Consider the following 937,203-nt stretch of genomic DNA (forward strand, 5'->3'; position numbering starts at 1 on the left):
ATGGCCTAGATGCACAGGGTTTAGAGAATCTCTGCACGAGATACTGGGGGGCCTGATCGTGGAGACATTTGTGCGTGAGGGCAAGAGTTTTGAAGATAATTTTTTCCTTGACCGGTAGCCAGTGGACCTGACGCCTAAGGTCTGAGATGTGGTCCCTACGTGATAGTCCTGTGGCTTCCCTGATGGCATTGTTTTGGACTGAAGTTTAGCAAGGTTTTTCCCTGACGTACCTATTAGAAGGGCATTGCAGTCGTCCAACCTTGAGCCAATTATTGCCCTGGCGATGGTGAGGCAATTCTGTTGGGAGAGGTACGGTCTGGCTGCGGTGAGAAGTTTGGAGTAATAGACTGAGGAGGATGCACTGGCATTGACCTGCCTATTCATGTTAAAGTTCGGGTCCATGTATACGCCCAAGGTCTTGACCATTTGGGAGACGGGGATAGGAATGTTATCTATGGTGAAGGAGTTGTATTGCTCGTCCAGTTTTCTCAAGGTGGACGGGGATCCAATAAGCAGAAGCTCAGTTTTTTCGCTGTTGAGGCATAACCAGTTTTCTGCCATCCAAGATTGGATCGTGGAGAAGATGGAATTGAGCATGTTCAGGTCGGACATGTAATCCCCCGAGAGGGGGATAAGCACCTGGGTGTCACCAGCATAGTTCTTGTATGAGATGCCCAGGGCGTCAAGGATCTTGAACAGCGGCCTCGTGAAGAGGTTGTAAAGGGTTGGGGCGATGCAAGATCCCTATGGGACGCCACATTGGATGATGCTCGGGTCAGCACAGGAAGAGTCGGAGAAGACCTTCATTGCTCTTTCCTGCAGGAAAGAAGCTATCCAATTGCAGGCAGCAGGGGAGAAATTGGCTGCGGTTGCAAGAGGGTGGCAGAGGGTCTTATGATCCACCAAATCGAAGACAGCTGATAAGTCCAAAAGGAGGAGTAGAGCAGGTTTGCCTGCAATTCAGAGGTCGTCCATCTGATTCTTGAGGTCCAGAAGAGCCGTTTCAGTGCCATGTCTTGGCCTGAAGCCTGACTGCCGAAGACCAAGAAGATGGTTCTCTTCGAGAAATTTTTGTACTTGCAGGTAAGCTGCTTTGTCCAAGATTTTTAGTAAAAAAGGGACAGTGGTGATGGGCCTATAATTCTCTGGGACCGATGGCTCTAGGGAGGGTTTTTTGAGGAGCGGACAAACCCACGCTTCCTTGAGCTCAGCTGGAACATGGCCAGACTTGAACGAGGCATTAATGAAGGCGGTGATGAAGGGGACAAGGGAAGGGGCACAGTCCTTGATCACCTGAGCTGGGCAGACGTCCCCCTTACAGTTGGAAGGCTTAATGGATCTAAGGAGGGCAGCGACTTCGGTTTCAGTCATGTCCTTAAACTCAAACAGCGGGGATTGGCAAGTGTCAGCTGATGGAGCGGGGGAGCCATGGTTTTTCGCTATAAGGTTGTTAAGTGCCATTTGGTGTGCAAGGATCTTGGCGTGAAGTGTGTCCAATTTATCCAACATAGCGGACTGAATTTTGTTACACCAGACTTCATCTTTTAGGAGAGTGGGAGGAGGGGAGGCAGGGGTCTCCAGCTCTCTAAAGATGGTGAAGATTTCTTTGGTACCTAACTTGGCATCTGAAATCCTAGTGTTAAAGGAGGATGTCTTAACCTTAATGATGGTGGTTTTGTATTCAGTGGATAGGGCCTTGAGAGCTGCTCTGGTGGTGTCTTTGGGGTTTTTCTTCCATGCAGCGAGTGCCGCTCTTTTTTTGGAACGTAGCTGTAGGAGCTCCTGGGAGAACCAGGCGTTCACATGCTTTACTTTCTTAGCTTTCTTGAGGGTGAGTGGGGCTACCGTGTACACGGCCATGATGATGACTCTCTTGAAGTCATTGGCGAGCACATTTGGGTCATTGGAGAAGGGAGGCAATAATGCAGGTACCAGGAGATGTTTATTGAGGTTCTCCTTGGTGAGCTGCCGAGAGCTTCTGGAGAGTGCGGTAGGGAGCGGGATCGCTGGCCTGGAAGGCCCTTTAGATGTGGTGATCGCAAAATTGATGCAATGGTGGTCGGACCAGGGGATCGGGGAAATGTCTTTAACCTCTAGGGTGCAGCTGTGGTGAGCAACGCAGTCTAGCGTTCGCCCTTTAGAGTGGGTGGGCCTGGAGATGGATTGGGAGAACCCAAGATTAGAGAGCACTTTATTGAGGGCAGTGGCGTGAGAATCCTTAGAATCGTTGAGGCCGAGGTTGAAGTCACCTAAGAGGATAACTGTAGATGAACTTTTTAAATTGTCTGAAAGTGAGTGGATTAAGGCTTCCTGGAAGTCAGTGCTCAGTCCAGGAGGGCGGTAAACAACGTGGAAGGCAATGGTACAGCTAGTTGAGACCTTGAGTTTGAGCAGGAGGTAGTCAGAGCTCTGACCCAAGTCCGCTTGAATTCTCCGAAATTGGAGATTCTCCTTGGCAATGACAGCTACCCCGCCACCTCTGTGAGTGGAGCAATCTTGTCTGTGGATGAAGTACCCTTCTGGGATGGCAAGTGAAAGGGCAGGGCCAGATGCCTCATTTAGCCAGGTTTCACTGATGAAGAGTATGTTGAGTTTATTGGAGGTGATAAGGTTGTGAATATCGAGTGAGTGCACGGGCAGCGACCGTGCATTCACTAAGGCACAATGCAGTGTGGTGTGAATGGTGTGCAAGGTATGGTCAATAGTGGCAGTCGTGGGCAGAGTAGCCGCAGTGTGAGCCAGCAGTACAGGGCAGGGCAACATAGATGCTGGCAACATAGTACTAGACACTTCAGTGGTAGCAGAGGCAACAATCATGGATGCTGGCAACTTAGTACAAGGCACTTCAGTGGTAGCAGAGGCAACAATCATGGATGCTGGCAACTTAGTACAAGGCACTTCAGTGGTAGCAGGGGCAAAAATCATGGATGCTGGCAACTTAGTACAAGGCACTTCAGTGGTAGCAGAGGCAACAATCATGGATGCTGGCAGCATATTACACGGCAGTTCATTATTGGCAGGGTCACAGGGTTGCTTAAAGTGGTCAGAGGTAATACCCATGCTATAGGTGACAGGGGAAGGGTGCAACAAAGTCTGTTTGGCTGTCGAGGATGGGTGGTCCCGGGTGAAGAGGTGAGTCAGTGAGTGCAAAACAGGTGACTGACGTGGGTATATAAGGGCGGCAGTCCGCCAGCATGGGTATTTTAACTGTGGGCCTAAGGGTCTGTGGCACAGGAGCAATGTTCCGCAAGGAGCTTGCACTCAAGTTCAGCGGCGGCCTGGATGGAGGAAGGTGAGTAGTATGGATGGCATTCCAGAAGGTGGTGGAGCCGGGTCGAGCCCCTGCAACAGTAGCTGGTAGGGAGAGAGGAACTGTGCAGGGTGCAGGAGCCTGGCAGGGAGAGGTGACGCTACTGTGGCACCGGGAGGAATGGGAAATCCTGGACCCAAGGCGGGCAGACCTGCACGAGAGCCTAGGACAGGAGGTGGGCGGGACGTAGTGAGATGTGTGTGACCCGAGCCGCATGTTTCTGTATGCGAGCGGGCACAGTAACATTGCAGGAGGGTAGTAAAAGGAACCATGACCCTTACCTTGCAAAGAATGTCTGGAGGCCGCGGTCTGCGCGGTCGAGCAGCGGAGAGCCGCTGAGAGTGAGCTAGGCCTTTGCTCCTGGCCTTCGCTCTGCTGCGGCTTTGCCTGTCGGTGTGCCTCAACCCCATATGAAGCGGGGGTGGAGGGGCGGGCCTGGTAGGCGGACCAATGGGCTGTGGCTGCCTCATGTTGCCGGAAGAGCGTCCTGGCAACGGCCGTGGTGGCCATCTTCTTCATTTGCCGGAATCTCGGCGCTTCGTGGCTGGCGGTGGGGGCAGTGAGGGCCGGAGGCATCTTTGGGAGCCCCAATGCTCCGGAGGCGCTCCGAGTAGATTGGGTAGGATGGGAGGAGTGGGAGGCTCTAACAGCTGTTCTCGAGCGCTCCTACGCTCGGAGGTGCAAGGCAGGGGATGCACGGAGGGGCAGCTGGTGTAGGTCCCCTCGCAGCGGAGCCGCTGAGAGCGAGCAAGGCCTTTGCTCCTGGCCTTCGCTCTGCTGCGGCTTTGTATCTTTGTCAGGGTTGAACTTTGTATCTTTGTCAGGGTTGATACAAATGTACCATGTACTGTACTTAACGTTTTTTTCTTTATCGTCACCCAGAACGTTTTTTTCTTTATCGTCACCCAGAACGTTTTTTTCTTTATCGTCACCTAGCTAAGTGACCTGTTTCTGGAAACAGGTCACTTAACTAGGTGCTTACGAGGAAATACTAGAGTCCACGGTTGGTTAGCAGTGAACTCTAGTATTTCCCTAGGGTGCTGCTAGGGGATTTGGGATGGGAAGTAGATATGTGTGTGTTTAGTCTAGGGTCGGAGTATAAATAGTGCAGAGTTTGGAAAAGAAGCAGCATGAAAGAAATTGCACCATATTAAAACTATTATTTTGAAAATGTCCTTTGATCGGAGGTCAACTGGCAGCTCCAACCCCCTCTGAACTCTGCCTCCTCAGAATTCTGCCCCCTCCTCCAAACTCCGCTCCAGCCCTTGTGGGATCCCTCGCCAAAATGTTCCCATTTCCACCACTGTATGTAATTTGATTTTTTAATAGTAAAAGGATGCTGGTAAATCGGTCTCTGAAAGTGGGGTCTGCTAGTCAGACCTCCCTTTTATAACGCTCCAAGCTACAAAGCATAGTGCAAACATGTAACTCTCCGGAACCTGTCTACTGACACAGCTCAACAGCTGCTTTGTGGTTTGGCCACATGGCCGTCACCAAGTGACATGAGCATTCCTGCCAAAATCTGTTTGTACCCAAATTCCATCAGACAGGCTCTGCCTTTAACCGGGGATTCTGAGCCTAAACTAAAACATGGAGTGGTGTGCTTCCAGATCCTGGTGGCAGACAAACATCTTTTTAAAAAAATGTTTTAAATGTGTTTATCGGCTAAACCAGAGTTCAACCCTGACAAAGATACAAAGAAAAAGAAACATGTACAAAGAAAACAGACGTACTACACTTATAAAAAAACCTATTAAGATTACAATGTTCAATAAAACCGTAAAATCCCTTCATCATTTACTAAAATTCAGTTCTAATATATTTAAAAAACAACAATGGCAAAACATAATGATTTCTTAACGCCACTTAGACATCATTTCCAAAAATCACACAAATCCAATGATTTCACTTTACCCAAGAATTTCGAGAAAAATATCTGTCTAAAGGAATTCAATACCAAACAAAAAAGTTGCAGTTATCCGTAGATAAACTGCACATCCTCCTATTATTGATTCATATAAATTCAAACGTAAAAAACATTGGCTAATCCTCTCCAAGACAACAACCCTATTTAAAGAGTGTGGGCCTCATTACGACCCTGGCGGAGTGGGTTTACCGTCCGCCCTACTACGAGTTCCCGTAGCGCCATGGAGCGTTTTCCGCCTGGTTTTTCCGGGCGGAGAAATCCATGGCGCTACGGAACCTTGTTGTTAATTACGCCACCGTATTTTACGGTGGTGTAATTAACGCCTTCCCCACTCCCATTATACCCTATGGGGCAAAAATGGGAATGGGGAAGGGTAAAATGGGGAATGGGGATTTACCGCCCCGCCAAGGTCGGAATGGGGCGGAAAATCCGCCAACCCCCATGGCGCTATCGGCAGCTTTCCGCCGTGCTCCATGGTGCATTTTGCGCCACGATTTCCGCCAGGGTCGTAATGAGGGCCTGTATGTTTTAGACACAAGACATCATGTCAGAACTCATTTGTTTCAGGTTTATTTAATCATATATTAATTGTAAACACTTTTTCAAAAGCGCATATCAAATATATTAATAACACATCTATAAAAAAGCCAATTGTCAAGAACACACATTTTGTCACGTCAACCAAAGGAAGCTCACATATCATTCCTTGCATACTCATTCATCCCCATGCATACAAACAACCACTCATACTTGTGCAAAAAACGCAATCCTGATAATTTTGTTCTGTGACTCAGAACATCCCATCGATATGGGTTTGATATTTTAGTAATTCAAAACATGCCTATTTGATAATATTTTGTTTATAAAAATATATAAAACACTGGGTGGATATTCCAAAGTGATTATTCATGGACACATATTGATCCCCATATTTTGTCTATATGATCCCAAGTTAAAGCCAGCTCTGGGAGGAGTAGGCTCTATGGTGTTGTCGACTCGAGTTTTGGGCCGCCAGAACGGTCTATACAGCTTCAGTCTGGTGTACCTCATCAGGGCGTATACATTACAAACAAACACAATTTGTAAAAACAAAGTTCAGATTGATGTGAATTGACACATTTCATTCAATTTCTAAGAGCTAGTTTCTTTTGCTTCACAAAGTGTTACAAATGGTGATCCAAGTATGTTTTTTTCTCAGAAAGCCGCTTCTACCAGTGACCAAAGGCAAAAGGAAGAGGAAAAACAGAGAGAGAGAGAGAAAACAAGTTTACAATCCTTCTCTGTAATTTCCTTCATGCTTTCTCTTACATTTGTCTTAACTATTATGAATCTTGACATGCTACTTTGTCTTAGACACTGACCAGGTGTATTCTGGGCATGTCACAATTTCAGGTAAGTCTACCCATATTTCTAACAGGTGAGGCCAATTGGTTCTCCCTGAAAAATTCTGGAAGGGAAAGGATATTGACTCTCCTGAGGCATCTTCCCACCTCCACCCCTCTCCCAAGAAGGAAATGGTGCAGAAATACAACCCTTACATTAAAATCAAAACAAATCAAAATTGAAAAGGAGAAAAACAGAAACAAAAAAACAAACAAACAAATGGTAGGTGAAGAATTAGAAAAAACAAAGAGACGAAAATCAGAAAACAAAAAAGTTTTTACTGAAACAATAACTGTTCCCCAATTTGGCAATCATAAAATGCAGAGAAGACACAGCATCTTACTGGCTAACAAGCTGTTTTTTTCTCTCTCACCCAAATTATAAACCACCTCGGGTGAGGTCTCCTCGTGTGTTGTTCACAGGCTCCGGCCAAGGCTACATTTTCTTCTTAGTTACAATGTTGTTGTATCTACAATGATAAATGTATATATATGTCCCATCAGGGTCTTATTTTCTAAATTATGGCAAACAATATAGTGATGGTCCAAATGATTATGCCAATAGCAAATCCATGTGTCGCACAGCCCATATTGTGGGTGCAATTGCGTCATGATTTACCTTAATCTGCAGAGATATGATTTACTCCCCGCTAGATATATTGCAGGCCAGTTGGGTCGAATATGTAAAGCCAATGGCACGTGATCCCTGTGTTCTTTCCAAAAAAAAAGACACTGGATGTAGACAGTGTCACACACACAAGGTATCAGCAAACACTAGAAAGAAAGGAGACCAAAAATGAGGTCGACCAATAAGCGCTGGACTTCAGCAATACCACTAATGCATGCAATTTGTTGTTCCCTAATACTGCAACCATGTGGAATAGTGGGGGTGGAAACACAACACAGCTACCAAAGCAGGCTGTTTGGCTTGTTGTAATTATGTCAATGCCAGTCCTTGCTTGGAATGCTGAGCTAAAAGCAAAGCATTGTAAAGTGCTACGCCAGCCCTGGACCCCTGCCAGCCGACAAAAAGGCCCCCGGGGACACACAAAGGCTTGAAACTGCTGGGTCCCCCACCCACACACAATGGGGTGAGAACAAGAGATGAAAGGTGGAGATGACGCTCACCACCAAGATGACCAAGGGCTCACAATCCCCATTTACAAAAGATAACCCATGATTTTGAAAGCAATGAAAAAAAAGGAGATGAAAGAAAAAAATAAAAATAAAAATATATATTTTTTTTAAAAACAGGCAGAAAGGGAAAGAGAACACCCGCCCTTTCTGTTTCATCACAGAGTCCTCACGTAGATGGGCCCGCCCCGCCGGCCACAGAAGCCGTTGCGAGGTGCGAGGACCCCAGGGGCGCAGCAAACCGGTTGCTGCCCCCCGAGGGGCCCCACGCATCGCAAACGGCCGCGGCACACAGTTGGGGCAGTGAGGATCAAAAAATCCCTCACATAACGCTGTACGGCACACCAAAGCAATTGAGCCGCCTGTGCGAGCCCCATTTCCATGACGCCTATAGCGCGGCCAGGACACCTCGCTGCACTGCTCACCTCGTGTGTTTTCTTCAGTGTCGGCCAGCCGTCTGGAAGGAACAAATCCCAATTATGCAGCACTGCTGTGCGTTGCTGCATCAAACGTCTAGTGCCCATGATGCGCGTCTAAAATAAAGACACGCCTCCAAGCGTAAAGGTACGTTCACACGTCCCCAACAGGGTGCGGAGGCCTATCGTGAGTGCGAAAACCAAAGCAAAGATAAAGACAAGCATTACCTTTGCCGCATGGGTATGGTATGTGAAAATACACACCAGCTGAGTTAGAAACGGCAATGTTGAAGTGTTTATCTGGAACAGCACTCTTAACACCAGAAAAATGGAAGATAGATGGGTACAACCATTTCTTCTATGGCTCGCCGAATTTGTCAATTCAAAGAGACAAATGTGTCTCTAGTTACACTGCTGTGCAAGTATACGCGCCCGCCCCCAGGAGAAAAGAATGTAATACTTAACAGATGGTGCAAGTATTTGCATAAGCACCTTATGTTCAAGAGATCACCGGATGAAAACCAGTCACTGAGACAGATTTCCCCTGTATTTAACATAGAACAATATCCCCCTCGAGGCCCTAGGAAAAAAAAGGAAATCAGGTGTCAATTAATACCTAGCCTTCTGCATGAGTCCACTAATGACATATGTCGATCAAAATTGGGTCAATGGTACAATCCAAGAAAATCTCAAAAAATAGAGACCCAGACCATGCAATATTTAACGATCCTAGAATGGGTACTAAGGTGCACTGGTGTTAATGTTGTAGCAAAAAGGACATTTGGATTTCATTGTTGAGGCCGATTTCATGAGTCCGCAATCTATATATCTAATTTTTCTCAATTTTGGTCAGCCTGTATTGCATAGAGTGTTGGCTATTACCTGATGCCACCTGATCTATTATTGTCCAGTGTATGTCATCCTCCGTATGATTTTTTGCAATGTAATGTTGGACCAAAGGTGCTGTACTACATCTGGTACGAATACGCGATCTGTGTTCACATATTCAAATCGATGCCTTCCTTGTCGTCATGCCTATATATAGTAATTTACAGGGACACCATATGCCATAAATAACATTGCTCGACAAACAATTGGTAAATTGTCGGAGTTGCCAATCAAAGTGGCCATGTTTAAACCTCGTAGTATTTGTGGTCAGGTGGCATACACTGCATTTCCCACAAGGGTAACGACCCACAATATGTTCTTTACTGTGGGACCAAGCAGCTCTAAGACTGTTCTGTGTAAAATTAGTCTCAATTGTTGGTAGTCTGGATTGTACCAAATGGCCTTGAAGGTTCTTGGATCGTTTTAGTGCAAACAAAGGTAACCCACTCGTGCATCCCGTGCTTGTAACCAAGTTCCAATGTTTCTTAATGAGCTTTTTTATCTGCACTGTTTGCGGGGAAAAAGTGGTTACACAGACTAACCGACCTGTATCCTCTTTCTTCCCCTTGGGCCTCAGAAGGTGTTCCCTCAGGGTCCAGGGGGCTCATTTTGCTGATCGTTTAATTAATCTACGTGGGTAGCCCCTTTCCAGGAGTCTTGTTCCCAAGAGATTGGCATGATGTTCATAATCCACCAAGTTGGTACAATTCCGTTGAAGGCGGAGAAACTGTCCGTACGGTAAGTTGTCCTTCTGGAAAGTAAAGTATTCCGATCGGTGTCCTTTCTGTATAGTGATGTAAAAATACAGACTTGTTTTTAAGCAATAATAAGGTCAAGGAACGGTAATTCTATGGGATCCCAATGGCCTGTACATGTAAGATTAGGTTTACACTCATTTAGCCACAGAAAGAAGAAAAGCCTTTAGATGTTCTTCAGCACCTGTCCAAATGAAGAATATATCATCGATATATCGCTTCCAATGGGAGACATATTGCCCAAACGGATTGTTGTTATACACGAACAGATCTTCGAACAGTGCCATATATATGTTCGCCAAGCTTGGGGCAAACGCTGCCCCCATGGCAGTGCCATGCTTCTGGATGTAAATAGCATCCAGAAACTGAAAGAAGTTGTTACATAATGCAACCTCAAGTAGGAATTCAATAAACACCAATGTATTACCGAGTGTTCCAGAGTTTCCGTAATATCCGGGGCCTCACAGAAACGTCAATTTAAGTTAACCAAAGGTTCATCTTTAAACCGTTTCTGAATCTAATGAACTCTTTCTAACCCTTGGGCAAGGAAATAAACTCAAACATGCAGCTAAATCTCCATAGGATTGGTGTTTGTGTCCTAAGTGGGCCACACTTTCACGACTGTGAAAATCATCAGTTAAAATGCACCAGTCATGTTTCATCAAACATCTTTTTACCCTATTTGGGGTAATCTTTAGATCTTGCACATTGGATCCAATTTCACACCGTATTTGCTCGCACATCAGAACTAAGTTGCAAACCCCATTTCCCATTTTCAGTTGCAACATTTGTTCAATTCATCATAGATCGAGTCGGGGCAGGGACCCAATATGTTTTGGAAGAAAGCCAGCCACTTCCATCTAACCATCGGCATAATACCACTAATTCCCAACTTCTGTCATATTGCCAAGGTCGGAACAGAATTAGGTATGCCAAAAACACATCTCCAGATCCTGCTTTCCATTTCTTGTAAAATGTGCAGGATTCAGATTGGGTATGCCTCCACCCCATAAGTCAGTTTGGGTATAACTGTTATGTTATAAAATGTTTACAGAGGAACCAAAGAAAATGTACAGTATTGATTGTTTTTGTGCTTCATCTGGCTGATCAACTTGTCAGCCCGAGAGGAACAGTATTTTAGCATGCTGTCTCTGTTTGGCATCCCGGAGATGTAAAACCCTAAGTAAATAAAGCTCTTAACCTTCTAAAGTTTTATTCTGGACAGAGACCAATTCCTTTGACAGGTATTTCTTTGAGAGGTTGTGGTCAGGATCTTGGTTTTCTGAGGATTCACTTTCAGGTAGTTTTTGTCAGCATACCCACGAAAGCTGTGATTAACCTCTGTAAACCCACCACAGAATTATCAAACGGAAGAAAATCATCAGCATATTCTGTCGAAACTACTCTCAACTGCCCCATTTTTGGAGGGGCTAGGGCAGTACAATCAATCTCCTCTACCACATCCGAAACATAAAGGTTACAAAGAGAGGGAACCAGAATGCATCCCTGTCTTAACCCGTTTACCACCGAGATAGCCTTTGTCATCTCCCCTTCCTTGTTTAACCTAACCTGGATAGATGTAGACTCATGCATTGTGATCATCAATACAGATTTTCAACACATTTCTTGTAGAAAGTTATGACTCTATTAAAGACTCGGAGGCAAAGGATTATGCTCAACTCAATTCTTTACTTCTTGAGCAGCCAACCAATTATACTCACATAAACCAAACTGTCAAAGGAACTACAATATCCATGATCATAAGGGAAATTTGAAGTTTGCGTTCTATTGGTTAAACAGTACCACGTGATCTCAACCATCCAATCAGGTCTTAACAGTCCAATATAAACATCCCCTTCTTCCTTATATCTTCCTCTTTCTGAAGCTGGTCGACAACTGAACTTGCGTCCCAACCGGTAAACGCCTGAACTCTCTTGTCCTCGTCGTTCATTCTTCATGTACCCACTGGCTTAGACTCCGTACCTGTCAAAACAATATATAACAACAATGACATGACCATTCCAGGACGCGTGGGCAATCGCTAAAATAAAACATATGCATTGATGAAAAACATTACATGATTAACAACATATTTTCAGTCATGTCTCAACTTAGCGATTGAAAGGGTGGAGTAATCCTTCGCCTGAGTCTTTAATAGAATCATGACTTTCTATAACAAATGTGTTGAAAATCTGTACTCTATGTCAAGACTCAGAGACTCGGATTATGCTTGTTCAAAGCTTACTTACCACTAACGTAGCCACCTGATCCATTGTCCTAAAATAAGCATTTTTAAAAGTCTTCTCATTCGACCAATAGGCTGCCTTTAAGCTTTCCTCTAAGCGTACTCCCATTTTTAAAAAAAGTGGATGCCATCACCCCCCTGGTTGAGTACGTGCCAAACTGTTCCACGTCAATGCCCGCTTGATCCATGCACCATTTTACCCATCTAGCTAACGTAGCAGACGCTACACCTCTAAAAGGCTTCCTCAGCGCTAAAGCTGAGATTCTCCGGGGGACTAAACTGCTCTGCCATGGCATCGTAAGCTTTCAAGCACCTGACTGGACATAACCTGGGTCTCTCTGGAAAGGCCGCAAAATCTACAGTCCTGATCCCTGTTATTGTCCTTTTTTCTATGTAGAATGTTACTCCCATAGGTGAGAATGATGTTCTGTCTAACTCCAAAGCTTTGACTTCTGAAACCCTCTTGCATGAAATAAGGCACAGTAGAGTGGTCAGTTTCACCCACATTGCTTTCCTGGATAAATGTATGTTATCCAGCCATGCTTCAAGCATTCTAAGCACAATAATATTTCGGTGTTGGGGGTCTCATGCACCTAACTCCTTTTTAGTAATCTACAAATCAAGGGGCTTTCCCCCATGGGTTTACCCTCAACATATTCGTGGCCAGTTGGGATCGCCGACCGATAGGTGTTAATCATTCTATATGCTTTGGTCTGCGCCGCTAGATTAGCTAAGAAGTTCACCACATGAAATACATCTGTTTGAATGGGATGTATCTCCCTCTCCATGCACCCACTACTCCACTTATGCCATGCAACTCTGTAAGCCGGTCCCGGGGCCCAGGACTCTCTGATGAACTCCTGAGCATCTCCCAAAAGGCCTGGCTTGGCCCAGGATCGCCTGAAATCGCCTAGGCTATCCGGCTCAATTTCCCTGTCTGAACAAGTGGGTGACGCTCCCCTGCCGGGCCCAGTACTATGTCCTGTCTGAGCGGAAGAAGAATTGGAGCGTCGTATGACATTTTTAGTAGTACCGGGAACCAAGCCTGACCTCTACAATCGGATGTCACCAGTACTACTCTCGCTCTCTGTCTCCTGAGCTGAGCCAGCGTTCGCTATCATAGCGAACGGTGGGAACGCTCATTTATTGCCAGTCCCCAAACCTAGAGAAAGGCATCTGTTGCCCACGCTTCTGGATCTGGTCTCCAACTGTAAAACCTGGTCATCTTCCTGTTCAATCTCGAAGCAAACGGGTCTGTCTGACATGGGACCCTCCGTCTCTTGATCTTTTGGAAACAGACTCCTCTAGTTGCCAATCGCTCGAGTCCTTCTGCTAGCATTTTGGATCTTGTCCCCCGCAGTCAGTTGATGTACCTGACCGCAGAGACATTGTCCATTTTCAGGAGGATGGCGCATCTCGCACCTTCTTGCGTGCAGCAGCGAACTGCAAATGAACCCACTAGCAGTTCGAGACAATTGATGGGGAGCGCTAGCTCCTCTTCTGACCACCTTCCCCTGGTACGCATCTCGCCGCAGCGGGCTGCCCAGCCCCATCAACTGGTGTCCGACTCAATCATGAGGTACGGGGAGGAGCCAAATATCGCCCTGCCATTCCAGGCCTCCACGTGGTGGTACCACCACTCTAATTTCGTCCTCGCTTCCTGTGAGATCGGGACTTCCTGATCGTACAACAGCCCCTGCCTGATATGTTCTATCTTCAGTCGTTGTAATGCTCTGTAGTGGAGTGGTCCTGGGAAAATGGCCTGAATCGAGGATAAATATAACAAAGATGAGAAAACAGATTATCCCACTCGCCGCCTATAAATATAAGGTTGGATGATATTCTCTATTGCACAGACAAGGACATCATTTACTCCTTCAAAAGCAGACTAAATTAATCACATATCGTACTTAACAATGCTGATAGACCACTCTTCGCTATTTACTTTATCAAAAACAATTTTTATTCAATATCACAAAATATAAATATCTACATCAAAACAAACAATTATTCACGATTTTCAAAACACAATTAAAACACAGGTTTATCTGTGATGGGGTATTTCTCGTCAATACAACAAGTTACATTAAATTGTAGCTGTTAGATGTTAGACTTCAGTTGTTCTCTAGTCTTATACAATAGTCGACATGTTTCGGCCCTTGGGTAAGATTGGGCACTATCTCTAGTGCTTATTGAACCCTTGATTTTTGTGGCCTTCTTCAGGACAGATACATTTCTTCAGTATAGTGTTAATACTTTTGTATACCCCGTATACAAGTATGCGTATATATTCAATATAGGCGTGAGTGCACACTGGCTCAATTGTAGCCTGTGCTGCTTATAATTCCAAGAGATTGTTGTTCACCAAGTAACCAGGCAATTTTTTGTTTTAGTAAGATGTGTCATTCCACCCATGATTAAATTTCTTTTGACTTCTATGTCTAGTAGACCTTTTTTCCTCTAAAGGGGGGTTTTCATTTGTAGATGCTCCACTTCCCATCTCATCGCCCGGCAAGCAAAAATGCACCTTGGCTAGCGAGTGTAGAAAACTCCTTGCCTTTCCATAGTCCACTGAGAAATATAAAACCTTAACGGCGGGCACATATCAGTATTTTTTTCGGTAATCACCGAAAACTGGACCCCCTAGGTATACACTAAGAGTTCTCACCCCATTTTAATTTCTCGCCACTATCCATTAAAGAGTTCAAAATCATCATCCTTAAACTCAAACCCTCAAACTGTCAAGGTGATGCATGTCCTGCCCCCATCATCAAGGAAACTGCTAAGGACTTAGCCCCCTTCATTACAACAGTTATCAATGCCTCATTCAAATCCAGCACAGTTCCCAATTACCTGAAAGACTCTTGGGTTCTCCCGCTGTTAAAAAACCCTCACTCGACCCTAATAACCCAGCTAACTATAGACCCATCACGACGGTCCCATTTCTTCTAAAAATACTTGACAGCGCTGCTTATTTGCAGATACAACAACACTTGGAAACTAACAACCTTCTAGGCTTGAGACAATCTGGCTTTAGACCTAGACACGGAACCGAAACTGCCCTTATCGACCTCAAGACTCAAATCCAAACCCTGAATGATAAAGGTAAATTTGCTTTGCTCCTCTTACTAGACCTTTCAGCAGCTTTTGATTTGGTAGACCATACAATCCTATGCAAACACATATCCTCTGCTGCAAACTTCTCTGACCAAGCTAATGCATGGATTGAGTCCTTTCTCAATATCAGATCAATGAGGGTCTTTGCACCGTCTGCATCCGCTTCACCAACGCCCGGCACTTGTGGGGTAACCCAAGGCTCCTGCGTGTCCCCCACTCTCTACAATGTATTCACCAAGCCCCTTTTTGACGAGCTTGACCCTCTGGGTGTCATCTACACTAATTATGCTGATGACACTCAGATACTCATCCCAATTACCAGCGACTACATTGTAGACAGTGAGAATCTCAACAAAATGTACACTATCATACAAGCCTGGATGCCAAAGTATGGACTCTGTCTTAATGATGATAAGGCAGAGTTGCTCCTTTTGGGCTCGCCAGGCAAACTGAACAAACTGAATGCTTCTTTCTCCTCCTTCAACATCGATGGCAAACTAATTAAAGTCGCCAAAGTGGTGAAAACACTATGGATTTATATAGACTCAGCATTAACATTAACCAGACAAACCAATGCCTTAGCTTCCTCGTCTGCCCACACTTGCAAGCGTATTACAGCCTGCAGACCATATCTCTCTCCAGCCAATTGCATTACACTATCTAGAGCCCTAGTACTTTCTAAGCTAGATTAATGTAATGCACTCTACCTCCGCACATCACAACATAACCTAAACAAAATGCAAGTCTTGCAAAACAATGCTATTCGTGCAGCTATAAATATTCCCAAGAACCACCACATCTCGGAAACTAGACGCTCGCTAAAATGGCTCAACTTCAACCAGAGAATAGCCCACAAAACCTTGCCTCTCACTCATAAGTGCCGATCCAAGCAAGCCCCCGTCTACCTGTCCAACACTATTTCTCGCCACACATCCTCAAGACCCGTTAGATCTTCCATGAGGCACAGTGTCATTATACCCAGATACAGGCAACAACGTGCAGGCGGAGCAAGCTACCCGGTCCTAGCGGCTAGAAAATGGAACGCTCTCCCCCTCTCCATCAGGGAAGAACCATCTATCATGCATTCAGACATAAAACTAAAGCTTGGCTTTATGAGCATGATAGCCACCCAATAGCCTGAAGCCTCCCATGATCCAGATATACACATCACAATGTGTCCACTCACTGAACTACCTCTGTATGTTATATGTATATTGTATATTTCCTGCTCCTTTATTGTATATTCCTTAATTTGAGTGTACCCTTTAACTGTCTGTCTGTATTTGTAACATGTAAGCATAGCGCCCAGTTGCCCAAGGGCTCGGTGCACTCTATAACTAAACTAAACCAGTGCCATGCCGGAAAGGGGTGCAAAACATGGTTTGCAGGAGTGGGTGGGTGAAAGAGGGGATGAAAAGTTTGGGGGAGTGAAAATCGGACAATATAATATATTTGTTTGGGTTGAATTGTTTGGGTTGAAGAAGACGGTGGTGCGCGAGGGTTGTTCGCAAGTAATGTTGCAATTTGTGGGTACCTCCTCAGGCGACAACCTTCTGTGGCGTCTGCATGGATGCTGCATTGGGAATGCGGAGTGCATTGCAGAGGATGTGAAGAAATTGGCAATGTGTTGTGCTGTAGCCTTGGGGTGCCGGTGGTTATGGTGACTTTGTGGGTTTCCATTGTGGTATGCCGGTGGGTTGGCATGTCGGTGGCTGTGGTACTTTTGTGAAGTATGGTACGTGGCAAAATGTTCCCATGTATGCCTGCATTGCCTTGTAGTGGTTGTGGGCAAGGGCGTTTGGGTGCATGGGTGGATGCCCTAGGGCTCCTATTGTACCCAAGAGCCTAGTGCTTGGGCACCACCCCCGCAGTGCAATGCTTCCATGCATGGGAGAGTAGTGAGGCAATTTGCGTGTAGCTCATCAGGCGACTACCTTCTGTGGCGACTGCGTGGAAGCTTCCTTGGGAATGGGGACTGCATTGCAGATGATGCAAAAAAATTGAGAATGGGTGACATTGGCACACGGAAGGATGTTTACCATCACAATTTTGCGATTAGGACCATTCACGCAGGTAGTCGTATATACTTCATTGGCGGGTAGCTGCGCAGGCGACTATCATTTTCTGGTGATTGCAGGCAGACTGCATTGGGGATGGGGAGTGCATTGGAGACAATATGAGGATATTTCCAATCGGTGTACTATGTTGTATTGTGCCTGAAAAGCCTCTACCGCCTTGTGTGCATGGCTAGGGCCCTTGGGCCTAACAGTTTGGCCACTGGTTGGAAGTAGGTTTGCAAATGTTGCCTTGTTTGGGTCCGTTAGTATACGTACCTGTAGTCAGGCAAGCTACGTGGTCACATGTTCCCATGCATGGCTCTATTGCCTTGTAGTGGGTGTGTTCAAGGACTAGGCTCTTGGGTACATGGGCGAGGGTGTAGGCATCCCCTTGTACCCAAGAGCCTAGGCCTTGGCCACAACCCCTGCAACACAATGCAGCCATGTATGGGACCACTGTGATAATGTTATGTGGATTGCACACATATGTATAAAGAATGCACTGCCTTTGACTTAGCTCATTTGGATATGTTATTATAACCATACCTTATGACATCCCGCTTTTGGCTAGGGGTGCCAGTGGTTATGTTGACGTTGTGGGTTTCAATTCTGTTGTGGTGGTGGGTAGGGGTGTCGGTGGCTGTGGTACATTTGTGAATATGGTATGTGGCGCGATGTTCCCATGCATGCCTCCATTGCCTTGTAATGGTTGTGGGCAAGGCCTAGGCTTTTGGGTGTTTGGGCAGAGGCCATAGGCCTCTGCATGCACCCAAGCGGTTAGGGCTTAGCCACAGCCTTGCTTCAGGGAAGGCAGTAAGACATTGCCACATGGAAGGATTTCTTTTTACCATCACAGTTTTGCGATATGGACCTTTTACGCAGCTACTCACATATACTTCATTGGCGGGTAGCTGCAGAGGCGACTATTATTTTTTTGGTGAGTGCAGGCAGACTCCATTGGGGATGGGGAGTGCATTGGAGACAATATGAGGATATTTTCAGTCGGTGTGCTGTGCTATGTTGTGTAGTGCGAGCAAAGCCCCTACTGCCTTCTGTGCGTGGCTAGGGCTGTTGGACCTAACAGTCTGGGCACTGGTTGGAAGTAGGTTTCAGAATGTTGCCTTGGTTGGGTTTGTTACTGTACCCATACGTACCTGTAGTCAGGATAGCTACATGGCCACATGTTCCCAAGCATGGCTCTATTGCCTTCCAGCGGGTGTGTCCAAGGACTAGGCTCTTGGCCACAACCCCCGCAATGCAATGCAGCCATTTACGGTGGCAGATTCATTGTGGAGGACATGTTAGACTTCTTACAGCAGCAGTGCTGAAACATGCCACCATTTGCCTTTGGAATCGTGTGGCCGTGAACAGAGGCTTGCTTCAAGGAGTGCATTAAGATATTGGAAGATGCATGGGAGTACTGTGATAATGGTATCTCGATGGCACACATATGTTTACAGAGTACATTTCATTTGCGTTCGCTAACTTCGGTAACTTATTATAACCATACTTTGTTCCATCCCACATACTTTTCAATATGTGAATGTCCTAAGGTACTCACCTTTGTAGAATCAGTGTCGAGAACATGTTACACTTGATACTGCAGCATTGGTGAGATATGCCACCATTTGCATTTGGAATGGTGTGGCCGTGAACAGAGCCTTGCTTCAGGGAGTGTAGTCAGACATTGGGACATGAAAGGATTATTTTACCTTCTAACTTTTGCGACATGGCCCTTGTGTGCAGCTACTGACATATAATTAATTGGCGGGTAGTGTTGAAGCAAAGAACCACTCCAAATAGATTGTATATATGGTTTATTGCTTGCTAGGTAAAGCTGGATACAAAAGACACCCAGCCATCTCAAAGAGCAGCATCAACTGAACTAACTTAAACAGTAACATTCTAATAACAAAGCATAGAACTACAAGGTGTCATCACTGCAGCAAGGTTCTATACATCATACATAAACTGCCCCAGTTAAACACCATAACACACCCCCCTCCCTTATCCAATGACAAAACCTATTTACACTTTATTGGATTTAGATACACATACTATTAACATATATGGATAATGCGGGTTAGCACACCCTACATTGCACAGCGAGAGATTAAACGATGCAACCCTCAGCAGGTTTTATCCCTTACCCTTGCAACTCTCGCCAAACTCCACACCTGTCACTCTCCAACATCACAGCTCCATCAAAAACCTGTGCGACTTTAACAGGCTCTGAATACAACAGATCACCCTTTCTCTTTATGACCGCTTTCCTTATTCTGACTAGATCACCAACCTCAACCGTCGTTCTCTTTCTTGGAAACCTCTCATTGATCTCCTTGACCCTCTTCTTTTTTCGTTCATCCATACTCCTTTTTACCTCCTCCACCACATTATCAGTCTCTCTCGCCCGACCTAACCAGGCCGGGGACAACATCGTACTACTACTCCGTCCTCTCATCAACTCGAATGGACTGACTCCTGTCTCAGCATTTGGGGCCATCCTCAAAGCATACATTCTATCTTTTACCGCAACCTTCCTGTCAAGACCACTCGCAACCGCATTCTTAATGCCTTCCATTATACAGCGGTTGACCCTTTCAATCATACCATTGGCTTGAGGATAATACAATGCCGTCTTTTTATGTTTGACACCACATTTGTACATGTACTCCTGAAACAATGCTCCCATGAACTGTGGACCATTGTCCGTCAACACACTCCTTGGCAACCCTTCCCTCTCGAATATTTCTTCCAAAATGCCACAACAGACTGACCTGTGACTTCTCTCAATATTTTGAACTCCGTCCACCGCGAGAACCTATCCACTAAGGCCAACACAAACCTACCTCGACCTCTGCCCATATCCACTGGGCCAAAAGCATCCATGGCCAGATCTTGCCAGACACCATTGGGACTTTCAACTCCTCTCACGGGTTGCACCACAGCAGATATCCCTTTTCCCGAACTTATGCAATCTATGCATCCTCCTACAGTCTTCTCAATCTCGCGGTCCATACCTGGCCACCAATAATCAGCCTTAATTACCCCTTTGGTCTTATAAATGCCTATATGACCCTGATGAGCAATAGCTATCAGTCTCTTCCTTAGGCATATTGGAACAACAAGTTTGTCCCAACGATATATTAGCCCATCTTTCACCGAATGTTCAGCCCTCACCTCCCACAGAGCTCGTTCTTCACCAGGTAACAATATTTTCCCCGGCCAGCCATCTCTAATAAAACTTGTTATGCACCTCCACATCTCATCAGACAAAGATGCTTCAATCCATTCTTCTTTGTGCAGCACACCTTCAACCCTGGCAAAAACCATATTTTCTTGTACCTCTAACCCTTCCTCATCGTCCTCATCTTTTACTCTTACTCTGGATGCATGATCAGCCTGCACATTATCCTTGCCAGCAACCACTTCAATGTTAAATTTGTGACATTGCAGTCTCGTCACCCAACAGGCAACCCTTCTCGACACTTTGTCCAAACCTTTGCTTTCAAAAATAGCCGTCAACGGTTTGTGTCCGTTCTCAATACAAATAACTGTCCCCACACGAAGTTTCTCAGCTTTTCTATCCCCCAATGACATGCCAAAGCCTCTTTTTCCAACACCGAATAGTTTAGTTCGGGGCCTCTCAACATGCGTGATGCGTGCACCACAACTGACTCTCCCCCACCAATTCCTGCTTGAGACATAACTACTCCGATGCCAGTTTCACTCGCATCAACAGATAGAATCGTCCTCTTCTTAGTGTCATACATTGCCAAAGGTTTGGCCATATCGATTCTGGATTTGATCTCAATAAATTCTCTTTCACATTCTTCATCCCAAACAAACTCCACCCCTTTCCTCAACAATGCTCTGAGTGAGTGCACACTATCCGCATAGTTTTCTATGAAACGGTGGTAAAACTCTATTGTTCCCAAAAATTATCGTAGTTCTGCCTTATTCTTTAGAGACTGCAATCTTTTTATACCATCCACCAAAGCTTTTTTAGGTTTTAACCCTTCTTCCGATATTTCGTGTCCTAAATATTCTACAACTTGAGTAGAAAAAACACATTTCTCACTATGCAACATAATACCTCGTGCCCTGAATATATCTAAAACCTTACACAGTTTCCTTCTTAGCTCATCTTCAGTATTCCCACAAACTAATACATCATCCTGGAAACACCATACGTTTGTAATACCTTTGAATAACCTATCCATGACTTTCTGGAAAACCGATGAAGCTGATATTAAACCAAATGGCATACGCCGAAACTGGAAGATGCCTTAGTATGTAATGAAAGCCGTCAGCTTCCGTGATTCCACATCAAGATTGATTTGATGGTAGGCACTCGCCAGGTCTAATTTGGCAAAATATTTGGCGTTCCCTATTCTGGTCAAAAGTTCCCCCATATTCGGGAGAGGATGTCGGTCTGCTTCTACACACCGATTTAATTCTCTTAAATCTATACATACCCTCAAATCACCACCTGACTTTTTCACAACCACCACAGGAGAAATCCATTCGACCGCCTTCGCTGGATCAATGATGCCAGCTTTCTCTAATTTCTCCAACTCCACTCTCACAGCATCACGCATTGACACTGGCAACGGCCTAAGTTTTGCTGCCACAGGCCTGCATCCATCCCTCAAAACAATCTTATGAACCATTCCTTTTAAGCACCCAACACTTTTATTGAACACTTCGGGATATTTGCCAATCAAACTCTTGGGAACATCATCCATACCGCAGTCCACAGATATTTTCTCTACATTCAACACCTGTTCTTTGCTGTTAGGATCTAATTTAATGCATAGACCCCTTTCCTCTTTCCATCCCAACAAAGTCTCACCTTTCTTGGTGATGTACAATTTACCACATGTAATTCTGTCTTTAAATTTGAAAGTAGCCGGGCAACATCCCAAAACATCAATCCTGGTGCCACTCTATCCCCCCGGTGTTTTGTCCGACGGGCTTAAATCATCCATCCTACCTCCAACAACATTTTCATACACGGCCCTCGACATTAAGGTAATTTTCGCACATGAATCTGCCAACATTTTAACTTGGCAACCGTTCACCTCCACCCAAGCTGAAGGATGTTCGCTTTCATCAATTTCCGAACATTGGACCATATTTACGGTAACAATTTCATTTTCTGAACCTTCATATTCATCTGAGGAGGGTCCATCAACCTCCTCGACTATCATGACACTCCTCCCAGCCCCGACACTATAGTTGGAACAACAATTTTCAAAATGTCCCCATCGTTTACACTTATTACACAAAGCTCTTCTCCCCGGACATATCGGAGAGCTAGATAGGTGACGGGCACTCCCACACCTAAAGCATAATCGTTCCTCTCTCCTTTTCCCCCTTGTGCACTTTCCCTCTGCATGGTCTTATTGGCTATTGGGACATTATTGCCACCCTTCCCTTGATACATGTCACCCCGTTTGGACGTTTTCCCTTTCCTTTTCTTTTGGTCCTTAGTCACATCTCTTTTCCTATCACCAATTTTCAAGACTTCAGTCTGTTGAACAGTTTTGGATTCTTTCACAGTAAGCTTCGCCAGACACTTCAAAGTGTGCTCAATTCTTTTTGCAATCCCCACTACTTCATCTAAATGGGGGTCATCCTTCAGCCATACTTCCTCCCTAATTTTGACATTAGAGCAGTGTAACATGAACTGGTCTCTAATATGTTCATCGAGTTTTTCCCCAAACTTGCAGTTCAGTGATAAATGTCTCAGGGCAGTATTGTATTCTTCAACCGACTCACCCTCATGCTGAAATCTCATTCCAAAATGATAGCGTTCCAACACCGTGCTTATCTTTAATTCGAAATGTTTGTCCAGTTTTGCCAATGATGCATCAAAATCATTCATACCTTCTTCCACATCCAGTTCGCTCAATTCAGGTAATGTTTCAAAAATTCGCTGCATGAGCATCGACACCTTCCTTTCTACTGACATGCCTGCTCCACACGTGGCTTTTACGTAGTGCAAAAAACCCTTTTTCCAGGGCCCCCATTTGATTCTTGGAGGACCAGGAGCCTGCAAAAACATTTGCGGACCTGGAATTCCAGACAGTGCCATGTTTGCTTATGGGTTGATTGGTGCCCTTTTGTGCACCAGAAAGCTACACACTAGTCAGTCGACCCTCAGACACGTAAAAGTTGTGCACACACTTGGCTGGATGCACTTATTCCCTGACACGTTAAATTTGAGCACACCTCTATCACGTCTCCTTTAACCAATTCAAACTTGCCTGGATACACTTATTCCTGGCTGCACTTACATCCTGATGCTCCTTTCGACGCACGCTGCCGCCCTCCACATTGTGGCCCTAGGCAGGTATCAGTATCCCAAGGCTTTCCGGGCTTTCCGGTGCTTCTCCCTCTCCCGCGATTCAATTCAAATGCGCGACGTCCCTTCACTGTATCCGCCGATGCGAACGATACAGATGACGGCTTCACGTCCGCACACGTGACGTGCCTCGCGTCTCGGGCTCGAATGCTTTCCTCGATCCTCCACCACGCTCAGACTCGCATGGCTCCTTGTCACGTGTTGCAGAGCCAGGTGCTTTCCTTGAGCTTCTCCACGCTCGGGCTCACGCTTCCTCAGCACTATAGCTCGCACCGCTCCCAGCTACCTCCTCCCCAATAGTGGAGCCGGCGAAGGGACTTGGCACTCACCCCCTCCACGCGGCAAGCACGGGTCGTCGCAACCCGCCGCAGGACAGCACCACAGGCAATTTCTGGGGACCGAGCACCGCCAAGCAGCCCAGGGAGATCTCCACACCCAATGCAGCAGCAACTTGCCGCGATCGTCTCCAGGTAGGCAAAGCGTGTGCTGGTTTGCTCCTCTTACCCATATAGTGCGGGTCAGGCGTAGGGCAGCTCCTCGCCGCCAAGGCTCACGGCTGGGGTCTCGTATTTCTTACTGCCCGGCGGAATCCAGTTACTGCTCGTTCACAGCTTCCATCCCATCCTCGTCGCCAAATGTTGAAGCAAAGAACCACTCCAAATAGATTGTATATATGGTTTATTGCTTGCTAGGTAAAGCTGGATACAAAAGACCCCCAGCCATCTCAAAGAGCAGCATCAACTGAACTAACTCAAACAGTAACATTCTAATAACAAAGCATAGAACTACAAGGTGTCATCACTGCAGCAAGGTTCTATACATCATACATAAGCTGCCCCAGTTAAACACCATAACAGGTAGTTGCACAGGCGACTACCTTCAGAGACCATTGGGGATGGGGAGAGTATTGCAGGTGATATCAGGATATTTCTATTCGGTGTACTACGTTGTGTTGGGAGTGGCAAGCCCCTACTGCCTTGCGTCCATGGATAGGGCCCTTTGCACTAACAGTCTGGTCACTGGTTGGAAGTAGGTTTCAGAATGTTGCCTTCTTTGGGTCCGTTCATATACTGATATGTAACTCCAGCATACACTCTTGGAAATATGCATGTCCCCTCTGGGTGCTCACCATTACAGAATGGTTGTGGAGGACATATTGCAGTTGGTACACCACCAGCGGTGGCGTGAAGTGCCTGCACTTGTATATGGTGTACGTCATTGGACTTGTTGCCACCATTTGTGTTTGGTATGGTGTGCCCCTGATAATAAATACCCTGTGCATTGACAGTGAAGGACGATATTGCGACATGACACAAGTTACTAAGCATTACACATTTAAAGTATGGATAATGTACAGACCGACCCACATACATTTGCACCAGACAAAATCTTTGATGCTGTCAAATCCCGCCGTTCAGTCCCGCCATATACAGGACGGCAGGCCATCTGACTGTTAGCTTTCCTTTGAGTACTTGTTCAGATGGCTAACGAACGTGGTTGGCGTTCCTATTGTGTGCAATTATAATGTGTGCATCGCTTCCATTAACTATACGTATGGGCAGCATACACCATCGCAACAGTCACTGGCATCGCTGACTTTACTTGTGGAGAGTCGTTCCTCACGGCGTGCACTCCAGGTATTTTTGTTACGTGTGTGCCAGGCATAGCGCACTCTGTCATGTGAGCACCTGGCTCTGTAAAGGAAAAACATAAACAAAAGCAGACATGCGCAAACAGAGCGTACGGTTCCAGAACATTCCCATAGTTTACCAACAACATTGTGAATTGTTGCAAGTGCTTTATTTTGCTACAGAATGTTAATGAGAACATGTAAGGTGGCTGCAATCACTGCTCTTTTATTTTGCAAACAAAATCCAGTGAGCAATGCCGTCTGTGGACATCTGTAGTTCTGTTGCAGTCTAGCAAAGTGGGAAAAGAAGTACTTTGTGGTCCTTGGTGACCTATGTGGAAGAACACATTTTCTTTGTAAGGTAGACAAGGTAGCAGCTGTTGCCTCTGGGATGCCTTACAGCAGAAACGTTTGCAGGTTGGTTCGTATTGCCGGAACCACAAATGGACATACAGGCCCAGTTAATAACGATGGAAAACACAACGCTTATGGCAATCTTGCAATGCTTGGACCACCACCCGTCTGTTGGAATGTGGAAGGGGTGTCACGCGCAGTAAGTTGCTAGGTATCTGAAAAGAGAGAGGAATAAGAATAGATGTAAGTAGCCACTATTAGTGGCAGCGTACAGGACAAGAGTTTGTGGGAAGAATGTCGTAATACGTGGCTGCCTCATGGACCATGCACTGTGTGTTATTGAGTAGCGTCATATGTTAACCCAATGCCTTGCTCTCTGTTTTGTATGTGATACTGTCATTGTACGGCTCAACACAAGCAAAATGTCTTTGAAACGTTGCCACCAGACGCTCTTTTCGTGTTTCCTTTTTATAAAAAATTACATTGCTAGCGAGTGTTGTTGGAACCCACGACACAATGTCTCTGTTTGTGTCCAAATAAAAAAAGAAAAACACTCACGGAGGTCCCCTCGGATTGCAGGAGAATGCAGGAGCTGGTTTGGTAAAAAATGCATCACTGAAATGTGAGCTGTCGAAGTTTTTGTGCCAGTTAACTGCTGCGTGCACCTGTGGCCGTTATTACTTTCAGTACAATGAGGGTGCGTAGAACTGGTAATTGTGTGAAAGGGCATATTAAGGGCAAAACAGGGGATGTAGCACTGCACAAGTGAGCAGAAGATGTGCTGTTTCTGTGCCCAAATTGCGTTCCCTTTTCATCTTGTCCTTTATGTCTGGATTTGCAGGAGCTGGGGAAGAATGGCAAAAAAAGAAGTACAATCACAGTTGCAATTTATGGGGAATGGTGTAGACATGCCACTGTAATGGCATGTGATTACTGCCATCACAAACCACTGTACAATGCACACAGAAAGTGTGCGGTAAAGTAAATTTATAATTATACATACAGAACTGCAGCTTATTTTTTCATCGTCATACACATGTGTTGTAAAGTTGTACCTACATAACTTCAGCAAATTCCATGGTTGTATTGGGTAGGCGACAATTTGCAGTGTACAGCGTATGGAATTGTTGCAGACTACGTTTGGGGCACATGGGCAGAGCAACTGCACTGTAAGTTATGTATCCTTTTTTTCTACAATTCCATACAATGGCTGACTTTGCAGCTAAACATGCTTCCCATTCAAGGCTGTTATAATGAGCATTTGTCCTGTTGAAGGAGAGGTATGTTAGGTTTTGCTTTCCGGAGATGATGCTGGAAAACAGTAAAAGGGTTCGGCCGGCAACGTGTTTCGATTGTAGCATGCATTTCCGAATGTTGGTCATTACGGTGAAGGTAGCATAACGTATAAGTAGAGATGATGGTGCCGTACACATGCTGCCCTGAATGCACAAATGGCAACATACATAAAATTTGCTTTTACAGTCCCTAAGGAACATTTATATGTGCAATGTGTTACGAGGCAACGGTGGACGATGGCAGACTGTGTGTTCGCTGCCTCAGCATACGTGGGTGGCTGGCCCAACGTACGCAGTTTGGTGTCTTGCAGCATGAACATGTTTGGGGCTGTCGTTCATCAAAGAAAAGTAATTTCTGCATACGTCCATCAAACATTGTAAGGGGGTTATGGTGTTCAAATGGTGTTTCCATTATACAATAAGAAAGGGAAACAGAAGTTTAAAAATGTAAGGAGTAACGCAGTGTTTGAAATATGTCTGCCGAGCTATGTACTATGTGCTGCAGTGAAATATGTGTTAGATTCCTTCTTTTGAAATGGTGTACATAACAAAGAAGATGACCTAATGGCCTAAACGGTGCAAGTTGACTGCGCAGAGCCAAATGTTACAGCAGTTAGGACAGTTACATAACATATATGGATGCATTGATCAATTTGCATTGTTGTGCTTGTGCAGATTATTGGGTAGGTTACTGTAGTGTAGTGCATTAAGTTTGGCCACTTATTATAGGCTTAGGTGAACAGTGTACGTAGGAAACAGGTTATCTATTGTGTGCAAGAAATGGCAGGCAATGTCAACTGCAGTGGCTAAGGGGTAGGTGGCTGTGTTATGTGTGGGGTGTCTGGTACATGGGTAGATGTTTGTGTGCATATTTGTACAGTGCAGCAGCAGTTGTGGGCAGGGTTTACAATATTGAGTGCATGGAGGGAGCCCCTACACTGTACTGGGTGTAGTGAAGCATGGAGGGCGTAGGCAAAAGCTGCGTAGTGTCATATAGGTGTGCATTGCATATTGTGGCATTGCTATGTGTATTGCAGAAATAAGTGCACACATTGCACTGTGGACATTGTAGAGAAGTATGATACCAATAGTTGCATACTTGCTGTTTGGATTGGGGAGGGCCTGTGCTGTTTTTTGGCTATCGAATGTGAAATGTTGTAGTACTCGTTGCTGCATTATCTGTGGGAAAAGAGAACAGAACATGTTAGAGCAGGTATTTCGTTACTTTGCAGTCCACTACATTGCACATATTTATTTACTTGGACTCTCATATCTAGTACTTCATAAGTACTATGCTTTGAACCAGTGCACTGTGCAATGAGTGCAGTTCCTGTGTTTCTTTGCATAAACATTGGGTCTGTGGGGAAAACAAATCCATGGTGGATTAAAAAAAAACATTCCACATTTCTTTGCTTCTATGGTATACAATGAATTAGAGTAACGTTTGGAGTGGTTACAGCACTTTTTAAGGTGTACTCTTGAAGTAGGAGGACATGTAATGGTTTACGATTTCTGGCCTATAAATGTTGGTAAGATGGGTGGCTTTGCATAGCAGTTGGTGTTTTATAAATGTTTACTTGCTTCCTTTTTGTAGCACTGTTTCTTTATGCCTTTATGGTTGCTGCAGGTGGTTTGCAAGTAGTGTGGTATTGTACTGTACTACTGCACAATTGTGACAGCAGTTACGTACCTGTTGGTGTACTATAACTGCCCATACTTTGGAAGGGTTTGAGGATATGTTGAGTTGGGTTGTTTTAATGCTTCAAATAACATTGTACTATTCTGGTTGCAGTTAGATACCAGGTGGCGTATTCTAACTGTTTACAGTGTCCCGTTCCTACAGGGTACGTTCACAAGCTTGTGCATTCCTGTTGCTACTTTCACATCTGTGTACATTCTGAAGTGGTAGTCTAACATTTGTCTCATTCTATTTGTTTCATACTCGATTTACTGAGCGATATATTTGTCCAAGCCAATTGGCGTTTTTTATTGATTGAAGTAGTTCAAACACGTCCTCAACGGGTACTTACCTAGCAATCTCCAGTGTGGTTATTTATTGGCCAGTTCTAAATCCTTATGCCTTGAAGACGACCCGAGTGTCAAAACACGTGTCGGCTGTTCTTCATTTCAATCCATTAAAAAACTGTACTTTGATTGTTGTCTCTTAGCTTAATGGTGTCCAGCGCAATTCCATCCCCCACACCATAAACAATTGTCAATATAATATCAACCTGTGTGGCCAGGTTGACTGGGATTGGACTGCTGCTCACACAGTCCTTTGGATTGCATTCTTCTTTAGACCCTAACAGTGATAAATAGCGCACAGGTACCGTGTTGCGAGTCCACAATCCGTGTACCCTGTCTAACATTATGGGTTTATGTAGTGATAGTTCCATATGTCTTGCAGTTGTATGAGTATTCTTAGAGAGCTGGTGACTCATTTGCGTACTTGAAAGTCTGGTCTATGAAAGCCTCTTCCGAACAGGTAGAGCCCTGCCCCTCTAAAACCATCAAGGACAATATTGACACTCTCGCTCCAGCCCTGGATGACCTCTGCAACCTCTCTTTTGCCACTGGAGTTTTCCCCTCCCCTCTCAAGCACTCTCTTGTACAACTTCTGCTAAAAAAACCTCAGCCGACTCTTCTAATCCGGCAAACTATCACCCGATCTCCATCACCCCTTCCCTGGGAAAACCCCTGGAGACGCTGGCTACTATCCAACTTACCCTCCACACTGAATCTGTTGGTTGTCTTCATGACCATCAGTCTGGCTTTAGAGCATCCAGGGGCACGGAAACTGCTCTTCTGAACACCTGTAAAGACCTGCTCTAAAATCTTGACTCTTACTCTCCCTCTGTCCTCATTCTTCTTTGCCTCTCTTCTGCTTTTGATACGGCAAACCACAACATCCTGATCACCCGTCTCTGTGATACCCTGGGCATCACAGACCAGGCCCTGTCGTGGCTCGCCTCCTTTCTCTCTGATCGGCCCGCCCAGGTGGAACTTGGATCCTTTCTCTCCTCTATCACTCTCTCTACTTTGGTGTCCCCCAGGGATCTAACTTGTCCCCCTGGTTCTTCAATATAAACATGGCCCCCTTAGCCCACATGATCTCTACCTTTATCTCCAACTTTCAGTGTTATGTGGATGACACACGGCTCTCTTCCAGGCTACCCTCAGCCTCCTCTTGGTGTGCTGCTAACGATCTCTGCCTGAATTCCAGTAAGACAGAGATTGTCCTCATTGGGACCCCTGCTCCCACTTTCCCACTTTCACACTGGCCGCCCTCCCTTGGCCCTGCGCCCCCTCACCTACCAATGAGGCAAAAAATCGTGGAGTCATCTTCGACTCCACTCTCTCTCCACTCTCTCTTTCTCTATTCGCACATCCCAGATATCTCCAAAAAGTCCCCCTACCAGCTGCACCTCCTCGGAGGTATTCTACCTTTTCACACTTTCCCCCAGAGGCTCACCACCTCAAGAGCCCTGGTTCTCTTTTGGCTGGACTATTGCAACAGCCTCTTTCTCAATCTTCCTACTACTACTCTCGGTCCTCTATAACTCATCCAGAACAGAACCGCAAGACTTATCCTTGGCCTCAAGCCCAGGGGCTGCATCTCTCCAGCGCTAAAATCCATCAACTGGCTCCACGTGACTGCAAGGATCAAGTTCAAGACACCCTGCATAATCCATAAGGCTTTCTCGGGCCGGGGCCTACACTATCTACAATGCTCTCTTCCTAAATACTCTCCGTCTAGAGTCCTCCGCTTGTCCTCCTCCAACTCTCTGCGGGTGAGCCGCTTTCACAAACAGAGATTTGGGGGTAGATCTTTATCCACTTCAGGTGCCTCCCTCTGGAACAGCCTCCCTTGGATCTCTCTGTCTTGAGCCGGAGCACCTTAAATTCCGGAAACTCCTCAAGACCTTCCTTTTCTCTTCCTCCTTCTCTCTCCCTCTACCCTGCTAACCTCTTTTCTTGTTCTCCTCTCTCCTTCCTCATTCTCCTCCCTAACTCTGCTAAGTTTATGCTGACTGGTTCACCCCAGAGCCTTACAGGTCCCAGGCCTCCCGCCAGTCTTTGCACTTACCTCCGGGCTACTGCACTATGTTCACCATTACTGCACGTTCTGCTTACACTCTGTGAGCGAGGCAACCTCTCTGCACTTAACCCAGTGCCCTGTTGTACTGGACGTGTTTGTCCCCCCCCTCTTCCTTGCTCCTCCGTCTGTACGCATGCGTTACCTAAATGTACTAGGACTAGTAAGTCAGTCTGTCCTGTCTCCCCTATCCCCCCATCTTTTTCTGTCCCCCCTCCCTAAATGGGTCGAAACTGTAACACTTCATGCACTTGCATTAGGAGAAATGCTGTCAGGCCTAGTATCCTAGTTTTTTTGTTTAGATCATTCGGAAACTTCAAAGCCTAAGAATGATTACTGTATTCCCTTGTTCCCTTCCCAACTTGAAGTGCTTTGAATCACTCCACCTGTGCATAAGCGCTGTATACATAAACAATTACAATCAAACACATTAGTGGTGTTGCTACTTTCTTTCCACCACAACCTTTCACCACAATAGAGTACTTTAATGTCTTCTTCCTGGTTCACTAACCTGCCAGGTCTACCACTAACAATTCCTTTTCCTTCTGTACTCTCCTGCCAGAATCTACTAACACTATTACAAGCACTATGCGTTGTGGGTCACTTCAAAACATCAGTAAAGTCTTTTGACTTTCAACAACAATAAGATTCACAACTTCTTCCATAAGGATGCAACATCCATTGATGCTGTGTGTTCCACTGTTTAATTGGCCACACATACTGCAGGTTATATTCCTCTCCCCCTTTGCACTCTTCACAAGGAGGGACACTTACCTGCCATCTTTGAGCTTTTACTATCACTCTGGTTACTGTTGATAATGTCTTAGATTCAAGTTTCTCTCTCCAAAATAGCAGTCTTCCCTCCTTCTTCCAATTACCCTTCTTTGGCTTAGGCAATGCTGGTTGTTATCTGTCTTATAGATTGCCCCCTCTTTACTTTGGCAATGCTTGTTACAGTTCTAGTTTGATATTGCCCCTGCTTTGTTTTTCCAGTTTCAATTATACTGAGGTTTTAAAACGGTCCCCTCTGTTCATGGGTAATAGTAATCGCAGCCTTTCTCAGATATTGCAAAACAGCGGGGGGTCTGGGAAACTCTCTACCAGCACGAACACAGCCCATTGACTTGTTCTTGGGTGGATGGCCCCTTGGAGAGTCTCAACCAAGTCTTTACCTCAGTGTTCTTTTCACAGAGAAAAAAAAGAAGAAATGTCCCTGCATATCAGTCTTTGTCCTGCCCAGGGGCAGTCCAGCACCGAAATGCTAGGCAATTCTCCTCTGAACAAGAGTACCACAGCAACCCCACTGATGATGCCCAACAAGGCTGAAACACGTGTATGGGGTTGCTATTGGTACTCTTGTTCAGAGGAGAATTACCTAGCATTTCGGTGCTGGACTGCCCCTGGGCAGGACAAAGACTGATATGCAGGGAAATTTCTTCTCTGTGAAAGGGACAGTGAGCTAAAGACTTGGTAGAGTCTCTCCCAGGGGTTATTCACTCAGGAACAGTCATTGGGCTGTGTTCGTGCTGGTAGAGAGATTCCCAGACCCCCCCTTTGTTTCTCAGATATTGTTCTTCTTTCGTTTCGGTGATGATGTTATCTTATGTTATGTTAACAATTCTTATATAGCGCACGGTCGCCCGAAGGCATCATGGCGCTTAAGGAGAGAGAGAACAGACACCTAGGAGAGCTAAAATAAGTGGGTTTTGACCCTCTTTCTGAACTCAATATAGTTAGCGTTTTTTTTAATGGCCAGTGGAAGTTTATTCCACAAGGATGCTGCGGCAATCAAGAAGGCTCAACCGCCTACACGTTCACGATTGTAACTTGGTACCAGAAGCATTTCGGCAGTGGCAGAACGGAGATTAAGAGTAGGATAATAGCGAGAAAATGTAGCTTGGAGATATTCCGCTCCCTGGTTATGAAGGGCACGATGGACAATGCACGAGGCCTTAACCTCCACCCGTTGGGACACTGGGAGCCAGTCCGAAGCACCGGAGAGATGTGAGCACCATAAGGAGTATCAGTGGCCACCCGAGCAGCCAGGTTCTGGAGTCGCTGCAGTCGCTTTATCAGCTTCTTCGGTTGGGCCAAATATAGAGAGTTGCGGATAGATTACTGTGATAGTACCAGGGCTTCAACCACCGGGGGATGCAGTTGGGCCGGGATCAGAGCCAAAACCTTCCTAAGAGTTTTTAATTGGAAGTGGCCGGCCTGACAAACTGCCGTAACCTGTTGGTCCATAGACAGAGAAGCTGATAACATCACACCCACATTTTTAACTTTCTTGACAGGGTTGGAAAGGAACCCAAAGAGGGGGCCAGAAGGAAGACACTCAAATTGTGGGATTAGGAGGGTAACCCACCACCATCACCTCAGTCTTATCACTGTTCAACTTGAGAAGGTTGTGGCCTATCCAGTCACCCACCGTCGCCAGACACCCCCGCAGGCACGTCGACACTTCAGATTGATCAAGATCTAATCGAATTGATATCTGGGTGTCGTTGGTGTATGAGTAGCATCTGATGCCGAAGGAACGGATGAGACACACCAAGGCCCAGAAATAAATGTTGAACAGGATAGGCGACAGGGAGGAGCCCTGAGGTACCCCACAGGTAAAGTGACAAGGGGAGGAAAGAAAGGGGGGCATTGCGAAGTTCTGTGTACGATCCGCAAGGATCGACCTAAACCAGGCTAGTACCTGCCCTGAGATACCAAACTGGGCAAGGCTGGACAGCAGGATGGAGTGGTCGACCGTGTCGAAGGCCACTGATAGGTCCAACAGGATCAGGGCCCCCACTCAACGAGTGTCCACCAGCCTGGTCATGTCGTCCAGAACGGCGACAAGAACACTCTCTGTGCCTCAGCCAGGAAGGAACACGGATTGAACCGGGTCCAAAAGATTAGTAGATTCAAAGTGGGAAGAGAGCAGAGGGGACACCAATGACTCTAAGAACTTAGCCAGGAAAGGGAGAAGAGAGATGGGGCAAACATTAGATGGGTTAGCGGGATGCAGGGTAGGCTTCTTCAACAGAGGAACTCCGCTTGCTGATTTCAATTCCCATGGGAAAAGCCCTACCAGGAAGGAATTATTAATAGCATTTGTGATCTCTGATAATAAATGTGGAGCTATCTCCTTCATGACCCTCCGAGGGATAGCATCTGAGGGGGAATATGATTTGATCTTCTCAATAGCTGTCAAAACTGCTTCCTCCGAAAAAACTGGGAACGTAGACAGGTATTGATTATGTTGGGAGCAGCCATGATGGGAGAAGAAATAGGAGATGTCGGGCTGCCCCAATCATAGTAGAAGAGATATTTTGCCTAATAGTCTCGATTTACGTGATAAAGAAGCGAGATAGTGTATTGCAGAGTTCTTGGGTTGGCGTGACCGTAGGGGTAAATCTCTCCATCGAGGCAAGAGCCTTGACCGCAGAGAACAGAGCCCTCGGCTGAGATAGGGAAGATTCAATGTTGGTGGTAAAATATTGCCTCTTGGCAGCTTTAATTTTAACTGCATAGGCAGTTGAACACATTTTATATTGATAACTAAACACTTTCTCCTTTTGTTTCCTTAGTACATAATATTTAGGCAAAAAACACTTATTCTTGTTAGTTTGATATTCAAAATAGTGGCAGCCGGCTAGCAGTTTAAATCGGAGTGCCCTGCGATCACCTATCAGAGGATAGCTCACCAGGTTTTCCCTGTGCATCCATGTTTCTCGCTTCTGCTGCTGCTTCTGCTCTGCTCTTCTGTTTGGTAGCTTCCGAGAGCTCGGGTTGCGGTCCCGTGACTGGCGTCTTTCCGAGCAGGAGTCCTTGTTACTCCTCTCAGATCCCGGTGCTTGCCAGCCATCGAAGGCAGACACAAAGCATGGAGAGCGCCTACCTCCCCCAGGGTAACCTGCAACAACAGCAACTGGAATCTTCACTGTGTATCAGAAGCAGCTGTGAGATACGATATGGTGCGGCTTGACACTTTTCCTACAAGACTCTGCACGTCTGCATATATCTAAGTCCTTTCCTCTAGCAGTGTTCGGTCCGTATTGGCTGTATTACTGGCTGTATTACTGGCAGCGTCGACTTGGGGGCCAGAGGGGGACTGGCTAGGGGCTGGCAACGGACTGAGGCATGCTGTCCAGTGCTGTGCTCAGCTGCGGTGCTCAACGATCCTGTTACCACAAGTAAGATTCACCACATTTATGTAACTTTCTTTCTCCCTCAATTGGGGATACCGGCACCTTTCACAGCGTTCGGACTGCGCGCCGCAAAGATAGAGTCTCTCTCTCATGATCAGTCGGGGTGACTGTGGGAGCTTGTCAGCAGAGATGTCTGCCTTTTGCTGAACATTCAAAGCCTACCATTCCTCTTTCTGTCCATGGATTGTTTCTCCTCAGTTTGTATGCCTGATCGCCCTCCCATCTGCTGACTCTTCTATCCCTACTCTGTATGCTCTGTGTGATACAGAGTTGATGTGGGTCTATGTTTATTCTTGTGACTGCACAATTGAAATGATCAACCAATAGTGGCAGTTATCTTTTGTTGTTATTGCATTGGGATCCATCCTGTTTTACTGGATCATACCTATATGTATTGTTTTTTCTAAACATCTCTGGGTGCTCTATCCCCACCAACTTTATCCAGATGTCATTAAATACATTTTGTGAAAAATGATGCAGTAAGAAGTGACTGTCATATTTACTATAATGTTGGAACTCTGTGACCTCTCACCCTAAAGTTTCTGTTAATTTAAGTATACCCACCTGGGTTTTTCAGGGCTCTTCCAGGTGCCCTTATCTTCAACCCATAATACAGGTATGCAATCCAGGATAAGATGATGTTGCAAAGTCGGGATACAGATAAAATACTATATACAATTATGGTAACACGTTGTTATGTACAAGGGTAAAGCAGGAGGTGGAATGGAGTCATATGCCAGATTGCTGGTCCGAGTCTTTGAGCCAGTTTATGAGGTTCTGCTGGAATTGTGGGTAAGATTGATCTTCTCGCAGGAGAGGGGGTAAGGAGTTCCACAGTTGGGCTGCCTTAACGGGGAAGCTACGTCCCCCAACTCTTGAGAGTTTAAATCTTGGGACCAAGACGCAATTGGTGTTCGATACTCTGGAAGGTCTTATAGAGGTTTTTCTAATGATTCTCTCAGTAAGGTAGCAGGGCACCGCATTGTTTAGACATTTGTATGTGAGAGAAGCTAGCGACCGTGATGGGGTTGCTATCAATAGTGAATGTAGAGTATCTGGGTCCCAGTTTTTTTAGGGTTGAGGAAGTGCCCAAGATATTGATCTCAGTCTTCTCATCATTCAGGCATAGTCCATGGATGGCCATCCATGCCTGGATGATGAGATATACCCTGTTCACCAAGGCCAAATCCTTGTCGTAATCACCAGTAAGCAGTAGGAGAATCTGAGTATCATCTGCATAGTTGGTGTAGGTGATACAAAGAAGGTCCAGATCATCGAACAGGGGCTTCGTTAAGATGTTGTACAAGGTGGGAGGGACGCAAGAATTCTGAGGCACTCCACAAGAGATGGGGATGGGGTCTGCAGCTGCAGTGTGGGAGAAGACTCTCTTAGTCCTATTGTTAAGAAAGGATTCAATCCATACTATGGCTTCTTTAGAAAAGTGAGCGGCCGATGCCTACAAAGAACCCCACGATCCACCAGGTCGAAAGCAGCCGATAAGTCCAAAAGCTGGCAGAGGGCTGACTTCCCTTTATCTCTGAGCTCGTCAATTTGGTGTTTTTTGGTCTATTAAGGCTGTTTCGGTCCCATGCTGGGGTCAAAAGCCTGACTAGCGAGCTGTGGGATATTTTTACCCATGCCACTGCACCCCTTTGCCAATGGGGAAATAAAACAGCCAAAAATGGATGCGGTAACCCCTGTGCACGCCAAATCTGCAAAACTGCACATTGTTCATAAATCACAAGAGCCTGCACACCCCTGCCACACACAGGCAGAGTTGATGTCAAAACAGAACTCCCGGCAGGAGAATGCCAGTGGGTGCTGTTACCTGTCAGTTTGACATCCCTTTGCTACAGGAAGGCTAATGGATGCTGGTGGTTCTCGCATATGGAGCACAATAGACTTCATTAGACATTCGTCTTGGGGGAGCCAAGAACAAAGGACAGGCTGAGCATTGACCTCTACAGGGGAACTTCCCTCTCCAGGAAGAGGACACACCTCCCTGATCAAGGGACTGTGACAGCTGTTGCCTGTGAAGGAGAGTTACAAAGGATTAAAAAAAAAAACTGCTGGAACTTTTTTATGTTATTTGTGATTAAATTTGAAACTCTTTAAGTGTGCAACCTGAAGGAGGAGAAATCTAGAAATGTGTAGATGTTAACCTAATTATTGTCCCGTGCTTTGAAGACATTAATGAACATTGTATCACTTAAGGAACCAAATTTACAGAAAAACCCTAATTGTAGAAGAACTATTAATGTTGCAAGCCCAAGATTGTATATTCATGCTCCAGTGATAATCGCCCAGATATGTGCTGAATTAGAAATTATTAGTCCAAACTGTTATGATTAAAATTGAAATAAATCCATAGAATGACAAAGACAGCTCTCACAGAGAGAAGGATTGAATGTGAAATTAACTATCAATTATGCAATGTATGTGTCCAATTTGAGTAGGGGACATCATTTTAGAAATGTACATTTGTGCAATGGTCAAAAGCAATGTGGGAGTTCCTAAATCCCATCATAAAGATGACAGCTCTGTTCTAACTGCCAACCAGAACAAGGCAAGTGTCTTTGGCCACTCACAGCCATGGGGGTGTGTTTTGAAACTCTGCCCACGCCATAAACTTTGTGATGTCACTTGGTAAGATAAATATAGGAGCTTCACCACACATAGACACACTGCTTCCTGAACACATCCAGATTTCTGCGCCGCGCTTTGTTCCTGACTTCTTCATCTTGTCCAGAACTCTTCACCTTGCAGCTGACTCGAGATTTCTTTGCAGAAACAAGGCCTAAGCATTGCTCAACTCTTTTTAGCTAGGCCCAAATTCAATCATCCCAAAAACTTAAGGGATTTAATTCTGATTCAGTCTGGCTTGCTACCATTAAGGCTTGCCGCTGAAACTTGCATCCTGCTATCTACCGTGTCCAGTGACCAGAAGGGCCCATCCAAATCCAGGCTGAGGTGCAGTCCAAAATTGACCAGAACCGCACTGCTGATCCGATCCAATGACCAGAACCCTGACGGTCCAATTTTATTCACAAGGGACTGTAAGTATTAATAGGAAGAACAGTGACCCATAGTATATTTGCATTGTCTTATCCCAATCTCAACACATCCCATCTTTAACTTCCGAACCCTAGTATTGTCAGAACCATTCTTGTGCTGATTTTTCTAATTTGTTTTACAAAACCATAAGCCATTAGTGATTTTGAGTAACTAAAGTAAATCCCAGAAAGAAAATAGGGTATCAGGTAATATTATCCCCACATATATGGTCGCCGTAAATAATATTGCCGGGAAAAGGTTGCAGCGATATTATATGGGTGACCATATATATGGGGACAGGGGGAAAAAATTGAAAAAAAAAGTTTGGGGGATGCGGGGGTGTCCCCCCGCATGTTCCATGCAATAATGTTGCCACAAAAAACGGCCATTTTTCGGCGATATTTTTGCATGGCGAGATTATTGTGGCAACATTATTACATGGAACCGAAAATAGAGTATCTACCATGTGAAGGGTTATGCTGGCCACGTAACTGTGGAGATTACCGGGTGGCATTCTCTTTTTCATAGTCATTAATATAGTGTAATAAAAGTAATCTGTCATTTTTAAAACCAAATTTCTGTTTTCATTTTTGCGCCTATTTTTTAAAACCGCCTCTCTCTAAAACCGCCATAACTTCTTCAATTTTATAGATAGAAATGAAATTTCAACTCTCACTGATACCTAAGACGCTTAGCTACATCCACAACCAAAATCGCGGAACAGTGTATTTAACCCGTTTTTATCAAAAATCGCATAGTGAAATTTTGCTGCGAATTTGCAGTTTTCAAAAGTTTACACGTCTTTTTCCCATTCAAAGTGCTTATTCCATCCCATCCTGATCTAAAGTGTGTACTGTTGTTTAGCTGGTAGCTCATGTTTGTTAGGACCTGTTTAGTATTGCTTTCCTAATTTTTCTCCATTTAAGCATTTTTGCACCCTTTTGCATTGTTTCACAAAGCCATTTTCATCTGTCATTTTAAAAGTGTTAATTTCCAAAAAGGGTTTTCTCTCTTGTTTGGGGAGAGAAGATTGCATTTAAACTCTAGACATTGTATTTCATTCCTGAATACCTGTTGATTACTGACATCTGTGTAGGATTGCTCATTTGTAACTTTGCAGGGGAAAATATTAACCTAGACGCTATCTGTTCACAAACCAAAACTGTTTTCCTGTGCTGTCTATTCTACATTACTATTATTAAATTCAATTGCTTTACTTATTTTTGAATAGTATTGTCATTGCTAGGTGATTGCTGCCCCATTTATATATATTAAAACTTATGCGTGATTTGAATATTAAATAAATAAATAAATATGTACCTTTACAAATTAGCCTGATTCCTGGTCCACTGTGACCTGGGGGGGGGGGGGTATTTTGAGATGGGTGTGATATGAGTGGTATATCATTCAGAATATTGAACTTATAGACAAATAAATACATATTTCATTGCACACTACATGCTAGGCGAGACCTAGGTGTGTGCCTGATTGAAATTCTTAACAGAGCCCCCAGCAAGTGGTTGGATTCCAGGTATTTCTGTATTTCTAAATAAGCCATTTTGTCTATAATTTTTAGAAGAAAGGGCACTGTTGTGATTGGACGGTAGTTTGTGGGGATGGCAGGGTCTAATGTCTGTTTTTTAAGTAATGGGAGCACCCAAGATTCTTTAGGGTTGCTGGGTATGGTGCCAGAAGAGAATGAGGCATTGATAGGTTTCGTGATAAAGGTGGCCAGATCTCTGGCAGCATCCTTTATCAGTTTGGCGGGGCATTGATCTGCCTGGCAATTAGAAGGTTTGAGCGATAGAATAATTTTTTCGGTCTCTATGATGGAGACTTTGGATGATTTAATTTGGGGGGCAAGCTGTATCTATGGGGGGTGTGGTAGAATTTATGGGGGAGGTGTTCGTTGTTAGTGACGCTTTTTTTTTGGCAGTGTTAGCTTGTAAGGTCGAAACTTTGCCAGACAGTGCTTGTTGTATGTTAGAGCACCAAAGTTTGTCTTTAACACAATTATCAGGAACTAGGATGGGGGCTTCTAATTCCTTCACGATAACAAAGAGTTCCTTTATACTTGAATTAGCTTGTGCAATTCTGGAATTGTAGGTTTCGCGTTTAGCTGCGATTATTTCACTTTTGTATAAGGCAGATGTCGTATGGAGGTTGGCTTTATTTTCCTCAGAAGGAAGTAGTCTCCATGCTACCTTGCATTGTATTCTTTTGGCTCATAATGTTTTCAGGTGTGGTGTGTACCAAGCGTTAAGGTGGGCTTTAGGTTTACTTGGTCGCATTTTAAGAGGTGCGATTATGTCTAGTGAGGTAGACATGATTTTATTTTATTCGTTCACCAGGGCCTCGGGACCCACATTTTCCAGTAAAGAGTTGAGAGTGGGGAGAATCAGAGGGATTAGGTTATCGGGGGTAATGTTCTTTTTGTTCCTATTTGGTATAGGTGGGCCAAACTGGGTGGTGGTATGGGTTTGTCGTTTAGTTGTTAACGAAAATGTCCCAAGGGGGTGATCTGTCCAAATTTGAGTGGAGGTGGATGAGATGGAAGCATTACAACTGTAGTCTGCCACCCAATCAAGAATTCTCCCTTTGATGTGGGTGGGCTGGAGCACTCTCTGAGTAAAGCCAAGGTCAGTTAGGATATTGGCAACACTTGAAGTGTTTGGGTCTTTAGGGTAATTGAAGCCTAGGTTAATATCCCCTAGTAAGAGGACTTGGGAAGAATGTTTTAGGTGTTAGATAGGATAGTAGAAACATCCTCCTCGAATGTTCCAATAGGACCAGAGGGTCTGTAAATTAAGTGGATGGTGAGGGTCTGGGTTTTGTTGATAGCTAGTTTAGCTGTGAGATTTTCACATGATTTAATATCAAGGGAGGGTGCTAACCTTATCAACAAATTATATTTGGCAACAAGGACTATATCTCCTCCTCGTGCTTTTGTTTTTTTACTATGCTGTTCATTTCTTAATTAAACTTTGTTTTATCTGTATGTTTCTATGTTGCCAGTGTGATCATCTACAGCTAGTCCTATTAATTACTAGTTTATAGTAGGTTCTTCTAAGCACCCCCTGTGCGTTTAAGGGAGGGGTAGACTGCACTCTGCTTTTTCTGTTGTACCTCTGAATGCGCCAGGAAGTTTGGGCATGACGACACTCCCTTATCTACATCCACCATGGAAGAATTTATTAGATTGGCCCAAATGGTGGAGTCAGATGTTGTTGCCCAAGGATCGCATGAGGCCCTTGACGTGAATTCCGATTCGGTACCTAACGTCCTGGAAGACCAACACAAACTAAATCTAAGGAAGAAGACTAATGGGAAGTCGAAAAAGAAGCAGAGACTACAACAGCTCTCTCTGTCTCTAAATGATGCTGAGTCTGTAGATGTACCTAAAGAAAATACTAATGGTGGCTCCTGCCCCAAGAAGTCAGGCAGTACCAATCGCTTCTTTCGTAATCTCTTTGGATCTCAGAATCAAAACTGTGTTAAGAGTAAGAAGAAGGGGCAAACGGGTGGTGGAAGGAAGTATTCCTTTATAAATAAAATGTGCACTGCTCCAAGCTCTTTCGATAGTAAAATTCAAGAGCCGGATATAGTGAAAATTAATGTGGAAAGCCAAACGCAGCTAATCAAACCAGCCCTAAAGTTTGCCCTCATTTTCTTAAAAGGAAGTAAAGCAGCAGTAAATAAACCTGCATTAAAGATCGCCCCGATCTTCTTAAAATCTAAAAGCAAAGAGGTTCGGAGCAACACAAGCGGTCTAAGTGTGCCGGGGGGCGTAAAACTTCCTCTTTCGGGTCGAGATTTACAGCTTAGCTGCTCTGATGGCCCTTCGCCCTCCCACCCCCACTCCTAATCAACCAGGGAGTGAATCGGGCATGTCTTTTGGAAGCCACCAATGTAATGCACCAAGAAGAGATACCTCTAGTAATAAAATCAACAGCAAGAACGTAAAACTGCTTTTGAGTCCCGTCAAATTAAAGGCGCCATTGCTAGGTCTAACCCTCTTTCTATCACGTACTCCTCTCAATGATAGAACTAAAACCCCTCTGAATCGCTCTGTAATTTTGGCTGAGATGAAAACCATCCCTGCCCTAAAATAAATCACATCGGCAGACATCCAGCAGGTTAGCTTCCCACATTTACCAAACACTGACATTGCTGAATTGGTGCTGACATCTAAATTGGGTTATGAATCCATATTAGGGGCCAATCAAGAATGGTGCAAGAGGGGTTTGATGATAACTAAAGAGTCTTGTGTCACAAAAGATTTAATTCATAGCCCTATGCTTGCGCCCACTTCCTCAGCTCTATCGCAGGTAAAAGTTAAGGCTCTGTCAACATCTCTTACAGCACTGGATCTGATACCATATCTAGTTGCTCAGATCTTTCTTAAACTTGGGCTTGCTGAGAAGAACCTCTAACCAATTTGTTTGTAAAAACACTAACCTGGTAATCAAGAGGTTCTAACTCCTTCTGTAATGAACCCATGAGATGTCATGTGTTTGGATCCTTTGATTTCATTTTTCTTCCGGAAACCTGGGTGAAATCGGCTTTTGATATTGATGGGTTCTCATCTTATCATCAGTTAGCTACTGGTGGATTTGTGGGGCGGTCTGTCGGTGGATTGTGCATCTTATGTAGAAATGTGATATTTGATTACTCAGTTTTGTATTCCGAGGAGTTTCCGGGCATTATGATAGTTAGAGGTGGGCTGAAGTGCAAATCCCGCAGTCGGGGATGGCTGCTTGTTAATATCTACTGGAACCCTGCTGTGGTGCCTCTTATTGTGTTTGTTCAAAATATAGGGGATTTGCTTATTATGGCAACAGCACAGTACCCTATGGATGATATTATCATCATGGGTGATCTTAACTCGTACTGCCTTGAAACTCCTCTTTTGATGAGGGGGCAGAGACAATCGAAAGTCCCAGGATGGTTGTGTCTGGGGTCAGTTTATGCAGGATCGGGACCTCTGGGCACTTAATGGAAATGTGAGTGGGGATATCCCTGCTGCCCCAACTTGGAGGAAGGTATCCCTCCAATCGACGATTGACTATGTTTTTGTTTCCAGCGGCCTGTTTGAGATTTGTAATTACTTTAAAATTTCAGAGGGTCGTTTAAGTGACCATGACATTTTGGAGACCTCTTTCGAGGTGGGTTTGAAGCAGGGTTCTCGTTGCTCATCCCAGAAATTAGTTCTCTATTCAGCAGGAAACACACTAGGAAGATTCAGTCACGGGGGACGAACTCTGAATGATAACTTGGAGAATTATGTTAGAAATTTCTCAGATCGAGAATTGTTCTTGCAGTGTGCTCCTGATACCTTTGTGGAACTGCTCTGGAATCTAAATCCTCTGAGCACTAGTTCCCTGAAGTTCAGGCCCCCTCATATACATTACCTAGACCTACAAATCCTGGAGAAAAAGAGAGCGAGAGGAGAAAACTGTTGAGATTTATGAAAAGAAAATGTGAATGCAATGAAATTAACAGAGAAATTAATAATTCATATAGGAATTGGATGAGATCACATAGGGCCATGAGATTTCAGAAAGATGGGGAGGAAATGTTAAAGGCAGTTTGCCTTAAAAACTCTAGGAATTTCTGGGCATTGCTAAATCCAAAGGTTAATCAACTGCAGGATGCAATCATTCAAGAACAGGCTTGGGTCAATCATTTTGAAAAAGTATACACCTACCCTGATTACACAGAATCAAGAATAGATTCAGCAATACTATGGGTCTTAAGCTCTTCCACGGAGGAAATTGAGAATCTAATCTCGAAATCATCAGGGTCACGAGCCGCTGGACCCAATGGTTTTACCAATGCCATATTAAAGTTTAACCCAACAGTCTGGTGGAGATTACTGAAGGGCCTTTTCGATCAGATAATTGAAACCAAAACTATCCCAGAATCCTGGAAAAGCTTGATCATTGTACCGATTTATAAACAAGGTGATCACCTTGCCGCCTCTAATTACCGCCCAATCTCCTTATTGGATGCGGATGGCAACATTTTTACAGGCGTTGTATTAAGAGATCTAGAAGGCTGGGCAAATGAAAATGGGAACATCTCAAAATTCCAAACGGGATTTAGGAAGGGTCTCTCCACCTCCCTTAGTGGTTTAGTTTTGAGCTGCGTTACCGCGGGCTGTTTTGTGAAAGATGGGAAACCTCTGTTTGGAGCCTGGGTTGATTTAACCCAGGCTTTTAATACCATCAACAGAGATCGCCTTTGGGGTAAGTTGAAGAGCTGGGGTCTGCCCGACAATCTGCTGCCAATACTGATCGAATTACACCATAATTTGACACTTTGTGTGAGACTATCTAAATATGGGGAATTATCAAAATAAATCGATATAAACTGAGGTGTGCGCCAGGGCTGTCTAGTCGCCCCCTTTTTAATTTATTTGTTCCTGGTGGAAATTTTTTAGATTGGCTTCAAAACATACTCTTGGCCAGCCCCAAATTGGGAATGACAAAGATTTTGTGGCGAGTTTACACAGACGATCTTGCCATTCTGGATTATACACAAGTCGGCCTGCAGCGCCTTCTAAACGCTCTGGCAGACTATGCAAAAGCTAACCTACTGACGATAAATCCCCTTAATTCTAACATTGTAATTTTTCAAAAGACCTCAGAAGAGGATAAAATCTTATACATGGCAGTGGACAACCAAGTTGTCCCAATATCAAATGAGATTATGTATCTGGGTACGAGGATTAGTGCATATCCAACTAAAGGATGTTTTCTTCATAACCTGGATGTTAAGATTCTGAATTTGAGGTCTCAAATGATTAAAATCCATAGCAATTTTTTTCCATCTCTCCCCTTATAAAATACTATGTAGAAAAAGTAGTTCCCTCCTTACTTGCGTTTTGGTATCGATTTGGAATCCAAAATGTGGAAGAGAATGCTTAATCTTCCGAATTTAGTCCCTATAGTCTCAATTTGTTACGAATTGGGTTTGACATCCCTTTTGGCATGGATGGAATGGAGGTGGATTGCCGCCTACAGACTTATCCTTGCTCCTTCCCCTTTATCCCTCTACAAAGATATGGCAGCTCAGCTCCAAAAAAAAGATAATGGTTTCTTAAATCTATTGTGGGTGAGATCTACTGAGATTTTAGCAGACATGGATACAGACATTGACACTCTGGTGCACAATCCATTGAAATCCAAATAAAAATCAAAAAAGGAGACTGAATTAGAACTATCGAGTGAATGTTAGTTTTAAAGCTGTCCTCCTCCTGGTCGATCTTTGATAAACCCAGATCCTCACTGCCTACTTATTTGAGGTGGTCTCCAGATCCTAGTGTGAGGGTCGACTTCCTCAGATTAAGGCTGAATATACTTCCAACCTTGGAAATCCAGCATGTGAGAGATAGGGTAACTTATCCAATGGATATCTGTAAGGGTTGTGAGTTGGACTCTAAGCACTCAATCCACCATATGATGATTGATTGCCCAGGAACTTGGGCCCTAAGAGTCCTCCGATTGAGAAGATTTGTCCATAATATTGGCACTTTAGAATCCCTCATGTTCTGGGAAAGACTTGTTTCAGGTAAAAAAGTGTTCCTTACAACAGAAGTGGTATATATCTTGAGGCCCTTAAAACTAACTAGGAAATGCAAATGCCTCTAATGAATTTTGGGATTGATCAGCTGATCTGATCTGAATACTGTATATGTTTTATTATGAAATATATGAATCAATGTATTTTTCTTTCTATATATTTGATAATTTTAATGTCATATTATGTTGTATGATGATGTTTATATGTTGATTGATGTGTAAAAAGTCAAATGGGTTTGGCTAATGCACAATAAATAAAAAAAAACAAAAAAACAACAGCGCTTCTTCAACTTGAGCTTCTCGGCTTCATGACTCTCTGCACCATTAACCGCTGAAGGCACGGCAGTGGTCCCGGTGTCTTCATTCTGCCCCTGCTGCATACACGGCCATGAGCAACTTCTACTACTAATACTGCCACTCCCCTGCATCTGCACCAGAGGGGGATTTAAATTCCTGCTCGGGTGTGGATGGTTCAGAACACTAGGCTGCATATTGCAGCTCTGTGCCTCTGAGACCCTCTTCCTTGTCCCAGTACCTAGGGTATTCTGAGACCTGAAGTCCCCAATATTCTGATTCTTCATTTCATCACATATTTCGGTTTTGCAATATGCCATTAAGGGAAGTTGTTTAGAGGATTCTCCCAATTCTCTTGACCTGTGTCCTCTCCCATGTGATCCTCCCGCAGAACACCAACCCCAGGACCAGGATCAGGAAGCGTCTGCCTTTCCATGGCCAAATGAGAAGGCTAACAGGCTGGGGTTGGTGGTGTGATCACTTGTGATTCATCACAGCGGGTATCACTAATCTCACACCCCATTTTTATACAGTCCAACCTCACAATTCTGGGCAACAAACCGGCTGTGTGGTCAACATTCCCATTTACTTAAAGAAAGATTAAAGTCAAATCCAGAAAAAGAAGATCTCTGCTTTATGCAGGGAAAGTAACCACATCGTTGCACAACCATAGAAATCTGGCTTATAAAAGGTAATTTGACCTCCTTGCATTAATCTCACTATCACACACAAGCACTCATTTCAATGATCAATTCTAAGTATATTAAGTTCAGTGTAACACTAGACATTCTAATTCCACTTCTGCCACTTGTTGGTTAACATCTCTCAAAATCCTTGACTTCACAAGAACAATTCCACACTACATACAAAGTCACATTTTACTTTCTCCAATGAAACCCACTATTTACAGAATCAGAAACTGTTGCTTGTTTCACAGCTTGTCTCATAATTGTGGTGAAGTCGATTTCTTACATGTGTGTGATTTTCAATATGCTTATAGTAACTTTTGTTAAGAATCTGCATGTTTTGTGTTCGGGGAAGTAATGTTTTAATTATAAAATGTGCACAATCATAGTCCCTCGCACCCAGCCTGGAAGAATGTTCAGATTGCCGTTAAAGGGTAAAAGCACCCCTCCACCTTCACTTCACAAATGGAACCCTCTGTGCAGTTTCTGCTTGCTTGTAGAGTATAGCCTACACTTGGCCCATGCTACCTAAGATAGACGTAGGAGGGCTACCTGTTGGGATATGCCTGTTTCACACTTATGAATGGGAACACTGTTGGTTTAGTAACAGTGTGGGGCTGAGCAAGTGTTATAATCATTATTCATCCCTTTGCTCCTCTGAGCAGTAGACATTTTGTCACAAGTATATTTCCACATGTATTCATTTATAGACATTAGTGCTTGGATGGCTGTAATGGGACAAACACAAGGCGGGCTCCTGTAGCTCAAGGCAGGAACCAGTGGTCTCGAGAGCTGCCGCAAGGGCAGGCTGTGAGAAGGCATTACGGAGCCTGAAAGTGTGCGATATTGCTTTTCTAGGGATGATTAATGGGTGGCAGAGTATTATTCTTATTTTACGGTCTCAAAGGGGCTTTGGAGGTTACAAGGCTGGTCCTGGACCTACAGCAAGTGAATATGTGCTTGACCCTGATCAATTTCTGATAGAAAGCACTTAGTTGTTGCTGTTACCTCCATGTTTCAGATGTTCCTGCACTTGGCTGTGGATGGTCCCTCTGTTCGCTCCGGGCTTTTGGTCTTTTTTGGTCATACTTCTCCATTTTACATGGTTCGGTCTCCAAGTGGTTGGTATGCTACAGGGAGAGATAATTTTAATATTCCCATGCATCAACGATTCATTGGTAATGGTGCTTTCTGCCCGCAAGCTCCAGGGACACATTCTCCAGTCCTGAACATGCAGGGCATGTTCATGAACAGCAGCAAGTTTCATGTCTGACAGTTAATAGGGGCTCACTCTGCACAGTCTGGGGTAAGACCTTCCAAAGGACAGAGGTCACAGTCTTATGAAATAGCCATAATTTCTCCTGCGGCAAGTAGAATACACAGTGCTGCAGTATTACAGGTCCCCAAGACCACAAGCCCCCCGCTGTGTATTCCATCTGGTCTGTCTTCTTCTCAGACTTATGTGTGATTATAGTAAAGTCACATTTGGGCTGTAGCTAGTTGTGCAGCGCACGGAGCGTGAGAAAGTCCAATATTGACTGCTGCTTGGGTGGGTGTATTGACTATACCTGTATGGATGCGCATTGAACATAGCATAGACCTGCGCTTGGTGGAAGGTGTATTGCAAACCTTTATGCGTGGTTATATGTGGACTTTTGAACCGCGATTGGGTTAGAGTTGGGGAATTCCAACACCTTGTTCTAAAAACTCCAGAATGTTCCAATCTCTCCAATGGTAGACGGACTAGAACTACCAAACCAAGGGAGAGCACTTCTGCTTTGTATCCCTCCCTCCCCCATGTCATACAAATGGATACAATCTCTACGGTTTTTTGGGGTCTTCTTGTTGAATTTGAGGGGTCTGGGTCAATGAGCGGGGGCAGGAACACCTATGTCTTTGAATTGGAAGGGCCGAATGACTATTGTCAGGGGCATGCTGCACTCTTCTCCCTTCACAGTGAATTTCCCGACCAATCAGGAAAGCTTACCAGGTGCTATTGGCAGGCAGGTGGAGTTTTCGGCAGACCATCACGTTTTGTTCCGCTTTCACATCAGGGGCCCAGACAGCATGAAGGCAGTCTAGCGGAGTGGGGTCCTCTTCTCCTTTAAACATCTGTTTCTTTCAGTAGGTACTTTCACAAAGCATGACTGAAGGTTACTTATTCCCTTCAGAGAGGATTACTAAGTAGTCCATTGTGGCACCGATGACTCTGGCTCAAGCCATGCCGGGCGAATGCCCTATCAATACAATAACCCTCCGAAGTATGCAGACTCATCATTTTCCCCAATACCGAGAACTGTGGCCAGGATGAAGGAGAAGCATCTTCTCATGTCAGTTGCTCCACATTTGCTTTGGGGGTCATGGTTTTCACTACAAGGCCAAAGGGGGTTGGAATCAATCTGTTGCCTCCTGGGATCTGGGATTAGCTGTTACAGCCTGCGGTGTGGGACTTGCATGCCTGGGCTTGAGAGGATCAAGGCATCTCTGAGAAGATGGCTTTTCCATTCAGAAGACGCGGAGACCCTCCGCTTGGCAGACATAACAGCAAACATTGGAAAGCGTTCTCCAACTGGAGCACTCGTGATAACCTACAACCCTTGCAAGGCCCTGTGTGACGGAGTTCCTCCAGTTCTTTTCTGATGGGTGTACTGCAGGTTTCTCGCTGGAACGTTGGGGTGACCATTCTAACCTTAGGGACCCTAGGGTATAAATGTCAATGGCTTTGGTGCTGGTCTTGGAAGGTTCGCCCATATTCCTGTTGCATGCAAGGGATCCTCTACTTGTCCTCTCTGCTCTACAGGTGGGCCCTTTATGTGCTCCTCGAGTCCATTGAGCTTACATTGGGGCTCATTACGAGTATGGCGGTGCAGAATATATGTATGCATTTTTATTATCGTGTCTCTTATCTTTAGTCGAAACTCTCACATGTGTAAATGATGATATCGCCATTATGTTTTTTATGAACGTCTGTGAATAACTGTAGAATATGTGCATTTTTTATTTCTGGAACCGCACATTTATAAATGTACATATTATCCTCATAATTTACTCTTATGTTAAGGTATTTTTACGAACTGTGTATCTTGAGTCATTGAAAATAATTAGGATTCCATATAATTTTGTATAATCTCTACCACATAATAATCAAATGATTTCTGTCAGTTCTATTCTCCTTTTCTAATTTGCTTTTGTTCTTAATGTGTATTTGAAAAGTTGTAAACCAACCATATCAAATAATTAAAACATTTTAAAAAATAGTACTTTAGTATTTTTTTATCGAAATTCAAACACCTTATTAACAAGATGGGCAGTGCAGATTATTTTTAATGTAAAAAAAAAACAGGATCTTGAGAATGAATTTTAACTCAACTTTAAAAATCCTGATTTTTCTGTTTAAAAGGTAATTTGCACTTGATAGTTCAACTTCTAAAAAAGAAAATAGACTTGTACACAGTAAAATAGTTTTCTACAACTGAAAAACAAATTATCTGTGGTCTGTAACAAGCAAAGCAGGCTCTTCAGCGGGGTGATGAAGGGGGAAAAGGGGTACGGGGCCTTAACACTCTCAGATTGAAATGTCGCGGTTTAACCCCAAATAATTTAAATATCATGCCGAATGTGCTTTTATTGCGCATTTGGCATGATACAAAAGGTTGAATGCCGAACTAGGGAAGCGGGGGTGTTCCCTGCTCCCCTAGTTTGGTATTATGGGCTTCGGGGGTTGCACCCCCGTATACATTAAAGGGAAAGCGGGGGACAAAAATACGAAAAGCTCCAGCAAGTGGGCTTTGCAATTTTGTAACTCGAGATTTTCGTATTCGGTATTGTAACATAGATCCGAAATGTCCGCCCCTGCTGTCGGTCACAGGCTGTTAGCTGGAGCAGACTGCATTCGTGTCCTTCAGGAAACAGAATTTGATAGCAGGCGGGATTACACTCTGGCTATTAGGTTTGAAATGGTAGGGAGCGCTGCATGCAGAAATGTAACATCTGCTAGATTGCAAGCTCGACTGACAGAGTTACCTATCAATGAATTGATCATTCCAGGCTATTATGCTGGATATGATTTTTGAATTCAGCAATTGTTGTACTTCGAATGTTGGTTGGTTATACTTATTGATAACCTATTGATTGTCTTATGTTCACATTTGACTCGACAATTTGATTGTGTATGCATTCATATGCTTGGGGGTGGGGGGGTTGTTGGTATTTAGTTAGGAACTTACCTTATAGGTAGTCCCTTCCTTCTTCTTTCCTCCCCTTCTTTTTTGAACAGCATTACATAATAATTGCTATGCTGATTTTTACCCCTAACTGCAGTAGGGGCTACTGTGAGGCATGCACTTTAATTTCTTGCATCTAACATGAACTGTGTATTTACATGTATTTTTATTATGCAGTATGCAATTTTTCTAATGTTTTTTTATATGTGAACAATAAAATATGCTATTTTAATACTTTCCTTGACCTGGCCTATCCCCTCCTTGGTGTTTATGATTTAGTGGAGTGTATCCTTTTCTTGAGTTAGGTTTTTGCCCCGTGTGACTCATCCCTTTCTGGTCTGTTTACTTGGTTCGTGGCAATGGCCCCCGTCAGATGGGGAGGCCCCTTGCTTTGTTCTACAGGTTGCACATAATCACCACGGGTTGTGCTAAAGAAAACTAAGAACAGGTGCTCAGCCCTTCTAATAAATGGGCAAAACAGTAAAACTCGGGCCGCTGGCTGATTTGCAGTCCTTGTTTTGCACTCAGCATGTAGACCGGCTCACATGTATTCTTCGCAATATAAGTGAAGTGGGACCAATCCGAAATATTCCCGTTTTAGCCACATGGTGGCGACAGAGGACTGCTACAACCAGGGCCGGTCTTACAACAGATTGCACCTCAGGCGGGAAGCATCGTTGGCGCCCCCTCCCCGACCTGTGATCTCATGCATGTGTCATGGGCTGAGCAGCGGGAGTGGGGACTATGAGTTGACAAACCCAAAAAGACCTGGTTATGTTAGTCTGCTTTTGCTCTTCATTTTTAGTAATAATGACCAGTTTGCTGCTGTGACTCAGGTCAGAGAATCAACAATTTCAGATCTACACTAATGTCATTCGTATGACCTCAAACATTTAGCCACCCTTAAACGGCGATGAACTGGTCTTGAACAGTGTTACTCGAACCTCCAAGAACAAGCACCAGCAACATACCCACTGATAGCTGTACAAGCCCGTCTATCTCAGCATTAAAATACATGCATTTATGCAATATGTATTGCATCAAATATTTCACTGGAAGTTAAATATATTTAGGAGGGACTCACGTAAACAATATCACTACTCCATGTGAGTGGTAAAGTCTACTTTAAACATATGCAGAGAGTTAACATGCATGTACAATTCAACATAGCTCCCAATGTTAATGTTGGAGAGGTGGCGTTCTAAAATTATGACATTACATTGTGGACTTTACATTGAAACACACTGCAGTGCATTACCGTGGCAGAGAAATGGCAGTTCGAGTATTGGGATTTGTTTCGCTCATACTCGTGAACTCTCAAAATTCTTAAATGTTTCCTTCGTGATCGCTCATTTTAGCTCCCGACAACACCATGAAACTGTAAGATCGCAAAGAAAAACGATGTCTACCATCCCAACATAAAAACAAAAACAATCAAATTCTTAAAGGGTGGAAGGTAACCTTTTCTTGGGACTCGTTAAGTTTACTTTTTGCAAATTACTAGTCGCGTGCTGCTTGAATAACAGCGGCCCTTGCACATTGTGCAGTGTATAGACGAATTTCATTTCAAGGGACTTGGAGTACTGCGGGTATCAGGGGAAGCATCTCCAGTGTACACCTAGCATAGTGCGCTTTCCCTCCACCTTCACCCCCCAGCCTTGCAGCCCTGCGCTTTTTCACATTCTCCATTATGGTAAAGAACATTGTCCCGAGCTTGGGAGAGAAATAGACTATGCAGAAGGAGCTGCCTCCCCAGGGTGTGTTTAGCTGCTGGTGTATCAAATGCAGAAATGGCTGGCATCAAGAGGCCACGCTCTGAAACATCTTCTGCGCACTGTTTGGTCACACGACAGAAAGTGTGAGCAGGTGATTCCCCAACACTTGAACCATTATTTAGAGACCTGGCTTTGATTAATGTGGCGTTAGCTAGTCATGGCCATTTCCCAGCGTTTGTGTTAAAGGAGATCGGAAGCTGCAAAGTGCAGGGTATTTTAAAGTCCATGAATTGATGCTACAGCATGTCGCCCCCAATGGAACAAAAAGTGAAGCATGCATCGTACAAGTCTGGGTATTTGCATTATATGGAAGACGGGCCAACCGTCCACGGAGACGATTTCTACTGTAGTTGCTGAGTCGCTTTCCCAAGCCAGCTGCTGTGCAGACTTCGCTCAGCTTTTGGTCCAGCGCCGGCATCCATCGTTCACACCATCATTCACAAGGCGCGTTGGTGTAGGTGTTTGTTTATCTCATTAGACTAGCGTGATTGCTATTCCAAACAAAAGAAGCACAACGACAAAGAAGAGCATAAGACAAGTCTGAGCGAACAGTGAAATGTATGAAACTCTTGCACTAAAATAAAGTCAGCAGTGCATGCCCAGGAAAGAGGGAACGATGAACAATATGCTCGGGAGCGGGAACTAGGGGGGCGTAGCAACCTTCAATCCGGCCCAAGCGTAGTACTGGCCCCCCTTGCCCTCAAAGTGATTTTGGCCCGGCCAACAGACCGACCAATCCAACCCTGCTGGAACGTGCAACTGTCTAAGATCTGCTGACGGTGGCACTCTGCCCAGGTCATCCGAGAACCGGCCTTTTGATCTCCTGAGGAGAGTCCACCACCAGTGCTCGCTTCCTTTTTCATGACTACTTGAGCTTTGACAAAAGTGTCTAGCTTTGTGGCCTCCAGAGGCTGTTCTTGGATGGCCCATTCATCTCCACAATACCATTTTAAAATAAATAAAATGACTATGCAGCAATAGGCCTCACCTACGAGGATGGGAGCAGGAGGAAAGAAGTGTACTGTAGTTACTGCCAGGTTTCCTGAAACAAGGCCAATCAGCGAGGGCAGGATGCAGCAACTGTTTGCATTTGCTGATTGTGCTGCTGCTTGGCAGTGTGTGCTTGTGATGGGAACAACTTCAGGATTTAGTGACCCACTCCCTCCTCTTTTCTGTAATGGCCGGGGCCGAAAACACCAGCCAGCCCCAATCGATCCACACTTCAGTGTCAGTGCGCGCCCGTAGCCTGGAGGAGGGCACACCGCACGTGTGCCCATGGGCCTGGCTGGCGCCAGCAGCGCCGGCGCCACCTGGGGCTGGGGGAAGGTAATAAAGCAACAAATGTTGCTAATTTATTTGCCAATTGCCCTGCCGGAGGGCCGAGGCCAGGCCTGTTTCTTGGCCCGGACGAGGCGGGCAACTGCCCGGGGGCGCAATAGCCCCGGGGGACACAATGGCCCCGGTCCCTGGAACCTCTGGAGGGGATGGAATTCCCTAGTTTGTGGGGCGGCGCATTGACGTGGGGAAAGTTCTCCAGGTCAGGTGCTGGAGCTGCCCCTTCCGACTGTAATGTCACGTAGTACAAAAGTACTATGTGACATTACAGAAGTCAGAGGCTCCCTCTGACCACTTTTGCGCCACTTGGGGTGGGGGAATAAGCACACCAATAAAAACACTTTAGGTCCCCCTGCAGCTAAGACCAGCCCCTTCCATCACAATGCCGGCAGGAAACTGCTAATGGTGGCTCATTAGTCACTAAATGGTTTGTGCTGGCATTGAGATGGGAGGGGAGGTGCAGTGGGCTGTGGTCAGTGGGCGTGCCTTGCAGGGACGCACCGTGAGCACCAACACGGTACAAACGGAGACCCGTTTGGGCTGATGGTGCGTCCCTGCAAGCCCAGAAATTGGCCAAAATAATAGTTTAAAGCAGCGCTATTTCTTTCATGCCGCTTCTTTTCCAAACTATATATCAATTACACTTTAAACCATTTCCATGGCACTGGTGATGAGTTACTTCACTATGCGGATAATAGTTTTGACCAGTGTTGCTGAGTAAATATTCTTTAAGCTACGAACCGGGTTATTTATTTATTTATGCAATGTGTGTCGGATACCTGTATTGCATGAATAAATAAATAATCCTGGTCCATGTATCCTTACAACAGTCAAGACTTTACTGTATCAAAGCATAACCCTTGATTCCCATTCAAAGAATGTTAAAGTGATTGTTTATTGGGTTCATGGGTCTCCTTGCCATTGCCGTTGTGGCTTAGGTGGCCTCCAAACCCTCTTTAGCATCTTGTGTTCTTTGTTGGTTGTATATACTGCATCCTGTGCCATATTCATGGTCTCTTGGTTGGTGTGCCCAGTCCTCATTATCTGCAGTCTAAGTGGGACTGGGGCATAAAATTGTCTTGGGCACCAGTGAAAAAGTGGCAATTCATTCCTTGTGTGACGGACTGTTTGACTTTGGGTAGGAGTTCCTTAACGGTGTAGTTTGGGAATGGCACGCAGGGTGCAGTGGGAGTGGTGCAGGGGGTGCGGCGGGAGTTGAGCGCGGGGTGCGGTGGGAGTGGCGCATGGGTTGCGGGGGGGGCGCATGCCTAATGTTTCGCCCTGGGCACCAAATAGACTAGAAACTGCTGAGGTCACAGCCTGCAGCAGTGCCAGCGGCAGAATACAAGTGCAACACGTTTGTTTCCTAACATTATAAAAATGAACAGGCACATTCACTTTTATAATGTTAGGAAATGAACGTGTTACACATGTATTCTAGCACTGCCCTGCCTGAGGGCCGAGGCTGCAGCCTGCAGCAGTGCCAGTGGTACAATACATGTGTAACATGTTCGTTTCCTAACATTATAAAAAAGAACAGGCACATTAATTTTTATAATGTTAGGAAACAAACGTGTTACACGTGTATTCTAGCACTGTCGACTGCTGGTGCAGCTCCCTCTAGAGGCTGACTGACGTCAATGAGGCCCTATGTATGTTGCTATGCAGGGCTTTAAGTGAGCTGGGGCAAGCCGGGACAGAGACCTGGCATGTTCAGAAATATGGTTCTGAGGCGGGGCTCTGCTGGGGTCCCCTAATGTCCCCTGACAGCCCCGGCCGCTAGTGGACAAGGCTTTTTTTTTCTAAAGCCTGAAGTCTCTCGCTCATGCAGAGAGAGCTTCAGACTTCAGGAAAAAAGCTTTTTAGTTATAATAGTGGCACCCCCACCATAGAAGAAAAGGTGAGGCCGCAAGAAGCTGAGGCCTTTCTTTCTAAAGATTGAAGCTCTCGCTTGTTTGCGGGAGCTTCAGGCTTTGGGAAAAAAGGCCTCAGCTTCCAGTGGCCTCACCTTTTCAGCCTTAATCGTGCTGCTGCCCCGAGGAGCAGCGCCACTGTTAAGGCTGAAAACATGTGCTGCTGCCCCTGGTTAGGCACCACTTTATGTAATGTGGTACCCCTGGCAGGGGTGCCTGCAGCCCATGTTTACATAAAGTTAGATAGGAGAAGCAAACGCTAGCAATCCGATTGTCCCGTCGAAATCTGTATGTCTGTGTCTCAATGCACGTGTCCCAATGCCTGCGGGCTATTCGGCGCCATATAAATACATACAGGGCCGGCCTTAGGGGCAGCAGCACCCTGGATGAATTGGCATCCCCCCCTTGGCCCCCGTGTGCCCCTGGTCAACAGGGGGCGGGGCCAGGAATTGCCACTTTTTTATTTCTTTTTTTTTAAACCTCCTTGCTCTGGCGAGGCGGTAATGATGTAAATAGGGGCATCAGCACCCTGTTGGTATTAGATGCGCGCCACTGCTGGCTCATTTAATAACAATGAGGCGCCTGACACTCCTTCTGCCACTATGACAGCTTGGGGGAGCCCTTAAAGGACTCCCCTGAGCTGGCGTGGTGGGGGGCTAATTGCGCCTTTTGTTGTTGAAGGCACCCGTGGCGGAGGGGCGCATTTGGGAACAATGTGGTCTGAGCACCCTATTGTCATTGAATACGCCCACCACCGCGCGTGTATTTAATTGCAACAGCCCTCCTACAGCGCCTTCTCCTGCTACACCAGCTTGGGGGATCCCTTGAAAGATTCCCCCGAGCTGACGTGGTGGGGGCTAATGGCACCCTCGGGGGTGTGGTGGCCCGGCCAGTGCCCCGCTGACCCAACCCCCCCAAGGCCGGGCCTGAATACATACGTTAACAAGAAAATTCAAAAAATCAGCCGGGGCTCCTCAGGGGGGAGTGGCCTAATGAGCCAGCATGCAACCCCCTTAGGCCACGCCCCCTTGATGAGCCCAGGCTCGTTTTCCGTGATGCTTAAGGCACTGTTGCTATGCCTATGTTAACAATTTTTATGAAGTGCACATGACCTAAAGCTATTAGGGGAGGAGCAATAACAGAAAGAGAAAATAAAGCATTAGGAGGAGTAGATTACCAGAAGACCCGAGTTGACTGTCCTTAGGTGTTGACTAAATGGCCGTTTTTTTGTAAACTAGTGTTAACCCTGAGAATGATGCTTAAAATTACACTGCCCTCTGTGCCCCAGGAAAGGTTTCACGAATGCCATGAGAGCGATACCTACTCGCGATAAGACACTACCCCACAATCACCAGCAGATGGCGCCTGCGGCTTGCAATAATTTAACAAGAGTTAGGCGAATAATTTAACAAGAGTTAGGCGGTTCCGGAGCAGTATGTTTAGGCGCGACCATTTGGGCGCCGGATGTTCTGGTGCGTCTATTTTGCCACAGTCCCCCTTTCGGCGCTCCGTTGTTGGACGTGGCCGATAGGGCGCAGGGACCTTTAGGCGTGAGGATGTTTCGGTGCACATGCCATTAATAAGACACTTACCCACTCCAGTGGTCTTCTCCAGTCTCCCATGCAGCCGCACTTTTATGTTTGTAGGTACTGTAACATTATTGGTAGAGTGCTGCCACCGCCACGTCTATGTGGTCTGGTGGCATGGAGGTCGGTCCACTAATGCAATGCTTAAAGAACGTGAGAGTGGATAGGACGGGTGTCACTCTCAGGGAGTCATTTTTGTGACTGAGCACAGAGGCCCCTCACCAGGGGGCCTGCATAGGGCCAGCTCACAGATGCACTGTGTTTACTGAGCCCCCTGCACCTATCCCCTCGTAGCTGTGGAGGGGGGAAGGTGTAGTCCTAGGGGGTCATTGCGAGTTGGGCCCGATGTTTGTTTAATACCATTAGAGGTGAATGCTGCCTTCCCTGACCATATTCATATTATGCGCCCAATTCAGAGTTTTCCTCAGGCCCTGTGCTAATGCAGTGGTACACTTTCCAGAAGAAAAAAAACAATGAATGTGTTTTACGCACTCATTTGGTGTGAGGACTTTTTAGGTACACCTTGTAGCATGTTTATCTCCTCAAATCATCAGGTGTGAGGGTCATTTAGAAATGGCCAGCAAAGTCAGCTGGTAAATGCTGGCACATAGTGCCCGTCCTAAATGACCGTGGCGCCATATGGCTGGCGCCGAATTGACTTGCGCGCCACTCTGGCCGTGCCAAACGGGGATCTGCTGCCAAAGTGGGGTGCCAAAACGGCCAGCGCCCAAATGCTTGCGCTAAAACGTGGCGTGACGGCTTTTGGTTCCCAGTCCAGTCCACCCCTGACAACCGCCTTTCTGGGTTCAATTAATCCCCATTCGAATTTGTAGTAACATAAAAGTTCGCCACAGTACTCTACCATCTGTGTCTGTCCACCATTTCCTTTCCAAATGTAGCAGCTCTCCGCTAGTTTAGGTTAATTGCCCAAAAAAATGGTTCGAAATAGTGTACTGTCAAGCACATTTGTCCACAAATGGGGATTATAAGGTAGTTAAACATAAAAAAAAACTGACATAATAAATGTGTTAAGAATTAGGAAAAATATGCTGGAAATGTATTCATGAATTATTTCTTTAAAGCGATCTGGAGATGAGGAGTAGAATAAAGGGGTGGTGTGACTAGTAAGGAGGGCAAGAGGAGCAAAAAACAGCTTATCCAGAGAAAAGTGCACCAGGGTGAAGGGGCCCACACGAATCTTGTTTCCTGTTTCCAGTTCCGTGTTCGTCCAGTCCACCACTGGTGGTTGGGGAAGTAGCAGTTCAGCTGCGTCACTACACTGGCACTAATTTAAAAAACATTGTTTCTGGGAAAGCGCTTGCGAGCCATTATCTTACTAATGTTGCAATAGACATGTATGTATTTGTGTAGTTTTCTATTGTGGGACCCATGCCCCACGAAGCGCTGTACTGGCACTTGAGTCAATCCTCGTAAGATACGTTTCTATTTCCAGCACTCTTTTAGAAATGTGCACAGCAACGAGATTGCAATTTCTCACCAAACCACTGTTAAGTGACTAAGGCCAGACTCAGGATAAAAGACACGAAAACACCCCGAAGAGACTGAAGGCGCTGGGGATATTGGAGGAAGAAGAGGGCTGAGCCACAACTAATGGGACTTAAAGGCATGGTCTAGTAAAACATTTTATTTAAAAAATAGATAGGCAACATAAAAAAAAAATACTAGCATTCTCTTTTTTAAAACTTCCTATGTAAAATTTTGACCTATTCAAGCTCAAAATTCGCAAAAGCAAGCACATGGGCGCATCCATTTTGTGAAATGGATGCCCTCCTGTGCTGGCTTTTGCTTTTGAGGCACTAATGAAGGAAAAGCCAGCCAGCTGTAGTAAACAAAAGCTACCGCTGGGTGGCTTTCCCTTCATTAGTGCTGTACGCGGAGGACGGGGACCGGAGACCAGAGCAGGAAAGCTGCAGCAAACTAACTAAGCCACCCACACATGGTAATTGAATAGCAATCCCAACAGACATCATACATCACAACACCTCAACTCGACAACAAACTTACATACCAAAGCACTGGACAATGCACCCTATCACTGTGGGCATAAAACACTTTACTTCATACACAAATGCCTCAATGCTCTCAACACGGGACGCCTAGAAACTGACCTGCATGAGAGGTCTAGTGCTTCTATTCTGTATGCATCAACGCCAGAGACGTCATTTAGGGGTCACCATGGGTCGCAGCCGACCCCTGTGTTCTCCCTTGCTACCCCTGCAAACTTCATTGCTAGCCCAGTAAAAAAAAGAAAAGAAAAATGTTTTTCTTTTTCTGGTAAACTGAAGCGCCTGGAGTAGCAGGGCCCGTCACACCAGGTCTGGCCGTACCCCAGCGCAGTCTGCACCCATCAGGGTGAAGGCTGGGTCGGGCCTTGAAGTGCAAGAAGGAAGCGCTCAGTAGGGGATGGAGCTGACCATGACATGTGGCACGTGTCACATGCCACGTTCAGCTCCAACCCATTCTCCTCAGGTAACCTCGCGGCTCATATAAAGGAACCAGCAAGCTCTCCCAGCTTCCAGGTTCCTGTATGTGAGCAGCACGGAGGAGCCGAGGGTGGCCTGGAGTGATGGACCGAAGCTGGAAAAACAGGCAAGAAGGTGCTTTAAAAAAAAAAGTGAGGTGTATTTTGCATGTGTAAAGTGCATGTCAGCTGTATGTATCTGCCGTGGGTCAGTGAGTGGTGGGTGAATAAGATGAAATGTCATAGTGTGTGTGTGTTTGTATGTTCTGAGTGGGTGGGTGCGCACTTGTGTAGATAATACAGTGAGAGTTGATGTAAGAGAAGTTGTATGAGTGAGTGACTGGTGGGTCAATGAGTATGAGTGTGGTAGTGTGTGTTTGAATGTTTTGGGTGGATGGGTGCGTGTCTGTGTGGAGAATGCAGTGTGAGTGGATGTGAGAGAAGGTGTATGGGTCAGTGAGTGGTGGATGAATGAGTAGGAATGTGATAGTGTGTCTTTGAATGTTCTGGGTGGGTGGGTGCGTTCCTGTGTGGAGAATGCAGTGAAAGTGGATGTGAGAGGTTTATGGATGAGTGTGTGTGTGTTGTGAGAAACCAGAGGGTATCTCACCGGCGAGTCCCCGGGGATCTCTCTCTCAGGTGGGCAGGGCACAGCCATTGCCTTTGGATCCAGACCCTGGAGGTGGACCAGTGCAGGAGCATCACCTGGGTGAGGGGTCTAAAGGGAGTGGGGGTGAAATAGCTGAGGGTGAGACGGGTTATTCCCCCCTTTTTTGTTCATCTACCTCATCCTATTTTTTGGGATTTTCCAAAGTTCCACCCCCCCCCCTTTTAACACAAACACTGGGCCGAGGAAGAGGATGACTGAGAGGAACCAAAATAACTCTCTCACATCGTAAATGACATGTCCCGTTAATCTGGCCAGGCAAAGTCAGGCACTTTACCCTAAGTGCATAAACCTGATAATAATTAGCTCTCCTTACATAAATAAAAGGCACCACCTAAAGACACACTCTGAGCAAGATGGAACACGGGAACGAGCAGAACTTCCGGGATGAAGGCACACCTACTGGAGCAGAGCAACAGACCAATTGACGAGAGTAGCGGGCCGAAAACCCCAAGGCTTTCCTATTGGAGGTTGTTGCCTCTGAGAGGCCGCGAAAGACACGTGGAGAAGGCCATATCCCACAAGTGAAGATTGCATTGTGTTTCAAGGACGCCAGCGACCCTCCCGGGTGAATGGCAGAGTTGGGGAGGCGAGGTAAAACATGTGGTACTAACCTTGACTGTAAAACCAGAAAACGCCAAACAAGAAAGAAGCGCATACAGCCAGTGAGTTGGCAAGCGATCTGAGAGACCGGTGTGTGTTAAAGTGAATGAAGTAGCAACATCATATCACAAGTGAAGGCTGCACGTGTGTGGATGAAACACGAAGAAAGACAGACCCGTCAATTAACTTTAAAGTGAAATACAGCTGCAAGATAAGCAATACTAACTAATAGAGTGGTCCGGTGAAAGGAAGTAGCCCATTCGAAAGTCTCAGTGAAAGGTGCATTGTTTGAAGCTAAAGGGTGAACAAACAGCAAGAGTAAAAGTAAATAGTGACTTTTGAATCAAAGTGGTCCTGCGATGGTCTATAAAGAAAACGGTTGTAGGTCAAAGGATCGACAACCAAAGGATCGAATGGTCAAAGGGTCAACACCAAAGGACCGAAAACAAAAGGATCGAAATGTATATTTTTATTTTTTTGTACATTTTTATTTTTTTGGGGGGGGTCCCCCCACCCCCTGTTTTTTCCATAAACGAAAACCCCCAAAAAATGTTATTTAAAAAAAAAAATCGATCCTTTTGCTTTCTGTCCTTTGGTGTCGATCCTTTGACCATTCGACCCTTTGCAGTCGACCCTTTGACCGGACACCAAAGAAAACCACGCATATTCGAAAGACTTCAACATCCAAAAGTGGCCCGAGCCCGATTGAGGGAGACCCGATATATATTAAGCTTGTGGAAGGGAGCCCCCTTGCAACTTTGTGTGAAATGTATCGTGAAAGGTCTGAGCTCGGCAGAGGGGGACCTTTGTGAACGTTTTGGTTCAAACATTATTTTGAAAGCCAAAGAAAGGAACTTTAAATGTGGAAGGTCAGGCAGGCCTCGATCCACTGTTGTGAACTGTGTACTTTGTTGAAAGCTGCACCAGAGTGTGTCATGCTGCCTACTACAAGGATCTCCTTACCTCGTGAGGCCTAACGTGGGGAGGAGTGCTGGTTCAGTCACATTATCATTTCAACACTGACTTTTCCTATTGCATACATTTTCTCCTTTTTACACCTTTTGTACAAGAGATAGGGCAGGCATTAGGTTTTTGTTAGTATAGGCCATTTTTTATTTGACAGAGTCCACTAGGACTGTTTTGTTTATCGTTTGATGGTCGAGACTACTCCTATCTTAGTTATAGGGCAGAATAGGAGTTTCTCCAACCCCAACATTATCAATAAAGGTTTTATAAATTGTATCCATTGTGTCAGTATCAATACTTGTGATACCATGCCTTTCCTTAAGTGCCTACATGCTCTTGGAGGGGGGGTGCCAGTGTAAGTGTATGTGAGAGAAGGTATATGGGTAAGTGACTGTTGGGTGAATGGGTATGAATGTGGTTGTGTGTGTGAATGTTCTGGGTGGGTGAGTGCATGCCTGTGTGGTGAATGCAGTGTGAATGAATATGAGAGGAGATGTGCGGGTGGGTGAAAGGGGATGCCTGTTTGGGGTGTGTGTGTGTGTGTGTGTGTGTAAGGCCCTTGGAGACTGGGGGTCCATAGAGCATTTTTGACAAATCCGTTGTTGACTTTGCATGTTTTACTGGTATTTTCGGGGCAAAGCCAAGTTCATGTGTGTCATTACCTGGCTTGACTGCCATTTTGGTACAGTCAGTCTAGCCATTGCTTACTGTGGCATGGCTTATATTTCTCAGCATCTTTGATAAAGCAATCATGATAAGTAGTATTACCTCGCTGGACTGCTGTTTTCGTGTAGCGGCCTGTACAGTTCTTACTGTACCATGACTTTTTTTTAACAGCGCTTCTAAGCACGGATGATAAGTGTTCTTATTGTGTCTAGACTAGCTTACATTGGAAACAGTTTGGACATGTTTTCTTATTGTGACATGTCACTTTTAATGGCCAAACCAACGGGAGCATTTTCTTACATAGGCGTACTGACATAAATTAGCAGAGCCAGCTTTGTGAATAGTGTCAGCAATGATACTAAAGAAAACATCCCAAAGCAAACATGAGTATGTTCTTGTATGAGAATACCAGCATATGTTGGTGGAGCCAGCATGGAAAAGTATGGGCACAGCCAGCATGTACATGTTTTTTATACTGGCATATAATGAAGGGATCGGCATGACAATTCATTGGGAAATGTGCTTGTGCACTTTTGCTGAATTGCATCTATTGTACTTTTTTGCATGATTTACCCTACACCCTACGAAACCGATTGCAAACTGTCTGACCTTCTACCTAAACTTTCACAGAAAGTGTGGTGTGTAATGCACCATTTTAACCCATTATTCAAAACACATTTTCATGGGTGGGGTAAGAATCCCCCTCGCCCCCAAACCCATTTTCGTTAGTTCGGGCCACTCGCTATGATCGGTTGCAATCCCATGTTTGTGGAAAATATTTACACCCTCCAATAAAACAACTAACCAGCCACCACTAGTGGCTGGTATATTTTGGAACCAGGCACCGCCCCCTTCTTTCTACGCTAGGTGAAACATTTAAGCTTTGATAAAAAAAACAAATGTACTTCTTTCACTTGTAGTAATTCATGCCTCTGTAGCAGTAGAATCATCATGGACATTGTGCACACGTGGTGGTTCGGCCGGCCCGGGGTGTGGCGTGCCCTGTGCTTTAAGGAGCTTGGGAGGCCCTCAGCATGGCTCAGAGGGGGCCCGCAAATTTGATGCTACACCACTGATTGGTCTCTGCTCACCTTGAATGCATTTAAATGTGATGTGAATGGTTGAGAGGGGCCACACACTCCACCGAGACCCTGCTCTGGTGCAACACTGTTTAAGAAAATAAGCGTTTGACATGGAGTCTAAGAGGTGAGAGAGCCATGAAGTGATCCACCCCTCCCCACTCAAACTCCTTCTTTAAAAGGGCTTTGTGGAAATTTGTGGTCCTGGGGGGGGGGGCGGGGAGGGGTCATTGAATAACGCATCTCACACATAGAGCTCTGAAATTCATAGATGCATTAAGCCCCACACTTGAGGGAAGTGCAGCCCCCAACCCCCTTCCCAAACCTCACCCCATTAAAAAAGATTGAAGAAGAGTCATGTATCAAAGCCTAGGACATTAAGGTGTTACGTTCGGCTCTAGGTTGTGGGGGACAGCATGTGGTTGCTTGTCACATAACTTAAAGATAAATGCACACAGTGACAGATGGCCTCAGCTTACACCTGCACAATAGATGTCTTCTATCGTAGTGGTAGTTGACTCACATATATATTTATAACCAGGGAATTTTGTTTATAGTAAATCCTGGTCAATGATTTAATTTTCAGGCCTGGAGGTGGAACACTGAGACGCTGGCCACGGTTTACCGCAAGGGACCTAAGGAGTTCTTCAGAAAGCTGGTGAGTCCTATAGAGAAAGAGAGGGACCCTGCACTTCCCTACATGCAATTTATTTCCACTAAGCCGGCTTCCTACACATCATCAGCCTACATAGCTTTGCCGCCTGTACAGTGCACTAGATCTTTGTGTTCTAGCGGGTTTCCTGGGCATATTCTCATCACGAGTCTGGCGGTAACCCTTAAATACGGTGGTAGCACTATTACCACCACATTTAAGGGTCCGACAGATCATGGCTTTGGCGGATTTCCCCCCAGCTCTGAGATGAGGGGAAATCCGCGGCAAAATTGCCAATTTTCGGCGCGATTACTGCCGGCGGGAAATCCGCCGGCGGTAATAGCGCAAATTTTCCCCATTGGGCCCAATGGGGGATGAGGAATTCCCAAATGGGCCCAATGGGGAATGGGCAATAACCCTTCCACCAAACCCGTGATCCAGCGCTAATAGCGCCTGGGGGTTTGGCGATAGGGCTATTAGCGCCGGCGCTAATAGCGCCGGCATTACCGCCCAACTCCTGATGAGGCCCATAAATGTGTGCACTTCCACTGCCGAAATGACACAATCACGCTTGTACTTACAGTACCTATCACTGTCACGTGTTTATTCTTCTGCGCTTCAGTGCACAGCTAGTGAGAGAAGGCGATCTAGCTTGTGAGACAGGTGCTAGTGAGAGTAACAGCAGGAATGAGAAATCTAAGTGCAAATGTGAGAATGAGGGTGGCAGAGATTTTTTAAGGAGGGAGATTACTGTCCAGAGTGATATATAGGAGGTGAGGAGGGAGAAAGGGGGAGCAAAAGGAACACATAGAAGGTGAGGGACATGCAAATGGAGACAGCAAACGGGAGAGTGGGAGAAATGGAGAGGAAGAAAGAGAGGGAGGAAAGACATTTGCACCCGTAGATAGGCGCTCAGTCAATCAGCCCCATTTCAGACACCATTTGAGTCATCTGTTATTACTGTATGCAGCAATACTGCATGTGTAATGGTGCATGCGGTAAATCTGGAGTAACAGGAAGGGAACCATGATTCTGAGCCATGTGGACCCTTCGGTTATTCCCCATTTCAGACTCTATTCGGGTCATGTGTTATTACCATATGGAGTAACACTGCATAAGCAATACCGTGTGCGGTGATGCTACGGTGTGGACAGAATAGCAGGCAGGAAAAGAGTTTTGGTAATTGAACTTGATATGTGGTTTCTAAAGTACCAGATGTTTTTCCACTGCTGCCAAAATCAGACACATGCCCCAAGACAAAGGGCCACATTATGACTCTGGCGGTAGCCGTGCTGGTGCTGAAGTCATGAATTTTCCGGCGCCAGGGAATGGGCAATTACCGGTTCATTACTGTCCCGGCAGACCCGGTAATTGCCCATTCCCGGGCACCAGAACATATTAGTCCCCATTCCCATTTGAGTCCCATTGGACTCAATGGGAATGGGGAGGCCGGATACACCGGCCTCCCCATTTCCATTCATTCCATTCATGAATGGTGCCGGTGCATCCGTCGAGGTCTGTGCGCGGGTGCCGTTCTGCCCGCCAGGTCAGACCTGGCGGGCTGGAAGGCACCCTCTCACAGAACTCATAGTTTGCCGGTCCGGAAACAACAGTACCGGCAAGCTTACCGGTACCATTGTATCCGGACTGGCAAACTTATAATGTGGCCCACAGTGCGTTAAAGTAAGTTTCCTTGGGCCACATAATGTGGGCAAGCGGGGAAGGCTGGCATCAAGTCCTGGTTTCCCGGTCCCAAGGTTTACAGTGTGGTCAGTGGACCACATAATTTCCATCCCTTTAAACGAGGACACGAGCATAGAGGCAATGCATATTTGCAAGATGATTCAAAGGTATTCCAACGGGTTAAATGTGGATCAGGACTGCTGCTCCCCACAGTACAATTTAAATGCAAGGAAATTAAAAAAAAACGATGTTTGTTATAGAAAACCTCTTTGAGAAGCTGTAAAACCAGTTCAACTGGATCATACTTACACATATCAAGAGGTGATGATGTGTTAAACCAGCATAACAATGGGACGTCTCATGTACAGAGCCTGCCCTCTGGTGGCATGCTAAATAAATGCCACAGCGGACTCATTTAAACATTGCTTTAATTGGTATTTCTGGCCTAGGATCAGGAAAGTGAGCTCGGGGGCATGGGATGGAAGAGGTCAGAGAGTCCAAGCCTGTGGGCTCAGCATGAGGCCCTCTCCTATTTGACTTTATTACTCTTTAGGTCGGACTGTGACTGAAGCTGGTGACTGCCACCCTCTGCCCAGCGCCGGCTCAAGGTGCGCTCAGGGGATGCGGCTGCACAAGGGCGCCCCTCAGCACAGCAAATACAGGACGCCTTGCCTCCAGCTCAGTGTCATGTACACTTAAATATCGTCTGACCCAGCGCCCATTATAGCATTGCGCCGCCCGACGTGATTCTTTGATAGGGGCTTGGCCAGACCGATATTTAAGTTGACATGACACTGGGCCTCATTCTGAGGTTGGAGGTAGTCCTGGTGCTATTAGCGCCAGGACTACCTCCAATACCGGTACCGAGTCCGCCCTCGTTCAATGGGGACTTACCGGTCTATTCCAACCTTTGCGAGACCGGTAAGTCCCCATTGAAAAAGCCATACCCCATTCCCATTTCAGCCCCCATAGGGCTCAATGGGAAGGCGCTAGTAACGGTACCGCAAATTGCGGTACCGTTATTAGCTCTGAAGTCCCTTAACGGGCCCCGTCCATAACGCCTGGTAAAACCAGGCGTTAAGGAAGGGACCCGCTAAGGGACCTCAGAATAGGGCGCAAAGGGATTACCGGCATTGATGTCCTTAACGGTGCCCGGTATCCCTTTGCACCCACCTCGTAATGAGGCCCACTGAGCTGTTCCTTAACCACACCTACAAGAACAGGGGTGGGGGAGGCTCAGTTCTACATTTGTGGGGGGTTGGCTATAACTCTGTCAGAGTGTTGGGGGGGGCAATGGTGAGGGGCACAGAAAAATCTCGCACAGGGCGCTGGCAGACCGGGGGCGGCATTGCCTTTGCTGTCCCTAGGGATGTGGTGGTCTTTGCAACCACAGAGACACGCAACTTTCAAATGAACAATCTTCGGAGTTTCAGGCGCCTGTTCAATGTGGCAGAGGTGCTGCTCAATATGCCTAGGATTCTGCCAGCAATATCATACTACTGTTTAATGTTCTTTAATGCAGAGATGAAAACCAGCATGCTGTTCTGTGAGCCCTTCCCCCTACCCTAAGGGAAGACCTACCATACCTACAATTCAGATCTAACCTTATCCACTGGATCAAGGAACACAATATCTGACATTGTACCACACGCTGGTTACTAGACCATCCCTATACACATACTACTTGTATTGCACCATAGCCCTATATCTTGTATATATGTTGGCTCACAGTGTTTATGCCATAGTGTATAACTTTCCCCTCTCCTACTTGTGCCCTGTATATAATGCATACCCATTTTATTCTATACAACCTATGCCGTATTGTTCAATGATGTTTTGCACAGCAATGTTACCAATGCTGTATGACGGTTTTGCGCAGCAATGTAACCTAAGCTTAACAACCCTCTTGATGCCTTTGCGCCCTGGTACCTTTGGGTCTGGCGCACATTAGAAATAATAAAAACAAACAGACAGACAAAGTGCTGTGCCCCATAATAGGGGGCCTCTAACTGGCAGGACACTGAGCGGTGCAGCATGGGTTGTCATCAGTATGGCCGGATGTTGCATGTAAATCTAGCGGTACTGCTCAGCCTGCTGCTGACATCACATACTTCCACTCCATATGCCAAGGTGCCTCTCAATATGCCACTTTGCTGCTAAATATGACATGGTGCCCATCAATGAGCCAGCACGGCTCAATGTGCTGGGATGAGGTTTAATGTATTGGGGCGCTGCTCAGTTTACCAGAATGAAGCTCATTCTGCCACCTTTGCGCTAACTCGACCAGTGGTGCCGGTTCATTGCCCAGGCTCCTGCCAGCGAAACAGCAGTGCTGCTCTTCGCCACCCACCTGCCCTATGCTTACTGATTCCCCCCAGTGAGGAGTGTGACCTGGGGCAAGAGAGAAGCCCTGCCCCCTCGCCTGCCAGAGGCATAGACAGGGTAGGGCCCGAGCAGGCAAGGCACGCTCAAAATATGTAAATCCTGATTCAGCAGAACAGTGTGGGCATTTACAGGTGTCAATATCACTGCGGTGGGCACAACTACATTAGTTTCAGGCCCCACTTGGCAGACAATCCTGGCTGCGCCTTTGTCGCCTGCACTCCAGCTCTGCTCCCAGCGACTGCCTTTACTTTCTGTGTTGGCATTGGTTGGTGGTAACAGCAGTTTATACCACCCTTGAGCGCCTCTGCATTTGGCAACAATGAATGAATTTGGAATGTGTAAAGTGCAGGGTATTTTGGCGCTTATGGCATGGAGCTTCGTATGTGATTAAATGGGCCAGCGTTTCTTCAGACGTGTAATTCTTGGCATCTATATAATTGCAAAACTCAGCCACGGTTAGTCAGGTCACTGCACTACAACCAGCGTGAATCTTCTGAGTGCTTCCGCACGAATGCCAAAGTAGGCCCTTGTCCCACTGACTGAACACATGGGGGGGTCATTACGAGTTTGGAGGTAGCCATGATCTGCTATGTGTGCTTGATGACTGGGCATATGGTAAACTGGCAATCATGGCACAAACAGGACAGAAACAATGGCTTCCCATGAGAATTCCTAGTGGCTATGATTATTTTAAAACAGTTCATCTAGCCATCACTTTTGAAGGGTTGTAGCAAAGCTCTAGCCAAACACGAAAACAACATAGCTCTCTATGGGGCAGGAGTTGCCACTGACCTAGTCACCTGAAAGCCACACTTGTTGTGGTGACAGATGGCCACACTAACATGTTGTAAATAGCACAGGCCTCACAGTGAGTCTAACTAGCTAGCTCTTTCGGGATGAGGTAGTTGGGAGGGCCCCAGCACCTGAACACCCTATATGACACTTGACTGTTGATGCTGGTTCCATTATCAATCCCCCATTGCCTTGATCCCTTGATAATGGCCTAGTTGTCTTTGCTTTATTTCAGGACTTCAAGGACCACCATGCAATGCAATACAGAGACAGATGAGCGAACCACTGGAGAAAGCTGACAGCACCGATAAGGATCCTGAAAACTCTGGTGCCTGGCACATGAGATGAGCATTTCCATACCCAGCTCAGAGCTAGCGGGATGCGGAACCAACATCAAGCGCACAAAATAGCAAAGAATATTCAAAATTCCGCGCACCGAAAGGGGTCAGTGCTTAGAGGGGCTTATGTAGCCCTGTGCTATGATGACCTAAGCCCAGGGGAAAAGACAGGCACACATTGGGCCCTAGAGTGAGGTGGAATCCAGACCCAATAGAGGGAGGAGAGAAGGGCGGAAATCAGGAATCACAGGTATCAAAGACATGTAAAAGCAAAACAGTGTGAAAGATGTTTGGGTGAGGTCAGGAGGGCTGGAGGTGGACCGAGAGACCAGGCGAAGGGCAGGAGATGGAGTGCTGAAGAATCTCTGGAGGAGTTGGATAACGGTGTAGGTTGGATGTAGTGCTCACCAAAAAAGACACATAGGGTACTGTGAAGTCGATCGCCTATGCCAGTCAAGCCCAAAAGCCAACGGAATACACATTTTCCAGCATAACAAAAGGAGGCCATAGATATCCTGTGGGGATGTCACCACTTTCACTTAGACCTACCTATATGCAGAGGCATTTGTCGTGGTCACAGATCATATGCCGCTCTTGTTACTGTTCCCTGGTACTCCCCCTCATCCTCTACTCTAAATTGGAAAGTGTGCTCTCCAACTCCAGGAGTACTGATATGCTCTAGAATATAGGCCTGGAGCAACTAAACCAGCTTATTATTTGTCTCAATATCCTCCATGTGAAAATCCTGAGGTGGTGGAGCAAGCACGTTAGCCCAGTGGTCTTTAAAATGCAGTGCTGGACCCCCTAGGGGGCCCGAAAGTTGTCATGGGGGGCAAACTCATTAAGAATTGATTAAGGTGACTGTTTTTAATATAATATATAAGCAGATTTTCTACTGCTCACATTTTCTATTAATATCAGTCTCCTTAATCCTTTTTGAAAGAGCCTGGGGCCCCAATGCACATCCTTTGGGCCCCCTAAGGGGGCCAACCCGTAGGTGATGGGGACCCAGAAACAACTGTCATAAAAGAAATGCAGTGCTGCAGTGGGCTATCCAACCACACAAAATGGACCACTGAAGCAAGGTATTGGCTGTAATAGTCCTCACACATAGTCAGTCAAGACATATGTGCAGACCCTTCTGAATATGCACCAAGAATTGTCGGTAAACCAGGAAGGTCTTCTTCTAGGTGATCACGCATAGTGGTACCTCCGTCTCTTTGAGTGGTAGGAGAAGAGCTAGTAGATGAGGGGCACCAAGGACTTGTAACAGCAAAAGCCTGCATAAGAAAGAAGACAGGAATTCCAGGAATGGAAACACTGGCAGAAATGTAAGCCCCGGAGTGCCAAATCACAGAGGGTAGCCTCCGACCCATTAGATTCCGAACTTCTGAGCAGCAAGCCATGGGACACCATCTACACTGATGTTTGTGCATTCCCGATGGGAGCCCATGTGCTGGTGCTGATAGATGAATGGTCTCAATACAGCAGTTGAGGTATTCCTTGCACTCACAGCCTCCACCATTTCCCAAATCAGAGAAAATCCTGGGCATCCATGGACTGTCAAAGGTGATCAAAATGGACCATAGTCTGCCATTTTAAAGGGTGCACATGGCAAATCTAAATGGAAAGCCTAGGAATCACCCACTAGAAGATAACTCCATGGTGGCCACAAGTTAATGGTGAGGCAGGACGGTTGACCCTTAAGAACACTCAACACTGTGCCACCCATCAGGTGTGTGACTGCGAGCATGGTCCACAACTATATCTAAGAGAATATAGACAAACCCCAAACTCCTCCCCAGGATCGTCACCTGTCAACATGCCGTTTGACTGAACTATTGCTGGCACAATTCCTTGCCAGGCGAGCTGGCAACACATTAAACCCCTAGAGCAGGGCATTGAAAGACAGCAAAAGAAGCACAATGATCATAAGAGCCCTGCCCGGAAAACAAATGAGGAGCCCTCCCACTCCTCTCGCGCGTGTTTCCCGGCGATATCCAATGAAAATTATCCGTCGGTCTGCACCCTGGTGCAGGACTATGAGAGTTATGGAGACCGCTATGAAATACCACATGGCAAAAGTGGGAAGGCCTATTGTGGAAACATGCATTGGGTTTCCAATGAGCCTGGCGATGGACAATCTTAGATTTGAGCTGCGCCTCAGATCCCTAAAATGGCAGCTCAGATGGAAACTGATATCACTGTAACAGCGAATTATTACAGCTCAGGATAACTCATTTTATACAGATCAGAGGAAGCACCTAGAGGGGGTAGATCAAAATCCCTTGTAAAGCTAAATCTATTGGTGAAAGAGTTACTCTAAGGTGCGGACATAGAGAGGAAATTGCTGCAAGAAAATCCAACAAAGGCAAAAAAGAAATGGGAGGAAATGGATTGGATCCATGCTATTGAAAAAGTAAGATCGGGGTCCAATCCAAACCCCCAGCAAACAATAGATTGAAAACTGGGTTTCCTGAGCAGATATTTGATCAAGTTTCCTGACTGGAGGATCAGATATACATTTCTAAGACTGAGGTTCAATATCTTCCACACGGGGGGAGGGGGGGAGTGCTGGCAAGAAGAGGAATGGGGGAAATGGCCATAAACCTATGCCAGATCTGTAAAAACCCAGAAAACAAATCCATTAAACACTTGATGATGATGGAGTGTGAAGGAACTAGATGAGCCAGACAACAATTTTTAAGCACATTTGTCTATGATACACCATTTGGGGTGCAAGAGCAACCCTGGGAAATTTTGATTGATGGGCAGTCTCAGCAGAAGTCAATAGCAGTGATACACATGCTTGAGAGCTGCACAATAAGACTTAAAGCACATGTAAAGAAGGGGCCGTTTGCTTTATGTTAACGTTTTATTATCATTTGGTCTTTTTCTTAAGTACTTCTACTCACTCCCAATTAACCATTTGCACTAATTTTGTATGATTTTTAATCATTCTGTAATTATTTAATTGTTATTTAGTTCAATGTGACAAAAAATTGTTGTGTCTATATATGTACTGTGTTAATATGAATTTGTTGATTGTGAAAGGTTAATTTGTAACCATATACAATAAAAAAAGAAACTTAATGTGTCAGTGACAATACAGCTTACAGCGTTCACTTTTGATTGTTGGGATAGATGTAGTGTGAGGAGATGACAGGTTGCTTTAAGAAAGTCCCACCTTTCTTGTTTTGACACAGTGACAACGTGCGTCCAGAAAGCAATAAAGGGAGATCACTGAGCAAGGGAGGACACAACAGACAATGGGTGCTACGCCATTGATATAAACGTGCTTCAGCCCCAACCCCCCCCCCCCCGAATCCCTGAAATGTGAGTTTAGGGGCGGGGCTTCCTTCGATTTCACGTCTCCCATGGGCCTTTCCTGAAACTGGTGGGGTTAGAGTTTTACTTTGTTTGCGCTGAAAAATGTACTTGAAAATAACAACTTGAAAGTTTTACTGCGTTTGTGCAAGTACATGTAGTATTTGATAGTTGGAGGTAGAACGGTGGCGGCCGAGCTTCCAAGTTTGCCCCATTCAGTTTCTGAAGTCGCCTCTCCCATCCCCAGTTAGCCCCTCCTCCCCTTTCAAAATGTACATCTCATTGCCCCTGCTACAAACCAGAACCTGAGCTTGGTCCTAATCCTTGTTGCCAGGTCCGCTTATTATAAGTGACTTTGGGCTTCTTTTTTCCCGAAGTCGCTTATAATAATTGCAGTTTTCTTGTCACGGTTTCTGTCTGCATATTAACCCTATTAAGCGCTTATTGTTGCGCTTGTCACTGTTCACTACTATCCACAATGAATCACTTCATCGCCACTGCCCTGATTCATAATATGAATGAACTAGCTAAGAAAACTCTTAATTTCAATCACAGCTGCAGCGGCGGCTCATCCTCGGGAGGATAGCTCAGTGGCAACGTGCTCGCCTTGGAAGTAAGACGACACTGAGCCACACAGGTTCGATCCCCGGGTCCACGATTAGAAACGTCTGGGTATTAAGCGCGTTATAAATAACCTATCCTATCATATCATATCATATCCCTGCTGCTAAGTTTCATTAGTGGCAAGTGTCACTGTCAGGCCAGCGCCCCTGAGTTCAGTAAACATCCCAGAGTTTTCAGCCTTCTTCATTTCAGTCACCCCTGTTGCGCTGGCCGACGCCTGCTGCTAAGTTTCATTAGCAGCACGCGTCACTGCCTGGCCAGCACCGCAGCTGTGAAGTGAAGAAACACAGCAATAGGCAACAGGGAAGTTAATTCCTATTTCAATCATGTTCTAATTTAGTTAACTTGCCCATCCTTATTGTTGGCTTTCTTCACTCCGCCGGCGCTGTGGCGACGATCCCTGCTGCTAAGTTTAATTCAAAATTAAATTTAGCAGCAGGGGTTGGCGCCACAGCGCCGGTTAAGTTAAGAAGCCAACAATAAGCCATGGGAGTTAACTTGTTGGCTTCTTCAGTTCACACCGGGGCTGCAGCGCCAAGCCACCGACCCCAGCTAAAACAGCAGCAGTTAATGGGCAGCCAAGACCACCAGCCCCTCCCATCAGAATGTAGGTACACACTTTTGCCTACATTCTGATTGGAGGGGGCTGCTGCAGTCGGGTCAGGTGGGGTGGGCCAATTAATGTGCACTGTGCACATATGTATAAATAACACTAAAGTCAGTCAGTCACTAAAATGGCCCTGACTTGACTTGACCCCAGCAGCAGTGGCAAACTGCACCTCTTGCCAGCCAGCCTGCCTGCATCTTGCTTGCTTCCATCGGTTGCCTTCAGCAAGGTAAGCCAGAAGACAGAAGGCAGGACCAGGGGTCAAGTCCTAAAAGAAAAGTGGGGGACTCATTGACATACGCAATGGGATGTGATGTCACCAGAAGTTAGCATATGAAGGTGAAAAATGCGTATTTTATTCAGTTGGCTTTGCATAGCCATACAAATTGCACAGGGCGAATGGCATTTGCCTTTCAAAAATCAACACACACAAAAAACAAGGGATGGTATGTTCTTCTAATAGTGTTTCAAAAACGTTAAAAGGTGTGCATGTTTTAAACTCCAAGAACCAATACTAATGTTTTCCTAGGAACATGCAGTCCTGAAATGTGACATTTCACCTCTAGCCGTGTTCATCAGGTTATAGGGTGCAGTGGTAAAGTGCCCGGCCTTCCAATCTAATGACTATGGTACCCTCGAATTGGGCAATGCCGGCAACCCTCTAAACAAATAACTCTCCATGTATACAGATGTTCGCAGTCCCCGTCTCCAACACATGCCCAGTTCAATCTTACTTCACTTCAAAAGCCAAATCCCACACAGAGCGGAGGACACAGCCACTTTTATATGCACAAGATATCATGGAAGACAAAAAAGGTCAGATCGACCCCAGCACGTTCCTGCCTCTCCAGTCATTTTCCTAACATTATTTGTACTCTGGATGTCACTGCCATTTAATTCATTGGGCCTCATTACGAGTTTGCCGGTCCGGATACAATGGTACCGGTAAGCTTATCCGGACCGTCAAACTCAGAGTTGTGCTCGCGGGTGCCTTTCATTCCGCAAGGTCCGACCTGGCAGAATGAAAGGCACCCGCGAGCACAGCATTTCGGATGCACCGGCACCGTTCATAACGGTACCTGTGCATCCGGCTTCCCCATTCCCATTGAGCCCTATGAGGCTCAAATGGGAATGGGGAAGAATTGTTTCTGACGGCCAGGAATGGGCAAACACCGGGTCTGGCAAGGCCGTAATGACCCGACAATTGCCAATTTCTGGGTACTGGAAAAAATGCAACTCCGGCGGTAGCCGTGCCTGTTTTACAGGCACGGCTACTGCCAGGGTTGTAATGTGGCCCATTAGGACTGCAATGCACACAAGCAAACGCATAATGCACACAATCAAACCCATATCTCTTAAAAGCTCACCCATCCTGCCATGTAATTATAAATCCTGAACACCGGTTTAAGAAACCGAGGATTATTCCATTCTCGAATGAAACTCAATCCTCAACACTGTACACTTAACTCAAGCATAACTCAGAAGTGACACAGGAAATGCAAATACTTCAGGTAGATACTGACATCAGAGCAACTCCAGTGATCTAATCTCAAAACCGACAGAGCGGGTTTACATGTGTGTAAGAAATGCTATGCAATTGCTACAGTGAAAGAGGTGGCAGAACAGCTCCCTTAAAGTTGTGCATGTTTCAAACTCCAAGCAGCAAAACAAATGTTTTCCCTGCAACATGCAGTCCCTAAATGTGACATTTCATCTTATTTCATTGGTTCATATGGTGCAGCTGAGATGTGATAGGTCTGCAAATATGGCAACTGCGGATCGATTCCTGAGGTCGGTGTAAAAATGACAAAATGATGGTCAATGTCTCGTTTTACACACAAGTATCTAAAATACCTGGGGGGGTGGTATACTCCCTCTGAAAAAGGTGGGTGGATGCCGCCCACCCGCGTGTACCCTCGACTTGAGCCCTTGGTTGGACCAGGAGCCCTTTCCGCCTGGTGGTGCCCCTGTTAAAGGGAAAAACGAGGGCCATGAGTCCTCTGTTCTGGCAATTTGAACAGACCCCACACGGCCCTCGTTTCTGTTAGAGGAATGGTTCTGGAAAGGAAGATATTCCGTACACGCTATAATTCACGTGTACAGTAAAAAGACTTGGAAATTCATTTTTTAGAAACATATAGATTTTATTTATTGTATCGACAATTTTATTGATAATTGGATAAATGATTTAGTACTGTGTTTTATTGTTATAATGTTGATGTCTTTTTGATGGAATATGTGCAATAGTTCTTCAGAACTAGGAAAGTATAACGAACCACTTCCCACACATCCTTTATCTACCATTATTTCTATTTGACATTTTAATGCAATAAGTGAATGCATCTGAACCCTGCGGCCTGCTGGGCAGGGCTGCAATATCTGGAACAGTCGAGCAGAAGGCAAGACGCGTGTAACAAAGCCCAATTAAGTTAACACAATGAAACTACAGCATTTAAAAAATATATATTTTTGCATAAGGCAGAGCGGGCGAACATCCGAGCTCCAACAAAAATAGGCAGCACCTGTGTAAGAAATGTCACCTGAATACTAATGCATCTCTTGGAAGAAAGCTCTCTCCCGGCGTTCTATCACAATGGGAGCCAATCACTGCTGAGCATTTTTAGAAAACACATTGACACCTGGTGCGGATGCTGTAGATGGTGCGGATGCTGCGGATGGTGCGGACGATGCGGATTCTGCGGTTGATGCGGATGCTGCTGCATATGGTACATATCTGTATCTCCTATATATGCTTTGTACCTGTATCCCCATATTTATCTGTATCCCATGTTTACCCCTATCCATCCTGTTGCTTTATATACGTATGCCTTTCTGTACACCCCCACTGTCCTGCTCACGTGCCTGGTCTCAGGTGCTTTACTGATAACCACCATATCACACTTCTACGTTTACTCTCTCCTATACACCATCATTCAACTAGAACACAGCTATACCATCATAATTCAGCCTAGCTGTTCACATACGAACATGACCCCACAAACACCTCATCACCCTAATAAAACACAGCTAGCTGAGCACATTCCGGCTAGCTTAGGCGTTCCTCAGGACTAACGCAGACAGAACTCAGTCTGGGTGTCCACCCTCCAGACTGAACACATCCAACTGATTTCCTCAGCACCACACCTACCGCTAAGCAGCAGCTATCATGCAACAACCATACCAGCTGCACACATATCCGGTGCACCCACGCACCATACGACACTCTCTCTCTCTACTGACTTGAACTGCGGGTCCCAAGGGCGTTCAACCTACCAGCGCTTTGAGGTCATACCAATGATATATAGGCGCTATATAAATGCCAAGTAACATAACATAACATAACACCTACACAAGCCACTCCAAACAGTGTGCGGTCAACTGGCACTAATACAGTTTACAAATTGCTTTTTGGTCCATGTTGTTTTACAAGGATGGTACACGTTCTCAGTTTTCTGTGCACTAGTGAATAAGATGACGCAAGTGCACATTTACATACTCATGCATAACTTACCATTTTTGTTGTGTTCTAATGTTTTCCTTTTGTTTTGCACGGTAGTGAGGACATGCATGTTATTTTTTCTCTGCACCATATCGCTGCATATTTAACATGATGTTCATTATGCTGACTGCCGTCTTCCAGGCATTCCAGCGTTCCTCCTTCCAAACCCGGCCCTTTGTCTCCCACATAACAGCCTATGCTCTTCGAGCAAGAGCAAGCGTCCCAGATTTTATTTGAATTCTTTTTTGCTTTGTTTGCAAGGAATGGAGTGGACGGTTGTGCTGACGTGCATATTTTCTTGTGTACAATATATCCCTGTGCCATGCTTTTTTAGAGGTTGGGTGCTGTGAGGAAAACCTTGGAGTATGTTTTGCCTGCATCATTTCTTGACCGTTCTCCTTTTAAACACATGGGGCCTCATTACGACCCAGGCGGTAAGTTACCGCCTGGGCCGTGACTTTACCACCATGGCGTAAACTACGTTTACGCCATGGTGGTTGGCGAACTTACCGCCCCATTCCGAGGTTGGCGGGGGCGGTAAGTCCCCAATCCCCATTTACCCTTCCCCATTTTTGCCCCATAGGGCATAATGGGAGTGGGGAAGGCGTTAATTACGCCACCGTAAATTACGGTGGCGTAATTAACTCCATGGTCCCTTAGCGCCATGGATTTTAACACCTGCTAAAAGCAGGTGTTAAAAGCGCCATGGCGCTAAGGGACCTCGTAATTGGCGGTAAGGGGTCGGCGCAGCTAACGCTGGCGTAAACCCCTTACCGCCAGGGTCGTAATGAGGCCCATGCTCTTTCATTAGAATGGCTGGAGCGTCTCAGAGTCAGTGGGACAAATATGGAAAGCGGTACTGCAAGAACTGGGAGGAGAGTGCAGAGTTAAAGGACTGGATCCAGGCTGTCCAGGGTGCACATTCTGCAAATCCCAAATCTGTGCACTGTATGCTGACCTGGAACAGCACCAACACACAGAGAAGCACAGGAATAATTGCATGTGTTTTTCTTCAGCCCAACTCATGAATATAGGCAATTTCTGCTACCCCCAAACTAAGTGACACGTCGCTGCTGAAGGCTGAGCTTCAAATGGCCTTTTTTGTTCCATGCCACAGCGCAATCAGCTTGGTAGATCATTTGGGGGAGCTGGTTGCAAGCTCATGCAAAAAAGACATCAAGCTACGCCGCACAAAGTGTACAGCCTCAATAAACAAAGTAATTTCACCATGCATGTTTGAGGAACTCATAAAGGACATGGGTAAGTAACTCTTCATACTGTGTGGTTATTGATGAGAGCACCAACATAACTACGTTGAAGCAGCTGTGTGTTGTACGGTACTTCAGTCAGTCTCGCAACAAGATCATTTCAACCTTTCTGGGGGTGGTCACCTTGGAAGGGGAAATAAAATAACTGAAGCCATTGCCAACTCACTTCTGCACTTTCTGGAAACATTGGCCTGAAGTTCAGCAACTGCTTGGGGATTGTAAAAGATGGTTGCAGTGTCATGGTCGATATTGATTTTGGAGGCAACTGTAATCCCTTGCCGACATCTGCAATTTCATTTGGGGAACTGTTCATCATTGCACTTGCAGAAAGTGCCATTTCCAAGGGGCGGGAGCTGAGTCTGAGAATTTATTTTTCAGGCTGTGAAACAGGTGCAGCAAAGACTCCCTGAAAATGTTGCTGTGTGACAGTCAATGAGAGAGTTCTCACCGTCTGTAATACTGTCACAGCCAAAGACCGCCCTCTCTGACATACCCATGCTGAAGCTGCTCGAGGGGATGTGGGGTTGCTGGACAACCAGTATCCAGCAGTTTCTTTTCCGGACTGGAAAATAAAAGAAGACTGGCAGGCAACAGAGTTCTGGGTGGACGTTTACAATTTCACAGATGCCAGTGGAGAGCGGTGCTTCATTACTAGCAATGCCACTAAGTAGTGCGGATGTTGAGCGAGTGTTCTTGCAGATGAACATTGCCAAGACCAAAACGCGGAACCGAATGAGGCAGCAAACACTGAGCAGCATTCTGTACATTCCTTTTGGGTTATGAAGACTAGGAATTTGTTGCTTGAACTTTGAACCAAGCACAGAAATGCTGAAGCAATTTAATCAGCAAATTTGCACAACTGGAAAGGAGGAATCCGATGATGGATTGTTTCACTTCCCCTGACATATCCGCCAGCAACAAGAGAGACAGCTGACCAGCCGACCAGATGAGTGGGTGAGGGGGCGTGGCATGGCAGACCAGATGGGCAAAAGAAACGACTGCCAAAGGAAAAGCGGACCACAGAACTGAACTCGAGATACTCATTTCCAATGTAATGGCCAAGGAGGTGCGGATCACAAGAACCGAACTCGGACACTGATTGACAATAAAATGCCCAAGTAGAGGCAGATTGCAAGAACGGAAGAAACAATACGGTGCCAACGTCCTCAAGATTCTGTAAAGTAACAGAGACCTTTGATTTGGTAATATTCACAGTACCTACTTGGAATTCGTTGTGCTAATCAGATTCCTAGGACTAGTTAGGCTGAACCCCATATCGTCACTTTCCTGCAATGCTATAAAAATGGTCTGCTCCAGAGATGCAAAGTGTTAGTGAATTGCATCCTTTATGCAGCGCTCTTAAAAAAACAAGGGGGTGGCCCCCTCTTCTCTTTCTCCCCCCTTTTCTATGGCAAATACTCTGGAGTAACCTTACACACCTGGGTAACACTGCACATGCAGTGATTGACGGATGACAGGATTATCATGTAATGCCATTCTATGGCAGGCTGCATCACAGAATGACAATTACACCGGGATTGTTCCTATGACTCAACAGTGCAAGACACCGACCTCATTCAAATGACATCATTGCGCATAATTATCAGTGGATATTTATCAGCAAGTCTTTTCATCAGAGCTTTGCCTTGAGAAAGATCTGTGGAGGTCGAAACACGTGTTGGCATATGACTCTGCCATCTGGGCATATAAATCAGCCTACGATTTTACCATCTGGGCATACAAATCTGATGTTGGATCATGGACTATGAATATAATTTAAAAATACCCGAATCTATTAATGTTTCAATCAAAATATAATTTGTATATGGACTGTCCATGAGGATGTTTAATACTATAGATGTATAACGAATGTGAGCTGGCAGCGCATCCGATTGTGGAACATTCATTGTTTTCCTTGTATTGTTAAGTGGGATAGAGGTGCCCACTTGTTCTCCCGGATGCTGCAGCTAGTTCTGAATCTTTGCGTAAGAATCTTGTTTAAACATACAAGCTTAAGCGCTTCCAAATACCTGGTACACCTCGGTTGTACTGTTTTTCGTATCCAAACAAGGTTTCGTGAACTAACGTCATTCTGCAGGTAGGACGGTAATATGAAGAGCGCAAACAAAATCTTCATGTGAATGTCCAATTCTGCGTGTTCATCCATACGTAATCCTACCCACATGCACAGGAACGCGCCACCTCGACTCCAGTCCTCCAACTGGAACAAGAAAAGGAAATGCTACATGTTCCCATCACATGGCTGAAATACAAGAAACATTCACGGTTTCTTGAGGAATGTTCCAGCACATGCTGAATGAAATCTGGTCCTATCAACAAAGAGGTAAAACAATGCCACGGATCAATGTTATAAAAGAATGACCCATGAGGAGTCCTCCTTAAACGTATGAGGGTTTAGGCTGCTTGAGAAAAACACCCACAGCTCTCTCACTGCCACCTGAGAAGTGCCCATGTGCGCCAGGCAAACTCTAGAAGAGAACAACTTTTCTGATTAACTTTACACCATCTTCAGCCCCAACCATCCCCCCCCCGAATCCCTGAAATGTGAGTTTAGAGGCGGGGCTTCCTTCGATTTCACGTCTCCCATTGGCCTTTCCTGAAACTGGTGGGGTTAGAGTTTTACTGTGTTTGCGCTGAAAAATGTACTTGAAAATAACAACTTGAAAGTTTTACTGCGTTTGTGCAAATACATGTACTATTTGATAGTTGGAGGTAGAACGGTGGCGGCCGAGCTTCCAAGTTTGCCCCATTCAGTTTCTGAAGTCGCCTCTCCCATCCCCAGTTAGCCCCTCCTCCCCTTTCAAAATGTACATCTCATTGCGCCCCTGCTACAAACCAGAACCTGAGCTTGGTCCTAATCCTTGTTGCCAGGTCCGCTTATTATAAGTGACTTTGGGCTTCTTTTTTCCTGAAGTCGCTTATAATAATTGCAGTTTTCTTGTCACGGTTTCTGTCTGCATATTAACCCTATTAAGCGCTTATTGTTGCGCTTGTCAATGTTCACTACTATCCACAATGAATCACTTCATCGCCACTGCCCTGATTCATAATATGAATGAACTAGCTAAGAAAACTCTTAATTTCAATCACAGCTGCAGCGGCGGCTCATCCTCGGGAGGATAGCTCAGTGGCAACGTGCTCGCCTTGGAAGCAAGACGACACTGAGCCACACAGGTTCGATCCCCGGGTCCACGCTTAGAAACATCTGGGTATTAAGCGCGTTATAAATAACCTATCCTATCATATCATATCCCTGCTGCTAAGTTTCATTAGTGGCAAGTGTCACTGTCAGGCCAGCGCCCCTGAGTTCAGTAAACATCCCAGAGTTTTCAGCCTTCTTCATTTCAGTCACCCCTGTTGCGCTGGCCGACGCCTGCTGCTAAGTTTCATTAGCAGCACGCGTCACTGCCTGGCCAGCACCGCAGCTGTGAAGTGAAGAAACACAGCAATAGGCAACAGGGAAGTTAATTCCTATTTCAATCATGTTCTAATTTAGTTAACTTGCCCATCCTTATTGTTGGCTTTCTTCACTTCGCCGGCGCTGTGGCGACGATCCCTGCTGCTAAGTTTAATTCAAAATTAAATTTAGCAGCAGGGGTTGGCGCCACCTCGCCGGTTAAGTTAAGAAGCCAACAATAAGCCATGGGAGTTAACTTGTTGGTTTCTTCAGTTCACACCGGGGCTGCAGCGCCAAGCCACCGACCCCAGCTAAAACAGCAGCAGTTAATGGGCAGCCAAGACCACCAGCCCCTCCCATCAGAATGTAGGTACACACTTTGCCTACATTCTGATTGGAGGGGGCTGCTGCAGTCGGGTCAGGTGGGGTGGGCCAATTAATGTGCACTGTGCACATATATATAAATAACACTAAAGTCAGTCAGTCACTAAAATGGCCCTGACTTGACTTGACCCCAGCAGCAGTGGCAAACTGCACCTCTTGCCAGCCAGCCTGCCTGCATCTTGCTTGCTTCCATCGGTTGCCTTCAGCAAGGTAAGCCAGAAGACAGAAGGCAGGACCAGGGGTCAAGTCCTAAAAGAAAAGTGGGGGACTCATTGACATACGCAATGGGATGTGATGTCACCAGAAGTTAGCATATGAAGGTGAAAAATGCGTATTTTATTCAGTTGGCTTTGCATAGCCATACAAATTGCACAGGGCGAATGGCATTTGCCTTTCAAAAAATCAACACACACAAAAAACAAGGGATGGTATGTTCTTCTAATAGTGTTTCAAAAACGTTAAAAGGTGTGCATGTTTTAAACTCCAAGAACCAATACTAATGTTTTTCTAGGAACATGCAGTCCTGAAATGTGACATTTCACCTCTAGTCGTGTTCATCAGGTTATAGGGTGCAGTGGTAAAGTGCCCGGCCTTCCAATCTAATGACTATGGTACCCTCGAATTGGGCAATGCCGGCAACCCTCTAAACAAATAACTCTCCATGTATACAGATGTTCGCAGTCCCCGTCTCCAACACATGCCCAGTTCAATCTTACTTAACTTCAAAAGCCAAATCCCACACAGAGCGGAGGACACAGCCACTTTTATATGCACAAGATATCATGGAAGACAAAAAAGGTCAAATAGACCCCAGCACGTTCCTGCCTCTCCAGTCATTTTCCTAACATTATTTGTACTCTGGATGTCACTGCCATTTAATTCATTGGGCCTCATTACGAGTTTGCCGGTCTGGATACAATGGTACCGGTAAGCTTATCCGGACCGTCAAACTCAGAGTTGTGCTCGCGGGTGCCTTTCATTCCGCAAGGTCCGACCTGGCAGAATGAAAGGCACCCGCGAGCACAGCATTTCGGATGCACCGGCACCGTTCATAACGGTACCTGTGCATCCGGCTTCCCCATTCCTATTGAGCCCTATGAGGCTCAAATGGGAATGGGGAAGAATTGTTTCTGACGGCCAGGAATGGGCAAACACCGGGTCTGGCAAGGCCGTAATGACCCGACAATTGCCAATTTCTGGGTACTGGAAAAAATGCAACAGGCACGGCTACTGCCAGGGTTGTAATGTGGCCCATTAGGACTGCAATGCACACAAGCAAACCCATAATGCACACAATCAAACCCATATCTCTTAAAAGCTCACCCATCCTGCCATGTAATTATAAATCCTGAACACCGGTTTAAGAAACCGAGGATTATTCCATTCTCGAATGAAACTCAATCCTCAACACTGTACACTTAACTCAAGCATAACTCAGAAGTGACACAGGAAATGCAAATACTTCAGGTAGATACTGACATCAGAGCAACTCCAGTGATTTAATCTCAAAACCGACAGAGCGGGTTTACATGTGTGTAAGAAATGCTATACAATTGTTACAGTGAAAGAGGTGGCAGAATAGCTTCCTTAAAGTTGTGCATGTTTCAAACTCCAAGCAGCAAAACAAATGTTTTCCCTGCAACATGCAGTCCCTAAATGTGACATTTCATCTTCAGCTGTGTGTCATATTTCATTGGTTCATATGGTGCAGCTGAGATGTGATAGGTCTGCAAATATGGCAACTGCGGATCGAGTCCTGAGGTCGGTGTAAAAATGACAAAATGATGGTCAATGTCTCGTTTTACACACAAGTATCTAAAATACCTGGGGGGGATGGTATACTCCCTCTGAAAAAGGTGGGTGGATGCCGTCCAACCGCGTGTACCCTCGACTTGAGCCCTTGGTTGGACCAGGAGCCTTTTCCGCCTGGTGGTGCCCCTGTTAAAGGGAAAAACGAGGGCCATGAGTCCTCTGTTCTGGCAATTTGAACAGACCCCACACGGCCCTCGTTTCTGTTAGAGGAATGGTTCTGGAAAGGAAGATATTCCGTACACGGTATAATTAACGTGTACAGTAAAAAGACTTGGAAATTCATTTTTTAGAAACATATAGATTTTATTTATTGTATCGACAATTTTATTGATAATTGGATAAATGATTTAGTACTGTGTTTTATTGTTATAATGTTGATGTCTTTTTTATGGAATATGTGCAATAGTTCTTCAGAACTAGGAAAGTATAACGACCCACTTCCCACACATCCTTTATCTACCATTATTTCTATTTGACATTTTAATGCAATAAGTGAATACATCTGAACCCTGCGGCCTGCTGTGCAGGGCTGCAATATCTGGAACAGTCGAGCAGAAGGCAAGACGCGTGTAACAAAGCCCAATTAAGTTAACACAATGAAACTACAGCATTTAAAAAATATATATTTTTGCATAAGGCAGAGCGGGCGAACATCCGAGCTCCAACAAAAATAGGCAGCACCTGTGTAAGAAATGTCACCTGAATACTAATGCATCTCTTAGAAGAAAGCTCTCTCCCGGCGTTCTATCACAATGGGAGCCAATCACTGCTGAGCATTTTTAGAAAACACATTGACACCTGGTGCGGATGCTGTAGATGGTGCGGATGCTGCGGACGATGCGGATTCTGCGGTTGATGCGGATGCTGCTGCATATGGTACATATCTGTATCTCCTATATATGCTTTGTACCTGTATCCCCATATTTATCTGTATCCCATGTTTACCCCTATCCATCCTGTTGCTTTATATACGTATGCCGCTATGTACACCCCCACTGTCCTGCTCACGTGCCTGGTCTCAGGTGCTTTACTGATAACCACCATATCACACTACTACGTTTACTCTCTCCTATACACCATCATTCAACTAGAACACAGCTATACCATCATAATTCAGCCTAGCTGTTCACATACGAACATGACCCCACAAACACCTCATCACCCTAATAAAACACAGCTAGCTGAGCACATTCCGGCTAGCTTAGGCGTTCCTCAGGACTAACGCAGACAGAACTCAGTCTGGGTGTCCACCCTCCAGACTGAACACATCCAACTGATTTCCTCAGCACCACACCTACCGCTAAGCAGCAGCTATCATGCAACAACCATACCAGCTGCACACATATCCGGTGCACCCACGCACCATACGACACTCTCTCTCTCTACTGACTTGAACTGCGGTTCCCAAGGGCGTTCAACCTACCAGCGCTTTGAGGTCATACCAATGATATATAAGGCGCTATATAAATGCCAAGTAACATAACATAACATAACACCTACACAAGCCACTCCAAACAGTGTGCGGTCAACTGGCACTATGCTCTCTCAGACAAGGCTGGAAAATACAGTTTACAAATTGCTTTTTGGTCCATGTTGTTTTACAAGGATGGTACACGTTCTCAGTTTTCTGTTCACTAGTGAATAAGATGACGCAAGTTCACATTTACATACTCATGCATAACTTACCATTTTTGTTGTGTTCTAATGTTTTCCTTTTGTTTTGCACGGTAGTGAGGACATGCATGTTATTTTTTCTCTGCACCATATCGCTGCATATTTAACATGATGTTCATTATGCTGACTGCCGTCTTCCAGGCATTCCAGCGTTCCTCCTTCCACACCCGGCCTTTTGTCTCCCACATAACAGCCTATGCTCTTCGAGCAAGAGCAAGCGTCCCAGATTTTATTTGAATTCTTTTTTGCTTTGTTTGCAAGGAATGGAGTGGACGGTTGTGCTGACGTGCATATTTTCTTGTGTACAATATATCCCTGTGCCATGCTTTTTTAGAGGTTGGGTGCTGTGAGGAAAACCTTGGAGTATGTTTTGCCTGCATCATTTCTTGACCGTTCTCCTTTTAAACACATGCTCTTTCATTAGAATGGCTGGAGCGTCTCAGAGTCAGTGGGACAAATATGGAAAGCGGTACTGCAAGAACTGGGAGGAGAGTGCAGAGTTAAAGGACTGGATCCAGGCTGTCCAGGGTGACCTAACAAAAGCAGCATGCACATTCTGCAAATCCCAAATCTGTGCACTGTATGCTGACCTGGAACAGCACAAACATACAGAGAAGCACAGGAATAATTGCATGTCTTTTTCTTCAGCCCAACTCATGAATATAGGCAATTTCTGCTACCCCCCAACTAAGTGACACGTCGCTGCTGAAGGCTGAGCTTCAAATGGCCTTTTTTGTTCCATGCCACAGCGCAATCAGCTTGGTAGATCATTTGGGGGAGCTGGTTGCAAGCTCATGCAAAAAAGACATCAAGCTACGCCGCACAAAGTGTACAGCCTCAATAAACAAAGTAATTTCACCATGCATGTTTGAGGAACTTATAAAGGACATGGGTAAGTAACTCTTCATACTGTTCATACTGTGTGGTTATTGATAAGAGCACCAACATAACTACGTTGAAGCAGCTGTGTGTTGTACGGTACTTCAGTCAGTCTCTCAACAAGATCATTTCAACCTTTCTGGGGGTGGTCACCTTGGAAGGGGAAATAAAATAACTGAAGCCATTGCCAACTCACTTCTGCACTTTCTGGAAACATTGGCCTGAAGTTCAGCAACTGCCTGGGGATTGGAAAGGATGGTTGCAGTGTAATGGTCGATATTGATTTTGGAGGCAACTGTAATCCCTTGCCGACATCTGCAATTTCATTTGGGGAACTGTTCAACATTGCACTTGCAGAAAGTGCCATTTCCAAGGGGCGGGAGCTGAGTCTGAAAGGAAAATGCAGAGAATTTATTTTTCAGGCTGTGAAACAGGTGCAGCAAAGACTCCCTGAAAATGTTGCTGTGTGAAAGTCAATGAGAGAGTTCTCACCATCTGTAATACTGTCACAGCCAAAGACCGCCCTCTCTGACATACCCATGCTGAAGCTGCTCGAGGGGATGTGGGGTTGCTGGACAACCAGTATCCAGCAGTTTCTTTTCCGGACTGGAAAATAAAAGAAGACTGGCAGGCAACAGAGTTCTGGGTGGACGTTTACAATTTCACAGATGCCAGTGGAGAGTAGTGCTTCTTACTAGCAATGCCACTAAGTAGTGTGGATGTTGAGCGAGTGTTCTTGCAGATGAACATTGCCAAGACCAAAACGCGGAACCGAATGAGGCAGCAAACACTGAGCAGCATTCGGTACATTCCTTTTGGGTTATGAAGACTAGGAATTTGTTGCTTGAACTTTGAACCAAGCACAGAAATGCTGAAGCAATTTAATCAGCAAATTTGCACAACTGGAAAGGAAACAAATGTGGAGGAGGAATCAGATGATGGATTGTTTCACTTCCCCTGACATATCCGCCAGCAACAAGAGAGACAGCTGACCAGCCGACCAGATGAGAGGGTGAGGGGGGCGTGGCATGGCAGACCAGATGGGCAAAAGAAACGACTGCCAAAGGAAAAGCGGACCACAGAACTGAACTCGAGATACTCATTTCCAATATAATGGCCAAGGAGGTGCGGATCACAAGAACCGAACTCGGACACTAATTGACAATAAAATGCCCAAGTAGAGGCAGATTGCAAGAACGGAAGAAACAATACGGTGCCAACGTCCTCAAGATTCTGTAAAGTAACAGAGACCTTTGATTTGGTAATATTCACAGTACCTACTTGGAATTCGTTGTGCTAATCAGATTCCTAGGACTAGTTAGGCTGAACCCCATATCCTCACTTTCCTGCAATGCTATAAAAATGGTCTGCTCCAGAGATGCAAAGTGTTAGTGAATTGCATCCTTTACGCAGCGCTCTTAAAAAAACAAGGGGGTGGCCCCCTCCTCTTTCTCCCCCCTTTTCTAGGGCAAATACTCTGGAGTAACCTTACACACCTGGGTACCACTGCACATGCAGTGATTGATGGATGACAGGATTATCATGTAATGCCATTCTATGGCAGGCTGCATCACAGAATGACAATTACACCGGGATTGTTCCTATGACTCAACAGTGCAAGACACCGACCTCATTCAAATGACATCATTGCGCATAATTATCAGTGGATATTTATCAGCAAGTCTTTTCATCAGAGCTTTGCCTTGAGAAAGATCTGTGGAGGTCGAAACACGTGTTGGCATATGACTCTGCCATCTGGGCATATAAATCAGCCTGCGATTTTACCATCTGGGCATACAAATCTGATGTTGGATCATGGACTATGAATATAATTTAAAAATACCTGAATCTATTAATGTTTCAATCAAAATATAATTTGTATATGGACTGTCCATGAGGATGTTTAATACTATAGATGTATAACGAATGTGAGCTGGCAGCGCATCTGATTGTGGAACATTCATTGTTTTCCTTGTATTGTTAAGTGGGATAGAGGTGCCCACTTGTTCTCCCGGATGCTGCAGCTAGTTCTGAATCTTTGCGTAAGAATCTTGTTTAAACATACAAGCTTAAGCGCTTCCAAATACCTGGTACACCTCGGTTGTACTGTTTTTCGTATCCAAACAAGGTTTCGTGAACTAACGTCATTCTGCAGGTAGGACGGTAATATGAAGAGCGCAAACAAAATCTTCATGTGAATGTCCAATTCTGCGTGTTCATCCATATGTAATCCTACCCACATGCACAGGAACGCGCCACCTCGACTCCAGTCCTCCAACTGGAACAAGAAAAGGATATGCTACATGTTCCCATCACATGGCTGAAATACAAGAAACATTCACGGTTTCTTGAGGAATGTTCCAGCACATGCTGAATGAAATCTGGTCCTATCAACAAAGAGGTAAAACAATGCCACGGATCAATGTTATAAGAGAATGACCCATGAGGAGTCCTCCTTAAACGCATGAGGGTTTAGGCTGCTTGAGAAAAACACCCACACCTCTCTCACTGCCACTTGAGAAGTGCCCATGTGCGCCAGGCAAACTCTAGAAGAGAACAACTTTTCTGATTAACTTTACACCATCTACTAACCACGTTGGGCTGGTCATTAAGCAACATGTCTGACAAGTCGAAAGGAGTAAGAGCAGGAGGGCAGATGAATGCCCCGGGCCAGCTTAATACACTCAGGGTACCCTGGTGGTGGTGGGGAGGGCGGGATGATCACACGCGGGTGTCATTGTTGCTGCTCCCAGGTCTGGGTTTGGTGTCAGTTTGCATCAGTTTGCAATTTGCTGTGTCAGACTGGAGCTGAAGGCCAAGATATTGAGAGTGTGATATTTGGGGCTCAGTAGTGGTAGGATCTAATGTCTTCAATAGTGGCTAGGATCTGATCCCAGAGGTACGCTGAAGGTTTGGTTCACATTCTAAGATGTCTGCCATATTATATACAGTTGCTTCCCTTGCATGCCTGATGATTGGGAGCCTCCAAAACCAACACAGTCGACTCACGCCCCCCTCCTCAGGGACAGTACATTAGGAACTGCCACATCTGCTGCAAAGAAGGTTTCTTCTATCTTTTCTCAGTTGTCACCTACGTACGTACCAGCGCTCTAACTATTACCTAGTCTTCACTGCAGAGGTTTATCAACACTGGTTGGTCAGGAGAGGTTTACTCCACCAAGGTTTCTCTAAATGTACTTGAGAGGCGTATGGTGGCATCCAGGACAGGCTGTCCTTTTACAGCTGGGGTTGGAAGAAGGGGCGCAGGAGGTGATGCAGCACCCCCGTAAATCTTCAAGGAAGCTTACTGCTGACAGCAGGGATGAAATGTTCCAGGGCATCAGTTTCTTTTACAGAAAAGGATGCAGGCAAATCGAGGTGCCCTGACCGAAAGAATTGTCAGGCCTGCCGGTAGATCAGAGCCCCCATTGGCAAACTCAGGTTTCCCCAGTTTGGTAAAAAGGCCAGTGTCGGCAGTTTATCCAACATTGTTACCGGACCCGGGACCTCAGAATGAGGCCCATTTTCTCTGAAAAGTAGCACATACAAAAGTGTCACACAGGCCCTTCGATTGTCTGTGTTGGGAGCCTAAGCAGAGAGGTTAAGGATGGACCTGGAACTACTTTTCCGCTCTCTGGTAGTTCTATTGCACTTTGGTAGGCAATGTGAGAAGTTGCCAACACTAAAAAGGGAACCAGCTATACAAGCAAGGCAGATCACCCAGCTTTTACAGCAGGTACAGTATAATTCTAATAGTACAGAACTGTTACTTCTCAGCAGAGTTAATGTACTTTATGCATTAAACAAATAATTCCAAAAGGAAATATGCACTTATAATGGAGTATTCAAGCAAGTGCTTCATCGAGTGTTGTCTTGCTGTCTCATACTCTGCTGATTTTTGTGGTGTTAACCCATTGGAAATCGCACGACCTACTTCAAAAGCAGTCTGCCGGCGATTTACAAGCTCAAAGCAAGCTTGGATACAACATTGGTGGCACTTCATTCATTGGATTGGTCTAAAAACAAAGTCCCACCCCCAGAAGGAAAAAGATACAAATACCGGGTCGCGCACGCAATCGGCGGGCGTGCATTCAAGCGAGTGCTTCGAGTGCTGTCTCGCTGTCCTGCTGCAACCTGTGAGCTACAAATAAGTGTATTTTGAGCACTTTTGAACCCTGAAAATGCCTGTTGAAACACGCACGAACAATGGCAGTACATTACGGGGTGAAGGAAATTAAACGCAAGGGAGCACCCGGGCTACACACTGCTCTACTTTGACATTTTATATTGATCCCAACCAGGAACCAACTGAAGCAAATTATGGGTTGATAACATCTTTTTGTCCAGTCTCTCAACTAGAACCTCAAGCGCAAGTTCACACACAGACCAAGACGCAGTGGGATAGTAAAACTGCTGAGCCTGATGTAAGTTCCAATTTAGGTGATATTGATAATAACTCACTTTTAGAACTATGTTATTCGCCTCAAGGAAGTAAGGTGGCCATTGAAAAGACGCAGGGCATTGCCGCAGACATTTCTTTCCCACACAAAAATGTATCCCAAATTGAGACAAGTAACTTGGCAAGATTATCAGCTTCACCTAATCTACGTCTGCAATTGGATTCTACCCTATCTCACTCCATTCACTCCACACCAGTGGACCAGCTCACTGAAATGCAGTCAAGTCTGTCCACATTACAATTCGCCATGAAGATACTACTCAAACTGTGTGGACGGATTAATGAGAGCTTAAACGGGGTGAATGTGAACACTGCCTTCCATGAGCGGCCCTCTCTCCACACTGAGACACTTGTGACTAATATAGAGGTGTGAAAATTGGGCCTAAAATGGCTGAAACACAACTTGTAAATGTAAATAAGAACACAATAGATAGGGTGTTGATCCTCTCAGGAGACCAAAATGAAGATCAAGTAATGGTTTCCCCGATGACCTATACTTCACGTAAAGAAATACGTCAATTGCGGAAAGCCAATTTAAAGCACAGTTGCCTTCAAAACTTGAATGGTGATGCTTCAGCTGAATTAAACAATGAGGGGAAGAAATCAGAAATAGCACAAAAGAACTGCGCACGGCGGAAAAAAAGAGGAATGACAAAAGTGCAGGTGCTTTGGATAGTGGCAATCCCTCAGATAATAATGATTCTGATGTGGAACTATTAGCGGAAGAGGAACATCTGGAAAGGCAAGCAGTAAACGAGTGTAGACAAAACCACTGCTCCACACCTGACGGAGGTGGGAAAAGGGTTGCCTTCGTAATGGACATGATCATAATGTAGCTCAGCTATCTAAAAATCCTGATATGGGTGCACCCAATTTTACAGTCAAAAGGATTCACCAAAAGCAGAGGGATAGACGTTTTAATCGCTCACTATTTCCAAGCACGATACACAAAATTCCTCTTTTGGGATTAGTGCACAAAACACCCAGACTCGCTTGTAGTGGAAAAGGTCGCTTTAATGTGACAGGCCAAAGCTCACAAATAAACGCTAACCTGGCCCCCTGCCCTTACAGATTAATAAATCTGTTTTTAACAACTTGCCGAAAAAATTAATAATTAAACATTTCAATTCCCCCAACAATTAAATAAATAAGTATGTTTAAATTCCTCCCTACCTATCCCTTGCTCCCTACCGTCTCCTTACCATCTTCTCCAGCCTTCCTTCCCGCTTTCTCCATCTTCTCCCCGTGGCCATGCCCCTCCATCTTCAATACCTGTTCCCCCTCGTTGCACCCCCGGGGTAGTCCGTTCGTGCAAACACCACCACCCCCATCCTTTCCCGCGCTATTCCTCCATTATGCTTCCCTCCTCCCTCATCCAACGGGGCCATGGCCCTGGCACTAGGAAAACCCTCCCTGAGGTGTTCTTTCTGTCCCACCCATCCTAACTTACCTCTACTTCAAATTTGTATTATGTCTTGGACCTCCCACTCCACCCCCTAATTTACTAACTATTCCCATAAACCGATAGATGCCCTCCCTCCTCTTAAAATGCAATCCTCACACAGCTGTGTCTCTGAGCACCAGCGCTCGTGCCCCCCACTGCCACAACAATATCCTCAACTACCCGTAAAACTTCCTCCTAGAACTACCCGCTGTCCCTTCAAATACCGCCCCCCTGCAACTCTCCTCGGTGACAACTTTGCCCAACCACCTTACCTTGAGCTCCACTCCCGAAAACCAGATAGGTCCTCTGTTATTTCTATAGCAAAGCTACTCCTCATTAATTTACTAAGCCTAACATCCTGAGCGTACTATAGAATCCTCTGAAACCCCATGACACTCTCTTCCCACCGTCAACATGGGCAGCAAATAGACCCCTCTAAGCCCCTTATCTCAATACAACACAACTATGACTGCGTCCTCAGTTGCGTTCAAACAATACGATCTCTCTCCCCACATACCCCGCCCCAATAACCATTCGCTGGCCGCAATTCCACATCTTACAGCACCTTGCCTCTCTTTCAAGCCCCCATCTGCAAAAGAAAATAGTTCTGAGTCTCTTTTCTGCTTTGCCAAACCACCCCCTTGTTCCTGCCCTCATCCCAATCAGCCCCCAATTCTAGGAAATCTCTACTTGTATCCCCTGAACTTCCCTTATCCCAGCACCCCCCCTGTTCTCCCTTTCTCTGCTAGTCCCCCTCCAACTACCTTCCCATTCCTTACGCCAACCTCCTTCAGGCAACATTCCCCACCTCTGCTCACTCACCCACTCCCTCAAAACCCTCCTCCTGACCCCCTAATACATTTGCTGCCAGCACTGCAGACCCAAACTTAACTCCTAAAAAACCACCCTTCATTTACCCCCATCTGCTCCCCCAAGACAACCCATCCTCACTTGACCAACTCCTTACTCCCACTACGGAAACCCCCCAGGCCCTTTCCTTCCTGGCCCGCCTATAATTTGAGCCTTAACACCCTTCTTCTAACCAATGCACCTACCCCCACTTAGACCTCCTTCCTTCTCTATCCTATTACCCTCCTGTTCACACTTGCCCCCACCACCTTACTACTATTGCACTGTGTTACCCACCCTGCACCAGGGGCCCACGTGCACCCCCGTCCATGCAGGCCCATCTCCTCATTACTCCTCTCTGCCACTTTACTAGGGGTCAAACCTGCACCCCCGTTTATGCAGTCCAATCCACATAACTGGCTCTTCCAGCACCTTAAGTCCATTACACCATGTTTCCCACCTGCACCAGGGGTCCTCGTGCACCCTCGTCCATGCAGTCACCACTCATCACTCCCCCCCCACTGCACCAGGGGCGCTCCTGCACCCCGTCCATGCAGTCACCTCTCCTCATTTCCCCCACTGCACCAAGGGCCAAACGAGCCAAGTTCCTCTAGTGCTGTGCGTACTGAATTCCCACCCTAGCGCGTGCCCTGTCTCCTGAACCTCATGCGAACCGGGGCTACTACCGTACGCTCGAACTTGCGATATCCGCTTAACCTCTGTGAGTCTCTTCTTATTGACTCACCTTGTTGTGCGGCAAGCGTGAGGGCTTTGCCACCGTCTTCCATGCCCTCCCAATGATGGACATCACCCTCTAACAGTTTTCCAGTTACACTCCCCCCGGGTCCCTCCCCCGCCCTACCTAAACGTCTTCCTCCTCACCTACCTCCTACTCCCTTCGGATCGCCCCCAAAACCTCTTCCCAACCTTTGCACCCCCCCACCCTTTCCGATAAACTGAGGCCCCACCTACAGAAACCCCAACCGTAACTGGCATACCGTCCCCCCCACCTCCTTGCCCCGCTCCTCGCCCTTTCCCTCTGTCCCCTGCCTGAAAACAATGTGTAATCAGATGCCGACCCGCGCATTTGCTGGACTCGTGTTTAAATTTGCACATCATCCTCATGCAGCCTTCTTTATTGAAAGCCCAACATGATGCTGAGGGCTGACCTCTGCCCCAACCCCCCACCCCCTCTGGGACGGGCAACCAAGAAAGGGCTGGTAAGGCACGGGTAAGCCACTTGCCGTGTGTACCGTTGGAGCTGGCCTCATTGGCGCCATCCATTGCAACCAGAGATCCATGTCTATCTCCCCCCAGACCACCTGGCTGTCCTCCGCCAACCTTGCTCTAAACTCCTCATCATAACGTACCCACGTGAAACCTCCAAAACTTGTGAAAGCCTTCCTAATCACGTCCATATACTTCAACAGAGCCACACATCTCTCCGGGAATTTCTCGCAATAAACACTTGCATAGATGATAAAAGCCGACGTCCAATTCTCGATCAACAACAGCACCTGTGGACTCGAGCCCAACTCCGTCTCCTCCTCCTTAGAACCCTCCTTGGCTCTGACCTCCCTATGTAATAGCTTGAACATGTCCAAAAATTCCCCTGCCCATATCTTATCCTTTGTTGAAATCATCAAGTGCGCTCCCAATGGTTTCGTAATGCCCATGTATGGCAACTTCTTCTCCTTTCCCTTTCCCTCTGTGTTCTTCTCCTTTGGCACCTGTACCTCGTGTGCCCTGGGCTCAATCGCTCTGTCTGTCTGCACCTCCACTGAAGAAACCTTCCTTTCCGTCTCCAAGGCCACCATAGCCTGCAAGCCAATTTCCCTCCTCGCCCGTTGCGCCCCTATCCCTTCCTTTCTTGCCTCCAACCTCATGTCTCCCCTATTCCATGCCGCTGGCCATTCCCCTTCCTGCTTACCTCTTTCTGCCTTGCCGTCGCCCGACTGCAGCCTGGCGTCCACTCCAACGCTCCTCATCTCCTTCCTCACTGGGCTCCTGCTGCGGGGACAAAACATGTCAACAGTCTCACCCCACCATTCTGCCCCCTGACCTCTTGCACCCTAGCCCCTTTGTGCCTGTCTATCACCTTCCCACCTTAAACCCCTTCTCACCCTAGCCCTCCTCCTTGCCACTCTGCACCCCTCATCCTCCCACTGCCCCACATACTCCTCCGCCCCTTCATTATCCCCAATGCAATACCATGGCTGTTGCAAGCACATGCCTGGGCCGGGCAGCTCCTCCTCCGGTGAACCCTGGGTGTCCACCCCGCTGCTCCGTCTCATTCTTCTCGGCGGTGCCATGGAAACCCCTGCCTGCTCCTCTCTTCTCGGGCGAGGGGTCCTCACCTCCACCCTTTGGTCCTCCGTGCAAGGGGCCATGCTGCACCCTCTAGACTGCTCCTGAAAATCCCAAAGAGGGGCTGTTCTTAAGCCCTCTCCTGTCTGCTCCTCCGGAACCGCGGGGGCCGTACCCTGCCCTCCACCCGACTTTCTCCTAGCCAGGTAGGCCGTTCAACACCTCTCTCTCTCCTCACTACTCTCTGGCGACCGCTCCCTTCTTCTACCCCTCGCCCTCTTCTGCAGGTATCTCCCTCCCTTACCTCTCCGCACTGCTGTCCCCTTCTGCACTCCGGCACACCTATCCTCCTCCCCTGCCTGACCAACAACCCTTTGCAAACTCCTATCACCTGCTTCCTCTATCGTACCATCATCTCCCAAAACCCTCCTTGACCTTTCTCCCACTTCCCCTGACCCCTTAGATGCTCTCCTGGGAGTCTCCCTCCCGCTCCTCCTGTCCCCTGTCTCCCAGGCTTCCCCTCTACCAGCCGCAGGGCTACATGCGGCCACCACGGCAAGTGCCCCGTCCGCCGCAGCTCTCTGCTGCGGCCTCCCCCCAGCATCAACCTTTTCGCCCGTAACCTCCACCACAGCCCCCTCCAGCTGTGCCTTGGATGCCCTGCTGATGATTGCCAGGGCCTCCCTCAATGCCTTGGCATCAATTAGCCCTTCTTGTTTGCCCCCTGACCCACCATCCTGACGCAGCTACCCTGCTACACTGCGTGTAATAAAAACCCTTGCCTACTCAAAAATTGGCCCCCGAGCCCAGAAAATGCTCCCTGCGTGGAATGCCCTAAAAACATGCAGGACGGGGACAAAAGCAGACTTCTGCACTGAAACCCCTAAACACAAACCCAGGAATGAGCTGGCAGAGAAACTCAAAAGAGGCTGCCTCGGCCTCCTATTATTATTGCACCCCTTGTTATTTATTTCTGTTATTATTATTATTATTATTATTTTTTTTTTTAATTATAGCCCTGGCAAGGCTTGCAGCTAACCCCCGGGGGGGATAAAGCAGGCCACTAACCCTATACCACAAAATTAAAACTAAGGCTTTAATTGTCTAAACACTATCTCTCGTTTTTCTTTTTTTTATATTTTACAGCCCCGGCCCCCGGCTTGCCCCTAAAACCACTGGAAAGAGAAACACAGATCTTCCCACTCGTCAAAGAAAATGGTGTTAGCCTTTTATAAACAGTATGCGGCCCTTTAAGGGCTCCACACTGCCCCCTGGCGGCTGCCACATGTCACCGCTTGCAATTCCGTCGAGCAGGAAGCCAGCCGGCAGCCGAAAGCTTTTACAAAGCGCCTGCCCACTGCGCACTTCCCACAGCAAACCCGACCTCGCGCTGGCCCCACCAGGCCCTGCGCCCCCACCGCCCCAATAGCCAGACAGGTCCCCAACCACCCAGAGGCTGAATGCTCCCCGGGAAGGGGAACCCGCTGCCTCATGCAGCCCGCCCGAACGGATGTTGCCAATAGGACGCACAGGAGCAGCCCTCGCCCCCACCGGAGCCCACCACCCGCTACCCACAGAAATTGGATAACCGAGGAGCCGCTGGACACAATGCAGTAAGAGGGGGTAACCCCGACTATGCAACAAAATTAAAAATAAATAAAACAACGTTAACCAAAGCTATTCCTACCTGCCCGCCAACAACTGAGCTCTAAGAACTACAATCCTCACCTTTGCTAAAACCCAAAACTAGTAGGCCCACAAGGCAGGGAAGGCTTGGGAGCAGGCGACCCGGACAAACGCTCGTCCTAAACCTTAAATAACCCCGGCAGTGCTCTGTGCGCAGGCCAGCTCGCTGGCCTGTGCCACGCCCAAAACAACCCCGGGGGGAAACGCTTTGCGTTCCCCCTGGGGCCCCTTTTTCGTCTGTTAGTTTCTGAGGATTTTGACTTTGTTGAACCACTCAAGTGCTCCAATGCAAATGTTACACGTGTGCACTGCAAGCTTATTGACTCTGTTACCCTAATTCGGAACCATAAACACCAACTATATACATTTGGACTTGAGTTGGATGTGGATCCAACAATTTCTGACACTGAGGGCAAACCAAATCTTGTTAAGCCTTTTTCTACGGGGAAGTTGGCAAAGGGCACCAAAGAGGGGGCCAGTATTGATGAAATCCAGAGGGTACTTCCATGGCTTGATGCAGCACTTCCTACTGTAACAATAAAAGAACAATTAAATAGTCATATTTCTACTTGGAAAACAAGGTGTTTTAACCATCTTTTGGGATGTAGTGACTCTGTTAAGTGCTTAACTGCTAACCATATTTTTTTATTGCAGGAAACTTGGCTGTTAAGCCATTTTTATATTGATGGATTCGATATTAGACAGGTGTTACCTAAAAAAGGGAGTCTTGGGCACCCATATGATGGCCTTATGATTGGTGTAAGACACCCTTTGTAATTTCTTTGAATTATTGCAACCGAATGTACCGATTATATACTGGTAGCTGAGATTGAAAGTATGATGGATGATAAGGCGATACGATTACTAGTGGTCTGAGATTATGATCCACCTGGGGGAATGTACACAGATGAAATCATGAATGCCGTGCATACGGTATTGGCTGACTGGTGGGGAGATGGAAATGAAGGGTGTATACTTATTGGAGGGTATATAAATGCCCACTGCAACTGCTCTAATAGCAGCTACAAAACCATTATATTAAAAAAAGACAGTCACAAGGGGGCACGGATGGGGTGGTGTTCAAACAGTTACGATGCATGCTGATTTCCGGTGTGCTAAGTAACTCAGAAATGACATATTTGCACTCCAATGACCAAGGTCAGAAGTGGTCAAGTTTTCTTTACGACTGGAACATATATATGCTTAACGGCCATACGAAGGCTGATACTCCTGGACAGACCACTTGGAGACTGGGTGACGAACAGGCAACTTTAGATGATCTATTGCAAATTATAATTTAATGCAATATATTATTGATATGCCAGTCTATCCTAATGACCGTAGGGATCATGCCATAGTAACTATGAAAGTTACTATGACGACTGATCGCAAGATCCACACGAGCACAGGTGCTCCATATGTTAACCATGCACGTAATCGCATTAGCTGGTCCGAGAGAAACATACAGCTTGGAAAAAATAATTTACAAGAGGCGGACACAGAACTTTACGTTAATCTAAGCAATATGACGGTGGACGAGATTGAGAGATGGTTCTCTCTATTTGCGCGTCTAAGGTCACACAATATAAAAATTCTTGTGTGACAACAGACCCTGACAAGCGCCATAGTTATGACAAAAGAATAAGAGATCAAAAAAGACTCATAGGACGTGAGATACGTAACATTAGGGGTAAGTTGCTCGCCCTTAATATTTCTCTGCGGATTAGAGGTATGAAAAATAAATAGTGAACATGGGTTAGATGGTGGCGTCGATCCCAGAGATTGCAGGCATGGCAGAAAATGGTTAAGGTGTTATGCTCCGGGGACGCTAGAAAGATATGGCAAACATTAGGCATTGCCAAGGGCAATTTAAACAAAAAGACCATTAATCCAGTGAACGAAGCCTCGTAGATTCACCACATTGAAAAGACCCCAGCTGAGACAAGTAATTCTGAAGGGAAAAACTGGCAGGAGGCCCGTTTTACAATTAGAAAAATTGATATTGTTAGCAAAATAAAGAAACTTAAAGCATCAAGATCGCCTGGTCCCAACGGACTAGCAGTCATAACACTAAAGAGTGACCAGAACGCTGGGCAAATATACTAGCGATACTTACCGGAAAGTAATGACTGAGTGCATTATATCGATTTTATGGCAAACTGCAATCTTGGTCCCGGTTTTTAAAAAAGGCAACTGGCCCTCCCGAGAACTATAGACTGCTGGCTATGCTGGACACCCCGGGCAAACTCCTTGCTTCATGTATCCTCGATCATCTTCAGAAATGGGTGGGGGCTAGCAACATTCTGTATAGATTCTAAACAGGATTCTGACTGTGATGCTCTACAATCCATAACTTAAAAGCTATGGATTCATTGATAGATAATACGAGAAATAAGGAAAGTCATGAGGCCTCATTACGACTATGGAGGTAGCCATGCCGCTAGAAGCGGCATGGCCACCCCCATACTGTGTACCGGGTCCGGGTTCCTTGAATGGGTAAATACCGGGCCATTCCGACCTTGGAGGGCCCGGAATTTCTCCATTCAAGGAACCCGGACCCGCTATATCCCCATTCCCATTTGAGCCCCCATAGGGCTCAATGGGAATGGGGAGGATGCTAATAACGGGCCCGCCAATGGGAATGGGGAGGATGCTAACAACGGGCCCGTCAATGGGAATGGAGAGGATGCTAACAACGGGCCTGTTAATGACGGACCTGTTATTAGCATCCTGGTCTGTTCGCGGGACCCGCTAAGGACTCCTGGTTTTACCAGGCGTCCTTAGCGGGACCCGCAAGCAGACCTCGTAACGAGGCAGTAAGGGGTTAACGGCGCCGGCAGCTCTACCGGCGCCGTTAACCCCCTACTGCCAGGGTCGTAATGAGCCCCATGGTCTAAATACATTTTTTGTGGATTTTAAATCTGCATTTGATCTAGTCCCTACGGAGTGCTTATGGTCGAAGTTGGAAGCTTTGGGTTTCCCTGCTGTACTGTTATCCTTTCTGAAACTCTTTCATACCAACAACAGAGTTCAGGTTAGACTGGATAGTCAGGGTACTTTGACGCTCCCAATAGTTAATTCTAAGGGTGTTAAATAGGGGTGTGTTTTTGCAACCCTACTTTTCAATCTATATCTGGTGGATTTAGCCGAACATTTTGGGCAAATGGAAACATGACCGCCTAAAATCTCTACTGTTCACGTAAAGTACCTAGCCTATGCGGACAAACTTGTGCTCTTCGATTTTGCACTCGGGGCATTAGAAACCTTGCTGATGGCTTGTGGAAATACGCTGCAGAGAACCATCTTGTTATTAACCGCCCAAAAATTAAATTACTATTATTTAAACAAAGGAAAATTGCCCGACTTGAGCTGTTGGTTGAAGAGCCCAGAATATAATATACAGACAGTTACTGATATCTGGGAGTGGAACTGGAGTTCACAAATATTTTTCCAGAGTGTGTGGCTGTAAGGCAAAGGAAAGCAGCCCAGTTAATGGCCTTGACTGATAATTTTAGTAAGAGCACCGCAGGCTATAGCCTAAATGGAAAACTGAGGCTTTATAGACAGTGTTTCTGCCCGGCTGCGACTTACAGCCTGTTTGTTTGTTTGTTTGTTTATTTATTTATAGCGCGCGCCAGACCCGAGGGTATCCGGGCGCGTGTTCAAGGATACTTTAAGCTTACATGTTACAGTTACACATTTCAGGAAGGTTACAGGGTGCATTAACAGTAAATGATGACAGTATACCTGTTACAGTTACACATTTCAGGAAGGTTACAGGGTGTATCAACAGTGAGTGATGTTAGTATGCATGGTTACATGCGCAGGTGAGTGTGCACAGGGGTGTGTGCACAGTATGCATTGAGTGTCGGGAGCAAGGTGGGTTAAGCGGGTGATGAGCGAGGTATGCGTTCGGCTGCAGATTAACAGGTGGGTCAGACGTGAGTAGTCCTAGTCTAGTCGGTTATAGGTCATTTTCTTTGAGCCATTTAATGTAATTGAGTCTGAAGCGTGGATAAGATTGGTCAGACCTTAAGGATGATGGGAGGGAGTTCCATAGCTGGGCCGCTTTGACGGGGAAGCTGGTGCCTCCGGCTGTGCTCAGCTTAAATGGGGGCACGGCTAGTTGGTTGGTGTATGCTTCTCTGGTAGGTCTGTTAGAAGTTCTCCTTTTGAATCTTTCTGTTAGGTATTTGGGGGCTAGGTCATTAATACTTTTGAAAGTCAGTGATGCTGTTTTGAGTTTAATTTTGTCAGCTGTGGATAGCCAGTTAGATTGTCTTCTGACGTCTGAGATGTGCTCTCTTTTTGGGATTCCTAGGGCGGCTCGAAGGGCGTTGTTCTGCAGGGTTTGGATTTTTTGCAGTGTGTGTTTATTGGACCCTATGTATAGTGCATTGCAGTAGTCCAATTTGGATAATACTAGGGCTCTTGATAGGGTGAGACAGCTGGCGGTGGATTGATATGGTTTAGCTGCTCTAATCAGCTTACAGGTGTAAGCGGTGCTAGAGGCCATAGCATTCACCTGCTTTGTTAGGAAGAGGCAAGAGTCGAGGTAAAAACCTAGTGTTTTTACTTCTTTCGCTACTTTAATGGTGTTGCCATCTATGACAAATGATGAGTAGTCATCGTTCAGTCTTTTGATATTTTGTGTGTTCCCCAGTATGATGAGTTCCGTTTTTGTCATCATTCAGGCATAGACCATGACGGGCCATCCATGCCTGGATGATGAGGTATATTCTGTTCACCAAGGCCAAATCCTGTTCATAATCCCCCGAAAGTGGGATGAGGATCTGAGTGTCATCTCCATAGTTTGTGTAGGTGACACCCAGAAGGTCCAGATCATCGAACAGTGGCTTTGTGAAGATGTTATACATAGTTGAAGAGACACAGGATCCCTGGGGGACGCCACATGTGATAGGTACTGGGTCAGCCGCTGCAGAGGTGGAGAAAACCCTCATGGTTCTGCCGCTTAGGAACGATCTGATCCATGCAATGGCATGTGTGGAGAAGTGGGCTGCGGTTTCCAAGTGGGTACAGAGCACATCATGATCCACCAGGTCAAATGCTGCTGAGAGGTCCAGCAGGAGGAGAAGGGCAGTTTTTCCAAGATCTCTCAGCTCATCGACCTGGGTTTTGAGATTGATAAGTGCAGTTTCCGTGCCATGTTGAGTCCTGAAGCCTGACTGTCTGGTACCTAATAGTTGGTGCATTTCCAGATATTTTTGGATCTGTAGGTAGGCCACTCTGTCTAGGATTTTTAGCAGAAATGGTACCGTGGTGATTGACCTGTAGTTAGTCGGGATGGCGAGGTCCAGGGTTTGCTTTTTAAGGAGCGGGAGGACCCATGATTGTTTAAGATTGTCTGGTATAGTGCCTGATGCAAAGGAAGCATTAATAAGTTTGGAGATAAATGGGGAAAGGTCTCTGGCCGCATCTTTTATCAGTTTGGCTAGGCATATGTCGCCTCGACAATTAGTTGGTTTGAGCGAGAGTATTATTTTTTTAATCTCCAGGATTGTTACTTTGGTGAAGTTGAATTTATGTTCTGGCTTGGTAGAGGTAGGTGGTTTACCACTTGGGTTGGTTGAGGTGGGTATATTTTGTTTCTTTTTCTAAATTTTGGTTTGGAGTGTGGCAATTTTGTTGTTTAGAGCTTTTTGGATGTTAGAGCACCATGTTTTATTTTTATCGTAGTTGTCTGGAGTAGGGATGGGGTTTTCTAGTTCCTTTAGTATAAGAAATAGTTCTTTGGTTCCGGATTTAGCCTGTAGTATTCTGTTGTTAAAGTTTTCTTTTTTGGCCTTCCTTATTTCATTTTTGTAGATCTTGGAGGCACTGATGAGAGCTATTTTATTAGTCTCTGATGGAGTTAGTCGCCAGGCAGATTCACATTTGCGTTTTTCAATTCTTAGGGATTTGAGGTGAGGGGTGAACCAAGTGTTTAAGTGTGCTCTGGGCTTGCTTTTTCTCATTTTCAACGGGGCGATAGTGTCCAAGGATGTGGCCATGGTTGAGTTGAATTTGTTCACTAGGGCTGTTGGGTTTAGCGATTCAGATAAGGAATTTAGAGTTGGGAGGATAAGTGGTAGCAGTTTGTCTGCAGTTATGTTTTTTTTGTTTCTGGTCGGTGGGGGGGGCTAATACAATTTCCTTGGGTTGGGTGGTGTTTTCATTTATGAGGAAGGTTATTAGTGCATGGTCTGTCCAGATTTGTGGGCAGACATCAGTGATTGTTACATTACAGTTGTGGTTGGCTACCCAGTCGAGTGTTCGACCTTTTTTCGTGGGTAGGTTGTGAGATTCTTTGGGTAAATCCCAGTTCTGTGATGACATTGGCGATGTTAGTCGCTTGCAAGTCTTTGTGGTCATTGAAACCTAGGTTCATGTCTCCCAGGAGGATGGCTTGTGAGGAGTTTTTTAGATTGTTTGAGAGGATCATAGAGATGTCCTCCTCAAAGGTTCCAATGGGACCTAGAGGCCTATAGATGAGGTGTCTGTTGATAGATTGAGAGGGTGATGTTAAGAGTTTGGCGGTTAAGGATTCACAAGATTTGGTGATTGAGGGCATTTCTATTGTTATGGCGAGGTTGTTTTTAGCGATGATGGCTAGGCCGCCTCCCTGAGAGTTGGTTCTGTCCTCTCTAAGAATGTTGTAGTTAGGGGGCAGGGCGAGCATCAAAGCGGGTCTTGCTGCTTGGTGAAGCCAGGTTTCCGTTATGGCTAGAAGGTCATAATCACCTATTTGAATGAGATCGGCAATTTCGGTGGCATGTGCTATCAATGATCTAGCATTAATGAGGGCACCCTTCAGCGGTATGTTTGGTTTGGGTGTCGCAGGGGTGACGTGGCTTTTCTTTTTGGTGGGTCTGATGCTTGATTTGCGGTGGTTGTTAATGGGGCTGTCAGCGTGGGAATCTCTTTTGGTGGGGGAGGTATCTAGTTTGGGGGCATTGCATTGGTGGTCTCTTGTATTGCTAGGTTTGGTGGCTAGTCTGGCTAGGGTTTCATAGATTTTGGGTAGTCTTGATCGTAGTTTTGCATTTCTACTTAAGGTATCGCATGGGATATTTGTTATGGGGTGGTGGGTGGTAGGTATCTTTATTTTTATAGTTTCTGAGTTAGTGTCTGGGATGCTGGTCGGTCGGGGCTCGTCACCAGAGTTTGATGTTGCAGTAGGCATAGACTGCGGTGTGTGGTTTGCTGCTGTCATTGTATAGCAAAGGGTGATCAGGAGGAAGAGGATGGGGATCATTCTATAGAGCATACAATGGCTGTCAACACGGTGGCTAAGTATGGGCAGTGGTAACACAATGGCTAGGTATGGGCGGCACACTGGCTAGGTGTGGGCAACACGGTGGCTAGATGTGGGCTGCACAATGGCTGGGTAAGGCAACACGGTGGCTGCGCGATTGAATCTAGATACGCAGTGTTCACCCATATTCAGAAATCAGGGTAAGGCTAAAGTGCGTGTGCAGACAGGGTTCATCTAAATTCAGGAGTTCAAAAGTGGGGCTAAGATGCATGTGCAAGCAGGGTTTACTTAAATTCGGGAATCGGAGGTAGGGCCTGGGTGACAGATACCTATGCGGCACCTAGATTAGCAGTACAGTGGGCTAAAACACAAGGCAGCAGTACAGTAGGCTAAAGCACAGGCAGCAGTATAGTAGGCTAAAGCACAGGGCAGGGCATCACCTAGATTTGAGACAGCGCAGTGGGCTAAAATGCAGCACTTAGATTAGCAGTACAGTGGGCTAAAACACAAGGCAGCAGTACAGTAGGCTAGAGCACAGGCAGCAGTATAGTAGGCTAAAGCACAGGGCAGGGCATCACCTAGATTTGAGACAGCACAGTGGGCTAAAATGCAGCAGCTGGATTAGCAGTACAGTGGGATAAAACGGTAGGCTAAAGCACAAGGCAGCAGTAAAGTGGGCTAAAGCACAAGGCAGCAGTACAGTAGGCTAAAGCACAAGGCAGTAGTACAGAAGTCTAAAGCGCAAGGCAGGGCATCACCTAGATTTGAGACAGCGCAGTGGGTTGAGATGCAGCACCTAGATTAGCAGTGCACGAGGGTATAAAGACCAGGTCACTAGGTGTGGCAGGACTCGGGTCAGAATAGTTCCAAGGGTCTGATGTTCCGCCTGACCGCGGGAGGTATTGGCAATATCTTTCATGTGGAGAAGTATGCAGTGGCAGGCAGTAGTGAATTAGCATTAGCCTGGAATCCCTCACGATGACTGATATGCAATGGATCTGTAAAATCCATTTTGGAGGGCCATTTCTGGCGTAAGATCTTAGGCTTGCCAACTTGTGTTCCTGTAGAGGTGATACATTTGGAATTGGGCCTTAGCTCTATGGAAGCCATGGTAGCTAAGAATCCTGGCTTGCTATATATAAAGGCTTTGAGCACTCCACACTGCCCATTATTGAGACTATGTTCTCTGGATATGATGAGTAGAGTAAAGACACCATACGTAGAGCCCATTGTGAATCTGTTTATGCTGACCAATTGGTGTCCAAAGTGGGAGTTCGGATATGTGGAGCTGTGCAAGGAATTTAAAATCAATCTAACCGACTGGGATCGAATAAATAATGGCATGCACTTGCAGGGGCTTAAAGCATAGCAACATGTCCCATATATGCTATATACTCTGAGAGTTCCGCAAAGTTACCTAATGCTCTGTCCTTCGAGAAATCTCTGCAGATTTATATTAGTGCTCCGTTTGAATCGGCTGCCTGGGCTAGCCATTTTTGGACCGGCTTTAAAAATGAGGTGGAGTGAAAGGAATTGCTGTGTTTCCAAAAGTGTTATTTGTTTGGAGACTGTGAGGCATGTTCTCACTGAATGTCCAGGTATGGCAACAATTATTCTGTCAAATTCGGCTGACTATGTTCATAACCCAGTTTCAATCAGCGAGAGGGCTTTCTGGATCCACTGCTTGAATACAAGTAGTAACACTTTACATCTAACTTGATATCGTACATGGATCCATTTTGAACATCTGATGGCGGGGCTTAGGACGGGACAGAGTTAGCAAAGCAGTGGATCAGTTTTATGCTCATTCATGTTAGTCTGACATCAAAATGGCACACTGCTGGATGTAATACTGTAACAACCAGTGGTCGAAGTGAGCGGGAACGGTCAGCAGCCGCGTGCCACTACTTTTATTTTTTTACTGTTAACAGTTCCACTACTTTTTGTAACCATTTTAACCATTCCGGAATTTTTCTTTGTGACTTTAAATCACACTTCTCTACTTTACCCTCCAATAGCAGTTACAGCTAAACTGAAATCTGTTTCAGCTTGATTGGCTGACAACCCGCATGATTGCAACCAATGAAAAATGTGTTGCATGTTGCTCCCTTCCTGTGTACTCTGTCCCCCGCCCGAGTCACAGTTCCACTACGTTATTTGGTACACTTCTACCACTGGTAACAACGATGGATTGTGCTGCTCGTCCCACACTGACCTGTTTGTTACTGATTTGCTTTCGCCCTACTTTGCTGATCTTGGCTGTGTCTTGGTCTATTTCTATGTCTATAACTTAACTATCCTCTGCTTACCTTACACTTTATACTAATCCAGTAAGACGGTTGCATGATGAAATACGAATTTGTTCAGTCTATTTTATGTACTTGTGTATGTTATATTGTGTTTCTATTTTGATGCCTTTAATCTTTATATGTGTAAAGTTTTGAACTAAAACTCATTTCTTAAAGTGAAAAAAAAGAATGGAACCGTGCCAGCATTTCCCAGCAGGACTTGCACACCTTATCATTGAGACGGTACACACACTTCTCAGATGTGCTGCTGCACTTGTAACTGCGCCCTAGCGACATTCCTTGATTGTCTTTGCAGAGGCAAAGGACTGAATGCTGGCACGCCTCTCTCCCTCCTCATGAGCAGTTATGCCTCTGGGCCGAGACAGAAGCTTGAATTGCTCTAGCAAACATCCTGCTGACTGCTTCAAATCCGGCACCTTTCATGGCCGCGCCATCCCACATGACTGACACGTGTCCCAGGCCTATTTATTTATTTATAAATCACTTTAGTTGCATAGAGCACAGATCTTTCGTTTCCCAATAGGGCTGGCACAATGCCAATCACACGTTAAGCAAGCATTACATGCTACTAACATTGCCCAAGTAGTGTAGGCCCGCCACGGACACCGGCCTGGTGTGAAGCGCACCTTATTCAGGTAGTGCTCCTGCTGCAGGCAGCCAGATCTAACCAGTGAATCCCAGGTTCCAATCCTGGTGAGCTCGCTTTGCGGGTTAATATGTCTGCTGCAGAAAGATGTGTTCAAACGCAGGCCGCAGGTTTGAAATTCATTCATCAACAGAGCTGCTGTATCTCTAATGCGGCAGAGCCACTCTTCTCAGGAGGGCTGCTATAGTTTTGATAGAGCAGTATGGTACTTTTTAGCAGGACTATTCCTCAAAAAGGGATTACAAGGTATGTCTAATCAGGCAGGAATGACACTTATTAGCATGGCTGCAATATGGCTGCCATATTCTTCATAGGATATATGGGTTGTACACAAGGACATCATTTATGGGTCACCAGGGGTCGCAACTGCGACCCTTGAGGTCTCCCTTGCTACTCCTGTGGTCTTCCTTGCTACACCTAAAAAAAACGTTTTTTAAAAATGTATTTGTTTTAATTGAAAGCTCCTGCGCTGTTGCCCGCACCATGTGGCTCTTTGTTTCTGGAGTGGCTGCCTTTCTTGTTCAGGCCTCTTAAAATTAACAAGGGGCTTCACAAGTGTACCACTTTGAGCCGTGACCCTAAAAAAGAAGGAATAGGAATAACAAATAATGTGTCTTTATGGAATTCTATACAATAATTGCTCGGCTCATTAAAGGTTGATTTCAGGCACACTTCAGGGGGTGAGTTACTGATTTAGTCTGTTCTTAAACACTTCAAATTCACAATGCAGACAAAAGCATCCAAAAAGCATTTACAGTAGAATAAACATCCATTTCGGATTATGTATTTTGCTTTTTGCAAGTTGTAGTTATAACATGTTTTTTTCTGCTGTTGTCTTTGTTATGATCATCACAAGACATTCCATCCTGGTGTCCTCGGTCACTTGACTAAATCCTTGTGCCTAAAAGCGTGTGTACAGTGTAGAAATGTTTGACCATAGCACATAAGGTGGCCCTTGTTTTCATTGTGCCACAATGAATGCCTTGTTGTAATGTGTTTATCTTTCCTGTCTGCATGGCATGCTGTTTAGGATGTTTGTTTGCATGTGTGAGGTAACGAGTACCCAGAGTACGGGATGCAGTCTGAGGTCAACCTCTGAAGCCTGAAAAGTAGATCCACGCAGGCTTGACATGTGGCCAACTTTGCACCAGACCTAACAAATGAACTAGCCTGCTATTAAATCTGTTACCAGTTTAATGGTATCCACTACAGAGTGTAATTTGTTTTCCGACTTTGAGAACACTGAGAACATTCAGACATGTAATTGCTCATTTTACTATATACTATTACTATACTCATTTTATAGGTAAAATAGCTATAACCGGTAAGATAGCTCAGTGGGTTGAACTCTTGCTGCAGCGATGTGTGTGTGTGTGTGATCGGCAAGTTGCAGGTTCAAATTTCCGGCAAGGCCAACTCAGCCCTTCATCCTTCTGAGGTTGATAAATGAGTATCAACACAGGTTTGGTGATATTGTATGTATATTTGTTCTATATAAAGCGCATAAGTGCTATACAATAACACATCATTATCATTAGGCCTCGGACGTTTGCTTGCAGTCACAGTAATTTTGTAATATGGGCCTATACACACTGATATTAACGATACATATATCACATTACAGTGATATCATAACCATATTTTTCGTAGTGTACTTAGGAACAACGCTATGTGATGCCACTTCGTGTTTTGTCAAGGGGTAAAAGGTTATGTTCCATTGCTTCCTGTGATGTCACTTCAGGGTGGGGTCAAATGACACCACTTCCTGTGATGTCATCAGAGGTCAAGGTTCATGTGACGTCACTTTGGCTACCCCTGGCACTTCAGTGAAATGACGTCCCTGATTGTACAGCCACGCTGTCAGATATACCACTCTGCATCCACTTTTTCTCTCATTCTAGAAAAGAATGCATCACTCTCTGTAATTGCTTCCACCTGGGAACAGCTGCTGGAGCCAGTATGATTGATCAATGTCGCCGTTTGGGGAATATTTTATCCTATCAAATTGCTTAGAATACTTGGGAGATAATGTGCAGTTTTAGGGGCGTCCCACCTAGAGTGGAATCTCCAAGAGTGCTAGTATGCACTATTCCACCGTTCCTCTATACAAAAAGATGTCCCACCCTTTCCCACAGGACAGAACTGCGTTTTTCAGCTGGACTGCTGGACTTTTTCATAGGATTGTGCCCAACCTTTCAAATGACTGTTACTCTGTAAAAAGGACTTAAGGACGTATCGGCATTGCTGCAAAACGTTTCATTAACAATGAAGATTCCCCCTGCTAATAGCGCAGGGAGCTCTTGATTCTATTAAAGACAAGGAGGCGAGCATTAAGCTTCATCTTCTTTATTCTCTACTCTCCAGCAGTTTCAACAAATATAACTTTGTAAACTTTCAATTTAAAATTATAATTCTTTTTTTTTTTTTTTAAAGAAACATCAAATCCCATCAATCCTGTAGTCCCTTAGTCTCTGGCCATGTGACCTAGTCCTTCCTGTTCCTCTGTCCTTCCTCTTCTTTGACTGCTTGAACTTGTCCTTTCTCTTTAACTGCGCACTCAACTGTTGAACTTGTGCTGAACTTCCTGCTTTGTACCAGTTCGATCTCTCACATACGAGCTTTCGAGGTGTTCTAAGCGACCTGCTCTGATTCGTGCTTTCAGCTGTTCTTTTGCTCATCTCCTAAGTCAATGAGAAACAAAATGGTATACATTAGGGCGGGAATATACACCCTATTCTGGAAGAAATAGCCATGTTAATGATCAACAGTACTTCACAACCAGTATTTCATTATTGCATTCATTGTGTATTCGGGATGGAAATTTAATGCTCGCCTCCTTGTCTTTAATAGAATCAAGAGCTCCCTGCGCTATTAGCAGGGGGAATCTTCATTCTATGTCAAGACGGAGGCGAGCATTAAGCTTGTTCAAAGCTTCTTACTACTACTCCTGCCATTGCATTAATAGGTCGGTAGTAAAACGTTCTGAATGTCGTATCACTAGCCCAGTCTGCGGCTTTCATGATGTCTTGTAATGATGCGCCTAGTCCTAGTGCTTTCGAGGCATCGCTCCTCTGACTGAGTTTGCCCTGAATCTTGTCATGTCTACGCCTGCTAAACTCATAATGTTTCTGACCCACCGTGCTATGGTGGCTGTTGCTACTCCTCTGTGTGGCTTTCTGCGCGCAATTAATAATTGAGTCGTCCCTGCCAGTCTTAGTTCGGCTGTTTTATTTTCGTATTCCTTTATACATGCCGCTACGCACCATTTCGGGTGCTCCTGCATGTACGGATATGTGATGGTACTAGAATCCGTTTTAGTTCTTCTGGCTAAACTGAACGTCACGCCTTCCGGCCCGTACATTCTCCTATTCACTTCTAAGACTCTCACGTCTGCTACTCTCCTGCATGACACCAAGCATAGTAGCATGGCTAGCTTTTCGGACAGCTGTCCTAGAGAGAGATACTTGTTGTCGGGCCAGTCCGCAAATAGTTTCAATACTATTGCTACGTCCCATAGAGAGTCATATTTCGGCTGCAGTGGTTTCCTGAATCTTTTTCCTCTTAGTAGCCGAATTACTGCTATGTTCTCTCCCACCGGTACTCCTTCCACGGGTAGGTGGCCTGCTGATATCGCAGATCTGTATACCCCTATTGTTCTGTATGCTTTGCCGTCCTGGAGGAGTTCGGCTAGGAAATTCAAGATCTCGACTAGAGGGGCAGAAACGGGAGGAATATTTCTCCTTCTGCAACATGTCGACCACTTGTTCCAAGCTGCGTCGTAGCTCCTTCGAGTCGATGGAGCCCATGACTCTGCGATGAGACTTGCAGCTTGTGCCGAAATGCCCGGGTGATTCCAGCGTCTCCTGCTATCCTGCACGCCATCAATGGCAGTGTCCCCTTCACTCTCAGAGGGTGATATGACCCAGCTGGGTCCGTGAGGAGGTGTTCTCCTTGGGGCAGTATTCTCGGGTAATCTACCAATAGTTCCATGAGTGCTGGGAACCATATTTGGGATTTCCAGATCGGAGCTACCACTATCAGGCCCGCTGTCTCTCTGCGTACCTTTGCTAGTACTCGGTTCATCATTATGAATGGGGGAAAAGCGTAAAGGGTGTGCTCCCTCCAATCTTGTAGGAAAGCGTCCACTCCGGCTGCCGCTGGGTCCAATCTCCAACTGAAGAACCTCTCTTTCTGAGCGTTCAGCCTGGATGGACGCAAACAGATCTGTGTATATTGGGCCCCAGATCTTTTCCAGTTTCTGAAAAATCATCCGGTCCAGCATCCAGTTGCTGGAGTCTGAGAGATGTCTGGAGTTCCAGTCCGCTACTACATTCAACGAACCTGGTAAGTATTTGGCTACCACCGAGATCCCTGATTCTAGGCAGGAATGCCAGAAATCCTTGGCTATTTCCGCCAGCAATTTGGACCTTGTCCCTCCTAAATGGTTGATGTATTTGACTGCCGAAATGTTGTACATTTTTAGCAGGATACAGAAGTTCTCTTTCCCTTTCGTAAATGCCCTGATCGCAAAGGATCTGGCTAGTAACTCTAGACAGTTTATGTGTAATTGGAGTTCCGATGCGCTCCATCTCCCTCCTGTCTGGAGATCCCCGCACCGGGCTCCCCAGCCTGCTCTGCTGGCATCAGATTCTATTATCAGGTCTGGGCGGTCGCCGAAGATGGCTCTGCTGTTCCAGGCCTCCATGTTCGCTAACCACCATTCCAACTCTGTCCTGGACTCTTGATCTAAGAGTACCAGTCGGTGGTAGTGTAGGCCTTGCTGAAGATGCCGTATCTTCAGCCTCTGAAGGGCTCGGTAGTGTAATGGCCCTGGGAAGATTGCTTGTATTGATGCCGCTAATAAGCCTATTACTCTCCCTAAGGTGCGGAGTGATATGCTCGTTTTGCTGAGACATGCTCTTATTTCTCTCTTTATGTCTCTGATCTTTTTGTTTGGGAGTTCCAGTGTTGCCGACCCCGTGTTTATAATAAACCCTAGGAATTCTATCCTCCTTGCCGGAGCCATCTCCGACTTCTCCCAGTTCACTAGGAAACCTAACGAAGTTAAGAGGTGTACTACCCAGTGCTCCAGATAAGATAGTGAGTTGGGAGTATTTTACTCCCTATTTTTAAACTTTGAGAGTAAATGTGATTTTAAGAGAGAGAAAATGACTTTTCTCTTTTGCAAGAGAGTAAAATGTATGTAACATCCAGCCGACCTGCGAAAAAACTGTATGGAAATCATCACTATGCAGTAGCTTTCTGCATTGTGACAATACACTTTTTTATTATTTTTCTAAGGTCTGGCCATTTAATCTCTACTGTATATATTTAAATGTTGACATTTCCCTGCATATCAGTCTTTGTCCTGCCCAGGGGCAGTCCAGCACCGAAATACTAGGCAGGGAAATTTCTTCTCTGTGAAAGGGGCAGTGAGCTAAAGACTTGGCAGAGTCTCTCCCAGGGGTTATTCACCCAAGAACAGGTCATTGGGCTGTGTTCAAGCTGGTAGAGAGATTCCCAGACCCCCCCCCCCACTTGTTTTGCATAAATTCTTTATCTTATCTCATGGTCAAATGGTTATTTATGTAGCGCTTTTGGCAAAGCGCTGTACATAGAACATATTTATCACAATTATCACCAAACCGAAGCCGGTACTCCTTTATTGACCTCGAAAGGATGAAAGGCTGAGTTGACCTTGTCAGGATTTGAACCTGTACCCTACAGATAAGGTACAGATCGCAGCAACGAGTGCTCAACCGACTGAGCTATCTTGGCTAACATCCTTCAGAGGTCAGTTAACTGAGTATCGACTAAGGTATTAGAATCACAGTGCCTAGATGTTGGACGAACCATGTATGAAATGCTACATAAAGTTAAATACCTATCTGCATTATCACAGGGACAGGTTTTGCTGAGTTTCTATTTCAATTACAAATGTAACTTTCATTTGTTAGTTTTTGAACAGCGCTTGCACTTCCTGGAGAGTCAGGTTTTGGATGTGTTAATTGTAGTCTTGAAGATTTGAGAGGCTAGAACACCTGTGATTGGTGTCATGACAGTCACTCAAAGACTCTGCTGCCACTGACCATTTACAGTAATGTACCCCATTGACTGCAAGATTCAATGGATATAAACTAGACTGTGCACAGTCATCATTTTACACACTTTCTATAATTAGAGTGTACATTAAAAGTGTAAAAATGACCTGCCTCTCCATGATTATGCACACAGCACAGGAACTCTGAAAAATACAATGGTGAAATACTGGTTTGCTTTCACTGGAAAAGAAGCATCATTTGTTACAAAATGTTAATCCTCAATTGCAACTTTCTATCTTGTTAATTATACAATCCTAAAATGCTAGGAAAGTAAATGCACAGTGCTGTTTGCTCCATGAGAAGTAGCACAGCAGAGGCTGAATGCAAATGAACCATTCCTTTAATCACAGTGTGCAGTTTCTTTTTTTGAAAGGCTTCAGAGAAATACATTCTGTTTCAGAGGTTTTTATCCATGGCATGGCTTGCAATTGCATCCATGTATATAAAAATCAAAAGAAGCGTTCTGGTTTGAGTCAAGTAACCTGACCTTTGCACTGCCCTCTGTTCTAAACTTGTGTGTAAATCTACACAAGAAAATAATAAAGCTGTCATATTTCCAAGATTTTCATGCGTAAAAAGGCCTTGTACGCACCTTATCTGGAGGCCTGGTACTACCCATTCTAGTTTGGTAGACTAGAGTCTCTCTGCTGTCGGCCATCAGTAGGATGTCGTCTAGATATATAATCATGCAAATTCCTTTTCCTCTGATCGCTGCGGCTACCGGCTTCATCACCTTTGTGAAAGCCCACGGTGCCGAGGAGAGCCCAAAAGGCATCATTGCGAACTTCCATAACTGCCCGTCCCAGTCGAATGCTAGGAATGGACGGAAATCCCTCTGTACAGGAATCGTCAGATAGGCGTCTTTCAAGTCTATCCTCGCCAGCCAGTCGTTCTGTCTGAGCGTATCTCTGAGCTGGTTGATTCCTTCCATTTTGAAGTGGTTGTAGGCCACCCAGCTGTTCATGTGCCTTAGGTTTATCACTGGTCTCACTTTGTCTTTTCGGTGAACCAGGAACATGTTGCTCACAAATCTTGGAGGCGCTATGCATGGTTCGATCGCCTGTTTCTCTGCTAGGTTTCCCAATTCTGAGTCTAGCAGCTCTTTTTCGGTCAGCGTAGTGACTATGGGGCGTGGCGCTTGGTCCTGAACGGGGGTTTCTGTGAATTCTATACACATGCCTATTGCTGTTTGAAGGACCCAAGCGTCGCTGGAAAGCGGGCGCCAGTTTTCCCAGAATATCGCTGTCCTCCCCCCTACTGGTGGATATTTTAAGTTTCTCACCTGTGGGGAAGTTTTGTCCTCTTCCCTGTCCTCGCCTTCGTCTTCCTCTAGGGAAGCGGCCTCTTGGGGGGAAAGAAGGTATCAGGCTGCCTGGATTCCTAGTATTGGTTTCTGTTGTACTGAGTCCTTCTGGATGCTTGGTATCGATCGGTCGAGCGACCTCTGTAGCGACCGGCCCCGCCAAAAACTCTCCCTGGGAAAATTTTCTTCATCGAAGGCTGAGCATTCTCCAGAGAGGTGTAGGTCCCTACGAACCTCCCCATCTCCTTACCAAACGTCTCTCCAAACAATAGGCCCTATGCTGCCTCGCCGGCTTTGTATGACGAGAGGTCTCCTAGTTTCCGGTCTATTTTCAAGAGGAGGCCTCTCCTGCACTCCGATGAAATCGCGCAGTTCGCGTTTCCTAGTATACATACGTCCCATTGGGCCCAGTTCGCTAGCACTCCTGGGTCTACCTCCTCGCCTGTATCTCTGGCTCGTTCGGCGAGGTCCATTATTTTGGCTAGAGGACCTACCAGGTCGAGGAGTTTTTCTTGGCAGCTTCTCCAGGAGTGGTCTATGCCGTTTCTCGGGTCTCTGTTCGATTTGGAGACGAACGACAACATTTTAGGGTCCAATTCCGGGGCTTCCACCACTTTGCCCGGCAGGTCTGGTCTCGGACATTCAGCCCTCAGTCTTTGTCTGACCTCTTTTTCGAGAGCTTTCCTCAATCTCTGCGTCATGTATTTCGCCACTCTCGGCGATGGCACCCACTCCGAGGATCTTGGATTTCTGATTTCTTCCGGTTGGAACATGTCCGCCGTTTCGTCCTCTTCTAGGTGGTGGAGTTTTCGTTGCCTTTTCTTAGGCGTGGTTGTATCCCCTAATCCCCTTCGTTATCTGCATCCGCTTGAGTGGATGTGGGGGATATTGGCGGTTTGTCGTCTGGGAAGCCCTCTGGGGGTTCCTCCTCTGTACAACCCATATTTTCTTCCCCTGGGGAGGGGGTCCTGAGGCTCAGCACCTGGGAATCTTTCATGAACGCTTCCTTTAGTCTGAGGAACGCGTCCGTAGCCTATGGGGCTCCTGCACTCGCCCCTGTCGGTTGTCCCGGGGGGTCTGAAGAGTCTTTGCTCTTCCGGGCCCTGTTACACCCCTTAGGGTCGTTAAACGTTGCCCTTGTGGACGCGCTATCTTCCTGCTTGGTGCATTCTTCCTTCTGGCTCAGGAATAGTTCTATGGTATCTAGCCTTTCTTGTAAAGGCCACACTCCTTGTGCCACTGCCTCTGTCAGTGAATCTCCCAGCACTTCTTTGAAGCTATAGGCTAGGTCTTCTTGGTAGACTGCCTCCTGCTCCTCTTCGCTCCACTCGAAGTTCGACATTGTGCTGGCCGGTGCCTGAATCAAATACCTGTCTAGATGTAGTGGCACGTCCACAGATTCACTTTGCTCGAGGCTGCACCTTCCTTATACAATATGTATGTTTGCAGGATATATCCTTCCGATTTGCCTGGTAGTACTCTATAATAGTGCGGCTCCACTGTCTAAAGCCACGCCCCCGCGTAGGAGGCGTTCGCTATTGGCGCATTCGCTGCGCGTGGCCATTTCTGCTCGGCTCGCGGGGAGTTTCCCGTCTGCGTAGAGCTCCGCCATTCCAAGGGTTGGGGCTGCAAACTCGCGCTCTGCTAGGGGGTACGGCCGGCTCCTGGGGTGTCGGACATTATGACACGGGGCCTCCGAATCCCTTTTAAACACTAAAGCACTAACGCTCACGCGCTCTACTATACATGTTTATTCTATTATTGTCCATGGTGTACAATTCCAATTACGTTAATGGCATAAAACACGTTTTGTCAAGCGAATATTACGGAGCTAAGATAAAGAGGTACTGATCTTGTGGAGAGCAGAAAAAGAAGAGGAAGGACAGAGGAACAGGAAGGACTAGGTCACATGGCCAGAGACTAAGGGACTACAGGATTGATGGGATTTGATGTTTGTTTAAAAAAAAAAAAATTTAAAAAATTTAAATTGAAAGTTTACAAAGTTATATTTGTTGAAACTGCTGGAGAGTAGAGAATAAAGAAGATGAAGCTTAATGCTCGCCTCCGTCTTGACATAGAATTGGATGCACCAGTCCTTGATAGAGCTGCTTTATTTTATTTTGTATTAAAGTGTGCATCAGTTGATTATACAACTTTACACACTATTCACAATAGTGCTTTACTTTTAATAGTGCACCCGTTTTAATTTGCAGCATAAAGTCCAATTATTTAATTTACACGGCAAATGAACTCTTTCTGGCCCTCCTGAGCCGACAGGGGGAACACTGATAAGGTGCACAAACAACACGTTTCCCAACCTATACCATGCCTGCCATTTGGCTGGCATTAGCTCAGCTGTACAGACCTTACGTATACCTCCAGTTGCAGAGGTCTGCAGTTATCAGCAGGAACCCTCTAAGTTGTACTTGTGTTGTGGGAGGACTGTGTGGCAAGCAACACCGGCTGCTGGAATCATTCAAAAACCCTGCACGCAAGTGGACAGCTGCAGAGGTCTGCAGTTATCGGCAGGAACCCTCTTTGTTGTACTTGTATTGTGGGAGAACTGTGTGGCAAGCGACACTGGCAGCTGCTAAAATCATTCAAAAATCCCATGCGTAAGCGGAGCGCTGCAGAGGTCTGCAGTTATCAGCAGCAATCCTGTTGGACTTCTGTTGTGGGAGGACTGTGTGGCAAGCGACACCGGCTGCTGGAATCATTCAAAAACCCAGCGCGCAAGCAGAGCGCTGTGGATGTCTGCGGTTATCAGCAGTTTGCAGCCATTCGTGGTCATCAGATTGATCTGCACCAGGAAGCTGGCAGAAAATGGCACGTAAGGGTTTGTATATATTTGTAGCAAACCTGAACCTTCATCTAGGGTACAATCTGGTACCCAGTTTGACTATGCTTTACTCAAGTCATAGTTGAATAAGCTGTCGATTAGGGAGTATGGCATGGTCAATAAGGGAACTAACTGCTATATATTGTATATGTAGACAATCCTTCTAATCAATCCTTTACCCTAATATGTTTTTGTAATGAAGTTCATCACACCATGATAATGATGATGCATTCAGTGTTTATAAACTGGTTACCTGCATTGACGAAGTTGAGAGATCTGAGGATTTGTTTCTTAAGGCTGTCCTTGTTTTATTGATAATTGATAACAAAACAGGCCTTTGTCATTTCATTTACTTTGACTCTTCCATTTATTGGGTCTGGGATTTCCCAGCCTACCTGGTCTGTTTAAAGGCGGCTTGGTTTTCCCACCCTGCCATTACATACGGTAGCAGAGTCAGATGGATAGCCAGGAGCCCCAGAATCGCCATATCTTCCCGTTGCAAGGCCGAAGACTCCAGAGGTGACCGGTGGAGACCAGAAAAATCATGTGTGAATAGAAGACGGTCGTCAGGAGCCCCCTCGGACAAAATCCTGCCTGAGCCCCGCAGGGCGGAAGGCGAGTAGCCGATTGGGGGAAGAACAATACCAGGAACCTCGGCCGATACCCGGAATGCAAGTATAGAGCATTGACCTGACAAATGAGAACAGGGTTTTTTGCTGATATACATGGGGGAGGTTGAAGATGTGAATAGTCTATGGCAGGCTTGTCCAACCTTTTTGAATGTGGGGCCGAAGCATTCACTTTTTGTCACCCGGAGGGCCGGCGAGCCAAAAGTGAACACCCTGACCCAAAGCAGTATATTCAAAAGCGATGGTGTGTGACCTTTGACACAATAGCATCACAGGCATTGCCATGCAGTCCCAAAGATAGCTTTTGGTGTCGGGGGCAGTGATCAAAGGTTAGTTTCTTGTGATTTCTTCCAGTGTGTATGTGTTGATATTTCTCGGAAATAGTGGGGGCGACCGAGCGTAGCGAGGGAGCTATAACAATCTAGGGAGGGTTTGGGGGGGTCTCCCCCCCCCAAGATTTTTTTCTCCAAATTTGGGGCTGAAATTGTGCCTTTTACAGCAGGAAAAGTGACCAAAAAGCCATAAGTTTACAATCAGTTCTAAAGAGGAACATGTACATTCCATGTCACTAACAGCAGACAAGAACATTGTAGAACACAACACATTTTAACGATCAATGTGTTGATAGTGTAAGACAGCACTGTCACTGATGTAACACATTGACATGCTGGTTGTGCCCAAAATATGCCTCTGTAGCAACATGTTTATGCTGGCCGTTCCCAATTTAGGCCAGCATTGTCCTCTACAAAGCATGATTGATGCTGCCTGAGCATGTGCAGTGTGCCCAATACATATGCCAGCTTATCTCTGTAATACACATTCATTACTTCTGTGGTAATGAAAGAAGCATAATCCTATTCCAGGGGGCACCTGAGGTAGTAAAAGTCCTCTGCCACGGCCCGGTTTATTGGTCGGACCCAACATTGCAGAAATAAATTAATTAATTGTGTCCACGGACCCGACAAACATTGAACAAATAAATAAATAAGCAGGGGAGCCGACTTATGAATTTCCCGGGGGGTGCCCAAATATAGGAAGTGACATAACCAGCACTTATATGACCGCATTTGCACGTAGTCGTCAACTTGGTGCGAGGGGGACGGGGGGTGCAGAACAGTGGAAACATTGGCTAGCATGTATTGCATATACTAAAGGCATGTAAGAAGGAGGTTTAAGCCTTCCATTTGCATTCCAGTAGGCCATCACTGCCCCTACTCCACCCCTCTATTATCATCCAGGTTGTAGTAGCCCTCAAAAGGCAGAGCAACACAACTAGGATAGGAGAACGAAATGCCATCCCATCCTGTGAGTGTGACAAACCTTAGAGCAAAGACTGTGCGTGTGTCTCCTACCTTGGAGCACAATCTCACTAATTTGGTGCAAATCTCGCAAGTGGGTGCATGGGAATCCCATGTGTGTGTGTGGGCTGCATACCCCGAATCACTTGCTCACTTCTTCACTGTGAAACTATGTCCAAGGCAGTACTGTCCCAATGATGAGAAGTGTCGTATTTTCACATTAACTATGCTTAAGCACTTTGGGTTATTGAATAGTGCTGCTACATTCGGAGTAATTCCATCCCTTTAAATCTATTAGCTCTTCTAAAACCACAACAGTGTTGATTTATTCTGATGATGATGAAGATGATGTTAGACTTGCTCAATAGTTCTGATTCTGTATCATTAAATGTACTTCAGATCTTCAGAGTCTCTGGAGGATAGCTCAGGGGCAACGTGCTCGCCTTGGAAGCAAGACGACAAGGAGCAACACAGGTTCGATCCCTCTGGGTATATAATACCTCTACATATGTGCACCCCTCTTACACAGAGGGGTGCACAGATGTACAAATACACCCAATCCAAAACGATTTTTTAGAAATTCAGGGACAGACTTGCTTTGCATCTGTGCCTCCATTTCTAAAAATCGTTTTGGGCTGGGTGTACCTCCACATCCGTGCACACAGATGTAGAAGTATACCCGAACCAAAACGATTTTTAGCAATTGAGGGACAGATGCAAAACAAGAGCATCTTGCTTTGCATCCGTCCCACCATTTTAAACATTGTTTTTTACCTGGCTTTTACCCAGGCCGCCAGAGAGAGACACAGTATGGATGGAACAAAGGGCCATCCATACTGCGTCTTTTCTCTCCGGCCCGGGGGGCTAGGGAGGGCCGGAGCACCCACTCTGCGTCCCTGAAACCGGACCGTGGCCTGTAACTGCCTCTGGTGCTGGGGGCTCCAAAGGCAGTTACAGACCATGGCCTGGTTTATTTATTTATTTGTTTAACGTTTGTCGGGTCTGTGGACCCGATCAATTAATTTATGCAGAAATAAATTAATTAATCGGGTCCATGGACCCGACAAACATCGAACAAATAAATAAATAAACCAGGCCGTGGCAGAGGCAGTAACAGTCCTCTGCCACGGCCTGGTTTATTTATTTATTTGTTCAATGTTTGCCGGGTCCGTGGACCCGATTAATTTATTTATTTCTGCAATGTTGGGTCCGCCCAACATTGAAGAAAGAAATAAACCTGGCCGTGGCCTGTTACTGCCTCTGGTGCCCCCGCCCCTTTTAGGGGGCACCAGAGGCAGTAACAGTCCTCCACCACGGCACGGTTTATTTCTTTATTTGTTCAATGTTGTCTGTAAAGCCTCGCGGGCCACATGAAATGGCTTGGAGGGCCGCATTGTGGCCAGTGGGCCGTATGTTGGACAACCTTGGTCTATGGCAAGGCTACTGGAAGATCTTGTAGTAAACGTCATTACGGGGTATTGATTATTGGTTATTCTCTGGTAAGGGCTAGGGGAGACTACTTGATAAACCCCATGGGTGGGGTTAAAAAATACAGGAGGTAACCTTGCTAGGAGAGCAGGAAGATGGCTGTGAATTTGGGGGGATTGTATATTGTTGCGTTGTCTTGTTGGGTGCACCCATATGTGTAGAGATTGCTGGCGCCAGCGGAGAAGGTGAAAAAATGGATTCAGTTGGAATAACGAGACTTTGTGGATAGGTGGTTTATATTGTAGCATGTGGAGTTGTGGTTTGGGCCCAAGGAGAGGAGTCCTGACCAGGGGCAGTGGTTGGAGGACGCACCTAAATTGGTGCTGTTGAAGCAGAAAGGTGTGAGGAAAAGGTGCAGAAAGAGGTTACAATTAAGGATATTATTTGTGATAACAGAGTGTGAAGAAAACGTGAGGAGGGGGTGAGAAGTTGAGAGGGCTTTTGAGATAGGGTAAGTATCGGCAGTCAAGAGTGTGACGTGCTATTTTAGGAGGAGACTCTTCTTATGCATTTGTGCAAATCCCAGCCAAGGTACAAGAACGAAATTCAACAGTACCATGCCCAGTGGGTCAGGACAACAGCAGATATGATGTTTTTGCTCTGGCCCCAAGAGGGCACTCTTTCAAAAACAGTGCTGCATGAGAAAGGTAGCTCGACCAAGTGTCTAGAGGGCAGAAAGGGTAAAGACATCCATTTCCAAATATATTGCAAATCCCAGTAAAAGGCAGGGAGAATGATTGAAAACAAGGTCTTGATACACGTGACCTAGAATTGAAAACGTCCCTATTAATTTATGCGAGATACAGGAATGCACCTGCCAGCAACTCCTTAAAAGTTCTCAGAGCTACGTTATGGGACAAGGTTAAGTTCAAAGCTAGAGGCCTTGGCTCATGGCTCAGAAAGTTAGAGATGGCAAGTTTGAATTGGCAAATGCAACCTCCTTATGTCTCTCCCCCTACCAGTACAGTTACTCATGTGTTGATGACCCGCAAAATAGTCAAGGTTGGTGAAGTCCACACCAACCAATCCCTAGCCTCAATTCACAATATCTCATAATTAATGCACCAGACAATCCAGAGGTAGAGAAATGACATGTAGTCAATATTATTCATTTAGAGGTGTTTCTGGGTGGAGCTATCAGATATGGCAGGGCCAATAAGGGAACTAACCCCTATATATCGTATATGTAGACACTCCTTCTAACCAATCCCTTACCCTCATAGGTTTTTGTAACAAAGTTCATCACACCATGATAATGATAACGCGTTTGGTGTTTGTAAACTTGTTACCTGCATTGAAGAAGTTGAAAGCTCTGAGGACTTGTTATTTATGGCTGTCCCTGTTTCATATAATTGATAATAAAACAGGCCTTTGTCTTTACTTTGACTCTTCCATTTATTGGGTCTTCGATTTCCTAGCCTACCTGGTTTGCTTAACGACTGGTTTTCCTGCCCTGCACTATTCTAATATATGTAAAGATTTTGTAGTAGATAGCAGGAAGACCAGAGTTACTTGGAATACAAAGTTGGTAGGATCTTTTAATGCGTAAATTGATCTGTTTATGAATGTGTCTACACTTTTGAAAAAATTAGATGTGTTTGAGCCTGTAACATTCTCTACCTTCCTTATTAATGAAATCACTGTATTAACTAAGGGTTTGGCAAAACGCTGCACTCCAGTACGTCAACATACTCATGACGAAACACTGCAAAATAGGAAAAGAGAATTAAGATGAGTGATTAGATTTTTAAATCGAATGCATATTGCCTTAAATAATAAAAAGGAGAACATTAGAAAGCTTATTTAAAAGTACAAAAACTGAGTTAAAGTACATCGATATTTACTAAATCAGAAGGATGGAGAATATATGTTGGAGACAGTTACTAAACATAACGTTAGGAATTTTTGGTCTTTAGTTCATAATAAAGGGAATTCGCAAATGGAATTACAAACCAATACTGTAAGTGAAGAGAAATGGGCTGGGTAATTTTTGGATCTGTACAAAGGTAACTTGGGTAGTTCAAATGTGGGTCATGGAATATGATGACCACCTTTGATGACATATTTGTTATAATTGAAAAATTGTCCAATTCATGAGCCATGGGTCCCAATGGATTAAATAATAGGGTATTTAAGGAAGCACCAGAAACATGGGCCCTCATTACAAGTCAGGCGGTGGACCATGGTGCTATTAGCACCATGGTCTATGCCGGATTCCGCCATGGTGGATGGCGGAATTACCGCCCCATTCCAAGGTGAGTGGGGCGGTAATTCCCCATTCACCATTTGTCCTTCCCCATTCCCATTTTTGCCCCATAGGGCATAATGGGGATGGGGAAGGCGCTAATTACGGCACCGTAAATTACGGTGCCGTAATTAGCACCAAGGTCGCTTAGCGCCTTGGACTTTAACGCCTGCAAAAAGCAGGCGTTAAAGTGTGAATCAGGCGTTAAGGGTTTAACAACGCCGACGCTCTTTACGGCGCTGTTAAACCCTTAACGCCTGACTTGTAATGAGGGCCATGGTCTCTGGTGCTTTCCATGGTATTCAATAGTATCTTAACAACTGAGATGTTTCCAATAACTTCTTTCCAGTATATATTATACATATATGTAAGAAAGGAGATCACAATAGTCTGGCTAGTTAATGGCTCATCGCGCTCCTGGACACAGACAGTAAAATGTTTGCTGCATTCATTCTGAAAGAAATAGAAGATTGGATTTTATTTATTTATTCAGTATTTATAATGCAACTATACATAAGTGTTTCAAGGTGTAAAAACAGGATGTCTATCCACATTTCAGACTGGCTTCAGGGGTTGGGGGGTATGGGCGTGGGACTGAATGGCATAGTTATCTCTGCGCTAACTGAGAAGCCCTGTTGAAAAGGAGCTTATCCACTGTATGTAGCGTTTGTGGATCTGTCACAGGCCTTCGATTATGGTTGAGAGAGCTTGATTGTGGTCCTAATTACAAAAATGTGGTTTACCAGACACTTTACTGAACATACTGTTTAACAGTATGACATCTAACGTGATCACCCACTCTTACCAGAACTACTCGTCCTGAGTGTCACCCCCCAACTATGCCCTTTGTTAAACCTGGCCCCCCATAGGGACCTCCGTCTACCACTGCTAGTATCTAGGAATTTCACTGGATCCTTCCAGGACTACAAAATTGTGGCTGATTGTTACTTAGCACTTTATGCTTCCGACACCTGGCATTAATTGTATAAGCATATTCAGACTGTAACGTTGCTGAACTGTCCCACTGCCTATTCTGTTTGCCATTGTAGCTAAGTTCTCAAGTATCCTTGTAATGTTTGCGCCCGGCTACCTTCGGGTTTGGTTTTGCGCTATATCAAATAAACAAACAAACAAAACAAACAAATATACATGCAATACCTCTATTCAGGTGAGACTTGATATGACTGTTATTATATGAAGGGAAATACCAACTAGCAGGGGACTCAGGCAAGGTTGCATGATAGCTCCCTGCTTGTTTACCCTATATGTTTCTGACTTAGGGGGGACATTTGAATTCTATAGCCTTTGTTCCACCCCAACTAGCCAGAGGAAACGCCATATGGCTTATTTATGTGGATGATATCATCCTATTGGATCACACATGGGTGGGTTTGCAAAGCCTTATTGGAAGCTTCCAATCTTACACAATTAAAAATAAGCTGACAATTAGCCCATCTAAAACAAACATTATATGATTTAAGAATATCTGGAAAAAGCAAGTAGGGTTTTGCTGGAAGTTGGGGGATATAAATCTGGAAGTATTTACGAATATAAAGTACTTAGGCTGTGTTCTTACAGGTAAATCCCATTGTGTGGCACTACATATTAGACTTTCCAAGAAGGGTAACCAATATGGAAAAAAAAATAAATTACTCTAGTCCCTCTCATAGAATTGTGTAATGTTAAGGTCATCCCAGCAATTTTGAATGGGATGGAAATCAGTTATTTATCCGAAGAATTAATTTTTGAGAACTTAAAGGGAAAGATCTGGCGAAAAGCCCTCTCCCTCCCTAATTGCGTCCCTGCTGTGATGGAAATTATGAATCGGGCCTCCATACTATCAGGCCGATTCATGTAATTCCTCACAAAAGTGTCGCACGCGGCTGGCGCACAGCGTGCCCGTGTAAATATCTGCGCCAGCCGCGTGCGATAAAATCAATTTCCGCGCACAGCGTATTCATGGATTCTCGCCTCCAAAAGCAGACGTGGCGCAGAGTGGCGCAGCGACCCTGCAGCCGCGCCAGTTACGCCCCCAAGAACGCCCTCGCGCAAGGAAAAGCCATCAAGATCGCAAAACCATCGCAAAGGGCTGTGCCAACCCTGTACCAGTTTACCGGACTGGCAAACAGCAAACGCAAAGCGGGGAACGCGTATTACGGGTGTCGGGAACACGCGTGCGCGAGATGTTTCACACGCGATCTGGCCTGGGGGAGCGTGTGCGTGTCTTTCAGGGGTGCGCGAGAAGTATTACACGCGAATGGCCTGGGTGCGTGTATTTCAGGGGTGCGCGAGAAGTTCCACACGCGAATGGCCTGGACGCGTGTATTTCGGGGGTGCGCGAGAAGTTCCACACGCGAATGGCCTGGGCGCGTGTATTTCAGGGGTGCGCGAGAAGTTCCACACGCGATTGGCCTGGGTGCGTGTATTTCAGGGGTGCGCGAGAAGTTCTACACGCGAATGGCCTGGGTGCGTGTATTGCAGAGGTGCGCGAGAAGTTCCACACGTGATTGGCCTGGGTGCGTGTATTTCAGGGGTGCATGAGAAGTTCCACACGCGATTGGCCTGGGCGCGTGTATTCCAGAGGTGCACGAGAAGTTCCACACGCGATTGGCCTGGGTGCGTGTATTTCAGGGGTGCGCGAGAAGTTCCACACGCGATTGGCCTGGGCGCGTGTATTTCAGGGGTGCGCAAGAAGTTCCACACGCGATTGGCCTGGGCGTGTGTATTCCAGAGGTGCGCGAGAAGTTCCACACGCGATTGGCCTGGGCGCGTGTATTTCAGGGATGCGCGAGAAGTTCCACACGCGATTGCCCTGGGTGCGTGTATTCCAGAGGTGCGCGAGAAGTTCCGCACGCGATTGGCCTGGGGGAGCGTGTGCGTGTATTTCAGAGGGGCGTGAGAAGTTCCACACGTGATTGCCCTGTGCGCGTGTATTTCAGGGGTGCGCGAGAAGTTCCACACGCGATTGCCCTGGGCGCGTGTATTCCAGAGGCGCGCGAGAAGTTCCACACGCGATTGGCCTGGGCGCGTGTATCTCAGGGGTGCGTGAGAAGTTCCACACGCGATCGGGCCTGGGCGCGTGTATCTCAGGGGTGCGTGAGAAGTTCCACACGCGATCGGGCCTGGTCGAGCGTGTGCGTGTATTTCAGAGGTGCGCGAGAAGTTCCACACACGATTGGCCTGGGCGCGTGTATTCCAGAGGTGCGCGAGAAGTTCCACACGCGATTGGCCTGGGCGTGTGTATTTCAGAGGTGCGCGAGAAGTTCCACACGCGATTTCAGCAGGGTACGTGTATTTCAGGGGTGCGCAAGAATTTTCACACGCGATTTCAGCAGGGTACGTGTATTTCAGGGATGCGCGAGAATTTTCACACGCGATTTCAGCAGGGTACGTGTATTTCAGGGGTGCCGGGGAGTCCTACATGTGATTTGGCAGTGTGGGTCTTCCCAGGTGTCCCCTGTACACCCTCCATGGCCCCTGCAGGCAGCCCACACCACAGGGGACTACCCTGCATCCCTGGTCATGTCCCGCAGGCAGCCCACCCAACATGGGCATGCCCCCCAGCAAAGGCACATGTCTCCTTGCACTACTGATCACCAACTCATGTCCCCTTGCACCCCCACCCCCAGCATTGCGGGGCACCTGCCAGCAGGCCCCCACTCATGTCCCCCTGCATCCCCACCCCCCAGCAATGCGGGGCACCTGCCAGCAGGCCCCCACTCATGTCCCACTCATGTCCCCCTGCACCCCCACCCCCCAGCATTGCGGGGCACCTGCCAGCAGGCCCCCACTCATGTCCCCCTGCACCCCCACCCCCCAGCATTGTGGGGCACCTGCCAGCAGGCCCCCACACATGTCCCCCAGCCAACATGTCATAACAATCTAGATCCCTGGCCCTTATGGTCAGCCTCCAAATGCAAAACACCCACTCGAGTATTGCATCCACCCACTTAGAAATGGCAATGACATGATAGAACCCCAATAGCAAGTTTTGAAATGAACACATGGCCCTCACATACACCCAATGGGTGTCAGTGAATCTCAAAACCCATATCATGATATGCATGATACCAATGAGATGATACTACACATTGAAGTTTGATGAAAAAAAGTATTAAAAACAGCATAAATGGAATTAAAAATAAACAAATGACAATGGGAATCAAAAACCAAAAGCAGCATGTCCGTAAAATAATGAAAAACGACAAATCATAATCCAAAGGAAAGGTGTCCAAAGTCACAGTTCAAGAAAGTAAATCCAAGGTAAAAACAAAACCGAAAACCATTGCTCCATGGGTAAATCCAAAAAAAAAATAAAAAAACCCAACAGTCAACTATATACAGATAAACAAACCAGGGTCCATGATCCCAACTGAAGAAATGAAACCTACATAAAAATACTACCTAATAAAATAATACTATATACAAAAATGTGGCCCATTGTCCAAAAGGTCTAACATAAACAAAAAAGCAAAGGAAACCTAACACTAACTACATAACTATTTACAAGGGCAACGGGCTAGTCCGACGGCTCACTGGTTGTTGTCATGGGCCAGGGCATCATCGAACTCCTGTTCAATGGCTTGGAGGTGGGCATGTTCCCTGCCCCCGAGGTCCCGCAGGGATAATGCAGTGTCCAGCTCCAACTCCCTGCAAAGACCCTCGAGGCACTCAGTCCGCCTCAGCGCCCTCCGCATGGAGTTCTCCGCCCTGACCATTGTGAGCCGTTCCTCCTCTGCCCGCTGCCGCTCCGCACCTATCTGCTGGCCCAACCGCTCCCACACGGAAGCCACTCCCATTCCAGGGTTCTCCTGCCCTCCGGCCGATGCCTGCACCCCTGATGTTGATGGCCCCGAGCCATGATGCCTCCCACGTCGAGCCTGCCGCTGCCTCCGACGCAACTGCTTGTGCCAGCACGACGGAAACCACCGACGCCGTCGTGCACGTGCCCTGCCTGATGATGCCGTCACATCCTCCATCTGCTGGGGTCCAGTTGCTGGTGTGTCCACCCCTGCTGGACCTCCGACTCCCGACTGTGGCAGGGATGGGATCCCCACCGAGGTGGCTGCATTGGTCGGGGCAGGTCCACAGGGGGCCCTGGTGGCATCTGGGTCGGAAGACGGCATGGAGTACGACTGGCGCATAGCCTCCACAGAGGAGGAGAGGGTCGCCAGAGTGCCCGACACATGTACGAGACCCCCAACCATGACCGCTCCCAACTGGGCCACATTGGCACGGTGCTCTTCGTGATGACGTGCATGCTCCCCCCGGGAAGCACGCACCTCATCACGAATGACAGCCGTGCGCAACGCAACACCAATCAGGACCTTCTCCATACGGCCAGGGGTCCCCTCGTCCGCAGGTGGAGGGGAGTCAGATGACATGGACATCCCCCCTACCTGCGGACGGGCCTGGGATGGGGCATCCCTGCTGGTGCATGGTGGTGCAGTCACAGTGTCAGGGACAGTAACATGCACAGGCACCTCCACAGCGACCTGTGCTGCCTCCTGCCCCTGCCCCTGGACTGCACCACTTGCACCAGCAGGGATGCCCCCACCAGGCCCCATTTGCGGCTCAGTAGCGGCCTCCTCCTCCTCTGTGGAAACCACCAACCTGGATGGCTCCACACCGTCTTCCGCCGTTGCAAGCTCCACAGCGCCGTCTCCGCCCTCTTCTTCACTTTGCGCTGTGTAGAGGGAGACATAGAACACAAGCATCAGGGTACTGTACAATGGTCCCCTAGACAGGAAGCAATAGCAGATGAGTGGCACTGTCAAAGATCACTTCCATCATGTCCCTCCACAACACATGGGTCAGTGCAGGCAAAACACATCAGTAACAGGCATGGCGCATGCTATGGACATAAGGAAACATGTCCAAGGGACTCTTGAAGCATACAATGTTGTTTTTGGACTCACATGCATCATGGGTCATGCCTATCACATGCACACACTTCAACGTACTTTCATCCATCTGGACTCGTACACCCCAGACACAGTGGATGCAAGGATAACTAGGCTGCATCAGTGAATCTGAACATTGTCACAGACATGTGTCATGCATCCATGGCATCCACAAGTCACAGACACGCAGGTCAGAAACACAGACATGGACACCATACATGTACATGGCATCAGCACCCATCCCTCACCCACACCCATGTCCAGGAACAGAGACTGGCATGCTCTCATGTGTCCATTCCGCATAGGGCTCCCCATGTTACATTTAAACACATACACCAACCGTGTGCTTCACACATTACTGGTCTCACATGCATGACCATGATGTCCCTGCACACACACACGCCTACATGGCCTAAGTTACACATACAGGCAAGTATCAGACAACCACCACGCTGCAACATGCCCTGTCTCACACAGCAATGCTTGGCCACTTACCGCTCGACTCCAGACGGGTCTGCCTCTCAAGGATCTGGGCATGGAGCGCTGGGCGTACACGTTCCAGGACCCTCAGCTGGATGGTACTCATGCTGCCCCGGCCCCCCTCCACGAGGCGCCGGGCCTTTATGAGGGTCCTGGACCTGAAGTCCTCCCAGCGCTTCTTGACTTGCTTGATGTTGCGGGTTGCCACCCCCTCCGCGTTGAGGGCAACCACAAAGTCGTCCCAGATCCTGTCCCGTCCTTCCTTGTCGGCGCGTGGTGATCCGAAGAGGGCATCATAATGCTCCAGGACAAGCTCCACCAGGACACCAACTTCCTTCTGACTGAAGCTGGTGGCCCTCTGTGTAACGCTCACCTGGTTCCCACGGAGGCGCGGGCCTGGTCTGGACGGCAGTGGCCTCTTCGAAGGAGATGTTCAGCACCCTGAAGATGGAGTGGACTGGGTTCCCAAATCTGGCTTGTCTGGCTCGGAAGAATACCCTTCTGTGAGTGAAAAGGAAGGGTTAATACTCTGCGGGTTTTGTGTTGATCTCCCGTTCCCCTTCTCACCCTCCTTGCAACCCTTCTGTAATTCCCTGTGGAGACTCACCTTAGGGATTGAAAAGGCGAGCTCTCCATCCTGCTTCTGATGCAGGGGCGCGTTGGGATCCAGTTACGTCACTGGATAGTAAGTTCGAGTTCGCTTGTCTGTTCTGGTAAGTACCATAAATGTTTATGGCAAGCTTGAGTCTAAACTGTTCCTCTTCTCTTTTGCAGGTAATGGAAGACTCCGGGCTGAGGGCGGTTTCCGTCGAAAACCAGATTTCAGGTGAGTTTTGGTGTAGGCCCACTACTGTCTTTTCCTGTCTTTTTTTCCTTAGGGGCCGGAGTTCGAGAATGCCGAAGAAATGGAGCCGGCACGAAGCAGAAGCTGAGTTCGACCTGTAAGCAGGTAAGTTTTAAATAGTTTGTTTGCTACGGTTCTTGCATTCACTAATGTGATGTTTGCTTTTTCCCCATAGGGGCCGGGGTGCTGAAATGCCCAAGGAATGGCATCGACCCGAAGGTAAGAAGAATTAGCTTGGCAGGTAAGTGCTTCTTGGTTATTTTCCCCTTCTCGCCTTGCTTTCTTCTCTTCGTCTGCCCGTAGGTGCTGGAATGCTGCAGGAGATCCGGATGGGCGTCGCAGAGCCGAAGGCGCCACGTTCAGGTAAGAGAAGTGCGCCGAGATGTATGCAACGCGGTGAGTATTTAAAATGATGTCTTTTTGCAGGAACGTTGGCGCGCTGAATACGGAATGCAGCTTTAACAGGTAAGGTTTGTTTTCACCTGTTTCTTCTTCCCTTTTCTATCCTTAGGTGTTTCCAGGATGCTGGCAGGCGTGGTCGAGGACTGGAGCAGGAGCAGGCACCGTGAGCGTCCAGCTGCTATGAGCAGAACAACGCGAAGCGTGGTTTGCTGTCTGGGCGTGGCTTAAATAGCCTTTCAAGTAGTCCCAGGTATGTATCCTTCCACTGAAGGTATGTATCCTGCCACACCCGTGTGGTTAAGTAGTTCCTTTTTCATCTGGAAGTTGCAGAATGATCTGCCAGGTAAGTTTGCACCAAACACTATTCCTTCCATATCTTGTATGAGCCTGGCGCCGATGGTGCCAGGACTGTTATCCCTTATGAGCCTGACGCCAACGGCGCCAGGACTGAGTCCAAAGAGCCCCTATCTGGGGTGGCTGGGACTTCCCTAGTATACATGTTGCCTGCCTCTGAGGGTGCCGGCCCTGTCTGGCTCCTTGGAGGTAGGCATCATGATACTCTGCCCCTCTGGCTGGGGGTCGCCAGTGGTCTCGAATGGTGTTTGCCCCGACATGGCGACCCCCGAGGCAGGCGTGGGTGGGCAACTGGGTCCTGGGGCTGGGCTGTGGAGCGATGGTATCCCAGTCGGGAGTATTCTGTTCCAGCAGGGGTGGACACAGCAACTGGACCCCTGCAGATGGCTGATGTGCAGGCACCAAATGGCAGGGCACGGTGGCAGCAGGCAGGCAGGCAGCAGCAGATGGCTCGTGGGAGGCTGCTCGCGGCTCTGGGGGGCAGTAATTCGGCCTTTTGGGTAGGAGCGTGGTCTTCCGTGTGCTTACGCGTGGCCAGCTTGATACGGAGTGATTTGGCACGTGAAAATTCTGCACGTCAGCGTGTGAATCGAGGAAAGGCCCTTAGCGCGTAAGCGCGTCAGCACGCATACGCGATTACATTGGACTAAAGGCCCTTAGCGCGTATGCGTGTCTGTGACATATCGCGCACGGGCGTTGCTTTTCGTGGGGTGCGGTGCGTGTGTCTTGCAGGCGTTGGGGTTCACACGCTATTACTTCACAGCGGCTGGGTGTTGGCTACGCATTCTTCTACACGCAAGGCAGACGGTGAGTGGTACCCTGCTCCCCCAGGCCCGATCGCGTGTAAAACCACCCGCGAGCCCCTGAAATACACGTACTCCGCTCCCCCAGGCCCGATCGCGTGTGAAAACACCCGCGAGCCCCTGAAATACACGTATCCCGCTCCACCAGGCCCGATCGCGTGTAAAACCACCCGCGAGCCCCTGAAATACACGCACACGCTCCCCCAGGCCCGATCGCGTGTAAAACTTTGCGCGCACCCCTAGAATACCCGCACGCAGCCCAATCGCGTGTGAAACTTCCTGCGCACCCCGGAAATACCCGCACGCAGCCCAATCGCGTGTGAAACTTCCCGCGCACCTCTGATATACACGCACGCGCTCCCACAGGCCAGATCACGTGTGGAACTTCTCGCGCACCTCTGAAATAAACGCGCCCAGGCCAATCACGTGTGGAACTTCTCGCGCACCTCTGAAATACACGCGCCCAGGCCAATCGCGTGTGAAACCTCTCGCGCACCTCTGAAATACACGCACACGCTCCCCGGGCCCGATCACGTGTGGGCCTTCTCGCGCGTGTAGGACTTTGGCGCACATTTGTTTCCTGCGCAGGGACGCTACCGCCTGCTTTCGTGTGGCAGACATGTATGGGCCTGTGCGCGTCTTTGGCCATGCGTTGTTTTTCCCTATTCGATTCCATGAATACGTGTTGTAGGCGAGCGTGTGGGCATTCTGTGCACTTGCCTCCTGTACTTCCCCCGTGACGCCCACATTTTCACGAGTTGTTCCCCATTCTGCGTGTGACGCCCCGTGTTACGCCTACTTTTGTTATGTGCGCCGCGCTATGTGCGAATTCGCTGTGGCCTTATCGCACGGCATTCGGTGACCTGTGCGCCAGCGTGCGTCAGCGTGCGCCGCGCACTTTTTCAGCGCACATCCCACATTTTGCGCGTGCACGGACTTCCATGAATAGATGTGTGATGTTTTCTGTGCGATAATCGCACTTGCACTGCGATAATCGCACTTGCACTGCGATTTTTGCTATTTCACTGCGAATCGCACGTTTTCGAACACGTGCGCCGTTTTTTCGGCGCACGTTGATTCCATGAATCGGCCTGTATGTATATAATGACCATTTGGAAAGCAATCATCCTCTACCAAAATATTACTATGGCAGAGGCAAATACACTATACTACACTCTTCAACAACAATTGGAGAAATAAGATCCTTATTGCGTGAAAAGTTTTAAAGAGAAATGTGAGAACATTTTGCTTATTTTAAATATAAACAATGAAAAATTGATTAAGGTTTAACTTGATACACACTGGGGAAGTACAATTTCTAAGGAAACCTTCGCCTGTCAGTCATTGTAGATTTTGTAATTTTGATTGCGAGTCACTGAAGCACATTATTATCAATTGCCCGGCCTTACATATTCAGAGGTAAAATGTTTTTTAAAATGTTGTACATAGACGTGATTGGCTTACTATCTATGACATTTGGAAAATAATGTATAGTGGAAGGAATGCGACTCATATAATTGCTACTGTAAAATCTTTACATGTTATAAACTTGTAGGCTGAATTTTAGACATGGAAAGGTGGTATGAGGCGATCATCGGGAACCCTTTGCTGTTTATGAAATTTTGGAATGCTTGAAACTGTGATCATTTTGTAATATTTTGATACTTTTTAACTACATGTATTTTGATTTCGATTTATGAGTTGATGATTTAAACAATACAATAAAAAAAAATATATATATATATATACATAACACACGTGTTAATGCTTTGTATCATGTCCCTTTAGCGGGAGAGATGGATGCCCCACTATGCTAGATAAACATTCCAGGTTGCTTTTTCTTTCATTATCACAAGTAACGTCTCTGCACTTAGCAGATATTCCTATCGCATAACACAGAGACCACTCCATTAACCACGCTCTGTCGCGCTCTGAAACACTTGTGTATGAGCGCGATAGAAATAAAATATCAATCAATATCAATCAAACCACCACCACGTCATGAATTCATGCACTAGTCATTGGACCTATGTCACTGACATGAATGGCAGCACCGACTGTCCAAGGTGCGCAAAGATGAGCCCATAAACCTCTTCTCTATTGCATTAGCTTTTAGCTCATAGAATTAAACTCTTTTCAGAAAATTCAGTCCTTAAACATTCATAGCTTTCTTTTAATAAACAACAAAGACAAACGTCACCGTTTTCCATGTTGTAAATCCGACCCATACGGATTTATTTCAGCATGGCAGCAGCCTGCAAAGTCTGGCGCGTTTCGCTCCTGACTCAGAGCTTGCTCACAGGATGTTACAAACTAGCCTTACTGCGCGACTTTTAAAACGAGTGATTGCACCATTTTAGAAACAAACTATAGTCCATCATTTTTTTCAAAACCTTTTTTTTTAAACAGGCTAATTTAATGATATGTGCACAGTGTTTATCATTATATGGGACCAATAGTCACCATACTTTTACACGTAAGTGTGTCATTTCATTTTGTGCTATGCATGCTTTTAAACTTCTAACACATTGATGCAGTTATTGTCTATTCACTATTGGTGTTCATGTTTATTTAAGGGACTATAGTAAAGAAACTAGAGCTAAGTGACCTTATTTCTTCATGCATGTTAAAAGCCAGCATATATGCAAGTGATACATCCAACGGAGAGTAGAATGTTAATATACATATCTTTTAATATGAATATCAAACCTAGTGGCTTTGGGTACTATCAGGTACAATGTCAAAAATGAGCATTTGATGCACGCTGTTTCTGCAAATGCCTGCGTCCGTTTGGTGCAAGCACAAACCAGGTGAAATATTTCTACTTACTGTGAAGGCATCATGGAGTAGACACAGACTACTGAACTCAAGGTTGCTCTTTATACTTTTATTAAATCAAAAGGAGGGTTGGAAAAGGCCTAACTTGGCCTATGCTAAGGTGGGATTTCCCTTCCTAAATGAAACTAAGGATAGTCTATGCCAGGATATCCAAAGTAAATTTCTGTCTGTGTCCAAAACCTATACTTGCCCTCAGATCTATTTGCATACAATGTGTAGTGATGTCAGCTTCAAGATCAAGTGTTCAAATAACAGTTCCAAGCTTCTTCCAGCTCTTGGTTGGAAAGGATCTCCCTTCCCATGATTCAAGATAGCTCACAAAGCCCCAAGGTGGGTGGGGGGTTTCCCTTCTGCAGGGTTTTCTAAATAATTCACAGACCACCCAGGGGTTTCCCTTCCCCAATGCTTCAGGATAGTTCACAAAGCACAAAGGTGTTTCCCTTTGCCAAGGCATCAAGTCTTTCAACAATTTCATAAAGTTCAATTCTTCAATTCCAGTTCACACTGGGTTTCCGTTGAATTCACCCACAAGCTCTGTTACAGGTATTTCAAGTGGCTTTTCCATAGGCGGGTGTCCTGAGTCTAGGCGTAGTGTTTGGACCACACAATCCACCCATTACAGGTCACGCAACCGACACACCTAACTGGTTTCCCCATCACCTGCACGTTGCCATTGGTCCAGTTTTACAGTGGGATTCAGTTCAGGCTCTTTTCACATTCTCTTGATGCTTTACCTTTACTTGTTTGTCACTAGTCACATGTTGCACTTTCACATACTCTTGTGGCTTTTGCCAATACTTGTTTCTCTCAAAACACACAGTTCCTCAATATAGTTCATATGGCTCTAGTCAATGCTTATTCTTTCAAAGTACACAGTTCCTTAATGTTCATATGGCTCTGGTCAATGATTGTTCTCTCAAAGTACACAGTTCCTTAATGTTCATATGGCTCTGGTCAATGCTTGTTCTCTCAAAGTATACAGTTCCTTTATATTCTTAAGTTTTCACCAAACTTATTTCATTCAGATAAGTATTCAAAATGCTTACTTTAATTCGGATCAGTATTCAAAAAGTGCTTGTCTCTACTTTAAATTTCCTTTGAATTTTACTTTGCTTTAGCTTATCGTGATATGGCTCTACCACATTAACCTGGTTTCTTTTCCCTGCCAGGTTAAAGCTTTCTCACTTTCTGCTATTTCTTTATACATGCTGCCTTCAATATGCCCCAGCGTCCCTTTCCCACTTCACGGAACTCACCGGTCTCTTCTGGCGCCTTTCGCTTCTCTCACGGTGGAGCAACAGCTATTGCGAAAACTGCTGTGCTTTTGCTTCCTTCGGCTTCCTCTGGCTTTCGCAGTCTCCACTTCTCTCAATGCTTCGGGTAAGAGCTCTGGTAAGCCTCGTCCATCTTGACCGCACCTGAAAATGCCCCAGGGCTTCTCCTCTGCTCTCGGTGTCCCCGCAGCCTGCTGCTTTCTTGCTGCTGCTCTCGTTGGTGAGCCTCCTCTGTCCGCCACACCAGCACTCGCTCTTCCCTCTGCACGGCTTTCCTGGGAAATTTGGTCCCTTCGCGTCCACAGCCAAAGTCGATACTGTCGTCCCCCTTCCTCCATCATGGGTATTTAAACATCCCGCCAAGCTGATTGGGTCTCTGACTACAAGTCCACACATTGTTGGTTCTAGAGTCCGTTCTCTCTTTTTGCTGCTTCTTATCGTCCCAGCAACAAAGTGGTGTGTGTAAGAGTGAATATCAATGGAAATAGGGATCTCACCTACAGTAGCCCACAATGGTCTGGGGGATTGAGGGGACATTTTGAGATGTAAAGCGAGATACCATGTCTCATCTAAGGGAAGCTCATCTACTCGCCCCAAGTCTTCTCCACCCCGTTAGTCTGCCCTCGCATATACACCTTGAGGGTCAGCATCCGAAAGTGATGGCCTTTTCCTGGCCACCTGCAGGGAGGTTATCTTAGGGAAAGAAATGAGAATGCCCTCAGATTACTCATTACATGAAAAGATTGTGGCAGAGGGTTGCGATGTCTGCCGTGTGCAAGTGCACATGCTTAAGATCACACTGAATTCACTGCATCCATGCAGTGACTCACTGTTCTGTCTCTGTCATGCTCAGAGCTGGACAGAATGGACAGAAAAAGCCTGCCCACTGAGTCACTGTATTGGTTTTGTTCTTTACCACAGCCATTTCCTCAAAACCCATAGAAGCCCTTGAGCTCCCATTTCAGTGATGAAACTGCTCTGAAAAGAGTGGCAACCACTGGCCTACCACATAATGATCATATATTTGGACAACAGGTATTCAAAAATACATTGAAGGTATCTCCCCACCCCAAATACAAGGAGTGTATGTATTTGCAACACTTGCTGGCTCAGTAGCAACACGAATGTATTTGCCCCTCTGATTTTGGTGACATGACATTACTGATCAGCACTTCCATTTGAAACTTGTTCCTCCGCCACTGCTTACCATCATTCCACGAAAGGAGAAGGAGCTGGCTGACGCCATTCTTTCTCTCCGACTATGCTGCCTTCTCTTCCTTCCTCCTCTGCCCATCCTCGGGCCCCTCCAACACTTCTGCAGGGTGCACCTCCACAGAAGTCCTTCAATGTCACTCTGCCGTCAAACACTCCTCTGACATCTGCCGTCTCCTAGAAGAGCTTGATTTGGATGTACTCGGTCTCACCGAGACTTGGTTCATGGCCAGCTCTGTCACGAATTTTGACACTCTCCTTCCTGATGGCTTCAAGATCCTCTCAGAACCCAAAACCAACCATCCTAGTGGGGGTGTAGCCTGATTGTCCAGGAGTGGATCCCTGCTTCTGTCATTCCTACGCAGGACTACTCCTCCTTTGAATGCCTGGTCTGCAGGCTCTCAATCTCTCTTGGCCTCTCTCTCACTGTGGCCACTATTTACAGGCTGCCAGGCCAGGTCGCCCTCTTCCTCTCTGAGTGAGCTGACCTTTTTTCCTCCCTCCTTGCCTCTACCTCTCAACTTCTCCTACTCGGAGATCTGAACATCCACCTGGATGCCTCCAACACCTCTTCGGGGCTCTTTTGCAACCTCTGCGACTCTCTCTCTCTATTCTTCCCTTTGGCCTGACTCACGCTGCAGGGCACACCCTGGATATTCGGATCTCCTCAGACCTCCACCTCTCTAACCCTCTCACCACATCTCTCTCTTGGAGTGACCACTTCCTCCTCTTCTCCCACCTCTCTCTCTCTACCCCTCAGGTCAAGCCATCCCCAGCACTGCCACCTACCTTCTCGGTCATCCAACCCATGAAGTGTGTGTCAGGAGAGGCTTTCACTGCTACTTTCTCTCCTCCTCCTACACCTTTGGCTGACTCACGCTCTGACACAGCCCTCTCTAACCTTCATCTCCCTATCTCTAACACTCTTGACGTCCTTGCCCCTGTCATGAGGATCCACTTGAAGCCCACTTCCAAGTGCAACTCTTGGTATGATTCCAAACTCGCCACCCTTAAACGCAAATTTAGGGGTAGAATCTCAGGAGGATAGCTCAGGGGCAACGCGCTTGTCTTGGAATCAAGGTGACGTGGAGCAACTCAGGTTCGATCCCTGTGTCCGCACTGTCATGCCTGCGCCATGGGCTCATACAATGGTGATCAATATGGACTAATTGTGATTCATTTATCTACAGAAAACTCTTGGATCAACCGCTATTCACTTTTTGGACCTTATTTCCCATTTGCGAGACTTTGGTGCCTTTTTATTTTTCTCAACAAACTACACTTACCACAATGCACTTGGCTATAACCATCTATTCCTGGCTATTCCTATTTTTCTTCATCGGAACTACAATCCCCAGAAGCCCTAGGGATTTGCTCTGCTTCCACCAGCTCAGGAACAGAGAGGGATGTGGCCGATTGTCTGCAGGTGTGCTGAGCCAGGTGCAACCAATTAGCCTGCCTCTGTGCTGGGCGGTATAAAAGCTGCTGCCCACAGGAGCTCAGTCTCTTGCATTAAGAGTCCTTCCAGCACCTTTTTGCTTCGAGCTACATATTGTTGTATGCTGTTCCTGCTTACTCCTGCCTTTGATCCAGTGCCCTGGCGGGCTTTCTGCATTGCAGCCGATCACGCTCTGCTGCCTTCTACCTTCTGCCCTGGCCCTTTTGGGCTCCCTGCCTCAGCCCTGCTCTACTGGGCATCCTGACTTGCAGCCTGCTACACCCTGCTGCCTACAGCCCTAGTCATTTGGGCTCCCTGCCTCAGCCCTGCCCCTCTGGGCGTCCTGCCTTGCAGCCTGCTAAAACCTGCTGCCTACAGCCCTAGCCATTTGGGCTCCCTGCCTCAGCCCTGCTCCTCTGGGCGTCCTGCCTTGCAGCCTGCTACACCCTGCTGCCTACAGCCCTAGCCTTTTTGGGCTCTCTGTCTCACAGCCCTACTCCTCTGGGCATCCTGCCTTGCAGCCTGCTACACCCTGCTGCCTACAGCCCTAGTCTTTTGGGCTCCCTGCCTTGCAGTCTGCATCTCTCCGCTGATTGTCCTCTGGAACCCCTGTCTTGCAGCTTGCTACACCCCTCTGCCTTCAGCCCTTGTCTTTTGGGCTCATTGCCTTGCAGCCTGCTTCACTCCGCTGCCTACAGCCCTTTTCCTCTGGGCTTCCTTTCTTTCAGCCCTGTTCCTTTGGGCTTGCTCCTTGCTGTCCTGCTCCTCTGAGCTCTCTACCTTGCACCCTACAGTCCTCTGCAATCCACAACAGTTTACCTGCATTTATTACTTTCAGTTATTGCAGCCCCCTGTTTCCTGACTGCTGCTTCTTTGCTTTCTTCCTCGTTTTCAACCCTCAGTTCTTTATCCCTGTCCAATTCAGTTATACTGCTTTCCTTTCATTTCCTTCTGCTAGTGGACTCATCGACTTCCCTTTTCCTGGATTTGTCTGTTATAGTCTTCTCTTGTATCGTTTGTAGACCGCTTTGTACAGGGCTTGTCTGTTGGTTTCCGGCAGGCAACCTCTGCCCCTTCCCTTGTCTAGTTTGTGTGTTACAGAAACCCACAGCTGTTGTTCCCAGCCATGAGCAAACAGTGTGGGCCTCTGTTATAGCAAACTGTGCAGAAGGCTAGAGTTTTTTCCTAAGGTCCGTGGAACACTCTTCCCCATATCTGCATACACCCCAAGAGGGAATCCATTCTGTTGTACCTTATTTCCTTGCTACACTTGCCTACTCTTTGTTCTCTTTTACTTTCAGCTGTGTGTGTACTTATCTGTCCACCTTACTTCGGCACAACCACCCAAACCCTACCTGGGTGCCCTGTGCCACTCTTAACAGAGTGCCATCCTTGACAGAATGCAAGAGCAACAAATGTCTTGTTTTATAGGCAGGAAAGGCACACACAGACCAAGGATGCTTTCCTTTCGGGTTAAGAAACCTTTGCAAAAATATATAGGTTCCCTAAAGACAGTAAACAAGAACCTTAGTCTAAAGAACAGTCACGCCTTAGTAAACAAAGATTTACAAGCACGGTACTACACTCACTGGCTTGCTGACCCTTCTTCCATGTTTAATCTTATGACATTTGCAACTATGATCCGCAGTCCTTATCTGTTGAAGAGCTACAGCAAGACAATGAATTCTTACAGATCTTGTTAGCCCAAACAGTGAAAAACACTCCTGTGTCTTCCATCAATTCATCTAACACTGCTACAGCCAAGGATATTGCACTCATTGTGGGAGACTCTAAACCAGAGTACGCTGTTGCTAGAGTGATATTCTCAAGATCAGCTTGGCAAGCTCCCCAGACTGCTGGAAACCCTCATTTGACAGGGCAAGGCATTCGGTATCCTGAGGTTAGTCCACCTGGTCCTGGGTACAAAAGACCAATACTGACCATCGGTTGTCTTAATGTTTCCCCAGTATCTACTAACCATAATAACCTTAAGGTCAGTCTTCCTATTGCTACAACCAAATTTTCTGCTACACCAGATTCTGAAGCTTTAGATCAGGCTAATGGAACATACCTGCTTCAAGAACAACTCCTGCGCCTTAAAAGACAAAACGAAGATCTCTATGATGACTTTGTTTATTTACATAGTAAAAATGTAATGAAGGGACACAATTCTCCAGACCTTCTGACACTATGTCCTACACCCGACATTCTGTCTTTAGAGATCGACATGATAAGGCCTGGAATTGCCACGCAGAAAAGGTACAGACCTATACCAAGCAGATGGAAGACCTACATTTAGCATATGCATCCCTTCTAAGGTCTGACACCGCTCTTTAACTTTCCAGCCACAGTAACTCAGGTTGTTGTACAGACAGTAAAGAATTAACTCCTTCGGTGGGCCAAATCACTCACACTGCCATTACACCACAAGTCCACTGTAATCTTCTTATTAGAGATCCTTCTGAGTCAAAGGATTGTTCCGCTCGTACCCTTGACTACTGTCCTTTACTCACACTTACAGCCTCTTCTGAAGTGATTAAATCAGATATGTACTCTGCTTCTAAGGGTTTTTGTACACCAGACCACGAGTCAGATTCTGAACAATACCCAGTACCTGTCTGGAATCCAGCCTTTCCATCACTCAATACCCCAGACCCACCTAGCAATCTGAGTACACCAGACTTTGAAGACCAGCCTTCAGTTCGCCTACCCTATCCTGACCCCACATCTGTCATACTACCTGTTACTGTATCTGCCAGCCCAATCTCTGCTGCTCCTCCTGCTAATAATTCTAAATCTGCTACTGTTGCAGCATCTCACATCACTCTTTCTGCAGTAGAAGCACCCCCTTCCTCTCTGCCTACAAGGATAATACCTGTTGCTAAGTCAGTTAACAACTCTTCCTTTAAGACTACAGCTCCGGTTGTTCCTGCTGGTGCCTCTGCAGCACTTAAACTACCGGACTCTACTCTACCAGTCTCAGGTGCGTCCCTACCCGCTGGTTCTCCTATGGCACCTACACTCCCAGTTGCTACAGCACCGGAACTATCAACAGCCATTCATGATCTCCCTGCTGCTGTGGCTTCTGAACTACCTACAAATCATGGAGAACCCGCAGCTGTGACTCCCGAATTCTCTGCGGTTACTCTTGACTTTGCCATTGCTGCTTCTGGCGCCTTGGAAAACCTTCCCAGAGCAACCAATTCAACTGTATCTCTGGTTACACCTTTCAGCACTATACCGTTGCCAGCCCGAAGGAAGACCACTACTTTCAAAGCTATATTTGCCATGGATGCAGCAGATCTTCACAGTTCCTCTGTTCATGAACGCACTGTTGGGTTTTGTGCTCCAAAGACTTTGTCTTTTCTGAATTCTACCTCAAAGGTTCAGAACCTTGGTACAGTCTCCTTCCTTCAAGATTCTCACCTTGCAACCTTAAACAGTTTTTGGCACTTCATGATGTGCCTTTTTGGTATGAGACTCTTTCACGGTGTGACAGACATTCTTCTTCTTGGTCAGTCTTCAGGGAGCCTGGAGAGGGGCATACTGTCATGCCTGCGCCATGGGTGCATACATTGGCAATCAATATGGACTAATTGTTATTCATTTATCTACAGAAAACTCTTGGATCAACCGCTATTCACTTTTTGGACCTTATTTCCCATTTGCGAGACTTTGGTGCCTTTTTATTTTTCCCAACAAACTACACTTACCACAATGCACTTGGCTATGACCATCTATTCCTGGCTATTCCTATTTTTCTTCATCGGAACTACAATCCCCAGAAGCCCTAGGGATTTGCTCTGCTTCTACCAGCTCAGGAACAGAGAGGGAGGTGGCCGATTGTCTGCAGGTGTGCTGAGCCAGGTGTGACCAATTAGCCTGCCTCTGTGCTGGGCTGGGCGGTATAAAAGCTGCTGCCTGCAGGAGCTCAGTCTCTTGCATTAAGAGTCCTTCCAGCACCTTTTTGCTTCGAGCTACATATTGTTGTATGCTGTTCCTGCTTACTCCTGCCTTTGATCCAGTGCCCTGCCGGGCTTTCTGCATTGCAGCCGATCACGCTCTGCTGCCTTCTTCCTTCCGCCCTGGCCCTTTTGGGCTCCCTGCCTCAGCCCTGCTCCACTGGGCATCCTGACTTGCAGCCTGCTACACCCTGCTGCCTACAGCCCTAGCCATTTGGGCTCCCTGCCTCAGCCCTGCTCCTCTGGCCGTCCTGCCTTGCAGCCTGCTACACCCTGCAGCCTACAGCCCTAGCCATTTGGACTCCCTGCCTCAGCCCTGCTCCTCTGAGCGTCCTGCCTTGCAGCCTGCTACACCCTGCTGCCTACAGCCCTAGCCTTTATGGGCTCCCTGTCTCACAGCCCTACTCCTCTGGGCATCCTGCCTTGCAGCCTGCTACACCCTGCTGCCTACAGCCCTAGTCTTTTGGGCTCCCTGCCTTGCAGTCTGCATCTCTCTGCTGATTACAGCCCTTGTCCTCTGGAACCCCTGTCTTGCAGCTTGCTACACCCCTCTGCCTTCAGCCCTTGTCTTTTGGGCTCCTTGCCTTGCAGCCTGCTTCACTCCGCTGCCTACAGCCCTTTTCCTCTGGGCTCCCTTTCTTACAGCCCTGCTCCTTTGGGCTTGCTCCTTGCTGTCCTGCTCCTCTGAGCTCTCTACCTTGCACCCTACAGTCCTCTGCAATCCACAACAGTTTACCTGCATTTATTACTTTCAGTTATTGCAGCCCCGTGTTTCCTGACTGCTGCTTCTTTGCTTTCTTCCTCGTTTTCAACCCTCAGTTCTTTATCCCTGTCCAATTCAGTTATACTGCTTTCCTTTCATTTCCTTCTGCTAGTTTGCTCATCGACTTCCCTTTTCCTGGATTTGTCTGTTATAGTCTTCTCTTGTATCGTTTGTAGACCCCTTTGTACAGGGCTTGTCTGTTGGTTTCCGGCAGGCAACCTCTGCCCCTTCCCTTGTCTAGTTTCTGTGTTACAGACACCCACGGCTGTTGTTCCCAGCCATGAGCAAACAGTGTGGGCCTCTGTTATAGCAAACTGTGCAGAAGGCTAGAATTTTTTCCTAAGGTCCGTGGAACACTCTTCCCCATATCTGCATACACCCCAAGAGGGAATCCATTCTGTTGTACCTTATTTCCTTGCTACACTTGCCTACTCTTTGTTCTCTTTTACTTTCAGCTGTGTGTGTACTTATCTGTCCACCTAACTTCGGCACAACCATCCAAACCCTACCTGGGTGCCCTGTGCCACACTTAACAGAGTGCCATCCTTGACACGTACTTAGAAACCTCTGGGTATTAAGTGTGTTATAAATAACCAATTATAATTATCCAATAGTCCTTCTTGGAAGACATTCAAAGTAGCTTGAATAATTAAAGTGTAGGGCGGCTGAGAGATAGTGGAGGGCATCAGGCGCACCCTCAGACAAACTGGCCTGCCAACTGCTCCAAAGGTGGTACAGACGCTCTGTCCTCTCTAGGGAGAGTGCCTACATCCAAGCTCATGTCTTTGTGGCATCTAACAACTTGGCCGAACTTTTCAAAATCTGCAAGTAGCTGGCCAATCCTGCTGCAGTCTCTACCTCTCCTGTTTCCTCCCAGGTCCTCTGCACGGCCCTGGATTCTCATTTAACCACCAAAACTTAGGACATCCTGTCCACTCTCTCTCCCTCTACCTCTGCTTTCTCCTCCTCTGCCACCCCTGCCCCGTCTTTGGTTGCTTCCCCTCCTCCTTTCTGCTCCTTTCCCCGGTTCATCCCGACAATGTTTCTATACAAGTCTGATCTATGAAAGTCTCATCAAAGCAGGTTCTCCCCTGCTCATCCAGAACCATCAAGAACCACATCATAACCCTGGCTCCAGCGTTGGCGATTCTTGCAATCACTCCTTTGCCACTGGAACCTTCCCCTGCCCCTTTAAGCACTCCCTTGTGCACCCCCTTCTTAAGAAGCCCTCTGCCAATGCTTCCTCTCTGGCTAACTATCGCCCGATCTCCATCACTCCTTTCATGGGCAAGCTCCTGGACAAGCTGGCCATCTCCCAGTTTAATCTGCATTCTGAATTGTTGGTTGTCTCGACGGCCACCAGTCTGGCTTCAGAGCTGTCAGAAGCACGGAAACTGCTCTCCTGAACACCTGTGAAGACTTGCTCTCTAATCCTGACTCTAATCTTCCTTCTGTCCTCATTCTCCTTGATCTATCCTCTGCTTTTGACACGGTCAACCATGCCATCCTGCTCAATCACCTCTGTGACAACCTGGGTATCACTGGTCAGGCCCTGTCATGGTTGACCTCCTTTCTCACTGACCGACCCTCCCAGGTCCAACTGGGGTCTTTCCTCTCTTCTATCTCTCTCTACTTCTGGTGTTTCCCAGGGGTCTAACCTTTCTCCCTGGCTTTTCTACCTCTACCTGGCAATTCTGGCCCACTGCATTGCTACATTCTGTTTTAACTTTGAGCGGTATGCGGAGGACACCCAGCTCTCCTTCGGGCTCCCCTCAGCCCCCTCTGCTCCTTCTGTCATACCAGACTGTCTGGCCACAATTCAGGAATACAGGAAGGGTGTGCTGCCAATGATCTCTGCCTTAATGCCAATAGGACCGAGATCCTCCTCATTGGGACACCTGCTCCCTCATTTCCTCTCTCTCTCTCTGGCCGCCCACCCTGGGCCCTGTTCCTGCTCCTTCCTGTGAGACTAAGATCCATGGTGTCATCTTCAACTCCACCCTCTCCTTCTCTCCTCACATCTTTGACATTTCTAAGAAGTCACACTTTCAGCTGCACCTCCTCAGAGGTATTCTTCCTTTTCTCACTTTCCCCCAGAAGCTCACTCTCTCTAGAGCCCTGGTCCTCTTCAGGCCGGACTATTGCAATAGCCTCTTTCTAAATCTGCCTGTCTCTACTCTTCGACCTTTATAACTCGTCCAGAAAAGGACTGCCAGACTTGTGATTGGCCTCAAGTCCAGGGATCGTATCTCTCCAGCTCTAAAATCTCTACACCGGCTCCCTGTGGCTGCAAGGATCAAATTCAAGACCCTTTGCATCATCCACAAGGCTTTCTGTGTCCTGTGACCGCATTACCCCCAACTTTCTCTTCCTAAACATCTTCCTTCTTGAGCTCTCTACTCATCCACCTGCAATTCTCTCAGACACAAGGGTCAGACACTTTTCAAGCAGAGAATAGGGGCGGGGAAGATCTCTTTCCTCTGCTGGGGCCTCCCTCTGGAACAGCCTCCCTGCCTCTCTTAAACTTGAGCAGAACCACCTCCGGTTCCGGAAGCAACCAAAGACCTTCCTTTTCGCTTCCGCTTTCACTCTTCCTCTCCCCTGCTAATGTCCCTGATAGCTCTGCACACTGGTCACCTGGCTAACCCTGAACTCGGGCCCAGGCTCCTGCATGTACAGTTGCCCTGGCACTGCCTCCGGGCTCCCTCAGCACCTAAGGGCCTGTATCTGTAACCCTACAGTCCCTTCTCTTTGCACTTGGGAGCCACCCTCTGCCAGCACGTATTGAGTCACCTGCCCTTCTCCTCACCCCCCTTGGCACTTCTCCTCACCCATCTTCCCCGCACTTGCGCAATGTGAATGACACAAGGCCTAGTAAGATCTTCTGTTTCCCCCTCCTTGTCTTGTCGTGCCTAGAAACACTTGTGTACAGGCGCGTTTAAAATGACTTACCATATCATATCATTATCCTTTAGAGAGTGCTGTGCCAAGTGTGACTGTGCATGTGTGTGGGAGTGTCAGCCCACGCTGAGTCATGCCTAAAGATGTAAGGGGGCCATTGAATAAACTGTTGTGAGAAACCTGAAGGTGTCTCCCTGACTAGTCCCCGTGGATCTGTCATCCAGGTAGCCAGGACACGGCCATCGCTATTGGATCCAGTTCCTGGGGGTGGACCAATGAGGGAGGATCACCTGGATGGGGGATCCTCGGGGAGATGAAGTGGGACACTGATGGTTGAGACATGGGGGGTCATTACGAGGTTGGAGGTAACCATGGCGCTATTAGAGCCATGGCTGCCTCCAAAACCTCACCGACTCCGCCCTGGTGAATGGAGCTATTACCGCCCCATTCCAAGGTTGGCGGAGGCGGTAATTCCCCATTCACCAGGGCCCTTCCCCATTCCCATTTGAGCCCCCATAGGGCTCAATGGGAATGGGGAAGGCGCTAATAACGGTACCGCAAATTGCGGTACCGTTATTAACACCAAAGTCCCTTTGCGGGTCCCGTCCTTAACACCTGGTAAAACCAGGTCCTCCCTTAACGCCTGGTAAAACCAGGCGTTAAGGGAGGACCTGCAAAGGGAACGCGTAATAGGGCGGTAAGGGATTACCGCTACCGGTGCCCTTACTGGTACCGGTAATCCCTTACCGCCCGGGTCATAATGAGGCCCATGGTATCCCCCTTCTTTTAACACCTTTTCCCCATCCTACCATGTAGGACACTCAGAAACTCTACCCACCCCCCCTCTTTACGACACAAACACTTTGACACAGTATGAAAGACAACAGACTAAAACTAGAGCCGTTTACCTGACATGTCACAACGCAAGGGTCAGGCAAAGTCAGGCAATAGACCAGAATCACACACACCTGACGGCCCTTTCCCTTCCCCACAGGGATAAAAGGTGGAGCACAAGTGCACACTACCAGCAAGGAAAACCACATGACGAAAAAGCTATCCTAGGGCAGCAGTTCAAGAGGAGGAGAAAGGCGGTGAGAACCAAAGGGGTAACAAGGAGAGAAGTGACTTTGCCCTTTCCGATCCAGACCTGCAAAGCCTCAGTGGAAGGAATCATAAGACCGCGAATAATAGCCATTGTGTGTTGCAGCAGAGATCAACCGTACACGGAGCACGCCTATCCTGATAACCAGTACAGAAGGAGATGCTTGCTACCGTGGTACCGTCCATGACTCCAGATACAAGAAAAGCCAAGCAGTTCATCACAGCCACTGAGCCGAGGGGAGAACCAATAAGAAACGGGACTGTGTTGAATGAAAGTGGCAAAAGACAAGTTAAGAGAAGTTCAAATAACTATTAACGTCTAAAGGGAAAACCAGCTGCAGAAAGATCCAGCACCACGTGGGTGCTCATTTGAGAAACTCTGGTTGACTCCCCATTTTGTTGAAACTACCGATACCAGAAGGCCTTGGGAGAGCTGCAAGGAAAAGGTCAAAGTGGTCATACAGGGGTCTAGCAAAATCCCCTCTACAGTCAAAAGTCTTTGACTTGCACGTAATTGGAAAGCTAGGGGAATGGAACCCTGCTTTCTGATGAGATTGTGGACATTGTGAAAATCAGCAAGTGTGGACCCGACAAAAGGATGCCACGAGAAAGCTAGGAGAAGGGTACCTTGCTTTCTGATGGGACTGAGCAAACCATGAACTGCATAAAGAAAGGTTACGTGAACCCGACAGCGACATAGGGATGCCAAGGGGAAAGCTAAGGAGAGTGAATACTGCATATTGATAACGTGAAGTGAATGATTGTTTAAAAAGACATTAAGAAACCATGGAATGTTACATTGTGAAGGAAAAGCCATAGTGAATCCAACGGAGGGAGGCTGAAATTCGAGAGGGATCTGAGCCCGGAAGAGGGGGATCCAAGGGTGATCACCCAACATACATAAAGAAAGGAACTTTTTGTTTTTTATTTTGAACACCTCAAGTTCTCAAAGGCAAGAGACTTTTTGTAGAAAAGAGGCTTAACCACCAGAGGTCCTGATACCTGAGAACAGAACTGTAGTCTTGTGTCTGGGAAGGCTTAAGCGTGTGCTGTGCTCCGGAGTCCTGCGTTGTCCCATGCCTCAAAACGTGGGGAAGGGAGACCCCCCGCACCTCTGGCTACCACATCCTGACTTATCATTTGTGAACACTTTTTTCCTTCTTGTGAACCCTATCCCACACTCTTTTTGTATTTAGTTGTAAGGATTGGGAACAGTTGTTTTTTAGTATAGGCCCTTTTATTTGACAAGACACCACTAGGACTTCCATATTATTATTTGATGGTCATAGCTTGCTCCCATCTTAGATTTAGGTTTATATTAGGCGTTTTTCCAACTTAGCTATACAGTTTAATAAACACCATTGAACTGTGAACAATTGTGTCTGTTTTACCTTGATACCATGCCTTCCTTACGCTCTCCATCCTGAAGGAAATCCATCCTATACCAGAATCTAATTCCTCTGTAAAAAGCAGTAGACAATAAAAATAACTCAAACAATGAAGAATATTCAAAATAAAGTGTAAAACAACTTGTACTTAAAATAACTAAGCTAAAAATGAATAAAGAAAAAAGAACCTGACTTTAAAGTGTAATTAACAAAGAAAACATAAAATAGATCAAAACAAAAAAGAAATCTTTCTGGTTGTGGGAAAGTATGGTTTGGAGCAGGCAACAAGGGCTGGTGAGGATTGGAAGAGCGCTCTGGGAAACTGCGGTTATCCCCCCGTTTTGAAAGAATAACTTCACAGTTGCAAATAGGTAAGTGCAACGGAAGGGTGCTAAATTGAGCTAATATATAAATATTTGGTTGGGATTTCCTTTTTTAGTGAAAACAAGCAAAATACTGATTTATTTTTACCTCCTCCTTATAACCACTTCATTTGGGGATATTATTCCCATCAAATTATAACATAGAACTTGAAAGCAAATCACCATTCTGAAGAAAGAAAGGCACAGGACAGGAAAAGCTGTCAAGTTAAAGAGTAGAGAGCATTGAGCTCTCTTGCCCTAGAGATGCATGGCCTCTCTGGAGTAGTGGGTATTCTACAGACCCTACTAGCAGCAGGCATGTGGTGCAGAAGTGTTGCTTTCTGAAAAGGGAGTACGTATTTGGTGCTGTATATACCCACTGCTTTGCATAGAGATGTCAGAAACAGAACAGAATACAAACCTCATGCCATTACTGCTGGGCGCATTTGCATCTTTTTAACTAAACCTGGAAGAGAACAGTGAATGAAACTGCAGTGTAGTCAATAGAGGACTTAAAACTTAGAAAATGATAATTGCTTCAGTCTTCATACTGTGTGAAAGAGCAGAATTTATATTGGTGTGTTTTATGTATTTGGAGAGGGAGTAGAGCATTGACAATAATCTATGTATACAAGAACTTGTGGCTGCAGGGCAAACCCAAGATTGGGTGCCATATGTTAGTGCAGGGGTGTCCAACTCCAGGCCTCGAGAGCCGGAAACCTGACCCAGAAATGTGCTTTCATTTAGAATCATTGTTTGCAAATTTATCTCATGAATATTAATGATGGGTATCCTGAAAATCCAACATGGATCCGGCCCTCGAGGCCTGGATTTGGACAACCCTGTGTTAGTGGATGAGATGAAGGATGGATCTGTTACTACAGAGACATTGGGACACCAAGTGGAGATGTGACTGGCACACGATTATCAGAGAACATCTTACAGGGTCAATATTTAGGGTATTGATATATGCTGCATGATGATATGATATGATATAATATGGCATTTATAACGCGCCTATCCACAAGTGTTTCGAGGCGCAATCAATTGGAGTATTTGCACCTAAGTACAGGAAGGTGGGAGCTGTGTGCTGAAGCGGCCTTTAGGCAGCATAAGAGCTGTACAAATCACCTCTAGCGGATAGAAAACGAACTATCTTGCCACATACCTCCAATCCCTAGGAATCCCAAGGGTCTGAAAACCCCAGTCACAGGGTTTGCATGGCACTGCTTTCTTCTAACCTTTGTACCCCCATGGCCTTACCCCCAGCCCCAGGATTTGCACTGCTAGCTCCACATTTGGGAAATGTCTTTCTTTGTCTGATACCCTCTGCCGTCTCCACTCACGAGTGTGTGAGAGAGTGGGTGAGTGACTAACACTTAACATGTACTGATACATCACGTGTGCACTGCAGGGGGCAAGAGATAGTTGTCTGGATTCATCGCAGGCACGTGGTTAGAGGTCTGGAGAAAAGCAAAGGTCAGCAAGTTCATGATTACAGCTTCTTAGAAGGAAAACATAGCTGCTTCATTTTGTGGCCAGGCAGACATTTGGAATTTCTAAAAGTGAGAGTTTGGAGGAGCTAGTTATTCGGTTGGGGAGTATGAAGCGACCTGGGATTGAGATTGGTGTGATGGATTTCTGGATTTTGCGGGTTAGACAAGCCTCCGTAAAGTAGACGCGCGTATCAGTAGTCAACCAGCGCACCAAATGTTTGCAATAGGGCCACCCTTTAGGAATCAGAGTGGCATTTTGCCTGGCACATGGTTGGCTGCCAAAGGGGCATGAAAAGCAATATAATTCTCCATTTGGAGGTTGATGAGGACACCAAAATCCAGTGGGGATGCTGGTCTTGGAAACAAATATCTTGTGTTTGTGACATTAGATGTAGCTCAGGATGACCAAGAACCTTTCACAGCCGAGATCATGCATATGAGGGTCAAGTCTGAATTTCTTAATTTGGAGATCTAGCAAAACCAAATCCGTACTTGGAAAGGAATTGTTGTTGCATAAGGTTTAGTGCGAATGGTTCATCAGTCTCAGGAAGCCATTCCTCCTATTTGCGCAGAACTCGTATTCACTTGCCCTTCACTTTCTTCTTCATGGTTTTCAGACAATGTTTCTGGTTGACATCAGCACATTCATAACAATATGTTATGTTATGTTACTTGGCATTTATATAGCGCTCTATATATCATTGGTATAATCTCAAAGCGCTGGTAGGTTGAACGTCCCAATATTTTTCAAATGATCCTCTATTTTCTTTTTCACAAACTGAGTTTGCCTCCATCTTCACAGGACTTTGTGTGACTACAATCTTAAATGACTGTACACAACAAATTTCAATTCTGACCAACATTGCGGTTCACTTCTACTGTATTGTGCTTAACATACATTTGTCTGCCACACAACAGGCTTCAGGTCTGGGACATTTCGTCAGGCAGGCTATGGCGTAACTCACCGCAAATAAAACAATTAAAAACAATAAATACACATTAATTATCACACTGAAACATTTAACTTGTCCATAACGTTCTCAAAGATTGTCAGTTGAACTCAATGCATTAAACACGGTCTCGGCCTGTCAACAAAGGTTCCTCCATTTTATTTAAAACTTTCTTTATTGGCATTTTGGTTAACATGTCAATACATAAACTTGAACAGAAACAAAAGGAAAGGCACAAAAAACACAACAAAAAGGAAACAAAAATCATTTAACGATACAAGCCAGTCACTGGAGTCATCCGGCAGTTCCTCCCCCTCTTCTTCCCGCTCCACCTCCTCGTTTCTTCCTCCCCTCGGGCTGGTAGATGCCGCTTGGCCAAAACCTCTGATGTGTAGATTCACTATTACGTTAGGTTTTTACTCCTCTGTGGGTCCTTGACTATTTGCCTGGGACAGTGTTTGTGAGTCTGTTTCATCTCTGGATGATAAAAAGTATGCTATATATGGCCATCAGATGTCCGGAGGACGGGCATGGAGGGGCAATGTTTTTAAATAGCTAGTTTCTGTGTCACGGCAGTACGTAATGTCTTTTAGCCAGCGTTGATAGCTCGGTGGCGGGCCCCTTCCCCAGCTGCATGCAATCCTCCTTCTGGCAAGGACCAGCAGGAGGTCTGTTAATTTCCGGGTAACTTTAGGAAGGTCCTTCGTCAGCCCCAACATTGTCAGTTTTGGATCAGGGGTCAACACCACTTCTATTATTGCAGAGGTTTTTTCCAAGACCGCATTCCAAAATGTGGTAACTGTGGGACAGTTCCACGCCAGGTGTAAAAAGTCAGCTTCTGGGTGACTACATCGGGTGCATTCAGCCGGGACCGATTCATGCATGGAATGGAGTTTTGCTGGCGTGTGATATAGTTGATGCAGATAGTTAAAATGAGTTTGTTTAAATTTGGTATTAATCGCTACTTTTTGGGTAAGGTTCAATATATAGTTCCATTCATCTTCGGTAAGCTCAGTGTTCAGTGTCTTTTCCCATCTTTTTCTTGCTTTTGTGTTATGAAGGTCTAAGTTTGATATTAAAGATTTGTAGATACTGGCTCTTAGGCGTCCTTCCCCTTGGGCTTGTATCATGTTGTCCAGGAGCGGCCATACTGGGGGTTCCTGCGGGAATGTGGGAAAGAAGGCTTGTAGTGCGTGCCGTGTTCTAAAGTACATGAATGTGTCCAGCGCATTGTCACCACTCATAGCTTGCGCCTGTTGTAGTGTGAGGATTTGCCCCTCTGGGAACAGGTCGTGCATCGATTGGATGTGTAGTTTTCCTGTCCATTGTTGATAGACTGTTTCCCCAGTAAAGGGGATTCCTGCGATGAACTTCGCAGGTAAGAGCGGGGAGTATCTAGTCTGTATTGCTCCTTCTTTCGACATTTTCTTCCAGACAGAGAGTGTTGCGTACACTACATTTAGAGGTGTTCGGGGCGTTGGGAACGTGCCAAGGATGACAGAGCGTAGTAGGTGCGGGGTTGCTAAGGCCCTCTCAATTTATATGTGCGGTCTGACAAAGCCTTTGGTGTACCAGTGACTGAGAAATTGGGCTTGGGCAGCCAAGTAATAGCGTTCGATGTCTGGTAGTGCCAGGCCTCCCCGCTTCACCGGGAGGGTTAGGATGTTGTATGCTACCCTTAAAACCTTTCTCACCAGATTAGGTCTAAGATTAAGCTCCTGATACGTCGCAGGAATCTTTGGGTTAGGATCAATGGAATGTTTATGAAGAGATGCAGTAACTTGGGCAGAATGACCATCTTCACTAGTGATACTCTCCCCCAGAGTGTAAGTGGTAGCGATTTCCATCTGTTGATTTTGCTTTGTACTGTGTCGATGATTTTTTCGTAGTTGTCTCGCAGGATGTTTTCGCTGGATCTTGACATATAGATGCCCAGGTACCTGACCTTCGAGTGCTACCACCGGAAACCGAAGTCATCGTCCAGCTCTTTGGTCGAGGTGGTCAGGGGGAATATTATAGATTTGGAGTTGTTGATCTTGAGCCCTGAGTAGTGTCCGAATTTTAGTACTGCGCTCATTACTGGGTTCAGATTTTCACTTGGATCACAGAGAAAAAGTGCAACATCATCAGCATAGAGCGATATAATCAGTTTGTGAGGGCCGGAGGTGAGACCTCGGTGAATATGGTGCAGTCTGAGGTCTGACGCAAGAGGTTCCATCACGAGGGCAAACAGCAGGGCGGATAGTGGGCAACCTTGCCGCGTTCCTCTGCGCAGGTGTATGCTCGTAGATTGGTTGGCTCCTAGAATGATGTTGGACGTGGGTGATTTGTATAGGATGGAAATTAGTTATATGAATCTTTTGCCGAGGCCCACGCGCTGTAGGATTGCATATAGGAAGGGCCATTCCACGGAGTCGAACGCCTTTTCTTCGTCGAGTAATATCGCAGCAGCTTGTTGTTCCGGGTCAAGGGCTTCACTTACTCCAAACATCCTTCTTATTCCGAAGGTGGTGTTTCTTCCAGGGATGAACCCTGCCTGGTCTGCCAATACCAGAGCAGGCATTAGCGGGATTAGTCGTTTGGTTAATATTTTGACCAGAATCTTGTTGTCTAGGTTTATTAGCGATATTGGTCTATATGACGTGCATTCGTCTTTGGGTTTATCTGGCTTGTGGAGGAGAATTATGTTGGCCATATACAGTATGGGTGGCAACTGTTCTTTTTCGAGGGCTTCTTCATATACTAATAGTAGTATTGGTGCGAGGAGATTTGCAAAATATTTATAGAATTCTCCTGTTAGCCTATCTGGGCCTGGCGCTTTTGTCTTTGGGAGTTCTTTGATTACTTCAAGGATTTCTTCGAGGGCAATGGGTGCGTTAAGGGGTTTCTTGAGTCCTGCCTCCACCCAGTACAGTTCGATTGAATCTAGGTAATGTTTCAATTCCAGAGGATCAGCTGCGAATTGTGAGTCGTACAGTTTTTGGTAGTATTGCCGGAATGTTTCGACAATGTCTTTGGTCTCATAGACAGATCTGTCGGCATGGTCTTTGACTGATATGAGCCTGGCCAGGAGTGTTCCAGGATTTTGTCCCTCTCCGTATTGTCGGATTCTGTGGTTCTGGGATAGGAATTTGATTTCTCTCTTGGCGGCAGCCCTGAATGGTCCCAGTTCTTCTTTTACTTTTACGTGTGTTTGTGGTTCATCTTTAAGTGTGAGTGAATGTTCAAGGTCTTTAAGACGGGATTCGCTTGAGTCCAGTTCCCTCCGTATTAGCTTGAGAATCACATTTTCTTTAGACAAACAAACTCCTCTAATGAAGCACTTTAGGGTTTCCCAAAGTGTCCCTGCTGAGGATACCGAACCTTGGTTGATCTCTATGAAGGATGTTAGATCTTTCAGGAGTTCGTCTGTGAAAACTTGATCTTGCAACGCTCTAGGCTTGAATTCCCATTGTGGTCTAGTATTAGTTATTCACGTAGGAATGTATTCCATGTTCACTGCCGAGTGGTCAGAGAGGGATCTGGGAAGAATTTGGCAGTCTCCCCATTGTGAGCGAGCTTCATTTGATACCAGGAGATAGTCTAGTCTCAAGCTGGATTTATGGACCCAGGAATAGAAGGTATAATCTCGGATATCTTAGTGTTTTTCTCTCCATAGTCCGTGAGGTGGTATGCTCTGCATATTTCTTTAATTTGCTGGCTAGCTTTGGAGCAGGGGAGCCTGTTGTTGTGCGTCTTGTCTTTGATAGGGTCTAGAGGGGTGTTGAGATCACCTACCCATATGATTGTGGGTCATCGTCCTGTTTCCAGATGGGTTGTTACCCAATCGAAATTGTTGGTTCCATCGACTTTGGGTCCATATGAGGTCACCAGGAGTACTTCTGTTCAATTGACCATTCCGTGCACTAGTATGGATCTACCTTCTGTATCTTTCTGGGTTGCGATAAGCTTGAAGTGTGTTGCTTTACTGATTAGGATCACCACTCCTCTGGCGTAAGAGGAGAAGGATGCAAAGTATCTATGACACCCCCAGTCTTTGGCCCAGCGGTTCTCAGAGGTGGGTTGCAGGTGCGTTTCTTGAATAAGGGCTATGTCTATTTTGTGGTGGCGTAGGTATTGTGTCATCTGCCGTACTTTAGCTGGTTGATTGCCGCCTTTGATATTCCATGTGGCTACTTTGAACTTGCTTTCGTGTTGATGTTATGTTTGCTGAGTCTGAGGCAAACCCTTCGGATCTCAGCCTCGGGTTGTGGGCCAGGTCTCTGAGCTGGGGTTTTCAATGAAGAGGTGTGAGGTGGGGTCCTGTGTGGGCTGGTTTGTTCACAGCCGGTACGCGTATAAGGTGGTGGTCTTCTCTTGGCTTGACGTCTAACAATAAAAACAACTAATTCCCTCCCAACACACAAGCAACCCCCAACTAGCTCATTTCTTATTTCCCCTCCCATTAACCTTAACTGGTCGGTGTTAACTTTGCTGTGCGAGGGGCCCTGGGAGCTTCCCAGGTTGCGCGGCCCTGCAATCTTAAGTTCTGTACGAGTGTTCCGTTGGGACTGCCATCTGATCTTGAGGTTGTGCCCTTTCAACGGGATATCTATGGTGGATTTTTCTGGTTTCTATCTCTTTGGGGGCATGCTTGGTTGACAGATTTGTTGCATCCAGCTTGGTCGAGGTATGAATCGGCTTCTTCGGGTGTTTGGAAGAATTGGCGTCTCCCATTGTGTTGTATCCTTAGCCATGCTGGGAAGAGCATTGAATATGTTATTTGATTATCTCTAAGCCTCTGTTTGATGCTTGGAAAGGATCTTCTTTGAGCCTGTACCTTGGGTGAGAAGTCAGGGTAGAAGTGGATCTGATCTCCATCGTGTTGTATGTTTCCCTTTTCTCTTGCAAGCCGAAGTATTGTGTCGTGATCCCGGTAATTAAGCAACTTTGCAATAATCGGCCGGGCCAGGGCTCCCGGAATGGTTTATTTTGCCAGAATCCTGTGGGCTCTTTCTATTACAAACAAGTGTGAAAAGGCTTCGGATCCGAAAATCTTAGTACACATTTCCTCTACGTACTCTTCCATTTTAGCCTGCGGTTGGTGTTCTCTTACTCCAACAATCCTGATATTGTTCCTCCTGGATCGACCTTCTAAATCCTCATTCTGATCATTAGCCGATTTCATTTGTGCCTCTAGCGTTGTCACTCTCGCCAGCATGTTCCTTGCTCCGTCATCTAGAGACTAGATACGCGTTGTTCTACTTCTTGTAGGCGCTCAGTATGGTTATCCAGCCTGTGTTGGAGCTGATCGACTTTGGAGGCCAGGCCGTCCATTTTATTATTGAGGCTGCCTATCCCGGTTTTTAGGTCCAGAAGGAGCTCTCTAATGTCTGTGGGTTGGGTGTTGTCTTACTCTTGGTTTATGTCACTTGTTCGCCGGTCAATCTGGGGGTTTTGGGGACTGAACCCGCCTCGAAGTTCAGTTTCTTCTGGGATTTATCCACTTTCCCCATATTTTTCATAAGGATGACTGATCCCGTGAGATAGCTGGTCTTTTTTTTTTTTTTTTTTTTGGTATAAGCTGGGGTCGGTGTTTATTCCTACAGGAATGTTCGATCTATCACCCTTCGCCAAAAGTTCAAGTAACTATCCTGGTGTGTACTGTTTGGCTTGTTGGCGGCTAGTCTTTCCTTGTTTTGTAGTGCTTTCCGGCGTAGTTTCTATGAGCATTAGCGGTCCTTCAGCATGTTGTGTGCTCTTGTGCCAGTGGGTTAGAGGCCTTTCTTTGTGTTAGACCCTTGTTTCCCTTTCTGAGAGGTATTCTTACAGCGTGGGCGGTTTTTTCTGGCTGCAAAGATGCTAGTTAGAGTCTACTTGCTGCGTCTTAGAGTGTTGTTGGTAATGGTGCCATTGGTAGTAGTGATTGGGGAGCCGCTGATCTTATGTTCACTGGGCAGGAGAGTGTATGCTATGGACTTTGCGTATACTGGGCGTTGTGCGCTTGTCTGGCTTTTGGCTTATTAGCTTGCGCGGTACCTGTATCTTGTCGGCGGGGATCGCTTCCGTGGCGGAGGGAGCCGCTGCCCTGCACCTCTCCCGGGGTTCTTTCTGGTGGCGTTCGGAGCGGGCTCCAGGTGCGTGGGGACCGCTTCTGCCGCTCCAGGGCCCATGGGGGGGGCGTCCTCTCCGCCGCCAGGCCCACTTGGGATTTGCGTTGTTTCAGAGCCACGGGCTTTGGAGGCGTCAGTCTCGAGCCGGTCCATCTGTGCGGCCCCCGAGCTCCGCTCGATGTAGTGCACCTCCGTTGCTTCTCTCACCCTGCTGGACCCGCCCGAGTCCAATGATGCTGCAGGGCCGCGGGTCCTGGGTGCACTGGTCTGGAACTGGTCCGTCAGTGGGATCATCAAGCCCCGCCCAGTGCCGGGTGCCCTCGCATGGTCGCAGCCCCTACCCTCCGATGGCACAGGGATGCACAGTTCTGATCATGCCAGGTGGGGGGGGCTCAGCCTCGCGTCGTGGCTCCGCTGTTTTGTTCACTTTGGTGTCGGAGCTTTTCCGGGGACTGCATACGCCACGCTCGGCTGCACCCGGGGACTGCCAGATTCCTCGCCAGACGACTGGGCCTCGCTCACTGCGATGGTCGTTCTCGGAGCTCAGGGCCTCTCGGTGGGTTTTTCTTTCGCAATTGTTGTTTTTTCACCTTGAATGAGTGAAATATTGCCGGATGGCTGTGGCAGTCCAACGGAATTAAGCTGATTTTGCAGGATTCATTCTGGCCCGCGCAGGGCTCACAGAGATGCGGCTATCTTGGTCGGCTCTCTAGCGCCCTCTAACACCAAAGGTTCCTCCATGACGCAACAGGAAATCTGCTTGACTTCAAAATTAGCGCAGACTAGCTCACGCTGAACCTCAAAAACGTACCCCACATCATTTATATTTTTCACTGTTATCATGGTAACCATTCATTTAGGGGACAGTGGACAGATTGGTCAAAGAGCTGGGGAGCCGAGAACGATGCAGCAACAGGTTGTCTTTCTAGAAAAAAATGTTTTTCTTTGATCAGTGTTTCTGTGCTTGGTGTTTTTGTGCCATGTCACCTTGCAGCCATGTTTTTGTGCACTGTCATGTCACCTTGCAGCCACCTCTCAGCACTGGGGTTGCACGAATCTGGTGAATATTTAGCATCAGCTGTGAGTGAAGAGATTGCCATAAAACACGAGGTAAGGTTGGTCATCCACGTGGCGCCTCATCTAGTAAGAGCAGATGGATTTGTCCCAGCTTTGACTCTGGGGACATCCAGTGGTTTGACAAAAGGAGCTGGTTACCACTCCGCCGCCCGCCCACCCCAGCTAGAGGATTATGGAATAGGAAAGGGCATACAGTGGATCCCCTTGGCATCCAAGACTCCAGTCCTTTAGATGTCCTGGGAATGCACCCTCTCAAGAAGGGGTACCAACCTTCCACATTACATCATTCCTGGAGACAATAGTCCCTTATTTTCAGTCACTGACATGAATTGTTCTAGTAGCTATACCAATGAGTGATTTTAATGAAGTCTCACATTTGTGAATCATCATTTGTGTCTGTTACAGCTTTAACCTTAATCCCAAAGCCCTCTGTTGACATCTAGATCTTGACCTCTGTAGTTCCAGACAATCACCCATAGCGAGTATGGTGTGCAAGCATGATGTATGCTTTCTGGGCATGCGTAGGGCGCACAGTTCAGAGCAGGCGAGGCTACCTCCTGGGAGGGGTGAGGTGACAAGTACACACCTTATGACACAGCAGACCTAACCTGCCACTCTTCCCCTGGGAAGCCAGATCCGCTCTCCCTTTATTCTTGTCTTGGAAGGTCGCCAATCAGGAACCACAGAAAGCACCCGAGCGAAAGGTGAACTGAGGTGAAGATATCGAAGAAGCGCCATCTGCAGGAACCCTTTGAGGGGAGGCGGAGAAGGTAACAGGATGATTGGGAGATGGGGGTTGGTTGCATGGGGATCATTCTGGGCTGCCGACTTCACTCTGCTGACAGAAAGGAGTGGTGATTAATTCTGCACTCTTTTCTGCATGCTCAAATGGGTGTTGCCTGCGTTTGATGACATAATGCCCCAGAGGCAAGTTAGCAGCGCACAAGCAGTGCACGGATAAGGTCACCGGCAATGGGGAGGCAAGTGTGGCAGAGAATTCTGCTGTTGCTTTCATGCAATTCAGGGTCTTGGGGCCGACATAAATACAAGGAGGGGGGACAGGCCTTGTGTCTGTTTGTCAAGTGTCAAATGAGAGGTACTTTTCGGGGTCACCTTGGTTTCTTTCAATTCCTTGTCAAAGGATCAGATCAGGACTGAGTTGCAGAGAAAACGGAGGTGTGTGCTGTTACCAGTACTGGCCTTGATGGGTAGGGGAGGGTTGGGGGGGGGGGGTGGTGTGTGTGTGTGTGTGTGTGTGTGTGTTCTTTCCCACAAGAAAGACGTATTATGCTTTATGTAACAATAATTAGACTTAGTTGTGAGTCTCGTGGTTGCCAAGAGGAAGGCCAAGGCATGAACCATGGCGCCAATAGCGCCATGGTTTACCGCCTACCGTGTAATGAGGCCCAATGTATTTTAAAAAGATTTCTTGGTAACCATGATTTGCCTGACTCTGGGCCCCACACATGTTCCTCTACATCCCCTGCAGCTTACTTCAGGCTTTGGAGCCCTGGGTTGGAGTGAAGGGAAGACTGAAGAGGACAGGATCACTGGGTGGAAAGGTACTATTTCTATGTGTATTTTCAATTGTGTGCTGGCATATATTGTGGACGAAGGCATTGTGAACATGTGCTTTACAGCGGTGTGTACTGTAAATATTGTGGGGATCGTGCTGAAAGTGTTTTACCGTGGCAGTACTGGAATATATTTGGGCACAAGAACAATGCTGGCATATGTTGTTGAAGAAGTCAATATGAACATGTACTTTACAGTGACATGCTGGAATATATTGTGAGCACCATCATGAAAGTATTTTACTATTGCAAAACTTCTATATATGTAGACGAAAGCAGCATAAATATGTGTTCTCAAAGGCATGCTTATTTGATACTCAAATTGTGTTTGGGTGGTCTTATGTCGTTTTACGTTCAAACGGTATTGGTTAGCTCACACCAAAATAACTATTCTAATTGAATATTATTCTTTAACTGGATTCAATGACACCAAAGGCACTCTTTTCTATATACTTTGTCAATAGAAAAATACTTTAATAGGTTGCTAGAAATATTTCAAACATGGATATCCAATGATTATTTACCACACACACATGTTTAAATGGACTGTGTACTTCAATAGTGTATATACATAGATAATCACTTTATTATCTAAAACATATGTTTCTTATTTCATAAAATTAGATACTTCATCTCTACTTTCTATTTTATTCCATCTTTCATTCATACATTTGATCCATATTTAACATTAATTCCTCTTCTTCCAACATGTTTCTTTCCTTCTCATACTATTGCACTTCATAATTGTTAGGACATTCTTCAGGGGTATGCACTACACCGTTTCTTACAGTCCCTCAATTGTTCTTTTGGGTTCTGTTCCTTTATTTGGCTCTCTGTTGGAAAAATGTGGCTCATCAAATCTTGTAGACTTCCACTTTGTTGAGTCTTCCTTTCGTAAGCTATCTAGCCAAAATAGTGTTTACCTGCAACGACATTAACAATGGTTTTGGAATTTCCGTTATCTCTGATACGGGTTCTTCTAGTATTCATCACTAATCATTAGCGCCAGGAGATGAATTCCCTATTCAATTGTGGCTTATTGTAAGCTACATCTCTACTTACATCCATCGACTATACACTGTTGTGGATCATCGCAAGATTTTCGCTGTTTCAGCTTTTTGGCTCTGCTACAGTTATGTCTTCATATTTTAAACACACAGGAAATAACTCTCTGATAGGTTTTACTTTCTCTGTCATGCGCTCTATAAAAATAGCCGACAAGAAAACACGTTGGTCTTGAATGAAGAACAGTTAACTTATCAGGTAGGGGGTTCCTATTGTCATATTTGTACATTATTTGGAAAAACAGCTGCAGATATGTTATTTTACTCTAACTTACTCTTTTGTGTTTTTTGTAATGAACGTATTTTTTATTATTCTGACTCAACATTGTTGCAAGCCTTGGTTCCCGCGAGGGCATTTTATTTGTTATTTTTAGTTCAACGCTCGTATTTTTTTGGCTCCTTCATTTTAATTACACATCCTACGCGTGGGTCATAGATAATAAAAGAGAATGCAGAAGTTTTTAGTTGGGCATGCTGGCAATTATTGAGACTGGGAAATATTGAACATGTGTTTTACTTTGCCAAAGCTTGCATATATTGCAGGAACCACCATGAAAATGATTTACAGTACAATACTACCTTATATTTGAGCACAGGCAGCACAGAAATATTTTGCAGGACCATATTGTCATAGGTTGTGGACCAGGGCATCATGACTATGTGCTTTGCTTTACAGTAGTGTGCGATCATATGATGTTAGCATCATCATGAAAGTGTTTTGCCGTAGCAGTATTGGCATATATTTGGCCACAGACAAAAGGTATAAGTCTAATTTATTTGTATATTTTTTTTTACTATTGTGCATTTGGTTAATATAAAAATATAACATTAAGCACTATTACAAAACGATAAAATCAAATTACACAGTACACAATGGCCCTCATTACAACACCGGTGGTAACCAATGGCGCTATTAGCACCATGGTTGCTGCCGTTATTGTAACTAGTCTGCCAATGGTAAATGGGAAAATACCGCCCTATTCCAAGTTTGGCGGGGCTGTAATTCCCCATTTACCATTGGCCCTTCCCCATTCCCATTTTTGCCCCATAGGGCTCAATGGGACTGAGGAAAGCGGTAATTACGGTACCACAAATTGCGGTACCTTAATTACCCCAGAAGTCCCTTTGCGGGTCCCTACTTTAACAGCTGGTCCAGACCAGCCGTTAAGGTCGGGAGCCGCAAAGGGTCCTCGTAATCAGGCGTTAAGGGTTTAACGGCGCCGACACCTTTTACGGCGCCATTAAACCCTTAACGCCAGGGTCGTAATGACCCCCAATGACTACTGTTCTATTGCATTGTCCTTATAAAAAAAGGATAAGTGTTGCAGTACACATTTGATCAACAGTTCAATTACTCTTCATAAAATAGTCACATCATATCATGGGTATGTTAAAAATCAATCATTATGTACACGCACAGCATTCATTTAATCGATATTGCTTAACACGCAAGACCAGTACAGCATCTCAAACAAAGTTGATGGTTAAGTGTGAGCCTTATTGCATCCAAAAGTCCAGAACAGTAACACAAATTCCATGAGTAGATGGCACACCTTTGGACTACACATTAGGAGTCCCTTCAATCATTCTCAATTCCTCTGTCCAAATATAGTTTACTGCACTAGTGATCACTAGTGAAGTAGCCCCAGTCAATGTATTCCAAAACGGATCATCCTGCACGTCCAATATATGAAAGACAAAAGCTTGGTATCCTTTTTGATATTGCATACTTAAGTTGGGGCACTGTGTTAGTACCTGTTGCGATGTCTCAACCGCAGTGTGACACATTCTACAAATCCTATCATCATAGGGTACCTTTGACCATCCACCGACGCATTCATACGTGGGTAGGATTTTAAGCCCTAAATAACGAATACATCTCCTTAGATCTCTTTTGCAGATTGTAGTCAGATAAATTCAGGGTTTATTGGTACTCAATCCTTGTCTACTGTAATCTGTATATCTCTTTTTCCCGTTGAGGTTAGAGATGGTATGTGCCCTGTCCCAAACGTATGTCTTCTACTTCACCTTGTTCCATACGTCAGGAGCAGTTCTATTAGTAGCTGTGACTAAATTAGTGTCCAGCACCAAATCGAAATTGTATGGGCAGTCGCTTTTAATGCAGACAGAAACAAGTTGAGGCAGGGAACTTGATACCTGGAGGAAAAGAGTCTAGCAAAGGTCTTGCTGTTAATCAAAGCAGTAATATAGAGATACAATTTACAGCTTTTGGTGTACCAGATAGATCTTTTTGATTGTAGACCCAATTCACAACGGAGGGCCTCCTCTGGAACTGCACAGGGGACCCCAAGGATGGATCTGAGAATGTTTTCCTCCAGATTTTCCAGCCATCCTACGTGGGATTCAGAGAGTAATTTGAGGCCATATGTTAGCTCTGGAACAATACTGCTGATGTATACAGTCAATAGACTTTCAACAGTCCCGGGAGGATAGCTCAGCAGCAACGTACTCGCCTTGGAAACAAGACGACACAAAGCAACACACAGGGACATCATTTCACCAAAATGCCAGGGGTAGCGGAAGAAGTGACATCACAGTGCCACACCCCCAAGAGTGACATCACCGGAAGTGGTCATTTGACCACCCACCCCACCGGAAGTGATGTCATTTGACCACACCCCACCGGAAGTGATGTCATTTGCCCACACCCCCACCATGACATCACAGGAAGTAGCCTCATAAAGCATTATCCCTCAGTGCACTAAGAAAAAAATGGTTACGATATCAGTGTATTGTGACATTTCATACAAGAATGGATCATCATATGTAGCAGTGTCAAGGTCCATGTTGCCACGTGAAGTATATGAACCCCAATCCCCTCTTTATGTGGCTCTGCCCTGTTATTTCAACAGGACTACAGAGCGAAATCACATTCTGGGGGACAGGGACGGATAGGTGGGCACGGGGATAGGGGAAAGCCAGGATAAAAGGGGAGAGGGAGAATATTTCACCAGAAAACATGTATGGCATCCTCAGTTTTTAATGATTCGTCTTGTGTTATTTTGGCTGCCAAAAGATTAGTTTAAAATGTGTTCAAGGCATACAGTGCATTACTGAGCGATACAAACTTCAGTACCAAAAGCCTCATCAGTCCTGTCCCCATATTTTATGGGCAAAAAAATCCTTGCTGCATTTTGCATTACTCCCACACTCACCAACACTCTTTATATGCCTAGGTTTCTGTTCTACATGTTCATTGTCCTCCACACCCCGCACCTCTCCACAATGGTACACATTCCAACAATTAGTACTATTATATAGATTTTGGGACAATGCCCAACAGTTGCTCTTCCTTCACTCTGATCATAAGACTTAAAATGTAGTTTCTTACCAGATTGAGCAGAACAGTGGCTTGACAGACGTGCCGGTGCTGCTGTTTCAATGGCATGTGAGGTGAAGGTTCTGACTCGAAGGCAGGTTGTTTCTTAGGTGACCGGAAACCAGAGGAGAGGTCTGTGAGTGTTCAATGGCAACAGATCAAGGAGACACAGAACTCTGGTAGTGGAGCTGCAGGTGTTTGGCAGAGAAGAGGCTGCAAGTATGGCAGGTGCTGTTTTGAGGTCACAGAATACTGGCTGTAATGCCGATGGTGCCGGGCTGGTTATAACAGAGGACACTGACTGGGTGTGTCTCATCATTGCTTGGTTGACTACAAATCAAGGATACAGTGCTGGCATTGTGAAGACAGAACTGTAGCTGTGGGGCAGCTGGTGACTGGCTTAAAGGAAGTTGCTGCTTAGATGGCTCATCATAGCTTCATTGACTGGAAATGAAGAAGAGCCAGGCGGGAATCGGATAGCAAATGTTTTCATGACACAAAACTCCAGCTGTGCTGCAGCTTCTGGCTGACCTGTCAAGAAGATGCTGATGGAGGCTACTCAGATTCTAAGAGACTGGTGGTTGACAGCTGCCTGTGGCTGTGCTACTAGTAGTGCCTGTCTGGCTTCAAAGGAAAATGCTAATTGAATGCCTTGTTGTTGCTTAGACTGAAAATCTGTAGGATGCCGGCAGTGTGGCAGATGCTGCCATTTTAAAGACACACATGATGTTTCTGACGTAATGGTCCATTGTTGCTTAGCTCACTGGTAAAAAATAGGATGTTGACAAAACTCAACAGCATACCATGCAGTGTTTTGAAGATGAGACAAACTGGTTGTAGTGCATGAGCGATATATCATAGCTGACTTCATGAGGAGAAGAGGCTGGTAGTGTAGGAGAGTAGCAGATGGTGTTGGTGCTGATTAGGTCTGCGTGACTTGAAAAGAAAGACCTAACTGGACATTTTAGCTATAATCTAACAGTGTCAAAGAATATAATGGTTCATCTTTTCAGAGGATACCTCCTGTGTCGCATGTCAGCAAATCGGTCAATGGCATCACTCAAATTTACCTCATCAACCTCCATAGGTTCACATGCCATTACCAACAAATCACTAAGTCTGTTGTCTCCACATCTATTTCGCAAATTGTTTTTAACTCTTTTCAAACAGGAGAAGAACCTCTCATTTGTTGCAGTTGTAATCGGCAATGCAAGAACCAGATCCAACAGGTTTAGGACATCAGAAAAGCCTGTTGAATATTCATTGAGATAGTACCTGACAGAGTGAATACCTGCTATTGCCTTGTCAGATAAATAGCCCCTTGCAATGTCAAGGCCTGAATGCAATGCAGCATAATCTACTTGGGGCCCTAGGTAGTGCCGAGCAAGAAAATCTGCAGATGAGTCCTCCAAGAAATTTTTAGCCCTTGGATTGAACATGCCGGCAGCCTTGATAAGCCCCATGTTATCTATAAAACGAGCATCCAACTCTCTTACAAACCTATCCAAGGTGGAGAAAAACATCTCTTGTTTTATCCGTTCCGTCTGTGGCATTCGATCCTCAGAGTGCTCATAATGTCCAGGCCTCTTCCCTACAGTAGTACCAAGGTATTCTTTGAGTTTGCTGCTCAGTTGGTGCTGCCTTACTGGTAAAGCTCTGCGGTCGTAGTCTTCAACTGTTTCAATACCACATTTTTCTGCCAATTCCGTTGCATCATTGACGATTTTCACCCAATGGCATTCTTGTCGAAGGTTGACGAGGGCTGTTCTTGTTACTTGAATTAGGTGACTCGCATCTGGCAAATCAAGATTCTTTAGTAGACATGCACATGATCTTTTAATGTGTATGAGTAACTAGGTACATCATAATTATTACAAAAACCTTTCCGGTTTTCAGTTAAAGCATTTTTACTTGCTTACAAAATACTGCCGTGGGGAACTAGATTTACATTTCTACTCCCTACAAATCATTTTACTTCCAAGATTACAAAATAGGGAATACAATAGTCCCACTTAAAAATCTTATCTGCAGCACTGAGTAAATACGTAAGCAGTGATTTCAAGTATTTATTTACGTAGCTTACTTTTAGGTCAGTCCTATCTGTCAGGGTAATACTTTACATTTGAGAGATTAACAGTTGCAACCTGTTCAAACTCTGCCCCTAAGAAAAAAGGAAACCCGTGGGTCCCAAAAAACTGAAGTGAAGCATGCGTTCAGTGTCATACAGTTTGGAGTTAATTTTGTGGTGTTGTCTGATTAAATGGAAGAGAAACAGCCATCTTAAGTGTTGAAACAACTAGGACAAGGCTGCAATATCATAAACAGATATGGACTAACAGATCATATTGTTAACATATGCTTTACATTTTCAATATGTTCCTTCACGTTCATTTACCTCTCACAGCGGTCACAGATAAGGCTGGATGTCAGCTGCTCAATGGTGGTAATGTTTGCTGGCGTTGAGAACACAGAAAGGAAGGAACTCCCACACGAAGATACAGGTCTGAAAATAATAAAATATCAGAAAGATTCATTTGCGCAACACTAGACCATATTAATTTTTAATAGAGTTTTAGAGTTCTGGGGTGCAAGACAAACTGGACCACAGAGGCTTTGCACATGACAGACCTAGAGACTGACTTCAGGCCCGGCAACGATTCATCTTTCTGTGACTCAGAGGAACGCATGCTATGCACCATTGCCCTAGGATCTCTTGGAACTAGCTCTGTAGGCCGCAGCTGGCCCAGGCTGAGTGTGTGGCTCAGGCAAGGAGCAGTTTACATAATGTCGTGTCACAATGTAAAATCCTAGTTAAATGCATTGCAAAATGCATAGGCTGCAGGCCACAAATGACTTGGATTTCATCTGCCTGTGGTTAATTTAAGCAGTTTAATTTGCATAGGCTGTTGCTGTAAACTGGGCTCAGGAGGGCACATGAACACAGTGGCGAGGGGCAATGGGCACATGGACAAAGTGAGAAGGGGCACATGGACACACTGGTTGGGGTCGGGGGCACATGGAACCGGCGATGACTTATCTTACAGCAGGAAGTAAAAAGGCCTTCAATCCCTCCCCCACATGATCTATAAAAGACAAAATGTAACGTTAGTAAAACGAATTTGGTGCTGTCGGCATCAGCGGCTTGCTTACTTTCCCTAATGTAAAGCCGCTGCCGTGCCAGCACTGAATTCATTATACTAACATACTTGCCAACCCTACAGATTTAGGCCGTAGTCTACTGCTTTTTAAGCAGCCCTACCGCCTACAGATTTCAGTGGCAGATCCTACTGCTTTTTACAGTGGCAGGTAATTTATGTGACTCGAAGGCCGGCTGCAGGACATAGCATGCAACACATTAGTCTGTCTGTACAGTGGGCTGGTAGGTGATTTACTTTTTAGTCCAAGTTTAAACGTGTCATTTTTCTGCACTGGCCATGGGAGCAAGCGGGCTAATGTGTTGGCAGGCAGGGTAAGGAATGGAGAAAAGGTGAAGGAGCGAGGAAAAATATGCTTTGGCAAATTCAACAGTTTTGTGTAGGCATAGAGTAGAGATTTGTCAGGCACTGCCAAACTGTAGTACCTGGCGGTAAAATGGCAACAGCTGGAAAATAGTTTGATTACCTTTGTGTATGAAAGCAGTTCTTGGCAAATGCCTATCTAATACCTTTGCACAAGTGAAAACGGTTGCTTTGTGAATGCTTGTTTTTTGCTGGACTTCTGTGCAAGGAACAGATTTAAATCAAGTGGCTGAATTCACACTTGGTTAAGATATTTGTATTATACCATTAGCATTTACACCTGCAATTTAGCCATTGACTCACCATATTACTTAGAAATGACACTGGTAGGCCACAGTCTGATGTTACTTCTTGATAGAGCTAGCTCAAAGAGATCCTTGAAGGATATGTTTTGGGCAGAAAGGGACAGGTAGCAGGGGTGTTGCTATGTCTGGAAAAGATCCAGGGCTCTGCTAATTTTGGGACTATCGGGACTGGGGGCTAGCTAGCCTTTTTTGGTTGTTACCCCTGAGCTTCTATCTGGGGCTACAACCAAAAGACACGGGGCTAGAGCACCACTCAGCCCCCCCCTAGCAATGCCTCTGGCAGGTAGTAGGAGGGAATAGACATGGGGATTAGCATGGCATGGGGCATATAATGGATGGGTAAATAACCAAACAAAACTCGCAAGCGGTGTGGCCCTCCTCATAATTCATCTCCCTCCTAGTCGTACTCCAATGTAATCCTTTTGGCTATTAGGTGAGGCTTAAGTACCACTTCAAAGGTCCAACTAAAAATGCATAAGGAGACCACCGAAGTGCCCCCTCTCCTCCCTGGTAATTAAAAAAATAGAGGGGTATCCCAGTAACAGGGTATCCGTGGGGGCATGCAATGGCAACCTGTGAGGGCTCCACTGCAGGGGGAGAATGGCAGCGTCCCTGACCTGCGCAGAACATCGATGTGTAAAGAAAAACAAGTAAAGTACAGGTAAATGGGCCAGATGTAGAAGGATGGGGGGCAGGGAATGGGCAAGAGCTTGTGGATGCGTTCACAGTGGCATAAATTCAAATATGCCACACTCCATTTAGGATTTGCTAGACACGGTTTGGTTTTAACAATGCATTCTGGGCCCGGATTGTGGGACTTGTAGTATTGGATTTCCCCATTATAAATACAGGACTAGATGTCCCAGAATGCATAGTTAAAACCAGGACTGGGTTATCATCTCACCAAAGGAATGGGGCTTGTTGGCATGCATTGGTGCGGCCAACTTGAAAAAAAGACCCACGAAATAATGACTCGAGGAAAAATGACCATGGTCCGCATATACAACACCAAGCCGCTCACATTCAACATGCAAGGCAGACTGGAACACGCGTGCTCTTTTTGTTAGAACACCTGAGTTGGACCAAAACCTATTGAAAACTCATAATCACATAATAATTAAGGGCATCCAAAGGAATACATGTGTGCATACTACTAATTTACTTGCTTTTGAGAGGGCACCAGCAAAACGGAAACACAAGGTTTTTTTTGCAATCGTTATGTTAAAAGATCTGACTTTGCATAATGTTTCGTGCCCAGTTTATTAGGCGAAGGTATTGTTTCTACCAACCTAGAAGACCTCTTGCAAGGTCAATCTATAGTTAAAACGTTGGCATAATGTTCTGGTATGCGCAGCTATCTCTTTAGCACCTATGCCAGTGCAGACAACGCCACTATGAAAAAATACATTTTGCGATCAACAGACTTTAGTGATTTATAACAACATGATCAAGGTTGGCCTTAAGGGATATACGGGTTTTCTGCGTGAGAAACTAACATAGTGAGCACTGTGGGATAAAGGCAAATCTCCTCATGTCCCTTTATATGTTATATGGCATTTTTTATATAACTTCCTACAATCACATCATCGCCAATAAAATAGGGTATACATGCAACAAAAATAAATCGAGTGCATACACTGAAATGCAATGGAGCTCAACATCATTAAAAAAAAACAAGCCTCTCTCTCTGCAGTAGTGTTCAAACACCCTGGCACCGAAAGCGTTAAGGCATACTGAAGACACTGTCCTCTAAGCTGATGTTCCTGAAAATGCAGGAGGGACTCTGTTTGCCCACGAGATCTACTGCACACACTTGCATCTTGTGACTGCTGATCTGAAGTGCACAGGGCACGCGGGGGAGGGGGGGTGCGTGTGTGTTATTATTCCTCACATCTTCAAATGGACAGAAGGTATGCATGCAAGCTGCTGCCAGCACAGTGACTCAGACTGAGTAACGAGGGCCGGGGGAGGATGCGAGGGGGCCCATTTCAAAAAGATCTCTGGTGCCCCTTGCCTTCGGCTGGGAAATCCCACCTGCATATATCAATCACAAACATGTATTGATGTGCTGTAGTTGAAGGTGTTCAGATGCAAAATGACAATAGAAACTGTATATTCGCTTTTTTGCTGCACAGGAGGCATTCATTGGTGGATTTGTGTATCCCAGGAACACATTTTTGACATTATAAGGCATGGGAAGAATTTTTTGGAAATTCTCTGTTTGGTTTCTCAGGCTTAGCAACATGTGTGAGGTCCTGCCTCGACCAATTTGTCCACTGGACCTTAGGGCACTGGTTGTGTAAGAGGTGCTTTTAAAGGAAGCACGAAAGGCTGTAGAAGCAAATCCTAAATCAGCCCTTTAAAGTATGAAGTAATTGCTGGTGACTTGAGGTTTTGAAACCACTCAAAGAAGTGATCCTCACATGCCAGGGATCAGATGGGCAGTTGGGGTGGGTACCAGTAAGGTTGCCTGGGCTGAGCTGAACATGGGTCTGAATACCTCAATAACCAAAAAGCCAGGGAATGCTGAATGGACCAAGTCATGGTGGACATTGCTGATCAATCCAGCCTAGGGGGTAAAGGCCCCTCTTGGGACCAGAGGCAGCCTCAATGGTCTTGACTGATCGCTGCAAGAAGTATGGTGACAATCCTGTGGCGATTACCTCACCAAAGTTTAATCAGGCATAGTCAAAATGCTTCACCACACACCACCTTTTTGGATTACATGACGCAGGAGATGGCTTCAGAGTTTTCTTCAGTCTGGCTGCTACCTTGCCATCAGAGAATTCAATCAGAGCCCTGCTGGAAAAGGTGTAGTGACTTAGAAGAGTTTTTAAAGCTACTCACCTATGTAACCCAGCCCCTGGGGAAAAGACAGGTACAGATTGGTCCCTAGAGACAGGTGAGCATTGTAGCCAAATGGAGGGAAAGAGAGAACCAGAACCAGCAGGACCACAGTATAAAAGGAGACTGAAAGAAATGCAGAATGAGGGTTGCAGGGTTGAGGTCAGGAGGTGTGGCGGTGGATGAAGAAACCAGGAGGAGGACAGACAGAGGAACGGACTGGTGGAGTGTTGTTGGCAGAATTGGAGCAGCGTGCAGGTGAGGTATCTCAGAGTGATACTAGCTGTGTATGTGTTGTGTAGTCTAGTGCGAGGAGGGGGGGCTGTGTAAAAGGTGAGTGAGAAAGATAGAGAGGGAGAGGTGTAAGGGGGATTAGAGAGCGAGTCAAAGCGAGAGCGTGTGTATGGTGATAATGGGTGGAGAGAGTGCAAGACAGTATTGGTGAGGGTGGGGAGAAGCAGAATGGGGTGAAGACAGTGGTAGGAGATAGCCAGAGAGAGTGTCGTAAGGCATGGCTAGAGAAGAGTGGTGAATTGAGGAGATGGTTGTAGTGAGAGTTGAGGAGATGGGTGTAGTGTGAGGAGAGGGTTTAGGGATGTCTAGGCTAGGGAGGGAGAGACATTGGGGGGGAGTACATGGGAGACATCAGAGGGACACCCAATAAAGTAACCCCCCTTCCACCTCAGTGCATTCCATCAAGCAAATCTACCTGCTTCAAATATTGATCTATCCATATCCACCCCTCTCAAAACTGAACAATCTACACATAGATAACCATAACAGTCGATATACTGTTTTTTTTTTTTAATGAAAAATACAAACCCTTGATTCTTCTTGGGGACTTCACGCCAATAGCTTGACCTAACTTCAGAGGGATTTGATCAACTCCTTATTAACCCCCAGTAGCCCAAGCGTGTAGATATTGACGCTGGAGCAGGGCTACCAGCCCCCAACCCAACAATTATGTCTGGGGACAAAAGACCATTCGGCATCATGGGAGTACTAGCCTTGGAGCTACGTTATTTTCCTCTAGTAAGCACCAAACAGGTGTGTGTACTCCGAGGGTTTAGCTCATCGGAAATGGCCAGATGAATGCTGCAAAACAAGATGCCAGTCTGTTTTAGAAATAGCCAGCCTGCAAAAGGTCGACAGATAGCTGGTATCAGATATTTTGTTGACATTGACTATAGGCCATTGCTTTTAGGCCCAGTGTATTCTGATACAGAAAACCTGTTTGCTAATGGGGGTAATAAGATCCCAAAGCAGGATGCCAAACCTAGGTGCATAGTAGTGGAGTAGAAATGTATGCTGCAAACAGAGCACACTTTGAAAACATGCTTTATGGCATACGGCAAAGCGAAACAACGACAATGTATTTAAATAAAGGCAAGCCGTATATAACAGAAAAACATGTTCTTACCAAGAAAAGATGTCCTATTTGTTGTACAATTTATTTCCATTTTATGAATCAATTCTACACTGTTTTTGGGCTGCAAGTCTCCTAGACCAGCATGACGCTGTGAACATGGGGCTCTGGGTGCTTGTAGAGGTGCTGGGGTGACAGTTTTCTGAGGCACTTTAGGAGGGTCTCTTTAGTAAAAATGAATTTTGTGCTGCTGCTGCCGTCGGCACCAAATTCATTTTACTACATTGCAAATATATGCCGGCGGCGGGCAGCTTAAAAACATTGCAAGCCGCTGCCGGCCGGCACATATTTGCATGTTAGTAAAATGAATTTGGTGCCGACGGCAGCAGGCAGCAGCAGCACCAAATTCATTTTACTAACGTGCAAATATGTGCCGGCGACGGCTTGCAATGTTGTTAAGCTGCCGTCGGCACATATTTGCAATGTAGTAAAATTAATTTGGTGCTGCTGCTGCCGTCGGCACCAAATTCATTTTTACTAACGTGCAAGTATGCGCCGGCACGGCGGCAGCTTAACAACATTGCAAGCCGCCGCCGGCACATATTTGCACGTTGGTAAAATGAATTTGGTGCCGACGGCAGCAGGCAGCAGCAGCACCAAATTCATTTCACTAACGTGCAAATATGTACCGGCGGCGCCGGCTTGCAATGTTGTTAAGCCGTGGCGGCTTAACAACATTGCAAGCTGCCGCCAGCACATATTTACACGTGAGTAAAATTAATTTGGTGCTGCGGCCGTCGGCGGCGACCGCCGACCGGTGGCATGGCGGTCGACTGGACTGACTTCCTCGAAGTCACTGGCCTGGCCTCCAGTGGGGTGGATGATCGTGGATGGATCAATGCCTGCCTGGACACAGCAGCCTCAGAGAAGAGAACCACCGAGCACACAAGTTTTCCGCTGCTCGCCGCACGTGCAATAATCAAAATGGAGGCCAATACAAGCGTTGCAGCCCGCTGTGGCCACGCCCCCCTCCTCCTCTGATTGGTCAATGGCCAGAGGTCACAAGAGATTGACAGGGGTCGCTGGCCAATCGCCAGCGGTCGCTCTTGCGACCTCTGGCGACCCCCAAATGACATCCCTGGCAACACAGGTTCGATCCAGGGTCCGCACTTAGAAACCTCTGGGTATTAAGTGCGTTAAAAATACGCAACTAAGACATATTCCTGTAAAAGGGCCTCGTTGCCCCCGGGCTGTGTGAGTGCTTTAAAAATGCAAATGAAAACAAAAATAACAATAATTTGTTCCCAGCCTATTTAGCTACAAAGCGTTTAATCACCGACCATTTCTGTATAATTATGGTCTTGCCATATTCTTCTTAGTCTTCTTACTCGAATAGAGAAAGCCAAGTATATATTTTTAGCTACAACTTCCAGAATGTAGTTGTTAAATTTCCAGGTAAAGGAACTTTTATGGCTAGGTCTACTACCAATAACCATTACCTTGGTCTTGTCAACAATAATGCCAAGCTGATTAGAAGACGCATAGTTTTGTAAGGCATTGATAGAGCGCTGAAGCCCAATCTGTGTGCAGTCCATGAGGACGGTATCATTTGCATACATTAACCACAGAGTAGGCTCAACTCCGATCTGGGGTGGAATTTGCATACATTAACCACAGAGTAGGCTCAACTCCGATCTGGGGTGGAAAATTGCGAATCCCTCTCAAAGTTTCATCCAGGTGAGAAACATATAAGTTGTTGAGCAGGGGTGCCAATACGCACCCCTGCTTAAGTCCAACATTGGTTCCGATCTGGGATGAAATATCGCTCTCTTTGTTCATACGGGTGGTCACTGTAGTGTCTCGATATAAGGCCATAATGAAGTAAAGAGGGACGGGTCCAAGCCCTATTGCCGCAGTTTATTTCAAAGCTAAGGCCAGGAGATGGAATCGAAAGCCTTCGAGAAATCCACAAAACACACATATAGTTTCTGCTTGCTATCATCTCAGCGGTAAGGTATTGTAGCACACAAGTACCAAGTACCGTACTGTGTGCCTTTCTAAAGCCTGTTTGAAACTTTTTTAGACGGCCACTAGCTTCAGCCCAGATGTTCAATTTTTTCAAGATCAATGAGGCAAAGACCATAGAACTTGTGTCTTGCATAGCCAATAGCCTGTAGTTGGAGGGGTCTGGCATATCACCCTTCTTCTGTACAGGGATCAATATGGACTCTCTCCAACTACTAGGTATTGTTCCAGTTAGTATGATATGTCTAAACCAGCGTTCCAATATCCCTGCCCAATAATTGGGATTGGATTTGTAAACAATGTCTGGGACACCATCTGGACCAGGGGCTCTGGAAGATCGCAATCTCTCAATGACTCCCCGGATATCCTCAGAGTCAAAGTCCAATATCAATGGTCCATTATCTGGGATGTTCATCACCTCACACTTTGCGATTATGACAATCATATTATCATGATATAATGATGAGATATAAATGAGCCAGACTGTCTTGGGGATAGGATTACGTTCTTGGTTTGTGCGACCAGCCAGATAACATCAGTAGTAGGACCAACATTTCTTGTTTTCATTGGTGTGCAAATGTTTGAACATGAATTTCCAGTTAGCACTATGTTGAGAGCACTTATGGTGGCAAAGCCAGTTTTTTATTTAGTAGAAAGCAGGGTTATTGCAGTTCTTAGTTCAGTGCTAGACAAATCCGTTGCCCTCATAACCGCCACCCTGTTTCTGCGGTATTGCTTTTTCCTATCATGTATTGATGCGTCAAAAGGCCCCCTCATTTCATACTTCCGAGAGTTAACCACACACCGTAATTTTTGAGTGGGAAGAAGCGATTGCATGGTCTTACACATATCCCAATTATGGTGCATTAACAAAGTTATCATCCACCCCTGACCCAAGCAGGTGTATACATTAAATCTCTCAATGTTTACATTAGACTTTATAAGTCTATTGCCTTGATTATTTGGAGAAACACTGGGGCATCTGGGTTTTTGATTAAGTTTACATTCAACTCCCGAATGGAACGTCCAACTCAGAAACGTGTGATCACTGAAAGTGTTTGTTGTTTAGGGGATAGGGCTACAAAGGGACTAGAGTTCATAGTTTATGGAAACATAATCCAAACAGGAGTGTGATTTACCGTTAGTTCAGGTGGCTTTAAAAGGTACACCCCTGCCCTCTTTAGCATTGAGACACACTAGATCATGTGCATTTGAACAGTGACCCCAACCAGGCACCTTTCTTCTTGCCACGGATTGGCTATATTTTGGCCAGATGTATTATTGCCAGGATTAACCCATTCATCATTGTGCAGTTTGGTCACTATTCGCTAATTGAAATCGCCAGCCACTACTACCTGCCCAGAAGGATATTGATTATGCCAGTATTGCAAAATTTAATTCACCTTACCTCTAACTAAGGTAGAACATTCAGCCCCAGGGGGATCCAAAATATTTATGATCAGAGTATTACGAATCTTATGATCAGGATTGGTAATAATGGGCGGTAAAATACACGGAGAAACAACACCTGTAATGAAAGAGGTGAGCAACAAATTAGTTCTAGCCCCTATGGCCAAACCTCCCTTTGGACATTCACTTGATCTGTGTGTAGCAGGATTGCATAGAATATTAAAGCCGCTGATGAGATAGTTATCTGTTAGCCAGGTCTCCTGCAAAAGAAACACAACACTGGTTACAAGTAATGACAGACCATCTGGGTATGACAAAAATGAGTTGTATCCATGTGTATTCCAGGAAGACCATTTGCAAACATTTAGTTTGGTAGGTCAAGAGGTAACACTATCGTGGATCCATTGTTTAATGACCCTTTGAGTGCCTAAGGTGGTATTTGTGCATGGCATGGTAAACAGCAGACTCATTCTTTCATTAATACGATGATCCTCTGGCTTAGTATGTGAAACTTTAGTTGCCAATTCTGGGACTGCTTCTTCTTTGTCAATATTGAATGAATGTTTGCAGCAGGCAGTCAACTGGTAGCCCAGTTTCCTCAGATCCACATGATAGGCACTTAATAGGGTTGTCACTGCTGATGAGATGAATTTCATTGCAGCCCAGTTAGTTGGACTGTCGGCTTCTGGTAGCTCTATGTGGATGACGTTCTCACTATTGATATTCCGTAGGGCAGGGAGGTTCTTAAATAAATTACTTAAGAAACATTGATTCATAAATGGACTAGATGCTCATGGATATATTTCCTCCAACTTCGCCCACTTTCCCAAAGGTAGGTTGCTATTGGCTAGTTGGCTCTTCAGAGCCCCCTCTAGTAATACACCTGTAGAGGTTATGTAATGAAGCTCTATATGAGTTGGCTCCCTGTTGTTGAATCATTTATGCTGTTTGGTCTATATCTCTAAATTTGTCTGCATTGACCTAGCTTGGTGGTTACCATGGGTTGGTTACAGAAAATATTATCTGTATCCACATTTACATTATTTGGCATATGGGGATGATGTTGTTTTGTTCGACCAAAGTCCCATAGGTTTGCAGAGAGCTTTGGCAGCTTATTTTCTATCAAAGGACCTTACATTGACTGTTAATAAATGTAAAATTTGAATGATAAATTATATGAAGTCTGGGAAGACGAAATGTAATTTCTTTTTAGAACACAAGAAGTGGTCCTTAAGTTTAAATATTTGTGTGTTGTTGTTTCTACCAGGAGCTCAAGGTGCTCAAGGTGCTCCACATTTGCTAATATGCGAAGCAAAATTAAGACTAACCATACTACCATCAAAAAACTGCCCCTCGTCTCTATGGAGCAGAAACCGGCTTGTTGTCTAACTCCTGGGATAAGGTTGAAGGGCTACTATGGAAGCAGGTTTTGAGGTAACCGTGTGGAATCCTGATTCCCCCTTTGAGGCATGATGTCGGCCTTGTTTCTTTACGTGCTCGAGCAAATTGGAAAAGTGTCCAAATGTGGAGAACACTTGTTTCACCTCCTAAGTATTCTGTTTTATCGGTTCTAAAGATAGAATTGAATCGAAATGTCTTTAAAGTTTTGCTTGAATGGAAACAGCAATTCATGCCAGTGCTAGATGCTTATAAAATCACTGAAGATGAATTAATAGCCTGTCCTCAAAGGGTGAAAAAGAAAATGTTTGAAACCGACTGGAACAAATATAGGGCTTCACCAATGAATTATCTACCTCTTTTATCATTTTAAACATGAAATTAAAGCTTTTAATGTGTTGCCTTTGTATCTACTAAAGCACAGACATCTGATGTTATATGTTAAATTAAATATATTTTTAACAAAAGAAGTTCAAGGTGCAATGGAAAAAATACCAAGGGACTTACGGCTTTGTAGGTTTTGTGTGAAAGAAGTTGAAACGCTGCAACATTTAATCATTATCTGTCCTATCCTTCACCCTCAGAGATTGGACCTATTTGCTAGATTTGTTTTTAATGACTATTTTTTAAATACTGAATTGTTCTGGTTTAGCATTTTAAATAGTAATGACATTTCTTTGACATAGCAGTTTTAAAATGTTTGGATGTACTTTTAATGAAGTGAAGTTTCAAACATTATACATTCCTTTATTGTGATCTAAAGTGTATCGATACATGATTGTTTTGTGGTATTATAAAGGTTTCTGTCTGTAAACCATAAGAAATTAAAATAAATAAGAAAATAGTATCCGTATACTGAACCATAGTTTTTCTCAGTACCACATCCAGTGCTCGGGGGCTGCTAGGTTCTGCTTGCTGGCCACATGTTGCTATGTCATTATAATCAGCTGATGAATTTTTAGCTCTGCCTGTCATAGTAAATTGATACAAGTGAGGGACAGCGTATTGAACAATGTCATTTGGCATCGGTTCCTGAGATGTCCATGTTACACTTTTGGAGGGGCTGCCCACCTGCAAAAATCTGTCAATGGGGCCACGTAATTGAGTTTGCCGAAGAGTGCCGCCACATTGAATGGAGGTAAACATCATTTGACCCGTTATAGGTCATGTGTCTCTGTTGATATCACTTCGTGGTTGTTATATAGGGGCTGTCGTGACTTCGTGTGAGATGTGATTACCACGCCAGGAAGACGCAGACGCTGTCTTGGGTTTCCGGGAGGGTAAGACAGATTTTCCAGAGGCGTAGGGAAGCTGGCATGCGCGACCTATGGGTCTTCTCCAAGGTTTTTTCCCAATCAATCTCTCTTGATTGTGCTCACGTGTTTCCACTGGGATTTCCTCATCATGCTCTGTGAGCAGTGATATATTAAGGGAGGTGTCAATGTCAGCACAGAGAAGGTCACATTGATCTTCTAGGATGGGGACCATTTCCGGCACTTGAGTTGTTAAATCAATGACGGGTTGACAAAAAGTTGTTCCGATGATATTTGAGATATTGTCTGGTAGAGCTCTTAGTGATAAGTCCTAATCACTTGCAGTTTGTTTTATGGCTTCACTGTGCGAATGTAAAATAGCGCCAACAACCCTCGCCAGAATATACTTTAGTTCTTGCTGTCCTTAGCTATATTTGTTTTTTTAGGCTGTAAAATGCAACATTTCAACCTATTATTTTAAAAATGCTCTACAGTATTTTGCTTAGAATAATTCACCTTAATGAGGAAATCTGCAGCCCCCACTGACCTTTTAATCATTTCTAATGGAGGTGCCCCATTTCCCCAGGATACTCTGCCCCACAGGCACCAAGGATGCCTCCACCACTGTCTTGACCTGCTACAGCAGTGTCTCAGCTCTCTTCATAAGGCATTGCCAGAGGCGCAGCCAGGATTGTGTAACAAGTGGGGCCTGGAGCTAATGTAGTTGGGCCCACCGCAGTGACATTAACATCTGTAAATGCCCACACTGCACTGCTGAGGGGGCATTTACAGATTTTGGGTGGGCTTTGTCTGCTCAGGCCCTAATCTGTCTACTTCTCTCTTGATTAGGCAGAGGGTTACGCTATGTCCTATGGTAACCATGCTCGCTAAGCCACAAACAGGCTAGCATTGGTGCCCCTTTGCCAATTCCAACCACAAAATAAGCAGATGTGGTATCGGTTAGCAAGAATGCGCCACAGTCTCCCTCATTGCTTCGCTCTGAGGCGTTAATAAAGATTCTTGGTGCAGAACAACACTAAAATATACATGTGTGTCAATCAGTAAATGATGAACATAGGCAGTATAATGTAAGTCTACACGATTATAAACACAGGAGATTTCTTGATTGCAATAGTGGCAGGGATAATTGTAAGCTCGAGGGGGTTCTCCTTGGAGCAAACCTGGGCAAAGCCAATTGACAGTTAAACTGTCAAGAAAAGTCATAGTTTAGTCCTTTTGCACTGGTGAGTTACAGAACCGTTTTCAGCGCGTTGTGCGGTTACAGGTTCATGCTCGAACTCAGACTTCCCTTTCCCTCAGTGACCACCCTCACAGTCACTTTTTAGGTGGCTGTTGCCTAGAAACTTATCATTGGAGGCAGCAGTAAAGAGTCTCCCACAAAGTATTAGCCTACTCTGTCATTCACTCAATGCATAACTTCACTTTCCTTCACCCATCTCTGGGATAACGAAACCAAATGCACTCCATATATTCAGGATAAACCCCCCAAATCATTCTGAATACATCGAATCTAAATGGGAATTATTAACACAATCAGTGGTTATCCTAACACCCTGGTGCGTTTGTTGCTTTTGGGGATCGCATTCTGTACAGGCCTAGTCAAGTGGAGCACCGCTATTCTCCAAAAGTGGTGTTCAGCCAGGGCTCTCACATATCCCACCAGCAACCAAAATGGAAGAGTCACGCTATGCAGCGGGAGTTGTCCGCCAGTGCCGCCGGACCCGCACGGTCCCTCGCGAAGCTGTGCTAGCGAGAGCAGCTGCTCTCAGGGTCACTTGCGGGGCTTGCTGCCTACACACGCGTGCCACGATGAACGTGTGTGTGATGCGGTTTCACTGCGTGTGCCATTTCTAACCAGCTCCTGGAGTCACTGGCCCCCACTTTGCGCCTTCTCCACCACCATCCCCAATGGATGGGGACCCATCCAAATGTGTCCATTAGCTTCCGGGGCGGCTGCGCCCGTGGCCTAAAGCTGCGAGAGGGGTAGAGGAGGGGGCGGGGCCGCGGGGTTATTTAGGAAACTGCAATGCCACTGACCTGGGGTGGTGCTTTCAGTGGGTTGTCTGCACATGGGGAGATGGTGGAGAGGCCAACATTGCTTCTTTCTCTCCCTGCAACCCTGAAGCCTGGAACCAGCGAAGAAGGGCACGCGCTAATCCGACCAGGAAGCGTCCACACCTTGGATGTTTCCTGATCAGATCAGCCAGGCCCCTCTTTTACAGTGTATTATGACTTTTTGGGGATTTTGGATGGGCGTTCGGGGGGTAACAGCTGCCTTCCCCTTTTTTAATCCCGAATAACAAGTCTCAGGAAGTGTTATAGCACACCAGAGAAGCATGTAACCTGCCGCCTCGCTGTTGTACAAGTACATGCCACTCAATAATCAAGAAATGCTCCCTGTGTCCATTGCATTGCATACAGTTTGTGCGTTTACTAAAGTACAACTCCCGCACCGTTTTCACGTGTTTGTGGACAACATATATTATTAATCACTTGCAAAACCAAAGCTTAAATGCGTATTTGTAACTTTGAGAGCCACTATGTTCCAGAAGATAGCTCAGTATGTTAAGAACCTGTTACAGAGATCATCTTTATTGCCCACGTTTTGGCACAGCTGACTTACCATTCCTATGAGTGAGCTTTATAAACGTGCATGTACATATATTTTGGCAATGGTAACAACTACTGTGTTACAAACCACATAGCTGCACTAGCTACATACATGACCATAGCATCAGTATGGTTCAGTTCTAGAGCTCTGCTCCCTCCTGAAGAGGTTTGCAAAATTGTGCCGCAGCCCCCAAGGAACAGCATAACGTGTTACTCTGGAGAGGTGTTTACATGCCCTTGAGGATTATTATATGGGATTCTGGGAAATTGTCAAATCATTGTTTGACATTGTCCATTAGCTGCTGAGAGTTTTGCAACTATTTTAACATTAAACCCCACTTGCTGCATGGCTGTGTGCAATGGCTTGCCTTGCCTGACATATGCAGGCGTGAACTGGCCTATAGGGAACTCTGGAGATTTCTAGGTAGGCCTCTGCACCTTGGGCCTCTTTTGTGTGCTAACCTATTTTATTTCCAATTGTTCTCGTAGGAAAAGAGCTCAGCTTCCAGAAAATGTGTAACATGACACCACTTTAACCATTATTTCCAGGGCCTCTTTTGGTTCCCAGTCCACCCCTGGACATATGTACTGAGATGTCAGTGAACCTCACCTTTTGCCAGTGACCCTAGTTAAGGGGCCAATAAATTAGGACTTGGAACTTTCATTTGTTGTACTTTAAGGATGGGTCTATCTAAGTAGGAATTAACCAAGTAGACAGTGTTGAGATGTGCACCTAGTTACAGAGACAGACCACTTCTGAGCATTCTCTTAACATAACATAACAGGTGTATTTGTAAATTCGCATGTTCATCCCCAAAGGGGTATCTTGGCGCTTATAACAGATGTTTTATTGTTACCCAACTCAATGGTACTCATTTTATCGACCTCAGAAGGATGAAAGGCTTAGTGGACCCGCCAGGATTCGAACCTGTGACCATGAGGTCAAACACAGACTTCTGTAGTGGATGCATTAATCCACTGAGCCACAGATCTGGATCTTCCCAAGTGTACTTTTTAGGGCCACGCCCATCAATTCTTAGACCACACACATCACTTAAGCCACAGCCCAAATGTGAGCCCCCATTCGCACTGCTCTGAAAGCACTGCTAAGAATGCACAATGCAATGAGATTAGCCTGCCATGATCGCTTGCCCAATTAGATCATTAGCATTTGCACGATGGCTCTTGTGCTCATTCATCAGGCTGGAACATCAACACAATGGAGGCATAAGGATTTGCAGGGACGAGGAGAGCAATGGAATGCAAAATGGAGTACTGGGAGGCAGGGCAAAATGAAAGGTAAACTCAATACTGTTAATACCTGCTTAAAGAGCCTGGCATCCTAGTACTTGAGCTATTAGCACCTTCTCTTGAAATAATGTTTAATTACCTTCACTGAATAGGAGGAGTCATGGAAATAAATGTTGGGCCCTAGGGAAAAGTTAAAACAGTGTGGCCTGCAGCGTCCGGACAGAGTCCACGATATGTGAAATGATCTTGAGATCCCATAAGGCGAGTCCCATTACTTGCTGATAGACTAAAACATGGATATTTGCCGTAATTATAGTAATGAGGCATTGCACTTGAATAAATATGCACTAAGACTATTTAAAACTGTGCTCAGCACTGTGATTTCAGGCTTTTTCTTATTGTATTGTATTCATCATTTATATAGCACCCTTTCCCCATTTGCATGGCCTCAATGCGCTTTGTGGTTGGATGGCCCTCGGGGATCGAAGTACATGTGTGGGAGATACTAAGAGTTCATTTTTAAGATGCGTGTGTGCATTTTGCCAGGTTAGGACTTAGGAGGGCTGGCTAGGCTCCAGTAAGCAGCCTGGAGGTCGGGCACATGGGCGGGTGCTGTGATGGTTAAGGATAGAGCGCTGGTGCCGGAGACTCGATGTGTGCCCTGCTAGACCGATTTTTTGTAATCCAAATACCGTTATAGGATTGACTAATAGCTTAACGCCTTTCAGACACTCTTTCCTAGACTTGTAAAACGTGCCATCACCATGGCACACCCATGCAATACATTGCTTGCATGCCAACTTCTCTCATACTGGTGAGCAGGCTTCCCTCCTCTGTGCAGCATTATAAAAACAAGACCTCCTTTCAATAATGCAGTCTTGCAAGCCAATAAGAAGGAAGGAATGATTCGAGTCACCAGTGCATTATTTAAGATGTTCGAAACAGGATATGTATGGTTTTGCCATCTTCCCACATTATGTTGTTTGTTTTATCATATGAAGTGTGCAGGTGCGTAAAGGACACCCCAGCAGCCCTTGTGGCACAAGGGAGCACACAGTTTAAGGATACCAAGATTAACCCCCAAACCAGGTAGTTTCCAGTCTGGTGGAAATATCAGGGCTCCCCAAGGCCCATTTTGAAAGAGAACCCCAACATGTTGTGTTAAGTATTTTGCAAGAAGTTGCAGATTCCTAATCTAGCAGATAGTGCAGCTCTACTATGAACCTATATAGCAGGGGTATGCAATCTTCTATGAACCTATGTAGCAGGGGTATGCAATCTTCTATGAACCTATATAGCAGGGGTATGCAACCTTCGGCTGTCCAGCCTTTTTGGCTACAGCTCCCATCAGCCCAAAGCCAGCATTGCAAATGTTTATGGATCATTGCTGTCGTAGTCTAAAACACCTGGAAAGCCACAAGATGCAGACCCCTGATATACATCTCTGTGGTCTTATAAACGTTATCCAGTCTTTCCATCGAAAAAGTTTCCAACAAAACTTTTTCCATCGAAAGTTTTGCAACACATTTTGTTCCATCGAATGGATGTGTGTGTGGGATAAAGGGTGAATTTTGTTTGGGGTGTGTTTATAAAGGTAAACAACAGGATGTTTGGGAGCGGTGAACCCCTTCCCCCAAAACAAAATTTAAAAAAAATGCATTTGATGGAAAAAAATGAATTACAAAACTTTCGATGCATTTTTATTTTGTTGTAAAGTTTTCGATGGAAAGACCATAAACCTTATAATCATGTGTGAGGGAAAATGGTACAAAAATATTAAGTTATTTTACATTATTTTGATTTATACCGCACACCATTGCCATTTGTATAGTCTCCAGGAGCACTTGTGGCTTTGTAAGGTAACGTGTGAGTGGGTTGATTGGGGTGGAACAGGTGTTTGTCCTCAGCTGTTGGCCTGTGTAGAACCAGGAGTAACTGGTGCCTGTGCTGGTGTGCTTTCTTGGTGTTTTGTTTTGAGCACTGGGGCGTGTTGGTTCCAGATTGGAGACCTCCAGTGTCTGAGTTGTCGTGTGTTTGTGGCAGGGTAGGGGTTTATGAGTTGGTTTGAGAACGATGTGCGGGTTAGGGGTGTTTAGCGGGCGGGTTTCTAGTAATCTGCAGTGTGTGTGGTAAGTGTAAGGAGGTGAGGGTGATTGAGAAAGGAGATGGTGGGTACAGAGTTGTTATGCGATTTGCTCATCTTTCTCATTCTTCTTCTCTTATTTTGTTCTGGGGTGCTCACCTTTTTGTGGGTGTAGGGATGTGTTGTTTCAGAAATCCGTGCCACAGAGTTGGGTTTATTCACGGGGTGGAGGATGTAAACTAGAGGGACACTGGCATTGGTTAGGTTTTTGTTTTGTTGGGCTCTAACTTGAGTCAGATGAGAGTGTTTCTTCAGGTTCGACCAGGGTATGAGGTATGTCTTGCTGGGTTGTCTGAGTCCTCGTGATCCACTAAACTTGTGCACTTGGGTTTACAAAGGTCATTGTAGAATGGCTTGGGTGTTGCTGACGGGGGCTTCCTAGGAGTTCATTAGTGTGTGCAGATATATAAGGCCAATGCTGCAGATTGTGTTATTGGCCGTGGAAAACTGCCAAACTCTGCTATTAGAATGTCCAGGGTGTCACAGATGGTAAAGATAACACTCTTGAGTCGTTGACACAGTTCAAGGGTTTTTATTTTATTTGTGGGCCCTCGGGCTCTCCTTCCCTGTCTCATCGGCCCCTGAACCTCCTTCCTAACCCAGGCGTCTGTAACCCTACATTAGTTCTATATAAGCAGGCTAAACAACCTCAGGGACTTCCTAACTTTCCCATCTCCAACAAAGGCTAGGATTCTAATGGAAGTTTGGATAGTACCTTGCACTTGCTCTGTAATATTGAGGAAAGAGCAGTCACTCCCATTCAGTTCTTCTCCTCTACTCTAACTACCACTACCCCTTGCCTTACTCCACCCACCAGTTTTTTGTCCATCCGATGTTCTTCCTTCCTACTCCTTGCCTCCAACCTTTGATGTGGTCAATCCTCCCACCCAACTTTACTGCTCCTCCTCTCTACTACTACTACTCTCCTTCTCACAATACTGCGCTCCTTCTCCCGCTATTACAATCTTTCCTTCACTCAGTATCAGCCACTTCACAGTTACTCCTTAAACCAATAGCTCACCCGCTCCAAAAATCTGCTTCACAAGCCACTGCCCCTTCCTCCCTCCTGCTGGTCTCTTGGTCGTCCATCACCTCCACCCCTGACCTCCCCCGAAAAACACTGTTCCTTCCTAAAATATTTCTCCCTCCTTTGGGATTGGTTATTTTCCCCTATCCAATCAGGTCTGTTCTTTTCTCCCCAGGATGTGCATGTGCATGGTAAAGCCCGACCACTGCCTATGCGGGCTTGCCACGTCATTTCCATGACGGCGTACCAGGGTTAATGCTCTGTTTTTCTGCAATAAGGCACAGGGTTCACAGCTGTAAAGTCATTGCTCCTTTGTTAATCTCTGGTGGTTACTGGATGATCAGACTTTCGATTACAGCGTCTTGCTGTTGCTTTCTGGCAGCGCTGCGCCGACTCTCAGACTACCGTGCAGGCTTGCAGCTTTCTCCAGTGGCTCTTTCTTTTTCCTCCTCATCGGGATGCTTAGCATGGCTCTCCCTGGAGTTGCACTGATTCGAAAGCCCCAGAGGTTTTCATTTTCTTGGGCGGGCTGTTTCTGCCCCTTTTGTCCTTCTGATGTTTTTGCATTTTGGTACAGAGGCATGGCTGGAGATCAGGGTCTGCAGAGACACATATGGGCACAAGTGGGGGTTTGGGCAGAAATTTGGCCCTCTCTGCAGCCACCATACACCTCGGGGGTGGGGCTGGGCCTGGTAGGGATCCCACTGCCAGCTGAGAAGGGTTTCTGTGCTCTCAGGACAAGGCCTGGTTACTTTAGTAGCTCATTAATCCAGCCATGTTCTCTAGGATCTTTTGCTATGAAGTTCAGAATGAGATAAAAACAAAGCTATGAACCCACCTTCCATATCAGGGCTCCAGATTATATTTTTAACTGGGACTTTATGAATTGCTATTTTATGAAGTTGATTGTAAATGGATTTTTAAGGAGTAAAAAGTCATCCAACTTCCAATGGGCGCATTTTCAGATGAGCAAATATTTATTTTAACTCTAAAATACCTTTTTGCAATCCATGCTTCTCTGCAACTAGTAGTTCATGAAAATTAAAAGACGTCTTTTTATTTTAAAGTCATTCTTCAGATCAGGCAGGAATAACAATAGAGTTCCACTGCTCTGCTGATGCCAATGCTAGTACCACCTATGCGACCATGCCCTGGGTGCTGTGTGGGTGGAAGCTTGGGGCAGGCTCATTTACCTCCGATACTCGTTGGATTCCCTGTTTAAATATTGTATTGAAGATATAGCACATATCTTGCCTGGGTAGCTACCAGAGCACTGAACAAGACTTTAAAATACAAGGCCACACCTTTGCCAGGACCTCACGTACTGTCAATGTGCTCCCAGAAAGGAGACCAGGCAGGTGGTTTTTACTGAAGTAAGCAAGACAAATGTTGTCCGGATGGTACCAGCGACTATGCTCAATAGTGGGTAACCCAGTAGCCCATGTGATATGTAGGAATACACATCAGTGAAAACTAGAAATTGACCACATGGGATCAAACATCACCTATAACACAATGAAATGAATCCATTGCATTGTATCCAGTCTGAGATACCATGAGGATCTGCTTTTAGCAATAACTAGTGCACACCAATACAAATAGGAACACTATATTTAATGTCTAAGCATCTGTACCAATATAAAAACGTTGCATTAACAAGCATACAAAACTATTATCACTAATTTCATTTATTTTATCAAGACATTGTGTAGACAACCACATAAATATGTTATAATCCCAACTTTCATAATGTTGTGTCATAAACATTAAACAAATAACCACACATACAAAATACGTTAAACAAATATGCTGAGTTGGCTGCTTCTGGCAACTGCAATCATTTCTAATACTGTTTGCAATTTCTTCCTATTGCCATTTATTGCACTGAAACATTGTGTAGACAACCACATGCATACATTATAATTTTGGATTGTATGCTACTTGCAAATGTAATTCTTTCTAATGTTGCTAGCAATGACTTCCTATTGCCTCTTTCTATTGCCTACTAGCTATGACTACGGCCTTATGATTGATTGGCCACGTGTGATGCTCGGAAAACTAGTTTCGATGTTGTCCTCTTAATGTACTTGGATATGTCTTCTTCAGGGCATAGCAACTATGAAAAAACAGAGCATCATGTGATATCTCAGACTCTCTAGTGCAGTGTATGAATAAATGACACCATTACTATATCAATATTAATAAAACACCTTCTTTAGGGAAAACCCTAGAGATCCTTTAAATAGCAAAAATAAATATGGATAAAAATCAACAGAGTTTAAGGCTAACCGATCTTCCAAAACTTGTTCACAAGTACGACACCACCACTAACCCAGTGCGGCCATCACCTCATATTCCACACACCTTATCTAATTATATAGCATACCTCCATAGCACCTTTACTCAAAACGTTGTGTGGGCTGATAAGGATTAACTCGACCTGCAAAGTTGATATCATTTGATTAGAAATTGGGATTCACTCATTTACTTCTCAGATTCACATTAGACACATGGCACCTTACTTGAGGATGGTCGCAGTGATCATAAATCAACATGCAAGGATAACAGCTCTAAGTGTCCAGGTCTATTGTAAGATGTGGGCCAGTGGGGGCCTCAACTAAAAGGTTCAACAGAAGAGGGACTGTCCCCTCTTGCTGCAAAGGGGTTCCTTCAACGAGGCCCTCAGTGTTCCAAATTCTAGTGAATCACAAATCCAGGTGGTAGGCTCAAAGTAAAAGTCCCACAAGTCTCTCCGAGTCTCGATCAAAATATACCCAACAGAAAGAAAACAAAACTCTTCCATGTTTAAGGTAGGCGTCTTTCCCTGTTCAGGGGTTGGTAGGAGAGGGAGTGTTTTGTTGTTCTCCAAACTTCTGTTTGGGTTTTGGTCTCTGTGGAATGCAGGCTCACAGCTCTCAGGCCAATAGGTGTTTTGAGGGTGCTCCTGACTGCAGTCTCTTAGGTTGACTCCTCTGAGTTCTCTATTGGTATAGCAGCAGGGGCCAAATAGGGTTCTTTTTCATAGGCTTCTCCATCCTGCCTAGCACTATGCTGTCCTTCCTGCTGTCCAGCATAGTGGTATTTTCTTGTTCCTCCGCCTGCCCCTACAATGTCCCTTGACCAACGTGGTCCTCCAGAACCTTTCTATCCTGGCTAACTAAGTGCATGGCCTCGCATATCCTCTCCTGCCTATGATGGTCCGACTCTATCCCATTCTCTAGCAGCTCATTATCTTCCTCAATGTGCTGATGATAGCCCTTTCTTCCTCCTGCTACAACGATTGCTCCTCTGATGAAAATACTCTCATCTCAGAATAGTTTTCTCCTCACTCCAAGTCTTCTCCTTCCTCTTCACATCAACAATACTCTCCTCCTAGATCTTGACTCTCCTCATCCTCCAATTCACAGTGTAATTCATAGAAATTTGCACAAAAGTGGCGCACGTGGCTGGCACGTGCCCGTGCGAATGTCTGCGCCAGCCGCGTGCGCTAAAATCGATTTCCGCGCACAGCGTATTCATGGATTTTCGCATCCAGCCGTGGCGCAGCGTGGCGCAGCGACCCTGCAGCAGCGCCAGTTACGCCCCCAAGAACGCCCCCGCGCAAGGAAAAGCCTTCAAAATCCCAAAATAATCGCAAAGGGCTGCGCTAACCCTGAAACAGTTCACAGGGCTGGCAAACGCCAAGCGGGGAACGTGTATTTCAGTGGTACGCGGGAAGTTCCACACGCGATTGTCCTGTGTACGTATGCATCAGAGGTGCGTGGGAAGTAACACACGCAAAAGCAGCAGGGTACGTGTATTTCAGGGGTGCGCGGGAAGTATCACACGTAAAAGCAGCAGGGTACGTGTATCTCAGGGGTGCGCGGGAAGTATCACACGGGATTGCATCAGGGTATGTGTATTCCAGGGGTGCGCGGGAAGTATCACACGCAAAAACAGCAGGGTATGTGTATTCCAGGGGTGCACGGGAAGTATCACACGCAAAAACAGCAGGGTATGTGTATTCCAGGGGTGCACGGGAAGTATCACACGCAAAAGCAGCAGGGTACGTGTATTTCAGGGGTGCGCGGGAAGTATCACACGCAATTCCATCAGGGTAGGTGTATTCCAGGGGTGCTCGGGAAGTATCACACGCAAAAGCAGCACGGTACGTGTATTTCAGGGGTGCGCAGGAAGTATCACACGCGATTCCATCAGGGTACATGTATTACAGGGGTGAGCGGGGAGCACCACACGTGAATTGCACATGTGGGTCCTCCCAGGTGTTCCCTCTACACCCTCCACAGCCCCTGCAGGTGGCCCACACCACAGGGGCCTACCCTGCACATGTCCTGCAGGCACCCCATCCACCATGGCCATGCCCCCCAGCCAACCCACATGTCACCGTGCACTACTGCCCACCAATGCATGTCCCCCTGCACCCCCAGCCCCCAGGGGCAGCCTCCACCAGGCCCCCACTCATGTCTACCATCACCCCCCACCCCCCAGCAGTGCAGGGGCAGCCTCCACCAGGCCCCCACTCATGTCCCCTATCATCCCCACCCACCAGCCACCAGGGGCAGCCTCCACCGGACCCCCACTCATGTCTCCCTGCACCCCCACCCCCAAGCCACCAGGGGCAGCCTCCACCAGGCCCCCACTCATGTCTCCCATCACCCCCACCCCCCAGCCACCAGGGGCAGCCTCCACCAGGCCCCCACTCATGTCTCCCTGCACCCGCACCCCCCAGCCACCAGGGGCAGCCCCCACGAGGCCCCCACTCTTGTCTCCCTGCACCCCCACCCCCAAGCCACCAGGGGCAGTCTCCACCAGGCCCCCACTCATGTCTCCCCTCACCCCCACCCCCCAGCCACCAGGGGCATCCTCCACCAGGCCCCCACTCATGTCTCCTACCACCCCCATCCCCCATCAGTGCAGGGGCAACCTCCACCAGGCCCCCACTCATGTCCCCCTGCACCCCCACCCCCCAGCCACCAGGGGCAGCCTCCACCAGGCCACCACTCATGTCTCCCTGCACCCCCACCCTCAAGCCACCAGGGGCAGCCTCCACCAGGCCCCCACTCATGTCTCCCATCACCCCCACCCCCCAGCCACCAGGGGCAGCCTCCACCAGGCCCCCACTCATGTCTCCCTGCACCCCCACCCTCAAGCCACCAGGGGCAGCCTCCACCAGGCCCCCACTCATGTCTCCCACCACCCCACCCCCCAGCAGTGCAAGGGCAGCCTCCAGCAGGCCCCCACCCATTTCTCCCACCACCCCCACCCCCCAGCAGTGCAGGGGCAGCCTCCACCAGGCCCCCACTCATGTCTCCCTGCACCCACCACCCCCAGCCACCAGGGGCAGCCTCCACCAGGCCCCCACTCATGTCTCCCTGCACCCCCACCCCCCAGCAGTGCAGGGGCAGCCTCCACCAGGCCCCCACTCATGTCTCCCATCACCCCTACCCCCCAGCAGTGCAGGGGCAGCCTCCACCAGGCCCCCACCCATGTCTGCCACCACCCCCACCCCCCAGCAGTGCAGGGGCAGCCTCCACCAGGCCCCCACTCATGTCTCCCTGCACCCCCACCCCCCAGCCACCAGGGGCAGCCTCCACCAGGCCCCCACTCATGTCTCCCACCACCCCCACCCCCCAGCAGTGCAGGGGCACCCTCCACCAGGCCCCCACTCATGTCCCCCTACACCCCCACCCCCCAGCCACCAGGGGCAGCCTCCACCAGGCCCCCACTCATGTCTCCCATCACCCCCAGCCACCAGAGGCAGCCTTCACCAGGCCCCCACTCATGTCTCCCTGCACCCCCACCCCCAGCCACCAGGGGCAGCCTCCACCAGGCCCCCACTCATGTCTCCCCGCACCCCCACCCCCAAGCCACCAGGGGCAGCCTCCACCAGGCCCCCACTCATGTCTCCCATCACCCCCACCCCCCAGCCACCAGGGGCAGCCTCCACCAGGCCCCCACTCATGTCTCCCACCACCCCCACCCCCCAGCAGTGCAGGGGCACCCTCCACCAGGCCCCCACTCATGTCCCCCTGCACCCCCACCCCCCAGCCACCAGGGGCAGCCTCCACCAGGCCCCCATTCATGTCTCCCTGCACCCCCACCCCCCAGCCACCAGGGGCAGCCTCCACCAGGCCCCCACTCATGTCTCCCACCACCCCCCCACCCCCCAGCAGTGCAGGGGCAGCCTCCACCAGGCCCCCACCCATGTCTCCCTGCACCCCACCCCCCAGCCACAAGGGGCAGCCTCCACCAGGCCCCCACTCATGTCTCCCTGCACCCCCACCCTCCAGCAGTGCAGGGGCACCCTCCACCAGGCCCCCACTCATGTTTCCCTGCACCCCCACCCCCCAGCAGTGCAGGGGCAGCCTCCACCAGGCCCCCACTCATGTCTCCCATCACCCCCAACCCCCAACCACCAGGGGCAGCCTCCACCAGGCCCCCACTCATGTCTCCCACCACCCCACCCCCCAGCAGTGCAAGGGCAGCATCCACCAGGCCCCCACCCATGTCTCCCACCACCCCCACCCCCCAGCAGTGCAGGGGCAGCCTCCACCAGGCCCCCACTCATGTCTCCCTGCACCCCCCACCCCCAGCCACCAGGGGCAGCCTCCACCAGGCCCCCACTCATGTCTCCCTGCACCCCCACCCCCCAGCAGTGCAGGGGCACCCTCCACCAGGCCCCCACTCATGTCTCCCATCACCCCTACCCCCCAGCAGTGCAGGGGCAGCCTCCACCAGGCCCCCACCCATGTCTCCCACCACCCCCACCCCCAGAAGTGCAGGGGCAGCCTCCACCAGGCCCCCACTCATGTCTCCCTGCACCCCCACCCCCCAGCCACCAGGGGCAGCCTCCACCAGGCCCCCACTCATGTCTCCCACCACCCCCACCCCCCAGCAGTGCAGGGCCACCCTCCACCAGGCCCCCACTCATGTCCCCCTACACCCCCACCCCCCAGCCACCAGGGGCAGCCTCCACCAGGCCCCCACTCATGTCTCCCATCACCCCCAGCCCCCAGCCACCAGAGGCAGCCTTCACCAGGCCCCCACTCATGTCTCCCTGCTCCCCCACCTCCCAGCCACCAGGGGCAGCCTCCACCAGGCCCCCACTCATGTCTCCCTGCACCCCCACCCCCAAGCCACCAGGGGCAGCCTCCACCAGGCCCCCACTCATGTCTCCCATCACCCCCACCCCCCAGCCACCAGGGGCAGCCTCCACCAGGCCCCCACTCATGTCTCCCACCACCCCCACCCCCCAGCAGTGCAGGGGCACCCTCCACCAAGCCCCCACTCATGTCCCCCTGCACCCCCACCCCCCAGCCGCCAGGGGCAGCCTCCACCAGGCCCCCACTCATGTCTCCCTGCACCCCCACCCCCCAGCAGTGCAGGGGCAGCCTCCACCAGGCCCCCACCCATGTCTCCCTGCACCCCACCCCCCAGCCACAAGGGGCAGCCTCCACCAGGCCCCCACTCATGTCTCCCTGCACCCCCACCCTCCAGCAGTGCAGGGGCACCCTCCACCAGGCCCCCACTCATGTCTCCCATCACCGCCGTCCCCCATTAGTGCAGGGGCAGCCTCCACCAGGCCCCCACCCATGTCTCCCACCACCCCCACCCCCCAGCAGTGCAGGGGCAGCCTCCACCAGGCCCCCACTCATGTCTCCCTGCACCCCCACCTCCCAGCCACCAGGGGCAGCCTCCACCAAGCCCCCACTCACGTCTCCCTCCATCCCCACCCCCCAGCCACCAGGAGCAGCCTCCACCAGGCCCCCACTCATGTCTCCCTGCACCCCCACCTCCCAGCCACCAGGGGCAGCCTCCACCAAGCCCCCACTCACGTCTCCCTCCATCCCCACCCCCCAGCCACCAGGGGCAGCCTCCACCAGGCCCCCACCCATATCTCCCATCACCCCCACCCCCCAGCCACCAGGGGCAGCCTCCACCAGGCCCCCACTCATGTCTCCCTGCACCCCCACCCCCAAGCCACCAGAGGCAGCCTCCACCAGGCCCCCACTCATGTCTCCCATCACCCCCACCCCCCCAGCCACCAGGGGCAGCCTCCACCAGGCCCCCACTCATGTCTCTCTGCAGCCCCACCCCAAGCCACCAGGGGCAGCCTCCACCAGGCCCCCACTCATGTCTCCCATCACCCCCACCCCCCAGCCACCAGGGGCAGCCTCCACCAGGCCCCCACTCATGTCTCCCTGCACCCCCACCCCCCAGCCACCAGGGGCAGCCTCCACCAGGCTCCCACTCATGTCTCCCTGCACCCCAACCCCCAAGCAGTGCAGGGGCAGCCTCCACCAGGCCCACACTCATGTCTCCCATCACCCCCACCCCCAGCCACCAGGGGCAGCCTCCACCAAGCCCCCACCCATGTCTCCCACCACCCCCACCCCCCAGCAGTGCAGGGGCAGCCTCCACCAGGCCCCCACCCATGTCTCCCACCACCCCCACCCCCCAGCAGGGCAGGGACAGCCTCCACCAGGCCCCCACTCATGTATCCCATCACCCCCACCCCTCAGCCACCAGGGGCAGCCTCCACCAGGCCCCCACTCATGTCTCCCTGCATCCCCACCCCCCAGCCACCAGGGGCAGCCTCCACCAGGCCCCCACTCATGTCTCCCTGCACCCCCACCCACAAGCCACCAGGGGCAGCCTCCACCAAGCCCCCACTCATGTCTCCCTCCATCCCCACCCCCCAGCCACCAGGGGCAGCCTCCACCAGGCCCCCACTCATGTCTCCCATCACCCCCACCCCCCAGCCACCAGGGGCAGCCTCCACCAGGCCCCCACTCATGTCTCCCTGCACCCCCACCCCTAAGCCACCAGGGGCAGCCTCCACCAGGCCCCCACTCATGTCTCCCATCACCCCCACCCCCCAGCCACCAGGGGCAGCCTCCACCAGGCCCCCACTCATGTCTCCCTGCAGCCCCACCCCCAAGCCACCAGGGGCAGCCTCCACCAGGCCCCCACTCATGTCTCCCATCACCCCCACCCCCCAGCCACCAGGGGCAGCCTCCACCAGGCCCCCACTCATGTCTCCCTGCACCCCCACCCCCAGCAGTGCAGGGGCAGCCTCCACCAGGCCCCCACACATGTCTCCCATCACCCCCACCCCCCAGCCACCAGGGGCAGCCTCCACCAAGCCCCCACTCATGTCTCCCACCACCCCACCCCCCAGCAGTGCAGGGGCAGCCTCCACCAGGCCCCCACCCATGTCTCCCACCACCCCCACCCCCCAGCAGTGCAGGGGCAGCCTCCACCAGGCCCCCACTCATGTCTCCCTGCAGCCCCACCCCAAGCCACCAGGGGCAGCCTCCACCAGGCCCCCACTCATGTCTCCCATCACCCCCACCCCCCAGCCACCAGGGGCAGCCTCCACCAGGCCCCCACTCATGTCTCCCACCACCCCCACCCCCCAGCAGTGCAGGGGCAGCCTCCACCAGGCCCCCACCCATGTCTCCCACCACCCCCACCCCCCAGCAGTGCAGGGGCAGCCTCCACCAGGCCCCCACTCATGTCTCCCTGCAGCCCCACCCCCAAGCCACCAGGGGCAGCCTCCACCAGGCCCCCACTCATGTCTCCCATCACCCCCACCCCCCAGCCACCAGGGGCAGCCTCCACCAGGCCCCCACTCATGTCTCCCATCACCCCCAACCCCCAGCCACCAGGGGCAGCCTCCACCAGGCCCCCACTCATGTCTCCCTGCACCCCCACCCCCCAGCCACCAGGGGCAGCCTCCACCAGGCCCCCACTCATGTCTCCCATCACCCCCACCCCCCAGCCACCAGGGGCAGCCTCCACCAGGCCCCCACTCATGTCTCCCACCACCCCACCCCCCAGCAGTGCAGGGGCAGCCTCCACCAGGCCCCCACCCATGTCTCCCACCACCCCCACCCCCCAGCAGTGCAGGGGCAGCCTCCACCAGGCCCCCACTCATGTCTCCCTGCAGCCCCACCCCAAGCCACCAGGGGCAGCCTCCACCAGGCCCCCACTCATGTCTCCCATCACCCCCACCCCCCAGCCACCAGGGGCAGCCTCCACCAGGCCCCCACTCATGTCTCCCACCACCCCCACCCCCCAGCAGTGCAGGGGCAGCCTCCACCAGGCCCCCACCCATGTCTCCCACCACCCCCACCCCCCAGCAGTGCAGGGGCAGCCTCCACCAGGCCCCCACTCATGTCTCCCTGCAGCCCCACCCCCAAGCCACCAGGGGCAGCCTCCACCAGGCCCCCACTCATGTCTCCCATCACCCCCACCCCCCAGCCACCAGGGGCAGCCTCCACCAGGCCCCCACTCATGTCTCCCATCACCCCCAACCCCCAGCCACCAGGGGCAGCCTCCACCAGGCCCCCACTCATGTCTCCCTGCACCCCCACCCCCCAGCCACCAGGGGCAGCCTCCACCAGGCCCCCACTCATGTCTCCCATCACCCCCACCCCCCAGCCACCAGGGGCAGCCTCCACCAGGCCCCCACTCATGTCTCCCACCACCCCCACCCCCCAGCAGTGCAGGGGCAGCCTCCACCAGGCCCCCACTCATGTCTCCCACCCTCTCCCACCCTCCAGCAGTGCAGGGGCAGCCTCCACCAGCCCCCCACCCATCTCTCCCACCACCGCCACCCCCCTGCAGTGCAGGGGCAGCCTCCACCAGGCCCCCACTCATGTCTCCCTGCACCCCCACCCCCCGGCAGTGCAGGGGCAGCCTCCACCAGGCCCCCACCCATGTCTCCCACCACCCCCACCCCCCAGCAGTGCAGGGGCAGCCTCCACCAGGCCCCCACCCATGTCTCCCACCACACCCACCCCCAGCAGTGCAGGGGCAGCCTCCACCAGGCCCCCACCCATGTCTCCCACCACCCCCACCCCCCAGCAGTGCAGGAGCAGCCTCCACCTGGCCCCCACCCATGTCTCCCACCACCACCACCCCCCAGCAGTGCAGGGGCAGCCTTCACCAGGCCCCCACCCATGTCTCCCACCACCCCCACCCCCCAGCAGTGCAGGGGCAGCCTCCACCAGGCCCCCACAATCTAGATCCCTGGCCCTTATGGTCAGCCTCCAAATGCCAAACACCCACCCGAGTATTGCATCCACCCACTTAGAAATGGCAAAAACATGATAGAACCACAATTGCAAGTTTGCAAATGAACACATGTCCCTCACATCCACCCAATGGGTGTCAGTGAATGTCAAAACCCATATCATGATATGCATGAAACCAATGAGATGATACTACACATTGAAGTTTGAAGAAAAAATATGTATTAAACGCAACATAAATTGAATCAAAAATAAAGAAACAATAATGGAAATTAAAAAAAAAAAACCAGCAGGTACGTGAAAAAATGCAAAACCACAAATCATAATGCAAACGAAAGGTGTCCAAAGTCACAGTCCACAAAAGTTAATCCAATGGAAAATTAAAATCGAAAACCATTGCTCCATGGGGAAATCATAAAAAAAATGAAAATCCAAAAGTCAACTATGTACAGATAAACAATCCAGGGTCCATGATCCAAACCGAATAAATGAAACCTATCTAATAACACTACCTAAATAAATAAACTATATACAAAAATGTGGGCCATTGTCCAAAAGGTCCAAAAAAAATGCTAAACCAAAGGAAACCTAACACTAACTACAGAACTATTTACAAGGGCAGCGGGCTAGTCCGACGGCTCACTTCGGGATGTTCCGGGCCAGGGCATCATCGAACTCCTGCTCAATGTCCCAGAGGCGCTCCTCCTCCATGGCCCTGAGGGTACGGAGGGCCGTCCACATGTTCCCCCCCAAACTCCCTGCGGATTGCCTCGAGGCACTCGGCACGCCTCAGGGCCCTCCGCATGGAGTTCTCCACCCTGACCATCATGAGCCGTGCCTCTTCCGCCCGCTGCCGCTCCGCATCTACGGCGTGGCCCAACCGCTGCCACACGGAAGACACTTCCCGTCCTGGGTCCTCCTGCCCTCCGGCCGATGCCTGCCCCTCCGATGTCGAAGGAACCGAGCCATCATGGCTCCCACCACGTTGCTGCTGCAACTGCGCCTCTGCCCGTGCACTGCCTCCTGCTGCCTGCACATCCTCCACTGGCTGGGGTGCAGTCGTTGATGTGGCCACCCCTGCTGGACGTCCGACTCCCGACTGTGGCAGGGATACCTCCTCCACCAGCCTGGCCGCACCGTCAGAGGCAGCTCCACAGGGCACCCAGGTGACTGATGGGTGGGAAGATGGCACGGAGGACGACTGGCGCATAGGGGGTTCAGTTGAGGAGGGGGTCGTAGCAAGCCCCATCAAACGGAGGAATCCGGCCTGGGTGACCTGTCCCAGTAGGCCGACGCGGTCAACGAGCCATTGGAGATGACGTGCAGTCTCCTCATGAAAAGACTGCAGGTCACCTCGCATGGCCCGTTGACGCAACGCCACACCAGTCAGGACAGGCTCAACCCGGACCCGGCTAGCCACGTCCGCAGGCAGAGGAAGGCCAGTTGTCGTGAGCTCATCCCCTGCCTGAAAACGGGTCTGGACGTAGGCATCCCTGCTGGTGCAAGATGATGCAGTGACAGGATCAGGGACAGGATTGCACACAGGCACCTCCGCGGCGACCTGTGCGGCCTCCTGTCCCTGGTCCTGCACTGCACCACTAGCACCAGTGGAATCCCCACCTCCAGACCCCGTCTCTGTTGCTTGCACGGCCTCCTCCTCCACCAAACCCCCCACCAACCTGGATGACTCCGTGCCATCTTCCCCCGTTCGGCCCTGCGGGGTCCCAGCTGCCCCTTCTGCTGCCGAGGAGTCCAACTCCGACCTCCGCCTCTTGGACCTCCCCCCGGCAGCTGCAGCCTGGGACGCCGAGCCGGACTCCTCACTCCCCGACGAGATCACAACCTAGGAGGGTAGCCGGGCCTTGCGTCTCCGGCTGGCGGTGCGATCCCCGCCGCTGTGCTCCACAGCACCTTCTCCGCCCTCTTCATCAGTTGACGCTGCAGACAGGGAGAAATGAAACACAGGCATCAGGGCACTGTACAATGGACACATACACACATTCAGTTGCACATGAGTGGCATTGGCAAACCTCAGACATGGCATCACAATCGGCAACAGACATGTCATTTCTACATGCACACATGAGCCATACCACAGCCACATCGCAACTGCCAGCACCATCCATACACATACAACAGCATGAGCAGGCAAAGGTGAGCCAGACATCACATGCAACACAGGGAGTGCACTACACATGCACGCACACCACCACACTTGCATGCATGTGTACACCTCAGCCAACTGTCGCAGTGTTCCGATGGGCATCCATGTCACATCTGCCAATCAGGTTTCCACATCCCGCTGTCACATGCATCCATGTTGCATCACTGTTGCACCCTTGTCAAATACACACACATGCACATGTACACAGTGCTGATACATGCAGCTGAAAACAACATACATGTGTGACATCACGACCATGCCTACTTACATACACATTCATCCAAACATGTGTGCCCACGCAACTGCATTTGGCATGCAAGCCTTCACACACAAGCACCATCCATGTCTCACACATGACAGCCCTCGCATGTGTTAGCCGCACGGCCCTGTACACCCCCACCCATACTCGGCCCCATACAATCATATGTGCAACCGGCACACTACTGGCACATCACCAGACGCACAGCTTACAATCATGATGCATGTACACTTACCGCTCGACTCCAGACGGGTCTGCCTCTCAAGGACCTGGACATGGAGCGCTGGGGATATGCGTTCCAGGACCCTCATCTGATCTTCCGACAAGTGGCCCCGGCACCCCTTAGCATCCGCTGCCTTCAAGAGGCGCCGGGCCTTGTTCAGGGTCCTGGACCTGAAGTCCTCCCAGCGCTTCTTGACATGTTGGAAGTCGCGGACTGCCACCCCCTCCGCGTTGATGGCAGTCACGATGTCGGTCCAGATCCGAGTTGTCCTTCCTTGTTGGTGCGCAACCTTCCCTAGAGGGCATCATACTGCCCCAGGACTTGCTCCACCAGGACACCAACTTCCCTGGCACTGAAGCTGGTGCCCCTCTGCCTCTCTGGCTGGGGGTTGTCAGGGTTGCCAGATGTTGCAGTGCCCGACATGACAACCCCAGAGGCAGCTGTGGGTGGGCAACTGGGTCCTGGGGCTGGGCTGTGGAGCGATGGAATCCCAGTCGGGAGTCTTCGTTTCCAGCAGGGGTGGTCACAGCAACAGCACCCCTGGCTGATGTGCAGGCAGCAAATGGCAGGGCACGTGGGCAGCAGGCAGTCAGGCAGCAGCAGATGGCAGGTGGGAGCGTTCTCGGGGCTCTGGGGGGCAGTAATTCGGCCTTGTGGGCAGGAGCGGGGTCTTCTTTGTGCTTACGCGTGGCCAGCTTGATACGGAGTGATTTTGCACGTGAAAATCCTGCATGTCTGCGTGTAAATCGAGGAAAGGTCAGCACGCATATGCGATTTCATTGGACCAAAGGCCCTTAGCGCGTGAGCGCGTCTGTGACATGACGCGCGCGGGTGTTTCCCTCATTACACGTGATGACAGAGAACACGTTGTAAAACTGCACGTCCGAGTGTCATCGCGTGTAATCGGAGGGAAGTGAGCGTACACGCGATTGGCCTGGGTACGTGTACTTCGGGGTGCGCGGGAAGTTCCACACGCGATTAGCCTGGGTACGTGTGTTTCGGGGTGCACGGGAAGTTTCACACGCGATTGGTGGAAATCCACGTGTGCTCTGTCATCACATGTTATGAGGGAAACACCCGCGCGCGCCACGTCACAGACGCACTCACGCGCTAAGGGCCTTTGGTCCAATGAAATCGCATATGCGTGCTGACGTGCATACGCGCTAAGGGCCTTTCCTCGATTTACACGCAGACGTGCAGGATTTTCACGTGCAAAATCACTCCGTATCAAGCTGGCCACGCGTGAGCACACGGAAGACCACGCTCCTGCCCACAAGGCCAAATTACTGCCCCCCAGAGCCCCGATCACGCTCCCACCTGCCATCTGCTGCTGCCTGACTGCCTGCTGCCCATGTGTGCCCTGCCATTTGCTGCCTGCACATCAGCCAGGGGTGCTGTTGCTGTGACCACCCCTGCTGGAACCAAAGACTCCCGACTGGGATTCCATCGCTCCACAGCCCAGCCCCAGGACCCAGTTGCCCACCCACTCCTGCCTCTAGGGTTGTCATGTCGGGCACTGCAACATCTGGCACCACTGACAACCCCCGGCCAGAGAGGCAGAGGGGCACCAGCTTCAGGCTAGGGAAGTTGGTGTCCTGGTGGAGCACGTCCTGGGGCAGTATGATGCCCTCTACGGAAGGGTGCGCGCTCGGATCTGGACCGACATCGTGACTGCCATCAACGCGGAGGGGGTAGCAGTCCGCGAATTCCAACATGTCAAGAAGCGCTGGGAGGACTTCAGGTCCAGGACCCTGAACAAGGCCCGGCGCCTCTTGAAGGCAGCGGATGCTAAGGGGCGCCGAGGCCACTTGTCGGAAGATCAGATGAGGGTCCTGGAACGCATATCCCCAGCGCTCCACGTCCAGGTCCTTGAGAGGCAGACCCGTCTGGAGTCGAGCGGCAAGTGTACATGCATCATGATTGTAAGCTGTGCGTGTGATGATGTGCCAGTAGTGTGCCGGTTGCACATATGTTTGTATGGGGCCGAGTATGGGTGGGGGTGTACAGGGCCGTGCGGCTAACTAATGCGAGGGCTGTCATGTGTGAGACATGGATGGTGCTGGTGTGTGTAGGCTTGCATGCCAAATGCAGTTGCGTGGGCACACATGTTTGGATGAATGTGTATGTAAGTAGGCATGGTCGTGATGTCACGCATGTATGTTGTTTTCAGCTGCATGTATCAGCACTGTGTACATGTGCATGTGTGTGTATTTGACAAGGGTGCAACAGTGATGCAACATGGATGCATGTGACAGCGGGATGTGGAAGCCTGATTGGCAGATGTGACATGGATGCCCATCGGAACACTGCGACAGTTGGCTGAGGTGTACAAATGCATGCAAGTGTGGTGGTGTGCGTGCATGTGTAGTGCACTCCCTGTGTTGCATGTGATGTCTGGCTCACCTTTGCCTGCTCATGCTGTTGTATGTGTATGGATGGTGCTGGCAGTTGCGATGTGGCTGTGGTATGGCTCATGTGTTCCTGTAGAAATGACGTGTGTTGCCGATTGTGATGCCATGTCTGAGGTTTGCCAATGCCACTCATGTGCAACTATCATGTGTGTATGTGTCCATTGTACAGTGCCCTGATGCCTGTGTTTCATTTCTCTCTGTCTGCAGCGTCAACTGATGAAGAGGGCGGAGAAGGTGCTGTGGAGCACTGCGGCGGGGATCGCACCGCCAGCCGGAGACGCAAGGCCCGGCTCCCCTCCCAGGTTGTAATCTCGTCGGGGAGTGAGGAGTCCGGTGCCGTGTCCCAGGCCACAGCTGCCGGGGGATGGTCCAAGAGGCGGAGGACGGAGTTAGACTCCTCGGCAGCAGAAGGGGCAGCTGGGACCCCACAGGGCCAAACGGGGGAAGATGGCACGGAGTCATCCAGGTTGGTGGGGGGGTTTGGTGGAGGAGGAGGCCGTGCAAGCAAAAGAGACGGGGTCTGGAGGTGGGGATTCCACTGGTGCTAGTGGTGCAGTGCAGGACCAGGGACAGGAGGCAGCACAGGTCGCCGCGGAGGTGCCTGTGTGCAATCCTGTCCCGGATCCAGTCACTGCATCATCTTGCACCAGCAGGGATGCCTACGTCCAGACCCGTTTTCAGGCAGGGGATGCGTTCACGACAACTAGCCTTCCTCTGCCTGCGGACGTGGCTATCCGGTCCGGGTTGAGCCTGTCCTGACTGGTGTGGCGTTGCGTCAACGGGCCATGCGAGGTGACCTGCAGTCTTTTCATGAGGAGACTGCACGTCATCTCGAATGGCTCATTGACCCCGTCGGCCTACTGGGAGAGGTCACCCAGGCCAGATTCCTCCGTTTGATGGGGCTTGCTACGACCCCCTTCTCAACTGAAACCCCTATGCGCCAGTCGTCCTCCGTGCCATCTTCCCACCCATCAGTCACCTGGGTGCCCTGTGGAGCTGCCTCTAACATGCGGCCAGGCTGGTGGAGGAGGCATCCCTGCCACAGTCGGAAGTCGGACGTCCAGCAGGGGTGGCCGCATCAACGACTGCACCCCAGCCAGCGGAGGATGTGCAGGCAGCAGGAGGCAGTGCACGGGCAGAGGCGCAGCAGCAGCTGCAACGTGGTGGGTGCCATGATGGCTCGGGCCATTCGACATCGGAGGGGCAGGCATCGGCAGGAGGGCAGGAGGACCCAGGACGGGAAGTGTCTTCCGTGTGGCAGCGGTTGGGCCACGCCATAGATGCGGAGCGGCAGCGGGCGGAAGAGGCACGGCTCACGATGGTCAGGGCGGAGAACTCCATGCGGAGGGCCCTGAGGCGTGCCGAGTGCTTCGAGGCAATTCGCAGGGAGTTCGGGGGGAACATGTGGACGGCCCTGCGGACCCTCGTGGCCATGGAGGAGGAGCGCCTCCGGGACATTGAGCAGGAGTTCGATGATGCCCTGGCCCGGAACATCCCGAAGTGAGCCGTCGGACTAGCCCGCTGCCCTTGTAAATAGTTCTGTAGTTAGTGTTAGGTTTCCTTTGGTTCAGCATTTTTTTTGGACCTTTTGGACAATGGCCCACATTTTTGTATATAGTTTATTTTTTTAGGTAGTGTTATTAGATAGGTTTCATTTATTCGGTTGAGATCATGGACCCTGGATTGTTTATCTGTACATAGTTGACTTTTGGATTTTCATTTTTTTAATGATTTCCCCATGGAGCAATGGTTTTCGATTTTAATTTTCCATTGGATTAACTTTTGTGGACTGTGACTTTGGACACCTTTCGTTTGCATTATGATTTGTGGTTTTGCACTTTTTCACGTACCTGCTGGTTTTTTTTAAAAAAACTTCCATTATTGTTTCTTTAATTTTGATTCAATTTATGTTGCGTTTAATACATATTTTTTCTTCAAACTTCAATGTGTAGTATCATCTCATTGGTTTCATGCATATCATGATATGGGTTTTGACATTCACTGACACCCATTGGGTGGATGTGAGGGACATGTGTTCATTTCCAAACTTGCAATTGGGGTTCTATCATGTTTTTGCCATTTCTAAGTGAGTGGATGCAATACTCGGGTGGGTGTTTGGCATTTGGAGGCTGACCATAAGGGCCAGGGATCTAGATTGTGGGGGCCTGGTGGAGGCTGCCCCCGGTGGCTGGGGGGTGGGGGTGGTGGGAGACATGAGTGGGGGCTTGGTGGAGGCTGCCCCTGCTCTGCTGGGGGGTGGGGGTGGTGGGAGACATGAGTGGGGGCCTGGTGGAGGCTGCCCCTGCACTTCTGGAGGGTGGGGTGGTGGGAGACATGAGTGGGGGCCTGGTGGAGGGTGCCCCTGGTGGCTGGGGGTGGGGGTGGTGGTAGACATGAGTGGGGGCCTGGTGGAGGCTGCCCCTGCACTGCTGGGGTCTCGGGGTGGTGGTAGACATGAGTGGGGGCCTGGTGGAGGGTGCCCGTGGTGGCTGGGGGGTGGGGGTGGTGGTAGACATGAGTGGGGGCCTGGTGGAGGCTGCCCCTGCACTGCTGAGGGGTGGGGGTGGTGGTAGACATGTGTGGGGGCCTGGTGGAGGGTGCCCCTGCACTGCTGGGGGGTGGGGTGGTGGTAGACAAGGGTGGGGGCCTGGTGGAGGCTGCCCCTGGTGGCTGGGGGGTGGGGGTGATGGGAGACATGAGTGGGGGCCTGGTGGAGGCTGCCCCTGCACTGCTGGGGGGTGGGGGTGGTGGGAGACATGGGTGGGGGCCTAGTGGAGGCTGCCCCTGCACTGCTGGGGGTGGGGGTTGTGGTAGACATGCGTGGGGGCCTGGTGGAGGCTTCCCCTGCACTGCTGGGGGGTGGGGGTGGTGGTAGACATGAGTGGGGGTCTGGTGGAGGCTGCCCCTGGTGGCTGGGGGTGGGGGTGCAGGGAGACATGAGTGGGGGCCTGTTGGAGGCTGCCCCTGCACTGCTGGGGGGTGGGGGTGGTGGTAGACATGAGCGGGGGCCTGGTGGAGGCTGCCCCTGCACTGCTGGGGGGTGGGGGTGGTGGTAGACATGGGTGGGGGCCTGGTGGAGGATGCCCCTGGTGGCTGGGGGGTGGGGGTGGTGGGAGACATGAGTAGGGGGCCCTTGTGGAGGCTGCCCCTGCACTGCTGGTGGGTGGGGTGGTGGTAGACATGAGTGGGGGCCTGGTGGAGGGTGCCCCTGCACTGCTGGGGGTGCGGGTGGTGGTAGACATGGGTGGGGGCCTGGTGGAGGCTGCCCTGCACTGCTGGGGGGTGGGTGTGGTGGTAGACATGGGTGGGGGCCTGGTGGAGGCTGCCCCTGGTGGCTGGGGGGTGGGGGTGCAGGGAGACATGAGTGGGGGCCTGGTGGAGGCTGCCCCTGCACTGCTGGAGGGTGGGGGTGGTGGTAGACATGAGTGGGGGCCTAGTGGAGGGTGCCCCTGGTGGCTGGGGGGTGGGGGTGCAGGGAGACATGATTGGGGGCCTGGTGGAGGCTGCCCCTGCACTGCTGGGGGGTGGGGTGGTGGTAGACATGGGTGGGGGCCTGGTGGAGGCTGCCCCTGGTGGCTGGGGGTGGGGTGGTGGTAGACATGAGTGGGGGCCTGGTGGAGGGTGCCCGTGGTGGCTGGGGGGTGGGGGTGGTGGTAGACATGAGTGGGGGCCTGGTGGAGGCTGCCCCTGCACTGCTGAGGGGTGGGGGTGGTGGTAGACATGTGTGGGGGCCTGGTGGAGGGTGCCCCTGCACTGCTGGGGGGTGGGGTGGTGGTAGACAAGGGTGGGGGCCTGGTGGAGGCTGCCCCTGGTGGCTGGGGGGTGGGGGTGATGGGAGACATGAGTGGGGGCCTGGTGGAGGCTGCCCCTGCACTGCTGGGGGGTGGGGGTGGTGGGAGACATGGGTGGGGGCCTAGTGGAGGCTGCCCCTGCACTGCTGGGGGTGGGGGTTGTGGTAGACATGCGTGGGGGCCTGGTGGAGGCTTCCCCTGCACTGCTGGGGGGTGGGGGTGGTGGTAGACATGAGTGGGGGCCTGGTGGAGGCTGCCCCTGGTGGCTGGGGGTGGGGGTGCAGGGAGACATGAGTGGGGGCCTGTTGGAGGCTGCCCCTGCACTGCTGGGGGGTGGGGGTGGTGGTAGACGTGAGCGGGGGCCTGGTGGAGGCTGCCCCTGCACTGCTGGGGGGTGGGGGTGGTGGTAGACATGGGTGGGGGCCTGGTAGAGGCTGCCCCTGGTGGCTGGGGGGTGGGGGTGGTGGGAGACATGAGTGGGGGCCTGGTGGAGGATGCCCCTGGTGGCTGGGGGGTGGGGGTGGTGGGAGACATGAGTAGGGGGCCCTTGTGGAGGCTGCCCCTGCACTGCTGGTGGGTGGGGTGGTGGTAGACATGAGTGGGGGCCTGGTGGAGGGTGCCCCTGCACTGCTGGGGGTGCGGGTGGTGGTAGACATGGGTGGGGGCCTGGTGGAGGCTGCCCTGCACTGCTGGGGGGTGGGTGTGGTGGTAGACATGGGTGGGGGCCTGGTGGAGGCTGCCCCTGGTGGCTGGGGGGTGGGGGTGCAGGGAGACATGAGTGGGGGCCTGGTGGAGGCTGCCCCTGCACTGCTGGAGGGTGGGGGGTGGTGGTAGACATGAGTGGGGGCCTAGTGGAGGGTGCCCCTGGTGGCTGGGGGGTGGGGGTGCAGGGAGACATGATTGGGGGCCTGGTGGAGGCTGCCCCTGCACTGCTGGGGGGTGGGGTGGTGGTAGACATGGGTGGGGGCCTGGTGGAGGCTGCCCCTGGTGGCTGGGGGTGGGGTGGTGGGAGACATGAGTGGGGGCCTGATGGAGGCTGCCCCTGCACTGCTGGGGGGTGGGGGTGGTGGGAGACATGAGTGGGGGCCTGGTGGAGGCTGCCCCTGCACTGCTGGGGGGTGGGGGTGGTGGGAGACATGAGTGGGGGCCTGGTGTAGGCTGCCCCTGCACTGCTGGGGGGTGGGGGTGGTAGGAGACATGGGTGGGGGCTTGGTGGAGCCTGCCCCTGGTGGCTGGGGGGTGGGGGTGATGGGAGACATGAGTGGGGGCCTGGTGGAGGCTGCCCCTGCACTGCTGGGGGGTGGGGGTGGTGGGAGACATGGGTGGGGGCCTGGTGGAGCCTGCCCCTGGTGGCTGAGGGGTGGGGTGATGGGAGACATGAGTGGGGGCCTGTTGGAGGCTGCCCCTGCACTGCTGGGGGGTGGGGGTGGTGGTAGACATGGGTTGGGGCCTGGTGGAGGCTCCCCTGGTGGCTGGGGGGTGGGGTGATGGGAGACATGAGTGGGGGCCTGGTGGAGGCTACCCCTGCACTGCTGGGGGATGGGGGTGGTGGGAGACATGGGTGGGGGCCTGGTGGAGGCTGCCCCTGCACTGCTGGGGGGTGGGGGTGGTGGTAGACATGGGTGGGGGCCTGGTGGAGGCTGCCCCTGGTGGCTGGGGGGTGGGGGTGCAGGGAGACATGAGTGGGGGCCTGGTGGAGGCTGCCCCTGCACTGCTGGGGGGTGGGGGTGGTGGTAGACATGAGTGGGGGCCTGGTGGAGGCTGCCCCTGGTGGCTGGGGGGTGGGGGTGGTGGGAGACATGAGTGGGGGCCTGGTGGAGGCTGCCCCTGCACTGCTGGGGGATGGGGGTGCAGGGAGACATGAGTGGGGGCCTGGTGGAGGCTGCCCCTGCACTACTGGGGGGTGGGGTGCAGGGGGACATGAGTGGTGGCCTGGTGGAGGCTGCCCCTGGGTGCTGGGGGGTGGGGGTGCTGGGAGACATGTGTTGGTGATCAGTAGTGCAAGGTGACATGTGGGTTGGCTGGGGGGCATGGCCATGGTGGATGGGTTGCCTGTGGGACATGAGCAGGGGTGCAGAGTAGTCCCCTGTGGTGTGGGCTGCCTTCAGGGGCCGTGGAGGGTGTAGAGGGAACACCTGGGTGGACCCACACGGCCAAATCACGTGTAGCATTCCCCGGCACCACCTAAATACACGTACCCTGCTGAAATTGCGTGTGGAACTTCCCGCGCATCCCGAAGTACACGTACCCAGGCCAATCGCGTGTGGAGCTTCCCGCGCACCCCGAAGTACACGTACCCGGGCCAATCGCGTGTGGAACTTCCCGCGCACCCCGTAGTACATGTACTCAGGCTAATCGCATATGGGACTTCCCGCGCACCCCGAAGTACACGTACCCAGGCCAATCGCGTGTGGAACTTCCCACGCATCCCGAAACACACGTACCCAGGCCAATCGCATGTGGAACTTTCCGCGCACCCCGAAGGACACGTACCCAGGCCAATCACGTGTGGAACTTCCCGCGCACCCCGAAACACACGTACCCAGGCCAATCGCGTGTGGAACTTCCCGCGCACTCTGAAACACGTACCCAGGCTAATCACGTGTGGGACTTCCTGCGCACCCCGTAGTACACGTACCCAGGCTAATCGTGTGTGGGACTTCCTGCGCACCCCGAAGTACACGTACCCAGGCCAATCGCGTGTGGAACTTCCCGCGCATCCCGAAACACACGTACCCAGGCCAATCGCGTGTGGAACTTCCCGCGCACCCCGAAGTACACGTACCCAGGCCAATCGTGTGTGGAACTTCCCGCGCACCCCGAAACACACGTACCCAGGCTAATTGCATGTGGAACTTCCTGCACACCCCGAAGTACACGTACCCAGGCCAATCACGTGTGGAACTTCCCGCGCATCCCGAAGTACACGTACCCAGGCCAATCGTGTGTGGGACTTCCCGCGCACCCCGAAGTACACGTACCCAGGCCAATCGCGTGTGGGACTTCCCGCGCACCCAGGTACACACGCTATTTTTCACACAGCGGGTGTCCGTGTTTGTCGGTACCCCTTTGCACCTCATTTGTTCTAGAGGGCCACTGTATGGACCATTCATCATGGCTGTATATGGGTGCTTTTTGTTATCGCACATTTTGGCGCACATTTTTTTCAGGCGCAGGGACGCCACCGCCTGCTTTATTGTGGCGTACTTGTTTGGCCCTGTGCGCGTCGTTCCCATTCCGAGTGTTACGCCCCGTGTTCCGCCTACTTTTGTGATGTGCGCCACGCTATGTGCGATTTCGCAGTGGCCGTGGCGCACACTGTTGGATGACCTGTGCGCCGGCGTGCGTTGGGCACATTTTTAGCACACATCCAATGTTTTTCTCGCGCACGGACTTCCATGAATCGCTGTGCGCTGGTTTCCCTGCGATTTTCGCACTTGCACTGCGATTTTCGCACTTTTCCTGCGATTCGCACGTTTTGGCACCTCTGCGCGGGAATTTTCCGCGCACATTATTTCCATGAATCGACCCCTCAGTCTCTTTCTCCTCTCTCCCAATAATTAACTATCCTCCTCTCTCAAATGTTATCTCGCTCCTTTCTCTCTCTTATAGTATCTCACTCCTTCCTCTCTGTTTATATCACCTTCGCTTTCGATTTCTACTTCAATCTCAATATTTATCTTCATAACTCATCCCACTTCACTGATAAGATTGCCCTCCTTCACCACAACATTATCCTCCACTGTTACCTTCCAGGAAACAGCGCCCTTCTGTCCAATATCTGTCTCTTTCCCTTTCCCGTGATACCCCTCGCTATCGTCCGCAAGTTGCTACTCATCTTGCTCTGCTCCCATGCAACCTCTACCTTTGTGTCTACTAAATCAGGCTCTACTTTTTGCACTAAAATACAATTGACCCCCCTGTTAACACCAAACCCCCTCTCTCAAAGATGTCTCCCTCCTCTATATCCCACGATTACCCCCTTACCACACTGCAGAGTCTCCACCTTCCTGGTCTCTGCCATCATGCTCTCCTCTCTTGGGGTCTTTACACAAGAAGTCTTCCTGAGTCTGCTGTCCTCCTGCCAGCTCTCCCAAGCAATCACCCCAACTGACTGGGCCAGTTGGCTTTTAAAGCCTGATCTCTCCTTCCCTTGGGTGGAGCTCAGAGACATTGGTCACACCTGGGCTGTGTGGGCTGGGTTGTTCTGTGATTGGGCAATGCGCTTAGGGTTATGTGGGCTGAACAAGGGTTGGCCTGAACCTATTGTAAGCCCTGCCACAATTTTGGATTTTAGAACTAGCCTGGGTATGTGTGGGGACTCTCCCTACCCCCCTGATCCACACACACACTCTATTTCCATTGCCTGCTTTACCCAGTGCACCTCTGTTTGACTTGCATGTACATTTAACGTCGAAACGTCATCTGGGAAGATCTAGTTGTAACTTCTTTGTTCACAGGTGTGTGAGAGTGGTGGTTGTTTATTTTCCCTCTCTCACATTCCATTTCCCTTTGTTCACGCATGACTTTGCATCTGTGGCACTTCCCCAAACTTTCCAAGTATAAGTATAAAGCACAACAGGAAATGTTTCTCTTCCTGACACAGAATGAAATATATTTACTCACATGCAAGTAACTTGGACAGGTTGCAAATGTGTTTCCTTTAAATGTGCATTTGCTGTCTAAGGAAGACAGACCTTTCCAAACGTTGTTCGGTAATCACTGACATGTTTTACCCTGCTTTCAGCTCTTTGATGGGGACAGTGAATATCCTCGGAGATTAATAAAGTTCAAAGGGTTATAGGTCAGAGGATCGAATCAAGAGGATCGAAATACAATAGGGTCAAATCAAAAGGACTGAAAACAAAAGGGTCGATTTTTTATTTTATTTAAAAAAAAATATTTGTGGGGTTACCCCCTAAGCCCCCTTTTTTGTGGTAAAAACCACTTTTTTTATCCTATACGGAAACCCCCAAAGAATATATATTTTAAAAAAAAATTCGACCCTTTTATTTTAGGTCCTATTGACTCGACCCTATGGCATTCGATCCTTTTTGATTCGAACCTTTGACTGGACACCAGTTCAAAGTATATCGGATACTATGCAACCTCAATGATGAAAGCAGCTACATTACCCATTGCAATTTGTGTTAGGAAACACATGGATTATATATATTTAAATGTTTAAGAGAATATTTTAGTGGCGAAATGAATGTTACTGAAAGTTGTAAAAGGTCAATTTGAACTAAGTACAACTATAAATAAATAAAAACATATTTTTTAATACAATGTATGCAGAGCATAGCTGCCTCCTCCGGCTGAAGTAATTTACCTATGCCGCAATTAACTGATGTGTTGATTGTGTAATCACATATATGCTTGAGGGGTGCAAAACTGCATCAACTGAAACTGCTTGTGCCCCCAAATATGGAATAGAACTGTTTCCACTGCCCTTTTCCGTTTGAAAACCTTCCTCTATCTCAGGTCCATAGGCGCCAAGTACACATGAGAAGCGGGGGCATCTGCCCCCGCACGGCTTGAACAACGAGGGCAGGAGTGCCTTTTTGCCCCCGTTGTGATCTGTTTGTTTTCATAAGCATTTAAATAGTGTTTGCAGTACCATGAAACTATTCCAACGCTTACAAAAACAAGCAAAATATCGGATGGAGCACTGGGCGGCAGGGTTTGTGTTTCTCTCCTGCTGGGTGCAGGCAGGCTGAAGTGTTAGCAGCAGGGCTTTGAGTGGGGTAAGAAATCGAGGGGGGCCCTCATTTGGGGGCGTGGCTTGTGGGTGGGGCGTGGCCTAAAAAGTACGCAAATCGTAGGGTATACACACAAATATATATAATTTGCATAATTGGGCAAGTGCATGACGGGTGATTGAAAATCAGAGAGGCAAACATCTGTGAATTTCACTTTAAAAAATCACCCTTCTACGAACGCACCAGTATGTCTGAAAACATGTAGAATGTACTAGGTGTGACTCCAGGTAGCTTAAGGTTGCCTGTCCTGGTGCATAGAGCCCCAGAGAATTCATTACTTTCCCGGATCGAGCCGTATACTGAATTATGTATTGATATTTTATCATAGTACAGTTTACTTCTGGAATAAAAAGTTTGACATGTATTTATGTTTTGCTATTTTCATTTTTGCAACACAGTTGTTCAAACATTTTTGACTGCAGCCTTGTGGGTTTATTCTGACAAAATGCACTAATGGAGCTTTCTAAAATACACAACTGACCGCACACGATGGAAAGATGTTAAAATCTGTTAAATATTCTTAATGCAAGTGAATATTGAATTCACATTCTAAATTCACTGGGGAAAAACCGCAGAGCCGAAAGGCAACGTTTGCCAGTGCCCTGCATCAGCAGCCTGATCAGTGCAGCACTGCACGAAATGGAGGCTGAGTATGACAGGCTGAGGGATGGGGTCACGCTTTGCTGTTGCATACACTGGTGACCCCACAGCTGTCAAGTCAAGAGTTACGTCCGCATTAGGTCAGTTGTTAGTGAGAAAACTAGCTACTTTTCTTTCATTGGTTTGGAAACCAATAGAAAAAAGTGTAATTACCAAACCAATGGAAGAAAGTAGCTAGATTTCTCGCTAGGCGCTTTTTTAGCAGAAAGTCGCTAGGGGGGCGCACTTTCTCGCTAAATATAGCAACAAAGTCGCCAAGTTGGCAACACTGGTTCGCCGAGGGTTAAAGACGCCTCGCCGACCTGGGGAAACAAAGGGACAGTAACTGCCTCTGGTGACCTCTCGCGCGAGGGGTCACCAGATGCAGTTACTATGACTGACAGAAGTGGCAGCCAGTCACAGCGTCGCTGTGGTTGGCTGCCACTTTTGTCAGATCGCCTGACTTCATGGCAGGCACATGCATCATCCCGTCGCGGCTGCGGCCGCGAAGGAATAATGCATCCTGCCAATGTTGCGGGCGGTGGGATGGCCCGACAGGGCCCCGACTCAGCCCCACTTTTTGGAGACTGCCGGGGCCCGGCCCCGGCCCACTTTAAGCACTGGTTAGCAGGCATCTTGCAAAATTATTAAGTGCTGCTCACTTCAAAGTGGGAAGGCCGCCTATTCATCACCTCCTCCTTGATTGTGGGGACAGGGGACAAGCCATGCTCAACCTAATTGCTATTTCTTACTTTTTTCTCTTTATTTTTCTAGCTTTCACATTTTGCATCTCACTTTATTTCTATTCTTACTTTCCTGACTTTATCTTTCTTTCTGAATCTTTTTCCAGCCATCTGACCTGTCAACCATCTCTTTTTCTTTGCCTCTTTCATCTGCCTCCCACCTCCACACCACCCCCATGATTTTGCTGCTGTCTCTCTCTCAACCTCCCCCTCTCTCTGAAGCAGTAAATTAGCCCCACTCTCTTCCAGGTTACATGTCCATGGCTGTTTTAAACCAGAGGCCACTGATTCAAACTCCAATAAGTTAGCTCTGCCTGTTAATGCACCTGCCGAGGAATAATGTGTGCAACCAGAATGTCCAACTGCCTAACGTTCGGGCACAGAGAAATGGAAGAGAAGGAAATATGGAGAGGAGGAGTAGGAAGGAAAGGCGGGGAAGAAGGTAGGTGAAGAAATGGAGAGAATGAGGAAAGAAGAGAAAGGCAGGGAGTGCGCTAGAGATCGAAATGTGGAGAGTGTAGGGGGTGGCATGGTAGGGGAGAGTGAGTGAGTGCAAGGGTAACTGGACTTGGGAAGGGGTGAGCAAAGAAGAAATAATGATGGATACACCAGGGATTAATGTGTGGAGAGAGAGGGGGGATGGAGACTGAGCGAGTGTGAATTGGGGAGATGGAAGGAGCAAGTTAAGCATTTGAGGGATGGAGAGAGGGAGAGAGGGAGTGACACATGGGAAAAGATAGAGGAAGAGTTGATACAGGGTAGGGAGGGGAGGGATATTGGAAAGAGTAGTGAGAAAGGAAGGGGTAAGTATTTTGTAGATACACAAAGTGGCCTTCCTGGGGAAGGTACTATGCCCCCAAATATGTACACGCAGACACAAACCCTAACAAACAAAAGGTATCAAACTGACAAATAATCCATACCGCTGCATAAAGCACAAGGATCCAGGAAGAAATTTGCCACCGTCCAACCTGTGCAGCAGAAACACGGCCCTTTGAAATTCAAGGCCTTTTTGAGGTCCTCCTTGTGACCAGGCTGAGAAAATGCCAACCAGTGATTGTATTGTTCACCCCAACTCCCGAGTGACGGCCAGAGATTCTTGCCAGTCTCCCAGGGACAGTGTCAGTGCTTTTCCATCTTTTCAGTCGAAATGGGCCCTGAGCCTCGGGAGGCCACCTGAGAAGCTGCCCCATGTTGACAGTCTTATGATGCAGCAACACTCTCCTTTAATTCTGGAAATGAAATGTGCCCTTTGCAGTGCAAACGTTACAGGCTGCCTTTGCTGGTGCCTTCAGGCCATCACCTCCCTCTGGCCTCTTGCAGTATCCAGCAATCCTCTTATCGCCTTGTTGCATTTTTACTGCAGTTTCCTCTTCACTAGCACCCTGCTGTCAAAGAGTGATGAATATCTTTTCAATGGAAATGTTTTCAGCTCCCCGCTGGCTGTCTGTCCGTCCAAGATAATCTGCAGCTATTAACACCCTCGCTGCATTCTTTTGACTCCATTATAATTTAAGCGCCCCGCAGGTGCTTTGGACTGCTACTCCCTGCTATAGGCAAGGGGCCGCAAAACATCATTTTAAAATGGACACTCACCAGACCTGACAGATTTTCAGACAGCCTTGCAGTTTCCTACTGCTTTATATTCACTTCTCCTAACCCTCCAGCCCTTACACCCCGTAGTTAATGACGTTACTCTGATTCATGCAGGTAAATCTCAGGAACAGTTCCATGTGGGACACAAGTTTCCATTCTGAGCAGGTGGTCCTGTGCTTTATATCAAATCACAGAAAAGAGGTACAAACCACAACCTCGCTGTTTGCTTTCTCCGCTGTGAGACTGTGACTTGAATGGGCATGCATTATGGCCTACCTCACTTTTGGGCAGATTTTGTGCCATTAGCATTTGTTGATTTGAAATTGTCATTCCGATATGCTGCACCATGGACACCATTATGAATGAGTTTATCAGATAGAAAGTGCACATGAAAACATATGTGCATAGAAACATTGCCTGCAATAGTGGTCATTTCAATAAACTGTGTTTTACATTCAGAATGCTTTGTTTGTGCTAGTCTCCGGAAAGGCAGGCAAAGAATTTTGCTCTGCACCTTTAGGCACCTTGCAACAGATTCCCGTGTTTTAACCTACAATTTTAAGGTATTTTACAACTTATCGGTTAAGGATTTGGTAAGTGCAAAATTAAATAAATCTCGCCCCGTACTGAAAAGTAAAAGTCAGCGCCCATGCTGAGGTCAATGCATATTTGTTGCCATATACAGGCAGGTTTTCCCAGCTGTAGGCAAGTGCCCCCCAAACATCATTTTGAAATGGGCCCCTGCATATCTTCTGTTGGCCCTGGTCTGCAAATGGTGCTGAAATTAAGTGATAAGTGTGGCAAATCACTCGAAAGGAAGTTAAGCAGGTTGAGTTACTGTTGCTGAGATCTGTACCTAAAATGCACAACAGTGACCCTGTTTATGAGGCTGAATTTGTCCCTTTCTTTTTTATAAACAAGTACGTTTTCCCAATCTTTTCATTTCACAAACTACTCTTGTAGCCCTTGAAACACAATTACTGCACAGAACACGTATGTTGGGATGAAAACTGAAGATGGAATCAGAGAAGATGGAATTTGCTGTCTAAATTGCAAACTGTGGCACCAAGAAACCTAGGGCCAGTGCCTGATGTCCACACTTAACACGTGGTCTGTTCTGATGCCCTGAGCAAATCATATTACCTCATTCTGCATTATATGGCGTTAAGCCCCCATTCCAACGCCTGGAACGGAGGTTAATGGCCTGGCAGCCCAAGTTAACGGCCCGGGCGAAGTGCTGGAACGGGAGTTTAAGGCCTTGAGCACCCCGGCTACCCAAGCGGTAACACGCTGTGCTAAAAAAAAGGATCTTCCTCCATTCAATGGGAGACTGTGCACGCCCCGTTGAACGAAGGAAAATTCTTTACAAAGATGGCCGCCATAGAAAGAGAAGGCAGGGAGCCCCTCTTCCCTTGTCATGGCGGCCTGCGGGAGGAAAACAGAAGGAGCAGATGCGGCAGCGGCACCAGCCTCCAAAATAAGGTAAGAAAAGGGGGAATTAAAAACTACTTTTGAAAAGGGAACGGAGGATGGGGGAAGTTGACAGCATGGGGAGTGTCATGTTGATGTCGCCTTGGGAACGGGAGGCGGGAGTTGGAAGGGGAACTGACATAGGGAGGGGAAGTGATGCGGGAGGAGGTGGTGGAAGGGGCAGTCGTTTTAGAAGTTGAAATAAAGAAGACGTGTTCATGCAGATCTCTGTGTCCGCGTTTATGTGCTGTGCCACTGTTGTGTATAGTTTCAGCAATTAGTACACAACTCTGCGTTATATATGTAACAAACTTCTACGTTTAATGGTAGGAGCCCCGGAAAGGCCAACCTCTTTCAGCAACATCTTCGTGTATGATTCTATCAACATTCTCGAATCATACACGAAGATGCCGTCATGGCAACAGAATGTTATATGCATGCCTTCACTGTAAACTATCATTACATCTTCCCTCCTAATAAATTAACAAATTCAAAACTCAGAAAACTACTATCATAACATTGCTGCTATGTTGTATATATATATCTATAAATCATAACTTTAACTTTGTCTGCTTATAAAGGATACAGTATCTTCATGTCATCAGAGGTGTAACATGTTAGCTGGATCCGAATACTCAGTTTACAAATTCTCAATAATACACATAGTCTTGTTTACGGTTCCAAAATCTTCTCCTGTGCCTTGGTATTGTCTGAGAGTTGTCACTCCTTCCTTCCTGTGGTTTTCCTTGGGTTTTCTCTTCTTGTGTATTACCTTTACACATTATACTTGTCTCTCCAACATCATCTCTGAATATCTTGTCTTGAAATGTTTCTCCATACCAGCCTTGTTCTCCTTCATTTCTCATAATCTCCCTTTCCTTTGCCAAAACTACATCATCGGATGACCATTTCCTGCCATCCTCTAAGATCACAGATTTCTTTGAACATTCTTTCACTCTTTGAGGAGGACGAAATCTTGATTCCCCTTTCATCACGCGATTTGGCTTTCTCACTCTTACCCAATCGCCTGTTTTGATTTTACTTTCTTGAACATGTTTTTGCTTGTCATAATATCTTTTATACTCTTCTTGTTTTCTTTTTACTCTGTTGACAATGTCTTCCAAATTTATCTCTTTGTTTCCTTTTTTTGTCATCCAAGCAGGCCTAAGTCTATTTGTAGGTGTCCTTCCTCTCATCAATGTGAATGGAATTTCTTCAGTAACTGAGTGTGGCGTGACTTTGTATGTGTTGAGAGCCTCTTTGAGTGTCTCTTTCCAGGGTAGGTCCTTTATCATGGCTAGTTGAATAATACCTTTTATGAAACGGTTCATCCTCTCCCCCAACCCATTTCCCATTGGATGGTATAAGGCCGTGGTGCTATGTTTAATGACCCTGTCCTTCAGAAACTTTTGAAACTCCACAGACATGAATTGGGCTCCATTATCCGACACCAGTTCTTGTGGTTCTCCTTCTCTGTTAAAGATTTCTTCCAAGAATTTCACCACTTTGATAGCCGATACAGAGTCCTCAACAATACCACACTCCACCAACTTGGACATATAATCTACCAACACTATGAGGAACACTTTTTGTGATCCCAATGTCTCATAGGGCCCAGCTATATCAATAGCTAATTTTGTCCATACCGTGCTAGGAATATTCACCGGCTGCAATGGGGTTGTGTTTTTTAACTTACTCTTGTCACTCACTGCACATGCAGTACAATCTCTGACTAGAGATTCCATTTCACCCCACATGTTAGGCCACCAATAAGCAGTTCTTACTCTTCTCTTCGTCAACATTCTTCCCACATGACCTTCCTGGGCAATGTCCATAATCCTCTTTCTCAAATTTGTTGGAGTATGATACGTTCTCCTCGATACACACAAACCTTATCACTAGACAACTCATCTTTAAATTTCTCCCAGTATCTTACATTGTCATCAATGTCTTTCCAACCACTCTCAATGGCTCTTCTCAACATTTCTTGTTCAGGATCACATTCACCAGCTCTTATCCATTCCTCCTTTGAAAAACTGGGATGCACTTGAGCAATGATACAATCCATGTTTTGTTCTTCCATCAATGTCTCGTTGTCCTCGCCATTCTCCGCTACATCCTCACACGGTAGGCGAGAGAAACAATCCGCTACCACGTTGTTTTTTCCTGGAGTATATTTTATAATCACATTGAATTGCATGATGATCAGCGTCCACCTTCTTATGCGAGGAGATGTCATGTGAGGATTTTTTGAGTTTAAAACATGTACGAGTGGTTTGTGATCTGTTATAATGTCCACTGGAATGCCCCAAATGAGACTTTTGAAATGTTCCAAAATCCACTTAACACCCAAAGCTTCTTTTTCTATTGTTGAATAATGTCTCTCAGCACCTCTTAATGTCCTTGAAGCAAAAGCAATGGGAACAATTTCACCAGCTTGAACTTGTTCTAGGACTCCTCCCAGTCCTATGTTACTTGCATCCATGGATATCCTTGTTTTGGCACTGGAATCAAACAACTTTAACACCGGTGCTCTATTGACCAATGTTTTTATTTGCTCAAATTACTTTTTACAATCTTCAGTCCACTCGAATTTGACACCTTTGCACATTAAACTTCTCATTTTCTCAGTTCTGTCCAAATAGTGGTCAATGAATTTCGAGTAGTATTCTGTTAAACCCATAAAATTCCTCAGTTGGTCCTTATTCTTGGGATCAGAAATTTTTAAAATGGTATCCACTAATGATTCTTTTGGCATTATTCCATCAGAATTTATCCGATGACCCAAGTATGTTACCTCATTTTTCTTGACTTTGCATTTTTCAATTTTTAATGTCATTCCTTTCTGCTGTAGTACCTGTAATACTCCCAATAACTTTGCATCATGTTCTTCCTGAGACATTCCTGAAACCAATATGTCATCCTGAAAATAATGTACTCCATGTAACCCTTCAAATAGATGATGCATCAATCTCTGGAACACCGCAGCTGCTGAAGCCAACCCAAAAGGCATTCTCTTGTACCTAAAAGCTCCTAATGGTGTTACAAAAAACGTTAAATGTCTACTCTCTTCCTCCAGTACTACTTGGTGATATGCTGACGATAGATCTAACGTCGTAAAATACTTTGCCGGCTTCATGGTAGTCCACATTTCCCCAATGTTCGGCAAAGGATGGCGATCTACCCAAATGTTAGCATTCAAATCTCTTAGGTCCACGCACATTCTGATGGATCCATCCTGTTTTTTAACAATTATAATTGGGGATAACCACTCCGAGCTTTCAATAGGTTCGATGACATCCTGCATATATAACCTTTCTAATTCGGTCTTCAATGCTTCTCTGGTACCAATGGGTATATTCCTCACTCTATGTACCACTGGCTTTGCACCACTTTTGAGTATGATCCAATGTTCAAATCCTTTGAGTAAACCTATTTCCTCATTAAAAACTTTGGGAAAAGCCTTGGCCAAATTCTCTGCGGTATCACAACTGTTCTCCGTAATGCATAAAATGGGCACCTTTTCACCAGGATGAATTCTTATTTTCAAAGCTGCTGGCTCCCACCATCCTACTATCGAAAACCCATTCTCAGCCACAAATAATCTGCAGTATGTTTTTCTCTCTTCAAATTTGAGATGTACCCAAACATACCCTATAATGTTGATGGGTGTTTTTCCATATCCAGTTGCCTTGATTTTTGTCATTTGTAGTTCTCCCATTTTCCTATTTAATACATTAACGTATGTCTCCACATCAACCATCGTATAAGGAGAGCCAGTGTCCACCATCACTTGTAGCGTTATATCATTTATCTCCATGGCAACCCATGGTCCCACACCTTTTTCACTTGGCTCAACAGCTAGTATTTGAACCTTGTCTTCAAGCCTATCCTTGATTGCTAAGAGATTGCTTGGACCACTCATGTCTTCCAATGCCTTTATACTTGTCATCGCTGCACCTCTGCCTCTATTGTAGCGTCCAGTATTTCTTCCAAAACGGCTGTTAAATCTTCCTCTTGCTCTACTGTTGTGACACATTTTTCCAAAATGTCCTAGTTGACCACATCTGTAACACTCTGCTGACACAGCTGGGCACTCTCTTTCAGCATTGACATGTCTATACCATCCACAACTCAAACATCTGTTATTTTGTCTGAACATGCCTGCACTTCCTTGTTTGATTCCACCATTCACGTCTGACTTGACTAATCTTTTAACAATAGCAATCAAATCATCTTCTTGACTGTTATGTTGCCCATCTTCCATATCTTGAACTGATTTGACTTCCATATTCTCCATTTTATTTTGAACTTCCTTCATACATTTTTCGCCCAGTTCGATTGACCTGGCTATCTCAATTGTTTTTTCCAATGTGGGGTTCTTCGCCTGCCACAAACATTGTTGAATCCGGGGATCCGCCACATGCAACACCATCTGATCCCTTAAATATTCATCTGCTACCCCCGTGAAAGCACAAGTGGCCATCAATCCCCTTAATGTGGCCAAATATCAGTCTATATTTTCCTCTTTACCTTGTTTTCTTGTGAAAAATCTATATCTTTCCAATACTATGTTAGTTTTATTTCCAAAATGTTTATTAAGTTTGGCCATCGCTGTGTCATATTTTCTAGCTCCACTCGAAGATTCTTCCCAACTCACTTCATCATGTTCTAATTCAGGTAATGTCCTAAAAATCCTTAGTGCCTCGGCACCTACACAACTTAGAAGAGTGGCCTCTTTCTGATCATCACTGTACCTTGAACCTCCTATTGCCCTCAGATATACTTGGAAATTATCTTGCCATTGTGCCCAAGGGCATGTTGGATTCCCAGGCAATGGTAAAAACTTCACTGGGGCAGATATGGTCTGCATGATGCTCTAAATTCCAACGCAATGTTGTTTTAGGTCTTCTGTATCACACTCCACTCCGTGTGCTTCACTCTTTATTATTGAATACTGTTCATAAATTGTGCACATGCAATCACAAACAAAAAAAAAAAAATTTTTTTTTATTTTATATATTAGCGTCTCCACAACGCTCTCTCCTTTCGTTTGAACTTCCTTGTCGATCTATACTTCACTGTTATTAACAGTGAACCAATGTTTGGCTTTTCGTAGCATTCACCGTTTTTTTTCTTTCCAAAATGGCGGCACGTACAGCACGCACTGAGGTCCTTTCCTCTAGTGCATCAGACGGTTGGCCGCTCGCGCGCGTCCCCCGTATGCTGCTGCTCCCTGTGAGTTTTACTCAAAATATTATCTTCTTTCTTGATCGCGCCGATCACCTGTTTTATGTGAGTGCATTTCTCTTTTCCTTTGTTGTCACGATTACCGTTCTTCGTAACCAGCAACAGCATTAAGCTAAGCGTGTATTTCACTGCTCACGCTGCACCCGGGACTCCCTCCATGCAGTAACACCTCGTCGCCAATTGTTGTGTATAGTTTCAGCAATTAGTACACAACTCTGCGTTATATATGTAACGAACTTCTACGTTTAATGGTAGGAGCCCCGGAAAGGCCAACCTCTTTCAGCAACATCTTCGTGTATGATTCTATCAACATTCTCGAATCATACACGAAGATGCCGTCATGGCAACAGAATGTTATATGCATGCCTTCACTGTAAACTATCATTACAGCCACGCGCGTCCCAGAGCCAACCTTAACCATAACAGGGAGCCAGAATGCAGGCTTTCAACGGCGGTTTAAGTCCCTGTTCCTAGACGCCTGATGGGCAGGCACCCCCCACCAGGATGCTAATTTTCAGTAACTACCAAAGCTAGAGTTATCCAGCAGCTATTTATTTCAGTTTGCATTATACAGTCTCACACATATACTTTAGTTATCTATAGTCATCTATAGTGCCCCTATGCATTATACTGATCTACTATTCAAATCAAAGAAATGGCTCAGGATGCAGTTTAATATTATAACTACAAATGAAACCTATTTGTCTTTGATAAACTAGATGTCTTGTTTATGTATCTCGATACACAACTGCGCCTTTCTGTTCTGCCTAAGAATGTTGGAGGGGTGCAGGTGGAGGAGTTTCTTGTTCAGTGATGGAGTCTGAAGCAGTGCCTGGCCATACACAAGGGCAGAAGAGTAGCAGCCACTGCCCACAGCTCATTATGCCAGCGAGTCAGGAACTGGAATTACTGGAGGTATGTGGCTGCTACTTACACCTTAGAAGAGCCAGGCTAGTGTCCTCTCCATCCACCGAGTCCAAACTACTGTATAGCCTCCTCTGGGTCTCCCACGTGCATGCACCCTCAGTATGGGTGCAGCAGCTATATCATAGCCATCATTAACCTATAGGCCAGTACCATAGCCAACAGTTGAGTCTCTATATCAAGGTCGATGAGAAACACAGTCCTTCAGCAGCACCATTTGGACCTGGCATCTATCTGTAGTGAATTCTCCCTCTGCTGCTATTGTACTGCAATAGAAATAATTGGCAGTTGAGAGCTGCTTGGCTCCCGCTTGCAGCTTAGAAGTGTATGGTGTGCTCAAAAAGGACGACTATCTGGAGCCACTTTTCACTTCAATCCAACTGGTGCCAAATCTACTTTCTAGGCCTAGGGCCAGACCACCAAGCGAAGATTTCATTTCATCTTGAATGGTACATGGCCCTCCATATTTGAAATCCTGGATTCACCACTGAAAGGCCATGAGGTTCTTCCAGACTGGGCAAGATGTACGTTGCAGTTCCTTATGCTCTGGAGTGCAGTACTGGCCAATTTAGGGACCCTGGTGAACAGAATGCTGCAAAGACAACTCAGCAGGTTAGGTGACTGTTGCTGAGATATATGTTTAGGCCTCCCTGTAAATCAAATGGGGTTTTTCCTGTTCCTGATGCAAAATGTGTTGTTTTGACCTGGGGATGGGTAAGGCTCCCTCGCTTCTATCGGTATGGGAACTTCTGCCATCGTGAAATTCGAAAACTGGCACACATGAATATACGCTCAGTAAGTGAACACATCCGTAAGTGAAATATACAGTTTTAGTTCAATTGACCTTTCCCCTTAGAAGAATATGCACAAGACAAAAGCGCATTGGCCTTTTAATTAAATGAATCAACTCCAGAAAAGTAGCCTGAGCATTTCCAATATCTATGCTGGCAAAGTATAAAAAGTGCCCATCTTTTTAAGCCCAACAATTTATAATGAAATATTCCATGGAAAACAAATATGAGACGTGTGCTTTGATGACACTTAAACATGACGACCTGGGGTGAAATCCTAGTAGCCAAACACTTGAGCAAGCAAATCCTAGTAGTCAAACACTTCAGCAAGCAAACATTTTTTTAATGCTGGTCTCAAAAACCCACACCAGGGGTTGAGTCGGATCTATGTAAATACTGCGAAAAATTCATTTTGAATCCCAAAATACCCATTTATTTTTCTTTTTACCCCTTTTTGCCCCATATATATGCTGGGGGGATACCCCATCTGAACCATCTGAATGCCCCTCTGCCTTTTTTATGTACTCAACCCCCCCCATATATATTCAGTAGAAGGAGAGTCTCGAATTTCTGTATTTTGTGATTAAACAATTTGGACATTCTCTATTTTGGTTTGATCCTGTTGCATCCGCCCTCTAAAAACGGGTGGATGCTGTCCATCCTTGGAATATTCCGTGGAAAACAAATATGAGACGTGTGCTTTGATGACACTTAAACATGACAACCTGGGGTGAAATCCTAGTAGCCAAACACTTGAGCAAGCAAACATTTTTTAATGCTGGTCAATAAGGTAACTATACCTGAAATACAAAAAATGATAGCCTCTCTGAAACCATCCAACTGTAAAGGGGACAGCTGCCCGGCTCAGATTATAAAAGACACAGCCAGAGATCTATCCCCCTTCATCACTAAACTAATGAACTCATCATTCACCACCAACTGTGTCCCAAGTAATCTGAAACAATCATGGGTTCTCCCACTTAAAAAAAAAAAAATGAGACCTGTCTATACTCACCAACTACAGGCCAATCACCACTGTCCCATTACTTCTGAAAATCCTAGATAGAGTTGCCTATCTGCAAATTCAAAAGATTATCTAGAGACAAACCAACTACTAGGAATCTGTCAATCTGGCTTTAGACCTCAACATGTAACAGAAACGGACCTTGTCGACCTCAAAAGTCAGATTGATGAACTTAAAAATAAAGGCAATGTCGCCATCCTACTGCTTTTAGACCTTTCAGTAGCCTTCGACTTGGTCGACCATGAAATCCTCTGCAACCACCTGTCATCAGCAGCACACTTCTCCTCTGCTATCATGTGGATACAATCCTTCCTTGCAAATAGAATCATGCAGGTCTCACCTGTAGCGGCAGCTGACCGTATCCCCATCACATGTGGTGTCCACAAGGCTCTTGTGTTTCGCCTACTTTGTATAACATATTTACAAAGCCACTCTTCGACAAACTGGACCACCTGGGTGTCACCTACACCAACTATGCAGATGACACCCAGATACTCCTTAGTATATCAGGCAACTACAACCCTGATGTTGACCGGATTAACGAAGTCTTCACCATCATTTAGGCATGGATGGCCACACATGGCCTCTGCCTCAATGAGGATAAGACTGAACTCCTCCTTGTTGGCTCACCCAACAACCTGTTGAAGCTTAGCCCCAACTACAAAAGCATCGTCATCGACGGAAATACCATTCCCATTGTTAAAAGTGTAAAAACCCTTGGTTTCTATTTCGATGCCAACACCAACCTCCCTAAACAAATCTACATGACTGCCTCAGCCACTGCCAACACAGGTAAACTGATTAGGGCCTGTAAACCTTTGTTGTCCTCTAACAGCTGCCTCATACTGGCCAGGGCTCTTATAAAGTCCAAACTAGACTACTGTAAGAGTCTATGCATAGGCTCAAATAAATCCATAATCAACAAATTGCAAGTCCTCCAAAATAACGCTCTACGAGCGGCATTAAACATTCCCAGGCGAGAGCACATTTCTACTATTAGAAAATCGTGCAAATGGCTCTCCATACAACAAAAATCGACCTAAAAACCATCTGCCTCACATACAAAGCCCCGAACCACCAAGCCCCTCCTTATATCACTAATAAATTCACCCTAAAAAGAGCTGGAGGAACCAGTTTCCCGGCTCTAGCCTCCCAACTTTGGAATACTCTACCACTGGACATCAAATCCACCTCCACCTTTCAATCATTCAGAAATCATGCCATTACATGGTTACTAAATAAAAATCCAACACTACCCAACTAACACCAACTAACATTCACTAACACCAACAAATCATTCACTATCTCTCACCCATGTGTTTCGACTGTATTGCTTTGTGTGTATATACTAGATAAATTGTATAAATTGTATAATTTGTAAAATGTATAAAATGTATTCTGTAGCCATTTACCTAAGTGCCCTCTTACCTCTGGGTCTGGCACGCTATATAAATAAAACAAACAAACAAACTTGTTCCCTGAAAATCAGCTCGGAGCCAGAACTAGGGAATATTTCTTCTCTGTGGGACTGCAACCTCTCCTGGCATATCCTGGGCAAATATTCATGACTCGCTTGCGCTCACATCCTTTCCCCTCTCACCCCACCACCCCGCTTTCAACAATACTCTATTTTATAAAGCCCTGAAAAATACACGAACCATTGTAAAGCACTCACGTAAACATATAAATCCTTATAGCAATATGGCACAATTGTTGAGAATATCCATTCCCAAAAGATATCCGCACTCGATGACACACAAATCAGAATTCTTGTAAATCAATCCAGACACCGCATTGGTTTCATTTAGCAATTAGCCTCTTTATTCCTCACGGCAGAACTAACACGTTTCGCCCCTTCGGCCTTCCTCAGTGTATTACAGCGTTCATGTTTCCTCCCACTTTTTATTTAGAAGTATGCTACGCACAAAAAGTGTACAATCGTGGCATTCTGCTTCTCATCTTGAATGGAAGTCTACAAATGCTAGAATGCAATTCCGCAGCAGGCAAAAAATGGCCTGTGGATTTTGAAAATGTACTTTCAAGACTTAAAGACTCATAACGAAAGGTAATGTGTGAGAAGGACACCTGTCTGTGTTTCAAGGTTTGACAAACGCAGGCATCAAATATAATGTGAGAAAAATGTGACATATGCATGAAGTAAATACTTTTTGGTGCGTTCAGTCTGAACATGTGCAAATAAGACAAATAGTTCAAAACTGTTTTGTGTGATATATTTAATTGTTCTGGAGGAGGGCATTGCTGTAGGCAGCTAACTTGTGCTTTGTGTGTGCTTTCAAAATAAAAATGCGACTTTGCAGTTCTTAACATGGACATGTTAAGAACGTCTTGTCCAAAACAGGCATGTAAATCGCTCCCATTTTAAAAGCTCTGCTCGAAGAAAGAAAGTGATAAGCAGTACTTATGGGACCAGCAGTGTCTGAACAAACATATTGGCCTGAATCACATCAAAAGTTTAGGATTCAACATTTATATAAATACGTATGCCAACAATACTTGTTGAATCTCTGTAGCACTAGCTCAGTCTTTCATCCAGCCAGACAAAATAGGGCACCTTTTTGTTTCTCAGAGCATTCAGAATTGGGTGCAATGGCGTGGAATCTGCCAGGAAGCGCTATATAAAACATGACTTTCTTATTATAGCAGTTTCAGTTATCCAGATATGCATTTCTTTTCGAACAACTCAACAGATCAAAATTGTGGTTTAGCCTCATTAGTTTTGGCGCATGGAGGAAGTGCTGGACACTGGTTTGAGAAAGAAAGACAGTATAGAAAGCATATATGGGCTAGGCACTTTTTTCCTGGCATTTGCAGCTGAATGCCTATATACTAGTAACATAATCGCAGGAATGTCCGTGTTATGTAAATCTTCTCACACTAAGGTGAGTTAACATAGTCATTACTGACTGCAAAAACAATTAAAGGAAATGGCGAATTAGAGGTGTCAAACAGCTCCAGGCATAATACTAAAATTCTTAACCTAGTATGATATGATATGATGGGTTATTTATAACGTGCTTAATACCCAGAGGTTTCTAAGTGCGGACCCAGGGATCGAACCTGTGTTGCTCTGTGTCATCTTGCTTCCATGACGAGCACGTTGCCGCTGAGCTATCCTCCCGAGACTCCCGAGTATACCGTAATCCACTTGATTTCTAAGCAATACAGCATCCTAGCACACAGGCCTGAGTTAAAGTACTTAGCTTGCCTCATGTTCATTGTTTTGGGCAGAAAGGGTAAAGATTAGTAGTAACATATTAATTTTATTGGAATGATTTGTAGAAAGTTGTAATATCAAAAAGTGGTTATGTTTTAAATATATGAATGAAATGAACTTGTCTGCCTACCCAAAAGCCCAGACTGTTGGCTTTGCCAATGCTTGTTTTTTCTCAGTTGTGAGAATCCACCCTTTTCAGCTAAAAGGAGTCAAAATGGCAAGCTTAATTTGCTCAGTGGGAGAAACCAGCAAGCAGTCCTTTGGTTTCCCTCCTAGAGAGCATTGGCTAATCTAGATGCCCCCTGGCACCCTAGCGCAGGAAGTGTCAGTCATCCCTCTCCCTCCATTAGGGAGTAAAGTGCTTCAGCGCACTGCAAGTCTATGGGTGCTCAATCTGCTATATTTGAAAGGGTCGTTTGTGTAGAGGTTAACCTTACTTTACAATTGTTTCAATTGCACATTATATATAAATCAAATTTTAGATCGCTATTCTATACGCTAAACTAATCGTGCGTGGGCGTGATTTCTGGGCAATCCAACATCTTTTTGTAAATGCTAAATTGGGCAAGGAAACATGGAACTGAGGACATGGAATATTTTCCTCCTAGGAGCTTTAGCTTTGCAAATATTGCAAAGGACAAGGAATAACCCAGTGGCACCGGGAGAGGTCAGGCGCTGGTAAGTTATTCCGAGTCCGGCGGCAACCCGCCGGTAGCACCGGCAGGGTTACCGCCGGACTCGGAATGAGGCCTCTTGACTCTTTTTTTAATTCGATGCAAATAGTTTATGTCCACATGTAAACTCGTTTTTCTTCTATATCAAAAACAGAGACGTTCGAGCAGCCAATTAAATACAAATTCAAAAGAGCTACTACAGCTGTACAAGATCTTTTGGATCATTATGTAAGTGCCATCTTTAAATTGCTGTGTATGACATGGAACACTCGCTGCACTGATAAATAAGATAACACCAACTCTGTTTATGTTTTATTACACATTGTGGAGCTCATGTTGGTTTTTAACGCTTTCCATTAACGTCACGCCCCATTGTCATTCCTTTGTGTGGCGGAGAGGCGGGGCGGAACCCAAGTTGCTTTTCCGGCTGCCTTCCTTAATTTCCGCCATACCAATGCTCCAGCATTTGCACCAGCATGGATTTTCATGCCGGCACAAATGCTGGAGATCCCTATTGGCTCCGGCGGACCCCATAGGGATCCATAGTACACGCTGGCTGCCATGCTTACATAGCAGGCAACATGTACAATTACAATTAAACGCTGCCTGACATGCATTACAGGCAGCGTGTACAATTAAAAGCAAACGCTGCCTGGCATGTAAGCACGCCAGGTAGGGTAAATTCATTTGCATGGCAGAGTTCAAATGTGCACGCTGCCTTTTGCTGTGCACATTTGCAGTCTGCCGTGCAAATGTTGAAAAATGTGGCGGCGGGTCCTGGCTAAGCCTGATTGGAAACATTCCAAGTCCTTGCCCTCAAATTACGTTTGGGAGCAACCTGAGCTCTAATATGTTATGTTTGTACTAGCTCTTTTGAATTGTCACTTAAGTAATTGTCTGCTTCTTTAAATTGCCATGTTGCGATTAACGGGTCACTTCAGCCTACCAGGACTGTGATTTAATGATGCACTTTCCTCTCGGGGTGGGGGGGGGTCCTATCCAAATTTGTAGGATTGTAACTTAATGTTTCAATGTATCCTTACAGAAGCAAAACCTGTCCTATTTCTTGTTTTCTGTGTTCTTTACAATATACTGTATGAAAGTATCTGATTGTTATTATCGAAAAAATCAGAAGCATAAGATAGAATTTTTCATAAAACAAATGTAGAACTGCTGTTCTCCCTTTTACCAGGGCAATGAGTGCCTCATCTTTCTGTTTCAATTTCATTAACACGTTCAGGTGAGGTGCTTTTTTGTTAGACACTGTACGCAACTGTATCTAATAGTTATATGCAATCATGCATGTAGTACTGTTCTATGAGTAGCACAGTCATTCCAAATTTGTCACCTGACAATAAATTCCAATTTTAATTTCTACCTGCCAGGCACAAACTGCCCATGTATGGCATTTTAGCAAAACAGAGAGGTGATAGCTGGAAGGTTTAGAATTAATCTTAAACCTCTGTCAATTGCTCTGGGCCACCCTCCAGATCATTGTATTTTTCCTGCCAAGCCATTAGAGAAAGGGGAAAGGCCATATGCAAATCAGGCTTCGTCCTACCCCCAAAGGGACAGTCCATTCCGAACTACTTGGTCACATCCCTATTGCACACGACCACAAGCATCCAAAGACATGTTTTGGCCTCATTGGGTGTCATGAGTGGGGAGTAGCTTGGGTCTCTAGGCCTAGCAGGCACAGGACCCATGTCTTGGCATACTGGAAAATCAGAACCATAATATAGAATTTTTCATTAAACATATATGGATTTGCTGTTCTCCCTTTTACCAGTGCAGCGAGTGTCTCTTATCTTTCTGTTTCAATGTCATTAACACTTTCAGGTGAGATGCTTTTTTGGTTGACACTGTATGCAACTATATCTATTTATTTATTTTAATTTTAATTCTTATATAGCGCAGCGCCGACCGCCCAGAGGCCTTATGAGGCACACAGAACAAAGACAGAACAGACAACAGTGCAGAGGGTGTAGTGTATCTTAACCCAGTTTAAGATTAAACATATGGGTCTTGATTAGGTTCTTGACCGTTTTGAGGGAATGTACAGATCTAAGGGTCTGTGGCAGCTTATTCCTGGCAGAGGGTGCTTGGACATCAAATATGGTTCTACCAAATCTGGTAAGCTTGAATCTAGGTTGTACCAGCTGAGCCTGATCTTGAGACCGCAAAGTGCGGCAGGGACGGACGATTTTGAGGCAATCAATGAGATATTATGGGGCATTGTGATTCAGATATTCGAAGGTTAAGGTGAGTAGTTTGCGTGTCATGCGATATTTAATTCAGAGCCAGTGGAGCTCCCTCCTTGCCTCTGTGATATGGTCTCTCCGAAATAGGCCATGTACCGCCCAGATGGCTCTTTTGATGTGATCTGAGGAGCCTTGATGTTTGTTTGCGGTGTGCCCACCAGTAGACTATTACAGTAGTCAATGCATGAGTTTATGAGCACAGTGCCCAACAAAGATCTGTTACTGAGGGATATGTAACAACGGATCTAATTTAGCAACTTTGTAATGTAAGCACAGGTTGCGCGAATGGGCAACGAGAGGCTTTATAATGAGCTCAGCATCAAGAGTAACCCCCTGTGTTTTAACCTTGAGAGCTACTGCAATTTTGCTACCAGCGATGACAAAGTACTTGTAGTCAGTAGGCAGTTTTGTCAGTCGTTGGGCTGAGGCCAGGATTAATAGTTCTGTTTTGTCTGTATTGAGGGAGGGCGAGCGAATTGGTTGTCATCCATGCCAGAATGGCCTCATAGATAGAAATGATGACAAGAAGATTGTGGGCATAAGTGCCCGATTACTCGAGGATGACCTGGGTGTCATCAGCATAGTTAGCATACAGGACACCCAGGTTATCCAAAAGAGAGAGGAGAGGCATGCCATACATATTAAATAATGTGGGGGAGATGCAAGACCCCTGCGGGACTCCACAGGTGATAGCCAACGGTAGAGAACTAATGCCATCCAACACCACTCTGGCAGTCTAAGGTCCCAAAAAGGATGAGATCCATTGTGTGCCTGATTCCGTACAGTTAGCTTGTTCTTTTAACCTGGTCACCAATAAAGATTGGTTGACCAGGTCTACCAGGTCAAAGGCTGCTGAAAGCAGTGCAGGCTGACCTTTGTCCATGATACTGCAGAGATTTGCTTTACGGTCTACCATGGCAGTTTCCATGCTGTATTTAGCTCTAAAACCGGACTGGCCCGGATTAAGACTGTTGTTACCTTCCAGGAACTCTTGTAATTGAAGATATGCAACACAATCCATGATTTTTAACAGGAATGGGACATTGGTTATTGGCCGATTGAGTTTGGGAATAGCGGGGTGCAAGTTGTTTTTCTTCAAAAATGCAGTGATCCAAGCTTGCTTGAGAGAGGCATGGCAATTACCTTCAATAAATGAGAGTTTATCAGTCTGGTAACCCATGACGTTTATGCAGTCCTTGAAGATATTGGAGGGGCAACTATCACCCTGGCATGTGGTTGGTTTCATGCCGGCCACATTTGTGCAAATGTGAGTCTCAGAATATGGTGAAAATTCGAATTGTACAGAGGTGGTCCTATTGCGGATCACTGAGGAGTTGGGATGGATCAAAGAAAAGCGAGTGCTGCCCGGCCGAGCTAGCCTGTTGACGGTTGATCATTTTAGAGGAAAATTCCTCGTGGAGCATTTGATACCACACAGAGTCTTTAGCGAATGCTGGTTTACTCCCGGATTGTCCCTCAATTGAGAATTGAGAGAGTTCCTTTGAGCTCGATTTAGCCATGGCAATCCTGTTGTTAAAGCTAATAGATTTAGCCTCCATGAGTGCAGTTAAGAATTTCTTGACAGTCTGTGTGTAGTGTGAAAGGGTATGAGAGGTGCATCCGCCAATCCCTCTCTGCCAACCTTTTCACATGCCTGAGATGCAAAATATCTTCATTGAACCAGGGATTTCTATTCGCTTTGGGTTTAACAAGCTTCGTTTTTTCTGGAGAAAGGGCTGTGATAGCCTTGTCGACGATGGTTGTAGTCAAATGGCAAGCAAGCTTGTTAGAATTGCTGAAAAAATCAGGATGGGAGAGTCTAGCGACAAGGTGCGCTGATAGTTTCTGTGAAGTGATGTTCTTTTTGTATTGTATTGTTGTATTGTTTATTTAGTTGTAGAGCGCACCGGACCCTGAGGCAACTGGGCGCTTTAAGGATACTAGGTTACAAGTTACAGATAATAATCACACTTAGATGCATACATGAGAGGTTTGTAGTCGCAGCAAATAATATATACATATATGCAATATATACAATAATATACAGAAACATACAGGCAAGTCATATGTTGTGCAGTCATACGTGTAGTAAGAAGGGCATCGGTAGTAGTCACTTGTCCGCAGAATGCAGCCATCTTTTGACGTTGGTTTTGAATAGATGGATGGAGGGTAAAGCTCTTAATGTATCAGGGATGGAATTCCACAGTTGGGCTACCCTGACTGGAAAGCTGGCACCTCCTGTTTTGGTGAGTTTGAAGTTGGGAATTCTGATAATGTTAGATTGGGCCTTTCTGATAGGGCGTTCGGATGTGTGTTTGATGAATCTGTCAGTTAGATAAGCAGGGGCCTTGTTGGTAAGGCATTTATGTGTGATGTTTAGTGATTTAAGCTTAATTCTGTCATTAATGGAGAGCCAGTTGATGGCGCGCCTCTCATGCGAGATATGTTGTGATTTGGGAATGCCTAGTGCCGATCTTAAAGCATTGTTTTGAAGTGTCTGGAGTTTGTTGACATCGTGTTTACTGGTGCCCAAATAAAGTGCGTTGCAGTAATCTAGCTTGGATAATACTAGTGCACATACTATTGCAGTGCAGCGTTCATTAGTCAGGAAGGGTTTGCAAGCATGGATCAGTTGCATTTGTAACTAATGGCAGAGGCTGTGGCGTTTACTTGCCTATTAAGGTTAAGATCCAAATCCAGGTAAAAACCTTAATCTTGATTCCATAGATGTGATGGATTTGTATCGAGGGGTGAGTTTATTCAGTTTGTTAGTGGAGCCTACACTTAAGAGCTCAGTTTGTTCGTCGTTAAGACATAATCCATGTGTGACCACCCAAAACTGTATGATTGGGTAGATTTTGTTGATCAACTCTACATCTTTGTCATAGTCTCCTTGGATGGGAATGAGAATCTGTGTGTCATCAGTTTAATTAGTGTATGAGACACCCAGATTGTCAAGTATGTCGAATAGGGGCTTTGTAAATATATTGTACAAAGTGGGGGAGACACAGGATCCTTGTGGAACTCCGTAGGTGATAGGTACTGGGTCTGCTGCAGATGAGGGTGAACATTCTCTGATGGATCTGTTGTCTAAAAAGGATGTTATCCATGTGGTAGCATCCTTAGAGAAATGGGTGGCTGATTTCAGGTGGTTGCAGAGGACTTTGTGGTCAACCAAGTCGAATGCAGCGGATAAGTCCAAGAGGAGGAGAATGGATGCTTCTCCTTTGTCTTTGCGGTTGTCCAGTTGGTTCTTAAGATCAAGTAAGGCAGTCTCAGTCCCATGTCTTGGCCTTAAGCCTGATTGGCGGGTGCCTCGTAGGTTATTTAATTCCAGATATGATTGGATCTGGAGGTAGGCGGCTCTGTCACGAATTTTGAGGAGAAATGGTACTGTCGTAATCGGTCTGTAGTTAGTGGGGATACTGGGATCCAAGTTTGGTTTTTTTAATAGTGGTAGTATCCAGGCGTCCTTAAGGTTGGTAGGGACTGAGCCTGATTTGAAGGATGAGTTGATGAGGGTGGTGATGAAGGGAGCCAGGTCCTTTGCTGCTTCTTTGATAATTGCCGCTGGGCATGTATCCCCCAGACACCAGGATGGTTTAAGGGATGAAATGATGTTTACGACATTGCTAGCGGAGACCGATTTGAAGTTAAATTGGCAGCAGCGTTTAGTTTGGTTGTTAGTTACTTCTTGCAAGATGGCTTCTTGAGTTTTTAGTGCAATACGATGTAAGCTAGATTTTTTGGCTGTAATCTTGTCTTGGAGCATAGTTAGTTTGTTACAAAGGGCATTTTGGATGTCCGTGCACCAGGTTTTGTTTTTTATGCACAAGTCAATAGGAGGGACTGGGGATTCTAATTCTCTTAGTATAGAGAAGATTTCCCTGATATTTAAGCTACCTTTTTTAATTCTTTCATTGAAGGTTTCTTTTTTGGTGTTGATAATATCTTTTTTGTATTCCTCGGTTAAGGAGGTGAGAAGGTTGTTATTTTGCTCCGAAGGTTTTTTTTCCCAGTTGGATTCGGCTTGTCTTTTCTTATTACGAAGGGCTTTCAGGTCAGGGGTGAACCATGAGTTTAGGTGAGCAATGGGTTTTTCTTTACTAAGTTTTAGGGGTGCGATGGTATCAATGGCTGAGTTGATTGTGTTGTTGAACAGATCAACAAGATCTGTTGGGTGGAGGCAGGTGTCTGGTGTTAGTTATAGGGTGGAGTAGAAGAAGGAGGTTGGCTACTCTGATGTTCTTTTTACATCTCGTTAGGGCAGGAGGGGCCATGGGTTTAGTTATGTTGGTTTGTGGACAGTCCTGAATGTTGAACGAGATCAGATAGTGATCAGTCCAAGGGCAATGCACGGTAGTGGATATGCAGGAGGTGCAGTTGATGTCTGCGAACCAATCCAAGGTTCGACCCTTTATGTGGGTGGGTCCCAAGCTCCTGAGAGTGAGACCTGCCTCTGTGATAGTATTTGCTACTAAGGTGGCGTTTGGGTCATTAGGATCATTCAGACCTAAGTTAAAGTCACCAAGTATAATAGTTTGCGTGCTGGCTTTAGAGTTAGTATTCAATAGGGTAGTTATATCCTCTTCAAAAGACCCCAGGGGGTCTGTAGATCAAGTGGACCGTGATGGTGCGTGTGGCCGATAGGCTTAGCTTGGCTGAGAGTAGTTCTGCCGATGGGAATGTCATGAGTTCCGTTTCTCTTAAGGCCAGATTGGATTTAAAGATGAAAGCTACCCCTCCCCCTTTGAAGGTTACTCTGCCTCGTTTTATGATGGAGAAGTTAGGCGGGACCGCTAAGGAGAGGGCGGGATCGGCTGCTTTGTGTAGCCATGTTTCCGTAACTGCTAGGATATCTAATTGGTTGGCTGTAATGATGTCAGCTATCTCAGTAGCATGGGCTACTAGGGATCTGGCGTTGGTAAGGGCTCCCTTGATAGTCAAAGTGTCCTGGATTATGTACGTTTGTGAGGTTGGGGCAGGTGAGATTATGTTGCTGGGTCATTTTAGATTTGCGGTAGATTGGATTGACGGTATGTAGGTTGTTGTTAGCGAGCCTAGAGCCAACTCTATAGTTTCTCCAGCTAGTGGCACAAGGTTGGTTGGGCTTAGGCCTGCTGGCAAAACGTTGGATCCATTCGATGGGTGTCATGTGTTCAGAGGTCAGATGCATATTGTGGTTGGGACTGTAGGTTTGCTTCTGAGTCGGGAGGAGTGAAGGCAGGAAGTAGGTAGGTTTGATGAGGGTAGAATGTGGTAGTGGTTTAATTATCACTGTGGAATTAGGGATGAGCTTGGCGCTGTTCATATTGCCGTCTAGTGCTAAGAAGAGGTTGTGGCAGGTGAGTGCCTTAGTGATTCTGGATGCCATTTTGTGGTAGCCAATTAGTTGTGGAGGGGCAAGGGAAATGGAGAGAAGTGCTATGGCAGTTGCAATTATGATCAGGGTGTAGGTCATGACTAGGGTCATTTTTATTCCGGGTCATTTTATGAAGCCTTGGTCCGGCATCTAATCTCAGTGGAGCCGTCGGTAAGAGAATGGACGTATTCACTAAGAAGTGGTCGGCCCATGAACAAGGAGATACAATGGTATTGTTAGCTGACAATTGGTGTGTTAAACCCCAATCAAGGGTATGTCCCTTTCCTTGAGTGGGGTCACAGACCTTTTGGGGGAATCCAATAGAGTCAAGAGCCGCAAGAAGGGATGCTGCTTGTTTATCCTGCAGGTTGTTGGCCCAGAGGTTAAAATCACCTAGAACAATCACAGAGGAGTTTGAAAAGTCCGGCGGAATGTCTAGGGTGGCGCTAATGGGTATTGACTCATTCAGCCATGATTCCGTTGTAGCCAGAATATCTGGTCCGCTCTCTACAAGAAGATCATTTATTTCTAACCCATGGTGCATTAAGGAGCGTGTGTTTAACAGGGAGAAATTCATGGAGGCCTTCTGCCTATCTAAGGCAGTGGTTTCATTGAGAGAAGCAGACGACAGAGCTCTGAAACCCTTGAATAGGGTGTTAGGTGAAGGTGCCTTAGTTGTTTCAGTATCTCGGCAGGAAACGGGAGTAGTCGTCATGCTGAGGTCTGCAGTCGGTCCAAAGGGCTCACTAAATCAGATGCGTGTAGACTTCAACCAAACTGATTCAGGGATCATGGTTCCTGGTGCCAAGGGATCTGCATGGGCTAGGTCAGGTGACCGATCGATTAACACACAGTCGGCCTTGAAGGAGACTCCAAAGGTATTGATACCTCGGCTGGTTTATCGTTAGCTGAAAAGGGTGACCTTGTGCTAGAGGGAATGGCGGTCGGGCTGTGTTTTGCCAGAATATCGGCTTGTTTTTTTAAGTATAAGGCTGGGTCATATGGAGGGGATACCGCAGGTAATGCCCGCAACTTGTTGATAATATGGTGTAAACTTGACATAGCACGAGGAGGACAGGTCGGATATGGTACCTCATGCTTAGGGCACTGAATCCTCTGGCCGTGACCCACGGCACACCCAGACGCAAACCGGCGACAACCGGCTTCTTGAAGCTCACCAGCGCTATCCGCCGCCGACGTGTTTAAGACGACCAGGATTGCAGGGAAATGTGGTTCTTCAGAACTACAATAGTCGTCTGCAGCTCAGAGCAGGGAAATGAGCTGTAGGCAGTGCGGCGAGCACAAGATGCCACGCACAGACTGTAGGAAAGATTGTGCGAGAAGGTAGATGGTCGCAGAAAGCCAATCAAAGCAGTGCAGACAATTTAAAATCTAGGTAATACTGCAATAAAGTTCGAAGTTCGGGCCAGTCCTTACTGCATGGAAGTAGAACGAGTGATTCATATAGCTACAAGACCAAGTTCGTGTTAAAAAAGAATCATATGCAATCATGCATCTAGTACTGTTACATGAGTAGCGCAGCAATCCCAAATTTGTCACCTGACAATAGTTTCCCATTTTCATTTCTACCTATAATCTGGCCATGTATGACATTTTATTCCCTTTCAGGTGTACTGCATTTTCGTAATACATTCTTTTATTTTGAAGCTACTGTTTTAGTCATTCATTCTTTTATTCTTAACTGATTTGAAAAGCATACAGTTTCAGGAGAAGCCTTACACTCAGCCCATGCTACTGGCTCAAATAAAGGAGAGTTGATTTGGTGGGATGTCCATAATTAAATTGAACACGAAAATAACTTTTGGTTTTGTCTCCCCAGACATTTCTTGCAACCCGCTCCCACCAACCCCTTTACTTACCTTCCGGGGGTAGACAGGGAAGTGTGCCACACCCTCTGCCATCCCTCTCCGCCATCCCTCTGCGACGCCGGTTCTCTTCATGCACTTGGATGGGAACCGGCGCTGCAGGGTACTTTCCTTTTTTTCATTTACATTTTTAACGTCACCTGTCCCCCGCTTTCCTTTTTAAGGAAGCAGGGAGCACCCCCGTAACTCCCGCTCCCCTTGATCGACATTTTTGGGATTCGGTTTTTTCATCAAAGCCGGATTGAGCATTTTCTCCCATTCGTTTTTTTTTCGAAATGATATAGCGTTTCCGATTTGGTTACCTAACAGAGCCTCTGCCATCCACCTAAAGCAGCCTAATATTTTCCTGGGGCAGCTGAAGGGGTGCATTGGACTATTAATTATTGAGCAGAGTTGGCAAGCCTCTTAGCACCATAGGGGAGACTACTACTGTATAGAAGCCTGGGCTGATGCCCAGGCAGGGTCATGCTTCTGGGTGTTTCTTCTGACTCCTTCCTTCCTGTAAACCGCTCAATTTGCATTGGACTCCTCAGTTTAGACTCCTCCCCCGTTTGAGATGAAGAGAGTGAAATCATCTCTTTTCACATGCTTGATCCGACCACTGCGGCAACCTTTGTCTGGCTGAGATGTTCAGCCATACCTATAGAGGTGAAGAGGCAAAAAAGTGGTCCTTCTTCAGACGATGCATGTAACTGAGCCTACTCAGTCACACGTTCCAACAAGTGAAGCATCAGGCTCCCTAACTGCAGGCCACAGCAACGAGGTATTAATCATCAGCTCCCCTAATTGCAGGCTATACTACTGATGCATTCATCATCAGGCTCCCCCATCAATTCATCCTCAGTCTCTCTACTTGCAGGCCCTACTGCTGGTGCATTAAACATCAGGCTCCCTAACTTCAGGCCACAACACTGAGGTATTAATCATCCGCCTCCCTAATTAATCCATCATCAGCCTCCCTAATTGCAGGCCATACTACTGATGCATTCATCATCAGGCTCCCTCATCAATTCATCCTCAGTCTCTCTACTTGCAGGCCCTACTGCTGGTGCATTAAACATCAGGCTCCCTAACTTCAGGCCACAACACTGAGGTATTAATCATCAGCTCCCTAATTAATCCATCATCAGCCTCCCTAATTGCAGGCCATACTGCTGGTGCATTCATCCTCAGTCTCTGTACTTGCAGGCCCTACTGCTGGTGCATTAAACATCAGGCTCCCTAACTTCAGGCCACAGCACTGAGGTATTAATCATCCGCCTCCCTAATTAATCCATCATCAGCCTCCCTAATTGCAGGCCATACTGCTGGTGCATTCATCCTCAGTCTCTCTACTTGCAGGCCCTACTGCTGGTGCATTAAGCATCAGGCTCCCTAACTTCAGGCCACAGCTCTGATACATTAATCATTGATCTCCAAAACTACAGGCCACAGTGCTGATGTGCTTTAAGCATCAGGCTCCCTAACTGCAGGCCACACCTGATGCTTCAGGAGTCAGCAGCAGAGGGTACCATTCTGCAGACATGCCATTGGTAGAAACGCTTCTCCCTCTACTCTGCTTGACTCTACCCCAGTCAAAGCTTGTTGGATGATGAATGCTTTCCAGGATTTTTAGGTGATTTTCTTCTCGTGTAATGGATGGAAGCCATCTATTTCAGAGTTCTGGGCCCATCCAGGCAATCAGCTTACCTTTATATATTTCTTTAGGGTTGGAATGGGTAAGGAGAGGGACCTTTAATGATCAAAGTTCTCTTGGAGGGGTATAGTTGCTAGGCATGCTGCCAGGTAGTGTAGACTCTTAGGCTCCCACTGCTCTGTGGATAATACAGGGTACTTTAAAGGCAATGCACTTTTGGATCAAAAGCCAGTGTACTTTAATTCTAAAGGTATGCGATCTTGATTTTTCAAATTAAAGACCAGTCTAACCGCTCTGTTGGGGGTTTGGATTTTCTGGTAGCCCAGTGTAGAAACTTCGCCGTCAAAGCGCTCTGACTACCTTAGTCTTGTGCTGTACATCGAGTATATGGTCTAGTGCCTGAAATCATCGCTTGTGGGGAAGAATGATCAGGTGAAACCTCCTGATAAGAGGAAATTCAAACAAATACAGGAGAAAATTGGGGGCGGGCGGCAGAGAGCCGGTGGGGGAGCAGTTCCAGTGGGGGGATTCGGAAGGGTAAAACCCCTCGAAAATGGCATTGCTGCTCATTGAAGGCTGCTCCAAATCAGCCTAGAAAAGCAGCCTTTTTTTGATGCGGCCTTCAACCTGCCAGATTTTCCTATAGAACCATATATCCAGGAAAGGCAAGACTTTTCTGAACATATGGAGTAAAAACCTTCTAGAATCAGAAGTCATACCTAAATTCCTAACACTTTCCACTGGGTTTGGTGGCTACCTAATCCGGCCGGCCAGCTGAATGAAAGATGGGATATGCTTGGATAACACAAGGTAGGATTTGTGTTTTATTTCCTTTCAGATATGTTACTATCCTGCATCAATGTTTAAATACTTTTGCAGCAGCTAGTGAAGTTATCATAGTTTCTACCCTCCTGGTGTTGTCAGATCATCAGCTGTGAATCATTTGCATGCAGTTGGAACAGCCCATTGCATGGGTCTTATAAGAGAAACTAGAGACCTCATATAGGTGTGGAGCTTTGAAGAACCCCGCATTGCAGTGTCATTGAGCCGAAGGTAGAGAGGCAAATTTGAATGTGGGTTGATCATTCTCGTAGGACTGACTGCAGGATCACGTGATCTGTGGCATGATAAATTGCAGGAAAGCCAATCAGAATGAGAATCTCCAGTTTGGTCATTAAGATGTCCACTCTAATTTCCTGTAATGTCAACTACAAGTTGAAGGGTAGCAATTCTTTCTTCAACCCCAGCTCCAATCAGGAATTTGGTCACTGGTTGATAATCAGCCATCAAAGGGTCTGCATTGGCTTTCTTGAAAAGGGGGACATCGGTGGCAACTTTTAGCCTCAGCATGAGGCTCATATCTAGGGAGGCATTGTGCAGTCTAGTAAGGGCTGGAGCTAATGTAATCTGTTTTTTGGCCAAGATGGCTGACCAGGGAAGTCTAGAAGCTGTGCAGATTGTAGTCGTTCTTATCTGTTTGTCGTAGCAAGCTCAGTTGTGGCTTTGAACACAGTAAAATATTTCTCCCTATGGTGCCAGCTAATGCAGGGTTTGCTCATTGTTTTTTTTATTATTTATTATTGTTGGCCTGACAGAATAAACGTTAGCCTTGAAAGTGAAGGCAAGCTATATTACTAATTTTTACGAGACATATAGGTGTGCTTAGCCTGGTCTGATTTTGTCGTCCCTCCCTAAACTAAAATAAAATATGTTTTATTTGGACACGGTGTCATGAATCGCAGGGTGCGCCCCTTTTGGGCTTCATGGTCCCTGTCACAACGGGCTTGTACACATTAATACTTCCAATATGGCCGTCCAGCGTATTCCTTCTCGCTCCATGCTTTGGACGTAGCCTTTCTCTATTTCTAGACCACGCCTTCCGCAGCTCCGCGCGTCTCAATGCTATTGCAAAGTAGCGACCAGACGTGTGCTCCGTAGCTCGCGATTCTTCTCTTTTTCCACACCCGCTTTCCCTTCCTTGACCTCCCCCTTCTTCTTACCTCCTGGATTCGAGTTCTAGCGAACTTGCTTTGCCTCCTGGATTCCTGGATTCGGCCTCCTGGAAAACAGAATGTATTCTGGATTCGGCAGAGAGACGGGCCGCCTTATTCAAAACCCGCTCCATCCGTAAGAAGGCATCAACCAAGGACGCTGGTAAAGAACGGACTCAGGTGAGAAGGAGGGAACTCCTTGACACACGGGGGGAGGGGATGGGGTGGATGCTAATGTTTATGAATTATTTTTTCTTCTGCCATTTGACATTTGTATAGTTCTTTGTATTTATTTTACATATGCGTTTGTCTGTGGCTGAGCCAGTCAAATGTTCTCACTTGTTTTTTACGGTGTGCAAGATTTTTGGTGCATCACTTAAATTCTGTAACTCTCTGACTTTGCTTTCTTCATCGAGTCGATGGAATTTGTCACAGGAAGGTGTGCAATCCTTGCGGATGTTAGCGCGGTTCTATAGGCCAGTAGAGTCAATTGAAGAGTTGGTAAAGGAGTCGAGAGCAATCTTTTTCAATGCTCTCAACTCATGGGTCACCTCTTTCTGTTTGTTTATGGACCATTACCAATAAGCATGGATTAATACAGCCCCCGTTGTCAGATGATGGTCAGTCCAGAATAGGTTGCTGATAGAGATGTCGACTCCTGCGAGGTGTATCGTGAAGTGAACATCCAGAGGTTTGCCTTGTAAGTGGTTTGGGTCCTGCCCTAATTGTGGGAATCCCTGGTGTTTCATTTTTCTCAGGATTGTCTGACCAGTTTCTGAAGAGGTCACCTCGCCACAGAGTGGAATCACCCCGTTCTGAACGCTCTGTTGGTTTATTGTAGAATGAAATCAAGAAGTTCAGCTACTCCTCAAGAAACAACGGACAAAGGGCCTCATCACGAGTTGGGCGGTAACGCCAGCGCTAATAGGGCTGGCGCTATCTGCCCTACCGCCAAACCGACCGGCGTTATTAGCGCCGGAGCACAGGTTTGGCGGATTTGAAAATCCCATTGAGCCCATTCGGGAATGCCCCATTCCCCATTGGGCTCAATGCGGAAATTTCACGCTCATAACGCCGGCGGATTTACCGCCGGCGGTATGAGCACACATTTTCGGCGGATCTCCCCTCAGCTTAGAGCTGGGGAGAAATCCACCGAAGCCCTGATTTGGCAGACCCCTAAATCCGGCGGTAAGAGTGCTACAGCCGGATTTAAGGGTTACCGCCAAACTCGTGATGAGGCCCAAAGTTTTGAGATCTGTAGTCACCATCAGAATGCCTATGGCCAAATTTGCGATTTAGAGTCTACTTTACCATTAAGCATTATTACATATCAGGTAGGAGTCCCCTGGTTTACTATTACATTCTACCTTATCCAGGTAGATTATGCCCCCTCATGTTTTATCTTACCTATTTGTATAGTGTGCTTTTTATCTTGCCGTGGCCGGAGTATCCACGTTGACAATATAGTTATTAGAGAGCCTTGCTTCAGTAATTCTTAGATATTGAAGTATATTTGTCTATACAGTGTTAATTATGAAGTGGGCGTTTTCAGTTGCCAACCTAGCATGGACAAGTATCAGGTGTAGTCAGGGATGTCATTTAGGGGTCGCCAGAGTTCGCACCTGTGACCCCCGAGGTCTCCCTTGCTACCCCTGTGGTCTTCCTTGCTACCCCAATTTATTTATTTTTATTGAGGCTCCAGGGCTTTGGCCAGCAGCATGTGGTTCTGTGTTTCTTGAGTGGCTCGTTTTCTGATTGCTATCGCCAGTAAGATAGCTCAGTGGGTTGAGCGCTCGCTGCTGCAATGTGTGTGGGCTCTGCAGATTGCAGGTTTGTCTCCTGGCAAGGTCAATTCAGCCTTTCATCCTGCTGAGGTTGATAAATGAGTACTAACACAGGTTGGGTGATATTTTATGTATATTGTTCTATATGAAGCGCTTACATGTAAGTGCTATATAATAACATTATCATTTGGCCTTGGACGTCTGCTTGCATTCACATTGGATACGTGCTGATATTAACGATACATATGGTGATCTATTCTTGTATGGAATGTATATCACTTTACAGTGACATTGTAACCATATTTTTTCGTAGTGAACTCAGAAACAATGCTATGTGATGCCACTTCCTGTTTTGTCAAGGGGTGAAAGGTCGTGTCCATCGCTTCCCGTGATGTGACTTCAGCGTGGGATCAAATGACATCCCTTCATATGATGTCTTCAGAGGTCGTGGAGAGTGTGATGTCACTTCCGCTACCCGTGGCATTTTGGTGAAATTATGCCCCTGGGTGGAGTGTAGCCTTTTCTTTAGGTTTGGAAGAATGTTTGAAATGTGTATGTTCCACTGGGCCATCTTGCTTCCTTTGGTTTCAGTATTTCCAAGCACTGTTTGCAGTAGGGTCCCAGAGGGGAGCACCGGTGTGATGTTTTTAGATGCTGGTTAAAGGTCACCTTGCTGGGTCTGAGACTCGGGTCATTGTTACGGGGACTAAGGAAGGCTCTAGCAAGATGGGTGGGTACTGTTTGAGATCATTGGGTAGAGCAGATTGAGACATCTCGTAATACTGATGGGTTTATTGATTTGATTTGATTTGAACATTTGTATAGCGCATATCCTGTAGGAACCCAGCAAAACTGCATCTAGGTGCAGATGAAAGGAGATTCTTTTGATATAGCAGTTTATAAAGAGTAACTACCGAAAAGAGAATCAAGGCGCTCCTATTTTAATAAATAGGTTTTCAGCAGTTTTCGAAAACTGGATAAGGATCTGGTATCACACAAGGATTGTGGGAGAGAATTCCAAACACTAGAACCAAAGACAGAAAACCATCTGTCTCACCACATAGAGGTTCGGGAAACAGGGATTGTCAGTAGTGCCTGTCTGTTTGATCATAGCGTACGAGTCGGACAGTAGGATGAGATCTTAGAGATCAAATACAGAGGTGCCAGTCGATGAACACATTTAAACACCATCTTAATTCTATCCACTGTTGTACCGGCAGCCAGTGTAAGTTTCTGCGAAACTCTGAGAAAGAGGCCTTCCAGGATAGGGAAAAGATCATGCGATCAGGCTGAATTCTGAGCCACCTGCAGACGTTGAACTTGATATTTTGGAATGCCAGCTAGAAGAGCATTGCAATAATCTAGCTTTGAGTTTGTTAAGGGACCTACCACAGTGTGGCGATCTTTCCCAAAGATGAGGGGTAATAGAGGTTTTAGGAGCCTAAGCTGAAAATACATGGACTGCATAATTTGATTCACATGTAGATGACAGCTCAGGCCCGCCTCCCATACACAGCCCAGAGTATTTATAGACTGGGGCTATTTGGTAGGCATCCCAAACAGGGCGGGAAAGGGTGTTCCCGATATAACTTTAGACAACTTGTTTTTTGGACCAAGAATAATAAACTCTGTTTTAGAAGGATTCAGCTGGAGTTTATTTTCCAACATCCAGCATTGAATCATTTGAGCACACTTCACTAACGGTTCCACCGTCTCTGCTGGGTCACTTAGGCAGACTTAAATCTGAGTATCATCTGCATATGAGAGATACTGTAATTTGAACTGGACAAATATATTGAGCAGAGAGCGAACATAAACATTAAACAGCAAAGGCGACAGGTATGAGCCCTGCGGCACTGCCCAAGTAACTGGTAATTTGTCGGACACAAACAGGCCGACCTTAACCTGTTGTCGAAAAAGACCCAAACCATTTGATTGCTTTCTTCGAGACGTGAGCCAGTGACGCAAGTCTGGATTTAAGTATGTTAAAGTCAACTGTCTCGAATGCTGCGGACAAGTCAAGCATGCTAAATACTCCCTTGTCCGCAGCTTCAAGAAGGTCATCCCAGACTGTCACTAGGGCCGTCTCGGTACCATGACCTGGTCTGAAGCCAGATTGATATATGTCCAAGATATTATCTTCCAAGAAGGTCTGAAGCTGGGAAGTAACAACTTTCTCCAGTATTTTTGAGAGGGTTGGGAGCTTCGCTGAGTCATAGAGGTGGGACTCATCGCAACTAGCTAACATGAGATTGTGTGGTAAAGCACCTCAGAAGTGGTTTGTGGATAGTACTCTAAAGAGGGGTTCTGTATGAGCGAGTTCTGTAACCAGGTCATAGCTGTGACCTTCTTACACCAATAGGAGAACCTGAAGATTTTTTGAGCTATCAGAATATTTTATTAACAACTTGGAATTACTTCTCATGCAACCGTGTCACTGAATCTCTGCCAATATCTCTGCCCACTCCAGATTCAAAGGGGCCACAAAAACCGCTTAGGGCTCACCTTCCACCCAATTTCTCAAGTCCATTCCCTGCGATTTCCACGGCTTCCACTCTCTTCCAGTGCCCACACGAAACAAGGTTTTCTTCGGCGTATAATGAACTTTTCAGCATGGTCGTAAGCCAGCCATGTAAGGCAGAATGCTCCTCCACCCACACACCACTGGCTCCCTTGATCACTTCCATATAGGCGGTTTCTCAGGTGAGTGTCCGCTGAGTGGTTGGTGGCTTGCTGGCTGTACAGCAATGTACACAATCTTTGAGATCCAGCTGTGTTTTTGGTTTGGTTGATTGTGCTGTACCCAAGGCAATGTCAGGGCCTCTTACCACTAATGGCAGTAGTAGGCAGTATGCTCTTCTAAAACCTTTGTCAAAATCTGTTCCAGTGATTGTCTGGCAGACCCTGCACTCCCTTTCGACCTGTAACAGAGAGTACTGTCTGACCCAACCTTTATTTATTCCCTAAAGGAGATGCAGACCCTAACTCCATACTATATGCTCGAGATTCCAAAACACCCGAGCCAAGGCCACAGCACTGGTTTCAGCCAAGATCAGTGAACTCTGAAAGGGGGCTGAGGACTGCACTGTCACTGACTGCGGACAAAGCCTGTGGAATCTCTAAGAGGGGTCAATTCCTGTCAAAGCCTGATGTCCAGTCGGAGATGTAGAGTCTAGATATCGATTCAGCTACTATGAAAGATTCTCCGGCCCTTTAACTGGGGTAACACCTCACACCCAGGACTCCAGTGAAAGAGAAGCATGCCTCATTCAATTGCTTGTATGTAGTGTCATGTGCTAGCATCCCAATATGGAATGGAACTCAGGTGTGCATAGTAAACAGACCCAGATGGAAAATGGAGAAATCTAGCAGGTAAGATGGCCAATGACCTGTTTGACAAGACAACTTGTTGTGTGGCGCTAGGTTGACAGTTGTTGAGACAATCACAACTGCTGAGGAATTCAGTTAAAAATGTAGTAACCAATCCCTACACGGCTTGGACAGTGCACCGCAGCTGAACATAATCGGGCAATTCTGCCCTATTGTGGCAGGTGTAGGAGCGCCACAGATGTCATTTAGGGGTCGCAAGGGGTGGCAACTGTGACCCCTGAGGTCTCCCTTGCTACCCCTGTGGTCTCCCGTGCTACCCTTTTTTCGAATTTTTTTTAATGCAAGATCCTAGGCTGTGGCCAGCGCCACGTGGCTCTTTGCTTCTGCAGTGGCTGGCTTTCTTGTTCAGGCCTCCTAAAAAATAATAATTTAAAAAAAACAGGGCTTCCACAAGTCTAACACTTTCAGCAGTGACCCTTAACAAGAAAGAATAGGAATACCAAATAATTTGTCTTTCTGGAATTCTATACAATAATTACTAGACTCATTAAAGGTTTATTTCAGGAACACTTCAGAGGTGATTCACTGATTTGGTCTGTTCTTAAACACCTCAACTCAGTCTTTCATCCTTCTAAGGTCGATAAATGAGTACCAACACAGGTTGGTTGATATTGTACGTATATTTGTTCTATATAAAGTGCTTAAGCGTAAGTGCTGTATAACAACAAATCATTATCATTTGGCCATGGAAGTATGCTTGCATTCACAGTAATTTGGTATTATGAGCCTATACACACTGATATAAATGATACACGGAGATCCATTCTTGCATAAAATGTATATCACATTATAGTGATATCGTAACCATTTTTTTGTAGTGTACTTAGGAACAATGCTATGTGATACCACTTCCTGTTTTGTCAAAGGGTGAAAGGCTGTGTTCCATCACTTCCTGTGATATCACTTTGGGGTGGGGTCAACTGACAACACTTCCTGAGATGTCATCAGAGGTCAAGGGTTGTGTGATGTCACTTCCTCTACCCCTGACGTTTTGATGAATGAAATAACATCCCTGAGGAGTGTTGCTGTAACAATGTAAGACAGGGACGGCAAATATGCAGACAGGCAAGAGAGGAGAAAAGCGGGGGCAAGACCAGGAGAGCAGAAGGAGAAGGGGTGTGGTAGGAGAAAGAAAAGCCAGAATGGAACTGGAGGAGAGAAGAATGATCAGAGGAGGAAGAAAGGCCGGAATAGAGCTGGAGGTTAGATGAGTGATCAAAGAGAGAGGAGTGAGAACAGATATGAAGTCAAGAGGTGAGAACAAAAGTGGTGGAAGAGATGTGAAGCGCAGAGTAAAGGGCAGAGAGGGAAACAGAGAACAGAAAGACCTGCCACAAGAAATGCAGCGATCATAAGTGAGAACAAGTAAACATTGAGGAGCATTAAAGAGAAGGAGAACAGCAGGATGTAAAGCAAAAACCACCCAAGCGAGAAGTAGGGGAGTTATGCCATGTCATGAAGAGGGGCCTGATCATTGCAGAGCATTGAGAAGAAGAGAAGAGACCAGACAGAAAGGAGGCTAGACCAGGAGGCTGAGGAAGGGAATAGAAAGGACCGCCGAAAAGCAGAACACATGTCCATCCTTTAGCTGTGCCAGAGTCGGCATCCAATGTCCAAGGGCACATGCCTGAAGCTCTCTGGACCCACTGATGAAACGTAGCACAGGTGTGGCAAGACCTGAGGCTAGCCTGGACCCTAAATGTCCAGCAGGTGGTGGGGACCATCTGCAGAGAGGTAAGCACCCTGACTACAGTGACAACAGCAAAAGGAACCATCCAAGCCGAGAAGTGCACGGAATACTTAAATCCCCACTGACTGTCAGTGGTATTTGTTACACTGCCAGCAGACGGAGCCTCAGGGAAGCAAGGGACAGATTGACGGTCTCCATTCCTTAAGCAATGTGGAATTGCTCTTCTTTAGTTTCCTTTGAAAACCCCTTATTAATTTACCCAGCGAACGAGAAGCCTGGGGCTGATTTGTGTTTTAAAATAAATGTGTTATAACCCTATTTTTCGAGATAAAATATGTCATAACCATGGTCTATTGAGACCATGGTTATGACAGAGATGCCAGTTAAGGATAGAGTCAAGCACTGGCTGTTCATGAACTTTTTCTAATACCACAGCTCCATCCTCTACTGCCACTTTAGAATGTACAGTGGTTGCCTGATGGCTGACAGTGCAAAAGCTTGTGATGTGTTCCCCGGAAGGAGGCGCACAGTGAGGAGCAGACCAGACAGAGGCTGAAACTAAGAACAGAATGTATTTTCATGCGTGCATGTGTGAATGAATGAGTGAGTGTATGATGCTTCGGTGGGTGCTGGTTGTGCGTATGAATGAGCAGGTATATATTGTATGGGTGAGTGAGTGAATAACAGTTAATGTTGCGTGAATGTGTGTGGTGTGCAGTTCTGTGTTTGTGCTGGGTCGCTGATTTGCCGGAGTGCACAGGGATTTGGGTGGGATGTGAGTATCATGGCCATGTGAGAAAGCAAGCATCATAAGTGTTATTACGTGGCCAGACTGGAATTTTGGTGCAACCAGTCTAGCCAGGCATTTCTAATTGTGGTATAATGTTGTTTTACTAGGCTTCTGTTATAAAGCAAGCATGATAAGTGTAATTACCTGACTATACTGACCTTTTTGGTGTAGGCAGTTTTGCCATTTATTACTGTCAAATTACATTTTTTACTTAGCATCTTTGATAAAGTAAGCAAGATCATCGTTATTACGTGGCTAGACTGGTATTTCTGTGCAGCCAGTCTAGGTACTTCTTTGGCATGCATTTCTTACTGGAAAATTCTGATTAAGCAAGAATGATTTGTTAGTAAGTGGCATGACTGGCATTTTCATGCAGCCTGTTTGGACATGGGTTCATATTGTGGCATGACATTTTTAATGGAACAGCAAACAAGAGTATATTCTTACATTGGGCATGATTTCTTATAGTATCATTACTGTGATTAAGCGCAAAGCAAACATGAGTATGCTCTTATATGGGAACACTGGCATTTATTGGTGCGGTCAATATGGAAATATAAGGATACAGCCAGCATGAACATATTTGTATTGTGGCATATATTGTAGCCAAAGGCATCATGAAATATGTTGGGAAATGCTCCTTTACGCTGTTGGGGACTTGCATCTATTGGATTTTTTCATGAGTTATCCTATAAAAATGAATTATAAACTATCTGTCTTTTTACCCAGTTTTTCACCTAAAGTGTGCTGCAAAATGCTCCCTTTAAAATCATTATTCAAAAAGATTTCTGTGAGGGTTCCTCCCATCCACTCTCCACCAACCCCTGTTGCATTGGTTTGGGATCCCTCGCTACGCTTGGTCACTCTAGAATATTTGTGGGAAGTATTTATGCACCTCCAATTAAAAGATTCACCAGCTGCCACTGCCTCTCCCCCATAATCTAACCTTCTTTGAAATGGGGTCTCTGGGCTATCTCTGTTGTGTGTGAGGTATGACACTGTGACAAATCAACGTCCAGGGCACCAGTGGTCCAAGAATGAATATCGGTTTCTAAATCATCAATCAGCCCCTCACCTCTAATACACCAGAAGGATCCGAACAGATTGGAAACACAAGTCAATTATGAACCAACTTGTCCAATTTTGGTAACGTGGATGGAACGGCAGGCTTATCTTCGCAAAGGTCGTGGATCGTTGATTTGTTGCAACACAGCGAAAATACAATTATTACTCAATGATAAAAGGGACTGTCCAGTCAAGGTTGTATACAAATATCTACTTTATTATTATTACAACAGACAGTTCTAGCACACTACAAAATACAACCCACCCTGCAAAGGAACACCGAGGACATACAGTTTCACGAAGCAAAGGGATGCACTCTGGATACTGACAGGAAGATAGTCGGTAAAGCAATCAGTCTTAACTGTTCAAGGTTTTTTGGTTTCAGCATCAAGGGAGTAAGGGGTCGTGACTGTCACGAGGGGCCTTCAAAGAAGCGCCAGGGGACAGAACCACAATGTACCTGGTGCTTGAGATGATCTTGATGCTCGAAATCGACAAGTTGGTTCCAGGATGCTTTGCAGCTCCTGTGACAGATTTCAAGATGGGAAGCAGCTGCGTGTATCAGGCAGCAGGCAGTTTGGCAAGCGAGGCTGGACGGACAGCTGCACACTTGCCTACATGGTGGCTCGGGTTAGGAATCATTGTCGCTGTGCTGGTTGGCAGCTCTGGAACGCTGGTCAAGGCGTCTCAGACAGCTTTAGTGACTGCAGCATGACAACAGTCAGTGGTACACCCAGTCACGGTTCAAGACCTCAACTGCCTCGAAAAAGTCCTTAAAAGATGGATGTTGGTTGATGCTTGTTGTGGCACTCCTCCTAGCATCTTCGCTGGTGATGTGTCATCCTTTAAAGTGGACAGCCCAAAGCTGAAGAGAGTGTTTGCAGGCAACAGCCTTGTCTTTGGTCAGAGACTCTCTGGCACTTCCCACCTAGTAAGCTTGCTGCCAGCATCTAGCAGGGCACACTGTGTGCTGGCTGGGTACCAGTCCAGGAGCTTCTGGACAGGTCCTTTGAGGTTGGTATTTCCCTCTGTTTCCTGGGAGATGTCTAGGGGAGGGATCTTGCTTACTTCTTGGAAATCCTGGCCTTCCTTCACTTGTGGAAGCTGTAAGGCAGACTGTACCTTCAGCCAGGGTCCAAATCAGTCCGTCTTCTTACTCCTTTCAAAGTCATTAAATGGACACTAGTGATTGGTGCAGTCTAAGCCTACCTTAATTAACCAATCCTGGGTCCCCACCAACAATCTTCTGTTATGCGTGAGATCATAACCAGAGTGCTTTGCAACAGGAAAGGTAAGGGGTGACCGCATGTACTACTAAGTCCCACCCATCTTCCGGTCTGTTGTGGATCAACATGTCTCTCTGGTTACTTGAGCTCTCTATGGCTCCTGGTCAAAGTGCAGGTCTCCCTTGAAGTTTGTGTAGAGAACAGACGTTCTGTCTCCCTCAAATCACATACTTCTTCCCTCTGAAAGGGGGTCCCTTTGCAGGGGTTGCCTACTGTAAACAGTTATCCCTGACATGCCATTCACTGCCCTTCATACAGAGCTGTGGGATATAGCTTCAAGTTGACACATTGCAAAAATGTTTTGGCAGGGACATCATTTCACCAAAATGCCAAGGGTAGCGGAAGTGACATCACACAACCCCTGACCTCTGTTGACATCACTGGAAGTGATGTCATTTGACCCCACCCTGAAGTGACATCACAGGAAGCGATGGAACAAGACCCTTCACCCCTTGACAAAAAAGGAAGTGGCATCACATAAAAACTGTTCCTAAGTACATTATGAAATATATGGTTATAATATCACTGTATTGTGATATGCATTTCATACAACAATGGATCACCATATGTATCGTTAATATCAGTGTGTATATTACCAAATTACTGTGAATGCAAGCAGACGTTCAAGGCCAAATGATAATGATGTGTAACTATATAGCACCAACCTGGGCGTGTAGTATTGTGCTGTGCTCAAAATCTTAGCCTTTTTTCCCCCTTCTAGGAAAGTTGAATCTGGGTGTTTTTCATATTCTGGTAACTCTTGATAGTTTCTGGGTCTCTCTAGGCTGGCTGTTCATTTATGTGAGTTACGTTTTGCCCTCCTGTGTCTTCCTTTGTTGTGACCCCTGCCCACCTCTTCCTCCTCCCCCTGTGCTTTGAGTTATTTTTTTTAAACTTTCTTTATTCGTGGTTACAAAAGCACAACGGCACCATAGCACATTTCAACTCGTATATACAACAAGAATACATCTTAATTTGACTCTATTTACACTGTTACAAGGACATGTTATCATTCTCAATCATGTTGCACAAATAGACTCTGAAGGGGCCCCAGATGTCCTTGGGTCTGCATGATACAGGTTGGGTCATAACAAACTGTTCTTCTGCCTCATTTATGTGTGTCAATTCTTGCAAAAAATTATTCATACTGGGTGAGGGGGAACTCTTCCATTTCTGAAGTATGCATTTTTTGGCTATGGCACACGTAATGTTGAATAATCTACACATTTTTTCAGAACATTTGCCAATATCGCCAAATAGGTATTTCTGGGGGGTCATCACACGGGGAATCTGTGTTATTTCTTCCAACAATACTGCCACTTCTTTCCAAAACTCTGTCACCAGCGGATATTTCCAATACATATGAAAAGCATCAGCCTGAGGTGAATTGCACTTAGGGCAGGAGTCTGAGGCATCCGGTGCAAATTTTGCAACCCTGGCCAGTGTATAATGTAGCCTGTTTAGGATATTGAATTGAATCAATCTCAGCCCAGAATTCAGTGAGACGTTTTTAGTAAGCATGCAATACCTTGCCCATTTCTCCTCCTCAATTGACATCTGTAAATCTGCTTCCCACTTCTCCCTAACACGATTCAGCGTGGGGGTGTGTGACTGAACCGCAGAGTACAGCCTGGAGATCCCCAGACCGTTTGAAGTCATTATTAGTTGTATACACGGATGAACCACTGGTTCATCCAGAAATAGCAGCCCCCTCATGATAAATGCAGACCTCATACGATAGTATTGGAGGGTTTTGAGTGGTCCATCTCCCAATGCCCTTAAGAACAACCTCAGTTCCACAAATTTACCATCTACAAACATATCTCCCACTTTCATTTCCCTGTCAGGGTCCCACGAGTCTTGTACGCTAGTGTCATGAGTGGGAGGCAAGCCCGGGAAGTTCCACAGAGGTATCTCCGGGTTATAGGGTGTTTCAATCTTCAGTCTTTTGAATATTGCCTCCCATGCCCTTACCGTGCAGCTTACAGGGTTATATTCGCACATTTCCCTGTATTTTGTATCAAAGAGGGCAGATTGTATATTTGTGGGGTGTGTGGTATATTCTTCTATCCACACAAGGTGTGTACTATCTGGGGCCTTATACCAGTGTTTTGCAAACTGTGCCTGGGAAACATAATAATAAAGCTCGAAGTCAGGGGCCGCTATGCCTCCCGTGGAATATGGTTCCATCATTTTTTCCCAGCTTATTCTAGCCGTTTTTCCGCCCCAGAGAAATGTGACCACTATGGATCGGAGTTTGGTGAAAAAGACTCTGCCCGGCCATATGGGGATATTTACAAAGAGGTATAGTAACTTTAGAAGGATCACCATTTTGAGGACCGCTACTCTACCCGCCAATGAGATTGGGAGGCGTCCCCAGATCTGAAGTTTCGTGCTTAGAGTACGTAGTACAGTTTCATGATTATCTGAGTACAGCGTGTGTTTGTCTCTGGATACCAGAACACCAAGGTATCTGATGTTGTGGTCTGACCATTTAAGCCCTCCTGTGGTGAGAGGACACCTAGTGGCCGGGGTAAGTGGGAATATTTCAGACTTATTTCTGTTTATAGTGTACCCAGAATATTCTGCAAATTCCCGTATCTCTTCCATTATGGGTGTTATATTTACCTCGGGCTCTCTAACATACAATAGTGTGTCATCTGCATAGAGTGAAATCAGCTGGGTGGACCCCTTCATCAGAATCCCTCGATTTGTGTGTCTCAGTCTGACCGCAGCCACCATTGGCTCGATGGTTAATGCGAACAGTAGGGGTGAGAATGGGCATCCCTGTCTGGTACCTCTGCCCAGTAGGAACATATCAGAGATGGTCCTGTTAGTTAGTGCTCGTGCACCAGGTTTTGTGTATAATAAACTTACATACTTTACAAAGTCGGGGCCCATCCCAAATGCTTCCAGAACCGCCAGGAGGTAGACCCACGAGATGGAATCGAATGCCTTTTCCGCATCGAGGGATATGGCTGCCGCACTTCTCGCCGGGTCTATCTGTGCCATGATGCCAAAAAGCCTACGGAGATTCAGAGCGGTGGATCTTGTGGGGATAAACCCATTCTGGTCAGGGTGTACAAGGGTAGGCACAGCAGGGAGAAGTCGGTTCGCTAGGACTTTAGCGAATATCTTAGCGTCGGTATTTATAAGTGACAAGGGTCTATACGACGATACGTCTTGTGGAGGTCGTCGTGGCTGGGAGAGGACCGTTATTATAGCCTCCCTCATGGTGGGGGGCAAAATGCCACTATCGAGAGCTTCTTCCCATACCTGCATCAATACTGGAACAAGTTCCTCGTGGAACTCTTTGTAAAATTCGGCCCCCAACCCATCCGACCCAGGTGCCCTACCTGACGCCAGCGCTTTGATTGCTTCCGTGATCTCGTCTGGGGTGATCGGTTGATCCATGGCCAGACGGTCTTCCTCAGGGAGTTTAGGGAGTGAGAGGGCCCCAAGGTATGTCTTAATTTCTGGGAGTGATTTCAAATCTTTATTCGAATAGAGTTGTTTATAAAAGTTAAAAAAATTCCCCATTTATATCCGTATCAGTGAGGCGTATATATTGCCTTGCGCTGTTTGAATACTAGTGTTCAGGGTGGGTTGTTTATCCTGTTTGAGTACTTTGGATAGCGTTCTACCTGCCTTATTCCCCTCTCCACATCTTCGAGCCCTTATGGGGGCCGCAATATATTGAATCTCTCTGCTGGGCAGTTTATTAAACTCTTGCAGGTGTGTGTGTATGTCAGCCAATAAGTCTTTATTTTGGGTACGCGTGTAGTCTGTTTCTGACCTATCAAGTTTGCTTTCGACCTCTGATAGCTCAGTTCTCACTCTTTTCAACATACCAACAGACCTGGATATCAGCACCCCCTTGTCCAGACCTTAAAGGATTCCCATACTGTTGAAATCTTGTCAACCAATCCCATTTTATTTGTAAAGTATTCTTCAATATCAACATGCAGTGTTTCCACTACCCCGGGGTCTGCAAGCATTCCAACGGGCATTCTCCACCTCCTAGCGGGCACGGGCGCTCCCCGGAGCAATAGATCTAACAACACTGGGGAATGGTCTGACATAGTACGAGGCAACATTTCACACCCTTGCAGTGCCGTTGTCATAGATGAACAGATAAACCAGAAATCAATCCTGGATTCAGAATCATGCACGGTAGAGTAAAATGTGTATCTTCTACTATCAGGATGTAGCTCCCTCCAGGAATCCACCAACAGAAGTTGCGACAGGATATGTACCAGATTTAGGGCTGCTTTACTGGGAGCTCTGACAACCTTAGAAGCTCTATCTAGCACCGGATCAAGGACCAGATTAAAGTCCCCACCCCAGATGACCCTTGAGATTTCAAGTGAAACAATTATCTGATACAATTCTACGTAGAAGGCGGGGTCGTCAATATTGGGCCCATAGGTATTGACTAGGAGAAGGCGCTGGGAAGCGATCTCTCCCCATACCAAAACATATCTCCTCAAAGGGTCAATCCTGTGGTTCTCCGGCCTAAACCCCAACCCTGGATGAATGAGTGTAATGACCCCCCTAGACTGCGACAAATAGTCTGTATAGAACATTAGGGAGCCCCATTTAGGAAGTATATGAATGTTACTGGTTCCCACCATTTGAGTTTCTTGAAGCATCAGCACCTGGGGGCAATGTCTGGTGATGTAGGTACCAATTTTTTTGACTTTCATATGATTATTTAGCCCCCGGACATTCCATGTTAACAGTTTAACCCTCAGACCATCGCCCGTGAATCATGAGTAAATATCCGCCATCCTCTTGAACAGCAACTACATAATGTTCGTGAATTCTAGTCAGTGCCGTTCCATATGCAACCACATTTTTACATTTCAAATCCCAGTTACCAACTTTGTGTCTCAATAGGGCCAGTCCAAAACTGTAACGTCTAATCCCAACTCCCCTGCCCTCCCCCCCCACCCTCATCGTCACCCCCAACTTGACGATGCATCAAACCAAACTCGTGGAATATTCCAAGGGTAGCCATGTTGCTTCACGTGGCTGCCGACTGGATCCCAGCCTCCACTTAAACACATTACCTGGGCCGATTAGTATTACACAATTTTTCAGCTACGGCCTCTGATAGAGCCTGTGTTGTACCTGCGTTTGCCTCATGAGTTTATTTTCCCCCTTCAGTCTGCCGGTCTGGGCCTGTTGTTTTGTGCTGGTCTGCCCTCTCTAGGAGGGAGAGGTATGGCGGTTTTGATGTAGTGTGTAGCCTTAGCTGGGGATTCAAAAAAATGTGCTCTGCATGCGTGTTGGATCCGCATTTTGGCTGGGAAAATGAGGGCGTACGGGACTTGACGCTCCCGCAGGAGCTTCTTGACTGACTCGTAGGATCTCCTGCTTGCTTGCACCCCCGCAGAGAAATCAGGATAAATATGGATACGATTTTCTTCGAACTGGAGTGTTCCCGCCTCTCTTGCCTTCCGCAGGATTGTATCTCTGTCCCTGTAATTAAGGAGTCTTTCAATTATAGTGCGTGGCGTGGCGCCCGGCTTAGGAATCGGGGCCAGTGTACGATGTGCCCTTTCGATCAGAAAATGCTCAGAGAATGTTTCCCGCCCAAACAGGGTTTTGAGTAGTTCCTCCAGTTGTCTTTCCATCTGGCCTTTCCCAAAGGATTCCGACACCCCTACTACACGGATATTGTTCCTCCTTGATCTCGATTCGAGATCCTCGCACTTGTTTTGTAATTTAACGACATTTTCTTTGATCAGGGCAATGTCTCGGGTATGGTGAGCAATGGTGTCCTCATTAGTGCTTATCCTATTTTCAGCCTCTGCGACACGTGCACTCTCCCTTTCCACTCTAGCCTTAAGGGAGCCTATGGTAGAAACAATGTCATCCAGCTTTGTGTTGACGGAAAGGAATCCACTCTGCACTACTGCCGTTAGCTTATCCACTTGATTGCCAGGTTCCGGGTTCGAGGCCTCATTGGCGTCAGCATGCAGATCCGCCACAGTGGTTGGGTTTTGGTTACCCGTGTAGGCATCCATCAGGCCTTTCTTCTTGCTCCCCGGGCTCTTATAGCCCCTGCCCATCTTAGATGGTTCTTCCATTGTGGTGTCCGCTATGGCGGCCGTAGTAAGGGAGTATTCCGCCTTCCTCAGCTTTGTTCAGCATGTATCGGGCCTTGGAGCGGGAGCGGGATGCGGGAGTGTACTTCTGCCGTCCGGGGGACCACTCAGTTGGGCCAAGTGGACTGCGCCCTCCCACGTATTATATTATCGGAATGGCAGCTTGTGGCTGATTCTATGAAAGTCTCAGGGCCGTAATTGGCCTATGCGTCCATCCGTTGGTCTCCGGGTGGGATGTGATGAAGGGTGTGTGGTTCACTCCCGGGGTTCCCAGCAGGCCCCTGGTTCGTGCGCTGGGTGTCTCCAAGTGGGAGCCCGCCACAGCCCGGTAAGTTTGTTAACCGGGGGTTATACGGAGCAGCGTGTATTGGGCCTTGGAGAGGGAGCGGGACGCAGGAGTGTACTTCTGTCATCTGGGGGACCACTCAGTTGGGCCGAGTGGACTGCGCCCTTACACGTATTGTATTATCGGAATGACAGCTAATGGCAGATTCTATGGAAGTCTCAAGGTCATAATCGGCCTAAGCGTGCATCCGCTGGCCCCCGGGTGGGGTGTGATGAAGGGTGTGTGGTTCACTTCTGGGGTTCCCAGCAGGCCCCTAATTCGTGCGCTGGGATCTCCAAGTGGGAGCCCGCCACAGCCCAGAAAGTTTGTTCCACCGTGAGTTATATGGAGCCCAGGTATGCCTCCGTAGGAGTGGCAGGGTTGCTTCGGCCAGCGGCGTTCCCCAAATCCCGGGGCCCCCGCGGTTTTCGTCGTATCAACCTCACCTTCATCGGATGCTGTCTTCCAGTTGCCAAGGCACCGCGATGCAGGTCGGGCACCCGCCGAGCGAATTGGCAGGGCGATGGTTCAGGGGGTTTCTCTCCGGACCCCAGAGTGCAGGATCCTTCGGGCTATGCACCTCCCTGGTCGTATGTCCGGTCCTCGGTTCGTCTCTCCAGATCTGCCAGGGAGCCCAGTGGCGCAGCTCCAGAACGAAGAGCGGGAGCCGGTCGAGCACTTAGGCTCCTCCCATCTGGGGCCTCTCGGGGCGCCGAAGCCATGGCTCTCGAGTGGGCCACCCTGGTGCTCAATTCCGGATCCCGTCCGTTGCGCGGGCCTGCCAATGTTTGAGACGGCACAACTCCGGCCCCTTTGGTCCCTGGAGCCCAGGAATTCTAAAGGATGTTCACGGGTATTCAGGCTAACAATGCCTGTGTCTGAGGCTTACCAGGCAGGTCTGAGACAGATTTTAATGCAAAGGATCTTTCAGTGGAGCGTGAGCTCGACAATCAGGTGGCCATTGGTGTCGTGCGCAACAGCGCCCCCGCGCTTTCTGAGTTTTTATGGCACAGGGCCGGGCCTCTCTCTCTTTTCTCTCATGTCCTTCTCCATCTATCTCCTTCGCACCGCCTATGGTGCTCTCTGTCTCACCAATCTTCTCCAACTGCTACTCTATCTCTTACCCTATCCCTCTCACTATCTCTAGAAGGAAAACATTCAAGAGGGACATCCTGGCCTCCAACCCTGGCCTCCCTATCACTGAAACCTACAACAGTGCTTCCTCCAGACAGACTCTCACTGACATCCTCTTTGTTGTCCCATCTCCAGACCTTTGGACTCTGCATATGGTCTCTGTTCTTGCTCCATTTACTTCCTCTCCCATTAATGGTGGCACTCGGTGGGAGGTTCTTTTGGCCACCTTCCACTCCTCCAAGACCATCATTAATCTCTATCTGAATGGCACTGTATTGGTTCAGGGCCCTCAGCCCAATCTTCTCCTTGTTGATAGGCGTTTCTCGTGCCTTATTAACTTCCTCCCTTCTCCTGCTACTCCTTCTGCCACCTCTCTGGCTCCCTCATTTTACTCATCTGCCCACTCTCGAGCCCCTCTACCACCTGCCCAGAGTGTACCTGAAGCTTGTACCCCTCCGTGGAAGTCTTTCAAATGTGGCAACCTGCTCCATGTCGCTACTCTCAACTCGCGTTCTGCTGTCAAACACTCCTCCCCCGATCCTCTCCAAACCCAGAACCAACTGTCCTGGAGGTGGAGTAGCCCTGATCTTTCTGGATTGGGTCCCGGCCTCTGTCATTCCTACGCAGGCCTACTCCTCCTTTGAGTGCCTGGTCTGCCGGCTCTCTATTTCTCCTGGCCTGTTTCTAACTGTGGCCACCATTTAAAGGCCACCTAGCCAGGTCGCCTTCTTCCTCTCTGAATGGGCTGACCTCTCCTCTTCTCTCCTTGACTCTACTTCTCAACTTCTCCTCCTCTGAGATCTAAACATCCAACTGAATGCTTCTAATCCTTCCTCTGGGCTTTTCCGCAACACTCTCTCTTTCCATGTTGCCCTCTGGCCCAACACACTCTGCCGGACATACTCTGTATGATCTCCTCTCCTTGGACAACCCCCTCTCCAAACCTCTGACCACTCCCCCCTCTTGGACTGACCACTTTCTACTCTCGGCTCATCTGAAACTCTCTATCCCTCAGGCAAAGTCGCACCCCTCCAAGCGCTCCCACCTAACTTCTCGGTCATTCACCCAATGGAGCGTGTGTCAGTGAAGCCTTTGTCTCTACTGCCTCTACTCCCGTGGCTGACTCACACCCTGACACAGCCCTTTCTAATCTCCATTTTCTATTTCGAAAACCCTGGGCATCCGTAAAGATCTGCTCTCTACCCTTGATTGCAAAATTCCTTCTGTCCTCATTCTCCTTGATCTTGCCTCTGCTTTCGACATGGTCAACCACACCATCCTGATCAATCGACTCTGTGAGAATCTGCGCATCACTGCTAAGGCCCTGGAGTGGTTGACCTTCCTCTTGGATCGCCTCTCACAGGTCCAACTTGGTCCCTTTCTCTCCGCCACCTCTCTCTCTACCTGTGGTGTCCCCCAGGGCTCTATCCTCTCACTCTGGTTTTTCCACCTCTACTTGGCCCTTTTGGACAACCTGATCTCTACCTTCTCCTCTTATTTTCAGTGTTATGCAGATGACACTCAGTATTCCATCAGGCTTCCCTCAGCCTCCTCTCCTCTCTCGGTCATTCCTGACTGTCTAGCTGCAATTCAGGATTGATGCGCCTCCAACCACCTCTGCCTTAATGCCAGTAAGATGGTGATCCTTCTCATTGGGACACCTGTACCTGCTTTCCCTCTTTCGCTCTGACAGCCCACCTTGGGCTCTCTTTCTTCGCCTTCCTGTGAGGCAAAAAACCTTGGTGTCATCTTTGACTCCACTCTCTCTTTCTCTCCTCACATCTCGGACGTCGCCAAGAAGTCACACATCCAGCTGCACCTCCTCAAAGGGACTCTTCCCTTCCTCACTTCCCCCCAGAAGCTCATTGTCTCCAGAGCTCTGGTTCTCTCTAGGCTGGACTACTGCAACAACCTCTTTCCCAATCTGCTCTCCTCTAGTGTTTACCCTCTGCAACTAATCCAGAACAGGACTGCAAGACTTATCATTGGCCTCAAGGCCAGGGACTGTATCTCTCCAGTCCTGAACTCTTTTTACTGGATCTTGCTGGCTGCAAAGATCAAGTTCAAGACCCTTTGCATTGTCCACAAAGCTTTCTGGGGCTGGGGCCCGCACTACATCCAATGGTCTCTTCCAAAATACCTTCCTTCTTGAGCCCTTCGCTCAGCTATCTCCAACCCCTAAGGGTCAGACACTTCTCCAGGCAGAGAGTGGAGGGTAGATCTCTCTCCTCTGCAAGTGCCTCCATCTGGACTGGCCTCCCTGCCCCTCTCAAACTTGAGCCGGACCACCTGACGTTCCAGAAGCAGCTCAAAACGTTCATCTTCTCCTCTGCTTTCTCTCTCTCCTCCCCTACTGACCTTCCTGGCCTACCTGTCAGCTGTTCTGACTGGTTGCTTGACCACCCTCTGAGTCTCAATGGGTACCAAACTCTTTCTTGATCAGTCACACTTCCACTGCATCCGGGCCTACCACTCACTTGGGGCTGTAACTGTAACCCTACATTCCCTGTCTCCTTGCACTACCCAGAGCCACACTGCCCTGGCTGCACTTATACAGAGCATTGCTGCCCTGTTTTCCCCTCCCCTTTCCCTTGCACTCCCTTGCCCTTCTTGTTTCTTGCACAATCTGAATGACACAAATCCTAGTAAGATCGTTTGTCTTGTCCTCCTTTTGTCTTTCCTCCCTTGTCTTGTCGCACCTAGAAACACTTGTTTACAGGCACGTTATAAATGACTTATGATATTACTTACGCTTAAGCGCTTTATACAGAACAAATATACATACAATATCACCCAACCTGTGTAGGTACTCATTTATGAACCTCAGAAGGATCAAAGGCTGAGTTAGCCTTGCGAGGATTCAAACATGCAACCTGCAGATCACACACACATCGCAGCAGGGGGTGCTCAACCCACTGAGCTGAACGTTCTCAAAGTCAGAAAGCAAATCACACTCTGTAGTGGATACAATTCAACTGGTAACTGAGATTTAACAGCAGACCAGTTCATCTGCAGGTCTGGTGCATAATTGGCCACATGTCAAGCCTGCATGGATCTACTTTTCAGGCTTCAGAGGTTGGGAAAATACATACGATTGGGAGGATTCTTAACTGTGTATTAAAGAATTTAGAGTAGCGCAGGGAAAGCAGCGCACTTAGACGCCATCACGTACTCTGGGCACTCTTTACCTCACACATGCAAAAAAACATCCTGAACAGCATGCCATGGGGATAGGAAAGATACACACATTACAACAAAGCATTAATTGTGGCACAATGAAATCAAGGCCCACTTTATGTGCTATGGTGAAACCTTTCTACACTGTACACAAGCTATTAGGCACAATGATTTTGTCAAGTTACTGACAAAATGAGTACACCGAGATAGAATGTCTTGTGATGATCGTACCAGAGACAACGGCAGAAAAAACATGCTACAACTGCACCTTGTAAAAAGCAAAATACATAGTCCAAAATTGTTGCTTATTTTAATCTAAATGCTTTTTGAACGTTTTTGTCTGCATTGTGAATTTGAGGTGTTTAAGAACAGACTAAATCAGGAACTCACCCCGTGAAGTGTGACGGAAATAAACGTTTAATGAGTCTAGCAATTATTGTATAGAATTCCATAAATACAAATGATTTGTTATTTCTATTCTTTGTTATTTATGGTCACTGCTCAAAGTATTACACTTATGGAACAACCTGTTTTTTTAAGAAGCCTGAACAAGAAAGCCACAGCCCAGGAGCTTCAATAAAAAAACAAAAAAAAAAACATTTAAAACATTTTTTAGGGGTAGCAAGGGAGACCACAGGGGTAGCAAGGGAGACCTCGGGGGTCTCAGTTGCGACCCCTGGTGACCCCCAAATGAAATCCCTGGGTGTTGGTGTCCTTTCCCCTTTTGTTAGTTCTACGATCAGGCCTCTTGCAGGCCTGTTTCAATTAACTCTCAGCAGTGTGTGCTGCCATCAGCAGAACTTTGACAATAGACAGGGCGGATCCATGGAGCAGTTGATATTTAATTAGGCAGGCCATGGCAGGAGGAAGGTGTTGCCTTCCCCCTTACAGAGATGCTTTGATGTACCCGGGGCTGTCACATTCCCGCTAACATGACAGGGGGACTTCATGTGTAGGCTGTGTCCACCCAGAGTACACGTGACTATGTGTTTGTTGTGCAGTGAGCATAGAGAATTGTGTGCGATTTAGCCCCACACATTTTCCGGAGATTGATCTCCCAACATTCCATTTCATTACCCAACTTTAAAAAAAAAAACAGGCGAGCGCACATGCCCTGCGTGGATGGTCGAATTCCTCACAGACACAGCATGCTTAGGAGTGCTAAAACTGTGGTCTTATCTGACAAATGAATGATCCTCCACCCTACACACAAGGCTTCCAGCCCCAGCTGAGGCTAGCCAACCTTTGAACTAATCATAAGAGCAGAGATGCACCTACCCTTCCTGTCAGGAGGCAGAGTGTGGCAGTATGCACAGACACAGGGCTAGTTTGGAGTAGAGAAACTCCAGCTCGGCAGACCTCTGTGCAGTGCAACCACCACGTGAGAACACATTCGCCATGCAGTCCCGGCATAAACAGGGTTCACCATAATAAGCGCAATTGTGCATACAAACACAGGTCCCTTGAATACACACTTTAATGTTAAAACGCTACTTCCTCATATGCAAACGGTGATCAGAAGAAAACACAACTTTCCTTTTGATAATACACAATGCGACGGGCACTGCTCTCTCAGCACACACCAAAAATCAAAGGTGGGGCAGTGTTCCTGCTGGCGAGTGTTTCACACTTTAATAATTGGGCCACTGTATACCAGCAGTTAGGGCTCCGAAGTGTGGGTTAATTTCTGCCATTTTCTTGCCCTCCCCAAGCACTAGAAGGTGGAGGGATGGGGCAGTGGACCGTCCAAAAGTTTTTGCTCAGGCTTGGAAAGGCTTAAGCAAAAAAGAATCCCATTTTGTGGAAGGACATTTGCTTAGTTACTGTACAGGGTATTCCCAAAAAAGACACAGAACCAGGCCAACCATCAGTGGCTTTCTGTACAGTACATGCTTGTTTGAAGTTTTGCTGGTTTGGGATAGCTACAAGAAAGCCAGCGGGTCAGTTGGTTCGCATCATGTGTCCTGGTCACATTAGACAATTCACAATGAACATCTCCCCCACAGCACCATCTTCTTCAAAAACACTTTTGAGCTTGACCTGCCCCACTCAGTGCCCACCCCTTTGCCACCTCGTCACACCTATCAGAGTGCCCTACAATGCCTGTAGAACATGAGTTAACACCCCCAAAGTGAGCCTCTGTGTAGTACTCTGATGGTCAGGATGCATTGTGGTCAGACTGCATGGTGTGACTATTGGGATGTATTGCATGGGTGGAATGTTCAGTGTGCCTGGTTCTGGGTGTTATACTTATTGGCAGGTGGCTGCGGGTGCATGATGCCCGTGCAAATACTGTCTTATACTACTACTCTTAAGGTCATATCTTGAACACTGGAATAAAGGTATTTACCATACTCCGTACTGTCCTGGTACTTACTTGGAGGAAGAACCCTGATACTACACTCTGCCACAGCATGGCAGCTCTTCAACCAGAAAGACATAACCATTTTTTGAACAGGGACCAACGAAGAAGTGTATAGTAAGCCAGCAAGCGACACTGAACTGTGGAGGGGAATGGGGGAGCAAGGAGTGGATTGTGATGATGAGATTACGTTCGGTAAATTCAGGAACTCGAGCGTGCACCCAGGAGATGCACTTGAAAGGGTCAAGCATGATTGTCTGCTAAGGAAAATGGTGCAAAAGGAGCATGTGGCAATGACAGACTTAGGGCCTCATCACGAGTTAGGCGGTAGCGCCGGCGCTGATAGCGCTGGCGCTATCTGCCCTACCGCCAAACCCACCGGCGCTATTAGCGCCGGATCACGGGTTTGGTGGATTTGGAAATCCCCATTCCCCATTGAGCCCATTCGGGAATGCCCCATTCCCCATTGGACTCAATGAGGACATTTCAGGCTCATACCACCGGCGGATTTCCCGCCGGCGGTATGAGCGTGAATTTTCGTCATATTTCCCCCCAGCTCAGAGCTGGGGAGAAATCTGCCAAAGCCCTTATTTGGCGGACCCTTAAATCCGGCGGTAACAGCGCTACCGCCGAATTTAAGGGTTACCGCCAAACTCGTGATGAGGCCCTTGGAATATAGCCATTACTTTACCAATTACCACAATACTCCAATTCTGTCAACGGCACCCTCGCAACCCGAACTGACTGCGCTCCTCGTGACCGCACACCAACACCCGACGGAACTCTCTTAATAGAATATCGACTTGTTTCAGTATGTCTACTTTTATTTATTATTATTTATTAGAGATCAATATGAGCAATATCTTTATGGGTCAATATTTGCCTTCTTGGTGTGTCAGTATCACAGTGCCGGTCTATTTAAAACGGATGCCCAGAGGACCCTGGGAGCTATCGGATCTTGGCCATGCTGGACGCACCTGCAAAGATCTTTGCTAGAATCCTCTCGTTGGAATTAGAAACATGGGCTGCGGCCTAAAACATCATTCCTTTTAACCAAACTGGATTTTGGAAGGGACATAACACCACTATTAACACTCTGACCCTTAGTACAATCGTCCAGCAGGCCTGGGCTACAAGACAAATATCGGTCTATGCTGCTTTTATAGATCTAAGTGCCACTTTTGACACTGTTGACTGTAATAGACTTTGGCACAAGCTCACAGGATGGGGTATCCCATCGGGTTTCCTTACTATGATCATCTCCCTCCATGATAATACACAAGTCAAGATCAGGAAGGACAGCAACACAGCAACACTACTCCATGATTCCCTACATCTAGAGGTTTAAAACAGGGTTGTAATTTGGCTCCCACCCTTTTTAACCTCCATCTTGCCGATATGGATAAGGCTTTGCATTATCCTGCCTCGATTCCACCAAAATTAGGTACTGTTGCGATTAAGTGGCTAGGCTATGCAGACGATATTGTCATTCTCGATCTGACACCGCGCGACTTGCAGGCCACTTTGGACTATCTCAAGGGCTATACTGATCTGAATTCGTTGAATGTGAACACATCGAAGACCAAGATCATGGTCTTCTGTCCGCCAAGAAGAACTGTGAAGAAGATCAAGTGGGAGATGGATGTCAGGATATTGAAGTAGGTACTGTATATAAATATCTTCACCTTTACCTTGACTACAGACTGCAAGGTACAATTCATCTTGACCAAGTTTGTAACAGAACAGCAAACATAATTGGCACTATCAACTCGTTTGCCAACAGAGGATGAGGGTAATTGATTGACACATTATTCAAAATCTATCAGACATACGTGTCTTCCATTATCCTCTATGAGCTGATAAATGGGCTTTTCAAAATCTGGAAATGGTGAGCAAGCTGGAATGCTCCTTGCTCAAAAGACTTCTTAGACTGCCACAGTGTTTCAGCTGATATGATCTACCTGGAGTTCAATCTACTACCCATAGCTGATAAAATTCAGTTTAGCAGTTTGACCACCGCCTGGAAATTAGCTAACGCGCCTCCCGAGACCATCATGCATTTACTTTATATAGCAATGACAACACGCGCCATGACTACGCCACAGAGTTATCTTGCAAGCATGAACACTCTCCTGAATCATTGGACACAGCAAGGCGCCACTGTCTCTACAATGTCGTTAATCACTTTTAAGTCATACCTTAAGGCGTCATTAAAGGAGAGTGCCCATGATCACTCCTTGGCTAACCTTGCCAACAAAAAGCAGGCCCTGGAATTTCTCCAGTATGGGCAACTACAGAGTCAGCGAAACACCTTCTTTTTGAGTGCGAGGCCCTGGGGCCACTAAGAGCTTCGACTATGCTGGCGATGATCATGCCAAGTGAATATTCTGTAAATGAAGGATGGGACTTGTACCTGAGTGGAACGAGCGAACCGTGCATTATGTACTTCACCCTGCTATGGAGGAAGATTTCAGAGATATTGGACTTATGATGCCTAATAAGCTCTCCTAGAGTCACAATAACCCTATTGTCTAAATGCAGTTTTAGTCATGTGACTTCATGAATATTAGTTCACTTTTTCAAACATCTCTCCTTTTCTTTTTCCTTCTGAGAAAAAAATGTTGTTTGTTCAAAACTATATCACAATAAATAAATATCTGCAAATATAAAAATGGTTCAGTCTATGCATGACAATAAGTGGAGTCGGGTAGACTTAGACCTCCAGTGAAATAAAAAAAAAGGTTCACATCAACAGAAATTCTTAAAAATTACATGCAGGGATGTTTTGACCCTGAACTCCCATCGGGATCACTTGCCATTGAATTTCCTGGGTGGGACTTACAGCATTGAGTGTATGAGAGATGTTTTGCACTCAGACAGCTATGCAGAATGTACCCTCACACTGAAAGTGTGGAAGGATGTCGCATGGAAGGATGCGGCATGCCAGGGTGTCAGAATGCATTGATCAAAATCGTGAACAGATGCTAAAATGAAATCTAACAAAGATAAAGTGATCTCACAAAGAAGATATATGTACCTATGTTGAAACAATACGAAAAACTATGCAACAAAGTAACTGAAGCATTAAGAGTAACATGAATCTGAAGTTAAAGTAATCATGGATCTAAAAGAAGATGAAGTAACTTACTGACCAATAACTGTAAATATGCAGTAACGCAAGGTAGAAAGAAAACATATGGAAGCTTGCTATAGAGGAATATAACGTGGCAAAGACGGCCATATCAGGAAAATGGATCATGGTTCATGTGAATGTAACCAAGTTACCTCAGAAACAGGCCAAGGCTGCAAGAATCAGGAGACGTGAAAACCCAACCCCGTGAGCAGAGCTGAAGATGAGTCAAGGTTGGGCCAGAATGAAGATGCTATTTTGAGGGCACAAAGGGACTATATAGATAAGCTTTAAATGTAGAACATTGTTTCATCATGAAGGAAGACGAAAACATCTGTGAGAGCCAAACTGCTAGTGAATTCAAAGTATACAAAGTTCGTGTGAGATAGAGTGAGCAAATCATTAGAGGGCAGAAGGAGCAGCAGCACCCTATATAATTAAATCAAATAGCAGTAAATGGAAGGCTGAAACTGACACATTTGAGGTCCACTCACACGCGACTCAAAAGTCAAAAATCAAGACTATACATTATAGCCTCAAGTTAAGATAGTGGTGTACTCACACTCCCTTGAATGTTCCAGAACAGTGACCAGCAGCAAGGTCAAACTACAAACAAGAGACTTTGGCTTGTAGCCCACCGATGAGAGATGATAGACTAATTGGGAAAATGGGGAGTAGACTGATGGGATTCAAGCACCTAAGATTTGTTTCACGTACAAGCTGCTTAAGAGCCAAAAGTCCAAGGTTGGGCTAGTATGACAACCAATCAGTGGGGTTGGGGGGCAACATAACACACAATATTGCAAGAGCCAATCCCCTGATGGTTTGTCCACTATAATCAGTACTGTATGCATTTAGAGGTAGTTCAAGGCATGCCCTACGGACAAGGGGTAGCCAATGAAGCACTAGCCTGTATATGCTCTATAAAGTAGATATGTTTCTTTCACCAATCTCTACCCTTCATATGTTTTGTATTTTGCCACGTAGAATTGCGTCATAGATTACACATTTTGAGGTATAAGACCTCCATGCAATCAAACTTTGTCGTGAGTGTGCATGCATCAGTCTGATGTTTGTCAGATCTCCCTACCCCTGGTGACCCCCAAATGAAATCCCTTGGTGTTGGTTTCCTTTCCCCTTTTGTTAGTTCTACGATCAGGCCTCTTGCAGGCCTGTTTCAATTAACTCTCAGCAGTGTGTGCTGCCATCAGCAGAACTTTGACAATAGACAGGGCGGATCCATGGAGCAGTTGATATTTAATTAGGCAGGCCATGGCAGGAGGAAGGTGTTGCCTTCCCCCTTACAGAGATGCTTTGATGTACCCGGGGCTGTCACATTCCCGCTAACATGACAGGGGGACTTCATGTGTAGGCTGTGTCCACCCAGAGTACACGTGACTATGTGTTTGTTGTGCAGTGAGCATAGAGAATTGTGTGCGATTTAGCCCCACACATTTTCCGGAGATTGATCTCCCAACATTCCATTTCATTACCCAACTTTAAAAAAAAAACAGGCGAGCGCACATGCCCTGCGTGGATGGTCGAATTCCTCACAGACACAGCATGCTTAGGAGTGCTAAAACTGTGGTCTTATCTGACAAATGAATGATCCTCCACCCTACACACAAGGCTTCCAGCCCCAGCTGAGGCTAGCCAACCTTTGAACTAATCATAAGAGCAGAGATGCACCTACCCTTCCTGTCAGGAGGCAGAGTGTGGCAGTATGCACAGAGACAGGGCTAGTTTGGAGTAGAGAAACTCCAGCTCGGCAGACCTCTGTGCAGTGCAACCACCACGTGAGAACACATTCGCCATGCAGTCCCGGCATAAACAGGGTTCACCATAATAAGCGCAATTGTGCATACAAACACAGGTCCCTTGAATACACACTTTAATGTTAAAACGCTACTTCCTCATATGCAAACGGTGATCAGAAGAAAACACAACTTTCCTTTTGATAATACACAATGCGACGGGCACTGCTCTCTCAGCCCACACCAAAAATCAAAGGTGGGGCAGTGTTCCTGCTGGCGAGTGTTTCACACTTTAATAATTGGGCCACTGTATACCAGCAGTTAGGGCTCCGAAGTGTGGGTTAATTTCTGCCATTTTCTTGCCCTCCCCAAGCACTAGAAGGTGGAGGGATTGGGCAGTGGACCGTCCAAAAGTTTTTGCTCAGGCTTGGAAAGGCTTAAGCAAAAAAGAATCCCATTTTGTGGAAGGACATTTGCTTAGTTACTGTACAGGGTATTCCCAAACCAGACACAGAACCAGGCCAACCATCAGTGGCTTTCTGTACAGTACATGCTTGTTTGAAGTTTTGCTGGTTTGGGATAGCTACAAGAAAGCCAGCGGGTCAGTTGGTTCGCATCATGTGTCCTGGTCACATTAGACAATTCACAATGAACATCTCCCCCACAGCACCATCTTCTTCAAAAACACTTTTGAGCTTGACCTGCCCCACTCAGTGCCCTCCCCTTTGCCACCTCGTCACACCTATCAGAGTGCCCTACAATGCCTGTAGAACATGAGTTAACACCCCCAAAGTGAGCCTCTGTGTAGTACTCTGATGGTCAGGATGCATTGGGTCAGACTGCATGGTGTGACTATTGGGATGTATTGCATGGGTGGAATGTTCAGTGTGCCTGGTTCTGGGTGTTATACTTATTGGCAGGTGGCTGCGGGTGCATGATGCCCGTGCAAATACTGTCCTATACTACTACTCTTAAGGTCATATCTTGAACACTGGAATAAAGGTATTTACCATACTCCGTACTGTCCTGGTACATACTTGGAGGAAGAACCCTGATACTACACTCTGCCACAGCATGGCAGCTCTTCAACCAGAAAGACATAACCATTTTTTGAACAGGTACCAACGAAGAAGTGTATAGTAAGCCAGCAAGCGACACTGAACTGTGGAGGGGAATGGGGGAGCAAGGAGTGGATTGTGATGATGAGATTACGTTCGGTAAATTCAGGAACTCGAGCGTGCACCCAGGAGATGCACTTGAAAGGGTCAAGCATGATTGTCTTCTAAGGAAAATGGTGCAAAAGGAGCATGTGGCAATGACAGACTTAGGGCCTCATCACGAGTTGGGCGGTAGCGCCGGCGCTGATAGTGCTGGCGCTATCTGCCCTACCGCCAAACCCACCGGCGCTATTAGCGCCGGATCACGGGTTTGGTGGATTTGGAAATCCCCATTCCCCATTGAGCCCATTCGGGAATGCCCCATTCCCCATTGTACTCAATGAGGACATTTCACGCTCATACCACCGGCGGATTTCCCGCCGGCGGTATGAGCGTGAATTTTCGTTAGATTTCCCCCCAGCTCAGGGCTGGGGAGAAATCTGCCAAAGCCCTTATTTGGCAGACCCTTAAATCCGGCGGTAACAGCGCTACCGCCGGATTTAAGGGTTACCGCCAAACTCGTGATGAGGCTCTTGGAATATAGCCATTACTTTACCAATTACCACAATACTCCAATTCTGTCCACGGCACCCTCGCAACCCGAACTGACTGCGCTCCTCGTGACCGCACACCAACACCCGACGGAACTCTCCTAATAGAATATCGACTTGTTTCAGTATGTCTACTTTATTTATTATTAATTATTAGAGATCAATATGAGCAATATCTTTATGGGTCAATATTTGCCTTCTTGGTGTGTCAGTATCACAGTGCCAGTCTATAGAAAACGGATGCCCAGAGGACCCTGGGAGCTATCGGATCTTGGCCATGCTGGAGGCACCTGCAAAGATCTTTGCTAGAATCCTCTCGTTGGAATTAGAAACATGGGCTGCGGCCTAAAACGTCATTCCTTTTAACCAAACTGGATTTTGGAAGGGACATAACACCACTATTAACACTCTGACCCTTAGTACAATCGTCCAGCAGGCCTGGGCTACAAGACAAATATCGGTCTATGCTACTTTTATAGATCTAAGTGCCGCTTTTGACACTGTTGACTGTAATAGACTTTGGCACAAGCTCACAGGATGGGGTATCCCATCGGGTTTCCTTACTATGATCATCTCCCTCCATGATAATACACAAGTCAAGATCAGGAAGGACAGCAACACAGCAACACTACTCCATGATTCCCTACATCTAGAGGTTTAAAACAGGGTTGTAATTTGGCTCCCACCCTTTTTAACCTCCATCTTGCCGATATGGATAAGGCTTTGCATTATCCTGCCTCGATTCCACCAAAATTAGGTACTGTTGCGATTAAGTGGCTAGGCTATGCAGACGATATTGTCATTCTCGATCTGACACCGCACGACTTGCAGGCCACTTTGGACTATCTCAAGGGCTATACTGATATGAATTTGTTGAATGTGAACACATCGAAGACCAAGATCATGGTCTTCTGTCCGCCAAGAAGAACTGTGAAGGAGATCAAGTGGGAGATGGATGTCAGGATATTGAAGTAGGTAATGTATATAAATATCTTCACCTTTACCTTGACTACAGACTGCAAGGTACAATTCATCTTGACCAAGTTTGTAACAGAACAGCAAACATAATTGGCACTATCAACTCGTTTGCCAACAGAGGATGAGGGTAATTGATTGACACATTATTCAAAATCTATCAGACATACGTGTCTTCCATTATCCTCTATGAGCTGATAAATGGGCTATTCAAAATCTGGAAATGGTGAGCAAGCTGGAATGCTCCTTGCTCAAAAGACTTCTTAGACTGCCACAAAGTGTTTCAGCTGATATGATCTACCTGGAGTTCAATCTACTACCCATAGCTGATAAAATTCAGCTTAGCAGTTTGACCACCGCCTGGAAATTAGCTAACGCGCCTCCCGAGACCATCATGCATTTACTTTATATAGCAATGACAACACGTGCCATGACTACGCCACAGAGTTATCTTGCAAGCATGAACACTCTCCTGAATCATTGGACACAGCAAGGCGCCACTGTCTCTACAATGTCGTTAATCATTTTTAAGTCATACCTTAAGGCGTCATTAAAGGAGAGTGCCCATGACCACTCCTTGGCTAACCTTGCCAACAAAAAGCAGGCCCTGGAATTTCTCCAGTATGGGCAACTACAGAGTCAGCGAAACACCTTCTTTTTGAGTGCGAGGCCCTGGGGCCACTAAGAGCTTCGACTATGCTGGCGATGATCATGCCAAGTGAATATTCTGTAAATGAAGGATGGGACTTGTACCTGAGTGGAATGAGCGAACCGTGCATTATGTACTTCACCCTGCTATGGAGGAAGATTTCAGAGATATTGTACTTATGATGCCTAATAAGCTCTCCTAGAGTCACAATAACCCTATTGTCTAAATGCAGTTTTAGTCATGTGACTTCATGAATATTAGTTAGTTCACTTTTTCAAACATCTCTCCTTTTCTTTTTCCTTCTGAGAAAAAAATGTTGTTTGTTCAAAACTATATCACAATAAATAAATATCTGCAAATATAAAAATGGTTCAGTCTATGCATGACAATAAAGTGGAGTCGGGTAGACTTAGACCTCCAGTGAAATAAAAAAAAAGGTTCACATCAACAGAAATTCTTAAAAATTACATGCAGGGATGTTTTGACCCTGAACTCCCATTGGGATAACTTGCCATTGAATTTCCTGGGTGGGGCTTACAGCATTGAGTGTATGAGAGATGTTTTGCACTCAGACAGCTATGCAGAATGTACCCTCACACTGAAAGTGTGGAAGGATGTCGCATGGAAGGATGCGGCATGCCAGGGTGTCAGAATGCATTGATCAAAATCGTGAACAGATGCTAAAATGAAATCTAACAAAGATAAAGTGATCTCACAAAGAAGATATATGTACCTATGTTGAAACAATACGAAAAACTATGCAACAAAGTAACTGAAGCATTAAGAGTAACATGAATCTGAAGTTAAAGTAATCATGGATCTAAAAGAAGATGAAGTAACTTACTGACCAATAACTGTAAATATGCAGTAACGCAAGGTAGAAAGAAAACATATGGAAGCTTGCTATAGAGGAATATAACGTGGCAAAGACGGCCATATCAGGAAAATGGATCATGGTTCATGTGAATGTAACCAAGTTACCTCAGAAACAGGCCAAGGCTGCAAGAATCAGGAGACGTGAAAACCCAACCCCGTGAGCAGAGCTGAAGATGAGTCAAGGTTGGGCCAGAATGAAGATGCTATTTTGAGGGCACAAAGGGACTATATAGATAAGCTTTAAATGTAGAACATTGTTTCATCATGAAGGAAGACGAAAACATCTGTGAGAGCCAAACTGCTAGTGAATTCAAAGTATACAAAGTTCGTGTGAGATAGAGTGAGCAAATCATTAGAGGGCAGAAGGAGCAGCAGCACCCTATATAATTAAATCAAATAGCAGTAAATGGAAGGCTGAAACTGACACATTTGAGGTCCACTCACACGCGACTCAAAAGTCAAAAATCAAGACTATACATTATAGCCTCAAGTTAAGATAGTGGTGTACTCACACTCCCTTGAATGTTCCAGAACAGTGACCAGCAGCAAGGTCAAACTACAAACAAGAGACTTTGGCTTGTAGCCCACCGATGAGAGATGATAGACTAATTGGGAAAATGGGGAGTAGACTGATGGGATTCAAGCACCTAAGATTTGTTTCACGTACAAGCTGCTTAAGAGCCAAAAGTCCAAGGTTGGGCTAGTATGACAACCAATCAGTGGGGTTGGGGGGCAACATAACACACAATATTGCAAGAGCCAATCCCCTGATGGTTTGTCCACTATAATCAGTACTGTATGCATTTAGAGGTAGTTCAAGGCATGCCCTACGGACAAGGGGTAGCCAATGAAGCACTAGCCTGTATATGCTCTATAAAGTAGATATGTTTCTTTCACCAATCTCTACCCTTCATATGTTTTGTATTTTGCCACGTAGAATTGCGTCATAGATTACACATTTTGAGGTATAAGACCTCCATGCAATCAAACTTTGTCGTGAGTGTGCATGCATCAGTCTGATGTTTGTCAGATCTCCCTACTTTATCAAATTGAAAATAAAGTAGTATTTTGACATATTCCTTGAGACTTTCTGGTTATTGGGTTGTGACCATTATTGTAATTCCATCGTGCATAAAAGACGCTCCAAGGTTCTACAGAACTCACTATGAGGTTTGATTAATGACTGGGGGCAGAGGGTGGGTATGCTGTTGGTCTTTAAAAGAACTGTGAAATAGAAAATGATAAAATAGAAAAAGTCCCCTTAATGCTGTGTATTAATCAACTAACTACTAATTATCATGACTACTCATTAATAGGGTTTTCTTAGCTTGACTTGATCACATAGCAAGGGATAGCACGACACAAGGGATACAGCATGAACTTGAAAAGTGTGGTGTTCTACAACACACTGCCTACTAGTAGTCAACAACCTGGGTGTGGGAGCTGTCCACAGAATGGATGCATGTTTGACGAAATGGCTACTGGCCTGCATGAGGATGAGGACAAGAAGAGGCTAAACCACCTATACAACAGTGATCCCAATCCTACAAGTAAACCAGGCACAGTCAAGAGAGATACCTCCTTCAGCTTTTTGTGGTAACAGGGGATGACAGCAGGCAATACGCTTAAGAGTGGTCTGGATGTGAGAAAATGGCAAACCAAACAGCAATAATAAAGCAGTCCAAATAAAGGAATGTCCACTCAAGGTTCTATAAAATATATATATATAATGTAATTAAACACTTCAATATTCAATAAAAACTGTACTGAGAACACTAACAGAAACCCACCGGTGTAAAGACAGACATAAATGCAGTATGCGATGCTGCAAGCGCTATGGATACTTAGCAGGAAGGAAAAGGCAATACATCACTTCAATGTTGTTGAAAAGGATATGCCTTTTGGAACAAGGTGAAAACGGTGGCTTAACCCATCTGGGGCATTCCAGCAGTTCCCTAATCAGTTCTTGGCACTTCAACGGCTTCGAACTAGGATTCTCAACATATTGCAATGGATCGAACCAGGTTCGGATGCAATGATCCAGGTGGGGAGCAGGTGTCAAGTCAGGCTCTAGATGACGCTTGCTGCAGTTTGATGTAGTGTTCGGAGAATGTGGGTCAATGAAGTCGACAGGGTTTTTTGCCATTCGGCCAGGGATCAGCAATGAAGATGCTGGTGGTTTGAGGTGTAGTTTCAAATGTGGGGGTGCAAAGGCTTCTGCAGCAGTGAGGTTCTTGTTTGAGCTAATTGACGTGCTTGGATTGCGCTGTGCAGCAGCAAACTGGTTCGGGGAGCAGCAACAGAGGTTCAAACAAAGGTCAAAGGCTGCACTGCAAGCCCTGTTGATTTGAGTGTGCTTATCGCAGTCCTCAATGGTTCGAAGGCGGCTTGGCACAATAGAATGCAGGAAGTGCTCCGGCCTCTTCCTCATAGCAATTCCTTTCTTCTTGTGAAACCACAACTTCCCCAGGATCACTCTTTCCTATTCCACCCTGGAAGTGGTTAAGGGAGCCCCAAAAACATGCAACCCAAAGACAAAGACTAGGGCATTCCAGTAGACATTGGAGCAGGGCTATGACGTGCCCAAGCCAGAGATTTTGAAAAAAAGATTTTTCTTTTGCTTAAAATTCACTATGGAAGAAACCTTATTCTGTTTTGTTATGCAATTAAACCTCATCTTTTTCATAAGTACATCCTTTTTGAGTTTACCACTTGTGCTGCCTGTTACCTATCTTACCAAGGAGCACTGGAGGCCAAGCAGAGGTGTATGAGAAACACCTTGCATGCTATCTGAGCACAGCTGGTTGAACCAAGATGAAACAGGCTCCACCAGAGCACCATAGCAACTGCTGATGAAAGAACCGTGCTGTGTAAGGTTGTAGACACATCTGAAGACAACCTTTGACATCAGGTGGCCTTCAACCTGAAAGCTCTGATGAAAAGACAAGTGAACACTTGCCTGAGGTAATAATGGTTACTGCTGTTTATTCAACTGAGGGCCTGCAAACCACAGCTGATCTAACGGCAGTACAGAGAAACAGTGCTCCAGATAAGATTTTGAAGTGGAGTATTTTACTCTCTATTTTTTAAATTTTGGAGTAAAATGACTTGTAGGGAGTAAAAAAGTAAGTGTTTTATAAGCAAATAAAAGTATGTTTTAACTGTAAAACAGAAACATGTATGTAATACATAATGTTTACCTCATCAGATCAGGCAGTAATAATAGTTTCTTCCTGTGTTTCTACTGCTGATCTGAACACATCCGTGGAGCTGTGTGGGAAAGCAGGGCAACAGGCACTTTACTTGTGTGTCTGTTTTCTATTTTTGATTGGGGGGATTTTTACTCCCAATTTTTCTTTTTTGGTAGTATTTGACTATTTTTAGGGAATAAAAGTGGCTGAAACCCTCCTTATCCGTAGGGCTGGGCATTACAGAGCTGTGTTTGTTGAAATTAAATAAAGCAGTCAGAATCATGTGGAGACACTTACCTAAAAGATAGAAGGGCCACAAAAATAGGTGGTGTAAACTAGCACAGATATAATGGTGAAAGCTGTGCTGGATGTACAAGCTCCTCTCTAGGTGCAACATTGACATGGCACAATTTCTCTGCAACTGCACTGAAAGCATTTCTTCAGAAGTAGAATAACATTGTAAAAAAATCTGATACAGAAACACTACCTCATTCCAAGGAGGAAGATTTTAATTAACAGTTCTTGGCACTTTAATGGCTTCGAAAGAGGCTTGACAATGTTGTGCGAGTGAATCGAATCAGGTTTGGATGCAATTATCGACGGGGAGCAGGTATTGAGTTGGGTTCTAGATGATGGTCTACTATTTCGATACATTTGAAGGATGCGGGTTGCGAGGTCAACGGGATCACTTTGGCATTCAATCAAGGCCAGGGAACGAAGATTCTGGTGGTAAGGAGTATAATCCAGGCAGGGTTTGGTAGAATAAGGATTTTTCAGACCAATATTCGTCACAGGCTTTAGGAGATGTGACAAAGCCATCAGTCAAAGGTATTGGGGACTGATCCGGCTATGATTACAGGAGCGAACGCTCTCACACAATACCGAGGAAGTGGAACCCTATCAGGTAGGGCACGTCTCATTGCAGCAAATACTTACCCGCCATCTAAAAGTTGAATCTAGATTCAAAATACTGAAGGAAGCAGTCATAACCTGTCTCTTCGATTAGGGGAGATACGTTTCCAGGTGCCACGTATCTTCCCAGCCTCAGAACCCCAATCCCAACTGAAAAGTCACGTCAACCTAGGGTGACCAGACGTCACTATTTTCCCGGGACAGTCCGGGGAAAACACCCTTCGTTCTGGGGTCCCAGGGATTGCAAGGCGGGTGGCTACAGATTTTTGCTCGGGCCGATTTCGAAATCCTTAAATTGGGTCCTGGCGCAACTCTTCCTGCGCGAATGGGGACATGAAATGGTTTCACGCTCCATTTCCTCCCCCTTCCCCTCGCCAGCGCTCTCCTCCAATGAGAGAAGTATGCCTGTGAGAACACCCCCTCCCCGCCCCCTGCAAAAGGCCAGCGACATAGAAATAGGACTACAGTTTGATTTGTATTTACTGTAGTCCTACTTATATATCTATGGCATGTCCGTTTTTTATTTAATCTGGTCACCCTACGTCAACCCCAATGCGCACTTTCCCCAAAGACCACAGCACTTACATCTTATCACAGCATGTCTACTCCCATGTACGCCCTCACAATATTGGTTACCTTTGAATGGGCCTTCCCAGGCTGGATACTTGACCTGTACCTTGTGTTTCCTCTCCTATGATGTGCATGTAATGCTGATCCTCTGCTGGACGCCTCTGTATTAGTGAGAGCATTTGGGCCTCTAACCAGAGGGTGATCAATGTCCAATAACTTTGGCTGATGGCCTAATTCCATCTCGTAAAGCCGGTGACACATCTTGGTATGAAAAATCACGATTCTATCTACCACCAATCTCCCTCGTCTCGATTATACTCCTTACCAGTTGCTGCTTTCTCTGGACCGCTCTCCATGTCGTGTTCTAACACAGGGGTCAAGTCCTAAAAAACAAAGTGGGGGGACTCAGCCATAAAAAAAAGTGGGGGGACTCATTAGCATACCAATTGAATATGGCGTCACCAGAAATTAGCATATCAAGGTGCCCTCTGAAAAAAGTGGGGAGAGTCGGTCCCCCCACCCCCTGTGTATCCTCGATTTGAGCCCTGTAACATGACTACTGTACGTGTTGTTATGTCAGTACCCCATCAAGGGCCAGCAACCTCAGGCTTAAATCAAGCTCTCGGTTACTGTATGCTACTCAGTTGTCTAAACCCTCTGTATATTCTTGAGATAGCACTTTGAAGCTGTACCCTTATGAGTTGGCACTCTACAAAAACTACAAATGAAAAAACTAAATAAGAAAATAATACAATGCATCGTTACTGGAATGCATGTTAAGCTATTGTGGTTATGTAAAACACACTCGCAAGCTGCACTGGGAATATATCCATGTGCATTCGAACCCATAACAATGGCAGTATGCACTATACATATATTAAATAACATAACACTCAGTAACCTGTGAGATTAGCTGTTGTGGCCCAACAGCCGTATGATTATACTTCCTGGCTAAATCATGCAGAAAACCCCAGTTCTGACATGTGTATAAAAGTATAACTTAAATAACGGGATCACCCACAGGGATGTGTGAATAAATACAGTGCCTAGCACAGACCTAGCCAGAAACCCAGGCACCACATCCTGTAGTTGAAGAAATGATAAACTTCTCTGGTCAGAAAAAAGAAAATATATTAAACTTGTTGTATTCACATTACATATGGCAGGTTTTCTAGAAACTATGATTGAGCTGTGCTTCACAGCGACTATATACATGCCTTCACAGCACTTTGAAATTCGAAGATATAACATTAAAAGTGCACACCACGAATGTGATTTCAAGTGCCTATTCCCCCGTGCACTTGCAGCTCTTCTACACAACATTGAAAGGCATTGCTGTGAACTTCGGTAAAGTTCATAGCGCCATTTTACTGTACCACTATGGGACAGTGCCCGTTGCAGCTGTGAACAGGGAACCCACAGACAGGGCGGGGCATTGTTTTCATTCCACGCTGAAGTCAAGAACAGCTAAACCCTAGGCCTTCTTGTGAAGCACTGGAGATAGCCGCCAAAACGGGACCACGCCCTGAATATGCATGAAAATCAAAGTTGTACATGTCCTGACGGGAAGCCAGCCAGCCAGCATGTGAAATGCCCAGGCGCGACTGGTGGCACTTCCAGTGACGAAGACATTCATGATGTTCAAGCCACCACAACCAATACTTGTAAACCTGCATTTCTGCCCCGCACCTTATCCATGGGACTGGACTGGAGCAGTTTTACTTGCAGCCAAAAAATACAAAAAAAGAACACTTTTGGTTTGTTTTTGTAGATTAGACTGAATGTGCCCCCCCCCCCTTTAAAATGGGTCACCTGACTGGAAAAGATCTGGGGGAACGGTATAATAAGAACCAGCCACAGTTTGCATGAAGCCATTCACGCGAGATTACGAGATGAGCATCTTTAGGATGACCACAGGGGCAGGGGTGGAGCAGGAGTTGGCAGAGCCCGCAGTTTTGGCGGGAGCAGCTGTAGGAGTTGCCAGCAGTTGGAGATGCCGCCTGAGGGCCCAGGAGCAGGAGATGGTTGAATTGGTTCAATTCTCTGGAATCCTTTCTCCCATTTAACCTCGGCCCTTTTTCAACAAGAACCCTTTTTTAGATCAACGGTCAGAATAACTGACAGCACGCAGATGCTGAAAATGAGAGCGAGTTCTCAGAGCGTCTTTGTAGAATCTTTGTCAGACTAATTTGTACAGCAAACATACCGATATCGTCTGTCATTGTTTGACAAATAAACATCTTTCCGTTTTACAGACCTAAAAAGCGCTGGATAAATATTAGCATAGTGATTGTATATTTCGATTGCATGTGCTACACATTGTATTAAGTACTGTGCTGAGCTCCCGTACGTCTCCATATGTATAGGTAGTAGGCGGCTAGGGTTATGATTCATCTAGCCGCTTCCCAGTGTGCAGCCCCAAGGGTAGACGCAGCGGGTTACCATCCCTTAAGCGGTTATACCTCACCCAAGGAACTCTGGTTGGTGAAAAGTCTGAAGAACCATGAGGAACCTGAACCACCACAGGAGGCAACCATGAGAGGTGAGGAGGGCCTGAATGATGGGTTCGCAAAGCCCTCAATTTGCATTAACCACAGAGTTCAATACAATGACAAACACACTGTACCAGAGCAAGGATCGACGCAGGTCCAGCAGTGGGAGCAAGGTGTAGAGAGGAGGGCACGCCGCATCTCGCAGCATACCAAATGGAATTCCAAGATGGCACTGAATGCCACTCGGAGCTTTAATGCCTCGCCAACTCCACCAGAGAGCAACCAAGTGAAACTAGGAAAGACCAATAAGGTAAAAAGAACAAATTAACCCCATTGGAGTTTTTAAAAACCGATCAGAGACTAGCGAATACCGAAAAGGATCCCAAGTTCAAATAACCAATGGGAATGTCTGGCAGAAGCCAGGCCCCTCCCCTGGGAGGATAAAAAGAGGTGGAAAACTTCAGAGGGATAAGGACATCTAGAGGAAACAGACAAGTGTGATTGTCGGGTTATGAGGGTGCACACTGCAGAAGCTCCATGCAAAAGGATCGAGAGGATGACGTGCCTGTTCAACGTTTATTGCCTCAAGGGAAGGTCCAAGGGGAAAGAGAGGCCAGAGGTGGCGTGCATGGACTGGTAAGAGCTGGGGGAGTCTTCTGCCTAAGAGAAACCCAATGACATATGTGTGGCAAGAGAGCTTGGACAGACTGTTTGGCATAAGACCCCACATCCTGGGAGTTGAAGGGCAACCTGTACTTAGGCTTTCACTGGTAATCCAGACCCTCATAGGAGTATACCCAAACCCCTGGTGGATGGACTAATAAGAATATCGTGGGCCTGATCGGGATTGTTGCTAGGTCTGGAAATGATCAGGGGCTAAGCTAATGTCGGGACTGGTGGCATTCAGGGCTAGCTACAGCATTTTGGTTGGAGTCCCTGAGCTTCTATCGGGGCTCCATCCAAAAGACCCGGGGCTATAGCCCCCTCTGGCGCCACCTAGCAACGCCTCTGGGCCTGATGAAGAGCTGGAGGAAGGGGGGAGGAAATACCCATCCATGTGACGTCCCACCCTGAGGCCAGGTAAGAACACAGAAACCAAGAGAGGCTCTAGAAAGGAGATGGTGGCAAACCGGATCATCCCAGACCTAACCAGGAGGTTTGTCTAAACCCAAAAGAGGGGCAATCAATGGAAATGAAATGGGGAAAACCACAACTAAAAGGAACCAGTAACAGCCACTTGAAGGAAGTACTGCTCTGAAGAATATCTGAAGACACCTGGGCTACGATGTCCATTCTAAAGGTGGGGTCTTGTGGAAGCCCAGGAAAGCAGTGAGGCATAAAGGGGGACAGCCTGACTGTGAGTACCAGCTCCAGGAGACTGCCCTTAATAATTGTTTTGTGTTTTAGAATAGGGAAGGACTTCTGAAAAGTAGGTTTGACCATTTTCTGTTGCTCCACACATTGGAACTTTCTGTTGCTTTGAGTAGAACAGCCCAGAGGCTCAGGACCACATAAGAGGAGTTTTCGACTCTTAGCTGGAAAGCCTGTTTGGAAAAGCTTTATGTTCTAGATCAGGTGCCTCAGAAAAGACAAAGACTGACAAGAATAGGATGTTCATTTAAACTACCAGAAGAGGAAAGGATTGGGATTATGTGGCACTGACAGGGGCCCCACTTCAGTGTTGGCCACACTTATTGTCACAGACAGCCTCAAGAACACGCCAACTCTTAAAGATGGTTCAAGGGTTTTTATTAAGTTGCTTGGGAAGGGGCTCACTGAGGGCCATCCCTTTCTCTCCTCTCACATGGGCATTATCTACCTAGCCCAGGTGTCCTTAAATCCCAAAGCGTTCACTAGATATTCGCAATCCCTACTATCTAATAGTTGACTGCTAGCTGTGATGGTCTAAAGGAAACCACCTCATCTAACTGATTCCTTCTGGGGTCTTCTAAGTGGATCCCAGCCAAGGGCCCCACTAGAATAGCAATGGTCTTAACAACTGGGATACGTCTCTTCCAATTGCCTAGGTTTCACCTGGGCTTTCTTCTCCTCCCCTTATACTCCTCACCATGATCTCCCCTCTCCCCCTTTTCCTTCCCCCCACTCTTTTCCTGGTGCTTCCTTCCACCATCTCTCCCTCCTTCTTCTCTGTCCCTCCATTGCTTCTTCCCCTCTTTCCTCTACTCCTACTTACTACTACTCATTCCACTCTATTCTCTCCCCTCCTACCACTCCTAACTCCCACCATGTCTCCACTAATCCCTCCTCCCACTACTCCACATTCCTATTCATCCACTGCATCCTCTCCATTACTCTCCATTATACTCTCTTCCCACTAGTCTCTCCTCTCTCCCACTACACCACACCCTCATCCAGCACCACTACACTCTCCTACATTCCTTCTCCAACAGTCACCCTCTTTTGAATCGGTCAACTTTCCTACCTTTCCCAACGACTCTCTCACACCTTCTACACTCTCCCTTGGTCTCACGCACTCATCTTGCACGCACTCCCACAACCAAGTACCACTTTCTTTCACCAACCAATATCGCACCTTGCGCATGCCTTCTATACGTCTTCTCCACATTCCGCTGCACCATCCTTCCTCTGCCTGGAATCTTGGTCCGCAATCTCTTCCTTGACCTCTCCTGAACAACCCACAGTGCCATGGCCTTTCTGACTTCCTTTATTCTCACCCTTCCCTCTTGATTGGTCATTCATGCCACCTGGTTGCCCCGGCAAATTGCTGCATTCTCTCCCCCTCAGAGAACAGAAAAAAGGCTTTAAGCCCCTCACCCTTTTTGTACGTGGGTTCACCAGCTCTAGGTAATGTTGCCCCGCTACCATTATAGTCAATTTCGAAGTTCGTGTCCGGGTTGCATGGAACGTCTGGGTTGCCGATCTGATTGGTTGGTACGGTACTCTGTTTCATCCTTGCTTGCCGCCACCTCTTTTCCCGGTGAGCTGCGTAATCGGGTCTCTGATACAAGGACTTCTGGTAGCTGCAGTCCTATGGGGCAAAAAGAAAACATTGGCCAGCATGTTGAGCAGCAGGTATGGGGCAAGTAGAAATGGTATTCGGTACATTCAAACAGGCACGTGTAGGAGGGACAGCAACTGGAGCTCTCCCAACTTCAACTTCCTCAGCTTTGGGGCAGGACTGGCTCCTCCTGGCTCTGGCCAGTACCATTGTAGGCCTCCTGACCCCAGGTGAGAGCGATCCCTAACCGTATCACATTATTGACCGTTTTGTTTGTACACATCTTATTAGTTATAGCTCGTTGTGGAGCCCAAGACGCTCAACCCATGCTAATATCTCAATAAAGAAGGCGAAAACACATAGCTCTTGCCTGATGCATCATTGCTCGCCCTACCACAGAGAACACACTGCCAAGCGCAGGTTTATTAAGAAACGAGGAGTGTTTTTGAACAAGTCATTGCATGAGAAAAATGGGTGTGGTAACGCTACCTAGCTACAGATGCTGTTTTGGAGAATTGTGAAATAGTCATTCTGCAATGATGTCATTCTTATATGATAGGTTATTTATAATGCACTTAATACTCATAGCTTTCTAAGCACGGACCCGGGGATCGAACCTGTGTTGCTCTGTGTCGTTTTGCTTTCAGGTCGAGCACGTTGCCCCTGAGCTATCCACCTATACGATAGATTGGCAGACTTTGTAACCTTTTCTGTAGGGAATGGGTTTTTGAACAATGTCGCGTTTATAAGGATTGCCATAAAAGCTTACTGTTTGTATTTTCTATAAATAAATTGGTGAAAATACAAGATAAGATGCCTTTAATATGTTATGTATGCCAGCTAAAGGATTGACCAGCCATATGTTATTCACGCCGTACCTGGCACCTCGGAGATTGAAACATACATGACAACTCTTTATGTGCCTCTATGCAAACCAGCATGCCTAGCAAGTCTACCATTACGGTTGGGCCTTCACTACTTTTTAAAAAGACATTAATCAAACTTGACTACTAAGAGGGACTGAAGGCTCTAGAAGGTTCTGGACCCCTGTAAGAGAACAGCGAGATCCTGACACAGCCAAACACGTGATGAATGATGCCAAATACAAGGTTTCCACAGAGTTCTAGACCACCCTACTACCACTAGTCGATTTTGTAATCCCTCTGTCAGTTTGGGATGATCTATATCCTAAGGGTGAATACATAGAATTTCTGTCAGACTTGGAAAACGGGAAGCTTGACCTCTGCAAATTGCCCGGCGGAGCTAATCCCCTCCACTGTTTTCTTTTGAGAGCATGTTTTCCTTTGTATCCCCACAGAGTGTGAGCTCACGTTCCCCAGGCAGTGTGTCTCCAACCATGAACCACACACCAAGCAAGTACAGCACCACATCAATTAATGTACTCACACCTGTGTGCAGCGCTCCAGCGTTGTTGGTGTGCTCTAAAAATCGAATAAAAAATATGCATATTCTCATTTCTGCGGCGTATACTACAGGTGCAACTATTAGCCAAACGCATGCTTTTAACTCACTGAGCTATCAGACTGGCACTAAGAGATTGTTTTTCGAATTATTTCAATATACTTTTATTTTGCACTGGCGTAAAAGTCCTTTGCCTGACACTTCAGTAAGTTCGTGTACAAAAACTCTGTATGCCCGTTTTGATTTTGCTGAATCAGTTTTAGCAATTCAATGCTTTTTTAATGCTGACATTTGCTGCTTCTGGTACTCGGTGAGGTTCGTCTTATTAAAGGAAGTTAATTCCCCCAAAGCACCTGTTCGCATGCATGCTCTGCATGTCAACTCAATGAAACCTCAGGGTTTCTTTTGAAAGTCGTTGTGGTGTGGCTCTCTTGCTGACGTTTCCGTCAGCAGCCTTTAATAAGCAAAACAGGGAGAAACGCCTGTATACAAAAAGAAAATCTGCGTTAATCAGGGGTGGCTCATCCATGAAGGCTAGCTGGAAAGTGCCCTGCCACCTATTTGCCCATTTTGAAGGAGACAACATCTAAACAGAAGGGCAGGAGCTCTCTCACTCACTGCAGAAATCCCAACCTGCTGCGCATAGGCAATGTGTCTGCCTGGAGATAACAACACTCCCAGCCAGACCAGGCTTCTTGGACCTGCTTGCTGGCCCCCTAAAGTGCCAGGGGACACACCTTTTCCACCTCCCAATTCTACTGCTAATGGGAAGTTGTCGGGGTTAAAGTTTCAGATCCCAGGAACAGAACCGTTTTTCAATGGCAACGCGTATATATCCGCGAACACCAGTGTCATGAAAGTGTTTTACAGTGGCAAAGCTGACAAATATACTGTGGGCACCAGCACAATGAAAAGGGTTTTAAAGTTGCAATTATGCTTAATTGAAGGCATTAGCATTGTCAAGAAAGTGTTTTATAGTAACCATGCTGGGAAATATACTGAGAGCATGAGTATCATTAAAGTGTTTTACAGGTGCAATGATGATGTATAAAGTTGGAATCAGCATCATGAAAGTGTTTTACAGTGAGCAACAGTGTCATGAAATCGTTTTACATTGGCAATAATGAAATATACTATGGCCAACAACATCCATCATTAACATTCTTTTACAGTAGCGATGCTGACATAAATTGTGGATACAAGTGCCATGAAAGTGTTTTACAGTGGCAATGATGACATATGCTGTGGGTAAAAATGTCATGGAAGTGTGTTCCAGTGAACGTCATAAAAGTATTCACAGTGGCAATGCTGACATGCACCGTGGACACCAGCATCATGAATGCGTTTTGCAATGATAATGATGTTAAATACTTTGGATACCATATCATAAACATATTATACAGTGGCAATGCTAACATATACTGTGGGAAACATTGTCATAAAGGTTTTTTTATGGTGACCATGCTGAGAAATATACTTTGGCAACTACTGTTATGAATGTCTTGTGCCTCAACCCCCATCCCCTTTCCTGACACGGCTCACCGTGAGCGAAAACGGACTAACACCAGAGCTGTATACCTGACATGTGCCAATACAGTGGTCAGGCAAGGTCAGGCAACTACTGATCATTACACACACCTGACTTCCATCACACTTCCCCACACGGATAAAAGGCGGAGCATGAAAGCACACTCTGAGCAAGACAAAGCACATGAGGAAAAAGCAGTTCCAAGATGGCAGTTTAATACGAGGAGAAAGACGGTGAGACCAGAAAGGATTACAAGAAGGGAAGTGCCCTTGAACGTTTCAGACCGTTACTTTTGTGAACCTTGGAAAATAAGAAACCTAAGACCTGGGATTAAGCTGAAGAAACCTGCGTTGCATTTCAGAGGTACACAGGGCTCTCCTGCGTCGATAACCAAGGCGGGAGGAGTGTTTGCCACTGTGGTACTGTCCTTGGCTCCTACAGCAAAGCAGTGCCAGTAAAGACAGCGCAGCCGGTGAGTCGGAGACACTGATAACAGACAAGCCTGTGTTAATACCAAGGTTGCAAGCGGCAACAATGTGTGAAGGATTCTAAAGAGAAAAGTGTGTGAAACGTATGTTGCGAGCGACACTAATATAATTGAAAACCAGAGGAGTTACTGAACTTTAGAGGCCAAGACAGATACTGTAGACAGAGGGGCACGGCGCCACATGGGTGTCCATTCAAAGGTCTCTGTTAGGTATCCAACTGGTTGGCAACCATAAAAAGGAAATTTTGAGATTGAAGTGGTCCTGTAACGGGTTAAACTAAACCTTGTGCACATTCGAAAGTCTTTGATAGTTTAATGCGAACTGAAATTGGTCCGGGTCCGGCTGAGGGAGACTAATTGTGTGAGAGGAAGGATCTGAGCCCGGCTGAAGGGGATCCCGGGTGAACCGTGAGTCACCAAAGAAAGAATATTCTCTGAACTTTTTAAGAAGGGGGATATGAGCCCAGCAGATGGGGATCCACAATAACGATTGTGATATAAAAGGGATATGAGCACAGGTGAGGGGGATCCAGGGTGAATCACCTGAATTGAATACTTATAAAAGGAAAGGAGTTTTGTGTTTGTTTTTTTTAAATTTGTTTTGTTACATCAGGCATTCTGAGTCAAGAGACTTTGAAGTAAAGAGACTTGGGCACAGAAGGCCCTGATGCAGGTAATGGAACTGTATCCTCATGCCAGAGAAGCCAGAGTGTGTGCTTTTCTCGAGTGAAAACGTGGAGAAGGGAGGCCAACGGCCTGAACATCCTGACATATCATTTTGTGAACACTTCTTTCTTTTTCATGAACACTACCGCACACTATTTGTATTTAGCAGTAAGGAATGCAATAGGTTTTAGTATGGGCCCTTTTATTTTGATGAGACTCCACTAGGACTGCATTATTATGATTTGATGGTCATAGCTGCTCCCATCTGTAGATTTAGGTTTAGATAGGCGTTTATCACACTCTTGTTAAAGTTCAATAAAAACCCTTGAACTGTGGTCACTTGTGTCTGTCTTACTGTTGATATCATGCCTTCTTTACACATCTTTGAGAGTTGGTGTCTTCTTGAGGCCATATGTGACACAGGTTAAAAGGGATCTTCACAGTAGCGAATCACTCAATGTCGTCACTTCTCCCAATGGGGGAACCCCTTCCCATGTGGTCAGGGAGGTGAGGCCGCTACCCGATAGTCCCCCTGGGGGTGATATTAGGGAGGAGCTCATGGGGAGAGACAAGGACGACCATCTAAGCTGTAGCCCTTATAATTACATCACACCCATTCTAGCCTCTTTTTCCTCTGCTAATCTCTTTGTAGAGAATATGTCTATGTGTTGTTGTAAAGTAGACTATTACCAAGTCCTGGAAAAGTACTGAGATGAAGACGAACATCAAGAACATAGCTAACCCAAGTACTGGAACGAGGTGAGCAATGAAGAATCATGCTAAGAGAGAACTGCATCATTATAGACTTCCGCGGAGGCGTGGTCCCGCTTACGCGATAATCACCAAAGAAGGACTGCCTGAAAGGGAGACACAGCCAACCAGGATGAGACACTGTGAAGCCCGGGAAGCATAGAGGAGACGCAGAGAAGGCCAGGAAGGAACCAAGAGCAGTCCGCTCCCGGAGTCAAGAAGACAACGGGACTCCTTTAGCTGACGGCATCCAGATGGTATCGGGAGGCTGACAAACGGTGATGCGAACGCAGGAAGCAGCGTCCATACCGTCACACCAAGGTCCGGCCAGGGGATCCGCACGGCAAACAAACCGAGTTGCAGAGAAGCCCACGCAACACTCAGAGCAGGAGAAGGACCCCAGGAAGAACCGGCTACACATCCCCGGTGCAGATATGGTAATGGGAGAGGTGCGGGGACCGGTAGGGGCCGAAAGGAGCAGGAGGCACAAACCCTGTACTGGGATTACGAGCAGGACCATCATCCTCTTATCATTACTTGGCAAGCGAGGCAGCCAATGGGCATAAAGAGAGGGGACAAGAAACTGGGGTTGAGGACCTAAAAAAGAGAGTGATACAAGTCATCTTTCTTGTAGAAGTACTCTGCAAGGAAGTGAACCAAGTGGGCCAAGCCAAAGAAGAAGAGAAACAAGGGTCAAGGACCCAACCCAAGAAAGTAATATGAGTCATCTTCCTCGTGGTAGTACTTGGCAGGAAAGTGGACCAAGTGGTCCAAAGCAAAGAAGAAGAGAAACATGTGTAGAGGAACCAATTCAAGAGAGCTGTATGAGTCGTACTCATCGGAGCAGTATGACTTGCTCTCCTCGTGGCAGTACTTGTCAGGGAAGTGCACCAAGTGGGCCAAACCAAAGGAGAAGAGAGAAACCGGGATCATGGACCATCAAAACAGTCAGAGTTGGGGTTTGCAAGTGTGAAGCCTAAGGAAGAGAAGACCAGAAGAAGGGAGTCATTCTCCTGGTAACGTGGACTGGGAGGACGGGCCAACAAGTAACTATTATTTTTTAACTTTGTCACCTGGGGAAGGGAATCGTGCCGTCAGGCCTACTATCTGGAACTTTATTTTGAACTTTGTAACTTAGGGAAGTGAGTCATACCACCAGGTTGTTTAAGACTGAACGCCAATAAGGGAGGCATTCGACTGGCCCACCAAGGAGACATTGGGTGGAACTTGGACAACAAGGAGAAGGGAGGCATTCTCCTGGGATCACCATAGTGCTTCGCTATTTATTAGCTTGTAGTGTAAGGGCCAGAAGTAGGGTTTTCTTAACACAGGTCGGTGGACACTTTTACTTTAACAGGAATCCTGACAGACACCTTAGATCTTGAGTTGAGGCAGGGAAACCCCCCTTAGAAAATCCCCCAAATGTGCCACCTTTGTATCAGAGTCATTCTTCTGCACCCTTCCATCCCAAACAATAAATCAATAGTCAAGATGCGTTGCTCTCTTTCTCCAGGATACCCTCCCCTTTCACAATGTCTCTTCCACCATTTGAGGGGTCTTAAACTTTCTTGGCTCCTGGATTATTCATTCCAGTTTGTATAGTTAAAGAGTGGTTGTGAGACCACATTCTGGCATTGCAGGCTTTAGTGTAAATTAACTGACCACAAAAGTGATGGGTGGAAGGTTTCGAATGAATCTAAACCACTGGCAATTGCTCTGGGCAACCTTCTACACCACCGTTTTTTAGCCCGTCTGCGCCATTGCAAAAGAGGACCAGCCATGTGCAAATCAGTCAGCAGCTGCCGCCACCGAAGGTAGCAGCCCAGCCCGAACTGCTAGGCCAGGTCCCCTCTGCACAGAAAACCAAGCAACCCCAGACATGTTTCGGCCTTGTTGGACCTCCTCAGTGAGGTGCAGCCTGGTTCCCTGTGGCGCAGCGAGCAAGGGACCCACGTCTGGGCATACCCTCTCTCACAAGGAGAAACAAACTGACCACAAAAGTGATGGGTGGAAGGTTTTGAATGAATCTAAACCACTGGCAATTGCTCTGGGCAACCTTCCACACCACCGTTTATTAGCCCGTCTGTGCCATTGCAAAAGGGGACCAGCCATGTGCAAATCAGTCAGCAGCTGCCGCCACCGAAGGTAGCAGCCCAGCCCGAACTGCTAGGCCAGGTCCCCTCTGCACAGAAAACCAAGTAACCCCAGACATGTTTCGGCCTTGTTGGACCTCCTCAGTGAGGTGCAGCCTGGTTCCCTGTGGCGCAGCGAGCAAGGGACCCACGTCTGGGCATACCCTCTCTCACAAGGAGAAACAAACTGACCACAAAAGTGATGGGTGGAAGGTTTTGAATGAATCTAAACCACTGGCAATTGCTCTGGGCAACCTTCCACACCACCGTTTTTTAGCCCGTCTGCGCCATTGCAAAAGGGGACCAGCCATGTGCAAATCAGTCAGCAGCTGCCGCCACCGAAGGTAGCAGCCCAGCCCGAACTGCTAGGCCAGGTCCCCTCTGCACAGAAAACCAAGCAACCCCAGACATGTTTCGGCCTTGTTGGGCCTCCTCAGTGAGGTGCAGCCTGGTTCCCTGCGGCGCAGCGAGCAAGGGACCCACGTCTGGGCATACCCTCTCTCACAAGGAGAAACAAACTGACCACAAAAGTGATGGGTGGAAGGTTTCGAATGAATCTAAACCACTGGCAATTGCTCTGGGCAACCTTCCACACCACCGTTTTTTAGCCCGTCTGCGCCATTGCAAAAGGGGACCAGCCATGTGCAAACCAGTCAGCAGCTGCCGCCACCCAAGGTAGCAGCCCAGCCTGAACTGCTAGGCCAGGTCCCCTCTGCACAGAAAACCAAGCAACCCCAGACATGTTTCGGCCTTGTTGGACCTCCTCAGTGAGGTGAGGCCTGGTTCCCTGTGGTGCAGCGAGCAAGGGACCCACGTCTGGGCATACCCTCTCTCACAAGGAGAAACAAACTGACCACAAAAGTGATGGGTGGAAGGTTTCAAATGAATTCTAAACCACTGGCAATTGCTCTGGGCAACCTTCCATACCACCGTTTTTTAGCCCGTCTGCGCCATTGCAAAAGGGGACCAGCCATGTGCAAATCAGTCAGCAGCTGCCGCCACCGAAGGTAGCAGCCCAGCCCGAACTGCTAGGCCAGGTCCCCTCTGCACAGAAAACCAAGCAACCCCAGACATGTTTCGGCCTTGTTGGACCTCCTCAGTGAGGTGCAGCCTGGTTCCCTGTGGCGCAGCGAGCAAGGGACCCACGTCTGGGCATACCCTCTCTCACAAGGAGAAACAAACTGACCACAAAAGTGATGGGTGGAAGGTTTCAAATGAATCTAAACCACTGGCAATTGCTCTGGGCAACCTTCCACACCACCATTTTTTAGCCCGTCTGCGCCATTGCAAAAGGGGACCAGCCATGTGCAAATCAGTCAGCAGCTGCCGCCACCGAAGGTAGCAGCCCAGCCCGAACTGCTAGGCCAGGTCCCCTCTGCACAGAAAACCAAGCATCCCCAGACATGTTTCGGCCTTGTTGGACCTCCTCAGTGAGGTGCAGCCTGGTTCCCTGTGGCGCAGCGAGCAAGGGACCCACGTCTGGGCATACCCTCTCTCACAAGGAGAAACAAACTGACCACAAAAGTGATGGGTGGAAGGTTTCAAATGAATCTAAACCACTGGCAATTGCTCTGGGCAACCTTCCACACCACCGTTTTTTAGCCCGTCTGCGCCATTGCAAAAGGGGACCAGCCATGTGCAAATCAGTCAGCAGCTGCCGCCACCGAAGGTAGCAGCCCAGCCCGAACTGCTAGGCCAGGTCCCCTCTGCACAGAAAACCAAGCAACCCCAGACATGTTTCGGCCTTGTTGGACCTCCTCAGTGAGGTGCAGCTTGGTTCCCTGTGGCGCAGCGAGCAAGGGACCCACGTCTGGGCATACCCTCTCTCACAAAGAGAAACAAACTGACCACAAAAGTGATGGGTGGAAGGTTTCGAATGAATCTAAACCACTGGCAATTGCTCTGGGCAACCTTCCACACCACCATTTTTTAGCCCGTCTGCGCCATTGCAAAAGGGGACCAGCCATGTGCAAATCAGTCAGCAGCTGCCGCCAACGAAGGTAGCAGCCCAGCCCGAACTGCTAGGCCAGGTCCCCTCTGCACAGAAAACCAAGCACCCCCATACATGTTTCGGCCTTGTTGGACCTCCTCAGTGAGGTGCAGCCTGGTTCCCTGTGGCGCAGCGAGCAAGGGACCCACGTCTGGGCATACCCTCTCTCACAAAGAGAAACAAACTGACCACAAAAGTGATGGGTGGAAGGTTTCGAATGAATCTAAACCACTGGCAATTGCTCTGGGCAACCTTCCACACCACCGTTTTTTAGCCCGTCTGCGCCATTGCAAAAGGGGACCAGCCATGTGCAAATCAGTCAGCAGCTGCCGCCACCGAAGGTAGCAGCCCAACCCGAACTGCTAGGCCAGGTCCCCTCTGCACAGAAAACCAAGCAACCCCAGACATGTTTCGGCCTTGTTGGACCTCCTCAGTGAGGTGCAGCCTGGTTCCCTGTGGCGCAGTGAGCAAGGGGCCCACGTCTGGGCATTCCCTCTCTCACAAGGAGAAACAAACTGACCACAAACGTGATGGGTGGAAGGTTTCGAATGAATCTAAGCCACTGGCAATTGCTCTGGGCAACCTTCCACACCACCGTTTTTTAGCCTGTCTGCGCCATTGCAAAAGGGGACCAGCCATGTGCAAATCAGTCAGCAGCTGCCGCCACCGAAGGTAGCAGCCCAGCCCGAACTGCTAGCCCAGGTCCCCTCTGCACAGAAAACCAAGCAACCCCAGACATGTTTCGGCCTTGTTGGACCTCCTCAGTGAGGTGCAGCCTGGTTCCCTGTGGCGCAGCGAGCAAGGGACCCACGTCTGGGCATACCCTCTCTCACAAGGAGAAACAAACTGACCACAAACGTGATGGGTGGAAGGTTTCAAATGAATCTAAGCCACTGGCAATTGCTCTGGGCAACCTTCCACACCACCGTTTTTTAGCCTGTCTGCGCCATTGCAAAAGGGGACCAGCCATGTGCAAATCAGTCAGCAGCTGCCGCCACCGAAGGTAGCAGCCCAGCCCGAAATGCTAGGCCAGGTCCCCTCTGCACAGAAAACCAAGCAACCCCAGAAATGTTTCGGCCTTGTTGGACCTCCTCAGTGCGCAGACTTTGCAATGGCGCAGATGGGCTAAAAAACGGTGGTGTGGAAGGTTGGCCCAGAGCAATTGCCAGTGGTTTAGATTAATTTCGAAACCTTCCACCCATCACTTTTGTGGTCAGTGTAGTGTAAATTAACCCTTCTTCTGCCAACTGTGCCTGCTGCAACCATCCTGTTCTGGCTATCTTGGTCTCTGCCTTCACCAAGCCCCATCCTTCACTGCCCAATGTTCTTCTACTACCCCTCTTTCTTCTCTCAATGTTACCCATTCTCCCTCCTCTTGAGTTGGTGCCACCTGATCTGGCCTAGTTTCTCCACTCCCCCTTTACTTTCAACCCTCATCCTACTCTGGGCTTTATCTCCTCTGGAGCATCATCTTCACCCCTCTATATGGCGTGTCCAATCTCCTCTGTGCCTCCTTCACTACCACATCCACGGCACCACATGCTCTTATAGCCCCCCCTCCCATTTCCACATTACTCTCTCGCTCTTAGGTTGGCTTCTCTGTGCCACTTGCGACATCCAATTTTATAACTTCCACCTTTCCCTTGGATTTTATCACCACCTCCTGCAAACTGATTCTTCACACTTTCCCTTGACTATAACTCCCTTCTCCTGATGCTATCACCTCCTCCTGCAACTATCCCACTTTTGACATTACAGCATCCTCCATCACACCCTTAACACTCACACCTCCTCCTGTCCTCTCTCTCCTTCTGACGTTACCATCTCCTCCTTTGCCTTCTTAATGCTAACTACCTCTACCTATCTCCACTGCTGCCGCCTCCTCGCGTTGCGCATCTCTACAGCCTCTGCTTGCTCCACTCCTCTCATATTTCCATCCACCACTGAATTTGAGCCTTATGCTCCTCTAACTGACACGAGCTGTCTGATGGTTCTAGCTGTTATACTCACTTTCCTTCTCTTCCAGATTGGGACTCTTAGTGGGGGTTTCACCTGTTGTCTGCAATAGGGACAGCGCTGGCATTGTTTGATGTATTGGAGTGCACATTAGGCTGTTTTGGGCTTAGGAAAACAGATCAAGACCATAACTGGCCTGTCAGTCATCTTGAAATGTACTCCCTTTCCCTAACTCCCTCTGCTGCTTTATGTGTTGCTATTGTGTCTTCTGTTCTCTTGGCATATGATAGAAGCTAGGAAGGCATTTGGTGAACACTTAATTTCTTTGGGAAACCTGTCTGTGTGATGAAATGGCAACCTTGTATCACTAGAATGAGAATATTCTGTTGGGAACAATGCTTCTGTAACTTTTTTTCCCCGAAACGTACATTCCACGGTAGAAGAAACGCAGAATGGAAATGTTGTATCTGTGGAACTCGCAAAGTCACTGCATGTTGCTCTATCTCAGGGAAATGAGTACCCCGATTCCTACACACACACATAAAACACACACAAAACCAATGGTGGGTGAATGGGTGAATGGCATTGCTTTATCTTAAATCATTTCTCCTATATAATTTCTTAGACTAGAGACGCATGTTTGGCTAGAGACAACTTCAGGCTCTCTTATTTGGGGAGGGGGTGCATTACCTCTGCCTTACATTGTCTTGTTTGAATTTTGGGGAGGGTGAAGTCTTGCTCTGTACCACTGGCAATGCTCTGGTCAACCTTCCACACCACCGTTCTTTAGCCCGTCTGCACCATTGCAAAAGGGATCCAGCCGTATGCAAATCAGTCAGGTACTGCCACCAATGGATCTGCCCAGCGCGAACTGCTAGGCCAGGTCCCCCCTGCATGGAAACACAAGCAACCCCAGACATGTTTCGGTCTTGATAGGCCTCCACAGTGAGGTGCAGCTTGGTTCCCTATGGTGCAGTGAGCAAGGGACCCACGTCTGGGCATACCCTCTCTCACATAGGGAGAAACACTTGTTACGCTCACCTGACGCCCACAGAGGCGCTGGCCTGGTTCGCGCTGCTGTGACCTCTTCTAAGGTGATGCGCAGGGTTCGGAAGACGGACTGGATCGGGCCCCCAAATCTGGCTTGTCTGGCTCGCAGAAGTATCCTTCTGTAGGCGAAAATAGGGGATTAACTGTCTGCGGGGTAATGCAATCGGCCTCCCACTTTCCCCTCTCACCCTCCTTGAAACCCTTCTGTGATTTCTCGTAGCGTCTCACCTTAGGGTCTGAAGGACGAGCTCTCCATCCTGCTTCTGATGCAGGGGCGCGTTGGTATCCAGTTACTTCACTGGATTTTCGGATTGGTGAGAACCAAACTTGCTTGGCTTCCAGGTAAGTTTTTTGATAAGAGGTTCCCCTTGTGTCCATGCATTAATGTACTAATGCTAGTGTCTTTTTCCCCATAGGGGACGGGGTACAGAATGCCGGGGAACAGGCACCGACCCGAGATGAGAGGTGAAATCCTTGTAGAAATCAGGTAAGTCTTTAATGAGCGTTTTTTGGTAATGTCTTTTCATTTGCTCATTAACGCTGATGTCTCTTTTTCCCCTTAGGGGCCGGGGTCCGGAAATGCCAGGATGCGGCGCGGACCCGAAATGAAGAGGGAATGAATCAACAGGTAAGTCTTAACATGGAGATTTAGCTTTCCTTATTCCCTTCTCTCTCTCACCTTTTGTTCTGGTGTTTTTTTTCCCTAGGCGCTGGGGCGTGACTGCAAATCCGGATGATCGCTGCTGAACATGGAGGCGCCCTGTAAAGGTGAGTGGAATGCGGCGCTGCAGCGATCGACGCGATGAGCTTTTAAATTAAAGTCTTCCTTTTCAGGATTGTCGGCGAGATGTCTCCGGGATGTGGATTTAGCAGGTAAGGACTTTTCCTTCTTCTGTTCTCTTCTTCTCTTCCTTTGCAAGTGATCCAGGATGCTGGCAGGCGTGACAGAAGTCAGGATGCAGGAGCAGACACGGTGAGCGTCCAGCTGCTAGATGCAGAACAACGCGAAGCACGTGTGGCTGTTCGGGTGCGGTTTAAATAGCCTTGGAAGAAGTTCCAGGTATGTATCCTTCCTCCAATCAGGTATGTATCCTTCCCTGACCACGCCCGGATGGTAAATTAGTCCCACAGGTAAAGTAGTTCCTTTCAGGCCTCAAGGAGGCCGGGATCCTGCAGCATGGTCTGCATCAGGTAAGTGCACCCAAGCATTCCCATAATGAGCCTGGCGCCTATGGCACCAGGACTGATGTCTCTTATGAGCCTGCACCATAGGCACCAGGACACTGTCCAAAGGGCCCCTATATGGGGTTGCTGGGTCCTTCCTTGGGGACTGGATGTCCGCTTTCGGGGACGCAGGGCTTGAACCGGCTCCCTGGGAGCGGGCATCATGACAACACTACAACCAAAAAAGCGATGGGTGGAAGGTTTTGAATAAATCTGTACCACTGGCAATGCTCTGGGCAACCTTCCACACCACCGTTCTTTAGTCCGTCTGCGTCATTGCAAAAGGGGTCCAGCCATATGCAAATCATTCATGTACTACCACCAATGGTAGCAGCCCAGCCCGAATTGCTAGGCCAGGTCCCCTCTGCATGGAAACACAAGCAGTCCCAGGCATGTTTTGGCCGTATTGGGCCTCCTCAATGAGGTGCTATTTGGTTGCCTGTGGTGCAGCGAGCAAGGAACCCACTTCTGGGCATACCCTCTCTCACATAGGGAGAAAAGCTACAACCAGAAAAGTGATGGGTGGAAGGTTTTGATTAAATCTGTACCACTGGCAATGTTCTGGGCATCCTTCCACACCACTGTTTTTTAATCCGCCTGCGCCATTGCAAAAGGGGTCCAGCTGTATGCAAATAAGTCAGGTACTGCCACCAATGGTAGCAGCCCAGCACCAAACTGCTATGCCAGGTCCCCTATGCATGGAAACACAAGCTACCCCAGACATGTTTCGGCCTAGGGTGTTGATTCGTCATGGTGGAATGATTGACCATGTCAAAGGCAGAGGAAAGATCCAGAAGGATAAGAACGGATAGAGAGTTGGATTTGAGATTGGAGAAGTAGTCAAATGAGAGGAATAATCCCGAACAAAAGCTTTGAACTAATGAACACTATTTGTTTGCACACCAGAGAAAGGAAAGCCAGTGGTGTCAGTTTTACGCAGTGGCGTAATTCATGCCAGAGCAGCCCCAATGCTGGTAGGCAGCCTTCTTCGCCTTTGTGCATCACGTCTCCAGGATCACATGCTAGCTGTCTGTCAGTCCTCTTTTGCTGTCTATCTCTTAATTCCTTCCTTAGTCTTGCTTTATGGTAGCGCTGCTGCAGACAAGACTGTACATCATGGGACAAGTCTGCTCGATATTCCTCTCCCAGTAGCTCAAACGGTTGCTTCAAACACAGCCTTTATGCATGTGTGATGTATCCTAGTCGTGTTATTCAGAGCTTTAGGTGCCTCGAAGGCTGTTGAGAACGGGACCGGCAGGGTCTGTGATGGTGAAGTCCCACCTATGTGAGGGTGTGTGAAGACACTGCCCTTGTGAATGTGCCTTATGCATTTGCCTTTGGGTGTGTGACTTTGAGGAGTGTCTTTGGGCGTGTGTCAGTGCTTGGGTATTTGCTTGCAGTGTGCCTCTTAGTGTGTCCCTGTGGCAATGCCTCAAATCTGAGTGGGTGTGACCTTCTGTATGGGATGAGTGCCTGTGTACATTCTTTGTGGGTGTTACACACATGGAAAAGCATGTGCCTGGGGGCATCTTTCCCAATACTGCTGAGGAGCGCGCATAATACCTGCACAGGCGCAACACTAACATGTGGAAACTTGCATTCTGGGAATATGTTCTTCCCTGATGACCTCCCGAATCGCCCCCAGAGAGCACATACTACTGCAGCAAGAACACTAAAGACTGAAAATGTGTGAGCATGCGACCCCAGCGTTTCGGATCCTGCCCCGGCTGGCTGTGGAAATAAATGCAGGATTCAGTCAAATAAAATTCTCCATCAAAGAAACACTGGGCTGCCCACGGCTGAGGCCCAGGAATAATCGTGGACAAATGCTCTCCTTTTGTCCTAGGAAAGACACTATGCATAGCCAAGCATGTCTGCCATTATTAAAATGGTTCCCTGGTGCAAAGGGAAAAGGCAAGGAGAGACCTTATGTCCACCAGCCCCAGGTACATCATGCAAAGACAACTTTGCACACAAGAGGCCGGGGTGGAAAGACGTATAGGGAAGTCTGCAAATTTAACGGTAGGCCTCATTTTCTCACAGGAAAAGGGTTGTACTAGCTGAAGATGTGTAATAGGGGGCCACTTTGAACATTATTTCCAGGGACTCTTTTGGTTCCCAGTCCACCCCTGACAAGAGGACCTCTTGGCATTTAGAAAGTGCTGAAAGCCTCATCCTTTTACAAACCTAGCTAAGGACTACTTCATGACTGCCACATCACATGGGGACAAAATAACGGGACGCACGGGTACATCTTTCCAGTGCTAACACATGTGGGGGCCTCTAACAAAGGCACTCTGTACACTGGATACACAGAAGACAAAACACCCCACTTATCTTGATTTTGATATTGATATTGATATTTTATTTCTATCGCGCTCATTCACAAGTGTTTCAGAGCGCGACAAGGCAAGTGAGGGGAACACGGGAGAACAAAACAGCGATCTTACTAGGCCCAGTGGCATTGAGAACGCGCAAGTGCATGGGAGAGAGGGAGGGGAAAAGTGCTTGGAAGGGGGAGAAAAGGAGAGTGAGGAGCAGGGGAGAAACAGATAAATAATAATAAATACATAAGTAAATAATAAAGGCAACAAGCAGCGGTAGTGCAAGCAGCAATTGGCAAGTGCTAGGTGTGAACCTGTTAGAAGGGTGTCTAGTTACCACTACTGATGTGGGGTTTAGAAAGACCAACCTGTAGTGGACCTACAGTATTTCACCAAACGCTTGACTACCTCTCACTAGTAGTGTGACTGAGCAGTTAGACTGAGGAAACAGTGGTACTGGTATAGAGTACCCATCACACACAGGGAAGACCAAAGACAAGATTCTCCACACAATATTTACTGAAAAAGATGAGTGTTTATTTAAATAAATGAGTGCAGTGGAAAGTTAAGTACGAAATACATATACACAAAAACAGTAATGTGGCCAAAGTGGGCACCACCCACACTTTAGATAAAAAGGTCACACAATTGCATCACAACAGGGTTCATTGTCGCAAGGGAAAGTGGGGAGGAACGCAATGGTTGAAACACATGGCAGATTTTTATAAATGATTAGGCACAACGGCAAAATCACTAACACTCGCTTTGACAGTCCAGTCCTGGCACCTATGCAACTGTTTAACTGGAGTCACAGGCAAGTATGCAGTTGAACTTATTTAGGAGAGGCATTAGTCGACACAAAACGTTTCCCGTAGGCTAACATTAAGCAACCACCAATATGGGGAGCCAGAGGGACCCCAGACCAGATACTTTTGGCCAGGTTCCAGCACAAAAGACAACGTCAAGAAATGCGGATGGCAAGGGCTTTGTGCAATCTGCAGATTGTTGCGTGCCTGCTAGAGCCGGCCCAAAAAGTGTATGCAAGGATTCACAGGAGACCCCCACGAGGATGACCGCCAAAACCAGCGAAGTCAGAAAACGTAGGTAATCCTACTCACATCAATAGATGTAGTGATGAAGGCTCAGGGGTCATGCGTGCAGGGACGACTTTCTGAGTCAGAATAGGGTCTGGCTTGCTGCAGTTCCTGTCTCCATTTCAGAACTCAGAGTCATGGAAGGTGCCTGTGGGTGGATTTCAGGATCCGGATGAAAGAAGGCATCTCCTGGGAGTTTCATGATTTTGGAGATTGATTGGTCATTAAACTGGCGATGAGCACTTCCCAGGTGAACCAGAAATGGCCTGGTGGCACAATGAGGCGACAAAGGACATGAGCTCTGGGGGGGGGGGGGTAACTAAGCCTGAGGGGCAACAAGTAGCAGCAGAGCCACGAAGGCGTCCCCTAATGATGTTGCACAGAGAGCAGATGGCACAGCAGTTTAGCGTCCAGTTTCAAAATGGAGTCCCGCTAAGAATATGCATACCATAAAGACCGGAGGAGATCTGTGGGTCCTATGAGAAGCAGGAGCATGCCAAAAGAAGAGCAGGCTGGAGAACCAGTTGCCCTCACTGCCTCAAGGGACGGAGAATGTGTAGAAGGTTTCTCCTGATCAAGAGGCAGAACTTTACCCTCTGGGAGTTGGCTTGACCAATGGCGGTTGCAGCAGCAGTCCCAGTGTACTTTAAGGTCCTTGTTGTGCTTTGGATTTGTGTACCAGTGTTTCACTGAAGAATGGGTCCAAAACTACCCAGATATACAAAATGTAGGCCTGGAGGTTACAACAGCCCACCTATCAGCAACAATGCACCATTCAAACTCCAAGAGGTTTTCCAATCCCTGGGAACCACCTGACAGACACTTGTAATGTGTGTCAATTTGGGGGTGTGGATTAGGGTGTCTGAGACCCTAAACAATTTCACGCCAACTCCATGCACACAGCTGCCCTCTCCAAGCTCTGGACAGAGCATTTTAAGAGGCATGACCATATATGACCATTCCTACCTCTGAGCAGGAGGAAGCCAGCCAACATAGTCATTGGTTCACAGAGACAGGGATTAAACAACAAAATAGTAATTTTAGCAATTTTAGTGGCAGAAGGGTACATTTGCAGTAAAAATAAAGGTGCACAGTAGTGCACCAGTAAAATATATTTTTAAACAAAATACGCGGTCACCAGATTGTTAGGAAAACACTGTCACAAGAGTAACACATGCACTTTAAAGAAAAAGGTCACTCTGCACTACTTCCCAAAAGGCAGGTAGTAGTGGCACACAAAGGGTAGAAATAGGGGCTGCGTCTCTCTCTACTGGCAGCTATTTACACTGTCCTGTACCTGTCCCAAGAAGTGACTGACAGAGGCAAGTGGGGTGGAAAAAGCACCTCACTTGCCAAAAGAGTCAGAAAAAGGGAGTCTCAAAAGTATTATGTTAAAAAGCAGCAAAAATGGAAATCTTTCCTAGCAGAAGCCACATGGTCCATACGCCTCCAGGTAAGATGGAACTCTGATACCAAATAAATGAGCATGAATGCCTTTTTGGTACGGCTTCTTCTGTGTTCAGCACACACCACCACATGCTAAGGATAACAGCCCTCCACTTGACGTTAGCACCTTGAGACTGCAATGCCATCAGGAACTTCAGAAAACCTTAAAGAAGAAACAACCACCATGAAACGTACAGTAATATTTTCAACTTGTAGGGCAAGAAGACACGCAGCCGTGCACCCAGGGTAACATCAAACCAATAGGTCATGCGTCCGTAATTGGATCCTATAATCATCCTTAACTATCCCCAAATCTCCAGACACTCATACCCATAAATGAGGGAAACAATAACAAATAACTGGTGCTGACTATTCAGCTGGACACGCAATAACACACCATTGGTGGTAAGGGACCTGGCACCCGCTGCACCTTACATGGTTGCAAGGAACCTATCACCCCAGACACTGACCTGAACAAACAACCTGCTCACCCACTAATCAATTCAGGCATCGTCATTACCTTGACTCTCCCCTGCCCCAGCTTACATGTGCAAAAAAATGAACTAAGACAAAACAAGAAAGGTCTCGACTGCTCATATGGTGGGCACAACAGACACGCTGCTCTGATCTTTTCTGTTATCCCACCACGATGCATTGTCACATGTACCCATGCCCATAGGATCAATCTAGGATGCAATGGATGTGATGAATCCTGCAGAATCCTCACACAAACCCTGCCTAAAGTCTCCTCCCAGGTGGCCAGGGGAAGGCAGCCACTACCTGATCCTAACCCTGAGGGTGGTATTAACCGGGTGGATCACCTGGCAGAAGAAGGCCCCCAAGGGAATAGGACGAATCTGATAGGAAAGACATGGTATTCATCTTCTTCAGAGGGCGATGTTTCCATGATGCCAGAATATCTAATGGCTTGTTGTCAGAGCGAGGCTTCCCTCTCCAAAACTACCCAACTTATCAGAAGGGACAACCCTTTTAATCAACAGGGGTATTATATGTGTAAGAGTTAGAGAATCCATACAACTAAATTTGATGGTGATGATTCCCCCATGGTGGTGCTATAAAACCCAGAATAAACAATGTATTCCTTTACAAAACTCCCCTAAAGCTGTGTTTCAAAAGTCAGTTAAACAGAATGGGGCTTTTATTAAAAATAAGCATAAGAGCATTCGGGACATCAAGTCCCATAATGCTCCAGGTACTAGGACCAGGAAGAGGAGCTCAGAGATGCAGAAACGTAATGTGCAGACTTGTGGGTCTGATGGCCCACACCTGAGAAGCAGCTTGGAATACTTAAGGCCTCTATAACTGCAGACCATTAAAAGCAGTAGGAGAAGTATGCAGAAGCAGAGAGAAGACACTGGGACCGCCGCTGTGATTTCAGCTGAATGCGGCGCTGAGAGAGTCATAGAAGCTGGGTGTTTGCCTTGCAGAGGAAGTGCAGCAAGAAGTGGTGCAGTTGCTAACTGTTCCGTGGAAGAGAGGAGCTCTCCCTGCCCAGCGTCATACTCCAGTGGTTGTCATTCTTGGGAGCACACGAGGAATGTGACAAGCTCCTGTTGCAGTAAGCGCAGAGTATTACCAGAGCTGTAAAACAAACCGGACCCGACGTGAGAAGAGAAGACCAAAGTGGCAACGGATTGAGCAGATGTGCAAGGGACGACCACTGAATTTGCCTTCATGAGGTAACCCAGATGCGTACCGCACTAGACCGCTGACTGCTAGCGGTCGTTTTGAATACCAAACAAATGAATTAAAGCATTTGTGGCCTAATATACACATTGAAGGAAAGTGAGGCGAAATATTGTAACGACCTTTGCCAAATTAAAAAGGGGGCCATTTTTGAACTAAATTACAACCAGCATGGCCAAAGTAAAGAGGGACCAATATTTAAACCTGATTGCAACCATTATTACCACAGTCAAGAAGGGGTAATAATTAACCCAGATTGCAAACATTACTGCCTAAACAAAGAGGGGGCAATACTTGAACAAAATTGTCTCCCATCCTTACCAAAGTAAAGAAGAATTTACAGCTAAACAGTATAACATCCAGTATTGCCTAAGCCAAAAAAAGGCAATTGTAAGTGAATAAGGATATTGTTTCCTTGACAGTATATCAAGAAGATTACCTGAAAGGGAAAATGACAATCATTATTATCTAAGCCAAAGAGGGCCATTCGTATGTAAGAGGAGAAATAGTTTTCCTAATGAGAGAAATGAGAATAAGAGACATTACCAACAGCTAACTGGTGTGGTAGTAGAAAACCCAAGGTGGCAGGAAGAAGCCCACCTTGGAGAAAGCCTCAAGGGGGAGAGACATCTAACCTGCAGTGCAAGTGACAAACATACCAGTGGAACAAACAGCATCAATGAGTATTATATCCTTCTGAAAGAAGTTGTGAAATAAGAATTTAAATGTTGATGAAAGTCGAAGACTTTCTTTAAAGTTAAAAGCTAAAACCATACTGCAGAGTGCTTTGTAGTAGTGATAGGAGTTTTTATCCTGGCAGGAGAGTACACCATAGATAAGGGTTGTAGTGGTAGTCCTGGGAGGTTTGTGGACCAGGAAGAAGACCTTGAAGTTCTGCATTGTGGTGGAAGGCGGTTGCAGAAGAAAGTGAAAAGTCCACCAATGTGGTCTGATGAACTGTGGTAAAACCATCCAGACAAAAACATTGTTTATAAAGACGAAAGGTGAAGAGGTTGTTTTTTCCTGAGAGGAAAAGTTGTATTGAAATATTCACTCGAAGTGTGAAGATAAAGACTTTTTGGTTTGACAAAGAAAAGTGTGGAAAAATGTATTTTGAAAAGTGATGAATCTTGTCTGACAGTGGGACAATCCAAGTGCCAAGTGAAAAACATATGGAATCAAGAAACTTTGTACTGGAAACTAAACTTGGCTATTGATAGGAACTGTGTATTGTCTTTGAAGCAGAAATTGATTATTGTAAAGAACTTTATTGACTTGAACTTTGAGTTGGAAAATCCTGCTTTAATCCTAGGGAAGGGGGAACTGGCCCAGGTCACAAGCATATATGATTCTACAGTTCATATGTGAATCTAGTTATTGTTTTGTTGAGTTTGAACGACCATTTGATATCTATATGATTGTGTTGTATGTATAAGTGTGAGGGACAGATACCTAATGATGTTAGAGTGTTTTCCTTTAGTCTTAGTTTCATAGGCAGAGTAATTCTTGTTAGGTTAGGGAAAGCGAGGCGTTTATCACACCCATATAATTTAATAAAATGGCTACTTGAAGTCATTTTATTACTCTATTACTTGTAAAAAAAAAATGCTATCAAGTTGTCTGCATCACATTTCGGACCCCTCACATAGAGCATTATACCTGTGCCTTATATGGCAGCGAAATCCCGCTAGTCCAGCTCGCCTAGACTCTCACCGGCACACAGACAGTGGGTTCTACTGAATCTGAACTCCTCAACACATCAGGATTCCCAACTCTACCTCTGCTGCCACTAACTCAGCCCCATGGCTCCTCCTTTTGCAGAATATAGTGGCAAGAGGCCATGCGAATGGCAGCGGTTGGCCTATACTACCAAGTCCCAGTTACATTACCTTAGAGTGGCAAGCAGGATTCTGGCCTGACATTCTGAATGTATGTGCTCCATTGGAGAACAGTAGGAAATGACATTACTGCATTATTTGCAACCTGATGGGTAACACCAATATATGAGACCAGAGCATGTAAGAGTAGCAACATGGGGGTACATGGGAACCAGCTCCAGCTCTAGCCAAGTAGTAGCGCTAGTAGTGGTGTCACCCAATAGCATTGCAGACCATTACTGGCCATTCATTTTCATCGAATATTTTCTAATGAATTTCAGTGAAAATATAGATGGGGGTTGCGTTGGGGTATTCATTAAGGTGGGTGAAGTTGGAGGACAAGTGGCTGCCGGTGAGGCCCCTGCATTTGATTCGGCTGAAATTCGTTAGATATTTTTTTCTCGATTAAAAACGAATTTGCAGTAATGGTTTTGATGTTTTCACGTAGACACGTAGTAGTAGTGGAAGTAGTTTGTCATTTATATAGCACCTTTATTGCATTAGTAAGGCCTCAACGCGCTTGTGAGTAAGCCACTTTAGGACCGTGTGCAGACCTGGCCTTTTGTTTGTTTGTTTGTTTGTTTATTTATTTATTGTGCGCACAGGACCCTGAGGTAGCAGGGCGCATTTGACAAGAGGGCTTACAACTTGGTTACAGAAGTTACAATATACAGAGCATGGAAAAAACAAATTTTCTTAGCTCCACAGGGTGAAGGTAAGGCAGTAAAGTGCATGTACAAAATGGTTACAAAGGTTATAACTGTACGGAACATGGTAAAAGCAATTCTCTTAGCTCCACGGGTGAAGGTAAGCCAGGAAAGTACATATACAAAACGGTACGCAGACAGCAGGTCATCATATAGCTGACGTTTACAAGATAGCAAATCTTTATCAGGTACAGTACATGTGGTGGGTGCGTGGGGAGAGTGCGGGTTACATAGCATTCTCAATGAGCCATTTTATTGTGTTCTTTCTGAATTTGTTGAACGTTTGGTCATATCTGAGAGCGTGAGGTAGGGAATTCCACAATTGAGCTGCCCTGACTGGGAAGCTGGACCCTCCAATAGTGGTCAGTTTAAATCTAGGCACTAGAAGGCAGTTGGGACTGACTGTTCTTGTTGGTCTAGTGGAGATTTTTCTGGTAAAACGTTCTGTTAGGTAACGAGGGGCTTTGTTATTTAAGCATTTGTGGATGAGGGAGGCAGATTTGAGGTTAATTTTTTCCTGGGTAGAGAGCCATTTTGTTTCTGTCTTATTTCAGAAAGCTTATTTTGGAGCAGCATGACTGACAGGCTAGCACATTCAGCAACACCCGGCAATACATGAGTGGCAAACTAGCCAATCTGTGCAGCACTTTCTTATACATGATCAGTATCCTAATATCATGGAATGGGTATATGTGGGTTTTATGTGATTATGGCGAACAATTTCAGAGGGGCAATTTTTATCTAAACAAAAACAGCGAAACAATACCATTTTATTTTCTATTTCTGGGGTCGCTCCCAAGCCTCCCATTTCCCTATGTGTTAAAGCCCACTCCAACCCCTTCCCAACCCGTTTTATCGCTATCCAGTGATTTTAACAAAAACATTTCAGAGAAAGATTTTTAAATGAAACAATTATAACGCAAAAACATCAATTTATTTAAATATATATGGGGTGGCGTGAGGGGTTAAAACACGTGGGGTGGGGTTAAAAGCATAAGAAAACAGGCTGTTTGGGGGACCCTCTGCCCCAATTTTTGTTTTTTAAAAATCAATGTTTTATCATTATAAATGTTTAGTTATAAAATACCTCTCTGAAAACGATTTCAGTAAAATCCCATAGAACCGTTTTATCCCCTTACCCCACTCCCATCTACGTTTCCAACGAAATACTATTTTTTTTTTAGCTGTTTTTGTTTTGTTATAAATTCCCCCTCTGTAATTGTTTTCTCTGTAATCACTGGATACCGTGTATTCACCCATTCCGACTGAGTGGCGGTCTCACTGTGAGATCCTCACTGATGGAATCTACCTAGCCTAATTGGCACCGTTCACTAATTCCCTCTCCCTGATGCAAGTGTGTGTCATTTGTCAAGCTCTGCACTGCCAATCCATTCTTTCCTCTGTCAATGGGAGGATCCCACAAACTCCTTGACTGTAATGCCCTCCTCTGCCAATGGGGGGACTATACTACATCACTCCCACACCCCATCATTCAGTCGGCACTTCCAGCAACGGGGGAAACCCAGCCCTGCTTATACTCTCCCTCACCTTACATTGTGCGCCACACACCACGGACCCCTGCCCTCTCACCCCGCTTGCACCTCTTCTAGTGCCTGCTCTCTATGCTACCAGAGAAACAAAAGAAGGACTATCCTTCACTCTCTATCTGGGCACTCTCTCTGCACATAGAATACATCCTCACAGCTGTACCTCCGGTCACCTATGTGTGGAGAGGATGCATTTGAGGAGTGAGTGAGGCATTAGCTCGGGTGCATAAACCTTCAGAATATCACTGGCATAGATATATGTATGAGTTGGGAAGATGAGGAGTAGGAATGAGGAAAAGGGATGACGTGTGAAGGATGAATGATCATGTACTAAAATGCACAGTAAGAGTTGTGGAGGAAGGTTACATGGTGGGAATGATCTGTGAGGAGGAGTGAAGAGGATAACTAAGGACTACGAAGAACAAGTGAGAAGCTAGGAGTGTGCGGGAAACTAGGGATGTCCTACAACGAATGCTGGAGAGAACTGGACCTTTCCTGGGCTAATTTTAGTTTCTCTGGGCTGGCAAGACATTCACACAGAACAATCTGACCAGAAGAATATCATCCCATTGCATGTCTGTTATATAATAACCTGTTGGCGGATATTGCTCTCACTGCCATCATTTGCCACTCCGCAGTGCATTCCCTTGCGAGTGGTGCAACCAAGAAATTGTAATGCTACTAACGCCGTGTAGAATTCTTAGTAGGAAGGTTACAGCCTGCACATTCCCGAATGTCAGCAACAAGAACTTCACTCCCTGAGCTACCAGGCCAGCTATTTGATTGAAGCAGCGCAGTTATTACTGCAAAATGATAGGTCTGCAACATGTTTTGTAAGAAGGTCTAGAATCAATGCCTTCCTCTTATTTGTTTTTTCGTGTTCTTTTCTCCAGAGTATCTATTGTATGACCAATATCGCATACCTCTGGCAATATGTCGTGACATGTGACCACGCCGGATAGCGGGGTCATCTAAGGACATGAAAGGAACCATGAACAGTGTGCAAACATTCTCAATGCTGGTGAGATTTAACAGCTTAAATGTATACAAAGCTTTTCACATTCCTTCATTGGGGAGGATGAGTAACACCAGCTGTCTGATAAAAGGCTCCTTTACTGAGGCAGGTACCTTTTCCCACATCCTTCGCTCCAATGCCTTACATGCTGAAAAGTCACCTTCAGTTCACTAATACATAAGTATCCTACAGATCCCGCCACCCGTAAAGAGAGCCCCCTCTTCTCTTTCTAATCTCTGGGCCATTGTCCAACCTTCCTTGACTCCAGGCTCCCTCCCTTTCAGTACATTCCCTTTGGCCTATTTTGATGGCACCTTCTACCTTTCATCTAGCCTACCTGCCTGCTCCTGGACCAGGTATCCCCAGACCAACCTCATCAACTTTCAGAACAAGTTTAACTTTCCACCCTTTTTTCATCTGTCCTAAGGGCCCCCAGAGTCACCCTTCCCAGATGATATCACTTTGTCCCCTCAATGCTGACCTTCTGGACCCCTCTCTGAAAACAACCAACCATGTCCATCCATTTCATCAGATGCAACTCCATCCAAAGGAGTATAAAATAGACTGGGTTGCCAAAACGAACCTCCTCATGCTTTCCCTATCCTTTACCCTCCCCGTCCTTCCCCCTCTCCCGCTCTATCCAAACCTATGAACACTCCGCTAACATCCCTCCATCCCCTGTTCACTGCAGATTGGTTTTTGCACCGCTCCACATCCTTTGAGCAAACAACTTGGTTCATACGATGTTTGTCTCAGGCCACACACCCTTGATCAACCTCATATTCTTTTTCATAGCTCTGATGACCACAATGCGTTCACCTCCGTGGAAGATCAATCATAGATGTTGCACGTACGTCCTCGTCTTGCCTGGTGTGAGAAACCTAAAGGTGTCGCCCCCGTCTAAACCTCGAGGACCCAGGTGGCCAGGACAGGGCCATCGCTATTGGATTCAGTTCCTGGGGGTGGACCAATGAGGGAGGATCACCTGGAGAGGGGGTACTTGGGGGGTTAGAGTGGGACAATGATGGGTGAGATGCAGTATCCCCTTTCTTTTGACACCCTTTCCCCATCCTCTCACATAGTACATTCAAAGACACTGCCCCCCCTTTTTCTGACACGAACACCTTTGCACCACACAATAGACAACAGACTAATGTTAAACCTGTGTACCTGAAATGTCGCATCCCGAGGGTCAGGCAAAGTCAGGCAATTGACTTAAATCACACACACCTGACGGCCCTTCCTTTTCCGCACAGGGATAAAAGGTGGAGCAAGAGAGCGCAGTACGAGCAAGGCCAGTACAGCAGACAGCATGATGAAACGGCTACCACGCAGCAGTTAAAAAGAAAGAGAAAGGTGGCAGGAGGTGAGAGTGTGGCGAGGAGAGAAGTAACCATGCCCTTTTCGTCTGAGGCCCACAGAGCCTTCACGGAAGAGAGCCTAAAACCGTAAAAAATACCACAAGTGTCCTGCAACAGATGTCAACGGTGCACAGGGCAAACCTATGCCGATAAACAGGCAGGAGCGAGGAAAGATCCTGCGCCCTTGGTACCAGCCTTTACTCCAGAAAGGCAACAGTCAAGCGGTTTGACACAGCCGGTGAGTCGAGGGGAAAACCGATAAGAACCGGCTGTGATAAGTGAGAATCGTGAAGTGGCAATTTCTTTAACCAAAACTGATGAACCTTGAATGAACTGTTAAAGTGTGAAGGGGAGACCAGCTACATAGGGAACGCAGCACCACGTGGGTGCTAACTCGAGAGACTCTGATCTTGCCCCATATGAGAGAAACTACAAGTACCAGAAGGTCGTAGGAAGGCTAGCGAAATAGGTCAAAGTGGTCATACAGAGGGTCAAGCAAAATCCCTGTACAATTGAAAGACTTTGATCTACAAACTGTGAAAGAAATGGAATTGAACCCCATTAAAGCCAGAGAGGTTTGAGCCCCACTGAGGTAGATCCAGGGGTGAAGCCGTCACCCAAAATTTACTGATAAAGGAACTGTGATATATTTTGGAATATGATTGAGAAAGGTCAGTGCCCAGAAGAGCGGGACCCACGGGGTGAAATTGTCACCTTACGTAAAAACTGTGATAAACAAGTAAGAAGGGTCAAACACCTAGAAGAGGGGACCCAGGGGTGGACCCATCACCCAGCGAACTTTGGGAAAAGAACTTTCACTTGTTTAAGGAACTTTTGTTTTGCTGTTTGAACATGTCAGGTCCTTGAAGGCAAGAGACTTTCAAGTGAAACGAGACTTGGCCATCGATGGCCCTGATAACTGAAAGCTTGAGGGTTAAAAGCTGAACTGTCATCTTGTGCTAGAAAAGCCTGAGAGTGTGTCCTGAGAACTGCCAATGGAACTGTTGTCTCATGCTGGAGAATCCCAAGACTGTACTGTGCTCTAGGCTCCCACCTTACCTCGTGCACAAAACGTGCGGAAGGAAGGCCCAGGCTACCACATCCTGACATATCATTTGGGAACACTTCTTTCTTTTCTTGAGAACTATCCCACACCCCTTTTTGTATTAGTTGTGAGGTTTGGCAATAGGTTTCATAGTACAGGCCCTTTTTGTTTTGGCACAGCACTACTAGGACTGCCTTATTTTTCATTTGATGGTCGACACTTGTTTCCATCTTAGATTTAGGTTTAGAATAGGTGTTTTTCCACCCTGCATAAAGAATTAATTGTTCAATAAACACCCTTGACCTGTGATCACTTGTGTCTGCCTTACTTGTTGTCACCATGAGTTTCTCACACTGGTTGCCAGCATATGTTATGATGGAATGACCACAAATTCAAATCTCCTTTCTGGCTCCCTCCTACAGGTGTCCCTGCAAAAACAGACAGACAGAAAAAACAGTTGTATATCCATAGGCTGAATTTCAGATTGATCCCTCAAGTATAATAAAACAAATTCCTCCCCAATCTCCATCTATCCAAATTCTTCAAGGAGACTGGGCTGGAACCCATTTCTGCACCCTCCGATTCTGCCCCAATCAGAAGAAATGTGTAGCATATTTTCTTGGGAATCAACCTGGTATTGCACACTATTGCTAAATGTTTGTTGCTGATATTTTTACCATTTTTGTACCTCGATATTACAAATGGTATGCATGGATATGATATATAGAGAGGGGGGTTGGCGGTGGGAGTATGCGGGTCCCCCCATCCATTTTGCAGTTAAAAAAGGGACAAATTCAGCAAAATAAATTTCGGCAAAGTTGCTAAACATTTTTGGTAAACCTTCATCCATAAACCCAGCCTACCCAGACCCTTCTCTTACACTCCAGTACTTCACTTCCCGCTACTGGCGCCCCATTTTCATTACAGGAAAATAATTGCCTGCCCTTGCCTCAAAGAGAAAAGAAGTGGAGTACCCTCCTTTCAGGGCACACTCTCTCCAACCACAATCTGGACAAGGAAGCCTCCATCCCCTTGATCCTCTGATCTGTCTTACTTTTTTGAATCCACAATTTAGTACCTTGCCATCCCACCAAACATCATGGGGCCTCAAACCCAGTAAGCCTTCTACTCCCACCATCTCGGATGCCCAAAATGCCTGAAATAACTTTGACGCAAATAGTGCAGGAAACATTAAATGTTCCCATTTTAATATGCAAATGAATACCAACTCATGCACCTTCCATTGTTGGTCCTAACCCTCTCTTTGGCACAGCCACAGGTTCGGCCAGGGCAACAGGGCAATGCCTGAGCCAAAAACTCAACATACTAGTGTGGGCCATTTTTTTGGTCAAAATGTCCCACTTTTTTGGCCATTGTGGGCCAGCTTGATGAGTTACTTCACTATGAGGCTAGTCTTTTTGACCATTGTTGCTGTGAGGAATTCGACCATCTCTTGGGGCGAGTGCGCTCGCCTGGCCTTTTTGATTTTTTGATAAATGAAAATGAATGATGGGAGATCCCCCGAGGACTGTGTGAGGCCATTCCGCACACAGTCCACCTGCTTACTACCCAAAACGCATAGTCATATACACTCCGGGAAGACACAGCCTACAGGCGCCGTCTTCCCCTGCAATATTCAGCTGGCATGTGACAGCCCCGGGTACATAAAAGCATCTCTACGAGGGGGAAGGCACACATTCCTTCAGCATCGGCAGCCTAATTTAAAAATCAAAGGTTCATTGAATCTGCATTCCTTTAGTCCTCCAGCTGGTGGCAGTGCATACTAACGAGATAATTGAGGCAAGCCTGCTGAGTGGGCTTGGTTGCGAAGAGACAACAGGAAGGCAGGACTGACACCCCTATGGTATGCAATGTGTCAATTTGAAGCTAGTTCCCACCTCTCTGTATGGAAGGCAGTGAATGGCCTGTCTGGGTCCAGCAGTTTCCACAGGTGTCCCTGCACAGCAGACCCCTTTCAGAGGGGAGAAGTATGTGGTTTGGGGGAGACAGGAAGTCTACTCCCAGCACAAACTTCAAGGGAACCCTACACTTTACTCAAGAGTCACAGAGGGCTCAGTTAACCAGAGAGACACTTTGATCTACAACAGACAGGGAGATGGGTGGGACTTTGGATTGGTTCATTAAGGTGGGCTTAGCTTGCACCAATCACTGGGGCCCATTTGGCTTTAATAGAGGGCTGAACCGCTCACTTAGCAGATCATCTGACGACTTTGAAAGGCGTAAGAAGAAGGACTTGTTTGGACCCGAGCTGCAGGTACAGTCTACCTTACATCTTCTGCCAGTGAAGGAAAGCCAGGTGTTCCAAGAGGGAAGCAAGATTCCTCCCCTAAACATCTCCCAGGGAACAGAGGGAGATACCAGACTCAGAGGACACATCCAACAGCTCCAGAACCAGTACCCAGCCAGAAAGCTTTGTGCCCTGCTAGATTCTGCCAGCAAGCTTCCTAGTTGGGAAGTGCCAGAGAGTCTCCGGACAGAGGACAAGGCCTTTGCCTGAAATCACTCTCCTGAGCTTTGGGCCGTCCACCTTGAAAGGACACAAGCCCTGCAAAGAAGCTAGGAGGAGTGCCACACAAGCATCATCTAGCGTCCACCACCAGGACATTTTCGTGACAGTCGAGACTTGAAACTCCTCCGGCTGCACTGCTGACTGTTGTCAAACTGCAGTCACAAGAGCCATCCGAGCAGCCTAGACCAGCATTGCAGATCCATCAATCAGCACAGAGACAATGATTCTTGGCCCGGACAGCCTACAGACGTCGGTCCAGCCTCGTTTGCTGAACTGCTGCCGCCTGGTACCCGCAGCTGTCTTCCACCACTAACTCTGTCTCAAGGGCTGCGAAGCGCTCTGGAACCGCCTCAGCGCTTTCGAACACCAGGAACTTCTTCAGCACTAGGTACATTGTGGTTCTGCCCCCCGGTCCTTCTACGAAGGCCCATAGAGACAGTAACGGCCCTTTGCCCCTTTGATGCTGGAACCGAATAACCTTGAACAGTAAGACTGATTACTTTACCAACTACCCTCCTGTCAGTATCCAGAGTGCATCCCTTTCCTTCATGAAACTGTCTGTCCTCTGTGTTGCTTTACAGGGTGGGTTGTATTTTGTAGTGTGCTAGAACTGTTGTATTAGTAATAAAGTAGATAGTTTTATACAACCTTGACTGGACAGTCCCTTTTATCATTGGGTAATAATTGTATTTTCGGCGGGTTGCAACTAACCAACGATCCACGACCTTGTGGAGATAAGGCTGCCGTTCCGTCCACGTTACCAAAATCTGACAAGGAGGTCTTATAATTCACTTGTATTCCAATCTGTTCTGGATCCCTTCTGGTGCACTAGAGGTGTGGGGTTGATTGATGGTTTAGATAACCGATATTCATCCCTGGACCACTGGTACCCCGTAAGTTGATTTGTCACAGTTGCTGAATAAATATTCTTCAAATTGCACAATTTGCATTACATTTCATCAAAAAACTCCCCCTTGTGTACTATTAAACAATCTGTCACAAAAGGAATGAATTGCCATTTGCAACTGTGTGCCACTTTTTCATTTGTTCCCGAGACAATTGTATGCACCAGTCCGACCCTGCACAGCCACCACCATTCTTCTAAACATATGCCCGTCCAAGGGATCCTAGCCCGAGAACAATCTATCGTAAAAAGCAATCCCCGGCAGTTTAGATGAAATGGTCAGCGCCAAGAGACTCTTCTCAATAACACCTCGGAATGGAAATAGAGAAAAGACTCCTGAATTGTGTTGGGGTATGAAAACAAAAGACAGCGTTGGAGAGCACACCAGGCAAGCTTGGTGCCACACTGGCGGACACAAAAAACAAAATAAACCACAAATAAAATAAATGTAAGCAAGGTAGCAAAAATCAAAACGTGCGTGGATTGCAGTTTTTAAATAGTATGCAGGCACTCACCCAAGCCTGCAAACATGCAAGCACAATAAAAGGATAGTATGATGTAGCGTCCAGTCCTATGGGTGCAAACATTCATGGACACCCCCTCGGGCCATAATAAATTATGGATCACATGAAATTCGCCCTTCACCTTCATGCAATAATTCCCACTGCAGGAATCTTTTAGTCTTCCAAAGGAATCCATAGAAGGACCGGCCATTATATATTCCTGCACTTCTTTTTGTCAGCTTTTCTGTTACAACTCCTCTTATTCTACTGAAGGCACATTTTCCTACTCCCCCACCCCGTGTCCCAGCTCTAAGCCAGAAAGCAGACCAAAAACGTTCTTCCAAAAAGATGTCACCTGCACTGTCATGGTCTTCATTTAACTAAGTATGCCTACTTATAACAGCGCCACGATGCCCTTCGGGCTGCTTGTACGCTATATAAATGTAATAAATAAATAAATAGCGGTCCGTCCACTGTCTCAATATGTCTAACCTATACAGAGCTAAAGCCTTTTCCCAACACTCGCTTGGTTGCCTCTAGAGCACACTATGTTGCCAATTGCCATCTCTTGGTTCTAACATTGCACCAATGTGTGTCTTGCAGTGCACTTTGCACATTCATCTTTGCATTTGTTTGGCAAGCAGGTGCAAATACCCCTGTTACATGCCCAACAAGCCCCTCCAGATACTTCCCTTGACGGGTTTGGAAACGTGGCGGGGGAAGCCTGAAATGAGGCGTGGGGAACTGGTCAGCCACTAGACGTGTACAGCTCCACTACCAGCCTGGCCGAAGCCATACATTGCAGCTATGTAGCTGAGTCAAGCCCTCCAAATGCCATCTCTGTGCCCATGTAAAAAATTCCTCATAGTACCTCATAGTAGTACCTCGACCACGCAACCCTCTCCCGAAATGAATCTGCACATTTTGTAATACATCCTTGTATTTCCATAGTGCAACACTCTGCTCTGCTACTTGCATAGATCAAAAATTCTGACGTCCAATTCTCAATTGCCATTCACACCCACTGCCTCCTTGCCAATTCTTACATCGGCCTTAGGAGCCCTTCTTGCATCTGATCTCCCAATGGAAAAACGTAAATATTTCTAGGAATCCACCCACCCAAAACCTTCTCCTCCTTAGTCGCTGCCAAATCAGACCTCAAACCCATAAATGCAGGGTACACCTCAGATCAGCGGACTCGCCATCAGCATTTGCCGCCTTCACCTGATTCTTATTCTGCTCCGCGTACCCGTCCTTTTGCCCCCTCCTCTTATCCCGCGTTTGAATCATCATTGTCACCTGTAGACCCTGTCAGTCCCCACATCTCATACCCATGCCAGAGCCAGTCACTTTATTCATTATTATTTTACCTGAGAGGCTATGCTGGTCTTTCGCACACTCTGGCTATCCCCATTTACATTCTGCGCACTCCCTTCTTTCTCGGCCCTTCATGTATTTGTCCCATGACCTCTGCTTCTCTTTTTTTCTCTTCCCTCTTATGCCTTTTGCTAATAGTTCCATGTGACCTCACCTCCACCACTAGTCCCCAGTCACCCTAGTCTGAATCCCTGACACATTCCTATACTCCTCTTTACCTTCACCAAACTCACTTTGTTCTTTTGTACCAACTTCTTTCATCTCTCTGTTGCAGAACCGCGCCAACTACGTCCTGCAACCTGCATTTCTCCGCACTGCGCTCTCAGTTTCGCATTTCTCCTCTGAACCAATTGGCTCTCATTTCCTTGGGATCCCACAAGGCTTGTGGACACTGACTGCCACCACGTTTTCGTGGTGATGACCAATATGAACCTGCTCCTGCTTCGCCTCATTCTTTGTGATCCACTTTTTGATCACCCCCATAACCTGGACTTACCAGCATCAGAGACCATCCACCAGTCCCCCTTGTCCCTAGATCCTGCATGTTCCCCGATTCTTTACAGACCAATTCCTCCATTCTGGACTGTGTGATGAATACTGCAGTGTCCTCACAGAAACCCTCCTAAAGTCTCCTCCCATGTGGCCAGGGGAAGACAGACGCTACCTGGTCCTACCGCTGGGGGTGGTATTAGCCGGGAGGATCACCTGGGAGGGGAAGGTTCCCCAGGGAATAGGAGGGCTCTGTTAGGAGAGACAATGGGCCTCATTACGAGTCCGGCGGTAACCACGGCGGTAAAACCGCCTGGTTACCACCGGACTCGTATTACCATTCCGCCTCCGTGATTCCCGGAATAACCGGGGCATTAGAACCCTGGTTTTCCGGGAATCACGGAGACGGAATGGTGTTAATCCCCATTCCCATTAAGTCCTATGGGACTCGATGGGAATGGGGATCATGGAAACACCGGCAGCATCTCATAATGCTGCCGGTGTTTCCTCGAGTGTTTCCTCGAGTCCCATTGAGTCCTATGGGACTCGATGGGAATGGGGATCATGGAAACACCGGCAGCATCTCGTAATGCTGCCGGTGTTTCCTCGTCCGCCTGCAGGCGGGCGGTGTTAAACCCGCCAGGTCAGACCTGGCGGGAACATCACCTCCCGCCTGCAGGAGTTGTGATCGCCCGGCATGGAAACAACAGTGGCGGCTGGTTTACCGCCACCGTTGTTTCCATACTGGGCGATTTGTAATGAGGCCCACAGTATTTGTCTTCCTCAGAGGGCGAAATTTCCATGATATCAGAAAATGTAATGACTTGTTGTCAGAGTGAGACTTCCTTTCCCAAAACTACCCATTTTGTTGGCAGTGAACATTGTTGTGATCAACATAGGAAACCGAGCATTAATACTCTGATGAATATGATTCTCCCTTAAGTCTGAACCAACCCTTAATCCCCCTGAAATCTCTTCCTAAAGGCGTATTCAATAAGAAGAGTGAATTAAATAAAGTTAATGGCTATATTCAGGTTATAAAAAGTAATCAGAACTTTTGGGACTACAAATCCCACAATGCTCTAAGTACTAGGATGAGGAAGGGAGGCCCAGAGGCACATAACTGCAGTATGCAGTTAAGTGATCCTAAGGACACAAACCTGAGCGGGACCTTTAGGTATTTAAGGCCCCTTATGTGCAGGCCATTAGAAGAAGAAGGTGGAGCAGTAGTACTAGTTGTGAATCACAGTTGCAGCAGCTGAAGCAGGCAAACGAAGACACCAGAGCCACCGTTGTTGAAACTGATGTCCAATCTGAGAGGGTCTTTAACCTAAAGTGCAGAGTTCGAGCAGCGGGAAGCAGTGTTTTGACGTGCTATCCCGTGGGAGAGAGGAGCTCTCCTTATTTCGTGCCTGGTCCCGGTGGCTGGCAAGCACCGGAGTGCAAGAGGAGCAAGGAAGGCTCCTTTCCTGAGCGGCGCGGGCACAGGAACACGGCCAAAGCTTTCAGATGTTTAAAGACCATCAGAAGAAGCAGCGGACACGTGTAGAGAGACCAGCGAGTTGGCCTGTCTTAGGTAACCCTGGAACGCTCCGTAGTCGAACGCTGACGGCTAACCCATGTTTTGAATATCGAACAAATGTAAGAAAGTCTTGTTGGCATTAGAATCACTTTAAAGGAAAGCTAGTAAATAAAGGTTACAATTATTATTGCCAAGACAATGTGGGGGCAACATTGAAACCATATAAAGACACGTATGGCCAAACTAAAGAGGGGCAATATTGAAGAGGAACAATAACCACCATTGCCAAAGTAAAGAGGGGGCAAACCTTCAGAAAGGTTATAATCCGCATTGGCAAAGTAATAAGAGAATGATACTGCAGACACATTGTAACCAGTATTCCCAGAAAGGGGGAGAGGCAGTAATTATGCAATATTCCAACATGGATTACCTATGCCAAATAAAGGGAAATGTTATAAAGAGACCTTGTCAGCAGTTATGTGATGTAAAATTGAGAGATCAAGAGTGGCAGGAGAGAAGCCCTCCTTGTAAGAGGTATCAAACAGGAGAGGAACAAATCCTGCATTGCATGTGGCAAATAAAACAGGGGAACAAACAGCATCAATGTGTATTGTGTCCTCACAGAAGAAGTTGCGAATCTCAATATTGTTGAAAGTCAAGGACTATTTTGAAAGTGTCAAGCAAGCCTCACCACAGAGTACTTGTAGTAGTGTTAGAATCTTTTTTTTTTTTTTTTTTTTAAATATATTTTTATTGGTTTTATACATGCATTGCATTGGATGTTTGCAGGTACATAAATAGCGCTGGGCGCTGCGCGCCGCGCGCTTGAGTTCAGTTGTGCAAGTGTTAAATCAACAAGGACAATGTCCTTCATAACAGAACAACAGTCATAACAACAACAGGTCAGGGGAGGGATTCTGGGGTGAGGACAGCGATTAGTTTAGCCCTGGTGGGCCGAAATGGGGTAAATGTGGGTGACAAGGGGACTTTGTGTGAGCTTTTAGGCCCTTGATCGATTTCAGCTCGCAGTGCGTGGGATTGTTTAGGCCTTAGAGCCTCATTCCTGGGTTTGTTGACAGGCCAGACCCTGGACCTCTTTGTACCTCCGCACAGCCTTGGCCCCTTTGTGTTTAGTCGGTTTTGTCCATCCAACGCAGGGAAGGGGGTTGTCGTGCTAGGCCTGGAAATTGTTGGGTAAAGTCTAGAAAGGGAGCCCACGTTTGGAAGAATTTATCTCTGTTTCCGAGTCGTAGGGCAGTAATTTTCTCCGCTGCAATTATGTCCCAACATTTTGTCCACCACATCTGCACTGCCGGGCCCTCTGGGTTTTTCCACAGCCTGGCTATGGAGATTTTTGCCGCCGTGAGCAGATGGGAGCATAGTTCTGCTCTATGCCCGGAGAGGGGGAATTGGTCTGCCCCGCTTGATCCAAGTAGGACAATGCCTGGGTCCCAAGGGATGGTGAGGCCTGTGATTTTGTTGATGTGGTCCAGCACTGTTTTCCAGAACTCCGTGGCCCTGGGACATGTCCAGAGTAGATGAAAGAGTGTGCCTTTGTCTGGGCACCCTCTCCAGCAGGACGGGGGGATTGCGGGATTGCATTTATTGAGTATCTCTGGGGTCCGATACCATCTGAAGCATACCTTAAATGCACCTTCCTTGTTGGTAACGCATAGAATCTTTTATCCTGGCAGGCGAGTCTATCAGGAAAGGGATTGCTAGTGGTAGTCCTGGTCGCTTAGTGAACCAGGTAGAAGACATTGAAGTACTGCATTGTGGTTGTTGTTGTGAAGGAAAGAAAGTGGCAAAGCAACTATTGTGTTTGATGAACTGTGTTAAAAACCATCCTGACAAGAATCTTGTTGTGAATCAAGATGAATTGTGGAAGTGTTTGTTTTCCAAGAAAGAGAAGTGATTCTGAAATATTATTGAATATTAGTTGAAAGATAAATGACTGTGTTTTGTGGAAATATTGTCAAGTGCCAAGTGAAAGACGTTTGGAACCAGGAGAACTTTATGAACCGAACTTAGTTACAAAAAGGAACTTTTCTTATTTTGAACTTTGATTGGAGATCCTGCTTTGAACCTGGGGAAGGGGAATTGACCCAGGTTACAAGGATACATAATTACCAGGTTTGTGTTGAGTATAACTGTTATTTTTGTTAAACCTGAAATGCCATATTCTACCTTCACGAGTTTAATGTATGTATACGTGTGAGGGGCAGATTCCTTTTATTAGAGCGTTTTCCTTTAGTTCTGTTTTGATAGGTAGGGATATCTTCTTTAGGTTAGGGAAAGTGAGGCGTGTATCACCCCCTTATGAGTTCATAAAACGGCTAATTGTGGAAAACCTTTACCAAGTTGTCCCCCTTGCATTTCTGACCCCTCACAACAGGCCCTTCCCTGTCCTGGGACAGGCCCTATCGATTCCCTGTGTGCACTTTCCTTACTACATGTGGAGCCATCGCCCTCCTTCTGAGATCTGTGTCCAAATGCCTTCCCCCTGACTGTCTACCAAGTCCTGGGACACCGGCTACCCATTCTACTTCTTCAGTATCAGGGGCAGTGACCAGCCTTCCCCTGATCTTCCATTAATCTGGTGGTCACACCCTACCTTCCAGCTTATTGCCCAATGCCTAGGACAGGCGACCTTTGTCCGCACCCTGTTCTTCCCTTCCCTTTGCGGCCACCCTGTGCCGCCTAAAAATGACTATTTTGCTCTTAGGAAGTGCTACGCCCCTTCCTCATAGCAATGGCTACCTTCTTGTTTACCCCCAAGTTCCCCAGGATTGCTTTATCCTACTTCAGTCATGCTCCTACCTGTTCCGTCCCATGCTCAGGATGAGTCTTTCAATGTAGTGATCACACCTACACCATGAGCCTCATCAAGCCCCTTTTCAATCTCTAACAAAGAGGACTTATATGTCCTGCAAACCTCTATACCCAGGTGCACCTAGGGTGGCCAACTGTTCCATATTTTGCGGGACTGTCCCGCTTTAAAGGGATGTGCCCCATGTCCTGCACACAGTTTGTCCAGGACAGTGAAAATTTCAGGGACTGTGTCTCTGCCCATTATCAGCTATGCAAAGCTTTTTGGGGTCGGAGTTCACATGTTTTTGCGTGGTACTTCAAAGAGTGGATTGATCAGCCGCTCCCCTTTGGTCTTGCTTTGTGTCAGCAGAGAAGTACATAAAGTGTGATTAGAGGTTGATAGCCCAGGCATGGTTGTGCCTGGGAAAGGGCTATGGTCCCCTAAGAGGTATGAATGGTTGGTGAATAAATGGGAGGAGAGCATAAGGCTACATGATGTGTAGCATGGGTCATGCAGATATAGTTTGTAACAAACGGTGTGCCGCAATGCGCTATATCCCAATTGCTATACTTGATCCGTGGGTTCTAGTTAAAAAATCACCAATGCTTAGAAATGCTTTACATATTCTGTAAATTAAGATACATTCTCATGTAGTGTGCATTGAACATATTCATTTGGTATATACCAAGATTTTGGTTATCTACAGCAAATTCGTTATATCATTATCCAATTCCAAATAACAAAAACAATTCTCACATGCTTTGGCTAAAATCCACATTATGATACCTGTAAATATGTTCAATGGTTATTTTGATCTAGCCAATAAAATCCAGACCAAATTGCATTGTACAAGTTCAATCCTTCTACTGCCCTGCCAACACGTGTTTCGGCCCACTGGTCCTTTTCAAGGCTACGATTCGCACATTCAAATTTACACTAGTCAAATGTTGTTGACTCTAATCCAAATAATGCGCCGAACATGTATTGTTCTTCATTTTAGGCTAATGTATCCCTACCCCCAAAATTGTTTTCTAAAGACGCCACCGAGTCTGCACCATTTCTATTTGGGGACTCTGTGCGTGCAGCCTCATTTCAGCACCGTGTGTATGTAGCACCAACTAATCAGATGGCGTACTGTCAGTGGTGTCGCTAGAAATATAAAATAGGTGTTAGCCAGGGGGCAAAAATAGAACGACAGGGCCGGGGTTGTGTCACAGAAAATAAGGGTCAACAGGACAAACTGCGTTAAAAAGGGTGACTGTATGCAAGTTCAGACTAGGTTTAAGATAATACAAGTTTTGCATCAAGTTAATGTGAACCCTAAAACGTTAACTCGTGTCCAACAGTTGCAAAACGGCCCTCCCAAAAACCTTCAAAGAATTTAGTCTTCCAAGTGTTTTACTGTGTTTTTCATGAAATATATTTCATCCTCATGTGTTGATCTAGCTTTAAAACAATGAATAAGAAATTACTCAGCAAAAGAAGTTAAGCGTCTGCTATCACGCCCACTCTCCCCTATCATCAGGTACCTTCAAGGTCCAACCTAAAGCACTTTCAATGGCACCAAAGCCAAACCTCCATATTAAAACTCCAACATGACAGTTCAACTTTCTTCCTTAAAGTGCCCACTAAGTGTTTAAAACAGATAACCCATTACAATGTTCCAACTAACCCTGGTCCATTATTGCAAACTGAACAGTAATAATAACATCACTTTTTTTTTTTTAACAGAATTATTTTCAATAAAGGTGTGGTTATGGCATACAACAGCATTATTGTAAATAGCATATTATCAAATGTACACAGCACCATAGGTAACATGACAAAAATATCACTTTTTATCGAGCACTTCATGGCTGAAACTGCCCTTTTCTAAGTGCTGTAATAAGTGTTAATACCCAATTTAATGGTAATGCAAAGTGGTCTTGAAGAGCACAGCCCTGAAATATGTGGTGGCTGTGGGGCATGTGGTTTTACCAAAACAAAAGATAGGGTGGTTATAAGGGAGAGGCAGGTTGCAAACATAAGACGATGACTCCAGGACAGAAGTACCAGAGTCATGACTGCTGGTATGGGCCATTGTAGTTGGTGGCATTGACACTTGGGTATGTGTTCTATCCAAAAGTAAAAACGCAAGATCGATTAGATGACATCGCTGGGACACTGGGAAAGCACCTGGCAAAGCACAGCATGTGATAGAGCTAGAGAAGGAGCAGGCCATGCAATGAGCACGGAGCAGTTCCACAAGGTTCCCGTGGGGGAGATGGTGCAAGCAGTCGTAGATCTGCCATGCATGTTATAGTCCTTGTGTGTAGTTTAACAGTGCAAGTAGGTTGAAAGGTGGGAGAAGGTGGTTTGGAAATCCTGAGTTGACCTATTAGAAGTTGAGAGTTATACTGAATTGTTGGAATTCAAGTTGTGTTAGTATCCATCTTAATGAGGTGTTGTTGCTGTTCTGGGGTCCATTTTCTGATGATTGTAAGGTGGTGTCAGTGTCTTCGTGCAATGAGGAGAAAATGTAGAGGAAAGTGACCTTAGTGACCTTTCGGGTTACAATTTCCAATGTGTTCCTGATGTAAGTGTTGTGTACAAAATTATTGTATAAATCCTGTTTGCAAGATTGGTGCTCTGGCCAGACTATGCATCCAGATTTGTGATTGTTATGTTGTTAAAATCTGAGTTGGTCATCCCTTGGGAGTTCCAGGACCATGCTGGTTCATCTGTGTGGTTCCTGTGGGTCTTACAGTCCTCGCTGGGGTTGTCTAGAGATTGAAAGTTCTGCCTTGTTTGGTCTTTATACGGGTTCATGCTATTTTTTTCTGTTGCGGTCTAGTGAACAGAAAGGCGTTGAGAGATGTTCTGAAGACTAGGTGATCGTCCTCTGTGCAGAGTCACCTGGGCATTGAGTTTCACAGCTTCATTCATAGGAAAGAGATGGATCTTCAAGGTACTCAGTTTATTAACTTCTGAAGGATGAAGGTCCAAGTCGACTCTGCCAGAATTCAAAATGTGTAATTTAAAGTTTGTGAAGGCATCATGAAGCAAGACACAAACAACAGATTCAAAGTTCAAACAAAATAACTTTATTAACTTAAATGTCAAGATGATAGAAGGCCTAACTTGCCCTATGCTAAGGTGGGATTTCCCTACCTGTACGAAACTAAGAGTCAAAGAGTTCAACTTAAAGGTCTGCCTGTGTCCAAAACGTATCCTTGCCCTCAAAACTAGGGATGCCAATAATTAAAGGAACTGTGATCAACATAAAGTTTTGAGCTTCTTTCAGGTCTTAGCTTCCTTCTAGCTCCCCTTCCCCAAGTTAAAGAAGGTTCCACAGAAGTCTCAAGATTACCTTTTCCCAGTTCAAGGCAATACAGGTTCACACAATCCTTGGGGTTCCCTTTCCCAAGTTTAATGTAATACAGTTCATACAATAAAGGGGGTCTTGAGGGTCCATCCTTAAAACAGTATTTGAAGTTTCTCAAATCTCAGAGTTCCCTTCCCCAAGATTACAATGTAGCACTTGCACTGGTTTCAAACTTTGAACGTTCAACACAAAAAAGTCTGCTTGACCCTCCTTCTGGTTTGCTTTACCAGTTCACTCACAGTGCTCCTTGGTTTATTTCACAATGTCTTTTGGCTTCCATCAGGTAGGGCTCACTGGTCTAGGTGCAGTTGTCAGACCACACGGTCCACCCATCACAGGTTGCGCAACCAGGAACCCATTTTTGGCTCTGTATACCGTTTTATACTTTTCTGATTTCTCCTTGTGAGCCTCTTGGCTTTGTCACTGCTTGTTATACACTTCTTGCCAGCCTTTGGCTTCGCCGTATAGTATCCATTTATAAAGTTCACTTTCTGTGGGTCTTTTCCCTGCCCCACCTTTCTGCGATATTCTTTTACTCTTATGCTTTTTAAGTAAGTTACTTGCCAATGGGCACTTTCCCTTTTGGTTGTCTTCCGTTGTTATCTTTACTCATAAAGTGTTGTTCCATTCCGTATGCAATAAGCTTACTTTAGCACAGTTTCAAGGTTTTCATTCATTGCAGTGTTCGATATATGTGAATCAGCTGTATTTCAAAGTTTCATTCAATACGGCATTCAATAAACCCATTTCAGCTTTGTTTTCAGTGTTTCACTCAGTTCGGAATTCAATAAATGTAATTCAAACTTGTTTCAAAGTTGCATTCAGTTCTGTATTCAATAAACATGTGTGGCCCTTAATTGTTTAAGCGTAGCCCGCTAGGAGCCCCCCGGTGCTTGGTGACTTCCCCGACACCCACCGGGCCTGTCATTCCTCTCTGGTGGATCCACTTCTCCTCCTCCGTTGTGTAGACCACTGGGCCGACATCTGCGAGCCCCCCTTGCATTCTGGATGCTGTCCTCCACACGCCAGCAGCCCTGCTGCTTCGGGTTGGACGGGGACGGCATCCTCTCCTCCTCCTGACTCGCCCGCAGCTCCAAATGCTTTCTGTCCCACACAGAGGCTTCCATGCCTGCGGTGACTTCCCAGCACAGCTGGTCTTGGGCTCCATAGGTCCTCATGTATCTTGGCCGGCGTCCTGGCTTTCTCTCAGGTGCCACCACGGCTGCCTCCTCACGACACAGGTCTCCTTTTGGTCTCTGCCACCCAGGTGTCTGTGTTGCTCTCTCTGCTGCATTTCTTGTCTCCCTTTATAGACCTGCAACCCTCTGGCAGGTTGCACGTGTGGATTTTCAATTGGGCATCTCAGTACTAGAGTGAGGAAATAAAGTGTTAGTGTTCATCACTCCTGGTTGCCTCTTCCTCATCCCAGTACTGTCAGAGGTAAAAGATGGGGGGGAAGGGGGTAGAGGTCTTACAATAGCCTAGAAAGGCAGGGGGAGGGTTAGGTTGGTCTTCAATAGGAAAGGGGGATACCATGACTTGCCAGCGGGCACCCGACTCCCAATCCCCAAGGACCCACCACCCAGGTGATCCTCCCTCACTTCTCCACCCCCAGGGACATGATCCAAGAGCGATGTCCTTTCCCTGGCCACCTGAGAAGAGGATCCAGGGTTAGTAGGAGTGAGAATACCCACAGGCTTCTCAGAGGTTGCACACAGATGTCAGAGGAAAGCTTCATTAGTTATAACTCATGCAACCAGACATCCTTGGTTTAAGGGTCAATTTTCAAACGTTGGGCTTGACTAGCTCACACGCAATCCTGGGCTCAGGACCCCAAATTCTGATGGAATCTACAACCTGCCTAAGCATCTGAGCTCCAACATGGAAGACACCATTCAAGCATAAAGGTACAGGAGGCAATGTCTCAGTGTACGTGGGTTAGCTGCATAGAAGAAAAACATTGCCAAATATTGAAATTACAATAGAGGAGGATGATGTCAGAAAGGTCAGTGGGGGATAGAGAGAAGGAGAAGAGAAATGTGTATGTTTAGGCATAGCTTGCAATTTCTGTACCTATTCTGTATAAGAGCCGCTTTCATTTCTACTGACCATGCATTCATGTGGCCTGTGCTGTAATGCACCTCATTTTTCTATTGGGCACCTTGCAATAAGCCTGCCTATGCAGCAATTAATATTATATTTGGTTAGCAGGCCCCTTCCACCCCCAGACTACACTTAAATCTTTTAGCTTGTTTTTTTTAAATGCCTATTGATTGTTATGTCATATTCGTAGTTGTGTGTCAGCAGAGGGTCGGTGTGGGGTCAAATAGAGTGTCCAGATGGCTACATCTAACCGAGACATCTATTTTCCAGCCCCTTTTTAGTCCTGGCAATATCCCAACAGTCTGCTATGGCGCCAAAGGGCTAACCCTCTGCTGCTTCTTTACACCATGTATCATTTGCAGAAAGAACGCCCTTCAGCTGTGCCCTGTAACGGCTCAGTCCTTGCTTTGAGCACACTTCATTCTGTATTCTTGTACGGTAATTGTACTTCTAGATTCGGACTATAAAGATAGCTTTATAAGTACCTGGATGTAATGTGACAGGATCTGGTTTTGCATCTCACTCCTGGCATGCACTCCTTTAAGATGTCTTTAATCTTGTCAATGGGTTGTACATGCCATAGGCACCTGCTGTTAGTTCTTGTTAGATGCAGCTTGTTGTTATGCATAATGAGGTGCATACAAGCAATAGGCTGCATACTTTTATTAAGAAGACATCACTCTTAATGTAACCAGCTAATTGTATGCACTCAGCAAGATACAGTGTGCTCATTCCCAGCCGAGCCTAAAAAAATATGTAGTCAGAGACAGTGTTTAGCAGCAGAGGCAACAATCATATGTTAGCTCAAAATAATATGTAGTCAAAGAAAGTCCATTTAGCAGATGACTTCGCACCTAAAGGCAATGAGAACAGGGGGAAACAGGGCAAATTGCCCGCTTAGCTGTTTAGCAGTTGGGGCAGGAATCTCACTTTGGCCCATAGAAGTGTTTACAGTTTTCAGTTTCTAGTTGCTTATCCTAAATGACTGTGCACAGTGTCAGCGTGGCTGGAGTTGAAACACGTGTGGCTTTAAAGTCATAAACAGAAACTGCTGCATTGGGAATGCAGTGGTTTTGAGCACAATCATGGATCTACATCAGATTTTGAAATACTTGACGTTAGAGTGGCATGCCCCTTAATGTAGAATTTTCCCAAGGTAGCTCAGCAGGCTGAGTGACTATTATTGCGATGTGAATGTTTAAAGCTGTCTGTAAATCTTATGGCTTTCTGAAATTCCGTATAAAAAATGGGAGCTGTAAAATGCCCCCTTTATGGTTTGGGCTGGTGACTTGCTCATAGCCAGGGTCAAAAATCAAAAGATGGCACCCATGAACTCACAGCTCCGTTTCCTTATAACTGATGTCAGCACAATAGAATGATTTACTTTTGATTGGGCAGTTTAACAAGCAAATGGCATCTTTAGAAGTTTCTCTGCAATAAAACTTTAATGAAGGGGCACATAAATCACTGGGCATTTATTTGGTGGGTAGTTTAAGGAAAAGGGATGGATTTACATTTAAGAAGCATGTTTCACTTTGTAGATGTCTTTTTTGTTGTTTCCCTTAATTTGCAAGCTGCACATTTAGAAAAGCAATGTTTTGCCCACATGTGGGAAGCCTGCTTTTAACACTGATGGCCCCCCCAATGGTATTCATGGCCCATCTGTCCCTGTGGTGTCTGCCTCAGGCCATAAGAAAGAGCATGCTCATCAAACAAAAGAACTGCAAACACAGGATTGGTTGCTGCTCTCAGAAGCATCTTTGAAACTCCTGAAACGTGTCCTTTAACAGGAGGGGAAAAGTATCAAAAGTGGGGGATTACCCCTCTATGCCCTTCTCTAGGGAGGCCTATGCGTACAGTCTAAGACTTGTGTGTGTCTCCCCTCCCCTAATATCCCGGCAACACGGAGGCATAGGCATCCCTAGAGGAGGGCAATGGAGGCCAACCAACCCCCCTATTTTCTACTTTGCCCCCATAATTGGTGGCCTGAAGCAAATCCCCCCCACCCACCCCCACCCCCAGGCTATCAGGCAAATAACTCTTTCCAGGAGTCTTACAGGTGCTCCTTTGCCCAGCCATCATTTGCGGTTTCCCAGTCCTATTTGCTCAGCCTGTTTTTTTTCTGCCCTGAAAGGAACGCCACAGGAATTAATGGGCCATGAATGGCACTCGGGTGGGGACCATCAGTGCTAAAAGCAGGCTTCCCACATGCTGGCCACAATATTGCTTTCCAAATGTGCAGCTTACACTTTCATAGCACAACAACAAAAAAGACATTTCCAAAATGAAACGGGCTTCTGAAGCTTACATTCACTAGTTTTCTTTAAAATGTGTTTCTTTTTTTGTCGGACTACCACACATATACCCTGTAATTTTTGTGGCCCTTCCTTTGTGTTTTATCACAAGATATATTTCTAAAGATGGTATATGCTTGTCACACTGCTTCATCACAAATGCTTCTATTGTGGTGATAACAGTTATTAGGAAATTAAACTGTGGGTTCATGGGTGCCAACTTTTGATTTTCACTACCGGGGGTGGGAGGGAATGGTGTTAGAAATCCCCCCATCCTGAATATAAGCAAGCAAATGACCCCACCCATCTCCTGCCCGATCGCATTTTTTAGCACTTTTTTTATATAAGGAATTACAAAAAGTCATAAAATGTACAGCCAGTTTTAAATATATAACATCTCAGCAAAAGTCACTCAACCTGCTAAACTACCTTGGTAGCCTTCTACTGTAAGGCATGTAATATCCCCCGCCACTACGTGCTGTGAAGTAGGGCGGACGTGACATGAAAACCTGAATGAAAGGCCCGTCTCTTACAGATGATACAAAGAGGGGTATGCCCTGACGTCTTTAGTCTTGAGGTCTACTTGTTAAGTTTAATAGGCCTAGAATTATTCTATCATGTCACAAACTGCAGAGACATTCTGAATGTAGTAATACTCATTAGATTTGAGAAATACAGACAAAAATATATGTGAAGGGTGCAGCTTTTTTATTTATTTTGCTGTTAAGACTAAAGACGTCAGGGCATACCCCTCTTTGTATCATGTACTACTAGCCCATAGCTCTGACGCTCTCAGGGCTGTCCCTCCTGTTACAAGTACCGTCTCTTACAGAGGCAGGCAGTTATAACGGTATCCAGTGATTGCAGAGAAAACAATTACAGATTTATCATTTATATAATGAAAACAAAAAGCTGAAAAAGTTATAACATCACTAACACCACCCTTTGTGTGTAGTTTGTGTTTGTTCCGGGGCCACTCCGAACATACAACAACTTGGCAATGAGGTGGTCCCTTGAGACACATGGCCAGAACTCCACTGCATACTTCGTGGGTGCGCGTTGTGTGGAGGAAAGAGTCTGGACACTGGGCGAGGTGTTGCCAGCTGTGTGGAGCCGAGAGTCTAGCTATGCTCGCCTGAAAAAACAATATGTGTTTAAATAACTAACATACTAAGCAGAACATACCCAGGCAGGCTATCCAAATAAGGGAGAGAAGAAGTGACCCACCCTTGATAGACGTACTTCTGGTGCAGAACGTGGCAGAGTGGCCCATGTGCCCTAGCAGGATATGTTGTGTGCTCTACTGACTGGAGCAAACTGAAATGGTAACCTGAAGAAAAGGATCTGCACTGCTTGAGTGTTTCTGTAAGCTCTACACGGTGAGAGTGCTTGCGCGACAACAGGTATGAACATGTCCCAGCAAAGAGATATAGGGGCCGAAGGAGGTGACGTGGAAGGTGAGGTGCCATCGTCCATGAATTAGCAGCAGCAAGTACTTCAATCCAGAGCGGACAACAGGTACCGCAGCACTTCCACAGAAATCCGGTCCCGGAGTTTGATGTGGTGGGGTCACTGGCTATGTTGGGAACGTGATGGGTGCTATGGTGTGAGCATTTGGGTCTGCCAACATCTGGGTTGACAACACCTAGCGCTCAATGTTGCCCTTTTATGCTGGCAGTGAAGAGCAAGACATTGCCACAGTGTAATGGGTCATATGCAGACACCAAAATGGCCTTAAGAAACCTTTTTACACCGGTCAATGTGGACTATGAAAGGTTCATTCTGAGCCAGGCACAAAAGTTGCCGACAGAATCATTGGACGCCTTCTGTACCAGGTTGCACCATCTGGCCTCCACATGTGTATTGCAGGACGAAGAAGTAGACATTAGTGGACAAATCATCCAGAAGTGCCACTTGCCACAAATGAGGAAGCACATTTTGAAGGAGCCTGGCCTGCCTCTAGTATGTATTGCGGATCTCGTGAGACCACAAGAGCTGGCGAACAATAAGGCATCACACATGTAAGATACAATGAAGGGTATGAAGATCGAACAGGTGCATACGATCAGGTCTACACCCCTTATGCCGAGCAAGAGTAGAAGGAAGGCGAATGCCAGTCCACAGCAACAAGGACGTCAAGATCCAATGAAATCATCATATGAACAATGTGGTAGACCAATCCCGCATCCCAGAAGGGTCCAGCAATGGGAAGACAATGTGGACAATGTGGCAAGATAAACCACTATGCAAACATGTGCTGGGGGCATGGTGTTCGTTACCAATTTGTCTACAATCACAAAACCTGTGAGGAATCTTATCCACAGTGATACAGTGTGGGAGTGGAATGCGACTGCGCAGACAGCATTTGAGAAGGCCAAAGCAGCCCTTTGCGGAGGACATTACAATGACATTATTCAGCCCCCATTGCCAATCAGAAATGTTAGCTGCTGCAAGTCCAGCAGAACTGGGGGCAGTACTGAAACAGGTGGATGGTGAAGGTGTTCGAAGGTCTATGACATTTGCCCGTAAAGCGCTCACAGCTCTGAATAGCAGATACTCATAAATTAAGCATGAGGCACTGGCTGTGCTGTCAGCTGCTAGCATTTTCATTTATATGTCTTTGGGTAACCCATCACCATGGTCACGGAGCACAAACCATTGCTGCCTATACTGGATGGCTCTGCCCTGTGCCCACAACTGAGATTGGAGAGCTGGATGCTGCAACTGCAGGATAATGGAGCGATGCTACGTATTGAAGCGGGGTGTCAAATCCCCTGATTACCTTTTGAAGCACCCGCTGGTTATGGACCCGAAAGAGGATGTCCAGACATTATAGATCAAGGAGCTGATTAACATGGTTACCCGGGCCGCAGTACTCAACTCAATGCCACTTGAGAGGATCGCAGCGGCAGAGGAATAGGCATAGGGGAATGCAGCTGGTGGTAGACCAATTACATGGAGGACAGTGGAAGACGCTGGTGGCTGATGTGGGCCAATGCACGCCAGGCACCCTGGCATTTAGGAATCTACTCTGGAGATTGAGAGCTGAACTCTCAGTGGGAGCTGAAGGGGTGCTGCTATGAGACACAAGGATAGCAATTCCCCCAGCCCTGATTCCGGCAGTCCTAGAAAAGGCACACATAGGTCCCCATGGAGTGGGCAAACTCAAGGCACCACTTTGGGAGGTTTGTTTCCCTGATCTGGAAACCCACATAGATTTGATAATTACGTGTTGCAAATGGTGCCAGGTTGCTGGGAGCCTTCCTAAACCGCCCCCTATACAGACACCTGAAAGAGTCGAGGAACTGTTGCAGGCCCTGAGTATGGACTTCAGAACCATTCTACAGAACTGTAATTTCCTGGTGGTCCGCAATGACTTTTCAAGGTATCGTGGGGGCCATTTGTTAGCTCGACATCAGCAGAGGTGGTGATTCCTATCATTGAGAATATCTTTGTGGCACATGCACTGCCACAGTCGGTGAGGATAGACAATGGTCCCCCGTTCCAGGGAATTTTTTAAAGTAATTCCTGGATATGGAACATAAGTGCATTACACCATGTTGGCCACAGGCCAATGATGATATGGAGTAGTTTATGCAAACACTCAACAAGATGTTCAGGATGGCGATGGAAGAAGTCAGACCTCTCAAGAAGGTGCAGACTACTTTTATGATAGCATATAGGTACAACGCCTCATACATTCACAGTTATTTCCCCAGTGCCAAGTCGGGTCAACGAGTAGTGCCAAAGCTGGATGTGAGTGGAGTAATAGAGATGCACAGAGACAACAATGACCGAGAATCCAGACGCAGGCACCTGTGCCATCCCCCGTCAGAAATTGGATCTGCTTCACAAAATGGCCCCTTGGAGAATCACTAGGAAGAAAGGGTCTATGGTCACAGCCAGGAATGTAGATGTTAATGTGACCCGAAACTCCAGTTGGTTTAAGAAGGTGATCCCGAGGTCCGCGACGGGGATCAGCAGGGGTAAGGCTGATGATGAGCCTGATGCCCACTAAAACTGGCCGATATGGACCAAAAGTCATATCTCAATATTTTTAGGTTGAATGGCGATATATGATATGTATCTCAATATTGTTTATGTGGGTTAAATACTCAGTTGTAAGCCACCAACTACTTGTGAGATGTTACAATCACCTTTATTTATAAGACATTGATCAAAATAAAGTGTAAAAACAGAGTTCCTCTTCCTTTTTAAGAATACACACAGCTGTGTAAATATCAAATTTCAAATTAAAACCTGCAAACACATTTCGATGTTAATAATAGGGGGCCTCATCACAAGTCTGGCGGTAATACGGCGTAATTTCTGCTGAGCAGAAATAGCATTACTGCCGGGTCATGCTGCGGTATTAGCAATGCATCACAACCTGGCATGAAAGCATGCCCAACTGCCGAGGTAACGCTATTAGCACCTGGAGGAAACTGCGCCAAAATAAGGGTTACCACCGAAATATCGGCGCTAATAGCTACCGCTGCGTACCCTGGCACTATTGGCGCAGGCGGAAATTGCATCATTGCCAGAACGGGAAGCATTGCAGCAGCCATTTTAAAAAACACAACCCATCAAATATATCCACTTCCTGCTGCAATTAGGTCCTGGAAAGGAGCCAGAATGTCACATGAGAGGATCAGAGGCAAGGTGGCAGAAAATCATCTGCGGAAACCAGAATTTAGTGAGGGGGAGCTGGTGGTCCTCACAGATGAGGTCACTGCCCACTGCAATGAACTATATGGCAGTCGGCAGCGTGAAGGACCGCAGGCATGCAGACCATACATCAGCTGCCCCAGCATGGACTCCCTGCCCTCCCCACACACAGGAGAAAGACCAACTGGCCATGTGTCACACACTCATTGCAACAAGCATCCCCATGATGCTGGACCCACATGGAATCTCCCCTGACCAACCATGGCCTTTTACCCAAATGTGTGGGGTCCCATGCTGTACCCTAGCAAATGTGTCTTGCATGCCAACACATGTGGGGGAACCATACCTGACAACATGTCCTATTTCCCCTAAAGGAACTCAAGCATTGTCAGAGGCATCAGAGGAGAAGGAGGTTGCAGCCCATCTGGGAGGGGCACATCCATGCCCTCAAAGTCTGCCACCACCACCCCGCAAAGGCCCAGTCAGGCTACACTGAGGCAGATGTCCCACTGTGAGACACTGCAACCCAACAGGGCCAAGTCAACGTGCATTCCACAGCCCACCAGAACCAGTGCAAGGCACACTGCACCCACTCCCGCAGCTAGCTGGCAGGGTGACTGTGGAGACACAGGGGGAAACCAGCTCAGTGTCACCGCCTACAAAGCATCCACAAACCCCACAGAGCCCTCCCCGCCACCAGCGTCCACAAACCCCAGAGAGCCCTCCCCGCTGCCAGCATGCCCAGAGATGTCTGAAGGTTTCTCGGCGCTCGCTGAGGCCATCCACCAGAGCAATGACTTGACACGCGAACAGCTCCGGGGGCCAGGCTCCATCCCATCCATTTCTACAACTCCCACAGAGGAGCCTCAGCAGAGCATGCTAAGGCATCAGTCCTGGCAGGGGGCAGAGGGAGGGGAAGAGGTCACGGTTGTAGACATCGAGACATGTATTGCCCTGAATGGCCATGCTGGGGAGTTGGTGCTGGGAGAAGGGAGGGGGAATAGTATGCTGGGGAGTTGGGGGTGGGAGTGGGGGTAGGAGGAGGGGGAGGGATAGTGTGCTGGGAGTGGTAGGAGGAGGGAGGGGAGATAGCCAGGGCAAATAGTTAGACTAAAACAGTTGAACTACATCAATGCAAGGACATTCCAGATTGTGTCATTGTGGAGTTTATTTACAGAAGTGAGAGTAACACAGTAGTGCATGGCTTATGCGAGGGAAATTACTTTAAAAAATGTCAATCAGTGCCTGTCGAGCTAGTCTCCCATCCATCACGTTGCCTGCTGTGACCCTTGCCTCAGGCACTTCGTCATCATCCTCTGGGGGTGGCATGTCCACATCAGGGGATAGGGGTACGTTCCTCCTTATACATACTCCGCCTGTATGATCTAGGCAGCAAAAACGTGCCTTCAAGAGTCCAAAGGTGCACTCAATGCACACACAAGTCCTGCTGTGTGCGTGGTTGTAGGCTATGCCATGTAGCATTCATGGATCATGCACAGGATTCATTAGCCAAGCCAGCTGCAGGCATCTAGAGTCACCTGCATGGGGATAGGCACAGGTATTAGTCACTGTGAAATGTGTGGGAATGGATTTACATAGTATCAGGGCAATGGTCCTCATGTGCATGCATATGGGGCTTCATCCCATGGCATGTGCCCGTAAAAAGTCTGTGCATGCTGTGTCACTGGTATCATGCATCGTTTTGGCATCACATGCACCCTGTTACGTTGCAGCAGATGTTTTGTGATGTGTCTTTCGGTGCCATGTGTTCCTGGTGGATATCTTGTGGCGGTGCAATGTTCTTGTGCATGTGGCATGCTGGGTTGACTATCGGACTTCCCTATGCTTCTGAGGGCAGTGAGTCAGCATTGCAGGTGGGTGTACATGGGGTCATGGGTGTGGCGCTGGCAGAGATGCTTTTGTGTAATGCAATGTGGCACTTTGTTATTGCTTTCGATTATGCATGATGCATCAGCATGTCCGTCCAGGTGTGTTCAACATGTGCATGCACCCTGGGCTGTACTCTGTCATTGGTGCGGGAGCTGGCTGGGTACTGGTTTTGCATTAACTTGACATGTCATGCTTTGTGTCGTTATTCGCACTCCCCGCGACCCCCAGTTTGGTCAGGCGCTTTACAGTGCATACGTGCTATGATAAGATATTATATGATATGATAGTTTATTTATATAGCGCCTATACACAATGTGTTTCAAAGCGCTTCAAGGCAAGGGAGGGAACAAGGGAAAATACAATGACATTCTTACAGGCCATGAACAGTAAGGATGTGAAATTAACTATCATACTCGGCGTGACGACATTTCAGATAGTGCAAGAGCTCAGACATAGATAAGCAAGGCAGGGGGAGAGTGGGAAGGAAATGGAAACAGACAGGCGACTACCGTACTAGGCCTGATGACATTTCTGGTAGAGTCAGAGCAAAACAAGAGGTGAGGAAGAGAGGTGCAGAAAGGTAGGGGAGGAACAAAACAAGCGACTATCAGAAATTTCAGATAGTGCTAGGGAGGGGGGAAATCCAGCAAGGGGAGGGGGGAGGAGACAGACGAGGTAGCTATCATACTAGGTCCAGGGACAATTCTGATAAAGTAAGTGCATAGAAGAAAGTAAGGGGAGGAGATAGGAAAAGGGAGAAGGGAAAGGAGGAGAGAACAGAGAGTTAGCAGTCAAAAGAGTGGAGAAGTAAGAGGGAAGAGTAAATACAATTGCAGAAGTCAGTAGTAACACATAATGTTGCAAGCCAGGATACAAGATGAAGATGGGAACAGCATGATTCAGGGCCACCATGAGTACAAGATGCAAAGGAAGTCCAGCATGAGAGTTGAGAAAGGGTGACGCACTGTGAATGAATCAAGTCCATAAAAGTCAAATCCAGCATTGGCCACAAGATGGTGATGGTGAAACCAGAATTTATCAGGACAGACTCCTGCAGAAGTAGGCTTGAGGGGAATCAGGGGGGAGCAGGGTAGAAGAATCAAGAAAACCAGGCAACACCTGTGTGCGAGAATGGTGGGGGCACAAGGGAACATCACAGGGGGGACCAGAGGGGGTGGGGATAGCCTGTGGGGACAGAGGGAGTAACACATGTTGGTACATGCTTACCGGCGGTCTGAGCAGGGGGTTGGACCCTGGGCCCGCCTGGTCCGAACAGGTCCAAACAGGAATTGCCATTTTCTTTGTCTGCCCTTAGCTGCTGGCAGTTAAACTCAACCACTATCCAGGTCTGTTGTCCTCTGTGTCTCTCCACGTATCCTGGCATAGAACCATGGAGTCATGGGTGGAAGCTGGGTAGTGGGCAGTGGGTGATGATGAGGTTGGGGCCGCAGGTCAACTGCTCATTGAGGGAGTGGTAGTGTTTGTGATTTCGGTACACTTCTTTGTGGGCCTGGTGGGCCACCAACGCAACATGGGTGCAGTCCAGGGCTGCAATCACATTAGGAAATTGGGCTACGGAATAGAACTTTGCCTTCATGGCATTGACCTGGGCTGGGGTGGTGGGCAGTGCGATGTGGTGTTGCACATGCCGCAGTAGAGTATCCAGAAACTGGGCAAGAACTGCACAGAATGTAGGCTGTGCCATGCCGTGCATCATGGCCACGGACTGCTGGAAGGTGCCAGTACGTTGGAATTGTAGTACCAACACTAGCTTAAGCAGTGGGGACACAGCTGTATGGATGTTTATCCTGCTCCCTATGTCCACATGTATTGTACTGAGCAGCTCAGTAATGGTCTCCCTGTTGAGGTGGTACTGGGTCACCAACTGGGTGTCAGTGAAGGTCCACGGTGAGGAGCTGACCCTGGGGATGGGTGCATGCCTTGCTTGGGATCTTCTCCTCCTCCTTCTCCTCCTCTTTCTCCTCTTCCTCCTCCCCCACTGTACTCCCTATGCACTGGCCTGGTTGTCCTGCATCTCTACTTCCAAGCGCAGCAGGAGCAACTGCCTGTCTCAGTTCAGAGTGAAAAATGGCTGCATGGTTTTGGAAACAGTGTTTGGGGTAGGAGTGTGCCTTATGTGACCCTCTGGAGTGCATTTGGAGCACCTGTGGCTTCATTTCTGACACCTGTGTTCATTTGCCTTCAGCTGGAGGCAATTGGGCCATGTGTTTGGCAATATTAGTGCCAGTTTTAGGCACTAATAGCACCGCACATGGAGTTGTTATGCCGCTGTGAATGCGCTTGGAGTTTCTGGCGCAGATACCGCTGGCTGTAATAATGCTGCTGTAATAGCGCCGGTTGATTTTACAGTCGCGGTATTTGCACTTGCTCGTGATTCGGCAGAGCTCCATTCCAATACCGCCACTTTTTAGGGTTACTGCTCAACTTGTGTTATATCAATTTTGAAAATATATCGATACATCGTCAAAACTCATAATACTGCCCAGCCCTAATGGCCACGACAGCAGAGGTGAGGAATTCCACTTTCCAGAGGTTTTGGCAAAGGATAATACAGGACAAGTAGACCAGAAGGTGAGATTTGAGGAAGAAGGTAGATGCCAGGTGAGGAGATATCCAAGAAGGGAACAGAGGAAGATGTCAGCAAGGTTGGATGACTTTCTGGTTGAACATGACTAATAATAAGGGTTCAAATGAAAGTCATCTTCTATCATGCTGAAGTTCAGTAACTAATGTTTGTATTATGCTGTTTTTTATGAGGTTGATTAGGGATGTAATATCGGCTGCAAATACCTGCTGCAATGTAGGGCAGACTTGACAAGAAGCCCTGAATGAAAAGGCCCGCCTGTTCCAGAGGCGGGCAGTTACAACACCATCCTCTGTGTGTTTCGTCTAGGGCCACACCAGGCCTACAACAGGGTGTGTCTATGGATCCCTTAATATGCTCAAAAGCACTGCATTACCAACAGTGCAGGTCATGTACATGACTTCAAATTCAAATATATGTTTCATCTACAGCCACACTGTCCCTGTGCATAGATCCATTAACGGTGTCCCAGTGACGGTTTATCCATAATGGGCGAGGAGATGCCGACCCACGGGCACCCTCTCCCATTAGGGGGAGCCAGCCTAGTGTAAACACTGAGCTTTTGGCAGCTGAGGGAGCGCTCCTGGCTGGCTTAAACTGTCAAAGGGAAATAAAGTTTCTGGTTGACAGTTCTGTTACCCAGCTGCACATTTCCAATGGGCCATGCAGATCCAGGGGCATTTTGCTTCCCCAACCTTGCATGGCCCATTTGGGATGCTGGCTGGAGAACTACATGTTTGTATGTGTGAGGGGACACTCCTGCCCCTCCCAGCACAAACAAAAGGAGTGGGGTGTTTCATCATCAGCTCTTTGCATCCTGGTTCCGGTACGTGCTACAAGGGAGATGCTGTACTGGGAGGAAAAATGTCAGGACTGGGACAGAAGGTTATTTAATTTTAATATGTGTATGTATGCTTGTGTTGTGTGACTTAGTGAGTATATGATGATGGGTGAGCATGTGAACAAGCGAATGCATGCTGCATGTTCATGTATGTGAACGTGTGTTTGTGGAGGCATGAGATTTTCTTACTGCCCATCTATGATAAAGCAAGCATGATAAGTGTTATTTTATAGTGACACTTGCATTTTAATGCAGCCAGTCTAGCCATTTCTTACTGTGGCATGCCATTTTGCATTGGGCATCTTTGATAAAGCAAGCATGATAAGTGGTACTATGTAGCTATACAGAGATTTGTATGCAGCCAGTCTAGCCATTTCTTACTGTGGCAAGCCAATTTGTATTGGACATCTTTGATAAAGGAAGCATGATCAGTGTTATTATTAGCCTAGGTTTGCATTTTAGTTCAACTTTCCTAGACACATCTTACTGTAGCATGACATTTTGTATTGGGCATCTTTGATTCAGCAATCATGATAAGTGTTATTATGTGGTTAGACTGGCATTTTGATGCAGCCAGTTTGGAGATTTTTTCATACTGTGGCATGGCATTTTTAATGGTAAAGTCGACCGAAGTATGTTCTTAGGTGAGGATACTGCCATATCTGAGCAGGACAGGCGTGGACCTGTTTTCATATAGCACCATTACTGGCATTGTGCGCAAAACAAACATGAGTATATCAGTGTGTTCTTATATGGGAATAAGGGTATAAATTGGTGAAGCCGGTATGGAAATGTATGTGCACAAGTGAAACTGTATTTATACAGGAATATATTATGGGCAAAGGCATCATGAAAATGTGCTGGGGAAACGCTACTGTACACTTTTGGTCACTTGCATCTGCTGGATTTGTTCATGAGTTACCCTACAAAACCAAATGCAAACTCTTTGGCTTTTTAGCCAATTTCTCAGAAACGCACCATTTTAAGCCATTATTTTACACATTTCCTCAGAATGGGGATATCCATCTAGTCCCCCTGGACTGGTTCGGGCTCCATAGCTATGCTCAGTCACTCTGGGATATTTACACCCCTCCAATTAAAAAATTGAAAAATTCACCAGCCACAGCTGGGATGCACAATCAGAAACTGAAAACTGTAAATTCTATGGGTGCAAAGTGAGACTCTGCAGCCATTGCTAAAGAACCAAAGGAGCAGTTGCCTCTTTTGCCCACTGTACTTGGTGCCTGTAGGTGATAGAGGTATGAGTGATACCTCTTCAGTTAAACAGATTCTTTTTGACTGGCTATTGTTTAAAGCTGATTTGGGACCGATATCTCTTCTGTTAAATACCACCTCTAACTACACATTATTTGAGGCTGTGCTAGGAGTGTTGTCTGCTTAAGTTAAAAGAATGCAGTCTCTTGCTGAGTGTATAGGGCATTTTTGCAACTGTTGAAAATGAGCTAATGTTTTAGGATGCTTATTAATTTGAAGCAAAACATGATTAACCCTACCCTGCACATGCTTAATGGCACCTTTTTACTAGCTTGGTAAAATATGGATATTGTCCTGCTGACCCTTATTTAGGGTGACCAGATTTTCAAGACAAAAAACAAGAAGGTCAACAATACAAAATTGACACCCCCCACTCCCACTCACTCACCCATGAAAGCCCCTCCCCAAAACCCTCAACACGTACCCACACCATACTATTTCCAGCACTGCCCTTTATGAGAACCTTGAGGGTATTCTCACCCCTAAACCCCTTGGATCCTCTGCGCAGGTGGCCAAGGAAAGGCCATTGCTTTTGGATCGCGACCATGGGGGTGGAGAAGCAAGGGAGGATCACTTGGGTGGAGGATCCTTGAGAACTGGTAGTGGGATGCTCTTGGGTGAGACATGGTATCCTCTGTTCCCCAGTGATAACCAACCCAACCCTTCCCCAACTTTAATGGGTTAATGTGAGTCAATTCCCCTGATTCCTTAAAACATGACCATTGACGGTACTGGGATGAAGAAGAAGCAACTAAGAGCAATGAAGACTATGCTCTTTTACCACTCTGGTACTGGGACGAGGAAGATGCCTGCTGAGAGTTGTGAGGGTCAGGCATGTCTTTTTAAATGTGGTCAAGCAGGGCTAATTGAACTGTCACACCTGTAGCCTGTCAAAGGGCTGCAGGTATATGAAAGGAGACCAATTCATGGTATAAAGAGGAAGGTGGAAGCGAAGGCAGAGTAGAAGCAGCATCAGCAAAGAGGCCAAGAGTAGCAGCAGGGAACCGTGGCGAAGAGGCACGCTGAGACGCTAAAGTCTGATGAGGGAGACGACCTGTGGAAGCGTGGCGTGAGAGCTGAAGTCCTGTGCAGCACAGCAAGCGCTGGAAAGGGAGCCATGTAGAGAGGCTGTCCCTTTTCGTGGAATTTTAAGTGCTCCTTCCCCTGTGTTCAGAAGGTGTCACAGGAGTGGCTGAGGGGCAGAATTTGGAACCCTGATGTAAAAAGCCGAGGGCCGAGCGATCCACGCTGCTGGGAGATCCTTAAGCACAACCTGTGAGTTTCTAGAAAAGGAGAAAATCGGTATGCAAGTGTTTGAACTTTCCAAGAGGATATATTGGGCCTCATTACAAGTTTGGCGGTAGCCTTGCCAGTAAAACCGGCAGGCTGCCGCCAAACTTGCGAAATATTCCGGCACCTGCAAATGGGCAATTACCGGGTCATTATGGCCCCGCGGGACCCGGTAATTGCCCATTCGCGGGCACCGGAATAAAATGCTCCCCATTCACATTTGAGCCCAATAGGGCTCAATGGGAATGGGGAGACCGGATGCACCGGCACCATTCCTGAATGGTGCCGGTGCATCCGACATGCTCTGCTTGCGGGTGCCGGTATGCCTGCCAGGTCAGACCTGGCGGGTGGGAAGGAACCCATGAGCCGAACTTGTAGTTTGCCGGTCCGGTAACTACGGTACTGGCAAGCATATCGGTACCCTAGTTACCGGACCGCCAAACTTGTAATGAGGCCCATTGTATCAGAGTGGTCGCGTGTGAGAGAAAGCACGTTCTCAAAGGTCTCTGAGTATTGGATATTTCCATTTGAAGTGAATAAAGAAGCATTAACTTTCTAAGAGGAATACATTGGGCCTCATTACGACCCAGGCGGAATGGGTTTAAAGGCGCCTGTAAAGGTGCCAGTGCCGTTAAACCCATTCTGCCCTATTACGAGGTTCCCTTGCGGGACCCGCTCTGGATGTCTGGTCAGACCAGACTTCCTTTGCGGGTCCCACGAGGGAACCAGGGAGCTAACAACGGGCCCATTATTAACGGGCCTTTTGTTAGCTCCCTCCCCATTCCCATTGAGCCCTATGGGGGCTCAAATGGGAATGGGGATGTGTTCCCTGAATGGGGAAATACCCTGTCCTCCAAGTTTGGAATGGTCAGGGAGACCCGGAACCCGAGTTTGGAGCTAGCCATGCCCTTATTAAGGGCATGGCTGCCTCCAAACTTGTAATGAGGCCCATTGCCTCGGAGTGGTTGCGTGTAAGAAATAACATGTTTTCGAAAGTCTCAGAGTAATTGACATTTCTTTTTCATGTGAACAAAGAAATATTACACAGCGAGCTGAAGAGAAAAAGGGTTTTGAGTACAGCCTGCACCCATTGAACACTGAACTTACATCACAGGTAAAAATGGAAGATGTTGGCTGAATGCAACCCATGTCCAAAGAATCCTAAACTGTACGAAACCTTAACACATACAATTCCACATGTATTGAATACCGAGCTGAGTGAAATCTTCGCCAAAGACATTTAAAATTCCAAATGAAGCCACAAAATGCATGTTACAAAGAATGACATTTTGAAGGATAACTAATTAAGACTTTGAAGTTCTTTACAGTTTAATCACACTTTCTATCCGATCCATCAACTATAAAGAGAAGGCCCACGAGTGGCAAAGACCTTTACATAGACCAAAAGACAATTCTTGGTGTTGCTGAATTTAAGTCTCGGGGAAGTGAACCCTGAGACTGGAACTATTTCTAACTTTGGTGTTGCTGAACTTAATTCTCGGGCAAGGGAGCCCTGGGACTAGAACTCTATTTCTTGTGCTGAACTTAAATCTTGGGGAAGGGAACCCTAAGACATGAGTCTTTTATTGACTTGAGGACGAAGAATCAAGATCCATTGGTACTTGAATTTGTGTTACTTGGAACTTGGGGAAGAGATCCCTGAGCACTGGTGAAAACTACATTATTCTAAGTTCAAGAGAGGTAACTTTGAGACTTTTGCTAAAACGGTTTTATACCTGGGGAAGGGAGGTGAAAGGAAGCTGTGAGCTGGAGGAGGCTCAGAACTTTGTGTTGGACGCTGTTTCTTTTGGTTGCTGACAGCCCTAAACATTGTATAGATTAGTTGTGTGGGCAAGAATAGGTTTTTAACGCAGACAAACTCTTCAGTTGAACTCTTGCCTCAGGCTTTCCTTAGTTTTATTTAGGTAAGGAAATCCCACCTTAGCACAGGGCAAGTTAGGCCTTTTTCCATCCAGACATGTACATTAATAAACCTATTTATTTTGAATTCTGAATCTGTTGTCTGTGTCCTTCATGTTGCCTTCGCACCTTCTACATAAATAATATATAACACAAGTCGTGTGGTTTATGCATTAATGTTAGCATGTTAATCAAAAAGGAGCGTGTGCCCTAAATGATGTGACAGGCCTTTGTGTTCATTTCTTGCCAAGCCGCTCTCTGTGGCACAATCAGTAAATGTGTGTGGCTGATACCTGATTGGGTGTTGGCGCCCATGAAGCGATGGCAGAACTCTGATAGTGTTATGATGTGAACTTAGTTTATAATTGTTACTCGTGAAGTTGTCACCCTCCATTTAGCCAAAACTCAGGACTGTCTTCTTCCTTTTTTCTAAAACCCAGACAGGGTTTTTAAAGTAAAAAAACTCTTGGGATGAGGGAAACAGAGGGCCCAATTCTGGGACAGTCCTGGCAAAACTTCTTGGAATATTCTTAATTAACATTTTTCTCCCACAGGGTACTGATTTAGACCTATGCATACTCGGTTAGTGTATGCAGTACTGACTGACAACTGCGCGCTCTGAGACCTACTGGCATGTGGCATGGTTTATAAAAACTCTAATAAATAAATAAACTGAATACGGCTGAAGCATGTGACTGCGTCTTGTCTCTAATTTACAAGTACGATTAAAGTGTATTTTTTCAAAGAAACACAGAAACCATGTACCAGTATAATGAACTTTTCATCTCCATAGCATCATATCCCACACACCTCCCACCTTTTAAGAACAATTAGAACCTTAAACTTTGAATGTTGCTAAATTCTCCAGGCCTTGCCAGCGATGTTGATCACAGCACCACTCTTGACTGCTCTAGTCGCTGTCCATGCTGCTTTAGCTCCACCTAGTAAGGCCAAACGAGTGGCATGAGTGTGCGGGTGGAGGGAAGAGGGTGCACAAGGTGACACACACACACACACACACACACACAACTGAGGTCTTAGACTGTATATCCACGCATTTAATGCCCATAGTAACGCTAATACCAGGCAAGAATTCCTATCTGCCCTGACTCTATCAAGTCCACTGTCGGTTCAGCATTTTAGTTTTAGCTATTAGGTGGCACATACGTGCCGCCTTTGAGCCAAAACTACTGCATCGGAGCACAGATAGGAGGGAGATGACATTTGAGGTGGGACACACAGCTTGTGACATGTGGGTATTGTTTCGTTGTTTATCTACCCATTGACTGCTCACGGCCATGCTGGTTCCTGTGGCAGTTCTCACCTATGACCTTTCTCCTTCCCCTCTTCCGTTTCAATCCTCCTCTTCCCCTCTTCCGGTTCAATCCGCCTCTATGTTTCATCACAAAAATCTTCAACTCTCTGATCCTTCCTCTTTTTCTTCAGCTGTCATTTGAACTCTTCCTGTCATTTCTATGTATTCTTCTCCCTCTGCTGATTTTGCCTCTTCTTTTCTTGATACTATGTCTGACTCTCTATCCTACTGTTGCTTTTACTCCATCTCATAAGCCATCTTCACCTTCTTTTTAACAATGAAGGCCCACACCCCAATGCTATTCATGGCCCATCTATTCCTGTGAAAACTGCTGGCTTTTCCTGGCTTCCCTGCTTTTTAAAAGAAAATGTATTTTAGTGTACAGGAGAAATTCTCATGAAGTCCTACTGTCATTGCAACCTTATTTGAATGTGCTGCCATAGTAGCCCAAGTGGCTACCAGGGTAGGGGTGCTTTTTAAGCATTCTATTTTATTCCAAGGGTGACTCTGTCACCTCCAAACGTGTGCTGTGATGTAGGCTTGTGACAGCTGTGTTTTAATTCTGGATACACCATGCTTGTAACTCTTTTACCACTTTATAGACCAGAGCCTGAGGTGGAGGAGAGGAAAGGGCCCAGTTGTACTTGGGAAGGTCAGTTAGAAAGGAAGGAGGTCAGCCAGTGCCCGGTCCGTGATGCCTAGAGTATCACAGAGAAGATTTATGAGGTATGATTGACTGTGTCAAAGACAGAAGAAAGAACGAGAAGGATCAGAACAGAGGGAGAGTTGGAATCAAGGTTTGAGAGCAGGTCTTCACGGGTGTTCAGGAGAGCAGTTTCCGTGCTTCTGGATGCTCTGAAGCCAAACTTGTGGTCATGGAGACAGCCAATAGATATGGTGTGGTGAATAAGTTGCGGGATGACCAACTTCTCCAGGAGTAGCCCAAGAAAGGGCTGAAGGAGATAGGGTGATAGTTAGCCAGGCAGGAAGGGTCAGCGGAAGCCTTTTTAGGAGATTGTGCTCAAAGGAGTGCATCAGGGGTTGTGGGAAAGAACCAGTGGTGAAGGAATGGTAACAGAAGTCAGCAATGCAGGGGCAAGGGAGGTGATATTGTCCTTGATAGTTCTGGAAGAGCTGGGGAGCACCTGTTTGGAGGAGACTTTCATAGAGCGGACTACTCTAGAGACCTCATCCGGCGGATGGTGAGAGGGGTACCAGGGGAGGCAGGAGCAGAGGGGGGGAGTAGAGGAGAGTGAGGACAGGGTGTCCTGAAGTTTGGTGGAGAAGTGGACAGCCAGTGCAGTGCAGAGGGCATGGGATGGAAGAGGAAAAGAGGAGACTGTGGTAGAATTGGCGAGTTCCTTGCAGATTTTGAAAAGTTCTGCTGTGTTATTGGTGGCCGGAGAAATGCGGGCTTGGACATGAGTTCTCTGCTTAGATTGAATGGAGAGTCGATATTGCCTATCGAGCAGGCGGAAGGCCAGTTTGTCGAAGGATGTGCCTGAGACCTGCCACTTCTGCTCAGCAACTCTGCACTTGCGTTTCAGAGCGTCCAAGCCAGAGTCATACCAAGAATTTCACTTAGAGGCAGGCTTATTGTGGATCCTCGTGACAGGGGCAAGGATGTCCAGAGGGTTGGAGGTGGAGGTTAGCAAGTGTTGAGTAGGTATGAGAGTTAAAAGCAGGGGTGGGAGGTGGAATAAAGGCGGTGGCAAATGCAGCGACTGACACATGCTTCTTCGGTCAAATGATGGAGAAGGAGACTGGAAGTGCAGGCAGAGGCATTCGCCGGGGGGCAGGGAGCTCCAAATGGGAGGAGATGAGAGAGTGGTCAGACCAGGAGAGAGGAGTAGTTAGAGGGTTGCAGAGCGCGATGTCTGCTGAGATGAGAGCATCCAAGGTGTGTCCAGCAGAGTGGCTTGGGCCGTAGGGAAGAATTGTGAGGGAAAGAGCATCACAGAGGTCACAGAAAAGTACAGTGCTGCATCCAGCGAGTCTAGATGAATAGTAAAGTCACCAAGGAACAGAAGTTTGGGGGAGATGATCAGGAGAGAGGAGAGGTCAGCCCATTCAGAGAGGAAAGTGGGGTAAGACCAGGGGGCCTATAGATAGTGGCAAGAGTGAGGGAGAGGGTGAGAGAGACACCCAGCATATAGACGAGGCATTCAGAGGAAGAGGAAGATTGAGTGGGAATGATAGTAGCAGGGACCCATTCAGGGAAGACAAGGGCAACTCCATCTCCAGAACGGTGCCAGGACGTTGAGGTAAAAGTCTTCAAGGAGGTCACAGACTTCAGAGGAGTGTTTAACAGCAGAGCGAGAGTTGAGGGTAGCTAAGTGAAGCTGGTTGCCACATTCAAAGGTCTTCTGAGGGGGGGTACATGGATGTGGTACACCCATCAGTGGGGGTGGAGAGGACAGAGTGGTGGCAGATGGAGGGGTGGCAGGAGAGGGGAGGAAGTTAATGAGAGACGGGAGATGTCTATCCAAAAGGAGGAGGTTGGGCTGAGAGCCTTGGTCCATGATAGTGCCATTTTGGTAGACATTAATGATGCACCTAGAACATGAGAAGTATGCCAAGAGAACTTCCCACCTGGTTGCACCGTTAATGGACGATGAGGAGAAAGGGAATAGGATAGAGACCATATGGGGAGTCCATAAATCAGGAGAAGGGAAAGTGGAGAGGATGTCAGTGATAGTCTGTCTGGAGGAAGCACTGACGTAGGTATCGGCAATGGGGAGGCCTGGGTTGGAGCCCACGAGCGGTTTCTTAAACATTTTCCTTCCAGACTTCAAGATAGAGGTAGTGTAGGTGACAGAATAACAGTTAGAGTATATAGGGGAAACAGAGAGCACCATGAGTACAAAGGCGGTTGTTCGGAGTGCTAGGCCCTGAAGACCCTCACGCATGGAAACAAGGCACTATCACCATACACAAACTGATACGCCAGACACGAGGTTCAATTCCCAAAATCTAGGGTTTATTGCAAAGCAAATAGTCTCAGTCGGCCGACTGGATCTCACGTCTCGCAACGTGTGTCACCCAGACCTCGTGAGACGCAAGAGAGAGCGCATTCTACAACAGTGTCGTATATAGAAAAGGACAATAACACAATCTGTTTGTGACACATCAAAACTGTCCATAATGTATCTTCTTGAGCTAGGATTCGGTGATTGACAAATATGACAAATATGACACCTTCTGAGACGTTTCTTTGCTTATCTATATTACTTGGTTTAGCAACAGTTGCAATTTGCAAGACGCAGACAGGATTCTTTGTTACAGAGAACATAATGCACTCGTTTAGTGAGCAAACTATGTTCGTAGGAGAGACCCATTCCAAAGCATGCTATCTTCTAGTTTCTATTCGTGAACTAGGGGTCAGTCTGATCTAAGAGGGCCCAAAAAGGGGGGCCATAAGGAGAGTATAATTCATGCCTTTAATGGCCTGTTTCTACAGCTTCAGCGAGACCAGCTGGCACCTGGCTTGGTGATTAAATGCCACTCTGCTCGCCTTCCAGGACTTGTGAGGGAGGAAAACAATGTATTTCTGTACTGCTTTGGCATTTCTGTCTGGGCTGGTCTCTCAACATGTAACTTGTGGCCTTGCTTTGTGCAAGAGCAGAACGAAATTAAATACATTTTTGCAAAGCGTTTGAACAGAAAGCAAGAGAAAGCAAATGGCGGATCCTGCGGGAACAAAATGGTCACTCTGTGGTTATGCTGACAATTCTGTATTTGGCGATGCTGGGCATATATTGCGATTGGCTTTCGGCCAACATAATATAACATCTATGCTATGGTAGGGTATTTTCTAGACTCACAGGAGTATCAGGAAGAGAGGCTGCACTTTGAAAGCGAAATTCACCAGGTGGCCTAAATGCCAATATAGGGAGAAGAAACAGGTGCAGTAAGTCAGGTCACAGGAATGACAGAATGCACAATTTTGGATTAAACACTTCAGCACAGATTTGAGATTCAAGTAGTACAGTAGGAAGTTATCAATACAATTAGACTAAAATTGCTAACATGCAGAATTCAGTTGGAGTGGTGAAAGCATCTAGATTTGAAATTCAAAATTAGACTAACATTGCTCACATACAAAATGCAGTTGGAGTGGTGAAAACATCTAGTTTGGAAATTCAGAATTAGACTAAAATTGCTCACAGACAAAATGCAGTTGGAGTGGTGAAAACATCTAGATTTGAAATGCAAAATTAGATGAAAATTGCTCACATACAAAATGCAAAGTTAGTCCAAAAATTGCTGACAGACAGAATACAGTTTGTAAAGTGAGAGCATCAAAAACAGAGATATGAGGAGGAAACAGACATGAATAAATGGCTGCAAGTAGAAGTGAATAAACAGAGGCAAACGGGTTGGAGTTCACTGGACTCAAAATAACACAAACAAGTCTTGGTGGAGTTAGGCAGGTAGGCAAAGGATTCAGGTGGAAGTCAGTGTCTTAGAGAGGTGTGGGATCATGTAAAAGCCAGGCACAGACGGTAAACCACAGCATGCTGCAAGAGCTCAGAGTGATGCATGTCCACCGAACTTAAGTTAAAAGATAATAAGAGCTGCTTGAGGGCAGATAGTGCAGCAGGAGGAGCAAATGAGGAGTATAAGAATAAGAGAAGAATACACACTTTGTCCACAGGAGTAATTAACACCCCAAGCAGGCTCTCAACAACAATACCTTTATTAGTGAATATGTGCAGCTATGGTAAGTGAAATAGCTACAGACACACTATGGGAAAGCTACTTTTCAGTTTTGGCTCATTGGCCCACGGCATGAGGCAATACTAAAAACCAGGAAGGTAAACATGTAAAAGCCCAAACTGTTGCCTTTGCTAGTACTTATTATAAATGTAGATCTTAAGTGTGGTCTTCTTTTGTTTCAGGCACTATAAGATATTTATGCTATGTTGTAGTACTTGTTCAGTTAGGCGCAAGAGGACCATGTCATATTCATAGAGTCGTCTATACTGGAAAAAGGTAAATACATTAAATAAAGTTTATTTATACCAACATGTAAAAGTTCCTATTACAAATAACGAGGCTACTATTTAGCACATAATCAATCAAAGTTAAAAAAAAGCTCATATCAACATGAATAAAGTGTAAGGTGTGTTCCAAAACTATTGCCACATCACAAGATAATACAAAGAAAAAAAAAATTACAGTCATACTTCAGATGTTACAAAACAAGATTTTACATGTTTGTCCCTTCATTTTTAACACCCAAAGTGCCAGTGCAAATAGTACAATTATGCAAATACAATATATACAACATAAAAATGCAATAAACATCAGAAACAAAAATGTATTTCTCAACAATTTTCAATGTTCGCACTTCTGCAATCAATCATCTAAACCCCCCAAACCTTTACTTAAAACAGTAGGGGGATCTGTCGACGTCACAATGACATTTCGGCATATCTTTCTTTATTTAATGCCTTCTTCAGGACGTTTCCAAGTGACATTATGATCTGGAGGTCGCATCCACAAATAATTCTTGTTCCAAACTGGGTTCTTATTTTTTGATTCAATCTGTCAGCAAGAAAAGACTCATTTAGGAATATGTACTGCTCATTCTGCAAATACATAGTTATCAGTTATGCAGAACGGTTGAGCCTCGGTTACTACCCACCGAAAGTGTGAAGCAAATAATAATACAGCATATCACTTGGGCACAGCCAAAGGCCAGGTATTCACATCGGGTTCCCTCATGCTTGTCTCCATGCTAACCCCTGATGCTGACATATCAACACTTCACCGGCTGCATAGTGGATATGGTAATTCATCATTTGACTCGTACGAATAAACAGATTTTCTTGGTATACTATATCTGTTATAACTGCTCAATTATGATATTAATCACAGTAATCATATTTAAATATTTCTCACCCATGGCTAGAGTCCTTAGAATCTCACCATCACGTTGGGTTGGTGGATCTTTCCTCTCTCTGCACCTATGGGTCACAATAAACTGAATTGTAAACTACTAACATTTTATGAGGAGCAGAAAAGATGCAAAGACAATGTAATTCAGGGGCTCTCACCTCTCCAGGTAGCAATGACTGGCTTCCCTCGTATCAAGGAATCATGATGCTTTTCAATTAAGCACTGCATCACCTTCTGAGCATATAAACGCCATATGTGTTCAATATCACGCGAATCAACATGCAGTTGTACGTCATTTCCTCAGCGTACCATTTTCACTAGTAAATGGTAAAGGAACGTTCCCCTAAGTAGGCGCCATCTTGGAATTTGTCAGTTTAGCCAAACCAAGCTTTAGGTTGGTTCCTAATACTGCATTATCACATTATAAACGTGTAGTGCAAACACATTTTCATTTCACAATCATTCGATCTTGCACATTTCAATAAACCACAAAGGTCGCACTCTTTGCATAATAAAGATTTTAAACTAGTTGAAAAGATTTACTAAGTCAATTAATATGAGTTTGTAGGCAATGTATCCATTGGGACTCTCTGGTCAGTAGTGCATTTTCCACATAATTTGAATTCACTACAACATCCACGATCCGCCAAAAGAGTTCATCATGTGTATGCTGTGTTTATACATAATGTTGAACCAATGGTGCTCCAGTTTTCTTGCACTTAATTCTGGACCGATGCACTGAAATCCTAATGTGCACTTATCCACTAGTTTGGTCCACATACAATAGATCTCTGAGCATCTTATGCAATAGATGACTTTACTTGTTCTACAATTAATCATTGTCCTAAGGTGTTGGTCTTTTGAATGGACATTAAATGAGACAATTTTCCCTGTAAATGTACATGCAGCACAAGTACCGCAAGGGGAATGGCCGAGCACTGGACCCAAATCCCTAGTATGTAGCAGATAGTCCTTAAAATACTTCACCCGTTTGAGTGTAAACCTCAGGGTTTGAAGTTCAGGAAGATGTTCTTTCACAAGTGGCCAAAACTTGTTTATTACCCTTTTTACTACATTTGTATGGGGACAAAAAGTAGAAACAGGAGTTATAGTTTCCTGGTCAGGATTTGTCTCTTGGCAGGTGAGTAGCAGTTCACATGGAGTATACATAGCTATTCACTTGGAATAGGAAATTAATTTTCTTAGATAACCTTTGTTAGGAGTCAGAAATGTGAGGCGGACAACACTGTGAAGGTTTTTCATAAAATGACATTTTATTAAATAAAAAGGGTTTGATAAACGCCTCACTAACCCTACCTTAAAGAGGGTTTCCCTGCCTAGCAAAATAAACTAAAGGAAACACTCTAACAAAAGGAATCTGTCCCTCACACTTATACATACAATAAACATATGAAGGAAATAAATAGCTATTTAAAATAGAACAAAATCACAGTTACTTCAAGCATATACGTAATAACTGTTTCTCCTTGTGACCTGGGTAATGTTCCCTTCCCCAGATTCAAAGCAGAAATATGTAGCAACAGTTAAAAATAGGAAAGTTCAGTTTTATAACACAGTTCTGGCAACAAGATTCGTCTTGCTCCAACAAGTCTTTTAATATGACTTTCCAACAGTTCAAAAAGGAAATAGCAAATCTTAGTTTCTCATCTTGACTTGTAACAAAGAGTTCAACACAACCTCTTCTTAGGAACCAAAACCACTTTCACAGTTCCTTAGCAGCAACAGAAATTGTTTGTCAGGATGATTCAACAATGTTTGATAAAATCAATTAGTGGTTTCCCACTTCTTCTTCTGCACAGTCTTTAATCACAACACAGTACTACAATATCGTTTACCTGGTCCACTCACCTGTCGGATCTACTAATACAAGGTCCCTTGCCCTGTTATATTTGCCTGTCAGGCCTTAAAGCTTCTAACTCCAAATAATGTTGTGGTAAAGTTTGTTTCAAACAACTTGGTAAAGTCTGTTGACGTTCAACAACTTCCATAATGAACACTTCTTCTAAAAAGACATGAACCATATTGGTGCTGTTTATGCCCCATGAAATGCAGTTATGCTCCTCTCCCCCTGAATGCTGGCTATCGGGAGGACAGCTCTTCTGCCACAGCAAAGTATGTTTGTTTTCAACAATATCAGTATCAATAACTTCAGTATGGGCTACTTCATCTGGGAAAATATATACCACAATGGTGATGTTTGTTCCACTCTTGGGATTGAAACCTGCAATGCAGATTATGCACCTCTCCACCTGAATGTTGGCTATCAGGGGGGCAGCTGTTCTGCCACACTTGTTTTCCCCCTCCTACATCAACCAAATGCTGATACCGGCTTTTTATCACACTTGCTCTTCTTTAGCTTGGACAATGCTTGTTTGGATCTTTAATAACTATTTCCTCTTCTTCTCTGGGACCATAGAGTTTACAATTAGTCTTCTTCTTAATTGCCCTCTTCAGGTTTTGGTAATGTTGGGTTTTTGTTAAGGTCTTTAAATATTGCATTCTCTTGGCTTTGGCAACAGTTTTTCTGTTACTTTTGCAATCATAATTGCCCCCAATGTTCTTATTCTGCCACTTTAACTGGTAAGCATCAGTTTGATATGCAAAGTTATTCTTAGTCTGCCAAATCTGCCTCTTTACATTATTTCGGCATTCAATGGTGTGAACACAGGCTAGCGGGCAATTACACAGTGTTCCGGGGTCACATACAATTAGTAAACTCACTGGGTGCTGCATACCTGTCTGCTCGCTCTGCTGCCTTCTTGTCTTCTGCTTCCTCCATTTCCTGTTACGAGGTAAGATACTGCTTTGTGGTTCCTGAGGCCCACACTGGTTGGGTAACAAGCGTCGCTCGCTCCACGAGCACCCCGGTGCTTGCTTGTCACAGCAGCATACGTTTCTTGGGGGAAAGTTTTCAAAATAAACACTTGCCGCCACGCAACCTCTGCATACAAGGTCTTCAGGGGAAAAGCTCTCCGAAACAACTCTTCCCACTGCGCAGCCTCTGCATACAAGGTCCCGAAGGGGGGAGACCCTCACAATGCTGGCATCTGCTTCACACGCAGAGGTGGGCTCCAAGTCTCGCCATTCCTGCAACTTCTGCTCCCACTGCAACCTGGAGTGTCGACCATTACTCCACCTTCTGCTTCTCCTGCTGCTACTTCCCATGGCCTGTACCTGAGAGGGACTTTTATATCCACTAATCCCTCTCAGGTGTGGGTCATTACAATCATTAGACTGCAGCTTGCAGTCTAATGCCTCTAAATCACTCTTCCTCGCCCCAGTACTATGGGCATTGTGGGACTTGAAGTACCCAATGTTACAACAAGCTTTTTCTTTCTGCACATTAAGTTTAAATGGATTTTCTTTACTTCCATTGTTAATCATATTTTCAGGAGGAGATTTAAAAGGAGTCAATGATTGTTTTGAAATCAAAGGAATGTTAACTTTATCAGAATTTAAGATGTTATTATTCTGATGTCCACATTTAACTTCCTCTTGTTGACCACAAGAGTTTTTACCATTATAGATGTGGCCAACTTTATGAGGGAAAGCTCTATGCCTGATAAATGATTAATTAGGACCAGTTTTTCAATCCGCAGAATAAATAGGTTTAGAAGAGAAACCCTCACTTTGACAACACGCCATTATATATTCTGGCATCGCTGACATCTCTTCCTCTGAGGAAGAAAAATACTGCGTCTCACCCAACGGAATCCTCTCACCCCCCTGGGGTCCTTCTCCTTCATGTGATCCTCCCCGCCAGTGCAACTGCCAGAGTTAGGAGAAGGTAGCAGCTGTCTTCCCCTGGCCACCTGGGAGGAGATTTTAGGTATGCTTTTTGTGAGGATTGAGCAGGATTCATCACACCTCTCTCTGCCAAATGACTTTCTATTTGTAAGGCTTGATACTTAGTCGTCACGTCTAGTACAGTTCTTTAGTCGTAAATATTGTTTGTATTGGCAAATTGGCTCTTGTGTGGTAAGAATGAAAGCTTTCAAAATGTAATAATGTGTTACGGTCTGAAGGTTTACTGTATAGGTCACAAAGGAACCTTCCTCACTTTGCTTTACTCCCTAAATCCAGAAAATGTATCTTAGAACAGGAATATTCACTGGTAAATTGAATTTTCTCATTGCAAGTGTTGAGCCATTCATAGAGTAGGACAAACCTTGTTAGTGGTTAAGAATTCCTTAATGCTTAATGGCAGCTCACCCACATGATCCCTCACTACTTCCTTTATGGCTCAACATTGCTGTGTCCATCTCTCTCCATACACGTCTCCCCCATAACTCACTTTATCTCTTTATCTCTCTTTCTCTCTGTTTTGACTAGAAATGCACTTTGCCCTTCCCACTCCTTTTCTTGCTCATCTTTCCCTACCACCTCATCTCCCACAAAAGGCTATTTTAGTTGCCCACCTTCTATTCACTACGGTGCTTCCTCAATATGCCATGGGCGCAGTCATGATATTCCAGGGTCATACCCAGCAATACCGTTATAGGTCAGTACCGCCTAACGTGACATCTCCTACCAGTTAAAAACGCGCTTGGAAAGTATACTCATAATATACTAAATACAGCCTTAGATGCACACACACACACTTATACAATATGCTTGGGGCTCGGAGACCTAGCGAAAGAGGTCTCCCCAGAACCGAAGAGAAGAAGCAGAGGAACAGGATCTACTGACTGAGGCGACAAGAAAGAGGTGCAGGGGACTCTTAAACCCCCAGGACTCTGAGGGACACTGAATGGATCATTGACCTCCGGAAGGAACCTGGGTTAAGATTTCTCAGTAAGATTTGAACAGTTAAACCCAAGGCAAAGCCATCCTATTAAGGTTTACATTTTATTTTTCTGGTTTGCTCCTACCTTGAAACTAGCTCTAATAAGCCTTTGTTTAAAAATACATCTTCGTGTTGATCCTACTCGGGTTTGTGACACTATACACTTCTCCAATGTTCAAAACACTGAGATAGTTTATAGTGCCAGGAGGATAGCTCAGGGGCAACACGTTTGTCTTGGAAGCAAGACAAGGCGGAGCTACACAGGTTTGAATCCAGGTCCAACGCTTAGAGACTGGTATCCGGTATTAAGCATGTTAGAAAGGATTAATTAATTAATTAATTACTAGTTCTTTCGCATAGTTTGCAATAAAGTGTTATGCATAAAGCATAAAAGGTCACGCTTAAGCAAACACTGAAATGTCACACACACACACGTCGTCTTTCTTTCAGAAAGTATGCACACCAGGACTGCTTCCTACACAACAGTAATCATGAATTTCCCATTGAAGTTCCTATACTGAAACATGTTCCGTTTCTTCATAGCAAGAGAGGCAACTCGTAGCCCCGCTTTATTTGCTGGTCTGGGCAGCTGCCACATTGTACAAGTATTGTTGTTTTGTTTCGAATAGCTGAATGGGGCCGCACCACTCAGGGCCTGATTACGATTAGGGCAGTAATGTCGAAAATGTTTATTGCTACACCAAATTCTGAGTTTCAGACCTAAAACTCCTCCATTCTGCCTGCTTGCGTTTTGGCGCAATTACCTCCACACAAAAGCATTGGAAGGTGCAATACTACTGCATGCGTTAAGAAGCCATTTTCCCATAGAGTCCTGCGGGACTCCAAAATGGGAATTTTACCTGACGTGGTCAAATGATTCCGAATCATGTGGACTATTCAATGTCCTCGTGCTTATCGCATGCAGTAACGTTAATTCAATTTGGCTGTATTTCAAGAGTTAATACCACCATAATCTTAATCAAGCTGTTGGAATGTCAAAACTAAAGCAATGCATTTGAGACAGTGTTTATAACCGAGTAAGACATGTTAGACAAAAATACATTTCCTTTTTACCACTTAGTACATGGGTCAATGTGACAGGGGATGCAGAGGCACTGCCAGTGGTACCAAGGAGCTTGGCAGGGGTAAAAGTTAATGCCGTTATCTACCCAAACTTGTCATCCGTTTTGAATCTACTTCTTTTACGCAGCCCTGTGTGCTGGACCAGTAACTTCCCTGGTTGGCAAGAAGGATAATACGTGGTTGCCTCGAGGAGCACATTTTGGCACCATTTTCTGATGTAGCACAACTCAGTTCATTCTCCTGCCACGTTAAGCCTTTTGCTCTCAAGATGTTTGGAACTCCAATCTGCCCTAGCCAGCATTGATTATGATGGATCATGGGAGCCATCGTCTGAAACATCTTAAGCACCATGTTGGAGTCCTTTTGATATTCAGAACTGTTAGAAACTATTCGGTCACAGCAGACCTCAGATCATACCCGCAGTCAGAACATGGATGGCGAGAAACAAGTTTAGTCGCAGCAAGTCAGCAATGCCACCAGTCCGCACTCCCTTCAAGTTTTCATTCATAGCCACATTGCCTTCAGTGCAACTACACCACAAACCTGGGATGCTGGCCCCAGAGGTTGTACCACAAAGAAGGAGGTGGATGCTCCAGACAACCTCCGAAGCAGTCAAAGGGGACTTTAGGACCACGCTGTCTGTCCGGTTGTATACTAATTTACCTTTTCACAATTGACCTCGGGAGAATTGACCTCGGGAGAATTGACCTAATTTAGAAGGCCAATTAGGACATGTATGCGGGGGAAAACTCCCCACAACCCCCACCCATTCCAAAACCCCCTGCAACCTCCACCCAATCCCCTTATATTATTTATAATCCAAAACCAACCCAATACATATTTAAAACAACTAAAATAATATGAATGTCGATTGTGCAGATGGTCAATTAGGACCACTATAATTAGGTCAATTGTGCAAAAGGTCAATTGTAAAAGGTCAATTTGGGTAATACTGTCTGTCCATCACAAACTCTCTCACTGCACAGCCACCCCTCTGAAGAAACCACGCGTGGTAGACCCCGAACTGTCGTATATTTCATAGAGCACTTACTGCTGAATGGAGGGGTTGCACCAGAATGCCAGGAAGAGAGACGTAAGGGAACCACGGCCATTGTCTGTTTATCATAAGACTTCCTCTTTCAGCAATAACTGTCAACCACAGTAGATCAAAAGCGCTCTGTTTCTTTAAGATGCCGTGAGATACTATCTCTTCACGTATTTTTGAAGCCTAAATCCAATACTGCCACTTAATTGGAAGGTTTAGATTCATGCTAATTTCTGAGAGCATTATGATAAACTTGGTAATTTTAATTGCTTAAACAATATACATATTTCACAAAACCATGTTGAACTTCCTCAACTGCTTAGTTGTTATTTCTGTCTGCTGAAGGGAAGGGGGTGTGTGGGGGTAGTGAAATACATGTTCTGTTCCTTGTAGTAGTTTCCTTAGTACAGGGCTCGGCAACCTTTGGCTCTCCAGATGTTCCAGCCTAACACTCCCATCATGCATAGCTAGACGAGTCAATGGTGAGAAAGTGTGGCACTCATAGTCCGCAAACATCTGGACAGCCACACATTGCAGACCCCTGCCTCAGTCAGTGTTCCTTTGCCAAAGCTGCCTCAGCAGATCTTTTCTTGTTCATTTTCCTTTCCCACATCCATCGCAACCAGCTGAAGCGGCTCTACACTCTTGAGATGTTCGAGTTCCTAGTTGCTCCACTCATACGATGGATGATTGGCGGTTGAACAAGACGCTCTTTGTGGTTTTCCACCCCTTGCAAAGGGAAATGGGTTTTCGAAACAGGATACACAGTTTGATCCTGTCTTGTATGCAATATTTCCACCAGTTGACAAACTGCCCTCTGCCTTCCAGAGATCGTTTAATAACAGCCAACATTGGGCAATATTCTGTTTTAGTAAAGCAGGCGTCTGACAGTCATTGCAGAGTTTCCTTGGTCGAAATGCTCTAAATACTAATTCTGGGACGGAATCGTACAAAAATGTCGACCTAGGAACTGCGACGGCCGAAAAATGCCGACTTTTTTTTCTTTCTAACCCCTCCCTTACACCATATATATATGTGGGGGGGTTAAGTGTATAATGTTAATATGGGGGGTGCGGAGGTCTCCCGCCGCATATATATGTGGTGTAAAGGGTTAAAAAAAAGTCGGCATTTTCGGCCGTCGCAAAAAAAGTCGCCATTTTCGGCCGTCGCAGTGATCACATAGATCCTTCTGGGACAGATTCTCAAATACATCATGAAACGCTTAGAAACCTTTTTTGTGTAGGTCCTTTACTCTGAGCCTCTCTGGCCTCTGCTGCGTTACTGATAACTGCTCTTCACCAGGGCCTTTGCATCTAAAGGCATTCGAGCACAGGCATCTTCACTTGATCCCTTTGCACGCCCGTCCCCCATCAATGCTACGATCAGAGATGTCTGTTTCACTGAAAATGGACCTAGGGAGGGTGGTTCTACTACTCACGTGATTATGCGAAGCGTCTCAATACGATGAAAATGCACGTGACTATGGAGAAGAGACCAGCCCTGGAGAACTAATGTTTCGAACAAGCGACCTTTCCATCCAGGCAGTGACAGGCCCTGGGTAAGAAATGTTGCCCTTCGGTGCAAGTTTCAACCTCTGGTGAAGGAGAAACAGAAGCAGATTTCTAGAGTATCCACACATGGTGGTAATCCAAGTCACCAGTGACGTAAATTCTCCCCAAATCATGGGATTAGTGAAAGCAACACTGCACACCCCTCAATCCCTGTTGGACTCAGATGACATTTCAGGCGGTGGCGTAACAAGAGTTTTGAAACCCATGACACATAGATGCAGCGGCGTAACACAAAATATGGGGGTCCCTCTAAAAGCCCTGCTAAGTGGGTTCCACCAGCCCCCACCGCAACTGCCCTCCTCCCTGCTGGGCATGGGTAGCATGGGGCCCGCGGGGTATGCGGGGCCCCGTTATGCCAGTGCAAAGACGCAAGATGATCAGGAAACTAAAAATACCAGTACTAAGTGAAAGTGAATGGAATAACTACAACATGTCACTAAAGCATACAACATGCGATTTATATTGTTACAAATAAACATGTCTGGGGTACTACTGTCTCATGGAATGAGTTCAGACACAAGGTGCCATGGGAAAAGCCATCAAAAGTAAGGGTTGCAGCCATCATCTTTCAGGCACTGTTAGCATATGTCTATATTTTGCCATGTCAGACACTGTCATTATTTGCCAGAGAGAGTACTGCCATGATAGTGCTCTCCAAAAATCCCTCCTAAATCAAGTGACCTCCAGCATCCGAAAAACAAGATAAACATTGGTAGAAACACATGGCAACTGTCTCCCATCCCACAGGCAGCTGAGCAGCACTTCTTCCCAATATAAACATAGATTCCAGTCTAAGCAGCTCCTCTGGCTCTAATGACAGCAACACTATCCAGGACAGTGATTCAGGTAGTGCTTCACACGTGTGGGGTACACATGCCTGAATGTGGTGACAAGGACACACCTCTGTGCTATGAAAACAACGCATACCTAGGCCAGCATGCTGTCAGTATACTCCAAGCATGCTTTCATAGGGCAGGCAGGGTGCTGCCATCATATAACAGCGGGCCTCCATGCATTCAGGATGCTGCCATGATGCCAAGATGCCAGTGCTGTTTCCATGCAGTATGCCAGGTAATGCCATTATCGATCAGGGCGTTATCACCCTTTGAAAGCAAGGAACCATCATATACCAAACCACTACCTTCATATGCCAGGGTAATGTCATTGCAGGCCAATAGTGTGCCTTCGCATACCAAGTTTCTGTTATCATGTGCCATTTACTGACACCGTCCCTTCCCATCAACCACTCTATGCCCCTTAATGGGCGTCGGCCATATCATCCATTACTAGTATGTGCACTTATGGGACATGGGATGGCAGGCTCCGGGGTGCTGATAACTTTGGTGATGATATAAAAGATGACTAAAAGATAATGGTGGCATAGGGCAAGCCACATCACGTGGGGTGTCAGCTGTGTCCATGCATTCTGGTGATCACACAGGAACATGAAATGCTGTGAACCTTCATGCATGGACATTCTATGAGTTGTGTTTAACAGGACAGAGCAGGCAACAACGGCAATCATACAGAGAATGGCACAGCATGCCCAACAAACACCAGGGGCTGAAGGACGCAGAAGCAGCAGATACTTGAGTAACAAAGCACACGGACTGCTCCTTCACTCACGCATAGGGAAGGGTGAAAAGGGAAGCACAAGTAATGTACAGAATACACTTCACACTGAACGAGCCTAACAGGAGGGCGTCACTGCTACAAGGGGGCTACGTCAGATAACAAATGTACACTGTCTAGCAGTGGCAGTTTAGGAATATGGGTGCACCCAATAATATATCTAACACCAACACCACTCACCCAGATGCGCCAGCTACTCCCATCCTAAATTTATCACCAGCCTCCCTTAGAATCAAAATGAACTACAAAACTATACCATCCACGGGCCCCATTAGACTTAACAGACTCAGAACTAGAACCAGCCCCAACCACCAAGCACCCAGATCCACTAAAATCAGTGATACCTGCACCAAAACAAAATACACACCTCCCAATAGACCACTCAAAGGCCCCTCTACTAAACAAACCAAGCCAATTAGAGGAACCAGAAACATGACTCAGCCTCCCAATCTAACAATTAACTCTCCTCCTGTGCCCACCCTTAGCATCAGAGGAGCATTCATCAATGCTCGATCTCTCGTTGCACACGCCATAGAAATCCACGACCTCATCATAGATCAAGAACTCGACATACTAGCAGTCACTGAAACCCGGCTTCACCCTGCCGCGGGACCCTCCTAGCCATCACCATCCCTCCTGGGTACACTATCCTTAGATCAGATAGGAACAACACGCAAGGAGGTGGAGTCGCCTTAATAGCTAGAACTACACTGCAACTCAGAGCTTGCCCACTGGAACAAATACAGGGCTATGAACTCTTACTAGCCAAATTCTCCCCCAACCCTAAAACCACTACCAACCTCTTAGTAGTCTACAGATCTCCCACTAAAACTAGCCACCCCAACCTGGACATCCCCTTATTGATCACGCCACTCCTCAAGCCAAAGACTAAATGCATCATCCTAGGGGATGTCAGCCTAGGCTACAGCGACCCCCTTGATACGGACGCTGCCGTCTTTCACACAGCAATGTCAGATATGAACTTTACCCAGCTGGTAAATGAACCCACTCACTCGAAAGGTAGAACGCTGGACTGGATCCTATCCCTAAACTCCCAAGTCATCATAGACTCCATCCTTCCTGTAAAATGGTCAGACCACTTTACCATCTCCTTCACCTTGGAATACAGCAGTTCGGATCCCACCAGTCCCAAGGCACCTGACACCTTTAAATCTAGAAATATAAAAAAACTCACAACAGACAACCTCTCCCCCATTCTACACCTGGCCCTCGCCAATGCCACCCCCAATACGAACAACCATAACTATTTAGCAGATTTTATCAACAAAGTCTCACCTGTACCATTGACTCACTCGCCCCCAGCATCACCAAAACTTGCAAACCAGACAAACGCTCCTGCTTTTGGTTTGACGAAGAACTAGTCTCCCTTAGACGCACTAAAAGAGCACTCGAGCACATACATAGGAAAACCAACACCAGTGATTCCGCAAAGGCCTTGCAAACAGCCAACAAAAAGTACAAATCAGCCATAATCTCTCATAAAGCCAACGCCCTCAATACGCGCAATAAACCCATGCCAACTCTGACAGCAAAGAACTGTTCTCCATCTTTAGAGAGCTTGAGAACCCATGCCAAGTGACAGCACCTCATAATACTAGTAAAACCTGGTGCACCACAATACAAGATGCATTAGCCTCTAAATTTATACTACTACAAAAGAAAATCGAAAGCAAAAAAAATATCCTTGCCGATAAAACGCTTCCCAACATAGCCTCCAACCCTCCCTCTACCACCACCTGCCCCCCCTTTGCTTCACCCCAGTCTCTAATAAAGAGGTACTAGACACCATAATGAAACTGTAAGCCTCCAATTGCAAAGAAGACCAATTCCCCTCTCATCTAGTCAAACTCTGCACCCATACCCTAGCACCACTAATCACTGAATTGATTAGTGCTTCCTTCGACTCAAACACAGTTCCCGCCAGCATCAAAAAAGCTGGGTAACACCCCTCCTTAAAAAACCGTCACTGGACCCTTCCATCCCCACAAATTACCATCCCATAACCCCTGTCCCATTTCTACTGAAAATCATTGACAAAATAGCCTACTCCCAAATTCAAAACCACCTAGAACACCATCAACTACTAGGGGACAGACAGTCAGGGTTCCGCCCCAACCATAGTACAGAAACAGCCCTTCTTGACCTAAAGATCCAAATGGATGCCACGAGAGAATCCGGTAAACTTAGCCTGCTGATGCTCCTAGATCTCTCCGCGGCGTTCGATTTGGTCGACCATGACAAACTCTGTGTGGCAACCTAAACAACAACTTCAACCTATCCAACAATGTCACAGATTGGATTAAATCATTCCTCGCAGATAGGACCTCAAGAGTGGCCATTGGGAAAGAATCAGCAGTTCCCATACCAGTCCCAATCGGCGTCCCACAAGGTTCCTGCCTATCCCCCACCCTATATAACGCCTACACAAAATTGCTCTTCGTAGCCCTGGATGCCATGGGTGTCATCTACACTAACTTCGCAGATGACACCCAGATCCTCATCTCACTAACAGACAACCATGAGCAAGATTCACTGCTTATTAATAAAATCTATTCATTAATCCAAAACTGGCTGGCCAACAATAGACTTTGGGCCTCATTACAAATCGCCCGGTATGGAAACAACGGTGGCGGTAAACCCGCCGCCACCGTTGTTTCCATGCTGGGCGATCACAACCCCTGCAGGCGGGAGGTGATGTTCCCGCCAGGTCTGACCTGGCGGGTTTAACACCGCCCGCCTGCAGGCGGACGAGGAAACACCGGCAGCATTACGAGATGCTGCCGGTGTTTCCATGATCCCCATTCCCATTGAGTCCCATCCGACTCAATGGGAATGGGGATTAACACCATTCCGCCTTCGTGATTCCCGGGAAAACGGGGTTGTAATGCCCCGGTAATTCTGGGAATCACGGAGGCGGAATGGTAATACGAGTCCAGCGGTAACCAGGTGGTTTTACCACCTTGGTTACCACCGGACTCGTAATGAGGCAGCTACTCATACTAAGATCATCATCCAAAATCGCTTCCCTCCAGCATGTCTACTCATCGTTCATCATTGACGGCACCACAATCCCAGTACTTAAACAAGTTAAGACAATCGGGGTTTACCTTGACGCGACACTAACCATGTCTAAGCAAGTAAACACCCAGCCTCATCCACCTCCTACACAGCCAAACTCATATCTCTTAGTCTCAAATTCCTGACACCAGAATACTGCATCACACTAGCACAAGCACTCATACTATCAAAGCTCGATTATTGCAACATCCTTTTCTTAGGCACGTCCAACACTAACCTATCCAAACTCCAACTCATGCAGAACAAAGCCCTCCGTGTCACATTGGGCATACAAAAATCCGAGCATATCTCCAACATTAGGAGACAAAATCACTGGCTGCCCATTAAAGCAAGAATACTCTTTAAAGCCCTTAGCATCACCCATAAATGCATCACCAACAAAGCTCCCAAATACCTCCTCAACACAATCACCAAGAAAACCCAGACCAGACTCCTCAGATCTAACAACAGTGACAACCTCGAAATCCCAGGATACAAGAGAGAAAAAGCTAGAGGCAGTAACTTCAAAGTACTCTCCCCTAAGCATTGGAACGCCCTACCCATTAACATTAAGAATGAAATGTCCTTCCCACAATTTTAAAAAATTGCTCAAAACCTGGTTATTCAACCAGTTTTAGTACAGCCCAGACACCTCTCTTCCCAGACCAACTCTGTATCTTCACTGTATTTAAATCTACATAAATGTATATATTGTAGAAATGTAACCAAAACTGTATTGCCTCATTGTAAAGATCACCACTAATACTGTATCTGACTTTGCTTGTAACTAGGCCGTTTAACAAATGTAATAAATAAATAAATAAATAAATAAATAAATAAATAAACAGCCAGCACTGGCCCAGGAAACAAAGTGCACTGACAAAATATACTACCTCAGGAAACAAAGGTGAACTACTAACCAGTGTGAGCTCAGGAATCATGAGCTCACACTGGTTAGTGCACTCCATAACAAACTCAGAAATCACGATTTATCAGAAAACAGGAGCAAAGCGGCTTCACAACTACATCAATGTCCAATGCAGGACTGACACATACTGAGCTATTCAATATTTACTAATAACCAGGTTATTCAGGCCTGATCAAGCAAGGCTACCTCCCGCAGCCGCAGGAATCATTCCCCCTCTGTCAATCCATGGCCAGCAAAGGGTAGACAAAGCTACTTGGGTGGGCTTTTGGAACACAGGGTTACACTGGTCGGAGAAGTCTGCCGAAGCCTGCAGATCACTACAGCCATTATGATAACTCTAACAGTAGGAGACAGAAATGAGAGCATTCTATAACAGTAACATACAAAGATCTACAACCAAAACAAAATACAAATACATTGTAAGAGGCCACCACGGGGAGGAGCTAACTAAGATGGCCACCAGAAGGCTTTGCTCCCATGTCTGTGCTTCCACATAATATATTTTGACCCTTACGAAAGGTCGTCCCTGGTCTCTCGCGTGAGCCGGTTTTCCCCTGACTCTGCAAATGCTTTGGGTCTCCACAGAAAGCAGTTGGAAGAGCTGCCAGTGGCGAAATTAGTGGGGGCACTTTATGATCGATCCGCTGTGGCCCAATTGAGATGTGCTGGAAGACTTGGTTTCCAGCCGGTAGCTCTGGAAAAGTTTATTAGCAGAGCTTTGTGTGGTTCCTGGAGGAAGGTCATCTCAACTTGATACGGTTTGCACACAGTGGGTTGGCAGATCTCAGAGGTTGAGAGAGGAGCAAAGCAAAGAATAACCAGGGAACCGATTTGCCACAAAATGGCTGCTGTAGTCCACGTTTAGGCTCATTGGGTGACTGAGAGTTTGAGGTGACTGATTACTGGTCTACTTCAAACATCTGCAATTCTCCCAACCTACAGAGAAGTTGGCATAGACCTACCCATCTGCCCCACTGCAAGTACTACAGCAAAAGAGATACGGTAATTACTATCCACGGCACACAGGGCTCGATTACCTTACCTACTCCCTTGATACTGGCTCATTAGATGAGACCAGTGTTCCCTCTAAGCTGTGCGCATGTGCGCTTGCCCAACTTCCTTCTGGGTGCCGCTCAGAAGATTTTTAGCAGCGCACACAGACAATTCTCACCTATTCATTTTTTTTTTATAAGGCACAAGTCACAGAAATTACTTCAAATTTTCTCTCTCTTAAAATAAGCAACTAGTCTTGATATTCTGCTCATTTGCATTACGCTACTATGCAAGAGTGACCGTGAACACCCAAAAACCCTAGCAGCAAAATACACACATAAGAGGTTAAAAACCAATATGAAAAACTGGCCCCATGAACAGAAGAATCTAACCAAGATATGCCTGCACACAAACAGAATAATGTTTCCTCCCCACGCATGACTCCTAAGCTTGTTACTACCACACTTTTACCTTATGACTTTAACTGCTGCCCCAGAACACATTAAGATGGTACCTGACAACCTTGACTCTTCCTCTCTTGGCTCTGCGAAAGATTAGCAGATGTGTACCTACATCCACTTGTTTTATGTATGTTTGTAATAGGAATAATATGAATAACATTCCCATGCCAGAGTTTCTGTTACTCATTGTTTTGAAGTGGCTCCCTTGCAAGTTAACACATTATGAAACTCAAAGATTAATTTGCCCTGTAAGGATTTTGAGAAGACAAATGTGATGCTTTGTGTCTCCTACTGTTGAATTACTAACATTACCTTATACGTGGAGAGCAACAGTGCAATATAATTTACTTTGCCTGCAAAGGATAATGGGTATGGACTATGCCTGGGATTTCTCGTCCATAGTATCAGGGCACCAGATAGTCAGACAAGATAATGCTTTTCACACAGTCTGCCTCGTTTCCAAGTGTACAGAGTTCCTTTGGGCATAGGCCTTCATACATTTTATGGTAACTCGCTGCTATACAAAAAAGGTTTCACTGAGCACTGTCTAATCGTACACAATGATATAAGGGTGGAGTATGTTGCAAAGAAGCTTGTATGCGCCGCAAAAGAATTGCGTACATGCAGAGTCATGACATTCTTAAAATGCACATATGTTGAGACATTAAATACTGTGGCTGATGAACAAAGCAGCACATTTCAAAAACAAAATCAGACGTTTCGGCAGTACACTGAAGGAAATGTGTTGCTTGTTTGCTAAAGGATAGGAAATTCTAGTACCCGTCTAAACAGCTCCTTCTTTTTTTATCTATGCTCAACTGCTGAGGGCTTTTCAATATAACCATTTGCTCTGTATGTATCGTCTCTAGCATCCCCCTCCATCTTATTTAACTGATAAAGAATTACAGAAGAGGGATCCATAGTTATTGAAGAAGGCACTCAATCAGTTGTATCTCTGATAAATTGATGCTATTAACTTAAAAGGCATATATATATGTGACTTTCTTCAGCAGGGCTCCATAATAAACCTCAGTAAGGCACTTATTTACTTTTATCCAGGCTGTGGTGTGGAAGGGTGGGCAAAACTATAATGTGCCCTGTCATTTAACTTCCTATGTCAGGGTTATAAGCAGGGCTCCAATCAGATTTTGCTCCCTACTTGGAATCAAAGGATTTTTCAGGGAGTAAAAAAGTCATTAGCTTTGCTAGTAGGTATATTTTCTGCTTATTAAAAGATGTTCTTCCCCATAAAATTCCTGATGAGATCAGGTGTTAATATTATTAGAGTTCCTTCCTATGTCACTGCTCTACTGGTCACCAATTTGAAAAAAGATCATTGGAGCTTTGTGGGTTGAAGCAACAACATTTTCATTGTTTCTCGTTTTTGTTGGGCACATTTTCATTTTTTCAGGGAGTAAAAATGGATGGTCTATATGTCTTTTAGCTGTAAGGCTGGTTTTAACACTACCCACAGGACACGGAATGTGGATAGTAAGCAGAGGCACGGGATTTTTTAAATCATATTCTGAGGTGCAGTTATTCTGATGCAATAATCATCCTTATACACATTATTAGAATAATGTAATCCTGGTCCTTGAATTACTTAATCATTAAAGTGGCACTTGAACTCCTATCAGTATGTTTTTGACACATTGCTTTTAATTGCCATTAATTCATTGGCACATGTATTCTGTCAGAATTTCTTGACCGCTACATCAGTTTATGACAAGAGATATTTGTGTTTTGTAGTACATATTAGTGATTTTCCAGTGGCATAAATATTTGCAAGGAACTATGGCAGATGTGGAAGTCTTGGACTGGTTGATGAGTTTTCTGTTTAATCACATATGACATATTTTATTTTAGCCTATGTGTTTGGAAAAAGTGTTGTAAGATTTGTCAAGAATTGCAGTGACTGGGAAGAGGAAATTCCTTTCCAACTCTCTTCTGCAACAGTAGTTCACTAAATACGCATGCTCACAAAGTGGCTTACCTCATTAGTCAGTTGCGCACATGGAAAATAATGTGCGCACAACAGCAAATCAGTTCCGCACATAGATAAAAATATTTAGAGGGAACATTGGATGAGACCCATTACCTAAGAGCTAGATAATACTGTTCTCCATTGTGAACACATACACATATATGGTGAGAGCATGACCGGACCCATCTTGACAGATTAAACTACAGGTATTTGTATTTGTATTTATTTGAAGAACATGGATGTCGATTTCGATTAGAAATGACTTACAATAACATTTATGGATGGGGGCGGCATTCCCACAAAGGGTGCTTGTAGAGTAGCAGAAAGATGAGAGCAAGGGATGAACAAGGCCACAAGGTTGTAGAAAAGTGGGATATATGGCAAAGACAAAACAAACAGAAAATAAAACAGGTGATTAACAAGCATAACATTAACCTGTGAGGGCAAGTACTTCAAACTAAAGAGGAGGACTATATCAATATACAAAATCATATTAAGCGTCACTGGAGGGAATGATGTGGTCAGGTATGTAGGATGGGTGTGAGGGCAAGGGGAGTTCCCTCTTTAACAATTAAGTGAAGTTTAAGCTGAGCTGTGGAGAGACGTGCAGTTGGGCTGGATTTGATTGTTATGGGCAGCAGGTTCTAGTCGAGAGGGGCGAGTAGGGAGAAAGAGCAGAAGCGAGAGGAAGCACAAGAGAGTTATGGGGCAGTGAGGAAGAGGGCAGAGGAGAATTGGAGGGAACAAAATGGTGTGCGAACTGCGATACAATCAGACAGGCATTGAGGAGCAACACCATTGATAGCTGTGTAGACTAGGAGACAGAACTTGAAAAGAGAACGATTGTGCATGGAGAACCAACCAACATGTTGTCAGTAAATAGAAATGGGCGAGTTTCTGGGTAGGTTTTAGAGAGTGCTGTTGGTTGAGGACTTTGTCTAGACAGAAGAAGGAGTAGTGATGAAGGCCAAGGAGTAGACTTGAGCATAGGGTGGAGATTACAGTTTTTTGTGGAGGAAGTTAATACGAGCAGTAGAGCCAGTAGTAGTGATGCATTGTTGCCATATAAGGTCCTCATCAACGAGGACCTGCAAGATTGCATACTTGTAGTAAATGCAGATGCAGTGGCATTGAAAGATGTGAGGCAAACAGGTGAGACCAGTGAACCGGATGCATCTTCTGTCACAGCTGCTACAAACAGTATATAAAGGAAGCTATTTCTGAAATCAGAGTCCTCTGTTCGGAAGTCCAGTCTTGAATTCTGGAACTCAGAGGTAAAATTGAGAAAATGGAAAATAGATTAGAAGCTGCGCAGCGCAACAATCCGTGTAATATACTGTCCAAGCCAGGGCCAGTTAGACCTGTTGGCAAAGAGCTCTGACGAAAGTGAATTCTTCATTGCAGAATTTGTTGAGTTTTTGAGGGGACTTCAATTTCATCCTCAAACCTGCATAGATTGGTGCACAATGGTCACAGCTGCCTCTCTGATCTCCGGAGCCTCCTCAATCAAATTTCAGCAATTGATCCAAGGATCCAGACGGTGGTCATACGAAGAATCAGTAATCTGAAGGGTAAAGTGTGCACTTTTATTCAAACACCCAAAGCAGCTGCTCTCGTATTGGCAATATTTGTATAGAAGAAGAACACGTGTATTTATTAGAGGAGGCAGTAATTCAAACTAGTAGCTTGGTCTGGCAATTATATGATGCTAATTTCTTGTGAATGTCCTACTGTTCAGACTGATAAGGGAAAATCGCAACGTAATGACTAATCAGTGAGGAATCTAGCATCTAGTGATTTTTTGTGTCGATGAAATGGAATGTTTTTTTAGACAAATAGTACTGGGGAGGTCCCTGCGGATTTGGTGTGGGACATGGCAAAGTCAAGTATTCAGAGTCTTTTGATGTGTAAGGGTGCAACAAAGAAGGAGATACATTTTCAGAAAGAACGATGACACATGTTAAATATGAGATTAAGTCCCTTCAAACTATAGAAGGCCTCAAGAAATCTAGACAGAGCTACTATGATAAGGGAGAGCACAAAGATACAATTCTAGCAAGATGATTAAGAAAACTGAGGGCAGCGTGCTGTGTAGTGGGCATCTTCTGGGGCAGGAAACAATGTACTGACTCAGGAAATTGCTGAAGCATTTGCGAGATTTTATAGTATTTTAGACAGGAAAGAAGACAGTAGCCCTCTAAGTGAATTCAAGAGTTGTTGCTTGTGTTACCTAAACCTATGAGAGAGGCGTTCAAGTAAAGAGAAGACACAATCATGGAAAGGGAAGTTGTTCTTTCAATCAAAGGGGTGTATTTAGAAAAGGCCCCAATACTGTCCAATTGTGCAAATGCTATCAGAGCGCATCAGCCCCAAAACAAAAACTTTACATTATTTTGCCCCTCCCCTCTATTTTCTCAAGGAGTCTATTTCAGTGATTCCAAAAAATTGAAAAAATCCAGAATGTAGTGACTCGTATAGCGTAAAAGTCTTATCTAATGTGAATACTAATATTTTAAAGAGACTATAAGCCACAAAGTTGTACCGATTTCTTCTGGAACTGGACCACCATGATCAAGTGGAGTTTTTAGAGGGTGACAAAGAGCCGATAACATATATGCAAGATCCTATATACAATACATGCCTCTTGTTTTGCTCCAACTGATCTGGGGCTAAATTCTCTGGATGATGAGCAGGCTTTTGAACGTTTGAGCTGGAGATTCTAAGGTTTGTTGCGTATTCCCTACCTGATATAGGGGGTTGGCAAGCTCTATTCATCGGCAATCACCTCAGCAAGAGTGTGTGGGGTCTCTTTTGGAAATTCTCAATGGGGTAGGGGTACGTGTCATGGGTGCCCGTTGCTCCCTTTGTCATTTTACCTGGCCATAGAACCATTGGCGCCCAGATTAGATAGAATTCTCAGATAGAAGGAATAGGTGTAGACACAATAGTACAAGATAGGATTGTATGCAACGGTGATAATAAAACGACCGTAGGATCGGTTGGCCAAGGTAGACAAGCTAAATCCATTGTCCTCTGAGAGAATCACCCGCTTGCATGGCACACTTAAATGGCCACAAAACAAAACGAGTAGGCAGCCTGACGCCACTGCATACACCGACAGCCCGCCCAACCTTCCTGCTCTCCCCATCCCGACTTGCAGACGTCCTCTCAGGAGACTACCAGGCAGCAGGTTCAATCACAGGAACCACAGACTGCGGTTCCGTTTCTGCCTCAACTTAACAAAAACATTGCCACAAACAACTAAAATGAGAAACATGCCTCAGGCTGCGCAGCAATGTTACAACATCCAGGACTCACGCTGCAACATTTAGCCCACCTACTGCCCCCATTGACACGAAGGCAGGTGCACAGCTGCCCTCCATTAACACTTTCAAACATGCCTGTAAACGTATTGTAGAGTAACCCTGACTAGCTCATGCTCCGCAGTTGGCCATGATCCGAGCTTCACACCAAGTCCCAACTACAGCTCGCCCCCCACCCTCTCACTACCAATGCAAATCAGATGGACAACCCTAAGCCCACACACAGGAGGCAAAGCCACCCAATCACCTCCCCATCAAATGACCCCCAAACTCTCACAGACTACAATGATTATCTCGACAAGGGAAAGAGGCAGCCAGACCACACAGTAGCCATCCCAACCACCCAGCACCTAGACATCAGCCACCACCCATCCCAATGTGCCATGCCCCTTCTAAAATGGCCACATGCTTAGACTCACTCACCTTGACCACAGACACTCAGCCCCTCCTGACGTGCACACTCATCAATGCTCGCTCCCTACCTGCCCATGCACTGGATATCAATGATCTCATTACCAAACACAACCTTGACGCACTAGCCATTTCTGAGACATGGCTTCATGACGCCTCTGGCCTTGCCTTATCCCTAGCCATTCCCACCAGATACACCATCTTCTGGAACGACAGACCCACCTCCAGGGGAGGTGGTGTCGCCCTGATAGCTAGAGACTCCCTCCCACTCAGATGGATTAACACCTCCATCGATGGCAATATAGACCTATTATCTCTCAAGCTCTCACTGTCATCCACATGCACCATCAACATCCACCTCATCTATCGCCAACCCGGCCCTTCACAGAACTTTGAGGTAAACCTACTCCATATCCTTCAGGATAATATAAACATCTCCTCCAAAATTATCTTATTAGGAGACCTAAATTTGGGCCTTCATGACCCTAACAGCCCACTGGCCACGTCACTATCCAACACCCTCAATACCCTAGGCTTCAGTCAGCGCATCACCAACCCCACCCACATGAAAAGACACACACTAGACTGAATAGCCGACCACAACTGCGAGGTCGCTGCTAGCACCAACTCGCCCTACCCCTTGTCGGACCACCACATCATCCACTCCACTATCCCACAGCCCAGAGACCCCAAAACCGCACTCAATCCATTACCTCCTGAAGCCATGCGGAGCTCAAGAAAGTTCACTAGAGATAATATCTTGCCTCTGCATGACACCCCATGCTCCAGCCCTCTTTCACCACAGACTCCAAGGCATTAGTGGATATATACACCTCGACCCTCTCAAAAGCAGTGAACACCATAGCCCCCCTAGTTCCACATAAAACCAAAGCTGTCAGACATTCCAACTCCTGGTTTACCCCTGACCTTCTAAAACTACGCAATCAGAAATGCCAAGCCCAGCTAACCTGGCTAAAAAATCCCATTAACACCCTGAAAAAAGACTTCACCAAAATCTCCAAACTCTATGAATCTGCCATAATCACTGCAAAATCTAATTCCTTCAATACAAGAAGCAGCAATGCCAGTTCAGGCACTAAAGAGATTTTTTACCATCTTCAGGGAACTTAAATCTGCAGCCTTACCCCCTCTACCCTCACTAAAGTCGAAACTTGGTGCTCGGACATCCAAACAGCTCTATTAGACAAAATTGACACCCTGAACAAGAAAATCCTCTTACAACAAGCAAAAGTAAACATAGACCCCAAAGCCACAAGCTCCAGCTTTGCACACCTCCAATCCCTCCACCCTCTAGTTTTTCTTCAGAGATCTGTCAGAAACAGAAGTCATAAAGTTAATTTAAAAGCCTGAAACTCTCAAAATGCAAAGGCGATATATGTCTGGCATCCCTCATCAGAGACTGTGTTGACATACTAACCCCCTTCATCACAGCCTTCATAAATGCCTCCTTCGCCAAAATCACCATTCCAGCCTTCCTCAGAGAAGCGTGGGTCCTCCCTCTCCTAAAAAAAACATCCTTAGATCCAGCTCTTCCCTCCAACTACAGGCCAATCACCACTGTCCCCTTCTTACTAAAAATACTAGATCGAGCAGCCTACCTGCGAGTTCAGCAGTTCCTTGAGGACAACCAAAATCTAGGGATGCATCAATTGGGTTTCCTCCCCGGGCATGGCACTTCTCGATCTAAAAAATGAGCTAGACAACTTTAGGGACGATGTAAAGACTGCCCTGCTCCTAGACTTATCTGCAGCTTTCTGTCTGGTCAACCACCAAATCCTTTGCCACCACCTTATCATCTATGCCAATTTCTCCCCATCAGCCACTGCCTGGATCATATCCTTCCTGGAAGGAAGAGTCATGAGGGTTGTCTCGGAGATCGCTAATGCCTCACCTTCTTCCATCCCATGTGGGGTACCACAAGAGTCATGTATCTCCCCAACCCTAAACAACATCTTTACCAGGCCCCTATTCAACATTTTGGACTTACTCTGCATAGCCTCCATCAACTATGCTGACGACACTCAAATCCTGATCCCACTCTCAGGCAACTATGCAGATGACTCTGACACCCTCAACAATATCTATTCCACAATACAGGCCTGGATGGCAGTCAATCACCTATGCCTTAACAGCAACAAAACTGAAATTGTAATTGTCGGCCCAACGAATGCCCTAAAGAATCTCAACAACCAACACATACACTGCCTTCCAGAATGACAATTGCTCAGTTCCTGTCTCAACCAAAGTAAAGGCTCTAGGGGTTTATCTCGACGCTTCACTCACCATGTCCAGCCAAATTAGCACCATTGCCTCCTCAGCATTGTACGCCACCAAGGTCCTTAATGCGGTCAAAAACAACTGCCTAATTATTGACCGTGCAATTAGTGGATCCAGGATCAATTACTGCAATGTTCTATTGACAGGCACCTCCTCTGGTAACATCCACAAACTCCAAGTCATCCAAAATAACATCCTCAGAGCAGCCCTTAATATCCCAAAAAGAGACCATATCTCCAAGCAAGAAGGTAAGCACATTGGCCCCCCATCCAGGGGCATATCAACTTCAAAACTCTATCCATTGCCCATAAGTGCCTCTCCAATATAGCCCCCCATACCTTGCCCAAAGAATCACCAAAGCTCACTCCTCAAGACCCACCAGGATCCCTACAATGATCGACTAATTGTACCCAAAGTAAAGAGATGCAAAGCAGGTGGCTCAAATTTCCTCTACCTTGCTGCTAAACTCTGGAACTGCCTCCCCCCTCCAGAGGGCAGGAAAATCCTACTGGGTCTTCTGCAAAGCACTCAAAACTCAGCTCTTCTCCTAACACATAACTCCCCGTGCCCCCTACTCTTACCTGCCAGAAAATGAATCCTGTTACACTACTTTACTGTATGATAATGCCACTTGGCTAATATGAACCTGTGTCTGCCAGAAAATGAATCCTGTTACACTACTTTACTGTATGATAATGCCACTTGGCTAATATGAACATGTGTCTGCCAGAAAATGAATCCTGTTACACTACTTTACTGTATGATAATGTCACTTGGCTAATATGAACCTGTGTCTGCCAGAAAATGAATCCTGTTACACTACTTTACTGTATGATAATGTCACTTGGCTAATATGAACATGTGTTACCTTTGGTATTTCATGACGAAAGCATGATTATTAGATTTGTTCCTGTAACAACGCCTCAATGCCCCCGGGTTGTATGTGCGCTATACAAATGAAATAAATTAAAAAAAATTTGCAGATGATGTATTGCTTCACCTCACCAACCCAGAATCTTCCATTCTGGCACTATTAAGAGTTTCCCATAATGATGGCGTTATGTTACGTTATACAATTCAATTCCATTCAAAGATAGCTTCATTTTGATTAAAAAATGTTCAAAAAACATTGTAACAACATAAATACATCTTGAACAAACCAATCATTTCAAACATAATAAATCTTTGCTTTTATATGGCACTTACCAAAATGTGTAAAATCTAAACAACAAAAGTGAAACATCATACTACGCAAAGATACATTTCGTATGATCTATATCATTAATGCAGATTAATAGAGATACATAAGTATTTTTTTTCCTTTGGGCCCATAATCTCAAGAGTTGGCAAAGGCATTGGCAGGCTTTCTCTTTGAGATCTGCACAGACATGATCACAACGCTAGGGATCTGGTTAACGTTGGATATGTCTTCTCTGTATCAGTTGAAACACCACCTGCTTTGGGAACAGATCCAATTGGACATTCTTGGATGGGAGGCTTTGTAATTAATGTCGGTGGATGGGATAACTTCCTTGAAGATTAATGTGCTACCAAGGATTTCGTTTCTGTTAACAGTGTTCCCTATACATATGCCAAAATAAGAAAAGAAAATAAAATAAATATCCCAAAACATTTTATTGATGTGTGATGGTTTGCCATCTGCAAGGGTATAACAGCCTGTTATTTTTTTTATTTTTAGCGAAGAGATGATGTCGATAGTTCTGTCACTGAAAGCAAGCTCTGCTAATCAGACTCATTTTCATGAATGCTCCATGCCAAAAAGCATGATGTGCCATGTGCCCGGATGTGGTTGTTTACTGACATCCCCGAGCAGCTGCCTTGCAGTGGCAACAGGACAGGTTCAAAGGTTAGATGTGCGATCCTGAACAAAGCTGCAGGAATGCAATGCCTGTGTCTTCTTGACCCTTCTATGCCTCTCATCACTTACTATTCTCCATTTCTGCTTCTCCTCCTGCAGTACCGATTTCTTCTTCTTTCTCAACTATCTTCTCTCATCGTAATCTCTCTTCATTTGACTATTCATCTTTTTTCGTTCTTCCTTGCACTCCTCTCTTCCATCAATTTCTATTTTCTCTTCTTTTCATCCTGATACGGCTGCTAATACTCTGCATTCCTCTGTACTATCGGTGCTTGACTCAGTCTCTCCTCTGCGATCTTTTTCTCCTACTCGTAAAACTCCTCAGCCCTGGCTCTCTCCCAAACTTGTTTCCCTTCCCTGCAGCTTGCATAAAGGCGAAAAACTCTAGTACCACTTCTGACTTTTTTTGCGCTTTCATCTTTGCACTCTTCCTTTGACTCTCCTTTTTTTTCGAAACTCACACTTTCTCTATCCAATTACCCTGATCATCTTTATCAACTTCTTCACAACATTTTGTCTCCTAGACACCCGATCCATCTGCTTTCGCATCTACTTCCTCCTCTGTCTTTGTAAATTACTTTACATCTAAAGTGGCTAACGTCGGCTTCACTTTTACTCCTTCTTTTACTCCCTCCTCTTCTTTCTTCCCAGTTTTACCTCCACATTCTTTTTCTTCATTCTCTCCTCTTGCGGATTCTGATAGTTCTGCCTCGTGCACATCCTACTGCTTCTCCTTCTGATCCTCTTCCCTCGTTTATTATCCCTCAGGTCTATCCTCATCTCCTTCCTTATCTTATTTCGCTCATTAATTCTTCCTTTGCAAACTCTTGCTTTCTGACCACTTATAAGCAGGCACTCATTCTTCCTACTCTGAAAAAACCTACTCTTGACTCATTTATTCCTGCTAACTTTTGCCCAATCTCACTTCTCCCGATTCTCTCTAAAATTCTTTAGCAGGCGGCCTATATTCAGATAATCCACTATCTAAATCTTCACTCCCTTCTTTCTCCTCTTCAATCTGGCTTTCGTCCCTCTCACTCTACAGAGACTGCTCTTTAACATGTCTCTAACTATCTACTGTCTACTTGTCACTCTCAGCTCTCCTCTATTCCTATTCTTCTTGACTTGTCTGCCGCATATGATACTGTTGATCACTCTCTTCTTAAATCTTCTCTTTCCACCTTGGGCATTTCGGAACCTGTTCTTGAATGGTTCCAATCCTATCTTTCTCAACAGTCCTACTCCATAACCTGGGCCAGACACACTTTTCCTTCATTTCCTCTCTAATATGGCGTTCCTCAGGCACTGTACTTGGATCTCTTCTTTTCTCTTTTTATACTGCTCCTCTTTCTGCTCTTATCTCTTCATCTGTATGCAGATAACACTGGATGTCTTCTCACCTCAACCCTTCTACAAATGAGGTTCTGTTCGTTCCTGCCTCAACTATTCCCCCTATTTTCCCTCCTCTGTCTCTCTCTTTACCTCCTTCTTCTCTTCCTTTTTCACCATTCGCTAGTAACCTGGGCATGACTTTTGATCCTTCTCTCTCGTTCTCACTTTACATCTCTTCTACTGCTCGTTCTTGCCGTTATGCGTTTTCAATATTTGGCGTGCTTGCCCCTATCTCTATTTTCATGCTAGAAAAAAAATTCTTTTTGCTTTTGTCTTTTCTCTCATTGACTACTGTTCATCTCTGTTGCTTGGACTCCCTGCCTCACATCTCCTTCCCCTTCGTTCTATTTATTGCTCCTCGATTCGTCTTGTTTTTTCTTTATCTGCTCAGTCTTCTATTACATCTTCTTTACTTTCTATTTCACTGCTTCCTTTTGACTCATATCTTCTTTACCACTTCCTCACAATTGTCTTCAAATGCACCCACGGCCTGGCTCCCCCTTATCTTTCTTCATTAGTCTTGTTCTATGTTCCTTCTCGCTCTCTCAGATCACATAATGTATTTCTCTTAACTCTCCCTAAACCCCCCTGTGCCTCTTCTCGTTTCCATTCCTTTGTTCTTGTAACTCCTACACATTGGAACTCTCTTTCATTCTGCCACATCTCTTCGTATTTTTCAATCAAACCTAAAAACTCATCTTTTATCTTCTCTTGCCATTTAATTCTGTTTGCTTTCCCCCTTCTGTGTTTACCCATGTTTACATTTTCTTGTGATGTACTGTTTTTTGATATACATTACACCTGAGGAAACCTGCCCAACTCGACAACTCCTGGCTCCGACACCTCCTCCTTGTTTTGAAATTATCTTCCAGTCAAACCTGTACGTTCAATTTATGTTTATAATCGTAACCATTATCTGTAACTAATATACAAATTATCCTGCTTCTGACACAATTTGTTGTTCCGGAGGATAGCTCAGGGGCATCGTGCTCGCCTTGGAAGCAAGACGACACGGAGCAACACAGGTTCAATCCATGGGTCCACGCTTAGAAACCTTTGGGTCTTAAGCATGTTATAAATAACCTTTCATATCATATCATACTACACATGTCTGTAACCTTGCTATAACCAAGTTCATCCAATACCTGTATGTAAACCAGCGCCCAGCTGCCATCGGGTTTGGCACGCTTTACAAATGTCAAAATAAATAAATAAATAAATTCTGTTCAGCACCTTTGTAAATGTAATAACTGTGTGCCCCTGGTCACCCTGATAGTAATGGATTAATAATTAAATATAAACCATATCTGGTTTGATATGGCGGCTACTGGGATCACACAAACATAAAGGCACAAACATCTGGGTGTCATATTATTGTCTGCTTGGTGAGGTGACTCATTCATGACATGGCGGGTGTGTATTAGACGTCTGGCCTGAGTGTACCCACAACAACTGTGTGGGTCCATACCCAGGAATCTTCTCTTTGATTCCCTGAAGAGGGTTGACACTTTACTCCAGGAGGCATGAACCCTCCCCTCAAGGCCCCCTTGTAACTGGTGCCTCAAAGAAAGTCCAGACATGACAATGGCCTTCTCACACCAGGGTGCTGATTACTGGAGTCCTTTTGAAGTAGGGATACAGAGAAAGAGGGTGCAGTTAGAGTAGCTCAGATGAGAAGCTTACTCGAGAGAGGGGTTGGTTCATCAATCATGGATTTGCTAGTGCTCCCCAAACTTCCTGCCCCTTCACCACTTCTTGCCGACATGGCACTCTGGGCATAACATAGGCAGGCAAAGGACACTTGTTGCAGGAGCCAGGATGGGGCTCCTGGCAACAGGCTTCTATTCCCCCTCTATATAAAGGGGAGAATCATCCCCTTAGTTGATTCATGTTTGGATTTCAAGACAAGAAGGATTCAACCAGAACTCAATTGAGCATGCAGTCTATTTCAGTGTCCTCTGGCATAGAGGTGGACAGAAGGCTCCAAGTAGGAGGATTGCTGGTTTCCCTAACTATCCTGTGTGCAAGTTTGGGGAACCTTCTGGGTGAACAAGGCCTAATGCAAAATAGGCACTGGTACCTAGGACTAGGCCATGGAGGTGACAGAACCCTAGCAAACGCCCTCTACAAACCTTCCTGGTTGGTAAGTGCAGACTAAAGGACTCACCTTGCCCCTGGTGACCTTGGACTGGGTCTCCTAGCAACCCAAAAGTCAAGGAACAGCTTTGGGCCCTCGGTTCTGCCTCAAACCACTTGTGAGCTACGTCGACCCAGACATAACCTGCATGTCCCAAGCTTCTTTGTGCCACGTGCCATTGCTGCTTGAACCATGCCACATGGTAGACCCAGTCAGCCAGCTCACCAACCCGGTGCTGAATCACTACCTCAAGAAGGTCCTAGAAACCTTTCTCAATGCTGTTGAGCCCCCAAAGATAAGAACATATTTTATTCGAAGAGACTCCCTCCACGTGCTCCACTGAAAATGACCCTGGTGACTTTTAAGCCCCCCTTCTCTACCTTTTGAAAGACATCATCATGAACATGTCATTTTGTTGCTGATTCTTTTTTTTGCCCGAGCTCCGCTGTCTTCCAACCCAAAGTGCCCTTTACTTTAAAGTCTGTTTTCTCTGTCTTTTTCCTTACAGGAATGGGCGAGTATTGTTTATATAAGTTGTGAGCATTTTTGTTAGTTTAATTTAATATCCCTTTTTCATAGAATCTTGGTTGGACATTCTTTTATTTTGATACTACCATGTTGTGTTTGTTGGGTCTGTGCCATCTCACAACCTTCCTGAAGAGTATAGCCTTCCATCGGCTCAGGTTACCAAAAGAGTCAAAAGAGGTGCCTGTTTCGGGTTTAAATATGTTTTATTAAGAACATTAAGTACATAAGATTCATATCTAAGATAACACAGCATATGGAGAAATGTAATGCCTCACCAGGCTATAATGTATCAATTCATTATCAATACATTTGAATGACAATGCAACCTTATATAGTATATGTATATTCTATTCTAATGCATACAATGCAGTTTAAGATAATCTAGTAGTTCTATAGCTAACTTGCAAGATAAACAATGCATAGACAAACATGACACACAGGACTCACATACACACCAGGAGGGGTGGGGAACGGGTTCCAATATATATATATATATATATATATATATATATATATGAGTGTCACGCCCTGGGGGAGATGTCGTGTTTGGAACCGCTGGAATAGAGGTCCGCCATTGACTGTTCCATCACGCTTTCCTTTACGTCACGTGCAAGTCTAGTAATTTTCGTCCTTGCGTCCGTCACCGGTAGTTAAATCCAGTCACTTCCACGTTACGGACGCGTTGCAATGTTCCTAGGTTTTCTGCTGTTGTTGCTATCGCTTACTGTGTCCTTCTTGCGGTTTTGCCCGCTATCCTGTTTTCAGCTACCCCTGTTGTTTCCTTATTTTTCTCCTGCTTTTCACTGTTTTTCTGCTTCTGCTCCCTCTTGCCCGTTCCTCCCTCTTCCCTTCCTCCTCTGGTCCTGTTCTGTCTTTTCCCTCCGTTCCTCTCTGCTATTTTGCTTACCTGTGTACCGGATAATCTTGCCTGCCTTCGGATTGCATCTGCTCTACGTACTTGTGACTTCTTGCTTGCCTGTGTACCGGAACCCTTGCATGCCCTCGGACCTCTGATTCCTCTCGGTTTTGGTGTCAAGTGGTCTGCCCGTGTGTCGTAGACTGCCCTTCTCCAGCCCTTTGAAGCTTTGTTTGGGTTTTTTTGTGCCTTCGTCTTTTTCCCCATATTTGACAACCACGGAGTATTGTCCACAGCCCTCCTATACGGTGGCACTGTGGCGTCCTTCCGTGGACGTCCTTATCTACATTAAAAAAAAAGAGAGACCCAGGAGTAAGGGGAGAAAGAAGCCAGAACCTAAGTGGAAGATTAAAGGTGAGGAGGAAGGGGAGGGAGGTGAGACAGAGTCCTCTTTTGAGGAAGAGGATATTTCAGACCCTGGTGACAGTTTGCAACGCCCGGAAACTACCATGGCTACTCCTCAGCAAATACAGGAACTGGTAGCCACAGTCCAGAAACTTAACCTAGAGGTCCAGAATCTCAAGAGTGCTAACGCTACCCTACAGCAACGGATGACCGAGAGACAACGACCTTCAACAGATTTGTCCCCGCTTCCTTTGGTGTCGGGCAAATTCGATGGCTCGCCCAAAAGGGTGAAAGAGTTTCTGGATGCTTGTAACTTACATTTTTCATTTTGTGCTCAGACCTTTTCCTCTGATCATGCCAAAGTGGGGTTCATGATCACACACATGACTGGCAACGCTCGGGCATGGGCCACCCCACTAGTGAACCAAACCGATCCAGTACTCCAGGATTACAGTGCCTTTAAAACTCTGATGCAACAGACTTTCTTGCAAACCAAAAGCACTTTCTTGGCTTCTGAAGATCTTCTGGATATCAAACAGGGAAACTCAGATTTATTTTCTTACTTTACTTCCTTCAAACAAGTGGCGGCTGAAGTGGGATGGCAGGAACAAGCCCAATACGCCATTTTTCGGAGAGGTTTAAGAGAAGATCTAAAAGATGAGCTGGCCCGAATAGCCTGACCTCCTACTTTTGCAGAGCTTGTTACCGCTACCCTCCGCATCGACTTCCGTTTGACGGAACGTCATGCTGAAAGAAAGAAAACCAAAAACTATGGGTCTCCTCCCCTTGAAACCCTTCCTCCTATTTCTTCATCGACCTCACGACAACCCAGAGAAGAGCCTATGCAGATAGGTACCACACGCGCCCCTCTTACCCCTGAGGAGCGTAAGAGGGGCAGAGACAGGAGCCTATGTATGTACTGTGGAGCATCTACCCATTTGCTAAGAGATTGCCCAGACGTCCCACCCAGACGCTCGGGAAACGATCGCCCTCAGTAAGTGATGGGACGCACTTCCGAGGGGCTATTGCAAGTCCCTATGCCACCCTCTCTGTAACGTCCTCCGACAGGACAGAAGACTCTCGCCTCATGATCATTTTAGTGGCTTTACATCTTGGAGGTTCCGAGATACAGTCCCAAGCCCTGCTCGATTGTGGAGCGGCCGGGAATTTCATTGATACCCAGTGGGCAGAACAGAAGGGTTTAAACCGTATCGCCAAAAAAGAAGACCAGAAGGTAGAGGGCATGGACAGTGAACCCCTAAACTCAGGCCTGATTACCCATACCACAGAGGAACTCACCATGTTGATCCAACAACACTCAGAACGAATCATCTTTGATATCATCCAGCCCGTGCACTTTCCTCTCATCCTTGGTATCGGCTGGTTACGCAAGCACAATCCCACGATTAATTGGACCAAGAACCTCCTAAGCTTCCATTCTTCTCTCTGTAAGGCCGAATGTCTACCTGAACCTAAGTTTGAGACTGTAAAGACTGTGTGCAGCTCTGAGTCCAGAGTCGTTCATTGCTTGCCAAACCATCTAAGGGACTATGCCGAAGTGGTCGCAGAGAAGATTCCCTTAGAGTTACCACCTCACAGACCAGAAGATTGCAGTATTGAACTTACTCCGGAGCCCTGGTACCCTTTTGTCACATGTTTCCTCTGTCATTGGAAGAGAAGCGATATCTCAGGGAGTACTTGGATAACAATCTCGCCAATGAATTGATTTGTCCCTCGAAGTCACCAGCTGGAGCCTCATTATTCTTCATTCCCAAAAAAGGGTCTCAAGAACTACGACCCTGTATTGATTACAGGGGCTTGAACAAAGTGACAATCAAAGATCGCTATCCCATGCCTCTTATAACAGAAATTTTACAAGCCATCCAGGGGTCTACCATATTCACGAACCTCGACTTGCGGAATGCTTATCATCTGCTCCGAGTCCAGACTGGGGATGAGTGGAAGACGGCTTTTCGTACCCCTTTTGGACTTTACGAATATCAAGTGATGCCTTTTGGGTTAGTCAATTCCCCTTTGATATTCCAACATTTTATGGATCATCTCTTTCCGGACTTACTGTGCCACACGACTATAGTTTACCTTGATGACATCTTGATATTTTCTCGCACGCAAGAAGAACATGAAAGGCACGTAAAGGAAGTGTTTCAGAGGTTACTAGACAACCATCTATCCATATAACTTGACAAATGTGTTTTTTCCGCCACGTCCATTTCTTACTTGGGGTTTATTTTTTCCAATAAAGGCATTTCAATGGATCCTCAGAAGGTCGTCTCCATCCTGGATTGGCCCTCACCTAAGACTGTTAAAGAGGTCCAAAAAGTTCTTGGACTTGCAAACTTTTATCGGAAGTTCATCCCTAATTGTTCTCAGAAGGTCTTACCCATATCATGACCTACAGAACATGCCCCTTTTGGACTTCCTGGTCCTTGTCTCAACGGGGCTTACACTCCCTGATACTCCCAACATGGCCGTCCAGCCTGAAACACCTTCCTCGCTCTACACTTTGGACGTAGCGTGTTCTACTAATAGACCACACCCCCCGCAGCTCTGCGCGTCTCAATGCTATTGCGAAGTAGCGACCAGACGTGTGCTCCGTAGCTCGCGGTATTATTTCCCTGATTCTGTCCCTACTAACTCCATTCCTAGTCCCTCTCCATTCTTTCTTACTTCCTGGACTTGTGTGCTTTGTAGTGCACTTTCTTAAGTTCCCGGATTCCTGGACCATTGCTTCCCGGAACTTTGAACGCACGCTGGAGTCGGAAGAGACTCGTGCAGCCTTATTCAAGACCCGATCCGTCCGCAAGAAGGCATCGACCAAGAAATCCAGCAAAGATTGGACTCAGGTGAGAAGGGGGGAACTCCTTGACAGTTTGAGACGCCACCCTACCGAACTCGATATGGACATGGAAGCGGCCGTTCAGGACCTGATGCGCGGCATGCAAGAACTATCAACCGAGGTACAGAATCTCAAGGCGGAAAACGCCGCTCTCAAACAATTAGTTCTATCCCGTGATTCTGACACAAAAGAAAGTGTGTTGCTGGGCGGCATAGTTGACAAATACGATGGGTCGGCAATAACCCTTTGTGGATTCCTGAATTCATGTTTGGTCCACTTTACTTTTAAGCCGTATGACTTTTCGACTCCCAGGGCTAAAGTGGGTTTCATAATTTCTCACCTTTCAGGAAATGCATTAACCTGGGCTATGCCCCTCGTTAATTCCGGCGATGCTCTCCTAGATGACTATGATGGGCTCATACAGGCCCTTAAAACCATGTTTGATCACCCAGAGCAGGTCTATAGTGCCCAAGAACGCCTTTTAGACTTTCAGCTGGGATCCCAGGATATGCTCACCTTTGTAACCCGATTCAAGCAATTAGCCAAGGAAGCTGATTGGTCCCCTGAGGCGAGTTTTACCATTTTCACGAGAGGACTGAATGAGGAGATTAAGGATGAGTTGGCCAGAGTGGCTCGCCCAAACTCATTCGAATCCAGGATAGGAAGGCAGAGAAGAAGAAATCCAGAGGAAATCCTCCGAAAGTGTCCTTTGAGAGTACCACCAAGACGGACACAAACCTAGGCTCAGTCACTGAACCAGAACCCATGCAGATAGAAGCCTTCCGTGGACCTATATTCCCGCAAGAAAGGATGAGAAGGATTCATACGGGGTTGTGCATGTATTGTGCCTCAGATAAACACTTGGTTAGGGAGTGTCCTCTAGCCCCTCCTCGGCGTTCGGGAAACGCCAGATCCCGATCCTAGATGGAGCAGAGCTGCAGGAGAGAGATGTTTGCTCCACATCAATTCCATCCTTGAACTCTCCTGGACAAAACAATTTGGTGATACTGCAGGCCTTCCTATCGCCCTCCAAGAATAAGACCTATTCCATTTTGGCCTTGGTAGACTGCGGAGCTATGGGAATTTTCATTTATCAAGATTGGATTGTTAGTCATCATATTCCATACGAGACACGAAGCACCATGCAGCCAGTGGAAGCAATCGACAGAAGACCCCTCACTTCAGGGCCCATAAGCCTGCAGACTAAAGAGATCCAGCTTTCTATAAACCATCACCAAGAGCGGATTAGATTCGACATCATTAAGTCAGCTCATTACCCCATGGTATTGGGTATGCCCTGGTTACAGAAGCACAATCCGTACATTAATTGGACAGCAGGATCACTATTCCGAGGCTCAGAGTTTTGTATGTCTCATTGTCTATTCCTGGATCCATCCTTGACACCCCCGAAAGAACCACCAAGAGACCAGCAAACACCACTCATGGTTTCCAATATCATACAAGTCCCTGAGGCCTATCAGGGATATGCTGATGTATTTTCAACTGCCATAGTCCAGGCCTTACCCCCTCACAGACCTGAAGACTGCGCCATAGATACAGATCCCTCAGCAGTGATTCCCTTCGGCAGAATGTTCTTCCTTTCCGAACCTGAGAAAAAGGCCCTCTGAAAATACCTGGATACCAACCTTGAAAATGGCACCATAAGATCTTCTAAATCTCCAGCGGGTGCTTCGTTGTTCTTTGTTCCCAAGAAGGACACCAAGGAACTCAGACCTTGCCTCGACTATCGTGGCTTAAATCAATGCACCCTCAAAGACCGGTACCCATTGCCCTTGATCTCGGATATCCTGGAAGCTGGGAGAGGTGCCGTAATATTCACAAAGTTGGATCTCCGGGGTGTCTACCATTTGATCCGTGTCCGGGAAGGAGACAAATGGAAAACAGCCTTTAGAACACCCTTTGGTCACTATGAATATCTAGTCATGCCCTTTGGACTAGCTAATGCCCCCGCAGTTTTTCAACGTTTCATGGATAGGGTGATCTCTGACATTTTATTCCTCTTTGTCATTGTCTATCTGGATGACATATTGATCTTTTCCAAGAACCTTCTAAAGCATGTAGAACATGTAAAGGCAGTATTACAACGACTCTGTGAACACAAACTTTTAGCCAACCCGAAAAAATGCTTGTTTCACGTTACTTCTGTTCACTACCTAGGATTCATTCTTAGCCCAGAAGGAATTGGTATGGACCCTTCAAAGGTAAAGGCCATATTGGGATGGCCCGCTGCCACGTCCGTGAAACAAGTTCAATCCTTCCTAGGGCTTGCCAATTTCTACCGGAAGTTCATATCCACCTTTTCCGAGATCGTTCAGCCGATCGTTGCTCTCTGGAAGAAAGACACCACCTTTATCTGTTCTACACCGCAAGATAAGGCATTCCAAAGTTTAAAGGCAGAGTTCACGCAAGCCCCCATCTTAGCCCAACCCGACATAAATCGACCATTCCTAGTGGAAACGGATGCCTCTAACTACGCCATAAGAGCGGTGTTGAAGCAGGAATTTGAGGATAAACTGGAACACCCCATTGCTTACCTTTCACGAACCCTGACTCCCAGTGAGACACACTACTGCATCCTGGAAAAGGAACTGTTAGCCATCCGCCAAGCCTTCACTGAATGGCGACATCTACTTCTGGGTGCTAGACATCCAGTTCAGGTCCGCACGGACCATCGGAATATTCAAATTCTACAGTCATTGGGGTGTAGGAACAGTTGTCAGGCGCGTTGGGCCTATTTCTTTGCCCAGTACCAGTTCCACATTATTCATGTTCCCGGATCACAAAACCTGATTGCTGACGCCTTATCTCGATGTCCTGACTATGTAACTACTGAAGATAGGGCCTACCCTAAGATGTTTCCCCACACGATCTTTGAAGATCAAGCAGTCAATCTCCTGGAAGAAATTTGAGTGCAAACCCAATCCTCTGATCTGTGGAAGGATATTTCAAGGAAGAATCAATGGAATCTAAGAGTCAAGGAAGGATATTTATTCAAGGACAATGCACTGGTCATTCCCACACAGAAATTACAACAAAGAATAATAAACGTCTGTCATGATACCCTTCACTCCGGACATCGTGGCATAACCAACACCAGTTTTGGTGGCCTGGAATGAAGACCGACTTAGAGCAGTACATCCAAGCTTGTGCTATCTGTAGTCAAAATAAACATGATAACAAGAGACCGGCGGGTCTTTTACTGCAACCTACACTGCCAACAAGGCCATGGGAATTCATTGCTACAGACTTCATTGTGGAATTACCACCTTCCCGAGGATACACGACCATCATTGTTATCATTGACTTGTTCACTCATATGGCTCATTTTACACCCCTGTGTAAGCTACCATCCTCGTCCGAACTTGCTGGAATCTTTCTGGAACACATATTCCGTCTACATGGACTTCCTTCCAAGATCATATCTGATCAAGGACCTCAATACGTCTCACAATTCTGGAAACATCTCTGTCGCATTTTCGGAATCCAACGCGCCCTCTCATCAGGTTATCATCCCCAAACCAATGGGCCACAGAACGTGCTAATCAGATCCTGGAACAGTATCTTCGATGTTTCACCACCAAGGTTCAGGATGACTGGTCACTCCTGATACCCGTGGCTGAATTCGCCTACAACAATTCTGATCATTCAGCACTGAAGACCAGTCCCTTTTATTGTAGCCAAGGTTTCCATCCATCGGTTCTACCCTCTGTTCTCCCTCATCCCACACCGGTGCCTACTGTCGACTCCTGGATCGAAACCCTCATCAACGTACACCTGGAGGCCAAAGAAAACTTAGAGAAGACCAGAACACAGACTAAGAGGTATGCGGATTCCAAAAGAAGACCAGGGCCTTCTTGTGCAATTGGTGATCAAGTCTGGTTGTCCTCGAAATTACTATCCCGACATCTACGGCCAAACAAATTGGCCCCTCGGTACTATGGTCCATTTCCCGTCAAGGAAATTATAAATCCAGTCTCATACCGGATCAAACTACCAGACTCCTGGAAGAAAATTCACCCAGTTTTTCACACATCCTTATTAAAACCCTACATCCAATCCTCTTGGAAATCCTGTAGACCCCCTCCTCTGTTGGTCGACAACCAACTGGAATATGAAGTGTCCCGAATATGCGACTCCAGGTATAAATGGGGTCAGCTCCAATACCTGGTTGAATGGAAGGGATATCTTCCTAGTGAAAGAACCTGGGAACCACTTTCTAATATCAAGACTCCATGACTGCTCAGAAAATTCCACCTCATATACCCGGGCAAACCTGGAGGAACGGGTCTTCGGAGGAGGCATGCTGTCATGACCTACAGAACGCGCCCCTTTTGGACTTCCTGGTCCTTGTCTCAATGGGGCTTACACTCCCTGGTACTCCCAACATGGCCGTCTAGCCTGAAACACCTTCCTCGCTCTACACGTTGGACATAGCGTGTTCTACTAATAGACCACGCCCCCCGCGGCTCTGCGCATCTCAATGCTATTGCGAAGTAGCGACCAGACGTGTGCTCCGTAGCTCGCGGTATTGTTTCCCTGATTCTGTCCCTACTAACTCCATTCCTAGTCCCTCTCCTTTCTTTCTTACTTCCTGGACTCGTTTGCTGTGTAGTGCACTTTCTTAATTTCCCTGATTCCTGGATCATTGCATCCCGGAACTTTGAATGCACGCTGGAGTCGGAAGAGACTCGTGCAGCCTTATTCAAGACCCGATCCGTCCGCAAGAAGGCATCGACCAAGAAATCCAGCAAAGATCGGACTCAGGTGAGAAGGGGGCAACTCCTTGACACCCATCACAACTCTCCTCAAAAAATCCTCTGCGCCATTTTGTTGGTCCCAGAACGCCGGAATCAGCTTTCGCCATCTCAAACAATCCTTTTGTTCTGCACCCATCCTGCGACAGCCGGATCAGCATCTCCCTTTCATTTTGGAAACAGACGCATCGGCAGCGGCCGTAGGGGCAGTTTTACTGCATGTGCATCAAGATACGGAACATCCCATATCCTTTTATTCTAAGACGCTCAACGCCAGCCAAAAGAACTATTTGGTCATTGAACGTGAACTGTTGGCCATGAAATTGGCGTGTCTAGAATGGCGTCATTTGCTTCAGGGAGGTGAACACCCTTTTACTATTCGGACCGATCATAAAAATCTGCAGGTCTTAAGGCAGTTTGAGTGTTATAACACCCGACAGGCGAGATGGGCCCAATTTTTTGCACAGTTCGATTTTATCATCACCTACATACCCGGGGAACATAACTTGGTAGCAGATGCCCTTTCCCGACGCAGTGATTACTCCTCCGAGACTGAACTCGCTACAGAATTGATGTTCCCTCAGACCCTCGCCACCTTCCTACAGCAAGTAAGAGAAGCATCCGGAGGACTCTTTGAGGTAGAACAGCATCACAAGGATACCAGTTACAACATCAAGGACGGACTCTACCTTGTAAAGGGAAAACTGTATTTACCCACATAATCTCTAAGGAAGACCGCATTGACTTGGTGTCATGATTCTAAGATTGCAGGACATCGAGGCAGTAAGGGTACTCTGGACTATCTCCAAAGACATTTCCACTGGCCAGACATGAAAGAGGATACTAATCAATATGTACAGTCATGTACCATTTGTCTTCGCAACAAAGTACCAACTCAAAGACTGTTGGGGTTATTGGAGCCTTGTGCTGTACCTCCGGGCCCCTAGAGTACTATCTCGACGGATTTTATTGTTGAATTACCCAGATCCCAGGGATGTACTCGCATAATGGTCGTTGTGGATTCATTTTCGAAATTGGCTCATTTTTCACTCTTGCCAGGTATCCCTTCCGCGACCGAGATGGCAGAAGTCTTCTTAAAAGATGTGTTCCAACTGCATGGTATTCCTACCAAGATTATCTCAGACCGTGGTAGCCAGTACACATCGAAATTTTGGAAAACTTTCTGCAAAGGGTTGGGGATTGAGAGGGCCTTGACATCAGGCTTCCACCCCCAATCCAATGGGCAAACCGAACGACTTAATGGAACACTGGAACAGTACCTTCGTTGCTTTATTAACCTGCAACAGGATAATTGGGTCAGACTTCTTCCCACGGCTGAATTCTCATATAACAACTCGATCCACTCCGCTCTTGGGATGAGTCCATTCTACTGCACCTTTGGGTTTCACCCACGCTTTGTTCTACCTCTTTCAGGCATCTCCTCTAGCATTCCCTCCATCAATTCTTCCCTAACACTTATTCTTGAAGCCCACGATAAAGCCAAACAGAGTCTCCAGGAGGCTCAAGATCGTAATAGGACCCAGGCCGACAAACACCGTAGGCCAGTCCCAGGGTGGGAAGTAGGATCTCGAGTTATGCTTTCCAAAAAATATTTACCCCGATGGGTACGTCCAACCAAGCTGTCTCCCAAATACATAGGGCCATACAAGATCACCCATAGGATAAACCCTGTGGCTTTTTGACTTCTGCTACCAGTGGGTCTATGAAGAGTCCATCCAGTGTTTCATACTTCCCAGTTAATACCCTTCCAGGTAGACAAATGGGCACGTATCTCTAAGAACACCTCTTTACCCCCAGCTTCTACCCGTGAAGAATACAAAGTCGCTCAGACATGTGACTCTAGGTACCGTCGGGGAAGGTTGGAATACCTCATACACTGGAAAGGCTATCCCTGGTCAGAGAACTCCTGGGATCCCAAATCCTATATTAATGCCCCTCTTTTGTTGCACAAGTTTCATCGGTATCATCCGGGCAAGCCTGGGGGGTGCACTTCAGGAAGGGGCATACTGTCACGTCCTGGGGGAGATGGCGTGTTTGGAACCGCTGGAATAGAGGACCGCCATTGACCGTTCCATCGCGCTTTCCTTTACGTCACGTGCAGGTCTAGTCATTTTCTGCCTCACATCCGTCACTGGTAGTTAAATCCAGTCACTTCTGGGTTACGGACGCGTTGCAACGTTCCTAGGTTTTCTCCTGTTGTTGCTATCGCTTACTGTCTCCTTCTTGCGGTTTCGCCCGCTACCCTGTTTTCCTCTACCCCTGTTGTTTCCTTATTTTTCTCCTGCTTTTCCCTGTTTTTCTGCTTCCGCTCCCTCTTGCCCATTCCTCCCGCTTCCCTTCCTCCTCTGGTCCTGTTATGTCTTTTGCCTCCGTTCCTCTCTGCTATTTTGCTTATTTGTGTACCAGATAATCTTGCCTGTCTTCGGATTGCATCTGCTCACATGCACTTTTGACCTCTTGCTTGCCTGTGTACCGGAACCCTTGCCTGCCCTCAGACTTCTGATTCCTCTCGTTTTTGGTGTCAAGTGGTCTTCCTGTGTGTCGTAGACTGCCCTTCTCCAGCCCTTGGAAGCTTCTTGTGTCTATGGCTTTTTCCCCATATTTGTTGACCACAGAGGATTGCCCACAGCCCTCCTATATGGTGGCACTGTGGCGTCCTTCCGTGAACTTCCTTATCTACATAACAAAAAGGAGAGACCCGGGAGTAAAGGGAGAAAGAAGCCAGAACCTAAGTGGAAAATTAAAGGTGAGGAGGAAGGGGAGTGAGGTGAGACGGAGTCCTCTTTTATGGAAGAGGATATTTCAGACCCTTGTGACAATGAGAAATATATGACACTATTCAACCATAATTTTAGTCTTGATTAGGTATTGCATTGTTTAAAAAATCTACAAAAGATTTCCATTTCAATAGATGTTTATGCATCAGGGGTGGAGATATTGCATTACATTTTTCCATTCTGTGAATATTACAAACTGAGTTCCACCATAATTGAAAGAGTACACCTTTGAGATTTTTCCAGTTTGACGTAAACGTCTGGATGGCAATAGCAATGAATAAGTCAAACAAATAACCATTGTTTTTACGAATAGCAGATTGGATTATTTCGCTACCAAGATATGCAATTTCAAGGGACATACAGAACTGTATTTGAAAAATGTTTAGAAGGATTTCTCCAATCTTTTTCCAGAAAGCATTAACATAGTAACATTCAAAGATCATATGCTTAAAGGATCCCTGCGATCTTGCACAAGTCCAACAATTATTATCTTGATAAATTCCACATCTAAAGAGCATTAGTGGTGTTATAAACGCTCTGTGGTGACAGAAATATAGCGTTTGCAGAAGGCTGGCGGAAACAACTACCTTAGATATACTAGTACATATACAAGGCCATCTAGATTGTAAGATGTCGGGAAGTCAGCATTGATTGCAAGCTTCTTGACATTTTAATAGAACACCACCAGTTAATAAAGAGGAACATGCTTTGTAAAACATAGACGCTGTAACATTAGGATTGGATAAATGGAGAAATATTTGAGCTTGAAAGTTATTAGAATTAGATACCAGCAATTCATAGTTTTCCATAATCGCATTCATTAAACTAATATATTAGGATAAAGGTCCTTGGGGCTTGAAATTTAATTGTAAACTCATCAAATGTTAGTGGGGTTCCTTGGATAAAGAATTGTCCTATATGCTTGATTCCTAAATCAAGCCATGGTCTCCAACAAATTACTCTCTTTTTAATTTTGATTAGGGGATTCATCCTTATATATTGGGATATAAACTGAGAATTATCTATTTGAGGCGGAATTAAATATGAACATAAGTACTTAATAGAAATATTAATACTGGTGCTAGAAAAACATCTCTTATAATTATTGATATAAGGCCAGTCTAAGAGAGCATGAGGTGAGACCATAGCCTTTTCTATGTGCAACCAGTTAGGCATATCAATATCATTTGGAGAGAACCATAACTGAGTCTGTCTTAGTAAGAAGGCACAGTGATATTTTCTATAATCTGGAAATCCCACTCCTCCCCCGGATTTAGGTTTTTTGAGTTTATATATAACGAAATCCTTTGTTTCTTCTCACCTCATAGGAATTTGAGGATATAAGAGTCTAAAGAATGAAAGATGTAGGAATAGGCACAGGAAGCATATAAAAGAAATATTATATAACAGGTGACAACATAATTTTGACAGTTTCTAATCTTCCCCACCATGAAATATAGAGCGGTGACCATGTATTTATTAGCTCCTTCACTTTGGTAATGATGTTGGCTGTGTTAAGTTTAATGATTTGCTTAATTCAAGATGAAATTTGGATGCCTAAGTATTTAACATCTTTTGGACAGCATTTAATTCCAAGAGTAGAGCAATGATGACTTGTACAGTTTATGTTAAGAGGTAGTATTTTGGATTTGTCCGTATTAAGTTTGTACCCTGATGCATGAGAAAAACATGAGATGATACAATTTAAGTGTTGTATGCACATTTCAGAAGTTCTTAATAAAAGTAACACATCATCAGCATAGGCTGCTTTTTGATCTTAATGTATTTAAACTGTATGACAACTATGTCATCATCTTGTCTAATTGCTTCTAGGAATGGTTCTTATGCTAATATAAACAATAAAGGGGACAAGGGACATCCCCGACGGGTACCTCTATGCAGAGGGAATAATTGGGACATTTGACTATTAACATAGATTGATGTTTTGGGATTAGAATATCAAACACTAATCATATATATAAACGAATCAGGGATGTCATGCTAAGAAAGGGCTTTAAACATATAGTCCCATTCGACTCTATCAAACGCCTTCTCTGCATCTAGTGTTATTGCCATGTAGGGATGTGGGGATTTTTGAATGATGCTAATAATATTGGTGAATAGTCTAATATTTGCATAGGACACCCTTCCTTTTACATACCCTACCTGATCATTCTTATTCAAATTAGGAAGAAGGGGGCTGAGTCTGTTGGCTAAAATGTTGGCAAATATTTTACAATCTGTGTTTACAAGGGAAATTAGTCTGTCATTTTGGGCTAATTCAGGATCTTTATTAGGTTTGGGGAAGACTATCTGCATGGCCTCTGAAAAGGAACCAAAGGCTTGTTTATTAGTAATAAAGTATTTGAATAATTCATTAAGCTGGGGAACAAATGTATCTTTAAAGTGGGCGAAAAAGTTGATAGAATAGAAAATCCACCTGTGCCTGGAACCTTGCCCTTTTTGAGATTCTTAATGGCATTATAGATTTCACTCAATGATATGGAGTCACTTAAAGATTTGAAGTTTGACATAGTGTAAGCATTACGATGAATATTGTCAAGGAAATCAGAAGCATGTGTATTCTCTGGAGATTTTTCCGAGGAATATAGTTTTTTATAACATTTTGAGAAGACTTGCATAATGTCTTTATCTGACATGACTCTGTTGCCATTTTGATCCTTAATAACAGTGATTTTTGCTTTATCTTTTTTGAACTTAAGATAGGATGCCAATGCTTTGCCTGATTTATTTGAAAATGTATAAATCTTAGATTTATATTTTAAAAGATTGGCACACGAGTATTCAGTGGTTAGATTATTATATTGTATTCTGAGTTTAATGATATTTTGGTGAGTCAGGGCAGAGTTGGTATGAATATACTGTAATTGTAGGATTTTAATTTGCTTGAGAATATCCTCCTTCTATTTTTTAAGTCTTTTCTTTTTGCCTGCCACATCGGATATCATATGTCCCCTCATTGCTGCTTTAAAGCAGTCCCAATTATTATGAATTGATGTATCATTAGGAGAGTTCTCTGCAAAAAAGAATGAATGTTGCTGATGAATAAATTTCACAAAATCTTCACCCTTTAAAAGGGCAGAGTTGAATCGCCATCTATTGGACTTATGTGTGTTTTGAGTAGTGGATAGTTTGATCTGGACCAACGCATGGTCAGATAAGAATATAGGTTCTATTCTTGCCTCTATAAGATTATTCGTCAGAGATTTAGATATGAAAATGTAATCGATCCTTGGTAGCGAGTTATAAGGAAGGGAAAAAAATGTGTAATCTAAATCCGAGGGATGAATAATGCGCCATGCATCTATGAGTCCTAAATCTGACACAAAATTAGCAAATTGAAGGTGAGACCTGGTTATTCTAAATCGTACATTAGATTTATTGTCGAGTATAGGGTATATGATTTCATTGAAATCTCCACAAACAATTACATTTTTGGCGCAAGATTTAGATATGCGATTTCTTAAATTAGTCCACAAACCTGGGTCAGCAGTAGTGGGGCCATAAACATTAAGAATAGAGTATTGTATGGAGTCAATGAGGATTTTAACTAGGACCCATCTTCCGACATTATCTGTCTCTGTGGATAATATCTTACATTGAAGGTGTTTGTTGATAAGAGTGATCACTCCGTTCTTCTTCCCATCTGCTGTACTTGAAAAAACCTGGGCTACCCATAATCTCTTCAATTTGCCTGCTTCATCTTGTGAGAGATGGGATTCCTGTATGCAAGCTTTGGCTGGTTTTGTCCTATTGAGGTGTGAAAGAATTTGTCGACGTTTCACTGGGTTATGTAATCATTTGACATTCCATGTTATAATGTTCATGTCCATGAAGTTACAATAAAAGGATTATACATAAAACAGTCATTCTAGTCATTAGCAAGTGATCTAAGTCACTGGAGGGATTGGAACAAGTGGGAATGGGGAAGACAAACATGAAAAACATGGATTTTTGCAAAATACATAAAAGTAAACTTGTAAATGAAGTAGTAGTGGCTAACTGGATACAGCCATTCCAATCCATGTTGAAAATAGAGTCAATAATAGGTGGGGGAGGAGCACCTAATATGGATTTACCTCTCTGTGCCCCTTTTGGACAAAGAAATCATTGTAAACGAACACCTTCCGCACTCTACTCATAGTCAGCTGTGTGGTCTCTTCTTTCCTGTGACTTTGAATGAACTGCGTAGGTCCATTGGTTCTTGAAATGTATACATCTGGCCAGTAAGTGGGACTTTAAGAGATGCAGGCTCTATGGCCACATATTGAATTGTGGAGGTGAGGGTAGATCCAGGAGAGTTGAAAGCATGTGGTACAGGAACTGAGTGGGGTTATCATTTTCAATGTTTTTGGGAAGACCAAATATACGTATGTTGCTCCTCCTATTTCTGTTTTCTAAGTTTTCAGTCTGTTTTTGCAAGGATAGAACTGAATTCTCCAGAAACCGCACCTTCCCAACAACATCCTCGGCATCACTTACTCTTCTTTCCACTTCTGATATTCTGGATTCGAATGTGGACCACTTGTCATCAAGCATTTGTAGTCTGGCCGTTGTGGCTTCCATAAAGGGTTTAAGTGATTTGATTTCCATTAGGATGGCATTCATAACTGGATCTGGTGAATCCTCCTTAGGTGTGGGAGAGTCACTCTTCTGTCGTTTGGGGCATTGCTGGTAGATGGGGATATTGTTTCTTTAGATTGCCCCTTTTTAGAAGACATGTTGAGGTAGGATAGATGCTCCTGGGCTAGTAAAATGCTTGAAGAAAAACGGAAAGAGTTCTCTTTTGTAATAGGACAAAGAGTCAGCCATACACACTTATAGGTCACTATGGAGTTGCTTTTTTTCCAAAATCATGGTTTGAGCTAACTAGATGAAACAGTCTTTAATTTCCTCGTTGATAGTAGAGGTTAGTTCCTAAAACCTCATATCCACTAATCAAGCAGCAGAAAGCAGAACAAATTTGGCTTTTACAAATTAGTTATGATGACTCCATGACAATCCAGGTTGTGTGTATCACATATGTAGAGAAAAGCTCTCCAAGAATTTAATGTATTCAGCTGCCAACCTGTTACTGGTATTGACTAATACTTATATGGAGCAATGCTTCATGGATTTAAGAGTATTGTCAGTCACATGTGTGCATATAAATACCTTACAAGCTAATATCTATGAGGTATCTACGCTCCTTATTAGCTTTCCGGAAGTCCATATTCACAATTTAATTATAATTGCCAACAGATTAATCACCATAAGTATGAGTAAGACATGGTCCTCAGCCCTTAATTTCCTTTATGAGCTAATACTGTATAAAGGAGTTATAAAATAACTCTCTATTTCATTATGGGAGTCTTTTTATATGTTTGTCCTGCAACGTTATGTACTAAAACAGTACTTTTGTGGAGGTTTACCTCTGTCGTGAAGCAAATGTGCTTTCCAACGACTTTGGGACCTCCAAGCCGCGAACGCTGATCCGCTGACACGGCGTGCGGCTGCAGCTCAACACCGCTGCTTCACAGGCCGCTGAGCTCCTACGAAGCAACGGCACCATGTAATGGCCCCACTAGTGAGTAATACACTTTATATTTGTGTACGTATGAGCATGGAAATATTCATATTTAACAGCCGGTCCGGGAGCTCTAAGATTAAGCAGCCATCTGCTACAGCGCTAAGCCACGCCCCCACCAGAGTTGCCTGTTTCACCTTTATGATTGGGATCACTGCTGGCTTGGTAGTAGTGATGTGGCTGAGTATGAACTTTAGCCACTACTCATCCTTGTACTCTTGCATAGCAGCAGTCTTTTCAGAATAGATATCCCAAAGGTTCATGTGGAATAAAAAGAACCACAGGATCTCCACTGATTATTTATCCCTACCCCCCTCTATGAGTGATGTGGGCCTGCCAGATATGGATGTTTACTTCAGGGCATCTCAATTGGGAGCGATTTGTGATTACTTGCGCAATACCCAGACAAAACAATGGGTAGCTCTTGAAAATAATAGTGTGGAACCAGTTACTGGAAGTTAATGGCTTTGGGTACCAATATCAGTGATCCCTGGGCAGCTAGAAACCACATAGTATTCAATGCCTTTTTGGGGAGTTTGGAGGGATAAAAGTCATATGGGTTCACTCACAACTTGGCCATCCCCTTTTAGTTTTCTATATTTATATATATATTTTAATTCTTGTAACGCGCCAACATGCCGGTAGGCCTCAGGGCGCACATAGAAACTTAACAGGACAGACAAACAGTATAGAGCAGAGAAGGAGATAAGTCAAAGAAATTATTCCATGTTGAAAAAGTGTGTTTTTACGGCGCGTTTGAATACGGCGTAGTTCTGTATCTGCCGCATCTGGGCTGGAAGTTTATTCCATAGTAGGGGTCCCTGTGCGTCAAGCGTAGTACCTCCAAATTTAGCTGTCCTGGTTTTTGGCTGTTTGAGAATAATAGCCGAGGATGACCGAAGGTTCCTGACGTTTGGCTTAATGCTTATGCGGTCTGACAGGTAGGTGGGACTGCTGAGACTAAGGCATTTATGGGTCGTGGTTAATATCTTATGGGTTATACGATGTTTGACAGGGAGCCAATGAAGTTTTTTCCTGAAATTGGAAATGTGTGTGCGAATGAAAATATTGCGCACAGCATTGTTCTGAGCCACTTGTAATGATTGGATATTGAGAGCTGTGATGCCCGCAAAGAGGCTGTTACAGTAATCCAGTCTAGAATTAATTAGTGCGGTGGAAAGAAGAGCGCAGTTCTCTTGTGATATGAATGGGCGAATGTACCCTATTCTCTTATTTATGAGACCACAGCTTGATTTAATGCTGGAAACGTGAAATTTCATTGATAGATCTTCGTCGAGAACAACTCCCAAAGTCTTGACCTTCTTCTGGACGAGAAATGGTGTTGTCAGCAATATGGAAGCTAACATAGTCGGGATCTAGTTTCTCCCTAATGTTTTTAGATGCCGCGATGAGGATTTCAGTGTTTTTATCATTAAGGGCAAGAGAGTTGCAGGCCATCCAATCTTGTATAGCTTTGTATATTTTGTTGATGGTTGCAGAATCGCTGCTATATAAGCCACTCAGCTGTATAACCACCTGAGTGTCATCGGCGTAGTTCGTATATTGTACGCCTAGTTTGTTTAAGAGGTCAAGAAGGGGACGAATATAAAGATTGAAGAGCAAGGGCGAAAGACAGGAGCCCTGCGGAACTCCGCATGTCTGAGAAATTGGAGCAGATTGGCTATCGCCCACGCAAACTCTCACCATTCTGGGACCCAGAAAGGAGGCAATCCATCTGGATGCATTTGCGGAGCACTTGGCACCAGTAAGCTGTGATCAACTAGGTCAAAGGCTGCGGAGACCCTACCCTTTTTCTCAGACATAGAAGATGCTAGCATATTTCAAAGCTGGTCTGAGATAGGTCTAGAAAGAGTGTGTCAGCTCTGGGTACAGTTACATCTTATCACTATTGATTCCCTAGAAAAACAGCTAGGTCTTGGGAAGATTCTGATTTTCCTCTGCCTACACCTAAAGGATGTTCTCACTCAAAGCAGAAGGAGGGACTGGGTATTGTGGTTAGTCAGACATAGGAGACGGACACAAAGACATGTTTCCAATGACTTCAAGTTTATAAAAGGAAAGAAATCCCTATCCTGTCTCTACTTATAATGATGGTGATTCCTGATTCTAAAACATTACCAAGGTTAGTTATTTAGGCTTAGAGAGATAGTGCAAGAGAGCTTTTGCTGTGCGTAGCTTCAGTTCGGAAAAAATGGTCAGTTTGTGGTGGGTTTGCTTCTAGATGGCATGTGTTATGTGTTGCTTTGGTGTGTGTGTCACTACAGATCGTGTTGTTTCTTTGTGGCGTAATGCTGGAGATTTATCATCGGGGTTGTGTGACATTCAGGAAGGGGTGTGCCGTTTGCTGTATGATTTCTGTTTTGTGCTGGGGTAGGGGTATGTGAGTGTTGTGTTTGGTGGTTAAGCCATGGGTTTGAAGGAAAGTTGAAGGTTTTAGTAAGGTTAGTGCTGAAGTGTGATCTGCCCGTTCTTGTAAGTTACATTGTTTCGATCAAGTTGAATTCCTATTCTGCGGTTGGTGACATTATGCTTTTCTTTCATTTGGCCAGTCCTGTTTGATTGGATTCAATTTGGTTTTTACAATAATTTTTGGTGTCTTCCCTCTTTTCAAAATCTGGTGTTTATCTCTTCAGTTGTGCTTCAAGTTTAGGTGGGTGAGTTAAAGAGCCAGGATTTTAGTAGTTTTCAGAATCCTAGGTGCTCTTTTGTTGTTTGTAGTTCCTCAGGGAGTGAGTTCCAAAGTATGTGTACCTTTATGTCATTGCACTTTGTGTTATGCATAATGTTATTTACAGTTTTGGATGTCACACTGCTGCCTCGTATTAGTAGTATAAATAATTACACTATGAACTTGATTGAATAATATTTGTGTAACCGTTTTTTTTCTCCATGGTTACTTTTTATTCTGAACAATCTCAATGGCATGGACATACAGCTAGACTCACTTTTAGCTCTGTTTGGCCTCTCTTCCTGAGAAGAAGACTCCATTCTATTCCACAAATGGGGCCTCATTATGAGTTATTCCGGTGGTAAATCCACCGGACTTCCTCCCAACAGAATTACCGCTACCGTCACTTGGTCCCGTGGATTTACTGATGAATTACAAGTGGTGGTAGTGGGGTTAGTCCCCATTCATTTGGAGTCCATGGGACTCCATTGGGATTTTGGGCATAATTACTACCGGCGGAATTACCGTTGCAGTAATTCCACCCATGTTGCTGATGTCTCAGTAGAAAATACGAGGATTTAATTCCAGCATGACACTGGAGGTAAATCCCCCAGCCCAGGGTGAAACTCGTATTATGGTGGAGCAGGAAAAGTGGCAGTAATTCCGTTACCGCCACTTTTTTCCCACACTGCCATACTTGTAATGAGCCCCATGGTACACACTATTTACTTCTAGCGCAAGGGAATGGCTTGCAATGGTCTGGAAGACGACCCATACACCCAAATTGCATGACTGACTGTAGAAAGCCAGTGGCCTTTACCAGATGGAAAGATTGACCCATTGGCTTAATGATCTCCAGCCGGATAAGAAAGCAACGTGGCTTTGTTCTGAAATAAAGCCGTCTCCTTAGCTTCAATCTGACAGCTCAGTGCCGCGCCTCAGGTCCGAAAAGCCTCGAGGATTCATAATGGAATGTTCAGCAGCCTAGAATGATATGCTTTGGGGACATAGATGTCCATCAAATGAAACTCAAGTGGAATATTGTGCTGATGCTGGTCCTATTCAGATTTTTGGCGGGATTGCGTTTCAACATTTTTCCTGGGTTGAAAGGCAATAAAGACGTAGCCGTTACCTGAAAGAAAAGATCTGTCCAGGACTGTCATTGTATAAACTGGTTGTGTATATATACATCTTGTTTATTCCTCGTTTATTGTGTTGCTTGCAGCTGTGTATTTCTTATTTAGGGCACCTCTTGTGGTTGTGAAGTTGAAGTATTGCTAATGTTTTAGTTCAGTGAATTTGACCAGAAAAGCTGTTATTTTGTCTACGCATGCACCTTTGATTCAAATGTTATCCCTTTATCGCATAAAATCAAAAAAGCTGCAATTTCAAAAATGGTATACCGACCTACAGTCCAGGACCAGGATGCTGGATTCTGGGTGGCTGCTGGCTGGTCAATACCTGAAAGAGCGATGCACTTGTGGGCTGTTCTCCCAAGACCAATCCCTGACAGGGAAGCTCTTCTTCCTGCACAAATCCTCATCATGAGTTGGGCCTTAGCCCTTAAATGCAGTGGTAACGCTATAACTGCCGCAATTCTAGGTTGGCCCAATCATGAGTCGGGCAACAAGTGGGAGTTTTACCTCCAGATTTTTGCTGGAGGTAAAAATGTCCCTATACCACATGTTTTTGGTGCTATTGCCGCTGGCGCAATTACCGCGGGTGGTAATAGCACCCCAACCCCAATGGGTCCAATGGACCCAATGGGGAATGGGAACTAACCGATGTATGGCTACTCGTGATCCGGTAACGCTATTTGCACTGGCGGGATACCGCCAGACTCCTGATGAGGCCCACAGAGTATCAGTGTGAAAGGAGCAGGTTACCTTGCAGTTGCGCTGAAGGCACCGGTTCTCAATTGAGTCATGGGCAAAGCCAAGGTGTCTTCCCTGTAGCCAACTGGTAATAGCGAGGGGGAAGGGAAAGCAGGGAATAGGTCAGCGGACTTGACGTCCAATCAAGCAGTGTGTTCTGCTACCTGTATTCAAGAGTCCCTCCTGGAGTGTGGTGAGCAGGTTATACCACCTGCCCAGGAACCATGCCACCTCAATTCTGACTGTTGGCCTCCCTTCCCCCTCAATGTAACAATGGTACTGCTGTCCGCATAGCAAATACAGGCACGCATCTCCAGGAGCAGGTCTCCAGCACCTGCTCCTATAGTGAACCTGACCCTTTGTAGGGCAGGGACCTCTACTCTCCCTAGCAGGTATTGACCTGGTGTAGGAAGGTAGATGTAGGTGACCTCTCATTCTATAGTGCTCGATCACCAAGTCAAGGTGGCAATTCAGGCAATATTTACGAAGCGTTAGCTTTATGACTAAATTAACCATGTCAGGGCTGGCAGGTGGAGCACATACTTTGTTGAACAGCCTCTTGCAATGGACCAAGGGATGTGAGAGGTTTTGGCCAGTGAGAGGGATTGATCATGTGGCACAATCATGTCCCATAGGATGTGTTAAGGTTAAAGTTGAAGTGCAATGGTCTTTATATTAGAGAACTAGTTCATTTAGACTATTAGTACCTTAACACTGGCATTACCACCATGTGTACATTTGTGTAACCTTGGACTAAGTGTTTGTACCTTAACGTTTGTATTGGCCAATGTTTGTAGAATTCACCTTTTCATGTAGTAACCTTAACTTGTTGATTGTTTTTAAATCCACTGATTTCGTGTTTCTTTTTAATTGTTTGTGTATTTTAATGTGTGTGTAATTGGATTTACGTGTGTTGCTGAAAGTATGCTTGTCTGCTCTTTTTGAGCCTATTCCCCATGCTGGGGTACAATGGAAGCTTTTTATTTGCCATATTGCAAATTGCGAGTGTTTTGCTTGTGCAATGTGACATTCCCTGAGTATTGCATGTGTGCATTGCACTCACGTGCATTTCGTCCGCATTGCATGTGGGTATGTCTATTTGAAGAATGTGATATGTAAGACATATTCCTGTATTACAAGTGTGCACGTTCATGTGCATATTGTGAGCATGTCATCGATCTAAATAGGCCTAGTGACATTGAGATCGCGCAAGTGAAGGGTTTAGGGGAGGGGGAAAACGACAGGGGAAGGGGAGGAAGGGCAAGTGCAGGACACAGGATCGAAAACAAGTACTGAGGCCAGCAAGTGGAAGTGCAAGGGTTAAGTGCAGACAGGTGTCTGATAAGTGCAGATAAAGGGACTGTAGGGTTGCAGATACAGACCCAAGTGTAAGGGTTGCCAGGATGCAGTGTAGGTGTGCAACTGGGCGGATAGGGACCTGGGCCCAAAGTTCAGTTCAGAGGGTAGCCAGGTGACAAGTGCAGTTTCAGACAGGAGATCAGCAGGGAAGAGGAAGAGAGAAGGCAGAAGCAAAGAGGAAAGTCTTGAGATGCTTCAGGAAACCAGAGATCGTTCTGCTCGAGGCAGGGAGGCTTTTGCAGACGGAGGCGCCAGCCGAAGAGAGAAATCTACCCGCAACTCGTTGCTTGGAAAAGCGCCTGACCTTCAAGGAGTTCAGAGCTCAAGTAGGAAGATATTTTTCCGAAGATAGAGTTGGAGGTATTGTGGTCCCAGGCAACCAGAAGTCCTTGTGGACAATGCAAAGGGTCTTGAGCTTGATCCTTGCAGCCACTGTGAGCCAATGGAGAGATTTCTGGGCTGTAGAGATACGATCCCTGGGCTTGAGACCAAGGACAAGTCTCGCAGTCCTGTTCTGGATGAGTTGTAGAGGATGGAGAGTAGAGGCAGGCAGATTTAAAAAGAGGCTGTTGTAGTAGTCAAACCTAGAGAGAATCAGATCTCTGGAGACAGAGAGCTTTTGGGGGAAGGAGAGGAAAGGAAGAATACCTCTGAGGAGGTGCAGTCTGTAGTTTGTCTTTTTAGAGACGTCAGAGATGTGAGGAGAGAAGGAGAATGTGGCGTTGAAGATGACCCTGAGGTTCTTAGCCTCACAGGTGGGAGCAGGAAGAGGGCCAAGGGATGCCGGCCAGATAATGGCAGGAAAAGAAGGTGCAGGTGTGCCAATGTGGAGGATCTCTGTCTTACTAGCATTCAGGCAGAGATCATTGGCGGACCACCACTCCTGGATTGCAGACAGACAATCCGGGATGAGAGAAGGAGAAGAGGCGGCAGAGGGGAGCCTAAAAGCGAGCTGAGTGTCGTCCACATAGCACTGAAAGTTGGAGCAGAGAACAGCAATGCAGTGGCAGAGAGGTGCCATGTATTGGGTGAACAACCAGAGAGAAAAGTTGGACCCCTGGGGAACACCACAGGTAGAGAGAGAGAGAAAGAAAGAGGAGAGAAAGGACCCAAGCTGGAAATGGGAGGGTGGGTCAGAGAGGAAAGAAGCCAGCTAGGTCAGAGAGCCTGATCAGTGATACCCAGGTTATCACAGAGCCAGTTGAGCAGGATGGTATGGTTGACTGTGTCAAAGGTAGAAGACAGATCAAGTAAGATGAGGACAGAGGGGAGATTAGCATCAAGGTTAGAGAACAGGTCTTCACGGATGTTCAGGAGAGCAGTTATGTGCTTCTGGCTGCTCAGAAGCCAGACTGATGGTCATGGAGACAACCAACAGATTCAGTGTGAACATTAAGCTGGGAGATCGTCAGCTTTTCCAGGAGTTTGCCCAGGAAAGGAGTGATGAAGATTGGGCGATAGTTTGGCGGACAGGAGGGGTCGGCTGAGGGTTTCTTTTGAAGATGGTGCACAAGAGAGTGCTTCAGGGGGGAAGGGAAGGTTCCAGTGGTGAAAGGGTGGATGCAGAAGTCGGCCAAAGCTAGAGCGAGGGTGTCAATGTGGTCTTTGTGGTTTGGGAAGAAAAGGGAAGAACCTGTTTTGATGAGGCTTTCATAGTAGATCAGACTTGTCTAGAAACCTCGTCACGAGAGAAGAGAGGAAAGGCCGAGAAAGGAAAGGGTGGCCGCAGGGGGGCCAGAAGACGAGGAGAGAGTGGAGGGAGAAGCAGGAGGGTGGACAGGATGTCCTGTGTTTTAGAGATGAAATGAGAAGCCAGGGCCATACAGAGGGCCTTGGAGGGAACAGGAGAGGTAGCGACTGCGGCAGGATTGGCCAGCTCCTTGCAGATTTTAAAGAGTTCAGCCGAGTTGTTTGATGCTGCAGAGATGTGGGCTTGGATGTGAGCTCTCTTCTTTGTGAGGACAGAGAGTCAGTATTGCCTTTGAGCAGCCGGCAGGCTAGTTTGTCAGAGGATGTACAGGATGCCAACCATTTCCTCTCAGCAACCCTACACTTGCGTTTAAGGGTGACAAGGACTGAGTTGCACTTGGCTTTCAGCTTCATGCAGATCCTAATGACAGGGGCAAGTTCATCAAGAGTGTCAGAGATAGCAGAGTGGAGCATGGAAAGGGCTGTGTCAGGGTGTGAGTCAGCCAGAGGTGCAGGAGGGGAAGGGAACATCTTTTCGAATTAAATAGGTTTGCCTATTGCGTGTTGTTCTTATGTATGCATAGTACGAACATACTACGTACTTATTGTATGTGTATACTGTGTATTACATGTAATGTACATATGTATACACAATGCATGTATTCCATGTTTGCATGCATTTTGGACATAATGATCCCTCCCTCCCTCTCTCTCTTAGTGTCTGCCTTCCTGGCGATGATTGTTCTTAGCTTTCATAGAATATTTCATGATGTTTACTTCTCAGCAGCTCTTGTAAAACCTGGCACCACCACTCCTAGTGCTTTGGGTCTTCTGATTGCGGGCTCCATGACCTTCCCTGGTTGAGAATCCAATTGATGAGCCATGCAAGGAGCAATGAGCTTGACCTGCCGTTTCCTCCAGACTCCCATTCATGAGAACGTTCTCCTCATGGTCACTTCCTCTTTCCTCAGCTCTGGTCTTCGACTCATTCCTCCACTCCTGGTTTTCTCTTAGTTTCCACCTCAACAGTCTGACACACTGTGACCTCTTTCTCTTCTAACACTCCCTCTATCTCTCTGTCCATCCTTCCTCTCTGGTTTTAACTCTCTCTCTCTTCGTTAGCTCCTCTTCAGGCTTCAATTCTTTCTCTTCCCCTCCTTCCCCTTCTTGGGTTTCAATTTTCACCCCCTCTCCTCTTTCTTAATGCTCCCTCACTCCGCTCAATTTTCCACTGCGTTTTCTCCTGCCCCGAAACCTCAACTTTCTACCCTCTCCTTGAAGTTGCACTGCCCATGTCCACCTCCATCTGGCACACCTCCTCATCCTCACTTTTCTGCTGCTCATCCTTCAACTTCTACTCCATTGCATCCTTTCTCCTTGATCATAACATCCTTCCCATAAATGCTTCTCTTCACCTCCTCCACCTCCACTGCTCCCTCTCTCTCTCCCCCTCTCCACCTTTGATCCTCACTGCACTGATGGAGTGTACTTCAATTCAAGCTCCAAACTCCTGACTACACATTACCCTGTATTTCCTATTTCCTTATATTTCTGCAGGATGTCTCATGGGGCTACTTATTGTTTTAGAGGATTCAGATGCAAAAGATTTGTGAGTACGTGCTGTAACTGGTGCTCATATGAAACTAAATACAAACTTTGCACCTGCTGTCCATTTGCTAGCAGGGCATGGTGCAGCTCTATTTATCTTGGTTATTTCAAGACAGGTCGCCATCTTGGATTTAGATTCGGACTTGTCACTCGCTAGTATCCAGTCTCCCATTTCACTTGAATTGGGTGATTGATTTTCTGATTTTGACAGGGGCTTGTGGACGCCAGCAAATGGGGTCTGCAACTGGACACATAAATGGAATTCACAGAGATGTGTTTTCTGTGAAACCAGTCCTTCCCATTACTATTGGAGGCTTTGCGTACACCTGTGGTAGTGGGTCTGTGGTCTGGCAGTTTATAAACAACAAATTCCCTCTGACCTTCAAATCTGTATTTCTTACTAGCGCCCAAAGGAAAGTAAATGCCTGCAACATGATTCACACACACACACATGGCTAGGAATGGACCAAGGCGACTGGGGCATTCAGCACACATTCCTACTATATGGTCTGCTTTATGAAAAGAGCGGCGCTCTGCAGGCACCATGTCTGCAGAGCTGAACTCTCTAGCTCAAGACATGGGACTTCATCACACCGTGTATATTCCAAGTGTTTGTTTCATGCTTGAGTGCACTACCAAAATAACGGTTCGGCTTCTTACGTGCTGTCTTGCCATTTGCATATTACATGTGTGTTGTCTGTGGAGACTCTGTTCACTTTTGTTCGAAATGCATTATGTGGCATACGCATAGTCAGGGGGAGAGTGTGTGATCTGCAGTGGGTGGTTGGAGGTGTGTGTATGTGCAGAGGTCTACATTAAAATTGGATAGGCAGGAGCTAAAAGCAGGTACTGTGTATCCAGCACTATCCAGTGACCAGAGGGGGGCACAGGGCTAGTATAGTGTTCCACAAATATAACGTACACATAATTGTTTCCATTATCTATGACTCCATATGCTATAAATGTCGTGTAGGTATGTCCAAATGTTTATTTATAGATTGGCCCAATTGCACAGAGTTAATGTCGCAGAAGTTCGGCTTCAGTAAGCCTGTAGAGTGAAATGTTGCTCCTGGTAGATGTTGGTGCCAAGCTAACCAGGCTCTTCTAGGCGATAAGCAGGTGCTAAAAAGCTCCAAGCTCCCCTCAATTTTGAACCATGGTGTGTGTGTTAGTCGTGTGTGTTAGGGTATATGTACAAAATAATTCCATGCACGTTGCCTGGATCTATTATGCACCCTTATATTCTGTGAAGATTGTGGTTGCATACTTTTCTTTGTTAAATGTATGATATATTGCTGGTGCTTCTCTCTGTTTAGAATCAAATACAATGCATATACTATCAACTAATGGTTGGGAGCATTGCAATGGTTTACTTCCAAATTAAAACTAGGCGTTGACATGGGTGTTCCTGTTACACTGTGCCTACCCAATGTGTTCAGGTTCATGGACTGTCCTTTGGTTACTACACCCTTAGATTGGTTGTTTTCCATATATATGGAAGGTTGGCCTAGGCTTAATGTTGTATGTTTACCAACCCTCTGACCTTGTTTCCTGTACATTTACTGGGGAGGTTGGGTGAGCGCATGTGATTCTAATGAATGCAAGCACCAGAAAGACTATTACTATTTAAGTAACGTTTGTTGTCTGGGGCTTGTGAATCTGTTTAGATATAAATGCTATTCATAGATTCATGGGAAGTGCTATCATCTAAGAGGTTGGTTTCTCAATACAAAAACAGAAACAAATTATGCATTACTGCCTGGCTGACCTGTGAATCTACGTTTGTGTGTGTGTCCATACAGTAGTGCTCTGTGAACGTATACATATAGGTCTAAATTGCTGCCTCGTGTATATATATTGTCCTGGGGGACATTATCTAAAAGGCAGGTGCAGCCTTCTTTCCTCTTGTGGAGTGGGCCTTGGTGTAGCCAGCAAGGGCATTTGTGCCAAGGCATAACATTCTTGAATACAACACACAACCCATCTAGCAATAGTAGATTTTTTTATGGGTCACTCCTGACCTACTGTAAAGGCGACATAGAATTTACCTGTCTTTCTTGTTCCACTTGTTCTGCCCATGTAAGACACGACAGTTCTATGTACATTTAAGAAATGTTAGGATCTTTCAGCCTTTGTTTATGGCTTTACAAAGAATACTGGTGGTTCGATGGATTGATTTACATGGAATTTAGAGCTACATTTTGGTAAGAAGTGAGGGTAAGTTCTAAAATCCACCCTGCCCTTGTGTATGTCCACAAATGGTCCCTCTACTGACAAAACCTGCAGTTCGCTTATGCAATATATGGAGGTGACTGCCACTAACAAAGCTACCTTAAACATAAGATCTTTTAGTAACCATTTGTGAATAGGTTCAAAAGGTGCAGCATGAGCCTGTGTTTGGATCTCATGTGGGTGCCCTGTTAGCTAGTGGCCAGTAGATCTATTTGCATGAAAGCATTAATGACTGGAACTTTCCACCACAAAACTTTATGTTGCGATGTGTTGTAGGCGGATGTCAGATATAGCTTTAACAAGTGAAACACTAGAATAGACCGTACAGGAAATATACCATAATAACCACCAATGTTCCCTCCAAAGCTGTGCGCATGGGCGCTTGCCCAGCTAGCTTCTGGGTGCCGCTCAGAAGAATTTTAGCAGCGCACACAGACAAGCCACAACAATTATCTGACATTTGCTTGCTCTTAAAATAAACGAATCTTGATATTCTAGTATAGCTCATTTGCATTACCCTACTATGCGAGTGTGACATTAAAAACGTAAAAACCCCAACAACAGAATACACACACAAGAGGTTAAAAACCAATATGAAAAAAGTGGCTCCATAAACAGAAGAATCTAACCAAGATATGCCTGGACACATTAACCAAATAATGTACCCTCCCAACCCATGACTCTGATACTTGTCTCTACCATGCTTTTACTTTATGACTAACTTCTGCCCCAGAACACATTTAGATATCAGCCTTGACTCAACATCTACAAAAGTTTACCAGACTTGTACCTACATCCACTTGTTTTATATTTGGTGTAATGTGAATAACGTTCAAGGGCCAGAATTTCTGCTGCTCATGGTGCCTTACCAAAAGCGTCACCCACACTATGGGCCTCATTACACGGATGCCGGTAAGGATTTACCGGTACTGGTAAAATATCGGTACCGGTAAATCCTTACCGCCTTACTACGAGGTCCCTTTGCGGGTTGGGGGATTTAACGCCTGCTTTTTGCAGGTGTTAAAAACCAACCCGCAAAGGGACCCAGGGAGCTAATTACGGTACCGCAATTTGCGGTACCATACTTAGCGCCTTCCCCATTCCCATTGAGCCCTATGGGCCAAAAATGGGAATGGGGAAGGGCAATGGTGGAAGGGGGAATTACCACCCCGCCAACCTTGGAATGGGGCGGTAATTCCCCTTTCCGCCAAGGCGGTGCCGGTATTTTACCGGCATGAACCATGGCGCTAATAGCGCCATGGTTCTCCGCCATCCGTGTCATGAGGCCCTATGTATCCCAAATTCTATTGCAAGGCCAAGAACACTATGAATTACTGATTTATTGTATTAAATATTGACATTTATGAATCAAAATATCAGGTGAATGATTTGTGATAGAAATGTATGAGTGGAATGCTCATTGGACAGACTAAGCAATCAAATGGGTTTTATTTGTCAGGTTTTAGTGGACTGGGAACCTGTGTTAGTAGTCCATGCTGCTGAACCACATTAGCAAAACATCAAATAGTTGTTCCCTCTAATTAACCAAATAGATTAATTAGTGGTTTGCGCAGAGGAGTATCCGTCCTAAGGGCTTAGGCGTTTGTTCAGCACACTATGTATCCCAGCTATCAGCCAAATATTGGATACTGACGTTAAGCTTAGAAGTGTAGCCTCATCCAATGCTTCCTCATCTTTGAAAATATGGCCTGGGTGGGGAGTAGAGCAACTCACTATACTCTGGAAGCCCTGCCACTCTACCTACCCTCAGAACATAGCAGACTAGGCTACTAATACTAACCGGCCTCACAACTGGTGACATGTTTGACTATTACCCGAGCCACTTTAAGATAGCACTCTGAATATTAGCTTGTGTCACACGCCTTGAAAATTGTTAGTATTGCATTGAGTCACATCTAAAGAGTGCCACATTGAGATAGTACTGTAAATATTAGCCTGTGTCACACACCTTGAAAAGTTTTAATATTGCATTGAGTCATATCTAGAGAGTGCCACATTGAGCTAGTACTGTGACTATTAGCCTGCGTCGCACTCTTAGGGAATTGCTAATACTGCCTTGATTCACATCTAAAGAGTGCCACTTTACGATAGTACTGTGAATATTAGCCTGCGTCGCACTCTTAGAGAATTGCTAATACTGCCTTGATTCATATCTAGCGAGTGCCACTTTAAAATAGCACTGTGAATATTATCCTGCGTCGCACTCTTAGAGAATTGTTAATACTGCCTTGAGTCATATCTAGAAAGTGCCATACTGAGATATTACTGTGAATATTAGCCTGCATCGCGCTCTTAGAGAATTGTTACTACTGCCTTGAGTAACATCTAGAGAGTGCCACTTTAAGAAAATACTGTGAATATTGGCCTGCGTCGCACTCTTAGAGAATTGTTAATATAGCCCTTAGTCACATCTAGAGAGTGCCACATTGAGATAGTACTGTGAATATTGACCTATGTTGCACGCCTCAAAATTGTTTAAATTGCATTGAGTCACATCTAGCGAGTGCTACTTTAAGATAGTACTGTGAATACTGGCCTGTGCCTCATTGGGACAGTACTGGGAATATCTGCCTGAGTCGCACGCCTTGAAAATTGGAAATTGTCCCGTTGTCTAGGTGTCTCAAATCTAGGTGTTCTGATTACTGCCTGCCACTCTTTGAAACCTAGGCCTTTCTGCCATAATCTAGGTATCAAGCATCTAGTTGTTCTAATTACTGCCTGCTACTCTTTGAAACCTAGGCCTTTTCCCCGCTGTCTAGGTGTTCTAATTATTGCCTGTCATTCTTTGAAACCTAGGCATTTCTCCTGTTATCCAGGTGTCTCAAATCTAGGTTTTCTAATTATTGCCTGCCACCCTTTGAAACCTAAGCCTTTCTCCCGTTATCTAGGTATCCCACGTTATCCAGGTATCAATATCAAGGCCTGCCACCCTTTGAAACCTAGGCCTCTCTCCCGTTTTCTAGGTATGTCAAATCTAGTTGTTCTAATTACTGCCTGCTACTATTTGAAACCTAGGCCTTTAGTTGTCCAGGTGTCTCAAATCTAGGTGTTCTAATTGCTGCCTGCAATTCTTTGAAACCTAGGCCTCTGTCCAGAAATCTAGGTGTGTCAATTCTAAATGTATTAAATACCACTTGCCCTCTGTGAATCCCAAGCCTTTTTCCTACTGTCTAGGTATAGCAAATGTAGGTGTTTAATTACTGCCTGCTGTTCTGTGAAACATAATCCTCCCTACCGTTATCTAGGGGTCCCAAATCTTGGTACTTGATTACTGTCTGCCATTCTGGGAAGCCTAGTCCTCCTTCCTGTCATCTAGACCTCAGGAATCAAGGTGTTTAATTTGCTACTTGACCTCGCTAAAACCTAGATCTCTTCCCAACCCTCTGAGATCCTACATCTAAGAGTAGTCCCTCATTTAAAACACCAGTGAAACCTAGGCTCCCACTATCTTGCATTCTCAAACTTCTGGGCATTCTATCAGTACCTACCATAATTATGTCCTAGGCCCCTGACATCCAAGAACACCCAGCAGCCTCCAAAGCTAGTAATTTACCTCCAATCACTACCCCAGTCACCCTGCACCCCATAGCCCCAAACAGCCGAGCCACACGTCCAATGCCTAGTACTCCCTTACTCCCTTCGACAGTCCCATCATAGAAAGAGGAACACCTTAACACAACCACAAACTGAACGGATAGACACACTCATAGAGCACCCAAGCATCGCAATGCAAGAGGAAACCTCAGTATTGTCCTAGCACAAGACACGACAGGTGGGCAATTACCCTGTAAACTCTATACCCAGACCAACTCCTACCACTGAAGACCGAAAATGCCCAGACGCAAAATTGGATGTCGACCAAGAGAGCAGGAACATGGAACAACTAATACAAATACACAAACTCAATGGCCTCCAGTAGAAGCCGATTTGGATACAGAACACACCCGCCAAATACTACTATTAATAGAACAAACATGGTAAGAGAAAAATCCTTATACTTTGCACCGTACCTGGCAACAACCACAGAGCCTCGACACTTCAACAACATTGACATCTCGAGACAAGCAAAGAATCCCCCCAAACAACTGGAAAAAAAGATAAGAGTACTTAAGAAGAGATTGGGATGATACCAACTCCCTTGCTCCATATATCACAAGAACAGAAGGGCACTATCGATATCCACATCAAACCACACGTGATGACGATGCATCAGAAGTCAACAACCCAACTATCAATCTAACAAACTGATTCAATGAGGAAGCAGCCTCCGCTGAACCTCAACCATTCAGCGTCATTATAGAAGCACCCCGATTGAACACCCACAAATCAAAACAAGGAACAACAAATAAACAAAACCACACCTCACCAAAAAGAACCATTGCAATCTGATCAATGCAAAGTCAATATCCGAACATGCCACCGAAATCTACAACCTCCTATGTGACGGAGGTATCGACATCCTATTTGTAACTGAAACATGGCTAGATGACAATTACAAGATCACTCTCAACAACTGCCTGCCTGATTGCTTCAAGTGCGTCCAAGCAAACAGGAAAACCAAAAGAGGTGGTGGTGGACTGGCAATCATTCACAAGGAACACCTGGAAATTAATATGGAAGACCAATTAAACATCGATAAAAGTGAATGTCTAATCCGCCTATCAGCAAACCCCAGAACAAATCTGAAATTCATACTGATATACAGACCGCCAACTTACGATTCAAACTTCGTAGATGCCTTCACAGAAGCATTCACCAACCTAGCCATCAAGCACAATCACCTGATCATCCTCGGAGACTTCAACATCTGGTTCGATGAAGAAACCACAGTCACACAAAAATCTCTAGGCAGCCAACTAGCAAGAATGAATCTACATCAACTAGTCAAAGGAGCAACCCACACAGCAGGACATGCACTAGACGCAAACTTCGCCAATAAAAAACTCATTACCACGGTGCCACCAATTCAGATCCTGTGGAGTGACCACCTCATCATTCCCTTCATAATCACACTGGCCACTCCAATACCCAAGCAACAGGACAAGCCACCAATCATCATGAAAAGAAATTGGAGAACCATAAAAAACTCCAACCTAACTGAACTACTGGAACTCAGAAAACCACAAGCAACAATGGATGAATCTGACCTGGACATAAAAATAGATCCACTCCACAACTGTATCACAACAACAGTTGATGGGATCACCAAAGAAAAACCTTTTACCCCTTCACGCAAAAGAACAATGGCAAAATGGTTCACCCCACTACTCAGCACCATGAAAAGAAACAAATGAAAATTGGAATTAGAATGGAGGATCAAAAACGATTGCGGAAAAAAATTCAAATTTCAACAAAATACCCGCTCATACAAAAAGGAAATACAAAAAGCTAAAAGGAAATATTATGACAGACGAATCTTCAAAGCACCAAACACCCAAAAAGAACTCTTTAAAATCATAAACGAAATTAAAAAATCGACTTGGCTGCAACAACACGCCAATACCATCGGAGAAACTATGCAATGATCTAGCAGACTATTTTAAAAACAAAATCATTAACATCCAACAGACCATACAAAACAGACCATGCGAGCAGAATATGGAACCCATTCACCCCTATGAGGAATGCCTGAAAAACTCTGAAGTGTCCCCTAAATATCAGTGGAGACATTCGTCAAACTGGTAAATCAAAGCGTTAAAACAGGTTCCCCCCGCGGATCCTTGCCCCGCAGACAAATACAAATCAATCCTCTCACAAGGAACACCCATGGAATATCACAGGAAGGTCTTCAATCTTTCAATCTCAACAGGAAAAGTGCCACAATCCTTCAAATCAGCATACATGAGGCCACTCCTCAAAAATACAGCAGGAAACATAGAGGATCTCTTCAATTACAGACGCATCTCCAACATACCGTACCCAGCTAAACTGCTCGAAACATACATATACAGAACAACCCAAGAAATCATAGAAGAGCACCGTCTACTGGACCAGGCACAAGTAGGATTTAGACCAATGAGAGAAACGGAATCAGGACATCTCTCAATATGGAATGACTTAAGGCAAACGCAGATTCAGAAAATAGTACTGCTTTGATACTTCTAGACCTCTCTGGAGCTTTCGACACAGTTAACCATGACATCCTCATCACGAGATTGTAAGAAATTGGAATCACTTACCGCGCCTTACTATGGATCAAATCATTCCTAACAAACAGAACAGAGACCATATGGATCAAACCTTTCAAATCCAACCCCAGAGAATCGGCATGCAGAGTACCACAAGTATCATCCTTTTCCCCGTTATTTTTCAACATCTACCTGTCTCAACTAATCAAGATCATCAAAAGACACGGACTCATCTGTTACAACTACACTGACGATACACAAATAGTCTACAAAATACAAGACATTCAAGAAGACAACACAACATTAGAGAACTGCCTTCGTGGAATATACAACTGGATGAACTCGAACTACCTCAAACTCAACGCAGGCAAACTAGAAATAATGATCAAAACAAAAAATGGAGGAGAAACAACTACATCCCCTGGCCAATGGAATTTGGTGCAACCCCTGCCCCATCGTCGATTGTAAAAAACTTGAGAGTCCTAATGGACAACAAACTTAGTCTAGAGCCACAAGTAAACACTCTAATCAAGAAATGCTTCTTTCTCCTGCGAGCGGTAAAAAGGATCGTACCATTCCTGTAATTCGCCAACAAAACTCTCACCGTCATCACTCTCATCATGTCCAGAGTAGACTACGCCGATAGCACATATCTGGGCATGCCTGAACGACTTCTAAAAAAACTAAAACGCATACAAAATGCGGCTGCCAGACTGCTCCTCAAACTACCCCGAAGAGAACACATCACACCAGCGCTGAAAACACTACACTGGCTACAATAAAACAGCGAATCAAGTTGAAATCAATGTGCATTACACACAGAGCAATCCACGACCAAGTCGCAGAGTTCCTATGAGAAATATTATGCCTATATCGCCTAACAAGGACGCTCAGATCGAGCAGCGACATCTGTTTGGAACCGAAACCCTACAACAAAAGAAAATTCAGAGGTTGTCCTTTCTCTCACCTCGCCCCAAAAACCTGGAACGAGTGACCAAAGAACATATGTAACACAAGAAATCACCTCCTATTCAGAAAACTCCACAAATCCTGGCTCTTCACCCCATAATTAGAAGAACGCCTATGGCGGCATATATACAGCTGAAACCTTGCTGAGAGAAGAATCCGATCCTCCCAATCCCCCTAAGCTATCGCCCATAAACATTGAGGAAGAACAATCTACTGCATATCAACTTACCAACTGAGAGATAGATATAATAGAACAATACCAAAGTATGATCACAGATAGATCGGGATGGAAGGGCAAGGATGATATATCAATAACACGTTGGCCTACAAACTACACACAGCAACAATGGACCACCGACAGAAAATAGATAGCAAGGGTGTGGGTGATTGCGGATTAATAGCACCAATACCAGAGTGGGGGACTAGACACGCCCCTAACTATTATACACTAAATTCAAAAACGACACAGCTTGGAACGTGCCACGCTATCACTCATAACAATTAGAAGGACTGGAAAGTAAAAATGAAATATATGTGTCTACCTATAGGATATCTGGATACATAGATCAAGAATTGTAAGGACTAAGAGACATATAATCCACTAACTGTATACTGAAATCTTTGCATACCTAACCCACATGAAATCCACACAACCATCTTCTTGCTCAGCAAACCGCACGCACTTCACCACACCGCAACAACAAACACACAACACATAAACCGCACCAACAGCACACGAAGTCTCGCATCGGTCCGATATCCACACCAAAGCTCAGCGCAAAGTGAAAACCAACCTGAAGCTGTCAACAACACACCACTTTTCTCACTTTTCTATTCCATCTTCACCCGACTAACCCATCCCCGCCTTCTTGTTTGCAGATCCGCCTGAGCGCCTGGGGACCAATTGCGTTGGTGATGGTGCGCTGAACAAATACCTTTAACATTATCATTAGTCATGGAAGTACTGAAACTCAAATATTAATTTGCCGTCGAAGGATTTTGAGTAGACAAATATCATCTAAGCGTCCCCAACTTTAGTATTGCTAACATTACCCTGTAAGTGGAGAGCAACACTGCAATATAATTGACTTGGCCTGCAAGAGATAATGGGTTTGGTCTATGACTGGCATTACTCCTTTAAAATTTTAGGGACCTCGTAGTATGGCACTAAGCGATTACTGGCACTGGTACCCTTACCGGTGCCGGTAATCCCTTAGCACCATCCGTGTAATGAGGCCCACAGACTTTCAGTGAAAAAGTCAGGGACACTTCCCTCCTTGCAATCCTCTTCGGTCTTGCCGTCTTTCGCCTTGTATTAAACTGCCATCTTGGAACTGCTCCTTCCTTGTGTGCTTTGCCTCATTCAGGGTGTGCTTTCGTGCTCTGCCTTTTATCCGTGTGGGGAAGTGTGATGGAAGTCAGCTTTGTGTAATGATCAGTAATTGCCTAACCATTGTATTGGGATACGTCAGGTATACGGCTTGGTTGTTAGCCCGTTTTCCCTCACAGTGAGTTGTCTGTGAGAAAGTGTTTGTGTCGGAAAGGGGGAAGGGGGGAGTTGAGTTCCTAAGCAAAGGGGTAAAGGTGTTACAGGTAAGTGGATGCCGGATCTCGCCATCCGGTCTCCCACTTCCACTCCCCGAAGACCCCTCATCCAGGTGATCCTCCCGCACTAGTCCACACAGGAACTGGATCCAAAAGTGATGGCTGTGTCCTAGCCACCTGGATGACAGATCCTTGGGGACTAGCGTGTGAGACACCTTCAGGTTTCTCACAGACCAGTGGTTGGAGAACTGGAAACCTGGGAAACAGAGTCTGCGGCAGGTAATTGGAGAAGTACAAACTGGGAAGGGAGGGAGATCATGTGGGGCATAGTGAGAACCCTGTTGAGATTTTAGGGTAGCCTCCTGTTATCTTTTGGCTCTGATCCTTGCTGGAAGACCTGCCACTCATGGCCTCACCTATAGAGACCACCCACAGGTGCCAAGTCTGGAACCGAGACACGAGAGGAGTCACCCACTGGAAAGCTCGAAGAAGGGTGCGGAAAGCTTTCAAACCTAGGAGTGAGAACCAAGAGGAAAAGGGAGAACCATAAAAGAAGGTTTAAGGAACCATTTGAGCCACAGTCTATAACCTTACATGTATTTGGGTTAACCTGCTAAGAGAGACCATGCCCCGAACTTAGTGAAAACCTTTTAATTGGACACTTCTTTAAACTCCCCAAGCGTCTTTTTAGTCTTCCTAAAGCACTCTCCTCATCTTGGAGAATAATTATCCTGACAACATTTGTACTTCCGCCCCAATCAGTTATTTTGTGCCAATCAACTCAACCAAGTGGCATCCTCAAGGGGGACATCCACAGAATAAGAAGATATTCTGAAATTAAATGTCAACACCCTCACTGACTGGTTAATCATCAAGGCACTTTTGAAAACTATTTGTGCCATCCCCCACAGGGTGAAAACTGCAGCTACCAATAATCAAAACCTTTCAACACTCTCCACTGCCACTCCTCATACCACTAACTTGTTACGAAATCCATTGTTTTTCCTGCAGACTAAAATCTTATGTCACAACTCTTGATCTCTGCCTCTGGCTGTAGATTTCTGCTGACTTGCTGGGTGTTGGCAAATGTCACCCGATATGACCCCAATCCCAATTCGACCTCTTATACAAACTTTTTCAGAAAAACTGACTTACATTAACATTATGCATCTGCAAGATGTCCTGGTACTCCTGCAGCCTAATACAGTATAATCCAGAAACCCTGTCTGACTTTGATTTGCATGTATACAGGCTTATTTAAGAACGGCAGAAGGAAAGCATATATCAAGGTACTTCAATGCTCATAATGCAGTGGTGATTAGTCAGTGTGCTTGTGTTTCAATACATTAACTACTGAGTTCATCAGCAGTGGCTCCTCTACTGAAACCATACCAGACATTGGAACTAACCACATCTGTGACAAAATGTGTGCAGACCAATCATAGGACTCCGCCATGGGTTTGCTTGCTGCTGCTACTGCTTATAATCGGCCATGTTCTGAATCTGCTTGTTTGTGCATTGATGGCTGATCTACCTGCAGCTGGAAACCTTTTCGAAATTCCTCTCTGCTTTGCTGATTACTCTTTGCCAGTGTTTGTGTCCTGCTCTTGCACTGCTTTGCTGCATTTTCTCCAGCCCTGACCTGCCTTGGTGGCTCAGTCTTTCTCCCTCTGCCTCCAGTGGGTCTCCTTGCTCCTTTCCCGTGTGCTGTGTCCCTGCTTCAGCTCCTGCTCCTAGTGCTAATTCCCTACAGCCTCTAGTCTCTGCTTCTTGTGCAGTGTCCTTGCAGCCTCTGCTCCTCGTGTTGTTTTCCTGCAGCCTCCTGTTCCTTTTTACTATGTTTTTAAAGACTCGGCTCCAGCTCCCTGTTCTGCTGTTTACCTGCTTTCTAAGGTCTTTACGCTTTCAAGATTTACTCTGTATATTGTGTCTGTTTTTGTTTGCTCCTTTTTCCTTTAGATCTAGTTCTGAGTATTATCCTTCTATTTTCATAGCTAGTTTGCTTCCAGTCCACTGTTGTAGCATGCCTCAGTTACCTAGATTCAGGCCCTTGCTAAACATTGCTGGTTACCAGGTTGCCAGCCCCTTGCTACAGTTCTCTCATTCGATTACCTTGCTACAGCTACCTAGTTCTAGTGCTTAGCTACAGGTTATCTTGTTCCTCGCTCCTGCATTTCTGTTTGGACTTTTTGTTGCATTGAAACTTTCTCCCCTCTACCATTTACCTTGTAACTCTCTAGGCTCTCAGTTTTTACTAAGTGGCTCTGTGTATTCCTTTGTCCAGACATTGGGCCTCATTACGAGGTTGGAGGTAGCCTTGCCGGTGAAACCGGCAAGGCTACCTCCAAACTCGCAACCGGTCCGGCACCTGCGAATTGGCATTTACCGGGGTATTCTGGCCTGCCGCACCCAGTAATTGCCCTTTCGCGGGTGCCGGAACCGGTAAATTCCCATTCCCGTTTGAGCCCCATAGGGCTCCATGGGAATGGGGATGTCGGTTGCACTGTCACCATTTACAACGGTGCCGGTGCATCCGACTTGCTGTGCTCATGGGTGCTGCTCTGCCTGCCAGGTCAGACCTGGTGGGCTGACAGGCACCCGCGAGCTCAGCTCGTAGTATGGCGGTATGGTAGCAACGGTGCCAGTAGCGCTACCGAGGCGGAATGGGGATGTCGGTTGCACTGTCACCATTTACAACGGTGCCGGTGCATCCGACTTGCTCTGCTCGCGGGTGCTGCTCTGCCCGCCAGGTCAGACCTGGTGGGCTGACAGGCACCCGCAAGCACAGCTCGTAGTATGACGGTACGGTAGCAACCGTGCCGGTAGCGCTACCGGCACCATTGTTACCTTACCGCCATACTTGTAATGAGGCCCATTCTCTCCTTTGCCATAGGAGGAAATCTTTTCCCGACCTTTGTCTTTTCTTACCTGTAGTCTTTAGTTTATTTAATGTAACAGTGTGATGATTGCTGTGTCCACAGAAGGCATTCACAGTATGTTCCAGCTAGACCCATATTGCCCTGTTTCATGTAAGTATAATCCTTGTTTGTACCTTATAGTCCAGACACAAAGCCACTCTTGATGCCCCTCTTTCATGGCCCTGCAGGGTGATTATCTGTTAGAGTAACCAGCACAGAGGTCTTGAGCCTCACTTTGTTTCAGTTGACAATCTCAAGTGCAACCTGTGTGCACCCCTAGTACAATTACAGATTGCTGATCTAGTGCATGGTTCCAATCCTCTTTTGTTCAAAATCTCGCCCTGCCCTTTTCTCCACACCCTTGTTTTCATTGCCTAGTCTTTCTTCTTGCTCTGTAGCTCCTGCTGTATGCACTGTGAGGAACCTGAGTGTATTCTCACTCCTAACCCCCTTGGATCCTCTGAGCAAGTGGCCAGGGAAAACCCATCACTATTGGATCCCTACCCTGGGAGCGGAGAAGCGAGGGAGGATCACCTGGGTGGAGGGTCCTTGGGGACAGGGAGTGAGATGCCCGTGGGCGAGACATGGTATCCCACTTTATCTATTAAGAACCAACCTAACCCTTCCCCAACATTCATGGGCTGTTATAAACCAGTTCCCCTCATTTCTCCCCAATTGACAGGTGACAGTACTGGGACGAAGATGAGGCAACCACGAGTAATGAAGACTGTGCTCTTTGACCACTTTGGTACTGGGATGAGGAAGATGCCTGTTAGGTGCTGTGAGGGTCAGGCATGTCCCCTTAACCAGAATCAGGCAAACCTAACTGAGGCACACCTGCACCCTGTTGGAAGGCTGCAGGTTTATAAAGGGAGAAGAAGACAGCAAAACAGTGGGGGGGCGTGCAAAGAAAGAGTGTAGAAGCAGCAAGGAGGCTGGCGCAAACAGTGGGGAGCCAGATCGGAGCAAGATGGCAAGTCGCTGGGGACCACAGAGAAAGGTGGTTCATGGAAGCGTAGCCTGAGAGCTGCAAATCCTCGGAACCGACTGAGTGAGCTGAAGGGAGACAGGCAGGAAGGATGTCCTCTTCCTTTGTGCTCGAGGTGCTTGTTCCCAGGTGTTGTAGGAGCAATACCGGAGTGTCTGAGTGGCAGGAGGTGTGATCCGTGCTGCAGCCCGAACTGTCAAAGCAACTAGTGAGTTTCTGATGAAAGTGAAACCTGGTGTGTGAGCGTGTGAAGTCTGTTAATCAGGAATACTTTGTATCGGAGTGGTCGTGTGTGTCAAGAAACATGTTTTTGAAGGTCTCCAAACACCTGCCAAGTCAATTTAAGTGAAACCAATGAATATTAACCAATAGATAAAGCAAAATTGAACTACAAATGAAATCTGTACATATTATATATTGAACGGAAACAAAACTTTATAAACAACGGGAAGAAATTGTGAATCTGAAAAAAAGAACGGAATATCAAAAATAAGCAAATCCCTATATATTGAGTTTTGAAATGAATATAACTTCAAAGAATACACAAAGAAAAGAATACAACCTTAAAGAATACTTAGATTAAAGTATGTGTAGTTCTGGAGAAAAAACAAAACAAAGGTGTTGAGACTTGTTTACAGTGGAATATTAAAATCTAAATAATAGAAAGGAACATTGATACCAACTTGCGTGGAAGCTACAAAAATAAATATTTGCAAGCAGAAAGAATTGAACTGTGGAAATTAATATTAAGAAGACAAAGAAAACTTTTCTTCTTGAATTGTGGTGCTCAAAAAAATGTACCGCTAGGGAAGGGAACCCTTGAGATTTGAGACATTTTGCTGGAGTGAGAACAGAGTCTCAAGGTTCCCTTGTGTTTGGACTGCAGTGCTTGATACTTGGGAAGGATACCCCAAATCTTGATTGCGACTATATTACCTTGAGTCCAGAGAAGGTGACTGAGTTATTTTGTGGAACTGTTTTATTTATTTGGATTTGTAGAGCGCACAGCAGTCTGCAGGCATCGAGGCGCTATAAGATGAGCATAAGAAGGCTTGATTCTGGGTTACATGAATGCCGCACACAGAGTTTGACTTATTGCAGAGTACATGGTTACAGGTACAGAGGTGGATACGGTTCAGGTTACAACGTTGCAGCCACATAATTGGATACAGAATAAATACATACAGTGTTAAACAAAGAGCCTAGTTTTGATGGCCTTGCGAAAGACCTCATGAGAGTCAATGTGCCTAATATGTGGAGGGAGGGTGTTCCAGTGGGTGGCAGCCAAGGTTGGGAAGCTTCTGCCACCAGCACGAGATTTACGTATTTTAGCAACAGTTATCCTGTTAGAGTAGGGCGTTCTGCCAAGCCTGGTATCAAGGGGCTTGGAGATTCTTTGGACCAAGTAAGGGGGGGGCCAGATTGTGGAGGCACTTGTGTGTCAAGGCAAATGTTTTGAAAATGATCCTTTCCTTGACTGGTAGCCAGTGGGCCTGCCTCCTGAGCCCTGAGATATGATCCCTGCGAGATAGCCCTGTGGCGGCCCTAAGGGCATTATTTTGGGCTATTTGTAGTTTAGCAAGGTTTTTTCCTCAGGTTCCTACAAGAAGGGAATTACAGTAGTCCAGTCTGTGTCCAATTATAGCCCTGGTGATGGTGAGACAATTCTCTTGAGATAGGAACGGTCTCACAGCATTAATAAGTTTGGCATGATATGCTGAAGCAGGAGCTATGGCATTGACCAGCCTGTTCATGGTCAAGTTGGGTTCCAGATACACACCCAGGGTCTTGATAGCTTGTGAGACAGTGATGGGGATATTGTCAACTGTGAAGGAGCTATATTGCTTGTCCAGCTTGCCGAAGGTGGACGGGGAGCCAATCAGCAGAAGTTTGGTTTTCTTACTATTGAGGCATAACCAGTTTTCTGCCATCCAGGATTGGATTGTAGAGTAGACTGAGTTGAGGGTGTTCATATCAGTCAAGTAATTACCCGAGAGGGGGATGAGCACCAGTGTTTTATCAGCATAGTTCATATAGGAGATGCCCAGGCCCAGGGTGTACAATATTTTGAACAGAGGCCTCGTGAAGAGTTTGTAAAGGGTGGGAGCAATGCACACATAGTTCATATAGGAGATGCCCAGGCCCAGGGTGTGCAATATTTTGAATAGAGGCCTCGTGAAGAGTTTGTAAAGGGTGGGAGCAATGCACAAGCCCTGTGGGACCCCACATTTAATGATGCTGGGATTAGCACAGGAAGAATCGGAGAAGACCTTCATTGCTCTGTCCTGCAGGAACAAGGTTATCCAGTTACAGGCCCTTGGGGAGAAATTAGCTGCGGTGGAGAGATGACGGCAAAGGGTCTTGTGGTCCACCAGATCAAAGGCAGCGGATAAGTCGAGGAGGAGAAGGGGCGCCGGTTTGCCTGTGTCCCTGAGGTCATCCATCTGATTTTTGAGGTCGAGGAGGGCTGTTTCGATGCCATGTCTCGGCCGGAAACCTGACTGCCGGAGACCGAGAAGATGGTTGTCTTCCAGGAATTTTTGAACTTGCAGGTAGGCTGCTTTGTCAAGGATTTTTAGTGAGAAGGGGACTGTGGTGATGGGCATATAATTCCCTGGGACCGAAGGGTCTAGGGAAGGTTTTTTAAGGAGCGGAGGAACCCACGCTTCCTTAAGTACAATCAGAACGTGGCCAGACTGGAAAGAGGCGTTAATGAAAGCCGTGATAAGAGGGGCAAGTGAGGGGGAACAGTCCTTGATGACCTGGGCTGGGCATGCGTCCCCTTTACAATTGGACGGTTTAATGGATCTAAGGAGGACAATGACTTCATGTTCACTCATATCCTTAAATTCAAACAAGGGGGATTGGCTGGAGTTGGTAACTGGTGACGGGCTGCTGTGGCTGTTGGCAATGAGGTTGTTAAGTGCCTGTTGGTGGGCAAGGATTTTGGAGTGCAAGGTGTCTAGCTTGTCCAGCATAGCACATTGAATTTTGTTGCACCAGGCCTCATCCTTTAGGAGGGTGGGAGGCGGGGCGGCAGGGGACTCTAGCTCTATGAAGATGCTAAAGATGTCTTTAGTCCCTGATTTAGCATTACCTATCCTGGTGTTGAAAGATGAAGCTTTGGCCTTAATGGTGGTGGTTTTGTAGTCTTTAGACAGAGCCTTGAAGGCTGCTTTTGTATTCTCCTTAGGGCTGTTTTTCCACTTAGTAAGTGCAGCCCTTTTTTGGAGCGTAACTGTAAGAGTTCCTGGTTGAACCAGGCATTGGCATGCTTCACTTTTTTAGCTTTTTTAAGGGTAAGTGGAGCCACAGTGTCGACGGTCTGGGTAATGATCCTTTTGAAAGCATTCACGAGTACCCCAGGGTCACTGGAAAAAGGGGGCAGTAGTGCAGGCACCATGAGGTGTTGGGTGAGATTTTCCTTCATGAGCTGCCGAGCGCTTCTCGAGAGTGCAGCAGGGAGAGGGATGGTAGGCTTAGGGGTCCCTTTGGCAATGATGATATTGAATTTGATGCAATGGTGGTCAGACCATTGAATGGGAGTGATCTCTATAAAATGCAGGGAGCAGTTATGATGGGACACCCAGTCTAATGTATGGCCTTTAATGTGGGTGGGCTCATCAATGGCTTGCGAGAACCCAAGGGTGGAGAGCGCTTTATGTAGAGTGGGGGCGTGGGAGTCATTGGGGTCGTTGAGCCCTAGGTTGAAATCACCAAGGAGTAAGATTTTGGAGGATTTCTTTAGGTTATCTGAAAGTGAATGGATTAGTGCTTCCTGAAAGTCAATGGTGGGGCCAGGAGGGTGGTAGACGATGTGGATGGCAACGGTGCAGTTATGGGAGAGCTTTAGTTTGAGCACAAGGTAGTCAGAGCTCTGACCAAGGTCCCCTTGAATCCTCCTGATTGAGAGAGTCTCCCTGGCGATGACAGCAATCCCCCCGCCTCTATGTGAGGAACGTTCTTGTCTGCGAATGGTGTAGCCATTAAGAATGGCGAGGGTGAGGGCAGGGCCAGAGGTCTCGTTTAGCCAAGTCTTACCGAGGAAAAGTAGGTCAAGGTTATCCCTGATGACCAGGTAGTGCACATCTAGAGCATGTGCAGGAAGGGAGTGAGAGTTAATCAAGGCACACGTAAGTGGGTCATCCGCCAGGGGAACATGGTGGTGGTGTGGGTGGTGGCAGTGTCTTGATGGTGAGGTGCTGTGGGCTTATGAGATGGAATGGCAGGGATGGCAGCACCTGTTGTCATAGCATTGCAGCACAGTTGCAGAGTTTGGATGGGTAGCAGAGATACATGAGTAGTGACCTCAATAGCTTCACTGAGGAGATGTGGTGTAGCAACGGCAGTACTAAGAGAGACATCAGATGGCAGAGTAACAGCAGTCTCACCAAGAGGAAAGGTAACAAGAGTGTCTTCACATTGCAGAGTAACATCAATGTGGGCACAGGGTAAGGTAATGACAGTGTCTTCACATGGCAGAGTAACATCAATGTGGGCACAAGGTAATAACAGTATCAGTTAGGGGCAGAGTAACATCAATGGTGGGGCAGAACAGTTGCGTAGAGTGGAAGGCAAGCAAAGTTGCAGGTGTAGTGCCATTAGAGACAGCAGACGGCAGTTGCCGTCTGAGTACGGTCCATGGGGATGAATGTCTCGGTGCGCAGAGGCGAGTCAGCATGCGTAAGAGCAAGTCCTGTTTCTGAGAAGGACATGCTGATGTACGCATATGGGCACCTTTTGGGGTTGGTGATACTTGTCCCGTGGTGTGCGTGGAGGCCGATGCAGTTGATGCCAACGTCTTGCACTGGCTGGCATGTGGCGCCAAGCGTGATAGTGTATTGGACAGTGGCAAAGCTAACAGGCCATGTGGCGCCAGGTATATGCTTGGGGAAGGTACCTGAAAGTAAGCTGTGGGTTGTATACTAATTGACCTTTTCACAATTGACCACGGGAGAATTGACCTCGGGAGAATTGACCTAATTTAGAAGGTCAATTAGGACATATTTGCAGGGGGGACCCCCCGCAACGCTCCTCCCAATCCAAAAGCCCCCACAACCCCTCACCCAGTCCCTTTATATTATTTATAATCCAAACCCAACCCAATACTTATATAAAATAACTAAATTAATATAAAGGTCAATTGTGCAGAAGGTCAATTAGGACAACTATAATTAGGTCAATTGTGCAAAAGGTCAATTGTAAAAGGTCAATTTGGGTAATACCAAGCTGTGGGCTGGAAGATGCTTGGGACTTTAAGTTGAATACTGTTTCTTTTGATTTTGACATCCCTACACATTTGTTAATTGTAGTTGTGAGGGCAAGGATAGGTTTTGGACACAGACAGACATTTTTTTATTTTTATTTTTTTATTTGCTTTAATTGCATTCACAATTTTTACAAAATAAAACTTCAAACTGTCCTAATCACAGTTGGTTATCTTTGTCCGTCTGAGTTAGACTATCCTTTGTGGCTTTGTTATCGAGAGAAAACAAAAATAGCGGTTAGTGGCTATACCAATTCATTTGAGCTCTTAAAGTTGGTACAGCTTGGTTGAAGTTCCTTCCTGTATTCATCAATTTAGACCTTCCAAGTTTATGTTTTTGAAAAATGACGCCACCGCCAAAACGCATCGTGTGTTCTCTCCGCTAGTGAATGCCGTCCACCAGTTGTCTTCAGATAGGGTAGTGTAAAAAAGCAATATTTTGCTTAAAAAGATTGCTCTTGCATATTGCGTTCCTCCGCATACTAAAAGAAGGTGGCGACTTGTCTCGACAACCTCCAGAGAATTGCAGTAACGGCACTTGTCTGTAGATGGGAGCTTTCTTGTGAAGAGTATTTCATTTGTTTTAAGTTGATTCAAACGAAATTTCAGAAATGTTCCAAGTAGACTTTTGTCTGGAAACATTTCCAAGTAAGTTCTCGTGGCGTTTAGTTTCTTAGCCGGGGTTGGAAACTGTTTAGTCAGACTGTATTTATTTGCTGTTTCTTCAGTCAAAATCCAGTCTAATTCCCAAATATTTTTGCTTATCTTGTTTGGATTCCCCATGAGTATTTCTTCTGAGGCATCTAGCCCTTGTAGTATACTGGTGTTACGTGTCTTCCAATCTATCAGTGCCTCAATGTTACCAGATACCATTTCTTTGTACACCAATTCCAGTGCTTTTGGTTTTTTATCTAATAGCACTTTGTGGTACAGCATTAGCATCTTTCTCTCCTTTGTGGCCTTCAATGATGGAAGACATAACTCTCTCCTTATGAGTGGCATCGGTGAACAATCTGCCAGGGCAAGTACTTCTCACCAAAAATAACTCTCTAGCTTAGTCCAGAGTCTTTCTGGTAATAGGTACAGTGCATCGGCTCCGTATAAGATTGAAGGAACCACTTTTGATTTATAGAAATTAATAACTGCGCATAGCGAGAATCTTCCGTATTTTTTATCGACTATCCTCGCTTGTGCAGTTAAGGTTTTCATCTTTGTCCATAGAAGGTTTTGCATTGATGTTTCTGCCAGACTAGTGCACATCATGACGCCCAGATATTTAAAGGCGGTTACTTTTTCTAATTTTAAGCCATCAGGTAACCAGTTCAGTTTGTCGTGTTTCTTCTTTCCTAATCCCTCCCAGGACATCACCTTGGTTTTCTGCACATTCAGCCGTAGATTGTTGTTTTCAAGTATTTGACCAGATTTGTTCATTGTCTTTGGAGACCGATTGGAGTTCTATCCAGCAGGATGATGTCGTCTCTATATAAACAGCGCGATATCTTTGCGCCACCAATCGTTGGCGGGAAGCTTCTCACATCATGTTTGTGTTCTGCATAATTAGCTATGTAAGCATTATATAATGCAGGTGCCAAGGGGCAGCCATGTTTAACTCCACTGACTGTAGATATTTCTTTTTGCAGTAGCCCGTCCTGGACAAGTCTTACTTTCATTGATGTGTCTTGATATAAGGCCTGGATAGGGCCCAATATTGAGCCAGGGCAATTCGTGGCTTCCAGTTTTTCCAATAACAAGTCTCTGTTGACCTGGTCGAAAGCTTGGACCAGGTCAACCAACGCCATATATACTGGTTGACCGTCCTGCCTTGCCTTGGCTTTGATTGTAGTTAGCAAAAGGATGTTGGTCAATGTCCCTGCGTTCTTAAGAAAGCCCGTCTGAAATGGGTTGGTTAGCTTCTCTGAATTAAGCCAGGCTTGAAATGCTTCCAAGGCGAACCCGCCAAAGATTTTCCCTATGACGTCCAGTAGTGATATAGGACGATAATGACACAGATCCTGTCTGTCTCCACATTTAAATATTGGGACGACAGTAGCTGTTCTCCAGGAAGCTGGGATACTTTGTTCCTGGTTGCAGTTCTTGAAGATTTTGCTTATAAGGGTGGCCCACAGATCCTGGTGTTGTTTCAAGTCACTATTATTGATCCCGTCAGGGCCTGGTACCCTTGTGTTGTTGAGTTTTTAAATTTTATTTAAGATGTCATTGTCACGTCCCTCACCGCTTCCCCCACCGCACAACCAGTTACCCCTGCACAACCAACTACGCCCACCACTGTTGCACGCTTCCGCTCACCTTCGGCCCCCATACATCATGGCAACCGATATCCACACTCCGGCGCAAGGACGTCTTTTCGTCCTCTCGCCCCACATAGCAGAGCGCTGTGTGGCAGGCCTGGCGTGTACCGCCCCTCCTTTAATTGGCAACTAAACTGGAGACTCCGATCCGGACACAGCCCTAGACATCGTCCACAATGGTCTACACGTCACGTGAAGCGGCGGCCGTGACGTTCCTTCACGCTCCCATGTTACGTATCACGTGACTTCACTGTTTGTTTAAATGCGTTCAAAAACACGAAAAACGCTGCTTCACAGCTGCCTGTTTCAGGATTGTTTAGCGCTTCGTTCTTTGTTTGGATTCTTGTTTCACCGACCACGGAAAGTCTAACGGATTGGTTTGCCTTTGTCCTGAACCTGCTTTGGAGTTCGTCTTGAACTCTTTATTGCCAGACCACGGACAGTTTACGGATTGGTTTGCCTTTGCCCTGAATCTGCTTTGGAATTTGTCTTGAACTCTTTGTTGCCAGACCACGGACAATTTACGGATTGGTTTGCCTTTGCCCTGAACCTGCTTTGGACTTCGTCTTGAACTCATTGTAGCCAGACTACGGATTTGCTTTTGAATACCTCACGGATTACGTTTTGCTTGGCCTTTGGCCTCCTGCTAGGCGTTTGCCTGGTTGTGCACCTCGGACTCATCAAGTCATCTCAGGTGTCACCACTGCCTTACCCCTGATTGGAGGGGCTTTGCACCTGATTCTTGTCCCGAGTCCCATTGCCTCCCCATATTTCTGGGTGACCCTACATTGCTCATAGGTAAGTACTGTTTAGCTTATTATTTTCTGTTTTCTATTTTGCCACGTTTGCTCTGACCGTAACCACTCATTGCCTTACAGCGCTCAGGGGTTCTTTTGGCTGTTCCTGGATCCAGATCCGACGAATTACCACACGTGTGGCCCCAAAGATCGCACAGGCAGTATTACTTTCATTGCCTGTGTGGTACTTGGGGACGGAGGTATTTATTAATCTACACGACCATCAAGTTTGTAACAGTCATCCTCGTTGGTTGGGATGTTCCATGTTGAGCTGCATTCGCCTTGATTCAAATACAGTTGAATACGGTCCACTTTAGGCGGTGCTGCATTCAGCTGTGTAAAATGGGACACCCAACTGGCTTCCCCTACGCTATTTTGTAATGTGCTCGTCATTGTCCCTTTTATAAGAGACCAGAAGTCTTTAGATTTCCTTCCGCATAAAGTCTTCAACATTGATTCTGAATCCGCTTGGTATAAAAAGCGTCTTTTTTGATTTATCCAGGACTTATATTCCTTTTGAGCCTGTTTCCATCTTGCTAAAGTTGTTTTAGTTCCCGCTATATTTGACATTCTTTTACATTTTCTCAGCTGTCTTTTCCTTACTACTAACTCCTGATTGTAGGTATGAAGGTGATTTTTGTCCATGTTATTGGACTTTCGGGTGGTGTGCATGTATTTTTTTAACAGCACAGTGTAATCGACCATCTCCTCTGGGTTTTTAATTCTTTTGTCCTTCAGTGTAGGTATTGTAGTTGATCTTTCAGCAATTTGTTTTATCGCTTTCTCCGTCAGTTTTAGACGGGTCCCTTTCGCATTGACTTCTAAGTCGTGGTTTAGATGTTGTTGGGGTTTCTGTAGGATTGTCCATCTAGTGTGTAACAAATTATGGTCGCTATTTGAAGTTTTTACTGTTGAAAAGCTTACGACCATCCCCACTAGCTCCTTTGACACGTATGTGTGGTCAATGGTTCCTGTTTGTTCTGCTCTTTGCCACGAGGGTATCTCCAAATTCGTTTTTATTCTAAGCCAGTGTAAATTGTGTAGATCTCTTGCCACAAGTGTTTTTTCAAGGCTCCTTCCTCGCTGCAGAATTGGTGATGATCTCGGTAAATGCACTCGCTGGTTTCCAATGTCTGTGCAGATGGTGTTAAAGTCGCCAGTGATTATTGTATGATTACAGGCGAAATTTGCGCTAGCTTCATTTAAGATGTCATTCATATTTCCCAGATATATTTCCTCAGATGCAATGTCAGGATTCCCGTACGTGTTAATCAATAGTATTTGCTCTTCCTTTTCCGTAGCTGATGTACCTAGGTAGTTCCAGGTTATTATCAGAGCCTGAAATAGGTAAATGGAGTTGAGCTGTTCTGTCACCTCCATGCCACTGCCTGATCGCAGAGCTGTAAGTAGGCCGGCAAGTCCTCTTTTAGCAGGTATGGTGTATATCGTACATCCGTCCATCTCAGGCTTGGTTAATAACCAAGTCTCTTGTAGACAGATAATGTCCCATCGGCCCAAGTTGATGTCGCTTTTTGCTGTCAAATGACTAAAGCCACTTGTATTCCGTGAGGCCATGTTGATACAGTTTTTTTTCGTTATGGGCAGAGCACATCGTTTAGTGGCGAGGGCCTCCGATGAATTCTTTTCTTTCGTTTGTAATTGTTAATTCTGTTTCTTTAAATGTGGGGCCGACTATTTCAAAGTCCATTTCGATGTTGGATTTTTGTGGGTGTCCGAAGGCCGGGCGTTCGCCTGTTTTTTGTAATTATCTTCATGGCGCTCTTGCCACGGACTGTTTTTATGATTTCGGATTGGATCTTTCAAGTAATCGTCAGAATGGTGTATTCCATCTCCTCTATCTTCATCTGGGTACGTGTTTGTCTTCCTTTTGGGATGACTAGTGTTTCTTTGCGGGTGATGGATCCAGTGATTTTGATTGTTAGGCGATTCATCTGTGAGCCCCTTTCTTTGTGAGTTTGCCTTGTGTTTATTCGTGGTTTTTGATTCCAAGCGTTCTTGTTCTTTTCTCTTGAAAGGTTCTCCTGTTATCCTCATAGAATTTTTGGGATCAGATTTTTTTTCTTCGTCTGGTTTTTTGCTAGAATATTGGAATTCTGTCAGATCGTATCCCAGTAATTCAAGATTTTCTATTTCCTGCGAGAGCATCACTCTTATGACTTCTGACCTAATAAGTAGGTAGGAACGATCCTTTCGACCTGTATCACAGGGTTTCACCATCCACAGACAGACTTTAAAGTTGAACTCTTTGACTCAGACTTCCCTTAGTTTGGTTTAGGTAGGGAAATGCCACCTTAGTATAGTGCAAGTTAGGCTTTCAACCAGCCTGACATTTAAGTTAACAAAGTATTTTATTTTTAATTCTGAATCTGTTGTCTGTGTCCTACTTGATGATGCCTTCATAGCACTTTGTGTGGCATTTTACATCAGCGGACCAGTTTTTAGACCTAGCCAAGATGCTCCCCTCAGAACTTGCAAATACCTTAGTCAAATCAATATTGATGACCAACTGATGTTCAAATCAATACCGTTTAAACTCAGCTAACACAATGCAACATATGGTCACAGGGACACAATGAAATGAGGAATATATCGCTCAACAAAAAAGGAATGTATTGCACAACAAACAAAAGAAATCACCACAAAACATCCACTGTAACATTACAGTGTACCATTTGTGATGAATCTGATGATGTCATCCCTCCTTTCCTGGAGGTAGCCTCTTCTCATGTGGCCTGGGGACGGCATCTACTACCTCATCCTGGCCCTGGGGGTGGCTATGCGAGGTGGATCACATGGGGGAGGACAACCCTCCAAGGGATGGACAGGCATCATCAGATGAGGCATGGTATCTCCCCTTTCCTTTTAGGGATATCCCCTCCATTCCACATGCTTTGATGGCATATTGTTATAACTCCCTACAATATCCTGTAAAAGCCGCAGACCAAACTTGTGAGCATTTTTCACCTAGTAAAACAACATGTACTGAGACAAAGAAGAGGACTGCCATGAGAGAGAGTGTGAACCATAATGCACAGTCTAGTGTTGTGAAGAATATGTGTTAGGAAAAAGGGCTGGAGCAAGAAAGGCGTGTGTAAAAGCACGTAACAGGAAAATCTGGAATAAACTACAACTCCCAGCAGCACTTGGGAAGGTTGTAGTTGAAAGCCGGGCGCCCGTTGGACCAGCTGTGAACAATCAGCAACAGCATAAAGGGTCAAACGGCGTACGGCAGGTGTGTCTTATTTTGTGTCGGCAGCAGGAGACGGGTGTGTCAGGACTACGAGGTGAAGCGGCTGCAGTACGCTCCATGAGGGAGCACAGACTATCGGCAGCGGCGGCAAGCGGAAAGTGAACGCAATAACTGTTGCGTCAGGGGCGTCTCATCCCGGACATGAGATATGTACAGGGAAGCTGTCTGAAAACATTTGGCGGCAGCGGGCAGTTTGTTTCATTACTGCCAGTTACGGGCAGATTACTGCTGTGTCCGGGATGACCTGCGGGTATCCCAGACTTAAGATAAGTGGTCACAAGGGTTCCGTGGGCATTCGTTCCTTCTGTTCACCTGTTGATTATGCTGAATACAATTCATGGCATTTCACGTGTTCAGTAATATGTGCGGGTTGGAGTTTAACCCGTTTTGAGTACAGAAGGACTCTGCTGGGGGTGTAGGAAAGACGCTGCATTCTAAAGGGGATATGGTGCCTTCATTTATGTTTTATAGTCCACGTTGCATGTTATGTTTTATGTTCATTGCTTATACGTGCCTGATGGCCATGTGTTATTGTCTATCAGTGTGATCATTGTGAGTGCTCAACCAGTTTTGTAGAGGCAATCTACTTACCATTTGATATGAGTCTTGTGATGTCAGTCTTGCATCTCATGAACCAGATATACTGGTAGTAAGGTGTAGGTAGTATTATGTTGCAAGTACCCTGTGATTCTGACACGTATTAAGAGTTGGCAAGACACAGGGAGGGATATGTAAGATTTGGTGTAAATGCTACATGTACAGAGTGTTATAAGTAGAGAAATAGGTAGGGTGTTTTCCCTGTGGTTTCCCCTCGTCCTATCCAAACTAGGTGTTCCCTCAACCTCTTTCCGGTGTTCCTATACTCCCCTCCCCATCCACAACCTCTCCCTAACCCCTCTTCCCCCCATTGGCTGCCACGTGGTGTCCTGTTTTATACTATCAGGCACCTGTGCCAACCACGGGTGGAGGGTCAACTTTCATTCGGCTTCTTTGGTTCGGGAGAGAGTGTTGAATTCTCTCCCCTCGCATTGACATAATAAGCCACCCCCATATTGGGATACTTATAACCACCCAAGCCAAATGGAAACGACACCTCCGCCTTTAGCCGATGTGCTAAAGACACTACAGGACATTCAGGTAGAGCTGGCACATGCTCGACAAGAGTCGGATAATCTAAAGACACAAGTTCAGAGTTTGGTAGCCCAGAGAACTCCGTTGGAGAGTAATCGGGCAACAGGAGCTTCAACCAGTCAAAATCCCACGGTAATTGTTCAACCTCCAAGTAATGTTCCGCTGGCAGCACTGGAGCATTTTGCGGGAGATCCCCGAAAATATATGATGTTTCTCACTCAATGTAGATAGCATTTTTTGTGTAAACCTACAGCATTTGAGACCATACAGGCAAGAACCGCTTTTGTAATCTCCTATTTAACTGGGGACGCAGTTGCTTGGGCTATGCCATTTGTACAAAAAGACGATCCGTTGTTATATAACTGGGATGTTTTTTAGCAGAATTTGGCAGACTATTTGACAGACGAGAGGTGTCTTGAGATCAGGGCAAGGAACTGTTGGGATTGAAACAAGGAACTAGGGACTTGGTCACCTATGTAACACAGTTTAATAGGCTGGTAATTGAAACAGAGTGGCCGGTGGCCAAGCAAACTGTGCTGTTTTATCAGGGGTTACGCGAGGAGCTTAAAGATGCCATTGCTCAAGTTGAGCCGCAACCCAGTACGTGTACGGCAATGATTGACTTGGCATTTCGCTTGGATCATAGGATGAATGAGAGAAAAGGGGATAAGAAAAGACCAGAAGTAGTTCCCTTTGCACGATTGGATCGAGGTCGGGGAGGCAGGATGAGTGAAGTAGAGCCCATGCAGATTGGCGGTATAAGGGGGCCATTGTCAGCAAGTGAAAAGGAGCAACCTAAAATGAACAAGTTATGTCTTTACTGTGGGCAGGCGGGACATTTTATACGGACGTGTCCCAACACTCCGCAGAAGAAGGTGGCAGGTGAAAAGAGTACCAAGGAAGCAGGAAAAGAGAGGGGCTGACCTTAGGGGGAACACAGGTGTCAGGCCCGAAAGATGTCAGGTTCCCCAGATGGGTGGCAAATACAGTGGGGGGTAAAACTTCTCATTTATACATTTTGGTAACATTATGTTTTGCATGCACTAAACAAGAGGTGATGGCCATGGTAGATTCCGGGGCTACAGGTAATTTTGTAGATATTACTTTTTCTAAACAGTTAGGATTGCCAGTAGTGGATAAACTAAAGATAGAAGGAGTACAATCTGTGGATGGTTCACCATTAGTATCAGGGCCCATACGGAAACAGAGTCAAGGTTTGGAGATGATTTGTACAGCAGGTCACAGGGAGGAAATCACATTTGACTTGATTGCAGCCCCGCAGTTCGGATTGATTTTGGGCATGCCATGGTTGGTTTTGCATAATCCTAGAATTGATTGGGGAAGACAACTATTGTGATTTGAGGAGGAACATTGTCAGGGACATACACTGTCAGAAGCAGGACCAGTAAAATTGTTGACGGAGAAGGGATTGGACAATCAGATGGTGGAGGGGTATCAGGTAATAATATCGTCACATATATGGTCGCCGTAAATAATATCGCCGGGAAAATGTTGTGGCGACATTATTTGGGTGACCATATATATGGCGACAGGGGCAAACATTTTTTTTAAAAAATAAATAAATTTGGGGGTTGCGGGGGTGTCCCCTGCATGTTCCATGCAATAATGTCGCCACAAAAAACGACCATTTTTCGGCGATATTTTTGTATGGCGATATTTTTGTGGTGACATTATTACATGGAACTGGTGGGGGCCATGAATGGAGAGATTCCTCCACAGTATCAAGAGTTTGTTGAGGTGTTTGACAAAAGGGTAGCAGAACAATTACCTCCCCATAGATCTTATGATTGCGTTATCGAATTGGAAGAAGGAGCAAAACTGCCTTGCAGTAGGATTTACGCTCTTACAGAAAAGGAAAACCAGTATTTACGTGACTATTTGGATGAGATGTTGGCTAAGGGGTTTATACGGCATTCTACGTCCCCAGTCTCCTCACCATTGTTTTTTGTTCCCAAGAAGGAATGAACTTTATGAACATGCATAGATTATCGTGCCTTAAATAAAGTAACAATTAAGAACAGATTTCCCTTGCCAATGATTGCAGTTCTCTTGGATCAAGTGAGGACAGCCAAGATGTATACTAGGTTGGATTTAAGAGGAGCATATCACCTGATACGGGTGAAAGAGGGCGATGAGTGGAAAACCGCCTTCAGGACAAAGTTTGGGTTGTTTGAGTACTTGGTTATGCCTTTTGGTTTATGTAATGCTCCAGCGGCTTTTCAGTTCTTTATGCAAGAAGTATTGCATGATTTAATTGATGTTTCTGTTATTGTTTATATTGACGATATTTTAATTTATTCAGACTCTTCAGAACATCATGTACAACATGTCAAAAAGGTATTGCAACGGTTGCAAGAGTATCAATTATGTGTTAAATTGGAGAAATGTGCCTTCCATGTGACTCAAGTAGAATTTTTGGGTTTTATTTTGACTGCAACAGGAATTGTGATGGATCCAAAGAAAGTGCAGGCAGTGAGGGATTGGCCATCACCACAATGCATAAAAGACATCCAGTCATTTTTGGGGTTTGCCAACTTTTACAGAAGATTTATTGGCAATTTCTCAGAAATTGTGACACCCATCACACAATTGCTTAAGAAAGCAGTGAGTTTTACGTGGAGTGCTGAGGCAGAAAAAGCATTTCAAGAGTTGAAGGTAGTGTTTACTACGGCACCAGTATTAAGACATCTTAACACTGAAAGGGTTTTTCAGGTGGAGACAGATGCCAGTAACGTGGCCATAGGAGCTATTCTGTTTCAAAAAGATGAGACAGGGGTATGGCATCTGGTGGCATTCTATTCTAGGAAACTGACGGGGTGTGAACAAAATGATTCCATCACTGATAAAGAACTATTTGCTATCCGATCAGCATTCCTTGAGTGGAGGCATTACTTATTGGGAGCAAGGCATCAGGTGGTGGTGGTAACCGATCACAAGAATTTGTGCAGTACTTTAGAACAGCTCAAACGTTAAGTCCGAGGCAATTAATGTGGTCTCAGTATTTCAATGAATTTGATTTTGTGGTGACATTCAGGCCAGGGAATAAGAATGGGAAGGCGGATGCCTTATCTCGGCAACAGAACTTAGACAATATTATCAGTGAAAAGAAAGCAATAATTGCACCCGATAAGATCATTGGGTCTTTACCAAGCAGTTCATTGAGCAGGTGAAGAAAGAGTTACCTTCTAGACAATTGCAGAAGTGGCAGAATAGTCATCCGACAAGTACAGTACGGGACGGGTTACCATACCATCAGGGTAGATTGTATTTACCAACCAAAATGCTACAAGATAAGGCGTTATTCTGGTGCCATAAGTCTCCATTGGCGGGACATGCAGGGCAGAGAAAAATTAAGATGATGTTGGAAAAATATTTTTGGTGGCCCACGTTAAGACAAGATATAATGACATACTTGGTACAATGTGAAAATTGTTTACGAAATAAGGCAGATCATGTTAAGAAAAGGGGGTTGTTACAGCCATTACCCACTCCCGAGAAGTCATGGACTCACATTTCCATGGATTTCATCACGGATTTGCCTCCTGACAATCAATTTGACACCATTTTGGTAGTAGTAGATTTCTTGTCTAAACAGGCTCATTTTGTGCCTTGTGCTGGTATACCGGGAGCAGGCCAGTTGGCTTAGTTATTTTTGCAACATATAGTGAGATTACATGGCCTCCCAAAGAGTATTGTTTCAGACAGGGGTTCTCAGTTCACTTTCAGGTTCTGGCATGCTTTTTGTCGACTTTTGGGAATCAACTGTGCTCTATCCACCAGCTATCACCCTGAAAGAGATGGTCAGACAGAAAGGGTGAATCAAACACTTGAGCAATATTTGCGAGGGTATTTGGGAGATGGGAGAGAATCCTGGGTGCAGGCCTTATGGTTGGCAGAATTCACATACAACAACACCTTTCATAGTTCGCTGGGAATGGCTCCTGTATGGTCACGAGCAGAGTATGATACCTGAACATTTGCCAGAGGTAAGCAACATGCCAGTGTTACAGGAGCGGAAACAGTTGCCTCTGGAGGTCAATTTGGAGCATGCCAAAAGACAATATAAAACACAAGCTGATAAACACAGGCAGGACAGCCCTAAGTATCAAGTGGGGGACAGAGTGTGGTTGTCAATGCGAAATTTATCTATGATAGGATCACAAAAATTCATGCCTAGATTCATTGGGCCCTATACCATTATTCAATGTGTTTCTGAAACTGCTATGAAATTACGTTTGCCTAAGAATTTGGCTATACACCCGGTGTTCCATGTATCTTTACTTAAACCCGCAGATCCCAGGATGACGACTAAACGGCCTCCAGCAATAATGAAAGAAGGACAAAAGGAATACGAAGTAGAACGAATCTTGTATGTCAAGAAACGGGGCCAGAAGGTTTGGTATTTGATTCAATGGAAAGGCTATGGACTGGAGGATTGTTCTTGGGAGCCGGCAGGAGCTGTGCATGCTTCTCGGTTGGTCACACAATTTCATACGCAACATTTGTCCAAGACCGGCCTGAGGAAGGGCCGTGGGAGAGGAGGTAATGTTAGGAAAAAGGGCTGGAGCAAGAAAGGCGTGTGTAAAAGCACATAACAACAGGAAAATCTGGAATAAACTACAACTCTCAGCAGCACTTGGGAAGGTTCTAGTTGAAAGCCAGGCGCCCGTTGGACCAGCTGTGAACAATCAGCAACAGCATAAAGGGTCAAACGGCGTACGGCAGGTGTGGCTTATTTTGTGTCGGCAGCAGGAGACGGGTGTGTCAGGATTACGAGGTGCGGCAGCTGCAGTACGCTCCATGAGGGAGCACAGACTATCAGCAGCGGCGGCGAGCGGAAAGTGAACGCAGTAACTGTTGCGTCCGGGACAGCTCACTGGCCTCCCGGACATGAGATAAGTACAGGGAAGCTGTCTGAAAACATTGGGTGGCGGCGGGCGGCGGGCGGTTTGTTTCATTGCTGCCAGTTACGGGCGGATTACTGCTGTGTCCGGGATGACCTGCGGGTATCCTGGACTTAAGATAAGTGGTCACAAGGGTTCCGTGGGCATTCGTTCCTTCTTTTCACCTGTTGATTATGCTGAATACAATGCACGACATTTCACGTGTTCAGTAATATGTGCGGGTTGGAGTTTAACCCGTTTTGAGTACGGAAGGACTCTGCTGGGGGTGTAGGAAAGACGCTGCATTCCAAAGGGGATATGGTGCCTTCATTTATGTTTTCAAGTCCACGTTGCATGTTATGTTTTATGTTCATTGCTTATACGTGCCTGATGGCCATGTGTTATTGTCTATCAGTGTGATCATTGTGAGTGCTCAACCAGTTTTGTAGAGGCAATCTACTTACCATTTGATATGAGTCTTGTGATGTCAGTCTTGCATCTCATGAACCAGATGAACAGGTAGTAAGGTGTAGGCAGTATTATGTTGCAAGTACCCTGTGAGTCTGACACGTATTAAGAGTTGTCAAGACACAGGAAGGGATATGTAAGATTTGGTGTGAATGCTACACATACAGAGTGTTACAAGTAGAGAAATAGGTAGGGTGTTTTCCCTGTGGTTTCCCCTCGTCCTATCCAAACTAGGTGTTCCCTTAACCTCTTTCCGGTGTTCCTATACTCCCCTCCCCATCAACAACCTCTTCCTAACTCCTCTTCCCCTCATTGGCTGCCACGTGGTGTCCTGTTTTATACTATCAGGCACCTGTGCCAACCACGGGTGGAGGGTCGACTTTCATTCGGCTTCTGTGGTTCGGAGAGAGTGTCGAATTCTCTCCCCTCGCATTGACAATATGATTGGTACAAAACATTTCTCAGTCTGTGGGCGGGAGTTTAAATCAACCGCTGCCGAAAGATGGAAGACGCTTCCTATTCCAAGCAACGACTTGGGAACCGATAGATGCAGTTTGCAGCACGGAACAGACGGAGTCCCCATCCGGGAGGGAACTCTGAAGGCAGCCAGAGAGGGAGCCAACCCAAGCTCTCCTGACCGGTCAGGCAGACCAGGAAGCAGAGGGGACCGAGAGCCGTAACTGCAGAGTGCTGCCGGCGAGAGGAGAAGTACCGAAGCGTGCTCCAAACCGGCCGCGTAGTGGAGTGGTGCCGGTTGGCAGCCGCATCACCAGATGAAGAAGAAGAAGAAAGTCGCACTGGGAAATGGAAGCTAGGACAGGCTTTGTTTCGATGCAAGGAGCGAAAATGCTAGTGTCGCTGACTGGGGAAAGTCGCTTGAGTCCAGCAAATACTGGGACGAGTACCCGAATAAGTACGAGTGGATTGAAAGAATGTATATGCTGCCGGTGAACCCAGAGGGAAGAATGGGATGCCGAACTGAGGCAAAGAGACCCTGAGAGAGTGTATTGATTGCCAAGAGTGGGGAAGAGAGTAATCCTCATTGGAATCACTATCATCTTCATATGAAGTAGCATGGGGAAGACCCATACCTCCTTGTACTGATTGAGAAAGAGAGATTGAAACCTAAAGTCCTTGCAGGAGAGTATATCAGGCGAACTGCAAATCTGGAAATCGCACCCACAAGTAACTTTATAAGAAAGCCTGATAGGAGAGTATACCAGGTGCTTTGTGTGAGAAACTTGAGGGTATCCTCACACATACTCCCCTTGGATCCTCTGCTCACGTGGTGTCAAGATTGCCTTCTTAGGTTGCCCTCGTAGTGTAGACGAAGAATTCTACCCTACAATGTAACCCTGTGTCTGGATATAAATGAGCCAGCACCAGGGATCAATTGTTTGGAAGAATGGACCCAAACGCGTGGCAGCAGACTCCCTCATGTGCGACCGTATTCCAGTTGCAAACAGAAATGCTTTTTTATGCCGACGTCACAAGGAGCAGAAATAGCTGTTGCAATATACAAGAAAAACAATCCTTAATGCTTACATAAGGGACATCAGAAAAAACAGAAACATGAAATAGGACAGACACTCTTGCCATGGGACTGGTAACAAGAATTCCATAGGCAACCAATGCTCCAGTAAGACCGCCAGATACAGGGGTGAAGGACTATTCCCGCCGGCACGCGTACACCTAAGGGTCGGCAGTCCAATCCCCGACGAAACGAGGACGCTCCTACCTCCGCCCTCTGATGGTACCACGGCAGTCTCTAGTCCGTACCGAGGAACGGAGAGGAGTAGTGTTCCGGCAGTCTTGATGAGGAGCACTGGTCAGGTGGATCCCCAGTAGCAGGAGGTAATCCAATGCGGTCCACGCGTGAGTACAAACCAGGTTGATCAAGTTGAGAGACAGTGGCAATCCATAAGGCAGTCCAGGTCGGTAGCTGAGCAAAGTTCCGAAGACAAAAACGTGAGACAAAGGCAAATCATGGGCGAGCTCCGGTTCGGCAACAAATTAGCAGTGGGGCAGAACGGGGTTAGTTCTGCGGGAAGACTTAAAAGATGAAAGGAACAGGTAAGCAGAAGGCGAGGGAGGAATGCACCGACAAGAGGTACTCAAAGTGCAAGGTAGCAGGGCAAGGCAGGAAAACAAGGGTTCAAGAAACAGGGAAACAAGGATATTCACAAGGCACGTAGCAACTCCAAATTCAAAATCAGAAGCAACAAGTTTACTGCAGGCTAGAGTTTATCAAGTTGCGATCACATGACCTGAACGAGCGGCAGCCGTGGTGCGGGTCGACATCGCTGCCCTAATCTCCATGGTAACCGCCAACGCAAGAACCCTGAAGGACGAGATTGTATCAAGTTCTTCTGGCCGTGGATTAAGCCTTTAATACGAGGTAACCGAGTGGATCGTGACCGCTGGTACAATGTAGCCTGACCTTGTTTTCTCTGAGACGGCGGGGACGGCGCTAGGCTATTTAGACTCCTGCGAGTCCCGGGCCGATTCCTGACAGTACCCCACCTCAAAGAATGCCTCCCTCTACGGGAAACCCAAAAATCTCGCAAACATTCCGCAGCGTGTATATTTTCCAAAGGCTCCCAAGTCCGGTCTTCCAGCCCATAACCCTTCCAGTCAATAAGGAAGAGGCGGACACCACGACAAACCTTGGTGCCCATAATCTGCTGAACCTCATACTCGTCCGAGTCAATAGAGGTAGGGGACGTTTCGGGACTAGTAACCGTGAACCCCCTTGAACGGGTTTTAGGAGCGAGACGTGGAAGACAGGATGGATTTTCCAAGTGGAAGGAAGCTGTAAACGGACAGCCACCGGATTAATTACTTCAGAGACCGTGAAAGGGCCAGAGAACCGAGGCATGAGAGAACTGCGGCCAGGTAAGCGCAAATTCCGTGTGGATAACCAGACCTGCATACCTGGGGAGTAAGCTGGAGATGCCGAACGATGAGCATCCGCATGCTGTTTACTAAGCCTTTGGGCCTCCAACAGATGTTGTCTCACTTGGGTATGCAGAACCGTAATTGACTGGACACAAGAATTAGCTGCCGGGTTACTGGATCCAGCAGACAAAGTCAATGGCAAGGTATGTGGATGATGTCCATAAAGAGCAAAAAACGGGGTGACCCCTGTGGCAGTATGCAAGGAATTATTATACGCAAATTCAGCCATGGCTAAACAAGATGTCCAAGAACCCTGATAATGGAGCAGAAGACAACGGAGGTATTGTTCTAGAGTTGCGTTGATTCTCTCCGTTTGCCCGTCAGTCTGAGGGTGATAGGCGCTGGAATACCTGCCTTCTAAGCCCAAGGACGTTGTGATAGCCCTCCAGAAACGTGAAGTGAATTGCGATCCCCGATACGTGACAATGATACTAGGAAGACCAAAACGTCGGAATACATGGGAAATAAACAATTCAGCTAAGGCTGGGGCAGAAGGCAATCCCGAACACGGTATAAACAAGGCAGACTTCGTCAAATAATCGACAACAACCCAGATGGTATTGTGGCCATCGATTGGAGGTAACTCTACAATGAAATCCATAGATATCATAGTCCATGGTACTCTGAGGACGGGCAAGGGATGCAACAACCCCATAGGTTTTGCATGAGATGATTTGCCCTGGGCACAAACAGCACAGGTCTTGATGTACCGGACAGTGTCGGCCCTCATGGTAGGCCACCATGCCCATCTCTCCAGTAATTACATGGTTTTTCTAATCCCCGGGTGTGCAGAGAACTTAGAATCATGGCACCAATTCAATGCCATGGAACGAGTTGCGTCGGTGGGAAGAAATAGTTTTTCATGAAGATATGGTAGCAAATTCATGACCCTGATATTCTCATCCTTAATGACCTGTGGGTTTTGCTTAACCCAGTTCTCCAGGAGAGCCCTTAACGTAGGATCGACCGTACAACCACAAATCACCTGACTGGGGAGTAATAATGGAGTAGGAACCAGTTTAGATGCGTCGGTTCCCGGAATACGTGATAGAGCGTCTGCCTTGGTGTTACAAGAACCCGGCCGATAAGTGATCGTGAAATTGAAAGCGGAAAAGAACTCATGCCAGCGAGCTAGTCTGGCCGTGGTACATTTCACAGAGCGAATGGCGACTAGATTGCGATGATCAGTGTATACCTGGACAGGAAGCCGGGAACCGAGCAAATGATGCCTCCAGACGGTGAACGCGTCTTTCACGGCTAAGAGTTCACGCTCAGTGATAGTATAATTCCGTTCATGAACGGAGAGTTTCCTGGAGTGGTAGGCTACAGGATGTAGTGCCGTAGAGTCACGACAGGCCTGTGATAGAACGGCTCCTACTGCCGTATCGGAGGCATCCGCCTCGACCACAAATTGCTGAAGTGGGTTAGGATGTTGGAGTACTGGGGCCGTAGTGAAAGCTAACTTGAGGGATTCAAAAGCGTCTTGAGCCTTTTGATCCCAGGCAAAAACCTTTTTTTTTGCTAGTCAAGGACGTCAACGGAGCGACGATTTCAGAGAATGAACGGACAAAGCGCTGGTAAAAATTGGCAAAACCCAAGAATGACTGTAATGTTTTGAGATCTTTTGGAACCGGCCAATCCAAAACTGCTTTGACTTTGTTCTTACTCATCTGTATTCCCTGGTCTGTTATGTCCTACCCAAGGAATTCCACAGATTTCACGTGAAAGATGCATTTTTCTCGTTTAGCATACAGGGAATGCTCCCTTAATCGTTGTAAAACTTGACGAACATGTTGTACATGGTTTTCATAGGATTCTGAATATATGAGAATATCATCAAGATACAGGACAAGAAATCGATCACTCATATCTCTGAATATGTCGTTAACGAAATGTTGAAATGTAGCCGGGGCGTTGCACAGCCCAAAAGGCATTACACAATACTCAAAAAGACCATATTTGGTCTTAAAAGCTGTTTTCCACTCGTCTCCATCCCTTATTCTGACTAAATTGTAAGCCCCTCGTAGGTCAGTTTGGTGAAGATCTTAGAAGACCCGAGTTGGTCAAGAAGGACAGATATTAGGGGAATCGGATATTGATTTCTTATGGTAATGGCGTTAAGAGCACGATAGTCTATACATGGCCTGAGATCCCCTTCCTTTTTGGGTACAAAAAACATTGGAGAAGCAGCCGGTGAACGTGAGTGACGGATAAATCCATTTTTTAGGGACTTATCGATATATTCCTTTAGAATACCTTCCTCCTTTTGCGTCAGTGAGTAGATACGACCGACAGGTATTTTTGCCCCTGGAATTAGATCGATAGGACAATCATATGGCCTATGAGGAGGGAGGATTTCTGCTCCTTTCGCATCAAATACATCCCCAAAGGCAGCATATTCTTCGGGTAATGGTGTAGTAACAATGGCTCCGATAGTGGAGACGCCATGCAGCAATGGTCGACACGGATTCTTTGATTCAGGAATCGAGGAAAAACATGAGGTCTCACAATAGGCGGACACAAATTCCAGTTCCCCTGAGTTCCAATCTACCACCGGATTATGACGTCTCAGCCAAGGTAGACCCAAGATTAGCCGATATTGTGGTGCTGCGATCAAATCGAAACTAATCGTCTCTTCATGACCTTGGCAGGTGGTTAGCACTAAATCCACTGTTTGTTCCGTAACTAAGCCAGAAAGCAGTATCGAACCATCCACGGTATTAACCATTTCTGGTTGGGACTTGGTAACTACTGGGATGCCTAGTTTCTTAGCGAAGGCCTCATCAACATAATTACCTGTGGCTCCAGAATCCAAAACCGCATCAATGAACCATTCCTGGTCCGGGGCCAGGGCGCAACGGGTCGGAACAAGAAAAGGCCTCTTAGTCATGGAGTCAAGGAATGGTGAGCTCGGCAGAGTGACTCCCTATACTGCCGGGCTTTGGCGTTTCCCTGACGCTTGGGTTTCTTAGTGCAGGTTTTTAACAGATGTTCTGATGAACCACAATAGAAACAAAGGTTGTTCTTCTTTCGGATCTCCCTTTCTTCAGGAGTTAAAGGGCCCCGAATAGCTCCAATCTGCATTGGTTCCGGTCCCCCCTGAACGGGAGCTGGAGGTAACATAGCCAAGGGTGTAGAAGCCCTCTTTTCTCCTTTCCTTTCGGCTCTCCTTGAGTCGATCTGAAGAACCATATCTAAGAGTTCCGGAAAGGTTGTGGGTACAATAGGTACCGTAGACAAGGTATCTTTCAGGGAGTCGGATAGTCCATGATAGAACATAGAGGCCTTCTTGTCCTCAGGCCACCCGGTTTCAGCCATAAGTTGGTTAAACCGGGCCAAATAAGCCAACAACGGGGAATCGCCCTGATGTAACTTCAAAAGTTCGATATCCGTGGCTTGGGTCTTGTACCGGGTACCAAATACCTGACTCATTGCCGCAATCAAAGCATCACAGTCGAACAACAATGGACTACCCTGTTCAAGTAAGGGGTTAGCCCATGATGCTGCAGTCCCACCGAGATGGGACAAGATAAAAGCTGCCTTGGTCTTTGGATCAGGAAACGAGGAAGGTCTACATAAAAAATGCAGACGACACTGATTCAGGAAGGTACGATAAGTACGAGGGTCTCCCGTGAACCTTTCTGGTTGGGCTAGAGGGAAATGAGCTGTCATAAAAACAGGACCTGATTCCTGACCAGATCCAGCCACTCCTGAACCTGAAGGGGCCATAGGGTCAACTACAGCGGGGGCGATAGAAACCATCCCTGCCTGTATCTCATTGATGCGCTGTTGGGTAGCGGTATGAACTGCCGTCATATCCGCCCGTAAATCAGTAACCATTTGCATAATCTGGGTCAGAGCATCGTTTGGGTCCATGGAGGTGATATAAGAGGCTTCTGATTATGTCAAGATTGCCTTCTTAGGTTGCCCTCGTAGTGTAGACGAAGAATTCTACCCTACAATGTAACCCTGTGTCTGGATATAAATAAACCAGCACCAGGGATCAATTGTTTGGAAGAATGGACCCAAACGCGTGGCAGCAGACTCCCTCATGTGCGACCGTATTCCAGTTGCAAACAGAAAAGCTTTTTTATGCCGACGTCACAAGGAGCAGAAATAGCTGTTGCAATATACAAGAAAAACAATCCTTAATGCTTACATAAGGGACATCAGAAAAAACAGAAACATGAAATAGGACAGACACTCTTACCATGGGACTGGTAACAAGAATTCCATAGGCAACCAATGCTCCAGTAAGACCGCCAGATACAGGGGTGAAGGACTATTCCCGCCGGCACGCGTACGCCTAAGGGTCGGCAGTCCAATCCCCGACGAAACAAGGACGCTCCTACCTCCGCCCTCTGATGGTACCACGGCAGTCTCTAGTCCGTACCGGGGAACGGAGAGGAGTAGTGTACCGGCAGTCTTGATGAGGAGCACTGGTCAGGTGGATCCCCAGTAGCAGGAGGTAATCCAATGCGGTCCACGCGTGAGTACAAACCAGGTTGATCAAGTTGAGAGACAGTGGCAATCCATAATGCAGTCCAGGTCGGTAGCTGAGCAAAGTTCCGAAGACAAAAACGTGAGACAAAGGCAAATCCTGGGTGAGGTCCGGTTCGGCAACAAATTAGCAGTGGGGCAGAACGGGGTTAGTTCCGCGGGAAGACTGAAAAGATGAAAGGAACAGGTAAGCAGAAGGCGAGGGAGGAATGCACCGACAAGAGGTACTCAAAGTGCAAGGTAGCAGGGCAAGGCAGGAAAACAAGGGTTCAAGAAACAGGGAAACAAGGATATTCACAAGGTACGTAGCAACTCCAAATTCAAAATCAGAAGCAACAAGTTTACTGCAGGCTAGAGTTTATCAAGTTGCGATCACATGACCTGAACGAGCGGCAGCCGTGGTGCGGGTCGACGTCGCTGCCCTAATCTCCATGGTAACCGCCAACGCAAGAACCCTGAAGGACGAGATTGTATCAAGTTCTTCTGGTCGTGGATTAAGCCTTTAATACGAGGTAACCGAGTGGATCGTGACCGCTGGTACAATGTAGCCTGACCTTGTTTTCTCTGAGACGGCGGGGACGGCGCTAGGCTATTTAGACTCCTGCGAGTCCCGGGCCGATTCCTGACACGTGGCCAGGGAAAGGCCACCTGATCCTGGGGGTGGAGATGCGAGGGAGGATTGCCTGGGTGGAGGGTCCTTGGGAATTGGGGAGAGGATATACACAGGCAAGAGATGGTATCCCCCATTTTCTAGTGAGAACCAACATTACCCTCTCCCTCCCTTTATAAGCTGTTGGAAATCATCTCCCCTCATTTTTCCTCATTCAAACCATGATAGTACTGGGACGAGGAAGAAGCAACTAAGAGTAGTGTACACTAACCACTCATTTCACCACTCTGGTACTGAGGCGAGCAAGAGACCTAAGAAGTATTGTTAGGGTCAGGCATGTGCCAATAACTATGGTCAGGTAAATGAAACTGAGTGTTCACACTTGCAGTCTGTTAAATGGTTGCAGGTGTATAAAAGGAGGCAGAGACAGCAGAGAGAGAGAACAGCTGGGCTGGAGAGCACAGCCATCCAAGGCGGAGCAGGCAACATATTGGCTGGTGAAAAGGACACCACAAGGAGGAAAGCCAGGAAGATTCCGAGGTCACTGTGGGCCACAAGAGGGTCTGGAGCTGAGCGTAGCCTGTTGCTGTGTGTTCCCCGTTGGGAATGAGGAACACTGAGAAGCCGCTAACTGCTGCAGGACAGCCCTGAGAAACTGAGCGCTGCTCACTGGAGCTCCTTGGGAGTGACAGAGGAGTGAACGAGAACACGCAAACGAGACCAGTGCACCCGTAGAATCGGCCAGACACCATTGAGTGACGGGGAAGGTTCACTCAGGCCGGGGCGCTCCAGGTGCATGGTGTGGGTGACGGCGAAGGCCGAACAAACTGGAATACAAGACAAATGGGTCTGGAGACCAGATAAGTAAACTATTGAATACTGAACAATCTGCCAAGCACGCAATACGTTTTGAATAATAATAAATGGGTTGGAAGACCAAAGATGAACTTTTGAACATCAAACAAGGTGAAAAGTATGAATAAGTTTGAATGCTGAATTATCGAAAGGATATGAATATATTGGATGAATTAAATAGAACGTGAAGAGAATTTGTGAATGAAACAAAGTTAAAGAAACAGCATTTGCAAACCAAGTGAAAAATGCACAAAGCAAGACACTATTGGATAGTGTGAAAGAACGGTGGTAATCAGAAGAAATACCATGGAGGAATGTGTGTGAGAGTCACGTGTTGATAAAGGCAGGAGGCCATTAAATTGCGTCAGAAGAATAGGTGGACTTTGTAAGGAACTCATGGTGGCAACAGTAAAGACAGATACAAGTGATCACAGTTCAAGGGTGTTTATTAAATTTGTATAATAGGTGAGAAAATGCCTAGTCTAAACGTAAATCTAAGATGTGATCAAGATACGACCATCAAATAATAAGAAAGTAGTCCTAGTGGCGTCTTGCCAAATAAAAAAGGGCCTGTACTACGAAATCTATTGCCAATCCTTACAACTTAAAAACAAAAATAGTGTGGGATAATGGTCTCAAGGAAAGAAAGAAGGGTTCACCAAATGATAAATCAGGATGGTATGGCTGGGTCTCCCTTGTCCACGTTTTTATAATGGGATAAGGCAGGATCTTTGAGCACAGCACACTCCTGGGCCTCACCAGCACGAGGTTACAGTTCCTTTCAATGATGCCAGAACTTCCGGGGCCAAGTCTCTTTTCCAGCAAAAATCGCTTGCCTTAGAAGGCCGGCTGTACCAAAAAAATAAACAAACAAAAGTTCCTTTAGTGATCTTTCATGTTGGGTGATTGCTGCTCACCCCTTGGATCCCTCTCAGCCAGGCTCTGATCCTTAATCTTTCATTTTAGCCTCCCTCAATCGGATTCACTATGGCCTTTCAGTCAAAATGCATCACTCAGCAATTTCAATGTCTTTTAAACCAACTATCCATTGTGGACATCCCTCAGCCGGGTTCACACTTGTCACAATGTTCACAGGTATATCACTATTCACCCTCAATTCGCAGGCATCCCTCTGTCGGGTTCACATTTGCCAGCTTCACAGTTCAATCAGTTTTCTCCCATGTGCTAGAGATATTCGAGTGTACGAGGGGTTTTTCTCGACCCTCGTAGGACCTCTCTTTGACACTTCACACTAGCCTCTCCTAATACCTCTTGGTCCTTGTAGTTTCCACAAAACAACACAACCCAAAAGGGCTTCAGTCAGAGTCCTTCGAATGAGTGCCTCTGTGACGCCTGACCACTCTGCTTCTGAACATTTTGCTGGGGTTTCTATAAAGTTCAATTACACAAGTTCTTTGTTCAAACAAGGTTGCCGCCTGCCACCTTGAGCCCAGCACAGTTCGGTTTCACTATCTGTCTTCTCCGACTCACCGGCTGTGTTGAACTGTTGGAGTCTCTTGTCTTGAGAGTCAAGGATGGCACCACAGTGGCAAACGCTTCTACCCGCTTTGATTAACAGCGCGGGAGGGTCCTGTGTGCCGTTGACACCTGTCACACCACATGCCAGCTGAACTTCCTGGTTTTATGATTTCCCTTTCGGAGGCTTTGCGGGTCTGAGGTGAAAAGGGCAAGGGTAACTCCCTCCTCATCGTCCCTCCAGGTCTCTCTGCCTTTCTTCTCCGGTTGAACTGCCGGTCCGGAATAGCTGCTTCCTCGTGCGTTCGGCCTTGCTCGAAGTGTGCTTTCATGCTCTGCCTTTTATCCCTTTATCCCTGTCGATTGCCTGACTCTGCCTGACCCTTGTGTTGGAACATGTCAGGTAAACGGTTCGGGTGTTAGTCCGTTGTCTGTCACAATGTAGGAAAGTGTTTGTGTTGGAAAAGGGGGTGGGGTTAGAACTTCTGAATATCCTACTGTGTAGGATGGGGAAAAGGTGTTATAGGGGAGGGGTTACTGCATCTCACTCATCAGTGTCCGACTGCCACTCCCCGAGTCCTATGAGAAAGTATGAACTGTTGTAAAGTGCAAAGGGTTATCGGTTGCACGACCTTTGTTGGGTTAACCCTGTGGTCTGACAACAGCGCCTAGACCGAGGAACCCTTTCTTGGAGTGAACCAAGTCGAGTGAAGAGGCTGAAGCTGGTTGTCCTAAAAGTTGTGCAAGTGATGGAAATAAAAGGCAAACCAAAGAAATGGATTTAACTGTGAATTTGAAGCATTGTAGAACTGTCCTGAACTTGGGTAAGGGAACCCCAAGACAATCTTGTGGAACAGTGTTGAACTTGGGGAAGGGATCCTCAAGGCCAGTTTGTTTGAACTGTCTTGAACTTGGGAAGTGAGCTAAGAACAAGCCTGGAGCTGGAGGAAGCTCAGAACTTTAGTTTGAACGTGTTACTTTGGTTGCTGACTCCCTACACATTGTTTAGCTTTAGTTGTGAGGGCAAGTATAGGTTTTGGACATAGACAGACTTAAGTTGAACTTACTGACCCAGACTATCGTTAGTATAGGGCAAGTTAGGCCTTACACCATCCATTTGAGTTAATAAAGGCTTGTTTTTAGCTTTGAATCTGTTGTCTGTGTCTTGCTTCAAGATGTCTTCACATCTGCGAGTCTGGGACCACACTCAAATTGTGCAAAGGAACTGTACAAGAGAACCTGGCAGGAGAGTATACCAAGTGCTTTGCAAGTCTGGGACCCACACCCAAGTTGTGTTATCTTGGAAAGTGAATCCCAAGGAAGACCCCTTAGGATCTAAATTGTATTGCATGTGATACGAAACCTGGGGAAGGGAGTCATTTCCCCTGGAGTGAATTGCAACACCAAGAGGAGGGAGTTATCCTCTTGGGCTATAAAGAATTTAGTTATTCTTTTGAACTTTTTTGCTGGAAAGAAACCTGGTCATCCCCCTGGAACTGTGAACATTATCTATTTGGAACTTTTGTTGGAGTTATACCTTTTGTTGAACCTGAACATTTGTGTACTTTCAAAGCCAAAGACAATTCCCTTAACACCTTAGAGTTAGTTTGTAGAATGAGAGAGCTAGGATAGGATTTTGGACAAAGGACATTTTGCTTTGGACATCTTGACACCTAACAGACCCTTAGATTTGGTTGAGGTGAGCAATACCTCCTAGATTAGGGATAGTGAGGCATTTTCCAACCCCTTTATTATTTAATAAAAGTGTATGCCAATCACTATAAGTCCTCTGTGTCCCTGTCTCATTTCTGGCTCCTCACATATTGCAGAATGGAAATTAATTGCATAATGTGAAAGAAAGAAAACCAACAATCGCAACACAACAACACACCCTCACCACATGCAGTCATGACATAAAACCATGTATACACGTGTAGTCAAATAACATAATCCATCAAAAGTCATAACAATAACGGCAACACTGACAGTGTGATCAAACAAATTCAAATATATATTTTGAAACAAACAGTTACAGGAACACAATAAAATGAGGAAAATATTCTGCAACAAACAAAAACATCTGCAACAATATATTCAAAACATGGAATCAAAATGAATAGTAACATTATACGTCACCATACAACAGTGAGCTCACCCACCAAATGCAACCATTACATACCAAATGCAACCATTACAATGTGGACAAAACCGAACACACAAGCACACCATTTCTGCACTGATTATGCATGTGCAACATAAAAGGTTGCTCTACGCATTCCCAAATTCTCGCAAATAAAAACAATGCAAAACAATTATAAACTTGCACAACAGACGGGCAACACATCATGACATCACATGTTCACTTTCACACGCACTTCCAGAATAGCCATCCATTCACATGAACACTGCTTCAAACAAAGAAACAAAAGCAATCATGATTGGTCAAGCATTGGGTAACGGACTCTTAACAGACCACACAAACCCAAACCCGCCCTCTTTCTGTTCATTTCATTTAATGGTTTCTTATAATGCGCTTAATACCTATACGAATACACGCAGATCTGGGATTCGAACCTCTATTGCTCTGCGTGGTCTTGCTTCCAAGAACAGCACACGTGCCCCTGTGCTATCCTCCTTTCACAGCCACAAAATTCCCTGACTGCTGAGCCTGCGGCCAAATGCCAGAAAACATTGGCTCCCTATAAATGCTCCTAGCTTCATAGATATTGATAACTCCATTATTTTACAGTGCCAGCCTTGTCTGAAAAATTGGCGTATTGAGCCCCTGCTTCGGGTAACAAGACTGTATGTAACCAAAAAAACCATGAGATTTAAAATGAACGCATAGGCTGTTAACTCAATTTCAAGTCCACAAACGAAGCACAACAAAACTGTAATATAACATCAACTGCACAACAATACTAACTTAAGTATATTATTGCAATGTACAAAAGTACAACTAGCAAACGCTGAATTTGTACCTGTTGCATAGCTGTTACATAAGGTGGCATGCAAGAAAAACTATGTTACACTTGACTACCTCCATGTGTAAATAAGTTCTCGTAGTGACAGAATAGAAAATATGCTTTGAAACATGATACACACTCGTAGCTGAATTGAAAAAACCAGTACGCATGGAAGGATTGTTTTAATTTATAGTAGTGGGATTCAAAACAATCTGCATTGTGAATATACTCATTTGTACAATATATACTATTTGAGGCACCTGAGGGAATCCTCACCTCTTTTTCCCCATCATCCTCTGCTTAGGTGGCCTGGCAAGGGCCCTGGCTCTTGGATCCCAATCCTGGGGGTGTAGGTGCAAGGGAGGATCACCTGGGTAGGGGTAGGGGAGACTTAGGGAATGGTAGGGGGATGTCCTTGGGTGAGACGCAGGATCCCCCATTTCCATTTCATGATGAACCCTCCGTTCCATCTGCTTTTATGGGATAGTGCTACCCTTTTCTATCTTCCCGGAATAACACCAGAAGATATCATAAATATGGGAACATTAGGAAGAGGGTGAAGTAGAGGAAGTCCGCAGGCAATGCATGGTATCCCCCTTTTCCTTATGAGAAGCAACCTCCCCCCTCCTCCTGCCTTAGTGGGCTGTTGCAAACCATCTCCCCTCATCCCCCCTCATTCAAGCCATTATAATACTGGGACGAGGAAGAGGTGACTAGAAGTAGTGAACACCAGTAAGTCATTTCACCACTCTAGTACTGAGACGAGGAAGAGGCCTGCAGACTGTTGTGAGGGTCAGGCATGTCCCAAAGGCTCCACTAATTATGGTCAGGCAATTCAAACTGTGGATGCACACCTGCAACCTGTCAAGTGATTGCAGTTGAATAAAAGGTGGAACCGACAAGCCGATTGTTTCGGGCTTGGAGGGAGAATCCTGCATACCAGGAGGCAGCTGAGGTAGGATCTGCAGGAAAGCCAGGACGCAGGCAGACGATCTCAAGAAGCTGCTGAGCCAAGGGCCGGGTGGCCTGCGAGAAGGCCACATGAGTGGGAGCCTCATTGGTCGGAGGTCTGCTGCCAGAACTGCGGACACAGAAGAGAGAAACAGAGTCACTGACAGCATCCGCAGGGAGAAAGCAGAGCTGCCAGCAACATACGGAGAGAAGGTGAAGTGCGAGCAGGGTTCGCAGTCAGAGGAAAGTGTGCCAGCGCAGCAGAAGCCGAGAGAACAGCCACCCGGAGGAGATGCCAGGGACCTGTGAGTGAAAAGGGAAGAGCACTGTAACCGGAGTGCTCCTAGGGGCTTTGGGGAAGCCAAAAAGATGCTGAATTCATCAAAAAGTATGCACAAGATGAAGTGGACCCAGGGCAACGGGCTGAGAGGAATAATAAGGACAAAATCAAATGAAAACAGCAGAATATAAGATCAAAGTTATCGAATACCGAACTAAACGAAGGCTTATGGCAAAGCTTTGACCAGATGATAAGTTAGTGTGAAATATATGTACCACACATTGAAAGCAAAGCACAAACCGTATGAAATATAGTGGAAAGCAAGTTTAGAATATTGCAAGAAGGTATGAAAGTAAGGTGGTGAAGGAACAAGAACACCATGAAGTGAACTGCATGCTAAAACACATTGTGATAAAGCCAAGGGACTGGCTAGGAACAGCCAAGTGAGTGTGAACCATCGCACAGGTAGAGATACAGAAGAACCTGTGTGGGCTAGAGAGCCTAGGGTTCCTGGTTGCGTTACCCGTAATGGGTGGACCGTGTGGTCCGACAACTGCGCCTAGACCGGGGATACCCTATTTGTGAAAGCCAAAGAGGTTATTGAAGTGAAGCAGAAGAAAGCAAACTGAATGTTAAGAAACCAGAAGGAGTGTAAAGTTGACCTGGAACTGTTTTTGAATATTGAGACTAAGTACAAGATAGCAAGCTGAAGTCTTGGAGACAGGAAACCTGAGACCTTATGGTGCTATCTTGAGGAAGAACGGTAACAGTAGTGTAGAGGAGCACACCTTTCTTATATTGGCTTTCTCAACTTGGTACATAGATTTCAAATCAATTCCTCAGGATTTTTAGGTGCCAACAGAGTCAGATTCTGGGCTACAGAATCTAGTATACATAGAACAATTTTGGGATCACTTTAGTAAAAATGACCTTGGCTCCGTGCACACTTTTGATCATAAAACTATGCAAAAATGAATAAAACCAGTTTTAATTATTTAAACAAAGTTTTTTTGTGGTAACTATTGTACCCCATTCATTTTCTAATTTCTTCAATGTTCAAAACATAAATTGTTGCACACTTTTAGCATTACGTCATGCTTGACAGTATATCAAAGTAAAGGGTACTTGAAACATTTCCATATAAATCACAATTCAAACAACAAAGTGTTACATTTTCTTCCCCCGTGGGCACATTTCCTATTATTTTAAGAGAAACTTTAGTCCATGTATCAAACTTGTAACTGGCTAAGAAGCCAATAGTCCTTTTGTTTGAGGGTTTCTCTAATGCACTACGTGTTTCGGGCTCTGAATGCCCTTGATCAGGTGCGGATCAGTACCTTGTTTCAGCGATTTTAGATTCTGGAAGTTAAAAATAACATATTTCTGTTCAGTTCCTTGGTCATTGTTTGTTCAACAAATATTATCATCATAATTACTCTTGTCATTTTTTATCAGTATACATTTTGATCCTCAAATACCTCCGATTCTGAAGATTTTATCTTCTTAAAAACATCATAAACGTATCAGTGTTGCTTTCTTGCAATTAAATCTGGCTCTACGATTGTTCTTCCTTAAAGAACCGGAGGGTGTACAGGTCTGTGAAAAAAACGAAAAGTCTTCGTTTTTTAGGATGTCTGTGACTTTATTGTGTGTGGGCTTTGTGCTGGGAACAGTCGCTAGATAATAGCGCTGTGTCCCAGTCACAAAACCCTAGTTAACTGATTCTGGAATATATTGCATATTGCTGTGTCCATGCGGTTAGCGCTGCTCACCTCTGTCTCGTCCTCTCCCGGGGTAGCTTGGTTTCCTTTCACCAATCTGTCTGTCGTCCTTGCCTCCAGTCTGATGATGTTTTTCTGCTCCTTATTACGGTCGTCCTTTCGTGGCAGCTCCTGGCAGCACTAACCGCATCCAAGAGGGGCTGAAAATTTAAAATAAAAAACTTTATCAAATACAACAGAACTTTTGGATTTGTCATTCATAGCAAAAGGAAATACACCAGTAATTTATCTTGGCGCAAATAAGAGCAGGCACAGTTGAAACTTTTCCTACAGTTTACAAATGGAGTAGTGGAACTCAGTGTCTCCGTAGTGACCTACACTCATGCGACAAAGAACCAACCACAAAAGACAAAAACCCTAAAAAGGCTAAGAATCACCAAGCAACCTGTCACGCGGCTGTTGGTCGTGCAGAGTATGGGCTATCCCTCTGTTCCCAAGTATCAAACTGACAACCACAATAATATCGCCAGAGTGATGCTTAGGGCCAAAGAAGGTAGTCCGTAGAGCCAGGACTCAGGAACAACCGGAAGAACCCCTGGAGCGCTGTAAAGGAAGGTATAAGGTTAGGTAACTGTACAGTATGTAAATAGCTCGTGAATACACCCAGGACACTATATACCTGTGATTAGGAGCGTGGTCCTAGAGAACCGAAAGCCTGTTGTTCAGAAAGGAACAGTGGGTTCGAGCAGACGTGGCAGCAGAGACGGGCAGGTGACCACTTAGGACAGGGTTGTTGTGCTGTGAAAAGTAGAGAGTAGCAAAGCGGTCCAGGAGGCTAGACACAAGGCAGTCCGTAGGGCAGAGCGTAGGTCGGCATCGGTGGATCCAAATTCCGTGGTAGCAAGGGGTGAGACACAAGCAATCCGTAGGGCAAAAATAGTTCGTCAACCAAATAATCCAAGGTTCCAAAGCAGACAAAGCAGACAAGAGTTAGGCACTGAGCAATCCGTAGAACAGAGCAGAGGTCTGGCGAGGTAAGGAGACTTGAAAGCGAAGCGCAAGCAACACGTGATCCAGAGAGAACAGCTGTGAAGCAACGCTTTCCGTAACCGGACTCCTTTTATCCCTGGGAAGGAACACGTGACCACTATCACGTGACACGTATGCCCAAGCATCGAGAGTTGCTAGGCAACGAGTCACGTGTTCCGGGCCGCGCTGGGTCACGCGGTTCTCCGTGCGTTTCTGTGATGGAGCCTCCAGTTCGTTTGCCACACAACCGAAGGGCGATAAACTCCAGTCCTTTGCCACACACCTGAAGGGCGATAAACTCCAGTCCTGCCGAGCATGCCACGTCGTGCCCCATAGCGTGACACCTGATAAGGTAATGAGGTACCCCTGTCGGGACTTGTGTGTTTGGGTGCTGGTTGGGACGGGGCTGTGGACGTGGGGGGGCGTGTCTGTGTAGGAAGCGTCGTAGCTCGTGCGGGGAGCGGTGTGACAGACTCCCCCCGCAATGGCCCACGACCCCGTGGGCAAGCCGGGTTATCCCTATGGAACTGCGACACCAGAAGAGGGGCCTGGACATCATGGGAGGGAACCCAGGACCGGTCTTCAGGGCCATAACCCAGCCAGTCCACCAGGTACTGTAGGCGGCCTCTATGGAAGTGGGACCCGAGGATGGCACTGACCTCAAAAACGTCCTGGGAAGACACAGAAACCAGGGCGGGAGGAACAAGGATGCGAGTGGAAGCAAGGAACGGCTTGAGGAGGGAGATGTGGAAAACCGGGTGGATCCGCCAAGCACGCGGAACAGTCAGGCGCAGGGCCACGGGATTGAGTATTCTGGCGATCCGATAGGGGCCCACAAAGCGGGGCAACAGCTTGCGACAACCAGGGATCCGCAGGTGTCTGGTCGACAACCATACACGATCACCCACATGATACACCGGCGCCTCGGCCCGCTTACGGTCCGCTTTGGCCTTCATCACCGACTGAGCCTCGCGGAGGTGGACCAGAGTATGTGCATGGACACCTGCTAAATCACGCACGCAGGCGTTAGCAGCCGGAGTGGCAGAAGAGAAGTCAGGGAGCGGTAGGGCGCGAGGATGCTGCCCGTACAGGGAGTAGAAAGGGGAGAACCCAGTGGCCGAATGACGGGAATTATTGTATGCGAACTCAGCCAGATAGAGCAGCTTGAACCAAGAGTCCTGGTACTGGAGGGACAGACAGCGCAGGTACTGTTCTAGGGCTTGGTTAACCCTCTCCGTCTGCCCATCGCTTTCGGGGTGGTACGCCGAAGAGAAGTGAGCATCGATTCTCAGGAGACTGGTAAGAGCACGCCAGAAGCAGGACGTGAACTGGGATCCCCGATCTGATATGATGACATGTGGTAAACCGAAAAGACAGAATATCGTTTTGAAGAACAGGCGAGCTAGTGTTGGGGCCGATGGTATGCCTGTGCAGGGAATAAAATGGGCCATTTTGGTGTATGAGTCGACGACAACCCATATGGTATCGTAACCCTGTCTGCGAGGTAGGTCAGTAATGAGGTCCATCGAGATGGTGTGCCACGGCCTGGGAGGTATGGGTAATGGCAGGAGTAACCCCAATGGCCGTCCTCTACGTGTTTTACATTGTGCGCATATGGAACATGTGTTTACATAGTTTTCTATGTCCTTTCTCATGGATGGCCACCAGCACCAGCGTTGTAACAATTCAAGGGTGCGTTGTTGCCCGGGATGGCCATTTATGGCCGCATCATGCGACCATGCCAGCGCCTGGTTGCGTGCATCGCATGTAGGAAGGAATAGTTTGCCCTGAATGAAAGGGAGCCCATCCTGGAGAGTGATGTCCCATTCCGTGAGCGTATGGGGATGTTGAGAAACCCATTCTCTAATAGCGGTGAGCATGAGTGGCGAGGGCGTACATAAGCAGACAACATGGCTTTTCCCTAATAGAGTGTCTGGGAACGAAACCAAGGAATCACCACCGGGAGATCGGGACAAAGCATCAGCCTTGCCGTTAATGAGGCCTGGTCTGTGTTTCACAACAAAATCGAAGGCAGCAAAAAACAAGTGCCAGCGTACCTGCCGACTGTTTACGCATTTCAGGGAGGCCAGGTCTTGCAGGTTTTTGTGGTCTGTATAAACCACCGTTTGGTGCTTAGCCCCCATGAGGTGGTGTCGCCATGTCTGGAGGGCGTCCTTGATGGCCAGCAGTTCTTTCTCGGTTACAGTGTAGTGAGTTTCGGCTGTTGTGAATTTCCGAGAATGATAGGCCACCGGATGTAACCGGCCCGTGGCTGGACATGGCTGGGACAACACCGCGCCTAGTGCAAACGAAGAGGCATCTGCTTCCAGGACGTAGGGGAGGTCGGGATCGGGGTGTTGTAGGACCGGGGCAGAAGTAAACCTGGATTTGAGTGCCTCGAATGCCCTTTGCTGCGTGGGGGTCCAAGAGTACGGGGCAAGAGGACTGGTCAGGGTGGTCAGTGGAGAAACGATGGAAGAGAAGCCGGCGATAAACCGTCGGTAGAAATTAGCGAAACCAAGAAAGGACTGCAGTTGTTTAACGTTAGTCGGAGTCGGCCATTCCATGACAGCACGAACCTTGGACTGGTTCATAGACAGGCCTCCGGGGGAGATGTGGAAACCTAGGAACTCCACTTCCTTTGAATGGAAAATGCACTTCTCCGGCTTGGCGAACAGGGCGTTCGCCTTAAGGCGAGAGAGGACCTCTCTGACATGAACAATGTGTTCCTCTATGGAGGGCGAAAAAACTAATATATCGTCCAGGTATACCACCACGTACGTATCCAAGACGTCAGAGAACACGTCATTGATAAACCGCTGGAAAGTTGTGGGGGCGTTGCAAAGCCCAAAGGGCATCACGGTGTACTCAAATAACCCCTGCCGAGAGCAGAAGGCTGTCTTCCACTCGTCCCCACGTCGCATACGGATCAGGTTGTAGGCCCCTCTTAGGTCCAACTTGGTAAAAATGGTAGCCCTGGTTAATCTGTCCAGCAATGTGGAGATGAGGGGGAGAGGGTACCTGTTTTTTATGGTAACGGCATTCAACTTCCTGTAGTCCACACATGGACGCAAAACGCCTTCCTTTTTTGCCACAAAAAATATCGGGCTGGCGGGAGGGGAACATGATGGACGGATGTGACCCAATTGCAATGCCTGATGGATGTAATCATTGAGGGCCTGCTCCTCTGATTGGGACAATGAGTAGATCCTCCCCCTGGGTATGGGCGCATCCGGAACCAGATCAATCGGACAGTCGTATGGCCTATGTGGAGGGAGACCCTCCGCCGTGGCTTTATCAAAAACCATGTGGTATTCGTGGTATTCGATGAGGATACTAGCCAGGATGGCCCCCACAGTATGTGAAGGCCCAGTCTCGGAGGTTGTGTCAGTAATGCGAGTAGAGGCCATGGCGCCCAGGATATTGGCAGGAGAGGAGGGCGTGTCGCCATCCACAAGACAAAACTGCTGACACACCTCTGACTCGAACGTGACCTGTCCTGTCCCCCAGTTGATCAGCGGGTTGTGTTGTCGTAACCAGGGTATTCCCAAAATGACACCGAATTGTGGTGTAGTGATAAGGTCAAATGACATGATTTCCCTGTGGGTGCTCTGAATCAATACTTCCAAGGGTGCGGTCTGAAATTGAACGGGGCCGGACGACAAGGACTTGCCGTCAACAGCATGTATGGGTTCCGGGTGTTCTTTTCTGACCAGGGGTAGGTTGAGATGATGGGCCAAGGCGATATCGATAAAACAACCAGTGGCCCCAGAGTCAATCACTATATGGACCACATGTGCGACCTCCCTAGTAGGTTTCATAAGGGCCTGGACTATCACTGGTCTGACAGGGCCGAAGGCGGGTTCAGAGGTGTTTGAAGACAGGCTCGCCGGTGCCCCCTGTATCACGGGCGAGCCTTCTGAAAACCCGGGGTTTTGTTCTTAGGGCGTCGGGGGCATTCCCTTACATAGTGCCCATTTAACCCGCAATAAAAGCAGGCGTTATCCGCCCTCCGGCGTTCACGTTCGGACGGTGTTATCGGGCTTCGGATGCCACCTATTTGCATGGGTTCGGAAGGTGTGGCAGAAGAGGCCTGACCGGACTGGCTAGTGAACGTTGTTTCTGTCCTTCTCTCGGATCTCCTTGCATCTATCTGTAACGCGAGATCCACCAGATCCGAAAATACCGAGGGAAGGGTAGGAACCACTGAAAGCGCATCTTTCATGGTGTTAAATAAGCCACGGTAGAACACGATCGCCTTTTTCTCCTCCGGCCAGGAAGTCTCGGCGGCGAGCTGGTTATACCTAGCTATGTATTCTATCAATGATAGCTTACCCTGTGTTAGGTCCAGGAGTTCCAGATCCCTTGATTGGGCTTTATGGTGTGTATTAAAGACCTTGGCCATTTCCGTTGTGAGGAGGTCGAAATCATACAGAGCGGGGTGGTCGTTTTCCAACATTGGATTTGCCCAGGTGGCTGCTACCCCAGATAAATGTGATAGAAGAAATGCGGCCTTTGTGACTGAATCAGGGAAAGCCAAGGGTCTGCACAAGAAGTGGAGCTTACATTGATTAATGAAAGTTCGGTATTTCCGACGGTCCCCCTGGTAGCGTTCTGGGGCAGCAAGAGGAACGGGTGTCGGAAACAACATAGGCGTGGGTGCAGAGGCCGGGGTAGGTGCTGGCTGATCCGTGGGACCGGACTCCCCGAATTCGGTGTCTGGGGGTAACGGGTAACGAGTGCTCTGTAAGGCATCAAGACGGTCATGTATGGCTGTTGTAGCAGCTGCCATATCGGTCCTGAGGGCCGCTACTGCTTGCATCAAAGCGGTCACGGGGTCCCCGGTGGAGGGATTCATACTCTGAATGACCAAAGGCTTCACAGTCTGTCACGCGGCTGTTGGTCGTGCAGAGTATGGGCTATCCCTCTGTTCCCAAGTATCAAACTGACAACCACAATAATATCGCCAGAGTGATGCTTAGGGCCAAAGAAGGTAGTCCGTAGAGCCAGGACTCAGGAACAACCGGAAGAACCCCTGGAGCGCTGTAAAGGAAGGTATAAGGTTAGGTAACTGTACAGTATGTAAATACCTCGTGAATACACCCAGGACACTATATACCTGTGATTAGGAGCGTGGTCCTAGAGAACCGAAAGCCTGTTGTTCAGAAAGGAACAGTGGGTTCGAGCAGACGTGGCAGCAGAGACGGGCAGGTGACCACTTAGGACAGGGTCGTTGTGCTGTGAAAAGTAGAGAGTAGCAGAGCGGTCCAGGAGGCTAGACACAAGGCAGTCCGTAGGGCAGAGCGTAGGTCGGCATCGGTGGATCCAAATTCCGTGGTAGCAAGGGGTGAGACACAAGCAATCCGTAGGGCAAAAATAGTTCGTCAACCAAATAATCCAAGGTTCCAAAGCAGACAAAGCAGACAAGAGTTAGGCACTGAGCAATCCGTAGAACAGAGCAGAGGTCTGGCGAGGTAAGGAGACTTGAAAGCGAAGCGCAAGCAACACGTGATCCAGAGAGAACAGCTGTGAAGCAACGCTTTCCGTAACCGGACTCCTTTTATCCCTGGGAAGGAACACGTGACCACTATCACGTGACACGTATGCCCAAGCATCGAGAGTTGCTAGGCAATGAGTCACGTGTTCCGGGCCGCGCTGGGTCGCGCGGTTCTCCGTGCGTTTCTGTGATGGAGCCTCCAGTTCGTTTGCCACACAACCGAAGGGCGATAAACTCCAGTCCTTTGCCACACACCTGAAGGGCGATAAACTCCAGTCCTGCCGAGCATGCCACGTCGTGCCCCATAGCGTGACACCTGATAAGGTAATGAGGTACCCCTGTCGGGACGTGTGTGTTTGGGTGCTGGTTGGGACGGGGCTGTGGACGTGGGGGGGCGTGTCTGTGTAGGAAGCGTCGTAGCTCGTGCGGGGAGCGGTGTGACACAACCCCGATTTGGTCGCGAAGGTACAGGCCTATGATATCTCAAAAAAGTTCCTCAATGTTAGAAGTCTATGGAAATTGGGTGTATGCCAGGAGAAGAGTGGGAAGATCCAAACTCATATGAACCGGTAGAGACCAAAGTAATTTTTTTTGAGGAAAGTCATCCAACTCCACTTCCGAACCTATTCTTGTAAATGGGAACCGGGTTCAAGCCCTAATAGATTCTGGGAGGAAACAAACCGCCATAAGAGCACATCTTATATCCTCAGAGAAATTATATGGAGCTTCCTTAGTAAAATTCACCTGTGTGCATGGGGGCACCAAATATATCCTAAGGTAATAGTCACCATCCACGTCCAAGTGACCACTTCCCATCAGCAATAATAACAGGTCTTTCAGAGGAAACAATAATTGGCACAGACTTCCCCAATTGTTCAGAAATATTGCAGGAACTTAACCCAGGCCGATTTTCATTCTCCCCATTAAAGACGTGGCAAGACAAACCATTTGTACCTTCCACGTCTGTAGGGGACTGGGCCTTAAATCATGAAAAGGTGTGAGGTAACCAGACCTCTAACAATGCAACAACTTTTGTCCCTTGTGCGGGAGGCCATATTCATAGGCAAAGGGTATGTGAGGCACCTGAGGGCATCCTCACTTCTTTCTCCCCATCATCCTCTGCTTGGGTGGCCAGGGAAGAGCCATCCCTCTTGGATCCCAATCCTGGGGGTGGAGATGCGAGGGAGGATCCCCTGGGTAGGGGAGACTTGGGGAATGGTAGGGGGATGTCCTTGGGTGAGACGCAGGATCCCCCATTTCCATTTCATGATGAACCCTCAGTTCCATCTGCTTTTATGGGATAGTGCTACCCTTTTCTATCTTCCCGGAATAACACCAGAAGATATCATAAATATGGGAACATTAGGAAGAGGGTGAAGTAGAGGAAGTCCACAGGCAATGCATGGTATCCCCCTTTTCCTTATGAGAACCAACCTCCCCCCTCCTCCTGCCTTAGTGGGCTGTTGCAAACCATCTCCCCTCATCCCCCCTCATTCAAGCCATTATAATACTGGGACGAGGAAGAGGTGACTAGAAGTAGTGAACACTGTAGGTCATTTCACCACTCTAGCACTGAGACGAGGAAGAGGCCTGCAAACTGTTGTGAGGGTCAGGCATGTCCTAAAAGTTACACTTATTAAGGTCGGGCAATTGAAATTGTGGATTCACACCTGCAACCTGTCAAGTGGTTGCAGTTGTATAAAAGGTGGAGCCAAGAAGTGTGTGGGAGCGACCAGCAGGAGAGGGGCCAGGCAGATTGTTGCATCCCTGCAGGGAGAATCCTGCGTACCAGGAAGCTGTGGAGCTTGGGCCGGGCAGGCCGCGAGAAGGCCACAGGAGTGGGAGCCTCATTGGTTGGAGGTCCGCAGACAGAGCTGTGGGCACAGAAGAGTGAAACAGACTAACCGACTGCATCTGCAGGGAAAATTCAGAGTTACCGGCAACATACGGGGAGAAGGTGAAGTGCGAGCAGGGCTCGCAGTTAGAGGAAAGCGTGTCGGCAGAGCAGAAGCCGAGAGAACAGTTGCTCGGAGGATACACCAGGAACCAGTGAATGAAAATGGAAGAGCACTCTATCCGGGGCTCTACTGGGGGCGGTGAGGAAGCCAAAATAAATTGAATATTGAGACCAAGTACAGGTTAGCCAGCTGAAGTCTTGGAAGCCGGAAACCTGACACCTTATAACTTTGGTGCTGTCTTGAGGAAGGGAAACTATAGATCCTTTTTGGAACTGTGTTGTCTTGAACTTGGGGAAGGGAACCCAAAGACTTTGTGGAACTGTCTTGACCTTGGGGAAAGGGTCCTGAAAAGTAAGCAAAGAGCTGGAAGTAGCGCAGAACTTTCTTTGGAACACTATTTCTTTTATTGCTGACATCCCTACACATTGTTTAGCTTTAGTTGAGAGGGCAAGTATAGGTTTTGGACACATACAGACTTTTAAGTTGAACTTACTGATACAGACTATCGCTAGTTTCTTTAGGTAGGGAAATCCCACCTTAGCATAGGGCAAGTTAGGCATTACACCATCCTGACATTTGAGTTAATAAAACATTTCTGTTTGAACTTTGAATCTGTTGTCTGTGTCTTGCTTCATGATGCCTTCACTGAGCTATGGTAATACAAATTTAAAAAACGAGGGCTTTCACACTCCCGCAGAAGGGAATTTGTCGGGTGTCCATCACTACATCCCCGGGAGGCATCTCAGAACATGAGGTCAGCATTTGGAAATAGTCCCTAGATATAACTTGTGTTCAGGGGTTGTATGACGATTCACAGGATCTCGTCACAGGTCATAATCGGTACAGATTTTCCCTATTTCAATGACCTAATAGATAAACTAAATAAACCTTCTTCCACTTATTCCCCCTTTGATACCTGAGAAGAAGATGGTTTCATAGTGGCACCACCCATTTGTGATTGGGAAAGGGTCATGAACCACACCGTCAAAAAGATCTTTCTACTGAAACCCAGCCAGTTCTCCCCAGGGGGAGTCCTTCCCTGTGAGGCTAGGGAGGTTAGGCAGCTACCCAATGGTCCCCCTAGGGGTAGTGGAAAGCAGCACCTCATGAGAGACTTTCCTCATGCAGATAGGGACTCCTGTTCCGTGAAGGAACTCCCTAACCCCTTTTCCCTTGGGACCAAGTCCCTATTAAAAGTCCCTTATAACACTACTGTCTGTTATGCTAATGTCTCTTCCGTCTTTGATCCACAAATTAATATAATCCAGATGAAGAAGAGCCAAAGAAACCTGCAGAGTAATAACAGGTTGCCTTACCATGGTACTGAGAAGAGTTGGAACAACAAAACCATGCGTTTCCGTATGGTAACCCTCACATGCACTCTAATAGGCTCAGATCGAACCCAAGTAGTAGTATGGTAGCCTGTATGCGGGAATGCAGCACGACTTACTGGGTCCACACGACAGACTACTGACAATTCAAAAAATATTCGAATCAATTTCAATCATCATGCACAATCCCATAGACATTGACATGCAGAGAATCAAACATTTCACTGGTAAGGATTCCAGACTCTAAACAAAGAGCAGGTTTTATCGAACAGTCCTTATTTTGATGTACTGTAAAAATCTAAATTAAGGTCTCAATGAACATAAAAATCACCCGTTCAAACAGATTAAATTATAACAGCCCCTATACATACAGGTAATTGATTTACATCATCAAATCAAAATATCAAATAGAAATGTCAAAAGGCAACACACATTGTCACAGTTTACAATTTTCATAGAGTTGATACAGCAACAACCACAAATTGTTCATAATATTCCCTGAAAGGACCAATGATTAGCAATGAATTTTTCTCTTCATAAATGTTCAAAACAACTCCTTAGTTATTAATGTATAACCAACGCGTTTCGGATTTAAATAAAATCCATCTTCAGGGCTGGGAAAGCCTATTTTGTTCCGATTGGTATCGACAACTAAAAGGGCATAAATAAACAATATGTCAGGGAGCTCAATTTCTTATTGCTAAAGAACATCTTATGTCATTCCAAAATCACATATTCACTAACCTTCAATCTTCAAAGCCACGAACTCCAATACGAGGAGAAACCCTATTCAGAAACAATAAAGTGTATTTTCAGCGGCAGCTGATGGTTCCATTCTTACACATCTACAGTGTAGACCCCTAAGTATCCCCAATTATTACAAACCACAACACGCAATTGTATAGCCTCCAAAGATTCTCTGGCTTAATATGTCCGAAGCAGTCACCGACATAGTATACACTGCTGTCTACATGCACCAATATACTCACCCCTGTACTGGGGGAAAACAAATCTCCACCGTGTCGTGGAGCAGGAAGAGGCCGGAAAATGTCCGCCGAATGACAGATAAAGAAGTCGAGCCCGGGAGCTCAGCCCGACCATCGCATGGGGGATCAAACAGATTCTCAACAAATGTCTCCGTAATCACAATCTACAAAAATAAAAATAAGGATCCTGTCAGGGACCTGAGTGCCAAAACATCCCACCAATTCTGCGTGGCCCCCCTTAAACATGTTGCCAACTTGCTGTAGAGTAAAGCAAAGGTCTTGGCTTATCCCAAATCCAACCAGCAGGAGTTCACGTGTGGATCAACCCTCCAACATCCAAAACTTACGACCATTCGTCAACCATCTACATGGGTTGTCATGGCAGCCCCGCGCATGCGCATCAAGTCGCATGTCAGTCTGGGTGCCATCTTGGTGTGGGCAACACCCACTACACAAACCCCACAACTCGCTGCCATCTTGGGCTGGTAAAACCTGTAATGACACTGCTGACCCCATTTGATATACCAGCGTTACCTATGCACTCCATACAATCCGCCCTACTGAACAAAATAGAACTCCTACAAGCCAAAATCAAGGAACACCACAAAAACCTATCACAGCACCTAACCACTACATCTGACCACTTGCACCCCCCCAGCCCAGTGCCCCCTTCCGACAAAGCCTCCACAACCCCCTTCAAATTCAGGGAAGTAACAGAATTGGAAGTCATTGTGACAATGAACAAGATTAAACCACCCAACTGCAAAGGAGACCCCTGTCCAGCCAGTCTCATTAAAGACTGCACCGAAACACTTGCCCCCTTTCTCAAAACCTTCATTAATGCTTCCTTCAACACCAACTCAGTTCCAGACAGCCTAAAAGAAGCCTCGGTACGCCCCCTCCTAAAAAAACCTACTCTTGACCCAGAAGTTGCTAATAACTATAGGCCCATCACTACCGTACCTTTCCTGCTCATGATCCTGGATAAAGTTGCCTACAGGCAAATCCAGGAATATCTTGAAACCAAACATATCCTAGGTAAAAGACAGTCAGGATTCCGACCAGGTCACGGGACTGAGTCAGCCCTACTTGACCTAAAAATTCAACTTGGGGACATCATGGACAAAGGCAAACCGGCACTCCTTCTACTACTGGACCTGTCCTCCGCCTTTGACCTTGTCAACCATGATATTCTAGGCATGCACCTAAAAAATGAAGCACACTTCTCCCCTGAAGCTATCGCTTGGGTGGCCTCGTTTTTAAATGGGAGACTCATAAAGGTCTTCTCAGACACTGCCTTGGCAACGCCCACCATCATCCACTGCGGCGTCCCTCAGGGCTCCTGCACCGCCCCCACACTCTACAACATATTTACCCTCCCACTCTTCAATGACCTTGACTGTCGCAACATAGTGTACACCAACTACGCGGACGACACGCAGGTACTACTCCCACTAACCAGGACCTATGATGAAGATGTGACAGCCCTAACTAAAATCTACACAGCCATTCAAACCTGGATGGCTGCCAATGGCCTCTGCTTAAATGGGAACAAAACTGAGATTCTCATAGTAGGCACCAGCGAAACTCTCAACAAACTCCCCCCTCAATACAAATCATTTAACATAGACAAGTCCATCATCACAGTTTCCAAGACAGTCAAAACCCTAGGTGTTCACCTAGATGCCTCTCTATCCATGTCCCGCCATGTCAACGCCATTGCCTCTTCCTCAGCGCTCACCACCAAGGTGATCAACGCAGTCAAACCCTTCCTCTCCACCAAAAACTGCCTATCTATCGCCAGAGCCACAATAGGTACCAAACTGGACTACTGTAATGCCCTCCTCCTAGGCACCTCTGTCAACAATATAAAAAAAACTCCAAATCACACAAAATAACGCTGTCAGGGCTGCGCTGACCATCCCTAAAAGGGAACACATCTCCCAAGCCAGGAAAGATGCCCATTGGCTACTGGTAAAAGAATGCATACTTTTTAAAGCCATGGCTATCACACATAGGTGCCTTACATCAGATGCCCCACCCTATCTCGCCGAAAGAATCACACTCAACACCTCCAACAGACCCACCAGAGCACACCGAGCCAACCAGATTTATGTCCCCACGTTCAAAAGAACCAGAGCTGGAGGGTCTAGTTTCCAACACCTCGCACCTAAAAACTGGAAGGCCCTGCCAACCTCACTAAGGAACGAAGAATCTTACACCACCTTTCGCAAAAACCTAAAAACCTTTCTTTTCCGCTAATGTTTTCAAACCAACATGCACAGTTATGCCTGCACTGTAACCAAAGCAAAGCATAACCTTCTCCTAACACCTGTCACTGCACGACTGCTACCGAATGTTGCAACCTACCTATGCTATGTTAATGCTTTGCTATGTTAAGCTCAAGCCTTCTGTAACAGCGCCACGATGCCTCAGGGCAGCTCTGTGCGCTTTATAAATGCATAATAAAAAAATAAAAAATAAAAAATACAAATACATATCCAGAGGTAAATCAGACCAAAAGCCTAAAGTACGAAACAGATCCATGCTTCAATATTCCATGTGGCAAAGTTAATTTACCCTAATCTAAAGGTAAACCAGTCATAGAGAAGTTCCGAAATCCACACTGGGCAGAGTCCTCCTCCCCCCACCAAGAGTAGCCCAAGCTGAAGAACTAGTAGAATGCCAGAAACAGTTTCCAACCACAGCAAAGCATATCACGAGCGATTAAACCGAACGGCGAGGGGGAAGTGCATTGATTAATCTGCTCTGGCCCCCCTGTCGGTCAAATGATATAAAACAAACCATGTCATGATAGCAATCAGTCAACTAGTAGATCGATCACATGTTGTAGACTACAAACCCGTCTGGTAAAGGGAGATTCAACAGGCCGGCACTGGGGAAGGGCAGAGACTGATCTGCTCTAAGTCCACAGCCGGTCAAAAGGTGTTAGGTAAGCCATGTCATGTCTGTGACCATTAACGGAACGTGTAAAACATGCATCGGTTGCGGTCAACCCATAATCTAAGGTCCTAAACCTCCCCTGCTCCAAGATGAAATGCATTCTGTCAGGATATAAACCTGCTCACAGTCTAATGGCCGTACCTGTACCAGTAAAGCCTTACCAGCAACATCACAAAGTAGAGAACTTACACCCATATTTAAATGAAGCACATTAGGCCAAATTCAACATTAATGCCTCTTGGACTGAGAGTGTCCAGCAAATCAATCCACATAATTTCCCTCTGGAGGAGTTTCCTATTCAAGTTCCCTCCCCGAGAGCCAATCCTGATTTGCTCAAGGATCACACAATTAAGTTGAGCTACACTATGTCTAGCCTGATCAAAGTGACTGGCTACTGGAGACTTCTGGTTATTAGTGCAAATATTTGATTTGTGCTTGGACCATTGGCCTTTGCCCTCCTGGTCGTCATTCCTACATAGTAGAGACCGCAAGGGCATTTTAAACCATAGCTCACATTTGCGGCATCACAGGTGCAAGAATGTTTTAACCAAATTGGTTTCCCAGAATGTGGATGTGTAATACTGTTCGCTCTAATAACATTAGCACAATGTGGGCAGTTCTGACAAGGTATAGTACCCTTGTATGTGATTTTAGCTGTAGGAGTCTGTATTTCGGCTTTTACTAGGCTCGACCGAAGTGCCCTGTTATTTCTGTAGGCAAACCTTGGTGCTTGAGGAAATAGTTGCTGTAACCGAGGGTCCATTTGCAACATCTGCCAATTATTTTGGATTATCCTCCTGATCCTCCCGCTCTGGGGTCACATAGACCAAAGGGTCTCCTTCCTGGGCCGGCTTCAGGGTAAGCAGGGTTTCCCTCGCTATGGTACTTGTTTTCACTGCAATCTCATGGACTGATGTTGCATCATACCCCTGGCTTTGAACTTCTCTTCGAGAGCAGCTGACTGCCGTTGGTACTCAGATGGTTCTGATATATTCCTCCTGTACCTCAAAAACGGACTCATAGGCACACTGTCGATAGTCCTCCGGGGATGGAAACTCGTGGCTAAAAGTAAACTGTTCCTGTCTGTGGCTTTGGTGAATACTCGTGTGTCAAGTCCATGACTCGTATTGTAAATCTCCACATCCAGGAAATGAACGTTGGACTGACTAACCTCCGTTGTAAAGCGAATCCTAGCATGCATTTGGTTCATCGTACCAAAGAATGCCTCCAACTCCTCCGCTGGTCGCGTACAAATCCCGTCCAAATCCCAAATACATCATCGATATATCTCACATATAAGGAGAGATGCTGTTGCCACCTTGGTGATGAAAGGACGTGTTCATGTTCCAAATAATACATAAAAATGTTCACATAACATGGGGCCATAGCCGCACCCATGCTAGTGCCAGAGATCTGAAGAAAGAAACTGTCCCCAAATTTAAAGAAATTGTTGTTCAACACCAATTTTAGCAGGGTAGGTACTAGGAGGTGATCCCCTAAGCAGTTCCCTGATCTCAGCAAAAGCCATTCAACAGCTTCAAGACCAGCTTCATGCACTATATTTGTCTAGAGGAGGTAACATCCATTGTGAAGACGGTGTCCCGTCCCACAACAAAATGTACCTCCTTCAATTTCTGCAGAAATTGCATTGTATCTCTAAGATACGTGGCCGTTTCCTGTATGAGAGGCTGCAAGATTTTATCCAGATACTGAGCCAAAGGTTCCAATAAACCGCCTGATGCTGCAATAATCGGTCGCCCGGGTGGATTCACAAGTGTCTTTTGCATTTTCGGTAAGATGTACATTACTGGGGTTATGGGGTGTTTGTTTTCTAAGAAAATGCGTGTCTTCTCTGATATAGCTCCTCTCTCAACTTCTTCTTCTAGTGTTTCATGTATCAATTCTGAGAAGAGTTGACCCCAAGGAGGCATAAAGATTATCTCAACAACGGTAAAGAAGGACTTTGACTTTGCAATGGGAGGAACTCCAGCCACAGGAAATAAAGAGCGAGAAAGGACTGGAAAATAGAGAGAGCAGCTGGCGTGAAGCCAGTCCAGCCCAGGAAGTTTGAACCTGGGAACACAAAGCTGCACGAACGCTGAACCCCAGTGGCGGGGAACCTCAAGGATGGTTGGCGGTGCACTGCAATTTAAGCCAAACTCCAGTGGAAGAGCGAGAAAGAAGCCATCGGTGGCGTGACCATGGGTAAATGGACCGTGTGGTCCTACAATTGTGCTGGAACCGTGTGGCCCAAGACTCTGCAGAGCCGCGATGATGAAGATGGAAGCAGAGTGAAGAAAACAGGAAGCGCTGAAGCAATGTGAGTCAGCCCATCACTCCAGGAAGAACCAGCGATTGTCACACCGCGCACTCGCTCGCGTGCGCCACTTACCTGCTACGGAGATCCGGGTCCTCGGCCTGGGCAGTCTCCTCCTTCATGGAGACTCTATCCACGGTGGCGTCTTTCCCCATGCCGTTCCGCGGTCCGTGGGCGCAGCCATCTTGCGTGTTCTGCGCATGCGCGGATCGTCAGTATTCGACGTTCGCGCATGCGCAGTAACACGAACTTGCGTCCCAGGCCTCGCTTTGGCCCCGGACCTTAAAAGGGCTTCGCATACACGGAGACAGCGCGTCTCAACGCGGTTGTTGCCGTGTATGCGCTGCTGGAGCCTGTTTTCCTGTGCTACGGTCTCTCCAGTTGCCCTTGCTCAGTCTTGCCCTGCCTTGTCCTGCCTGCCTACCTACCTTCCTCTCCTTCCCTACTCCCTGGTACTTTCAGTTCCTGGTTTCCCAGCCCTGTCTTGACCTTACCCACTTTCTGGTTTTGGGGTTGGAGGGGTCTTGTCTGAGTTGCCTGTCTAGCCATCTCCCTTCCTTGACTCCTGTCCCGTGGGATTCCCTGGTCAGTCCTCCCTGTCCTTGCTGCCTGACCTTTTCCCTTCCCCTGACTTGTGCCCTGCCGGTACCCGTGCCTTACTGCCTTCCTGGAAGTCCCGAAGAACAGCTCATCCATCTACTGGTGTTATAAGGACTCACTCGCCTTCTCTGCCAGTGGAAACACTGTCCCGACGTCACGTTAATGCAGAAAAGTGCCAACCGTGGCGTTGGGAGTTGGTTCAGTGCTATCCTGTCATTTATTGTCAGGAGGGTGTTGGGTTAATTTCCCGCGTTACTGCTTCATCGGCATTGTCGCTCCAACAGACTGGCTGCCTCGACTCCACGAACCCCGGGAAGAAAAGGTAACCAGCGATCCCTTGAAACCTCGTTTAACAGATTGAGACGCCTTTCCTCCAGCCTCGACATGGATGACATGCAGTAACTACGCGAAGAAATGCGTGCCATGCGCCTCGAGATGACTACACTTCGCCAGGAGAATGACACCCTTCGACAAGCGATGGTCCGGGGTATGGGCGGACTATCACAGCCAGTTCCACCCCCTGAGAACACCATGGCTTACACGACTCCCATGAAGTTTGATGGAAACCCACGTCGAGTAGCAGAATTCTGTACCCACTGTAGGATCCATTTTCAGTTTAGGTCCAGTCATTTCGGTCAAGACAAGGCCAAGATCGGGTACATTCTAGGAAACCTGACCGGTAGCGCGCTTGCTTGGGCCGCACCTCTGGTCTCTACTAACAGTCCCCTGCTGGGTGATTTCACCGCTTTTGAGAAAGCCTTTTTGGATGTCTTTCAACCACCTAACTTGGCAGCCATGGCCCAGAACCAACTAATGGAGATCAAACAGGGATCAGGTGATATCATCCAGTATATCAGTCGGTTTCAACAACTGGCAACCGATTCCCAATGGCCTGAAATCACTCAGAAGACATTATTTCGTCGGGGTCTGCGAGAAGAATACAAGGACGAATTGTTGCACATTCCGGAGCCGGAAACATTGCCCGCATTGGTGGAACAAGTTTTACGCATCGACCACAGGTTAGCGGAACGACGGATTGAACGTCGCAGAATTGACAAGTATCACCCAGTCCTTCCAGTACAATCATCCGGGCCAGCTACCTCAACCTACGTGGGCCTAGAACCCATGCAGTTGGGTGCCATCCGAGGTCCGTGTCCGAGGCCGAAAAGAAAAGAAGACGGCAGCAAAACCTGTGTTTGTACTGCGGTGGTTCTGGCCATTTTCTAGGCACCTGCCCGCTACATCCTCTGAGGAAGCAGGAAAACTAACAGGCCCGTTGTTTGGTGTGAAGGCAGCGACGGGCCGCCTCCTTGAATCAGACCTTCATCCCATGAACCCGGTACCCTTGTTGGTCTTGGAAGTTGGTATGGCTTGGCTAGGGAAGTGTATGAAGACCCGGGCCCTTCTGGATTGTGGTGCGTCAGGCAACTACATCGATGCCTCGTTCGCGATTTCCAGTGGGATCCGTCTACACTACAAGGAACGGCCTACAGTGGTCGAAGTGATCGACGGCTCTCCATTGTCTTCGGGTCCGGTGTGCCAACGGTCCGATCCCTTGTGGCTCTCTGTGGAAGGGCATCTTGAACAAATCTCGTTGGACGTCATCAAGTCTCCCTCTTTTCCGGTGGTGCTGGGCTTGCCTTGGTTGCTTTATCACAATCCCCAGGTCAACTGGACTGCTCGATCCCTGGTATTCACTTCGGCACGTTGCCCCCAGGAATGTGGTCTTCACGATTCCTTCCCAGCGATGTTGGAGTCTCTTAATCCTGTCAATGTATCTGACCGTCTATGTGCCACTCAGTCGGTACCTCAGGAGTATGCCGGATACCTCAAGGTGTTCTCCAAGCCAGAGGACATTCCTTTACCGCCTCACCGACACTTTGACTGCTCCATCGATATCCTGCCTGATGCTGTCATCCCCCACGGCAAGATCTATTCATTAACCCAACTCGAAAAGGGAGTCCTACAGGATTACATCAAGGATTGCCTCAACAAGGGCTACATCGTGCCGTCCAAGTCTCCCGCAGGATTCCCGCTTTTCTTTGTCAAGAAGAAAGAGGGTACTTTGCGCCCTTGTATCGACTATCGCCAATTAAACGAGATCACAAGGAAAGACAGATACCCACTGCCACTCATCCGGGACATCATTGAATCACTGAAATCCGCGCAGGTCTTCACCAAGTTGGATCTTAGAGGGGCCTATCACCTGGTGCAGATTAAGAAGGGGGATGAGTGGAAGACGGCCTTCAAGACGCCTTTTGGCCACTACGAGTACAGAGTAATGCCGTTTGGGCTCTGCAATGCCCCGGCCGTCTTCCAGCGGTTCATGGATGATATCTTTTCGGACCTTATTGGTATATCAGTATGGGTATACCTTGATGACATCCTGGTTTTTTCTGACACTCGCACTGCGCACGTTGCACACGTTCAGGAAGTACTCCGTAGGTTAACTGCCAATCACCTGTATGCCAAGGCTGAGAAGTGTTAATTCCATCTGGAGAGTATGGAATTTCTGGGCTATGTAGTCAGCAGCACAGGAGTGCGGATGGACCCCGCGAAACTGCAAGCCATACAGGAATGGAAACAGCCACACGGGGTTAAGTCTTTACAAAGGTTCCTGGGCTTCGCTAATTTTTATCGATGCTTCATACCACGTTTTTCTCACCTTGCCAACATGTTAACCCGCCTGACCAGCACCAAAGTATCATTTCTCTGGGACTCACAGGCTGAGGTGGCATTTCGGGAATTGAAGAAATCCTTCATGTCGGCTCCTGTTTTGATACATCCGGATAATGAAAAGCCGTTTGTAGTTGAAACCGACGCCTCGGACTACGCAATTGGTGCGGTCTTACTACAGCAAGATCCAGTTACGGAAACAGAACAACCGGTGGCCTACTATTCTCGGAAATTGTCTGTGAGTGAAAGAAACTACGCTGTGATTGAAAAGGAATTACTGGCTATAAAAGTGGCATTCGAGGAATGGCGTCATCACTTGCTGGGTGGGAGGTATCCGGTGGAAGTTCGCACGGATCACCGTAATCTTCAATTCTTACGGTCTTTGCAATGCAGAACATCCCGGCATGCTCGTTGGGCCTTCTTCTTTTCGCAGTTTGATTTCACGGTCACGTACATCCCTAGTTCCCAGAATACGAAGGCCGACGCCCTGTCCCGGTCCCTGGAAAACAACGTTGAAGGGCCCAAGGACCCGGAACCTCTGATTACTTCGAAGCATTTCCTGTCGATGGTGACTCCCCAGCTTCAACAGTTGTTAGAAGCCACACGGACGGATCCCTCCAGGTCACAGATACTGCAACGCTCTGACATCAAGGAACGTGACGGCTTGTTGTTTTTCGGGGATCGTCTGTACGTTCCCACCTTAGAGCTACAGAGGATCGTTCTGCAAAATTGTCACGATTCCGTAGTTAGTGGTCACCGAGGAGTTCGCACAACTCAAGAATTGGTCGCACGGCAATTCTGGTGGCCTGGATGGGCCACGCTGGTGAAGCTCTACGTGGATTCCTGTCCAGTATGTGCCCAGACCAAGATCCCTCGCAAGAAACCCATTGGTCTCCTGAAACCCACGCCTACGCCTCCATACCCTTGGCATACCATTGCTACGGACTTCATCGTTGACTTGCCGCTTTCTGGTGGTTACACGTGTATCATGGTGGTAGTGGACTGCTTCACCAAAATGGCTCACTTCTTGCCCTTTCCTAAACTGCCCACCGCTTCCCAGATGGCACGACGTTTACTTCACGTGGTGTATCGTCTCCACGGTCTTCCTGAGAAGATTCTGTCGGATCGTGGGTCTCAATTCATCTCTTCATTTTGGGACCAACTGTGTCGGCATTTGGACATTCAGTGTGCTCTGAGTTGAGTTCTGGTTATCATCCCCAGACCAATGGGCAGACAGAGCGTACCAACCAAACTCTTGAGCAGTATCTACGTTGTTACGCCAATGCCACTCAAGACAACTGGTCAGAGTGGTTGGACACCGCGGAGGTGGCTTACAACAATGCTGTTCATTCCGCTACCGGACTCAGACCCTTTTTCTGTTCAGCCGGACTACATCCCAAGCTACTACCTGCTCGTCCTACTTCTACCAGTACTGTACCATCCGCAGATGTCTTGGTGACTCAGATACGTGATCAACATCGCCTGGCGGCCGGTAGCTTGGCAGTGGCACAAGCACGTATGAAGGAACAGGCTGACAAGAAGCAGAGTTCTGAGCCTGACCTTCAAGTTGGTGACAGGGTATGGCTGTCCTCTAGGAATCTGCCGGTACGCAATTTACCTGTGAAACTGGCTCCCCGCTTTTTTGGTCCCTTCCGCATCATTGGGCGGGTTTCCTCTGTTGTCTTTCGGTTGTCCCTGCCTCGTTCTTGGAGGATCCATCCCGTTTTTCACGTCTCTCTTTTGAAGCCCTATGTACCTGATGTTCTGGGGCGTTCCTGCTCCCGTCTTGCCCCGGTCTTGGTTCAGGGGGTTCCTGAGTTTGAGGTGCAGGAGATTTGCGATTCGCGGATTAGGCGTGGTGCGCTGCAGTTCCTGGTCAGCTGGAAGGGTTATCCGGCTTGTGACCGCACTTGGGAACCGCGCTCCTTCGTGCATGCACCGCACCTGGTTCGGGACTTCTATCTCCGCTATCCCTGGAAGCCTGGTGCCCCGGGGTTGTCCGAGAGGGGGTATGGTGTCACGCTGCGCGCTCGTTCGCGTGCGCCACTTACCTGCTACGGGGATCCGGGTCCTCGGCCTGGGCAGTCTCCTCCTTCATGGAGACTCTATCCGCGGTGGCGTCTATCCCCACGCCGTTCCGCAGTCCGTGGGCGCAGCCATCTTGCGTGTTCTGCGCATGCGTGGATCGTCAGTATTCGACGTTCGCGCATGCGCAGTAACACGAACTTGCGTCCCAGGCCTCGCTTTGGCCCTGGACCTTAAAAGGGCTTCGCATACACGGAGACAGCGCGTCTCAACGCGGTTGTTGCCGTGTATGTGCTGCTGGAGCCTGTTTTCCTGTGCTACGGTCTCTCCAGTTGCCCTTGCTCAGTCTTGCCCTGCCTTGTCCTGCCTGCCTACCTACCTTCCTCTCCTTCCCTGCTCCCTGGTACTTTCAGTTCCTGGTTTCCCAGTCCTGTCTTGACCTTACCCACTTTCTGGTTTTGGGGTTGGAGGGGTCTTGTCTGAGTTGCCTGTCTAACCATCTCCCTTCCTTGACTCCTGTCCCGTGGGATTCCCTGGTCAGTCCTCCCTGTCCTTGCTGCCTGACCTTTTCCCTTCCCCTGACTTGTGCCCTGCCGGTACCCGTGCCTTACTGCCTTCCTGGAAGTCCCGAAGAACAGCTCATCCATCTACTGGTGTTATAAGGACTCACTCGCCTTCTCTGCCAGTGGAAACACTGTCCCGACGTCACGTTAATGCAGAGAAGTGCCAATCGTGGCGTTGGGAGTTGGTTCAGTGCTATCCTGTCATTTATTGTCAGGAGGGTGTTGGGTTAATTTCCCGCGTTACTGCTTCATCGGCATTGTCGCTCCGACAGACTGGCTGCCTCGACTCCACGAACCCCGGGAAGAAAAGGTAACCAGCGATCCCATGAAACCTCGTTTAACAGCGATGCAGTCCCGACATACAACAGGTAGCGGTAGTAGCAGGAGACCCGATAGTGGCTTGGGACAGTTCAAGAGTTAAACAAACTTCAGGGGTAATCTCACTCGTCACTGTAGTGACACTCAGAGAATCAAGAGTCAAGTAAGCCTTCGGAGTAAACTCCCTCATCACAGTAGTGATACCCAGAGAATCAAGAGTCAAGAAAGCCTTAGAAGTAATCTCTCTCATCACAGTAGTGACACCCACAGAATCAGGAGTCAAGAAAGTTTTGGGAGTGATCTCCCTCGTCACAATAATGATACCCAGAAAACTAAGAACCAAGGAAGTCTCGGCAGAAATCTCCCTTGTCACAATGCTGATACTCAGAGAACTACTATGAAAGTAATCTTCATAACGTCATAAGACAGGGAAGAATTGCTGGAACTGTAAAGCATGCTTTCAGGAATCCCTGGTGGGAAGAAGTGGAGAGACTTTTGAGGAGTATTGAAAACGACTATACCTAAAACAGCCCTCAAAGTCATGCAAGGTGGGCCAGGAGAAGGGAATTATTCTCCTGAACATACTCTCTGTGTTGAATCAGAAGCTAGAGCAAAGGATTGTTGGAAAAATGATAAAGACTGAGCCCGTTCACCAGGAGAAGGAAGTCATTCTCCTGGTACTATTTTCGTTTGGATGCTGAACACTTTTGTAGATTAGTGGTAGAGTTAGAGTAGGTTTTTGGAGACAGGACGGACACTTTTCATTTGGACAAACATCCTCAAGACGAGCAGCAGAGTATATTTTTATTTAGGTAGGGATTACCCTTTAGAGCTAGCGAGAGGTAGGTGCTTTTCTTTATTTCTCAATTAAAACTTTGTTGAAACATGCTACCCCTTTGTCCGACTCCTTAATCCACCTTGACACCTGTGGAAGACCCTTTCCAGTGCAAGTTGCACAGGCATGGAACAGCATCCTTTTTGGATACACAGCTGCCATCTGCAATGATTTTCTCCAGGAAAGGTCTGCAAAAATGGCTGCTTGAAGAGTGAGAGAACAGTTGATATCAGCAACTGGAGACAAGGTTTGGTACAGTGTGACAGACAGGTGTCTTGGTCAACTAATGAGCTACCATTTCAGACATAATGCATAATCTACTAGATCGACCATTAATGGTAACCCTTGTGGCCATTTTACATCGCTTGTGTGACAATGCATTCAGTTTCAAGTGGCACATTGTACAAACAAAATAAAATGGCTTGCACGATTCAACCTTGCCCATGCTTTTGTGAGTCTGGGCGGCTGGTGGTACTGACCTGCTGTATTGTCACTGAGTGGCTGAGCAGTGGCACTGCCATGGGTAGAGCCTGGTCCAGAGCAGAAGGGCAAGGTCAAGCCGGACGGTCAGAAACTCCCCAACAGATGTTGCCATGCCAGTGATAGAAGCACAAACAGAAATAAAGGAGGGACGGTCTAGTTGCTCACACTAAAGTTATGAGCTTAGCCCACGTGGGAAAGTTAAAGAAAGCACAAGAATATATGCCAAACCATTCACGATGGTTGATGGTGTGCATACCAAATACATGATTTCCCAGCAAGAGGAAAATAAAGCTTCGTATGAGAAATCTCTTTCATGTGATCCACACCTATGAAGAGACCAGGGCAGTGGCAGAAAGTTCCAGCTGAATGTCGGACCTGGGGGTTGTGTACAAACGGAAAAGAACTAGAGAGCGGATATCATTATCTCAGGACAGATTGCGAGGCATGATGCACTGAGCACTTGATCTATTTCCATGACTAACGTAACCCCCATGAACACACATGCACAACACCCTATGGCGCAGAATCATGAGGGGCGAGTTTATAACATTTTAGATTATGGCCGAGAAGTGTATAATATTTTGTTGTGGCTGGGCTTTGCTTCGCTCGCGAGCCCGGAGTTGTGGCTGGGCTTCGCTTTGCTCGCGAGCCCCTCGCCGCACAAGAGACAAGACATGGAAATGAAGCTGCACATAGAATGTTTACTTTATTTCATGCCTCTTTCCAGAATTGCCCAACTTCGCCTTGCGGCGTCACTTCCCATCCCGCCTCCCAAGCTCCCACAACTAGCCTGTCAACATGACAACCCCCCCAATTTAAACAGTTACCCAACATGGTCAATACACATGAACATGGCCACTTAAGCCATTTCCTCTATGATGCGGCGAGGCCTGCTTCGGGCTCTCTTGAGGTAGAGAGCTCAAGTGTTCAGTAGGTCCTCTCATTTTGGATCTCTCATCCAGGCTCTCTGGATCAGATACTTCTACATCTTCTTGATTGCCTTGATAAGAGTCATCCGACTCGTAGTCAAAGGGTATTACCACTCTGCCACTGAGATGGCAGGAGCTGGACAGGGGATCTTCTTGAAGTGTGACGAATTGCACGTGGTCGAGCCCCCGTCTCCTTGGGGGGTGATGTTGGTGCTCTTCTTCTCAGTGATGATGAGGGGCGCCTCTTGGAACGCCAGAGTGTGCTTATGAGTCTGGGGTTGCTTTACAGCGACCATGTCACCAATGGCCAGGTGAGAGTCTTTCATTTGGTCTATGGCTTCCTGATCCCTTTCTCTCACCTCTGCGTCTGCTGGCGACAGGTCCTTGGGTCGTCGGGCCTGGGGTAACCGAGTTCTTATGTCCCGTCCAAACATGATCTCGGCGGGGGATAATCTTGGCACAGCTGGTGTAGTACTTGTTCGTAGGGTTGCCCCGTGAGCTTTGCCACTTGTAGCGCCCTCTTTAGATTGGCCATAAATCGTTCCATCATACCACTGGCCTGAAGCCACAGTGGAGTGACCTTATGGTGGTGGAATCCCATGTACTGACTAAAGTGGCTGAAGCTATGCCCATTGAAAGGAGGTCCGTTGTCCGTCTTTACCTGATGCAGGACGCCATAGACCGTGAAGATGCAATCAAGTACCGGTATCACATGATGAGCAGATGTTGAAGATATAATTTGCGCTTCAGGGTACCTTGAGTACTCGTCTATGACAGCCAGGACATACCTTCCCCCTTCAAAAGGCCCAAGGAAGTGCACTACTCCTACTACGGCCTCCCACACCCCTCCAGGCAGTTCGGTCATCCTTAGTGGCTCCGGGTGATGGTTTGGCGTCAGGAGGCTGCACGTGGGACATTGCTTCAGGAGCTCCTCCACCATGGAGTCCAGCTGAGGGAACCAGACTTTTTGGCGCAGCATCTGCTTTGTGAAGACCATAGCCCTGTGGCCTTTGTGGGCCAGCTCTATCACCTTCTTCTTCAGCGCGGCAGGGCTCACGACCTTGTGGCCTTTGAGCAACAGATTGTCCTCGGAAATTGCTAGTTCACCTTTAACTTTCAGAAAGTGGTCTACTTCCTGGCATACCTGGTCCGAGGCATGCCGGCCTGGTTCCTTGGCCCTTCTCCACTTACCAGAGCAGAGTCCTTCGCACACAATCTGACATGCCTGATCAGCGTCCATTTCCTGCACCAGACGGGACATCTCAATGCCCGCCAGCAAGGCTTGTTGTATTAGATATACGAGGGTTCGGGAGTGCACTTCTCTCGGGTGGGTCGGGATAGGAAGTCAGCCGGGGTTTTTTCCTTCCCCGGCCTGTGGACGATCGTGACAACATAATCCTGCAGCCGTAGTCCCCACCGCGCAATGCGGGCGGCATCTTGGCTTGAGGATTGCCATACAGAAATAAGAGGGCTTGATGGTCAGTTATCACTCGGAATGGCTTGAAAATGTTCACACGCCCACACCACAGCAAGGCTTTCCTTCTCTGCCTGTGAGTAGGCCTGTTCTGTGGCCGAGAGGCTTCTGCTGGCGTACGCCACTATGTGCAACTGAGTTGGATCCTTATCATCAACTTGGGTTAGGATAGCACCTTGTCCCACCGGACTGGTGTCCACGGTGAGCTCGGTCTTGCGTTCTGAGTCATATTAGAACACCCTAACGGGTGTTTCACAATCTTGATTGGTCAATCTGCGGGCTATACGAATTGGTAAAGGCCGCATATTGATTACAGCACGCAAATCGGGTTGTAATTGCTTACCTGTGCTGCCGGGAACCAAAGCAAGCAGCTTCAACGTTTTATTCTGCAACGTTGAGGCTGATTACTTTGGTGTGTATGAAAGTGTTCAACAATATGAACACTTTCATACACACCAAAGTAATCAGCCTGAACGTTGCAGAATAAAACGTTGAAGCTGCTTGCTTTGGTGTATATCAAAGTGTTCATATACACCACATGGGTGTAGTAATTTGAAATTCCTAGTTTGTCATAGGAATGAAGCATGGGTGTATATGAACACTTTCACTTACACCAAAGCAAGAAACTTCAACGTTTTATTCTGCAACATTGAAGCTGCTTACTTTGGTGTGTATGAAAGTGTTTATATATACCTGTGTCCTCAGCAGCATTTTTGTAAAATAACAAATATGTTGTTATTTTAGATAAATGCTGCCGAGATTTCAGGATTGCGCCCGTTATGACAAAAACAGGCGCAATCCTGAAGGTGCACTGTTGTGCACTACAAGGAGCCCAGGCCCACTTGAGAATACTTGTGGAGCATGGGCGTCCTGATTTGGCGCAGTGAATCCTGCTCTTTAGAACATTCACTGCGCCAAGTTCAGAATCGGGCTCTGAGGGTGTTCTAATAGCTTTATAGATCTGCAACTCGGGCCGTACCGAGCATTATGGTCCCTCATAGCTCATTAACTCGGTCTTCGGGGCCCATAACGCCCGGTACGGCCCTCGCTGCAGGTCTATAAAGCTATAGTACGACATGTTTTCCGCCGTGGCCACCCTTTCTCGGATGACTTCGAAGGCCTATTGACATCCCCCTGTCCAATCAAATACTGCATTTTGTTTTGTCAAGGCTTGTAATGGTTCACTAACCGTGTCAAAGTCCTTTATATACCTCCTGCAGTAGCTCGCTAGGTCTAAGAAGGACCTGAGTTCTGAGACGTTAGTGGGGGGTGGTGTTTCATTGAGTGAGGCCACTTTGTCGGGATCGGGTGTCATACCATATTCGGAGAATACGTGTCTGAAGAAGCATAGTGTGTTTTTCCAAAACTCACACTTTTCTTGGTTCAGCGTAAGATTGGCAGCTTCGAAGGCCATGCATACTTTGGCCAGGGTCTCATCATGTTTGTTCACGTCAGTTCCAAACAGCAGAATGCAGTCACTGTAGTTCAGACAGTTCGGTATGTGTTTTATTATGTTGTGCACCTCTGCCTGAAGTATCTCAGCCGCTGAGGAGACCCTGAAGCTCAATCTTTTGTATCAAAATAACCCTAGATGGGTAACAAAAGTGGTGATGTTCTGGCTTTCTGGGATTAGAACCAGCTGGTGGTATCCTTTTTTTAGGTCTAACTTGGAGAAGACCCAGGCTCCGTTGAGAAGATATATAATGTCAGTGATACGAGGAACCATATGTCTCTCTCTTTGAATTGCCTGGTTCGGCCTCCTCATGTCTACACAGAGTCTTAATGCGTCTGACCCTTTCTTGGGCACAGGAACGATGGGCGAGACTCACGTGGTGGGACCCGTTGCTGGCTCTATAATGTCCTGTTCCAGAAGTTTGTGTAGTTTGTCGCTGACCTTTTTCTGGATGTTCACAGATATGCCCCATAACACCATACATGGGGAGAAGGGACACCCCCACAACACCCACTCCCCTAGTTCGGCACTCTGGCATTTGAGGTCTAAAAAAGAAAAGTCTGAATTTTCAGCCGTTGTAATTGTTGAGGGTGAGCCATTACCTGTATGGCACAGTGAGTCAGCAGTGAGTTGAAGCACCCCCTCCCTGTCAGAGGAATGCCACATGATGAGCCTGGACCATAAAGGTGAAATTAAAGGCAGGATAAACCAGGTAAGCAATGGTTGCTTTCCACACGGCACTGAGAGGAGCGCCAGCTCCCACTCTCGTTGCTGAGTGTTGGGATTTCAGTTTAAAGGCTCTCTGCTCGTGCTTGGAGCAAAGTTTTTTTCTTTCATCTATAGCATTACCTGCACTGCCTCAAATGCCTAAGGAACTTTTACTCTTTTTTTTCTTTCATGTTGTATTTTATTTAGTTTCTCCCACACAAGATAACACCTTTTGTGTACAACACCCTGGTGTGAGGTTGGCCTTTGTTATGCTTGAGCCTCTTTGAAAGAGGTTTCCCATGAGATCTCCTTCTGACAGTTCATGTGGCTGACGGCGAATCAAAGGAAGACTTCATCCAGCCTATTGTTTCACTTGCTGAAGTGGAAACAGCCAGGTGGGCATGAATCTGTATTGCCCTCACACAGCTGGTCTAGGGTCACAGGGTTGGTAGTTGTATGATATCAAATTGGTGTGGCTTGAATAATTGTGTGCTCTTATCAGCCAGCAAACCATAACTAGCTACAGCTTATTATTAAAGTTTACCATGCCACCAGATGGATAATGCAACAATTATTACATTTTGTATGAGAGGGCAACAATTATTATCGTTTGGATCAGAGGTGCGGAAGTTGAAATGCAGTCTCTCTCTGCAGGGGGTTGGCGCTCCGGCAGCTGTCAGAAAGGCACGTGACCTCTGAACCTGCTTTCTGCCAATGGAGAACAGGGGCTGCAGATGCCAGGAGACTGGTGCAGCGGGCCACACGTACGCACTATGCTTCTGGAATAGAGCTTTTCCATGAAAGGGGGGTCTGATTAGCAGACCTCCCTTTCAAGGACAGAATTGCCTGCATCATATTATTATTTTATAAACATTTAAAAACGTGAGGACTTTTACACCCTCGTCAGCTGGCGATCCGTTACAGATGCATTAGGGGCAGAGGAGGAGTGTATACTGTAGAGGGAAGAAGTAGCAGGGTATACAAACAAATCTTAGAAAAAGGGGTTCCTCTCATGGAGGATGGTGTCTCACAAGTAAGTACTGGGACGAGGAATGGTGCGTGGAGCTCACGTTTCTTTCATAAGGCATTCCTGTAACACAGAACGTGTGCATTGGCTTCTTTGTCAGCCTCCGCATACAGGTAAATGCCACCAGCAAGCAAAGGGTTTTGCTTTGTCCCAGCAACCCATTTCTGCGGCATACCCCTTCACTAAGACTTTATTTACCCAGAAAAACCGAAGAGCGAGCAAGCTGACTCGGTGAGCCTTCAGACCATAGGACCTAAACTAACATCGCAGAAGGGGTAACACGCTGGTCCCTGCTTCCCAGCTCATTTCGACACTGGCTGGGCGGTGTGAACGGGGAAGGTCCCCTTCTCGGGGCGGATACTTTCAGGACAAGGTCCTCCAATGGGCGGAGGCGGGCGGGTCCCGTCCTGGCTCTGTACAACCAGGCAGATGAGAATAGGGAAGCGTCCAATAACCCGACACACTAGTCTGCACCGGAGACAACCCTGGAGACGTCGCCACTCATACAGAGAGGTACAACCCATGCCGGGCCACTACTAGCGGGGTGGCGGGATTCAGTTCGGGGTCGCAGAGCATTAGCAATACAGGGGCAATGAGGGGTCCTGCGCAGGAGGGCTGTTGTGAATTGGTAGAGCTGCGTTTGTGTTATAGAGTTGCTGGCACCGCGGGGCAGTGGGCGTGCGAACGAAAGAGCAAGCCTGTATTGAGATGCTTTGTGGAGAGCTGTGTTTTGATCCAAGATTGCTGACATAAAAGGGGTGCGGCTCGGCGAAGGAGGTACCTTGGAATTAGTTAGACTTTTTCTAAATACTGGAGTGATAAATGTGACTGCTGTTGTAGCACAGGATCTAGGTGTATTGGCAAATATACATGTGTGGGGCCGGGTTCACACTATTGGGCCAGCAGGGGTCCTGGCGGAGCGCTACCGTCAGGTCAAGACTTGGGGTTGCTGTGTTGGCCAAGGTTGTGGGGCGCGTTGCGTGTTGGTTCCAACAAGAACGGAGCACCAGAGGGAGGGCGCCGCGCCTGGTTGCTTGTTTGTGTTGGTTTTAGTAGTATAGCACGCAGGAACGGCTGGAGGGCAGGCTAGAGCGTTGGCTCCGTTAGGAGCACTGCATGGGCGCATAACGTACGTTCCACAAGGACACAAGTGATGTGACAGAACCGGGTGTTTTCTCGGCGATTCCATCCTCAGAGCTTTAACCTCAACCAATAAGGGCCATGGCTTTGATACCTGGCAGACAGCCAATTAGCGTGACGAGTTGGGTGGGCTAGAAATCCCTCACTGTCACATGGGGCTAGGTCATGTGACTAGTGTCTTCAGGATTTCATAATGAGGTGAGGAGATCAAGCGGCCGGGTTTTCGGGGGGGGGTGTTCCAAAGGCAGTTGGAGTGCATGACAAGTCGGGTCTGTGGTCCCCACCGTCTGCCTCTAACGCACCCCTCCTACGGTTGTTTGCTGAGATATTATATGCAATATCTGTATCCTCTGATTGTGAAATCTTCAGGAATAGGGCATGAGGTGGCGGGTGTAACCACGCGGAGGGGAAAAGAGAGTTAAAGCGATGAGCGCAGGGAATCGGAGGGAGAGGGCAGGCACGGCTCGCTGCACGTCACCTGGTCCACCCGAATGGCCAGTTTAGAGTGGTCAGTACGGCATTATGTATGTGCGGCTGACCTATGAGTGTTAAAAAAGATGGCACCGCCATTTCACCCATCATACATTCTTTGTCTCGTACAATACGTCATAACCTGGGCATTTGGCCAACCTTGTACCAACACTCTTGATCATTCGATTGCCCCCAGAAAAGATGCAGAATGCGACATGCTTTCTTTGTTGCTATAAAAAGGCTGCAGATTTATTTTCACAACATATTAAACTCAAAACACTGCACATTTTGTGAAAATAGTTGTGAAGGTTCCGCGACCCATTGACTGCTGCGTTGTCCACATCCTGCTTCCCCTTTTCCCAACCAAGTCCAAAGCCCCCCAACCCGTCCCTGGGCTGGAAGGGGGTGGGGTGTGTGTGCTGTTTAATCGGGGGAAGCTGAGCCCTCATTGCTACTTCCAGCGCCTCTGCCGCTTAGGCCCCCAAGCAGCGCTGGTCCCGAGAAGAGCGAAAACCCTTCTGGCTTTCCCCCGGCTCATTAGTAGTCTGTATCTTGCCACTGGTCACCAAACACTGCCACCCCACAGGTGGCCCTTACACCTGCCGTGGCCCCCCCCCTTCCACTTTTCATAATTCCACAGCTTTGTGCACACATTCCCGAAAAACAGATCCATCCCAGCTGCTGACAAATGCACTCCATCATTCAAATAGTATTCAGGTGACTTCCAATTAGTATTCAGGTGACTTCCAATTAATCAGCCTGTGCCTGATTTGCTGAAAACCTCGGCCCCTGCAGAATTTAGCCATTGCTCTGTTCAATTTCCACCTGGATTTTTTGACTGCTGAATGGCTTTTGGCACCCCTCCATTCCTGCCTTGGTATGATCTCGGACCACAAGATTTCTGTCAGGTTCTCCTTCTTCGCGGGCGCCCTTCTGCTGGGCTGTGATTTGCGGACGCCAGACCTGAGCGGCTTATAAGCCGCTCGGCCTGCCCCTTCCCATTGTTTTTCTTCACAGGCTTTTTGGCCGGTTTTGCGGGCTCTCCGCTCCTTCAGGATCCCTCCCCCTTCCCCATGGGGGAGGGAGGAGAGGACAGCTGCCCATGTTATTAGGGAGCCTCCTCCATTGATTTGTCGTCATCACCTCCATGGCATGCAGTGACTTTGGAACACATGAATTACTTTGTCTGACGCAATCAACAATGAGGAGCTGTTAAGTTCCCTCTGACGTCAAGACCAGCCCCTCCAATCAGAATTGCGATGGCCGAAAATGCTAACTTATTATTTTTTTTTATCCCCCTCTTACACCGCATATATATGTGGGGGGGCTTAGAGTCTAATATAAATATGGGGGGAGGGGTGCAGGGGTGGTCTCCCCCCCGCATATATATGTGGTGTAAAGGGTTAAAAAAAAAGTTGGCATTTTCAGCCGTCGCAATAATCACATAGATTCCATACGCATAGTGGAGAGATTCAAAAGGGGGACACTACACAACAAATTAGAGCACTCATTGGCAATGCCAACTGTTTTGGCTTTGTGTAGACATGGGGGGGGAAAAGCAGTTGTAGTGGTATTAACCGGCCATCGATGGTAGAAGCTGCAAAATGGTGCGAGTACATGGGCCTGTAATAGCAGTGCCTCGCAAATGCATAATACTTATACAGAAGCCAAAACTGTTGGCTTTGCCAATGCTTGTTTTTTAACAAGACTTCATAGAGGGACACACATAGTGCTTATAAATTAAGTGTAGGAAGGAAGACCTGGTGAAGACATATTTTTGTTACACCAGTACTGTATTTACAGCTGCAATAAAAAAAAAAGAATTCTCAGAAGACTGCTTTGCAAAACCACTGACGGGCTTACCAGCACACAGCACACAGTTTGATGGTAAGGATTGGTAAAGGTAGCTCAAAGAGATCCCAGCGGGAGTGCGTTGGACCGGGAAGCAGGAAGTGGGTGGGAATGGCATAAGGATTAGCAATGCCATGCTAGCCAATGGGTGGGTAAATTCCAAATAAAACCAAAAAACTTTGCATCCACTTTCATATGCTATTGAAGCTCTGGTTTCCGGAGGGCAGCTCAGGGGTAAAGTGCTTGCCTTGAAAACAAGACGACACAGAGCAACACTGGTTCGATTCCCGGGTCCGTGTTTAGAAACCTCTGGGTATCAAGCGCGTTATAAATAACCTACCATATCATATTTCTCCGTAGGTGGACACTAATGCAACCGTTTTGGATTATAGGTGGGGATTTAGCGCTACATAAAAGCCAAAACTAAAAAGGAGACTGGATAGGGGACATACAAGTATAACCAAAAAGAGAAAGGGGATATCAGAGAAACACAAGTGGAAGTTACTTACAGAAAAAGAAACAAATGACCTAGAAAAGGAGCTCACAAAGGGTAAACAAAAAGAGACCTAATCAAACAGTAGGAGAGGCCAGATAATCCTACAGAGAGATGAGCTCGAGAACAGGCAGAATAAAGGGAGGTTTGGATACATTCCACGGAGAGAGGGCAGAACGGAACTCTAGGTGATGAGGATGTGGCAATGCTGCTCTCCTAATCACTGTCTCATCCCTCCTTCACCACCACCCTGGGGAACATCTCTTTGGGTAACCTGCTTGCCTCTTGGCAAAAGATCTTGGCCTCCTGAAGATGCCAATAATGCCCACCTTACCCATATTGATGCTCCCTAACATGGTGTAACCCGCAGAGAACATAACAAAATGAGTCCAGGAAAATTGCATTGTTGGACCATGTTGTCATACCGTGCTCAGCATTGTGCCAATATACTTGTTGCCCCTGCCTTCCCTCCTGGCTGGGTCAATTCACTTTGCCCCCACTGGGGCTTTATCTGGCCACCGCCCCAACAGCTGGCATATGAAGTAGAGTTAGGTCTCGATGTGATCATTATTTGCACATAGTGCTGCAGTGTTTACAGGTATAGCTTTACAGAGCATAGTGACACTGTCTTTACGCTGTAGGGTCTTTTTTTTACCATAACGTTTTTAAATGTATGTCATTGTGTGTCAATTTTAATGTATGTTTTTTATGGATTCGTGCAACAGTACCCTCAGGACAAAACTTATTGGTGATCATGTAATTTATAATTGATTGATACATACTTTGAGGTTAATTGATTTTTTTCCCTCTGTGAGATCCATTTACTCTGCCTGCACCAGAAGTCCAGGAGGGTTTGTTATAATTAAAGCTTAGCCTGACCAGGGATAACCTTGCTGCTGCTTTATCAAATACCCAGGAGTCTCCCATAGTATGTTTTAGTCTTTAGAAAAACCACCTGTGGGGAAGACTTCATCTCGAATGGAAGCACCTTGACCTGGCATTGGCCTTCCTGGACTGCAAATATGAGAACAGGCTGGTGTGTCTGAAGGACAGGCTGATGTAGGTAGACGCCCTTCAAGGCCCACAGAAGTCACAAACTCGCCAAGAGAGGGCATTGAATCTTGGACCTAAGCATCTCCATCTTGAAGGCAAAATGTCTGATGTAGCTGTTGGTTTGGGCAAAAACAATGGGGTGGAGAATACTCCCATCGCCCAGTCACTTCATGGGACAGGAATAATAGCTTCTTTGGATAAAAGGAAGTCTATCCTTCTTAATAGTGCTGCCTTCCTCACAGGACACATCCGCCAAGGATTTGTGGCGAGAGCCGAGTCTAGAAGGATTGAGGTCAACTCGGTTGAGTAGCCACCTGCCACAGCATCCTGAACTCGGGTGCCTTTACAGCCACCTCCCAGATCAAACTGAGCTGCAGGAGATGACCCCTGATATGTTATTACCACCTCTTGCATGGCTGAATATCTAAGGTCCTATTGTCAGAAATGCTGATGTTCTTGGCATTGAGGGAGACTAAGACGATGATCTTTCTCCCTTTCCCCTAAACCTTCCCTTTGGCTGACCTCCAGAGGCGAAAGAAGACCTGTGGGAAGACTAACGTCTATATGGATTTCTCCGGGGAGCAGTAGTCTTGGGCTTACTAGGGAAGGGCAGCTAAAATTCCTCTCCAGCCAGCTTAACCAATCTGCCCATCCTCCGACTAAAAAAACCTTCCCTCAATATGTACAAGATGTCAGCTGTGAACATGAGGTGGTTCACAATCTTCTCTATTCAAGAGTCCCATTTGGATCCATCCTCCAGGGCAGAAATGAGACCCTGGAAGCCTTTCAGCAGTAACTGTTCTGTATGTAGCATATATCCAGTTATGCACGATGAACAAAGAGGTTACCTGTGCTTTCCCAAAGGTAGATTTCACACCTTTGTCCACATTGCCAGTAAGTGAGGCATCTTCTTGCAAAACATCTGGCCAACTTGGGAAGCATGGATTTAAGATGTAGCCATTCAGGGAAGTATCTAGTAGGCATTCAGGGAATTCCACAACCTGTTTCAAAAGGTACATCCAGTGCCAGTGTCTAGGAACAGCTACCTCGCCTGGGTTTCATTCCTTCAAAACAGTGTTCCTCACACTTTGTAGGATGAGAGGAGGTTGAAGGAGCATAACGACTGCATCTATCCTCAGCCTCTTTGTTCCAGAGGATTGGAGGAAGAGGCATCCACCAGATCAAGATTTGTTAGCAGGTTGATGGTCCTCTCCTTAATTATCTCTCAGCAGTGATCGTGTTTCAGTTATTCCAGTGTCTGAGCCATAATGGGGGACTGCACGCATTTCTGGTGAAATGGTCAACCACTGTGGGAGTGGATGGTTGAAGTCACGTGTCTCCTCAGTCATGAGTGGTAGTAATACAAATTACTGCAGACCATCACTGCTAATCTGAACATGTCGAATTTTTAAAGCCCCATTTCACAGCATATAATATATATATATATATATATATATATATATATATATATATATATATAATGGGTTATGTGGACAATGTGTGGAGGTCTGGGTGCTGCATGGGAGTTCGCTCTGCATATATATGTGGTGAAATGGGGTAAAAGAAAACAAAAATGGACATTTTGGGATTCGCAGTAAAAATGTGCAGTGATCACATAGATCCTCATCAATTTAGGTTAAGGCGCAGCAGCTATAATGGTAATAGTGAGGAGCTGTCGAATAGAAGGAAACACAGGAAGAACTGTATGTCCTGGGCACGTGCTCTCTCTCCCTTTCCCCCGCTTCTCCTGTCCCTCTCTCCTTACACTAAATTGTCCTCATTGCTGTAGCATTCTCCCAGGCTTGCCTGACTTCCAGTCTGACCGCAGTATCACTTCGGCAGCATCGCTGCTTTGTCCACCATCTTTTTTCACAGCAATATGGTGAAAGATGCTGGGGAGCAGGCGTCGACAGTTGGTACTGGTGCGGTGCAACTGACCCTCCAAAATGTAATTTCTATACAAAGGAAACCCAAAAGAATATCGATCAGCTACACACATACAATTTTTAGAGTCTTCCTTGAACAAGGGTATCTTCTGATTGGTACAAAGGAAGAACAGGTGGTTTTCCTGAGGGCACTTTTGTCACCTACCTTTTGGGAGGGTGAGCGCAGAGATATTTGTTTAAGCAACTTTTTGCATGTCGCAAGGGGAGGGTCACCCCTGATTAGGATTGGGAGGGATGACGGGGCAATGGATGCATACCCCTGATGAGTAGCAATGCGTCCTTTGACAAGTCGTTAGAACTGAAACAAATTTACCCCCACCCTCTTGGGGTATACATTGATGGGTTCTTTTTATACCTTCTTTTTTTGGGAGCCCATAATATTAGTCTTAATACGGCTGTTAAATCCTTTTGGCATTTTATAAATCAGTCCAATAATAATTAGAAACGAATAACTCTCACAGGAGGGAAACGTATTCCCTTTCATGTACATATTCAAGCCACTCTTGTGGTTTCTGCACATGTGCAGGTTTGTACCCAAAGTATGATCTAATAGTATTCAAAGTGCATTTTAGATATAATGTGCATTCTGCAATCAACAGTGCAATAGACCCAGCATTAAATAAAAAAGGATTACTGTGACAGTATTATCATCATTTACCATGCATACATAAGAGCACTGTACGTGATAACATAGCGTGACAATATTTTAAAGTGTTTCAATTTTCTAAGATTCTACACTTTCTTTAGACAATATAGATTTTCCATACTAACGCTCAGGGAAGTCATGATTTTATTAAAGACACATAGGTGAAGCATTATGCTTCTCTCTCTTTAATTCTCAGAGAACAGCACCATTAAATGTAACTAGAACTCTACAAGACTACTTTTCCCAGAGACGTCTGTTGGAATGTGTCCTATTAATCTAACAAAATAACCACATGGCTGGCTCCTCCAATCACAGTCCATCTTGCCCTATAACGTCCACCCAACCAGAACGACTTCCTCTTTCTTTGAGGCAACTTCCTCTGCATCTTTTCAACTAAATTCAGAACTTGAACTCTTGCCACCAGAACTTGATGAACTCTTGCTCCTCAACAGCCACTAATACTGCTACTGTCTCCTGGCGTTAAGCCCTGCTATGTTGTCTCTGTTCCTACAATGAAGCCATGTCGGCTCGTATTATGCTCGTTCAAAGCTTATTCGCCACCAACAAAGCCACCATTTCTATTGGCTTCGAGAAAAACCTTTTGAACAGTGAATCTCCTGACGAGTCTGCAGCCTTCATACCGTCTTCCAATCTGACACCCGTTACAACGTCTTTAGAGGCCATCACCCCTCTAGTCAAGAGTGTGCCTTCGGTATCTACGCCTGCGCTTCATAGCCCACTTGAACCATCTTGCTAGGGTAGCAAATTAAACTGCCTTATGCGGTTTAGTCAGACTTATTAGCAACTGCGACTCCCCGTTCGGCCTGAGTTGCCTCGTTACTTCCTCCTGCACTTTGAGGATACCTAGCAACGCACAGCTTGGGCTGATCTGGGAAAGCTGTATATACCGCGGTTGAGATATTCGTCTCGGTTCTCCTTGTAATGAGAAACGTAAACCCTTCTGGAGAAAAACTCCTATTCGTTATCTCCAATGCTTTCTCATCCGAAAACACGAGCTCAGACAAAGGAGCATCGTCAACTTCACTGCCAGGGCTTTCCTGGACATTTACTCGTTTTCGGGCCAATCCCGGAATAATCTCAACACTACATTCACATCCCAGAGCCGGGAATCCTTTGGGGATAGCGGTTTGTGAGTCGAATGCCCTTCATTACTCTCTTTATGAAGGAATGCTCCCCACTGGACCCCCTTCGGTAATAGTGTGTCCCGCTGAGACGGCTGACCTAAAGACATCGACTGTCCTATACGCCATGCCCCTTGCTGCTAGACCTGCCGGGAAATTCGCTAATTCAGCCACATCAACTGTAATGGGATTCGCACTCCTTGCCATGCACCAACTATTTCAATTATGCCTGGCTGCTATATATGATTTAGCAGTCTCTGGAGTCCAGAAATCTTGAATGAATCTCCTAGCCTCTTTCGAAGTCCTGGCTTTTTCCAGGCATCCCAGAAATCATCCAGGCTGTCGGGGTCCATGACCTGTCCAGCAACATGGGGTGCAGGTGACTGGTCGGATCTTGCAAGATTTGCTGCAGCTGAATTGGCATCTCTGTCAAGAGATCCAGAAGATCGGGGAACAAGGTTGCGTCTGTCACAAGGGGGCAACAATCACTACGCTGACTTTGTTCATGCGCACAAATGCGAGGGTACGTGTGATTGTGGTGAAAAGATGGAAGGCGCACTCCTTTCCCAGTCCCCATTGCTGCTTGAAGGCATCAGTCGCTGCCGCCTCTAGGTTTGGTCTCCAACTGAAGAACCTTGCCAACTGATGGTTGGTCTGCACGGCAAAAAAATCTGTTGCACGGGCCCACATCCTCATCAACCTAAGTCTTCTCTGTGCAATTTCCAATCTCTTGCGTCAGTCAGGTACCTTGAGTTCCAATCTGCCACAGTATTGGCTAGCCCTAACAGATATTCCACTGTGCAGACATTTTTCTTTCCAAGCAGAGGTGCCAAAAATCCTTGGCTAGCTCCGCTAGGAGTCTCAACCGTGTGTCCTTGCCCCCTGACCCCCACCCACCTAGGTGATTTTATATACCTCGCTGCTGAGACATTGTCCATCTGGAGAAGGACGCAGCACTTCACTGTCTGCGGGGTCAGTGCTTTGATCGCAAACAAACCCGCCAGAAGGTCAAGACAATTGATGTGCATCTGGAGTTCGTCTGGTGTTCACTTTCCTCTGGTGGTCACCGAACTGCACTGGGCTCCTGAGCCTGACCTGCTGGCATCTGACTCTATCACCACATTTGGGAGGCCCCCGAAGATCGCTCCATGTGGTCTAACCACCAGATCATCTCCGTCCTTGTCTCCTCGGATATCGGCACTAGCTGGTCGTATCCCAGACCTTTTGTGCAAGTGCTGCATCTTGAGCCTCAGTAGAGCCCAATAATACAGTGGACCCGGGAATATGGCCTGGATCGAGAGGCCAATAATCCCACCAGCCATGCCAGTTGTCGGAGGGACGTGTCTTCCTTCACTATCATCACTTTGATCTCTTTGTGGATAGTTTGCATTTTGTGTGCTGGTAAACTTAGTGATGCCGCTACCTTGTCCAGTTGGAACCTTACAAATTCCAAGTGTCGGCTCTGAATTTTCCCAGTTTATCATGAATCTCAGCTTATGGAGAAGGGATACCGCTCTCTAAACCTGTGACTAAAAGCTCCGTCTTGCGACTTGAAAATCATGTTGTCCCGATAAATGCTCATCCTCGTTTCTTGTTTGCAGAGCTTGGCTGCCACAGGCTTTAGGAGCTTTGTGAAGCACCACAGTGCTGAAGACAGACCGGCGGGCATGCTGGAAAACTCCCAGGTCTGTCTTGCCCCCCAGAACCGGAGGAACTTCTGTGTATCTGAAAGAACGGGGCTGCTAAATATGCATCCTTCAGATCCAGCTAGCTAGTGCCTTGTCTGCAGTAGATCCCAGAGGAGGTGAGTTCCCTCCATCTTGAAATGTCTGTAGACCAGGTACACATTGAGAGCCTTCAAATGTATTACTGGTCTGACATTCTCCTTTCTCCGTACTAAGAAGACTTTGCTGATAAAGCCGTCTTCTCGCAGAGCTACTGCTTGTATAGCATTCTTTGCCACTACTGCCTTTACTTCTGCGTCCATCACCTGCGTGTACTGCACTGCTGACCTGATCGGGGGAGGAGGGTGTGCTTGATAGGGTTGCGCTTAAGATTCTAATTGGAACCCTTGCACTGCTTCGAGCACCCATGCATCTGATGTTAATTTGTGCCACTTTCCTATGTAAAGAGCTAGCTTGCCTCGAACCGGCAATGGGCCCATACATTTGCTACCTGCAGGGGCTGGCAGCTGTTTCTGTCCTTCCCTCTCCCACCTCAAGGTAAGAAGGGGTAGGCATTCCACTCTATTTCTCTGTGGCCTCCACAAACTCGGCGGAACCTTTGATTGGGAAAGCGACTGGATGAGTGGCCCGGCATTGCCCAGCTGTATTGAAAATGTTATTCCCAAATACTTTTTTCATGGATAGTTGTGCTTTATCCAGAGTGGTGTGACAGACCTGCTCAATTTGCATCACCAAACAGCAGCCCCTCTGCTTTCTCCATAGCCAAGTCAGTGAGCATAAAGCCCTATTTTTAGCAGGATGCATCCCATGAGTACCTCTGGGTCTATCGGAGTGTTGCACTCTTGGGCATCTCGGATCATATCCATGATTTTAGCCAGAGGCCCGGAAAGGTCCAATAGCTTATCCTGACATCCCCCTCCAAGATCTATCCGCCCCATCTTGGTATCTCTTCCGTATTTTTTCAGGAAAGTCAACATTTTTGGGTCCAATATAGGTGTTGCCGCCATTTGTCTCGCCAAATGCAGTCTTTGGGCACTCCACCTTAAGTTTGTTTCTTGCTTGTTTCCGTAGCGGCATTCGCAGTCACTTCCTGAGGTACCTAGCAGTTTTCCCTGCCGGCTCCCAATCCGCCGATCTGGGGTGGATAAGCGCATCCGGGTCAAAGTCTCAGTCTGACGAGTCTGTGCCTTGGACCTCGTCTTTGCTTTCTTCAGGTCAAGGAGTGTTGGTATGCTCTGCAGTGTAGCCTTCTGCTTCCTCCCTCTCAGGAAGACGAGGAGATGTCTTGCACATTTTCTTTGTGATAAGCCTGCTCCTCTCCTAGAAACGCTTTGCGAAATCTCTTAAGAGCCTCTTGCTCTGAGTCTTTCGGCTTGCTTGGTGCTTATCTCTTTTGCTGTTTGGCTGCTTTGTCTGAGGCTTTACCGGCGCAATCCTTGCAAAGCGCCCCCTTTTGGCTTTTTTGTTTTTTTTGGTGCGGCCAACCATGCTTTCACCTGTGCCAACTTATTTTAGTATTTTTTTTCTTTCTTTCTTTCTTTCTTTCTTTCTTTCTTTCTTTCTTTCTTTCTTTCTTTCTTTCTTTCTTTCTTTCTTTCTTTCTTTCTTTCTTTCTTTCATGGGCTGCAGCACTGCATTTATCGCTCCATAGTGTGCTTCAGCCTTTTCTATAGCTCCCTTTTTGTGTGTATGTGTTTTTTTTTTTTTTTTTTTTATATATCAGGGATGAGTTGCTTGTAGTGCTTTATCACTGCATCGAGGCTCCGTAGAGCTGTTTCTCTGTGTGCCCCGTGTTGGTCACGTGGAGCACTACACTTGCTGACGTAGTGACTTAGTAATTACACACATTACGCTAATCCAACATTAACCAATACGCTTTCACGCAACAACATTCACTCGATTAACAAAGAGGGAAGAAATGTAGTCTTGTTGAGTTCTAGTTAAGCTTAATGATGTTTTTCCTCTGACAATTAAAGAGAGAGAAGCATAATGCAAGCCTCCGTGCTTGACATAGAATCCAACTCATTAGTTCCACAGAAAAGTCTACACACCATGGCAGGGAACGCCCGACTAGCTTATGTTCCTGGCAGAGTTCCTCTGCTTCCATCCCACACTCCCTGCGGCAATTGAGCTCAAACTAAAGGTAATATCAGTCAGTGCCAAGTTTATAGTCAATTTAACTTTGCTTCTGTTTACTCGCATTCCTGAATAACTACTACGTTAACAGGACCAACTTGGAAGGATATCGGAACAAAACCTGCAAAAATAAAAGAGCACATTCACTAAAAGCAGACAGTGGATGAAAGACCGAATGCCACTAAATTGCAGCGTGCTATCAGTGCGGTGTAAAACACAACGTGTGATTCCCTCACACAGAATAATGCATTACATGAGACGGGAACATTTTGACTTCGGGGACATTTTAGTACATAGACAAGCTGGAGACACCTATTCTCCCACCACATGTTTGCTACACCACTATCTTCCACCACTTTGCTCTGTATTATGAGAGCCCAACTCGGGTAAAGCGGATAATGGGCAGCACAACATAGTGGCGCACACAGTGGCAGAAGTACCATGGCACCATATTCAGAGTTAAAAGGAATGCACTTGAAGCCAGATACTACAATACAGATGCGGACCAGTTCCTCAAACAACTAGCTCAGCAGTCCTAAGGAGACAGTGCATGGTCAACGCTCCCAGATTGTGGTGACGCGAGCACGACATCAGTGTTGTGCGTGCCGTGTCACAAGAGAAAATAAAGAGAACGGCCCAGGGCGTGGCACATTAGTTACATGCTAACGCCCATGTGCTCCTCTTATTTCAGGGTGCTCCTGCAGCCCCCAGAGCCCACCCAACAACTGGCAACGAGATGGAGGGGACCCAACCATCACCCAGTTTGCCCGCTGCTCACTTCAACCGGACCCGACTTCAAGGTTGAAGCTTCCTCCACTCGTCAGAGGACTGTGCAGGCCAGACCAAGCCTGCTGCCATACCGGCTCCCATGCTGCAGCAAACGCTGCCTGAATGTCCCCCAAGATGTCCTTTGGGAGAACGTTTGTCTCCCTCCTCAAACATCCGGTGAGCCTCCCAGCTACAGCTTTCCACAAGGGGAGTGCTCATGCTGCCGTGATCGATCAGGGGTGTACAAGGGCCAGAAATACCATCCCTGCAGGCGTAGGCAGTGGGCCACTTAGTGGCCATGAATGTATTTCTTAGGCCAAACACTGGTGGAACTCTATTCTGCATGTGGAAAAGGCAGGGACACCTGCCATCTGATCCACATACCCCTGACGCCTACACACTCTGGGGTGTACACCACAATATACAGGGACATGCACTTTGAAATGAACTATGGGGAAGAGGACAAAATGTCGCAATCCACCACCCCAGGGAGAAGTGTCACACAACCACACAGATGTCCGCCAAGGGTGGACCACCAATCCCACAATTCCACAGTAGCCCTTTCTTGAGTTTGACATACGGGGTGCCCTGGGCCTGGAAGATACCGACCGGGAGCAGAGAAAGACTCAACAAGGTCATGTGGCCAAAGTCCAAACACACAAGGCGGACGATAAACCGGAGGGTCCAGCCGAAAAGCGACGATACCCAGCAAGGATGGCGAGGAGATTACTGCATGTGTGAGAAACCAGAATGTGTCTCACCCACTAGTCCTCGGGGATCTGTCATCCAGGTGGCCAGGACTCGGCCATTGCTTTTGGATTCAGTTACTGGGGGTGGACCTGTGCGGGAGGATCACCTGTGCAGTGGGTCTTGTGGGAGTGGGACACCAGATGGTGACACCCACTATCCCCTTTCATAACACCTTTTCCCGATCCTACCAAGTAGGATATTTAGGAACTTATTGACCATCTCACACACACCTGACTTCCATTAAAATTCCCCACACAGAGAATAGGCGGAGCACGAGAGCACACTCTGAACGAGGCAAAGCACACGTGGAAACAGCAGTTCAAAGATGGCAGTTTAACAAGAGGAGAAATACTGCAAAACAGAAGGGGATTGCAAGGAGGGAAGTTCCCTTGACCTTTTTGACAAGGAACCGTTGCTTTCATGAGCCCTTGAGATTCAAGGAGGGGAGAATTATCCACTGTGGTACTGTCCTTGGCTCCAAGAACAAAGCAGCATCAGTGAAATCAACACACCATGTGAGTTTTGGAGACCGATACAAGAACGGTTTGTGTTGAAGCCTAGGTTGCAAGCGGCAACATTGATTGGCGAGCGCTGGAAGTAACATTGTTTGAAATGCATGCGATAAAAGATGTTGATGAGTGATTGAACTTTGAAATGAAGATACAATACCTTTGACAGAGTGGCTCGGCACCACATGGGTGCTCAATCGAAGGTCTCTGTAAGGTTTCCAGCTCAAAAGGCAAAGGGTTGTAGAGAATTGTGAATTGAAGTGGTCCTGCAACGGTCAAGCAAAACCCTGCGCACAATCGAAAGTCTTTAATGTTGATACATTAAAGAACGTGTATGGCAAAGTTGATACAATTGGTCTGAGACCGGAAGAGGGAGATCAATTGAAAGCTTGGTATTAAAGTGGGTCTGAGCCTGTCAGAGGGGGACCAGAGTTGAACAGAAAGTCACCCGAGAATTTGTATGTGTGAAATCCTAAGAAGAAAGGAACTTTGATGTTTGTCATATTGCATCAGGCCCTCTGAAAATGCGACTTTGAATGGCAACAGACTTTGGCACAGAAGGCCATGATGTTGAAGTTTTGAACTGCAACCTCATGCTAGAGAAGCCAGAGTCTGTGCTAATCTCGAATGTGCCGCCTTGTCCTGTACTGAAAACGTGGGGAAGGGAAGCCGACGGCTTGAATATCCTGACATATCATTTCTTGAACACTTTTCTTTTGCATGACATTGTTTCCCACACACTTTGTATTTAGAATTGGTACCCAGTGAGGGACAGTGACATTGTATCTCATTGGCCCTCGTCGATGTGTTACCTGACTGGGAATCCCTCTCCCCACAACGTTCCTTTCTTCCCCCTGCCGGGAGGTGTGGCAGTCACTCAGCCAATGAGGAGGCTCGGAACGGGGTAATCCCCGCTCCGAGCCACCACACAGCTGGAGACTGCCATCTTCCCTCACCAGGGATCGAGGTAAGTGTTGTTCCTCTGACCCCCCCCAGTCTCTCCCCTGCCCCCACGCCCCAATCCAAAGAATTCCTTCTCCACCCTCCCAACCCCACCCTTTACCTTCTTTTCTGTCCATTTCGGAAGCGGACATGCTGGGAACACTTCGGTTCCCAGCGCATCCGCTCCCGACCGCGACACAGTCATGGAAAGGAAGAAGGGACTACACGTAGTGCCTTTCCTCTTTTCCATGGCGCCCATTTTGTTTGTTTACTTTTTGTCATTAATTTTCAGTGGCCGCCATGGAAAGGGAAAACTGACTTCACTTTTCCTTCCCCGGTGGCCATTTATCCATTTATTTGACTTTTGTCTGTGTTCCGAAAGGCTAGAGCATTTCAGAACAGAAAAAAAATACTCTTAGTACCCCAGTTTTACGGGCCGGGGTACTAATAGCAATAGGCCCCTCGCAGGGGAGGCATTACCTGAAGTGGTAATGCCCCTCCCCCCTGCTCGGGGCCTATTGCTTAAGTAAAGATTAGCAATATGTTTATTAGTTTAGGCCCTTTTTATTTTGACAAGACACCACCAGGACTGCGTTATTATTATTATTATTTGATGGTCGTAGCCTGCTCCCATCTTAAGATTTAGGATTAGATGGGTCTTTTTCAAACCCAATTGAAGTTCAATAAACACCCTTGAACTGTGGTCACTTGTGTCTCTCTTACTGTTTGATACCATGCCTTCCTTACACATGGTTACAGGAGTATGGGGTAGAGTGAACAGTGAGGTGCCAGTATCCCGCACAATAACATAGTTAATGTTGATATTGGTTTGTTGTGTTATGGTTAAGAATGGATGTGGTGACGCTAGCACGACACCAATGTTGGTGTGTGCCGCATCATATGAAAAAATAGGGGACGGCGCGGCTCGTCAGTTGCATGCTAACTCCTGTATGCTTGGCCTATTTCGGAGTGCTAATGCAGCGCCACAGGGCCCACCCAACACAGACTTAGGAAAAGGCTCACCATCTGTAACTTATTTGCTATGGCTGACAGAGGAACTTGTCAGGTCTGGGGGCCACACTGGGCCTGCTGATATTGAGCAGCTTGTACTGCTGCCCACACCGATGCACAGCTGCAAGAGTTTAACAGCAGGATTTCCGGGCTTCAGGCTGAGTATGCACCAGTGCGCTCCAGAGTCACTCTGCTGCCAGATTCAATGCGGCTATGCCTCACTGCTACTGCCACTATTCTCTTTTCAATCAGTTTCTCATTTGGGTTCGAAGTACTTTCATTCCCGTCTGAAGCCAGTAGCCTTTCTACTTTTCATTAGATTCCCAAATGTCTTTACCACCTTTTTTCTTTTGACGTTCTCCTCGAAGTCCTGTGGGCTTATCTCTTTTTTTTCTTCTTCCCTCTGTTAACCCATTTGCTGCCTGAGTTGTGCTCACCTCTTTCTTGCTCACATTCCATTTGGCTCACTTGCGTACAGCTCAGAGGAATCTTTCCAGTGCTCTGCGTGGTAATGGTCTGGCATTCCACCTTTCATGCTCGACCCGTTCGTACATCATCTCACTCTCCCCCCACTTGTGCGGGATGCTAGGGTCATAATAAATGCTGCTTATGGGCTCCCTGTCTAACATCTGCTGCCTCTCTGCTGTACGGTCTCCATTGCTGGGCTCTTCAAGGCCTGTGTGTTTCTCTCTGACTCCTTCTCTCTGTGGTTCCTTCTGCTTCTTCTTGTTGGGATGGCTCCTCAAGGGCGGGAGCTGGCGATTTCCATCTGGAGAGATGATGTTCGCCGTTAGTCACCCTTGTCAAACACACAGCTCTGCTAAATTCCCAGTGTCCCTAACCTATTGAAGGAGGAACCTGCACTGCTTATCCTGAGACCCCCATTTTGAGGTGAAGCAAGCCAAATATACTTTTCACTGCCACCCCGATGCTACTCATTCTGGATATTAGCAATTCCCTCTCCAGTCCGAACTTTCCACGTCCCATCATATAGTGATCCACAGTTTCTGGGCTTCAGCACGCCTCACAATTCTCAGATGTGCCTCTACTCAACTTAAACCTCCATCCTTTCAAACCTGCATGGCCCACTCTTAGCCGATTCAGAATAGTTTCCACTCTGCGTGCCAACTCTGCATTCCCCCCACATCCTTTACACTGAGCCTTCCTTGGTACTGCATAAATGTGCCTCCCCTTCCTGCTCGTATCCCATATGCATTGCCATTTTCCGTTAACTCGGCCTTTCACCACCACGTGGACCTCACACACTTGAGGGGATCTCTTTATCCACTACCTCCCTGCTCGTGGCCTTATACACAGCTCTGTCCACCAACTAATTTCCTGATCTCCCACAATGTCTGGGATCCATGCGTACTCCATCCCCATCCCACCCCCTGGGCATTTCTCCAGCTGCTGTCTAATAAAGAAAACAATGTCTTTTTCTATTCCTTAATAGCTTGTGATACGCTCAACGAGTCCACAAATACCACAACCTTTTGCTAGCCGTTTCTCCATAGCTCTAACCACTGCCAAATTCAATGCCATCAACTCTGCTGTGCAAATGGAAACTTTATCTGATAACCTCGCTCTTTTAACTCCTCCTCCTCCTCCTTTAGTAGGCCACACCTACTGTGTGCGTGATGGGGTCCCTGGATCCATGGGTATATACTTGTGAACCTACTTTACCCCTCACATACTCCAGCACCATTTATTTTATTTTTTTCCCCCTCTATCGCCCTTCTTTTTCACCTCTAACTTTGTCAAATCTAAACAGATTTTCGGTTCATGCCACATCCAGATGGGAACAACATTCTATCAGCATGAATCCCAAAGGCCCCCTCACCCCTTTTCTCCCAGCTTTCACCTTTTGTATACAAGCCTACAGTTAACATCCAGGCACTTTTTTATTGGGTGCCACTCACTGTAGGCGTGGCATTTTAACCAACATTTAACACATAATTCCACCCTCCTCCGGTCAAAAGGCAACACCCATTACCAACACCTGCACACCTTCAGTAGGTGACAACCTTACTGTGCCTGTCAGAATTCTCAATGCTCTTGCCTGAACTCTATCCAACGAACCAAGCTGTGTCTTGCTGTAACTAAGCTGCAGTTGAACCCCATATTCCAACACACCCCTAACCCTTCCAATATACAACAGCCTCATGCTCTTATGCTGTTTTTGACATGTCCCCCACCCCCACCCCCACCCCTGGCACTACACCGCCCTTAGCAGTTTTAGGCATCCTTTACATTTTCCTACCGTCCTGTCCACCTCTGTATTCCAATGTAAACGCTCATCCAGAGACACTCCCAGGTTCCTAAATTACAAAACTGACTCCAGCACAATTCCTCACAGTCTTAGGTCCAGGTTTACTCCTGTTCTACATGTATGAAACAGCATACAAACTGATAAGGAGCTAGACATCATAGAGCCCCATTTCCTGCACCATCCTTCCATGACATCCAATGTCATTTGAAACTTCTCCTGAATATTACCACCTCGCTGGTTTCTCACTCATAGAACTCGACTTTACATTCACACTCATGGACCTTTCCTATAAGACCATCCACTGCTATATTAAAGAGGACAGGACTAATAACACTGCACTGAGGAGTCCCATTCTCCATCAGATATTCCTGGGATATCGTATCCGTCACTTTCACACAACGCTCTATTATCCCCAAAATTCTTCACCCTAGAACATTATTTCCCTTGAACACCATTCTCCCACAAAGCGTAGAGCAGACCTCCTCTCCGCACCATATCATAACCCTTCTCCATGTCTATGAAGATTGCGGCCACCATTTCACTGCAGCTCAAGGCCTCTTCGATGTCTGATGTCAGACCAATCACGGCATCCATAACTGACTTATGTTTTAGAAATCCATGCTGGAAAAAACATAGTTTACCCACTGACTCCAGAAAGTATACTAATCCTTCACATACTGTTTTATCCATTACTTTCATAGGACAGACGTCGGGGCTATAGTTCGATGAGACCCACATGAATTGGCTAGTTTCTTTGGTTTCAAAAACAGGAGGGTGGTAGCCCTGTCCACCAAAGCAGCATTGTCCCATTGGCCCACACCATATTATACAATCTCAACACTAACCAAGCAGTTATCCAGTAACTTCTGCAGGAAGACCTATTGGACACCATTCCAGCGGGCTGCAGTCCCTACTCCCCTTCAAGTCCCTCCGTAACTCACACTTTGAGAAAGGCACTTCCATACAGGGCGTCCACACCTGTACATTCTCCAACACACTCAAATTTTGTCATCTCTTGTCTAGCTGCTGGAGAATAATTACACATACTGTGCACAACTGCAAAATGTGCCCCTAAAGCATTTGCTTAACTACAATCATTGACCAATTCACGCCCGTCCACATTGATGAGTGAGATCTGATAAAACTGTCGGGGGGAAATTCTGCCGGGGTCGGCCGGGCCGTCCGCAGACCTCCGGGCAGGGAGGCCCCAACTCCTCCTGTATATCCCAGATGAGATGGAGTATGAGACACACGCAAGAAGCAAGGTGACTCTGCTGTTTATTAGACAAAAACGGCAGGGATGGGTCAAGGAGCGTACGCGTCCGTCCTGACACACACACAATCGTGGGGCTCGCAGGCCCTTTTTACTGTATTATGACGCGTTACTTGCGTCACTTTAGAAAGTTAACAAAAAACCTATCGCCACTCTTAATTGGTTGCTCGAGTGGTAGGGGTAGTATAGCACACGTATAGAGAACAATGTTAGTGGTCGAGGGTTAGTCAGGTGATATATCTGGGTTGTCCCTACAATTAGATACATGAGAATTGTTACATGAAGACTCCTAGGGATTGGTTAATATTACTGTCGTCAGTGATAAGAGCCCCATGTTCTGATTGGTGCGCCCGTGAGCTTCCCAGCCTGGGACCACCGCTGTTCCCAGCTCTCGGTGTACCTGCAATTTGCAACAATGTTTCACTATGGGTACGTGCAGACAATGTGAGGATTTATTCATAGCTGGAAGGCTGACCGCTCCCACCGTCGCAAATGTCCATTGAGCCTTTCAAGTGTATCTGCCTGTGTCTCGTAACGAGGGATCCAGACGCCTCTTTTCTCCTGGGCTTGGCATCTCGTCAGGTTCGGCTTGGTCACGTGAGGTGGGACCGTGTTTGAGGCAGAATTCTGCACAATTAATATTGTTTTTCCACTGTGTGTCTGGTTTAATTTTGCAGGTGTGACTTTAACGTTGGTGCGCGGAGTGCGAGGTTGCAACATCGTGCCCTTGATGATTCGTTCTTGGAATGTGGGTTTGCAACATTGCGACCTTGGCTGGTTGCTTCGCCGGGCTCATTCTGCAGGATCAGCAACCTGACTCTTGTTTTGTTAATGTCCACGGGAGCTCTTGCTTGAGGCCTACTTAGGCCTGGTGTATAAGTGGATCCGTCTGGTGCACAGGTGCTTTAGGTTACAGTACCATATAGTTCCATGACCAGTATCGTGTCTTCATTATATTTCTTATGGTGGTAACTGGTTTTAAGAGAAGCGTGAGCAAGCTTTGTAGATGAGTTCATGACGCGTCTTGCGTTTCTGCATTCTGAAAGCCTATGTAAAAAATAATAAAGATGCACGTCCGTGAGTATGCCTGTCGCCTACGTCATAGCACTGAGTATATTCTTCGTGTAGATTGGTGCGGGAATGTCCAGTGTGTATATTTGCACAGGTGTGCTTACCGTTGTCTAGGTCGTCATGGCATCTCTAACGACGTGTAGATTTTAGTCTAGTTGGTCCGTGCCGCAGGTGTCGGCATGGCCAGTGCGGGCTGCTGGGCAGGCAGATGGACACATCCGTATGTTCCTGTACCAGGGTATCTGGTCGTCTGGTAAATGGACAAACTCTTCTCGTGGCGGGTGTCTGGGTCGTGACCCTTTAGGCCAAGCGCGAGAGGTGAAGGACGGGAGCCTGGTCTTCCATTCTCCCACTTCAAAACCGTCTCGCCTGACCTGACATACATTTAAATCTCTCCCATACCTGTAGCATGCTCCTATCCCCAGAAAGAGCACTGCATTATTCCCTCCAATAATCTAATATGTGACCGGATTACACGTTGGGCAAGAGCCCTGGCCTTTCTATATGCCACCACATCCTTCAAACACTTGGAGTGTAAGGCCTTCTGCCATTTCCTTTTCCTATCCCTTACAACTGCTGAACATTCTGACGACCACCACGGGACCTCTGCTTTCTCAGAGCCATAGCAAGATCCTTCACTACACTCTGAAGCACATGCACTATTGCTTGATTCAACTCATCTATTGAGGAAGGCAAGTGTGAACACTGTCCACCACCTTCTCCACTATCAACCATCGAATCGGTGCACATCGCACGCACTTCATCCAGTCCATTGTTTTAATCTTACAACCCTTGGGGGTAGAAATAGTCATTATTACCATCCTGACGTTTACCTCCAATACAATAGATCCATGATCTCTTCCCCATCCGTCCTCACCTTGCACACACACTTGGGCACCAAACTCCCAAAAACCCACGTCAAATCAAGGCAGGACCCCTTGCCTGTAGCCATGTCTGTCCTTGCGAGTTCAACAATAAAAAAGCACGCTCTTGCCATCGCCTCAAGTCTATCCCCATCCATATCTGTCACGGGACTATTCCATAGGGTATTAGGACTATTGAAATCGCCACAGATTATAAACTTGCCCCCTTGAGCCATGGCGTGCTGGAACGCCATTATATCAAGGGGTTTGCACGGTTTATAGAAGTTGAGCACAACTATCCCTCCATTACCCACTGGTATTTTAATACCTACAAGTTCAATGTCCCCATCAAACTCAATGACTAAAAATTGAATACCGCTCTTAATCAGAATACATACACCACCCCCCCCCTACCTACTGCTCTATCCTTCCAATACAACACCTACCCTGGAAAGTGAGTTGAGACCGCCTCTCAACCAAGTCTCCTGTATACACACAATATACATATCACCCTCTTTAAATAACTCCCTCTTCATTGTGCGTTCGCCAATAAACTCCTGGCATTACACTGACATAATGTCATACCCCTGAACTATCACAGGTATTATCACCTCCTCTGATCCTGTGCACATCCCTGTCGGTCAGATTCCCAATCTTCAGATACAGCTTTGCGGCCCTCACGACCGAATGCAATCTGTCCGATTTCGACTGACGCTCAGCTGTTCATGGTTGCAATGATAAAACATAACCAGTCCTCCATTCTGACATTAAAGCCATGTCCAGGCACCTCACCACTCCTATGGGTCTGCGCAAACCCACCTTCACCTGTCCCTCTGGGACCTTTAGGACTGCTTGCCACTTCCTTCCTCTCCTCTCTCACTTTCTGAACAGCTGCAGAAATGCTGATTTTTATTATTATTTTTTTTCTTTTTTTAACTCACTTTTTTTGCATTACTTTCCAGGCCTCTGTTTGCTTAAGGCAACCTCCTATATGAAGCAACGTGTTTACCACCACAATTGGGATATCCTCGGTCACACATTTCTTAATATCATGGGGCCCACCACATTTTCTACAGTGCTTATCCTTCCTACGTGTTCATGCCACATGGCCAAACTCTTGGCATTTATAACAATGAAGAGGCGCCGGGCCATACTGCTTGACCCTAAGGCGCTTATAACCCAAATACCCACTTTCTGGGTCTACGCTCTCCGTAAACCGCAGTGCCACAGTCATAGAGCTAGTACCTCCATCAGAGGTTTTTCTGCCCAACCACCACACTTCCAACACCCCCATTTCACTATATCCATGTCATGTGTACTAAGAGGGACTCCATATATCACTCCTTTACATGTATCACCATACTGTTGCGTCACAGTAATAGGGTGTTTCCCAAGGCTAGGTCTGAAGCATTATTCCTGGTTTTCCCAGCTACACCTTTTTAACAACAATCCCCAACCACTTAACACCTGCACAGTTTACCAATTCCGAAATAGGGCTAAAGCCACTATGATCTTTCAGTCCCAGCTCACTTAATGACCACTCGCCACTCCAAATCACCCTCTATTGGCTCCTCCCAGTTCTACTACTGTTATCGGCTTTTTCACCTTGCTGTCCATTGCCTGCTCTGCCAGCTTCCTCAACCTTCCTATCCACTGGGGACCTACCGCGGGACTGCTCATTAGTACCAGACCCTTGCATCCCTTCCCTTCTCCACTTGACACTACTTCCCAGTCTTGGGAGGATAGCTCAGGGGCAATGTGCTCACCTTGGAAGCAAGATGACAGGGAGCAACACAGGTTTGATCCCCGGGTCCGCGCTTAGAAACCTCTGGTTATTTCTTAATACCCAATCGCATCATATCATATATCACAGGAACACCTACCGATGTTACCTGTGCCACATTCCCCTGATTTCCTCTTTTCCCAATATTTCCACTATCTTCCTTTTGCTTCCCCTTGTCTGTCACCCCTCCACTGCATTCCTCTGTTCTGAACTTCCCTTTTTTATTAAGTGGCTCTCCCTTCCCAGCAGCTATCGGAGCTCCATCTGCCATGCCTTCCCATCTCTGCCCACAGCAGCCCTGTCAGTGATATGGATGTTTCTCACAGGGGGAGGCGTGGCCTAAGGCAGCCAAGCCACTGCTACCCAGCCCCCACTCCCCTGAAACCAGACCACCCTCCCCTACGGTGTCTGCAGCTCTTCCTCTCTCTCAGAATAAAAATGTTCGCCTGACCTATCTCGGATTGATTTATTGTTTATTTATTATGTGCTTATACACAAGTGTTTCAAAGCCCCTGTGGAGCACTTCAGAATTGGAGCCCAGTCCAGTCAGCCCTTCCCCTGCGTCATCCCAGTGGTTCCTCTGTCCTTCTCTCCAGCGGATCTTGTCGCATGAGAATGGCCAGCGAGGAAAGACTCATAACACCTGACTGTCCTCGATTTGTGGACGGCATTTCACCACAAGTCTCATTTTGATTCTGGCGAATGCAGGAAATTGAAAAAAGACTTTGTGTTTTCTTCCCACATCTGCTGACTCTCTAGAATCCAAGAACAGCGGTGCGTCCCCTGCAGTGAATTCACGACAGGAATACGGACACATCACTGGAAGAACACTTTATACCAGACAATTATTGCAAATCTGCTCTAAGGGGAATCCTCATGCGTGTGCAGTGCTCCTAGGGAGATGCACACTCTGACAAACCAGACTTTGCGCATCCCCTCAGGTAAAGCATTTATTTAGGCCCTCCAATGGTTTTCCAGGGGGTATATGGCGGGTACAGGATCTCCCTTGGAGGGAGCAGGTCACCTTTCACATCTCTGTGCTGCTGTGAGAGAATACAATCAATGTGCAATCCTGATCTTTTATTTTTTTCTTTTTGCTCGAAAAAAGGATGGCGATCATCCCCACTTCCTTCCTGCGCCCCCTCCTAACTTCCTGCAGACAAGGGGCACTCTGTGAGCTGACATCACAAGGAATAACCCTTGTTAAGCAGCGATCATTGGCCCAAATAGGAGGTTTGGACTGGAGCAATCCCCTATAGAAAAATGACTATATAAAGGGATAAGATCACCACCTTAATGGACTCCTCTTTTAATCACAGCTCTGAGGACCATCCTGAAGAATCCTCTTGGAGCCTTGTTTGGCTAAAGACTGCCCAAAGTTCCCATCCATTGTGTGCAGACCCTCTCAGCTTCTGTGGAACATTTGAATCGACCTTCCTTAGAGCAGCCTTACTACTGCTTGCCGCTGGTACCCATCCCACTTCCTGCTGAAGTGGCAGCCCTGCAAGTATCCCTGGCAATGTCCCTGGCTGGGAAGAACAGAAGACAGATTTACATTTCCACAGGGATCTGTCGAAGGACCCTAAAGCTTCCAAAAAAAAAATAAAAGGCGCTTCCTTTTGGCTCTCTTTGCAATTTCAAATTGATTAAAGGTCTCCAAACTCCTTCCAGCTGCTGCAAAGACCTAACGGAGCTGCCTTTGAGAAACTCTCAACTTGAGCCACTTTGACCTATGCCATCACCTTCCTGTTCCAACCTTCTTTGAGCCATGAGCTGTTGCCGCTTGTCAAACCGCACTGCTGTGCTGCATCCCATCCAGCCAGCTCGCCAACTTAACCTGACTCAAGGCACCAGAAAGCACCCAGAAACTTGGCTCGAATCTTTTGAGATGCTGAAAGAAGAGAAAATGGTATACATTAGGGGTTCTCTCCTCCAGGACTTTTTCTATGGGCCTTCCTGACATTGAAGACCCCATACGATGCCTTAAAACATTCTTGAACTTATTTGACTTTTCTTCAAGACGTATTTAATTCCCAGAGTGCCCTGTCCTTCATTCTTTGGGTATCTCATTACAGGGGTCAGGTAAAGACTTATTTTTATATAACCTTGACTGGACATTTCCATTAATCAGGAATATTCTGTATTATTGTTGTTTTGGATGCGTCCATGCTGACAGACACCATCTGGAATAGTATATCCTGCCCTGTGCCACCACATGAGTGCAGAGGTCTTGAGAAGGAGCCCTTCAAAGGGATTCCACACTGTCTTGTCTGGTAAAAGATCAGAATGTGTAGTGCCTGCTTGATTTATTGTTCACTTGTTATTTATTAAGTTGAGAGATAAAATCGGGGTTCTTAACCAGTTAGATGAAAACATTCCCCTTGGTATATTTGCTTTGGGATTTTGTCATCAAATTAAAATCCATTTCGGCCAAGTTTTTGCTCCCTTTTCCCCATCATCCACTTTCCAAAATTCCAAAGAATTGCAAGACCTGTAGCATTGTTGTTTCTTTCTTTAAATGCACTGCAGCGAAGTATAATGAGCTTTCTTTTTGCCACTTGCACCTTTGGCCAGGGCGCTAGTCAATCAGGAAGTTCCGAAAACAGGCTGCATTCACTGGTATGGTGAGCTTCTCAAGTGCCGCGTAACCTTCACCCTGTGCCTTGCCGCCCCCCATCTGCACATCACTTGTAGTACCTGCGCAAAAGTACACATCGATACTAAAGGCTGCACATAATATATATTTTTTAAACGTTCTCTTTGTCCCTGCGCACACTGCTTCAATTTGAGGGAGTCTGCTTTCAGTGTTCATTACGTCGTCATAATCAACATTGAAAATGGACTCCGTCCCATGCAAGTGGCGTCACAGGAATGAAGGTGAATCCTTTTAAAAAATATATATGTTGTGTAGCCTTTAGCACCCACATGTGCTTACTTGCAGGTGCAAATGGTGATATAATCCATGGGGTTGGGACAATCCTGTAGGTAACGTTACTGTCACCCATGTTAAGGGACCCTCGCTTCGCACAGGCCCTTTAACTTGGACGGCAGGCGGTTACTGACGGGCTGGAGAAACTGTTGCATGTTGTATCGCCTCAGAAATGACTGGGTGCACAGTGCTTAATAATCACTTTTCTTTTTTTAACAAATTATCACGATTTTGGAATGGAGGGATATCCACTCGCTCACAACACTTTGCTACCTCTACCTCTGTGGATTTTGTTAAGTGTATCACAGAATAAGGAGCTCATTTGTTATCAGCGCTGTACTCCGCATCATTTTAAGGAAAGAGAAAACTTGCCTGTTGTAGATTCGAAGTGCCCTGAATAAGGTATTTACTACATCAGTCCCAGCGTGTCTCAACTGTGTAATGGGTTTGTCTTTCTAACGGTTCTTTTATGTTCTTATATTGCCAATCTACCTTTACGAATATAACCATCCTCATATAGCAATTTGTAAGTTATTCTACACCACACAGAATTTTTCAAAGTTAACAAAATCTCTCCAGTGATCTTTCCTCGTATTGCTCTGGTATTTGACGTTGTAAAATTCTATTGATTCCCTATCTGTACCTATTAGACTGACCACCTATTATTACACCCTCTGTTTTCTTTTTTAACCAAGTTCATCCTAAATGATGGTGACATTTAAAACTGATATTATAAAGTTTGTGTTTGATATCGAGTAGTCTTGTGTAGTTTATTTGAGGTTAATAATTGAGATTATGCAATTTCAGAATTCGCCTGTGCTTCACCAATACTGACCATAATTCCTCAATGGGATTGTTGAAAATGCTAAAATAGCACACATCATTTTCAGAAAAATTTTGTGTGTCGGAATCCTAATAATCTTTCCTAAAATGCGTACGATACCAGTTTCAAGACTTCTTCATTTACCATATCTGTTTAAGACCTTTGTTCATGTTAGTAGAATACATTTCAACATCTTAATCTATATAGCAGTTTAGTTTCATTCTACCCCATATTGAAGTGGTCTACAACCTCTGCCTCTCCAGATGTTTTCTACTACAGCTCCCTTCAGCCCACGCCAACACATTACCGGTGACAGAACATAGGAGCTGTAGTTCAACATCTAACGATCCGCAGTGGATACTTTCCTTCAGATTCGACGGCCAATCATTCTTTGCTTGCAGAACTGTATTTGTAGATGTTTCCTACTGAAAACCTTGATTGTTGGTTAATTCTCTAACGTATTTAGTTTTATGTCCGGAAAGTTGACCTCATTGTAACTGACAGTACAGTAATTGCCATTGGCAGAAGTACATATTGTTTTTTATTTGCTTAAAATCTGTGGTCACAAGCGCATCTGTGCCAATATTCGGGGGCTGAAAAATACAAGTACACCCCTGCAAAGATGATGCCTGAAAGAATAGCAGCTATGCTCCTGTCCTTCTACCGATGGCACCCAGACATGCAAAAAAGAGGGAAATAAATGGACTGTTGCCTCCATCTTCTATTTGGATTGATGAGCAGAAGCACGTTGATGTTCATATTTATCTACTGTAAGGAAGGCACGGTATCGAGCAGTAGACACAGACCAAATGGAGACCAGTATTGAAACCCTTTATTTAGTATTTTGGTTGGGGATATTTTGGTTGGGTTGGTAGAATTCCTAACACTAAACTGAGAGTAGTTTGACCATTAAACAAATGACAAACCAGTGCAAGTCAGTCTAGTCGAAACAAAACGGCCTATACTAAGAAAACCTAACCTTGCCCTCCATCTTAAAATGACAAATGTGTTAAGGGAATACAAAAGGAAAATAGTGTCCTACAAGAAATGTCAGAATGGCTTAAGTAACAACTCCCTTCCGAACATTGAGCCATACAGGGTCTAGAGAGTTTCTTAAAAAGGATAGCTGGATGGCACAGTTCGATCAGTCTGGCACAATTTGGCCTACTGGCACAATTCAACAGTTCGGTCTTGGGCTTCAAACCTTGGTAGTGCAATCACTCCCTTAGGCTTCGTCTGTCTTGTCATCAATAATCTATTCACATCACAAAGTTCTGCACAGACTTCCCTCTGCTGGGCTCAAGCCTGTCTTCTTTGTGGGGGTACCCTTCCCCACGTTTTATCTTGGGTATCTTTTCACTGTCGAAGACTTTTCGAAACTGCAAGGATTTTACATAGACCTATGCATGACCACTTCGACTTCTCTTTCAACAATTCTGTAATTCACAAACTTCGTCATCTTGTAACACCAATGCCTCTTGGTACTTGTAGTTCTTCTCTTTAGTTTGCCCTCTTGGCCTTTAAAGTTCATATATCCTGCCCTCTTGGCATAGTCAGAGTTCACATTCTTTGCTTTACTCTTATTCAACTTTCTTTGCTTATCGCGATTACTTTCTTGTGTCCCCGCTGTAATATCTTTTAACTCTCATAACATTTCAGAGAGTCTTTCGAATGTGTGACTTTGCCTCGGAGGACCACTCTGTTACTTTGTATGTTTTCCTTATTCACCAATTGCTCTTTCCATTCGCATTTTATCGGCACACAGACAACCTTCAACTTTCAGATTACAGTTACTTTGGCTTTAACACAAACCAGACTGTTGTTGCCTTTGATAACTGACCGGTCCTGTTATTGGGTCTTCTTTCATCTTATTCATGCAGCAGTCAAGGCTGTTACCAACGCCTCCTCTACTCCTCCCCAACTCAGCCATTCACCCGGGTGGGACACGGGCTGCTTTCATGCAACTTTAAGGTTTCTTTTCTACGCGAACTCTGCTTCAGCCTTGGAACACTTACGGCTACCCGAGTGTGGATTTCTCACCTGGCGCTCTCTTGATCCGTACATCTACCGATCAGCCCGCTGGCCTTCCCACTTCCACAGCCTGGTTTGGGAAAGAGCTGTTCCTTCTTGAGCCCAGACTCGCTCAAAGTGTGTCTGTGCGCGCTATCTTTTTTTTCCTCAGAGGGAGTGTTAAGTGCCAGGTGTGCATTGTTAGAACTATGTGCCTGACTCCGACTGGCCTCATTACTGGGACAGAACCAATGCAAGTCAGTGGAAGTTATCTTTCTCACCTCATTCCTCATCTTCCTCGGCTCAGTACTGTTGTCAATGTAAAGTGGGGAGGAATTACGGGAGCTGTAGTTTCCCATAAAATAAGCAGAGATGGGGGCTAAGTGGGTTGCGAAGAAAAGGGGATACCATGTCTCACCATTGGGTGCATCACCCCGAGGACCCCCTATCCAGATGATCCTCCCTCGCTTGTCCAACCCCGGGTCGGGATCCAAAAGCTAAGACCTTTCCCTGGCCACCTGAGTACAGATCCCCGGGGACTAGGTTGTGAAACACCCTTTGGTTTCTCAAAATACATTGCTGGAAAGTTATATAAAAATGCTTTACAAACCAGTCTCTTTACTCTTAATACATGGAAATATCAATGCATCCCACAAAAACACCAAGAAACCGAGCACCCATGTCGGAAAGTGTATTTAAGGAAGCCCTAAAACACTTCAGCAATGGGATATTCCTAGTACTTGCATGCAGTTTTGTTTCAAAGGCAAAATGCCAACATAGCAAAGTGACTGCATACTCGGTTGGCACAAGTTGTATTTGGCCATCAACAGAAAATTGATCTCAATAGACTGGATGGCTCAATCAGGTTGGTACCTTCCAAGCATCAACACCAGAAGGTAAGGAGCTAGTCCTTCAGGCACTGAAAGCATAAACTAACATCTTGAAAGAGACCCCTTTGTAACTTGGAGATGGCGAAGGGAATACTAAAACAAACATTAGTAAGGCAAAAATCATCTGGCATTCTGAGGATGTGTGTTTTTCGTCTCTGAGCTGTCCAAGCATACCCAGTGTTGATGTGTTACTTTGGTAAAATGTTGGCATAGTGTGTGAATTGCTTGAGGTTGAAGCTTTCTGTAGGTAGCCGAGGTGGTCTGTGGTACATTAATGTCAACATTTGTAGTTCTATCTTGAAGACAAGGTGCTGCTCCATGGAAGTGGGCTGAGGTTACAGGATTCAGCCTGTGATCCGTGGATTCTGATTTTTTGAGCTCCCCACCGCGGGTGCTAATATACATTTCATGGACTGCATTGCCTTCTCTCTAGGTGAATAATTATATATTGAGAATGCCATACCAATTGCCACAGCATGATCTCCTTGTGTCTTCTTTCTCTTGGGCCTGATCCTCTTCCTGCCTCCTCGAACCATCCACTACTCATAGAATGTGGATCATGCTTTCTATAACTGTTTGTTTGGTACACAGATGTGTTTGGTGGCTGTCGGTACAGTTACCTGTATCCGGCGAGTAATCCATCCTCTAGGATATGGGTAAATCCCTTCATTTGTGTTGCATTTTGAGCAACATCAATAATTTATGGTTAATAATATTTTGTCTAGCACTTGATGATGGTTTCTTCCACAAATACTTTAATTCATTGGTTTGGCATTCAATATGACCACTAGCGGAGCACCCCGGGGGTCACCTAATGCAGTGCAGGCCAACTCGCTGGTCTCTTGTGCGTCCGCTCGACCCTCTGCCGCTTCGGTGAACTTCTTCTCGCGTGTCGGGTCCTTAGAACTTGACAGCTCCAGGCACACTCCGGCTGTCCGCGTTGACTAAAACAGGAGCTTGTCACTTTCTTTGCATGTTCCAGTGAAGGCCAACCACCGGAGCAGGGTGCTGCAAAGGGAGAGCTTCTCTCTCTCTCACGGGACAGCACACAGCTGCACCGCTTCCTGCTGCGTGTCTTCTGCAGAATGACTCACCGGCTTCTCCCCTGACTCTCACAGCACTACACTCTGTTGCAATCACGGCGGCAGTCCCAGCGTCGTCTTTCTGCACCTTTCACTGCTGCTGACCACTTCTCCTTCTATTGGTTAGGATCAGGTAGCAGCTGCCTTTCCCTGGCCACCTGGGAGGAGACCTTGGGCATGCACTCTGTGAGGACTCTGCAAGATTTATCTTAGAGTTGTGAGAGCGAGTTACTGACTGGTTGGATTCTGTCTATTGTATGAGTGGTCTGCTGGCTAGTTGGTTCCCTTCTGATACGACAGGCTTTCCTTAAACCATTTTGGAGAACCTGTTTATATTAGTCTATCTGACAGAGTAAGTGGTATATTTTGTGTGTGTTGGTCGAATCTCTTTTACCTTGTATGTGTGTTGCTTTGCAGTCTTTGAGGAAGTGAGCTTCTGTATGGAGCACCTGGGTAAATAACGTGGCAATACCAGCAGCGTGCTTTATCTTAGGGTCACCTACTTGCTGAACAATTTAGTACCAAGCAGCACGCTTCCACTTATGGCACCTAGATGCAGGACACAATCTAGTGTAATGCAGTGTGCTTTTGTCTTGGATCGTTAGGTGCAAAGATATGGAAGTTCAGTGCAGCATGCAGTACCCAAGAGGTACATAGATGTAGAACATAGCATAGTGTAATACTGTTCGTGAAGATCTAGTCACATAACACTTTTGTCTGGGAACATCCCATATGCAGAAAACCATAGTTCAATGCAGTGCGATTTATTCTGGGAACACCTAAATGGAGGATACAAAACAATACAATGCTTTATTTTAGGGACACCTAGATGCAAAATACAATATAGTACAATCCTCTGCTCTTTGCTGTAGGCACGCCTCGATACAGAACACAGTAGTACAGTCCAGTGTGATTTATTGTAGGCACACATAGCTGCCAGACGCAATATAGTACAATGATGTATGCTTTATTCTAGTGGAACCTAGATGCAAAACACAATAAAACACATTGTAGTATGCTCTTGTCTGGAATACCTAAATATAGAACTTGCCAAAAGAGTGGCTAAGATGCATAGTTGGTTTATTCAGCGGCGCGTTCGTAAGAATTGATACTAGAGGTACTATGACTTTCCCCTATTTGGAGTGAAACGAGGATGTGTCCTTACCCCGCTACTTTTCAATATCTATTTAACTGACTTTTCAAGACTAACGTATGGATGTGTTAAAATTTACACCCAAGTTCGGAAATGCACATTTACCATAACTTGCATAGCAGATTTAATCTTATTAGATCCCATTAGATCACACAATGTACATGATTTCCATTGGAATCTTTCACCCAGGAAAATCATCTAATCATTAACTCATCTAAGACCACAGTTATATTTATCAATTATTAAGTTTACAACTGAAGCATAACACCTAGTATCTAGCTGATGTGCCACTGGAAGTAATGACAAAAATAATATGTCTAGCTCTAGAAATCTTTGCTACTCCCTCAATGCGTAAAGTATTGTCAGCAAGGGATAAAATGCAAAGGCTTTGGGAGCTTTGGTAGGCGGCCTAGATGTTAAACTAGGTGGCTTCCCATTTATTCTGCTGATAAAACCTTTTTATATGCAAAATTGTATTCCAGCCATTACATATGGCTTGGACATCTTTTCATCCTGTCTTGCTGATACTCTACAAACAATGGAAGGATTTTTTGGAGAGCAGCTTTAGTTTTAGCACACAATGCCTCAATTGCATTATTGGCAACAGAATTGTATTTTCCTAGCCTCTATTACAAAGATCAGAGCCTCAATATTCTATCTTAAAATAATGCAACCTGACACAAGAGATATAAAATATATTTTTAAAAGAGCTATTGAAATAGGTACAATTGGTCATCTTTTGGCTTTTAAAAAGAGTAGTGCCTTTTTCAGATATTTATTATGTATAGCGAGAGAGATAAAGAGCCTCTAGAGAAAAACATTCAAAGCCTTAAGAAAAAAACCACATGAATGGGATTGTCAAAATAATTGGTATCTCATTTTTAATAATAGTAGATTGTACAAGCATTATCTACTCCAATACCGAAATGATCGTATTCCCAAATGTATCATGTTCTTTCTGAAAAATAATGTGCAGAGCATTTGTTTGATATTTCGACATTAGAGATAATAGGAGCCTGGAGAGGAATACCTAGGCACGAGTGTACATGTCGGGTGTGCAAACCACCCCACAAATTAGCAATGTTTAAACATCTATTTTTTTTAATGTCCTGTTCTGCAAACTGATTGAATGGATTAAAAAAAAAAAGTCCTACATGATACCAGGGATAGCTATTTCTTCTGGGAACGCTGCCGAGATGGCACTCAACTTGGTCTCTGTGTGACCATTGTCAATTTCTGAATATTCATTTAGCTGAGATTAAATATAGTTGATGGTCAAAGAAGCAATTAACTACAGTCGGTTCAGGTAATCTGATGGCATGAATACACAGTTTATTTAATATGTATATATGATTTTTAATAACTTTTTGTATTTTATTGAAAGTGGACAACAAACTATTATCAATTTTTGGTGATGTGTCTAATTGCAACCATAAGGCACTCTATAGTTTAAAAAAAATGTAGAACACAATAGTACAGTAAAGCGCGCTTTACTCTGGGAACACCCAGATGAAGGACACTATGTTACAATGCAGTATGCTTTATTCTCCGACACCCAGACGCAAAACCAAATATAGTACTGGAATAGCAAGGTACCGAACAAAATAGCACACTGCAGCACACTTTTATTCTTGGGACACTTAAATGCAAAACACATATATTTATATAAACTCTTAGGTATGTTTCTGCACGGTACACCCTATTTTAGCTCGGCCGTTTGGCCGCGGGACGGTTTGGCGCATCCGCTTCGGTACAGTGGCCATTTTGGCGCACCTATTTTGGCACAGATGCCTTTCTGGCTCAGTCGATTTGGCGTAATGGATGTTTGTCTGTGGCTGACATTGCAGCCATGTCTAAAGACCCTCATGCCAAAAGAAATAGGGGGAAAAACGCCCAAAGCGGCCGGCCACAAAACTGCAGCACCGCCACAACAGGGTGTCTCGCTCACCGCCACACACTGCCTGCATTTTTGGCTATAGTAATATATGGACGCATTTGGGGAGTATGTCACCGGGCAGCTCCAGTACAGTCATTATGCCGCTGGCCATGTGTCCGATGTCTGTGTGTTTGCCTGGTGCCTTGATCAGTGAGGGCACAGAGCACAGTACATGCAGTAGTGTAGGCTGCAGTTCAGGAGCACACAGCACAGTGCCCCCAAACTGCAGGACACATTGCTGCATGCACTGTGCTCTGTGCCCTCACTGACCAAGGCACCAGGCATCCGGGATAACCATACAGATTTCTGACACATGGCCAGCGGCATAGTGACTGTACTGGAGCTGCCCGGTGACATTGACACTCCCCAAATAGGGCCCAGGAAGCTACAGTAACTGGGCACAATGCAGAGCGCCCCCACCATTTAACAAATAATTGCCCCTAAGTGAAGGTGACAGCCCACACAGTGCTGTAAACTCAAAGGGCTGCTGCACCACTTCGCTTTGCAATCATTGTGCTTCATGCCTCACAAGGTGAGATGAGAACTCCTCGTGAAAATGAGTCTGGAAAGGGAAACTTTGACTCATTAGAAGAACTAGATGTTAGGCAGGGGCGCCACAGACAGAGAGTGCAGTGCTGTGGGGGTCTAATTCATAGAGAAAGGCGTGCGGGCGGTAAAGACTTTGCCAAACACAGCACGGTTTACCCTCCTGAAAGCAAGCCTGCCGAGATTTGAAATTGTCACCATGAAGTCACACGCATGCTGTAGGGAATGCATTGGCCAATTGATACGAGTGCATTTAGAAAAATAGAAATGGAATTAAGTGTTGAGGCGGAATAACATGTTGTCCAAAAGTCCAGTCTCTGTCGTGGCGTCTCCTCATTTATTTATGAAAATGCACCTGTAACTCGTGCATGTTACAGGTGGAGGCTCATAATGTTTATAGCGCACTTCGTGGTCTTCCCGTACCCGAACATGCGGCCCCGAATTGTCCCTCTGTCCTGCCGGCCGCGCTGACCTGTCCCGCGCCAGATCGATCGCGGCTAAACTTCCTGCTCCGGTTTCCGTAATCAGCGGATGCCATTTATCAGTGTTAGGTTGCCCCGTGCTGTCCAAATGACAAAGTGCACCTCTGTGTGCCCTTCCAATTCAACAACAGCTACCATTTTAACAAACAGAATGAACCCGGTTCTACGCAGTCACCTTATCCTTCCACTATCGCAAACATTCAGAATAATTTCAAGTTACTTCTTTCCACCACCACGTCTCTTCACACAGGGCACGGTGGTTCCAGTGTCAATGAACAGTTACTTACCGCCTCAACGTTAAAATCTCTAAAGAGTGAAACGCTGTAGGACGAATGCCTCCGCATGAGCTAAAACAAAGTAAGTGCTGGAATTATGCTACTACACAATCCTATGCCATCACAGGGACTCTGCAATGGAACCTAGACAAAGTACACAGCTGTACAGTGCAGCACAAATTTCTCTGGGAACACCTAAATACATGACTCAATATGGTAAAATGCTTTACTCTAGGGACACCTAAATGCAGAACCTGAATACAGTGTGTTGCTATATGCTTTGTCTAGATTACCTTGCTACATAATGTGATAGTACAGAAAGTGCTCTACACCCTGCAAACACCTGGGTGCAAATCACTGTATACTGTAATCTAATATGCTATTGTCCTGGAGTCCTACGGGCAGGATTCTGGTGGGGAGTATTGCTTGAAAGAGGTGAAAGGTAAGATTTCCCTTGGACTGTTAGGTCTACATTATAGTTGGCCAGTTTGTGTGAGATGAGGATTGGTGTCCCATAACTGTTCATAGCATTGGCAGGTATAGAGGACATTGGAGGGCTAGTGTGCCAGGCGAACATGTAAACAGGAGGCATCTTTAGCTTTTGCCTGTTTCCCTGGTGGGTGCTGCTTTGAGGGGAAGCATGACCACGTGGCCTCTCTGGAACACCAGTGGGAGGAGAGGCCACAAAGGGGGGAAGTAACAAGGAGGGTGTGCCATGTGACGGAGGGGAGATGGATGTGGTCATCTGGCTGAGTGCAAAGGCAGATGCACGAGGAGACTCGCTGAGTGTCCTTTGTCTACATTCACCAGGAGAGTACTAATTTGCACGTTTAACGGTCTGTAGGCTCTATCGTCTGGGACCTTCATTTCCCCATATTGTGCCTTCTGTGGCGACCCAGGAGGAGGACTCTGACTACATTGTGCCATGTTGACTGGATGTTTTATTTAAATAAAAAGAAAAGGCCTGTCTAGCCCTACTGCCATGAGGGAGATTCCCTGCCTAACCAACTACAAATAAGGGTGTTAAAGTCCAAAGAAATAGTCCTGAGTCCAAATCCTGTTCAGCTAACTGGCCCTACTACTTAGAAAAACATAAACAAAAAGGAGGCCGGAGCAACAGCCTTGGGTTTTGGGTCCTTGGGTTTTGCCTGGCCCAACATATGGATCGCTTCTCCAAGAAGACTGCTCTAAAATGTTCATCACATTCTGGATCCTTTTCCAATAGGTTTTCAAAGTCATCAATGTCGTAAAACACAGTTCACAACCTCTCTGCAGGTTCCGTATGTCAAAATATCAATCCTTTACAATTCTCCCTCTCCAGGAGGAATAGGTTTTCCTAATACAATCCCGCCAGTTTTGACTTGGTTCTGTACAATGTTCTTGTTTGATACTTAAGCACTGGAACCCTCCAGGTTCTCGCTACTCTCTCTCAACATATATTCGTTATATGTTCGTGCATTTGGACTTCCCAAAGTCCTCTGACATCCTTACTTTATCTCGGCCTCAGTAGGCTGTTTGCCCGTTAAGCGTTTCTCAGTTCCCATAACCACTGTGGTTTTCTCTGACTCAAATGTTAAAGTCTCTTGGTTTCTCAGGGCTCACCGAAGCCCTCTGACCCTCTAAAAGGCCCGCTTCAACTTGACTTAGGTGGGGCGTCTGCCCACAGGCCCCCTTAACCTTTGTGTCTTTCCCAGCCTCAAATGCCTCTGTTCACCCTCAATAGCGTTACCTCTTTGGGAGCGTTCACTTCCCTTCCGCTTCTCGGCAGCTACTCTAATTCTTGTGAGGAGCTCCGGCTTCCGGACACTCTGCTGCAGTCTGATTTCGGCCTCAGTTAACAGGCCCCTGCACCACCACAACTTCTGTGTGGTCTTCACACGGTTGCTTTACAGTCCCCGTTTCCTTCTTGAACACGGCATCTTCGCCGGTCAGTACGCCAGCCGTCAGCATATTGTGAGTGTCTGGATCGCTGCCCACGCTATCGCTAGCTCCGCGGTCTAGCCTGGCTCCACCCCTCCAGGACGTCTCTCTGCCAGAGGCTGGCCTCTGTGTAGGATTCTTTCTCTCCGATTCAGTGATCCATGTGGTTTTATGTTCTCATAAGAACTAAACGGGGGGTTATCTTTCCTCTTTGACTGTGGAGTTCAGGCGAGATTCAGCATTAACTGAAGCCGAAGAGATTGAAGAAATGCCACTATTCATGGAATCTAAAACTGGGTTAATAGTCTTTCTGATTCCCATGTAGGTGGATAATGCGTTTTGGACCAGGAGTTACACACTGGAATGGGAGTGCTTGTCCCCAAGAAGGGAGACACTCCCCGTGAGGTCCCACTTGCCCAGACCCCTACGGAGGGTCTTGCTGAGTGGGCTCACCTCCCTAACATTAAAGGGGGAGGCTCCCCTCGGGAGAAGGGACAAATATTCCAGATTCGTCATACTTCCATGAACATCAGTGGGAGTGCTGGAGAAACCACGAGGAAGGAGAGCCAGGCGAGCGAGGGAGGGAAGGTGGGCATGGGCAGCGCGAAGATGTGTCAGCTGGCTGGGTGCAAAGCGGAGTGCACAGTAAGATTTAGTCAACTTGAGGTACAAGAGTCACCATGGGGAAACCATGAAATCTATCCTTCAGAAGTATGTTTACACATATAACTTTGATTGTGTTAGAGATTTAGTAGCAAGGATGAAATTTCCATGGCCGTTTAATGGAACCATGCAAAAGACAAGTGGGGTCCTGGGAGTCCCTCTGCCGGACATTAGTCCCGGTTATGAGAGACTTACCCAGAGTCTTTAGCGCACTACCTTTCACAGAGGAGAAATATCTAAAACGTATCAGTCTTTGTCCTGCCCTGGGGCAGTCCAGCACTAAAACGCTAGGCGATTCTCCTCTGCAACAGCAACCGCAAAGACTTGTTTCGGTCTGCTTGAACCCCATCATTAGGGTGGAGCTGTGGCTCTCTTAAGAACAGTGCCTCTCTAAGAACAGTGAGCAAGGAGTCCACGTCTGGGTGAGACCCAAAGTTACTAAAAAAAATATGCAAAAAACTTTTCTCAACTCAATCAGGATATTCTGGTTTACTCTCCTGCCAGGTATCTCTTTCCAAAAGGGATCCTTGCCCAATCCTCTAATCAGTTCTTTCTGTAATCTTCCTCCTACTTTAAATATCGTACAACCATATTTCTTTATTGACACAACTTGTTAACTTCAGTGGCTACTTGCACCAATTTCCCCATGCAGACATTTCTTATACGCGGGTTGTTCAAGCTCACTTTTGTCAACCTTTCTTTCAATCTCTCTTGACTCTTGGTAATGCTTATTCCAGGTTTCCCCCAACTAACATGTCATGTCAGGAGAACTGCACAGCGTTGGTCTCATCTTTCATACAATGTCTTTTGACTTCTGGCAATGCTGGTTCCAAGGTTCCCCCAACTGACATCTCATGTCGGGAGAATTGTACCAGGTTTGCCTTCTACTTTTAATTTGCTTGAGTCAATATTAAAAAATATCCTTCATACATTAATTTGCACGTCCCGGCGCCCCTCTCACTCTCAGGATGACTCACCGGTTTACTGTGCTGTGGCTGCAAGAGGCTATTGCGGGGCCAGCTACCCCGTCTGAGCAGAGGTTCATTTGGTTCTCGCATCAGCGTTTGCTTTCTTCGCTGCCAGAACCTGAGTGACTAATCAGGGGCTATTTCCCTTACTCCTGCTGCTCTTCATTCACCCTTTCTCTACCGGAGTCTCTCGTCTCTGGTTTAGACCGCTGCAAACCTGCTGTAGGCAAATGTTCCCCGCTCTCCTTGCGGTTCTTCTCCCTTGGACTGCCTCTGCTGCCAGTCTCGCTTCCTGCACTGCATACTTTGCAGCTGCTCTCCTTGCTTCCTTCTCGATCTCTCAGCTGTAGAGTAACCTTCTGTTTTAAATGTCCCGCACAGCTGATTTAGCTTGGGACAGCGAGACTGCACTTCACGTTCAAGGTCACATTTCATCCCCATTGACTCTCTGTTCTTCTTCTTCATGTCAGTACCCCAGCTGCTATGGGAATTGGAGTCCATTTGTTTTACTTCTCAAGGCAATATTGGTTTAGATACTTGTTGAAATGGTGATTGTTAGAACCAGAAGAGGTTATGTGAACATTATGTGTAGTGATGTTTTGCTCAGGACTCCTATGCAGATACACATTTTTATAATACAGGGATGCTGAATGTAAACCATGCATACCTGAGGGGTAAATGTTATTCCGTTGGGGAGGTTGTTCATGCATGCACAGTTTGCGTTTTAACGTGGGAAGGATTTGCAAAATGAGAAAATCCCATCCGGTATTTAGGGATTATCCGGTTTTCATCACATAAAGAAGCGTACTGAGCCTCTCCTACATAAGTCATTACATCTCGCTGACTGCCATCTCCTCCCATGTGATCCTCCCTCATTTTGCCACCCCCAGAGTCCGGATTAGGTAGTGGCTGCTTCCCCATGCCACATGGGAGGAGATTTAAGACGGGGGGGATCAATGATGACTCTGCAGGATTCATCAGAGGGGTTGGTAGAATTATTGTTCTAAAGCATCAGAAGTAGGAGTTGGACACAAGGTTGGCATGGTTCAAGAATGTGGTTTAGTTACATGAAATAAATGCCTAACTGTCCCTACCACTTTCAGGATTCCCATACCTAAGAAACCATAATCTCAGGTGCACGTCATCCACATGTTTGTATAACTAACACACCTGTCCTCTGTCCAAAAACGTGTGATCTGACCCTATCTCTACTAAATAGAAAACCACAAAATAGCTCCCCAAGGAGGAGGACCCCCCTCCTCCTAGTAACAAGACTCTCTTCATGGAGACCACAACAGTTCAAGGTGCAGAAAGGCAACCTCCCTTTTTCTGGTACCAATGTCTTCCCAAGTGCAACCAACACGTTTCATCAGCAGTTGCAACTCTTGCCACAAATCCTCCCAGGGATGCTGAGATTCCTTTCTTGTCCCCCTCTGACAAGAGTCAACCACTTTATAAGATGTCACTGGGATGAGGGAGATTACTCCAGATGCACTCCTCAATGATGCACTCCTTCTTATTAGTACAGTGATGAGGGAGATCAATGATGCACTCCTTCTTGGGAGTACTGAGATGAGGGAGATCACTCCCGATGCAACCTTCTACACCCTAACGGGGGCCCGTTACCTTCTCGTGGAGGCAGCCCTGTCTCCGGGTTTTCCTGGGGTGTTGGTAGCAGTTGTTGCCACCACCCTCCCTCTTTCTGCTACTCATGTCAGCTTTTTCACCTTCTTGAGTTTGCTTCGCCAACCGCTTCTGTGACTTCTCCTCTTGCCAGGTTTGAACTTCCCGGGGTTTCCAGCTTCCTTGTTGGACTCTCCCCGATTCAAGTCCTTTGTCTGTTTTTATACCTGATAGCTGGCTCCTCTCCATCAGACTGTCAAGGTCTGTCTTTTGTTTCCATGGAGGGATCTTTGTCTCCTCAGGTCCTCTTTGTCTCGGTACCTTGGTGAGAGGCTATGCTAATCTTTCTGTCTCCTTGGGGGCCTCCTTGTCTCAGTTTTTGGGTGAAGTGCTAGTGCTACAATATAGTACCTTGGTGTTATAGGTAGTAATGTAGGCATGTGGTTAGGAGTTTGGGACTGAGAGGAAAGGGAGCCAGGGAGGTTAGTCATGGAATGAACGTCCCTATCCCCAAGAGGGATGTCTTTCCCCTGGAAGGTCCTCCCATATGTTACCACGCCTAGGGGGATTATTAGTTAGCTGCTGCACCACCCTAGCCTTACAAGGAAGGGCTCTCCCTTGTGGAAAAGTGATGTCATCCCATGATCCGTCACAATATGTATTACAAAATGTTTAGGTACTTATACAATATCAGGACAGTGACCTTGGAATTCAAACCTGTATTATGGCATGACGATGTCCTTTTGTATTATTTGCCAATCACAGACAATAAATAACATACTAGGTAAATATCATCGCGTCCTACAGTATTATGGGGAAATTCTTAATATGCCATGCAATGTTTTCTAATACGTTTTTTTTTTTTTTTATACGTTTTGGGTCATGGGTGCACCCAGCGGAGAAAAAACGATTGGTAAGGGTAGTGATAGAGGGCAAATAAATGGTTTGAAATTATTGTGAGCTATTTAGGTCCTGTTTCTACCCTAGGAGAGCCTTGTTAGTTTGGAACCAGCAGCTATCCTGGGGTTAATTTTGGCTACTGAGACCAACTGGTTGCTTGCATATATGACATCAACTTTGAGTATTTGAGAATGTAAATAAAGAACAATTTGGGCATATCGGGGACACAGGATCATAAATAAAGTGTAAAAAGTGAAAGTTTGCCTCTCTTCTAGAAGTTAGATTTGCTGTGTACTCGCTCCTAGTTTCCAGCGGTAGTTATTGACTACTGGGTGATGCCCAACACACAGGAGCTGGTTTTGGCTCCTGCACATTGAATCTTAATGTCGAACCCTGCAAATGTGCATGAGTACACATCAACCTTACGGATGTATGTGCCTCAATTGACTCGTTTAGTTGATCAGGGTGGGGTGCGGGCCCTGATTCTGTTAGATCTTTCAGTGGCCTTTGATACCATCAACCACCCTACCCTGATCTCCCGGCTTACCTCGATAGATATCTCCGGCCAGGTGTTAGCTTGGTTTATTTCTTTGTTGACGGGGCGCTCTCAATCTGTCTCTTTAGTTCCTTTTTGCTCTCAGCTGGTTTCCCTTCTTTCTGGTGTACCACAGGGCTCTTCACTTTCTCCCACTTTGTTTAATCTTTATATTCAACCGCTTCTGCGTATCATCCATGCCTTTGGCTTCTTGTGTTCTTCTGGGACGAGTTTCTCTCCTTGTATAATGAACCTATTCAGGTTATTCTTTTTTCTTCTTCGCAACTCCAGTTATTAATCTTATTTTCTCATCCTTAAAACTGGGATGAGTTTCTTCGGGTTTATAACGGTTCCTCTGCCACCTCTCGCTTTCTCCCGGTTCCCACGGTACCTCTCTCTGCCGGGGAAGTTGGAGGCGCTTGGCTCTTGCTTGCGTGTGCTTTCTCGTTCCTCTTGCTCCCAGTTTAATGTCGGGTTACGGCTCTGCACTCGCGCTGGCGGTCGGGAGATTTCCATGCTTCCTGTACTAGCGATATTGGTGTCGTTCTTCGGGCATTTTGCCCACCATGCTGTGCTTGTGGTCATGCCACCACCAAATAGCTTGTTCCACTCTCCTTCCACATAATGCCTTTCTCACATTGATTACACACCAGGCATCAAGCATCTTGTAAAGTTGTTCTGTGCCTCTGCCCTGCGACTTGCTTTCGCTCCAGCTCCACAAGGCATAATGATGTTAGGGGGCTTCCCTGGCTCACCAGGATTCGTTCTTCTCTCTGTTACTCGTCCCAGTTACATATACGTCTCTTGTTAAAGAGACATTTTCCTTTTCTCCTACGAATGTATTGCCTTTTGCATTGCCTTCACACAACAGTAAAGATGCTGCTTTATTTGTTTCCATCAGGTAGTCCCATGTATGCGGCTATGGTGGATGGGTTAGGGAGTTCCTTGCAGGGACGGGAGTCCTGGTCCCAAAGGTGGAGCCCCTCCCGGTGAGTTCCCACTTGCCACGACCCCTAGGGAGGGTTTTGCAGAGCAGGCTCACCTCCCTAGCCGCACAGGGGTGCCTCCCCTTTTGGGGAGAAGGGACGAATACCTGCGATTCACCACACCACCTAAGGTATTGTTCTACAGTGAAGTAGAATAGTGCTCTCTTAATGCGCGGTCACCTGCGCTTGCAGTGTGACTGTGGGGAACACTATTTTTAGAAGGTACAACAGGCTTTCCCTGTTCTGGCATTCTTCTCTTTGCGAGCAGGTTTTGGCAAACCCTCATTCCCTAGTGGTTCCAACCAATGTGCCCTCTAATTATTTTTCCCTAAGTGCGGAAATGGTTAGCGTTTGTGTGCACTTTATTTTTCGTGTGCGCAACTTAATAATAAGGTAAGCCACATTGTGATCATGCATACTTAGTGAGCTACCATCTCCGTAGAGTTTTCGAAGGGTATTCCCCTTCCTAACCACTGCAAATCTTTACAAATCAGTGTAAAAGGTGCATCTTACAACATTTTTTCCAAACATGTATAGGCTAACTAAATAAATATTGTATATGTGATTATAAGGAGAGCTTATCAACCAGTCCAAGACTTCAAGATATGTCATAGTACCCACCTAAAGAGCTCCAGTGCAGAGAAAAAATGTGCACATAAAAAGCTTTGTATCCTCAGGATACACAATAGGTTTAGTTGTTCCTATTCATTTGTCGACACCACCCAGAGAATGCAGAAAGTGTTTAATGCCATTGAAATAAAACACCTGTTCATTACAAAAAACAAATATCGCTTATCACGGATGTGGTTGTCAAAAAATTCAGATAGGATCCAAATTTGGTAAAAGGAATAATGGCAACTAAAAGAAGTGTGTAAGACTACATGACAATAGGAGTTCATGTGCCACTTTAATGAAGTAATTCATGGGCCAGGGGAACATGCCTCTGTTTGTGTAAGGACGATGATTGCATCTAAATAAATGCTCCACAGAATATGATCAGAATTCATGGGTCTCTGCTTGCTATCCACATGCGTTGTCATGTTATATTTACTCAAAATAAGCCTTACAACTAAAAGGCATGCAAGCATCAATTTTTACTCTCTAAAAACAGAAAATTGTGACCAACAAAAACGGGAAACCAAGAATTTATAGAAGCCTTCCCCCTGCTTCTACCCACAAGGTTCCACTGATGTTTTTTTGCGAATAAGTGACCAGCAGAGGATTGACATAGGTAGGAGCTCTAATAATATTATAATATTACTGCTCGATGTCCATAGGAATTTTGAGGGGAAAGAACATAAAGCATGAAATATCCCTACTGTCAAAGCTATTATTTTCTTACTCCCTGAAAAATCATTTTATTCCAAGTGGGGAGAAAAATTGTATCAAAGTCTTGCTTTTAACCCTGACGTAGTAAGAGGTGACATGACAGGGCACATAATACAGCTTATAGTTTTGCCCACCTTCCTCACCACAGCCTAGACAAAATTCAAAATTAGCCTCACTGAGCTTTCTTTCTGGAGCCCCATTGAAGAATATCACATATATTTGCCTTTTAAGTCAAAAGCAGCAATGCTCACGGGTACAACAGATTGAGTGCCTTTTTCTTTGAAAAGGGATCCCTCTTCTGAAATTCATAGATCTAATTTGAACAAAAAGCATGGGGATGTTAGAGGCAATAAACGCAAACACATGATTATATTGAAAAGCCCTCAGGAGCTGAGAATTGAAAGAAACAGAAAATGCAGTTTCCTAGACTGTTGCTAGAATTTCTTATCCTTTAGCAAACAAACACATATCCTTCACTGTACTGTACTGCCAAAACATCTGATTTGATAGATTTTTGAAAGTTGCTTATTTGTTCTTCATCCTGAAGAAATATTCTCTGTGCCCTTCGTGCGTACCCCTCCCCGGCTCCTGTGCTCCCCTCCAATACTAGTTGACGGGGCTCTGTAAAAAGTGAGGGATTGTAGTAGCAAAACACTAACAGATATTTGCATAACCACAATACTTTGCAAGCAAAACATATTTAAAGCCTCACCATCACAATATGTGCGTTTTAAGAACATGTCATAAATCTGCATGTGCACAATTACTATGAAGAGAATACAAGTTTGTTTGCAACGTACCCCAATTATAAGTTGTTAGGAAGGATAATTGCTCAGTGAAACTGCTTTTGTAAAGCAGCAAATTACCACATAATACGTTAAAGTCTATGCCCCATGGAACTCTGAAAACATGGAAAGGATGCATATTGTGTAAAAAGCATGCTAGTTATTTGAATATATTTTGCCCTGATACTATATACAAATAATGCCAGGCATAGCCCATACCTACTATTCCTTGTAGTAGAAGTAAATTATGTTGCAATTTTTTTTCTCCACGTATAGGGTAATGTTAGCAATGCTAAAGTAGGAGACGCTGAGCATTACTTTTGCCTACTCAGTCTTAAGAGTGCAAATTTGATATTTGAGTTGTATAATTCATTAACTTACAAGTGGACACTACAAAGCCTGCTTACTTACAGTCAATATCCAATATTTGTGCTGATTTGGGTTACATAGTCTGGGTGACACTTTTGCTAAGGCACCATGAGTAACAGAAATTCTTGTGCTTGAACGTTGTGCATATTATAACAAACATAAAACAAGTAGATGTAGGTACAAGTCTGGTAAACGTTTGCAGAGCCAAGGTAGGTATAGTACCTGTTCTCTCGCAATATCTGAATGTCACCGGGGGCGGAAATTAGAGTCATAAGGTGTAAGTGTGGTAGAGTCAAGCACAGCAGTCATGGGTGGGAAGGGCATCTTATTTGGTTAATGTGTGCAGGCATATTTTAGCAATATCTTCTGTTCATGGAGCCACTTTTCATATTAGTTTTGAACCTCTTGTGGGTGTATTCTGTTTTTAGGATGTTTAGGTTTTTAAGGTCAAGCTTGCATAGGAGGGCAGTGAACATAGGCTAGACCAGAATATCGAGACTAGTTATTCCAATTCAGCTTTTATTTTATTTTGTGAGAAAGCAAATATTAGGTACCTGCTGTGGCTTGTGCCTTATTAAAACATTTGAATTGGTGGAAATTGTCTGTGCGCTGCTAAAATTCTTCTGAGCGGTACCCAGAAGGAAGCTGGGCAAGCGCACATGCGCACAGCTTAGAGGGAACATTGGTTCCAACAGTACACTGACCTTAAAACTGCCAGGCGAGGATACCTCTTTGGGGTGAAGGAGGGGGCACGTGGGAAAGCAGAACCTATAACTACATTATTGGTTGGTCTTTGAGAGCACAGGGTTGCTTGTAGTTTGGCTGCATTATCCATGTTTGAGGCCTCTTTAATACAGGACAGGGGCATGCTCCTTTCTAGTTTGACAAGCCCCAGCCAAATGGCCATATCCACGCTTGAGAGGGTAAAGCAAATGAAATGTATCGGACACCAAATCCGTTTCAGTGTCGCCCCATTCATCAGTCGCCTGGTAGTTGGTAGGGAACGGGTTGCCTATGAAAATAGGTTCTTCAAAAGAAGTTGTAATGGGTCACCTCTAACACAACAGCCTGCTGGGAGAAAGGAAAGAGCCCTTTAAGACATTTCAGTCAATTGAAGCCCTTGTGAACATTCTGCACAACCACCTGCCCAAAGGATTACTGTGAAACAAAGCCCACTAAAACCTGCCTATGTGTAACCTACTCGGAGTACAATGAAGGAAGAGTCCCAGTTGTCTGGACTAGGTCAATGGATGGGGCTTATCTGGGGACACTCTGCAGAGGGTTGAGAAGTAGACTTGGGGGTAACTGCAAATGGAGATGATTGCGTACATATTGATGCGGCACGTTCGGCTTCATTGTTCCCCTCGGTGAACATGGGGTAAAAAAAGACATTGTTTTCCCATCCTACAAATACAGCTTTGAGGCTAGGAGATATGCAAGTTGTATCCAAACCTCAGCTTACTATTGATTCTGTTGGGCGTTGGGTTGGAAATTTGCAAAAGCTTCACAGCTCTGTAAAAATGGCTTTACAAATGAGATGATGTAAATCCCTAAGGGTTCTTGGAGACCAGTGTCTAGATGATGAAGGAATATCGCGCAAGCAGCAGTTTTGGAATCCAGGATTTCATTGCATGGAGACAGCATGTTGGGCCCTATTGGTCTCCTGCTTACCTTGATGCCAACAGATAGATACTTTACAAGGAAATGCATCCCCAGCCCAACTGGTGCCATCCAAACATATCTATGTAGTGCTAAGTCGGTCTGGTAATATGTAGAAATGAGCGTTACGATACGTCTGGAACACATTTAAAGAATACTAGCTTATACATAATGGAGAAAAATGTATCATTTGCATTTCAGCTGGAAGTTACATTTTTGGCATGCTGGGGACCAGCTCCTTGTTCCTCCAGAAATTGTTCTTGCTTTCTGAGTCATGACCGATTCATTCCCAGGAGATGCTTTAAGATCCCACTCATTAAGTCCTTATTTTGGTCCCTGTGTTAGTACTTGACTTGTACCTATATCTCTGCATGCGAACGAACCTGCTGCCGATCAATAGTGGACTCTCTTAGACTCTGGTGGAGACTGCCTTAGTCAGCAGATTAGCAGGAATTTACCTAAATTGAGCTTTGCATTGCGATCAAATCATGCACTTTGGATCCTTACTCTGAGTCATCATGTGACATGCCCCTGGATCCTTGCGTATACTATGCGTCTTTAGCTCATGCACATGCCTGAAGGCACACCTATTTAGGGTGCCATGTCAGGTGACATTGCTGGTTGGGTAGTTAGAGCTGTGTCTGTGATGTGATGAGGGGGTCCTTGCTTTTTGGATGTTATTTCATTGTTCTCTATGGTTATAGGATTCCACAACATTGTGTATTGATCGTATATGGTGAGAATGTTGTTTGCAGAGGGCAAAGCATCTATAAAATCCAAATAAACTATTATTAATGAGCATTTATTAAACTTGAACTCTCCACTGAGAGGCAGTAAGGTGAAGGAGTGAAAGCAGGAACATGGTCATTGCTTTACTAAAATTGAGTTTGTCAGAATCCTCAAATGAGGCTCGCCTGAGCCTATATCAAATGGCTTTATTACACGCTCTGCCAAGTGACTAAGCTGTGTTATTCCCCTCTCGCTGTTTGTCTCCTTTTATTTATTTTGACATTTATGAAGCGCACTAAGCCCAGGGGCATCAAGGCGTTGCTTACAAAAAGGCAAATCAGTACTTGAGCATTTTAGCATATTGCAGGAGAGCTTATCGAAGACAGTTGGTAAGCAAGTTGGATTGTCGGCCCTCTCTGATTTCTTGATCCTGTGAGAAGAGCCAAGTTTTTAGGTGCTTGCGGAAGATCCACTATGAGTTTTCTGATCTTAAGGCAGGAGGAGAGCATTTCAATTCTGTGCTGCAATAACCGGGAAGCTGAGACCTCCTGATCTGTGAAGTTTGTAGGTCTAGTCGTGTGAGCTTTGTTGAATTTTTGTGACCGGTATTTAGGGGCAGTGTTGGAGATACATTTGTGGGTCATAGCTAACGTTTTGAACAATATACGCATGCGCTTGTGGATAGGCAGCCAGTGTGCATTTCGTTTGGTTGCAGAGATGCAGTCCTTTTTTGGGATGGTCAGGGCTGCTCTCGGCACATTGGTTTGTATAATTTGCAGTTTGTTGAAGTTGTGCGTGCTAGTGCCAGCAAATAAAGAATTGCATAATTAAGCCTGGACCCTATGAGTGCAGACCGTGTGAAAATTCCAGTTGGTAGGTTACAAATTCCCCTGGAGTGAGTTGCAACACCAAGATGAGGGGGGGGGGCTATTCTCTTGGGCTACAAAGAATTTGGTTTACCATTTTGTTTTGCTGGAGAGAAACCTGGGAAAGGGAGTAATTCCCTGGAACTGTAAACGTGGTCCATTTGGAACCTTTGTTGGATTTCTACCCTTTTGTTGAACTTTAACATTTGTGCGCTTTTCAAGCCAAAGACAGATAACCATAACATCTTTAGAGTTACTTTTGCAATGAGAGGGCTAGGATAGGATTTCGGAAACGGGACATTTTTGCTTTGAACATCTTGACACAGGACAGACCCCTAACTTTTGGTTTAGGTAGGGAAATACCTGCTAGATTAAGGAGAGTGAGGCATTTCCCAACCCCTCTATTTGAATGAAATTTTGTAGCGATTATGAGTCCTTTGTGTCCGCGTCACATTCCTGGTTCCTCGCACAAAGTACAAAGTACTCGTGGTCAAGCTGCCGTAACTAATATTAGTCTGTCTTCTAATGTTGTGCTTAGTACCATGTATATCATCAACTATCTTCATATTGACAGTCTGGTTTATCCTAGTTGGGGGCACAATGCTCAAATAATACAACCAATCTCGGCACCTTAAGTCCACTACGATGGTGATGGGTGCAGTATATATGCTTAATTACATACCATAGCCATTTTAATGTTTTTTACAATTAATCAACCCAAGAAGGATGAAAAGCATGGATGGCCCTTTCGGTACTTGAACCTGTGACCTGCAGTTTGAAGGCATATCCCAGCAGCAACCGCTTAACTCAGTGAGCTATCTGCCCTGCAAGTGAACATGAAGCTTTGTAGATGTCCGACTAGCGACCAGCCATCTGTTTTAGTTATGCTGATAGCATTTGATCATATTGATTTGTCTCTGTAGGCTTTGACTAGGAGGAAAGCAATAATACAAATGCAGCAGGGCAATGGCCCTGTAAGTTTCAATGCTGCAAACCATGTAAGTGTTAGCCAGCTCAATTTAATGGCCAAACTGTCCCTTAATACACAGCAGGCATATGCATGTCAGCATCCCAATGGTCAACCGCATTGTATCTGTTGTGGTGATTCACAGGATCTTGTCACTTCTTCCCATAGGGGAGCCCTTTTCTGTGAGGCTAGAGAGGTGAGCCTGCTATGCAACATTCCCCTTTGGGGTGGCGGTAAGCAGGACCTCGCAGGGAGAGAGTCCCCTCTTGAGGACAAGGACTCCCATTCCATCAAGGACCTCCCCAAATCCCTCTATGAAGAACCATTTAAACCACTGAGGCTTCAGGAGAAACATCCTCCACAAGTCAATATTTGTTATTCTAATGTCACACCAACTCACCATCAGACAAACTTACTGAGAAGAAGAGGCTACCAGAAATAAAGATTACCCAGTGGTTGGCAGCCAACCATACTGGGACTAAGAAGATTGAGCGAGTGAGGAAGTGTGCTGATGAGAGAGAGACACAGGACTATGGTTCTATGCTGGGGAGGGACCAGTACTTCGACATAAAAACAGAAGAAGGACCAACATATGTTGCTGGTGGAACCTGGGCGGCTCAAAGCTAGCGAGAGACCAGAGTGCCATGGAAGGCCCTCGGCTGAGAGGATGCCAGCAACCTCGAGGCGGAAGAAATGTGGAGAGGGCAGAGAGCCAAATTACGTATGCCCAAGAATGAGACTCAAGGCAGTGGTGTGACCCTGAAGAGGTGGACCGACTTGTCCTCAAACAATGCCGATACTGCAACTGGAAAGGTTCAGCAGAGCCGCGCACTGAGACGGAAGAGAGAAGACCTGCTAGACGTGCACAAGGTACGAGGGGCTTCCTGACCCCAGCGGAAGAATCGGTGATTCCAATCCATCAGAATAGAGGTAACTGGAGCATCAGGAGATCCAGAAGGGGAACATGGCAGGAAGAGCCTTATGGGACTAATTTACTCGTCCCAGTGGTTGTGAATACCTTAAAGAAGGTGAAGGATAGTTCATGAAGTCCAAGGAGTAGTTGAAGTTTGATCTAAGGATAGAAAGCCATCTAAACACACTGCAAGAATCGGAAGGTGATAAAGGGCAAGACCCTATTGTGAGAAACCAAGGTACTGTATTTGCATTAAAGGGCAGAAAAGATGGAAAATGTCCTAGAAGAATTAAAGGATGTGATTCACATGGTTACCAAGAACTATTTGAAAATAAACTATTAAGGCTGGAAGAAGCCTTTCCAGGAAAAGGGAGTGTTTCTCCTGGACCCTTTCTTTTCTTTTGATATTTGATTAGTGGTAGGGTTAGAGTAGGATAGCTTTTGGACGGAGGACAGAATGTTACTTTGAACTGCCTTACTGACGACAAGGCCCATAGTTTTTGTGTTGGGTAGGGCAAACCTTTGTGATAGGGACAGATAGGTTTGTTCTTAATATTTTAATGAAAAGAATTGTAACAATGCCACCACTTCATGCACCTTTTTCTTCTGATCTACCACATTGTGAAAGTCTGTACAGATTGAAGAAATAGCAGCACAGTTTGGATTTGGCATTTGGATGAATATGACCGGTCAAAGCTGACCAACAATGCTAACTTGGTACATCACCTTGCTTATACTGTGAGGAAGGCGTGGTATCAAAGTAAGACAGACACAAGTGATCACAGTTCAAAGGTGTAAAATGGGTGAGATAAACGCTGAATCTTAATCTAAGATGGGAGCAAGCTATGACCTTCAAATAATAATACGGCAGTCCTAGTGGAGTCTAGTCAAATAAAAAGGGCCTATACTAAAAAAATGATTGCCAATCCTTACCGCTATGCTACAAAATATTGTGGGATAATGTTCACAAGAAAAGAAAGAAGAAGTCACAAAATGATAGCTAAGGTTGTTATGGCCAGGGTCTCACTTCCCCATGTTTTTAGCACGGGACAAGGCGGGACTCTTGAGCACAGCACACTCCTGGGCTTCTCTGGCACAAGTTTACGGTTTCTTTTCTCTATATCCGGGCCTTCTGTGCCCAAGTCTCTTATCATGCAAAGTCTCTTGCTTCAGAGGGCCTGCTATGCCAAAACAAAACAAAAGGTTCACAAAACAATAATCTTCACATTGGGTGATTACCCTTCACCCTTGGATCCCCCTCAGCTGGGCTCTGTTCCTTCTCTCACTCGTTAGCCTCCCTCAATCGGGCTCAGATCAACCACACACTGTGGACATCCTTCAGTCGTGTTCATAATTGTCGTCGCAATGTTGTTCACTTAGCTTCTTCACAACTTTTCTCTTGGCGTCCCTCAATCGGGTTCACTACCGCCTTTCAATCATTATCTCCTTATCTGTAATATTCAAAAGTCTCAATGTCTTTTTAAACAACCACCTATGTTTGGTTAGGTCCCCCTCATCCGGGCTCAGACCTTCCACAGCATTTGCCAATTTTAAACGGAATTCGGAAGGGCGATCATGTCTCGCTCGGTCACTCTGTTAGCGTATGGCAAGTACATGTTTATTCACACAATCGCAGTTCGCACGGTGTTCCCCTCCGCCAGTAGCAAACGCCTGGTTCACAATTCCCTCGGTCGGGTTCACAATTTCATAATCGCCAAAACCGTGTCAAGGACTTTCGATTGTACAAGGGATTTGGCATGACCCTTGTATGACCACCTTGACTCCTCAAGTCTGCCTTCCCTTCAGCCTCTTTTTACTTGTAGTTTCAATACTCTTTTAGTTCAACACAGTTGCTTTGTTCAGGGGAGGGGTACCAGCCACAGACCTCCGAACGATCACCCACGTGGCGCCGGACCACTCTCTCTCTGGTACCAAGTTCGTTCACAAAAGACCTCTGCATCTTAATTTTCTTAATGTTTCCACTGTAACCTTCAGCCTAACAGTCGGTCCACTATCTGGTTCTTCGACTCACCATTTGTGCTGAACTCGTTGGCGTTTCTCATGCCACTGGAGTGATGGTACCACCATGGCAACCGCGTCCCCCCCACACTGGCTATCAGTGCGGGAGGGTTCCATGTACCGCTGACATCCATCGCACCATTCGCCAGTTGCGATTCCCGGTCTTCTTTTTCCTTTGTTGGAGGCTTTGCGGGTCTGGGTTGAAAAGGGCAAGGACAACTCTCTCCTTCATGTCCTTTCAGGTCTCGCTGTCTTTCTCCTCTGAACTGCCATTCTGGAATAGCTGCTTGCTCGTTCATTTGGCCTTGCTCAGAGTGTGCTCTTGTGCTGCGCCTTTTATCCCAATGGGGAAGGGAAAGGGCAGACTAGTGTGTGTGTGTGGTTGTCTGCAATTGTCTGATTCTGCCTGACCCTTGTGTTGGGACATGTCAGGTAAACGGCTCTGGTATTAGTCCATTCTCGCTCACAGTGTGAGAAAGTGTTCGTGTTGGAAAAAGGGGTGTGGGTTAGAGTTACTAAATATCCTACTGAGCAGGATGGGAAAAAGGTGTCATAACGAAGGGGATACTGTGCCTCACCCTGCGGCGTACCACTTCCACTCCCCCAAGACCCCTCACCCAGGTGATCCTCCCACACTGGTCCATCCAAAGAAACTGGATCCAATAGCGATGGTCGTGTCCTGGCCACCTGGTTGACAGATCCCCAGGTAGCTAGTGAGTGACACAGTGTCAGGATTCTTACAATAGACGGACGGTCTTTTGAAGTTGCAAATAAATATGCCTGAAACCTATTTCATGTCAGCATCTCTCGTCTTTAATTCACCAAACAATATAACTATTCTCCAAACTGTAACGCCTGTCACAGTATCAACTTTAATTCCCAGTCCAGCTGTTTTGTGGCCCGCCTGTTGTCATTTTCACTGTGGTGTTTTCACTGTGGCCGTTTTCGCCACATTTTTATTTAAAAAATATATATATATGTGTGGGTGTTTGAAGATGGGGATTGGGGTGGTAGGCTGAGGAGGTCGGGGTGGCTAAAGGGGGGTTGGCAGAAATCCCTCCCCTAAGCCCCCCCCACCCCACAATGGGGCCATGTGAAAAGACTAACTGTCAAAATAGCTGGGATGAAAACCCAGGAAACGTACAAACCACCTCAAGGAATGACTCACTGAGCTTACTTTGAAACTCCACTCCCAGGAAAATCCATCTTTAACAGTGTTCCTGATCCCCGCCCCCCTCACCTCCTTTTTCTTTAGTTTTTTTGTCACAGCTCTTTCCTCTAACATGCTTACCCTTAGTAACTACCCTATTCTTCACCCCGTCCACAACACCATCTCCCCCCAAAGCTACCATATAGAAACCGCTGTTCATCTGCAACGGGTGTACCCCATCGGGCCAACATTTCTAACTGTCTCTTAATGCCTTCATTACTCAAAGCCTCTTCCTTCTAGTGCCAGCAGATATCCTATTTTCTTTATTAATCTTCTTCAATGTTCTCTCTGCCATTCCAGCCCAAGCCCTTCTTCAAAGTCTGTGGCAAGAAGCCCCTCCATACAGCCTTTGTGTCTGCCCACGTTTTTATCTTGGATCATCAAGTACATCTATGTTTCTTTGATGATAGGCACATAGGCCTCCCTTACCAAATCATTGTCCTCCATTTGAAGCTTCATCCTTTCTTCACAACAGACAGTGCATCGACTGCTGCTTGCCCCAAAGCAATTCCCTAAACACTGACCATGCATAATACCATCTTTGTATTTCATCCTTAGTTCCTGACCAAAGGATTGCCTTTCTGCATGCTTGCCAATCCATTTTTCAATGGAATGGTCACATATCCATATCCGTATTTAGAGCATCTACCCTATCTTGCCCAGAATCTGTGAAGACACATTAGGAGGGGAAGAAAGTGGGTGGAGAGCCATCCGACCACAATTTTAATTGGCCCCACCCATATCTGTCGGGGGTGCACCCAGGGCGGTGCAAGCACCAGGCAAAGTGAGCTGCTGCCTAAGGCACCAACCAACAAGGGGCGCCAAAAAGCAACTTTTACCTATGCTGGCATTACATCTACAAAAAACATTGAATCTGATCAGAGCTAAAGGAAAATCTATATTGCAAACACAGCAAGGGCACATGGTGCACTGTACAATATTGGTTGACAGTTCTGGATCTACGCATGGGAGTTCTTCACAGATCCTTTGAATCCCATTACCAATGGGGGTTCTGACAATGCTTTACCTAATCCACTCTTGCCCAAAAGGACCACTTTGGTTCTAGCTGAGCCGCTCTGGCCTGTAGACTTTAAATCGGCCTTATAGCTTATCCCCTGACCTAGGACAGCCTGCAATTGTCTAGCATTCTGATTGGGCAGACGAAATGACAAGTTGAGCTGTTGGTGGCGCAAGGAGACTTGATACCTCTATATCTGCAATTCTAATTTTTTAGTTTAGCTTTTTTGGAGCATCCCCAGTGTTCAAATTCCTTTGAAATCAGATTGTAGTCACGTCAAGCACCACTATATTTGGAATATGGCGATTGCCTAGCTTTGGGGGGATTTCTGTGTTTCTCTTAAAGACTGTTGGATATCTACTGTGCAGAATAAAAAACAGGAATGCCAGTACGCACCATGGCTTTGGGCCACAATTCTTCTCTATAGGCTTTGTTAAAGATCCTGAGGTGTTCAATCGGACCCAAACTTAATTTGTTGAATACACATTAAAGTTATCGGATTTAAAAGGCTGTGGTCCATACCCCAGGTGATCTCCTTCAAAAGCCCCCGAGTAATCCAAAAGAAGGGCATAAAGTGTAGGATTACATGGTTTGGTTTTTCAGCCTTTGTATTTAAACAAACATATGTTATGGTGTGTATGTTACCCCTTTGAAAATCCTTTCTAAAGAGAAGAGGAGATATATTGTTCAATGTGACCCACTCATTCAGCCCTTTTACCAGAATGTATGTGAATATTTTTCTTGAGGTGTCCAAAAGAGTAAAAAGGCGGTAATTAGGAGGGTCTTTCCACCCATCCTTTTTTTTTGTATAGCGGAACTAATCTGGCCGCTGACCATGTCTCTGGTATAATCTCCCATTTGATTGTTTTTATGCAAGAGAGACTAGATGAATGGCTAGCTTTTCAATGCGTCTTTACGATCGAGACTCTAGGCCACCCAGATCTGGAGCTCTCAAACATGTTATTTTAGTATGCATCTTTAGTGTTCGTTTTCCAACATTTCTCCTTCCCACTTGTAAGCGGGATCGATAGTTTGATACTACAAACAGAGTTTTCATTAAATATTTTGATTTTATGATGTTCCCACACAGAAGCAGTCATAGAATTAATCTCATCCATAGATGAGTTAAGTAATTTTCCATTAACCAAATGCCCAAGCTGTCTCATCACCTTTGCCTAGAACTTGGAGCATTTCCTGCCATTGATAAGCAACCCTGTTTAGTTTCTATCTTTTTATCCGATTTTTAAGATTTCATTTCACCTTTCTTAATCCCTATAACAATTTTTCAGAGTCCATGTTTTTCAGATGATTGATCTGTCATCTTAACCCTTGCTTCATTACCTGGTCATCTTTCTTTATCAGAGTATGGCTCATCAAAGCCAGGCCTATTTGGCCAACTACACACTTGGCCCTCTACCCAAGTAGAGAAGCACGGGAATGTAGACAATTACGATTAAGAGGTCTTTTCAAGTGACACATTTTTCGTACAATTAGGTTCCCGTTCATCTTATTAATGCTCTGAGCCGACCACTTTCTGTGGTTGCCTCTAACACTTACTTCTGTTCCACCTATTTTCTTCATCTATGAGATCCTCGGTTCCTGAGTTACCATTCCCATTTTAAGTATACAATGGTCACTTTTGTCAGTGTGTACTACAAGCTTGTGGGTTATGTAAGGAACTCATGGTGGCAACAGTACAGACAGACACAAGTGATCACAGTTCAAGGGTGTTTATTAAACTGTATATGCGGGTTCGGATAACGCCTAATCTAAACCTAAAACTAAGAGGGGAGCAAGCTATGACCATCAAATAATATGAAGGCTGTCCTAGTTGAGTCTTGTCAAAATAAAAGGGCCTATACTAAGAAAAAACCTATTGCCAATCCTTACGCTAAATACAAAGAGTGTGGGATAAGGTTCACAAGAGAGAAAGAAGTGTTTACAAATCAGGATGTGTTAGCCGGGAGTCTTCCTTCCCCAATTTTTTAGCACGGGACAAGACTCTTGAGTACAGCACATGCTCCAGCTTTCCCAGCACGAGCCAATAATTCCGCTCTCGGCTACCAGAGCCTTTCGGTGGTTACAAAATGTCTCTGGCCTCCAAGGACCTGATGTGTTCCAAAATAATTAATAAAAGTTCCTTTCCGCTTGCATTTTGGTTCTTTGCAATATCCGGACCTTCGGTAGTTAATTTTCCTGCTTCCAAGGGCCTAATGGGTTCAAAAAAATAACCAAAAAGTTATTTCCTGTTTGTACTTGGGGTGATAATTCTTCTCCCCTGGGTACCCCTCTAACGGGCTCAGAGCCCTCTCGAATATCAGTCTCCCTCTGTCGAGTTCACACTGGCTTGTACTCAAAAGATTCCTCTGTTGCATTCACGTGTCGGTGGGGTGATGGCTTCTCACCCCTGGTTCCCCCTCTTCTGGGCTCAGACCCTTCTCAAATGTTTGCCTTCCCTCCATCGGGTTCACTAAGGCTTTCAACACAATCTCATCTTTGACATTCACAAATCATAATGCCTTTTTAAACATTTCCCTGTGGACTTCCCGCTTCCAGATTCATTCTTGTCAACACACTATTCATTGGGACTTCTGGCTTCGCCCCCTTTTATCGGCAACCCTCAGTTGGGTTCCCACTTGGCAACTTTGCCAGTTTATACAATTCCTTGAACAGTTCTTACGATGCAGGATTCACTTCCCTTAGCTTCACAATCATTTGTCGGTCAAAGACTTGCAACTGTACAGAGGATTTTACTAGACCCATGTATGACCACTGTGACCCCTTTCTCATGCTTCCCAAGGCCTTCTGGTAACGGTAGTTTCAACAATAGGGTAGGTGCCCAGAGTTTCTGAGTGAGCACCCACATAGTGCCCGACTCCTCTGTAGCTGGTTTTCCCCTCTCGTATTAACAATTCTTTTTACTTTCTTAAATTAGCCATTTGCTACTCTTGTTCAACACAGTTCAGTTTCTTATTGGCTCTCCTCTTGACTTTGATAAACCGCTTGGCTTTGCTCGTCTCTGGAGTCAAGGTCGGTACCACAGTGGCAAGCGTCTCTCCTGAGCTTGGTTATCAGTGGAGGAGGGCCCTGTGTACCGTTGACATCTGCTGCAACACACACGCTGGCTATTGGCTGTCTTACGATTCCTTCTGCAGAGGTTTCACGGGCCTTGGTCGGAAAGGGCAAGGTCTCTTCTCTCCTTGTCACACTCTCAATTTGCATCGTCTTTCTCCTCCTCTTGAACTGCCGTGCTGAGTTAGCTCTCTTGTTGTGCGGTCTGCCTTGCTTGTATTGTGCTCTCGTGCTCCAGGTAAACGGCCCTGGTGTTTGTCCGTCGTCTTTCGTGGTGTGCGAGTGTTCATGTCGGAAAAGGGGAATGGGGGTAGAGTGTTTAGTATCCCATAGTGTAGGGTGGAGAAAAGGTGTTATAAGAAGGCAGTTACCGTGTCTTACCCATTGGTGTCCCACTACGGAGCTATGTGATGACTGCGACGGCCGAAATTATTTTTTTTCTTTCGTGTTCCCCCCGCTTACCAAAATGGTAAGCAGGGGACACCCCTGCAACCCCTGCTCTGCTTGGGCGCAGTAATTGTCGCCCTAATTTTGTGCACCCCCAAAGTCGCAGTAACTGCGGGGGCGCACAAATGAGGGCGACATTTTTGTACAATTCCTCCCACTAACACTCCCTGAGGACCCCCCATTCAGGTGATCCTCCCGCACTGGTTGTCTCCTTGATTTCCCCGCCCCCCCCCACCCCTCAGGGCTGAATCCAGTAGCGATGACCGTGTCCTGGCCACCTGTATGACAGATCCCCGGGGACTAGTAAGTGAGACACCCTCATGTTTCTCAGTTATGAGAGACATCCTGGGGAAAGAGCCAAATATTAGCGACTCGGAGCCCGCATGACTGTGTACAACTCTATGGATAATCTCTAGGTATTCTGCAGTTTGCGATTAGCAGCTTCCAGCTGTAAAAGGAGTCGCACCAAGGTCTACCTGCTTTTGAAACGCCTTCATGCCACAGAGCAACTTCAGGAATGAAAACAACCTAGATAGATTCTGGAGCTAGCTTAAATTCGGTTTCCCATTGTTCAAAAATGTCAATTACCACATCTATTATTTAAGTGTGAATCCTGATGGGATGATCGTAAATATATATAATCAGAATTTAAAAATGTGAGCCTAGATATTATCTAGTCGGGTGGATGTTAATCAGTATAAACGTTTGATGAAGGCGTACTGTTTTTACCGCTAGTAGTCCACCACTCTGTCTACCCTTGGGGACTGTTTTAGTTGGTTTCGGGAGCACTCGCATAGCATCTATACAAATCTGTTTACATAGCCATACTTCCTGTAAGCAAATAATATTCTGATTAGCTAATGGGTCTAAAATAGAACCTAGTTTCAAAACATATCTGTAACCCATTAAGTTCCATTGCAGCCTTAATTTTTGGGATGAGAACACATTTCCAGTGGTAGAAAGTCTGCTCCCATCCCCAATTGTCAACCGGACACCAGGTCACCCTATTTTTACCTGACTACAGAAGTATAGAGACCATTCTTATCTGGTCTGCCCCCTTGTCTTTAATTGATTCTTGGCAACTCCCTTCTAGCACTCACTGACGTATCCTCTGTGAGACAGGAATGGTATCGAGAGAGACGCAGCCTGGTGATTCTCCCTCACTCGTCCACCCCCAGGGTTGGGTTCCGACGGCCCCCAAGACCACCTGAATAGAGGATTCTTGGGGTGTACATGGGAGAATATCACCAGGTTTCTCACAACTCTTTGCAAATAAACTCTTGTCATTTGTTTGCTTATTGGAGAAAAGGACTGAAGTTTCCAGGAAGCTGTCATAGCCCATGTGTAGGAAGTATTCAACATGGTTTACTAATGTTGTGATTACTGATTAATCGCAGTACTCTCTAGCTTTATATATGTATTCCTTAAATTAACAAATTAAATCATTTCCTGTATCTGGTTACAATCTCAGTACTGTAATTTTTGGAAAAATCGAGAATATAGGACTTTTTTTTTTTTTTTTTTTTAGTGAAATTGTGTATTCATCTGGGAAAAGTTCTTCCCTTATGGTCACTGGAGAGGACTTTTTCTGCTTGTTAGAAACCTGTTGTGTTCACTGGTATTTATCTGACTGTAAGACTTAAGTACCTTTAGTCACACTTAGTACCTTAAGACCCCCAGCTTTCCCCAGCCATTCTCATTTTCACATTTTTGACTATTGTGTAAACCGTCATCCCATGGACCATCAAAGAATTGAGGTCTTACTAGGAGCTCCAAACTTACATTTCTCCAATTTTTTTTTTCTTTATGTCACATGTGCTCTTCCCCAAAAAGATAATGATATTTGAGGAAGTTCTTTTTAATAATCAAAATCACATTTAAATATAGGTATTCAGAGATGGCGTTCCATATACATCAAAGTAATCACTCGTCCAGTATGTAGGATTACATGTTTCTTGATTTATTGTTGGTAGTAATAATTTTGTTTTGTATGCCGACATATGTTTCACCCTCTGAGCTTTTTCAAGGCTACAACCAGATATTCAAAACAATATAATTAAATATTGTCAAACATATCATTGAAGTAGTACAATTAGGGAGAGAAAAATATGAGGGCGATAAGAGACTGAAATTAGTTCTACCAATTTCATAAATATCATTATTTGACTCCTCATTGAAATCCTAGTGGTCGTAAAACATTAGTGACCCATTGATATAAATTATCCTTCATCTATGGTCAGTAGGGTGATATATACGCCATAATCCAGAGTTGGAAATTGAGGGGAGCTGGGAGCTATTTAGCTCCTGCTTGTAGTTTAGAAGAGCTCGGTTAGCTTGACACCAACTGCTACCAGGAGCTGCTTTTGGCTCCCAATGCCAAATGCTGCCGAACAGACACATCTTTGTGAATTGACTTTAAGACATCTATACAACATTTAAAGCATAAGGGGTCATATATAATGGACAGCATGATATGTAGTTAGAGTTGTGTAACTGCATGTCATAGCTCCTCATTCCCAAGTTGTAGCTCCAGGTCACTGGTTAATGCCGGATACCCAGGAGCTGCCTTGATCTCCTGTTTATCCCATCTTAATTATGGTTCCTGCATAATCGTATGTCTTGTTCCAAATGTAATGTCAATTGACTAAGAAGAAATGTATGATGATCCCTGTGTATCAAACTCATTTACCTGATCTGCTTGAAAACTTGGAGCCCTAATAAAATTGTTCGGTCCATCATCCTTTCTTGTGACCTGCAATGTGTGAAATCTAGAGAAAAATATGCAAAAACTCTGCTTACCTAATGTAAAGTTAATAACTATTCTTATAGCTGATAGCCCTTGTTGAGTTGTTGCTTGCATCATCCTTATTTAATCTTGAATCTTGTGAAGGTTGTAAACAAACCTCTAGAATTCCTGTTTGCCTATGCAATTCATTGGGTAAATTAGTTAGAAAATGCATATAAATGTGTGTATATACCTCAAAATCTCATGTTCTGTTTCTCATGATGCGTTTTAGAAATATAACTGCAATTTCTTGTAAACATTTTGCTAACATAGTCTAGTTTAGAGCACAGGTACTTACTATTGCAGCAGGAGCCAGGTTTTCCTTGTTTTTCGAACCACAACTGCGTGCGTAATGGCATCCGCGGTTATTTAAATTGTTGTGTCATGTTGGATGACGTTGAGCGTATGATGTCATCACATGCATTATGTGTACGTATGCGATTTTACCATTGTGTTGCTTCGTATTGTGGCAATTTTATTCTTATGTATACATTTGAGTAATTGAATGTTGTGTGTAGATTATTATATGGATGCAGAAAATGTTTTGGCTCTTCCCAGTGTACCACTGTATAAATAATGCTCACTATTCAATGATACATGCACCAGGTGTACCGATTTTATTATTTACGGATGAAAAAAACAAGTAGGGATATACTATTAACCCCCGTATTAATACTACATATTATTGAAAGGTACATTTACCAGTTGTGATGGCAATTGTATCATCTGCTGAGCATGCATTCCAGATGTTTACATACAAATTAAGCAATCGTATATAATACGATCTTTGCAACTAATTCCAACAACTCATAAATATGTAAATTGCTGATTGTATGAAACAAACATGGTGAAGGATCTATATAATCAGTGTTGCAGTGCAAACTAAATCTAGATTTATTATTCCACCATATTATTAAGTATCTAATCATTTAGTTGGTGATGGCTATTACAAAGCTAGATATAAACAGTTCTTATGAACTTTCATATTATAGGAATCCATATATATATATATATATATATATATATATATATATATATATATATGAGTGTGAAACGTGTTGTGTGTGGGTCGCGCTCACGGGCGTCCTGCCTCTGTTTTCTATACTGCCTTCCAGCCGTATTTTTTATTGATGTTTTTTTTTGTTCATATGACACATTAAATAACTTTTAGACCTTCATTTTGCTGTGAGCTGTGCTTCCTTTTCCCATGACCATTGCCTTTCAATCAGCCGCGGAGAGTGCGGTTCATTTTTCCTCCTTTTTCCTTTTTTTTATATATATACATTTTTAGTATCTGCTCTGTTGGTTGATGCTACCTATTATTATAGAGCTTGATATTGAGTGATCATGTTTAATAAATCTTAACACTGAAATTGTTATTTTTGTCAGTTTGCATTAATCTGTCATATTGGCATTATTGTTTGGTCCTTGAAGATGGTGTGAACCTTGGTGTATTCTAGCAATGTTTGCTAAGCATAATGCATGTTTACAATTAGTTCATGATCACTATTTACAACTCCTCTTGTGACCATTTACATAAAAATATAAAATGTATTAAAAGAAAGCATGCATTTCATCATCTAGGTTTATTCTAGTGTACTGTTGCGTTGTTCACAGATGTATCTGACTTCCGATTGTCTCAATTGCAACCCTCAGTTGTCCCCTGTGAGGGGTCAGAGATGAGAGACGGACACAAAGTTGTAGGGTTCTCAACAGTAGTCATGTTTATTAAAAGAAAAGGGGCAGGATAAACGCCTATCCGTCCCTATCCTAATGACAATGTCCCTACGTATGAAATTAAAACAAATGCAAATTGACCTTGTTTCCAAATTGTATCTGACCCTCACATTAGCATATACAAAAACATGCAAGGTAATTGTCTCTTATTCCAACCCAACAAATTATAATGTGATGTTCACAATACGTACTTCCAATAAAGGCAATCCTTGTATTCAGGAGTTGGCTCCCTTCTGCTGAATCAACCCAGGAAGACTGATGGAAATATGTTCTATTAAATGAATGAAAAATCTTTTCCACAAAGCGTTGTCTTTGGCACAGCAAAATGTCTCGGCCATAAAATACTTTTGTCATAATATCAAAACACTTAACTTCACCAGAGAATACTTTTCTTAGAATGGCAAAACTAAATGTCTCTGTCCTAGAACACAGTTCATAATGATAACTAGCTGTTCCTGGCATAACATACGTCACTCTAGCATATCTTAAAGGTCAATATCGGTCGGTAATTAATAGCGTTACTTCTGTCCCCCTTCTTAAATATTGGAATTACCGCTGATCGCTTCCAGGAAGGGTGCGTAGGTCCCTGTTACTTAATGTTCATTGAAAAGGCTAAACGTATCAGATGGAATGAGAGGTATGCGCGTATAAGAACAGTATCTAAGTTCCATCGATCACACGGGCCTCTATGATGTCGTAGTTTTCAATCTTGTTCCATTGCACAGTCCCTGTGATGGCAAAAGATTGCGTAGTTATCTGTTGACCTATCAGCCCATCTCTTTTTTGATACACAAGTGGCCTAAATTGCACATTATGGGCCAATATGGATCCATTATATTTTGGCCCATCGAAAATGCATGCTCTAGTTCTAGGGTTAAACCCATTTACACCTTATGACTAGAGCGACATTATACTCTTTTGAACACATTACTGACGGTTTCAGTAACGTTGCGCATACATTTTGAATTAATTTACAATCAAAGAGAAAAGGGATATTGTTACTTGTCATGCGCTGGCTCTTCGTGTTGTGCATGCACTACGCATGGTTTCATCTTCGACAATAACAGCACCATTAGTAGTATCCAGCGGTAACGTTCTAGCCTTGGCTGTCAGCAAACGCAATACGTCAGACGTCGTGCATCACATACATTAATTACGGTCAGGCACATGCACAGACTTTGAGTACCCTGACGTGACTCCAAGCAGAAGACTTCCAGGCGTAAGGTAGGCGAAGCGTTTGTTTTGTATACTCTCTACTGGGAAGTTTAGCGTTCTCCAGGCTTGTAGGGGTAATTTTCATTATTTTATCACTTTAACAAATGCAACCTTTGGGGGCAGCAGTCTCGTCACGCGTTCTTTTTGCGATTCTCTGTGAATGAAAGATATTGCAGTATTCAGCCAACAGTGCTTTATGTGTATGCCCCTCAGTGCGGATCATTGCGCTATGTATGCCTTATTGAGGTGCCAGCCAGGTGGGGCGAAAGGGACAACATGACCCCCCTACAAAAAATACCGCCCATACATTTGTGGTTTATTCATGCATTTGAAATATTCTGCTCGAAGGACACACTAAATAGAGCTGCAGAAAGTTTTGGCCAGCCCAGTATTGATGAATTGGGAGTTGGCTGTTTAACACTAGACAGAAATGAGGCAACTTTTCTGCTAACAGCTTTATGTACTTCTGCTCGATTAGAGATGCTTTTGAACTAATTTTAATTTAGTGAATTCTCCACATATTTAAAACACATTTAGTTTTTCTTTGTTCCTGGGTGTCCAGCATCTGAAATCTATGCAACATGACGGCATTGGCTGCGAAATATGGCGAATAGCTTAACCTTGTCGCCTTTATGATCCACCCTTTGGGACCGCCCCTGCCTAAATTTGTCCAAGGCTTTTTTCTTCAGCCATTCTAAATAGGTGAGTTGGAGATTATACTTTTGTCTCTTGGGAAGTATCTGGTGCTGCACTCTCGAGAATCAGCAGTCATTTTGTGTCAGTTTGGATTTAGGGAATTTCTTTTCTCATTTTCACTAGATGTTCTTGTGCTTTGCCCCCACAGACTCATTTATTGTGATCTGCGTGCCGTACCGTTGACACATCATTGGATTAATGTACATGATGTTGGCACCAGTCTGCCTGGTCGAGAGACTGGTATTTATCAGTTCTCCCGGTTTTGCTTTGAGGTTTTTCGGCACTTTGACTATGGATTATGTTCCCAGTAGAGTTCCACCCAGATAATTTTTTTCACTTGTTGTTTGGTTTTCTCCTTTTATCTCTTTCTAGGGTTGACCACCCGGTTTGGGCTTGTTTGCTCTTTGTTGGTTTCAGAATTATGTACAATTTAATTTACCTACAACACGTAGCACTCAACAAGGGAGTGCGCCGTCCTGAAGAAGACGGGCATCAACTGAAGCACAGCTAGATGTTCTACCCCGTCAACACTACCAATGTGATGAAAAAATCATTGTTAGGTTGACTCTAGACTATCTTGCAGTTCCTGCGATAGTGTGGTCGACGAATGGCACCCTATTTCAATTATTTGTGCGATTTCTTTTTATCTAGGACAATAGTATTCTTGTTTGAATGTAAGCAACTAAGATTTGTGTTAGTGTTCCGCAGATACACTTGTGAACACCGTACCCCTCTCGAGTGATTCCCTTCACTCAATTGGGGTTTCTGGCATTTTACTTGCTTGTGCGTGGTGTGGACCTCTTAGGCGGTCCACTTTAAGGGCGTGACTAGCACTTTAATTGTGATGCACTTTACTCTTATCATAATGAGCCAATAGTTAGTATGGGCCTATGTAGATTTAATATGCAATTTTATCTATTTGTGAAATAATAATAAAATGAAAACAGTTTTTAAAAGAAATGTGCTGTTTTGATCTGTCTGGTCCTCATCTGGGTTCTTCTCCATTGTAGTCTGTTTAACACTCATGCACTAATTTGAATTCAGTTCCGCTCGACATCATCATTGTTTGAATATAGTTGTTTCCCCTCTGTCAACGATGAGGGGATACCCATCCTTTGCTTATTATTAAAAGATTGCGTAGTAGCATAGTAACAGCACCTTTTTCATGAATGGTAGCAGGCGCCCCTCTCCAGAAAGAACACGGCATGATAACCTGTTCAGTGGTTTTTTCCAACTATGAGAGTTTGCAGCCATCTGCTTTTTGCTCACTGTACCTTTCACAGATGGGAAATATCCATTTGCATATCAGTCTTTGTCCCACCCACATGGGCAGTCCAGCACCGAAATGCTATGGCAATTCCTTTCTGAACAAGGGTACCAACAGCAACCCCATACACGAGTTTCAGCACCTACTTTCCGTTTTAGCTTGTGAGGAAGCATTTGTACTACAACATTCCGCTCTTTAGAGACTGAATTGTGGAGCCGGTAATTAACTGTTCATTGACACTGGAACCGCTGTCCCCTGTGTGAAGAGAAGTGGTAGTGGAAAGAAGTAAATTTAAATTATTCCAAACGTTTGCAATAGTGGAAGGTGAAGTTGAAGCGTGCTCATTCAGTTTGTTGAAATGATAGCTGTTGAAGTGGGTGCACTTTGCCATTTGGACAGCAGAGGGCAACGTAACACTGTTAAATAAAAAAAAAATATATATATATATATATACTCCACTGCCAGGAATTTCTCAACTTCTTTCACTGAAAAACTCTTTGTATCCTGGTTTACTCTCCTGCCAGGAATATCTCCTTTTTGACTCCTATAGATCTCCTGGTATACTCTCCTGCCAGGTGCCACTTTCCAAAAAGGATAATGACCTATATTCTTATTGGGGGTCTCTGCAATCTGTATTTCACTTCAGGTATCATGCAATCATACCTCTTTTAATAATACAACCTGTTGACTTCAGTGGTTACTTGTGCCAGTTTCCACCATGCAGACATGTCCTATATGAGGGTTTGTACAAGCTCTGTGTGTCAACCTTTCTTTCAATCTATCTTAGCTCTTGTGCTTGTCCCAAATTTCCCCCAACTGACATCTCATTTCAGGAGAACTGCACAACTCTTGCCTCCTTACTTCTCTCCCAAAGTCGTTTGGCTTATGACAATGCTGGTTCCAGGATTCCCCCAACTGACATCTCATGTCAGGAGAATTGTACGATGTTTGCCTTCTCTTTTATAATTCTATTCGGTCGATATTCAAAAGGGTTTTTCAAATACTCTTTAACGTCTCTGCATGTCCTGGCCCCCCTTCACTCTCACTGTGCTGTTGCTGAGAGCATCTTTCGTAGGGCTGGCTTTCCCATCTGTACAGAGGTTTGTTTGGTTCTTGCGTCAGAGTTTGCTTCCTTCGCTGCCAGAACCTGCGCAGCTCTGTAGGGCCTCTCCTGCGCTTTGTTCACCTACTCATTACCGGAGTTTCTCCTCTCCGGTCTAGAACGCTGCTGACCTGCTGCAGACAACCGTTCACCGTTCTCCCAGTGGCTCTTCTCCTGCGAACTGCCTGTCACCAGTCTCTCTTCCTGCTCTGCATATCTGCAGCCTCTTTACTTTCTCGATCCTCTAGCTGTAGGTAACCTTCGTGTTGTTTAAATGTCCCAGCTGATTAAATTTTGGACAACTAGAATGCACTTCATGCTTAAAATCACATCTCCTCCCCGTTGACTCCTTGTTCTTTTTCTTTGTCTCAGTACCCCAGTCATTATGGGAATTGGAGTCCACGTATGTTTTAGACTTTTCAAGGTGATATTATTTTAAATAGTAACCAGGAGAGATTATAGGTACATTATGAGAATTGATGATCACAACACTTGGCTCCACTTTACAATAAGAGAACAAAGAAAAAGTTCCCAAAATTAGGGAACTCGCATCCCTTGCACACTATCCTGTGTCTGGAAAACCAGACCAACAGCTTGTATTATTTTAACTAGTTATACATACAAGTAGTCAATATTACGTAACATCCACACGGTTACATGTGGTATTTAGTCAAAAGCGTAATTCAAAAAAATCAGTTTAGTCAGAAATTTATCACAACAATCTTTTTTTTTTTTCTTTTTTTTTCTTCTAAATATATATTTTTTTGGTTTTCGTCTAGTTAAAAAAAAAAAAAGTGTTTTTTGCACCACTCTTTGGTTTTCGGTCCTTTTGATTCGACCCTTTGGTCATTCGATCATTTGACCTAGAACCCTAATACATCCCTTTGGGATGTTTTGCATGTTTGGTTTGTGATGACAAAGGGTGGCATGCAAATCTGAGTACACTTCAGTATTTTTGCAAAACGTCACTAGTGTTGATGTGGTCCTTTTTTTGTAATGTATATCATCAAATCTAAGAAGGACCTTTCAGTGGAACTATGGTCAACTGGATTCCAACATTATTCTCATTGAGTAAATTCTTCTAGTTCCTTCGGTGTTCTATCACAAATCATTTAAAATATCCTTACTGTATCTATTCTATTGTACTGTTTTCCTAGCATATTTCATTGAAGCTAGGACATGTGTAGTTTGAAAATATGCCATAAATTCACAAGAGCGGAAGCAAAACATGCCCCCATGGCTACTCCTGAAATCTATTGATAGAATTAATTATCAATAATGAATATGTTGTTATTCAAGGTAAAGATTAGCATCTCTTTAATCATGATGTACTATTCCAGGGTGCTTTTGCGCCGCTTGGAAGATTGGGTTGCCAGTGAAGGAATTCTACCCAACGTGCAAGCAGGATTTAGAGCGGGTATCTCCACGGCTATGGCTATATCTGCAGCCTCTTTCCTTTCCGACCAGGCTATGAGGCGTGATCTCTTATGCCAGAAATACGCGCTTCTCAATTCACAATGCTTGCATTTGGAATTTGTCGATCTACAATCACCCTTTGATACAGTACCGAGGGAGTCTTTGTGGTCTGTTCTAGAGGAACTAGGCATCCCCTCGCCCTTGGATAATGGCATTAAATATTTATATTCTGGCAACTCTGCACGGCTACGTTGGGGGCTGTCTGGCGTGTTCTCCCTCCCCCCCCCCCCATCCAGTATCTATTGATGTTATGGTTAGGCAGGGATGCGTCGCAGCGCCTTGTTATTCTTGTTATATATTATTAGCATAGTCCCTGCATTATTAGAAGCTGCAAGGGATTCCCCAACTTTGGGTAACAGAAAATTGAACCTATTGTTTGCGGATGATGCAGTTTTGCTGTCAAAAACCCCAGTTGACCTGCAGAACCAATGGACATTTTTAATAAGTTATATACCGCAAAAGGCATTAGAATTAACTTTTTTTTAAACTATGCAGTTTGCCGGCGCTGGGAAAAAGGTCAGAGTACGGGGGAATTTTTAATGAAATGGCCAGCTTCTGGAGTCTGGACACTAAAATGGCAGGACCAGATAGTAAAGGGTCTGTTATCGCACTTGTGTCAGTGTGGCCTCATTAGGAATTTAGTAACCAGACTTGATGGCGAGATTTTTTTCTGTACCTCTTAAGATCTACCAGGTACAGACAATCCCGGGGGTAACCTATGGAGCTGAACTATGGGAGGCAAATATTTGTACCCCCATTCAGATAGCCGAAAAATAGATTCTTGAAATCATTGCTTGGTTTACCCCCTAATACGCTGTCCACACCAGTGGCAGGTGAATTTGGCCTCATTGAGATCCAATATGCTATTCAGATGCAGCCAGTGTTATACTGGCTGCCGAACTGGAACAATAAAGCTTTCGTTTTGTTTAGGGAAGGTTTGGAGGAGCTGTTATTACTGGTTGGTAAGAAACTTTCTTTGTTTAGGCATGTAAGAACCATGCTTTTTAACACTCGGCTGGGGGATCTATGGAGTGATCCCACAAGGTTGGGCAGAGGCTACAAAGTGGTGGCTAAGAATAAATGTAGAGAGTGGGCGTGGCGTATGATGATCGATGATTGCCTAATGGGGGGGAAAAAAAGCTAGGGCTTATTTGCAGCTTAAGGATGTCTGGGGTTCGGAGGTATATCTGGATCCCCAAATGCCAGTGAAATTAAAAAGCTGGTTTGCAAAGTTTCGATTAGGCACACTCCCGTTGGCCCACATGCCTGCCAAGTGGAATAATGGGTCCTGTTCCTCAACCCTAGGCCCTCTTAGTGGAAAGGGGTGTAAGGATGAGGTGCATCTTTTTTCTGCAGGGTTCATTGCCGGGCAAGGGTGCGTTGGCTCACACCGGTTTGGATTCACCTAGACCATCTCCCAATCCTGTCAGCTATCCAAGCCCTGACATGTTGCACCCAGCCTGTATCTGTGTTAGCAGTTACACATTTCTGAAAATCTGTATTTAACAAGAGAATGTTAGAAAAGTCACTAGTTTGCCAGAGTATTAGGGTGGGTAAGGATGTGTGTGTATGTGTGTGCGATATTATGGATCAGATTTATAAAAGTCTACATTGGTTTTATAATTGTATATATACTTTGTGTATAATGATTTTATGACATTAAGAATGATGTGCATATCAATTTTTGTTTTTAATGTTTTGTATTGTGAAAATTCTACTTCTAAATTGATGTTTTTTTTCTGAAAATGATGATGATGAGGATGATGGTATTGTACCTTGTATGTTGCAGATTTATCTTTGAAAAAAATAATCTAAGGCCTGTAGTGCAATTTCGTGTCTGATGGATGTATATCATGCCGCAACATCCAATGTCACTAAATTGTGCTAGGGTTTCGTTTTTCGAGGATGTGCCTGGTGTCCTGACAAATGATTTGAGTGGAACTACATCTGGTTGGATGTGTTCATCAATGAATTTAGAAAAGGTCTCAGTAATCCAGCCAATACCACTTACAAATTGTCTTACTGGGAGCAGGTCATGATATTCTGTGTGTACTTTAAATAAAAAGTCTATAGTAGGTATAATGGGACAATTGTTGGTCAAAAACCTCCTCTTTGTGCGTTAACATCTTCTTGCCACCTGATTGTTAGGTTATTTGTTTCAGTTGTGATCTCACGTACTCGGTTGCTTGCAAGTTTAGAATAGCATTCTGGTGTGTTTAGATACAATTTTGCCATTTGCATGTAGTCTGTGGTGTTGAGAATAGCCACATCCCTGCCTTTATCTGCTTGGTTTATAATGCTACTTTGATCCTTGGTCAAAGCCTGTAATGGCTGTCATTGTGAGAGTATGACATGTGAACGTATTCCTTTGTTGAAATCATTTGTCCCGGCTAGTACATGGATCTTGTATTGCTGTCATGTGAAAAGTTTCAATATAATAAATAGTCTGTTGGTATATTTGGTATGAACTTTGATGGTGGCTTACATTTAGAAGATAGCAATGCATCTGTATCTATGCTTAATTCCCGAAGTACTTGCAAATTGGATGGATCAAATCCCTCTTCTAATGACACATTTCTCTGAAGTGGCCAGATGTTGTCGCTGTCAATCTTTTTTTCTTTTTAGTGTAAGCACCACTTATAAGCCAAAACAATTGCATTAGAGTACAGCCAGGGAGAAATGTCATATGAGGATGGACACACAGCTTGTAGGTGTTGTTTGGTTGTTTACTCACCCGTTGACTGCCAATGGCCATGCTAATCCCCATGGCTATTCCCACTCCCTGCCTTTCCCCACGCAGAACATATCCTCCTGGGACCTCTTTGAGTGAACTTTATCAAGGCTTACCCTCAAACTTTGTGCTCGAATTGCCTGCCAGTGTTTTGTCAAAGCAGTCTTCTGAGAGTTAATGACTTAATTAGAGCTGTAAACCCGCTACTGGTGTAATAAAGCTGTCTTAACCAGGTCTGCCCTCAGCCACTTGATTTATAAGCATTACTGAAGTAATGTTAAAAAAATAAGCATTGGCCAACCCAACAGTTTTGGCTTGTTCATAAGTATTAGGCATTTGCAAGGGGCTGCTATTAGATGCCCATGTACTCGCACCATTTTGCAGATATTACCGTTGATGGCCAGTTAATATAGTATGGCAGTGCCTGGCAAATGCATTTCACATGCCCACACAAAAGCATAAAATATGCAGTGTTGCATAGCAATTTTCTATGCCATTCTGCAGGTTTGCTGATTAAATTGTCACTTGTGTAGCAAAAATTGCTATTTAAGTGACCCTGTTCAATGAAGGCATGGCTCACCCTGCATTCCTCTCTTGCAGTCAGTGCTCTCTCCACCCTCTTTTCTCGGTTCACTGCCAAAGGCCTGGGCTGACCCCCCCCAAATAATGGAAAGTCAGAGGTAATCGGGATTATACTGTTATCAAGCTAACTCCTGTCTGGCAAATACCAGTATGAGTAATTTTTTACAATACAGTCATGCAATTATGTTTCTGAAAATATATATAGTTACATAATTGCATTATTGCTACTGTAAAAACACTGCATTGTTTCAATACTTTACAGGAAAGTTCAGGCTAGTGTATCCAACATCGTATTTCATTTTGTTGGGAAAGATGCATCACATTGATGAGGGAACACCTTTCAAAATGTATAGGACCACACGGCCAAATGTTTTTGATGGCAAGTCTAGGTCTGTGACCTGCTGGTAGAATACATCTGTGCAACTGCTGCTCAACCCATGAACTGATCCCATACTCCTTGACGTCTTATCACCCTGTTTCTTTTATAACCGCTACCCTGAAAGTGAGATAGGATAGCAGCAGACTACAATATTCCACCTAGTCTGCCCAGTTCTCTGCCTGATAAGCCATCCATTTTCATCCCTTAATACACAAAGCTAACTAATGTTTACGCAAAGTAATAATCAATAGTTCCATCCAGTCTGTACATCTACAGATCTACTGCAAGACTATACACTGTGGTTAGCTTCCAGAGCTCGCTTTGCTCTAGGATTATGATTGCATTATATATTGCCACCTCCGGAAGAGAGCTGACCAAACTGTTTTCTGAGCCTTTTGATCTTATTTATTTTTTCTTGTCCTTCCATGTGGCTAACCTTTTACATTTTACAGACACCAATCCAGGGCTCGCAAAGTCTACCTGCCCACTCACATAGTCCAGTAGATTTTATGAAGGGCGAGTACCATTTGCAGGAGATGTTTGAAACTTTTATGTAACATTCACTTTGCAGTAAATGTCAAAACTTTCCCTGAGCATAGTTGGCCTCTGGGTGGCAGCAGTGTGCCAAACATAAAGTGGGTTTATGGTGACATGTACCATTTTACAGAAAGCACGTTTACATTTTTTGTCATCCGTTGCTATATGTTGAGTGCAATTCTTTTAGGTCGAGTAGGTAAACTAAGTTACTCGACCTGCAAATTTAGCAGAATTTTTAAGAATTTGCAAGGCTTGACACTTTACTTTAGCGATACACAAAAATGCTGTAGTGATGCTCATTTTATGTCTTGGGTACAAATGACTTCTGGTGACATTACAAATATTAGTATAACATTGTTAATCAAATAGGTTTGCTTGCTAATCAAGAACATTATAATTAGCAATCTCTGCTAATCAATTTTTGAAAACTAATTTATGCCTGGAAAGCTATAACTGTTATACATGCTTGTTTCTTCTTGGTGTGGGCCCTAGTTTGTAGTATCAAACTGGCCTTTTGTAGAGTGGCTGGTTATTAGGGCTTTCTATTTGATCTTTTTCTCGACTTGCTCTATTCGCTTTCCTTTTAAGCTGTCTTTCATATCTGGAGGCACAACCTTTCTTTTCCTTGTGTTTACTCAACACTTCCCCAGTAGTTGCTGCATAATCAACAGCTTTGATCTTTGAACCTGCTGCTTTTTCTTATTTCTTTTCTTGGAGGAAGCCAAGCTTTTATCTTTTCATGCTTCAGTCTACCACTGCCTACTCAGTTACTGTCGGCCACTCGTGGCATTATTAAGCTGTTCGACTTGTTAAAACCCTCAGGATTTTCAATGTTCTTTCTTTTTCCACTTTGTGGCTAGAAGCTCATGTTTGTATGAAACTCCTCCAGGGAGTTTGCATCTGAAATGAAAGCACTTGGTTGCAAGGAAGACATGACCTCGATGAAATGCTGCAAATTGTTGTTTTCTTCTTAATCTTTGGCCTCTCGAGTTAGGAACCTGTCCCCAACCAACATGTACGATGAAAAACCTGGGAGCCCTGCTGGATGCAGCCCTTACCAGAGTATCAAGAGGTTTTCACAAGTTTAATACTCCTGAGAAAAATGTGTCCTTGGCTCTACTTCCCTAGTAGTCTAGTCACTATGCTATGCCCAGGGTCTTCAAACCACTTGAAAATAGCCTGCAGAGTCTTCAGGATATGCTGAGGTCACAACAATCCTGAAGATGTTTTGGTGCAGAAAGCTAAACTAAAATGAATGGGCGACTGTACCTTTACAATGTGCGCCGCTTCTTTATAGAACTTGTTCCTAATTCAATTCAAGTGCATGGAAAACGTTACTTTTTTCCTAGATAAACCCTTAGGATGTATCTGGGCTGAGATTAAAGTGTGCTCAGCAGTGCTAGAAAGCTAATTTATGTGGTTTCATTGCACTCTACAAAGTCCGATAACGGGTCTGTGGGCTGGAGCTGCAAAGTCTCTCCCAAGTTGCCACCCTAGTGGCATAAAGGCCACCAAATTCCCCAATGCGTGTGCCCCCCCCAGGAGCCTCAAGAACCATGGTCGAAGTGTACGAAAAGGTGTAGTGGAACTATGTTCCGTGGTGGCCCGCCCCGCCCCACACATACCCCATCGCCACACCCCGGGCCAGCCTTGGGAGCAGCAGCGCTCTGGCCGAATTTGGCGCCCCCCCCTCTGACAATCCTCCTCCTCCCTCTCCCCCAGCGCACCCCTGGTCAACAGAGGCCGGGAGGGGGACAGGGGGACGGGGCCAGGACGTTCCTTTCTCTTTTTTATTTTTTACGTTCTCGCTCGGGCGAGGAGGTAATGATAGGAGTTGGGTGCATCAGCACCCTATAATAATATGCGCTCTGCCGCCACAGGCGCATTTAATAACAATGGGGCACCTGCCACGCATTCTGCCACTATGCCAGCTCGGGGGAGCCCTTGAAAGACTCCCCGATCTGGAGTGGTGGGGGCTAGTGGCGCCCTGGGTGGTTGCCCGGCTTGCCCCCTCTCCCCCTAAGGCTGGCTCTGGCCACACCCGCTCCCACAGGCTACCCAAACCCCCAAACTAACACACCTGCTGTTTAAGGGAATGTTCAGTACCGTGCACTGAAGTGCAAGTTTCAACTTCTTCCTGCACTTTTATTTTAAAACTAAACAATTCCGAACTGTAATTATAGGATCAGTAAAACTTTTTTTTTTTTTTTGTAAAGTAGAGGCCCACCGCTTTCGCCAACTTCGACCACTGCTCAAGAACCAACCTTGAACATACCGAGTAGCACCTAACAATATCAAGCACTGGCTACAGCAACACGGGCATCAAAACCTTGCTGAATATCCCACATTAAATCAACTGACAACAGAATCTATTGAATAAACATAACCATTGATATAACTATAGGCCACAGAAAGGGACGCCAGCTTCTCAAACAACTCCAGGACAAAATGGTGAAACATTCTCCCTAACCAATGTTGTGAGACAGTCCTGGTTTAGGGGCTGTATGCCGTGTCCAATGAAAAGTCCCGACGTTGCGTCTCTGCTGCTGCCTTCTTGGCTCAGTTCACACCTTTCTTGTGATCGTTCCAAGCGCACTGAAGTCCGTCAGCTCCACCTGAGGTCTCACTCTATGATGAGGTCAATTAACATTTCCTGACCCAGACAGCCTGTGCCAGGGGAAGGGCTAATGTCACCTGAGAGGTGTGAATAAATGGGGGAGGAGCATAAGGTTGCGTAGGGTGTGAAATAATCGCTGAAGCAGTTGACTACACATTGGGCCTCATCACGAGTTTGGCGTTTAAATCTGCTGAATTACCACCAAATTCAATTACCGTTATTACCACTTGGTCCCGTGGAGTTACCACAGGATTACAAGTGCTGGTTTGGCAGTGTGTAATCCCCCACCCCCCTTTTATTTATTTATTTATTTATTTATTTATTTTATTTTTTTTAGTCCATAGGATTCTTTGGGGATTTTGGCTGAATGTACTGCCTGCAGAATTACTGTGTGGTAAATCACACTTTTTTGGAGGAAAAGCAGAGGATTTACCTCCAGCAACTAACTGAAGGAGAATCTGACATTTTCTTCCAGAAATTGGCAGATTTACTGCATGGTAATCCCGCCAGTGGCAAATCAGTCAAAACCTAGAATGTTTGCGGTGTGGCACAAACAGTGGTAATTCAATTGCAGCCCATTGTGTTGGGAATTCTTTTCACCTTAAACAGTTTTAAAAGCCAAACAAGATTTGGTTGGGTGCAGAAACGTGTGCAGGCTGTAACCATAAAGTTCTTTTTAGGATACAAAATATCTATAAACCTACTAATTTGGGCGTCCTGTGCATTTGTTTGCAGGATGCTAACATAATTTTGCTTTTAGTGAAAGTACATCTATTATCTATAATCTCATTAATTTTGCTTATCTTGTTCCTAGAACAATCTGTATATTGTCTGGTTAGTAACTTTTTTAATTTGTGCTTTGCAAAGCTTTGCTTTAAAAGCAATTATTAATGCTCCTGAAACCCAAACCTTAACTAATACTTTCATCAACTAAAGCTGGGAAGACATTTTGCCAAATGCTTAAATCCCAGTTCCACCATTTAACAAGATGGTGTGATCCTGGGCAAATCATGTGATCTTAATTTGTGTGATCTGGATAATTTGGGCGTCTCTATAATTGATGCAGTTTGCAGCTTTTGAAATAAAAATAGAAATCCTCTGTCATGGTTTTATAGACTGTACCATGCCCAAATATAACATGAGAGTGGCCATTCATATACTTGTAGCTTGTCTTAAACATGGAAACGTCTTTTAATGCCACTACCAAGGATGTGTCACTTCTAATGTTGTCTACATATGCAGATTAGGAGGTCTGCATGTGCCTTGCCAGATTGGGCCTCTGAACTCCCAGGACAGGCCCGGGAAAGGAATCTTTCGGGTATGCCCCCTTTATGCTTAACAATCCAACCGTGCATCTGTCAAAATGCTTACGTCTCTAATCCAGAGGTCTTCAAACAGTGGGACATGCAAACTGGGGGTGGGGTGGAGCGAGACCCCAGCCTGAAATGTTTTTTTTCTTTTTTAATGGAGGAAATTGGCTGGGGCAGCTCACAGGGTTGGACTGGAGCATAAGGCTGCACCAGCCTTAATGCTTGCCATTCCTCCTAACTTCACCATCTTTAGAAAGGACAGAGAAACCTCCAAAGGAGTCGCTATAGCCTTTATCTGCAGAGTCGACCTCACTATCAAATAAGTAGATCATATGTCCATGCCCTCAGCAGAACTACTCTCCCTCAAATTAGGTATCTCTGCCTCACGTACTATCACTGTGCACATCATCTATAGACCTCCAGGTCTACTAGGTTCTTTTGAGGAAGACATAACCACCCTTCTCAACACCAATGCTAAACTGGGGACACAAATCATCTTACTTGGTGACTTCAACCTAGGATATAATGACCCTAAAGACTATAATGCCACAATCCTAGCCAACACAATATTGGAAGCAGGCCTTAATATCCGAACCAATGGCCCCACACATGTCAAAGGCCGGACTCTGGATTGGGTGACCGATATTAACTGCACCTCCATCATAATGGCTATTGAACCATGTGTATGGACTGATCATCATCTGATCTTGTTGACCATCTCAGACTTACCTCAATCAAAAACAACCAAACTACCAGCACCTCCAGCCCTTGCATGTTGTAAAAAAAAAAGTCACAAATCTCCTCCCTCTGTTCCAGCACATCACCAATCACTCCAATCTCATCACCAACCCTAATAATCTGGTTGTCTTGTATAACAACACTATCAACTCAGCTAAAGACGTCATAGCGCCACTTTAAACTAAGTAAATCTAAACCTCTTGCCCATCTTAACATTTGGTTCACCCCAAGACTAAAATCCTTGTGCAAAGAGAAAAGTCAACAGAAACCCAATGGAAAAAAAAAACCCTCCCTTCATAACAAAAATCTCCTCACTACCCTCACCAATAGTTACAGGAAACCAATCATTCAGGCAAAAAAAGAGAACTTTAATGATAGAATTAAAAAAGCAAACTCCAACCCTAGGGAAGTCTTCACCATCCTTAGAGAACTAGAATCCCCTATCTCACCCATATACTCCTGCACCAAAGATAAAATATGGTGTACCGACATTCAAAATGCCCTATGCGATAAAATCACTATGTTACAAGACAAAATCTCTGCCAAAAGATCCTCCCTCCACAACATTGCGCTCTCCACTCAAGAGGCCATCCTACAGGAACTCGCAGTCAACCAAACTAAACTTCACAACCAATTTTAACTTTAGAACTATTTCCATTGTAAAAGCCAAGAATACCATTACATCTCTTAAACCTTCTCGCTGTCTTGGTGACACATATCCGGCCCCTATTATCAAAGAAGCTGCACACGAACTAGCCCCTTTCGTCACCTCCTTTATCAACTCCTCCTTCAAATAATGTGCTGTGCCCACCAACCTCAAAGATGCCTGGATACTACCCCTCCTAAAAAAAAAAAAATATATATATATATATATATTAACCTAGACCCCAATGTCCCAACTAATTACAGACCCATAACAACAGTTCCGTTCCTCCTGAAAATCTTAGATAAAGCTGCCTATCTACAGATCCAAACCTACCTGAAGATTAATAACCTACTGGGCACTAGACAATCCGGATTCAGACCGCGACATGGAACCGACCACGGCCCTCCTTGATCTCAAAAACCAAATAGATGAGCATAAAGACAAAGGAGACATCAATTCTTCTACTCCTAGATCTATCAGCCGCTTTCGACTTGGTAGATCATAAAGTACCCTGCAACCATCTTAAATCGGCTGCCAACTTCTCTACCAAGGCCACTGCATGGATAAATTCATTCTTGGATAATAGAACCATAAGAGTCTTCTCGCCTATTTCAGCCGCTAACCCAGTTCCCATCACCTGTGGTGTTCCTCAGAGGTCATGCGTCTCCCCTACTTTGTATAATATTTTTACAAAGCCCCTCTTTGATATCCTAGACAGACTGGGTGTCTAATATACTAATTATGCTGATCACACCCAGATCCTCATCCCAATCCAAGGAGATTACGACAAAGATTCCATCCTCCTAAACAAAATCTACCAAATCATTCAAACTTGGATGGCCAAACACGGGTTATGTCTTAACGACGATTAAAACCGAGCTTTTAGCCATTGGATCCACCAGTAAATTAAACTATCCCACCTGTACAAATCCATCATTATTGATGGTATCAAAATCAATGTAGCCAAGGAAGTTAAAACGCTAGGATTCTACTTAGACTCCGCTCTCAACCTTAACAAGCAAGTGAATGCCACAGCCTCTGCAACCAGTTACACTTGCAAGCTTTTTCACACATGTAAACAATTTTTGTCTATGGACCGCTGCATCACTATCGCACAAGCCCTTATCCTATCTAAACTAGACTATTGTAACACACTGTATCACGGCACCAGCAAACACAACACCCAAACCTTGCCAAACAACGCCCTCAGATCAGCACTAGGCATTCCCAAAGGATAACATATATCTGACCAACGAAGAACTGTTAACTGGCTGTCCATCAATGACCGTATCAAACTTAAAACCCTGAACATTACACACAACTGCCTTAATAACAAAGCACCCGCTTACCTCGCTGAGTAATTTACTAGGTACACATCTGAACGCCCCATTAGAAAGGCCCAATCTAACAGCATCAGAATCCCACATTTTAATCTGAAAAGAACCGGAGGGTCAAGTTTCCCAGTATTGGCTGTAAATCTATGGAACTCTATTCCGTATCCACTCAGAGCCATCCCCTCCTTTTAATTTGTTCAAAACCAATGTTAAACTCTGGCTACAAACTAACGACTGCCGACACCTCTCCGGTTTACCAGACCTCCCCCTCCACTGCCATCCTCTAATGCCCTTTATGCCTCCGATAACTGTAAATATTTCCTAATATCCTGTATGTAATTTGTAAGATATGCCTGTAACTGTAACATAAGAATTGTAAAAATCATGCAACAACCTGTAACTGTAACATTAGAGATGTAAGATATTTATGTAACTGTAACTTCTTTTCACAAGCGCCCAGTTGCCTAACGGCCCAGTGCGCTCTATAAATAAATAAATAAATAAACAATACAATAAAACTGTTTCAGGCCCCATTGGAAAAAGTGGCACACAGTTGCAAATGGCAATTCATTCCTTTAGTGACAGACTGTTTGAATAGTACACAAAAGGGGTTCTTTTTTGTTAAAATGTAAGCAAACTGTGATGTTTAAATAATATTTATTCAGCAACAATGGACAAAATTACTAGATGCATAGTAGGGGTGTCATGGTATTAGTTTTATGACGGTACGATAACCTTCTTGCCAAATGACGGTATATCATGGTTATCGCGGTATAGCAGGTGGAGTTAACTAATCTGAACAAATATTTTCTAAAAGATCATCACAAACAAAACCAGGCACCCAGGACAAGAATTGGGCTTTTCAAACATACTTTGCACTGAAATGTCACCCCTTGCTTCTACCAAACACAAACACACATGTGGAGAGGAGGAGGGGAGAGCCCTGCTGCGACTGGCAAAGCAAACTTAATAGCTTTTCTTACGTGGTCATTTAGGCTTTTGGTTCCCCCACTGGCTACTGGTGAAGATGAACATGTTGCCATCTTGATAACCTGCACGCCACAGATCAATCGAGGCTGATGGTAGTATACGCGTGTGCGCATGAACACACACACACACACACACGCACTCTCTCTTTATGTGACAGCCTTTAGTTTACTTGCGGGCCAAAAGGTGTTCAGTAAACACGGACATGTCACCTTTGGTATGGCAGCAGTGAATACCCACAGAGATGAGTGAATTTTGCAGTGTGACTTATTATATGTAAATTCAATGATAGAACCAGGGAAATCCCCCATTGTCATATGTTTAGCAAACATTATCCATTATAAATATATAAACCCCAAAGCCGCCATCCCAAAGTAAACCCTTTTCCTTCTTGGCACTGTATTTATTCTTCCTATTGCTAACATATTGATTGTGTCAAGCACGTGTGGTTTATGGAATGGCATTAAAAACTGCTCCAACTGAAACTACTTGGCAGATGGCACATCCAACAGTGCAAGACCAAGACTGCGCAGCACTTGCTTTCTGCAGCCTTTCCAAATCAGACTGAAAAGCACACTTAACGGTATAAACGGTATACCGGTATAAACAATGTGATGGTTATTATTGGTCAATTAAGTGGTTCACGGTATCTTTAACGGTATACCGTTATACCGTTACATCCCTAATGCATAGTGAAGTAACTGATCAAACTGCCCCACATTGCCCAAAAAACTGGCCCACAGTAGCATTTTGCATTTTTGGTTTCGGGCATTGCCCTATTTCCCTATAGGCCAGTCCGAGCCTGGTGGCTGATCCATAATGGGTGAGGGGGCGTCAACCCAGTTTACCTTTGACAGTTCAGTTCCCCGGCCGCACATGCTCACTGAGCTATGCAAGGTTTTGCTTCGCAAGCTTTGCATAGCTCATTGGAAATGCTGGCTGGGGAACTGTCTGTGTGTGCAAGGGGGAGCTCCTGTGCCTCCTCGCACATATGGACAGAGCAGCCTGGAGTGGGGCGTTTCATCACCCACACGCAGGACCCTGCACGCATGTGCAGGAACTAGGAAGTTCTTGCTTCCTGATTCCTGTTCATGATGCAGGAGCTGGAGCTCTGGGGAGGAAACCTCTGGACTGGGCAGAAGTTAAATTTATGTTAATTTATATCTTATTTAAATGTGTATGGATGTGTGTATGCTTGCGTTATGATGGGTGCTCGTGTGTGTGTTTGTGTGTGTGTGTTTGTTTGTTTAGTGGACCTGATTTTGACGAGGAGCGCAGTGTACAACAAAAGCATTTTAAAAATGCCTTTGTTGTACAATCCATAGATGTCCAGAAAAAATATCATGCCTGCCCTCTGGGCCCCCCAGTGCCAATTGCAAACAGTTTGCTTTTTACTCAATTTATTTTTAAAGTATGCTCTAAAATGTTACATTTTAACCCATTATTTAAAAAATGTTCCTGGTGGGGGAAAATCCCCCCCCCCCCGAATCCCTTCTTGATTGGTTCCTCGACCGTTGTGGGAGCAGGGTGGGGGGAGTCCAGGGACTGTGGTGGGAGCAGGATGGGTGGGAGCCATGAAATAGTGGTGGAAGCAGGGTGGGGAGAGCCCAGGGTCTGTGGTGGGGTGGGGTGGGGTGGGGTGAGCCCAGGGACTGGGTAGGAGTGGGATGAAGGAGCTTAGACTGTGATGGGAGCAGGTGGGGGAGCACAGGGACTATACTGGGAGTAGGGTACAGTGATGGCATGCAATAGTTCATAGCCATTTTGACTAGCTGTCTGTCTGGCATTTTTGGGGTGGCCCCGCCTGCCCACATTTTGCCCGGGGGCGAGTGGCAGGCCTGAAAGGTTTGAAGACCACATCACAAAAGTGGATACACGGAGGGGTGGGAGGTGTGATTGACAACTGGAGCTCGTTGCATAATATCATTGTGAATTCTTTATGTTCTGAGTGTTGGCCACTGACTGCTGCTCTGAAATGAACTGCATCTATTTTCTTTAATTTTTCTTTTATTGTGAACCAGGCCCGGTTGGGTGTGCAAGCGCAGTGCAGGCATACATTAGCATATTTGTGTGTGTGTGTGTGTGTGTGTGTGTGTGTATGTATGTGTGTATATATATATATATATATATATATATATATATATATATATATATATATATATATATATATATATATATATATATTCTGAGGCTTGTGGAATCTGCTTAGATCACATGCTGTGCATAGGCCGACATCTAGTGGAAGCTGCAGAGTATTACAGTTTGTTTTTCGAAACTCGAAAATGGGCGTCGACACAGGCGTGCCAGTAATACTATCCCTAGTGTGACGTCCACTGTACCCAAGATCCCTCACGCGTCTAGGATCCTCAGATTGTTTTTTTCCGCCATACTGGTCGGAAGCATTTTGCCCAGTCCCCTGGCCTTAGCCATACTTTTGCTAATAATCGAAATTTATAATTCTTTATTGACATCCTTCCCCACCCCAACGTCGACCCTCGACACTCGACGTCGGCTGGAGAAGACATCGACCGTCGGCTGCTGCACGACGGATCTGGGCCTCGGAAGGCCGCTGGCCTCGGCCCAGGCCTGGTAGGCCGCTGGCCTCGGCCCAGGCCTGGTAGGCCGCTGGCCTCGGCCCAGGCCTGGTAGGCCGCTGGCCTCGGCCCAGGCCTGGTAGGCCGCTGGCCTCGGCCCTGCAAGTAGGGAGAGTGGGGGGTGGTACATACTCTTCACTCTTGGTATATAGGTACACCTTATATATTTCCTACACTTACCAGCCCGCTGCCTCAAGGTGCGTATGGAGGGTACCCCTTTCCAATTCTGCCCCAAGTGCAACCGCAAATACCCCTGGGTCGACAGGCATGCCACGTGCAATCTCTGCTTGCCGAGGGACCACCCCGAAGCGAACTGCAGAGCGTGTAGTAGGTTTAAACCTAAGAAACTTAAGGACCGTTCGACAAAGCGTTGGGCCCACCACGCCAGGCAGGCGGCCATGGCAGCGGAGGGCGCCTTCAGCGATGGCAGCGACGCCGTACTTTCGGACGGCGAGGGCATTACGGCGTCGAAAGACAGCCGAGCGCAGGTCCCCGACCTCGGAAGGTCGTCCGGCAGGGCGGCTATGGGGAAGACCCCCAGCGACGCAAGCGCTGCACACCCTACACACACTAAGCACACTAAGTCCAACCGAACCTCGACGACGTCGACTTCTCGGAAAGAGGCACAGATAGAACGGTCCGACTCGGTGTCCTCTGGGCGCTCTAGATCGAGATCGACTCATGACGCAAGGCAATCATCCACTCTTGCCAAGAGTGCCTCGCTCCCTAGACTAACGGAAGTTCGATCGTCGGAGGACGAAGACGACTTCCACCCCCAGGCCGCGCTCCAAGAGACGGAGCCCGCAGTAAACACCAGCGAGGCCCCACGCTCGAAAAACACAGATACCTCTTCCGATCCTCGACGCCAGGCATCGAAAGTCTCTGGGGCCTCCAAGGGACAGGAAAAACATTTTTCCACGCACGGGGAGGGGGGGAAACAGCGGAAAGCACATTCTTCCACTCCTCTAAGACCATCCTTTCCCCCGAAGCAGACAGACAAATACAAGTCTACTGAGAGATCAACTTCCAGCAAGGGTACCCTTGATAAGTCCCCTAAATTGCCTACTAAAGTCATCCCCTGTTCCAAAGAATGGTCCAGTGAAGACATAGACAGGGTCATGTCAAGGATGTCTTCCTTGGCAGATTTTTACGACAAGAATCCAGAGCATTTCCTCTCGTATGACCCTCAGGGGGCCACACCCTCAGGTTCCACTGATCCTATCCCCCTAAGTAAAAAGGCCCGGTTCGAAAGACCTGAACCCTTTGAGGTGCAGCCTTACTCTACTCCACACCCCAGGTACCAAGGATAGCCTTTCCCTGAGGGGGACCAGGAGTTTGAAATTATGGAGGAACAAACCGGGACGGAATACTATGCGGATGATGAGGACCAGGAGGAGGGAGAAGATGAGCAGGAAATTTACAGAGTAGATTGCCCGGTAGAGAACGAAGCCCCAATTACCGACTCGCCAGTCGATAACCAGCCCCTCCTTAATGAGGTTCTCGCTCGCGCGGCAGAACATTTTCACATCGACACCCACGGTGTACAGGAGGAAAGGGACTTCGCAGAAGAGTTGGTGGGAGAGAGGAGGCCGGTCGCTCAGACCATCCCTATCCTTAAATCCATCCAACGAAGAATAGATCCTTCCCTGGTGAACCCAAACCTCACCAGAGCAGTCAACCCCAGGGTCGAAAAACTTTTCCGGGCAGCCCAGTCTGACCCTCTCTATATAAGAGGACATCTTAAACCAGACTCCCTAGTTGTTACCAACACTCGGAAGAGGGCTGGAACACCCTTATCTTCGTCAGAAGCTCCTCCCGACAAGGAGAGCAAGAAACTTTACGGGTTTGGCAGGAAGGTAGCCTCAACGTCTGCCTACCAAGCAAGGATTGCTAACTCCACCACCCTGTTGGCCAGCTACAACTGCCATCAATGGGAAGAGGTCGCGGCACTCATAGCCTCTGCCCCTGAACCGTTAAAGGGCCAATTGGCTCGGATCTCGGCAGAAGGGAGAGCCGTGTCTGGTTGCATATTGAAAGCAACTTTCGACGCCGCGGACAACGCAGGGAGATTGATAGCAGAAGGTACTGTTATCAAAAGACATGCGTGGTTACGGCAGTCGGGGTTCAAAACAGAAACTCAGGCTTCATTAATAGACAAGCCGGTGGAACCCGATCTATTGTTTGGGAAAGCGGTCGAAGACGCACTGAAAAACGCCAAGGACGAATACGAAACACTGAAATCCCTTGGCCAACTAACCAACAAACCCCCTAACCAGAGGGGGAACAGTAATTTTCATCGCCCACGCGGCCAAAATTCACAAAGAGGCAACTATGCCCAGGGACAGGGTACACAGTGGAATAACAGCCAGCAGTCTACCCAAAGTTACGGCAGGGGTAACAAAAGAGGTCGTGGGAGAGGCAGAGGCAGCCCTAACAAGGGAGGTGGCACGCCTCCACCAAAGCAGTGACGCTCAGTTCAGGGTCCCTTCTCACGCAACCCCAGTAGGGGGACGCATTTCCAACTTCACCCAGGCTTGGGAAGGGATCACCTCAGACAGATGGGTGCTGTCAACAGTGTCCACAGGATATTGTATAGAATTACTGCAGCGTCCCCGGAACCATCCTCCACGACAAAGAGTACACTCCTTAGAACATCAGAAGATCCTTCTCGAGGAGATCGCCATTCTGCTAGAAAAGGACGCGATAGAACTCGTCCCAGGACACCAGGTAAACAAGGGTATCTATTCAACTTACTTCCTTGTGCCAAAGAAAGATTTGACAATGCGCCCAGTATTGGATTCACGGCCTGCCAACAAGTATGTCAAGCCCCAAAAATTCCGTATGACCACGCTACAAGAGGTAATCCCCCTCCTAAAAAAGGGGGATTACATGGCAACCTTGGATATGAAGGATGCTTATTTTCATATTTCCATGCTCCCGGCGCACAGAAAGTACTTGCGCTTCAAGGTGGACAGTCGCCACTACCAATTCAAGGTACTGCCCTTCGGGATAGCTTCAGCACCAAGGGTATTCACCAAGGTACTGGCGGTGGCAGCTGAACACCTACGCAGGGAGGCAATCCCAGTGTACCCTTATCTGGACGACTGGCTCATAACTGGGGAAACCCCAGGAATTTGCAGGACAAACATTCAAAGGACTATCGACCTCCTCCACGAATTAGGCTTCTCAATCAACGAGAAGAAGTCAAGCCTGGTGCCAAGCACCTCAAAACAGTTCCTAGGAGCAATCCTAGATACTCAGAAAGGGTTGACCTTCCCTTCGGAAGAGAGAATTCGGAATATACTACTGCAAATTCCACATTATCAGTCCGGTCAACAAATAACGGTACGCAAAGCAATGCGGTTACTGAGCATGATGGCGTCATGCATTTACCTGGTCCCCCACGCGCGACTGCGCATGCGTCCCATGCAGGAATGGTTGGCGAAACAGTGGTCTCAGGCAAGTGGTCAGTGGGACGATCTAGTGGTCGTTTCGCCAACACTTGTACAGAGCCTACACTGGTGGACAAGAGAGAATCTCGCAAGGGGAAAACCCTTTTACGATCCCGAAGTACAGGCAGTGGTGACTACAGATGAATGCCTGACTGGGTGGGGAGCTCACCATCTCCACCACACAGCTCAGGGTCTCTGGTCTCACTCAGTAGCCAAGAACCACATAAACCTGCTAGAGCTTCTGGCAGTATTCAGAGCGCTTCGGGCGTTTGAGCCCCATCTACTAAACTTGTCGGTGCAGATCCGGACGGACAGCACGACAGCCATGTTCTATCTGAACAAGCAAGGAGGGACTCGTTCGCCAAATCTGTCCAAGCTTGCCCAGAAAATCTGGATATGGGCACTCAAACGGAACATCTTCCTGTCATCGCAACATGTTCCAGGGGAGCTCAATTCCCTAGCGGATGCTCTAAGCAGAAACTCCCTCCCAGAAGAACACGAATGGGTCCTTCACAGAAAGATCGTAGAAGATCTCTTCTTTCAGTGGTGTTTCCCCACTGTAGACTTATTCGCCACAAGCGAAAACAAACAATGCCCAGGATTTGCATCCAGGTTCCCCCAGCCAGACTCCCAAGGGAACACCCTGTGGATTAACTGGTCAGGGATGTTTGCGTACGCTTTTCCACCAACTCCTCTCATCAGGAAGGTGGTGTACAAAATGAACAAGGAATCGATGACGCTCATCCTAGTTGCTCCCATGTGGGCGAGACAACCATGGTTTCCACACCTACGCAGGATGGCGGTGTGCGAGCCCATCAAACTCCCAGCCTGGTACAACCTACTGTCCCAGCAACAAGGTCAAACAGTGCACCAGCAACCCAACTCAATGAACCTGGCAGCATGGCTCCTGAGGTCATAGAGTTTGGACATCTCAATTTACCACAGAGGTGTATGGACATCCTAAAAGAATCCAGGAAACCAAACACAAGGCACTGTTACTTTGACAAGTGGAAGAGATTCGTTATTTGGTGCCAGAATAAACAAATCAACCCTGTTAATTGCACTCCTTCCAACATTGTGACATACATGCTCCACCTGCTGGATGCAGGATTGGTTTTTAACTCTCTGAAAGTACACCTGGCAGCCCTCTCGGCTTACACCACATCCCATAACAGGGTGTCGTGGTGGAAAGTACCAGTAGTTAAAGCCTTCATGGAAGGAGTAAAGAGACTTCACCCTCCTATTTCGAACCCACCGCCAGGATGGGACCTTAATGTGGTGCTAGCTAAGCTCATGGGCCCCCCTTTCGAACCCATGCCTAAAAGTAGTCTCAAACACCTGACTTATAAAACGGCCTTCTTAGTAGCCATTACCTCTATAAGAAGGGTCAGTGAAATTCAGGCTCTGTCAGTGCAGGATCCTTTCTTTACTATCCACAAAGACAAACTGGTTTTACTCACACACCCTAGGTTCTCATCTAAATTTATATCAAAGTTCCATGTAAACCAGTCCATCGAGCTTCCGGCTTTCTTCCAGAACCCGCAAAGCTCGGCTGAGGTGAAACTACACACCCTAGATGTGCGTAGGGCGGTCCTCTACTATGTAAATAAAACCAGACCGCTAAGGAAAACAGAGCAACTGTTTGTCTCCGTAGCTACAGGCAGAGAGGGAGATCGCGTCTCTAAAGGCGCTATCTCGAAGTGGATTATCAACTGTATACAGCTGTGTTACTCTCTTTCTGAAAAAACTCTGCCTTTTACGCCAAGAGCCCACTCTACTAGAGGCATTGGGGCCACTCTGGCTTTCATTGCAAATGTTCCCCTCGACACCATTTGCAAAGCAGCTACTTGGAGCTCTATTCACACTTTTACTCAGCATTACTGCATTGACACTCATTCCAAGACAGATACACAAGTGGGACAAGCGGTTCTAAGACACCTGTTTGCTCATGACCCTTCTCACATCCCACCTCCTTCTTCTGGTACTGCTCGCTAATCTATGCACAGCATGTGATCTAAGCAGATTCCACAAGCCTCAGAAAGGGATACATTACTCAACGTAATCGTATTTCTGATGCTTGTATCTGCTTAGATTCACATGCGACCAACCCTTCCTCCCCTCCGAGAGAAGGCGCATGATTGCTTGTAGTCTTACCTTTCTGTCTATCTGCTTGGATTATCTGTACTCACGCTACTCCTCATGCTTCCTCATGTCAGAAAAAATACAATCTGAGGATCCTAGACGCGTGAGGGATCTTGGGTACAGTGGACGTCACACTAGGGATAGTATTACTGGCACGCCTGTGTCGACGCCCATTTTCGAGTTTCCAAAAACAAACTGTAATACTCCGCAGCTTCCACTAGATGTCGGCCTATGCACAGCATGTGAATCTAAGCAGATACAAGCATCAGAAATACGATTACGGTGAGTAATGTATCCTATATATATATATATAGATGGGTTAGTAAGGTGAAGAGGGAGTAGGATAGTGGGAGGAGTGGTGTTCTGTTGGCAGCTTCAACTCAGTATACACTGGGTGCTGAGCTTTGGTGCAGGTATTGGATCGGAGTCAGTCCCTGTGTGCTGTTGCTCCGGCTTATGTGTTGTTGCAGTGTTGTGAAGTGCGTGCGGCTTGTTGTGCGAGAGATGGTTGTGTGAGTTTTTTTTTTTGTGAGATAACTATGCAGAGTTTGAGTTTATGTTGGTTCGTGGGTTATCTGACCTTTAATATGAAACATTCACAGTTTGTCTTAGTGTGGCACTTGTCGGCACTTGTTGACCTTCACAATTCTATCTAGATGCGGCGCAGGCTAATGTTCACAATTCTAAGTGTGCCACATGCCAACATTCAGGTTTCATCTAAGCGCGGGCATGTTATCCTTCAATCAAAATCCTACCTAGATGTGACGCAGGCCAATGTTCACAACTCCAAGTGTGCCACGTGCCAGTCCCTAGGTTTCACTTAGGTGCGGGCGTGCTAACCTTCAAGGTCCTATCTAGATACGACATAGGCCAATATTCACAATTCCATCCAAGTGTGGACGTGCTAGTATTCACAATTCTATCTAAGTGCGGGCATGCTAACATTCAGGTTCCACCTAAGTGCGGGCATGCTAACATTCAAAGTCCCATCTAGATGCGACGCAGGCCAATATTCACAATTCTAAGTGTGGACATGCTAAAATTCACAGTTCCATCTAAGTGCGGGCATGCTAACCTTCAGGTTTCACCTAAGTGCGGATATGTGGTGGGTGGTCATTTTGGTGGCTGCCAAAGGTTCACATTGCGGTCTGATCATTTAATGGTCATTGTATTCCAGTTTAAAGAGGTCGCTTTTCAGTTTTTATTCAGAAAAGAGCATTATGAGGTGAAGGTACGGTCCCCCACGGGAATGAAAACGAAATAGCCTACAGGGGAGCTACATTGCAAGTAACCTACAATGCTGTAGCCCGGCCAGGCTGCACACTCCAGTTTCAGAGAAACTCGGTGCTGCCAGCAGCAAGGCAGGTTGTTTTCGAAAGTGCACGTAGAACATATTTTCAAGGTTATGCTGGCATTTTTAGCAGGGCCACACTTGACATGTTGACATGCCTCTGTTCATTCCCTTCACCTTTGGCAGCGGTTCATGGTTGGTTTGTTTATACTTGCACGGTTCTCTTGCAAGAGATGAATCGCCAGCCTCTAGAAGGGTTTCATCGTCTCCTGTGGAACATGGACACAATGTTGATCCTTTTTCTAATCCTGTGCCATACAACCTTGATAGCCTCTGCCTGTGTGCTCTCTGCCACTTCGATAGTGTGACTAAAGGCCTCATCGTTAGGGCAGGAGCTCATACTAATTGTGCAGGTCATAGTTATTGTTTGCACCACCTTCTGAAAATTCATGTTAGCTCATCCAATCAGGAGCAAAGTTTTCCAGACATTAAATGCAATAGTTGCCTGTAATTCCTTGTTCTAGGATGCAGAGGCGCAGCCAGGATTGTCTAACAAGTGGGATCTGAAGCTAATGTAGGTGGCCCCACCACAGTGACATTAACTTCTGTAAATGACCACCCAGCGCTGCTGAGTGGGCATTTGCCCATTTTGGGTGGAGCGTGCCTGCTCACGCCCTACCCTTCTTCGGCTCTGCTTGGATGGCTGGATCTGAAGGCCATCATTACCTGCTCACTTCCTCTCTGCCCATAGACGTCCAGAAGGCGGGTAAGGCAAAGTGGAGCAATTTCCCTCCCTCTTAACTGCTTTATCCCTGCAACCCCCCAATTGGAGCTCTGGTCCCTCCTCCCCCATCTGCATGAAGGACACTTTTCAGCATTCTTTCAGTTGCTCCAAGTTTTTACAGTCTTTTTTTGCTTGTTTTGCTTAGCCTGACCTTTCATCTGGTCTGAAGCAAAGACCACAGTAAATGGCCATGGATATCATTTGGTTGGGTGCCATCTATGTTAAAAACAGGATTTTCCACGTGCTGGGGTGGGCTCACAGTGTTTTGTATGCACTGCTTACAAATGAACCTGAAACCATTGAATATTGAATTTTTATTTAGTTTTCAGTGTAAAAACACATTAGAAATGAAATAAGGCAACCACAAATTCCAGAGTCCCAGTTCAGAAAAACTTGATTCTGCGAAGATGAAAGGCAGAGGAAGTAATGAGGACATTATTTGTATGTGTGATGATTCTGTATATGTCACTCCTCCCGAGGGGGAGCCCCTTCTCATGAGGCCAGGGAGATGAGGCTTCTACACACGATCGTTCCCTTGGGGGTGGTACTCAGCGGGAGGATCTCATGTGGAGAGATTACCCCCTCAAGGGATAAGGACAACCATCCAAGGGAAACATGGTATGCCAACCCCTTGACCCCCAAGCACCTCACCATTCACCTCCTACATATCCTCCTATTCCCTCACTCGACCCCCTGAAGCCCACACTTCCATTTGCTTCTGTAGAATTAATAACTCGGAATTAACTGGGACGAAAAAGGGTAGGGATGACTTTCGGAAGATTTCACTGTAAGGTACTAGGACGAGTTGAGAACTTGTTGAACCAGCCCTACAGATAAGGGGTGTATCCACCATTTTTACACCCTACAAATGGCCAAATACTCCCAAAAAATAAAATGTGGAGTACAAATACTCCCAATACAAACTAGAAAACAGACACAGAAGGTGCCCGTCCCCCTGCTTTCTGCCACACAGGTCCATGGATATGTTTGGACAAGTAGTACACGTTGTGCCACAGGAAGAAACTACTATTATTACTGCCTGATCTGAAGAGGTAAATGTTTCTCTTTTAACATGCATGAATAACTAGGTGCAAAGAAGTATTTATTAAGGAAGAATTCTGTTTTGCAGTTAACATTTTTTTACTCGCGTATAAAATACTCCCATGAGGAACGGGAATTACTTTTTTACACCCTAAAAAAATCCTTTTACTCCCAGCTTTAAGAAATAGGTTGTAAAATACTCTCACTTCAAAATCTTATCTGGAGCACTGTGCAGAACCATGAATAGTCCTCAAGAGAAAATAAATACACATTCTAGTTGTTTTGCTGAACTCAGGATAAAAACAGAAGGACGACTTACCAAAGCATCTAGTCCTTTCTGGAGGAACCGCGTGTGTGAAGGCGGTATACGTTTAGTTAAACCAGCTTGGCCTGTTGACCCTTGTTTGTGCCACCACCCTTGTTTTATTTGTGCCCCCTGGTTTTCCCCTCCAATATTGATTTCTAGCCACATCACTGTCTACGCCCTCAAGGGATACCTATGCCGTCCCCTTTTTTCAGGTGGGCTTCCAGTGGCTGTCATTCGATTAGCTACCCACTGACTCTTCTTGCTGTGGATACCTCCAAGACCCCCTCTGTGTGCCTCCTTTGCCATTTTAGATACGGCTGCATTCCTGTCATGTCACCACAATTCTCTTTGGAAAAGTGCTCTTGTGGGTTCCTTCCTGCCCCCCGGCCACCTCGACGGGTGCCAAAAGCCGTAGCACCTTAGGGAGGGAAGCAAGACTGGCCATCAGGTGACCTTCAGCCCTTCTTAGTGGCCCTCGCTTCACAGAATGCTTTGAACTAGGGTTCTCCAGACACCTAATGGGCAGCATTGTCCACCCCTTCTGGCGCTAATACTTAAATAGCATGTAAGTGATTGCAGGACCAAAACACACACACACCCCCTCTCCCCCGAGATTCATTTGCTCCCTACATTGCTTCATAAAACGTGGGAAAGTTATTGGTTTCCTGCTCCAAAACCTCCATGGGGAGGGTGGGAAATCTTGCTCTTTCTAACCTGGTTCAGCCTTCGAGTCTCCCATTAAGCTCTCTTGCCACCAGTGCCATGTTGCGCTGAGCCGCCTAACCCTACATTGGCCCTGGTCTGGTTGCCTTGCTGTTTGATGCCCCTTACACAAGTCCTTGCCAGCCTAAATGCCTGTATCCGCAGGAAGGTTAAGCGGCAGAATTGCAGGCAAGAGCACAACTGTGTGGAAGTGCTATCATTTCTGCTCTTATAATTCATATGTGTCCATGGGAATGACTGTGTGCAAAAGCTTGTCGATATTCTGGCAGGAAGGTTGTGTCTTTATATAGTTGAGGGGAGTCCGTTTGAATGGCTTTGTGGCTGTGGTAGTACCAGTTGAGACACCTAGTCTGTATGTTCATTTTTGCTCAGCTTCTAGGGTAAGGAATGTTGAGCTACCGTATCCAAGAGGTAATGGAATGGTATTATTCTGGCACTGTAAGATCCTATTTTGCCACCTACCATGCTTTGGCGGTCGAACAAGACAGAACTGTGTGATGAATCCTGCAGAGGCCTCACAAAAACTCTACCCAAAAATCTTCTCCAAGGTGGCCAGGGGAAGGCAGCCACTACCCGATCCTAACCCTGTGGGTGGTATTAGCCAGGGAGGAGACGGCCCCAAGGGAATTGGAGGACTCCATTGGATGAGACCTGGTATCTGTCTTCCTCAGAGGAAGAGATGTCAGTGATGCCATAATATATAATGGCTTGTTGTCGGAGTGAGATCTCTTGTACCAAAGATATTCATTCTGGGGTTGTGAAAACAATCCTAATCAAGCCCTTATTAGGTGTAAGGCTCCCCATAATAGTTGCCCACATCTGTAATGGGGAAACACTCTTGTAGACAACAAGAGAATGTTAAATGTTGACATCATAGCATGACCATAGTAAGTTCTGATAAAGCTAACTCTCCTTTGACTCCAAAACCATCATTAACCCCTTTTAAATGCCCTCCTTAAATTGTAGTCAATTATAGAATTAAAGTACATTTATGTGAAAACCATGTTCAGCCAGAAAAAGGTCATTTGAACATTGGGGACTGCAAGTCCCTCAATGCTCAAAGTAATGGGACGAGGAAGAGTGATTTGGAGGCATTAGACTGCAAGGTGACTCTGGGGAGTATAAGGCCGCCCCGAGGGGAAGGCCATTAGGAGAAGCAGAAGGTGTAGTTTTGTTAGAGAGTCCATGTTGCAGTGTCAGCAGAGGTTGAAGGGAAGCAGAGACACCGGGACCGCTGCTAGCTGTGAAGCAGATGCCGGTTTTGTGTGGGTCTCTAATCGTGATGACGCTGTATGCAGAGGCTGCGTGGCAGGAAGCGTTGATTTCAGCAAGCTTATCACCTGGTGGCCGTGAATGCAGAGGTTGCGCTGCGGGAAGCGTACATTCGAAAGGCTTTCCGCAAACTAACTTGTGCTCCGGTGGCAACTGAGCACCGGAGCACTCTTGGAACAAGAAAAGCTCCTTTCCCAAATGGCGCGGGCCGCGGGAATAAAGCGGCAGCAGTTTACCATGGAGAGCAGAGGCGGAGTGGCAGCGAAAAGAGCGGACGCATATGCGCCACCCGGTTAGTTCACGAAGTGTGTGACCCTAGAATGCTCCATAATCACTCGCTGGCCATTCGTGCAAATATTGAATACCAAATTAATGTAAAGAGTAGAAAGTGGTAAACTACGAACAATTTTGCATATCAAACTGATAAAAACAATCAAGTGGCGGAATAAGAACCTTGGGAACAGACAGAAGTGTTACAATTGTAATTACACAGCTAGAAGTAATTGCCTATGCCAAAAAAAGGTTGAGGAGCATAATCTGCATTGCATGTGGCGTAAACAGCATCAATGTGTCGTGTCCTTCCAGAGGAATTATTCATTGCTGATGTTGAAAATCAAAATCTTTTTACTTATGTCTGGCATATCCCTGTAAATTAAGGTATTCCTCAGTGATCGGGATGCTGATACCTGGATTTTCATTCTGCATGTCTGTGTCCCAGGATCTGCCCTTTCATATTCCCCAGTGCACTGTGGAGAGGGTCAGAAAGGCCCACGGCCCAGACTCTCCTTCCACCCTCTTGCATATAATAGAAAGGTAGCATACACCTACACAGAAACTTAGACCATAGCAATGGCACACATAAACATTAAAGTCACTAAACATTGGCTTGAGATTAAAGGACTGCAATCGGCCTGTTATAACATTTCAAGGTACCTATGGGGAAAATCCCACTGTGAACAGGTGTCTCCAAGATGTTGGCACACCCAGACAGAAGCCTTAACCTTAAGGGCTTCACATGTGGTCAAGGAAACCTAGTTATTGGCCGTAAAGAGTCCCATGCTATTCCCCCCAGACTTACTAATGTTTACTTTCATTAATACCTGGATGAAGTCCATCCATAGATTACCACAGGTGACCTAACTTGACTCCAGAGAAGTTGGTTCCTCCACCAAGGGAAAAAAAAACGAGATTGTGTCATGCTCTCCTAAATCATAGGGCGCCCACGGCAAGGGTTCTGGCTCCTATCTTGCTGGGCTCAGGCTTAGTGAAGTGTTAGCATGCATCATGCAAAATTAGCAAGTGGGAAGACCGCCACATTGTAACCACAGCATTGACTGGCGGCAGGCGTGGAAGAAGTAGGGAATCCTAAGGCAGATTACTTCCCAAAGACAGCTTAACTGGTTAGGCAGCTCTTGTCGAGACAGGTGTTTAGACCTACCTGTAAATGCTATGGCTTTTTTCCAGTTCTGCCTGCTGCACGTGGGGGTTGTGTTTCTTCCACATACATCTTCTGCTGTTCGCAAGGAGCATGCGTTCTTCACTTTCATAATCGCCATCTGCTTTGAGGCGTGATCTCTGTTGGCTTTTTTATTGATACAAGTTGAGCACTGATCAGGTGGCAAGCCTGCCAAAGAGTTCTCTCCACCCATACCTTGTGTCAGGAATGGTTTGCCCTTTACGGGTGTAGAAGGACCTGGTTAGCTTGAGAAAAACTTCCACCAGGAGCTACTTTTGGGTCCTCTGGGCCAGAGGTTCCATACAACCATACCTGTGTGACATTCATTATCCGTTTGGGAATTTGTGTAAATGTGCATCCGAAAACCTCTTAAAGATATTTAAAGCGTAATGGGTCGTATGTGGTGGACTAAATCGTGTTTGGCATCCCATGTGGAGGTTCGATGTTTGCACGCCATGTACTAACTCCTTCTCATTGCCTGATACCCAGGTGCCTTGTCTGCCTCCTGCTCATTGCCGGATGCCCAGGAGCCGTGTCTAGCTCCTGCTCATTGCCGGATACCCAGGAACCGTGTCTAGCTCCTGCTCATTGCCGGATACCCAGGAGCCGTGTCTAGCTCGTGCTCATTGCCTGAAACCCAGGAGCCATGTCTAGCTCCTGCTCCTCGCCCCCTATACTGAAGGGGATGTTCCACCGTGCGCTGTCGCTGAATATTTCCCTCATACAATGCTGTTTAATTTTAATTTGCACTGTAATTGTGTCACATAATTGCCATTCTACAATTGCCCGTTTTTATGCCAGTGGTATCCCGTACCACTACCCAGCGGGCTATGGCAGATAAGCACTATGCAAAATGACTCGCGACAGTAACAGAAAAATAACACAGCACGATGAAAGGTGTATGTATGAGTGTGTGTATAGATATGATCTACCCCAATCAGCGCTATGTAGAAAATCTGCTCAATGTTACATTCTCCGAAGTGGATTGTTAATTCTACGTGGAAGTACATGATTGTGGGCACCGCTGATGATCATAACCGACTAAAGCACAGTCGCACAATTGGCCCTGGCTATAGCCGAGATGTGAGCTCAGCTTGTGACCCCCGGCCATCTGACCATGTGATAAGGAGGAGCGTGCCTTGACGTGTAGATAAATGATCTGATCACAGTGCTGGCATGGGCCTAGTGCAATCAGATTGGTGAACTGTATAGAAAATAAGACTACATTCAGCTGCTATGCCTGATGTAGGCAGGGTGCAATGTGTGCAATGCCTAGATGCAACGTCCTTGTGATTACTCTACTCCACCAAGAGTGGATATGGTTATTGTACACAAAGATTAGAACATAAATTTCAATACTGTAGTATATTTTGTCCGAATTAAAACACTGTCCTATTAATGTGAAGTACTTCAACGGTAAACTACACTATTCGCATTATAATATTGGATCGCTGCACAACTATACACTTGTAATAACTGCACTTTGTCCAAACACATAAGCTCTAAGTTGTGCTTTTCTGGAACATGTGCCAGTTTGGGCCCACACAAAAGCAACGCGACTGTTATTGCGTTAAACTGCCAATGAGTGAAATGCGCCAACTGTCAGCAGATCACACACATAATGTAACGATGCCCCCAAATTTGTGTAGGCAGGTAATGTACATGTCACGTGCATCACAGCCAGGCCCGCAGATACTGACCAATTACGTATGGCATGCTCAGTGTGTGCAGATGCACAGCGTAACCTGGCGTCTCGAAAGACTGGACTATTAGTAAGTGGTGGTTAGCAACACAGAGTTAAGGCCGCTACACCGGCACACTTTTACACATAAAAAGTCAGGAGGCTGGGTATATTTATATAGAGAGTGCATGTGTGGTTGTGAGGAACAACAAGCCGCACATAGATCATTCTGTTGAAAACATGGAAGTCATATAATTTAAAAAGTATATTTTATTTAAGCTTCACATATCAAAACATTAATTTACTAACCCCACGATTAGAAGAGTAGTGTAAACACGAATTTCTTTGTTTGAACATTGATTGAGAGTCTAGGTCTTTACAGAATTCTTTTTATTGCTCTTAAACCAGGAGCAGATACAGATATTTAACACTTTTTTCCCTCCTGATTATCTATACTAGATCTTGTCTCGGGTGGCCTTGTGACATTTTAGTGTCATAGATGTAACAAAAACATATTGACACTGTGTTTCGGCTTCTCCCGGTGAGGAGAATCCTCCTTCCTGTATTTGTTCAAAAACATGGCCTTCATCATGCAAGGGCTAATTTGAACAAGTGATATCATGCTGTATAGATGAAGGCCAATATGTTGAACAAATACATGAAGGAGAATTCCTCTCACCCTTAGAGGCCGGAACACAGAGTAAACATGTTTTGTTATAGTCTCTGACACTAAAATATATATGGTCCACCAGAGACAAGATGTAGTATAGATAATCAGGAGGGCATTCAAAAAAGTGTTCATTGATCACTCCAAGTTCAAAACTGAGTGGAGTGGGGAATACATGCAGCTGTGATTGGATTATGTTAATCAACACAGCTGTGGAAAAAAAATCAGGAAACAGATGAACTTCAGATAATTAAGAATCGAATCAGTGAAAACTCGTTAATTGATGTCAAGACCACAATAGAACAAATTCATGAAGAGATTAAAAATTTAAATAACTAACGATTGACCAAAAGGTATGGCCATTGAAAGAGGTTATAGGCGTATACAGTGAAGAAAAAGCATGCCCTTATTTACATCCAGAGTTCTATAAAAACAGAACAAACAACATGTAGAATGATCTAAGACACAAAAGAAACTACTTGTCACATTCTCTGGCCCTTCTAATTACTCCAGTGGAAGTTTAGAGGACGTCTGAACAGAATCTGCTACTCCTCCATCCAGTTCCTAGTTGCTACAACCGCTACACTTTTTTTGGGGTGGGGAGCTGAAGAGGCAGACACAGGAGATGCCCAGGTTTGACCGATTATGATACAAACATGTCAGTAGAACAACAGACAGGTCAGCAAACATGGTAGCACCAATGTTCAATCTTTCAAGACATATTCTAACAGAAGACTAGATCTCGCTGTTAAATAAAGGTTTGAGTTTTGTCCCAGTCAAGAAAGCAGATTTGTTTGAGGCAGAGTTAGAACTCGGGCGTTTATTCTGCACCATCAGACTTAAATCATTTGTCAACAAATGTGAATATGAAAAAACACCAAGTGGGACTAGCCTCAGACCACTTTCTACCCTCCTTTTATTGTCAATTAGTCCAGAGATCCTTACCTGTGAGAACAAGGTTCCCAGAATGGTGAATGATTTATATAACGATCAGCATCATCATAGTGACAATTTAACTATGAAAGAGTTTAAAACAAGATAGATAGTGTGATTAACCCCCCTGATAAAGGTGGTGAGATTGTTATTATGGACTGTAATACATATGAGAATCTGAGGCCCTCTTAATAATACAGTTCACTACAATAAACTCTACAGTAATCCTACACAGAGACTACTTGCAGAGATTACACAATTGATTGAAGAAGCTATGGAAAAGGGGTGGATTGAGGGCACAGCAAAAGTTCTTTTTTTTTTTTTTTTTTTACTCGCCTAAAACCACAAATACCGGCTTTTTAAATATTGCTAAAAATGCCCAAAGATGCATTAAATCCTCCGGGACATCCTATAGTATCCACAAAGGCTCTGTACCAATATCAATTTATGTGGATGGTTTTCTTAACTTTTGTAACCCTGAAAGACACCATGGACATGTTAAACATCATCTCCACACTCAACATTGGGGATACAGATGTATTAGTTACTTTTGAGGCCCACTGCATGAATATCCCGGAAACCGAAAGCCTTAAGGTAAATGAAAAATATCTCAAGTCCAGGGTCGATAAAACGGTCCCCACTTAGTTAATTATCAAATGTGCCTGGATGGCTCCGACTGAAAATTATTTTTAGTTCAATGTGAAGCATTCAAAATAAAGGGACTACTATGGGTTCCACTTTTGCCCCTGATATAGCTAACCTGTATATGGGTGATTTTGGAAAAAATATACATATATATTTCACAGGGTTAATCCGTTTGAAACACACATTTCTGTATGGAAACGATAGATCAACAATATATTCATGCTATGGCAAAGGCAAGCATAGGACCTCAAGAATTTCCACACTTGGTTAAAATGCCTGTGACTCGAACCTAAAATGTATTATGAACCAAGACAACAACAATAATTCCATTTTTAGACCTCTATATTGAAAAAAAGATTGAGGCAATTTTCTACACAGATTTATCATAAATCCACTGACAAACTCTTTACTCCATTTTCAGAGTTTTCAAACATGATCCCTGAGAGTCAACTTACCATATGGACAGTTTCTCAGAATTCGACTCAACTGCACAATCGAGCAGATTTTAAACATCATGTATAGATTTACAGACATGCTTGATCAGTATAGATTACCATGAAAAATCCATCCAACAGCCGAGAAAGAGAGCCGAAAATACAGGCCGAGCAATTTGTTTACAAAAACAAGAAAAGTCACAAAGACAGGATAGTATGTGTAACACCCTACAGCCCAGTTGATCATTATATAAAGAAGGCTATCAATAAGTAATTGCATTTGATTCAGGAACAATACTTTCAGATCAAGATACCTCTTTTCGTGTTCAAATGCAGCCCAAATTCACGTCCAGCTTTGGTGCACGCATACCACACAGATCAAAGGGCATTGACACCTACTGAACAATGGGCTTGCCCCAAAGTCAAAGGGCATTTAGATGTGGCAATGGCTCTGAATGTGCTCCAACACAAAATTTGGAATGGTTAGAGCTCACCGGACAAAAGTGATGGTTAAGTAAACTTACTAACTGCCGTAGCAAAAAATGTCATATATGGCATACAATGTCAGTGTGACCTACTATATGTAGGAAAAAAGAAAAAGTAAGTCTGACGAAGAATATGCGAACATGGGCCATGTGCCTGAAGGTTCCTGTCAAACCCTTACTGGAGCATTTTGTGAAATGTAATTGTGAGGTTTGGGAAATTTGATGGTTTGTTATTCAGGCATTGGAAGAACATCCCAAGGGGGGGGGGGGTATTGATGTCTTACTAAGGGAGACGGAACAATGATGGATAAGTCGGCTTGACACAGTTAATACTGTCCTGAATGTATGTATCGAATAGAATCGGCTGTTATGTAAATTCCCCTTGCTTACCCGCTGTGGATTACCTGAATTCTTAAGGGTATTAGCAAACTTTGTTTGCACATTTGAGAACATTTGAGTGAAATCGGGATATTCATAATATTTACCCCAAAGCCTTGGCACAAAGAGATCCCAGGGACATTTCAACACGCAGCGCACAGATCATCCCATGTCATATCAACTACAACCTATAACACAAAACCTGTGCGGACTGCTTTAGAGGAATGAGGTAGTCATATCCACTAGTGCATGAGTTTAATTAGTACACCATTTCTAAATTTTAATGCCAACATTAGTTCATCAATTCATAAAAATTCATTCTTATCATAACAGTATGTACAAGTGTGACAAAACAGCAATCGACAAAAACATCATCAAAAATTCATACATTCGGAAAACCACATATACTTATCCCAATTCTGTAATTATATACCTTAATACAACTCCAGTGTAGTCTGGATTTACACCGATATGACACCCTACTATTCACCAATTATTGTGTGTCTATATCTACCTAACTTATGCCCGACATGTTTCGTTCTCTTACACCTTGACATCTATCCGTAGAACTTTCTCAGGGGCTACTGATTGTTAACCACCTTCACATACAAACTGTTTTCTACTCCACCTTCAGTATGGAGTCCACTATTTCCCTAGAAGCCTTGCAATCTAGTAGAGGTTATCCATTGTGGTAGCTCATGTATGACTACCATTAACAAACCTCTAAAAGGGGTATTCCTCAATCCTCTAAATTTGGAACAAGACTGTCTTTTTTTGAAAGAGGGCTCTTTATTTCAGCCCGACAACTTTATGAAATGCTTTCCTTGTGGTGCTTGCGTTAATTCTCAGACCTGCACAGATAACACATGTAACATTCCATTATTACCAAATACTATAACCTCTTAATAGGCATAACGCTTTGAGTCATCTTGGATATCAAAACACATACCCAAAAGCCGTGAATTGTACATGTGGGAAAGTGCGTTCTATTTTCCCGTCGGCAGCCGTTCCTGTGTACTTATTTCTTGTGAATTTATGCAACCGTAGCTATCAAAATGACATGAATGGAGAAAGGCTCCATATTGCATACATGTTTGGACCCCAACATTTCTTGTTACTTCTGGCGCGATGAACGTGGCTTTAGACTTACTTGGCGAATCGGTTATCTTTTTACTTATTCACCCTTTCTTGTGCCCGTGTTCCCTGTTCGTTTTAGTATCAGTAACTAAAAAATTACATAAACAAAACAAGGTTCCACATTAGATTTGTTGCTCTGTCTAGCAAAATCAAATGCTTCTTATTGATTCTAGCGTGATGTACGTGACATCCATTGACTTACTTGGCATCTGCAGCCTGTCCAGACAACATTCTCTCCAAGTGTTGCAGCTGTCCCTTGCGGAAACCAGCAGTCTGACAGCATTCATTGGTTATGCTGGTTGCTAAGCGATATGCAGATCCCCCTCATCGCCTTTTACGATTATTCACTACTTCTTGCAATTATAGCGGCTGCCATATTGGCCTGTCCTCTATGCCTCTCCTCGGAGCAAGGTGGCACAAAATCGAGCACTGAAATCCTTTTAAGGTGACTTACTATGCTATTTGCTATACAGGCCTCCATGCTATTGTTTATCCATGGACAGTAATAAATAAGAACTACAATCAACAAGGGAACATGGACCGTCGGTTCCTGTCTGTTGGAAACAATGGGAAGACAGTTCAGAGTGGTAGTCACCTCACTCTGAATGAGAGTTGTATTAAGCAGCCAATCCACAAGCCGGCAGGCTTGGCCGTCCCTCCTCCAAAGGGCTGATCCTAAGGCCCCTGTCTGCAACCCTGTCTGCTACAGGTATGCTTGGTGCACCCCACGGTCGCCTGTGATGCCTTGTGCCCTCCTACCCCCGTCACCATTGATGCAGTGTGCCCCCCCTAACCCCCTGATCGCCTGGGATGGCTGTGTGCCCCCTAACCCCCGGTTGCCTGTGATGCCATGTGCCCGCAAACCCCCCCCCCCCCCGGCCACCTGTGATGCTGTGTCCCCTAATCCCGCCCCCCACCCCCCTCTTGGTTGCCTGTGTTGTTGTGGGTATCCCTTTATCCCTTTCTTGCCTTTCTCTACTCTCCCTTTCCACCTTTCCCACCCCTCCTAGCCTGAAAGTGCCTCCTAAGTAACCTTGCACATACATACTGCTGCTGCCCTACAACTTGGGGTAGGCACCATGCATCTGCCCTTAGATTTGACTCTGCATGTGTGTTACTGCCTCCCTGCAACATGGGGTAGGCGCCATGTATTTGCCCTTGATTTGACTCTGCATTTGTTTGCTTCTGCCTCCCTGCAACATGGGGCAGGCACCATGTATTTGGCTGTGCATTTGACCTTGACCTGATGCTGCACCTGCGAGCTGCTGCCTCCCTGCAACTTGGGGAAGGCACCATGTATTTGCCCTTGATTTAACTTTGCATCTGTGTGCTGCTGCCGCTTTGCAACACAGGGCAGGCACCAGGTACTTGCTTTCTGATTTGACTTTACCTCTGGTGGTTGCTGCCGCCCAGCAACCTGGGCCAGGCCCATAGAAGTGATCAGCATGGACTTTTTCTGTTGCACTTGGCCTATTATGTATTACCTTCTGTACGTTCCACGATGTAATTCACCTCTTACGCTTCCCTTTTTGTAACCTGAAGCACTTACTGCAACCGTATTTTTAGGTTAAAAGCGCCTAGATACCTCAGGGTTTTCGGCACTATATAAGTGTCCAAATAAAATAAAATAAAATGAACAAATCTAATACGGATCCTTGTTTCGTTTATGTTGTTTTTTTAGCTGATACTAAAACTAACAGGAAACATGGGAACAAGAAAGGTTGACTATGTGAAAATATAACTGATTAACCAAGTAAGTCTGAAGCCACGTACAACGCACTAGAAGTAACAAGAAATAATAATAATCTTTATTTGTTTCAGTTCAAAGGAACTTTTACAAAATGTATTTTTCATAATATAGTATAAATAATTCAATAGATATATAAATCAGTGATCAATCATTGTAAAAGATAAGATGAAACTGTAAAGAGTAAAGAATGGAAGAATAAAACTAATGCATATATATATATATATATATATATATATATATATAATTTTCTCCAACAAGTCGATCTAATACCATGGAGACCGGGGTATTTACTAGTAACGTTGGATGTGATATCTCTATATACATGTATCAAACATCAAGAAGGAATGGAAGCCATCAAAAAATTTCTATCTAGCAAATCACTAAGTTTTAGAGATCATTCACAAATGTTATTGGACATGCTTTTCTTTTGTCTCACACATAATGCCTTTATGTTTGACGGCCAATATTACAAACAATTGTGTGGTACAGCAATGGGCACAACGGTAGCACCAACATATGCAAACCTATTTATGGGAGCCTGGGAAGCAAAACTATTCTCAGAGGAAACATTATCAATACACACCAACAAGGTGATCCTTTGGCGCCGTTATATTGATGACTTATTTATACTATGGGATGGCAGTGAACAAGAATGGATGGTTTTCTTTAACATCTTGAATGCATATGATACCAATTTGAAATTTACCGAACAGCATGATCTTTTAGAGGTAATATTTTTGGATATTAAGATCTTAGTAAAGAATGAAGCACTGACGACTGAAACTTATAGGAAACCAACAAGCACCAATTCACTGCTTCATGCCAAGAGTGCACATCCGAAATGCCTAAAAAATAGTATACCCTACGGCGAATTCTTAAGAATGAAAAGGAACTGTAGTGAAAACTAAACTTTTGAAAAAAATGCCAAAATCACAGCAAACAATTTTTTGGCAAGAGGTTACAAGAAATCGACTATCAATAATGCACGAAACACACGAGCTGCGATTTTCAGAAGAAATAAGGAGAAAAATGAATTGAAGCTACTGGAAACAAAAACTGATAATATACGCTTCATCACAACTTACAATAATGGGGCTAAAGACATTCAAAAAATTCTGGCCAAACGATGGGCGCTATTACAGAAAGATCCAGACATCGCAGGACACATTCAGAAGAATGCTAGTGTGACCTTCAGGAAAGCAAAATCGCTTCAATCAGAACTATCACCAAGCCTTTTCTCGACCCCGACACAGATATCAAATCAATGGCTATTAAGCAATCAGGGGGGTTTTTACAAATGTACCAAATGCAAGGCCTGTAAATATGGGGTGTCTTTGAAGAACTATATACATCCTCGAACTAAGAAGGAAGTGACTATCAAGAAACATATTACCTGTGTAACAACTTATGTGGTTTATGTGATAACATGTGGATGTAATTTATGGTACATAGGCAGTACGAAATTAGAAGTAAAATTACGGATCCTGCAACATCTTCGTGCGATTAAAAACAAAGATCCAACCTACCCCCTAGCCAAGCATTTTGAGGAAAAACACAATGGAGATGTCACCTCTTTTAGATATTATGGCATAGATAAAATCTTACCAAAACCAAGAGGGGATAATCGAGAAATGCGATTGAGACAAACTGAATGTAAATATATTGTTGATTACCAAACAAAATACCCAGATGGCCACAACAAGGATGAGGAGCTCTACACATTTGTGGGAAACTAAAAGTGGTTCCTTGAATTTTCTGTTGTTTTTCGATTTATCTGGCTTATGCCTGTACATAAGTATATGAATGCTTTATCCCAGACTATGAGGCCACTGCAGGTCTGCTTTTCCTTGACATATGCTTTCTTTTAACACACTGTTTTATACAACAGTCCTTACATTTCTTAACATGTAGGAGGCTTTTTAAAATCATCACATATATATTTGTTGAAATACAGTTGTATTTTATCAACTTGTTACAGGCCCCCTTTTTTAGACACTTGGTAAAGGCATCATTTCTGTGGTTTCCTCTCCCCCCTGTCCCCTAGGTGCCTCTTTCTCTCCTCTGCTTATGGAGTGACCATATATAATGAAAACATTAAGTACCTTAATTTGGCCAAAGAAGCACTTTTTCAGGGTAAATTATGGCATGAATATTGTGTTTTACTATACATGGTAATTATAAACATCATAGTTAAGTTATATACTGAATATATTAAGCTTTCTATTCTGATGAGAAGACTCTTTTATAATCAGGGAAAACCTTGTCAAAATTGTAATGTTGCACTAAGCACTTTATCTGTAACCTTTGTCATTTATATGACACAGAATATTTGCTGTGATTAAGCATAATGTATTCATAAACATCCTAGTTAAGTTATATGCTGAATGCACTAAGCACTTTACCTAAATAGGAACACCATTTTTATAATCAGTGCAAACCTTGGCAAGATTGTTATGTGGCACCTAGCACTTTATTTGTACCATTAGTCATTTATATGATATAGAATATTTGCTGCTATCATGCATAATGCACTTTGGCAAGATTGTTATGTGGCACCTAGCACTTTATTTGTACCATTAGTCATTTATATGATATAGAATATTTGCTGCTATCATGCATAATGCACTTTATCCAGCACTGAAGCAACAGTGGTGGGGATGAAATATTGATTATGATGATGCCTATTGTATTATATTCTTAAGGATGAAAAATAACTATTTTTTACTCCATGTAATACTGAGAGACAATTTTGTTGCCAAAACTATTTGAATCAATGCTATCATGCACTAAGCACTTTATTCAAGATATTAGAAACTTGACAAATTAGAAACATTGGCAGCTATAATGTACTTTGCACTTTGGTAATGCATTTAAGATTTTATGCTGTGGTAACTTAAATGGAAGTGACTTTCTCTCAAAAGAATGTTTGGTCATATTTTGGAGATCTTGGTAATACATGACCTATGACAGCACGAACGTTTTGAAAAGTGTGGAAACACACATTGTCATATTGCACAATGCACTTTATGGATATGGAGACAAAACATTAGCCCATGAATATCTGAGTGGCTACCTTTGTAGCATCTTTAAAGGTAACACATTGGATGTAAGATATATATGTATGTACCTTTTACCATTCCAAGATGTCACTCAGAGAAACATGCATTGGGTCTGAGAGGGAAACCCAAGGGAAAGTAAAGAAGGACTTCTTTCTCGCATGCACAAGTGTTTAAATGGAAAGCCTGTCATTTATGTTTACAACCAGACGAAGCCCTTTCGGGTGAAACGCTTGTTTGTGTTCTATCCTGAGCAACTTGTCCACTATACTTTACAAATAAAGGACGTTTGATGGAGATCCTTTTTTGACGTGTCTGGATGATTTTCTATGATTGAGGAAGAGTGCCGTCCAGGAAGCGATATTCCGCTTTTTTTTTCTTTCTTTTTTGTCTATATATATATTTATATATATATTTAATTGCATTAAATCGGAGTAGTTGGATGAGTAAATAGAGGTGTGCAGACATCGCAGCCATTCTTATCACTCTTTACCATTAATAATAATCATTCATAAACCTGCATAGTCCTCATTCTTTCTCTAATATAGTCCTCAGCAATCCCCATGTTACCAGATAGTCAGGTTAGTTAATTTTAATTTGCTCAAATTGTCATACAGTAAGTTAGACAATTTAATTTTAGCCATCAGTTAAATAATGCAATATGGACTGAATAGAATCATTTTTTTAGCCAGTAATGTCAAAAGACACCAGACTTAATGGCATCATACACTCCAACAAACTGTCCCAATTTGCACATATAATTTGGACCCAACTTTGCACATTGGGTCAGAATATGTCGGGTTCTTTCAGGTGTATCCTTACTTTTACAAATACGGCAGGTTCGCAATTCTATAGGCATTTTTATAAAGGCAGCCTGTGTCACAAGTAATGGAAGTTGATTGCATGAAACTACGCACCTTTTGGATTTGGGCACTTAAGTAAATAGTGCTGTGTCTTAAGATAACTATAAGAGACGCCTATCATATAGACATGATTATATAATTTTTCCAAGTGTGCGTAGTTATTTAACCAATCGTGACATTCAATTTTCCTCTTAAATATTTTTTGTGTAGTCTTGAGAGCTCTGTCCACGACTAAAATCGGGTGCCTAAATCATCTCATCGAACATTCCACATTAAGGCCCAAAAAAATCAGGTGTTTTTGTTTTTATTGTGCCCTTTTTTGCGCTCCCCAGTATTTTCAATAAGCGGGCATTTAGGATTACACTGATTTTATGTATAACAGCACGCCCACAGCGTAACATACACTGCCCTCTCATCGAAATCGGGCCCAATTCAAGTCGAAGATAGGCCATTGATGTAGACTGGGCCAATGACAAGATTTTCCTCCAAAAGTTACGCACTAATACGTTAAGCCAACTCAAATCGGGTATTGCCACTGCATCAATTCCCTATACTATAGCCGGCACAAAACACTGATTATAAAGCTTGATGATTCCAGCCAGGGAAAATCCTGCCGTGGCCTTAGCAAAGTAATTTATGGCATATGTCAATTGCCGGGCCTTCCATTTCTTTGATTCGATAAGATTGTGGTAGCTACCTCCAGCCGATAGCTCCACTCCTAAGTACTTGTAGGAGTCAGCATAATCAATGCTGCCCAGTTAAGTTTCATATTGAACCCTTTGTACCTTACCCCATGAGACTACCATCATTTGTGTTTTGCTCATGTTAATTGTCAACTGGTTTTTCTTCATGTATTCAACTAGTATTTTACATTTTTCTTTCACCCCGCTATAGTCCGATCTATGAATACAAGATCGTCTGCATATAAAATACTAGGTATCTGGGTATCCCTATTTTAACAGAGCAACCACAATTAGCCACCAGTGTCGGTGGAATATCGGCCAAGTATAGGTTGAACAACAGGGGTGCAAGTGAGCACCCCTGTTTAAATCCCATATTTATTGCAAACCTAGGTGATAGGTTTCCAGCATCATCCAGACATATGTATACTCCTGTATCAGTATGCAGCAGGATAAGTATATTCACGATCCAGTCTGGGCAGCCCAAAGTTCTCAGTTTTTGCCACAATCTTTCTCTATTTATAGAGTCGAAGACTGCACTGAAATCGACGAATATAAGGTAGGTGGTTGGATTTCCTCTCAATGCTGCTTCGTAGATCATTTTATCTAGTACCATGATGTTGTGTGGTGCTGATCCTGGTCTAAAACCTCTCTCGGTATAATGGAAGATATTACTTGTAGCCCAGTTTTGCAAAGCTGCTAGAACAAAAGTGCTAAATACGTTCCCAGTTACATCCAGTAAGGAGAGCCATCTATAATTTTCTGCCCTTTCTCTATTGCCTTTTTTATATATGGGGAGTAGAATTGCCTGTCTCCAGAGATCGGGAACAACTCCCTCTTTACACACCTTTCCAAAAAAGGTCTCTAAGATCTTAGCCCAGATTACCAGGTTTCCTTTTAGGGCAGCATTCGATAAACCATTGGGGCCAGCCACTCGGGGAGCTCTTTAGCTTTAGGATTGCCTTAAATATTGCATCACTTCCAATTTCCAAAGGGAAGGAGCGCACCCCAGCTTTATTTTTTTTCCCCTGGGATATCCGTACAAATTTAGTTTTGAGGAAGGAGGTCCAATTATATGCAGAGATGGGGTTAAGCATCTGCCGTTTTGCACTCCCTTTTGCTCCTACTAAAAGCTGCCATATTAACCTGGTTTTGCCGCACAAATTCAAAAATATTCTTTGCCACCCCCCGGTTCTAATAGCTAATTTTTTTGTCTTGAACCAATTCTGATATTTATTTTTAATCTTTATCATCCTGGTTTCAACCTCTGGTTTTATACCACCCATTTGTTTGACTTTTCTAATCTGCCGACGCATTTGCCGTTTATCGTCTCTGATGTCTATGTCGAATGCATGTTTATGTTGGGCATATTGTAGACTACTGGATTTATCAGCCATTGGACTGGTTTACAATGCCAGGGTATGTAGGCGAGCAGCCATGTCATTCATTCATATCTGCTATCTCACTAGCTTCATATTTTAGCAGCCTATATGCAACCTTGGAGGCCCTGTCAATATTTCTGGGTATCCAGCCCAACCTATTCCCAGCCTGGCTAACCCCCACTCCTGTGGCACCAAAAACATTTTTTTTCACATTCAACTTTCTCAATGAGAGGGTCAGGATACGATTATCACTATAAACTGTATCCTGGATTATCAGCGAAACCACCTTCTTTGCACATGAATTACTCCCAAATAAAAATTCCAATGTGGAGTACCTCTTTGCCATTTGCCATGTATATTGGCCTGATATAGCGACAGGAGTATGTCCATTGAACATAACAAGGCCTCATTCTCGAAGCAGTGAAATCCATTTAGCACCTTTTACTCCTGACCTTCATCATGACACTGGTTGGGACAACTGCCCCATACTCTGCTCCTAGTTCTCTATCTATGCAGCTGGCATTTAAATCACCTCCTAAGAGTAGGCATTCATGGGTCTCCATCAACAGCCAATTGGCACACACATTATCATTCATTTAATGCAAGTCATCTAAACTGCTCAGGTTAGGAGGTGCATATACATTAATCAATAGCACAGGCAGGGGTATCCTGTCTCCTATATCCAGGCTCAATTCAATGGCTAAACATTGGCTATATTGCATATTATTTTTGTGTCACTAATAGGTAGTGACTGCTTGACCCCAATAATAAGGCCCCCTGATGGTCGTCCCAAGGCCCACTTCGTAGCCTGTGACTGGAACAACACAAAGCCCTCTAACTAAATTCTTTTAGTCAAGCATGTCTCCTGTAGGAAAAAAAACATCAAGTTCTTGCAAAAGAGACATAGAACCATTGGGGCTCACCAAGTAATTATGCCCACGCGTGTTTCAAGTTGCCACCTTTAAGCAATCAATTTGGATGGACTAAGTGCCTCAACAGAAATGTCCTAAACCTTTCCCAGCCAATAGCATCCTCAAGTATCGTTGGTTGGGAGTTCGTGATGCCCAGTACTGGAGTAGGTGCTGACATTTGAGTCCTGCTTGCCAATTGAATTGCTGCCAGCTCGTTTTCTTGCCATTTAAGGCTGTTATGTGTAACAATGTCCAGTAAATATCCTGCATTTTCAATTTCCTCCCTGTGGGCTCGTACTCGTGCCGAAACATCAGAAGTGGTACAATGTACCTGCACAAAGTTACCCCCTCGTGTTTTCACAGGTTCAACAAAACTAAAGTCAGCTGAGGAAAGTATTCGTAGAGCCAAGAATTATTTTACAGACCAATACCACATCAGATCTATTTGTAGCTTTGCCCGTAAAGGTCTGTGCTCCTCTCCCAAATGTAAACACTTTGGGATCTAGATTATCATTACTTGGACCCACCACTTGGGGTGCAGATTGATTTACTCCTAGCGTCGGGATGGACGGGGTCGACCGTGCTGTCCTTGGGGGCACTTGTGTGTCCACTTCCTGTGCAGGGCAAGTAGATCGAGATAGACAGAGTAGGAGAGCCGCGGGGGTTGATGTTAGTTCTTTTTCTAGAATTTCATCTTCTACTATTTGCAATTGTGGTTGTACTGCATCGCCAATCAACCAACTAGTCTGTGTGTCTGCCGATTTTTGCGTCTTTCTTCATGCCCATCTTTCTGGCCCTCTTATTTATGCCTTGTGGATGGGGAAGGGTAGTAGAGTTCAAAAGATCCGAGTCTGGCATTTATTCAGCACCGTTTGTTTTGCTATAGTTGCCACTTGCCTTTGCTCGTTTAGCAAGTGGGATTTTCATTCCTTGTCCTATAGATGGTAGGGTCCAATTGGCTAGTTTCCAATCCATTAGACTCAAGAAATAGACTTTCGGTAGGCCCTTGCTCCTCGAGGTTCACAGGTTTCTGTAGTAACGGTTGGTCACCTAAATGATTAGATAGAGTTCAGCGAGGAAGCAATTACTGCAAGTCTTGTATCCATGTGTCAAATCCTGAGGCCACGTGGATTAGTATACCTCCGTCCCCGAGCACCAGTACTCGCTGACCGGTTATTGGAGCCACAGATGGGGGAAAACGGGAAACTCCAGGTTCCGGGTGGCTGCAAAGAAAATACCAGGTTAGCTAATGGCTACACGGTATTCACAACAAGCACAAACAAATAATAAGAAAGACCTGCCCTGGAGGTGAATGATGATGAGTGAGTTGAACCTAAGTGAGTTTTCCCCCCAAGGGTCAGATGAGTAGTGCAGAAGGGATAACGGGACCACGGGATCTGAAGGGAGAGGAGTGGATTTGATTGTAGGTGCACAGTTCTTGACAAAGTTCCAAGAGTTCAAAAGGTAGCTGAAGGTTTATCAAGCGCCAAATCCAAAGGTCAATCCATAAACAATCCAAGAAAACAGTTCAAAGTTCAGATAATCCAGTTATACAGGTCAGAAGAAATCCAAGCGCCAAAATTTAAGGGCAATCCAGAAGAAAAACGAAGTCCAAAATCCAAGAAATTCGAAAAGCATGAAGTTCAAAACACAGGAAATCGCTAAACGCCGAAAGATCAGCTGAGAAGCAATGTGTGCAAAGGCCAAGCCCCTTTTATTGCAGTCTTCCTGATTCGTTGGCCAATCGGGGACGATTTCCTGGTCACATGATCTTTCACTTGGTCACATGATCCATTTTCCTGGTCACGTGATCTTTCACTTGGTCACATGATCCAGTGGTTCATTTGGTGCCTGTTTCCTGAAAGCCATGTCACATGACCCCTTCTTCGTGGCGATCCGCGTCGAGCGGAGGACCGCAGTATGGAGTGGTGATCTCCTCCGCGCTTGCAGTCTCCAAGGCAATCCCCACTGCAGGCGTGGAAATCGACGCCAGGGATGCCTCCAGAGTGTAGCGTCCCACTAACGATCGAGCAGAGGTGATCGCGGGAGGTGTCCATGTTTCTCTCTGCCGCCTGTATATCACCCGGTCGTGATTGGGTGAGTCTGAAAGCATGACACCATGTCCATAAACCGTTTCCCTAGCATTTGTACTTCGTTTAGGGTTACGCCACAATGTTTTAAGAATATCTTAATGGCAAATTGCACTGCATCAGTATGCACAGCATCCGAGTCCTGCTGCTCTATACCCCAACTAACTTGTGATGAACTTTCGTTATTCGCATCCGATGGAGTACTCGGGTGAGGAGGGGGGGGAGATTTGGGGACACAGAAAGCCGAGGATTTGATGTTAACAAGCTGGTTAGGGGTATGTATATCTGCTGTTAACCACCAAACTTGGTTCAGTCACTACACCCGGACACACAGGCATAGTCTTTTTCTGGGATTTGGCACAGGTAAGAACTGTGCAATAGGGTTTTCTTGATCGACAGTGCTTCATATTAGAAGTTGATTTACCTGGCATGCTGTAAAAGGCCACTGTTTTTTTTACCCCAAACAAGTAAAATATAGAAATATATCCTGCTAATTATCAGCCAACCCTGTTCAATCAGAAACAAGTTATTTAAACCGACTCCGAAAATGCAGCTCAATATCACAAATTGCGAGGGGCTTAAAGGTTCCTTCACCTGCGGTCACCCTTCACTTTTGAACACAATGTTTCCAATGGTTACACACCCCACTCTCATCTTAGATAACAGCTACTTTTTCTATTTTATTTTTTTAACGGGGCATGGGCTCTCCTTTATTTAGTTGGCGCACTGCAGCACTGTATCCAAACTGTTAAAGTCATGTGTTCAAAGTCACTTAATTATAAACAGCCGTCGTACCCGCACTCCCCTTCCTTTAATAATGCTGCCATCCAACACCTGCTAGCCTAAGGGCTATTAATCAATTGACGTGGTACTTTCCAAACAAATGTTACTTTATAGCGTGCAAGTATAAATATATCAAATGGTAATCACCCAGATCAAAGGGATATATAATCCCCACAGTCTCTGGGGAACGCAGTACATGGTTATTGTAGCTGCTTGCTTGTAGGCTAATAGTAATCCAATCCGAGCAGAGGCACAATGGTCTATTACACACAATGCACTCGCAATGTGCTTCTTTAGCACGTTAACGCACTGTAATTTATTTAGCACATGCTGAAGCTCTGCTACGGTCTGCAGTATGGGTATGTAGCTGGCGACCCTCACCAATTATAAACCAGGGGGATACCAGGTAAAGGAATAGAGAAATAGGAGCAAACCTGATTCAATATAATCAAAAACTACAAAAAGAGCTCCCGGTCTCTTTAGGTTTGGTGTTTGCATTAACTAGACTGTGGGAAATGAACCACAACTGAGGTTCCACCAAATCTTTAACAACATAAAGTAAATGGAATATTCAACCAGACTTTGTAAACCTGATTGTAAAATATAACCTCTTTAATACATAAACAATAGATTGAAAATATTCTCATAAAATCCATTGCAAAAAGTGTCGCTATCACCGTATTGGTGATTACAAGTGCAGATACGGTACAGAACCTTTCTGCAAATATGCATATACAAAATGTTTTTAGGGGTATTCCAGAGCATACAATTAGTAAACCAACCACAAATATTTGACGCAATCCAGAGTTCTTGATTCATGTTTAACTCTGTAGTTAATGTAATGGAAACAATGTCTACATTACATGTGATGTGGGCTCTGTCCATCACAAAACTTGGTGTAGTGTTGTAATAAAACCCAACAGGTTTAGTTCCTCTGAACATTAAGAATTGCTTCAGGAACTTCTTCAGCGGCAGAACACCAATTTAGTTAACCCAGAGTGGGTCTGAAATGTAGTGGTAACAACACAACGCTCATAAAGACGTCTAGGTGTACAACACCGTTATAACGTGGTGTCTCGTCTCATAGTTTTCCAGAGGGAAATGCAGATGTATTCCCTCACACTCCTTTCAATTAATGAAATCTGGGAGTCTAGACCAAACCTTAAAAACAAACACAGAAAGGGGCCTAATGAGTATTGGAGACCTTTCTTGTACGCCTGCACGCCATATTTATTATGGCTGGGGTACAAAGGATGCTTACCGTATCTCAGTGTCGGTAGTGCATCCATGGTGACTGCAATTATTGTCAGTGTGGCAGTTGAACTATCCCTGAGGACACACATATAAAAGTCTTATAAAAGTCTTGTCAACACTCTTTACACAGTTGAACTAGAAATAGCACCTCGTCATAACATTGCTGATCTGCATAGAACAAGGCAACTGCCACTTACTTAGGGTGTATTTTAATGTCTTCTATAATTTCGAGCAATCAATGGCAATGTAGCCCGCATACTCAAGGTTGATGCAAGTAGACGTCACACAAACGTACAGTGTTTTGCAAATATAGATAAGGTCCATTCAACTATAGAATTGGTATCAAAGGTGGGTTGCATAACTGTCACCATCTATAATGAGAGATGTTGCATTCGGCTTAGGTCCGACTTGTTGAACGGTCATGCTAAGGTGCACCATCTGGATATGTACCGTGTTTGAGATATTTCTATCTCACGATTACATAGTGCCTAGCCCGAGCATGCCGAAAGTTGAGACTAAATGTTAACGTGTGGCGCGGGACATGGCTAAATGCACCGCATTTGAGATCGCGGTCAAAGGCACATACTAAGTCAATGGTTGATAACATGCTATCAAGGGCAAGAGACCGTACCACCACTGGTACACAAAGACATGTATACCGGCTGTTAAAAGTCTTACCGTCTAGAGGGGATGTCAGTGGTCGCGGTGACGAGAGCGTACCCGTACGCTAAAATGTTGGTGGGGGAGGTGGTTCTGACAACAGAGACCTTAATTAATGTGGTATCTGATTGGTGACCTGCATCGCAGACTAGTGTGTGACGTGTCTAAAAGTTTGCAATGGACATAAAGCAGGGACACGAGTCAACAACATCTTGGAGCTAGTGATCGAGGTAGAAGAGGGGACTAGTAGTCAGTTCGTGGGTTTACATAGAGATGCCATCGGCCATTTTACAGCAATATCGGGCACGTTAATGTGGACCAAAAATATAGACTTCCTGAATGTATTGAAATGTACTAGGGTGTTAATAGGTTACCTCAGCTATTAAAATGACTGCAAGTGAATTCACCACAACCAATTTAAAGATACAATTGGAGTTGGTATAAGATGCGCGCAACATTTCACGCTATCCTGAGGTGCTGATAGGTTATACCAGTTAGTGCAAACAATGCGGACTACTTGGCCCAAAGCCAACTTACAAATACAGCTAGAGTTGGTATAAGATGCGTGTCATGTACCGAACTACCCCACCGGCCATCATCAATACTGTCTCTGTGGTCATCGATCAGATCAAGTATGTGGAGATACAGTGATGTAAAAAAGAATCTTTCTTCATTTAGTGGATATTCTCAAATTTTGGTGGAAAGAGACTCACTATTGGACCAGGCTCGAAATCCGTCCGGTTCCAACATGGTGCACACTGCTTACCATGGCTATCGTCCTGCTACTAATGATATTCGGGGTTACAATGGATAAATCAATGGATGGAGGAAAGTACTATGCGATGTGTTTTGGTGAATTTAAGTGATAAATGCACTCCAATCTATGCCCTAAATTAGTCCAGAAAGATAGCTTTTTGTCAGGAAGATCATTTTCTGTTCCTGTACACTCAATAAGTGCTCATCATTTATTGAATTGTTAGACAAACCGATTTTCATTACGACAGTCCATCTAATGTCTTCAGGTTTGTGTCCCACGCTATTAAAGTGGCCTACCAGTGGTACATTGAGTGTATTCCTTATACAACTCTTATGTTTTCTGATATTGATTTTTCTCTCAGTTTTGCCAATGTATAGCAGTTTGCATGGGCACCATATAGTATAAATTACCATGGTTGAGTTGCAGTTAGTTGGCACTCTGTTGCCACGTCTTGCTGAGTCCAAAGTCAATGTCTTTTGTTCTTATAGTTTGTGGGCAACATCTGCATGGTCCACAAGGACTATGTGGTTAGGTCATACCCCATTTTTCCGTGAGGGTAGTTTGAAAATCGGGTTTAATAAAAACATCCTTCCTCGTGGTTAATTCTTTGAGATTTTTGCTTCTCCTGAACGCACACCTAGGTTGTGTCAATGGACAGTCTCCATCCTCTAAAATGTGCCAATTGTGTTTAATGATCTTAGTAATCTAATTGGTTAGGGGGCTATATGAGCTCACAAAGACAAAGCCACCATCTTGTTCCTTTTTCTGTCTATACTCTAACAATGCTTCTCTGTTATTTGAAGCCCTCTTATAGGCTTGTTTTACTATTTTCTTGGGGTACCCTCTATCAATGAGATTTCCTTTCAATTTCTCAGCTTCTCGTACAAAATCCATCTTCGTGGTACTGTTCCTTTTCAGTCTCGGAACTATCCAAAAGGTAAGTTCTGTCTCCTATGTTTCGGCTGAAAACTGGAATATAACAATAGTGAATTTTTGTCAGTAGTCTTATGATATGGTTTAACTTTGAGTACTTGAATCATATTTATTGAAATAAATAGTAAAATCCAAAAGGTTGATAATTTCTTTGCTCCAGGTGTTTGTAAACTTCAAAAATGGATTTTGTATATTCAGCCATCGAATGAATAACTCAAATGTTGCAATGTCACCAGACCATATCATGAGGATGTCATCGATAAATCTTTTCCACAACTTGATATGTTGTCTGTATGGATTAGTGTTGTTTAATACATCATGTGTTTCAATAGTTTCTACATTCAGATTAGCCAATGTAGGTGCCACTGCAGAGCCCATGGTGGTACCATGTATCTGCTTGAAGAATTGATTATTGAACACAGAATAATTCTCGCATATGGACATTTCAGTACACCACAGTATAAACTAGTTTGGTGGCAGGCATCATGCCCTCGGGTAAAAGCCCAGCGGCCCCTTATAGGGGCTCTTTGGGCTGAGTCCTGAGACCTGAAAGGGACTATTTTTTCATAGGGACTATTTTTTCACTCGCGTGGCCAGGGAAGGATACATACCTAGTTGGGGAAGGATACATACCTGGGACTTCTTTGGAGGCTATTTAAGCCACGCCCAGACAGCAGCTCATGCTTCGCGTTGTTCTGCTTCCTGCAGCTTAACGCTCACCGTGTCTGCTCCTAGACACCAGCCACGCCCGCCTCGAACCTGGAAGAGCTGCAAGGAAGGAAGAGAAGAGAAAGGTGAAAACCAAGGACTATTTCAAACTTCTTATCTGCATCCGGAATCTTCTCGCCAGCATCCCTGAAGAAAGACTTCCATTTAAAAGCATTGCGTTGCTCGCTGCAGCGCCACGCTTCACTCACCTGTCCTCGAGACATCTCCCGGCTCCATCGCGGCTGTCAGCATCGGACGCCACATCTCTGCACCTAGGGGAGAGAGGAAGAAACAAAAGGTGAGCAGAAGGCACACAGAAGGAAAGCCTGATTAACAGCCATAATACTTACCGGCTTTTCTTCCACATTTCGGGTCGGCGCCGCCCCGTTGGCAGGTACCGTACCCCGGCCCTTATGGGGAAAGGACAAGAGACATTTCTGGGGAATGATAAGGACATTTAGAGGGATCGCCCTCATCACTACTCACCTCAGCAGTTTAACCCCTCGACGCATCGCCTTCATTCTGCACCTGAAATAAAGGATAGATCACAGGTTAGAAAGACAACATAAAGGGGGCCTCACTTGAACTTTGAACTTTCATACTTACGGCGCATCGCTCAGGAAAGTCAAGTGGATTTTGCCAGCGCCATTCTGAAAACCAGTGAAGTAACTGGACAAACGCGCGCCCCTGCACCAGAAGCAGGATGGAGAGTTCATCCTTCCAAACCATAAGGTGAGCTTAAACCGGGGTTTGGAGGAAGTTAGAGAGGAAGGAAGGGGGAAACGGGGGAGCTAGCACACTATTCTGCAGACTGTTAATCCCCTTTCTCATCTGCAGAAGGATATTCCTACGGGCCAGGCAAGCACGATTTGGAGGTCCTGTCCAATCGGTGTTCCGGGTCCTGCGCATCACGCTAGAAGAGGCCACAGCAATCCAGACTAGACCAGCGCCCCCGTGGGAACCAGGTGAGCGTTACAAATATTTTAGTAGGGTCAACATTGATAGGTTCATAAAATGAATTGTCGCTCAATTGGTGGTTACATTAATTGATGAAATCCTGCCGGTCAAGAATACCAATCGCTCCTCCTTTACCGGCTTTTCGGAGGACTATCTTGTGATTGTTCTTAAGGGCATGGATAGCTTCACGCTCACGTCTCAAGGTATTTTGAAATACTTGATTGGTATTGTGTTTCTCAAGGGCACTTGTAACTCTTTTCTCGAATACTATCGACTCTGTCGTATGGCTTGTAGTTAGAGGATTGAAAGTCGATGGGTGACGTAAGCCCGTTTCATTCTCTTAGCCTGTACTGGAGATGTATTTTTCTGAAAAGTTGTTCTAGATCCCTTCTGTTCCTGAATTTGTCATATCTGTCAGTTGGAACAAAACTAAAACCCTTTTCCAACACTGACATTTCTACCTCGTTGGGTTTATAAATTGATAGATTAACTAGTAGGGTGTTTTGCTCCGTGTTTAGCGAGGTTTGAAGTCCCAGTTCCCTTGGCTCTGGTCCAAAGAAGTAGGTTGTCCTCTGATGTTTGCTCTTCCTCTTGATGATCTTTGTGGTTGACAGCATCTCATATTGTTCGGTCTTCTAACTCTGTAGGTCCCTCTGTTATTGTCCTCACCATCATCCAATTTATCATCACTTGAGCCGGGGGAGCTGTATGACTTATTACTAAAGTGACCTCTAGGTTGTTTGCTCACGTTGAGAATTCAATTTGTAATTTCCTTGTGTGTATATACAAAAGCTTTCTCATGTGAGAAGTTTGCTAGGTTTTTCTTCATCCGTTCTATTCTATCTCAAGTGGTATAGTCTTTGAAATCATCAATTTCTTTAGAGATTTCATCGAGCCTCTTCTTGTAGATGTCTAGTGACACCAATTTCTTAATCTCATCTTCTAATACTACCAACGCTGCTGCTAGTTTGACTGTCATTTCTTTAGCCGTGTCTATAATCAAAATAATCCAGTCTCTACCGCATTTGTTAGCTATGCAGCACCATTGCTGTACGACTTGCTTATTATCTAGAAACAACCTGGGTTCGTTTCGTACCACTATACCTAGTGGCAATGTGCCATTCCGGAGATACTCGATCATTATCACTCCATGTAATTCTGGTCTAATTAACCTCTCTTTCAGCTGGGCCAACTCATCCCAATTGCTCACATTGCTTAATGGGGAGCTATCATTTTCAGGCTCCAATGCTGTCACTGTGAGAACATATTTGTCGTCATAGCTCTTGACCTTATCTGCGGCCATTGTTCAACTATGTAGGGGAGCGTGCTGTAGACTATATATGGTTCCTCAGTACACTGGGGGGGTATAGAGAACACAATCCCATGACCGATAGCCGTGTCTTAACCAATTATAAACCAGGGGGATACCTGGTAAAGGAATAGTGAAATAGGAGCAAACTTTATTCAATATAATCAAAAACTACAAAAAGAGCTCCCTGTCTCTTTAGGTTTGGTGTTTGCAAACTATGGGAAATATACCACAACTGAGGTTCCACCAAATCTTTAATAACATCGTGCATGGAATATTCAACCAGACTTTGTAAATATGACTCTAAAATGTAACTTCTTTAATGCATACAAATATACAGATTAAAAACGTTCTCATAAAATCCATTGCAAAAAAGTTACAAGTGCCTACAAAAGTGTTCCGTGCAAATACAGTACAGAACCTTTCTGCAATACGCACAGTGCAAATATGCATATACACTTTTTTGGGGGGTATTAAAGAGCATACACTTAGTAAACAAACCACAAATATTTGACGCAATCCCTCACCAACAGGCAGCGCCCACTTACCTGCTTTGACCCGCCACCATCGAAACAGACCATGTGGGCGGGGAGAACGGAACACGGAATCACAGCGAGGTGAGGCAGAAAGGCAAGTGCACGCATGTGGATTGTGAAAGTCGCCTCTACTAGGCCTCTGACGCCATGTATTGGTCAGCTCCTTTTCCAAATCCACCAGCTTTCTGCTCAATTCTGCTCTGCAGCAGTGTCCAGAGGAAAGGAGCTCATGTCAGAGCACGTAAGATTGTCAAGATGCACTGAGCCTTCAACACTGTCTCCACTCGGTCCTTTCTCCATTCATGTTGTTTTGATGGCTCCGATTGCAAATCCGGACAAGAAATACATACACGGGAACGGCTGCCGATGGGAAAGTAGAATGCACTTTCCTGCACGTACAATTCAGGGCTTTTGGGTAGGTGTTTTGGTATCTAAGATGACTCAAGGCACACTGCCTATTAATAAGAGGTTATAGTATTTGGTAAAAATTGAATGTTACACGTGTTTGATCTCTGCAGGTCTGAGAGTTGATGCAAGCACCACATGGAAAGCGTGGAAAGCATTGCATAAAGTTGTGGGGCTGAAATCGAGAGCCCTCTTTCAAAAAAGACTATAACTATCCATTTGTGCAGTCTTGTTCCAAATGTAGAGGGTTAACGAATAGCCCATTTTTAGAGGTTTGTTATTGGTGGTCATACATATGTGTTGCCGCAATGGAAAACCTGTACTAGATTTTAAGGCTCCTGGCGGCATAGTGGACTCCATTCTGAAGGTGGAGTAGAAAACATAGTCTGTATGTGAGGGAGGGGAACAATCGGTAGCCCCTGAGGAAGTCCTATGGATAAATGTCAAGGTGTAAGAGAATGAAACCTGTCGGGCATAAGTTAGGTAGATATAGACACACGATACTTGGTGAATAGTAGGGTGTCATATCAGTGTAAATCTAGACGACTCTAGTTGTATTAAGGTATATGTGGAGTATAGCACTTAGCACTTTATATGTATGAATGTATGAATTGTTTGATGTTTTTGTTGATTGCTATCTTGTCACACCTGTACATACTGATGTGATGAGAATTAATTTGTATGAATTTATGAATTAATGTTTGTATTAAAATTTAGAAATGATGTACTAATCTCATGTACTAGTGGATATGACTACCCCATTCCTCTAAAGCAGTCCGCACAGGTCTTGTGGTATTGGTTGCTGTTTTACCCTAAAGCACCTAATGAATTAAAAAAAAAAGGTAATGTATTTTTCAGTTAATTATTAGGCTCTAATAGGTGTGTATAACATTCACAACAAATCTGGCATGGAATATGTATACTGGAACTCATTATAAAGAAAGTAGCGGTCTAGTGTACGGGGCCCATGTGATGTTCTCCAGAGATTCTTCTGTGCATGATGTCACCGTACAGAAGCGTATTGACGCCCTGGACGTAGAACAGTTTAATTGTACGCTTCTAACACCACTTCAGAGCCACCACAATCAGATACCGTATTGTAATGGCAGTGACAGCAACCACTTAAAATAATTATACCCCTGTGTACCTGCAGCACAGCTTAGATGCTATTCTACTTCTTTGTTGTGCTGGTCAAGTAATTCACTAACCCGTTACTTATCATTTGAGGTTGATTACAGGATATCGTGAAGCTCCCTGGATGCATAATTAGTGAGGTGCCATTGGTGAATTTAATTTATTTTGTAGATGGTGACTATAATGCTGGTGCCCGCATTGAGCAGTAGAGATGTATTCCGCTAGATGTCGACGATAGCGTTTACACACTTCCAAGAGATAAAAGGTTAGGTGAACGTCGTGTAGAAGTATGAGATGGATGTATAAAACGATGAATGTATACCTTGTGGATAACATGTTCTGTTGCACTAAATGGAAGTTATGTTCACTTAGTAGGACCAATTTTGATCGTCTGTGATGGGAAATGCAGGATGATAGCTTGTTAAAACTAGCCTGTGTTCTGATGAAGGCCATGTTGTGAACAAATATGGGGAGGAGGATTCTCCTCGCCAGGAGAGGCTGAAATAGAGTGTCAATATGTTTTTGTTCTATCCATAACACTAAAATTTCATTAGGCATATAGTTCACCGGCAAAATGTATTATAGATAATCGGAAGGAAATTCAAAAAAAGTGTTTGTCTGTATCTAAGACCAACAAAAATAATTGTGTAAAGGCCTAGCCTCTCAATGTTCAAACAAAGAAATTATTAATCACGCTACTTGTCAGCACTTTATCACTGATTTTGCTAACCCCACGATTCAAAATGCTTTGATAGGTGAAGCTTAAATATATATATTTTTAAATATAAGTGCCATGTTTTGAATAGAGTGATGTTCCTTGTTGTTCCTCAGTTTCACATGCTCTCTTTATAAATATATCCAACCGCCTGACTTCATATGTGTAAAAGTGAATCCCACCTAGGAAGTTGTTTTTCTGGGGTTGGCCCTTCGTTATGTGATTGCAGTGATACACTGCCAACACTGTGTGTGATGTGGGGAAACGGCGTAGGGACTCTAGCACTATGCCATTCAGTCGCGTGTTGTCCAAATGCAGAAACACTGCACTAGCAGTCGGTTAGATTAGTCTTGCATTATTGTACAAACACCTTTGTACCATGTGTGCCATGCAGCTAGACTTGCACAGCCATTTAAAAAGTTCTAAAAAGGAAAACAAAACATGGTGCTGCAATCTATAAAGCGCCTACTTCCTGTTGTGTGGTCCCGTCCCTCTCATGAGGGGCTTAAGGAATGGATATGGGGACCCTACAAAGAATGCAGAGCCATGTTTTGGTTAACATTCATCTTATTTCCTCCTACATCAACAAACTCCTCTTCCTTCTCCAACGTCCAAGCCTTTCCTTTCCTGTTTATCCACAAAGTAGTATCCCCTATTTCGATATATGACACCTTCCTCCCACTTATCGTATTGCTTCTTGATATTTCTTCTACCATCTCTGTAGCTTGACAATTGTTCCCCGCTGTCTCTCATTCCTCTGGGGACTTTCTGTGTCTTTGACGACAGGCCTGGGCACCACATCTGGCTATTCCTCTTTTTTGCCCCCTCTGATCGTGGCTTGCTCCTTGTCCCTCTTCTTCTAGAAGGACATCCTCCTCCACAGCTCTGTTTAATCATTTGAAGAATTATGTGTTTCTGGTGAATTCTCTTCCATCAGCTTGCTCTGTGATCATTGGTCCTGTCTTCTTTTGTCGCAATCACTTGACCACCGACCGTTATCTCTATGTCTTCCATCTTCCTTCCGTATGTTTTCATCATCCTCACATTTGTAGTTCTCCAGTTGCGTTAGGCGTGTCCTTGGCTTCTACTTTACCATGAGCTCTATTGGTGCTTTTCCTGTAGCCTCGTGCAGTGTTTTCCTCTAGTGGCGTAACATGCGACTTGCTGCCTAGGCCTGCTTCACAATGAGAGCTGGTTGTCTCGTCCATTTGATGGAAGCCATGAATCTCTCCACCATCCCATTTGCTTGGTGCCACAGTGGTGTGATTTTCTGATGCTTAAATCCCATGTGGGCTGCAAATCTTTTGAAGCCGTGACCATTGATCGGTGGCGCATTGCCCGGTTTTATGACGTTGGGAAAAGCACATCTCAAGTGAATATTCCATCTAGTATTCCCCACTACATGGGAGAATGATGTCACTTGTGTGGCCTCTACTATGGGGAATCGTGAATACTTGTCCACCGCTATCAGCAGTTCCATCCGCAGGCCATAAAAATCCAGAATGACTCAATGCCACGGTCCTTCCGTCAACTGTTAACAGGAGTGGCGTTTCTGGTATGTTGGCATGCTATGCAATGTCTTATCAGGTTGTTCACAATTTCTCCATGTGGGGAAACCACGCCTGGTTTTGCAGCAATTTTTAGTGTTGACAATGTCTCTATGGCCTGCATGCGCCACTTGCACCACTGTTTTCCTAAGTGCCTTAGGTATTAACAGTCTACACCCTCTGAGGAGAATGTCCTGCTCAGTCACTGCTAGCTCTTTGTGGACCTTGGCCATCCTTTCCCACTCTTTTATGTCAACCTCACTGTTTTGTCGTTGTTCATTTCTATAATCTTTCCATTTGTTTCTTTTCATCAGGTATGTCGCCAGGTTGATCGTTGCATCATCTTTTGAATTTATCACTAATATTTTCATCATAGTGCCGTACATAATTTTCCGTTTCACTTTCTAAGTTCGTCATTAGACCTTTCCTTGGGGTGTCGACATATAGTCAGCTGGGTTCAGGTCACCTCCCGGTTTGTGAATAATTTCATACTGGTACTCCTGCAATTGGATGCCCCACCTCTCTATCTGCTGGGGCATTTTCATCCTCAGGTTCCCGAACAGTGATCTCAAAGCTGGTGATCTGTGATGAGAGTGAACTTGTGTCCTATTACGAAATGGTTGAAGTGTTCACAGGCCCAGATGGCTGCCAGGCTTCCTATTTCTGCCTGGGAGTAGGCCACTTCTGTGTCGACATAGCCCTGCTGGCATATGCTAGTATATGTTTTGCGCCTTTCTCCTTTGTCTCACTCTGGGTAAGGATGGCTCCTAACTCTACTCGGCTGGCATCCACTGTGATCTCCATATGCCAGGTAGGGTTGAAGTATGCTAGGTGGTGTGCTGTTGCCAGTGCTGATTGTATTTCACAAACGCTGCTTGACACCAATTATCCCACTGGAAGGGGACCTCCTTCTTGAGCAGCCGATGTATCATTTCTGTCATTGTTGTACAGTAGCATGCCATGCCTAGGAATGATCTACCCTCTTCTAGGTGAGTCAGCAGGGCAGCTGGGTGAAGGCAAGGACTTTTCCAGGATCAGGGACCATAACCTGGTTGGAGAAAATGTGTTACGATTTTCAGATTTGTTTTGTTTACATTGCATTTGTGTTCATTCGTAGTCAGGCCAGTAGCTTGTAGTGTTCTGCACACCTCCAGTAGAGCGCAATCATGCGCTTGTTGGGATGTGCCAAACACAAGTATATCATCACTATAATAAAATGTGCATGTTTCGAAAAATCTAACCTCCTTATTATGCCTCACGATCATGTCTTTTTTTCGGGCCAGGGTGTCTTTCCCGTTGGATGGCAACATTGGGGAGGCGCATGTCTATGCACAGGGAGATGCAGCCATTATCTGTCAGTACAAGTACCAGCGGGAATACACATGGAGTAGGGCCCTTGGCTCTTTCAGTGATGTCATCTCGGAGAAGGAGCCGCAGTTCTTCTGACACCTTATGAAGATGAAATCCCATGCTTCTGGGGCGCTATGGCACTGGTCTGACTAATTCGGGAATGTGTAGTTTGACTGCTGTTTCTTTTAGTCTACCTAGTCCATTGAACAACTCTGGAAACATGGTTTTAATTTGAGGCATTGAAGTCGGGTCCTCTCCGATATTGTAAATTGTTTCCATCGTCATCAGGTGGCACTTGTGACGATTCACAGCTTCTCGTCATTCCTCCCCAGAGGGGAGCCCTTCCCCTCTAGGGAGGTGAGGCCGCTACCCTATGGTCCCTCTATGGGTGGTAAAAAGTGGGTGGACCTCATAGGGAGAGACTCCCCTCATGGGGATAAGGACTCTCATCCCATGAAAGACTAAACCCTTGTGCCTAGCAACCATCGTCCCGTTGACTTCTTCTCCCTCCCAACCTGAAACTAATATTATATGTTATTGTGAAGTCTCTACTATCTCACCTGTAAGACCAGATGGGACTGAGATGAGGAAGAACCCAAGAAACATAGAGAAAACAGTGAAAGTAATTTCCAAAATACTGTGACAAGGTGGCCAGCAGGAGGCATGAAGATAACAGAGTGCTGCTATGCTAGGGTGGTCCCAGCAATATAAAGTAATGACAGAAGGACTAGAGGTGTTCAGGAACAGCAAGGGAAGCTGGCGTCTCCTCTGTAGGGCCCGGGAAAATCAAACCTGTGCTTCCGGAAGCATTGCAAGACAGTCTGTCTCGGAAGAAGCCGAAAAGAATTGCGCAAGCCGGAGTAAACCTGACTTGCTGCAGAAGCAGGAAAAATCCAGTGGTGCCGTGGCTGCTCTCCGAGGTGGACCGGGTGGTCCCTTAAGGATGGCGGGAACGCTACAGAAACGGCTCTGTGGAGTCACACAGACCAAAGATGAGGAAAACAGCAATACGCGTGTGCGGAACCAACATCGTCCTGAGACCCCGGAAAAAAACGGTAGCGCTCCCCAGTAAGACTGGGATTGTATTAAGAATTGTTTTAATTTCCTTCCCCACTAAATTGGTGAAGATGACCAGTAAGGTAGGTGACGTGTCGTCTTCCACAGTCTTGATGAAGTCCCAAAAGTCTTCCAGGCATTTTATCCATCTCGGACCCCTGTCTTGTGGTTGGAGCTGGAATGGGGGTGGTTTTCGGAGGAGCGATGCTCTGGATGCTGGTTTGATGTGTACCATGACTTATTCAGTGCCTTGTTCGGTTTCCATTGTGTGGTTGTGGGCACTGTTGGCGTGCAGGTTCAGACAGTTGTTAAGAATGCTCGGGAAGGAACACCAAGCAGGGCGGGGGTTCCTGTGCATGTGATGGATGAAAATGGAGTCTGTAGGCACTATGTTTGGAGGGTGGAGCGAGGGAGATTGCTTCTGTATGCCTGGGTTTGGAGTGAGGTTGTGTATCGACGTGCCGCAGCACAGGCCCTTCCCTGCAGTGAGGATTACTATTTATTTTTTCATTTTCTAGGTCTTGGATTGGAGAGGCACTGGATTAATGCACTGTAGCGCAGGCTGTTCTCGGATGTTTCAGGAACATGCGTTTGTGTCCCCCAGGACAGTGGGTAAACTGACATGCTACAGCGCAGGAGCTCTTATATTCATCAGGAGGGACGCGCATTAGTGCGGGAGCTCTCGGCTTGGCAGGGTTTTGTTTTGGTCGCCTTACTGGAGCATGTTGGGTGGCATGAGGTGGTGGCGGCCGGGTGGTGAATGGACGCTCTGTGGCATGGTTCTGAGTGCTGTCGGACGGGGGATAGATGCTCAGAGGAGTAGCTTGCACTTCTGTCATAGCCAGTAGCAGATGGACGCAGAGGAGCGCCATTGTGTGAATGGTGATGATCATCCTGTCCTCCCTCGTTTCCCCCTCCTTGTCTTGTCGTGCCTAGAAACGCTTGTGTACAGGCACGTTATGAATGCCATATCATTAGCCCAATGGCTATCATTGCTGCATGCATATTGATTTATGGCACACTTGAGTATAAAGGTACTTTACCTGCCTCTTTACCCCAACACACACACACATAGATGCTTGCTGTTTTTATGGTGGACTATGTGCTATACAAGCTTTAATAACATAGCAAATCAGGGCATAGAGTGGTACCGCGTCAGTGGCTGTTGGTCACCCGTTGTTAAGGTGCGTGTCACAATGTAGCATATCCCTAAACCCTCCCCTTTCCCATCGGGGGGGGGGTAGAGAGCAGGGGTTGACAAAAGGTCAACCAGTGGTCTAGGGACTTATTCAGGTGAAGGGTGGTGTGCCACAAATACAGACCGAGGATAGGGGGCAGCTGCCCTGTTAAAGCACCCCACATGGTCAGGGCAGCCTGGAATGGGTGGAGGGTGATCCTAACATGCATGTCAAATGGTGCATTAACATGCCTTGTCTTTACCTCTAGATGACTCGATGCAGGGGGCATGATATTTAAACATTTTGTTGTGGTAATGAATGGCCACGGTACATGATGTGGTTCTACGTGAAGAGGGGGGGGGGCAGTCCTACGTGAAAAGGGGGGCACATGAGTTGCATCGAGGGGAGGTAAAATTGGTGGGCCGCACAAGATGAACGAAGAGGAGTGCTGCAGTGGTTGTGCCAGTCAGAAGGGAGTGAGCAAGCAAGCCCTGGTTGGCTTCTGATGCGGGCCCCTGTAGGAATCCATGCACTTATGGGGTGTTGGGGGGTTGCGTGGGGGGTTGGAATGGTCAAAAAAGGAAATGTGTTGACAAACTGTGGACATTTATATGTTGGCTGGGGAGAGAATTATAGCCGTGCAGGGGGGAGTGCCCCTGACTAGTGGGTCATTGACCTTGTGGTGGTCTGTTTGGACACACTGTATTGAATTTAATATTGGGCTCTATAATTGAGGTAACTGTAAGAGAGATTTCTATTATAGTTGTGGGTCTAGACTCTCTGCTGAACAGTGGGGTGTCATGCCCCGCACTCATCGAGTAATGCTGACTTGTGGCTGCACAGAAACAAGTGGATCGTGACAGTTGGTTCATATGGGTCACCTTATTGCCTCCAGGACCATTCCCAGGGTATGGGCCGATAGCCACAGCCACTCCCACCATGCCCAGGTTTGTAACTAATATGGTGTATCATGTGTACTATGCATTCATGTAGTCACTGTTGCGTTTTGTGAAGGAATGCAGCCGAATGCCTTCCAAAAGAATCTTGTCTCACTCCTTGGCCTTACATCGCCCATGCTTCTTCCTCCTTACCTCCACCCCGCTGCATATGCAGCTAAGGATGCAGAGACTAGTCATTGTGCTTCAATACTTTTGTGGCTTTTTGCTTGGCACAAAGTCTTTGGCATCTAACCCCAAATATAAGAAGATAGTGTTTGCAATGTCTAACAACAACAAACCACTTATTGTTCCCCAGCATACACTAGTTGAAGCTCCATTGAGTCTGTCTTAGTTTTGGTACTGACTGTCGCAGCTTTGTAGGTCTTAAATGAATATCCCTCGGCTGGCGATGATCCGTGAGAGAAGATCTACACAGCCTAAGACAAAACATATGCACAACTCGTGACAGAAAATGGACACAGCAGCCCAGGCACTGTAGAAAATAACGTGCCAAGAGATTTAGCTGTGAGAGAGGGAGGGGTAACCATGGCGGGGGGGAAAGCAACCTACAAGAAACCAATCTTGGAAGAGTGCCCATCCTTCCTCGAAAGGAGATAATACTACAAGGTCCAAGAGCCCCTCTACAGTGAGTGGGGCAGCACACACTTAGAATTGGGGAGTGGGAGACTTACAATTTTGCCTTGAACTTGGGGTTTATAATTTGGACCACTTTTTACCTCTTGGGTGCATGCATAGATTTGAAACTCCCTACATTTAAAAAAATACTTTGCGTCTATCCAACTTAGAGTAGAGAGCACTTGTTAAATGTACAGAATTTACTTAGGGCGGGAGCAATTCTCAGCAGAATGTGCTCTATTCATTTTAGTGTCGCGCCCTGCCAATGTTTTACAAGGTGGTAGGTACCTGGACTGCATATACCAATATTCATTGGACTCACTCTGGCCCAGGTATGGCCCACGTGAAAATAACTCCTTCTTTCAGTATTTAATTTAAACTTTTATTTAATCACTGGAGCTGGTACTTTAACCCAGAATTATAAAACAAAGGTAGGTATGCCCCATTGGCAACCTTCAACAGTGGGGCTAATAATCATAAAGCTTTACTGATGTGTGTTTTATGGTTGAGAAATTATACTAAAGACATTAAATCAACATTTATCCAACAATTGGTGATAAACAGAATTTCCCTAGACACAAAATTCAGCACATATGTGGAAGAATTGCTCAATACATAAATATAAGCAGTTGCACAAAAGTGCATACACACATCACGAAAAATAGATGATACTGTTTTCAAATTTGAGAAATAGAAAATAAAGAAAAAAAAAAGAAAAAACAAAGTTGAATCCTAAAATATATAATCAAGGGTTAGAATTGGAAACAACTCAAGTTATTCGAAAGTTGTTTCTCAAATTTGAAAGGCTCTGTAAATAGACTCTGCTCCAAGATGGCGCCCTCATTCTCCATACTTCATAAGACCTCTGAGAATCCAACAATGGCGCTCTGCTGATAATGCCATGCATGACCTTTTTGCCACAACAGTTATCAGCCTCAGAGCGTCTCAATGCTAAGGTATTGCTTAGCTCGGCGCTCTTTTTTTTTTTTTTTTTGTTTCCTTTTTCTGTGAATTTCATCTTGTATTCTCGCTGATTCTTCCTTCCCTAGCGTTCCTTGCTTGCCCCTTTTTGCTCTGTTCCTCCCCACTTCCTTGACCTTGCTCTTACTCCAACCTTTCCGTGTTTGCTTGCTTTTCTGGATTTTGGCTCCCGGGCCATTCTGTACTTGTCTTGTTTCCTGCTTGCATTTCAAAACCATGGGCTCTAATCTACTCGTTGTGGGGTCAAATCTTCCTAACCGCCTAGGAATTATTTGTGTACAACATGATTACCTGGGAATTATTGGAACCAATTCTACTGCTACTCGACATTCTAAACGTCAAGATATTAAACTAATTCCACTTCAGGTTTTTTACCCATCTGGGTTTTTCATGATTGGTGGTTGGCTCTGGGTGTTTTCCAGTCTGGTGGTTCATCCATTGGTCAGGGTGGCTTCCAGAAACGGTCTCCCATTTCTACATGACTCCCAGACCACCCAAAGTAAACGCCAGAACAAGACTGCTATGGCTAACACGGAAAGCAAGACACAGGTGAGACTAAAATCTCATTCTTCTGAAAGTTCAATGTACCAGCTTGACCCTGAACCTGACACCCCATCCTTCATCTGAACACACATGGACTGTTCACAGCAGGGTAGAACCAGAGAAACCAAAGGAGCCTGAATTAAATGACTCAATAAAAATACCCTGTCCAGCATTTGCTAGCACTATCATCTGGTTGAGAGTGCCTACCCGCTGAAATCGATGGACACCCAGCCTCAAAAACATGTAAAGAATGAACAAATTCATGTGGGGGACAGTTCACTAGACCCTTTTCTAATGGTTTGCTTTACAATATTCCTACTCTCCCTCACATCTTAGAAATAATTTCAGAGGGTCGCTATGAGTAGGGTTGACTCCCACAAAAGGAAACTGCCATCTCTGCAGGCAGTATTCCTGAAAACCCATCCAATTACGAGTTGACCCCAATCCCAGTACTATTGTAGTGGTATTGCTGGAATACAGCCTGCTTCATTAAAACAAGATATATTGATTTCCTCCATCATATTGGTGGTGTCAATTGATAACCCTTCTTAGTGGTACCTACCACTACCGTACATTTATTTATTTAATAAATGCATTGCAGAGTTTGAAATTCAGAATCGATGACCAGGAGCTAAAACCAGCTTGTGGGTGTCGGGCATTACCCAGTAGGTAGGAGCTACTGCTGTCGATCCAGGAGAGAGTAAATGGCGCATTGCAAATCTAGCTTCCAAACTTACTTTTTGACCATTATGTATGATCCATTATGTTTAAATGTCTTGGGTGTCAAAGGCAGCCTCAGTTGTCAGTTGGTGGAGGTGCAGCTTGAGACATTAGCGAGCATACTGAAACAGTCAGGGGCATTTGGAGGTCCTTTTCTTTAGGACGGTCGATGTGTGCAGAGCTCCAACGGCCGTGACTTCATCAATTTGTATCTCTGCAGCCGCTGCGAACCTGGGAAAGGTCTAGTGAAAGTAAATATGTGGTTTGGGGATCCTGGGGATTTGGTAAGAGTCATGTGCTTAAAAGAGAGGGACGGTTGACATCAGTAACACAGCACTATTGTTTACAGACTGCTCCTGTCACTGGCTTTGCCATGAGTAGCGTAAAGCTTATCCAGTTATTACCTTTCATCTACGCTTTGTTGGAGTAACATGCATGAACTACGGAGTAAATCGTCTCCATCAGATATACAGCTGGAGTTAAAAAGGGTAGATTTGCCTGTTGATAATGCAACACAAATGTGATAAAGTATTTGGCACATTAGAGGAAAAGATTTGTGTAAGTGATGGTAGCCTGTTGGAGGTTTTGAATAGATAGAACACACCGCCAGAAATGCAACGTTTTAGTAATGAGTTCCTGTCAGTGACTGTATTTAATACGGATCAATCAGTTGTAATTTGTGTTCCCATCAACTGTGGGGTACCACAAGGGGCCAGTTCGTCCTCTCTGCTGGTCAATCTTTATCTTAGCTGTCTCTGTACAGTGCTTGATAACATTGGGGCCTATTTTACCAACTATGCAGATGACACTCAGCTAGTGGTTGAGCTGAGCGGTAGTTACAACACTGATGACAGCAGGGTGGCCAAGGTATATGACACCCTAGAGGCCTTGCTGAAAGTCAATTGGATGTGCTTGAACGCGAGCAAAACCGAGCTGATGGTCTTTGGTTCACATCAAGCACGGGCCAAGCTAAGTCACAAATACACAAGTTTCAAAATCAAAGACTCCCATATATAGATCTCAGAAAAAATAAACACACTCTGGATCTACCTGGAAGCATCCTTGAGTGCAGATCTGCAAGTAATCAACTTGAATAGAAACTGTCAGTACTATCTGAGACTGCTAAAACACATCAGACCCTACCTGAATGAAAACAGTGCAACCATTGCTAGGGCCATGATTCCCTCCAGGCTAGACTATGGAAATGCCAGCCTAATTGTTGCAAGCAAGGGCTGCATAACACGTTGCCAAACCATTCAAAATAATTCTGTAAGACTTGTTAGGTGGAAATCCAGAAGGGAACATATCACAGCAGATAGGAAAGCCCTTCATTGGCTAGCACTAGAGGATAGGATCACCTTTAAAACCATGACGATAGTACACTGCTGCCTATTTGGGCTAACACCAGCCTACTTGAAGGAACAGATCATCCAGTACTGTCCGGGTCACTCCCTAAGATCAGAGGCACTGTGGCTGATTGCATCTATACCTGCCAAATGAGCTAGGGCAATCTTTTCCCGTCAAAGCAGCGCAGACATGGAATGGACTGTCAATGGACTTAAGACAAGAGAAAAACTACTGGACTTTCAGGAAAGCATTGAAAACAAATGTATTCAAATAAGCAAACAGTTAGGATCTGAGTTAGCAAACTGATGTCCCATCAAATTTTGTATGTCTGTGTCTAAATGTTGCACGCCCTGATGCCCGTGGGCTTCGGCGCGATATAAATAAATCATTTTTAAAAAATCCTTAATGACCAAATACCAATCCTCTTATGATTCCAATATAAGATCTATGGTTGGGTCAACTCCCGACCAAATGTGCATCATACATTATGAGAGTTAAATAACGCAGTGAAATTAACGGCACCTTATATATCAGAGCTGAACACGTTTCTTAGCGCACTTGAAGCACTGTATGATAATATCAGAGATGAATTGTCAGCGCACACACTCCAGTTTAATGAAATCCAATATAAACTTGAAGCGATCACGAATGGCAAGAATACAGGAAATGATAGAATGAAGGATAACTTCGATCAGTAATCCTCGGTCTGAAAAAAATCAGGGTTCATGGCCAACAAGTGACAAATCTACTAGCTCCAGCTGCACAGAAGACAAAGGGAAAATGAAACATGGTAGAGGTAATAACTCTAGTAACCATAATTCACAGCCGTTTCTGCAAAATCTGCTTTTAACAGTAGCAAAAGCTTAGGAGGATTTGGCTAGAAGTAGAGAGGGAAGCCATGAACGTAAAAACAAAACAACACAAGACTCTGAAGGAGCTAGTATCTAAAGAACATGAACCCACAGCTGTTGACTCCAACAACAGCCCCAAATGTCAATACCCTGGGAAAAATTGTGAAAAAGGTACCAAGACTCCAGTGGAGATTGAACAGAACTTTGTACTGATAGATGGCAAAACTATCCCGAGGTTGGCAACAAAATTAACTTAGAAAAAAACAATGTGACCACTCAAACTTTGGACCACAAGGTTGTGTTACAGATCTGCCTGAAAGAGGGGTCTCGAAGAGTAAATCTACTACTGAGAAGACCCTAGAATTAAATAATGAAGGTCTTCAAAAAGGGAATGCAACCCTCAACATCTTGTATAACATGCTCTGGTGGGGGGCTGTATGGCAGGAGGAGTAGGATCTAAAGCTCAGACGCATCAAAATTGCTTGGAAGGTAGGATGCTACCTGGCAAATTGATACTTGAATTTTGTTCTTACCTGAAAGAATGATGATTCGCTTAATTGCACCAATGTTTTGAAGTTGTTTCAAGAAGTTCCGTATCTGAGGCTGATATTTACCAAGGATATTGATTGTGTGTATTTCCCAACAGACTCAAGAACAGACATTGTGGAACTGTCTTTTCTGTCTAAAATAGTTATAAATATGCTATTGTCAGAAATGGGAGTAGCTCTATGGGTTACGATGTATACCTCCTACTATTCTAGCTCCTCATGGGATACTAAATATGTGCCCCCCAGAGTACTTGATGCTAGAAAACAGTTGGAGTGGGAAGGATTGAAAGTAACTTGTCCATTGGGGTCAGCTTTAACTCACACAATTCAAGTGCTAAGATATCCCACTAGTAATATAGCTAGAATAAATGAGGATTGGTCTTGGCTACCTGAAAATCTATTCAGTAACTTTAGAGCATTAGGTGTAGGAGGTGATGGGTCTTTAACACAGAGGTCAAACTGAAAAGATGGACACTACTAATTTGCAACACAAGAGGTTCCAAAAAAAATACTCGAGGGCCGTGACAGTATGCTCTTGCAAGAGGCCTGGTTAAACAGTCAAGTCACCTCAGTGTAGATGGTTATACTATTGTCTAAAAATGTGCTCATCATACGAAGGGAGTTCGACCATCCAGAGGCCTCCCGATAATCGGTTTCGGATGGCTGTAAAATGCCTCAGGAAGGGAAATTGTCTATCCTGATTTTATATAGTGAATGTCTTCTGGTATTCTGTGGTTTTCAAATTGGATATTTTTCTGTCTGACTTAGTAGAACTAGGTGCTAAAAGGTTTGGTGAAGGAGAAGTAATGAATGTCATTCTCACCAGGGATCTTGTAACAGTTTATTGAGAGGCCACCCTCAAAACGGAGTTCCTTCCCTCCCCAATCAAGGTGTAACACAACAAAGTGTTTAATGGATTCTTTGTTCAGCCTTATTTCAGATTCATATCATACCCCGTGGATCCCCTCCACCCCCCTGTGCCACCAATGAGCCAAGAACCAGGCTGTTGTACAGAAAGCATGTTTATACTTCTTCAAATTAAAGGTAATGGAGATCGCACTAAAACTACAGATGCCACCTTCTCTGTGGCTCACAATTAAACTTCCTTTTGCATAAATAAACCACACAAATTGGTTGGGGAAAAGTCAAATCACAATACTTTACTTTATGCATATTTCAATTCAAAGAATAATCAACACTGGTCAATGAACAACCTCAATTTACATGTGCATTGCTGTCCAATTCCGATTTTCCTGCGTGCTTAAAAAGGCTAGGGGAAAACCAGCACTTGCACCAGAATAAAAGTGTGCAGGGCACACTTACTCATGAGCCTGGTGCCAAAGGTGCCAGAATTCGATCCAACTGGACCCTTTAAATTGTGGAGTCAGTGCTTCTTGCCTAGTGGCCATGACAATGAGTTAAATAGATCCCCCGCTGACCTTTAGTTTGGCAATCTACTTGCTTTTGAAAATCTATGGGCTTGGCACTCAGGGACTGAGCAGCTTCGCTTGTAGGGGAAAATCAGGATCCTAGCAAGCACTTCAGTCACTTGGATTGCACAGCACTTCTCTCTCTCTGGCTCCAGTGCAGAATCAGAGCATCTGCTTTTCTGGTCTCCTCAGCAATATTTCCACCCAGATGAAACGACAGCAAATCTCCTTTGGTAATTCTGGCAGCTATCTCCCTTGGTAATCTTTTTCCAGCCCATCTGTTGGTAATTTTTAGCAGCTCTCCCCTTTCCTCATAGTGCATTCACTTTATATACCAGTGATGACACCATCACGATTTCAATATGGGCAGTGCCCTGCAATAATTGTTGCACCTCTTGATTGGTCCTTCCCATTTCTCTCCAGCCCTCAAGCCCATCACCTGTCTTGAGTGGTTCAGTAGTCTAGAACATACATATGGCAAGTCCCATTTGAAATTCCCCCTTTTTTTCTGTCATCTTTAGCCAGAAAGTAGCTATATGGCAAAGCTTAGTAATTTACTGGTAACTGCCATAATGTATATTCAGCTAATGATGAGGAATGAAATAAAATGACAGCCGGGTCTGCACCATGTTGCACAGGCATGTGGCAATTTTTCCCCATTCAGTCAATAGTTATGAACATGCTATTTACTCTCCAAATACCTAATTGTATCCTCCACCAGCACACCAATTCTTAAATTCGGGACATGTTCAGAGCAGGCCGAAACACATTTTAGCTTGCCATTACAATTCCCTAAGTCGCATTTGGACACAGATCCTCCCCACATTCCAGTCATGCAATTGGCTAGGCCATTTGCCCTGCAAAGAAATGAGTCTTCAGCGACAACAGGTCTGGCAATGGGGGAATTTTGTTTTGAACACCATTAAGGACAGGCAGAACTTTATTTCAGTTGCAAATAGCTGGGATGCAAGATCTTCAAAGGAATTTCTTCTCCAGATCCAGAGGCCAACAGGCTTGCAGTGGGGAAGCCATTTGCAAATTCTGCCCAGAGATCCAAAGAGTGTCCGTGACTGAATTAACTCACATATTACATTCCCTAACACCCTCTTAATTCCTTGAAATACTGTGTATTTCTCAGATCATGCTTCACTTCACTTTACCTGTTTTGATTCCCCCACATCAGCTGGAGTTGTGGCTGAAAGGGATGCTTTGAGTTACACGGAGGCACAGATTCAGGAGGACATCAGTGGCTCTACCATTTTTGATGACATACCACAGGCAGATTATGCAGACTATTTAGTTACACCAGAGACTTTATTAAGAGCTAAGAAAAAGGGATTTCGAACAGAGTTACATTGTGGGTGGGATGTGACACAATGTCACATTGTGGTTTGAGTTTTTTGGATCACAATTATGATAGAGAAACAATATAGGCATATATGCCTATATATGCCTATATGCCACAATTATGATATAGAAACAATATAGGCATATATGCCTATATTGTTTTTCTATCATAATTGTGATCCAAAAAACTCAAACCACAATGTGACATTGTGTCACATCCCACCCAAAATCGTAATGGGGCGGTCTCATTATTTACCTTGCAGTTGTATTACTTGTCAACTACATGTGGTCTTCTTCAGAGCACAAGCAAATAGTGCAGGCCAAATAATACTAGGGGGTGTGTTTATCGATTTGAAAGTCACTGGATGTTCTGCCCGGTTGATACATCAAGATGGATTTCTATTTTACACTATGGATGTCAACACACACCATAGGTGGAGGGGGGAGAGGGAGGGAGAAGAGCCAAGACAGGAAATCAATTAATGTACGGAATTCGAGAGCCATATGAGAGTTCAGCGAAGAATCAAAATGAAGGCATAAAGGTCTGGGAAATAAATGTCAGAGAAATCAAATGCAAGCTATATATATATATATATATATATATATATATATGTATGTATATATATCTCAAAGAAAGAAAAAACAAGAAAAAAAAAAGCTAATCAAAGCTTTTTTAGGCGGCACTCTTCTCCCAAGTAAAAATGCACCAGATGCAAAGAAGGAACTCCATCACACGTTTTCATTTTGCCAGAAAAACACGGTGGACAAGCAGTTTCAGGAGAGAACAAACAATTACGCGTTTCACCCTTCCGGGCTTCGTCGGATTGTAAACATAGAAAACAGGTATCTCCATTTAACATTTCTCTGATGTTGTAGTCCTTCTTCACTTTCATGTGAAAAATGCATAGCACTTAACCTGGTTAACATGGGGGCCATATTGGAAATGCTTTCTTACGTGTGTTGCCAACTTTCTCGTACATCTTGTGCTTACATCATTACATTTGCTTAAGAATTTCATTTATATGATTTATATTTTTTATACAAAAACTTAACGTGACTGTGGTTAAAATCAAAATCATATAAATAGACAATCTTCGTTTGAATACACAAGTGTATATGATATTTTTAGAACACCACATCTTTTTAAAATTCCGATTGTTTTAGGATTCTTGATGGCAGTCTGTGAATAACTAATCCTGCATGGAGACTGCCTTAACATTATTGCCATAATATTAGCATAGAGTGTTTAGTATTCATATTGTGTTGACAATTTGACCATGCTCTATCCGAATCCTTCCATTATTATTTGCTGATGGATTATATTAGCCATGTAGTGCATAGTACTTTGTCATGACCATAAAGTGCATAGTGCTTTATCATGACCTTAAAGTGCATAGTGCTTAAAGTGCACGGTGCTAGAAATTAAAAGCAATGTTGTAATTTTGCACATATTTTACACAGTTGCTAATTGTTCTCCATCGTTGGTATATAGATGTGCAGTATAAGGATTGATAATGGTCTTGAATTAAATGGGCTGTCATGTTGGCCTAGTTTATCGGTTGTCTTTGTATGAGGAAAGAAAAGATTAGTAGAAAATAATAATTAAATGCGATTATCCATATTTGCCTCAATAAAGTGCATAGTGCTTACAATTTGTATGGCATATAGTTAGTAAATAACTTTCATTAATTATTTCTTTTAAAAGCCAGCAATGACAAAGTTCCATGAATTTGATTAAATTTCATCTTAGCATTTCAGAACTAGTGTCCAACACATTAGATCAGTCCCACTGTGTAGCTATTCGATTCTAAGAATTATATTCTTTAAGGGTGTTATTTTTAGTTGATTTTTTTGTTCGTCATATTTCCAGGATCTGCACAGTTAGAAAATGCAAAGATGTCTAGGACATGGACTAGTGGATGTTACAACTGGAGACCTGTAATTGTCACATATATTAAAATGTATTTAGGAAAGCTTCTTAAAAAATTATTAAAACCGTATATTTTGCAAAGTTTTATACAAAAATTAGTAATTATTTAAAACCAAATATCTTGTTCAAGAAAGGATATTGTGAATACATATAGACACTAAATGGAAAAACATTTATAAACACAACTTGTTTCTAGAATGTTCTATACCCCCACAAAGGTATAGAGTTCTTCATCTTTGTTGTGACCTCCCGGGTTCTTAGTATGGTAATCAACAATGTATTTGCATTCTGTTCGTCACAATTTTCTTTCCCGATTGCCGCCTCTCGGATGTGGGGATATTTTATCTATTCCAAAATATTTTAAAGAAGATATATCCCCATTGTGCTTTTCTTCAAAGTGTTTAGTGAGAGGATAAGATGGATCTTTGTTTTTAATGGCTCGAAGGTGTTGCAACACGCGGAGTTTTACTTCTAACTTTGTGCTTCCGATATACCAGAGGTTACAGTCACATGTAATTACGTACACTACGTAAGATGTTGAACAGGTGATTTGTTTAGTTATTATCTTTCTCTGTGTCCGAGGGTGTATATAATGTTTGAGAGAAATCCCATATTTGCAAGCTTTGCACTTGGTACATTTGTAGAACCCATTTTGGTTGCTTGCTAACCACTGTGTTGTAGATTGAACAGGGGTTACAAAGAGACTTGGCGACAATTCTGATTGTAATGATTTGGCTTTTCTTAATGTCACACTTGCATTTGGCTGGATGTGTTTTTTTATATCCAGATCTCTCTTTAGCATTGACCAATGTTTACCCATAATTTTTTGGATTTCTCTGGCCCCGTTGTTGTACGTTGTGATAAATCTTATTTTGTCAGTTTTTGTGTCCTGTAATTTCAATTGGCTTTTCTCTTTGTTTTTTCTTAAGATGGCCCCTCTGGTTTGTTTGGCACATTGGTTAAATGCGCTATTGATTGTTGACTTCTTATAGCCTCTTGCTATAAAGTTGGCCGCTGTTCTGATTGCATTTTCTTCAAATGTTTTACTCTCGCTGCAATTCCTTTTCATACGCAGAAATCCACCATTTGGTATACTGTTTTTGAGGCATCTGGAATGTGCACTGTCTGCATGGAGTATATGAGTTGGTACTTGTTGGTTTTCGGTATGTTTCCGTACTGATCACTCCATCTTTGATTTTGACTTTAATGTCCAGAAATACCACTTCTGTTGGATCATGATGTTGGGTGAATTTGAGATTGCATATATATATGCCTATATTGTTTTTCTTTTCTAATTGTGATCCAAAAAACTCAAACCACAATGTGACATTGTCACATCCCACCCAAAATCGTAATGGAGCGGTCTCATGATTTACCTTGCAGTTGTATCACTTGCCAACTACATGTGGTCTTCTTCAGAGCACAAGCAAATAGTGCAAGCCAAATAATACTAGGGGGTGTGGTCATCGAAAGATATATATATTCAGTGAAAAAAACTTTGTTAAAGGGACGTTATGGTTCCAAGTAAAACCGAAAAACCCTTGAAATTCGCCAGTTATGGTAAGCTAAGCAACCATAACTCGCGCCACCACCGTGCACTGCTAAGACTAACACCCAGGACATCAAAGATGACATCACAAATGTCATTGATGACATCAGTGATGTCATCACATGTCTGGCTCACTATTTTTTCTTTTGCTGACATAACTAGGCCACATGGTTTTCTTCAGTAACAGTCAGAAACTAAATTTTATTTTATTTGTAGACATATCCTTCTGGTAGGTTCTTACAGTAATTCCCTTCGAGTACAGTCACATCATATGAAACATATACATATGGGAAAACACAAGCTTGAAAAACAGCAATCCTTTTTGTGCAAAAAGATAATCACTAGACTTATGAGCACTTTCTGATAGTTCTGTTGTTTTTTTTATGGCTGTACTTTCCCTGTATATGGTCATGTTTGTATACATTGTACTCACACTACTTTCCTTAGGGTCCAATCACATCAAGTGATACATATACATAGGGTAAATAGCAGCTTTGAAACAGAGCAATCATGTATTTGCATGAAACTAATCAGTTAAGTTATGAATTGTTTCTGCTACTACTTGTGCTTTTTTGCTAACTTCACTTTCCCTGTATATACCCATATTGGTATGCGTTCTTGTGTCTTTGTGTTTTGTCTATAGTAATGCAATTATGTAATACATGGGTTTTATTAGCTACTTATTACATATTTCACAGTACACAAAAATCTATTACGAAAACTATCATTTCATTATTCAACATATTAACATTACGAATATCATACCTTCATCTTGTACGCTGCACACAATGTTATGTTTCTGTATGAGTAGCTTAGTATACTTGATAGAACCCCATAATAGGATGCTATTTATATCAATGCATCGTTCAATGCACTTATTAGGGTATATTTCTTGCAATGATTCTTGACACTTTTTTCGCAACATAATAAGAATCCCTTCTACACATATTTCATGAGAAGTACATACACATGTGATGTCATCAATGACATTTGTGATGTCATCTTTGATGTCCTGAGTGTTAGTCTTAGCAGTGCACGATGGTGGCGCGAGTTATGGTTGCTTAGCTTACCATAACTGGCGAATTTCAAGGGTTTTTCGGTTTTACTTGGAACCATAACGTCCCTTTAACAAAGTTTTTTCACTGAATTTCATAGTTTTTTAGTAGCACAACTTAACAATAATGACTTTGACTTTATATACATGTCATATGGAACTGACTAGATCTCTTCTTATGAACTTGATGTCCGCGAACTTATTTAATGTTCGTGGACATGTTCGGAGAACAGTACCACTACCTAAAAACTGTGGGTGGGGGGGTGGTGGGGTATGTTTGATTTGTTATATCATAATATAGGAACATTTAACAAATTCAAAAAGCGGCACACAAACGCATTATATATAGTAATACATAAGAAATGTAACCCATATATGTAACACACTAACCATTCATTTAAATACAATATGTTCTGAAATAAAATATACCACAAGAAGATAAATTGGCTTCCAACATAATTACCTCATAGACACAACAGAACTGAGAACAAGACCAGACCCACTGAATACATAGGACTTATCTTAGCAGAAATAGTAAGTGTACTTCATTTTACTCATATATTTATAAACTTTCTGTATTAGATTAAAAAATATATTATCTTTTTTTTTTCTCACAGAAATGTCTAGTACTCTGGAATGGCTAGAGGACAATTTCCCACATGAAGAAATGTCACAAGATAGTGAAACTAATGGTAAACACTTTATAATATAAACCATTTATTATTTTTTTTATATACATTTAACATATATATTATTTTTTTGTTCAGAGCATACCAAAATAGAAAAAACTTCAGAAAACCCTGTTATGGATAAGTCTTCACAATATAGAAGAAAAAATGGATGTATTGTTGGCTAATTTTAATAATTTAAAAACTTTTGTAGAAAATCATTTCAAACCAAAAACCTCGTACCATTGCCCCACATGTACTTGTCCCTCCTCACCATATCCCAGTCAATTATCCCCAAACCCTCTCCATAATCCAAAATGTTTTGATGAGACTTCATCCCTTCTTCACCTAATACCAATCATGTTGAAACCCCAAATTCTCCTGTTTTTGTTTCTGTTTCTGCCTCACCTTCTCTGTCATAAATTATGAATATATGTTTAGTTTAGTTTAGTTTATTATTTGTATAGCGCCGCCTGGCCCTAGGGCATCCAGGCGCTTGCGATGAATACAACAAGAATAATGAATACAACAAGAATAATGCAGCAGAAATGTACAAATCGATTACATATTTACAAATTTACAGTCTTGGTGCATGCTAGTGCGGTAGGGCTAGGCAGTTTCTTTGGATAGAAGCCAAGTTTTGGTGTTGTGTCTAAATCTGTGAAAGGACGGTTCTGATCTCAGCTCGAGTGGAAGTGAATTCCAAAGTTTGGAGGCAAGCACGGGGAAGCTGGTGCCACCTGCTTTTTGGAGCTTAAATCTTGGGATATTTAAGCAGTGTGTTTGAGCTGATCTGGTAGGGCGCGCTGGGGTGTGGTGCTTGAGGTTGTCGGATAGGTATCTGGGTGCTTGGTTAGCTAGGCATTTGTGTGTGAGTGAGATGGTTTTATATTCAATTCTTTGTGGTATGGATAGCCAATGGCAGGTGCGTCTGGCGTCCGAGATGTGTTCTTGTTTGGGTATGTTCAGGGCTGCTCGCAAGGCGTTGTTTTGTATGACTTGTAGTTTGTTGATGTTTTTCTGACTGGTTCCCAAGTATAGCGCATTGCAGTAGTCAACTTTGGAAAGGACTAGCGCTCTGGCTAAGGTGATGCAGTTGGATGGTGAGAGGTAAGGTCTGCTGGCATTGATAAGTTTACAAGTGTAAGCAGTGGCTGATGAGATGGAATTGATCTGTCTTGTCAGTGTGAGGGAGGAGTCGAGGTAGATTCCTAGGGTTTTGACGCTGTTAGAGACGGTGATGTTATTGCCGTCTATAGTGAATGCTTGATAGAGTTTGTCGAGTTTATTAAGTCTGGGTTGGGAACCTAGGAGAAGAAGCTCGGTCTTGTCGTCATTAAGGCATAGGCCATGCTTGGCCATCCATTCTTGTATAATGGAATAAATGTTGTTGAGAGCAGTGAGGTCGGTGGAGTAGTCTCCTGTTAAAGGGATCAGTATTTGGGTGTCATCTGCGTAGTTGGTGTAGATGACACCCAAGCGGTCCAGTATGTCAAAGGGGGGTTTCGTGAATACATTGTATAGAGTGGGGGAGACGCAGGAGCCCTGGGGGACACCGCAAGTGACTGGGGCTGGGATGGCAGAGGCTGTGGGTGCGAAGACTCTCATGGATCTGTTGTTAAGGAAGGAATGGATCCATGCGTTGGCGTTATCTGAAAATTTGGCTGCTGAGGATAGATGTTTGCAGAGGATGTCGTGGTTGACCAGGTCGAAGGTGGCCGATAAGTCAAGGAGGAGAAGGAGGGCTAGTTTACCATTGTCTTTAATGTTGTCCATCTGTGTCTTAAGGTCAATCAGGGCGGTCTCAGTGCCGTGTTTGGGGCGGAATCCTGATTGTCTGAGTCCTAGTAAGTTATTTTTCTCGAGGTGGTTCTGTATCTGGAGATAGGCAGCTCTGTCGAGGATTTTTAGTAGGAAGGGTACAGTCGTTATGGGTCTGTAGTTGGTGGGGACATTAGGGTCAAGGGTGGGCTTCTTGAGTAAAGGAAGAACCCAGGAGTCCTTGAGGTTGTTGGGCACTATGTTGGAGGTGAAAGATGCGTTGATGAGGGAGGTGATGAAGGGAGCAAGTTGTTTGGCAGCATCTTTAATGATAGGGGCTGGGCAAGTGTCGCCTTGGCATTTGGACGGTTTAAGAGAGTAGATTATTTCTTCAACCTCTTTAATGGTTATGGTGGAAAACTCAAAGAGGTTATTGTCATCATTTTGGGGGGTGGTGTGGGTGTGTGTAGAGGGGGTGATGTTATCGGAGAGGGTGAGGCTTTCTTTCTTTGTCAAGATTTTGGCTTGTAGCGTGGCAATTTTGCCTAGGAGTGCTTCCTGGATGTTCGTGCACCAGTGGATGTCTTTGTTGCAAGTGTCTGGAATGGGGGAGGGTGATTCGAGTTCTCTCAGGATATTGAAGAGCTCTTTGGTATTAGATTTGGCGTTGCTGATTCTTTCATTGTACATGTTTTTTTTAGACTGGATGATGGCTGATTTATAGATGTTCGATGCTAGTGCGTAGGATGTCTTGTTAATAGTGGATGGTGACTGTTTCCATGCTAATTCAGCTTGTCTTTTGGCTTTGCGGAGTGTTTTTAGTTTAGGGGTGAACCAGGAATTGAGGTGTGCTCGTGGTTTGGCTTTCCGAAGCTTGAGTGGTGCTATGGTATTTATGGCCTTAAGGATAGTTGTGTTGTATAAATCTACTAATTCAGTAGGGTTGGTCATGGTGGGTGAGAAGTCGATGATGGGTTGGAGTAACGGGAGGAGTTTCTCTAGTGTGATATTTTTGTTGTTTCTTGTGAGTGTGGGTGGGGCATTGGATGAGGGCCCTGGTGTTTGAGTGCCTTTGTTGATGGTGAAGGTAATAAGGTGGTGATCGGTCCAGGCGCATGGAGTGTTGGAGAGGATGGTAGTGTTGCAATTGAGGTCAGCTATCCAGTCAAGGATGCGTCCTTTGTTATGTGTGGGTTGTGCGATATGGTGGGTGAGTCCTAATTCTGAAATAGTGTTGGCGATAGTGTGAGCTTTGTCATCTTTCTCATCATTGAGACCTAGATTAAAGTCTCCTAGGATGAGTAGTCGAGAGTTAGGTTTGATATTGTTAGAAAGTAGAAGGGCTATGTCGTCATTAAAGGATAGTATGGGGCCTGGCGGTCTGTAGATGAGGTGGATGGTGATAGTGCTTGTGTGCGTTGTGGATAGTTTGAGGGTGAGTAATTCCGCTGATGTCAGTGATTGGTTTTGTATGTGTCTAATGTTGATGGAACTTTTTGCAATAACGGCTACTCCACCACCTTTAGCTGTTTGTCTGTCTGCACGATAGATGGTATAGTCATTGGGTATAGCAAGTGATAGAGAGGGGCCAGATGCTGGGTGGAGCCAGGTCTCTGTAATAGCTATGAAGTCGAGATCATTAACGGTGATAATGTCGGCAATGTCTAAGGCATGGGCGACTACAGATCTCGCATTGATGAGTGCACCTTTAATGATTTCGGTGGTGATGCATGATATTTTGATGTGGGTGCGGGGGGAGGGTGCGATCAGGCCGTGTGATATCTGGTCTGTCGGAGGTGTAGGGCGTGTGCAGTGAGGGGCAGATTTGGTAAAGGTTATGTTTTGTTTGTTGCCTAGATTGGGGAAGGATGCGGGTGTGTGTGTTCTGGATCTGAGTCGGGTGAATCTCGATAATCCTGAGCAGGGATAGGATCTGCTGGTAGTAAGGTTCGTGATAGTGGGTTGGCCGATGGGAGTAGTTTGTGATGCTTCTTGGGGGCTGGGGGTGTCTGCTATGCGATGAGAGTCAATGGAGGAGGTAGGCTGGAAGGGGTTGATGTTGGGTAGGAAGGGGGTGGGGCAGGGTATGGGATAATGTCTGGGGCAGGCTAGTCTGCTGAGGCCGTTGGGGTGTAAGCGAAAGTGTGACCCTGTACAAGGGGTGTCATGGGGGACCAGGCAGAATGGGAACATAATGAGGAAGGTCCAGGTTATCATTTCTGAGTTTAAAGGGAACTGACGCACAAAATCGTCAGAGAGAAGCTAGTGCGCAATGTTAGTACACAATGGTGCTGCAGTGCGGGTACTAGCGCAGAGAATCGGAGAAATGCTAGTGCACAGTGCTGATACCCAATACTAATACGCAGTGTAATCTAGGCGACCATAAGGCATTACACAATGTCACAGTAGTCTCTAAGCGACCATAAGGCACTTACACAATGTCACAGTAGTCTCTAAGCGACCATAAGGCACTACACAGTGTCACAGTAGTCTCTAAGCGACCATAAGGCACTACACAATGTCATAGTGGTCTCTAAGCGACCATAAGGCACTACACAATGTTGTCACAGTGGTCTCTAAGCGACCATAAGGCACTACACAATGTCACAGTAGTCTCTAAGCGACCATAAGGCACTACACAATGTTGTCACAGTGGTCTCTAAGCGACCATAAGGCACTACACAATGTTACAGTAGTCTCTAAGCGACCATAAGGCACTACACAGTGTTACAGTAGTCTCTAAGCGACCATAAGGCACAACACAAGTGGTCACAGTGGTCTCTACGCGACCATAAGGCACTACACAATGTTACAGTAGTCTCTAAGCGACCATAAGGCACAACACAAGTGGTCACAGTGGTCTCTACGCGACCATAAGGCACTACACAATGTTACAGTGGTCTCTAAGCGACCATAAGGCACAACACAAGTGGTCACAGTGGTCTCTACGCGACCATAAGGCACTACACAATGTTACAGTGGTCTCTAAGTGACCATAAGGCACTACACAATGTCACAGTAGTCTCTAAGCGACCATAAGGCACTACCCAGTGTGAGCAGTAGTCTGTGTTATACCGTACTGCGAGAACAGGGTTCAGTGAAGGCTTGAAACAGTTCAGGTTGCTGGCTGGAACAGTTGAAAAAAGGTTGCAGTAAGGGGCGGTATGTTACCCCAAAGGAGATGGGCGGGGGATCTAGCCCTATGCTCGGTGGTGTATACAGGCTAGAGATAGGCACAATGTTAAATAAAGTTTAATTTTTATATTGTATTGTGAATAGTTTCCGTTTTTTTTTTTTAAAACAATAAAAGTGTCCGGACAGTGCGAGTGTTCTGAAATGTTCGTACATAAATGAAAATGGAGGTGTCCTGAAGAACACCGCACCTGTTCGTACTGTTCGCTAGCAAGTTGAAACTGTCCTAAGAACACAATTGGTGTCCTGAAATGTTCGTAAATAAACGAAAATGATGTGTCCTGAACAACAGTACAACTGTTCGTAGAGTTCGCTAGCAACATGAACTGTACTAAGAACACACGCGGTGTCCTGAATTGTTCGTAAACAAACAAAAATTAAAGTGTCCTAAAGAACACTATACCTGTCCGGTACTGTTCGCTAGCAAGTTCAAACTGTTCTAAGAAAGCTATTGGTGTCCTGAAATGTTCGTACGTAAACGAAAATGGAGGTGTCCTGAAGAACACTATACCTGTTCGTAGTGTTCGCTACCCAATTGAAACTGTTCTAAGAACACAATTGGTGTCCTGAAATGTTCGTACATAAACGAAATTACACGTTTCCTGAAGAACACTATATCTGTCCTTACTGTTCGCTACCAAGTTTAAACTGTTCTAAGAACACACGCGGTGTCCTGAAATGTTCGTTTCACGTGTGACGCACTTTTAATTACTTCAGAACCCGAACAGTGTCCGTAGGACATCAATGCGCATGCGCTAATCAATCTCCGTGCACTTGGTGTCCTGTGGACAGGCGCTTCCTTCGCGGACTAGTTCGTGAACGGATCATATGACCGCGACCACGCTCATAGTGTGTCCTGAAATGCGGACACTGTTCGTGTCCCCGAACAATTTAAAAGTACATTTTCAGTTAATCCATAAAATTTTCAATAAAATCTCACCATGGCACAAGTCCCACATAGCAATCTTGAGTTTCTATATACCTTTTGAAACTTTCCGATCCTTTTTTTGTGTTCGATCTGTCCGTGGACAGTGCGCATGTCCGCGAACCGCGCACAAGCACCCCTATAAAAGACCACGCCCAAGAGCTTATTCCCATTGTGTTTCTGGCTATTCTTCAGAACACCGTGATTTTTGCTGCCACCTGCAGACTACACCATCATCGAGATGGCATCCTTGGCTGCTGAACTGCCACTTGGTGCTGCACCTGCTTCAGCACCACCCCCACCCCCTCCACCACCACCACCTCCCCAAGGGCCTGAAGAGGGGAACAGGAGTGAGGATGCGGAGGAGGAAGAAGAGGATGATGGAATGAGGTAGAGGAAAACCCTACTACCCGCACTAGGCGTGAGTCTTGGGTGTGGCGGTTATTTATCATTCATGGTAATGTTCCTAAGGCTTGTGCGAACCGTGTTACCTGCAATGAGTGCAAAATGATACTCAGTTGCGAGAAGCACGGAAGGTACAGCTTTGGGACCACTACTATGAAGCGACACCTGAGGTCATTTCACTCTGGGGCTATTTGCAGGGTTGTACCTTGCGAAGAACGTAGCAGGTTGATTTCCTCTACTTCATCCTCTGTTTCTGATCCTGTCACCACAAGGACCACCTCTGTGGGACAGCGTCTTCCTCAAGCTGCCTCACAGGCCATACAGAATGCTGATGACCCTTACCTTTCGAGGGTCACAGTTGTATGTATGTACTGTGACACAGTACTCTGCAGGGGGGAGCGACTTCTGAGTGCTTTTGAGACTATCGTCTCAGAGCACGAGAAGACCTGCTCACTACCCAAATAAAACCCACTCTACATCTTCCTCTCTCAGCTCGCCCTTTCTTATCCCTGTGGTTGGTGTCCCCCCTTTTAGCCTCCTTTACCCTCCTCTCCTAGTGTGTCGTGTCTGAAAAACCACAAAAAATACAAAATTACAAAAATAAAAAATAAAATAAGGCTCTTTTCAGAGCCGCCTTTTCCAGTTAAAAAATAGAAGTGAAAATAAATGAAGCAGGGCTCTTTGTACTTTTTATAAATCCACGGACAGTTTGCGAACATTAAAAAAATTGGGTTGCTACTCCATCACAAACATTGTAATTTTCTCTGGAAAGAAGTGGTGGCTCTGAAAAGAGCCTTTGGGTGGCGTTTGTAAGTCAAAAATTGTAAATGCTTAACATCTACTTCAAAATCGTTGTTGTAATTCCAAAAAAGGTCGCAATGCATTTTGTACATTTCTCAGAAAAATCTGATTGCCAGCATAAGTAAGATGGACTCCATCTCTGCGAAAAATGTATGTACTACAAAACATAATATTTTCATTGTGAAAAGAAGACATGCCAAAATCTCTTAGAAAGGCACAAACAGCCTTATTAACATTGCGCCTTTCTTTTTCCATTTGTGGACCAAATGAAGAAGAACGAAGCCACATTTGTCTCTGCGCAATCCGTGAAAATATCACTTGAGAATTAGGAAACATGTCCATAACCTTCCTAAGTCCTTCTTTCATAGCAAATTGCAAAAAAATTAGTCACATGTCCTAAACTGTTCCCTCCACAATGAATGACAATTATGTCTGGATGTTTCTCTGTCTCCAAAGTAGCACAGAGAGGTAGCAAGTCCAACCACTTCATTCCACGTACAAGATCTACAGCTACTCCACAGCTTTCTGCATGCACCTTCAACCAATGTATCCACGAATCTCCTAAAATCCAAACAATCTGTTTTCTGAAACGCACAGCCATAGCTATCTTTTGTTCTCTCAGCAAAAAGAGTATCTGAGAAAATCTCTCCTGGCACAACACACCCACCAAACTTTCCTGACCAATCCCTTTCAGTGCTTATTCTCATTTGCATGACTTCTGAACCCAAAAATCCCCGGATGTAACTCCCGATGTCCACGAACTACCGCTATGTCCGCGGACATATCGTAACATGAACAGCCCTTCTACCATTTCCACTACACTCTCTCTGCCATTCCCTCATTGGATGTACCTCAAAAGTCACATGACCATGCACCAATCACATTCAAGACCTCTACATCTAACTGCATCATCATAGATCAGCACTGCAAATGTACTCTGAATCTCTCTGAGTACAAGTGTCATATCATTGGCAAGCAGCATCTACCAGAAATACTGTACAAGTCTTCAAGATTTCTACTTGCAGCTCCATGCATATCCATATGCATGAACACAAACTTCAGGTATGCATATTTTCTGTATAGTAGTTGAACACATTTTCAAACAGACTTTTACCTTGTAAAATCTGTAAAATGAATTTACTGTACTTTTTTCAATTTCCTAAAATCAACTATCACTTATAAACCTTTATACTATTTACTTTCTTTATACGCACACACACTCAAATCATGTTAAACTAACATTTTTTAAATTAAATATATAGACTACATATATTCAAACAAAATTGCATGCAAACACAATCTATGTTTAAACCTTTATAAAAATACTTATACAATTTCATATTTTTTGTTTTTATTTATTTATTTACTTAATTACTTTAAATTAGACATGACATTGAGGCGCTATTACCTAGAACAGTTTACTTACAGAAATAGTGGTATTCACTAATATATTATAAATTTCACAAGACATAGTAAAGATATTTTTTTTTTGCTACAGTTAGTCATTCAATACAATTTGTTCATTAAGAACATATCATATGTACTGAACTGATGCAATGTATCTTATGTAAATACATTAGTTTAATGGTTTTACAGAAGGCACTGAGGATTGCAATTAAAAAAAATCAATATCTAAATTAAAAACAGTGCTATATACAAAGTTACTAATTTGAAGCTTTTACAATTGCAGTGAAGACCAGTTTCCTGAAAAGAAGCAGCCAAATTAGAAGAAGAAAGAAAAACTAAGAAGTTACCTGTTAATTTTTTTTAAAAAGTAAGTAAAATATCACCATAATATCACCATAATATTTGTATTATTAATCAAATATACTATAACGTTAATACAAGCTATTTTGGTTTCTAAAAATAGAGATTTTGTACCATTTTGTTCAAAAATGTCCATGTCTTAAACAGCGATTTACAGCCAGAATGGCCCACAAATTTCTATTTTTGGACACACAGATTACTCAACTGAACCACTACAATTTTCATATTATAGAACAAACAACTGTTTTAATTGTATACATTAGATTTACTATTTGTACTTTTCCACACCACTAGCTTACTTTTTTTTTTGTCATCTGAAGCCCAGTTTAGTAACACATAAATTCAAGAATACCTATCCCTACTAGTTTTAGTTCCCAATGCACAATCACACACCATTACATACATCTTTATCATCTTACTCAAACACTCATGCACACAGCACACATACATTCCAGAACACCCCAACCCATATCTTCTTTATTTTTTTCAACAGACCCTAAAGAATGCCTACCAAAAGTCAAGTCCGTAGAAAGCAACGCAAAAGTAGAGCAAATGAAAATAAAGGTGTCCAACATAAGCATCCGTCTCTAGCAGAATTTGTAAAAAAAGTTGAAACAAAACAGCGAAAACAATCATTTAGTGAAACACAAGAAGTTTCAAGTACAACAACTTTGCTTCCTCTATCAAAATGTAAAACAAACCAAAAAACAATTAACAGAAAATCAGCTATCAGTACAGATAAAACTACTTCTTCAAATTTTAATATAGTGCAAAGTAAGCATACCAAGAAATGTATTTTAGCCAAAATATACCGTCACAAAGTCCTTCAAAATCTTATAAAAACAGGAGAGAAATCAGGTTTAAAGCTTAAAATCTATCGTAGGAAATTAATCTTAGAAGCATTGATGGACAGTGCAATTCTTCTCAAAAGAAATTGATTTATTTTACTGTTAAACAAAATGAAACCACTAACAAAACTAATAACTAAATTACAAAAAAGACTTCTCAATAAGCGAAATATCAACAGAAAGAACTTCTTAAGTATCAGCAGAGGTGAATGGAATCGCACTACAAGCACAGAACCATATTTTAATGAAGAAACGTACAAACAAAAGCAAACAAATACAATTGCCATACATAGCAGTGGTCGAGGTTATGAAAAAGTGAATAATACCATAATGGAACAAGAAGTACTTCTTACAAAAAATATGCCCTGAAAACTTAGAAATACCCCTCCATTCAACTGAATCAGAACGTCTAGTGTACAAATGGCCATGCACGTCAATGTGTAACATTCCCAAACAATGTTTCAAATCTTTACGCCAATTCCTCAATAAATATGTAAAAAGCAAAGACAAAATCAAAATTAAATTACTGCAAATTATAGATACCTGTCCAGTGCGCAAGTACACAGGACTACAAGGACATTCATTGGCCTGCATTACAGGACCTACTTGTAAAACCACTTTCCATGATATCAAAAGGATATCAACACATCATTCAACTATAAGAAATCTAGTCTATAAACTGTACTATACTAAAAGTCCTACTTTAGCACTAGCAAAGTTAAATAACATCCTTCTACATGGTACAGCAAAAGACCTACTTGAAGAAATTCACTATATCCAGAAAAAATATTTTGGAAGTGAAAGCCATTTACAGAATGAAATAGCTTTAAACCAATTAAGCAACAATTCTACACATGGAAACCTTTTGCTAAACACATACAAAAAAGAAATAGTAAAATTTAAAAGTACATCAGCTGAAGTACCAAACCATGTATGTGTATGTTGCCGTAGAATTCTTTATAAAAGTAACACAAAAACTGTGGACCTATCATACAAAATAGAAGACAATGAAGATTCTAAATGGTTTGAATTAGCTCTCTACCTTGTAGCAGAAAACAAATATGAAATAACTGAGCCCTTAATACTTTGCAGTTATTGCACTACAAAGCTTGACAACAAGCAAACTCCTTCACGTTCTATCACAAATAATTTGGAATTATACCCAGTACCAAAACCTCTACAACAACTTAATTTATATGAGAGCATCATAATTCAAACAGTACACCCATTTCAAGCAATAATTCGCCTTCAACCAAAAACAGCAAAATTACCTCCCTCTGAATTGGTAAAAGGCATTCGTGGAAAAGTAGTTTATTTACCATTAAATCTAAAAGAAAATGTGCATACTCTAGGAGTGCAACGTCCAATGCAGCAATCTTTAATTATATTAGTAAATGGAGTACCTACAAAAGACAAAAAAATATGGCAACAGCTGGTAGATTTATATAGAGTTAGACAAGCCTTCCAATATCTTAAAGGATAGTTCCGGGACTTTTTTTTTATTGTCCCTACGGGTCGGCCATGTGTTTGTAAGCATAAATCGGTAGATCGTAGGAAACTTTCCTATGGACCTTACCCGACTTTTCGCCCATTATCGCACTCGAAATCAGCCTCCATTTTGTGATAATCCTATCATTTCGCCCCATCGACCTGGCTCACCTGCCTTTGCGGCACTAAATCAAATCCCCCGCCCCTGAAACAGACTTTATCAAAACATTCATATTCCCCGCCTCTATCCGTGACGTGACTGTGCTGCGTAGGCAAACGCGCCCAGGCGTCTTCTACGCGACTCCACACAGACCCCGGAAATCAACACAGATCAGCTCACAATACAGCGCACCACAATTCGGAATATGAAACTGTACTTTGAAATCAAACCGCAAGATTGTAAATGTGGTAAAGTACATTTATTTGACATCAAATGTTTAGAGAATATTCAGCGATTTGCATTTTTATTTGCTCATGTTCCAAAAAGTTCGTATTGAGGAAAGCGATGGTCCTTTGCTGTACACAGGGTCTTAGAGCATCTCACAATACAGCGCCACAATTCGGAATGTGAAACCGTGGTTTAAAAGCAAACGGCAAGATTGTACATTTGGCAAAGTACATTTATTGGACATCAAATGTTTAGCGAATATTCAGCGATTTGCATTTTTCTTTGCTCTCGATCCAAATTAGTTCGTCTTGAGGGAAGCGATGTTCGTGTGCAGTACACAGGGTGTTGGTTTACGATAAAAATAAGCTCTTCGGTCGCACTGATAATCGCATGGCTGTTCCAACAACGAGGCACTAGGCCACCACAACGGTAGGTATGTTGCATCTAACCGTTAGTACCGCGTAAGGGCATACTTGTACTTGGCGATCGTCCCATAAAATGGTCAGGGTGGTAACGTTCACGCGGAGAAGCAACTGGCGGCTGTAGAAGCCGTCCGCCGGTGTCTGGTACTCGTGACACAGACAGTAGTGAATGATGTACCTAAAAACATAAAAAATGAAATTAGTCTCACCATCAGATCCTTATTAAAATCATAGCGAGGACAGCGCTACTGGGTGTACACAAGTGTTTAAAGGCGTGGCGAGGCAGGGAGGGGGGGGAGTGGAGTACAAGGTAAGTAGCATAAAATAATAAATAAATAGGGCCAGCTGGTGGCAAGTGCAAGGTAAGTGCAGAACAAGTGCTGGGAAGGGGGGGCTGTAGGATACTGAGACAGTCCCCCAGTGCAGGGGTTGACAGGGAGGCAGTGCAGGTGGAGAGTGGAAGGGCCTAGGACCGAGGTCGCAGACAGTGGACCAGTTGTAGCAGGGGAGAGGGAGAGAGAAAGCAGAAGCAAAGAGGAAGGTTTTGAGGTGCTTCAGTAAAAGCAGATGTTTCTCCTCAAGATGGTGTGCGGTAGAAAACAATATGCCACATAGAACGAACAAGTACAACTGAACCCGTCTTTAAAGCCACTGTATAGTAATGAAATTGCGGTATAAACTCATCAAAAGTTGCTTACATTATATTTGCATTTTCCATTGTGTCTCTGTGTAGGGCAGACCCGAAACACCACTCCTTCTTTGCCGACGTTACTTCTTCTAATGAACGTGGCTCATCGTTTCGTTTCTGAAATTTTATTCATTATCTTTTCTTAGTCTTTCGGGATGGTCCCGGCCTGTCAAGGTCAAATCACAATAGAACCTTATACTGGGTCGTGGGCCGTTCCGCCACCCGAGCAAAACATCAAAGCAGCTGACCTTCACTTTGAGCGAGCACACATTTCTAGTTAGCTGCAGTTAGTGTAAGGGCATCTTGTCTGCGTGCCTTTTTTTTTATTGTCCCTATGGGTCGGCCATGTGTTTGTAATACGGAAACATTCTATAATTTTTGTAAAAATGATTTATATTACTGTTTGGTTTAATTTAATGCGCAAATGAACAAGGTTCGAGAGACACATTGCATTTACACTGAGCAATCACTTTTATTTACACAATACATAGCTACACATATGCAATGGGCCTGCAACATGAGGAGACTCGAGAGAACAGACAATCAAATTACAATCATTTAAACCGTGATGTGTATTTCTCAATGAGCTCTGCTTTAGGTGGACATGGAACAGAGGCAATGTTGGGTGGCAATGCAGTTGTCCCCTGCATAGGTTCGTTCACCACTCCATGTATGTGCCTATCGAGGACATCTACGATAAATCTCTCAATAAACTCATATTGCATATCCTCAAACACTGGTTTGATCACCCATTGTTTACTTCTTTTAGTGAAGGCCTTATTGTAGCGAAGCGTCCCTAAAGTTCCGGTCGTCCTACTTTGTTGACGGCCAACATTATGGTTATGTGCCAAGACCGCTAGAAGAGTCCGATTTATCATGCCTTCCATGCCAAAATGCAATCTTTTGGGCCTGTACTTTAGGCACATATTGTGGAACACCTCCAAATCTCCTGTGTGGCAGAATTCCGTGAGTCCCCTCAAATCTCTTGTTATAGTTTTATCAAATACAATCTTTTCAATGGCCTTGTGAGTGGGTGATGAAGGAATCAACCACTTCTTCTTCCGTGCCTCCTCTGTGGACAAATGGCCATGTTCACATTTGTGGAAATGTTCATTTGTCGACCATCGATGTACGTTGCTACAGTGCAACATTACTGACCGCCATTTTTCCAGTAGAATTTCCAACGACCCTTCACATGTTTTTGAGCTCCACCAAAGATGGTTGCTGATTGACTTGGACCACTGTGAAATACCTTGCATATCTTTTTTTTTTCCTGCAGCCGACAATTTTTTATTGATTGTTTTTGCAAGATGCCATACGTCAAATTGGTGATTTATATTTTTGTACTCTTCTCTCATTGTCTTGGCAATTGAAACGTGTCTGTCCGTGGCTATCAGGTCGATCACCATTCCCCGCGATTGTAGTTCTTGCAATGATGCTACAAAGCCAACTTTCTCCATGGCCACTGAGGATGTACTTTGTGACACCTGCACGACCACCGAACTCACAATTTTCTTACTTTCCATGTCCTGAAAGTGGTAGGTGCAGTACTTGGCTGAAAATCCTGGGCTGTCGCACTGTCCATCACCGGCTAGCCTGAAGCGTTTGCCCGCGAATGTACTTTCCATTGACATTTTTTCCATTCTCCAAGCTTCGCTGATGGCTGGAAATAGATAATCGGTTTGGTATTTGTAGAACTGAGTTTTCGCAATGAAATGGATTCCCACAAACTGAAAGAAATACTGTAACTTTTTAAAACTTGAACCACTAAAAAGTGCGGCCGCTGCACAAAGTAGATTGCCTGCTGGCAGTTGCCCCAGCATGGGTTGTGCAGACCATGCGAACGGATGATATTGTGTACAGGTGGCATGTATTTTAAGGTTAGTGCCTCGAATTGCACGAGTCACATTAATCAATGGCTCCCCACATACTTCCCCACCAACCCAATGCCCACATTTCATCATCATAATAATATCCATCAAACAGCTATCGAATACAATGAATTTGGCCTCTTTCCTTATACTGTCACTCTGCATCCCAGCTGGTTCGGCCTGTAACGTTGAGGACATGTCACTCGCATGAAAGGTACAATCTCTGATATCGTCTTCCGCTATGCTGAGTGATATTGATGGTGTTTCATTGTCGTCCATGTCATTCTCTTCCACTGCAACAACTGTTCCTTGTCCGGAGATGGGAGAAAAAAACAATGTCTTCAACTTTCGCGCGCTCTTATTTTTTGCGGGTGTGGATTCTGTGAATTGATCTCCGACTGCATCCAAACTACCAGGAGGACATTCACTATCAATGGCTGGTGGTGGTATAGCTCCGTTGTCAATCACTTCATATTCTTCCCATTGGCACGATGCATCTCCAGTCTCAAGTCCCTGCCAAAAGGTTTGACAAGCAACATCTCTCGTTCGCTTCACTGTCTGTGTAGATCTAGTTCTTACACCCACTCGCAACTAGAGGACAGATTAGAAAAGGGATGTTCAGTTTAAACACAACTAACAGTATTGAACTATTGACAGTGAAAGACAACATAATATAGTGAACAGGACACTAACCTTCTTTTGCTTTCTTTTCTTTGAAACTTTCTTGCCTCGAACTTCAACATCTGGACGCTGTTGCTCCGACTCGTGTGTGCATGTCTCCACTTCCTCTCGCGCTGCAACGACTATATTTTCATGATAAGCACATCCATCACTCACTGAGGCTCCATCGACTCCCTGAAACATAGAACTTTCATTAGTATGCATAATAATATTGAAAACACAAAATGTACTTGGGGACCAATACCCATACGTACATCTCAATAGCAAAACACGAATGAACGCATTGTGTAGAACATTCAAACGACAATAGTTCACGCATTGTTGATCTAGTTAGATTGAACTGTCAAGATCCATACCTCGGGCTCTGCATAGACTTCCATTGATGATATTATTGAAGATGACGCTTCAGCAACTCCCTGAAACACAGTAATTGCATTAGTATGGTTTTCTATTTTGTTTAAAAGAACATAAACTTTCTGCAGGCGTCAACGGCTCATCTAAATAGACCTGCACAAATGATCAGTTGTCTAAAATAAATAATGGATATCTAAATATGATTCGATTTGCTCCATCGTTGGAAGTGTCACCACCCAGAGATCTGCATCAACTACTAGGGGTGATGTTCTTGTTGAAGAAGCTCCGTCAGCTCCCTGAAACATAGTACTTGCGTTAATAAAGAAGGAAGTATAGCGGATGTAATCACGTCATTTGATCTCGCATGATTGATCTGTCAGTATCCATACCTCGAAATGCATAAGAACATCAAGGGACGCTGTAACTGCGGTGCACACTTCTGCAAGCTGTTGCGCCGACCCGTAACTGCATGCTCCCCCTTCTTCTTGGACTAATGCTCCATCGACTCCCTGAAACATAGGACTTTCATTAGTAATGAACACAATATTGAAAAAAGAAGACACATAGGAGGGCGACGACAGAAGGACATACCAATGGCTAAAAACGAAAGAAACATTGTGTGTAACAATCACGCTACAAGAATGCAAGATCTGATGATCTCCATCGATGGAACTGTCCGGAAACGTACCTCGAGCATCTGAGTGACATCTACGGTTGTCGTCAATGCGTTGGACTCCTCAGCATCTCCCTGAAAGACAGTACTTGCATTATTTTGGATAACAATAATTATAACTGAAAACAAAGACTAGAGGACGAGTACTGTGGTGTACCATTAGGTAAAATAATTACACGATCAATTAAAACTATTGATTTACATGCCTAAAACAAGTCAGTGTCAGAATAGCTAAGTAAGATTACCCGATCGGCGCTTGAAGTGGCTGATGACTGCAATAACGACACGGATGGAGAATCTTCCGCCTTCATATTGAGTGGATACATAAATGGGGAAATTATTGTTAGCTAATGCTACACACTACCGCAAGGCCGAGAGATAAATACGTAAACTTGACTCACCAGTGGAGGGATGTGGACGAATAGAGTGGGAATAGCGGTTGAGAGCAATTTTCGCCTCGCTCGCGGTGTTTTCTTCTTTATTAGCAATGATGTGGAGTACATGTCTGGGCTAAAGTGCCTGCTGCAGATGCGGTATCGATCACCCCTCTTGTCCGCAAAGACTTCTAGGACTCTACTTTCTAGCTCAGAGGCTGGATATCCGCAATATCGGACCCATTCTCTTATCTGATCTATTGTCTTAGGGAAAACATGCATTATAGTACCTTCAGATTTGTTATGGGTCTTCGAAGGGCAACCGCCAATGGAACAGGCAGGCATTATGGAAAGTTCTGAAAAGTAAAGATCAACAATTCTCTATGAATACCAATGTGTTAAAACATTAAATGACACATAAAAGGTTCAATGCAAGGTCCGTTTTGGTTCTTGGAACTATACACGTTATTCACATGCGGATAAGTATTTCAATAACTTTCAAAAAATAGAAAAAGTAATTTGACTAAACTCAGAACATGTGACTAGTTCCTTGCATGTACTGTCGTGAACGAAAAGAAAACATGGATGCAATTTGATGACTACTAGCAAATAGATATAAATTAAAAAATTGGACGCAAAATGATTATGGTACATGGACTTACCTTGACGAAAAAACAGTTAGATGCAGGGATCAGAGTAGTTTCTTGTCGTAGAACAGGGAGCAGTTCACAGGTTGCAAACTGACGAGTTTGCTCAAAGTGGTCACGGAAGTTCACAGAGACGAAGAGCAGATAACCAGCACCTTCACGGGTTGACTAGCAAAGCGCAAAGAAGTTCTCATTAGAAATATGAAGTGGGTTATAAAGAATTCGAAACAGGGGTGTGTTTGTGAATGAATGACGTGTATATGTCGTGGCATTATGCGGATTGCAGGGGGGCGTCCAGCGTGAGGGGGGATGCTTGGCAGGAGACACGGGGTCTGGAGGTAGACATGGGAACAACAACCCATGCTCTATAGACCACTTTGAAGTGTACATGGTCTTTGGCACCTCTTGGCCTTTATCGCTCCCTGACAGCTCCACTTGCCAGCAGCGCAAGTACCCTGGTGCGAACTGCCTTTGATAGGGCGGGGGGTGGATCGGGGCGGTGGTCGTGCAGACAAGACACAGGAAGACTCGTGAATGGAGACACACTTATGTGGATTGCAGGGGGGCGTCCAGCGTGAGGGGGGATGCTTGGCAGGAGACACGGGGTCTGGAGGTAGACATGGGAACAACAACCCATGCTCTATAGACCACTTTGAAGTGTACATGGTCTTTGGCACCTCTTGGCCTTTATCGCTCCCTGACAGCTCCACTTGCCAGCAGCGCAAGTACCCTGGTGCGAACTGCCTTTGATAGGGCGGGGGGTGGATCGGGGCGGTGGTCGTGCAGACAAGACACAGGAAGACTCGTGAATGGAGACACACTTATGTGGATTGCAGGGGGGCGTCCAGCGTGAGGGGGGATGCTTGGCAGGAGACACGGGGTCTGGAGGTAGACATGGGAACAACAACCCATGCTCTATAGACCACTTTGAAGTGTACATGGTCTTTGGCACCTCTTGGCCTTTATCGCTCCCTGACGGCTCCACTTGCCAGCAGCGCAAGTACCCTGGTGCGAACTGCCTTTGATAGGGCGGGGGGTGGATCGGGGCGGTGGTCGTGCAGACAAGACACAGGAAGACTCGTGAATGGAGACACACTTATGTGGATTGCAGGGGGGCGTCCAGCGTGAGGGGGGATGCTTGGCAGGAGACACGGGGTCTGGAGGTAGACATGGGAACAACAACCCATGCTCTATAGACCACTTTGAAGTGTACATGGTCTTTGGCACCTCTTGGCCTTTATCGCTCCCTGACAGCTCCATTTGCCAGCAGCGCAAGTACCCAGGTGCGAACTGCCTTTGATAGGGCGGGGGGTGGATTGGGGCGGTGGTCGTGCAGACAAGACCCGTTTGCCGCAGGGCCTCACCAAGGAGAGGCCATCTAACTGAATGTAAGAGGATGGCTGCAGGATCTACTACATGGAAGGCAGGGGGGTGAGTTTATAAATACCTCACCCTCCCAGGAGAATATATGGGGGTCATCTCTGTACCCGGTGCCCAAAAAGAGGATTTATTATGATCAACCATATTTATTATTTACCTATAACCATGTTTTGTATCAATAAAATCCAACGGCTTTTTATTGCCAACGCTTGATGCCAACCCACAAAATAATATATGTATGACTGCTGCATATATGGGTTCAACTGTTATGTGGATTGAAGGTGTGCGGCCAGCGTGAGGGAGGATGCTGGCCGGAGACATGTGGTGTGACAAGACAAGGCACTGGAAGGCTATTCAACGGAGACACACTAGATTCATTTAAAAAATCAAAACAACCATTGTTAAAATATATGTTGGGCTTTATTTTAGATTTTAATTAAACATAAATAATAAACATTACACATTGTAAAGTTGAGGTTGCAGCACATCGAGGGAAAATCCGCGGTATTGTCCACTGTCACTAGGGAAATGTTGTCTAATGGCAAGTACCGCACAGGCAGGTATTACTCTCCGAACGCGGTGTCCGAGCCTCCCGTGAAGCCACCAAGTGAAGCAACGATAGGCCACCAGCCTGTACCACCTGTGAAAAAAAAAGATGCAAACTGTATTAAACTGACAAAACTTTCTTATCAATGTCGATTCAGGTAACACATGTCATTTTTCTTAGAAAAAAATTATATCTAGAAAATGCACTATATGGAACCAATTTACATGCGTTCGAATGATATGTATATGTAATTTTATATGTGGGAGACGACCATGAAATAGTAGTGGCATCACTGACATCACAAACAGAGTATACTTACTCGTTACTCGGATTACGCGGACGAACAGTGCCACGAAGTTCGTGCATAAGCACCATCATCATCCTCAACACGGTCCGTGAGAGGCAGGCTTCCCTGAACTCTGGCAGCTCGGTGATGCATTGCGGACTTTGCTCGCCTTCCTGCAGACTTTGCTCGCTTTCCGAAATGTAGGCCAAGCACCCGGAATTTTCACGGCAGCAGCAGTTCTCCTCCTCAGTTGGCATTAGCTCGCACCGATTGCACGTGCACCAGGTGGAGACGCCGTCCATGCGACATGGTCCAGGCTCTTCATCCGTTGACTGGTCCTCCCAACTGCCGTCCTAATCCCCATCGTTTTCGCGTGCTTGCCTTTCCAGTAGTTCCTCCTCGGTGTACTCGGGCTCGTACATATACGGCATTATTGTGGCCATTGTGCGGTAAAGATAGTAAAATAATTTACAGAGATGGTACAGGTGTTCACACGGGCTACAAGCGGCGAAGGTTGCTGACCAGAGCACTGAAACGAGTCACAGAATACTCAAAGTAACACAGAGAGAGGAATGGAATCGAAAATCTGCTGCTGTGTGTTGTGAAACGGTCTGTTTATACTTATTGGGGAAAGAGGCGTCCTGCCATTTCCATGGCAACACGTCAATAGCTGAGGCGCAGCGATTGTTGACACGAGACGTGCTTGAAATGGGCAGTACGCGTCTGCTGATGTCAGGCTCAGGGGCGGGGGATTTGATTTAGTGCCGCAAAGGCAGGTGAGCCAGGTCGATGGGGCGAAATGATAGGATTATCACAAAATGGAGGCTGATTTCGAGTGCGATAATGGGCGAAAAGTCGGGTAAGGTCCATAGGAAAGTTTCCTACGATCTACCGATTTATGCTTACAAACACATGGCCGACCCGTAGGGACAATAAAAAAAAAGTCCCGGAACTATCCTTTAAAGAGAATAATGTATATTACAAAGAAATTAATATTGAAGAAAACGTGAAAGATACAACTGAAATAATTCAAGAAACACAAGAAGCTGGTCAATTTGAGCTACTAGATCCTGCTACAATATCAAATACTTTAGGCCATTATACAATTCATCCTTTGCACTGTAATGACACTGTACAAGATGTACTGGAAACTTACCAAATGCGTCAAACAAAAGGATCGCCAATCAGTATATGGGAAAAAAGTATAGAAGCACATGCTTTTCCTCTACTCTTTCCTACTGGCAAAGGAGGAAGGTATGATGATAGACCTATTCAAATATCAGCTTCAGAATACCGCTCATTACGGATGTATTCTGAAGATCCCAGATTTAGACAAAATGTGGAATACATATTCCACCTACTCTTTGAAAGTGAACTAGCAACTTTATGTTACGGAGTTGCACACATATTAAAATCAGGATCACACTTTCAAAATATGACAGCTACACAATTATTAGAGAAAGTGCAACAAAAGGATGAGGTTTTACAATCAAATATTACAAATCTATTAGCAAATATGCGTGGTACTAAAGAGTACTGGTTTCGCTGTCATGGAGATGTACGTTGTATGATCAGAAACCTTGGCCCACCCACTTGGTTTGTTACATTAAGTTGTGCAGAATATGCATGGGAAGATTTACATGATTTCCTACGCATATCAAATAAAAACAAAACAAACATAGATATTCTAACACCTGGAGAACTTTGTTCTTTGGATCCTGTTAATGTTTCAAGATATTTTCACCATCGCTTCATTGCTATGCTACATTTTATTTGCAATAAAACTGTTCCTCCCCTTGGAGAAGTGCAACACTTCTTTTGGAGAAAAGAATACCAAGCCAGAGGAGCACCACATATCCACATGCTTTTATGGATTAAAGATGCTCCTAAATTTGGTCAAGACAGTGATGCCACTGTTTTACAGTTTATTGAAAAATATGTCACTTGTGAAATTCCATCAGAAGCCACAAATAGTGATCTTCATGCACACATTTTACAATTTCAAAGACACAAATGTGGAAAATATTGTCGTCGCAAATACAAAAACAAAGGCAAATACTACACCAAATGCCGATTTGGTTTCCCTAGACCAGTTACAAATACAGGTCAAGTAAACAACCTCATGTCTTCAGTTAGACATAGTGTTAAAGGTAAGTCACCTAAAAATACATATTACATAAAAAGAAAAGAAGAAGAAAAATATATCAATGATTATAATGCAATCATTGCCCACTTATGGAATGCAAACATAGATGTGCAGTACATTGCAGACAATTCTACTGCAGTTGCACGATATGTCACAGCATACTTAACTAAAGCAGAAAAGACAGAGCTCCAAGACCTCTGGAATGACCTGTCATCAGATAAAACAGTATCTCAGAAATTATACAGCTTGGGCATAAAAATGCTCACCCATAGAGAATGTGGATCTTATGAAGCAGCTGATCGTTTAACTGGTACTTCATTGTATGGTAAATCTGAAATTTATAGCATGGCTAAGTCTTGGTCCAGCAAAATCTAGAAAAAGAGTTCTAAAATCATATGAAGATATAGACACAATAGCCAAACATGATCCCAACAGCCAAGACATTTTAAAAAACTATTTATTGGACACATACTACCCAAACAGAAGTAATACTTTGGAAAACATGTCTATACCAAATAGCCCAAAACTACACATACAAAAATTATATGAAACCTGATGAAAAAAAAGGTAAATATAGAGTGACAGACTGTGAAGGCAGCTTAGTTAAACTCACTAAACCAAATTTAATTAATCATATCAAATTGTCATTGAAGACTCCTCAACATAAAGAAGTATATTACATGTCCCTGCTACAACTCTTCAAACCATGGAGAAAAGAAGAACAATTACTAGATATCTATGACTCATATGAGGATGCTTTCAAAGCAAATGAAAGCACTATAACTGATGTAAACTTTACACAGTACAAAACAATGTTGCACAATGAACAGCAACATGAAGAAGAACTCCAAGCCCAACTAGATAAGGATACTCCTGACAGTAGTCAACCTTCTGTAACAGGAAGCCAAGAACCACTGGGAGAACCACTAATAACAAATGAGGCAGAATTAGCTATGATAGAAGTAGAAAACACCATGTGTCAGTATGAAGATAAGGAAGACTTAACTATACTACAATCAAAACTAAACAATGAGCAAAGTAGCATTTTTCAGGAAGTAACAAAACAAATTGCACATGGTGTAAAATATGAAAATAAAGAATGTTCCTGCCATAATTATAAACCTATACTACTGTACGTCAGTGGTGAAGCTGGTTCTGGCAAAACATTCCTAATCAAAATCATTAGTAAGTTCCTTCAACAATTGACAAACAACAAACTGTCAGCTGTTGTCACTGCCGCCACAGGTTTAGCTGCCTACAACATAGGTGGTGTTACATTACACCGATTACTACTATTACCAGTAGAACACCAGAACAAATTAGACTATTACAAACTTTCTGCAGAAGCTGCAATGGAATTACGCAGAGTATTGAAACAAATGAAAATGCTACTAATAGATGAAGTGAGCATGGTCTCCAACCTGATGATAGCTTTGATTCACCTCAGATTACAAGAAGTACTCAAAACAGACTATGAAGAGCTCTTTGCAGGAAAACACATTATTGTTTTTGGAGATCTGCTTCAATTAACACCAGTAAAAGGTGAACCTATTTTTAAAACATTAGGGCACAAACTCTGCCGTAAAACTGTTGGCAGCATTGGAAATGTCAACCTTTGGCAACATTTCCAATTCAGAGAATTAACAGAAAACATGCGCCAATCTGCAGATCTAACTTATGCCAACATTTTAAAAAGTTTGAGAGTTGGTATACCTTCTAAAGAAGCAGAAGCAACATTGAAAACCCGGCACATTAATGCACTTTATGGCGATAATGCATGTGCTACAGATGTTATGGAACAATTAGCCCACAAAAATGTCAATTGTATGGCCTTAATGCCAACTCTTGCAAGCTGTCTCAAATTCAATGAAAGAATGTTAAGAAATGCAACCAATAATGGAAATTAGCGCCACAGGCAAACTAGATGTACATGGTATGACACTACCCATGTGTGACCAAGCCACAACAAGACTAAATAATTTAAAAAAATCAATCTCAATCTCAAACACAGCAGGCTTAGAAAAGATGTTAAAATTATCCTTAAATTGCAGAGTAATGCTTAAACGTAACCTTGACGTGGACCAAGGACTAGTTAATGGAGCACTGGGTACAGTTGTTGGTTTTCAAACATACCCACGTGACAACAAAATTCAGTTTGTCAATATACTCTTTGACAAACTTTCAGAAGTAAAACGGATAGGACACTCAACAGCTAGATTCCTTCTCTTCAAAGATATGTATGTACGCAGAGAACAATTTTCTCTAACTCTTGCATACCCAGTCACGATTCATAAATCACAAGGTCTTACCCCAGACAAAGCAATGATAGATATTGGTAACACAGTCTTTAAAGAAGGCATGAGCTACGTAGCACTATCACGCTTACGTACACTTGACAGTCTATTTCTAATCAGCTTTGATGCAAGTAAAGTAAAAGCTGATAGTCCTTGCATTTTAGAATATAGTAGACTTTGCTCACTATACACTCCCCATCTAAACACATATTCTGTTCCACAAAAACTAAAACGTTGTAAAAGAAAACTAAATCAAACAGAAATGCAACAGGATGTCACTGCAAATCCTCCAAAGAGAGTAAAAGAAACTAATACTTCATCAAGTACCACAAACAAAAAAGAATCAATTAGAGAAAGTAAACAGGTACTTCTTTAAAGAAGGAAGACAAACTCCAAAAAAAGCAGTTAGATACAGAACTACCTGGACCATTTAAATTCTAAAATATAGTTGGTGTAAGTTGCTATGCAAATGTAGCAATGAATATTCTATTTCAATTACCACCAATTGTTGACAACATTTACTTACACAGTACAGACCCTTTGTGTTTGCAAATGTTAGTACTTCACAGAAATGCAGCAAACAATCCTGACAACACATAGTGTTTTTGGAATAAGACGACAATTGGACTACTGTGCTGGAATGGTGAAATTCACTATAAACTCACAGGAAGATCCACAAGAATTTCTAATGTACTTACTATTAGTACTGGAAAACAAAAACATACCTATAAATGAAATCTTCTAGATTTCATACATGTGGAAACATATATGCACTCTGTGCAACAATGTGACACAAGAAGAAATTCCCAATGAACGCTTCATATATATATCAATACCAAATTGTGAATCCATTCCATTTCAGCAACTTGTACAAAATGCAAACCATTTTAGATTATGCTCTACCTGCAATTCAGATAATCGCTCCACGTTAGTAATACAAACACATAGTAAATACGTAATACTAATGCTTCTACGTTACAATGCAGATGGTACCAAAAACAACTGCAAGCTGACTGAATTCACACATAGTCAAATATCACTTGGTAAGAAAACCTTCACAACGATGGGTATAATCTACCACGCAGGAGCCACAACCAATTCAGGGCACTACACGGCATATATAAAAAAGAAATGTGGATGGTTTGAATGTAATGATAGTACCATTACTCTAAAGCAGAGATTACCAGCAAATCTTACAAACCCTTATTTGATGTTCTTAAAGCCAAAATTTGATAAATAAACTGTATTTAAACCTTTAAGTAAATTTGTGTTAAAAAAATATAAACTGTTAGAATACTCCAAAAGCTATCTAACTGCTCAAAGATCCTACAACAACTAATCAGATAAATGAATACCACTAAATTAGACGCCAATTGGTATCTAACTGTCCCAAAATTTAACAATATCCAAATAGATAAATCAAAACCACTAAAATATATTAAAAAAATAGACAGTTAGAATACGCCAATTGGTATCTAACTGCTCCAAAATTTTATAATTTCAAAACAAATGAAGAATCTGTTACTGCTCCAAAAAAAATACAACAAAGCAAAGTATAAAGCATTACCCCGAAACAACAAGTGAACACTGAAAACAAACAAACAAATAAACTGTAGCATAACAGAAAAAGGTTTTTTTTTTAATCCAACATGGATTTTTTTTTCTCCCACAGACCCAATGATTTTAGCAACAAATACAGAAACTGAGCAAATTGCACAGTACTCTGATTTGTACTCTACTAAATATGAGGGTCGAAAAAAAAATAAAAGTATATTGCTTATACAATGTAATAAGTCATTACGAAATACTAATACTAACATGCTATTTTCTTTTATCACAGAAATGAAGAAGAAAAACATGGACCCCCATTACTAGACCAAACAGTAAGTATACAATAATAAGGACAACCATAGCAGAATATCACATCCATAGTATCTAATACCTTTGTTCCTTATACATTTGTTTTTCACCCAAAGTTATAAGCAAATATGGATGTGATATGCTGCGGTGGTTGTTGCCAGGGCATAGAGTCTTGGGTGCATGGCCAAATGGCCATGCACCCAAGACTCTATGCCCTGGCAACAACCACCGCAGCATATCACATCCATAGAGTCAAACATTTCAACTATGATCTATGGAAAACTTTTAATGTCCGCGAACAATGTGAGTGTTCTTAGAACACTTTGAACTTGCCAGCGAACAATACGGACACCGTTTTCAGGACACCCCCTACGAACATTCCAGGACACCGGGAGTGTTCTCAAAAACGTCTTCAGAACACCCCCATTTTGTTTATTTGCGAACATTTCAGGACACCGCGAGTGTTCTTAGAAGCGTCTTCAGAACACCACCATCTTGTTTATTTGCGAACATTTCAGGACAACGCAAGTGTTCTTAGGACACATTGAACTTGACAGAGAACAATACGGACAGCGTCCTCAGGACCCCCCCTACGAACACTCCCCGGACACCGCGAGTGTTCTTAGAAGCGTCTTCAGAACACCCCCATTTTGTTTATTTGCAAACATTTCAGGACACCGCGGGTGTTCTTAGAACACATTCAACTTGACGGAGAACAATACGGACAGCGTCCTCAGGACACCCCCTACGAACACTCCCCAGACACCGCGAGTGTTCTTAGAACAGTTTCACTTTGCTTGCGAACAAAACGGACACATATTGAGTCCTTAGAACACCCCCAGTCAGTTTATTTAGAACATTTCAGAACACCCGTGATGTCTGCAAACAAATCGAACACAAAAAGAACGTCTAACACATAAAAAACACAACTTTCATCCTATCTCATACACTCCCACCCTCCCCAAACACTCCTACACACTCTACAAAATACACATTTTGAGCAAAGTTTCACCGCGCTGTCCGCGGACGTCCGCGAATCCAAGATGGCAGGCGCTACCGAAAAATATGACGCGCTCCACGCCGTCCAATCAGCGAACACGTTGCATGCCCGCGAACATCACGCAAGACGATTGGCCAATCAGGACACTGTCCGCAGAGCGAACAGGGAAGTGTGTCCGCGAACCGAACACAGATACCACTAATTTTTTTTTACCTACTTTTTGGTCATTTTAAAAAAAACTACTGGACGGATTTTCACCAAATCTGCAAAAGCGAGCTTTCGGGACCAAAGTTTGGTGAGGATCCGTCCAGGGAGAGCGAAGTTATAAGCCACCCAAAAAGTGCTCTTCCTATGGAAATGTAGCGCTCACCTGACTCCCACGGAGGCGCTGGCCTGGTTCGCGCTGCTGTGACCTCTTATAAGGTGATGCGCAGGGTTCGGATGACGGACTGGACCGGGCCCCCAAATCTGGCTTGTCTGGCTCGCATAAGTATCCTTCTGTAGGCGAAAATAGGGGATTTAACTGTCTGCGGGGTAATGCAATCGGCCTCCCACTTTCCCCTCTCACCCTCCTGGAAACCCTTCTGTGATTCCTCGTAGCGTCTCACCTTAGGGTCTGGAAGGACGAGCTCTCCATCCTGCTTCTGATGCAGGGGCGCGTTGGTATCCAGTTACTTCACTGGATTTTCGGATTGGTGAGAACCAAACTTGCTTGGCTTCCAGGTAAGTTTTTTGATAAGAGGTTCCCCTTGTGTCCATGCATTAATGTACTAATGCTAGTGTCTTTTTCCCCATAGGGGCCGGGGTACGGAATGCCGGGGAACAGGCACCGACCCGAGATGAGATGAGAGGTGAAATCCTTGTAGAAATCAGGTAAGTCTTTAATGAGCGATTTTTGGTAATGTCTTTTCATTCGCTCATTAACGCTGATGTCTCTTTTCCCCTTAGGGGCCGGGGTCCGGAAATGCCAGGATGCGGCGCAGACCCGAAATGATGAGGGAATTAATCAACCGGTAAGTTTTAACATGCAGATTTAGCTTTCCCTATTCCCTTCTCTCTCTCACCTTTTGTTCTTGTCTTTTTCTCCCTAGGCGCTGGGGCGTGACTGCGAATCCGGATGATCGCTGCTGAACATGGAGGCGCCCTGTAAAGGTGAGTGGAATGCGGCGCTGCAGCGATCGACGCGATGAGCTTTTAAATAAGTCTTCCTTTACAGGATTGTCGGCGAGATGTCTCCGGGATGCGGATTTAGCAGGTAAGGACTTTTCCTTCTTCTATTCTCTTCTTCACTTCCTTTGCAGGTGATCCAGGATGCTGGCAGGCGTGGCAGAAGTCAGGATGCAGGAGCAGACACAGTGAGCGTCCAGCTGCTAGGTGCAGAACAACGCGAAGCACGTGTGGCTGTTCGGGTGGGGTTTAAATAGCCTTGGAAGAAGTTCCAGGTATTTATCCTTCCTCCAATCGGGTATGTATCCTTCCCCGACCACGCCCAGATGGTAAATTAGTCCCACAGGTAAAGTAGTTCCTTTCAGGCCTCAAGGAGGCCAGGATCCTGCAGCATGGTCTGCATCGGGTAAGTGCACCCAAGCACTCCCATAATGAGCCTGGCGCCATAGGCGCCAGGACACTCTCCAAAGGGCCCCTATATGGGGTTGCTGGGTCCTTCCTTGGGGACTGGATGTCCGCTTTCGGGGACGCAGGGCTTGAACCGGCTCCCCGGGAGCGGGCATCGTGACAGGAAACAGCAACTTAACCATAACTACATGGCCACTACCGTGGCCATGTAATATATATATATTATAATGTCAATGCTTACAGAGAAAAACAGTACCAGCGTCAAGAAGGAATCCTCTGTCTGTTGTGGCCCCGTTGGAACCATATGAGGACTTTGTAGTGGAAGTCAGTACAGTACAACGTAGGTGAGAGAATTAAACCAACTGAGCATGCGATCAAACTTTCTGTGGTGAAGGGTAGTCCAGTGTGACATCACTAAGTCTGTAATTATGCACATTGATTTGTGACCCATTTAGGGTTGGACATGAGTGTACAGTACTGCATATGCCTCATTTTCTGCTTCTTAATTTTTAAACTTTAAATTTCTTTACAACTTTCTTCTCAAACTGAGATCCTATAATTCTTCAATTATATGTGTGTTGCTGATTCTTCCATCTTGAGATGGCGGTGTGGTATGACCAACAGTACTCAATCACATTACCCTTTTAGGAATGTTAGGGTGAGCATATTGCCTCCCTACTTATAAATTGGGCGAATTAACCCTGATTGCACTATGTCTCGAGTAATTCTCTTTGGGGACATGGATATGACAGAATAGCGTGTGATGTTTTTAGGGTATCAGGTAATATTTTCGCCAGCAAAAATATCGGCGTACATACGGTCGTCGGGAACGGCCATTGGCGATATTTTTGGTGGTGAAAATATTAGGTGTGTGGGTGTCCCCCGCACATAGAAAAATGATGCGGGAGTTGCGGGGGTGTCCCCCGCAGGGTCCATGTGTTATTTTCGCCGCAAAAATATGGCGATATTTTTGCATCGCAATATTTTTGTGGTTAAAATATCACATGGAACCGTTTTTAGGAGCCAGCATATATGTTTTGAATAGGTTGGAGGATATGGTAGAGAAGGATTGTAAACATCGTTTTCTTTCTCGCCCCTTCTCCCCCCCCCCCCTGTTCTTTCCCTTGCCGGTACAAGTGGCCCTCCTGGGAATATCTTTCGCAGAAATACAATATTTTGAATAATGGAAGAAACCAGACACTGAACATTGGATAAATGTCTAACTCACACCAACCTGATTTCTTATATAAAAGAACTATATGTTTTGTATTGCATATGTCCTCAAGAGGTGCACCAGACGGAATTGTTTAGGCTGTTCTGGTTGCCTGAAACTCGAGTCGACATCACCATAGAACCCATCCCTCCGAGGGTTGGTTCTAACTTGGGTTTTCCAACAGAAAAAATGTGGTAAATCGACATATGTACAAGAGCAACCTCTTTTGTAACATTTACCCTGTCTTTAGCTTTCAAAAAACATTGCCAATTAGGCCCTTTTTGAGTAAATTAGGCACAAACCTAATTGTATGGGTGTTCTGTATACAGAACAAAGTCATCAAAACTGCGACCTTTGCACAAGTATGAGTGGTGTTTTGTATGAATGGGGATGAAAGAGTATGTGGAAATGATATGTGAGATGTGAGTTTTCTTGTTGGTGTGATATGTTCTTGAATCATTGACTTGTTTATGATAACTCTTTTATAGATGTGATATCAATGTGTTTTATGCGATATTTTGTAAATATTTTTATGACTGTTTGTTCAATGAATAAAATAAATGAATTCCTATACACTCCTTTTCTGTCTAGAACTTATATCCTCTAAGTAGGTTGTTTGTTGGAAGGGATTATGTCGCGCTCTTGCACATTAATTCTTATGACTAATGATTGGAGGGTGTTGCACCTATCTACGGGTATTTACAGCTTTTGTATGGTCACTTTACTTTTGCATCAGTGGATTTTTTTCTTACTTTTCACACCGCATTGGGGTTTCAATAGAACAGCTGAAAGTACAGGGCGGTTTATTTCAGTAATTAATAAAATATATTTTTAATTGTTATTCGTTTTTATGCTGAAAAGTGGGTCTGAGTTGTTATAGTACACCACCTTTTGATGGGTGGCAGTTTCAGTGAAAATGCTGCATGTATCTCTTAGCCAGCAATGTGATGTGCTTTTCCAATCTGCACTCTGATTACATTTTTTTGTTTTTAGCTTTATCTGGATTTCAACTTCAGAAAGAGACCCACATAGTCTGCCTTAATAGACCCATTTTCAGTGTAAAGGTCTTTGAATGCTGGCAGTTCCTATTTCCAGTGGGCCCTTCAGTTCTGCTTGTTTAGGGGTTTGATTAAACCCCACATACCCCTCCTCCCACCTGGTCCTACCGTGATTCTTTTGTGGGGAAGAGCAGGGCAGAGTGGGGTTTTCATCTGTGGTCCTTTCTTTCTTATATTTTTTTCTTTCTGTTGGAGCCTGCCCAGCTCAATTGCCTTCCTTAGGGAGTGGGCACTCCGGCCTTCACTTCCACCTTTGGTTTGGGGGGGTGTAGGACTGACCCCCGCCCCCTTCCTTCCTTCTTCCGGGGGTTCCTGGGGTCCTCCTCGGACTCTCCTCCTGCTCCGTGGCTGGAAATTAAGGAAGTTGGGTATCTAGCAATAGAAAGAAAAGAAAGGTTCAGTACTTTTTTACACAGCATATTTCCCCGGAAGATGGTCATTGCATTTGAGAGAAAAAACATTATATAAAAATAATTATAACCTTTCAAAACATCCATTCGAGAAAAAAAACATTACATACTTTTTCATTAACATTTCCAAAAATATTTAAACTACTCACCTGTTGTAAATCTCCATCCGAGGTTTTCACCCTTTCTTTTCACTCTTCGGATGGTTTCTCTGCTCGACTTTCATTGGGCTCCTCAATCATTCCTAAAGCTTTTCAGGGATCACAGCTTTTCCTCTGATTGATGTGGACCCATTTTTCTTCTGTCTGTTCTCCCTTTGGGATGCGGATCTTGTACGCAGCGTCTACAATGTCAAAGGCACCGTGCCAAGACTGAAGATATTTCCGCTCTTTGGTCTGGTTCCTTTGAAAATTATAAAGGTAAACCTTGTCCCCTACCTCATACACCTTCTTGGTGGTCTTTAAATTATAATAGGTCTTCATTCCTTCAGCCAACTTTTCTAAATTGCGCTGAGCATCAGCAAAAGCATGCTGGTGGTACTTCCTTACATTTTAAATATACTCGTGAACGGTGGACGCATTTATCAGTGTCTGCTCCAGAGTTCTATAGAGCAGAAGCTGAGGTAACACAATTTTTCGGCCGGTCGTAAGCTCGAATGGAGACATCTTTGTTGCAGAAGATGATGTAGACCTAATAGCCATCAGGACAATAGGTAATCGGATGCCCCAACTGGTTCCAGAGTCTTCCATGAATTTCTTTAAGATAATCACAATTGTCTTGTTGTATCTTTCTTCTTCCACCCTACCTCCCCCCCCGGCTTGAGACTGGGCGGTAGACATTGTGGAGTTTTCTCTCACCCCTAGAATCTCCCACATCTTTGCCATCACCTCACTGGTAAAATGTCTTCCTCAATCCTTTGCAGGAGGCTGAAACGAGTGAAGATGTGATTGATATTTAGTGCAGCAGCAGTCTATGCCTTACAATGCACAGCTGGAAGACACTGTACCCACTTTTTGACAAGCATGTCAGTCAACATGTACTTGTTTCCTCTCAGGAGTGAACCACTGGCCCTATGAAATCGACTTGCAAATCCGATCAAGGCAGTGTCATTCCCCTTTTTTGTAGGGGAGCTCTTTGCATGAGTGAACTGGGTTGAAATTGTGCACATACAAGACACCCCTTTCGGTAAATGTCGAGGGCCTGGCCCGTGTGTGGCCAGTCGGCAACCTTGCACAAGATTTCGGTGTCGTGTGAAACCCCCTATGACTGGCAGTGGCCTCTTCATGGGCGTGGTTCAACATTAGGCTTCGGCATGAGGTACTTATCAACCACTGGTCACAGCCAGATAGGGCTCTGCTTACCAACAAACCGCCTTGGATCTGGAACATCTTGGAAAACTTCATCAACACCTGCAAATCCTCTTTCCTGGTACAGTCCGACTCTGTTGGAGGAAAACTCACAGGTTCTTCAATGTGTCAACAGAATTTTTCAATGATTTGGTCCTCTTTCTTTGCAGTGATCAAATCTGCATCTGGGGTATCTTTACTCCACTGGGCAGTCGAGAGTTCACTATTCGTGCAGGTTTCTAATCTGGTGACAGCTGCAACTGGGATTTCCCCCAGCAGGGATCCTGTTTCTATGAAAAACTCCTGCAGAGCTCCGGTTTTAGCCAGCTGGTCAGCCACGTCATTTCCAGTCTTACCTTGCCCCTCTATTTTGGAATGACCCCTTATTTTCTTCCAATAGATGGTGATCTCATTGGAGGTCACCAGGTCTTCAATTGTCTGGATACATGTAGCATGCTTTAATGGCTTGTTGTTGGCACAAAGTATGCCTCAATTCTTCCAGTTAATCAGGTACGTCACAAACCCAATCCTGACATAATCTGAGACAGTGATTATGACCAGTTCTTGGAGTTGGCGGTGTACTGCAGTGAGGATGGCTTGGTGAACTGCCATCAACTCTTCGGGGCCCTATTTTGTAACCAGCAGATGGTTTCGGGGTATCGCACACCCAGGCATTCCCAAAGCCAGCCACTTGTTCTTTTTCCCCGTTATCAGCAAGGTAGTGTGAGAAACTGAGGGCGTCCTCACATCGACTCCCCATGTGGCCAGGGAAAGGCCATTGCTTTTGGATCCCCAAGTTTGATTTGTTTACTGCAGATAGCAGGAGAGCTAGGAAATGTATTTCCCACATTAGAGAAAGGGTTTCTGATAGTATTTTCCGAGGGATAGCTCCCAAACCTCTATTCTCAGAATTGGCAAGATTAATTTTAGTACAGGATATAAAGATCTGAAACGTAGCAGATTTTGCTTGGGTGAATTTGCACCTCGTATTTAGCACTGACTATTCTTTAGAAAAGGGCAGTAACATGGTGGCCATTTAAACAGGCATCATTTGTGAAATACTGCTTGTTTTAATATTCCATTCATAGTTGCAATGAGAAGCTTTGTTTTGTTATAGTAACATCTGCTATTAACAATGCAGTGAAGATACGCTATGAAATAATTTGGCCTGGTCCGTTGGAGCGTGCGAAAGAAAAGTCTCAGTTAAAAATGTCTCCATTCGTTTACGTGAAGTCCTACCATTGTCCCAGGTGACTCTGGCCCCACTCTACTGGCCTTCTGATGCTGTGGCCTGTTGAATAGTCGACCACCGTCATTGCTGCCCCGAGTGCGTGTAGCTGCCTGCATGGTTTGGAAAATCCTGCTTTGGGTCCCGTTGCGGGATGCCTCCATGTTCATTTAACCTTGGCCTCTCTCCAGGCTCCATGGGACCAGCCTAGGCAATTCATGAACCCTATCCAGTGCTAACCATCAAAAGCATGCACTGTGCAATGCTTTTCATTCCTGAGCCGAGAAATGCACAAATATGTGATTTCAGTCATGTGGATCCTTATACAAACATTTAAAATAAAGGATCCGACTAGATCAATAGGCTTCTGACAATATGTACGGCAGGAAACCCATTAAGCTGTGCAAACAGAAGCCAGTTGCTGGTAAAGCAAATATCCTGGTTGCACTATAAAGCGTCCCAGTGCAGTGGGAAGATGCACGGCCGTCAAGAGTCAAGGAGTAGAGGGCCCTAGTGTGACCTGCAGAGTTCATTCATTAACACCGACCTCTGATGAACCGATTGCACTTTTCGCTTGCGACCTCTGAACGTATCGCACTTCCGCTTGCAGCCTTTGCTAACGTGCCATTCGGGTCGTGTTCATTGCACCCTGGGGTGACGTGGCAGGGCGCAGGCTGCCTTCAATGCCGCATGCTCCGCTGTGTTGTGCACACAGAGATGACCTCATTGGCACCTGGACTCTGCAGCTGCTTGGAAGGCCTGGTTCCTGCATGATCTCTGACCCTTATCTTGTCTGTGAGGCCATGTCCCCATACAGCTGACCTGCTGGAGCCGTGAGCTCTAGTCATTGCACACGGGATTATCTGCCTGTAACAGAATTCACATAATGGCGTACCCATATACAGTATGGCATGATTTAGTCAACCATGCGATTCCGATGACATGTGCCTTCAAATATTCCTCCTCGCAACTCGAGTGGGACAAATCAGCCATTGCCATGCCTCAAACTACAGACGTGCACCAATCTATGCATCTTTTGCTACGAATTAAACACTCACGTGTTGAGTGCCGTTTGTTAGGGAGATTTCTCACACAAGTGCTAAATTCCCTCTACCAAACAGCCCTCCAGCTTTTTTGCTATATTTTTGGGCTTTGAACTTTTCATTTTCAATGTGTTTTACGTTTATGCTCATGGACTATGGAGTCTCACCCACCCCATAGGCATCAGCTTTTTACTGTGTGTCACCCAGCACCTTTAGTGCAGTGACACAGGGTTGTCTTTTCAGACTTCCCACTTTAAATTCCATTTTCTGGGACTAACTACTGTCTCCCAGAACATGTAAAGTTGCCATTGACTTTACTAGTCTTTTTAAATTTACAGACCCAGTACACCCTATCTTCCAGTAGAGTACTGGAGGGGTTCATAGTTATCCCCTTTTGTTTGATTCTCATGGAACATTTGTATGTTCCCCTTTCTCTAAGATTTGGCTGGTGTCAGTGGTATCTACCATTTTTATTCTACCGCAGACTATGAAAATAGCCTTTCGTACCATTTGAGGCTATGGTGGTAGCCTCGAACTCAAACCCGGTAATCCACTTTTATTTTAACTTGGTTCCGGTCCAGTTTTTTTGCCATATCTTTTTGTCAAGGTCTTTCTAGTGTTTTACACTGCGCGCCAAACCAGGTTTGGTTCCTTTGTTTGCCGTCCTTTGGCGGGCTTCTGCACAGAAGCCCTCCTTAGGCACCTGAGTGTCTGGGTGGACAGGATGTGAGGGAGGGGTTTGAGGCCCCCTGCACAAGGTCTCCTTGGAGACCCAAGTCACACTCTTGTTTGATTGGCTAGGTGGCTGCCCTGCTAGGACAGCCACCGTGCTGTGTGATTGACAGCCAGGCTGTGTGAATGGGGGATTTGGTGCATAAAAAGCCAGTCTCTGGGACTGGAACGCAGAGTCGCCGCTGGAACGAGAGAACCAAAGAGAAGCTGAAGGAAGACGACTGCTGCAACTACTGGACACCCGGTGAAGCCCTGCTGCAGGTCCGAATCGCCTGATACTTCAACGACAGAGGAGATCTGCAAGGAATCTTCTTCCCTTGAACTTGGTTGGAACAACCAGCTCGCCAAACACCAGACACCGGTCCTCATCCTGGTCGAATTTACTGTGCATCGCTGCAGTAGATCGGCTAGCCAGTGGGAAGAGAAACAGTTTGGGTTTTAAAGAGTGCACCTTTTATTCGCCGTTTTGCTCTACTGCGGGCTTCTTCCCTGGGCAGTGCAGGACCCTCCAGCTGTCATTCTTGTCACCAGGACGCAAGCTTCAGGAACCGCGAGCCTGCAGGAACTGCCGCGAACTACTGCCTCAGATACAGCATTCTTCTTCTTTAAAGGTACTGTGCAAATTCGGTCGTTCGTTCCATCCGACTGCGGTGAAAGCGTGGGAAATCTTTCGCCTCTCCGAAGGCTTGTCCTTCTCTTCGCCTTTAAGTAACTTTTTCCTCAGACCAATTGCGTTTTGAACTCTTGGAAAAGACTTAACCGCAAACTACTTTGAACTGTGTGATCCTCTGCAAAGACTCTGAACCATTAACATTGGCCTAGACCTATTGACTTGAATCCTAGTTGTAGTAGCCTTTTCTAGATTGCCCTGCCTATAACTTGTTGGCGCTATTTATTTTGGATAACCTTGTCTTTTCTCCCTTTTAAATTGCTGGAGTGCCATTTTGCTCACACTTCATTTTGAGCTGAACTTGTCCAGAATTTATTGGGTATTATTGTACTATATTAAGACTCTGATTTCCTGCTGCTTTATGATAGTTATACTAAAACAACACAAGTAGAAACACCATAAGTGAATCGTAGTACAATACTTTTTCAAAGGATCAAACATGTGTACCCAACTGACACTTTGATCCATTGCCTTTCTACTTTCAGCTTATTCCCTATTAATATATCAAAACCTGACTTGTACAGGTTTCTGTCCTTTTTGAACACCAATGTAGGACATTCTTCAGGGGAATGTGTCTTGTGTCGAACCTTTAAAATCTTCTTTAGTTGGGGAGAGTACCATGTTGGTCAAAAGGACACCCTATTAGTATTGGATTTGCAATATTAGTTTCTATTTCCATATAATCAAGCCCTTATCCCTAAAGGGGCTATAACAGTATGCTCATTATTACATACCTCCACTTCCTTATATTGACTCTCGGACCTTTACTGATTCTTGCTGCAGATTTCCAAATCTCTATTGGAATTCTTGCTCTTCCGCCTTTTGATTCTCAACTAGTGTACAATAGATGCATATTACTAAAGGTCATCATACGTAATACCCTATATTCTTCTCTTAGTAAATGTAAAAAACTTGTGTCAACAAAGGATGGTGCTTACCCAAAATTGGATATTCCCATCCACTTGTTTTATCTCTTATTAACACCAGAGCTCTCCGTTTTCTAATCGGTAAGTATCACCCTGTAAAACAGAGTACTGTCTCAGTTTTACATATTAATCTTAAAAAATGGCCAAACTCACTTCTGAATGCATTATTACATGTTTGCCCTTATGAGAAAAATGACTTACTTTTTTCGATAGGTGATGTATTCTACCCCACTTGGACTCATTTTCATTCCAAAATATTGGCCTTGAATTCTTTTTCCTTTCTCAATTTTGACTCTATAAAAACACAGCCAAAATGAGGGATATATTATGGATATATGGCTCACTCCAATATATAATCTTATCCCAAAGTCACCATACCACAGAGTCATAGTCTTACTTACTTGAAAAAACCACATATGGTATAGATCTGCTTCAAAACATCTCGTTCAGCTAAGGAGGCTGCCACAATCAGGACTCCAACCTCATATGCGCGCGGTAGAAACGAAACGGAATGCGCATCACGTGACGCGACACTATGACGTCACCGCGCCAGCGCGGACGTCTGCGCGGTGATGTCATCGCGCCGGCGCCGCTGCGATGCCTCGCATCTACAGTCCCTGGTGTTAGTGGGACTTGTAGGAGGACAAAGGCATGGAATATCATGTCGGTCAAACCCCAAAACATGGGGGGGGCTTTGTAAAGCCCCTGATTGAAACGGCCATCAACAGAATAGAGGGGAATGCATTTGATCCTAGTGTGAATTTATTGCTATGCTTGGATATCCAAGCATTATATACGAATATACCACAACTGGCAACCCTGGAGGTGGTTGAGGAGACTCTTTTGAGAAGGGATGATGAGAATCCAGTGCCAAACTCTTTCATCAAATGGTGTACAGAGATGGCTCTAACAGAAAACTTTTTTCAATTTATGGGGCAATTCTATAAGCAGATTGAGGGAACAGCAAATGGGGTCAGCGATGGCTCCTAATGTAGCCAATTTGTATGTTAATATGTTTGAGGAAACCGTTGTCTACAATGATCGTAATCCTTTTCAGAATAACATTCTGTGTTGGCTCCTTTACATAGACAATGTATTTGTCATATGGAAAGGGAATGAAGAAGAGTCTGTTCACTTCATACAATGGCTTAATCAACAAAATCGATACCTAAAATGTACTTGTAATAGTAGCAATAAGGAAATCAATTATCTGGACATTTGTGTATATCATCATAATGTTCTATTATTGGTACGCCCTTATACAAAGGCCACAGATAAAAATGCTTTGTTACATTTTAAAAGCCATCATGCCCAACATGCAAAGAATAATCTCCCTTTTGGGCAATTTTTACGACTAAAAAGAACAGTAGTACAAATGAGTCGTATGAGAACGGAGCTAACAACTTAATTGACAAACTGGTATACCGTGGGTATCCTGCCCCTATGGTTAAGAAAGCAGCGAAGAGGGCTTTCAATAACAATAGGGAATCCCTACTCGATCAACAAATACAAAGAGAGAGAAGTACCAAAGAAACGCCCCTAGTATTTGTAAATACATTCAGTAACTTGTCATACAAGATTAAGGGTATTATTACCAAAAATTGGAATAAAATCATGACAAAAGAAGCAGGTAGACCCATTGTGGTGTTTAAGAAAAGCACTACTGTACGAAATTTAGTCATGAGAAACGATGTGAGTGCCAAGAAGAAACCCTTACAACAGACTAATCTATGGGGGTTACCGGCTGTGACAGGTCACTATCCAAGTGGAAATTGTACTATGTGTACCCAAACAAAAATGACAACTGATGTAGATCTGGGGATGGAAAGACTGTGGAATCTTAGTGAACACACAAATTGTAACACCAGCAATGTGATTTATTTGATTAAATGTCCTTGTAAACACATGTACATTGGCAAAACAAATAGGAAATGCAGAACAAGAATGATTGAACACAGGAGCTGCATCAAGAATAAGGTGGAGCAAGCACCGATGGTTAAACATTTTTTAGAAATGAAACATACATGCAATGACTTTCAATGGTGTATTTTGAAACAAATCAAGGGGAAATCACAGTTGGTGATTAATAGGAAATTACTGCATTTGGAACAGAAACTTATTTTTTTGTCAGAAAGCCACATTAGGGGGCTAAATGAGGGAGTGGAATGGCACAATGCCTAAATATCAGAGTGTAACCTCCTACATATTTCCTCATCCAGCGAGCTAGTGGGCGAAATGAGACAATTCTAAATTATCTAATTGCAATCCTCCTTATAGTTTATCACCTAGTGAGTGAGTGCATCCACCTTGGACCTGTTTTTGTATATGCAGACCACATGGCTCTACACATTAAAATTCTGTGCAGTGTAGATTACATGGAGGTTTACATTTAATATTAAATATAGTTTCCTATTTTGTACCTTCGTTGAATTGGAGAATCAAAGGTTTTTTAACCCCCCCCCCCCAAACCTTTTTTGTTGTGCACTTTTGTTGTACACCTGGGCCCGTTTTCAATCAGGGGCTTTATAAACCCCGTGTGGGTTTTGACCGGCATGAAATTCCATGCCTGGTTCCACCTACAAGTCACACACACATATGGGTCCATTTCAATCAGGGGCTTTACAAAGCCCCCCATGTGTTGGGCTTTGACCGACATGATATTCCATGCATTTGTCTTCCTACAAGTCCCACTAACACCAGGGACTGTAGATGCGAGGCATCGCAGCGGCGCCGGCGCGATGACGTCACTGCGCAGACGTCCAGGCTGGCGCGGTGACGTCATAGCGTCGCGTCACGTGATGCGCGTTCCGTTTCATTTCTACCGCGCGCATATGAGGTTGGAGTCCTGATTGTGGCAGCCTCCTTAGCTGAGCAAGATGTTTTGAAGCAGATCTACACCATATGTGGTTTTTTCAAGTAAGTAAGACTATGACTCTGTGGTATGGTGACTTTGGGATAAGATTATATATTGGAGTGAGCCATATATCCATAATATATCCCTCATTTTGGCTGTGTTTTTATAGAGTCAAAATTGAGAAAGGAAAAAGAATTCAAGGCCAATATTTTGGAATGAAAATGAGTCCAAGTGGGGTAGAATACATCACCTATCGAAAAAAATAAGTCATTTTTCTCATAAGGGCAAACATGTAATAATGCATTCAGAAGTGACTTTGGCCATTTTTTAAGATTAATATGGAAAACTGAGACAGTATTATGTTTTACAGGGTGATACTTACTGATTAGAAAACGGAGAGCTCTGGTGTTAATAAGAGACAAAACAAGTGGATGGGAATATCAAATTTTGGGTAAGCACCATCCTTTGTTGACACAAGTTTTTTACATTTACTAAGAGAAGAATATAGGGTATTACGTATGATGACCTTTAGTAATATGCATCTATTGTACACTAGTTGAGAATCAAAAGGCGGAAGAGCAAGAATTCCAATAGAGATTTGGGAATCTGCAGCAAGAATCAGTAAAGGTCCGAGAGTCAATATAAGGAATTGGAGGTATGTAATAATGAACATACTGTTATAGCCCCTTTAGGGATAAGGGCTTGATTATATGGAAATAGAAACTAATATTGCAAATCCAATACTAATAGGGTATCCTTTTGACCAACGTGGTACTCTCCCCAACTAAAGAAGATTTTAAAGGTTCGACACAAGACACATTCCCCTGAAGAATGTCCTACATTGGTGTTCAAAAAGGACAGAAACCTGTACAAGTCAGGTTTTGATATATTAATAGGGAATAAGCTGAAAGTAGAAAGGCAATGGATCAAAGTGTCAGTTGGGTACACATGTTTGATCCTTTGAAGAAGTATTGTACCACGATTCACTTATGGTGTTTCTACTTGTGGTGTTTTAGTATTTTGTATGTGTTTTATGTACTATGATCATTTTTATGATTGTGCTTTTTAAGAGAATATGGTAATTGATGGTTAATAAAATTTGTGATAATTATTTTTGCAATTTTCCACGTGATGTGGGAAGAGTGAAGGGTGATACCTGAATAACTAATAGGATTTCTTTTTGTATATAGAATAGATACTCTCACAGAGTAAGAAATCTGTTTATCCCTATCTGTGATCTAGAACCGTGTTTTCAAGAACAGTGCTTTATGATAGTGAACAGTTTTATAAATGGTGTAAATAAATGTATATTCTTTTACTCAGACATTGAATCAGTGTTTGTTTGAACCATAGCAATTGCTGTCCTTTGTGTAACTTCTGATACTGCTCACTTTACTCTTGAGATAAGTCTGGCTGCTCAGCTATCGCTACCGCTTTACTCTGTAGTACAGGCTTGTACCAAAGGTGAAATTGTACTTGCACCTGTAGTCTTAATTGTGGGTAGTGTTCCCAAAGGGTACTGCACATGATTCTGCCTAACACCATTTGCCTCAACTGAATGATTTTTCCTGTTGGCTAAACATACCGTTGGGCTACCACAGTTTGCCTAAGAGCACGATACTCTATTCAGGGCTGAACAGAGAAACCCTCTACCTGAGGAAGGTGGTACACCCTTTTAATTATACTGAAACGCCCACTGTGCCAAACTTCCGCTTCAGAACAATAGCGGTTGGCTACCCACGCTTTTTTTCAACTCATGCAAGCGGAGGGCGTAGGCTCTTCTGCATCGGCCTTAAACTGGTATCAAACTGGTATCTTCTACCCAGGACTGATTTATTCATGTTAATAATGATGTATTGATGTTAACAATAAGTTGCAATTGGTTTTTCTTGTGTCAATATGCACACAATGATGGCTTAACTTTATTACTAACATTGTTTCTAATCACATTGGATGTGTTTTTTCTTTTCATGTTGAATCTGTTTTAGTATTTACTGTTTGTGTTTTCTCACCACAATATTTTCTCTGTTGCTAGCTATTCCTCATATTATGTTGAAATGTACATTTAGATTTTTCACAATCACTGTTTAATTGTTGAAACAACAGCAAGCTGCTCTATTCATTTAGCTTTTGCATTATTTTTGATTAATCAGCGTTATATCAAGCCGGACTGTTTACTTCGAGTCTCAGGCAATTTTCTATTTTGCTAAAAAAATTAAAAAAACAATTTGTTGTACATTCTATTTACTTCTTTCTTTATTTTGATTTCTGCATAATTGGGACCCTTAATACTAACAGGACTTATGTTACAAAATATATATACAGGTACCATTGATCTGTAAAAATATGTGATGATTAAATCCCTATTTAAGGCAACATGCAAATAGTATAAGTTATTTTTACAAAGTTGAATAATTTCATACATGGGAACACCTTTTTGTGTACTATGTCCCCTTCCCTACCCTTATCCTTCTGATGTTGATACATTAAGTACTATTACATTTGGTAGTAATTGCACCTATTTTGACGGTGCTTAAAAGCTAGAGGAATACAAAATGAAGTGCTATACATAAAAAGATAAGACGATACCAACTTTTCTACCTGAATACTGAACAATCTAGCACACAGTGACCTTAATACGTGGAGTATTTTTGCACAAAATGATAGGCCTCAGAAACATAAAACAATCAAGTTGACTCTAAATGAGAAGCTCTGGGGCATCTGGCCTGTCTGGCCATTTTAGACAAACAATGTTCTCTAGTTCTAGCTTTGCAAATGTAGCACATCAGAGGCAGCCACAACACACGTGCAATAAAAAAGTTGTCTTTCTGGCAGGGGGGATTGTGATGAAATGTCCCTCTGGAGCTCACGTTAACAGCATTGTGCTTAGATTTCACTAGAGTGGACAAGATCGGTTCATGATCCTAGATACTGGAAAAAGAGGACAAATGTTGGGCAGTCATGACATGGGGCCTCATTAAAAGGTTGGCAGTGTGGGGGAAAAAAGTAGCAGTAACTCTGTTACCGCCACTTTTCACCCACGCCAAATCACCATTTGTCGTGGATTTACTGCTGGTGGTATTACCGTGCTTTAAATCTGACAATTTTTGTTTGAAAAATAGAGGATTTGCCTCCAGCTTGTTGCTGGTTGTAAATCCTCCACTTTTACCTCCAGAAATCGGCAGACTTACCGCAGATTAATTCTGCCGGTGGTAAATCCGCCAAAAAATCCCAATGGAGTCCTATGAACTGCAACAATTGGGAATTACCATCACTTGTTATCCCGCGGTAACTCCATGGGGCCAAGTGGCGGTAACAGTTATTGAGTTTGTTGGCATTTTGGCAACTATAAAACCGGAATAACGCCAAACTTGTAATGACGTCTGTGATCTTTGCGAGACTTTCACTGTGTTCAGTTTCCAGATTATCCTACAAACCTTTTTGATGGTAAGTGCAATGGAAAAAACAGAGTGATCTTAGTTTACCCCAGCTGTATCCCGAGGCCCTCATACAAATATATATGTGCCCAACACGCATAAAATGAAAGGGAGAGTTTTTCCATCTTGTTTTTGTGGTGCGGTTGTGCATAGATTGGCACTACATATGAACTGTTGTTCTGCATGCCCATGTGGTCGTGGGGCATGTTTCCTTTTCACGCTACCCGACGCGAAAATACTATGTCTATTTCCATTCGATGGGCTTCCAAATCCCACCACAAGGAAGCCCAAAGTGACTCGCACAAATTCACAGGTTGCTTGAATTACTAAGTGGAGACCCACAATTATTTGTGGGTCATTTTTGGGTGAGTTTGCCCAAGAGTGGCTGAGGACTATCAACACACTCATTTATTTTATTTAAACTTGTATACAGTGTTGGCCCTACTCAAAGGGTCTTGGCGCGCCCACAAAGTTTAAAAGGGAGGAGGTGAAAAAGAAGTTGCAATGTTTTCAAGACAGGATAGGAAGATTAGGATGGGCATAGGATAGCGGGGGAGGTAGCCTGGCTGTTTAGGGGCAGGGAAAGAGATTCTACTTTTTGGTTGGTGGTCTACCGTGCAGCCCCTATTTCCGAAGCTTTGGTAGGGTGTGCTGATGATGCACTTGTGATAAAAGAATAGTGGGCGTGTCCTATACGCAATGCGTGTTTAACCTGATCGGTGCTGCAACTACAGGATCAGTGTTTAAAGTGGGCCGGGGCCTGCTGGGGCCGGGCCCCGGCAGTCTCCAAAAAGTGGGACTGAGCCGGGTCCCTGCCGGGGCCCCTGTCCTACAGCAACATTGGTGGGAATCGCGGGATGCATTATCCCGTCGCGGCCGCAGCCGCGACCGGAGATGCGCCTGCAATGAAGTCAGGCGAGCTGACAGAAGTGGCAGCTAGCCACAGCGATGACTGTGCCTGGCTGCCACTTCCGTCAGTCATAGTAACTGCTTCTGGTGACCCCTCGCGCGAGAGGTCACCAGAGGCAGTTACTGACTTACTGTCCCTTTGTTTCCCCAGATCGCCGAAGCGTCTTTAACCCTCGGCGAACCTGGGGATTCCTGGACATATTTCGAGGTTTATAAAAGATGGCTTTGAAAGTACACATTTCAAGCCATCTTTTATAAAGCTTTGCCGACGGACACGTTTGTCCGTAGTCAAAGCTTTATAATAGATGGCTTGAATTGTGTACTTTCAAAGCCATCTTTTATAAACTCGGAATGTTTAAAAAAGATGGCCTGAAAACTAGTCAAACTGTAGGGTATACACACAAATATATATAAATGTTATATATTTGTGTGCGTACCTTACTACGGTTTGTGTACTTTGCAAGCCATCTTTTATAAACGTAGAAATATGTTACATATTTCTATGTTTAGAAAAGATGGCTTGCATAGTACACAAACCGTAGTAAGGTATGCACACAAATATATAACATTTATATATATTTGTGTGTATACCCTACGATTTGTGTACTTTTAGGCCACACCCCTCCCACAATCCACGCCCCCAAATGAGAGCCTCCCCCCTCGATTTCTAATCCCCCCTTAAAGTCCTGTACAGGATTGACACAAGGCCTCCTCCTGCCATTTCCAGTAGGCAATGACTGGGAAACCTTGAGCCTGAACATAAGATAGATTGCATGTTCCCCAAATACGCCCTTCACGTTACAGTCGACAAAGAATAAATAAGTCCTGCTCCAAGCAACAATCGATCGGGGTGGTAGACAAAACAATGTATATGTACTTACTAAGAAGAGCCGAAATACTTAGTGCAGCTGGTACGCAATATGGCGTTCTTAACCTGTTCCACAGGCCATAGCAGGGGTAACGGTCCAGCAGCCCGAGTTAACAGCCCGAGCAAAGCATACAATAATAAAAAATGTAAAACGGGAACGGAATGTCGGAGGGGGCCGTGGGGCGAGGATATGGCGTGCTGCAGAGCCGGCCATCAGGCGTCTTGGAACGCAGGCCAAATCGGGAGTATCAGCCCCGTTTCCAGCCACCCGATTGGCTGGCTGCCACTCGCAGGGTGCTAATGTGTAAAGAGCTCAATCAGGAGTGGGCCTAATGCAAGCTGGACGGCTTTCAGAGGCGTCAATGTGGCATCTCGGACTCGTGCAAGTAGGGTCTGGTCACAGCCAGGTGGTATATTAACCAGGGCTTGGACAACTGCCCTGAAACTCGGGGCAGGGATGAAAGGTCTGACTTTACAGAGGAGTGCAAGATGGCACCATGCTGCTGGGGTCTTCATGGAAATCTGTGTTTCGAATGTGCGTTTACAGTCCATAGTAAAGCAGAGAGATGGTACACTGGGTGAGAGTTGAGGCATGAATGAGTAAATTTTCATGTCCGTCAACCAAGCCTGGACCTGGGCATGCTCGGTGGGGTTTCCTAGGAGAATTAATTCAGTTTTTTTATGGTTTGGCTTCAGGAAGGTGCTTGACATCCAGCCTTGGATGAGGGACAGACCGTGTTTGAGTCAATGGATGCTGTTGATGCAATTAATCTTTAGGTAAAACTATGTGTCACCTACTTATTGGTGAATCTTGATATCTGTGTTGGCAGGAAGTTCACCCACAAGTTCCATGTAGAGGTTGAAGAGGACAGGGTACAGTATGGAGCCTTGTGGAACTCTGAATGTTGCTGGGCACTGCAGGGGTTGGTTGGGGCCGATCAGGACTAGATGGTCTCTGTTAGAGTGAAATGGAGATGAACCAATGCAGGACTGTTCCGTAGAAGCTCATGAGCGTGACAAGGATGTTGAGGAGTACTTCATTGTAGATGGTATCAAATTCAGAACAGAGGTCATGGAGTGCAAGTTAGCAGGGGTCCTGTATAGAGCTTCATTGATCACTTGGATGGCGTCGGTCTCTGTGGTGCATTGTGGTCAGAACCACATTGGTAGTCCTGCAGGAGATTGCGCTGGGGGATCCTTTCATGCAATTGGATGCCCATGGTCTTCTCAATCCACAGGGTAGAAGCATGGTGGGATGATAGTTGGCCAGGTCATCTGGGTCAAGTCTGGTTTCTTCAACAAGGGGAGGATCGTTCACATTTTCAGTGCATTTATTTTTGTTTTATGACATTGTATAACCCCCAGACCCTGGGGTATCATAGCGTTTGGTCCAGAGTTTGGAAACGGCAGGTACCTTTGGTTCAAACATTAGTCATATTTATCTAACAACAAGGTGTTTACACGATTTTTGAAGGTAGTGTCAGAATGTTGATTTCTGATGGAGACCGGCAGGGAGTTCCAGAGAGCTGGTGCAGTAACACAAAAACTGACACCACCTGCCCTATTGTTCTTAGAACGTGGGGTGCGCAGTGAGGTACTGGTGCTGGATCTTAAAGAGCTCACAGGGTGGTAGTTCTGGGCGATTCTGTCGTTCAGGTAGAGGAGCGCCTCTTTGTAGATGCACAGGTGGGCAATAGTCAGAGTTTTAAAGTCAATGCGAGCTTCGGCAACCGATGGGCTTCTCGCCTAGTTGTTCAATATGAATGCTGTAATCCTAGGACAGTGCGCAAGACTTTTTTCTGTAGGAGTTGGAGTTTAGCTAGGTTGGATGCTGATGTGCCCATAAGTCAAACAACGTTGCAGTAGTCGAATTTGGAGATAAGTGCTCTCGCTAGCATGAGGTAAATATTCAGAGAAAGGAATTGCCTAATCAGTGAAATAAGCCTAGACGTGTGGGAAGTGGTTGATGCTAGAGCATTAATGTGTCTGGTCATGGTTAGCTCTACTTCCAGGTGGACACCCAGCATTTTGACATGCTTTAGGGCTGGGATGATGTAATCATTGATGCAGAAGGTAGCAAAGGAAGTGTCAAGGTTGTTGAGTCGTTTTAAGGAGCCAACGATGACAACCTCTGTTTTATCATTTACGCAGAGGCTATCGGAGGCCATCCAGTTTTGTGTAATGCTGTACACACAGGAGTGGTCACCTGTGATAGAGATGAGTATTTTCTTGTCATCTGCAAAGTTGGTGTAAATGAACCCCAGGGAATCTAGGAGGTCAAATAGGGGCTTGGTGTATGTGTCGTAGAGCGTGGGAGTTAAACAGGAGCCTTGCGGGGTCCGGCAGCTGCATCACCAATGAACGCTCTAGTGGTGCATTCTCTGAGGATGGAGTTGATCCACATTGTGGCCTCGGAAGACAAGTGGAAATGTAGACCGAGGGGATGGCAGGGGGTGTCATGGTCTACAAGATCGAATGCTGCAGGGAGATAAAGAAGGAGGAGGACGGCTAAATTGCTTGAGTCGCAGATACCCATTTGGATTTTCAGGTCAAGAAGGGCTGTTTCGATACTAAGTTTTTGGGGGAAATTAGACTGTCTCCTTCCAAGCAGGTGATTCTGTTCATGGAACAGGTGCACTTGTGTGTAGGCTAGCCGGTCTAGTATTTTGAGGAAGAAGGGGACAGTCATAATGGGTCAGTAGTTTGTGGGAATGGTAGGGTCTAGGGATGGTTTCTTGAGGAGTGGTGTAACCTGGGTGGATTTTATGCTGTTAGGGACAATAATGATGCGCTAGCAAAGTCCGTAATAATGGGTGTCTGGGTCGGGGCACAGAGCTTGACTGTGGGCCTCATTACGAGTCCGGCTGTAGCTGTGCTAAAAAAACGTCAGGCTGCTGCCAGACCCGAAATACCATTCCGCCTCCGTGATTGCCGGAATCACCGGGGCATTACAACCCTGGTGACCTGGTAATTCCGGAGGTGGAATTCTGTAAATCCCCATTCCCATGGAGTCCTATAGGACTCCATGGGGACAATGGAAACACTGGATCCGTCTATGACGGAGCCAGTGTTTCCATTTCCCGTCTGCAGACGGGACGTGCTACTCCCGCCAGGCCAGCCCTGGGGGGAGTGACACCTCCCGCCTGCAGAACTCAGAAACAGCCAGTCCGGAAACAACGGTGGCGGCGGATTTACCGCCACCGTTGTTTCCGGACCGGCTGACTCATAATGAGGATCTATGTGTGTAGGACAGGTGTCGCCCTTGCAATTGGAGGGTGTAAGTGATAATATGGTTGCCAGGACATCTGGGAAGGTGTCTTATGTGAGAGATACGTTGATGTTGAAAAGCGATCTGTGTGCTTCACCTTTGCTGAGGATGGGATAATGTCATCTTTGTAGTTGATGGGTTTAAGGGCTGCTAATCCATCTTGATGTCAAGGCTGACATTGATGGGATGTCAGTAATCTTTTTTCAGCTGTCAAAGTGTTGCCTTTCCTTATCTCTCTTGTCTGTGAAAAGGCGGTTGATGGTGTTGATTTTGTCAATGGATTGTGGTATTGCAGGGTCTGGCAGTTGATTGCTGCAGTTCTTCACATGACCCCTTGGTCTTGTTGGATGCTTCCATGATGGTTGTTGTGTAGTAATTTGCTTTGGATGTGGTGGTGATTGGTCTGTGTGCTGACCGAAGGGTTCTCAGGGTGATGAGGTCTTCCAGTTGGTGGTATGATTTTCTCTAGATCTTTTTTCTGCGGCTGGCATGCTTGCTGTTGATGAGTTCCTGTGTACCAAGATGCAGAGGGGATCATATTTGTTGAGTCAAAGTGTCAGTGGTGCACAAGTGTTGATGGCCTCATTGTGGGATTGAGCGGGATGAGCTGGGCATTGTCATTTGCCAAGAGGTCAGACGTGGAGGCCAAGGTAAGGACGTTTTCTTACAGTATGTTCATGAGAAAGTTCTTGAAAAAGCTGTGTGGTGTCTTGGTTGGTTAAGGTAGGCCCTGATGGTGGGAGTGTTGTGGAGCAGGATGGTTATTACTGCATGATCTGTCCAGTCCAAAGGTGGGAGGGCATATGATGGCTATAGAAGTGGAGAGTACCAGGTGGAGTGTGTTGCCTTTGTTGTGGGTCGGTTATTTGATGAGTTGCTTGATGTTCATGGTGTTCAGCAAGAGGTAATCTGTGATCGAGTTTAGAAGGGACAGAAATAGGTGAGGCTAATAAAAATGTTGCAAGAAATGCCACCAAAAGACTGGAAGTTGGGCGAGGCAGAGGTCATGAGACCTAGATCTATTAAGAAAATCGTAATCCTGCATATGAAGTTTGGTACAGGTACTCTTGAAATTGTGCAGGTGAAGGCTATGATGCCCTAAAGAGTATGTGAGGGCAGCAACACAGGCTTGATCCCGGGTCCGCTCTTGGAAACCTCAGGGTGTTAAGCACTTTATAAATAACCAATCATATATCATATCATTAAGGGGGAATGCGCAGCATTATAAACTAACTTTTCCCTTCTGTCAGACATTCTAACTGGAAATGCACTCCTATTGGCTGTTTGTGGACGTCTCAGCATTGTGCTAGTCCGGAATAGACCAAGCTTAACAATTAGTGGCCCAATGAGGATGTTGACCCTTGCCCCTTCTTTCTGTGCGTGTCTGCTGTTTGCACACAAACTGTGGTACCCCACATTGATATATGAACGTGCGATTGGGTTTTGGATTTGGAACACTTCATGTATGCGTTGTATATGGAATGTGCCAAAGTCTTGTTTATGTTGACATGTGGTGTCTCAGAACTGTTTCAATACTGGTCAGACTGCTTTTGACTACCATGTACTGCAGATTGGTTGGTTGTCTGAGGCGAGCAGTGCAATTCCTAGAAAAAGACTTCCATTCAACGTCAATCGTTAGGCTCTTGTTCAGTACTTTCCCTTAATGGTGGTAGGAGACTACCAAGAAGAACCCAGGCTTTACTGTTTTTAGTGCAGTGGGGAGGGGTCATTTCTTGCACGTCAGAGCATATGCCATCATACTTTATGGTGAAAAACCTGAGGATGTGCCTGAAGCCTAGCCTGCATCACCCGTTGCTACCTAGTCCACCACAGACAGCACCTTGCGTCATTGCCTTTTCTTCTTGACCCACAGCACCCTAGGCGTTCCATCTTGCAAGCCCATAGGGTCTGCCAATGTGCTCCAATCCTGACCCACAGCACCCTTGCTTTTCTGTTACAGAAGACAACATTGCTCAAATAATGCACCCCAAGTCTGACATTGCACTTTCACCCATCACACACACTCGTCCATTAAAGTGTATCCCACCGGCAGGAGGCCCTCCATGGTGTCTGACCCTATGCTGCCTTTTTCTCCTCAGCATGTCAAGTTACGCAGATATTGTGGGCCGCCTGAGAGCTAGTTTTGATGCGGGGAAGACCAGATCGCTGGAATTCCGGCTGGCCCAAATCCAGAGCCTGGGGAAACTTCTGGAGGAGAACAAAGCGGCCATCAATGAAGCTCTGTTGCAGGACTTAAACAAGGTGAGGGGTACTGAGCACGGGGGATGAGTGGCAGTGAAACGTAGAGGGAAGTAAGGTGAGGTGTCTTTTGTGTGTATTATACCGTAATGTTAGAAGCAGTATCGGTTCAAGGTTGTGTTGAGCTCTACATGAGAACATTCAAAAATTCTTTCCCTCTGTAATTTTTAAACCCGCAGATGGATCTTCACTAAATTTGGCAAACCACTGATCATGGCCGATCCGATAAATCATGCTAAAATTGGTAAGAATCCGTGCCCTGGTAGAGAAGTTGTAAGAAGTTGAAAGAAACCTGTTTTTTTCACTTCCCTAGACTGGATATTCCAATAGAGAAAATGTAATTTTCTGAACTTGGTTTCTCTAAAATAGTCTGCTTCGATGGTCAAGATTTCTGGCACACATGCACGCTTTACCATGGAGTTGTGAATGCTTCAAACATTTTGAAAATCACATTGCTCACCTTGAGGTATCAAAGTGGAATGTATCTGGCATGCCCTGAGCTGTAGCAGTGTATGTGTATTCGTAATATGTAATGTAAAATGCAAACCTATAACAATATATCTGAAAACTCAACTACAAATCTCGGCACAAACAAATGCATGTAGCTTTGTATTGTAGGACATCGGAACTCTCCTAGTTTGTGTTTTTGTATTCGTAATGTGAACACGAAAATACCCTGAATAACTAATCTAAGAGTGGAACCAAAAATGCACGTATCTTTGTGTTGTAGAGCATCCGAAAAGATGACTGAAAAATCATCTAAACAGGGAATTTGTCTCAGCTCCGACCAATTCTACCCTCTTAAAGCAGAAAATACCAAAATTAGTTTGAAAAGACACTGGAAAATTGAAGATTATCTTAAAACAGAAGAGGCTATACACACCCTCTTCCACCATCTGCACTTTGTCGCTATTCACCCACGCTCTAGGCCACCATCCACAGATAGCCATTATACTCTACACCTTTCTACTCCAGGAGTCCCTCCACCACTAGCCTACACCACCATCCACACATACCCTCTGCACCCTACGCTACCATCCATACGCTGAGGCTTTTCCACCATACACACCCATCCATACATACACACCAACTTCCTATGCCAGCATTCATACCACCATCTACAGATACCATCAGCCAACACCAAAGTATCCATCACCATCCACACCTACCCACCATCATCCTATACTCCTGTACACACCCTACACCACCACTCACTGTTGGGTAAGAATATGTGCAGTCACACTGTGTGAGACTACATAACACTTATCTGCTTGGTAGTAAGTAACCCACCTTTTGGTGTAGTTCTGTACTACACAAGTTGGTACTGTGACTGATGGGCCAGGCCTATCTCAAGTGGGGTAAGTCTAAGCTGTGGAGCTGTAACAATAAAATGTGTATATACAAGTAAACAAGTAACACTTGCAATCAAGGTTTCTGTCATACATATTTCTTTATTTGTTTAACATCAATTTTTAAATAAGCGTTCTTTAAAATGTCAATTCATGTAACAATGTAAATATACTTTAAAATTCCTTTTCAGAATCAGAACAGGTTAGTGGATAATCTTTGGGTATGCTGCTTACACAATTTCTACACCCTGAGGTGACTTAAAGGGATGGTCTAGTAAAACTTTTTATTTAAAAAATAGATAGGCAACATAAAAAAAAAATACTAGCATTCTCCGTTTTAAAACTTTCTATGTAAAATTTTGAGCTATTCAAGTTCAAAATTCGCAAAAGCAAGCACATGGGCGCATCCATTTTGTGAAATGGAGGCCCTCCTGTGCTGGCTTTTGCTTTTGCGGCACTAATGAAGGAAAAGCCAGCCAGCTGTAGTAAACAAAGGCTACCGCTGGGTGGCTTTCCCTTCATTAGTGCTGTAGGCGGAGGACGGGGACCGGAGACCAGAGCAGGAAAGCTGCAGCTGAATCTCGGTAAGTGCTATTTATTTTTTTTTAAAAAATAAGCACTAGCTGCGGTTTTTTTTCTAAGTTTTCCGGGCTGGAGGAAATAAAACCGCAGCTTTAAAAACGTATTTATGTTTGCGGTCGCTTTTGAAGCGACCGCAAACATAAATACAATGTTATTGTGTTGGAAAACGCTGCGGTTTTTCTTTCCAAGTTTCTCCGGCTCCTCCGGCTCGGAGGAGCCTGAGAAACTCGGAAAGAAAAACCGCAGCATTTTCCAACACAACCGCGTTGTTTCTGCCTGAATCTGCTTTACCATTTGGGGCTCTCGGGTTCCCCACGGGGAGGCCGAGGGCCCCAAATGGTAAAGCAGATTCAGGCAGAAACAACGCGGCATTGCGGAAAACAACCGCGTTGTTTCTGCCTGAATCTGCTTTCCCATTTGGGGCTCTCGGGCTCCCCGTGAAAGCAGATTTAGGCAGACAACGCAGCATTTAGCATTTCCCATTTGGGTCTCTCGGGCTCCTCACGGGGAGCCCGAGAGACCCAAATGGGAAATCAGCTGCAGGTAGAAACACTACGCGGCATGTAAACATAACTGCGTGTGTTTCTGCCTGCTGTGGCTTTCACTTTGGGTCTCCGGTGCTCGCCTGGGAGCACCGGAGACCCAAAGTGATAGCCACAGCAGGCAGAAACGCACGCGGTTGTGTTGGAAAACGCTGCAGTTTTTCTTTCCGAGTTTCTCAGGCTCCTCCGAGCCGGAGGAGCCTGATTAACTTGGAAAGAAAAACCGCAGCGTTTTCCAACACAATAACATTGTATTTATGTTTGCGGTCGCTTCAAAAGCGACCGCAAACATAAATACAACGTTTTTAAAGCTGCGGTTTTATTTCTAAGTTTTCCGGGCTCCTCCAGCCCGGAAAACTTAGAAAAAAAAAACGCAGCTAGTGCTTATTTTTTTTTTTAAAAAAAATAGCACTTACCGAGATTCAGCTGAAGCTTTCCTGCTCTGGTCTCCGGTCCCCGTCCTCCGCCTACAGCACTAATGAAGGGAAAGCCACCCAGCGGTAGCCTTTGTTTACTACAGCTGGCTGGCTTTTCCTTCATTAGTGCCGCAAAAGCAAAAGCCAGCACAGGAGGGCCTCCATTTCACAAAATGGATGCGCCCATGTGCTTGCTTTTGCGAATTTTGAGCTTGAATAGCTCAAAATTTTACATAGGAAGTTTTAAAACGGAGAATGCTAGTAATTTTTTTTTTTTTATGTTGCCTATCTATTTTTTAAATAACATTTTTTACTAGACCATCCCTTTAAATCACAAGGACCATTTTGCAGAGTCTGAGGTTGCAGAAAGGAAAGGTTTAAGGAAGGAAAAGGTTCTTGGTATATGTGTGGACACTTAAATCTTCCAATGAAATCTTTCCCGGCAGTAACAGTCTAAAACAAGTTACCACTTATGAGGGACGCACAATATCAAAGTCAATGGGCTAGAAGGGTCTGCAGGGAGCCAGGACAGCCAAGGTCAATTTGAAACAGTCTATGGAGCTGAGGCACTTCTTAGAATCAAAGTCTTGCACAAAGTTAGAGAGTTTGTTAGAAAATCACTTGTAGGGTCACAAGCTGTTAGGTCTGTGGAAGGAGAGTTGGAATCAACTCTAAAAGTAAGCCACTGCAATTCCCAACCGAGAAAAGCACATCTAAAAAGACAATGAGGTAAGTACCCCAAGTCTACACAGTACCTCTGGTTTGAAGAAGAGTGGTGCAGCTGGATTTTGTCCTGCTACTGCAGTGCAGACCCAGTGTTCCTGAGCCTCAGTCGTGGGGACAAGAGGGAGGACATCTGGAGGGCTACGGCGGCAGTACTTGGGAGGTAGTCAGCAGCTACGGGCCCTTTTCGGTTAAGCAGCCCTTTGCCATTTCAGCATTTGATTAACAGCACTGTCGCGGATCTCGGATACCGGATACCGGTTGGGGATCCTTCACTGCTTGGGTCCTGCACTGGGGTCAGAGGACTCGAGCTCTGGTCGTCCTGCTTACCTGATAATGGAAAGTTCCCCCCATAATGCATGATTTAGTTGCACCTGAATCTACCATACAAATAAATTGTGTGTTTCTGCCTCCACCAAGGGCTCCTCTTCAGGGTGTGCGGTTGGCAATAGGATTGGACGCGCGAGTTCTCTGTGGGCTGTCCTAATCTGAATATGCGTTTGTACCTGGGGAATGAAAAATGGCCGCCCCGCCATTGTAACTCCTTGGAACGGGGCACTTGTTTCCCCTGCCATCCTGTTAAACTGTGTTCCCTCATCCTGCTGCGGTTGTTACCCACGTTGCCCTTGCCTGTCAGCTCCATAAGGGAACTCATTTGTACACTCTTGTCCAAATTGTTGGTGTCCCGTTCCTTGAGGCCCTTGGAATCGCTGCCCTGGTGGTGATGGCCCATAATTAAATCCCATCCCAGGCCTGTTCCTGCATTCCCTTGCGAAATGCCCCAATCTCCTGCAATACCAGCACTGTGATGGTCCCAATCCTTCTCCCTGGGGCCCCATCCCCAAAGCCTCCTGCTTCTTGAAATTCTCCTCTTCCCTTTGATGCTCCTTCATACTGCCACTGTGGGTTGGGGTACTGCTCCCCCACCTCATTGTCCCTGTCCTTCACGCCATAGTGCCACAATTGTGGCATTCACAAATTGTTGTCTCCTGTCCTTTCCCCCTGACCCGGTGCCGTCACCGGTGCTTGGACGACAACCTTATTTAGTTTCATTTACACTAGTTTTGCCTTGTCTGTTTGCTGCTTCTGGGCTGTCTCCCTGTCCCGCTCCTTGATTCTCTTAGAATGGTGGACTATTATACTTTGTATTTCCGCCCACCCGTTGGCTTCAACTCCCACAATTGTATCTAGTGCCTTCAGGACCTCTTTTGGTAATTCCTTATTTACGATAAAATACAAAAATGGTAGTGAGTGGTCCCATTGCCCTCCTGTCTCAACTCTCCACATTTCCTCTAACTTAAGAATAAACCTAACTGGGTCCTCATCATCACCCATTGTGCACTGCATTAAAGAATGTAAATCAGGGATATCTGGGTACATCATTGGTAGGGCATCCCATACCCTTGCCCTTACTTCATTAAAGGCTGCTCCATCATGTTCATTATCTGCAAGACTTATCCCAGGGTACCCAGCCCTTGCCCATATGTCCCCAGCCTGGTCCCCAACTATGGCGACCAGTAAACTCTTAAGGCCGTGCTAGGCCGTAAAGACCCCTGCATATGGAAACTAAGGCACAATCACCATTTACAAGTGATACGACCGACACGAGGTTCGATTTTCCAAGTAATATGGTTTATTGCAAAGTATGCTCAGTCGGCCGACTGGGGTCTAACGTCTGGCAACGTGTGTCACCCAGACCATGTGAGACGCAAGAGAGCGAGCATCGCTCAAGCAGTAACATATATACAAACATGCAATCTTCTAAGGCAAATCAAACCGCCCATAATGTATCTTCTAGGGCTAGGGTTCGGTGATTGACAATCATGACAATTATGACACATTATGACAAGTTTCTTATTCAATCTAATTATACTTATTTTAGCAACAGTTGCAGAGACAGTTCTTTGTTAAGCAGAACATAAAGCACTTGTTCAGCAAGGATATCGTGTTCGTAAGAGAGACACATTCCATCGTACATTATCTACCCGTTTCTGTTCATGAACTAGGGGTCAGGCTGTTCTGAGGCGCCTGGGCCGCTGATTAAATGCCGTTTCTGCTTGCCTCCAAGGACTTTGTGAGGGAGGAAAACCATGTATTTCTGTACTGTTTGGCATTCCTGTCTGGGTTGATCTTTCAACATGCAGGCTCTGGCCTTGCACCGTGTATGAGCTTTCAGAATAGAATACATTTTGCAAAGCGTTTGACAGAAAAGAAAAAAGTAAATGGCGGATATTACACAAAATGGACACCCTCTGGTTATACTGACGATTCTGTGTTTGCGATGTTTGTCACATGATGCGATTGGTTTCTGGCCAACATAATATACATACTATACACGATTAGGGTCGTTTCTGGACTTTTGCCATAAGCCAAGAGCATCAGCCATACATCTCATCTTCATCTGACCATGTATCTAATTCTGAACTATGCATGCTACTATAATCGTCATCTTCAACATTAATTGACATGAATTCCTTGATTGTTTCGATTTCGTGATTTGCACCTTCATTTAATATGTGAGGGGGTTTCACTTTTATTGCGTGTACACATTCATTTGTAATTTCAGAACCAAAGATTGGCAGGCAGTGTATGCAACAGCAGAACATGAGGATCCCAAGTACCATGACCAAAATTGCAATTTGTTTCCATCCCCATGTACGCAGTAGTTCCCAAAACCATGTGCTTATGTTCAGATTCCAACCACCTCTGGGGACATGAAGATCAGAACTCAGGACGTGCAATTTCTTGATCGCTTCAAAAATCATAGGGGAGGAGTCACTTACGAATACACAGCACGCTGACCCCACGATTTTGCATACACCCCCCCACGATCAGCCAAAATTATATCAAGAGACATTCTATTCTGAAGTGTCATTAATCTAACTGTTTTCTCTTCTAGTGTCATGTTATAGAGTATTTCGGTAGTTCCATTTATCGTCCTTTCTAACACCCTGGACAGTTTCCTTATATTCCATGAATTTATTGCTTGTCCCCAAAATGGTATAAATGACTTTGCTATATCGCCTGCAATCAGTCCTGTATCATCCTGTCATGGCCTAGATCTAGATAGTTTGGATATGTCTGACGTTTTGGAAAGGATTACACCAGGGAAAAGTAGTCCTAAGTAACAGGTTCCTCCCCAATTTCTAGGCAACCAGGGATAGGCCTGTTCTCCACATATAAAATAAACAGGATCACCTACATATAGTGGTTCCACTTCTTTTTCAAGCACTGCAATATTCATACATCTAGTAAACTTTCCCACCGAATAGGAACCCTTTTTTTGTAAGCAAAATGGGACAGCACGTGGACTGTAATTAATAGTATAGGAGGGAGGCACAACATCCTTATTCCCTACAGGAGCCATGTGGAAAATGATTACAGAAGATTTGTAAGGCACAAAGAGCCTATCTACTGGTTTTGTCATTGGTTCTATTATGCTTGCCCTGTTAAACATGGAACAACCCACTGGTTCCATGACCACTTTTTCAAACTCGTCCATGTTTGTTCCATCGAGTTGACCAGTATCACTGTTATTCCACTTTTCGTAAAATAATGCGCTCAATGATACATAACATGTGGTATTAAGCGGTGATGGCTGCACATACCAACCCATTCCTTTTCTGCCATGCTGGGTAAATGGGAGCAAACCCAGCAAATGGACCTATTCAGAATAGCATGAGTCATATTCATAATCAAAAGCAATGTGTTATAATCATTCCCTCTTCTGTGTCTTATTTCTCGTGAGGGGAGAGTATAAGAGAGCACATGTACTGGGCTGCTTGTGGCAGGAGCATTGGTAGCAGGTAAAAGAAAGCTCAAAGGATGCACAGTTTCCAGATATCATAATATTGGGACCAATGTAATCAGGATGCAAAGTGATATAATTATTAGCATATTTCTTCCGAAACCAACTCTTCTGGGGCCTCGTTTAGTCTTTGTTTTTAATGTCTACAGCATCAGTGCAGGAGGAAGCAAGAGTAAGTGTGGGCATTATCTGCAATGTTTATCTCGGAAATGTTCGTCGTGAAAAAGTTCTCCACAGCAAGACACGTTAAACAGCAAAGCGTTCAAATAGCAGCAAAGCGTTTGCACCAATTCAGGCTAGCCTGCTTAATAAATGGCAGCAGGCTGATGTTGATTCGCACAGAGCTCCACATAAGGCAGGAGCAAGCATCAATTGTGTCGGTACCATATGCCCCTCCGCTTGTCCCCATGGGGTCACACTGGTCCTTCACCCTTCAATGGTAGCACCGGGAAACCGCGTGTCGGAGCTTTCAATTTGATGCAGATTGATACAGCTCATACGCTCCATTTCCCTAGGCCTCCATTTCCCATTCCATCCGTGTTTGGGAACAGAGGCAAAATAAACACACCAATCACTTCTGACTTTGAGAACGTAGGTTGTACCTTATGGCTCCAGGTACTGTATGATCACTGAACAATGCACTCTCATTCCAGCTGCAGGATCAGTGGCAGCCTGCGATGCAATCAGTGATGATGCAGCAGCATTTGGACAAAGTTGAGGCACCTTTGGCCTTTAGATCTTTGTTGCAATCTCCCCAGGCCCTTTCTCGGGCTTAGGAAGCACTTCTGGCAGAGAACTGCCGATGGTATCTTTGTGATCAAGTGCAGCTGTTTCTCTTTCGGCGTTCGGATCAGGCAATTCTTTCAAAGGAAACAGAATTATTTTCGTATGCGTGGCATGTATCCATGACTTGTGGTCATCCACTTGGACTGCAATCTGTGCTACCAGGAGGATCTGATAAGGCCCCTTCCACCGTGGTGCAAGTGAAGACTTTCTTTCGAAATTCTTGACAAGGATCCAGTCTCCAGGCTGCAGACAATGCCCTGGGCCGGTATATCTGACAGGAAGAGCCTCCTGCACCTGCTGATGAATCAAATACAAGTTTTGAGTTAACAGTTTACAGTAAGTAATGAGCAAAGGGTGTTCAATCTCTTTCAAACGCTTAGGATGTGGGGCACTCCAAGCATTTGCTGGTCCCCCCATGACTATTTCATACGGGGAGAGTCCAGTCTTTGACTTCAAAGAGGTTTGCATGCACAATATAGCTAATGACAATGTGTCAGGCCACTTCAACGGACTTCCTTCACAAATCTTGCTAATCTTATTCTTTAAAATACCGTTCTGGCGTTCTACCAGACCGGCACTCATCGGATGTCTGGCCGATTGGAATGTTTTATCAATCTGAAGGCCTGCACAAATCTGCAGTATCACGGCTGCAATAAAATGCAGCCCGTTGTTATCTGACCATATGACACTTGGCAAGCCGAAATGGGAAAAATACTCTTGGCATCACTTTCGCTGTGCTCATTGCTGTGCAGTCTTTTAGGGGATAGGCCTCCACCCATTTGCTAAATGCACAGACCACTACAAGGACGTATTTGTAATTATGACACCTTTCCATTTCTATAAAATCAAAATGGATTACTTCAAATGGCATAGAGGGTGGCCAAAACTACCTACTGGAGTCGCTGTTCCTTTCCCAGTGTTATGTTGCAAACAATTCATGCAGTTCTGAACCAGCCTGTCAGCAGTTTTTCTAATGTACGGATTGTGCCATACTGTGTCTAGATGTTGAATAATTTTTTTAGCACATATAGGAGGTGGGCTATGGTCCATAGTGACCATCGCTGTTACATAGGCATTTGGCAACATCAATTTCTTTTTCTTTTTGTCCACCCAGCAACCTTCTATGTCTAACTCTGCTGGACCCTCAGACCATGCTTTTATTTCTTCTGGCGTTGCTTCTGTTTGCATTTCCTTAATTGTGGCAATTCCATTTTCTACCATGCAAGGTACCTCTTTCAACTTCTCAACGTACATTTTTGTGTGCAAATCAGTGGCAGTTTGTTTCGCAATTTTGTCTGCAAATGCGTTCCCCTTTCCAACGTTACATATTACCTTTTTATGCGCTTCGCATTTCATTATTGCTAATCGTTTGGGAAGCGCAAGTGCGGACAACAATCTTACTATCAAAGTGCCATGTTGGATCTTACTTCCGTGTGATGTCAGAAAACCCCTTTCAGTTCTTAGTCGACCAAAATTGTGTACCACCCCAAATGCGTATTGACTGTCATTATATATGTTTACATTTAGGTTTTCAGAAATTTCACATGCTCTGGTTAACGCTATTATTTCTGCAGCCTGTGCTGAATTGTATGGGATTCTTTTGCTTTCTACAATACTCTTCGGGGTTGTGATGGCATATGCAGCCGTTGATGTGCCATCGGGTAATTTAAAACCAGAACCATCACAAAACAGTTCTCCATCTGGCTCTTTCTGTGGGGTATCTGTTAGATCAATTCTTCCATTTGTTTCTTGTTCAGTGACCATTAAACAATCGCGGGGGAATTCTTTTTCATCCGCTTTTTCATTGGGAGGAGGCATTAACTCAGCTGGATTCAAAGCGCAACACCTCATAATTTGAATATGCGGTGCAAATAGAACTATTCCATACCTTGTCAGCATGGCTGATGTAAGGTGTTGCGTCTGCGTTCTATTTAAAAGAACGTCTACTGCGTGGGGCACCATGATGGTTAAAGTGTGACCTAAAACCATACCATCGGTTTGTTTTACTGACGCGACAGTCGCAGCAACAGCTTGCAAACAGCACAGCAACGCGCATGCAACAGGATCCAGCGTGGAAGAAAAATAACCACATGGTCGATTTCTCCCTCCTTGTTCCTAGGTCAAAACCGCCAAAGCACAACCATTGTTTTCATGCACAAATAACTTGAAACTCTTGTCATAATTTGGTGTGCCCAAAACTGGAGCTGAACATAATGCAGCTTTGAGCAGGTCAAATGCTTTTTGACGTTCCATGCTACATGGCAAAGGCAGGGCAACATCCTTCCTTGTCAATGCCACTATTGGTTTCACAATCATGGCGAAGTTCGGAATCCACTGCCTACAATATGAAGCCATGCCAATTAAAGCCCTGTCTTCTTTCTGTGTATTTCGAATAGGCATACCAGAGATGCCTTCTATCCAATCTTCTTCCCTCCTTCGAAAGGAGGTAGCCCAAGTAGGCCACCTCCTTTCGACAATATTGGAATCTTTTAATGAAGCTTTGTGTCCATGTGCTGCTAAATGTGTCAATAGTGTAACTGTGCTTTCTTTACAGATATCTTCTGTGTCTGCTGCAATCAGTAAATCGTCACTGTACTGTAACAATAGACAACCTGCTGGTAGCTCTAGCATGTCTAGTTGTTCTTTTAATGCTCTACTGTAAATACTCAGACTTGCAGTGTATCCCTGCAGAATTTGTGTGAATGTAAATGAACGTCCTCCTAGGGCAAAAGCAAATAAATATCTGCTATCTGGATGTACTGGAATGCTGAAAAACGAATGTTCAGATCTATAGCACTAAAATTCGATGCAGAAGCTGGAATCATAGTTAGAATTGTAGTCACATCCGGGACTAATGGAAATTGTGGATCAACAACTTTATTCAATCCACGCAAATCAATTATGAAACGGTACGGTATGTCATTACCTCCTTTCTTATAAACTGGAAGAATTGGACTATTGCAAGTGCTACCTGAAATCTCTTCAATTACGCTTCTTTTAATTAAATCTGACACAATGCATTTCAGTGCTTTCTCCCCTTCTGCCGAGATTTTATATTGTGGCATACACGGCAATGTAATTCTTCTTTCAAAACGATTTTTACTGGCTCTACTTTTAAACGACCAATATCGTTATCATTTACTGCCCATATACAAGTTGGTACTTTACTCAATTTGGTTGGTAATGGTTTAGATAAAAAATTGTGATACAGGAGTTTTGTGGTGATATTGTCAAATACACTCTATCAGGAGAACAATAAATAACCGCATTCAATTTCTTCAGCAAATTTAAACCCAACAAATTTTCACCGCAATTTTTTGTCAAAAGAAATGGGCTGGACTTGGTGAATGGAGCTAGTGTTATAGGTACTGACTAATTACTGGTGTACCTGAGAACCCTACTGAGACATTAAGTTGCCCTGGCAGTGGTATTTCTGGAACCGGCTGATGGTCATTTGAACATTTCTGCGCACCTGTGTCCACTAGAAAAATGTGTTCCCTATTCCCAACCTTCATTTCTACGTAGGGTCCTTTCTGGTCTACGGGAATAGATACTGGTTTCAACTCCTGTCTTGGGCTGTCCTAGTAAAACAACACATCATCAGATGTAAAGTCGCCAGAGTAATATGCGTTGGACTGATTATCAAAAACATTTCCATCACCTGTACTATTCTGATGTTGCTGGTTCTGGTTCTGGTTGTGATTCCCCTGATTGTTCTAGAAATTGTGGCGCTCTTGGGTTTTTATTCTGTGCTTGTGTTCCCGGGCGACCTCTATTCTGCCTTCTCGGAAAAGTCACATTACGGTTTTGTATCTGCGGGCACTGTGCTCGACAATGGCCTTCTTGTTTACAATAGTCACATTGATTAATCCCTATTGGACCACCTTGCATGTTGGAAAAATTAGCTCTGTTTTGTGTGTTCCCGCCACCTCTATTATTGTTTGCTACTTGCTGCATTAATACCCTTGTTTTTAAATTCCCTTTGTCCCTTATTTCTTTCTCATTCTCTGCATTTACTCTGTTCTCGTAATATTGCGCCATGTGTAATACTTCACTCTGCGTTTTCGCTTGCCATGCACTTTCAGATGTCATTATTACATTTTGAATTTTTCGGTAACAATCCTAGTACGAACTTATCAACAAACCACCTCTTCCCGGGTTCAGGACTCAGATCTTGGCCAGTGAAATCTGCAAATACTTCTTCAAATCGATTAAAATAATCTGTCGCAGCTTCCTCTTTGCCCTGTAAACAAGCTGTTAATTTATCCCAAACTATTCTTTTCTCAGGTATTAAAATGTTCAATTTCTGTACTATTTGCGCTGGTAATGCCAACATGACCGTCAGCGGCTTTTCTCTCACCATCAATTCTAGTCAAATTCTCCCATGTATCACCCAATATATTTGTTTGTTATGTTTATTGAATTTATATAGCGCTTTACGTCAAAGCGCTTTACAGATAAACAACAAGATACAACATTTTGAGAAGCTTATTACAAACGTGAAACAAACCAGAAGTACAGTATATGGAACAATTTACTCAAGGGGAGGGGAGGAGGAAGGAGAGGGGGGAGGGGGAAGGTAGAGGGTATGAGAATCAGGATCGATGCTAGCAGGGTGGGAGACGGGGGGGATGCGGAGCAGGGAAGGGGGGGTCCCAGGTGGCCTCTTGCCATCTAGGTGGCAGTGTCCAGTGAGGTCAGTGGGAGGAGGGGGATGTTTATATTCCTAACCTGTTTCCATATGTCTGCAGGAAGAATCACAGGAAACAATAGATCAATATCACTCAATGTAAAAACAGAGGAATTCAAAACAGACTCAATTTCCTTATAGAATCCTGACCGATTTTTCCTAAGATCAGGGATCGCCTGCCTGATGTAATTTACCTCCTGTCTAGAAAAAGGGACATGTACAAACTGCGCTGTGTAATGGGCTTCTATCGTGCTCGCTTCAGTTGTTGCAGTGGCAGTAATCTCTACTTTCGGGACTAATGTTGGGGACACTTCTCTCATAGGCAATTGCAAACTAGGCAGTTCTGCATCTGCTCGTTTGCTAAGCAATAAAGCTAAATCGAGAGAAAAAGCAGTCATTCCAGTTTCAGGCGAAAATGTTCTTTTGTATATTGTCATTAAATCAGCGGGACAACATGCCTTCTTCTTCAAATACTCATCTTGCAAATACTCAACCATGACCTGCAATACCATTCTCTGCATCTCTAGTGTATACTGACTAAACGTATCATGCACTTCTATTTGGGAAATGGTGACATCCGTAATCCATCTAAGCGCCTCTCGCGTACAAATTCTCATCTCTTCACTAACCGGTTTTAACGGCGGCAAGAATTGTTGCTGAACATATGACATATGTTTAGCCTTTCATCATTTCTTCATTCAATTGATCAAGCTTGTTTCTAAACACAAATAGCCGGCCTACATGTTCTTGTACTTCCAACGCATTATCCGGCAAACGAGAAAAAAAATGTAGATCATTCAACTCTTGCGGTGCCAATGTACCAGTCAATTTACTCCATTTTCCAACAAGATACTCCCCCATGCATTCTAATAATATTTGCTGTTCGCCAACCCTTCTATAGTCGCACATGGAATTCTGCACGGCTCCCTCATCGTCGCCTTCAATATATGTTTCTGCCCAGGCTCTTAGCTCCTCTTTCCTGTCTTTACTAACAGTACTACGAGTTACTCTAGTGCTTCCTTGTGGCGCAGGCCCCTTCTCTTCAGAACTGCCTGCCAAAGCGGCTGCTAATTCATGCTCTTACGGCCGTGGAGGAAATGCTGTCAAGGGCACAGTGGAGATGGTGCAGATGGAACAACAGGGGTGGGAGGAGGCGGATAAGGTGGAGAAGCAATAGGATCAGTACTACTTTGAGGACGTTCATTTCTTTGCTCATTCAGGATTTTGTTTATAAGCTCATCTGATGTATGCAAATCTTGTTGTGGATATATTTTTGTACGCCTATTTGGAAATCCCTGTCCATTCTTCTAAGATCCTCTGTCTGTTGATGCTCATCAAGTTCTAGCGCTTTCTCTGCATTTGAATTATGTTTGCGCGCATGTTTCTCTCTACTTCTCAGACGGAGATTAGCTTCCTTCCTCCAGTCTCTCACAACATCGAATGCTGCTGGGCGTGCTTTCTTGCGTAGCAATACTGATTCTAAGTGTTCTATACTTGTCAATTCAAAACTCCCATCATTTGGCCACTGTAAGTCTTCTACATGTCTGGTCTGCCTATGCCAAATCGCATTAAACATTATTGCCCCTATCCCATATTTCACATATATTTCAAATGCCGGCGACCCTGCGGTGGCGCGACGTGGCCAGTTTCCAAAGATTGTCTACTACAGCGGAAAAATCCCACTAGGCAGGAAGACAATTTCTCAGGCATAGTTAATCCTTACCCTTTCTTACCCTGCGCATTTGATCTTGCAAGAGCAACTCTTATTCAATATCAGGGCGTTTAAGAATCATGGCACGACTCACCTGATCAATCATTTCGTCACTCGGGACGCAATTCGTCCGTATGCAGACGCAACCAAGAATCGTTGTGACTGCGTATCTGGCTCAATCTGCCTCGTTTCAGGACCCTCGCCTCAATGCTCTCTGGACGCTGCTCGTCGATCAGGGACCGGCTGTGTACAGATCTGGAAAGGAGTCTCATCACTTATACAGAGCCGCCCCAAACACCTTTCGATCCCGGCTCGACAGCTTCGTCCTCGATTTGTTTTTGCCTTCTTCAAACTTAACGTATACGATGGAGCAAAAAGGGGAGTGTCCCTATTCGGGCGCCATATTTGCTAGGCCGCAAAGACCCCCGCATATGGAAACTAAGGCACAATCACCATATGCTAGTGATACGACAGACACGAGGTTCGATTCCAAGTAATAGGGTTTATTGCAAAATATGCACGTCTCGCAACGTCCGTCACCCGGACCTCGTGAGACACAAGAGAGCGAGCATCGCTCAAGCAGTAACATATATACAAACATGCAATCTTCTAAGGCAAATCAAACCGCCCATAATGTATCTTCTAGGGCTAGGGTTCGGTGATTGAATAAGAAACTTGTCATGATTGTCAATCTAATTATACTTATTTTAGCAACAGTTGCAGAGACAGTTCTTTGTTATGGAGAACATAAAGCGCTTGTTCAGCAAGGATATCCTGTTCGTAAGAGAGGCACATTCCATCGTACGTTATTTAACCGTTTATATTCATGAACTAGGGGTCAGACTGTTCTGAGGCAGATCCGCGAAGGAGGGCCGCTAAAAGAATATAATTCATGCTTTAACTGCCTATTGCTACAGCTTTAGTAAGACAGGCCGGCACATGGGCCGCTGATTAAATGCTGTTTCTGCTTGCCTCCAAGGACTTTGTGAGGGAGGAAAAAAATGTATTTCTGTACTGTTTGCCATTCCTGTCTGGGTTGATCTTTCAACATGCAGGCTGTGGCCTTGCACCGTGTATGAGCTTTCAGAATAAAATACATTTTGCAAAGCGTTTGACAGAAAAGAAAAAAGCAAATAGCGGATATTACACAAAATGGACGCCCTCTGGTTATACTGACAATTCTGTGGTTGCGATGTTTGTCACATGATGCGATTGGTTTCTGGCCAACATAATATACATACTATACACGATTAGGGTCGTTTCTGGATTAACAGTCGCCTAGTGCTAAAGCTACCCCTGCTGTTTAATTTATAGCTCCATTTACTGGCTCTGGCTGTAAGCTGTGGGAGAGCTTTAATCAAATTATTTTTGTCCATTTGAGGCCAAGGCACATACTGCGTTATCCCTGCTCCTTTATGTAGAAGAAGCATCTGCATATATTTTGTTTTCAACCCCTTTTTTAGTATTTTTCTGATCTTTTACTACCACCATTAAATCTGGTCTATTTCTTGGTCTATTCCTTTGCACTGCCTCTGATGGCGGGGATGGGTTTCTCGCTGCCTCCTCTCCTTGATTTCTTTCTTGCCCTGCCCCTTCATCATTTCTGCCACCTTGATCTTCCCAGGACCATCCATACCCTCTCCCCATCATCTTTTTCGACACAAACATTTCTTATTGCCACAGGGTTGAGTCTAACCAAATAATCTCCTCACTTCCAGTCCCCTATTTTCTGCACCGGTACCTTTTTATTTCTGGTGGTACTTCTTTGGGTTCTTGTAACCTGACTAACATTTCCTAACATTTCCTGCAATACTCTTTTATATCTGCTTGTGAACCCCCTGAGTACATTGATGCTACGGGCATCTCAGCGCTTGTGGATGGGTTATATGGAGGTGCAGAAGAGGCTCGCGCTCCCGTCCCCCAGTTGCTAATCCTCTAATCTCTACCACTGGAGGCTTATAGACTGGGTTTGTATACCCTAGTGCAGGTTTAGGCGTTACGGGGGGATATCCCCTTACATTGGTTTTTTTTCATCTTCCTGATCTCCCATATGCTCGAATAATCGCCAGAGATCTAGAATCTTTTCTGTAATTTTTTTCCCTTTATAGTTTTGCTGCTAAAAAGATGGGACATTTTTTCTAGCATGTTTCTGTCTTGGGTGCCCTGCTCTGGCCACAAGCAGATCAGCCCCCCCTTCCTTTGTTTCCAATACCCATTGTTTGATATTTATCTATCCTGTCACAATACAGTGGTAGGGACCTATGCATGTTTTTATTGGGCTTCTTCCCCCATAATGATGCACGCGTCCCTAATGCTTCACTTAGACATTACTGCTATGCTGCGCAGCTGCTGCCTGTTACACAAAAATACAGATCAACCCACTTGTCCCCCACTCTCCCCCCTTTATTCTTTTCCACTTTGATTTCACACACACCGCGACTCAGCCACCTTCCTTTCTTTTTTACCACAAAAGGCAGCAAGAGAAAATATACAAAAATAATTGACTAAAATCCAGGCCCATTCCTTATACAGAGCCACTACTTATTTTCCTTTTTCCTTGTAATACCTCCTTCCCAGCTTTTTTTTATATGCTGAGGATCCCATTGCTTTTATCGTCATAAAAGAATAACACGTGGTACTACCGTCTCGACTTATTATGGCTGAGGATCCCTTACCTCTCAGTCTTTATACGCAGAGGCTCCCTTTTTCCATATATAGAAAAACAGAAATATGCAACAATTTCAATACATAACCCACCTCCTATGTTACGCTCACCTGGCTCCCACAGGGGCGTCAATCTGAAATGGACAGCTGCGGTCTCCACCAATGTGACGCGAAGTGCAGAGATGATGGACTGGACTGGCACACCTAGCTTTGTTAGCTTGGCCCGTAGAAATATTCTTCTGATGGTTTGGGAAGATGAGCTCTCCATCCTGCATTGAGCGCAGGGGCGCGTAGATAACCAGTTGCTTCACTGGCTCGAAGGAATTGGTGAGTTCCAGAACAATATTGACTCTGAGATCCCCGGCAAGACGCCGTAAGTACGTAGTTCGTAAGAGTTCAAATGTCTGACTTTCACTCTGTCCGATTCCTTGCATGTTGCAGCTTGACCCTAGCGAAGAGTTCCTCGTGGCAACCGGTAATATTCAGGTAAGGATTTGTATTATCCAACACAGTTCGCTAAAAAAATGTCAATATGTAACCTGTTGCTTTCTCCCTTATTCAGGCGCTGAGAGAAAGTATGAAGACTCGGGGAATAATGCCTCCGGCGGTAAAATCAGCTAAGTCTATTGTGGTGATGAGGTTTCCCCTTGTTTGTCCCTTTGTTTCACCTTGCTGTCCTTTTGTTTCCCCTTAGGGACTGGGGTTCGGCGAGGATGCAGTGGAAGCTGCGCCGACCCGTGAAGAGGAATAGTACCCCGGTGGTAAAATCAGGTAAGTCTATGGGGGGTAACTAATATTGCCTCTGTGTATTCCCTTGGCTCATCTTGCTGTTCTTGTCTTCCCCTTAGGTGCCGGAGTGCGGCGGGAACATGCAGAAGGATGGAATGTGAAGATGCTGCGAAGGCCGGTGAGTTCAGCGCGGCGCTGCAGCAGGCGAGGCGACGCGCATAAAATAACTTCTTTCTTCCAGCTCGAAGGTGCGATAGATCGGGAATTCAGGTAAGGATCAAAGGTATTGCTCTTGTTCTAACCTTTTCTCCTTCTTTCTCCCTTTTTCTAGGAGCTCGAGGCGGGCGTGGCAGAAGACTGGATGCAGACTTGCAGGCACGGTGAGCGTTACGCTGCTGGATGCAGAATAACGCGAAGCGTGTGCTGCTCTTCGGGCATGGTTTAAATAGCCTCCAAAGTAGTCCCAGGTAAGTATTCCTCCCCAGCCCCACCCGAGTAAAAAATAGTGCCTAGGTAAAGTAGTCCCTTCCAAGCCTCTTTTGGCTCAGAGCTCTTGCAGCATGGTCTGCATCAGGTAAGTTTTAATCTATGAGCCTGGCGCCTATGGCGCCAGGACTGACTCTCCATATGAGCCTGGTGCCATAGACGCCAGGACTGCACCCAAATAGCCCCTAGCAGGGGTTGTTGGGCTTGCTTGGAATAACTTGATGCCTGCTTCTGGGGTTGCTGGACTTGGTCTGGGTCCCCGGGGTAGGCCTCATGACAGCCTATCCAATCTATTCCTTAACACATCACCAAAGGTCCTATTCAATCTTTACCGTAACACATCACCAAAAGTCCTATTCAATCTATTGACCTCGTACTTCATCAACATACTGTCATGCATGCATGTCCCCTTGTTATCTCTTACAAGAATATACTCACGTGTGCGTGTTCACTCGAGTTTCCTCAGTTACGAAATCCCACTACTGGCCTGTCTTTCTTTCTGGAGCCACACCCCACTTCAGTGAGCAGGGAGGATTTCCTTTAAAATGGCTCCTACTAAAACCACTCAGAATACACGTGGACCGGTCTCTGTAGATGGACATGACTCCTTCCTGGTGACTAGGCTGGGGCCTTTGCAAAGTACGGGGGAAAACTGAGATCACGTCGGGAACATCATCACTTGTAAGGGTGGCCCTGATTATGCTCACACCAGAATAAAAAACACTCCTCTAGGGAAATGAGGCCAAAAGCCTATCTTGTAAGGATAACAAGTTTAATCTTACAAAAATGAGGATGGTAGCAAAGGACTCTGCCGCCTGAACGGACTTCTTCTGTCCCTCATCCGTTCCTTTCTCCTGCTAAACTGGTGCCAGGCATGAGTTTATATAGTCCAGTCTTGCTGTAGTGACGTCACTGGATACACGCTATGGCTCCATCCTTCTATACAATGGATGCTCCAAAGCCTTCCTTTCTTCATGGTCAGTGGTTTTTGTCAGAACATGCTGCTCTACATTTTGCTACCGTACATAGAAACACACTGCAGCTCTGCAGACTTTTACAAACCTTGAGGCCTAGCCCCAGGAAAACCCAAACATTTTTGTAACTAATTTCCATTTATTCTATCCATATTCCACTCATTATTCCACTCATTCTATTCTTGTTATCTGAGCCCTGTAGGCTCCCCCACACTGAATACTCATAATATGTCCCATTTCTGCATTTTGCGCACCAAGCATGTAAATCCCATTTTAGCCTGCATGGACTCTTGACGACAGTAGACAGCTGGTGAGTCACTTCATGCGCTCAGTGCTAGCGAACACTGCGGAACCTGTAGTTCATTTTTAGCACAAGCCACATTCTTTCCAGGAAGCAAGAGAGGGTGAGTTTGCATCTACCGTACTAAGATTTTTACAAATGCATAGGATCTGACATTTACAAATGTATTCAGCTAATAGTTAATTGCACCTTATATTTAAACAATAACTACCTTTTTTCAGTGCCTCCCCATGTCTGTCTATATGATTGTTTGCATAAGAGAACCTTCCCAGTGCCCCTCCTTCCCCCTAATCAGTCGTAGCGTCTAAAAGAAGTCTTGCCTAATTCTAAAGTGCTTGGGCGTGCCGGAGGACCATAGTTCCTTCCCAACATTTGCTTCTCCAAAAAACTGCATCGCCAAATACTACGAGAACCAGTAATCCCAATGCAGTCAATTTTGGAGTTTGGTAAATCCAATGAGCTCACAGAAGTAAGGGCTGGGAAGATGGAAGCTGCATTCCAGATGATCAACTTTCAAGAGGTAATAGCAGGTGACCAGAGGATCGGGGCATGCGAGCGAGCGCATTCCAGTCAACAATCAAAACCAGAGAGAAAAAACACAAACTGCCTCAACAAGCCAATCCTCCTGTTACTGTGGCAGACCTCTTCCTCACAGAGGTTGCTGCCCGGCATTGTGGAGTGGAATGCAGAAAGTGTGGCCGTATAGGACATTTTTTATGAAAGTATGCAAGCCAGGCACATTTTTGCCGCCATCTCGGCAGATAAGACCACAGCAGGCCAATGTACGCTACAAGGTAACAGCATGAAATTAAGACCTTGGTGACTCGAATGATGATAGAGGTCTATTTTTAATTTCTGCTTTTGGGAAAGCAGTAGAGCACAAGAAAATGGCCCCGGTGTTGGATCATCATAGGTTGCAATCCTATGCCAGCAATTATTGACACGGGAGCTTTGGTTAATGTGATGAGCACAATGCAATACATGCGCATGAAGCCCTGTCCAATAGTATGCCCATGAGAGTACACACCTTTTGCATATGGCAGTGGTGCCCTGATTCCAATCCAATGAATAACTCTGGTGGTATTCCAGCACAATGACATAAGGCTGAGGGGAAATTCTACATAGCTGACACGGACCCGGCCACACTGCTCATTTGTGATGCAGCAAAAGAGCTGGATCTGGTGAAGTTGGCATATGGTGTTCATGCAGAGGATGTTGAAGACGTTCTGGAGAAACTCAAAGAAACTTTTGAGGGAATACAGTGCTTGCGTGCACACCAAGTAAGGCTTCATATCGACCCTACAGTTAAACCTGTTGCGCTCGAGCACCGGAAAATGTTGTTCCACCTCCATCCCAAGGTTGTAGAAGAGATGCACAAGCTGGCGGAGGCAAGGATTATTGAAAGAGCATGTGGCCCCACCCTGTGGATCTTGCCCATCATGATTGCCAGAAAGCTCAAGAATCCACTGGAAGTGAGGATCTATGTGGATATGCACCTCCCAAAGAGAGCCGTGAAGCGTGAAAGGCACCCGACCATCAATGACCTTCTACCAGATCTACAGGGTTCGCAATTTTTCTCCAAGTTGGACTTAAGCGCTGGATACCACCAGATCCACGAAGACTCACATTATATTACCATCTTCTCGTCACATGTCGGACTCCACCGATATCGACGCATGAGCTTCGTTGTCTCATCTGCTGAAGAGGTATTCCAGACTGCCATCAGAGAAGCGTCATTGCAGGTATTCCCGGAGTGATAAATGTCAGCAATTACATTCTCATGTTTGCATCATCTTTTGGACAGCATATGTCCCGATTGAGAGAAGCCCTAAACAGGATCAGGGAGCATGGCCTCATGCTAAACCTGAACAAATGTGAGTTCCTGAAAGACAGCCTTGCCTTGACTTTTTGCCTTTGTGTTCCATGAGTCCGGCATCTCGGCAGACCAGAAAAAAGTTCACGACATCTGCTTCTGCACCGAGCAACCAGTCTGAAATACGCAAGTTCCATGGCAAAGTTCACTGGTGTGGCAGATGTATCCTTCACCTGGCATTAATATCTGAACCATTGCGATGACTGACAAGAGTGTCGGAGCCCTGGAAGTGGGTTCTCCACGGCAAGATGCATTTGAGGGTACGAAAAAACATGCTGGTGGATGATGTGACCATGTCCTACTTTGGCCCCCGAAGGCCGACGGAACTTACTGTGGATGCCATCCTTCATGACCTGGGGATGGTTTTGACAACACAAAAAAAACATGCATGATGAAGTCCTGCCCATTGCGTTTGCAAGCCGTGCCCTGATGGCCCCAGAATCCAGGTACTCCTAAATCGATAAGGAGGTGATCCTGGTCCTTTGAGGCTGCCGTCCTTTTCATCTCTATCTGTATGGTAAAAGGTTGAAGATACTGATGGACCACAACCATTGATTCCAATCTTTAATGGATTGTCCATGTGCATCATGAAGCAGACACAGACAACAGGTTCAAGTTTGATTCACAAAGTTTTATTAGCTTAAAATGCAGGGTTGGATAAGGCATAACTTGCCCTATACTAATGTGGGATTTCCCTACCTAAATAAGCTAAGGATAGTCTGTCAGGAAGTCCAAAGTAAAGGTCTAACTGTATACAATGGGTAGAAATGTCAGCAACAAAATAAAGTGTTCAGAGCTTCTTGCATCTCGTGGGTTGTAATCCGCTTCCCCTTCCCCAAGTTCAAAATAGTTCAAAAGGCACAGGGGTTCCCTTCCCCAAGAGTTCCACCTTTTCAAAACAACACAATTCCCTGGGACACTTCCCAGCTTTCAGTTATCGTCACTTTTCACTAAGTCAGATAGGAAGTTCAGTTCCTTGACTACAAAATATGAGGTGATTGGAAAACACAAGCTTCTTTATAAGGGCATTTCAGTGGCTCTTCAACAGAGGGGTGCAATCGGTCTAGGCACAGTTGTCAGATCACGCAGTCACCCCATTATAGGTCACGCAACCGATACCCCTGCTTGGCTTCTTTTCCATCACCTCTATGCCACTGCTTCAACTTGACCGTTATCTGTGTCACACTTTTATGACTGTGTCGTGGCGTGCTTGGCCACCATGCACTTGTCACACTTTCTTGAACTCTCCTGGCTTTTGCCAATACTTGGTTTCTAATATACTACACAGTTCCTTGAATGCTCTTGGCTGTTGCCAACACTTGCTTGTTCATATAATACACAGTTCCTTGCATCAGGCAGATTCCCAATATTTCTCACTCTGCTCAATGTTCAAGAATGCTCAAAACTTGCATCTGCTTTGTTTGGCATTCACAAGTGCTTATATTTGCTCTTCACTTCATTTGATTTTCAAACGTACGCGCTTTGCTCTTCACTTCGTTCAGTATTCAAAAGTACTTGTTTTTCTTTTCAATTCATAGTAAAACAATGTTAATTTCCTGATTTTAATATGCGCCAGCCTGCCCGGTGTTCCCCCTTCTGATTTCAATCACGGGTGAATCTTATGGCTCTTCTGCGAGGTCATCTACCGCGACAGGGTTTCCCCTTCCAGTGCGGTACCTTGCTCTTTCTGCAAGAAGCTTCTCTTGGCTCCGCTCACTGCAGTGCTCCACCTGCAGCTCTGTATTCTTCCAACTGCTTTGCTCCATCGTGCTGGTCTCCCTCTTGCAGTCTACTACCGGCCTGCAGCGTCTTTCCACTTCGCTTCCTTCTGCATGATCACTGCATGTGTGAAAGGGTCTTTAGCGCTCCTCTTGCCACACCGCCGATCTAGAGAGGTCTGCCTGCACATAGCAGTCCATTTCACTGCCTCCACAGCTGACTCCATTTCTAAAAGGATGTCAGCTTTTAAAGCTTCTGCCACCATAATGAGTCCGGGAAAGACTAAACCGCTCACCATTAGAACGGTAGTTCTGCCTTACTTGTGCTGTCCTCCTCGTCCCAGTACACAGCTGAGGCTGATATGGATCTGTAGTACCAAATTTAGGGTATGTGGTGGTATTAACAAAATGAGGATGTGCCTTCCTAATTGGTCTCTTCTTCATCCCAGTGTAAGCTGGTGTTTCTTGGTGACAGTTTGGAGGGAAAAACAGGGAAAGGGTTGACAATAGCGTACAAAGGCTTGAGGGATAGAGGGCTCATTACAAAAGGGAAATGGGGGGATACTGTGTCTCAACTAGCCTCCCCCCACTCCCCAAGCCTCCTTCCCCCAGGTGATCCTCCCTCGCATAGCCACCCCCAGGGTCGGGATCCAAAAGTGTTGGTCTTTCCCTGGCCACCCAAGAGGACGCAGGGAAAAGACGTGAGGACACCCTCGGGGGGGGGGGGGGTGGAGGAGTGTGTGTGTCAGTGTGTGTGAGTGTCAGTCAGTCAGTCAAGTTCTATAGGAAACCCGGAAATTGAATTGCTAATAACCTTTGACTCGCATGATGGATTTGAGTGATATTTAGCAAACAAAATGGTTGTCGGGACCCCCACCCCCCAACCCACAGACAGGAAATTATGGGCAAGATTTGTTAAAAAACGAAATTTAAGAAAGCCGCTGTTTTTGGCCTACTACCATTATTTTCCCATAGAGGAAAAAAGTCCACATTACTGTGCAGCGCACAGCTAAAACCACTGGATGGAATTGGACCAGGTACGAAACAGCTTGGGCACAAAGCGTTGACTCTATTTCCGGGAGGGTTCTGGTGTTATTCTGTCCAATAGTTGTTCAAATATTTGACGAACAGGGGGTGCCCCTTTCTCCCAAATGTATAGCTATATCTCCCATGGTGCTTTGCAGCGAGAGGCTTTTTCAGAAATGAACATTTTCTTGTTCAATGCGAGAGATAACTGGGTTTATTTTATAAATAACCGGGGTTAGCCGAAAACTAAAAGTGAAAAAAATGGACACCATGTGAAATTGGGGAGTTGGGAGGATGATGGGGACCAAGTTCAGAGCTCGAAAGTTTTCTCATAACCAACGTTATTTTCGCGTAACCAGGGTTGCAGTGGAAACCGGGATCAGGAATAACATTTTATGAATAACCAGCATTATTGGTAGTCTATTACGATTACCAGGGTTATTCTAACCGCGCTTTTGGGAAAACGTAATTTTTTTTTTTTAAAAAAGAGAGTTACAAAATGTGATTAATACATAAAAAGTGGAATGTCACAGCTAAAATGAGGTGGGGCAAAGGGTGTGGCCGAAAGCTATGGCTGTGTTACTTTAAGGAACCTAATCGTGCTATATGGAAAGTGGACACGGCCGAAGACCATGGCTGGTGTGCCCAAAAGAAATCTAGTGGCGTGGCCATGGCCAACGGCCGGAGTGACTGGCAATGCCCAAATGCCATGGCTAGTGGGCTCATTTGCCTATAGGAGCAATATATAGTGTGTCCATGACTAGTGGCACTGGAAGAAAGTTATTGGGGCAACATGTAAAGGGGAAATGGCCGAAGGCCGGGGCCAATGGTCCTGGACGAAGGCCATGGCTAGTGAGCAGGAAAGAAAGGTAGTGTTTTAAAAGATAGGTGGCACCGCCAAAGCCATGCTCACTGGCCAGGACCAAAGGCCCTGGCTAGTGTTCCCGAAAGACATGTAGAGTGACCACGGTTGAAGGCTGTGGACACCTAGGGGCTCCAAAAGAAACATATTGGGGAACATGTATAGTGGACATGGTCGAACGCCTTGGCCACGACAGTGGCCTGTAAAGATACTATGTTATAACAAAACCCTTGAAATTAACTGAAACAACCTTGGTTAAGGTGCAGTTAAATTGTGCAGCTTTAAAGTAACAAAAACCTTGCAATTCATTGGATATGGGAAGTCATGACCAGCTTAACTCGGTGCGTTCCCGTTGCAAAGCCCATGAGCACATATATATTATAAGAGAAGGGATTGACATTGACATACAAAATGGCATCATGGGGGATATCAACGGGAGCGTGCCGAGTTAAGCTGGTCATGACTTCCCACATCCACTGAATTTCAAGTGTTTTGTTGTGTTAAATATTCACAACTTAACTGCAATTTAACTAAGCTTTTTTTTCAGTGAATCTCTGTCTCTCTCTCTCTCTCTGTCTCTCTCTCTCTCTGTCTCTCTCTCTCTGTCTCTCTCTCTCTCTCTCTCATATACGCTGAAATCAATTAAAAAGGGCAAAACAGGAGTATAGTATGCTGAGGTTGAGAATAAGTACCATTCACTTCTTGAGGGGAAAGCTGCAATTCCTGGAATACGTAGGCACTGCCATAACCTATTAGATGAATAGTTTTATAAACAAGTATTCCAGAAAAATGTGCGCCACTACATTATAGTCCATCAGAAATTATGTTTTAATTTCATGAAAAGGTTTTTTCAAACTCAAAGCTTGATTCTCGCCACATATTAATACAGTGTATCCATGTATGTTACAATATACAATAAACTTAAGCCAGTTACATACACAGCATCAGGATACATAAATTAATTGGCCCTAGCCAACACGTGTTATGACCACCTTGGTCACTATGAAGGCTATTAATTGTCGTATCTTCTAATTGATCAATTCAACAAATCATACTGTCAATATAGGTCCCGATTCAATTTGGTTGCAAATTATACTGTAATAACAAGAAAAAAGGAGGCATAAGAAAAATAAACAAATTGGATTAAACGTCATATCACATCCTTCAAAACTTCTAACCATCACTCCATAGCTTATCACAGTGGTCATTTCTAGTGATGTAGTACCATTGGTGATCCATCTAGCAGCAAAAAACCTGCACTCCATTTGAGTAGTGAAAGCAGAAATATGATAGTTGCGTGCTAATATAACTATCTGATGTTATAGTTGTGTCGCTCCAAGTGTGTCAATTATGTTAAACATGCATGTGATCCATTATTGTGTCTCATTACTGATTGGAAGATGCTATTTTAGATTGTTAGTACTTACCATGCTAGATGTAGCCCAAAGAAGTACTGATAAATTGAAAGTATCTTGGGAATTATTCGAATTAAAAAATACCTATGGAATAAACAGTATCATTACTTACGAATCGGGCTAAGGCTATTACTGAGGAAGCTAATACAAACTACAATGTGTCCATTCACTGACCAGTCGTGGCTAGTGGAGCATTGATTAGTGAAGCCACTCTCACGTTTATTGTCTATCCAAAACTATTGTACCTGTTCATCCTGCAGACAGTTATTATTAGATCATATGATCTTATGAAAGTCTAGTTGATTCACCCTCCTACTTTATTATTAAGTCACCCAGTGAGAATTGGTGTAAATTAGTAAATACAAGGACAGATCTGACTTGCCAGTCTAAAAATGTTGCTTGACAAAAGTAATTAAGGAGTATCTTGCAAGGGGAGATCAGTTAGTATTAGCCATTCCTTCCTAAAAAATATAAAACAATAGATACTTGTATATTTCAACATACCAAATATTGAGTGCAGTCATCTGGTAGCAATGTAACTTTAACATGCATGTTGTGCTGTGGTGCCATGCTATATATTAAATGCAATCATCGAATAGCAATGTGACACAAACATGCATTTAATGTTACCACTTCAGTAGATTGTGGCATTAATTGCTTACCTATATAAATTGATTGAAGGATGTCCTGATTGGACTATCATTGCTGCGATCGGCATCCTGCGTGTCTTTACACTGTGGGCGCCATTTTGATCTATTTATATATTTGTGTGATGTTACAAGTATGTGTCGTGTGATAACACTTTCTGTCTAAGCGGTGGTCCGCTTAAATCATGTGTGATTCTATTATTATTTAAGATGATCATGTTCCCTAATTATTGAAGTGAATTCTCTTTCCACATCGAAGGAGGAATTAAATGATTTAATAGATTAGAATTTTATTAAGAATATATTACCTTTAAAATTAAATGTGGCAAGCCTGAATGTGGCAGATCAACGTAATGTATAAATGGAGACCTATTTCTATTCATATTAAGGTTCAGAATCAAAATTATGTTAGAAGATGTGGAGGCTACATACTGTCCTCGTGTTCAAAAGGGCGTCAGCTGTCATCAAAATTAGCAACATTTCAAATATTTACTGAATTAGCATATGTTAATTTAGCAGAAAAGTTTGGGTGTGTCAATATTTGAACTGCTCTCCATTGGGCCTGAGCAAAGATCATTTTAGTATGAACTTTAAATCTATAATACAAATATATCATAAATGATTACATTGTTCTTACACCAATACCTATTTGGTTTACTAACCAGCATTGCATTGCAAAAAGGGCCCTATTAGAAAATGCTTCTAATAGTATTTCATTATTTACTAATCAGTAGAGGATAATGCTCAATTTATACAGTTGTATATCCGAGCAGATGAGTCATATTTTTTAGAAGTGCATGGGTCTGAGGTTGAACAAGCAAAGGAAAAAGCACAAAAAAGTCAAATCATAAGTCAAAGCTGATCAAAACCTTTTTATTGAGCTCTAATATTAAGTGCCTTTCTGGGTTACCAAGACAGGTGATGACATATTGCCATTATAGTATTCCTGACCTGCATGTAAGATCTGTGACCCGGGGTACAAGTTCTGTTAAATCTGAGCGAGCCTAGTTAACAGAAATAATAAATGCCCTCCTTAATCCCTAAGGTATAATGCAAAAGGATCCAGATAAAATGCCTTAAATCAAATATCTTCCTCTGTAACCACCAATTCTGACAGTACATCTTTTAATGAGTTTAAGGAAAGTAGATCTGCCCTTAAAATTAACTCACTAACTTTGCAGAAAGGGACTACAAATCCCATAATTCCAGAAGTACTGGGATGAGGAAGATGGCTGAAGAGGCATGCTGTAGCAGTATTCGGGCAATTAAGCGTAACAGCTGACACCTGAAGGAACCTGGGAGGCATAAAAGGCCCCCTCAGGTGCAGGCAATTGGGAAGAGCTGGAACTGTGACTGTAATGCGAGCTATAGCAGACGGATGAAGGCACAAGGCTGGCAAACCAAGCAGAAGTGGGAAAACGAGAGGGACCCCGGAAGGTGGAGACAGCAGATTTTACCTGCTTGTTATGAGAGTGTCCTGTTTCCTCCAAACTCTGAAGTGCAAAGGCTGCGCAGCGGAAGGCGTGCAGGGGAGCTGTCTTTCCCCATGTGAGCCTAATTGCTGTGGTTGCCGTGCATGAACGTGCTGGAGAACAAGGCGAGGAGCGGTTGTCAAGCCGTGGGTCTACAGTGTGAGAGGGGCTCCATAAATGTGTGGCCTGCCCGGAGAGAGACACCGTCACAGAAGAAGGGTGGGAGGTCCCTAAGAAGCCAGAAGCAGTAGAAGTTGTGGCAGAAGTCGTAGAAGCAGTGTGACCTGCAGAGCAAGTGTTAAAGGAGCTGGTGAGTGAAGTACAGCATTCTAATACATTGTGCGAGCAGTGCTGGAAACAGAATCCAGTTCCATATTATCTCAGTTATGGTTTAAGGCGAGTAAAGGTTGTTTGTTCAAGCTGAAATACCAGAACAATGGAGTGTACCACTCGCATATAATGGGAATGGTCTTTTACTCGCGTGAGAAGCTAATGTTGCTTGAATACATTGTTCAACCTTTAAAAGACAGTTATCATTTTCAAGGAGTTGTCGCGTGTCACTAATTAAGAAGAGTGAATGTTACGAAGGCCATTGTTGAAAACCTAACCCTGATAAAACAAGTGTTGAAATCTTTAACTTGTGAAAACTACATTAAGAAGTGGTTGAATGTGCCTAATTGTGATTCCTAAAGAAAGACTGAATCATATTTGTTACTTTAATCCTGCATAGCTTTCATATAAGTGTATAAACTATTGAAGAATCGAACAAGCATTCGCCAAGTGTCTCCCATATTAACAGTGAAACCAGCCTGTCTGATATTTAACAAACAAACTAATTGTATTGTTGGCAAAGTGTGGCTCCACGGGTTCAGTTGGCAAGAGAGTGTTTTTGCTGTTTCCATTGCTGCCCAGAAAAGCACCTCCCACCATCCTCCATAGCGGGTTTCTCCAGCAAAGAGGGTTGCAAATGTGGCTCCAAGTGTGCAGTCAGCAGAACTGCTAACCACCATTGGTATCACCTCTAGTCTTCTCATATTGTGAGTACTGGAGGTTGAGTGACTGTTTGCCTGTTTGGAGATTGCGGGGCTGAGCAGAGTACACCGGTTTTGAAACCCTCTGCCTTAACTGAACTTACTTGGCTTACTACATATTTTTGCTGACCCTTGTCCTTGGACAACTACAGGTTTTTCTACTGGGCGATTGCGGGGGTGCGCCTCTTGGAGATTAGAGGCTGAGTTGAGCGCCAGCGGCGTGCAACAAGTTCCACGGTGGTCCGCCGGGGGGCCATGTGGATCTGTGGCTAACTATATTCTCCCCACTACATTGCCCACACCCATCCGCTTCGCCCTGTTGGCTGTGGTCACTGGCCCACCGGTTTAACTATGAAATTGAAGTCCATTGGTAGAGTGGGCTTGCGTAGTGATGTTGGAAGGAAGGGGTACGCAGTCCTATGCATACCTTTAAATCACATAAAGAAGCCCTGAAAACAAAAAAGGGAACAAGGAAAGTGGTCTCAATGGTCGTGTCCCACCCTCCACACAATCTAGGATCTCGGAATTCTTCATAGGTGTGCGTGGTGTTTCTACACAGCTGGAAAGCAACAGGGTATTGGACGCTGAATCGAGCCCTGAATTACAATTTACACAGCAGGAATCGAGGGAATGTTTATTTACGAAAACCAACCCACACACCAGTATGCTAGAGGATAACTCTGCGCTTCTATCTGGCTCCGCCCATTCCCTTGATAATAATGGCTCCCTGCTGAACCTATGTAGGACTTTACAACTTAACTCTTTGGGGCCAACTACACCAGTGAACAGCAATAATTTGACATGCAATTTATCAAACAGCCCTAATCTTGAGGCTTTTGCTGTTGATTTGAAATTCGGTTCTAAAACTACTTTGGAGCATGTGACCACGGCACCATTTTGTGACGCAACCTGTGTACATATGTTTGGGTCGCTTACCCACTATTTAAAGGCTATGTCGGCAAAATGTCAAGCCCTGTTTTCCCTTTGTTCTGTTTTGGCAAAAGACCAGCAAGAATTGAAACTGTCAATGGCTAAGGTCCTGGGGCCCTCTGTCCAGTCCCAAACCCATATGCCTTTAGGCCTGCTGGCATTGATTGTGAGGAGTCTGTTCCTATACTACAAGGGGCCCCGGTAGAACCAGTGTTACGGGTAACCCGAAGTAAGGCTAGGGAGTTTGAAGGTCCTGGTTCCAGGATCCTGGTTTCTACTGATGAGTCGGATATCTCTTGGAGGTCTCAGGACTCATTAAGAATTGCAGCTGAGAATGAGCAGGATTCACTGGAGGCGCTGTGTGCTGAGATCTCCATGATGGAAAAATCCATACCCTCAACCACAAATCCTAAAAACATCAGGAGGGAGAAGAGGGTGGAGGTACCAAACAAGCCATCATACCTCCCTTCTGTAACCTAGTCTGGTGGATGAGATAGGTTCTTAACTACCACAAGGACAGATGGAGCAGGAGTACCTAACAAACCCAAAATAATTCAAGTTGACCGAACCAGGCGTACAGTGATCCTGCAAGGGCCTCTTGACAGGTGGGCTCTCCCAAAGCATAGACCATCCCCACTTAATATTCATGAAGGTACTGGGCTACGAAAGACAATAATAAACAATAATGTCAAGTGTAGGGCATTGAAGTTGCGGTGCCTAAATACTAATTCCCACATTTTCGCAAAACCCCAAGGGCAGGATCGGGATGGAGCCGACATGTCCTGGACGACGAGTGAGGGAGCTACCCGACAAGCCCCTACCCGATGGGTCTCTAACTCAAACGCCTATACGACTGCTACGTCTAATACTGAGGAATTGGTAGGGGGTGGTGCCATTCATAACCTTGGTCCTGGCAGGGTGACAAATGGACTAATGAAGCCGAGCCGGCAAGTGAAAATTGTAGAGAGCCACACTTCTGAGTCAAGCCTGTTTCTTAACAGGACAACTCTTCTCCGTCTTTGGGCCACGATTCATTGGCTATCCTCAATTTCTTCTGCAGATATTCAACTTGAACTACCGAAGTGGGACAGCAGTACTAACTGGGTCCTATTAAGATTTGCTTCACCCGCGGTGGTATCACTGTTGTGTGCTAGTGTGGACGCTCTGTATTCTTTAGGCCTGAAACTCTTAGTATGTGGCACTCCACTAGTAAGATCTGGGCCTTCTGCAATAGATAACCCTGTGTTGTATCGCAGGGTTTAGGCCTGCCAGGCAGGGAACCAGGGGTGTAGTAGCCTTAAACACCCCCTATCCAACCCAGTCTGCTTATGCTCATACCTACACCAGCCATGAAGAAGTGTACTAGGTCCCTCCAAACAGAGAGCAATCTTAAGGGAAAACAGTGGGGTCACCTTAAGGGAAAAAAGCAGTCCCAGGTCCAAATTGCCTTGCCATTGCAGTGCTGAAGCAGAATCCTACTAAGTTGTCATCCATTTTGCAAATGTTGTTCGACAAAGTGTGTGCTACACAGGTAATCCTGATCTCTTGGTAGTAATCTGTGTTAGTACCGGTCTATATAAAAGGTGATCGGGTGTGGCCGGCTAATTTACAGGCTGCTGTCTTTACTAGACGTCACAGGGAAAATCTTTGCCACATTTGTCCTTCAGGCCTTGCAGAATCGGGTTGATGAGACACATCTACTACATTTTACACGGACAGGTTTTCACCTGAGGTGTGGTACCTCCCATAATCTTAGGCTCATGATACACTGTTTAGAGACGCTACGTCGCCCGGAGGGTCGACATTGTATACCATCTATGTGGACTTGACTGGGTGTGTCGTGACAAGCTATGGCTCAAGATGAAGAACTGGGGGTGTCCCGTGTGGCTTATGAGTGTACTTAAGGGCCTCCACTTTAGCATGCACGCGTGGGTGCAATTGGACGATCAGGGAGGATTGAATGCCCCGGTAAACATCTATAGGGGGATAAAACAGGGATGTACTTTGGCCACCCTTTTGTATAACATCTATATGACCAATCTACCCTCGTTATTTAACCAAGTAGTTTGTTGTTGCCCAAGTATCGGTGGTCGAACAATACCTTGTATGCTATACGCGGACGACTTGGTATTGTTCAACCACACCTACAGTGGAGCAAGGACCAAGTTTGACTTGTAGATAATGTTCGACAGAATATTTTACCAAAGTATCAACATGATTAAAACAAAGGTTATGGTGATTGTGCCCAAGAAGGTGAAGTGCCCAGATTTCATTGCCAGATTGGGAGCGCTTGCCATTGTGGGAAAGTATCCCTACTTAGGGCTGGAAATTAGTACCTCTAGATCCTATACCCATGTAAAGGAGGCAAAAATTATAAAGGCAAGGCGTTTGACCCACTTGATCTGAAAGTTTGCAAATCAAACCGCAGGCTATTCCCTAGAGAGTACAATGACCCTCTATAGCCAGTGCCTTTGTCCCATGGTACTATATAGCTTAGATGCCTTAGCCATGCGCGATTTGCATTGGCTTGACAAAATCGAAGGTTATTTCTGGAAGTGGATATTCTAATGACGACCCTCGACTCCTCTTGAGTACCTTAGACTAGAATTGGTGTTTGCCTCGTTAAAAGGTCAGGCGATGATTAAGCAGGGGTTATTACACCTTTAAAAGTAACACTGGTCGGGGCGTGGCTTGGAGCGCCATCGATGTGGGTTGCCCGCTGCCGCGGCAAAAAACATGCAGTTCCCGTAATGAAAACAGGCTGCTGACACCAGCTACGGTGATCGGAACTACCTGAGCACGGCTGGTCCAGAGATGAGAGGCTAACGCAGGACCATTGTGCCCAAAATTGACGGCTGAAGCCCAGCACCCAGCACCATCCGAAAAATCAAGATGGCGGGCGCTTATGCCACTAGAAGTGGAGGCGGGCCTCGCAGGGACACGCATGCGGGAAATGGTGAAGGGCCGGACAGTGGGGGCGGATTGGTACTCCTCGACCGCGGACGCAGCCTGGATCCAGCAACGGAGACACCACAGCTGAGATGGGGCAGTCGGAACACCAGCCGGAAAGCTAGCCCCGGCTCCCAAGCGTGACACGCAGCAGTGGCGGCCGCGGCGAGGCGGTGGCTGAAAGCCTCTCGCTGTTGGAGCACCAGCTGAGGTGGGTGGTGCAGAGAGGGAGCGCCCCCCCCACCCGCTTCTGCGGGACGGTGATAAGCAGACCCTGGCCTCGAGAGAAGACGCGCAGTGGGGGCGGCCGCATCGGGGTCCTAGCCGGGGACCACTTGTAGCCGGAACCCCAACCGAGGGAGGAAGCCGCATCGGGGCTGCGGCTGGAAGCCTCCTGCAGCCAGAGCACCATCTGAGGTGGGCGGCACAGGAGTTCAAAAGCGGGTCCCGTCTCCGGGGGGTGACAGGCAGCAGAGGCGGCCCCATCAGGACTGCAACAGAGAGCACCTTCCAGACTCATGCCGGCGGAGGGCGGCTCTCCTCAGCCACAGATGGCGAAGTGCTGTGAGGACTCCCAAAAAAACAAGTAAACGCCGCCGGCGCCGCATTAAACCTGCATTAAACTTGCTCCTCCATAGCACCACAGATACTTCACTGCAGGAGGCCCCTTCTTGCCTCACTTGCCACCTCAGGCTGCCCTTACCCTGCGCAACAGACCCACGCCCTCCCAGGCTAAAGCTCTAAAGATACCGGGGGCGCACCCTGGCACCCTGCATAACAGAGGCCTAGGCTGGCAATTTTGGATTGGGAGGCCCCTTGGCTGTGCCCCCCCCCCATCAGAGGGACGAAGTGAACCTGCAATAATATCACGCCTGCTCTGGCTGGCACGGCAAACAACGGATCCCATTCACTGGGGCCCCTCGCAACACAGTGCAACTAATTAAGCTACCAGAAGGCCCCTGCAGGAAAGAAAAGGGGTCCACCGAGACCAACAGGAATCCCCTTTGGTTTTCACCCCCTGCACGCTTCCTGGGGCACCCTGGCCCACGTCCTCATTCAGCCATACCGCCCTTCCCCAGGGAACGGAACAAGCTCCTGGACCTCTCCTTCCACCGAAAGAACTGGGACCTCCCGCACCGCTTTGCCTAACACTGGGAGGACACAATCTACCGGACCAATAACACGGACGGGCCTCATCCCGAACCTGCGGAGCTCTCCTCCCCAGAAAAATCAGAGGTCGCTGCCCGTGAGATCTGCCCTACTGTCTCAGATCCCCCTCGGGAAACCTCAGCGCCTCTCAACGCGCCCTCCCCGCACTGCCACCATGACCAAACAAGCAAAGGCTGGCAAGAACTCAGATATAGCCACTATGTTCTTGACATCGGACAAAGGAAAGAAGCAGGACCCTCCTAGGCTCGCCCCGCAGAAACCCCAAGAAAAGAGAGAAGCTCTCGCTACCAAAGGAGACATAGCGGCTTTTATGGCTGACATTAAGTCTAAATTCCGCTCTTGCATGTCAGAACTCACCACCAAAGTAGAACAGACTGATCAAAGGGTGAGTGAGGTGGAGCAGAGGCTAGGAGAGATCGAGGATCGCTCACAAGAACATACAGCCACTCTGGGGGAAGTCCAACGCTCAATTAGAGCCTTACAAGACAAATGCGAGATCTTAGAGTTCAAACAGGAGGACCTCGAAAATAGGGGGCGCTGCATTAACCTCCGCATCCGAGGGATCCCGTCCATCCCCGATAAAAACCTGGCGGACTATGTAGGGGACTTTTTCCAGGCCCTGCTCCCACAGCTGGACAAATCCCAGCTCTTGTTGGACCTCACCCATAGACTGCGCCCACGCTGGGGAGTAGACTCCGACCTTCCCCCCAGATGTCCTCACCAGGGTCCACTTCTTCACTACTACAGAGGCCATCTCAGCTATTAGCCGTTCGGGGGACAAACTCTTTTCAGGGCTCACCGCTCCAGATTTACCAAGATCTCTCAATGCTCACCCTCCAGAAAAGATCACCCTGGCCCCTGACACTCTTCCTCCAAGACCACCAGGTGCGATACAGATGGCTATACACAACGGCCCTGCAGTTCTCATACAAGGCCACGGTGCGGCAAATCTGTCACTTGGACGCTAGCAAAATCATGCACCCAACCTCACCCAGAGAGACCACTTCACCGGAGGTGGCTGGGGACCAGTAGCCAGCCCCGTCCCCGAAACCTAGGTAGTCTAGGCACAGCGGAGCAATAGGAGGAGATAATCGGGGGCGGGTCCGCACCCTGTAGATCCACGCCATACTAACTCACTGGCCGCCCTGCCCTGCTCCACAGGGAATCCCCACCTCCGATCCAGCGAATAAACACCTGTAACTATGGCAGCAGGCTACACCCATGGCTCATGCCCATTCCAAGGTACGTCCCATCTGAGTCCTTGAAACCCACAGTACTTCGATTTATTCGTCGTTCCGATTAGCCACGGGTACGACCACACACACACAATGTCGGCCCACTCGCAAGTTAAAGTTACTGCCTCCCGTTGGGGGCTTGTGTTAAAACTCCAAGTGCAGGATGACACATTCTTAGCTCTCACTAGAGATGGCGGTTGACCCGCTCACCACCAACCCCACCCCCCCTCCAGACAGGACGGCGGAGAAGAACCTAGCCCCGGAACATCAAAATTTAAAGCTCCTCTCTTAACGTCAATGGGCTGAACTCTCCCACCAAACGGAAAGCGGTCCTGCAAAGACTTCAGGACGAGGAGGCCGCGGTGGCTATGCTCCAGGAGACTCACTTATTGCTGGCAGACGTCAGGCGGCTCCGCTCTCGGCTGTACCCACTCCAATTTTTTGCCTCTGGAGGGAATAAAAAAGGAGGCACCACAATCCTTTTCAGGAAGGACCTAAACCCCCAGGTCCTGGACACGACAACATGCCCAGAAGGCCGTTTTGTAGCAGTCAAATGCCTTCTGCTGGGAGACCTATACACCTTCATCTCAGTATATGCCCCCAACTCTGGGCAATCCAGCTTCTACGACTCACTAAGTTCCTCCCTCTCACGCTTTGTAGAAGACCAGACGATAGTTGGAGGGGACTTTAACGGAGTACCAGACCCTATAAGGGATAAATCGCACCCCCCCGACTCCAAACGACTTCACCCAGGCGCTTAGCCTCCTACATTTACTTAGATCCCTAGAGGTGGTGGACTTGTGGCGGGTGCTTGACCCCACCGAAATAGATTACTCCTTTTACTCTTACGTCCGCCAAACCTTTTCAAGGATCGACCTCTTCCTGACATCCCGCAGACTCTTGCCTTCGTCAACTAAGTGTCCATTGGCTCAAGAATCCTATCCGACCACGCCCCAGTAATCATGGAGATCCGGGCACAGAACCTCAAACCCAACTCCCACGTAAATGGTCCCTTTATGACCCAATCCTCAATGACGTATCGACAAGGGACAGGATCGCAACTGCGATCAAGAATTTCCTCTAAGAAAATCCAGCCTCCGACACTTCAGCAGCGAATAACTGGTATGCCATGAAGGCAGTGATTAGAGGCGTTCTCATTGCACAAGGGGTGGCCTACCATCGGAACAGGCGGCAGATCCGGATGGCCCAGGAGGAAGAACTTGGAGCTACGGAGGAAGCCCACAAGAAAAAAGGTTGGTCCCCCAAAACGCAGCGAGCTATATGCACAGCCAGGAAGAAACTAGAAGCCCACTATGCTGAACAGACTGCATAATAAGATGGTTTGGCCTTGGCCATTAGTTGCGCAAAGAACAATAAAGCAAACAAAATCCTAGTAGCCAAATTGGCCAAAATAAGACAAACCAACACCATTTCCGGCCTGCGCGACTCCCATGGAGTCATCCAATACTCGGAACCTAAAAAACAGCAACTGGCTGTGGACCACCTGACCCAGGGAATGACTGCTCCCCCACGAGATCAGCTTAAACAAGTGGAATACCTGCAAAGTGCGGCTCTTCCCCGACTCACTAGCTCGGCAAGAGAGTCTGGAGGCACCCATCACGGAGGAGGAGGTTGAGGAAGCCATCAAGGCTCTTAAAACCCGGGTCCCCGGCCCAGACGGGTTCTCGGCCAAGTACTACAAACTATTCAGACCCCAGCTGGTTCCCCCCCCCCCTGGTGACACTCTTCAACTCCTTCAGGGAAACAGGGTCAGTGACCCCCTCGATGCAGGAATCGACAACCATCCTCCTGCCTAAGCCAGGGAAAGACCTGAGAGACCCGGCCTCATACAGGCCAATAGCACTGCTGAACATAGATGCAAACCTGTATTCCAAAATTCTTGCAAATCGCCTAAGTCGGATAATGCCGGAGATAATCCAGCCGGACCAGGCGGGCTTCATCTTAAACCGAACAGCAGCAGGAGATAATATCTGCAGAACCTTGAACCTGGTGGACCTCGCTGCCCGAAGTTCCCAGAGACTAGTACTAATGGCCTTGGATGCTACCAAGGCATTTGATAAGGTGGACTGGTCGTTCATGAAACGCACTCTAGAGGCCTTTGGCTTTAGAACAGCATTCCGGACAATGGTACTGGCCAACTGCAAGGAGCCGAAGACATTCCTGAGGACCAACGGATCCATCTAAGCCCCAAGCCCTCTGCCTTTTGGAACCAGACAGGGCTGCCCGCTATCGCCTCTGCTTTTTGCACTCACCATGGAGCCCTTCGCCCAGAGAATCAGACAGAACAACGAGATTAAAGGCCCTCAGGTCGGCTCATCGTAACACAAAATCGCTTTATACGCTGATGATGTCCTGCTCATGATCTCGGAGGCCCGCTCCTCTTTGGAGCACGCCCTGGTGGAAATAACCAGCTACGGAGAGGTGTCTGGCTTTTCAGTTAACTTTACCAAATCAGTGGCCTTGGGCATCAGTCTCCCCGCAGAGGAATGGGAGACATTGGCCAAGATGTGCCCAATTACGTGGATAAGAGCCATACCCTACCTGGGAGTATACATTCCGGCGAACCCAAAAGAGACATACCGAGCCAACTTTCCCTGGCTGTTCAAGGAACTAGAAGGAGACCTGAAACGCTGGACGACCCAGGAAATCTTGCTAATGGGACGCATAACAGCTTGCAAAATGAACCTTCTCCCGAGGTTTCTCTATGCCTGCTCCTCCCTCCCAGAGGCAATCCCCGCACCAACCCTTTGAGACCTACAGAGGAAAATACTAAAGTTCATCTGGAGGAGTAAGAGGGCTAGAATCCCCCACAAGACACTACTGGGCGGCTCTAAACTGGGAGGGTTGGGGGTCCCGGACCTACAGGCCTACAGAGTGGCGGCACAACTGACACATGGTCACGCATAGCAGACAATCACAAACCGCCCCAGATGGGTAGGACTGGAGCAGTCGCAGCTACCCCTCCGCCTGCGATTCCTGCCGCGCATCCCACCCCCCCTCAGAACGCACTGGGGGGGTCTCCTTCTGGCGACCAAACACACCTTGAGTTCCTGGGACTGGGCACTAAAACGAAAGGGAGTCCTGAGAGGCCTGGGCCCACAATCGCCAGTTTTCCATAATCAAGCTTTCTCACCCGGGTTGAAACCCTGTAACTTCCAAAACTGGATAAACGGCGGACTCGAGACTCTAGATCAGCTGTACGCGGGAAATGTACCCCACACATTTGAACAGTGCAAGGAAAAGTTCCAGCTCCAGGAAAAGGACAGATTTACGTACATTCAACTGCATCACTGCTGCCCACACCCCCAAACCCTACAGGCGGCAACGCGTACCCCCACCGCCCTTGAACTAACCCTCAAGAACCTTCCAATTTGAGGCAGGATTTCCACCTTTATATAGGCGCCTTTTGGGCGTCTTCCTGGCAGCAAGAACCCGCTGCATGGCCCAATGAGAGACCAATTTGGGACACCCAATAGAGGACCAGACATGGGTGGACATCTGGACCAGAGCACACTCCTCGTCCACCTGCGTTACCAACAGGGAATGTGCATATAACATCATTCTGCGGTGGTACTACCCACCCTCTTAGGCTTCATCACATGAACCCCGAGCTGGACCATTCTTGCTGGAGAGGATGCGGTCAACCAGGCTCCTTCTTTCACATTTGGTGGACATGCCCGAAGAGCCAGCAATTCTGGAAAGTATGCTTGCCAACTATTGCACAGATCACTGGGACAGTAATCCCAATGGAACTGGAACCCGTCCTGCTCGGGGCCCCAGTCCCCGCGATCTACCCACGCTCCGGGAACAGAGCGAAACTGCTGACCCAATGTCTCCTAGCGCGGAAAACAGTGTTGGCCCGCTTCTGGTAATCCCTGGACGGCCCCCTCATGGCCCAGTGGTGGACAGAACTATGGACATATTGATCGCGGAGAAGGTGACAGCGGCTAAGGCCGGAGTCCTCCACCGATTCCAGAACATTTGGGCCCCAGTACTGGAATACGACCAGCAATTTCCCACCCTGACCTATAAACCCATCAACGCCCGGTGGACCCTGAGGGACCAGGAGGACCCCAGAGGGGTCACATAATCGATGAGGCCACAGAGTGGACGGCCAGGGGGATGGAGGCCCTGAAGCGGGAAAGGGGGGGAGGGGAGTGATGGGACTTGAAGGGAATGTTTAGGTGTCATTGTGTCTCAGTTATTGTTCATGTGATATAATTGTCAACCTGCCTTGATTTAAAATAAACATATTTTTAAAAAAAACAAATTTAAAAAGTAATACTGGTCCAAAATGTCAATTGCTTTCCTTGTTGGGGCCCGTTTCGGGTACACATAAAGTCTAAAGGAGGGGAATTCAACAACCTCATAGCCAGACTGTACGAGAATATTGGTTGGTTCCCTGACTTCAAACGAGGCACTAGCCTTGTTACTCTACAACAGTTATTTAAAAGTAAATTGAAGAAATGGGATTCGACTAATAATTACGCGCACCTCTCTACATTGAGCACATACGTACACGTTTCAAATGTTACCCATTGGTATTTGAAAGCTAAAAGATATTGGATACAGTGCCCCAGCCCTCCGTTTCGGCCCTTTATATTGAAATTAAGGATAAACCAACTTCCTCTGTTAATCTCGTGGTGCCCATCTTAAAATTCTGCTTCAGCATAGGACATGCCATATCTGTAATGGCCCAGGTTCGCTGGAAACAGCTAAACATGTATTTACAGATTGCAAAGCCCTGGGACCGGCTATTATGACTACAATGGGTGGTTTGTGCATAATTAAGACTCTATAAAGCAGGATGCATTTTGGAACTTTTGCCTTAACACGGATAGTGAAATGGTACAGCTCGCCTTCCATAGGCTCTGGTGTATTATTGAGAATATATTGGCCAAGAATAACTAACTGTGTCTATCCCTTGCTCTCATATAATGAATGCTATTTGATTTATTGTACTGCACTAATAGTTCCTTTTACCGTTTTAGTTGGTATAGTTAATGATGACTGGTACATATTAGTATTTATAGTTTTAAAGAGTTTTAACGATTTTATGGAACATGTACAGTGAATCATATTTAATAAGTGTATTCTTTTCTGTGATGACTAATTCATGGAGCCACTAATTGTTGTTGTACACCCTCGGATGAGATTACTAGCCCGGTGTAGTCCTTAACAGATTGGAAATGTGGAATCTCTTCCCAGGGGAAACATATTGTGTATTTTGACCTGCTTGATTTATGTGATGTTAATAATAAAGTTTTAAGTTTGTAAAAGTTTTCCAACTAAATACGAATAAATAATTGTACTGTGAAGTTAATGAACCTATAATACGAGTGTGCAAGCATTATCTGAAGCTAAAAGTGTGGCACTAAGGCTTCTGGGTAAATTACTTGGGCTGATAACTGTCAGAAAGGTGCATGCAAAGTTCGGGAAGGGAAACTGGCTGCTTGTAAAGACTATTTTGAAGTTGACGCAACCTGTCGTGCCAGAGACTGTGGAAGACAGAGAGAAGTGGGTATTAAAGGCAAACCCAGGTTGTTATTGTGGCAGACAGACGGAGGCAAAGAGGCTGCCCCTTTTGAAGAGATTTAAGGGGAAGAGTGCCTTGCCTACTTGAAGTTGTTGAAGTACTTTGAAGTGTATCTTGTCGAAGCCTGTCTAGAAGTACATATCACTGAAGCAGTGGTAGTAGTCCAAAATACTGAAGCTGTGGTGGTGTATCTAATTGTCAGTAGATGCAACACTGCAGTAGTTTAAACAAAGTGGAGCACTGTTTGTTTGTTTGTTTATTTATTTTATTTATATAGCGCTCCAGACCCAGAGGTAAAAGGGCGCTTTTAGAACAGGTTACAACAAAAAACAATATAAATATGATATGCAGTTATACATTTGTGCAGTATGTACATTATATACAGTTTGCCTTGTTATAGTTGGAGTAACAGCAGTGTCGTCAGGCATAGGAGATAGAGAATGGTAAGGTTAGTTTTTCTCCAATAACCAAACAATTACTTGTTTCCTGAATGGATGAAATGATTCAATTTATTTAATGTTCAATGGTAAGGTATTCCAGAGTTGAGAGCCCAGGACCATGAAGCTGGAGCCTCCGGCTTTTCTTAAGGTAAATATGGGCACTGTGAGGCGTAGAGTATTGGATGATCTAGTAACTCTGGTGGCTGATTTCAAGGTGAATTTATTGGTGAGATAGGGTGGGCTGAGTGGTTTAAGGCTTTGTAGGTGAGGCATAAGGTTTTTAGGTCCATTTTTTGTTGTATAGAGAGCCATTTACAGGATATTCTGGTGGAGGAGATGTGCTCTCGCCTAGGGATGTTTAGTGCAGCTTGTCGCGCGTTATTTTGGAGAACCTCTAGTTTGTTGATTACAGATTGGTTGACGCCTAGGTAAAGGCTATTGCAGTAGTCCAGTTTGGACTGTATGAGAGCCCTAGCCAGAGTGAGACAGCTATTGGTGGATAAGAAAGGCCTACAGGCTCTGATCAATTTCCCAGTGTAGGCAGTGGCTGAGGCAGTCATATTAACTTGTTTGGAGAGGTTAGTATTGGCGTTGAGGTAGAAGCCAAGGATTTTCCATTTTTAACAATGGGAATTGTGTTACCGTCTATGATTATATTGTTGTAGTGAGGGCTAAGTTTTTGCAGGTTGTTAGCTGAACCGACAAGGAGAAGCTCAGTCTTCTCGTCATTCAGGCAGAGGCCGTGTGTGGCACTGTAGCTACCTGAGATGGTAAGGAGTATCTGGGTGTCATTTGCATAGTTAGTGTAGGTGACACCCAAATGGTCCAATTTGTCAGAGAGGTTTTGTAAAAATGTTGTACAAAGTAGGGGAAACACAAGAGCCTTGTGGGACACCGCAGGCAATTGGGATAGGGTCTGCTGCTGCTGTTGATGAAAAAACACTCATGGTTCTGTTGGACAAGAAGGATTGTATCCACATGACAGCAGAGAAGAAGTGCGCTGCGGATGAGAGGTGATTGCAGTGTATTTTATGGTCGACCAGGTCGAAGGCTGCAGAGAGGTCTAGAAGGAGTAGCATGGCGGCATTACCTTTATCTTTAATATCATCAATCTGACTTTTGAGGTCAACAAGGGCAGTTTCTGTTCCATGCAACTCTATGAAAGGAACCGTGGTGATGGGTCTGTAATTGGTGGGAATGGCCGGGTCTAGGGATTGTTTTGTTTTTTTTTGAAGTGGGAGAACCCATGATTGTTTCAGGTTGCTGGGTACTGAGTTGGTAGAGAAGGATAGATTTATTAGTTTAGAAATGAAGGGAGATAGATCTCTAGCTGCATCTTTAATGACCTGGGCGGGGCAACTGTACCCTTTGCAATTGGAGGGTTCTAGGGAGGTTATCATTTTTTGGACTTCTGGTATGGTTACCTTTTTGAAAGTGAAGCCAGTGTTAGTCTGTAGGAGGTGGAATGCTTGGGCTGTTGTGAGACAAAGGTGACTGTTATCACAGTAAATCAAATAGACGTGAAGTTGTTGAAGTGGAAGCAGCAGCACTGTGAAGTCATCCTGACAAATATACCATTGTGAATTCTAAAACTGTAGCTAAGAAAATACTGTTAACCAAGAACTGTGCATCACTGACAGTTGTGGATGTTGCATTTCTTTTGAATTGTGGCTTGTCTTCTTGAAGAGGTGACAAAGCATTGTGGCTGGGATTACCATTGGTGCTATTTGGTGGAAGTGGGAAGTGGATATTTCACCAAGGAAAGGAGACTTTGCTATCATTAGAACTTCGGTTAACCCACTTTTAAATTGACTTTGAAACATACAGAACTGATTTGAGACATTTCTTTCTAGCAGAATTGACCTTGAATCCTGCGGAAGAGAAATCACCCAGGACATTAGAAGGTTATTCAGAGACTGTGAATGTTGTTCATGTTGTGTTGTATTGCCATATATGTTCTTTGTGTATTTGTTGTTAGTGTGAGGGACAGTTATTCTGTGTTAGTGTTTCCCCTTAGCTTTGGTTAGGTAGGGAAATCCTCAGCAGAGTAGGGCCAGTGAGGCATTTTGATCATATTTCTTTTAAGAATAAAATGGCATATGTTGATAAACCAACAAACAGTTCTCCGCCTCGCATTACTGACCCCTCACAATAGATATGTAAATCCAAAAAGTCAATGGATGCATCATCACTATGCCCAATAATTTCAATATCAAAGGAACTGCTGTTCAAATAGCTAACACATTTTATAAAGCGCTGTTCTGATTCACACCAGATCACAATCACATCATCAATATATTGATATCACATTCTGCTGGAATTCATCATTGGTGAAAGCAAAAGTATTCTCAAAATGTCTCATAAAAAGGTTGGCTAGAGAAGGTGCATATTTTGCCCAAATAGCCACCCCTTTCGTCAGTAGGTAAGCCATTGTTAAAAAGAAAACGGTTGTGTTCAAGAGTAATTTTGAGACATTCTTTGATCATTTCTATGTGTAAGTAGTTAGATGCTGAGAAGTTGCTGAATGTGTACTCAATTGATTTAATAGCCAATTGGTGATCTATTGAAGTTATTTAACATTTAATGTTGCTAATCTATATCCCGCTTGCCAATTGAGGTCTTGTAAGGTTTGCAGAATCTGTATGGAATTCCTGATGTGAGATGGTAATGCTAAAACCTGTGCTCTAATGGCATTATCAATATATTCAGACAATCTTTCTGTGGCCCAACCAATGCCATTCATGATGGGGTTGTAAATACAGTAATTTGTCACAAGCTTTATGTATCTTTGGAAGAAAATACATAGTCGGTATTGTTGGTTTTGTCGTATTAAGAAAGGGTTTTTCTTCATACATTAGGAGCCTTTCCTGTGCCATTTAAGTACCAAATCCTCTACATCTTTGACTACTTCTCTTGTAGGATTAGATGAATGTTTTTGTAGCACCCTGGTGTTTGCAGATGTGTTAATCTCATAGTGATGTAATATTGTCGATTTTAATATCACTACATTGCCACCTTGATCTGTCTCCTTAAATGACTATACTTGATTCTTGTGAAAGTTGTGTTAAAGATACATTTTCCGCTTTAGTTAGATTATGCCATATTTTGTTAGTCCTGGCATGTCTCTTTGTTATAGCCTTGTGAAAGGTCTCAGTCACACTCTAGTAGAGGTGTCCAGTGTGAATTTGGATTGCGGTTCCAGCTCTCTAATTTCCAGATTCCTTGGATTGACTCCCAAGTCTTTACATATATTTTCTTGACTCATGTCTGTTATGTTCTAAAGAAAGTAACGGATGTTTATTTTCTATATCAGAAATAATGAAGTTACTTTTATGTATGAGTGTTTCTTGGGGTTCAAATGTTCTAACTATTAAAGAATTTCTTGGCTTTCTTGTAAACCTGAAGAGGTCGATCTGAAAACTAAAGTTAGTCCCTACTGTTGGTGCAAAGGAAATCCCCTTATTAAGCACAGACAGTTCATTATCCATAAGCATTCTATTAGAAAGATTAATTGCTAGGTTTGCCCCTGTCTCTTAATTTGTTGTCTCTTGGAGGCTAACCAAGTTACTCTTCTTGTTGCGACTTGGTCTCTATCCACTCCCCGCCTCCTCCTCTCTTGCCTCTAAAGGTGTTTTTTGTGTATTGGTACTTTGTTCTAATGGTACCTGAAACCTGACATGTTGGACTGTTGCTCTCTGATTTCCTTTCCTGTACCGTTTGATTTCCTAAAAAAAAAACGTCCTCAGACTGGTGGCCCCCTGTGTTCCCGAGTCATAACTGGTCGATTGTACTAATGGATTGTGCGTAGTGTCCCCTTCTGAATCAATATCCGAACTACCCGGTGAGCTACTTTTATGAGTTATTTACTTTTGGTAACTTATCTGAACGGTCGCTGTTTGACAGATATCTCGACAGACAATCGTTTACAACTGGCGAATTTGACGGGCGATGGGCTACGGCCTACGTCAGGCTTTGGCCTAGCAGCAGGGAGATTGATTTAGTTACTAAACTTCGACACAAAGGCAGTGGTCATCGAGTGTGTAACCACTGCCTTCCCAGAGATCACCCATTGTGCGTCCTGTGAGTTATTTATGCCGAAAACCCTAAAGGAATGATGTACCAAACAATGGGCAGCTCATGCAATGATGGGCAGGTCAGGAACCACTATTGGCACCTTTTGAGTCTGATCCGGAAGGCCAAGACAGCGACGGCTCTGTGTCGAAGGTCGAAGACATTTCCAGGGTACCCTCCGGCTCCCGCGTGTCAGTCTCCAGCCCCTCAATGCTCTGGGGAAAGCTTCTGGCGACAGAGGTGCTTACATAGGCACACAACCCGGAGACGCTGACAGAGCTGTCAAAGAAGGCTGCACGATGCCGAGGGCACTTTGCAGCCTACTGATCATGTGCCGAAAAAGCCTGCTGCAATCCCACCACCGCGTTTAGCGCAAGGTGATCAAGGAAAAGAGGCTCCTTTTAGGCGTGCAGTGGGTGTTTAACAGACGTCGAAACACACATTGAAAAAACATACGTCACGCACAAACACATTTCTCATACACCTTCTGTCCCTGAGAAAGTGCCATAGTATACAGATGCGCATTCCCCTTTATAACAGTCTCTCCAGTGAAATAGGCCTAGAGAGGACCGTGAGGTTATTGTGTTCCCCCTACACGAAACACCTAGAACAGGTACACGGTCAAAGGAATGTTTCAAAGAAACTATGGACTAAGTTTCCTCTTTAAAGTACTTCATGAACAAATATCCAATTATACAGAAAAGATTAGATTTGGAAATGGGACACCCCTTAGATGGCCAACCCCAACCTTTAGCAAAATCACCAAGGTTCCAAACATCGCCCATACATACTGTCCAATACATCTCCTATGACTCTGTTCAAGGGGAAGATCAGGTAGATCAAGATGTGAGGTATGTCGACTAGGATGATCCTAATGTGACCCTGACTAATTTTATCAGGATGACCCAGATGACCCATATGTGACCATTGACACGCCAGATGCTGTTGCAACGGAGACTGGTCATAGCCCCCCAATTGACAACCAATTGTTCTACAATGATTTATTAAAGAGGCTGAAAGTCATTTTAATATTCATACCATAGAAACAGTGGACACCACTGACTTCGTGGATATTTTAAATGAAAAAGTCAGCCAGGCCATTCCACTATTACAATCAATAAAAAAAGAGGATTGGCCCATCACTTACTACACCCTCCCTTACAAGGGCAGTGAACCGCAGAGTGTAAACAGTTTTAAACCATTTCCATCTGACCCAATTTTCATTAGGGAAAATGCCAAACCAGATTCCCTTTTGGTCACCACCACTAGAAAAAGCCAGAATACCACTTTCTAGTGCGGAGGCACATCCCAATAAGGAATGCAAGCAGTTGTATACCTTAGAGAAAATAACTACCTCAGGAGCATATATAACACGCATTGCAAACAATACCCCGCTGCTTGCAAGTTATCACAACACACAGTGGGACAAGGCACTAAAACCGCTCGATTCTGTGCCCCACCCCCTGTGAGGTCACACCTAAAGATCTCCACAGAGGGAAAACAGCTAGCCCAAAACATTCTAAAAAATATTTTAGACTCCGCAGATACTTCAGGGAGAGTAATTGCTGAAGGGACCCTGCTTAAGAGCCATTCATGGCTCTGACATTCCGGGTTTAATCCTGAGACTCAGGCATCCACGGCACACCCGGCCCCAACGGCAAACCCTGGTTCCTCCTCACGCACTGTGCAGCCCTGAGCCCCTCTCCTCCGCTCGGGGTCTGGGTTGCGACTTTTCTCCACGGAGCCAGCATCGGACCAGCTTCGTTCCACTGAGCCAACATCGGACCCGCTTCGGGACCTCTCCCGCGGCCCTTGGTGCCCGCCTTCTTCGTGCTGGTGCCGGATCCACAGGGTCCTTGTGGACGGTGAGGATCCCGCTCTTCCATCAGGCCGGCCTAGCGAGATCCTTCCCGCCTCGAAGTCACCTGAGGCGGCAGTCATCCACGGCACACCCGGCCCCAACGGCAACCCCTGGTTCCTCCTCACGCACTGTGCAGCCACTGACCCCCTCTCCTCCGCTCGGGGTCTGGGTTGCGACTTCTCTTCACGGAGCCAGCATCAGACCAGCTTCGTTCCACTGAGCCAACATCGGAACCGCTTCGGGACCTCTCCTGCGGCCCTTGGTGCACGCCTTCTTCGTGCTGGTGCCGGATCCTCAGGGTCCAAGTGGACAGTGAGGATCTGTTCCAACTTGAGCGGAATCAGCCGGAGCCTTGGGACGCCCTCCTCCCACTCTCTCTTCAGGCCGCCCTCGCTGTCATCCAAGGCAGCACGGTTAACCCCGGAGCCTTTGCACGTTCTGTGCAACCCCCGGAGCACCTCTTTGGGTGCGGGTGAAGCCACAGCCAGCTGTAGTCCGGAGCCAAGCCCTCCACTTCTACACACTAGGCCCCGCCGGACCGCGAGGGTTGGATCGGACCTCATCTGCATCAGCTTGAGCCCTAGGTCTGCCCCCTCCCACTCTGCCATCGGGTCCGCCCTGCGGGAGGCTTCCCACCTTGCTGACATTCAGGGCGGCAGTTATCTCCTCCCACCACTGCACACCCGATACCAGCGGCAGCCCCTGGACCCTCCTTACGCCCTCCGCAGCCCAGGAGCCCCTCTCCTTGGGTTGGGGTTTGGGTACAGCTGCAATCACCCTCTGAGCCCACATATCGCCAGCGTTGGATTCTCTCCTGACCACCGGAGCACCTCTCATTGGGTCCGGGTGAAGCCACAGCCGGCCCCGCGGGATCCTTCCCGCCACGCTGTCATCCAAGGCTGCACGATTAACCCCGGAGCCTTTGTACGCCCTGTGCAGCCCCCGGAGCACCTCTCTTTAGGTCCGGGTGAAGCCCCAGCCAGCCACAGTCCAGCTGCAGTCCGGATCCGAACCCTCCACTTCCACACTCAGGGCCCCGTCGGACCGCAAGGGTTGGATCCGACCTCATGTGTATCAACTTGAGCCCCATGTCTGCCCCTCCCTCTCTGCCTCGGGTCGGCCCTGTGGGTTTCTTCCCACCTTGCTAACATTCAGGGCGGCAGTTATCTCATTCCACCACTGCAAACCCGGTACCAGCGGCAACCCCTGGATCCTCCTTACGCCCTCTGCAACACAGGAGCCCCTCTCCTTGGGTCGGGGTTTGGGTACAGCTGCAACCATCCTCTGAGCCCGCATCTCACCAGCATTGGATTCTCTCCTGACCGCCGGACTCCTCACAGCCCTTGGAGCTCCCTCTTCATCCCTCGAGGTCAGGTCCCCCCTCTTCCTCACTTGGGATCCTAGCGAGCCTACTTCGCTGCCGTGCGGCCCTCTTCTGCCCTGTGCTGGGTCTAACCAAGCCCGCGATCATCTGTCGTGCAGGTTTCGGTGCCTCTCGAGTAACCTACCGGGATCTAGCCCAAGCTGTGACAGGTCAGCTCTGGGAGTCCCCTCCATGGTTCTGAGGCACCCTGCCTTCTCGACTGCCCTCTTCTTCACTACACTGCGCCCTGGGGAGCCTCCAGCCACACCTGGAATCAGCTTCAGGTCCTCCTGAGTGGTAGTACGAACTTCGGACCTGCGCTGTGGTAACTTTCTTCATTCTACTCTGATACCACCCACAGCTGGCCGCTGGTCTCCCCCAGCCATCACTTTAAGTACTTACTCCTACGACTCTTTGGGCTCCTGCTGCTCATCTCTCTGCATTGTTCTCCTCACTTTCCTGCCTCAAGCACCTGGACTCCTCCAACCTCAGTCTCGAGAGCCTACACCCTCTAAATCTTCTGGCCCATTCCTGCTGTCTCTCACCATTGTCTTGCGTCCACCCTTGACACCATCCTCAAGTGGACTCACCAACTTGAATCCCCAGTACCTACTCTCCATGACCCTATGCGATCCGCCATATCTACCTTCCACCTCACCCTGTCCCCCTTCTCCCCTCCCTTCCCCCTCCTCCCCCTCTCCCTTCTACTCTCCTTGTTCCTCCTTATGCCTCGTCCCCACCACTATCCTCTCCCCCACTCCCCCAGCCTCCCTCCTTCCCCTTCTCACCGCAGTACCCTTCTTTACCCCCCACTTCCAACCATGCTGCCCTCATGAACGCTGCTCTCTGGAACGCTAGATCCATCTGTAACAAAACCGCTGCTACCCTTGATCTATTCTTTCGTCTTAACCTTCATTTCCTCTGCTTAACTGAAACTTGGATTCCCCCTCATAACACCTCTGTCCCCGCTTCCTTGACTACCTCTTCTTCTTCTTTCCTCCATACTCCCCGCCCCTCTGGACGTGGCGGAAGCGTTGGTCTCCTGTACCACCCTAAATACATCTCCTCCTCCTCCTCTCCAACTCTCCCCTCTTTCTCTTACTTTGAATTCCTCTACAAATCCTTCTCTTCCCCCACCCTATTTCCTTCCTGATCATCTATCGTCCTCCTGGTCCTCTCTCCTCCTTCTTTGTAGACCTGGATCACCTCCTCTCACTTATTTCTCCCTCCCCATCTCCTCTAACTGTACTTGGCGACTTTAACATCCATCTTCCTTCTCCCCCCCATTCTTCTCCCCTACTCTCTATCCTTGATTCCTACCTCCTCTCCCCCCTTCCCTCATCCCCTACTCATTCCTCTGGTTCCACTCTTGACCTCATCTTCAATTCCTCCTATCCCTCCTCCCCTGTCTCTTCTCTCCCTGTCTATCTCTCTGACCATGCCTTACTCTCGTTCTCCCTCTCTCCTCCTCCACTATTGCTAATCCCTCCCCCCCAATCTTCTCACGTCGTGACCTGCGAGATTTCGACACCACCCTCTTCTCTGACACTTGCTCTTCCTCTCTTCCATCTCACCAAGACTTTGCACTACTCTCTCCCGATGATACTCTCTCTGCTCTTTCATCTTCTATCTCCACTACCCTCAACCAACTCTATCCTCTTTCTCTCTTCCGCCCCAATCTCAGAAACCTCCTCAACCCTGGCTTACTTCCCATCTCCGCTCTATGCGTCGCCTTCTCAGACGATTAGAGAGACTATGGCTCAAAACTCCATCGCTTTCCAATCAAACCTCTTACCACGCACTTTACAACTCTTGTCTTGCAACTGCCAAGTCCTCCTACTACTCTAACCTTCTTCAATCTCAAGCCTCCCATCCTCGTCTGATTTTTCAAACTCTTTTCCCACCTTCTCTCTCCTCCCACTCCTGATCCCTCATCCAATTCCACACTTTCTCCCTCCGATTTTGCCAACTACTTTTCCTCCAAAATCATCACACTCAGGCAAAAAATTAACTCCCTCTCCGACTCCCTCTCTCCTCCCTCTTCTATCATGCCTGTCTTCTCATGTGTTTCCCATTCTGATGTCTCCTCCCTTTTATCCAAAGCCCACCCTACATCCGCCCCCTCTGATCCTCTTCCCTATATTCTCATCCCTAAGATCTACCCTCTTCTTATCCCCTACCTTACCTCTTTCTTCAACTCTTGCCTCTCCTCATCTACCTTCCCTTCTGCTTTCAAACATGCAACAATTATTCCTATTCTCAAGAAACCCTCTGCTGACCCACTACTTACTGCTAACTACAGACCTATTTCTCTTCTGCCTTTTCTTTCTAAACTCCTTGAATGCCTTCTCTACTCTCAACTCTCTTCCTTTGTCTCTTCCTCCTCCCTCCTTCCTCCTTTCCAATCTGGCTTCCGTCCTAAACATTCCACAGAAACTGCCTTCACCTCTATCCTCAACTCCCTCCTCTCCGCTCGTCATGCGAAGTAATCCTCTATCCTTATTCTCCTTGATCTCTCTGCTGCTTTTGACACTGTCGATCACCCACTTCTGCTCCACACTCTCTCCTCTTTCGGGTTTAAAGGCCCTGTCCTTAAATGGCTATCCTCTTACCTTTCCTCTCGTTCCTTTGCTGTCTCATGGGGAGGCCAGACCTCTCCTTCCTTCCCACTTAGTTACGGTGTTCCTCAAGGCTCTGTACTTGGTCCTTTCCTCTTCTCCCTCTACACCTCCCTCATTGCCCCTGTTATCTCCTCCTTTGGCATCTCCCATCATTTCTCTGCCAATGATACTCAACTTTTTCTCTCCTTCTCCTCCTTCACACCTGACCTCCACCTTAAACTCTCCTCTTGTCTCACAGCCATCAAGAACAAGATGTCCTCCCGGTTTCTCTCACTTAACGCCAATAAAACCGAAGTCTTTTTCTTCCCCGCTAATACTCTTCCTCCTCCCTCTCCTCCCCCTTTCATCCACTTTCCTCCTTCCAATCTCCCTATCTCCACTCATGCTCGCAACCTAGGTGTACTCTTTTGACTCCTCTCTCACCTTCTCGCAACACATTTCACTCACCTCCCACTCCTGCAGATACCACCTCTACAATATTCGCAAAATCCGTCCCTCTCTCACATTCCATGCTACTAAACTCCTAATCTCCTCTCATCTTTTCCCGTCTCTTCTATTGCTCCTCTCCATTCTTCGGTCTTCCCTCATCTCAGCTTACCCCTCTTAAATCTATTTACCACTCTCCTATTCGTACCCTCTGTCTCCTTACCTCCCGTGACTCCATCTCCGCTTCTCTCTCTCACCTTGGCTGGCTACCTTTCCACCTACAACTTAAATTCCACTTTCTCTGCCTTGTTTTCAAAACCCTCCATGGTCTTGCACCTCCCTATCTCTCCTCCCTTCTCTCCTTCTACTCCCCCTCTCGCCCCCTTCGTTCTGCTGTTCTGCTGACCACTTCCTTCTCACTGTTCCCCCTTCCCCCCTGTGCTTCCTCCCCGTTCCGCTCCTTCCAACTTCTTGCTCCTCTGCATTGGAACTCTCTCCCCCTCTCAATCTGCTCTTCCACTTCCCTCACCTCATTTTGCACTTCCCTTAAATCCCTCCTCCTCCACTCCCCACCTTGATGCACCCCTTGCCCTCTTTACTCCCCCCATGTTCTTTTTCCCCCTCTTTTAATCCCTCTCTCCCTTCTACCTTTACTTTCTTCCTCCCCTCCTATTACATTTATTCAATCTTTCCCCTGCCCCTCCCCAACACTCCTGTTCCCACTCCACTCCCCCACCCCCTCTCAGTCGATTGCTCCTTGCACTGTTTTGCTGAATGATTCAAGTTGTAATTTGCTCATAGTTATTGTTATTACTCTGTATTTTGTTGTTCCAATGTACAGCGCCTTGGTGTAAAGAGCTCTATAAATCAATCAATCAATCAATCATCGGCATGCCTATTGAAGAGTCTGTCCTATTTGGAAAGGCAGTTGAAGATCAGCTTAAAACAACAAAGAAGGGGCATGAGACTTTGAAAGCATTAGGCCAAATCTCAAATAAGCCTCATGTCCAGCAGGGAACCTTCAACACACAGATCACCTTTCACAGCCAAGTCTTTACAAGAACCAATCGATGTAGATTTAGAACATCCGCCTCTTCTTACTACAGTGCCGAGGGGGGCCATCAGTCAAACCAGCAAAGAGGGTTTCGTATAGGCAACGGGTGGGGTGAGTTGCAGCATCTAGAGCTTGAACTTCCCCTGCCAACAAATGGCGCTCCAGTTCACGTACACTCCCAAGCTTCCCCGGTAGGGGGTCGCATATACTCATTCATCCTCACATGGGAGGGGAGAACATCAAATCGCTGGATGCTCACAACTGTGGCAAAAGGGTATTCAATCCAATTTCACCATCCTCCTCGTACAAGAAGAATGTCAACAGAACATTGCTTAATTCTCAAAGAGGAGATTTTAACTTTAGTGAAGAATGGAGCAATAGAGTTGGTGCCACCTCTAGAAGAAAATCAAGACATTTATTCAGTGTACTTCCTTGTTCCAAATAAAGATCTGACCGTGCACCCAGTCTTAGAACTGCGCCCTGCAAACACATATGGCCACAAAAATTCCATATGACTACGCTGCAGGAGGTAATTCCTTTGCTATAAAACAAGAGGATTACATGGCAACATTGGACATGAAAGATGCATAGTTTTATATTTCAATGTTTCGAGCGCACAGAAAATACCAAGATGCAGAAGTGGGAAACGAACACTACCAGTTCAAAGGGCTACCATTTGGCGTATCCTCAGCTCCACGAGTGATTACAAAAGTCCTTGCTGTGGTGGCTGCACACTTACAGAGGCAGTCCAATCCAGTGTACCCCTTACCTAGCTGACTGGCTAATAGGCGACACACCTCAGTCATGTCAACAAAATGGTCAATCAACCTACTGTTTCAATTGGGCTGCTCCATCGACGAGAAAGTCAAGAATAGTGCCCCAGTCAAGTAAAACCATTTTTAGGGGCACTAATTCAAACAAATACGGATTAGTCTTCACCCTCCCATGAGAGGGTACAAAACATGTTATTTCAGATCCCTCAGTACCTAGTCGGTCTTTGGGTAACTGTGCGAAAGGCCATGCGCCTTCTAGGAATTATGGCTTTCTCCATTTACCTGGTGCCACATGCACGACTGCGCATTCGTCCTATGCAAGAGTGGCTGACGAAACAATGGTCGCAAGCAAGCGGTCTGTGGGACGATCTAGTGGTATTTTCGCAACCTCTGGTTCTATCGCTGCAGTGGTGGTCCAAGGAAAACCTTTTAAAGGGAAAACCTTTCAACACTCCAGCTATCGAGGCCACACTACAGACACATTAACAGGGTAGGGAGCACATTTTCTCCCTCTCACTGGGCACAGGGTGTGGACAAACGTGTTCGGAAACTATCCCATTTATGTCTAATTTTCCCTCCAGTTTGTATCCCCCCTCAACTTTTTGCTGTTGTCTGACAAGCCTAGCCTGACTTTTGTCAGAGGAGCACAGCCTTCTGCTGCACTTCGCTGGGTTTTTTGCTCACTTTATTATGGGGAAACTGACATGCCCTTAAAGACAGGAAGTACTGGGAGACTTAGTTTCCCTTAGTCCTTTCCTATTTTGCAACTTTTCTGCAACATGTTACCAGTGAACAATGTACCTTACAGTACAGTGCGCTGGGGTCTTCTTTTCGTTTACAAAGGCCCTAGTCTCCCTCAAAGGATTATTTGGTAGAAGTGCAGATGTGCCTTGGACAGGGCTGGTGGCAGCTTTTACTTTAATATATTTGTAACCCTTTCTTGCCATGCAAGCAGCATTTACCGTGGTTGACACAAGAAGGTGGTCTGGCTCCAAAATGGCCATGCCACAAGGTTCTTTGTCCTGTCCATTTTTGCCATCTTGTCCCTTTGCCTTCCCCAGGCCAAGCAGACCTGGGTCAGTCCTTATTTGGGCATGCATTCTCCCGCTAAACGCCAAGCTTTCGTGTGATTCTGCATGCCTTGTGTGTGTGCCTCCAGGATGTGGGCTGGACTGTCTAGTTCAATACACATCCTGGGTGCGAGAGAGTCTGGTGTGCTGGGATGGACTGGGACCACCGTGGTCTGTGATTGGTCCACGCCTGGTGTGCCTGTATGTGAGCAGATCTCCCTTTGGGTCCTCTTTGTTTTGGTGCAATGGAGATTCTGGATAAGAGAAGGCTCCACCCACCGATACCAGGTTGATCTCTTGAGATCTCACTGAACCTAGGATAGGATCCAAGCATCCTGAAACTAAGAAGCAGAGTTGAGGAACAGCTGGTGACCTGCTGGAAGGTTTGGCACCCAGCAATCTTTGCTCATAATAGCATGTGACTGTATCTCAATGTCCCTTTTTTTTAGGCCTCCCTTTAAACAGCTGCACCTCCTTCCCAGAGATAAAGGCTTGCTCCATAAACCTCAGAATGAAGGCAACAATACCGTTTCGCATGAAAAGACTTCAAAAAAAGACTTTTGAATCGAGGTTGAATACTATTTACTTTTTATAACTCTGGAACAAACGCACAGAAAATGACCTTCGAAAGTGACCTGGTTTGTGTTTCTGTAGAAAGCCAACAAATAAGGAATGTGCTTTGTCGCCTCTATAATGATGGAGCAACGAAAGGGACAGACTCGCACAGAGCTGACGCCTGTGGCTCTACTGCACCGAGTTTCCTGCATTCCAAAGACGATCTGAGTTGATCTGACCCTTGTGAATTGAAATGCCGTCCTGACCAATGAGAGTGCCTGTCTCTCAGCTTGTCAAAGTGGCGTTGCACAGCCACTATCCTCTTTACCCCCAGCCTCGGATAAAAGTCATAAACTGTGCAGCACAGATTGCAATCATTTGTACTTCACAGCAAACCCAACCCCCACCCTCTTTGGGTTTGCCCCACAGATGACTGAGACATTGGATTTAGTGTTGGCAATAAAAAAGCCACTGGGTTTTATTGCACATACATAAATCAAAATGTCTCATCTCTCGTTGCACTTTTGTGCACATGGGCCAGAGGGTGTACCCCGGTGGCCTGTGTCCCCCTCTTCTTCCCACAACTTTGCGAACAACGATCGTTGTCCTTTCTTTCTGTTTCTTCCTTTCTCATTCTTCTTCTTTCTGGGTGGGTTGGTTCTGGGAGAAGAAATGTAGTCTCCTGTGTTTGTGGGATGACTTGCTGTGCTGGGTGCAGAGTATCAAGAAGGACTGGAGTTTTCCTCCAGCTGCCTCTCGTTCTATTCGCACTACATAGTCTGAAGCCATGCCATCCTTTTGTTTGGGTGCTTGCATGCCCCCCCCTGGCCGGCTGGTGCCAAAGGCCCATCACACATTGGTGTGAAAAGCCTTTCTTCCTTTGTTACCAGTATCCCTTCCTCCCTGCCTCATCCTGCTCTTGGATCACTGTCACCTCAGTGTTGTCAGCACCCCCTGATTTGTCTCCCTCCCTCCCTCCCTTCCTGTCTGGGGCTGGTTACAATGTGCCCTCAGTGAGGGCTGGAAACTGTGGCATGGAGTGCTGAGCATTGCTGCTGCTTATGGCACTGACTATTTCCTATGCCCTATGGTATTGCCCCTTTGCCACCTGCTTACTCTCCCGTTCCCCTTGAGCTCCACGAGCTCCTCATTGCGTGGCACTGGCCAACATGCAACTAGAAGAGCTCTTCGGTCACAGAGAGAGAGAGAGGCTTCTGTTTCTGGATTTTCCTGTGCCTTTTGCTCCTGGTAATAGAACTCCTGCTTCCACATTGAAGAGCTCTTCCCAATGTCCCGCCCCTTGCCTGATAACACCGCTAATCTGCGATAGCCCACCCAGTGATTTCTGCCACCTTCTTCTCAGGCTGACATCTTGTGTCACACTAATAAATCACTTTACATCAGAAGATCTTCTTTCCAGCTTTCTGCCCTGCAGTAGGCTTCATATTGTGTCCCTTCTGGGGGGTTTTCTTTTGGTACTTATTCTGGGTTTAAAGACAATGCAAACGCTTTGGTCCCACTCCTACACAAACAAAAGAAGCAACACGATTCCAATTGAAGACTTTTCTCTTTCAAAATGCATTTGGACTTGCAAGTTATCCTGCTACTCCCTCCTACCTTCCTTTCCATGACACTTCAAAGCAACTGCTCCCATCAGCATTTACCGCCTTACAAAGACCCTAAAATAAATAACATCCCTCCGTCCTTTATTTTGTGAAAGCACTAGTTATAAAATATGAGTAAACCGGAGGCACTTTAATGCGGCAAAGTTGATGGTTTGCAGGCCTTGTTTTCCATGCTGAGTTAGTTTTAAACAGAATCGGCCAAAATGACTGAGTTCAAAAGCCCGGAAAAGTGATTTGGCCGAATTTTGGCCGTTCGAAAATTCTGAACGTCCGAAAAGTTTGACCAGATCACGCGTTCTGTACGGGGGGCTGTGGAGGTGTACCCCGCACCCTTGCTCTCTGTATTGTGAGCGGGGGTTGCAGTGCTGTCCCCCGCAGCCGTCCCGAAAAAATAAAATAAGGAAAGGACCCTGCAACGCTGGTTCCCGATCACGGAAGTGAAAGGGGACACAGTGAGTCTGCAGCAAGGTAAGTAGGGGTTTGGGGGTGGGGTTAGGGATGGCGGTAGAGGTGTGGGCCAAGTCGGAAATGTTCAGGGGAGAAAAGACTGGAGGTTATTTCGGAAAAATTATCTTTGGTCTTTTCTCCCTCGAACATTTCTACCTCAGTCTTTCAACCCTGATCCATATTAAACAGCCTGGCGATGCAGACTGGCACTGTAGAAAGCCCAAGTAACTATTATAAAACCCAAGAGCAGTGTGTGCTCAGATGTACTCAACATCCGGATCGTCCTTAGCGGCAGCAGCACCCCATGGAGCAAAACAAAAATGTGGCACACCCTCGTCCCTGCATGCCCCTGGTCACGCAGGGGACTCAACATTTTTCAATAGGCACCAATGTGAAAGCATTAGCGCCCTATTGTTATTAAATGTGCCCCTCTACTGAGAGCGGGTGCATTTTATTTCAACAGGGTGCCTGCCGCACTTCCTCTCACCACGCCTGCTCGGGGGAGACCTTAAAAGACCCCCAACCCCTCCAGACTGGAGTGGCAAGGGGCTAATGGCGCCCGGGGCGGTTGCCCGGGCAGCCCTGCCCTAAGGCTGGCCCAGCTGAACATACTCGCTGACCCTTACTGATTTGGCAGAGGCTAACTGGATCCTAGACTGGAGAGTGGCGACCATTCTGGGGCTTGTTGGGCAGGCATGTGACCTGCTCTTCATTTGATGTGCAGGCATGCTAGAATACAATTGTTTTCAATGGAAACCAGTGAGCTCTCCTTGTGTGGAGATATTTAATATAAATCATTGGTACACCGCGCAACTAGGTATTTGTTTTTTTAAGTGAACCCCTTTAGTTCAAAGGCTCCTAGAAAGCATCCGGGACGCATTTTGTTTTCCCAGGCAAACTTAATATCAGCATGGGTCAGATCCAGTATTGTCCGTTACCCAACTCCCGACACGGTGTCAATCCGAGGCCGTGCAATCCGCACCATAACAAACTCACAAACACTTTTCTTTTGTTTTCGGGAGAGGCTTTCTTATGCGTGATTGGGCGTTTCCAACTAAAAGACCCCACGCAGCTCCAGTTAGCCAGTTAACCTGCGTCCACTTCTAAAGCTCCCTTGGAAAGATTGTTTAGTATCCAGGATGTCTAGCAGTTCGGCATGCAAGAAAAGGTTCACCCGAGGCCCGGTGGGTCCCAGCATGGCTCCTGGGACTGCAATTCACAGGGTCAGGCCCTTGGAGGTCTGTCGGTGTGAATTGTTTTAGAAAACATTTCTGTGCCTGTGTGTAGGATGGAAATGCAATACATGACAAGGTCAGGAATGACCCTGTCATACATTGCAATCCAGCCGCAGACAAAAAGTGTTCTGTGCAGGAACGGGGGTGGGAAAGGGCATGTGCATGACCAATCAGATGACCTCTGAGAGTGGGACGCAGCTTTTTTTTGGGCGCGTGTCATGAGTTGCACAAGTGGCGTCTCATGACTTTAGCAAAACACAGATTTGAGTATCTGCCCCGGAATATACCCAAATTATTAAATACTGAAGCAGATAATATTTTTTCTTTTCGCACATTTCCACGCAGTTGTATGCGGGGGAGACCCCCATACATTATTTATTAGCCTAACCCACACCCCCCCCACATATAATTGCATAGAAATACGCAGTTAAAAATTCTGCTTTTTTCGGCCGTTGCATTTTTTCTGCAAATGATGGGGTGATGCTGCTTCTTTTGGTGGTGTCTTATGGTGTCAAAGAGATTTTTCAGCCACACATTATTTTGCTTTCTGGGTCTTCCGGTTTTACAGTCAGGATGTCGACTATAAAGCGAAAATAAAGATATTCTTTTGCCTTCACATGTTTCTATACAGATTTACATGCAGTCATATTGCTTTATTATGTCCTGGGGGAGGGACGAGGCACTCCCCCAGCCCCTCACATTCCCATTGGCCAATTTCTGGCCCATACGAGTATGGCTCAGAAATTCCATATGGTTTTGAAATTGGCCAATTAGGGGGAAACCACGTGTCGCAGCACTGGTGACAGGGCTCTGAGCGTGGCACTCCAGTGATAAGCGGAAGCGCCGCACCGAGAGCCCTGAAGCCAGAGCAGCAGCGCGGCTGTCAGCGCAGTGCTTCTGTGATGAGGGAGACCATCTCTGCTGCCAGTGCTGCAGGACTCTCGGCGCGGCACTCCAAAGATGAGCGGGAGCGCTGCACCGAGAGCCCTGAAGCCAGAGCAGCAGCGCGGCTGTCAGCGTAGTGCTTCTGTGATGAGAGGGAGACCATCTCTGCTGCCAGTGCTGCAGGACTCTCGGCGCGGCACTCCAAAGATGAGCGGGAGCGCCGCACCGAGAGCCCTGAAGCCAGAGCAGCAGCGCGGCTGTCAGCGCAGTGCTTCTGTGATGAGAGGGAGACCATCTCTGCTGCCAGTGCTGCAGGACTCTCGGCGCGGCACTCCAAAGATGAGCGGGAGCGCCGCACCGAGAGCCCTGAAGCCAGAGCAGCAGTGTGGCTGTCAGCGCAGTGCTTCTGTGATGAGAGGGAGACCATCTCTGCTGCCAGTGCTGCAGGACTCTCGGCGCGGCACTCCAAAGATGAGCGGGAGCGCCGCACCGAGAGCCCTGAAGCCAGAGCAGCAGAGCGGCTGTCAGCGCAGTGCTTCTGTGATGAGAGGGAGACCATCTCTGCTGCCAGTGCTGCAGGACTCTCGGCGCGGCACTCCAAAGATGAGCGGGAGCGCCGCACCGAGAGCCCTGAAGCCAGAGCAGCAGCGCGGCTGTCGGCGCAGTGCTTCTGTGATGAGAGGGAGACCATCTCTGCTGCCAGTGCTGCAGGACTCTCGGCGCGGCACTCCAAAGATGAGCGGGAGCGCCGCACCGAGAGCCCTGAAGCCAGAGCAGCAGCGCGGCTGTCGGCGCAGTGCTTCTGTGATGAGAGGGAGACCATCTCTGCTGCCAGTGCTGCAGGACTCTCGGCGCGGCACTCCAAAGATGAGCGGGAGCGCCGCACCGAGAGCCCTGAAGCCAGAGCAGCAGCGCGGCTGTCGGCGCAGTGCTTCTGTGATGAGAGGGAGACCATCTCTGCTGCCAGTGCTGCAGGACTCTCGGCGCGGCACTCCAAAGATGAGCGGGAGCGCCGCACCGAGAGCCCTGAAGCCAGAGCAGCAGCGCGGCTGTCAGCGCAGTGCTTCTGTGATGAGAGGGAGACCATCTCTGCTGCCAGTGCTGCAGGACTCTCGGCGCGGCACTCCAAAGATGAGCTGGAGCCCCGCACCGAGAGCCCTGAAGCCAGAGCAGCAGCGCGGCTGTCAGCGCAGTGCTTCTGTGATGAGAGGGAGACCATCTCTGCTGCCAGTGCTGCAGGAATCTCGGCGCGGCACTCCAAAGATGAGCGGGAGCGCCGCACCGAGAGCCCTGAAGCCAGAGCAGCAGCGCGGCTGTCATCACAGTGCTTCTGTGATGAGAGGGAGACCATCTCTGCTGCCAGTGCCGCAGGACTCTTGGCACGGTACTCTCTCTCATCGCTTGAGCACTGCGCTGAGAGGGAGGGCCACGTTGAGAACCCTGGTGCCAACACCTCTCCTCAACTCTGAATCCTTGCCCACCACCCTCTTTGTACAAAAGCTTCACCTGGCCACACCTGGCAGACATGGCCTGGCTTCTCTAGCATTATCGCCCCCAACTGCCACTCACTTGCCTTGCCAGGCTACACCACCAGACGCAACCTGGCATCTCCCTTACAGTCAGACCAATTTCATGATTTTAGGGACAGAGCAGTGTTCCCTCCTGCTGCTCTGTTAGTTGCCCTTGAGGCCATCACGTGTAATTGCTTTCTTGTTGCACTGGCCGCCCCTCGGTCCAGATCACTTGATTTCACGGGCACACCTACAGTTTTAGCAGGCCAGTTAGTGCACCAGAGATTTGAGTACAGAAGTCTGATTGCAGCAGAGCCGACACTCATTTCCGCAATGTTTTTGTGTGTAGATTTGAAAAGAACAATTAAAAAAAAATGGGATGCACTAGAGAAATGGGACAGGCCGGGACTGGAACCCAGGTTGTGTGGCTGTAGTGACTACCCCTTAAGCTTGCGTTTGGTTATTGCCCCCAGGGCATTGAATCAAAGTGCCCAAATGCACGCTATACAAAATGCAGGACTTTGGAGCACATTAAGTGGTTGAAAACAAATGTAACTAATGCTGTCCATTGTTTTTGGCAAGAGTTGAAAGCAATACTTGTTTTGAGTGACCTTCTCCTTTAATGCCTTCCCCCCTCCTCTCTTATGCTTGCTCTTCCGTATTCACTCTCCACTCACCCTCCCTCTAGCCTTTTTCTTTCCTGCTACCTGTCTTGCCTCTCACCTCAATTTCTCCATTCTCACTGCAATATGCACCCCTTTCCCGTCGTAGTTTTCCTTCGTTTGCTTTTTCTCTTGCTGCATTGCACCTCACTCCGCTGCTCTCCGTTTCACTTACCCCCTTACACTACAACCACTGACTGGACCCCTCACATACACCTGCCCCCAGACATGCACACACTAACGCCATCCGCGTGTCACACACAGCCACCCAGCACCCTCGCGCCAGCCCTGCTTTCAGAGCAAGCCTCCTTAGTGGCAATGCCTACACTGTGGGCCCCCTTCTGGATACCCATACCCCAATATCCCGCCTAGAAACTTGCCAGCTCACAGAGAAGAGGCGCCTCTGGTCTGTCCCCCTCCCCTTAAGCCCCCTCCCTCCTCTTACAGGACCTAGTGCCAAGAGGCTGCCAAAATACTAAAAGTTGTGCTATACAAGACCACTTTTCATTGCATCTCGCCTTCCCATCTGCTCCCTCCAGTCACAACACCTCCTTTTTCAACCCTTCTCCTTCACTTGATCCTTCTTCATCTCCATTCTCTCAATCTGTCCCTCACTCTCAATGTGGAACCCTCAATGGACCACTAATAACACCCTATAACATAGGAAGCATATGGAGATGTAAATTTGTAATCTGACTATATGCCTTCCTGCTTGTTTGTAAATTTGTAAACTATTTTGTAAACTTTGCTTTAAACCTGTACATTTCTGCCATCACTGTCATAATGTAATACTGTATTGCATAAGTAACCTGTAACCAAGTTGTGAATAACCTGTTGATCCTGCGCCCTAATACCCCCGGGTCTGGTGCGCATTACAAATGAATAAACTAAACTAATGTCTTTCTCCTTCGTCTCCTAGCGCTCTCCCTTTCCAACCTACTCTCCTGTCTCCTCCCCACTTACATGTGATGTGTCCTCTCCTCTCCGCCTCCCTTTCTGATTCCTCTCTCTCCACCGCTTGGGTGCCCCCGTAATCCCCAGCCTCACTCTTTTTGTCTCCTTGCACCCCCATAGCCTGCATTCGAGACAGAGCTGTCCGAGATCAGCCTGGTCAATACAGATGTCAACTTAGCCCTCAACAATCTGAAGACCTGGATGAAGGATGAATACGTGGAGAAGAATTGGGTAGGTCCTTGGCGCATTGTGGCTGGGGAACGGGAAGCAGTGGGCCGGCGGGCTTGCAAAAGGTGGCTTTCTCACTCTGTGCTCTAGGTGACAGGCAGGTAATTGAGTGCTGGATGTGCATTCAGAGGGGGGGGGCGCCTAGGGATGCCAAATGTATGGGAGCGGACACACAATTATGCCACACCCTAAACAAATGTACATTACCCCCTCGCTGGGTTGCTTGCTTCTCACGTTGCATCAGTCGCCGCTATGTGGGTCGCGCATCCAGCCTGGCCCGCACGGATCTCATGGGCTGTGTTGCTTGCAAAGTGCCTGTGGGAATGGTGGGGGAGGTGGGTGGATCTGGTTCCCATTCTTGGGCCATCATGTGGGCTTTACTCATGGGGAGCCACCTAATACTGTCCTGCGGTTGATACTGGGGTGGGGGGGGTGGAGGGTGGGCTTCAGATGCGTACTCACATTTGTACTGCTCTTGATAGCCGAGAAAGGGGGTGATACGGACATGTATTTATTGCATTTGATTATACGCCCAGACCCTGAGGTATCGCGGGGCAGGTTACAAGATTACTTACAAACTTAAAGTTTATACAGTAGACTTAAAAGATTATAGGTTGCATAGATGATGTACTTATCAAGAAAGGTTACATAATTACAAAATGATTGGTTGTACATTAGTCATAACATACACTGGTTCGGTGCTGAAGGCCTGGAGGAGCGGTGGGAGTGCAACATGGCTGTCATGCATTTAGAATTTGTTAAAAACAAACCCACGTTTGGGCTCCTAAGGGTCCAATGGAGTCCCCACTTCACTACTCTTGGTCTCCTCTATCCTGTATAAGGACGAAGGCCGCATTGACATCCTGTGGCCGGGGAAAGATGGCGCTCCAGTGATACTCGGGCTGCATGGGGTCGCTGCTGCCTTGGTGCCAGGGCCTGCCCTCAGCGAGGGGTCCGCCGGTTGCAGCCCCTCTGTCCGCCGGCTCCCCAGCCACGCCTGCCCGTGACCGTGCTACCCTGGCCGCACGTCTTCCTGTCACTTATGCCTCAAATGTAGCGGCTTCCTGGGGACTTGTAGGAGGGCTGCCTGGATATGGTGTAAACCGAAACCTGACCCAAGTCGTTCTCACAAACCGAAAGGTTGCACATCCTGGGTGGTTCAGTTGCCAGCAGTTTGGTTGCCCTTCAAACTCGGCCACCTGCCAAATAAACAACACGTTATACAAGGGCCTCCCCCCTGCAGTGCATTCGAAGGGAAATCCGGGGCACCCTCTGTACGCGGTTCAGTGTCCGCTCGTTAGTTTTACACTCAGTAAATGGTGTATTGTGACCTTACAGAAGTAAATGGAGCATTTCTGTGTGGCAGTGCTCATCTCGGCTCCCTACCCTGGCCCGCTCAGTTTATCCAATAGCATTGCACGCAGTGCGTCTAGAGCCAGGGTACTTTAGCAGGGTATTAGCATGCTTGATCGAAAAACATTTGACCTTTTCGATTTTGACAGAATTTTCGGATCGTTTATTTTTTTTTTTTGGGTCAAATATAAATATATGGTGAGGGGGTAACGGAATAGGTGAAGGCCTTTCGACCAAAAAAAAGACCCAAAAAGTAGGTTCTATGTCTTCTCAATTTGACCAAGGTAGGTGCTTTCTCCTCATGACACAAGGGAACTTTCCGTCCTGTTGTGATACTGGTTGGTCGTCCACAAGTTAAAATGCAATTGGTATCTGTGGCCCAACTGACAAGAGTAACCTTCACAGGTTGCAAAGGGTGGTAAATGCAACCCTGGGATGGATGGATCTATCTGTGATCATGACGACCCCCAGAATTCTGGCCGCCCAAAATGGCACTTGATTTTTTCTTCAGTTTCCAACCCCCTTAAGACCACAGATATTCGGGGGGAGACCCTCCCGCAGCCCCTCCATATTACTATTATATCCCGTGCCCCCCTCATATATATTTGCTGTAAGAGGGGGTCAGAAAATGAAGCTGGAATTTATTGTGTCGGAATTCCCAGGGCGACATTTTGGTGCATTTCCCGATGGATTGAGGAGAAATGCCTGGCTACCAATGCCCTGCTTCATTGTCCCCCTGAACTGATGGCTTTCATAGGCTATCGGGTAATAATATCCCTATATAAATATATATATGGTCGCCGGGAAAAGGTTGTGGCGACATTATATAGGTGACCATATATATAGGGACCGGGGCAGCAGGGTTGCGGTGGTGTCTCCCGCATGTTCCATGTGATAATGTCCCCACAAAAAAACGGAAATTTTTCCGCAATTTGATTTTGTATGGCGATCTCTTTGAGGGGTCATTATTACATGGAACCTTTCATGGGGACTCACGTGGCATTAACTGTTCCTTTTTCTTCCCAGGCCACGACGTTTGACTCTGCATTTATACGGAAGGATCCCTTTGGGGTGGTCTTAATTATCGGTGCCTGGAACTATCCTGTCAATCTTCTGTTGATTCCGTTAGTAGGGGCGATCGCTGCAGGTGAGTGGGGGGGGGAGGGGCGGGTGAGCAAGTGGATGAGAAGAAACGTAATGTCCACAGCGGCTACACCATCACTGCAGCCACCCAGGCACACGATTCCCTGCAGCCTAGGTGTCTACCCCAGGACACAACCGCTACACTATTGTGATACCACCCCCCCCACAAAATACGCACTTAAACTATCCCAAATACTGGGCACCTTATATGCTGCTACATGGTCCACTCCACCCCCCCCCCCACTTTACCAAATTCCTCCAGAGCGCCAGGGGACCACTCTGGTGGTGATAGTGTGCGGTACAAATGCCCTTTAACATGAACATACTATGCCATCCTGTACTATCCAGACACTGTCACTCGCAATATGCGCGTCTGCACTATGCCCAACACGCTCCTCCTACACTGAGGTTGGTGGTCCTCTCTTTCGGTATTACGGGCTTGTCCATGTTGCTGTGGCTAGATACACCTTCGGAGATTGTGGAGCTCACATCACCCGCACACTAGAATCCCTTTGATTGCCCTGGCGAATGGCTGACTCTTCCATTTTCTTCTTCCTCTCAGGAAACTGTGCCATCCTGAAACCATCTGAGTTGAGCAAGAGCACAGAGAAGCTACTGTCGGATCTACTGCCACGTTACCTTGATCAGGTGGGCACCCCTCATTGCCCTTTTAATATTTCTTGATGCCTGGCCCTTTGGTGCGGCCTGAGGAACCCTTCTGATGGTCACTCTCGAAACATGCAGTGGAGCAGGGGTGTTGCTAGGTCTGGAAAAGAGCTGGGGCTACGCTAATGTCGAAACTGTTGGGACTGGGGGCTAGCTAGCCTTTTGGTTGTAGCTCCTGAGATTCTATCTGGGGCTACAACCAAAAGACCAGGGGCTAAAACCCCCTTAGCCCCCCCCCCCCCCCAGCAACGCCTCTGCAGTGGAGAGCTTGACGCATCCAGGTCGATTTCCCAAAGGCATCTAGACTGTGCCTCTGTCTGAAAAGGTTCCACTTTGCATTGTGTGTAGGGGCATAGTTGATCGTGGCGGTGAATGGGCTGAATAGACTGCGGCAGGGATGCTTGGCACCGCCTCTTAGTGGCGTGCAGTAGGCAGTGCCTCTCCACGAGTTTCTGGATCTGGTCCCAACGAAATTTGACCTATTGGCAAACGATTTGGCGATGAATGGGTCTAAGTTTGTGGAAGGTAAATAGCTTGAAAGAAAAGTCAACACAGGGCGGAACATTTTGACATTGCAAAAGCCGCCTGGGAGCCCTGCGCCCGTGGGCTGCCAGGTGAGGTTTCGGCTCTATAGCTGGGTGAGATATTTGGGCAAAAGCGATGCATGCCCAGCCTAAATATAGGCTGAGTGGGGGTGATGTGTGTAGAGTAGATCCGGGGGAGGTCATAGACCCACGCTGTAAATGGAAGCATATCCTGTTAAGTTGCAGGGTGTGTGTTGTGGGAGGGGGGCACAGCGTGACCTCCGCGCGTCATTCTTCTGACTCGCGTGACACCACCTAAACCACCAGAGCCAGCGGAACCTGGGCCCTGATCTGTTTGCCCGCTTGCGGCGAGCGCGAGCCTCCATTATTAAGGTTTGCATTGAACTGGTGGCGTTTCAGGTGTCGTGGCGAGTTGGGAGCCCAAGCCTAGCAAAGGATGGGCACGGGACCACGGGTGCTTTGTAACACCGCCGTTGCCACAAACTGAACATGTGTTTTGTGCCATCATGCCCTTGCTTGCTCGCCCACCAATATGCGTCATTCCAGTCAGGAGGTGCTTGTCGAGTTTGTTTTTTGTTGCATTCCTGGATTTATAATGGGAAATCCGGGACTACAAAAGTCCCAGAATGCAAAGGTAAAACCAGAGCTGGACTAGCCCCCCCCCTAATGGAATGGAAAATATATGCACGCCATCCTTAAATTGGGATAAGAAATTGAGGGGGAGCCCGAACACGCCATGAGGCAACATTTGGGGGCGCAGCCTAATAAGTGTGTAGCTTGGTCTCAGAAAAAGCCCAACTAGCACAGCAATACTTAAAACAGTAGTGGCCTAACGGACACGGTAACGTTTTCATACCTGAGATGAAAGGAGGCAAATCTATTTTACAGCACGTAGTCCTGTGCAGTAAAATCAATTAACTAACATGGAGATGTTCGAGTATATAATCAAAAAAGGTCAATGCAGTGCCAATCCCTCGGTTCTTTCGAGGGAAATCCATGATTGCTGTATATTTGTTCAAATTATTCTTATGACAAAACTTCAATATAAAATGTTGAATAAACCAAACCACGCATGGCATGTGGTATGCTTCCCCTTCCTTTTAGTGTTAGTAAAAGAAACACTCCAAGTCCAAATGGGTGGTGAATTGATTCCAACCATGTCGGATACTGCCATCTACTGGGGAATGCCAGTATTGAGACACATCCTCTTTACATTTACTTTTAGGCTCAAGAAATCAGCTTCTGGAAGTGATTTCGCAGAGGCCTGACTTGACTGCCATTTTTAGAGACTGCCAGGGCTGAGCCCCGGCTGGCCTCTGCTTACTTAAAGCTCTGTAATATCTATATATGGTATTTATAAAGTGTAAAATTAGCTGAGAAACGGAGCACTCACTGTACGTTGGGTGGGTGCACCCTGGGCTTTACATGTAGAGTGCCTAGGTAACTGGAACGGGTAGGCGGGGTAGTGGTGAGAGGATCCCCCGAGGGGGAGCATGAGTGACATAAACTGCTTTAGACCTAGATGACTTAAATAATGACATATTGCTCGACCCATCATTCAGGTATCTTCACATTTCGGCATAGTGTTCAGCAGGGGTCAGAGCAGACGAGTGTTGGGATGCTCTAGTGTAAAGGTTTCATGCTGCGCTGTATGGTTAGTTGCTATGACAATCTGATGGTGTGGGCATCTGAAGGGGCCGCGAGGGGCTGGTGTGGGCATCTGAAGGGGCAGTGAGGGCGTCTGAGGGGGCAGCAAGGGGCTGCTGTGGGCATCTGAAGGGGCAATGAGGGGCTGGCGTTGGCATCTGAAGGGGCAGTGAGGGCGTCTGAAGGGGCAGTAAGGGGCTGGTGTGGGCATCTGAAGGGGCAGTGAGGGCGTCTGAAGGGGCAGTAAGGGGCTGGTGTGGGCATCTGAAGGGACAGTGAGGGCGTCTGAAGGGGCAGCAAGGGGCTGGTGTGGGCATCTGAAGGGGCAGCAAGGGGCTGGTGTGGGCATCTGAATGGGCAGCGAGGTGCTGGTGTGGGCATCTGAAGGGCCAGCGAGGGGCTTGTGTAGGCATCAGGAGCAGTGAGGGCGTCTTAAGGGGCTGGTGTGGGCATCTGAAGGGCCAGCGAGGGGCTGGTGTGGGCATCTGAAGGGCCAGCGAGGGGCTGCTGTGGGCATCTGAAGGGCCCGCGAGGGGCTGGCGTGGGCATCTGAAGGGGCAGCAAGGGGCTGGTGTGGGTATCTGAAGGGGCAGCGAGGGGCTGGTGTGGGCATCTGAACGGCCCGCGAGGGGCTGGTGTGGGCATCTGAAGGGCCCGCGAGGGGCTGGTGTGGGCGTCTGAAGGGCCCGCGAGGGGCTGGTGTGGGCGTCTGAAGGGCCCGCGAGGGGCTGTTGTGGGCGTCTGAGGGGGCAGCGAGGGGCTGGTGTGGGCATCTGAAGGGGCAGCGAGGTGCTGGTGTGAACTGTCATATTCTAGTGCTAGTCAACCTAGACTTCTCTTTCATAGAGGCTGGATTATCTTAGAAAGTGGGTGTCCTCTTTCTTTCTTTAATGTTATGATTATTTTGTATACAGAAAAGCGCCTTATCGCAAACACGTTGCTTCGTAGTGCAGCAGGGAATGCAAGATCCCAGGAGGATAGCTCAGCAGCAACGCACTTGCCTTGGAAACAAGCCTTGGACACACGAAGCAACACAGGCTCGATCCTCTGGTCCGCGCTGGGTATTATAAATACGCAACCAAGACATATTCCTGTAACAGCACCTCGATGCCCCCGGCTGTGTGAGCGCTTTAAAAATATAAATAAATAAAAATAAAGATGGGAAGAGCTTGGTGCAGTACACAATAATAGCCAGTAGAGATGGTCCAACCCTAATATATGACACATTATAAACAAATGGCTGTCCCGGTCTAGCCCTCTCTCTGCAATCTCTGTCTGTCTTTCTTTCTCACTCTCATCTCTCGGTGTGGGCACCAGTCACATAGTCCGGTGCGCGCTTCTGTGAAATCTGGAATGACCTCGCTCTCTTTCCATTGGTCTGTTTCTACATCTTTTTCTGTATCAGTGCAGTCCTATATCTCTATCTCTCGCTCTTCCTCATTCTCTCGCTCTGTTAGTATGGTCTTGTTGGCTTTGTTCTCTCTGTATCGGTGCACCAGATACACGCAGGGGCGCACTGGGCCATAAAGTTCTCACGGGCACCAATGAAAGTGGCCCACAATTGCAAATGTCTATTCATTCCTTTTTGTGACACTGTTTGAATAGTAACCGAGGGGAAGTTTGCTGATTAAGTATGATGCAAATTGCATTTTAAATAATATTTATTCGGCAACACTGATGAAAACTTCTAGCCAAAGAGTGAATTGAGTGAATTGACTCATGAAACTGTCCCAAATTGGCCAAAAAGTGGCCCACTTTGACACACAAACTGGCTCACACCAGCATTTAGTGTTTTTGGTTCGGCCTATAGGCCAGGCCGGGCCTGGATACATGTGTGCACTCTCTGTCGCCCTCTTCTTTCTTTCCTCTGTATCATTTGCTCTCTCTCTCTCCCTCTGTGTTGTATCTCCATCTCTCCCTTAATGTGTTTCTCTCTCTCTCTCCCTCTCTCTCTGTGTCCCTCAATTAAATATTGCCTGGGTGGTCACAGAAGAAAAAGGTCATTGGTTTCAATCTGAGGGCGACCGTTAACAAAAAGTTCTAACACTTCAGAGGTAAAATGGCATGTTTTCTCAGCAAAGGAATCTATTTTAAAAAAGGACATTATTTTATTATACTAGCTTTGTAAGCGGGTTCTTTTTAAAACGTTTGGTGTTCATTGCTAATATCGTTATCTCTGGTAGATATAATAGGAATGTTACACTCGTGTTACAGGGAAAGGGCACCTTATGAAAACCTAGAATAACCATAAGCATCATTTCCACGTTGTTTCATAAAGCCTGTCTGAGAAAGCGGAAGGGGTCAAATTGCACCAATCAGAGTTACTGGCTGCATTTCATGAAATCACTTTGTATTTTGGGAACATAAGACGCCTTTATTAATATATAAGGGTATTTAGGGCTTGAGGACGGGATGGGGGATAGAGGGAGGATATGGGGTGCTTGGCCTCCATAAAAAAGCCGGAAATTTGCCATAGCGAGTTAGCCACTTAGATAGCAGATCCACATTAAAGCCTTTTAACTCTGGACCATATATGTTAATTTAGAACCGTCTCAGGTGGATTTGGATTCGAGGTTAAAATGTTTGCAACACTTGCCAATCCTTGAGAACCAAGTGTTTCCCCTGAAACTTGGAAGAGGAGGGGCTGAGAGAAGAAATACGAGCATGCGCAGTGCCCAATACACAGAGATCGGTAGAGAATTATCATGTGCAGCCTGCGTGACCAGGCGCCTCCTAGCAAGTCTATTGACACTGCGTCTGCTGGTTTAGGGTGTGTGTGTGTGACACATTTAGGCACGAGCCATCCGGCACCTGACGTTTGGCTAGCGGCCAGCAGGGCGCTGGCTGGGACCGAAAGGTGCCAGTACGTTTGGACGCACCATTTATTATTACTAATCCGTTCTCCCAGGGTTACAATAGCCCAACACTGCCATCTAGTGGAAACAAAAGGACCAACCCGATATGAGAATTTCATAGGGAAGGCGTACGCCGCCACCTCTGTCCACAATCTGCACAGGCCTAATAGTTTCAAGCTGGTTTCTATTATGGCAGAGAAAGACCTATGGCCTGAATGGCAGCCCTTGTATAGCGGCCCATACTTTGAAAGGGGCTCTGGAGGGCTGTTTCTCGAAATCAAAGAGTCTGCAAATATTGACAACGCCCAGATGCTTGAAAATATCTAACCTGCACAAGACGAACAGACCTCTCTGTGTATTGCCTTACTAGTCTTCACATCACAGAATTGCTTTACACAAGCACCTTCCGAATAAAAAGTCTGCATGCATGCCACTGTTTCTGTTTCAGGCTTATGTGGTGCAAGTGTGCATGCATGCCACTGTTTCAGGCGTATGTGGTGAAGCCATTTACTGTGGAGAATAGGCAGAATGAGGGGTTTTGGAATGCTTATGGTCCCTTCCCCATGAGCTGTGACATGTCAGGGCCATTAGCACTCTCCAATTCACACGTGTCTGCCCCGGCCCGATAATAAAAGCTAAGCCATTGAAGAAACAGACTTGGGGAACGCCGTGGGGGCCTGTGAAGCCCAGCTGTGGCTTTTACCACAGCCTGGCTTTAAGTTAAAGCCTTTGTTAGTGCCAACCTTCATTATGCGAAAGAAATAAAAAAAAAAAAACTTTAGTTAAGATTTCAATGAGGCACATCTGTTTTACCCAACAACAAAGCACCCTTTTCCTCACTTTGGCATCGAGAATGTGTACCACACAGCAATGTAAGTGCCACCAGTGGGGAGTGACGTCTTGCTTTTTTCTCGTTTCCCCAAATGACCTGTTTTTTGATACAGTTCACCATCTCAGAGTCACAAATGTACGTTGCTGTCTAGTTCAATTGCTCTCGTTGGTGGAATGAGCGACACAGGCTTCTGCGAATGTCACACGGCCTGTGAACGTGTGCCATTTGCAGGAGATGATTTATGGCTGGCGCAGGGATCACCCATGCCTGCCAGATTGTTGCCGCGGTCACGCGGCCGGTGATGAGATTGCTGTGGTGACGCGGCGGGATGGTTGCTGTGGTCACATCTCGGTCTAGAGCTGTGATCACACAGAGCTACTTTAAAAAAGTGCCGTGATCACACAGTGTTACACAAAATCACGAGTCTGGCACGGGTGTTCCATCCATGGACATGGAGTCTGCCGCCGTACTGGCATGGGGGCTCCCTTTTATTAGGAGCACGTAATGACATGGTCATGACTCCCAGCCTTAAAGGGGGCATCCCCACACCAGCCCTGCCCAAATCACTGACCCTCATTAGGTGCGTACGAGGATGATTTGGGTCTGCTGCGGCTCAGTTCCCCTAGTGCCAAATGAGCGGTGCAAAGTGCTTGAAATGGACACAATGTACTGGGGGAAACCACACCTTCGACCCCCCCACGCCGCACTTCGACACAGAATCGGGATGTCGGAGTGGTGGGCGACTTTGAGGGGCAGAGATTGGTGGCGAACGGTGTGGGTGCACTGAATGTCGGATGCTGGCTGTTTCACATACATACAAAGTGCATTTTTGGGAACAAAGGAATGACGACCAATTGATCAAATATGCCTGTGATAGTAATTGAAGCATGCATGCCTTCTGGGGCATGCAATGCCAGCTGGATATTGTGTTCATTCCATGTAATCAGAAAGCTTAGCTCAACATCAGGCCCGTTCCTTGTCCTGGGCGAGGCAGGCGGCTGCCCGGAGCGCAATTGCCCAGAGGGCGCAATTGCCACGGTCTCTGGAGCCCAGTGGAGTAACTTTTCTGAAAATGTTGCGGGGGGGGGGGCATGACATCTAAAGAAAAGGTGCCCCAGCCAAATGAATGGGGACAAAATGGTGTGCCATGAAAGTTGGGGGTCGGGGGGAGACAAACACCCCTGTCCCCCCTAAAATGACGCCCATGCTGGAGCCCCTCCTGGCTTGAGGGGATGAAATTCCCCAGTTTGTGGGGCGGCGCGATTGCCGTGGGGAGAGTTCCTGGCGCTGCCTCTTCTGACAGTCAGAGGTTCCCTCAAGCACTTTCCTGACACTTGGGGTGGGGTGGGGGGGCATAAGCACAAAAATAACACTTCAGTTCCCCCTGCAGCTAAGACAGCCCCTCCCATCACAATGCCGGCAGGAAACTGCTAATGATGGGCCATTAGTCACTGAATGGTTTTGTGCCAGTATTGTGATGGGAGGTGCAGTGGGATTGGGCTTGCAATGTAAGCAGCTTTGCCTCTCTGCAGGTGTGCAAGTTAACACTTCACACCCTCTGACTCACATTCATACAAGCGCCACTATTGCAGCATAAAAAGCGCTTAAAAACGTTTAACTGTATGCCCGTGTTTCTCTTTCTTGAAGTATTTATTCATTTCTTCCTCGAAGATTGGGGGGATAACTGAAGGGTCTTGGCCTTGCAGGGACGCACTGTGGGCGTGGACGGGGTACAAACGGAGACCCGTTTGGGCCCATGGTGCGTCCCTGCAAGTCCAGGAAATGGCCAAAATAATAATTTAAAGCAGCGCAATATCTTTCATGCTGTTCTTTTCCAAACTATACATCAATTCCACTTTAAACCACTTGCATGGCACTGGTCAGGAGTTACTTCATTATGCTGACAATAGTTTTGACCAGTTTTGCTGAGTAAATATTCTTTAAGCCTCGACCCGGTTTATTTATTTATGCAATGTTTCTCTGGTACATGGACACGGATAATGTATTTATGCAATGTTTGTCGGATACCTGTATCGGACAAACATTGCATGAATAAATAACTAATCTGGGTCCATGTATCCTTGTAACAAGTCAACAGTCAGACTTTACTGTATCAAAGCATTCACTTGAGCCCCATTCAAAGAATTTTAAAGTGATTGTTTATTGGGTTCAGGTGTCTCCTTGTCATTGCCCTTTTGGCTTAGGTTGCCTCCAAACCCCCTTCAGCATCTTGTGTTCATTGTTGGTTGCATCCTATGCCATATTCATGGTCTCTTGGTGTGCCCAGTCCTCATTATCTGCAGCCTAAGTGGGACTCGGGCATACAATTGCCTTGGTCACCAATGAAAAAGTGGCCCACCGTTGCAAATGGCAATTAATTCCTTGTGTGACGGACTGTTGACTTTGGGTGCTCTTAGAGTGGCGCGCAGGATGCAGTGGGAGTGACACGCGGGATGGGGTGTGTGGGGGGGCGCATTCCTAGTGTTTTGCGCTGGACACCAAATGGACTAGAAACTGCCCTGGTCACCATAACTGTAAAATGTGTGAAAAGTAGAAGACATTGATACAGCCATGGACCCTTGTACTAGGTGGGCTTGGGCTGCCTGGGCGAGCAAAGGAAAACTATCTGATGCAATTTATAAATCAGCTGCATATTGCCGCAAACCTTACGATTTCATAAGCGGCTGTAAAACTCTTACATTCAGGAGCAGAGAGCTTCCTCATCGTGTGGGCTTTGGGCCTCCCGTCTCCACGAAACAGCGCCCGACAATGCAATTCTTGCTGATCGCAGTTCCGGCCCATTTTCTGTGTTATACTGCCACCTAGGGATTTTGTCATGAATTGTCACTTTACTTTGAAAGTTGTAAACATGTTGAAATAAGACCATGTTCATATTTGTTTTCCCTTCTTTGTGTGAGTTTGGTTTAGAGGTGAGCGAGCAAAATAAGTTCTGGGTAGGGGAGGGCTAGAGTCGATTTAGAACAAAGAACGTGCGTCCAATTATTGCATTGGGAATTTTGTAAATCGCAGAGGAGCAGAGTGGTCTCTTGTCATCTGTGACGCCTTCAACTGGCGTTGTTTTTTTACACTTAATGCTGGATCCATACATTCAATAGGAAAAAATAAAGTGCAGGTCGCAGCATGTAAACTCAGGGTTGGCTGAATGTATCATATGACATCGGGTCACTTGATAACTATGAAAGTGGCACTACCGCAACACAAAATAGATATCTGGTATCGGGCCTTACCACCCCAACACATAGCACACACACCTGGCTTCCTGCCCCAACAAAACAAAACCCAAATCTGGCCCCCTGCCTCTCCATCTGCCATTCTGCCCCCGCCCATACCCTGCAAAACTGCAGAGCGATACTGGTGCCAAGGATACAGGCAGAGCTTTAAGTGCGCCGGGGCCGGGGCCCCGGTAGTCTCCAAAAAGTGGGGCTGAGCCAGGACCCTACCGGAGCCCCCAATCCCACCATAACGTTGGCGGGACACATCCTCGACACAAGATGCGTCCGCATTAAATCAGGCAAGCTGAAGAAGTAAGCCTGAAACAGTGGCACTTCTGTCAGTCACTGTAAATTTGATCACCAGAGGAAGTTACTGTGCCTTTGTTTCCCCAGGTCGCCGAGGTGTCTTTAACCCTCAGTGAACCTGGGGATTCCTTGAAATAGGTTGACGCTTATAAAAGATGGATGCCTCGGGCTTTGTCCTTCGGCAAAGCTTTATAAAAGATGGATTGAATTGTGTACTTTTCAAGCCATCTTTTATAAACCTAGAAATGCTTAAAAATGATGGCTTGAAGTACGCCAACCATAAGGTATGCACACAAATATATAAATGTTTTATACTTGTGTGCTCCCCTTACTATGGTTTGTGTACTTTCCAAGCCATCTTTTATAAACCTAGAAATATGTTACATATTTCTGTTTATAAAATATGTTTATAAAATATGTCTTGCATAATACACAAACCATAGTAAGGTACGCATACAAATATATAAATGCTTACATGCATTTATATATATTTGCGTACCTTACTACAGTTTGTGTACTTTTTAGGCCACGCCCATCCCACAAGCCACGCCCCCAAATGAGCCCCACCCCCCTCGATTTCTTACCCCACTTATAGCCCTGGATACAGGGCGCACGTGGCTTGGATGCTCATACATGTTCTAGGGCCATCAGCCCTTTTCAGGGTCCATACAGCCTCCAAAGTCTAAGCTTGCTTCCCTGGCCTCTCCCAGCCGCCCCTCGCTGATTGTTTCCCACTGAGCTGCATTGTTCTTTTTAATGTGCAGGTCCATGCTCTGATATAAAAGTGGCTGAAACTAGTCCCTTAGCAGTACACTGTAGTACAGCTTCATAGAGTTTGGCGGTTTTCCTCCTTTTCAATCACAATGATTTGAGGCCTTTCTAGTTAAAGCCCCCACCTTCTCTGTGCTGCTCGCGAGGGGATGTTAAAAGATGTCTAAAGAACGCTGTTATGATTTCCTGCTTGTTTAAGGGGTTCAAACAGGCAGAAACGAGTGCATCACCCCACAAAGATTAGCCTCAGCCTTATTTTAAAGATCTCCCTCTGTCACCTAAGCGTCACACTTTGCCCCAAAGAAGTACTCCCCAAAGCCGCTGCTCACAGATTTAAAATCGTGATGCCAAAGACTAAGATCACTTTTGAGATCAGACCAAGGATAGTGTAGGTTTGGAGAGTGTACCAGCAAATCAGAACAGTTATTTGTGTACAGGATGCGGCAACACACAAACCTGCTTCTCCTTTCAGGTCTAAACATGTAGTTTTGAATTCTGAGACGCGAGAGCAAGCAGAATCTGGATGAATTGAAAGTAAAATTTATTTTTTATTTATTTGCATTTTTAAAGCGCTCACACAGCCCGTGGGCATCGAGGCGCTGTTACAGGAATATGTTCTAGTTGCGTATTTATAACGCATTGCTAAGCGCGGACCCGTAGATCGAACCTGTGTTGCTTTGTGTCGTCTTGTTTCCAAGACGAGCACGTTGCCGCTGAGCTATCCTCCCGAGACGATAATCACGGGGCCAAATTCAATTGTTATGTTGCCATGCAGAGGAATTTGGATTAAGGGCATAGAAAATTGTACAAAAGGGCTGGATTCTTCCTAATGCTTGTTAATGTTTTCCTAGATGCGGCCGATGCATCATGTTGCCAGGTCTAGAGGGTTGCCCAGAGCAAGTGCCAGAGGTTTAAGATGGATTCTATACCTTCCAGCCATCACCCGTTTGTTTTTGCTTTGTCCTCCTGTGTGGGACGGGTATGCCCAGACTTGGGCCCCCTGCCTGCTGGGCCTAGAGACCCAAACTACTCCTCACTGATGACGCAGAAACATGTTTGGGGGTGCTTGTGGTTTCATGCAGAAGGGATGTGCCCAAGCAGCTCAGGCTGGACTGCCCCCTTTGGGGTGGGACCAAGCCTGATTTGCATATGGTCTTTCCCCTTCTGTAATGGCTTGGCAGGCGAAGGACCATGGTCTGGAGGGTGGCCCAGAGCAATTGCCAGAGGTTTAAGATTCATTGTAATCCTGTCGGCCATCACCTCTTTGTTTTTGCTTCAAGTTGTCAGGTCCCCGCAGTTGTGGTGTTAAGGCGACATGCCTGGTTGATGGTGTGAGGGAACTGCACAAATGTTTGAGTACAAGTCATAAGCATGTCAATTGAAGGTCATAGGGTGTTAAGATGCCGTCGATAGCCTAAAAGGATTGGATGCATTGCCTGCAAGGAGCAGAAGGAATGGGAGGGGGGGGGTCTAGGATGCAAGTCATGTCAGGGCAGGGCATGTGAAGTGTAGCAGACACACCACACATGCCTGAGTTAGAGTTGCTGAGTGTGGATTTAGCAGTGATGCTAAACACAGTGCAGATCAGTTCAGGCATCAGTGGCTAGGGTACATCAAGAAGCAGGGGGCACCAGGTGGCTAGGGTACATCAAGAAGCAGGGGGCACCAGGTGGCTAGGGGACATCATGAAGCGGGGGGGGGGCACCAGGTGGCTTGGGTACATCATGCAGCAGGTGGCTAGGGTACATCAGGCAGCAGGGGGCACCACCAGGTGGCTTGGGTACATCATGAAACGGGGGGCCAGGTTGCTAAGGTACCTCATGAAGCGGGGGGCACCAGGTGGCTTGGGTACATCATGAAGGGGGGTGGGCACCAGGTGGCTAGGGTACATCATGAAGCAGGGGGCACCAGGTGGCTATGGTACTTCATAAAGCAGGGGCACCAGGTGGCTAGGGTACATCATGAATCGGGGGCACCAGGTGGCTAGGGTACTTCATAAAGCAGGGGCACCACCAGGTGGCTAGGGTACATCATGAAGCGGGGGCACCAGGTTGCTTGGGTACATCATGAAGCGGGGGCACTAGGTGGCTTGGGTACATCATGGAGCGGGGGGCACCAGGTGGCTTGGGTATATCATGAAGCGGGGGGCACCAGGTGGCTAGAGTACATGATGAAGAGGGGGGCACCAGGTGGCTTGGGTATATCATAAAGCAGGGAGGGCATCAGGTGGCTAGGGTACTTCAGGCAGCAGGGGGCACCAGGTGGCTAGGGTACATCATGAAGCGGGGGACACCAGGTGGCTAAGGTACATCATGAAATGGGGGCACCAGGTGGCTAGGGTACATGGAGCAGGGGGCACTGGGTGGCAAGGGTACATCATGGAGCAGGGGGCACTGGGTGGCTAGGGTACATCATGAAGCGGGGGGCACCAGGTGGCTAGGGTACATCATGAAGCAGGGGCACCAGGTGGCTAGGGTACTTCATAAAGCAGGGGCACCAGGTGGCTAGGGTACTTCATAAAGCAGGGGCACCAGGTGGCTAGGGTACATCATGAAGGGGGGCACCAGGTGGCTAGGGTACATCATGCAGCGGGGGCTGCAGGTGGCTTGGGTACATCATGAAGGGGGGCACCAGGTGGCTAGGGTACTTCATAAAGCAGGGCACAAGGGGGCTAGGGTACATCATGAAGAAGGTGGCTAGGGTACATCATGAAGCGGGGGGCACCAGGTGGCTTGGGTACATCATGAAGCAGGTGGCACCAGGTGGCTTGGGTACATCATAAAGCAGAGGGCACCAGGTGGCTAGGGTACTTCAGGCAGCAGGTGGCTAGGGTACATCATGAAGCGGGTGACACCAGTTGGCTAGGGTACATCATGAAATGGGGCACCAGGTGGCTAGGGTACATAGAGCAGGGGGCACTGGGTGGCAAGGGTACATCATGGAGCAGGGGGCACCGGGTGGCTAGGGTACATCATGAAGCGGGGGGCACCAGGTGTCTTGGGTACATCATGAAGCGGGGGGCACCAGGTGGCTTGGGTACATCATGCAGGGGGGGGCACCAGGTGGCTAGGGTACATCATGAAGGGGGGTGGGCACCAGGTGGCTAGGATACATCATGAAGCAGGGGGCACCAGGTGGCTAGGGTACTTAATAAAGCGGGGCACCAGGTGGCTAGGGTACATCATGAAGAAGGTGGCTAGGGTACATCATGAAGCGGGGGCACCAGGTGGCTAGGGTACATCATGAAGCAGGGGGCACCAGGTGGCTAGGGTAAATCATGAAGCAAGGGGCACCGGGTGGCTAGGGTACATCATGAAGCGGGGGGCACCAGGTGGCTTGGGTACATCATGAAGCAGGTGGCACCAGGTGGCTAGGGTGCATCATAAAGCAGGGGACACTAGGTGGCTAGGGTACATGATGAAGCGGGGGGCACCAGGTGGCTTGGGTACATCATGAAGCAGGTGGCTAGGGTACATCATGAAGCGGGGGGGCACCAGGTCGCTAGGGTACATCATGAAGTGTGGGGCACCAGGTGGCTTGGGTACATCATAAAGCAGGGGGCACCAGGTGGCTAGGGTACATCAGGCAGCAGGGGGCACCAGGTGGCTAGGGTACATCATGAAGCGGGGGACACCAGGTGGCTAGAGTACATGATGAAGCGGGGGACACCAGGTGGCTTGGGTACATCATGAAGCAGGTGGCTAGGGTACATTATGAAGCGGGTGACACCAGTTGGCTAGGGTACATCATGAAATGGGGCACCAGGTGGCTAGGGTACATAGAGCAGGGGGCACTGGGTGGCAAGGGTACATCATGGAGCAGGGGGCACCGGGTGGCTAGGGTACATCATGAAGCGGGGGGCACCAGGTGTCTTGGGTACATCATGAAGCGGGGGGCACCAGGTGGCTTGGGTACATCATGCAGGGGGGGGCACCAGGTGGCTAGGGTACATCATGAAGGGGGGTGGGCACCAGGTGGCTAGGATACATCATGAAGCAGGGGGCACCAGGTGGCTAGGGTACTTAATAAAGCGGGGCACCAGGTGGCTAGGGTACATCATGAAGAAGGTGGCTAGGGTACATCATGAAGCGGGGGCACCAGGTGGCTAGGGTACATCATGAAGCAGGGGGCACCAGGTGGCTAGGGTAAATCATGAAGCAAGGGGCACCGGGTGGCTAGGGTACATCATGAAGCGGGGGGCACCAGGTGGCTTGGGTACATCATGAAGCAGGTGGCACCAGGTGGCTAGGGTGCATCATAAAGCAGGGGACACTAGGTGGCTAGGGTACATGATGAAGCGGGGGGCACCAGGTGGCTTGGGTACATCATGAAGCAGGTGGCTAGGGTACATCATGAAGCGGGGGGGCACCAGGTCGCTAGGGTACATCATGAAGTGTGGGGCACCAGGTGGCTTGGGTACATCATAAAGCAGGGGGCACCAGGTGGCTAGGGTACATCAGGCAGCAGGGGGCACCAGGTGGCTAGGGTACATCATGAAGCGGGGGACACCAGGTGGCTAGAGTACATGATGAAGCGGGGGACACCAGGTGGCTTGGGTACATCATGAAGCAGGTGGCTAGGGTACATTATGAAGCAGGGGGCACCGGGTGGCTTGGGTACATCATGAAGCAGGTGGCTAGGGTACATTATGAAGCAGGGGGCACCGGGTGGCTTGGGTACATCATGAAGCAGGTGGCTAGGGTACATCATGAAGCGGGGGGGCACCAGGTGGCTTGGGTACATCATAAAGCAGGGGGCACCAGGTGGCTAGGGTACATCATGAAGCGGGGGACACCAGGTGGCTAGGGTACATCATGAAATGGGGGGCACCAGGTGGCTAGGGTACATGGAGCAGGGGGCACTGGGTGGCAAGGGTACATCATGGAGCAGGGGGCACTGGGTGGCTAGGGTACATCATGAAACGGGGGGGCAACAGGTGGCTTGGGTACATCATGAAGCAGGGGGGCACCAGATGGCTAGGGTACATCATGAAGCGAGGGTGCACCGGGTGGCTAGGGTACTTTATAAAGAGGGGGCACCAGGTGGCTAAGGTACATCATGCAGCGGGGGGCTCCAGGTCACTAGGATACATCATAAAGCGGGGGGCACCAGGTGTCTAGGGTACATCATGAAGCGGGGGGGGCACCAGGTGGCTAAGGTACATCATGAAGCAGGAGGCACCAGGTGGCTAGGGTACTTCATAAAGCGGGGGCACCAGGTGGCTTGGGTACATCATAAAGCAGGGGCCACCAGGTGGCTAGGGTACATCATGAAGCGGGGGCCACCAGGTGGCTAGGGTACATCATGAAGCGGGGGGCACCAGGTGGCTAGGGTACTTCATAAAGCGGGGGCACCAGGTGGCTAGGTTACAGCAGGGGGCTCCAGGTGGCTTTAGTACATCATGAAGCAGGGGGCACCAGGTGGCTAGGGTACATCATGAAGCAGGTGGCACCAGGTGGCTAGGGTACATCATATAGCAGGGGGCACCACCAGGTGGCTAGGGTACATCATGAAGCGGGGGCACCAGGTGGCTAGGGTACATCATGAAGCGGGGGCACCAGGTGGCTTGGGTACATCATGAAGCAGGTGGCACCAAGTGGCTAGGGTACATCATGAAGCAGGGGCACCAGGTGGCTAGGGTACATCATGAAGCGGGGGGCACCACGTGGCCTGGGTACATCATGAAGCAGGTGGCACCAGGTGGCTAGGGTACATCATGAAGCGGGGGCACCAGGTGGCTTGTGTACATCATGAAGACGGGGGCACCAGGTGGCTAGGGTACATCAGGCAGCGGGGGGCACCAGGTGGCTAGGGTACAACAGGGGGCTCCAGGTGGCTAGGGTACATAATGAAGCAGGTGGCTTGGGAACATCATGAAACGGGGAGTACCAATTGGCTAGGGTACATCATGAAGCAGGGGGCACCAGATGACTAGGGTACATCATGAAGCAGGGGGCACCAGGTGGCTAGGGTACATCATGGGTGGGGGGCACCAGGTGGCTAGGGTACATCATGGGTGGGGGGCACCAGGTGGCTAGGGTACATCATGAAGCGGGAGGCACCAGGTGGCTAGGGTACATCATGAAGCGGGAGGCACCAGGTGGCTAGGGTACATCATGAAGCGGGAGGCACCAGGTGGCTAGGGTACATCATGAAGGGGGGTGGGCACCAGGTGGCTAGGGTACATAATGAAGGGGGGTGGGCACCAGGTGGCTAGGGTACATCATGAAGCACAGGGCACCAGGTCGCTAGGGTACTTCATAAAGTGGGGCACCAGGTGGCTAGGGTACATCATGAAGAAGGAGGCTAGGGTACATCATGAAGCGGGGGCACCAGGTGGCTTGGGTACATCATGAAGCAGGTGGCACCAGGTGGCTAGGGTACAGCAGGGGGCTCCAGGTGGCTGTAGTACATCATGAAACAGGGGCACCAGGTGGCTAGGGTACATGATGAAGCAAGGGGCACCGGGTGGCTAGGGTACATCATGAAGCGGGGGATCCAGGTGGCTAGGGTACATCATGAAGCGGGCGCGCCAGGTTGCTAGGGTACATCATGAAGCGGGGGCACCAGGTGGCTTGGGTACATCATGAACCAGGTGGCACCAGGTGGCTAGGGTACATCATGAAGCAGGGGATCCAGGTGGCTAGGGTACATCATGAAGCAGGGGCACCAGGTGGCTAGGGTACATCATGAAGCGGGGGGCACCAGGTGGCTAGGGTACATCATGAAGCGGGGGCACCAGCTGGCTAGGGTACATCATGAAGCGGGGGCACCAGGTTGCTAGGGTACATCATGAAGCGGGGGCACCAGGTGGCTAGGGTACATCAGGCAGCGGGGGGCACCAGGTGGCTAGGGTACATCAGGCAGCAGGGGGCACCAGGTGGCTAGGGAACATCATGAAACGGGGGGCACCAGGTGGCTAGGGAACATCATGAAACGGGGGGCACCAGGTGGCTAGGGTACATTTTGAAGCAGGGGCACCAGGTGGCTAGGGTACATCAGGCAGCGGGAGGTACCAATTGGCTAGGGTACATCATGAAGCAGGGGGCACCAGATGGCTAGGGTACATCATGAAACGGGGGGCACCAGGTGGCTTGGGTACATCATGAAGTCGGAGGCACCAGGTGGCTAGGGTACATAATGAAGCAGGGGGCACCAGATGGCTAGGGTACATCATGAAGCGGGGGGGGCAACCAGGTGGCTAGGGTACATCATGAAGCGGGAGGCACCAGGTGGCTAGGGTACATAATGAAGCGGGGGGCACCAGGTGGCTTGGGTACATCATGCAGCGGGGGGCTCCATGTCACTAGGATACATCATGAAGCGGGGGGCACCAGGTGGCTTGGGTACATCATGAAGGGGGTGGGCACCAGGTGGCTAGGGTACATCATGAAGCAGGGGCACCAGGTGGCTTGGGTACATCATAAAGCGGGGCACCAGGTGGCTTGGGTACATCATAAAGCGGGGGCCACCAGGTGGCTAGGGTACATCATGAAGTGGGGGAACCAGGTGGCTAGGGTACATCATGAAGCAGGTGGCACCAGGTGGCTAGGGTACTTCATAAAGAGGGAGCACCAGGTGGCTAGGGTACAGCAGGGGCTCCAGGTGGCTGTAGTACATCATGAAACAGGGGCACCAGGTGGCTAGGGTACATCATGAAGCAAGGGGCACAGAGTGGCTAGGGTACATCATGAAGCGGGGGGCACCGGGTGGCTTGGGTACATCATGAAGCAGGTGGCACCAGGTGGCTAGGGTACATCATGAAGCAGGTGCCACCAGGTGGCTAGGGTACATCATGAAGCGGGAGGCACCAGGTGGCTAGGGTACATAATGAAGTGGGGGGCACCAGGTGGCTTGGGTACATCATGCAGCGGGGGGCTCCAGGTCACTAGGATACATCATAAAGCGGGGGCACCAGGTGGCTTGGGTACATCATGAAGGGGGGTGGGCACCAGGTGGCTAGGGTACATCATGAAGCACGGGGCACCAGGTGGCTAGGATACTTCCGAAAGCGGGGCACGGGGCACCAGGTGGCTGGGGTACATCATGAAGCGGGGTCACCAGGTGGCTTGGGTACATCATAAAGCGGGGGCCACCAGGTGGCTAGGGTACATCATGAAGTCGGGGGCACCAGGTGGCTAGGGTACATCATGAAGCAGGTGGCACCAGGTGGCTAGGGTACAGCAGGGGGCTCCAGGTGGCTGTAGTACATCATGAAACAGGAGCACCAGGCGGCCAGGGTACATCATGAAGCAAGGGGCACCGAGTGGCTAGGGTACATCATGAAGCAGGGGGCACCGGGTGGCTTGGGTACATCATGAAGCAGGTGGCACCAAGTGGCTAGGGTACATCATGAAGCGGGAGATCCAGGTCGCTAGGGTACATCATGAAGCGGGGGGCACCAGGTGGCTTGGGTACATCATGAAGTGGGGGGCACCAGGTGGCTAGGGTACATCATGAAGTGGGGGGCACCAGGTGGTCTGGATACATCATGAAGCAGGTGACACCATGTGGCTTGTGTACATCATGAATGTACCCAAGCCACCTGGTGCCCCCCCCCCCCCCTTCATGATGTACCCTAGCCATCTGGTGCCCCCTGCTTCATGATGTACCCTAGCCAATTGGTACCCCCGTTTCATGATGTTCCCTATCCACCTGGTGCCCCCTGCTGCCTGATGTACCCTAGCCACCTGGTGTCCCCCGCTGCCTGATGTACCCTAGCCACCTGGAGCCCCCTGTTGTTGTCACTGGGCACTTTACTGGGCTCATCAAGCATTGTCCAGTGGGTTTCCTTGAAATCTTTTCCCCTCTACAGCAACCTGTGTTGACTTGATTTGGAAGGACACTCTGCAGTCATTTCAGTGACGATGCTGAAATGCGCCGCATCTTTGGGGACCTGTGACTTATTTCCGTTTCTCCGGCGCATAGGTCTTCCATCACAGATCCTGCTCATCTGAGCGGCTTGGGGACCCCCTGCAAGGGCTCCAATGAAGTCCCTGTGCCGCACACCTTGTTGTGATGACGTCCCCTGCCTCGCCCTATGGGTGTCTTGGGAGGCGCTTCAGGGTGCTGGTCCCCACCACCGTTCTCTCCCGTCTCCACAACCCTGTGGTCAGGGGCTCATCACATTGTGCTGATGGCAGTTGCTGGCCCTTTAAGGTTGAAGAGCAGAAGTAGTGACGCTGTTACCACTGGATAGCAGACGGCATAGCTATGGCATAGCTATTGCATAGCTCATGGGAACTAAGACTGAGGGAATCCTTACCCGCAAGCAGGAGAAACGAGCAGAGCCCACCAATGGAGAGGAACTTGCAGAATGCCTCCCTCCTCCTAGTCAAAGCCACTCCCCTATACAAAGTTAGGGTTTCGCATGGAAGTTCTTCCCCTCTTTTGTTTAGAAGTAAATCTCCTTGCTTTGAGGGAAAACCAGGGGGCGTGTGGGGGGATTGGGGGGTGGAATTGACACTTGTTTGATCCGGTGATAACAGACAGACGGATCACTAGGAATAATCCCTCCCCCTCCGCCCCCCCCCCCCCGTTGCTAGTTTTCATTACCATTTGGGGGTTTCCCACGCTGGAACTTCTCTTGAAGGGCATGTCCCTTTGCAGCTTTGCAAAGACTCCCCCTTTTCATGTTGCAGAATTTCCAATGGACGCTGTTCTCTGCTTTAGCGGGGTCCTTTATCCACTTCATCTGGATTATTCGCCGTCAAGTTATCCCGCTTTATTGGTGTGGGTTGAAGTGTCCCTCGTGGAACAACTTGCCTACACCGTCCACAATTTTCAATGCTTTGGGTTGAGCCCTTTTGAAACGGAGATTTGACCGGGTAAGTCATTAACTTTTATAAATGTCTTTTGAAGCTTCCCAGCACATCTCAGGTTTGACACAGCGTGGGTTACTTGGGTTCCGGGATTGTATCTTAAGTTCCTTTCGGGGCCACAGCGTCCCTTCTTTATCGCCTTCAATATCTTTCTCCAGTTGGGCCTGCTTGCTCTCAAGGCCGCTTGTTGCAGGCGATTCGGGCGCAGGTTTCGTACCACACGATCCACCCATCACAGGTCAAGCCACCCTCTAATTCACCTTCTGCTTGGCGGTCACTTCATAGTTGTCGTACAGCGCAGTGAACCCATTACCATGCAGCCAACACACTGTTTCCACTCTTTCTCTGTGTTGTCCTCTTGCTGGTATGTGAGATGCTTTCCTCGTGCCTCTCTGTTTCTTTTTCTCCTTCTCTCAAACTGCCTTGTTGGAGCATCGCACTGTCCAATTTCGGATTCCCAGACTGGTCTGGCGTTTGACCGATAGTTCCTTCTCTCAATCGGTCCACCAACTTCACTTTTACTGTTTCATCCTCTGCAACTAGTTCCGTTCTCTTGTCCTGCTTTCTCTCTGCTACTTCTCCAACTCTCGGAGCTGATGCCCTGTCGACCGGTGAGACTTTCTAATGCATTCGTCTTCACCACACCTTCCTCCATCTTCGGATATCGAGATCAAGCTCTTTCTCCCTTCGGATATCGAGCTCCGTCCTTCCTTGCTGTTTAGTTTAAATAGGTAGGGCTGCCTCAGCACGTCATCAGTTCGAGTGACCACAGCTGGTCGGACCTCCCTCATGCTTGACCATAGAGTTCTTGGATTCTTCTTCATTCCAGTACTTATCAAAGAGAGACTGTCTGACACACTAAAGTAACACATCGTCTCCGGCTCTTTCGTCGTCAAGGAAGGGTTAGGTGGTGTTCGCCTGTGGGGTCGGGAGTTAAAGGGGGGCTGTCTCAGATTCACGTCCTTGTCCCCGGGAGGGTAGTTCCTCTCTGAGATCCTCCCACATGTTACCACCTCTAGGGGGACTATCGGTTGAGGGCCTCACCTCCATAGACTCATGGAAAAGGGCTTCCCTCCGGGGAGAAGTGGCGCCATCTGTGGAATCGTCACAAGTCGCATTGATTTTATTTCCTTACTGCATGAACACAAGGTCTGAATTTACCCAGTCCTGCATGGGCAGTAATAAGGCGAGTTTGCTCTAAAATCTTACTGCATACCCGAACGAGGGGCGAAGTTATGAGCCCTTATAAGCCTTTAGTTTAAGCATGCCCTTGTGGATGTTTTGAGTAATAAAGTGGCAAGGTGTAGGTACAGAGAGGCCTCAACTAGCAGGTAGAGGTGTAGAGGAAACGGAGAGTCTGGATTAGTGGAGTGCAGAGAGTTGCTAGGGCAGAGGGAGGGGAGAGTTGAGAAGAGGACAGCAATGGTGAGAAAAAAGTACTGAAGAGGTTGGAAGAGGAGAGCAAAAAGGGGGAGAGCAAACTACTGATGAGGCTGGACAAGGAGAACAAGGGGTAGCGGAAAGTACAAGGTTGGAGCAGGAGAACAACAAGGGGAAAAGGAAAGCATTGAAGGATAAGATCAAAGGGGTGGGGAGAGTAATGAAGAGGTTGCTTGAGTAACCTAAGGAGGGTATGATATGATATGGCATTTATAACTCACCTATACACAAGTGTTTCAAGGCGCGACGAGGCAAGGGGGGGGGGGACAGAGGGAAGACGAAGACAGCAATCTTACTAGGCCAGGTGACATTGAGATCGCGCAAGCACAGGGGAGGGGGGAAAAGTGTGGGGGGCAGAGGGGCAGGGGCAGTGCAATACATAGGATCAACAGTAAAATAAATAAGAACAATAGGTAAAAAGTGCGGCCAGCTTGTGGCAAGTGCAGGGGTAAGTGCAGACATAAAGTGCCAAGTGCTGGTAGGGGACTGTAGGGATACAGAAACAGCCCCCAAGTGCAAGTGTTGCCCGGGGGCAGTGCAGGTGTGCAACTGGCAGGAGAAGGTATCTGGGCCCGAGATCAGAGGGTAGCCAGGTGACTAGTGCAGTTTCAGTCGGGAGTTCAGCAGGGGAGAGGAGGAGCGAAAGCAGTAGCAAAAAGGAAGCTCTTGAGGTGCTTTCGGAACCGGAGATGTTCTCCTCAAGTTTCTGGGAGGCAGGGAGTCTGTTCCAGAGGCGGGCCCCAGCCGAAGATAGAGATCTACCACCAACTCATTGCTTGGAGAAGCAACTGACCCTGAGGGAGTTGGAGGCGGATGAGCGAAGAACTCCAGAAGGAAGATATCTAGGGAGATTGAGGCCCCAGAATGCCTTGTGGACAATGCAGAAGGTTTTGAACTTAATCCTTGCAGCCACTGGGCGCCAGTGCAGAGATTTCAGTCCTGGAGAGATACGATCCCTGGGCTTGAGGCCAAGGACAAGTCTCGTAGTCCTAATTTGGTTGAGTTGTAGAGGGCGCAGAGTAGAAGTAGGCAGATTTAGAAAGAAGCTGTTGCAGTAATCCAGCCTGGATAGAACCAGAGCTTTGGAGACAGTGAGTTTCTGGGGAAAGGAGAGGAAAGGAAGAATAACTCTGAGGAGGTGCAGCTGTAGTGTGACTCCTTAGAGACGTCAGAGATGTGAGGAGAGAAGGAGCGTGTGGAGTCGAAGATGACCCCAAGGTTTTTAGCCCCACAGGTGGGAGCAGGAAGAGGGCCAAGAGAGGCAGGCCAGAGAGCGACTGGAAAGGAGGGAACAGGTGTGCCGTTGAGGAGAATCTGTCTTACTGGCATTAAGGCAGAGATCATTGGCGGCACACCACTCCTGGATAGCAGAAAGGCAGTCGGAGAGGAGAGAAGGAGGGGAGGTGGCGCAAGGGAGCTTGAAAATGAGCTTGGTGTCATCTGCGTAGCATTGAAAAAGATGAGTAGATGGATGAGAGTAGAGTGCAAAAGAAGTTGGCGGAGAATACCAGGAACGGGGAGATGTAGCAAACCTAGTCAGAGGAAGTGAACATCAGGAAGGGGCATAGGAAGAAAGTGGGAGGAGCAACACTAGAAGAAAAAAGGGGAAAGAATTGGCAAAGAAGACAGATTCTTAGTTGCAGGGGGTTGGGAGTAGAAAGTTAAACACAAAGACCGTGAGAAGTTCCCCAGACTCGCAGGGTCAATATTAGTCAAGGCAATAAGACAACGCCAGGCTGCCATTTGTCTGGGAGATGTGGGAGGGGGAACAAGCTTGTGGTGGAACTCTTAGGAGGTTGCCAACATGTAACCTGAGGGTCATTGCAGAGACCTAGAATGAGGCACAAGTGAGCATCATTTGAGTGAGGAGGAATATGCAATTGGCTTGGGTAATGGAGTCGGGCCCCTGAGAGAGGGAAGCTATTTAGAATCTGACTAGAAACTCTTCTGGCGTACCTCAGCTCTGCAGCACTCTGGGTGCCTTGTTGAGACAAAGCTTGGAATTTGATTAAGAAGTCTATCTTTACCCGAGGGACCTGCCGAAACCACGGCCACAAGCAGAGTCGCAGACGTGAGCAGTACATCGTCCGGCCAGGTGTAGTTTTGTGTAAGAGACTGCGAGTGATGCCAGGGAGAGACCTGGAAAGATAGACTATTTGAGAACCTTTCTTTATGGAGTCAGAAGAATAATTGACCTGTAATTGGACAGAGAATTTATTTTGCAAACCATTCTCTTTTGGGCAGATGGCGGGAGCCTATGCCAGGAAGGAACCGACCGAGGTTGCAAGTGAGCCTGGCATACGCTTAATGCCAATACTCAGCATTTTCCAGGAAAGGCATCCTGCAAGAGGCTTTTTCTTTAATGGCTTTCGCACCAGTGACTTGTTGGACCACACAGAAGCCCGTAGGGCCATTGGTTTACTTAGTTTTTTGTTTAATCCTGAAGAGAACATTATTTTTCAACTAAAGCCCCTTTGGTTGTGAGGTCCCATATAAAACACCCAAGTGCTAAGCCAACACTTGTGTGGTTGTTTTCTCCTTGTCTTTGTGACGGGGCCTCCTGTTGCATACCCTGCCCATCCATTAATGATCCACCACTCGTCCAGATGCTGATTCTGAATCACCACTTTGCAATCTTTTATGATAACTGAAGTTTGTCCTTGGGGTCCTCTCAACCTATCCAGCATCATTCGTCTCCACCGAAGTAGGTGGATCCATTTGCATACTTGCATCTTTGCCTATGGACTAACATTGGGGCCATCAGATCCAACAGATACATTGATGCACCCCAATCAACAAATCGCAGCACAGCTTTAGTATAATGACAATTGATGTGAAACCGGGTCAGGCTGTTTTTGTGCTAAATAGTCCTGTGATTTTCCCTTAAAGGTTGTATTGTACTTTGTAAAACTTTTGAACATTTGTGATCCTATTCGGTCACACTCGCTGAAAGAGTGGGACTGAAAAGTTACTTGGTTATAAATTGTAGTTGGCTTTCTTGGCATACCTTCTATATCGTACTCGGACTATATAATAAAGGGCCAGATGGATGTTTGTCCGAAGCCTTCCTGCCTACTGTTATCACCGCTAGAGAGAGCTGTTGCCTTACGTAGAAAACAATAAGACTTCATGTTGATTTTCATGCGGACAAAATGTGTATTTTAACAATGATAGCATACAATTAGCTGCAGGAAAGGCCCACGACAGGGATAACACTTAACAGCATACTTCAAGTTGCATACACCAAGACAATATATACATTTAAAAAAAACATATAAACAAACACATTTAAGCACTATATATCTAGCAAAATACATTACTTTTTTAATGTACTTATGTATTATGTGAAGAACCCTGTGGTTCCCTCATTGAGACCGAGCCCAGAGTAGTTTGGAGAGTCCATGGGATGAGGCACAGTGTTTTACCTCTAACAGGGAGATACTGTGCCAGAAGTGGTTATGGCTTATTACCATTTTAATGTCTCTCAACCGCTTATTAAATCTAAGGTGGTAAACCCTAAGGTTGTAACACCAAAGCATATTATACCAAAAGAAAGCATCTTTTTGGTTACTAAATACAAAGACCCTCCTCAATACACAGGGTACACTACACGGCATGGTGGAAATGTTGTCTTCTCTAAACCATCTTCCTCTAGCAAAGTTAAAACCTACAGTCCCTCTGTTAAAATAACTAAGGGAATGAAATCTACCCTTAAAATTACCCACAAAGTAGAAAAACCTTTGATGTAAATAAACAAAATTTCCCAGGATCCTGGAGAGACTGAGATGTAGAAGAGAGCTGGAGAGACATGTAGATGTAGTAGTTCGGCAATAAGGCCCAACAGCCTTTGCAAGGGTCAGGCAGTTGAAACAAATGGCTCACACCTGAAACCAATTGCCAAACCTGAGAGGCATAAAAGGCTGCACAAGGAGAGGAGAGGAGAGGAGGAAGGAGCAGGAGTTGGAAAGCTGATAGTAGAAGTAAAGAAGAGCACGAGGCTGGCAATTAACGGGGAATTGTGATCAAAGAAAGGACGCCAGAACGTGGAAACATCAGATTTCACCTGCAAGTTCTGAGAGGGTCTTGTGTTCTCAAAGCCTGCATGGCCGTGGCTGCACTGGGGAAGACGTTGAGTGGAGTTTTCCCCATGTGCACTTAGGGGTTGTGATTAGAGCCGTGATCGTGCTAAAGCCAGAGGCCCGTAGCAGAAGGCAAGCCGAGGGACTAAGGAGTGGAGGAGACCCCCAATTGGTGTGGCCGGACCGGAGACACCCGTGCTGAAGAAAGATGTGGTTCCCAAGAATGCCCAAGTAGTAGCAGAAGCTGAAGAAGTCGGGGAAAGTGAAGCAGCCCGCAACCACAGTGTTCCTGAAGCTGGTGAAACTCGGCGTTCATGTTCACTCCGCAAGCCTTGCCAGTAACTGTTACCAGCTCGAAAGTAACTTGCGTAAGTTCAAAAGCGAGTATAAACTGTTAGTCGTTGTGAAAATTCTTTCTGACAATGGAAATGTAACACGTGTGCTAAACCTGTAAGACGTAGTGTTCGCGTAACAAGAAAAGCATCTTATTTCCATTGGTCATGTGTCCCTAATTACAAAGGGAACGGCTGCTAAAAGCCCTTCTGAAAAGCTAACATTGACTTTCACAAGGGATACAAGTGAATGCAGCATCAAAGGAAGTTTGTGTGTGCCCAATTATAATTTCCGAAGGAAGTGTGAAATCATCTCTGCAATATTACATGAAAATACAATCACTTGCACCCCGTTAAAGATCTATCTTCATGAATGGTTTCCTGTGCCGAAATCTGTTTTTCCTTTGAACACTGAATCTTGTAGAATTCTAAACAATTATTCTTTGAATCCAGAAGGTGCTGTACTGATGAGAACACGCAATACCCAAGCCAAGCAGTGAAACCTTTCCATGGTGAAACAAGACCTATTTAGATCTGTCCTCCTTATCCTGAAGGTTGTAAAGATCCAGTATCCTTGGATAGAAGTGTGGCATTATTTCCTGAAGTTGGAAGAGTGGCAATACAGCTTTTGGAACCAAGAAGGTGTGAACAAAGCTGGGTGCCTGTAAAGAAGATTAAGAAAGTCATCTATAATGCTGAAGACTGCTGAAGTTGAGAGAAAGTCAGTCTTGAGGCAGATTATACTTGTGGCAGTCCAGCAGACAGTAGAGGCGAAGAGTGTGCCCTTTTCTTGGAGTATAGGAAAGAAGAGTACATTGCCCACCTGTAGAGGTCAAAGTGTCCTGTATTTATATGCTTAAATAATTCTGAAGTATAAAGTTGAAGCAGAAGTACCTGAGCTGTGGTGGTGCATAAAACTGTCAGTGGATTTCACATTGAAGTTGGTTGGAGTAGTGGCATACTTTGGAACAAATAAGGCTGTTGCATGTTAACAGTAGTAGAAGCCTGGTTGTCAAGAAGAAGGCAAAAACCCAGAAAGAAGCATCCTGACAATTATAACAAATACACTCCAGAGGTCTTAACCAATTGGGAAGTTGTAGAAGAAGTTGTAAACCTATTCTTTTAACTGTATCAAATCTTGGTAAGAAGATATCCAAGATTACCATTGGTGCTATTTTCTTGGCTGGAATTGGAAGGGGATCTTTTCAATGGAAAGCTGAAGAATTGTTAACAGTGGATTTTTGTTTGAACTTTTGTTTTGACGTAAAACTTACACAAACTGTTTTAAGACTTTTCTTTCCTTTTGAACATTTGGGAAGTTGACTTTGGAAAACCCTGGGGAAGGGATTTACCCAGAGCAGATGAAGGTCATCCAAATACGGTTTAATTATTGTTTATTGCTGATGTTTATGATTTAACTTTTGAATGTTTTGTTGTTTAGTGTGAGGGTCATTGTGTCTATGTTAGGAGTTATTCGCTTAGGCTTTAGACATAGGGAAACCCCAGATGGAGTAGGACAAGCAAGGATTTGTTTGCAACCTTTTTCTTTAGTAAAATGTTTAGTCTTGAGAAAACTACAAGCAGTTGTCCGCCTTGCATTACTGACCCCTCACAATTATGTAATCATTCATTGTAATATTTCTTGGTATGGTTTGTTACTTACCTGTAACTATTGTTATCCAGCATTGGTCTGGCATGGATTCACATGCTCATGAATATTCCCCGTCACAGGCTGGGAATCCTCGATAAAACAAAGTTTGACTTTTGCTTGAAAACTGTATTTCTCCTCTAAACCAATCACTGTACTGTGGGTCATACTGCCCCCATCCAATGACCGTCCTCTCCCTAAGCTCCACACTGGAGACTATCTTCAGATTTGGTAAGCACATAAAGTGGCAGAATGAACAAGAAGAGCTACAGAGGGGAAGGAGGGAGGGTTTGCATGTGAATCCATGCTGGCGAACAATTAAACCTTCTCCAGCATGGGGTCTTGCATGGAATCACATGCTCATGAAGACCGATTACACGGCAGTACATATACACAACCACGGGAGTTGGCAAGGCTCAACAGAAGCAATAACACTTACCCCTGGAACAGGCTCACCTCAAGTGAACAGGTTGCGTACCACTGCTTGGCCGACTCGGGACTCCTCCTTGGAATCCCTGTTGACGCAGTAGAACCTCGTGAAGGTGTGCGTGGACCTCCACGTAGCAGCCCTGCAGATGTCGAGCAGGGACACACCAGAGAGAAACACTGTAGTTGCTGCAATGGGTCTGGTGGAGTGGGCTCTTGGACAGCCTGGCAGCGGCCTGTTCGCCAGTCGATGACAGTGCATGATGCAGCCAGAGATGGAAGCCTTCGACAAGGCCTTTCCGTGATTCACAGGTCCAAAGTTAATGAACAACTGAGAAGTCTTACAAAAATTATTTTTTCGTGCCACCTAGAACTTCAAGGCACTTGCCACGTCCAGCAAATGCAAGGTCCGCTCCGCTGGTGACCACGGATTTGTCAAGAAGACCAGTAACGCCAAAGGTTTGTTGAGGTGGAATTCTGTTGGTACCTTGGGCATAAAGGTGGGGTGTGTACGCAGTACCACCCTTGATGCTTGTAAGACAGGGCCTGGATCACCCTGATCCGCCTGTCTGAGGTGATGGCCACGAGGAAAGCCATCTTCCACGAGAGAAACTTGAGCGGGACTTGATGCATAGGCTCAAAAGGAGCTCCCATGATCTTAGTCAGCACTACGTTGAGTTCCCAAGCCGGGGCGGGCGCCTTCACTGGCGGGAATATCCTAAAGAACATCTTGAGGAACTCTTTGAGTCGGTGTGACCACAGGGAAGGTCTACCTGGAGATCTGGTGTACTGGGATATGGCAGTGAATTTCACCTTGATAGAGGCGTGCGCCAATCCCGCCTTGGCCAAGGAAAGCAAGTAAGGTAGAAGTTGCAGGGCATGGCCACGCAGAGGGTTAATCTTGTGTCCAGCACCACATGAAGAATTGCTTCCATTTATGGCCATAGCATTTCAACATTGACGAGGCTCTGGCCCTGGCCAGGATGTCCTTACATTCCGCTGATAAAGCATATCTTCCAAACTCTAGGGCTGCAGGATGTTGAACGTGATGGTGGTGTTGCCTGTAAAGTTCCTCACCACCTTGCCCTTCAGCGATGGCAGAAAAGACTTGAGGGCCCAGAATACGGCCTGAAGTTCCAGGACATTGATGTGTAGGCCCTTTTCCTCCGGTTGCCAAAGGCCTCTGGGATGCAACTGTCAGGTGTGGGCTCCCCAGCCTTCTAGAGAGGCGTCTGTGGCGACTTTTCCTGGTAAGACAGAGCTGGAAACCACTGGACGAGATGCAGCTGTACACCCCGCCACTGTATCACCCGATGGAACTCCTCGTTGAGGGAGATCTTTTCTGCAAAGGTTCCCGATACTTGCATCCACCTCGCATCCAGGAACTCCTGGAGAGGTCTCGTCTGAAGTCTGCAGAGGCAGACGCAGAAAATCATGCCCAGCAGTGACTTGATGGCCCACACCTTCGCCATCCGTACTGATAACAAATGCTGTACTTTGCCTAGTATGCAATAAACAAGAAAAGGTTGGATCAGTGGAATCGGATGACACTGGCTATTTTCTATTTAAATCACATATTTTAATTTCAAAAAGTTATACAAGTTCATCATAAAATACATCACAAATCATTCTAAACCACTCATGCCTACTTAAGTATTCACATTCATAAAATTCATTCAAACATCGGACCATAAAACACCCTAATGTGAGAATAGCACCAGATTTTGCTATTCAGTACAAATGATTACAGAAATGATTTTGTTCTCATGTATATTAACATTTTAAATGATGACCCAGTCCATAGTATCGGGTGTCACTTCTTTCTTGGTGTTTTAAATCACCAAAAATTCTCTCATAGAGATCACGTCGACACGTGTTTCGGTCAAAAGACCTTCTTCAGGACGTCGGGCAAGGAGCACTTACTCCGCCCGATATTCCACATGTAAGGGCCAGGCATACATCTAAAAAATAAATGAAAGCCAGATTGTCATCCCTATTTCTTTTATCGGTGATACATAATATCACAGTGTGCTGTCAAAAAATGGGCACAGCGGCCCTAACTCACCCCCACGTTGATTACTGGCGGGATGGCAAGACAGGGCGTGGGAAATCTCCTCCCAAAGTACTTCAACTAGCTGTAAAGCCTATGGGATATATAAAAACCAAAGTGGAATTACCTCTAGGTGTCTATCGTGTGACCAGACACCTCTCTATTCAAATTCAAGATCAAACACTTACACTAACACTGTTGCTGGTTAAGACTTCTTTTCCACAAATATCTCCTCTGTTTAGTTTTTTCTCGTGTGCCACCACATCACTGTAGCACTGTGGAACAAACAGAGACAGAACGGAGAGTACACTAAGTAGAATGTCTAATTCACAAGGGGGCTGTGCCCCACCTACTATCAAGCAGAATGAAGGCGGCACAAATAGTCTCCTAATAGATGGAAGTACCCCATTATAACTATGGCGCTTTTCCCCGTGCTTAAATGGAAAACCGATCTAGCGGTCCCAAACAGTCACGACCGGCATGCATCTTCTCTTTCTCTCTATCTCTTGCCTCTTCTGTGTATCATAGAGAAAAGAAAAAGAAAAGAAACCCTTAATAGCGTGCAGGATATCTCGGAGGGATATGTCCGTGATGCATGCACAGAACCATGTGAGATCGAAGCATACGGCCGCCACCGCCAGCTCCCGCTCGTGAGCAACGCTCATTAAATGCTTACCGCGTAATTCCATACGAAGACAATGAATCCTTTCAATTCGGTCGGCAGACAGCACGATACGTAATGTCTCGCCGCGGACACCGGTGTTTGAAGTAGTAAAATGCCAGGTGTCCCTGTGTAAGTATCGCGTGTGTCCTCGACCAGCCTCTCTTCATTCACATAGACGAGGGACAAACGGATCCTGACTGTCATGGACACAAAAAAGGGGCTACAAGTACGACACAGTCACTGGAACTAACCGCGTTGCACAAAAGGCCCAGCCACTGAAAATGGCCACTCTAAATGGGACTTGTCATAGGACAAATGTCCAGAAAACACCCAAATAGTGTAAGTGAATAGTGAAAAGTAAACGTAAAAAAGTAAACACAATGAAAACGATGAAAAAAAAAAAAATAATAGAAATGAAGAAACGAAAAAAACCAAAAATTAAATAATTGGAATAATGAAAGAGCAACATGTTCCTAGACCTAAAAAGACCCAAAAAACAACCAAGAATAATTAGAGAAAGAGAGACACTATAAATGGTGAAGTAGATCTTACAGCTTCTCCATATGCTGCCCATTGCTCTGTATGTTACCGCGTTGTAAATAGCACCTCCCTAATTCGCAGAGAATAGCTCAGACAGGGTTATGGGGAAGGAAACACTCCTAATCCAGAGAGAGTAAAAACAAGTGGCAAAAGCAAAGACAACACCTACATTGGTAAATATCAATATTTAAAGAGTCTATAAAGTTTGCCCCCTGATAAGAGGAACTGGGGCACCATCACATACATTGCATATAAACAATATATAATTGTCATACATATGTAGAATTTACAATGGATTCGACAGCACGGTGGCATCAGTGTCTGCTACCTACTTCATGATGTATCAGCAAAGAGATATGTACACACACATGATATTTTGTATAAACTCATGAGTGACAAGGGGATAATTGAGAGAAGATGACACCACAGACAGACACATAGTGGTTAACTTGACCTAGATAGTAAGGTTAGGCACAAAATATGGTGTCTGAATCCATCCCCGCTACTTACTTAGTATTTGTACTTAATTCTTTATCAGATTGTTCCATTCAACGGATATATTCAATCCATTCTTCACAGTGTCAAGAGTGTGTATCCATCTCTGTTCAATACGGTGTAATGTCCTATCAATACCGCCACCTCTCATCGTGTTATTGATGTGCTGAAGTATAAACCATTTTATATCAGTGTCTTTGTGTTGCATTTTCGAAAAATGTTCTACCAGTGGCTTATCTGCCACCTTATTTCGAATACAACTCCTGTGCTCAGATATTCTTTGTCTTATCTCCCGTGTGGTCTTGCCTACATACAGAAGTTTACATGGGCAACTAATGATATAGATCACATTTTTTGTTCGGCAGTTTGTGTGGCAATTCATTTTCCATGTTCTATTACCGTAGTGGAATTCTTTTGTAGTTTCTGTTAACGGACAAGCAACACATTTCCCACATTTATAGTGACCATAGATGGCAGGCAGGCCCCACTGGTCATTAATCGTGGCTTCCTTTTTAGGCTCAAGGTATGTGTGTACTAACTTTTGCCTGAGGTTCTGGTTCCGCTTAAATGCGAACATAGGTTTTTTCTGTAAAGTCCCCGGTTGTTTCACTAAATTCCAATGTCTATTAATGATTCTTTTAACATCCGTGCTAACCGGATTAAAAGTAGTTACACATACTAGGCGTTCATTTTTCTTTCTTTCTCTGGCAGTGAGACATATCTCCCGGTTGGTATTATCTGCTCTCTTCAAATGATCCTTCACAAGTCTATTTGGGTAGCCCCTGTTTTTCAGTCTTTCTTTTAGATGTTCTGCATGAAATTTAAATTCCTCTTTTTCTGAGCAGTTTCTCTTTATTCGTAAAAATTGACCATACGGTAAGTTTTGTCGAAGGCTTGCTGGATGGAAACTGTCAAAATGTAATAGAGAGTTTTTGTCTGTAGGTTTCCTGAAAAGTGTTGTAATCAAACGGTTACCTGATTTCTTTATCACCAGGTCAAGGAAACTTACTTGTCGGAAGTTATGTTCGATAGTAAACTTGATATTTTGGTCACATTGATTTAACCACAGATGAAACTCATTTAAAGATGTTACTGTTCCTCTCCAAATTATAAAAACATCATCTATATATCGTTTCCAAAATTGAAGATTTTTGCTTAGTATGGGATGTTGTATCAGTAAATTATTTGTACCCAGAATGAACTGATCCTCAAAAGAAGCCATATACAGGTTTGCCACGTCTGGGGCAAAAGTGGCCCCCATACTGACACCTTTCTCTTGTTTATAAAGTTGTCTATGAAACAAGAAAAAGTTTTCTGTCATAGCAAGCTTTATGCATTCTTGGACAAATTCAGTAGGGGCAAGATGGGGCCTTGTCCTCCTATCAAGAAATTGACCAAGAACATCAAGACATTTCATTTGTGGAATGGCCGTATAGAGGGACTCTACGTCCATGGTGACGAGAAGGTCATCCTCTCTGATTTTGATGTCCTTAATGACGTTAATCATGTGGGTAGAGTCCCTAATATATGATGGCATATTCAATACGAAAGGTTTAAGAAACACTTCAGCATAAACGGACAGCGGTTCTAATAATGAGTCTATTGCTGACACTATAGGCCTACCAGGAGGCGCAGTGGTACTTTTGTGAATTTTCGGTAATATATAAAAAGCTGCCTTTTTCGACTCCGTTTTGTTCAAAAAGTGTGCTTCTTCTTCACTGATCCAACGTTCTCTCATAGCATGGTCAGTAAGGCTCTTAATTTCGTCTTGTAGACGACTAGTAGGATCCCTTTCTAATTTCTTGTACGACAAGGTATCACCTAACAATCGCAAACATTCTGCTTCATATTTGGCTGTATCTAAAACCACTATCCCGCCCCCTTTATCTGCGGGTTTTATAGTGATCGATTCTTCACTGCACAGCCTGGTCAGACTGGATCTCTCCGCTCTGGTGAGGTTATCAGGTTTGTGATTCTTAGTTTTAATGACTGCAAGCACTTCCCGCGTCACGATGTTCTCAAAGGCTAAAATTTCCGGTGTGCAGGTATGTGGTGGTGGGATAAAATTAGATTTTGTTTTTAGTCCACTTATATTGGGTATCATATCAGAGATGGAACTCTTCTCATATGGGTGTGCTGGCAAGTACACCTCAAAGAAATGTTTTAGTCTAACATTCCTAAAGAATCTTTGTAATTCCAGTTCCATACTAAAAGCATCGGCTCTCGTAGTGGGGACATAGGAAAGGCCTTTTGATAACAGCGCTAAATCTGAAATGTCTAAAGGGTATTCTGACAGGTATGGCCTAGCCGGTCAGATAGCACAGTGACTAGAGCACTCGCTTTGACATCCGTGCAGAGCCTGCCAACGCAGGTTCGAATCCCGGCAAGGCCAAACTCAGCCTTTCGTCCTTCTGAGATCGATAAATGAGCACCACACACCATTGGTAATAATAAGCAGTGCTCAGATGCCCAAGGGTTCGTAGCGCTATATAAATGCAAATTATTATTATTATAGCCACCACCTTCTCCGAGGGTTACGCCAATCACGCTACCAGGTTGAGTTGGGCACCTAGAAACAGCGCGTCTTGAGATGGCATCCAGCAGGACTTTGGATAGTTTATGGAGAAACCCAACTCCGTCAGCAGACTTATGGTCCTCTGTGTGTTTGCTTGCCAGAGCATGTGAGCAGGATTTCACAAGCCAATCGTCCAGGTAAGGGTATACGTGGATGCCCTGCAGACAAAGATGAGCTGCCACAGAAGTCAAACACTTTGTGAAGACCCTTGTCACCGAGTTTAGGCTGAACCACGAATCGTAGGAACCTGGAGTGCTTCTTGTGAATGGGAATGTGGAAATAGGAATCCTCCAGATCCAACAACGTCAGAAAATCCCCTTCCTCCTCTTGGCAGAGCACGTGTTGTAACGTGAACATCCAGAACCTTTGGAACTTTGATTACTTGTTGAGACAACGCAGATCCACGATTGGCCTCCAACCCCCTGTTTTTTTTTTTTAACCAGGAAGTATCTGGATTCTTCACCATGGGGTCTGGCATGGATTCACATGCTCATGAATATTCCCCGTCGTCAGGCTAGGAATCCTCAGTAAAGAAAAAATCAGTTTCAGTTTTGTTTCTGAACTGTCTTTCTACTATTAACCAATCACTGGTCTCTGGGTCATACTGCCCCCAGTCAATGACTGCCGTGTACCTAAGCCCCTCCTGTGGCAACCATCTTTAGATTTTTACTGCACGTTCAAGTGTTGGGAGTCCTCGTGCTGTAGCTCTCGAGCTTTAACTGCATATTGCGTTTTTTCAAATAGTTTACTCTTATTTTTTTCAGTCAATCGAGCCTCAAGCTCCACCGATTCTTTTTTCAATCAACGGGGACCCGTTTAGGAATTTTCTACGCCTTTTCAGGGGCGGGTTTTCATCGAATTCAACTTCTTGGAGGATTCCGGAAGACCCATGAGGCCTACCCCGATTCGGACATGGCTCAGGACAAGGGAGACACGACACCTACTGGATCCAAACTGTTCAGGAACTGCCCAGGATGTGGACTGCAGAACGTCTTTAAGGAGGACGAGCACATACACGCCTCGCCGACTGGCTGGAGGCGAAGAGCCCAGCAGCAGGTGAGAAGAAGTCTGAGCGGTCTTCTAAGACCTTTGAGGGCGCTCCGGCGATGGGGGCCCAACAAAAAGCAAAGCACTGCAAGTCCGCGGGCACCGGGAGCGCCGTTGGCTCGGGCTCCTCGGCTGCCAAGCAGGGCGTAATGTCACAGACGCCATCATCCACGAGCCAACGCTCTGGCTCGGTGAAAAGAAAGTCGGAGAACCCGGGTAAGCTTCGGCAGAAGCCCCGGTCGATCCCGACGGAGAAAGCCAAGGGGGAGCCAGGCGGTGACCCTCCCCCTAAGGTGAAGGCCTCAGACGCACCCAAGGTCATAAAGGCCCTGATTCACCCAGCTAAGGCCTCGATTGAGGGCGTCGTAGCGGCCTTGGCGAAGCCTATGGAGGCTACCCCAGTGCAGACGATCCCCGGGCCTAGAGTTTCCCTGCCACCCCGGAGGGAATCATCATTCCAGTCTATCGAGAAGACTCCCCTGAAACCTTGGATCGAGAAAGAAGGGGGGGGGGCACGGTGGCCCTAATGGACTCAGATACCTCCTCCAAGGATGAGCTGGCTGGCGTCAAAGCCATCCTCGACAAGAAGTTCGAGGAGGCCAGGGCCTATGGGAAGGATCCCGACGAGGCAGATGTAGAGAGCGACGGTGGAGGACCCCAGTCCCCAGCCGACGCTCCCATCGCAACCGATACCTACTCCACAGGACAACTCGGGAGCAATCCTGATGGCTTTGCAGACCCTCTGTACGGAGATAAGGACAAGGTTGCCCTTACCCCCAGCGGACGATCCAGCGGCACCTGGACCGTCGGGGAGCCCGCTGAAAAAGCGGAGGCGAGTCCAGCCTCCCCCTGCTTTCCAGCCTTCACCCCCATCCCCTCCACCGAGGGACAAGGAGGAGACGGAGACGGCGATGACGGGGACTGATGATGGAATGGATCTCCCATTGCCCCCCCAACCCCCTGGCGAAATTGGCTCGTTTCACGCCATGATCGCCAGGTCCTCAGAGCTTTTGCAGCTGTGCCCCGAGGAACAGAAGAAAGAGGGTTTTCTTTACCAACGACGGGAAACCAAGAGGAAAACGGTACTCTCAGTCCCGCTGTTGGACGACATATGGGATGAAGGACTGTCCCTTCTGAAGAATCCTTCCATGGCCCCTGCGAAGAGAGACCGGTACGAGAAGAAGTACCGGGTACCGGACTCCTCTCCTATGTGCCTCAGGGCACAACTGACCCCGGATTCCGTAGTCTCCGCGGCAGCCAAGAAGAAAGCGGCAGGGGCGACGGCGTCATCCTCGCCCCTATCCTGGACTTCCTCCCGGACGACAAGAGGGCGGAGGCCCTGGAAATCCTGCAAGAAGGCGAAATGGCGTTGGATCACGCCATCACGGTAGCCACGGACATCGCTGATACCGGATTGTTTCAGATGGGCAATGGCGTTTGCCTGCGCCGGCGCAGTCGGCTCAGGGCCACTGACTTCCATCAGGGCGTGCAGACCAGGGTACTAGATAAGCCCTTCGACGGAAACAACCTGTTTGGGATAGCGGTGGACGAGAGTGTGCAGGACATCAAAGCAGACACCAAGACGGCACTGCCTTGGGCACGCTCCATTAGCGACAGCCGTCCTTTCGGACCTCCGCAGGCAAATCCCAAGGTGCCTCCAAAGGATTCGGCGGCAGTGCATCGTCGTACCGACAAGCTGGCTGTTCCTCATCGCAGGAAGCTTACAGAGGCCACAACAAGACTGGTGGATACCGTCGTCGCTAAGGAGACCAGGGTGGCAAGGCCTCAGCAAAACAGGACTGAACCGGCCGTTGCGTCAGGCCCCCACCTAAGCACCCCAGTGGGAGGTCGGCTGGCGAAATTCATCAGTGTGTGGGAGTCCATCTCCACCAACCGTTGGGTGCCAGATGCCCTGGCCCATGGGCCCACTATGGAGTTCCAAAGCAAGTGTCCCTGTTTTCCATCTGTGCCCAGGAAAGAAAACCATGTTCCACAGCTGCTTCTCGAAGTACGAGCTATGCTGAGAAAGGGCACGATAGAACTCATCCCAAAGAGACTCCGGGGCTCCAGAGTATACTCGCGGTACTTCCTCATCCAAAATGAGACCGGCGGCTGGCGGCCCATCCTGGACCTTCGACGTCTCCACAAATGCATGAACGCACAGAAGTTCCGGATGGTTACCCTTCAGCACGTGCTGGGACAGCAGGAGGAAGGCGACTTTCTATCGTCTCTGGACTTGGGGGATGCTTACTTTCACATCCCCATACACAAAGTTGCTACGGTTCGTGGTCCAAGGGCGGCACTACCAGTTCAAAGCCCTGCCCTTCGGATTGAAGTCGGCTCCAAGGGTCTTTACCAAGTGCCTGGCACCGATAGCGGCGCTGCTGCGCCTGCAGGGGATCATGTATACCCCTACCTGGACGATTGGCTCATCCGAGCAATGTCAAGAGAACTCTATCAACTTTGCAAAATCCCACTTGGTACCGTCACAGGACGCCCTGTTCCTGGGGGCCAGAATCGACACAGTGGCGCGGTTGGCCTCACCGTCGGAGGAAAGGACGAGGGCCATCCTAGGCAAGGTACAACGGCTGTTGACCATGGAAGTGGCCAAGGTGAGGTACATCAAATCCCTGCTCGGCATGATGTCATCTTGCATCTTCCTCGTGCGTCTGTGCAGGTTGCAGATGCTGCCACTGCAGGAGTTCCTCGACGCCCGGTGGATGCAAGCGACGGGAAACTTCGAAGACAGGATTCCGCGCAACAAGACTTTCCGTCAAGCGTACCGGTGGTGGGGGCATCCACTCGCATCTCGCGGCGGGCATGGGCTTCCAGACCCCAGCGCACCAGGAAACTGTGACGACGGATGCCTCCCTGGAGGGATGGGGAGCACACACCAGAGATCTCCACGCAAGAGGCCTATGGCTCCCAGAGGAGAGATCCCTGCACATCAACTTCCTGCAGCTCTGGGCCGTGTTCCGGGCTCTCTGGTTTTTCCTTCCGTCCCTCAAGGGCAAAGTGGTGCAGATCCTCAGCGACAACACCACCATGATGTTCTATATCCGGAAGCAGGGAGGTACCAGACCCCCAGCCCTATCCAAGGAAGCGCAGTATCTGTGGCACTGGGCCGTCGCCCAAGGGATGTTCCTGGTACCCTTTCATCTGGCAGGAGTGAAGAACACTCACTCAGCAGGGAGCTGCGCTCTTGCTACGAGTGGGAACTTTGGCAGTATCAAGTGGATCTCCTATTCCGATGGTGGGGCAGTCCCTAGATTGATCTGTTCACGACGGCGATGCACACCAAGTGCCGGAGATTCGCCAGCAGGTTTCCCCAGCTGGGAAGCATGGGCGATGCATTCTCCTTCCCCTGGGACGGCCTGTTCCTGTATGCATTCCCTCTGTTGCCTCTACTTCTGCGACTCATCAGTCAACTCAGACGGTCCCGGTGCAGGATGATCCTCGTTGCACCGGCGTGGCCTAGGCAGATATGGTTCCCGGACCTTCTGGACATATCCGCGTCTCCACCAGTCAAACTGCTGATGGACGCGGATGTTCTCGCCAGAGAAGGAGGCTTCATCCTACATCGCGACCCGGGATCGCTGAACCTGCAGGCCTGGCTCCTGCAACACTAGAGTTCGGAGGCTACGACATCCCGGCGGACTGCAAGGAGGTTCTTGCAAAGGCCAGGGCGTCCTCGACTCTCAAGTGCTATGGACATAAGTGGAAGAGGTTCTCTGTCTGGTGCCGTGCACAGAAGATCAACCCTCTACGGATTACGGCCCCTCAAGTGCTGCATACTTGCTGTCGCTGGCCAAGGCGGGCCTGGCACATGGCGGATATCTCCCGCTACACTAGAATTACGGGGCGGTCGTCGCTGTGGTCTCATCGCCTGGTGAAGGAGTTCATGAACGGACTGTTCTGCTCGTTTCCGCTGGTGAGAGCCCCGGCCCCGGCGTGGGAGCTCAATGTAGTGCTGACCAGGCTCCTGGGTCCCCTGTTCGAGCCTTGCATTCAGCGCCTCTGAAGTTCCTATCGTGGAAGACTGCTTTTCTTGTGGCCATCACCTCCGCACGACGAGTGGGAGAGATCCAGGCCCTCTTGTAAGCCTCCATATGACATTCCACGAGACGAGGGTAGTGCTGAGGACGCACCCCCCCTTCATGTCCAAGGTGCTGTCAGACTTCCATCTCAACGAGCCCTTGGTGTTACCTGTTTTCTTCCGGTCACCTTCGTCGCCAGCTGAGAGGACTTTGCACTTGCTGGATGTGGCTAGAGCGCTGAAGTTCTACGTGGACCGCACAGAGTTTTCAAAAGACATCACAGCTGTTCGTGAACTTTGGCCCTGTGAACCAAGGGAAGGCCCTCTCAAAGGCTTCCATTCCCAGGTGGCTCTCTGGCTGCATCATGCACTGTCACCGGTTGGCAAACCGACCTTTGCCTGGCCTTCCGAGAGCCCATTCGACCAGAGCGATCGCTGCTACCACGGCGTTCCTGTCTGGTGTGCCCCTGCTGGACATCTGCAGGGCTGCTACGTGGAGGTCGACACACACCTTCACAAGATTTTACTGCGTCAACTGGGATTCCAGGGAGGAGTCCAGAGTCGGCCAGGCAGTGCTGCGCAACCTGTTCGCTTGAAGGTGAGCCTGGTGAGGAGGTAAGAGAAGCTTAATGTTGTGTTGTTTTAATGCTTAATGTTGAGCCCTTCCACCTCCCGTGGTTCTGCATGTGGTACTGCTATGTATTCTTGTCATCATGAGCATGTGAATCCATGTCAGACCACATGCTGGAGAAGGAACAAGTTACTTACCTGTAACTGTTCTCCAGCATGGGTCTGGCATGGATTCACATGCGAACCCTCCCTCCAATCCCTCTGTGGCTCTTCTCTTGGTCCTACTGCCACTTTATGTACTACCAAATCTGAAGATGGCTGCCAGAGGAGGGGCTTAGGTAGAGGGCAGTCATTGGCTGGGGGCAGTATGACCCAGACACCAGTGATTGGTTAATAGTAGAAAGACAGTTCAGAAACAAAACTGAAACTGATTTTTTCTTTACCAAGGAATATTCATGAGCATGTGAATCCATGCCAGACCCATGCTGGAGAACAACAGTTACAGGTAAGTAACTTGTTCTATATACTCTGGAGCCCGGAGATGCTGGGAAATCGGTTCTATTGTCCCTTTCTGTAACATGGTGTGCACCTCTAGCAGAAGTTCTGGTCCGTGTTGTTCTTGTCACGGTATCAGTGGAATACGAGAACATCTGCATTGGACCCATCTGTTGGTGATGATCTTCTTCCATGCGCTGATGAACTTCGCCAGCTGGCCTCCCACTGGGGTGCCTAAGTGGGGGCCTGAGGCCACGGCCATTCCTGGCCTGCTTGGGGGGGGGAGGGGTCAGGACCCTTACCTGTGGGTGGTGCCAGTGCTGTCCTCCGCTGCCTTGAGAGCGACCTCTGTACGCTTCTTGCATGGAGGAGTGTGAAGGCTGTCGGTATGGGGTAGTATACCCTTAATTGATCTGCAGGGTTGTCCTCTAGATGATTGAAAGGATGACAGTCAACGCTGCTGTAGGGTTCCCAGAGAGCGCGCCATCTCTCTGTCTGTCTTTATGGCTTGTATAGACTTGTTGACGGCCTTGCCGAAGAAGTTTTCACTGTCAAATGGCATATCCAACACCTTAGCCTGAACGTCCGGATGGAGGTTTGTTTCTTTCAACCACCCTTGTCTATGAAACAGTTTAGAGGTCATGGACATCATGGAATGAAAGGATCCAACTTCGTACGGTGCAGGGGCCCTATGGGGCTCGTCCGCGTGTGGTGTTTCCTCGACGGCCGCCACTGTCCTCTGTGCCTGTAGCCATGGTCTCTGTGCCTGTGTACGTTTGCAGGGCTGGGGCTCTGGTTGGTGTTGGGTCTCGACGAGGTTGTAGTGGGGTTGGATGACCTAGAGGGCCAGCTCCCCACTTAGACTTTCTCCTGAGGGTCCTCTGGTGGCACTGGCCCTGGGGCCATGGGCATCCTCTGCTGGATTTCCATGACCAGTGTGTGCATAGTCGTTAGAATATCCAGCGACACATCCCTCGGCTTAGGGGTGAAAGGAGCCAGTGGTGTAGGGTCTGGACTGATGTGCCTCCTTTTGTGTGCAGAAGACATAGGCTCACCGCCTTCAGATTCACCTCCTTCGTGGTCTGTGTAGTAGTCATCGGGCAAATCATGGTTGCTGTCGTCGAAGCTTGAATAGATCTGCTGCGGTTTTCCTGACGCAGGACCCAGGTCCACATCCCATGAAGTTTCCACCGGGGGTGCCTTGTCCCCCTTTATTATCTTCTCTCTGGGTTTCTGGCCTGATGCGGTCACAGCACCTTTCCCTAACCCCAGAGTACCTGCTGCCTTCGTTGCTGCCTCTGCAGCTGTATCACACCTTGGGGCAAGGTCACACGTGGGGTGGCCGTCGTAGGCACCACCTTCACGGGCCCGCTCTCCTTCACTGCCGCCGTGGTGGAGGTTGTCGACTTTGTCGACAATGTGCTCGTCGATGTCCTCATCGATGGGGCTGTTGTCGACTCGGTTGATGTGGCAGAATGAGCGGTCTTGGTTCATTTTGCTGAGTCCTCCCCGGACTTCTCCCTCGTCGGTTTGTACGCTGATACACAGATTCTGGACAGGGTTAGGGACTTTCTCTTAGAAGAGGCCCCTTTCATCGACAGGCTAATTGTGGAGGTTGATAGTGATGGCAATCACGCTCTGCCCGACTTGGGACCAGCATCAGCAGCGAACCCAGTGGAGCTTGTACTTCTCTTGAACCCCCTACAAGCAGGGCATCCTCAAAGGATCTTGACCTCCTCCTGGAGGGAGTTCGCTCCTCGGACTGGCCAGTCATGACACTGCCCGGAGGCCGAATCAGTGGTCTTGCTCGATTTAAGCCTCTCTGCCAGCCTGCTGTAGCAATCTTTTTGGTTTTCTTTGAGAAACCACGGCTTACCTTGCATCCCTCACCGTGGTCCAGATGCAGACAATACAAGCATTTGATATGGGATATGATAGTTTATTTATATAGAGCCTATACACAATGTTTCAAAGCTCTTCACGGCAAGGGAGGGAACAAGGGAAAATACAATTACATTCTTACAAGGACATGAACAACGAGCAACATTTCAGATAGTGCAAGAGCTAAGACACAGATAGGAGGGGAAATGGGAAACAGACAGGCGACTACCGTACTCGGCCTGACAACATTTCTGGTAGAGCCGGAGATTAACGAGAGGTGAGGAGGAGGGGAGGAGAAAGGATGGAGAGGAAAAAAACGAGTGACTATCGTACTAGGCCTGACAACATTTCAGATAGTGCTGGAGGGGTAGGGGAGGAAAACAAGTAAGGGAGGTGGGGGGGTGGGTGGAGACAAACTTGAGTTGCTATCATACTAGGTCCAAGGACAATTCTGATAGAGTAAGTGCATAGAAAAAAGGGAGGGAGAGAGAGAGGGAGGGAGGGAGGAGAGGGGGAGAAGGGAGAGGGAGAGGAGGTGAAATCGGAGAATAAAACAGTGAGAAGTCACTGCAGAGGTCAGTAAAACACATAATGTTGCAGGGAACAGAAAATGTAGGCAAATGATTCACGATGGGCACAACAAACATGATTAAGGGTGACCCTGAGTACGAGATCTAGGGGAGGTCCAGCATGAGAAGTTGAGAAAGTACAGCACCAAGGGTCAAAGTGTCCATAGAGTCAATTCCAAGCATTGGCAACAGGTCGGTGATGGTGAAACCATAGTGAATAAGACCACTCCTGCAGTGACTGGGCGTGGGGGGGGCATCATGGGAGACAAGAGGTGGGTGGAGGGCACAGTGGGTGACCAGAGAGGGGGCTGGGGGGCACAGCGAGTCTTCAGAGGACCAGAGGGGTAAGAGGGGTAATGAGAGACATCACAGGAGTCCACAGGGAGCAGGGGGGGTAATGAGAGACATCACAGGTGTCGAGAGGTGGTGGGGGGCACCGCAAGACATCACAGGGAACCAGAGGGGGTGGGCTCACAGCAAGACAACACGGGACAACAGGGGGTGATGTCGATCTTCTAAAAATACGTTCCATTATCCAAACTTCGCACAGAGTTCTTGTCTTCCTTCTCCTCCTCCAGGCAGTTTCAGATAGACAATCATGCTATCCTTGTGTCTCTTTCTAATTGTGTAGATTTTCAAGGCCACCTCACCTTTCAATTCTATTTTTGTGATGAGTGTGAAAGATATTGCAAGATAGAGCTGCATAGTTGTGTTAGTCCTTCTTAGTGATAACAAACTGTCAGGACTAACCCTGTATAATTGGTTAGTAGACACCCCCTTGTGATTATTAGACTGTGCTGTCTGATAACTGCCCCTAGACCAGTAAGCCCTGCATTGTGAAAGCCAAAGACATTGTGAAACAAACTAAGAAGGAGCACTGAAAGTGTGCTGGTGACACAAACCAGAAGGTGGGTCAGGTTGACCTGGAGTAAAGTTGAACTTTGAAAGACAGAAATTAATATTGGTTGCTATGTTGAAGTCTTGGGGAAGGGAACCCTGAGACTTGATGAACTCTAAATGCTGTTTTGAGGACAAGGCCTCAAGATCCGTTTCTTTTTAACTGTGTTGCTTTGAACTTGGGGAAGCTAACCCCAAGGATTGTGTGGAACTGTGTTGTGTGGAACTTGGAAACTGTTTGAACTTGAGAGAGGTAATCTCGAGAGTTTTGCGGAACTCTCTTGGCCTTGGGGAAGGGGAGCCGAAGAGGAAGCGAAGACCTGAAAGAAGCTCAGAGCTTTGTGTTGATCACCATTCCTTTTAGGATTGACATCCCTGCACGTTGTTTAGCTTTAGCAGTGAGGGCAAGTATAGGTTTTGGACACAGACAGGCATTTATGTTGAACTCTTAGACTCAGACGTTCCTAGTTCTGTTCCAGTAGGGAAGTCCCATCTTAGCATAGGGCAAGTTAGGCCTTCTACCATCCTGACATTTAGTTTAATAAACCATTTTGTTTTGGACTTTGGATCCACTGTCTGTGTCTTGCTTCATGATGCCTTCACAACTTTCCCCACCCACAGTAGGTCTTTATCCAATCCTACCTTGTGCACAAAGAAGTCTTGAACCAGAGTCTCGAGAGTTCTGTTGATCCCACACCATCACACTTTCCACTTTTCTGTCTGCCCAGATCCAAACCTTTACTGCAGGTAGATGAGCAGTCCTGTGTCAGCCTTGTAGGACATCGGAGCAGTCTTGCTACTTGTACACACAGCAGCGAGTGTCACCCTGACTCTTCCCTCTTCCCTCTTGTCTCCTCTACAGGAATGCTTTGCTGTGGTGTGTGGAGGACCGCAGGACACCACTCAGCTACTGGAGAACAAGTTTGATTATATTTTCTTCACGGGTAAGTTAGGGTGTCTTCGTGAACATACCTCCTGGACCATAAGTACCCCCTTCAGACTTAACAGTATGGAATTCCATTTCATACATCTGAGGTATCACTCTGTGCCTATTACTTTGTAATCAGAGTGAGATGAAATCTCTTAAACCATCAGAGATAGGACTCGTAAAGCCTGTCATAATACATCCAATGTCAGGTGGCATGTAACACTATCAGACATCACTAAAAGCTCCTGTTCACATATGATCATCAGGGGATGATGTCTCTAACACAAGTGCACATCGCTCGCCGCATCCATCGAATTATAAGTAGTGTCAGATTACATGTAAACCACCAGAGTGTCATTTAGAGTTTAGTAATTCATATCCATCATATTATACCTTGCACCACCAACCATCACAACATCATACTATAACCAGGAGTATATGCATCACACATGATCTAGTAACGTAAACGGTGAGAGAAAGCATTTCACAATAAAGGCTATCTCACCCATTGGCTACTGTATGATGATAGGATAAGTGTGATGATTTGTTCAGTCTTCCAATCGGAGGGAGGGCACGTATGGACAATCTGTGAGCCTTAGTTCCAGCTGAAGCATTTCAGGAACAAATATTTAAGTGTCTTGGAAGTTTAGAAGCCAAACCTCTGGGCTTGGGTGCTCGCAAACATAACCGTAACAGTTTTGGGCCCCGAACTGCACACATTGCGATGGAGCTTGCTTGCGATGTAAATTCAGTGGGTATGGTTGGGGACTACTCCCGCTGAAGGGCAGACTGGAAATCTTATTAGTGCCATAAATTCACACAGGGTTGTCAGATGGTGAATCAGAGTGGTGTTTTTGTACCACGCCTTTGGCATGAGTAGTGTCATAACCCAGCTCCCCTCCATGTCAAAATCAATCCTCAGTCAGTCTGGCTGTAGGTAGTATCCTACTCACTAATTTCTAGTTGATCTCACTTTGAAGTCGATTTGCCTCAGAGAATCTATACGAGACAATGCAAGATGTTGTGGTTTAAAGCGCCCCTGCGCAGTGCTTAGTCATAAATCCTATTTTTTTTAAAAAGAATTTTTGCATCTTCGTCAAAATGTGACTTTTCATAAATATTACATAAATTATGTACATTCAATATATTTAAATCCTTTCAATACAAATATATGAAAAACACAAGAAGAAAAGGAAAGATATGGAAAACACCCATCCCATCCAATATACTTTTCTCATTCTTCACTATATTCACTTAAAATACATCACATTTGTAACCCACATGCCCTGGCTCTTTATAGGATTCTATATCAGGTGGTGAAAAAGGAACAGAAACAGGTGCATTCAACTCGCCTTAGATAATTCAATCTCCTTTAGAAATCTGAGCACCTCCAGGGAGAGAAAAGTCTCCTTCCCCTCCCATAGACGTGACCGGAATTCATCTGAAGCCCAACCAGTCCTTGTTATGAACAAAGCAAGAGAAGTACTTGTCTCTCTGGACACTCATGCTAGGGCCAACCATTAATAGATGTTTAACAGTTTGTTTAGACCTCAAGTCACACAAGTAACAAACTCCATCAGTTTCTGGGCTTCTATTTCTGATCCTTAGTAGGTCTCGGGGTGACCACTAAGTTCATTCTGAATCTTAAGAAATGTGCACACCAATGTCGGGTTATAAACCTACCAAGATACTTGGCAGTTGGCCTAGAGGTCTGTCTAATGGTAACATCGATAAAAAGCATTTTTTGTTTACAAACAATGCCCTTGTTGACAACCTTTTTTTTTTACTTTTAATGGATTGTCAGTCAATTCTCTTTCCGATGATTCACAGGATTCTAGGTGACTCAAAACATCTTGTGTTCATTTAAGAAAACATTTGTTTTTTAATTCCATCTGGTTCTTAGCGTCCACAAATAGTCACATTTGCCTCGGGACCAAATTTAACCTATACAATGCAATTCTTTTCCAAGCAACTTGTGAACCCAAGGATTGGATACCCAGTTCGTAACGCAACCTGGACATCGGCAAAGAGGGTGTCAGGTTAAGAACTTTTCCACAATCCACCCTCTATCCGAGTCCAGTTGATTTTGGCAGCTGGGGTTTCCAATTCAATCCCGTACACTAGAATTGGAATAACCTTTACACTGTAGAACGTGAGCAAAGGAACAAGGGTGAATTTACAGTACCTGTGTAGAATCAATTTCATTTGACTACGCAATTTTGTAGGTTGCCGGTGCGGAAACATGCCGGTATACGGAAATACTGATAGTTATTTCCGCACTGGCAAACGCGCAATGAGTTCCAAAGTCCCAGTTGTTCACTGTCGTTACCTGGGGAATAGATGCACGTCCTGGATCTAGGGGCACTGATATGAGGTTGCTGATAGAGGTTCACTTTTCACAGTTTACTACTTTTACCCAATTTATTGTTGCACTTCTTGGCCTTACTAGAACAGTTCAACTTACTTTAGACGGTTCATGTATTTGCATAGTATTTCTGAAGGTGGTAGCTGGAGACTTCCTGTGGCTCTATATGTAACTTCTATCCATTTCCTCCTCTCTCTCAACCTCTTTTTCTCCTGGCTTCCCTGTCCAACACTGACTGGAGACTATTTTGATGACTTAATGCCACCAAGGGTCGAAACTATTGAAGTTGGACCAATGGCTGAGGGAGTGGCAGAGGGACATTCAGATATTCAGTTAGTGGGGTTTACAAGGTTGGCAGTATTACCTCTGGTAATATCACCAAACGCAATTACTGTTACCACATGTGGGAAGCATGATGTAACTTGTTTCCGTGCAGATGGAACCTGGCCTAGCAGTTCGGGCTCGGCCGCTCCCATTGTGGCAGTACCTGACTGATTTGCATATCGCTGGACCGCTTTTGCGCAGACGGGCTGCCAAACGGTGGTGTGGAATGTTGCTTACAGCAGTGCCAGTGGTTCAGATTAATTCAAAACCTTCCACTCATCACTCTTTTGGTTGTAACTTGAAGGGTCTACATGATTCTGAGTCATATGGGCCCATCAGTTGGTTCCCATGTTGGAGCCCCATAGGACTTGTCAGGTGAAGGTCGGGTGCGACCCACAAAAGAAACACTCCAACGGATGTTCTTAACCAGTTTACTTAAACACCCAAAAGTTAAATCTTTTTCCAAGTAACAGGACAACTCTTGCATATTGGATTTCAGTCTTTAAAAAGCACTTTTAGACTTCCTATCCGGGTGTGGTGCTCCTCAGCTGTCGCTCTGTCCAGCCCAGACAGCTTGACCACCAGCACACCCCACCGAGTGCTTAAAAAGAGCCAACATGTGCTGGTGGAGGTCTCTGGGATTTTCAGGTCAGGTGGTAGAGTTTGGTGTCCCATCATGTAGGAAAGTCTTGAGCGGTTTTGTTCTCGCTCTGGCCCAGGACTGACCGCCTCATCACTGTGACGTATGCTCATTGCTCCCTCTGTGGGGATCCACCCCTTCATAACAGGGTCTCTCACCTAACACAGGACCACGCTGTCCGGGTTCCTCCTTCTCTTGTTGCACCACTTCCGTTCACCTTCTATACTTCCGCGCCTCCTATCTGCTGGTATTGCTCCACCATTTATTCTCCAATTCTGCCTCCTTGCCTTTGAGCCCCCCCCCCCCCTCAAATAATGATTCAACCCCCTTCAAAAAAAGTCTCCAGCTCTCTCCTTCTGGTCTTTCCCAACCCCCCTCCAACGATTCTCCAACCTCCTCCTTCTGATCTATCCCTGCCTCCTTCAATATTTCTCCACCCTCCAATAAATCTCCAACGGCCTCCTTCTGATCTTTCTCCACCTCCTCCAATACCTTCTCTCCCTTTAGCTCCTCAATCTTCCTACTCCGCCACACTCTGCTCCTCCAGTCTTCTCCGATCTCCACACTTCTTCCTCCTTCCTTCTGCTCGACAACTCTCTCCATACGCTGTCCTTCCTCTGCTGCAGCCACGCACACACTGATTGGAGCTGTGGATCTTTTATAGTATCCTGGCCCTTGCCCTGAGCTGGATCACTGGCTAATGGCATGCACCTGGAGTCTGTGGGGAGGGCTAAGATGTTATTTGCTACTCTTTGGTGACTTTCCCTGTGGTGTGACTAGTGAGACAGAGGCTCTAAGGAAGGGACATCCATCTTGGAATTCACTGGAATGGCATGCCTCAACTTGTCTGCCTGCATCTCTGAGCTTTAAGTTACATTGGTAAATCTGTTTGTAAATATATATCATTACGGCTAAGAAACCTCTTCATGGTGTGTTGTGGGAATAGGGCTGAGCGTCAACCTCTTCTAGTAATTTTGACATTTTTTGTGATCTCTGCACCCAGCTCCATATCTGTGGATCCAGCTGTGTCTCGGGACATCTGACAGGAAAATCCAAACAGGTTCTCAGATCCTGTGAAATTTCAAAACATCAACAAAAGCCACTGGAAATGACTTTTGTGCTCCTGCACCATTTCTATGTTTGTGTGCTGCTTTGGATTTAAAGGGATCTGTGCTAATTTCCCGGTGGGCAGGAGCTTGAACCCTATGTCCACTATTCACGTATTCTAAGAGGTTCAAGGTGCAGGAGCGTATAGTCTGCATAGTTGTGGTCTGGGTACAGTGCTTGCGAAATGGTGATTGTGGGAGTTGGAGCTTCCTTGTGACAGTCCCCTGCTAAGCAAGGGGGCTGCAGTGCCGTCCCAATGGATCCTCCATATGCCATGTGTGGGCGTCCAACCTGAAGCATATGGAGCAAACCGGCCCCTCGAGGCCATCGCACTGCCGCCACCCAATCCCAAGCATGGGAACATGGCGCAGATTCTATGTGGAAATGCCCTATTATTCTGAATGCAGGATTACCACATGCAGTATTATCGCACCCATTAATGCTTTTTTGTGTGGAGGTAATTACCACCATAGAAAACCAGGCAGAATTGAATAATTTCCGATTGGGAAATCATAATTTGATAGAACGGGAAAGCATACAGTATTTACACGTACTGGATTCTTGTCTTTACAACCAAACTCTTAATTGCTCCCTAGATGCTTTTACAGTGTTAGCTCCTGAATGCTTGGATATTGGTGGTAGGTTCTGTGGGTGGTTGCCAGTGCTAATGTGGGAAGATCTGGTAGTGGAAAGGGCTTGTTTTTCTTACTTCTTAGCTGAGCCCCAGACTGTCCTCTTGTGGCAGACATTTTTCCACAAGAACAATAGCATGCATGTTAGATTTGGGGAGGATGGAAAGGGAGGCCACCCTCTCTTTCTACAAATTAGCAGATTCTTGTTCAACACAGTAGAATCGTGAACATGGAGGCACTGATGAGCATTAAATAATGATAATGGGACAGTCCTCTTTCTCTCCATAACCCGGGTGGCAGAATAATTCCTTCTTGGGTTACTCAAAGTGAATCCATCGCTGCCTCTGGCACAGCTTGATTGGATCAATTCAGAGGTGCGAATCACTCTTTCTCCAAGGACTCTGCATTCACTCCTCTAGGGCCTCCATCACTCTCGGGGGCCACTCCTAACTGGAGCCGGCACTCACCGGTCACTGGGCATTAAACATTGCAGGATAGGCGGTCCTAGGGGTACTGGACTCCTAGCCATGACCCACGGTGCCGCACACCAGAGTATTAATTGCAGCAGAGCAGCACAAAAAAGCTGCATCACGTGACATTGCCAGGTCACGTTCTATCTGATTGCACTGTCAAACGGCCTCCAATCTGAATACAAAACATAACCCTGGAACTTGGACACTTCTCGACTCATAAACCCCCCATTCTCTGATAACCATTCCTTACCCAACAGTACCTGCAGCATAGTCCTTGTAGCATAATAACACATCTCCAGGGCCCACTTCTTGTTTGTGGCTTAAAAGGCAGCAGGTTTATCACTTATACGCCAATCAACTATACTCCGTTCTACCCCATGGTTGTCAACACTGCAAAATCTCACTTTGGTTACATTATTACTCCTTGGTTCAAACATTATATTTGCAATAAAAACATTTATTATGCAGCGACCAGCCGACTAAATCAAGATTTCTTACTCCCCCCGCCCCCACTCGCATCATCTCCATATTTTGTTAAGCCAAAGCTCCCCCAAACGAAAGTCTCATTGGTCTACCTGCCCTTGCAGGAGATCCTGGGCTGGGGGAGCGCCATTACTGACGGCGTAAGATGGGCTTTATTCCTCTATTAAAGCCCTCTCGCTGCTAGGCCTTAGAGGGAGGATCACCCTGTGAGGTACGATAACCCCTCCATACTATTACCAAGCTCACTTCGTAGTCTTTCAGTCCAACTGGTCGCTTGCATAAATACCGCCACACCACAGAAGGGTCCACACCCCTATTTGGTACTACCATGAGGAGACCCCATCACAACTCCAGCAAGTTTGTTGTTACATTCCATAAGAAAAGGTCCATGCCCTTCTCGGATAGGTGCACCCCATCTCCTAAGTACTCTGGTGTCTGTAAGTTAATCAGCCCATGGCATATCTGCGTGAACCCCATTCCTTTGCAAAACTTCACCATTGCTTTGTTAATTTTTCCCTGGATTTTTCAATAGCCTGGTGCGAATCCGGCCATCTCCATACTAATCTCAGTATTATTTCCAACCACAAAAGCTGCCCCGCCCCAGGCGGGCCCTCAGCTTCTGTAATGTTCCCATCATGTCTCTTAATGGTATCACCCTCCCTATGCTGGTAATGTCGTTGCCGCCTACGAGTGATATCTGCACCTCAGGTTTGCTGTGCATCTGTAACAAGGTCTCAAGCTACTCCTCCAGCTGTGCCCATCTCATACCTGGTTCCTCCACCGCAGGACATTGAATGCTTGCGCCGTGATCTCTTCCGTCTGGCCTGTCATTTCGCTTTGGCCCTTGTTACAAACTGATCTTCAGTTCCTCCTCGATCATGTATGTTGGGGAGGGGCAGGGGAGGAAGGAGGCACAATATTCAAACTTTGCTCAACCTCAGATACCTCTTAAAGACCCCCTCTGAGATACCTATTACTTTGAGTGCTAGATCATCACCCCTTTAAACTAAAACCTGCAAAGCGCCGAGCCATCCATGGGTAATAATAGATGGGCACCACTGATGCAGGAGGGTCTCCTCGCCAAGTACAGCCTTCAGTGGCACCACGGGCTGTCCTCAATGAAGTGCAGGGTTATTGTCCTCACTTTGCCATCCTGGTCTTTATTCCCCCTAAAACTGTGGTGACTTCCAGTCTCAGGAAGCCTATTCCTCCCCCTTTCTTGTTGTATGGTACCAATATGCCCGAAGAACACCAGGACCAGGGCTGTCCCCAACTTGACAACTTCAAAACTGTCCTTGCACACCCTCTCCACTTGTTGGCTTCTGGCATCGTATCCCTGAAGTTTGGCCACTGTAAATGAGGAAGAGCGTCAGCCGCTATATTCTTCACCCCGGGGATGTGTCTGGCTCGCCCCTCTGTGTTTAATCTGAGGAGTCTGTTAATTCTGAGTGTGCGCAGCACCCTAACCCCACATGTGTGGCCTCTGATTATGACCTGAACGACCGCTAAGTTGTTCGACCACATCATCACCCTTTTGTTCGTAAGCTGGTCCTCCCACAATTGAAAGGCTACAATGATGGGGAAACTTTCCAACAGCAATAACCCCACTTTGCCATTCCCCGGCACACCAATCGCTGCCCAATATCGCCCCAAACCCGTGCCTGCCAGATGCATCGGTGAAGCGCCTTATGCTTTTGCCGCTTGCCCACTGTTCCCGCCACATGAGCATGCATTTAAACTTGTCCAAAAACATGTACCACATCTTTAAATCGTCCTATATTGTGCTGTCCATACGTACGTTGTTGATAGCAATATTCCTTGTGAAAACCCTCCCAGCGGTGTTTACTTTGCCAGCAAAATTCAGTTTTCCCGCTAAGGACTGCAACTCCCTCAGCGTTGCTTTGGTCTTCCCCAGCAAGAGGCCTATTCATGTATTTAGATATGAAACCTTCTCCGGAGGCAGTCTGGCCATTCCTGCCCCTGTATCCTAACTCTATCCCAAGGAATGTTAACCTGCAGAGGGGACCCACTGTCTTCCCTTGTGCTACAGGCACTGCCAGCTCATCAACCGGTTCCAGAAACTCTTCCATCAAAGCCTTGCACTCGCCTGTTCCCCCTGACCAATGAAAAGCAAGTCCTCTATACAGTGTATGACTCTCCCTTCCTTAATCCTCTGCTTTAGTGCTCATTCCAGGAACTTGGTAAATTTCTCGCTCAGTGCGCAAGATATCGAGCAGCCCATCGGTAGGCATTTGTCATAATAGTACATGCCCTCAAAATTGAAGCCAAATAGCTTGTAACTGTTCTGATTGATTGGCAGGAGCGTGAAGGCAGTCTCAATGTCTGCCTTCCCTAATAGCTCCCCCTTCCGGCGGCTCAAACTATGTCAACCGCATCCTCAACGGATGCGTAATTCACCCTGCACTGTTCTTAACACCATAGTTTACGCTGTCCTCCTTCCTTCCTGGCGGACGAAATCAGAAAAGAGGGTTTTGTAGAGGCAGGACCCATTTTTATAATTGGAGTGGGGCAAGCCCGCTGTTGGCTGCCTTTTTCTTCTTCCTCTTCCTACAGCCTTCCCCTCGCCCATCTCTTCCGGCTGCAGGCCCCCACTCCCGTTTCCGGGGTTAGTTGTTTTTTTGGCAAGCTTCCACCGTTTTCTTTTGTCTAACAGGGCCACGCCCCCTGTTGAGCTTATGCCTCCTTCAAGGACGGCTCCGCCATTACGACCAATCAAATCACCCATTTGTATGCGCTGGCTACAGTAACCCACACTATGCTGTAAAACCAATCTGGGCAACTGTGAAGGCATTGCTATGTAATGGGGTAGTTAGAATGAATAGGCTTTGGTGGTGATGCAGTGATGTATAAAGTTTTCTTGCCGTGCTCCCCTAATCATGATGTAATCTGAAACCTGGGACCCTGCAACAGAGCCCACCCGGGCAGCCCACAGTACCACAGGACTATGCATCTGGCAGTTTAGCGGTCTACAAATGCCAGGAACAGTTAAACCAGTATACCTCTGAATTTGACTTTCATTCCCTAAATGTACACCCGCCTGCAAATGTAGCATGTCTTCCTGAGCTGTGGCAGTGTTTATTGTTTAAAAGAACAGGTTCTAAACATCTACGATTTCGCTTATCTTTCCCAAACGCGTGTTTGAGAGGCGAGTGCAGGAGGTTTGCCTACTGGAGTTCACTGGCATGGCAGTAGTGAACAGTTTCTGCCCTGCCTTGTAAGGTGGCAGCTGCATCTGCTCCTCTTCCCCAGGGCTCCCCCCTCCTCATGGTTGGAGGGTACCCCTAAGCGTGAGCGAGCATGTCTGCAATTCCATGCTTGTCCCGGAGTGTAAGCTTTAGGCGACTCAACTAATGTTCTATGCTTCCAGAGCTATAGCTGCAGATGCGTGGTAAGTGGGGCATTTTATGCAACAACAAAGCTTCAGGTGGGAGTTTTTTCATGAAATTTACCACCGTCAATTTCAGCACCTGAATTTGTAGAGAATTGAATTTTGTTGGCAATGTCTTCTGTAGGCCAGGTCTCTCCGGGACGTCCACCCACCCACCATAACACCTAGCCCCCAATTCCACAGAGGAAAGCTTTCGATCTTGCCCATATAATGTCGCCAAAAGCGCTTTCAGATCTAGCATCCTATATCGATGTTATTGAGCCAAGCACTATCCGCCTGTCCCACTGCGAAGGATTGAAATATGAATGTTGGGGGGGGGGGGGGGCCTCGTGGCCATCAATAACTGACATGTACTTCCTGCCTCAATGGTACTCTTATTCTGCAGGTGTGATTGACCCTCCTGCAAGGACCCTCGCCTGAATTCCATAGCCCCCCACCTTATTAAGAACGACTAGTGCCCATATATTTCTGGAGTCAAATCCTTGGGTCTTGCACCTATTCAGGCACCTGATGATAACGCCCTCTTTCACCTCACTTTTTGGAGCATCACAGCTGTGCCTTAATTTTACTGCTTCTGCTAAGGAAAACATTTAGACCTTGTTCTCCCCAGTGCATTTGCCATGCAGAGGCCAAAACCTCATCTGACTAGTCTTATTGCAGAGATCTTGCACCTACCCTCCGTGTGGCTGTGGCGATGCTTGGTCCATCCTTCGGGGTCATACCAACACATCCAACCATTTTTCTGTGAATCCCATAACATGGGGTTTTTAACATCAAGTTTTACCAAAATTACAGAAGGGGGAGGGGGGTCTAGATTAAGGTGTGGGCAAGCAGGGGAGTGGGGGGAGCCTGCTGGGGATCTCGCCCTGCATATATTGGTGCAGAAATGGGTTAAAAGAAAAACAAATTAGATGTTATAGGACTCGCAGTAAAAAGTTTGATGTTTTGAGGTAGATCCCATTCTTTCGCTTTGCCTGTGTTTGCACTGTCTCTGCTGTTTGCACCCTACTTGCACTGTCGACCACCCCAGGTCTGTTGCCGGTGTCAGGGTGGGGATATAGTTGGGGATCTGTAGGTTTCGCTAGTGCCGCAGATATACCTGTAGCAATTCTTTGCCACTGAGTGGCTGCTGCGTATGAGCACAGCGCGTGAGAAGCAGCGACTACGCCGTCCACAGGCGGTCTCTTCTCCAATAATGTGAATAGCTGCTCTCCCCTTTGCTTGTTAGTAGCCCTCTCTTAGGGTAGTTTGCCATTTAAGTGAAACGGGGATCTACCAGATAGCTCTGGGGGGGGGGATAGCCTCTTCCCTGATCCCTTCACAATGGGCACTTTCTTTGGCTCGTTTTTCTTTCAGCTTGAGCACAGTGTTGAGGTCCCCGACTACAGTGGATTTATTAGCGGCAGGGAGAGGGGCAGGGCCAGGAAGCGGCAAACGTCAGATATAGCTAGCTCCTCATTCTTCAGGACTAGGCTTTTTAGGAACTCGAGCAGCAAGGTGCTCCCAAGCAGATCATCCGGGAGCCATCTTGCTTCCCGCTGAAACAACGCTGTGATAGGCAGGTGCTGTGGGGCTCTTTCATTGGTGCACTTCCCTGGCGTACCCGAGACGCAGTTAGGGCTGGGCCTAACCGCACCATTGGATCTGGCGCAGGGGTAGATAAAGGGAATTCAACCAAAAATCATGCACAAACCATCTAACCTTTAGAATCTCAAGTGAAATCCGTGAAAGAGAGATGGATAAGAAGAAAACCCACTTCCTAGACTTAATGAGGAATCCAGCTACACACAGAGCTCACCGTTCACTTTCTAATATGCCTCTGAGTGCAAAGCGGGCAGAGGAGTAACTTTGCTGAAAATGTTGGGGGGGGGGTGACATCTAAATGAAAGGGGCCCCTGCCAAATGAGTGGGAGAAAATGGTGTGCCACAAAAGTTGTGGGCGACAAACACTCCTGCCCCCCCCCCACTAAAATTACACCCATGAAAGCGGGAAAGGGTGCAGGGGCATGAGTGTCACTAATTCTTACCACTATGCCTTTAACCACTGACACTAATAAGGAGCTTACTTGCACATTGGCAAAGAATTAAGTGTTCAAAAGATGTACTGAATAGGTTTACCTGCCAGCATGCGATTATCATTGTGTGTCCCTTTGGGGCAAAGATGAACTAAACGCTGTTACGCCTCTGTGTAGAGATGGGGAGTGCATTTATTTTGGCTCAAAGACTAGTCCAGAAATTCCCACAGCGAGATCACTCACACTTATTACAGGCCTGACTTCACATGTTGTTGCATAATTCGAGATATTATTCTCAATGCATTTTAAATGTCCATGAAGGGGCCTCTCTAACGCCATGAGGCATCACTTGCAGTTCCTGTTGATGAAGACCCATTGCTAGATGGCGTAGTTTACCCCACAAGTGACCTCCCACACGCAACCAGTGAACACAATGCATAGGAGTTTGCAATCGGTGTGTGATGACAACCCTTCTACCTCCTGAGACATCCATGATCGCAGCAGGTTTAGCTATAGACCATCTGAGATTAAATTTCTTCCATCATTGCATAGGGGGTAGGAAACCTACAACTCTCTCTAGATATTTTGGCCTGCGCCTCCCAATAGCTTCAGGCAGTGTAGTCCGCGGCGAAGGATCACCCATAGAGCCCCAGGTTTGTACACCTCTCATAGGAGAAATCACTCGGCCCCTGTTAACTAACATCTAACAAGTTGGGCACATCTTTCACCTAAAGAATGTTACCCGGTATGTAAATTCAAAGAACAGATGACCCTGTTAGTTCATTTTGCGCTTGTGCGCTGTATTTATGACGTTGCCCCGCAAGCTACATTGCCTTTTCACTTTAACGAACAATGCTTTGTTTCTCCCTTCAGGTAGTCCCAATGTGGGAAAAATCATAATGACTGCCGCTGCCAAGCAACTAACGCCGGTAACTCTGGAACTGGGTGGGAAGAACCCCTGCTTCGTCGACGATGGGTGTGACTTCAAGAGCACTGCCAACCGCTTGGCCTGGTCCCGTTTTTACAATGCCGGCCAGACCTGCGTGGCGCCAGATTACGTTCTGTGCACGCAGGAGATGCGTGAGAAGCTGGTTCCCGCCCTAAAGGAGACTCTGGAGGAGTTTTATGGGAAGGATCCGCAGCAGTCCCCAGACTTTGGGCGAATCGTCAATGACCGGCACTTTCAGAGGGTGAAGGCACTGCTGGGGAGCGGTACTGTTGCCATTGGTGGGCAGTCCGATGAGAAGACTAAATACATTGGTGCGTGTTTGCAATCACTATTATCCCAATTATGTTATTACCATTGTGCAGCCCTGTTTCTTGTGGAGGGCGAATCGGGTGGCTGCCTGGGGCGCATTTGCCCTAGAGGGCGCAGCATCGTGGCTGGCTGCCAGGTAAGATATGACACTTTTGACGTGAGCCTACCCTCAAAAGGGAAAAATCACGTCATGAGCGCCACTACCAGCAGAACCCCTCCCCCACCCCCGCCCAGGAAAAAATGTTTTTAAAAAAGCACTTATAAGGAGCGTGTCTGCTTGACTTCGCATCCCGACTCCCAGCTGCCTGACTTCCTGTCCCGCCCCAGCCACTCATTGACTGGACAGGACTATTTCCAGGCGCGACGAGTACATCCCCATTTAGCCCCTCTTCGTGTCCCCATTCAGCCCTTTTTCTTGCCCCAGTCCCATTTGGCCCTTTTTCTTGCCCCATTCCTGTCTAGCCTCTTTTCTTGTCTCATTCCTGTCTAGCCTCTTTTCTTGCCCCCATTCCTGTTTAGGCCCTTTTTTTGTCCCACAGTCCTGTTTTGCCCCTTTTCTTACATCCCCCACCTCCACGGTACCGTTTGGCCTCCTTTCTTGCTTGATTCCCTTTTGTTGCCCAAATTCCTGTTTGGCGCATTCATGGAATAACGCAATAATTCTTCCAATCTTTAAAAAAGGTGAGAGATACAATCCAACCAACTACAGACCTATAGCTTTGATGGATGTGGACAGTAACATTTTTACCAGATTGGTTCTTAAAGATTTGGAAGATTGGGCAGACCAAGGCAATATAATATCGAAACATCAAACAGGCTTCCACTGGGGTATTTCTACTTCATTAAATGGTACAATATTGAAAATCTTGTCTGCTAACAATGTAAAACAAACTGGTCTGTATGTGGCGTGGATGGATCTCTCATGCATTTGATACCATCAATTGAGGTAAGCTAGGGTGCAAATTGAAGAAATGGGGCATACCACAGGGGCTTCTAGCCATAGTTATTTATCTGCACGAAGCCACCTCAATCCAGGTCAGTTTGAACTTGGGGGGCAGGCGTGTATTCAAAAATAGCACCAACTAAAGGCGTAAAACAGGTGTGTATATTGGCGCCCTGTTTGTTTAATATGTTCTTGGCAGACCTGTGGAACTACCTCGTGGGTTTGGCATTTACTCCGCCATGGATGGGGGACCAAAAGATCTGTGCCTTAGGCTATGCGGACAGTGTAATGCTGATTGACTGTACGGAGATTGGTCTGCAAAGGCTGATCCTTGCGTTTGCAAACTATGCTAAAGAAAATGATCCGTTGATAAATCCCCCAAACAGATCTGATGGCTTTCAAATCTAATAAGGGAGGTACTGTTAAATAATTTAGGTGGTATCTTGATAATATCAAAGTGCCTATAGTAAAAGAAACAAAATTTCTGATGTTTGTTAGTCTGCTTAGAATCACATGCTGTGCATAGGTCCGACATCCAGTGGTCACTGCGGAGTATTGCATTTTGTTTTTCGTAGTCGAAAAGGGGACGTCGACAAGACGTGTCTGTAACACTATCCCTATAGTGACGTGCGTTGTACCCACAATCCCTCACGCGTCGAGGTCCCTCAGATTGTTTTTTTCCGCCCAGTTTCTGGTCGCCTTTCGCGGAGCTCCTAGAGAGACATTGCTATACTTACCACGGACCTCGGTCCTTTTGTCATAACTTAATATACTGATAACGATCCCTCCCCCTCGACGTTAGCTGTGAAGCTGTTTCTCCGCCGAACTGATTTTCGACGGAGAGGAAGAGCGGAGGAGATCCTTCGGCGCTGCCGAACACGTGGCCTGGCCTCGACGGCCAACTTACAGTAGGGAGAGTGGGGGTTAGAACTTTGTCTCTTCTCTTTGAGAATGTCTTTCTTTCTCCCCTTTCTTTCCCTTGGGGTTGTTATCGCCAGCTATTATTGCCTCAGCTATGGAGAGGACACCATTTAAGTTTTGCCCACGCTGCAGGGGCAAATATACTTGGAAAGATAAGCACACGCTCTGTAATCGTTGCTTACCACTCGATCACATAGAGAACAGCTGCGCAGCCTGCAAGCTCTTAAAACCCAGGACTCTTAAAGAACGTAGGGTTAAGAGGTGGGCGGACTACGCGATGTCGAAGTCAGTTTCCTCACCCGCTGCCGCTGTTACTGAAAGTGACGAGGAGTGCGATATCTCGACGTCCGTTACGGAAGTCATGAACCCCCAGAAGGAGCGCTCCCGCTCCTCGACGTCCGTCCCCGGCCCCGACGGGCTCGGCTCACGCCCTGCTTATGGGGATGAACACCCCGGCGACAAGGACGCACACAAACCCCATAAGGCTAAACACACTACCCACGGCTCTTCTTCGTCGAGAACGAAGGATCCATCAGCGCCGAAGGGGACGCAGGGCACTCCGGCGTCTACCGCAGACCGTAAAGGTCACAAGCCCCACCCGCAAACGCAGCCGCGACCAGCGATTGGGCTTCCATCTAACACGGGCGCTACCCCAAAAACATCCGACGCAACGCTCCATAGAGCGACCGTCGAGGTACAACGCGCAGCGCACACAACGTCGACACCAGAGCCCTCGACGGACAAAATCGTGGTCGAGAGCCTAGCGAGAATTGTCGCCGAAGACAAACGTGCGCGGACGACGAAACAAACGTCGAATACCGCGTCGAAAAAACATAAAAGTAGCCAGGAACTGCCCCTTTCTCCAAAGGACGCTTCCGAACTACCTGAAGGCTTTTCAGAAGGAGACGGGAACCTCTCGTCGACGTTGTGGGAGCGTTCGAAACGATTCGAAGGCGAAAACACTAATTTCCCCCCTCTAGACTATTCAGGGGTACCCCATGAGACCCTTGAAAGACTCCATTCTTGCATGGAGAAAATGGAAAGGTTTCTAGGGAACCAAGACTCACCCACTCACAAAAGACAAAGAGAATGGACACAGGATGACCCTAGAGTCAAGATTCCTAGACTGGTTGACCTCACTGAGGAGGAGCAATACCTCCAAGAAGATGAGGAGTGTTTGGGTGGAGAAGAAGAGGTTGAACTGGAGGAAGAGGGGTTCGAAGAAGATCCTTACACCACTGCTACAGGTTTTGAAGAGGATACAGCTACCTCGCAGCCCTGGCATTCACCGTCAGTGCAGCCTTGGCAATCCCCATCAGTACATTCAGACCCTGATGCCTTTCTCCCTTCTCCTCTCAAGGATTCACATGGGAACTCATCTCCCATAGATGACCAACCTTCCCTCAATGCACTATTGCGCAAGGCAGCAGCGCATTTTGAAATTGATACAGGGGAAACTCTTCCAGATATTGACTTTGTAGAAAAAGTCATCAAAGAAAAAGCCCCTGTTAGCCAATCTATTCCACTCCTGGCTTCTATTAAAAGAAGAATTTCTCCTTCCCTTTCTAACCCAGCTTTAGTAAGAGGGGTCAACCCTAGAATAGAAAAGCTCTTCAGCCCTTCATCCTCTGACCCTTTATACATCAGAGGACACTCTATTCCGGACTCCCTTGTGGTTACCAACACAAGAAAAAGAGCAGGGGTGCCACTATCCACTAGTGAAGCACCTCCAGACAAAGAAGGCAAAAAACTCTACGCACTGGGGAAGAGAATCACAACCTCCGCCGCCTTCTCTACTAGAATTGCTAATAACAACTCCCTTTTAGCTAGCTACGCAGATGCACAGTGGAACAAGCTGCGCAGCGAAGCAGAGGAAGCACCTGAGCCTCTGCGTTCTCGCCTGCTAGCTATAATATCAGAGGGCACACTGGTAAACCAGGGCATCGTTAAGAACTCCCTAGATGCCGCTGAGACGGCTGGCCGCTCCCTAGTGCAGGGTATACTTCTCAAACGCCACGTTTGGCTACGCAATTCAGGTTTTAAGCCCGAAACCCAAGCCTCCCTCATAAATAAACCCATTGAACAGACGCATCTGTTTGGGAAAGCAGTAGATGAGGCCCTAGAACATGCTAAAAAAGAGTTTGATACCATCAAGACTCTTGATCAAATTTCTAGGCCCCCTAACAGGCGAGGCTATGGTAATAAACGCTCCTTTCGTGGCCAAAGGCAGCAGCAGAACCAACAACAACAATATTACTCTGGCTCCAACTGGCCCACTAACCAGGGTAACACCCAGTTCAGTCAAAGAGGCCAACGCCGTGGCAGAGGAAGAGGTCGTGGCTCCAGCCCCAGAGGTTCCACGCCCAATACCAGCAAATGACCCGAAGATTCGGGTCCCCTCCCATGCATCACCGGTCGGGGGCCGGCTAACATCGTTCCTTTCAGCATGGGAGGGAATAACGTCAGACCGTTGGGTATTATCCACCATAGCCCACGGATACTGCATCGAGTTCAACGGTTCCCCGAAGTACAAACCCCCACGGAACCGACGCATGACACCGCAACACCTTTCCATTCTTCTTCAAGAGGTGGAAGAACTACTGAAGAAAGAAGCTATAGAGCCCGTCCCCCTATCACAGGTAACAGAAGGTATTTATTCAGTGTACTTCCTTGTACCCAAAAAGGACTTAACCATGCGCCCTGTATTAGATCTGCGCCCAGCGAACATATTTGTCAAACCCCAAAAGTTTCGTATGGTGACCTTACAGGAGGTAATCCCACTGTTATCACAAGGGGATTACATGACAACACTGGACATGAAAGATGCATACTTTCATATTTTAATGTTGACATCGCACAGAAAATACCTCAGGTTCAAGATAGAGGACAAACACTACCAGTTCAGAGTACTACCCTTCGGGATAGCATCTGCACCAAGGGTATTCACAAAAGTACTGGCAGTGGCAGCGGCCCACCTGCGCAGATTATCCATCCCGGTATACCCTTACCTCGACGACTGGCTCATAACAGGGGATTCTTACGAAACATGCTTCTCCAATACCCAAAAGACCGTAGACCTTTTGTCCCAACTGGGCTTCTCCATCAACGAAAAGAAGTCCAGCTTAGACCCCAGCCAAATCAAACAATTCCTAGGGGCTCTAATTCGAACAAAGGACGGCCTCGTATTCCCCTCCAACGAGAGGGTCCAAAACATGCTGTTTCAGATTCCCCATTATGTAGCAGGCCGAGAGGTGACGGTACGCAAAGCAATGCGCTTGCTAGGGATGATGGCGTCATGTATTTATTTGGTACCTCACGCGCGCCTGCGCATGCGCCCAATGCAAGAGTGGCTCTACAGCCAGTGGTGTCAGGCCAGCGGACAATGGGACGATCTAGTGGTGGTCTCGCAGGCCTTGGTTCTCTCGCTACGGTGGTGGACAAAAGAAAACCTGTTATTAGGGAAAACTTTTGCCACACCCGCAGTGGAAGCCACTCTAACCACAGACGCATCCCTTACAGGATGGGGGGCTCACCTATCCCATCAGACGGCCCACGGAGTTTGGACTCCGAGCTTAGCATCCAAGCATATAAACCTGCTGGAACTACTAGCGGTGTTCAAAGCACTGAAAGCCTTTCAGGAACACCTACAAGGAAAGACAGTGATGGTCCTCACAGACAGCACCACAGCCATGTACTACCTCAACAAGCAAGGAGGCACTCACTCTCCAGGACTGTCCAAACTGTCCCAGAATATATGGAAGTGGGCTCTCAGACACAACATGTTCCTACTATCACAACATGTACCAGGGGAACTCGATCTTCTAGCAGACAAACTCAGCAGAGACTTCCCCCTGCCCGGAGAGTACGAATGGCAATTACACAAAGACATCGTCTTAGACGTCTTCACTCAATGGGGATTCCCGGAAATAGACCTGTTCGCAACTCTGGAAAACTCACAATGCCAAAGTTACGCCTCCAGGTACCCCCAGAACCAGTCCAAGGGGAACGGTCTGTCGATTCTATGGTCAGGGAAATTTGTTTACGCCTTTCCCCCGACTCCCCTTCTCAACAAAGTGGTGCACAAGATGCATCAGGAGCAGGTTACAATGATACTAGTGGCCCCAATGTGGGCCCGGCAGCCATGGTTCGCTCACTTGATGGAGATGTCCCTATCTCCCCCAGTGAAACTTCCCTGCCCGTACAACATGCTGTCACAAGACAAGGGCAGAACACTGCATCCATGCCCTCAGACCATGAACTTAGCAGCCTGGCTCCTGAGATCATATAATTTGGACATTTACAACTCCCACAGAGATGTATGGACATCCTCAGGGAAGCCAGAAAACCTAATACTCGACACTGCTATTCTAGCAAATGGAAAAGATTCGTTATCTGGTGTAGAGGTAAGAGCATCAACCCAGTTGACTGCTCTCCTACTGACATTATTCTATACTTGACCCATTTACTGGATTCAGGTTTAGTGTTCAATTCCATTAAAGTCCACCTAGCGGCACTTTCTGCTTACACCACTTCCCAACTTAAAGTGTCGTGGTGGAAGATACCAGTTATCAAAGCCTTCATGGAGGGGGTAAAGAGGATACACCCTCCGATAGCTAACCCAGCTCCCGGATGGGACTTAAATGTGGTACTTTCCAGACTCATGGGCCCTCCCTTCGAACCCATGCACAAGGCAACTCTTAAAGACATCACCCTTAAGACTGCTTTCCTAATAGCTGTCACCTCCATTAGGAGAGTAAGTGAACTACAGGCTCTTTCTGTACTAGACCCCTTCGTAACAGTTCACAAAGATAAGGTGGTTCTACGCACACACCCAAGGTTTGCACCGAAATTCATCTCGAAATTTCATGTAAACCAAACTATAGAACTACCAACGTTCTTTCAAAACCCTTCCAGCTCGGGAGAAAAAAGTCTGCATACACTAGATGTACGCAGAGCTGTCATGTTCTACATGGAAAGAACCAGACCACTGAGAAAGACTAATCAGTTCTTTGTCTCGGTGGCAGCAGGAAGAGAAGGAGATGCGGTCTCAAAATCCACTATATCTAGATGGATTGTTCAATGCATCACTCTCTGTTACACTCTTGCTAAGAGAGAACTACCCTTCAAGCCAAGAGCACATTCCACTCGAGGCACGGGGGCTTCCATAGCATTCATTGCAAATGTTCCCCTTGAGTCCATCTGCAAAGCGGCAACCTGGAGTTCTGTGCACACCTTTACAAAACACTACTGTCTAGATGCACACTCTAGATCTGACTCCCAGGTGGGACAGGCAGTATTAAGACATCTTTTCTCTACTGTTCCTTCTCATAACCCACCGCCAACTCCGGGTACTGCTCGCTAGTCTATGCACAGCATGTGATTCTAAGCAGATTAACAAACATCAGAAGACAATGCATTACTTACCGTAAAAGCATTTCTGATGGTTGTATCTGCTTAGATTCACATGCGCCCACCCTTCCTCCCCGCTCGGATGGAAGGAACATAGACATCCTTTTCTATATTTCTCTCTTTTCTGTACTCACTCACGTCTAGAAGGCTCCCTCAGGGCAGAAAAATACAAACAGAGGGACCTCGACGCGTGAGGGATTGTGGGTACAACGCACGTCACTATAGGGATAGTGTTACAGACACGCCTTGTCGACGTCCCCTTTTCGACTACGAAAAACAAAATGCAATACTCCGCAGTGACCACTGGATGTCGGACCTATGCACAGCATGTGAATCTAAGCAGATACAACCATCAGAAATGCTTTTACGGTAAGTAATGCATTGTCATCTGTTACCAAATCAGAGCAAATCCCACAATTGTAGCGATTGATACTCATCTTAACAGCTAAATTAGACCGTTTGTAAGTCAGATTAAATCAATCCTACATAAATATTGTCAATTCACTTAGGCTCTCCTGTTGAAATTTTATATGATATGATAGGTTATAACATGCTTAATACCGAGAGGTTTCTAAGCACGGACCCGGGGATCGAACCTGTAATGCTCCATCTTGTCTTCCTTCCAAGGCGAGCACGTTGCCGCTGAGCTATCCTCCCGAGATCTTATCTTATCAAGACAAAGTAGTCCCAGTCCTGATGTATGGGATGGAACTGGAATCCTTGACGACAAAAATTAACTGGACTTGATTGGAGGGTGGATTGTGGAAAAAAGTTCTAAACCTGCAACCCTCCTTATCGATGTCATGGCTGCGGTATGAGCTGGGCATTCAATCGCTAGCTTCTCAAGCAGAATGGAAAAGAATGGCCCTATTTAGGCTCCTCATAGTTCCCAACGAAGAACTCCTTATATGACGACATTAAGTGTCTCTTGGAATTAAATACCAACCGCTTCTTAAATGATCTAAAAAAGGATGTCATGCGACAGCTCACACTTTGCAACTCGCCACAAAGGGAGTTAATTGAAAATCCAGTAAAAGTGAAGAAAAAGATTGCAGAGACTGATTGGGTTGTAACAAGATCTTTGTTTGTGGAGAAGAACATTTTTGAGGATATGTTGCCTCTTGATAGACCTTTTAGGTGACTTAAAGTATTTGTTAACATTTCTTTTTTTTTTATAACTCTGTTTATTGAGTTTAAACAACATAACATAAAGGAATGAACATAAATGAGACATGAATCAGCGGCATACATATGACAAAGACAATTTGGCATTAATAACAGCTCGCATGGGCCCACGAGGACGAGGACCGTAAGACAGAAATAGGCCAAGGCAGGCAAACACTGCTAACAGTGCTGCTGATGCACCACCACCGGCAGGTCTCAGCTAACGTCGAGCCATTTACCCCATATTTTTTCAAATTTGCGGGGACAGCCCCGTGCGTTATAGATCCGGCACTCTGAGGCTACGCACCTGTCCAACTCATTACTCCAATGGTTCAAGCACAGTGGGTCGGCTGATCCCCAATTGGCCGCAATAAGTCTTTTGCCTGCCCCCAGCGCAATTGTCAAAAATATTTTCTCGTATTTAGACAGGTCTACTTCACCCCCGATGCCCAGGAGTACCATCTTGGGATCCGTAGGGATTGGTGTCGCCAGAGCAGCTGAGATTGTGTTAACACAGTCCACCCAGAAGGCCTGTATTACCTGGCAGTCCCATATCATATGGTAGAAGGTGGCGGGTTAATTTTTGCATCAAACACATGTCCCGTCTTCTACTCCACCCCATCTGGCCATTACAGTGCATGAGTGGTATGAGCGATGCAGGATCCTCAGCTGAATTAGTCCAAGCTTAGATTCTATACCAATTTCTCTGGGGGACATTAATGCCTCCACCCAATCTTCAGGTTCCAGGGGACCTACATCTCTTTCCCACTTTGCCTTGAGCCCATCGAGCTGTGCAGCCCCAAATGAGTTAAGGGCCTTATAGAGAGTGGAGGTGACCTTAGAAGAGATGCGGTGCAGGACAATATTGGTCTCAATGGGAGAGCAGGGGGGTATGATCGTCGTGTCAGGGAATTGGGTGTGGATGGCGCGAGACAGTTGCGCATGCCGAAACCGGTCCATGGGTGCCAGGTCGAATTGCTCTCGCATGGTCTCAAAACTCAGGAGGCGACCCCCTTGTATCACTTGTGCTAGTGTGTGTATCCCTTTTGCTTGCCAGTGGCTAAAGGAGCCCATTTTCACTAGTTCCGGGAGGAGCGCATTGTGCCATATGGGTTGCGTCAGTGTTGGCTGTCCTTTCCAGCCGATGAGTTTATGTGCATCCCGCCAGGCCCGACGGATGTGGTGGGTCATTTTGGGCAGCGCCAGGAGTTGATCATGGTTGGCATAGAGGATTTGCAGCGGTTTTAGCGGGGCCATGGTCTCCAGTTCTATACGGGTGTGTGGTAGTGTGGGTTCCATGTGCATCCAGTCATTCACTACACCTATCTGTGTGGCCAGGTAATAGGTGCGTATGCAGGGCAAACCAATGCCCCCCTCCCACACCGATCTCTGGAGCGTATCCAGGGCGATCCTGGATTGTTTCCCACCCCATAGCAGTGTGCGCAGGTTCTTGTCAATGAGTGTGAAGGTTTCATGGGGGATGGGGAGTGGAGCATTCTGGAGAACGTACAACGGTCTGGGGAGGGTCGTCATTTTGAATAACGCGGCTCGGCCCATTAGCGATAGGGGAAGTGATTGCCAATGGGGGGTGTCTCTGTTGAACCGCTCAATTACTGGTTGTAAATTAAGTCGGAGGAACCCATCGAGCATCTGGTCAAGCCGTATACCCAGGTATTTAAAATCCCTGATAGAGACATGGTATGGGCAGGTCTCCGGGATCGCAGACTCGCCACCCTGAATCGGGAAGAATATGGTCTTGGCATCATTAACCTTTAGGCCCGCAAAGTACTGATATTCCCTGAGATGAGGGAGACAGCCAGGCACGAGGTACTCTGGTTACTGAGGTATAGGAGCAGGTCATCCGCATAGAGCGAAAGGCGGTCTTCACCCCCACCCGGCCAAACGAAACCAGTCCAGGTGGTATTAGCTCTAAGTTCAATCGCTAGTGGTTCGATGGCCAGGAGGAAGAGGAGTGGGGAAAGTGGGCATCCCTGTCTCGTGCCTCGACCCAAGGGAAATGTTTTGGAGGACCTGCCGTTCACATTCACCGTGGCCTCCGGGGATGCATATAGGAGTTTTACCCATGATATAAATGTCTGCCCCAGATTCATCCTAGCCATGATCTCCCACAGGGCATCCCATCCCACAGAGTCGAATGCCTTTTCAAAGTCCACCGCCAGGAGGGCCAGTGGGGCTGGAATTTCCTTTGCCCTGGACAGCGCCAATTGGACCCTTCGTAAGTTCATTCAAGTTGATTTGTTAGGCATGAAACCACATTGGTCTGGGTGGACGAGGGTCTCAATCACCTGGAGTAGTCGGTTAGCTAGTGTTCTCGCGAGGACCTTTGCTTCGCCATTAATCAGGGATATCGGGCGAAAGGAGGCGCATTCCGCTGGGGGTTTCCCAGGCTTGTGTATGACAACTATGCATGCCTTCCTGAGGTCTGGGGGGAGAGCTCCCAGTTCTCTGCTGCGTAGGAACATGCGATGCATGTGGGTAGGTAACATGCCGCCGAGGTATTTCCATGTCTCTGTCGGGAACCCATTGGGGCCCAGGGTTTTCCCGGGTTGGAGTTGTGCTAGCGCCTCTTGCACCTCAGTGTCAGTGATATCAGCATTCAGGAGATCTGATTGGTGCTGTGGAAGTATCGGGAGCTCGATTCGATTGAGATAGCCTGAGGGTTCAATTGGTGGGTTCCCAGTGGGTGGGGTATAGAGGTTTTGGTAGTAGGTTGCGAATGCCTCGACAATATCGGAGTCTTCTGTCAACAGTGTTCCATCTGGAGATCTGATTGCCCTTACGTGTCTTCTGCTTAGTTTGCGTTTCTCCAACCAGGCCAAAGTCTTGTTAGCCTTGTCGCCCCGTTCGTATATTTAGCTCCGGACTAATTGGTGGGCGATTCGTGCATTGTCTAGAGATAGGTTGCTGAGGGCGTCTTGCACCGTGAGCATCGCCTCCTTTGCTTCTTGGGTGTTGTGTATTAGGATTTGTCGTTCACACTCCAAGACGCGGGCTTCTGCTTCTCTGACCTTCTGGGCTTGGCGTTGTTGGTAGGCGGAAACCGCAGAGATAGCCTCCCCTCGGAGGACTGTTTTGTACGCCTCCCAGATCGAAATCGGACTGTCCACAGAGCCTTCATTGAGCTCGAAGTATTCCGTTGTCTTCCTTTCCAGTTCCTCAGCAATTTCAGGAAGACGGAGATGGTATGCGTTGAGGCTCCAATTACGATCCGGGCGGCAGCAGGAATTTTTAAACGTTAGAAGGAGCGGGGAGTGGTCCGAAATTCCTCTCACGAGGAATTCAGCGTCGAGAAGCCTATGGGTCATATTGCGGGGGATAAAGGCGTAATCAATCCTGGGAACGATTTGTGGACACCCGAATAGAAGGAGCACCCTGCCTCGTCTCCATGGAGTGAGCCCCATGTGTCCCATGGCCTCGGCGAACGCGGCGAGCGGTGTGGAGGTTGGGCTAGTTCCAGATCTCCTATGGGTTCTACCGACTGCAATATTCATGACTTCATTAAAGTCCCCTCCAGGCACCCACGTATCAGCCTCTTCTTCCAGGAGCAAGCTCTGTAGTTCAGAGAGTAGTTCTTTCGTCAGCGTGGGGGGGGCATAGATCGGTGCCAGGCCCCACTTCTCACCCCAGATGTCTGCTAGCAACAGTACATAACGGCCCCGGGGGTCCGCTCGGATCTTCCTAACTTGGAGAGGGACTCTCTTGTGAACGAGTATCATCGTGCCCCTAGCACCTTTCGTGAATCCGGCATGGTAAACATTCGAGTAGTTGGATCTTTTGAAAAAGTTGGTGTTTGTGCCTATCAAGTGTGTTTCATTTAAGAAGGCAATGTCCGGCGAGTGTCGGTTTAGGTACTGGAGCACCAGTCTCCGTTTTATGCTGGAGCCGAGGCCGTTGACGTTCCATGACAGTATTGTCACCTTGCTGGAGTTCATCCTGTCTGTGTGAGTCCTCTTGTTGGGATGTCTGGGAGGATTAGTGGCAGTTGTGCCTTTCTTGGGAGCATATGTCGGTTTCTTCTCAGAGGAGACATCCCGGGGATGCCTCGCATTGAAGTGCCTGATTGGCAGACAGTTGCGTCCACGGTCCTGGCCAAAAACAGTGTTCGTTTACATTGTCTGTACTCGTCGGTTTCCGGCCCTCTTGTCTCGTGATTCCGTTTCCTTGTGTCCCCAAATCTCCCCCCACCCCGTACTCCCTTCCTCCCCCCCCAACTGGGAGCACCTGTCGCCCAAACATTGAACTTATAACTTGGTGAACAAATTTATAACCCTGACTGTGATAGTGTCCGTGCCGCGTCCGGGCGGCGGCCGCCAGTTGAGCGCTCCCATGTTATTACGTTGCAGATTAGTCCCCCCATTGCGTGGTCCTTACCCCTTTTCGGTGAGGGTCCCCGTCACGTCGTTGTCTGCATTATTTGGGGATTGAGGGGGTAAGGGTCGATCGGACCGGGGCCTCTGTGTGGGCGGTCCCGGTGGCGTGTGCCTCGCTCTGGAATCCGGGAGAACTTGGGTTTCCAGCCAGTCCCATGCATCTTTGGGTGTGTAGAACCTGAGTGGTGCCCTTATAGTGGTCTTTAAGCGATGCCGGGAAGAATAAAGCGTATTTGATAGAGAGCGAGTGAAGTTTCTTCTTGACCGAGTCAAAGGATTGGCAGGCCTTCTGGACGTCCTTTGTGTAGTCAGGGTAGAACCCGATCCTGTAGCCGTTATGTTATCGGGCCAGAGGCCCTTGCCATTTGTAGGATCGCATCTCGGTCCCGGTAATTCAGCAGGCGTGCGATTATTGTTCTGGGCGGAGCGCCCGGAGTTGGTGGACCGGTGGGGACTCTATGCGCCCTTTCTATGGAGAAGAATTTGGACAGTTTTTTGGGGGCGAAGATATCAGCCAGCCAGTCCTCAAGAAAGAGTTTGTTGCTGGGGCCTTCCTCCCTCTCCGGTATTCCAAGGATCCTGAGGTTAATGCGCCCCGCCCTCCCCTCACTGTCCTCTGTGCGGTATTCCAGTTGGGCTACTTTCTGAGTGATCGCGGTAAGTTGTTGCTCTAAACGGTGCACTGTGTCTTCTGTGTTTGAAATTCTCTGTTCCGCCTCGCCAACCCTGGCCGATAGATTGCGGAGGTCTTGGCGTATAAGGGACACCTCTGTGGATAGGCCTCCCATTTTGAGTTCCAGTGAAGTTCTCGAGTCCCCAATCGCTTTCATGAGGTCTGTCAGAGAGATTGGGGAGTCATGGGGCTCTTCGGTGGCACCTTCCTCTTCTGGAGTCTGAGTCCCCTGGCGGGGGGGTGGGCACTGTTGTGTAGAAGTCCATTTTACTTTGAAGAGTTTGCCTTTTAGCTTTTTCTTTCCCCATGTCGCAGGTGGCGTGTCAGGTATGGCAGCAGGCCCGAGTATTCCCCGTTGTCGGGCAAGTAGGATGGATGATGAGGCCTGGAGGGGCCCTGCGTGGGTCAAATTGTTACGCTGCGGCAATACAGGGCGCCCAGGGTGTGTCCACGCAAGGGCGGCGTCGAAGACAGTGAAGCGTGTTCCTCCGGAGTGTGGCCCCCTCCTTCCGGGGTGCTAGGTGCTTGGGGTTGATGCCGTATGAGTAGGGGAGAGCTCGCCCCCGCAGTAGTGGTGCCCTGTAGGGGCTGTTCCGCGGGTTGCCCCCCACCGCAGTCCAAGGCCTTGCTTAGGGGGGGGGGAGAAAACAGTCTTTTGAGGAAGTGCAGGATCGTGCCGCTGTATCGTTCCCTGGCGTAGCACTATCAAGTGCCTATCTCTGCCCCTTGCAGTTCCGTTCATGGGCTTCACATGCCCTGTCGGTCCAGGTATAGGGGCGGGGGGGGAACAGGGCGAGCTCCCGGCCCCACACACACTCCTACCTCGCTGTAGCTGGGTCCGTTGCCCTTGTGTTGTCCACCAGCAGGGGAGCGCAGCACTCGATCTTCCTAGTCGTGCCGCGACTCGACCCTGGGCAATGCAGTCTCGCTGACGAGGGGGCGGGTGGGGAGGAGATTACTGGGGGAAGGTTGGCAGCGTGGGCCCGGGCCTGGGGTGAGCGCTCCGGGTAGTTTGCGGCTCTGTGCGTGGGGAATGGTGGAACATTTCCCTCGTGGTCCTCTACAAGTTCAGGAAGGAGAGAGGGGTCTCCTCGAGTGCGTTGCACCGCCAGGGGTGGGGGGGGATGCGGTGTATCGACGGCAGCAGCCGTTCCGATCCCGGCGCCCTGCGGTGTCTCCAGGATCAGGCAGGAAGGAAGGACCACGGGTGTGACTCTGATGGTGCCGGTGGAGCGCCACAGGGGTTTCCTCCTGTCGGTCTGCCGGCGTTTCTCCGGCACGTTCCTTTGCCCGGGCTCTTCGTTGTCGGAGTGTCTCGGAGGGGGAGGGGTGGGCGGTCTCTTCCGCTCATGCTGGACTGGCCGCGGATCACCCGCCGGCGGTCTTCAGGCTAGTATTGGAGTCCCCCGGTCCGTTTCGTCCCCAAAATGCAGCGACGGCTGCACTAGTGTGTCCGCCGCTGTTCGTGAGCAGATGGGGTAGTTTCGTACCGCCTAAAGGGGTTATATTTTAGGATAAATGTAGCGGCCGCCGGGAGCCGAAATGTTTAGGTCCGCATGCGTCGCGCGCACATCTTTGTTAACATTTCTGAATAATTATTGGAGATCCAACTTTGAGATTCCGAATGAATCTGGTGGTAACAAGAGAGACCCTCAGGATAAGAAACAAAGCTGTTGAGAGTGTATGTGACCTTTGTGACTCGGGGCGAATAGAAACCCTGATAACATTTGTTGATGGAATGTTCAGGTACTCTGATTCTGAGAATTCAGTTCTTCGGGCGATTTGTTCATGATTCTAATTGGTTGATATTGGAGGAATTTTGGAAAAGATTATGGGAAGGGAATGAGGTTTTCTTATCGCTGGAAGTTCTGAGATTCTTAAGAGATTCAAACCTTGAATAACACTCGAAGGCTTACTGGTCTAATCTATTTGGAAATTGATGTAGTGGGGGTGTATATTGAGAAACATTTTGAAATTTCCTTCTCGTACTGGTTTTTTTCTTGAAATCCTAGGTTTTTTATTAGATAATGAACTATACTGATTTTAGTTATCTGTTTGATGATTGATTCACTGTAAGATTGTTTTGCTTTCTTTTTCTTTTCTTTTTTCTTGCTTTTTGTTCTTTTTTCTTTTTTAGTGTTTTGTAAATTGATGGTTTTCTATTATTCTGTTTGTGGAAAAGTCAAATTTTGAATGTCACAATAAAAAAATTGCCCCTACTTTTTTCCCTATTTCAACTCCCTCCCCAAAAATAAAAGCGTTTCCGCACCCCCCATACTGCCACCATCCCCTTTTCCCTGCTCCCCAAAACATCAGCGTTGTCCCTACTCCGCTGCCCGAGCACACTTTAGCCCCTCTTCTTGCCCCCATTCCCATTTGGCCCTTTTTCTCACCCCATTCCCATTTGGCCCTTTTTCTCACCCCATTCCCATTTGGCCCTTTTTCTCACCCCATTCCCATTTGGCCATTTTTCTCACCCCATTTCCATTTGCCTCTTCTTGCCCCATTCCCATTTGGCTCTTCTCTTTTTCTTGCCCCATTCCCATTTGGCTCTTCTCTTTTTCTTGCCCCATTCCCATTTGGCCCTTTTTCTTTCCCCATTCCCGTCTAGCCCCTTTTCTTGCCCCCATTCCTGTTTAGGCCCTTTTCTGCCCCACAGTCCTGTTTGGCCCCTTTGCTTACGCACCCACCTCCACGGTACCGTTTGGCCTTGTTTCTTACTCCATCCCCTTTTGTTGTCCCCATTCCTGTTTAACCCCTATTCTTTCCCTCCACCCCCTCGCCCAGGTACCGTTTGGCTTCCTTTCTTGCTTGATCCCCTTTTGTTGCCCACATTCCTGTTTGGCGCTTTTTCTTGGGTACTCAGGAGTTTGGTGCTCCAAAATCCAATTGCCGTCTCTTGGCCTGTTTCACCTCATCAGGAATCCATATCTCAGCAGTTTGAAAATAAGCAGTCACTTCTTTACACCATTGAAGCAGCACCATGCGTAACTATGCAACCCTCATGCAAGCCCATCCATTTGGACCACACAATTCCCTGCAAGACATTCTTAAATTTAGCATCTGAAGCGACCATGAAAGTCTGAATTTTAGGGTTAATGACGAATTAAGCAATAGGCCCGAGCGGGGGGGGGGGCATTACCACGTCAGGTAATGCCTCAGGGCATATAGTTACAGGCCCAAGCCAAGGGATGGCCTTAACGAAGGCCCCGGGGCATCACCTGAAGTGGTAATGCCCCCGGCCCTGTGAGGGGCCTATTGCTATTAGTACCCCTGTACTGTTCCGAAACTCACTCGGCCCTGGTAACTATGGATCCCAGGGAATTACCTGAAGTGGTAATGCCCCCCCCCCCTGCTCGGGGCGTATTGCTTAATTAAAATCTGTAGATAAGGCAACAGTAGTTTGGAAGTGGAGTACTGCTCGCCTGCGGGGGAGGGTGCATGCTAATGATTGCAGTGGGCACCGAATAGACTAGAAACTGCTTTGTGTGTCCTGTAAAAGAAGGCAGGAGTTGCTCAGTCTTTGGCTATTAAACGTAGTTTGAGGTCACATGAAAGATACACATCCCGCCGGCGCTCATAAGGAAGTCTGATTTTGTGTAGGGATCTGTTTGGTCTGCAGTTCTCTTTTCAGGCAATACGTCAAATCCTGATAACGTCCCCGTTATCTGAAAGCTGTCTTATCATAAATAAAAATCCACATTCCTCTTAGCGTTGCTGGAACCATGGGCTAAAGAGGAGTCTGCACACATGAAGGTACGTAATATGAGGCTTTTATTCATTACCACTTGTGCACATTGTGAGAAACCTGACTGTGTTCTCTCAACCACTCCCTCGGGATCTTTCATTCAGATAGGCCAGTGAAGGGCCATCGCTTTTGGATTCCGACCCTAGGGGGCGGGGGGACAAGCGAGGGAGGATCACCTGGGCGGAGGGTCATTGGGGATTGGCGAGACATGGTATTTTCCCAGTCCAAAAGACACCTTAACCTACTCCATCAGCCTTCGTAGGGTGTTTGCAGTAACGCCTCATCTCTCCCTCCCCAATCTCAAGAAATACTGAGACGAGGAGGAGGCCACTGAGATCCATGAAGATTACCCATTGGAATAACATGGGGGGAAATCTAGGGCCACCGACTGTAGAAAATACTCCTACTGTCCCGTTGATGGTCAGGCACCCAATACTTACTGTTTCCACCTGACTCCACTTAACAAACTGGTTCCCTATGAGGTGCGGTCATGATCAGATGAATGAGTGAGCTAGGGAAGCACAGAGGACCCAAGAAGCTGAGAAGCTGGGAGCTGCAGGAAGAAGGATCCGGAGGAGTGCGACGTGCTGGAATGCTGACCCGGTGTGCAGAGAGGGCTGCAGCGTGTGGAAGGAGCTGTGCCTCCTGCAAGCTGGAGGAAGGCAGCTTAGACCCTGCTGGCACAGTGTGTGCGAGTGCTCATTCCTCTGGGATGCTGGTCGGTCCCAAATGAGGGGCAAGTGGTGAGACCCTGGCATCAGCCACATCACTGAGGAAGAACCCGCCAGCGCCGTGCTACATGGGATAAGAAACAGAGACCGAGTGTAGGCGTGTGGCTGAAGTGGGATAACAGTATTGTGAAAGGTGCCAGGCAGCGCAGAGAGAAAGACAAGTAAAGATAGAAAAGATTTAGCGAAAAGCAAACATAGTAAGTAAGAAAGTAAAAGGAAGAAAGCAATGCAAAGGTAAAGATGTGTAAGAGTGGCGCGGAAACAGAGGACATAAAGCAAGCAGAACTAAAAGCGGGCAAGCGAGCTGAAATAAAAGTGAAAAGTAAGTTGACAGTAAAGCTGGGCAAGTGGCCCAAAAGGAGCAAAACAGATGGAACGAAGCAAAGTGAAAGAAAGAAAAGTGCGAGAGAATCATGAGGACGAGGGACTCGGGGAAAAGAGGAGTGAATGAAACAAATGGTGCAGACGCACAAGCAAAGCAAGAAGGTGCAAGAGGCACGAAGATGAGCGAGAAACAAAAGCCAAGAGAGGCAACAGGGTCACGGTGGTCGCGCCTAGAAAAAGTCAAAATCCTGGCCTTCTCAAAAGCCTATGGTCCTATCCCAAAAGAAACAGTGTGTGAAAGAACTGTTGAGTAAAACGTATTCCAGGAGTGATGCATGTTTAACAAGTGGAACTTTTAAGAAATCAAGAGTACAACCCGATAAAGAGCGACTTTGTGTTCAAGAGTTGAAAGGGGCCTGAGCTTTGGGAAGGGAACCTCAAGTGGCCTGAAGACTTGACATTTGTGTTGTATTATTAAGAGACTTGATGCTTGGGGAAGGGAGCCCCAAGAAGCTTACACAAGGAATTGTGATGCATTTTTCTTTTTTGGTGTGTTGGAGTTTGACCAAACTGAAACGTGGGGAAAGGAACCCCAGAGAACCTAAGAACTTTGTTAACTACAAGGGGCATAAGAAGAAGGTCGTAAGAACGGCTCTATTGTTTGACATCAACCAAGCAGCACCTGGTAAGAAGACCACCTGGAACGAACCTTGGTTCCTGTTTTTGGTGAACCACCATTTCCTTTTTTTTGAAAGACTCCCTATCACATTTTTGCATTGCGTGAGGGCAAGCATAGGTTCAGACACAGACAGACTTTTTATTTGGACTACTAGACGGCGACGGCCATTGGAAACATCAGTTAAGGGAACTGCCCCTTTAGTGTTGGGACCAGTTAGGCATTACACCAACCCAAAAGCTTCAGTGAATTAGATTTTTCGAACTAAACCCTTTTGAGTCTGTGTCTCTCTTGATACCATGCCTGTCTCACAAGTCCACACGTTCCCACATCCCTGGCAAATGTTTGTTACCCCGTCCCAACCGTCCCTTGCCCAAACACTTGCCACGCTAACATTCCATTCCTCGTGAGGAGCGAGGCCGACGTTACAGATGCAACACGTCACTCCCCTTTATATGAATAAACATGAGCATAGAATAAACGGGAACTATAACATATCGGGATATTAGCTTATACAAACTTCAGTTGGTTTTTTTTTCAAATTGACTTTATGAACAACTTTGGACAAACACAACTAGATTAAACATCTTGTGCTGAATTGACTTTATTTTGCCATGTACAGATATGGTTCCTTCTGCTCACCATTTCTTTGTTGCAGTCAAACTAGCATATCTAGCAGCCCTCAAATTAGTCTGATCGCTTCAGCGCAGGGCACCTCCCGTGCGTTACCTCAGTTGGGATCACATCAAAGTGAGGAGAGTGGTAGAATAATTAGCAGGGCAAGGGAGTGTTGGGACGATACCCTTGGATCTAAAAGGTTGTCTGAGTAGGATGGTGAGAAGAGGGTGGGAGCAGGGCGAAATGTAGTGGTAGAGGTGGCAGCACGGCGATACATTGGAGGTGTACCTGAAAGACCAAGGAACTTTCAGTAAGAAACCCAATTGGGTAATGCAAAGAGCCATCTAAATAACTAAAAGGTAACCGCAGTGGGTTTTTGGAAAAGTCGAGCAGTGTAGCTATCATTTGTTTCTTTTTTTGCAAATCGAGACGCAAACGATTCGCCAATCTCGCATACGTTCAATTAATGACTGTGTGTGAGTGTGTCTAAGAATTGGCCTATTGGGAGTTAGCAGAGAGCATGTCCAGTCCAACCACAAAACAACTGAGAAAACGTGCGTCCACTGTAAAGGCAGCAATAGTGCATTGTGTGTGTAACTATGCTTCCTAATTGACCTACTATGTAACCTAAGCTTGAAGTTTTCTTGTACTTGTTGCGCTGAGTTACCTCGGGTTTCAGTGCGCCTTATAAATTAAACAAACCCATGGCTGGGCAGCGGTCTGCTGGAGGCAGGGTTCGGAATTAAGATTCCATGAGCGGGAGCTAATGTCGGCTCCTGTGTGTCGGGCATCGCCCAGTAGACCGGAACTACCCGGGGAACCAGAGCCCCACAAATCTAGCGTCCACAGGAGTGGCAAACTTAAACTTTTTGTCCATAATTTATTTCTTCTTTATCATTCTCAAACACTGACAGTTATTGTCACATAACAAAGGGGGGTCTGGGAATCTCTCTACCAGCACAAACACAGCCCAATGACCTGTTCTTGGGTGAATAGCCCCTGGGAGAGACTCTACCAAGTCTTAAGCTCACTGTCCCTTTCACAGAGAAGACATTTCCCTGCATATCAGCCTTTGTCCTGCCCTGGGGCAGTCCAGCGCCAAAATGCTAGGCAATTCTCCTCTGAACAAGAGTACCAACAGTAACCCCATACACGTGTTTCAGACTTGTTGGGCATCATCAGTGAGGTGAAACTGTGCCTCTCTAAGAACAGTGAGCAAGGGGTCCACGTCTGGATTACCCTGGTAACTTAGGGTGTGACCCAAAGTTAATTTATGCAAAACAAAGGGGGGTTCTGGGAATCTCTCTACCAGCACATATGTATGTTTTTAAGGCACCAGTGGTATGGGGAGCCAAATGTAGCTTCTGGTAGCTGTTGGTTTTGAGCCAGCCAGGCTCTTCTAGGCTAGAAGCAGGAGCTAAATAGCTCCCAGCAATGTCGAGCCCCGTAGAGGGATATGCCCATATATTCCACCAAGGGGACACAGAGGGACATTTAATGGACGAGAGCTTTGCCCTCGTTTAGGATGTTGCAGGGCACTTTGGGGTGTAAAACGCTGAAATTGTAAGCTACCCATCTATAATCATATGTTGTGTACGGTGGTCCCATGTGTCTGTTTTCCAGCGCCTGGGCTGTCCATTTTGAACCAGCATTGCAGGATGCATAGAGTGGAGGCATGGATACCCAGAAAGAAAATAATCAAATGCCCCAAGTTTCCTATCCCACGTTGTATTACCTCCCCACCCTAACGCAAAAGAGAAAAAGATGATACCAGGCAGAGAAAATGCTATATCCCCCTTCCAATAACTCCGGCCATTTGATTATTCCATAATCCACTGCCATGACATCACATCAGGAGGATGCATCGTTCAGAAAGGGAAATAGTTGCTAATGGCTTCCTGTGGTATCCATACACAACAATAATAATTGTGTGCTGTTAAATTATGTTTCCCGCTGTAGTAACTGGTGTTATCATTGCCCGATTTTATGGACAGCAGAAGGGTGAAGTCCTGCTTTGGCCATGCTGCGGGATTCGAGTAAGAGGGTTCATCGCCGCCATAGGGAAGACTTATTTACAGTGTGTGTTTTCACTATGGAATAGGCTCCCTTCAGAGATGGTGAATCCTCAGAGGTGTGGATCGCGAGTAGGTTCCAAAGCCTTTAGAGAATTATTACGGGACTCCGATAATTGGTTGCTTTGATCCTCATGTTTGGAGATGGGTAGGCGTTGTCTAAGTATTGCACTTGTTGGGCGCCATTTTGTTTTTCAAATGTTTTCACTATGCACCTGTTTTATTCCGTTTTGTCCCGCTCAGCCCCCACTGTGCTTGTGGATGTGACCGAGTCTGATCCAGTGATGCAGGAGGAGATCTTCGGACCTGTCCTACCCATATTTACTGTGAAGAGCCTGGATGAGGCCATCGCCTTCATAAACCGACATGAGAGACCGCTAGCGATCTACGCCTTCTCGCCTGACGGCAAGGTATAACGTGCATGCTGCGCAGTCCTCCTACAAATCACATCACTTGCATTTCCAGAATCACCCAAGACACAAGATAAAAAAGCGATTTACTTAGTCTCCAGCTTTACACCAATTATGACTGCCCTCTCTGTGCTCAAGCAGTATTTTTCACGGTGGTTCCTTTTTAGTTATCTGATGGTGAACATGGAGACTTGTTGCATGTCCCCTGCCCGTTCACAAAAAGATGATTCGGCCGGTCCCTTCCCAGCCTAGGGCACCCACCTATCTCCCGCAGTCACAATCCAAGGTCGAAATCTTTGCCAAATTCCCGCTATTGTAATTATGCCAGATTACAAACCGAGCTCTCTTCTCCCTGACTCATCTTTATTATTTTATCAGAAAATGTTATTTCATGTCACGGGAACATGGACTGTGTTGGTGTGGGTAGTGGTGTGAGAAGGACACCTGTCCATGGCCATCCCACATGCCAGCAACTGCCTTTACAGCATCATCTGGGAAATTAAAATGTTCTAATATGTTCTCCAACTTGGTACATTTTTAGTTTGGGCTATTAGGTGACACTTAAGCGCTACATATAAGCTGAAACTAATGCATTGGAGTACAGGTACGAGGAAATTGACATGTGAGGAGGGACATGCAACTTGTGGCTGTTTGGTTATTTACTCACCCTTTGACAGCCCAGGGCCGTGCTATCCCTATAGCCAGTCCCACCCATTACCTGCCTGTCCCTGCCCTACACACATCCTCCTGGGATCTCTTTGACCTTCTTCTGTCAAGCAGTAATATCAAACTTTAGCCTGCCAATGTTTTTCTAAGCTGTCTTCCGAGGGTTAATAGCTTAATTGCAACTGTAAATGGCTACTGGTGTCATAAAGACTTCTTAACCAAGTGTGCCTTCATTCACTTGTATTATGTATATTCCATGTACTGAAATCCTATTAAAAATAAGCAAAGACAAAAGTTTTGGCTCTGGGTATTAGATGAGCATTTGCCAAGTACGGACATCATATGACCAGTTATTTGCTCCATTTTCTAGCTGTTTCGATCTTACAGCCAAAGTGGTACTATTGTATCGGTGTATAGCAAAAGCCTAGCCCATGCCTACCCAAAAGCCCAAACTGATGACTTTGGCAATGCTGGTTTGTTTCTGCAAGCACTCATTGGTCCAGGAAGGGCCATTTCTGAACACAGAGGACAGAAATTCTGAAGTTTAGAATGGCTTTACATAGTTTCCAAATACATTCATGTAGATGATTCCAATGCAAGCTCCAGCCTGCTGAATTCACATGCAGGGCAGGACTTGAGAGAAGCTCCTTCAACCAATGAGATCAGAAAAGTGGTATGAGAGCGGGTGTGCATAGAGTAGGCCTTTAGACTGTAAGTATTGTAATTCTGATTAAAAAAAAAAAAGAAAAAACAGGATAAAATGTATTTGAGAACATTTGGACACTGCCATTTTAATCTGAAACAACCTTTCATCAACACATATCTCTATTTTGATTTTAATATCTCCCAAAGATGCTCCTAATAGAGTAGTGCAAAACATGGTTTTCTTCATTGGTTGTCAGTGTGTCATTCAGTTAAGGCCATTGCATGGGTGTGTGTTGTACGGGTGCAGAAGGAGGAGACTGACACACAGGTGGCACGATGATTGCCATGGACTTTTATTGGTCAAGAAAATAAAGAGAAAACCTAACTTTCCCTATCTCTTAGAGAGGTTTCCCTGCCTCAACTAAAGTTCTAACGGGTCTGTTGGGATGTCCTAAAAAACTAAAACGTCCCCAGTCCTGTGTCAAAACTCCAATTCTGTCCCTTACACTAATAACTAAACTAGAAGGATCTAATGTTCTTGGTCCAGGAGAATGATTCCCTTCTCCTGGACTTGGTCGCACAGGTTTGGATGCAAGTTCTTTACCAGGGGGAATGACTCCCGTCCCCTGGTTTGATCCTGCTTCAAACTCAATCACCAGGAGAATGACTCCCTTGTCCCGGCTTTCCTTGGTTTTGCTCTTAGTTCTCTACACCAGGGGGAAGGACTCCCTGCCCCTGGCTTTCTCATGCTTTATTTCACAGTTCACAACACCAGGGGGAATGCCTCCCTTCCCCTGGCCTTTCTCTGGCTCTATTTTACAGTTCACAACCCGAGGGGGGAGTGTCTTCCTTCCCATTGCCTTTCTCACATACTTGGCTTCTCAGCTGGTCTTCCTTGACATTCCAATTATGGGTGGGTCCCAGACCCAGGCTCCTCTTCTTCTTTGAGTCGGAAGACCTGGTTCACTAACCTGCCAGGTACTACCACGAAGAAGGTGTCTCGTACTACTCTTGAGCTTTGGGTCTCAGACCCGGTTTCTTCTATCTCACTCTCTCCCTTTCTCCCTTCGACACCCCCCCCCCCCACCCCCCAGACCTTGGTTTTTCTTCTCTCTGTTTGGTTCCCAGACCCCCTTCTGCTGATGCCCAATACGGTCTGCGTTGTACTTGGGCATTTCATAAGCCACTTCAGCCCTTGGGTCAATCCCTTGTCCCCTTCTGGGTCTCCCGTACCTCTTAGGATTCTTGAATATCTCTGGGACCGGATTCCACCTTGTCGGTGCTTCAGGCTTCCCTTCACTGAAGACCTCGGTTGCCATTCGTGCTCCCCAACAGGTCTGGACTTTTCTGTACTTGCTCCAGCGGCGGAGTTCGCAGCTTGTTGTGCCTTGGTGTGCAGGCCTCAGCAGGCTGTCTCACCGAGTCTTTCTTCTCTCTTTGTATTTAAAGAATTGTTACACCCTGGCCGAACCGCAAAGTCCTTTTTTTGTTGTACTGAGGTTATCTCCATATTCTGGCGTGGGCACCTCGTCCCAATGGTTGGAAGATTGGTAATCTTTCATTTCCCCTGATCATCTTCTTCCCAGTAGGTCTTGGAGTTAGGGAGTTAGCAGTTAAGTAGTACATAGATGAGCTAGGAAAAGTATTGAGGGGGGAGTTGAAGGTCGGAGTATCTTATGGAAGACCGTGTTGTGCCGCCTATTATCCAGGTGAGTGGTGTCCTACCACGTTCTCCCTAGATGGTCGTCCTTGTCCCCAGATGCGGCGTCTCTTCCCCATGAGATCCTCCTCCTGCTGCATTCCACCCCCATGGGAACTATCGGGTGGCGACCTCACCTTCCTGACCTCATAGAAAGGGGCTCCTCCTCGGGGAGAAGTGACAGAATATTGGTTGGCCTGAGGTTAGAACTCCTGCCTGTGAAGCAACCAGCCCCAGGTGCTCTGGGTTCTATCCTCTCCAACAAGGTGTTCTTGGCTTAGAGTCCCATCTGTTGGCTCGATAGTCTGGCTCCACCTCTTTGCTCTTGCATATAAGATTGCCACCATCACCGCATTCCAGCCCTCAGATTTGGGCTCTCCCCGACTTGCTACCCCACCTTCCTGCCCCCCTTGCCAAACAACATAACTGTCTTAGACACTACTTGCCTACTTACATCATTTTTGGTCATTATTGGCCTGAATTAGAAGTTGTTGGTCGCTACTTGCTACTACTTGCTACTAGCAACCCTACTTACACCATCACCCACATAATCATACTTCTGTCTAACCATACTTACCCTCCTCTGAGTAACTTTAGCCCTAGCCTTGATTAGGGGGATCCAGTCACTTACCTGTATCGTCCACTGCTATCCCTCCTTCTGATCACTGCAACCTTCAATTCAGTTTCAACCTTCTGCCTGTCCTGCACCTGTTTTTCTTTCGCACTCACCAGTTACGAAGTGCAAATCCGACATGACACCATATATTGATCAAGACGGGTCTTGCCTCCATGCATGTACCATCTGTCTTGCCAACTCCATTCAGAAGGCCTTCAAGACATCAACCGTGCACTCTGTACTCCCTTTGCCCACCATTATCCAGTTTACCCCTTAACTCCTTCCTGCCTATATGATCAAAACTGGATCTCCTCTGTCGCCCAAAAATTGAAAAGACCTATGCAGATCTACTAATACCGCTGGCACAAAACACATTACAGAGGTGGTCTTATCACATAGATGGCATCTTTTCTCATGCTATTCTCTGCCCTCGACTCTGCCAAAGTCATCCTACTACAACAGCATCATCTCCTCTTATCTCTCTTCCTCAGAAGCTACTGAGGACTCCAGCCCCTGGTTGCCCCATCTTGGTGCTCTCCTTCCCATCGCCTTTATCTGTGCTGATGACTTTATCTGTCATTCTGTACAAAAATATCTGAAAATGGACCTTTTCACCACCCTTCCCCTCTATTCCTCCCCTACCTCTCTGGTCTGCCAAGTCCTTCTGAGGTCATGCTGTCTTTTTTTTTTACCCCGGAGCAGTCAAGGAAGTGGCACCCCTAACATAAATCTACATTTCAACTTCTTTCTATTCACCGTGATCATCTTCCTAACATTATGGAGGTGGCCATGGCCCTAGTCCCTAAAACTCCAGTACCATGTTTTTTGTCCAACCATCCTCACTTTTTTAATAAATGTAAATACAGAAATACAAAATTGGCTCTTGCTATTTTATTAAAGAGAAAAGTATTGTCCTGACAGGTATGAGCCACAAAGCTCAATCAATATTGATATTAATTGTTGGTTGTCTCCACAATATATGAGACATCACACAGAGAGTGTGTCCTATATTAAGCTCGCTGTTAATAGAGAACTCCTAGATATGCATTTTTTATTTTTTTTTGCATTTCTACCTATGTCCTCATAGCGGACCCTTACAACCTAAGGGCCCAAAATCCCTCAATTTCTATTTTATTGTCATTTAACTGCCAGAGGACACTCCTGTACCATTTCTCATCACTTTCCCATACATTATCTTTGAGATAAATGCCTAAATCAATGCTTGAGCCGAATTCTATACAAAGGTTACTCGCACACAAAAAAAGGATTGTCCACCAAAATAATAATCTCAAGATTTCATTTCATGGTGCATTAAAACCTACCTTGCCTGAGAGATGTATTGACATTGGTAAACTCACAGCACATGGGTCACCATACTGTGGTCAGGCACCATTGTTTGCTTATCAATGGAGGAAATATGACAACAACTCTTAAAGAAAATTCAAGGGTTTTTATTAAAGAAATTGAAAATGATCTCTATAAGGGCCGTCCCTCTCTCTCTTTGAGTGTGGGTGATTCCCTCCCTAAACCAGGCACCCATCAATGGCAGGATGGTCTCTAGAGCTTGGTTACTCCTACTGCCTACATTTCTGCCTGTCTGTTTGTGATGGCCTAAGGGAAATCCCTTTCTATCTGTCTCTCTCTTCAAACAATCTATATCCTTTTCCTATTGACAGCCAGCCCAACCCTTCCCCAACCTTCATTGGCTGTTGTAAACCAGTTCCCCTCATTTCTCTATAATTGACACTTGACACTTGACAGTATTGGAATGAAGAAGAGGTATCTAAGAGCAATGAAGACCATGCTCTTTGGTCCCTCTGGTACTGAGACAAAGAAGATGCCTGCCAAGAACTGTCAGGCATGTCCTGTTAATTGTGGTCAGGCAGGGCTAATTGAACACTCACACCTGCAGCCTGTCAAGGGGTAGCAGGTGTATAGAAGGAGCTCAGCAGAGCAGCAAAAGAGACAACGGGGAAGACAGGAAAAGCAGCAAGGAGGCCGGGTCAATTAGCAAAGAACCTTCCTGGAGCGAGACGGTGGGGACCGTGAGGAAAGGTGGTCCATGGAAGCATAGTCTGTGAGCAGGGATTCCGAATAGCGGACAGAATGAAGTGACGGAAGCCGTGTGGGAAGGTTGACCCTTTCCCTTATGCTCGTGTTGCTTGTTCCCCTGTATTGAGAGGCCAACATAGGAGTGCCTGAGGGGCAGAAGGTTGGAGCCTGGCCTTGTAAGTCGTAGACTGGGTGATGCAAGCTGCAGCAGGAACTGTCAAAGCGACGGGCGAGTTTCTGGTGGATGGGAGACCCATGTTAACTATGGTATCAAGGAATACCTTGTATCAGAGTGGTTGTGTGTGTCAAACGAGCATGTTTTCTAAAGTCTCCAGTCTTGCACAAGTTCAATTACGGAATCATCAGGAATACTGTGTATCTGAGTGGTCGCGTGTGGCATGAAACAGGTTTTCGAAGATGGTCGAACACTGGGCAATCCATTTAAAGTGAAATGAACCATTATTGAACATTTAAAGCGAAACCAACAACATTAAACATTTAAAACGGAACAAACAAATATTGAAGATGCAAAGCAAAACAACAACTTAGCAGAATAATTCTTGAACAAACGGACAATGTAAAAATGAGGTACGAGTTAAATCCACAATTATTGAATACCAAACTGAATTCAAACTTGAAAACAAACAGAATTCCTAACTTTTTGAAGCTGAAGAGGGAACAGGACCCTATATTCAAGCAAACCATTATATGCTGAGTTCCAAACTGAATATAACTTTGAAGACCAAGCAAACTACTACATGTTGGGTTCTAAATTGAAAATAACTTTGAAGAATAAGCTAATAAAACCTGAAGTCTGATTTTATAATGGAACTTCAAACGTAAACAATAGAAAAAATATAATTTCCAACTTGGGTGAAAGCTACCAGAACAAATATATGAAAAATTTAAACAACGGAACTGTGAAAATTAAAATACAGCATGGGTATTTTCGTTTGAACTGTGTACAACCAAATTATATCTTGGGGAAGGGAACCCTTGAGATCTCAGACATTTGCTAAAGTGATGACGGAGCTTCAAGGGTCTCTTGTGTTTTGTGGCTTGAAATTTGGGGAAGGGAACCCAGAGTATTGGTTAAAACCATTTCCTTTTGAATTCAAGGAAGGTAACTTTAAGACTTTTTTTCTGGAGCTGCTTTACACTTGGGGAAGGGAGCTGAAAGAAAGCTGCGAGCTGGAAGAAGCTCAGACGTTTGCATTGAACACTGTTTTCTTTTGGTTTATGACATCCCTACACATTGTACAGATATAGTTGTGAGGGCAAGCATAGGTTTTGGACACAGACAGACCTCCTAAATTGAACTCTTTGGCTCAGACTTTCCTTACTTTTATATAGGTAGTGGAAATCCCACCTTAGCATAGGGGAAGTTAAGTGTTCAACCATCCTGGCATATAAGCTAAATAAAAGTGTTTGTTTGAACTTGAAGTCTGTTGTCTGTGTTGTACTTGATGATGCCTTACCATCCTTCACTTCTCCACACTGCTACTACTCTCCCCTCACCACACCACTCCTACTCGCCCCTCACCACACCACTCTTGCTCTCCTCTCTCTCCACACTACTATATCCCTCTCCACCCACACCCTCCCACCTTTCACTCTATGCCACCTTCCATTGACCCCCTACTCTGCTAGTTCCACTCCTTGCATGCACACTCCCACCCATGTACCACTTTCTCCCACCAAACAATCCCGCACTTTCCACGCTGGTCTACCGGCATTTGGGAGTGGACGCCTACTCTCAACTCAAGGAATGTCCCAGTTTGTTTTGTGTTGAGTGTTTAGGTTGCCGGCTGGATATATACTGAATGTCCCAGTCTGTGTTGTGCAGTGCTCTGTTATTGCCGCTTTGCAGAGCACTCTGCGGCCCTGTTGAAGGGACGCTGAATGTCTGTATTGCGTAGAGCACTGGAGTTTATGCTTTGATGGGAGGAATGCCCAGCAGAGTCACAGTTTCTCCCTGTCTCTCTGGGTTGAGTTGCTTATGCTCTCTTCCAATGACAGGCCTTCTGGTGGGTGTAGTATTATGGGTCTACCAGAAAGGGCTGGCCAGCCTTGTGCAATACAGCTATGGGGCAAGAAGAGCTGGTGCCCATTTCAGGCATACGGGCACATGTAGAAGGGTTCAGGCACATGTAAAAGGGACAGGGAGTGGGGCCCTTCCAACACCCACACCCTGCCTCTGGGGCAGGAGTATCTCTGGTGAAAACCCTGGTGGGGCTCCCACCGCATGCTGAGAGGGCCCCCCATGCCCTCATCGCAGGGTCAACTTGTCGCAGTAGATAGTCTTGCGTCATCTACGAAGTGTAGTCTATTTCAGCGCTGTAGCCAATTGTTCGGCCTTCCTCAGGAGTGAGCATGGAATTCCTCAGCTGAGTTAATCAAGATGGCATTTCAAGGTGAATTTATATGATCTGTGCAAATTGAAATACACTACTTTTAGTCATAACTATTTCAGTAGCATTTCACTTACAGTGCATGTGTTCAAATGACAATGTATAGTGTTTCATCCTTACAAATTCAAAATTCTGCATCAAGATAGTCTTAAATTAATCCATAGCTGGAAATATTATGTTAGTTTATCTCTCAACGACAGCAAGATTGTCAATCTCACTAACTATGAACATTCTGGGCCTTCCTGTAAATCTACATCTTATTAGTCTATTGGCTTCCTCTGAATGTATTACATAGTGTCATTGAACAATCTCATTGAAAAATCTAAGCAAGCTACCTTCTAACATCTATGGTGCATCAATTAACATCTGCAGTACGGATTGTGGAACCGACAATAAACAACCACACACCCTGAGCCAAAACCTATGAACTATCCCGCTGCTTGTTTCTCCTCTCCCGCATACCTCCCAAAAACTACACACAATAACACACAAGCCACACACCTGCCAGAAGCACAAACAGCTGCAAAGAACAAACAACCCAGACACTGGACGTAACCCCTCAGGACACAAGCAGAGTGCACACAACAAAGCACACTCATTAAGTTGACATGCACAGACACCAGTTTCTTCTTGTTCTGCAAGCGTCAACAGAAGAGCACAACCTCTAGCCTATCCCTCTTCCCACTAACCAATCCCACCCACTTTCTTACAGTCAGCCGTGAGCGCCTAGAGACCATGCAAATGGCAGGGGTGCACGTCATACATCAACATAACATCTACAATGTCCTGCACATCTCTGTGCCATTCTCGTAACCTATCATAGACAGTCATTTCTATTTACATCATAGCAGTATTTAAATAGGTTATTTGCTGAGGTTCCCTGCTTAACCTTTGGAGTAAATGGTGGGGAAGCCATGGGGGCTGGGCGCCAAAGCCCACTACGCGATGCCGGGTTTTGGGGTGGTGCAGAGAGTATCCCTCCTAGCAGAGTCTTTTCACAGGAATAACTCCATACCTCTGTCCCATTATGGGAAGCTTCCAATCTGAATGAACCCTCTGAAACCTCATCACCTCCTTATGCACCTGAGAGAGTGACTGTCCTGGGGATCCTCCCACAAGAGTCACTGTCCTGGGGTGAGCTCTGGCAGGAATCTGGCCACAGGGTAGACAGGGGGATGCAATTGAACTGATGAGCGTGCCCTAGGGAACTAAATGCGGCTGTAGATGCCAAGCACTCTCTCACAATGCCACAATGTGGAGTTTACGGGAACAGAAAAGATAGCTCAGCGGGCATATCCCACAGTCCACCTCGTGTGCTTAGGCGCAGGTATTGCCACTCATTAAACAAAGAAATGTAGAGTTGCACAGGGTAGTCAAGGACCACATTTATGCATGGGTTGGAATATACCATGCACCACTGGAGAAAATTATCTTATGTATGATGGCAACCACATATTATTTGATACAGCGTAGATGTTAGCCGCTAGTGTGCATAGATTGTAATGTGATATTTTGTATGAAATACAGGGGCGGCAAATATATATAATTGTGTTGTCTATTTTGAATTTGCATAGTTCTAAAACATAAAATAACCAGCAGTTATACAAACATACAACCACAAATGACAATAGATCTACATATAATGTCACAAAATAACAGGTCGTAATTGCAATAGACACATAGCTTTTTTGTCTTGTCTACCATTTAGATTTAAAAAAAAATGCTTCACTGGATAGATCACAAATAGAGTTCCCATACATAAAACAATAGCTTATTTTATGTCTATGATCAAAAACGATGTCAGAGGGCACAAACCATTATTTTCGTTGTGTCATTATATAAGGCCGAAAAGCAGCATCTTTTGCTGTTACGGCAATTAAATTGTTGCAAAGGCGTGCGTCTGATTCATGAAAGAGCTGATAATGCAAATATTATTCAGTTATTCGCTCTCTAGGGAAAATGTATACAAGAAATAGTAACACCAGGGGCATCCTTGCCAGGGCTCCAATGATCAAACAACACAGAGATAAAATAACAAACTAGGATGCAATAGACCTCAACTAAAATGTCAGGATGGTTCTAGGGGTTAAAATTAACTAACTTCTCAGGATGGATCCGATCTTTGTAAGAAGATAAAAGTTCAAGTCTGTCTTCAGTTTCACAGTTTCTGGCAGTGCTCCCTTCCTGGGTGCGATTTTGTAGCACAGACTTCAGCTAAAGTCTCCGGAGTCTCTGCGCCTTCAGGGGTTTAGTGGAGACCACAATCCCATACTGGTTTTAGGGTGATGTTCCTCCCTTCCTTCAGTGACTTGGTCTTTCTAGTCTCGGAATTCTTTTCCCTTTTGCAAAACATACCAAGACTCTGCATCAAATGTTCGGCTTGGTTGTTGCAATGTCATGCCCGGGCAGGGTAGTGAAGGTCCTGGGTGGAGCACGGGTAGCTCCCACAGTCCTGGGTGTGGACTGGGATTGGCTGACTGGGTAAGTGAGTGGCCAACTTTCCTTCCTCAGGGTCTCACTCATAATAACGTAGCTCTTAGACCTAGCCACTAACTGGTCTCCTCTTTTTCTCGTCGTCCTCTCCTTCAGGTCTTCTGAGTCGCTGAGGAAGACCTCCTCATTCCTCTTTACCACCTGGTTACCTACAAACTCTGCCTCTCCTGATCTCTCTGCTAAGCCTCTCCACTCGTTCCAAATAAATGTTCCTACCGTCTTCTTGTCCCTTTCCTCATACCCCTCTCTCATCAACAGTTATCACTTTACCCTGTTTATACTCCAAGAAACTATATCAAGTGTATCAGCTCACACCACTCCTGAAGAGATGCCTGCTCACGGCCCACGTTACCAAAAGTAGTAATTGGATAGATCGGTCAAGCAACTACCTTTTCACCTTCATGATTGGGATCAATGCTGGGTTAGTAGTAGTGTGTGGCTGAGTAAGTTAGACACTACTCATCCCTGCATTCATGCAGAGCAGTAGTCATTCTGTCACAGTCCCCTTTCCCTAAGTTGGAGCACAGAGAAACTTGTTGCACCTGGACAGAGTGAGTGGGCGTGGTTTCCCTTTGGCCCATGTGTTTATGGTCCTTTGATCTGAGAGGTTTCTGTCGTGAGATTATATGAGGACCTTCGGCCATTGTGGATTTCACAAGGGACAGCGCTATGAAAGGGTGGCGTCCTGTCTTTTTTTTAAGTTGCAGGGAGAATATGTTCCGCTTCAAATCTCTTCTTTTTTGGATGTGTCTACCATGAGTTATGCATTTAAAGGTGAGCAGAAAATGCCCTTCTGTCTATGACCGCTGTTGTCGCAGGAGAGCTACAACTTTATGTCTTACATCATTAGTAAGGGAAAAATGGAAGAGCTACATTTCATTGGCTTTAGTTCTGCGAACCTCCTTTGGGTGATACTGCCAAAGAAACAAAAGTATCAAAACATTTACTTTTAAGCTTGGATACCTCCGGCAGCTCCACCGCAGCAAAACATTTATTGGTTCCATTTTCAGAAAATGTTTCTAAAAGCAAAACTCAGTCCCTGCAAAGTTTGTTTCTTCTCCAGACCTTCAGCTTGGGTCAGTTAAGGAACATGCAACTATCTTTTCTGCCCAGTGAGGGACCGCTCTCCTATAGTTAGGTAGGGCCTAATAGACGACCCTGAATGGGTTGATGTGTGGTCCTCCATCCATGGTTATCAACAGGGTCCCCTAGTACCTGGTGTGGGACCCCCTCTCATGACTGTCAATGGGATATCTTAGTATATGGGTTATGGGCCTACTCCCAAGGACCACCATGTGGTTCCTTAGGGTTTGGGGTGTGCCCCCGCCCATTCATAATCTTTAAAGTGATCTTCCAAGGTCTGTATATGGGTTTTTTACCCATACCCATCAGTGGGGTCTGGGTAACATTCCATGTGTCGTTCCCTAGCTCACCCTAGGTCCATATTTGGAGGAGTCTGGGGTTCTGTTATAACGGATTTGCTCTAGGTTGTTCACTGCTGTTCTCACCTTCAACTGTCTACCACCACACTTTGGAAACCTTGTCTCAAGTTCCCCCTAAACATTTGTGTTACTATGGAGCAGGTCTGGAATGCAAGACCATATCTTACAGGAGATATAAACACATCTCAGTTCCTTACAGAATACAATTCATCTCTACTTTTAAACAATATATAATGATTCAGGTTACACAGCATAGCATCCCTCCTTCCTCACTCATGCGATAACACACGTATGTACACACACCTGTCACAAACCTAATAACACTGCACTTTTACCACTTTTCTTATGTTCCACACTTGTCCATTCTCTAATCGCATTTCACCACTCAACGCTTCCTTGACTCTCTCTTGAGGACCATTCTTCACCCCTTCCTTATCCTTCGGTTTCCCTAACTTCACCCTCCCCTTATCCTCTCTCTCAATCACAACTTTCTTGACACATTTTATTTTGTTGTACATTTCCTTAGCCTTCTCCTTCACATGTATCTCCCTAGCCCCTATCTCGCTTCTACTCGCACTCTTCGAGCAGGCCAAGAAGGAAACATTTTAGTATTGGCCTTCCTCCCTCTCATTAGCTCGAAAGTCACAACACATTTATTTATTGGATATTTGTAAGGTGACTGTACAACAAATGGTGTTTCAAGGCAACAAAATACAAAAAAGAGGTGTGGGAGGACAAGCGAGAATGATCACCATAACGGTCCTTCAAGGACTTGTGACCTTCGGATGGTGCAGTAAGGGCGGGTCAAGGAAGGGGAGTGCCGGTCTGCATGAGTGCGAAGTGCTAGTGTGGGAAGAGAAGTGCAGGGTATAGAGGAGTGAATGCAAGTGAAAAATGGGGATGGAGGAAGGGGGGGCACAGGAGCTAGGCGAGTGTGAAGGGAGGCCAGGAGGGCAAGTGCCAAGGATTGCATGGGGCAGGGGGTTAAGGGTCCACATGCTTGGTGCAAGGCATGGGTGCCTGGTGCCCTGAAGAACTTGGAGGGAACCAGGCAGCCAGTCACTGCGGCAGACAGGGGTGTTGGCAGGAGAGGGGAGAGAGGGTAGGAAGAAGAGAAATGGAGGATCTTGAAGAGCTTCTGAAACCTGAGGCGATGCGGCTCAAGCTTGAGAGGGGCAGGGAGACTATTCCTGGGGGAGGCTCCTGCAGAGGAGAGTTATCAACCCCCAACTCTCTGCTTAGAGAAGCGTCTGATCTGCAGTGTGTTGGAGCTAGAAGACCGAAGGACCCTAGCAGGGAGGTATTTGGGGAGAGAGAGAGGGATGTATTTGGGTCCCAGGCCCCAGAAATTCTTGTGAATGATACAGAACTTGATCCTAGCAGCAACCGGGAGCCAGTGGAGAGATTTTAGGGCTGGAGAGATGTGATCCCTGCGCTTGAGGCCAAGGTTATATCTTGCCGTCCTATTCTGGATTAGTTGAAGAGGCCGAACGGAGGATAAAGGAAGGTTGAGGAAGAGGCTGTTGCCGTAGTCCCGCCTAGAGAGGACCAGAGCTCTGCAGACATTGATATTCTGGGGGAAGATGAGGAAATGGAAAATGTCCTTGAGGAGGTGCAGCTAATAGTTGGCCTTCTTGGCAAGGCTAACAATGTGAGGCGAGAAGGAGAGAGAGGAGTCAAAGATGACACTAAGGTTTTTTGCCTCACAAGAGGGTTAGGGGAGGGGACCGATAGAGGGCAGCCAGAGGGAAGGAGGAGCTGAGGTCTCAATGAGAAGGATCTCCGTCTTACTGACATTAAGGCAGAGATCATTGGCAGCACACCATGCCTGAATAGCAGTCAGACAGTTGGGGATGCGAGATGAGGAAGAGGGGGTTGTAGAGCGAGGCTTGAAGGAGAGCTGTGTATCGTCTGCATAACACTGAAAGTGAGGAGAGAAGGGGGAGATCGGGTGGGCCAGAGGGGTAAGGTAGATGTTGAAGAGCCACAGCGAGAAGTTAAAGTATTGACAGACACTGCAGGTGGAGAGTGTGATATGGAAGAGAAACGCATGTAATTGCATGCGGTGCATAACGGAACGCCTTAACTTTCACACATCTTTTCCTTCCATGTTTTTCCACTCCCTTCAGCCACTCACACCCCATCCACCAGACACCTATTTATACTTTCCACAACCCCATTTGTTTGCAGATGATATAACACTGTTCTCTTGTGTTTTATCCCTTGCCTACAAAATAAAATCATACCCTCTCCTTTTAATTGGGGACCACTGTCAGTTAAAATGCTACTCAGAATCCTCTCTCTAGCAAATATTTCACTCTGATGTCTCAATACTCCCAAACTAAGTCTCTGTCACCACTTTCACTTCCTCCCACCTGGAAAATAAATCCACTAAACCATTGCATACTTCTCAGCACAAGACCCACCTCTTATGGGCCCCAGAATGACCGTAGCAAGTCCTTCCCACACTCCCCTTGGTAACTCAGGAACCAACAACGGTCACTCCCTCAACCTCTTCCCTGATTTGCTACACCCAACGCATATTTTCAGCCTGCCCTGCACATACCTATTAAAACTAGGTCACCAGTAATCCACTTTGAAAACGTCTTTGGTTTTGGTTACTCCAATGTGCCCCTCATGGGCTATGTCAACCAGTTTATCCTTCCGTTCATTTTAGAGCCACCACTCTTCCTGAAATATACAATGGGTTGTTCTCTACACTTGAGTTCATCCCTCACCTCCCTAAATCTCAGTTGCTCTTCATGTGAAGCAGCTTTTCTAGGCCATCTACCTTTCACATACTCCTTTGCTTCTTTGAAACATACATACTTTTCACACTCCACCTCCCATTCTCTCTTCCCAATAATCCCATTGTGTGTGGTATAAACGTGTTCACTCCACTGTAAAGGTACAAAAGAATTCAACTGACCAGGGGGTGTCATGGTGGTTGGCAAAGACTTTAATTGAATTAAAAAACCTAGCTATCCCTAACTCTAAGAGGGGTTTTCCTGCCTCAAACCAAAAACGAAAGGATCTGTCAGAATGTCCGTAAACTGAAAAAGTACCACCCTGAGTCAAAACCCTGCTTCTCTCCCTTACACTACAACATAAATGTCTTAATCAAAATTAAAGTTCTCATCAGGATAATGACTCCCTTCTCCTGGTGTCTTTGAAGGAAAGTCTTTTCAGTATTCCAATTGATGCCAGGCAGAATGATTCCCTTCCCCTGGTCTTGGTTTACCCATAGTTCCAGAGTTGGCCAGGAGGAATTACTCCTTCCCCCGGCTTCTTTGGTTCAAGCTGGGTTCAAGCATATTCCCCTGAATAATGGTTTCACAAACGTTCCAATTGGGTTCAGGGGGAAAGACTCCCTTCCCCTGGATATTAGTGTCAACAAAGATCCGAATGTGCCCAGGGGGAATGACTCCCCTCTCCTGAGTATTGTCCAGGGGGGGAATTACTTCCTTCCCCTAGGTATTCGTTTCAACAAAGTTCTGAAAGAGGGTGGGGGGGAATTGCTCCCTTTCTCAGCTTTCTCAACAGTCCCATGCCCGTCAGTGGTCTTCACTTTACCACTGTTTGGAGGGTTCCTCCCTCTGATATTGACCTTGTACTTATTTGGATCCCAGACCCTTTTCGCTGCCCCTCTCGTCAGGTCCACTTGGTTCACTCTCATGCCAAGTACTTCCACAAGTGGGATGACTTGTATGCTGATATACATGGTTTGGGTCCCAGACCCTCGTTTCCATCCTACTTTTATTAGGCTCACTTGGTTTACTCCCTGCCAAGTACTGCCATGCGGAAGATGCTTCATATTAATATAGACTTCACCTTGGTTCAGGTACCAGACCCCTGGTTATCGTCCCTTCTCACTAGGCTCACTTGTTAATTTCAGCTTTTATGTCCTTGAATTCCATTTCAAAATGGTCATCCCATTGAAATTCTGCTTTCTTCCTCAACATTTCCCATATCCCTTTCACTTTTTCAGAAAAGTTCTTTATACACTTTTGACAGACTTCAACTAACCCTAGGAACGATCTGAGCTCACCCTTCAACTTGGGCCTTCACCTCTTTTATAGTATTAACCTATTTCTCCTTCGGTTTAACTCCATCTTTGGATATCACATGCCCCAGATACTCAACCTCTTCCTGTCTGAAAACACACTTGTCGTTCTTCACAGTGAGCCCCCTATCACCTAATATAGTTAAAGACTTTTTCCAACACTTCATTGTGCTGTGACACATCCCTCCCGCAGACAAAATGTCATCCTGAAAACAGATGGAGCCGAAAATAATCTGAACAACATGCACCTAAACTGAAATTCCCCTTTGTGGGGTATGAATGCTGTGTACTTCCTCGATTTTGGATGCAATTCAATTTGATGCTAAATCAACTTGTGTAAAAAAACATTCCCATCGCCCACGAGTCAACAATTCTCCCATGTTAGGCAGTGGATGTCACTCCACTTCCAATTTATCGTTCAAATTGCGTAAATCAGCATATGAGCTCACATCTCCATTTCCCTTCTTGGCCATCTCCAAAGGAGATAACCACTCTACTGCTCCAGCACCTTCTATTATTGCTTCATCACATAGCCTTCTTAGCTCTTCCCCTACCGTCTCCCTCAACGCAACAGGTAACGACTGTAGTTTTGCCACAACAGGCGTTCCATCATCCATAATAATTTTATGAAGCATCCCCTTCAACTCCCCAATCTTGCTAGAAAACACATTTGGATATCTTGGTCCCTCCAGCGTCACATCATAATTTTCTGTCACTGCTAATACCTGCTCAGATGTGTTAGGCTCTAGCCTTATCTTGAGTCTGCACTGTTCCTTCCAACTCAGCGGTGCCGCTTCCTTTTGCATCACATAGACCTTCCCCACAGCCTGTCTCCCTTTGTACATGAAATAGCTTAGGATTTAAATCTTGTCCATATTGTATCCATTAGGGCTAATATCAGGCGACATCACATCTTCCTCCTTCCACAACATTCTCTCCCACAAGTGCTTTGAAATTAGGGAGACTTTCACTCCCGAATCAGCCATCATGTGTATCAGTCTGCCATTAACATGGACTTTCGCAATAGGACTCTCATCCTCACTATCACAATCTTCAGCTAGTACACTTATGGGGCATATGTCAGTCACCTCCAACATCATCGCTATCATCAGAGTGATCATCACTTTGTCCCTGACATTTACCACATTAACATTTTTTATATTCACTCTTAAGTTTTTGCAATAGTTTGCGAAGTGTCTCCATCTGTTACATTTCTTGGACATTATTTTGCTGCTTGGGCAATTTGGTGCCACATCTGTAGCACTTGTTTTCTTGGGGTAGTCCTTCAATACCTGTTCTCTTTACTAATTTCTTTCTTGTTCTTCCTTCTCACAAACATTTTCTTTGTACGAACACTCATCTTGACCTTCATTACTTCTTTGACACTTTCCTTCTCAGGAGCTTTGGATTTTGCCAGTTTCGCTTAACAACTTAGTGTTCAACTCTCTTAGCTATTGCAAGCTAGAGATGGGTCGTCTTTCAGCCATAGTTCCTCTCAGATCTTGTCTTGATTGCACTTCACCATAAATTGGTCTCTTACGTGCTTGTCAAATTTGTGTACAAAATTGCTTCTCCCCGCAAGTTTTCTGAAGGCTGTCACATAGTCTTCAACAGATTCTCCAGGTATTTGCTATCGTATAGCAAAGGAATAGTGTTTCAGGATGCTCTAAACGTGGAATTAAAGTGCATGTCTAGTTTTCTTAACGCATACTCTAACTCATTTGCACTTTCACTTGCAGCTTCTCCATCATCTATTTCAGGTAGGGTATTGAATATGCTTTGATCCTCATACCCTAGGCAATGCATAGCTAAAGACACCTTCCTGTCCATTCTCCCATTCCCTCCACAGGTTGCTCTCAAATAGTGCAGAAATCCTTTTTTCCGCAACCCCCTTTTTTATTTTGAAGGAAGCAGGGTGTGCCACGAATACGGTGAAGCCTGGGACATTCTGCATGATGGTGAACTTGGTGTTTTCCCTTAGTACTTATTTTCCCTCAGGATATAACAGCTAAAATTCCTTAAAAACAAATGCTCTGAAAGCAAACACATTCCTTTGAACAATTTCTACACAGACTACTGGGACAAGTGATCGTACAGCTCTTTTCCTCTCTGATCACTGGGACGAGTATTCTTTAGTACAGAGAGAGAGTGTCGTAAGGTGCGTGGGTGCACTGGATATGTGTGCAGCTGGTGTGTTTATTGGATGATAGCTGCTTCATAGCAGTAGGTGTGACGCTGAGGAAATCAGTTGGATGTCTTCAGGCTGGAGGTTGGACACCCAACCTGGGTTCTGGCTGTGCTAGGCCTGAGGAATGCCTAAGCTAGCCGGAATGTGCTCAGCTAGCTGTGTTTTACTAGGATGATGAGGTGTTTGTGAGGTTGTGTTCGTATGTGAACAGCTAGGCCAAATTATCAGGGGTATAGCTGTGTTCTAGTTGAATGATGGTGTATAGAAGAGAGTAAGCATAATGGTGTGATATTGTGGTTATCAGTAAAAATGCCTCAGACCAGGCACGTGAGCAGGACAGCGGCAGGACGTACATACCGACATACATATATATTGCGCAAGATGGATAGAGGTTATATATGGGATAAGGATAAATATGGGGATACAGGTACATCGCATATATAGGGGATACATATATTTGGTAACATCATGGTGAACAGGTGTTGCCTCTATCCGCAACATCCGCACTATCTGTGACTTCCGCACAATCCACAACTGCGCCAAACGTAACATCCGTAACCTCTGCCACATCCGTAACCTCTGCCACATCCGTAACCTCTGCCACATCCGTAACCTCTGCCACATCCGTAACCTCTGCACTGTCCGTGACATCTGCACTGTCCGTGACATCTGCACTGTCCGTGACATCCGCACCTCCCGTGACATCTGCACCTCCCGTGACATCCGCACCCTCTGTGACATTCGCGCCATTCGCGCCATCCGCAACATCTGTACCATCCGCACTAACCGTAACATCTTCCACATCTGTGACATCCGCACCATCCACTCCATATGGGACATCCACTCCTTCCGTGACATCACTCCATCTGTTCCATCCGTTCCATCTATTCCATCAGTTCTATTCACTCCATCGATTGCATCCTCTCCATCTGTTCCGTCCACTCCATCCGTTCCATCCACTCCAACCATTCCATCCACTCCATCTGTTCCATCCACCCCACTCCATCTGTTCCGTCCACTCTGTCCGTTTCAACCACTCTCCATCCTCACCAACCATAACATCCGTAACCTCCGCCACATGCGTGACATCCGCACCCTCTGTGTCATCCGCACCCTCTGTGACATCCGCACCCTCTGTGACATCCTCACCCTCTGTGACTCCGCACCCTCTGTGACATCACTCCATCTGTTCGTTCCTTCTGTTCCATCTATTCCGTCCATTCTATTCACTCAATCGGTTCCATCCTCTCTATCGGTACTGTCCACTCCAACCGTTCCATCCACTCCATCTGTTCCATCCACTCCACACCATCTGCTCTGTCCACTCTGTCTGTTTCAACCACTCTCCATCCTCACCAACCGTAACATGCGTAACCTCTGCCACATGCGTAACCTCCGCACCCTCCGTGACATCCACACCCTCCGTGACATCCGCAACATCTGTACCATCCGCACCAACCGTAACATCTGCCACATCCATGGCATCCGTGACATCTGCGGCATCCGCACCCTCTGTGACATCCACACCTTCTGTGACATCCGCACCATCCATGACACTCGCACCATCCACATCTGTACCATCCGCACCAACCATAACATCTGCCACATCCACGGCATCCGCACCCTCCGCGGCATCCGCACCCTCTGTGACATCTGCACCCTCTGTGGCATCCGCAACATCTATACCATCCGCACCAACTGTAACATCTGCCACATCCATGGCATCCGGACCCTCTGTGACATCCGGACCCTCTGTGACATCCGGACCCTCTGTGACATCCGGACCCTCTGTGACATCCGCACCCTCTGTGACATCCGCACCATCCACATCTGTACCATCCGTACCAACCATAACATCTGCCACATCTGCGGCATCCGCACCCTCTGTGACACCCGCGCCCTCTGTGACATCTGCGACATTCACGCTATCCGCGACATCTGTACCAACCGTAACATCCGTGACATCTGCGACATCCGCACCATCCATGACATTCACACCATCCGCAACATCTGTACCATCCGCACCTACCGTAACATCTGCACCATCCGTGACATCTGCGGCATCCGCGCCATCTGTGACATACGCACCATCCACTCTATCCGAGACATCACTCCATCTGTTCGATCCGTTCCTTCTGTTCCATCTATCCCGTCCGTTCTATTCACTCAATCGGTTCCATCCTCTCTATCGGTACCGTCCACTCCAACCGTTCCATCCACTCCATCTGTTCCATCCACTCCACACCATCTGCTCTGTCCGCTCTGTCCATTTCAACCACTCTCCATCCTCACCAACCGTAACATCTGTAACCTCTGCCACATGCGTGACATCTGCACCCTCCGTGACATCTGCACCCTCCGTGACATCCGCGCCATCTACATCTGTACCATCTGCGCCATCTGCAACATCTGCACCCTCCGCACTCTTTCCGTTTCATCCACTCTGTCCGATTCACTCACTCTATCCGTTTTAGTCACTCTATCCGTTCCATAGTCTCCATTTACTCTTTTATTTTCTCTGTTCGATCAACTCTGAATTTCTGTTTACTGTGACTGTTCATTCCGTTTACTCCATTCATTCCAATCATTCCCTCTGATCCATCCATTATGTCATATCATGTGGGTGTGCACCAGGTATGACAGCATCGGTGTGTGTTTTTTCGTTCAGTTGCTTGGGGGTTTGGACATATCTTGGGTGGTCACTGGTGTAATGGGTAGAGCCACGTTTTCAGTAGTTAGCAGAATGACAAGTAGTCTTCGGTGAGTCGGATGTGGGGTGGAAGCGAGTTCCGTAGAGTGGGGGCCAAGGCTGAGAACGAGGATCCTCCTATCCTGACTGAGTTGGTGTTATCACTAAAAGGAGGGCAGAGCTTGATCTTAGAATGCGCGGTGGGTGGTAGGGTTTAAGCTTGTTTTGTAGGTATAGAGGGCCGGTTTTGTGCACTGCTCGGTGGGTGATGCATAGGGTTTTGAAAGTGGCTCTTCGTCCAACGGGGAGCCAGTGGAGAGTTCTGGGAGCTGGAGAGGTGTGGTCTCTTGGGCCCAGTGCTAGAAGCGTTTTGGCTGCAGTGTTTTGTGCTCTTTGTAATTTAATGAGGTGGTATGCCCGGACTCCGAGATAGAGGGAGTTAGCATAGTCCAGTCTCGACATTATAATAGATTGAACAGCGGCAAGTCTGTTAGGAAAGAAGAGGTAGGGAAAAATGTGTCTTAAGAATTTTGAGGTGGTAATGGCAGGATTTAGAGACGTTATTGATTTGGCAAGAGAGGGTTAGGTCGGAGTCGAGAGTGCATCCAAGGTTTTTTACTGTGGCTGAGGTGGTGGGTGGATTGGCCATGGATCTGGGCCAAGGTAAAGCGTGGGGGAGAAGCTTGGTGTTGCCGCACACCATGAGTTCGGTTTTAGTGGGGTTTAGGAGGTGGTGGTTTGTAGTCATCCAACAAACAATGTCAAGGAGGCAAGGTGCAAGGTCGGGCTGAGAGTTGGAATCTGAGTTGAGGAGTTTTAGGATTATTTTGGTGTCATCGGCATAGTTGGCACAGGATATTTTGCGGATAGATTAATCCAGGGAGGGTGGACATATAGAGGTTGAACAGGAGGGCTGATGGGCATGCTCCATGTGGTACTCCAGTACTCCAGTATTAACTGGTCGGGCGACAGAAGCAAAGGTGCAGAGGAGGGTTATTTGTTTCCTGTTGTTGAGGAAGGAGGCTATCCATTTTTTGAGAACGTTTCCATGGATTCCTAGGGAGTGGAGACAGTCAAGTAGGATTGAGTGGTTAATTATGTAGAAGGCGGCAGAGAGGTCTAGGAGGATTAGTGCAGCACATCCCGCAGAGTCCGCGGTGATCTTAAGATCTTCCCAGATTGAGGCCAGAGTGGTTTCGGATTTGTGTTGTGGTCTGAAGCCTGATTGTGCAGGGTCCAGGAGGTTGTTGGATTTGACAAAGGCATTTAGTTGGGAGTATGCGTTTCGATTGATGAGTTTAGCAAGAAACCTGGTGTTTGAGATGGGGCGGTAGTTTTTAGGGTCGAGGGAAGGTTTTTTTTAGAGTCTTGACATGTGCAGTTTTGAAGGCTTCGGGGAAGATTCCCGAGCTGAGGGAGTCATTAAGGATGGTTCTTGTGTGCTCTCCTGCGCAGGTGGATAAGAATATTTATTTGAGGACTGAGGCGGGGCAGAGGATAAGTGGGGAGCCAGATGGTTTCTGAGCAGAGAGGTTGAGAAATGTGTCTCTCGAGATTGGTGTGAATGAGTCGAAGATGGGTAGGGTTGTTGTTGCCATGGTGGGCGGGAGGGTGATTGGTAGGGTGAACGAATTATGAGGCGGGGACAGGAGGGCAAGTTTGTTGTTAAGAGAAGTTGTTACAGGTCGGTTTGACAAATTCAGAAATTATTTTGTGAAGTTCCTTGCTGCGGTTTTCACAGTTGAGAATTCAATAATTGTAGTGGGCTTTTTTAGCTTTTCGGATTTTGGCTTTGTAGTGGTGATGGTGCAGGGCGAGGGTGGATCTACTCTGGTTGGTTTTACTTTTCCGCCATTTGCATTTGAGGGATTTATTCCGTTTTGCAATCTTCAGTTCTGGTGTAAACTATCTGGGATAAGGACCACAGCGAGCGGAGGATTGGAAAATGGGGGTGAGTGAGATATTGAGCCAGGAGTCAGAGTCGATGGTTAAGGGTTAATTACGTGGGATGGTTGAGGAAAGTATTTGAAGCAGAGATTCGGCTAGGTCAGGGAGGATCTTTAGTTTCCTCCAGCATTTGCGGCGGATGGGGGCAGCTGGTTTAAGGCTGGGCAAGGAGGCAGGCGAGTGGATGGTGAAAGGGGCAATTAAGTGATCAGACCAGATGAGGTACAGGGGGGGTTAGATGTATCTGGTCGTAGGAGCTAAAGATGACATCAAGGGTGTGTCCTTTAGAGTGAGTTGGGCCATTCATGTAAAGGCGGAGGTTAAGCCTATCAAGGCAGTTGACCAGTGAGTGTGTCATGGGGTTGGTGTGAATGTCAAGCCAGATATTGAAGTCCCCTAGAAGAGTGAGAGAGGGGTGGTTTATTTGGATGGTGGCTACTATAGAATCACAGAGCTTGGTTGTGAAATGTCTGTCATAGCCGGAGGGGTCTGTAGATGATTAGGAAACTGTGGGAGAACGTCAGGGGGAGTGATAGTTTGACGAAAAGCGATTCGCAAGGAGGAGTGATTGTCTGGCAGTCGACGAGTGAGGCGGAGAAGTGAGATTTGAAAACAACTGCTACTCCACCTGCTTTAGAGGGTCTATTGAGTGGGATGAGGGAGTAGTCAGCGGGAGGGGGGCATGGAAGGGAATTCTTCATGAGCAACATGGGCAAAGTGGTCAGAGAACCAGGTTTCCGTGATAAAGACTAGGTCTGGATTGTCAGAGGCAAGGAGGTCAAAGATGCTGTCCCGGTTTTTTGCTACAGAGCGGGCATTAAAAAGGATGCATCTTACTTCAGAATGGGGGGGGGGGTTGTCCTGGAGGTTGTAGGGGTGGTGGGGGGATTCGGGTGAGTGGCTGGGGACGGTGGCGGGGTGGGTCAGGGGTAGGAGTAAGAGGGAGGGAGGGAGGGGGTGGGGTGGGGTGTTAGCGGGATCTGGGAGGTGAAAGATGCAGACTGGTCGATGGTGGTTGGGAAGAGTAGGCAGGCCAGAGGACGGGGTGGGCATGGGGAGGATGGAGTTGGATGGGTGTGTGCGGGTGGTCAGTTGGGCAGAGGGATTTGGTGCTGGGGATTCAAGGGTGAATCACATGGATTTAGGGATGCTAGGTGTGATGGGCGAGAAGTCAAGGGAGAGGGGTTTGAAACGGGGTGAGGGGGGAGGGTGGTGATGGTAGGGGGTGAGAGATTGAGGGGATGGGTCGAGGTAGGATGGGTGAGGAGTAGTGGGAGATTGAAGGGGACAAGGCTCATTTTTTTTTTCAGGGGTTTCATTGGAGTTGGTGTGTGTGAGAGGGTAGGGGGGTCGGAGGGCGATGGAGATGCAGACCCTATTCTTGCCAGGGCGAGACGTGCTGTTTTTAGGGAGGGGAAGGAATGTGGTGGGTGGGGAATGTTAGTGGGAGTCGACGGGAGGAAAGGGCAGAGGGTGGGGGTATAGGTGGGTCTGAGAGGGTGGGTGGGTGGTTCAGTGGTGGGAAGGGGCGGACTCTGGAGAAAAGGGTGGTCAGGGGGTGCTGGGAGGCAGGTGGGTGGAAGAGACGGGAGGAACAGAGGTCTTCAGATGGTTAGCGCGCCATCGGGCTCCTCTGGCTTGGGAGTTGGATAGGGGGTGGGGTGAGATCATGGTGGAGGGTGGAATGGTTTGAGATGGGTGGGGGAGGAATTAAGGGGAGGGAGGTGGGAGGCACACCAGAGTGAGGCTCTCACCCTGGACCTAGCTGGGCGGGATGGACTCATGGCGAGGTGCGGGCGCAGCTAGGGCTTGGTTGTAATATCAAGAAGTGGAGCTCGACACAGTGGATTCGCTGCATAGTGAAATTAATGGGGTACACTCCATATCGCTTGACCCCAATATGCAGCTGCACAGTTCAATACAATAAAACCTTAGTGGACGCTCAATGTTTGGGCACGCTTTCCAGCTGCAGGTTTCAACGCAGTGAAGATTTTGGGACGGCACAGTGAGATTCTTAGGCACACTCAATGTTGTTGGGAACACTTTCTAATTTTAATTTTCAACACAGTGGCGCTACCAGGGCGCACTTGATGTTGATGGGGACACGATCTAGATGCAAGACTCAACACAATGACGCAATCAAAGTACACCCAATGTTGTTGGGCACACTTTCCAAATTCAAACTTCAACACAGTAAAAGGTTTCTAGGGGATGACCTAGTGAAATTATTAGGCAACTCCATGTTTTTGGGCACAGAATCTAGGTGCAAGATTCAACACAGTGACGCTATTAGTGCACACTCAATGTTTTTGGGGAAGCAGTCTAGATGCAAAATTCAACACAGTGACGCTGTTGGGGCACACTGAATGTTGTTGGGCACACTTTCTAAGTTAAAACTCAATGTTGTTGGGAACACAATCTAGATGCAAGATTCAACACTGTGACACTGATAGGGCATACCCATTGACGTTTTGGAGCACTTTCTAAATCCTAACTTTAACACAGTGACACTATTAGGGCACACTCAATGCTGTTGGGCACACTTTCTAAATTAAAAATTTTAACACAGTGACTCTATTAGGGTACGAATAATATCGCTTGACCTTGTTATGTAGCTGTACGATTTAAGACAGTAGAACTTTTAAGTAGGGGTGGTAGGGCTTTCTGGAGTGAAGTAATTGCTTCAGTCCCCACCCTTGCCACACTTACTTTTCTTGGTTGGTGCTGGTTGACGGCAGGCTACTGGCTCCTCGCTTCTCCTGCGGATACCTGCTGATACAATCTGGAGCCGCGTCTGTAGGAGCCACCCTTTGCCTCGCCCCCTTCGCCGCAGGGCTGCCCTAGAAGAATCCGATAGGACCAGAGGTCTGACCAATCAGGGTAGGGTCAGGGGCCGGGAGGCGGGAGGAAGGGGAACAGGAAGTGGGTCCGGGGAGGGAGCAAGGGGCGCGGCACGGGAATCAAGGGCCTGGGCGGCGATGAAGCAATAACATGTAGGGGTACAAGGAAATACTTTCAGGAATAGGGGCACAGGCAGAGGTCACTACTCGCCAAGCATCCACGGTGGAAAGTGGAGCTTGTGGGCATACACTGGTCTCTAGACCCAGTGAACAAGGTCACACAGAACAATCGGGGTAGGGTCAGTGGGCCGAGAGGCTGGAGGAAGGCGAACCAGGAAGCGGGTCCGGGGAGGGAGCAAGGAGTGCTGCAAGGGAATCAAGGGCCTGGGGGTGATGAAGCAATAAAATGTTGGGGCACAAAGCAACGCTTTCAGCAATAGGTGCACAGTCAGAGGTCAATACTCACCAGGTATCCATGTAATAAGGAGGATACAACTATTGTTTATTGTCACCCAAACACAGGAGTTAGAGTAAGGTCTATGGGCCTCATTACAAGCACAGCCGTGTGAGAAGAAACGCTGATAATGTAGTGGTAACCGAGTTATCACTCCATTACCAGTGCTTTATCCCACACTGCCCTACTGTAATGAGAACTTAGACTGTATTCCAACTCTGTTACAACTTCAGTACTGCACTGCCATACCACTACTTTGGTGGTGAAGCGGAGGAAAAACCCCCAGCGAAATGCTGGAGGTAATTCTGCCGCCTACCACCAAGAAACAGCCAAACCTGCTTAATTACCTCTTGCTATAATTCCCCGAAATCCCCACGGAGTCCTATGGACTCCGTAAATGGGGATTAACACCGCCATGCTACCACTTGTAATCCAGCTGTAATTCCGCTCAGACCAACAAGTGGTAAGTAATTCCGTTTGGTGTTATTCCGGCAGATTTACCACTGGAATACCACCAAACTTGTAATGAGGCACTATGTAATCTAACAGAGAGTAGCTATTGCACAGCAAGGATATATATCGATACAGCTACACAAATATCCAGACAAAACATAAAATCAGTGAGAGAGGTTGGACAAAACAAACCCTACTCTATAGTAGGATCAAAGGCTTGATTCCAGGTTCCTTAGTCTAATTAACAATTGGTATTAGAGTAGTATCATCCTTGGTGGTTCACTAAAGTCACTCACAGTTCCTGGAAAGTTTTTTAAGGATTTCAGTATCCTTCTTTAATCGTCTTGCAGAACTCCTCCTGGGTTAGCAGTAGGATGAACAATACTCTCAACACAGTCCTGCGGCTATCGGGTTTGACAGTTGATTTCTTCCCCATGGGTTTTGGGCTGATTGGCAGGTTGCAGCCATTCGTCATGGGCTCCAGCACTGTCAGTAAATGCAGATTCAATGACTATTGCTCTTTCCCCAGGTTCTGGATACCTAGCCCACAGCAATGCTTGCTCCTTTCTTTCTCTCTGGCTTTTCACCAAATCAGGCCAGGGTCTGGGGGTTAGACCCTCCAGTCAGCCATGGGAAAGAGTCTCTCCTTGGCTACATAAAAACTGTCCAGTCTCTCTGTTTTGCCTCTTCCTCTTTCTCTCCTTTTTCAATCCTGGATGTGCTCTTCTACTGTCTCGCTCTTTCTCTCACATGCTCTCACTCTTCCTTGTTCTCTATCTTTATCTCTTTCTTACTCTTTCTTTCTCACTGTCTCTTCCCATCTCTTTAACTCCCTCTTCAGCTCTAACATCTCCCTGCCGTTCTACTACACTTCCTTTGCCCTCTCTCCCTCTTCCAACTCCAACCAACCTTTCCTTGATTTTCCACCTCTTTTCTCTTCTCTCTCTCTCTCTCCTCTTCCAACTCAGCCAACCTTTCCCTGAAGCTCCTCCATTTCGCCACCTGATCTTTCATTATACTCATCTCTCTCGCTATGTTGTTCTTCACTCACAGACGAATTCCAAACTCCCTCAGCACTGGGCTGTCTGAGCCTCTTTGTAAACAGTGTGGCTAATCTTAACAAGCCCAGTAACTCTGTGATTGTTTGGGCCCTCCTATAACTCCAAAAGCTGACTGGTATTGGCAGCTGGTTTAGTCCTGCCTTGTACCCAGTTGTCCTTTCTAACCTGTTCACGGGTTTCAGTTGTGGATTGTTACGATAGTTTAGCTTTGTCTCATTGGCATTTAAGGCAGCAAGTTAGTGGGCCAATATCCTAAAAGGACCAGTTGCCATCTTGGGGTCAGTTGGCCACATCATGGCAGGCACCTGACTCGGAGGTGGCAACCAACAAAGAACCCACATTTGCCAGTCTGCAAACCAATTCTTTAAGTCATGGGGCTCCGGCACTCCTTCTTTCTTGGTGAAGGGTAGTCTTCCTTCTAATGTGGGTATGTCTTTGGTTCTGTGATCATATTTGCAAACAGCATATTTGTCCATTTTTGTCTTTAATGATCAGTACTTGCATCATGCTTACAGACTATGACATTCTACAATAGGACTCTAGATGTGGCTCTTCTTGCTGGTATGAGGTATACCCGGGCACTTTGGCTGGGCATCAGGGAGAGGCTCTTGGGGAGCCCCAGTATACCACTTCTGGAATAATTATTCTATAGAAGGCAGCCTTCTCCACCGACAGTCTCCTTTTCCTCTCTGCCACATGCTAGGTTATGATACATATTCTTATAAAGTGCTGCAAAGACTAAGGCATTAGGGTGGGGGACATAGTCACAATATATATAACTGACCTTACAGTTTACACACAAGCAAAACATTAAACAAAGTGATTAGGGTGTTCACTGAAGCATGGTGACTACCCTGTGCCTGTAGTGCAGGGATATTGTCACAGAAACAACCATGTTGACATCCTACTTTTAGCTCCAGATAAACACATTGTAATACTTGGCACCAACCAATTGATGACAGAGTATGCATAGAATATTACTCAAACAGATACAAGCCTCAAAGAAACTATTACTGTTAAGTTATGTTTCTCACATATATGCATTCCATCAGATGCTATGATGGAATCCTGCTGACATACACACTGTCCTTCAAGTTACTTAAAGTGCTATGCTGACTGTTATAAATGTCACAGGTATACTAAACAGAGAGGATGCCCTAAGTGCTGAAAAATTCAATAAATGTGTTTCAGAAAGCGCATGCTGGGGACCTCACCATGCGCTTTCTGAAACACATTTATTGAATTATTTCAGCACTTAGGGCATCCTCTCTGTTTAGTATATATTGAACTCACCCCAGATGCCCATGAAGGGGTCCCCACCTTTGTCTTTTGATAAATGTCACAGGTGACATAAGAATTACTCCAAGCCACAGAGATGGTCCAAAGGTTTTAATTATATTCTCAATGGGTCCTATGGCTGTTACTTTTTCTCTCTCATTTTAAAACCACTCCTGCCTAACCCAGATGTCCGTATCCCAGTTTAGTAGACAACAATTGTTTACGAATAGGCTAAATTAACTGTTATGTCCACCAAAAGGCCCGGGGCCTTATCTAAGTAAACTCCCTCAGGGACTTACTAGCTTTCCCATGCTACCAAGTTTAGTTTTCTAAAGGGTGTTGGTATTGTTCCTTGCAGACACCCTACTTGGTTCAATCTTTCTACAAATGCACTCACTTTTCTCTCTGTCTCCCTGTCTGTCCCTCTTTCTCTCTCTCCCCTCTCTCCTTACCTTTCTCTCGACACTCCCTCCATTATGACTGAGATAATTTGCATTGGGACCCCTGCTCCCACTTTCTCACTGGCCGGTCTCCCTTTGCCCTGCGCCCGCACCCACATGCGAAGCAAGAAACCTTGGTCATCTTCGACTCCACTCTCCCATTCTCCTCACATTTCAGACATCTCTAAAAAGTCTCACTATCAGCTACATCTCCTCAGAGGTACTCTACCTTTTCTCACTTTCCCCCAGATGCTCCCTGTCTCCAGAGCCCTGGTTCTATACAGGCTGGACTATTGCAAGACCCTCTTCCAGAACCTCACCTTCTTCTGCCCTGCGCCCTCTACAACTCATCCAGAACAGAACCACAAGACTTATCCTTGGCCTCCCTCTTGAATAGCCTCCCTGCCACCCTCCGTGTTGAGCCAGATCTCCTTAAATTCCAGCAACTCAAGAATGTCCTCTTCTCCTCTCCCTTCTCTCTCCCTCTACCCTGTAACATAGTGCTTTGCTTTTTCCCTCTTTCCCTCCTCCTCCGTACAGCATGATGACTGGCCGCTGGGTGTACCTCAGAGTCTCACTGGTCCCCGGTACCCCCTCGCACTTGCCTTGGGCCCTACACCCTACCCACTCAATGCACTTGAGAAATTAACCCAAGAGTGTCTCTCTCTGCACTTACCCCAGTCTCAACCGACCGGGTGCACTTGATCATCCACCCCTCCTGTGACCCTCCGTGCACTTGCTCGATCCGTACGCACCGCGCCGAAGATCATATGTCTGTTCTCCCTTGTCTTCACTCCTTAATTGCACTATTTAGAACTGCAGAATCACTGCAAGGCCGATTTGCTGTCCCCCAAACTGTTGAATGTACTTTTTACGCACTCTCTCTGCTTGTGGAGACTAATATCATCTCTGAATTCCAAGGGCTCTGAGCGACTGTTTTTTTTTCCCCATGTTCCCACCATCCTTGAGCGCTTTGAACACCTGTGTATAGGCGCTATTTAAGTAAACAATATCATACCATACCATACCCTCTGCAAGTCTACCCGCCTCTCCTCTCTCTCTCCTCTCCTACTTTGCCCTTTCAGTGTGTCTCACTCCTTCTTGGACGTACATCCACCCTTTGATGTTACTCCTCCACACTACTACTCCCTCGTCCACACTGCTACTCCCAAATCCACACTACTATTCCTTCCTCCACACTGCCACTCCTTCCTTCCTGCCTGCTATTAGTATGACTCCGCCCAATTCCTACTCTGACGTGCTCCTTTCACCAAAGACATACACTTCAAATTCACTTTCTACCCTATTTCACCTAATCACCCTCGCCGCACAGATGTGCACACTCACACCACAGTACTACTTGCACTCACATACCTCACGTTCTCCAGAAATCACCTCCATACTCCAGCTCTCCTTTCTTCCTGTTGCTGGTCTCTTGGTTTGACACCTCCACCACCACTGACCTCACCTGAACAACCCACCACTTCCTCCTTCCTGTCTTTTTATGTTCCCGCTCCTCTTGCTATCGGTTTACTTCCCCTATCCACTCTATCCCTGCCTTTCCCCACCTGGAGTGTGACACAATCAGCAGAATTGTGAAATAGCAAGCTAAACCCTGCCCATTTCCTCTGTGTCGGTCTGTGGCACAATGATGGCAACCCGAGGTGCTCAATCTTCATGTCCCTTTTAGAGGGCTTGGTCCTGGGTTCCCCTCTGGTAAGTGCATTTTGCTTGGGGGCCACTGCCCCGTTTAGTCCATGGTGTCTAGGGAACAAAAGGTGGCTGCAGTATGTTCTGATGGCGTTGGAGAGCATTGTGCAGCTATGCTGGGTGTAGCGTAGTTGCTGGTCTGCCTGTTCTCACGCCACTGGATCTTTCCATTCAGAAGAGGAACGCTACCAGTGCTGGTTGCTGGAGGAGGGTTGTATTGACTTCTTTGGGTCCAGGCCTCTGATTTCAGATTGCAGACTGTGTCGCAGAAGGGCTTCTCGCTCTCTGCTGCATGCTTTGGCTCAAGTCAAGTTCCTTAACTCGACAAGAAACAGGAAGAGCCTGGCGAGCTTTTTTGCACATGGGGCATAGTGTGGGAGAAATGAGTACTGCACAACAACATGCTGGCACGAGGGGGGTAGGAACTTAGACGCTCTCAACTGCCACTGCCCTCCTCATGGAAAGGACTGGCTTTGGATTTCTCCCTGGAATACCTTCCACCCCCGGCTGTGAAGGGTTCCCAGACCCTCTTCACAAGGCCCTGCCACATAAACCTATGTAGCATAGCAGAAACTAGACAAAAGTGCCTGCACTTTGGAAATAGTACTTTTCAATCACAAATAATTTGGATACAGAAAGGTAGTCATCTATAGTTTTGCATCTATATCTTTTCAAATTCAGTAATGGTTTTGAAACATTTTTGTGATATTTAGCCATACCAAAATCCACTAATAAACACAAAAGGTGAGGGTAAATAGCTAAGTGGTTGACCCAACAGTACTGGCCACTCTGAAGCGCCGAGCCTTTTTAATTCCAATTCGCTAATCTGCCTTTTTCCTTTTTCTCTTCTTTGGGTGGCAGGTGGTGGATGCAGTGTTGGCGAGGACGAGCAGTGGAGGGTTCTGTGGCAACGATGGGATGATGCATATGTCGGTGCCTACATTGCCGTTTGGGGGAATCGGTAAGAATGGTGCCAGCTTCGGGTTTTATGGATAAAAGCGCATGCGATTGGTGGCAATTTGTATGAACTGGATGCTGAAATGCACAAACCTTTCATGTCAAAGCTATACCTGTACACCCATAAGCCCCTCTGTGCAACCTGCTCCAGTCTGGATGAATTACTAGTAGTCTGAGTCTCCGATGTGAGGGTGCACATTCCTATAGGGTTTCCAGGCAGCAGATCTTAGTCCTTTATGGGTAAATCTTCCAACAAAAAAGAATTACCTTGTCTAAGAGTCTGCCTCGAGTAACAAACACCTATGAAGATGCTACATTGCATGGGGAAGCAAATGAGCACAAAGAAAACTCTCAAATATACAAGGGGGCTGGGAGTAAATACTATTTGCAAAGGAAAAGCCCCCCATTTCCTATTTCCAGTCAAAGGATAATGGACTCCTAATACAATTCAATGATGATTCAATTGCATGTGTTGCTAAAGCACACAAGGTGTAGCTGGTTCCATATGAAGAGAGCCTGTTTCAGGGCTCAAACCTTTTCAGTTCTATGTTGATGATGGACCGAACTTGTGAAATGTTACCTTACTGCCTTAGTTATCTCAGGCCCTTGGGAGTTCAGCAGTGGGAGTGAGTGAGGTGTTAAATGGCATTAAACCTGATCTCCCTGCTCTTTGGGGGCTTGACTAACCATGATCTAATTATTGGTTTCTCCAGCATGGGGTCTGGCATGGATTCACATGCTCATGAATATTCCCCGTCGTCAGGCCGGGAATCCTCGGTATGGAAAAAAATCAGTTTTGTTTCTGATCTGTCTTTCTTAGTAGCAACCAATCACTGGTCTCTGGGTCATACTGCCCCCAGCCAATGACTGCCCTCTCCCTAAGCCCCGCCTCTGGCAGCCATCCTCAGATTTGTATCGCACGTTCAAGTGTTGGGAGTCCTCGTGCTGTAGCTCTCGAGCTTTTGCTGCGTTTTCACGCTTTTCCAGGAGATTTTTCTCATTTTTTCGGTTAAATAGCCTCAAGCTCCACCGTTTCTACATCCGATCAACGGGAATCCGTTTCGGAGTTTTCTACGCCCCTCAAGGGTGAAGATTTCGTCGAGTGACGCTTTTGGAGGATTCCAGAAGTTCCGAGGCCTACCCCGGACATGGCCCACGAGAAAGGAAGCTCGACGCCCGGGAAGCTGTTCAGGACCTGCCCTGGATGCCAGCTTCAGAATGTTTTCAAGAGGACGAGCATTCGTTATGCCTCTACTGTCTCCATGAGGACAAGACGCACATGGAGAAGGACTGTGCGTTTTGTGGGAACATGTCAGAGCGGACCATGAAGGATCGCCACCTCTGTCTCGCCAACTGGCTGGAAGGGAAGAGCCCGTCAGGCGAGAAGAAGAAAAAGAAGTCCGAGCGGTCTTCTAAGTCCTGTGAGGGCACCCCGGCGACGGGGGCTCAACAAAAGGCCAAGCACCGCGAGTCCGCGGGCACCGGGAGCGCCGAACGGTCAGGCTCCTTGGCTGCCAGGCAGGGCTCATCCTCCCCGGCGTCATCAACCACGAGCCAACGCTCTGGATCGGGTAAGTGGAAGTCTGAGAACCCGATGAAGCTTCTGGAGAGGCCCCGGTCGATCTCGAAGATTCCGGAAGAGGGGGAGCGTGGCTCGGCCCCTCCCCCCAAGGTGAAGGCCCCAGGCGTACAGAAGGAGACAATGGCCTTAATTCACCCTGCTAAGACCTCGATTGAGGATGTCGCAGCGGCCCTGGCTCACCTCTGGAGGCTACGCCAGTGGAGGCAACCTCAGGACCCAGAGTCTCCCTGCCACCGCAGAGAGAGTAGTCTTTCAGGCCCATTGAGAAGACCCCCACAAAGTCCTCGTTGGAAAAGGTGGGGGAAGGGGCAGGTGGCCATCGTGGATACGGACCCGACCTCTGAAGAAGAGCTCATTGAAGTCATGGAAGAAGCCCAGCCCATCGGGAGGGATCCCGACGAGGGTGACGACGAGAGCGACGGTGTCGACGACGAGGTTCCTCAAGAGCCTTGCGCCCGTCGTTTCCGGTGCCGCAGGACACTTCGGCGGCCATTTTGTCAGCGATTCAGTCCTTATGCTCGGAGATAAGGACAAGGTTGCCCCTCCCCCCGACGGAGGTACCTGAGCCAGACCCTACGGGGGAACCGGAGCCAGGACCTTCGGAAAGTCCACCGCATAAGAGGAGGTGGATGCATCCTACGCCAACTCTCCCACCTCTGCAGCCTGCTCTGCCTTCCCCCCGGTCTACTACCCACGGGGATGATACAGGCACGGACACAGCTACCACAGGTACAGATGACGACGGAGGCGACGACGGGACGTGTCCCCTGTCGCCCCTGCTCGGGCGTCCTCGCCCGACGAGATTGGATCCTTTCATGCCATGATTTCCAGGGCATCTGAGCTCTTCCAGCTCTGCCCAGAAGAAGGAAGGGTTCCTTTACCAACGGCGCGAGGCTAAAAGGAAGACGGTCCTCGCCGTACCACCTCTTGATGACATCTGGGATGAGGGGCTCGCCCTCCTCAAGAACCCTGCCACGGCGCCGGCAAAGAGGGACCGGTACGAGAAGAAGTACCGGGTCCCCGACGCTGCCCCCTTGTGCCTTCGGGCGCAACCTACCCCGGATTCGGTCGTCTCAGCGGTGGCAAAGAAGAAAGCTGGGGGGGCATCGGCCTCGACATCAACTTCCCCGCTGGACGGTGAGGGCAGGAAGCTAGACACGATGGGACGAGGGTAATCTCATCCGCAGCGACGACTATCAAGGCGGCCAACGCCCTGGCTATCGTAGCCCGCTACGACAGGGAGTTGTGATTCAAAATCGCCCCTCTGCTGGACTTCCATCGTACGCCAAAAGGGCTGAGGCCCTTGAAATCCTACAGGAAGGTGAGATTGCTTCGGACCACGCCATCACGGTGGCAACGGACATCGCCGACACCGGTTTCCGTCAGTTGTGCACCGGCATTTGCCTGAGACGATGAGGATGGCTCAAGGTGACGGATTTCCGCCAGGACGTACAAACCAAAGTTTTGGACATGCCCTTCGATAGGAACAACCTGTTTGGGAAGGCGGTTGATGAGTCCCTTTAGGCCATCAAGACAGACACAGAGACTGCCCGGGCACTGGGAGTGCTCCAACAACGACGGCCGTCCTTTCGGAGCTCGGGAGGCAGGCGAGGTTTGTCAGCGTGTGGGAGTCCATCTCCACCGACCGTTGGGTGCTGGGCGCCCTGGCCCGAGGGCACGCCTTCGAGTTTCAGAAGTGCCCTTGCGTTCCACCCGTGGCCCCGAAGGAAAATCACGTCCCTCAACTAGTGTTGGAAGTAAGGGCGATGCTCAAGAAGGGTGCCATCGAGCTCGTCCCAAAGAGGCTTCGGGGCTCCGGAGTTTACTCGAGGTACTTCCTCGTAAAAAAAGAAGACAGGAGGATGGCGCCCCATCCTGGACCTGCGATGACTGAACAAGTACATCAAGGCACAGAAGTTCCGGATGGTCACCCGCCAGCACGTGCTGGGACAGCTGGAGGAGGGCGATTTCCTGTCGTCGTTGGACTTGGAGGATGCGTACTTCCACATCCCCATTCGTAAAAGACACCGAAAGTTCCTCAGGTTTGTGTTCCAAGGGAGGCACTACCAGTTCAAGGCCCTCCCGTTCGGATTGAAGTCGGCACCCAGGGTGTTCACAAACTGCCTCGCACCGGTGGCGGCGCGGCTGCGCCTACAGGGGGTCCACGTCTACCCCTACCTGGACGACTGGCTCATCCGGGCAAGGACAAGGGAGCTCGCCGTGGAATGCACTGCGAAGACCGTCCAGCTGCTAACGGACCTGGGATTCTCCATCAACTTTCCAAAATCCCACCTGGTTCCGTCGCAAGTCGCCCTGTTTCTGGGAGCCAAGCTTGACACACTGGCACGGCTGGCTGCGCCGTCGGAGGAAAGGACCAGGACCATTCTGGGCAAGGTGCAGCATCTGCTGGCCACGGACATGGCCAGGGTAAGATATATCAAGTCCCTCCTCGGATGATGTCCTCCTGCATTTATCTGGTGCGCCTTTGCAGGCTTCGGATGCGCCCCTTACAAGAGTTCCTCGACGCCCGCTGGGTCCAGTCGACGGGCAGTTTCGAGGACAGGATCCCTCTCAACGAGATGTTCCGTCAGGCGATCCGGTGGTGGGGTACCCGCTCTCATCTGTCGGCGGGCACGGACTTTCAGACCCCAGCTCGCCAGGTGACGGTGACGACGGACGCCTCCCTGGAAGGTTGGGGAGCGCACTCCGGAGATCTTCACGTGAGAGGCCTTTGGCTCCCGGAGGAGAAATCACTCCACATCAACATCTTGGAGCTCCGCGCAGTGTTCTGGGCCCTCAGGTCCTTTCTTCCATCCCTCAAGGGCAAGGTGGTGAGGATCTTCACCGACAACACCACCACGATGTTCTACATCCGGAAGCAGGCCGGAACCAGATCCCCGGCCCTATCCAAGGAAGCCCAGGATCTGTGGCATTGGGCCATCGCCCAAGGGATGTTTCTGGTGCCTCTTCATCTGGCAGGAATTAAAAACACGATCGCTGACGCTCTCAGCAGAGAGCTGCGCTCGTGCCATGAGTGGGAACTACGCCAGGATCAAGTGGATCTACTCTTCCGAAGAGGGGGCGAACCCCAAATCGATCTCTTCGTGATGACGACGAATTCCAAGTGCCGGAGGTTCGCCAGCAGGTTCCCCCAGCCGAGGAGCATGGGCGATGCTTTCTCGTTCCCCTGGGACGGCCTATTTCTTTGTTCGTTCCCTCTGCTGCCGTTGCTGCTCCGGCTCATCAACTAGCTCAAGAGGTCCCGGTGCAGGATGATCCTCGTCGCACCAGCGTGGCCGAGACAGATCTGGTTCCAGAGAAGGAGGCGCCATTCTTCACCACAACCCGGAGTCGCTGAACTTGCAGGCCTGGCTCCTGCAGCACTAGAGTTTGGAGGGTACGACATCCCGGCTGACTGCAGAGAGGTTCTTGCAAAGGCCAGGACGTCCTCAACTCTCAAGTGCTACGTACATAAATGGAAGAGGTTCTCTGTCTGGTGCCGTGCACAGAAGATTAACCCTCTACGGATTACAGCCCCCCAAGTATTGCCGTACCTACTGTCATTGGCCAAGGCTGGACTAGCTCACGCTTCCATCAAGATACATCTGGCCGCCATCTCACGATACACCAGAACTACGGGACGGGCGTCCTTGTGGTCTCATAGACTGGTGAAGGAATTTATGAAAGGATTGTTCCGATCATTCCCGCCGGTGAAGGGCCCTGCCCCGGCGTGGGAGCTCAATGTGGTGCTGACCAGGCTCATGGGGCCCCCATTTGAGCCTATGCATTCGGCACCGTTGAAGTTTCTGTTCTGGAAGACAGCGTTTCTCGCGGCCATCACCTCCGCACGACGAGTGGGAGAGATCCAGGCCCTATCTTGCAAGCCGCCATACTTGACGTTTCACGACACGAGGGTGGTGCTGAGGACGCACCCCTCCTTCATGCCCAAGGTGCCATCGGACTTCCACCTCAACCAACCCTTGGTGTTGCCAGTTTTCTTCCCGTCTCCTTCGTCGCCGGCTGAAAGGACTCTGCACTCGCTGGACGTAGCTAGAGCGCTGAAGTTCTACGTGGACCGCACAAAGAGTTTTCGGAAGACATCACAGCTGTTTGTAAACTTTGGGACTGTGAATCAAGGGAAGGCTCTCTCGAAGACTTCCATTTCTAGATGGCTCTCCGGCTGCATCATGCACTGTCACCGGTTGGCAAACCGACTGCTGCCCGGCCGTCGAGAGCCCATTCGACCAGAGCGATCGCTGCTACCACGGCGTTCCTGTCTGGTGTGCCCCTGCTGGACATCTGCAGGGCTGCGACGTGGAGGTCGACGCACACCTTCACAAGATTCTACTGCATCGATCGGGACTCCAGGGAGGAGTGCAGGGTCGGCCAAGCAGTGCTGCGCAACCTGTTCGCTTAAGGTGAGCCTGGTGAGGAGGTAAGAGATGCTTAATGTTGAGTTGTTGTATTGCTTAATGTTGAGCCTGTTGCCACCTCCCGTGGTTGTGCATGTGTGTACTGCTATGTATTCTCTTATTCATGAGCATGTGAATCCATGCCAGACCCCATGCTGGAGAAGGAACAAGTTACTTACCTGTAACTGTTGTTCTCCAGCATGGGTCTGGCATGGATTCACATGCGAACCCTCCCGCCTACCCCTCTGCGGCTCTTCACTTGGTCATACTGCCACTTTACGTGCTACCAAATCTGAGGATGGCTGTCAGAGGTGGGGTTTAGGGAGAGGGCAGTCATTGGCTGGGGGCAGTATGACCCAGAGACCAGTGATTGGTTGCTACTAAGAAAGACAGATCAGAAACAAAACTGATACTGATTTTTTTCTATACCGAGAATTCCCGGCCTGACGACAGGGAATATTCATGAGCATGTGAATCCATGCCAGACCCATGCTGGAGAACAATTATTACAGGTAAGTAACTTGTTCCATATGTGCCACCTCGGGTTCCAGCTCGTCCCTGGCTCTTGGCTAGCCTCGGTTTGGGATTTCCGAGCTGAGACGAATCTGGAAAAGTCGTCACAAGACCCCGGGGGAGGGTCTTCCCCCATGTGGGAAGGGAAGAGGTTACCTGACTCCAGCCCTGGGGGTGGCTATCTGTGGGAGGACCACATGGAGGAGACCAACCCTGTTGGGGTGAAGATGGCACACTAGAAGACAACCTGTCATAACACCCCCTTTGTGAGATAATAGTCACCAGTCATTGCTGTCCCAGCTATATTTGGCATATTGTATTATGGAACTTCCTGTTAAAAACCCTAGACAAACACATTTGTTCCTATGGGCCTACTAGGGTGAGGAAAAGGATCCTGAGTAGTGAAGATCATGCCCGCCGAGAACCACACAGTGCAGGCTAGTTGTTCCGCTCAGCTGACCAATGCCGGGAAGACTAAAACACCCGACAAGCTGGGTAGCTGGAGACGCACCATACACAAGGCCAGTTGGGAAACTAGGGGGACGCCGAGCAAACCGGAGAGCAGGCAAGATCGTGGCCGTGTGGGAAGAGGAGGCTCTAAGACCAGAGGTCAGCTGAGCGGAAGAAAGTAGCAAGAGATGCTCTACTGGCAGAGCCGCTGAAGTGCGAGGACCAGAGAGCCTATGTGGCACTGGCTAAAAGACAAAGCTTGCCACTGGGCAATGCGCAGACCTGGGAGAATGCTGAAGCAGCCAGTAGAGACCGGTGAGGCCAAACGGGGAGATTGGCACACCGGGGCGCTTTGAGGCGTACTCTGCTCGCCAATTGAAAGGAATTGGAAAGCCTGGTAGAACCCAAGCGGAGGAGGTGGGGGGGATACCTGGCAAGCACCTGAAGTTGTGAATGAAATGCAGCCAAAGACCCAATACTCCAATGGAAAATAATATGACCATATGAGAGTGTAGCAACATTGGCAAAGTCGTGGAAGTAGAGTATACCAGGCAATTTAAATGAGTCTGGGGCCTGCTCTCAAAATACAAGTAGGCAAGACTTGGTTAATTCACCAGGCCCCTTTTTTGTTTTTGAGGAGGCTCGCCCCTGAGCTGTGTTGAATACAAACAAGGAAAGAAAGCAAGTCTTGTGGAGGATTGAAAAGACCAAGCAGGGAAGGATCAACTTCTTGGTCTCTTTTTCTTTTGTTGTGAACTTGGAGAGCGAAACACCCTTTCTACCAAGAGAGGAGGGTAATATCTCCACAAGGCAAACAATTTCCAATTATTTAAAAGTAGTTGAAAGACCAAGAGGACTGAAATACTTTCTTGGTGTTTTGGGGTTAAACTTGAAACCACTCTGCTGAACACAAGTGTGTGAAACCCCAGGGAAGAGAATTAAGCCCCTTGAAAGGAAAAGATTGTAAGGAGAAGAAAGGCAGTCCAAGCGGCAGCTAGAGAACATTAATCCTTTTTTCACTTTATGATGGGTTTAGCGTGTTAGGGGCAGCGTAGGGTTTTGGACATAGGACAGAAGATGTTTGCATTGGATATCTTGACAGAGACTGTAGTTAGTTTTGTTGAGGCAGGGAAACCCCTCCTAGAGTTCAGGAAAATCATGATGTTTTCGAACCCATTTCCTTTAATAAAAGCATATAGCAATCAACAGTATACCTCTGTGTCCAAGTCTTACTCATGTTACCTCACAAAGCCCAGATGCAGAGGGGATTGCCCTGCCCTCACAGTAGGTGATTGGCCCGCATTGATCATGCGCTCGACTTATCTCAACGGCTTGCTTGTCATACCCTTTAGACCCCGGTTGCTGTGGTACTCCTGGAGGATTACGCTGGGATTTGTTGGCGCCATCTTTTCTTCCAAGATGGCGCTCTGCAGTCCCACCTGGAATGAGCAGCCTGGTCGTCCTGCAGATACCGGCAATAGCAGAAACCAACGGATTGCCAGCCATGTCCCGATCCGTCAGAAACCATGTACAATCCTGTGTGGTTTGTGCTCAAAATGAACATACCAAAGACAAAACTGTTGGGTTGTTACATCAACCTGGGCTACCCACAAGACCCTGGCAAATCATTGTCCCAGACTTTATCAAACTCCCCCTTCTTGGGGATGTACCACGTTTATTGTCACCATTGACTAATATTCTCGAATGGCTCATTTCACTCTACTGGCCAAACTCCCTTCAGCAGCCGATATGGCCAATGTGTTTCTGACTGATTTTCCGTCTACACGGTTTACCTTCTACCATCATATCAGACCGTGGGAGTCAGTACATTTCTAGATGACTGTGTCGTTTGTTTGGGATAGAGAGAGCCTGGTCCTCTGGATTCCACCCATAGAGCAATGGCATCACTGAGAGAACTAATCAGACTCTTGAGCAATATCTTTGTTGTTTTTCCACCCAAGTGAATGACGATTGGGTCTCTCTCAAACCCATTGCAGAGTTTGCCTATAACAATACTAACTATTCCTCTTTGAAGTCTAGTCCTTTTTTCTGTACTTGGGTATACCATCCTACAGTTTTTCCCTCAACCCCCATTTGAATCTACCGACATCCCTTCTGTCGATGCTTGGGTCACCAACCTGACCTCAATACACAAACAAGCCAAAGAACACCTGCTCAAGGCTAAGGAGTCAAACGATATGCTGACAAAAAGCGAAAGGACAGCCCCTTATATTCTGTTGGTGATTTATTTTGGCTCGCTTCAAAATACCTCCCCAGACATCTGCCTCCTTGTAAGCGCTCTCCAACTGATTAACCCTGTTGCCTTTCATCTTCGCTTACCTCAGACATGGAAGAGAATACATCTGGTGTTCCACGTTTCGCTTTTGAAGCCCTATCTTTCCTCTTCACGGAAGGCAAAGCCTCCGCCTCCACGGATCTCAGACGATCAACAAGTCGAATTCGAAGTTGCTAGAATTTGGGACTCATGTTATCGGAGGGGACATCTTCAATACCTAATAGATGGAAGGGTTATCCTCCCAGTGAGCGTTCCTGGGAACCTGCTTCCAACATTCATGCTCCTCTACTTTAACGAAGATTTAATTGCTTGCATCCAGGCAAATCGGGAGGGGTCAGCTTTCGGAGGGGGCATACTGTCATACCTTTGAGACACAGGTCGCTGTGGTCCTCCTGGAGGATTGCACCGGAATTTGCGGGTGCCATCTTTTCTTCCAAAATGGCGCTCTGCAGTCCCATGGGGAAACAGAGAGAGCAGCATAGTCGTCCTGCAGTTACCAGCGACAGCACAAGCCGCGTTTACTAAATCAGAGCGCAAACACTGTTCAACGCTTCTCAACACTCGGTAATGCTTTACCATGCTCAGCGCTCTGTTTTCGCCGGTACACTGCATCTCTTTCTTTACTGGTCCCACTTCTCCCTTTCAATTCCTCCCTTCCTTTTTCCTTCCTTGTGGAAGTTCCATGCCTGGTCATTTGCTGCATTCATCTGGGACTCTCCTTCCTTGAATCTGCCTGCCTCCTTACTTCTTCCGAATCCTGATCCTTTGGATACCGTTCAGCACGGTCCTGCACTCACCCTCTGTGCTGCTCCACTCAGGTTTTTACTTCCTCTGGGAAGGGTTTTTCCTGGGTTTATCTGGCAGTTCCTCCGGAGGTCACCTAGCCTGAGGATTCATTGCCGGCAGGGTGACGTCTGGAGAGGCTCGCCCGTATCTGCATGGCACCCGGTCCAAATGAACTAGTCGCCAACGAAAGGTCTAAAAGTAGCCTTCGATAAAGAGGCCACTGGTGAGCCACTCTGTTGATTTCGAGGACCCTGAAATTGCTCTCTATAAAGTACTACATTAGAACAGAAAATCGAAAAGTCTCGCCCCAGTGCAATGTAGATCATAATGTTAAAAGCACAGCTACCGCTTGCAGGTTTTGAGGAATGCATCCCTTCACCGTTGACTTACAGATAAAGTCCCAAAGTGCCTGTTGTCACCATTTCCACTGTGAGGGTGCTGAAAACATGGTCTTTGGGTACAAAATGTAATCCAGCAATGCCATCCCTCAAGTGCTGTGAGGCGATATGCTGTGGCGCCTTCAGCATCTCTAGCTCTAGTGCCTATGACCCATACTGCCAGACCACACAACTGTGCCGGGAAGCTGTACTTCACTGTACTAGACAGGTGCTGTGTTGCCTCTCCGACCACAGAGCAGATGGAGTTTCAGAAGTACACATTTGCACTTTGCCACTACACACAGGAAAGGGCTCTGGGCAGTCGAGTGCTGAAACTCTTGCTCTACAGTCTCTATCTGCTAGCCCTACCTGTGCAGAAACAAGTGTTCACACTATCATTCTTTTGAACATCCTGAAAGTCCTGCATATGTATTCCCAGCTGGTCCGACTTTCATGCAGGGTAATGACCACTTACACACACACACAAAGTGGTGAAAAGAGAGTTGTGAAAATAGTTATCAGAAACTCAGTTTTGCATTAAACACATGGGGCTAAAACAACACTTAATTTTATATGGATGCCTTGAAACATGCACAAATCACATAAAAAACTAACCAGGCAATGTTTGAATTGTTGTTGTAACATTTTGAACAAAAAGAGTGAGTGTATTTTTTTTTGTCGCATCCTGAATGGAAGCCTGCAACTACCAGCATGCAAAGTAATGTCAGCCTAAAGAAATTGTCTCAGGGTTTTGCAACTGTATTATGAAGACTGAAGGAAAATGGAAGATGCAATCACCTGACTGTAGACTTTGTTGCACAAGTATGCAGCTTTAGGCACCGCTAACATTTTCATAGCTCATTGTAGTCTGTGGACTTGCTTACCCTGGTCCAGTCGCGCAGTAGGCAAAAGATTGCGCGGTCAAAGGTGGTAACCTAGTCACTCATATTGCACGTACAGTATCTAATCTTATATCAATTAGTACAAACTACCCATTTTCCCTCTCTATCAAATTATACCCTCAGAGAGTGAGAGGAGAGTCTGCCCTCAATATCCTTCCAGGCCTCTGTAGCGCTGTATCGGCCGGAGGAGCTTCTAGCCTCTGTCTGGTTTGTTAGATGTGCAGTAGAGTGGAATGTTCAAGACTTAACTTGTGCAACTTTTCTTTCCCTCACAGGGAACAGCGGTATGGGCGTATACCACGGCAAGTTCAGCTATGACACCTTCTCGCACCACCGTGGCGTCCTTCTGCGCAGCACCGGCATGGAGAAGCTGAACACCTTGCGCTACCCGCCCTACGCCCAGCGCAACATCGGGTGGTTGATCTCCGCCACCGAGACCAAGCGCAAGGGGATGTGCAACATCCTCTGAGCAGGGGTGGAGAGGAGCTCCGCGGGGGCGGGGCCTGGGAATGGGCAGGGGCTGGCTTCCCTTCTGTTGCTTTCACGTGTCACTTTTATGCCTTTTGCAATTGAAGCCAAGGTCCCGCCACGTTGGAGGCATGGTAGTCTAGGGAGCATTCTGGAGTAGACGCCCTACTCTGAAAGGCCGGTGGAGCTGCGCCACATGTGGCTCCGTGGGATGCGGAGCATTTGCTTGCCAGACGAGAGATCTATCGGTCAGTGCACCTCTGCGTTGCCCCTTTGTCCCTTTCTTTAATCGTGCTGGAATATATTGGGCCTCATTACGAGGCTGGTGGTAAGGGGTTAACGGTGCCGGTAAGGATGCCGGTGCCGTTAACCCCTTACCGCTGCATTACGAGGTCCCTTAGTGGGAACCGTTATTAACAGGCCCGTTATTAGCTCCCTCCCCATTCCCATTGAGCCCTATGGGGGCTCGAATAGGGATGGGTATTTTGAATGGGGATTTACCGGGTCCTCCAAGGTTGGAATGACCCGGTAGGTCCCCATTCAAGGAACCCGGACACGTGTTTGGAGTCAGCCATAGTGCTAATAGCACCATGGCTACCTCAAAACTCGTAATAACCCCCATTGTGTTCTGAATCCCTAGTGCCCTGCTTGCTTGGTTTTTTAACTTTCTTCGGAGTTTCAGCAGCCCATAATCCGTCTTCGGTGCCCAGGAACTCTCTTGGGCCATGGGCCAGCCCTTCTCTGATCTTCTGCTCAGCCATCCTCTGGCCTGCCGTCCTTCGCTACCCCTAATAGGCAGAGGATGTGGCTACATTGTTGCCCTTGGAAGCCTGACCTGTGGATTATTCTTTGTTCTGCGACCCTTAATGAATGTTCTTGTATTCTTGTGTCTTGTTTACCTAGCCTACATGTTGAGAAGTGCCTAGAAGTAGATAAAAGACCCTACTGGCTCTTCAGTTTGTGGTATTGGGCTACGCAGGTTTCTGTACTCCTCTGTGTCTAGTCTCCTTGGCTTGGAACCAAAGTCTGTCTGTGTTTTCATTGCTGATGTCTCTTGTCTGTGATCTCCCACCTTGGCCATTAACCGGTCTATGAACTCCCGCCTGGGTATCAAGAAGGGAGACCTCTCCAAGCTGAATGGGCTCTTCCTGCAGGTCACAAAAGGCCTCTCATCGGCGACGTGTGGCCTGTAATTCCTCATTTTTGATGTCTAGATTTTTCACTTGGTAACCTTGGACATCGGACCTCTTCTGCTACCCCCAGACAATTGGGAAACCCCTGAAAGGGCCGTCCATCCTACCGGAATCCTCCAAGCTTTCCTGGTTGTGGGCAGAATTGCCTCCCAGGACATGTTCTCGTCAGCTCTCTCCTATGCATGGTTTCCTTATCTGTGTTTGCTGTATGACTTGTAACCTCCTCCCCCTCCCCCCCCCCGTCACCAGTGGTGCCTTGATTCCTGTACTGTATGTTTTTACTTTGCACTAAGTCCGCGCTCGGCAGCTGCTGGTACCGATGCCAGCAACAACTGTACATTTTATTAAAGTGTTGTCATTAATGAATGTGCGCGTGCTGTCATTTTCTCCCTCGTCCATGCATTGAGCGTCTGGGGGAATAGCTCTGTGGAGGTCTAATTTACACGGATGTACCACGGCAGGAAGATTTATGAGACCGGAAACCCTGGCCCCTCAAGGGAAAAACACTCATTGTCAAAGCCTTGCCTTTTTTATGTAGAATTGGCCTTTTCCAGGCACTGTTATAATGGTACTATGAGGCCATAAGATGGTAACCGCTTCAAAATGGTGCTAGTACAAGGGCAAATTATGCTAGCACCTGGCAAATGCCTTTCTGATGTCTGTTCTTATGTTTTGCATGAATTCTATGCAAGGGCACACCTACTGCTTATCTACACGAGTGGCTGCAGGTACACTAGGTTAAGACATTTAAAAGGTAGAAAACTGGGACTGGGCAACTAACATAAAAGTAGGACTAACTTTTGAAAGTGGGTGCTAACGCACTACATTTCAGTAGCGTTTGGAAGAGAAGGTGGTTTAAGTGTTACTGTTCAAAGGAACACAAATTATAATTTTTCACAAACTAACACTATCTTAAATTGTAAAATGCACAATTTCTTCTGTGCAAAGATTGTGCATTCCTGCCTGCCAGCTGTGAAGACTCTGCCTGCCAGCTGTGAAGACCGACTACAAAAGACTGGGACCACTGCAGTTTCCATTGGGAATATAATCTTGAGAAAGGGGGACAGAGCACCAAATACCAGGACAGTACCGGCAAAACCGTGAAGTCTGGTCACCCTACATAGGCAGTCAATGGACGACTCTCACATCTTTTTTAATTAGTTCTACCTCCCCTTTTCTAATTAGTTATACCTCCCTATAACCTCGGTGATAGCCCTTTAGATACCTCACACACTGTATGCCTCTTGGAATATATAGATTATATACATTAATTTTTCATCCGTAGTCTTTGTAAGATTACTAGGATCCCGCATAAATCTCTAAAAATGTGCGCTCCATGCGCGAAACGCCGCGTGTTGACGTCACGTGTTTACACGTGACGGTTACGTTCATGACGTCAGCACGTGCATGACGTCATCACGCACATGATGGGAGCGACGCGGACGCTACAGGGAGTCTTTTCCTGTGGCTCTTAAAACGCACTAAACACAGCAGATTTTACAGCTATTTGGCAGCCCTTTGCACCTGGGCACACGAGGAGGCTTTCATGTCAGAGAACCCCAGCAGCCTCTAATAGGTAAGATTGTTTGTGAGCACATTTTTACACATTTCTGTTTACTATTATAATGGACCCCACACTCGGGTGTTTTTTTTTATCTATAGCCCTATTCGGTTATCTTCTGTTTCTCCTTTCTAGGAGAACCTAGTGATATTAGGACCAATCACTGAAGGACAGAAACATCCCCTACCCAATTTGAAGCCACAACCATTCCCTTCTCGTCAGGGCATGGCCTTTATACCCCTATCGTCAGGCATCAACAGTATTTTCACAAGGTCGACTCAAGCTCCTCACAACCCAATTAAAAAAGGTACATTTCTTTATAAATCCTTTCTTTAAAGAATATTGTACATTCAATTTCTTTAAACAAATATTTTTCACTTGTGCAAATTAGATTTAGATTAATCGTTGATTTATAGGGAGCATATTTACTATATCAGGCCACAGAAGACTGGAATGAAGTTCATTTCAGCAACTCAGACCCTTGGACACAACCGTGGGCCATCTATGTGAGGTATGAACTACTGTGCTAATTTGATGTAAGCTATTAGTAAGAAATACTCCTTACTGGCTTAATGAGTGTAATTCCATCTGAGAATTATCATTTCTCTTGTAGATATCCAGAAATATCGCCGTTGAAGTTTAGGAATTGAAGAAAACTCTATGGACATTAATAGACTTTGACAATCATTAACATTTACTCCAGAAGAAGGGATTTTTCCCGAAACGCGTTTTTTTATGTACTAACACGTATGAGAAATCAGAGATTGCTAAATGTTTCGTATAAATTGTATGATATGCAACAAAAATTGGTGAGAAATGGTTTGCATGTTAACAAAAGAAACTGACTTACTATATTTGTGAATAAACAAAAGTCTCTGTGAACCTAGAGGTATACTAATTCATTACAAGCACAATTATTAACCTTCTATTCTAAGAAAGTAATTGAAGGATTTAATATTGAACTATCCATGAATTTTTAAATTGACTTGGGTATCCAAAATATTATAATCCTGAAAACTACATATATTGACTGTCCACTGACTGCATTCTCGAGTGTGCAGGGGACGCGAGGGGTCCACATTTTCTGGTTACCCTCTCCTTTCCAGTTTTCTCAAACTCACAACCTAGTGTCAGGGTTGTGTTACACTCCTCAGCACCTCACTACCAATCATAAAAGCAGTACACAGGTTGGAGCCTGAAACATTCTAGGTGTGCATATGTGTTCTTTCTTTCTGTTGTAATGGGCAAGTAAATACAACAGCCACGGGCCTTGCTCCTCTTCACATCCCATCTCTCATCGTCCCGTCCCACGACAATAGTTTCGGCTTATAGGCAGCTCTTACTGCCCCACATAACATACACATCTAAAAATATGTACCCGTCCAATCACATTTGAGCTCTCATTCCATGCTCTGTGTCGCAGAGTACCCTGGCCGAACCGCCATATTTGTCCACCACTGAACCGGTTTTGAGTGATTTGAAATGGTGAACAGGTGTAGATTCTTCAAACCTGCGCACGTGGACACTCGAGTGTTCTCGGGGCGTCGCTGCACTTCACTTAGTGTCTTGCTGCACCACCCTCGCTCATCTTCAATTTCCAGTCCACCGTTGTCCAGCATCGCACTCTTCCGCCTCCCCCATGTGCCCCATTTCTGAACCGCCTCTACCACTTGTCTTAGTTCTACTCAAAACGTGAACTCCCTTCTCTTCCCGCCTCCATCCCTTAAACTCTGAGCGTTTTAGCCCCCACCACCACCCCATAACTGCCATGTCCACCTGGTTCCACGGCACATTCAGTGGACAAGAAAAGTGTCAGGTAGGTGGCAGACACCCAGGAAACCTAGACGTGTTCACACTATGCCCAGCCAAAACTATGAAGGGCTCAGATGAGAAACCTCGAACCCTCCCTTGGAGCGCCTCCCCTCCTTTCCACTCTGCTACAGCGCTACATTTTATTCCATTGGCTTTTTTAAAGAAAATAACATTGGTGCGTGTTTTCTATATTGACCCAAGCTCTCTCAAAAGCTCTATTTAATTTACCAACCATCCACATTTGGATCTCTTCCCGTCACACGTGCGCAGCTGGAATAACACTTTAAAACGTAATTTTTAATATCCGTTTGAGGTATTGGGCACTTCATACGGTTGCCCCAAAGTTGTATTATTTTTCTTGTGTGGCGTTTCTTTGCAATTTTATGACCTATGCGTGTCGATTTTCAGGCTCTGTGACTGATTAAAGTAGCCCTTCACATGCCCCTTTCGGGTGTAACCTGTGCCCTCACTGAAAGATGCAGCAGGGCATTTGTAGATGCCCCACTGGTCGACGTAAGGTGCGTTTGTGTGTGTGCCACAAATGTTGTTAGACTAGGCTGTGTTCTGGGATCCACAAGACGGTGTTCCTTTGTGGCACTGAACAAGCCCTGTCCAGGTAACTGTGTCCACGTGGGTGGCACTGGATGCCTTCATTGGGGGCAATCGTGTGCGATTGAATGACACCATGCCCAGGGTTCCGAGTGAACTGAGCGTGCTGGGGTGGGGGCAGCATCTGCTGAATATTTAATTCACGATTGGGTGCGTTGCGTAGGATACAGGGTCTGCACTGGATTCCTAGGGCCAGTGGGGTCCAGTGGATGGGTAGTTTGTGTCAAGGCAGAATGTGCTCTCTGGAAAACTCCTGTCACTGTGGGATAATAAACGTTTTCTCACGTTTTACGAAGAGTTGCTTACTAACTCACTGGCTCCACTCCCTGCACAGTTCCACCTAAAACATCGAACTCCTGCTGGTTATAACTGAACTGATTTCCTTCCTTCAACTCCCAGGTGGCTATTGGCTTACATGGGTGTATTTGGAAGGGGACGTATGCATGGCAGAACATGCATGAGCAATGGATCCAAAGGCCTGCTGGATTGGAGAATGTTTGAGTGATTCGGTGAAGCCGAGACGGATTCCCAGAGAGAGGGCGTGCTATTCTTCCCCGAAGACCTTTGCTTGCTGTGCAGACCAATCTGGACCTAGTCCTGTTCCGGGGACATCATTTCACCAAAATGCCAGGGGTAGCGGAAGTGACTTCATACCAGGCCCGGCTCCAGGAATTTTCATCTGGGGGGGCCAGGGTTGTAATCAGGGGGGCCCACATTCCATTGGGTGTGGGTCTAGGAGTACCATAAACAAAGTGCTGGCGTTGATCCAGATTTCCCAGATCCGTGACCAGCAAAAAAAGTCTTCCCAGGTCTGCAAAAACACATTTGCACCCCTCTATAAAAAACACTACATGGCAAAAGAGAAGCAAGGAAAATGGTGTTGCAACATCAATCTACCTATCTTCCCTTCCCATCTGCTCTCCCCTTTCTGTTATATCTGACCCTCCTTCACTTTTCACCGTCCAGTCACCTTCCTTCAGCTGCCCCTGCCCACCATTCCCATTTATCTCCACTCCCACCTACTCCCACCAGCACCCAGCATGCCTTTCCTAGCCTGGCTTGGGAGAATTGAGGGTGATGCCTCCTCTTGCTCCTCTGAGAGGGCTGAGCAGTGAGGCCCCCAGTCTTTGTACCATCTCAGATGGTATCCGCCTAACAATACCTTGCTGAGCATTGTGGCTACTCCCAAGAGACCCCGGAGGAGATGCTTGTGCTCCCTCCATCTTGTTGGGAAAGACATACCCCCTGCACCTAGAATACCGAAGCAAGGAATATGAGATTTTGTTTCCTATAAAATTACATTTTTTTCCAAACTTCTTTTCATTTCAAGGACAGAACATAACATGTCCAATCAATACAGGTAGCCTTGTTTATCTTAAGAATATTTCGAGCACAACAACATATCCTCCAATAATAAACACATGTATATACAATTCTCCCTTCACCCACCCATTCCACAACCTCCTCCCCCCCTCCTTTCCAACTGAACCCCTACAGTAGTCCCATTCTAAATGTCTCCCATCAATGGTTCATGTCCAAAATTACATTTTAACCACAAAATGTTATTTTGTGTTGCATTTTTGCAGCACATTTTAATTTAGTTGAGAGTGCAAGGGCTGTAAGGGCTGCATCAGGAGGCAGATGGTGCTGTTTGAGAGGTTTGCAGCCTCCTGGTATCACTCCTGGTGGGGAGTGCCCCTATACATCATTTTCTGGTACATACTGTTAACATACTGGTTATAATATGCAATTGTCCATGATGACTCTTTGTTTGATGTGTTTACTTTGATTTGCTATTTAATGACACAATTCTGTTCAATACATGTGGCCCAGATATTTTCAAAGTTAGAAGTGTGTGCATTCTAATGCCTGTGCTGCTCATCTATTAAACCATGAGTGAGGCTTTTTGGAATAGCTTATAATGCAAACTGAATCACTTCTAGGGGCACCTAATTTTAACAGGTAAGGCATAGTGAAATTAAAAAATATGCCAAAGATCACACATTTTCGTCAAGCCGTAAAGCCATAATTTGAGCCTAGCATGAAATTTAGATACTTGTCCACAGATCTTCCGAGCTCAAGTTGGTACAAATATGTGTTGAAGTTTGGCTTTGAATACCTAAAATAATACTAAATGTTATGCAGATTACTTTAAAAATGCACAAGTCACATGATAAACCAACCTGACAATGTATTTATCATTGTAGAAACATATTGATGAAAAGATTAAAGGGGGGGGGGCATTTTGTTTTGAATCCTAAATTGCATTGAGCGGAATTCTCCTGTTTGCACCTTTTTTGCAAAAGGGGCCATTCATTAATGTTAATTGTTTTCACCAATTACTGGAAAAGTAAAGAGTAAAACACAGGCGAAAATTGCATTTGCTCCTTTCTTTACCACTATGTGTCTGGAAAAGTGTAAATTACTTCCACAATTAACAATTGTGGGAGCTATCCACAATGTATTCCTTTGGACTCTGCCCGCTTTTACCAGGTGTAAAAGTCAGGCAGATCCCATAGGAATCCATTGGTTTTCTGCCAATGTAAAAATGCATGCTGGTGGAACACTAATCGGATTTAGCAGGGGGACCTTGTTAAGTCCGATTGGCTCTCCAACTTCGCCTGTCAAATCATACAAAAACCTGCAGCTCATAAAAAGTGGAACTAAATGCATTTAGCGCCACTTCTTCCACTACGCTTGACCTGGAATATTATCCCCTATGACTGTAGCTTTATTTTCCCCATCCTGAATTGAAGCCTACAAGCTCCAGCATAGCAATTAATGAGAACTTACAAAAAATTTCATACAGACTTTACTTTAAATTATTTGTTAGGCACAGCCAAAGTGTCCCGGAGGCACACGGGTGCCGAAGATAGTAGTTAGCAAGCAGTCAGATTGTAGGAGTCTGAGGACCCCTTTATTTAAACAAGAGTGTTTTAAGTTTGTTCTCGAATAGCTCGAGTGTCGGGCAGTTTCTAAGGCTTGAAGGTAGAGCGTTCCATCTCGCCGGGGCAGCTGCCCAGAAGGCGCCCCTTTTAACGAGTTCCAATGAGGTTTTTGGAATTTGCTCATTTTTGCCATCATTAGAGCGCAGAGTGCGCGCCACCTGTTTGTACTTCAGTCTTTTTGATATATAGGCAGGAAAGGATCCATTGAGGGACATATACGTGATGGTAAGCAACCTAGATTCAATCCTTTCTGCAATAGGCAGCCAGTGGAGCTTTCTTCTTATCTCCGATGCATGTGCAAACCTACATAACCCCATGATGGCTCTGATCATGCTGTTCTGCACCACTTGAAGTTTACAGAGTTCTGTTTTACCCACTCCTATGAGAAGGGAGCCACAGTAATCCATTTAATCTCTTGAGCGATCGTTTCGCAACCCCGTTGGGATAAAAATGGACAAATATGCGCAAGGAGCCTGATATAATAGGCCGAGGTTGACACTAGGCTATTAACATGATCGGACATATTCAAGGCCTGATCAAATGTCACCCCTAGGATTTTTATGTTGTCCCTTGTCGGGGTGTCGTGATTCGCAATGCAGAAAGATTCGTACTGTGGTGCAAGTTTTCCAATTCTAGGTCTGGATCCGATGATCATAAGCTCGGTCTTGCTATGATTCAATGCCATCCCACTCATTTCCATCCACAAATTCAAATGAAATGCATGACAAGGTTGTTTCACACAGCTTGCTCTGTATCCCCTTAATTACCCATTACCCAACAATCACACTTAAATAGCTTCTTAAAACCCTATATATATATTTTTTTTTTAAGTGCCACAGCAATGGTCACTGCTTTTTCCTTTTCTCATCTCTAATAACTTCCTGTTGTAAATAATCTGCCTCTGAGACACGTTAAAAAGATAAGATCTCACTGGTTGGGCCTGTTCAGCACTGCTGTTTGCATCTGATGGGAGGGAAATCCACCTCTGATTGCACTCTTTAGAATATATTTAAATACTGCTTTTTATGTACACCTTTTATTCTTTGTCCGTAACATTTTAGAAAATTCTGTTATTTTACAGGTGTTCATGTTTCATTTCCAGCACTGCCTAAACACCCAGCACCCAGGATTTACATCATACTTGCCAAACAAATCCCACAACACACATGACATATTCTGTTTGCATGCAAACTCTGTAAAGTTAATCAAACAGAATGAGGTTATTAAGGCAGTACTTATCAGTTTGAATCATGAAACGCTCTGGCAGAGTAGACTATGCTGCCAAACAAAGATACATTCTATTTAGGTCAGAGCCCCACTGGTAAGTATGCATTAGAAGATCTGAAACTGGTCAATACTTGCCAACCTAGTTTTGTCATTTTCATGTAGAGCCTTGTTGGACCAGCTCAGTGAGGTGCAGCTTGATTCCATAGGCATAGCAAGCAAGACACCAACATCTGGGCATATGCACATTCACTTAGGGAGACAAAGGGACACACTCAAGGCAACATGCACTGGCCTAGCCAACAGCTTGGGCTTTTGATTAGGCATGGATTGGCATTTGCCAGGCACTGCCATAAGGTTACCAGCTGGCCATAAAATGGGAAAAGCTGGAAAATGGTGTCAGTAATTGGGCATATGATGGCATGGAAAATGTCTGCTACTACCTATACGCATGCCAAAACTGCTGGCTTTGTGATTGCTTGTTTAAGACAGGACTTCAGTGCAAGTCAGAAGCATTGACAAATATATTGCTTATAAAATCAACTTGCTGAAGACACACATTAAGAGAATTTTACTACAGCAGGAGCTCATTTACAGAGGCAATTAAGTAATTAAACACTCAAAAGAATGCCTAGCTATAACACTGGCAGGCCCTATACAGCAACACGTTTGTTGTTACTTTGGGATAGAGCTTGCTCAAAGGGTTCTGGAAAGGTTAGATTTTGGTGGTGAGGCATTAACATAGCCATGGCTAGTAATTAGGGGGGTAAATGACCAGACACACCCATAAGATGTGTGTTTCTCCTCACAGTTTATTGCCATCCTATCTGTGGTCCACAGCATGCGTTCTGGTTGTACCTATTAGGTAAAAAGTCTCTGAATCAATTAGAACCACCATCATTGCGCTGGCTAGCCTTCTATACCATTGTTTGCATATCAGTCTTGGCCCTGTCACTAATGTCAGAAGACCTTCCAAAACTGCTAGACCACAGGGACAAAAAATTAATGTGGTTGTTTGTGTTCCGGTGCAAATGGAACACGGCCTAGCAATTGAGATTCAACTGCACCTTTTGGTGGCAGCACCAAAAGTAATTTGCTGATGGCTTTTCCCCTTCTCTAATCGCACAGACATACTACAGAATTATGGCATGGAATGTTGTGCAAAGCAACGGTAGTGGTAATGTTTAATTCAAAGCATTACATCTATCACTTTTTGATTTTACTACACTCTCCCCTCCAAAATTAAATTTGTGTTACTACCAACCTTATCTTTTCACTTACACTCAAGTAGTTAATGCAGCAGAATATATACTATGAATGTAATTTGTAAGTGCCCCCGTCAGTTGACGCACCTTTTGCAGAAATCTGTTAGCAATTTTACCTGTCATTTATTGTTTGATATAGTTAACCATTTTATTACGCATGATGTAAAAAACCACTTTATTCCCACAAAAAACAAACATACTTTAAATTAAGGAAACCAAAATTGTGATTTTAGGTTTCAGAAAATAGTTGTAGCCAGCCTGTTTGAATAAGTGTGCTACCTCACTTAGAGGTGTGAATGTCCCTCCATCTCCCTGGTCATTTGTACTTTTATGGCTTTGGGGCATAAATCATTGTCTAGGGTAAGAAAACAAATCCTGGCCGGGCCTCCTGCAATTCAGCCTCTCGGAATGTCTCAGAGGTTGCTGCTGAATGTTTAGAGTGACATCCACCTCCACTCCCTCGTTTACCAGTAGTGTATAACACACCACTGACATGGCCTCCTTTCTAGGGGGGGCCAGAGGCTGGCTCTGGGGGGGCCTGGCCCCCCTGCTGGAGCCGGGCCTGCTTCATACGTCCCTTGGCCTCTGACATCACAGGAAGTGATGTAATTTGACCCTGCCCCCAAATAACATCACAGGACGTGATGGCACATGACCTTTCACCCCTTGACAAAACAGGAAGTGACATCCTCACTACACTAACAACATATGGTTACGATATCACTGTAATATGATACACCTGTCATACAAGAATGAATCACCATATGTACTGTTAATATCAGTATGTATAGGCCCATATTACCAAATTACTGTGAATGTAAGCGGACGTCTAACACAACAACCTGGACTATTGTACATCACTTGGGCAAAACTGTAAACAGATACAGCATCTCGAAGAGGCCTAAACCCCAAAGTGCAGACATCCAGTGCCTGCCAAGTGTCTGGCCACAGACTGGAAACAGCAACTGACCAACACAAGTCCGATCAGCGGTTGTACCACTTCATGCTTTTACGCGCTGGGATTCTCTTGTCAATAGTGCCCTTTGAACCATTTCACAGCAGCCCACTCCTGCCAGTCACCCAGAGCCTGAATATCCCCCCAACCATTTTTATCACGGGCACCCCTCCATCCACGACGAGCCGCTAAGGGCCCTCCATTAACAGCTTTAAATGTCTGGCACCCACTCCCAACACCTTACACCTCCAATACCCCCTTAAACATCTTGTATCTGCTTTCAATGCATTTCAACTCTCTTACAACACATTACGTCTCAAACACTCTCTCCCAACATCTGTAAGCTACTAGTACAACATTCTAAGTCTCCAGTACCAGCCTCCATAACACTGAGCCTCAAGCACACACCTCCAACCCATCCAACCCAGAGCTGTGCCAGTGGTTATGAATGATTTGGAATCTTCCAGCCATCACCTTCCTGTTTTGCTTATTTGGTTAGTAACCCAACATTTTTTTTTTGTTAGATGGCGTGGAAGGATGTGTTGCAGGTCACAGTAATTGCAGGGTTTTGAATTTTAAAATGTAAACGGCAGCAGCAGCTCTATGACATCACCCCTAGAAAATGCCAATTTTTATTGTTTTCTTTGGTCCTTTATATGTTGCTTAATGCCAGCCTCTTCCAGCTTCTAAACTCTGAAACAGGCACTGACCCCATGTTGCACTGCATCATCTTGTTGCCAAAGCAAGTGCTTTGACCCTGAGCTATCCTTCCAAATATATATTTATTTTTTTGCTTGAGGAAGAAACAGATGGTTTACTTCAAAGGTGAAGGGCAACTTCATGTAAACTAATGATCTCACCTTGCTTCTATCTACAGTGTGCCTGTGATGCAGGTGTCCTATTCACAAGAAGATGGCACCTTTTGGCATAGAGAAGAGTGCCCTGGCGCCTCTTTTTTCCAGCATGCATTGCCTTCCACCATAAAGGGATCAGTTGGGTACTTGAATGAGGCATGCTGTGGAAATGCCACATGCACTGGGGTGCCAGCCATGTGGTGTGGGCCTTAAACATCTCGGGTGAATCGTGCTCCTCCTGTGTATATTCTTTGCTTGCAAAGAGTAGATAGACCATCAGGGTAATGTTCTGAGTTGGGGCACCTAAAAGCCCTCCTGGCACAGAGGACTGCAGGATTGTTTTTTTGAAAGGTTTTCTAGCTGTAAAAAGTGCCTTAAGAGACTTGTATGTGGACAGGGAGCAGAGCCCCTTGGATTAGCGGTTTGAACTGTATCTCCTCTTTGCCTTTTTCCCTATTTCAGACTAATGCTATGATGTGCTATTCCCGCAAAGCATCACCTGCTTTCAGCTTCCAATTGAAGGAATCCAGGCTTTGGGCTAATACTGGCACTAACCAAAGAGGAGGCAGCACCACAGAAAGCTCCAAGTCTGTGCAGACTTTGATTAACTAAACACCATCAGTGTTATGGTGGGTTCAGGAAATGCACAAAAAACCCTTGTACCTGAAATGTTAGAGTAGAATAGGCCATTTCAGCTACCAAATTGCATATTTCACATCGCCACCCAGGCCTTCTTTTATAGCGGATTGTAACCCTATTTTCAGTTAACAATACACTGGTTTTACATCAGGAGCATACCGGCGTAAAGCTGGGGAAAATTTGCTGGTGCACATTGCCACGGATGGGGGTGGGTGGATTTTTACTGCCGACGAATTTCTGATGTAGCCAGTGTAGTGATAACTTGAAATAGGCTTGTTTCCACAGGTGGGAAACGGGTAGATTTTACAATCTGCCAAACTAAACACAACTAAATTAAAAAAAAAATAATTCAGCCCTGCCGGTGAGTCGGGGAGACTGATAGCAGACCGATCTGTGCTAGAACCAATGTTGCAAGCTGCAACATTGTATGGAGCAATCTGAAGAGAACAGTGTGTGAAGCATATGTGATGAGCGGCGCAAATATAATTGAACATTAAAGGAGTGACTGCACTTTTGAAGCCAAGATAGATTGTTTCTGATGCTTGATAATCTGCTTAGAATCACATGCTGTTCATATGGTCCGACATCCAGTGATAACCGCAGAGTATTGCATCTTGTCTTTCGTGGACCGAAAGGGGACGTCGGCATAGGCGTGTCTGTAACACTATCCCTATCGTGACGTGTAGTGTACCCAAAATCCCTCACGCTCCGAGGTCCCTCAGATTGTTTTTTTCCACCCAGATAACTGGTTGCCCCATTGCGGAGCTCTTCATAAGAGACATTGTTTATCCTTGTTTGCTGACTTTGTCGTTTTTTTCCCCCTAAAGTCACTTCAACGGTGCTTCAAATACTACGACGAAGACTGCGGGGAACTTTCGAGGGCGGTTGACCTTGACACCTAAGATCCGGCGGCAGAGTCGTCTACATGGCCGGGACCTCTGGCCGGCCTACACAGTAGGGAGAGTGGAGTCAGGGTGGTCATATCTTTCGCTATGTCTTTCCTCTTTCCCCCTCTCTACTCTCTAGGTCTGGTCATCATTTTCATTACCTTTTGCTATTGAAAGGACACCATTTAGATTCTGCCCCTCTTGCAGGGTCCAATACCCGTGGAAGGACGAGCACGAGAAGTGCAATAATTGTCTGCCCCTTGACCACGATGAAGCTCGGTGTGCGGCCCGTAGACTCCTTCTGCCTAAAACACTCGAGGAGCGCTGCGTTAAGCGGTGGGCCACCTACGGCGTGTCGTGGGCTGGATTTTCTTTCCCCACCGCCGCACCCGCCGAAAGTGACGGGGCACTAGTGATGACCAAACATCCGTACCGGATGCCATCGACCTTACGACGGACCCTTCGAGTTCCGCCACGCCCGTCCCTGACCCCTTCAGTCCTGACACAAGTCACGCTACGGGGACAACACCCGGCGACAGGGGCGTACATAAAACACACGCTAAACACACAGTCCCTTCCCCAATTTCGACAGTTTCGAAGCGCCAACAGAACCGCCGAAAATTTTGACTGAATCCTCTGATCCTGCAGCTCCACAGCCTTCCCTGCATCCGCGTCTTGTGACTGGACCTTCGAAAAATAAGGGCGCTACCTCAAAATCACATTTGGCTGGTGAAGCGCGCTCGTCTGACGCTCCGACGCCCCCTAAGGCCCCAATAGGAAAACAATCTACCGTTAGGCCTTCTAGTCAATCGATGGGTGAAAAACCTACCGCTACGCCTCCTTCTGCCTCTAGGCCTGCCTTCTATCGCTATCGCTAAGCCTACTGCATGCCCTGTTTCGCCGGACATCGCCGAAAGTATTGTGAGGATCACTTCGGGAGTGGGGCTGGGGCCTAAGGAATCGTCGAAACGCAAGGAGCATGCCGCTGACACGGCTGAAGACGCGCCACAGCTCTCTGATGCTCGCAAAGACTATGAGGATAGTCAGGAGCCTTTGTCTAGCACGATTACTTATACATTTCGGCACCAAAGGCAAGAAAAAGATTTTCCACCTTTTGCACCTTCTGGTTCATCTAAATGGACCAGGTAAAAATTAGAAGGGTGCATGGACCGCCTGGAAAGGATTTTGTCACTTTCAGAGCACCCTACACCCAGAGACCTCTAGAGGATCCTCTTTCTATGTCAACATTAAGATTCCCTGGAAATTTAGAATCTTGTCAGGACCATTTCATTTCTGTCCAACCTGAGGAGGAAATTCAAATGGACATTTATCAAGGTATTCATGATGAGGAAGAAGAGAATACCTTCCTACAAGACTATACTGCAGATGACCAGACCGATGCCACGCACAACTGGGAGGACTCTCATCAAGTTGAGACGGAGCCTTGGGCACTCTCTGCTCATAATCAGGGCACAGATGTCCTATGTCTGGACTCCCCTCCTTCTACCCCGGCCCGCCAAGCTTCACCAATAGACGATCAGATGGTCTTTAATGCAATCTTAAGGAAGGCAGCCGATCACTTTCAGATCACCACCCAGGAAGCCATACCTGAACAAGATTTTGTGGAGGGCATTCGTAAAGAAAACCCCCCTTCCAGTCAAGCCATACCTCTCCTAAATTCCATTAAGAGGAGACTGGCTCCTTCTCTTGTCACACCAGCCCAGACCAGGGCAGTCAATCCAAGGGTGGAGAAATTATTTTGGCCATTGCCTACAGACCCTCAAATTAAAAGCCACGCCACCCCAGTGGTTACCACCACCCGGAAACGGGCAGGAGTACCCCTTGCAACGGGAGAAGCCCCTCCAGATAAGGAGTCAAAAAGATATGCCTTGGGTAAACGTATTACCACGCGCATAGCAAACAACCCCACTTTGCTTGCCAGCTATGCTGATGCGCAATGGCACCTTATACAAGAATGTTTCCAGGAGGCACCTGAACCCTCAAAATCCAAATTACTGGCCATCGTGGCTGAGGGCAGGCAAGTCAATCAAAATGTTTTAAAAATCACTCTAGGTACTGCGGAAACGGCAGGAAGATCCCTGGCGCAGGGCACTCTGCTTAAATGGCACGCTTGACTCCGGAACTCGGGCTTCAAGCTGGAAACCCAAGCTGCTCTTATTAACAAGCCTATTGAAGAGTCAAATCTCTTTGGTAAAGCAGTCGACGATGCTCTGGAGACTGCCAAGAAAGAGCATGAGACTCCGAAGTCCCTGCAACAGATCACACAGAAACCATCCCCCCAGAGGGGAAGTGGTTCCTGCTGGTCCTTTCGAGGCCAATCCCATTTCGCCCAAAACATCTACAACACGGGAAACCACTGGAACTAAAGCCAAGCATCCAACACCCCGGCCAACTATCCACCTAGGGGTCAGCGACGCGGGAAGGGCAGAGGCAGAGGCCCCAACTCCAGGGGTACAGCAACCTCTGGTCAGAAATGACGTACGGATCCAGGTCCCCTCCCATGTCACCTCGGTCGGGGGGCGCTTAACATCTTTCCTTTTGGCATGGGAGGGGATTACATCAGACCAGTGGGTTCTAAAGATGGTCTCCCATGGGTACTGCGTGGAATTCGCCCGGCCTCCACAGTTCAGACCGCCCAAGACAAGACGCAAGACGCCAGATCATCAGAGAATCCTGAAGCAAGAGGTGGAAGCACTTCTGGAAAAGGACGCCATAGAAGCCGTCCCTATTGTTCAGGTAAACAAGGGTATTTATTCAGTGTACTTCCTTGTATCTAAAAAGAACCTCACCATGCGCCTTGTACTAGACTTGCGCCCAGCGAGCAAATTTGTCAAATCTCAAAAGATTTCGTATGGTAACTCTGCAGGAAGTAATTCCACTGTTGAAACGGGGATTACAACATTGGACATGAAAGATGCATACTTTGATATTTCAATGTTGCCAGCACACAGAAAATACTTGAGTTTCATGATAGAGGACAAGCACTATCCGTGCAAATTACTCCCCTTCGGCATTGCCCCGGCACCAAGGGTGTTTACGAAAGTCCTGGCAGTGGCAGCAGCACACCTGCACAGACTATCCGTCCCTATCTACCCTTACCTGGATGTCTGGCTCATAACAGGGGATTCTTACGAGGTATGCCTAAAAAATACACAGAAGACAATAGACCTCCTATTCAGTCTAGGATTCCCCATCAATGAGAAGAAATCCAGCTTAGACCCCAGTCAAGCCAAACAATTCCTAGGTGCTCTGATTCAGACAAAGGAGGGTCTCGTCTTCCCCTCCAATGAGAGGGTTCAGAACATGCTTTCTCAGATCCCTCAATATGTAGCCAATCTGGAAGTGACGGTGGGCAAGGCTATGCGCTTGCTAGGTATGATGGCGTCATACATTTATTTAGTTCCGCACGCGTGGCTGCGCATGCGTCCCATGCAAGAGTGGCTCAACAGCCAGTGGTGTCAGGCCAGCGGACAATGGGAAGATCTGGTATTTGGCTCGCCAGCCCTCGTTTTCTCTCTGCAGTGGTGGTCGAGGGAAAGCTTCTTGAAGGGGAAGACCTTCACCACCCCCGCAGTGGAAGCCACTCTCATGACAGACTCCTCTCTCACGGGGTGGGGCGCTCCTCTACTTCAGCAGACAGTGCATGGAGTATGGTCCCCACAAGTAGCATCAAACCATATAAATCTGTTAGAGCTATTAGCAGTGTTCAAGGCACTAAAAGCCTTTCAGACTCAACTACAAGAGAAGACAGTTCTGGTCCTGACAGACAGCAACACAGCCATGTATTACCTAAACAAACAAGGGAGCACGCACTCTCCAGGGCTATCCAAGCTGTCCTAAAAATATGGATGCGGGCTCTCAAACACAAGATGTTTCTGTTGTCCCAACACGTTCCAGGGGAACTCAATCTTTTGGCAGGCGTGCTCAGCAGAGATTTCCCACTGCCCTTAGAATACAAATGGCGTCTACACAAAGACATCATCTTCAACGTCTTTGCAGACTGAAGCGTCCCAGAGATAGACCTGTTCGCTACTCAGGAGAACGCCCAATGCCAAGACTACGCCTCTAGGTATCCCCAGAACCACTCCAAGGGGATCGGACTCTGAATAGCATGGTCAGGGAAATTTGTCTACGCTCCCGACTCCCCTTCTCAACAAGATAGTGCCAGGAACCAGTTACCATGATACTGGTGGCCCCCATGTGGGCCTGCCAACCCTGGTTAGCTCATTTGATGGAAATGTCCCTCTCCCCACCAGTAAAACTACCCTGCCCGTACAACATGTTGTCTCAAGACGGGGGGGAGACCCTACACCCATGCCCACAAACTCTGAATTTAGTAGCCTGGCTCCTGAGGTCATAGAGTTTGGACACCTACAGCTCCCTCAGAGATGCATGGACATACTCAGGGAAGCTAGGAAGCCTAACACACACTATTGCTATTCCAGTAAATGGAAACGCTTTGTCATCTGGTGTAATACCAAGGGCGTCAATCCCATCGATTGCTCACCCACACACATTGTGCGGTACCTAACCCATTTGGTAGACTCAGGACTGGTCTTCAATTCCCTAAAGGTTCATCTTGCTGCTCTCTCAGCCTACACCACCTCACAACAGAAAGTGTCATGTTGGAAAATACCGATTATTAAGGCCTTTATGGAAGGGGTTAAGAGAATCCATCCCCCCATTTCTCACCCAGCTCCTGGATGGGATCTAAATGTGGTTTTAACCAGACTCATGGGATCTCCCTTTGAGCCAATGCATAAAGCAAGTCTAAAAGACCTTACTTACAAGACGGCCTTCCTAGTGGCTATCACTTCTATTAGAAGGGTTAGCGAACTACAGGCACTTTCTGTTCTAGACCCTTTTCTTACAGTCCACAGGGATAAGGTGGTTCTGCACACTCATCCCAGATTTGCGCCTAAATTCATCTTGAAATTCCATGTGAACCAACAGATTGAACGACCCACTTTCTTCCAGAATCCCACTAGCATGGCCGAAAGAAGCCTACACACACTAGATGTGCGCAGGACAGTCATGTTCTACCTGGAAAGAACGAAACCCACTGAGGAAAACAAACCAGTTTTTCGTTTCAGTGGCAGCTGGCAGAAAAGGGGATCCTGTCTCCAAATCAGCTCAAGGTGGATTGTCAAATGCATCACACTGTGTTACACTCTTGCTAAGAGAGAACTGCCCTTCAGGCCTACAGCACACTCTACTCTGGGCACTAGGGCTTTCATAGCATTCATTGCAAATGTTTCCCTTGAGTCCATTTGCAAAGCGGCAACCTGGAGTTCTGTACACCTTTGCAAAACACTATTGCCTAGACACTCATCCTAGATCTGACTCTCACGTGGGACAAGCAGTATTAAGACATCTTTTCTCTACTGGTCCTTCTCATAACCCACCTCCAACTCTGGGTACTGCTCGCTAGTCTATGCACAGCATGTGATTCTAAGCAGATTAACAAGCATCCGAAGTCGTGCATCACTCACCGTAATAGCATTTCTGATGGTTGTATCTGCTTAGATTCAGATGCGCCCTCCCTGCCTCCCCGCTCGGGGTGGAAGGAACATAGGTGTCTTACTACTTTCTCTCCTCATGTACTCACTCACAATAGCCTGGGGCTCCCTCATAGTAGAAAAAATACAATCGGAGGGACCTCGGCACGTGAGGGATTTTGGGTACATTACACGTCACGATAGGGATAGTGTTACAGACACGCCTATGCCGACGTCCCCTTTCGGTCCCTGAAAGACAAGATGCAATACTCTGCGGTTACCACTGGATGTCCGACCATATGCACAGCATGTGAATCTAAGCAGATACAACCATCAGAAACGCTATTACAGTGAGTAGTGCATGCCATACACAGTGGTCCATTGCCAAGAGGAAGGATCTGAGCCCGGCTGAGGGGCATCCAGGGTGAACCGTGTGTCTCCAGAGAAAGCATATTCTCTGAACATTGGAGAAGGGGATCTGTGCCCAGAAGAGGGTGATCCAAAGTAGCGAACGTGGTATAAAAGGGGATGTGAGCTTGGCTGAGGGGGACCCTGGGTGAAGAGTGAATCACCTGAATATACCTGGTATAACCTGGTATAAATAAAGAAACTAAACTACACTGAACAGAGTACTTGCAAGAGGATAGGAACTGTTTGTTTGTTTTGTTACATCAGGCTTCTGAATCAAGAGACTTTGATAAGTAAAGAGACTTGGGCATAGAAGGCCCTGATGCTGGTAATGGAATTGTATCCTCGTGCCGAAGAAGCCAGAGAGTGTGCTATGCTCGAGTGTCCCGCCTTACCCTGTGCTGAAAACATGGGGAAGGGAGGCCAACAGCCTGAATATCCTGGCATATTTTTATGCACAATTAAATAAAGGGATTACTGTTTAGGGATAGTATTAGTGGCTTTATGAGTAACTCTGGCTCGGAATGACAGCAGACATTTCGTTTTCGGGCACAGGTGTTAAGAGAAGGGCAGCAGGGAAAGTGGCCGGTGGGAGGGGGTAGGGGTTTGTGCCGAAGGGCACCCCGCTGCCTAATGTAACAAGGGCAGGCATTTTCACACTGTCCCTTCAAAAGGGGATACTGGGAAAATGCAAAAAAGAGGAGTCGCTGCAAGGCAAGGAAGAGCCCCGGCAGGGCGGGGACAGAACCCGGCCCATTTGATCATGCCGGTCGGCGCTAGAAAGGGGCTTTACCTTGGGACAATTTTACCCCATAAAGTGCAGGGGCTGGGGGCTCACAACCAGATTTTTCCCAGCGCACTCTGTACGGAGCACTCTTACAAAGGTCACTGAAGAAAGAATTTCTTTAGCCCCGCACCCTCCCTGCAGCTGCAAGTATAAGAGAAATTGAATAATTGAGCAAAAGATGAACATTGAGTGAGAAATTGAACAAAGAGAAGCATTGAGTGAGAAAATGCAGACAATGAACGTTGTCACAAAGTTGTGGGCATATGGCGGCACGGGACAGGCTGAAGGCTGTGCTCTACCCAAAAGACACGGCGCCAGCCACAAATAGGTATCACAGGTCCCACTCTCATGGACCTGGGAATATAAGAATGACAGGTTCTGCTTACATGGACCTGGAAAATAATTGACAGGTCCCACTGACGCAGGCCTGGGAATAGAAATTGGATTCCGGCGAAACGCTGACGAGAAAAGGGGCATCCCTCTTCCTGACCCTGATGTGCCCAAAAGCACACCGGAAACTTTCCAGTTTATAATGCTCTGTTTATAACTAATGGAGAAGTTTTGTTATTCTCCATAATTCCTGTCACAGTGTAATAATTTAAGGTTGGCTAATTGCCTTATGCTTAGTGCAAACTTATTTTCAGCGGCAAGAAGGATTAAAGAATGAAACCATTCCCATACTCCAGAGCATCTCCCTCCTCTTCCCCACTCTGGCAAATGAACAATTCCGCTGTCCTGCCCTGTATTACAAGAGTTGAGTTGAGCTGCTGCCCCTCCCCATTGCTTTGTTTCTTGTGCCTGCAGCTTTGTATTAGAGAAAGCAACGTACACAACAGGTGATAAGAGTGCCATTTATTTATTTATTTGAATTATAAAACGCAGAGCAGCCCTGGGACATCGAGGCGCTTTTACAGCAGATTCACTTGCATACAGATGTAGGCAGGATCATATAGGCATTACATCGGCAGAAGAGAAGCATTAACACACTAGTGTGTAATTCTAGCAGCCTGCATTCACGAGCTGTTTGTTAGCTGGGCTGGTGTGCTAATGGCACTCTCGTCACCTGCTGTGCACCCTGCTTCTCCTGTTACATAGCTGTGGGAAAAGAAAACAAAGAAGAGGGCAGCGAGTGCTCAGGAGCACAACTCTTGTAGCACAGGACAGATGGAGGAGCGCGTTGCTGTCGGAGAAGAGAGGTAAGCTGGGTTAGGCAATTGTGAGGGAGGAATTGGTTATGAGGGACTGAGGGTAGGGGCCCCGAGAGAACCCCAGTTCAGAAGAACATTTAGGAGACTGCCGGGACACTGCCCTGGCCCACGTAAACCCCTAGTTGTAAACATTTCTTTGGAACGGGCAATCATTCTATGTTTCTATAATTGATTGACATCACCTCTGAATCAATGTGTGCCGGTGTTTGCCAGGGCCCAGCCCCAGCACTAATTTTGAACGCTGGCCCTTATCTGGAGTGAGAGCTGGGAGCATGCGAATGATTGACATTGACTTCACCAGCATAGCGACATAAATATTGCTTTTTTTCTGCTAACAGCAATTTATTTATTTTTAATTTATTTAACATTTGTATGGCACCTATACAGCAAAAAGTGTTTCCAGGCTCCACAAGGTAAGAGTTATTAGCCTCACACAAGGGGCAGGGGAGGGGAAACGGGTAGGGCGGCCAGAGAGTCGGAGGGAATGAGAGGGCAGGAGTCCCAATGAGAAGGATCTCAGTCTTACTGGCGTTAAGGCAGAGATCAGTAGCAGCACGCCATGCATGAATAGCAGTCAGGCAGTTGGGAATGAGAGAGGAAGAAGAGGAGGAGGGAAGCTTAAGGGAGAGCTAGGTGTTATCAGCATACACTTGAAATGAGGAGAGAAGGTGGAGATCAGTTGGGCAAGAGGGTAAAGGTAAATGTTGAAAAGCCACCGCAAGAAGATAGAGCCTTGAGGGATGCCGCAAGTAGAGGGTCAGGTAGAGGAGAGAAAAGGACTTGGGAGGGACGATTTTTTTTTAAAGGAAAGATGTCAACCAATCCAGTGGCTGGTCTGTGATGCCAAGGGTATCGCTGAGCTGAATTATTTGGGTGGAATGATTAACCATATGAAATGCAGAGGACAGATCAAGGAGGATGAGAACGGAAGGAGAGTTGGAGTCGAGGTTTGAGAGCACGTTATTACGGGTGTTCAGGAGAGCAGTTTCCATGCCTCTGGCTGCTCTGAAGCCTGACTGGTGGTTATGGGGACAGCCAACAGATTCAGTGTGGTGGATTAGTTGGGAGATGACCAACTTCTTCAAGAGTTTGGCCAAGAAGGGAGTAGTGGGAATAGGGCAGTAGTTGGCCAGGCAGGAAGGGTCCGGAGACAGTTTTTTTAGGAGGGGTGCACAAGGGAGTGCTTGAGGGCTAATGGGAAGGAGCCAGTGGCAAGAGTAGTCAGAAATCGGCCAAGGAGGGAGTGATAGAAGCAATGTTGTCCTTGATAGTTCTAGAGGAGCAGGGAAGCACCTGTTTGGAAGAGACTTTCATAGAGCAAACTGTCTTGGTGACCTCGTCCGGCACTATGGGTGAGACGGAGGAAAAGAAGGGGGAAGAAGAGAGGGGGTCAAGGGAGGCCTGGGTGCAGGCAGAGGAGGGAGTGGGTTAGAGGAGAGAGAGGACAGGATGTCCTGGGTTTTGGTTGTGAAATGACAGTCCAAAGCCTTGCATAGGGTCTGGGAGGGAACAGGGGAAGTGGAAACTGAAGTAGGATTGGCAAGTTCCTTACAGATTTTGAAAATTTCAGCTGTGTTCTTTATGGCCCCGGAGATGCAGACCTGGATATGGGCCCATTTCTTGGAGCAAATGGAGAGTCTGCATTGCCTTTGGAGCAGGTGACAGGCCAGTTTGTGAGAGGATGTGCTAGAAGCCAACCACTTCCATTTGGCAACCTTTCACTTAAGTTTCAGCGAGGCTAGCTACCAACTATTGCACTTGGAAGCAGGCTTCACGTGGATCCTCATGATGTGTCTTGCAAGCCTGTAGAAGGTGCACCAAACTGCCTTTGTGTTTTCACACCGTGCTCTATAGCAGGCCCTTTAATTGCTGCATCTCCCATTGAGATCATTTGAGCTGTGATTGATCGTGCTGAACTGCTGGTTGAACACTTGCAATAAACAATAACACAGCCCAGGATATTTTTTGGTGCTGTCTGTAGTGCCACATCCTTCTTAGAGTTCCAAGAGCAATACATAGCTGCTGCAGTACAGACTCTCCCTCTGTTGATCATATTCAGAAAATGCGGAAAGAGGCATTTCCAAAGTTGGCTGAAACGCAATTAAACCTGTAAGTGGTAAGTAGAGGGCATTAAAAGTATGGCAAATAGGGGTCTACCGAATAGTAGAGTTCAGTATTCGGCCGACTAGGAGCCAAATTTTAGCTTTTTTAATAAATAGTTATGTAGACAAGAAAAACACGTAAATTATAAACACTTTAAAATATGCGCATCTGTTCTTTATTGCATTTCTCTTTTTTGTTGTCTACATAAGATGTTTGTTTAAACCATGAAAGTAATAAATGATCAGAAAATAAACAGTTCAATTACAGCACAGTTTGTATTTTTGTGCATTCATAGCTATCACTTGTTGGGCAGCGCCAAAGTAACTTTGACTAGTCCAAAAGTATGGTAAGCATGTATGCAATAACTGCGAGGGGTTACTGCGACGTGTCTACTCATACTTTCAAATCTTTCTTTTGGGGCTGCCCAGCTTTAGACTTCTGCCTGTAGCAAAGCACTGAAACACAAAAGGAGTGATTACATCAATTACCACACTGCTGACTGCTGAAGGGCTGACTAAAACCAACCTTTGGGATGCTACAGCCATGCTTTTTACTTGTGGTGCTCAGGGGAGATGAGACATTTGAAAAATGTCTTCTTATGCATAGATAATATTTTTCTTTGTTTTGTGGGTGGGGTATGTTGGTGGTGTTTGGGGCATGGTAAAAGACACCAGGCAAAATATATAATGGATGCAGAGTCCTCTATGGTTCTCGGCTGATCCCATAGGGAAGGGATAGTGCTGAATGTCCTCTATGGTTCTCGGCTGATCCCATAGGGAAGGGATAGTGCTGAATGTCCTCTATGGTTCTCGGCTGATCCCATAGGGAAGGGATAGTGCTGAATGTCCTCTATGGTTCTCGGCTGATCCCATAGGGAAGGGATAGTGCTGAATGTCAGATATTTCATTGGCATACACACGTTTTTTGTACTTATTTCTCAAAGTGCTCGGAACTGGTCTCAGGAGTTGAGTCAGTACTATGCTCTGATCCACTACAGGAATCAATATCCCCTTCCTCCTCCTCCTTCTCACCTGAGGTAACGGTGTTGTCCGGTCCTTGTCCTTCTTTCTTCTTCTTGCTCCTAGACCTTCGATCGAAGAGAAAGGGTCTCCCTCGGTCGGAAGCCACTCTGCTGCCTTTCTGTGATGGCAAGCAGGAGGGGCCCCCTTCCGACGAAGTCCAATACGAGGAAAAAAAGCCAGCCGGCAAAAAAAACCTCTTGAAGATGGCCGGTAAGGAATTCGCTGTGGATTGGCGGTGAAGGACTATGACTCCCAGAATGCAGCAGAAGTAAGTATGAACCAGGAGAGAAGGCTGATCGTGGAAACTTGCAACTGTCCAGAGGAATGGCTAAACCAAATGGGGAGACCCAAGGCGGAAGCCAAAAGGGGAAAAGGCTCCGGACAGAAAACAGCTGAAGTCACCGCAAGCAGGTAACAAGGGCCGTGTGAACGGTAGAAAACCGGGAGAAAAGAGGAACCAGAGAAAAGGACGGGAAGCAGCGCCAGGGGGGGCCAGAGGGAGAAAACAAGGGAAACCACAGAAGGAACGGAAGGCAAGGAAAAAACGGAAGGTAAGAGGAAAGCAACACAGCGTCAGACTCACGAGGAAAGCAGTGAGTTGCAACGCAGTGTCAGCCCGGAAAGGCGGGGCTTAAGAGCAGAAGTAAACAAAGAAAGACTAGACCCATACCCGCACCCGGAAGAAAGGGAAAGTGCTAACGGGAATACACTCGTCTGTGTGGCCAAATGCGCCAGGTGAGGCGGCGCATGACATTATTTGCTTCACTTTTACATCCATTGGTCCAATATCTCCTTGTCTTTATTACACAAATATCCCTCTTTTTTAACTCTCAAATGTTGGGAAGAATATTTCTGCTGCCACAGAATCGTGTATTTTGGTTAAATATATTTGTGTATAAAACTCTCAATCTATTGGATAGCTACATTGTTTAGTAACATCTGTCACTTTTACACAATTCAAAAGGACTCATTTTGGCAACATTAGAAAGTTGGAGGGCAGGAATTGTTTCGATATTACAAGCACATCTCTGCCGCAGGCACACTTCCCACTGAGTCATCTTACTTGCTTTATAACCTTGGGCTGCAGGCTAAATGCAGTTCTTTGCTGCAGGTACACTACCTCCTGAGCTATTTTACCCAGGGGTTGGAACTTCATGGGATCTCTGCAGCAGTTATATTAATCCACATCATTCTATTACTTGGATTGTGAATTGGTGGCTGAAATCTAACTTTCAGATTACTCAAACAGGTCACCAGCAAATCAATAAACCCGTAAAGAAAATACAATTTTCCAATACCGACTTCATAAACTACTGCTCAAGTTCAATGGCTTTAAACTGCAAAATACAGGGTAGACCAGAGACATCTCATTGTAAATTCAAAATATTGAGAGTTTTGCTTCAGCTCACACCTCCCCAGCAAACCACCAGATTAAAGCCTGTGTCCAGCACATGAAAGGCATGGACATTGTTTGCACTTCCACACCTCTGCTCTGCCTGTACTCGATCTAAAAAGTGACAGCAGTATTTGTTTAATGATCCTTTTAAAGGATAAACCTGACATACCTGAATGGTTCCAGGCATGCAGTCAAAGCAGTACTCAATGGATTTTATAGGGGGATCTATTCTGCTTTGAGTGATATTTGAGTATTCAGTCGAAGCAAATAACTTTTTTTCAGCCGTATTTTGACCGAATAATTACGTGAAGCTGAATTTTGGTACACCCCTAATTGCAAACACTCGTGAGAACCTTTGAGGGGCTAAAACTGAAGTTTCCACAGACTGGGCCACACTTAACTGATTCATGAAAATCAAAGTTATCATTTGTAGACTAGCTCGACGCAATTTGCTCGTTTGTCGTGTTCATAAGGAGCACGATAAAAGATCATTTTAAATCCCCACATATTGGAATGCAGCGCCCAGCCTTTTATTTTTGTTTGAGGTAGATAAGTGGAGTAGCTTACAAAGCAATAATAGTAAAATTTGGAATAGTTGAACACCACAAATCTCCAAGCACATTGGATGGTTATGTTGCGCTGCAGTTTTAAACTGGCTATAACCTGTCAATAATATTGCAGTGTCCTCAGATATGTGAATGTGACTCTCAATTCAACTCGCCACTAAATTGCATTGGACGGGCGGAGCACTATTATGCGAGGGTAATAACACAAAAAGAAGTTAATTGTAGGTAAAATGAGAACTGGACCCTCCAAATGAGCCCCGGAACAGATAATGGGCCTCGTTTCAGGTTTGGTGCCACTCGATCCTGCCAACTTGCCATGTGATTACGAGGTGTATGCCCACGTTGTTGGAGCCATAGGACTCCTTGGGGATTTGATCAGATATACCTTTAGTCGGAATTCTGCTGCGGTAAATCTGATGACGTTTTTTGTCACATTGGAGGCTTTCTCTAGAACTACCTGTTGCAGGTAAATCCTCCACTTCCCCCCCAGAGGTCGGAATTCATGGGTGCAGGAAACAGCTGGCAAAGTTGTGGTAAATCTATTGTCGCCATTTCACAACATGTGCTTTGGTTATTCCACGATGCAATCCGTTTATCCAGGCTGGCAACTTGAGACAATGCATACTGAGTACCCTAATCTCTAAAATATATTCCCTTGAGGAAAAACTGGGCTCAAAGTACATTGAATATGTAGTTCTTTGCTCCTTTTAAAAAATTGTTACAACCATCCCAATATTCCTCTATCTTCTTTTATTTTAGAACTTTCCTCCATGTGCAAATGGTTTTGCTCGCCTTCCAATCAGCAGAACGTGTTTCTAAATGTCCAAAGCTCTTTCAATACATATGGTATGAAAAGGCTTAACATGGTGTGAGCTAGGAACAAGTCTATAAGCCTAACTGTAGATCCCATTTGCTCCCTCCTGCCCTGCCCAGACTAGCCTTCCAGCAGGAGTCGTCCCGATTGACGCAGTAGTGCTGATTAGCGCCATGTGGGTGGTGCCGGCAGAAGTCTTCCAATAACAGTATTGAGCCCTGGCACTGAAGCACCAGGTCCAGGAATTTACTGACTGGCAGAGCTGCCGGTGTGTGAAGGAATGGGCAGCAACATGGAAGACATGTTGGATGGAGAAACTGGCTCTTAGTTATCTGTGACGTGAACTCTGGAACTTACATTTCAATGTGGACAATGAAGGTGTTGTGACCTTGCTGAACAGACAATCACTCCAGGCTGAACGAGTACTAAGATTCCCAGGATGTCTGTGTTCCAGTGTCTGACTCTGATCTGGAGTGAACGTCCAGTGATGGCTACAAGTATCTTTTCAGCTGAAATGGCCTATTCTAATGAAATCATGATCAGGGCATGGCACATTGCAATAGCAATGGGGGTGCTCTTTCTCTTTCGGAGGGGAGGAGATTATAGGGGTGCTCCAGTACGGGACACAACCCCAACACGGATCCCAAAAGTGTTGCAGAGACCACGGGACAGCAGGCACTATGCCTGGTAGCGAGATCCCCACCAGCTCCAGAAAAGCATGCACTGTAGACATGAATAGCTGGAGTTTGGGAATAAATGGGCCAGAATGAGGTTACAAGGCTGGAAAAGCAGGGAAAGGAGCAAAGATGATGTGCTGAAATTTTCTAAAAGGACAGTCATTCGCAATAAAAGCGGGAATGCTGACTGCTATACCATTTTGTGTTTGTGTTTCTGTGACTATGTGATGACAGAAAGGGCTATTGGAAAGAGAATATGAGAATGGTTGACTCCATCACTCCTGCACTTAAGAAAGGAACTGGCTACTGTGCTCTTCAAGGAACACCTGGTTTCTCAACCCTGCCCCCACTGCACCTCTTCCCTTCTTTCCATCTCCCCTCCTTGTCGTTCGCTCTGTGTTCTTCCTCTTTTTGTACTTGCCTGCTTGGAGCTTTTCATGATCTGAGTCCCGGATGAACTTATGCCTTCTTCCCCAAGTACCAGCCAGGAAGGACAGAAAATACTCCCTGGCCGGAAATTGGGATAAAAGGTGAAACAGGAAACCGCAACGCCAGGCACTCGGCAGCTGTAAAGAAAGCAATGAAACAATGAACACAATAACAGAATCACCACAGCTATGTGAACCCCTAAATACGTGACATATCTGGTTCGGGAAGAGGCAGGTAAAGAAGAGATGGCATTAGTCTGACGACACGAGGACGCCAGTCAGGATAAGCCTCTCCCGAACAGAACGAGGGCGCAAACTAGGGATGATGACAGGAATTCCAAATTATGCCCTGAGGAGTTCCCCCAGAGTTCCAGGAAGAAAATAAAGTCACACGATCCAGAAGACCAAAGTACCAAATCCAAGGGAACATCCAATAACGTTCCAGGGAAACAAAATCCAAGTTCAATCCAGTAGCCAAAGATCCAAAAATAGAGCCGGTTTGCCAAATCCAACAGGGAGAACAACCAACACTCCAGTGAGGGAGAGCCAAGGTCCAAAACGCCAGGAGATCAAGGTCAGAGGGTCAGGGAGCACAGGAAATGAAATGAGTCACCCTCAATACAGCCGAGAAGCAATGACGTCCTGTTGCTGGGTCCTTAAATACTCCGGAAGGCCATTTCCGGGTTGCGGCGGGACTGGTGCAGTGACCTCCGGTGCTGCAGAGCCCCCAGAGGGTGAAGAGGAGCATGACTGGGACCTCAGGCCGTGACTGGGAACACTGCCACAACTGGCATGAGTCATGTAAGTGCATGGCAGAGCTATATAAATCTCATACATACTGTGACGAATCGAGGGATTCAGTCACTTCTCCCCAGTGGGGAGCCTTTCCTTTTGAGGCTAGGCAGGTGAGCCTGCTACGCAATACTCTCCCTAGTGGTAGAGGAAAGCAGGACCTCACTGGGAGAGACTCCCCTCTTGAGGACAAGGAATCCTGTTCCGATGAGGAACTCACTTCCCACCTTACTCAGCAACCCACCAACATCAAGCTTGTTGAAAGAAACCAAGAAGAATCTGCATATATATGCTACTGTGATGTTCTGACTGAGAATAAGTACCTGCCTGGCACTGAGATGAAGAAGACACATGGAGTTTTAAAGAACAAATACCTGTTAGGTACTGGAATGAAGAAACCTAAAGGAGTTATAACGGGTATGCCTCAGACACTAGGAAAGGGCTTCCAAAGTATGCTGGAGAAGCCTCAGAGCAGCGTCATAAAAGTGGGAGGAGGGAGAAATGTCAGAGAAGGAGAAACCCGGGAGTTTCAAACCAGCTGGAGAGAGGACGCTGGTAACCTTGGGTAAAAGTTGCTGCAGAACCCTAGAATGAGCAGTACAGATTTGGCAGCCAGGCTACACAGTTCAAAGATCAGTGTAGTGAGGAACTGTCTAGCTGAAGGCAGTCCAAAGCGGGACAAGCCAAATGGTGGCCAGTTTGGGGAGAGAAAAGGAAGACCAAGCTTTGCTGATACCGTTATAGGGACGATACACCGAAGAGTGGCGGAACAAGCAGAGAGAAGAAGAAACACGCTCCATCCGGCAAGATAATTACTCGGACACGGAAGAAGACGCCTACCTAGTGACACAGCCCCATTACAATCCAGGTAAAGGGACAAGCGGGAGACCCGGTGAGTGAGGTACATTTAAACGAGAGTGAGCTGATAATGAATATAACACATGGGGTAATCCCCTTAGTCTCGAAAGGAGAGACAACATTTATGAATGATGTGATAACATTCACGAGAATGCTAGGAACAAATGTAATGATTCCCCTGCACATCCTACTCATCCCAGTAAGAGTGAAAAGTCAAGAGACTGCATAATTTCTGGGGTCATCATACTTGTCCCAGTGAGAGACAAAATTATAAGAGTGAGAATAGTTGCTGGGTTCAGCATACTCATCCCAGTGAAACACCAAGTAATAAGAAGAGTGATGATAGTCACTGGCTACAACATATTCAATCCAGTGAAATATCAAATTAGAGGATGGAGTTTGATACTGAGGAGAAGATTGTTTATAATCCTCAACTCATAGGTTTGAAGTCAAAGAGAGAAAGACGTTTGACTTTACACAAGAAAGAGTGAAAGAATCTCAAGTTATCAGAGCCTATATACAGAAGAACTCAAGAAGCCAAGAAAAAGGGGACCAAGGGGTGTGGAAAGGCCCCTAAGTGAATTGAATAATCTGATACGAGAGATAGCCAAGGACTATCTGAAGATCAGATATTGATAAAAAACTTGCTGAGAAAGCACCCCAGGAGAATTGACTCATTCTCCTGGATTTAGGTATTTAGTATTAGTGATAGGGTCAGCACAGTTTCGTTTTGAACAGAGAACAGATTTTTGCTTTGGACTTCACAGCTGACTAGCACCCTAGCTAGTTGTGTTGGGTATGGAAACCCACAGATTAGGGAAAGATGGGCCTTTTTCTCATTCTTTTAATAAAAACCTATTAAAAATGACAACTACTAGCCTGTCTGTCTCCTTGTGACCCGTCACAATACACAGATACATGTGTTAGAGAAAGGGGAGAATCTGAGCAACAATATTGGATTTGAGGGTGTTTTCAGGGCATTTATCTGAACTATGCTGTTCTAGATGGGAAGACAATTGTTTAGGTTGTTTTTTGATGTACGTTATTTTTGGGATATGCTGACTGTGTCCGATTTAATGGAAAGAAAGGGATTCCTGGTGTAAAGGTGGTTTATGTGCAATGGAAAAAGTTAAAATCAAACATCACACTACTTGGCGGTCAAAGGCAAACCAGAGAAGCAGAAGTACACCGGTGGCCAGCGAGACAGGCTGAGCTGTACCTGTGGAAGACTGTCAGGGAGAGTGCAGAAAGGGAAGGGTGGGCCATTATTAAGACAATGTTGTTTGAAGGTCATGATTAAATAGTAGGTGATGCCAGTGCTCAGGAACTGCCTTATGTGAGAAACAAAGGAAGCAGCAAATTACAGCACTTATTGGTTGAGGATTAGAGTAGCCACCACAGCTGCTGGCATTGAAATGGGGGGACAGCATTTAAGAGGGTTTGTGAGGCAGGATCAGTGGAGGGATTGTATAGTAGGTGGAGTCACACTGGGAAATAATACACTGGGGCACCAGTACAAATATGACCCTCAATTGCAACTTGTTACTTTTCATGAAAAAAAGTTTGAGTATTAATTAAGTAGTTACATTTCAAATATTGTATTTTAAAGAACATTTGGAAAGTAACTGTGGTCAGAATTACCACTTGCACAGTGTATTAAATCATCAAAGTAACCCACTTTGCTCCAAAAAACGACCCCACTCTAGCATGTTAGACCAACGATTCAGACATTGGTCTTTTGCTTCAAAGTTCAGTCCTAGCCTGAGAATGGTGGCATGCATTTTAGCAAGGTGTGTATGGAATGGGATGCGCAGTGGCGAGGAGATGCCATGAACACACACCAGCACATAGTGCTCCAGATAAGATTTTAAGGTGGGAGTATTTTACTCCCTGTTTTTAAACTTTGAGAGTAAATGGGATTTCAAGAGAGTAAACATGATTATTCTCCTTTGCAAGAGAGTAAAATGTATGCAAAATCCAGCGGACGTGTGCAAAAACTGTATGGAAATCATTATCATGCGGCAGCTTTCTGCATTGTGACAGAATACACCTTTCGTAATTTCTCTAAGGTCTGACCATTTCATATCTCCTGTATATATTTAAACGTTGAAAACACAAAAACCTAGCTAATTACATAGTAAAACAAACATGAATTGTATTGTGTGTTTTGAGGTTCAATAGCAGAATTGTCTTTTTATGCTTGATGAAAATGCTCATTTCCTGGATCTTTTACTACCTAATGGTATGCCAATGTTATGAAACAGTGCAGAGAGGCAAGGACTCCATGCTAAATTTGATACCTAATCTCATGATCAAATTGTTATTTATATAGCGCTTTATCACAATTCTCACCAAACAAGTAGGTACCCCTTTATCTCCCTGGAAAGGATGAAAGGCTGAGTTGGCATTGCTGGGATTCGAACCTGCAACCTACAGATCATGCACAGATTGCAGCGACGAGCGCCCACTCGGCTGAGCTATCTTATTGGCTAACATCCTTCAAAGGTCGGCAAACTGAATATCGACTTGGGTATAATAATCACAGTGCCTATATGTTGGAAGAACCATGTATGGAGCGCTACATAATGTTAAATACCTATCTGGATTATCACAGTGCAAGGTTTTGCTGAGTTTCTATTTCAATTACGAATGTAACTTTCATTTGTTTGTTATTGAACAGTGTTTGCACATCCTGGAGAGTCAGGTTTTAGATGTTTTAATAGTTGAGGCTTTAACACCTGTGATTGTATAGTAATGTACCCCATTGACTGCAAGGTTGAGTGGATGTAAGGTTGAATGGATGTAACGTAGACCATGCATACTCATCATGTTACACACTGTTTTTATAATTAGAGTGTAAATTAAATTGGATTATGCAAATACAATTGTGCAATACTGGTTTGCTTTCAGTGTAAAAAAAGCATAATTTGTTACAAAACATAGATTTTTAAGTGTAACTTAGTTTTCCATGTTATTAATTATACAATCCTAAAATGCTATGAAAATAAATATGCACAGTGCTTCTGTTTGCTCCTTGAGAATGTCCACACAACACAGGAGCTGAATGGAATGAAACCATTCCTTTTATCACAGTGTGCAGTTTTCCTTTTTTAAAGGCTTCAGAGAAATACCTTCTGTTTCAGAGGCGTCCTCCATTGCTTGCTATTACATCCATGTAGACAAAGATCAAAAGAAGCTTTCTGGTTTCTGTAAAGTAGCCTGACCTTTGCACTGCCCTCGACTCTAAACTTGTGCGTAAATGTATGCAAGAAAATAATAAAGCTGTCGTATTTGCAAGATTTTCATGCGTAAATAAGCCTGGTATGACCCTTATCTGTAGGCTTGCTGACACAAGGAAAGTTTGGACTAAGTTAGGCCGCATTCAATTCTCAACAAATGCAACAAGAACATGCAAATGAATATTTCAATTTTTGGTGAACAGAAACAACATTCATATCTGTACCCTGGCAATGCATGGCAGGGTCATGGGGCTGTCCTCTCCACATCTTTGGGAGCGAGGCCAGAAGGCAGGAAACCCTGTACTTGCATTGGCTGCCTCCTGACCCCGTTCCCCAAGATGCTGTGACACTAACCGGGCCAGAGTCTTCTGGAGAGTGCTGTTTTGACGGCTTTACCAGCTTGCCCCGGCACTGGGGCCTCCCCAGGAGCAAATCTACAGCCACATTTTCTACCCTCAACTATAACCACAAACCCCAAGGACTTAGAACATGACAGGTGGCTAGATACAAATCCTTGAGGCGGTGGGGCTTTGCACCTTATGGGAGGAAATTCAGCGGCAGAGAAAGGAGGCAATGCCAACATCTTCCCAGGAACTCTTTTATGCTACCTGTTCCTGCCACTTCACCACTTCCCTTCCCCCCGAAGTCCACTAAACTTGCACCCCTTTCCCGCCCCAGCCCTCCTCCACCAGCACTGCCTAAGACCAGGTGACCCACATCACCTGCAGGTACCGGAAGAACAGAGAGGTCAGGGCTCAGGTGAGGCTGGTCCTCTGCCTTAACCTCCTGGCAAACTCTGGCTCCACGAATCCAAACTGGTGGCCCAGGCTCCTCAAGAAGCCACACCAACACAAGCAAAGTTTGGACAAATTCAGCCATATTTAATTCTCACAAACTGCAACAGGAACGTACAAATGAAGGAGGATTGAGACCAGCATACAGAGGATTCATGGTGTTGGTTAAAGACTTTTTTAAAACAATAATGGGGTTGGAAAATGCCTCACGGTCCATAATCTAGGAGGTATTTCCCTACCTCAACCAATACGAAGGGTCTGTCCTGTGTCAAGATGACCAAAACAAAAATGTCCTGTATCCGAAATCCTATCCTAGTCCTCGCAATCTAAAACCAACTCTAAAGTGATATGGGTATTCTCTTCAGCTTGAAAAGTGCACAAATGTTCAAGTTCAATAAAAATATATAATCCAACACAAGTTCCAAATGGATAATGTTCACAGTTCCTGGGAATGGCTCCCTTCCTCAAGTCTTTTACACAAACACTGTAATTCAAAACCACAAGGGCATGACTCTTCCATAGGATTCTCTTTTCAAGGTAACACAATTTGAGTACGGGTCCCATACTTGCAAGACACCTGATATACTCTCCTGCCAGGCTCTCTCATGAACTTCCTTTACATAATTTGGGTGCAGGTGCCAGACTCGCCAACAACCTAGTATACTCTCCTCCCAGGCTCTCTCAGTAGTCTTGTAGTTCTTGTATTTACACAGTTCCAATATTCTGTTTCACTTTTATCAAAGTATCAGGTCTCAAACTAACTTTCATTCACTTTCTTTGTTAAATGTCCCAGTGGCCTAACCTCCTTGCTCTGGGTGATCCAATTCATGTAACTGGCACTTATCAGTACTTGATGGAGCTGCTCAAGCGCCCTAGTGAACCAGCTTCCCTTCACAGGGTTCACCGGCTTTCTCTGGCGTTCTTCAGACCTCTCGCAGTAAACACACAAAAGCTCCCTGGCATCCCGCCTCCACTTCACAGGCTTACTGGCTTCTTCAGATGGCTTCCACATCTTTCGTGGCTCCTTCTTCTCTCCTGCCCTTCTGCATGTTTGGTCAGCCTTTCTACTGCTTCCCGGTTCCCGCAGTTGCTAGGAAGGGTCTATTTATTTTCCTGCTGGTGAACCAGCTCCTGCAGTCCTTCCTCTCTCGCTGTCTTCCCACTCGTCTGTGGGCTTCTCCGCTTGACTTCCCCGGCAGTAACTAGCCAGTTGCATCTCATTGTTGCATTCAGCTGTTCCATCTTTAAACTCCTGCTTCAAGGAAGGGAGTTGCTTGGAGCCAATCGGCTTCCTCCAAACACTAGCATGCTCCTTCTGGTTCTGCTGAGTATTTGATATTACTCAGCCCCTCTTCCTCGTCTCAGTCTTTATTATTCGGTTGAGTATTGAGGGATACTATCAGCAGGCTTTAGGGGTTGTTGAAGGAGGTGATCACAATATGCTATCAAGGCATGAGGAATGGGAAGGGTATCCCTAAAAGGAAAAGGGGATACCATGTCTCATCTGATGATCAGTCTTGGGATGATAGCTCAGGGGCAATGCGCTCGCCTTGGAAACAAGACTACGTGGAGCAACACAGGTTCGATCCCCGGGTCCACGCTTAGAAACCTCTGGGTATTAAGTGTGTTATAAATAACCTATTATAATAATTATATTGATACCGGCCCCTCCCGCTAAGGGTCATCTCCCCATATGTGTTCCTCCCTCAAAAAGACACCCCCAATGTCAGGATCAGGTAGCGGCTTCGGTATCTTGACCACATGGGGCGAGGTTATCCCCAGGAATGAAGTGATGACATCATCAGATTCATGACAGAACAATTAAACTTTTGCTGACCAGGAAGAACACGTATAGCTGTACCTTCACAGTGCGTGGCAGGAGCGTGTTACCAGGAGGCCAGAAACCCTGCACCTGCACCGACTGCCTCCTGAACCTGCTAACCAGGCCCCTGTGTCCCCTTCCAGCCCAGAGCCTTCCACTGAAAGCCAATCTGATCACTTTAATCGCTTACCCTGGGTGCCTGGACCCAACCCAGGAGCAAATCTCAATCCAAAAAGTCCTCCCTCAACTGCCACAGGGGCCTGGACCTGCCTGTCTGAGCAAACCTCCTTGTCCCATGCCGACAAGCCCCATCAAATCCTGCAAGAACAACCTTGTTCCTTGTTCCGACAGGTGCACACCATCTTAGTGAAAAAAGTCTGGATCCTTCAAGAGACCTTGGGCCAACACTCTGAATTGCACTTTGCTGAATGCTAATCAGTCAATTTATTGTTCAGTTTGCAGGCAGAAACGTTCAACAGACAGACCCACGTTCCTTTCCTCCATATCTTCTTTGCTATGATGTGGGTCCATGCAATGGGCCTCATTCTGAGTCAAGCAGTCTGGTAAAAAAGTGCCAGTGTGGATACCAGCACTTTACTTGATCACCCGTCTATGAGTTCAAAGCCATTATTAGTAATGACGGCAAATCCGCTCATGAAATCCTATGGGTCTCCATGAGTTGGGATGAAAACCATCCCACCAGCACTCCTAATCTGGCAGCAATGCCACCGGAACGAGTGCCGGTAAAGTTAAGTACCAAAAGTTGGTATCCTGGTGGCTCTACCGCCAGGATACAGGCAGGGTCAGAATGAGGCCCAATAATCGCTCTGGGACAGAACTTGCATTGATGAAGGAATGGCCCACATTCCAAACCACATGCCCAGAGTGCCATGTACTGTGTAGCAAAATAAAAACCTGCCTTATCATGAATACATTCTGAAAAAACACATTCTTACAGTGTCCGAACCTTGCATATCTCCACTCTTACCCCCGACCCCTCAAATCCAGAAGGTGAGAATGTATGTAGCGGTGGAAACTGTGGGCTTCCATCTCCCCAGCTTTATTATCTGGCCCATCCCTAGCTCTAGCCAGGCTGCTGTCATGGCTGCGCCGATCCTGGAATGAATGGGTGGCATACTCTGCCTCACTCCGTCCACTCCTGCACCTCAGCAAGGGTGAACTGAAACACTCTTTTGAACTGAAATCGGGAAAGGCAAGAAGCATCATTGTGTCACCACAGAGTCCCCAGCCCGGACAGGGCAAACCTCTGGATTCTCTGCTAATGATGAGACCCGGACCCCTCTCCCTCCTTGATCTGTCTTCGATTTCCTTACCCACAGATGCACTTTTGTGTTCCCTACCATTATCACCTCACTTCTCAAGATGCCTCCTTTTGTGTCATACTTGTTGGCATGGACGAGCTCCCAGATCTGAAAAGCCCCATAAACGACTGTGGCAAACACTGCTGTGAACGGCAGAACCTCATCATGATTCCCACAAGTGCTCTTCAGTGCCACTACCACTCTAGACAGCTTCTCTTGATCCAGGAGCCTTCTAGACTCGTCCCTGATGCCTTGTAATCCATACCATACCGCTAATGCTTTGCGCAATATCTGAGGAAGAGCATTTACCTCCCCCACTAAACTGGCAAAAAACTCATAACGGACACATGCCTCCTCATGTAAACTGCAGGAATTGCTTTTGAATGCAGCTGCCCCAGATAAAGCAACAATACCTACATCAAAAACAGTGACAAATCCCCCTTGGACATGCAATAGCCGATATCATCTGAAGGTGGTGGGGCTGCCTTCATCGCTAAGGCTAGCCTAGCACTTAGAGTAACCACCGCCCCCTTAGTCAAGTCCTGTGAACTTCTCACAGTTAAACTAGCTACCTCCAAAACTAGTACCTTAACCATCCATCTAATATACAGACCTCCTGGCCCCATCGGGTTCTTTGAGGAGGACATCATTACCATACTCTCAGACAACACTAAACCCACCTCACAACTCTTATTGCTAGGTGATTTTAATTTAGGATTCCTAGACCCCAACGATCATGCAGCGAAACTACTTGCAGACTCACCAACAGAACTAGACTTTACGCAAAGAATTGACAAAGCTACCCATGAGAAAGGTAAAACACTAGACTGGTTGGCCGACCATAACTGTGATACTTCCATCACCTCCACTGAACCCCAGAGATGGACTGATAACTCTCTCATCTCTTTCACCATCTGTGCTAATCGGCCTGCTACTAAAACTAAAACTTTCGCACCACCCCTCCTTACTAGAAACAAACGCAACATCACTACGGGTAAATTGATGCCTATCCTGATTCCTACCTTGAATGCAATGAATTCACAAGACCCAGAAGATCTGATAGACTTATTTAACAACACCATGACCCAAGCCTTAGAATCCATTGCCTCACTTAAACTTCGCAACAGCAAACCCAAAGCTCACCTCAACACCTGGTTTACCCCTCAGTTGAAGGCCCTTAGGTTAGAAAATACAAAAATGGAAGAATCTACCTTCTAAAGAAAACAAAGCTAAAGTAAATGATATATCCGCTAACTACAAAACCGAGATAATCAGCACGAAACAAGAAACTTATAGTGAAAGGATTCAGAATGCCAGCTCCAGTTCAAAGTAACTATTCGTAATCCTGAGGGAACTAGAATCGCCCATAGTCCCTGACGACTCCCACCCAAAAAACAAAGAATGGTGTGCGGACATTCAGAATGCTCTAACCAATAAAATTGCCACCCTCCAAAACAAAATAACAACTAAATGGCTTAACCTCGCTAGCTCAGAGATGGCCCAGAGACCACAAAAAGACCCAGTCCTTAATAAGCTCCAAGAATTTAAATGTACACAAGTTACCACCTTCGAGGTCGAAAAAATCATTGCTTCCTTGAAACACTCGAGATGCCAAGGCGACATATGCCTGGCACAAATAATTAAAGAAGCAGCCAGGGACCTTGCCCCATTGATCACTAAATTAATAAATGCTACTTTTAGGACATGCCAGGTACCGTCAAACCTCAAAGATGCTTGGGTTCTACTCTTACTAAAGAAAGCTACACGACACCTCTATCCCTGCTAATTATAGGCCCATTACAACTGTCCCCTTCCTTCTCAAAATAATCGATAAAGTGGCATACATCCAAATCCAGCAATACCTAGAGGCCAATAATATCCTAGGGTTTAGACAATTGGGTTTCAGGCCCCTCCACGGAACTGAAACTGCATTGGTTGATCTAAAATGCAAATAGCTCAATTGAAAGACAATGGACCATGTGCACTACTCCTCCTTTTAGACCTCTCAGCCGCTTTTGATTTGGTGGACCACATCATCTGATAACACCGGTCTTCAGCAGCCAACTATTCACAAGAGGCTGCAGACTGGATTAAATCATTTCTAAGTAACAGATCGATGAGTCTTCTCACCATCCACTGCTGCGGGGCCAGTCCCCTTTACATGCGGAGTGCTGCAAGGCTCTTGTGTCTCTCCAACCTTGTACAATGTATTTACTAAACCTCTCTTCGACAAATTGGATCATTTGGGTGTCACCTACACTAACTACGCAGATGACACCCAGATACTCATACCTCTATCTGGGAACTACGACCAGGACCTTGCGTTACTAAATAAAATGTACCTCATCATCCAGGCATGGATGGCAGCCCAAAGCCTCTTCCTGAATGATGAGAAGACTGAAATTCTAATCCTAGGTGCCCCCTCCAACATGAAGAAATTAGACGCCCAGTATTCCTCCTTTAACATAGACGGTAACACCATCAATACCTCCAAGGAAACTAAAACCCTAGGCTTCTACCTAGGCTCTACTTTGAACCTCAGAAAACAAATCAATGTGACTGCCTCGGCTACTGATTACACTTGTAAACTCATACATGCCTGAAAACCATACCTTTCCACTAATAGCTCCATCATACTAGCAAGAGCATTAATCTTGTCAAAACTTGATTACTGCAACACACTTTATGCCGGAGCTAATAAACAAGTATTGAACAAATTTCAAACTTTACAAAACAATGCTCTTAGAACAGCCTTGAGCATCCCAAGGAGAGATCACATCTCTGAAACTAGAAGAAATCACAAATGGCTTTCCATTAAGGACAGGATCTTCTTCAAATTGGTATCCATCACACATAAATGTCTCAACAATGCTGCACCACAGTATCAGAGAGATAAAATCACCATGAAAACATCCTCTAGACCAACAAGGTCACTTAACTCCTTTTGCATCTCAGTTCCACGGTTTAACCTGAGGTGGCAATAGCTTCCCTGTTCAAGCTGCCCAAGTCTGGAATGCTCTCCACCTTTATCTTCGTTCTAACCAGATCTTCCAAAGCTTCATGTTCAACATCAAAAAATGGCTTTCTACAAACTTTACTTCTCACCCTAACGTTTGAGTATCTAAAATGTATCCACCTCTCCTACAATGAGAATGCACTTGTCCCTCATCCCTGTAAATCCTTTTCCATATCTGCTCTACTGGTACTGCCTTACTGCTTCTGTTGATTTGCCCTTCTTAACCGTCATTTTCATCTTGCATGTACTTATCTTATGTACTCACATGTTACCTATATTATGTATTCTGCTGTATGTACCTACTTTAATTCTTAGCTGTCTTCTAATGCGCCCAGATACCTTAGGGTGTGGGGCACTTTATAAATCAATAAAACAAACAAGCGAAATGTACGAAAATCCCTGATTGTGTTTTGTCTGCAGGGACCCCGTCGCTGGGCACCAAACTTCCACGGTGTCTCCCGGAAAAGCAGTCATCAGATTTCCTGGAGCCGTTTAGCCTGTTGGCCCACACAGAGAACACCCAACCTTTTCAATGGCCGGGTCACCCATGCATCAGCTCCTGTAGACCAATCAAATCGACTTTCACCCCTAAGGACTTGTGTTTCACATTTCACATCTTCCTGGATGAAGCTCTATGGGCTTTCCCAAACAGAGCCTCCTTAGCTCCTACCTGTCTTTGTCCTCATCTTGGCTTTGCCCATTCCTCTGAGCCTCCTGTCAGCCATACGTGGCTCTTTGTCAGCTTGGCCAGTTTGGACGAGCAAATCCAGAGTCTACAGGGAGGCTAAAGAAGGAGACTGGCCCCTCCCCCCTCCTGCGCCGCACCTCCCTATCCGTCCTGCACTTGCAGGTGATGTAGGTCGCCTGTCTTGAGCAGCACTGGGAGATAAGGGACAGGTAGAGGAGCAGGCTTGGCAGGTTTCAGGGGCGGGAGGGGCAGTGGCATAGTAGCAGAAACAGGCAGCATAAAAGGCCACCTCGTAAGATAATGGCATCACCACCTTACTCTGCCACTGGGCTGCCACTTGACTGCCTGGACAGGGCGCAATTCTGTCACCTCTACATTGCCTCAGTGGTCTCCCGCTGCCTCTAGATTTCTCACCACCCGGGATGGACTTCGGTCCGTGAGGTTGTGTGTGAGGATTGCTGATTTGGCTCTAGGGTCTTGGTTTTGGGACTAGTGCAAGGTATGTGAAGGGGACTGACTGGGTGGCGGGTGGAGTTGTGCGGTGTTGCGCTGTGGGTGGATTGTGGGGGAAGTACAGGGGGAGGGAATTGAGGGCAGTGTGTCGAGGGTTGTGGGGGCGGGTTTTTCATAAGAGAACCTGAAGCTCGGAAGCTCGGTTTTGCCAGTGGCAATGTTTTGGGTTCAACTCCACTCATTATCTTTAAATAGCCAACCTGGTAGGTGAACGGTGCATCCAGAGGAAACCAGAAAAATATGTCTGTGATTCCAAAAGCTACTGGTGCAAGATAAATAAATAAAGAAAAGGCACTGAGTGCTTGGGGATGATCTTGGGAAACCATTGAAGATTCGAGTGCTAGACCATTGATGATTTAGGGCTGAACCCCCTGCATGTGATCCCCAACCTCCCTTCTTCCCTCTCACGCCAAGGACTGCTGCACAATATAGACAAAACAATGTGAAACGCACATTAACATAGTAACCCCCCAACGTGTAGCTCAGGAGCAAAGTATTGCTCGCAACACCCTAAAATCATGCTCTCCAGTTGCTCTGTGCCACTTTGTAGAGACCAAGAAGGAGGAGGTGTGGCAGTGATGCCTGAGCAAGGAACATTTGGGAAATCTAATTAGCGGTTACTTACCAGTCACATGTAAGCAGTGTAGCAGTCTTCATGGAAATGCATCCAAAGCAAAATTCATAAAATATAATTCAACATTTGAAAATGTTAATATTTCCAAGTCAAAAAGATTTTTTTAAGGAAATGAATTCATTTAAAATATTTTAAATAAACAAAATCAACATAACTGTTTAGATACATTTGCATATGATCATGTGAATAGAACAACATATATAAATACAGATTTATGAAGACCCCAACACATCACTTGATGATTCTCATAATTTCTAAATAGATTAAATAATCCTAATCTAGGTGGTTCAAAATGGGTTCAAAAACACATTGAATATCCTGTAAAATCTAATTCTCGACAGGTTTTTTGTGCATATAACCCTTTTTTCGAGAGGACAGGCTATATATACTTCCAAATGTATCCAATGAAAAAGTGGAAATATGCCCTTGGTGAATAATTCAATTATCCTCGTATTCATTTAAAAATGTATGTGCCTAAATGCCAAGTATCAGGCTAACCTCATCAGTTATGAGAAACCTTCTGCCAAGTATATCCAAGAATTCAACAGCCCAAATTTGTCAGTAGCAGCACATTGATGTTGTATATATACCTCTACACTCCTGTCTTCATTAAATGTAATCTATAGACTCAGAATATTCTCACCATCTTCTACAAATGACAAAATCAAAACCATAACAAATTTGCATTTGTTTCATACTTAGTCCTTCACGGTAAATCAGCCTTTCTGTGATTTTGTAGTGAAAATGCTCCTTCCAATTTTCATGAAGACCTCTAAAAAGATGATATATCTGTGAACAAACGACATGTTTTTATCAAACACTTTACCCTTAAATCTTGATGTACAGATGATCCCTAACTACTCCATCTAAAATAGCTTACACATTGTGGATAACAGTGTTTTTTTATTTGGAATCTGAATGCGCTGAAGCCAAACCACCTCTAATGCTCACCCCGTTTAAATGTGGTTTCAGGACGTGCTTTTAATTCACATGACCTGAAATACAGCATTTAGAGTATTTGTTTCATATGAGTGCTGCCATATTGGGAGAAACTTAAATTTATCGAAGATATGTAACCCTTTCTCTTAAATCACGTAAATCACAATCAGTTCACTGCCATTTCAAGTAGCCTCTTATTGTAGTCATTGATAATTCGCAAAACAATGGATCCAATTTTTAAATATCTGCACTTTCCCAAAATTCAAGTGATGCCAGAATTCCAAATGATTAGAACATTGTTTGTTGTGTTCACTAGGTGAAACCCCACTGTTGCTAAATTTATAGTCAAGCGATTCTGCATTGAATTAAATCCTTTGATATTTGATGCTGTTTTTTAAAACACTTTGGATAACATAGGTGACAGTGTTTTGAAAGCTTTTTCGACAATTATTTATGCAGATAAGACATCTTGCATCAAAAGACCAATAATTTCAAATTCAACATATCATATACTTCTTTACAGGGAACAACTCAGAACTCATTCTTGGTTAATTTCTCTCGGCACCAATGAGAACAGTCTATCCAAAATATTTGTCATTGGGATAATAATCTTTGCAAATTCTCAGCTACGCTGGGCACTTGGCAACTCTAGAATAACAGATTGCAGTTGACTCACGTTGCGACGGTGAAGACTGAAATGAATAGCTACTGGTGACTTTGTCGTTGATACATATGTTGGATTTGTGTTCAGACTATCTGGTTTTCACCTTCCTTGTTGTAAGTCCTGCTTAGCAGATGCCACAAGTGACATTTAATTGCATAAATAATATTGCTTGAATCACATGTTGCATAACACCATAAATACATGTCTCTACCAGTATAAGGAAGTTATATCTTTTCTCGTTTCATCAAGTTGTTACAATGTTGACAGTTTAAGCAAGGAAAAGTATCTATTTTTTCTTAGCTAAATCTTATAAGCTATCTATTGTCTCTGACCAACATTTTTAAAGCAATTTATGATTCTTGTAAGTGAACACTGAACATTTTGAAAAATGTTTTTCAGTCAGATTATCTAATCTCAGAAGACGCTAATGTTTTTAATTATGTGTTTAATTTTGGTACTTTGTCTCAATAAACCTGAAACATAAACCAAATTAGGTGAGGGTTTTATACCTTTGGGTTATAAAAGGGCTATTATTGAAGTACTTGCAGGTTTTTTGGGGGCTGTTCCAAAGCTTCTTCCTTCTAACCTATTTCTCTAAACTTATTCATGAGGTTTTCGATCTGTAATTCAAATCCTCTTTCCTTGAGACTATTTTTTCTAATACCTGATAGCTATATGGTAAGCTCTCAATGGTCTTGGTAGAAGGAAAACTCCTAGCATGCAATAAATTGTTCCTGTCAGTTGATTTGACATATAATGAAGTCTCAAAATTATTGTTGTCACTGAATACTTAGATATAAAAGAATCATCTTGACCGTACTCCAATTTAAGGTGAATTTAATGTGTTGAAGTAATCAGAAAATCAGTTTATGAATCAATAGTTCCAAGCCAAATTAAAATGTCAGCTGTGTATTTTTTTTGTTCAACTTAAAGTGTTCTTTTCCTAAAATAAAAAGAGCATCAAAATAATACATAAAGGTATTGGCACTTACAGGAGCCATTTTAGCTCTGATAGAAGTTTGAATAAAGTGTTGGTCCTTGGATCTAAAAGAAGTTGCTATTCAAACTAAGCTTTAGTAAAATGAGTTTAAAATCTGTATTAGCTCCTATGTCACCCAAATAAAGTAGAAACCATTCCACTGCATCTAAGCCCTCTGTGTTGGCAGCAGATGTATATAGGCTGGTAACATCTAACCTTACAAGAATATTTGCAGAAGAATAATTTTCTAAATTGGCCCACTGATCTCAAAAAATTTCCTTTTTCTTTCAAGTATGCATCTCTGTTTTGAATCACGGTTGTAAAATGGAACTAATATAATCTGCTAATGGTTTAAGAAAAGTTCCTGTTGCGGCAATGATAAGCTGCCCAGGAGGTTCTGAATCATGTTTGTGAATTGTTGGTAAAGTGTAAAAGAATGGCTTAAGAGGACATGATTATTATGAGCACTTTTAGATATCCAAGCAATTTCTGCATTTCATCTGTAACCTTTTGAATCAAATCTGAAATTGTTCTAGTGGGATCATTCTCAACTGGAAGATATGTATGAATGCCTAATCGTTGTTTCAGACACTCTTTGTCATATTTGTCAACATCCATTATCTCTAGGGATCCCCTTTGTCTGTAGGTTTAATTACTATTAATCGATTTAAAGACACATTTATAATAATTTGATGTTCATTCAACGTGAGTTTCTGTTAATATCTTAAACATTTGAAATCAACAAGAACCATTTTTCAAAGACAAATATACGTTTCTGTTGATTTTTTTAGGAATAAAGTGCTTTCAAATTTGAAACTCTTTAAATACGACATCTTTTTTAATGTTAACCTCTTCTCATTCTAGGGCCGTAAAAATATAATAATTTTGATTTCCTTTCCCAGATAATTTTTAAAAGAGCCGGCACTGTCTTGGAAAACATTTGTGTTGCATGCTGAAGCAAAAGACAAGCCCCTTTCTAAAGTGCACTTTTGGAATGTAGATAATTGAAATTTAGAAATATCATTCATTATGCTTTTTTGGGATCATTGGTTTTCTTGGTGGAGCTGTTTCTTCTTGCCTCTTCGTTTCTTCTGAATTTTCAACTCCAAAGTTTGGGAAATCTAGCCAATCAACCTGCCATGTCAGATGTGAATGGCATATTATTTGTTGTGATGCGCACTGCAATGGACTGAATGTCAGGGGTTCGGAGGGTCTGATGGACTAAAGTATAGACAACATTTGATTGTACTATCACAGAGGTTGGTCTCATGGGTCTGCATTCTTCAAGGACATGGCAGAAGACTTCTGAAGTGAATCTTGGGGTTATATGGTGTAGATTAGGCAGGCCTCAGGAAGCTTTGACTGTTGAAATAAGAAGCAATAGCCAAATCCTTCTACACCAACACTACCTGGCAACAAGTATCAACCTAATGAGGTGGCATTTGTAGAGTGTCTAAATGCCAAAAACTAGGCAATCCTGGCAAGCCAAGGGAAGAACAATTCTACTGCTGCTGTAATCAACAATAAAATCAACCATTGATGAACCCACATTTATTAGGCCAGACCACTTGGGCAACACTGTACAATCTCTGTACCACTTCGAGCAGGAGCACTGACTGGAAAAGGTACTTGATATGTTCAGCAGCCACTGTAATAACAGTCTAACAGTAAGTTAGCAGAAGCTCAGCAAGTGCATAGTAGGCAAATAAATGGCTTGAATGCCCAACTGTCGATAATTTATGTTCCAATTCGTTTTTTTGTACATGCAAGGTTTGTGTTTGTATCCACCTTTCACATTATTTGTTGAACATGTTCTATATTCCAAGAGGCAAATGAAATGACCCACATGTCCATGTTTGTCTCCTGATGGGTAATTGTCATCTTCTGTTCCTTCACAAAGCTGGTCAAAGGATATTCGACCCTAAGGTGACATGCATGCCAAACTTTGCATCAACGCATAATTTGCATATGCCTAATTTGTACAGGCAATGTTTGTTTTTGATGCCATCTGTCACCAGCTGCCCTTCTCGGTGGCTTTTGGAGGAGATGGTGTCTGCGTCGCCATTGATCCTTCTATTACGCTCGCCTGTACTTTCCGCAGCAGTCTAGCCTTTTCCCATTCCCAAGCAGCGGCTTACTACACAATTGCTGCGCGACTTCCCCACGATGCTTTGCAACCCGCATTTCTCCTCTTTGGGTAAGACGCTGTCTCTACTGTGTGCTCTACACACCCTCTCTTCTTTCCTGTGCTTCGCTGGCCGTCGTGACTGCTGCTTTCTCTTGGACTCCTTTTTTTCCTTTCCCCTTTTTTGGTCATTTGCTTGATTCCCCCTGGCTTCCCTTTTTTCTGCTGATTTCTGCTGCTGCCGCCTCTCTGTACCTTCGCTTGGGTGGGGACTTTCTATCACTATCAACCTACCATTGAATTTCACTGAGAATTCTTCTCTTCTAATTTCTCCTACAATCATCTACTGTGAGCTCTTGTTTAAAGAATCAACCTGCTACCACCCACATCCAGGATTCTGCTGCTAAACTCAAAGAAACGTTGCTTCAGAGAAGGTTTTTTTGTAAACCTTTCCTGCTTTTTTCCCTTCTAAGGCCTTTTCGGACAGGAGTCCATTGCCTGGGCTATAGCCATACAGGCAAAGTGGCTTTATCCCGCGATCGGCCATACCTCTTAGAGGATCGGGAAAACTTCAAGGAAGATACCACTGTGCAACTGAGTTCCGAAGAATCGGGTAAGGAGGGGGTTGAATTTGCCACTGTTGATACCATCACACAATTGTCAGAAATGTTTCATACTCATTGCAGTGTCCTAGTGAAATAATCATCATTGTATGATACTTTGCTCAACTGGCATTTGAATAGTGAGCAAATATACGAGTTGTATGCAAAAGTGCCCATAATTTAATAAATGGCATACTTGCATTCCAATCAAATGTTAGTATTAATATTTGTCAATTGAAATACCAATATAGTGCTTCAAATATCAAAGGAAGAACTCAAAAACCACTCTGTGAGGTGGTCTTTGAATGTTCTAATTTCTGACCAATATTACTGAACTAATGTGATGATAAATGCACCTTTTGCGACTACGTTTGGCAAATATTCCTTGGGGAATAGCCCTTTACTATTATCCTTAGGGTATTTATTTAGCACTGAGCTAGCTTCAAGAAGAAACTGCGAGTCTCGCAAGCCATAGGGGGAAGGACACGGTGAGGGAAGCAGAGATACAAGGGTGGGGGAGCTAACAGGCGAGGGGGAGAGCGAGCAGTTTGGCAGCAAGGAATCTACATGCAACCTGGGAGAAAACGTGGGACCAGATTACCCATTCTCAAAAAGCTCCATTCCGTTTGTCTTTAACTAATAATATTACACCAGTGTTAATAGTCATGTGCTTAAAAATGCCCCATTTGCTACATATATTCCATGTAAATACAAACTTAATCTCAAATAAAGTTAAAGGACATTTCAAATTCAACAGGTCTAGATTTGCACCTCAACTAGAATACTGTTAATTGCTGCTCCTTAAAATGTCCCATTTGTAATATTCTATTTATAACGGTAATAATTTAGGTTGCAATTTTTGCCACCATCCGAAAGACAACATGTTCTGTTGAGGTATGGATGTTGCTCACAAATTAATTTGATAAATAAATGTTGCTCATTACTCTCAACATTACCTCTGAGCAAAGCTGGCAGGCGAAGCTGGCCCCCATCAAAGGCCCACATAAAAGGCCCACTATGCCTGTCTTGGTCCTCCTTCCTGCAGCAATAGCCTTGACCACTGCCTGTTCTTTCGATGACCGCCTCGACCATGAAGCCGTCTACCATCAGAGACAGTACTGAATCTTGATTGGCTGCACTCGTAGGTAAGCATGAACTCAGACCCTAGCAACCAGGCAAAGCAGGCTCGAACAAAGGCACACATAAAAGGCCATTGATGCCTGTCTTGGCCGGTCTGAGCCTGTGGAGCCAGTGCCTGGCCCTCCCCCCGCCTCCACCTGCACAGACCACCTCTCAGCCATCCTTCACCTCCCCGCCAGCGAAGGTGAGTTTGCACCAATATCCCTCCATACTCGACCTCTACCATCGCCTCCAACATCCACCCTTCTCATCACATGCCCCACCCCAATGCCTTCTTGCCCCCACTTCATTCTGTCCCCTACACCACTGCCTCCACTTATCTTAAACCAGTGCTGCCAGCCCCTACTAACACTCTGCTGGCCCCTCTTGCCACAGTCCCACCTCTGCTTGCTCTCCCATCAGCCATCCTCCCACCTAGCTCCACCAGCCCATGCTCAGGTGCATTCAGAGCTCACAGACTCTCAATCCACACCAGTTCACCACTGACCCTATGCTCGCTCCCACCACACTGATGCCAGAAACAAGTGCATCTGTTCACGCACCACTAGTACCTCTCCGCTTCTGCAAAAAGAATCCCTTCACCCACTAACTTTGATCAATCACCTATCCTGCTCACACTTAATGTTAGGTCCTTAATTGCGCATGAAGCTGACATCTGGGACCTTATCACTCACAACAACCTCAACCTCCTTGCCATTACAGAAACATGGCTACATCCGGCTGCAGGGCCTGCTCTCTCCATTGCCATCCCCACTGGCATCACAATCCTCTGTTGTGGGCGACTACTAAATAAGGGTAGTGGAGTAGCCCTCCTCCACAGAAAAACACCAGCAGACACATTTCCCGGGTGCCCCCCTTCTGTGGCCTTCTCTGTGCTAATCTCTCTTTATACCCTACCACTAACATCACCCTTCACATTGTCTATCATCTGCCCAGCCCCTCCAAAACCTTCTATGACTATCTTGTAAAGACCCTAAGCACCAACAGAAAACCTTCCTCCAAGATACTCCTCCTAGGCGACCTTAACCTGGCAATCAACAATCCCGCTGACAAAGATGCCCTCTATCTTGCCACTTCTTTAGACTCCTTAGGTTTCACACAACGCATTATCAGCCCATCGCACTCACTAGGCAGAAACATAGACTGGCTTGCTGACTTTAATGGCAACAGCATCATCATATTCAACACCTTGTACCCTTGGACCGACCATCACATTATCACCTTAATCATCCCCTAAGCCCTGATAAAGACCATTGCCACCTCCCCACTGCCCCCAGCACTTACACAATGCTCCCACAACCTCAACAAGGGGTGTCTCCTTCCCCTGCTAACTACAGACTGCTCACACCCCTATCCCCTACCACCCTTGAACCCCACTGATTTGGTCAACCTCTACAATGCTGCCATCTTATCAGCAGTTGACTCCATTGCCCCACTTAAACACCTGTGCGGATGGGCCTCTGATCACCTTAACCCAAAGTAAGCTCACCACTTACGAAGCAAGTGCATGTTTGTCCATAAAGCACATTTATTCTACAAATGTCTGGGAGGAGCTAGATGACACTATAGAGTCCAACTAACCCGAGTCCCTCTGAACCACACAAATGTACACATTGTATACATTCGGCAGTTAAACGCTCTCACATTTTATTACCAGACATCCCTCTCACACGTGATTGGTCAAACCTATACAAAAGAAAGCCAGTCTTCTCTAATTCCCACATTCTCATTGGTCACATTTATTTAGCTACCATCGTCCGCTCATATTCGTAGCACACCCCTTTTATGGAGTCTTCTGTGGTAGTTCATGACATCATCCCATAAGTACACATTTCAACATAAACATAATTAATTATAAGTCCCAGCTGGCCTGGGACCTTCTAACCCCAGATTATTGCAACTGCTTATTGCCCTTCCTCTGCCTCCAACCTTGCTAAACCAGTTTTCCAGTCACACAGAGTTCATCTCTCCAACCCAGGTTTCAGAGCCCACCCAACTATGAAAGAGTTTGCGACATACAGATTTTACATATCCACCATGTACCCCGAACTGTCCCAAACATGTATCCCTCAAGGCCCCCATGTATTTATGTTTATTTATGTATGTTCAAAACTACTGCGTCCTCTTCAAAGTGGTTTCTTCATGACAAATCTCTTTTCTCGCATGTGCATATGAAGCTTCTCGTTTACTTGCATCAGCAGTTTTGATATTTATCTTGCTACGCGTGTGCAGATCTAAAATGTATCAACTTACACACAAAGTAACACTAAAAGTAACACATCTCCTCCCATTCTTATTAACTATACTAAATACATGTGAAATTACAACATCTCGTCTATATTGCTGTTCCCGCAGTCACAAATATGATGCGTGCAACGTGAACCCCTCTTTCTCATGGGGACCTTTATCGACAACCCAAACACACGGCAGAGCCAAACCAACTGCTCACAAAAACTCTTAGTTCACTCCCAGTCTTCGAGCCTTACAAGGCAAGAAGCGCTGAGTCGCATCCAACTGGCGCAAATCCCCCACAACGGCCAACAACACATTTCCTTAGATACAATGAATATAAACAGGCCATCCACACATCCAAATCCACTGCATTCTTCAACAGAATTACCAAAGCCCAGTCTCAATTCCATGAACTGTTAACCATTCTACATGAATTGGAAACCCCTACCACACCTATGGCAAACTTTATTAAATGTGATGCCTGGTGCTAAACAATTCAGGATGCCCTCATAAACAAAATCACCACCCTCCAGGAAAAAATCCGAAAGAAAGAAGCTATCTACTCACTAAATCATCCATCACTAACCTACCCCGGCCCCTTCAGCTTCCATCCTGTCACTAAAGTTGAAATCTCCAAGATCATTACTGGTCATAAACTCTCATGACAGCAAGGTGATACCTGCCCAGCTCCACTCATCAAGGAATGCTCTGAAGCCCTCAAACCAACTACCACATCGATCATCAACTCCTCCTTCAACACCTGCTCAGTCCCAACCAACCTTAAGGGGGCCTGGATCTCGCCTCTCATCAAGAAAGCATCCCTTGACCCCACTATACCCACCAATTGCCACCTCATCACCACTTTCCCATTCTTGCTAATAGTCCTGGACTGTGCAGGCAACATCCAAATACAAACCACCCTTGAAAACAGGATCCTCAGCCCATGCCAATCAGGCTTCTGCCCGCATCATAGCACAGAATCTGCACTACTCGACCTAAAAAATCAAATGAACGATATTCAGGACTCTGGGAACCTAGCCCTCGTACTACTACTTCACCTATCGGCTCAGCCACATTCGACCTTGTGAACCAACAAACACTCTGCCAGCACCTATCTACCGCTGCCAGCTTCTCATCTGAAGCAACTAAATGGGTTGCATTGTTCCTAGCAGACAGTACTGCTCGTGTCTTCGCAGGAAATGCATCTGCCCACCCCACTCCAGTACCCTGTGGTGTCCCTCATGGATCCTGCATCCCCCCACCCTCTATAACATATGCACCAAACCTCTATTTGACCACTTTGACTCCCTCTGTATTTCCTACACTATCTACGCAGACAACGCGAAGATTCTCCTCCCCATCACAGGCACCCATGCCTACGACTCTGGTACAGTCAACAATATATTTGACACAATCCAAGCTTGGATGGCCACCCACCAACTCTACCTCAATGAGGATGAGACAGAAATCCTCATTGTGGGCCCTCCTTATGACTGGTCAAGCTGGACTCTGCCTTTCGCACCCTCAGTAATGATGCCGTCACCATCCCTGTCTCTTCCTCCATTAAGACTGTGGGCATTTACCTTGACTCCAGCCGCAAAGTGACCCGTCAGGTCAATGTAATTACTTAATCAGCAGCATATACTTTAAAATTCTTAAATGCCAGCAAACCTTTCGTCTCCTCATAAGACCGTCTAACATAGCCAGAGCAATCATCGGTTCCTGGCTTGACTATTGCAATTCTCTCTTCGCTGGCACTTCGAGCGCAACCTCAATAAACTCCAGACAATTCGAAACAATGACATTTGTGTGGTCATGAGCCTCACCAAACGGGACCATGTATTAGCCCATAGAAGATCTGCACACTGGCTACCCGTGTGTGAACGGATTGACTTTGAAATTCTCTCCACCACCTACCGATGCTTCTCAAACTCTGCTCCATCCTACCTCTCACAGAGAATTACCAAAACTACCTCCACCAGATGTAGAGGATCCATCCTCCTGACTGCCTCTGGAATGCTCTGGAATGCTCTGCCACTTCAGCTGCGTGCTGAAAACGTCCTACTGGCCATTCAGGAAGCAACTAAAAACATTACTTTTCAATTGACTCTCCTTCTCCCTCTTCTTCAACCCACCCTATGTCTACTCCCCGCATCCACCTCTCTTTTGACTGGGTTCTGTAACCAGCGCCTTGATGCCCAAGGGTTCTGCGCACTTTATAAATGCAAACATAAATAAATAAATTGTGGATAAGTTACTTGTGCTGGGAAGAAACAGGGCACCTTCTCGAGGTGATGTGGGTTCAGGGGCCCAGCATAGCAAGCAAACCTGGATCAATATCGCACCAGAAACTGGACATGCTGATTGCAGGTCACACTGAGATATCTGCAGTAGGTTCACTACCCATTGTGTTGTCCACTCCCACCTTCCTCTGAGACCAGGAGGCTGAATATATATTACTCCCTCCTTTGGCCACTTAATTACATCTTTCACCCCAATTTACAGGGCATTTAGTTTCACAAGGAGGTTCTAATCGCAGGAGAGGTGAGCCATCTAAATTCTGGGCAGAGCAGTTAAGTCTTTGCCATAGTGGGCGCATTGATATGGGTAGTGAATGTCTCTGTCCTCTGCCACCATACCATTGTTGCCGCTGCCTGTTAATGTTTTTTTTTTTTTACTTAAACTATCTGCTCTCACAAGTGAGAAATATGGCAGGCTCTTGCTGTAAGAGCCCTTTTCCAATGGAGCCCTAGGCTGAGCATTACAGCAGATTGCTGCCCTCCACCTTCAACTTACCCAAATTGGGAGGGCTCACGCCCACAATAAGCCATCACCAGGGCCAGCACCCATGCCATAAAAGTGGGGCAGGAAAATGGGGCACTCTGAGGAGTGGGCCAAAGAGCGACCTCCCCTGGAAAGAAAGTTCAATTGGGTTAACCACACAGAAATTAAAACATTTCAAAAGTGGGACATGAAGCTGAAAAATGGCCTACAGGGGCCGACAGGACTCATATAAATGGGCATCCAGTGCTGGATGCAGGGGAGTAGAGGGGGGGGCAGTGAGAGATTAGTGGTGGTACCATTGAGGTGCAAGCGGCAAGAGATGGAAATGGTGCTGTCCGATCTGCACACACAGAAACGAGGGAAGGGCAGTGCACGCTGACACCGCATAAGGAACTGAAAGAGAGTGGGGCAGGGCAGTCGACCGCAAGAGTGTAGTGCAGGAGACGACCTGTTGCCATAGAACATGTTTAACAAAAATAATATATAATTGTTCCAATTTCCACTGCACTGACCTTTCGTACAGCCAAAAATGTCAAAGAATTATACCATACTATCCCATTATAGAGAAAAAGGGCAGCAGCAGGTCCAGCGGGGGTGTCCCCTGATCCCTTGCTCCCTATAATGGGATCGGGGGTTGTGCTCCCCACCCCCCGCTTTCAATACATTGAAAGCGCGGACAGAAAAAGAAAGATATTTTTTTTTAAAGGACCGGGCGGCACCGGTTCCCATCCACGTGAGTGAAGGGAACTGGCATCACAGGGAGACGGGGAAGTCGGCGGCACACAACTAAGTGTACCAGCAAATGGTAACTAGGGGGGGGGGAGCGGGCAAGGGCATGTGGGGAAACTAATCTGTGATTATACTGTGGCGTGCACTTCGAATTCAACATTTTCGAATTCGTAATTTTGCGCTGCGGTATAATCGTGTGTATCCAGAAGGCCTGGGTGCCAGTGTCCAGGATGAAGAAGTGGCGAGGGTGGCCCAACGCGCAGATGAGGTGAATGAAGAGACAGGAAGTCATTGGTTGAACTGGAGCAGGCCAGGCGCTGGGCCATCACATGGCAAAGAGGTCAGGTGCGGCCTGGTGGGAGCAACAGGTCTGTCCCAGTGGGGTCCAGGTCCATGGGTCTTGAAATATGCATCTGGGCGCAGATGGTAGACAATGATGACAGAGATTGTTACAGAGGCTTTATGCAAAGAGATACGTTTTCAGTTTTTTTCTGAAAATGGATAAGGAGTCAATACTGCAAAGGTCAAGTGGCAGCAAATTGCAGGACCGCGGTCCAAAGTTGGAGAAACGTCTGTCGCCCCAGGTGACTAACCTGCACAGCGGGACCCCCAGCAGACATTTCCCAGAGGATCGAAGAGAACCATTAGGGCAATAGGTCACCATTTTTGAGGATAGATAGGGTGGTGCCAGGCTGTGGGTATACTTGAAAACCAAGCAAAGGGTCTTAAACTACACTCTCTGCTGCACTGGAACCTAATGAAGACCCCTACGAAACTGCGAGATGGATGATTTCCTTGGCAGTGAAAAAAACAGCCTAACAGCAGAGTTCTGAGCGACCTGTAGTTGCTGTAGTTGGTATTTTGGAAAGCCCATAAGCAGGACATTACAATAATCCAACCTTGAGTTGGCAAGTGCTCCTAAAACCATTCTGCACTCGTTTTCCGGTAGCAGAGGCTTATTGGTGGCACAGAGGAGAGATGGAGAGACAGGAAGGTGAGGGGGAGGTGAATGGGCTCCACTGAGATGGGATTCAAATGGTTCCTGTGTGCAAGCAGGCGGCCATGTACGAGAAGAGGGTGTGGTGGGATGTCTTGGGGAATGGGAGAAGAGCGGGAAGAAAGAAGTCCCTTGGAGAGGAGTGAACTGTGGTTGAGAGAGAATCTACTGTGAAGGCCACAGAAAATGAATCCGGGGTCCCTGAAAATCAGTGGCCCCCGGAATTCAGGTAAGGCAGATGTAGGGGAGGATATATAATGAATGAGTGATGGGGACAGTGACAAGTACAGAGATGGGGAGTAGACATGTCCTGGGAAAGGGATGTGGGAGCACGGCAAGGCAAAGAGACTAGGGGGATTGGAGACGCATACTACTGTGAAGATGCCTTGGGATTCCTACATAAAAAAAAAATCAGACTAATTGACTGAGTGGTGACAGTAGGAGTGGAGGGAGATATAGCGACTGAGGAAGCTGTGCTGGCCCAGATAGCTAGGCAAGGAGAGTCCCGATATACACCGCGCGGCAGGCGAGGAGGATAGAGGGGTCAGTGGGGACAGTCAGGGCCACGGTGAAAGAAACAAAGGAACAGAAGAGGCAGATGAGCGCAAACAAATTGGAGTTTGCCATGCATAGGGGTGGCACAAGCTATGCGGTCACACCTGATAAAGGCAATGAAAGGGAAGATATTGGCAGTATTTAGAGATATTTAAGCTATTGCATAGAGAGAGATCAGGTACAAGGGGAGATGGGAAGAGAGAGGGGGTTGCCAAGGACACCAAGGCTCCCTATGACCATCGAAAAGTGGGTGTAAGACTTTGTCTCTTGTGAAACAGTGCCAGAGCAGAGTGGCATTAATGACAAATGAGAATGTGGTAAGAAAATCACAGGTGGACTTTGAGTTGTTTACATGGCTTTTTTGTGATGGATTCAGAGCTTTGTCTACAATGGATGGCGCTGAAAAAGCCCATAGCAGGGGTGCACTGGACAAGCAGTCTGCAAGTGTTGTGCTCATCCACTTTCAGGATAGGCATGGCAGAGCAAGTGCGAGTTAATACCGCAGGTGGGGAAAGGTTTTGATCATTTAACAGGGGTGTGTGTGCTCAAGGTGGCTTGCCAATGCAAGCATGAAAATGCACAGTTTCACAGGGAAAATCCCTGGGCCCAATGATCCGGGCATGGGGAGAATGTCAAAGGGGGTGGGGTGGCAGAACTGGGAGGTAGTCTAGTGGTATGGCATTACTGGAAATGGTTCATACAGCGGTTAACTTTCACATGTTACAGAAAGAAATGGGGTGAAGGGGTTCAAAGAGGAGTTTACGGAAGGGTTTTATATCCAGCGTAAGGGACCAAAACAGGGACGGTATTAGGGATACGTGTGGCAAAGATGTCAGTCTGCGGACGGGAAGCTAATGTGTGTGTTTGTTTTAGAAGCATGTGCGAAAGGGAGATCTAGGTGTGTCCACTCTGTAGTGAATTGGCCAGGAAACCAGGACAAGAAAAGCACCTATGGGAAACAGCTGGGACGCTGCTTAAGAGTTGAAGAATGTGTAGGGGCGGGGAGAGGAGGGATGAGATGGCAGTGTCAACTTCTTCCAGTATTGTTCAAGCTAGGTATGAGAAGGAAAGGGGTGGGCCTGATGACTGTGCATTTGGAGGGAAATGACCTGATACAGATCACCGGTTTGGAGATGATCGTAAAGGTGATGCGAAAGAAGTTGGGAATGACATGGAGATTGAAACTTGGGCTTCACGGGGTTTGGGCACAATTGTTTCCACACCGGATGTGGAAGGGGGCAGTAACTGGAGCGGTAGTGAATAGGGGCTAGTTAAGAAGTAAACAGGCAGCCCGCAGATTGTGCAAGTACAAGGTATCGGCTAAAGAAATTGAGGAAGGAAGTTGGCCTTGGGTTGGCACTGACAAGCTAGCTGATGGCTAGGCGTATCGTGAAGAAGGGCTACTTCCAAAGGTCCACTAGATGATTGTAAGCAGTGGTGAGGAGAGCGGTAGACCTAAAATGGCGGTGTGTTGTTGTCAGGCTATTTTCGAGGTATTGGCTTCGGTTTTGTTCAGTAATCCATGCAGGTAAAGGTGAAGTCGTGGAAGCCCAGGTCCGTGTCGTTAAAGTGACCTCTGGTCTTGGGTTCATCCTGCCACTCGAGGCGCCGATGAAAGGGACAGTGACTCTGACTCACGAGCTGTTTACAGGGAAGCGCATTCCGGAGACATTGCCTTCCTTTTCCTCAGAAGCAAATCTCATGACCCTTGGTCCTGCAAGCCCGTTCCACCTAATACCGGCTCGCAGACAACAGCAGCTGCTTCCCTTTTGGCTTCCACGTTATATACCTATTTTTGTCCCAGGTCTGAGCACACCTGGGGCTGGCGGGAATACCGTGGGTAGTAGCAAATAAGCTGACCTATATGAAAAGCGAGGTGCAGGGTGTTGCATTGACGGGGCTTTGGAATGTTCCCGCTGAGATGTGGCAGAACTCATTGAATAACCTGAGAGCATGCCAGCTTTCCCAGTTCAGGTGTGTGTAATCAATCGCGGCCTGATATTGTTTGCCTCCTGGTACTTGTAGTTCAGCTGTTCTCATCATGTAAGTACACCAATAGAAGTAAGTCCCTGAATGCAATGAAAATCATAGGATTTGATCAGATAATCCCATCGGATATGGAGGGTGGGGCAAGAGGGGGCTTTTCTGGATTAATAATGATCCATTGTGGCAAACCCTCTTTCACCGCCCTGTCCTCTTCGTTGACATCACAGATTCTTAAGGAATAGAATCCAGAATGGTCTTGGGAGAGGCAGCAGAGTTGCTTTTACCATCCCGGAAAACTCAATCTGCCTCATTTGGAGTTTGGCAGCATTTCCGCTGGAAATGCTGCCAAACTCCAATACTGTTACCGCATCCGGTAGTGGGAAGTGTCTGAGAGATTTAGAGCCAGCCATCCTCTTCAGTTATTCCCCATTTTCGAGTCCCATACAGTGACTAATGGAGGACATCTCCCCCACACAACCCGAGGGGTTTTTTTATCAGCGTTTCCTTTGGAAACCCTGAACTTGGGAGTGCGGTGAACATGACAGTGATCTCGTTACTGGCCCTTTTTTTTACCACACTGTCAAACTCAAAATAAACCCCATGTACATTTCCACTGCCTCTCCTCAAAACAAACCTCCTACCCCCCTGCCACCCCTCCCCCACCAACTCTCCATCAGAGGTTCAGAAAGTGGCACCTCGGCGTAGGTAAGGTGGCCAGATGGCGTCACCGGTTTTGCAGTTCTGGGCTTTCTTTTACCCATTTCGGAGTTTGAGAGTTGTATACTTTGCTCCTCGTCATAACCTGTGTTTTTCTTTTAAAATGAAAGCCCTGCAATGGTAAGGTGGTGATTGGTTAGGCTTTTAGCAAATTGTAATTTCCTTTCCTCTACCAGACCAGGGCATCATATGGTCCTGAGGAAAGCGATCTTCCTACTTCACCGAAACGCTTTATTGAAACACTGCTACCCCACATGTGCTTCAAGTGGTTGTCCACCTTTTGAGCGTCCACCCTGTTTTTTTAATGTTTGGCTTCTTAGCCCTAGATAACTTGTTAAGGCTGCTATTATTTTTTGCACCTAACACACCCTTTCTGCACTATCCCCCCCCCCCTTCTCTTAACACTGGGAGACGTTGGGATTGCCATGACGAAATGCTTGAAGTAAAAAACTTCCAATGACACAGATGTGATGCACTGATAAGTACGACTGTCACTCTAAATAATGCAAATTAAGGTATAGCGTGAATCGGATAACAGTGAAATAAAACACTTTGTGTTGTGATACCCAGCTCTAAGTGTCTCTTGAATGTATTCGGACACTATATAAGGAAAGACCAAACGCATAAGCTTCCACTAGGAACAAGCCTCGTTGAGCTTAGTCCATGTGATGTGGGGCTAATCTGCCCCCCCCCCCCCCCGTCCACCACCCCTCCTGCACAGAGGGCTCGCTGGATCAAAGGTGCTGCGATTTCCTGCTGAGCAAAAGGAAAGAGCGGCTCGTCCACGTTTCAGACGTCATTGACGTATTGGCTCTTTGGCAGAGCACCACAGGTCATTGCAACGTCAGCCGGGAAGGTGGGGCTATGCTGAATTAGTCATAACAGTCATAACAGTGGCGATGCAGGACTCACCCATTTTTCTTATCGCTGCACCACCTGATTAGAATCCTCAAAGTTCCACCTATCATTCAGAGGAATACGAAGCAGAATGAGTGAACCACACAAGATAAGCCGGCCTTATACCAAGAGACACATGTACCCTTGAAAGTGTAAAATCCCACTGTAAACCCCATTCTCTACCAGTCAAGGGGTCTTTGGTGAGCTGACATTAACAAGAGCAGTGCCTTTACAGAAAGCGGATAAAACACTTTTTATAAAATGACTACCCTAGATAATTCAAACAAAATGGACGTGATTGATTCTTCGAAACTGCTAAATCCTGAAAAAATAGATCTAATAGCATATTCATAAAATGAACATTTGACTTTATTACAAAGTCATTAGAATTTAAAACACGATACAAAAACCTAAAACCCACAGGAACACAACCTCCTCAAAACTCACAATACACACAATAAAAAGCACACATGCGAACACATTGAAAATGTACATATACCCACAATTGGACAAAAAGCACATTCTTAAATGGCCCAATTTGTGTACAACAATAATCAGCCCAACATGTTTCCGTCCATATCATACAGCTAGTAGGACATTCATCAGGGGCTATCCACTGCACACTTGCGAGATTATTGATAGGTGTGTATGTTGATCTCCACAGTGCTAAAACTAAGTCGCAGGATTCTTAATGCTAAAAAAAAATCAAAAACAGAAGAAAAAGTCACCAATTTCAAAACTATAAAGTGAATTACTCTAAACAGTCCAAACAAAACCACAAATGGCATTAATCTGATCAATGTTTGTTCCAAGAACAAACACACACAATTGATAAGGGGTACCTGCTCACTGCGCATGGTTTTACCAAAAGTGATGAAAATCAATTTCAAGTCCTCATTAGTGGAACTTCTGAATGTACATCACAGTCACAAATGGCCACTGCCAACACTGCAACATAGAAAACACACCACACAAAGGCTTACACTATATTGATCTTAAGTTGCAATTCACAGTTACCACATGTGGTATCCTCCACAACACTCAAAGCCGCAAAGAAAAATCACCACACCTGGCATCCGTATTACTCGTAAACCAGCATCAAAATTATTCCAATCGCCTTGTTTTCCTGTTCACAGGTTCAATTTCAATTTCCAGGGTAACCAAATTGTCCCTACAGGGGCGTCACAACCAAGCATAGACCCCATGTCTCACCATCAGTCCATGTGCTTTTCAATGAAGCACTGTTCCAATCACCACAAAGTACACCGGCCAGTTTATAAGCTAATAAAACATGCTGGGTGCCCAGAAACCCCATGTAGACAGCTTGAAAAAACACCTTGACACACCGCCAAGTGTGGGATACAAACGTTACCAGATAGAAACATGCCACCATGTGTGTAAACACCATTCAAAAACATCTCGCGGTCTAATGACTCTGGAAACAATGCCACTTCAGTAAATTGCCTCCCCTCCCTCCCCGAAACCCCCCTCCTCCGCTGCTAAACGACAGGTTCTTACCTTCATTAATAGAAAAACGCTCCCAATAAGTGACGTGCTGCCGGCAGGTATAGAATTTACAAAACACACTGCACTCTGTGTCCTTCTATATGAGGTCACTGCTTTCAATGAAGCAAAACCGAGAAAGGACTACTTCGGCAAGGGTAAACCTGTGCCGGAAGGATCTCTTTTCTCTTCTTTATACACCTATATACCGTTGGTCCCAGGCGGTAGAGAAAGGCTTCCCTAACTGAGGGGTTGACCCTGGGAATAGCGACCCGTATTATAATATCCCCCTACTACTCCATCACTCATACTGCCATCCCTGTGAAAATGAGGTCACCTTGGACCTAGTATATAATGGACCAACTAAGTGTACATTCCTGGCAACGGAATAAATAAAAATACCTGCAAAGGAACTTAAGTGCAAAATCCGTGTGTTGGCAGAGAGATAGCCCTACCAGCATGCGTTGCAACTCAAAAGGAAAGTGTTCTAAAAAACAAATAAAAGTGCCATTCAAAGATGAAAGGTCTGCAGTTAACAGCCACAGACACATACCCTAAATGTCTGAATCCTAAAATAAACCTGCCACTAATCCATCTCAAATCATAATAAAAGGCAAGGGTACTAAGAAGGGCAGCAGTATATGCCCAAACGATGTAGTGTGTACGGGTATTGACCAGTATAGATAATCTTGTGGTCATGAATTGACCTAAAGCAGGCTTCGCCTCAGCCCATTTGAAATAAAGTCAAGAGTCACATGAAAAAACCCAGCAGGTCTAGTGTCCTTGCTTCTAATGTACTTGCTTCTGTTTGTGATCAAGCCTTCAGCACATAAATGCTCCACTTACAACGTAAACATCAATCCTTCTAGGACTTCACCTTTGATTATGTAAAGTGAAAAAGGACCAAACCTAACCTCTTACTGGCAACATTTTGCAAGTAGTATATTTGCAGCAGTGGTACAAGGAAAAAATATGCTTAGGAACTTTATACATGAGTAGCACCAGTCATTTCTCTGGTAAAGAAACAAAACATCCCTGGCCAAGGCACAAATATCTTGCCTTGTATAGACTATCATCAGTGGCAGCTAAGTGTATAACCTGTGGTATCACAGAAAATGAATTCCATTAACCCTATAAACCAAACATACAATGTGTGTCTTTCCTCGCAGCACTCCACCAAATTGTTTCACTAAGCTCCCTGAAGGAAAACTGGTTCTATGTGATATTTTTGAATATTAAAGGCCCACGCCAATAAGACCTATTTATTTCAGCCTTCAATATTCCTATATATGGGGTTTGCAAATATGCTTTCAAGACTTAAAGACATCCAACAAAAGACATTGGGCCTCATTCCAACCCAGGCGTTAAGGGGTTTACGGCGCTGTAAACGGCGCCGACCCTTAACGCCTGATTACAAGGTCCCTTAGCGCCATGGTGAGTTTAACGCCTGCTTTTTGCAGGCGTTAAAATCCATGGCGCTAAGGGACCTTGGAGATAATTACGGCACCGTAATTTACGGTGGCGTAATTATCTCCTTTCCCACTCCCATTATGCCCTATGGGGCAAAAATGGGAATGGGGAAGGGTAAATGGGAAATGGGGATTTACCGCCCCACTCACCTTGGAATGGGGCGGTAAATCCACCAACCACCATGGCGTAAACGTAGTTTACGCCATGGCGGTAAAGGTACGACCCAGGCGGTAACTTACCGCCTGGGTCGTAATGAGGCCCATTATGTGATAGGATCGCCTGCTTATAGCCATTTATTGACAGGCATTTGTCATTCCAACAAAAAGCAAAGCCTTTTTGTGCATGTCAAATAAGAACACATCATGAAAATAAGGGAGACATTTTTACCATGTTGTTTTGTGTTAGTCAGTTCAGTTGTCCTAAAGAAGGCACACATTTAGCTAGCCTGAGCATTCTGTGGGCTTTCTCAAGTAAATGTACCTTTAAGAGTGCTTAGCACTGAAACGGCTCTGTGAGCAAAGGCAGTGAGGCCCCAAAGAACACAGATGGCCCATGCCTTGGGCTGGCCTTGTCAAAATCTCACAGCAAACGAGCACGCACAATGGTGATAAAGCTTTCCTATTCAATGCCACAAAGCACTTTGGGGAAAGCAGGGATGGCGTGAGGGTCTTTTAACCCTTTAAAATGAAAGGGCCCTCAAGGGTGGACCCAGCAACTGCCCCCGTATTGCTAGCCAGCAGTCTAATAACACAGCAATATATTAATTTATATATTGCTTACTTTCTGGGGCCTACAGTGTGCACTTTGCGGCGCTCACCTTACAACCTGCGTTTGCTGTAGCCCGACCGGCCATCACTTCATTTGGGGAAAACAGAAGTGTTATCACCTTGTCTTTCAACACTGGTTCCTCCAAGTCAGCTACTTACTTACAAAGAAGGATTCATGGCGATTAAGCTGGCATTCAGTGTTTCAGCTCCCTGCTGACTAGCCGTCTTGTGATAATTGTCAGTCTTTAACCTTATCTATATCTTCATTATAATGTATGCCCCACCACGGGTGCCTCAGACTTCTTTCCGCTCTAGGTAAGGGGGGCTCCCAACCATCATGTTGAAATGGGCCCTGCACTCGTCTTTAGCCAGGCCTGGGGGGAGGGGGGCATGCTAGGAAGTTGTGCATGGCATTGATATGTGGAAATATTTTACTGACTGTTTATCGGCTACATTTGTTAACAGCAGCATTCCGTTTTTAGTACAAAGTCTAACCAGAACGGGCAGTGTGATGGTAGACCCACCAGCCGCACATTCTTCATGCAAGAATGCTCTGGGGGAAAGAATGGCGCTGCTGCGAGAAGGGCATGCTACCTGCAGGTGGCAGGTTGAGTTTGCTCAACCTTTCACCCTCCCTCTGAGTTCGATGATTGCGATTTCCATGGAATTTGGGAAATAATGCCTCCACCTGCCTTTGGAAGCTGAAAGCTTACCACAGTAAGCCCTACATATTTACTGATACTACCATTTGATTAAGAAATCAGTTCAAATACTTTAAAGAGTGACTGACTGATTTGCTGTACATTGATTCAGCTAAACTAGGGACAGAGAAAGAGTCCTAGCAGCATCTGCATTTCCCTTGGCAAACAGGCGTCAATTTCCTGCCGAGGAGTCCTAGCAGCATCTGCATTGCCCTAGCTAAGCAGAGTCCTAGCAGCATCTGCATTGCCCTTGGCAAGCAGGCATCAATTTCCTGCTGAGGAGTCCTAGCAGAATCTGCATTGCCCTTGCCAAGCAGACGTCAATTTCATACCGAGGAGTCCTAGCAGCATCTACATTGCCCATTGTAGGCAGGCATCAATCCCCTGCCGAGGAGTCCTAGCAGCATCTGCAATGCCCTTGGCAAGCAGGCATCAATTTCCTGCCGAGGAGTCCTAGCAGCATCTGCATTGCCCTAGCCAAGCAGATGTCAATTTCCTGCCGAGGAGTCCTAGCAGCATCTACATTGCCCTTTTTTCAGCAGGCATCTATCTCCTGCCGAGGAGTCCTAGCAGCATCTACATTGCCCTTGGCAAGCAGGCATCAATTTCCTGCCGAGGAGTCCTAGCAGAATCTGCATTGCCCTTGCCAAGCAGACGTCAATTTCCTGCCGAGGAGTCCTAGCAGCATCTACATTGCCCATTGTAGGCAGGCATCAATCCCCTGCCGAGAAGTCCTAGCAGCATCTGCAATGCCCTTGGCAAGCAGGTGTCAATTTCCTGCCCGAGGAGTCCTAGCAGCATCTGCATTACCCTAGCCAAGCAGAGTCCTAGCAGCATCTGTATTGCCCTTGCCAAGCAGATGTCAATTTCCTGCCGAGGAGTCCTAGCAGCATCTACATTGCCCTTTGTAAGCAGGCATAAATCTCCTGCCGAGGAGTGCTAGCAGCATCTGCATTGCACTTGGTATGCGGGCGTCAATTTCCTGCCGAGGAGTCCTAGCAGCATCTGCATTGCCCTAGGCAAGCAGAGGCCTAGCAGCACCTGCATTGCCCTTGGTATGCGGGTGTCAATTTCCTGCCGAGGAGTCCTAGCAGCATCTCTATTGCCCTATGCAAGCAGAGTCCTAGCAGCATCTGCATTGCCCTTGGTAAGCAGGCGTCACTTTCCTGCTGATTTCCACTCCCTCGCTTGCACCGTGTGTGCCCTTTCTTTGCTGAAACGTCTATTTCTATCTCAAGCAACTGAAGTTGCCACATGATAGTAGCACCTGAACATGTGACCATAGCAGACAAAGGATGGCATTAGGTGCATTTAAGGCTGCGTTTGGCATATGGTGGTAGCACCTGCACATGTGAGGGCATATCTTACATATAAGGTGGTCGTATGCCCCTGTACTCACACACGTCAAGTATTGCCATAGTTTGCCAATTACTCCTTTTGGAGTAGAGATGTTCACTCTCACTGCACATACACTGTCTCACTGAACATACACCCACAACCACATACTGCCCATACAACCACACACTGAACATACATGCACACTATACATCCACCAACACAGTGCACATGCACTACACCACTGCAAATGGACTGCACATGCCCACTCAAACTAAGCCTACACACCCAGATTGGTTCTACACCCACACGCTGAATGCACACTGTGTATGCACTGACACACTGCACCCCCCCCAATGCACTCTTAAACTTCGTGCATCCACACTGTGCCTTCGCCTGCCGCTACACATACAAGCTCACTTTGCACATGCACCGTCCCAATACATACATACATACATACACTGCACGCACATACATCCTGACACTGCGCCCCCAGATGCACTCTTACACTGCAGTTGGATCCACACGCTGGACATACACCCACACAATCATATGCACCCACACCTTCACATTCTGCATGCATCGCACTTTGTGCATATAAAATCACACACGCTCACAATTCGCTTCAAGCTCACACTGCACATACATTCTCACAATAAACTTCCACCTGAACCTGAATGCTCACATTGCACGTACACGTTCACCCTGCACGTGCACTCACAAAGCACATAACCCCACTAAATGCACACACTCCCACACCAGACATATGCCTACACACCCTGCACTCGTGGTTACTTCATACACACCCACACACTGCACATACGCGCGCACATCAGAAAACTCCTATTCAAAATTCTAAACTATTGGCTGTGCCTGCGTGTGCTTTTTACCCGAGCTGCCCCGCCCTGTGAATTCACGTGGAAGTTATAAGGACGCACCTTCCACTGGGCTGGCCGTTTTTCTACTCAGAGGAATTCCATGATAACAGTCGCGCTCCTGCCAGTCACACGAACACGGCACGGAAGGTTCTCTGCTTCAGCTCAGGCACAGCTTGCTGACTCCAGCCAGGTAAAGACATTCTCCGCCAATGGACCCCAGTCCTGACCTGCAATGGTATCTGCAGAAATGATCGAATACAAAAATACCTGATGAGAAACTATCGCATTTTTTTGGTCGAATAATGTTTATTAAAAATAGATGGGGTGGTGTAAGGGGATAGGTTAAGGTAGGGGAAAGTGGGGTAGAGGGTCTCCCCCTTTATTATTAAAAAGAATTGATTAAAACAATTAGGTAATTTCTCAGTAGGTCATTTCACGGTTATGAGCCTGAAATACCTCCTTCTGTCTGAGTCCCACATAGCTATATCAATGTACCTCAGTCCAACTCTGCCACAGCTGTTCGATTTATTTCTGCAGCACCAACAATCAGAACAACGCATAGCTCTTGCAGCGCGCCTCCATTCTAATCTGCAGCATCCCTGCTACTCTAGGACTAAGACCCACACATAGCTGACCCAAGCACCCCATTTCTAACTCCAGCACCTAGACTCTGCCAAGGCACACCGAGGCTCAACTGCAGGTCTCCTGCTCCATTACTGTCCTACACAATGCACCACCTCCATCATGACCTGCATTATTTCAATACTGGAATCCAGACACAGCTCTGCCAAAGCACGTCATTGCTCACCTTCAGCCTCCTTGCAATTCCAGCACTGAGATGTGCACACCTGTTTCCTAATGCACCCCAGGGGTGGCGTGGACCATTTCTCTAGTGTCGAGAGGACTTCAAAGCTCTTGTAAGGTACATCAACCTGCCAGGTAAAGACATGTATGCCTAAGCAATGTGCCCAGATACCTCCGGGTTAAGTGCGCTATATAAATAAATACACAAATAAATAAATAAACCTCCATTGTAGTAGTTCCTCTAGGGAAGATTTCCTCATTCCCCGTCTCCACCGCATAGAATAACTGGTTCTATATTAATTGATCG

The 937,203-nt window shown here is 46.2% G+C and overlaps 1 protein-coding gene across 6 annotated transcripts; it reads left to right on the plus strand.

Moving 5' to 3' along the window:
* The first annotated feature begins 160,556 nt into the window (after positions 1–160,556).
* ALDH3B1 (aldehyde dehydrogenase 3 family member B1) lies at positions 160,557–871,098 on the plus strand. 6 transcript variants are annotated; one of them, XM_069628929.1, is made up of 11 exons: positions 160,557–160,697; positions 161,417–161,489; positions 679,433–679,595; positions 742,912–743,022; positions 745,399–745,519; positions 746,078–746,163; positions 790,798–790,879; positions 803,185–803,571; positions 825,483–825,649; positions 857,658–857,757; positions 869,347–871,098. In XM_069628929.1, exons 3-11 carry the CDS (start codon positions 679,434–679,436, stop codon positions 869,538–869,540), a joined length of 1,410 nt encoding a protein of 469 aa, XP_069485030.1. In that variant the 5' UTR covers positions 160,557–160,697; positions 161,417–161,489; position 679,433; the 3' UTR covers positions 869,541–871,098. The 6 variants fall into 6 exon arrangements, with proteins under 6 accessions (XP_069485030.1, XP_069485029.1, XP_069485031.1 ...); XM_069628930.1 differs by lacking the exons at positions 160,557–160,697; positions 161,417–161,489 and adding exons at positions 486,374–486,491; positions 637,776–637,859; XM_069628928.1 differs by lacking the exons at positions 160,557–160,697; positions 161,417–161,489 and adding an exon at positions 486,343–486,491.
* The last annotated feature ends 66,105 nt before the right edge of the window (positions 871,099–937,203 follow it).

This window comes from Ambystoma mexicanum, chromosome 12 (assembly GCF_040938575.1).
Source record: "Ambystoma mexicanum isolate Mex_15411 chromosome 12, UKY_AmexF1_1, whole genome shotgun sequence".
Taxonomy (NCBI): domain Eukaryota; kingdom Metazoa; phylum Chordata; class Amphibia; order Caudata; family Ambystomatidae; genus Ambystoma; species Ambystoma mexicanum.

Bases quoted from the DNA above. Each gene is read 5' to 3' on its own strand.
- ALDH3B1 (XM_069628926.1), top strand. From the start codon at position 669,283: ATGGGAATATCAAATTTTGG. The intron at 679,596-742,911 runs GTGAGGGGTACT...GCACCCCCATAG, and splicing joins TGTTGCAGGACTTAAACAAG to CCTGCATTCGAGACAGAGCT. The intron at 746,164-790,797 runs GTGGGCACCCCT...TCTCCTCTACAG, and splicing joins TGCCACGTTACCTTGATCAG to GAATGCTTTGCTGTGGTGTG.